The sequence below is a fragment of the Gopherus flavomarginatus genome, chromosome 4 (genome assembly GCF_025201925.1).
Source record: "Gopherus flavomarginatus isolate rGopFla2 chromosome 4, rGopFla2.mat.asm, whole genome shotgun sequence".
In the NCBI taxonomy this organism is placed as follows: Eukaryota; Metazoa; Chordata; order Testudines; family Testudinidae; genus Gopherus; species Gopherus flavomarginatus.
In genome coordinates, this window is record NC_066620.1 from 90273578 (window position 1) to 91427010 (window position 1153433).

A 1153433-nucleotide genomic window follows, 5' to 3' on the forward strand; every position below is an offset into this window, starting at 1 on the left:
TCCCATTGTGTCCGAGATCGCAATAAACCTAGCAGACGTGACTTTGTACCTTACTAGAGTCTGTGATCATTGGGGGTTCTCGTCAGGTCTGCTGCATCAGCTATCTGCAGAGCTGGGGCAGCACACGGGGTGAGCACACGCACGCAGCCGAGTGATACCAACAAGGAGACAGCAGAGCACCACACCAGTAGCATCTGACAACACCTCTGACAACAGCAATCATTCAGCCAGCACAAGAACAAATCACAGAAACAATACAGTAGGATAATGGGAGGAGAAGGGATGCCCTTTGAGGGAAAGATTCCTTTAATGAAAATAATAAAGCGGCTCTCTAGAGGAATTGTGTTATAACCTGTCTCATATGACAAGTACTGTATATTTTCTTTTCATTTTGCTCCCATTTTGAATAATGGGGTTCTTCCCGCTATGAGGCCAAGTGATGAAAATTTCCCTCAGCCTGATCACTAAAAATGCAGCCTTCTGGCTCTTGTAGAGAACACACTATTAGTAAATTACATTTGTTGATGGCACAGTGGAGAGTGCTTTGTTGTCCATACTGTTGGTGTCACTCTGGCATAACCCTAGGTAACTCGGAAAGGTGGTAGGCCACAAGTGTCAATGAAGCCCTCCTGTTGTAGGCCTCAATGAACCAATGTTCCTCCATGTTAAACACTTTGTGTAACTTAGTGTAACCTAATATGTTAAGAGCTGTAAAATGTAATGTCAGCAGTTAGTTTTCTGATTGTAACAGCCAGTTCCCTGCTGTAACACACTGGAGCTAAATTGAAGCAAGTTTCAAGGCCGCTTTTAGATACAGCATACATGTCTCAGCAGCGGAGAGGGGGCAGAAAGGGGGAAGACAAAAGATTGAATGAGAAGAGAATGCTGCAGCTGGACAGAAGAGGGAGGGGAAATGGGGAATTGCTAGTCAGCGAGAAAAGTTCTCATGGGATATAAAGGAACAGACTGCTTGTTTTAATCGTGCTTGATTTGAGGCGTCAGCCACCCTGCACCGCTTTGAGATCTCAAATAAACTTGGTTTGCTTCTCCACCCTGGTGTGCTTATTGGCGCAGCACACCAGGCGACGGACCCCCCCGCTGTTGCTTGGCCTCAGGCAGTTATCTGCCGGCAACAATACAAAGCACAATGGTGATATCTGGGGCAGGCAGGGTGGGAATGTGGAGGAGAGAGAGAAATTGACAGAAAAGAGACCTAAGAGAGGTTCCAGAATGAGAGAGGGGCACCAGAAAAGGAAAATTAACCACCCTTTGGAGGTAACTGAGATTAGATATAAAATAGATAATAGAAACTGCTGAGCTAGGTCAGCGTAGTGATGCAGCTAGTCCAGTATCCTGTATAATTCCTTCCCTAGGGATGCTACCTCAGGGCTGCTGGGGGGGGGGCAAGAGGGGCAATTTGCCCCAGGCTCCGCAGGGGCCCTCACGAGAGTTTTTTGGGGCCCCTGGAGCGGGGTCCTTCACTCACTCGGGGGCCCCAGAAAACTCTTGCGGGGCCGGGCCCCAGAGCTTCTTCACTCCTGGTCTTCGCCGGCGGGGGAGTCCTTCTGCTCCGGGGCGGAAGGACCCCCCGCCATCGCATTACTGCCGAAGCGGGACCTGCCGCCAAAGTGCAACCCAGTCTTCGGCGGTAATTCGGTGGCGGGGGGTCCTTCCGTTCAGGGACCCGCCGCCGAAGTGCCCCGAAGACCCGCGGTGGGGTCCCCCTGCCACCGAATTACCGCCGAAGAGTGGGCTGCACTGCGGCGGCGGGTCCCGCTTTGGCGGTAATTCGCCGGCGGGGGGCCCCCGCCGCGGGTCTTCGGGGCACTTCGGCGGCGGGTCCCTGAACAGAAGGGCCCCCTGCCGCCAAACAGGGCCAGCTCTAGACATTTCGCCACACGGGGGCCCCCTGCCACAGGCATGGCTGTGGAGGGTCCGCTGGTCCCGCGGCTCCGGTGGCCCCAGGCCCCTGGAATCCTCTGGGCGGCCCTGGCTGATCTTAATTCTGTTATGATCTTCATTACTTAGTGGCTCAACTATAGATACTATCTGAACCAAGTCCTGCGTGTTTTTTTCAGTGTATGTATGTCCTCTTAAACATCTATGTGGCTGCAGTCAGGAAAATGCCAGTGTTGTGTACCAGTACGGAGAAAGGAAAAGGCGTAGAAAGGGTGGGTGGTGAGAAGTAGAATATAAATAAAATGCAGAAGAGAGTGGAAAGGAAAAAGTCCAAAGGAATGAGGAAGAAAAACAAGTGAGCAAAGAAGAAAAAAATACAGGCGGAAAAGAGGATCAAAAACAGGAGAACAAAACCCGCATGAGCGTAAGAAGAGATTGCTTTTCTGTCCTGAAAAGTGACTTTACAAATGGCAGGGTGGGATTCCACCATTGTGTCTCATTTCCATATCAAAGGCATTAAGGGGAAAAAAAACACCTTTTTACTAACTGCCAGACCTGCAACCTCAATCTGGGATCTGGGAGCCAGGCTGGCTTGTTTCCTTTTTGCATACCATCACTAGTAAAAACAAGGAATGAAAAGCCCACTTGCCTCTTCCATCTCCCCCACTCCGGTAAATTGAAATATTGCCTAGTGAGTGGGCTGAAGAGCCATATAGGCTCCATCTGAGAGCTCTCTTAGCTGGAAGATACCTTCTGTCTCCCGACTCCTTGGCTGAGTGAGTTAAGGAGTGAATGCTACTGTAAACAGAAAGTTGCACAAGTTTGTAAGGGAGGTGGGGAGAACACTGTAAATAAATTGCACAAGGGGTTTGACCAGAAGAGGATCTCTGAGTTGTTTGTGGCTAGAAAAGACACAGGAGTGGAATGATGTCCTGTCACACTTGGTAAAGTTGTTATTCGTGTCATTTTATACTCTACGTAGCATACATTACTTTGAATGGTTCATAGCATTTAGGGTGAGAAGAGACCATTATGATCAAGCAGTTTAACCTCTTGCATAACACAGGTCACAGAACGTCACTAGTAATTTCTGCATCAACCCCATAGCTTCTGTTTGAGCTATAGCTAAGATGTGAAAAAATATCTTTTAGAAAGACACCTAGTCTTGATTTAAAGACTCTGGGAGATGGAGAATCCATAAGGTCTTTAGGTTGAAGCTGTTGATTTCAGTAGACAAATGTTTTTTAAATGTCATTCCATCATCTCTAATAGAACAGTGCCTAAAGAGTAGGCAGGAAATCACTAAAAAGATGGGTGGAGATGTCTTTGCTTTATGACCCTGAATAAAAGGTTAATGTATATACAGCAGATTGCGGTTGTGTTCTCAGATAACTAATTGGAATTGTAGACCAGCAAACAAAAAACACCGTCTAAGGATTTGGACTTACATTTGACAAGTTAGCAGCTGAGCTGAGGAGTTATGGATTTTACCGGCAGCTGAGTGCAACAGTTTGTTGGTGGAGATACAAGGTAGATGAGGTAATATCTGTTACTGTTTGGTGGTGACATTTTCAGTAACAGCCTTAATACAAAGGTGCTGTTGGTGTCCCTGTACCAGACTCCAGTGAGACTGTCAGTAGGAACAATAGAGGCATTCAAAGTGTAAAGAACTGGACCCACATTTCACTGTTCAGTATGCAGCAGCAAACTGCAGAATAAATTGCAACAGTTGGTATCAGCAACAGGGAAAGCAAACTGTTCAGCCAAATCCCCTCTTTGCCTAGGGCATCAATAAGCCTGAGGCTCACCCTGCACAGGGGGCAAGGTTGCAAGATGGTAGGGGTAGGGGAAGTGGATTACAAATTACATTATTATGTGGAGCAAACCAGGGCATTCCAATCCACAGGGCATTGTCTGGGGTTACAGACCCCCAACTTTCCACCAAAAAACAAATGTCTGGGGAGGGGCTGAAATGGTCAGTAGCTGGTTTAGGCACATTTGTTCTTGTGCAAGTCATCTGAGACAGTTTTATTATGACCCAATGACATTCTGTTGTCTTGTCATTCCAGACCCAGCACTAGGAGACTAATATAAATTCAGCCCTGGGATTTTGTTGTTTCGGTGGTTTTGTTTCAGTTTGGGAGGGGGGTGTATTTTCTGACAGAATCTTGCCCTGAAGAGAATTTAAGGCAATTAGGACAAGACCACTATCGCTAAGCCACTAGTCCTTCTCCGCTATAACAGTTATATAAAAGGAGGAGTGACTGATATTAAGAGGTGGAACCCTCCCACTCGCTCATCCCAACACAGTCTCCTCTGAGCCCCCAGAGTGCACTGTTTTGTTTGTCTGCCTTTCAGAATGTAAGGGCCTCCAGGCAGGGACTCTCCTCAACTTAGTGTATTGTACAGTGCTGTGTAAAATGTCACCACTGAGCAAATTAATAACAGAACAATCCTTCCAAAATCCATCCTGAGCCTTTTGTTTTTCCTCAAAAAATGTATCATGGATGAACCAAAGCCTCAAATCCAAACTTTTCTGTAGGTTTTACAATCAAGCTCTTGTATTTCATGGCTCAGACGCATCGCTAGTCACGAGCAAGCTGGGCTGGACACAAACTTGTAACCTATAGATTACATGTTCCATGTCCTGTTACTAATCCCCTGAGCTGTCCACTCTGCAAGTTCAACATATACACACACCATCTATTATTGAATAGAAACCTAATTCCATTACATTTCTATCCTCTGACACCTCTTTGTGCAATTTTTTCAAGAGTCTGAGATTAGCCTTCCATCCCAGGTATCCAATTCACTGCACATTTGGTCTGATCCAAAACCCATTCAAGTCAATGAGAATTTTCCACTGACTTCATGGGCTTTGGTTTACAACCCATTTTTCATGTTATTGTGGTAAATTTCACACATGATCAATTGCAGTATTATAAGGACTATGACAGACAATAACCAACTAACTTTGGGGCCCCAAACTATACTCCTTGAGATATTCTGAGGGAAGATGGTGCATCTAAAATCCTGTCTTGCATTTGGAGAACCGTGGTGGTAATTATTACCTTGTTTAAACACAATTGGAGCTAGCACAGTTCTGCTCACATTGTGAACAGGGACTCAAAGAGGTTTATTTTGATTGAACAAGAAGGAAGCCCCTGCAAAATCCAGTAGCTGTGCTGAGTGAATAGTCATTTTTATCTTCTAAATTCTTACAGTTTGTCTTTATTCTGCACTGAACAACTGTTAAGACGTCTCTCTTTCCCTTTGCTGGTGTAATAGCTGTCATTGCACCTTGTTTTGTCACTGGGGTAGCCCTCTATAAGTAATGAATGCCAGTAAAAATCAGCACTGTAGCAAATAGACAATGGAAGTCATGGGACTCTATAATACGTGAGCAGAAGTAGTTAAGTTGCTTTTTGGAAAATGCACTAAGTCTTTATCACGTAGACTACATTTCTTGATAGCCACCCACATACTCCACATATCACATTGCCACAATTTCTAATTTTTCTCTACTACCCCTAGTCTCAGCCTCTTCTTGCTGCAACTTTCAGGTAACTCTGGCAACAAGCTTAACAATTTTCAGCCAACCGGGTTCATTCTCAAATCTGGTTCATGTCGTTCTCACTAAATAAAGCCATTGTATGACAAATGCTGGGCCAAACTCGGCCCTTGGCGCCAAGTAGAAGGAACTCCCATCTATTTGGTGGTGCCACACCTGCTTGTACGACAGCTGAGTTTGGCCCACTGTTTCAAAACTTGTGATTATACCGGGCCAAAGAGTTAGGGTTCAGGCAGAATTTAACCCCTGCCATGCCCCGGAGAAGAACCTTGCTGTAAGTGTGGTTAAAGTTTATGGTTGCTGATTTTAAGATCTGCTTAGGAACAGTCTGATCATTTTGTAAAAGTTACTGCCATGGGGAAGCATCAGCTGAGAAAGGGCCCTTATCAGAGTGGTGCTGAGTGATATGAGTGAGACTAGAAGCCTCACACTTACTCCTTGTGGAGTGTGATTAGGTCTCTGAAATGCTAAAACTGTCTCTGTGCAGGAAGAGGAATTAGTGCCTCCTCAGAGCTCTCACTCCACTGGCCGGCTGGAGCTGAGATAATGACTGCTAAATAGGGCCCTACCATATTCACGGCCATAAAAAATGCATGACAGACTGTAAAATCTGGTCTCCTCCCATGAAATCTGGTCTTTTGTGTGCTTTTACCCTGTACTATACAGATTTCACGAGGAAGACCAGCATTTCTCAAATTGGGGGGCCTGACCCAAAAGGGAGTTGCAGGGTGGTCACAAAGTTATTGCCACTCTTACTTCTGTGCTGCCTTCAGAGCTGGGAGGCTGGAGAGTGGCAGCTGTTGACTGAGGGCCCAGCTCTGCAGGCAGCAGCACAGAAGTAAGGGTGGCAATGTCATACCAGGCCATCCTTACTTCTGCGCTGCTGCTGGCAGGGCATCGCCTTCAGAGCTGGGCTCCCAGCCAGCAGCCACCGCTCTCCAGCTGCCCAGCTCTTAAGGCAGCACCGCCACCAGCAGTGCAGAAATAAGGTTACCACACCCCCCCCTACAATAACCTTATGACCCCTCCACAACTCCGTTTGAGTCAGGACTCCTACAATTACAACACTGTGAAACTTTAGATTGAAATCACTGAAATCATGAAATTTATGATTTTTAAAATCCTATGAAATTGACCGTGAAATTGACCAAAATGGACCGTGCACTTTGTAGGGCCCTACTGCTAAGATATAGAGGTTCTCAAGCTTTTTCATAGTGTAGACCACATCTTAATAAAAAATTGTCTCCTGGTCTGCTCCCTCCTCCATTCACAATAAGGCAGACCACTTCCCTTTGCATAAGTGATCACTTAACATCCCTGTGGTAAGTAAAGTAATTGTTTACATGGAAAAATAATATTTGGAAAATGATTTAGGGTATCTTAATTTTTCTTTAGCGTGATGTGGCACTGTTGGTCCTGCCAGCAGATTGTCCATGACTGCTTATTTGATGTGTTTCCCTGCTTTTATTTTTTTGTGACCTTGGCACAAAAAGTGGGAATGTGCTAATAACATTGGCAGATGATACAAAGTTTGGAAGTATTGCCAGTACGAAGGAGGACAAGACTATCATACAAGAAGATCTGGATGACTTTATAAACTGGAGTAATAGAAATGGGATGAAATGTAACAGTGCAAAGTGCAAGGTCATGTATTTAGGGACTAAAAACAAAAATTTTTGCTATAAGCTGTGGACTTATCAGTTGGAAGTGATAGAGGAGGAGAAAGACTATGAGCTGCCTATGTGATGAGGCTGTGAAAAAGGCTAATGCAGTCCTAGAATGCATCAGGCAAGGTATTTCCAGAAGAGACAGGGAAGTGTTAGTACCAAGGAATTGGTGAGACCTCATCTGTAATTCTGTGTGCAATTCTATTCTCTCATGTTTAAGAAAGATATATTCAAACTAGAACAGATGCAGAAAAGGACTACTAGGATGATCCAAGGAGTGGAAAACCTACCTTATGAGAACAGACTCAAAGAGCTTGACTTGTTTAGCCTAACCTAACGAAGGCTGAGGGGAGATACGATTGCTCTCTATAAATACATCCAAGAGATAAATACCAGGGAGGGAGAGGAATTATTTACATTAAGCACTAGAGTGGACACAAGAACAAATGGAAATGAACTGGCCATCAGCAAATTTAGGCTTGAAATTAGATGAAGGTTTCTAACCATCAGAGGAGTGAAGCAGCCTTCCCTGGAGAGCAGTGGGAGTAAAAAACCTAATTGGCTTCAAGACTGAGCTTGATACGTTTATGGGGTGGATGGTATCACAAGACTGTTTACAATGGCATGTAGCTGATTTGTGATTGCTAACAGCAAATATCTCCAAAGACCGGTGATGGGACACTTGATGGGCAGGGCTCTGAGTTACTACAGAGAATTCTTTCCCAGGTGTGTGGCTGGTGGTCCTTGCCCACATGCTCAGGATCTAACTAATCACCATATTTGGAGTCAGGGAGGAATTTTCCCCTATGTCAGATTGGCAGAGACTCTGGGGATTTTTTCCTCTGCAGCATGGTTCATGGGTCACTTTGCAGGTAAATGGTGTCTTCTAAACTATTCTAAATGGTGTATTCTCTGTAACTTGGAAGTCTTTAAATCATGATTTGAGGACTTCAGTAACTCAGACAGAGATTAGGGGTCTATTATAGGAGTGGGTGAGTGAGGCTCTGTGGCCTGCAGTAGGTTACACTAGATGGTCATGATCATAGAATATTAGGGTTGGAAGGGACCTCAGGAGGTCCTCTAGTCCAACCCCCTGCTCAAAGAAGGACCAATCCCCAGATTTTTACCTTAGTTCCCCAAATGGCCCCCTCAAGGATTGAACTCACAACCCTGGATTTAGCAGGCCAATGCTCAAACCACTGAGCTATCCCTCCCCTCCTTTTGACTTTACAGTCTATGAATCTATTGAAGCTACCCTCCATATCTGGAGGGTATTCCAGTATCTACAATCCAAGGACATGATTGATGGCAGATGACACCATCCCTAGGAACATTGTCCACTACCCAGTGTGTAATGGAGCAGCAGGTGATGCTGCTGCCCCTATAAAATGCCACATATGCCCAAAGACAGTACTGGACACAAAGAATGTGTAAATAAACTTGCAACCAGTTACAACCAGTGGGGGTACACGATTGGCCTTCTAGAAGTGGGGTTAATGGAATTCACAAAGGAAAGGAATTCTGAATTTAAATCTGCATCCATGTTCATCCCCTTACTTATTGCAGTTTCTGCACCAGTATGGTACATGGCTTGCATGGATGAGAGAGCTGGACTGGAACCGTACATGCCTTTCCTACTATAATCCAATCACAATGCTGGTGATTCAGCAATGCAACACTTCAAAGAAAATAATGTTTGCTGAATCCTCATACACTGACATTGACAGGAGACTCCACCCAGGGGCGGCTCTAGGCACCAACATGCCAAGCGCATGCCTGGGGTGGCAAGTCATGAGGGGAGCTCTGCCGGTCGCCACGAGGGCAGCGGGCAGGTTGCCTTCGGCGGCATGCCTGTGAAAGGTCCGCTGGTCCCACAGCTTCGGTGGACCTCCCGCAGGCGTGCAGCCGAATCCACAGGACCAGGGACCTCCTGCAGGCAAGCTGCCGAGGGCAGCCTGCCTGCAGTGCTTGGGGCGGCAAAATACCTAGAGCCGCCCCTGACTTAGTGTGATGGGACAGCAGGAAACAAGGAGCAGACCCAGTACTAAGTGATCAGCCACATCTCTGGACTACGAGCTAGTACTTCATGGATCACAGTCAAGGAACCACTGGCAGAAGGAGGAGAATGAGGACCAGCTCTCAGCCCACTTATTATCTAGTAGTAGGCGAATCTCAAAGTTTGGTTAAGTACCCAAAAGCTCAGAGACTTATCCAAATCTCTGTGATACTAAATCTGAGTCTGAGATACCACATGAACAGACTGTCTCACAAGATTTTTAGTACTTTTAGTGCTTTCACTGGGACCAAAAATACATTGTAAGCAGCTATTTTCCCCCAACATTTCAGATGATTCACATCCAACTCTAGCTGGTACTGCAAATTGGGAGCGTCGGGGGGAGGGGAGGAAGCTAACTACATGTATTTGAATCTCAAATGTTCACATTAAGTTCACTTGAATTTTGGGTGAAGAGCTAGGTTGGTCTTGCCTTTTCTGCATCAGTTTGCCTCTCCTGATTAATATCCTGGGTTATTTCCCTGCGTATGGGATGGGATCCTCAGCAGAAGCCATAGTGCAGAGCTGGATGGAATGAAGGAAAACCTTGGTTTGTAATCCTGCAAACCCTGCCCATAAAACTGGAAAACAATCCTGATTGGGATATTAAGAATGATTTTTTTCCATGCCTTTTTGTGTCAGGGGTTAAGAAGAATACTTAACAACTTTATCGAGACTAAACAAAACACACTTTGTATGCCTGTGTTATCCCACAGAAAGTTACAGAACAGGTTTTTGTCCCTGCCTAGCTTTTCGGTCCAACAATCAGCCATGGTAGAGAGAAGTTTTTATTCCTCCCTTCTGTCAGGTCTGCCTTAGGGAAACAAAAGAGGGTAGAGACCTCATTACAGAGGGTAAAATTTTCAAAAGTACCTAAGTGACTTAGGCTCTTAAGTCTTCTTTTTAGAACATGACTCAGGCACTTAAGAGCCAATGTCTCATTGAAAGTGCTTGGGATTTAGGTTTATAAATGCCGAAGTCATTTTCAAAAAAGAAGACTTGGGGTATGTCTACACTACAAAATTATGTTGACCTAAGTTATGGCCATATACAGCCACCGCAATAATTATATTGCTTTTGCACATCCACACTGTATATCTTGTGTCTGCTGTGTGTGTCCTCACCAGGAGGGCTTGCACCAATTGAACTGTCAGTGTGGAGCACTGTGGGACAGCTTCAGAAGGCCAGCAAGAGGTGATATAAGCAACATAGTGTCTACACTGGCACTGCATTGACCTAACTACATCAACCTAAGCACTACTCTTCTCGCAGAGGTGGACTTATTAAGGTCTGGTCTACACTGGGAGTCGGAAAGAGGAATCGATCTAAGTTACGCAGTTCAGCTACATGAATAACGTAGCTGAAGTCAACATACTTAGATCTACTCACTTACGCTCCCCCATCGACTCTGCCTGTGCCTCTTGCTCTGGTGGAGTACCGGAGTCAACAGGACAGCGCTTGGCAGTCAATTTATCGCGTCTAGTAAATCGACCCCTGCTGGATCGATCTCTGCCCGTCAATCCAGCAGGTAATGTAGACAAGCCCTAAGTCAGCGTAGTGGGTGAGTTACATCAGCGGGGGCAACATTTTAGTGTAGACATTTACACAGTTAGGTCAACATAGGTGTTGACCTTACTCTGTAGTGTAGACTGAGGCTTAGGCTCCTAAATCACTTAAGCATGTTAGAAAAATATCACTAGTGTCTTTCCACTTGCTCAAGAACTGACAAAAATTGATGATACAGTCAAGCTACTGCATAACTGAAAACCATGAACAAAGTGTTTTTTGTTGTTGTTTATTTGAGATGAATTAGAGATGTGGGAAATACTAACAGCAAAATTCAAAATACTTGAAATTTGAGCATATGCCCCCTTTTGTTGAAAACTTAGTATTAGTCCAGGTTTCTAAAGTTTCGGTACTAATATAGAACCATCTTTGCAGTGAAAACAGTTTCACTCAAAAATGTGGAAAATCTCATGATTTTTCATGTTTATGCAGCTAAATTATTATTTTTACAAAATGTGAAAATGTATAATGTCAGTGTCAGGAAAACTGGTGAAACCAAATCGTGGATAATTATCCAAAAATATTTCCTTGGTATAATGCAGTGGTAGTTAGATGATCATTAGTTCTTATTAATAGCTAGATCTTATAACCTCTTTTTAGGCCAGCCATTAGAGGGCAACAGTCCTTATGTAAAACAGTACATCCCACGCTCCTCCCTATTCAAATAGGCCTACATTTTTATTATTCTATTTTCTTTCTTAGAGCAGGAGTATCATGTGTTCAAATCCATAATAACAGGTATATAATCTCAGCATGCTGTCTACCCCTGTGCTTACATGATCACAATTTGAAAGCCACTTGGGAATCCTATACAGGGTGAGTCAAATTTATCTCTAGTGTAATTAGACTGATGTCAATAAGCGTTACACAACATTGAATTTGGTTTTGCCTTTTGGATGGAAGCTGGTTTTGTGTTTTGGATTTGGTTCTATTTTTATATTTCGCTTTTAGAACACCCTCTTAAACTAAGTTTAATTTGTCAAAAACTATATGAGCATTATTTTACTGTTACCAATTCTCCCAGGTTTAGGGGAGCTGTTTAAGGCTTTGTTGTACATTGGCCAGTACTGTAAGTTGCACAAGGCAGAGGCACAACCAGAATTTTCCTAAGGAAGGGGCCCAGGGAGAGGACCCCTCTCTAGTAGGGCACCTGTCCCCGGGGAAAAAAGATGGTGAGGCACAGGGCACCTGGCAGGCTTGGCTCAGCTTGTCATATGGCTCAGAGAGGGCAGATCTAGACTCAGTTCCCTATCTATAAAGTAGCGATAATAACACTGCCTTTCTCCCTGTCTGTGTCTGTCTTGTCTATTTAGGTTGTAAGCTGTTTGGGGCAGATACTATCTCTTGCTCTGTATATATACAGGACTAGCAGACTGGGGGCCTGATCTTTGGTGAGACCTTTAGGTTTGACTGTGATATTAATAATTCTTAAATAGATTAACCAGCCATCATCAAGAAGAATAATCACATTAATTAGTTTTATGAAAATCAAAACTATTGTAGCTTTACCTCAAATATTTGCTGTTTGCCATGCAAACAAACTTAAGGTACATCTTGCATGTAAAAAACTGCCATTTTGTTATTTAAAAAACTGTTTTTGGATTTTGCTGCAGAAATTGGGGAAATTTCACATCAGGAGCATATGCAGAAAATTCCAATTTATGCCAGAAAGAAATGAATGGCAGAGGCAAATGTTGGTCCAAAACTGAATTAGTGGATTCTAACTTTTGTATATCTAATATCTATCTGAGGTGTCTATAATAAGTCTGGCTTTTTGGTACCAAATTTAAGCACTATGAAAGTGGATAATGTGACTGTTTTATCTTTCTTCACATACAGCTACTACTATGACTTCAATTCAAAGTCTAATACTGAACCACTGGGCAAGCAGGAAAACAATGAAGTACAGGCTGGGTTTTTAAATGTTTTCTTCTTTTAAACTAAAGGGGCCAAATTAATTTCTGATGTAACTTCACTGAAGTAAAACAAGTTACCTTGGGGCCAAAGGTGGTCCAAAGTTTTTAACAGGTTGCCAAGGATATCCAATATTGGACCAGATTATGCTGGTAACACTCATGCAACTTTAATGCAATTGTGTACTTGTCATTAAGAACAGAATTTTGCCATTATCTTATGAGAGGCCTTATCACCAGGGGAATTATCCTTTAAATGCTTATTCATATTTGTAGTCTTTAATCGCCATTGGGCATTACTGGGTATACTCATGTGAATAAAGGTTTGCAGGATTTGACACTCAAATATTTAAACCCAGTCTCAGAAGTGAAAACTGACCAATTGAAAGGCAACAATAAGGAATTATGCAGCTAAATGATTTGTGAGTTCTTCTGCAAATATTGTGAAGCTAGCAGTCCATTATAGCTATAATTATATACTGAGTAGAAATGAACCAGCAGCTTTTCTGCTCAAGTTAATCGTTTTATGGTAAGTATGAGTGAGGGTGGGCAAACCACTGTGTTGTGCTGGCAAAGTTATGATTTGTGGGGGTGCAGTGTTGTACTGGCTGGGGTATTTTTTTTTTTTTTTTTTTTTTGCAGGAGGTAAATGCTGGGTCTGTGCTGTGTGAGGACTATGTGTGTTTGGGGTTATCATGTGAGCTGGTTGTGTTGTGTAGGCAGTTGTGTTGATTTGTGTCTAGGAATGGGCTGTGCTGGAAGAATTGTATTGATTTATTCCAGTGGCAGTAAGGCCAAATAATCCATCATCAGTACAGTCTCCTCATACAACCAATGAAACTGATGCCTGCAAATTAGCCACAGAGTAAAGATGGTGCTTAGTTGATTTACCTGTGATATCACAATGGTTTAGGACTCTTGGCATGGCATAGATAGATATGTGCTTTACTATAGCTGTACACCATCCCAGGTGTTATCTGTAACGTCAGAAAGGCTGAGAATTTAGAAATTGGACAATAACAGACCATGAAATTCAGTGATGGTTCAATGTGATGATATTCTGAACTAAAAGAGCTCTCAACCATGCTTACAGCTGTTTGCCTCACTTTTTACACTCACTCAACAGACATTGTAGGCTTCAGAGGGACACACACTGAGTAATGTTCCTGGAATCTTATCATATAGAATATATTCAAAACAGCACATGAAATTCAATCTTGATAAATGAGAAGTAATGCACATTAGAAAATACAATCCCAACTATGCATACAAAATTATGGGGTCCAAATTAGCTGTTACTATTCAATAAAGAGATCTTGGGGGGTCAATGTGGATAGTTCTCAGAAAATATCTGCTTAATATACAGCAGCAGTCATAAAATCTCACAGAATGTTAGGAACCATTAAGAAAGGTTAATAAGACTGAAAATATCATAATGACACTATATAAATACATAGTATGCCCACACCCTGCATACTACATGCAGTTCTGGTCACCCCATCTCAAAAAGGATATATTAGAATTGGAAAAAGTACAGAAAAGGGCAACAGTGAGTAGGACTATGGCACAGTTTCCATTTGAGAAGAGATTAAAAAGACAGACTGTTAATTTTAGAAAAGAGAGAGTAAAGAGGTGTATGATAATAAGTCTATAAATCATGAATAGTGTGGAGAAAGTGACTAAGGAGATGTTATTTACTCCTTCACATAACACAAGACCCAGGGGTCACAATAGGTGCTGGAACTAGGGGTGCTGCTGCACCCCCTGGCTTGAAGTGGTTTCCCTCTTGTACAGGGTTTACAGTTTGGTTCAATGGCTCTCAGCACCCCCTCTATAAAAATTGTTCTAGCACCTAGGGTGACCAGATACAATTTTTACAGAAATCCCTCCCTGTGGGACTGATTGGTGGGGACAGAGCCAGCTGTTGCAGATCACTGAATGCTGTTAGCAAAAAATTATGCAAACTAACCCACTGGCAGGGCACCTGGCACTGCAAGGCTGCCCCAGAGCTAGGGATCCCCAAGCTGCCCCCCAGCCTGCGGCTCCTGAGGACCGTAGGCATTTGAGCAACCCTCCCGTTTTCCAACTAGCTGCAGTTTCTGCCACATAAGGAAACCATCTGTGCTCCTGCTCAGGAATTGCTGCCGCCTGGTCCATGAGGTTGCAGATCAGGAGGGCAGAGAGAGGGCAGCGGCGACAGCAAAGGTTACTGGGCATGCTCAATTCGTGTGCGCATGCTCAGTGCAGCCAAAGTGGGGAATCTGGAGCAGAATCTGTTTCTGTCGTTACACCGGCCGTGGGCGCACCAGAGCGGTAGGGGACAACAAGCTTGGCGGCTGCTGTGCTGACAGGAATGAGAAAATGGGTGGAGCCAAGGCCAGCAGGGGGCGGGGGCACTAGGAAGGCTGAGGAGGAGGGAGCAGGAGTTGCGTATGCGAAGGGGGCGTGGCGAGGAGGGAAGCGGGGGAGAGGGCGGGGCTAGTCTCGGGGTGGGGCGGAGTTAGGGAAGAGGGTGGAGATAAAGGGAGGAACCATGGGGAAGGGGCGGGACCTTCCCCCAGGAGGGGGCGGGGCTCGGCTCGGCTCGGCTCGGCTCGGCTCGGCTCGGCTCCCGGCCGCACTCTAAAGGTTGGGTTAAAGTCCGGGCAGCGGCACCTCTCTTTCCGTTTGTGGTCTCGTGACTTCCGGTGGGGCTTTAGCGGGGGGTGGTGGTGTGGGGCGCTTGAGGGGGGAGGGGACAGCGCGGGGCAGGCGGGACGAGGGGCCTGAGGCGGCGGCGAGATGGAGAAGCTGCGCCGGGTGCTGAGCGGGCACGAGGACGAGGAGCAGGGGCTGACCGCGCAGGTACCTCCCAGGGGTCCCGCCGGGTGCCTGAGCGCTGCCCCGGGCCGGGAAGGGGCTCGTGTCCCGGGGCGATAATCGGGTTCTCCGCTGTAGCAGTGACACCTGTGGGTGTCTGTGTCGCTTGTTCCGATGGGGTTGGTAGTTAGGGATCAGCCGCCTCCCGGCGCCGTCTCTGGTGAGCGGCCTGTGGAACTCCCCGCCACAGGACAGCGCCTGGAAGCCGGGCGGGCTGGCTAATGGGTCACCCCTCCGTGACACGGGAGCTGCCCTGCCCAGCAGACAGGGCCCACCCCGGCCAGGATCCCATGGTTCAGAACCCGAGCAGGAAATCCCATTGGGAAAGTGGGTCGGTCACTCAGTTTTGAGAGTTTGTATCCAGAAGCGTGAAGGTTTAGAGTCCTCTAGGGCTTGTCCGGAAGGGGAAACAGACCGGGCTAGCTCTTCCGGAATAGACCACTGGGTGTACGCTTCTCTGGAGTAAAAATCACTTTATTCTGGAGTAATTAGTGCATGCCCCACAATAGCTGTTCCAGGCGATTTGCTTGTGTGGCCAAGTCCTTGGGTTTTTAATCCTACTGAAAAAAAGTGTGGATTTTCTAGCTACACATATAAATGTCTAATTCTTGTTTGACCTCTGCAAAGCTGTGAAACTCTAACGATATGTTGTGTAAATCAAGATGTGTTTATTCATTTAAATTGGCTGTCTTTCAAGCTCTGTGTGTGTGTTTCCTTCATTGTACAACCAAATGAGGGTAAAGAGGAGCACCCAATTTATATTCTCTGTAATGTTATTTTATGCATGTCTCTTATTTTTCCTCTTACTCATTTTCTTTGTAAACTAGTCTCATTCTTTTAATTCTTTGTACAACAATTTCCCCTTCAATAATTTTCATCATCAATCTGAATCCCTTTTGTTTTTTCTATTTCTCTACTGGGTGTGTTATCTGAGCTACATCACATTATTTGAGTTGAAGGCATACCACAAATTTATATTTTTGTCATTCTAACTTCAGTATCTTGTGTGCTGTTAATTTTGTTGACTGTCCTAGCATACTGAGCAGAGGTTTTCATGGTACTGGTCACAATGATACCCCAGTTTCTTTCCTGTTAATCTAGTATTCAGCTAATTTAGAACTCAGCAACGTGTATGAGTAGTTGAGATTATTCCTTTCAATGTGCATTACGTTGCATTAGACAGCACTGAATTTCATGTTTTATTCTCTTGACCATTCACCTATCTTTGTTAGATTGCTCTTAAATTTCTCACATAGGATTTAAAAAATATTTCTGTCCTTTATGATTCCATGTTTAAACGAAGCACAAATTACTGGGGACTTTTCAGAAACTTCCCCTAGGAAGAGGTTCTTCTGTAAATTGTCCACTATAGGGTTGTGTCTTCCTGGGAAGCATTTGGTATTTGCCACTGTCTGAAGTGGGATAGTGGACTGCATGAACCATTGGTCTGAAATGGTGGTTTTGTTTGCTCTTTAAAAAAAAAAAAAAAGGGAAAAGAAAAGAAAGAAAACACGTTAAATTCCTTGGAGGGGGGAGCATATACATCTGAGACTGTAAGTACAAGAGACTTCATCTGACATCCTGTGGCAACTTTTATGTGTCTTGGAAATATTGTATAGATACTCATGTAACTCTACCCTATGGGACAATGTAGCATTCATTATAGGGGGGTGATCATAAGATGAGTGTCTGAGCATTTAATTAATTATGTCATAATTATTGACATATCTCTCCACAGTCAATCCGGAAGCTAGAAATGCATCACTCCTAAATATCTGACACTAAACTACAGTATGAGTGACTTGACTGTATTTTATTAGTGTAGTTTATAATATCACTTTCTTACATTTGTAATAAAGCTTTAAACTAGCCTTGCAAAATTCTACTTGCCCAGTTTCATGAGATAAATTACATTTTTTTTAATGGGAGATTTAAATGTAGTTTTCTTGTTAACATGGTAGAAGTAGGTGAGGGCTTGTCTACACTGCCACTTTACAGCACTGCAAATTTCTCGCTCGGGTGTGAAAAAACATCCCCTGACCGCAGCAAGTTTCAGTGCTGTAAAACGCCAGTATAGACAGTGCACTAGTGCTGAGAGCTACACCCCTTGTGGAGGTGGGGGTTTTTTAGAGCATGCTCTCCCAGTGCTGTGCCATGACTACACAAGCCATGGTAAAACGCTGCCAGTGTAGACTAGCCTTCAATCCCCTAGGGCCACCCCTCCCCCACACCTGCATCTGGCTGGTACAGCCATCAGCCAGTATATATTGGAATAGTCCTATCTGAAAAGATGCTGTTAAGTCTACACTTTGAGATTGCATTCCTGGCAACTATATCAAGACAGGAGCATTGATGTTTTGGCCATGGATGGTTATATAGTGCTTGTACTTGGAGTATTGCACCCTGTAGTGTATGTGCATTTGAATGAGTTGTCATACCAAACCTTTGGTCTTGTTTGCAGTGGCCTTTTTCTTAGTTTATGTTGTTACGCTACCACTGGTTCAGTTCTACTGGTGGGAGCATTAGCATAGATAGGTTGCAGACACTTTTATCACCCTGTTTTTCTAGGCCTGTTTGAGCAGGTTAGGTGAGGTGGTGTAAACAGTGGTGATTTGTTACCACCACCAGTGAAGATGCACTAGTGTGGCCTCCTTTGAGAACTTGGATTCTTTTAAACAGGCCCACAAGAGAACTATTGCTAGTGTAGATACCGTTCACTTTTTGCTTCAGAAAGCATGCATTTGCAAAGCTATTCTCATCTTAGCATTATACTATCATGTTGTGGTTATGGTTGGCCCAAGATTCGGGATCTGCAACAAAACTTGTATACTTTGTCCATGCTATATTTAAACCAGCTGAAGCTTATTCTCTTCAGACATACCTTTGGTGACTCCTGTATCAGGTATTAGATAGCTTTTAAAATTGTAGTATGGATTCACAAGATGTTAACAAACCATAAGTTGTTGCATCCCTTCATAGTGTAGAAAGGGCCTTAGCCTGACAGGCATATTCAGAAAGACTTCCTTTAAAAACAATAAAATAAGATTAAGTGTGTTTTCTAGGCTATACACAGTCTGTGTAGTAGATTCAAATCTATTCTCATGTTCTAGGCTATGCCTTCTCAAACATTAGAGGTCAATGTGGAAATAAAAATCTAATCAGTAAAGCAAAAACACCAAAGCATTTAGATCTTTGGGTTCCGTTTACCAAAGTGTTAAACATCACAACAACTGACACTGACTGTTCTTAAAAAGTTTCCTTGTTTTATATCCCGCTACAAAAAGGCATTAAATGGTAGCATGCCTAATACTGTTTGAAATATAGGGATATGGGAGAAAAATAAGAGACCTTGCATTAATGTAATTGAAGTATGTTGTACTAGGTAATCTTTTTGAGGTAGCATATGACTGACAAATATTTAGTTGAAAACAACTGGTTTCTCTTAAGGATAGCTGGTAGTTATGCAATAGATATATGGCTTGTTAATTTTATGTATGTCTCATCTGTCCTATTAACTCTCAATTTGGCAAGTAGGGCTATTTTCAGTTGAATAATAAATCTGATGAAGAAATTGAGAGAATTCTCTTTATCAAACAAAAGATCAACCCAGACTTTCTAAACACTCAAAATACTAAATTACACTGTCCTGCTGCAATATTTTGGAGGTACCAGGGTTGCATTTATTTAGTACTAACTGCTTGATTTTTCAAAATAAAATGAAGAATGTGTAGAAAAATATATTGCTACTTACTGGTGTATTTAGGATAGCACTATGTCAGCACACCATTCAGAATACTTGTTTTACTTTCATTTTGACACTAACACAAAGTATTATGGGGGAAGGGTAGGGCGGAGAAAGAATAAGTTGAAATAGTTAGTTATTTACTTTACTGAGAGAGGAAACTGAATATTATACAGGGAGGCTTTTAAAAAAAAACTCGAGTGCATTTAAAAGTTTGTTCATATGATCTGTAAGCAATAGTTTATGGTTTACCCAGTTTTATGATCAAGTGAACATTAACTCCCAGGAACAAAAACTCCATGAGTTTCCAGTACCCTTTTCGTTTTCCTTATTGAATGTAGTATTTGGCTCCCTTTATTCTGCATTTTAATATTTTTTTTAATAGTGGAGAAGTAAACAAGACTTCTAAAAACTTTTCAATCCTACTCTAATATGGTGTTAAAAGCACAGGTGAAAAAACTTACTGAAGAAAGATTAGCATGCTTCTTTATAAGCCTTACAACAGTGTTACCTGTGACTGTAACAGTGATGTAAAAGGTCCATTTTAACAGTGAGAAAGGAATAAATGCTCTGTGTGCGCTAGATGGCTGAGTTAGTATTGCAGCAGAGACCTTGCACTTTGAATTTCATGAGTTTCTAATGTGTAAATTTGATATTAAAGTTGCATTCTCTCTTTAAGGTAGAGAAGTTTGGGGTCTACTGGATTCTGGCCCCCTTTCTGACAGAGTGTTTACTGTGTTTTCTAAAACAGCTGGAATGCCTTTCTTCAGGTTTCCAAAATTAAATCAGTCACCTTTGTTCTGAAATGTACTTTGGGCTAAAGCTTCCCAGACATATCTGCAAACTATCAGCTTCGCCGAAAACATAATTTAGTGAATGGAAATAGTGAAATAATGACACATGTTTCTACCAAATCTTATGAAAAATCCTTTTAAAGTTAGATCTTGCAGAGTGCTGAGCACTTTCAGAGAGCTAAGGTTACTCAATATCTTGTAGGAATCAGGACTTTTGTGTACATACTATTATCTTTGCTCTTCAGAAAATATTTAGTTATTTTAGCTAACTATCAGTATCTTCCTTCAAATGCTCTTCTCAGAACCACCAGAAAATGTAGATACCCATTCAGATATCTCCTGTAGTTCCTTTACTCTGTTTTACTAACCTCTGCTCATCATTAATTTTGGAGCCTGTTTGAAATACATCTAATTCAGACTTAAATGTACTTAGCCCTTTTGAGAAGTGTGTTGAAAAATAGGTAGATGGGTCATTGCCACAAAAATGTTGGAAGATGTGATTCAGGGTACTGAGAGGACATACCCTTTAAAAAATAACTTAAAAATTTTCATTACATTTACAATAGCCTGAACTTGTCCTAATGTTTTTAATTAGTGCATTAATTACCTAGCATGGTTATTTTTGTTTTAATTTACATAGTGACTTCTGTAATAACATACCTTGTTTTGGTTGTTGATATTAACAAGGATGTTAGCAGAGCTCTAGGAATAGTTCAGTTGCTTCTGCTGACCCAGTAGAGGAGTATGCAACATTTATTGGTTCTTCACAATTAAACGAATCCCCAAACAATACATATTTTCATATAAACTCTTAAATTGTAACTATCCATTTAGAACTGGATGATTTTTCTCAAATATAAACTCATATTTTGAAGATTGAAACATTGAGAATCACTTCCTAGTCCTTTTTAAAAAAGTCCCTCCTGTTCCTAAAAATCTCTGCCCTAAAATATCAGACCAGTTTTGTCAAGGAAATAGATAAATAAAAATTTAGAGGCTATTAATTTCTTTTTTCATTAAAGACACAGCACCTTCAGTAAAATAAGTTAAAACTTCCTCTTAAACTAAACTTAAACTTCCTGAAGAAAATGGGAACTATACAGGTTTGTCACATCTTACACGCATTTAACATGCACAATTTCAGCTTTACGTGGTCAGCAACAAAAAAAAAGAGAAAAAATAACAATTTTAATACTGTAACTGTATTGCGTGTAATTCCACCCGCCATTCAACTCCGCATAAGATGAGACTTGCCTGTATAGTTAAAACTAAAGTGTCAAAAGAAGTCATGAAATGAATCTCATCTTTAAAAAATTGAGTTATAGAACAATGTGACTAATTTTAAATAAGTAATTTTATTGCTAAGTATAAATATTCAATTTCATCTAGTGTGAAATACATAAGAGATCTCACTGTCACAAACAGATATATTGTATTAAATTTTTTGCTTTTTGTACTGGAATTCAACAGGTCAGGTTTAAATAACTGCCAAACCACTTGCTTTGCTGAATAGTCCCTACTCTAAAGGGGGAAAATATTCCTTTTTGAACCAGTCTGCTCAGTTCCTGGCTCTCTCAACTTAGTAAGGGTAGATGTGGTATTTTACCTTTCCCAGCACCTCCCAATATACACACCATTTGGGATATTCATTACTGACATACATGTGTGTTTATTAAAGTTAGTTTGTTCTAATGAACTTCTCAGATCAGGATGTGCCTTCCTGGCAAAAGGTAGGCTGTTGATCCCTAGCCTGTAATATTATTAATGTTTTGTTAACCCTGAAGCTTTAAAAAGTATGTTACCTAGTGGGGATTGGGATGTTCTCAGAGGCCCCTTTATTTGGGCAGTTTTTGATCAGAGCAGTGTTGTGTGCTAAATGTAACATTTAATGAAGAAAGGACATGCATTTGGTAGGGACAGCATGTTCCATCAAAGGTTTAACTAAGTTATCATTAAAAGTGATAGTTTAAGTGGAAGAGTTTTTTCAAATCCACTATTTAAATATTACAACCCCTAATTTGGTGACATTACCCCGTGTTATATTGCCTTGATGAGCTTTAAAAACAGACATACATTATGCATACTGTAGAATCTTTTCAGTTTTTTAAGATATCTACGTAATGCTGAAGCGGGAAAGGAACTGTTCTAACTGTGGGGCTGCTAGGGCTCCTGCACAATAATAATTTGTGGGGATTACAAATAGGAGAATTACAGTACTTCTGTGTGGTTCTGGTCACCACAGTCTAGGAAGGCTTTTATTAAGGATGTTATTAAATGCTAAATGGCATTTAAATATTAAGGCTCTTCAGAAACATATTCCCTCTTTTGGATCCATATGCTTTTATTCTTTCCTTCCCTTTTCATTCTTCAGTGTTGCTTATGGCTGTGAACAGTGTAGTTGTAGCCCTGTTGGTCCCAGGATGTTCAGGAGATAAGGTGGGTAAGGTAATAGCTTTTATTGGACCAACTTCTGTTGGTGACAGAAGCAGTCTTTTGACAAACCTTGTCTCTTTCTCCAACAGAAGTTGGGCCAATAAAAGCTCTTACCTCCCCCACCTTGTCTCTCTTATGGCTGTGAAAGAAGTTTAATTAAAAGCCCTTATATTTTCACTGAGTTTTTGAAAAATACTCTTTGGGCTGGCATTTTTCATGCTTGCTCTGAACACTTTATTGTTTTTAAAGCTTTGAAGGAATCTGTTTAACACTAGCCCATATACCAACTGATCAGCTGTTTATACAAATGCAAAGAAAACATTTGTAGTTAAATTTAAAGTCTTTTTTTTTTTAAACTTCAAATCCAGGGCTGAATTCTGATTGACAGTTGAAGTCTTTCCTACATTGGAAGAAATCACTTTTAGAAATAAGGAAGTTATAGAAGTGACTGAAAGCAGCATGCTGCACCCATGGTATGGGGCTGACTGTCAGCTAGATGTTTAACGCTGCCCTGGAGCATAGTGGTGTAGAGAGAAATGTGGTAGTGTAGGGTACCATGCAGTCAGCATGCTTTGAGGAGAATGTGTATGCATGAATCATAAATATCAAGCCCTAAATCTCTAGAGTCTTTCCACATAAGAATACATGGAGTTCTAAGATCTCAATTACTAAGTACTTAATTTGAGATATTGAATTGAAAGCTGTAGTATACTTCCTATGCTTCTGAACATTCTTGTTATTAGTGACAACCTTGTCAAAGTGTGAAATGCACAGCTTTGTATAAATTGCAGTGATTTAGTCAAAAGGTATAATTTACTGAAAGATATTTGGAAGCAGCAAGACAAGGCAAATGAAATCAGATAGCTTAGCTTGGTAGCGTAAGAACTAATGTACCAGTTCAGTGACTCGTTAAATCATGGACTGAAAGGGACCTCGAGAGGTCACCTAGTCCAGTTGCCTGCACTCCCGGCAGGATTCGGTATTATCTAGCCCATCCCTGACAGGTGTTTGTCTAACCTGCTCTTAAAAATCTCCAGTGATGGAGATTCCCCAACCTCCCTAGGCAACTTATTCCAGTGCTTAACCACTCTGACAGTTGGGAAGTTTTTCCCAATGTCCAACATAAACCTCCTTTGCTACAAGTCCATTGCTTCTTGTCCTATCCTCAGAGGTAAAGAAAAATATTTTTTCTCCCTCTTCCTTGTAACAACCTTTTACGTACTTGAAAACTGTTATGTCCTGCCCCCTCCTCCCCCGCCCCGTCTTCTTTTCCAAACTAAACAAACCCAGTTTTTTCAATCTTCCCACATAGGTCATGTTTTCTAGACCTTTATTTTTTATTGCTCCTCTCTGGGTTCTTTCCAGTTTGTCCACTTCCTTCCTGAAATGTGATGCCCAGAACTGGACACAATACTCCAGTTGAGGCCTAATCAGTGCGTAGTAGAGCGGAAGAATTACTTCTCGTGTCTTGTTTACAACACTCCTGCTTAATACATCCCAGAAGGATGTTTGCTTTTTTTGCAACAGCGTTGCACTGTTGACTCACATTTATTTTGTAGTCCACTATGATCCCCAGATCCCTTTCCACGGTACTCCTTCCTAGGCAGTCACTTCCCATTTTGTATGTGCACAACTGATCGTTCCTTCCTAAGTGGAGTACACCTCTACCCCGATATAATGCTGTCCTCTGGAGCCAAAAAACCTTACCGCATTATAGGTGAAACCGTGTTATATCGAACTATTTTTAATCTGCTGGAGTGCGCAGTCCCTCCATCCCCTCCCAGAGCACTGCTTTACTGCATTATATCCAAATTTGTGTTCTATCAGGTTGCATGTTATTGTGGTAGAGGGGTACTTTGCATTTGTCCTTATTAAATTTCATCCTATTTACTTCAGACCATTTCCCCAGTTTGTCCAGATCATTTTGAATTTTAATGCTATCCTCTAAAGCACTTGCAACCCCTCCCAGCTTGGTATTGTCTGCAAACTCTATAAGTGTACTCTCTATGCCATTATTGAAATAATTGATGAAGATATTGAACAGAACTGGACCCAGAACTGATCTCTATGGGACCCCACTCATGTTCTTCCAGCATGACTGTGAACCGCTGATAACTACTCTCTGGGAATGGTTTTTCAACCAGTTTTGCACTCCCCTGATAGTAGCTCCATCTAGGTTGCGTTTCCCTAGTTTGTTTATGAGAAGGTCTTGCAAGCCAGTATAAAAAGCTTTACTAAACTCAAGATATACCAGGTCTACCACGTCCCCACTTATCCACAAGGCTTTTACCCTGTCAAAGAAGTCTAGTATCCTGTTTTGGACAGTGACTAATACAAACAGCTTCAGAAGAAGGTGCAAGAAATCCTGTAGTAAACAATTTTGGAATAAGTTGCCCATAAGAGAAACTTTCCCCAACTCTTCTGAGTGACTCACTTATGGAAGAACTGTAACTAAACAATTTGGAAAGTGAAATAGATCTTTTTATGATCAGACAGGCAACACTGCAGATCAGCATTCACTTGATCTGTTGGGGGCCCATAGCAAGCTTTGCTGCCGTTCAGCAGTGACATCATAAGGTGTTTTCTTTCAGTGGGAGATCCTACGTTAGACTATCTGAAACATAATTAATTGTTTTGTAAAAGCCTGTCATCCTGATTTCAGTTTTTCACTTTTCATGCCCTTCTGATGTCTGAGTGGACAGTTCCTCTCCTTGACATGTCCTTATCAGAGTCTTTTGTTTCATTGTGCTTCCTGTCAGTGGGGTGAATTAAACTTTAATTACACAAAGTGGGGAGGTGGTGGTGGTGATTTGTTTGTTCCTTTTTCATCATGACATTTTGGACCCCTGGGAAGCGAAGCGGTAAAGGGCAGTACAGCTAAAGATGTTTAGGAGGATGTATGCTGTACAAATTCCCTTCCTTCCTATGCTACAGTTCTTATAATCTCTTTCCAGACATGGAGTATGCACTGCTATCTTTACCTGGGCCTCTACTAAGCAAAGGCTACTAATAGTGCAAGTATTGTAGTGTGTGTGGCATAATGCTATAATCAGAAGTCCAGGATGAAATAATCAGTCTTGCTTTTGTGTTAAACCACAATCATTATAGTCTTTAATTGTACCATAAGTGTCTTATTTTGCTGTTTCTTTGTCTGTCATATCCACCTGTTTGACATGAAGGACAAATTAGATTGTAAATATTTTGACTGGGACGACTCCTCTTTTGTGTTCAGTACCTAGCATGATGAAGAGCCTAAGGCCAGCAAGCAGGGAGCCTAACCTCTGCACTGCTTCTGAGCTGTGCTGCTGGAGAAGGTGTGAAATTCTGTTCACAACACCCAGAACTGTAAGCCACTGTATTAGCTCCCTGCCAAGTTGTGTCAGGGAGCTGACCCAAAACCTGTCTGCCATACCAGCAAGCTCTTCAAGAGTCTGCCAAACTAAACCTTGGTAACAATGAAACCCAGTGAATGCCAGTTACTGAGTTCCCCAGAGATGTCTCTTTGCAGTATCCAGTCCCTCTCACTGAGACACGCTCAGAAATTAAGTTTGCTGCCTCCAGTGAGACAGTGTACACACCAGTGTGTTAAGTTAGTTGAAGGCATACTTCACTTTAATACACAGCACTGAGATGGTTTTGTTAAAAATCAAGAATAAGTTTTTATTAACAAAGAACAGAGGTTTAAGTGGTACTAAGTGAGAAAGAAAGAAACACGTGATTACAAACAAAACAAGTCACGCTTTCTAGTGACTAAAATTTAATTTTAGCCAGTTAGTCTTTGCCTATGCATTTTTTTTTTACTCATATCAGGTTACTAGCATCTTGAGCCCTCTAACTTTCATGGACTCAGTGTGCTGTCCCCAAAGTGATGGATAACTAAAATCCCTTTTTGCTGTCTGTCTCCCAAGAGCTTTTTGCCTTTGTGTCTCAAGAGCCAGGAAGGATTCCTGGCACACAGACTCTGTCCACTAGGGTACTCCCTGAGTTGCTGCTAGTTAGCTTGATTGCTTGGTTTACCTTTTATGTAAATATACTTTCATTGTCCTCTGCCTGTAATCAAGCCAGTCAGACGGGGTAATCCACTTTCATTTGTCTAGGGAAGGTTGGGTTTATGTTTGGGAGGCAGTGCATATTTTAAGAACATATTTCCAGCACACATGTATGTATGGGTTTTGCACAAGTTCTATATCATGGTGATCTTTCTGGATCAGTGTGTCACCAGTTTACATAGGATACTTTACATGACATCTTTTAGATAGATATTATGACAACAGTGTTTTGGGGATAGTGGCTGTCAGGCCTAACATGAGTTACAATATGGTGGGCCCTCTGCCAGTTGGCATTGAGGGTCTCCCAGGGACAAAGAAGGTGACTGCCATGTGCAGTTCCTAAGCCTACTAGAGCTGCTTGTCTCCTGGTGGCTAGAGAAATCTGCGGTTTGCACACTTAGTAACTTGCCAGAAGGGTAAGTTGTGCAGCCATTTGCTCAGCTGCATTATTCACTAGTCTCTACTGAGAAGATTCAAATAGTACTCTGTTAAGTGTTTATGAAGTGTGGATATGCTAGGTGGGAAAGGAGAATAAAGGAAGAAGCTAATAAGACATCTGGATTGCATGCTGTTGCAAACATTGAAATAATTTGGTCCAGGTTTATTTCATGCAGGGTGGGAGGTATAAAAAGTGGCCATAAATAAAACTCTTCTGACTTTTGATTCCTATTATTCTGCTCTGATCTGAACGTGGCTGCATATGCTGGGTCGCTTTGGTCTTTGTCCAAGCTGCCCCCTCTGTATGCAGCTACTTATTGTTGGGCAAAAAGATTCTTTTCCCCAGGAATCAGGCAACCGCAGACAATACTGAAGCAGGTTTATTCATGGTACCGGGAAGACTGACAAGCAGCTTCAAAAATACGGTGCCATAGTGGCCAGTTATATACATTCTCTTATCAATTCGTTTGTATTTATTTGTATGTACAGAGACAGACATTGTTACAAGTCGAGAGAACCCTGAACAAAGATAAAAATAAAAACAGTATGTACATGTAGAGGCCTCCTATTGCATCAAGCATCTATGGCTATCTTGTGGGGGAAAGAGGTGGGGTGGGAGGAGGTAGGGATGAGTGCTCACAGATATCCGATGGTCTGTGAAGGGAGGGTCTTTCCTGCTCTAAGAGCTGAGTTACTGGGTGGGCATTGACCATATAAGCTTATCAGTTGTTTACAGTTGTCAGTGTCCTTACTACAGAAGCATTCCTACTTGTTCTGCACGTTTTGCTTTAACTGTTAGCTAAATTTTAATTGTTGCCTGACGTTGTCAACCCTAAGTACCCCAAAATCATGAGTCAAGTCCTAAGAAATCATTAAATTGTCTTAAATCATGAGGCTTTATATTTGGAGTGGTGGAGAAGGGCTTTATTTGCCTTCTGGTTTCCAAACATTTAGGCTACTTTGTTCATGTTTTCAGGATATTCTCTGCAACCAGGAGGGCTAAGAACTTAATTTGGTTTAAAAATTAGTACTGAAATTCTCATGTAATAAGTTGCTCCAAGGAGATTAGACTTAAAAGAACCACCCAAATATTGTGAGATTTGAAATAAAATTGCGAGAGTTGGCAACACTATGCCTGATAGGCTTGAAGAAACAACTGCCCTCTCCCACCGATTCCTTGTGGCAGACTGAAAATAGTGGCTTTCCAAAAGAAGCTGTCTGGTATCTTTAATGTGGTGATAGCACTTAACTTCATTTCTGAGCTGCAATGGAAAGGATTTGACATGTTTATGTGCACTTGTGGTTATTTGCATTAATTAATGTACCTGAACATGTGATTCAAATATGTATCTTCAGCTATTTGAATGAATGTGCAGAAAATGCTTCCCATTTGATTCTTTGTTCAGGAATATAATCACTACATATTCTTTCTTTTTTGAGACATATAGTTACTCTTTTATCTACTTCCTTTATGCTACATAAGGATAAAGAGTTTGATCTAGTAAGGTAAGCAACATATTCTGTCATTTGGGAAGGCGGATCTTAATTGTTGAAAACAGGAGAAAAGAACTGATACTTCGTATTCATCACTGCATTAAATCTGTAAGCAAATGTCAAACATTAAGTACCTGTATTCATCTGTTTTATTTTTTAAATTACATATTTTGACATTTTAATTAAATAGACTTGGTATCTTTTATGTTTTTCAAATTCAGTGTCTTTGAGAAGTCTGAGTGGTGTATTTTTTTTTTTTTTAAATGCTCTCCTTTTTAACTGCAGTAGTATATAGGTAAATCCACCTCATGTTAAATCATTTGAAATCCTAGCTGTGATCAAATGATAGATTTAAACCACATTTGTAGTGTATGTAATGCTTACCAAAGAATAAAGTCACTGAAGAAAACTATCTCAATAACAGTTTTAATGGTTTGAGCACTTTCTATAATTTGTTTCATTAATATAGTTGTTTTTGCCAAAAATACTTTAGTGTTATAATTTGGTTTAGCTTTATACCAAAAAAAAAAATTTCAAGCATTCACACTAACCTGACTGTGCAAAAATAACAGGTAGGTTTTAAAATAGATTCTTAAAAAAAAATAAGCTCGATCAATAGTGGCATGAAGAGAAACAATATTCTGTCTCCCCCATCCTTGAATCTAAACCTGTGTAAAGAAAACATGCTGTATTTTAAGGTAATAAAGATTCAAAAAGATATGCAACTAAATTTACAGATTTACAATCTGCTGAACGTTGTTCTTGAAGAATCTAGCCAGGAAATGGGTCATCCACATATAGAACGTGAAATCAGTCAAGTCAAATCACTATAAAGTATTATCATGTCTGTTTGAAAGTACGCAGAAAACTGAAAGCGAGGACATAAAATGAGAGTCCAAGTTTGAAGGTATGATTTAGCATATGTTAAATCAACTCCTTTATAAATTGGAGCTAGGATTTAGTTTGTAGACTGTTGGACAATGGTGCAGTTGAGTATAAATCTAATCTCGCTGACTTTGCCCATGGCAAATTATCCTATATTGTGCTTCGTGTTGCCAGACTTGAAGCACTAATGGAAATTGGGGTTACTGCTTGTGATGTGGCACTCTCTGATTAGTTAATGTGTAGAATTCTCCAATCATAATGAAGAGCTGGACTTGCTATTCTGCAACATGTGGTGCTTTGAAGTCATCCTTCCTGTTACTAGAGTGAATTTGAGGTTCATCCCTAACTGGTTTCTTGATACATTTTATTTGCAAAGTCTGTAACCAAGACCACTTAAATTACTTATTGCATACAGGTCGGCAACCTTTCGGAAGCAGTGTGCTGAGTCTTCATTTATTCACTCTAATTTAAGGTTTCGCTTGCCAGTAATACATTTTAATGTTTTTAGAAGGTCTCTTTCTATAAATCTATAATATATAACTAAACTATTGTTGTATGTAAAGTAAATAAGTTTTTTATAATGTTTAAGAAGCTTCATTTAAAATTAAATTTAAAATGCAGAGCCTCCCAGACTGGTGGCCAGGACCCAGGCAGTGTGAGTGCCACTGAATCAGCTGATGTGCCGTGTTCGGCACACGTGCCATAGGTTGCCTACCTCTGCAGTAGTGCGTTAACCATCCCTTTAAAACAAGGAATTGTTTTTAGGGGATGGTTATAGGGAGATACGCAATTGGGTAAGAAATCTGGTATACAGAAAACAGCTGAAGTTACACAGGTTAATGGCATTTGTTTTAATTTTGGGAGTGGTTTCTCAGCAAACAAACTGGACTGTGTCAAATTTTGTTATACCTCTTCACTCACTTAAATATCTTCTCAATTTTCTGTTTGGCACGCGTTCCATTTTGCTGTTCTGTTTCTGTAGCAGCAAAATGTGACTGCTTCCTTTGTTTGATAACAAATGGTAGCTTTGTCAAAAAGGGATGTACAAAGCTGTATGTTTAGAATGTTCACTAGCAAACTTGTATATGATCATTCATTCTTTCTCTTCCATATAGTATAAAGAAACAAATTAGTTGACAGCTGCTAAACACATGTTGCTCACTAGAGTGAACTTGTGCAGAAAATAGTCTCACTAGTTTGGCATGACATGATTTAATTGTAACTGTTTGGTGATGGATAGGTCTGCTTATCTGTGGGGGCAATGTTTTATTATTGAATGCCATGGTATGCATATAATTTTAAAGTGGACTAAAGTAACCTGTCTAATCAAATTGCTAATACCATCTTTAAATTGGAACAAATTAAACATGAGATTTCTTAGGCAAGCAAGGTAAAATGTAAATACTTGTTGCAGGTTGAGAAATCAAGACAATTGTACTTATTATTAAATCTCATTAAATGCAAAAGAAGTATTTGAGTTTTAGGTACTGTCTAAAATATATTGTAATTTTCAACTTTCTTTTCCCTCAAGGTCCTTGATGCCTCAACGCTTAGTTTCGGTACTCGAGTGAAATGGTTTGCCATATGTTTTGCAACTGGTATTTTCTGTTCTATTCTTGTAAGTGAATTTTTGTTCTACCTTTTTATGAAGATGCTGTGGTAGAACCTTGCTAATCTTCATTCCCTGGGCCTGATCCTGTGGGGTGCGGTGCACCATCTCCCTATTGTTTCAGTTGGAATAAAGGGTGATCGATACCTTGCTGGATCTGACACTTCATAATCCACACTACTGGCACTCTTCCCCTATTTACAGTAAATCGTCTAGTGACATACTTTCTTATTGACAAAATTTCCTAGTACATTATATAGTATTTTAAATTAAAACAAACATACAGTAACCAAAAAGGTTGGGCAAAACTTTCTTTTGTTTTGTCCACTGGCTAATTCATAAAGTTCAGTAACTTGCAATTAATCTCCCAGTTGTTGGTGTAATTAATGATATTTTGCTAGATAATATGTATTGTTGAAATGACTGATAATAGCGTATACCACTAAATTTGAATTAAGCCGTATTCCATGACCTGGGGAGGACAGGTAGTGGTGGGAGGAGATAGTGGGAGAGGATGCTTTGAGAGACAGGCAAGTTGGGGCAGTAACTTTTGAAGCAAAAACCTGTGACATACCTCACAATTTCTTGTTCATCAAGCGTAACATTTTCAGAAGAAACAACAAGGAGTTCTTGTGGCACCTTATAGATTAACAAATTTATTTGGGCATAAGCTTTTGTGGGCTAAAACCCATGTCATCAGATGCATGGAGTGAAAAATACAGTGTCTGTCTAATCAGCACATAAAAAGATGGGAGTTGCGTTAACAAGTTGGGGGTCGGTGCTAACGAGGCCAATTCAGTTAAGGTGGAAGTGACCTGTTCTCAACAGTTCATAAGAAGGGATGAATATCTGAGGGAAAATTACTTTTGTAGTGCTGACAAGGCCAGTACATCAAGGTGGATGTCACCCATTCCCAACAGTTCATAAGAAGGTGTGAGTATCAGCAGAGGGAAAATTACTTTTTTGTAGTGACCCATCCACTCCCAGTCTTTATTGGTGTCCAGTTCTGCAGTTTCTTTTTGGAGTCTGTTTTTGAAGTTTTGTTGAAGAATTGGCACATGCTACACACAGATGGACTACAAGCCATCGGGAACAGTATCCCTGATAACGTCAAAGTAAACCTGGTGGCTGAACTTTGTGACTTTGTCCTCATCCACAACTATTTCAGATTTGGGGACAATGTATACCTTCAAAGTGCGTGGTGTGCAGGAAGGGGCTCGGGGCAGGGGGTTGGCGTGCAGAGTGTGGCAGGGGGCACAGGACAGGATGTTGGGGTGCAGGAGGGATTCGGGGTGAAAGTTCTAGGGTGACAGCAGCACACAATGGGGCTAAGGCCGGCTCTTTGCCTGCCCTGGCCCCACACCGCTCCCGGAGGTGGACGGCACCATGTCCCTGCAGCCTCTGGGGGTGGGGGGGAGCAGAGGGCTCTGCACACTGCCCTCGTCTGCTCCCCTGTGGGTACTTCCCCCAAAGCTCCCATTGGCTGCAGTTCTCCATTCCTGGCCAATGGGAGCTGTGGGGGGCAGTACCCCTCCCCGCTCCCCCAAGGGACGTGGTGCCATGTGTTTCTAGGAGCGGCGTGGGGCCCACAGCGCCATGGGGGTGTCAGTCCCACAGGCTGAATCCAAAGCCCTGGCGGGCCAGATGCGGCCTCTTGTTTGCCCACCCCTGCTCTAAGGTGCCACAAGGACTCCTCATTGTTTTTGCTGATATAGACTAATAAGTCTACCCTCTGAAATTATTTTCAGAAGAGATTGCTAGTTCTACTTGCCCAGCTTGACACCTTTTGTCTTGACTTTCAGTGGTGCGGAGCATCTGACTCCTGTTGACCTCACCTAGCATTGTTGCTCAGCATTTCTGAAATTAATCCAAAAATGTCTCAAGTTGGGCACCCAAAATCAGTGGTCATTTTTGAAAAATCTGCTGCATGTGTTGCAGAGACGTCCAAACTTTGTACCAAACAGCCACATTTAGAACTGTAATTTTTGTGAGTATTTACACCTTTATTTAAACCATCCATTAATGTGTAAATCACTCCACCCATTATGTGTAGAGTAGTGAAGTTCTTGTGAGTGTTGGTGTATAGTTGTGACATCACCCAAAAAGCATGACTAATCAGTTGAAATGTAGCTTGGAACAACTGTTTGCAAAGTGGTATGGTTTAAGTTACTACTTTTTGATGGATGTAGATCCAATATTGATATAATATGACTTCCAACCACAAAGGATAGAAATGCTTTACAGGCAAAGGACTTATTAAATGTCTTCTATACAGTGAAAATCAAGTAAATAAGTCTCATTCTCTCTATCAGAGTCTTAATAAAGTATGAGACACAAAGATAACTTAGCAGAAGTGACATTCTTTCATATTAAGAAATGAAGCAGGCATAGTTTATTCCTCTCTACAGCATGTGACAATGGAAATAAAAGCTTCCTTGTCAGATGCTTTAGACTTGCCATGTGATATCTTTCTTCCAAGAGTGGATGCCTATACCATGGGCTCTATTTTATTGGCCATAACAGAAAATGGTAAATTATTTATCTCCTATTTAATGTGAAAAAGGGTCACATTAAAGGCACATTCAAGCATGTGGCTGAACAGCTTTCACTGTCACTTTAGAATACATATTTTATGCAGTGTTAAGTGGAGACGTATGGAGACATATCATCTCTGTCCCATTGATTGAAATCTGTTCCTGGGAAAATGCAAGTGATGCTGGCTTATGAGTTCTTATGCTGTTTCTATATGATTTTGGATGATGCAGGGCAACCTGTGGTCTTTAGGAAGCTGTGAGCTGAAATATATTGCAGAAACTTCTATTCAGGAAATAACACTTAGAACAGTTAGCTGAACATAACCACTAATTCTACATGCACCTGTGACTGAGCTGTTTTGGGGGAGGGGTAATGGAGGGACATCTCCTATTTCAAGCCAAACCCTGTGGGGAAGGCATCTTGTAGAGTACTCAAAGCAGGTGTGATGCAAGACTAAGTAGTAGCGAAGTCATTTACATTTTTTTTCAACGTTACTTGCTAGTAGTAATAGCTCTTGCCCTGTCTTTCATGAAAGGCAAGCAAGAATGGGTATCATAAACAGACAGTTAAAGGTTAATAGAACAGGAGTACTCCATGTCTCTTGCCTGTAAAGGGTTAACAAGTTCAGTGAGCCTGGCTGTCACCTGACCAGAGGACCAATCAGGGGACAGGATACTTTCAAATCTTGAGGGAGGGAAGTTTTTGTGTGTGCTGTTAGGGTTGTTCTCTCTGGGTTCTGAGAGTGACCAGACGTGCAACCAGGTTTCTCTCCAATCTCTCTGATACAGTCTCTTATGTCCAGAATAGTGAGTACTAGGTAGATAAGGCGAGTTAGGCTTATGTTTGTTTTTCTTTATTTGCAATGTGTATTTGGCTGGAAGGAGTTCAAATTTGTATTTTGCTGAAAGGATTTTTATTTGTACTTGTATACTTAGACTGGGAGGGTATTCCCAGTGTCTATGGCTGAAAGACCCAGTAACATATTCCATCTTAAATTTACAAAGATAATTTTTGCTGTTTTTTTTTTTCTTTTATTAAATGCTTTTTCTTGTTTAAGAACCTGATTGTTTTTTTTATTCTGGTGAGACCCCAAGGGACTGGGTCTGGATCCACCAGGGAATTGGTGGGGAGAAAGGAGGGAAGGGGGGGAGAGAGGTTAATTTTCTCTGTGTTAGGATTACTTTCTCTCTCAGGGAGAGTCTGGGAGGGGGGGAGAGAAGGAGGGAGGAAAGTGAATTTTCCTCTGTTTAAAGATTCAAGGAGTTTGAATCAGTGATCTTCCAGGGTAACCCAGGGAGGGGAAGCCTGGGAGAGGCAACAGTGAGGGAAAGGGTTTACTTTCCTTGTGTTAAGATCCAGAGGGTCTGGGTCTTGGGGGTCCCCGGGCAAGGTTTTGGGGGGACCAGAGTGTACCAGGCACTGGAATTCCTGGTTGGTGGCAGCGCTACAGGTCCTAAGCTGGTGATTGAGCTTAGAGGAATTCATGCTGGTACCGCATCTTTTGGACGCTAAGGTTCAGAGTGGGGAATTATACCATGACAATGGGACACAGAGAACTGGTAGAGGAATGCAAATGGAACCAAATATTCAGAGAGGTGGCAATATGTTTGGTACTGCTATCAGTCTTGCATTGAATCTGACAGTGTACAAAATAATCATTCAATCTGAGAATTATCTGGTATACTGACACTAGGCTCAAATTCACTTGGGCTGCTGCTAAAAAGTAGGGCTGTCAAGCAATTAAATAAAATTTAATAGTGATTGATCGCATGATTTAAAAAATTAATCATGCAATTGTTTGCAGTTTAATCACACTGTTAATACTAGAATACCATTTATTTAGATATTTTGGGGGTTTTCTGTATTTTCAAATATAGGGTCAGGGCAGGGGCCTCTGGGATTCAGCCGTGCTTGGGGCTTCAGGTTGGCATGGGCTGCTTCAGCCCCAGCTGCCTTGGAAGCCATGGGCTAGTGTTTCAGCCCCCCACTACGGATGTCTCCTGCCCAACCCTCAGGTATGCAGACAACACATTAATTTTTTTTAAACATGTTAATTTTGCTTTCAGTTAGTCACAGATATTAACTGTGATTAATTGACAGCCCTAATAAAAATTTTGAGATTCCATTGGTTGGTTTTGCCTCTACAGGTCTGAAGTTGGTTGTACAAAGCAATTTGATGTGCTTTGAAGGTTCATATAGGTTCCCCACAATTCCATTGTCCCCTTTTCTGTACCATATTTCCATCCCTGACTGCTATTAGCAGGTTTCTTAAAGAGTCAGAGATTGGACACTAGATGGGCAGAGCTGTGAGTTGCTACAGAGAATTCTTTCCCAGGTGTCTGGCTGGTGGATCTACTTGATTACCATATTTGGGGTAAGGAGGAAATTTTCTTCTGTGTCAGACTGGCAGACCTTGCAAGCTTTTCACTTTTCTCTTCAGTGTGGGGCACAGGTCACTTGCTGGTTTGAGCTAGAGTAAATGGTGTATACTCTGTAATTTAGTCTTTAACTCAAGGTTTGAGGACTTCAGTAACTCAGCCAGAGGTTATGGGCCTACTGCAGGAGTGAGTAGGTGAGGTTCTGTGGCCTGAAATGTGCTGGAGGTCAGATGAGATTACCATGATGGTGCCTTCTGGCCTTAGGACTTGGCTACACTCAAAACTCCAAAGCGCTGCTGCGGGAGCGCTGCCGCAGCAGCGCTTTGAAGTGCAAGTGTGGTTGCAGCACCAGCGCTGGGAGAGAGCTCTCCCAGTGCTGCAGGTACTCCACCTTCCCGTGGGGATTAGCTTGCAGCGCTGTTTACACTGGCGCTTTGCAGCGCTGTAACTTGCTGCACACTTAGGGGTGTGTGTTTTTTTCACACCCCTGAGCAAAAAAGTTGCAGCGCTGTAAAGCACCAGTGTAGCCAAGGGCTTAGTCTGTGAGACTGTTGGGGAAGATAGTGAATGAAGTAGGTGGACTGCAGTGTCTCTATGGATGATGCCTAGCTTTACATTGCTCTTTTTGCAGGTCTGGTTGGTGCAGACAAATGACTTAAGCAGGGCCTAACCTTCATTAGGGCTTGGCTAAGAGCTAGCTGGCTGAGGCTTAATCCAGATAAGAATGAGATGACCCTGGAGAAAGCATCTGGAATAATTGGCAGAGACTGTTTACCCATATGTGAATATGACAGTCTTATAGTATTCCTGGCCACTTCTGGATGATCAAGTAGCAGAGGCCATGTGTGCTTTTTTTTATCTGCGTGTGGCACAGTTTTATCTGAATCTAGCCACAGTCATCCACTCCTTTGTCATTTAGAGAGCTGCACTTGGGTCTTCCCTGTAAGATGACTCAAACTGTATTTGATGCAAAATGTCACTGCTTGCTTAAATAGTACTTTTTACATGGAACACTATGCTTGTGCTCTGGTCCATGTTGTCCTCCTTTTGGTTTGTGTGATTTAAGGTGATGGTTTTGTCTGAAGAAGCGCTAAGTGGGTTGGCTTCTGGTTACCTTTAGAATCTGCCTCTCTTGCTTGTTAGTCATGGCAGTTATGATCAGCGGAGGTGTTTGAATTATCAGCCCCCTGGTTTAAACATGGAGACTGATAGTGGAGGTGCTTGATTCAAACTTCTCTTCCCCTGTCCATGCACATACTTGGTCTGCCAGCTGAGGTTTGACTCAGACTTCTTCTTTTTAGAACTGTTATGATTGAAGTGAGTGGGAGAAGTGACGGAGGACTTTCTGTAGTGGGTTTGGAGGGATTGTGGATATTAGTCCAGTATAACTTCATGGATGTCTTCCTTTCACATAATGTACAGGATCTTCCAACTTAGACTTCTGTTTCTTTAAAACCCATAATTCTATCTGCTGTACAATAACCTAAAAAGTAAACACCTATACAATTACTACTAAAAGAACCTGTGAAATAGGCCTCTTATACAAATGTTGGCTATAGTAATATTGATAGGATTTATTTTCACTCCTCTGCGATAACATTCGGGAGACTCGGTTAAATACATGAAATCATTACATCTCACTTGCCAGTAGAGGGAGGTATTAATCTGCTGGATGGTTAGTGCAGTCTCTGAAAACAGTGTATGACCAGTGTAGGTCATGGTGACTTTCTTGTGACTTAAATTTTATGGTTTACATTTATTTTCAGACACACTAAACTGGATGGACTAGCAATTGAAAGTATGAAAATATTTTTTTCTTTTGCAGGGGACAGCATTTCTGTGGCTTCCCTCGGGGCTGAAACTTTTTGCAGTGTTCTACACCATAGGAAATATTTCTGCATTAGCCAGGTATGCATTATTTTCCTAGTTATCACTAATAAGTTCTACCGTTTTGGAATCTGAATTTCTAACTGCAAATTTGTGTGTAACATTAATATTCAAATGTGAAAAACAATGCAGCTTATAATTTCAGGTCATATGTATCTTGCACTTTACATTTTCATGTTACTAATACACTAGTTACAATGGGAATATCAGTTACTTGTTTCCCTCCCACTTCTACACAATTATATTGTGTTTGTTATGATCACTTCGTAAATACATCCTGATTTCTATTTACTTTGGCTGGCAGGTTGTAGACTATAGGTTTTAGACTTCTGTGTGCTTCTAAATCCATCTGCCATCTCCTCACACCCCAATTTCAGTAATTAATCACTAATGTAGGCATCTCACTATGGGCATCTTCTGATAGGAAACATCTTGCTTTCAACCAGAGTTTCTTCAATCTTATTTTTAATGGAAAACAAGTCTGGGAGACCCTAAAAATGAATCCATGAAAAATCTTGCCGTAGAATAAATTCAAGTATGGTCTTTTAAAAATTTGTTTAACTTTAAAATTTTAAAACTCTGCTGTATTTTATCTATTCTCACCACTCCTTCTTGTAGGCAGATGCCTTGCCATGCTGCTGAGACTGACTTTTGAGGCTGTGCTCTCAGGAAAAACAATAGCAAACTTAACTTTCTGTTGCTGCTGCTAAACTACAAAAGAGGCCTTGTAAGACTGTGCTGATTTCATTCTCCTATGTTTCACCGGGATGAAGTGCCAAACTCTGTGAACATGAAGTGTGAGTCCGTAAAGTTCTTTCTCAGTCCTGGTCCTCCCTCCTCACTTTGACTACAGTGTTTGTGTAAAGGGTTAGCTCAGGGCTTTTTAACTTTTTCTGCTTTTACAAACCCTGTGCATAGCACCAAAGAACCCGTCAACATTTTCTTATATTTTGATCTACATAAAATCTTGGGTCCTGTTTGGAGCTCTTTGCCAGAAAGGATCATAGTTGGGCCGCTTGCTGAGAACGCTGCTCCCTTTGGCTTCTGTGTCAGTTGTCTGAATTTCAGTGTCATCAGCTGCATTGTCCCCTGAAGTATAGCTGTTTTGAAAGGTAAGGCCATTTGAAATAGTAGCCAGATTGCAAGCTTGTGGTTTTGCTGAGTAGGATTTTTAATTTGGCTCCCCATTTGCTTCAGGTGTAGAGTTTGTGAAGCATGATGATGGGTTTGCCTTTGACTTCTGAGGCTCACTACTGTGTGCTGCCACCATCTTCAGCCCTCTCTTTTGTCAGTTGTCATCCTCAGGTAGAGCTGCAGTAGTGTAACCTGAAAGAAACAAAAGGATATTGCAGTGCTATCTGATAGGAGAGGGTCCAAATAGTTGTGGAAGGCGGAAAGAATGCATTGCTCCCCGTTATATCAATTTGTGTCCAGACATAGGGATGAGTACGACTCTGAAGCATGTTATCCCCTTCTTGCAATCTGATGCCTTTATCTGAAGTTGATGATAGTGTTGGCAAATGTTACTGTTTTTCTACTCCCTTCTCCTTCTGCTAAGATCACTTCAGTTTTTTCTGAGTTGAGTTTCGGCTGACTTCTTCCAAGCATTAAGATATGCTGGTAGTGGCAGAGACTGCACTGATGACAAAGGAGGGGTATAGTTGTTTCATCTGCATATTGGTAATGCACAAGTCTGCAGCATCTTACCGCCTCTCTGGCCTTCTATAGAGGGGTGTGAGGAAGAACTGAGTCTTTTGGGATACAATATGGTAGGGGTCAGGGTGATTAAGAGCATGTATCAGGTCTTCATACCTTTTAGACTAAACATGGGCAAACTACAGCCCGCAGGCCACATCTGGCCCGCAGGACCGTCCTGCCCGGCCTCCAAGCTCCTGGCCAGGGAGCCTAGTCCCTGGCCCCTTCCCCACTGTCCCACCTCCCCTGCAGCCACACCGCTGTGCAGGCTGTGCTCTGGCCCCCTGCTTCTGGTGGGCAGTGTGGGGAGTGCAGCTGGCTCTGGCCAGGTGTCGCGGCTGCAAGCTCCTGCTGCTGGTAAGGGGGCGGGGAGTCCTGGGGGGCAGTCAGGGGCTGGGGGTCCCAGGAGGAAGTGATCAGGGGATGAGGGGCAGAGGGAGGTTGGATAAGGGGTGGGAGTCCTGGGGGGGGGCTGTCAGTGGTTGGGGGTGTGGATGGGGGTGGGCAGTCAGAGGACAGGGAGCAGGGGGGTTTGATAGGGGGCAGGGGTCCTGGGAGGGGGCAGTTGGGGGACAAGGAGCGGGGGGGTTGGATGGTTGGGAGTTCTGAGGGCAGCAGTCAGGGTGGGAAGTGGGAGGCGGCGGAGGCCAGGCTGTTTGGGGAGGCACAGCCTTCCGTTCCCGGTCCTCTATACAGTTGCAAAACCCCAATGTGGCCCTCGGGCCAAGAAGTTTGCCCACCCCCGTTTTAGACTAATGCCTAATGTGTTACCTATATTGCCCAGGACTCGTACATAGGTAGAAGAGTTTGTCATTTCCTTATCTCCTGCTCCATCATGGTCCTTGGATTCATTCTCCTATCTCTGGATATATGCTCACATCAGTCACCATGCCTGTTCCTCACAAACACCCCATGCTGTTTGCTTAGACATCCTGAGTCACTCTCAACTCTGACACCACTCTATTTGCCATTCACCCCACCTCATCAGTTCTCTTCCCACCAGTTCTTCAGGTTTTTTTTTCCTTCTTCCATCTGCTCTCCTCTTTGCTCCCATTAAATCTCAGTAGTGTCTTCATGCAGCGCCTCTTCATGCAGCCTTCAGTACCACTATTTCAGATCTCATGTCTTCTGTGGATAGCAGATACCTCACTACTTTTCGTGGCAACTCAACATAAAGTCCCATGACCTAATTTTCCAGGGTGGGGTAGGGCATTCTGTTCTAACACCACCCTTGTTTAGAGAGAGGCTATTGAAGCAGATGAAATCTTTGGCCCCTCTGGAGAAGAAAGATCTTGGATATCTTCTGTTTCCTGTCTCTATCTAGGAGGAGAAGGCTGAGTCCAGCTGCAGAGTGGCAGAACAGGATTATTCTGACCCTGTTCTGCTCCCTAGGCCAGGTCTGCTCCTTCCTCATGTTGTCTGGCAGAGAAGTTCAGAAGAGCTGCTAACCTTCATTCCCTTTCAGTTTTAGGCACAGGGTAGAGGAAGGCTGGAGGATTCAGCAAAGGCTGCTGCAGCTGTTCCTCTACTTGATCTGGTCATGAGCTCAGGCACAAAGAATGGTGTTGCCCTGCAGGTTTGACTGGGTAATAGCAGCATATACTTTCACTGCCTGGCAGCTCAGTTGAGGTTTGAGGTTTTTTGCAACTGTTAGGGTGAGAAACTATTATTTTTAAATGAAAATGTAAGTTCTGTACAGGTTTAGCGCTGGTCATACTCATCCTGAAAATCTTCCTACTTAGAATCCTTCAGGTTTCTTCAATTCTGGTGAATTTCATTTTGAGATAGTCCTAGATAGACTAGACTCAAACTAGTGTCCCTTTGATATATCTAGGAATATTTGGAAGGAAATGGGGAGCAGATACACATGTAGGCTGATTCCCAGGACAAATATATAAAGAGTATTAATCTTTGACCCTATCAGTAGCTGTTGTTGAACTGTGGTGCCTTTCTCTAGATTAAATATTGGATGGCTCTATAAATTACCTATTTTGATACCTTGCAAAGATTATTTGAATGTGACTTGCTGTTTCTTCCTTATTTCATTAGTACGTGTTTCTTGATGGGGCCTGTGAAGCAGCTGAAAAAAATGTTTGAGCCAACAAGGTTAATTGCTACAATTGTTATGCTGGTAAACTACATTTACTAATTTTTTTAAATCTTACTGGTGGGGGACGGGGAAGGAAGCAAATTTGAGGCTTTGGCCAGGAAGAACTATGTGCATCCAGGCAATTGTTTTTATTGGATTATTATGTACTGGACTGGTAACACTATCTTTTAATATTGCCTGACATTTCTCATTATAAGATTCTATTTTCAGTTGCTCATAAATTTTGCCAAACTTTAATCATTTTGGCTGAAATATTCCATGCCAGTTATGAACCTCAGGCTGAAAACTTCACCTAAAACGGTTCAGCTGTTTTGAGACGGAGGCTAGGAAAAGTATAATTTTTTTTGTTTTTTCGTCTCATGTTTTTTAAAAAAAATCTGATCTTTCCTTTGAAAGGCTTTAGTGCCTTCATCGATTGGAGCAGATACCTGAAATTTGCTAGATTTCCTTTGTGTCAGGGTGTGCCTTTTGCCATCCCTGCTTCTCCCCTACCCCCCGCCCCCCCAAAAAAAATTGGGCCTGGTTATAAACCTTTGAGAAATCTCACAGTGCTTGTGATCAGTGGAGACTTGCTAGAGCATCATAACTAAATTCAGCCTGGGGCTGAGCAGAAATTTCTCTGCATTTATAGGTCTGAGCTGCGGCAGCCCAGGCTCTGCAGGGCACTGGAACTAAGAAGGGAGATGCTCCTATGCTCTCAGTACCCTCTGCTAGGCTCAGAAAGCATAAAGGAGGGAGCTGCCTGATGTAATGGAACAGGGATAAAAGCCACACCTCAGGGTGATGGGAAACATATCTGATGATGAGTCAGGATATAGGAGAAGAATTGGGTCTGGCTGGGCAAAAAGATTGGGACAAGGAGCTGTGGTGGGTCGGAGTGGGGGATGGACCTGGCAATGGCTGGGTGGGGAGAGTGGAACTAAGATTGAAAAGCCAGGGTGGGGAAGAGACAAGACTGGGACAGGTTGGAGGGCACTGGGCAGAAGGGGCTAAGCTTCCAGGGACCAGCTAGAGCACACTTCCCTCCAGCACCTGGAATGGAACTCTGGAGTCTCACCATTCTTCTACTGTCAGCAAATATCTGTAACACTCCCTGGCAGTCTCCTCTATCCCTCCCTCTTCTCTTCTCCCCCCCTTCAGTCTGCTGGTCCACATAGTGGATAACAACCTACCAGCACAAGTGGTAAAGGTCTGTGTAGTAGAACTAAAGGTTCCAATCCTGTTTATGACCCATATGGGTGTAAATATGATGCCACATGATGGAATTTGTTTTTTCTGTTTGCTTTTTTTAAAAACCCAAGAAAGTGTACACACACAAAACAGTTGCAAAGTCAAGCACTCAGAAGTTAGGAAATGCCAGAATTAAGGTTGCTGTGTAATCTTAGATCAGTTCCTTAGCACAGTGTTTCTCAAACTGTGGTCCACAGACCCCTGGGGGTCCGTGGGCCCCACTGAGAAACTCTTCCCCCCCCTCCCTTACAGGCATGCCTCCAGCATGCTGGGGAACAGGCTTACCTGTCTTGGCTTCCTCCGCTCCTGGAAGCAGCAGGCATGTCCCTGCAGCCCCTGGGGCAGAGGGTGGTGGGGGCAGGAGGTCTGTACACGCTGCACCCGCCTCGAGTGCCAACTCTGCAGCTCCCATTGACTGCAGTTCCTGGCCAATGGGAGCTGCCGGGGCACTGCCTGTATGTAGGAGTAGCATGCAGAGACCCCTGTCCCTCCACCCACCTAGGAGCCACAGCCAGAGGGATGTGTGCCAGTTGCTTTTGAAATATGAGCATCCCGAGGTAAGTGCTGCACCCCTCCCTCACCCAACCATCTGCCCCAGCCCAGAGCCTACACCCAAACTCCTTCCCAGAGGCCACACCCTTCCTGCACCCCAACCCCCTGCCACAGTCTGGTGAAAGTGAGTGAGGGTGGTAAAGAGGGAGTGATGGGAGGAATGGGGGATGGAGTGAGCAGGGGTGGGGCCTTGGAAAAGGGGCAGGACAAGGGCAAAGCCTGGAAAGGGGGTGGGTTAGGGCTGAGCAGGGGGACTTGGGGGTCCCTGAAAATTTTTAAATCAAAATGGGGGTCTTCAGGGTGCTAACATTTTGAGAACCACTGCCCTGGCATATATGCACTGTTCAGTCTTGAAATACATGATCATACTGTTATTTTGCTCCTTACCTGTGTCTCATTCATCGCACAAGGTGACTTGCTCTGGGGCTGAAGCAGGGTTGTATAGTAAAGGATGCTGTTGTCTGTAAGACCCATACTTTATTTATAGCAGCAGTTGGAAGGTGTGTAGTGAATGAGTCAGAAAACCCAAGGAAGGAAAAGGATGGCCTCATGGTTAATGATGAAGGCAGCACTAGAGAATTGGATTATATTAGAGCTGGTTGAGAACTTTGTCAAAGATATTCTGATGGAAAATTCACTGTTTTTGCTATATCAAATTTTTCCAGGGGAAAATAGTTCCCAGCTCCTTGGCAGTCTGGGATGTCTGTCTGCCCGAGCTGTCTGGTTCCCTGACTGGTGAGCTGCTAGGGCCTGGGCAGCTTGGGGAGCCTCGGATATTTCAAAAAGGTCAAAATGAAATCTAGTTTAAAAACAGTTGAAACAAAATATCAGAATTCCCAGTCTGCAGGAAATTTCATTTGTTACATTTTTAAATGCAATTTTTTCTGAAATGTTTGGGGAAAAGAGGGTTCCCACTCCCAATGGAATGGGAATTCCAGTTTCTGGTCATCTCTAGGTTCTGTCCCTGCCTCTGCCACAGAGTTTCTCTGTGATGCTGGGCTGGTCACTTAAAAAATAACCCTTTCTGGCATGGGTGCTGATCGAGTCTTCTGGTGGCCTGACTTAAAACCCTAAGGCAGGGAAGGCCAACCTGTGGCTCTGGAGCCACATGGGGCTCTTCAGAAGTTAATATGTGGCTCCTTGTATAGGCACCAACTCCAGGGCTGGAGCTACAGGTGCGAACTTTCCAATGTGAAGGGGGGTGCTTTCTGCTCAACCCCTGGCTCTGCCAGGGGCCATACCCCAGCCTCCTGCATGCCATGGAAACAGCTGATCGGGCGGGAAGGAGGGGGAGGTGCTGATCGGTGGGGCTGCCTGTGGGTGGGAGGCACGGGGCTGGGGGGAGCTGATAGTGGGCTGCTGACATATTACTGTGGCTCTTTGGCAATGTACATTGATAAATTCCGGCTCCTTCTCAGGCTTAGGTTGGCCACCCCGTCCTAAGGTCTGATTTGCAGAAGTACTGAGCACTTCAGCTGCAACTGAAGTCAGTGGGAACTATGTTTTGAGCGTAAAGTGCTATCTAATGCTAAGACTCTGAAAAAACAGGTCCTAGGTGTCTCAAATTGGGCACCCAAAATTAGTGGCTACTTTGGACCTTAACTGATCTGTGCCTCAGTTCCACAACTGTAATATGGGGATAATACCCAACCATCTCACAAGGTTTTGTGAAAATCAATTCATTAATATTTGTGAAGCGCTCTGTATAATGATGAATACCATAGAAAGGCTCATGAGGAAATTAATAATTCTGTCTTCAGAGCAGAATTAGAAAAGTGCAGTAAAGCCTGGGGCCACGCACTGAACTATGAAGTTAAAACAAAAGATTGAATACCTGCTTTTTTAAGTGAGCAAAATCAATTGTGTACACCGAATGAGGTAGATTTCCTGTAGAGGGAAAAAGCATGTGATCATGTAATTAGACTGTCATCATGCATATGCACACGGGCCAAATTAAGGCTGCACAGACCACCTTAATTCTGGAATTTCCTAACTTTTGAATGCTAGACTTCGCAACCTTAGTTATTTTAATGTATTTTTTTTAATGTTGTTTATGTTGCAGTAGCTCTCAATGTGCTCTGCATTGAACATTTGCACAGGAAGATAGTCTTTTGTCCCAAAGAATTTAAAATGGGACAAAAGAAGTGAGGAAAATAGAAACATTGCAGTCATCACCTTGACTACTTGCACATTATTTGTTCCATAGAGGTCACGTAGGGCTTGTCTATGCGAACATTTAATTTGCTGCAAGATAGGATACAAATCTACCCCATACTAGTCTGCCATACACTAAGTGTCTCTGTGGACCCTGCCTCCATGCACCAGAAGTTCCCCAGTTAACTTTAATCTATCCCGTTTTTAAACAGGAGTAGAATAAAGTGCTTTAGGGAACTGTTAGTGCATGGCAGTATGGCTTACATGGATACTTAGTATGCAGCAGACTAGTATGGGGTCAGTCAGGGCTGTCTCTATAGGACAGATCAGCCGGGATACTCTCCCCCTGCCTGGGCTGGTGAAGTAACACAAACAGCTCCCTGGCAGAATTTCCTGTCGAGGGTTGTACTGAGCTTACTCACCCAAACGGAGCAGGCACAGTAACTTCTGCTGAAGGAAGCCTACACCGTCCTAGTGCCCCCTGCACCCTACCCCCACTCCCCTGGGCCAGGCTATAGGTGCTGACTCTGGGTGCTAGCAGCCTCATGGATCAGCACCTCCCCCTCCCTCCCCGTGCCTCCCGCTCGCTGCGAACAGCTGTTTCATGGTGTTCAGGGAGGCTGAGAAGGAGAGAGGAGGAGTAGGGATGTAGCATGCTCTGGAAAGGGAGGAGATGGGACCTTGGGGGGAAAGAGTGAAGCGGGGGCAGGGCCTGGGGAAGAGCCTGGGGTCTAGTACCCCTTGGCAGTTTGAAAAGTCGGCGCTTGATCCTGCGCTACAGATGCACACTGAAGCGCAGGGGGCCCCCAAAGCACAGGGCCCGGAGCAGTTGCCATGATTCACCCTACCAAGGGATGGCTCTGGGGTCAGTTTACACTCCAGTTTGCTGGGAAGCAAATATTCACGTAGACAAGCTCTGAAAAACTTTGAGCACAGTTTCAGTGGAGTGCAGAGGACAGAAACCAGATTAGGGGAAATTTAGTTGGATGAGGAACTCAAGGCAATGGTTAACTGTATATTTCTGCATTTTATACTTGATAAATTCTGAGACTAATCTGGGATTATAAACCATGTAGTTGTAATGTTACACCAAAGAAAGGTGTATCATGAAGAAAGGGTAGCTGGAAAGCATAAATGTGTAAAACATGCAGGAAAAACTATGAATTATAGAGAGTGACAGTATTTCTAGCAAAATACTTTAGGCTCTTCATGGCCCATGCTCTGCCCTGAAGGGAAATCTTACTTTTCAATTAACGACACTGTACTTACAATTGCAAATCTCTTGGGATTTTAATTAGAAAAACAAATTACTCTGTTCATAAATTTGGCCTTTATGCTGTTTGGAATCACATATTGCAAGATACTGAAGCTAAATATACTTGGCATCCCTCCTTTGTCCTATTAAAATGCAAACTGGCAACTAATAGGAAATAACAAAGAGCCACATGAGTAGCTTGAATAAAGTTTCATCTGAGCTTTTTTTATGGAATACAAAACAGCTGCTCCCTAGTGGGCCTCTTTTCACTATTACTGGAAGACAAAAACATTGGCAGAAACCAAGTCTGTATTTGCCAAATACAATAATTGTGAATGGATGTTTTTAACAGTGGATTGTCCATCATAATGCTAGTGCCTGTCTTGTCAGAAGATGGATATTGTGAATTCTAGATTCACAGAGCTGCTGTTTATGGTTAATTCTCAGGATTAAGTTCAGACTGTTCATACTATAGAAAAGCCTATGGATTTCCTTATTACAGATGGTGCATTTGAAAATGCTGATTTATTGAGATCACACATCAACTGTTTGCTTGACTGGATATTTGCACATTATACATATTGATTTTTTTCTTTTTCCTCAGTTGTGTTTGATATGCACTCTGTGTGCTGTATTCTGGGTAAGTGATGTTAACTCAAATTCTTTGTCCCTTTTAAGAGCAAGCTGGCTTGGCTAGGTTTTTGGCTGTGGTAACACTCTGTGGTTCATCTAATGTTTAAGAGCAGTTCAGGGACTGGATCTATAAAGTTCAATGAAGTCAGAGAGATAGGTGACCTTGGGCAGGAATGGTGTTCCTAGCCTCTATTTGCCAGAAGCTGGGAATGAGCGACGGGTTGGATCACTTGATGATTACCTGTTCTGTTGGTTCCCTCTGGGGCACCTGGCAATAGCCACTGTCAGAAGACAGGATACTGGGCTATATGGACCTTTGATCTGACCCAGTAGGGCCATTTTTATGTTCTTATGAATTATTTTAAAAAATTCCACTTTTAATGGAAGTGTGCAACATTAGTGTTTGAATTGCATTTAGTTGATGGATGGCATTGAGCATCTTGGCTACAGAGTAAGAGCACTGTTACAACTGTTTATTGTGGGAAAGGATTTTCATAACATAAGATCTAAAAATGAGTAAAGGAAAACAGAAATGATAAACTTTTGTATAACAGCATCATCAGCTGCCTCAGTTCTATGCTTTTGTAATTCAATTATTAATACAAGGGTGAAGGTAAACATGTATCTGAAAAGAACATACACTGTAACGTTGCACAGATCAAATATGGATAGTGAATATGAAAGATATAGTAGTTTGGTTGTTGGAATTCTTCATTCTGAAGAGTTTCAGAACTAGGGAAGACTTAAGTTGCAAAGATGTTAAATAGCTCTCTTCAGTTGGAATGATATTTTAACAATTGATTATAGTTATTGCAAAGGAGAAGGAGATCTGTTTAATCTCCTAGACCTTCATAACTAAGGAGATTGACCATCATGGATCAGCTAAGGTTTTGGAGTGAACTGGACTGAATAGGCTAGTACTTCTAGTTACTAAATTAAATTATTTTGTACAAATCAATTTTAATCTGCAGTGTTCCTTTCGTTTTAGTGGGGTAAGAAAGGTTTGGCCCTGCTATTCTGCATACTCCAGTTCTTAGCAATGACCTGGTAAGGCGCTTTTTAAAAAATTTATCTTGAGTTTATCACTTGCCACATAACCTTGACATGTAATTAAGAGGTACCTATGAAAAAAGATAGGGCCAAATTCTGCCCACAAGTCACATATTGCTCTAAATTGAGTTGTGTATGTGCAGCTTGGCAGGATTTTGCTCAAATTATCTTGCACAAAAATGTCTGATAGCTTTAGATGTGTAAAAATGTGATCCTTAATTCACTGGGTCTGAGCGTGAGTGAGTGAGTGACTCTCTATCCTGATGGGTAGGGTGCCCACCTAAGGTCCAGTCGCCTTGCTGTAATGACTGTTTGAAGTGCACCAGCTTCAGTTAGGAGAATATCCTATAGTGCAGTGGTTAGGGCACTCTTGAGAGGTGGGAAAAAACCCTGTTCAAGTCTCTTCTTCCCATCAGGTGGGGGAATTGAATCCAGGTCTCCCACATCCCAAATGAGCCTTCTAAGCACTGGTCTAAAAGTTAAGGAAGGTACAACCACCTACTCTTCCTTTGACAGGATTTTGCCTGGGGACCGATGTGGTAGGCATGCTCTGAACACACATACCGGATTGGGCCCCACGGATGAGAGAGGCAGATAAATGCCTATTTTTGCTGGCTTTGTGGATCACACTGGGAATAGGCATCTGGATAGTTAGAGCAAGGCGGCAGTGCATGTGCTCAGGGGCATAAACTTAAGCAACTAAGGACTTTTTACAGCAGAAGCTTAGGTGCAAGGCAGGGATGGGGTGAGGGTTGTGAATCCCATTGGTGCCTAAAATTGGGACTTAGATATGCAGATTCCTGTGTGGATCTGGGCACTGGTGATTTTAATAGAAGGGAATCAGGTATGGTGTTCTTGTATTTGGAATAGGGAAGATGGGCACATTTATCAGACACTGGACAATGTATGGTCCAACCTCTAAGTTCTCCCAACCAAGGGAGGGAGGGGGGCAGATATTGGGCAGTGGGTTTGGATTTATGGCTAAGCTATTTGCTGGCACCCTTGGTGTCCAGTGCGAGGATGAGGCTCAATATGGCCAGTTCCCAGAGATAAACAGAAGAAAACTCTGAGCTAACTGGTAAACCATTTTAGCCTGGAGGAAATAGGGGAGACAATAAGTTCCTGCAGATAGAGATGGCTTTCAGATCTACCCATATGTCCCCTCTCATGGGAAGGAGGGAGAATTCTGAAGTAGGCTAAATGTCTAGGAGTTGGGCTGAAGCGGGCCAACTCTGACAGTTTTTGATATGGAGGCCATTTAATGTTGCACTGGACCCAAGTAAATAACAGGTATTTGGAGACTGGTGGAGGTTAGGGACCTATAACTAAAACTAAAAGTTAAGGTCTTCTGATACCAAATCCATCCCAGTATCTGATCTGGACAAGCAGGAGAGTGCTTGTTCATGTCCAGTTCAAAGCCATGATGGACTTAACTGCCCAAGTGTCGGCACACCCACTGACAGCAGCCCAGGTGCATCTATGTCTACTAGATCACATGGCAGCATGTACATATGTGGCATGGCATGTGCCCCTGCACCTCAGACAGCTTCAGATGTGGCTAACATCAGTCTCCTCTCTGAGCAGGCACCGTCTGGATTCCGTCTCACCATCCCAGTGTCAGTCCTGGCTTCCCTGAAGCGGTAGTTGGGGTCTAACCCAGAGGAGGGCAAGCGTTCTGCCTGAGGGCCACTTCGGGTTTGCAAAATTGTATGGAGGGCTGGTTAGGGGAGGCTGTCTCCCCCCCCCCCCCCCCCCCCCAAAAAAAACAGCCAGGCCTGGCCCAGTCCCCACCTACTGTCTGACCCACACACACACACTTCTCGCCCCCTGACAGGCCCCCCCCTTGTGACTCTTGCCCCATCCAACCCCCCCCATTCCCTGTTGGCCCCCTTGGACCCTCCACCCCTGACTGCCCCCTGCTGCCCCATCCAACCCTCCCTCTCATTCCTGACCCCGCGCGCGCGCACACACACATTCCCTGCCCTCTGACCATCCTGACCTCTATCCACACCACCACCCTGAACTCCTCCGCCCTCTATCCAACCCCTCCTGCTCCCTGCCCCCTTACCAGGTGACATTACTGCCACGCCGCCCAGAGCACTGGGACAGGCCATGGCTCTGCAACCAGGGGTGGCTCCGAGCACCAGCCAGTCCCAAGGCTTCGGCAGAAATTTGGCGGCGGGTGTGCTGAAGGCGCGTGACTGGTGGACCTCCTGCAGGCATGCTGCCAAATCCGCGTTACCAGTAGACTGGCCGCAGGCACGCCGCCAAAAGCGGCCTGACTGCCATGCTTGGGGCAGCAAAATACATAGAGCCGCCCCTGTCTGCAACTGCACTGCCTGGCCGCCCAGAGCATTGCGCCAGCGGCGTGGCGTTAGGGGGACCAGATGTTCCAATTTTTGAGTCTTTTTCTTATATAGGCTCCTATTACCCCCCTGCTCACCACTTGTCCCAATTTTTCCCATTTGCTGTCTGGTCACTCTGTGGTGTGCTGAAGCTGCGGGGGGGGGGGGGCAGTATGGGAGGTACTGGGGGCTAGTCTCCTGGGCCAAGAGCTCAAGGGCCAGGCAGGAGGGTCCTGTGGGCCTGATATGGCCCACGGGCTGTAGTTTGCCCACCTCTGATCTAACCCTAACCTGAGGTCAGGTCTAACCACCGCTTCAGGGAAGCCAGGACATTTTGGTATAAGAGCAAAATTCCTTAAAGTAGTCTTACTCTACAACTGTGTGTGTTTGTTTGCACTATACACACCACCAGGTACATATTCGCATAAACTACTTCTGTTCTAGTCAAACTAGGCAATGATGTCTTTGTTATCTTGATTTCTGAGAGAATTGTAGGTTTCATAGTTCAATAATCAGTCTTTGGGAACCAAAGTTAAGAATCCTAAAGTGATGATAAATCTCCATATTCCATTTTGTAGTGGAATTCGTGTTCAGTGGAAGAAAAAAGGAGACCAGAATCTCTTGGCAGTACACTTAGTTCTTGCAGAGCCCCTTTTATTTTCAAGTGGATATAATTTGGATATGTAATCCAGTTACAGGGTTTATTATAGCAGTCTGCTTTTGTTAATTCTGGACTAAAATAGCAAATTGATATGTAGAAAACAAATGAAACATCTCAAATTTTAACTATTGTTTCTCTCCTTTTTCAGGTATAGTCTCTCATATATTCCTTTTGCAAGGTGAGTCTCCCTTAATTGCCCTCATTTTATAAAAATAAAAGTTAACCTGTTCTATAATTTTTTTCGAAAGTATAATTTTCTTGAAAATCACATCTTTTAACTTACTAATTTTGAAAAGCCAAATATAATATACTCAGTCTTAATTTTTTTTTAGTATTTGGAGGATAATTGTTTGGATTAACAGTTGTGCCATAAGTAGGCTTGGAAGGTTTAGATTTTTATTGGTATGTCTGTAAACATTGACGTCATCGTATATGCATAGAAGAGAAAATATTTCCATCAAAATGTACAGATAGAGTAAGAATTTACTAGAGTGTGATTTTTAAGGATATTTATTTTGTGTGTTTTGGCAGGTGATGAGTTTGTGTGTTAACAGTTATAAAGCTTGAACTTTTTGAATCTCAGCTTCTGTCATTAAAAAATTGTCAGAACTCCAATAATTTTCTGCTGCTGTGAACATTTAAATCAATAAATAAAAAAAATGCTTAAACATTTAGATTACAGGTCAAAATTAGAAAAAATAAAAAATTTAATTCTGCCAAGTCTACCATAACCAATGCCTGTTCTGAAGTTTAAGATGGGTGCAGATAAAGATACCCAGCAATTTACTTGTTAAAGCATTGTAGCATTTTCTCTAGTTCTAATCACCAAAATAATTGTTATAATATGCTACAACACTGCATAGTTTAAGGATATTTCCTACATAAAGTTTCATACACATTTGACAATATTTGGTAGCTTAAATGGACACAATGAACTTGAAATCTAGTCAGTTTAAAAAAATTAAATAGTTTGTTAGTAAATTTGTTTTTGAATCACCTGCCAGTGTTTGTGGCTTTGCCTTTTCCTGTTTTTTAAAATCCTCTTCTCTCGCCCCCGCCCCCGGTTATTCCTTCATGAAAGACCCACGTGCCCAGGGGAAACTGGCACTACACACAGTGCCGTCAAATGCACAAGTAAATTTTTTTTTTTAGTTTAATTGAAAGATTAGAGAGAAACTATAGTGCAATTTGGTCTTTTAACAAACTATTAAAACCACTCCATTCTGATTTTTTTTTTTAAATTAACTGACTGCTCCTATAAATATATCCTGCCTTGCTAAATTTTTATAGTACCTCTCCTTTCATCTTGTATTTTCTCACTGCTTTTCTATAATATTCCAGTAAAACCTAACATAAGCCACAAAATTCTATGCTATAGATTCTTTGGTGTGGCAGAATTAAACCATAATATAAAATTAATTATAGCAGTAGGTGATCTCATTAATTCTAATAAGACTGTCTTCAAGATAGTTGCAAAGCAGTGAAATAATTCATATTTAAATACCATAAAATGTCACCTTAATTTTGACACATCCAACTTCCCCAGTCCGATTACTAGCATTCTAAATTTCTACATTTTCAGCAATCATGTCTCACTTTCTATAGGCTTATTTTTGTTCAAATCAGTTTAATTCATACTACTGTTTTAGAATGCTCAAAGATACTAACAACCATTGGTACCTGGCCTTCTTTCTCTTGTTTGAATGCTGATCTGATAAAACATAAGTTATATTATCTGAACAATTGAACTGAAGCAAATAAGTGCTATGTAATAAAGACAAAGAACCCTATGATTTTTGATAGGTTATTTAAATAATATACTAGCCTAATTCTTTTTCAGGTAACTGAAGTATTTGTTAGTATAAAATGCCACCACAAGTTGAGTTTCATACGTTCTGTCTTATGCAAATAGTTGGCTGAGTTATTACATGGTGCCAGGAAATGGTATTGTGTAACTTGTCTAAAGTATTCACGTGTTTTTAATTTACAGTATTAAAAAAAAAAAAAAAAAATGGTAGCACCAAAAATACCCCAAGGAGGCTTGTTCACTTCCAGAAGAGTGTGATCTGCCTTATTTTTAGAACTCCGTTTTATTATATAAATCTTAATTATAGGACAGCTGTGTTGGGGCATACAGAAATAACTTATTTCACTTAAACTCAAGAATATGGGGAGTCCCTGAATTTTCAAAGTGGCTAACAGCCAAGTACAAAAACTTTACTGTATAGCAAATTAAGTTTTGGGAAAATAAATGAGGCTGAACAAATTCAGACTAATCCAAACGGAACAGTATACAAACTAATTTACAAAATGCTCAATAGGGAAGCAATGCCCCTTCAGATCTTTCAATTTCTCCACAGAGTTTAATAAATTATCAGAATTCTGCGTCTGACAAGTAATTAAAATTTTCATTTTGTCATCCAAAATAGTGCATCATTCAATTTGTGTGTTTTATAACTAATTTTGGGTAATGTAACACAATATTGTGTAGTCTGAAAAATATTAGTGACCTGAATGTGGTCTCTGTGTGTTTAGAAAAAAAAGAAAAGTGATAAAAATGTTTTTTTTTTTTTTTTAAGGGATGCTGTGATTAAATGCTTCACGTCCTGCCTGAGTTAGACTAAACAAAAACTATTCAACATCTTTTAAAAAAGCCAACTTTATATTTTTTGTGAAGTTTGCTCAGAAAAATTATCAACTTCCACTCCTGAAACAACACCTGGTGACAGTTTTCGTATTTTCCGTGCCTTTTGCACGCTGGTGATTAAATCATTTTAGCAGAACCAAGTTTAAATATGAGCCAGGTAAGCAGTGTCTGAACCATTTGGAAACTAGAATAGGTTTAACACTTTGTGCAATGTAATCGTAAAACTGTTTGACTCAGTTTCTGTTAACACAGTTTAATGACAATTCAGGATTCTGGGTAATATGAGAACCTTTTATATGAAACTTTTACATATTATGTGCTATTACTATTTGTTCACTCTATGCATTCCTCAAAGATCAGGATTTTGTCATTTTTATTATAAATTTTTTTAGTTAATTATAGCTGGTAGGGCTGCTTTGAAATGTTTGTACGTGGGCAGTATGGAGGAAATTTGGTGTGAACATGAGAGGTCTGGTAAAAGCTTGCTCAGTTTTGTTATGCTTACATTTTAAGCACCAGTTTTTTCACTTTGAAACTTAAAATATATTTGATTAAAATGGCTTATGGATAATATATAAATCAATGATTACAAAATAAATGAATTATTGTAAGTATCTAGACTATGTAATTTTTAGACTTGAGCCACATAGGGAGGAAAATTAAAACATGCTTGCAATATATATATTTCACTTTGAAATTAGTCAACACACTTCCAGTTATTACCTCAAATCTCTTTTGCGACCCCCTTTCCTATCTGTCAGACTAAAAATAATTGTGTTGGTACATGTCCGTAACTCAAACTGTCTCAGAATACACAAGTGACTTTAAAACATCTTAAATTTTTATACATTTTTTGAAAAAAATGCTCCTGGTGGTATAATGTACATGAAGTGAATATATAACTAAATGGAATATTTCAATAGGACACTCAATAAGGCCAAATACAAAGTACTCCACTTCGGAAGGATCAGTTGCACACATACAAAATGGGAAATGACTGCCTAGAAAGGAGTACTGCGAAAGGGGATCTGGGGGTCATAGTGGATCACAAGCTAAACATGAGTCAACAGTTTAACACTGTTGCAAAAAAACAAACATCATTCTGGGATGTATTAGCAGGAATATTGTAAGCAAGACACAAGAAGTAATTGTGCCGCTCTACTCTGCGCCAGTTAGGCCTCATCTGGAGTATTGTGTCCAGTTCTGGGTACCACATTTCAAAAAAGATGTGGACAAATTGGAGAGAGTCCAGAGAAGAGCAACAAAAATGATTAAAGGTCTAGAAAACATGACCTATGAGGGAAGATTGGAAAAAATTGGGTTTGTTTAGTTTGGAGAAGAGAAGACTGAGAGGGGACGTAACAGTTTTCAAGTACATAAAAGACTGTTACAAGGAGGAGGGAGAAAAATTGTTATTAATCTCTGAGGGTAGTTCAAGCTTCAATTTAAGCCCATTGCTTCAAGGGAGGTTTGGGTTGGACATTAGGAAAAAACTTTCTAACTGTCAGAGTGGTTAAGCACCGGAATTAATTGCCTGGGAGGAGGGAGTGTGTGGAATCTCCATCACTGGGGATTTTTAAGAGCAGATTGGACAAACACCTGTCAGGGATGGTCTTGTCCTGCCTTGGGTGCAGGGGACTGGACTAGATGACCTCTTGAGGTCCTTTCCAGTTCTGTGAATATACTTTGCTTAGCTTCTGTGAAAGCAGTGTTTTGGGGGTAAGCCTCGATGGAAATGTTTTTCCAATTGTAGCTATTTAGGCATTGAGGAGCAAAGAAAAGTCCTATGAGGATCCTGAAGCTACAGACAACCTCTCTCTTAGATGGCTGATGTTATGATGGTAGAAAGTAATTTCTTTATTTCCCTCTCTCCACCAGCAGTACCTCCATCTCTTTCAGGTTTAGCTTTAACAAGCTAGTCTTCATGTGAATGTTGTCTCCAAGACAGTGGGATGGCTGGGAGATAGTGTTTGCATTTTCTGTGAAGGAAACAGCATGGTGGCTACATTTTACTAGCATGTGCATCCCTCTTTTCTCAGCTTCATATAGGTGTTAAATAGAATAAGGCTGGGGGAGAGGATTCAGAGGTGAGGACTCTGGAGGCAGTCCTCTGCCTTCAGGCAGAAGGACAAGGAAGTCATTGTATTGATTAATGCTAAACCCCTGTATGTAAGACGACAGCAGCATTCCACTGAAATTTATCAAATGTGGTGGAGAGATCCTGCAATATGGGTATGGTTCGATCAGCAGTTTAAGGCATGTTGGCTTTACCTGTCAGTGTGGTATTGCAGGGGGTGCATACCTTCTGGGTTGTCCTGTTGCAGCAGTTAGCCAATGGGGCAGAATCTCTAAGAGAAGGGCTCTCATTAGGTAGTCCTGGTCTCTTCAACAGGTTGTTGGGTTGATTAGCTGGGACACAGGGCAGTTGACACTAGCAAACAAGACACAAGAGGGCCTTTCACTGCTCTGGCCTTCCCATCTTTGTTAGTGATGTAGGGTATTAATAAATGTGTTGATTGCAGTTCCAGCTGGTGACTTCCATGGGTCACCTGGACTGCAGCAATTGTACAGATATTGACGGACATGGAAGAATTTCATGGAACACCTTGTGGACGCCTGCTGTCAGTTGAAATGGAAATTAAAGGACAAATGAGCACTGGGGTTTTGTTTATATGCTTCATAGGATCGCAACTTTGAGCAGTTGTTTCTGGCAGCAGGGATGTCAACTCTTCCAATGGGTAGACATTGGTTTTATTCTCCCAAAACAATAGAAGTTGTATGATTTTTGGAGACACCTTCCTTTTCCCTGTGACTGACATCAACATGCCTTTCTCAAGGGTGAGCCTGAGCCATCCTACAAAGCCAAGGCTTTCTCAGGCAGTAGGCTGTTCTGGCTGTAGGCCATGATAGGCATCGGGAGTAAATCAGGCTCTGAGAAGGCCTTGGTGTTAAACCTGGAATTCTTGTGCTTGGAATTTGAGCATCAGAAAGGGGTAAGGTAGGTGATGGCGAGCATTGATCACCTTTTCTCTTCGAATTGCTGCCAAGTCAGGTTTCCCCAAAAGGTTATCCTGTTATGGAATTAATGAGGTAATGAACACTTGGCCAAAAATGTCAGATATATGTATTTGTCTTTGTTAGCCTCTTCAATTCTCAGTGATACTTTAAGTGCCCGTTTTATAATTCCATCTATGCAGAAAGCATGCTTTGTCCATGAGAAAAATATGGAAAAGGTAGACAAGACCTCCCATTTGACTGACAAGTTAAAAAACTAGTTTTGGGCTAAAACTATTCTACAGGTGTTATTCACAGATGCTAGTTCCAATTAAACACTTCAATTGTCATTACCATACAGTCTGAAATCAAATGCTGCTGATCCACTCACTTTGTCTCATTACATACTTTAATTGTCTTCATTAATCAGTATTACTGCTTGGTCTGGAGTATCTTATTAATTAGATCACTATCTAGAAAGCTTACTTCTGGAGAACTCAAGTTATAGTCCATGCACATTCTATTACAAGAAATGTTTTGTCAGTTACAGCAGCATCCGTCCTTTCTATAAGTGAAGTACAAGCATTTCCTCCTCAAAATATTTTCCAAATATTTTTCATAAAGTCAGAAAATGTAACTGAAAACTTTATCATTAATGAACTGAAATTAAAATCAAAACCACTGATGTAGGCAGGAACTGCAGCTGTAGGATAACTGCTTATTATGGTCTCACTATGTCAGCTACTTTCCTTATTTCCAGACACTATGCAACAACTGGACAAGTTGTCTGCATATACAACTGGACTCAGCTCCACACAGTAAGAAACTTGCAGTGCTACAGTTAAAACATGTCCATAAATTTCAGGTATACTAATGAACATTAAAAAATTCTTCAATTAATGTTATAATAAGGCCTCTCTAAGAACCAGCTACTACAGTTTTTGCTCCAATCACTTGTGAATGGTAGTACTTTATCTCCAGCTGATTAAATCAACATACATTTAATCCCTTATTTTAGTAGTTACATAGCCCACTGTATTTATCCTCCCAGCACTCCTGTGAGGTAGGGAAATACTACTGTCCTCATTGTATGGGGTACAGAGGCACATGTTGAGCAAGTGACTTGTCGATAGTCCCACAGGAAATCTGTGGTGAAGCAGGGAATCCCAGGCTAGTATCCTAACAGCTGGGTCATCCTTACTCTCCTGCTTTTAACATCTTATCTGATTTGGCTTTAATAATTGTCCTTGTTTCCCACATTTCCCTCAGTTAGAATACCATGTTCTGAAACATTGTCTTTAAGCCATATGATTGCCCTTTGCAAACAGTCCTGCAAAATATTTCTCTGGTGTGGTTGCTCACATTCAATCACTAGTTGTTGTGGACTGTCTTATTATAACAATAGGATATAGCTACTTTGTTGGCCTACTTGAAAGAATAACTTTGATTATCTCCCACTGTTGCTCTGACTACTTTTCTTTTCTACATTCCGGGTGACCTCATCCATGCTCTTGGTGAATGTTATGTAACCATTGCTCTCTGCTGCAGACTAATGTAGTTCTCCATCCCAACCAGTCTTACATCTCAGCCTGTCTTACTGATATCTTCTAGCTATTCTACCAAATCCTCTCACTAACCTAACTTCTCATTTTTTCCTCCTAGGCTATCTCTTTTCTTATCACTGTTGATAACTTCACTATCCTCCCCATCCCTCATGTTTGCAAGCTGTTTGACGTAACTTTTTAAAACTCGTCCCATAGTCAGTTAGTATAAGGGAAGGATATATTGGTTTCTCTTGCTACCCATCCATTCAATTGGGTGGACCTTAATATTCGAATTATTGTGGGAAAGCTAACTCAAATGAGTAATACTTTGTTATGAAAACTGACGGGTGTGTGTGTCCCCAAAACCTCATTTTGATTGCCTGTGTGAGCCTTTTTGATGTCACAGCTGTGCAGCAGCTCTTAAGTGACTATGCTGAAGAACAGCAGCTCCCTTCTTCTGACTTACTCAGATGACAAAGATAAGAGATTAGGAAGGAGGGGGGAGTTTAGAAGAGGCTTGTGGCTAGGGTGAGGAGACTGAATGAAGGATGAGGGGCTGAAAATATAATGAAACTTCCACCGTGACACCTTATTTCAGAAGAAATTTATGTCCCCTGTAGGTCTCTTTAAATGTACTTACGAATGTAAAAAGGAAGTAGTAGCTATTGATTAGTTCACAACATTTCAGTAGAGATGAACTGGTAAATTTATAAATAGCTGTTGCAAGGGTGAGGAGAGCATGTGGAGGACAGCAAAAAGGGAAAGTGACTATCTGACTAGATAAAGGAAGCATTTACATTTTCTAATTTTAAACAATGTACTCCATGTTCCTTTTTTAATCGTTTATTAGGAGCTAATTATTACAATAGAAATACATATTTTAAATGATTTTTTTAAATGTTAAAAGTAGTGACCCCTTGCAAGGGCTGCAGTAGGAGAGTGTTAGTATTGCCGTAGCGCTCGCTTTTAAAATACATCCTGAAATTGTGTCCTAACAGTTTACAGATGTAAATTCCATAGTCTTGCTCAAACTGCGCTTACAGCTCTTGCGAACGTTCGGGGGGTTGTGTTTTGACGTCTCTGCCTCATCTTCCTCACAGCCACTCTTGCCTCTTATTTTAATACTTCACAAAAAAAAATCACGTCCTTTCTTTCCATCACTGCTCAAAGGGCGGGGGGGTCGGGCTGCACAGCTTTCCCCCGCCCCCTCGGCCCCGCCTCCCCCTTAGCCTGGCCGCTGCGTGTCTGTCTCATTCATCCGGAGCCAGCGACGGAGCCTGGCGGTCCCAGCACGGTCGCGCTCTCCTATGGAGCTGCAGTCGGGACCGATCCGTCCGCGGGGGATGCTCGGCCCTGCCCGGGGTGCGATCTGCCCTGAGCCGCTGTGAGGAGCAGAGGGGGTCACTGGGTACCACCATGTCCCTGCCGCCCATCCTGCCTCCCCCTGCCGCTACTCCCGCCGCCTCCCGAGCGCTGCCCAGGAAACCGGCGGCCCCCAGGAAGGCAGCGCCGCCGCCGCCCGCCGACGAGAAGCCGCTGAGGAAGTCGCGCGTGGCGCCCCCGGAGCGAGCCGGTCCCTTCCCGAGCTCCTGGCCCTGCGCCTCCCTGCAGAGGCAGCAGCCGCGGAGGCCCGCCCCGGCCCCGCCGCAGCCCCGCGGCCGCTCCTGCGAGAGCCTGTGCGCGGCGGCTGGGCCGGAGGCGGGGGCTGGAGACGCCGCTGTGCACTTCTCGCTCAGCCTGCCCCCCGAGGCTGCCCTGGTGCTGCAGCGCCGCAGCCTGGAGAAGCAGCGAGGGCGGCCGAGCCCCTCCGCCGGCACCGAGCGCCTCCTGCCGGGCTCCCGGAGCAAGGCGGCCCCGGCGGCGGGGGGCTCGGCGCGGAGGGGGGCCCGGGCCGGACCGGGGTCCAGCCCCGGGGACCTGCGCGCCCTGCTGAAGATCTCGCTGCTGAACGAGCGGCACCGCTACGACGACGTGGAGTACGAGGAGGAGGCGGCGCCGGGGGCCGCGGCGGACGAGGGGCTGGTGCGCAAATGCACCGAGTGGCTGCGCGGGGTGGAGAGCGCGGCCGACCGGGACCGGGCCGACAAACTGGAGACCCTGCCCCACCTGGGGGCCCTCTGAGCTTGGGTGGCACCTGCCCTCCCAGCCGCACGCACCCAGGGAGCGCTCAGCCCCCGCCCCTCCTCGCAGCAATAGCCGGGGGGCTCCCCCTGTGATGTGCCCCGCTGCGGGGGGGCTTCCTCTCCCCCATTAACCCCCCCGGGAAGCTGGACAGCACCGTAGCCTGCTCCGAAGCCTCCTCACGTGCTCGTCTCCCCAGACTCAGCCACAGAGAGCGGAGTTTTGGTGCCGGGTTTAACCAACCGCCCTGCTGCTATCACCGTCTGAGGAAACTGACTTGCGCTTTGACCCCGTGGGGGCTGGCGGCTGTTCCAGACGCTACATAAACGGGAAGAAAATGTATTTATAGCTGCTGTGCACTGTGTATTTTCATCCACATCTTGTGGGGAGAGAAAAAAGGGGGGGCTGACTAATCAGTGTTGTATAGATGCTTCTCCTGATTGGCTGGGCTGCTGGATGCTTTTTATCTGAAATCAGGAGACAGCGTTTCTAGCGCATGATGGACAGGACGGAGAGGTTAAAACCTGCATGTGGAGGTATTTGAATGTGATCAAATATGATATGAGCAGAAACAGAGACAAACGTTCTGAGCTAGTTAATTTACTGTAATTCAACAGGTGCTTCATCTGCTATATTCACTTCCCTGTTTTTTGTAGCAAAAAGCTGACTCCTGACATTTGCAAGAATTGTTTATGATCTGTGGGTTAGGGTAGGGAGAGGAAAATGGGAGAAACTTGTTAAAACTATAGAGCCTTTATCAGAAACTATCACAAAAGTGTCTTTGTGTTAAACAACAAAGGGCAGTCAAGCAAAAAAAAAAAACAAAAAAAAAAACCGCTGCGCAATACAGGCTCTCAAGACAAAATGTTCAGTTACTGAAGGATAAATGTATTGATTTCCTTTTGAAAATAAACTACTTTGCAAATAGAGGTAGGGTACATTGATTTTGTCTATTTGTACGTGAACATTTTTATTTATTTGAATAAACGATTAAAGCCTTTTGTGTTGCAACAGCAGCACCTTTGTAACTGTGAATGGGGCTGTTTCTTAATCTATTGCAGTCATCTGATTGTATTTAGTTTATGGGATTGAGAAAGATAAGCAGTGATTACACAAAGATAAATATGGGCTGATAATATGCAGAGAATGTGCAGCTTATTTAGGATCATTTTAATTTCCTATCTAGACTAAAATGTCCAGAAGATTTAAAAGCTAAGGAATTGGAACCAAAACCCTTTCAGGTAGGGCCTACCAAATTCACAGCTACGAAAAACGCGTCACGGACCATGAAATACAGATTTAATGGGAGAGACCAGCATTTCACAAATTGGCGGTCTGGACCCAAAAGGGAGTTGGAGTGGGGTCTCAAGATTTTTTTTAAGGGGGGGGTGTCAGTCTTGCCACCCATATTTCTGTGCTGCCTTCAGAGCTGGGCAGCTGGAGAGCGGTAGCTACTGGCTGGGAGCCCAGCTCTGAATGCAGAGCTGCTGCCATCAGCAGCACAGAAGTAAGGGTGGTGTGGTATGGTATTGACACCCTTACTTCTGTGCTGCTGCTGGCAGGGCATTGCCTTCAGAGCTGGGATCCCAGCCAGCAGCCACCGCTCTCCAGCTGCCCAGCTCTGAAGGCAGCACCGCCACCCGCACCAGCACAGACGTAAGGGTAGCAGTACAACCATACAATAACCCCTGTGACCCCCCCAACTCCTTTTTGGGTCAGGACCCCTCCAATTACACTGTGATGTTTCCGATTTAAATACCTGAAATCATGAAATATACTATTTTAAAAAATGCTATGATTGTGAAATTGACCAAAATGGACCATGAATTTGATGGGGCTTCAATGAGATGGATAGCTGGCCATGGTTTAGGGAGTGTGCAGAACAGAACAGGTTAAGATGAGCCCTTCAACTGGTTTGTACTCGACATGCTGAGCTGTAGCTCTACATATGTGTTATATATATCTGGAGCACATACCTGGGGGCACAGTTTGAAAAAAGTGGCATTGTGCATGAACAGTGTATGAATGTGCTGACACTTATAATCACATTGTCTAAATTAAACTCTTTCCGACATGTTTAAGGGCACTTGTCTTGATTGAAAAATATGAGATTTTAAAGTTGCTACATGCTAAACATATTTTAGTGGAGGTGGGAACCCTTTCTCTTTGCTCCATGCTATTCAAAAACTTAAAAATGCACAGCAAAATAGTACTTAACCAAAAATTTCCCCTATCACTGAGGCTGGGAACAAATGTAAAAAATGTCAGTTGAAAGGACAGTCCGACAGTAGGCATAAGCAGACTAAGTAATTGTTTAGGGCCCTGAGCCACTAAAGGGGGCCCCCTATTTGCTTTTTTTTGTGTTGGGGGGGCATCCAAAATATTCCTGTTTAGGGTCCCCAATGGGCTGGCAACGCCTCTGAAGGAGTAAATATTTAAATAAAGTTAAGGGTGTGAAAACAGGCTGATAACTAACAGGTCTCCTCAGCTACTTGTTGCCACCACAATTCTGTAATTCGCTAACTTAGCAAATTCATAAGTAAATACTTAAGGTGCTGTGGCAAACCTTTCATAAGAAATAAATTTGTTTAAACATGTATGAACATGTTCACTTGAATTTATCAAGTATGCTGCAAAGTACTACTTAATGTTAGAAATTGAAAACTAAATGTTGCTTTGATGTAAAATGTTTCATGGTACTTTAGGAAAGATTCACTTTTTATGCAAATTGGGTTTAGCTTTTTATGCAGTGGATTACTCTGACATTAAAGCAGCAGAGCAGAAAAAAATTGTCTATGTTGGCAATGCGATGAACTCCCAGGAGATTTTATTTTTACAGATAAATTGCTCAGAGTGATGGTGTATTTTAGCTTCCTTTTAAATGATATTTTATTATTGAAATTGCAATTTGATTTTGTTCCAGAAAGTTGGGCCTTTTCATACTCTCCTAATATAAGCCACAAAACCTATATGTCTGGATTTCTACTAATTAAATACCAGAGTGCTGGTGGCCATAGTCAAAATAATTCACTAATCTATCGCAAATGTGAAATAGTTGTGCTCAGAAGCCCAGAGAAAAATCTGGTGCATGAGAAAATAAGTCAAATAATTTAATGTTGTTAAAAATCAATTTAGAGGCTGCTTTGTAATATTGTGTATGAAATGTAACTGTCACTTAAAATTTCCTTGACATCTTTTAAACAATGCATTGCACATGCTTCTGCCATAGATGTTTGGTTTAATTTTCAGTACAGCAAGAATATTAGCACTTTGAATCCATTCAGCCCTTGCAAATAGAAATTGACTACACAAATCTGATTTCTATTGGATCAGTCTCAGACATTCCTTTTATGGCCACAGTGAAAAAAAGATGCATCAACAGTTGAAGCTGCAGTTGGATTTTCTTTTCTGTTTGGCATCATTAATTGTACCACATTAGTCTGTTTTGGAAATTACTACTTATGGCTAAAGACAACTGCAATGTACTTTTATATACAAATATATTTAATCACTACATCTAGCCGCAAAGAACAGTCAATCACTTTTAAAGTGTCAAGTATAAAAAAAAAACTTGTATATTTGGAACTTGCTAAGTTCAGTGTGAAGTGAGAATTCAACTCTCATGAATGCCTGACAGCAGCATAAACTCTTGGTAGCATGATTTTATTCCATATGACATCAAGTGAAATGAATTTAAAGGGAATATTACATCATGAGAAAATATGGAACACCTGAAGGCTAGTACTTGCTGTTGGAGGTAGGTGGGGAAGCAAAATTCCAAAGACTCAAGCATCAATGAATTTATTATCCCTAATTGCTAATCTGATTGAAAATATCCAGTTTGAAGATTGTTAATAGCATTTTTCTGAAGAATTAATTTGTGCAAAGGTATCCAGCTTTTACTGCATTTTGGGCTGGTGCACCTGTTGCCTTTGAATTAGAGATAGGCCTGAACCACTGGCTTAAGATTTGAGTCCAGATATTACGGATTACCAGTTTCTCAGATGTTTGAACCCATGAATTTGGTTTGTGTACTTCTCAATTTTAGGGGCACAGTAAGCAGAAATCAGCTTTACTTGAAACGAATATTAAGTGTTATTGACTGGAAGGATAACAAACATTGAGGTTCATCTAAATGTGTCCATAAACCTCTACCTTTATAGACAATGGTTTCAGAAATGTAATGTTTTCCTTTGTACAGTAGTATTCTAAAGGTGAGATGAATGCAGAGGTTCAGCAACTGTTATTCACCTGTGAGCCAGATAGGAAGTACAAATATTCATATGCTACAATCATCTTGTTGGCTCTTCAAAGAAGTACAGTAGCTTTCCCTGAACTCTGCTGAAGCCACTGCTAATACATATGTTTGCGTATGCCATCTAATTGGCTAATATAGCTCCATACCTCAGTACTCATTTGTGAGGTAAACTCTAGAAAATGACATCACACGAATGTTTTCATTCATTCAACTTTTCCATTGAACATACCAATAGCATTTCTAGTGGTCTGGATGCTGAGCCTCCCTGTTTTGATTTGGGTCAGTTACTTTGTGTTTTCCATCTATAAAAAGGAGAACCTCTCTTAGGAATGTTGTGAGTATTCATTAATGTTTGTAGTGCTTTGAAGAAGAAAAGTGTCAAGTATTTTATTTCCTGTTAATACAGTGTGATACTATTTCCTTGTTGTGCATCACTGATCCACCACTGGACCTGTTAAAAGTTAACAAGCTCTTTAAACCTGTTTAAATTGTTGGTGCAGGCAGGATGTGCCTAAAATGACACTTCTCCATCTACATCTTTTGCAAACCACTTTCCTATGTAAAGATTTCCCTTTCACAACAAAATCCATCAATTTGTGGTTAGTGATTATTTTTCTGTTTTTTGTGAGTTGACTTGATTTTGTTTGAAAAAGTGCCACATGTGATTGAGAAAGATGGACTCCTTATTAAGACATTGGAGATGATTTTATCCTTCAAGAAGTGTGCTTTGTCATGAACCTCTAGATATTTTTTCACAGATAAAATATGTTCTTAATTAATCGTGCTGTTAAACAACAATAGAATACAATTTATTTTAAATATTTTAGATGTTTACATTTTCAGATATATTAATTTCAATTACAACACAGAATACAAAGTGTACAGTGCTCACTTTGTTTTTTACAATGCAAATATTTGTAATAAAAAATAAAGTATTTTTCAATTCACCTAATACAAGTACTGTAGCGCAATCTCTTTATCATGAAAGTTGAACTTATAAATGTAGAATTATGTACAAAAAACCTGCATTCAAAAATAAAACAATGTAAAACTTTAGAGCCTACAACTCCACTCAGTCCTACTTCTTGGTCTGCCAATCACTCAGACAAACAAGGTTGGTTACAATTTGTGGAGATAATGCTGCCTGCTTCTTGTTTACAATGTCACCTGAAAGTGAGAACAGGCGTTCGTTCGCATGGCACTGTTGTAGCTGGTGTTGCAAGATATTTACATGCCAGATGTGCTAAAGATTCATGTGTCCCTTCATGCTTCAACCACCATTTCATAGGACATGCATCCATGCTGATGATGGGTTCTGATTGATAATGATCCAAAGCAGTGTGAACTGATGCATATTCATTTTCATCATCTGAGTCAGATGCCACCAGCAGAAGGCTGATTTTCTTTTTTGATGGTTTGGGTTCTGTAGTTTCCCCATTAGAGTGTTGCTCTTTTAAGACTTCTAAAAGCATGCTTCACACCTCATCCCTCTCAGATTTTGGAAGGCACTTCAGATTCTTAAACCTTGGCTCAAGTGCTGTAGCTACTTTTAGAAATCTCACATCAGTACCTTCTTTGCGTTTTGTCAAATCTGCTGTGTGTTCTTAAAATGAACATGTGTTGGGTCATCATCCTAGACTGCCATAACATGAAATATATGCAGAATGCAGGTAAAATAGAACAGAAGATATACAATTTTCCCCCCAAGCAGTACAGTCACAAGTTTAATTGAAGCTTTTTTTTAATGAGCATCATCAGCATGGAAGCATGTCCTCTGGAATAGTGGCCGAAGCATGAAGGGGCATACGAAGGTTGAGTTACAAAAGTGCCAGGTGAACACCTGTTCTCACTTTCAGGTGACATTGTAAATAAGCAGACAGCAGTATCTCCCATCAATGTAAACAAACGTGTTTGTCTTAGCGATTCGCAGAATAAGAAGTAGGACTGAGTGGCCTTGTACGCTCTGTTTTACACTGTTTTGTTTTTGAGTGCCGTTATTAAACAAAAAAAAATCTGCATTTGTAAGTTACACTTTCGCAGTAAAGGGATTGCACTTCAGTACTTGTGACTGAAAAATGCTTTCTTTTGTTTATCATTTTTACAGTACATATATTTGTAATAAAAAATAATATAAAGTGAGCAATGTGCACTTTGTATTCTGTGCTGTAATTGAAATTAATATTGAAAATGTAGAAAAACATCCAAACATATTTAATAAATTTCAATTGGTATTCTATTGTTATAAGTGCGATTAATTGCGATTAATTTTTTGAGTTAATCGTGTGTTAACTGTGATTAATTGACAGCCCTCTCTACCTTTCCTTTTAATCCAGTGTATCCCAGCTCATTAACCAATAATCTAGACTGCAGTAAAACATCATAAAATTTTACATATTTTTTTATCTATGATTAGGATAATATATGTTTTATGCTCATTTACAGGCCACAACAGGGTTAATAAAGGAGCAGTTGTAACAGTTGGGCTGACATATTTACCCTAATTGTAAGCTCAGTTGTAACAAGTAGGTAAAAGTTTATAAAATAATACAATAATCTATAGTAACCAATGTTAATGAAAAATAGGTCAGCTTGTTTTTTGTAATGAATGTTACAAACAGGTGCAAAAAACAGACACTCTATTTGTCCAAACAAATAAAAAGTCCACATTAATATAATTCCAGGACTATATATAATACTAAAAAACAGAATATATGAAACCCAAAATTAATAAATTAGTGTGTCAAATTTAAGCCTAATTAGTAAACAAAATAATGAGAGGATAGGCTATTCCATCATCACTCCCTTTGTGGCTCCTTAAAGAAAGACTTAGAGGAAAAAAATAGGGAAAAACAGATGAAGGCTACTGAAGCGAGCTTCACCATCATGCCTGCTCTCCTGGCCGTTTCCTGGGACCCCAGACCTTTGTCACTCTGATCCTGAGAGGTGTCCTTACCAGACCAGCCAAAGAGAGGGACCCCACTAACATCCCCTCTACTTGTTCCAGCTAAATTCCAAACACCACCTGGAATAAAATAAAACCAGACTTTAACAGCAGTAACAGCTTCAGCTCTTCTCAACTAACTTCTCTTTTCCGCAAAACGACAGGTATTACCATCTTGAATACCATCTAAGACAGTGGTTCTTAACCAGGGGGTTATGGCCCCAAGCTGGTTTTAGGAAGCTTTGGAGCCCTGTGACGGAAGTGCAGGGCACTGAGCCCCAGTCCCCCCACTGGAGCTGAAGCCAGGAGTGGAGCCAATGGGCTAAAGCCGTGAGTCCCAGTGCTCCCCACCAGTACAGAAACTGGGAGTGGAGCCACAGGGCTGAATCCCCAAGCCCCGGCACTGCGCCCGAGTCTAAAGCCCTGAGCTCTCCTCGTCCCCCCCTCCCCCGGCTCAACCCCGAGTCCCCTCCCCTGCACCCGGTGGCTGAAGCCAAGATCCCTAGCCCCTGCCCCCCTGGAATTCAAGTATTTTGGGGGCCCTCAGAAAAAGCTTGAGAAGCCCTGATCTAAGAGACTGCCAAACAAGGGGCATTTTCCTTCTAAAACTCTTTCCAGCTAAAGGGAAAGGCAATAACCAATGTTGTTAAAATGAAAGCCTTAATACTTTACATTTCAAATGCTTTAACTGTTTTTCCTTCTTTTCTGTGTCTTTAATAAAAGATTTTAAAAGATATTTAATAGTGTGTTTGCCATAGGACTAAGCAGCCTTACATCCACGGATTCCAAACCCCTGACCTTGTTTAACAATGTTTAATGTTAGATGGTAACTGAGTTATTTGAATCGCTTTAGCCTATGTATTCCATGTAATCTATACAACACTGATATCCTGTTGGTGGAAGCAGTGAAATACCCCAGACTTGTTATGTTGAAATCTCCCAGGATGAAAAGGCCACACAGATATACAAGCCCCCAAACTAATCTTACTCGCCTCCCTAGGAGTTTCACAGGTCACCTCTGGTCTAACCCACTCATCTGGTCACACCCTGGACCTGATATTTGGTTTAGACTAGAGGACATCACAACCCAGCCACTGTCTTGGACAGGCCATCACCAAATTAAGGCAGTGGGCAGAGCTCTGTGAAGCTACAAAATCCACAACCCTTATTTAACCACAAAGACTTGTTCACTCCATCAAATTCCAAGCATGCCAAAGGACAGCAATGCTTCATGCACAGAACAAGGAGTCAAGTACCCTTGCTTCAGCCATGAATGTGCTGGCACCCAGACTGCCCCTTCCCATCACCCATACAAATCTTGAGTTTCTGACCCTCTCTCTTCATTTGACACAGTGTGTCAAGGTTCCTCCCCCACTCTGAACTTTAGGGTACAGATGTGGGGACCTGCATGGACACTTCTAAGCTTAATTACTAGCTTAGATCTGGTAACACTGCCACTATCCAGAAATTTCAGTGTCTGGAACACTTCCTGTCCCCCCAAAACCTTCCCCTCCCTGGGCAGCCTTGAGAGGCTTTTTCACCAAGTTCCTGGTGAACACCAATCCAACCCTTTGGATCTTAACACAAGGAGAATTTAACCATCCCCCCCTCCATTTCCCCACCAATTCCTGGTGAGTCCGGATCCAATCCCCTTGGATCTTACAACAAGGAAAAATCAATCAGGTTCTTAAAAAGAAAGCTTTTAATTAAAGAAAGAAAGGTAAAAATCATCTCTGTAAAATCAGAATGGAAAATACTTTACAGGGTAATCAGATTCATATAGCCCAGAGGAACCCCCTCTAGCCTTAGGTTCAAAGTTACAGCAAACAGAGGTAAAATCCTCTCAGCAAAAAAAGGGAACATTTACAAGTTGAGAAAACACAAATAAGACTAACACGCCTTGCCTGGCTGTTACTTACAAGTTTGAAACATGAGAGATTCAGAAAGATTTGGAGAGCCTGGATTGACGTCTGGTCCATCTTAGTCCCAAGAGCGAACAACCCCCAAAACAAAGAGCACAAACAAAAGATTCCCCCCCCCCACCAAGATCTGAAAGTATCTTGTCCCCTTATTGGTCCTCTGGTCAGGTGTCAGCCAGGTTTACCGAGCTTCTTAACCCTTTACAGGTAAAAGAGACATTAACCCTTAACTATCTGTTTATGACACAGTGTGTCAGGAAACTGAGCACGCATGATGTAAAACATGATGAAACGGACACATAAAGAACTTCTGAGCCTCTAATAAAGCTGCTACTGGCTCAGAGACCTTCCTATTAGCCTCTACTGTAGTTGTCAAATCTTGCCCTGAGGAGCTGTCCAAGGGATTAATGGATCCTGAATGCCTACAACCCACAACAGAACTCAGCACCAACCTCTGAAAAGACTATCATCCTACTTTGCTGAAAAGATCCAGTATATTCAGGAAGGTGTCTCAAACAGCATAAATCTGTTCTACCTGACAAACAGTCTGCCTACATGCATTCGCTCCTCAAGAAGTACTGGACACCCCAATGAATCACAACCAAGATCTGTGAATCCAACTCAGGACTTTTATGTACAATGAAGGAGAAAGGAGAGATTTCTTCTCTAAGTGAAGCATTGGCTGTTCAGGTCATGAGTGGCATGAGTTGCTCATGAATTTCAAACACACAGTAGTCTGACCAACACAAAAAATGCACCCTTGTTACATAGGTTCTAGTCAATTACTATCTTTTATCAACCCATCCCTTCCTAAACAAGCTCATAAAGAAGGTAGACAAAGGTCAACTATACAATCATCTAATTCATGCGAATATCCTAGACCCGGCATAATCTGGATTCAGTCCGGGATATGGGATGGAAATTGCTTTAGTGGCACTGATGGATGATCTCCTATTGTGAAAGGATAGAAGGCAAACATCCATTCCCATTCTCCTGGATCTATCTGCAGCATTTGACACAACCAGGAGACATGGTTGTGTCACCTGAAAGATGGCAGAGACCCAGGGTAATGCACTAACATGATTTGTGTCCCTCCTGGAGGCATGCATCCAAAGAGTGGTGATGGGCAAACTTCACCTCCATTGCTGGATCCCTCATTTGTGGAGCTAAAAGGTAGCTTACATCAACCTAACTCTGTAAGCATCTATACTAAAATGTCGCTCCCGTCAATGTAAGTCACCCACTACTCCACTTTAATAACGCCACCTCTGCGAGAGCTGTAGCACTTAAGTCACTGTAGTTAGGTCAACGCAGCGTCTGTGTAGACACTGTGTTGCTTACATTACCGCCTGGGGCTGACAGCTGGAGCCCCGCCAGCCAGGGATGACAGCCAAAGTCCTGCCACTGCCTCCTGATGAGAGATTGCAGGGGAAATTGGGGGGAGGGGGAACCGGAACCTGGCTGCTTCCCAGGAGGGATTGAAGAGTGATGGGGCTGCAGCTTTCAGTGCCCCACAATGTCAGTTAAATCGGTGCAAGCACTACTGATGAATATGCACACCGCCAACAGGAGCATGTGTGGATGTTAAAAATTGCGGTGGCTGTATGTCGACTTAACTTAAATTAACTTAATTTTGTAGTGCAGACATGTCCTGAGTACCTGTCCCAGACCTTAGGAAGAACTCTGAGTAAGCTTGAAAGCTTGTCTCTTGCGGCCCAATAGAGAGAGACAAGAAACCCACCTTGTTTCTTTAATATCCTAAGACCAATGCTGCTATGACAACTATATGCAGCTCTCATCTGTTTAATGAGGCCAAATCTTGAGAGGTGCTGAGTAGCATGAAACACCTATTGGCTTCAGTGAGAGTTGAAGTTACTTAGTATTGCTCACGATTTTGCCCACAAAATCTAACAAAGATCTAAACAGTTTTTAAATGCTGATTACTCTGACTGTGCCAGACCCATTTGAAGAGTTTTTCTATTACCTTCCCAGAAAAGAGAAACCACAGCAACAACTTTTGGAAGCAGAAATATGTTTGATATTGTGCTATGGTTTTTGCTTCTCTGTTCTGAGATTGCTGTAGTTATGGTTTCAATGTTCTTCCTTTTTCAAGGTGTCATTTCAGATAGCCACTTAGTTTGGCTAACTGACCCAATGAAAGATTTCAACAAGGGGGATACAGTCATGATTGCAGACCGAAGGCTTCTTGTTATCTGTGCTTTTGCCCCTATGAGGGCACTGCTGTCGTACTGTAGGGACTGGTCAGTATCTACAGTGTCTGCATAGATCTCTCTCAAAGTATAGGTGGGGCTGGTAGCACTGCCTATTACGATTGCCAGACACTTCCCAGTATAAGATCCTGTTTCAGTTGATTATAACTTTACCAAACTGTAACTGTTTGGGCTGAAATTGTCCATGCTGGGTGTCTGTCTCAGGCGGCTATTTCTTCTTTCTTGACAATTTCAGCCAAAATGGTTTAACAGTTTCAAGAATGACACTAGAGAAAAATGTTTTGTCTGTGTCAACATTCTGATGACCTTTTTGTTGAACAGCTCTAGCATCCCCACGCTTTGGAGCAGGGACTCAAAATTTGGCAAGGGGTGGCCTTTATGTCAGGGATGTGTCTTCTGCTGTCCCAGAGGTTCCGCCCAAGTTTTGAGTACCCTCAGTAGAGACTTCTTAGATTTTAGTAACAAAATTCTCTGCAGATACCATTCTCACTGAGCATGGGGCATTTGCCAGGTGCATGGGGACAGTTAGCATGCTTAGCTTCTCAGAGCTCCTAGTACTGACCAGCCTCCATATGCACCAGCCCCACAGAGCAACTGAGCATCTTGTCATGGCTTCTAAGTGTGACCATACTGCCGATGTGTCATCCCCATAGTGTGACTGAGCATGTTCCAGCCCTTGCTATGGAAGGCTCAGAAGGACTTTGCCTGTAATGGCTGTTCTGGACTGTGGTGCAGCTAGGCACTGGAACAAATAGGCATCCAGCAATTCTCCAGGAAGAGCCATAATTTTGGAGTTTAATATACGCATCCACATCATACACCTTTTGAAAGCTTATTTTAATGTATGTTTAGATGAGGTATGATGTGAAGCTATCACGTGGTACTGTAAGCCTGTAGGTGAGAGGAAACAATGATACCCAAAATGAGAAGGTGTCACATTTTTGCACCATTTCAGAAACACTGCAACATGGCTATGACTACAGTTTTTACTGTTTAAGTTAAAATTAACTCTGTAATGTGGTGTTTGTTGGTCAAAGCTACCACATGACAATGTATTAAAGATTTTTATTGGCTTTGCCAGGGCAAGCTTTTTTTTTCCCTCCAGAAATGACGGAGCTGTTTAGCATGTGACAAAAATGGCAAATATCAACATTTTGCAATATACTAACACGTTGCATATTCTTAATTGTCAAAGTATCTCACAAGTGATTAGAGTTTTTTATATTTTCAATTAAAATTTGCTGATTGACCTGTCTCACACTGAAGGTTGTGCACCAGTAGTAGTACAGTGCATGCCCACAGTTTGCCTTACCTAGTAGGTAGATATAAATGTACGTGAATTTCTAATATAATGCTTCTCCATTTGTAATCTTTGGTACATACCATGGCATCTAGTCAGCCTGATTGAAGGCTTAATTGGTAATTGCTTATGCATGCTGTACTAGCCTTTGAAGTATTCTAGAAACTAGATTTTTAGTTCAGTGACACTTATGCATATATCAGTATTAGTATTAGAGATAATACATAGTTTTTGCATATTCATAATATGAAGTTATGAGAGAAAAAAGTGGCTTAACAAGAAATAGTGAAGACAAAGTCCACAAACAAGTCCTTGCCTCTATACTGAAGAGGAATGAAGGGCATGTTATAGCTCTTATCAACCATGTCATCAACAATATGACCAACCCATTTGACACTGAATCACATCCAGATGTGCTTATCAACATGTCTATTGGACTTCATGTAACATCAGATGTACAAGGGTCTCTACTGAAAATAGCAGATATTGGTGAAGAGCAAATGGAGAGATTTATGAGAGGTGCTCTTGATTCTGACAGGACACATAGATTCTTCAGCCCAGGCAAGAAATCGGAAATCATAACATGTGCTCACATGGCCAAGACCACCAAATTTAAATTTAGCAAGTGAGGGACAATCACAGCTTCTGTCAGTCCAGAGAGTGTTTTCCACAGAGCTCTGTCCTTAGCAATATGCAAAGATGATGTTTCAATGGCAACTGTCCTTAGTCATCTAATCCACCAGGACCTCTGCCTATGTCTTCCTTCCATGCTGATGGAACAATGAGCAGAACAGACAAAGATGAATTAGCGCATCAGATGGAAGCTCAAGCTGAAAGAATCGCGGAGCGAAGAGTATGCAACAAAGAAACAGTGTACAACAAAGAGGCCATGGCTGTCATACAAATGAAGGCTGCAGACAAATTCCACACATTCAGTGAATTGGCTGCTGAATCCTCGAAGCAGATCCAAAAAAGACTTGACAAAGCTAACTCTGTAATCAGTCTTTCGCAGATATAACAGTAAATCTGTGAAAACTGCAGAAAGCTGGTGCTAGACAGGATCTAAGGATGAGTGCAAGAGATAACAGGTGATTGGGGGATGCCCTGTGCCTCCATGGAAAAAGTTTCTAACCATGGCATCCAAAAAGCAGTCACTTGTGACTATATGGTTCCTCTGTGAATATATGGTTCAAAATGCACCTCAGTGTAGGAGCTCCCCCAGCACAAACACTCCTTGCTGGGGGCTTTTACAGTGCTCAAGTAGCAAAGTCCAGCACCAGCAGAAACGTTGAAGAAGCCTGAGACTTGTGTGGTATTCAAGAGGAAGCAGACATAAGAATGCTTCTGCATGCTGTATGTGCCAATATGGCTTTTGGGTTTCTTGATGTTAAAGGAACCATAGGAATTAGGTCACCTGATATAGATGTTTTGGTCCTTGCTATTCATTACTTTCCAGAAATGGGAACACACAGATTACATGTGGATTGAAACAGGCACCATTGCCAGCACAACTGACAACCATTGTTTCATACCTGTGCATGCAATTTGTGATACACTTACTCCTGCTGTATACGCATTAACCAGATGTAACTCTGTGTCATCCCTATTTGGTGTGGGGGGGATGTTTAATGTTGTCAAAACAAAAGTAGCTTATTGCTTCAGAGATCTTGCCATGCTCGGGGAGAGTGATGGACAAGCCACAATTCCTGGAGACCCACAGACACCTAAAGTGCAATCTAGCCATGCAAAAGGACAAGTCACTGGCCAAACTTCCCATGTGAGGAGAGTTTTGAAGAGCATGTCAAAAGAACATCTTGGCAAACAAATACTTGGATGTTTTTGCACATATGTAATCCAGATATTGGATCACCATTGCAACATGGATGGAAAAAGGTAGATGATGAACTACTTTTATTCTTCAAGGGACCAATGCCATCTGAGCTTCTACAAGACCTTATTTGGATCTGTACCAGTAGGGGGTTGCTGCACAATCCACTGTGTCTGGAGTCAGAACAAACTTCCCTGCACAGAACTGTGTACATTCCAAGGCAGTGAAGATTGTGATAATCCATGCGTTCTTGGGAGTGATCATAATGATGAGCAAGATAACGATGATGACCACAAATGTCACAGTGCTATTAATTTCAATGACATCTATACACTTTTATTATTAAATTATGACCTCAAAGCATCAGAACCACAAAGAAATATGTTGTCTTAAAATAATACAAAGAACCATTAAACTAACAAACAAATGCAAATGTTTTAAAGTTGTCATCTTAACGTGTTGATGGTGTCATTGTCTATCACCATTTCTATGGTAACAGCACCACTTGACAGCTCTGCATCATACCTCATCTTAAAGTAGACATAATAAGCTTTAAAAAGATGTATTATATGCATGTGTGGAGAGACGATATATTAAGTCAACTAAATCGGTGGTGTCTGCCACTCACCTGAGAGAGCGGGGAGGCTCTCCTGTTCTCTTAATGACCTTCTTGCCAGCACTCAGCAGCGTGGAGGAGGAAGCTGCCTGACTAATGGGGACTGAAAAGAGTAGATTAGAACAAGGAGTCTGGTGAGACTTGAACTGGAGAATGTGTGTGGGAGAAACAGGGACAAGCTTGGCAAGGAGACTGTGAACTCGGGGGAGGGGTGGCTGGAACGGGGAGCTGGAAGAGGAGACACTGGGACTAGGAGTTGGGGTAGGGTGACCGGATGTCCTGTTTTTAAAGGGACAGTCCCATTTTTTTGAGACTTTTTCTTATATAGGCGTATTACCCCCCACCCTGTGTCCTGTTTTTTCACAGCTGTTATCTGGTAACCCTAAACTGGGGAAGAGATTGGGATGGAGCCAGTGAGAGAAATGAGGTTGGGTAGAGGGAGAAAGGTTTGGCTGTGGTAGGGAACTGATATCAGGTGAGGACAGGGGGAAGACTGGGATTGGCTGGATGAGATGAGGTTTGAGAGCCAGTGGGAGAGGGTGGAAGAGAGAGACCAATCAGAAAAGGATACTGGGAGGGGGGAACTGGGACTGACTGAGCAAGGAGACTGGATTTGGAAAGGTGGAGAAATTGAGATTTGAACAGTAAGCCCAGAAAGGGAGACTAGGCTTTGCTGGGCAAGGAGATTGAGATAAGAAGCCTGAGGAATGGACTCTGTGACTGATCTTGCCTGGGACAAAGAGCAAGAGGTGGGGAAGAGACAGGACTGGAGCAGGGATAGGTTGGAGGGGACAAGGAAAGAAGGGATCAACCTGGGGCAGGTAAGCCCACTAGAGCATTCTCCCCACCAGAGCCTGGAATAGAACTCCAAATTCCTCTACCCATTCTGCTGTTGTCAGCAAATACATTGTGCCACTGAGTTTCACATGTATCTCATCCCCGTAGAGCTGGTCCGCACAGAAGATGACAATTTACCACTGCTATCTATTACTTTGTTAGTTCAAGTGGCAGAGGTCTGTGTGTTGGATCTAAAAGTTCCAGCTTTTGCTGAAGACCCATGTGGGTGTCAATGTGATGCCACAACATGGGATTTCTGTTTATTCAGTTTAAAAAAAAAAAACCTAGGAAATTACACATACAAACTATGTTAAAATCTATTAAAATTGCAAAGTGAAGCACTAAAAAGTTGGGAAATGCCAGAATTATGGCTTCCCCCACAACCTTAATTTTTTTCACTGTTGTCTGCACTATGATAGTTTAATTACATGATTACACACCATTTTTTTTTCTTCCACAAGACCCCTGCCTCATTCAGTGCACAGAATAGACCTCCTTGGGGGATGAATCAGGGCTGTGTAGTGTAAAAAACCTATTGTCTGTAGGATCCTTGCCTCATTTGTTGCAGAAGTGGGAAGGTGAGTAGTGAGTGAAGCAGGAGATGTCAGGAAAAAAGAATGATGTCCTGGTTAAGGCAGTAGAATGCTGCCCTGGAGAACTGGAGTCTATCCCTGCTTATGACACAGAATTTCTCACTTAAGCTAAACTTTCCAAAGATGGTCACTAATTGTTTATTCATCACTTTCTGGGGTATTCAGCTTGATACCCTGGAATCTGATTTGTAGAAGTGCTGAGCACTTACTCCCACAGGTGAAGTCAGTGGGAGCTATGCATATTAAGTGCTATAAAATGCTAAATACTCTGAAAAATCAGGTTCTAGGCATCTCTGATTGGACGCTCAAAATTAGTAGTAACTTTTGACTGTAATCTCTGTGCCTCAGCTCCCTATCTATAAAATGGGGATATCTTCTCACAGTAGTGTTGCGAGGAGGGGTTAAATTGAATTAGTATTTGTGAAGCACTCGACTGCTACAGTGATAAGCACCAGAGAAAAGTCCATGATGAAATTTGATAATTCTGTCTTCAGAGTGGAGTTTGAATAATGTGTAGTAAATAAGGCCTGGGGCCACACACTGAAAAAGGAGTATAAAACAAATATTTTAATAGCTGCTCATTAAGTGAGCACTGTCCATCCTGTGCACTAAATGAGACAAGAATCCTGTGGGGGAAAAAAAAACCGTATGTGGTCATGTAATTAAAGACTCTATCACGGGGTAGGCAACCTATGGCATGTGTGCCGAAGGCGGCATGCAAGCTGATTTTCAGTGGCACTCACACTTCCTGGGTCCTGGCCAGTGGTCTGGGGGGCTCTGCATTTTAATTTAATTTTAAATGAAGCTTCCTAAAAATTTTAAAAACCTTATTTACTTTACATACAACAATAGTTTAGTTATATATTATAGACTTATAGAAAGAGACCTTCTAAAAATGTTAAAATATATTACCAGAACGCAAAACCTTAAATTAGAGTGAATAAATGAAGACTCGGCACACCGCTTCTGAAAGGTTGCTGACCCTGCTCTATCATAACACATATGCACAAAGGGGCCAAGATTGCATAGGCAACCTTAATTCTGGCATATTCTAATCTCTGAGTGCTTCAGTTTGCAACCTTAATATTGTTTTAGTGTCATTTTCTATAGTGTATAGTAAAATTATATATAGAATGGGTGAAATCCTGGCTCCAATGTGGTCAGTGGGAGTTTTATCATTGACTTCAATGGAACCAGGATTTCACCTAATATTTTACCTGAGCAGGAAAGACCAGGAAATTGTTTGTGATTTGTAATCAATAACATATGTTACATGCAGAACTTATTTAAACCTTATCTGCACTCTGCTCACTAATCCATCTCCACCAGCCTATCTTTAACATTCCAAACCAGTAAAAAGCTTTCAAACAACCCACAGTGGGGGAGAAAAACTGCCTCAATGGTTTATTTTTTCCACAAATAATATATTTTTTTTTTCTCTCTCCATTTTACATCCAGCCCATAAAAAAGTATACAGGCCCAGCACTGGTAGTAGTCTAATATGTGAACTAAATTAATCTAATTTCACAGGCCATGAAGGTAAAAATGACTTATGTCATTGGAGAGCTGTGACTCCCCCTTTCCTAGTGGTATATGACGCTTGTTTCTAGTCTTGACAGCTCACCACGTGTGAGTAATGTGGCCATTACAAATCTATGCCATAATGCCTTTTTGTAAGTCTAATGTTATTGCTTTTGCAGCATACAAAATAAAACATTGTAAAACAATACTTATGAAACTACCCAAGCGAAGAGAGACAAAAAACAAACAAAAACATTCTGAACATAATTATAAATCCTAATGTGGTCAGAACCTTGGAAGTAATTCTCTCTTTAACATCATGTAAGATTGGGGGTAGGGGAGAGTCAAGCAATGATATAAAAGCAGGCCTTTTAGAACTTCAATTGTGCACTAAGAATCAGTTTTAAACTAATAGGGCTGTTAAAGGTTCCTTGCAAAATGTTTATAAAAAGTTGGGCTTCTTCACTTTTTTTTTCTTTTTGCTTCTTTATAATGTATAATGAAGGCCTGACAGGTTGTGTGAGCTTTTAAAAGTTGGTGGGTTTTTTTGTTTTCTTTTAAACTTGGAAATACCAGGACACCAAGTTTGGGGGCAGTGATCTTAGAGCATGTGTATTGTGAGTTACTGCACCTGCTTGAAGGGGGGAAGGAGAGAAAGGAGATCTATTTATTTACAAAAACTTCTTTTCTCCTAAATGTTCATTACTTATTGAAATTACACAAAGGATCAGCAGAATCAAAGTGAAGTCACAGAGTTGACTGATCTATTTTCAGTCTGTTGGCTTTTGTGATGTCATAATTGCATGAGTTTTCCAGTAATTACAGTGTCTTCCGGGGCTGATAAGAACTGAATTTCTAATTCAGAAAAACAAAAACATTTAGGCACTCTTTAAATAAACAGAGGAAAGGGAGCAAACAAAGTTTTTTTTATTTTTTTCTTTGCTGGTTACTTAGGGATAGTGATATATTGTTAATTAGACCCAATTTAGCCACTTTTGGAGTGTAAGTGATTGTCCTTAACACGGCTCAGTGTTTCTATTATATCTTGTCAGGATTCTTTAATTGTGCTGCAAAGCCAATAGGGAAGACAGTTCTGCACAAAATGCTGGACTCCACAATTCATTGCAGATGTCAAAGGTTGTATCTCCATAAGGAGTGCTAACCCTCATATGAACTCCTTAGCAGTATCCCTGTAACATCTATGCACACAATTGCCGTAAAGAGTGCATAGGTTAGGATTGCATTTGCTGTATGCAAGTCTACACATCCTGTCAGTCTCCAGTCAGTACTGCACCAGAATAGACAGCAAGCACTGGCATAACAGTTGCAATGGTACAATCAGTCCTGCTATTAGCATCCTGTTGTGTAGCTTGCCTCACCAACCCGATGTAAACTTCTTGGAACTGGCCACCATGAGGCACCAAGGTTTGCATCATCATACAGAGATAGCCTTTTATATTCAGGTAAAGACAGTGATGCTTATGTTACAACCATGTGAGTCTATGTGCTAAGTTAACTACAAAAGCGACAGCTACCCCCAAAGACATTTTAAAGTGGTTTTTTTTAAATAAGTACAGAAAAGAACATGTTAAACACTTACGACATTTCAATTTTTAAATATTTTCAACTTTGACTGAATTACACTCCTAAATTTGTTACTGAGAAGTTAAGTAATACATCTTCAGATGGGTCCAATACAGTTTTTCCACATATAGCTTTTCCTGTGTTGAATGAAAGAGCATTTTCTGAATTGAAAAGTGTAATTTGGAAGAAATTTGGACCAAACTGCTTTCAATTTTTTTTAATTTAACTGGTAAATATTACATATTGGTTGAATATGAGTAATAATTTTCATAAGCTAACCAACTTTCAAGGCAAGGGAGCACTGTAATCTTAATTATAATTAATACAAAAAACTGCCCACTCCAATTTTAATTAATTGTTTTAGCTTTTTTTTTTTTATTTTGCAATCCACAGCCCTTGTTCTGTAAATGTGCATGTAACTAATTTTACTCCTGTTGAGTAGTTCCACTGATAAGTGCACAAGGGCTTGCAGGATTTGGGTCTTTAACCACAATCTTGCAAAAATATATCATATGCAAGTGAGTAAATGTTTGTACTATTGAGTTTCCTAAGTAAAAGAATGGTAAGTTGCAAAATGCATATACCTATTCAAAGATCATAAACCGGTTGATTGAGAAAGATAGCAACAAGAACACTGTCAACAAAACAAGTCACATCACTGCTAGATGTTAACAATGGCTATGGGAATACTGTAAGTATTAGCCAAGATGGTCAGGGATGCAACCACATGCCCCAGGTGTCCCTAACCTCTGACTGCCAGAAACTGCAACTGGAAAACTGAGGATGGATCCTGTTCTGTTCACTCGCTGAGTTATCTGGCACCAGCCACTGTCAGAAGAAGACAAGATACTGGCCTGGATGCCCAGGGGTCTGCACAGGCATTTAAATTTGACTGCTTTTGGAGAGGTACGTTAAAAACATGATGTTATGAGGAAGTACTGTACACCAGGGCTTCCCAGAGGGAAGGGCAAGTGTGGCAATTTACCCGGGCCCCGCGAGCCGCTCTGGGTTTTCGGCGGCACTTCGGCGGCGGACCCTTCACGTGCTCCCGGTCTTTGGCGGCGTGTCCTTCAGTGCAGCCGAAGACTCGGAGGGAGTGAAGAACCCGCCACTGAAGTGCTGCCGAAGCCTCGGAGCGCCACCTGGTGAGTACAGGCGCCACAAGCGGCGGGAAAAAAAAAAGCCTGCAATCAGCAGCACTTAGGCTGCTCTACCACTGCGGCTTCATTCTTCAGTGGCAATTCAGGGCTGGGTCCTTCCCTCCAAGAGGGACCTGCCACTGAATTGCTGCCAAAGACCTGGTCCTGCCCCAGGCCCCCTGAATCCTCTGGGTGGCCCTGCTGTACACCCTCACTATAATAAAGCCTTGGCACTCCAAGCCATTTGGCCATTATAGCCAGGGATTCATTATAGCAAAAGAGGGAGGGGGGAACAGCTCCCTTGGCCACAGGGGGAGCTCAGCGCCACTGGCTGCCGGGGTGAGTGGGCCAGAAGAGCTCACTCTACAGCTCCCCCGTGGCCCTGAGGCAAGAGGAGCTCTGTGCTCCTGCCTGTCCCCACTTATACACACACCCTTGGCTACCTGGGCCCTTTCTCTGACCTGACTCAGTAGGTTCTTAAGCTGTGGTCCAGACCCATGATAAATCAATGATCATTAATCAAATGCCTGATATTTTGTTGATTTCCATTTTGGTTGATGTAAGGCTTTATTGCATGATGTCACTGCATGGGATGTCTGCAGAAGAGTGAGGGGGGATTTGATAGCTACCTTCAACTACCTGAAGTGGGGGGACTCCAAAGAGGATGGAGCTAGTGGTGGTTCTTAGTGGTGGCAGATGACAGAACAAGAAGCAATGGTCTCAAGTTGCAGTGCAGGAGGCCTAGGTCGGATATTAGGAAACACTATTTCAGTAGGAAGGTGGTGAAGCACTGGAATGAGTTACCTAGGGAGGTGGTGGACTCTCCATCCTTCCAGGTTTTTAAGGCCTGGCTTGACAGAGTCCTGGCTAGGATGATTTAGTTGCTGTTGGTCCTGCTTTGAGCAGCAGGTTGGACTAGATCTTCTATTCTGTTTGCAGGAAATATGAAACACCTCGCCCCCCACCCTGGTTTCTTCATGTCACTCATTACCGCCACGCTGCATGTTTTGCTTTTTCACCCTGGTGCCCAGCTCAAGTGAAAAATCAACCGCACGTTCCCCCAAAGCAGAAGAAGCGGGCACCCCCCGGGCTATGCCGCTGACTGCAGCACGGCTTATTTCGCGTGCAGGGCGGAACCCGCCGGACCGCTCGCGTGGCTGCCGCCGCCCGCCGGCCCCTCCCATTGCCCAATCCGGCCCTAGGGTCTCCCCTTGCCGCCCGGCCGCGTTCCCTGGCGCCTCCCGCTCGTCCCGTGGCGCGGGGGCTGGGCACAGCCAGGGGCGCTGGGGGGCGGCGGCGCTGGCCGGACCCGGGAGCGGCTCGTCTCACTGCGCCCGGGCCACCTCGCAAGCGGTGAGTGCCGCCCCCGACAGGGCAGGGCGGGGGCTAGTGCGAGCCCCGCCGCGGAATAACCGCGCTGGGGAGGCCGAGTCCCGGGGCAGTGCGGCTCCCGCCCACACGTGGGCAACCGGGGGGTGGGCTCCTGGGACCAGCCTCAGAGAAGTGGGGACGCGACGGCGCTTCTGTGGCTAAATCCCCCACGCTGGGTCGCGGCCAGGACGCGAATATTTATCAGGGGAGGGTCTGATGCCATTCACCCGCCTCCAGCCCCCATTAATAAGCTTATTGCAGCTACATGCTGGTGCTAAGCGGGCGGATTTGAAACAGCCGAGAGATCGCCTTCGGGTGCCTGTCCTTTCTATTCCCACTTGATTCGCTGCCTTTCTTAAAGTCGCCTCCCCAAACAGTGCATCTGGCTGAATTTCATGTGTTGCACAGGAATAAGGCTGCAGTTCATTTTCAAATTTAGTTAAACAATGTTTGACTTATTCTGCCATTCAGAAACCAGGATTCTGCATTTTTGTGCTGCCATTCATCTCAAAGAGTCCCAAAGCAGCTAACAGCACGAACCATAGGGTGGGATTATTTCTTGCGCCACTGAGATGCAGCGAGCTCTGGGGTGCAGCACAGCTGCTATTAGTATTTTTAAAAACTAGTCCTCACCATATTCTAGTTTAACTGAAATCTACAGTGACATCCCTCTCCTCTTACCCTCCCTGCTCTTACAATTTTCCTTTAAACTTGAATCACCCATAGAGTTTCTCTTTGTTCTAAATAAATAAATTTCTGCAATCTGGACTCTTGTGGGTGTGAAGGGAAGCTCATGCTGCCTCCATGTGAGACACTTGAGTTACCATTGATGACGTTTCCTGCAAATTGTACTTTTGTAAGTGGTATGGGGTGAGCGGTTGCTCCCTCTCTCCCACACTATTAGCAGTAGGTTTCATCCAAACTTACAGACGGGGCAGGAGCAGAGGTTTAGGGTAAGATCCATGAAGGGATACCGGTATTGCAGCACTGAGCACCTTGGTGCCTAGAAAATCACAAGGACAATGCTGTAATCCACAAAGACTGAGTTAGGCACCCTTAGGCTTCCTATGCAATGAAAGGGGAGAGAAATAGGCACCAGAGAATGGTGATCTGTGAAGCCAGCATGCTAGCTGCCTATTCTAACCAAAGGGAGACACCGGTAAGGAGAGGGGAGTGGTGTTAAGTGCCAACTTTCAGTCAGAGATAGTGCTCAAGTCCAGGCTCCATGGAGGCACCTTGTACCTTGACTAGTGATCCACAAACTGGGCAAGAGAAGAGGCCACTTGGCTGCCTAAGTTGCATGAAAGAAAACAGAAGGACCACCGCCATTATAACCTTTTGCCTAGTGGATAGGGTGCTCATCAGGTAGGGGGACCCCTGCTTCAAGCCCCACATCCTCCTCATGAGGCAAAGGGGCTCAGCCAACTATCAGGTCAGTGCTCTAACCACAAGATTATGGGATATTCTAATGGGGGGAGGGGTTTCTTAATCTCTGCTGTTGATGTGGTATCACTTGAATTAAACAATGGAATATGTAAATATTAATTGGGCCAGAGAGAGAGCGTTTGAACCATTCTATAGCCTGGTGGATCGGACGCTTCCCTGAGCAAAGGTTCAGATCCTTTTTCCCCATCAGGCAGAAGTGGGGACTTGAATGGGGGTTTCCTACATCTTGGGCCCTAACCTTATGCACTAGATTAAAGATTATAAAGGAGGTTGTCTTCCTAACCTGTTCCCTCCTGCCATGCCACAGCTATTTTGTGTGAATTTGTCTGAGGGGGCCAGTCTGGTAGGTATGCTCAGAGGCCACCTACTGGACAGTCCCCTGCCCTTGACTAGGGCAGCTGAATGTGTACCTTGGGTTGTTAATCGCTCTGGGGCACAGGCGGGAGACAGATGTCCAGGTGCCTATTATGGGGCAGCAGTGTGTGTGTGTGTGTGTGCGCTCAGGCAGGAGGTGGGCCTCTTGGTACTGTAGTGCGCATGCCTAGAGGAAAAACATAGGTGCTGAGAGAGTTTATGTGCCTACAGTGTTAGGCGGTAGCTGAGCAGGAGGTTTGTGAATCACACTGGTGCCTAAAAATGGGACTTATGCATCTAAGTACCTTTGTAAATCCCACCCTTAGAGCATGCACACATCATGGAGGAGGAGTTAACTGCTGGTCAAACCCAAATTAAGTTCCAGACGGATAGCTATTCAGCAATTTTCATGGACTCGAGGAGAAGGCAGGCACACTATGGAATGTGGCTGCTTCCCTTCTTCCTTCTGCTCTGAGCTGTAACGTTCCTACCAGATGGAGGGGTTTGTGAGGTGTCTGTGAGGAAAGGATTGAAAGCAGCAGGACTGCTACTCCCCACCCCTCTCCAGAGTTTGATCCCTAATGGGCCATATTTTCTACTCTCTGCATCAGAGTGGCGGGTAGCACATTTAAAAGGAAGGCTATGCAGCTTCTCCATTGAAAATCATGGAGAAAATTGGCAATTAAATTGGAAGTGGTCTAAAGATTTCATAACTCTGTGTAACACTATGCTAGCTGGTGGAGGGTGGGTAATATTAATGGCTTTTCATGGGAGTCAAGGTGCAGGAGTAATGGCACGAGGTCTGTATATCTCCCATAAAGATAGTAGTAAGTCCCGGAATCAATTTTTCTGAATTGGCAATGACCTGTCCAAAAAAAAAAAAAAAATCCTTATCTGGAAAAGTAATGCTTCAGAGTGTGTTCATTTACCTAGTATTTACTTTTAAAGACAACATAATTTACTGAGGCAGTTGACTTGTATTCTACTTGCTAAGCAATTTCACAATAAATAGATTTTATTTATGATTTAAATAATAAGATGTCAGTTTGTAATATAAAGCTTTGTAAATATGTTTAACGTTGGCTTTGAAATTTGGCTAATATAATTAGATGTAGTAATATTGTCCTTTATTTATACTGTTTTGTTTTCCTTCCGTTTCATAACAGACTGGTAGTGAAATTGTAATAGGACATGGCAACCAGCTTACAACTTTATAAGAAGAGTACATTTCCTCCTCTTCTGAATATTTATCAGCTGCCGCATTTCAGGAATCAGGTAATCATTTTAAAAGATGTTGAAGTTGTGAGTGAAATACTTCTTTAAAACGTGAGAAGTATTTGCATTCTGGGAGAATGTCTTTATGTACTCAAAACATGCAGAAGATGTGCAGTAACAGATGGTTCAGCAAATGAACCTGGCCCCCTGATTGGCCGAAGACTCCAGCAGGCTCATTCTTAAACCCTACAGCAGGACTGGTTTCCGGCTTCTCAGCAGCATTCCACATTCTGTAGCAGGACAGTTTCTGGTCCTGCTTCCTGCTCTCATCTTCTTCCTTGCCTCTGTCCCTGGCTCCTGTTCCTAGTTTCCTCCCTCTGGCTCTTGCCCTGCTTTGGTTTATACTCTGACTCTGATTCTTGGCTCCTGATGCCTGGCTCTCGCTGGGCTTGGTAACTCAGCTCCTGATTGGGGCTCTGGTCACTAGACCTGGTCACCTGCTCCAACATTAGGTCAGTCTCCTGCCCTGACCGTTAGGCAAGACTGCACACGGCCCAGCCCTTAACATGAAGAAAGTCTTTCCTGGAACACAACAAAAAACCCATCTCATTTGAATAACTGTCCAGGAATCAGAAATGCACTACTAGACACTATTGTGTGACTATCCACCCAGAAACCATAGAACAATAATAAAATAGCAGTTACCAAAATACAAAGAGTGAAATTCAGTGCCCTAAAAATCTGAATAGAAACTGAACAAGGAAACTGCTAAAGAGAGGAAAAAAGACGTGATTGTTCAGGGCTTTGGAAGCCACACTGGGGAAGAAAAATGCATGATGAAGCAATAATGCTTTATAAAGTTGCAGAATGTAATGCCCCAAACCAGTTCAGTTTCCCTAAATAAATAACTGATAAAGCAATTAAACTGTTTCCATGAGTTAAATGTTTGCCTTGTAATGTTACTTTGCACTTCTATAGAGCTTTTCATATGAGGATCTGAAAATGTTTTACACCTTTCATTGAATTAAGCCTCACAAACTTCCCTGTGAGTGAGGGAAGTATTATCCTCATTTTAGCGCTAAGAAAAATTGTTAATCTGAGTGACTCACCCAAGGTCACACAGTATGTCAGTGGCAGAGACAAAAAGAGAACCCAATTCTCTTAACACCTGTTCCCTGCTCTGACACTAAATAACCCTACGTTCCCCCACCTAGGAATCACCAATCAAAAAGAGAAATATTATGGGTAGAAGTACGAAAGACCTAGTAACTCTACCAGTAACTAGTTAATTTAGCAATTAAACAGAAGAGTCTGCAAGGTTGTGCTATAAATCAGTCTGCTATCTTGCATCCAGTTGAGTTGAATATACTTTTTCCTTGTCCTGGGTTCCCCACGTAAGAGTTTGATCTACATTCAGCGTTTTTGCCCTGAATTATTTTGAGTTTGTGTTTAATGGGAACAGAACTATTGTTACTAATAATGCACCTGCCTACTTTCACCATTATTTGATATTCAGTCCCACTCAACTAATTTTTTTTGTGCCTATCTATCAAAAATATACCAAAAACTAATGTTTAGGTTGTTGCCAAGAAAGCTGTGGGTATGCAGGTGTGTGAATGTTTCTTTGCTCCCATCCTTGCCTTCCATAGTTAAGCAGAGAGTTTCAGTTTTGCTCTCTGTTCATTTGAAGAAGCGTAGCTACGCTGAATCTCTTCTGAAGGGGGAAGAGAATATGGTTTTCCTGTTCCTGTTTTAAGGTTTCTGGAATTTGTCACACACAACTTTCAGTTTATCTACTACAGTTAATAGAAAAATTTAGAAAATAAGGCCTTGTCTTGAGTCTCAGAAAAATTCACCGTCCCCTTTATAGTTGGTCACCTTCAAACTAAGAAAAAGGAGTATACTGTAAGTACAAAGAGAGATGAAAGCAGTAGCTTGTTGGTGTACTTCACATGTAATATTGCCATAGTAACAAAGTGGTAAATACAGCCATTCATCACAGAATGCTGAGCTAAAACAGACGCTATGCGTATTTACTGTAATAAAAGTAAAATGTAGGATGTTAAGGTCTCCATGATGAGCTAAGGAAAAACAGGTCTCCCTTATATGGCCCATTCTATATGTCAGGAGTTAAGTGCCTCTGTACATTATGTGAGGGTAATTAGGGCATTCAGCAGACATTTGTAGAGCTATCAGTCACAGTATTATATCTTCAACATGAAAGCCATGCTGAGCTGCGAAGTTCAGTCACAGATAATGTATTCTGACATTTAATTTATATGAGTATATCAAGTGTCTCCCTTCTACGCATTCTTCTGCTTATTTTGTTTCTATAAGATCACTGTCTGTTGTTGTGTAAATATTTGTACTACAGTAATGCCCAGAGGTCCCAGTCAGGATCCATTGTGTAAAGTGTATGTGCATTATAGATGGAGCTGGTAGTGCTGACAATTAATTAAGGTTGCCCAATGCTTTCCATTATAAGACTCTTATTTTCAATTGCTTGAAACCTTGCCAAATTTTAACCATGTCAGCTGAAGTTTTTCTTGTGGGGTGTCAGTCACAAGCTAAATATTTTTGGAAAGTTTCAGTAAAAATGGTTCAGCCATTTCAAGAATGAGGTTAGAGAAAAATGGTTTTTTGCCCATGTTAAAAAATATTCACACCCATTTTGTTGAGAAGCTTTAGCACCTCCATGCTTTGGAGCAGGTACTTGACATTTGACAGGAGGGTTGACTTTGTGTCAGGGGTTTGGCTTTGCTGTTCTTGTGGAAAAACTGCCTCTAGTTGATCAAACTATAAGCCTTAGAAACACCTCATTTCACATATGCTGAATAGTCTCTTGTACGATTTTCACGGTTAAATTCCCTGAAGATTCCATCTGCATGGAACATGCTCCAGCCTGGGGCTGCAGGGGATGAGTATGACTTTCTCTGGAGGGAGACTGTGACTCCTGTTCTCTCTGCGCTCCCACAGCTGGTAACCAGGCAGTGAGGAGGAGGAGGCTGGTTGACTGGACTAGAATACAAAAGGAGCAAGAGTCAGACTTGGGGAGGTGGCAATGTCGGGAGTAAATGGGGACAAGAAGCCTGGAGAGAATGGGTGGAGGTGACTGGGATGAAGAGTTGGGGAAGGCAGGAGACTGGAGTGAGGAGCCTAACAGGGGAGTGAGGAAGAGCTAGGATGGGAAAAGGAACAAGCTGGAGGGGAGAAGGGAGTCAGGCTTGCAAGGGAACAGAGGTAGATGGGTTTCTAACCATTCGAATATCTACCCCTCAGAACCTGGAATAGACCCCCTGCATTCCTGAATGTCACCATTCCCCTGTCAGCAAATATTGGTGAACCCCACTGGCAAAGTGTGTGCCATCCCCCTCTAGTGGCTTGGTCCTTAGAGGATAACAGCCTACTACTGCTACCAGTTATGCTAGTATCTATAATGGAAGAGGTCTTTGTAGTGGATCTAAAGGTTCGAACCCTGCTGATGACCCATGTGGGTGTCAATATGATGTCACATGATAGAATTGGTTTCTTCAATTTGCTTTATTTAAAAAACTGAGGACAGTACACACATAAAGTTTGCAAACTCAAGCACTCAAAAGTTAGGAAATGCCAGAATTAAGGTTTCTTGTACAACCTTAACCTTAATTGGCCTCCTTGCACATACACTTAGTGTTAGTATTTAAATACATGATGACACACTAATTTTCTCTCTGGATGACTGCCTCATTTAGTGCACAGATTGACCAGTACTGGGGATGAATCAGGGTTTTGTAGAGAAGGAGGCTCTTGGGTCCTGCCATGAACATTTTTACCACAGCTCCCTCGCCCAGTGATAGGAAATTCTAGCAACAATTTTTGCATGCAGTTTGCTGAGTAGTGTGCTCAGTTCCCTCTAAGCTGCATGACTGTGCAGCAGGCTATCTAGGGCCATGCAGGCGGGAAGAGATTCATCTGCCCTGGCCTGTGGCGGGGGGAGAGAGCTGGGGGGAGTCTGTCCCAGTCACAGCCCCAGGGCAGCCTGCACCCCAAACCCGTGATCCCTGGCCCCACCCCAGAGACCTCATCCCCAGCTGGAGTCCTCACCCTTTGCACCCCAACCTTCTGCCCCAGCCCAGAGCCCACCTCCCATGCCCCAAACCCCTCATCCCCAGCCCCACCCCAGAGACCTCACCCCAGAGACCTCACCCCCCTCCCATACTCCAAACCCCTCATCCCCAGCCCCACCCCAGAGACCGCACCCCCTGCATCCCAACCCTGCACCCCCTCCCACACTCCGAATCCCTCGGCCCCACCTTTGCCACACATCAGTTCCATATTGGTGCACACAACAAAATTCATTCTACACATGGATGTAAAAAATTAGAGGGAACATTGCTGGTGTGTATTGAGAATAGGTTTTTGAAACTATTAAGCTACTTGCTAGCATATCACTGGTTATATCATATGCAGAATTATTGTGGTATTATTGTACTAGACTTATGCTTTGATAAAGGGCTTATTATTATGAACTGAGTTGCTTGGTAGAGGGCATTCCTTATAACTTATCTGCTATAGAATTTTGAGACTGGAATAAATAAGGATCATGTGACCCATTCTCTTTTCATTAAATTGAAAAATTGCCCAAGGGACAGTCCCATTGTTTATCTGTAAGCGTTAAATAATTCTTTTGTAAAACTGTGGTATATATGACTTGCAGGGCCAGATTTTCAAAAACAGCCTCTAAATATTTACCTGCAGATGTGTTTGTGCAAAATACTATAGTTATGTGTGAAAGAAGGATGTGTACAGGCAACCCCATAAAAACACCTGACAAATTAGCTTTTGATTTTTTTTTTTCATTCAGAAATGATTGCTGTATAAACTTCAGAGGCTGGGTTGAGGCAAAATTGCAATAAGGTGCTATTTAAGAGCAAGGCACATTGGAAACTCTCTCTAGGGGAAGAGTTACTAGAGGGTGAGAGAGCAGTCGGAGTGAGGGCTGGTCTACACTACGGGGGAAAATCAATCTCAGATACGCAACTTCAGCTACGTGAATAACGTAGCTGAAGTCGAAGTATCTAAGATCGAATTACTCACCATCCTCACGGCGCGGGATCGATGTCCGCAGCTCCCCATATCAACTCCGCAACTCTGTTCGTGTTGGTGGAGTTCCGGAATCGATATAAGCACGTTCGGGGATCGATAGATCGCGTCTAGATGAGACACAATATATCGATCCCCGAGCAATTGATTGCTACTCACCGATACGGCGAGTAGAGAAGACGTAACCTGAGACTTTAGGAAAGGAAAGACCTGTAAGCACTGCAATAAGGAGTATAGCAAGGAAATCTAGTGTGGAGGTACAGCTTGTACCTGCTTTTTTTCTGTTCCTTTTTGGTGCTAGTAAACTCAGATTTGGCTTTCTATCCATTTAGTTCTTGGGTGCTGAGATCTAGATGATGCATTATGCAGTCTGTCTTGAATCTTGCTGTTTGTGTTACGGTGGCATAATACAGTGCAGTAAAGCTGAAATGTGTTCTACAGTACTGTTTACTTTGATACCTTGTTTAAAGTCCATTCATAAGGCAGGCAACACATAACCTAAAACAAACAGTAACAAAAATGTTGTAACCGTAACATTGGGCAATGTTGGTTCATATGGACTCAGTGCAGTATCACATGTACGCTGTGGAGATAGTTCAACAGATAAATAATCAGTTAAAGGAAAGAGCTACATTAATAAACCAAGTGAGTGACACTCATATCTGGTTTAAACAGTGCATTTCCATTGACTTCATATAATTGCAGGTCTGAATTTGGTTTAGGCATGTTAATGTAGCTTTTGTTCCTTTAACTGATTATTCATCTGTTGAAATTTCTCTGTTTATCATGGCGTATATGCTGTGATACTGCACTGTGTATGAATGAATTTTATACAATACCATCATTGCATCATTTATGCTACTTCCTTTCCTTTCCTTCCTCTACAAATTGTTTCCTCACCTGACTGCTTGGAATTGAATCCCACTCAGCTGGCATAGCACAGCGTTTGGAGCCTGTGATAGCACAAAGAAAACTACCTACAGAATAATAGGCATTGCAGCTAAGCAGCCCAAACGAATGACTTTAAAGGGGACCCAAACATTGCTTTGTTAAGTTCACTCCTGGTTATTTAATCACCTGTAGCACTGAGACTTTTGCAGTAATAGATCACCATTTTCCACCCCCCAACCCTCTTGTTCTTGGGCCAAAACTCTAGAAGTGGAGTTTCTTGTTAGGAGATAAATGAGTAGCCACAGACTCATGATAGTCGCTCCTCATTCAGGTTTAGGTATATCGTTCCTATTACAATATTATTTAGTTTATTATCAGTGCCCAGGATTGTGTCAATCACCTTCCAATACAGACAAAAGACAGGCGCTTACATGAAGCTTGTCAATTAATTTCAGACATGCCGCAGCTGGGTGTGTGGGGGGTTACAAGACAACGGATCAGGAGACAGGGAAAGATAGGGCTAACTTAAAAAGATTATACAAATGCTCAATGAAGACAAGTGCACGCTATGATGGAGCAAAGACTTCTTAATTGTCAAAGTTAGACTCAGGACTCACAGTTTGTCAGACCACTCTGTTTTATTAGCTCAGCACTCTGCTAATAACACCCAGATAATGTGAGCACGATGCAAGACACAAACTATCTTATTTATACAGATAAAAGGGCGAGAACTTAACAAGATAACAAAGGAAGCAGAATCTGATAAGTTTACCTGGGCTAGGCATGCATATCTTATTTCCTTACTAACTATTACCGATCTTCCATTAATGTTTTGCCATTAGTGCCATTGTTTATGCCTAATGTTTCTTTTCCTGGCACCTGTATTTCAACATTTCTTATTTCTGCTTAAAGGTACATACAACATTTCTTTAATCCATTCTTATTTTTACAATATAATTCATTCTACTTTCACATTCTAAAATATAATAAAAACAGGAAGTTGGGCACCTAACTGGCCAGTTTCATGTAGGTATGGTGGAAGAGGAAGGCGATGATGTGGCTTTGGGGACCGGCTCTGAAAGGCACTAGTTTTGGGGAGAGGGTGGTAAAAAGCATAGAGACAGTTATGAGAGAAGTGGTCAAACAGGGTGCCTGGGCTGACTTCCTTGGTGGAGCAAAGAGCTTGTAGCTGCATTGAGAAGGTATGGGCTTATCTACACTACTGGCCGGATTGACAGGCAGCGATCAATCCAGCGGGGATCGATTTATTGTGTCTAATATAGATGCAATAAATTGACCGCTGATCACTCTAGCATTAACTGCGGTACTCCACCTCAACGAGACGCACAGGGGAAATCGATGAGAGAGCATTTCCTGTTGACACACTGCAATGAAGATACCATGATAAGTAGATCCAAGTACGTCGACTTCAGCTACGTGAATAACATAGCTGAAGTTGCGTAACTTAGATCGATTTCTCCCCCCTCTGTAGTGTAGACCAACCCTAAGCAAATTAATCTTACATGCTTGGAGAGGAGTAAAGAGCATGTGTTTGGACCGTCACTCAGGCCTGGTCTACACTGGGGGGGTATTGATGTAGTAAGATACGCAACTTCAGCTAACGTATCTTATTCCGACTTACCTCCCCTCCTCACGGCGCGGGATCGATGTCTGCAGCTCCCCTGTCGACTCCACTACCGCCGCTGCCTCCAGTGCCGTTCTGGAGTCGATGGGGAGCGCATTCGGGGATTGATATATTGCGTCTAGATGAGATGCGATATATCGTTCCCCGATAAATCGATCGCTACCTGCCGATACTGCGGGTAGTCTGGACGTACCCTCAATCTCTCTTCAGACATGAGCCATGTGTCACTCAAGGCTGCCCTCGCATGGGAATAGATATGTCTGCATCTGTAATGTAAAGCATGTTTATTCCACTGATTTATTTTTGATAAAGACCTCTGAGCCTTTGAGATCGTGTGCTAATGATTGTCTCAGTTCATGATTCAGGCACCTGGGTTGTAGCCCATCCAAGGCATTGGAAGGCGTCTCCTGTGACACTTTTAAGTTTAGCTCTTCTGTCAGATTTTCTTCTCTCCCTCAAATAGAACTGGCTGCACAGCAATGGCAGTGTTTTATCTCTCCATCTCATTTCTTGCTATAGTTACAGTTGATGAATCTTGCTCGAAGCAAAGTTATGCTCAGTCCAGGCTCTCGCCTTCTCGCTTTTGTTGCAACTGCTGTGCTATGGCAGGCTGCCATTTTTCTGAACTCAGTATTCACACACAGACCTTTCTGCAGGACGGGAATGGCCAGGATTATGCATGTTTGCAGTGTGTCCTTGGTAGCAAGGAATTACTTACAATGCCCGGGGGTTTCTTCCCACTGTGAGCAATGTGCTTATTGAGCTGTACCTTGGTCCCCATCCAAAGAGACAGATTTTTGTAAATAGGAGGAAAATCAATAGTTGGGTTTTTGTTTTTAACATGGATTCTTTTTACATGTAGATCATTCTTCTTTTTCTACATTTTTAGCAAACTTTTTTCTCCTGTGTGCTTTGTGTGTTTTATACAGTAATTTTCACTAACTACCAATATAAATTCAATGCTATCCTGGACATATTACAACCAGCTGTTTCACTGTGGAAGAATATGCAGGGTTGCATAAATGTGGTGGTGGGCTTTTTTTTTTTTTTTTTTTTAATAGTACCAAATTTATATCTGAGGTAACAGTTTCTGATATTGACTTTGGTCTCCTGTCAGCAAAAGAGATGTGTTCACACTGAAGCCCAAACAACGCATTTTCACTGCCTGGAGCACATGCACATAAATATTTAAGAGTACAGCCAACCTGCTATAAAGCTTGTTCTCCTTGCCCTCTCATATTTGAGGAGCAGATTAACTTTTTTTTTTTTTAATTTGATTTATTTTAACCCCCCAGCACTTTAATTATTGCTGTGGGTGCTTCTATCACTTCCAAAACAATTACCATGCAAATCTGGACCTTTTTAAGAGTTGCCTCATACAATGATTGGTTTCTGTTGGGACCAAATTCCCAGGCATATCACCCTTCTGAGGGTTCATTTTATGGAAGTAATATAGGAACATGGTAGGCCCATGACATGGGCCAAGTAAGCCAAGGCTGGGTGATGAACAAACAAGCCACAGGTTTGTGACTTAAGAATAAATGAAGCAAAAAGAGTTTTTCACAGCCCAGAATTGCAGTATAAAATTAAATGTCTTCTTGCAGCCAGAGCTTCAAGATCAAAAACTGAGCTCCTAGAGTAGGCCAGAACAGGCTGAGAGAGACGCCAATACTCACTCGTATTCTATTCACTCTGCAACCAACAGCCTTCACTAACTGCAATTCCAACAAAAATCTCAAGATCAAAGGCTACCAGATCCTCACTTCGAACATGTCTGCTCTTTAAATACTGGGATCCTGATCATTTTCTAGATTTATAGATTCTAAGTCCCAAAGGGATGATGTGATCATCCAGTCTGACCTACTGTATAACACAGACCATAGAACTTCCCCAAAATAATTCCTAGATTTTAAATCAAGATTGATTTTAAAATTGTCTGATGGAAAATCCACCATAGTACTTGGTACATTGCTCCAAATTATGGATACAGCCTGAAAGATACCTAATAAACCAGACAGGTTAGCACAAATAGTGTACATAGTTGTTTAAGGTCAGAGTTAAGGGTAATTGGATACCTCAGTTCTGCCTTTCCGTGCTTCATTTTATTTATTTTGACATAGTTTCCTGGTCCTCTAACATTTATTGTTTGTAAAACCACAATGTTCTAATCAGGCTTAGTTTGAGTAAGGCATTGATATAATCTCACTGCTATATCTCTAGATTAACTTTTCTTTTTCTTGGGGGGGGCCTGTGATTCTTTATTTCTTGTAAGATCTATAAGAATTTATCTGTGGCTGTCATAACCTATTCCCAGATCTGGACCTTAGCGTCCAAAATATGGGGGTTAGCATGAAAACCTCCAAGCTTAGTTACCAGCTTGGACCTGGTAAAGCTGCCACCACCCAAAAAATTAGAGTGTTTTGGGGCACTCTGGTCCCCCCAAAAACCTTCCCTGGGGACCCCAAGACCCAAATTCCTTGAGTCTCACAACAAAGGGGAATAAACCATTTCCCTTCCCTTCTCCCTTCCAGGTATTCCCTCCCTGGGTTCCTGGAGAGATACACAGAAGCAAGCTCCGTGAATCTAAACAGAGGGATTCCACCCTCTCTATTTCCAGTCCTGGAAAACACAAGCACTTCCCTCTTCACCCAGAGGGTATGCAAAGTCAGGCTAGTAAATCTAACACACAGAGATTTCCCCCCCTGACTCCTTCCTCCCACCAATTCCCTGGTGAGTACAGACTCAATTCCCTGGAGTCCCCCCCCCCCCAAAGAAAAACTCCAACAGGTCTTAAAAGAAAGCTTTATGTAAAAAGAAGGGAAAATACATAAAAATGGTCTCTCTGTATTAAGGTGACAAATTCAGGGTCAATTGCTTAAAAGAAATATGAATAGAGAGCTTATTCAAAAAGAATACAATTCAAAACACTCCAGCAACTACATACATGTAAATACAAAAAAAACATATAAATCACTATCTGATCTTTTGTACTTACAACTGGGAAACAGAAGATTAGAAAGGCAGGAAACAGAGATCCTCTCATAGCCGAGAGAGAGAGATAGGCACAAGACCAAGAACAAAGGACTCACACACAAACTTCCCTCCACCCAGATTTGAAAAAGTCTTGTTTCCTGATTGGTCCTCTGGTCAGGTGTTTCCGGTTACTTCTTTCCAGGTGTAAGAGACATTAACCCTTAGCTATCTGTTTATGACAGTGGCACCTTGATATTCCAACATTTTGAGTTTAGAAGAATTTACTAAGTGTGTTGGACCCATCAATGCACATTACAGGTCCCTGGATTTGGACCTTCTGAGTTTTGTATGTGCGTGCGGCTGCATCTAGCAGGCTTTGGGTTCTGGCAGAGATTGTAAAGTATGTATGGGGAACCTTCTACACTTTGCTGGTGCAGCTTGCAAAATCCTGTCTCTGGGGTCAATGATTTAGGACTGCATTAACCCAGGTGCTTGCATGTGTTACTTTCAAGCAGAGCAGAAAAATATATTTTTGATATGAGTTTACATCTCTACCTCCAGTTTCGTGAAGGTGTATGTCTAGTAATTGGGATTAGACTCTGGAGGTAGGTGGGTGGGTGGGTGTACACCATTCAAAATTGCTTTTTTAAAAAAAAGTGAAAACTCCATTAAGTAGATATAGCCATTCATGAGGCCTTTGCACTTGGAGGGGGGCAGTGGGAGATCTGCCAGTGATCTGGTTCAAGCACATACAGTGAAATCAGTAACTGACAGCCATAGAAACAAAGTTCTTATACTGGTTTGTATATATTCTCTGGAATACTTTACTAACCAATATTAATACTAAACAATAACTGAGTGGAAAATATTTATGGATTAAGACTTATAAACAAATTCTCAAGCTGAGCCAAGCATTAGCTCCACACTGCCACAATTCTGAAAGTTTAACTTTTGTATTATTTGACTATTCTTTGATTTCAGTGAAAGAGACCAAGCAAGAGTTCTGTTATGCACTGAAGATGGCATACATATTTTAAAGCCCTTGTTTTTACATTCATATATTTCTGTCCAGAATGACAAAATCTCCAAAAAGATGATGATGAAAAATGACAACGGGAAGAAGGGGAGTAACAAATCATCATTTAGTGATGAAGACAAAGAAGCAGCAATAAAACGGGCCCTGCTAGAACAGGTAATTCCAGCATGATGTTTGCAGATAATTTAAACTGTGTGTAATAATTCCATAGAGTTAGAACATTTGGATTATCAGAACCCAGAGAGCGCTCCATTGTTATCCACATGGCCTGATGGCTCCTCTGGTTGGTAGGGCTCATTCATTCCTTTGGCTGATAAAGGAACTGATGCTGATGTTAATACCCATTTTACCCTTATGTGGTGGTCCATTAATTTCAGTGGCATTGCCCTTGACCTACTTTGGTGTAAATGAGAGAAAAATTGGACCCAATGATCCAATTCTAGTATTAAAAACTCTCCTCAAACCAGAAGACTCATGGGAATTGAGGTAGCTGTAATTACCAGTATACTACTTGGGAGAGTCAGGTTGCTCTTATAACAGATAGATTTTTTTTTTTTTAAAAGCAGCTTGCAGATAAACCAGTGAGTATGGCTTATTAGCTATTTGTAAACTCTTAGGTTAGAATGCTCAGCTGTGTATCAAACTAAAAGTTTAGCTAAAGTAAACATTATATGGACAATATTATTGAATGTTCATTTCATAATATGGCAGTTGCCAGGTACCAACTTGTGGTGTAATGGAAGGCAATTTTTTTCACCTTTATACTGCTGTACATTGCTGTGTAGTTGTGACTTGGCTTGTGCCTCTCTGGTGAGTTTACCACTGCACTTTGTTGGATGAAGCAGAAACTGTCAGGTGTGCGTGTCCTAACTCCAATATTGCTAATGGCTAAAGCAGATTCTCCATTAGTTCAAGTGCCTGGGTGAAGTTCTGAGTGGCCATGGCATGTAGTAGTGTGCCAGTCTTGAAGTCCTAGGAGGTGTCAAAGGAGTGTTACTATATTAAGTTGAAGAGACACTGTCATTGTATGTAAAGCCCCAATTTTCATTGATTTAAAGATGATAAATCTTATAAATATTTTTTGCTTTCTGTAATATCTCCTTGATGGACATCTGTGTACAGACAAAGTAGTATATAACATATATAGATGATGTGGGTTGTTGCATCATATCCCCATACAACTATGATGCTATAATAAGTTCTTTGGGAACTTGGCAACAAAACACATCTGTTGTCAGGGTCCAAAACAGTTTATATAGAAAAGCAGGCAACCTTACTTACTTAGCTGCCATTGAGTAAAGCACGCATATCTACTGAAAATTGATTTGGGGTCTGACAGTTTACTGAGACACTGACCGCAGAAATTCTGCTGTGGTAGGGGTAAAATGGATGACAATATGCTCAGCCTGGGCCAGTGGGAACCTGGTGATTTTGAACCAGACCATAGTCAACAGCACCATCTGCTGGGAACTCACTATGATACTTTGAGTTTATTTCAGTTATTCTGCAATATATTAACCTGAGAATATTTATTTTCTATTTGTAAATATGCAGAGTGTTATCAATATAATAGTTGGTAGTATATTGGCACTTTGAGTACACAGAGAAGTGAACAAAATAATTCAGACTTAAATTTCTTCTAATTTAGAATTAAGAACACCGAGTCATAGAAGATGGAGAAAGAAACGACCTGGTAGATTCATCTGTCCCCAAATTAATGCAGCACATAATTCCCAGATACATCAGACATAAAACTGATATTGCACATGCATTTAGCTCAAAGACACAAAAAAGCACAGGCTGTTGTATTGTATGATACTTATGCACTTCCAGCTTTAAGTATTGAACGATATTTGGATATAAGTTTATTACTAGTGTTCAAATGACTTACCATGAAATACATAGTGACCCAAATTTTTAAAGGCATTTTGAGATTTGTGTATAAAGTATGTGTACAATTGTGCTCTTACATTTGCATGCACAATTGTTGGGATTTTGTATATTCAGAGAGTTACATAACACCAGAGTTACGAACTGACTGGTCAACCACAAATCTCATTTGGAAGTATGCAAACAGGCAGCAGCAGTCTGTCTCTCTCTCTCTCACTCACACACACACACAGCAAATACAGTACAGTACTGTGCTAAATGTAAACTACTTAAAAAAAGGGAAAGTTTTTAATTAAAAAAAAATGGACAAGCTTAAAAAAACCTGTTTCTGCACTTGTTTAATTTAAATTAAGATGGTTAAAAGCAGCATTTTATTTTTGCACAGTAAAGTTTCAAAGCTGTATTAAGTCAATGTTCAGCTGTAAACTTTTGAAAGAACCATGACATTTTTTTCGGAGTTACGAACATTTCAGAGTTATGAACAACCTCCATTGCCAAGGTGTTTATAGCTCCAAGGTTTTACTGTAATTAGTATTGAACATGCAGTCAGAGTAACTGCATGTATAAATATAGGTGTGCAGTTTTGCTCATGGATTTCTCAGACATCTTTCATTATAAAAGGTTTGATAGGTTTTAAATCCAGTAAAGCTGTGTTATCTGGCCCTGTACTAACCGGAAAACTCTACAAACTGGCATTTTTAATCTTTATAGAAAGTCCGATTTATAGTCTGGTTGGCATGGGGCTGGCAGGTTCTCCACATGGCTCCCCGAAAGCGGCAACATGTCCCTGCTGCTCCTAAGCAGAAGCGCAGCTAGACAGCCCTGTGTGCTGCCTCCGCCCGCAGGCACTGCCCTCACAGCTCCTATTGGCCGTGGTTCCCAACCAATGGGAGCTGCGGAGCCAGCAGTCTGAGTGGGGCAGGGGTATCACGCAGAGCTGCCTCAGCAGCAGGGACAGGTCACCACTTGCAGGGAGCCGCCCAAGGTGAGCACCCCCTGGATCTGGCACCCTAACCCCCCTGCCCCAAGCTCCATCCCACACCAAACTCCCTGCTCCAACCCCCAGCCGTGCACCCCTCCTGCACCCAAACGCCCTTCCTCTTAGTTGACTGGAATTTTTCACTCACCGACACCTCCCCATTCCCCCAACATGCAGGAAAAAAAAATATTTACTGTAATTGTTTAAACTACAGTGGTGGTGGTGCTGCTGCAGTCACTTCATAACTTTCTTGGCTTTTTCTTCCATCTTTCCAGGAGTTCCAGGGCCCAGGAGCCTGCTTTTCCTCCTTGCTTTCGAATGAGGACTGAATGTAACTTCCAGTGGTGCCTACCAGCTTACTTCAGGGACCAAATTCTGTGCTGATTTACATCCTGTTGGAATCAGTAGGATTGCACAGGATTTCACTGCAGAATTGGAAGAGCCAATGGGTCTGCTAGAGGGGATTGCAGGGAGAAATACTGTAGAAACAGCCATTAGATAGATGAGAGAGACATGTTCTCTTCACCCCCTCCCAACTTCTTTTTTCTGGTTGATATCCACCTCAACACAATCTCAAGTATCATCCATTCCTCACAGCAGATGGATGCACATATCATTTCTTTGAGAGCAATGCAAAATGTTCTCTCCCTTCACTTCCAGCCCCTCCTAATCTGGGAGTTAGGGATCCCACTCAGCACATAGATTCTGACTACATTCCCTGTTTGTGGTGATTCTGATGTCTGTACTTAGAACAGAAATGAGTAGAGCTGGTTGGAAAATGCAGATTGATTGAAAGTGAATTTGAATGTCATTTTGAAACTTTGCATTTTAACCTTTTTGGAATGGAGCATTTTGATTTTTCTGTTTCCAAAATGATTTTTTTTTTAATTATTGTGTTTTGTAAAATGAGATGAGTCCACATTGAAACAATGTTTTGGCCATCCCCCAAATTGCAGGGGTTTTGGGAACTTTGATTCATGGGAAATCTCAAAAAAAAAAAAAATTCGTTCTGTTCCAGAACGAAAAAAATTCAAGATCGCAAAACTCTTCTTCTGAAGCAAAAAATCTGGTTCCTGCACAACTCTAAAAGTGAGCCTATATTCTGATCAAGAAAGTCCATGTCCATTATTTTGGAAATGGAAGTGTTAAGGAGGAAAGAAAATACACATTTAACAAAAAATAAACCCAAACCCCAAATTCATATGGATATTTTCTTCCAGCACCATCTTGAAAACTACAAGAATCTATACAGGCTGAGAAATGCCATGTATGTGCGTTACAGGGATTTGTTGAACAAGAAAGTTCAAAAGCAACGAATTCAGATCCAAATGTCTGATCTCAACTTCAAGCAAAATCTTGAACAGCAAGGAAGAAAAAAGGTATGAATTGTTTTATTTTGAGGGAAAAGAAGGAAGATTTGAAAATATAAGGAAATGTTGAGAAAGAAATGGAAGGCTTGACTGGAAAATTTAAGAGATTTCCCCCTCCCCCCATATCCTTTTGAAGTTGTATGAGTTTCTTTTATCTTATTAATATGCAGGGGTTAAGTTGATAACTCTCATTAGCATTAATACAATGTAACTATAAATACCCTCCTTTCATGGGAGGATGGGCAAGTTGGTCTGTTGGTGGGGAATTACTGAAAGTTTCAAACCCAGGATTTTCTCCTGGAAAATGAGCTTGTTGCAAGAAGAAAAATGACTGATTTTTAAACTGGAAAATGTTCTTGAGAGCACAGTGAGATTAAAGATAATCATCTTATTTTTTTTTAAGTCCTTGCCTGAGTCACTAATAATTATTGATGATTAAAGACAAGCCAGATTTCTAAGAATCTTTTACTTTTCACCATTTTTGGTGTATGAAAACAAACTAGTTCATTTCACTTTTTCTTTCAGTAAGTCACTTGCTAGAATGTATTGACATTTTAATAAAATCCATTAAATGTTGTTAGCTTTTGTAAAGCCTCCCCCCCTTTTTATGTAAAAACTAAAATTTGGACTTTAAACTACTTGATAGCGTTGCTTTGAAGTAATGGATGCTGAATCCCTAGCACAATCACCTAGTGTGCTTTTAATCTTCTTATTCTTTAGTGTGGAACACAAGCCACAAAAGTAAGGCCGTGTCTATTCTGAGCTTACACGTCAATTACTCTGGAGGTCTCCCTGTTTGTACCACCAGAGGAGCTGAACTGATGATGATGCAAGAATGGGACATTCTAAGAGAAAGCTCCGTGTCGATAAGGCTAAAAGTGTGTATTTGAATAGGCTAGTGCTGTAAAACGCAAGTATAGGACAGCCACCTTTAGAGGAAATTAGGACTAAAATATTTTAAGAAATATCAAAATATTTAAAACAAAATTAATTTTTCTTATGTAGCAATCACAAAATTCTGATGTGTGGAAAAAACAAATGGTCTCCTTGCTCTCCTATGACACATGAAATAAAACATATAAACTGAAATGAGGAGGATGGTCCCTTAGGAGGATGGAAGGCTTGAGAGAGAGAGACGTGTAAATTTTTAGGAGTTGTTTTTTAGGCCTCACTAGGAAATGTAATGTCTATATGTGACTTACTTTTCTTTGAGAATTGCCTCTGTGCCCTTGCACTTGTGGGATATTGTGCTCTTGGTGTTGAGCTGTGGAACTTCCTTAAAAAGCTGGGTGTGTTGGGGGAGTAGGGGGGAGGATTCCGCAAAAGAGATCTTGCGTGAAGTTGAACTTCTTGCCCCATTCTGCAGAGGGAATGCGCCTCCCTATCTGTAGAGTCCTTACATTATATAGGACTCCAATGCAGAGGGGAAGGCGGGCAGGTAGTCTGAATGCTCGGAGGTGACGCTGCTGAAGAGCAACAGTTACTCTTAAGTACCCTCTTTCTTTTCCAAAGTCAATTCAAAAGAAAAGAGGACGATGCATGTGAACCAATAAAATCACTTTTCAGGCTATCATGCAGTCATTGAAAGTATCCACATTTCTGATCCTTCCCCTCTTCCCTCCCCCACCCCCTTGCTTCTTTATAACATTTGAGCACCTAAAATGCAGTTCTGCAGAGGGCTTAACACAACTTCTGACAACCCAAACCTATAGAGTCTGTTTGTGCTCAGGATTTATTGGTAACTCAAGGGGATACATTTTAAACAGTTTTCTTATGCTTAAAAAGCTTGTATGTTGCAAGGACTTAAAAAAAATCCTCCCTATGATGTAATACTGAGGGATAATAAAAAATAACAATAATCCAAGCCCCAGGAAGATTCAAGGTCATTTTAGACTCTGCCTTATTTGTGGACTGTGTGTTAAAGTAAGTTAAGAAAAGCACCTGCTTATGCAGTACAAGCCCAGTGGTCTTTCCTTTGTAGATGACTTTAAAGGCTATGGCCAAAATTTTTGAAAACAGGTGCATGAAATTGGCAGTTATATCCTTGCTTAGGCACCTACATAAATGACCTGTCTTTCAAAAGTGTTGAGGACCCAACAGCTTCTATTAAATTCAAATCAGTTATGCCAGCAGAGATTGTGCTGTGTGTTTTGTTAGTGCAAGATTTACAATATTCTTAAGTATTCATGTCTTTGCATTTAAACACTTGGAGTTGTACATGTTGAGAGCTAAATAAATTGTTGTCAATTAGCAAATTTAACTAGACTTAGAAACTAGGCAGAATTATGTTGCAATACTTAGAAACCACAGCTGATCCAGAAAAACCAGTTTCCATCGGTTGTAGCTCCCCAAATGTGGATACTGGGAATTTGCTACTCATCCATTGCTGATGGAGCTTCTTTCCTGGAGTCTGCTTGTGGATCTGTGAGGTTGTTGGGAGGCCTTAAATTCCTCTTTTAATTAAAAAATAAATAAATCGGAGCTATCCCCCTGAATCTTCACTGCTGAGCATGTCATATTCATCTTAAGCACTAGAGAACGCTGCTGCCTTAAATAAAAGACCACAGTTTATTTCTCAAGGCTGCGTGTCAAGCTGAGAAAGTGAAACTGGGGTGGCAAGTGAGTTCTGGATCTTGGTAATCCCTCAGAAGTTAGATGGGGAAGAAGAATTGTAGAAGGAACATTTTTGAGCAGCTGTTCCTTCTCCACTGATGAATAATACTGAGGACTCCAGTAGTTGATATTTTGATCTCAGGAACTAATTGGCCTTGGTTGTACAACTCATATTGGTGAATACTTACTAATGTGAGGAGTCCCACTGAAGCCAGTCAGAATATGTCAACACTGCATTTTAAAAACTGCAGCAGCAAATCTCAGAGCACCGGTCTACAGACTCAGCCTTGCAAGGCTTGTGCTATGGCGCTATAAAAAGCTGTGTAGATGTTGCAGCTCAGGCTCTGAAACCCAGCTTCCTCCCTGAGCTTTAGAGCCCAAACTCTAGCCAGAGCCCAGATGTTTCCACAGCTGTTTTTAGTGCTGTAGTGCGAGTGCTGAAACTCACTACTAGGGTGACCAGATGTCCCGATTTTATAGGGACACTCCCGATTTTTGGGTCTTTTTCTTATATAGGCTCCTGTTACCCCCTCCCCCGTCCTGACTTTTCACATTTGCTATCTGGTCACCCAGCTCACTACTGAGGGTTTTAAAACAGTGTAGACATACCTGCTTCTCTTATCGGGAAAGGTTCCACAGTCTAGCGTGTTATTTCACATGTTGTAACACATGATGATGTGAAAATTGTGTTGTGCTGTGATGACAACGCACTGGGTAGGGACTATCTCATGTGTGTTTGCACAACCCTAGCACAGTGGGGTCCTTTGTAACTGCATGCTCACCAGCTTCATTAGATGGTGCTTGTATTAGGTTCATTTGGTGTTAACAGGTTAAAACAGTGTGTGGAAATTTACGCTACTGTTTTCAAGACTATATGGAGACAATAAAACAGACATGTTCATGAAACTGCAACCATTCTTACAGGAGTACATGACACTATTACAGAAATATTCTGAGCAACTTAAACTATTTAATCAGAAGCTTAGATTTTCCTGTAACAGGTTGTAATATTGAGGTCCAAATTTTCTGCTAGTGTCAATGGGCACAGTGCCAATAACTTCAGTGGAGTTTTGCCACAATATGCTAGAGACTTTGGTCCTACTATTTTTTTTTCCTTCCTTCAACCCCAGTGCTCACTGCACGCACATGCACATACAGATTTTTTTTTTCTACACACTATAAGAACTGGCATGCTTTGATTTCTTCACATTGTAAAATGAAGGAAAATAACCCTTTTAGTGCCCAAAAGATACAAGTACTGAAGGTTAAGATCTAATATGAAAATGAAATAGGGTTGGGGAAATTTTGACTCTGTTGAAAAACCAAAAAGATTTTGGATTTTCAGTTTTTTTGACAAAGCTTAAAATTATCTCTAGAAATCCATATTTTCATGGAAAATGTCCTTTGCTTAGTCAAAAACCATGAATTCTCCATCAAACAGTTGCAGTGGAAACTTGTCAACCAGCACTATAATAAAGACTTAAAGGCAAATAAATAAAATATTACTGGAACATGAGCTTGTACTCCCCTGAGATATTGCAAGCAGGTCTCAGAACACTTCCTATATAATGCCTGAGTGACCTGCTACTTATATACGAGCCATACAAAATGGAAATCAAGAAGATTTCAATGTGCTCACTTCTAAAAAATTTTAGTAACCAGATCCTGGTTTCGTTCTATATGCCAGATAATATAATAGAAAGTATGTGTAAACTTCAGTGTTACATTTTTGCTTTGTTTTATTTTAAATAGTTTTATGGAATGCATTCTCAGTTAGCAGGGAGGGGGTCAATGAATTTTGTATTTTATTGCAAGAAGGTCTCTGAACAGATAATTGCACTATCCTGCAGGATCAGGGCCAGTATTTCCGTTTTGTCTGTCCCTTTCTGTCACCTTTTTAAATGCATACTATTTCTCATGGTAAAACAGGTTTTAGAGACCTCCTGGGGAGAAGGAAATGCAGACGTCTGAGATGTTAGGTGTAAATTCTCACTTTCTTTGGATTTATTCGATCTGGTACCAGAAAATAAATCACTTTTCACGATATTTACACTGCATATTAGTCCAAATAACAAGTAAATCTGAAATATTTTAGTAAATTATTCCTACTCTGGGTTCTACCAAACATGGGTTCTTCTCAAAGACTTTAACTTGAACTTTTCTTTCAAACCTACAAACCTTTCTCCTTCGCTTCTTTATAACATTTCAAAACAAAATAAACACTCATTTCACCTGACAGCTTGCAGAGTCATATATAGCTAACTAGCATTCTAAACAGCCACAGGAGTTCACAGAGAAAATAAAAATAATTTGTTCTCCATTTAAATGAATGGAGGAACCAAAGAACCTCTGCAGACAAAACTATATTGCCCATTTTAAAAATGGAAGAACTCAGCTGCACTCACCATAGCAGTCAACTGTTTCTTTTTGGCTCCAATTCGGGAAAGTGTCCCTCCTCAGGACAGAAAGTGCATACTTAAAATTAAGCATGATTGAAAGTGCTGTCTTAACAGGGGTAGATGTAATCATGTGTTTGAGTTCTTTCCTGAATTGGGGCCTCTATGAGGGACATCCATAATTCAGACTCAAGTTCATCACTTTTCTTCACATATTTATCGTTGTGAACTGCTTATCAGCAATGAAAAATCATGAAACTGAAGTGATTTATACTAAAGCAATGAATCCTGCATCATTTCCAACTCCCTGAATAGATAATCTTTAGGGCTGTTGATTAATCACAGTTAACTCATGCGATTAACTCAAAAAAATTAATCACGATTAATCACAGTTTTAATTATACTATTGAACAATAGAATACCAATGGAAATTTATTAAATATTTTTGGATGTTTACTACGTTTCAAAACATTGATTTCAATTACAACACAGCTTATAAAGTATACAGTGCTCACTTTATTATTTTTATTACAAATATTTGCATTGTAAAAATGATAAACAAAAGAAATAGTATTTTTCCATTCACAGCATACAAGTACTGTAGTGCAATCTCTTTATCATGAAAGTGCAACTTACAAATGTAGAAATTTTTTTGTTACATAACAGCACTCAAAAACAAACCCAATGTAAAACTTTAGAGCCTACAGATGCGCTCAGGCCTATTTCTTGTTTAGCCAATCGCTAAGAGAAACACATTTGTTTACATTTATGGGAGATAATACTGCCTGCTTTTTATTTACAGTGTCATCTGAAAGTGAGGACAGGCATTCACATGGTACTTTTGTAGCTGGCATTGCAAGGTATTTATGCACCAGATATGCTAAACATTCATATGCCACTTCATGCTTCCAACACCATTCCAGAGGACATGCTTCTATGCTGTTGACACTCATTTAAAATAAATAATGCATTAATTAAATTTGTGACTGAACTCTTGGGGGGTGGGGAGAGGGTTGTATGTCTCCTGTTCTGTTTTACATGCATTCTGCCATATATTTCATGTTACAGCAGTCTTTTATGATGACCCAACACATCTTCGTTTTTAAGAACACTTTCACTGAAGATTTGACAAAATGCAAAGCAGGTACCACTCGACTCAAGATTTAAGAATCTGAAGTGCCTTCCAAAATCTGAGGGGGCAAGGTGTGGTGCATGTTTTCAGAAGTCTTAAAAGAGCAACAGTCTAATGCGGAAACTACAGAACCCGAACCACCGAAAAAGAAAATCAATCTCCTGCTGGTGGCATCTGACTCAGATGATGAAAATGAACATGCGTCGGTCCGCACAGCTTTGGATCGTTTATGAAGCAGAACCTGTCATCAGCATGGATGCATGTCCCCTGGAATGGTGGTTGAAGCATAAAAGGACATATGAATCTTTAGTGCATCTGGCATGTAAATATCTTGTGACACTGACTACAACAGTGCCATGCGAATGCCTGTTCTCACTTTCAGGTGACATTGAAACAAGAAGCGGGTAGCATTATCTCTGCAAATGTAAACAAACTTGTTTGAGCAATTGGCTGAACAAGAAGTAGGACTGAGTTTGCTTGTAGGCTCTAAAGTTTTACATTGTTTTATTTTTGAATGCAGTTATTCTTATGTACATAATTCTACACTTGTAAGTTCAACTTTCATGATAGAGATTGCACTACAGTACTTGTATTAGGTGAATTGAAAAATACTGTTTCTTTTGTTACAATGCAAATATTTGTAATAAAAATATAAAGTGAGCACTGTACACTTTGTATTCTGTGTTGTAATTGAAATCAATATATTTGAAAATATAGAAAACAAAATACTATTTATTTAAATATTTTTGGATATTGTTTAACAGCGCACTTAATTTTTTTCATTGCTTGACAGCCGTAATTATCTTTTGTCCCTTATTTTGAGTCTGTTAAGCCCAACTTGGTCTCTCTCACATTTGGGCTTTGATAGGTTGGATGAAATGGTTCCCAATTTACAAGATGGCTACCATTGCAGAATGCATCAATCAGCTTAGTTCTGACAGTGCTGTTGAATTTTTACCTTCCAAAAAGAGAAAATACAACCAAGTTAAAAACAAAAACTACAGGAGAGTCAGCCCATATGGAAAAAGTCTATTGCAATCCATAAAGAATGATTTTAAATGGTTACAGAAAAGTTATCAATCTATAGAGTTGTATAGTAGGAATGTAGCTTTCTAGTCCATTCTATATGTTGGTTTAAAACATCTCTGAAAAGTAGCGTTGGATGAAGAATGGGACCAATTTTCCATATGATTTTTCATTAAAAATATTCTCTCAGAAATAGTTTTGGTAGAAGTTTTCTAGCCATAAGTAATAGAAAGGACTTAATTTTCTCTTTAATTTCACAGGTGTTGGTTGTTTTTGATAAATCATATTGATGTCATCTCTTGACATATACATACTGTTTCCATAAGGGAGATGATTTATGTACTCTTCCTCTGGTCCCAGATCTTGCTCTAAAACAAGTATTTTGATAGTGGGAATAAAAACAAAGTTATCACTAAAAACGTGACTCTGCCCAGCGTGAATAAACTAAAGAACAGCAACCCTGCCATCACTTTCCAGCCATACAGATCTGAGTGTCTTTCATATAATTCATGATTGACACAATTATCCTGAAAAGGACGTGATTATTGGCAAGACTGCTTCCAAGCTTACTGTGGTGTTTCTCGCACTACCAAGTCTGCTGGTGAAGCATGGTGATAGCTGCTGAGTCAGATACTAGGCCTAGTGAGCAGAGTCCTGACTGCAGGAGCAATCCCTACTCCAATGGGATTAGAAGGAGCCACGTGGAACATTTTCCCATTAGGATGCCAGTCAGTACTGAAGTGTTTTACTGCATCAGACTGGCCCGTTCCCCTGGGGTTTATGGGAGCCACTGAAGAGCTTGGCAGGTAGGGAATGTGAGGCTCAGGGGCACCTGTTCTGGTGCTGTTGGAATGGGAGTTGGGGCAAGAGAAGTTAGGGAGCAGAGAGAGCTCTCTTCGGAGAGAGGGAAGTGGAGTATAAAGTGGGACTGGTGTGGGTAAGGAAGGGGTGAGAGAAACAGGAGAACAACTTTTATTCTAAAGACAAGTATGTTCTTCCTTTAGGCATCTAATGGTTTAAAAAGTATCCCACAAAGCAGTCCAGATGGGATTAGGTGAGCAGGTATGGCACTCGCTATGCACTCAGTAATAGCTCCTAGAAGAGAGAGCCTTGTGCTCTAGAAGTAGATCTGTGCCAGACTTGCTAGTTCTGGTTCACACAGTTTGAACTTCACACCCCTGGAGTTTCACTTTGAGCTCTAATGGGCCCAAATTCAAAACAAACTTGACTGAAACCAGTGAGTTTTGCATGATTCTCACACACAATTTGTGTGTGGGGGGAGGGTGGGATGACGCTCACTTGAAACTCTGCTTAGGTTCATTTGAATGGCTGGCAAACCTCTGGGGGGAAGTGGGCATTCATAATAGATTACATTTGGTTTAGGACCATCATTAGGGAAGTTTTCATATGGGGATATGGGCCAGGAGGACACAAGGGTTATTATCTGAAGGGCTCCCTAGAGAGGTGCAGTTTAATACTCTTGAAAGATAGTTTAGATAATGGAGGTCCTTCATCCTGAGGGATCTCCTCTCCACCAAGGACTGGCTGTGATGTGAATTATTCGTGCTTCACTCTATGCCCCCGGCTTATAGTGCCAGCAGTGGGGCTGCTTTTTATTGACTGAGTTCTAGATTGTAACTTGATTGTTCCAGGGGAGTTGAGATGTCCTCCCATTTAGCGTGGCCCTGGCTGAAGTATTTCACAAGTTCCCCCTTCTCCTGCTGTCCCTTAAATCCTCTTGCAAATGCACACTCTAGTGTGCCTATGACCTAATCCCCCAGATTCATTCTGATGCCATGGCATTGCAGCTGGGGAGAAGAAGGTTGACACTGAATCTTGGGCTATCCAGCTGGGGAACCTAGAATAGATTTGCAGGATGCCCCAGATTTGCTTGATTCATCCCTGTTCTGTAGTCTGACCACTGCCATGACCAGCCCTGTCATAGCACTGACACACAAATCATTACTTTGTGAAGTGCTTTGGGATTCCATGAATGTGCAGTGTAGCAACCTTCCCTTCCCTCTCAGCAAGAGAATCTGGTGGCTGCTCCACAAGAACTGCATACAAGAGTTTTCAAAGCAGGAGTCATTTATAGGAGTCCCCTTGCTAGCAACAGGTGGGACTAACCAATGAAGTTTTAAAAGCAGCTTGGTGTAGGAAGTGATTAACAGTAATGGATATATCCATCTTCACTATAATACTAGAGGGGTCACTTCAATCCATGCCATGTTGCTTATTTGAGAGTGATTTGCAGGGGATTAGATGAGCATGTGGAGGCTTAGTGCTTTTTGACTAATTTGCAATTCAATCTTGAAATACAGTTGAATGGCTCTTTGACACCACACCCCTTTCATCAGCTCCTTTTGAGAAAGAAGTTAATTTTGCCAATGAAACTGAGTTTTAGAAATGCAAAAAAAGCATTCAGATAGGTTATTTTTATTAAACCATTTAGCAACTTCATAAATTTAAGAACTGTTTTAATTTTAAAAAATTATATGTTTAAAAAACAAAAATACCAAAACTCACCATGGCAAGTTCCGGCTTTAGAGGTAACTAATGGCTGAGGTGAACTCCTTTTTCCATGGAAAATAAGTTTTATAAAAGAAATGTCATCTGCACTTCAGTGCTTAAAAGTACCCCTACAACACGATTGTGCTCTAGCCATATTTTAACCGTGTTAGAAAACTGTTTTCATTTTGAGAGATACTTAAACAAAAATATGTTTAACATAGTTTTCCTCTGTCTGTCTAGGTACAGTTTAACCCACAGTTTAACTATTATATTTAATTTTTAATAGTTAAATAATGCAACGGTTTGTCTAATAGTTCAGTAATGTGGTTATTTTAGTAATGTAGATGGGGAGTTGGACACAATCTTAGAATTACTGATGTTTTCTGGAGAACTTTAGAAAACATTGTTCTGTGTTGTATAGTACACAGCCCCCGTGTGCACTAGACATGTGTCTGGGGCTCTTAGGGGCTACCATAGTAGAAAAACGATAATCAATTTTCTTTTAAATCCTTTACAGAAGGAGCTAACGCGTAAACTAAGGTCTAATTTTAAATACTGTTTTATTTTTGCTGTACTTGAACGAGATTTGGCCAGCCAACGGGAATAGGAATGAATGTTGTTAGAACTCTTTTATCTTCGGGGCGGGGCTGAAGTGTTCTAGTTTAGGTCCTTAGTAACACAGGAGGAAAAAAGTATCTTTAACACAGTTCTAACACCATCTGGCCTCATCCGTGATGTCCAGCCAGGTGAGACCATGTTAGAAATCAGCTTAGTTGATATTAGGTAAAATTTTCATAAGTGCCTAAATCACTTAGGTGCTTTTGAAAATGTTACCCATTGTGTTTTAATGAAGTAAATGTGATCCAGTATTTAGGTTTTGTATAAATAGTCCAACTCCACGAGTAATGTTTTTCCATGATTTTTCTTTTAAACTCCAATGGAATCATGATTTTGTGTTTTTTGTTTTGTTTTTTAAACCAATAAATGTTTTCCTTGCAGTGTCTGAGAATGAGACTGAGCATAAACCAAAGTGAAACTGGCTTAATTGATTTCCATTTTTTTGGTGGTTGAACTATGAAAAAGATAAACAGTATAAATGGTAAAAAGCTATTTTGATTTGTAAAAATCTTTGTTTTACTCATCTAAGGGGGTGTTCATATCACAGGTAAAATCATTGTTTTCAGTGTATGATTTTTAACTTGTCAGTGTACCTCCAAATATAGTTCCTGAGTTCAGTTCTTGGACCACTGCACAACTGGATGTATGTTCTCTGGGGCTTTATCTTTCCTTTGTATTGCTGCGGAAGAATGCATGAAAACAAGATCTTTGTTTCTAGAGATTTCATCTACTCCCTTATTCTATTAATTGATGTTAAAATCCTGTCTTTGTGACATGACCTTTGGCTTTGTAGAAATGATTATAATGTCACCAGAGAGAAGATATTGACATTATTAGCTGAGAAGTAACCAGCCAGGATAAAATTAACTGTTGAGGAACAGAGGCCTGGTTTCATGTGAATTTCCCAGGGAATTTTAAGAAAACAACCAAAAGGAAGAGAAATCTAGAAAACATAAGCAGAATTGTCTTTAAATCGAATGTTTTTCAGAATTTTTCACGAGACCTCAGCAAACATTTAAATACAGTTCTATGAGCTTCAGTGCTGCGTTATTTTGATGTGTTGTTTTTATGACCTCTTTGATATAAGTAGTTTTCCTAATTTAGTCAGTATTGTTATGGACAAGAAAAAAAATGATAGAGACTATGCTACTAAAGTTTATTCTAGGCAGATTTGGTTCCTTTCTCTTGATGTTCAAAGACAATTTTAACTGGTCAGTGACACTGCTAAACAGTCTAACATCAAAATAACTTAATAGGCAGCCTTTGCAAGACTTTCTCAACTCAAAATTAAAAAGGCATGATCTGATTCTCTCTTTTACAAGAAAGGAACAAAATGTCCCTACTTAAGAAGGTTAATATATTTGGTGCCACATATCAGGCTGTCTCTACAGGTCCATGTTAAAGTAGAGTTGTAGACTTATTAGCATCCTATTAATATGTGCATAAAATGTAGTCTGTGTCTGAGCCCAGATACACAAATTGGGAAATCAAAGAGAAATCCTTCACACCTTTTGCTGGCTTCATCCTGAACTTTTATTTATCTTAAAACAACTTCCTTAAGAGAATTTCCTCTTCTAAAGGAAACACTTCTCCACATTTAACAGGAGAATACTGCAGTGAATTATGTTTGGCAGACACATAGCCACTGAAAGGAAAGAAATTACTTTAATCATAATGTTCTGAATCTTAACTTTGACTTGTATAACATAAACATTTATTTTAAAGTACAACAATTTAGATCCTTTTTCAAATGAAAAAGAAATAATGAATTGCTGCTGTGACAAAGTATGCATACACCCAGCATCAATAAGTATGAACAAGAACGGAATTTTAAAGAAATGTTTTTGTTTATATACCCGACTGCAGTAGCAAGTTTTGTTTCTGAGAGTCTAATGGCTTATTTACATAGGAAAATTACAACAATCTCATTTAAAACTTATTTAGGTACTGCAGTGAAAAACCGTATGTAGACACTTCAATTTAGGAATGGCTTATTTCTTTCTAGCCCAAGTTGATAACCAGTTGATTTAAGCTAAATCCATAAAAGCCACTCTTAAACTAAAATAAGAGCATCTACACAGTGGTCTGCCTCACTTTAACTGAGGCCATGTCTACCCTACCCCTGAGCGACATAAATTTTGCTGGCATAAGTGGTAGTGTGCACAGCGCTCAGGGTGTGAAAAACACCCTACCGAGCTATGAGATTTGCTGGTATAAATGGTAGTGTGAACAGCACTACGTTAGGGGAGGGAGGTCTCTCCTGTCAGCATAGAGCGACTGGATGAGAGATCTTCCAGCCACGCAGCTGCATTGGTACAGCTGTGCTGCTGTAAGATCTCTAGCGTAGAGAGAGCCTGAATCAATTGTAAAATACACTTGTAGTTAAAACTGAGCAAGTTTTGTGTCTAGGCAAGGCCTGTAATAGTTGTAAAGTCACATACAGTGACCACCTGATGACTGCATAATTAATTCTTTTCAATTAGAAGAGAGCCAACTTGGAACATGACTAACAGCATTTTTTAAAATTAACCATACATTTTTAAAAATTGTAAATAGAAAACAATATAAAATTGACAGCACACTGTGTGCCTAACCTGCCTGTATTTATGCTGTACTCATCCCCTGTATATCGAAGTACTTTCTCCCATGGAGGTTGTTTCTGGAAGTGTTCTTGTATTCATTCTGCTTTTCTTTGTACGGTTGTTCATGGATGATTCTGTTTTGCAGTTGATATTCAGAGCTGGCTATATTTGAAGAGCACAACAGTTTTAGACTGCATTTATTGACGTGCACTGTAATGTTTATGCCTATGCAAATCAATGAAAATATTAGTGTAAAAATATTACCTGAAGCATTTAGCAACTGGAACTGATGGAAGTGCTGTTCTCATTCACTAATAATACCATACCTTCATCCCTTAACAGGAAAGTTCCCACTCAAATGGTGTATTCCCTGAGTGAGGACTCTGCAGGTCTGTAGAATTAGTCAGATATGTATTTTTTTCTCAAGGCCAGCCTGAGCTTTAACCCTTCTTGGGGTCCCACACTCACTACACATATACTTCTCTGATTCGCCAGCCCGCACCCCATCATATGTCTTGTTCTATGATGCAATTTGACTCTGCTGGCTAGCTGCAAAAGAGAATGAATTCCCCTCTCTCTCTCTCAAAGCTCACTCGAAAAGTTGTTCTCTGAATCCAGTCCTGGCTACTTGGCCCCCATGTATGAATGACCGCAAGCTATGGAGCTATGTGAAGAGGGGTGTTGGGAGCAGGGATTCACCATTGCCTCGGTGGAGATTGCATGCAAGATGATGAGAGCATAGGTATATGTCATTTTGATACTGCCCAGCAAAGTATAGGTCCATCCCTATATTCTAAAGGAGTCAGAAAATAATTGTGGGAAATAATTTTGCAGCATAAGGGTGAATGAGAATTTCATTTAGTTAAGGGAACTGAAGTTTTAATATTAAATAAAAATAAACAATCTGTGCATTTAAATAAATGTGTTTTTATTTTCTTTTTAAGAAACAATTATTTTTAGCATTTTAAAGCCATACATGTCTGTTGTCCAAAGCTTCTGGAATCTCGTGGTGGCTTCTTAGCTTTTTTCTAATTTTAGTGAATTAATTGCTGGTGAAAGTGTTGGATGAATATCTCTACAGAGTGATGTCCTTTGTTTATCCACTGCACTGAGGCAGTCAAGAGTGTTTCTGTTCTATCTCCCCCACACTGCCATGCCAATGTGCCTAAAAACCCATGGAAAGTCACTGCATCCAATTACTAAGTTGTCATTCAGATTTGTAAAACTATGCTAATGCTCTATATTATTGGTTCTATTCACACATCAGTGATTAGGGGCTTTATGTGACTATTTCCCACTCAGTGTTAATGTGAATGAAAGCCATACATTGAGTGGAAAATATAGACCCCACTTTACCCCACCCTATGCCACTCCTAGAGAGATCAATGCAAATCTTATATTCTCAGATGTTGTAGCGTTGGAGTTGTTAAAATGGGCACTATGTTAATTTTTCCACTCTTAAAATGAATAGCTTCTTAAATATTTATGAAACTGGATATATTTCTGCACTGCAAAATGCATAAGGTTAATATGAAAACAAACCAACAGAGAATGAAAATTCATGGAAACACAGATCTTCTGCATAAGAATATACAAATAATTATAGGCAACCACATCTGCATAGATGTTTTAGTGTAAATTATTTCAACATTTCTGTTATGAACGCCTGTGTTTGCTGTTATAATGTTGTGTTAGAAATGTTCTCTGAGTTGAACTTCAGCACACACAAGGATAGCCTGTGTGTGTGGTTGGTTGGTTTTTTGGGGAGGCAGAATAAACAAATTTTAGATAAAATAATTGTGGTGGTTGTCAAACAAAGAATTCTAAAACCAAAATTAAGCTCCCCCTACCCCCACAGTTTTAAATTGAATGTAAAATTTTTCTCGTATTAAAGATTTTTTTTCAGGCAGTTAGTGACTTTTGGAGAGTTTTCTGCACTTATAGATGAACTTTATTTTTCATCAGAAATTTCGTAAGAATTCTTAGTATGCAGCATTAATCATCACATCCACAAATTAATGGATTAGCATAAACATGCTTTGAAACACAGTTGTTAGATTCTTTTGTCAATGCTTTGCAGATTGAGGACTCCCTAGATACCTGTTGACACAATATATGGCATTAATTCTGTGGAATAAGGTGCAAAGATGTGCATCCCGCTCTGTGCTAATTTCAATGCTTTTGAAGCATCTACTGTGCGCATGAGGCAATATTAAGTACATGATCTATTGAGTCCATAATACTGATGGAAAAATTGAAACAGTATTTGGTCTTCAATTCGATGACTAGTTTATGTAATGCATTAACATGGATCAGCTCAAAATGTCCATCTACAATCTCTGTATCTTTTTATTTTAAACAAATAAATTAATACACAAACTTTGGGCCACGTCTTACCCTCCTGTGGAGAAACGTGTAGGAGGGGTCAGAGGTCCTCATGGAGTTTCCTTCTAATGCTCCCCTTGGTGGATACAAATTTGAGAGGCTGCAGGAGGGGTTTACTCTCAGCTTCACAGATCCTAGTGTCTCTTCAGGGATCTACAAAGTGGCCCCTCCCCCGTAAGATAGCTTTTAGGGAGCAGTTTTAGCCATTGACTACCTCCTTGTGCTGCTGGTACTGTATAAGCGAGAGAGTGGGAACCCTTCAAAGTTAGGCCCTGGTTCAGCAAATCATTTAAACGTGTTTTTGTACCAATGAGTTCAATGCTTTTCTGAACCAAGACCTTAAGGTTTTTTGTGACTATACATAAGTTATACATGGGTCTGGAGGTGACCATGCTCAAAATGCAGCTGCTGCTTGCCTCTACTCTTTGTATGCCACTCTTTGCCTTCAGGTCCCCAATCCTGTGGGTTTCTATGAACTAGGTTAATTAGGAATCATGCTGCGAACTGTTGCACGTGCGCACTCACACTCTTTCTCTCTCTCTCTCTCTTTTACAGCCCTGGGCTGCCCAATCTTTCTCTCTGCTCGCATTACTGGAGGGCACCATAAAGCTAAGATAAGGCAGGGTTAGGCTGTGATGAATTGACGAGTAAATTATGGCTTTTTGCTCCTGTCCTTAACATGACAGGGCCTACAAATGTGGTTAAAGTGATACAATGAAACATCTGTGTAGGCTTCTGTGTGATATGAGACTTTATACCTTCAATAATTTAAGCCACTCTGCGTTGGATCAAAATACTGTGGTTGTAGGTATAACAAACTGCCTCAACCAGGCACAGAAACGTGATTGAAGGCTGGGTTTTAAGTTTACATTTTTCTTCCATTCCTCTCAAAGGTAAATATTTACAAGGCACATCTGACTTCAGATCCACGTCTAATTTCATTTGACGCTAACCTGGTGTCAGCTCTGTATTTTTTTTCCCCGCTTATAAATAATTAACATCAGAAGTGAAAGTCCTGAATCAGAAGATAATAGATGCCTATAGGAAAAAATAAATTAATTAACTCTACATCATTATCATGCCTTTCTCAATCTGATTTTGGGTGTGTATACTTCATTTTGGGTCATAGTCACATATTCAGCAGGTCGATGTCACACATTTGGCTTATGAAGGAGCCAGTGCTCTGCTTGCTTGCTTGTTATCTGAGTTCTGAAGTTTCAGTATGATGTAGATTGTGTGTATCAAGAGCACAGCCCTGAAGTCCTTAACCCTCCTGCTGACTGCAGTGGGAGTTTTGTTTGAGTAAGAATGGTAGAACTGGATCCAAAACGAGTATTAATTTTAAACATCACACACTAATTAATGTAAGTAACAGTGGCATAAAACAGGTTCTGCATTTAAAGAGGTAGAAGATTTTCAGTTTCCCAGTGGTTTGGGTGGGATTTTTTGTTCTGGATTATGTTTTTGTGGGAGGATCTTCTTGCATTTGCTTCACTGACATGGGGAGGGAGAAATAACTCTTGCTGCTTTAATAACAAAGGTGAAGTAAATAACAATTGAGGCAATTGTTAGTTTATTTTTTAGTAGAGACATATTGCTGTATAATAAATATATTTTTGTAAATTAAATCTAACCAAAAAGCTTGCAGCACTGAAAATAAGGAGAACTAAAGAGAAAAATCCTCTGTGTAATATAGTAAATTGATAGCGTAATGTCAGATGAAATGAGATAGCAAACAAAAGAGGAGTTAGAAGAAAAAATTTTAGCTGTTAAGAGGAGTCAAACAAAGGTATAACAGATGGTATAGTTGAGACTGTACATATCTCTTCTGTGAGGGATTTAAATTTTGAATTCCTTCATGAGTATAAAGAAAATATCTCATGCGTATGTGTGTGTATCTGTGTGCATTTAATTCTTTATACTGTAATATTCTGCTTATATAAAAGTACATAGGCTGGGATTTTCAAAAGTGTCTTTCACTGCATAAAAGATCTAACCTGTAGGACAAGAAGTAATTGTCTTAATTTGCAGCAAGGGATGTTTAGATTAAATATTAAGAAATACTTTCTAACGATAAGGATAGTTAGGTACTGGGATATGTTACGTAAGGAAGTTGTGGAATCCCCATCAGTGGAGGCCGAGGTAGTAGGTGATGGTGGACTGGGGCCACAATGAGAGACACTAACTAAGCCTGGCCTGGAAACCTGCAAGGTCCTATTTGGTGGGATAGAGACTGGACTAGAGAAGAGCCCTGATTATTGACTTGGCTGCCCCAGGAACCCAAACAAGAACCCCTATTGCTCACTTGAACTTTAATTGTTTAAGACTCTATAGCGAGGGTATCTGCAGTTATTCCCTTTCCTCCCAGCCCTACTAAAATATCATTTCACTGAACCAGGTGTGCGAGTGGTTACTGTAGTGCCTACAAGATGTAGGTGTTTCAGCAACTAGAACAGTTCTTGCCTCCAATTCGCAGTAACCTGGCATGCTGCGGGCACCTTAGAGGATTGGTGTATCCTGCACCAAACAGCTATAGTAATTATAGTGTATTTAATCCTTCCTCAATGCAGGGGGCTAGATTAGATGTCTAGAGGACCCTTCTAGTCTAAAACATGTTAATGTTTTTAGAAGGTCTCTTTCTATAAGTCTATAATATATAACTAAACTATTGTTGTATGTAAAGTAAATAAGGTTTTTAAAATGCTTAAGAAGCTTCATTTACAATTAAATTAAAATGCAGAGCCCCCCTGGACTGGTGGCCAGGACCTGGGCACTGTGAGTGCCACTGAAAATCAGCTCGTGTGCCGCCTTTGGCATGTGTGCCATAGGTTGCCTACCCCTGCACTGAACTACAGCTTTGCCCCTGGTCGATATAAAGTAAGGGAGGATGATTGTGCTTGTGGTTAGATACAGAGCCAGGTATCAAGAGCTCTGGGTTCTATTTCTTGCCCTGCCATAGGAGTTCTCTCTGACTGTGGACAAATTACTTCAATTTCTCTGTGCCTTAGTTTCCCCACCTGCAAAGCAGCTGCCGGTCTTTCCAAGTGACAGTACCGTTTCAATACCAGGAGGGGGTCAGTAACTCGAACTCCAGCTACAGAATTCCTCTGCTTCCATGTGTCAGTCTTGACACTGCAAAGGCTCCTCAGTGCAGTTCCCTGATGTGCTAGGAGGAACTCTTATTCACTAGGAGCCTTGGCACCTGCAAAGACTCCTGGCTCTGAGTGCACAGGGAGGCAAAGGAGCTGAGGCCTGCTTGGGTCACCATTGAGGCTCTGACAATTTAGTGCCCACGTTTCTGCCGTTGTTTCCCTTTGCACCTGTGGCACCAAGGCCTCCCTAACCTGCAGTTCAGTGGTGTAAACACCTCACTAATGCCCAGCATGCAGAGAAGTAGCACCTCAACAATGCATGGGCCCTGTTACATTACATCAGTGCTTGGAAGCCTGCCAGCTGCGTTCCATCATCTAACACAGTGAGCCATCAGCACAAACTGGGATTCTGAGGTATTGAGTGATTATCCTTCTAGGGTGGCCAAGTGGTGGGAAGTTGGAAGAGCATCTGTGTACTATATACCTATTTACACTGGTTCCAGGATGTGCACATAAGGCCCAAGGCATCTAGATGTTCTTTCCAAATCCATTTTACATGAAACCTTGAAGCTCTGTTGCAGACTTGTCCCCACTGCTGCTGCTAGTCACATTTTACTGGAGCTTTTTGGTTCCTGTAGCCACCAGGTAGAGGGACTGTACCTATAGAGCTCTGAGAGGCTAGAGTTGCAAACTTTTATGAAAACTGGCAACGGGCTCCCTGAAGTGAGTAGCTGGCAGTAATACCACAAGGAACTTGGACAGGTGGTTTAATGTGAGGCTGTGTTGGAAGCTGACTTGCTAAGCTGCTGCTGATTGCAGATTTGCTTTCCTGAAAAAGAGAGGAAAAAATGCAGGAAACTAAAGACAAAGACTGAATCGTATCCTAAGGCATCATAGGATCTCAATGACTTGGGGAGTTCAAAATTATTTCAGACTATAGTCACCTCTTTATTCCGCTTATGTTCCTCTTTTTATTTTATTTTTTTGGCCTGTTAATAAAGTCGAGATGAATTAACTAAGATATGACGAAACCATCAAGAAATTATGTTACTTTAACTGATGTTTTGATTAACTTTTACTGTTAGCGAATGGTGAAAAGAAAATGGCAGCTAAGTGGCATCAGTAGGTTGTTTTACCCACTTCACAGGGTCAGAATATAATATGATGCGTGGTAGGAAGAGTCCTCAAAACTCAGTCGGATTCTGATCTATCACTGGTTTTGCAACAGTGTAATTCCCAGGGAGTTCCTCTTGATTCTTGGCACAATTGAGAACAGAATCAGACACTCGAGCTTTGGGAATTAGTAGTCTTTCTTAGGTCTTGTCTTTCCTGCTAAAAAAAAAAAGTCTGGGGGTGGGGTTGTGTGAAAGGGGTGCTTTTTTGTTTTTGTTTTGTTTTTTAACCTTGGGGTAACTAGAGCACATAAACTATCCTGAGGTGAAAACACACTGAAGACCAGACACAATGCTATACTCCCTCCAGGGGTTAGCTCCATGAGATTACTTTATAGTAAAACTAAATTTCCTGGTCTTCAGTGTTTTTGCCTCAGGATAACTCACACATATTAGTTATTCTGAGGTAAAAAAATATACTTTTTTTTTTAAAGCAGTAAAGATGAGGTCTCATTTTGAAGACTTGTGACCCAAGAGTAAAAACTGATGACATCTTGTATTTTTGGTAGTATTCTTTACCTCTGTCACAGGGGCATTGTGTGAGGCTTAATTCATAAATGTTTTTTAAGGGATTGGATGGTTCTTTGGAGTTTCTTGGGTGGAAGATGCTAAAGAAATGCAAAATATCTTTATAATTAATGCACACATTGTATAATTGCAACTACTTTACTGATTGTTTTTATTATTTTTTTGGGGGGGGAAAGGTGTATTTTTGTTTTGTTGTGCAAACACTTTGTAATGACTTAAGGCCATGGCTTAATTTTGAGAATAATCATTTTCTTCCCCTTTTTAGAAAAAAAAAATACTTTTTGAAAATTCTGCTTTGTTTAAAAAAAAAGTCTGTGGTGAGAAGAGGAAACTAGCAAAAATATTCTTCATGAATAGATTTTCCTTAAATCAGCAATTGCATTTTACATTCCTTAGCAGAAGAGAGGATGGAAATAGGAGACAAGAGAAAGAAAGAGGAGATCACAGTAGTTTCATTTTATTTTATTTCCTTGAAAGTATTCTCCTTTGGGTAGACAGTAATTGCAGTTTCTAATGACACAAACTTGAAGGGAAACAGAAGACGACTACAAACAGGTTTATGGGCCTATAAGCAGGAATATGTGGCTACAAATTGCTGAGTAAATGAAACAGCCTGTTGTTTCCTAAGCCTAAGTTTGTGAGTGTTTATGTCAAAGCATTTGAGGCGGAGCTAGAGCACCAGGCGGTGTTAGGAATACCTGCTGAGTCCTAATTGGTGCCCACTGTTGTTAATGGCTTCCTGTGGCTGAGTGTTTACTTGTCATTTGTTTTGTGCTTTGTTTCCCAGCTACTGGAAAAAAAATACTGACCAAAACTTTCTTTCTTTCAAGTGTATCCCTGGACATCAAGTGCCCTACTGCAAAGTGTCTCACGATGCTAAGTACCTCAAGTCTATTCCACAGTCCAGTCATTACCTGGTATGCTGCAGGAGTTCTGAATTGTTTTAGCAAATGTTATAAATATTGTGTTTTGTTTTTTTTAAGGATTTGGACCAATTGTGTCTGCTATAAACCTCTGTTTGGACCTATTAAGTGAGTGCATAATATTGTCTCTTTAAAGAATGCCATTTGCCTAAAATTTCTACCATCACCCATAAATCTCAATTTATTATTGAGTTTAATGCTTCTGAAAGGTGCCAGGCTGAAAGCCTTGCACACTGAAAACCTCCGATTATCAACAGAGCAGGTACAGATTGCAGCATTTTGGGCTTTCCCACACTGCACACAAATATACCTTCACTCTAGATCAGCAGAAGACAAAATATTTCAAACCTCATTCCCATTCAGTCCTTGGCCTCCCAGTTGAGACCACCCATAAGAGTGCTGGATAGTGCCAGCTGTAATGTGGACATTTACGCACTAGGAAAAGGATTGAAACTACTAATTTAAAATAAGCCACAGAACAGCTGTTGAAGAGTAATTGATTTTAGTCACTATTGACTTGGGTAGAATTAGAACTAGTGAAAAGCTCCCAATCTCATTCTCCCGAGTCATCTGCTCTTCCTACAATGATTTTTTTTTTTGAATTACAAATGGACCCTAAACAGCAACTCACAGACCCTTGAGAAAATGCATCTTATCTATGCCTCTCTTTAGGAACTGACCCTTAATCTGCATATCTAGAAGTTCTTTCTCAAATGCAGATTTTTCACTTTAGTTTATGTGTATATATATTTTTATATGGGGAAACAGTGTATAGCCACAGGGGATTGGATCAATTTCTTCGTGATAAAATTAAGTTTGGAAGCCATCTATGCAGTGGTGATACCTTAGCTTTCTTAACGTTTTGTTTATTTCTGTCAAGGTGTCAATGTTCTGTGATACAGAGCAAATTGATTCAAAGGGGATTAGATTTCCATGTAATGTTATGCATTTTGTCCTTGTGATCCTTGATTTATTTGTGGCCAGTGCTTTCCCATGTGACAGCCAGAATGGATGACAAATTGGTTTAGTGTAGCTCTCTTGCTAACTAACTGACTGAGGAAAATAAAATAAAGCTACATGTGAAAATGCAAAGAGTATTTTCTGTTGAGATTGAATGATTGAAGAAGTGGGTTTTTTTTTACTGATGAAAGCTTGTGCCCAAATAAATCTGTTAGCCTTTAAGGTGCCACCAGACTCCTTGTTTTTGTGGATACAGACTAACATGGCCACCTCCTGATGCTTGAAGATATTGACGTCCTGTGATTTTATTTTTGGTCATTTTAATCACCTATTTTAGGCATATGCAAATTTCAGTTTTTTGACCTCTGCTTGGGGGGAAAAGCAACTGAAGCCATCCATCCACACCTCCAGTGCTTAATACTAACTTCTATTTTTAAACAGAAAGTGATTTGTTTGAACTAACTTGAGAAGAGCTGAATTAGGGTGTGAACAGTAGCATAGCTGGTGGGATCCTGAGGAGATGTGTTGTTTTTCTTTAATAAGTCCCAGAGAGAGAAAATAAATTAAATTCCAGGATCTCCACTTAAGTCTATTTCAACTCCATTTCGTACATTTGTCACTGGCATACTGCTTATAATGACATAAAATACAAATGTACCTGCACTTTACAGTTGAAGTATCTTCATGGCATCACCACATGCTCACTGTGCCATTTGGAGAGCATCTTTATTGGACACTGACTCTTTAAATTGGTGTGATTTCCAGGAAGTTTCTCCAGTATTAAAGGAACAGGATTTAGATTTAAAGTTCCAGGGTTTAATCCCATGTTCTACAGTGATGGGGTACCGGTGGGGAAAGAAGATATAGAGAACCGCTTCCCCTGTACACGTAGCCAGGCAGGATACCTGTATAGTGTACGCTTCTCTGATGGAATGTACTCTGACCTAACGCGACGGCCCAGTCACCACAACCCCAAGGGGACATAGTCCATTTTATTTTTTCAGATTATGTCTAGATCTCATCACCATTAGGTAGCACAACCATTTTTCATTTACAGACCTCTAATAAAAATTTCAAATGGAGGTCAGATCCCTTTAGAAATCTTAGACATAGTCTGTGGACCCTACAGGTTGAAAACCACTGAGCTAGCACATATGGGGGGGATGGAGGTGGGGGAGGAAGTGGGCTTTGGCCTTTCTTAGTGAAGCAGTAAGATCAGTAGTTTTATATCCCAGTGGATCACTGAAGAATTCTGCCCACACTAGCAGCTTCTCCAATGTAAAGGGCACATCAGCAGGCTTCTTCGCTCATATGCACTGCCTCAACCAGTACAGGAGTTGGCCCATTGTTTGATAATTTTATATTTGGCTTTGTTGCACATAAGAATTCAGAATAGTAAGTTCTGTGTTCATTTTTTCCCCTTTTTTTAGATTATAGGATTGCAGAATGAGTTAACTAGACAAGGAATCTTAAAGAACAAGCAAGATTATGAAGACTTTTGGACACTGATCCTAGAGGGCACTCACGGTTCACGGCTTAAAGAAAAACTTCAGGATATAAAATTAAAAAGTTGGGTTTCTTACACACTCTGTCTCTTCTGAATAGTTTTAAGAGCTTTCTTTTTGATTTTTTTAAATCTGATTTTAAAATGTAGTATCTGTAACAAGACATCAAAACAAGAGACTCGATTCACAATTGGTGTAAACCAATATAGCTCCATTGAAGTCAATGGAACAATGCTGATTTATTCCAGCTGAGAATCTGGCTAAGTTGTGAAATTGTACCCCTTGAAATCAGTACTATATATCACTTTTTTCCCTCATGTTTGTAAAATAACAAAAATCCTGGGTTTAGAAAGAAGAAAAGGAAAAAGAAATTAAATTTAAAATAGAGGCAAAAAAATTCATAAAGAAACATGGTTTTAGTAATCATAAGGAAAACACTAAAGCTAGTGTGTACAGATGTAAGTCTTAATGTTATTTTGTAAATGGAATCCCTAAACAGCCTAAGATGTATTTGAAAAAGCTGGCTTTAGGATTAACACTAATTTTAATATTGTATTGCAGTCATCATCGTTTGAGGGAGGAAAATGAGGAAATAATTAGTCAACATAAGATTATTGCGATCAGGGCCGGCGCTACCATTTAGGCAGCCTAGGCAATCACCTATGGCACCAGGATTATTGAGGGGGCGGCATTTTGCCGGGGGGGCGGCAGGCGGCTCCGGTGGAGCTGCCGCAGGCATTTCTGCGGAGGGTCCGTTGGTCCACAGCTCCTGTGGAGCTGCCGCAGTCATGCCTGTGGATCATCGGCTGCTCCCGCGGCTCCGGTGGACCTCCCACAGGCATGCCTGCAGCAGCTCCACCGGAGCCACGAACCAACGGACCCTCCACAGGAATGCCTGCGGCAGCTCCACCGGAGCCGCAGGATCAGTGCGGGGGGCGGCGAAATGGCCGTGCGCCTAGGGCGCGAGAAACCCTGGTGCTGGTCCTGATTGCGATCATTAATATCATTTGTACAATTCTATCCTTTAAAAAAATAATTGAAACCTGTTGCCAACTGTGACTTTTCCCACACCTGCAGAAGAGCTCAGTGTAACTTGAAAGCTCATCTCTTTCACTAACAGAAGTTGGTCCAATAAAAGATATTCACCGACCTTGTCTCTCTAATATCATGGGACCAACACGACTATAACAACACTGCAACCAAGTTGTGCTCATAGGTAGTCTCTATAACCATGTGTTTCTCTCATTGTTACCCTTGCCCTTCCTCCTCCACCCCCTCCATTTGTTTTGTGCCCATTTGTCGCATCATATCTTAATTCGGGCCTCGATCCTGCAACATGCACATGGTTAAATTTACTCATGTCAGTAGTACCACTGAAGTAAATGAGACTGCTCCCATGAATAAAGTTACACACATACCTGTTTGTAGGATTCAACCTCAGAGAGTCAGAGAGAGAGATCAGCAGCTGATATAAATCAGTGTAGATGCATTGATTTCATGGGAGCTTCATCAGTCTATGCCAGCAGAGAATCTGCAATGTATCTTACTTTGTGGCACAATGGGGCTCTGATTTATTGGGACCTCTGAGTGCTACTATAATAAAAATAACATTTATTACATTTACTATTTATCTGTGTCCAGTCTAAAAGTCTGGTACCAAAGAGTATGAGAACTCTATACTTGAATCACTTTTATCCCTGTCATAAACCATTTTCTTATTGAATCTTTGAGAATCTGACTCATGAGCATAATCATAATATGTCTGATCCAAAGCCCATTGAAGTTAATGGAAAGGCCTCTATAGACTGCAGTGGGCATTGAATCAAGCACAATATAAATACATTTTCCCTTTATTTAATCCCATTTTCACAGCAAACAAAACTACAGCAGAGAACCCAACAGGGCAATTTATGCTTGAGAACCAACTGTTTCTTCTGCCTTAATTTTTTAGCATATAAACACAATTGAGGGAATGCAGTAATGTTACAAAACTTAAAAATCTAAACTGAGTATGTTCAGTTACGTTTTTGTATTCTGCTTATATAGAAAATCTATAGTAAATAGATTACATTTTAAAAGGCTTTCCAAAACCCAATGGCCCTGATTTTCAAAAGTCCAGTGCATAATTGCGCACACACAAATATGAATATAACCTAGGCAAATGACTATCAGTCTTTATGATTGTGCATGCAAACTTGGCAATGGACATTGAAAATGAGACCAATGAAAATAAAAATACTCTTGAATATGTCTTACATTTCATTTTTAAAAGTTTTATTTAAATATTCTCCTGCAGTTACCATGAATCAAGATGCAACAGTTTTGTGTTGTTTGTGAGAACAAGAAAGCATCTATATTATATAACATTTTACATATACTGATGAGTTTTATGTTTGTTTGCATACATCTATAATACTCAGACATATGTTTGGTTTTTATTTTACATATTAAAACCTCTTTAAACTGAAAGAAAGAGAAACTGATTAGAATTATAAGTGCATCTGAAGTCTAATTCCATTGCCCAAGGAGAGTAAAAAGAAAAAATAAATACTGAAAAGTTATTTACTTGACCATTAACACCCAACTGTATTTTTACTATTTTTTTTTCTTTTGCTATTCATGGTTATAATAGAATTTTTACACACACATGAACTGATATGGTTGTGTTATATTTAATCATTTGTGTTTTATAATCTTATATATTTTCTAACAGAAGTTTTAATCCGTCACTAATACGTGGCTATTTAAATTGGAGCAGGGTTTACTAGGCCACGTGCCTCGCTGCTACAGTTTGAGTGTTAGAGACTAAGACTATAGCAATCTTTCTTTAAAATAAATGGAATATTTTTTAGTCGGAAAAGAATAAATGTCACATCCCAATGTGTTAGAATGACATTAGCTAGAGGCGTGTAGATATAGTCATAAACAAAGACCAAGCATAGGTGAAATGTACTCGAGGTCAGACTTCATTACAAACTCGAAATGCAAGGCAAGCTTGCCATAATGTTGGCTGAAGTTCATTAATCTTTTCACGAACTTGGGCTCTGATTTTGGTACACGTGGTCATTGTATCAAGAGCTAGGGATGGATTTATGGTTCTGGAAAACGTGTGAAATGTCATGGAGTTGCATGGTATTAATCCATAGGGAAGATGTGTTGGTTTTCACTTACCTTTGTGAGACAATGTTCTATATGGCTGCGTCCCGGTGAAACCCTCATTTGTAAATGGACAACCCAGTAGAACTGATCTTGCAGCATTGTTAGGACCTTCTAGTGGTGAGGGATGGGCAATACTATGCAGCCACAAACCAGGGGATCAATGATATTACAGCCACTGAATTAACCATGCTGCCATTTTTAAGGCAGCAGGCCATATGCTACATGAAGTTGGAGCCAGGATTTCCTGTGGAATTTTGGGTGGGGCATGTTTGTAAACTTGTAAACTGGAGTAATAGTAATAGGATGAAATTTAATAGTGAAAAGTGCAAGGTCATGTATTTAGGGATTAATAACAAGAATTTTTGTTATAAGCTGGGGATGCATCAGTTGAAAGTAACAGAGGAGGAGAAGGACCTTGAAGTGTTGGTTGATCACAGGATGACTATGAGCTGCCAATGTGACATGGCCATGAAAAAAGCTAATGCAGTCTTGGGATGCATCAGGCGAGGTATTTCCAGTAGAGATAAGGAGGTGTTAGTACCATTATACAAAGCATTGGTGAGACCTCATCTGGAATACTGTGTGCAGTTCTGGTCTCCCCTGTTTAAGAAGGATGAATTCAAACTGGAACAGGTATAGAGAAGGGTACTAGGATGATCTGAGGAATGGAAAATCTGTCTTGTGAAAGGAGACTCAAAGAGCTTGGCTTGTTCAGTCTAACCAAAAGAAGGTTGAGGGAGATATGATTGCTCTCTCTAAATATATCAGAGGGATAAATACCAGGGAGGGAGAGGAATTATTTAAGCTCAGTACCAATGTGGACACAAGAACAAATGGATATAAACTGACCATCCGGAAGTTTAGACTTGAAATTAGATAAAGATTTCTTACCATCAGAAGAGTGAAGTTCTGGAACAGCTTTCCAAGGGGAGCAGTGGGGTAAAAGACATATCTGGCTTCAAAACTAAGCTTGATAAGTTTATGGAAGGGATGGTATGATGGGATAGCCTAATTTTGGCAACTAATTGATCTTTGATTACTAGCGGTAAATATGCCCAATGGCCTGTGATGGGATGTTAGATGGGGTGGGATCTGAATTACTACAGAGAATTCTTTCCTGGGTGTCTAGCTGGTGAGTCTTGCCCACATGCTCAGGGTTTAGCTGATCGCCATATTTGGGGTTGGGAAGGAATTTTTCTGCAGGGCAGATTGGCAGAGGCCTTGAGGGTTTTTCGCCTTCCTCTGCAGCATGGGGCAAGGGTCACTTGCTGGAGGATTGTCTGCACCTTGAAGTCCTTAAATGATTTGAAGACTTCAATAGCTCAGACACAGGTTAGGGGTTTGATACAGAAGTGGGTAGATGAGATTCTGGGGCCTGCGTTGTGCAGGAGCTCAGACTAGATGATCATAGTGGTCCCTTCTGACCTTAAAGTCTATGAGTCTATGATTCCAAGGTCAAACCCCGGCCCTTGCCTAGTCCATGTGGCTGCTGGTTTCTCTTTTCTTCCACTCCACTTTCAAAGAGGACACTCAGCTTGGTTTTCAGTATGTCAAAATAGAAACTTTGCTATTTGATAGGGGTTTTGTTCCCTTTGGTGAGTTTTTCCACAGAAGGGGGTGATTTGACCCTTTACTCTGGGAAGATTGGGAGAAAATGTTTGCCATAAACATTGTTCGAGGCTAGAATTGGAGTTGCAAGTTCTTGAAGTTAAAGTGGGAAGAGTGAATCCTCAAGACTCAAGCAAATAGGAAGATACGTTCTACTGAGTCAATACAATTTTTAAAAAATCATATTTAAGTTGAGAGGCAACATTATAACACAGGGAGAAATTGTTATTGTTATTATCCCTGTTGACCAGAGTGACTAGTCAAAAATTCTAGGTCTAGCAGGCTGTTCCAGTTAGGGGGAGAAATTGGTGATATTTGGGTATTTCTTTGATGCAGTTTTGTTTAGCTATAAAGAATGTACAAAGTTCTGTCTCTCTGAATGACTCAAATAGCAGGAAACGGTTTCTTTTACTCATAGCTCCAAGAACTCACTGATTTCAGCCTGCACACTTGACCCAAAAATCTCTCCCCATGTTTTTTTCCCCAAGGACAACCACCAGGCTTTCAGCTGTTCGCTCCCTCCTTCCCTCTCTCTGTCATTCCCAGTTTTTGTTTTTGTCTGTTCTGGCTTTCCACACAGATATATACCCTTACCCAAAACTATACTCAGCAAAAGCTCCCTGATACTGTTTTTGTTAGGTGGGGGCTTTTCCTTATAGTCATGTTAGTTGAAGCGTGAGTTTACACCTATCTATTTCAATGAGGTTTTAACTCAACCCAGAACAAGGTTTTGCTCAGCTCCGTAACATTTTGTTACTGAGATTTTCATGTTACCTTACAGTGGCTACAGCCAAGTCTTTTCCTTCACATCCTGTTGTGAGAACCAGTGCAGCACAGTCAGCAAATGTCCTTCTGAGCAACCGATGTGGACAGCTGAAAATGGTAAGTAACAGTTTTATATTTAAGAAACTTGTGCTTTCAAAAAATGCCACTTTAATGACCTAGTTCTTGCTCTGTCTAGGAGTGATGCTCCCCTGTGTCCAAACTCCATTTGGTGTAAGAGAGTGGCAGGGGGAGCTGCTGGGATGCAGCCATAACTGATTCCATGGCCCCGTCTGCACCAGCAATGGTCCAGGTGGGAGCTGCTCTAGGAGGCTGCTCAACTTAGGCCACTGGCATATATTTCCTTAGGAGCTTTCTTCTCTGCCCCTTCTCAGCTCCTTCTGCAGTATGCACCCTGCACCTGGGTTTGGGGGGAATGGGGCTGGCTGAAACATTGGCTTTACTGGCTTTACATCCATTGAGGGTCCCCCTCCCAGGAAGATACTGAGTAGCACAAAGGGGGCAGACTGTATTTGAGAATCTGTCCCACTCTCTGTCCTTCCAGTTTTTTATATTTGTGCCCATCGCCATAGTGTCAGTCCTGGAGCACTTCCCAAAAGAAAAGAATAAGAATGAATAGATCACACTCTTCCTTCCCTGCCAGAAGAAGACTGGCTTGGGATTGTCATTTCATTTTATGGCTCTTTGAGCGTGAAGTTACTATTGTGTAATTCCCATTTTACAGGCACAGTCAGTGATAACCTATCTTATAGGGTGTTGTAAGGATTAATTAACAATGCTTACTTAAAGTTCCGAAAGTTGCTTTTAAACAACAACGAAAAGCACTGTGTAAAAGTTAGGTGCTCCTACAGCTGGGAGGATCACCTCCCTGTCTATATCCTACGTCTTCTGCTTTTCACGCACAGTGTCTGTGGAGAATGGAGCAGATGGGGAAGTCTGAGGGTCTATACATGAAGGAGGAGGGCAGGTGCTTGGAAGAAGCATTTTCTAAGGGGAGAAGCTGATTTAAAAAAAAAAGAGAGATGGTCAACAGAATTTTCCCTAGTATGTCAGTACAACATTTTTCCTTCCCACCCGCTATTGCGCAGTATGCCAGTTGGCTGCAGCCCCAGAGGACACTCCGTTTTGCTTATGACGTACAGGTCTAATTGTTTAATATTAGTCATAATGAGATCTTCAGCACAAATGAAAGCTTTCTGATGGTCTTGTGTTGCAGTGACTGTTTTTAAGTGTGAGTGAGTGATGGACACCCAACGTCACTGAGAAAGCTCACTGGTGCTCCTGGATCCCGTTTTACTTTTTTCGCAAATTGATCCAGCACTTCCAAGAATGCTGCTTGGGTGGAAAATACTTTTCTGGTGATGTGGCAACCAAAACCGCATGGAAGGAAAGGGTGGGAGTGGATGATGGAAGGCAAAGATGTCTCCTAGTTTACCTTAGGCCCCTTCTTCCCCCTCCCACTTGCTTCCCCTTTTGTGTACAGTTCACCAGCTGTGCCCTGTGAGATGAGCTGGGGTGGGCTGGATCCTTCACACCTCTGTGCAATGAACACAACACTCTTCCAATCTGCTAGACATAGCAGTATTTCTTGGGACAGTCTGTCAGGTTGCTGAATGTAACTGAAGGTTTAATTTGCAGTTTGCATTCTTTTCCAGGGTACTACATGCTCTGGAGAGAAGTCAAAAACAGTCCTGTGATTATGGATTTAGTGGTTACATCTGTCTGTTTTTTAATTTAATTAAGTCAGTTCTGTCCAAAAGACATTTCATATACTGGACACCTTAAGCTTGTTTACATTGTGATGAAAAAAATTACACTCTATTACTAGTTTCAGAGTAGCAGCCGTGTTAGTCTGTATCCACAAAAAGAACAGGAGTACTTGTGGCACCTTAGAGACTAACAAATTTATTTAAGCATAAGCTTTTGTGGGCTACAGCTCACTTCATCGGATGCATGCAGTGGAAAATACAGTAGGAAGAACATGAACATGAAACAATGGGTGTTACCATACACACTCCAACGAGAGTGATCTCTCTCTCTGTCTCTCTCTCTCTCTCTCTCTCCAATCTAAATATATTATCAATCTCCATCTTTTCATGCCAAATTAAATGTTGCAGTCTAGGATAGGTCTTCAGACAATTTAGATGTTCGGTTGTGTGCACATGCCATTACTTAAATTGCACACAACTGTGCACAATTGATCCCTTGTTAATGGAGTTACCTCATTTGTGCATATGACTTAATTGCATGTATGAACTAGGGGCACAGTTGCATATGGATTTTTCTGCCTAACATATCTGTTAATTTTACCAAACTGTAATCTAACTTAACAACTTCCAGGACAAGAATAGTTATATATTTTTGGTTGGGGAATTATAGAATACCAAAGTCAAGGGTGTTCCTACTTATTTTTATGTTTAGTTTGAAAGTTCTAGTTATAAGAACACCATGTGTTTACATGGTGCTTTTAATCTTCACGCCGCTTTACAGTCATGATGAATACTGACAATATTCTAGGGAAAGAGGTGTAGTCGTAGTTTTACAGCTAGAGAAAGTTAAATAACCGGGTCACAGAGGGAATTACTGTCAGAGCTGAGATTAGAACTTCGGAGTTCCTGACACCCACTCCTGTACTCAGACTTCCAGACCACAAGCAGCGGCTGTGCAAGCTTTTCTGCAGCATTCCTCTGAGGCCCCTCAGTCCCGGCCCTCAACACTGCTGCTATTCCAGTCTGGAGCCTCTTATGAGTAGGGCTCACCAATTATGCCAAACTGAGTAGAGGTTTTTTTACTGTATGTCTAGATGCCTACCAGGGGTTAGCCCAGTGGTTTACAGTGACTGTCTGCAGGCACAGCCGCCCGCAGCTCCCAGTGGCTTCGGTTCACCATTCCCGGCCAGCCGTGCCTACCGACGGTCAATGTAAACAAAATGTTTCGTGGCCCACCAGCAGATTACCTTGACGGGCCGCATGTTGCCTACCACTGGGCTAGACTGTAGTCATCAGATTCATTTTCATTTATATGCTAGGCCCCCGTCCTGCAATGAGCTCCTGATATGATGCAAAATTTGAACCCTCCAGAATCAGTCCAGTTGTAGTGAATCCCTGTGCTGAAGACAGAGTTACTAAATACATACACATCTGGGGAGCTCAGACTAGAGCCTCGTCCTTCCACTCCAAAAACTAGGAGTGCCGATATCCTGTCCTTGGGACCGCCGCTAAAAGGCAGCAATACACACACCTCCAGTCAGTACTGAGAGTACTTTTTTGTCCCACACAGATTCCTTGGTCCAGCACCGATGAGCAGTGAGTGATATGGGTATGACCAGACTAGTGAATGACAGGGTGGCCAATTGTTAGCAAGAAATCAGGCACACCTGGAGTAGCATGTTATCATATAAACAAAAAAACCAAGGAATCCCTCTGAAGTGTTTACTTAAGCACTTGCAGCTATAATCTCTGGTCTGCTAAGGCCACTTTGCAACAAAAACATCAAGATTTTTATTTTTTTTCTCTTCATCTCCCCCCCCCCACCTTTCTTTCCACTTTTTTCTCTCCCCACCCATTTTTCTGCTTCTAGTGGCAAGAAGGAAAAGGTGGGAGGGGGGGGAATGATTGTTCTCACAAAAACTTTGGTATAGTTAAAAAAACATTTCTTTCATCTGAAAATGTTTTAATGAAAATTTTTCAATTAACTCTAGTTAACATGTTGGGTTTTTTAAATTCATTTTACCTTAAAAATCTTTTTTTCTGTGAAAACTGTGGCACGAAGCAGAGGCATTTGATACTGTTACATTTGATTATAGCTTTTATTCTCTCTATTCAGAGTTGTTATATTGTCAAAATGAGGTCAGATTTTGATACCTGTAGTTATCAGAATATCTTCTTTTCCTTATCTTTGCATTTCTAATGCACTCATCATGGTATCTAGATATGAGTTACAAAATTAATAATTGCAGTAGTTGTATCCATAAAGTGTTCACCACTCTCTAAGTCAGCTATTGTTAGTTAAAACTTTGCATCTTCCACCAGTCTTCCACCATTGTTTCTGAGACGGCAAAATGATGGTTCTTACATTTGTGCTCTAAAACTGGTCAGGTTTGAGCTTGTAATCCTCTCTAATGGTAAAGGGTGGCACTGCCCCTTGCTTGTGAAAGTTCAGCATAGGATCTTTCAGCTTTTGTCATTATAAAGTAGAGCTGTCTCATTGTGTCAGGGATGAAGATCATGGGCTGGGTCTTACATAGGGGTCTAAGGCAACTGTAGGGCCAGGACCTTGAAGTGGGTCTGAAATGTAACAGAGAAGTTATTGGAGCACAGTGTGATGTGCTATTTTTTTTTAAAAGGTGAGTTCCTCTGTGTTGCCCAAGTGGAAGTTTCCCACTTGACCCTCAATAGTTAGCCCAGGGTAGGATGCATCGAACCTGGAAGTGACAAAAGCCTGGATCAATAGCTGGGTCTTTGAGATGAGTGAGCACACACTTCTGATTAGCTGAATTTGAAAGAAGGCATTTCTCTTCATTCTTGCTATATGAGTATCCAGGAGCAATGTTGAATCCAAGAGAACCTCAGGACTTCAACATTACCTTGGTGACTGGAAAGTGGAGCATGAGGACAGTGTTTCACCCAGCTCCTCAGAGGTCTCCTCTCTCTTTCTGTATTATCTCTTATCTGGATTGAGTCAGTCAGCTGTTCTTAATTCATATACATTTCTCTGACATGGTCACATCTAAGTGAGAGTATTGGCTGTGTCTGCTAAGAAGGAGGTTTAGCTGGGTATGTTTAGTGTACTAGTAGCATTGTAGCCAAAAGCTTTTCACAACCTCGCTTACAGTCATTCTCTATATGTGATTAATAATACATAAAGAAATGGAATAATAACATTTTGATTCAGGTTGGAGAGGAAAGTTTCCTGTACAGTTATTCTTGCATAGGTGTGTTAATCTACAAAATCCTCAAGAGCCTCAGCCTGCCATCAGTTTGCAGTCAGGGATTTCCCTAGGAGTACTACATACATGTGGAACAGTGAATCAGGCCCTTGTATTGCAGTATGTAGTCAGGTTTTCTTAAACAGGGTCACCTGACCAAAGCCAGTTTATGCCATTGCCAAGAATCTAATTTGTAGGCAATGTTCATGTTTCCCTCTTGCTTTGCTCCACTACTGAATGTTGTCTACCATAATCTTCACTTGCCAATTTTATCTGCAGCACTTTATTCACAGAAGGTAAAATTCACCCCTGTGCAGAGGACTAGCACAAGATCTATGCACCAGTTAAGATTTTAAAAGAGGGCTTAGGTGTAATACAAGCAGTGTATAGACATTATGTTATCTGTCTGCGCAGAGATGAATATATAACCCTTCAAGCACAGTGTATAAATGAATGTGTTAAGTCACACAAATACACTTGTGCATTGCACTTCATTAAAAAAGTAACTTTTAAACATATACTCACATACAAAAACTTGCTTTGCTCTATGCCATGCACTACGCACAAACTATTGTCTCTCTGGATTCTGAACACAAAGGGCCACGCTCTGCACTTACCTACACCATTGTAAATGTTGAGTAACTCCATGCAAACCAATGGAGCTACTCTCAGTTTCAACCAGTGTAAGTGAGAGCAGCATGTTGGCCCACCTAACTCATCTAGAAAACTTCCTCAGTAGACATTTTCAGGTGACTTTGTAATTGTTTCCAAACAAGGGAGGATTAGTGGAGATGTCACCAAACCGTGAGGAGGCCATGTTCGCCTTTTATCCTGCCCCAGTCTAAAGGTAGGCCACATGGGTCCCTGTTTGCTTGGCCTAAGACAAATATATCTTGGCTCATTCCTTGTTACTACGAGCCTGACTGAAGCAGAAGAGATTGTTCACAGAGATGTGAGAGAAAAATAAAACCGAAATGAAGGAGTGACCTTTTAAACATGAAAAGGGGAAAGTGCCACTTGAAAATGAATTCAAAACCAGTTTCAGGCAATTAAACTGACAGAGCATCAGAGACAAAGTTAAGTGCAATCAACATATTTTTTAAAGAAGAATTACAATTTTATGGAAAAATAATTAAGGGAAAATCAGGACTAAGATTTTTCAAGTGATTGGTGATGCAAGGTTGCTCATTTTGGGGGGATGCCAAAGAGGCCTGGGTTTCGGAGAAGAGAAGAAAAGCAAAGGGTGGGGAAATGACATATAGGCAGAATTGTTTCTTTTTACACAGAACCTTATTCTTCAGTGTTTTGTCCCCTGTGTCATCATTTCCACCTATGCAAATCAGTTTTAAACCGATAGACATTCAGAATGGTAACATTACACTCATTTTCAGTAGTGTAAATAACTGTGCAGGGTACAAGGCAGTGGAGAATGAGGCCCAGAATGTTTTCAGATTTTCCATGAGGGGAAGTGGCTCCCAGTATAAGGCCTTGTCCTCACACCAGCTGGCATCAGTTAGCTAAGGGTATGTTTTTTTGTTTTTCAACTGAGTTAGTTAAATGTCTTCAAGCTTGTGCATAGACAGGGCCTAAGACATTTTCTCTTAGAGCTAGTCTACTCTAGAAGCACTACATTGGCGCAGCTGCACTGATGCAGCTGTGTCACTGTCATGCGTCTGGTGAAGAGGCTCAGTGCTAATGGGAGAGAGCTCTCCTCTTGGCATAGTTGCTCCACCTCTGCAAGAGACAGAATCTCTGTTAGCAGGAGAGTGTCTTCTGCCAACATAGCACCAGTGTAGACAGTGCTTAGGTCAGTGTAATTTGCATTGCTCGGGGGGTGGGGGTGGCTTTTTCACACCCCTGAGTGACATAAATTATATCAACATAAGCGGTAATATAGACCTGCCCTTATTCTTGTATTCTACCTCCACCCCTCCATGATATACACCATATGCCTATTAACTAAGATTTGCTTATATTTTTGAGTGGATATGTTTAAAAATGGAAATATTTCTTGAGTTGGATGCTATTCTGCTTTGTTTAATGCACTATCTATCCAATCTATCTATCTATATACAAACACACTCGGGGGGGGGGGGAGGGGAAGGGAAAGCCTGCTTTTTTTTATATCCTAGTTTGGTTCAGATACGTTGTGTGGAAGCCTTTTCAGTTGTTCCATTTGTAGATTAAGTAAAGAGCTTTAGCTAATGAATTTAATAATACTTTAAAATAAGTCTTCCCTTTGTCTGGTTCTCATTCACACCACTCTGGCAGAGGGGCCTTTGTACTGGCAGAGTGCTAGAAACAGGCCTTCGAATAAATGAGATCCGGTCCCTAAATATATATTATTACTGCCCCATATAGTTTATATTCAGAAATTACTTTTCCATACACTATTAACATATGTTAAACCAGAACAGAAATCAAAGTGTCTAAAGACTTTGCAATTAAACTGTTATTTTGATAAATGCTCTCAGAATTATGTCCATTAAATAAAAAAAAATCAAAACATGGATAAACAGATAATTCTATTCTAGAGATGATGCCACCACTAACAGTAGATGGTGAAAGTAAATTCTAAGCTACTGATTTTTTTTAAAAAAACGGTATGTGGTGGTGGTGGTGGTTATTTAGATGTCAACAATGTTCTCGGTGCTATATATGCAGGGCCCTGTATATTTTGCAATTCCACACCGGTGGAATTTACAGAAACATATCTCTTGTATAGAAGTGTGCTCCAGAAGTTATGCTTCCCCTTAACAAAATCATTTGGTGCTCTAATGGTTGTGAAGAAAATGCTGAAATCTAGCTTAGAGACTGAAGAAGTGTTTTTTGTTTTGTTTTTTTGTCTGCAGACATCTTGAAATAATAGTGCTCATAGGTGTGAACCATCCTATTCATTTCCTAAGACTGTTAAGTCTGAAAAATAGAGATGACAGCTTAAATGTCAAAATTGTTAATTTTTTCACTAGGGACCATTTAGTAGAAGTATCTGGCTAATGTATTTGTCACACAACACTAAATGGTCGTGCACCCTCCCCCACTCATATTAGGTTATTTGGTGAATTCTGTTCTGCTGAATAGCAAATAGCTCCTACTGATCATACAAAACTTCCAGCATGACTCAGATAACTTCCGTGATACAATTGTGTTGTCAAGACAAAAATCTGTCTCTTATTAAAAGCTGAAAATGTCGGGACAACATAAAATAAATTTAATTTAATGTAAAGATAAATAGTCAGTACAGAAGCCACTGTGTCTATATTACTCATTTTCATATTTGTTTCACTGAAACCCATGTAAATGAAGCTACTTGGATAATTCCAGTCTGCTCTGGGTGTCAGAGCATCCAAGAACTTTATCACATAATTTATGTCCAGATCATTGCAGATCTACTTTGAACTGACTAGAGCAATATGAGTATTGGAGCGGTCGGGGAGGAGGTGATTTCAGCTGTTAAGCAGATGGCCAATAATGTATAAACAAGTATTTTACCTACCTGGACAGATGAGAAGGCTGGGATTTTTGTTAAGTTGTGGAGAAAGATCCAGCAAGACTGGAAGAACCCAGATGTTTGAACAGAAGAATATGGAAAAGTCAAAGATGACTCTAAAGATGAAAGTTTGAGTGGAGAGAAGGATGTTGATGTTACCAGCAATGGAGAAAGTAGCTGAGAAGGAAAAATAATATATGGAGCTCAGTTTTGGCCATGTTAAATTTAAGCTGATGGCAAGCCATCCAGGGTAACATGTTGGAGACATAGTCAGATGTACAGAACAAAACTAAGAAAGATAGGTCAGGTATGGAGATGTAGATTTGTGAGTCATTGACCTAAAGATAGCAATTGAATCAGTGTGATCAGGAGAGGTCCTCTAAGTATAAAATAGAATTCTGGATCCCCCATTGACAGGAGAGAGGGAAAGAGGAGGAGAACCAGAGGAACCAGAGGAAACACTGAAAGAGTCAGAGAAATAGGAGGAGAGCCAAAGAAGGACAGGACTAGGAAAGTCATGGTAGGATGGATGTCCTGGAGGAAAAAGTGACAGCTGTGTTTCAGAGTGCAGAATGGTCAAGAAGGAGGACAAAGCAAAAGAGATCCTGATGAGCTGTGGGCAGGAAGAGAAGCAAGATGCTGGTGAGGTGAGAGGAAGGAAGCCAAGTTGGAGGGGAGCAAGGTGTGAGGACAGGAAGTTAAGGCAGTGATTGTAAACAACTCATTCAAGGATATTAGGGGTGGAGGGAATTAGAAGGATGGGATGGCAGTTGGAGAGACAACCAATTTCAATTTTATGAGGCTGGCAGATGCTTGTGTGCTACACGGGTCAATACAAGGGTGGGTGTTCTGTAATCACTGTAATGGAAAAACCTAAAGCTCTCTCCTCCTAATGTGTTAGGCTGGATGGAGTTCCTTTCCCCAAATTGTATTGTCTTACGTGTGTGTGCATAAATATAGTGCCTTTCAACCTGAAGTGACGTGCTCTGCGACTCACCTGAGAGCACCACTGAAATGCCCCTCGCTATAGAAATGGTTGCAGCAGTCAATTGATGTGCAGCACTGCAGGGATGGGGCACTTTGGAACAGGAGAAAAGGAGACACATTCTTTTCCTGAAATAATTTTTATGGAACTCTGTGAGAGAGCCCACTAATAATCATGCATTTGTATTATAGACCTTTCCAAAAAGGAGCGGGTCAGAGCACAAGCTGAGCTAGCAAGCTGAAACTAGTACAGACAGTGGTTCATGCAGTGTCCCCGTGTCCATAATCTCCCCAAATACACAGGCCATTAGATGTAATTCATCCCTGGTTTAACTCCATTAACTTCATTGACATTACACTAAGAGTTAATGTGATCAGATATGCCAGGAACATAGCAAATATAGCTAGATGTACAAGAGCACACTAATAAAAAGTCTGATCAACAGCAATACATCTGCCAGACCTCATATATCGCTCCCAGGAAGTGAAGGGGTTGATACTATGTTACATATTTCACATGTGTTTGGACATATTCAGAAATAGTGAAATAAAAATTTGAAGGAGTCATTTTTTGGAGTTGGGACATCATTGACGCTGTAATTGCATGAGCCATGGTTTATAAAGGGCAACAGGTACAGCTGCATTGTTTGCACGGAGAAGGGATATGTGCCAAAGTGAATGCCCTTGGAGGCCATAGGGGACAATGATCTGGCACTTGTATGGGGCTTATGAGAGAGGGTATGTGACTGTGTTGCTTTGACTAAAGAGAGACTCACTAGCACCTGGACTGCAAGGACTGTCTGTCCATATGCTTTGTTATTACATAGTTATTAGTAAAATTGCATTCTTCTGTCTCCCAGTGTACTAATGTATCTACTCTCTTTGGAGAGGCCATTTTATTTGTTTTTAAATGGCTGAAAGTTAAGAGAAGCTTATACTGACCTTTCCAAAATGATACTATTAGCAGACAAATGAAATATTGTATACTGAAATTTGAAACAAATGTGAGTGTGTGGTGGGTGGAGCAGCACCAGCAGTAGGAGGACAGATATGCCAGTTTTGAAAGAACCTTTACAAAAATGACTGTATATTGGATACTTTTGTGATCAGGTTTTTGTAAGAATCTCCTTGAATAGGCAGTCCCATGACTTCACTTCAGCATAAAGTATTTCTCCAGGGGAGAGTCAGATACTGTGTGTGAGAGAGTATCTTGGGGCATAGCTACACGATGCATTAGTGTGCACCAGTGGAATGTAACTTCTAGCCTGCACCAGTATACTGTGCACTAACTGGCCCAGGTGGACCAAACCAGCATGCTCTGGTTCCTTAGTGTGTATTAACATAGTCCCACTTCAAACTATACTACATTAACGCACACTAGGGAACTTTTAGTGTGCACCAGCTAATGTCCACACAGGTTAGTTAACACAACATATTAGTGCAGGCTAAAATTTACACCCTGCTGGTGCATGCTAATTAGGATGACCAGACGTCCCAATAAAATCAGGACCATGCTGATATTTAGGTGTTTTTCCCGCGTCCCGACCGATCTTTGGTTGGGATGCAATTTGTCCTGATATTTCGCTCCGCTGGCAGCACTTGCCTTTTTTTTTTTGCTCCACTGGCAGACCCCGCCACTCCATGTGTCCCAATATTTTCTCCCTCTCATCTGGTCACCCTAATGCTTATGCACTTACACATGGAGTTATCCCCAAGTCACCTATTGCTGGTTAATTCCATGCGTGGACAGTATTATTCTGAAATAAGAATGTCAACACATGAAGTTAACTAGAAATAGTTAATCAGGGATAACTCCATGTGTAGACAAGACCATAGAGGTGATGTTGCCTATCTCAGGGATTCCATGCAGAGATGCCTGATATTTTAAATGCAAGCTTGGGGAAGGTGAGAGCTCTGTTAGCATATTTCTAAAGCCTGGTCTACACTACACCGTTAGATCAACGTAAGCTGCCTTGTGTCAACCTAGCTGTGGAATTGTCTTCCCTTAAATTTGGCTCTTGCTGATGTAAGTGCCTCTCTATGTCGATTTAGGCTTTGTCTACACTATTGCTTTTGTCGGTAAAACTTTTGTGAGTCAGGGGTGTGAAAATAACACCCTCCTGATTGACATAAGTTTCTCTGGCAAAAGTGCTGGTGTGGACAGCTCTATGTCGGCAGAAGAGGCTCTCCTGCTGACATAGATAATCCCGTTTATTGGGGTGGTTTAATTATGCTGACAGGAGAGCTCTCTCCCACCAGCAAAGAGCGGCTACATGGGAGACCTTACAGCGGCACAACTGTAGCGTTAACACTGTGCCACTGTAAGGTCCGTAGTGTAGACATAGTGCGGTAAGAGTCACAGCCGATGTAATTAGGTTGATGCTGTGTCAGTGTAGACACTGTGTTGCTTACGTTGACTGTTAATACCCCACAGTGACAATACAATTGATACAAGCGTTCTAGTGAGAATGCACACTGCCAACACAAGGAGCCAAGCATACACACACAAACAAGTGATTTAATGGCTGTATGCTGACGTAAGTAGGTTAACATAATTTTGTAGTATAGACATAGCCTAGGAGCACAGATAGGTAACTCGGGAGCAGGTGGGGGGACTTATTGTGGTACTTCAGACAACCTCGTATTGAAAAGGAAAGTCAGAATATTCATTCATACTTGTGAAAACATGGGATTATTTATGCACAAGCAGTAGTTGATGAAGGCAGTTAATACAGTTGTCAGTGAGTTTCTAACTTAGTTTAGTAGCAGTTTGCAGCATGTTCAAGGCTGTGTAACTGGGCTCTGGTTTACGCTGGGGGGGTCAATCTAAGTTATACAACTTCAGCTATGAGAATAACGTAGCTGAAGTTGTCATACTTAGATCGACTTACCATGGGCTGCTGCTCTCCTGTCAACTACGCCTGTGCCTCTCACGGCGGTGGAGTACAGGAGTTGGTGGGAGAGCGCTCGGGGGTCAATTTATCATGTCTAGACTAGACGCAACAAATCAATCCCCACTGGATTGATCGCTGCCCACCGATCCGGCGGGTAGTGAAGACGTACCCTGAGACAGGTACTCAACCAGCAGAAACTGGGAAGGGATCTAGAAGAATTGCAATGATTTGTGATGACTAGTCTTTTATTAGTGTGAACTCTCACTGCTCCATCTGAAACTGGCTGCCTGGTGATAACATTCTGCCTCATGCATGTCAAAGAGCATTTCTCAGCTCTGCAGGAAACTCTGAGCGGATCTGAGAAGTGAATTTTGGGAATGTAAGAACTGTTATAAAAATGTGTTACCTATAATACAAACTATGTGGAAAATACATGTGTTTTATAAACATAGGCCATATGATTTATTTTTATAAATGTCATATATGTGGGTGGAGTATAACATACAAAAGAGGTCACTTTAATATTAGTGCATATGAGTCAATATATAATTTCACATAAGTCTAATATTTAAAATAAGTGCTACTTGTACTGCAGTCACATATAATTTACATGTATTTCAGTTCTGCAAGGAAACCCCTTTTGTGTGTGTTAGGGCTGTTTCTTTGTCTTCTTGAACCTTGTGTTGTCATTTGCCCTAGTGCAAAGTGAATGCAAAGTGGGTGTAAGCTGGTACTAAATCAGAAGGCTATGTCTACACGGTCCCATTGTGAGGACTACAGGATGTTAATGCAGAGAGCACCAAACAGGTGGGCTCTGAGTGCTGTGTGTGGACACTGCTAGCATGAACTAAAAGGTATCTAGTTCACATTAACGTAATCCTCTTTGAAACAGAACTATATTCACATCCCCACAGCCTGCACTGTGACTCAGTGCAGACAAGCCCTAACAGAGACTCAGGCCTTGTAACTGAGGACATTATAGATACACTGCAAAATGGATTCCCCTTTCCAATTTACTTTGTGTATTGACCCATATCATTTGATCAACATTTGTTCAAATGAACAGGGACTTCTACTGTACTCCTTTGCCAAACAGCACTGTAACAGAGTATCTCTATCAGACGTTCATGGATTATCTCAAGAACAGAGCTGAAATTAAATGCGATAGGGGCATGTAAAGGACTATAACAAGAAATTACTTTTTCTAAAAAGTATCCTTGGCTTTGTCTGGCATATGACCTAAGACCCACACATTCAGTTGTGAAGGTATCGCTAATGATGTGCTAGTTCTCAAGGACGTATCAGCGTGCTGCAGCTAACACCCGATAACACCGCTCACTCCAGTGCTGACACACTTTGGCTGCTGAGTGCAAAAATCTCTCCTGAAAGAGACCCTAGGCAAAAAGCAAGGAACTGCGTTTACTCACAGGACTGTGCAGCAGGTAACATAAAAATCCAAACTCATCCAGGCTGCTCTTTTCCAGAAGACTAAACAGTACTATTGTTGCATTGTTCCGTTCGTTTTCCTGTTTATTATTGGCCACCTCTTTTCTTTTAATACTTCTCTTATAAATTCAACTTTCTTTTAGTTTATAAATGTCTTCAGCTTTCTTCCTGTTTAAAGTTTTCACACTTCTGTAGGTGTCTTCACTGAGAGGTGGAGGAGCATCACTACCCACTTGCACAAGCAAGCAGCATTCACTTCTTGTCTGATGATGATTTTAATAGATGGAAGATCTGTGGCATAGAGTCTATGATGCCCTGCATCTTTTGCAGTTATTTACACCAGTATGAAGCATACTTGCTTTGCACTGTTGTGAATTACTGTACAAGGTGAAGAGCATCAAAGAACTGGCCAGCCACTGGCCTGACTTGTTGGTTGTAGGATTGAGCCCTGCCAAATGCAATAGTTACTTTGATGTGGCCCTTAAAGTAGTTTGGTTTTAGCGCAGCTTCTTTCTCAGTGAAACATATCCTGCTAATTGTTTTCCTGTATTACTCTAAAAAGTATGGCCCTTTAATAGTGATTTCAGAGAACAAATGAGCCTGTTTTGACTTTCCTCTTCTGCTAGTTGAGTGATCTGTCAGGTTTCCTGTCATCCATGAAGAGTCTGTCTCTCTCTCTCTCTCTCTCTCACAAATGTATGGAAATATATTTGTATGTAAAACAAAATGAGATACTTAGCTCCCAAGCTTCCTAGGCAAGGTGTTTGTGGCATCATAATCCCCTCTAGCCGGTATTGTACCTATTAAAATGGCATAGGTGCTCTTGACTCAAATCATCCACATTTTACATATTGGCAGGAATGTTTTCTCCCTGAATGAAGTTAAAACAAAACCATTATATATAGTAAACTATGGCTATAGAAATGCTATTACTCTGAGATTGTCCTGTCCTTGAACTTTATATAGGCAAGCTAAATGTACACATTTAATAGAATATAAATCTCACAGTTGACCATGAATATAAAACATTTAATTTGACACAGAACTACTGGGTGTACATACTTTTGGAGTCAGTATAAATACATCCCCACTCTCGTTTCAGCTCTGTTTGCAGGAGGTGGTGGGCTTCTGAGGACAGAAAACAGTTTATTGTTTGCAGAGTAAAATAGATGGCTAACATGTGGTACCAAATCAGGGAGACTAATACACTGCACTCTCTCTTTGTTCAGCTGGCCTTATGCTTTAACTGCCTGCTGTAGTAAGGATGTTTGTAGTTGTTTTATTTGTAGATAGAAGTCAGGACAGTAATCTTGTGACTTGAAGAATTCTAACCGAGAACCTAGCACTGTGAATTTACTTTACAGAATTACCATAGTACCAATATAATTCCAAACCCTGCTTGTCATAGAAGGCTCTTAAAAGCTCATAAAGTGCTCTCTCCCTAGTACCTCATTCTTTAGTCATAGCTTCATGGTTTAAGGCCTGAGGAGACCAGTAGATCATCTAGTCTGATCTCCTGTATATCACAGGCCATTACGTTTCACTTTGTTACCCCTGTATTGAACCCAATATCTTTTGTTAGGCTTTAGCCAATCTTCAGAAAGCACCCAGTCTTGAGCTAAAGACATCAAGAAAGGGAGAATCCACCACTTCCTTTGGTAGTTTGTTCCAATAGTTAATCACCCTCACTGCCAATAACGTGTGCCTTATTTCCAGCTGGAATTTGTCTGGCTTCAGCTTCCAGCCATTGGATCTTTGTAATGACTTTCTCCGCAAGATTAAAAAACCTTTTTAGTACCTAGTATTTTCTCCCTGTGAGGGTCCTTATACACTGTAATCAAGTGACCTCTTGCTCTTCCTTTGCTAAACTAAACAGATTGAGCTCTGTAAGTATCTCATTAAGATACTTTTCATTTTCTTCTATCCTGAAATAGTTTTTGTGGCTCTTTTCTGCACCCTCTCCACTTTTTCAATATCCTTTTTGAAATGTGGACACCAGAACTGCACACAGCATTCCAGGATCTGTCTCTGCAATGCCATATATAGAGGTAAAATAACCTCCGTACTCACTGCACCCCTGTTTGTACATCCAACGATTGCACTGGCTCTTGTTGACACAGTGTTGCCCTGAGAGCTCATGCTGATTGTTTGTTCACTGTGACCCCTACATTCTTTTCAGAGCCACTGCATTCCGGGATACAGTCCCCCATTCTATAGGTATGGGCTGCATTCCTTGCTCCAAAATGTATAACTTTGCATTTGGCTATATTTGCTGTGTATGACCTCCCCGTCCTCATAATTACTCACCATTTTGCCAATCTTTGTGTTATCTGCAATGTTATCAGCAGTAATTTTTATATTTATTTCTCAATCACCAATGAAAATGTTGAGTAGCATCAGATCTAGAACCAGTCCTTGTAGAATCCCCCGAGAAACACCTCTATTTGATGATGCTTCCCCACTGATGACTATTGTTTGAGATCTGTCAGTTAGACTGTTCTTGATCCATTTAACATGTGCTGTATGGATACTGTATAGTGCTGTTTTTTAATCTGAATGGTGTGCAGTACTAAATGAAATGCCTTACAGAAGTCTAAGTACATCTTCTCAGTTACTTTTATCATTTAAGCTTGTAATCTCCTCAAAGAGTGAATTCAGTTTTATTTGCTAAAACCTAATTTTCCATGTTGACTGACATTAATTATATTTCTATCCTCTAATTTTTTACATTAAGGTATTCCAGCTAAGGGAGGGGTGGCACACTGATTTGGATTAAATAAGAAATTGACTCCAACCTTTGCACAGAACTCAGTATACTCTGATCCAAACTACACCTATTTTGTGCTTGAGGTTCACTCTTGCTATCTTGCGCATTTTTATGTACTTTTGTACCTCAAAAGTAGCAGAATTATAACAATGCTGTCTGAGATTTCCAGAACATTCTTGTTTTGGCTGAGCTCAGCCAAACCAATAAATTCTGGAAATCTGAGACCGCACTGATAAAATTCATTTATTTTTGGGAGTTGAAGGTGGCAACCAACTGCACAACCATGGGCGGAACAGATGAAGGAAATGGTAGCTAATGACACTGGGGCAAAACAACTGCTCTTACCATGACATTTTTTGTACCTTTAATGTTCACCCCGAACAAATAGGATTTTAGTTTTTAAGTTCTCTGCACATTAATTGCATGATACTTAATGTATCCACTTTGGAAGTATGAAAGACCGAGTTGACCAGACCCTGCTTTGAACGTGTGAGTCCAAGGAATGTTGGTGTTTCATTCTGGCTCTTAGTTCCTGAACCAGATTTCATCGATTATTTTCATGTATTACTTCTCCACCTTTGTGACAAAAATGAAAGTACTGATAAAGAATCCATGTCATTTCCTAAGTAGTGACACAAAATGGGTAGTTTTTTGTATGTTTAAGTAAGGCTATATCAACATTACGAGCTAGGGGTGTGATTCCCTTGCTCGTATGCACATACTCACACTAGCTCTTGTCGAGCTAGTATGAGTATAAATAGCAGCATACCTGTGGTAGCACAGATAGTGGCAACAAAGGTCCAATGAATTGTGCCAAGTAAATACTCATTGGTTTCAGGTGGGTATTTACTTGGCATGGTTCAGCCATTCCTCTGCTGCTACTACCCATGCTACTGCAGAGATACTGTGTGTTCACAAGCAGGGGAAATACACCCAAGCTTGTAGCACTGATGTAGGCTAAGTGTGTTAACTTAGGACAGATGATGCTTTCCATTATACCAGAGTTCATCCAGAAAAAGTCCACTGAAATCAAATGCCCTTACTCTGTGTTTTATGCTGGTGTGTCTGAAATCCGATCTATTCCTGAAATATAATGGTGAGTTAAAACATAAAATATTGTGGTAGGGCTATTAAGTGGTCCTATTCAGTACTCTTGGCTCTTTCAAGCCAGATAGGGTTCTTCCTGAATAGGAGCAAATAAAGACCTCTAAATCAGTCTTGCTCTTTATTTTACCCCTTTACGGCACATTTCAAAATGGCACAGAAATGAATACACAAATCCACAATGAAGTAACCAGTTAAGTACTTACTTGTCATGGCCAGTTATGAAGACATACTGTTCTTGACTTTGCTTTCACTATCTTACAGAGCTCAGCTTCTCTACCAGGATCAGTGTCCTGCCAGCCTCCAGTTCATCATCCAAGTAAACACACAAAGGCCGAAGAAGAAACTGAGCAATTTCCTAAGGTAGATGAGAAAACCCTGACCCTTGTTGCATCCTTACAGTTGAATTTCTCAGCTTGCTAGTTAGTTCGCCAAGCCAAGGTGGAGTGTTGGGGATAAAGGCCAATTCCTCCCTGATAGGAGTTCATTAGCTTCAGTGGAGTCACACGAGGGATCCATTTTGGCCCTTTGTGCTCATAGGTCAGCAGGTTGCTTTGTTTTCTCTGGAGCTGTGACTTTTGCCATGAAAAGGAACATACACTGCAGTTCAGTACATTTCCAACTTTTCTCCCTCCTGCCCCAGAACTGGCAATTGTTTTTCTTGTGCTTTTTATTCTTACTGAATCATCACCAGAAATTCACCATTTTAGGTGTGGTTTTTTGTTTTTCAATTCCAATGTCTCCAAACCATTTAAGTCAAGTTTTATGCCTTAACCTACACATTATTTGTATGTGCATAAAATGCAAAGGGGGAAGTCCAATCCTGTCCGGAGGGAAAGCCTAAGGCTTAACCTTAGCGGTGCGTAGGCTTTGTGCAAGCTGTAGCATAGGGATGGGCTTCATTCATTTTCTTTTTTCAGTCCATACAAAATACAGCTGCTAAAATCTCTCTTGTGTGTTGATTTGATCATGTCACTACCATCTTGGGGAAAATTCCTCCACTGCTTCCTCATATGCTGTCACATCAGATTTAAGTGATTTTGTCACCATCTTCAAAGCTACATAACTTTTCTCCTCCTTATGTATCCTTGCTTGTTTGACTTTGGATTGCCTCTCTGCCAGTATACTCACCCATTTGTTAGCTTCTCCCACAAATGCCTTTTTGCCTTTGTCCATGTGGCATTGTACAACTTCCCTGAATTCATCCACAAAGCCTTGTCCACAGTTTTGGAGAGATTTAAAATTCCACTACTGCTGCAGTGGTTACAGTGAATCATATTGACTCGTATTAAAATCCCTGTTTGTGCCCATTCCCTGACCTTTGTCACTCTGTCTGTCCATCGTTAGATTGTGATCTTGGAACAGTGACAGTCCCTTCTTGAATGTCTGGAAAATGACTAGCATTACCATAAACAACTAATGCATTCTACTCATAATGATCAGAGGCTTTCCAATAGATCTATTTTTAAAAAATAGTATATGATGTGTACAAAATGGAAACAACATTATAGTATGGACTTTGCCTTTATGAAAAGGCAAAATCAAGCCACATTTCACCGGTGATGACAGCAGAACGGGAGCTGAAGCTCCAAAGAAGAAATCTATCTCATCACTTTTATTTTTCACATATTAACTCAGGGCTGCCTGGGGTAGGGAAGCAAGTGGAGCAATTTTCCCCAGGCCCCGGGCCCCATAGGGGCCCCCACGAGAATACAGTATTCTATAGTATTGCAACTTTTTTTTATGGAAGGGGCTCCTGAAATTGCTTTGCCCCAGGCCCCCTGAATCCTCTGGGCGGCCCTGATTTAACTACATTCTTACATAGAAGATCAGCATCCTTCAGGCTGATGGTGAGAAAACAGGGTGGAGAATCATGAGCCTGGAGGAAAATCTAATTTTCTCAGTGTGTCTAAGAAGTCCTTGCTTTTTGGGTATGTCTGTATTGCAAAAGCAAAACAAAAAAACCTGCAGAAGTGAGTCTCAGAGCACATAACAACTGATTTGTGCTCACACTGCAGCCTAAAAGCAGCTGTGTAAATGTTCCTGCTCGGGCCAAAACTGAGGCTTTGAGGCCCTCCCCACTCTCCAGATTTCAGAGCCCGTGCTCCAGCCTGAGCCCAAACATCTACACTGCTATTTTTAGCCCCATAGAGTGAGACACATGAGCCTGATTCAGTTGACACAGGCTCTGAGCCTCACTGCTGCAGAGTATGGGTTGGGTTTTTTGATGTGTGGACGTACCCTTTGAGCACTGTTTTGTGGACTTGCAATTTAATTTCCACCTCCTGTATTTTCTCTTTAATTCCTTCCACACAGTTGTTTAATTCTGCCAGTCAATGCAATTAGGTTTCCAATTTGGTGTCCATTGATTTTTACAGGGCCTGTCATATTACCGGTTTTATATCTGGAGCGTCCTTATTGTTCTTATCCCATTCCCCTGGCCAGAGCTGACTTAAAAATTGAGGAAGAAAGGGAAATCATGAACACTTCTAAAGTGTTTTCATTCCATTGGTTTTCAAAATGGACTGTGTTTTTTTTAAAAAAAATTTCCATGTAATTTAATAGATTTTTTTCATATTTGACATTGGAATGTTCAAAAAATAATTTTTAAACTTTCAAAATAAAAATATTTCCAAAACAAGAAGTGTTGATTTAAAAAAAAAAAAGTCTTACTGGGTAACTACTCTGATCAGTCAAAGCTGGCAATGAAAGAAAGAGAAAAAGGAAAACAAACTTTTCTGCTTGAAAATTTTGAAAACAGAAAATTTTGAGAAAATCATTTTGAAAGTTTTCTGTTTTTGAGAATTTTCAACTGACTCTTTTTTTCCCCTTAAAAACAAGTATTTGAAGAAAAAATGTTGTGCAGCTGTGTTGACTGATAGACAGTTAATCTTTGCTCAGTCAGAATGGCTGCCGAGACTTTCAGTCTGAAGGCTCTTGGTGTGAAAACCAGATTTTTCTCTGCAATTGATTTTTCCCCTCTAGTCTGTGGAATGAGTTCATTTTTAAGGACAGGATTTGGGGGTTGGTGGTGTTGTGTTTTTGTTTAAGTGTTGTGAAGTTTCACTTCTATTCAGTTTGTCTCTTGCAAGTGAACATGCAGAGCCTACCATCAGATTCCTTGGAACAGAAGCATCTAAAGTGTTTTTCTTTGTAGTTGGATGGTGTTTGGAGACAAGAAATCTTATGAGGAAGCAGATAAGATTATTTTTCCTACTATTTTGCAAACATTCTTCCATCTGTCATGCTGTGTCCCACAGTATTGCCAACCCCAAGTATTAAAAAATCATGAGATGTTTAAATATATATATTTAATATTGCTATTGATTTTATATGGAAGGCATTCAGATTCTGTGGTGATAGATGGTAAACCCCTGAGATTCTCTCGTGCTAAAAGGAGTTTAAACTCATTGAGACCTTAGGAGTTTGGGGCTCTAGAGACCCTGATGTGGCAAACCAACTACCCCCTTTGTGTCTGTTTGTGCTATGTAGGCGCAGGGTTGGAACTTTTGTTAGCCAACCTGTTTTATAATAGAATGAGAATAAATGCCTTAAGTGTTGGAAAAATGCCAAGGAATTGACAGAAATCAGATCTGATATTCAATTACAAAGATACTTTTATGTAATCTAAATCTACTCCCTACGAAAAAGTCCTACAGAGTTTAATAGTGATGAAACCAATAAGATTCTTTAGAAAGTACTCTGAAAAACCACAGAATTTGAGAATTGAGATCCTTTCCATAAAATCAGCCTGTAGAATTGACTAGAGAATTATATCCCACTATAGAATTCTACAGGCTTGTTTAAGAATTCTGTAGAACCATTTTCATTTTCTGTTTGCCTCTGTTATGACATTTGTGTGCCCCCCCCTCCATTTATATACTGCGTAAGCACCTCAAAATCTTTAGCGTCTCTGTCCTCACAACACCCATTGGATAAGGAAGTTCTGTTGCCCCAGTTTTGCAGATGAGACACTGAAGCACAGAAAGACTAAGCAACTAAAGACCAAGGTCACGCAGGAAGTCTGTGGCGGAGCAGGGAACTGAACTCAGCTCTCCTGTGGCCTATGCTAATGTCCTAACCACTGGACTATCCTTCCTCTCCCCTTGGTAGCATCCAGGCTTCAGTAGTTGCTATCCAAACTCAGAAGAACAAAGTCCCTGCCCCAAAGAGCTTACGTTATAGCACTTTTCCATGAGGCATATAAAACAAGTGTTTGGGAAAACATTTTTGACATGTCCAGAAGATGCTAGTTGTTATAACCAGGTGCCTGGTGTGTATGGAGCAAAGTTTACTGCCACTTGCTGGGTTTAAAAGTAGATTTTGTTTCTCACGCTTTGCTGTTAAAATTTAGCCACTCAAACAGAAAAGGTGGATCATTACAGACTGCTGCAGGATGGGTAAATAAAGCTGAGTCTGGTGGTCAAGGGGACTGGCAAAGGCAATTACTCATGTGAACACATTTTACTCTTCTGATAGCTGAGAAACCAGTTTGGGATATTTCTCAGCAAGAGTGTATAAAGCCAGCATTTTCTTCACTGTGGTCTCTCTCCTCTCTTTTCTTCCACCCCATACTGCAACGCCCAAAATAAATTCCATTCCTGACCTAGGCAGTTTTTGCTTGTTAGTTTAGACACAAGCCCATCTCTGTGGAGTCTTGGGAAGAACAAGATTTACTACAGAACCAGGCAGGGGGACTGAACGATGGTCCACACATAACCGGCAGAACAGAGGGATATGTCCTTATGTGAACAAAGTTGAATAGCTTAGTTTTCTTTTACTCCTTTATATTTCTGTTGTCAGATGTTAAATATGGCCAGTTTGAAATGCTTAGTAATTATAAGCCTCATGCCAGCTAGGAAATAGAACTGGTGTTAATGCTTGCTGTCAGCAATAGGTGCCGCTGAACTGGTGCGGTAAATGATTTTAATGCAAGTTAGACAGGACCAAACGGTGTTCAGTAGCATTTCAGAAAACATGGTGGATCCTCAAGGGTTGATCCTCAAGTGTTTACACTAGCCTTTTTAAAGAAATCTCCTACCATTTCATTATTACCAGTGCTGTTCCAGTAGTACAAACAGTGGTGGGATTGCTGGCATAAACAGGGCACTGGTGATTTTAAGCTTAGGGACTCTTTTATTATGCATTTGTGCAGCACCTTACACAATGGGACCAATCCTAATTTTAGCCTCCTAGAACTATTGTAAAACAAATAATAGCATAACACAGCATTGCCATTAGCAAGGCAGTTTAGGCACTGTGCTTCCTGGCACTCAGCCAGGCGCAAAAGATTTATGCATGCACTTAACTTTACTCACTGTGAGCAGTCCCAGTGGTCTTTGCAGGATCAGGGCCCTACTTGGTAGTGGTAGGAGACACAGCTATGCTTTGGCTGATTGTTACCCCTGACTTTAAATATGACTGATAAATTAATCAAAGCATTTGGCTTGACAGTGTAGTAATCATGTTTAATTAGGGTGGCTGTTTTGGCATGATGTTGGTTACAGGTAGTAGTAGCTTTTAAGCCAGTTTTATTTTTAGGGGTGTACCTATCATCCTACAAAGAAAGAATAAAAAGTGAGCTAGGTTCTAGCAGCAGTTTTGGAAGAATTGAAAAAGATTAAGCCACTTATCACTGCTGAGTCCAAGAGCAGTTCTCCTAGATCTTCAGTGAGTCTTCTTATTTATTTGTATTTATTTCTTTCCATTAAAAAAAACTATCAAGTGCTTTGGGTCATGTACAAATATTATAAAATCTACAAGTGCTTGGGCAAATGTTTTTTGTTTTGTTTGTTTAACTTCCCAATCCCCTCAGAGCACAAATAAGCCTTGCAATGTGACTTGAAGGTCAGCAGAATCTTGAATACCAGGAACTTTAGCTGTGGTCTTTTTTTTTTTTTTTTAATTGTAGAGTCTGTGTGCGAGCACTCATTGGTTTTATTTTATTTCTAATGTAAAGAGATACGCTGAAATCCTTTGATACAGAAGAAAATGTCCCTTTGCTGTTGCTCAAATGTAAGGCCAAATCCTAGTCCCACTGAAGTCAATGGAAAGCTTCTGTTGATTGTAGTGGGATCGTAACTTGTCCCACAGAGTTATGTTTTAATATATGTTCAGCTCCATCACCCATTCTGCCTTCATAACAATAAAACATATCTTTACTGATGGCTTGGCAGTGTTCCTATCTCTGACTAAAGACAACATGGTGATGGCAAAAATATGCAGCTCTGTGGGCTAGGGACTGTCTTTTTGTACTGTGTTTGTACAGCTTCTAGCACAATGGGGTCCTGATTCATGAGTAGGGCCCCTAGGTGAGATGGAATACAAACAAATAATAATGTGTGTATTTTAAAATGTCCCATCACCTCATTTAGGCTGTGATTGAGGAAAGCATCCCTATTCAGGACTTCACTTGAACCTTCCATTTACTTTGAAGTGTGCTTAAATCCTGCTGACCTCAATGACTAAATTTAAGCACATGCTTAAGCAGGGCTCTGGAGTGGAGCCCAGAGCTGGAGCGTGGACCAGTAGGTTTTTTGCCCAGAGCTGGAGCGGAGCCGGAGCAATTCAAAAGTTTGATTGCTTTAAATCCCTGTGCTTAAGTGCTGTCCTGAATAAGGATCAACTTCATCATTCATGTAAGTGCTTTTCTGAGTTGCAGCCTAACAAGGCAGACCTGCCTCATTCTTTTAATCAATTTTTTCTTGGAGAGGAGCAGGTCAGTTTTGATTCAGTTATTTTCAGGAGAATTGTGTGGGATATCTGATGTGGTTGTGTGGGGAAGCCCCAGTGTTGGAAAGATATCTATATTACCAGTTGTATGTGTGCTACATTTTGGAACTTAAAAATCATGTATTTATTTTTTGATTTATAAAGCACATCTATCACACATACTCCTAAGTGAGACCAGAATGAGGACCTGTGTCTTTATTAGTGCCTTGTGTGCGTGCCAAGCAGGCTGTTCTCACTTCATACAATTTGGGGAACTATATAAATAAAAGAAAGTTACTTTTTAGACCTATAAGTAGACAGATCCCTGCCTGGATAACCTTACAATCTAAGCGGACAACATACAGACAGCTGAGTAGGAGAGAAGTGCTCTCTGTGTCTACTTATCCTGGTAGCCCCTATTAAACTTCCAATGAGCCCTCAAACTTTGCCTACAGTTATTTACTAAATTATTTTGTATTTATTAATACAAGCTATTAAGACACCTAGACAATTGGATTGAAAGGTTTCAAAAGTGCTGTGTGTCCAAAGCTCTCATTTATTTAGGCACCTAAATATAGCCTTTGGGGTAGAATTTTCAAAAACACTCAAGTGACTTGAGCTTACATCCCATTGGCTTTCAATGGCACCTAGTCTCCTAAGTCACTTGGTTATGTCTACTCTGCAGTCTGAGTGGTGACTGCAGCACAGGTAGACATACCTAATGTAGCAGCATGGGCTACATGCTAGTGACCAGCATGCCGGGGACTCTGGGTACATACATGTGTTGCGAGCCTGTGTTGAAATCCATGCTGTCACCTCTATGCTTCTATTTTTAGCTGTGCTAGCTCAGGCATGTTTACGTGTGCTGCAATCACACCTCAGATAGGTGTGTAGACATACCCCCGAGGCCCTTCTGAAATTTTTGCCTTTAGCAGACTAATTTTAGGCACTCCTTTCTGAAAACCTTGACTTAAATGTATTTAAATTATTCTGCAGTAAATTTGCAGTTCTATTAGACGCTATTCAGGAAAGCACTTAAGCATATGCTTAAAGTTAGGTGAATTCTTGAATCAGAGTCTTAGTTATTAGCTGTATCTTAAAGCAGCAAATGAACATTTTTAAAGGTGGGATTCTCTGTCTACATTAACAAATTATAAATGTGTGTTAGGACTTCAACTAAGGCGTGTGACATAAGCTTGCACCAGTTGATGTTGATAGTGTCTTAAACAGTCAGCCTCAGTTGTGTGGACTTATCATTGAATAAGATCATTGAATCATCTAATGGGAGGTTAAATGGAAAGTAAAAGTCTTCGTAGTGGTGTGATGGAATTCCTGTGTCTAATTAAAGCCTCAAAGCATTTTTTAAAAGCTGTATAAAAGGTGAATCATTTTTGTGAACAGCCCCTAAAGCAAAAAACCCAACACCTTTGCTGTGGGAGAAGTAATATGGCCCAGAACACCTTCGCAAACAAAGAGTTACTCTTCTGCAAGCTGCTCTCTTTCTTCAGCAACTCAGCATGGGGTGCCAGAAAAATCATTAACAGGCTCATCCTGCACTTCTCCCTTTTCCACACCTGCATATCACGATCCCTGCTGTAACTTTATGGACCGTGAGGAGGCAGGTTTGACGCCATGAAACACAGGCTTAGCTAACAGCTGCAGGATGGGCAGAAAGCCAGACAGTAAAATGTAAAGAGGAGGAAGGAGAGGGATCACCTTTGAAGTTTACAAAAAAAGCATGACTTTGACCACTTCCTTTTTAAATTAGCTGTCTCAGGTACATTGAGATATTGGCCACCAGCTTGAATGTAAAAAACCAAAACAAAAAAATAGGGTGGGTGGGGAATTGCTTGGAACTAGTCAATGTACTGTAGTTAAAATGTGAAGTCTGGGGTGTGTGTGTGTGTGTGTGTGTGTGAGATAAAAATATAATTTTCTTTTTAAAACCTTTTAAAAAAATTTTAACTTTGAGTATTAAAGCAAAGAATGTATTCCATTTGGGAATCTCGGAGCTAAAAATGGTGTGTGCCTGTCAAGTGTGAAAAGCTACATTAATGCAGCGTTAAAGCTGAAATTTGAATCACATGCAAGCCAGGAAATTCATAGTTACGGTTCCCACAGCAACAATAACTCAGCCCCCTTGTGCATATGCAGAATTCTGGATTACTTTATATGGTGTTAATTTACAGCAAATTCTAATCTTAGTCACAGGAGTGAATTTCCCGGGTAGCTCCAGTGGCTATTCTAGATTAGCACTAGCTTAACTGAGAGCATACTTTGGTGATACCATGGAAAAATTACAGTTGCTGTGGCAACTACAATTTTGAATTTATTCAAATCTGAACCTTTGGAGTGTGTGTGGTTTTGTTTTGTCTTGGTTTTATTTTGCATTTAATTATGATTAACAGAAGGATAAAGAAAAAATTTAAAAATCTCTGGTTGTATATTTAGGGGCTAGAGTCTAATTTTGATTACGACAGTGTAAATTGGAATAACAACATTGATGTCAATGGTCTGTCTTACACTCCTGCACATAAAGGATCAGATTTTCTTTATTTCAAATGTGAGCTCTCAGATTGAGGGGACTCTCAAACATATCGAGCGTGTTTATTTTAACTGTATTGAACTTTATCAAACATTGATTTGAGATGATCCATGTGCTTATTTGAATGCGTACTTGTTAAAATAATCATCCATTTATTTTCAGGGTGAGGAACTCAAAATATTTGCTTATTCATCTTGTATGTGCAGCAAGGGTGCCACATCATGGCACATCTTAAAAAGATAAGGGACATGCACAATACATTTTCAGATGACTTTGTTTTGATAAACGTGGCAAAGGCATTCATCTCCATGGTGTATTCCAGACTGGAGGTTTGACGTTTCTAAAAAAGAGAAACTGATTTGAGGAGAGAGCTGCCCAAGAAAGCATCTAATGCCCTAACTAGTGATTTTTTAAAAAAAATAAATAAATACATAAAATATCATGCTCTAGTATTTCAGAAATGCTGGAATGAGTTCTTAATCCAAATCACTGCTGGAGTGAGAACAAGCATGAGAAAGGTCCACCAAAAGAGGGTCCAATTCAGTTCCCATTTAAGTTAATGGAAAGAAAGCATAATGACTTCAATGGGAGTTGAATCAAGGCCAGAGTAGTTTAGTTGGGAAGTTACAGTACTTGAAAATAGACCCTTAGAGTAGAACAACTAGTGTCTTGATGTGTGATTTATTCCAATAAATATATTTGTTTTGTTTTGTATTCACGAGTCTGATCCTACACTAGTCACTCAGGTAGAACGTCCACTGAAGCCAAAGGATATTTTGCCTGATTAAGGACTGCAGGATAAAACCCATAACTATCTTAAGTATTTAAAAGAATGTTATGTCTCTTCTTTCTTTATGTAGATACTCAACAGATGAGAACAACTCATCTTTCAACCGATATGGTTAAGAATAAAACAACTCTGCTTTTTATTTTTTAACTGCAACAATGGGACTTGTTTCTGCCCTATGTGGGTTTTGTTTTGTTTTTTTAATTTTTATCAGAATTTAGTGTAAGGCCATTGAAGTCAGTGTTACTATTCCAGATTTTCACCAGAATAAACTGGAGCAGAATTTGGCTCAGTGGGTTCCCTTATGAAAGACAAGTGCAGGAGACACACTTTTGAAAAAGGTAAAAGGACAGCTTGAAAGGAAAAGAAAAAATATATCTAGTTCAACAATAATTTACTTCATTAGTACATATAGCATCATTTTTAGTTTAAATGGTTCATATGTGAAATTCAGAAACGGGGAAAAGGAGTATTTTAACTCATTTATAATCTCCAGTTAAATTTCATTTATTTATCAAATAAGGACATTATCTATATTGTCTATTACACTAATTCATATACATATTTTTTCTTTATCTGTCAGCCATTCAATGGTTTATTAACTTAGACTCCTCCAAGGGAGTACCATAAGTCCATTTGATGCTCCTTACTGTTGTATTTTTCCCCTGCTTAGGACCTCTGATTTAACTGAAAGGTGTACAAAACACACATGTGGCCAGACAGCTCCCCGAGAAAAGATATAGGAGTGTTGATTTTGTTCCTTAAACATCAAGTACTGCAAACAAATTCATAATATTTTATCATCCTAGTCCTGTCAAGAACCAATTTTGGCGGGGAAAAACTCCCCTAGGATTCCTTAATTCATGGCCTTCAGGATCTGTGAATCTATACATGTGTCAATGGGTTTCTTTTCCCCAGTCAGTGGGGAACTATGATAGGACTATGATAAATAATATGAAATTGTGTGTAGCGCTAAAACCTTTCATTTAGGGCTGAATCTCTCCTCTCTCTCTCTGGAAATCTGGCATAATTGATGAGGAAGCTGTCAGAATATTGGTGAGTTGACAGTTTGGCACAAAGACTTCTGGGAGCTCTTCAAATGAAAAACATTGGCAACACCTGCAAATTTTGTGGATAGGGGAAGGCTCTGAACAAATAACATTCACTTTAAAGTTCCTGAACTTGTTGTGTTAGAACAATGTATTCCATTTCTTAGATCAGGTAGTGAAAAATATAAGGTAGCATATTTTACTAAGAAACTATATTTTTCTGTCATAATGGTTTTAAATGCATTACCTATAATATAACATGATGTCTTAGCCTGATGACATGTCAAGATGTAAGGGCCTGATTGCAGTCTCACAGCACTGTAAGTCGGGAGTAACTCTGAAGTCTGCAGAGCTACAGTAATGTAAGAGGAGAATCAGGCCCCAAGACTCTAGAAGAGATGCAATATAAGGGTGAAAAACAGATTAAAAAGAAAAAGTAACAAAATCTATTTTCTGTAATCTCATTTTCTAATAAGTGGCAGTATCCTTAGTAAATAAAATAGATGTTGAGAGGGAAATACAAGGAAATGCTTCTCTTGAGGCTGATCTCTAGAGTCCTTACGTATTTTGGATCAGGGTGATTTATGAGGTCACCAGAACACAGGAGATCCACAGTGTATTGTTTTCTATTTCAATATGGATTGGAGATTGAATACTGCTATGTTGCTCTTTCACTGTTCTCCACCAGCTGGCTACCTTTGCTTTGTATTGAAGAAAAGGAGTCTGTCGGGTGTGTGTGTGTGTGTGTGTGTCTCTGCCAGTATTGTAATAGCTGCAGCGGACATTGCTGATGAAGTCACAGTCCATTGTTCTGATGTCAGGAAGAGAACAGTGATGGCTGAATCTGGGATATGCCTTAGTATAATGTGAGCTAGAATACATTTGTTGTACTCTGGTGTATTTATGTCTGCAGCCCTAGCAGCGTGGGATCTCTGGATCTCATAAGCTAAGCACTGTTATATTTGCATAGGAGACTTGCAGAGAATGTCCAGGCACCCTAGGAAATTATGTTGATGACATAGGTGGCATTTTGCCTTTGCATTATTACTGAACCATGTCCTAGCTGGCTGGTAGGGGCTGCTGTCTTGTTTTGGAATGCGCGGCCCTTTCAAAGAGCCATAAAACAGAGGGTTTTTTCCCTTTATTAATATTTCTTAATGGCTTTGCTATTTAAAGTGGCAACTGAATAGTAAGACATTAATATTTCTGCACTGCGTGGGAAACAAAGTGCTAAATTATAATAGAAGCATGTTTGTAAGTCGATAAAAATAAATGTATTTTACCACTAATAAATGTAGCTTCTGGTACCCAGGAGATGTGTGTGTGTTATTTTTCTCCTTTTAGAGGAGGAGAAACTGAAGCTTAGAGAGGTCCAGGGACTTGCCCAGGGCTACACACTGAATCAGTGGTAGAGCTGGGAATAGAATCCTACTTTCCTGCCATCACGTCATGGTTTAACCACTGTGAAGGTTTCAAATTCCGTTAGACTGAAAAATTAATACCAACTCTCTTTGTTTTTTTCCTTATGTTAATAATGTTTCATCTGCACCCAGTGGGCCAAATTCTTCTGTTATTTACACCCATTCACCCATTTATGTGCATGGGGCTGCATAGCTATATGCAAAGCACAAGTCGACCTAATTATTTGGTTCTATGTAATTTCAGTTAAAATAGGACTGGTTAAAGGCTTCTGTCCATGAGGTCAGACTCTGATCTGTGTTTCACCGGTGAAGTCAATGGAGTTACTCTGCCTATGTACCTGGGTGGAATCAGGATATTTGCCCTGAAGCTGGATATTTCAAATCCCCAGCCTGTCTCTTAACTTCTTTGCTCAGATATGGTGAATCACACCACTTGAGCAAGCTAACAGTTGTTTCAGAAATGCAGTCACAGCAGTAGACAATGCTTATTTAAAATCTTAGCTGTTCCTTTTCTTCAGCTGAATGAGACCTGAACAAGGCAGCTGCGTTGGATATTCTATCTAACTTTTGGATCACATGACTGTGGCTTTTCTGCCACTACTTTAAATTACTATCAGCTTCTGAACTTCTCGAGGCAGAAGCTTGAGGTCTTGTTGGTGTAAGATGAGTGAAGCTATGGGCCACATTTGGTGAGCCCCACTTTGGTTATCTCTGTTTCATGCTAAATCTGAGAGTTGAATTATTTCCCACAGCTGCTGCTTTCTTGGCTTTCTGAATTGCAGAAAAGGCCTGAAGAGCAATCCAGAACTCAGGAGGTGGTGAGTTTCCTTCAGCAAATCTTCACAACATCTCTGCATCACCCATCCTCCCCACCAAAAAAAAAAGAAAGAAAGAAAAAAGTTTATTTGAGCTCTTGTCATTATTCTGTCTGGGAGAGGAGCCAAGGTGTCAAAGTATCAAAGTGAAATTCAGAAGAGTCAAGAGCAAGCAAAGACTTGAAGGGGAAAAAGGGAAGTAGGAAAAACACTTGTCTTTATCATGGTAATAGTAATGAAGCTGAGCAGAAGAAGCCCAGACAATGGGCTAGGTTACTGTACTATAAACTGCTTCCTGCCACTGAAATTCACAAGTCACCTTTACTCGGCTGATTAGAGAACTACAAAGCTAGGCGAGCTGGTTTTGACTTTCTGTCAGAAACTCGCCACTACTTAACATTTCTGATATTCAGAGCTGCCCTGTAGACATAGTTTTTGTTCCTGAAAAATTAAATGTGGACTCAAAAAAAAAAAAAAGAGCAGCTCTGTAGGGCTTATTGATTACAAATGATGAATGATGGGTTGGGCATGGTAACATTTTGGGCCTGACAATCCAAGGTGTTAAGCACCCTTAAAATTCTGATGGACTCTGGTGGGAGTGGAGGCCATTCATACTAGTCCTTCAATGTCAGTTAAATATGGGGTGTATCCCAAAGATTTATCTTGCTGCCCCTCTCCAAAGTCTGTAGGCTGGCTGGCCCTGGGCATAGTGGGGTGCCAAAAGTGGATGGGATTCTGTCACACTTGGGAGGTGGTCAGTGAAAAATTATTTCACCAGCCAGACTCTTCCCCCACTACCCTACCTCCAAAATGACAAGGCCAACTCTGTACCTTCTTCGAACTTTCTTTTAAATCCAGTGCCTCTGCCCATGCAGGATATCCAGCCCTTCAGGGACACAATCAGGCTTTCTAATCAATTAGCTTAATCCTGCTGTAAACTTGCCTATTTGCCATTCATGTCAATGAAACCTTGGTTACAGTGACTCTCTCACCACAAAAGCTTTTTAAAAAAGAAAACAAAAAAACCCTCACCTATCTGTCCATCTGCATCTGTCTACATTGCTTTAAAGGCAAAACTATAAGACAAGAAAAGGAAATGTCAGCAACAAAAAAGCACCCTTTTTGTGACCATACTACTTAAAATAATGTAGTCAGTAAAATGTGGAAGGATTTTTGGTGACTGTCTTTTTACCATAATAATTTTCCTTCGGGGTGGAGGAATTACTATTTTTTAAATTATTTCAGTAGATGAATATTGATGTATTTGCTCTCTACTGTATAACTTTTATGCATGAGTAGTCCTATTGTCTTTGCAGTATATGGACCTTTATAAATGATTATTTAAATTGCACCATAAATGTACATAATGCTTTACAGAATAAGTAAAGAGAGAGTCCCTGCCACAAGGAACTTAGAATCAACAGCTAGATGAATGTATGGTTCTTCATAGCGTGCATATATATATATATATATATATATATATATATATATATATATATATATATATATATATATATATATATATATATATATATATATATATATATATATATGCTCTGTCCCTGCAATGAGCTCCACATAGGCAGATTATTGAAGCACAGGCATCTGTCCATGCAGAGCTCATTAGAGGATTGAGAACATAGTATATTAAGTCAATTTTTCTTAAATAAAATTTAAAACACATACACTAGCCGTTTGGTATTTACAAGTTATCCCTGTATATAAGTTGTATGTAACTTCATTTGCTGTTTTGAGCATGTATTCGAAATAACTTTTTGTCCTTTTTTTTTTTTTTTTTTTTTACATACAAGAGCTATGCAATGGTGGGGTACAGTACAAGTAACAAGAACAATTTTTAAAATACACTTGAGCAGTCCATTGAGTGTATAGACTGGGACAAGTTCTGCTCTTCATTTCATTCCTATAAGCCTACTGATTGTATTAGGGTTGCAGAGAGGGTAGAATGTGGAAGGCACTGTATAGTGGGCCACTTCACTCATTGATTAAAAACTGATCCTGCCTGTAGGGTCTGATGGAAAGCTCATTGTAGAGAGTAGAAGGACTCCGATTCACTTAATGGGCTTTGGATTGGGCCCTTAAGTAGCTCAAAGCTCCAGAAACCAAACAATTTGTATTAAAAATAAAACTTCTCTATTTTGTTTTATTTATGGAAGTGTTATCGGCTAACTCAATCCCTGGGTGCTGAGAATTGTTCAGTTTTACAAAGAAGGCCAAATTTATGAATCAGTTAGAGATCCGTGTAATTATAAAATATGATTAGCGCTAAAAATTGTTATTCAGATGTAGTTATTAATGTAGAAAGCATTTGTGTGCTATGCAAACTGGAAGAAGCATACTAGTGGGGGGACTTGTGAGTAATCAGACCAGCCACAAAGTGATAGGAATGGACTTTCTCAAAATAAAAGAAAAGCACTGCCTATTAGGATAAGCCATTCCAGTGCACTAGACAGCTAGAAGTTTAGGGAAAGCTAAATGCAGCTGGAAGTGTGTTGCAAGTGACTGTGAATGTTAAAAGTATTGGTTTTAAAAATGTATGTTATATGAAAACATACGTAACCTTTGATAAAAATTAAACTAAATTAAAAAATAAACTTTACTGGCCTCATCCTGATCTGACATACGAGGTGTAAATTGACTTCTGTACTGTTAGTTTGGGTTTATGTCATTGTAATAAATGAGATTGTTTCAGTATTGGTAATAGGCCCTACTGAGTGCAAAGCTCCAAACTTTTTCAAATGAATCAAGTGCACAGATATTTCAGGACGTAAGAGTTAGTACAGAAACCTAAAAGTAATCATTGTCTTTCATTCTTCCTAAATATAAAAGTTGCTTTGAGTTTTCAACCTTCTGCTCAGTAAGCTCGTACTTTGTATAAGTTGTTACATGCTATTTTTTTATTTACAGAGCAAACCTTGCAAAAGGACTAGGAAGCATTTCCACCATGAACGACATCTGATTTACTTGCATCATATGTATCATCTCGCCCTTCTTAATATGACATCTTCCAAGAGGTCAGTTAATGTCATGAACAAACTGTATGAAGCTGTTTGTGTAAGTTAAGTTGGAATATTTTCATGTGCTGTATTTTTCTGTTCTTAACACACAGCTGTGTTAGCTGATATAGTTCATAAGTCAATTAATGTTTGAATACCAAGTCTCCTTGGAGTCATTGGTACAAATCCTAGGAGAGTTGGCTGAGCCCTTCATCTTTCCAAGGCAGATAAACTAAGGATGGGATTCCAAGGAGGACTTAAGTGCCCAACTGCCATTTTAGCCGCATAAGTCCCACACATTTAGATACCACTGAGACCTTCAAAACCAGCTTCAGTCTAACCCCATAGTTGCCTAAATTCCTTCCATGCCTCAGCTGCTACTGTTAAGGTCCCTGGATGTAAAGAGGGTAATTTTCCTTTTCCTGAAAAAGACCAAGCCCTTTAGAAAGTCTCATCGATTATTTGTAGCATATTGGGAGAGATGCCAGGGAGAACCCATTACCAAACAGAGATGCTTATTCTGGAGTGGGAAATGTATAGAACATTGCTATATTTTAGCTAGGAAAGCAGTACTTCCTGGTTTAAAGACTTGTTCTATCAGTGACACGTCAGTGGGATTGGCTTACGTAGGGTCCCCTAGTGGAGATCTGCAAAGCATTAACTTTGAGTTCAGCGCACACCTTCACCAGATACTACTGTTGTATTAATATAGATGGAATAAATGGGCCCAAGGAATTAAAGGTGTTAACGACCCAGTCACTGTCCAGTATTAAACTGTTTTAAATAAGGTTTGGTTTACAGAGTCCTTAGTCTTCTTGATACCATGGAAACACATTATTTTTTTTTAACTTTTATTAAAGATAGAGAAAAAGAAGGAAAAACAGTTAAATCATTTGAAATGTAAAGAACACCTCTACCCAGATATAACGCAACCCGATATAACACCAATTCAGATATAATGCGGTAAAGCAGCACTCCGGGGCGGCAGGGCTGTGCGCTCCAGTGGATCAAAGCAAGTTCAATATAACACGGTTTCACCTATAATGCGGTAAGATTTTTTGGCTCCAGAGGACAGCATTATATCGGGTAGAGGTGTATTAAGTACAACATCACTTCCTTTTCCCTTTAGCTGGAGAGGTTCTTTAGAAGGAAAACCCCCTTAGTCTAACTGTCTTTTAGAAGATACCAAAGGTGGAAAAAACTTTCCTTTTGAGGAAAAGAGAAGAAGTTAGTTGCGATGGGCTGGAGCGGTCATTGTTGCTGCTGCTGTTGAAGTCCAGTCCCATTTCCAAAAGAGGAAAGAAAAGAACAGCAAAGACAGAAAATGCAGCTTTTGTCTTTGATGTCAACTCTCATTTGTAACCCCACTGCTGGAAAAACACAGGCACAGCACATAGTCTTATTAGCATTCTGGGTATGTCTGCACTGTACTTAGAAACCGGTGGCTGGACCATGTTAGCTGTTTCAGGCTTGCGGGGTTTGGGCTAAGGGGCTATTTAATTGCAGTGTAGACATTTGGGCCCGAGCTCTAGGACCCCCTCACCCCACCTTGTTGGGTCCTAGAGCCCAGGTTCCAGCCTGACACCAAATATCTACACAGCCATTAAACAGTCCCTTAGTCCGAGCTCTGTGAGCCCAAGTCAGCTGGCATGGGCCAGTTGCAGGTTTTTAATTGCAGAGTAGACGTACTTTCCGAGACCTGACAAACATGTACCAGCATATGACTGTTTAGGGCACTGTATTTAACTGCCTCTTTCTAGTCATAGGCTTACAGCAGCATTGCAAAATATGAAGTCTTGGCTCGCTAAGCCAGACTTTCCTTAGACAAAAGGAGAGGGATAGGAAAGAAAAGAAGTAAGGTGGGGAAGGAAAAGGACACATGAGGGATGGGTGAGGTGGAAAATAAAGTCTCCCATCCCAGGTGGTATTCGGGATTCAGAAGTAGCCAATACAGCTGGAGATGTCATCTGGGTCCCTTTCTTGGCCTGGTCTGGTCAGGACATCTCAAGATTGGGATGAAGAAGGTCCGGGGTCCCAGGAGATGGCAAGGGTGACAATGATGGAGCTTATTTCTTCCCCTTTTTCCAGCCAGCCAGCGTTCCAGCAGCCTCTGCTAATTTTCAGCCCACAGTCTCTATTTTAGGACCCCAAAAAGGTAGTGTTGGGCGGAATAGTCCATCCCTTCATTATTTTGTTCACTCACCAGGCATACTTTCCAACGCACCAATTTTGGTTCATTCATTTCTGGTCTTACACTTACCAGGCATAATTTTAATACAGTCCTTGAGTTTTATATCAGTTGTCCTTTGTGTTTGGACTATTTCAGTCTCTTGCTTTTGCACATTTTCCCATCGACATTTCTTGTTATAGCTTCTTGTGACAGCTAATAAACTTTCTTACAGTATTTACAGTTAAGAACACGTTTACTGTAATTGTGCAGGCCCAGTTATTACAACACTACTCCCTGGATTTAGCATTGCATGTCCAATGACCAGTTTGGGAGAGCAATGCTACAGTTCATATTTGTCTAAGAACTCCACATCCATCATCCACCTGATGGGGCACTACTTGCTAATCTCCCATACGTGGAAATGCACAGAGGGCCTCAAACAAGAAAGAAAAACTTACCAGCAAACTGTCGTTCTTCAAGAGTCACGTCTGTGCGTTCACACTACTCATCTGCCTTCCCCTCTGCCTAGAGCTCTATATAACATGAGGACTCTATAGTTAGGGAAAAGGAACTGAGGTGGTTGCAGTCCTTCATTCAAAGTAGGGCAATGATGTCATCTTCTCACAAGATCTTTTGTGCGCCCTTCCAGCAGACACAGGTTTTCAAGGTGGTTCCGCAGCTCAATGTCAGATGGCATATCTGTAAGTGGGAATGGACAGAGGTGACTCTCAAAGAAAACCAGGTAGGAGTTATCATTAGAGCTGGGCAATTTTTTTTTAAGAGACTGGTAAATATGCCAAAAAATATAGTTTTGGAGTGACCAAATCTATCTGCTAATTTGGGTCATATTCAGTAAGTGGTTAGAGTTGTATTAAAAAAATTTCTCTCTTTTTATAATTAAGTCAAAATAGTTCACTTCAAAATGATGTTTCATTTCAAGTTAATTCTGTCTGAATCCATTGTTTTCCAGTTTTTCATTTTGATGAGAAAAAACAATTCAGTTTTGATTTGAAATTAACCAAAGTGGGTTTCCCTGCCCCTTCCCCACCCCACATGGCCACCAGTCTGACAGATTAAATATTTGCTCAGCTCTAGTTATGATAACATCTGCTGTGTATTCAAAGAGTGATGATCCTGACTGCTTTCTTCTAAATTTGCTTTTCTCTGTTTGGTGCTACCTGGAACAGACTGCTGGAGAAAAATGGTCAGTTCGCAGTTGCTGAAAAAGAGCACAGTGTCCATGATCTGGTTAGTAGTCAAATGGTCATTGCTGTCATCTATACCTTCTGCTTTTTAATGAATAATTCACCAAGGCAAAGTAATAGCTAAAGCGCTTTTCTTGACTGTCACTACAAATGCTACAAGCCTAGAATGTTCTTATTTTAAAGCTTGACAGTATCCTTTACAGTCCAGACTGCATATCAGACAGATCAGTGGTAGGTATGTGGATTTGTGCACTGGCCTTTCACCTTACAAAACCACCACACAATTTGTTACAATTTATAGTCTCTGTAGAGGCCCAGGATTGAAATATAGGGTTCAGGCCAGTGCGGAAGCTTGCACAATTCCTATGTGTAGTATGCCTGAATCAGTCCAGCCCTATTAGCTTCCTACTTATGTAACAGCTAAAATAAACTTAGAACTAAACCTCAAGTGAAATCTTGACTTCATTCAAGGCAATGGCAAAATTCCCATCAACTTTAGTGGGGCCACAATTTTTCTCCTCCTCCGTTTTCAATCTCCTTCTGCAGTATTACATGTTAGCTAAAAGCAGGGGAGTGGAGTAAGGCATTATCAGGGGACTTGGTTATACCTAGGCTTGGCAGAATTTGATTTTTGTTTATAATTTTGACAGAGATCAATATTTATTTTAAGCCTTTTTAGATTTTTATTGTTTTTAAATTTTCACAGTTGCAGGAAATTACACAGGGGCCAGACAATGAGGGCAGTCAGACAGCAGTCATTTAATGACACTAGACATTGAGATTCAAAAAGTTAAAGCTTTTATAACTAGTAAAACACACATTGTCAACATCACATGTCAAAATATACAGAGTAAATATTCTTAAATCAAACTTATACGTTCTCAAGCAGAATTTTTCTTTCTTTGCCCATCTGTGTATTTTGATTATTATTGATGGAAATATTTTTTCTTGTGTTTGGGACTGTGTATGGTAAAATTGATGTTTACTGATGAAAAATCTCATCCTTCCAAGTTTAGTTATACAACTTTAAAAAGATGTGGTGCGAACATAACCTGTGTCCCCACCATGTAAGTGGGACCTAACATCAGAGAATGTGAGCAGTGATGTAGAAAAATAAAGATTGTAAAATAAAGATTGTATGATTCCCCTAGGAAATATTCTTTGAGAAGTATACTTTCCACACAGAACAGATTAAAAAACCATGTTGTTGCATACAATTGTGTGTAAGAGATGGTTTTCACTAAAACATTTTCTGGGGCTTTTGGACATTACTTGCATAGATTACTCTACTGTTAATGCTGTTTTCTTAAGTGTTTAAAAAGAGAGGTAGGACCAATCTTTCTAGACCCAGATGGTTTAGAATTAGGTTCCTAAATCCATATTTACGCCCTGATACTGCAAATATGCATCAGTGTTTGCAGGATCAGGGTCTTAAATCGCTAAATAGGTGACCTGTTTTTCAGTGGAGCAGTGGGTGCTGAGCACCCTTGAAAATCATGTCACTTGTTTAATTTCCTAAATATGGATTTTGGGTTCTAACTCTAAACACTGCAATCTTAAAATTTTGGGCTTGATTATACCACCTTTTTGTGTGTGAAAATTCTCTTTATATCTCCTTCCTACACTGGCCAATTTGTATTAAGATCTTGAGTCATCAGGGAAGCCCTTTTATAGTGAAATTGGGTTTTTGTTTTTTATTTTTTTATAGAAAAGCTTTACTCTTAGCAGAGGCTCAGTGTAACGAGAATTTCAGTTTGCAGATTGCATGGCACAGAAACCGTTAGGAACTTTCATTCTACTTCACTATAACTGGAGTTTGTCTGTATCTTAGTTCACCATAAGCAGTTTTCTCTGCCTGCCTGTCTGTCTGAAATTACAACTGGTAATATAATGAGAAAAGTTATTTACTAATAAATAATTTAGCAATTAATGGGGGAAATGTATTGAATAAATCATATACAAATTATTATTCAGTTATCTATAGAGCTGTTCAAATAATGACAAAAGGTATAACTGAATAATCTATTTCAATAATTATGTTAGAATCCATTGGATGAATCGATCAGGACATGCAGGTGGCTGAGGACAGACATTGGGATGGATTTTAAGCAGCCGGCCACAACTTTACTAAACCTAGCACCCCACCCCAGTGTTACTGCCCTGTCTCCCTGTACCAGGCTTAGAAGAGGATCCAATGTGGGGTTTACAGTGCTATCATGTAGCCCATATCACAGGCTAGACTCTGCACTGCCTACCCCTAGGATTCAGCCAGCTCTGCTGAATCCTCTCACTCTGCTCCCTGTGAAGAGGATAGAAGTATCAAAGAGGGACCTGGCTCTGTGAAAACTTCAGGTCTCCCTTTTCCCCATAGGCTGAGGTCCATTAGTGAAATACCAGGTCTCTTATTTCTGGGTACTGGCCCTTTTGGCCTTTTATCTGCACTGAACACCAGCTACAAGTTTCAATGGATTAAGTAGTCCTACAATTCCTAATGTTAAGTCCTATTCCTATTTAACCTAACTGTGTCTCTGTGAGGCTATAAGGCAAAAAAAACTCACATGCTCACCTACAATTTGGCCCTGATGGGAAAAATTCCTTCCTGATCCAGGTGACTGGTCAGACCCATGACATCCTAAAAACACAGGTCCTATATAACTGTGGAGAGGGAGGGTGAGTTCAGCTAAAATGGGGCACCAGACTCAAGAAACCCTGGACACGGGTTTAAATTAGTGATTGTGGGGAGCAAGGAGATAATTGGCTCCTGTCTCCTTCTAGCTGGCCAGTGGACATCGGAGCAACCAGAGGGAGGAGGGGTCTACATTCTAAAGATGTCTGGTTCCACAGGGAGCTAATCAAAACTCTCCCACCCATGAAACTGGTCTGGTGGTCTTATTGCTATGAATAATGCAAACAGTTCTTATTGTAACATTGTAGTTATGTGTTATGGCTAGAATAATGCAAAAGCTCTTCAAGGCAGAGAAACTTTTTCCACTCTGGGTCCAGTCCTAGTTCCATTGAAGTAAAAGGTAGAATTCCCATTGACTCAGTGGAATCAGCAGTAGCCCCTATGTTTGTAAAATGCCATAAAAAGGAGGCACTAGATTTTTTTTTCTAATAAAAGCTATAGAAATATAGGAAAGTTGAAGGGAGAATTTGAGGGACTAAGCCAATCTAATTCTGCTAAAAATAATCTCTTGAATTCCCATTTGATGTGTGACAGATTAGCGTAAATAAGAAACATTATTTCAAATTAAAAGGAACTAAGCAATACGTAAGTTTCTCTTCTCTTCTAAATGACTGGAGATGCCTGTTTGTTGAAAAATACCAAAAAGCAGCACAGTCCCTGAAGGCTGTATCTGACACTGGATAATGGTCTTTAGTATTACACTGATTTCAGGTATTTATGATGCTGGATTGAAAAAGAAATTTCATTAACTTTTCTTTCAAAGGTGTGTCTTCCATGGTTCACTGAGCTACATCATGGTCTGGATTTTATAGGCACTTCAACTGGATATCAGCTGAGTATGTCCCTACCAGCATGATTCCAGCTGAAGCAGCAGTTGCAGAAGAGCTGAGAGCTTCTCCTTTTAGAGTTTAAAACTGGTATAGATCTGAAGAGGATCATATAGTTCTAGTAACTAACAGATATGAATCACGGGTTTGAGGTTGAATTGAACATACTATGTTGCCAGGTGCCTTGTTTCCAATGTCATTTGTGGTTTTTTTACAAGAACAGTTTGCAGTGTTCTGCTTTGAAAATGCAGGGCTGCTTTGTATAACCTACCTTGTGCTTCTGTTATCCCAAGATGGAATACTTGTTTCCAAGTCATCAGAAACAACCTGGAAGTAGCTCCACAGAAAGAGAGATAGAGGAAAGCACATTTCCCATTTTGCTAGATAGGAAACAGCATGAGCAATGTCACAGGGGCTTCTCCAAAGCACACATCATTTTTAAAGAAATGAAAAACCATTCAAAGGAGAAACATGAAAATAAAGGAGCTGTTGAAATGTGAGTATGCTGTCTAAATGATTTGCCTGAATCAGTGCATTATGCCTATGCTCCTTAATTTAGAGTGGAAATAGAAACTTGTTATATAAGGGCCCCATTCCCTTCTTCCTTTTGTAAATTTGACTTGAAACATTGCAGCTCTTAAGAGCAATCACACATTAAAATACATGTAGGTGTGAGCTTTCAAATATCCTCACCGGTGAATATTCAGAGCATCACACCCTGGTGCTTGCTTCTGAAGTTAACATTCAACCTGCTGTGCAAACTCAGGATATGTTTTTAAATGTCCATAATTTTGTTCCATTGAAACTAGATCTCTTCAAGCAAAGCACATACTCCTCATCCAGGATTAATGTGCCATGCGTGCCAAATTGGAAATTTTAAAATCAGGCTGATTTCATCTGACTGTAGGAGTGCTTGTTAATATATTTCTTACCAGTCAACTATTCTCATGTGCAAATAAAACTCATGTTATCTATTCTGGAGTTAAAATGTACCCAAAACTTAAGGGAGAATGAGAGGAAAAAGATTGGCTATTCTTTACCCCAAAGGAGAAAATGAAAAGCAAAAATAGGAATTTTAGAACAGAAAATCTATCTCAACCATAGTTATGATGTTGCTACCATAGCACTAAAATACAGATAAATACACTGAGGAATTATTTAGATTGGCTATTTCTAGTAAGCTTTTCTAAAGATGTTTTGAATGTGTCTTACAGTTTGGAGGATCTGAAATACAATAACAGCGCCTTTGCCCCACATGAAATGATCCCTGTGCCTCTTACTATGGAAGATGTGGTTCTGAACAATCCAGTTGTGGCATGTATTTTTATTTACTCTTTTGTCCCCCATCAGGTCAGTGCTGTATAGCCTGAAGGAGCTGTCATACACTTTTACCCCATAGATTAAAAGTTCCTTGTAGTACTCAGAGAGCAGAACTATTACAGCATCAAATTCTACTCTCCAGTGCACACAGAGGGCTCCCCTTGAGATCAGTGGAAGCTGTGAACACAGAGTGAAGGACAGAAATATGGCCAAGTGACCAACAAATACGTGCAGAAACTCACAGTTGGGGGGGATCCTTTTCACTTAAACTGCATTACAGGAGTATCATTCATTCACTGCTTTATCCCTTTGAAATGGTGGGAAGTCAGGCAGAGGGGAGGATTGAACTTGCAGCCACTTACGCTGACAAGTACAGCATACCCTGCCACAACAAGGACAGTCTGGGTTTGGCAAATTTCCTGGCATTCACCACCAGGAGAGCTTCTCCACCTTTAAGAGGTTCATTAGAGCATGACCCTTGTTCCCAATCCTTTTGCTGGCCAGTAACCTTCAGGGTGAGTGGAACTATATTGGGGCAACGACGGGTGAGTTTATCAAAGCATCAGAAGGAAGATGAAGGGGTGAGGAAGGCAAGACAGGACATATGGAGCATGAGGCAGGGAGTGGACCTGCTGGGGAAGAGGGAGAAAAGATGTTAGGGAACATGGGGAGATTACAGCCATGTCAGGCAGAAAGCAGCAGGGGAGTACTACTAGCGAAGAGCTATAGATCTCCTGGTGGAAAGCCTAAAAGGTTATTAGTTACTCTCTCAGAAACCAGCTGGCCAAGGCACCAGGCTGCAGCACCCAGATACTGGTTCAGAACAGTGGTGCTTCATGTTGGGCTGTCTATTAAGGGGAGAGGACAGAAAAGTGCTAGTGCTTACCTACCTTATACTTCTCCTGTATTTCCTCCTTCCCCTAATGTGGCTGTTTATCTCCCCAACATTCAAGTTTCCCCATGTCTCCTCCACACTTCCGTCCCACCATACAAAACACTTTTTCATACATCTCCAGCTCTATAACAGCGTGGAGAATGACATATGGTCAGTGTGTCCAGCAGTTTTCTTTGGCAAAACCCTTAGGCGGTGACAAATTATGCTGATACAGGTTTACAGGCCTATGAAATAAAGTTATTGCAGTAAAGTTCAGTTGCTATGAGAAACCTAAACCTTTTTTTTTAAAGTTGGACAAGAACCACAGAAATGTGAGGGGAAAATACTGAAAGTTTTTGAAGAGGAAATTTTTTTAATAAGTTCCATGTAAAAGTTATTAATTCTTGTCCCAAAAAAATAAACGGAAAACTAAATTCTCCTGGGGAAAAATTATCATGGCAAATTTGGAGACTAAACCCAATCTTTAAACTGAAAGAGGGATTGTTCGTATTGTTTTATGTGCAAATCTCAAGGCAATCCCTCACTACTATAGTCACATTGGGCCTAGCTTTTACCAAGGGAATCTCTCCTCCCCTGCAGCTGACTTCAGTAGCAGTTGTGAGTAACGACTGCAAGACTCTGACCTTAAATGTTACAAACATCTCTGCCAAACATTAGAATGACAGGATGAGCTTCTATAGGCATCTTCCACTTTAAAGCGAATCCTAAAGCTTTAGCTCTGACAATCTCCCATTTTAAAAAATCCCTTTGCTCATATATAGGCCACTAATCTAGGTCTACTTGAGGGCATCAAAAGTAGAGCTGAGCAAAAATTCATAATTTTTGTCCTGTGAGAAATTCTAATACTTTACCATTTTTATCCCAAACTAGGACAAAAAAATTGAAATATCAGTTCTTTTGCAAAATGGAAATTCCAAAGAAAGTGTTTAGAAATGGCAAAACAGTTTCTCATTTTGGATCAAAATGAAACATTTCAACATTCCCAAGCCAAAAATGTTTCATTTTGGTTAGTTGAACTGAACTCCCCAAAAAGGTTCATTCAGTCAGTTCAATAATTTCCATTTGTGTTGCATTCCTTCGTGGGAATTGTAGTTTGGGAGTCTGATCACCCATGATGCAATTGATGTGACTCTCAAGGCACACCACACAACTTGGCCAGAGGGCTGACCACATTGTATACTGGGAGATGTACTCTGGCAAGGAAGCTCAGCCTATTGGGGGAGGAAATGGGAATCCAAACTACTACTCCCATGAGGCAAGGTGACAACAGAGAAATAGACATTTTATAACACAGTATTATGGCATGCTATGACTATCTGTTACAACCACAAATGTTGTGTACATCTGTTAGTCTGAATAATCATCTATGATTTTTTTTTTTTTTAATTTTAGGAACCTAAGTCAACAGTTACCTACTGGACTAATTATGTGGACAAAGAAGAATCCATTTTCTAAAGAGGAAAAGGATTACTAAAATACAGAAACACAACAGCAATGAAATTGCAGCTTTATGTAGATCTTTACACTGTATCCCACACATACTGTAATGTACCTATATTATGAAATCACTATACTGAACGTAATTGAACTTTCTACAGGCCAAAATCTTGGTCTCATTGAAAACAATCTGAATGTTGTCATTCACTTTAATTAGAACAGGATTTGGCTCTACAGCAGTGCTACTATGGAATGGTTCAAAACAGATAAATGTCTTGTGAAAACAGATAATTTACTGTACAATTTGGTTGAGTTCCTAATCTTTAACTGATCTACAGTATTAATTATTAGAACATACATCAATGAACTAGTGGATGCTTTTGTAGTTGCAGGTTATCCTGATGTGATGAAAAACAATTTTTCATTGAGCTCTTGCAGGCTGAGCAACGAAATCAAAGGAGAGAGTTTTAACAATAGTAGAGAAGTCTAGTTTAAGATAAACAATGACTTAGATGCAAGACACGCTTTCACTTAAGGCAGCAGACAGACTACTTATGGTCATTTGGTCAGAAATTCACTTAATTCATAGTTCTTTAATCTAAAAATCTACCTGTAAATCTATAGTGTAAGCATCTAAGCATTCACTATAAAATTAAATATGCTCACTTTCAGATGTTTGTTTTTTAATGGATACAAGAAGCTTGTGTGTGTCATGCTGTGGGAGACTTTGCACTTCATATACAAGTGGGCTCATCAGCCATTTTGCAAACCAAACACATCACTGGCTCTTGGGGCAGCGGAGGACACTTAGCACTGTGAGAGGAGAGACCAACTCAGCAGGGGAGAGAGGGCAGACTTGAAAAAACACCAAGAGAAAGTGAAATAAAGGTTCTCTACTGAAAGACTGCAGGCAACTCATAGGTGTCATCATCAGACTACTTGGAGGCAAAATAATTTGAGGCTGTCAGCTGATGAGTAGTTCCCCTCAGGCACTGCTTCCTTGACTGACAGTTCTGCTGCTTCCAATTACTGCAGTAAAGATCTACCCCCCTGTGAAGGTTCAGAGGTGAACAGGAGGGAAACATACATAGAAAATCATCCATAAGTGAGATATTAAAGGCAATGTTTTAAATTGATCAAAGTTTTACATACTTAAAACATATAAAGATAGTTTATCTGATTCTTTAGGAAATGTAGTATCATCTTTGGTTTTCCTACCCATCTTACAGCTGTGATGCTTAGAACAAGTTTAGCTAATATATCCATCCCTCGACCAAACTGGCCAACTTTCATGCAATTTATGCATGGCTGAATATGAATTACTTTTCATGACTTTACAAGTTGGAAGAATGGGGTTGGTGTTGCATGTTATTGTATATAGATACAATCACCACTGCACACCTGATAAGTAAATATTCCTTCATAGCGCATTACCATCAAAGAGAATAGCCTAAGGACAGAAGACAACATGCTGAAGACAACTGCTAGGGTCAGTAATCTCCATAGCTATCAAGCATTCCCACTGCTGTGTAAAAACTCCATTGCAAATTTCAATGTGAAGAAGTGAGTACCTTGACAGCCAGAGTATTTTAATAACAGGTCATTTATGTAAACAAAAATGTAACCAGTAGCTCTCAAGACTGGAGTCAGAAAATGAAGCACCTAATAAGACACTTTCAGAAATAGCAAAAATGAGGCTGCTGTGAGTCCACTACTTTAAGGTGTGTTCATTGTTAAGCCACTTCAAGTCCAATGTCAAAATCACAACTATCTTCTCTAAAGTTGATGGGATGTTTTCAGCTCCAAGCAACCTGTTGTCCATAGCTGATCACCAGGCCTGCAGTTGTAAATACGTTCAATCCAGTTGAATCAGTGACGAACAATTCTGTGATGGTTAAGCAAGATTCCACTTCAAGATAATTAATTTGATTTCCAACTTGTGCTTTTTAAAAAAAAAATTCAAAATATAGCATAAGGAGTATGAAACAAGTTACTTTAAATCTCCTCTCTGTCCAGTGAAGAAAATCTGCCAGCCTTTATTCATGTCTAAAAGAGAGAAGGGTTTTTTTTTTTTTAAGGAAACAAAGCATATATTTTTATTTTCTTAGCCCTAAATTTCAAATCCCTAAGAGTCAGCATTTAGAATGCTGTTAATACACCTACAATACATGCAAGTTTTCAAAACAGATTAGTAAAAAAATTAGTTCTTAAGGAGTCACTGTGCTAAAATGTAGAACAAAGACTTTTTTTTTTTTAAATCTAATGCTCTAGGTCTATGCTTAGCTACTAATAAGTGAACCATTAATTTTTAAGCCCAAGAGTCCTACCACGAGGACTATTCATGCATTGCCATGTTTTGACGTATCAGTCTGTATTAACATAGGGCACTGTAATGCAGAAATGCTTAATACTTTGCTGCAGTATAGTGCAAATAACCTAGTAGAACAAATTAATATTAGATGACTATAAAAGTGTCAGTAAGGATTACTATTACTTTTGTAATTTTATATACTTTTCTTAGAAAGGGAGGTTTAACTTGTCACCTACACTTGAAACTTCATTTCCATTTTCCACAACAGAATCAGGTTCCCATAAGGAGAGTTTTTAGTCAAGTCCACATAATTACACATGAAAATAAAATGTAGATTTTGGCATTCAAATAATATTAATCCTTCCCCATTAAACCCCTAGTACCACCCAAGAACTACAGTAAAAGATCAACAATCTGTAAATGGACACTGCAAGTTGAATTTGCCACAAAACTAGAATTTCTAATTTTTAGGTCAATTTACTTTTTTTGTGAGGGCATTTAGAGTCCTAGCATTTGCAGAGAGAAAGAAAACCAGCAATAGTTGAGTGCAGCTAAAAGTATGCATAATTAAATGCACATTGTAAGGTTACAATTTTTATTGATTTTTTATTAACTATAGCACTAATATCTTAGATTTTGAAAACTGAATTTTCACATTAATTTTTATTGTTCTTGTCCAAGATGAATTAAGTGCAAAAAGTTAGTCCATTTTGTGATATGCAGCTGCTAAGAGCCATATCTCTTCTGCATATACGAAGAAATATTACATCATCACTCCAGGTGCATTCTCCCCCTTGAGGGGGTGTTAACTAACTGAACATGAAAAATAGTTATTGTAGCCTGAAAGCTATGCTTTTACTTGCTCTCTTCCATTCACTCCTGCCTTCTATTCTTCCTTCTTTGTTCCCTCTTCCACTGAGTCTCTTGCATGAAAGTTTTCCTCTCCATCTACTTACCTCCAGTCCTAAAACTCATCTTCTCTATTCCCCACTCCATCTCCATTATTCACTCTTTTGTTCTTCTCACAATTTCTAACCTCTCCTCCCGTTTCCCTCTCTCATGCTCTTCTATTGCCCATTCTCACTGACCCTATTCCATTCCTCCTAGCCAACAGTTTTGGTCCCATAGTACTACTTAGCTGTGCAGGCAGGAGCCAAACACACCTTTCTGCTGACTGGTGGAGCCAGGAGCAGTGGAAGTCCCATTGGCAGTGGACAACGAAAGGAAGGAATTGCCAAATGCTGCCAGAAAGCACTACTGTGGAATACAGCAACATTTCCATTCAGAAGAAGGAGACACGTGGACCACAAGAAACACTCCAGGATCACAAACCACAAGGAAAGCATTGACACAGTGCCACAGTGTTTAGGTTGTATGCATGCATTTAAACATACATGTCAAACAAAAACTGTTTACTGACATTAGATGTCACAAGCACATTTCTATTAAAATTAGGTTTTGTAAAACCTCTGTGTTTTTAAAAGTGAAAAGAGATAGCTGGGGGTATAAATTCCCTAGCAGCTCTTTTTAAAGGTGTTTACTCCTGGAAGTAGAGACAGAGCGTGATTTCAAATTGTTTCACAGGGGGTACATCTGCACTGCAATAAAAGACCTGCAGCACAAAGTCTCAAAGCCCAGAGCAGTTGACTCAGGCTGCAGGGCTAAAAGTAGCACTGTAGACATCTGGGCTTGGGCTGGACCCGAGCCCTCCCTGGATCTCAGAACCCAGCCTGAATGTCTACACTGCTCCTTTTAGCCCCACAGCCTGACATCCCGACCCCAAGCTTAAGTCAAGTGACTGGGGCTCTGAGACTTGGTGCCACAGGTTTTTAATTAAAGCATAGACATACCAAAAGCTTTTAAAGAAATTCCCAGTCTTTAAAAAAGTAGTTCCCTCTATGTGAATTTAAAAAAAAAATCTCAGTAGCATAATACTAACCTGTTAGTGTGTTGTTGTTCTGGACAAGAGAATTTATCGTCTGTTTAAAAAAGAAAGCACAAGTAACAATCATGCCATCAGTTCCCAAGTTTTGGAAAGTTAAGCTAAATATCCCAACAAATGTTCATGACACTGCTAGAAATCGTGCCTCTCACCCCGTAATAGGTTAGAGGAGTCTCTTTTCAAAACAACCTTTCAGACAAGAAAAACAAATCATTAGTTAAGGTAAGACAGAACAGAGGCTTGGCTTTAATGCATGATCAAACCTTTTCCTTAGAAAGGCATTTTGTTTTTGAGAAAGAGACATCCTTCTTTTTTAGTAGGTTCTTCAAGCAGTTCTAAAATTCAGTCCAAAATAGGAGTTAGAAATCTATATGAATATTTGCGAATTTTTATATAACAAAACTCAATTAGCAAATATAAAAGCCTAATAATGTACTATCCCATAGAACATCATTTGGTTCCATGCTCCAGAGAGTGCAGCAGAAACTAGAGATGTCCTAGAAGGCATCATCCCTAAGTCACAGAGGTCCGAATAGTCTGGTGTTGTACGAGAATTCTTGCATTGTGACCTTCTGTGTTCCAAAAAATCTCTAGTGAACTCTGAACACCAGCAGACATTAATAAAAATTATTTTCATAAGAACTGCAACTTGTTCGGGAGTAATCCAGGAAGCCCTACCCTGGGAAAATTCCCAGCAAAGTCAAGGGAAATTCTACCTGAATTAGGGCAGCATGGTACTTAGAGGGCTTTTAGCCCATATAACAACTATTAGCTTAGTCGAGTTCTAACAAAGTACTATCATCCTTACCTGCAATTCACTAGTAATTTGTAAAACAGTGGTATATCAATTTTGCATCGCCAGGAAAATGGACAAGATGACCTAATACTTTTTTCTAGCTCTAGATTCCATTCCAATGCTAAGCCACACCTAGAAACTGCTAGTTGTAGTGAGTTCTGCAGTGGTTTGGTCACTTTGAAAGCATTCAAACCGCAGATCTTATTTAAAACTTTTTGGAGACTGAAGCTAGTACAGAATACAGTATGCCCAAATAAATTTGTTAGTCTCTAAGGTACCACAAGTACTCATTCTTTTTGCTGATACAGACTAACATGGCTACCACTCAAACCTGTTACTGAGCACTGTTTCACTAGGACGTATGACACCAGTACTCTGGAATCTGCACTGGTGGTCCATTGGTCTCCAGATACAGTTTATGTCGGTGGTTATGACTTATAAAACCCTAAATAGGTCTCCCTCCTTGTGCCAAACTGCGACATTTGTGGTCAGCACGCACACAGTCAAGCTTTATACCCCTTCTTATAAGTGCAGGGAGACTCCCACGGGATGTTCTGTGAGGACACCAGGACTACGGCTGGGTGGGAAACTCTCTTCCTGTCCTGCAAAAAAACTCAAGATTTCAAAAAGTTTCCCATTCCGCATCATGCTTCTTAATTGTTATGCAGTGCCTAGATATACCCAACCAGCAAGGAGAATTTATGTTCATAGAACTTTGTAAATGTGCATGCAGTTTACCTCATTACAGGAGGCAACCATCTGATGGAGGGCTCTCAGGGATGAATGCATCTGCTGAAGAGACTTTAACTCCTCCTATGGAGTTTTTAAAAGGAATTTTTTTTTAAAAAGGAAAGACAAAAACCATCATAAATAACTTTACACACCTGCATTACCACTTTGTTGGAGGACTTAACTCTATGCTTTGATTTCACATTTCTTCCCAAAATATACCTAAACCCAGCCCACATCCATTTTAATTGTACATTTTTAAAATGTTGAGGTTCTGTTTTTTTAATAACATTTTCTATAGCACCAAGCATCTCAAATGTTTTACAAACAACAATATATTAAGCCTCACAACATATCTGTTAAGAGTAGGTTGTATCATTCATATATATATACACACATACACATACACACACACCCATTATGCAGATGTAAAACAGGCACCGAGCAGCTATGAGATTTGCACAAAGAAAGCATGACATTAGCAGAAACTCCTTTTAATATTCAGCAAGCCACTTATTTCAGTAGCAAAACTGTACAAAATACTCAATAGAATAGTTGGCCTCAATGATTTTTAATTTTGCAAGTCTCTAGCTAAGTTTTCATAACAAGATCACTACTGCAGGACAGATGAGTCTACACATATAATGCATTTTAAATAAAAGGAGCTAAGGCCACAAGGCACATTGCAAAACTTTTTCTGGCCTAAACGGGCTTTTCACTATTAATCTAAAAGCAGCCTCTTCTTGGGCTGAAATTTGGGTGCATGACACAAGTTACTTGCTTCACAATAATCGTAAAGTACATCATTGTAATGTTTTAGGGAAATGTATAGGTGGTACTGAGATGTTTGTGTTGCAAATAAGGCCAGGCAATAGTTTAGTTAACTCTTTCAATTTCAGGTACAAATCCTAGAACCGTTTTCTGTCACTTAGCTTTTGTACACACTTATTTTTACACCCTCTCTCTTTAAGGTCAAATCACACCTGGCTGGCGCTCGCCTTTCACGTGGTGTTGGCGGGAAGGCTGCGGCAGGGGAGAGCGCAAAGGAGGGCGCGGACTGGGAACTCAAACACCCTAGTCCCGGCGCGGGCACCTCGCACGTTTACATTCCCGCCTTCCCCACGGAACTGAGGGCAGCGCCCCGGCGAGGTCTGACCAGAGCCTCCCGGTTCACCCGCTAATCGCTGCCCCTTATCGCCCGGCACCGTCTCGGCTTGCGAGGCTCCGCGGTCCGTTCACGGGAATCACGTTATGCGGCTCCCGCAGCCTGGGGGCTCTTACCCCGGCAGGCTCGGCCCGGGGGAGGGGCGATAGACCAGCGCGGCCCCGGCGGGTCAAGGCCACGGGCCCTCGCCCACCGCACTTGGCTTAAACATCGCGAGAGTTCAGCTCGCCGCGCCGGGGGCGGGTCTGCGCGTCCCTCCTGCCGGCCGGTGGGCTCCGGCCGCGCGGGTCCGCACACACCGCCTGTCGCAACAGTCACGATAAACTCAGGGAACCGGCGCCGCTGGGGCCCCGGCATCGAGGCGGGAACCCCAGGTGGCCCCCGGGGCGGGTCCTTGCCCCCCGTGACAGCGCTGAGAGCCCGCGCAGCGCCCCCCTTGGGCTAGTGCCCCGGCCGGAGAGAACGTGACCCCCCCCATCCCAGCATGCACCGCTCCACCGGACGCCACCACGGCCCAAAGAAGCAGGCACTCGTGACTCGGCGTGGCCAGCAGCGCGCGTGGGGGCGAGACGGGGCGGGGCTCTACTCCAACCTGCAGCCGCGCGGCCTCCTGCTCTCGCGCCGGCCCCGCTCTGGCGCCGGGGGTCCGGTACTGCTGCTCCTTGCCCGACATGGTGAGAAGCCCCCGAGAGGGAGGGGGCGAGAGGAGGAGTCTACCGAGCGCGCGCCGCCGCCCCGGCCGGCGTTTGATGCAGCGCGCGGGGCGGGGCGGGGCGGGGCACTACCCGTGGTGTCACGTGGGAGGGAGAGGCCGGGGCGGGTGAGCTTCCGGCGGGCTGCCAGCGCGAGAGGCTGGTGCCTGGTGGGGAGGGGGGCACCGCACCGCACCGCACGTGCAAATCCGTCTTGCCTCTCGTGAGCTAAGCGGCAGCATGAAAGCATCGCTGAACTGGCCTCTACTCCCCTGGGCTCCAGCCAGGAGAGCCCTTGGTTAGCTTGACGTGCGCTGGCCCCAAGGGAACGTCTCACATCAGTACTGCTCCTAGGTTTTACCTCTGGTGCTGAGCACCCCTCTACACAATGAATTTTATCCATGTCAGGGGTCAGGTTCTAACAGGATGTTCCCCTAGCCACAAGGCATAGACACAGTGTGGTCTCACGTAGGTATATGGGACTAAATGCATTGTCACACCATGTTACTGAACCACATTGAAGCACTCATCTTTTGTGATGGGCATTGCAGACAGTGCCATGAAATTGACAAGACAACCAACAGCTGATGTAAAGAACATGGCCCTAACTACACCAACATAAACCCTATGCCTCTCTTAGAGGTGCAGTTATTACATCAGGGGACAAGGCTGTAGTGTCTACACTGACATAAATAGGTTGACATAAGTTGCCTTACATCAACCTGTGTAATGTAGACCAGGCTAAGGGAGTGAAGGAGCAGTACTGGGCCAAGAGGGACTTGCCCCTCAGCAGCTGCGGAGCATGCTGCAGGTTGGGGGGGAGGGGATTCAGGGCACCAGTGAGCGGAGCCTCGGGCAGAAGAGGTGGAGGGTTCACTGCTGCCCATGAAACGGGGAATACTTATTTGACCAACTAAACACCGACTTGATCGGGAACTCTCTTTTGGAAGGGGATAGGGTCTGTGATCATGCTCCAAATCAAAGAGGGAGCAGGGAGGTAGGAAGGCTTATCTGGTGCACCAGGAAGAGGTGATTGAGACATTCCATGCCGCTCTCCCTTGGGCCAGGACCCAGTGGAGAGGGAGGACCCTGGTCTCTTTACGTTTCTCCCTCACTCCCAGTCCCTGATGGACCACAATTTGACTGCTGGGCCTGTTGACCATCAGGCAAGTGACCCATCCTGGGATTTTGGGAGTGGAAAGACTGTTGAGCCACAGCCTGCCCACTTGATCTGCTGGTCTCTGAGTAGAACCTGCTACATCTTTACATTCTGTTTCTGGTGCCATGTAAACCAAAAAAATAAGACTACTTCACTTGCGAAGCATTTGGGAATCAAAATCTAAATCAAAACAAAATTATATTCAATTCCTGTGTAAGGTCGCTCCCAAGCCTCAACAAATTAATAACCTCCAGACCAAGAGAACAAACAACCTCACCCAAACTGAATTATGCTCAAGACTTTAGACCAAAACCTACAAACAACAATATATGTCACTGGAAGTAACAGATGAAAAACAACAAGTTAGACTGCTAAAAAACAACCTGCAAACTACTTCACCATTGAACAACAATAAAGGAAAATTGGCAGAAATATGGCAGAGATAGCATCATACCAGGTATCAATCTGTCAGTGAATCATAAGTTGACAACAATGACAAATGGACTAAGGATAGAAACTCAAAGACATTGTGAAACCCTATCATAGATAGATCGATGCTTTTACTCAAGCTCAAGATATATATATTTTCAAGATATACTCATCTACCTCTGACAGATACCCAAGATTTCCCTTCTTTTTACACATTAGCTAAACTTGTATAGCTTATAAAATAACATATGAACTGGCACAGTAAAATGTAATGTGTAGCTATGCCTTTTACATATACAGATGAATAAAAGTTCTGTATGCTCAGTTAGACCTTCCATTACATTTGTGTTATCTTTTCATCTTAAATTCTGCCTTCAGTGACATCTATACAAACTTACTGCTTTCAGTGGGTTGCATAGCTGTAACTATCAGGAACTAAGTGAACAAATCTGTTGGTGGTGCACAAGAAGGAACAGAATCTACTTCTCTCCCTCCTAACTGCATTGGGTCTGTATGGCTAACAAGACAAGAGTAAAACATATCAAAAACTTATTTTTGTCACTAAGGTAAGTAGATACAACTCTAAATACACAAATGAAAGAAATGTTGAATGAAAAGGTGTCGTCTTTTTACCTAGTCTCTTTTTGGAGCAGATTGCACTTTAAGAAATTAAAGAATAAGAGCTCTGTATAACCTCAAAAGCTTGTCTCTTTCACCAAGAGAAGTTGGCTCAATAAAATATATTACCTTGCCCGCACTGTCTCTTTAAAAAAAAAGTTATTTAAGAGACTGAAAATAGTAGACCTATATAGCAGTACACCTAATTTCCTTGGATTTCAGAAAGGCTTACACCACAACTAATAAAGTGAACAACTATGGTATTGATGGTAAAATAGTAAGATAAAAAAGCCTAAACCTTGACATATTAACTGAGACCAGAGAGAGATATAAATGGTTACAGATCAGATAGTAGGGAGGTGACAAGTAGAATGCAACAAGGATCAATGTTATACCCAATCTTGTTCTCTTAAGGGAATGTTCAGCAAGACTTGCACATTTTCATATGACCTGAAAGCAGGAGTGCCGACACCTAAGAAAAAGGACAGTGACTACAAGGTTACTTGGTGGGTTTAAAGAGCTACAGGCTAAGTGCCTTATGAAATGTAAAGAAACAAGAATAGGATTGAAATGTCAACGGGATCATTATGGCCATAATCATAGCAAGACATTGATCCAGAAAAGGATCTGGAAGAAGAAAGATGGGGACAAAACCAAAATAATTCCAAAAACTGTCCACTGGGCAAAAGGAAAGACAATGCAATCATAACTTTCTACAGGTATGTTCAATGCTTCTTAATTGTTATGCAATGCCTAGATAGGAAAGTGATAAACACCTTAGAAGTACCAGGCATATCAGTAGACATTGGATTAGAAAGAGGTGAGAATATTAAAAGTATTTCCTCTGTGTCTAGTTTCAGGAAAGCAAAGGAGATGTATAAATAGATGAACAGAGGAAAAATCAAAAGACCTAATTAGGGCATTGAACTAAGAGTGGAAAGCACAGACCCCAAGCGATATAATGGGAACAATTTGGGGCATCATATTTCAGGCAGGTTATTGAAGAACTAGAAAAAGAGATAGTAAAGGACAACGGGGATGATAAAGGTTCTCTGGGTTTATAACTGTGAGGGTAAGTTAGGATAATTAGGTTTAACTATAACTAATCAGAAAAGAGTTTATGAAGCAACATAACGGATGGATAAAATTCCTCTGGCTAGAAATAAGACATGTCCCAAAACAGATTTAGAAGCAAGAATCGATAGAAGGTAAAGGACTAATCAGTAAGAGAGTTTGTGGGAAAGATATTTACATAGGGCTAGGTCCACAAAGAGGACTGAGGCTCAGTAATGCAATGCCTTATGTTTAGGCACCTTGCTTCCTATTGGAATCCAGAGCCCCAGATTAGGCACCCATACTTACTATACAATGTATAAGGAGAGTTAGGCACCTAATAATGGGATTCACAAAAGCCAGAAAACTGACTGGGGAGCAACCTAAGCTAGCCAACACAAAATGCAGGGGAGCGGGGATGTATGTTAAGCACTGCCCCTCTAAATCTGGGCTGTAGGGAGGCACCTCTCTCTGCTCAGGATACATGGCTGTGAATTCTCCAGGGGTTATGAGCCCTCATTTCACATGCATACATACAAAAAGGGGGCAGTGGTGCTCTTACTAACTTTTAGCCCAGCAGTTAGCACACCTATCCAGTGTATGAAAGATGCATGTTCAAATCCCCCTTCTCCACGGACAGAGGGAAGGAGGGATTTGAAGCTAGGTCTCCCACCTTTCAGGGGAGTACTTGAACCACCAGACTATAGTGTAGTTGGGTGGGGAAGCTCTTAATCTAGTGGTAACAGCTAATTTAGAGCCAAACATTTTGTATGTATAATTGGAAATATATGTTCCAATGTGCATTACTTTGCATTCATCAACATTGAATTCCATCTGCCATTTTGTTGCCCAGTCACCTAGTTTTGTGAAATCCCTTTGTAACTCTGCGCAGTCAGCTTTGGTCTTAGCTATCTTGAGTAATTTAGTATTGTCTTCAAAATTTGCCCACCTCACTGTTTATCCCACTTCCCAGACCATCTCTGAATAGGTCGAACAGCACAGGTGACAGTGCAGATCCTTGAGGGACCCTGCTATTTACGTCTTCCCATTGTGAAAACTGACCATTTATTTCCTACCCTTTGTTTCCTATCTTTTAACTAGTTACTGGTCAATGAGAGGATCTTCCCTCTTATCCCAGGACTTGTTACTTTACTTAAGAGCCCTTTGGTGAATGACCTTGTCAAAGGCTTTCTGAAAGTCCAAGTACAATATATAAACTGGATCACCCTTGCCAACATGCTTATTGATACCCTCAAATTGGTGAGACATAATTTCCTGGTATAAAAGCCATGTTGACTCTTTCCCAACATATCATTTTTATCTCTGTGTTTGATAATTCTTTTCTTTATACTATAGTTTCAACCAATTTTCCTGGTACTGAAGTTACGCTTGCCTGTAATTGCCAGGATTGCCTCTGGAGCCTTTTTTAAAAATAAGTGTTACATTAGCTATCTTCCAGTCATCTGCTACAGAGGCTGATTTAAGCAATATGTTCCAAACCACAGGTACCAGTTCTGCAATTTCATATTTAAGTTCCCTCCAAACTCTTGAGTGAATACCATCTGGTTCTGGTGACTTATTACTGTTTCATTTATGTTTGGTTGCAAAACCTCCTCTATTGACATCTCAATCTGGGACAGTTCCTCAGATTTGTCACTTGAAAAGAATGTCTCAGGTGTGGGATCTGCCCCATATCCTCATAGACTCATAGACTCATAGGTCAGAAGGGACCAATCTGATCATCTAGTCTGACCTCCTGCACAAGGCAGGCCACAGAACCCCACCCATCCAATTTTATACAACCCCTATCCCAGGACCGAGTTATTGAAATCCTCAAAAATGGTTTGAAGACCTCAAGCTGCAGAGACACCACCAGCAAGCGACCCGTGCCCCACGCTGCAGGGGAAGGCGAAAAACCTCCAGGGCACCTGCCAATCCGCCCTGGAGGAAAATTCCTTCCCGACCCCAAATATGGCAATCAGCTAAACCCTGAGCATGTGGGCAAGAGTCACCAGCCAGCACCCAAGAAGGAGTTCTCCGCAGCAACTCAGTACCCATCGCATGCAACATCTCCCCGCAGACCATTGAGCAGACCTGTCTGGTGGTAATTCAAGATCAATTGCCCAAATTAACGATCCTATCATAACATCCCCTCCATATACTTATCAAGCTTTGTCTTAAAGCCAGGAAAGTCTTTTGCCCCTACTACTTCCCTCGGAAGGCTATTCCAGAACTTCACTCCCCTAATGGTCAGAAACCTTCGTCTAATTTCAAGTCTAAACTTCCTAATATCCAGTTTATACCCATTCGTCCTCGTGGCTACATTAGTACTAAACTTAAATAATTCCTCTCCCTCCCTAACGTTAACCCCCTTGATATATTTATATAGGGCGAGCATATCCCCCCTCAGCCTTCTTTTGGCCAGGCTAAACAAGCCAAGCTCTTTGAGTCTCCTTTCATAAGGCAGTTTTTCCATTCCTCGGATCATCCTCGTAGCCCGTCTCTGAACCTGTTCCAGTTTGAATTCATCCTTCTTGAACATGGGACACATCCTCTGCATTGAAGATGGAAGCAAAGAATTCATTTATCTTCTCTGCAACAGCCTTGTCTTCCTTGAGTGTGCCTTTAGCACCTCGATCATACAGTAGCCACACTGATTGTTTGGCAGACTTCCTGCTTCTAATGTACTTACAGTTTTTGTTCTTGTTAATTTTTGTGTCTTTTTGTGTCTTTTGCTAGTTGTTCAACTGCTTTTGGGGCAGGGCTTTCAACCCTTCAGCTCCCACAATTCTTTGCACCAAAGGCAAGCATTTTGAAAAAGGACTCCATTTCTCTCTCTAGTTTTCTTTTTCTTCCAGGCTTGGTGGGAAGGGATAGAGGAAAAATGTAAAAGGTGAAACTCCTTGTAAAAGGTGAATAGTGTACTTTAAAAATGTATAGCTATGTCAGCACTCCCTTTCCAAAGCAATCCTGCTCCAGCTGTGACTGCCTTTATATGCAAGCTCTTCAGACAGTCCTGCTGCTAAGGGAAAGCTTCGTGGGTGTTGAGGCTGCAAATGAAAGATTAAACACTTGTTTCTTCAAGGTAAGCTGTAAAAATTCTCCTACAAAATGCTGCTAGCCTTTTAGAGCCCTGGATGATGCTTTTCCCAGAAAGAGAAAAATATTTTCATGACAAGTACTGTAGTATTGTTTTCCTCTAATTGAGGCCTTCATGCCCTATTATTTCCACTTGAATGAGATTCCTTCCAAGGGTCCTGTTTCAGCAAGGGAAAGAACTCCTTGAATACTCACTAAAGGGCTCCCCACATAGCCAGAGAAAGGAAGATGATACCTGTTTATCCACACCAAGAACTCCATTCTAAAGCCTGTTAACAAAAATAGAAATTAATAGGGTGACCAGACGTCCCTTTTTTAAGCCTTCCTGCAAGTGTCCTGACTTTTTCTTAAAAATGGGCAGATTGTCCCATATTTTCTGTCTCCCCCATCAGTACTGGCAGGTCTTGTTGCTGGCTGGATCCCTGCTCTCCATCCATCTGCCCACCAGTGGTGAAGGGGGTGTCCAGTGGCTGATGATGGGAGTGTGTATGGAAGGCTGGTGGCAGGGCGAAGATGCAGCACACGGGACTGGCTGCTCCCCCGGCTGGTCCGTCAGCACAGCCCCTGCTGCATGCTGGCTCTCCGCCAGTGGGGACCCAACCCCCATCCTGTTTCCAACAGGAACTGGCCGCATGCTGTAAGATGCAGTGGCTGGTGAGTACGGGTAGGCGCCAGGCGGTGGCCAGTTACATGTTGCCTCTGCTGCCCACCCATCGGCCCTTTACATGCTCCCCCTCTCACTGCCCACTCCGTGCTTTGTCCCTTCAGCCCCTTCGTCCCTCTGCTTCTCCATGTTCCACCAGTGGGGTGCATCCCGCATCCAGCGCTGTGCGGAGAACAGCCCCTTGATTGGAGCACTCAGCTCACCGACAGCCTGGGTGGCAGGCTCCTTCCTTCCCACTCTGCAGGCTCCACAGATTATATCATCAGGTTCCTTGGGCCCTGGTGCACAATGCATCCTTAGGGCTTAACCCCTTCCTGCCCGCACTGTAGCTAGAAGTGGCTGAGCTATGTCAGTGGCCAGGTCATCTCTCCCCCTCCACTTCCTGCTTCCCTGCAGCTGGAAGCAGCTCCCATCCCTTCCCTCCCACACAGTGCTGAAAGGCTGCTGCTGGCCACATTCTGTTGTGAACCCTGGCAGAAATCTGGGGGGGGGGGCAAGTGACTCTGTGTGCCCCATGTGTTGCCTTGGGAAGACTTGGCACCAGGTACAGGAGAGGTGGGTCTGTCCTGGGGGCCCAGCCAGGCATGGAGGGTGGAGAGCATGGGCATGGAGGGTCGGGTAGGTCGGTCACCCTCCTGGTGTGAGAAGGGTGTATGAGAGTGTGTGTGTGACACTTCTCCCTCTGTGTGTATGTGGGGGGGGAGTAGGGGTGTGTGTGTGTGTGTCACCCCTCACCGTGTGAACTCTAAAGCCTTAAAGGTAAGAAGGTAAATGAATCCAACTACACAGTATTTCTTTTTAATGGGCTCAGTCAACTTGATGTTAATTTGAACATTTGTATTGCATAGTTCAGATTGATTGCTGTTGAACTTGCTTGAATATGAGTAATTTTACCAGGTGTCCTGTATTCAGCATAGGGAAATATGGTCACCCTAGAAATAAACAAAGATATTGAAGCTATATTGCTTAAATTCCTCAATCTTTGTTGTCTCAAATAAAGTCACCGAGAATGTGCTCAAGACTTGTTTGTCACCCCTTCTCAGAATTCTTGCTCAGTCTTCTGGACTGGGTCAGAGGATTTCTTAAGTGATATAACTCCTCTGATAGTTAAATCATCAGAAATAGATACTTACTCAAGAAAATGTATAGATTATGGATAGTTAATTACTGTAGTGAAGGTATTCACAGTGCTTTGTAAATTTTAAAACAGCTTTTAGATATATTTGTCACAATTTCATGGTTCTATAACATTAATCTTTCAAAAAAAACCCAAACTGATTTTAAGCCAAATCTTAAAAAAATTATAACATCTCTGAACACCTCTGATTTCCCTCAATATTAATGGGAGTTGTAATCTGTATGTTCTACTGTATATCATAAGATTGTCAAAACTACAATTTCCTAGCTGCAAAGAGTCCGGTGGCACCTTATAGACTAACAGACGTATTGCAGCATGAGCTTTCGTGGGTGAATACCCACTTCGTCGGATGGAGCATGAGCTCATGCTCCAATACGTCTGTTAGTCTATAAGGTGCCACAGGACTCTTTGCTGCTTTTACAGATCCAGACTGACATGGCTACCCCTCTGATACCTAATTTCCTAGCTGTCAGTCAGTTATCCTTTATTGTTATTGTATTATTAAACACTCTGAAGAGTTTATAGTGATTTCTTCTTCGTAATCAGCTATACTGATTAGATTATCTTTTCTCCTACATTGCTCATTTACTTTGGTTGCCAAAGTAGGTTTTGTTATTTGCTCGAAGGAAGCAGAAATGGAACTAAAAGAAAGAAAATGATGTAAATGTTCAGGGTTAGGATGGCTGAACATTAAACTAAAGCACATACTAAATCTGACACTATTAGGGTCTGAAATCTGAGGAAGAAAAACTGAAATATATAAAAAGTAGGTCACCAGATTAATTTAAAATAATGACTATGAGAAATAAAACATTAAACTATCAGTGGATGGGGAGGGGGGGGAAGGATTCTCTTGTCTACTTTTTTTCTATTGTCCATGTAGCTGCTGTGAACTATTTAACATAAATATATTTTCAACAGAACATTTTAAATGTCTTTTAATAGTTACAAATGAGAAGATCTACAACAGCAATAGCATGCTGCAGTGTGGATAATAGTGGGCAGCTGGTATGCTTGTTTGTGGAATGATTGAACTCTTTTGGCTTTCCAATTTGTGCTTCACTTTGCAATTTAGGCATATATCAGTGATCCATTTGTGAGCTATGAGCTAGATCAACAAAGAGATTTAGGTTACTAAGTCCAAAATTTAGATCATCAACCCAACCATGCATCCAGCTGCTGCCTAACCCTGTAGGCATCTAAATTCTGTAGGTGCCTAAGTTATACTGGTAAAGTCCCCATGGTGCCTAAATTTCTGCCACTTAAGTCCTGACACTGATGTGCAGCTTGTCACCTAAGCCCTGGTAGGATCTTCAAAATAGGGACTCTGCTGCTTACCTTGCCTGCATGGCCCAATCTGGTGGGCAACCTACAATATCAGGCCCCCTACAAACTCCAGTTGAGGAAGGGGTGGTGTCTCCCCCAACCCCAATTAGATGCAGTGTCCCAGTGATAAGGGGGCAGGGGGGTGCTCGATTCAAGTCCCCACTTTGCATGATTTGAAACCAGGTCTTCCACTTCTCAGATGAGAGGCCTAATCATGCTGCTACAGTCATCCCCACTCTCTGTCTAGCCCAATGAATGTTTATGTATTTGGAGCAATTGAAAGACACATCCTCTATTCTAGTGGTGGGAGACCTTAGTTCAGATCCCTACTCCAAACCAAGCAAAGTGGGGATGTGATCCAGGCTCATCCACATCCTGGATGAATGGTTTAACCACTAGGCCATAATGCTACTACCACCATATTTTGTGAGAAGAGGCTAACCTTATTTAGCCACCTTAGTCCAGGAGATAGTCTGCAGCTGTGAGTCCCAAGTGGAGTGAAGCACCCTCTCTGCTGCAGAGAGCATGGCATAGGCCACACCCCACTCTTTGGCATTTCCTATTAGCTAGCTTAAGCAGTTCACTTAGTGTGCTGGCTTTTTTGAACACCATTCTTAGGTGCCTAATTCTTCCCATGTGTTGTATAGGGTGCTTGGGATGCCTAATTCGGGGCTGACGATTCCACAAAGTGGCAGGGCACCTAAATGTTAAGTGTTTCAGTGCTCTAAGTGTCCTTTGTGCATGTAACCCTATATTCTCACTGTTGTATTTGAAAAAATATCTGAACTATCCTGATATTAAATTGTCACTAGAGCTGGGGGAATAAATCCTGTTGAATTATATAGGTTCAGCTTCACTGACTTGAATTGGAATTATAACTGTGTAACCAAGAAGAAGTTGGTCGGAGATCTTTTAATATCCCAGAACTCAGTAAAAGTAATTGTATGCCAGTTTTGCAGAGAGGCCCTTGCTGATGGCTAACATTCAGTTTTGCATCTGCTCATGGTGCGTGAGTAAGGCCTTGTCTTCCCTAGGAAAAATAGGTATGTTCTTAACTCACGTTATCCAATTTGAGGTAACTAACTTGAAGTAAAATCCTTCTGAGACAAGGCAGTTTGTAGTTTATACACAAGTTAGTAAATTGAGTTAAAGACTTACTTGTGTGAAAACTACAAATTGCTTTCTCTTCAATTGCTTTACTTCGAGTTAGTTGCCACGTGTTAGCTAACTCAAGTTACAAACGCACCTTTCCTGCAGCAGACACAACCTAACAAGCAACAACACACCATGACTTGTCTGCATAACAGTTTTTGTACTGCTTTAACTATATCAGTTCAGAAACTGGGTAGTGTCCTTAGTGAGGACACAGTTATATTGGTGTAAAAGTGCTTATATCAGTATAGATTATTTCCTTATATTTCTCAAGGTTTTATGAAGCCTTATATCAAAGGAAAGATTTCCATGATTTTTAAAATTATGAGTGGAAATTGTTCAAAGGAGTAACATTCACCTGAAGTGTTTTCATCCCAAATTTTCTATTAATTCCTATTTTGGATTAAATTTCAATTGTTTTGCTTTATTCTAGTTAGTATTTATGCATGATTTTTCCTCTTCTGCTTGTATTCATTGATACACCCAAGTGTGTGAAGTGGTTTGTGAAGGACAATACCATACTCAAGATGGGAGAAGATTATTATGCGAAATCTCCACTTCTCACAACTGTCAGTTGATGATAGGAGGAAATGTTGATAATATCACTTTCTTGATGTGAAGTTGTAGGTTGCACACCATTAAAAGGACTAGGATTCTAGTGTATCTATCTGTCTGTGGTTGCATTTTCTATTCCTATTCATCACTGTAGTAACTGAACACTTTCTGCCTAAAATAGTTTAAGAATAGCAAAGTTCTTAATGGACTTATTGGAGACCTCATTTTTCAGGTAATATGAGCAGAATTAAGGCTGGTTCAGGAATATGCTATATATGTTTTTTTTAAACATATGTCCACTGATTAAAGATACGGTGTAACGTGTGATAATATTAGAATATTTATGTATCCTTCCTTAACTTTTCATTTCCTATATTTTTTCATACTCAAGCCAAAATACCCAAACCTGGGTGTCTAAAGTTAAGGCACCTAAACCTATATTTAGAAGCCTAAATAAGGCACTGATGATGCAGACTCTTACCAATATACTTAACTGTATGTAGGTGAGTAGTTTAGTTTAGTGTGATTACTCAGATGAATACATTAAGCATATGCATGTGTGCTGCAGGAGGCGCAGGACAGGTCTAAGTGTACATCTACGCAGGGCTAAAAGACCTGCAGCTGGCTTGGGTCATTTGGTGTGGGCTTGGGCTGCAGGGCTGAAAATTGCTGTGTAGATGTTCGGACTCGGGCTGGAGCCTGAGTTCTGGGACCCTTCACCCTCACAGGGTCCCAGAGCTCAGGCTCCAACATGAGCCTGAACGTCTGTCTACTCAGTGATTTTTCAGCCCTGGAGCCTGAGCCCTGCAAGCCTGAGTCAGCTGACCCAGGCCAGCCATGGGTTTTTTAATCCCTGTGTTGACATAGCCTAAGTGGCCTAATTTTCAAAAGTACTGTACCCTCAGCTCCACTTGACTCCCCAAGAAAACAGATATGTCATTTACCTGCCTAACTTGAGGCTCCCGGGTTTAAAAATATTGACCTTATATTTTTTATGTTTTTATGTTACATGTTTTACTGAATGTTCATTTGTAACTTAAAGTTACTTAAGTATTTTGTCTGTTATCTTACGGCTTTACAGTTCAGTTTCAATTGAGGAGTTAAAGTTGACAGGCCTTTAAAGAAAAGTGTTTTTTTAAGGATCAATTTCAATGAGGAGAGATTGGCATTGTATTATTCTGAAGGATGTAAATACAAAGGTGGTCCACTGTGGTATAATTAGGAGCAATGGGATAAAGTTAAGCAAAGAAAGATGTAGTCTGATTATCAGAAAAAATTCCTAATATATATTAGTCTATGAGAATATTTTCTTAAGGGAATTAATGGGAGTTCCAGCATGCAAGACATTTAAAAATCATCTGGACAAAGAATATATTATAGGAAACACTCTCGCACTGGCCTCTAGAAGATTCACAAGATAAGTATTTTCCATCTCTAGTTTCTATGGTTCTCCATAGGTATTTGGAATGAGAGCTGGTGAGTCTGCTTTCAAATAGAGAGAGATGAGGTGGATGAGGTAATGTCTTTTGTTGGACAACTTCTGTGGGTAAAAGAGAGGCTTTCAAACTTATACAGAGCTCCTCTTCAGGACCTAGAGAAGAGCGCTGTGTAAGCTCTAAAGCCTGTCTCTTTCACCAACAGAAGTTGTCCAATAAAAGATATTACCTCAACCACCTCGTCTCTCTAATATCCTGGGACCAACACAGCTACAACAACACTGCAAACAACAGTTGGAATACAGAGGGCAGCCAAAAGCTTTTAGCCATTTATACTTTCCTGCCAAAGTTCACCTTCCATAAAACTGAATTCCTTTAAAGAAGGTGCCATACTGTCAGCACATCTGTCTCAGGAAAGGAAAGGAAGAGCTGAGGGAGGAGGATGGCTGTTCATTAATTGCATCATATTGAGCTTCAGGGCAGACGTACTTGAGACAGCCAAAAGGTGGAGATTTCGAGGTTGCTCAAAAAAAAAAAATCCTTTTCGGAAACCTCCCTGTGGCAATACAAACTGTTTTACAGAAAAGGCAGAAGGACAAAACCAAGAAGCTCTATAGAGTTGATAAATTCCTTTTCAGGAGAGCTCAATTTTAAAGGCTTCATGTATCTAAATCACAGCCACCTTGCTATCTTTATACTAAGAATCTTGATGAAAATCAGAGCAGCACATCATTTGCACAAGGAATTTAAACAAAAAAAGAAGATTGTTGCCCTGAGATAACATATCAAGGAGCAAATAAACTATGATCCAGGTTCTATGATGGTAATCAATAACTTCATATGTAATCTCCTGTACAAAAAGGCAACATCCTTACAAATATGAAGATTTTCGTAAAAGCTTAAGTCTTCCATTGATGCCCTGAGAACAAAATGATAAGATTTGTATGGACCAAAGTTTGTCTAGCTAGATACAGTTTCAGCCATGCAGATCTTATTCAGGTAAAATTGCCATTGAGAAAAAAAGAGAATTTTTTCCCGAGTAAAACTGTAGGATTCAGCTGTTAGGCAGGCATTGATTTGGCTAGGGTGACCAGATGTCCCATTTTTAAAGAGACAGTCCCATTTTTGGGGACTTTTTCTTATATAGGTGCCTATTACCCCACCACCCCTGTCCCGGTCCTTCACGGTTGCTATCTGGTCACCCTAGATTTGGTACAAACTTAATTAACAAGATGATATGCTGCAGATCCAGTTTCATGATCTAAAATATACACCATGACTTTATAATCTTGTAATATTTTAGTTCATGGCATCTGAAATTATTTTCACACTCTGTTGTATTTTAGATGTCAAAGAGGTAGAAAACTTATTGGAGATTTTAAAACAATGGGAAAACCTTAGCTAATCTTGAGGCTTCCCTGCTGAGTGAGTGAGACCTAAATCACTGCAGTTTATATTTTAATGGAATTAACAAATCTGTTTACTATATGTATATGTTAATTTTTTACTGCTGATAATTGGGGAGACCTCTATCTTGAATGGAACTCTTGAATTAAAGTCTCATAATTAATCAATTCTGTCAAAGCCATGCACATGTAGGAACTTATTTAAGTAGAGTTCTTTCCAAAAGGAAAGATTCCACACCTTGAAACTAAAGCTACACATTTTTTTTGGAAAGCTACTTAGGTTTACAAAAATTGGAGAGATCTCCTCCTTAAAGCTCAGCAAGATAAAATAAAATATATGTACATACATCATCTTCTTTCAAGGAATTTTAAGAGTAGTCAAAGTACCCTAAATTACAGTTTTAGGCAGAGTTGCAAATCTCCCCCTAGATTATTTTTAAAAAGAAATATGGTTCTCCCAGTTTGAGAGATCAGATTTAGCATTAGACAGATGACATAGACAACTGCCTCTGGGGTAGAATGTCTGAATAGATGTCAGGATAGTTTTTGGCTGAGATCAAAAAAATTTATTTTACGTATCTGTTTCATTTTCATTTAATGTGAATATCTTTTTACTGTAGGCACACATGCAATACAAAATAGACAAAATAAACAAATGTCAGCTCAAAAATTCTTCCTCGCCCATCTCATTCAACCTCAGATTAACAAGTACCACCCTGCTTAATCTAGTCCTTCCTCATAAAACTGGGAGAACAGATGGGACTTGCAGCATGTAACTCTGTTACAAGAAGAGGGAAGCAAGCTCCATAGTTGAAGGCCTCTCACTGAAAATACCTTACCAACAGCTCCCTCCTGTTTAAAGCAGGAGACTGTTAGCTAAAGTGCTTTAGCAGATCGCACTTTGTTACCACAGTACATGGGGAAGAATTTAATTTTAAATCAAACTAAAGTATTTATAGGTGCTTTGTACTGAGATTCCTACTTTGAGTTAAGTGCCTCAGAATCCTTCCATCTTTTGTGCTCACTACCCTGAGACTCTTTGGAGCACTAACGCAAGTGGTATAAAGAATTCTAGAGCTCATATGGGAAAGGTGTGTGGGGCATGGGATACCAATGCACTTAGCAACAGCATTGCAAATGACAAATACCTCTTGTAATTGGACTTGTTAGGAATATTGGACTATGTAGAGGTGATTGAGGGTCAATGTTTCTTCTCTTTCTGTGCATAATTCACATGCAAACTGCAAATAAAATGTCAGAACAAGGCACAGAGTTTTCTTTAAGCTTTGTACATACCACTATTGTTTCAACTAGGGAGTGAGCCAAAGTTCACTGAAGTCAATAGAACAATTCTCACTGACCTCAGTAGGCTTTGAATCAGACCCCTCATGGTATCAGAGATGCACAATCAAACATTTACTACTCAATCATCAGAAAACTGTGCTTGTGATGGGGAAAGGAAGAAGTAATGGTTAGTGAAATATTTTGCCCATAATTCAGTTTAAAAGTAGTAGAGATGGGCACTCATGAGGTTATTTTCTTGTACTTTAGAGAATGTGTTGTATTAATATTCTTGTTATTTTTAATTAATAATTCACTCTCTACAAAAACCAAGTATCTACTGGAAATATAAGAACCCTCAAGAGAGAATGAAAGGAAACTTGCAGAAGAACTCTCAGACTGGAGGAATGAAAAGAAATACTAGTAGCTGTCAAATTTACTGCTGTTTAATTGTACTTATCTATAAATTAGAAATTTGACCTCTGGAACCTGTAGGTCAAAAGTGAAATCTTGTGGGGCTATTATGTAAGATAATACTTAACAAGTATTTAGTGCTTATCTTTGTAAATCACTTTGAATTGATTAACTCAACTAATTTAAACTAAATGAATTAATTATGTACAGTTTTTGGAATGTCTAGATTCTTGTCTGCCAATCAGGGGGAGAAATATGTTTTTCTAACAACCTCTAGAAGTATTTAGATTAAGCAAGGAATGTGGTAAACAGCCAGTGGATTGTGCTAGATGATAAAGGCAGGCTCATAGTTTAGCAAAGATTTTTTAAAAGATCGGATACTTACATGAATAAGAATTTATAGTTAAAACAGCTTGGATAAAAATACAAGGGTTATCAATCATAATGCATCAGAGCATAAACAGATCACCATCTGGGGTCAGGAAGAAAATGACCCTTGTGGTAATAGCACTGCAGGATTAAGTCCTTTGTTGAGGGTAGAGGGTTACACTTTCCTATGTAATGACTGACAGGAACAAAATGTATTGTCTGGTACTGAGAACATGTATGAACTGCTAGATGACAAGACAAGATTTAAAGATTTTGTATACACAGATTGATATACAGATTTTTGTAAAGGACCCAGGAACCAAAATGGCATCTGTATAAAGGGGGGAGAGGGTGTGGAATAATAAAAAAGAAGGGCAAGTGTTCTAAGGGCATCCAGTAGGCAGAGCACATTGGGGGAAACAGACCTGCATCAATCCAAAAAAAAAACAACCCACCCCCAAAATACGGAAAAGTAAGTTTTAGACCATTAAGAACCAACTTACCTGATATTTGTTTCCGTGTGAATTGGTTTGAGAGATCAGAAGACTGGGATAGATGTTAATAATAATATTATTATAGTATATTATTATAACATTGTAGTATAATACTAATTAGTATTTCTACTGCAACTTTCCTTTGTTGATCTCAAAGCACTTTACAAAGGTTTGAAAACATCATCACAAGGCCTACTGAAGTACAAAGATATTAAAGAATTGCCCAAGGTCGCAAAACAAGTCCATGGAGAAGGTGGGACTAGAGCCCAGGGTTCCTGACTCCTATTCTCTTGCCCTTGCCAACAAACTTCATTGCTTCCTATAAGACTAACTTCAGTGGCGCAAGGTAGGGCAAAATACAACTCCAAGAGCCAGTTAAGATTATTGAGCTCAAAATGGGTATTCATCCTCTTTGAGGGCAGGTAGTATTTCCATTTGCTCCTCCATCAGAGTTCTGTATGTGGGGAGGAGGGGCCAGCCTTAATTTGTACTTTGGTGCCCTGAGAAATCTACTGGGAACTTCTTCAGTGAGCTGTTACAGGCTCGCTGTTTCCTGTAAGTGCCCACTCTTCAAAAAGCACTGCCCATTCATGCCACTGCATTGGCCCCTATGATCTCTTGACCCTATAGTGAAGTTGCTGCCACTGCAACCCCATCCCCTGGTGGAATTCTGGTCCTTCCATCATGTCTATCTATTTTTACAGCCTCCAGTCCCTCAGTAAGCCACCTGATTAAAGGTTTGCAGAATAGGGCCCCGTGTCATCGTCATATTTATTTATTTAACATTTATACTGCCATAGTGCCTAGAAGTCAACCAGATAAGGGTTCATTGTATTGGATGTCTTACAGACATAAAGAAAGTGACAGTCCCTGTCCCCAAAACTTGCAGTCTAAAAAATTAGAAATTACAGATGGATGTAGGGTGACCAGATGTCCCGATTTTATAGGGACAGTCCCGATTTTGGGGTCTTTTTCCTATATAAGCTCCTATTACCCCCCACCTGCTGTCCCGACTTTTCACATTTGCTGTCTGGTCATCCTAGATGGATGAGACAAACAAGCAGCTCAGGGTAAGGGCAGGGTAAAGAAGGTAATATGATGTGTGCAATTGAGCAGTAATCATAAATTGCACCTCACTGCCTAGCTGTTATCAAATTGCAACATAATGAATACTTAGGAAGAGGTGAGTTTTGAAGAAGAACTTGAATGAGGATGAAGTGGTGGGCTGATGGGTTTTGACTGCAGGCTTTTCCCATGCCTAAGGAACCACATGGAAAGTTGGATGATCAAGGTTGGCATCACTGATAAGGTAAAATGCTGGACAGGTAGGACGGGTAAGTCATAAGGGGTTTGAAAGAAAGAACAGGACATTTGTGTTTGATGTAGTAGAAAAGAGGTAGCCAGCAGAGAGACTTAAAGATGGGGAAAAGCAGAAACACACCTGCAGGGAGTTCAAAAAACATCCAAATTCTGGTTCAGTTCAAGTCTCTTTCTGTGGGGTAGGCTTTATTAACAGGTAATATTCCAAAACTGGATCAAAGTAATGCAGAACAGTTGGTAACAAGCAACACAGACCTTTCCAGCTTTCAGCAAACTCGGAAGGGCAGAATACACTGCAACAGCTTCCGCTTTCCTTTTATAATGCCAACCGAGATCACCCATGGGGTGGGCAGGGAACCTGAAAGTTCTTGTAACCTCTTACATGTTGGAACTTAGGAAGTGCCTTTATACCTTATCACAACTGTGTGACCCTGACATAGTCAAAGCAACAAGCCAGGGAAATGATCTTAGCAGCAACATTTCGAAGGGACTTGAAAAGGACAAGTTTGCAAGCATTAAGGCCATGGAGGTGCTTACCCTAGTCAAGGCATGAGATGCTCAGGACTTAGCTGACTACCAAATACTGTAATTCTTATTGCCTTTTGTATAATACACAACTAAAATATTCCTATTTTATATTTACCTTGGTGGTGGAGTTGGTAGTCAGAGGGAAAAAGTATTGAGAGAGTAGGATGAAGAAACAAAATAGAGGAAAATTAATTTTGTTTTACAAAACCTGCTCTCAGGCTTCAAATCCCTTTCTAGAAGTCTTAATGTTCCGTGAGATTTAAATGCCAAGATGATGTTGGTTTTACGACAATAATTGATCAAATTCACTAGTTTTGAAATGCGCTTTCTGAGAAGGGAGGCACTCTGTCTGATTCACTATAGCCTTACATCTTGTATAGTCATTTACACCAGTGTGAAGTGGGCGTTAATTGCTACCATTTTGATCTGGTAGCCTTTTACATTCACTTTATACTAGACTAGTGTATATAGCTGCACAAGATTCAGGGCAATGGTGAATTGGTGCCCTATAAATGCAGATTAGTGTTGTTATGGCGATTCTGGTTGTTTAGTTATAATTTTCAAATATTTTAGGAAATTACTTTTTTTGTGAGAACTATTATGGAGGAAGAGATGAACACTACTTTGCATTATTAGATATTTTTGATCTCTGAACCACTAACTTTTCAATTAACCCTAATGTCCTTTTGCAGGCAAAAGTCCCATTGACTTCAGTTGGAGTTAGAGATCAGGATCAGTGGAGGTATAAGAAAATAGGTAGAAGGTATGGTAAAGCCTTAAACTTATAGGGGTGACCTCGCACTCTGTGTACCCCAAACTCCCATTGGCTTCACTGGGAGCAAAATAGACTTTTTTTTTTAACAGATGATAATCCTAGGCAGGTTTAAAGAGTAAATAATCCCTCTTTCCTTCCGCCACCCTTCACAACCCATTATGCTGCCTCCTCTTTGCACTTTTAAAAGGAATAGGCTACTACAGTGGTGGATGGTTCTTCTGTCATCCCAATTACACCAGCTGGCCTATGCAAAGATACTCATTTAACTAGAAGTATACTTCTAGGCAAGATTACTGTGGCATTGAAAAAATAGGAAAGAAATCATGTGACTGATTTTCAAAACAAAATATATTTGTCTTGCTAGCCCTGTTAATTAATCTTTCAGTCAGCCTTTCTTTAGAGCTTGTGTAGGGGGATGTCTGGTATTTTTAGGTCCTGCCCCATTGGTGTTACCTACTCCAGCTCCTCCTGAAGTCAGTGGAAGTTTTGTCATTGACTTCAGTGAGAGAAGAATCAGGCCTTAAGTAACTACACTGACTTAAAAAAACAAGTAGAGGTCTTTGCAGTCCTCAAGTAAAGCTCAGGTTGAATCAATGAGAGTTTTGCCCGCAATCAAAAATGCAGGACAGGCACCTACATATGCCCTACCATCCAAAACGCCAAGTGAGAAAGTAGAAATCATTTTATTTCACTCTGCTTGGCTACTTGATATGCAACTGTTTTCTGAAATGTAAAAACAAAACAAAAACACTTTTAAAGGGCAGCAGCCATATGCCTCTACAATTAAAAAACAAGAGCATGAAACTTAATTACTCATCTTTATGAACCTAAAATAAATACATCAAAACACTGGAGGTTTTTATACAATGTCATTTTCACAGTTTGGACGTATGTTTATAGGGGAACCTGTCCCAGTTAGGACCTATGTTCCTGAGTTTGATTAGGACACGTTAGTAAATTTGGGGAATTTCTGAATAAAGTGAATAATTTTGCTTGATTTACATTAAAAATTAAAGTAAAATGTTAATTGGTTTGAAGAAAATGTTCAGTAAAAGGCACACCAAGACTACAGCAACAAAGGAAGGGAGGTTTCTAATTAAAAAGATATTTGCATATTTATCGAGCACATATATTCTACATCGGTAATTCTGAACTGGTTGGTATCAGCCGGAATGTTATGCCTTCAGTTTCAAAGGGAAGGCAACAGACGTGTCTAGAGACTCAACTAGTATACAGTAAATATAAACTGAAATTACATTTAAACATCTAAGGCTAGTCAGGAGAAAACGGACGTTTATTTTTAAGGGCTAGAACATCTTGACACTTCTAATCTGCACTTTAATTTGACGATTTAATTAATAGCCCAGTTTTTGTTGTTGCTCTGTTTGATTGTTTTTAAGTTTGCATTAAATCAATCCTGGATTTTTTATTTTTTTTTTTGGTGAGGTAGGAAGAGTGATTTGGGGGAAAGAATCGTGTACATTCTACATAATCCCGCATTGCAAACTGAAAAGTAGGAAAACAAATACTCCAGACATTTATTTACTCACTGATTCTTAGCATTTTCAGTTGGACTACATTATATATATTGGTTATTATCAAGGGAGGATAATAATAGCATGCTCGGTTTATCGTGATAGCGATTATTTCCATGGCAGTCTTCGTCACATAACCTTACACCTAGGGAGATGATAATGCAGATGCAGACAGACAGATCCCATGAACGTAGGGGAACAGCTGGAAGCTGGTACTCGCCCAGCGTAAGAAGGAAAGTATTGCTATAAATTGGGAGTCTTTATAGCTGTTCGGCTGGAGGAAGTTTTTGGCTGTAAACTGTCATGCACTGCAGCTCTCGGTGAAAAGGCTGTGAAAGTGGGGAGTTTTCTCTCCTGAGAACCAAAGTGCAATTAAGATCAGAAAGGAGAAGTAGGGCAGAGGGGGAAAATAATAAAGAAGAGGGCACGAATAGCTGCCCAGGAAAAATCAGTATTTTCCCTATCCCTCCCAAAACATACACAACTCTCCCACCGTTTGCACTCATTTTTATGTTGTTTTTTTTAAAAAAAACCCTGCAGGTATTCTTTTGATCATTTTTAACTTAAATCCGGGAAGACTGTTTAAAAACTGTCAGCTAAATCTTGGGATATTCCTTAGTTCTTTGGGGCTAAATGGCGAAGTCACTAAAACAAATATAAAAGTGAAATATGCGAAGTGAAATAAACTCCACCTTCCTTTTGAATGGTAAATTAGAGAAAATGAGAACATCTCGTGATACTACATGCAACATTTAATAATAATGTTCAAAGCAATTGTGTTGCCAGTGGTATTTGAGCTTTCCTTACACGTATTATTCTTCTTTAAAATTAAGGAACTAGCCTGCTTAGAAATATTTTAATTCCGAATCGTCAATAACAATGTTTTTATTAAATTTCAAACCATCTTAATATATAATCAGATCGAATCCCGTTTCCCTTTCATACTAAATCCACTAAAGCAGACGCGTCGCCTTCGATTCCGCTTGACTCTGTTATGGTGTGTCAGCTCTACAGATGGTTCATTTGTAGGCATATTAGATCTGCCGAAGAATTTAGAACGAAATTTGCCTTACCCTGGATCCACTAAAATAAAAATAATTTCAGAACACTTCAAAAAATCAGAATGTGTCGAAAGCAGAGAGAGATATTTTTAAAGATCCAAACGGAGCTGCTAAGCATTACGGGCTGTGAAGGAGACTCCCTCATTCTGGATTCATTTTAAGAGTATCTTGAGATGCGGGATTTTGCAGTGTGATAATAAGATGTTAGAAATCTCGTCGTTTAAAAAAATAACGCAGATTGTCACAGATTGACAGCCTCGCATAGAATTTCTGAGCTTGAATGTTCATGCCTTTTTAAAAGTAAAGTATTATTTTTTGTACGGAACACCATAAGTAAAACGAGTGTGTGATGTTCGGCTGGTGGAAAGGATCTAGTGAAAATATTCAGAGTGGTGACTCTTCTTGCCCGATTTTTGAAAACCTGCTTGCAGAGAAAGATGGTTCCCCATCAGAAGTGGACTAGGTACGCTCAGTAAGCAAAGCATGTCGATTACAAAGCTTTTAAAAAATCATGTGCAAAGACTAACCCAAAGTAGAGAAATGTCTTCACCCTGTTTCCGTAAAGTAACAGAGAATGTTTGCATTCGCGATTAAAAAAAAAAAAAGCAACACGATCGAGCAAAATAACATTATCTTGATCACCTCATGTAGCTTTTTAAAAATACAACTTTGATTTCTAAACTTAAGATGAAAAAAAGGTGCAGAATATATGATATATTTGAAATGTGACTAATGTAGCAGTTTTATTCCTGAAATCAAGATGCGTATATAAATGTGAAAAGCGTGTTTATATAAAATGTGCGTGTATCTACATAAAACGTATCTATCTGTCTGTCCATCCCCAAGATTAACAATTTTTGAATATAGCTCTCCATACTAAACTTTGGTTTCAACTACTTGTTCTTCCAAAGCGATTGCCATTGACAGAGAAACTTTTCTTAAAAAGCAAACTTAAAAAAAACCTCATTAAATCAGTTCAAATAAAACTAATATCCAGTATTTTGAACGTAAGTATGTTTGCATGAAATCTTTTTTTTTTGAGAAATCCTTATTTTTACACTGCACTGCCTCCCCTCCCCTTCTTTTGCTCCTGTTTAAAGCGATTGTTATTGTTTAAAGAGACCCCATTGAACTATTTCCTGCTCATTGTCACCTCTCTCCCCCCTCTCCCTCTATCCAGAGATTCTCACAGAAAGGTAATAAACTGTTCCCTCACACCACAGATCGCAGCTCCTCCTGAGAATTCAGACCGTTCGAAAGCATTAGTATGTTTCAAAATATTCATTCTCTCACTCTGTATTTAGTCTTGGCCCGTGAGACTGACTGAAACTCCGAGGATTGGAAAGTTTTTCATTTAAAACACACAAATCCTCTAATCCAAACATACAATCTTCTCCTTGTTATAAAAGGAAGGGGGGATTAAGCATCAATTTATCGCTATAATGTTTATAAATATTTCCAGTTTAAATGTTAGTGTACTTAGATGGTTGTAAGCATCAGTCGTTTAAATATGCACATGTACTATAGAGATTAGTGGTAAGAGACAGAGCTACAGTCCTAAAAAATGATCTGAGGTGGTCAGTAAATTCTTTAGGTTGTGTGAAGGCAATAGTTCAATGAGATCATCACATTGAGGTTGAGGGTTTATTTCAGAGAAGTGCTTTCTGGTCAGTTGCTTTTTTATTCTTTTTAAACATTTCTTGTCGACTTAAAATTGGCCTCATGCTAATTTTAATGGTCAACAGGAATGTCACAATCTGTGACAATGTGAATGTGAGGTTTCTGTTTTAAGGGGTGATACTTTAAATGTCTAATAGAAATACATTGCAAATACTGTACCTTCAACAGCGGGGGAGGGGGAGGACTTGTAATACTGCCTAAATAATAACTCGCGCTAGCAGTGTCTACTTTCTAGGGTTGGCTGGTCTAGAATGCTGTGTAAAATAAAACCTCTAGCGTTTGCTGCCCTGTGTTGCGAGTGGCATGTCAATGTACCTATAATGACTGCTGCTGAGAAGGCAGGAGGCTGCTGCACACAGGTTATGGGGCTGTTGCTGAGATGGGCCATTTCCTCCTAGGCTGCTGAAGCCCCAACCCCGGCGGCTTTGATAGAGGTGCAAACATTTGGGGGCAGATTTACATAAAATAGCCGTGTTTAATCCCACTGGCCGCAATTAACATCACAGACTTCCCCGGGCACCGTTCTGATATGGCCGCAGGGAGCCAATCAGCTGGGTCGGCCGGACACATCAAAGGGGTTCTCCTCCAATCAGGGGAGCCCCCCCACAGGCATTGTGATGTCACCAGGGGATATTTATTGGGGGGGTATAATTACTGTCCCCTTGGCCAGTTCCAGTCGCGCTGACCAGAGAGGTCAAGTGGATTAACCCTTCTGCCACCACATTGCAACCAGCCTGGATTCTTCCTACTGTAAGCAGCCAGGACCCCCTCCCAGGAGCCTCGGGGTCCTCCTCTCCCGCGTGGCTGTTCGGCGTGGAATCGCCTCTGATAATTTCTACCAGGAGTTGGAGCCAGACCTGAGGCTGGCGGTGGCTGCTGGGCAGTAAGTGGTTTTGGGGGAGGGGGAGGGGAGAGGATGAGTTCTCCCGGCACGGAGAGCTCCGGCAAGAGCTTGCAGTACCGGGTGGACCATCTCCTGAGCGCGGTGGAAAACGAGCTGCAGGCTGGCAGCGAGAAGGGAGACCCCACTGAGCGGGAGCTACGAGTCACTCTGGAGGAGAATGAGCTGTGGCTGCGCTTCAAGGAGCTCACCAACGAGATGATCGTGACCAAGAACGGCAGGTAGGGTCGGGGACACTGCTGGCAACCCCGGGTGGGGGGCCCTGCCCAGCTCCCACTGCTGTAGGAAACCGCTGCAGCCCCAAATGATTGCACAGCCATTGGGGCTGAAGACTTCCTCTCCCCTAGTCCCGCTGGGGTTCTCTCCCCTCAGTTAAAGGGTCCCCCCTGCAACATTATGTTGGGCCGAGTATGCTACCCCCATGCTGCTGGAGACACCCTAATCTAATGCTGCGGGAGACTGCCCCTGGCCCCGTCCCGGTGGTATTTATTTCTCCCCCTTTTTACTGTAGATTTCCCTCTTTCCCTCCAATCCAGTCCTGCGGGGGAGGATCTCCCCGTAATGTGACTGGAGACCCCAGATCCGCTTCCTCTGCTGGGCCCCCTGGGTCCCCTCAGTGCTGCTGGAAGCCCCCTCCCCTCTGCACAACACAGCACCGGAGCGGGGGAGGCTGCAGCCCCGAGCAGGAGCCGATTAGTTTTTGCCCGGAGCAGCACAAAGGGCCTGAAGCTCCGCTGGGGGTGATTTAGGGCCGGCTGATCCTTTGCACCGGGACACCCAGAGAAAGGTCAAGGGCCAGGCCTGGGAGAGGCAGGTGAGGCGCTAACGCGGCTTCCCGGAGTCCTGTGAAACAGCCGAGCCGAGGCACACCGGAGCCGTGGTCGGCCTTGCTCTGGGGCTCGAGGTGGGGCGAGCAGGAGCCCTGGCCCGGCTCCCCCGGCAGTGGGGAGCAGTTCCCCCGGACAATGCGCCTCTCCTGGCCCTGCTCTCTCCCCCAGGCGGATGTTCCCCGTGCTGAAGGTGAGCGTGTCCGGCCTGGACCCCAACGCCATGTACTCCTTCCTGCTGGACTTCGTGGCCGCCGACAACCACCGCTGGAAGTACGTGAACGGGGAGTGGGTCCCCGGGGGCAAACCCGAGCCGCAGGCCCCGAGCTGCGTCTACATCCACCCGGACTCGCCCAACTTCGGAGCGCACTGGATGAAGGCGCCGGTTTCCTTCAGCAAAGTCAAACTCACCAACAAGCTCAATGGAGGGGGGCAGGTGAGTGCCAGGCTGGAGCCGCCCGGGGACCTGGCCGGCCAGGAGCCCGAGGGAGGGGCGCCGAGAAATAGCGCCTGCAAGCTGCTAGTTCGCAGCGCTCCGGGCTGCGCTAGGGCAGCAGAGACCCTTCCCGGAGCCTCCGTCTGCGGGGTGTCAGAGCTCAGTGGGGAGGGGAGGGAGGAGACACCCCCACCCCCAAGTTTATCCTGTCAGCAAAGTCAATCAGGGTGTAGCTAAAATTCAGGGCTGGAAGAAAACTTTTCCAGAGCCTCTCGCTGTAACAAGCAGCTCAGCCTCAGTTGTGTGACTACTTTCCTCCCATGACACCTATCCAGCATTGTCTGTAAACTTGTGACACATTTCAAAGGCTGCCCCTGTAAAAGGCGGGGGCTTTCTCACCTGTTGGAAATACAGCTAGGTCTTCTAAATAGACGAGTTTATGTATTTTATGTAGCGTACTGGAGTGGTCTAAAAAAAACCGGTTGCTTTTTATGAGCAAAAATAAAAACGCAGAGGTATATTCCTGCAAACCAGGCCAAGGAGTCTGCCTAGTAGATTTCACCAAGAAAGGGGAGCTAGATTTCATTTGTCCCCTACGTTATCTATGAAGTTGTTCTTCAGTTTTGTTGACACTGGGTTGTAATCAATATCATCTATAGTTTTAGACAAACCAACTGGACTGTTTTTGTCCTGATGAAACTTTCCAAGCAGAGGGGGATTTTTTTAAAATAGTCATTTCAGGGTTGAATTATTTGATAATCCAAAGTGTGCATATCTATCAATAGGCTGCCCTGCCAAATATAATGATGGATAATATTTAGGCAGATAATTTAGTTGCCTGATGTTTATCCTCTTTTGTCAGGCTTCACTTTTAGAATTTACTAGTGTCTGTTGACTTCTGGAACCTCCCCCACCCCAAAATATCCAGGGTTAGCTTTTTAAAATCAGATAGTGCTCTGTAACTGTAGACATGTGCATCCCACTGTGACAATGCTTATCTGTGCTATTATATATTTACAGATCATGTTGAACTCCTTGCACAAGTATGAGCCTAGGATTCATATAGTGAGAGTTGGTGGCCCTCAGCGTATGATAACCAGCCATTCCTTCCCAGAGACCCAGTTTATAGCTGTGACAGCTTATCAGAATGAGGAGGTATGCACGAAATGGGAAAGAAACCTACATGAACTTATATCCTCTGAATTAGCAAAGTGAAAGACACTGGAGCAAAATATTTGTCATGTAACATTTTTTCAATTCTCTGTGTTTCATTTTAAATTGTATATAAAGTGAGTTTGTTTGAAATTAAATAATAAAGCCCAATAAATAAATAATAATAAAGCCCAATTAGTAACACTAATTCCCTGTTTCCTATATATTGTAACTTTATTTGTTAAGTAGAATTATAAAGAGTCTTTGGATTCATCAAAGCTAACTACTAATGTTAGAAAATCAGTAAGAATAAACTCACCATTTTAAAGTATATGAAATAATAATACATGAACTAACTGGAAATGGCATTTTCAAAACTGACTCTTGTTTTCAAATAACTTCAATTAAACTGTAAGTTACTAAGTTTATTATCCTAGCTGAGATTTGTTGTTGTTCATTCTGGTCTACTGAGAAACCCAAAACTCTTTATAGCTGTCATTAGTGTATCCCCTTTCATATGTGTTTCCTTAAAGGGATAATAAAACCAGGTAACTTAGTTAGGCAGTGACAGTGGATGTCTGTAATTTTGTAGCGAGAATAATTTCAAGTCTACTGTTAACATTTGAGATGTTTGGATGCAGTTTAGTTACTTTACATAAGTCCATACTATGGCCTTAATCCTACTGCCCCTGAAATCAATGGTAAAACCCACTAACTTTAGAGAAGCAGGATCAGGTCCTAAATACTGTATGATAATGAGTAGTAACACTTGCAAAATAAGATTTTTGTTGTTGTTTTTAGATCACAGCTTTAAAAATTAAATACAATCCGTTTGCAAAGGCTTTCCTTGATGCAAAAGAAAGGTGAGAATTCTTGGCTAAACCCAGTTACAAAGTTTGCAGAAAAATTACATATTTGTGAAAACACATTTCTTTCAAATCATTTTCTTTGACTAATGAAATGTGGCTTCTTTGACAGAAGTGATCACAAAGATATGATGGATGAAGCTGGAGACAATCAACAGTCTGGGTATTCACAGTGTATGTTTAATTTCACTCTATTAAGTACATAACTTAAAAAAATACCTTATCTTTCATTTCAGCTTCTCTTGTACTTCCTTTCTACTACAATTTAGTAGTATGTTGTATCTGAGTAAAATTCAGACACCAGTGTTTGTTTGCAGGCATATGTTAACTCTCACTATAGATTAAGTATAACATTCTAGATCTGGGGTCGGCAACCTTTCAGAAGTGGTGTGCCGAGTCTTCATTTATTCACTCTAATGTAAGGTTTCGCGTGCCAGTAATACATTTTAATGTTTTTAGAAGATCTCTTTCTATAAGTCTAAAATATATAACTAAACTATTGTTGTATGTAAAGTAAATAAGGTTTTTAAAACCTTATTTTAAAATTAAATTAAAATGCAGAGCCCCCCAGACTCGTGGCCAAGACCTGGGCAGTGTGAGTGCCACTGAAAATCAGTTTGTGTGCCGCCTTTGGCATGCGTGCCATAGGTTGCCTACCCTTGTTCTAGATAATACTTAGTCCTGTCTTGAGTGCAGAGGACTGGACTAAAAGACCTCTCAAGGTCCCTTTCAGTTCTATGATTGGTGTCCAAGGCCACCCAAAGGATTCAGGGGGCCTGGGGCAAAGCAATTTCAGGGGCCCCTTGCATAAAAAAAAGCTGCAATATTATATAATACTATATTCTCATGGGGGCCCCTAAGGGGCCTGGGGCAAATTGCCCCACTTGCCCCTCCCCCCCCGGCGGCCCTGTTGGTGTCTGATTCTTATGATTATTGTTTTGTAGTTTTTCATGTTTCTTATTGTGTACAATATTTTTTATTAAATATTAATACTGCCTTAAAAATTCTATAGTGAAATGTTATAATCATATTAGTTTTCTACAAGTCAATGGGTCTTGGATATTAATAATGCAATATCTGTGGGGAGATTAATGGAAGGAGTGTTTTTTACTTCAAATGGTAAAAAAAAAATAGTGAGAATAAACTCACCACTTTAATTTATTTTTAAAGTACACCAAGGACATTGGAGGCACTAGTTTTAAAGTTCTTTTGTTTTCAGATGGCTAAAATGTCACTGTTTTAAAATTTTAAATTGAATTTGGTTTTAAAGGGACATTGTCAAAAAAATTAGGTCCGCAACTTGAATAAAAGGGCATTTACAAATTATAATGGGAATGGAATTTTTAAAAAAATTCTATGAAAACATTTCTTTTGCATTTGAATATCATCCCACATCAGTATTGGAAACCCCAAGCACAGCAATGTTGTGCTAATGGAGGAGAACCAAAAAGAGATGCTATACACAAAAGATTAAATTAACCAGTGTGGGTTTACCATCCAAAGTGAATGATATACAAAATGTACACACACAACAGAAAAAATGCAAAGTTTTAAAAATATTTCAGTTTTAATAGTCTAAGGTGTAATTAGTAACACAGGTAAAGACAGCATCTCCTGTAAAGGGCAGGGAGAAGCCAACCTGAATAATAGCGCTGGGAGGGAACCTGTTTTTTGCCCTTAATAAAATTGCCCTTTTCCTCAATTTTTCTTTCAAAATGAATTTTGATGCGAGGTGACATGTATCCACATTTCACTTTTGACAATTGGCATTTTTTGATGGAAAAACATTGTGTTGGAAAATTTCTGACCTGCTCTAATATTGAACTTCAGAGTAATAGTGTTAAAAAGGCTCATAACATTCATAGCCTGCCCTGTAGCATTATGTATCAGTGCTACAAAATGTCCTCTCTTTCTCATAGTAGGTGGCTGGCTTATTCCTGGAACTGGGAGTCTGTGCCCCCCCTCCAATCCTCATGCTCAATTTGGAGCACCTCTATCATTGTCCTCTGCTCACAGCTGTGAAAGATTCTCATCGCTGAGGAATCACCGTTCTGCCCCTTACCCCAATCCATATGCCCATAGAAACAACTCTCCAAGTAAGTTTTTATTATTCTGCGGCTGTTTAAAGAGGGAAATTAACCTAGTGGTCCAAATTTTGATAAACTATATCCGTGTACATCTGGAGTACTGAGATCAGTATCTAGCTCAGTTTGTGCTGAGGGCTTGTGACAACGATTGAAAGGCAATAACAAAAAGTAAATCCGTTTCTCTAGCCTCTTAATAATGGAAAAGTAAGATTTTGTAATGCTCTATCTAACGTTAGGTTATTAGACAATTCTGTGCTAACGCTATCCCTGTGTCCTACTGTAGAACAAGAATCTTGAAATGAAGGAATACTTCAATGATTTTTAGCCTAGGAAAGCTTGTTTATTCTGGCAATATTTGTCAGTTAATTTTGAGGAACATCTCGGGGTGCACGGCAGGGTCTGAGCCAGCCCTCACAAGGGGGTGGGGAGGGAGCACCACCCAGCCCACTCCGGTCCCGCCTCACCCTCTGCTCATGGCTGCTGGACCCCTTTTCGGCTCCTGGCCCAAAAGGGTGTGGACATATTTTATTACTGGTAAGGGGGAGTGCAAGAGAAGTTTGGGGACTTGGTTTAAGTGAAGATGGAATATATGTATCTGATGAATTTGAGGAAGAACCATCTTAAAGAAATGGTAGTGAATTGAGTAGACTTCTAGTTATGGTCGTGGAGTCAAGTGGCATTAATCTAAGTAAATAATTGAGGGCCTAGTTCCGCCACCATTACTCACATTGAGGAACATCTTAATCAGTGTGTAGTCCCTTTGAAATCAACAAGACTACGGGCTTGGCAAACTCCAAAGTGCTGCCGCGGGAGCGCTTTGAAGTGCGAGTGTGGTTGTGGCACCAGCGCTGGGAGAGCGCTGCATGTACTCCACCTCCCCATGGGGATTAGCTTGCAGCGCTGGGAGCCGTGCTCCGTGGGGATTAGCTTGCAGCGCTGGGAGCCACGCTTCCAGCACTGGGGCACTGTTTACATTGGCGCTTTGCAGCGCTGTAACTTGCTGCGCTCAGGGGTGTGTTTTGTTCACACCCCTGAGCGAGAAAGTTGCAGCGCTGTAAAGCGCCAGTGTAGCTAAGGCCTACATGTGTAGTAAGGTACTCCTCAAAATAAGTCAGGATGACAGAATTGGGTGTGTCATATGTCTATCCATTTGCACTTCCATGAGAAGAAAGGAGGGGATGTTTAACTAACTGCCCATCCAGGACTTTCTATGGTTTTTCTCTCCTTTCCAATAAAGGCTGTTGAAAGGGGTTTTGTTTGTTTGTTTGTTTTTAAAAAAAACACAGCTTAATATTTTAAATTTCATAAAATATTATGTAGGCTAGGTGACATAATCACCATCAAATTGTTCCAGACACAGCCCATAGCCTGACTATTCTTACAATACATAACTCTGTAAAGCGTGTTAAACATGAAAATTTGCATGTAGTTGATTTTTGTTGCATCTTGAACCTTTGCATAGGTTTTGCACATTCAAATAAAATTCCATGAGAATAATTGACTTCACTATGTGCCCTGCTTCTTCTCCCATCCCCCATAAAGGATTTTTCTCCTCCCCTTAAGTTCATGTGCCACAGCAACCTTCTCTGGCTGTGGAGGGTGGAATGGCATTGAGGCCATTGCTAATTTAGCCCCATAGTTACCACAGAGCTACATAATGCACTCCCCTCATCAGAGGCTGAGTATTTTGGCGTAAGGAACTACTGGAGGTAGGAAGTGAAATATGCTTTGGCAACTGAACTTAGGCACCTCGTATAGCAGACTGGCACATCACCTATTCGACAGCCCCAATAAAATTGATAGTTTGACACAATTTGTAGAGGTGTGTGTGTGTGTGTGTGTGTGTATAATATGCAAAGCAGTAATAAAAAAGCCATACTCTGCATTGAAAATGAGAATTGTGCCTCACTTTAACTGCTGATCTGCTTGGTTAGTGCTTGCTTGTTTTTCACAGCAGCCTATGGTGATAATTCCTCGGCCTGTCTTTCCATGCTCCAATCCCATGACAACTGGTCCAGTCTAGGAGTTCCCACACACACTAGTATGCTGCCCATGAGTCACAGCACTGGCACATCTACCAGCTCCAGGTAGGATTCAGTCCCTTTGCAATACAGCCCACCAAATCTTCAGAAATTGGAGTACTTTGGGTTTTTTAAATTGAAAAAAGGAGTGAACAGGTCATCGTCAGCTTGAAATCTAGTCAGTTTTAAAGTGAAGAGTTAAAAGTAGTTTCAGGTACTACACCTGTACTACAAGGGCTGTAGTGGCACATCTGCAGTCCTGCAGCTATGCTGCTGTAGTGTAGTCTCTTGCTATAGCAATGGAAGGGGTTTTTCCATTGCTATAGTAAATCCATCCCCTTGAGAGGTGGTAGCTAGTTTGACAGAAGAATTCTTCCATTAACCTAGTGGTGTCTATACTGGAGCATTGGTCTGCTTAACTACATCTGTCAGAGGTGTGAATTTTTCACACCCTGGAGCAACATAGTTAAATTGACCTAAGTTTTAGGTGTAGACCAGGTCTAAGTCTCTCTGCCTATTTATGGTTTTATTATTGCATTTTCCTTTTTTAATGCTTCTTTTCTCTTCCCTGTTTATATATGAAAAGCCCCTATAAATATGAGAAAATAACTGGCCATACAGGAGAAACGATGAAACTGACTTTACTCACATTGCTGTCAAATGCACAATGCAAACTTATTGGAGAAATAAGGGACAATTATTTTCTCCCATCTTTCAGTTCTAGGAATCTTAAGAGTTATTTGTAACAACAGTAAGTAAAATAACACTTTGACAAGTGTGAGAGATCAAGCAAACAGTATCCCTTTAAATAATAGCCCTTGTTTATTGCTTTTAAGAGTGCTCAGTGAAAACCATCCTCCTGTTACGGACATACATCATGTCTCTTTTTTTTAGACTTATGATTATCTTGATAAAATATTGGCTCACCTGTTGAAAGAAGTTATATGATGTTGGATTTGTACCCAGTGCCTAGGAACCCAAACTGGAAGTTACTGGGGAGTCAGATGGGATTTTTCTATTGACTTTAATAGGATCAGGGGTTGGCCCTCTATTTTTTTTTTAAACAACTTGCAGTTCAAATCTGTAGTCTAAATATTCTGCTAATGTACATGAATTGTGGAAGGCACACTTATTTATGAAATATGCAAGTTAGCATTTATCTATTAAAATACACCATGTATTTTGTACAACGTACTAGATACTTTTTTTACTAAACATAAATTTATTGAAATAGCAAGTACTCCCAAGCACTTCTTCTCCTTCCCAAAATTGTCTTTACATTTGGAAGGCAACAAAGTCGAAGGTACTGGACTGAGAGTCAAGAGACTGGGTTGTCTTCTTGGTTCTGCCATTTAATTGCTGTGTGACCTTGGGCAAGTCACTTCACCCCTCTAGGCCCTGGTGCCCTATCTGTAAAATGGGGATAACAGAGATAATGTAAAGTGCTTTGGGATCTATGAGTGAAAAGTGCTGTGTAAGAGCTAAATAATAAATGGAAACGTTAAATTTATCCTCTTTAAATTTTTCTCACAGATCAACTTTTTTATTTCTGGCCACCAGTAAAGAACTTTTGAATAGGTGTGTGGGTGGGGGAAGTAGTGGCATGAAGTGGGAGCTGGGAAGATTTAGGTAGATTCTTACCCTCACAGCATGCTGGCTGCAGCAAATCAGTGTGATCCACAGTTTAAGTGCCTGAGATTTCTCTAGTGTACTGAAGTAGCAAGAACCTTCCCAAAGTTCTTCACTATGCATAAAGTAGCTGAGTAAAAACACACCTGGAATGTGCTTTGTGAGGTGTAAAACTGCATAGCTGACAGGGAAAACTGGGTTAATTAATAATCCATATTATCTACCCTTCTTCTCTCTTACAGTCAGTATCCCAACTTGTGGTCTGTGAATAACAGCACCATCACACCCGTGTCTCAGTCAGGTGGGATGGCCAATGGACTGAGCTCCCAGTTTTTGCGAGGCTCTACAGCACACTACCCACCCCTTCCTCACTCTGTCACTGCCTCCTCCTCAGGATCTCCACTGTATGACGCTGGCACACCAACAGACATTTCTGACAGTCAGTATGATACCTCTGCACATAATAGGCTGGCATCCACATGGACTCCTGTCACACCACCTTCCATGTAAACCAAGACCTTTCTTTAAGATAAAGACATTGTAGCTATTTAGTTACTCTAAATACTGAATCCACAATGAAGTCTTGAGGAGGGGAAAAAGAGACATGAAGTAAATTATAAACAAAAAGACTGCACTGCTTTTGTGTAAAGTAATTGAATTATACTTCTTACAGTATAACAGTGTATCATTAGCAGCATATAGACCTTATGAGTGCAATTCTCATCTAGAAGATCCACTGCTCTTCCTTTTTAAAATAAATATTTTTAATCCTTTTCAATCTGGCAGAGATGGGCCTGAAACACCAAAATGTGACCCCATATTCCACACTTCTCAATGTTCTGGGAATATCTGGATCTGGGGGTTTGTTTCATGCCCATCTTGACAGTTTTGTCAGTCTTTTTTTTTTTAAATAAGCTAATTCCTGTCAATTGCCAGTTAACATTTTGCTTAGCTGTAGTTGTGAGAGAAGTTTTATTATGTGCACAGTTTGAATCATTCTCAAATCTACACAAATTTAGCTAATGAGTGAAATTTGGAGAACTGTGTGCACTAATGTATATTTGTCATGAGAATATGGGGTATTCTGGTAGTTAACAGTTTTATGCACAGTTATATGCTTATTATATGAATTAAATGATGAAGACAATCAGCAAGAACTTTTTAAGGTGAGTTTCATTGTTTGATCATATAGCCAGTGAGCAGCTTTCAGGCTAACTAAACTCCTGCCTTTCAAACAGCTGTTATCTAATGGAGGGTGCCATCCAAAGTCCTGGGAAACCAATGGAAAGACTTCCATTGACATTAATGGTCTATGGCCCAGGCCCTAAATGAGAGAAGAAAGTCAATACCTAACGGTTCTTTCTAATTTATTTTAGTTCAATATTGTACTCTGATCAATATTTATTATTTGTTAGGATGTGACTGTTTTGTACATTTTAAGATGTATATATAATCCGTCAATATGCTGTGTACCTTAAGACAATCAGACATAGGACATGTCACCACATGACATATGGAAATAGTGTGGATCCAAGTAGTTAAGTTATTATACATGAGCAAATAACAAATGTCAGTAATTTGGGATGGGAGTATAGATATAAGCCTTAATGTACTCCAACTGCTTGTCTTCACTAGAAGATTAGGTCATGGTAATGTTCTTGCTGTCGTGTGCCTCATATCTTTGAGGGCTCTTATTAACTACTGTACTATGAGTTGACCTAATCTTCTGCTGAAGACAAACCCCAAATGCTGGGCCAAAATGTGCCTTTGGATGTGCATGCTTCTCCCACTGAATTCAATGAACACACAGGTGAGGGTGGAATCTGACCTTTATGCATAAATCATAACAAACCCCTTTTTGATGAAGTGTATAAGGTTGGAAAGTAGAGTTCTAAGTTAGAGGATTCATTTAATATTTCGTGTGCTATAATGGCAGCTTAAAGATGAAAAAGCAAATGCTTGCTGCACCTTTGGTTTCTCAAGCCCTGTTCCGGCAACTGAATCCACATGGGTGGGGATCTGCACCAGGCACAAAAATCTGCCCAGGCTGGTCCAACAGCAGGATCTGGGAGTTAGATGTTATTCCAAATGAGCCAATCACAACAAAGGGCAGCACCAGAGTCAGATGGCTGTAAACCATGTCCTCTCTCAATATTGTAAATATGGATCTAAGCTCTCCTATTTTATTGTGAAAGTGAATCATGTAAATGATGTAAGTGTATTGTTCTTTAGACTCTTCTGTAGAAGTTAGCAAAGTATTTTTCGTTATGTTTTGTACTTATATTTCAAAAGTATTAAGTTAAATTGAGAAACAGTTAGTAAAGTTTCTTTAATAAACTAAATGCTTAGTTTTCAATTTGTGGAAGTAAGTTTAACCTAATGAATTTCATTTATTATCTGTATTGCCATAGCATTTGGGAGCCCTCGTCACTGACTACGACCTCACTGCATTAGGTGCTGTACAGACACAGAGCAAAAGCTCCCTGCCCCAAGAGCGTACACTCTAAGTATAAGACAAGATTCAACAGATGGATGCAGACAGATGGGGGAGTACAATGATATAGTGAGACAATATTGGTGACAGGCAGTGGTCATATTTCACATGTGCTGAACTAATAGGTAGGTTGGCCCTTTATGGGATGGGAACATAGAATTGCCATATCAGGAAAAATGAATAGTCTATCTACTTTCACCCCTGTCAAAGATAGAACGTCTATGCTAGGTGTTTTATAAATAACCCCACTTCGCACTTTATTGTGCAGTGTTACTGCTGTTCCATGGGAAGGGAAGATTTCCTCATGCTCCAAAGTGATGATCATCTTAAACCCTTAGTCATGCGCATTGTAAAGAAATGTGTACAATAGTAATCGAATTCAGGAGTACTGTAGTATATTACTGGCTAGGAAGCAATGTTTTTCATAATAAGAATCTCATCCATTGAGTAAAGATGGACATGAATTTAAATTCTAGCAGATGCCTTGTGTTCAACCTTGATAACCAAACTTTTCAACTTTCCTTTAAATATATACCCATGATAATAAATGTATCCATGCATGCAAAAGCCTGCATTAGTACTTGCACAAAGTGGGTAATTCATGCCTAACTGCCCACTGACATCTTCTGGTTTTGGGTGCCCAAATGTCTGAGCACATGCACATGGAGGACAGTCATTGTGTGTGTAAGCAGGTACTACAAATGTGACTCTGAAAGTCTAGTAAAGTCAGTAATTAGGCTTACTCCACATGGTGGTATGAACTAGAGATCAACCTTTCATTATTCTCTGGATGGTTTGCAGTCTAGCAATAGGCTCCATTATTTAAGTCTCAGATCCATCACAATGGGAAAGATGACATTTCAAAGGGAATGGGAGTAGTTCTGTCAAGTAGGGCCAGGAAAGGAAGGGATATTGTAGGGAGGAAGGGATGCAGTGAGAGTAAGACACAGGGCTGTCTTTCCCTCTGGAACTGAAGTCCAGCCATGTTTTTGCTCTTTCTGGTCCTCTCTCAAGAGGTGTGAGCAGCCCAGCTGGAGTGTGGAGTGTAGATCTGTGAAATGATATCTAATTCTTTGAGTGCTCATACCACAAAAAGAAATTGGGCTAGGTCTGCAGGCAAGAATGCTTTCTCCAAGAGCAGGAGCATCTGTTGTTTTAGAACTGCTCTTGCCAAAGTGACCTGTCCTGGGTACAATTAAGGGCTCGCCCTGCTGCAGAATGGAAAGTGTCCTTAACCATTTCCTAGGTGAACAGTATACTTGGCCATACAAGTCTCTGTGACAGAGCTGAAATCAATGCACTGGAGCAGCAGGAACCTCTGGTTGCCTGGGAGATCATGTGATGTAAAACTGATGGTTGATGTTTCCCATACCCACTCAATATACCAGAGCAAATCTACCCTTATCCGCACAAGAAAACCTTGGGCTAAGGTGATAGATCAGGCCTGTTTATTTACATGTATTTAATATATTATAATGTTTCAACCTTATTGAAACACAAATGTTTCTTTTAAATAAGGTCAAAACATTACAATGTTTCTGAATCAAGATATTTTGACATTTTGAGAAATTTTGATTTGGAAAATTTCCAAATGTCAAAAATTTGCCTGGAATAGAAATTCTGTTTTTGGACCAGCACTAGTTCACAGGTTTAGCAGAGAATTTGCTACAAAACCTTGTCTATCTACACAAAACTTGATGGGTGAATCTTAAGTAGATATGGTGTATCAGGTTGTTTTTTAAAAGAAATATTTAGGAATGAAGATAAATTTGTGTCATTATTCTTCATAATTAAAAGTTGATTCATACATCTGGTACTTTCTCAACTAGTTAGTGATACAAATAGGTAACACCCTCTCTCCCTGAGCCTGTGTGGAAGGGTTAACACAATAAAAATTAATATTCTGCCTAGATTCCTCTATATGCTAAGTGGTCTACCTGTATACATCCATCCGTCTTATTTTAGAAAATTTAATAGCATTAGCAGAGCCTTCCTGTGGGATCCTGCTCAATGCCCACAGGTATAATTTCAAAAACCGCAACTGCTATAAGAAGGTAGGGTGGGAGTTGGGCTCTCAGACCTATAAAATATCTATGATGTTTTTATCATGTTACAGATGTCAAACTGGTCCAAGCATGGTAACACTCTTATGTGAACATGGGTGGAAACTGAACATGCATTAAGGCATCCAATTCACCTGGGGTTCTCCTCAGTTCCTCTTGTTGTCCAATGTAGAGAAATAAGGTGCCTACAGTGGTGGCAGTGCAAAAAGTCTGGGCTATCCTAGTTAAAGTGATACCAATTTCATCCACACCATCATACAAAACACCTATTGGGGCCACCCAAATTTGCCAACTGGGAACAAACCTCTAATTTGGAAGAACTAGTTGAGCAAGGGCATTGTATGGATTTCCCAATTAGTCACTGATGAGGGCTTTGCCTCTTTTCTAATGCTAAAGCAACTTTATGACTTGCCATCCTCAAAGGAGTGGCAGTACTTACAACTAAGGCTAGGTCTATATCTATACCTCAAATGCCATATTGGGTACAGCTGTACCGCTTTGATGAAGATGCTCTAAGCTAACAAAAAGGAGCTCTCCCATTAGCTTAGTTACTACACATCCATGAGAGGCAGTAGCTATGTCAGCGGGAGAGCCTCTCCCACCAACCTAGTGCTGTCTGCATGGGGGGATTAGGGACGGTAGAACTATGTCACTCAGGGTTGTGGATTTTTCACATCTCATTGACGTAGTTATACCAAAGTAAGTGTGGCCTAAGACACTTGCTAACATATTAATTTGGTCTGGATGCTGTAGGACTGCCAGAGGCCTCAGAGCTACCAAGAACCTTGGAAATGCTTCATAAACTCCCCAGGCTCATGTCCAATATATACTCAGTTAATGAAGAGGAACTTCATTAGTCTGGAGTTCTTTGTGGAAGTGTGGGAAGGGGATTTATCATAGCCCTTCTAATGGCAGAGCTTATTATGGAATTGTAAAAATGCTTCTGTGGATCTCGGGCTACTCTTGATACCACAAAAGATTTTATTCAAAGTGTATTGGACACCACAGAGCTTGCACAAAACAAAGGCCTTGTCCTCTGACGTTTGTTCACATTGTAACAAAGAAAAAGGAACCCTATGCTATGGGACTGGCCATCAGTCGGGCAGCTGTGGGAAGAGGTGGACACCAGAGTTAGAATAGTGCTTGGCCTCAGCAGCCAAACCTCAGCCAAAAATTATATCCAAGTTATTTACCTGCTAAACAGGTAATTAACTCCACCACAAAGACTTTCATTCTTGAGGGTTGCAATGATCACCAAGCTCATGATTTTACAAAAAGGAAAGAGTAGGCTTATGCCCAGACTAGAGCAAGTTAGCAGCCACAGAAAGAATAGCTTATCATCATAGAGATAAATTGTATGAACTCAAAGAAATTTGGATCCCCATTTCTAGATACATTCGGCTAGAAATGTTGAGATGGCTCAACGAATTGTCCATTCCACCTACCCCCCTGGTCCCTTCCTTCTTTCTTCTTCCTATTTATGTATGTCGTCTCCTATTTTATCACTCTTATCCCCACTCTAACATGCTATGTCTATGTTGTATTGTCTGGTCTTGCAACTTTGACAAGTTTTTAAATTTTGTAATTGCACAATTCTATTGGAGAGCCCATGAAACATGCAGTATTTAAAAACATATACAAGCTGTAAGTCATTTTACACTTTTTGTCTGTTTCTTCATGAAAATCAATTAAAAAAAAGGAAAGGAAAAGTTAATCCGTCAGCAGAGGCTGACAAATAAAATCTCTTTTAGAGGAATTTGCCAAAAACTGCCCTCTTTCAAAATGGCTCTGATTTCAGGAAGACTGAGGCTATGGGTTCTCCTCACTTAAGACATTGCCATTTCCCGATAGCCTTTGCAGTTTAGGCTGCCCTTAGCAAAGATGGCCACCCCAGATCCCTCATTGTTCCCAATGGGAGTGAACCAAAGGGAAGCTGTCAGCCCCCTGTGCTGTCAGGAGGCAGCCAGAAATCACTAGAGGAGCAAGTGAATATGGGAGCTAGGAAGGGCAAGGGGAAAACTGGGTTGTACTGGCCCAGGGAAATGCAGGAGAGAGTCAGGAAATATGGGAGGGAGCAGGAAGAATTTGAGGGGTAGGACACTGTGAGAGGGGAAGGAGCACATGAAAGACAGGCTATGGGAGGAAGAATGTGAATGGGACAGAAGCTGGGTGGAGAGGGAGGGGAGGATTAGCTGGAGGCAGGATAGTGATAGGGAGGAGGACGGAGTAGTATAGAATGGCAGCTGCTTCACCACAAGGCTTAGGAGAGTGCTGTCCAAGCAGCCAGCTGGATGTCTCACTGTTGTGTGCTTTTCCTGTAGAGCAACAGCTATAGACGTATAAAACACCTTTATACTAGGAGAGCTGTGTCCACACTGGGGCAGGAGGAGGGGGGCACCTGTCATAAACAGATAGTTAAGGGTTAATGTCTCTTTTACCTGTAAAGAGTTAACAAACAGAGACCCAAACACCTGACCAGAGGACCAATCAGGAAACAAGATACTTTCAAATCTGGGTGGAGGGAAGCCTTTGTTTGGGGGTTTTGGGTTTGTGCGTTGTTCTCTCTGGGTCCTGGACGGGACTAGAGGTGCAACCAGGTTTCTGCCAATCTCCCTGCTACAGTCTCTTATCTATTCAGAATAATAAGTAAGTACCAAAGGCGTTTATAGTCTTTTAACTTGTTTTTCTTATTTGCAGATGTGTACTTGCTGGAAGTAGCTTAAATTGTGTTTCTGCTGGAGAAAGCTTCTTTCTATTGTCTATAAGCTAAAAAAAAACCTGTATATTTACCATCTTGATTACAGAGACATGTTTTATGTTTTTTTTACTTTTTTTAAAGTTTTCCTCTCTTTTAGAATCTAATTGATTTTTTGGTTATCTTTTGTAAAACTCCAGGGAAGGGAGTCTGCGCTCACCAGGGAATTGTTGGGAGAAAGGAAAGGGAGGAGGGAAGAAAAACCTGCTCTCTGCATTTATCTCTGTACCTCTCTCCGGGGAAGAAGGGAGGGGGAAGGGGTGATTCAAGGAGTTTAATCACGGTGGTCTCCTAGTGTACCCAGGGCGGGAAAGAGCTGGGAGGAAGAAAGGAGGGGGGAAGGGAAATGGTTTATTCCCCTTTGTTGTGAGACTCAGGGAATCTGGGTCTTGGGGGTCCCCAGGGAAGGGTTTGGGGAGACCAGAGTCTATCAGGCGCTCTACCTGAGTCCTGATTGGTGGCAGCCTATCAGATCTAAGCTGGTAATTAAGCTTAGGGGAATTCATGCTAGTACCCATATTTTGGACGCTAAGGTTCAGATCTGGGAATTATACTATGACAGCACCATTGTACCACTTTAACTATATCGGTATGATTAAAGCAGTACAACTTGTGTGTGCAGAAAAGACCTTCATAACTCTAGTGAAAACAAAGCAATTGTTCTTTAGCACATGCTATGTACGCTGAGTTAAAATCTAGGCTGTCCCTTATGCTTTAACTTGACCAGTTTAGCATGTGCTAAAAAATACAACTGCTTTGCATTGATTAGAGCAGTGGCTCTCAACCAGGAGTACACGTACCCCTGGGGACACACGCAGGTCTTCTGGGGGTACATCAACTTATCTAGATATTTGCCTTACTTTACAATAGACTACATAAAAAAACACTAGTGAATTCAATACAAACTAAAATTTCATTCAATGACTTCTTTATACTGTTGTATATAATATACACTGAATTGTAAGTACAATATTTATAGGCCAATTGATTTTTTTATAATTATGGTAAAAATGAGAAAGTCAGCAATTGTTCAGTAATAGTGTGCTGTGACACTTTTGTATTTTTATGTCTGATTTTGTAAGCAAGTAGTTGTTAAGTGAGGTGAAACTTGGAGGTACGCAAGACAAATCTGACCCCTGAAAGGGGTACAGTAGTCTGGAAAGGTTGAGAACCACTGGACTAGAGTTTTAGAAGGTGTTAGATCAAGCTAGATATCATATTCTAACAACACACCTCTGAATTCTAGTTAATGAACCAGCCACAGGGTCTAACAAATTTCCCCCTGGGTCACCTCCTGGGACGCTCCTTTGTGACACACTATGAGAAGTTCATTGGCCTGAGAAATCATGCGCCAGCTGCCATTCCAAGGCTGGGGAAGCCCAGAGGTTAAGAAAGAAGCAGTAATTGTTTGAATTTCGATGTAGGGGTGAGATCTAATACTAAACCTTTACACATAAGATTTAAAAACCCCTAAGAAACGAATATGTCATTGTGAAATAATGAAAGTTGCTACACAAAGAAGATACCTGACACAAACATAAGGATATGAACATTTTGGGAATTCTGTAATTTGGAAACTTCCTTGATTACATGTAGTGCCCCAATGTCAAGTATAATTCCCAAATCTGGACCTTAGCATCCAGGATATGGGTACTAGCATAAAGTCCTCTAAGCTTATTTACCAGCTTAGATTCTGTAGCGCTGCCACCAATCAGGAATTTTTAGGGCCTGATACCCTCTGGTTCCCCCAAAACCTTCCCAGGGGACCCCAAGACCCAGATTCCTTGAGTCTCACAGCAAAGGGAAATAAACCATTCTTTCCCACCTCTTTACATCCTCCCAGATCTTTCCTGCCTGGGTACACTAGGAGATACCGTGAATCAATTCCTTGAAACACAACACAGAGAGATCAAGTTTCTCTCTCCCCCTCACCCAGAGGCAATACAAATTTACCTTTCCCTCCTTGCTTCCCACCAATTCCCTGGTATATACAGACTCAATTTCTTTGAGCCTTAATTAGGAGAGAAAAATCAACAGGTCTTAAAAGCAAAACTTTTAATAAAAAAGAAAGAAAAAAAGTAAAAGGTTTATCTCCACACTTTAGATGGTAAACAGTGACAGGGTCTTTCAACTTATAAACAATAGAAAGAAACTTTCTCCAGCAGAAACACAATTTAAGCTACTTCCAGCAAGTACACATATGCAAATAAGAAAACAAATTAAAAGACTATAACCGCCTTTTTTCTTACTCACAATTCTGAATAGATAAGAGACTGTAGCAGGGAGATTGGCAGAAACCTGGTTGCACCTCTAGTCCTGTCCAGGACCCAGAGAGAACAAAGCCAAACCCAAACCCCACAAACAAAGGCTTCCCTCCACGAGATTTGAAAGTATCTTGTCTCCTGATTGGTCCCCTGGTCAGGTGTTTGCAGGTCACTGTTTGTTACCCTTTATAGGTGAAAGAGACATTAACCCTTAGCTATCTGTTTATGACACCCAAGCTCTTCCTCAATAAATAATTCAAAGATAAAGCTAGATTTCTGACCCTAAAATAGTAGCTAACCACTCGGGAGGCATTCAACTCTTGCCATATATGGGTAATTCTCTTTGGGTCATATTACGCCTGAGTTTAAGGCAGAACTCCCCCTTGTGCTCAGAAGAGTGTTCTGCTTAATGAAAGGGGCATGTTATGGCTCCTCCTGGATGGGAATAATGAACACCCTGGGCCAGCTGACAAGACTGGATTCCCTTAGATGTTTTCTTCTGCTATTCAAACATTTTGAACAATTTATTATTTAAGACGGGTCTGGTAATGTGGGCTATAGAAGGCCTGGTTTCCTGTGACTACAAAGCAGCCATGTACAGTGGTGGCTCTAGTATACTTTTTCTGCCCTTCATAAACTGGCCCTTTTGCCCTGGAGTTATTAAGAAATGAAATGTTTTACCGCTTCAGGCAGTAGTTGGCAGAGGCGTGTTGGTCAGGTTGTACACGATTATGTGTTTTGTTCTGGGAATGGGCTGTAAAAGCTCGTACACCATATTCCATTTTATACGCTTTTCTTCCATATTTCCCAAAACAAACATTTTCCATGCCACTAAATATGAATTGCACAAAATTCCAAACCAGGCACTGAGGGCTGTTGGAACATTTTGCATTTATTCTTATACATCCACCCCACAACCACCCAGGCTCTGGATTGTACTGTTTCCCCAATACTTTGGTAACACTGCAGATAATTTGTCAAAGAAGACCCACTGGAACAGAGTGTCACTGTTATTTGTGCACATTTACCTTCCAAAGCTACTGACTGTCATATTTGCTGAAGGAGCTGTGAGGTCAGACCTGGCTAACTCTACAAATAGCTGAGCAGGCATGAAAAATACATGGAATCTGTTTGACTCATCTGGAGAGAATGTTCTCACAGTTAGGCCTGTAATAAAAGAGCAATATATCATCTGCACCCTATTCTGTCACATACACCTGCCCCTGCCCCCTTCCCGCAATGAGGCTTTGGGTTCACTTGTTTTCAGGATAGGACATGAAGTTACAAGTTTGCTGAACATTTCCAAATTCTGAAGAAAGCCCATCTAGTGAGACCTAGCTGAGTCTGCCTACAGGTGCTGTGTGGTTCTGTAACAATTGACTCAATACTCTTTCATATGTATTTAGAGTCATTATGGCACAGGCCAGAAAGATGTTAGATTACAGACTGCTGGTTACTACCCAAGGATGTCCAATTTCTCAGGGCTTAATCCAGCAGAAAATGGTCTTGGTCCTTTTTATAACATATAATATTCTGTACTGGGCCATTGCTATTGTATTTTTCTGTATAAGGAGCAGCTGTCAGCTCAGAGAAGCTCTGTGGACCTCTTGGCTTCCACCTCATCCAGGGCCGGCGCTTCCATTTAGGCGGCCTAGGCAATCTCCTAGGGCACCAGGATTATTGGTGGGCGGCATTTTGCCGGAAGGGGCGGCAGGCGGCTCAGGTGGAGCTGCCGCAGTTGTGCCTGCAGACGGTCGGCTGCTTGCGTGGCTCCGGTGGACCTCCCGCAGGCACGACTGCGGAAGCTCCACCGGAGCCGTGGGACCAGCGCACGGGGCAGCGAAATTGCCGTGCGCCTAGGGCGCTAAAACCCCTAGAGCCGGTCCTGATCTCATCAAATTGATCCCTAAGGAGGCAGTATCCTGTGGGATTAGGCATTTCCTCCCTGGGAAGAATCTTGATTTGAGTTGTGTCCCTGACAGTTAAGGCAGAGAAGATGAGTCCCAGTCTCCAGAGAAGAGTTATATGTTATATTTCTGGTTAGGATCTTATACCGTGTCTGTGATGGGTGTCTTCATTTGTGTTTATATGAAAGAACTTTCAGATAATAAGAATAAACAGTTAGATCCAGGTTCTCCCAGTTGTCAGGGAAGCACAGGATCTAGATATTTTGGGCTCTAACTAGATATTCCAGGTTCTTTACTTGTTTTTCCAAAACAATCTGTGATGGGGTATAAACTCTACACTAGCACTGAAGGGGTTAAGAGGAGTTGGCAAGCTCAGTTAGTGCGTTCAGTTGCACCTGGATGAAGAGCTAGGCTCAATTTGGGATGAGACCCGGTTGGGGTGGAGCGGTGTGGGTGGCTGCTATATGAGCAGGGTATTAAAGAGGAAGAGAAGTAGGTTTTAGAGGCTGTGGCTGATAGGATGCTCTGGAAGATGGTTAGGAAGGCTGTGCTGTAGAAAAATGAACACCCCTGGACAGTGGGCTCTGAAAGAAGGGTAAGCACAGATGAGAACTTTGAAAAGGGAGTTAGCCACTAGAAGAAGAGGAAGATTAAGAAAGCTGGGCTGTGGAAGAGGCCCAGGGCTAAATGGCATTAAGCCCCCAGGGAAGGGTCAGGCTATCTATTTGTATAGACAATACTATACATAGGATGTTTCTATTTATACAGTTGTGTAAGCTAAAATGATGTAAATATGAAGACAAAATGTTAATGAATTGGCTGTTGGTATACTTCGTTGAAGCAGGCCATGGGCCTTATGAAAGGCTCTTAATTAGGTGTGGTGTTGTGCTCCTATGGGTCACTGATTGAAATGTTAAATAGCATAGGGCCAAGAACTGATTCCTGCAAGACTTACTATAAACACACAGATTCAATGATGACTTTCTATTTATAATCATGTTTTGAGACCTTGCCTCAGTTATCCAGCTTTTAATGCGCCATGTTGTATATCATTCTAGTTTTGAATCAAAATGTTGTTGTACAGCACCAGGTAAAACACCATACAGACGCTTATATCAACACAGTTATCTTTATCCACCAAACCTGTAATTCTTCCCCCCTGTGGGCCACCCCCCTGCCAATCAATATAGTTTGATAGATCTATTTCCATAAATCCATATTGTTTCATATTCTATTATCTTCCTTTATTCTCTATTGAGTCCCATATCAGCCTCTGTATTATCTTGCCTGAGATCAATATCTCAGTGGTTTGAGTATTGGCCTGCTAAACCCAGGGTTGTGAGCTCAATCCTTGAGGGGGCCACTTAAGGATCTGGGGCAAAAATTGGTCCTGCTAGTGAAGGCAGGGGGCTGGACTCAATGACCTTCCAGTTCTAGGAGATTGGTATATCTCCAATATCAGGCTGAGAGGCCTATAATTATTTGGGTCATCCCATTTAGCCTTGTTATATGTTGGCACAACATTAACTTTCTCTTAGAACTTCCCCAGTGCTGCAAGGTTAATTAAAAATCAACATTACTAGTCCAGCCAGCTCCTTTAAAGCTCTTGGATGCAAGTTCTCAGCACCTGCTGACTTAAATGTCTAATTGCACTAGCTGCTGTTTAAAATCCTAATGAGTTACTATTGAAATGGAAAGAGTGTTATTGTATGATATGACTATATATATTTTTCCTCAGATACAAATATTTATTGAACGCATCTGCATTATCATTAATTCTACCTCTTCCATCTAGTAACACATCAATACCTTTTCATTGTCCTTAACTCTGACCATAGACTTCACCTTGTGCCCCCTTGCTTCCCTTATAAATTTTCTACAATTCTGAGCTTCTGACCTGTATTCATTACTATTAGCTTCCCATATCTTCCATTTGCTATATACTTTATTATTATTTTATTTAGCTGCCTTTACTTCTGCTTTAAGCCAGGCCAACCTTTTAAACCTGTATGACCTTTCTTGTTTGGCTTCTTGGACATCTAGTAAAGTGTTCTTAAATGTGAATGGTAATTAGGAAGTGGTTTTTCTAATTAAATGCTTCCTCCCAGCTGATTTGGCTTCTAATTGTTTTTAGCTTTGTGAAACTGGCCCCTTTAAAGTGTGCATGTTTGTGTACACACACCAAACTGGCCTGGACTCTATTCTGTTTGCACATAACAAATAGAATCAAGTCATCACTTAAGCTACTATTAACTTTTAGTTCTGTGATCAGTTCCTTTTTATCTGTTTGGACAAGGTCTAATATAGATGACAATTTATTAACTTTAATTCTATAATGTTTAGGAATTCCAAGGATGTCTTTGTACTGGTAGCATGAGATTTCTAGCATTTGTCACTGTAATTGGAGTTCCTCATGATCATGGGGCTCTTTCTCCCCTACACACTGTAAATAGCTGCATAAGCAATCAGTCACTCTGTTCCCTAATGTGATCTGGTGGTCTGTAGCAGACACCAAGTGATACCCCCATCTTGTGCTTAATCTTTTAAGACACTTATCCAAAAGTACTTACAATAACTTAGAAGAAAGTGACTCTAACAGGTAACGCTAGGGTTTCTCAAACAGGGGTTGCTGCTTGTGTAGGGGAAAGCCCCTGGCAGGCCAGGCCGGTGTGTTTACCTGCCCCGTCCGCAGGTCTGGCCGATCACAGCTCTCATTGGCACGGAGCAGTGATCCGCAGCCAGTGGGAGCCACGATCAGCCGGACCTGCAGACGGAGCAGGTAAACACACTGGCCTGGTCCACCAGGGGCTTTCCCCTACACAAGCGGCATTCCGTTTCAGAAACCCTAGCGTTACCTGTTTAGAGTCGCTTTCTTCCAAGTTATTGTAACAGGTAACGCTAGGGTTTCTGAAACGGGATGCCACTTGTGTAGGGGAAAGCCCCTGGTGGACCGGGCCAGTGTGTTTACCTGCTCCGTCTGCAGGTCCGGCTGATCGTGGCTCCCACTGGCTGCGGATCACTGCTCCGTGCCAATGAGAGCTGTGATCGGCCAGACCTGCGGACGGGGCAGGTAAACACACCGGCCTGGCCTGCCAGGGGCTTTCCCCTACACAAGCAGCAACCCCTGTTTGGCATTATCTAGGGTTTCTCAAACTTAACAGAAATAGAGCTACAGCCTTCTTCTATACATGCAGATTCCACGGCATGGAGGCATACCAGAACTCAAGGGTCAAACTGGCTGCTAGTCAAGCAGCTAGAGATGTTTTCACCTTGGGTGGAGAAGGCACAGAAAGTGTGTGGGAGGGTAACTGCAGGGCAATTAAAGGTGAAGTTTTTTTCTCTAATTGACAGACTCAAACTAGTCACAACTCCCATGCATTTAGTTGGTATCAAAAGTGGAGTTTCTTTAAAAGAGTGCTTAAAGAAGGATGGTAACTCATTTGTGGACTCTTCTGCTGAATTCACATTATCACTGTTACAAATATTGTTATTTTAACACCAAGATGGCTGCCACCAGAGATTACTCAAATTACAAAACATGTTTGCGAAGAATGTTTATCTCCTGTATGACAAGAAGTGCTTCTTGCCTTATGAAGCTTTTGACTGATGGACTGGGTGTATAGGAATATTTACTATGCCCTTTTCCAAGTTTGTGGGGCTATTATTTACTGGCTTTCAATAGGCCTGGCTGAATAGACTTGTAGTTGGTTTTCTTTGTAAATTTATTTTAAATGGCATATTTACAGATGGAGTGCATCTTGAGCCTATTGTGCCTCTAAGACTCAATCTGTCCAGCTTCACATGTGTCACAATCTCTTATAAGGTGCACTGTTGAGATATTGCATGCAATTGTATTTCAGGTGCATCTTGCTATGTTCTGTCAAAATGCAGCATCAGTAATTGTGTAACTGTCTTCAGTCATCCCATATGCAAATTTCAGTTCTGATACAGCAGAGCCCATTTCATGTTAGTATGGTCCTTGCCTCTCTGAGTTCTCTGCCTAAATTCGTACTTGAAGGATATGCCCGGGGAGAGGCAGTTCTTCTATAACTGCAACACAGGATATGTATGTAGATGGAGCCTGATTCTCCACTGATGCCTACGCAAAATCGTACCACAGGTGTGAATGTAAATTCCTGTTTCGTGCTCTTTTTTTTAATTTTAATTTTAAGACCTACTTTGATTACAAAAATCTGCAAGGCAGTAGTAAATGCCATTTCTCCATTCAGGCTGTGGAGAGAGGTTTAACGCTCTGGTAGCTTTCTGTGATAGGTGGGCTCTGCTGATGCAGCTGCTAGCTCTGTACTGTTTCCTCAAAGTTTCACACACGAGACTACACTATCTGACACTGAGGAATTAAATCAAACTAAAAATGAAGATGAGGTTGAGGTGGTCTCCTGACTTCAGAGAGCTACATAGGATGGGAGTGGCTAATAAACTTCAGAAAATGAGGTCTCTGCACTTTCAGCATTGTATTCAAAAGAGTATTTATAGCATCTGCACTTATCTTAATACCCCACAGAAGTATTCCAATATCTTCATACAATGGGAGGGGAAAGAAGTAAAATGCCTTAAACCAAACATTTTTCGCTTAGTTTAGCATTCTAAATTTTAAACCAGGTCATCTGGCTACAAGAGTATTCTACTAGTAGACAACAAGAGTTCCAAATGATGCAATAGAGCTGATGAAGTAGTTTTGCAGTTTGATCAGTAGGGATCCTTCCTGAACAGATTTCCTAGTGGTGTATTTTCAGTTCACTGAGAGACTCTAAAAGTTGCATAATTCCTCTAAATATTTCTGGCAATCTTTGACTCAAACAGTGGTACAAGCGGTGCCTGCTTGTTGCAAGGTATTATTTAATACTAATTAAATCTCCTCCTATTACTTTTAAGCCAGCTGCAAGCAGTAACCTAAAAATACACTGGTTGTATGCTTCAATGTGTTTAAAATTGAACATTTTCAAGAATAAGAAAAGAGAAGGACTTTAGAAACTGGACAGTCTGAGGGTTTGGCTTCAGTAATCTGTCCTCTATGTATTTTTCCTTATAAGCAAATTCTTCTATATAGGTGAGGAATGGCATTCATCTTTTAACTGTCTGCCTCTAAAAACACAGCAGCCATCAGAGATTGCCAGAAGGAACCTGACCCACAAATGCTTTGGCTGCCAGAAAACAGTAGCCATTAAACAGTATTTGAAGTCCCTTTCAGAAAATTAAACTGATGCCTAGCTGAGTTAGGCCAAATTTCTAATAAAGAAATAAGATGTACCTCCTGGTTACTCTTAACTGACCACTCATAGCAAAACTACTGTAAGATGCTATGAAAGCTGAGTGATTAACTTGAGCAAAAGTAGTTTTATTTTTTTAATTTTGCTTCTTTCTGTTAACGATCAGACTGTAACATCCTTAAGTCTACTCATGATTGTAAAATGTGACTTTCTGATCCATGAACTTCTATTCTTCAAAGTTTGTATTGTAGCATATCACAAATTATGTAAATATTTTTGTTCCTCGATTGGCAGACTTCTCTTGTGTAACCAAAAAAGTGCAAATGTCTTCCATTCGTTATAAAACATAATTTTTCTTTCAGCACTATTCAAGCTTAAATTCCTTCCTCTTGCATGTAATTGTGTTAGTAAACGCAACCACAAATACTTGCTGAAAGTGAACACAGGCTGTCAACACTGCAGATCTAAATTTTGTCAGATCTGAACAAATAACACATTTTCCCCTCAGCTATTCACTTACAGCAGCGGCTCCAGGCACCAGCGCTCCAAGCACACGCCTGGGGCAGCAAGCTGCAGGGGGTTCCATGCCGGTCCCTGCGAGGGCAGCAGTCAGGCTGCCTTCGGTGGAGTGCTTGTGGGAAGTCTGTCAGTCCTGCAGATTCAGCGGCAATTTGGCGGCGGGTACGCTGAAGCCGTGGGACTGGGGACCTCCTGCAGGCTTGCCGCCGAAGGCAGCCTGCCTGCTGTGCTTGGGGTGGCAAAACAGCGAGAGCGGCCCCGATTCATTTAGCTCTAATTTAAGTCAAAGTGGTGACTCCAAGATAAATTCTGTATAAACAGAATTTAAGTATACTGGGAATCTGGGTTTTCCTCATGACCTGAGATTTTGTTTACAGGAATTTGTGTATAATACATCAGACATCCATAAGTTACCTCTTATGGAGGAAAAACAGATGGGAGAAAACTATTCTTCATTCTTTAAAAACTTCTCTCTCAGTTCTGTAGAGTGGCTCACAAAACATTTGTGTAGTAAATTATTTAAGTACTTAAAATAAATTTGATAAAACTATTAAATTGTATAGGTTTTCCCTTATTGAGGACTCCTGTCTCTTAGATATCTTTCATATCTGGCACTGTATTAATCTATCAAAATTCATCACAGGATTTTAAAACTCTGGCTAAATCTTGCCCGCTCTGGTGTAGCTGGGGGTAGGCAGAGAAGCAGACAAATGCAGTTTTTCTTCCAGGACACGATTCCATGGACCAGGCCTAGGGAATGTGGTGATGAGAGCACTTCAGGGATGCTTTTGAAAAAGGTGTCATGGGGTTGAGCTAGTAACTGTACTGTGTTCTGGATACACAAAATGCTACACACCTTATTGGTCACTCACCACTTGGGATAATAAAGCACTTTCCTGCCCTATCCCCAATGCACACCCTTAGGGCCCTTTGTTTGTTTTTGTTTTAGTTAATATTTCATGGGGAATTTATCTGTTTTTGTTACTACAACAAAAACAAGTGAATCAGTGGAAAAACCCGTTTTTTCTGGGTAAATATAAGGGTTTATTTTGGTGGATGGAAGGACAAGGGAAAAGTAATCAGTAGATTAATGCTCTGAATGGAGTTCAATGTGGTTTGCAGCAGAACTAAAACAGAACCCAGAACACAGTGCCCAACCTCTGAGTTTAAGAACATGTATCTAATCCCCCCACCCCCAAGAAAACTTTTCATTTGAATAAACAGCTTACTATTGTAGACTTCTAAATATTTAGAGTTCTATTTAATAATTGAGCCCTACGATTTGAAGCACATACATTCAGCTTCATCCTTTTTCTCCAGTCTACCTTTTTTTTAAACTTTCAAATACTTCCTGTGGTCTGACATGTATTCTGACAGATTTTCATTTTTCTTCCCATTTTAGTGTCTGATCTTTAAATGGTTATCTGTTAACAGCTTGAAATGTGACTCAATACGTTCAGGAGTGCCTGCACTTCAGAGCTTGCATGTGTGCCTGTTATGTGTATCTTCTGGACTATACATAGTGTGATGGGGCAAGGCCAGATGACTACAGTAAAGTAGTGAGGAACAGGTATGTTAGCCCTAGGCTAAACAAATCCCTGGTGCCATTGTAACCAAATAGCAGTTGCTCCAGGTTAATCGACACCTGGGGCCAATTAAGATAGCTACATTGGCTTCAGGTGTCCCAATCAATCAAGGGCTGGCTGGAACTAGTAAAAAGCCTCTCTGTTAGTCAGTGAGGTGCATGTGAGAGGAGCTGGAAGCAAGAGGTTCAAGGAGCTGAGAGTGAGAGTGAGAGCTAGAGCTAGCTGGAGGATTGAGGAGGACAAGCGTATCAGACACCAGGAGGAAGGTCCTGTGGTGAGGATAAAGAAGGTGTTTGGAGGAGGCCATGGGGAAGTAGCCCAGGGAGTTGTAGCTGTTATCCAGCTGTTACAAGAGGCACTATAGACAGCTGCGATCCACAGGGCCCTGGGTGGGAACCCAGAGTAGAGGGTGGAGGTGGGTTTCCCCACAAACTTCCCAACTCCTGATCAGATACAGGAGGAGTTGACCCAGACTGTGGGTTCCACCAGAGGGGAAGATCACTGAGGTGAGCAAATCTACTAATAAGCGCAGGACTCACCAAGGTAGAGCAGGAACTTCACAATAGCTTTACTTCAACAAGCAGCTTTTGCATATACATACAAACTAAGATATAATATATATCTCATGCAACGTTTTGTATTTCCCTAATAAAAGAAGTTGTTATATATATATATATATATATAATATTCATTTGAATGATTCAAATGTCAGGTGAAAATCAGGGGGAGCCAAAAACCTGGGAATTTTTCAGTAAAAATTAGTTTAAACTGAAAATGAAGGGGCTTAGATATACTGTAATGGTAGATTGTATATGCCTCTGAAACTCCCAGTAAAAATGTTTTTGACCTTGAGTACCAGACTAGTTGGTTCATTGACCCATTCTGGCACAGCAGTTTCTAAATTCTTTCTTACACAAGTGTCTTTGATAAATAGTATAACATAAGGTGCATACCCTATCAAAAGGAAAACACCTTAATTTACAAAGGTTCTGAACTGTAGCTTTTAAAAACTGTTAAATAACGTTGAGATAACAAACCTTAGCTTCTCTTGTAGGATTCCATAGTTAGTTTTTTGCATTAAAAAAGTTCCTGTATTGCATTTTGAAACCTGTGCACCTTAAACTGAAACAGTCCAACTGAAATGTAATTATAGCCAATGCTTTAAAAGCACTTACAGCATGTGGGCCAAATACACGTGAGACAAATGGTGTAAGTTTGTATAAGCAAACGGGTGTAAGAAAGGATGAGCTCTTTGCAGAAAACTGCTGCTGAGGGGTTAACTCTAACAGGGCCCGCGCTTCCATTAGGTGACCCTAGGCCATGGTTGCCCAGGGGGAGGAGCAAGTGGGGCAACTTGCCCCAGGGCCTGCAGGGGCCCCCATAAGAGTGGTTTTTGGGGCCCCTGGAGGAGGGTCCTTCACTTGCTCTGGGGGCCCCAGAAAATTCTCGTGGGGCCTGGGCCCTCCGGAGCTGCTTCTGCTCTGGGTCTTAGGGAGCGAAAGGACCTTCCGCTCCATGGCGGAAGGATGCAACCCCCCCCTCCGAATTACCACCAAAGTGCAGTCAGGTCTTCGGCAGTAATTCAGCGGCGGGGGGTACTTCCGCTCCGGGACCTGCCGCCGAAGTGCCCCGAAGACCCGCAGCAGGAGCCCCCTACCAAAGACCCAGCTGTACTTCAGCAGCAAGGGGGGGCCCCCCACTTCAGTAATTCAGCAGTGTGGGGGTCCCCGCCACAGGTCTTCAGGGCACTTCGGCAGCAGGTTCAGGAGCAGAAGGACCCCCCGCCGCTGAATTACCGCCAAAGCGGGGGCCCCCACTGCCAAAGACCCTAGGCCCCTGGAATCCTCTGGGTGGCCCTGCCCTAGGCGGTCACCTAGGGTGCCAGGATTTGGGGGGCAGCATTTTGTGCGCTCCCCACAGAGCACACAGGAGCTTCAGATTCCGCTCCCATCACGCCGCCAAAGAAGGACCTTCTGCCGACATGCCGTTGAAAACAGCGGCAGGCAATTGAGCAGCTCAATGATTCTGCTGTCACCTGAGGCATTTTGGCAGAAGGTCCTTCTTCGGCGGCGTGATGGGAGTGGAACCAGAAGCTCCCATGGGAAGCGCACAAAATGCCACCCCCCCCAAATTCTGCGTAGGATGCCAGAAACCCTGGCATCGCTCCTGAACTTCAACCTCTGACTTGGGATGTACATTATACTGACAAAGGTGTTTGGGACTCTGATCCTGAAGTAGGGCTCCACATAGGGTGACCAGACAGCAAATGTGAAAAATTGGAATGGGGTGGGGAGTAATGGGAACCTATATAAGAGAGACCCAAAAATCAAGACTATCCCAATTTTATAGGGATAGTCCTGATTTTTGGGTCATCTGGTTACCCTAGCACCACATGGGTGCAGGGATCCATTGTGAGGAGTGTCCAGGCTTTGGGCCTTACTGGAATGACTTGTGCCACTCTGTGCATCACCTCCTTTCTTAGCCCCACACTGAAGTTGCTCAAGAACACCAGGGAAAGCTCTACCCTTGAAACTTTGCCGAATTAAGACCTGGAAGCCTCCAGTAAACTACCTGGAAACATGTTTGAAGGTAGGAATGGCTACTGCTGGGAAGTGAATGCTGTTTTGGGGTTCACTTCTGTGACTCTAGACAAAAATAACTAAGGTTGCAATGGCTGAGTCCGGGGAAAGCAATTCAGTGTGTCCTCATTGCCTTGGAGATGTCAAGTACATGTGAAAAATCCAAAGTAGCTTTTTGTTAATAGATCTGTCAATTTCAAAGGGTCTTACCCTACTTTCCCCTGCTTCCCCTACTAAGAGTAGGACAGCTTTAATTTGTTAGGTGAATTTCTCGCCTTGGTGATGTGATTTCAGTGATTGTTTCATCACATCAGAGGCATACTTGCCTCACTTAAAAAAAAAAAGTCAGTTTCTACATATTCAGACAATTCTAAAATGGAACTCTAACACTGTACAATTAAGTCATAAGACTCCAATGCAGCTGTTCCTGGGGATCTTACATAAGAATATGATTCAAAGCATATGAGCTAGCCATGGGTTAAAACTTTCCAATATGACTCAGGAGCTGAAGTCCCACAGACTTCTCAGTGAGACTCCTTTCAGTATGGCAACACCACTCGGAACAAAAACCAAAACCTCATGGCAGCAAGTCTCAGAGCCAGAGTTTACAGGCTGGGGCTCATGCTACAGGACTAAAGAATACTTTAGACATTCCTGCTTGGGCTGGAGCCTGGGCTCTGAAACCTGGTGAGTGGGAATGTCTACACTTTTCTTTTTTGTTTAAAAGCCCCATAGCGTGAGCATGGGTCAGTAGACCCCGCATCAGAGACTTGCTGCTAAAGGCGTTTTGGCGTTGTAGGCTTACCCAAACTCAGTGCTTTTGTTAAGTCTGACTTTAAACTGTGAACCAAAAACCAAATGTAGAAGTGATGCGGTGGTGGTGGTGGTGATGATGATGATAGACCTCCCCACACACTAATTTAAACTGAATCTGTTCAGCCTACTGACATCTGTTTAGAATACCAAAGTTGGTGACATTTGTGCCTAGAAGTTGAACAAAGGCTTCGGTTACAGTGGCTCTCACCTTTCCTTAATTTGTACCTTCTTCCAGTTCCCTGACATCCAGGCTGGCAAGCCACAGCAAGCAAGAAGTAGTTCTGTCCCAAGAACGAGGCTTTGGCTTGTGGGTAACTGGGGCAGGAACTTCCTCCACCTCATACTCCTCACTTACTTTCTTTTCCTCTACACTTTTTTTTCTTTTTAAAACTTGAATATAGACACTCAAAAGCTGTCTCAAATCTGGTGGTTTTCCCCTCTCCTCACTGAGGCATGCATAGCTGGCTCCTAGCTCTGTTCACGCTTTCTGTCAAAACGGAATGACTACTTAAGCCGTGTAGAGTTTTTAATGGAACATTGTTCGGTGTCTGCCTTTTTCTTCGGTTAGTTGCTTTGTGGAGTTGAATGTATCTAGAACTATGTGAACAGAACTGGAAAATAGCTTCTCCAAATCCTCTGTTAACTGAAATCAGCAGAGACCATGAAGGCTTTGGTAGTCTTAAACATGGGAAGAGAACCACTTGTTCAAGTTCCTAGTTTTGGCTTTAAGTCTTTCTGCCCCCCCCCCCCCCCCGCGCAAACAACACAGTAATGTTAGGGCTCAACTTAGTTGCAAGAAGCAGCACAAATTAAACAGTTGTAAAACACAAATTTTTTTATGCTGATTTGAAGGACAGCCCCTGACTTGTGATGGCCACAGAAACCCAATACAACCAGCCTTATTTGGGTTCCTATTAGGGAAAAGAGAGCTTTATCAAAGGCAGTCTGTCAGCAATATATATATTCCAAGGGGCAATAAGAATTGTGGGGCTAAAAATCACAAAAGGATTTAATAGCTAACTACTACATTAGGCATCTTTAAAAATCCTGTTCAGCTTCTGCCTGAACCCTGTAGGTGTCTAATGGCAGAAAAACTTAGCAACCTAGAGAATTTAAAGTCCATCAGGACCCTAAAAGCCTGCTTCTAGGCATGCAGACGGGTACCTAGGTCATGCCTAAGCTGCAATGGTATCCTCAAACCAGGAGTTTGCCTATTTCTCCTCTGGGACCCAATCTGGCAGGCAGCCTCTAAGCATACCTAACAGGTTTAGGCCCTACATGAAACAACACTGGAGAAAGGGTTGTACAGTAGCTCTTTCTTATAACCTTTAGCTCAGGTTGGAGCACTCACCCAGGATGTGGAAAACCCATTCCAATTCCCCTCTCCAGCTGATGTAGGTTCAGATCCCTGCTCCACATCTTCTGTCTTGTGGGCAAGTGCCTTAACCACTGGGGTGCAGAGCACTGTGAGGCAGGGCTATCACTCTCCTGTTGAAGCTGTTCTACTGCGCGTAAAGAATAATTAGGGCATTCTCACTCTTTAGAGCCCAGTGATTGGGCCAGGTAGAGTCACCCAACTGGAATATGGGAGACATATGTCCAAATTCCCCACTCTCCAGCAGGCAGAGGAGCTAAAAGTTACAAGGGTGCTGGTGCTGCTGCTGTCTCCTCCTTGACCTTTTTGTGAGAACGGGCTTAGCTGCCTAACTCCAGGAGAGGGTTTACAGCTGTGAATTCCTGGGTGACCGAGGTACCTCCCCCCAATCTGGAGACACAGGTGCCAACTTTCATTTTTCTGGGTGGGTACCCCACCCTTTCCCTAAGACCGCACCCTTGTGCCATTTCTTCCTGCCCCCTTTCCCCAGAACCTCCCACCTGCTGCCAAACAGCTGATCAGCAGATGGCTGGTGGGTGCAGAGCACCCACTATCTTTTCCATGGGGTTCTCCAGCCACAGAGCACCCACGGAGGTGGAGCCTATGCCTGGAGTTAGGTACTTAATTCTCTTTGAAGGGTGGGTTGTAGGCCTCTCATCAGCATTTCATAATAGCTTAAATGGCTTCCTGCTTAGTTGGCTGGCTTCTATGGATCCCATTCTTAATGACCTGACTCTCCCTATACAGGGGGTAGGGAGCCTAAGCACCTAACTCAAGGCTGTGGATTCCACTAGGCATCAGGGCACCTAAATGTTGTGTGTTGCAACACTGAGTCTAAGTCCCCTGTGTGGATCTAGCCTCTGGTGTTTATGAATGCATCAGACTGCTGCAAAACATTTAGTTTAATCACTTTTGTCTGATTGATCTGAACACAGTCACACTGGATGAGACCAACCCAAATAGTCCTCCTTGTCCTAAGAGGAAGATCCACATACATTTCTAGTTCTTGTGGCTTTGGAGCTAAGGTTGAAAGCATGATGTTAAAGGACAGAATTTAAGATGGAAAAGAACCCAAATCTATCTTGAAGCTGATTCATGATTTTTGAATTAAAGGGATTGGCAATACTTTGACACCTCTGTTGATGCTGCTTTGCACTTATGCAGCTCCTCTGATCAGAGAATCCCCACTCCTTTCACTAACATTAGTTAATACCCCCAACACATCCAGTAAGGGAAAATTATTGTTCATTTCTTAAGACTTTTGAAATATACACCTCAGGAGCACCATTACCAATGACTGAGAATCAGGAAAAATAACTTTTGCAAGAAGAACATTATACAAGAAAATGACGTCTTGTTGAGTCTCCGCTCTTCAGATGGTTTTGGGCTATTTACTGTCAAACTATGAGTAAGGTATAAAAGGGAAAAAAATAATAGTGCTGGAACTAGCTAATGAGCTCCATAACTGCATTTCCAAAACGAGGCGTCCTGACCAACAGTGAGTCATGGAAAGGTTCTGGATAGGTTGCCACATCCAGGGCCAGATTAACCCATCAATGGACCCTGGCCTTGGCAAACATACTTCTCTTCTCCCCATACTCATTTTTCCCCCGCCCCCCCCAACCTGATGTGGAGGGAAGGCCTCGGGGGCGAGGGGGGGGACTGCTGTGTGTTAGAGATCAAGCTCACCCTGCAACTGTAGTTCTTTTTCAGCAAGGGTGCGCCCAACTCACACAAAGCATTGTGACCAGGCTCAATGAGGCTGCCCCTTTGTCAGAGGAGGTGGTGGTGGTGGGCCAAACCTGAGTGGGGCTGCAGCCCCTTGCACCAGGACACAGTGTGGAGTGGGGAGCTGAGCCCAGCCCTGTGGGCAGGAGTTGCTTTTGTGGGATGAGCATGGAGTGGGCTCAGTCTCCTCTGCATCAAGCCAAGGTTAGGGCTGATGTGTGTAAAAATGGTGGGTCATAAGGAAAGATAAAATGCAGTGTGTGGGTTCCCTTAGTAAGAAGCTTCAGAGCCACGGCTTGAGAAGATGCATAGAAATCATACCTGAGGTAAAGAAGTATTGTGCCCACTTTATAGACACCAGACTGAGGGATGAGTTTAACTGACTTGCCCAGTGCCCTCAATTCACTGGTGGCTGATTGGGCAATAGAACTCTGGAGTCAAGCCTCCTTGTTCTAGTGCTATAATAATTGGATCACATTAGCCATAATATGCAAAACATAAGCTTTCATACTGCCACTAGAATCTCAATGTCAACACTTCAAAGTTCTCTTCAGATAAGCATACAGCAAATTCAGTGGCTGCTTTGTCTGTCTGATTCTGTATTAGACTGAAGTTTTTCCTCATTTATTCTAACAACTGTCTTGGTGGATTCAGGATCTCAGAATAAGTAGATCTTCCTATGGCTCTTTACACTTATCTTGTAGAAAATCCAGCTGAAGTCTGAACTCTCATTTTTCCCATGCAGGCTGTTCAGTGGGGAGAAAACCCTATATCTCTTTACTTGGGTCTTGTGCCACATAAGCAGGTTCTGACTGACTATATTGGAAGAACAGCTTTTGGGAAAAAAAAATGGCTGCTCTTATTGCTGATCTCTGTGCTCCCCCTTGTGGCTGTAACGTGTTTTACATAACCATGCAGGAAAAAATATTTGTGGTACAGCATAACTCTGACTCGTCAGTTTAGAACCTCAGTTAAAAACACCAGTCACACACCTCATTTGGAACCGGAAGGATGCAATCAGGCAGCAGCAGAGACCAAAAAAAGTACAGTACTGCATTAAATGTAAAATATTAAAAATGAAGGGAAAGCAGCATTTTTCTTCTGCACAGTAAAGTTTCAAAGCTGTGTTAAGTCAATGTTCAGTCTTCCTTTAAAGAACAACCATAACGTTTTGTTCAAAGTTAGGAACATTTCAAACAACCTCCATTCCTGAGGTGCTTATACAGCAGAACCACAGCGTTATGTATAGGTCAAAAAAGCTAATGACAGATGAATTTTTACTAGGCATGTATATTTTGTGTATGAATATGTTAAACATAATGGGCTTCCCTTGTCCCTGCTATAATTCAGTGTTTACTGAACTGAAGGTGCCTCTGTGAGTGAGTAACTGCACAAGACATCAATTATACTTATGCCAAATTCAGTCCTGGTGTCAGCAAGAAGTCCCAAAATTTTAAAATCAATATTTCACACTAGGTCTGTCACTTAACTATTAACAGTAAAATGAAAGGGCATTTCCCATTAACAATGGAAATGACTGACCAATATTCAGTTTTTAAAGTTTACTATATATATATATATAATGCAGGGTGTCATAAGGAGGAAGATGTTTAATATAATCAAATTCTTAGCTAGATTTAACTTGTGAAACCAAGCTTTAAATTTCCCTAGCAAGCAAAACTGCCACATTGCTGTCAAATTTGTACTATATATGCACACAAATATGGTATACAAAATACTACACATAAACAAGGGCACTGAGCTATAATTGCTTTGGCTGTGAGACCATAACTGTTTGGATTTACTGAGCTTGTCTTCACTACCACACTAAATTGGCATCGCTGCCATTGATGGAGTGGTGTTGATTTTAGCAGATCTGGTCTGCTATGTCAAGGGGAGAGCGCTCACCCATTGGCATAGCGCAGTGTAGACACCACTTCAAGTTGATCTAAGTTACGTTGACTTAAGTCAATGAAACTTAACTAGCGTAACTTAGATTAGCTTACAGTGTTAGTATAGACAAGGCCTGAAATTCTCATAGTCTTTAATCTTGCTTTAACCAAGTTGTCTGTTTCTCTTCAACCAATTATTTTCTTATAAATAACTTCTACCATAAAGAGGGACAGACTTTGCAGCGTGAGAGAAAGTAGGATTTAACATGTACAGTGAAGACATTTTTACAGCTTGTTAGGTATTTGCTCTTTTCCTCACCATTTCTCTTCCTCCCTCCTCCCCCCACCCCTCGCCCTGCTTAAAATCTAACAGTAAGTTCTGGAAACAAATGTTGATTTACCTGCATTAGACTACCTAATGTGGGTGCCTTTTTAAAAAAAAATATAGTTCCAGTTGGGGATGTTGAAGCTGTATGAATTATAGTAGCTCAGTAAACACTTAAAATTTATGGTGTCCAAATCCTCTCATCTCTCTAAACTCACGAAGAGGAGACCATTTTAAACCTCTTTTGCGAAGTGACTCCTTTTTACACAATGCATAGCACAAAGGTTCCCTGTCTGAGGCTTCTAGTAGCTACTGCAATAAAAATAACTCTACCAAGATGTCCCAACTTTCCAGCTAAACTGGGTGATGGAATTAACAGCTTCATTAAAGCGTGGGTAGTTTGATAGGAAGCAAAGTAGCTAGGCAGATAAAGGGGAAACAACCATCTTGATGGCTCCCTCTCCTCAGCCAGCCAACAGAGCTTTCCATTGCTCATAGCTGCTGTTTGTTTTCTGAAGGTAGATAGGAATTTTCATTTGAAAAGGCAAATGAAGACACCCTTTTGCTGCTGAGTGATAGCACATTGCAGTTAAGAAGTGGAACAGCCGTTCCAGTTATGCCATTGCTTTATCTTCTCTGCTATAATGACTGTTAACAAGTCATATGTGTCATAGAAAGCATCATGTGCTTCAGCTACACATGACTGTTATCTCTGACATTTGCAAGCAATTCAGGAACAGGAGAATTGACATTCCCTGCTAGCAAATGTTCTATTCACCTATGATTAGGCCACTACAAGCATTAATGAATGTTTTCATTTATCCATTGAACTGGCATATTTATGCAACTTATCTCCATTCTTTTTCTGGGGTGTGAGGTTGGGACAGGGAAGGGAGTGGGGAGGAAACCAGTAGTTTTCCTCTTAGTTTTGTGTTTTGTTTTTTTTTTTTTACATTGTTGAAAACAGGTTCTTCTAAGGCTAGGACTAAGGTCTCAAACATTAGAAAAAGGACATGCTTTGCTGGGAAGGTGAAAAAATGATACTTAAATGTCAGGAAGCTAATTGAAAAGCTTGTCTTGTAACTTTCAGCATTTCTCTAGTGTCAGAAACAAGACACTGTTCAACTTTATGGTAAACAAACAGCTGAATTTACAGCTAGTTCTTCTGAAACTGGCTTCTAGAGCCAACTCTCAATCATTGCAATGCTAGCAGGGTCATCTCATGTGGCAGACTGGCAAATCCACCAGGAAGCCTAGAGTCCAAAAATTCTTTTTGTTGCTAATCTTTAGCATTTACAACTCAGAAGACAGGACTTTATTCTCTTCAGGAGTTTACTTGACTGGAATTCTATGGCCTGCGTTAGGCAGCACGTGAGACTAGATGATCATAATGATTCTTTCTGGTCTTTTAAAAGCTCGTGGAGATTTGGCTTATTCCAACAATAGTTCTTTTGCAGATGTTCTTTATGCCACTTCCCTGAATGAAGTAACCTATACTTGCAAAAGGACTCTTTAGCAGGTAAGTGCATCTCCACTGAGATTTTTTTTTCCAGCATAGCTTTGTTGGTTGGGGTGTATTTACTTTGTATCTTCCATTCCTATCCAAACTGATGTAGCTATACTGGTAATATTTTAAAGTGTTGACCAGGCCTTAGTGTAATAAATCAGCTGTTTACTTTCATAACACTCTTTTTTTGTTTTGTTTTTTCATCTTAGAGAGAGATGTGAACAGCTTCTAGTTACTAAGGCTGGGGCTTTCAAATGGCCTTAAGACTATTTTCTTCTATGTTGTCAGAGATGAGTGATTAGAAGTTTAGTGACTAATTTTCATTCTTGTATTGTGGTGGCTGGAGGCCTGAGCTCCATTTTGCTGTGCACTTGAGAAAATACCACAGAGCTGGTCCCTGGGCTGAGGAGCTCACCATTCAAGGCTCCATTCAGAAATAACAAACTGTCATTAAGCACCTCTGCTATTTGCACTTTGTTTTGGTTTTCACCAAGGTTGATAGTGATTGGATGTCTAACATAGTGGACGTCAGTGAAAATGAAATAGGATCAGAGGCTAAAACAGGGGAGAGGTAGCAGCAGAGAGATATAGGGAGGGACTGCTGAGGGTAAAATGGTGGTGGGGGGGACATGCCTGGGAGAGGAATGACTCAAGCTGTTTAGGGGGTGGTTTGAACCTTAAAATTGTTCCCACCCCACTATCAGCAGGTACTAGTTGTCTCTGCCATAAGCACATTGGTAAGTGATGGCAGGATGGGGACCTTAGTGATCTTCAGGGGATGGGGTATGTGTGTGTGCGCATTTACACATGCTCCTGTACACCTCTATTCCAGCTGTAAATAGAGACAGAGGTACCAAAGTGCCTTAACTGAGATTACACAATCTATTCTCACAAGAGCAGAGTGTTGTTGTCTGCACTCAAACCATGTAGATGTGAGTTTATCTTGTATTAAGATGTTTCCCAGGATGTAACTTGCATTTAGATGTCATACTTATTCTTGCAGAATTCATAAGTGTACTATGAAAACTCCATCCAAGCTGAAACTTGGCAGCAAATTTGTGTGCGCACTTTTCAGAAAGCTCAGTTGAATATTTAAGCTATTGTAGACCTCTTAAATATACCTTCTGAAGTTGTGTTACACTTATGTGGATTAAAGCTGTCACTTCTTGCATTTTAGAATTTTGCAAGAACTGCAAAATTTTTTTTTTTTTTTGCAATAGAAAGAAATGGCAAGGAGTTGCTTAATCTGAAACACTGCACAAGAATAATGTCCCAGTGGCAAATTCCATCCTGTTAATGTACAGATGCACTCCAAAACCATAGGCTTATAATAGGCTGCTGTATCTTTCACTGAGATGTGCATGTAGGAATATAAAAACAGAGCTGATTATTCTCACATGTGGGACTATTGGTCTCCCATATCTACACACTAGCCACAATTGACTCCCCAGCATCTTTTCTCCCACTTCCCTTACCGTATGCAACTATGTCCACTTCTTATACCATATAAAAACACTTGTGTGCATTAACATTTTGAAGTCGTCACTTCTGGAAAAATGGTCTGGTGCACAGTAAAATATGACTTTTGTAACCAGATACAAGAAACTTTGTGCACCTATGGATAGGTTCATCATGGCCCCAAAACTAGCTGATCACAATGTGCAAAAAAACTAAGGGGGAAACTTTACTTAACATGCTCAATATAATTCTATCTTTCCTCTGAGTGGCATATGTTCAAATTAGCCATTCTCTACACCTCAGAAGAAACTCTAAACAACATCCAAGATGGCACATTGATTGGCTTGAAAATGATGAAAGCACAAAGATCCTCAAGGAAAAGAATGATGCATTACCATTGAGCCGAATATCACCATTGATGATACAGAACTGAAGTGTCTCAATCACCTTGCATACCTCAGCAGTAGTATCTCAAGTGATGGTTCTTGATCCAGAGAACTGTCAAACAGAATACAAAAAGCAAGCCAGGCCCTGGGAATCCTTTGTCATAGGATATGCAACCAAAACACCATCAAACAAAGCTGACAACCTACCAGGGAACAGTGACAGCCTCCCTCCTAGATGGGTGTGAAACATGGACAGTTTAGTACAGACACATTAAGCAACTTGAGAAAATTCACACATGTTGTCTGTCTTCTACTCTGAAGGTCCACTGGCATGATGAAGTGCCAAATGCTACCATCCTTTGGGGGTGGGGGCGGGAAGGGGAGAATAAAAACAACCAGCATCTTGGCAATGATCATCAAAGCTGAACTTTGGACAGGTCATGTTATCAGAGTGGGGGTGGTGACAATCCTGAAAAAGAACTTTCTGTAACAAGCTAAAATTTGGAAAGCACAGCAGGGGTGGCCAAACAAAAATGTTTCTAAGACACCTCTAAGCAGAATCTGACTTTGAAGCTAAATAGCGATAACTTTGAAGAAACAACCCATGACAGATCTGAATGGAGAGTACCTTTCAATAAAAGTTGTCAACACTTTGAGAAAAATTTTTAAAAATGTGTGAACAACATCTTGTCATGTCTTTAGTGCAAGTCTGCACATTCCTATGTGACATCTACACAATTGTGCTCCTCATACCTTTGAATTTATAGCCATATGAGAACAAATGTGATGCCATGTCATCCTCTGATACAACGGACAGCCATACTGTGCAGTACAGGTAGATGTTAGTCAATGCACTGCTTTCTAGCAACCAAGAGAGCTCTAGGACCATAATCTGTCCTGCCTGTGTGCAAGGGGGAGTAAACTCTTGGTGCACAGCACATGGTCACTCCTTGAATAGTCTTTTTAAGGCTCTTATTTGTGAGCTTGCATGAATACATATTACTCAGATTAAGGAATTCAGATAACCATACAATCCTGCAGTTGATCAGCTTTATTCATTGCCTGCTGTTTCAGGGGAATCATGGCCACATCTGGCCACAAGGCTGTGCCTCTGATTACACTTCTACCCCACTCCCTGTCCTGCCTGCTAGATTAGAACACTGCTCAGAATTTTCCTTTGTGTAGAATCCAATGTTCATGAACTGGCCACTAGAGGGTGTCTTGTATTATGGCACAAAATGCTTTCTCCAGAGTTTGATCCCATTCCTAGCAAGATTGTGCTGTAACTCTTGGTCAGAGCATTTCATGAAAGCTATAACTAATATTCCCCATCCAACACAAACACATCACTGAACATCAGCAAACGAAGAGCAGTTCAAGGCAAAATTAAGAAAAAATGCGCCTATAATGCCAAGCTGGAGCCACCTTCATTTTCAAAGTGCATACAGAAAAACGATGTTCTAAGGCAAGGGGGTAGGTAAAAGGATCTGAACCAGAGTTAAAATGTTTTTGCAGGAGAAAGGTCCAGTGGCAGCTGCTAACAGCAAATCTTGGGACCTGCTTCTGATCTCGCTATCATTAATCTTTTTTTTAACTCCAGTGACATCTCTTGTAGGTGAGGGGACGGTTGCATGCATGTATACGCTGACATTAATTATATGGTGTGCTTGAGTGACTTTTGATCTATAAGGTTGTATGGTAGGCTGTTATGTTGTATCAGGAAAGGTACAGAATATTGCCTTTATTGTCCTATACGAGCCTAGAGTAATTCAGAACAAATTCTAGAATCAGAAAAGATCTGAGTAACTTGTACAATCTTACACTGTTAGCGAGAGAACATTTCCTGAAATTAGAGTCATGACCATCCCTAAGGGCAGGACAGTCACACAGTGTACATTTTAAAATCCACTTCCCAGGCAGAATGGCTCTGGGACAGCATTTGTCCCAAAATCTCTGCAGTACCACTCTGTGCCTGTGCCAGCTTCTTCCCAGTGTGGGAGGGATGAAGTAGGCCTTAGCCCCCTCTTGCCATGAGGCCTTGCTTGCTGCTGCTCCTCTTCTTCCTGGAGGCCCCAGCCAGGCCAGAAGCTGTAGCTGGGCAGTATTAAGAGCCACCTGTGGGGAGTCCCAGATATTCTGTCCAGGGGAGGCAGTATTCCCTGGGGTGAGGGTGAGCAGAAGGCTGAGGGCTGCTCTTGGGCATCCTGGCAGCCCACCCAGAGCAGGTGTCGTGTCCAGGGTTCACCCAGTGGCCCAGACTCCCTCGGTGCCTCTTACTGCTGCCAGACTTGGCCAGGGGGCAGGACTTCAGGAGGAGGGGAAGGGAGCAGTGCCACAGAGCAGGCAGAGCTCTTGCATGTGTCCCATTTTTGCATCTTGAAAAGGTGGTCACATTACCTGAAATAGTGATAAGAATATTTTTCCTTTATTAAAAAATATGCACACTCTGCATCAACTTCAATGAAGCTTCTTATGTTTTAGAGAATGGTTTCTGGACTAACAATATAGATCTTCCAGGAAGACTTAAGACAAAGTCCTCTTTTCCTACAGAGCAGGGACAGCATCAGGACTGCCTCAACTGTGGCCCCCAAACTACCCTGTGTGCAAAAACTGGATGAAGTCATTCCTGGTCCCAAACCACTAAGAAAACTAGTGTTCTCCATCTCCTTATCGGAGGGGTAGCTGTGTTAGTCTGGATCTGTAAAAGCAGCAAAGAGTCCTGTGGCACCTTATAGACTAACAGACGTTTTGGAGCATGAGCTTTCGTGGGTGAATACCCACTTCGTCAGATGCATGTAGTATTCACCCACAAAAGCTCATGCTCCAAAACGTCTGTTAGTCTATAAGGTGCCACAGGACTCCTTGCTACTCCATCTCCTTGTGGCCCTGCCTACATCCATTTCTTCAGGAAGTGGGATGGGACCACTTTCCAAGAGCATACACTGTGCCAAAGAAGGTGAGGGTGTAAAAACCCTCACAGAACTGGGAGTGGGGGAGGGCAGTAGCCAAAGAATGGGCAACTCTGGTGGGAAGCTTCCTGGACTTCTCCTCCACTCCACAAAGCCCTGCATGTTTGCCGCCATCGGAAGACCAGATACTGGGCTAGATGGACCTTTGGTCTGACCCAGTGCTGCCATTCTTAGTCCACTGCAACTTTTTGTTCTCATCCCTTTCCCCTCATCACTAACAGAACCCCCAGATAGTGGGTTTTTTTGTTTTTTGTTTTTTTTTTTTTTAATGAACTCACAGGAAAGTAAGTGTAGATGTGACATTGACATGAACACTGACTGTATAGATCATTATTGCAATTAAAGTCCTATAGTTTCATCAAATCTTGTACAAAGGAGGTCAAGTAAGGTGTCTATAGGAAGGTTGTAATTGCAGGTTATGATTATGCTGTCTGTATGGGTATTGTTTTTGTATTTGGAGTTATGAATATTGGCTATGTACCTGTATCTCAACGTGTTTGATTCTAAGTAGCCTCAGTGAGGCTTTTTGTCAGCTTCTTAAAAGAGGACTATTTTCAGGAAGTGCCCAATCAAGAAACATTTAACTGATAATGGACTTTAGGAGATGCCGATCCACATCTGAGCTTTCATGGGAATGTTCAAACTAACATACAGTGGTGTTGGCCTGCAAAAAGCTGAATCATTCATGGACATGCGACTTGCCCAGGTAGCTACAAACTCCACCTTGTTGCTGTAATTTTGCACCGAAGAACAAAGGGATTTCTACCTACAAGAGAGAATATAAAAGGCTATGGGAGCCCCTCCATTTGATATTCAGCTGGCTCAAGAGAAGCCTGAAAGAAACTGGAACAAAGGACAGTAACTATGGGGGTGTGAGTGATTGCTGGACCCAGACCAGGAAGGAGTCCAGTCTGTGAAAGAAGCTTATTGGAATATCTCTGGGGGTGAGATTCATTTGTAATCTGTTTCTTAATGTATTAATCTTAGATTTGCATGTTTTTGTTTTATTTTGCTGGGTAACTTACTTTGTTCTGTCTGTTACTTTTTATACTTAATGAAATCACTTTTTGCTTATTAATTAACCCAGAGTAAGTGATTGATACCCCAAGGAGCAAACAGCTGTGCATATCTCTCCCTCAGTGTTATAGAGGGAGGACAACTGAGTTTTTAGCGTGTATAACCTTTATACAGAGTAAAATGGATTCATTTGGGGTTTGGATCCCTTCGGAAGCTGGGTGTCTGGGTGCTAGAAACAGGAGCTAAGCCATTTTCAGCAGCTTTGGGGGCACGGGTCAGACACTAATCTGCTGCAACACAGACCCAGGGTGTCTGGCTCAACAAGACTGGGTTCTGAAGGCACAGACTGCCAGAGAAACCGGGCTCAGAGGTACTTTCAGCACATCAGATAACAGTCCCAAGGGGGTCTCTGTGACCTAACCGTTCACAGTAGTTATTGTCTGGTTTAACCCACATAGTTGTTGGGTCGTATAGTGCACTGGATGCACTACACCACATGTTGTAATAGGTAGGTATAGGACTCATGTATCTTGAAAGGTGTGTGGGGTGTGTGTCTTTGTGTGTTGTGGTTTTTTGAGGGGGAAGATGGTATTGAACTTTGTAGCAGTGGAAATATATCTGCAGGTTTTGCACCTGTTCTGACAGGATTTGGTAGTGCTTTGAGTTAGTGTCTTGTCTGTGGGGAGCTTGTTTCTGATGAGATTGGATGGGTGTCTAGAAGAGGGGGTTCATGAAAGATTTTTATTCAGGAGGGGGGTCCCCACTGAATATGGTTTGTAGTTTGTTTGATAACCCCACATTGGAACCCATATGGAGGTATTTTTGTATTGAAGCAGGTTCTCTGGGCATTTGGGTGGCCTGTTCCATGATCCAAGATCCAATCTACTTCTCTGGAGTGTCCTTGTTCGGTAAAGGCAGTTGAGAGTTTATGGTGTATATCCTGGACTTATTCCTGGGAGCATATTCTGTGCTAACTGAGTGTCTGGCTGTAGATAAGATTTTAGTGTGTTTGGGGTGGTTACTGGACCTATGAAGGTAGATCCATGGATTTCTTATATATGATTTGTCTGTAGGGTTCCATTGTTGAAGCTGATCGTGGTATTCAGGAAGTTGATGATCTGTGTGGGAGTGTTCTAGAGAGTTTAGTCTATGGTGGTGGTTGTCGAAATCCTCTGTCCAAAGGATGTGTTGTGGAAAATTGACCACACAGTTGACTTCAGATCAGACAGCTTGAGGCTCCTTTATTTTGATACAAGCATATATGCAGGGAGAGACAGCATGACCTCATGCAACAGGTAAGCTGCTCTGCTTATTACAAATTTTACCATGCTTATAAAGGTTAAAACCGCAAAACATAGCATGCTGGTTACACATGTTATTGTTTGCCTTATTTGGAATATAATGTTGATAAGCAAGCTGGCCAATTAATTCTCCATCTATGGCAGAGCCCCAATTTTCCATCTATGGCTTTTCCTGTTATTGTCTTTGCCAGTCAAGTCTGCAGTTTTGACCGTTCTAGCACCTTTTTATGTAGTCCCGACAGCAGGCTCAGCTGTTGTAACTTAACAGATCTCCTGGTTCCCTTTTATCCAATTCCAGTTCCTCTTTTTGGGGCCCTGACCACATCTTTCTGCCTCAGCATGCCCTTTGTACAGAAAAACAAGCTAAGCTAAGGCTCTAAATTATTTTTGCTCAAAGGCCTAGGGCCTAAGACAAAGCGGGGAGGTTTGCTTTTCCCTGACAGATGAAAATATCATTGTGTATATCACTGGTTTCACAGTGCACTTGCTCAGTAATTCTTCGAAGTGGCTGGCATATTGGGGAGCCATGCTAGTACCCATGGCTGCTCCCATGGTTTGGACAAAGTGTTATGAGTGAGACTGAAACGGATGAGTTTGTGTTTGGGGTGGATGTCTGAGGGTGTCAATTATCTTGCAGATATTTTAAGGCAGGCAGTGATGTCATTGCGAGCAATGTTGATGTATAAGGAAGTGACATCCAGGATGGCAAGGATGGGTGTTGCAGGGTTTGTGGAAGAAGTCAGTTGTGTCCTGGAGTATGTAGTATGCTGGCATTTGTTTCTGGTCCTTGCTGAACCCAGGTGGTGCATCAGGGCTTGATACTGTGTGTAAAGTTTTACCATATGTAATTTTTTGTTTTTGCATATGGCAACTTTTAAACTTCTAAGAATGCGTCCTCTCTGTAGAATTGAGCCATTTTGGTCACCTTTTATACAAAGGTTCAATTTACAATTTTTTAAAAGATTAAATGATGGATGTTCTTAATAAATGGTTAATCCAGTTCAGGCCAATAGGCTGCTTATAATTATCTAGAATACCTTTTGCTGATTATGAGTAGTGCACGTTAAGCCTAATATCTATTGATCACTTATAAATAGAACCTTAATATATAGTCTGGCCACTGTTTTGTTGAGTTGGTGTACCCCCCCTCCCACTGTCTTCTGTCAGGTACACTTTATTTTTGTTCTATCATTATGGATTTGTGTGTGTTTATTTATACACACACACACACACACACACACACACACACACACACACACACACACACACACACACACACACACACACACACACACACGACGTGTTCTTTGTGCATGGAAACAGTCATAGGTTACCTGAACTTCTGGAACCTTCAAGTATTCATGTGAGCTTCAATTAAATGTTCTTCCCTCTCCAATTGTCTAAACTTTGATGTTTATATAAATGTCACAGGAATCTTTTTGTACCAATTTAAAAAAAATCCTGTCTGCCCAAATTATTACCACTATCGCCAACAAAAAGAGAACCAAAATGTTTAAGGATGAGATGTTGTGTTGCCTAATGTTTGCTCTCTGTGACTGAACCTGATCCTGAGTAATGGTCAAGGGAAGAATTTCACCTTTATAAATTGAAGTGGGGAGACTTTTTTTTTTCTGAAGTCAAAAATACTTTCCACTCTGCTTTGTCTTTTAAACAAGCAATGTCATTGCAGGGAAATGTTGACATAATGTCTATTTATTCATGATGAGGGATTTTCATGTAGCTGAAGGCAAAGCCTGTTCTCTGAAAATTACAACTGAGGGAAAGGAGAAACTTTTTGGTACCAACTCTCTCCCTTCAATTTGGGTCAAGGAGCTAATAAATGGATATAAGGGGCTGACTTTTCAGCTGACATAACTCAAGCTGAACCCAGGCAAGACCAAAGTGGTGGTGATTGGAAAAGCGAAATGGTTTGAAGAACTAGCCAAGATGTTGTCCCCACTTTTAAATGCAGGCATACAGCCACAACTAATCAGGAGTTAGTCTTGCATCCTGTTACCTTCCTCACCAAGGTTTGAATGATCAGCTAGTGTCAATATCTAAAAACGCTGCCTTTTACCTACAGCTTGCTAGGAAACCTTGTCCCTTCTCAGACAAGGACCTGGCCAAGGTGATCCATGCATTTGTCACCTACAGGCTGTTACTGTAACTCACTGTCCCTGAATCTGAATGTGAAGATGATGCACAGGCTCCAACTGGTACTGCCTGCCTTCTACATGGTTTAGGCTGTAATGAGCCCATCAGTCCTGTGCTCAAGCCCCTCCACTAGATTCCAGTCAGTTTCCAATGCCAGTTTGTCTTTAATCCTAATGCTCAAAGCAAATAATGAATCAAGTCAGTTAAGTTAAAGAACCACTGAACCAGCTCTGTAGCCTTGGGACAATGCAGATCACAAAATGCTAGAATCCCTCCACCAGGAATGCTTTATTTTTCAATAGAATGAACAAGTGGACTTGGATTCTCACAACTTTTTTTAAAGACAAACGTTCCTCTTGGAAAAGGCCTTTCCATCACAAGACAGACCCTAGGCTACTGACAGCCCCTGCTACTCAGTAAACCCTTACCAAAAAAGGAAACAAATATAACAAAACCAAACCCCCTACCCCAAGCAGATTTTTAACTCCAAAAAGGTAGAAATGGCAGACACTCCAGGAAATCCATACAAACCAAGAGCAAAGTCCCCTAGTGTGTGTGTTTTAAGGTGGAAATCTGGCACTATATATGGCGACAGACAGCAGTAGAAACCCCAAAGAGACGTTGGCCCAATACCTCTAAAGTAAGCATTAATATATTATCCAACGCTTTTGTTAAACCAGAAACTATTTTTGAGTACTAATCTGAACTCCAGACTAGCTTCTAATAAACTCCTCAGGGCAGGAACTGTGGCTTTAAAAAAAAAAAACAAAACTTATCTGGACATAATTTAAAGTCTAATGCAGTAGGTGCATTTTAACATCTTTCTGAGACTCTAGTGGAGTGGAAAGAGTGGTGGTGATGTCATCAGTCTGTTTTTTCCAAATACAGCTGTATTATTGATGATTCTACCATTTCTATAATGGACCAATACCATTGTTAGGGGAAGTTGATACCCTTTTTTCTATTTGTTATAGATTTGTTTTTATTTTTTATAGCTGCTTTCACTTCCCCTCCAACCCACGTCTGGTTTAAAGAAAAAATGTTTGGCTTTCTTCCTCCATTATGAGATTGGCTTTTGGGCATCTAGTTAAGTGTTCTTAAACAATTCTTAATTATTCATTTTTCTGATTAAATTCTTTGTTCCATGTGACTTAGTTCATAATTGTTTTCAGCTTTGTGAAATTGGTCCTTTTTAAAGCAGTAGGTCAGGGATCGGCAACCTTTGGCACACAGCCCATCAGGAAAATCCACTGGCAGGCCAGGCCAGTTTGTTTCCCTCCAGCATCTGCAGGTTTGGCTGATTGCAGCTCCCACTGGCTGTGGTTTGCAAGTGAATCATGCTGATCCCTGCACTAGGTATAGACTTTATTTGGAATACACATTATCACTGTGGTCAAGTCATCACTTGAACATAAGTTACCGTTAATTTTTAGTTCTGTGTTCAGTTCCTCTTCATCTGTCAGGATGAGGTCCAATATGGAATTCCCCCATGTTGGATGCAACACTTCCTGAGCATTGGAGAAATGCCTTCCACAGGGTTGAAGGGAACCTCTAATCACTCATTTCCAGAAATGGGGACCAATTCTTAACAAAGCAAAGACAGTGGCCATTACTTTCCATCTTAATAGTCTTGCCAATCAACCCATGTTGACTTGCCTCCAAGAATGGCCATTGTCACGTACTTGGGAATAAAGCTTGACGGTAGCCTGACCAAGTGCCTCCCCGGAACACCTGAAAATGAAGATCCCTTTCTGTACCATTTTAATTTTAAAAAACAAAACAAACTATTGGGAATGTCCTAGAGAGAAGACCCTTCTGTTCTTCACACATCTGTATTAGATTTGGGATCTAGTCTAGCTACCCATTGGTCTGGGAGCACATCACCATTGCCACAGAGTACAGTTTGGCCGCTCATATTAGTGGCTGCTTGAATTATACACCACCCTCCCATTAGTGTGTGTTAGTATACATATGTAAGCAGAGTCCAGATGAGTTCTACCCTAACATCTGGTGGTGAATTGTGAGGAGTTGTGGACAAGAACTACAGGGGCTGATCTTGTTTTGCATAGGCACACCCACTTTGTGTGTGTGGTCACTTCGGCTTCTGTGGGATCCCCAGTTTTGCTGTTGGGGCAGGAAGAATAAAGTGGTGTTGTCCTTGATTCACATAATCAGGGTAATGAATCTGTTTTATTACAGAGGCACTTGCCATCAACTAAGTAGCACTTGCTAGACAAGGGACATGGGTTCCAAAACCTAGTGAATTGAGAGAGGCTGGGGATAGGCATCTGTATCTGATGGTATGGGCCCCTTTTGAGGGTCTGAAATACCAATTGCACCATCTTCTCTCTACTGTGGAATATCAAAACTAATTTTAATTCTGTTAGGAGTCTAGTTACAGGCTGCTGAGCTGAATTCACTTTGGGCCAATGGTACACTAGCACTGAGGCTCCCCTACCACAAGCTGAAATCACTAAAGAGCTAAAATCACTAAGCGCTGAAATCACTGAGTGTTGTGAGGAGGCCTGAAGCTATGTTGCTGAGCAGCTGGCAGAGCGGAGCAGTTTGCGGGATGATTGGAGCAGCTCGTGGGACAGCTGGTGGAGCAGAGCAGGTGGCAGAATGGCTCGCAGTGAAGGCTGCAGCAGAACCCCATGGAGAGGTGAAGCAGTCACCTCTGACCATGTAAGGTGTCCCTTAACACTGCTGTGCCCCCCACCCCCAGGCTGGGAAGTAAAACTCTGCAGCTAAACTTTTGAACTCCTGGGGCTGCACTGACCAAGGACAGAGACTTTTGGGTTGCTGGACTTAAGACCCTGAGGGGAAAAGGATACTGCCAAACTTACTTGGGGGTGGGTCTTTTGCTCATGGTTTGTGTTATGAATCCTGTTGGTGGTGTTTCCCCAACATAATACCACATTGTTTCCCTCCTTTATTAAAAGGATTTTGCTACACTCAGACTCTGCTTGCAAGAGGGGAAGTATTGCCTCTTAGAGGTCCCTGCGGGGAGGGTTTATGTAATTGTCCCAGGTCACTGGGTGGGGGCTTGAGCTGGTTTTGCATTGCATTGTTGAAACTAAACCTGACCCTTGTTGCTGCCAACTCAGACGGGCAGAAGGGTTACACATAGCTTCACCATACCTTTTGCGATGCTATTACTGTTAAGCCTGCCTGGAGAGCTATTGCAGGTTATATCAATCTATTACATGTCTGGCTGACTGCCTCATTCTCAGACAGGAAACGCATAGTGCCAATGTGAAGATCTCCTTGTATTCTGGGGTAGAATCCCATGCCTGTGGATCTCTCAACACCCCTTGCTATGGCAGCTCTCATGGTCTCAGATGAGTGCTACTGGGCTTTCACTATGCACAGTCAAGCAGCACTGCAGGGAGCTGAGAACCTTTCCACTGATTCCTCCTCTCTATAAGGACCTAGACTCTAACACTAACCTCAGGTGTCCATCAATACACCTATGTCCTTATCTGCTTGATCCTGGACCAGGCTCAACAGGCTACTCTCTGGCTCATTCAAATTTGCATCAGCATCTCTTTTAGCTTCCTCCCCACACTGTGACTGACTGTGGGACATCATTGCAGACAATAACTCATGTGGTAGAAGAGCACCTAGCCTGACATCTGGAGGGCAGTTTAAAACCCCTAGTTTCCCTGGATACAGGGGCTATCTTCTGGTTACAGAATCTGAAGATTGAGCTGTGATGTCTGCATATGAGAGAGAGAGAGAGAGAGAGGATGAAACACCCTTTGTTAGGAACTTGTTCTCTATCATTTAGAAATTCCAAGGATGTGTTAGCACTGGCAGCAGGAGGACTCCAGCATATGTCATTCTAATTGAAGTATCCTATGATGACACAGCTTTTCCCCTACTCATTATGTGTAGGTGTTTAAGGAGCCATTCATCCTGTTCCCTTGTGTGATTTGGTCTGTAGCAAACACCAGCTAGCACCTTATCTTGTCCTAACAGATAAAGAGCATTAATCCATAAGCATTCAAGATCACTTTCATCCAGATTGAGTGATTTGGAGGCAGTTAATGCCATTTTTGACAGTGCCATTCCTCTTTTGCCCACTAGATTTTTTTTCCTAAATAGACTGTAATCATTGATTGGAATATTGCAACAGTGCAAATCATCACACCAGGCTTCAGGTATAGCAATTAGATTGAATTTATGCTAATAAATGAGCAATTCCAATTCCTCATGTTACCTAGGTTCCTAGCATTGGTGTGTGGACAGTTCAAGAATTTCTCCTTGTTCTCTCATTCTTTGATTTTCAACATCTCAATCTTTTTTCTGTTAAATGTGCTCATTTCTTCCATATTTTGACCCTATCCTTCTGTTAGTTGCACAGCTTCCTGAATACTCTGACCTTCCTTCTACTGAGGTGGAGGCCATCCAAACTCTACAGCCACCCCCACCTCACAGAAGGTAGACCAGTGTTCCACAAAACCAAAATCCTGCATACTACAGCACTCACTTTAGCCAGTGGGTCCCTTCCAGAATCACTCACCTTCTGTCTTCCTTTGCTCATGGGACAGGAAGGATCTCAGAACACTTTGGACCACCATCCTTTTCTCCAGCACACTTAGAAGTTCCCAGAAGTCCTCTATCTGTGAGAGATTCCACAATGCAGTGTCATTAGTACCCATCACCAATAGCTCTTTACCTGTCTACTTGAGGAGCTTATCCAGACTTGGAGGTTGAAGCTCCAGTGCTGTTGATGCTCCAACTAGTAATGCAGTATGGAGGCAGCTACTCTTTGCTGCTAACTAGAGCTGAGTGAAATTTTTTTATCCAAAACATTTTGTGAATGTACTAGTTTTTACCAAATTAACATTAAGGGCTGGTGAGGATTCTGAAAGTAAAATGTTTTACTTTTTAAATTCAAAGCTACTTTTTGTTTTGCAATTTCCTTCAATTTTACTTTTAAAAAAATGTTCAAAACTAAAATGAAACTTTTTTTTTTGTTTTGAATTAAACTGAGTGTCTTGTTTGATCCAAAATCTTTTATTTTGGGGAAGAGTAACTTGGTGGTTGGTGGCTGGTTGTTTGGTGCAATGTCACATCTCTACTACTAATACAATTGCTTTCTATTGCTAATCCTACCACTCTGTGCAGATCAGGTTTTTGTTTTGCCATGTGGCCTCACTTGAGCGAGCCTCAGTGGATATCTATTCCTAAACTACTACAGCAGCAGTGCTGCAGCTAAGTTGCTGTAGTGCTTCAGTTTGGCTGCTACCTACACTGACAGGAGGGGTTCTATCGGCATAGGAAATCTGCCTCCCTGAGAGGCAGTAGCTAAGTTGACTGACTTCTTCTGTCAAGCTAGTGCTGTCTACACTGGAGGTTAGGTCGGCATAGCTGTGTCTCTCAGGAGTGTGGATTTGTCACAACCCCGAGAGATGTAGCTATGTTGATGAATGAATGTTCCCAGTATAGACCAGTCCTAACTCAAGAGGAGCAAACATGAGTATATGTAACTTGAGCTGACTGCAGTGAAGGCATCATACCCTGAGGTAGCAGGGGCATAGACAACTCTTCATTATTTGCTTGGGCAGGAGAGGAAGGAGGCTAGAGTTCATATAAACATTGAATATTGTTTTTACATTGTTTATTAATGATTGCAGCAGGGACAGTCCCCTGATTAACTTGCAGTTTGTTCTCCTCAGCTAAGCAGGCATAGAGTCTTCTGGTCTTGACTTCTTGAAGTCAGTCTCGTTTCTCCAGAGTTGGCTGGCTCTGAGTAGCCAGGGTTGGGTTGAAGGTCTTTCCTGCAGCAGGCTGTAGCTCTCTTCTTCCCTGACTAGGAAATAACTCCATTGAGCAGGATCTCTCCTTTTGTGAAAAGTGAATTGGGTGTGCTCAGGTGAGGCTCATCTGTCTGTGCCTCTGTCATTTTTCTGGCCCCAGGATGACTGTTTCCATCCTTATCTTAGGAAGGCTTGTGATCCCTTTCTAGGAACACCTGGAATAGTTCATCCAGCTGTCACTCTTCTGTGGCTGACTCCCAGAGCCTCCTGATTGGCTCTTCTCCCCATTCCCCAAACTGCACCATTTCAGTGTGTGGCTCTTGCAACAGGAGCGGGAAGACCAGACAACATGGAGCCTGTAATTCTTTAGCTGTCCTTTTTTGCAATCCCTGACACCAGTCACGTCATGCCCAGGGGTTTAAAGGGTTTCTAGCTGCCATCTTGTAGGGATTTCTCCCCCCCCATCCATTTCTGGCTGTCAGGGGGGAATCTAGAGGGTATCCTCTGCAAAGCATAAAAGCAGTTGCTTTTCACTGTAAGCAGCAGGCCAGGTCTAGGCTGCTTTTTCTTCATTCTGCCACATATAGACTTCTATAGCTACAGTGACTCTAAAAACCAAGAGGCCAGCTAAATATGTAAACACCAGAGAGTACTGTGGGTGGTATGTGGTAGTTTTTTTTTTTTCTTTTAAAAATTCAGCAGTTCTATGCTATTCTTACTCTTCTGCTCATCCTGATTTGGTTTGTTTTGTTCTCCAATGGCTCCATTATTCTGAAGCTAGTGATGGTGTGTTCTGTTTCTACTACTGTACAGCTTTTAGGTGAAAATTACTTTTTTGATCAAATACAAATAAAGCTTTCATGCACTCTGGATTCTCTCTAACTGGAAAAAGTCTTGAGACAAATTTTGAGAGGCACCAAGCTTATTCATGTCACCGTGAAGCAGTTGATAGTCTTCAAAAGCTCACCAAAGAATGTTGGTGACATGCCAAGTTTTCAGTATTCTGAGAAGAAAACAGGAAGATCGTAATGGAAATACAAAGTAGCATACGCTGCTTTGCCAGACAGTGACTTGCACTGCAAGGCCATTATGCTAGGCTATTACATAGAACAGTCTGAAAATATGCCCTTAAGTGGAGAGGTTCGCTGAAGCTTTGTTCAACTGTTTTGTTTGTAGGCAAAATAACAATCCTGATATTTCAAAGTGACTGATACAGAGCCAAGACAATTTCACCAGTCCCATTATTCAAAAGGAGATAATGGAAATCCTGTCTCTTAAAATCATGTGGGATTTTCTGAACTTCTGGAGAATGCTATACAATTATGGTAGTTGAAGTGGACTGCTTCAATAAAAATCACATGGCTTTATGCACGCAATATGTAGTGTATGACATGAATATTCACAAAGGCTTCATTGTACAATCCAGTGTTGGTTGTACATCAGCAGAGCTAATAACCAGGAATGTAAAGAACAATACTGTATTATTGGCTCAACAATGGTCATGGACAATGCTGTGATGGTGCTACTAATATGGGAGGCTTAGAATCAGTTGAAGCAACTATATTGCCACAGGAGGAATAGTGGCCCACGTATACTCATTGCTGTGGGCGTGTCTTAAATTTGACATGCCACAATGCTATAAGAAATACTATCTTAAGATAATCTTGAAACTTTGTTCACAAAATTAACTAATGACCCAAATGAGATGCTATATTTCAGGACATTTAAATTATGAAGTGCATCACCAGACATGGCTACCCTTTATCTAACATGATGATGGACTTGTCATGCAGAAGCATTGGGTTCAGTTCCCGAGAACTACCTTACGCTGTTTGCAACTTCAGAGGCTGCAATAGATGCAGCAAAAGATTCTGAAATAGGAGGTTCAATTGGTGGCATAGGAGCTCCAATGGTAAAGCTGAACATCCTCTTTGGTACTGAACTAGGACAAAACAGTCCTAATAGTAGACAACCTGTTCAAAACTCTGCAAGGGTCAGACATTTTTAGCAACAAAAAGCCAATCTCTTATGAAAATGACACTTAATTCACTTCATTTCTTCTGATCAGATGAAAGCAACAATGTATTCTGGGAACAAGTCCACCAGGAAAATTTTAAAGTTTGGAGAGAGTTAAATGCCTGATCTTCCCAGGAAGTGACATTTTCCCTAGAAAATGCAAATAGGGAAAAGTGAACCAAGCTACCAAAACTCAAAGGAATTTTTATAACCACATTTTCTCTGATGTAATTGAATACAGGACATTATCAAAATCAAGATTTAGACAGAGAACTTTGAAACTTCTTTGTATTCAGAACTCAAGTTTCTTGGAATAGCTCCAAACATAGGTTCAAGGTGTACTTGGAGTGAATGAATCTGATTTCAACTATGATCAACCATACTCCGCATTGTCTTCTACTAGCCAGCTGTTCAGCTTACAGAAAGATCATCCAAGTCAGTCCAGAAATATCTTTGCTTAGCCAAATTGAACATCAGTTTTCTGAAGTGGTGAGGTTAATAAGTGATTTTTTTTTTGTGGCACGCTTGCAAGCATAGAAATGGCCTGAAAGTGTGGGGTATGGGAGAAGGAAGAATTTAAAAATAACCCCCCAGTATGCAGATAGCTATATATGATGTCAGAGGAGAGGGAAATGCCATTAACATGTTAATGGGATAATACTACCACTATAGGTTGGGTTAACACTTGTTGAAGTGAAGCTGATGGGTGCATCCATCACCACTCTTCATTTAAGATAGTAGAAATAATTAAACTCCTTTATAAAATAAGAGCAGTCTCTGCTCAAAACACAGGTGCATCTAAGGCCACTCAGGAACTCGAACTATGAAGGAAAAGGGGTTGGTTTGGGCATTGTTTGAATGGGCTAGGGGTGGGGCAGAGAAGCATACAGAAATAGAGCAAAAAGCTACAGAAACAGCCTGAAAAAGCATGGCGTGTGGCTCTGGGAGGACTTTTTTCAGATTGGATATGGCTGGAAAGCAGCTTGAATTTGTGCTTAAAGAAATTCTCTGATGGCTGTTTCTTTCTGTGTTTAGGGAAATAAAACTTGGCACATTCTTTTTGTGTAAAACAAAATGGAGTCAGGTATTTCTGATGCAATCGGCTTCTCTTCTCATCTGGAACAACCTGCAAGATCCCAAAGTTTTTTGTCTAGCTGCTCTGGTCAAAAGGTTAGCCATACTAAGGACCAATAGAGCTCTATAAATATTAACTAATTGTTGCAACACTCCTCTTACAAACAGGGCATGGGTGGGATCTGAGAGGGAGAGTGTGACTCATTGAAGGCATCAGAGGGAGTCAATGTCAGAGCGGTGTCTAGAATTGAGGCATTTGAGGCTCCTGGTCCTGTGTTCATGCCTGTGGATTATTTTCCCCTTAACCTTTTAGATATTCAATTTGAATAAGACTTTAACAAATAAACCTTCTGAACATCATTGCAAAATGTCACATACTCTTGGGTTAAGTCTACACTTCAATTAGCCTTGGATAGTCCCAATGGCACTGTTCTGTTCTCCCTGCTAGTGCTGCTCCAGTAAGCTATCAACTTCATGGGGTTAGACCTTGTATCAGCTTTATTGGCTGGTGGGGAAAATGCCACAAAAAAAGGAAGGAGAGAACACATGGAGGTGGGAGTAGAGATTTGTGACAGAAAAATCTTATAAATGTGATCTGTTAGCTGTCCACTATCTCACTGCAACCAGCTTCCATCGCTGTGAGGCTTGTGAACAACTTAGTGTTGAAAATTAAGTTACTTAGATTCGGGGGTTGCTGGTTTTTTGTTTTTTTTTTTTTTTTTTTTTTTGCTTCTAGTGCATATGATATACAATTTTCTCTGTATTGGATTTAAAGCTTTGTATGTATTCTTAAAAGAGAACCCATTACATAATGTAAGACTATTATGGTAGCTTCTGGAGACTTCAGTCAAGTTCTGGGTCCCGTTGTGCTACATAGTGTCATCTCAAAACCTCACAATCTAAGTAAACAAGGTAGACCAAGGGTGGGAGAAGTATTATCCCTATTTTACAGGTGGGGAACAGTGGCACAAAGAGGTTAAAGAAATTGCCTAAGGTTAAACAGTGAGCTAGGAAATTAACCCAGATTTCCCAAATCTAAATATTGTTTTAACTACCATCAATACTTGTTTAAGTGGAAGAGATGCCCATGGGTAAATGCTTAAAACTTCTTATAAAACTGTGTGTGTGTGAGAGAGAGATGGTAGTACACACAAATAAGACATTTGCTTTGTAAACCCATCCTTGCTTAAACACTTGCACCATTTTTCTTTATTACAATGTTGCTATAGTACAAATTGTTCTCTGGCCATCTTGGAGGAACTTTTGTTTGGACCAATTTACTAGAGAATGTCACTGCAGTCAGGACTTCAAGTGACAGAAGAGAGAAGTCTTGTAAGGGCTTGTCTTTAGTGTTCATTTGAGTTGTAACTAGTGTTGCTAACTTGGCTCCCATCCCCACACACTTGAGCATAATGGTGCTTTTAAGTTGATTGGTTTGTCAGGAGGTGAGAGACCCATTCTCTAGTTAGTGCAACTCATCAGCTGCTCATACAGCCACTGTTTTGTGGACATAGGCAACTCCATGTGAGTGCCACAAGTCCTCCAATACCCTCCCACAACTCCCCCTGTGGTCCCGGAAAGGACAGACAAATTCTCCAACAATTCACTGGGAAGGAATTCATAGAGCTGATCAGCTTTCCACATTACAAAGAACAATGGGATATGGCCCCAGAAGACTTAGTCTCTCTCTCTCACTCACACACACGCTGTTGCAGATTGAGTGAGTGTTGTTGTACAGTGTGGCCACTCTCACTTGAACTAGGCTAATTTGAGAACAGTAACTCAAGGGTAGAAAACTTGAGTTAGCATAGACCAGACCTTAGGCTACAAAATTGTCAATGTAAACCACCTTGCATTGACATAGTTGTGCATGAGTCTGCATTTAAACTTGTCTCCCACTGATATAAACACCCCATTATGGCAACACAGTAACACCACCTCCCTGAGTGGCACTGAGCCATGGTCAACATACTGAGGTTGACACATTGCATGACCTAACAGTGCTCTAGCAGCTGTCTTTCAGTGCCTGATACTGACTGTTCTGGTCACAGTTGTGAACTCTGCTGCCCTGAGGTCATGCAGACTGGAAGCCTGCACCCCTGTTTAAAAAGCCTGCAACCTTTTGAAATACTTTTTCCTGATTTGCCCAGATTGATGAGCACACCTAGCTGTTCTCCCTTGGTCTGTGCAACCCAGTGTGCTGGCTCCACACTCTAGACATGTACCTGCCTGGAGTAGGCAGAAGGTATTGAATCTTCTGGGCCTGTGGGAGAAGAGGCTATGCAGGCTCAACTATGGTGCAGTCATAATAACCTTGACATTTACAAGCAGATTGCATGGGGAAAGCAGGAGAAAGGGTACGACATGGCTCAGCAGCAGTGCCACAGGAAAGCGAAGGAACTCTGGTAGACATACCAGAAGACCAAGAGTCAATCCGGGGCAAGCCACAGAGCTGTGTGCCATACTTGGTGGAGACCCCACCATGACTTTGCACACGACCATAGATACCTCAAAGGAACCCATGACACAGGTCCCTGCTGTGCACAATGAGGAGGATGGGGGACATGAGACCAGGAGGTCCAGCTATGCCATGAGCCAGGACCAGTTTTGAGATTTCATCGCAGTCCAGTCAGTCCTAGTAGTTGAGTAGGGGTTTGCCTGATGCAAGGCAAGGAATCTTGAGTAAGTGTGTGAATGCACTTCCCATAGTTTAAATGCACTAATAGTATTCCAACATAGCAGGACACATCTATTGACTTCTCATTAATTTTACTTCTGCTAGAAGAGGCAGTGGTACAAGGAAAGAGAGGTAGTTATCTGCTCTTCAGAACCCTCTAGAATTAAGCATAGGGTTGCCCTTGAGTCTCTACGAATTAGGTATAAATCTCCAGAAGACTGCTGAGAGCAACCTGGGAGATAAATCATAGGGCACTCTGAAAATGAATATTGTTGAATCTGACTTACACAGTAGTCCAGCCAGTATTTAAAATGCCATGGTAATGTGCATTTGCCTGTCCAGTTGCACTGGGAGTGCATTTCTTTAGCTTGGTGGCTGTGACTCTGTCATGATGGTAAAGTCCGTACACAGTAACTGCTATACGCAGGCACCTTCACACTGTCTCTTTAGTCTATGCTACACTGCAACTGCTTTACACTTTCAGTTAAAGAACAGAATATAGCCGTTCTGAAGGTACTGTAAAAATGAAAGTACTATTGGTGTGAAGACCTGACTCTAAAAACTGGTTTTGCAAAGTCAAGTAAATTGACAGCAGAATGCATTTTGTGTTGTCAAGCATTTTCCATTAAATATGAAGAGGTGCGCTGATAACATCCATGCAAAATGTACAAAACACCAGGAATATGTGAAAAATCTGAAACTAACACCTCAGATTCTGTCCTCTTTTACAGAAAAGGACAATCCCTCAGAAAATCAGTGTAGTTCATTTTAAGTTGCTAGTCAAGACTGGTAACACAATGCTTCCACAGTTTCTACCAGATACAGAAAATGCAAGAAGAATATTTTTTGTGGCTGGACAAAAGCAACTAGTATTACTGAGTATCAGAGGGGTAGCCGTGTTAGTCTGGATCTGTAAAAGCAGCAAAGAGTCCTGTGGCACCTTATAGACTAACACACATTTTTGGAGCATGAGCTTTCGTGGGTGAATACCCACTTCGTCAGATGCATGTAGTGGAAATTTCCAGGGGCAGATATATATGCAGGCAAGCTAGAGATAATGAGGTAGTTCAATCAGGGAGGACAAGGCCCTGTTCTCACAGTTGAGGTGTGAAAACCAAGGGAGGAGAAACTGGTTTTGTAATTGGCAAGCCATTCACAGTCTTTGTTTAATCCTGAGCTGATGGTGTCAAATTTGCAGATGAACTGAAGCTCAGCAGTTTCTCTTTGAAGTCTGGTCCTGAAGTTTTTTGCAGCAGAATGGCCACCTTAAGGTCTGCTATAGTGTGGCCAGGGAGGTTGAAGTGTTCTCCTACAGGGTTTTTGTATATTGCCATTCCTAATATCTGATTTGTGTCCATTTATCCTTTTCCGTAGCGACTGTCCAATTTGGCCGATGTATATAGCAGAGGGGCATTGCTGGCATATGAACAGCTTCCACCCCACCATCAACCTCAGCCTGGACCAGTCTACATGGGAGGTCCACTTCCTAGACACCACGGTGCAAATAAGTGATGGTCACATTACCACCACCCTATACCAAAAACCTACCGACCGCTATGCCTACCTTCATGCCTCCAGCTTCCATCCCGGGCACATCACACGATCCATTGTCTACAGCCAAGCACTGAGGTACAACCGCATCTGCTCTAACCCCTCAGACGGAGACCAACACCTACAAAATCTCCACCAAGCATTCTCAAAACTACAATACCCGCACGAGGAAATAAGGAAACAGATCAACAGAGCCAGACGTGTACCCAGAAGCCTCCTACTGCAAGACAAACCCAAGAAAGAAACCAACAGGACTCCACTGGCCATCACATACAGTCCCCAGCTAAAACCCCTCCAACGTATCATTAGGGACCTATAACCCATCCTGGTCAATGATCCCACACTTTCACCAGGCCTTGGGTGGCAGGCCAGTCCTTGCCCACAGGCAACCTGCCAACCTGAAACATATTCTCACCAGTAACTGCACACTGCACCATAGCAACTCTAGCTCAGGAACCAATCCATGCAACAAACCTTGATGCCAACTCTGCCCACATATCTACCCCAGCGACACCATCACAGGACCTAACCAGATCAGCCACACCATCACCCGTTCATTCACCTGCACGTCCACCAATGTAATATATGCCAGCAATGCCCCTCTGCTATGTACATCGGCCAAACTGGACAGTCGCTACGGAAAAGGATAAACGGACACAAATCAGATATTAGGAATGGCAATATACAAAAACCTGTAGGAGAACACTTCAACCTCCCTGGCCACACTATAGCAGACCTTAAGGTGGCCATCCTGCAGCAAAAAAACTTCAGGACCAGACTTCAAAGAGAAACTGCTGAGCTTCAGTTCATCTGCAAATTTGACACCATCAGCTCAGGATTAAACAAAGACTGTGAATGGCTTGCCAATTACAAAACCAGTTTCTCCTCCCTTGGTTTTCACACCTCAACTGCTAGAACAGGGCCTCATCCTCCCTGATTGAACTGACCTCATTATCTCTAGCTTGCCTGCATATATATACTTACCCCTGGAAATTTCCACTACATGCATCTGACGAAGTGGGTATTCACCCATGAAAGCTCATGCTCCAAAACGTCTGTTAGTCTATAAGGTGCCACAGGGCTCTTGGCTAGTATTACTGAGCATGTTTTGGCATAAAAATTGCAAGAACTTCTGCTTTAATGAACTTGTTAGCAGTTTGTGTCTTTTTTCAGTTGGATCAGATGCCTCTAATAAAGGAAATAGAAGTTTCCCCCAGTAACTGTTCCTTGGTTTTTCCAAGACAGCAGGGATTAAACATGACCTATTAGACTTTTTTATTTTCATTACCACGATAATGATGAGACAAGTGAGGCCATTGCATGCATTTCAAATATTCTAGAAGAAAATGCCCTTGGTATAAAACTGCATGTCATATTATGTAGCTGAAAATGCCTCTTAATTTTGGGAAACAGAGGTCAGTTTATCAGAAGCTTAAACAACCGAATGACGGAATGATTCACGTTGGATGCAAATGCTATGCAATTTGTAAATGTATTAAAAATGGCATGAGAGCTTTGAGTTTTGACATTGAAAGTCCTTGTCCTGAAAGTGTGAATGAGTGGAGAATTCTCTTCCTCTGCTAAAAAGACAAGCTCTCGGTTCCTTATACTCAATTTCTACTAATTCAAAGAAGGAACTTCTGTGTCCTGTACTGACTAAGTGGCTGTCCCTTCTATCTGTGCTAGAGTCTTGCAATGCTGGCCTGTATGAAAGGCATATTTCCTGTTGGGGTGGGAATGTCAAGATATTGGAAGCATTCAGTGAGGATGAGCAGGAGTCTCTGCCATCTTTGTTTACTTTCTGCATAATCGGATGGGAGTATTTTTATGAAGTACTCCAAAAGCTAGAATGCAACAATGCCAACTATAGAGAATTAGGTTAGAATGAAGACCTTCCATAACACAAACTAAAGAGGACGAGTTCTATGGAAGATCAGCTCAAGGTACTTTGTGCAATGCCTCCATTTAATAAGAGGCAATTTTAAGGAGGAAGCAGATAAGGCATTGTCAAGATGCATTGCATATCTTCAGAAATGGTATGATTTCAAGACATCTGTTTTCAAACAAATGTCAGTCCTCTCACTGGACAATGAAGTAAAATGATCTGATCTTGAAGTTGGCTGAAGTTCTTCGCAGAGAGACTTATTTTCATTAGGCTGTATGATTACTGCGTTTTACAGCAAGTATGAGGAGAAATTCATTTCAAAGGACCAGAAAATAGATCAGATTAGTAGAATGTTGGGGATCATTAAGAAAGGGATAGATAAGACAAATCATATTGCCTTTATATAAATGCGTGGTACGCCCGCACCTTGAATATTGCATGCAGGTCTGGTCACCCCATCTCAAAAAAGATGTATTAGAATTGGAAAAGGTACAGGAAAAGAGCAACAAAAATGATTAGGGGCATGGAACAGCTTCTGTATGAGGAGAGACTGGGACGTTTCAGCTCAGAAAAGAGACAACTAAGGGGGGAATGTGATAGAGGTCTATAACATCATGACTGGTGTGGAGAAAGTAAATGTGGTGGTGGTGGTTGTCTCCTTCTCATAACATGAGCTAAGGCTAACCAAATGACATTAATAGGCAGCAGGTTTAAAAAAAAAAGAAGCATTTCTTCACACCACACACAGTTGACGTGGCACACTGTCTGAGAATGTTGTGAAGGCCAAAACCATAACAGGGTTCAAAAAAGAATTAGATAAGTTCGAGGAGGGATAGCTCAGTGGTTTGCACATTGGCCTGCTAGAGCCAGGGTTGTGAGCTCAGTCCTTGAGGGGGCCACTTAGGGATCTGGGGCAAAATCAGTACTTGGTCCTGCTAGTGAAGGCAGGGGGTGGGACTCAATGACCTTTCAGGGTTCCTTCCAGTTCTATGAGAGAGCCATTGATGAACCTATTAGCCAAGATGGTCAGGGATGGTGTCATAGAAAATTAGGGTTGGAAGAGACTTCAAGAGGTCTAGTCCAACCCCAACTAGCCTGTTTGCCAGAAGCTGGTAATGGGTGACAGGGGGATAGATCACTTTATTACCTGTTCTGTTCATTCCCTCTGAAGCACCTGACATTGGCCACAGTCAGAAGACCAGATTCTGGGCTAGATGGACCATTGGTCTGACCCAATATGGCTGCTATTATGAAGTTTTTAAACAAATACCAGAGTGTGGAAGCAACCAAATGTTTAAAGTCCTGTCTTTCACACTTTCAATTCCAGTCTCAAATTTCTACTGTGAAAGGGTTTTCTGCTTAAGGACTTAGCTCTGGAGCAAACAAAGAAACAGACTGAAAGTGTTGTGAACGTGGAATTACGGATGCAACTGAACTACAGTATGTTGTGTGCTGACTTTTTGATGAATACGTCCAAGTCTCTGGAGTTGCTGAAAGCAGCAAGAAGCCAACTGAAGTACAGATTTAAGAAGAAAAACTGTGAGCAAAGGCACTTTGCTACAGGAGATCCAACATCTATAAGGAAAATACAATAACATTTGATTTTTAAGTCTAATCAATGAATTTTTGCTTTATATATCATTTTCTAATGGCATGCTATTTTATTTTCATTAGTTAATTCCATTATTAATGCACACATGCATTAACAAGCAAAGTAACCTAAACTTGCTCTCACTATTTAAAAATAAGATTCACGTTACAACTGGAGATCTTGCAATATTTATCAAAATTCTTAACATGAAATTGAGTCAGATGTTCCTTATTTCCACTGAGGCAAAATGATGGCTCTGTAGTGAATGAGTTTTAGAGTATAGCTGGTCAGTCACTAATGCCATTACAGCATGTGGTAAAACTTCTCTGAATAGATCCAAATAGAGTTGGCAACCTTAGTTTAGGTGAGGACAGGGAGGCCATGCAGAACTGTTTGTTGTATGCACAGGTTGGTGTCCCTTGGATCCTCCTGAGAGATGCCAATGAAACATTCATGAAGGTTCTCCGAATCCTCTCCCAAATGTTTCTAGGGATGGCAGCTTTATTTCTACAGCAGTAGGAAGTTTTCCTGTGCCACTCTGGCACCTGTCAAAGTTATCATAGTGCAGTAAACAAGCAAGCTACATATGGCCCAAGTGGTACTTGAAATGCCAACAGCAGCTGTGCTCTGGGCCCGTGTTACCAGCAGGAGTGAGATCAGCTAAAATCACCACCACCACCACCACCTGTGGAAAATGGTACCAGTATTCACTGTCCTTGTCTTATACTTGTTTTGTTTCATACAATCAAACAATTCCCTCCTCATTCTCCTCCCCCTGACCGGCCCCTGGTGGGCCCCAGTCAGTGTGACTGGAATTGGAGAGCAGTGCTGTGCACAAGCATTCTGCAGCTGGTGTCAATACACATGTCTTTATGCTTAAAAGTAAAGGAAGGGAATTCTGAAGTTAACTTTCACTTTCTGTTGTGACTCATCATACAATGATGCCCATCTCAGGTTTCATCTGTAGCTGCTGTGGTTGCAGCCTTGAGGGGTGTGTGTCTTCCTCGCCCCCCGGTGAAACACCCGAGTCAGATAAGGAGGAAAAAGAAGACTTGAGATGACCTGTCCAGTGAGATCCTGCACACCAGTGCTGTATCAGATCATGAACAGAGGTCCGGGAGGGTGTATATTTCAGACTGTGTATGGAGAAGGAAAGCATGGGCAGCAGGGACGCCCAGACGGAAAAGGAGAGGGAGGTGCACCAGGTCATAATGGGGCTTCTCTGGAAGCAAACACAGATGCTGCAGACTCTTGTGGACCTACAAGTTCAACAAGCATGACCTGGCTCCATTTGCAGTCAAAGAAGAAGAGCCCTTCCTCCCCCTGCACAGTCCACTTGCAGCGGGGGCTGCATCCATTTCACTCTACTCCTGGGGACAGTAAGGACAATCACAGCTTCATATATCAACCTGTGAGAGCTCCACAGTTGCTATATGTGTAGCTGATATGGATTGAAATGGAGATGAATGTGTTTTTCCCCTTGTTCAGAAATGCATTAATGTAGCAGAACTTAAGTTTTTACTGTTTTCCCTAGCTTTAGTCTCAGAACCATTTTGGCTGAAATTCTTCCAAAAAAGTCATCCTGAGGCAGACATCCAGTAAGGAAAATGTCATCCCAATGGGTTAAAGTTGGGAAAAGTTTATAAAATTGAAACAGGGTCTTACAATGGGAAGTGTCAGGGAATGTGACTTGGCTCAGTCTACCAACTCTGCCTATGATAATAAGCGACCGAAGAGGTTAGTGGTGACTGTTTAATCATATTCCAAGGTAACTTTTTAACTGAAATAACAAAATGTATATAAACCTTGTGATCTGTAACTCCAAGAATTACAAGGACCCCAGCAGCATACTAAGAAACCAATCTTCTGCTCATAAAAATTCAGCTGTAATTCGAAGTATTGAGGATAAGGCCATGTTTCTGAAATATCTGCTCTATTAATACTTCATTTTAATAAAATGGAAAGCATTGAAAATGGTCTCCGGATCAAAAGGGCTAGACAGCTGACATTGTTTATTGGTGTTTACTCACTTGACTTAGAAATACTATGTCAAATTGGCAGGCAAGTGAATTGGCTATTGTAGTGAGATGAGGCTCTGAAACACAAACTCTTGCCAGAGGCCCAGTCTGAGGCCTGAACCAAAGTACTTCCAGGTATTGCTAAGCAAAAGCTGGGCTGTGAGCCAGAGGCAGGCCTCACTCACAGAAGCTGGTGAGAAGAGGGTTGTTAGAAGCAGGTGCACTCGCATATAAGTACTAATAAGAGGAACTTTGTGCCAAGATGGCACATGGACATCCCAATACGAGGACACTCCACAGACATAACAAGGAACAGACAGGTGCATCTTAAAGAAAAGGTCAAAAGGACAGCATGATGGATAGATCTCTTTGAAACAACATGATCAAAGGGGAGACAGCACCCTAATGAGCCAAAGGGCTGTACCTCAGTACATCAGTAGGGATGAGTAATTTGTCCTGTAACTGTTTAATAAAAGTAGGTCCCCGAGTGTGCCTCTTCTCTGGCCTAGGGGGCAGTGGAAAGTCCCGCCATTGACTGAGCCGGTCCATTGCGGGGGCACAAATCTGTAGTATGTCTTGTAGACTCTATGGAAAACTATTACCGTGCTTTGTTTGACAATAAACCTGGCTCGGGTCCTTTGTACCTTACTAGAGTCTGTGGTCTTTGGGGGTTCTCTCGGGGTTTGCTGTGTCAGCTATCTGTGCAGAGCAGGGGCAGCACACAGAGGGAACATGCACACAGTCAACTGTTATCATCATTGAATAAGAGCAGAGCACCACACTGGTAGCTACTGACAACATTGCTGTAATTCTTGATGTAATCTCAGCAGGATGTAAAGGAATGGGAAAGCAAAGAAGCAGCTCTAATGGCAGTATGTCTTGCTGAATACCAGGATGGAGGTCCTGGAAATTGGAGCAGAGAGGTAAAGGAAACTTCAGACCAGGAAGAATTACACTCCTTAGAAGGTTCCTCAACATCACAGGGATCTGAAAGTTGTTTCCAGTTCCTCCTTCATTATTTCCCAAGGAATTGATTTGTCAGCCTAAACTAATGAGGAGCTTTGTATGCTAAAGACTGGGTAGCGAGGTATTGGGACCTCAACTGCAAGGAGTCTAGCCTTTTTTTTATTATTCATTTTATTTTTATATAAAGTCCAGCTTCCATGCTGTGGGCCTGAAAATCTCCTCTTTTGATATAGAGGATGGACATAATGTCTTTAAAACCTCTTCTATAATCAGAAATGTTACAAGTAGGGAGGGACAAGCAGCTTTGAAGAAAACATCATCTCCTCTTCCTCACCTACAAAACTCTGCTTGTCCCTTGAACCAAAAGCAAGGTTTTTTAAGATTTGGGTAATGATCTACCCTTCTTTAATGCCACAGGGATGGACTAAAAAATTTTACCGTACTGTGGTGCACTTTGAGGTGTAAAATACATAATGCCTCTTATCTTAAAGCAGCAGAGTAGGAGGATTCCAGCCATGTGGTTATGCTTCAATAAATTGAGATGAAGTAGGCCACCAGGCTACATCCTAGATAATTAATGTCAGAATGCCTATGGAACTTCCTAGTCACCATCCAAAGAAGGTAACTCAGTGCTGTAGAGAGATAACAGGCTCTTGTGCCTCCTTCCTGAATACAAAGACCACCTATAGGCATATAAAGTTTGCCGATTCTAACCCATTCCTCAAGAACAAAATACAGCAGCTAAAGAGGAACCAGAGCCTGTTGTAGGTAAGGATGATTGTGTGATGAAAAGGGGAGGAGAATATGGGATTTCTTGAGTCCTCAAAGGGTATGATGTTTCAGATAAGCAAGCAGAAATCTGTGTACTTACCTACCCCAAATTCAAACTCCAAGGTAAAGGTTTTTTAAGAAGGGGGCCTAAATTAAGCATTTAAATCTGTATTAAGCATCTAACTCCAGACATCAGTATTTGAAAATCTTGACCCAGACATTCTGAGGTTTGCCCACTACTGCAGTAACAAAATACATTGAGAACCACTCATTCATTAGCCTGTATCTCTGAAACTTGCAGAGAGAAATAAAAGCTGTCTTAATAGTAGGAGTCTTGTTTCATACTCTGAGGGGAAAAATGTTGCATTTACAGCCTGAGACATTGCTGCTTGCTTATTTCATGAATAGCAGACTTACTGAATCTGGGCTTAAGAAAAGAGATAATTTTTCACAAACATAACAGCAGAGGCATAGCGAGCGCCCTCCGACTGTAGGGGGCCCCGCAAGGAAGGGGGCCCCTAAAAGTGGCAAAAAAATGTAAGGTATAACTACGTAAGTGACATTTATTGACGCTATTGCACAATCCATGTTGGTTTTACTGACAAAACCGTGAAGTCATTATGATACATCATAATGCTATTGGCTACATCAGTTGTCTGTCAGTCAGTTTTGAATTTAAGTTGGACCCATTCAAAGAATGTGTATTTGCGTTCATAATGGCGGTCGGCGGATAAATGTTATTAATTTAGTTGTTTAGTTTTTTATCGTTTCCAATGCAGAAGCGTGCTTTGTGATGTCTAAGAGAATGTATAAGAGCGGAGCTAGTAAACGAAAGGCAGCAAAAGATGCTGAGAAGGAACTTGAGAAAATTCCAAAGTTGTCAACGTATTTTGCGCTGCAATCCAACGTACAGGTACAGGCACATGAAACGGACAGCGCTAGCAGCGACAAATCATATCCAGAAGTGCTTCAAGTGAGGTCGAAGGTGAAGCCAGTTGTTCTACCAAACAAACTGTGACAGATATTCCAGTTGCTGCCAGGAAAGAAGTATCTGAATCTGAACCACTGACTGATGATCCAGGAGATTGGCCGTCTATAATATCGGACAGGCAAGTGTGTGACATTGTTGCACGTGGCCCACCGCAGCAGAATGGAAGTTATGAATTTCCATTTAACAAGGAAAGACGGAGGTTCACAAGTACTCATTTCTATCGAACCATGGCAAATGGCGAGAAAATAAGACGTTCATGGTTAATGTACTCAGTTCAGAAAGATGCCATTTTTTGTTTTTGTTGTAAATTATTTGGCACTGGCGACATACCGCTACGTCGTGGAACATCTGCTTGGAAAGCACTGTCAAAAAGACTTCGGCAGCATGAAACAGGCAAAGGTCATCAAGACTGTATGGTGAAATGGTTTGATCTTCGGTCAGGCATAATAAACCGTACATCTATTGACCAACTCGAATTGCAGGCTTTTCTGAAAGAGAGATTTCTGGAGAAATGTTGTCAAACGCATGGTTGATGTCGTTATTTTCTTGTCCGAAAGAAACTTGGCATTTCGAGGAAGTAATGAAAAGCTCGGCGATCCTTCGAATGGCAACTTTTTGGGACTGTTTGAATTGCTTGCAAAGTATGATACTGTCCTCAGCAAACTTTTACAGAGGATTAAGAAGGCAGAGACACATGTTCAGTACCTCAGTCCACAGACCCAAAATGAGCTGATTCAACTTGTTGCCAGTAACATTCAAGAAGCCAACATAGCGCAGCTTAAAAAAGCAAAATATTATTCAGTTATTTTGGACTGTACTCCCGACGTGTCATATGAAGAACAGATGGCTGTGGCGTTACGCTTTGTTGAATGCAATGGTGAGGATGGTGTCAAAATTCGTGAAGCGTTTGTTGGTTTTCTTAATGTTCATGATACAACTGGCGAGGGCTTATTGGAAGCGTTTCTTGAAAAGGCAAACAACTTAGGAATAGACATTGCTGACATGAGAGGCCAAGCTTATGATAACGGCACAAATATGAGAGGAAAGAATAAAGGAGTTCAAGCCCGCAAGCTAGAAATAAATGACCGTGCCTTGTATGTACCATGTGGAGCTCACACTTGGAATCTTGTGATCTCAGACGCGGCAAAGTCATCGAAATATGCCGTTGACTTTTTCGATCTGATTAACAGAATATACGTTATCTTTTCTTCTTCACCTTCACATTGGGATATACTTCAAGAACATATGCCAATATCTGTTAAAGGGTTATCGGACGCTCGTTGGGAGTCGAGAATTGATGCTGTGAAGCCATTGCGTTATCACCTTGAAGAATTGTGCAATGCTTTGTCATCTTTGAGAGAATATGCACTCGAAAACGAAAGATGGCAATACAGTAACAGAAGGCGGTGCGCTTTTAGACCATGTTACTACGTGGCCTTTTGTTCTGACTGTGTACACGTGGTACGATATACTATTTCACGTCAATAAAACCAGCAAATTAATTCAGTCACCAGATGTGTCAGTTGACGTACTGCAAGCAGAAGTCGGTGCTACAATGAAGTTTTTGGAAGACTATCGAAATACAGGATATAACTCTATGGTCACAAATGCACATGAAATAGCAGAGCATATGGGTATTGAGCAGGTGTTTCCAGAAACCAGGGTGCGACGTAAGAAGGGAACGTTTGATTACGAATGTGCTGATGATTCGAGTCGTCTTTCTGCCGAAGAAAAATTTCAAATCGCAGTTCGTTCTTGTTCTCAGTGATCAGGCCATATCTTCTGTTTCGTTGCGATTTGACTAACTCGTGGGGTGGTATAAGTTGTTTGGATTTCTGTACAACGCTAACAGCCTGAAGCAGTGTCACAGAGAAAATGAACTGGAGAATCACAGCAAAAATTTTGAAAGAAAAATGGGAGACATTGATGCCAACGAACTCATAATGGAACTGAATCGTTTTATGTCATCGAGAGAGAGAGGACTTGTCACGGCAAACAATTTTTTAACGTACATATACAAGAACAGCCTTCAGGAGATATATCCGAATCTTTGCATTTGCATCAGAATTCTTCTGACCACACCAGTTACTGTCGCTGGTGCTGAAAGGAGCTTCAGCAGAATGAAACTGAACAAGAACATCCTGCGCTCAACCATGGCAGATGACAGGCTTTCTGCACTTGCAGTTATCTCAATCGAAAACAAGATTGCCAGATCTCTGGACTATGACACATTGATTAATCAATTTGCGGAGAACAAGGCTCGAAAGAAGCGCTTTGCGTAAATACGGAATACATGTACACTGTAGGCCTATGTATACATAATATGAACCCTGTATATTGTATAAAATACCGCATTCCAGTTTCTGCATTGTAAGGGGCCCCGGACATATATTCGGAGGGGGCCACGTTCTTTGTTGCTATGGCCCTGCATAACAGACCTTGGCAGATCAGTCTGCATTACTTTAAATTTGTTTAAAATATGCCAGGATACTGCTTTCAGATAATCTATTAAAGGGGAAAAAGTGGCTTTAAGAAGTGTAAGGTATTTGGGTCACATTACCAATTCCTTCATTGTTCTCCTTCTTTAGTTAATAAACTGTGGTGTGATTTGGAGAACTTGTATACAATGCGATAGGCGGACTCTTCCATGTTGTCCCCAAATTGCTTGCAATCTTCCTCTCATCTCAAGGAATACTTGTGTGGAAATGAGACCCTTACAAACCTAAGTTTGCACCTGCGTAATGTGGCTGTTGTGCTTGGTACTATTTTTACTTCAAGTAGTATGAATAGCCCACTGAAGCTGTTTACCATATTTAAAAAAAAAAAAAAATGAAATGGCAGAAGCCATTTCAAGTCTGTGCTCTGTAGAAAAAAGTAAAGAGTTCCAAAATGAAGTGCTAAGATCATCATCAGAGTAAGGAAACTATCTTAGGTACTTACATGATCCCCCTTGCTGTAGCAGCTGAGTGCCTCACAGTTTTTAATATCCTTACCCCCACAACACCACTGTGAGGTAAGATGGAGAACTGAAGCATACAGACTGTGTCTTTTCCAAACTCACACAAGAGGTTTATGGACAGCTGGAATTGAACCTGCATCTGTCATGGCACAGACTAAGGCTTTCCTTCTCTGTGTTGCTCAATTGTGGGCACCAGGGGCTTGTCTTGTGGCCACAGCCTCTTGGGTGGTGATTCGGGGGGGAGCAGAGGCTCTTCCCTCAAGGCCACCTGTGTGAGTCCCCCCAGCTTCCCAGGGGTGGTGGAGTTTGGGCTTTGGGCTTCCACCCTGGGGTGGTGGGCAGCAGGCTCCGGCCATGAGGTGGTGGGCTTCATCCTCCAGCCACAGGGCTTTGGTCTCTGGCCCTGGGCTCATTTCCCCCCACCTCCATGTCACCCCTCCCCCTGTTGCCTTCTCCAGTCCCCAGCTATGCAGCAGGACTCCAGAATCTAGCCCTGGACTCACCCACCCCACATTGCCCTGAGCCCTGCCCCCCTCTCCAGTGTCCAATTGCCCCTGGCCCTCCTTACTCACCTCCCCATCCAGGATTTAATTGGTCTTCCAGCTTGCAGGGGATGAGTAAGTCTGCTGTGAAAAATATTAACAAATATCACTTTTCACAGCGGCAGACTTATTAGCTAGCAAATTAAAACAAAAAATCAACCAAAAAAAGCAAAACTCGCAAAGCACCTTTTTTGTACTTCTATTCTGTTTAGGTCCAGTAAAGATTAGAGATAACTGTACATTAATTTTATTAGAGTCTACAAAAAACCCTTTATAAATAAATTACAATATTTGGACATGTATTTTAGGAAAAGTTGTCAAATATGCACACATACTTTAGGAAAAACAGAGCGGCCACCAGCAAGAGTTGGTGGCCATACTCTGAGGCCACCAAAACATTTGTTGTGAGAACCGCTGACTTAGATTCTAGTTGCTAAACTCTAACCAACTGCATGAAACTGCTTGTTTTTAAAATGTTTCTTGGATGGTGTTGGATGGAGGAAGGTTGGCATTGGCGTGTAGCCTAGCACAGGGAGAAACAGCATTTTCACCACTGCTGGAAAAGTTTTAGAGGGTGACATGCTTATGTATTAGTGAAAAATATGAAGAAAGTATGCACAACTGCTACCAAGCAAATGTACAGTGCTGATCAAATTATGATGTTTGTGTGTATACTTCAGGATCTAAGTAAAACGCAAAGGGGCATCTGGTGGAAGTTCCATTAGTATATAGAAGGTTTTCTGGATGTGTAAGTTTAGTGTGTCGATGCTAAAAAGTCTGCAGATATTTGAATTAATAATCAGTTAAGAGGACTGTGGCAGTTCACACCTCAGCTTTGTTTTCAGGCTGTGGATATCATCAGCGCTCCGAATGTGAGCTGATCTTTAGAGTGGTAAGAACTGTAGGCATAATTTTTAAAATCAAAGAGTAGATTCTGGAGGACAAGTCTACAATTTAGACTGTAAGCTTTTTGAGACAGTCTTCTATTTGTTCAGCACGTAGCACAGTGGGGCCCTCATCCATGACAATTGCTTCTTGGCACGACTGCAATACAAATAATTTTAACAGAATTACATCCAGGACCCTGGATACAGGCCAGGCAGTGGGAATACAAATTTCTTCAGTCTAGTGACCTGTCAGTATGCCTTATCCCCATTCTGAAAGGACCATTTCCAGAGTTCAGTCTCCATGTCTGAAGGGGTGAGATCTAGGATACCTGGGATTTTCATAGCTTTGGTGTGGGCTTGCTTATAAAATAAATTGTGTGACAGATACTTGGTGACTCATACGTTTCCCTATAAAGTTCATCTTCTTGATCAGGATGGTGGCACAAATGTGCCATGGATTCAGGAAAAACACCAGGACTGAGAATAGTTTTTCTCTTAATACAGTTTTTTTCTATCTGTACAATGGGGCTAGATGATGCTGACATCCATTGTAATGCATCTGGAGACCTACTGATGATAAACATGTTTATAAGAGCAAGGTGGTGACATTGTTTTACTATAATGCTGGGTCCAAATACCTGCTTCTAATCACTTTCCAAATGTCTTCGAGTACTCTGTACAGTCTGATGTTGGTGATTTAGTTCTGGGAGCTAGTTATTCTCTGCTTTGATGCTGTAGCTCAGGGTTCCCCAGTGTGGTGCCTGCAGGCGCCATGGCACCCGCCGGGGCCTCTAAGTGCTCCCACGTACTGGCTGGTGGATGAGCATCTGCCGAAATGCCACCGAAATTCGGTGGCATTTCAGCGACGATGCCTCTGGATGATGCCGCTTGTCGATGGCATTTCGGCAGATGCTTGTCCGCCGCCACGATCCTCCATGGCTTGCCTGGCACCCACCAGATGAAAAAGGTTGGGGACCACTGCTGTAGGTAATAATTAGGTGTATAGTATGATGTAGTGACATACCCTAAAATAGATTGACGTTATCAGTAATGTACAGTATTTAAGTACCTCCATATCTGTCATATCTGACTTCATTATCTGTTTAAACCCTACCCCACCCCTAACCTTTATGGTCATCAAAGAACAACAGAGGAAGATTCTTCTAATACGATAAACACATTTACAGGTACATTTGGGGTAACATTTTAAAAAGAGGGAAATCTAGCTGCCTTTGGACAGGTACAATTTATGTGGCCTCTACTGCACCCACAAAAGTTACCTGCTATCAAGATGCTCATTAGCGCCCATCATGGTAGTAACTAAGCTCTAAGTTGCAGGTGCAAAATTGAAGTAATTGTACATTTAATTATTAGATTTGCACTTGGATTTCAGGTAATTGTGCATGAACAAGTACTGCTTATGAAGACATGAAGTGGCAGAATTTTAAAGGGACACTGCCAACATAAGATCATATAAATACACGCTATCCTAACCTGTGTAATGACACATCAGAGGTCAGATCCTCAGCTCATGTAAATCAAAATAGTTCCACTGACTTTGGTGGAGCTATACCAGTTTTGTACAATTTACAGCTGAAAATCTGATCCTAGATTATTAAAATGGAAAGACTTAAATTTTTTTTCAACTTCCTTCTCATATACTGTTCCTTCCTCTTCCCCACCCCCCCTCACGTTGCCCAGTCAATGCAGTCAAAAAAAACCTAGAGAAGGCCATTCTTTTCTGGTTCCCATGTTAGAGTTTGCCACATTGTGGGTGATTATATGATGACCACCCTCTTGCTCATTATCAGGGGTTGAACCATGGATCTAAATAAGTGGCTACAATATGAGCTAGGCCAGTGATCCCCAACCCTTTTTGTCTGGCATATGCCAGACGACAAGCCACAGAGGACCGTGGCAGGGGAGGAGCTTCGGTTGAAATTCCATCAACAAGTGGCATCATCCAGAGGCATCGCCGCCGAAATGCCACCGAATTTCGGCGGCATTTCGGCAGATGCTCGTCTGCCGGCCAGTATGTGGGCACACTCAGACACCCCGCTGGGTGCCATGGCGCCTGCAGGCACCACGCTGGGGACTCCTGAGCGAGGCTGTAACAGACTCATCCTTTGGGGATTGGGCGCCAAGGGTGACCAACACCCAGTGAGTTACACTTTTTAAAACTGTTTTAATCTTGATAATTTCTGTTCTTCCTATGGAGCTTTACAAGGGTAAGAATTGTAAGATACTGATTTGGAAAGGATATAAACCCTCATGCTTCATGGCACAAGTCAAACACTAAGTAATAGAGGATTACAAAGAAACTTTCCTTAGGAAAAGTTATTCCACTGTTATTTCAGAGGTTCTCACATCTACCTCTGAAACATCTAGTCCTGACTGTTAATCTGATATGGGAGAGCAATTTGTATATTCCCAAAACTTTCTTTTAACTACAAATACCTTTCTTATTTTGTGCTTAAACTATGTTAAACACTGTACATTTTAATACTTATTTTAAAGATAGAGTCCTAATGAAACCTCGCCAGTTGAGCTGAAAAAACAAAGATGAATTTGCGCATATTTATTCTACTGTACTGTATGTTCATATTACACAGTCATAAGACTCCTATAGGTTTTTATCTCCAGAATCGAGGTATTCATAGAATGCCCTTCACCCTGAGAGAGATGAGGTTAAAGCATCAGTGCTTGGTATCAATTTCTGTTTGTAAATCCTAAAATTCAGTGTGAAAACAGCAGGTGGTCTTTTCCTGAGGCAGATTCATTGACAATATAACATGGAAGGAAAACAGCTAGATAACACAGCCGTTGTAACACAATAGAGCAGATCTTGCATTTCCTGAGTGCCTTTTGTGCAGAATATCTCTGGGCACTCTGAAGTTCAAATTCACACTCTGATGGGAAGATTGTTCACAGAACAATTTTTTTAATGAAGTACTAATTGATGCAAAATGCTCAAAATACCATTTGCTGTTAAATGTATCTTTACTGAAAATGACAAACCTGAGTTCTATCCCCCTTTTACTAGCAAGTTTTTCAAAGATGGGGCAATAACATTACTTTGCTTTCATAGAGTGCTGTTCTCCAGAGGATCTTGAGGTGCTTTATGTAGGTGAAACTGAGGCATGAAGATTAAGTGACTTGCTCAAGGTCACATGCTGGCAAAGCCAGGAATGAAACCCTGTTTTGACTCAAAATCCCAGTCTCTAGCCAGGCTTTAGCCACTCTGGACCAATTTCTACTTTTATACCTCTGCAACTCTATTTAATTCAGTGGGGTTGTAATAGCATAGCTGAAGGTGACATTTGGTCTGTTGTTTCTGGAACAAAGCACTAAAGACTGTAGGCCTGACTTCTAGAAGTTCTTAACATCAGCAATTCCAGTAAAAGTCAATTGGTGCTCAGCTCATCAGAAAATCAGGCCCTACTCAATCCAGAGGCTTTTTTTTTTTTTTTTTTTTTTTTTTTTTTTTTAGTATATTACCCTCCCAAAATAAAGCTGGTAAAAAGTTTGCCTTTGGAATTCTAGTCTGGCAGATCAGCAAGGACTAGGCTGAAACTCAGATTCATTCATTCTTGCAAGAAGTCTGGAGCTGAAGCCAGGAATTCTTATGACTGACTTACAGATAGTAATAAATCTTCCCTTCCTGGTTCCACAAGAGCAACTGAGTGTACCCAAGAAAGCAAATTACTTTTGTAGGAAGGTGCAAGTCCACACAATAACTAGCTAATGACATGACTGCAAAGTCAGAGTAGTTAAATTAAGAACATGTACAGATAAATATTCTGGCAGCAGTGGTCTGAGCCATCTAAGCCAGGGCAGTTGGGTGGGCTGGGAGGGACAAAAGTTGATCTTTGAAACGCACAAGCTCTGAAGCATTAGTTGCCTGCAAGACCAGTAAGTATTGAACACCTTGTTCAGTTAATAATAATTAGTCACTCTAAAGAAAGAAATAGAATAAGATTCTTGTCACAAGCTTCTCCACTCATAAACAACATAACCTAGCCATGTAATACGATAAGTTTCTTGCTCCATATTTAACTGCAACCGGGTTTGGGGATGGGAGGGAGGGAAGAGCTAAGGCAAGGAGAAGATCTCAGTCTGTCAGATCTTCATCTTATGCAATGTTTAATTTTGCGTGCTTGAACAAAAGGTTGGATGCAGACTCCTAGACTACTGGGAGGTGAAAGCTATGGATTTGCAATAAAATCTTGGATTTGATTTTTTTTTTTCCAGACTTGAAATGGTTCAACTTCAGCTCCTCATGGAGGACTTGTAGGAGATGAAGGTCATGCCCATTGCTACTGGAAAGTTAATATTCCCTAGATTTGCTATGGTTTTGACCCATGATCTCAATGTTGTGGCAATGTGGCTATTTTTAATATGCCCATTCTCTGAACAGTAATCTTATGTTAGAGAAGCCAATTTTCAACATTTTTGTTAGCAATTCAGTGGTCCTCATGCTTGAGTTAGTCAGGCACAATAACTGATCAGCTGGAAGCTGTCTCAACATGCTTATCTGAAAGGAAAAGGGCTGTAGGTCTTGCTGTCTTTAAACAGGGACATCTCTAGGAGAGTAGCTAATCAGAATTTAAAAAATGACTGGCTCTAAGTGAGCTGGAGACAATGGATTTGGTCTGACTCTTGAGGTATATTGGACTTTAAATGGTCCTTTTTGCAAAGAACCTTAAGTAGCTCAGTGACTACCCTGTAATCATAGACTACCTGTACTATCTATATAATTTTTGAAGACTTGGATTCATTTTGATTACTCCATTATAAACTTGATATTCCCTGGAGATATCTGCTTTGTAAAGAACATATTTGCAAATATCTCCACTCAATCATTGTTCCTGGAGGACGTGGGTCTATATCAGTGTGGAAGCTTTGTTCGCTGTTATCTTTGTATTTACATCAATTTTTGACCTTTTTCCTTGTAGGAGTAAAAAGATACCCTTAAGTGGTAATGACATAGTACAGGATTGCGAGTTGCTTTTGTGGATCTTGTGCTTTCTGATGTCCTGGATGACTTCAACATCTACTTGAATGATGACTTTTGTAGTTTGACTTGTGATCTTACCGCTGTTATGAAAGCCATAGTCCAGATGGCTTCTGGCTCAACTCATAAGTGAGCATGTTTTGGATTGAAATTGTGGAATGGAGGTATGAGGATCAACCTTTGTTATGGTGAGATAATTACCTTCTCTAGATTGAGGTTGGTGTTGATGCTTGCTGCTATCAGGGTGTTAGACCTATTTCACTGGTCCTTTCCTTATGAAAAATTCAATATAAATTAATAAAAAAATGCTAACCATTCTATAGAGCAGTTGGGGTTTTTTCTTATTGTAACCATCCTGTAGAACTTAACAGTATTCCTGTGGTAGAAGTCTCTAGCATAGGGATGCAGTGTGCTGTCCCTTTTTAAGGGAAGGGCCAAGTCCAAACCTCCATACTCTAAGTTGTTGCCTAAAGGATGGGCATTTGGGAACTGTCATCTCCTAGGATCATGTGACTGCAGACTAGAAAAAGGGAACTAGCAGGACTATAATGAAAGCAGCCTTTTCCCAGGAGGCTAGAGATGAGGTAGTACCTGGGGTATGGTACTCCACTACCTGAGCCAAAAGAGCTGTGGCATGGGAGAGGGTTTGTGTGGACACAACTAGAAAGGGGCCGAGGTTGACATGTGCAGGGCTGAGGAAAGGACCCTGATAAGAGGCAGTGTACAGTCAAAAAGCCAGATACTGTGAGACTCAAGGGGAGCCAGGGAGCTGCCTGTGAGCCTCTCCAAGGAGGACCTCTAAGACTAGATGTAGGATTCCCAGCTAAGAGGGAGCTGAGCAAGGAGCACAAAGAAGTTGGTTGTGGCAAACAGTTTAAAAACACTTTCCCTTTGTGTCTGTGAAGACCTTGGAGGCTTTCTTGTTCTTAGTCTCTAAAGCCTGGTCAGTCCTTTTCAGCAAAGCTGCTCCAATTATTGGTCAGTCTGGTGAATTTGGAATGCCTCCCCTTTGGGGGGAAAAAAGTACTTTTTTAATAGTGAGGAATTTTCCTTCACCACTGGCAAGATTGCTCAGATTCAGAACTAGATTCTCCATCTCCATGGTAAAAGTCAAAACAGGAGAAAGCAAATGCAACATTTCCTGTTGAATTCAGCTGGTTGCTTTCATGGAGTTCATGAAGGTATTTGTTGAACAGTAGCCTACAACCTGTAATATGGACTCCATCCCCATCTAGCTAGTAAGTGAGAAGGCACTTGGAATTATAGCCTATTTCCTTCTTGTCTGGTAAACTTTCTTCAAATAAACATTTGTTTTATTGGGCCAGGATATGCCAGGGTATTCATCCTGTATCAGTCTTGAAAGGGTGAATAAGGCTGAGAAAGGGGCCAATTAACTGGATAGGCCACACCTGATGGGAATTAAAGTAGATAAGCAATCCCTGACTGGGAATAGAGCCCAGCTGAGAGGAGACAGGTGGAGCTATGATAAAGCCAGGAAGATGTCGGCAGAAGGGGGCTGCAGTGTAGAGACCTACAATCACTCTGTAGCTGCAGGATGGGAGAGGAGGAAAACATGAGTAGAATGGAAGCCCTGGGGTCCTGGCCCTGAAGGAAGGACATCCCCAGAGAAGAGTGGAGAAGGAGCCTGACATATGCAAAGTTGGAGCAGCCCAGGGAAACAGTAGCAAGGTTGGAACTGTGCAAACCTTGACTGCTGGTTGTAGGGTCTCTGGGTTGGAACCTGGACTAGAGGGTGGGCCTGGGTTCCTCTACCAGCCACTGTGGGAAGTGGCACAAACCAGGCAGTGGAGCAGAAGATTGCCTAGGATTGTTGCCCAAAGGGGACTCTTGGGACCCTGGAAGGGGCGGACTATAGGGATCTGGCTGAAGTGGGTGCCAGACCTGAAAAGAGCTAGTCTCCAGAGCACCAGGTGGAGGTACTCCAACGGTGAGTGTGACCTGTAGCATAGGGTCTGTTTGACAGGATCTCTCTCCACTGCTTTTTTTTTTCCTTTTTCCTGTAGTGTTCTTTCTTATAGATTTTGATGTTGGACAGCAGGGTCAAACATCTGATCACTCTGATCTAACCAGTTACCTACCATATCTCTAACCTTCCTTTCTTGTGAGAGAGGTTTTAAAGGCTGTCATCTTCACCCTCTAACTTTATGACCTCCTTACCCTCTCTGTTGGTTTGGCTTTAGGCCTAGTTATGGACTGCACTGCTCTCATTGGTCAGTAGCTCTTCTGGTGTTTGGAAAAAGATAAGTGGTAAAATCTTGGTCCCATTGAAGTTGATGCCAAAGTTCTCACTGATTTCAGTAGGATCAGAATTTTACCCAAGATGTTAATGCTGATTCTTTTAAATCTGTTATCAGCCTTTGATACCATTGACAATGTTGATCTGTCTGTGGACTCTAGCAGGGAAAGCTGGCTTTAAACATAAGTGGTTTTCTTGCTGCTTCTCTGAGAAATCCCGGAGGGTGGTATTAGGTGGTTGTACTTCTTTCTGGGGCTCCAAGGATCGTATTCAGTCACCTTCTCCTGCTCGTTGTATACGTGAGGCCATGCTTTCAGTGTAACGAATGTTACACCTTTTGCTCTGTAGGATGCACAAGCTACTGGATGTCTAGTCCATTGTGACTTTGATCCATAAATCTCCATATAGTTGGGGACTTAACTGGCATAGAGACTCTCATTTTCAACTGCTGAGGTGCTGCCTAAAGAGAAATAAGATGGGGAGCTGTTGCTAAAAAAAAATTCCCCAAACTGAATTTGGAGGGCTAAAAGCAGTGTGATCTCCATGTCTCTGACCTTCATTTCCCCAAAACAAAGGTGGTGTAACCTTTGAGGGCAAGTTGAAGACTCTCTGATTTTATTCTGACTTTTGTTTGACTGGCTTTCTGTTGGGATCAGGGAGAAGCACTTCAATACGTTTGTAGTGAAAACAAAAGTTTCTTTAACAAAGGATAGATGTGAGAAGCAAGTAGAATACATGGAAACAAAGGGTTGCGTATCAAAATCATAAAACACTTTCTAGAGATGACACTTAACTATCAGGACCTTCTCCTGTCTCATAAAAGTCAGCTCACCCAAAATCTTTCTCCCAGGTTAAACAGCCAAACCAGCTGTGTTCCTCTCGTCATAAGACAGCACTCTAGCACCTTGTCCCCTAGGTGAAGGAGAGGGGGTGCATTCCTATATCCCTTGCTATATTCTAGAGAGCTGTTATATTTACTAATAAACAGGATGGCTCCCTACCGCTGCTTGGTGTGTGGTGTTTTTTTTTTTTTTTTTTTTTCGTTTTTTTTTTTTTTTTTTTTTTTTTTTTTGCTGCTGTAGGCTTCTTTCTTGCAGATTTTTGCAAACTTTGATTAGCATCTGGCTCTGCATGCAGCAAGGCTTACGCTATGAGCTGCAAAATATACACCTGCTCAGACAGAGAGAGAGAGAAGCATCTCCTGCCCCCTGCCTGAACAGAAGTCATCCAAGGCCTATCACCTCTTGGTGATCTGCTTTTAACTTTTAAGACCATAATTTCTGGTATAGATATTTAACTCCTTAAATATCATCTGTACCCACCTTGCAATGATCAGAACAACCAGTCTATTACTGGCTGTTGGTACAGACCTCACCTGCAATCCCTGCTGTGTTGATGACAGACCCATGGGATCTATGTAAACCGCTGCCAGTTAGCAACAAGTGGTCTCTGGGTCATGGTATCCCAACAGCATGGCATCCACAATATAACCAGGACTGTTTGATTTCATTTCCAACAGAAATTAAAGGCTGACTCCTGAATTTCATTACCTCTGAAACCCCACTCCAGTATTCATGGGCTTTTCTTGGTACTAAGACTGCCTACATCTGGCACTAGTACCATCTTGTGTCTATTGTGAGGCAGGCAGGTATGTGGGAAGAGAAACTTATTACATCTCCACTAAGTTAATAACCTTTTCAGAAACCTTCAATGCTCCTTTTTTTTTCTAAAGCACTTTACCAGGTGTGACTATGTCAAAGGTAAGCTGTGAAAAATAGAGAATGAATGTAACCCTTCTGCCCCTCTGAACTGGCAGCAACAAGAGCCGGGTTCAGTATCCAGGGGTTCCGTTTCAATAACACCATGCATAACCGGCTCGAGCCCCCACCTAGTGACCTGGGACACTTACATACCACACCCTCCTGGGCACCTCTAGGAGGCAATACTTCCCCTTTCGCAAGCATGGAGTCTGAGTGTAGCAAAATCCTTTTAATAACGGAAGGAAACAATGTGGCATCCCACTGGAGAAACACCACAAACAGGATTATAACACAAACCATAAACAAAAAAAACCCCTCACTCCTAGGTATGTTTGGCAATGTCCTTTTCCCCTTAAGCTTTTAAGTCCAATCACCCCAAAGTCCAACAACACAAAAGTCTCTGGTCAGTGCCACCCCAGAATTCGAGTGTTTATCTGCAGAGTTTTACCCCACCCCACCAGCCTGGGTGGAAAGGGAGGGGAAGTCCACACAGAGAGTTAAGGGGCACCTTACGTGGGCCAGGGCCAACTGCTCCGCCTCTCCGTGGAGTTCTGCTGCAGCCTTCACCACACCAGCTGTGCCACTCCTCCCACTGTCCCTGCAACCCACTTCACTCACTGTTCCATGGGCTGCTCCAACACACTGCAAACTGCTCTGCTCTGACAGTTGCTTAACAATAGGTCTTCAGGCTCCCCCACTAGTTAGCACAGCACTCCGTGATCTCAATTCAGCTCTTTCAGTGATTTCAGCTCTTAGTAGGGGAGCCCTGGTGCTGGTTCACCATTGGCCCAACATGAATTCAGCTCAGCAGTCTCTAGATAGACTCCTAATAGAATTAAAAATTAGCTCTACTCTTTAACATTGGAGAGAGGAGGATGTGCAATTGGTGTTTCAGGCCCCCAAAAGGGGCCCATACCATCAGGTACACACACCAGTCCCCAACCTCTCTCCATTCATGGGGTTTTGGAACCCATGTCCCATGTTTAGCAAGTACCACCCAACTGAGGTTTAGTCATTTCTGTCACAAAGCAGTCCTATCCCAAGCTGCTGTGGGGTTATGCTAAGTGGGTGGGGGGGGGTGCATGCCAATGCAAATTCTTAAAATTCTTTCCACACTCTCTATAATTCACCACCAGATGTCAGGGTAGCGCTCATCCTGACTCTGCTTACATGAAGAACTAAGGAACATGCTGGCATTTGAATTTCCAGGCAACCATCTGCATGAGCTGCAGTTTCTTACTAAATCATCTGAGTCTCGTGGGAAACGGACGACAAGCTGCTGGGTGTTTATACGTCACTTTTGTCAATCTGCTCTTCCTGAAAAAGCTGGAACCTATTTATTTTAACAGCTCAACTTATTTCCCAAGGGTCAGCATGTTTTCACATACTGTTTCAGAAGTTTTAAAATGCAGAAAGGCTAGCTAAAGCTGTCGATGCCTGCACAATGGAACTTTTTTGTTAGCTCCAAACCACCACCACTCCTCCTCAAGTGTAAACCATAAAATGCTCTAATATGAGACACAAATGGATCTTAAGAGCCACTTGCCTACATTTTAAGGCCTCCAACCTTGGCTGTATCACTAAGATGGCTATAGCACTACATCTTTCCATCCACACCAGGAGTAAAACAGTTAAGACTACAGACACAGTCATCACAGACAACTTGCTAGGGTGGGAGTCTAGTAGTAGTTCGGACAGGCTCTCATTTAGCAACTATTGCAGGCTTCTAGTCTTATAGTTAACCTCTTAAGCCCAAATACTCCAGTGAATTCCTCATAGAGGGACTTCTGTACCATGATTGAGCCCCACTGACTTTAAAGGGCCTCCACACAAGCACAAGAACTCACTTGCATGGAGCTTATTGTGGGATCGGGGCTTATGGCTACATTTCTAATGAGAATTTTTAAGCATTCTCCCATAATTTCTCTAGCACTGGTCCTCCTCACAATGGTGGAAGCACTAAGTGAGGCTATGTGCAGGCATTTTTATCTGTGTCATCTAATCTGGTTTAGAGTAGATCTAGACAACATGATAGTAAAAACTAGTGCTCATTGGAATTTTCTGTTGAAATGTTTTCCATGAATTTCTTGATTGGGAAAACTGGGGCTGGGTCATGCTGAATACAAATTTTTAATTTGGCTAACGGTCAAAATACTAAGTTCAACATTGTCCTTCTGAGTCTCCATGGTGCCTCATGGGCACAGCAGTTTGGTGCTTTAAGTACCAAATCTCCTCTGTGGGCTCCTTGTCCAGACTACATCTCCCATGATGCATTATGACCTCCTCTCTGGCTTAACTACCATAGTGCCAATGCTGGGGGAAGATTCCCCGAAAACTGTCAGCATAAGTGCAGCCATAGAGAGAATGGGTGGTGCAATCTGTATGTTATGCCTCAACACAAGGTTAAAGAGCAGTACGATGTCCCAAACATCCCAATGAGGCACTATCTTAATTCTGATGGAGAGAGTGATTCAGTATGTGGTAATCCTCCAGTGCTGCTGCTGCTAGTACATGCAGTTTCCTTGGAGGTATCCAATTCTAGCACTGATCCAGCCCAAATTCTGCTTAAGTTGTGAGATCTGATAGGATCACAGCATGAGGGGATAAGGCTGAATTTGATATTGCTTTTGAGGATGTTACAGACCCCCTATTTGAGTTTAACTTTGGTATGTTCCTGCTTTAGAAAGCAAACTGTGGGAAAGGTATCTGATTTGAAAAATTGTGACTTTTTTTTTTCTGAAAAATCTTTGTTCCATTCAAATATTTTTCAAAGTGGCTTTAAACCTTTGAAAATAACCTTTCTTTTCCGTTCCCAAACAAATAGCTTCTAATACTCAAATCCTTTTAGAACAGTTCTCAGTATTTCCAAGTGTCAAGTTTTTTTTCTGGAGAACTATACATGACTTATCTCCTCTGTGATAGATATATTAGAGCTTAGATGTCTATTCTGCAACTGCAAACAAAACTAAATCCAAAGATCTGCTAGATTTTGAAGTGAATTGGGATATTAATAAATATTTGTAAAAGCGGGAAATGTATATATTCAAGGGTTCATCTATCCCAAGTGTCTGATCTCTGAAAGTAGAATGGCTTGTGTTGTGATCCAGATAACTGGGTGCTTTGAACTTATGGCATTATGTAAAGAATTAGCTAAATCACTTCACAACAGCAAATAACTTGCAGCTCTTATTCAATATGTACATCCTGACCAGCTGTCTACGTGGAACTGACTAAACGCTTCCTAAGTGTCCCATCCAAGAATGAGCTAAGGTCTTACCAAAAACCCGTGGTGGATTTGTCAAGCATTTTCTCTGCTTTTATTGTTCCAGAATCCTGGTCTGGACCAATGTTTGTTTGGTGGAAATAGGAGAGGAGCAGTTTTAGACTTGAGTCTGGTTTTGGTAATTGACTGAACCTGATGACTTGATTACAACTTCAAAGAAGAGGAGAGGAGGGAGTTAGTTGCTGGAGTAAATGCCTTCTATTTTTCTCTGTAATCCTTTTCTGTCACCAGTCAGAACCCACGTTAAATATACCCCTTGGAACCTAGCATTGGATGTAGATTTCCAAGAATTGGAGCTAGTCCAGAACTGGCATATGTGGCAATTTGTGACCAAGGTTAAATAACTCACCTTCTCCATGTGAATTATTTTTGCCTCAGATGCACAAGAATATAAGCACCACATCTATATGGCCAGATTAAATCAACAAAATGGATTAAATTCTACTTTTGGGGTTTACTGCCATTAAGATGTTCTCCAGAAACACAGGACACTGATAGAAATTTAATACACTGGACTGACTATTTTTATATACTGCATGGGAAAACATCCTTTATTTTAGTCTCAAAAGACTTTTGTGTGTGTGTGAAATTAACCCCCCCTCACAATGATGGAGTGTTCAAGGCCATTAAGAATCTATCCTGCCCCAGCAAATGATGAGACAAAGTCAAGGTACTGGAGGAACACCCATTGCAACAGTGGCTATCGCTGTTACAGTACGTCATGTTACTGGTCTAATCATAAGCACCTTTAGTTGCATCTACTATATAACAAGAGAAGACAGAGCTGCTATAAATTCTGATTGGTTGCTTGGTTTCACATGCAGTACAACAGGCATTTATTATTCAAGACCTGGGATGTATATGAAGACATCAATAGTTTTTTACATTTGATAGTCTACATATGTGAGAATTTAAGAGGCAATTGCCATTTTTCTCCTCTTAAAGTTCTGAATGGTTAAAGGGAAACTTTTTTTCCAAAATATAAAACCAAAAGGCCCAGCTTCAGGTCATTAATGACTTATCTTGACATGCCCTGCCCCTTGACAGAAGAAACAATTGGAGCAGCGGTTCCTGTGGTGCTGGCAGATCAGGTACCAGATCATGGCAAGGTCCACATGTCTCAACTGAATGCTGACAAATACATAGCTGGAACCAGCCTGGCTCACCTGCATGTTAGTACTGTTAAAATAGGTATTAGGATTGTAAGAATATGTTCAGTATTTAGACTTTTTATTGAATGCTTGTGAGTTGCTGCCTGCATTAATCTGACTAATAACATCTGTATCCCATATTGTAAGGTAATACTTGAGCATTTGTACTGTAAGACTCTGTGACAGGAGCATGCCATTAGCTAGTATAAAGTGCTGGTCTCCAGCAGAAGGTAATATATCTCAGCGAACAAGGAAGGCCCATTAACACCAGACTGAATATTGTGGAACATTAAAGAGGACAAAAGACTTTGCCCTTCTCAATGCCCCCTACAAGGTGAAGATGAGTCCTGGAGCTGAATTCTTCCCATCAGCTGAGTTCACAGCCCATAGCACACGGAAGGAGGGGAATAAAAACCCCTAACAAGAAGGAACTGTCTCTCTATGCTGCTTGGACTCTGGGGGGCAAGGTTTTCTAAGCATAAACAAGAGAACCCCCAGTGCTTAATCTGGGTTAGCCCTAAAAGACATATAGAGCTTGCTTATTATAGGAGCTTACCTTTTTGAAATTCAAGATTATAACTCATTTGTGTACATATGTTTACTTGTTTTAACCTTGGAAATAACTCATTTCCTTTTCCTGTATAGCTGTACATCATTTATAGGATTGAACATAACATAAGAACGGCCGTACTGGGTCAGACCAAAGGTCCATCTAGCCCAGTATCTGTCTGCCGACAGTGGCCAATGCCAGGTGCCCCAGAGGGAGTGAAGCTAACAGGCAATGATCAAGTGATCTCTCTCTTGCCATCCATCTCCATCCTCTGGTGAACAGAGGCTAGAGACACCATTCTTTACCCTTCCTGGCTAATAGCCATTTATGGACTTAGCCACTATGAATTTATCCAGTTCCCTTTTAAACATTGTTATAGTCCCAGCCTTCACAACCTCCTCAGGTAAGGAGTTCCACAAATTGACTGTGCGCTGTGTGAAGAACTTCTTCTTTTTATTTGTTTTAAACCTTCTGCTTATTAATGTATTATGGGGATAAGTATATAACTTTTCCTTATCCACTTTCCCCACATCACTCATGATTTTATATACCTCAATCATATCCCCCCTTAGTCTCCTCTTTTCCAAGCTGAAGAGGCCTAGCCTCTTTAATCTTTCCTTGTATGGGACCCTCTCCAAACCCCTAATCATTTTTGTTGCCCTTTTCTGAACCTTTTTCTAGTGCTAGAATATCTTGTTTGAGGTGAGGAGACCACATCTGTACACAGTATTCGAGATGTGAGCGTACCATGGATTTATATAAGGGCAATAATATATTCTCAGTCTTATTCTCTATCCCCTTTTTAGTGATTCCTAACATCCTGTTTGCTTTTCTGACGGCCTCTGCGCACTGCGTGGACATCATCAGAGAACTATCCATGATAATACCAAGCTCTTTTTCCTGACTGTAGCTATATTAGCCCCCATCATATTGTAGGTATAGTTGGGTTTGTTCTAAAAGCATTGTCTTTGGTGTGAGATCTAAGGTGCAATTGACCTGTGGTAAGTGGCTGGTCCTTTGGACTGGGGGTAACCTGAATATTGCTGTGATTCTTGGTGTAAGCTAGCCATCTACCACAAAGGTAGGCTCATGTGGATGGTGAGACAAATGGGAGAACCCAAGGGGCCTGTCTGCAACTCCATGTTTGGACTGTTGTAGTGGCTGAGGAGTTTACACATGATAATCAGTTGGTGAAATCTAAATATAAAACTTAACCAGTTTGTGGTTTGCACTCTGGTTCTTAGTAGTCCACCTTGAGGATGGTACTTGTGCTCTTCAGATAGTGCAGGATAGCTCTTTCATTTCAATGAATGAAGGGGCAAGCTCAGCCCAGATATAATTTCACAAAGTTTATCAAAAATTTATTTTGATCCATTGAGTTTCTTCCTGCTTTGGGAGACTTCCAGAATAAGTAGTGGCAATATGAGGACTTATTATGAGCAAGGTTTAAATTAGCAGTGTGACTCTAATACAGCAGTGAGTGTCTTTTATCACGTCAGCATAGCATCTCCTTTCACTCTCTTTCTTTCTCATTGGTCTCAGCATAGTTTTGAAACTTGGAAGAGGTGTTCAGCTCAAATCTCTAAGATAAAATCTAGTTCCTCCCCCACCAGACTCCTTGCAAAATAAAGCTGTTCATAGGAGCCCTTGAAATATAACCTTCATTATTTGTTTTGGTGCATGTGGTACTGGTGGCAGATGCTGGACCAATAACGCTGGAGATTGGAGTCCCCTTTATCTGCAGAATAGTATTGGCCAAAACATTTGCAAGTATCCCACACATACCCCCACAAAGGTATCCTCAATCCTGGCCTGAAAAGAACCTCAAAAATCCATTTTTGAGCTTATTTTTAGCTTAAATCTGGAAACTGGTGCTACCAGTATAAACCCCCCACCTCAGCATCCTCCCATCCACACACTGTCCTGTATGCAATCTGCAAAAATGACAGGCTCTTGGTATCCTGAGGAAGGGCTGAGTGGTGGCATTGCAGATTCCTTTAGTCTCAGTGATAGGACAGTCTAGTCAGGGATGGTGTTCAAGAATGCTCTCGACTCCCTAGGGGCTACTTTATTAGACCGCCACACCGCAGTGCAGGCTGAAGAAGGCAGGGGATGTGCATGCAGGCTGGGAGAGTAGGCAGAGGCATTGTCTACATCTGGGAACTGTAGCCACAGGCTGGGAGTTTAGAGCAGGCAGCAGCAGCAGCTGGGGTTCCCGAGAGGAGTGTTTAAGCTGAGGGGGAGCATGGAGGAAGGCAAGAGAGATCAGACCACCCTCACATACACATCACTCACAGTCTTCACTTCTTTGCCCTCAGTCTCTCCTCTGGTGGTGATAGCGTGACCAGAGAGCAAGTGTGAAAAATTGGGACGGGGGTGGGGTGGGAGTAATAGGCGCCTATATAAGAGAGAGCCCCAAATATTGGGACTGTCCCTATAAAATCGGGACATCTGGTCACCCTAGGTGGTGAATTTAAATGCTGGCCAGCACACTCTAATACAGAAGCGCTCTAAAATATCTTGGCTAAATAGTAGTTCAGGAAGTCTTGGCTTGTGGACTGGGATATTCTCAGGCATCAAGAGTATAGCTCCACTAGGCCATGTGCAATTCAGCTTGCTCAGTCCTCCTTGTATGGGCTGGAGGAATGAGAAGCAGACTTGTGCACAATCCAGTCTCTCTGTAGAGGCTGTTCTCTACCTGAGGCCCCTACTACAGCAGATTTTGCAGCAGGTTGGAAATGGTCCTGCTTACAGTATATGGAGTAAATAAGAAAATAAAAATGTACTGCATGTCTTAAACCTCTTAGTCCACACCACCAAAATAAAAAGGCTTTCCTAAAAAAACAAAGGAATAAAAGTAAATGGACTTTGTTGAAGGAGGCCCTAGAGAAAGCAAGAGGAAATATAAATATAAAATCCCCTCTTCATCCCTGCTCTGATTAATATTCCTGCTTGGACAAGGAGTGGTTTGTTTGCATTCATTCCTCTATAGAAATCTTCTTGCTCCATAAACCCTTGTTAATAGATTGAAGGCAGCTAGATGGCCCCATTCTACTAAAATTCTACCAGCTTTTGCATGAGTTTTTGTTAGTTTTAAAACCTGCCCCTAACAATCTCTAGCTGAATTCAGTGTGTGCACATATGCACATAAGGGATCATTGGACAATATCTCAGCCCAACTAGAATTCCTGATCTTTGACTCTCCTTTGCTTTAAATTTGTTCTTTTGCCTAATACCAGCCTCCTCCCCCTCACACACACCCTCCTCCATCAGACACATGGATACTGGGTGATCTGTGGAGCTATTCTTAAAGTGCTGGGGGCAAACCACATAAAAGGCAATGTGTGTAAGTGGAGAAACTGGGAACCTTGCTTAAATGCAACTTTTCCTACCATGGGCTAAGGTTGGGTTAATTTGGGATCATCATTCACCAGTGACTAATCATTCAAAGGTTTAGCACAACTGGACTCTTGGTTCCCTTTCCTGTAATGAACAGATAGATTTCAGGGATTCTTCACTCATATGACCATGCCCACCTTTATGCCTGTTGGTTTAACTGAACCTGGGCTAGCCAGAGATGTCTCTGGGTGGTGGAACTAGGCAGTATTTGAATTTGAGTCTCAAATGCAGTTTTTCTGCGCAGCAAAATAGCTGAGCAATGTTGCATGGTTTTGGATCAGGCCCTAAGTGCACAGCTGATAGGGATGAATTTGGATGGTATAATGGCATAGCTCTGTAAACCAAATAACTCCAGACTTTTTTTGCTTTAAAAAACTTTTGCAATTAAATGTAAAAAGCTTTATTAGCAGAGTTAGGAAATGCAATGTAAAAGTTCCAATAGCAATTTCAGCTTGGCTAGGTTGCATTTCATGTATAATAAGATGACTCCAGGCTCCCAGTAAGACTCAAGGTGGCACTGACTTCTGCGCAGAGGGCAAGCACAAGGTCTAGGTATCATATTTATATCACACTAAAGTCTTATTTTGAGAACTTCATTAGGACTTAAGTGGTGTATTAGGCCTTGTGCTGCACACAGGGGTTAATTTCACCTCTAAAGAGAAGATGTCAAGCAGTCTGGCTATGAAGAGAAACCATCCCTTGTAAAATTCCAAATAAATATAGCAAATCCTCAAGAAAAAATATACAAGCAGGGAAAGCAAAACCTGATCTATTGTCTCTCCTATTTTAATTTGCTATTTTATTTATTAGTTTACATGACGATGAAGAAAATAGATGACACAGGCAAAAAAGGTTTCTGAAGAGGTTGTGTTAATCGGAAAGAAATCCCAGTGCGTATTAAGAAAAGCAAATTTGATAGTTCATTTAGCAAAGACATCAGTTCCTTGTAGATACACAAGCTCTACAGCTCTGCTGGATCTCATCATTTAAAAGCTATTTTTTTATCATGAATTGAAAAATCTTTTTCACCCTGTTTTAGGACCTTCTCTGGTTAATCAGTTTGAAATATATCTAAATTATCTAGGACCCTCCCAGTGTTGATTTTTCTTGACTAGCGGTGCATTTGTAGTTAAACAAGCAAGGCATTTGGACTATAGTCATTTTGATTTATAGCAGCAGGAACAAAGCGAGAGAGTACAGACGTCAGTGGTGCTGCTGCTGATCTGGCAGCAGAGACTTCCTAATGTACGAATTATGTTTTCCACCACACAGTTCCCTCTCCTTACTAACTAGAGACAGAGAGGCATGGTTATTAAATGCAATATCTATGCTCTAAATACAAAGGTGTATGTACAGTATTTTGTGTCTATAATATGAACTCCTGCTATAGGCTTCATATTTCACTTCTACATTTTAAAATGAATTTAGTGGAAGACCGAACAGCCATTGAGACTGAAGTCCACTATCCACAGCAAAGATACAGCACAAGCAATGGCAGTGCAAGCTACTCTGCTGTGACCAGTTAGTGTCAGCCATATACCAGAGGGGCTACCTCTGAAGTCAAGAGAGAGTTCAGCTTCCATGCCTGTTCTAGCCTGGGACACCTTTGAAACCATCCAGCGCCACTTAATGCCAGTTTTGGTGGTGTCTGAATGATGTAGACACCTGCCTACAAGAAACTACACTGAAACCACTAGCTCATTTCACACATAGGCCATCGAGTAGCCATCAGATCATCATCAACTCTTAGTTCCCATCCACCCAGGCTGAATTTGAACTAGTGTCCTACAGCTGAAAGGCACCATGCCCCATTATAAGCTCCCTGAGCAATTAAGTCCACCACCTGTAGAGGTATTTTTAAAAAATTTATTAGCTGATATGACAGACCCAAACAAAAGCTCCAAAATGGATCACCTTTAATGTTGGGGGTTTCAAAATCCAGATCTGAACATAGCTCACTGCACTCACCTCTAATCTGTACATACAGCCCATGCTAGTTTCGCATTTAAACAGTTGGAGGGGTTCAAGTAACCAAAAATGCTGAACCTATTCATCTGGATAAAACAAAATCTTTTCTGGAAGTTATCACCTCCAGTGACCAGGCAAAACAGCTCTACTTAAGAAGTAGCTGCATTTCATTAGTGGATGAAGTGATTCTTGTAGGAATATCACATAGCCTGTTAAGTCTGTAGAGCACTTTGGGATGAAAGTAACTAAATACACAATAATGGGCTCAATTTAGCAGTGACGTGCAATCGAAGACCCTGAGTATCTCCTGAGGCAGGGCAAAGATTCACTCCTTCCAAGCATGCTTCTCCAGAGAGTGTTCTGTATTCAGGACAGGGATGTGGAGCCACCACTGAATCTATCGTGCAGCTATTGTTCCTCTTTATTACATTGTCAGGGAAGAGGAGCTGTTTGGTTGGATAGTAGGCCTGTTCCAGCTCCATACCCATTACTCCTCATTCAGAACCATGCCCTACTTACTAGCATTGCATGATCTGGCCCTAATGTCTGCCTGTCAAGTCTTAGGATCTTCTACAGTGGCCAAGCACTGTCCTGGAGTACCAGACCCAGCTCCTTGGATGGGCTATGAGCCAGGAGGAAGCTGTATCTATGACTGGCAGCCATGCACATGATTCACTGATGTGCCTAGGTTACTGCCCCAGATGTTGCAGGAGGGATGGCTGCTTGAAATAAACAGGCTGATCTTAGTCTGAAGAAGTAAGTGGAAGAGTACTAGATCACTATTTCTAATATGCAATATATATGCTCAAATTACCTTGTGACATGCTAATGCATGAACATATTTGTCCTTCATATTGCGAACGACATGAAAGAACAAATCACAAGGTCGATTCCTTTTACTCCATCTTCCCCCACCCCCTTGAGTAAGGATGATGAGCCCTGATTTCAGTGACAGAACCTAAATGATTTTCATGGCATCTTTGAACATAGTCCATTAATCTGCACTTCTGGAAGCAGAATCTGCCTTTCAAGTACTGTTAAATTGGTCCACTGTGGTACTCAATTTCCCAGGTGTCTGCCTTCCTTTCCCCACACATTTCATGGGTAGGAAAGGTTAGATTGCTGTTGCACTGGTATGCTGATATCCAAGTCCATAATGAGCCCCCAATACACTTTGTTTGACTGGTCCTCTATCTGGTAAAAATCTGTGGCTTTGTGGTCTATCTGCTGAACAGGTGTTTATAAATTTGAATTCATGTTGATATACTTTAATGAAATGCACATTAACACAGAGGTACGGCAAATGCAGGTTTAATATATGTATCTTGGTATTAAAATACATATTCATTAATGATTCTTATTGCCCCACAGCACATTGTTGTTAAGATATTGGGTTTATGTTTCCTTTTTTGTGTTAAAAATGCAAATAACAATATAGTTTTAAACTGTACAGTAAAAGCCCTTGCTGTGCATGAGTCATTCAGTTGTTGGAATTCTTTCTCTCTCAAATTCTATTTTGTGGTCTAATTGCTTGCGATTTTTTTTAAATTTCTTTTTTTGTATTTCAACCCAAAGCTGCTGTTGCATTTTAACACAGTTGTTACAATGGGGCAGGTGTTTTATAAAGCTGTTGTTTTTTGTATCCATAGGAAAAATATAATATAGTAGATAATGGCCCAGATCCGGAGGGTTGCTCTAGTTTTACACTAGCTACTTGTGGCCTCAGCAGGCCCTTCAACAGCTGGGGACAGAGTATAAGAATATGTCTATGCTATAAGCACTACAGTTTGCAATGCTGCAGCTATGCAGCAGTAGCATAGACACTTACTACAGTGACAGAAGAGGTTTTTCTGTCACTGTAGTAAATCCACCCCCTTAAGAGCCAGGAGCTAGGTTAACAGAAAATTTCTTCTGCTGCCTTAGCAGTGTCTACTACAGAACTTAGGTTGTCACAACTGTCTCAGGGGAAGGGATAGCTCAGTAGTTTGTACATTGGCTTGCTAAACCCAGGGTTGAGAGTTCCCTTCTTGAGGGGGCCATTTAGGGATCTGGGGCAAAAATCTGTCTGGGGTTTGGTCCTGCTTTGAGCAGGGGGTTGAACTAGATGACCTCCTGAGGTCCCTTCCAAACCTGATATTCTAGGTGTGAATTTTAAGCTTTAGGTGTGGACCACATCTGAGAGAGCCATGCCCATGTCCTCGGCACTGGGGGAAGTGTAGGATAGGAGCTGCTCCATGTCACTAAGGATGACTCTATGGAGGGGCAATGCTGTGGTGGCAGGGTAAGACAGTGTTAGAGCAGTTTGGTATTGTTCTGGTCAACCTGAACTAACACAGGACAGGATGTGGGCCAAGGTATGGGTACATGTTCTCCGTGAGCCAAATCTGGGGCCTGTTGTGTTCAGGGATTCTCACGGGCTACAGCAGGACCGGCATATAGTCCTGTGTGCATATCTAAACCTAGATACTTTTAACAGCAAGGCCTGATCCTGCACCACTGCAATCAATGAGCGCTTTGCCATCAACTTTGATAGGGGTGTGTGGCATGGGGGAGAGGATCATGCCCCCAATTTTGATAACCACCCCCCCATGCACTAATTACAGGCTCAATGGCACATGCCAACTCCCCATTGACTTTGGTGAGTGGCAGCGTGCAGGCTCGTTTAATCCATACTATATAGACATGCATAAAGCACCTGTTTTATATGCATTCAGAGCCAAGCATGTTAAACTGGAGAGGGGAGACAATGTCAGGCTGCTTAAAATAAATAATGAAAATTACCAACCAGCTCAACCATAAAGCTGTCTTTTTTTGGGGGGGAGGGTGCTTAAGAGAGGAAATCACCTAAACTCCTGTAGTAAGCGGGTGGCTCTGTGGGTGTTGGGTGTTGTGTGGACTCTGGCCTCCTGCGTGATGGCTGTATTTTTATTCTGCATCAATCCCGATGCAGGGAGCTATCGTGGGCAGGTAGCCGTGCAAATGCATGGAGGCGAAAGGCACACTCCGCTCAGGCTCTGCATGGAAACCCAGGGTTAAAAAATGATGAAAAAAGGACAAAGGGATCATTAACTGTAAACGTGCCAGCCGCAGTGAGTCGCCCTAATGGTTTGATTTATAAGCAGGATCATAAAAATCCCATTAGGCTGCTCATTGAGAAAAAAAAGTGGAGGAATAGGAGGGGGGAGAAAGCCCCTGTGTGTGTCACTGAGGCAGCATTGACGCAGGCAGCTCTGACGTCAGCAGCCTCAGCAGCAGGGCCGGGGCTGGCTGAATGGAACAGGAGGGGGGAGCAAAGGGCGAAGCGAGCAGCCTGCGCTCCATTCACTCCTGCGCTCGGCACAGCTCAGCCCCCAACCTTTCCCCCCCGCCCAGATGATGCGAGCCTGTGCTGCAGCCCTCATCAGTGTGCCAGGCACGGAGCAGTGTGTGCTGGTCCAGCTGCTTAGAGCTTGGCCCGGCCGGGGGGACCGGGGGGGGGGGGATGTGTGCACAGCTCCTGCTAGAGAAGGCAAAGAGCCAGGCACAGGATGGGGGAGGGTGTGTCTGCGGCTCTGGTGCCAGCATGTGGTGTCAAGGGAGGGAGGTGGGGGGAGGAATCGACCAAGTGTAGTGCAGCTGCAGTCCAGACAGCTCTGCAAAGCGGTCTCTAAGTTCAGGAAGGTCTCTGGGTGCCATGTCCCCGCACAGACAGAGCTGTAAATGGAGCTGCTCGAGGTGCCCCCACCTCTGCATGCAGCTTTACAAGGTTCAGTGTGTGTGCTCACCATCCTTCTGCAATAGCTTCCAGCAGTGTCATCCCACGAGCCCACCCAGAGCTCCCCGCAGATGTAAGGGTGCAATGATGTGTCTGTCCCAACCCCCACACGCAGGTCTGTGAGTGCAGCGTCCCCCGCTAGCAGGTCTCTGGGTGCAGTGTCACACCAGAATCCAACCCTGGTAGTTGCCACCAGGTGCAGTGATGTGTCCCTCCCATCCCCACCCACCCACATGCAGGTCTGTGGGCGCAGTGTCCCTTAGAGCCTGTAGCTGCTAGCATGCTCTGTCCTTCCACCTCCAAGACAGGAGAAAAAGCACAGTTGTCTGGAGTAGCTGTTAAACTGCCAGAACAACAGGACTAATGAACCAGAGCTCTGATGACTGGCTACTAATAATGAACAAACACTTTCATAGAACTCATCTTATTTTTGCGTGTGGTAATAAACTTCTCTTCACAGGCTGGAGTTCAGAATTAAATTGTATAACACTTAAAACAGCCCAGTCATCCTTTTTGCCTTTTTCAAATGGATTATGGAAAGCTTTACAAAAATGACATGAGGGAGTAGGTAATTCATACTTTTGTTAAATGTCACAAAGCTTTTCCAGTATTATATTGCCAACCTCAAATGCTCAAAAGTGAGATTAAGAAAACCACAGCAATACATTCTGGGTCCCTTTTATTTGCCTCTGGCTTGCGAGCTCTCAGCATTTTTGTGGGTCACATTTTAAAGCTTTTCTCTGCTACCATCATGCATTTGCTTGTCTTCAGGAGCTGGGACTTGAAATAAACAACCAAATATTATGGGACTCATGATAAAATTGAATGAGTTGGCAACACCAATGTGCCTTCTGACTTTCAGTGTACAAGTTAGCATGCCTAGGAATTTTGAAAATACTATTCTGTCTTCAGATTTTTATTTTGAAACCTGATCAGGACTGTGGCATGCTGCTGAGGACACTGTGCTGTACCCAATAAGTGATTAGAAGGGACTTTGCTTTCCAGGGCTGTCAGTCCCATACCTTCTACCAACACTATTCACAATAGGTGGGGAAAAAAGTGTTAGCGCAGGAATCGACAGTCTTCTCTTCCTACAATGAGAACTCTTGAGAAGAGTAATGAAAAGCCCCTGCTTAAAAATAAGATACATAAAAGGTGGCCGAATCTGCTGCAATAGCTGCCTTCAAAGTAGGCCACTCATGGTTGTTGTCTTATGTAGTGCTTAAAAACAGGCAATGATTTAAAAAAAATGCATACTGATTGCTATTGAGGAATATGCCCCATGAATATTTACTCTTAGGGCCTGATTCTCCTCTCACCCTTGAATTACACTTGTGGAAGTGTCTCCATTAAAGTCAATGGAATGACCCTGGTATAAATGGGAAGACAATTTGCACCGCAATAAAAAACCTATGGCACCGTGTCTCAGAGACTAGGTCAGATGACTCAGGCTCACAGGGCTGCAGGACTAAAAATAGCAGCACAGACATTCAGGCTTGAGTGGGAGCCTGAGAACCAGGGCCGGCTCTAGCAATTTCGCCTCCCCAAGCATGGTGGCATGCCGCGGGGGGCGCTCTTCCTCTCGCCAGTCCCGCGGCTCCGGTGGACCTCCCGCAGGCGTCCCTGTGGAGGGTCTGCTGGTCCTGCAGCTCTGGTGGACCTGCCGCAGGCGTGCCTGCAGATGCTCCACCAGAGCCGCGGGACCAGGGGACCCTCTGCAGGGATGCCTGTGGCAGGTCCACCGGAGCCGCCTCCTGCCACCCTCCCGGCAACCGGCAGAGCGCCCCCCGCGGCATGCCGCCCCAAGCACACACTTGGCGCACTGTTGCCTGGAGCCGACCCTGCTGAGACCCTCTTCCCTTGCAGGGTCTCAGAGCCCAAGCTGGAACATCTAAGTGCAGTTTAATAGCCCCAAAGTCTGAGCTCAGGAAGCCCAAATCAGCTGATACGGACCAGCCACAACCATGCATTATATTGCAGTGTAGACAATCTCTCCAGACTACTGTGTAGAAGTGGGGCTGCATTCTCTATTAATTCCAATATCTCTTCTGATCCTTTCCCAATAGCCCTCCCGCACCAGAAAAAGCTACAGCCACCTGCAAAATGCAGGATTTGCCTGGGGAGGCAGCAGCCTGCTCCTCCTTTCAAAAAAAAAACCAACAACCCAATGTCCCCTCCCACCAAAAAAAACCCAAACAAACAAACCAAAAAACCACCAATCCCCCCAGCAAGAGTGTGGGAAGAGTTTAATGGTTAAATGACTAGCGATATGGAACACCTTCTTTATGAGGCGAGATTAATAAGATGGGGACTTTTCAGCTTGGAAAAGAGATGACTAAGGGAGAATATGATTGAGGTCTATAAAATCATGACTGGTGTGGAGACAGTAAATAAGGAAGTGTTATTTACTCTTTCTCGTAACACAAGAACTAGGGGACACCAAATGAAATTAATAGGCAGCAGGTTTAAACCAAAGAAAAGGAAGTATTTCTTCACACAACACACAGTCAACCTGTGGAAGCCTTTGCCACAGGATGTTGTGAAGGCCAAGACTATAACAGGGTTCAAAAAAGAACTAGATAAGTTCATGGAGGATAGGTCCATCAATGGCTATTAGCCAGGATGGGTAGGGATGGTGTCCCTAGCCTCTGTTTGCCAGAAGCTGGGAATGGGTCACACAAGATGGATCACTTGATGATTTCCTGTTCTGTTCATTCCTTCTGGGGCACCTGGCATTGGCTACTGTCAGAAGACCAGATACAGGGCTAGATGGACCTTTGGTCTGACCCAGTATGGCTGTTCTTATGTTCTTATGTACAGGGCTGGTGCAATCATTTAGGCAAACTAGGTGGCCGCCTAGGGCGCCTAGTGGTTGGGGGTGCCTAAAAGCCCCCTCAAGCGAGGAGGTGGAGGTGAGCTGGGTGGGCGGGGGTGCGCGGTAAGGGTTGCCTGCAATAACGAGGGGGGGCGCACAGAGGAACTGCTCCCCGTCCCAGATCACCTCCGCTCTGCCTCCTCCACTGAGCACACAGCCCAGCTTTAAGTCTTCTCCATTGGCGCCGCAAGCCTGGGCGGGGAGGAGAATTAGAGCAGCACCAGCATGCTCAGTGGAGGAATCTGAGCAGAAGTGAGCTGGGGCGGGCTACCCAGACAGGCTTAGTTTCCACAGGAGGTTTCCCCAGGCAGGGTTAGCTGCCGGGGGTGGGGGGAAGTCTCCCCAGGCAGGGTTAGCTGCCCTGGGCAAGGGAAGGGGGGAAGTCTCCCCAGGCAGGGTTAGCTGCCGGGGGTGGGGGGAAGTCTCCCCGGGCAGAGTTAGTTGCCTGGGGCGGGGGAAGTCTCCCCAGGCAGGGTTAGCTGCCAGGAAGGGGGGGAAGTCTCCCTAGGCAGAGTTAGTTGCCTGGGGCAGGGGAAGTCTCCCCAGGCAGGGTTAGCTGCCCAGGGCGAGGGAAGGGGGGAAGTCTCCCCAGGCAGGGTTAGCTGCCGGGGAGGGGGAAGTCTCCCCAGGCAGGGTTAGTTGCCATAGGGGGAAGGGGGGGGAGAGGGGTTAGCTGTCGCGGTGGGAGGGGACAGCTACTGTGGGGGGGGGTTCCCCAGGTGGGGGGCTGAGTTAGCTGCCATGGGGGGGCGGGGTTAGCTGGAGGGGTGCAAGGTGGAAGTTTCGCCTAGGGCGCGAAACTTCCTTGCACCGGCCTTGCTTATGTACTTGCTTCTGGTGACATTATGTTGTGTGGAGACTGCTATTGACCCATTCTCTCTCTGGAGAGAATCCCTCTTCCTGATAAGCCACCTGATCCCTCCTGAGCAGTCTTGATATACAAGATTGGCCTTTAATACAGTGAGCCAAGCTCTGAATTTAATGGAAATAAACTCAAAATACTGTTTGGTACAATTAATAGAGTACCCCATGCTTCAGAGTCTGAATAACACTAGAAATTACTGCTACTTTTCTTTCATTTATTTTTGGAGGGACTATTTTTATAGGCGGAAGAACACAGGTAGCTGACTGTAGCTGGGTTCATTTACACTGATTTTATACCAGTGTAGCTCCACTGATTTCAGTAGAGTTACTCCTAACTTTGGCCCAGATCCTGCAACTGTCTCCAGCTGGATGGATGAATGGATCACCCTGCCCACCCAGAGCTCCACTGGAGTTAATGGAGCTCTGCCAACATTGAAATACTTGCAGGGCCAGGGCCCAACATTATGAAATGAGAATTAGGCCAACAGTATGAAATATCACTATTAACATTAATGAGAATGACAGAGTGTCTGATATGATTTCATTAAACATACAATGCAAGATTATACTCTTTATTATCACCAGTGTAAATCTGGAGTAACTCCACTGACTTCACTGGAGTTATTTTAGATGTACAGTGATGTATTGGAAAGCAGAATTTGGCCTACACTGTATAAATATCTGCCAGGAGCTACTGAATCCTCAAGGAATTTCATTATCCAAATGAATTTCTCTTTCTCAATGTAGTGAGACGGTGGGATCCCCCACAGCCCTGGGGAAGGACGAGCCTTCCCTAGCACCAATGTGGGCGGAGCCAGTGGGTCCTGCACCCACCCCCCAGAGGGCAGGGTACAGGACAAGAAGTAGAAAAGCCCAACTGCAGAGCTCACTTGAAGGCCAGCCGCCGGAGAGGCCAGATGCCTGTGGCCTAGCTCCGGGTTGGGACACACCCGCAGGCTGCGGCCGACATGAGGACTAGCCGGGCCAGCCAAGCCTGCCCCTGTCCAGCTACCCTGAGGAGCCGCCAAGCCGCCCCTCGCCCATTACCAGGAGGAACCGATGGTGCTGGAAACCTCTGAGGACACTGCCCTAACACAGGTACCCTCTGAGGGGGAGTCCGGAAGTAGCCCGGGGGCAGCCTACCCCAGTCTGGCTGCAGCTCAGCCAAAACCCATGTCGGTGTATTGCAGTCAGGATCCCCACTGACACAGCCGTGAGTTTCCTGCCGCTGCTAGGGCCCTGGGCTGGGACGCAGTGGAGCGAGTGGGCCTGTGTCCCCCCTGCCACCCCACTCACGGGTGGCAGTCTCTCCCTCGCACCAGATGTTTGGAATCCTAACCTCCAAACTGTTTGTTTGCTGCCCTGCCCTGATGCAGGGCCTGGGCTTCTATTGAACTCGTGGCTCAGCCCCTGCCTAAGGGTCTGAGCTCCAAACTGTTTGTTTACTGCCACGCCCTGACCCAGGGCCAGGGTCCATAGCGAACTATTGCCAGGCCGTGGGATCCCCCACAGCCCCGCGGAGGGATGAGCCTTGGCTGAGCCCTTTTACACTCAAACACACACCTTCAATCTCAGTAGATCATTCAGTGTTGGCCACTGGAATCCTCAGCCTGGCTTATAAAATATATTTGTTTAGCATTTGCGTATTCACTGAGCCAAGCAATAGCATTGTCAGTGGCCAAGTGGAGCTCTTGGAGCTCACTGCTGAATTTAGTTAGCGGGCACTCCTCAACAATATGTATCATTGTCTGCTCCCCCTTACATCAGGAGGGAGATTGCAGAACAGATCAATGTGGCTCAGAATTGGACGTCAGGGAAGTTGAGTCGGTCAGAGAGTTCCTGTGATGATGCATATTGTTGAGTTGATTTGCACATCAGGAAGTTTGGTATGTGCTGACCAACTCCATACTGGCAACAGAGTACTTTGCTACTGAGTACGAGATGGCAAGGGCTGAGGTCCTTGAGTTAAAGCATCTGTGCCTCATGAAAAAGCTGCCAGTTTGCTGAGAAAGTTATGTATCTTGCTCAGGTGGCTTTTGTATGTCAGTGTTCAGTCAAGGGTCACGCTCTCGGCATGCTGGGTGTGCTTCATCATGCTTCAGCCTCTGGCCATTCTTTATTATATTTAGTTCCCTCTTAGTGTTAGCTTAGTGAGGATGGAATGTGCTAGACGCAGTGGTTCTCAAGCTTTTGTATTGGTGACCCTTTCACATAGCAGGCCTTTGAGTGCGACCCACATAATAAATTAAAAATCTTTTTTTATATATTTGACACCATTATAAATGCTGGAGGCAGGGCAGGGCTTGCGGTGGAGGCTGACAGCTCGCGACCCCCAATGTAATAACGTTGTGACCCCGCTGAGGGGTTCCGACGATCAGTTTGAGAACCCCTGTGCTAGAGACTGTCCTGCTGGTGCTAGGCTGAAGGTGCCATGTCTTGCAATAGTCAGACCTGAAGAAGAGCTCTGTGTAAGCTTGAAAGCTTGTCACTCTCATCAACAGAAGCTGATCTAGTAAAAGAGAGATTACCTCGCCCACCTTGTCCCACTAGTAAAAGTAACAGGAGATTCAGGCCCAATGGCAGTAGGATTGGCAGATTTCTTTTGGCCCAATCCTCCAATTTGTCTAGGTCACTCTGGACCCTATTCCTACCCTCCAGCGTATATACCTCTCCCCCCCCAGCAAACTTGCTGAGCGTGCAATGCATCCCATCATCCATATCATTAATGAAGATGTTGAACAAAACCAGCCCCAGGACAGACCCCTGGGGCACTCCACTTGATACCGGCTGCCAACTAGACATCGAGCCGTTGATCACTACCCATTCAGCTTGACGACCTAGCCAGGTTTCTATCCACCTTATAGCCCATTCATCCAATCCATACTTTTAAAACTTGCTGGCAAGAATACTGCGGGAGACCATATCAAAAGCTTTGCTAAAGTCAAGGTATATCACATCCACTGCTTCCTCCATATCCATAGAGCCAGTTATCTCATCATAGAAGGTAATCAGGTTGGTCAGGCATGATTTGCCCTTGGTGAATCCATGTTAACTGTTCCTGATCACCTTCCTCTCCTCCACGTGCTTCAAAATGGATTCCTTGAGGATCTGCTCCATGATTTTTCCAGGGACTGAGGTTTCCATGTCCTGGTTCTTCAGGAGAAGAATTCTTGGGGAAGATGGAAGAGCATAGACTAAGTCCAGAGTGCAGAGCTCAAGGCTTAGAGGCCTGTGAGGATCGTTCCTCCTCTTTCATATCTTTCTTTATTATCTGAGGTGCTGCACGCTGTTTCCCTTTTTTAAGTGTAAGGTGTCTCAGATGCCAAGGTGTGTTAACTATTAGTAAGTAGTGCCTTTTTTTAATGGTGAAAAGTTTGCTTGTGTGTATCAGTATATTGCCCTGTGTGCAAACAGCTTTCCAATACTTTGAGAATAGATAGATGGATGTTATATCTCTTTTAACACACAACACACTCAGGCTCCTTCTCTACCCTTCTTCAGGTATTCCCTTCCATCTGGGCCAAGCTCCACTCTCCCGCTAGCCTCAAAGAGAGTGACTGCAGACATCCTCCCTGCAGCCCTTTTCTGCCCTCAACTACCTGGCTTTATACAAGTCCCTTTCTGCAGTGATCAGAATTACAAATGAGTCTGTGACATACAGTGACAGCACCTTCTCTTCCCCTCCCACACCCCACCACAATTGGGTGTCATTCAAAATTATTCTGAGTTTAGTGTGGAAATCTAGTCTACAATTTGACAGAATACCTAAAAATTGATATCCTTATTAATTTGAGATCAGCCGTACACAAAATGAATTAACATATTTTTACAACTAAGACCACTCTTGTTGCATAATTATGGCTAGCATTTGTGAACGGAGATAGGGCAGGTTGGAGCAGCAATATATGTTGAGCACATCTGAAGGACTTGCCAGAAAAAATGGAAGAAAAGAACTTCATTCATGGAGGAGAAAAGATTGGAATACAGGAAGCAGATATTATAAGTATAAAGGAGCAAATTTAAATCGCACCTCTCTAGATTACTGCCCTGATTCTTCTCCTGTTCTGTTAGATGAGGAAATGGAAATTAATGTATTGAAATTGCCATACTTGTTATATGCTGAAATAGCATTATTTTATTTTATTTATTTATTTACAGCAGCACAGTTTGTTTCTGCAAATGGGCACGATATTGGCTCACTAGGGGCATAGAGTCTCAGGTGACATTTATAAATACACATTTCATCCCCTACAAATTGTTAAGCTATGAAATGATAAAAAAATCTATAAAGGTAGTCATTTCCTAGCATAAGAAAATGGGATCTGAATCAGTCTTTTGAGTTTTATTTGTAGTATGTATCAGTTTGTACTGTGTGCAGTATCAGCCACATAGGGATACTTGATCATTATTGCTACTGTAAATTAGCTCATGGGGCAGAAAAATGGTACAGAAGTCAATAGGTTCCAGCTTTTGTTTTTCAATGGGAAAGGTGGTCTGAGCAAAGGAGTGGGAGCCAGGCATGGGCAATGGGTATCGTAGGCTAGGGGAGCTTGTGCCAAACAGCCTTGCATGGCCCTGCCTATGCTATGCCCCCTCCTGTGCTCTGCCCCTGGCCCAGGCTGGCTGGGGCTGGGCCTGGCCGACTTGTCTGATGCAGAAACTCAGGACAGCTAGGGCTAGGGCTGTGTTGGCCGGCCACCTGGCGCACTGGGGCTTGGGGAGCTGCAGCCGCGCTATCCAGCACACCAGGACTGGAGGCACTGTGGCTGTGCAGCCTGGTCCCTGGGGCCGGGGCCATGGTGGGGGTGCTCTGGGCTCTTGTGGGGGAGGGGAGATAGGAAGGGAGAGGGAGAGGCAGGGTCTCGGGCACATGGGCAGGGGTTGGGGGCTAGCGTCCCCCAACGGCTAGGTCACTGGCCGCCCATGGAGCCAGAGACTCATAAGTAGAGCTGGGCAATTTTGTTTTGCTGAATAGTAAAATCATTGAAAAATGCATTTTGGGGTTCACAAAAACTATTTGTGAATTTGGGTCGAATTTGGTGAGAAGTTTTGTCTGGGGTGAAAAAATGTAGAAATGTCAATATATTTTGCTGTTTTTCCAGTTTTTAATTGCAGTGAGGGGAAAAAAAAATCAGCCTGATTAGAAACAAACCATTTCCCCTGCAGATTTTCCAGCTCAGCCGCTGAACTGAAAAATCAATTATTCAGCTCTACACTTAAAACCTAAGTCTACCTCTAATTTCCCTCCATGGCCTCGGTCAAATCACAAAGGGTCAGATTCTGGCACCATTGCCCATGTTGAGTAGTATCTCACTCCATGAATGGAAGGACTTATGTATTTTACTCCATAATGGAACTACTTATGGGTCAAAGCACTACTCAGTATGAATAAGGGTGGCAGAATGGGCCTTCCTCGTCTTCTGTTCCATATTCTATAAAATAAGGATAATAAAATGTACCTACTTCCCTGGGTATTGGATGGATAAATAGTTAGCATTTTAAAATCTCTTTGAAGATTAAAAAATGCGATATAACTGATAAGGATTATTCTGTCAAAGTATGAAAGAGTATATTCTCCACTAAGGGTGAATGTTTTTCTATCAGTTTTGGAGAAGGGTTTTGCAAAGATTAGACCATACTGATATAATATCCAGAGCAATATATTAAAAGTGACCTCACAAAGACTTATTAAGAAATAACGTTCATCTGGTTGAGAAAACTAATGTGTCACTGGATGCCTGAAACAGAATTGACTCTCATGCCATGGTGCCTGTTACATGGTGTTAGGTCATATATCAGAAATGTCTGGTAAGTATAACTTTACCACTTTGGGTAATCGTTGGCTATTTAAAGGGGTTTTACTACCTTGAGGGGAGAGTTTGGCTAATCTGGGCTACTGAAAGAGTTTACCTTAACATATAGCACTTCCTTGTCTCTGGAGTCATTATGCATGAGAAAACCTCTCTATGTTTTCCGACTGCAATGGCCGCTGCCATACTTCAGATCTCTGGGATAGCTGCTGGCTTTAGTGCTGTCAGCCATCCCCTCCCCAAAGCAACCATAGCACGCAGGTTTATGCAGGATCCCTTAAATATAACTACATGTATTTTAGAGGCTTCTCATATCTATTCTTTGCCTTATTCCTAGGACACAACACTCTTTGAGGAAGCGCTTGATATGTTCCATAAGTTTTTGGTGGGTTTTTTTTTGAAGGGTTAGAATCATAATTTAAGTTTGAAAAGTACCGTACACACGAGGCTGCAGATTTTTTTTTCAAAGGGAAGGGAGTGTAGTGATTCGACTGAGTAAAGTAAGCCTTCTGAGAGAAAGGTAACGAAGAAAAGAAGTTTACAAAATATTTTTCTTCTTTTGGTTTTATGATTCTTGAATTTGGTTGTTTGCATTGTCTGCACTGGAGTTGAAGTGAATTTTGTATATCTGTGTACTGTGTGAAGTGGAGAACAGGGCTTGCCTACCACTGCTGTTTCTCTCTTCTCTGGATTTTTAATTTTATACCCTTTAAAATAAGCTGCAGTCATTCCACCTTGTCAGTAAAAAACATGAATGCCCCTTTGTAAGCACGATTGATGGATTCGGCTGGTAACACGTCCTTTGATTAAAAATAAAGTAAAAAGTAAAGTGTTTGCAAACTGAGCTATTTTTATTGAAGGTCTTTCATCTGGTGATTTCAGTACTGTCTCAGATGAGGCAAATATTCAGTCTAAATGCATCAGGCTGAAAGCAGTATAAGTTGACCTCGTATGGGGAATCAATTTAGCAGAGCCTTTACTTCCACAGTGGAGGGCCTAATCCTGAAATCCCTACTTTTGGAGCCTGCTTCAGAGACTCCTGAAGTCAATATAAAGACTCTCATTGACTGTAATGGGCGTTGACCAAGGCTATCAGTCTTTATTCAGGCAAACCATTGAAGCTAATGGAAAGACTTCAGACTTAGGCCCACAGAGTTTGAATTCCTTACCGGTTTGACGAGATTTTAACAGAATCATTCCCACTGATATCCTTGACCTCCGTGAAAAGATATGAAAACAACACTTGGAATTCTTGGTAAAAGAAGTGATCGAAACCTTTGAAAAATGAACAACATTCAGTAAATAACTTTATAAAAGAGTTGGTTAATATAGATCAGGAATTAAGAAACCTAACTTAGTGCAAGATGTTGATACGCTGTATTTTTTTACTTCTAGTGGCTTGTCTGAGTTACATGCTACCATGCACAGAAAAAAGGCAAATTTTATTTTAAAGGGGAAGTAGTGAGTACTATGTTTGTTTTTTATTTGTAAGAAAATGCAAATACTGCCATTGACAAATTACTCCACGCTGGCGCATTCCCATCCCCAAAGCAACCTCACCCCACTTTTCTTCACTGGAAAATTACCTCCAACCTTTGTGTGTCATGCTGTCTGACCTAATTTCCCCTTTCCTCAACTCCTCTGAGAGCACCTCTCAAAGAACAAACATTAAGTCAGAACTGTTATCTTAGAAAACCAGTCTTGATCTGGAACTCTACCACTAATGGTATGGGGATGTCTGTCCCATTTTCTTTCTCCTCCTCTTCTATTGCACAAGTCAAACATTTTAGAGAAGTTGCTTAAAATGGTTCGAAGTGTGTAGGAAGTGGTGGGAAGAAATTAAGCTGAGGAATATTTAGAATAAACAGTAAGAAAAACTTCCCACTGGTGCGATCTAATAGTGGAATAAACTTCTGAGGGAGGTGGAATTAATTAATGTTTGACTGGACAAAGCCTCAGAATATATTTTATGGAACATTCATTTCTTGCCAGTATCACAATACATGACCTAATCCATATTTCCATCTCTAATTTCTGTGCTTCTATAATAAAGAACAAGATCTGGTGGCATGATTATAGTATTAGTAGCAGCCCTTCTGAAAAGCCAGAGCTCAGCTGTAACTTCCTAAAACATGGACAAAAGTCCTACAACATGTTACAGAAAAAAAACAAACATATTTGGAGGGGGAAGATTATGATATAAAATGTAATGGAAAATTATATCCCTGCTATAGAATATTGTAGGGTGATTAAAAAACCCTCCAGGCAGGATCTCTTACTCCAGTTTTATCCTTATTAAATTCTCTAGGACACTTGTATAAAAAAGAGGATGGTATTGCTGGGCCCTCAAAAAAGGGACTCTGAAAAAAACCCTCCAAATTTAGACACCTGGAAAAAATGGTGTAAGTGGGGTCTGAATGAACTCTCCCCTGACAGCTAGTTGGGGAGTGGGAGAGACTTTAGGAGCAAACTGTATTTACGTGAAAACACCTACTCTGCCAAGATAGCCAGCAGATAGAGTTGTGTTGCTCAAAGTGATCAACTTTGATTTGTAACCCAACAACAGCCATTTTAGTACTGAATGCGGGAGTGGTGAAGTGTTGTTGTCTTTATTGTATGAATAAAGGAAAGCAGAACTGGGTTTAACTTGTCTCAAATGATGGAGTCACCCTCCAGCTGAAAGGACCTCGTTAAGCCAGAGGCTCGAATGCCAGCCTCCTGTGAAAGTAAGAGGGGTGGGGACAGGTGTCCCAGCCAGGAGGTATGGACTGTCCCTAAGGGTCCCCGGTCTGGTTTAACCTGTTCCCCACTGTTCAAAGATAGAGCTAAATAGGCTCCATTAGGAGCCTTTGTTATTTTAAGTACTTAAATGAGAACTGAAATCACTTGTGGTGGGACAGCATTTCTGCCCAGCCTCCTAAAAGCTGAAAGTCACTGACAGTCACTAGGAGACTGACTTGCAAAGGTCACAGCAGAGAGGCAGATGGCAGCAGAAGGTGACTGACAGTCAGCAGGTGGGAGCAGTGAGCAGTTGGACGGCAGGAGCAGAAGGAGTGGCTGGTGGGATGGAAAGCAGTGAGGAACCACAGCTGGTGGAGTGGCCAGCCAGAGCAAGTGTTCAGATGGCAGAAGCGAGGTCCCTTCTTCCCTGGTGGGAGGTGAACTCACACAGATGCATCTCTGAATCCTGGGTCCTCACTGGCCAAGGACAACCACTAGAGCGAGGTGTGGATGAGGGAGCAGAGAGGGACACAGTAAAGGAACTTTTGGTTGTAGAACTCAAGAACATGAGGCAGAAGGCACTGCCCCATGCACTCTGGGGTTGGTGTCCTGCTTCCAGTTTTATGATTATGAATCCAGTTCATGGTATTTTCCCTCATTAATGTCAGGTGATTTCCCTCAAAAGTTTATTTTCTACACTCAGACTCTGTGCTTGCAAGAAGGGAAATATTGCCTCTCAGAGGCGCCCAGGATGGTGTGTAAGTTTCCCAGGTTATTGGGTGGGGGCTTGAGACAGTTCTGTGTTGTATTGTTGAAAACAAGCCCCTAGATATTGAACCTGGCCCTGGTTGCTGCCGGCTCCACCTGGCAGAAGGATTACATAAGAATGTATAACAAAGAAGATAGTTATTGCCTGTTCATTGGAAAAGCCTCCACATTCACTTGGTGATCAAATCCCTCAAAGGATTCACATGGAAGACTGTCCACTTTATCTTGACAGAGACGTTAAAGGCCATTTGTAGCTAGTATAATAAAATAGTGGGCCATGCCAGCCATAAAATTAGTTCTGGCATGTGTTTGTTCAAGCACCATCTACATCCCCATCATTCGTGATTATTGCCTTCTCTTTTTCCCCATGAAGTGACTGAAAAGAGTGAGAAGTTAATAAGAACTCAACATCTTGTAGCTAGTAGGGGGGCAGATTCACAACTCTGTTACATCACTTTTACTGTGGTGTAGCTCCATTGAAGTCACTAGTTTAAAATTACACCAACATAAAATTGGTGTAATAGATTGGCGAATTGGGCCCTGTTTGGGTACTTTTGCCCATTTAAATACTAGTTTAGACAAACCATGTTCAAAATGTGGAGATGTGTAGGAGCATTTGATAGTAGCTTAGAGATGAGAATGAAGAGAGAGAAGGGAGAAAGCAATAGCTGTGACTTACCTCAAAACAGAGCCTGTTCTAAAAGGTGGTTGTTGCCTGGGGAAATGGACAGCTTTCTCTCCCAGAGTTCTATATCATAACCTCCAGTAATTCTGACTACCCCAGGCTGGCTTGTAAATACAAAGCATCCCTGGGCCAGATATTGGTGTGTATGTGTGTTATTGATGAGCTGTCTGCAATAGCAGTCCAAGCCAATTTCTTTATTTAGGTTGGGTGGAGGGATCTATTATTCATAAGGAAAGACCACAACAGCGGTAGGTGACATTTTATTCAGCGACATGACTTCCTTTTCATATAGTTCAGTGACTGTTCGTAGTGTGAAAACAGGGAGAGTGGGTGGCACCAAACCACTGCCAAGGTCAGGGCACAATGCCCCAATAGCTTTGTTTGGTGTAAGAATCTGTGGAATACCTAACACCTTTCAGCAGCGGGGCTGAATGCACTCATCAGAGGTGGGGTAATAAAGTATCCTTTTACAGATGGAGAAAGAGACGCAGAGGAATGAGCAACTGACTTAAGGACATGCACCAAGGCACTGGCATAGCTAGGAATAGAGCTCAGTTCACCTAGATCCTAGCCCACACTCAGGTCACTAGGCCATGTCTAGTATCAGAGGTGGGGATGTGTTAATCTGTATCCACAAAAACAACGAGGAGTCTGTTGGTTCCTTAAAGACTAACAGATTTATTTGGGCATAACCTTTCGTGGGTAAAACCCCCACTTCTTCAGATGCATGTCTGTGTCTTCTCCCTTTCATTCTCTCTCGTGTCTTTGAAATGAAAGGCAAATGTGAGGGAAAGCTGTGCAAGTTTCTTCACTGAGCGCTTTGCTCCCCTCCCTATCTGGCATCAGCCCTGCCAGCTCCCTCCCGGCCTCTAGTGAACATAGTGCCACTTGGGCAGCACTAAAGTGTTGACTGTCCAGTAGGGAACAGGGCCCTGTTGAGATGGATTGGACAACAAATCCTGCATCTTGGCTGGGGGTTAGACTAGATGACCCTTGTGGTCCCTTCTAATACTATGGCTCTAAGATTCTATGATCTTGCTCTCATTGACATTAATGGCAAAACTCCCATTGGCTTCAATGGGGCTGGATCAAGCCCTAAGCTGTGATCTCACAAGCGTGGGGAAAGGAGTGCAGGTTGCAATGTCCAGAGATGCAAGGCTGATCCCCTCACCCATTACGTTACTTTGCAACTCTGCCTATGCGTGTGTTTTGATTCTGCTGCATGCAATGAGAGTGCTGCTCATCGCTGATGCTAATAGACTTGGTCCTATCCTGGAGCAGTGTGTTGTTGGCAGGCAGTTTCTTTGGTTATTTAACACCCGAGCTGTCATTTCTAGGACACTAGATTACTGGGGGAGAGGGGAGGATCCTGCTTATTTCCCCCTCCTGATAATTTCCCCCTCCTGATAATTTTGCAGCTCCAAACAGTGACTGTGAGGATTGAGAGTATTAGGTATTTATATACTCTGCCCCCCCCCCCGCCTCCACACACCTCAGTTTAGCAAAGCTTGGCACACAGCAAGGAAACAGACTCTATATGCGGCCAGAACGATGACAATTCAGTGAGCCCACACGGAAATGAAACGCTTGCTTCGCATCCTCTTTTTTTTTTTTAAAGCACCTTTCTTTCCACGACTGCAGAAAAAGATCGTTGCTGTGCGTACATCAGTACAATAAAATAAAATTGCTCCTTAAGATTTAGCCATACACCCCAAACACTTTAGCATGTACCCGATCTAAAACGCACTGGGGAGAGATGGGAAGGAGAGCACTTCCCTAGCCTCCATCAACCTCTGCCTGGGGAGAGATGAACAATTAACCCACCCCCACTCCAATATGTAAAAATCTCCCAAAGTCTAGTCAGTTACAAAATGTTCCTGGAGCTGAGAAACAAACATCTGATCGCAGCGCTGAAATTCCCCTCCCAGCCCCTTCGCTTGCTGTTTATTGTTATTTATTTTTGGTGGGGATTTTTTTTGGAGGGGGAAATCATCTTCAGTCTCTTGCAAAAGGTCCAGGCTGCTTACGTCTGAGCGCCCCTTATCATTTCAATGAATGGCAATTGCAGCCTTGGTGCTGTTATAGCAATGAAGCTACAGACGTCATTGCCTCCTGTTGGACGTGAGATGTGTCCAAGCATCAGCCCGTTTTGCTTAAGAACAACTCTTTAACTTCCAGACAGCCGGCAGACAGGATTTTCTGAGAGCCTAAGAACCAAACGTTTATATTATACATATACACACATATATAGGTATAGTACAAACACACACAGTATATGTGTGTGTCTATATATGGAGAGAGAGAGACCTAGGAAAACCTGCTGCCACTGCAAGCTCCACTTAAAATTTCCTGATCAGCTGAGTAGCTCGCTGCATCGTTTTCTTAAATGCCACCTGACGGGAAGGGATCATCACTCAGCCTGTGCTCTTCATTTTTGTTACCGAGGAAGACTTGTTGAGCACCTTGTTCTCCAGCGCCCAGGAAGAAGCCCTGCTGTTGGGAGCACAGAAGAGCTGGGATCGTGCCCTAAGAGCTCTCCGAACTTCACCCACTTTGCAGCTGCTGTTACTAATTGAGCCCTCCTGGCCCCCTTGTCTCTGTCTCCTGGACCGAAGCGTGAGCGAGGATCTGCTCTTTAAAGTTGATCTGAAGGGGAAGGAAGAGATGAGCTGGTGCCTAGTTCTGAGGGTAAGTTGCTTTCTCCCTCCATGGAATATCAGCCCCGAGCCTCGGTATTTGGCTGGCAAGTGGGACAGGTGGAGGGGGGATGTGGTGAAGGCAGGGGGAGAGCGGCACTTTTTGCATCCAAGGCTGAAAGGGTTACCCGGGGGGCGGGTGTGTGTGTGTGCGGGGGCCGGCCACTGACTTCACAGCGGAGTTTGCAAGGTGCGAGTTACTCGTGAATATTCCCAGCCAGCTGCGAAGCTCAGCAGCAATGACTCTGATCCCGCAGGTGCCTGCCTGGGCGGCCAGCAGCCACAGCCCGTGCCCCCCCCCCACTCAGAGTTTGGGGCGGGGAGACCCCCCCACCCATCTAGGGGAGAACAGCCCTCCTCCACTCCCGCCTCATCAGCCCTGCGGGGAATTCAGGATCCACAGCTACAGAACACATGACCCCTGCAGGGGACTCTGCCCTCCTACACCTGGAAGCGCCTGTCGTTTGTCCTCCTCTGTCTCTGTCCCCCGCATCTAGCCCCTTCCTTTCCCTCAGTCTATTGAACCAGTTTTTAACCTGAAGGGATCCCAGTACAAATAAATATAAATCAACCCCTCCCCCTCCAGCTGGCCATCAACATGTGTAAAACCTGCAGAGGTGCCCATTGTCTCCCTCTCGAATGCTGCCTCTCTCCCCCAGGTGGATAGGAAAGGGGGGGGCAACCCCCTTAGACGTGGGGCTGAATTGATGGGATTGTGATTTGTAGGATTTCTCCACTTAGTCCCTGCCTCCTGCTTGCTCTCCAGCCACTCCAAAGTCTCTTCCCCTCTCTTTAAGCAGCGATTTCTTTCAATCTCTCTCCCTCTCCCCCTCTGTGTGTGTGTCTCTCCCTCTCTCCACATACACTCATCTCCCCGGAGAGAGAAAGGAGAAACCCAACTCCCAAACACCGGCCAGATGTCGAAGAAACGCAAAACCCTGGAGGGTAGAGGATCCGGGCTCCCCCAGGAGGAGCCCAGAGCCTGCTTTGGGGGCAGCGAGGAGCAAGGTAGGGAGGAGGGAGCCTGCAAGTGAAGGGGAGGCAACTGGGAGTGCAGGGGGATCCCAGCACAGGAATGCATCAACCTGGCTTATCTTGCTGAGTAAAGAGAGCTATAGAGGTGACTTTAATAATTAGGCCAGATTGTTTCCAATAAGGGCATTAAAAGAGCAGGTCTGCGGTGATTGCGACAACACTGAACTTTTGAGCGTGAAGGGGTTAAGGGGGGCAGGAAGGAGAGAGAAGGGGCTATTGATCGATTGCTGAGGAGGAATTGTAGGTTTGCTGATCAATCCAGGTTCCCTTCACCATTTGCTGTTTGTCAATTGCATTGGTATATTCACACTCATGGATTTGCAGCTTGTGTAAATCTCTGTTTACAAGGTGCTTTGAGCTTGAGCATTGAGTGGTGTATTTCTGAGGTGGGGTGTGTATGTGGTTTTTTTTGTGGGGGGGAGGTGGGGGTGTTCCATTTTAGTTCATAAGCCCCCATCCCTGATATGATTTCAGTTGCGTCATGTTGAGGCTTCAAATGCTGCACTTGCAGAGCACACTTCGCATCCAGCTAAAGTTGGTTTTTCAACAGCTTTGGTGCTTTGCTGTAATTTTCGAGCTCTAAGTATTTGTGATGAAAGCTGTTCTGCACTTTCTGACAAGATAATGTCAATGTAGAAGCTGAGCTGGTGTAAAATCAGCTATGCACACAAGTATTAGGGAGTTCTGCAGTCGATTTTTGTTTGTTTGTTTCAGTCAGCCCAATAGTTCCTTTCCTTTGTGTTTATTTTGACTAAATGGGCCCAGATGAGCCAAGCCAAGCTACAGTGTTTCAAGGGTTGTGGCTATAATGCAGAAGAGAGGAAAAAATACCGGCTGGGTTAAAAGCAATGTTTAAAGCTGTTTATAATGGCTTTGAAGACAAAGATTGGAGATGATGGTGTGTACGGTGGAGTAAGGTGAAAATGTAAATGTATTTCTTTATCATGTTAGAATTCAGAAATATGGTGCTTTTGTCTTAGCATGTGCAAACCTGAGCATAGAGCTGATAGGGATGGAATGAGTGTGTTCTCCAATATGGAGTCAATGGTCCTTTTTATAAAGAATGATGATAAGGATCACAATGTCACAAAAGTAATAAAAAATCATGAAATTCAATCTCCACCAGGGATATTTTTGCATTGAGTTGTGTTTTTTGAAGTGAAATATCTCAAATCTGGTTCTGGGCGTGCTCTTTTAGCTTTGTTAGAAAGAAGAAGTCATAGTGATGCACCATTTATCTTGAAAGAGATTGTTTAGGGTTTACGTGGCTGTTATTTTAGATTGCTTGTCTCTCTCACAATAAAATAAAATCCGTGTCCATCATTTCCTGGAAACGATTTGGCTATTAAAACAAATCCAGTCACCTGAGGAACATTTTTATCTCTGTGAATGACTTTATTTGCATGATAGCATACAGTGTTTTTGCAATCAGTAGGAAAAACTGGTTTTGCTGTCACTAACTGAGAAAAGCTTACCTTTTTGCCAGGTGTAGATGATGTCAGACATAGAAAGGATATTCAACATTGACCTGAAAGTTGGTCTATAGGTTACATATAATTTTCATTTAATTGGGGATACCAATGGCATGTGTGGAAACAGTGACCATTATTGTAAAGCAGTGGTGTGTATGTGGTAATTTTTTTAAAACTCCGCAATAGTACTTCCTACAAGATCTCTGGTTATGTAATGAGGAACAGAAAATGACATTTAACTTTATACAGATATTTTTCTTGTTTTGGAAGTACAGTGAATAAGAAATAAAATGAAAGTGGAAAAATATTTAGCAAAGCACTGATCTGCTTGTATTAAGAGAGCAAATGATAAGTATTTTGTAGGAAAACACACAAAGTATTTTGCAGATCAACCGGATGTGAACCTATGCTATGCCTATATGTTCCAGGTTTATGTAGACTATGGCATTGTAAATTATGGAATGTAGTTTAAAATATAGTTTTAGTTAATGAGATCAAGTGTATTTTTATGAACATGTAGTGATTTTTATTTTATTTTCTCCTTTGTATTTCACAGAAAAGAATGCTGCTTGCTAATTATACTGTCTGTATAATACGTAACTGTAGAAACCATTAAGAGTGTTCAATGTACCACAATACTGTAGTGAGCATATTTTGTGCAAAATGGTGGATGTGATCTATTTTTTTTTTTGACATCAGATGTACAGTTATTTTTGGATTAATCTGAAATAATGATTTACATGCTGTGTGTGCTTATGGTAGGTTTTTCTACCTCTGTAGAGAGAACATGCTTATTAGGTTGGCAAGTGGGTGTAATATTTGCCCAGAAGTATGAAAAAGCCATGTAACTCCTGAGATTTAGTTCTACAATGTACTTGTAGGGTGATTATTAGTAAACTAGAACCTATGATTTAAACAAACAGACCAAAAAAAAATAATAGTAAAAACTCAGATTTTTGGACACTACCAAATCCAGCATCCATGCAGAATGCAAATGCAGCTCCACTGTGGGGCCTTCTTCCAGTGGCACAGACGTGGACCATAGAGAGACTTGTTCTAGTTCGGCCATCTTAATTCTGTGTGCTATTTGGTAAATTAGGGACATGCTATGCTAATAAACAAGTATTCTTACTTTTGAGGGCCTATGATGGTTTAAAAACATCTACCTAACACAGATTAATTCCAAACTGCTGCAGTGTAGTCAGTTCTTTGGCCAAATGAAATTCTTGCTTGTGGAGCTTTGTTCTTCTCCCATGTGTGATCTGTATACATGGAGCAGGTTGGTAGACGTCATGTAGGCCGTGGCATACAATTTCTAAGTTCTTTGGGGTGACCTTTTTAGTCTTTCACAAAGCATTTTATGAAGGCCTTGCTAGAACTCTCTCTAACTGCTCCTCCTAAAATAGATCCTGACATTGCAAGTTTTGGACATTCAGCACATTACATTGACTTGAGCGGGGGTAGAGGGTACTTTGTACCTTCCAGCATCAGATCCTTACTAATGAAGTGTGGAGACCAAACAGGCCTGATTTTGATCTTGCTTACATCAGTCTGAATCAGGAGTAACTCCAGTGCGGTCAATGGAGTCCCACCAGAGTAACTAACCTCAGAATTGAGCCCTATGGGTATACCATAGTATGTGCAACTGGTCAGTCAGTGTGTGTCTCCATTTCACATTGCTAGCAGCACCTTTGACTGCATCTTGCTGGTTCTGGTGTCATTTAAATGACACCAAGAGGATCTTGGGTCACAAACTGAAAGCCCGTTGTGGTGACTGTATATTGTATTAGGATATACTTAATGATCCAGAAGACCTTGTTTGCCCCTCTTTTCCGTGTTCCTTTGAAAGCTGGTGGAGAATGTGCAGAGATGGAGGGCTTCAGCTACAAAAAGAGCAAGTTAAAATGGATTTTGTGCTCTTGTAATAATGGAACACAAAATATGATAAACTTAATTATTGAGTAATCCTGTTCACAGCTTTTACTTTTGTCATTATCCAGTGATCACTGCTTTAGTGTAATACAATATTTCAGACAACTTTTTTGTGGAGAGATTTGTTGGTGTGGGAGCTGGTGGACAGAATAACTCTGAGTCCTTGCTTGACCAAATGCTGCTTTCTTGTACACATGTAACTGAGAATATAATTTAACCTGCTGTATTTTCCTTTTCACTGTCTGTATTTTGACTGTCTATGAAAGCAGATAATTTTTTTTTTCTTCGGGTCCAATTCTGTATAGTGTTGAATACTCTCAGCTTTCACAGAAATCCGTGACTGCGGCTCTCAGCATTCTGCAGAACTGGGCTCCTGACAGTTAGCTTTTTAAAAATTGTTTAAAACCTGTTTTTTTCAGAGGCAAACTTGAGCCCCAATCCTGCAGACACGTATGCACATGTGTAACTTTACATATATGAGTAGTTCTATTGAGCTCAGTGGGACCAGTCTTGTGCATAAAATTATCATGTGCATGCTTGCTGGATAAGGGATCTTGGTTAATATTAACCAAGTCCTCTTGAGTTTCGTTCCTGTACAAAGATACTCCAAGTTAAAAGGCACAGTTGAGATATGCATTTTTCTGTCTAAAAATGTCTAGTTATGTGAGATCTTAAATACCTACTGAAAATTCATCCTTATGCCTTGTATTTTTGATCAGTATAAAGTATTATTGATTAAATCTTGTAGATGTTTTAGAAAAATAAACTGCTGTAATCTTGATGTGGGCACATCAAAATATAGGAGGCCAAATTTTGCTCTTACTCCAGATTTACAGTGATGTCACTGAGCTAGGAGTTTGACCCATTGTTTGCCTTACACTGCTGCTTCATTCTGTCCCTTTCACTTGGTAGAAGCAGGTACATTCAAACACTGTTCACTCCATTCATTCTGTGTGCATTCCTGCTGGTGTCATGATTCTGTTTGTGTACATATGGAAGTAACCTGGCTACTTGTCACCTTCTGTGTAAATTATAGAATCCTAGGACTGGAAGGGACCTTGGGAGGTCATCTGGTCCACTCCTCTGCACTCAAGGCAGGACTAACTATAATTCAGGCTGCTTCTCCCTTACAGAACACTCCTGTCTCTGCACTAGTTTTCTCCTTCCCCTCTCTGTGCTCAGCCCAATCGTTTCTCCTTCCTACTGGAAAAGATACAAAAAAGGGCAACAAAAATGGTGAAGGGTATGGAACAGCTTCCATACAAGGTGGAATTAAAAAGACTGGGACTGTTCATCTTCGAAAACAGATGTAAGTAAGGATATGATAGAGGTCTATAAATCATGACTGGTGTAGAGAAAGTAAATAAGAGTGTTATTTACCCCTTCACACAACACAAGAACCAGGGGTCACCCAAAGAAATTAATAGGCATTCAGTTTAAAATAGCCATAAGGAAGTCCTGTGGAATTCATTGCCAGGGGATGTTGTAAAGGCCAAAAGTATAATGGAGTTAAGAAAAGAATTAGATAAGGTCACGGAGGATAGGTTCATCAGAGGCTATTAGCCAAGGTGGTTAGGGATGCCACCCTATGCTCTGTGGGTCCCTCTGCCAGAAGCTGGGACTTGATGACAGAGAAAGGATCACTCAATAATTGCCCTGTTGTGTTCATTCCCTCTGAAGCAACTGGCACCAGCTGCTCTCGGAAGACAGACTACTGGGCTAGATGGACCATTGCTCTGACCCATTATGGCTGTTATGTTTCATCTGTCTTATATTTCAAATAACTGCTTTGACTAATGTAAGTCAGCCACCTTCCTCCTCCTTAAATGCCTGATCCAGAAAGTGTACAGCTCATAATGTCAGTAGCCACTCTACTGTGTGATCTGTGTTTATTCTCTGAGTGTAGATTTTTTGGGACAAAGGTTATTTGACTTTTTTGGGGGGCGGTGTGTGTGTTTGATATAAAACATTGAGTACAGCCTGGCATTACACACATACTGTAATGAAAACAATGAGGAAAGGGCAGCCCCTGTCGGGTATTGCTGCAGAAGCCTGCTATATGTGTACCAAATGAAAAATAGTCCCGTAAGAAATTTCTAGGGGATGTGACAAAAAACTAGAGAGTAAACAATGCTTTTAAAAAGTGGGCTGGCTCCCTGGGCTAGTGAGTTGGGACTCTTGAGCTTGAGCTCTCATTTCTCTAGCAGGCAAGTGCTCAGTTACCTATGTTTGCTTCTCAGAAATTTACCAGCCTTCCCCCTTCATATGCATTTCCAGTCAACTGAAAGAGTAATGTCCAACCCTTGATGCTTTGTCGATGATAACTGTGATGTAAAGGCCTTCTAAGGAAACAACCAAAAAAAGCTTTGTTTTAGGGGATGAAAATGAGACCTATTGGAGTAAGTACAGATTTGTTCTGAGGGCTCTGGAAGGATAAAAGGTGTCATGTATGTAAGCCAAGTGTAAATGTAACTAACACACCGGGTAAGGTGTATGTTTTAGTCTACTGTTGGCTCTATGGACTAAATTCAGCCTGATGAAAGTGAGGGCAAACTCACTGACTTCGGTGGAGTTATGTCCATGTTCACTAGGGCTGGCCTGGCCTTTGGTGTTTTGCTATGGTGACTTACTGGTAGTGGGTACATTAAAGTTAAGGACTAGAGACAAGGAGAAAAATGGTAAGTAAAGGTATGGATGCCTGGGAAGAGTAGTGTTGATGTGTCTTGGTAGATAAGATTTATGGAATAATGCTTTGTAGAAACTACCAGGAGAAAAATAACTCCGTGGTGGTGGTGGTGGTTGTTTCTGTAACGGTTCCTGTTGATTCTCCATAACTATTGAAACCTCCCATTTCTAATCATTCAGATCCTAATTTAGAAAGTTACTTTGTGTGTGCCTAACTTTAAGCATACAAGTAGCCCCACTGGAGAGCTTAGAGAATGCTTAGAGTTAAGCAGCTGCTAAATTAGTAACTTTCTGAATCAAAGCCTCAAGAATGGAAGAGTCATGCTCAATCCTGTTGTCATAATGGCCTCTTTTAAGGGAGTGATCACTAAGGTTATGTTTCTAATATATATTGGAGTAGATTAACTGTACCTAGACCTGAAGAATACAGTTTGGTTTTGAAGAACCGTGAGGGAGAAATTTAGATCTCTTTAGGGGTAAGATTGCAGTCTACATGTTATGGAGAAGTAATTCTGTCACCTGATGCTGTGAGGTAGAGCTACTGGAAGTGTTGACATTTTTTAATATTTGACACAGTCATTTTTTCCTTGATTGAAGAATGTAACCTGGGACAAGTCACTTATTTTCTCTGTAAATAGAAATGGGGATGACTTCTTAACTAGAGGAATGTGATGAGAAGAAATTTTATTGTTTTTATAATAATAGGAGATATACCAATCTTGTAGAAGTGGAAGGGACCTTGAAAGATCATTAAGTCTAGCCCCCTGCCTTCACTAGCAGGACCAAGTACTGATTTTTGCCCCAGATCCCTAAGTGGCCTCCTCAAGGCTTGAACTCAAAACTCTGGGTTTAGCAGGCCAAGGCTCAAACCACTGAACTATCCCTCCCCACACACTTGGATCCTTCAGTGATTATAGGCCATGTAAGTACTTAAGGTAACATTTTCAAAAGCACTAGTAATTTAAGAGCTTAAGTCCCATTGGCTTTCAAAGTTAGTAGGTGCCTTTGAAAATATTCCCCTTGGAGTCCAGTAGTACCCACATAAGATTTTTTTCTTTTGCATTAAGTGGAGTTAGTAATGAAGGTGTTAGTATTACATTGTCCTGGACCTACCTCCATATGCTGGTGGGTGTAAGACAAAATTCTTCATTCTATTTTTCTCTGGATATAGGATAAGTATATAAGTATTTATTGATCCAGAGGTAGCAAAATGAGGGCTGGCCCTGAAGGTGGCAGTCAGGAGGCAGGTTCTCAGCTAGTGTAAATCAGTGTAGCTCCATTGACTTCAGTAGTGCTATGCTGATTTTATGCCACTTGAGAATCTGGCCCCATGCATTCTTAAAGATGATTCACAGATTTCTGTGTATTTGACTTAGGATGCTTCCTAAAAATGTCAGAAAGTGATAAAGTGAGGAATTCAGATCATGGAGGGTATAGGAATAAAAACAAGGCAAAATACATAGATCCTGTAGGAGCCTATTACAAAATAATGGAAAATATAGTTGAGTTTCCCTTTTTAAGGTGTAGTTGTTACTCCCAGGAAGCCTCTTAAAAATCTCTGACTTGAACACAATTCATTTTACCTTTTTTCTTCCTGGAGGCCAAATTTAGGCTGCTAGGGAAGAGACTGAAATCCAGGACCTCTATGGTGGCATTCTCAGAAATGCTTCCAGTTCCACACACAGGGCCAGGTAGGCAGGCAGAGCTTCAGAGTCTCAATGTGTGGATGAGACCATGGTGTAAAGAGGAGGGGTTTAGATTCATTAGGAATTGGAGAAACTTTTGGGATAGGGAGATCCTATACAGGAAGGATGGGCTCCACCTAAACCAAAGTGGAACCAGACTGCTGGCACTTAACGTTAAAAAGGTTGCAGAGCAGTTTTTAAACTAGGAGAAAGCCAACTATTGCAGAGGAGCACGTAGATCGGACAGAGACTTCTCTTAGAGGAGAATCTATTGATAGAGATTCTCTAGGTTAGAGTCAGGGGCAGAGGATGGAAGAGGATAATGTAAGGGCCAGATAAGACGAGAAACATTCACATAAAGAATCAGACGCATCAGAAAAGGGCAGACAAATAAACAGTGACACGTTCTTAAAGTGCTTGTACACAGATGCTAGAAGTCTAAATAATAAGATGGGTGAACTAGAGTGCTTCGTGATAAAGGAGGATATTGATATAATAGGCATCACAGAAACCTGGTGGACTGAGGACAATCAATGGGGCACAATCACAAAATATATCGTAAGGACAGAACAAGTCATGCAGCTGGGGGAGTGGCACTATATGTGAAAGAAAATGTAGAATCAAATCAAGTAAAAATCTTAAGTGAATCCACATGTTCTGTAGAATCTCTACGGATAGTAATTTCATGCTCTTATAAGAATATAACATTAGGGATCTATTATCGACCACCTGACCATGACAGTGATAGTGATGAAATGCTAAGGGAAATTAGAGAGGTTATCAAAACTAAGAACCGAATAATAGTGGGGAATTTCAATTATCCCCATATTGACTGGGAACATGTCGCCTCAGGACAAAATGCAGAGACAAAATTTCTCGATACTTTAAATGACTGCTTCGTGGAGCAGCTGGTGCGGAAACTCACAAGGGGAGAGGCAACTCGAGATTTAGTCCTGAGTGGAGCACAGGAGCTGGTCCAAGAGGTAACTATAGCAGGACCACTTGGAAATAGTGACCATAATATAATGACATTTCACATCCCTGTGGTGGGGAGAACATCTCAACAGCCCAACACTGTGGCATTTAATTTCAAAAAGGGGAACTATGCAAAAATGAGGGGGTTAGTTAAACAGAAGTTAAAAGGTACAGTGACTAAAGTGAAATCCCTGCAAGCTGCTTGGGCCCTTTTTAAAGACCCCACAATAGAGGCCCAACTTCAATGTATACCCCAAATTAAGAGAAACAGGAAAAGAACTAAAAAAGAGCCACCGTGACTTAATGAGCATGTAAAAGAAGCAGTGAGAGATAAAGACTTCCTTTAAAAAGTGGAAGTCAAATCCTAGTGAGGTAAATAGAAAGGAGCATAAACCCTGCCAAATTAAATGTAAAAATGTAATAAGAAAAGTCAAAGAAGAGTTTGAAGAAGGGCTAGCCAAAAACTCCAAAGGTAATAACAAAATGTTTAAGAACATCAGAAGGAGGAAGCCTGCTAAACGAACAGTGGGGCCCCTTGATGATTGAGATACAAAAGGAGCGCTTAAAGATGATAAAGCCATTGCAGAGAAACTAAATGGATTCTTTGCTTCAACCCTCAAGGCTGAGGATATTAGGGAGATTCCCAAACCTGAGCCAGCTTTTGTAGATGACAAATCTGAGGAACTGTCACAGATTGAAGTGTCACTAGAGGAGGTATTGGAATTAATTGTTAAGCTTAACATTAACAAGTCATCGGGACCAGGTAGCATTCACCCAAGAGTTCTGAAAGAACTCAAATGTGAAGTTGCGGAACTATTAACTAGGGTTTATAAGCTGTCCTTTAAATCAGCCTTTGTACCCAACGACTGGGAGATAGCTAATGTAACACCAATATTTAAAAAAGTCTCTAGGGGTGATCCCGGCAATTACAGACCGGTAAGTCTAATGTTGGTACCGGGCAAATTAGTCGAAAAAATAGTTAAGAATAAAATTGTCAGACACATAGAAGAACATGGTTTCTGTAAAGGGAAATCATGTCTTACTAATCTATTAGAGTTCTTTGAAGGGGGTCAACAAACATGTGGACAAGAGGGATCCAGTGGACATAGTGTACGTAGATTTCCAGAAAGCCTTTGACAAGGTCCCTCACCAAAGGCTGTTACGTAAATTAAGTTGTCATGGGATAAGAGGGAAGGTCCTTTCATGGACTGAGAACTGGTTAAAAGACAGGGAACAAAAGATAAGAATTAATGGTAAATTCTCAGAATGGAGAGGGGTAACTAGTGGTGTTCCCCAAGGGTCAGTCCTAGGACTAATCCTATTCAATTTATTCATAAATGATCTGGAGAAAGGGGTTAAAAATTGAGGTGGCAAAGTTTGCAGATGATACTAAACTGCTCAAGATAGTTAAGACCAAAGCAGACTGTGAAGAACTTCAAAAAGATCTCACAAAACTAAGTGATTGAGCAAATGACAAAATGGCAAATTAAATTTAATGTGGATAAATGTAAAGTAATGCACACTGGAAAAAATAACCCCAACTATATATATACAATATGATGGGAACTAGTTTTAGCTACAGTGAGTCAGGAAAAAGATCTTGGAGTTCTAGTGGATAGTTCTCTGAAAATGTCCACACAGTGTGTGGAGGCGGTCAAAAAAGCAAACAGGATGTTAGGAATCATTAAAAAGGGGATAGAGTATAAGACTGAGAATATATTATTGCCCTTATATAAATCCATGGTACGCCCACATCTCGAATACTGCGTACAGATGTGGTCTCCTCATCTCAAAAAATATATATACTGGCACTAGAAAAGATTCAGGGGAGGGCAACTAAAATGATTAGGGGTTTGGAATGGGTCCCATATGAGGAGAGATTAGAGACTAGGACTCTTCAGCTTGGAAAAGAGGAGACTAAGGCGGGGTATGATAGAGGTATATAAAATCATGAGTGATGTGGAGAAAGTAGATATGGGAATAAGTAAATAATCTTCCCTTAATACAAGAACTAGAGGTCACCAAATGAAATTAATAGGCAGCAGGTTTAAAACAAATAAAAGGAAGTTCTTCTTCACACAGCGCACAGTCAACTTGTGGAACTCCTTACCTGAGGAGGTTGTGAAGACTAGGACTATAACAGCATTTAAAAGAGAACTGGATAAATTCATGGAGGTTAAGTCCATTAATGGCTATTAGCCAGGATAGGTAAGGAATGGTGTCCCTAGCCTCTGTTCGTCAGAGGATGGAGATGGATGGCAGGAGAGAGATCACTTGATCATTACCTGTTAGGTTCATGCCCTCTGGAGCATCTGGCATTGGCCACTGTTGATAGACAGGATACTGGGCTAGATGGACCTTCGGTCTGACCGAGTATGGCCATTCTTATGTTCTCTCTCATTTTAAGTTGTGGATAAACATATCTTAGCATGAGGACACTTGAAATAATTTATTTAGGCAAGGTTTAAATGTCGGGCAGAAAAATGAAATGCTGAAATTTTAGGCAGAAAGATGAAAATGCACTTTAAGACAGAAGGACAAGGGCAAGACTGAGTGTTTACTTTGGCCCATAACCAGCAGCAGTACATAGATACGTGGCCCCAGGAGAAAAGTGGGGAAGGAATTGTGACTTAGCCAGCTCTCTCTTTCTCTCTGGATCCCTCCTCCTTTTTTTGTTTTTCAGGTCTATACCAATAGAAGATAACTTTCTTCTCTCTGCAGGCTCGACTGGGCTATCTGGGGCATTTGGAGAGGGGGTAGCAGGGTGAAAAAGGCAAGCCAAGGCCCCTCCGATTCCATGCCTGTTTACAGAGGAAGGAGAATTGCGGCTCCTCCCTTCTCTTCTCCCTCATTTCTTCCCCCCAACCCCACACACTGTGAACCACAACATTGTGACCAGACATGAAGATAGCAATATAAAGTACATATACATAGGAAACTTTCACTGTTCCACATGCCCTGTAAGCAACCTTGTTTGGGGGTCAGAGTTAGCTTAACTTTGAGAAATGTCAGATTTTAGGTAGCAGGAGAAAGTTATGATCATACTGTTACAGCTCTAAGCAGCAATGTATTGTATGTAGAATATTAAGAAATTAGAGCATTTGCAGGCCATAAATGCTTGAATTGAGAATGACTGCTAACCAGTGTACTTACTGCTAATGGTTGGGTAGAAGAAAAACAGCAGATCTATTATCTCTGGATAGTTGGAAGAATGGACAAGCTAAAGTCCGTCCTTTTTTACTCTGTGGAAAGAACTCTACTCATCTTTCAGTTCAAGGCACTGGGCCTTTCCAGAGGGTTACTGGAGATGAAGTCTATTCTGAAATGCATTCAGCCATCTAATTTCTGTTACAGGCATTCTCTGTAAAAGAGAGGTCTATACATATGTAAACGCTTAATAATATGCCAGTTGCTGGTGCACAAGAATGTGACACATTTTTTCTTGGGTTTTGTAGGACCAATGTATGTTTTTGGTTGAGTGCTGCAAATCGCTTCTCATGTGTAACTCTTAACAGTTTACATCCACTCCGAAACAATAACTGAAATTCATGGAGAGCTTGTGTGTTGCTATTAGTTTTTTCAGTGTCCTGAGAATGAATAAATGATCTTATAGCAGTGCAATAAGGCAAGCAGAAAGTATATAGGAATAGAAAGCACTGCGTCAGTTTTCAAAAACAGATAGCATGTGATTTCATTTATTTATTTTTAATGACAAGAATATATTTGTTAACCTTCCTGTTTTTCTCTTTCCATGACTATAAATCATGAGTACCAGTTTTTGAATAGAAGTTCTTTGGATCAACTCTAATAATAAAATGCTATATATTTTTAATTTAGGACTAGGATGGGGTTTGTAGGGAGAAGGGGATGGGGGCAGAGAATCCTAAATCTTCTAAATGAAGGAACATCTCATTTTATTCATTAAATATTGTGGCAGAACTTCCTGGATGCACACATGACACCTACATAGCTGAGATGTCTTTGCCCAGCCAGGTGCTGAGATCATGGCTGTCTAATTTCAGATGGATCTTTAAGGATCTGCAAAGCTCATTCTTAAATGAAGTGGTTCATTATCCACTTCTGGCAAAAGTTACTGCTTTAACTTCTGGGGGATAAAAATGCACTCTCTGAATTCTCAAAATATAGCATTAAACTAACACAATAACTGTATAAAGGAAGTCATGAATTGACTTCTTGGTTCCCCTAAAATGACCCTGTCAGGGTTCCCTCTGCACTCTGGGGTACAGATGTGGGGACCCGCATGAAAGACACCCCTCCCCCCCCCGCCGCAAGCTTATTTCTACCAGCTTAGGCTAAAAACTCCCCCAAGGCACAAATCCTTCCTCGTCCTTGGATGAGTACTGCTGCCACAGCCAAGTGAGTTAGACAAAGATTCAGGAAAAGGACCACTTGGAGTTCCTGCTTCCCCAAAATATCCCTCCAGGCCCCTTCACGCCCTTTCCTGGGGAGGCTTGAGGATAATCTACCAACCAGATAGGTAAACAAGGTGAGCACAGACCAGACCCTTGGGTGTTTAGGACGCTAAAAACCAATCACATTCTTAAAAAAACAGAACTTTTTATTATAAAGAAAAAAAATAAAAGAAGCACATCTGTAAAATCAGGATGGAAGGTAATTTTTTAATTTCAGGGTAATAAGATTTAAAAAACAAAGGATTTCCCCTCTAGGCAAAACTTCAAAGTTACAAAAACAGGGATAAACCTCCCTCTCAGCATAGGGAAAATTCGCAAGCTAAAACAAAAGATAATCTAACACATTTCCTTGATATTACATCTAATATTACAGAAATAGTAAGTATCATTTCAGTAGGTGTTGGATTACTTGCTTGATCTCTTTCTTTGTCTCAGAGAGAGCACCCACACAGAGCACAAAGCAAAACCCTTGCCCCTTAGATTAGAAAGTATCTTCTCCCCCTTATTGGCCCTTTTGGTCAGTGCCAACCAGGTTATTCAAACTTCTTAACCCTTTACAGGTAAAGGAGGGATTTTATGCTACCCTTAGCTATATGTTCATGACAGACCCTGGTTCAAGAGAGGTGCCATATGTATCGACAGAGGTGCAACAAAGCGCACTCACTGGAAATCTATTAGTGGTAAGCAGTTGCCAACACATTCTATAACATTAACCCGCACTGGGGAAAATTCACACAATTAGGAGTAGTTCCTTCCAGTGAAAGATGAACAAGTAGAAGCCGAATCTGAGTGGGAAGCTTCTATTAGTGGAACTGGGAGACCCATGATGATGCAGCCTCTCTTCCCTTTCCCTCCTCACTGAATCCTACCCCCTGCTTTAGGTACATCTTTCTTTTGTAAAGAGACACACACAATTACATTCACCAAATACAGTGAAGACTGCAGTAAGAATCCACCTCCCAGTACGCAATCCCTTGCTTTAAGGGACCACTATTATTTAACATTTTTATATTGAAGTTGTATCCACAGGCCGCAACCCAGATGGGGGCCCTGTTGTTTTAGGTTACAGTATGGCATAGTCTTTGCCCAAAAGAGTTTACAATGTAAATAGACAATACAGAGAACATAAAGCAAAAATTAGTGGTACAATGGTACCATTTTTTAAAAAAGATGTCACCAAATTATCCCCCAGTTCCTCCTCTCTGTTCAGATTCCCCAGCCAACTAGCTTTGCCATTGCTGGCCCAAAGTGCCCTCCTTTTACCCTGCCCACCTTCTAACACTGGGGTCAGTCTGGCAAAGAAAGGGAAATAAGTTAGCAAGAGACCAGCCAAAAGCACATGATAGCAGGTCTGTAAAGGGAAAAGGCAGTGGGCACATATCTGTCCATTCCTACTCCTTTCCTTGTTTCCAGTTTTCTAGTACAATTTTGCATACCCTTTAAAGATGCCCCATCTTCAGCAACCATTATTTATTAGTCCTTTAGAATTGTACAGGACTTTGCTTTTTTGTAATGTTGCTGTTCTATGACCAGGGCTCTAGTGGGAAGCCATCTATGGACTCTCAACTAAGGTGAACTGCAGAGAATGGGGCAGGCAATACCCATAAAGCTGGTGGCTATTCCAATACTTAGATTTACCAAGCCAGCATAAAACAGCTTCTTTATTACTTTACTGGTTACTCAGATGTTCAAACAACATAGGTCTCTGAAAATGATCCCGCTTTAGGCCTCCATCCAGGTACCCACATCAAATATGATGATTTCTGTAAATCTTATTTCATCATATAAAAGAAAAGGTTCTACCAATCCCAAAAGATTGGACACATTACCTCCCAGGTTAACGAATGTTTCAGATCTTACCCAAATACGCTACAGCCAATTTCTTATTAACTGAACTAAAATTTTATTAAAAAACGAGAGAGAGTATGGTTAAAAGATCAATATACATACAGACATGAGCTCAATTCATTGAGGGTGCACATTCATAGCAGAGATGGTGAGCTTTGTAGCTGCAAAGAGTTCTTTCAGAAATAGTTAATAGGTTATAGTCCAATGTCCAAATATCATATTCAGGGTGTACCAGCATAGCTGGGACCTTAGTCTTGTGACTCAAACTTCCCCTGATGAAGCCTAAGCAGTTCTGAGATAGAATCAGGACCCAAGGATCTTTTATGACTTCATGTCTTTTGACATGTTGGAGTTCCTCAGGGAACAAAAGGTAATTAGGATGATTTTGGAGGAGGTCCATCACCGGTACTTAGCTATACGAATTAACATAAGGCCATTTGCTTGTTCCTCCACCATTCACAATACATTTCAAAGAGAGAGGAATACCGAGATATCCCATGTTTACAATTCATTTAAATGATAGAATGTTCTTTTGACCTCTGAATTATCAGAATACAGCATAGACAGGGACTGTTGATTACATTGTCGACCCTACTCATACATACGTAAATACACAAAACCACAACCATTATTTCTCCATATGCCTTTTGAAGGTTATTTATTTGGCACAATGTTTAACCCCTTATACCCATGCATCATATGTTTTAAAATAATGGCATTGGGGAGAAGCAAAGATGAAACCTCCAAAGAGAAACAAACCAAAAGAGGCAATTTGTTAGGTGGCCAATATGTCAGTCTGATTTTCCTCAAGGATTTTAGTTGGAGTGGGTTTGCTGCAATTCTTTTGTGGAGCAAAACTGTACAGCTCAGTTTACATAAGCACATTTAAAGAGAGAATTATGAAATCCTCATTTTGTTAACTGATCATCTAATCAATGAAATTGTCATTACGAAGACTGATTCCCTTTTACTGAGCCTAATATTATGTTTCCACTAAAATGAAACAGCCATCAATATTTTTAAAAGTAGCAAATTTTAAATTGACGACATCACTTCCTTTTGATCTTTTTTTTAAAATTCAGTTATTTTCAGAAGAAAAATTTAAAAAGCTCTTAAAGTTTCATTCTACTCTAAAAGTAATTATGTTAAAAAAAAATAAAATAAAGGCATTACCTCACTCATCAGATCTGCTATCTGTGGGTATTCTGAGATGCATCTTCTGTCTTTAGTGACAAAGTAAGTTAGTTTAAAAAAAATTATTACTTCTTTTAACTCTACAAAGTCAATACAGCTGACGAGGAACAGAATCCATCTTGTGCATCTTCTATAAGATGGCAGCTTATGTTCCACTTGCCAATAGCTGTGGAAACCCACTGAAACAAATGGATTTGAACAAGTGTGCAATGGCACTACTTTCAGCAGCAAGGTTAGTTTAGAGCATAGTTTGGCCAGTGGAACCTTTATTACCGGTTGTGCTGATGTGTGAGATGGAATGAATTCAGCTTGGTTCTTGGAGCTCAGGCTGAGTTTGTAGGGCTAACAATTAGAATTTTACATTTAAATTGAACTCATTTAATATGGAAATCGTGGTGAGACCATAAATAAGAAACTTCTTGATGCCATTGTTATAGCCCCTTCCTACAGTTCCATAAACACACAGTGTATCTGAAAATATGAAAGTGATTTTATAACTTTTTAAAAATTGATTTATTTCACATTTTCCAAATGAGTCTCCTGACTCTCTTGCTACAAATGGGTTGTTCTTTACTCCCCTCATATGACTTAGCTCTGATTTAAAAAAAAAAAAAAAAGAAAAGAAAAGTTCTTACATTAGTGCTGTGTCAATATGTAACTTAATTATTTCACTTAAACTTTGTCTCTCTTCCTGCCCACTTTCCCCAAAAAGTACCATGCATAGTGTCCCAGATTTATATTTTTAAATGAATGCAGGTTTGAATATATGTAAAGGGATGTTAACAACCTCAGTTGCCTGGATGCCAGTTAGAGAAAAATAATGCCAGATTATCATGGGAAACTGCTGGCACAACTCTTCTGTTCAGCAACATTTGTCTTTACTGACACCTAACTTTTGACTTTATTTAAAAAAAATGTTAATCTCTGGTCAGGATTTCTTCAATAAAAAGTGAGTGAAATGCTGGCACTGTTATTGAAGTGCTTCTGAAAGCTACAACCACAGTGGTGGTGATTAGTAGTAGTGGATTTGGTCTAGAACAGTGGTTCTCGACCAGGAGTCCGGTGTTCCCCGGGAGAGGGAAGGGCACGAACAGGTTTCAGGGAGCCACCAAGCAGTGCCAGCATTAGATTTGCTGGGGCTCAGGGTAGAAAGCTGAAGTCCAGGGCCGTGTGTTCTGCCACTTGGGGCTGAAGCTGAAGCTTGAGCAATGTAGCTTCGGGGGCCCCTGTGGCATGGGGCCCCAGGCAATTGACCGGCTTGCTATCCCCGAACAGAAAAACAGTTATTGTGGCACAGGTGGGGTGAGGAGTTTTTATAGCATGTTGGGGAGGCCTTAGAAGGAAAAAGGTTGAGAACCCCTGATCTAGAGCATGGAAAAGATTCAGGAAACTTCAGAAGTTCTTACCGAAGCCCTCCATAAATTCTTAACTTAGTATTTTGAATGACTTGCTATATTCTATCTTAACTCCATGCTATAATAATAACTCTTGTTTTTTCTTTTTCTGTTTTTAAATCTTTTTGTTTCTCTTCTTCACATGTCAGTACAGTAGAACCTCAGAGTTACAAACATCTCTGGAATAGAGGTTGTTCATAACGCTGAACAAAATGATATGGTTCTTTCAAAAGTTTACAGCTGAACATTGATTTAATTCAGCTTTGAAACTTTACTATGCAGAAGAAAAATTCTGTTTTTCCTTTATTTTGTTGTTGTTTTTTCATATTTTACATTTAACACATTATTGTATTTGCTTTTTCTTTTTTCTTTTTTCTTTTGGTCTCTGCTGCTCTCTGATTGCGCACTTCGGTTCCAAATGAGATGTGTGGTTTACTGGTCCGTTCATAACTCTAGTGTTTGTAACTCTGAGGTTCTACTGTAATAAACCTCAGTTTTGCTCCATTCCTTTGAAATGATGACTAGACACTGCAGGTCTTCTGTTGTCATGGACATCAGTTCTGTACAAGTCAGAGGCTTTTAACTTCCCCAGCTGCCTCACTATTTTGGCAAGATCTGTAACAACAAATATCCTGCCATATCCTCTCTACTTTGTGTTCTCGACAGTGCTGAGAGCATTATCAATACTCCACAAATAATAGGATAAGAGGATAGCAACACTACATACTAACTATCCTCTTTCACTTGGCTTTGTTCTGCATGCTTTACTCCAGCCCCTCATCCTGGAGAAACCTCTTGTTCCTTCCAGGGCTCTTTTTTCTTCATCCACTCTCCTCTGCTCAAGATTCACTGGCTGAAATGACCATCTTTTGAGATGTGAGTTGATCAGGAGCAGCAGTAGGCACTGGAGAGGGGAAAAAGGAGATGATGATGTGTTACAGGTTGATCATTGGAGGCTTCTCTATTCTGCAGACTTCATCTATTGTTTCTACCTTGCTTCAGCGTACCTGGATGTTTCCATTTAGATCCACTGAAACTGGGATGCTTTTTCCGTAGGTGATGAACAGCTATCTATCTGCTATCCCAATAAAGCAGGAAGAATTGTCTAGTTGGAGCAGATACCTGCCTTCTCTTAGTGAGAATTGTGTGCTCAAAGAGAGTAGAGTGATTCTGGATCCTAGAGAAGGATGAGATTTTTACTATTCTTGCTGTTTTCTGGTGCTCCTAGCTTCATGGCAACTGCTGTTGCCATTTTCTTGCTACACAGAAGTACATGAAATATCAGCTGTTGAGGCATTTTTTTCCCCCATCTGGCAGTGTATATGCACCTTACCATGGAAATCCCCAGAGATTCTCTGTGCCTCAGATGATTTCTACCAGTATACCAGAGCAGGCCCAAACAGGTGGTCCTGAATATTAACAAATATTGTACAAATATTTAGCCTGGTAAACAAACCTAAACTTATTAAGAGCAATATTTTAGATGCAGAAGAGGGTGGGGAACTGAATTTTTCTTTTGGAGCCTGGAGATGCCCTTGCTGGCATGGCACGTCGGGCCAGATCTTCAGCCTGCTGTGCAAATCAAAGTGTCTTGGTTGACTTCAATGGATCTGGCCCATAAATTGCTTAGCTATTCCAGAGGAACCTATGCAATGCTGCTGATGAAGATGAGTTTGGAGGCAAAGAGCTTTTCACGGTATCTTCACCTGAACTGGCTGAAAGGCTAGGATGAGGCTTCAAGGTATAGAATCTACATGAGGTGACTGAACTGAATATTACTTAAGATTGCATGAAATCATGATTTGAATTGATGTTCAGTCCTGAATACATTGTTTAACAGATGCATTTATTTTTAAAATCTGCTGACCAAAGTGTAATATTTCTGAAACTGGCATGTTTCCCCATAATACATATCCATTACTTTTTATTGCTCTCTGTCTCTTTGATATGGAATTTCTATAAACATGTTACAGATAGTCTGAGATGAAACTTCCACCTTACTTTACTTCTCCTTTTACTTGCCTCTGCAATGACTCGGCTCCTTTCATCACCATGAATTGCAGGTAACCACACTTTGTGTACTGGGGACAGGGTGAGGAAAGAACCCCCTTCAGATAACTCTGGAGTAGGTTGGTGTGCCAATGTCTGCCTTTAATTGCCCCTAGCAATTTCTTCTCTTGTCTGAGTCCTCTGTTCCTCCAGCTGTGGATCATTTCTCTTATACAATAGTAGCCTACCTAGATTTTTGCATCATGATTCCACATTTTGTCTTGCTTCTTCTTAACTGTCTGTAATAACTTAAGCAGACCGTATAAGCAAAACACAGCTCCTCTTTGAAAAGTCTTGGGCTTGTCTGGTTGCTTCCCCTAAAATGGGCAACCTTGGGAGGGTCTTACAGTAAAGTGCTGGGTTGCTGGCAGGCTATTAGCTAACATGTAGCTATCCGTTTGATGCTTTCCTTTCTCTTTAGGATTATGTACCGTCCAGAGTGAGCACTCTAGACTATCATAATGTGTGGATCAGGAAAAGGGCCCTGAGTTAGTTTAAAACCATCTTATATATCCCCAAACCCCTCTCTTTGTCTGTCGGCCCCTGGAGAATCCAGTTTGAACTAGTGTGTGCGCACCTCTCCTGAGGGGTGGCTTAAAGAGGTTAATAACAGGAGGTACATTAGCATCCCCCTCACTACGAGAGAAGGTACATAAAATATCACAGTAACACCTATATAGTTGCTTTTTTAACACAATGGACCCAAAAGATACTAATCCTGATTATGTAAAGCTAATCTTAATTCCATAAGATTTGTTTGGGGTATTACAGGAGTCTGTCTGTCAGTCAGTCACCTGGCTCCACTGAAGTCAATGGGAGTTTTGCCACTGATTTTTCCCCGCAGATCAGTGGTCAATAAAGTCTAGTAATGTTAAAAGTTGGAGTTTTCAGAGAATAACTTTCCACACTGTAGCTGTCTCCTGTAGATTCTTCACTCTTCCTTTCTTCCTTCTATGTTTTATTCTTTTTTAAGAAAAATGTCATGTGTTCAGATTTACTGGTCTAAATTATTCTTTCTTTTTTTTTCTCTCTCTCTCTCTCTCTCTCTCTCTCTCTCTCTCTCTCTCTCTCTCTCTCTCTCTCTCTCTCTCTCTCTCTCTCTCTCTCTCTCTCTCTCTCTCTCTCTGGACAAATCGTGATTCTCTCAGTTTCTGTGGACATGGAGAGAAGGTGTTTAACATGGTGAGTCAGGACTGTGTGTTTGCACTAGCATTTTTCAGTTTGAGGAAGAATTTCACAAACATTAAAATCCTGTGCAGAGACTGGCTCTTCCTAGACATGAGCATGAACCCGCATGTCCAGTCTCTTTCCAGTGCTGCATGCATTATGTATTGAACACAGGTAATTGGCATCAGGGCATTTCAGTTGAGGCCGTGGTGCATAAACTGTACAGAAACTACTTGTTTGTATATACAATGTTATTAATATTGTGGTAATGACTAAAGGCTACAGCCAGGTGGGGTCCCATTGTGCTAAGTGCTGCACAAATGTAGAATAAATGACAGGGTTTCCCCCAAGATCTTAGTGACAAAAATTCAATCCAGAAACTTAATGATAAAATGTAAGTACTGAGGAGAATTCATCCTGAATGTGTCCAGGACTTGCTCCTTAAAATTTTGGTCAGGCGACTTAGTTGTCATGATGGCAGTGCAATTCAAAGTATAGAGTGGAGAGGAGCCTTTCTAAGCCTGTGGTTCAGATCTAGTATTTTAAGTGTGGCCCATTCTAGAGATGGGGTGAGCCACAAAGACCCTGTCTGGATTCAAACTTTCCACAACATTTGGAGGGGAGTTGAGATCTAGATGTTGGGTTGGGGCTCAAGTCTGTCCACCAAGAAGGATAATTTGCCCCGTGTATGTAATTCTTCTATTCAGTTGTGGCATATGTGTTTATATGCTGCAGTTATTGCCGCAGGCTCAATGAGGAATAGACAATAAAATCTTGGGTGAGTCTGTGCTGCACCTCCTAAGAGGAGGATCAAGAGGTTAAGGTGGCTTGAAACTGGAGAGGTCCATGGCATAATTATGGCAGCCCTGGGAGGCCTTTCTTAAGGGATGGCAGCTTCCTGGGGCTGCCCTCTTTGGGTGCAGCATAGCCTGAAATCTCCAGTGCTTTTGCTGGGGAAATCCTCCTCAAGCTGGAATGAAGGCTTTTAGAGCCCTGCATGCTGCTCCGACTATCGTACCCATACTATATAGCTCAAACACCTAAAATATTTATTCAAGATTTTAAAGTGTATCTCATATTACTAGTTACTGGGTTGGTTGAATATAAGCGTATCATTACTTGCTCTCTATCCCTTTACTGGAAAATGCACTGGTTGGGGGAGTAGTGGGGAGCAGGGCTGCCCGGGGGGAAGAGGAGGCGGTGGCGGCAAGTGGGGCAATTTGCTCCGGGCCCCGCAGGGGCCCCCACGAGAATATAGTATTCTATAGTATTGCAACATATTTTTTTTTTTTATGGAAGAGGCCCCCGAAATTACTTTGCCCCAGGCCCCCTGAATCCTCTGACGGCCCCGGTGGGGAGTGGACTTGGTAGCAAGGAAGAAACTTACGAAAACTACTAAAATGTACATTATTTCAGTAAATGGTGCATTGACTTACTCCTGACCATCCCCTACAATGATTCTGATACATGACCTGCCCTTGTCTACACTGGGGGTTAGAGCAGCATAGTTACATCTCTCAGGGATGTGGATTTTTCACACTTCTGACTGCCATAGTTAAACTGACCTAATTTTCTAGTATAGACCAGATGCAGATGCACACGTGAGAGGTGTGTATGAGAGAGACTGTTCAGGTGCAGGTGGGCGGGTGGATGAGGGGATACACATGTTAATGTTTATAGTAAGGGAGGGCTAGAAGACTTTTATGTGGGCTGATAAATACTTTTCTTGACTTTGCAAGGCTGATGTAACCACTTTTATTTTTAAATTTTATTTTGTGAATGCAGCAAACTTAAGAGAACTTTTTTTTTTATAAATGTTTCAGAGCCTTATTCCACATTTTAAATGCTTTCTCCAGGAAATAAGGAAAGTTTAAAAATTAGCTTTTTTTGTAGTGCATTCTGTCATAAGCCATTAAATATTCCTGTTTTGATATTTTTAAAGTAGATTAAAGCCAAGTTTTACAGTACATACCTTAGTCATAAGACATGGAAAGCAGTTAATTTTGTAGACCATAATAGCATACTTTGGATAGAATTATGGCCAAAGGGTGTGACTGTGTACCCAAGTAATGTGATAACCACACTCAGCAGTGTACGCCTTAAAGTGCCTTATTGCTTTTATGAACTGAAATGTACCATAAGGAAAACAGCTGAGCATGTGTGTTTGTTTGGCATTATAGATTAAAATTTGACATCATTGACAGTCAATCAGGACATCATTGACAGTGAATCGGGAAGTCTCAGTTGTATCCAGAATTCTACAATAATTCACTAGTCTGTATAATTTAAGCAAAATACAGTTGGAAGATCAAAAGTTACTCAACAGCTGGTAATAGAAGACTTGCGCGAGCTGTAGGAACACTGTATTAACACCAGCTGCGATATACAGTTCTGTGAAGCTTTTCCATTTCTTTGGGACTCCTTGTCCTCAGAACCACCCTTTCCCTTCCCAAAAGCCTGACACACTCTGAACTCTGCCAGATATTCTTCTGCGCAATTCCTAAATCGAGTTCAACATGTTCTCTGGGTGCAGTGTGGCCAACCTTTAAAAATGTGGTGTGCATTTTTTGGGGGTTTTTTTGTATCCTTTGTGAATTGACTCCTGGACATTTTTTTAGTGTGATTGTAACAAAAAAGAAATCTAAGAGACATTAAAAACTCCATCCTATGAGCAAAAGTCTAGTGGCAGAGATTAGTCTGAGAACTGTTGGTTGGGAATAGGAAACTGAACATTTTTTAAGGATGGCCTCACTCTGGCTCTCAGATCTACTGAACACATTGTAAACTTTTTTACTGTAATATGCATAAAAAATGTCTGCCAAGAACAGCCAGAGAGAGAGAGGTGTTGAGCTTGAAACTAGGATTTTCTTTATTTAACTTATTAGGTAGTCTGACACATGTTACTGCTTATGCACTCTACTGCAGCCATAGTCCCTTGAGTTGTGCTCCTATCAGATCTGTTGTACTAAGCGAGACAAACACGTGGATGGGAGACCGCCAAGGAATGTCAAGGCATTGTAGGCAGTGGTATTGATGACTTGATAAATGGCACTCTTCCCTCTGAGTCAGTACTGAACCACTGTCCCAGCATGGTGCTAAGAGCACTGGGCTACTGAAAATGCTGGCTTTTAGATGAGACATAAAACTAATGTTCCCAGGAAGTCAGGACCTAAGTTATGTCATCAGCTTAGTTTTCCAGCATTATCCCTGGTAGTGGCCAGTATCAAATGCTTCAGCCGAAGGTGTGAGAAACTCTGTAGTGGATAATTATTTTATCCATTTGGAATAACCCCCGTCAGCTAATGCTTATCTTAGGCCTTGAAACAGTTGGTGTGAATGTTCTCGTCCATATAAATATGTATATTTTTTGAATGCTACTAAACTCTTGACCTCAATTTATATGTTGTGGCAATGAGTTCCTTATGCTAGTTATACATTCCAGTAAAAAGAAATGCACTTGAAAATTTTTTTGTCGTCTTTCATTGCATGTCCCCTTGCTCTTGTATTATGAGGGATCTTACCTTCTTTTGTAGCATTCATTATTTTGAATACCTGTTTGTTACAAGAATTTCAGCTGGCCCTGTTGGTAAATCCATCTATACAACCCCTTCTTATAAGAGGAAAAAATGTGCTGTCTACCCTCTTCTTCCACAAGGCCTTAACTTGAACTTTCTTTTCCCACTTTTTTTTAAGGTTATCCCAGTGCAGTAATGGGCATTGAATTTGGCTACTGGATAGAATGTATGGGTAATCACGGTTATCCATTGAACAGTTTTTTTTGTTTAAAGTCTTTGCTTAATTTTTGGTTTCCTTTCTCTGTTATGAGCCAAATTCTATCATGCTACACTAGGGCAGCCTTACTGTTGTCAATGACGGTAGTTTGGTGTAATTAGAACAGAATTTGGTCTTGCACAAAAAGATACGATCATTAAATGAAGAGGGTTACACCAGTTTAATTACTGTTTGGGAACATATGGAGTCAAAAGCAGTTATGCAATAGCTTATGTTTATTTGTTTTAGTTGCTCATCATTTAACAGATAATTCACACTATAAACATTTTTATGACCACTCTAGCTTTACCCAAGGGGGGTGGAAATATATTTTTTAATTGTTCTCACAATTAATTTATTATTTTCTCCTTGCACTGGCAAGGTTCTTCTCTGTCCCCCCACCCCTCTTTCTGTCTTACATAAATATTTACTGTCGCAGGTGGGTTGTGAAAATCACCTCTGTGCAGGCACAAAAATGAGGCATAACCAAAAAAAAGAGAGAGAGAAAAGAGAGTCTCTAGTGAAAACCCTTGTGAACTGTGAGACCATAACATGTGTCTTCTAAGGATCTAAACTGATCTAAAGCCCAATGAAACCAATGGAAAGGTTCTCACTGACTACATCAGCAGGCTGAGGATCAGGCCTTATTGCACATTCTAAAATTCAGTTGTTGGAGAGAAGTGTTTTTATATTGCAAAAATCCGGATCTAAATACAGGGCTGCCGGGGGGGGGGGCGGGGGGGAGGCCAAATGGTGCAATTTGCCCCGGCCCCACTGGGTCCTCGCAAGCCCTGGCCCGGTGGCGGTCCATGTCTTTGGCAGCATTTCGGCGGCGGGGGGGCTTACAGTGCTGCCGAAGACACAGAGTGACTGAAGCCCCCCCCCCTTGAAGATCCACACCGCCGCCGGGTGAGTACAAGCGCCGCAGCTCCCCCGCTTTGCCCCAGGCCCCCTGAATCCTCCGGCCTGCCCTGTCTAAATATGGGAAAGGTGGGATTTGCAGAAAGTGTCCCAGGAGTTTTTGCCAGTTGTCATGAAAAAAATTGACTATATATGCTGCTTTACTTATATTTGGGTGTAAAACAGTTCAGGATTATTCTGTCTTGATTTGTCCTATAAGAAATATTTGCATATACTGTTGTAACCTCAGGGTTTCTGATTTTGAGCATGTAAAGTGCTGTACTGCCTTGCAAGATAGTGGCAATGAAACCTAAAACCACACTAACCTAGCCTCAGTCCTCATTTTCTTACAAACTCTAAACTCTACCCTGGTTTGTTTTGAAAGTTTTAGATGAAGTTCACAAAACCTTTCTGATAAACCTGACACTGTTATTAAACAAACATGGGCCTATATTTAAAGCTTTCCATCCAAACGAAGTGAAATTCATAGTTTTAACTGAACTTCAGCGTTCATTCACATCCTACATTTAAAGTGAAACTTGGGAGTTGCAAACTAGTGTGAACCAAAAGCAAAGAAATGTTTTCATAATAGAAGCATTGTTTGTATATTGCATGACTGTTTTCTAATAAGTGGGAGGTTTGTAGTGAGGCCAATTTCATTTTTATTATTGAAATATAGTGCTGTTGTGACACAACTGCAAGAGTGTATCAACTATTCCATGCAACAAGAGAATCAAACAAAACAGGAAAGATCAAACCATTCTCAGTTTCTCCCTTCCTTTCAATTCACTGTCGGTCATTGGTCCTTATGGAGATATCCCGCAGCTTATCGTTTTCAATTATACTCTTTCTATATATTCTTTCTATAGCTTTTAAACCATCCTACAGAATTCAATAATTCTATCCCTCTTTATAGTGTTCTCTGTTGGTTTAAAACTATATAGAAAGTATATCATTCTCTATTCTACATGTTTTTAGAGTGATCTCTATAGAAAAGACGGTTAATCAACTTTGTAACTGTTGTTCTTCGAGATGTGTTGCTCATATCCATTCCAGTTAGGGGTGCGCGCCGTGCGTGCACGTTCGTCGGAAACTTTTTACCCTAGCAACTCCAGTGGGCCGGCAGGTCGCCCCCTAGAGTGGCGCCGCCATGGCACTTGATATATACCCCTGCCGGCCCACCCACTCCTCAGTTCCTTCTTGCCGGCTACTCCGACAGTGGGGAAGGAGGGCGGGTGTGGAATGGATATGAGCAACACATCTCGAAGAACAACAGTTATAAAGGTGAGTAACCGTCTTTTCTTCTTCGAGTGATTGCTCATATCCATTCCAGTTAGGTGAATCCCAAGCCTTACCTAGGTGGTGGGGTCGGAGTGAGAAGTCGCGGCATGGAGCACTGCCGAGCCGAAGGCCGCGTCGTCTCTGGACTGCTGGACCAGGGCGTAATGGGAAGCAAAGGTGTGGACCGATGACCAGGTCACTGCCCGACAGATCTCCTGGATGGGCACATGGGCGAGGAAAGCCAGCGACGACACCTGCGCCCTGGTAGAGTGCGCAGTCACACGGCCCATAGAAACGTGAGCCAAGTCATAGCAGGTTCTGATACAGGACGTTACCCACGAGGATAACCTCTGCGAGGAAATGGGAAGCCCCTTAATGCGGTCCACTACTGCCATGAAAAGCTGGGGGGATTTGCGGAACGGTTTGGTCCTCTCCACATAAAACGCGAGAGCCCGACGGACATCAAGCGAGTGGAGCTGTTGCTCCCTGCGTGAGGAATGAGGCTTTGGGAAAAAAACGGGGAGGAAGATCTCCTGGTTGACGTGAAAGGCTGAGACCACCTTGGGGAGAAAGGCAGGGTGCGGTCTCAGCTGCACCTTATCTTTATGGAAGACTGTATACGGGGGATATACCGTGAGAGCCCGGAGTTCCGACACCCGTCTAGCTGAGGTAATGGCTACTAGAAAGGCAGTCTTCCAAGAAAGATAGAGCAGGGAACAAGTCGCTAACGGCTCAAAGGGGGGCCCCATGAGCCGAGCCAGAACCAGGTTGAGATCCCAGGTAGGGGCAGGGGGTCGGACGTTGGGGTATAGACATTCCAGCCCCTTCAGGAATCTAGTCACCGTCGGGTGAGAGAAAACCGAGCGGCCATCCCCACCCGGATGGAAGGTGGAGATAGCCGCCAGGTAAACCCGAAGGGACGATATCGCCAGGCCCTGCTGCTTGAGGGACCAAATATAGTCCAAAATATTGGCGACCGAAACTTCCATAGGGAGGAAACCCTTCTCCGTTCACCAACAGGAGAACCGCTTCCACTTGGCCAAGTACGTCGCTCTGGTGGAAGGCTTCCTGCTGCCCAAGAGTACCTCACGTACCGGGGTAGAGCAGCGTAATTCGGATCTGGTCAGCCACGCAGGAGCCACGCTGCTAGGTGCAGCGACTGGAGGTCCGGGTGACAGAGAGTACCATGGTCCTGGGTGATCAGGTCCGGGTGAAGGGCAGGGGGACTGGGTTGGCTATGGCCAGGTCCAGCAACATGGGGTACCAATGCTGCCTGGGCCACGCTGGAGCTACCATAATCACGCGGGCCCTGTCCCTGTGCACCTTCAGAAGGACCTTGTGGACCAGTGGGAACGGAGGGAACGCGTAGAACAAGTGGGTCGTCCACGGGATAAGGAAGGCGTCCGCTATAGACCCGGGTTCCCGGCCCTGAAAGGAGCAGAACACCTGGCATTTCCTGTTCCCCCTGGACGCGAAGAGGTCCACGCGGGGACAACCCCACCTCTGGAAGAGCGAGAGGGCGACGTCCGGGCGAAGGGACCACTCGTGCGTGAGGAAGGACCTGCTCAGGCGGTCCGCCAGCGTGTTCTGTACTCCGGGGAGGAAGGAAGCCGTGAGGTGAATGGAGTGGGCTATACAAAAGTCCCAGAGTTGCATCGCCTCGTGACATAGGGGAGAGGATCTGGTGCCGCCCTGCTTGTTGATATAGTACATGGTCGTCGTGTTGTCAGTGAACACCGCGACACAACGACCTCGGAGCTGATGAGAGAATGCTTGACAAGCAAGGCGGACCGCTCTCAACTCCCGCATGTTGATGTGTAAATCCACCTCCTGCGGGGACCACAGGCCCTGTGTCCTCAGGGTTCCCAGGTGGGCCCCCCAGCCGAGATCTGAGGCATCCGTTGTTAGGGACACCGAGGGTTGGGGCGGATGAAACGGGAGCCCCACACACACGACGGACTGGTCTAGCCACCACCGGAGGGAATCTAACACCCCCTGGGGAATGGTGACAACTGTGTCCAGCGAATGCCTGGTCGGCCGGTACTGCGCGATGAGCCAAGATTGGAGGGGCCTCATGCGGAGTCGTGCATAACCTGTCACGAATGTGCAGGCCACCATGTGGCCTAAGAGCATTAGGCATGTCCTTATAGAGGTCAGGGGGGCCGCCTGCAAGCATTGAATGATGGCCGACAGTGACTGGAACCTGGGCAATGGCAGAAGGGCCCTGGCCAAGGAGGAGTCCAGAACGGCCCCAATGAACTCTATCCTCTGCGTGGGTAGCAGAGTGGACTTGTCCATGTTGATAATGAGGCCCAAGGTAGTAAAGAGGCCGCTGATCCTGTGGACGTGGTTGCGGACCTGCAGCTCTGATGTACCTCGGATCAGCCAGTCGTCGAGGTAAGGGAACACGTGAATGCGACTGCGCCGAAGATATGCGACAACGACAGCCATGCATTTGGTGAATACCCTCGGGGCCGTAGAGAGGCCAAACGGGAGGACCGCGAATTGGTAATGATGGCGGTCGACCACGAACCGAAGGAAACGTCTGTGATGTGGCAATATGGCGATATGAAAGTAAGCGTCCTGCATGTCGAGGGCGGCGTACCAGTCTCCCGGATCCAGGGATGGGATAATGGTCCCCAGGGATACCATGCGGAACTTCAACTTCACCAGATGTTTGTTGAGTTCCCGCAGGTCGAGGATAGTTCTGAGGCCTCCCTTGGCCTTGGGGATGAGGAAGTAGCGGGAATAAACCCCCTTGCCCTTCTCGTTCTCCGGAACCGCCTCTATGGCTCCTTTGTTGAGGAGCGTCTGCACCTCCTGGCAGAGGACTTGCTCGTGAGAGGGGTCCCTGAAGAGGGACGAGGGTGGGGGGTGGGAGGGAGGGAAAGACGTAAACTGCAGACGGTATCCCATCTGCACAGTGCGTAAGACCCAGCGGTCGGATGTTATTTGGGTCCACGCCTGGAGGAAAAACGAAAGGCAGTTGGAAAACGGGGGGGAAGGATCCGTGGGGGAAACTGGTACTGCGCCCTCGGGCGCACCTTCAAAACGAAGGTTTGGGTCCAGGCGGGGCTTTGGAGGAGCTCTGATTCTGCCCCCCTTGGTTCCCCGACTGTCTGCGCCTGCCATTTCTGCCGTGGCGCCTACTGAGGTCCTGCCGCTAGCGGAACTGGGGGAACGGCCGGCACTGCTGCTGTTGCTGCGGCCGGAAGGGTCTGCGTTGTGTCCCGGGTGTATGCATCCCAAGGGAGCGCATGATGACCCGATTGTCCTTCAGACTTTTTAGTCTGGGGTCTGTCTTCTCCGAGAACAGGCCCTGGCCTTCGAACGGGAGGTCCTGGATGGTATATTGGAGCTCCGGTGGAAGGCCAGAAACCTGAAGCCAGGAGATGCGGTGCATCGTAACCCCTGAGGCGAGGGTACGAGTGGCCGAGTCTGCTGCGTCCAAGGAGGCCTGCAACGAGGTTCTTGCGACCTTCTTTCCCTCATCAAGAATAGCCGCAAATTCTTGACGCGCCTCCTGTGGCAACAGCTCCTTAAACTACCCAAGAGTTAAAGGCGTAGCGGCTAAGGAGGGCTTGCTGGTTGGAAACCCTGAGCTGAAGGGCCCCTGCCGATTAGACCTTGCGGTTGAGGAGGTCCATACGCCTGGCCTTCTTGGATTTGGGAGCTGGGGCCTCTTGTCCATGACGCTCCCTCTCGTTCACCGACTGCACTACGAGGGAGCATGGTGTCGGGTGAACATGGAGGTACTCATAGCCCTTGGAGGGGGCCATGTACTTCCGCTCCACGCCTCGTGCAGCAGGGGGGATGGAGGCCGGCGATTGCCAGATCGTATTGGCGTTGGCCTGGATAGTCCGAATAAAGGGCAGGGCGACCCTGGTGGGAGCATCTGAGGAGAGGATGCTCACCACGGGATCTTCGATCTCAGAGACCTCCTCAGCTTGTAGGTTTAAGTTCTGCACTACGCGCCTGAGGAGGTCCTGGTGTGCCCTGAGGTCGAGTGGGGGAGGGCTGGTGGAAGAAGTGCCTGCCACAGCCTCATCGGGAGAAGACGATGAGGAGACCCCTGGCAAAAGAGTGTCTATAGGGGGGTCTGTCTGAGCCCACGCCTCTGACTCCAGAGGGAGCTCAGGGTCCTGCTGTTTGGACCTGTCCTCTGCGTCCGGAGAGGGAGGGGGGCGAGACAGCGATGCCTCCGGCGCCCTGTGCTCAGTCGTTGCAGGTCTAGGAGGAAGCTGTTGGGTGCCCTGGGCTTGGTGGTATTCCCAGGGCGTCCAGGACCCCCACTGCTGCGGTCCCGGATCCTGTTGAGGAGGGTCTTGAAAAAGGGCCGCGTGCCTGTCTGTGTCCAGTGCATAAACACTGTCCCCCTGTGACGATACAGACAGCTGTCTGGAGGGCCATGGAGGAGCCGAACGTGGCTGGTAGGAATCCCTTCGTCCTGACGCCGAAGATGTTCTCGGTGCCGGGGACCGGTACCGGGAGTCGGACCGGTGCCGGGATCGGGATCGGGGCATGTCTTGGACTCGGTGCCAGGAGCGGGACTGGTACCTGCCGCCGACTTGGTGCCGGGATTGGGACCGGGACCTGCCACCGACACGGTGCCGGGAGGTCGACCGGGACCGGGACCTGCCACCAGCTCGGTGCCGGGAGGTCGACTGGGGAGTTGATTGATTGGCTGGAACGGCTCCTAGAGCCCCGGTGCCGGTATCGGTGACTGGAACCAGACCGGGACTGTTTGGAGGATGACCGGTGCCGCGAGTGCGACCGGTACCGCCGAGGGGAGCGGTGCCGGGACTGCGAGCGGTGCCGGGATCGGGAGCGTCTACGGTGACGGGACTTCGACAGCGAACGTGAGTCCCGAGACGGCGCTCTCATTGTCGGCTTGCCTCTGGACACAACCCGCACCGGAGGTACCGGGGGTGGAGGCTGAGATGGCTCTGTTAGAGCGATTAGGTCCCGTGCCGATGCAAAGGTCTCCGGCGTCGATAGGACCAGTAGCTCAACCCCAGATCTTATGGGGGCGCTAGGAGGGACCGGACTCGACAGACCCTCCGGGCCCGGAGTCGACGGGATCCCTGTTGGTGGTGCCGCGGCCGAGGTAGGTGCCGGGCGCTCCACTCGAGTCTGCCTGGATGGAGTTGCAGACTTCGAGGGCCTTGCTTCGGGACCCGGTGCCGGGGAAGGATGGTGCCGGGGAGTCTTTCCGGCGCCAGCGTGGTCCGGTGCCGGTGTAGAGGCGACGGTCTGTGAAGCTGCCGGGTTGAGTGCCGCTTCCATAAGGAGAGTCCTCAATCTCTGGTCTCTCTCCTTTTTTGTCCTAGGCTTAAAAGCCTTACAAATGCGGCACTTGTCCGAGATGTGCGATTTCCCCCAGGCACTTTAGGCATGCGTCGTGGGGATCGCTGGTCGGCATCGGCTTCTTACAGGCCGTGCATTGTTCGAAGCCTGGCGAACCAGGCATGGGCCCGGTGCCGGGAAGGGCTACGGCCCAAACCGGCTAACAAATATTTACAACTATTTACAATATACTACTTAACTAACTATACTTAACAACTATTTACTACTAACTACAACTATGAACTGAACAATGAAGGAGAGCTAGGGACGTGGAAGACAGCAAAGCCGTGCTCCACAGTTCCAACGACCGACACGGCGGTAAGAAGGAACTGAGGAGCGGGCGGGCCGGCAGGGGTATATATCAAGCGCCAGGGCGGCGCCACTCTAGGGGGCGACCTGCCGGCCCACTGGAGTTGCTAGGGTAAAAAGTTTCTGACGAACGTGCACGCGCGGCGCGCACACCTACCTGGAATAGATATGAGCCATCACTTGAAGAACCCTATAGGCTTTATTTCTATCAGACTCTCCCATATGAAACATCTTTTTGTATACGTGCAGATGGGCCAGCATGGCAAAAGTTCTGATTTGGACTGGAACTTCTCCAAAGTTTGAGGAGATTTGATTTGAAAACCATCAAAGTTTCAAACTGGTGGCTATTTGTTTGTTTGATATGGTACCTTTAGAGAACCTGTGTATTCTGGATCTCCTCAGCCTTTTTAGCCCCAAATTTGAAACGTTGGTAACTCTCCCATCCCACACTCACCACCCCAAGTCCATATTTAATAAAACAGTTACACACGTGCCTCAAGTTCCACTCTCTCCAAGCACTTTAAGCACCTGCTAGAGCGCTTGACTGAAACGGGGCCAGGGTTTCCTGCTCTGTGCATTTGATAAATGGCAGCTGTATTTATTTTAGCTTTTTGCTAACTGGTTGCCCGATGTTGCCTCTGATACATGAGGTTTTCCATCACGTATACATCCCATATCCTGGTAAACAAGTGTCTTCATTTTCCATTTCTAATCTGACCACTCCTCTTTGTGACCATCAAGACTAACACAATCTACTAGAGGACCAAAAGCAAACCAATGATTGTTTCCATAGAAAGCTAACTAAGCTGTGCTTTTCAACCTGGGGAGGCAACCCCTAGAGAAGTTATGAACAGGCACAGGGGTATCCCAACCACAGTCCTTAATGGCTAAATGGGAAAAGAAGATCAAACTTTTTTTTCTGTTGTAATGTGGGGTCATGGTATGGAAAAGGATGTGAACCACTGATCTAAACAAAAGAGCCTCCCACAACCCCTCCTTTTTTCTCACAATTAGGGCTAGCTAGATTTTTTTTTTTTAAAATACCTCATAATTTAAATGTAGTTACAATTATTCAATTAGCACTTTCAAAACTTCAGTCATGCCAAATAGGATGACATTTCACAGTAAGACAGAGAATATAATAAAACACCAGAGCTGTCAGCACAAAATAATTGAAATAATGCAGAAAAAAAATTCTTTCCCAGAATGCAGAATAAAAGCTGACTGCTTGAGCATGCTCTAGGATATTCGTAAGACTATAACTCATGCAAAATTCTAAGGGTTTGCCCTTGCAGTCTTTGATCAGGCTCTATTGTACGAAAAGCATGAGCAAATTTCCATTAAATCCAGCAATGCGAAGAGCATTCTTGCATCCAAAACAATATTTTAGTCCTGAGTTCAGAAGAAAATAAAGTCTGCCAGTATTTGGGTGTGTGTGAACCGAGGAATCCGACGCAGGGCAGATCCTGATGCCTTTGCTCACACTGAATAGCACCTTACTTCAGGAGTAGTTCCAATAGCTAATTGCAAAGAAAGATGCTACTGCTTGTTGTGAGTAAGGGTATCTGAATCAGGCCCTTTGTAATTTGGAAGAAATAAGGGTTAAACTATTGTATGGCTGAAAGGTCATCCACCTTCAAATGATAGCCTTTTCTAGACTCTCAGCTGCCAGTGCCCCATAGCCTCCCAGAGTAAGAGATCACCTGAAACCTACTAAGGGGTTTCCTTCTGGTATACTATAGATACAGTTAGAATGTTTCTTCTTTTGTGAGCAATATTACTAGTTCCTGTAATATTCATCTTTTTTTTTTTTTTTTTTTTTTTTTTTTTTTTTTTAAATATAGGGAATGGCTCTCAAACTGGTAGAACTTGTAGAAACTCTTAGGGGGAAACATTTTAAGCATGATCCTTTGTACTGCAGTTGCCATTGAAATAATGCCATTTACCAAAAGTTCAGATAAACTTCTGTAAGTATAAGGGAAAACACTTGTATCAGAGACACATGTATGTGATAACTTTTGATTTGTGGAGGGTGACCACTGTACCTTTTTAAAATCAAATCGCAGGGTTAGTGGTGGGAATTTACATACAGAAAGAAATGACCAGGGGAAAAAACTTCCATATGCCCAGAGTGGGATTTTCAAAAGTCCTAAGTATTGGCCAATGTTTTAAAAATCACAGCCAGAAGAGATTATTACGGAGAAACACTTGTACCCATAATAGTGCAGAAAAAATAAGCTGTAGATATGAGGAAATGACAATAGGTTTGTGTAGACAAAAATGATATATTTATAAATGTACTCCTGTATGTGAGATTTCTCTCTTGTGCACACACACTGAAAGTACTCTTACTTGAGCACTTGATGGCTCAGTCTTCGTTTCGCTACATATACCCTTCCTGCTAAAAACTACCAAGAATTGGGTCCTGGCTCTGCTGAAGTCAATGAAAGTTTTGCCATTGATTTCAATGGGGCCAGGGTTGCACTGTAAGTTGCTGCAAATATTTTTGAATGTAATGAGTTAATAATTTGGTTCAAATTGCTGTTGCAACAGGGACTTACGAAGGGGAGGTGAGATGGTTTGTGTAATTGGGAGGAGAGGTGTCTGGGGAAGAATCTCTCTTGTTAAGATGTGATCTCTGTTATGACAAGGTTTTGAAAGCCTTTGTTCGAAGAACTTAGTTTTTTGGGCAGGAGGAAAATATTCACCAACAGGGGAAGACTACTAAACGATCAAACAGGTCATCTCACTAGGGAAGTAGTGGTTGGCTTAGTAGTATGTCATATGCAGGAGCTTGCTGTGTTGGCAACGGCAGCTGCCCACTGATTCATTCCCATCTGTTCTCATCTAACTAAGCAGTAGGTGAAGCAGAGGAGACCTAAAGAATAGAATAACTTCACATAGTCTAGGGTGGGAAGAGACCCTGTGAACAGGTGATTCCCTGCTTTGTCAATTGCATAATGAAAGCAGGGTATCTTTTCAAAAGGCTCTGAATGCCCTTAATTGCCCTTCACCATCCACCCCTCTCCAGCATGCCATCTCCCCCCAGTGAAGCCCTTCCCTGTCCCTGGAGCCTTATGGTGCACACATGGTCAAAGTTATAAGTAACACATTTTCCTCCCACCTCCAACATCTGTGGCTCTTTGGTTGTGTTCTCATTTCAGATCATTCTTTCAGAGCAGGAAGCACAAGTCTCTCTCTTTGTGTGAAACCCACTACATTCTTAGGTGCTGGATAAATAGTTAACGAAAGGGAAATTGGCATGGGAGCATCTCTTTTGAGGTAAGAGGAAGAGAACTTTTAGTTTACAAAAATGTAATATATGGAAAAATGTCATTTCCCTTAGGAAAAATTCCTATAGCCTTTGTTAGGGACATAACTAAATTTTATAGAGGTTTCTCAGCAATTTACATTATTTAATACAGAACATTATCCTTTTTATAGGTTCTCTTTTTAACTAACCTATAGAATTCTATAGTGGGGATATAATCCTCTAGGCATTACAGCGCATAAGAGTTTTCCCAAAAGGGTTGCCATGGTTCTTCCAAAATGGCCCTCAGCCTCTCCAGAATAAATATCCTCGCTTTCCCTCTGGGTTTGTCCTGGCACATCTAAATACTATTAAGGTTAATAGCTTATTCAGAAGTGCTGGCAGTCAGTCAGATAGGAAGCTCATGAAGTTCTTTTGTGTCTTGCATCATCATTGTTTGGAAAGGGGGATTTCAGGACAAAGACATGTCTCTCAGAACCTGACTGCAAATATCTGACAGGCATGGGAGGTGGGTATAATAGGCCAGGGGAGGCTAAGTCTCTCCAAACAGGACATGCTGCACCACCAGCCTGCCGCCTTTGGAGCACTGCCACCAAAAGCGCACCCAGGCCATGGCCCTGCTCACACTGCATTGAGGCCCCAATCCCAGGTCCCGCTCTTCCCCTCCCATAGCCCCACCCGTGCTGTTCCTTTTCCCATCCCTGCTCTGCCTCTTTCCCCGTGGACCCCCGCTGCCGCTCATGCCTCTTCACTGCTTTCCCCAGCAACCCCCCACCCGCCTCTCACACCTCTTTGCCTTTTTTTCCCACGGTCCCCCCTCCTGCCACTAGTACTTCTCTACCACTTCCCCTGTGGCCCTTCCCCTGCCTCTTGGCCCCCTGAGACTGGACTGGAGCAGAGTGGGGGTGGAGTGTGGGCAGGGCCTCAAGGGGAGGAGGCTGAGCGGGGATGGGCCTCAGGGCAGAGCACTGGGTGGGGCCATGGTCTGGGTGCCAGTGGCCCTTCCACTTCTGGGGAGCTTCTAGCACTCAGTCCTAGCCTCCCTAAATGTAGGAGTCACATGCTGCCCATGCTGATGGGGAAAACCCAACCAACTTGCAAATAGGCTTCCTACTCAGCTGAAGTTAACTTTTATTGTGGTTTATTCCTTGAAAGGAAAAAATCATATTGGTGCTTTTTTGTTTTTGTGACTTTCCCTAAAACCCTCTAAGGGTTTGTTAATGAACCAGAACATAATGTACTTCTTAAAGCATTTTACCTTTATTGTAGAACATTTTGGAGGAAGAAAGGGCACAATGGAGTCCTTTATTCTACCTAGAGATAACTCATGTTTTTGTTGTTGTTTAGGTTCTATGTGGGGGTAGGGAGTGAGGAATGTTTCTCCAAGTTTGTAGCAAAAGCTAAAAGCCAATATCAAGTTTGAGCATGTGTACTCCCTCTTGGGGAGGGGGGGCAGGGGAACCACGGCGTAATTAAGATCTTTCAGATACAAATATTAGGCTGTCAACCATGCCTTTTACTGTTAATGCCTACTTCTCTGTTTCTCTATCAAGTGCACATGGGTGTCTTCCCCCCCCCCCCCCCCCCTTTTGCATTCAGCTTCTGCAAGGTGAATCTGTGCTCTTTGATTGCAAATCCCGCCCCTCTTTTTTAGACCAAGTTGCAAAAGTAAGGAAATAGCATAAGTGCTGTGTTTCTGAAGGCTTACGTCTGAAGCATTCATATTAAAGTCATAACTAAATACAGAACTACAGAATGTGTTCAACATTCACCCAAGTATAACAGTCAGCTGGAGTTACTGCATTCTTAAACACCAGGCAGCATGACTAAAACCACGATCGCAAATGACCAGTATTATGCCCATTTTAAAATACAGCCGCATTTCTATCAATAACCTTTTCCCTCTGACAATGAATATTAGCATATCCTATATTTATTCTAAATTTGCCTATAGGCTCATGAAGTGTTTGTGTTATGAGACAGGATAAAGGAGTTGAAGCTGATGGGTCTTGACTGTAATTTTGAGTTCTTCATTCATGTTCTTTTTAACTCTTCTTTCTAGACTAAATAATTGTAAAGTTGTTTTTTTTTCAAAAGATGGGCACTTTTGAAAAATTTACCCCTAATGTCCACTGTCCCTCATTGTATATGAATCCTATTACACCTCTAACCATGTTGACTGTGGATTGAAAAGATCAGTGTCTTTTGTCAAAGAGAGCCAACCAAAACTAGACACAATGCAATACTCTAGAAGTTGTAATTGCCCACCATTTCTCTAGCAATTCCCAGGTGGAATGGAGCAGAGCACTTCTGTTGTTCTGGAATTAGTTAGAAACCTGGGCTGGTTAGGTGGTGTGTTTGTGCCAAATTTTCAACACTGAGAAAATTTTAACCTTGAATTTATAAACCTTTGACAATAGGAAGTGCCAAAGAGTCTTGACTGTAACAGAGACTAATTTGACTGACACTGTGTCTGAAATTAAGTGCAACTTGGGTTTTAAAAAGTCAAAGTAACTTTTGCTTTTCAATTATGATCTGAAGTCGAGCCTACTGAGAGTTTACATCAAGAAAGCTGGACTGGCTGCTGCCAAAAAAGTCTGGTGCCTGGGGGCTTGGAAGACCATTCAGCTTTCATATAGGATGCATTCCACAAGCTGTCCAATGATACGAGGCATTTTGAAATTGCTCATTGGCAGCATGATGTTTGTCCTACTTTCCCTACACTCTCCTGGCCATATGCCTCAGCGCTGGCCTAGAACCACCTCTGGGGTGACAGGGCAGTTCAGCGTCTGGCTGCCTTGTCTTGGGCCTACCAACAGGGATGCTAGTTAATGCTAATTTTGAGTGTGGTTTTAGTGATATGGATGTCTCTCCTCTGGATATTGGGTGCTTAGATGAGTTGCTGGAATAAACAGAAGTGGCCAGCATATTTTACATTTCAACCAAAAGACAATGGCCAAAGTTTTCTATGATAGCCAAACTTTAGGCTTCTAAAAGTGAGTTGTGTTTTTTTTTTGTTTTTTGTTTTTTTCCAAAAATGCCTTGAAGTCAATGGGACTTGTGCTTCTAAGTGTCTTAAGTGCTTATGCATAGCCTATTGTTAGATGTCTAATTATGGACTTAGTCTACTTTTTAGAAATTTTTGGTCAGCATCTGCAAAAATGCTCAGCCTCCAGACACCATGTTTGGGGGTGAAGTTTGGTACTGAAGAAAATAATTCAGTCTACCTATAATTAACTAATAAAACTACTGTTTAAAACTAGACTAGTGTAACTAACACCACACCATAAAACTAGGGCCATTACATTAAAGCAGGAACTGTTCATGTTGCAACAAACCATTAAACTTAATAATACAGAACAAATACTAAGTTATCCTCATTTATAATTTTTAAAAGGCAGGCATACAAGGGCCTCATCTAATTCCCATTAAAATTAAAAGATAGACTGCCAGGTACTTCAGAGGAAGATTGATCGAGCCCTAAAATAGTAAGATAAAACCAGGGTCACAGTTAAGGTCATTTTGGGTATTAAGCACTGATCCTTGTGCATGAATTAACTGTTAAGGTTGGTATGGCATACAAATTTGTTTTTGTACCTTTAGATTGTGATGCCTGTAAATTTGGAATACTGGCTTTTTAACAGGTGTTTGACATTTTGAGGTTTTTTATGGATATTTTCAATAATATTGCTCTGCTTGAATTGCATTTGGGAACTTTACATTTAATCTATCAGGGTTTTTTTTCATTTGGGGATTTTTGGGGTGAGGGGGCAGTTATCCTATTTGTTAAAATACTATGAAAGCTATGTAAAATCTGTGCTGTAGAGAAAAATATAGCATCTGGACTCACAACTGTGGAATATGTTTTGGTTTCCACTTTTGATTTTACTAGATGGCAGCAGGATTTTTTACATCTGTTAAGAAAATGAATATTTATTAAAATACTTACTTTCAGAAGGTCTGCTTAAGATTCCTTCTCTCAAAGCACCTGGTAGGAATGCAGCTGTGGAACTTAATTAACTAATTTATCTTCCGTCCAGCAATAACACGACGAAAAAGAGCACAATGGCTTTCCATATAGTATTTTTCCCAGGGTGAAAATATAAGAGTACAAAATTCAGCCCTGACTTACTCTGTTGTCAGTCATACCTATGCAATCCCATTGTCCTGATTTCAATAGCAGAGGAAGAGAGGAGTGGTAGAATTTGACTCTATAGACTTTCAGAACTAGATTTGCAAAATAGTGCATGCTATTTGCAGAAGTAAAAATTTTTGTGTGGAAGTTGGCACGTATGAAATTGGACAAGTACAATGTTTTTGAACTACAGGGTCAGACTAAGGCATTTCAGAGCCTTAGGGAAACTCCAGTAAGAGCCGTCTCTTGGCCTTGTACCCCATGCCATGGCCCCAACCCTCCTTGAGGTACCAGAGTCTTTACTCAAGCCATCTTCTGAGGTGGGAGAGGAGTGTCTGGCACTGTTCTTTAAGCAAGCTTGTTCTCTTCCCACTCCTTAGTCCTCTCTTATGGTGGGCTGGGTCTGTCTCAGAGGAGATAACTCAAGTGAGCAGAGGTCAAGAGTTGTTGGTGGTGAGGATTTGCTGAACCACACCTGTGCAGCCATGTTGGGATGACAGTGAGGGTCTCCACTTCCCAGAGACTCCTCTGCTAGAGCTGTGGATTAGCATTAACAGCCCACTGAAATAAATGGGGCAGTTCCTCCTCTCAGCCTCTCTGCGGACAGAGTAAGTCAGCACTGCATCAGTTATGCAGTACTCGCTTCAAATTTTCAAGGTTGTTCTTGGCAACCAAGAGAGGGCTTGGACACAGACACACACACACGCATTTTTAAATGAAATCTGAGTTGCTGGGCCCTAGACACATGCCTTTGCCTTAATCAAGCGCTATGAAACTGGGTGCAAATTAGGCATGATCCTGCCAACGGTTACTCATGAGCCATGCATATACAGTTCAGTACAGTTACTCGCATGAGTGAGCGCTATTCATGTGAATAAAATCTTCAGGATGAGGCCCTGGCAAAGGTATATTTACTGTGCTCAAAAATGAAGAGAGCTACAAACATTGTCATACAACTAACCTTCAGAGGGCAACAGTGTGAGCTGTTTCTTTTCCAGTTGGGCAGCTTTAGTTGAATGAAAATTTAGTTGCTCAGACAGAGGGACTCCTGCTGTAATTAAAACACCTTAAACACTCCTTCAGCTAAGGAATCTGCTAGAGTTTTGAATAAGAAGAGAGAATCCTCTCTAGGCTTCAGGGCAATATCCCATTGGGGCAGATTAATCCATAGGAATTCAGAAGCTATTTGCTTTTGGGCATCACAGAATAGTAAGTTGTAGTATTCAAAATTTTGCTACTGCAAAGGTTGATTTTTTTTTTTTTGACCACATCACCTCTCCACTGGCGCCCAGTTTTCTACTGCACTAAACACTAACTATTTGTCTTCCTTTTTAAGGCACTTCATGGCCTACCCCCTTCCCTACCTAGAATCTCTTACCCCTTGTCCAAGTGTGGACTCCAGTCTTTGCTTTGCCTCCTGGAAATTCCTCCTTGAAACTGTGCTTTGCCTTGGTGGCTACAAAAAGTTGACAAGGGAAGGCAGCTGGTGTGCTGTGAATGCCACTTATTAGAGGTGGTTGGAACTCAGAATTTTTGTTTCACAGAAATTTTGAAATTTCCCATGGGGGAAAAAAAATCAAAATGTCATTTTGGAATTTCAAAACTTTGTTCTGAATTTTATTTGGCTCTTTTCATTTTTATATTTGTATGTTATTTCATGGCATGTCGGTGCTACTACAGTAGAACCTCAGAGTTACAAACACCTTGGGAATGGAGGTTGTCGATAACTCTGAAATGTTCCTAACTCTGAGCAAAACTTTATGGTGGTTCTTTCAAAAGTTTGCAGCTGAACATTGACTTAATACAGCTTTGAAACTTTACTATGCAGAAGAAAATGCTGCTTTTAACCATCTTAATTTAAATGAAACCAGCACAGAAAGTTTTCTTACCTTGTCAAACCTTTTTTTTTATTTTTTTTTTAAGTTTTCCCTTTTTTTAGTAGTTTACATTGAACACAGTACTGTACTGTATTGGCTTTTTTTGTGTTTTTTGTCTCTGCTGCTGCCTGATTGTGTACTTCCGGTTCCAAATGAGGGGTGTGATTGACCGGTCAGTTCATAGCTCTGGTGTTTGTAACTCTGAGGTTCTACTGTGCTACTATTTCAAAATATGATCATAGTTAGAATATTCTATATTTTTATTATTAAAACTAGTAAGGTCATCTGCTATTCAGTACTGAATGAAACATCTTATCTTTCTACATTCAACTATCTCCTGTTTATGTTTTAATTAAATAGTTTCACAGGAAAATTTCCTTTTCATTGAAACATCTTTTTCCAACAAAAAACTGTTTTGACAAAATTGTTCCAACTGGCTCTACTGCTTATGCTGCTTATCAGTGCTGTCTCAATGTTTCCTTGTGTTCCCATCTGTCTACATCTGCCTGTTGTCTCCTGTGTTATACTTTAAGTGGTAAGCTGTTATGCTGTAGATTGAACCCGCTGAGGTATCTTTCTTGTCCTCCAATAGCTAAATCATGTCAAAGTATGAAATTCAAACCTTGTGAGCATTTTAAATTATTTGTATTTTGGAAGTGCGAGTCGCAGTTCCATAATTAAGATTGAATACAGTTTTGCACTTAAAACAGATTTGTTCAACCTCTGTTATGTATGAAAAATGCAGCATATTCTCTCCAAATGTACAGCACTTATTCTGTGAGTACAGGATGAGCTTTTTGAGACTCTACAAGTTGTCTTTTCATTAGTTTGAATTAAATTAATTTTAAAATGGCTACTCTTCTAACTTTTCATATTGTTACATTTCACAGGCAGCTTGTGCATGGACTATATGCAGGTCTCACAAATGGCTGGTACATGGCTGTTTGCTATATTGGTATTACTTTGAAGCTACTATCTTCTCCAACTTCTATTTAAAAATAGAAGTGTCTAGTTATTAGGGTTGTCAAGCAATTAATCACACTGTTAAACAATAATAGAATACTATTTATTTAAATATTTTTTGATGTTTTCTCCATTTTTCAAATATATTGATTTCAATTACAAAACAGAATACAAAGTATATAGTGCTCACTTTATATTTATTTTTTATTACAAGTATTTGCACTGTTAAAAAACAAAAGAAATAGTATTTTTCAAACCACCTAATACAAGTACTGTAGTGCAATTTCTTTACCATGAAAGTTGAATTTACAAATGTAGAATTATGTAAAAAAACCCAAAACTTGCATTCAATAACAAAACAATGTAAAACTTCAGAACCTACAAGTCCACTCATTCCTACTTCTTGTTCAGCCAATCGCTGTTTGTTTACATTTACAGGAGATAATACTGCCCTCTAATTATTTGCAATGTCACCAGAAAGAGAGAACAGGTGTTCTCACGACACTGTTGTAGCTGGCATCACAAGATATTTACGTACCAGATGCGCTAAAGCAGGAGTAGGCAACCTATAGCATGCGTGCCGAAGGCAACACGCGAGCTGATTTTTTCAGTGGCACTCGCAGTGCTTGGGTCCTGGCCACCGGTCTGGGGGGCTCTGCATTTTAATTTAATTCTAGATGAAGCTTCTTAAACGTTTAAAAAAAATCTTATTTACTTTACATTCAACAATAGTTTAGTTGTCTATTATAGACTATAGAAAGACATTATAAAAATGTTAAAATGTATGACTGGCACGCAAAACCTTAAATTAGAGTGAATAAAGGAAGACTTGGCACACCACTTCTGAAAGGTTGCCAACCCTTGCACTAAAGATTCGTATGTCCCTTCATGCTTCAGCCATCCTTCCAGAGGACATGTGTCCATGCTGATGACCGGTTCTGCTTGATAACAATCCAAAGCAGTGTGGACCGACGCATGTTCATTTTAATTATCTGAGTCAGATGCCACCAGCAGAAGACTGATTTTCTTTTTTGGTGGCTCAGATTCTGTAGTTTCTGCATTTGGAGTGTTGCTCTTTTAAGACTTCTGAAAGCATGCTCCACACCCTGTCCCTCTCAGATTTTGGAAGGCACTTCAGATTCTTAATCCTTGGGTTAAGTACTGTAGCATCTTTAGAAATCTCACACTGGTACTTTCTTTGTGTTTTGTGAAATCTGCAGTGAAGTATTCTTAAAATGAACAACGTATGCTGAGTCATCATCTGAGACTGCTATAACATGAAATATATGGCAGAATGCGAGTAAAACAGAGTAGGGGACATACAATTCTCCCCCAAGGAGTTCAGTCACAAATTTAATTAGCGCATTATTTTTTTAATGAACATCATCAGCATGGAAGCATGTCCTCTGGAATTGTGGCCGAAGCATGAAGGGGCATACAGATATTTAGCATATCTTGCACATAAATACTTTGCAGTGCCAGCTACAAAAGTGCCATGCAAACACCTGTTCTCACTTTCTGGTGACATTGTAGCATTATCTCCTGTAAATGTAAACAAACTTGTTTGTCTTAGCGATTGGCTGAACAAGAAGTAGGACTGAGAGTACTTGTAGGGTCTGAAGTTTAATGCTGTTTTGTTTTTGAGTGTAACAAAAAAAGTCTACATTTGCAAGTTGCACTTCCATGACAGAGATTGCACTACAGTACTTGTATGAGGTGAATTGAAAAATACTATTTCTTTTGTTTATCATTTTTGCAGTCAAATATTTGTAATAAAAATAATATACACTTTGGTTTCAATTACAACACAGAATACAACATACATGAAAATGTAGAAAAACATCCAAAATATTTAATAAATGTCAATTGGTATTCTATTGTTTAACAGTAAAATTAAAACTGCGATTAATTTTTTTGTTAATCATGTGAATTAACTGCGATTAATCAACAGCCCTACCAGCTACTTAAAATGCAAAGAAAATCTCAAATGTGAACAAAGGGTATATCTACACAGCAAACAAAGATATGATTGTAGTGCGGGTAGGCATATCTTCACTAGTTTCAGTCTAGCTAGTGTGGGCAACAAAGTAGTTTGTACCCACAAACCCAGGGTTCCCAGTCGGCCTACCCGAAGTAAAAAATCACAACTTTCGTTTTACTGTGTCACATACCCATGGTGTAACTGAGGCAGAGATGAGTTTGCAGGTAGCCTGAAACAATAGTTCGGAGAAGTGTGAACTATCTCATTCATCTCGGTGAAGTGTTAACTGAGATGTCCAGTGATTATTTCAGCATCTACATGAAGAATTAAATGGATCATGTAAGAAAAAAGAGAGAATCAGACTTGCATGATGTGCTGTGAGTGACCACTCATTTTGGTACCACAAGTACATGGTGTATGGGAGATCCCACCAGTTTTTGGTTGTCCCCTCGCCACAGTCAAGAAGCCAGACCCAAGATGCCTAGGAGAGCCCACGGGTGTATTCAAGCCCCACTGAGAGGGTGGAAAGCCCAAGGAGCCAAGTGGCACACATGGTCATGTTTGAATATATGCATAATCTGCTATGAGCAGTGTCTCATCGTGGTGACATTCGCATGGGCAGATCTTATTTTGTGGGAGAAGCTTGCAAGAGCACCAGTGATGAGGTGTTCACCCCACAGTAGCTTGAAAAGAGTTCATGTGGCTCAGAGGGGGCTAAGTAACCAGATAAGGCTCAGGTGAGGGAGAGTTACACTTGATAGACAATCCCTAATTGAGGATGGAGCCAGCTGAGTAGGAGCAGGCAGGGCTGATATAAGGCCAAGCAGTGAGGGCAAAAGGGGGCTGTAGTATGAAAGCCTGTTGTCACTTTCTGGGCTTAGAGGAAAAAGAAGAGAACCTTTGGGAGAATGGAAGTCCTGGGATCCTGGCCTGGAGGGTTGGGCACATCCCCCTGCCACAGAGATGAAGCTGGGAAGGAGTGGTGGTCTCTCCCTCCACCACAGAGCTGAGGCTAGGAAGGAGGGCCATCTCTCTCCCAGCAGCTGCAGCCCTGGAGCTGGGGAAAGTCACCTCTTTCTCTGGCTGCTGCAGCCCTGCACATCCCAATTTCCCCCCCTCCGCCTCTTCTCACTCCACTGCCCCCTCCCCCTACCTCCTATCCCCCCCTATGCCTTTGTGGCTCCACTAATTAGGTGAGTGGCCCTTCATTCTCTCGTGTGCAGCTGCCCAAGCATGCACCTTAGAGGGAACTGTTCACGGACCATCTGAATGAATGGAACTCATGGACCACAGTTTGAGAACCTCTGACTTGGAGGACTTCTGAGAATGATACCCAAACAGGCAGCCTAGTGAGACTTGGAGACCCTGGAAGGGGGAAACTACATAGTGACCTGGCTGGAGGGCCCCACCACAAAGAGGGAGCATCTCGACTCCCAAAGATGAAGCACTGCAACTCCTGGAAAAATATGTGAGCAGGGCTGCAGCACAAGTGAGGGACAGAAGAGGGCATCAGACCCGTTGGAGCTATTCCCCAGATTCAGCCATGAGGAGGCACCTCAGTGGTGAGTAAAATCCTGTGAAAGAACCCACGTTTCCCCTTATTCTGACCCCTGGCTATATTTGAAGAAGTTAGGTTGTAATTAAACTAAATCATTAATGATTGTTGTGTCTGATTGTTATGATTAGTAAACTACAGACAAGTACAAGTCAACAACTCAGATGATGTAAGTGCGGTCATTGACATCACAATGAGATTCAATTCATCACTACCCTACCACAGCTAATACCAATGGCATAGTAATAACTTCCAAGAGATGAGACTGTGCTAATAAAAATGCACAAATAATCTTTGAGAATGGCAAGAATATAAGTTTGATTGCTGCAGTAAGTCTCCCTGCAAATATGTGTATCTAAATAACAAGATTTTCAAAACTTATTTAATAACTATTAGTCTTTTTTAAAGACAAGACATTTGTCTTGTTTAACATGCCAATATGCTGCATTCTTCTGGACTGGAGTGATAGCTCCAATTTTAAACAAACAAACAAAAAACCAAGTGCTTTTTTTTAGCAACTAAAATCTGTGCTTCTTTTTTGAGGGGAGAGGGGAAGTACTTCTAGCACTCACTTTGCAGCCATACCTGAAATCACCTAATTCTATTGAAGGCTAAAAGTTGCAGTTCTGTACTTGCGTCAGCAGTTGGATGTCTGATTTCCCCAAAATGGGGGCTAAGTAGCTTTACGTTTTTGGGTGTGTGGGGTTTGGTTTTTTTAAGATCAGTGTCTTGTCTTGGAGGAGGAAAAACCTAAAAACTCTGGAGGAGCAAACATTTTGAATTAAAATGTATAGACAATATACAAGGCACTAAACAATTTTTGTAAGCATTTTTATGCCTATACTACATTTTTATAAATATCTTTTTTTTTTTAAATAAAACTTGTTTCTCTGTATGCGTACCATTGCCCTCTTCTGGACAGATTAAGAACTAAACATGTGCAATTCTCTCTACTTGCTGAGATTCTGGAACTGTTATTTCAGCTCGCTTTATTTTTGATTGCAAGTATTTAAGAAATTCCCATATATTAGGTTTAAAGGTGCACAGCCTTGTCTGTGTACTCTGTATTTCACCATAGAACAGAATCTGTTTTTAATGTGTAACAAAAAGCATTTTTAAAATTAATGCTTCAAAGGCCTGCTGCTCTGCTGGATACCCATATTTCTCAGTGGTTGGAAGGGCATGGAAGGTGTGTTGGGTAAAACTGCTTATCTTCTGATAAGCAATTATTTATACACAATGGGACGTAGCAAAGCCTCCCACTGCTAGGGAGAGAAACTAATGACTCCACAGCCTGAGAGGGGCTATAAAAATGACATTAGTAATGCAGACACTTCAGTGGTGGGCAGTTTAGAAGTATGTAGAGTAGTAGTAATTCATGACTGAGACATCAGTGCTATAAAAGTCCTTTTAAGGATTATGGAAAGCAGAAAACAATTTGCGAGTATTAATAATTATTGGGATTAGAATTTGCAAATGAATTAAAGGCAAATGTCAGGCTGATTGGCTGATATCACACTACATTACAGATTTAGGTCCTGATCATATTCCCATTGAAACCAGTGGCAAACTACTTCAATGGGGGCAGGTCAGGCCTTTTGTTTTATATAGCGTCTTTTAAAGAAACGTTCCCAAATGCTTTACATAGTTCAATACTAAGCAGTTACTGGGCTTGATTTACTGGTGCAGATGTGTGGGCACAGATTGCATCTCTTATGACAATCGGCTGCAGCACTCTGAGGGGCTTCACTTTTGGAGCAGGGGCAAGCAATGTTTGTAACATGACTCTCCCTTTCAAATTTTTGCCAGGAGAAGGCAGCTTTAATTTGTGAATGGGCTTCACAAGACATGCTGAGGTTACTTGTGGTTACTGATTCAGACCATCTTCATGTTGTTCTGACCACATCACCTACCACCCACCCTTGAAAATGTGCTGGCCAACCGTGAGACCCCTGCTGGAGTGGGAGTTTCACTGCAATAGCTCTTATAAGTAAACTTCCCACTGCAGAAGCCCTGTAGGTGCCAGCGTAACCTGCAGCTGAGTCTGGCAATTGACTGGAATTCTCTTGAGGTGATAAAATGTATCCTCTGAGAGGTAAATCTTGACATTAGCTCAAGGGACAATACTAGTTGACTGAATGGGAATTTAATATAGCTTGACCTGCCTGACATAGGTGACTGCCACATGCAATTTGGTGCTTTTAATTTTAGAGGGGGGAAATTTTAAAATGAATTACTGCCACCAAATAGCCCCTGTTTTGTTTTAATCGGGTTTCAGGGCTGATGATGTGGTAGTGGTGGTGATATAGTGTATGAGGTTGGTTGGTTGCTTAGTTTAGACAGCTTTTCCCTACTTGCTCACAATTCCTTAGAGCAGCAGCCACAATTATTGGGGGAAGATGGGTTTTAGTATGTATAAGAAATATGGGGGTGGGAAGGGGGGGGAAGGTTTATACAAAATGATACAAAAACACTTTAACTGTTAGTCATAATTGGTCATCAATTCTTATTGACACCTACTACAGGCTCTTCGCAGGGTCTCAGATCACCCAGCCAGCAGCCTCCAGATAATTCTCTTCAGCTCTTTAGAGAATTTTTAATACTCCTGTCTCTTGTCTCAGAAAGAAGAGACTTAGACTCCAGACTTTAATGGGGGTGTGTAAGACACCCCAGTGCTTCTTTCTACCACTGCTACCTCCTTTGATTGCTCAGATTCAGTGATCCTTCTGGTATGGCTTTCATTTCCAGACTGAATTTTGGAATGTATTATAGCCAGGTATAAACTTGAAGATGAGAAGGTAATTGTGTCTGCTGATTATTACATCTCACCCTAAGCTCTGTATCACCTTCTCAAAGAAATCTAAGTCCCTCATTTGCTATCATCAGGACCTGCTGTTGGTCCCACCTCTTCCCCAAACAATGTGAAAAGTAGGAAGTTAGGTGTCTGTCTCAATGGCAGAAACTTGTAATTAAACCAAGCACAAGGTGTAAAACTTGACTGCACTCTGGATAATCCTCAATGGCTCCTTTGTTGTGGCCCATATATTATATTATACAATGCCTAGGGACTATGTGGTAGGTGTTTTTGAGGAGGAGTCTCAAGAAAAAAGTGCCTGGAATGTATATCCTGGTTGCCTTGGACATGCCATGTAGACATTTCCAGGTTCTACTGTACTCAGCAGAACACTTATACACCAAAATATATATTGTTGCATTCTTGACAAAAATGTCTGGGAAGATTTCCATTTTATCAATGCATCTTGTACTGTTTAGCACATTACTGAACAACGCAAGCTCATAGAATGTCTATCATTTCATCAAAGGAAAATGATTGATATATGTACTAGCTTTGTTATCCCAAGTGGAGTTTCCCGTACACTTTAATCCAAACGCACTGGTTAAGATAAAACAGTACGATAAGTTTATTAACTACAGAACGATAGATTTGAAGTGATTATAAGTCATGATACATAAGTCTGGATTGGTTACAAAAGAAAATAAAAGGGTAAAACTCAAGATAATACCTAATTTTATAAGCTAAGTGAACTTAAAAGCAAAAGGTTTTGTCTTACCATATGCTGCAGTAAATTTCACAGGCTGGGTCTCTTTTCAGCTTGGGACCCCTTCCACTTAATTCAGCTCTTTTACTGTTGATGTCATGAACAGAGGTGAAGGAGGAGTGAGGTGAAGTGAAGGCCACTGTCTCTCATATTTATACCACTCTCCCCTCTTCGAGGGTTACCCCCAGCTGGGATGCAGGTGACAAGTAGTCTCCTGTGGCTGTGAGGGTTGGACCATCCCTATGATGAAATGTTAATTCCTTGTTTACACCTTCCCATTGCTGGGGAATGGCTCCTTAAGCCAGTGATATAGCTCTTTAATATCTGGTTGGGGTGCCAGTGAGTCTTTATCTCTGAAAAACTGGTTTGGGCCTGCTTTTCTTAACCATGGGGCATGTTATAACAATGTTATACAGTAGCATCTTATAACTTTACATACAGTACCGATACATCTACTTCACCAGGACAATAATAGTCAGCAGATTATGCCACTTCAAATGATAACTCACAAGGTAAACTTTTGTACAAACTTATCATAGTCTTGTAAAAGTGGTGACCATAATAATAAAAGGCTGCTTAGCCATGTATGTCACATAGTTAATTGAGAGACTGTGGCAAATGTCTTGAAATTACAAAGATGCTTATCTGAAAAAGGAAAGATGAAAATATTTTAATCTTACAAAAATAAAGTTTAAATAAATATTTCATTATGACCCTGCCCTTAATTTTCTGCAGATTCAGTTGTCTCTGCCCCCACTTGCCTAAAACCAAATAAAAAAATAGAATTTGCCTTGGGGATGAGGAGAGAATGTATGCAACTGTGCTCTCCTCAGCCAAAGAGGAATCTAGTCTTCTTTTGACTATATAGTACAGAAGCTCTTTATTGTGAGAGAGCATCACACAATATATACAGTGGGATCAATGTTTTTCTTTTACCTTTTTTATTTTAACCAACAGGAGACACTATGACTGGTTTGAACTTATAAGGAATACCAGTAGGGTCAGTAATAAACTAATTTATCCATTTTATAGGGTGTTTTTTAGAAAACCTTTTAAACCATACCCACTCTGATACCTTCAGGTTACAATCTCTATATAATTTTATGACTCACAAAAACATGTGCCAGTGATACTGCCTTGTAACTGTCAAGAAATCAGGATGACCTTGAGTAATCCAAATGAGGATCCCTTGGAACCAGGTGGGTTGTTTCAATGCCGATTATTCTGCTTTCCATACAAACAAGGAAATTCCACTGATATCAGTACAATTACAAGCATGTAAGGAGAGTGGAATACCACAGTGGAGACTTGCCATACTGATTGGATTGGAGGATTTTACACTTTCACTGCATAGCGCTTTCATAATAATACTTTTCCATATGGCTCCACGACTCTGGAGCTAGCTCACCTGCTTGATCCAAAACACTGTGGGTTTGATGACACACATTGCTAAAGAAATCTGTTTGATAAGGATTTTGGAGAGGGCTGAGGATCTGCTCCTAGCACAATGAAAGGGTGGGAAGAGCTGCTTTTAGTTTAGTTTTAGTTTTGGGAGATGGCAGGTTGGCCAAGTTCCTTTCTGAATAATTATTTTAATACTGCTGGCTGAGTGGATTGATTTAAATCAAATGATTTAAATAACCAATTTTAATCATGATTTAAATCAGCAAGCAGGAAACCTTTATTTAAATAATAAATTTTAATCATGTTTTGCATTTGTATTCCTTACTTATTTTCCTAAAGAAAGGTTGATTCTCATTTGTTGGTAGCCGTTAAAATGTGTTTTGCAAATAAATAGAGCCTTTACATTAAATTTGGTGCTTATTTTTGCTAGCTGGGAGGCTACACTATATTTATACACATTTATTTAAACAATTATGTAGCTTAATTCATTTATTCAGATTCTTGATTTTTTACATTTTTTGATCCTGTTAGACAATGGTGAATGATGGATTTCTTATTTAACAGTTGATGATTCATTTTTTAATTGTCTTGTGTCAAGTTGTATTTGGGTGGAAATTCAAATAAAAATGCACAAGATACAGCATTTAAAATGGTTTTATTAAATAAAACTTCCTTAAGAGTGATGGGTATATAAGAGAGAGTTTTTCAAAACGTGTTGAATTTAAAACTGATTAGTTAAACAAAGGAAGTTGTGATGGGGTGTACATACCCCACACTGGGCATGAAAGGGTTAATGAGAGCCTGTGGGTACAATCTGTGACTCCCTGCAGTAGGTGTCAAGCCTGGAGGTAGGAGTTAAAAGGGCTAACCCTGTTTCAGTTAGGCCTGATCAGAAGGAGAACAGCTCTCTGGCACTTGCTCAGGGAGAGAAGCCTGGCATGGAGGCAGGGAGCTGAGTGGGACTGCTGGCAGACAAAGCCGCCCCGAAGGAAGGTAGGTCTGCAATAGGAAACTCAAGGCAGTTGGGAAGGAGCGGCAGATGGCGAGTCCATCCAGGACTCTGCATGCTGGTGGAGAGGCCTGCAGGGAGCAGGAAGATTCCTGCTGAGTCAGGGCCTGCACAGAAGGGAACGTGGAGAAAAGCCTCCTTCAGCAGGACAGGGTGGCAGAAAGGGCAAAGAAGTTCTGCAGTGAGCTGGTGGAAGAGGCTTAGAGAACTGAGCTGATTCTTCCCAGGCTCCCAGTGTGACTGGGGCAAAGGGCCAAGACAGGCCAGGGCAAAGTAGGAAGTGATCAAGGGAGGCAGCAAGGGGATCTATGTACCCAGGCATTGAATGCCTGTTCAAGGGTGCCTGGACCAGAATGCAGTGGGAAGGGAGAATCTGGATTTCCCTACCAGACCATTGAGGAAGGTGGAGTGGAAATGCAATCCCATCCCCCTGCCCCCACCTGGAGTTGCCAACCCTCCAGGATTGGCCTGGAGTCCCCAGGAATTAAAAATTGATCTTTAAATTAAAGATTATGTCATGTGATTAAGTCTCCAGGAATATGTCCAACCAAAATTGGCAACCCTAGCCCCGCCCCAATACCAGGGGTAAAGGCTAGTGAGTCCAGATTGGACCAAGCCTCCAACGTGAAGTTGAAGGATTATTAGTTGTTGGCCCATTGGCTTACCCTGAAGGGGTGGGACTCTGTGATCTAGCTGGTGGGCTGAGTCATAAGAAACAGCAGACCACTGCAGGGCCAGAGTGGCTGTCAGCAGGGGGCAATGAAGGAGAAGAGAGTGCTATGCCTTAGGGTTGCCAACTTTGTAATATTTTAAAAACCAGACACTCAGCAGTGGTGCTGGAACTTCCCCTTCCCCCTGAGGACCCGCCCCTGCCCCGCCTCTTCCCCACGGCCCCTCTCTTGCCCTGCCCCTTCCCCTGAATCCCTGCCCCCTTTTTCTTCTCCTTTCCTTTGTCAATCACTGCTTTACCCCTCTCCCCACTCCCTGTGTGGGTTGGGAGGGACTCTCCCGCAGAGCTGGGGCTGGGAGCTGCAGCTGCCCAGTGTTGGTAAGTTCATGACTCGGCGCCTTCTCTGCCTGCAGTAACCAGACTTTGGGTGTCTGGTCAGTGGATCTGACTTTCTGGTCAAAAACTGTCCACCTCACATATTCAGCCAGCATGGGGTGTGCCAACTGGTGAGTCACATCCTTACAGAAGAATATCTGTTGTTAAAGAATTGAACTGATCGTTATTGGTCACTATGTCCTTCAAGATTTTAGAACTAGTAGATCTCACCATCTCACTTCTGATTTCTGTTTGAATATTGGAAGAGTAAAACTATCTTTCCTGCTTTTTCAGCTCTCGATAGTTTTTTAACTTTGACTGAACTAGTGATTGAACTAAGCTAGTTGAATCGTTTGAAATGAAGACAATAATCTCTTTGCGCTTGCAGAAGAAGGCTACTGCTGTCAAAACCTGGTTTAGCACATCAACAAACTCTGCTTCCAGGTGCTTAGCTAATGATGTCAGCAGTTCAGTGGTTTGACTTCCTTTCAAACTTGCCAGTAAACATGTACTGTTTTAATATTTTTTGTAATTAAATGATTTTCATAGATTACAATAAGTTTAGGCCTTAACATAAGTTGCCAATTTCAAATTTAATTTTAAATAGGTTTTTTTAAATAAACCTATATTTAATTTAAATAAAACTCTGATTTAAAGAAATCCATTTAAAAAAAACGTCATTTTTTATCCACTCTGTGCAGATTATTTGTCTGGAAGCATTTCCAGACTTTTGCCGCAACTAATCAACTTTATGATGTGCATATTACAACAGACCACTGCTCTTGACCAATTGATTATGCAGCTGCTATGAAGTTTTATGTATACAAAACTATTGAAGGCCAGATTGAGCCTTTTATGCTGTTTCACCATAGTTCCAAGAACATTGCAGTGTAAAGATATAGTGAAGAAATTCCAAAGACAACATAAAGTAAATGTGGCTCTCTTCATATAGTATCAAACTGTGGGGTTCATTTTCCAGTTATTTATACACTAACAAAAACAGACCTCTGGTTTATAGCAGGAGATGTGTCAAACTATGTAAGAGGATCCAGCACGTGAATCCGGCAACTGCTGAAATTCAAGTCAAGTAGAGCACCTTACATTTCAATAAAATTACCTTCACAGGATCTACAATTATTATAGGAGGCAGTGGCCTCCTTTTTTTTTTTTTTTTTAATTTTAAACTGGCTATGCACTTTCCCCAAAGGTTTAATACCACAGAGGTATTTTATGTTAAGATGCAGCCTTTCCCCTGAGCCATTCCACATAAAACTTGATGTGTTATTTTTTAGTAATATTTATTAAGAAAAAACTGTGTTGGGGTATCAGAAGAGGCCTTTTCCAATTGCCAACATTTTGAAGCTGTGTAATAATGCAGTCTTGAGGTTCCTATGGCAACATATTTCATTTCCTAGGTGACAGTGACTGTCGTCACCAGTGAACTAAACTAAGTCTGGAAATATGTCAAGTTTCCTTCAAACGTAGGCATCCTGAAACTTCTGTGACTCTTTCCACATGTATACGTTATAAGACCAGAAAAGACCATTATGATCATCTGGTCTGAACGCCTGCATAACACAGGCCATAGAATTTTACCTAGTAACCCATATACCGACCCCCATAGCTTGTGTTTGGCAACAGCTTATCTTCCTGAAAGGAACTCCATCTTGCTTTGCAGACAAGAGACGGAGAATATGCGGCTTCTCTTCTCAGTTAGTGTCAGTGGTTAAGCACTCTCACTCTTAAAAATGTGTGCCTTATTTCTCATTTGAATTTGACTTTAACTTCCAGACACTGGTTCTTGTTATGCTTTCAACTGCAAGATTTCTCACAGGGTTACTGAATCCTGAACAGCTTTGTGCCAACTTATTTGTGCTCACTAGTTAAATCAAATCCTTTTGAATCAACTGTACTAAGAAATCAACCTTTACTTGTGCCCGAAGATACCAGTAATTATTATTACAGCAAGATGGTTTATAGACAAGACATACTGTGTGTGTGTGTGTGTGTGTGTGGGGAGGGAGTTGAAGGCCCACAGCTCCTTATGTCTGTGTGTTTTAAGTAGAACTGGCCTAGAGTGATCACCTTTTTGAAAGGCAGAAGTGGGACACATGGAGAAGCCCTGCTCCTCATCTTCCCCCGAGGCCCCACCTACTTCAACCCCCTCCCCCACCAGGAAGAGGCTAGCATTGCTTCTGAGCCTTGGACAGTCGTGGAGTGGTGCCACAGGTAATCTGGCACAGCATTTGTCTCAGGAATCATTCAGCCTGGGACTGGGGCTTGAACTCTGCAATTTGGGACTGTGCTGCATAATTTGGGACAAGTGGTCACCTAACCTGGCCCTGTTTGGAGTATGTCAATTCCTTACAACTAGACAAGGTTGTCAGATGCACAGCATGGCCACTTAGACTTCAATGTTATTAGTGGGATACAACAAAAGACCTTCAGCTCCAAAAGCACAGGTCCCTACCATTTGAATTAAAGGAGGCTCCACATTAATTCTTCTAGTAGTCATGCTTAGATCTCATAAGTCCTGTGTGCTTGGGTCACTAAAGGATGTCACAAACAGGTTTGGGGGATTCTGTACCTGTAATATTTGCATTAATCAGTCCTTGAGGCACCACGCCAGTTAGCTGCAGTATATAATACTTTCATTCTAAAAATGCACACACGATAGGCTGGTCACCTTTCTAATTACTGGTAACTGGACCCCTGAGACCCTGGCCCCGCCCCACCTCTTTCCCCAAGTCCCCACTCCTGCTCCACCTCTTCTACCCACCCCCCAAGGCCTCATCCCTGTCGCTCACTCCTCCCCACATCGCTCAGTGAATCATCTCTGCCTCCCTTCCCACCCCCACCCACCCTCCGCTGCGCTCCCTCTGCTCCAGGGCTGGGATGGGAGCTGCTGCAGCCTGCCTGCAGGTAGGAAGAAGGCCTGGCTGAGCAGGTGCTAGCATGGGTTAATGACCTGCTGCCTTTCCCCACCCCATGGTAACTGGAATGTTGGTGTTCAATCAGTATATCTGACCATACATTACTAGGTCCCCTTTTTGACTGGACTTTCCAGTCAAAAACTGGGCACCTGGCAACCCTAACATGCACCAAAAGCATTCAGAAATGCTCAGAATGTTTTGTGTTGTAAATCCTTATGTGATATCTAGCGATACAGGCCAATTTTAACATTTAAAAGTTTAAGAATCATGGCATATTTTCTCCCCTTTTCCCCCATACCTATCTCTCTGGCAATTCATAGAAAGGTTCCCAAATTGTGGTATGCAGAGAGCTGGCTGATCACATGGCTGATCATGTGGCCTACATTTTCTATACAGTGACTGGTGCTTTTGGGTGACCCTCATCAGGCATCTTTATATAGGGGCCTGATTTTCAGGTGTGCTGAGAAATTCTGCCTGAAAATAAGGCCCCTTTTACAGGTGTCTTGGGTTGGCACCCAAAAGTAGAGGCAACCAACATAGCTAGTTGCTTTTGAAAATTTAGGCCACAGAGCTGACTCAGGTTGTTAAATGTTGTTAAAGAGAGAGCTGATGCAATCAATACTTTTACTTTTCAGTGTAACCAGCAATTACTGTAGTTGCCACAGGTGATCACAAACACTAGGGAAGTGGTCTAATTTTTCTATTAAGGTGTGGTTCACACTATGAAAAAGTTAGTATGCAAACAGGAGTGTTGGTACTGGTACTTCATGTTGCACTTCTTGAAAAAATTGGCACATTTCTTAGATGGTGTAGTGATTACAATATATATTGTAAGGAAATTGGTTGAAAGAAAAAGGTACAAATTAAAAGTTTTTATTTGCATATACAGTCATATCTTCTGATTTGGTCCTTTTGTCTCTTTTCCTCCCTCTCATTCTATTTCCAGAAAAATAACAAGAAAATGCAATGCTTAAAAAAATCCTCTATGCTAATAAAATTTTATAATTGAGAATTTAACTATGCAAAGAAGTCAAGAGAATCAAAAGTTAAGGTTCCCACAGCAACGATAACTCGGCCACATTTAAGAGACATAGTAAAGCATAAATTAAGTTATTGAAAATACTACATATGTGCAATGTGTCCGAGTTAACATTGCTATGGGAACCTTAACTTTGGAATGTATAATTATTCTGCTTTTAAAAAAACCCCCAGGAGAAATAACCATTACAGATTGTGCTGGAAAAGACTACAGCCAATTCCTAATATGCAATCTGTTGATCCAGAACTGTGATGACTCAAATGCTGTAAAAATCTAAACAGGTGAAATATTATTGTTAGGAACACTGGACCCGAGGACCATATCCATGTCAGATTTTGATTCATTATCTGTTTTTAAATTGGAATTGAAAATCAAACTGTAGTGTCTTGAGTAATCTTGGATAGTAATAGAGAAGTTTAGTGTTAAGGGAAAAACCAAACATTTGGGCCTCCTTAGTATTTTTTTGGTGCTGCTTTTGACACGTTATATATTTTGAAGCAACTGATTGTAAAATTAGTTACTGGCTTTAGTCTTCTCCAGCATAATTTGATTCCAAAAATCAAGCTGCACTCCAAGGCATGTATGTATATAGGAGTAGTAATTTTTAGATTTTAACTGATGATAATGCTAGCTAAAAATCATCACACTATTTAATTTCTATTCTATTTAAATTGAGCAATCTGTTTTAGGTTAGAAGATTTTTTTTTTTTTTTTGGTATTTCAAACAGATGTAATGATGATATGAATGGTAAGGCAATGTTGCCTAATAGACAGGGCACTGGATAGGGAGAAAGGAAGCCAGAATCCTATTCCTGGCTCTGCCAGTGCTCTGCTGCATGACTTCTAGGTGAATCACATCTGTGCCTCAGTTTCCTAATATATGAAATGGGTCTAGTGATGCTTACCTTCCTTTTTACTCACAGACCTAGTGGCACCTTGACATAATATTTCAACCAGCTCCACTGTCAGCTAATACTAGTAATCGTCCTGGACCATATCTGATCTTTGCCTAGTAAAGCTGGAGGTGCATTGAAATGCATTACAATCTCCTTGGAGCACTAAGAAGGGACTTTGCCATGATTATCTCTAGAGGTTTGTGGTCTGAATTGCAGTATTACTGAGTGGCCATAGGTGAACTGATGGAATCACTCCATTCCAGATACCACAGTCCAAAGCTCTTTTTTTCTGTTTGGGCATACCGCTGCTCAGTCTCCTCAGACAGGGCTCTGCTCGCGTAAGTGACCAGCTGCTCCTGCAAAATTGCTACCTCAACTCCTTTCTCCGATGCCTCATGCTGGAGTGTCAGTGGCTCTTCTGGCTTCAGGATAGGGCATTTGTAGTCATCTAACGCTCAGCCTGGACTCAGCCATAGTCTTTTCCTGTTTCTTTCCCCTGGGTCCCCTACAGGAGCCCCTACTCCTAGGCAAGTTCACTGTTCTCCATGGAAGTGGAGCTCACTCCCTGGGGTCCTTTCCAGGTCAAATTACTTCCAGACCCTGTCGTTGCTCCTCTGGTCCAGCTACAAGGCACTGTTGGAGAGACGACATCAAGCCTTCTGGGGGCTGCAGCGTCAAGCTCTCCAGATTGACGTTTGGCCAGAAAACCCTGAACTAGGCCCAAGGTAGCTGTTTGCCTGGAATCTGGACCCGTACCACTGAGTGAGGCCCTTTCACCAGATCTGAAGATCCAGTCGGTGCAAATGATTTGTTGGCTTTATATCTCAATACTGCAAGCAAATCATCCCCCCAGAGTAGTCATCTTGCTCACTAAGGCAGCTTGCATCACCGTTTGGCTGCACCTCAAGTCTATAAGCCCCAGTATCTCTTTCCCTTGGATTCATTTTGGGACCATTAACTTGGGGGGAAGGACAGGGAAGAGGAAGGAGTCGTCCTACAGGCAATCTCTAGTGCTGTCCAACCCTCTGTGTATTGGAATTCTATCCATGGGAACTCTTTCCTCATGTGCCCCTATTGCCCACAGGAGAAGTCGGTTGCTGAGCTCACGCCTAGGTGGCAGGGAGCAGGTTTAAACTATGAGTGTGACCTGCATCTGAGCTCAAGGGCTCTGGCCTGGTTGTTAGTGTCCCTGCGTGGTTATCTGGGAGATGGCTCAGCCCTGTGTCTCACTGAAGACTTCTCTCTGTGCAAGTAGCTCAGGTCACTGGGGTGGAGTTTGTACATGTTTTCTGTCATGCCCAGGGTGCAGCATCTGCTGGCGGGAGTTCAGTACCATCAGTGGCCCTGGTTGTCAAGTGAGTGGAGGCTCTACATGTCCCATCTCTAGCGATTTATCAGCTGTGAGAAATTTTTCCATTAGCTACACCACATCTGGCATTCACAGAGCACCCATGCCTGGCCCCTTATTGGAAGTATGGCTACAAACTGCTCCATTAGGACCAACTGTGCAATTGTCCTCCAGGCGAACCTACCGCCAGCAATACTCTTTTGATGCACTACCACCGGGGAATACCCTCTTGGGGTACGGTCCTGCTGTAAAGCACTGCCAGTGTGTCTCCTTGCATATACCATGATAACATAAAACAGCAGCCTTCACCCAACTATAGTCTTGACCCTGCTCTGTATCAAGACATGGTAGGCCAGCTGTGTCTGTCCCATCAAGTGTGGAGCCAAAACTAATGCCCAGTGCTCCAGAGGCCATTGAGAGGTCAGTGCCTCCCTCTCAAAGGCAGTGAGGAATGCCTCTGGATTGTTGTCTGGGCCCATCTTAGTTAACTTCACTGGCACAGGTGGCAGGGCTCCCCAGTATACTGAGCCCTGCAGGGCTTCCCTGGGCAGGCGCTGGTGGTCTTAACTGTTGCAGGAAGTCTCTCTGGAGTTCTTGCTGCTGGGACGAAATCTCCTTCAGCTACTGCTGCTGTTCCTGTTGCTGCACTGCTTGGGGCTTGCTGGGCTGTTCACTGCTGCAAGATTTGCTGCTGGAATTGCTGTTGCTAGTTGGCCTGCTGCTGTTGCCAGTTTGCCATCCACTTATGCCAGTGCTCAAGGTCCATAAAAGGAGTAGTATAGAACCTGTTTTTGTCTCAGGGCCTTGTATCGGCCTTAGGGCTTTGTTGCGTGCATTCCCAATTGTAGTCAGCTGACCCTTAGCCTGGGCTCGGCCATAGTCTCTTCCAGTCTGTTGTTCTGGGTGCCCTATGAGAGCCCCCGCTCTTGGGCTAGATCACTAATCCTCATGGTAGTTGAGCTCACTTGTGGGGTCCTCTCTGGGTCTAATTACTTCCAGTCCCTTGTGCTGCTCCTAATTAGCAATGTCTGAGTGCAAGGACTCTCGATAGGCTTGCTGTCAGTGGGAGGGTGGTGTGTCCCATCACAGCATCTGTTATCACTTTGTTTCCATGTGTCAGATGTTTTCTGTTGGTGACCAGCCCAGCCCAGCCCCACTCAACACTCTGCCTTCTGAGCTGATGTACATGTTCCGCTACTGCAGCCAGGTGTGGACAGAACTTTCATATGCAGTGGGGCTGGCATGTCTCTGACCACCTTCATCCTGTTGGGAACTGCTTTGAGCCTTAGCCCCAAAGTACGTCACCTCACACCATCTGAGCTGCATTTTTTTCTGGGTTCAGTTTCATGTTCTTTTCCTTTCACTGCTGTAGAAAAGCTTGTAATTTTCTGTATTGGTCTTCTTCAGTTTCTGTATTGTTGCTCCTTTCACCTACAGTGAGGACATCATCTGCAATTATTTTCATCCCAGGCAGTCCTTCTAGCCCTTGGGTGTTTCTTCTCTGCAACACTTCTGGTGCTAGGCTAAGGTTTATGCCCATTGCTAGGCACGGTCATCTGTAGCAACCACATGGTGTTGCAAAGGTTGTTATTATGGTGGACTTTGTTGTCTAGGTCTATGTGCCAAAATTCATTCCTCACTTCAGAGTGTAAAGATCAGGGGCGGTTCCAGGCCCCAGCACACCAAGCACATGCTTGGGGCGGCATGCCACGGGGGGCACTCTGCCAGTCTCCAGGATGCCTTCGGCGGCATGCCTGTGGAGGGTCCGCTGGTCCCGTGGCTCCGGTGGACCTCCCGCAGGCGTGCCTGTGGAGGGTCCGCTGGTCCCGTGGCTCCACCGAAGCCGCGGGACCAGCAGACCCTCCGCAGGCATGCCTGCAGGAGGTCCACTGGAGCCACGGGACCGGCGACCAGCATAGCGTCCCCCGCGGCATGATGCCGTGCTTGGGGCGGCGAAATGTCTAGAGCCGCCCCTGGTAAAGATCATGGCTGTGGAAAGTTTTGGCAAAATGTCATCAATTGGGGGCAGTGAATAATAGTATCTTTTCAGAGTCTTATTGTCTCTACAGATATAATTTCCCTGATGACTTCTTTACCACCACCATGCTGTTTACTCAAGCTGTTCTGGCCTGTCCAGCGTTGCAGATTGTCAAGCTCCTTGCATAAGGGATTATGCAGAGGCACTGGAATTTTTCTTCATACTAGGCACACAGTTTCCACTGTGAGGTCTACCTCCAGGTTCTGCTTTCCTTTGAAGAAGCAATCATCTTTGAAAACATCCCCATATGCTTTGAAAATTGTCTCCATTGTCCATGGGACTCCCCTTTTAGCTTCTCGCATTGCAACTATAAAATTCTGACACTAGATCAGATCCATGGCTGGTACGTCTGTGCTCCCCAAAAGGAGTTTGTGGCACTTACCATCCACCACCACAAATTTCAGTTGTTACCATCTGTTACTTTTGTCTGTCACATTTTCCTATCGGTTGCATTATGCTGTCATTGTAAGGGATTAGATTGTGACTGCTGTTTGTAATGGGTGTGTTCAAGTCCAATTCATCCCGAGGAATCACATTTCAGGAGGCCCTGTGTGATTTCAGCTGGAAAAGTGGGCATTTCCCTATTAACATTGTTATCAGCCTCCATGCGTACGCCGTCCCTTGTTGCTTTCCTGTCCCGACAGCCTGAATCTGATTTGTTCTTGGTCTCAAGGGGAAAGAGTCATGATGTCATCACCGCTGTCTGATGTGCCATCCCCCTCTTGTACAAATCTAGCTGAATCTTTCTGGGACCTTCCTCTGCTCTTTGTTCACACTGCTAGAATGGTTCAACAGGCCACGTTCCTTGAGTCCTAGAGCAGGGCACTTCTCTTTTTCCAGCTCATGCTGTCTCACAGAGTAAATGCATCTCGCTGTGGGTATGGAACCCTGGCCATCTGCTCTCCTTTGCTATTGTCACACTACTTGTTTTTCTGGTGGTGCTGTGCCTTCTAGGGCTTTCATCCTTTCTCTTGAGGCTTCTGCTGCACATCCCATGTCCAAGCATTTGACTAATATGATATTGCCTTCTCAGAGCATCCCCTCCCTCAAGTGGTGATCCCAAGTGCCACAGGCTATCCTGTCCTGAATCAGAGAGTCCATCAAGTTCTCCAAATTGCAGGTAGTGGCCAGTGTGCATAAGGTAGTAACAAAGAGGTCTAGCCCCTTCCCTTTGTATTGGTCTCTAGTGAAAAACTTGTGTCACTCCACAGTTTCATTTTGTTTTGGGGAACAATGATTTCCCAGGGCTACTAGGACTGCTGTGAAGCTTGAGGCACTGGTGAGCTTCAGCGTGCTGCAGATCTCTCTGCCTTGTTCCCCGATAAGGTAAAATAATAATTTTACTTTCCTGTTGTCGTCGTCCTCTATGGACAGGTCAGTGTACAGCTTGAGCTCCTTCTTCCACCAGGTCCATCGCTGGACTAGGTTTGCAACTGCAAAATCCAGAGCTGCGGGGGTGGAGGGCTTCAGACAAAGTTCCATGTCTCACGGCATCAGCTGCTGGACTGCAGAGAACTGACAGCTCAGATGCTGCCACCATGTTTCATTCAGAAAGTGGTGCTGAATGCAGGTTAAGATGAACAAGTGGAGCTTTATTACGCTCTGTGCACAGCTCTGTCCATGTGGCTGAGTAGCTTCCAGCCTCCTAACTCCCTGCATTCCCTGTTCCACTGGTGTCCTGTCAATAATTAACAATCTCTTCAGAGAACATGGGTTCCACTGATCATGATACACAGGGTACCTGGGCCCTAGAGGGGACGAGTCTGGTTGAGTTAGAGACCTGGAGAGTCAGCATTGTCTAAGAGGACAGATCAGAGGAGCAAGGAAAAGAGGCAGGGGAGAGTTACCTGGAAGAGACAGGGAAGATGCAGAGAGCAGAAAAGTTCTGCAGCCTCAGTTCTTTGGAGACCAGCGGAGGGGCTAGATTGCTGATCTTCCTGAGCCAGAGAACCAGTGCTGAAAGGCTGAACAGGGCTGAGTTGTTGGACTGTGTTTGGATAGAAGCATCCTGAGACTGGTCACTTGCAGGTGATTGGTCTGGAGAGTGGGGCCCTGGAACCAGCAGCGGCTCCAGGCACCAGCACTCCAAGCCTGTGCCTGGGGTGGCAAGCCACGGGGGCGGGGGGTGCTCTGCCAGTCCCTGCGAGGGCGGCAGTCAGGCAGCCTTTGGTAGCGCGCCTGTGGGAGGTCCACCAGTCCCGCGGATTCGGCAGCAATTCGGCGGCAGGTACGCAAAGCTGCAGGACCAGCAGACCTCCTGCAGGCAAGCCGCCGAAGGCTGCCTGACTGCCATGCTTGTGTTGGCAAAAAAGCTAGAGTCGCCCCTGCCTGGAACAAGAGCAGAGAAGAACAGAGAACTGAGTGCTGGTGGAGTCACGAGTGGGAGACCAGGAAGTGATGTCTCTGGAGAGGGGAATGGAAAATCGTGGTATCTTTTATGTTTTCCTGTGGGAATTGGGAGGCCCATGAGGGTTCTACAGACTATTGTATGTGTGTGTGCATAAATTATACCCAGAGGTCATGGCAGGTCTAAGAGGAAACTTAGGCAGGCATGCCTTTTGTCAGATAGCCTGATTCAGAAGGGGCTCCAGGCAGGGTCAGCCTGGGCATGCACATACTATTTTACCATAATAAAGTTTTTACAATGCTGAAATTTCACATTTTGTTCCCCTCCCCTCATGCACACACCTTAATCAGAATACTTAATGGTTTAGTTTCTGGTGAAATTCCACTATGTTTGCAATAAGCATTGAAGTTTGTCTATAACATTTTTCCAACCTGAATCAGATCATAGTTGTAACTATCTGCAGAGTCATTTTAGAGCTCTATTCTTGGAAGTGAATGTGGATTCTTGAAGTAGCTCAACACCTGGGGTGAACTCCAGGCCTCTTGAAGTCAGTGCTAAAACTCCCATTGACATAAATGGGTGTCCGGATTTTACCTGTGATTTTTAACATAATCTTTCCTGGGGCTTTTCTAATAAAATATACAAGAGTTACCTCTGGGTCCACCTCGCTACCAAGAGGCTCTAGGCCTCACTTGATACATTTCAGCCTTCAATTAACTTTACTTGTACAAGTTGATGTTGGCACTCACTCATTTTGTCAACTGCTGGTTCAGAAGGAATCTGAGACTGCACACCTACGGTGGCTAGCAAACCCCAGAAGTCCCAATTGTCAGGTAAACTCTTGAGTGGTGATCCCAGGGAATAAGTATGTGTGTCAGCTCTGGTTATGCACCCTGTGCTGGATACACTCACCAGGCTGCTGTGTTTGGTCTCACACATTAGGCTCGTGTGCTTTTAAGCTTCCCTGGGTCTCAGTAGGCTCTATCCAATCAGCTCTCTCTCTCTTTGGGCCTTTCAGGCCCATGTCTATGTGTTGTTGTATAGCTTCTTCCAGAGGCGAGGAGGTAATGCGCATCAGGACTCATGGCTGACTCACTACACGTTGAGGCATTCAGCAATTTCAGAAAAGGAACTAGCATTGATAAATTTCACGCCGATTCCCCAAATCATCACAGTGACGTTAGGCAGTTGAAATAGTGCGTGGTCTGTAGAGAAATCACAGTGGTAAACCTATCACTAGAGAAGAAGGGAAGGGTTTAATAAGGCGGCAAATCCTGGGCCAGACTTCCATTGTGTTTATGCATCACAACTCTCCAAGCTTGAAGTAGGAAGTTCACAAGGTTCTGACCATCCCTGGGAGGCATCAGGCTTCAGTAAAGCAGGAAAAGCATCCTTTGTCCTGTGCTGTTAGGAAGTCTTGGGAATGAGGAGGAATGGTCTAGGAAAATGAGACTTGAAGATATACTGGCTGTATTCCTCCTCCTCCTGGGGTATTTTGTTGAGAGCATTGAGGTACATTTTAAAAAATCAGGATGCTTCCTCTGTTGTCTCTCTTAGTGTGCTGTGGTAGACTAGCCCATTGGGTCAGTTTGGGAGAGACTGTAAACAGGACTGTGTGTGATAGAGTTCAGCACAAGAGCTTCTTAGCCCTGTTCCTAGCATTTCCCATTAGTAAAGTGAACTCACCAACAGCCGTGAAACTGAGTGTTCCCAACATCCCAGCTCCTATTGCTCCACTGCTGTTTAGCCACCAGAGAAGAGGGAAAGAATATGCTCTGCATGTTGTCTTCTTTTGTTCTCCCTTCTGTCTCTTCCATGCTCCTTTTCTAGTGCTAAACTTGACCAAGGGGAAAAGGTACCCAGTAGACCCCACAGAAATTTCTTTAACTTCAGATAAAAGCTGAAGTAGATATTCCCTTAGGGTAGGGGACTACACATCTCCTTACCTGTAGGCAAGAATATTCGCTATTACTTTTTTTCTTTCGAATTTTTTCTCCCTCAAGTTTGTGTCCTATCTGCAGTTGCTTGCCCACAGTCCCATCTCTCTAGCTCTGCATAATCACTTGAGGGTGGAATGTCCTGCAAGCATGATTTGCAGATTGATTGATAGCTGCTAAGACCTATGAGAAATTAGAGATCAGTGAGATAAGAAAAAAAAAAAGGTTGCTGAGCAACAACACAACATAAAGATGGTTACAGTCTATTTTTACAGCAAGAAGGTTTCAGAAGGCTATAAAAACACTTTTTCCAGAATCTTTCTTCATAGCTGTGGAATGACAGTGTCGTAGATGGGAGAAATGTAGGAATGCAGCTGCTAGTTGCTCCAGAATAAATCATTTTGGTGTACTTGATGCATATGGGAAACAGTCTTCTTTTAGAACATTGAAAGTCCCCAGGTATTTGAGCATGGATTCTTTCTGGCCAGTCAGACTATAAGCTGAATGGACTCTTAAGTCCTTAAGAAAGGGGAAAAATGACACAGTCCTTGCCTCGTACCAACTTTTATATTTCTTTCTTTCCCAAATATAATGTGTATGTTTCTAGCACAGTAGCCAGTGCAGCTGGGAATGATAGTGATCACCTTGATTTTAAGACCAGAAAAACCTAGTCCTGTAATGCTGCAAAGCTTTTAAACAACAATTGGAGAGGAGTCTGTGAGAGCAGTGCGGACAAGAGCTAACCTGTTGTAATGTGCATGTTACAGGTTTGTTGACAACCCAAGAGACTGGAATCCTGCAACCATACCAGAGCCTAATTATGTAAGGTTTGATCCAAAGCCTGTTTTGGTCCACTGATACTTCAGTGACAGATGTCTTCCAAATATCTGAAATATCCTACTGCTTAGAAGTATGATGGGTTACCAGCTATCATGGAGGGCCTATTGGATTGGCAGTGAACAATCAACAGCCATCACCAATAGCCAAGAAGATCTGGCTCGGAAAAAAGACTATTGTGATTCAAGAATTTACTTCAAAATTTTAAAAATCTCTTGGTGACATTGAGCCAGACTTCTGTTCTAGGCACCATTCTCATGAATAGCCCTGACCTCCTGCATTCCCCCATTGTTAGGGCTTTCGTTCTCATACCACTTATAGAAAAACCCTATGGAATTTAGTAAGGATGAAATCAATAAGGGTCTGTAGAAATTAAGGAGGGTTCTATGGAAATTACTCTTAAAATCTATAGAATTTATTAAAGAGTGAAATCCTTTTAATGGTTTTTGTTTCAGTCAACACTGTAGAGTTCAGCAGCACAGGTACCATTCTCTGTTGCGTTCTATAGCTTAGCTGAATAAAAAAAAAGAGAGCCCTACTAGAGAATTCTATAGCTTGGTTTAAAAACATCTATTGGAAGGATTTACTTTTCTATTAATTCTTTTGCATTCTTCTATAATATGTGTTTTAATAGGGAGTTTTTCTTATTATTCTGTTCTATATCTTTATAAGCACCTTAGCAGAGTGACTTTGTAAATAAAATTATTTTTGTTAGAAAACGATGAATGTTCTACACTAGGTAGATGCATACTTTGTTTCATTTTTAAAAAGCCAAAGTCCTTTATAGTTTGTGTCTGATGCCCCCTGTTGAGCAAATTCAAGTACTTGAAAAGAACAGGAGTACTTGTGGTACCTTAGAGACTAACAAATTTATTTGTCTCTAAGGTGCCACAAGTACTCCTGTTCTTTTTGCAGATACAGACTAACACAGCTGCTACTCTGAAATCAAGTCCTTGAATATTCCTTCTCCGGGTACATTTAAAAGTTTTATCTGGAATATGTTTTAAGGCTTAAAATGTATTCTAGATAAACTTTTAAATATACCCGGAGAAGGAAAACTCATTCTCTGTGCAGATTAATTTTGAACATTAATTTTTCTCTGTAGGAAGTTTTGCTGGTGCATTCTTTCTACAGATTACTCATTTGAAGGATATCACTCATTCAGTTCCATAGTTATCTGTCCCACAAAAAATTAGTTTCCCCTCACTTTTGTTGAAAATTATTTATTGATCTTAAAAGCAAAGAATCATGAACATTCTAGAGTAATTTACATCATAGGAATGAATCCCACAGCATTTTAAATTTTCTATATTAATGTATATTATATTCCTCATTTTGGGTCTGACACATACTGTGTCCCCTATTTAGGTCTTGACAGGTGGAGAAGCATGTCCTGACAATAGTTTAGAATGTGGACCCATGTCTAGCAGTGAGGCTACCAGATTTGGGGGGGTTGCGTTTCAGTTCCAGAATGTGTATCCAGAATTGGCATTTTTGTTTTAAGTCACAGTGATATCTAAGAAGGCAACTGTAGTGTTCTTTCTCCCCTTTAGTTATTTTTTCCTTTTATCCTCTAACTCTTGCTGCCACCCTGTGGTAAACAGAGACACACTCAGTCCCGCTTTACTAGAGTAGTTAAATGGAGCATGTTTTAAAGGTCAAGACAGGAGCAAGCAAATATGCAACTTCCCTGAAGCCATCTTGCTAGAACAGAGGTTGTCAGATTTTTTTAAAATTGGGGAACACCCCTTAATATGAAGATGATCTCCTGAACATCTCTCCTCTTAATTGCTTAGATCTCGCAGTGATTGGTGTCTTACAGATACCTGAGAGCTGCCATGTTCCAACCTGAGGCTTGAGAAAAGTTGGCAAAGTTTGCAAGGAAGGAAGCATGGTACAGTGGTAAAAGCACTAGTCTGATGGTCAGGAAAACAAGGTTCTCTTCAAGGTTTTGTCATTGACTTTCTCTGTGATCTTGTGCAAATCACTTCATCTCTCTCTATTTCCCCATTTATCTATAAAAAGAGGGAGGAGGGGTGATGTGTCCTCCTGTGTAAAGTGCTTTAAGATCCTAGATGAGAAGTACTATATAAGAGGTAAGTAGAAGTATGTAGGAGGGGACTGGAGAGATTTTGTTTCTCCTGCTTTACTTTCTCTCCCATTGCCTTTTTTTTGCTCTCTCAAAACTTTCTCATCTCTCCCAGTTCCTTATGCCAGGATGTGCCATATGCCTCAGACAGTCCAGTCATCAAATGTCTCACTCCACCTACGTGACAGAATGTACCCCTGTGTCCACACACTACTGTAATATATTTTGTACAAAGTATGCCTTGTGAAATATCATTTGAAAACTCATAATTTACTGGTCATTATTGTCTTCATAAAATGTGTGTGGCAATATTGTATGTGAAGTTATAAGATTCTTCTGTATGGCGTTATTAACGCATGCTTCAATCTGAGCTTGGCAAACAGGTCTGTCTCAAACAAAGGAATGTGTGCTCAGCTTAATGTAGATTTAAGCAATAAACAGAGTAGTCAAGTCAGAAGGGAAACAAAGGAACATAAGAGTGGCCCTACTGAGTCAGACCAAAGGTCCATCTAGCCCAGTATCCTGTCTTCCAACAGTGGCCAGTGCCAGGTGCCCCAGAGGGAATGAACAGAAGAGGTAATTATAAAATGATCCATCCCCTGTTGCTCATTCCCAGCTTCTGAAGATCAAACAGGTGAGGAAAAAGCATCAGGGAACATCCTTTCCCATAGACTTTTTGTCTCCTGGTACACTGCTGGAAATATTTTTCATGAGGGGGACTGTAATTATAGACAGGAGGGGTAAACACCCCAAGGCCCCCGCCTTTCTGCCGTTGGCCATTGCATTTGCAGCATCTGAAGTGACAAAGGCAGCATGAGTTGGATTCTGGGAGAAGGGGTCCAGACCTAAGAAGTTTGATCAGTAAGATTGCTGAAAGCATGTGCTGAGAGAGCTTTGCTTTGAATGTAATAGTTTGTTAAGCTAGGCACCTGTTGCATTTTATCTCTATTTTTCTTCTAACCATTTCTGACTTTAATGCATCTTTATTTGTATTCAAAATATCTCTTTTTGTAGTTAATAAACTTGTTTTTATTATTTTATCTTATCCAGTGTGTTCAAATTGAAGTGCTAGGGGAAACTCCATTTAGAGTGGCAAGGTGTGTGTGTGTGTGTGTGTGTGTGTGTGTGTGTGTGTGTGTGTGTGTGTGTGTGTGTGTGTGTGTGTGTGTGTGTGTGTATTATTAGAGCCCTGTGCGGATACAAAATGTATATCAACGGTTGTGGATATAAATCGGATATCTGCAGAGCTCTATTGGAAACTGCAGTGGTGAAAGCAGCAGCATGTCAAGTTGCTGCTCACAGGAGCCAGCACCCCACATGGGCAGCTCCTCTGGTGTAGCTGTACTGCCACCAGCCCTGCCCACTGGGGTGGGCACCAGGCTAACTGGCAGCTATTCCTGGTTGTGCCAGTGTGCAAGCAGCTTGCAATCCCCTGGACAGCTGTCCCTTCCATGCAGCAGTCTGTGTCTCCTGTCCAGGAACATGCAAGCCTCTTGCATGCACTAGCATGACCAGAGACATCTGCTGGTGAGCCTGATGCCCACCCCAAGCGATGGAGCTGGGGGCGGTACAGCCACGCTAGAGGAGCTACCTGCGCAGGGTGCTGGCTCCTGCGAGTGGTGACCTGACATGATATAAAACATTATAACCATGCAGGGGTCTGCATATTCTTCCTATTAAAGAAATAACGCAATTTATATAAACTTCTACTGTCCAGGAATGTTGCTGAGCAGTACAGGAGATAGATTTCTGGGGGAAATCTGAGACTGGAAGTGTGTTGGGGTCATCCTGCAGTATAACCAAAGCTGGTGAGAGCCAGAACATAAGCCAAGTGTGGCTGGCAGGCCACAGTTACCCACACGTGCTCAGGGTGTGCTTTGCATGCTAGAAGAATGTCTGTGAGCAGCCCAGGTGGGAGCTGCTTCAGCCAAAGAATTGCAAGGTGGGCAGGGGTGACACAACTATTTATCAGTCTGGTATGTCACAAGACTGAGACCCAAGGCCAGCTCAGGGAACCAAATACAAGTCAGGGCAGGGATTGCACGCCAGAGAACAAGGAACATTCCCTTGACCCAAACTCCATTTTCCACTCTGGTCATGTATCAGAAGTGAAAGATGGATTAAAATGTGATGACAGAGAATGGTACAAATCAGTGGAAATGTGAGGTGGTTATAGGAGGTTGACAGGGAATGTGAAAAACTTACCAATGCTGGATGCTCCTGCTTCAGGAGAGAGACCAGACAGCTTGTACCTTCCCTGAGGCAGCTATAGGACTTGATCATACAGTAGATTAAGACAGGATGAAAATAAATGTTAGAGCCTGATTCAAAGGCCATTGAAATCTATAGGAAGACTCTCATTGATTTTAGTGGGCTTTGGCTGAGGCCTTTAATTATATGGGTGGGGGTGTCTAGTTACAAACTCACACCATTTTGTGTCTGCTGTGTGTGGTTTTGTTTTCTTCCTGGGAGTAGGATTTTAAGTTAATTACTACTAATCCTCCCCACCATTCCAGTCTCTCCTGGTCCCCCTTACTCCTAGTTCTGTCCCCATGAATCATCCTCACCGACTTCTCTCCCTCTTTGATGTAAATCCTATTCAGAATCTCACATAGGTATCGTATCCTACCCTGAGTGGTTATTTAGCTAAATTGTACACATTTAATACTTTTGAATCCCTGCTATCTCCAATTTAAGCTGTTTGCTTTTTCAGATTCCTATTTCTTTAAATTCAATATTCTCATTGTCCTCAGGTCATGCTTACTGTCCAGAGTACCAAGAGTGGCTCCCTGTGTCCGTCTACCCACACAGTTTCCTTATTGTACTACTTTCCTCGTGAAGTGATTATATTGCTTATCACTGTTGATCAAGTTGATTGTTGTAGGTGAGTCTGGTGTTGATTCTGGATCCTCTCCAGTTGCCCCAAAGAGCTAATAATCCTGGGTAACTAATGGGGGAAGTGATTAAATAAAGAAGCCAAGTGATAGAAAATGGACTTCAGCAGATGGTATGTAAATTCCATAATCTTTACTTGGAACTTGTAAAAGCAAACTTTTGTCATGAATTTTGTTCATGCCCCTTTAAGGGGAGGCCTGCAGATTTATTCTTTTTAAGGAGCAGATAACATGTGGCTATTAAGTGCAAGCTGTTCAGTGTCCTTGGATGCTCCATTTTGCAAACTGCGGCAGAGGAAGTTTGTACAGTAGGGAAGTAGCCTGACTTCCTGCCTACTGCTGCCTGATCTCCCTCCTGCTCTCTCTACCATGCCCCATGGCTCCCATACTTGCCACTTACTACCTTTTCCTCATCCTATTGTTGGGGAAGGGGAACCTGTCTGGTTGCCCTCTCCCAGTTGTCTTTCCAGAGCAAGAGGGGCTGACAGACAAGGTCTCCTGGCAAAGGCAAGAGGTGGTGTGACTCCCCCTCACCTCTAAAAGAACAGGGGAAGTAGGAAGGTAATACCTAGCAGGTAGTTGTTAAAGGAAACGTAATGTTCCCTAGGTACCACACTAGGTCTTTATGAAGCTTGCCCCTCCTTGCCACTGTGATTAGTGCAGTGTTTGCTGCAGCAGAAGGAGAGGGAGGGTTTCTGTCTTCCATTGTCTTAAGTGAGGAATGGGGAGGAGAACTGGGACACCTCCTAGCCCTTCAGAGGACCTTGTGGGGTAATGAAAACTCTTGGTGGCTTCATCCAGTCATCTCCCTCCAAAGAGACCAGGTGGGAAGGGAGCCAACCAGCAGGCACAGAAGTGGTAGAAGGATAATAATCCCTCCTGCTGAGACTGATGGTAAACAGGAATATCACAGGGCATGAGGAGGACTGGAGTGGAGGGATATGTTGAGTGAGAGGTCATGGCTGGCATTTCAACTTGAGCTTACAAATCAGCTTTCAGGAATAGCTTAAAGACCTGTCCACTGAGGTGCAGGGTTTCGTTAAGGACACAGTCACAAACAAACAACCCTGTCAAATTTGTGCAGTTGCAATATTAAGAATCAACTTTTGTATGTTCTGTTGTGTTGATTCAGGTCAGATTTCTACAGTAATAGCACAGTTCTAGTTTTTCTCCTTTGACTGATTTTCTGTCTTCTGGTGCATGCTGTGAAGTTGAATGGGCAGATGCCATTGTTAGCTGTATGCTGTTACTGTGGAAATTTAGACAGCAGATTCTAGAAGCTTTTGGGGAGAATGAAAAGGCTTCGTTATGGAACATCTCTGGCTGAGAGCAGAGTTAGAGTCGCAGAATCCTTTGGTGAGTGGACTGAAGGGATGAGTGAATAAGGTAAAATGGCTTCATTATCTCTGATAGAGCATGAAAGGCAGTCCAAGCTGTATTTAACAGCAAAAGGTGGCATCTTCAAACTTCTAGACCAAGAGGGAGGCTAAGGTAACCTCATTGTTTAGGATCATAAGTAAGGAAAATAGATTGAGGTTGAACTTACATTCTTCCTCTGTTTCTATATATTTATGTCAGTGTTGGTCTTCCCATATTTTTACTGCTGTTCAGATTTTGATTAAACCTGTGTACTCTTGTTTATCACCTAGTAATAGTTACTCATAAATTAAATATTTTAGCTACTTGTATTCACGTGCCTGGTGGACAGTGCTTGATTTTAAATTCCAGTAGTGATGCAGTAAAGGAGAAGTAAGGTCTAATATGATTGCCTTTGAGGTATATTATGTGACATACGAAGAGGAATCCAGGGAGACTGTCTTTAGTACTAGAGAATTTTAAAACATGTGATGTGTTCTGAATTCAATCTGGAAGCAAAAACTTAATGTTTTATCCTCTTATAAAGAATCCATCAAATTGTGTCGCCAGCTGACTGGATAGAAACTGAGGGTTGTCTCATGCACTCGGTCTCCTGATAGTGTTTAGAAGAGTGGTTCTCAAACTTTTGTACTGGTGACCCTTTTCACATAGCAAGCCTCTGTGGGTGACCCCGGCCCCCCTTTTAAATTAAAAGCACTTTTTTATATATATATTTAACACCATTATAAATGCTGGAGGCAAAGTGGGGTTTGGAGTGGAGGCTGACAGCTCGCGACCCCCATATAATAATCTCGTGACCCCCCTGAGGGGTTCTGACCCCCAATTTGAGAAACCTTGGTTTAGAACAATGTGCTTCAGAAGCCAAAGATAAATAGGCAGGATAGATGGCAAATACTCTGGAAGAGAAGTTACCAAGTTTTTATTTATTTATTTTTTACACTCCAGGAAAGATAACGATTGAGATCTGTTGTGGAAGGAGCAGGATTTGTGCCTGTAAAAGAACTGGGGCTCTGATTTGATGGGACAGTTTATTTCAGATAATAGCTCTTCTCCATCTCTTAATTCTTGGATGCATTTTTTAATCTTCTTGAATTTATGATTTGTACATTAATTGTAGACTATTTCCAGGGGTGAAAGTAACTTAGAGGACTTACTGGTGTCCCTGCCAGCAGGTATATGGGATCTTGGGGAGCAATTACCACACAGGTGGGGTACCAATTAATTTCTTTATTAAAGGAAAAAGGAAGTGGTGGGAATTTAACAATGAAATGCAATGGGATGGGGTGTATAGGGTGTTTACAATAGACAATGATGGGGGGGTTCTTATTGAACAGTGTAGGGAGTTTTAACAGTGGGGTACAGTAAGTGAGGTTCAGCACAATGGGATACAGTACAGTCAATAAGCGTATCAAAAAGAAATGCAAAATAAAATGGTAGCTTCTATATAAAATGGTCAACAATCTTAGATAGAATGTATTAAGTGGTTAGTGGCCTTATACACAATGTAACACAATGGTATCAATGCAAATACAAAGTATATCAGAAAAGTGGAAGCAACCAATGGGGTGTTATAATTACAAGTAAAATGTGAATATAAGTGAACTTATGCAATGTAACGGTATAAAAGAAAAGTAATGACTTAATTTGTGAGGCTAGGATAGCAGATAATCTGTCAAGGAACAGGAGCGGGGAGGGGAGTGAATGATTAGTGGCAACTGATGAGAGGAGAGTGTGGCTGGAAGCAGCGAGAGACTCTGAAGCCCTGCAGGGTAAGGACAATGGAGCAGTGTGATGGTGATCTTCGGTAGGGGAGGGGCAGCGGAGAAGTGTAAAGAAGGGCTAGAGAGAGGTTTAAGCAACAAGCGGACACCCCAAAGACTTGGCTGCTTTTTTTCCTTTGTTTTTGAAGTCTCACAGGGGGAGAAGCAGCAAGGAGTTTGGAAGTTCGGAGGGTGATACAGATGCGGGGGAGGGGGGGAAGCAGCAAGGAGTTTGGGAGGTTCGGAGGGTGGTGCAGACACGGGGGGGGGCCAGCAAGGAGTTATAACAAGGAGACATGGAGAAGCACACAGAGGGGGAGATTGGAGCGGGGGAAAAACGGACATGAATTCAAGCGGCAAAAACCTTATCTATAGACACGGAGAAGTACACAGAGGGGGAGATTGGAGCGGGGGAAAAAACAGACACGGGAAAGTTCAGGGAGAGATCGGGACAGCGGGGAGACTAATTCAAGCAGCAAAAACCTTATCTATCTTAACCAACAACTAGGCAAAACAACAAATATCACAATTCTAAGCAAAACTATAACAAGCAACTATACGGAGCAACAAAACAGTAAACTATAACAAGGCAGGTGAACTTACAAGCTCTACAATCTTAACAAACTATGACTTATTAAACTAAAAAAACCCAAAACCTATGGTGCACCTTAGGCTATGGGGAAGTCACAGAGGGCAGAGTGGTATGTGGCCAGGATGCAGCTCCCAAGGAAGCCAAGGGATGATGGCTGAAGCCAAGGGATACAGCTGAAAGCAGGGAGCCCCGAGGCAAAGCCCACAGGAGCAGAGCTTAGCAGCGGCACAAACTTATTTTTAGCAGCAAAGCGCAGCGGAGTTTGAGAGGTTTTAAGACACAGACCAAGGTTTAGCTTGAGTCTGTGTGCTGGGGAAACAGAGCCAGCAGCTAAAGCAATAAAATAAAAGTACAGAAAGTTTTACAGAGGGATTCTTACCAGTCCCCAAGGCAGCAGCAAAGGCAGAAGCAGCAGCAACATCAGAAGAAGCAAGGAGGGCTCGGTACAGTCTCAATAATCAGGAGGTCTCTCAGGTAGCAATTCGTTCTTCGTGGGGGGGGGCGTTCAAAAAACGGGGGTACGCTCAAAAATAAAACGAGAGCTGAGAAAGGACCCCCCAGAACCCCTGGCTGATCAGACCAGGCAGAAATGCAGGAACCTTTCTGATGTTTGTTTCAAAAATGTCTGTTTTTAAAGGCAAACTCAGGCAGTTTCCCGCCAGTAATCCTGATAGGCTCCCTCTGTCACAGGGGAGGAGGCACAGGGAAAAGACTGCAGGTGAGCACAGAAACATGTCTGGGCAGAGTCCTGTGCAATAGGTGACTCAAAAGCACGTGAGGCCTATGACTCATGCCCAGGATCTTAAAAACACAATAGGTCTTGCAGCTCTGGACATTGCCTGCTCTACACCGAGCCCAGGTTCAAGGAGGTGATAACGGGACTAACCCTTTGAACAGGGCAGTGGTCCCATTTACCACACAGCACAAGTGGCCATCCCTTTGAGAAGGGCAATGGCTCTTGTTAAACAACTTAAGGGGCCCTCCCTTTGAGAAGGGCAGTGGCCCTGGTAAACAATTTAACAGCCAGGGAGCGGCGGCCACAGGAAGAGAACAAAAACAAAATGGAGTATGGGGACAGCTGTAAGAAACAAAATGGAATAGAGGGATAACTGTAACAGACAACCGGTGCTGCTGGAGTCCTGAGGGGGGCGGGGCCTCAACCAGAATAGGTGGGGCCTCTCAAGATTTAAAGGCCCTGGGGCACCGGCTGTGGCTGGGAGCCCCAGGGCCTTTAAATCAACTTGGGGCTTCCAGCTGCAGAGGTGGCTGGGAGCCTCTGGGGCTCATGGGCAAATTAAATGGCCCGGGGCTCTGGCTACCATGGAGCTCCGGGCCCTTTAAATCCCAACTGCAGCTCCATCGGGGATCTAAAGGGCTCGAGGAGCCCTGAGCCTTGCTGGGCTGGGGCTGGGATTTAAAGGGCCCAGAACTCCTGCAGCTGTGGGGAGCTCTGAGCCCTTTAAATCCTGGCCCCAGCCCAGCTGCCAGAGCTGTGGGCAGGATTTAAAGGGCTCGGAGCTCGCTGCGGGGAGCCCAGAGCCCTTTTAATCCCAGCCACTGGCTCTTGCCAGTACGTCATACCTGACTGTACTGGCTTACTTTCACCTCTGACTGTTTCTCTTATCTCTCTTTAAATGCTGGGCAGGCAGATCATGCAGACTTTCTGAAATCTGCAGCCCAGGCTGCTTTAGAAATGACTTCAGTGGGAATTGGCTCAAGCTCCTAGAGTGAGAATTCCAAAGTGAAGTCTAACAATGGGTCATTGTATAGCAGCAAAAAGCCCCTGGGCACAGCTTTAAAAAGTGGCTAAGTTTCATTAGAAAATGAAACTTAGGCTCCAAAGTCACGTAAGTGCATTAGAAAATGTTACCCCTTGTTACCATATGACCCAGCATGGGCTCAGTTTTACTATTAAAATAGAACGGAAGATACACACCCAAGTGCCACATTAAAACAAAGACAAATCCATATGAAACTTTAATTTCTCAAATGCTGTAATAATCTGTATGGATAGTGCACTAAATAGTGGCATTTTTCCTTAACTTTGGTATCTTGTCACATGTTAATTAAATGCCTGAAAAGTTCCTTAGAAGATTAATGTGCCTATAAAATGATGATAGTGCACAGATTTGAATGTAATTTGGGAACATTATATGGCCTTGCTGTTTTTCTCACATTTTTAAAGCTCAGTGAGCCCTTTCAACAAAGAACTGATGCTAATGCAATAGTCTAATTTTAAAATCTTAATTAGGGAGCTGAGAAGGAAATCTTCTAAACTTTAGTAATGTAGGCTCCCTTCATCTTCTGATTCCCCTGGTCTGAACTAGTTTGTAGGCCTTAGTTTACAGCATTGCTTACTGAAAAATATTTGCCCTTTCTTGTTTTGATTTTTTGAGTCTGTCCTATGTTTTTGATCCGGAAAGCACAAAACATAGTCCATGTGCTGCATGCAAAGGCTTCAAAAATCAGGTGTGGCTGGGCCATGCTGGGCTCCCTCTCAGCCATGTCAGAGATTGTGGGTCAGATTCTGATCTGTTTACACTAGTGTGAATCTGGAATAACTTCACTGTCTTCAGTATAGTGGATCTGGATGTATACCAGAGTCACTGAGATCATAATCTGAGCCTCTTTCTCATCCCACAATGTAATCATTTTACTATATGTTTGTACAGTACCTAGCACAATGGGGCCTTGACCAGGATGAGGCCTCTAGGTACTACCGTAGTATACATGTTAAATAGAGTATCAGAGAGTTCAAAACTCCTGCTCAGTTACCACCAGGATGGAAAGTTGTATAAATACTTAGTTTAGCTAGATATATGCAGAGGCACTGGAAGCCGTGTGTTTTATTGGTATAGAATTGTTACTGTGTAGACAGAGGAGCAAAAGATAGCTAGCTAGTGATATGATCCAGTCTTGCCACAGTTCCTTCCATGTCTGACATGCAGTTATTCCCATAAAGCTTGGAGATGCAGCGTATAGAGATGGAGTCTCATAAATCAGAGAGAGTGCAGAGAAGAGCCACAAAAATTATTTGAAGACTAGGAAAAAATGCCTTACAGTGAAAGACTTAAGGAGATCAACTTGTTCAGCGTATCAACAAGAAGACTGAGCAGTGACTTGATTACAATATATAAATTCCTACAAAGTGAGAGAAATCTAGTGGAGAAAGGCAAAATGAGAACTAGTGGCTGGCAATTTAAGCCAGACAAATTCAAATGAGAAATACGGCACAAATCTCTGGCACCAGCACTGAGCGCAGACTATTGCAGCCAAGTGCTTTCTGAGGGCTTTCGGGGTCATTATTTGTCACTGCGGTGAATGAGAGGTCCAGAAAAAGCTAACAGAAAATGATAGCAAAAGACAAGGAACCTAAAAATTAGACATTTCGCTAGAAAAAATATTGACCTCAAGTCTCCGAATGAGAATTGCCAGTAACCAGGCCCTGTTGGCAAAGTACGATTATTTGAACTGGATTTTGTATCTAAAATTGCAGACGAGCTTCCCTAAGATAAAAGGGAGGATTTTAAGTCTTGGCTTGCTGAAGTTCAATTTATGGAACGTACACCCCTCCAAACAGTCCTTGGTGCTTCCAATACATCTTCCAAATCTGTGGCCACTTTAATAGCAATGGAGATCTTGGCTCTAGTCATCAAGGATCACTAAGGGGGTGCAAACTACAATTGCAGATCTTCTGTTTAAGGGATGAGAACTTTTCAGTGTGAAAACAGATGAAGCTTTATACTCTCTGAAGGATTCAGCAAACAGAGGTCTTTGAGTCTGTGCTCCTACACCAAAGCAGAAGCACTTGAAGTCATAACCAGATCAGAGGCCATCAATATGCCATACTGGCAACCTGAACCACCTAGAAACCCCCACAAATTGCACAGGAGGAACTCCTCTGCATCCATTGCCTTGCCAAAACCTCCGCTCTCGTCGTCATCAAGGCAGCAGATTTGACTCCTTCCTCATGAGTGGGGTACAAATTCTGTTGGATTTTCCTTTTTGTATGCCCTCCATTTGGGAGTCATTTATTTTATTTTTCTGGAGTTTGGACCACCATCATGGTGGATTGCTGGGCCCTGGAAATTGGAGAAGGGGGCTATTCCACCCAATATCAATCCCCCACAAAACCCTAACCAGCTTTCTGGTTCCTTTTCAGGCACCCCTCTGACAACAGAATGTTCTCGCAGGAGGTACAGTCACTTTTAATTCTCAGAGGTAGCAAAAGAACACAGAGAGGGAGGGGTTTTACATTCCTTCCTTTCTAATTCCTAAAAAGAAAGGGTCTTGGTGCCCTCATCTGGACCTGAGACAAATGAACCTTTCAGTTTGCAAGTTCAAGTTCTAGATGGTAACTCTGGCTGAGATAATTCCAATCCCTGATTCACTTGGCTGATGGATAGTTCTTGCCCTCTAGCATGCTCATTTCCAGATAGCAGTTCACCCTGCTCACAGAAAGGGTCTGAGAATTCAAGTGTGCAGTTTCCATTGCCAGTTGAGTATTCCCAGAATAGTTAATGGTAGTGACAGCTTTCCTGAGGAGAAAATGGGTCCAGGTTTATCCATACTTAGACCATTGGCTCATTTGCGGAAAGTTGTCTCCACAGGTAACTGAGTGCATTCAGCAGTCTCTGCAACTTTTCACCTCTCCAGGTCTAAAAGTAGACAAAGCAAAGTCAATACTAATTCTAGGGTGTGTTGCGAGGAAGTTGAGAGAGGGAACATGAGAGCCAGACATACCTCACAAACATTCTCTAAACTTAAGCCAATAACTGCCCCCCTCAAAAAGAGACAAACAAAAACCACACACATATGCAAAGAACAAATAAACAACCCCTGCAAGAGTGAAAGTAATGCAGGCAGAAGTCCAGCAGCAATGTGGGGGCTAACCACTTTATATTGCGCTGAATGCAGCATGCATGATTAGCTGCCTTGTGGGCAGGTGTCATAAACAGATAGTTAAGGATTAATGTCTTTCACCTGTAAAGGGTTAACAAACAGTGAACCTGGAACACCTGACCAGAAGACTATCAGGAGACAAGATACTTTCAAATCTCGGTGGAGGGAAGTTTTTGTTCGTGTGTTCTTTCTTTGTGTGTTCTCTCTGGGTTCTGAGAGGGACCAGACGTGTAAGCAGATTCCTCCAATCTTTCCGAAAAAATCTCTTCTGTTCTAATTTTAGTAAGGACCAGGAAAAAGGCGAGTTTAGTCTTTTTTAATTGTTTTCTGTATTTGCAAATGTGTATTTTGCTGGAAGTATTTTAAATTGTATTTTTTGCTGGGGGAGGCTTCTCTCTAGTGTCTATAAGCTGAAAGACCCTGTAATATACCATCTTGAATTTACAGAGATGATCTTTACTCTTTCTTTTATTAAAAGTTTTCTTTTTAAAAGACCTGATTGATTTTCCCCTTGTTAAGGCTCAAAGGAAATTGAGTCGGTATTCACCAAGGAATTGGTGGGAGAGAGGAGGGGTGGAGGTGGAATTCCTGTGTTTTAAAATTCAAGGAGTTTGAACCACAGTGATCTTCCAGGGTAACCCGGAGAGGGGAAGCCTGGGAGAGACAACGGTGGGGGAAAGGGTTTACTTTCCTTGTGTCAAGATCCAGGGAATCTGGGTCTTGGGGTCTCCAGGGAAGGTTTTTGGGGGGACTAGAGTGTACCAGGCACTGTAAGTCCTGGTTGGTGGCAGCCTATTAGTTCTAAGCTGGTAATTAAGCTTAGAGGAGTTCATGCTGGTACCCCATCTTTTGGACTCTAAGGTTCAGATTGGGGATTTACGCCATGACAGCAGGTGATGTATACGTGCATTTGGTGGAAGCAGTTGATGGCCCCTAGAGACCATGTATGGGCTCTTGAGACCAGAGTGGCTGAACTACAGAAGCTAGTGGCGACAGGGAGGTACATACACGAAACTTTGCTGTACACAGTAGAGTGGTCCCATCCCCTGTCTGACAGCCTCTGTGCTGTTGAGGAGGATGAAAGTCCCAAGGAAGGAGAACACCAGGCTGGAGTGGAGGGAAACAATCACATATTTGGGGCCCTCATTCCAGATGATGTCGTGGTATCCTCTTGCATTGAGGATACCGTTCCAAGGAAGGAGACCCCTGTTATTAGGAAGAGGGATGGAATAGAAACGAGGGATTAAATTATTAGAAATATAGATAGTTGGATTCTGTGATGACCAGGAGAACCTCATGGTGAATTGTCTACTGGGTGCAAAGGTTGTGGACCTCTTGAGACATGTAGACAGACTTCTGTGCTGGGGAAAAGCTAGTGGTTGTGGTACATATAGGTACCAGTGATATAGGGAAAAGTAGGACAGAGATTGTGGAGGTTCAATTTAGGCTGCTAAGTAAGAGATTGAAGTACAGGACCTCTATTAGAATATTATCTGAATTGCTTCATGTGCAGGGCCAGTTAGATGGGCAGAACTGCAGCGTCTCAATGCATGGATAAGATGATAGTGTTGGGAGGAGAGATTTAGGTTTATTATAGACTGGGGAGTCTTTTGGGAAAGGAGGAGCCTAAACTGCAAGGATGGGCTCCACCTACACTAAAACGGAACCAGATCATTGGCGTGTAAAATTAAAAGGGTTGTAGAGGAGTTTTTAAACTAAGGACTAGGGGCAAACCAACAGGTGTGGAAGAGCACATGGTTCAGATAGACACATCCCTTAGGCAATTCTTCATTTGGTCCTAGTGATGCGCAAGATCTGGTCCAAGAGGTGAATATAGCTGAACCACTTGGTAATAGCAACAATAATGTAATTAAATGTGGCATCCTTGGGGTGGGGCAGAAGTGCCAAAGAAACCCAGCACAGTAGCATTCAACTTCAAAAAGGGCAACTATACAAAAATGCTGATGCTAGTTGAATCGAAATTAAAAGGAACAGTCACAAGAGTGAAATGCCAGCAAGCTGCATGGAAACTTCCTAAAAACACCATAATAGCAGTTCAGACTATATAATCCAAATGAAAAGAAATAGTAAGAGGGCCAAAAAACACCACCATAGCTAAACAAAAGTAAAAAGGATGGTTAGAGACAAAAAGACATTTTAAAAATTGAGGAAAATAGAAGAAACAAAATCTGACAAGTCAAGTGTGAAACTACAATTAGACAAGCCAAAAAAAGAATTTGAAGAGCAGTTAGCAGAACACAAAAACAAACAGAATTTAAAAAAAATATATAGCAGAAGTAGGAAGCCTGCCAAACAATCTGGTCACTGAGTGTTTGAGGAGCTAAAGGAGCACTCAAGGAAGACAAAGTGATTGTAGAGAAGCTAAATAAATTCTTTGCATTGGTCTTCATTGCAGAGGAGGTGAGGGAGATTTCCACACCTAAGCCATTCTTTTTAGGTGACAGATCTGAGAAACTGTCCTAGATTGAAATGTCAATAGTGGGGTGTGACGTTACCTGATTATAATATAACCATATAAATCATTGTTGCAACCACTGTTATATATATTTGCAGCAAATCTTGTACAAAGGATGTCAAGTGAGGTGTCTATTAATAGGCTATGATTTGCTGATTATGATTATCCTATTTGTATGAATGTATCATCTTTGTATTTAAAGTTATGAGTATTGGCTCTATACCTGAATATCAAATGTTTGCTCCTAGAGTAATGCCCACAAAGTACTTAGCCAGCACATCTTGGAGGGAGTATTCAAATTGAATGGCCCAATGAAAGAACATTTAATTGACAGTGGATCATGGGAGATGCCTGTCTACACTTAATCAAATTTCCTGTTGTGAGTAGGCAAAATGCATGGACATGTGACTTGCTCATGTGATTCCAAACTCCATCTTGTTGCTGTAATTTTCCACAGTAAGAACAATGGGATGCCCTCCACATGGCAAAAGCTATAAAAGGCCCTGGAAACACCTCCGTTTGGTCTTCAATCCTGTTTCTTTCTTCTGGAAGAACTTTGCTGCAAACTGAAGTTCTGAACAAAGGACAGAATGACCCATCCAAGCTGTGGATTTGTTCTAGAGACTTGACTTAAGCCAGCAGTTTATTCCATCACTGCTACAAGCCTGAACCAAGAACTTTGCCATTACTGTATGTACTTGATTCCTTTAGCCAACTTTGTTTCTTTCTTTCGATTTTCGATACTAAAGGATTGGCCCCAGTGTAATTTTTGGGTAAGATCTAAGTTATATATTGACCTGGGTATGTGGCTGGTCCTTTGGGATCAGAAGAACCTATTATTTGATGAGACTGGTTGTAAAGAACCACTCATCTCTGAATCCAGTGTTTTTGGTGGTGATACTTGAGCACATGGGCCATATGGGCACTGAGACTGGACCGTGCAACTTGAAGAACCACAGTTCCAGTAAGATAAGTAATTGTTTGTTTCTTCCTCATGTTGATACATGTCTGCTGTGAGAAGCAGGTTGAACATAAGAACTGCCATATTGGGTCAGACCAATGGTCTATCTAGTCCAGTATCCTGTCTTCTGACAGTAGCCAGTGCCAGGTGCTTCAGAGGAAAAGAATAGAACAGGTAATCATTAAGGGATCCATCCCCTGTCACCCATTCCCAGCTTCTGGTAAACAGAGGCTAGGGACACCATCCCTACCCATCCTGGCTAATAGCCTTGATGGACCTACCCTCCATGAATTTATCTAGTTCTTCTTTTTTGAACCCTGTTATTGTCTTGGCCTTCACAACATACTCAGGCAAAGAGTTCTACAGGTTGACTGTGCATTGTGTGAAGAAGTACTACTTTTTTCTTTGGTTTAAATCTGCTGCCTAACAATTTCAGTGGGTGACCCCTAGTTCTTGTGTTATGAGAAGGAGTAAATAATACTTCCTTATTTACTTTCTTCACACCAGCCATGATTTATAGACCTCTATCATATCCCTCTTAGTAATCTCTTTTTCAAGTCCCAGTCTTATTAATCTCTCCGCATATGGAAGCTGCTTCATACCCCTTATCATTTTTTTGCCCTTTTCTTTACCTTTTCCAATTCCAATATATATTTTTTGAGATGAACGACCATATCTGCACACAGTATTCAAGATGTGGGTTTACCATCGATTTATATCGAGGCAATGTGATTTTTCTATCTTATTATCTATCCCTTTCCTAATGATTCCCAACATTCTGTTAGCTTTTTTTTTGACTGCTGCTGCACATTGAATGGATGTTTTCAGAGAACTATCCACAGTGACTCCAAGATCTTGTTTGAGTGGTAACAGCTAATTTAGATCCCATCATTTGATATATATACTTGGGATTATGTTTTCCAGTGTGTCTTTCTTTGCATTTATTAACAGTGAATTTCATCTGCAATTTTGTTGCACAATCACCCAGCTTTGTGAGATCCTTTTGTAACTCTTCAGAGCCTGCTTTGGACTTCACTATCTTAAGTAGTTTTGTATCATCTGCAAATTTTGCCACCTCACTGTTTACCTGTTTTTCCAGATCACTTATGAATATGTTGAACAGGACTGGTCCCAGTATAAACCCCTGGGGTACACCACCATTTACCTCTCTCCATTCTGAAAACTGACCATTTATTCCTTATGTTGGTTTCCTATCTTTTAACCAAGAGAGGACCTTCCCTCTTATCCCATGACAGCTTACTTTGCTTAAGAGCCTTTGGTGAGAGACCTTGTCAAAGGCTTTTTGAAAATCCAAGTACACTATATCCATTGGACTCTTAGGTTGACCCTGAGCAGTACTGTAGATATTTTTTCAACGTTGCATTTTGGAACATTCTGTTTCAAAAGATATAGGGACTTAGTGAGCTGTCTTCTGCTAAAGGGACACTGTTTATGAGATATATGTTTTAGTAAGGTTTATACTGATCAGAGTATATGAGAAAACCAGTGGAAAGGGTTTCAAATGTACTGTGTGTATGTTTTGTTTTTGTTATTGAAGTAATGACTAAAGGCCCCACTCAGAATCAGAGGACCTTTGTGCTGTATAAACATATAAACCAATCCCTGCTATGAAAATAAAATAGATCTTTGAATTAGAAAACTTCAAGCTAAAGAATTTAAGAATATTGAAAACACTTTTTTTTTTCTTTTCCAAAGGAGAGATGGTAATGTTCTTCCTTGCCTTCCCCCATTCTTTTATTATTATATTTTTGTTCTGATACACACATTCTTCAGCTCTATGACAGTATATGTGTAAAATATATAAAAATCTACTTCTTATGGGCACCTTCCATTCAAAGGTATAGATGGAAGTAGCCAGGGTATGTCAACGCTACCAGATTATTCAGATTTTACATAAACCGGTTTTGTAAAACAGATTGTATAAAGTCGAGTGCACGCGGCCACACTAAGCACATTAATTCGGTGGTATGCATCCATGGTCCAAGGCTAGCATCGATTTCTGGAGCATTGCACTGTGGGTAGCTATCCCATAGTTCCTGCAGTCTCCCCCACCCACTGGAATTCCAGGTTGAGACCCCAATGCATGATGGTGCAAAAACAGTGTCGCGGGTGATTCTGGGTAAATGTCATCACTCATTCCTTCCCCCGTGAAAGCAATGGCAGACAATCATTTCTTGCCCTTTTTTCCCTGGATTGCCCTGGGAGACGCCATAGCACGGCAACCATGGAGCCCATTCAGCTTTTTTTTACTGTCACCATATGTCTACTAGACGTTGCTAACAGAAACGGTACTGCAGCGCTACACAGCAGCATTCATTTGCCTTTGCAAGACAGCAGAGACGGTTATCAGTTGTTCTGTACCGTCTGCCATGCCATCGTAAATTGGCAATGAGATGACGTTTATCAGTCATTCTGTACCGTCTGTTGCTGTCATGGGTGCCCCTGGCTGAGGTCGGCTGGGGGCACAAAGACAAAAATGGGAATGACTCCCCGAGTCAATCCCTCCTTTATGGTATCTAAAAATAGAGTCAGTCCTGCCTAGAATATGGTGCAAGTGTACTACAGAACCAGTGTACCAGAGAGCACAGCCGCTCCGTGTCAGGCATTGAGAGCTCAGCCAAGAATGCAAATACTTTTTGGAGACTGCTGGGGAATGTGGGATAGCTGGAGTCCTCAGTACCCCCTCCCTCCCTCCATGAGCGTCCATTTGATTCTTTGGCTTTCCGTTACACTTGTCACACAGCACTGTGCTGTGGACTCTATATCATAGCCTGGAGATTTTTTTAAAATGCTTTGGCATTTTGTCTTCTGTAACGGAGCTTTGATAGAACAGATTTGTCTCCCCATACAGCGATCAGATCCAGTATCTCCTGTACGGTCCATGCTGGAGCTCTCTTTGGATTTTGGACTGCATTGCCACCCGTGTTGATCAGAGCTCCACGCTGGGCAAACAGGAAATGAAATTCAAAAGTTCGCGGGGATTTTCCTGTCTACCTGGCCACTGCATCTGAATTCAGATCGCTTTCCAGAGCAGTCACAGTGGTGCACTGTGGGATACTACCCGGAGGCCAATACCGTCGAATTGCGGCCACACTAACCCTAATCCAATATGGTAATATCGATTTCAGCGCTACTCCTGTTGTCGGGGAGGAGTACAGAAACCGGTTTAAAGAGCCCTTTATAGCAATATAAAGGGCCTCATTGTGTGGACGGGTGCAGCGTTAAATTGGTTTAATGCTGCTAAAATCGGTTTAAACGCATAGTGTAGACCAGGTCTCAGTTTATATAGATTACAATCAGTGTATCAAATAACATGCTTCCCCATAGCCAAACTGTTGCAGAAAGATCAAAGGAAGATTAGGTTATCTAACTGTATAAAGTACTCCAATTGTTTTCTAACAGTTTTTGTACATGGCACATTCTCCTTTCTTCATTCCTCTCAACTGAAGGTTAGTTCTTCTTTTCTAGAATGGGAGGGGGGAACTCATCAAAATATTTCCTCTGTCTTTTTCATTTTTAAGTCAGTGTAGAGAGGGGCTAATGCAGCTGTACAGTATCTGACGTGTTGCCTATAAAAGCAGCCCTATTAGAAAAGGGTCAGTTATTTAACTAGTAAAGTTAAAAAGATACAGTAGCTCTTATAACTAGCAATTTTAATAAAATAAAATAAATAAAAAATAAAAATATATTAAAAAAAAATTAATGGAGATATCCTATCTCCTAGAACTGGAAGGGACCTTGAAAGGTCATTGAGTCCAGCCCCCTGCCTTCATTAGCAGGACCAAGTACTGATTTTGCCCCAGATCCCTAAGTGGCACTGTAGCGAGGAGGCCTCACTCCCCGCCGTGCTGGAGAGGAACAAGCCAAAACAGGCGCGGCGACGGGCAGAGCCACCACCGCCTGTCCCCACCCCCCAGAAGTCAAGGGCTGGGACAGGAAGCACTGGGCCAACGCCGCCTGTCCCCAACCTGTGGAAGTCAAGGGGCGGGACAGGAAGTATAAAAGCCCGGCCCCAGCACTCAGTTGGGAGGAGGCTGCCGGAGAAGACAGACGCTGGTGCCCGAGCTCCCACCGGGCCCAGCCTACCCTGCGCTCGGTACCCAGAGGAGGGCTGGCCTGACCTACCCTGCGCTCGGTACCCAGAGGAACTGCCTAAGCTTCCCTATGCCTGGCCTTTAGAGGAGCTGTCTGGGCTTCCCCATGCCCGGTACCCCGAGGAGGGGCCGGGACTCCCCAACGCCCAGTACCCAGAGGAGTGGACTGGACCTCCTGATGCCCGGTATCCTGAGGAATCCATGGTCTGGGACCCACCGGACGATGCCGGTGGATGGCAGGTACCCAGTGGGGCGGGGGAGGTTGGAAGTGGCCTGGGGGCAGCCAACTCCAGTCAGGCTGCTGACTCACCTGAGCCGATGTCAGTGTGTTTCGGTCAAGATCCCCCACTGACCATCAGCGGTGTTAACCGCTGCTAGGGCCCCAGGCTGGAACGCAGTGGAGTGGGAGGGCCTGCGTTCCCCCTGCTATCCCTCCAAGGGTGGCAGACTCCCCCTCCTCGAGGAGGCCATTCACGGTGGTTGTTTGCTCAGCCCCTCCTGAAGGGCCTGAACCCTGAGTCGCTTGCTGGCCTGCCCTGAGCCAGGGTTTGCGCTTTATGCACCTGAACTGCTTATTGCCCCGCCCTCCCCAGGGCCTGAGCTTCTAGACTGTTGTTTGCTTGCTCAGCCCTGCACCCGAGGGCCTGAGCCACCTCTTAACTGTGTTTGTTTGCTCAGCCCTGCAGCAGAGCGTCTGAGCCCCCAAGTGACAGTCCGCCGCCGCACAGCCCTGAAGCAAGGGGTGGGCCCGGGCCCACAGAGTGTGGTGAGCCGGCGTGGCTCCCTGCCCCCCCCTCAGGGAGTGTTGAACCCCGGTCCCGCCCTTCTACAGGCACCCTCAAGGACTGAACTCACAACCCTGGGTTTAGCAGGCCAATGCTCAAACTACTGAGCTTACCCCCCCCCCCCCCCATAGCTTTTCCCCTCCTATTTTGAATTCAATTTTCTGTTAAGTATTGCAACTTTCTGTGAATGTAGTATGATTACATCAGCCCTGGGTTAAAGGGTGCAGCTCCAGCTGAAGTCAGAGGGATACCCTTTGCTGTGTGCCCTTATGTCAGAAATGAAATTGGCACGAAGAGTATTTCATGCCAATCCTAAAGATGTCGATCTCCTAACTTCAAGCAGTTTTTAGCTAACTTTCTTATTTTCAGAAAATCCCTTCCAGCCTTCTTGACATAGTATCACAGTAGTAACAAATGCTATGAATTTTTCCAGAGAAGATGTCACACTTAATTATGTTGTGGTCACTGTTGCTTAGTGGCTCATGGTACTTACCTCACAGACCCATCCCCTGGGAGTTACTCAGGAATGAGTCAAGAATAGTTTCTCCTTTTTTCAAGGACTGATTTTTTTTGAGAAACAATCATGTATGGTATAAAGGAATTTTTACTGCCAAACCAGGACTGGATGTGCTGGTAAACCAGTTCATTTTGAGGTGGTTAAAGTTCTCCCACAGTTACTGTTCCAGAAGAGTTTATTACCTCTTTGACCTTTCCCAGCATTTAAATAAGCCTGCCAATGCTACATCTTTTTATCATAGGCCTTGTCTGCATGTACAGCACTGCAATGACTCGGTTGCACTGGTGCAGCCGCACCACTGTAATACATAGGCCTGGTCTACACTGCCAAGGTGTGGTTTTTTTTTTTTTTTTGTTTTTTTTGTTTTTTTGCCAAAAGGCAGCAGAGATGTACGCACTGCAAAGCCAGTTTTTGTGACGAAACTCCTCAATTGCAGTGCTGTGATAAAACCACATCAAGAGCGATAAGGCTTTTTGCGCCAATTTTTTATCAGCAAAGTGCCAGTGTAAATACCTTGCTTGCGTTTATCGCTGTAATTGGCCTCCGGAGGTGACCCACAATGTCTGCGGAGATCTCTCTACTCATTGTTTTGAACTCTGCAGGCATGCGTGCCTCCCCTTTCAAAGCTCCCTTCTGACAGCGTGTGTGTGTGTGTGTGTGTGTGTGTGTGTGTGTGTGTGTGAGAGAGAGAGAGCGCGCGATTGCTGGGCAGAGCCAGGGAGGGAGACAAGCAGGGTTGGCTCCAGGCCCCAGCACGCCAAGCACATGCTTGGGGTGGCAAGCCACGGAGGGCGCTCTGCTGGCGCTGCGAGGGCAGCGGGCAGGCTGCCTTCCGCGGCTTGCCTGCGGAGGGTCCTCTGGTCCCACGGCTTCGGTGGACCTCCTGCCTGCAGTGCTTGGGGTGGCAAAATCCCTAGAGCCGCCCCTGGAGACAAGGGCTGATGTTGAGGTCTCCCCCTCCTCCTGCCTCAGGACAGGCTGCTTTCGGTGGCTGTCTGGACGTAGAGACAGCATGCTGACTCACTCACGCCGCCCCAACACACACTGTCTGTCTCTCTCCTTGCCCCCTTACACACGTTCCCCATCTCTCACTCTCCCCCACACACTTCAGTTGAAAAGTGGCTGGCAATTTAGTAGGATGCCCATGGAGTGGTGGGATTGAGAAACCTGCATCATGTGACACTGTACCTGCCCCATGAGGCATTGCAAACCCTTCCCAAAGCACCCTGCGGCTAGTTGCATTGTGGGATAGCTACCCACCGTGCACTGCTCTCTATGTCGATGCAAGAGCTGCTCGTGTGGATGCGCTCCAGCGACACAAGGGAGCACAGTGTGGATGTGCAACAACAGTTTAATTAAAGTGCTTCATTAAAAGTGCTATAACTTTTGGTAAAAAAAACATGGCAGTGAAGACACTACCTATGCTAACGGGAGAGTTTCACTCATCGACGTAGGAACTCCACTTCCCCAAGAGGTGGTAGCTATGTCGATGGGAGAAGCCCTCCCATCAACAGTGCTGTCTACGCCCGGAATTTCATTGGTATATCTGCATCGCTCAGGGATATATGGATTTTCCACACCCCTGAGCAGCATAGTTATATACTGACATATGTCCCGAGTGTAGACTAGGGCATAGACAAAGAATTTTCAGACTCTTTTAGTGATCAGTTGGGAAAACCCTGGTCACAAGGGAAATCCCATCTGATTTGTATGTTCTTTCACATTCACCCTCCTCCTGGGGAAAGATAGCCAATCAGACTTGCTACATTTGGTGATAGATGACCCAGTCCCTTGCCAGGTGTAGCAGGCAGAGCTCTACCAGCTACCTACCAGCCTTGTGTGCAAAGGGCTGGAGCCCTATGTTACTGAGTCTAGCCATTCAGTCTGAGAGCTGGCTGGGGAGCATTTGCTACCCAGTTCCCTGTTGCTTTCAACAGGAGAGACCTACAATGTGCTAGTGAGGCCCGTGTGCGAGGTGAGGATTTCAGAACCACGTGCCCCCCCCCCCCTTCAGAGGTGACTGCTGCCCAGAGGACCCCCCCGTTCCACACCTCTCATCACTCCATTTCCTGGCATCTAGCCTCCAGTTCCTGGCTTCCCCTCTTATCTTGGGTGTATTCATGAGGAGGGGGAGTGTTGATGACTTCCCCTCCAGTCTATGGCTAGTTCTCCATCTTCAGAGGGCACTAATTAGGAGGCCATAGCGCCTCCTGCCCCCCATGGAAAGCCCTACAATATTCAGGGGAAGGTACATGATCATCTCTACAGCCTGACTTAGCTTTGCCAGATCCAGCCCTTCCAACCTGTGGGAAACTCCTTCCCATTGAAGATGATAGGGTCGCCTGGCCATATGATGGAGAAACCTGTTGGTTGGGGGAAGAGGGAGGTTTGGTTATTGAATAGGGAACAGTTAGGTATTTTGGTACCTGGGGAAGGTAAGAGAGGCAGTTCATTAGATTCCAGAACTGACACCCCACTGAGATGACTGAAGCTGATCACATCTCTCAAGTTGTTCCAGGCTGTGTTCAAGCTTGGGCAGGCAATATTGCATCTGTGTACAGTCAGTTTGGGTTTGGAAGTTGCCCTCTGAAAGCATATGCACTAGAAACATAGGGTGGAACTATGCAGGCTTACATCACCTGAGGATCTTGTCACATATAAAAATATTAAAGTTCACATTCCTGAGCCCAATTTGAAAACAAAGGGTGGAGTCTGTGGCAAATCCCATGGGAATGGAAGTGTGAAGTACATGAAGCTGTATATATAGTACTTCTCTTCCTCCTTTGTTGCCTAACCTACCCTTCCTATATTCAGTAGCTACCACTGTAGTTAAGGCTCTGTAAGGGTTTCCATTTTAACCCCTTGTTTTCAGATGCTTATAAACTTTCAAAGTTGGTGGTGGTTGTTTTTTTTCACATTTCAGGTTGAAATTTCCTAGGCTTGGCCCCTATCTGAAGGCAAATTTTATTTGGAAAATTTGAACAAAAATAGTTCAGACGTTTGTGCAATGTGGTGGGGAAACCCTTTATTTATATATCTGCTTTTCTAAGGGTAGCAAGCTGAAATTTGTGGTGGAAACAGTCCTCATGGCGAAACATGCTTGAGTGTTCTGGTGACCATTGTTTTTTATTTGACTGAGTTATGAACAATGTTTCATATATGAGTAATACAAATGATACATCTTTTTCTCTTTTTAGAGCTCTTTGGAATAAAGATAGTCTTACATGCATACACAGTAAAGCCTAACTTATCTACATATTGAATTATATTGGTCCTAATCCAAGGCTTATTGAAGTCAATGGGAATCTTTCTATTAACTTCAATGGCCTTTGGTCTGGACCCATAATAAATAGGATACCAGAGGAGTCCTTGCCTTCATGGCCTATCTTATAAGATGCACAAGGAAGCAAGGATTCTCATTCGCTTGGATGCCTTCTAAGGCAAAAGCTGGACAGCTCCTAAGATTCATGGAGGGGAGGATGATCTGCCTTGGAACCTGCCAAGGTTACGAGAGCAATATGTTTCAGCAGTGCCTAACCAAACAGTTCCAACCCTGAAACATTCTCTTGGTTTTTTGTTATATAATTTTGTGTGATTTCCTAGAAACTTAAGTATGTGGTTACTTATACACGTTGACCTCCTGTCAACCAGCTGGTAACAAAATCTGGATCTTTGTTTTTTTGCAAAGATGATTTCTGCCCTCTTGAGCCAGGGCTTGCAAGTCCATCTGTATCAGGAATTGCAAGAATGGAACTTCATCTTTCTAGGCTTGCATCACTTGATGGTAATGGGGTCAGGATGCTGCCTGGGACCAAGAGAGAGGATTGCCCAAATAACATGACCCTGAGGCACTTTTTTCAGTGCAAAGCTTTTCAAAGGGACACTATCAAATAGTTTTACGCTAAAATTTTAGTTTGCGATGTGAGAAAGAGAAGTGGGGAGATAATGTTGACATGAGAGTGGAGTAAGTAGCATAATGGTCACAGCTCTGGCTCACATGACTCTTTTTTTTACAGTTAAAGTATGGCTCAGGGAGCCCCCATGGTGCACCCCCCCATTCTCCACCTACCAGACTGGGGGATGGGGAGCTCAGGGCTTCTGCCCTGGGGTAGAGTGGTGGGGCTAGCGGCTTCTGCCTTGAGGACAAGTGGGTCTTGGGACAGAAGCCTCAAGCCCCGGTAAATGTGTCCCACAGGGCTGAAGCCCCGGCAGAGGCATCCGGCTCTCAAACATCTGAAGATGATCGTATGCGGCTTGGAGGGTCAGTAAGTTTGACCACCCCTGATATAGTACAACAGTTAGCCTGTCAGAAAGAATAGAATGTTGCAAAGCAAGGAATGTGGCTAACCTCAGATGTTCATGCAATGCAAGCGGATTTACAAAATATAATACAAATAGAAATATTTTCATAATTAAAAATTCAGTGAAAATGACCTTTGAGGGATTCCCCTGAAATGTTGCGAATTCAGATAAAGCAGCTTTATGCTCTGGGAGCTAGAAACTGATCAGAAATCAACATGATACAAACTGATCAATTCCACTTTTTTATTTTGCTGTCCAAGCGAAGCGACATCTTCAGCAAAACTCTGCATACTTGATAAAACAACTAATTTAATAAACATTGCTTGATCTTGGTTACTAATGCAACTTATTTTCAGTGTCTCCCTAACAGTTAGTTTATTGTTTCTTCATTGAGTGAACTGCTGCTGTTTCAGTGATGCTTTTGCTAATACCCTGCAGTTTGTTTTATTCTGTTTCACTTGCACGACGCACACTCTGAATGCATAAATCAATAGGCAGGACATGGACAATGTTGCCTACTTGAGAAAGTCTTCCCTCTTTTGTCAATATTGTGTATCTGTGTGTGCTCAGTTGTGCTTGTTCTCTCTCTCTCTCCTGGGGGGCCTCAGGTGAGAAAGCAAACTTGCCAAGATACTTGCTGCAAACTCTTCATCTCTTATTACACAAAAGAATTTGAACTCAATTTGCCTGCACCACTGGGGGTTATATCTGGGAAATGTGTTCCCATGCTAAGGGCCAGATTGTGGAGCCCTGATTCATGCTGGTGCAAAGTTACTCACATAAGTTGTTCCATCAAAGCTGTGTGTAAGAGCAAGAGCTCTGCATTCTGGCTTGAAGTAGCTGTAACACAGGCCAAATATAAAATGATCAAACTTGATTCATTTTTCAATTAGCTATAACAGACAGCAAATGACCAGCATATCAGAATGGTCTTAGTGCACATGTGCAACTGATGTGCATTAGCAAATGGATGTTACCCTGTAAGTAATGTAGTTTGCCTCATTTTGCCTGCATAGAATGATCCTTCTTTGGTTCTATTCTGTCTCGCACTGTATTGCTAACATTGATGCAGTCTGCTGAACCGGCATGATTCTTGGCTCTGACAGTTTGCCATATTTGAGGTTGGGAGAAAATTTCCCCCAGGTCAGATTGACAGAGACCGTGGGGGATTTTCACCTTCCTCTGCAACATGAAGCATGGGTCCCTTGCAGATTTAAACTAGTCTAAATGGTGGATTGATTCTCTGTAACTTGAAGTCTTTAAATCATGATTTGAGGATTTCAGTCACAGGATATGGGTCTATTACAGGAGTGGCTGGGCAAGGTTCTGTGGCCTCGGCCTGCAATGTGCAGGTCAGACTAGATGATCATGATGATCCCTTCTGGCCTCAATGTCTGAGCTGGTATATGAAGTCCCATGAAAACACTCTTAATTTCTTGTTTGGGAGTAGAGAATGGATTGTGTAATTCTACAGTCCCATTCAAAGCCTATGGTACAGTTTTCTTGTGTTTCCGTCAAATCAGTGACAATGCTTGTTTTCTTACATTATTCAGTTTTCCTATTTGTATAATAAATACTTTGATATGAAATAATATTTTAGATTACTTCTTTCTGCCTTTTTTTCTTCTCTGCCCAATTGTCTTTTCCAGAATAGACATACTTTTTCTGGAGTAGATTTTGTTCGAAGTGTTACAGGAACATCTTCAGCCCAAACCCAGCCAGAGGGAATACAGACATGGAAAATCTCATAAATTATGGCAATTTATAGGTGATGCTGTAGCCAGTTGCTTCCATGAATTGTAAGATTATTTTTTTTGTTTAGATAGTAGCTATTTTTATTTGTTTTGGAAAGTCTAGCATGGTGTTTGAATCTGACTATTTCTAAATCATATTTCAATCAGTTAAGAGATGTCTAATGTATGAAGGGTTTTTTTAGTTTCTAACCTAAGGAAACAGAATTACCTTAAAGGGCATGATCAACAGAAAATGCATGCATTAACAAAATCTTTATCATTGTCCTTACATATCACTTTTACATTACTAAAAGCTGAAAACTTTGTCTAAATACTCATCCCCATTTAAACTGTCTGTTTCAACTGTACAGGTGTCTCATCTTGGCCAATGAAGGCTTGTCATCAGTCCTGCTATTTGCAGCATCGTTCTTATTTTTCTGGTGTCCCACAAGCATAATCATGGGTCCCAAAAACAGTTTCAAAGTGGGTTAAACTACACAGAGGCAAGACACTCTTCCTCTAGCATTAGTGTCTCCACACATGGAGTCATTCAGAAACAGCGATCACACTTTAAATTCACAATTCCAGAGTAACTTTCAAGTGTAGACCAACCCTTAGTCACATCTGTAAAGTGAAATATTTTGCTCTAGCAAGACTGTTGCCTTCAACTTGTTGCATACCAAAGAAAGACAGTTGGCCCATTGATATTGTTGAGAGCCATTTGCTCTTCATCAGGGAAAGCTTTATTAAATGGTTGGTCAGCATTAGCAATTGTAAACAGGAACTGTAAGGTATGCCTCAAGTTCTCACTGGGTTATGCTCAATTTTTCCATTAAAGATCAAACACATCTTATCTGCAATCAAAAGGCCAAGTTTAACTGAAACGTTCTGGGCAAATCTGCTGCATAACTTGGTGGTAATTTCTACAATATTGTTCACCTCCTGTAAACAAACAGCAATGGAGACCAGGTAATCATGGGGGAAGTTGCAGGTGTTATGGTATGTTAATGAATTTCAGACTATGGACTACTCACAGACTTTTTCATGTGATTATTTACTATTCAGTATTTGTTTTTTCAACTTGTATGATGGGTCAATGAAGTTCCATTGCATTGTCATTTCCTATTTATGCAAGTACAAGCCTTAGACAGCTATTATATGAAAACCTCTACATGTTTGTGAACAGCACATAGAAGATTGATGTGAATATCACCACACCGAGGTGGAGGCAAGCTAGATTAGCTAAGCCTGTCCATTATCAGGAATCTGCTGCTAAATACTTCACAGTTGCTGCGGTGGAGGCCAAGACACCTTTCTTCATCTTCTACACAGACATGGGAGAAAACTTGAAGCACTATTCTGTGTTGTCATGTGTCGGACTTGACACAAGATTCCTGCACTTGGTGCTCATGTCTCCCCTCTTGTTTTTGCTGTTGCTGATTGTCCATAAATCATAATGACCTGTCATATTGAATCTGAGAGAGAGAGAGGATATTTGGAGGCTACTTAATTGACTGTTGCTTATAAGGCACCCCAACTATGATATAGTAGGAGGGAATCAGTTGTCTGGATAGGGATTTTTGTTGCTGTTTGTTCTTAAGCAGTGATGACAATGACAACTAAAACACACCGCTGGAGATGCACTGGTTCCATTTGCCTGAGACAGTGGACTATGAAAACAGATCTTGTCCCCACAGGAAAGGCATACCCCATTCTAAACAAGAGAGGGTAGTGAATAGATCATTGCAAGGCTGACACTTCCACTTCCAGCCCAGCACTCTGATCCTACCTCCAAATCTGTGATATCCAGAGTGTGGCCAGTTGTATCTGTTAAGCTAGAAACCACTTAGGAAAATCCCATGGTTGTCATAACAGCCCTGAAATTTATAGTTACTCAGAATCTTTCTTACAGGTTTTCCAAGAAATAATGACTAATCAGTGATTGATGCTTGTTCATCACATCCTGCCAGCTGTTTTGAGGTTAAACATACGGCCAAGTACCTGAAACTCTCGTAAGAACCAGGAGTCTTGTCACCACACAGTGCTTCCATCAGCCTTGCAATGTCTACACTACAGCCTATGTCAGCAAAACTTATGTCACTCAGGGGTGTGAATAAGCCACCCTCCAGAGCAACATAAGTTTCACCAACATAAGCACTCATGTGCACAGTGCTGTGTTGGTGGAGGAGCTTCTCTTGCTGATGGAGGCTCTGCTGCTTGTGGAGGATAGCCCTCAGTACTGCTGCTTCATTGCAGTGTTTGATGTATAGACGTACCCTTAATCTCCAGACACCATGGGCTGCCAGTGAACCAGCTGTTGGGGGAGACTAGCCCCCAGTCCCTCTCCTTCTGTCTGAGGTCCCTCCCCTTGCTCTCTTCTTTTGCCCCCGCAGGAGCCCAGAGACCCCCCACCTGCAGCCCCCCGGAGTACTCCCAGACTTGGAGCTCCGGGTGGACCCCCAACCCCAGCGCTGGATGGCATGGTCCCAGCACCCTGGGTAGGAGGTTTGGTCCGGCCCCAGCGCCAGTACCCCAAGTCCCTGTGGCATGCCAGCATGCCCCAGCACTAGCCAGCCTGGGCTACAGAAAAGTGGGAACCGGGAAAGAACTGCAGGAAGGGGCCTGGGGCGGAGCGTGGGCCAGGCCACACCAGACTGTTTGGAGCAGCACAGCCTCCCCCAGCCTATGATACCCGCTGCCCGTGTCAAACACACACTGCTGGAAGAAATTGTTGCCATACTGAGTGCACTTCCAAACTCTTCCTTTGGGCTATAAATTGCATGCAGGGGAAATTTTTAGCTTCCCAAATTTTGAGCTCCGTTAGAATAATTTTTGCTCGATGTGGAGTGTGGGACTGAGAAGATTCCTTGCATTTGTTAGACTGTAATGATGGGATTGTGAAATTTATCACCTGACTGATGGGCATGGAAATTAATTCCATGCCACTAAAACAAACAGCTTTCACTGTGCTTGTCAGACTAGTGATTTTAATCTCACTTGTGACACTGCAGTTTTTTAAATAAATCTGAAGTTTCCAAGAAATTCGAAAGCTGATCATGAGCTGTACAGAAAGCTTCAGTCTGTAGCTTCCAGTGAGTGTTGGGGATGGACCTTTATAGGTCTACTAGGTGGGCCAGTATTGCACTTCATTAAACCACTAGCTTACTTAGGATGAAAGCCTTTTTTATTCATGCAAACAGTATGTGATATATGTTTGATTAATTCCCAGGATGCTATAATAATGAAGTTTAGGAGTTGAGACATTAAGGGATCAGAGTGCATTACTGTGAAACTTCATGTTAAAAGAAATTAGCTATGTTTATAAAATGTCTAAACGTGTTGTTATGGTTAGGAGAATACACAAGAAGGCTTTGTTGAAATGTAAATGTTGCGTGAGTTATTACCACAACATGTTGTCTGAGTGCATTCCTGTAATGACACAAACACCAGCAGTCAAATTAATGCAATTGTGCCAAAGAGCTATTAGTGTTTTGTTTTAATTTTATTCCTAGGGATTTCTGTGGCCCTTTTTTTCTTTTTTTAAACCAGTTCCATCCAGTGTTGGAGGCTGGTGACTGATGCCTTCTGTGCTGAGTGTCATTATGATACAGCTACTTGGGGAAATCCTTGTTCAGTGTGGTGTCTTGCAGCACACTCTATGGGTGATGAGACTGGGGTTAAGTCTCCTTTGTAATAATGGGCCTTTCACTGAGAATATCCTTCCCTCTACTGTCCCAGGAGAAAATGTGAGCTCTGTCAGCCCTGCAGTGACAATTGGAATGAAGTAAGGATGGTGAGGAGCATAGTAGGGAGATGGTTCCTGAGGTACAGCAAATGGGCCTCTGCCTATTCTAGGTGTGGAAGATGAGGTTGAGTTGGTCCCAGAATTCAACTGGCAGCTAATGCAAAGCGTGGAACACTAGTGTGGTGTGTTCATGGCCATTGGGTCTGCTGAAGATGGAGGCAGACTGTGAGATCATGTGATGCAGTACTGCCAATGAGCAGGATACTTGTGAACTCCCACTGGAGTCCTTCTAAAACCCTCCTTTTTGGTTGCCTCAGCTGATTAACCTCAGAAATAGCCTGCTAAACTTCTGTGTAATCCTTTGTAAAGCTTTAAGGAGGACAGTTCTTTCAAATTTTGCATCTCTTGAATAGTGGGAGCAGATCAAGAATGCAGTGAAGGTGGTAGAGCAATGAAGATGGCAAAACGCAACAATAAGGTCACGAAAATCTGACCACAAACCACCTTAAATCTGAGTGCAATAAAAGATAGTAAGTTGTCAGTGGTTCTCAACCAGGGGTACACACATGTCTGGGGATACACAGAGGTCTTCTGGGGGTACATGAACTCATCTAGATATTTTGCCTAGTTTTACAACAGGCTACATAAAAAGCAGTGGCGAAGTCAGTACAAACTAAAATTTCATACAGACAATGACTTGTTTATACTGTTCGAAAAAATAAGCATTTTTTCAGTAACTGTTCTGTGACACTTTGGTATTTTTATGTCTGATTTTGTAAGCAAGTAGGTTTTAAGTGAGGTGAAACTTGGGAGTACACAAAACAAATCAGATCCCTGAAGAGGATACAGTAGTCTGGAAATGGTCAGCCACTGGACTAACTAACTAAAAGTGTGTAGTTGGATTTCCAGATTATCAGCACCTGAATAGGCTCAAATCAAGTTGCCTATTTAGATGGTAAAGGTTAAACTGCAAACCCCGTAGTACAGATGTGCCAATGTGATGTTGGAACCTGCCTTAACTTACTGAAAACAAAACACAAGAACAGACCTGCTGAAGGAAGCATCTGTAAATGATGCAGTGTATGTTATGTGAACACCCAGGAAGTTTACAACCCATTAAATCAACTGATAACCTCACTAGACTCTAGGGATAACCAGGGTTGTTTTTGTTTGTTTGAATTTTTACAAAAAAATATAAAAGGGGCATCTTTATTAGGGTCTGTGAAATGTTTTCACTTTTTCTTTGAAATCAGAGTATCATCTGTTCAAATGCATTATTTATTGCCTGTCCACTGTTTTATTAATAGGCTCGTATATAAAGTGTAAATATATTAAAAATAAGAAACCTTGCCCAATATATTGTTGTTAATCCTACTATTAAGTGGGCATTGGTTAAATAATTTATTCTGTTAAAATTATACGTATTACAGCAAGCCGGGGCTTGGCAATAAGAAAATGCTGTAGTAGCGCAGACAAACTGCAATGGTTTATTAATTCAGTGCCTTCCAATGAACAGCAGAGGGCACAAATTCTCCAGAAGTTGACCTTGTCCCTAGTCTTTGTCAGTAGGAATGTGCTAAAAACATTTAGACAAATGAATCAGGCTTTGAAGAGTGAAAAATAAAGCTTAAATGGACATGTAAGGGGAAATTGAGGATGGTGATGTTTCATACATACACTCTTATATTCTAGATATGACATAAAATTGTGTGTGTATGCATGTGTGGGTATCTGTATATTACTAATGTATGTAGATTTTGTTTTAGACATACATACATACATGATGACATAGCATAAATGTCTTAGTAGGAATTTCATGACTGCATTACTCATGAGTGATGAAGCCACAAGTGAATTATGCAGGTCATGCTAAGTGAGTGCCAATCGAAAGCTTTATACCACAACTTACAGTTTTTTGTATATAACGTGTTTCAGAAAGTGATTTAGAAATATTTTGGAGAGTTTTAAATACATTTATTTGGACTTTTTCTTGCATCTCTTCACCTGCTGAACTAGGTGTCTTTGCTACCATGAGTCTGTGCTCAAGTCCCATCGACTTCAGCGGGTCTTAAACACATTCTGCATAATTCACTTGTGGCTTCATCACTCATGAGTAATGCAGTCATGAAATTCCTACTAAGACATTTACACCACGTCATCGTGTATGTACTAAGCATCAGCTGAAATGCTTTGCCGAACTAGGGACTTAATCACTATCTTGGGGACCCTCCAGATCTGGAAGCAATTATGTGTTCCCCTCTACAGAGCTAAAAACCTCTCCTCTCTGATGGCATAAAGCTCTGGTTCAAGCTGTGCAGGGCTGTGAATCTTGGAATGGGAATAATCGGAAAGCACGAGCTCACTGAGGTATTGTGACAATAAGTGTATTAGCTAAGGTGCTCCGATACCATGGTAATGAGGGCTATATGTGTATCGAAGTGATTGACACCATCTATACTCTCGTTGTTTGCAAATGTGCAAGAGAGAGAACTTCAGGGCCCATAGAAGATTGTAAGCTCTTTAGGGCAAGACAGTCTTAAACTAGGTGTTTGTACAGTGTCTAGCACAATATTTATGACCTTGATTAGGCCCTTTAGGTGCTATTGTAATATTAATAATTCAGGCTATTTTGGACCAAAGAGCTTATGGATTCCACAGTAGAGCCACTTAGTGAGAGAGCTTTGCTGGCAGCTTTCTCCTGTATGTACCAAGGGAGCTCCAGTGCAGTCGCCTTTGCTGATTTCAACTGTAATGGGATGGTGGAAGGAAAAATGTAGTCTTTTCTGGCAGGCAGAGTCATGGGCGGCTATTTAGGACTTTATAGGTCAGAACCACCACACTGAACTCTCCCCAAAGCCAGCTGACAAGCAATACAGCTCATGGGAGGCTGATGTCACCTACTCCTGGCAAGGCACTCCACTCTGGAAGTGGGCAGCTACATTCTGCCCCAGTTTCAGCTTCCCAAATGATTTAAGGTGTAGCTTCATGTAGAAGGCATTGCAATCGTTTAATGACAAAGGAATGGATGAAGATTGCAAAGAAAGCTGTTCTGACTGTAGCTGCTGGTTCTCTAAACCAACAGCTGCTTCTAACCAGACCTCAGACTCCAAATGGCAGGTGCACATCTTCAGTCAAGGAGGTAAATACAATCTCCAACATAACTTCAGGTTGTTTCTCCGTACCTATCAACATCTGTTGTATTCTGATTAGTACGCAACCCCCTGAAAATCTGAGATCAAAATCCTTCTTAAATCACAAATCCTCCTAGTCCTTTTGTACCCATGTAAAAATCACCATGAAATTAGTTTTTGTAAGCTGTATCAATACCATTAAATAAATCTGTTATTAGCTATTGCTTATTTTTGTATTCGAGAGGTGTCTGGGAGCGAAATGATTTGGATAATGGCAGTGGGGACTGAAGGGTGTTGGGACAGCTGCAAAGAGTTTACCTGTGCTATGCATGACTCTAATCTATGGTAGTAGCCATGGTTCTTCACTTTCGTAAGGCCTAAGTTTGTTCAGACAGAAGGGTGTGTGCGTGAGCGTGTGCGCGCATGCACACATCACATAAACATACACTATGATAAAATGGGAAATCTAGTAAGAAACACAAAAGTAACTGTTTCTGAAACCACACAGGTATCCAGAAGGCAGCAATGTTTGAAAAAGATAGAGACAAAGTGGAAGTGGAATGTTGGGCATTTAACCTGCTCTCCCCCCAAAACTCCCAAAACAAAACAGACAAACCCACAGTATTAATACGTTTCTTTAAATGGAGAGAAGCTGAGCTTTCTGGAGCAGCAGAGATGAAAGTAGGTGAGCTTCATCCAGCATCCAATATATAAAATGCTGATCTTTTGAAGTTAGTGTGATTATGGTCAGAAAAGTGACTGTAAAAAGGCTGCCTTATCTGTTTTATGAGCAGATTTGTTAGTGTTAATAGTGGAGTCACTCCTATTAATCAATAATATATGTGAATTTTAATGAGTAGTTCTTCTGCTTTGAAGAGCCACCTCCTTTGTGTACTCCAAGCACCCTGGTCCTTTTATAATCTTTTAGAGGCCACTTCTAGTTGTATTATGATTTATTAGAGGAAGAAATCCATTTTGTAAGAGTATAGATTATTGCTCCATATGCCTGTTTAACCTTGGAAGAGGTGTCTGGTACAGTAATGGGTTCTGTTGGTTATTTGAGGAAAAAAATGCAAGTCCTGCATAGAGTTTTAATTGTCCAGGTGCCCTGATTCTGTATGGTGCTGGATCATCTCAGTTTTCATTTCATGACCAGTATATAGCTGGGGGTGAGGGGGTATTTTCAGTGCCACTTTGTCCTTTAAAAAAGGTTTTTTTCCCTGTTCTATGTACTTGACCATTTTAAAAATTAAGCCAAAATCCATCTTCCACAAAGCCTTCTAGGGTTGATTCCTTCCCTGACTGTCCAGCTCTCATGGAGTGAGAATGTTGGCCTGCGTTTTCCATTTGTCTGAGGTAGACCATAAACTGCTTGGAGTAAAGGCCTAATCTACAGTACATGTCTGTGAAGCACTTTATCAATAGTCATATCCATAGTGCTCTCAATCAACGATTAATAATAATTTTACTTGTTGATTAATGTATATATTTATATGCAGATACCAGCTTGTTGCAATATTTACTAAGTGCCGCTTCTCTTTCTTTCTTTTATACATTGCATACATTCAGAAAAACCTACCACACACTTTTATATCAACAGAGGCTGCAGCCATTTCAACTATAGATAAGGGTATAATCCTACAGAGAAACAGTGGGCTAACTTAGAGTCAATTACACTGGTGTAACTTTGGAGCAGTGCTGCTGAAGTCAATGGAATTGCTTTGAATTTGCATGGAGATCAGAGTTTGTCCCACTCGTTTTAAATAAGATAAATATCTTGAGAGGAGGAACACTCCAATGGTTTAATACCACTCTTTGGCCTTTCTCCAAAGAATAGCCATCAGATACTTGTACTGCTGCTTATTTGATTTCCATTGACTTCAGTAGGTTTTGAATCAGGCCCTATAAGCACAATTTCCTTATTATTAGCAGCTGTGCATTGCTAAACACTGCTTGATCTACTATTCAATTGGCCAGGTGCAATCTGGTGCTTTCAGACCTCAGGAAAATCATTGGCAATTCCATTTGGGCAGTAGGAGGTTGTAATGTAATTGGGTTATGGCTACACTAGAGAGTTTACTGCGGCGGAGCGGTAGCAATGGAGCTGTAGCGATGCAGCTGTACCACTGTGAGCTCTGTAATGTAACTGATCTAAGCCGTCACTTAACTACTCCAGCCTGGCGAGTCATGATAGCTATGTCGGCGGGCGAAACTCTCCTGCTGATCTAGTGCTGTCTATGCCGGCACTTAGGTCAGTGTAACTTACATCGCTGAGGGAGGGTGTTTTTTCTGAACCCCTGACCGATGTAAGTTATACTTCAGTAAGTGCTAGTGTAGACATAGCCTCAGGGATGTGCTTCTACAAGGGGTAACAATGTTTCTCCTCTATCTTTTGCCTTGTCAATTCACACATGCGGTTCTAACCTACATATGTTAAATAATAGTAATAAAATCAGTGCTTCATTCATTGAAAGACATATTTTTCACCAGAGTGTTAGGAAGTTAACTTTGGTAAAGGCAGACTTCTTCTATTATTAGTGTCTGTGTATTTATCCCTTGGTCGCTGAGAGTAGACTGCATCATTCTAGCTATAGACTGACTAGCAATGAATTATTATTATTCATTGTACAATGCCTTCCTTAGATGGGCGTAGCACTTCACAAAACTATGAGCATTCCTGCCCTGTAGAATTTTAATTGTAAGTTATGACCTCAAATTATGATTCAGGCTTTTATATGGATGTTGATAAGAAAATTAGAGGTAAATGTGTATAAACACCTCAGTCCATCCCTATAGGTGCAACAGCTGTATTTTGATATACTGTGCTAGGACAACTGTCCTGTAAAAAGATGCATCAGTGGGAATGGTGATGTACTAGCAAATTGTCATTAGTGGCACTGTGATGTTTGTAACTTGGAAATGCCCTCTTGCTTTTCTACCCCGAAGTCATGTATAGGTATCAAAAATTGAGTGGTGGTCACAGCTCCTGCACTGCCAGTTGTTTGGCTTTTAAACTACTGAGAATAGCTAGGACAGGGCTAACATTTCTGCTTTTCCTCAGGGCCAGAGTCTTCCCAAAGATACATGTGAAATGCTTGTTGAATTCTGCTTCACGGGAAGTTGTGTGCAAATATCTCTGGATGAAATTTTCCCTTAAAGTTTGACCTGAACTGTTGCAGGAACTGGAGAATTAAAGGAGGACAGAAATGGAAACAATTGAGTTAGATTATATAAACTCCAGTTAGATTATATAAACTCCATCCCATTGCAAGGATGGGACATATTATTCCGTGATGGGGGTTGCATCAGATGTTGAAGTGATACTACACTTGATTTTAGCCAGTAGTACTCAGGGAATAAAGACAGGAGACCAGGGGCCGCCCCCCCCACCCCCCCCCACACACACTCTCTCTCTCTCTTTCAACTGAGGTCAGTGGAGTGGCACTCAGTTTGGCCTCAAACATGTAGTTTCTTATCCCTGGTGCTTTCACTTATTTTCTCATTTGGTAATTGCAGATACTCCTCTTTATTCCCCCATTGAAAAGGCTAAATCTCTGCTTTCCATGGCATCCTAATAAGCCTGCCCCCCCCCTCTCTCTCCCCTAAAACCGTAGAAATCAATTTTACCGTGATGCTGAAGATGGACTGTTCATGCAAATGAACAGCAATACATTGTGGGGAGAGAGAAGGTGGGGTGGGGGAAAGGGATAATGGGATTTCCCTGACCTAGTGCAAACAGGATTTCACTGTACCCAGATTTTCCATTTTATTGTCAGTGTACAGGATTATTGCTTAGTGATACGATAACATAATAGCATTTAATCAAAGGTTCCCAGCATATGGGAACTTATTAGGTTTTGTGAATTTTTTAGAGAGAGCTCTCTGAATGCCAAAATAAATGTCTGATTTCATTATCCTTCGGGAGGAAAGCCTGCCACATTCTCCCTCAGGGGCAGGGAGGGTCTTTACACTGTGCTACAATCTTTGTTGACTCTGAGTCCAGCAGCAGGGTTTTGGAGAGTGATAATATGCAGTACTGTACCTTGCTCTGGTAACTGCCAAGAGAAGCACAAGGACTCTGTCCTATAAACAAGACCTGAGATGCAATTTCTCTCCTTCTCTCAGCCAGTTCTACAGCTTCGGGGCTATTTCTTCCATCAGGTGACAGCAATGAGGAAATATTTTTGCACCTTGTGCCGTCGGAATTAAAAAGCTTGGAAATACCAGTTTTCTTCATATTCAGTTGTTTCTGTTTAAGTCCTGATGTCTTCATAGTAAGCAAACCTTATGAAAATGTCGTAAATGCTTTACATATTTAGCAGTCGTTGGTGGATTTATTCTCTGTAGGAAGTTATATAACACATGGTACAATTTAGTGCCTGTCTTGTGTGCTCAGTGAACCCCAGACATGTTTAATATTTCTCTCTGAGGTTTAGCAGCATATAAATAACATTTAATAAACAGCCTTGAACTTTAAACAAGCGTAGTCAGGCTTACCATGTCTGCCCAAATTTCATGTTTTAAGTACATTAATAAAACCCTGGCAGGATTGATTAAATCTAGCAGTATTTCCTATTATAAATAAGTTAAATGTCTCTCCTAACAGCACCATTTGCACTGCCACAGTTACATTGTTTCACTTGCATTATAGACCCTTACTTTCAAGGATGGACAATTCTGCCATCATACTTCACTGTGGGTTTAAACTTGGTGCCTAAAGTTTCTCCCCAAGACCTAATTTTTTTCCCAAAAGTGTTATGAAAAATGGCTTGTCCTTAAAGTAATTATAGTGGAAATAGAGTAGGAAAACAGGGACTCAGTGCTTTTATTGTTCTGTGCTCTTATAACTATGAAAGCCAGCATAGTGTTTTTGGTTGGTTGTTTTTTTTTTTTTGTTGTTTTCTTTTTTTAAAAAAACAGGAATGTGCAAGCCATATTCTCGAATTCCTTTGTATTTTGGGAATAGAAATCTTTTTTAAAAACCCAGTTACTATGTTGTTTGGTCTAGAAAATGTTGGATGCATGCAGCACCTTTTTAATCATCTTAAATTTCAGAACATTTTTTTCTAATGTGGAGGAGTTGTGGGGTAGTGTCAGGCCTGGGAAGAAGCAATAATGAGGAGAACAAATGCACTTCGTAGGTAGAAGCAAGGAAAATCAATTGGTAATGATAAAAGCTAAGTGAATTGAAGCAAGTGGCAATGGTGAGTAGGTTGATGGTGGAATCTGTAGTCTTGGAGTGTCTGGTGTTGGTGTGATTAAGTTGTTGACTTCTCTACCTCCCACAGTAGCTCAGGTTCCTGCACAGAAGTGGTAGGGAGTTCTGCCTCTAGGCCCAGGAGGCTGCTATCAGGGAGGTGGGATGTTTTGATGAAGTAGCTTCATCCCTCTCGGGGTGGTGTCTTTTGCTGTGTTTTCTAGTGGTCCATCAGTATAGTTTGAAATGTGTCAAGGAATGGGGCTTGCACCAGTTACCTTGGTAAGACTATTCACAGTATGTGCAGGGGTCTCAAATTGCTTTGAGTAAAATCATGCAAGCTGCTGTTACCAAACATCATCACTCCCAGATTTCTGACCTGTTTTGCAGTGCAACATGCTGTACTTCATATCTCTTAGCTCCCATTTACCACCTCATTGAGAAATAAGTGAATGCCGAAAGGAGATAAAGTCTGTCATGCTTTACGTTTTCTGCTTGTTAATTGGAGAGCAGAAGTGCCAATCCAGATTTCAAAATGGTGGACTTAAGTGCTGAAAAGTATGAGAGCTGTTCCCAGTTTCATTTCATTTGTTCCACCCACTGATTTGAATAGAGTTTTGTGGGTAATTTTGGAGGGGAGAAAAAGGTATTCCAGCTCAAAAATCCCCTCTTCCTTCCTTCAGCAGAAAATTGAAGGCTGTAGTTTTCACTGGATCCCAAGTGATGAGAAGTCCTATTGCCCAACCATAGTAGTGAAGTGTTACTAAAAGCTGTCCTTGTGCTTCATGTGATTGAAAAACCCAGAAGAAAGTTCAGGGACCAGTTCTCTAGAAATGCACTGGCTAAGTAATGTTCTAAAACAGTTTGTGCTCAGATTCAGAGGGCACTTAGTTGGCAGGTACAACCATTAAGACAAAGTGAAACTGGCTACTGGGTCTTAGCCCAGGACTAGTCAGCAGAGTGCCCGCTGATCTTTGCTCTGCTAGCTTTGCCTATGATGAAGCAGAATTAACAGAGCACTGAAGTATGCAGCTAGCCATAGGACACCTCCATTCCTACAGTAAATTCAGAACTGCTATAAATGAGTGGAGAACACATCAAAGATCTCTCTTGGCTGCAGATTTTGCAGACTCCCCCATGCCAATGTTGCTGCAGTGTCCACTTGCTCTTATAAGCTTTATCTTCAGTATTAACTGAAGATGGCCCTTTTTAGGACTTCTTAAGGCAACCTCCCACCGTTCAGATCTGTGGGACTCTAGGGACAGGAAGTAGGGGGAATGGTGAAGCTAGTTTAAAGGAGGAAAAGAAAGCATAAACCACCTGTGTGATGGTGCTATTCATTGTGAAATGGCTGATGTTTCACCACAGTAGTGAGTGATGTCCTTTAGGATGACCTGAAAAGATAATATGACAAGAGACGGTCAGGAAATTTTTAAATTAAAAACATTTTGACTTAAAAATTGGTGCTTTTTTCATGTGAACTTTTGTGTAAAATTCATTTAATCTTTCAACCATCTCTAAATGCAAATCAAACATTGCACTATTAGCGAGTGGTGAAGATCAGGAGAAAGGGCATCCTAAGAATGTTTCATAGTGCTATGGATGTGCACAGAGCTTTAAGGTCCCTGGAGCAGAGACCATCTTTTTGTTCTGTATTTGTGTAGTGCTTAGCACAGTAGGGTCCTGGTCCATGACTGAGGCTCCCAGAGGCCACTTAGGCATGAGAAGCAGGATTTGTGATCCAATACTGTAAAATGGGGTGCAAACAAACATAACAAAGTCTGAGGTAAGAGAACATCACCACTGGTTACATTGCCTTCGCAGTTCTAGGAAACAGGTCATATCTCTGTCTCCCTTCTCATGGGCTCCTGCTGTTTGCGGCTGGCTAGAGTGGGTTTTACGGAGCAAGGACCTTTACGACGACGACCTGCATTTTGGTGAAGTTGTGTCTTTCCCATGTAGATGGGGAGGAGCGGGACGTGGTGTTTCCAAATGGGTGCTGGCTAGACTGCTGCACGGAGGGGACTGCAGGTGAAGTGCTGGACCCTAGACCCAATCCAACGGCCCCTTCATACAGCAAATGTACTTGTGTGTTTTATGATACATTAACCCACTCCCTCAGATGACTCCCTGAGGGGCCCTACTTAAATAATTTCTGTGTTGTTGCTGAAGTCTGGTAGTGGGCCTGTGTGTAATGGCTTGGTGATTGGCTTGGACCCTTATGACTATACAGAGCAAGGGCCGGGAGATGCACCCTGATCAGACTCCTGCTGGAAAATGTGTCCCCTCCTCCTTTCGGTCATTAAAGTTCCAACAAAAAGAAAACGCTGACGGGAAAACTGAAATAGAGAACTAATCTTGGCTGGGTCGGTCTCCGTTGGCATGGCGGATGGATGTGAGGTGGGAGATGCCACTGGGATGAACATGGAGATGGAGGGAGTAAAGGAGTGCAGCTGCTCACCATTCTGCATGCTGTTAGTAGTCAGTAAACTGCAGACTGCTCCCAAGCCTCGTAGTGCAGTGCTGCTGGCCAGCTGACGGCAGGCAGGGCTAGAGTTAGCAGAAGAAGCGGGGAGAATGGGGAAGAGCCTGGGAACAGCAGTGCAGTGGAACTCCTGGCTGCCTGCCCTGCTAATGCTTCCTAGTCCCTATGGCAGATGTCTTTCTCTTTCTGGCTATGGGACACACCAGGAATCTTTGGAACCAAACACTGTGGGTCCATGAGCTTCCTTCAATTCCAGGACGTGGATCCATGGATCTTATCTTAATCCATCTCTGTGCCGGTTGTTTTTTCTATCCTGGCTGCTGATGCTATTCACGTAATATATAATAATTCAAGTAACTTAATTAACAGTACTTTATATAGGTAAATTAACATAGGTGAGGTTCCCTATTGGGATCCTCTGTTAAGCAGCAGGATGGACTAGCGAATTGAAAAGATGACGAAGAACCAGGAATTCTTATGTTTTAATCCTGGCTCTGCACAATTTACTGTGTGACATTCGGCTGTTCACTTAGGCCAATATTTTCAAACTTGGGTGTTTAAAACTAGACACCTAGATCCACATTCAGAGTATGTCTATTCCACAGCTGAAGGAATGATTGCAGCAAGCGCAGGCATACTTGCAGTGGTTTTAATCTACATAGTTCAGGTAACAATAATAGTGAAGACATGGTGGCATGGAGTTCATCACAGGCTAGGGGGGACTCTGGGGATGTACTTGGTTTGCTAACCAGCACCAAAGTCCATGTTGACACATCTTCTTCACTACTATTGTTACTCCCTGTTGTTACTAGCTAGACAAAGCTAGCACAGGTATGCCTACCAGTGCTGCAATCAGACCTTCATTTGCGGTATAGATATACCCCATGACTCCTAAACTAGTGTGATATGCCTTGCAGAGGTGCTGAGCATCTACACCTCCCATGGACAGCAACAGGACTTGCAGCTGCTCAGGGCCTCTGAAAATCACACCACACCTACTTCAGGCACCCAAGCTGAAAAAGTGGCCTTATCCTCTTTGACCCTCAGTCTCCTGTCTTCAGAAATGGGGATAAATACTTTGGAAATGGCAAAGCACTAAGTGCATATGTGCATGATGGAGAAGTTTGGGGGAGATGGGGTATGAATTAATTGGGCAGTGGGGAAGGTGGGGGGAAAAATAACTGAGAATTCCCTTAATTGTGGGTTTAAATCTCAGTCTTAATTTGCATCTGTATCTCAGTCATAATGTTCCATTAATAAACCTTTTTTCATTGAAGATAGAGAACAATGAATGGGCTAGAAGGATTAACAAGGGGAAAGAAATCCACCAAGAGTATTGCTGAGAATCTGAATTGAGTGGCGCTACTGCAGAGTGGTTTACAATGTCATTGAACCCCATGATTAAGCTGGCTCCAGGTAACTCAGTGCAGGTCTATTTTTCATTTCACATGATATATTGACTCAGTCTGGAAAGTTTTTTAAAATAATTAAAATCGCTTTCTGTATTTGTGCAGCAAAAATTATAGAAACTCTTTCATTGCTATGGTTACTCTACAACTAAAGTGACTTTCAGATGCCTCAGTCAGTGAGTTTGAGGGGAAAAAGAGAGGTCTCGAAATGGGCCTGCAAGATCAGAATTTCATCAAAGACTGAGGGTTCGGATCTGGGACAGACTGCTGGGGGCTGCAGGTAATGAAGGGAAGTGAGATATTAATCAAAGTAAAGCCCTGAACTCAGTGAGAGGAAATAACCATTAACATCAAAGGACAGACAGATGTGGGGAGGCCTAGGGAGGAAGATAGAAATGGGGAATTGAGGTGCAGTCTAGCTATGGGTGGAGGATAGGAGAGGCACACAACAAAAGGAGGGACTTGAACACCATCTGAAGATGCTGCTAGGGAGAATTTGAGGGAAGTCCAGCCAAAGAAGGAGGGGTAAGATGAGGGAAGCCCAAGTAGGATTCGTGGAAGCAAAGTAGCTGGTGGGGACCATCTCACAGGGGAGCTCATGATGCTTCTGAGAACTTGATTAAGTTCTGAGCATGGGATTTCATGATTCCAGGAGTGCTTTTATTACTTCTCACGTCCAGCTTTGGGGAGAATAACTGCCCCAGTCAGACTGATATGCAATGAAGGAATGGGGGTGTCATAAACAGATAGCTAAGGGTTAACGTCTCTTTCACCTGGAAATAAGTATCTGAAGCACCTGACCAGAGGACCAATCAGGAAACAGGATTTTTTCAACTCTGGGTGGAGGGAAGTTTGTGTGTGAGTCCTTTGTTCTTGTTTTTCTGTCTGTCTCTCTCTCAGCTATGAGAAGGGATTTCTATTTCCTGCTTTCTAATCTTCTGTTTCCAAGTTGTGAGTACAAAAAGGGTTTGTTGTTTTGTATTTACATGTCTGTAGTTGCTGGAGTGCTTTGAATTGTATTCTTTTTGAATAAGGCTGTTTATTCGTATTTCATTTAGGCAAATGACCCTGTATTTGTCACCTTGATACAGAGAGACCATTTTTATGTATTTTTCTTTCTTTTTATATAAAGCTTTCTTTTAAGACCTGTTGGAGTTTTTCTTTAGTGGGGAACTCCAGGGAATTGAGTCTGCAGCACCAGGGAATTGGTGGGAGGAAGAAGTCAGGGGGAAATCTGTGTGTGTTAGATTTACTAGCCTGACTTTGCATTCCCTCTGGGTGAAGAGGGAAGTACTTCTGTTTTCCAGGACTGGAAATAGAGAGGGTGGACTCCCTCTGTTTAGATTCACGGAGTTTGCTTCTGTGTATCTCTCCAGGAACACCTGGAGGGGGGAAGGGAAAAGGTTTATTTCCCTTTGTTGTGAGACTCAAGGGATTTGGGTCTTGGGGTCCCCAGGGAAGGTTTTTGAGGGGACCAGAGTGCCCCAAAACACTCTAATTTTTTGGGTGGTAGCAGCTTTACCAGGTCCAAGCTGGTAACTAAGCTTGGAGGTTTTCATGCTAACCCCCATATTTTGGACGCTAAGGTCCAAATCTGGGACTAAGTTATGACAGGGGGATAAATCATTACCTCGTGCCAGGAAAATCCATAAAGAAACGAGATGAAAAAAGATTCTCTTGAAAACTCTTGTCTGTGGCTAAGTTAGAGAAGCAAGAGAGACACACACACACTGTGTATGTGCAGTACTTGAAAATTTAAGGGGAAACACAAGTATGTTTATTTTAAAAGTAGTCATTTCTCACTGTGGTTGGGCAGACCAAGTTTTGAATGACTACAACTCCCATAAATGGGCATTTTACACCATATTTTCTGTGCCATCTGTTTACGAGTAATGGAGGTAGCCTTGGGAGAGGTTTCAGTAAAGAGGGAAAAAATTCCGAAGGTTGCAATTTATTTTTTTTTGTCTATCTAAATGCCAATATAAAACTCCATGTGTTGCTGTGCCATCTATTTATGTAGTTTAACTGATGGAGCAAAAACCTTTACCTAAATTAGCACAGCTTTGTTGGATTTCTCCCCCCGACCTCCTTCCATTGGTGGAGAAAGAGGAAATATAAACTTTGTCTATATGAGGAAATTGACTAATATTGCTTCAGTACCTGTTCCTCTGTAGTTATTCCAGAATAGCGCCTCGTGTGGGGACGTACTATTCCAGAATAAAAGTCACTTTTATAGCTCTTTTAAAATATCCAAGGCCAGAGGCAGGACACTAGGTGGGGATGGCTTTGAGTTACTACAGGGAATTCTTTCCCAGATATCTGCCTGCGGGGTCTTGTCCGCATGCCAAGTGTCTAACTGATCACCATATTGGAGTCGGAAGGAATTTCCCCCCAAGTCAGATTGGTGGAGGCTCTGGGGGGCTTTTGCTTTCCTCTGCAGCGTGGGGCATAGGTCTCTTGCAGGTTTAAGTTAGTGTAAATGGTAAATTCTCTGTAACTTGAAGTTTTTAAACGATGATTTGAGGATTTCAGTAACTCAGCCAGAGATTAGGGGGCTATTACAGGAGTGAATGGGTGAAGTTCTATGGCTTTCCACGGGCAGTCAGACTAGATGATCATGATAGTTCCATTTGACCTTAAAGTCTATGAGCTCTAGTGGAATAATTTATTCTGCTGTCGCTGTGCTGATGAGTTTCTCCATGTAAGGCCTTAATCTGTCTGGTGCATTGTTGCTGCAGCAGCACAGGGATATTTGATATTGTTCATTGAGGACTCCTGTAAGATACATATTAACAAATAGTACCCAATAATTTACCATGACAGTAGGTGATCATTCCATCCCCCTATTGAAGCATCTGTAACTACTATTTCAGGTTACAATTGCTGCTACTGGGTAAACCTGAGTTAGGCTCTTTAAATCCATGCTTGAGCACTGAAATGAAAGTGGTCTGTTTTTGTTTATAGACGTACTAAACACTAGGTGCTCTGGCTGGGGGTGTGGGCTCTGGTGTGGGGCCAGGGATGAGGGTTTGGGGTGTTGAAGGGTACTCTGGGCTGGGACCAAGGGATTCAGGGGGCAGGAGGGGGATCAGGGCTGGGGCAGGGGGTTGGGGTGTGGGAGGGGGTCAGGGGTGCAGGCTCCAGGCAGCGCTTATCTCAAGCAGCTCCCGGAAGCAGCGGCATATCCCCCTGTGGCTCCTTCACAAGGCACGGCCGGGCGGTTCTGCATGCTATCCTGGCTACAGGTGCTGCCCCCGCAGCTCCCACCAGTGGAACCGGTGCTTGGCGTGGGGGCAATACGCGGAGCCCTCTGGCTGCTCCTAAACCTAGGAGCCGAAGAGGGAATATGGCGCTGCTTCCAGGAGCTGCACAGAGCCACAACAGGATGGGACCTTGCCTTAGCCCCATTGCATCTCCAACTGGACTTTTAACACCCTGGTCAGTGGTGCTGACCGGAGCTGCCAGGGTCCTTTTTTGACTGGGCATTCCTTTCGAAAACTGGACACCTGGCAACCCTATACCAGAAACAGGGGTACTCAGCACCCTGGAAACCAGGCCATTTTTGTTTATTTAATTTCCTAAATATGCATTTGGAGCCTAACTTTAGGCACTCAGGGTGAAATCCTGACCCCCGCTAAATGCAGTGGCAAAATTCTCATTGACTTCAATGGGGCCAAGATTTCACTCTCATGTATGAAAGTGTCTGTGTCCAGGGCATTTTATCTACTTTGTTTTAATGAGCACAGACTAACTGATTTATGTTCTCTATCACAATGTCGTCCCTTTAGCACGTTGAGGGATAGCTGCATCTCTGTCCCCTTTCTAGTCTCTGAGTGCATCCCCTCAGGTGCTGGGCCTCATGCTCCCCTGCAGCAGACTTCTGCAGTTCTCCCACTCATAGGCTGGGCCCTCGAGAGCCCAGTCTATCAGCTGTGCTTACCCAGCAGGACTGATGGAGTTGGAGTACCTGGGAGTCAATGACCAGTGGTGTACAGTGATTAGACAGCCTACTTAAACCAAAGTATTTATTTATTTTGCATTAGGAACAAAGCATTAGAGGAAAAGGATTTTAAAACAGTCTACACACAGTCTGTTTATCCAAAGCTCTACCATCCTGTGAGGACAGCTGTTATGGGTGGAGATATAGACCAGGACTGGGCAGACTATGGCCTGTGGGCCGGATATGGCCCACCAGCCATTTTAATCTGGCCCTTGAGCTGCTGCTGGGGAGTGCGGCATGGGGCTTGCCCTGCTCCGGCACTCCAGCCAGGGTCCAGGGCCGCTCCATGGTCCTGGGAACTGTGGCCAATGATATCTGCAGGGGTGGTGCCTGTGGATGGGGCAACATTCAGAGCTGCCTGGCCACACCTCTGTGTAGGAATGAGAGAAGGGACATGTGGCTACTTCTGGGAGCTGCTTGAGGTAAGCGCCACCCAGAGCCTGCCCTCGGAGTCTCTTGCCCCAGCCCTGATCCCCCTCCTGCACCCGAAACCTCTCATCCCCAGCCTCATCCTACAGCCCACACCCCCAGCTGGAGCCCTCATCCCCCCCCGATGTCCCAACCCCCTGCCCCAGCCCTGATCCCCCTCCTGCCATCCAAATCCCTCGGTCCCAGCGCAGAGCTCCCTCCTGCACCCCAAACTCCTTATCCCCAACCCTACCCCAGAGCCTGCAACCCCAGCTGGAGCCCTCCCCTCTATACCTCCCCCCGCCTCATCCCAGAGCTCCCTCCCACACCCTGAACTCCTCATTTCTGACCCCATCCCAGAGCCCACACCCCCAACCAGAGCCTTCACCCCCTCCTGCATCCCAACCCCAATTTTGTGAGTATTCATGGCCTGCCATACAATTTTTATTCCCAAATGTGGCCCTTGGGCCAAAAAGTTTGCCCACCCCTGATGTAGACGTCTGACCTAGTAATCAGAGCAGGAGTCTGGTCTAGTGGGTGAAGCAGGTATCCAGATTGAGGAACGAAGCCAAGCGTCAGCACCAGAGTCAACTGCCAGTTACCAGAGCCAGGGGTCAAGCCAAAGTCAGAACCAGGAATCAAAGCTGAGGGTTAGAGCTGAGGATCAAGGTCACTGAGGACTGGAGGTGAAGCATAAGGGCAGGAGGACAGGCAAGGATCAAGCATGGTTCAGGCACATGGTGGGAACAGGAGTGGCTGAAGCATGCCAGGGCATACAAATGCATATCTGGCACGTAAATACCTTGCACTGCTGGCTACAAAAGTGCCGTGCAAATGCCTGTTCTCACTTTCTGGTGACACTGTAAATAGGAAGAGGGCAGCATTATCTCTTGTAAATGTAAACAAACTTGTTTGTCTTAGCGATTGGCTGACCAAGAAGTAGGACTGAGTGGACTTGTAGGCTCTGAAGTTTTACATTGTTTTGTTTTTGAGTGCAGTTATGTAACAAAAAAAAACTACATTTGTAAGTTGGACTTTCATTACAGAGATTGCACAACAGTACTTGTATGAGGTGAACTGAAAAATCCTCTTCCTTTTACAGTACAAATATTTGTAATAAAAAATAATATACACTTTTTGATTTCAATTACAACACAGAATACAATTTATATGAAAATGTAGAACATTTCAATTGGTATTTCATTGTTTAACAGTGCGATTAGAACTGCATTTAATTTATTTCTTTAATCACGGATAATTTTTGTGTGTTAATCGCATGAGTTAACTGTGATTAATCAACAGCCCTAATTACTGTTAGTTAATTTTGAATTTCATCCTGCCTTTTGCCATTGTTTGTGTAATTAGCCCTGTTGCATTGGTCAGCAAGGTGACCTTCATTTCTGTTAGTACCAACCCTTCCCCCCCCCATGAACCTCCCACACACACTGTAAGTCCATTTGCTCTGCATCATGTGTGCCAGTTCTGCAGGGCACAGAGGCTTTTAATACTTCTCCTGCTGGTTTCATTGTCTCCCTGCCAGAAGTAACTACAGAAGTTGGATGCTGGAACAGAAATCCTGGATTGGCTGTCCATGCTCCCAATCTTTTGCAGACATTTGGTTTGATTCTAGCCCTCATGGAATAACCAAAGAATCTCTCCAATGTGAAGAATTGCATAATGGCTCTAGCGCATGGAGTTGTACATCATTAAACTCACTGCCTAGTCCTTGGAGTACACCAGGAAAGAGACTGGCCAAAAAGAACCTGGGGTTGTAAGTGTAAAAACCTTCTGTTTGGTTTTAAGCACACATCACGTAACTCTTCCAGGCATGTATTGTAGAGGAAAGTTGTTTTGTCGTCTTTTTTTTTTTTTAAATGAGACATAATATTTTACACTTAGATTTGAGCTGTTTAAATCCTTTTTAAATTAAAAAAATACTGAATCTCGCACCCTGTAAGATTTGGTCTTTCAATTGCCTTGGTGGGGTTTTCACACACTTCTGTGCAGGTGTCATAGTAAATCACTTTTGATGTTTTTGGCTTTGTTTTCCAGCATAGCCAACTCTTTTCATTATGCCATTCAGCATTTTGCATGGTCAAAGGTTGCAAAAATTGCCTTTGGGGACTCAGTTTCCATTGTTAGTCACTTTTTTTGCTCTGATTGTATACATGAAAAGAGCGACTTGGCATCCATCCTCTTAACTCTGTCATGAAGCCAGTGAAAGCCCATCTTCCCAATTCCCCCTGCCCATCAAAGCCACATTCAGATAGTTAGTAGAAGCAGTCTTTGAATGCTGAATGACAAGCGGCTGTGCCAGTGTAAATATCAGCTGTTACATACTATAGCGACAACAGGGCTCTGCAGAGGTAGGGCCCTCGTGAATCCATTCCACTGCTCTGACATGGTATTTCACCACAATTAGGCCCCGTGTGTCCCACCCTGGACCCCAGTGCCTGTTTTCTCTGGCATGCTGCCCCCTGGCAATACCCCAACAATCTCTGTGGGTCTCCCTTCCCCAGGGAGCCCTCGCCCACTACCCCCACAACACGTCAGTCTGGGCTACTGCCAGTCCTCACCTAGCCCACTCACTAGGGCAGACTGCAGTATAAAAGCCACTCATCACAGGCAAGGGGGTTTGACCTGCTGCCGCCTTCTACCATCCAGTACCTCTATGGGCCTGGGACCAGGCCCTGCAGCCTGGGGAGTTGCCAGGCTGGAGCTCCCCTGCTCCTCTGGCTCTTCCTCAGCTCTGCTTCGCTCCCAGGTACCCTCTTATTCCCTTGCAGCCAGGTCAGTCTCTCCACAACTAGAGAAGAGATCCTGCTCAGCTTCTGGCTGCCCTGGCCTTCTTATAAGTTCCAGCTGCCCTAACTGGGGCGTGGCCCAATTGTAGCACCTTCCCCAATCATCTTGGGCTTTTTCTCCTAACCCTCTCCCAGGGCTGGCTTCTACCCTGTCAGGGCTGGAACGGGTAACCGCCCTGCTACAGTCTGCTCAGGCCTACCTCGACTGGGTCCTGCGAGAGGACACGCCCCGACAACCCACCACCCCGAGCCCTCCGGACCTTTTCATCAGGCCCCTGCCCTGTGGACCCGACCAGCCCCCCCACCCCTTCTCCGCAAGCCGGCTGCACGACCTGCAGCCGGTCCGCTTCCAAACCGTGCCAAGGAAGCATCTCTACATGCTCGTGCTCCACACTCTTCACTTCCTCACCCTCATGTCCCGCCCCGACACAAAGTGGCGGGACTTCCTGGCACCTCTGGAGGGTGAGGAGCTCCGGTGGGCCAGCCTCTACTCTACCCTGGTCCCGAGGCCCGCCGGGGATATCAGTTGGTGACTCCTTCATGGGGCCGTGAGCACAGGTGTGTATTTGGTGCGGTTTACCCGTCCCAGACACCTGCCCCTTCTGCGGCATGAGGGAGACCCTGGTGCATGTTTACTTAAAGTACGCCAGGTTGCAGCCCCTATACCGGCTCCTCACCTATACCCTGTTACGTTTCTGGCTGCACTTTTCCCCTCACTTCCTTCTCTGTGCACTCCCTATCCGTGGCCCCACAAAGTCGCGGGAACTCCTGGTCAACCTCCTCCTCGCCCTGGCTAAAATGGCCATCTACGCAACCAGGGAGAGGAGGTTGGCCGATGGAGACTCCAGTGACTGTGGGGCTTGTTTCCGATCCTTAGTCCATTCACGTATCTGGGCGGAGTTCCTCTGGGTGGCGTCCACTGGCTCCCTTGATGCTGTTCGGGGTTCTCTGCTCGGTGTCCCCATCAGGCTCCCTTCTTATGACCCTTTGACCTCACTCCTTTCCCTGTTCTTTTATTAGTTGACCCTCGGAATCAGTTGGGTTCTGAGGTCCTGTAGATCCTCCCCTTAGGCTGCCGGGGGGGCTTCTGGAACCCAATAGGTAAAGTTTGATAAAGGTTGCATTAGCTGAGATTAATGTCAGCATGTATCTTGTGTTGTCCCCCCGCCCCCCAAAAACAATACCTTGCAGTTGTTTGAGTAGCAAGCATCAATTAAGAGTTGCATGGTTGTGCCCCTGCCCCTGCTTCTGTTGCTGTAAAATGTGGCCTGGTTTCCACAGATGCAGTTCAGAGCCACTGCACATCTCTGATTAAATCTCAAATAAGTGCAGGCTTAGATGTAAACTGAAGCCTCCTCTACCATGACAGGTGCTGTTGCTAGCATCATGACTCTTACCTTAGTACTATTATTAATAATTGCATTAGTAGGAGCATTGCCAGCAGGTGGAGGGAAGTGATTATTCCCCTCTATTCAGCACTGGTGAGGCCACATCTGGAGTATAGCATCCAGTTTTGGGGGCCCCCCACTACAGGAGGGATGTGGACAAATTGGAGAGAGTCCAGTGGAGGGCAATGGAAATGATTAGGGGGCTGGGGCACAAGACTTATTAGGAGAGGCTGAGGGAACTGGACTTATTTAGTCTGCAGAAGAGAAGAATGAGGGTGATTTGCTAGCAGCCTTCAACTACCTGAAAGGGGGTCCCAGAGAGGATGGAGCCAGGCTGGTCTCAGTGGTGGCAGATGACAGAACAAGAAGCAGTAGTCTCAAGTTGCAGTAGGGGAGGTCTAGGTTGAATATTAGAAAAAACTATTTTCACTAGAAGGGTGGTGAAGCACTGGAATGGGTTATCCAGGGAGGTGGTGGAATCTCCATCCTTAGAGGTTTTTAAAGCCCAGCTTGATGAAGCCCTGGCTGGGATGTTTTAGTTGGGATTAGTTCTGCTTTGAGCAGGGGGTTGGACTAGATGACCTACTGGGGTCTCTTCCAGTGATTCTATGATACAGTAACATTTAATTTTCAAGGGGAAATGGAAATATTGTGGCCTGGGAAGGACTGTTTTTTAATAGACAGTGTTTTTTAATAGGCATTGTAATGACACCAGGAGCAGCTAAAGAATGACAGCAGTAATTAGCAGCACCTAGCAGCTAAAGCCACCATTTCATGCTTTCAGTGTCACAGCATGAGCTCCGAGGGGAACAAACATTTTGTTTGTAGAGAGAAGGATATTAGTATGGAGCACAAGAAAGGTTTAAATCTTCTAGTGGAAGAGAGAGTTTTAGATAGGATTAAAATGCTATTTCAAGTCTCTAAAGTTTGATGATGTTGGCTCCTAGAGCTGGGAAGGAAAAAAGTAATTGGTCATTTAGAAAGTTTAAATAAAAAAGGAGGGGAGGGGAGCGGGAGTGGGGAGAGCTGGATAGCCCTGGGAATTGGTGATGAAATAAGGAGTCAGTTGTCCCTAGGTATCAATTATTATTTTTAATATGGCCTAAATCAGCATTGGCTGAAAGTCAATGTCATTCCAAGGCTGTTTGGTGGCCTGCATGAAATGCAGTAACCGGACACTAGGACCACTTTCTGGTCTCTTAAAAATGCTCCTTCCAGGCCAGCTATAAGCATTTTAGAGGAGTAGTGAGAGGGGAAACTTGTACCTGGTCTTCACTGTTCACAACTGTCAATCCAGCATGTCTTCCTAGAAGTAGGAAAAGGTTTGCAGGGAATACATATTTGTACCAAGTATGAAGTATAACAAAAACTGGGTCTGTGCAGGAACTAGGTGAGAATTGTCCAGGCAGTAAAGCGTAACCTGTTTTAACAGCACATTGAGAGAAATAATATCACAGAGCGATCCAAAAAGAAGCAGGGCAAGAATACTGCAACAGTGATACAGAGCATGATTCAGCAATGCAGCAAGAAAGGTGGCCTTTCCACTGTATATCATGAAGGGAAACAGTACAGCAGTAAATAGGACTACGCAATGATAAACAGCAATATCCAACTAACACTGCAGTAAAAATTAATTTGGGCAGCAGTGCAAGAAATGGGTAATTTGAGGCAGAGTATTAACCATCGGAGCTGTGCAACAGGGCATGAGTTCAGCAAGCCGTTGACCAAACAGCAGTCCAAATAAGCAGATATGTTTGTAATATAGAAAGTGCAGCTGGAAATGTAAGAAAAGTAGGCCCATGGAGTAACTTATAATGAAACGAGATCTCCAGGTGACCATACAAGAGGAGCACTGGTAAAGCTTCTGTAGCCAAGTATCAAAAACAAATATGGGCAGATTTGTGAAGTATAGACAATAACATCACTAGTAGAACATCATAAAATGGAAACGGGAGGCAAATCCCTCCAAATGACATAGGGTGGCGATGTTAGCAAGCATACAAACATGGCAGTGTAGTTTGTGTGCTAAAATCTGGGTCTTTACAATAGTGGACAGATTGATCAGGACAGAAATGATTCATTTGCTAACTGATGAGCAAAGAGAACGCTACTTGAATATCTTCTAACTGCATGAGAGATTCTGATGATTGTTTCCTACATCTTTGCTGTGATGCTGTGTTTCATTCTTTCCTCTTGGATGTTCTTTCATTATCAATAAGAACTGTATCAAATTCCATGCTATCTAAAACTTACTCCTACAGTTTAAAAAAATTGAGGTAAGGGAAAATGGGCAGAGAATAACATACACAAAAGATTTTTACTCCAGTTTGTTCATGGGTAGTAAGTAGAGCTGGTCAAAAAAATGCTGAAACTTTCAGTGGAGGAAAATCCAACTTCTTGTTTAAAAAAAAAATTTAGGAAAGCAAACGTTTTTCATAGAAATGTTTTGTTTTGTCAAAAACTCAATTTCCTTCAAAAATTGTCAACCAGCCCTGGTAATGAACAGGTTTTAATCAGTATGGTAGGACATTTCCCCTACCCAATGTTGCCTCCTCTTGTGATTTTTATTGTGAGACTTGCATTATTTTTCTTAAAGCTCCACTGGAAACAAGAGCTTGCATGACAATATCTGCATTCATTTTTAAAAAAATTAAATTTCTAGCTCTCATGGTTGCAGAGCAAAGCTAGAAAATGGGAAGCAAGTGCATCCTAAAGGCTCAGACACCAGACGGCAAATTAATTTTTTTTTCTTGTTTGAGTAATGAATTGTATGTCATCCTGGTAAGAATGTGGCAGTGCAAACCAAAGACAGACAGACAAGCCTACACTTAAACAATTGAGTGGTACTGACATTAATAGACCTGGACTTCTTGAAACTGCTGACAAATGTTGAATGCCAGATCACTGAGCCCTAAAAAAAAACACTGCTCCTTTACTTAGCCTTTTTGATGAACGTATTATCTATGACTACAATGACAATCTAGATGCTTTTTGCTTACAAAGTGATAACTCTATCCTGGGCCGAATATAGTACAGAACGAAAGGCTCAGAGTATATTAGCCCCATCTATTACTGAGTGAACAGGAAGCACTTTGACTTAAGTTTCAGCATAGTAATTAATAGCATTAAAATTAAATGTACACAATGTACAATGGCAAAAATTGAGCTGTCAAACAACGTTAGTATTTGTTGATGTTTAATTTTTTTATCCCTTTTGTCTTTTCCTTCTGTGACGTATGGCTAGAAAGAGTTAAACATCCTGCAAAATAAATAACCCTCATAAAACATATGGGGAGATAATGTTTGTGGTTTTGTGTATTTACATACATATGCGTAGGGTCGACAATGTAATCAACATCCCCTGTCTATGCTGTGTTATGATAATTCAGAGGTCAAAAGAACCTATAATTTAAATGAATTGTAAACACGGGATATCTCGGTATTCCTCTCTCTTTGAAATGTATTGTGAATGGTGGAGGAACAAGCAAATGGCCTTATGTTAATTCGTATAGCTAAGTACCGGTGATGGAACTCCTCCAAAATCATCCTAATTACCTTTTGTTCCCTGAGGAAATTCCAACTTGTCAAAGAGGACGTGAAATTGTATAAAAGATCCCTGGGTCCTGATTCTGTCATCTCAGGTCTGCTTAGACTTCATCAGGGGAAGTTTGAGTCACAAGACTGAGGTCCCAGTTATACTGGTATGTCCTGAATATGAGATTTGGACATTGGACTATAACCTATGAACTATTTCTGAAAGAACTCTTTGCAACTACAAAGCTCATCATTTCTGCTATAGATCTGAACCTCAATGAATTAAACTCATGTCTGTATGTATATTGATCTTTTAACCATACTCTCTTTTGTTTTGTTTTTTTAAATAATTTTAGTTCACTTAATAAGAAATTGGCTGTAGCGTGTATTTGGATATGATCTGAAACATTCATTAACCTGGGAGGTTTTTTGCAGGCTTGGTGAATCTAAATATTGGAATATCCACCAGCTCTATGGGGGTTGTCTGCTTCATTTTTTGCAGTTCACCATAATTGAGTTACCATAGCTGGCCCCCACTGGTACACCGGTCACACCTGCTTTTTTCTCATCATTTCCATTTCTTTTCTTCTTTTTCTTTTCTTCATTTACATTCTTTCTTTTCTCAGGGTTGTTGGGTCCCATCATACAGGACAGCAAAACACTTGTCCCTAAAATAAGTATTATTTTTTGTTTGCTTTGGGAGAATTAGTCTTTCTGAAATATGAATATCATTTTAAATGTAAACAAATTTAAGACCATGTTTCTGGTGAGAACATCTTTACTGACAGGGATAGATTTTTAAGGGCAGAAGGCCCATATGAAGGGTCCATTTCAACATCCTTCATAACACAAGCCATAGAATTTCACCCAGTGATTCCTGCATCAAGCCTATAACTTCTGTTTGAGCTATAGCATATATTTCAGAAAGCTATCCAGGATTAATTTTAAGACTTCAAGTGATGAAGAATCCAGCCTGTCTCTCAATAAGTTGTTGTACTGGGTTATTACATTCACTGTGGAAAATGTTGCATCTTCTCTCTAGTCTGAATTTGTCTAGCTTTAGCTTCTAACCATATAGATAGAGCCGGTCAGAAATTTTCAGATAGAAAGTTTTTTTCCATCAGAAAATTATTATTTGTCAAAACCAACGCATTCCACAGGAGCTTGTTCTTTTTACTTTTGTGAAGGAAACAGGCAGATTTCTCCTGCCTGCAGCGCTGGTGCAATCTATTAGGTGACCTAGGCAGTCACCTAGGGTGCTAGGATTTGCGGGGCGGCGTTTTCTTCGGTGGTGACTGCGGCAGCCGGATCTTCGGCCGCCCCAGTTGCCAGCGCATTTAGGCGGAAGGATTTGGGATGAGGGGGTGCAGGGAGGGCCACCTGCAGCAAGTAATGGGCGGGGGCACAGTTAGCTTAGGTGTCGCAAGCCTGGGAGGCGGGAGAAGTGATGCAGTGACGGCATGCTTGGGGAGGAGGCGGAGCAGAGGTGAGCTGGGGTGGGCAGCTGCTGCACGGCTCCCCGGGCCTGGGTGGGGGAGCTGCCATGGCGGGGGGGGAGGCGCCTCAGGGCGGAAGGGGGGTGGGAGAGCTGCTGCAGGGGAGGCGCTTCAGGGCAGAGGGGGGGCTGGGGGTCACCACAGGGCTCAGGGACAGGGGAGGGTGCAAGGTGGAAGTTTCACCTAGGGCGCGAAACATCTTTGCACCAGCCCTGCCTGCCTGCCTGCCTGCCTGATTTCCTGCTCACTTGCCCTCCCATCTCCTGGCTCCTTAACAACTTACCTGTTGGGCTGCTGGGGAGCAGGACTTCCTGGGAACCCTGAACCCTCAGAAATCCATCTTGTGGCTGTCACAGAATTAGTTCATCTAGGGATTTCAGGTTCCTGGGGAACATACTTTGTTTTGGAAACACCAGAGTCTTGGCATATATTATAGAATTTCCCCTCCTTGAAATTTTTCAAGGTTTTGGTTTTTCATCCCAATTCAGGACAAAATTGTCTTCCAAAACCTTGACCTTTTTTGCAGAAGTAAAATTCACTTTTCTGCCCAGGTCTTCGTATAGATTAGAGCTGGTTGGAATTTCTGTTCTGTAGGCAATTCAGATGTGTTAAAAATTTTTTAGTTCCAAATTAGAATGAAAAGGTGAAATTCCAGCACAAGAACTCCAAAAAATGTTGTATAGGAATCATTTAATCTTTTTTCTTTTTGATAATGTGGAAACACTATGGTATATATCTATATCTACAGCTACATCTATATATCCTTCAAGTTGAAACAGAATGATAAAGTCCAAACTGAAACATCTGGACCTTATTAAAACATTTCAGTTTTTCCCATCAAAAATTTTGTTGAACTGACATGTTCCAGAAGCAGAAAACTGTTGCATCATTTAAAAAAAAAGTGGCTAGTTCTCTGATGGATTGTATAGGAGGGAGGAGGTAATAGAAGTTGGGTGTAGGAGTAAGAGAGAGGACTCAAGTGTCAAAAGATTTCATTTTTTTAAAAACTTAAGTAAAAATCCATGTATCTGATTTCACACCTGTTTTCTTTGCTTTTTGCTGTACATATTTTCCTTTCAGATACTTATTGCAATTTTTTATGCTTCAGCTGAAGGAAGCTAGAACAAGAGATGCTTCTTTGTTGCTAGTAAAAAGCCTGAAAATTCCTGTTCTCTGATTGCTTAATAGTGGCTGTCAGGCAAAGTATAGGGATTTGGGTGCTATGTGGTTATTGAGGAATATCATGAGTGATTATGCAAATCGAACACCCACAACCAATTGTAAGGCAGGGTATTGCATATCTGGAGAAAAACTGAGAAGTTGTGCATCAGTAACTCTACTGCCTCCCTGCAGTCTCATTGACAGAGACAATTGCATTTGTCCAATAATAAACTTGTGTTATACTTTCTACTGGGTTTTATTCTTTTGCGGTGTATGCTCTGATAACAAAATGGCTCTTTGGTTGTTAAAAGTAAAATAGTTTTGGCTTAGTGTGAATTTGAACCTATCACCTAAGTTGTCAGTCGCTAAACATTGGTTCTGAACGATGCAATTCTGGTCTGGATCCAAATTTCAACGCTGAAAGTTGCTGGAATCCAGGATTTTGGCACAGCCCATTGTAAGGACAGGGACTGGCTGCAAAGTTTGGATCAAGGTTCAGATTCCACAAAGGTCTTTCTTTCCACAAAGTTCAGAAATGTTCAGCCCTGGTGGGTTTGGTTCAGATCCAGGTCTAGCAAGGAGCAGAAGTTATAGGTATCTGATGCCTGTTTGGTGCCTTCTGTGAAATGAGTAGCCTTGGTGCAGCTCCTTGTGAGGTGTAGCCATCCCCAGAACCACCTCCCCCAGCTGGCATCCTTATTGGCAATTGCAGCAGAGAGGCCAGAGACCTGATGGGCATTGAGCCTGAACTGTTATCTCATCATCATTATAAGTGGTCCCTGAAGGATCAGGATTGAAGAACACTGATGGTGCATCTTGATACCAGACTAAGTGCTTTTTTTAAAATGTAGAGCTGCAGTTCTGTTACCCAGGCTATGGTAAAATAGAGGACTCCAGTCTTCAGAGCTGTCACCCGCCACCTTCTACCAGTACTAAAAAAAAAAAAAAAAAAATGTTTTAAAAAGACATACTGAGATACCCTTTACCTAGAAAGCTGCATGGTGTGGATTTTGCAGTGAAAAGCACATATCTTCCTGAACTGCCAGCCCATAATTCAAGTCTGGTACATTACACTCCTTTGAAAATCCATTAGATGGTCACCCTGGATAAAATTTTCAAATACATCTAAGTGACTTAGGAGCCTAAGTCCCATAGAAAGTTAATGTAACCTAGCCTCCTGTGTGATTTATGTCTCTATGACTTGCATCTTTTTTCTGAAAAAGTATTTTAATGCTTCATTACTAGTTATAGGAGTGTGTGTTTGTACTTGGTCTTTGTATGTGTTTCTCCTTTCTTATATCCAGTAAAAATTCAGATTTTGCTTGGAAATTAACTTTTTGGTATAGTATCTGGATCTTTTTATCTCTTGCATAAGTGCTTCTGAAAGAGAAACCCCAGTGGAAATCTGTGTCATTGGCTACACTAATGCTTTTGTACCGCCCCTCTCCACCTGATTACCTCCTTTAATGGCAATCTGCTTACAGGTTTCGATGGACAGGTCTGGGTTCTTTTTGATCCCGCCACCCACTTAGCAGGGTGAATCTTTTTTTTCTTTTGTGCTATGAAATTATTTGGCGGTGCCTCCACTCCCCTCGCCCCTTCCTGGCAGGGTCACCAGGGCAGCTTGGGTGGAAAATTCTAACTACAGAGTAATCCCACTTACTTGTGAGATAGTTGGAGACTTCCAAAAATAATACAACACACAAAAATATATTCAACACAATAATTATATTAAACAGGTAACATATACAACATAACAAGGTGAGACACTATTTTTAGGGTCCCCTGAAATACCCGTGACACACTGAAAATACCCATGACTTGATGTAACAAGTGTAAAATTAGTGTCCTACTGGTACGCGTACTCTGCTGGGGCCCTTGATGACCTATACAATTCCCTGCAGTGGTTTAGCTGTGTGGCTGACTGTGTTCAGTACAGCCCAAAGGACCGATGAGGTGGTGAATCCCTCCACAGGTGTAATAAGCCGCAGGTTATAAAATCCTCAAACCTTTACTCCCTGGCTTGAGGACACAGTTCAGGGAATAGGGGGTCCCCAAAACAAATCCCCTGACTAACTATAAGCTGGTGCAGTCACGAACTCCATGAATGACCTTCAGGTTTGAAGATGACGCTGGACTCCTCAGTCACTGCAGAGTGGCTGCTGTCTGCTGTCAGGGATCCTCCTCAAGCAGGAGTCAGGCTGCGTCGGTCCCAGGATTTCCCCTCATCACAAAGGGGTGCAGGGCTCAAGGTGTAGGTTATACAACTACCCTAACATCCAAACTGTAGCCTCCTAGCCCAGCCTCCAGTCTCACACTCAGCAGGCAGCATCCCTGGACTAGCGCCGCTGATCATGTGGGGACTAGTCTCACCAGGGGAGCTGGAGGGCGAACCCAGCCTGGCTGGGGAAATTTCTCAGCAAACATAACAATTGGGAATCATCCGTGGGGAAGGAAAACCCAGCTGAGGGATCTGCGGTCAGGTCCCTAGAGGCCAGTTCTCAGGGGAAACCCTGCCTGCAGGCCTGGGACTCACCAGCTCCCCACACAGCCAGTCCTGCCCTGGCCCTGGCTGGCTCCAGGCTCTCCTGAAAATGGCCTCTCCCCTCTCCTGAACTCCCTGGGAGGGGCATCTCACTCCCTATTGGTTGCTGGGCAGAATTTGAGTTTGCCTTGGCACATCCTCCCTGAGCTGCCAGCAGACAGAGCTCCAGGAATCTATGTAATCTCCTTGGGGGTTACACTTTTTTGACCCAATTGTCCCATCCACTCCCTTAGACAACTCCAGTCTTAGTCTTCAACATTTATCTGAGCTAGGGTGAAGGGCACTCCAATATAGAATATGGCTTTATCCCCTTCTTTGCCCACCAGTCCACAAGTCCTTCCATAGTTGCCTCGTATACAGCTCTGTGGGCTGGGAGGAGGCAGGGCCCAGGGGTAGGAGGGCTGGGTTGAGGTTATGACCGCTATTCAAGACAGTTTACTCCCTGTGTAAGCTAATGTGGACCCAGACAGCCTTATCTTATATCCATTTCCCCTCCACTGAGTAAACCTCTTGTGGATTATGAGCAGCAACCATCAGAAAGTCATTGGAATCCTATGCAGGGTTGGGGTGACAGGAAGCAGTGCAGAGGGACAGGATCTCGACAGTTGTCCTGAGGTCTTTGTGGATCTTGGGATGTTCATGATTTGGAGGTGAACAACAAACTTCTCCATCCTCCCCAATGGAATAAGTAGGAAGAAAATGCTGTAAGTCAAAAGGAGAGTTTCGTGATGCCAGGCAGTTTTCCTCAGATAGGGACAATGTAACCCCTAATTAGGTAACTGTTTTCTTTATCTTTATAGGAACAAAAACAAAAAGTACATTTGTGGTACAGAAATGCCCGATGCAACACAATTAACTGGTATAGTATATAACCATTTAATACCCAAAGTTCATTAATGTGTATACTGTTAATATGTAATAACATGCCAAAATACTCTTTGAGTTTCAGTCCTAAACCATAGTAGGTAACCACCTTCATACTAACCTGTCAGAATGTAGTCTCCAAACATTTGTAAATCGTGTTCCTCCATGAAAGCTTGCTAATCCATTTTAAAATGTAATTATATTCTGAAAACATGCCTTCCAATGGGACCTATTTGAATAGTACTCACTGAATACATAATTAAGCCAATTTTGGATTTATGTCTTTACAGATCATTTGAACTACTTCTGGTGTTTGCAGATACACTTGGCTTTCAAAATACTTGATGACGGTTGCAAGCAAATAAATAAATAGTAGCCTCGAGATAATGAGAGAAGTAGACAGTGTTGATATTTTGTATTGGTCCCTGAACTTTTCCTATCCCACTTCCTTCCTGCACTGTTTCTAAGAGCGACACTCATGCTCTTCCTCTGAGTAATAGAACACTCAATATAGTAACGTTGAAGAGTCACAGGCTCCTTCTCTAGCTTCCCTACTGCCACACTGGTATGTGACACACAGTAAGTGTATATAAAGAGAGGAGATGGGACAAATCTATGTACTAGACATCAAATACATATATTCAAATAAGTTAATCTAGAACACCTCTAAAGTTTGCAAATTTGTGAATTCTCATAGACTTGAATATATTTGAACTCAGTTAGAGGCTTAGTTATTAGCAAAATACTCTTCATTCCCCCTCCCCCTGCATCTGAAAACCAGGCTTGTGTATTTTGTGCACCTTACTTAGTTGTCTATAATGAGATTTTGTAATTATCTGACAATTTTGTTGCTGCTTGAAGAAGAATAAAGTTGCTTTTTCAGAGCTAACAATAGTAAAAACTTGCTTGTCAATACAACAATGAGGTATGACTTTGAATATGAATATATAGGGAACAAGTATGGTACATTTAGTATTTTTACATAGCCACTTTTTGGACCATAACTTTAACTATAAAAACTACAAAGAACTAGTTTGAATCTGTGTGATCAAGTGGATGGGTTGACAGAAGTTAGTAAAGATAACGTATATCATTTGTAGTAGTCTGATGCATGGAGCTTCAAAAATGCTGCTTTCAGTGGAGAAGTAAATGCCTTAAATTAGGTTTTCTGAATTTGCAACAAATGTAAGCTAAGTGTAATAGCTGTGAGTGCTTTCTTCCTGTTCTAGACCACATACTGCATGAGAATCCACTTTAAATGTGTGGTTGTGATTCATACATCCTTTCAATTCCAAGGACTTTCTGCAGAAAAAAGCCGGATGTACTTACTAGTTTGATTTCTCCATTGCCACATCATGCCAGCTTTTGGGATCTAGAGAATCAAAATCCTCTCTTCTCCAGTGTTAATTCTTACATTTGAATTAGTCATTCCAACTTCAGCTATCTCCCAAATGGTTTCAGTATCTTTTTTCTTTTTCAGATAGCAGTAACAGTACTGGCAATATTAAAGTTAAACTGTAATTCCAAAAGAAAAATCCAAGTGTCCTTCTGGTGGACATGTTTTATCACCACTACGGTTTCTTTATTGTCTTCCAGTAAAAGTAGTAGATTATGTTGCTTACATTCAAAGCTCTTCATGGTCTTTTTGCAGATTCTCTCGTACAGCCTAATGCATAATATTGGTTGTCACTTTCAGTCTTCTGTTAATAATTTAGTTTTTTCTGACATCTCACTGACAGCTGAGGTAGCTAGGGGGCTCTTCCTTTGAAATTTGTTTTTCTAAGGATACTAGATTTAGGAATACATGCACATTTCATTGGTAGTTGTGGAAAGCGTACATTTTATTTAAAAATGTGCTGTTGTTTAGCGCCTCTATTTTACTGTTTTGGAATGGAGTGCATTGACTCTATGGAGGACTCTGCATCAGTCTATTTTTACACTGCAGTATGTTTAGCATAATTTAGGAATATTGCCATTTTTAAAAATTTTTAATGGACCATGTGGCAATAGAATATCTTCTTTTATAAATGCAGAAACTCCTGTTGCAGAGTTTGACCATCACCCAACCAGTACCAGTGTTGACTATTCCATATCCACATCAGAGTGGGCTCTAATGTGTTTAAATCCAGACTAACCATCTTGTGAGCACTGTTGATTTTTAGTAGTTTCCTCATTGGTATCATGGCCTCTTCAGTCTCCTCTTCCAAACAGGATGTCAGTCTTTTCATTGGTAGCTATTGGAGGGACCTCTGGACTTTGACTCGTATTCTGGTTGTCTCTGGAGTTTGAAGGACTCCATGTGATTTTAATCATGAGTTGCAGGAGGTGAAATGGATGAGCTGGAAATTGGGGAGAAGATGGCTCATGAATTACCTGGAGTGTGAATATGTTTGTACAGAGAGTTTATTCAAATATGCATAAGTGCTATGAATGAGGCCCAGAATTACTTGTCCTCAGCTGTGGATAGGGCTTGCTCCAGGCACCAGCTCAGGAAGCAGGTGCTTGGGGTGGCCCAGGGGAAGGGGCAGCACGTCGGGCCCTTCGGTGGCAATTCGGCGGTAGGTCCCTTGGTCCCTCAGGGAAGGACCTGCCACTGAATTGTTGCTGAAGGCGAAAGTGGTGCGGTGGAGCAGCCACCGATTGCGGCTTTTTTTTTTTTTTTTTTCTCCGAGGAGGCAAAAACCCTGGAGCTGGCCCTGCCTGTAGATCCCTACAGGAAGCAGATGAGCTTGTGGTTTGGATAATGTTTCTGTGACTAATAATTGCACTGATGACACTTGAATAGTTTTACCTGTAAATTTAATCTAAAAAACCATAAATCCCTGTCTTTCTAATAATACCACATGATTAAAATGAAAAAAAAACCTTGAAAAATCAAGTGTACATTTCCCTATTTATACTGTTTTTTTGTTTTTCTCTCAGCTTTGACTGAGAATCTGACAGTCCATTTTGATTTCTTCTCATTCATTAGCACGTGTGTTTTGGATGTCTGATTACAGGGGAATGTTTAATTCATTGGTTTCACTGATGGTTTTTATTAAAACTTCCCTGTGAAACCCTTTTTCTTTTGCTTTCTGTCAAAAAGTACATTTTTTATTTTAAACCTCTTCACAGTGTCTTCTTAAAAAAACTACTGCCCAGATCTGCCCAATGGCATGGAGCTGAGTGCAAATATACTACTACTTTCAAAGTGGCTGCCCAGTGGCATAATGTGAAACTGGATGACAATAAGATCTTTTTAATTTGATGACAGCACAGTCCATATTTGGTGCTCATGGCTCCTTCTGAGCACAGATTCGTTGAAAGAGGTTAATGGAGTCTTTAAGGAGGGATACTGTATGAAGAGGTAACTTATGGTATCTAATGTGTGTAAACAATTGGATCATTTTGCCAATCTAATTATCTGGATGTTTTCTTCATCTAATCGACTGGCCCCTCCATCCTGACATCCTTCTGAAATTCTTCAGTGCATGTAACAATAAATTCTCTGGAGAGCAAGGTAATGGTGGCAGAACAGAACTAAACCTGGAGGCATGCGGTAACCAACTCTACCTTTGTGGATGGTTTCAGTACAATAGAGAGGAACAAATGAATGGAAGTTCATTGTGGTGGGGGGGCCTCCAATTTCTAGAATATTTGCTTTTCTACTTAAAAATATGTAACCACTATGTTGCATTATAGTGGTGTCTTCAAACTAGTAAATATATTAAAGGTTCATTTGCTTAGCGCTACACCTAACTGCATAAGGATAATTGATTTCAATGGTCCATGAAGAGGACTACTCATCTGGCTGTTCAGTGCTGTCGTGTATGAGTGGAATCATGCATTTGGATGTTTTCTCTAGTGATGGTGGAGCCTTACCTAAATTCTCCATTATGGGCAATCTTTTTGTGCTATATGTTTACACAGCGCCAACCAGAATGGGGCCCTGATCCATGACTGGAGCTCCTACATGCTACTGCAATACAGAGAGAGGCGTGTACTACAATCATCATTGGGGTCTTCAGATATTCCTTTTTCTCTCAAAAATTAAAGGAAAAGGGGCTGGTAAAACTAATTCCTAGTAGGAAGGACAGACCTGTTATACAAACTGTCTTCCTTTGGATGACACTTCTGCTTTCTTTAAAGCCCAACACAAGAATCTTCCTTGTTAGGCCTGCCCCTATTCTAAAGGTTGGTCCAAGCAGGATCTCAAAGAGCGAACTGCCTCTGATTCATTCTTGGGAAGCCTCCATTTCCCCCATAAACTTTAGCCCTTCTGCTCCTTCTCTTGATGGCTTCAAATGCAACACAGCCTGTGAGCAACACCATTGTGGTTCCTATGCTTTTGCCAGCAGAATGCACTAGCAAGCAGGGTGGCCAGCTGAGCTCTTTCTCTATTTCCCAGAGTGCCGTTAAATTTTTTTTTTGGTCTGCATTCCTCTTATCTCCGAATTTCTCTATCCCAGAGACCATAGAAAGCCAAACCTGAAACTGCCAGAGCACATGGCATCAAGTCTCTGGGACAGCACAGAACCTTAGAATGGAAGGGGAAATGTACAAAAGTTGCGGGGGTGGGATTTGGGGTGGGAGGAGTTTATATACACAAACTAATTTTTGGTTTAGTTGCTGGTCAGCAGCAATTCCTGTGTGGATCTGTGGTGTTCTGGCTGACCAGGAGAAACTATTATTGCTAGATTGATGTTTCTAGCGCTAGAGGGAAACTGGTCCAGCTCACCTCTCTCAGGCTGGAGTGCTGAGGAGGAAGTAGGAGAGGGGCTCTATACAGAAGGTTGGTATGGCTCTGGAGGGAGAGTGTCACTTTGTAAATATTTCAGATGTGCTAGGTAGATATTCCTAGGGGAGAAGAAACGGCCTATTGGAGAGGACACTGGATTGCGACTCAAGACTTGAGTTCAGTACCCACCTCTGCCACAGCTTCCTATGTGACCATGGGCAAATCACTTAATCTTCTGTCTCAGTTCCCCATCTGTAAAAGGTAGATAATACTTCCTACCTCACAGGGATGTTGTGTGGATAAAATCTATTAATAAATGTGAGGTACTCAGATACTGCAGTGATGAGGCCCATATAAGTACAGGGACAGCTATTCCTATTGCCTGTCAAAGTGCTCAGTTATTTCTCAGACCCGTGAGAAGCAGAAAAACTGATGATAGTCTCCAAGGAATTTACTTATTTTAACTGGAGAAAGTGAGCAAGTTGGAAAGTGCTGCTGTAGCTCTTTAATCTTTTCAGGCTTCTTAGTACACAGTTCTTTAAACTATTACCTGCCCACACGCTTTCTCTCTCCTTACAGCTCTGAATAAAGAGCAGCGCAGTGCATGAAAAAAGGGCAGTGGACAAAAATACTCCTCTGCTACTATAGTGATTACATAGTTAAATTGTCATTGGATTTCTGACTGCCTGCAGTTTCTGGGCTCCTTGAAGTGTGCTGTAAACATTCACACTTTTTGCCACGGAGCTTAGTCTCCACAGCAAACTGACTGACTGCTGAAGCTGTGCACTGTCCTGCATCGCTGTGCATGAAAGCTGACCGTTTGGCTAATATCATGAGGTGTACCTAAATACATGCACTCACCAATGTATCTTTGCACGTAAGGGAGAGAAACAAGGAGTTTATTTTGTTGCTTTACAGCAGTTTCTGTCAGTGTTCCAAAAGGTCAACGTTATTTACAGGAAAAGCAGCACGCGTCTTCAGCTGGCTTATGTTAACCACCTTGTTTCTGTCCTTCCTTGACAGAATAGGCTTATTCAGGACATTGGTGAAAGGCTGCATGCAAACAAAGAAGACATTTTAAAAGTAACTTTTATTGTGTAACTTTAAGATATCACAGATCTTTCTCCCCTTCCTCCCTGCCCCCCCGGCTGAAAGAGCTGTCACATTGAAAATGTTTTCAGCACAGAGGCTGAAGCCTACTCTTGTCAAACCTAGTCAAAATTAACTTAAATGCTTTTGGAGGGGGAGAAAATTCTGCAAAGAAAGAGCTGCAATACATTCACTGCTGTTTCTCCACCTCCCTCTCCTCTTTCTTTTGGGAGACCCATGTAGCTGGAGCAAACTTAGTGAAACCCGACTTCCTTGCCTGGGCTATTTGTTCATGGTCAGTCCATTAAAAGGTCTCTCTTTTAAATCCATCTATCATATTGTTGGTGTCAACATTTTTCACATGCATGTCCTTTTAAAAAAAAAGTCAAATTAGAAGTTTTTCAGCCATATAACAATGTTATTGCTATAAAAAGAGACACGTTAATAAAAATAACCATCTTAATGGGCAAGTTTAAATAGGACATAATTACTGCAAGTCTTGATTTGATCCTCTTTCTCATGTTCAAGAAGCAGCAGCCAGCACTGTCACCTGGGATTGAGGCACAGGGAATGAGCAGCAGTTTGCTGGAACACTGAACTCTGTCTCTTGCTGAAGGTGGCTGAGGTCTTGCATGGACCTCCAGGTCCTCCAGTCCCCAATGAAGTTGGTGATGTCCCAGGTTCACCACTTTGTATTCTCTTAACGGTAGGATGGGTAAGAGTCACTTTCCACACAACTGGTCCAACTGTTTGATTGCACTGTGATTTCCTCACCTTTTTGTTGGGTGCAGTCAACCCCATAGGTACTGGAACTAGGGGTGCTGCTGGGGGTGCTGCTGCACCACCCTGGCTTGAAGTGGTTTCCATTTATACACAGGGTTTACAGTTTCGTTCAATGGTTCTCAGCAACCCCGCTATAAAATTGTTCCAGCACCCCGGTCAACTCTCTTCAGCACATGGTGATGTCAGTTTTTATATACCCTCATTTCAGGGCTCATAGGAGGGGGCCAATCCCCTTAATCCTATTGGATACCTGCCAAGCGAGTGCTTAGGTTTCTTTGCTGCTTCCATTGGTATCCTGTAGCTGGCTTTTGGTGTATAACCAATTTCTTCAGTCCTTTTGTTATTGGAGGCTTTAAGTTTGATTCATTTTAAAGATAGTATTTCATTATTTGCCTCTACTATTAGCTAGGATCCTTCCTCTTAAGCAATTGGTCTTAATATCCCAAAGTTTTATCCTGACTTATTTTTTTTCTTTCTTGTGCCACACAATTCTTATTATTCTTATTTATTTACAATGAAAACCAACAAAATGCTTGTAATCGTCTAAATTTGGAGAACATATATCCAAACATTCTTTGATTGTACATAAGCACTTCACCTTATTTAGGACTTAACAACGAGACATTATTTTCACATATAGAAGGATGTGGACCTAGGTCATCTAATTTGGGATGAGAGATTTCCATGATAAGTTTGATTTTACAAGGAACACACTGTATAGTTTATTACTTTGGGTGAAAACAGTTGCATAGGAAAGCAGGGCATGACCCTGGCTTGGTAACTGAATTTTTTTTCAGCTAGGTTGGGGGAGAGAAGGTGTTTTATTTATATGCAAATTATGAGGAATGTTTGCCTAGGTGATTAACAATACTTTCATTTTAGCCATGTTTAGTTTCTGTGTTTGGGGAGAGAAACTCCTGATCTTGGGCTGATCTGTGGGTTCTTTGACAAAGCGTCTCTCATGTTGTGAACCATCTTATTGTCTCTACTATTTAGGTGGAATCTATTTTGGATAAGCAGAGGTGGACAGTTTTTCTAACATTATGAGGGCCAGAAGGAATCAGTAGGTATTAATCATTCATGGCATATCTGTTTCATATGTCCCTTCACCTCAGAGGTCCTAAGTGTGTGTGAGTGAGGGGGAAAGAGGGAACCAGTTAGTCTAATGGCTAAGATAATATAGCCAGAAAAGGCAAGAAGAGTTGGGGATGCTCCTTATCCTCTCCCCTCCCAGACAAAAGGAATAGATGCCTATTGCCTGAGTCCTTCAGACTCTAGCAGCTTCTGCCATTGTCTTCTGGTGGGTTTCTGTATGCAGCACATTGAAGACTGGCTGTGAATGGCACAAGCAGCATTGCCTGGCAAAGGAGGAGCAAACTTTTTTACATTTCATGTTGAAACGTTGTAAAACCACACAAATTAGCACTTGTAAATAGATTATGTCCTTCTGTGGCCATGACAGTGAGTTGATTCGGGATGGGGAAGAGGATGGCAGCTTTGCTTTCCAAGGGGATGACTAATAGTTGGTCATTGGTATGTTGCCTGGGTCAACTAGCTCAAAAGGATTAGGATGCAACTTCTGTAATACATAGTCTCCACTTCTGATATATGTTAGATGATGCTTGGGATGCTACTTATGTATAATTGACTGCTATATATAAATCTAAGCTCTTTAAGCATGGTAATATGGGTAGTCTGTAGGCACTACATGAAAATGTCAAATTCTGCCCAAATATGGGTCAATCATAGAATATCAGGGTTGGAAGGGACCTCAGAAGATCATCTAGTCCAACCCCCTGCTCAAAGCAGGACCAATCCCCAACTATTTTTGTGTCCCAGATCCCTAATTGGCCCCCTCAAGGATTGAACTCACAACTTTGGGTTTAGCAGGCCAATGCTCAAACCACTGGGCTATCCCTCTCCCGCCCCCCATAGTGACTTACACAACAGTTTGCAAAGTCCAAACCATTTTGGTGGCTGGACTGTTGCTCAGGTCATCTATAGGATCCCACCAGATGTGAACTGGGGAAGGAGAAATAGCTCTAATTTTTCCATCTTCCCCCTTTTTTTCTTTTGCCCTGCCATGGCACATTCAGCAGTGGAATAGAAAGCCAGTGCAACTATTGGATGAAATGTCTGGGGAAAAAAAAAAGTCGTGGATGAACAGTTGGCAACTGATAAGGGAATCATTCATTGCCTTACAGGTTACACATTCAAGGACATTATCTACAGATCAGCAATGACCTGGAACAAATTCTCCAACATCAGCAGAGAGAAATACTGGCTGAATGCTTTGCTAATGAGAGCAAAACAGTGAAAGAACCTGAGCTGGATTCAGAACCCAAACTAAAAATGAGATAACCAATGTGAAAAGTGAAGCAATAGGAAATTGGCTGGATATGGCAGGAACCCCACTTCTAGTGCACTCACCACATGAGGCGGTTGAAATGTTGCTCATCTTCTAGTGATAATTCAGCAGCCTTTGTGATGATGGGTGCTGCAGATAAAGTGGCAGCAGCAATGAAATATAACCCTGTCAGTGAACCCAGGGAGAGCCCCAGACTTGTCGGAGACTAAGAAAGAAGGGCTAAACCCCAAAAGTGACTGAGAGGATAAGTAGCCCGTTGAAAAGAGCTGATGGACATTAAAGAGACAGCTTGAAATATGTGCATATTTCAGCAATACTGAAATAAATAAATGGTTTGAAAACACTTTAAAGAAATAATTCTGAACTAACTTTCTCAGACCCTGGGGAAATCCAATGAACCTAAAGTGCTTCCTGTCCCAATTTCATTAAAAACAAAGTCATGTACTATTACACAAAGTCCCCAAATACTGTGAAATAAAAGAGGCCAGCTCTAGTCATAAGATAAATCAGATACTTTGAGGAAGGAGATGGATGGTCTTGTAGGCAGCTTGTAGGTTTGAGGTCTGTTCCCACATCTTTCACAGAGTGTCTCTGACCTTGGAAAAGGCCTGTGGCACTTTATACGGCCCAATTACCATAGTATCTGAGCTCCTCACAATCTTTAAATATATTTATTCTCACAAAACCTATGTGGGGGGGAGGCAGGGGAAGTGCTGTTATCCTCATTTTACAGATGGAGGAAGTGAGGCAGAGAGAAGCTAAGTGACTTCTCTAAAGTCTCACAAGTAGATTCTGGCAGGGCAGGGAATTGCAATTGTCTCCAGTGCCGTAATCACTGGGCCAACCTTCTTCTTAACAGCTCTGTGCTTCATTCTTTCTGTATGTAAAATGGTGCTAATGCCTCGTTACCTCTCAGGGGTACCTGAGCTTTACTTCATTCAGAAGACACTGAAAGAAGTACCTCATACCAATCCATAAAATGTTTTGTTTGTGATGTTTGGTATGTTAAGTATTGCATTAAATTGGGCAGCCCTAGGAACACCAATATGAAACTGGAAAAACACTGCTGTGGTACAATACTCATGTAGTAAGTAACTCAATGTTTGCATGGGATTTTTCCCTCCAATTATTCCAGACCGCTTGTAATCTTGGACAACTTGTTCAGGGCCAGTTAGAATCAATTTACAAGCCTGATCCTGGTGGGTTCTGAGGACTGGCACCTCTTTAAAATAAATGGGAATTGAGAATGCTTAGCATCTCTCAGGATCAGACCCTGAGTAAAGAAATATGGAGACAGAATACTCCACTCTGTCAAAGTGCTGACAACAGAAAACGTCAAAGTCTTGATCTGTTAACGCTGTTGGAATCCTGAATACTTTAGTGGTGATGTGCTGCACTGAATTTATCATAGCAGTGTAATCTGCATTTATATCTTCAGATCTAAAGTTGAAGTGGACTCTTTGGAGTTAAAGTGCAGCACCAATAACTTTTATCCAGTGCACTTTGATGAGATGTGTGATGTTGAACTCGCCCTTCTGCTCCATCCAAATACTGGTCATCATTTCCACAGCATGTAAATGTTCGCCTGAATGATGCCATTTCATCCCTTCCTATCCCATCTCATGTTACGTCTCTGGGAATATCTATTATAACTCTTATCCATCCACACACTATGCTATCGTCACCACTGCTCTAGCTGATCCACTTCTAGTTGGCAAGAAAACTGTTTATCCATTCTGCTGCAGGATAGATAACTAGGCTGTAAAAGCTGAAGGACCAGGCAGTACATTGTGTTTTTCTGAAGCAGTATTAACATTCTAGCTGAGCTAAAAGAAAGGAAAAGAAGAGTAAGTGGTTTAGTCATTGAACTAATTTCTCTTAGATACAGGCTCCGATGATATATTCCCAAATAAAAGGTTATTGTAATCTGTAGGAGAGAAATATAGACCATATTGTATGGATTTCTGAACTGTCGCTTTCTTTTCAATATCTTGGAAAATGGATAGAATCAGTACTCTGATTAACAGCATGGAACGCCTTGACTGATTTACTGTCTAAAGATCAGAATGTTTATGGCTCAGGTCCCCTTTTCCTCAATTTTTGCTGCCTCTGTGTTTGTTTTGGCTGACCCAGTGACTTGGACAGCAGCATGCTACGCTACCACATCAGATCTGCGTAGCTGGAAAGAGAAGCAAGCCAAGAGGCTTTAATCTCATGAACAACTGATAACAATCTGCTTCTTCCTCCTCCTCTCTTTTTTTCATCTTTTTACATTCTTTCTTTCATTTTTAAAAAAGCTTTTTCTTAACCTTTTGTACCAGAGCAAAAGTAACACATTCAGAAAAAAGCAAACACCAAAGCCAGCCTCAGGGAGGAGGGAAATAACAAAACAGTGAGGGAAATTTTCTTGTGACCTACCCTCAAAAGATGTGTTAGCAAGAGACCTGACCAGAATTCCATTCCACAATTTTTTGTTTTCTGCATCAGCCCAAAAGTGAAACACACACTCCAGACTCATCAATTGGCTAGTGCACTTACCGGGGATGTGAGAAACCTAGGTTCAAATCCCTGCTCTGATCCACGGATTCAATGTACAGATTTGAGTGTGGGTCTTCTATCACAGATGAGTGCCCTAAGCAGTGGGTTATTAGCTATTGAGGTGCATGCCGGCACACAATCTCTTCTTGGATGTGAGAAATCTTCCCAGCTAAAGTTTTGTCTAAACACATACGTTCCTGGGAAAAGTTTTGGTTTTGAAAAATGGGCATTTTCCAATGTAAAAACATTTACTTGAAAAATTCCCATTCAGCTCTAGTTAGCAACTCCCAAGTACCAAGCTAATATGCCTTTCTCTAGATTTACTATATTCCATATAATCATCCAGTTCTGACTGAAACATATTAATACTACTTGACACCCTTTACTCAACTAGAAGCCCCCTCCAGGTACCCACTACACTCGCTCTCTAAAATAATATCTCCTTGAGTTTTTCTGACACCTTTAATTCTGGTTTGTCCAGTGACCTCGGGTAAATCATGAAGAGGCTTAATTTTTAGAACAATTCTTAGCCTAGTTTCTATACTTAATCAAGTCACTTTTCATTTGTCTTTTCTTGAGAGTAAGCAATTTCTTTTGTCAGTCTCCCCGCATATTGTATAATCCCCTCTGTCCCTCCTATAATCAATATTTCCCTACGCTATACTATCTCCCTTTAGCTATGGATTAAAATTATATTTTAAAAAGCCATTTTGTTGTAGCTGTCTCAGTCCCAGGATATCAGAGAGACAAGGCAGGTGAGGCAATATCTTTTATTGGACCAGCTTCTGTTGGTGAAAGAGACAAGCTTTCGAGCCACACAGAGCTTTTCTTCAAGTCGATGGGCTAGTCTACACTAGAAGCACTAGCTGCCCTGGAGCTCACCCCTTGGCATAATAAAACCACCTCCATGCGCAGCGGTAACTATGTCAGCGGGAGCAGCTCTCCCACCGGCATAGCACTGTGAACACCCATGCTTAAGCTGGTCTAACTTACATCGCTCAAAGGTATGGCGTATTCACTCCCCTGAGTGACATAAGCTATACCAACATAAGTGCCAGTGTGTACAAGCCTGGGAAAGGGACTGCGAGCATCACAATTAAATGTGCATTGGAAGATTGTTTAGCATAAGTAGTTAGCACATATTCTAGGGGACCATTCATGGTAGAGTGGCCTGTTAATACCATTGCAGTCATAGCAGTGGGTTAAAAAGCCCGCTGTGCTAAGTGCATGGTATATGGGTTACAAAATCAAGCATGGGGAAGCTAAGAAATGTTGGATTTAAGGCTGCCCATGCAACTTCAGTTCTGCCCCCTATCTGTATGTATTATGATATACTTCATGTAAGTAATCAAGTACTCTTTTCCCCTCTGTGTCCCGCCCCCAACATGTTCTCTGACCTCGCCTCCCTCCCCCCAGCACATTCCTTGTCCCCACAGGACACACTTTTTCCTGCATTGCCTTAACAGGAGGAGGAGCTACAGTACCTGGGCTTCTTTCTCTCCCTTCAGGATCTGCTGGCTCCAGCAATCCAGAAGCTAGGTGGCACCAACAGGAGGTAAGCTAATGGCTTGGTCCAGGAGGTATTAAAGGGAGACAGCAGGCGGGCATGTGAGAGAAAGGGGAAGAAGGAGACTTTTTTTTTTTTTTTACAGCCTGGCAAAGCAAAGTTGGAATGGAAATCACTATAGGGAGGTATAACAGGGTGACTTGCAATGTGGACTGGAGCGCCTGAGGCTAAGCCAGTCCTGATTACAGAATGGGCCCCGCCTGAGGGGAATCAGATAATTACTGTATTAAAAGGGGCCAGGTTTAAGCCCTGAGAGGGCCCACCTGGGAAAAAGCTGCTGGGAAGAGATTGCAGGAATCTCATTCAGGACTGGCTGAGTGAGTAAGGAGGCAAGCAGGCTGGCTGGCTAGCTAGCTAGCTTTTCCAGCAGGGAGGTCTGGGAGTAGACCTTGAATAACCAGGGAAGGTACTGGCTGAAGAAGAGTCCTAGACAAGGGTGGAAACTTTTTGTTTTTGTTTAAAAATAATTTTTAAGTTTAGCTTGGCTAATTGTGACCTGGAAGGGTGAAAAAAAGACTGCAAGTTGCCTAGAGGGCTGAGTTGTCTGACAGAAAAACCACCATGGTGCTAGAGTGACTGTCAACAGGGGATGCTAGCTTAACTGGGGGTTGCTGTCACCCCAGTCAGGAGCAGGGGTATACTGGCAGTGGACTCTGTTATAGGAGGGCAATATTCTCATCTCTCATTACCCCTGTGGTTCCTTGTGGCTGCTTCAGGTTTAATGTTGGTGAGCATGCTTAGCGTGAAGGGGTCTGTGAGGAGGCTCAGTAGGGACAGACCATGCTGAGTCCAGAGGGGATGTTTGTAGAACTGAGTAGCTAACTCTAGCAAGTTTCAGAGTAGTAGCTGTGTTAGTCTGTATCCACAAAAAGAACAGGAGTACTTGTGGGACCTTAGAGACTAACAAATTTATTTGAGCATGAGCTTTTGTGGGCTACAGCCCACTTCTTTGGATGCTCTGTTAAACAAAATGAGGACTGGAAAGGGTGGGGTTTTTTGTTTTTGTTTTTATTTATGGTTTATAACATGGTCCAGTTTGAGTGAATTTTCATTAGAGTAACAGTTTGCACTGAGACTATTCCCTTGCTAAAATTCTAGTTCCTGCTGCAAGTCATGTTGGCATTTGATTTTTTTTTTTAAGCCAACTTTTTTGTATAATGGAAAAGTATTAGGCTACCTAAACATGAACACAATTAAACATTTTACTGCAAATGGGATCTCAGCAGTTCACTAAGCAAATATCCTTGTTTAATATTAATCTTAATCCTTCTCAGTTTCTGCCCTCCTTTGTAACTGCAAATACATTCACTGTGAATTTGTAGTTAATAATATTTTCAAATACAGATGTGGAAAAGCATTTAGTTCTTCTAATTTTTTTCAACAACAAATATTTCCTTACTTTGTCTCTCTATTTATGGAACCACTTGTTCGTTCTCATTTTTCAGTTCTCTAATATATTTAAAGAATCTTATTGTTAGTCTTAATACTCCTAGCTATTTGTGCTTCATTATTCCTTTGTGCACTTCAAATACCATTTTTCCATTCCTTTTGATTTTCCTTTTAAAACTAACAATGCTGTAGTTTTATGCTCCCTGTAATTTTTTTAGAGCTCCGTTTTTACTTGCAATTAACTTAAGCAAGTTGTCACTCAGACTCATTGGTTTTGAAATTTTGTGCTTAATTTTGCATAATAGTATACACTCCCTTTGAGCTAACTCCATCACTTCTTTAAACTGTAGCCAGTTTTTATCTATGGTACTTCTATAAACCATGCCAGTCTATTTCACTTTATTTCTCCTATTACAAGGTTTATCATATTGGAAGCTGAGCTCCTTCCAGTGTATTTGGAACCTTATTAAAATGAGATCAGTATTCCTCAAACTATCCTTAAAAGTGTCTCTTCACTTTTTCCATAACCTCCTTGTTCAAAACACTTGAAACTAAAATTTTATTGCTCCCATTATGCCTGGTGCCTGCTGATATAAAAACTGAGTTTCTACAGAATTCACAATCATGCGCTCTGTGGGACTGCTTGACTACTCTCCAATTGATTTGAGGTAAATTTTAAAATATTTAGTTATCCTTGTTTTTAATCTGATGGCACTAGTTAATTTAACAAAGCACCTTTGAGGACACTTCATTACCCTGATGCGGAGCTCAGTGAATATTTTCTTTAAAGACTGCTTGGGGTCAGGTCCTCACCTAGAGCAAATTTGGAATAATAACCACTTAAACTCACAGAAGATCTGCCCCTTTGCCCATTGGTAAGTACTAGCGCTTAGAGCACTGAACTGAGTCAGGTGACCCTACTCTGCCACTCCTGGGGCATGTCTCTATAGGGGATTTTCAGCCCTTTACTCACTATTGGCTTGGCATTAGTGTGACTCTGCCACTGCTAGCAGCTCGCATAGATCAGTTGCAGGTGTGCTTACCACTGCCTTGAGCATCATTAATGATTTTTTTTAACTTGTTGTTAAGCATGTCAATGCTTTTGAAAATCACACTAGGCACCTAAATACCTTCTTAAAATCTAGTTCACAGTAATTAAAAAGACCTGTGCCAAGTCTGTGTGAGGCTTTCCATCATTGCTACAGTTGCAGCAATGCTAGTGGAATGGCAAGGAAAAGCTGGTGCAGATGCAGCTTTGCTGTATGATCTTAGGCAAGTTACATAAACTCCTTGCATTTCAGTTCTACCTGTCTCTGCAATGGGGATAATGATCTATAGTCAAATCAATGACTTCACGAGCAATTTTGTTGGGGAACTAAGCAGTAGTCTACTACCTCAATTTTTGTCTCTGTCACGGTCTTTCTCAGGAACATTCTGAGACCCCTTCTAAACTATAGCAATATGTCTGTTACTATGTCACTGGATATAACTGTCCTTGCCATCTTTCAGTAAGTGGTGTGTGTATCTATTAAAGAGTTTTTTATTACTAGGGATAGACATGGTGATTTTGGCCTTTGAAAGATAGAATAATGCTAGAAACTGCAACACTCACCTGTATGATATTTGACTTCTTTCTGAAGAGCAAGCTCTAGCACAATTTGGGTCTTCAAAATGGAAGTCTGTTCTGAAAAATAATTATAAAAATGGAATTGTGAGGTTTGTTTGTTGCATTTCAGAGACTTCCAGATCAAGAATGTTTAGTTTACAATTAAGTCCCCCTCCCCACAACTCCTAGTCCTGCAAATTCAGCCTGGGACCTAATTTATTTATCAGTAATTAAGGTTCTGCAGATCCATTTAAACTCATAGCAACACCTATGCAAACCCATTGAAGGCAATGGATTTACACAGATTGTTCCAGTCAGTGGAATCTGTTCAGGTACTACAGGGAATGAAGTCTTGCTTGCTTTTCCTTAGCTGTGGTGTTTTTGCAGGGCTAACAGGAATAATAAAGCAACAAAAACTATTTCTCTCAAGTCTCAGTATACAAACAGAAGTTGAGTACTGTAATAAAGTGCTACTTTTTTATATAATGGCATGTCAAGTTAGAACTGCACTTGCATCATCTCATTTGGATAAATAGTTTGGCCTCCTTTGTCCATCTTTAAAATAAAACACAAATGTATGTGTGCGTGTGCACATATGTATGGGGGCCTGTTCATCGGAGTTTTCTAGTGCAAAGCTCATGTTTGACCTGTTGGCACGGTTCTCAGCGAATGTACTCTTACACTATAAAATGTTTTGTTTGAGGATTGATCATGCAAAGAGACTGAGTGATGGACACTTTCTAGTGCAAGCATGTGCAGCTGATCATTCTTGCTGGGACTGTTCTATTCCTCTCCTCAGTTCTAGTCTAACTAGTTATCAATTGCTGTTGATGTCTGGCCCCAGTCACCGTTGTATCTGTGTTCTTTCCATTTCTAACTTAAAATATTTGGGAGGCAATCTCCCACATGCTCCTCCCTAACCAATACAAAGGAATGACTTGATTCTCGTGTGTGTGTGTGTGTGTGTGTGTGTGTGTGTGTGTGTGTACACATCTTACTGAGGGGAAGATGAGGGAGGAGAACTTTGTATTTTAATTGGGTTATGATTAAATCTGTGGTGGTTCATATGTCTTCTGGGAGTGAGTTGTCATCTAGGCCCTGTTCCTGTGAAAGTTTCCAAATGGCTTTGGCTATCAACATAGAGGCCTTGAAGTGGACACTGTACTGAATGGGGAGCCAGCGCACAGAGCAGAGTATCAAGGCAATGTTTTCATGGTTACCTGGATTGCTAAACAGGCAGCCTTATCACCTCTTGCACCAACTGGAGCTTTCTCAGTGTGTGTTTTCGCACTCCTAGATATGACTCTATAATAGCTAGAGCCATTTCTGTGCTTTGCAAAGCTTTGAGTCTTGTTGCATAATTTTTACTTTCACTAAAGCTGTTAGCCCATCTGTGATGAGTGTATGTAGCTCTCATATAATGGATAGATTGCTACTTAAATAGGTTTATTTTTGGGAATATATTTTCTTTTTTGTGTTTTTTCTTGCAGTGATAAGATCAAATTGTGGGAAACTTTGCACAGTCCTCTTTCATGCACAGCTCATATTACAGAGGGTGTGGCTTCAGGTTAGTGCCCCCCCCCCCCCCACAGTGCAAAGTATGTAGAAAATAACTTTAGTTGCTACCTCTTATTGACCTTTCATCTTCCATGTGCTATCAATAGTCCTAAAATATATTTGAGGGATTTATGTGGTGCTCATCACTGTCCTGTCTAATAAGAGCTCTTACTAGGTTCTGTTTCATCAGCTATTTGGATATAAAGAGGTTTTTTTTTCCTGTGTGTTTCAGATTCCATAGGAAGCTTTTCCAAACTGCGTAGTTAGTCTCATTAAACATACAATAGATTATAACCCAACCCCTTTTTATAAAACGTTTGATGGAAGAAACACTTCCTTTTTTTCTCCAAGGGTGATGTGTTCTGTTAAGTAACTCTTTAAATGTGGTGATTACATTGAATTAAATACCAATCTTGATGGTCTTTAAGCCTTAATGAAGGGAAGCACATCTGCTCAGTGGGTGGGAGGCTAAAACCTAGACTAGCTCTCTTGAGTTCAAGTAACAGCCAGGGTGGATGAACCTAATTTTCAAAGCATTATGAATGGGAAATCTCCTGGGAAGTTTGCTACTGCAAGGAGAAGATCACTTTTTGCACCTTCTGGCTTTGCTACAAACAGATGTACTTTTATTGGGTTATTTTGATTGTATATACAGCTCAAAGAATGGAAAAATAACTTTTTTTTCTGATGCATTGATAACATCTTTTTAGGAAAGGGTCTCCTGTTGCTTGGTGAAAGGATTTTGGAACAACTGTGTTGCCAACTCCAAGTCAAGTTGTAAAAGTTTTAGTTTCTCTCTGGAACTAGATAGTGTGGTGGGTTCCCCATAGCCTGACAGCTGGGTTTGAGTGAGAGAAATGGTGCTGCATATGCTGCTGCCTGTTACCCAGCCCTGGGAGAGAGTCACTCCTGGCTGCATTTAAAATTGTAGAACGTGTGGTCTCATTTGCTCAGACACCCTTCATGCTGTGAAGTGATTGAATTGCAGCGATATTGGCAGCTCCTCTAATTGCACTTGTTTTGTTGATTGTATAGTGGTGGCACTTAGGCCCCACACTCTTGACTTACGCTCTATTGTGCGGATGTTGTGTATATGCCTAATGTTAAGTTGCTCTCTGCCCCAACAGGCTTACTAACGTCCTTATTTTTGACAGCTGAGCTTTCTAAGTTGCTTGATTTTTCCCTCTGCCACTTAGAAAGGTTATGCAACTGCAATGTGTGGATGGAACCAGTCCCTTCATTAGGGGGCCTGTATAATAAACCTCTTTGATTCACATATCCAGAGAGCTGTATTTCTTGTTGTGTGTTTGAAGCATGATAGTGCTCACAGGACCCAGTTGAAATCCAAACTCTAGGGTGCTTGGCATTGTACAAATTCATACTGATGCATGGCCCCTGTCATCAAGAGCTTAATAGGCAAGATAGGCAGGCAGGGGAAACAAAAATGCAGAGAGGTGAAGTGATTTGCTCAAAGTCAGACAGCAAATCAGTGACTTAGCCAGAAATAGAACTTGGGACTCCTTGCTCCCAATCAAATGTCCTATCCCAGCAAACCATGTTGCCTTTTGAAGATTTGGAGAAGATGGGAGGGATGGGCAGGAGAGAAGAGTGATCACTTTACAGCTACTAGTGGGAAAGCAAAGCAAAGAGCTGAGTCTCTAAAATGGTGGGCACTGGTGGTTATAGTGAAACTTTGTTTTTCAGATAGAATAGAAGAATTTCCCTGTTTTGAGTCATAAGCATAAGAGACATGTAAACGCTATTGCAGCTAATTTGCCAGCAGCCAGGTCTGCTCTGATCAACATAGAGCTGAGCATGTTGGGACATGTGCCCTCTATGGATTACATCCTTGGTATTAAAATTGACCCACTCAGCTTTTTATGGCAGACAGTTAGTTTTATGGTGTCAGAAATGACACATCTAGTCAATACAAAGAAACTACTTTCCAAGAGACATGGGAGCTTATTAATTGGGCAGGGGAACTAAGACTGTCAAACACAGAATGTGATACATGTGAAACAGCAGATCAACAAAGTGACACTGAATTGGCATGAAAAATCCTATAATGTTAAGGGACACCATGGAAAGAAAACAGACTTGGAAAATATCTAGCGTAAGACAATCTAGGCAGCTGTGTTGCATATCAGTTTAATGACAAGCCAAGTAAAATGTCTGTCTGTAGTAACTGTTGAATTGCAGAATTATTATACAGTCCTTGGAAGAATGGGCAGGAGGTGGATGAGAGAAAAAATAAGATGAAAATAAAACTGCAGTTGTCACACCTATAACCTCCAGTAAGAAGCCAGATAACCAAAGTATTAGATTTAAGGTTGCCACATTGTCTGTCTGTTTTTCCACCTGGAGAATCAAGGTTTCAGTTAGTGTGTCCAGGTGCCATTTGACAAGCCCTCATTTCTGTTTTTTTTCCCATCTGGATGTGGGGGAGAGGCAGAGACTTAGGGAATGGAGGGGGAGAAGAGGCAGAACAGGGGTGCGGCCTCAGGGATCTGGTTACCAGCCATCAAAAAGGTGGCACCGCTATTAGCTTCTGAAGGTGTAATAGCACTCCTTTGGGTTGACAAAGTGTTGAAGGTATTGGCACTGGATAGGTTTTTATATTCAGAATTGTGAGATTACCTGCTTGTTTCATCTTGTCCAAGAATAGGTAATTGAAAAAGGAGCATAGAAATTATGCGTTGTGTGGTATACACCCATGTATCTGGGTAATGGCCAGTTTCCATAACACTTGGCATTTTGAGTACCCAAATTTGTTCAAGAGCTTTAATAGTGTTTGAGTGGCCATATCATTTGTAGATTCCCTCTCTTGGATGTAGGCAAGCAGTCAGTCTTTTGCAGCTTCTTTTCTTTCACATTGGATGGTACCTCTGGGGCCTTGTCTTTTGGTAATGTCCATTCTGCTTTGTCTAAGAGATGCCTAGGTTGCATTCCATAGGTTTCCAGCATTCCTTCAGCTTACTGCTGTTCTTGAAATTGATTTAAACTGCCCCATATTAACAATATCAATATATAATTTGAAAGATGAAACTATTTTACAATGCCTTCAGTATTTCACCTTTTCATACAATGTATGGTCATATTTATATTGTCTGTTTCCCCTTTGCCCAGACTTTTGGATTGTAATACAATTCAAAGTGTATAGCATTTGAATCCCACTTATCTGAATTGTTCACATTTTTGGGATTCTGGACTTCCATCACACAACGGCTGGCTGGGAATACAAAATCTCTAAAATAAAAATGTCTGTGGCCACCAAGTAAGTCATTTTGCAATTCTTATTTACATCCATAGATTATGGCTGGCTGACTGGCGCAGAAGAACATTTCTGTATACTTTCAAATAAAAATTCCAAGTATTGAGAGCTTATTTTCTATGCTACAGTTAGAGTATATTCTGAAAACAATCTAAGAGGGTTTTTTTTTAGCGTTTTTGTAAAATGATCATCCATTTAGAATGGCTCATTAATTTAAACACTGAGGCCCAGATTATAAGATGGTGTAAACTGAGGTACTTGTGTGAAAGTCAGTAGAACTATGCCAGGTCTCACAAGCTGAAAATATGGGTCTATACAGATACTATATTTCATTAATTAGGTAATAGAAAATGAACCCAAGCCTACAACGAGATGTATGTGGGCTTTTGAATGGCAGTCAGTTTTCTTTGGAAGCATGAAACGTTTGATTTCCATTCACATTGTAACTGACACTACATTGTTCTATAATCAAGATAAAACACACCAGTATATTTGTGGTATTCAAATATTACAAGATTTACCATCTGCTGGTTTCCAGTTTGCATTTGAACACTAAAATTATTTAGAACCGTTTTTAAAAAATGGCTTTGAAAGTCTTTTGTTTAAAAAAGGGTGAACTCTTTTTGTGGATGTGATACAAATATTGAACTATTTACAAGAAATATTTGTAATATGTACACAGCTGTTGTGGATCATCATCATTTTCTGTTGTAACTCTGATCTGAAGAGACTTTTTCCTAACTGGTCTACTTTTTGATGTAGACTATGTAGAATATGTTCTGTTCTTTATAATTTTGTTGCCGTAAGCTCAAGAAGGCTATTGTTCATTCCCTTTTGTTGTCCCAAATGTCTGATAGGAAAAGAAGGGGGAGAAATTTGGACAAAAGTCTTCATTAAGATAGAGAGTAGACTATATAAATTATTGTGGTTTGGGAGCCTGGTCTTGGCTCCCCTTGAAATAAATGACAGCATATCTGTTGACTGCAGTGGTATAGGATCAAACCGTGGTTCAGCATTCTATGAATGCTGAAGTAAACAATCTTAACTTTATATTCCCTTGAAAACACTAGCCAACGGAATATCGGTATGTAACTGCAGATTGAAAATATCATGTTGAGCAGGTGGGGCAGGATAGGAATGCCAAGTGAAGCCTACATACCTTGCTTAAGGCCAACCATATCCTCTTTCTGGTGTTTGGCTTTGCTGGGCCACACAGGGACACAGTGTGAAGCAAGAGAGGATGTGAATATACAGCACACTAACATGCCCTGCACTAAGTTTTAGTTTTATATATGTATCTTAAAGGTAGACCAGGAAAATAATATTAATAGACTTGTCATATCATTTCACATGTGTCTTTGACGTTTACTTCATTATTTATATATTTACATACAGCTGTGAAGTTAATTCCCTATCTGCAAATAGCTTACAGTCCAAGACCATGATCCTGCAAAGACCTACTCATGTGCTTAACATTAAGTACATAGGTAGTCCCACTGAAATCAATGGGATTTAATGTGGAATTTAGTTAAACGTGTGGAAATCTTTGCAAGATTAACATCAGCCCTAAATGAAGGACATGTTCCAGAACTGTCAAACCCAAGCATTCAAAAATCATGAATCAGGCCCCAAGAATCATGCGCTTTAAACAAAATTAGTAACTTTGGGATGATTCTTATTTGCTTTTGGCTCTCTGAGCCTTTAGAGTACATTCTGGTCACGTTTTCAGGTTTTTTCTCTGCAGCCAGGAGGATTAGAAAAAGACAGTTACTCACCTTTGTAACTGTTGTTCTTCGAGATGTGTTGCTCATATCCATTCCAGTTAGGTGTGCGCGCACCGCGTGCACGTTCGTTGGAGATTTTTACCCTAGCAATACTCGGTGGGCTGGTAGGGCGCCCTCTGGAGTGGTGCCACTATGGCGCCTGATATATACCCTTGCCGGCTACTCCGACAGTGGGGAAGGAGGGCGGGTGTGGAATGGATATGAGCAACACATCTTGAAGAACAACAGTTACAAAGGTGAGTAACCGTCTTTTCTTCTTCGAGTGCTTGCTCATATCCATTCCAGTTAGGTGATTCCCAAGCCTTACCTAGGCGGTGGGGTCGGAGCGAGATGTTGCGGAATGTAAGACCGCTGAGCCGAAGGCGGCATCGTCTCTGGACTGTTGGACCAATGCGTAGTGCGATGCAAAAGTGTGGATGGAAGACCAGGTGGCCGCGCGGCAGATTTCCTGTACGGGAATATGGGCCAAGAATGCGGCAGATGAGGCTTGAGCCCGAGTAGAGTGGGCGGTAAGATGGCCAGTCGGGACGTGAGCCAAGTCATAGCATGCCCGAATACAGGATGTCACTCAAGATGCAATCCATTCGGAAGAGATTGCCATGCCCTTCATACGCTCTGCCACCGCTACAGATAGCTGAGGTGAACGCCGGAAGGGTTTGGTCCTCTCGATGTAAAAGGCGAGAGCCCTGCGGACATCCAGAGTATGCATCTGCTGTTTCCGTCGCGATGAGTGTTGCTTTGGAAAAAAGACTGGCAGGAAGATGTCCTGATTGACGTGAAAGGCAGAGACGACCTTAGGGAGGAACGCCGGGTGTGGTCGCAGCTGTACCTTGTCCTTATGGAACACCATATACGGAGGATCCACAGTCAAAGCTCAAAGTTCTGAGACTCGTCTAGCCGAGGTGACAGCGACTAGGAATGCTGTCTTCCAGGACAGGTACAGCAGCGAGCATGTGGCTAAAGGCTCAAAGGGGGGCTCCATGAGCTTGGTTAAGACAAGGTTCACGTCCCAGGTAGGGGTTGGGTGTTTGACCTAGGGACAGAGTCACTCCAAGCCCTTGAGGAATCTGGAAATTATAGGATGGGGAAAAAACGGAACTGCCAGCCTCCCCAGGATGGAAGGTGGAAATAGCTGCAAGGTGCACTCTTAGCGAAGAGATCACTAGACCTTGCTCTTTGAGAGACCATAAATAGCCCAAGATAGTGGGGACTAATACAGACGGCGGAGAAAGCTCCTGCTGGGCGCACCAGAGACAGAAGCGCTTCCATTTAGCGAGGTATGGTGAACACAAGGAGGGTTTTCTGCTTCCCAGCAGCACCTGTTGCACTGCGGTGGAACAACCCAACTCCGATTGGCTCAACCAGCCAGCAGCCATGCAGTCAGATGAAGGAACTGCAGGTCCAGGTAGTGCAGCCTGCCAAAGTCCTGTGTGATCAGGTCCAGGCAGAGTGGCAGGGGAATCGGGTCTGATAGAGACAGGTCAAGCAGCGTGGTGTACCAATGCTGCCTCGGCCAAGCCAGAGCGATCAAGATAAGGCAGGCTTTGTCCTTGTGGAGCTTGAGAAGAACTCGGTGGACAAGAGGAAACGGTGGGAAGGCATAACAGAGGTGGCCCGTCAACGGACTGAGAAACGCGTCCGACAGGGAGCCCGGGGAGTGACCTTGTAGGGAGCAGAACACCTGGCATTTCCTGTTCTCCCAGGAGGCAAAGAGGTCTATGTGGGGAAAGCCCCACCTCCGGAAAACTGAATGGAGAATGTCCGGACGGATGGACCACTCGTGCGCCAGGAAGGACCTGCTCAGGTGATCTGCGAGCGTGTTCTGGACTCCTGGAAGGAAGGAGGCTACTAGGTCTATGGAGTGGGCTATGCAGAAGTCCCACAGTTGGATCACTTCCTGACACAAGGGGGAGGACCGTGTCCCTCCCTGTTTGTTTATATAATACATAGCCATTGTGTTGTCCGTGAATACTGCAACACAACGGCCCTGCAGATGGCACTGGAATGCTTGGCACGCCAGCCGGACCGCTCTCAGCTCCCGGACATTGATGTGTAGCGTCAACTCCTGGGACGACCAAAGGCCTTGGCTGCGCAGGTGCCCTAGGTGAGCACCCCAGCCCAGAGAGGACGCGTCCGTTGTTAGGGACGTGGAGGGCTGGGGAGGATGGAATGGCAGACCTGCACACACCCGGGACGACATTCGCCACCAGTCGAGGGAGCCGAGAACGCTCGGCAGAACTGTCAGAATGATGTCTATGGCGTCTCTGCCTGGCCGAAAGACAGAGGCTAGCCAGATTTGGAGAGGACGCATTTGCAGCCTGGCATGCTTTGTGACGAATGTGCATACAGCCATGTGACCGAGGAGACCAAGGCAAGTGTGAGCAGAGGTTGTTGGAAAACTCTGAAGACTTTGGACAAGGGAGACTATGGCCTGAAACCAGTGGGGGCGTAAACTGGCCGTCGCCAGGTTGGAGTCCAGCATTGCCCCAATAAACTCTATCCTCTGCATAGGCACCAGAGTTGACTTGTCTAGATTGAGGATCAGGCCTAGACGAATAAACAGGTCCTTGATAATGGACATATGGCTGATGACTTGTGCCTCAGAGGCCCCTCGGATAAGCCAGTCATTGAGGTAAGGGAAGACATGTATTCAACGACGGTGTAGGGAAGCAGTGATGACCGCCGTACACTTCGTGAAGATCCGAGGGGCCAAGGAGAGGCCAAAGGGGAGGACAGTAAACTGGTAGTGTCGATTTACCACAAAGCGCAGATACCTCCTGTGTGGGGGATAAATTGCAATGTGGAAATATGCATCCTGCATGTCGAAAGCGGCGTACCAATCTCCGGGATCCAGGGAAGGAATAATGGTTCCCAGGGATACCATGCGGAACTTGAACTTTTTGATGAATTTGTTCAGTCCTCGCAGGTCTAGGATAGGCTGGAGGCCCCCTTTCGCCTTGGGAATTAGGAAATATCGGGAATAAAACCCCTTGCCCCTTAACTCCTCCGGTACCTCCTCTATAGCTCAGATTGAGAGGAGCCTGCGGACCTCCTGGATGAGGAGTTGCTCGTGAGAGGGGTCCCTGAAGAGGGACGAGGAGGGGGGGTGGAAGGGAGGGGATGAAACAAACTGAAGGTGGTATCCAAGCTCCACCGTATATAGGACCCAACAATCTGACGTCAACTGGGACCACGCAGGAAGGAACGGGGAAAGGCAGTTGTAGAACTGAAAGGGATCTGGGGAGGCAATTGGTACACTGCTCTCAGGCGCACCCTCAAAAGTTTGATTTGGGTCCCGGTGTTGGCTTGGTGGGACCGGAATTGTTACCCCCTTAAGGTCCAGACTGACATCTGCGAGTGGCACGACCTCGTCTTCTGGCAAAGTCTTGCCTTGGCCGAGGCAGGGGGTAAGGGTGCTGAGGTTTGGAATGGAAGGACCAGCTTTGAGTCTGAGGCGTATGCATTCCCAATGAATGCATAATTACACAGTTGTCCTTTAGACTCTGCAGTCTGGGGTCCGTCTTCTGGGAGAACAATCCTTGTCCGTCGAACGGCAAGTCTTGTATGGTATGTTGCAACTCAGGTGGCAAGCCGGACACTTGCAACCATGATATACAGTGCATGGCTATGCCAGAGGCGACCGTTCTAGCCGCCGAATCGGCGGCATCTAGCGAGGCTTGTAAGGAGGTCCTCGCGGCCCTCTTCCCCTCCTCCAGGAGTGCTGCAAATTCCTGGCGGGAATCCTGCAGAACCAACTCAGCAAACTTCCCGACCGCCTCCCAGGTATTGTAATTGTATCTACCCAGGAGGGCTTGTTGGTTCGCTCTGCGGAGTTGGAGGCCTCCCGCGGAATAGATTTTCCATCCCAACAAATCCATGCACCGGGCCTCCCTAGTTTTAGGCGCTGGGGCTTGTTGGCCGTGGCGCTCCCGTTCGTTGACGGACTGTACCACCAATGAAGAGGGAGCGGGGTGCACGTAGATGTACTCATACCCCTTGGAAGGCACCATGTACTTCTGTTCGACCCCCTTGGCTGTAGGTGGGATGGAAGCCGGGGATTGCCAGATAGTGTCTGCTCTAGCCTGGATCGAACGGATGAAGAGGAGAGCAACTCTGGTGGGTGTCTCTGCGGACAAGATGGTAATCACCAGGTCCTCCACCTCTGGAACCTCCTCTACTGGCAAGTTGATATTCTGGGCAACACGCTGCAGAAGGTCCTGGTGTGACCGGAGGTCGATCGGAGGTGGCCCCGATGCTGACGTGCCCGCTACTGCCTCATCCGGGGAAGAGGAGGATGACAGCCCCAGGACGAGTGAGTCCTGCACTGACGCCTGGTCCGTGGGGACCTCCATCTCCGGAAGGTCATGTGGGTCCGGTGCGTGTGCACTGGTTTCCTCTGTGCCAGCGGCGGGAGGTCGGCTGACGGTGGCCTCGGGCACATGGTGCTCTGAGTGATCGGAGCGTGATGGGCCAGTTTGTTTGCCTTGGGCTTGATGATATGCCCAAGGTGTCCAAAAGGACCACTGATGAGGTCCGTGGTCTGGGCCATGGGCATGCATATCCCAGTCCCCGTAGGAGGTGCTGTCCGCATGGGAGGAGACAGATGAATGACGCGAAGGCCATGGAGGAGCTGAAGTCGATTGGAATAGGTCTCTGCGTCCATTGAACTGTCTACGCAGTACCAGCGAACAGTACCGAGAGTCGTAGCGGTGCCGGGAGCAGGACTGGGACCTGCAACCAGCACGGTGCTGGGAGGTCGACTGGTGCCTCATGTCTCCATGCCGAGATCGGCTGCGAGAGGTACGGCGGTGCCGGGATCTGGACTGGTGCCGAGAGTACCGTGATGGACACCGGGATCTCGAGCAGTGCCTCGAGTACGACCGGTACCGGGATGGCGAGCGGTGCTGGGAGCAGGAGTGATGGCGGGACCGAGAGCGTCTGCGGGACCTGGATTGGGACCAGCGGCGTTCCGCAGTGCCCGGCGAAGACGGCCTCATCATGGCGGGCTTGCCCAGTGACTGAACAACCCGCACCGGCGGTGCCGGAGATTGGGGCAGCTCAGGCTCCGTCAGAGCAATTAGTTCCCTAGCCGTGGAGAAAGTCTCCGGCGTCGAGGGCACAACGAGCTCGACCACAGCGTACGCTGGGGAGCTGGTAGGCACCGGACTCGACAGCTCCTGAGAGACCGGAATCAACTGTGCGGAGGCAAGCGGTGCCGCGGCAGTTGACGGTGCCGGGCGGTCCGCCTTGGATGTACGCTCCGACTGCGGTGTAGATACAGGTGCCGTAGGAGCCTTGTGCCTCTTGCTCCTCGGGGAGAGGGATCGGTGCCTGCCAGAGGGTTGAGCAGGTGAAGGCTGGTGCCGAGGAGCCTTTACTGGAACCATGTGTTCTGGTGCGGAGGAAGCACTCGTCCCGGTGCCGGAGTCGGTGCTGAGGATGGAGGAGTTAGAGCTGCCTCCATCAAAAGTTGCTTGAGGCGAATGTCCTGCTCTTTCTTCATCCGGGGCTTGAAAGCCTTGCAGATTCGGCACTTGTCCGCAAGGTGGGATTTGCCCGGCACTTTAAACAGGAGTCGTGCGGTTCTCCTGTGGGCATCGGCCAATGACAGGCCGTGCTGGGTTTGAAGCCCGGTGAACCGGGCATGGGCCTCGGTACCGGGGGAGGAGAAGGGGCTAACCCCTGATCCCCTCTAACTATATACACAACTACTATAAAAACTACTAATATAAAAGTTAACTAGAACTATAGAGAACGAACTATGTACACAATGACTATATAAACAAGCGAAGAGCTAGGGAGGTGGAGATAAGCTAAGCCGCGCTCCACTGTTCCAACGACCGACACAGGCAGTAAGAAGGAACTGAGGAGTGGATGGGCCAGCAAGGGTATATATCAGGCGCCACAGCTGCGCCACTCCAGAGGGCGCCCTGCTGGCCCACTGAGTGTTGCCAGGGTAAAAATCTCCGCCGAATGTGCACGCAGCATGCGCACACCTAACTGGAATGGATATGAGCAAGCACTCGAAGAAGAACTGTTGTTTTTAAACTAAAGCTGCTCTGCTCATATAATTACATGACTCCCAGGAGGTGAGACCTTAAGAAATACACCAGATACTGTGAGACTATCATTAAAAGTCTACAAGTTGGAAATGCTGTGTCACCAGTGCCGAAGACAGCAGACACGTTTTTGTTTTCCATATGTTTGCAGAGTTAATGCCTGTTCTTCCTTGCCCTCCACCTCCAAACATTATTTTTGATCTATCCTTTCTATCATGTAAAAAACACAAAGGCACTTTGGCAATGGATCTTGAGGGAATGGACTGACTACCCTATATAAATACCATGCTTTCAATATAATGTGCCACTTCCTGATTTCACTTATTTATACAGCTTGTTACCATTATACACTGTTACTAGGGTTGGCAATTTGGTGGTAATTTAAAAACTGTACACTCCAGCAGGAGTGCTGGAACCTCCCCTGCCCCACCTATTCTGCTGAGAACTCGTCCCTGTCCACTCCTCTTACCTCTCTCTGCCCCATCATTCACTGCTTTTCCTCTCCCTCCATCTGCCCAGATCAGGAGGGGCTTGCCTGTGGGGCTGGGAGCTGCAGATGCCCAACGCAGGTAGGAGGCGGCCCCGGCCCCGGCTGAGGATGGGCTGGCAAGAGTGATGACCTGGCACCTCCCCCCCTACCCCTCTAGTTACCTGACAGAGTGTCCAGTCAGTAGATCTGGCCAGACACTATTTCGACTGGACTTTCGGGTAAAAAACCAAGCACCTGGCCATCCTAGTTCTGGACTGGATGCGCCTTATAGCCACTGGCTCCTATTTAGGGCAGTACAGAATGCTCCTCCTGAGAGGGAGCTCTTGATGAAATTGTATCTCCTGAAGCACAATTTCTCGGAGTTCTCAGTTCCTTAGATGGGAACCAGCTGCACTATCCCTATGTTGTAAGCCAGCTTTCTGTGTGTGCATGGTGGTGAAGACAAGGCTATAGCCCTACCTCCACTCAATTCCCTTTGGGATGGTTTCTTTCTAGGAGTGCTCTAGAAGAGGGAAATTCCTGCTGTCCCTTAATTATGTGGTCTGCAGTTGTTTGGTCCTTGCAATAGGATAGTGGAAAAGCTTCTTGCACTGTTTCTCCACCCCCTGCCTCCTTCATGCCTGTGCAGGGGTCAGCCACAACCTAGCTTTTAATGGGTTTTATTGCAGGAAAAATACTCCAATAGACTTCTGTATAATTTGAGATAATTAAAAGCAGCATTTGCATTATTTCTATTACGACTACTAAGGGAAATAGTTTTTCCAGTTTTAGTGTGCATGAGAATTTCACTGTTTTTTTTACATATACTTAGTATAAATTTGACCCAAATGTGTGTGAATAATATACCATGTGTCTGTTAGAAAAGATGTACAGCATGTACTTAACTAGACCACAATTATACACTAACATTCTGCAATTGATGAACATGCTGCATCATCAGCAAAGAATCCTGTGGCACCTTATAGACTAACAGACGTTTTGGAGCATGAGCTTTCGTGGGTGAATACCCACTTCCTCAGATGCATGTCTGGATTCTTTGCTGCTTTTACAGATCCAGACTAACACGGCTACCCTCTGATACATGCTGCATCATGAGTGTTCGTTCCTTATTTGCTTTAATTTATGCATTGCAAAGATTTAAAAGTATATTGTGCAGTTTCTTTGTGCTCCTAGGAGTATTTTCTAATTTTAGGCATTGGGGAAAGAATTTTCTGTACCACTTGGTTTCTTCTACATATTCTCTATCAGATAGTGTTTTTTAATTAAAATTTGTTTGGTTTTTTTGCAGCTTTTCTTAAGAGTTATTTTTCAAGACTTGCAAATTGCCATATCATAGACTCATTAAAAACTGAACTTATGTAAATTTTCTTATGACTTCTCAGTATATTTTAAAAAAACTTTTTTAGATGACAGTAGATCTTCTGCTAATATAATGGTACTCTACAGTTCATAATATACTGTACAAATTAAAATATAAGCTTGAATAAACCATCGTGACAGTTCACTTTAATATTAAAGATATACTTGTATTACTATAGGTGTCAGTTTTTCTTAAAATCGACAAGTTATCACAATTAGGTACACGATTTAACATTGTTCTGTACCCACTTCAAAAGTTTTTAAAGTCTTATGAATCATCTTATAATTTTCAAAAGTTACATTGGGGAAAATATGTATCACAAGTAGTTGTTCTTTTAAAAAGAGAATAGTTTAAACATCACAAGGCTGGATTCTCAGTTGGCAAAGTTCACTTTGTGCCTCTTAAGCTTATGCAGCACAAAGCTTACTAAACTGGCCAGAGATTCCCCTCCACAGAAGAAATTCTGTAGGAGGAATCTCTGCAGGTGCAAAACCGAAAGAAGCAGTGTAGCAACCTCCTGTGCCAACTTTTCCTCTGCAGTCTCCCCACCTGTGGTGTAAGCAGGAGTGGGGGGCCATAGTAGAGATGTGCTCCACAATGCTTGATCCCTAGCTAATACAAACTCAGTTGCTAAGTGTGGCAGAAATTAGAATAGCTGGGGGCTCTCCCAGTGAGGTCAAACTACCAAGGTTAGGGAACCACAATTAGTGCAGGGTGGAGCCACAAGGAACCATGTCTAAGTGTAGGTTGGACTTACTGGAGAATTGAGGCCATAATTATCTTGGTACAATATTAATGCAGATTATGAAGAATATTTAGGAAATGGAATTTAACCTGGTTCCTCGGTTTTCTGATTTATCTTATCAAATGTCAAGTCTTCTGATGCTGTCTGTGCATTCATAATTCACATCAGCTGTGAGAGCATGTCCAACATAAACAATCCACCTCTTCTAATGTGGAAGCATGGTATGTTGTCCCCTCAGGGATCACTAATACAGCATCATGACTTCGGGGAGATAATATGGTTTGTTGGTTAAAGCAGGTAATTAAAACTCCTCATTCTAGTCTCCAGTTGGCCACTAACTCAATGTGTGACCTTGTCTAAATTGCTTCAGCCCAAATTTTGAAAAGTGTCCACTCACCTCGGGTACTTCTGGTGTAGAGTTACCACCTTTGAAAAGCAAAAAGAGGGTGCCCACTGCAACCCCAGCCACACAGCAGCTCCACACCTTCCCCGCTTCAACAGCCACTTCTAGTGTCTAAACAGAGAACATCCATTTATTTTCTTAAACGGCGGCAGTGGGAACACTGTACTATCTTTAGCTGGACACAGAAACTTTTAATATTTGATATCTTGGCATATTGTGGTGATAATGCAAATCTTTAGACCACTTAAAAAAACCCAAACAGCAAATTAATTTTTTTTTCTGGCAACTGGCAAATCCATATAAATCTTGGTCACATTGGTCAAATATTAGCCCGATAGTAACCCTACTCAAGTGCAGAGGCCCAAGTTAAGATGCACAGGGGCCTAATTGTCAGAGTTGCTGAGAACCTGCATTTTCAATTTTCCAAATATAATGCTTCTGATAACTAGGCCATTGGTGTCTTTCTAGAAGGCCCCAAACCTGAGGCATTCAAAAGAGTTATTAGAATGTCTCATTTACATCATGGTGATATATAAAGGCCCCAAGCAGGTTGAGGCTCATTGTGCTAAGTGCGATATAAACATAGAATAAAGGACAGTCCCTGCCCCAAACAACTTACTAGTGGACACTCATTATGCTGGTTGCCCTTAGCACTGCTGTCTATTACCCATCTGTGAAAAAGGTGATGTTCTTAATCAGTCACTTCTATAGCACCACAGATGTGGGCTGTGTTACATAAAAGCAGCTGCAGCAAGCGTGGGCATATCTGAAGTAATTCACTGAGGACCTTGTAAAAATTGTTTTTAAAAAGCGTATTTAGCAGAAGATAAAGAACTGCATGTAAAATGAAACTTGACTGCTTGACAGCCCATTTAACATAATGCTTACCGGGGGCATTTCAGGTCTGTTAAAATAGTATAAAATATGGTGAAAACCAGGTCAGTCTGGTCAGTGTTTGCATGAATACAATATTTATTTCTAAAGAAGTGATTGTAATGAAATTTTATATTTATATAAACTGTAATATATCATTTCTAAGCTTATTGATTTTTTGTGGGGGGAACCTTGTTCTTTCACCCCTGCCCCTTACCCCTCATTGCGAGTTCTAGGCAAGAAATGATCAAATTCCCTTCTTTTTCAGAACAATGTAGTTGGTACCCATGAGAACATACCACAGTGACACACCTTTTTCTCTGCCTGGAAAATGTTCTATTTGCTTCTAAAATGAAGCTACTTTACTTTCAAAAAGAAAAATATAAATATCCTTTTTATACCTGCTTTAGCTGCTTGAAGGGTCTAAATGAGTTGATGCTTCTCATTTATTTTGTATAGTGAGGAGCCCTAAACAAATGCTCCTGATCCTAACAGCCCTGAATTTTGTTTGAAATCTGGATCAGAATTTTGTAGTGTCAATCCATCCCTAATTATTTTCAATAAAAGTTGCTTCTTTGTTTTGGTGTTTGTCCTTTAGGGATCAGTTATGAACTGGTTATTTAACACAGTTCAGTGACTAGCAAGGTCTGATACTGTTAATGCTGTCGGTATATTCGCTTTCAGTGAAATCTGACATTTTGTAGGAGACCTTCACACCTTTTGGGTTGTGGCTTTCTGTTCCATTAGTGGCACTGAGACCATTGGGAGACCAGATTAATGAGTCTGCTCTGCCACCTCAGCTAAGAGCCAGTTGGCTTTCAGCTCATGCAGTAGAGACCCATGCACTGAGGTCCCAGGTTTGATTCCACCCACCGATCATTGGGATCTGTCGGTGTTACACTTTGTATACGATAAAGGTATTCTCAAGAAGAGCTCTCCCTGACCAGGGAAGACCCTGGCACAGATGTAATGTATCTGATGCTACACAAAATACTGGTAGATTTCTGTAGAGAAATCTTGCTCTCATATCTGAGCTTGCCAGACCGCACTCTGTTAGTCAAGGAAACGATCTCTGAAACCAGGAAACTTGGTGTGAAGCTGAAGAAAGCAAAAGAAATTCCTGCCAGAGAAAAAACAAAAAATGTTCCTATCCAAAGTACAGGGCAGAAGATCATCCAGATGATCCTAGACATGCCAGGACACAGTCTGACAGTGATTCTATTTTGGATAGCATGCACGCTTGCTCTCATGAACAATAAAACTAAACAGAATAACACCTGCACCTGCCACAGCCAGCTGAAATGAATATCTGAAATAGCATGTAGGCACCTTTTGGCTAGATCTATAAAAGTTTAAAATAAAATAGAAAAGAGGGTAGGTTTTTTTTTGTGTGGATTTCTTTTTATTTTGTTTGAGCATTAGCAATTCTGGGCCAAATCTTGAGCCACCCATTTTTTTGTCTCTGAAGTCAAAGGAAGTCTCCAATACTTACACTTTACAGGATTTGATCCTAACAGTGTTGAGGTGGATTAGAAAACTAACTTCTTTCAAAGTTTACCAGAGTTGTGTGTGTGTGGATGGGAGAAGCCTCTTTGGCTGTTCCACGCAACACCACACCTCAGCAGGACATCAAGTAAGAACATGTCTGAAGAAACTCAAAGTGAGGATTTCTATCACAAAAAGATACTTTCATTCTCTGAGGACATTAATCTAGCAGATTCTGAAAGTTGCCTGTTAACCATTGCCACATACGCTGCTACCTTGATATAACATTACCCGATAAAACACAAATTTGGATATAACGTGGTAAAGCAGTGTTCCGGGGGGCGGGGCTGCGCACTTGGGTGGATCAAAGCAAGTGCAATATAACGCGGTTTCACCTAAACACAGTAAGACTTTTTGGCTCCAAAGGACAGCGTTATATCGAGGTAGAGGTGTATTTTCTTGCCATAATGTTAGAGTAAGACCAAGGTGTGTGCATGTGGGTGAGTTGTTTTTTTGTGTTTTGTGTTTTTTTCCATGATGTTGCAATATCATGTAGCATTTTGAGTTATCTTGCTTCTTTCAAAGCTGTATGAATTAGAGGCCAGCCCTGTAAGATGTTCTAACAGAAATTGAGGGTACTCAGGAGTTTGCCAGGGAAGTGCCTGTCCTTGTATCTAAGTGTGGATATTTTACCAGGTTTGGTGGTGGACCCAGTTTCCTTTTCCCAGAAATAGAAGGCAACCTCTGCTCCACAGATAGAATAATAAGATAGGAATGTTGTGAGCAGATCGTTGGGGAAACTTGCACCAGAGCCTGTTTCCATGGATTTTACTGCTAGATATGGGATGATCTGGGCCATAGTTAACTTTTAGAACAAACATTCTTATATACTTGAAACCCAAATCATATAAAAACATTTTATCAACTGTTTTTGTTTGAGGTAAAATATTTGACTGAACAAAGGGAGAGGAGGAGGAGGAGGAGAGAGGAGTTGATAGTGATGACAAAGAGGGGGAGGGTGTAACTGAGATCTTCCCCTGCCCCTTCCTCCCCCTGGGGCAAAGGCTGAGTAAAAGTAGAAACAAAATGATCACCTTGAACTAAGAATTGAAACACTGGACCATCTTAATTGATGGACGTTTGAAGAGGCGAGGTGAGCATCAATGAGTTTGTTTGTGCAACACTTTGGAAAAAGGGTGAGAAGCTGTATGTGTTAAATATTGCTTCTGAGAAAGCACCGAAACAGAAGGATGTGAGGCTACATCCTAATCCAGTTGAAGTCAATGGCAAAATTTTCATTTATTTCAGTTGAACCAGGATTTGAGCTGGGCAAGTCACCGGAAGAGGCTCACTTATATGAGGACATATTATAAACAAGTAAGAACTGTGTTTTGTGGAAAAAGTAGTACCCATATACAGAGACCCTGTGGTTTGGTGATTATAGCATAATTTATTATACCACTGTTTAGAATTTGGACATTAATATTGAGGTCAGTGAAAAGAGAGAAGATTGTCTTAGTGGTTATGTGGCAAGGAGGAAATATATCTCAGAATATTCACTGGTTTTATGACTGCTTATCAATTTTGCTTTGTTTTTTTTTGTGGCAGATCCAGAATGTATTTGTTTTTCCAAATGTGTCCTCAGAATATGAAAAGTTGACGTAGGTAAATGAAGGGTTATGGAACAAAAAGCCTCATTTACCACTCCATTAAATCATTTTTATGCTGGTATGGCTTCAGCAGTGCATAAAACAGGAGTAATGGAGTGGTAAATGAGTCCCCAAATTTCTACAACACACTTGTTCTTTTCACACAAACTTTTGCTCACAATAAGCACTAGACCTATAAGAGTGTAATATAACTATTTTTGAGATAGATGGCTAAACCACAAAGCTCAGAGACAGATCTGTAAATTAATCTTGTATGAATTCAAGGCTATTGGGATTTGAGGATCCAGTTTGGGCTGAAATATTTTGTTAGTGCTATTTAAAAATTGAAAAAAGAAAATTGAAATGCTATCGAACCCTTTAAGTTATCTTCTTTTTTGGTGGGGAGGAGCAGCAATTTCACTGTAACAGGAATTAGTCTGCCCATTGCTGTTCCTTGAAACAAATTCCAAATTGTTTCTTCTCACTTAACTGTTTCATTGTGCTGGGGTGCATTATTCAGACATTTCAATATATAGGGAAACTTATGTAAATATCCCTTTATCTTAAAAGTTTTATTATATGCTATACAAAACCAGAACAAAATTGAAAGATCCTTATGCCAGATTCATCTTGCTTTGTGACTGGAATATACTGTAGCAATTAGTAACATATGGGATCTTGAAGAGCAAGTTTTGTGTGTTTTTTTATTATAAGGGGGATCAGTTTATCCAAATACAGTGGGAGAACATTGAGTTTATTTGGATATATGGGGGGTGGTATTTGTACAAAAAGGTAGGAGACTGCAATGCAAATAATGGATGTTGGGGGCAATAACACAGCTATGGTTAATGAGGACTGAGGAGAGTTTAAATCAGATCATTTAATTACATTCATAAATAAAATATTCTAGTTGTAATATTCCAGATGCTCTTTGGATTCCAAGTTCTGTGTGTATGCCCAGGTGCTTTCATTTACAATTGCTGTCCTCCTCCAGTTAACAGACTGAGTTTACATGTGCAAGAATAACACATCACTTGTCTTTAATCTTTCTGTGACCAGAGGTTGGGGGGAAGAGGAAGGAGATTGTGAATTCACCCCACTGTGTTGAGATCTAACCCAAGAAGATGGTAGTAACTGAATTGTGAAATGCAATTATTTAAATTAATGAAATGATTTTAAGGTTTGGTTTTCTGAGAGTTGGTTTCTTAAACATGCTAAATAGATAAAACGAGAGAAGTCTCAGCTTTCACAGGGACAGACTTGTCCAACTCATTAGCAAATATTAATTAAAGCATCTTTAAAATGCACTATTGATATTCGTGCCTGAAAGAGGTCTGACTATATCTCCACTGGATGTCAGTAAAAGTCAAAGGACAAAACAAGGTGCTGCATGGCAAGTCTATTAATCTCAATTATGTAGAAAAGTCAGTTACAGACTAACCAAAGCCTGCAGAAGTATTGTATGAACTACTCAAAGTATGGCATAGCAAATGCTGCTCAAATCATTTCTGTGAGTCAAACTTTATTTTAAAATAGAATACATGTGGAGGATTTTTCAGATTGCAGACAATAATGGATTGCAAAAAAATCAAATATTCTCTCTCAAAATTTTAGAGTGGTGTTTTTTGTTTTGTTTTTTTTTTTAAAAGGTGAATTGAAAAACTTGTTTGAAAGATACTAAAAGAAATAGCAGGTCTGGCTGTTTAACATGGCATTTAAGTGTATTTTAGCAAAATTATTGCCTGAAGACTCTGAGAAATTTAAGCAATGGGTTACCTGGCTGAGTGGCACAGCACATACTATATATAAATTAGAAGGAGAAAATCTATATTTATGGCACTTGTGATGTCGCTCAGACTGTCAGACACAAGGAAGCCTGCTGCTGAAAGGTCTCAGGATCTGAGAACTTAAATTCGTGGTGGTAGATCCTGGGGTACCCTAAGTTATCTGTCAGGGCACCCCATCACTCTCTCACTTAAAAAAAAAAAGTGTTAAACTGTGTCCCTTCTAGGTGCCAAGTGGAATTTCAAATCCAGTTAGCTAACTGGATTATTTTTAAAAGAAACTTTTCCTAATGAAGACAAGGTCTTAAAGGTGCGGTAACTGTCTCAAATTCCTGTCCAAAAAATCATAGTTGTGTAGAACTAGGTTAAATCTAGCACAAGAGAAGCAAATTGTACATCCTTGCAACAGTAAAGTTCCTTAAACATACACACGTGTATGGGGGGGTGTTGGGGGGCCTTCCATGGGGAAAGGCAGTTTAATTTGCTGTTGGGTTTATAGAAAACCAATCACCAGACTCTCTGCTGAAGGGATGTGCTAAATGAGTGCATACACTGGCCACACATGTTTTCCAGACAGCGTTGCTCTGTTTTTTGGGTGATAGTGACTGAACCCCTGGAGTCCTCTAAGTTCAGGCCTGCTGACAGCAATTCTGGGCCCCAGGGCAGAACAGTCTGGGCCCCCATGCATGCACAAGCCGCATCCGTGTGGCCATGGTCTGCCTGACATTTGGCTGGTGCTGCTGGCTGGTGCCCAGCGAGTTGCTAGCATGGCCAGGGCTTCCACATGCCTGCCTGGTAGGGTTGCCAATGGTCTAATTGCACAAACCTGAAGACCCTTGCTTGTGCCTTCCCTGAGACCACGCCCCTGTCCCACGCCTTCTGCAAGGCCCTGCTCACTCTATCCCACTCCCTCTGTCACTCACTTTCAACCCCTGGGGCAGAGGGTTGGGGTGTGGGATGCAGGCTCTGAGTGGGAGTTTGGATGTGGGCTGGGGCAGGAGGTTGGGAGTCGGGGAGTGGTGCAGAGTAAGGGTGGGCAGGAAGACTGCCTTAGTCCTGCTGTGTTGCCAGTGGTGGCCAGGGGCCCCTGGGCCCTTTTAAATCTCCCAGGTCCCTGGGTAGTTGTCCCTTTGTCCCCCCTGTTGGCAGGCTTGTCTCAAATGTAAGAAGGCTGCAGCCTGTCAACAAGTGGCTTCATCCCATGCACCATTTCATGGCCTCAGGGGCCCTGTGAGTGCCCGGTCATCTCAGTTTACCCTCTTGGTTCCTCAGTGAATTAAAAGTATTTACAAGTCCAGTCACACCAGCTCTCCTTTGGGTCTGTTCATGAACTTAAAGTTAAAAAATAAACAGGAAAGTCTTCCCGGCAGCCTTCAACTGGGCACAGCCCCTGGTCTGGGCAGGGTCCTTCCTGTTTTAATAAGCCTGTCTCAGCCCTTCATAGCTGGAGTAGCTCTCCTGTCTCCCACTCTCTGCAGTCTCTCTACACCCTCCTGAGCTCCTTTCCCTCACCAGCTTTGCAGCTTCCTGCTTCCCTTTATAGGGAAGATCAAGTCAGACCTCTAGTCCATGCCTAGCTGGTTCTAATTAGATCCCACATCTCATTCCAGGTGTGGAAGGCAGGACCGACTGGCTCTAGGTCACCAGGCCATAAGGGCGCAGGGCACACAGTTACACAGCCCCTCTTACAGGACCTGCATCTACATTGGGATGAATTTAGCCCAGAGATTCTGAGCAACATATATGGTCGGCTTAAGTGTGAGACTGTGATTGTGACCAAATCAGTAGGTGCATGTTCTGGAAAGTGCACTCGTAAACTGAGTGAAGCAACTTCATGAAAGCATTTGACTCCTGATATGAGTGACAGACTCCCAGAGGCTGATTAACATGTCAGTGATTCATCTAATGATTTAATCCTTTTTGTGTTTTACAGTAACTTCACTAAAGAAATTTACTGTCATAAATTTCTACACTTAAAAATTCTTTTTCAGAGTACATATGCAAAACTTTAGATGACCCCCTACTGTTAGGGCCTGATTCAAAAGCTATTGAAGTCAACTGGAATCTATCCATTGACTTCAGCAACACTTGGTTCAGGCCCTTAATGTCTGAAGGACTCTTAATTGATACGTAACTTTGCAGTTGTGCTGCATTGTGGTAGTCATCTGGTAGCCTCCATGATATCAAAATTAAGGTTGCAAAACAGTTTAAATTACAGCCTCTTGCCTTCACCTTCTGAAACTTTCACTGCTTCGCATGAAAACATTCAAAGTTGACCTCTTCCGAGTGTGATAGACCCAGGCCAGTTGGGAACAGTAGAGTAGTCGAAGGGAGATATACTGGCCACTGGATAAGCAGTTTTCTGTTCCCTGAGTGACCAGAGTAGGGGCTGCTCCAGGCTAATGAGAACACCTGACTCCAATTAACCTGCTAAGAGTCAGGTGAGGCTGTTAAGCACCTGACTCTAATTAAAGCCTCTCTGATGCTATAAAAAGGCTCACTCCAGTCAGGCCAAAGGGAGCCAGGGAGAGGAAGTGTGTGTGAGGAACTGGGAGCAAGAGGCATGCAAGAAGCTGAGAGTGAGTAGGCATAGTGCTGGAGGACTGAGAAGTACAAGCATTATCAGACATCAGGAGGAAGGTCCGGTGGTGAGGACAAAGAAGTTGTTGAGGAAGTAGCCCAGGGAGTTGTAGCTATCGTGCAACTGTACCAGGAGGCACTCTAGACAGCTGCAGTCCACAGGGTGCTAGGCTGGAACCCAGAGTAGAGGGTGGGCCCGGATTCCCCCCACAAACCTCCCAACTCCTGATCAAACACAGGAGGAATTGACCTGGACTGTGGCTCCTGCCAGAGGGGAAGGTCTCTGGGCTGTTTCCCGACCCACAGGGTGAATCTGTGAGGCGAGCAAATCCACCAATAAGCGCAGGACCTACCAAGGTGAGGAGGAACTTTGTCACACTAGGAAGATTTTTTTTTTTTCCTCTTAGAAAATGTTGAGGAAAACCCTTAGCTGCTTACTATTTGGTAAGGATGGAAACACAAAATATATTTCTAAATGTGTATTATTTACTAGTACTGGAAAAGTGCATTTAAAAACGTACCACTGTAAAGTATTACAATCGTATCTGAAGTCCCAAGTGTTAGTTTTTTGGTTGCTTAATTAACATAGACAAGATTTTATTTTACAGCAAAATATGTTTCCAGTTTTAGTGCTTGAAATACATTAGATATACAGCATGGCCAAGACACCATTGCTGGGTCAACCTTAATTTTGGAATTTCTAGAGTTCTTAGAGCTCTAATTTTGCATTAGCACTCTTTCAATGTAACAGCAGTAAAATAGTCTATATATGGTTGAGTTTGTATTTTCTAGTATATTTCAGAGTAGCGTACCCAATAATGCAGTGTGAGCCAGCGTGCACACCCAGCTGCTGAGGGCAGGGGGAGGGGAGTCCCAACTACAGGACTCTTCATAGCTCTTTCCTCAGGGCTTGCATTATCTCCAAAAACACACCATCCAAGACTAAACCAATCAACTCAAATTATTGGGTAACACTGGCACCTTTCTAGCACCAGCTAGCTAGATGGGGGACAATGCAGTCTTCTCCTATGATAGACTCCTTTTCGCCAGCCTCTCATTTTCTTTTATACCCCACCCAGATCAGCTGAACGAACCACAACTTAAGATCTTTGTCTGATGAACCACTATGATGTAAATTTGGATGTCCAGTAAGGAGTTGTGGTTAACAGACATTGAACACGTGTCTGGTAAACAAGCCTAGGATCAGCACTGTGTATTGTTTATACAGAGACATAGGCACTATGCACATCTTATAAGTAAAACACATGAAGTTCCTGCTGTGAAGAGCTTGTTGTCAGTATAAGCTGAGTAGGAGGAAATGATGGAAAATGGGAGACTGATGGGGAAAGATGAATTGTGAAGCATGGTATAACTTTTACAAGTCTCACACATTTACATTTAAGGATGTGATTTAGTCATGAGGTCATTGATTCTGCAACTTTTTAATGAACCTCTGTGATTGCTTCAGTCCCTGTGGCTGGAGCTGTCAGGCCTTCCTTCCATCCTTACCTTGTAAGGCTCAGGCTTAAGTCTCCCTGGTGGTCAGTCCCCCTCCTCCCCCGCCCCCAGTTATTTTTAGTAAAAGTCAAGGACAAGTCGTGGGCTCCATGAATTTTTGTTTATTGCCCATGACATGTCCATGACTCTAAGAATAACCCTGACAAAATTGTAACCTTGACTATGTTTTTAATATACATAATCCTGCTTAATATGTATAACTGTACAGTTCAGAGTATGGAAATATTGTCAAGGCCATTTAAGAGAGGATTTTGCATTTAGTTGTCCATTGAAACATTATCTGTTTTTAACCAAGTAGTATAATCTTGCTAATATGCAATATGTTACTGCAAAGTGATCAAAACCGTTACATGTAATATCATTTGTTTACAATATAATGCAATGGCTTGTAGCTCCTCAAATCATGCAACTTCAATTGCTTATTGTTCACATCTCTCGTTCAAGCTCATCTGAAGCAATAAGAGATTAAAAGAAGATTGTGTTAAACAAAACTGTCAATTTTAGTTTTCTGCAACCCAAAAGTAAAGACATCTTCACTCTAAAATTATTTTAAAAATGAGAACTTGAACTAATTCATTAATAAATGGTGAAGTACTAATAGTTTGCTGGATATGCTTTTTGAAAGCATCTGTATGGTGATCCCAGTCATTTGGGGGAAATCTTCACCTTTTTTAGAAGAGGGCTTGTTGTTCTTGGTGGTCTTCATAAGCTTCATAGTAATGGGCAATTCCTATGGACTTCAATGGAAATTTCTTCCTCTTACACTGGGGTTGAATTTGGTCCAGCATGATGATGGCGATGGTGATGATTCTATTGGGGTAGCACCTTAAGACCCCAATTGGGACCTCACTGTGCATACACCTAATACAAAGATGGTCCTTACAACCTAACGTTATGTCTGCACTGGGGTAGGCAACCTATGGCACAGGTGCCGAAGGCGGCACAGAAGCTGGTTTTCAGTGGCACTCGCATTTCCCAGGTCCTGGCCACCAGTTCGGGGGCTCTACATTTTATTTTCATTTTTCAATGAAGCTTCTTAAACATTTTAAAAACCTTATTTACTTTACATACAACAATAGTTTGTTATATATTATCAACTTATAGAAAAAGACCTTCTAAAAATGTTAAAATGTGTTACTGGCACATGAAACCTTAAATGAGTGAATAAATGAAGACTCGGCACACCACTTCTGAAAGGTTGCTGACCTCTGGTCTACACACTATGAGCTAGGGATTTAATTTCCCTACTTGTGTACACACCTCTGTGCTAGCTCTCACTGAGGTAGTGTGTGTAAGTAACTATTTAATTGCAGTAACACTTGTAGTAGCAGCAGCAGAGGCAGGGCTGACCTGTGTCAAATAGAAACCTACCTGAAACTGGTGGATATGTGCTCTGCATATTCCTCTGCTGTCACTATCCATACAACTGCTATTTTGTACTTGTGCCAGCTCAGGGGTTCTCAAACTGGGGGTCGGGAGCATAACTAAGATATGGAAGCACTCGGGAACTACAGTGACCGACATCCGTGCACAACCTTGATATAAACAGCCCCTGCAAAGCAGGGCGCACAAGTAGGAAATGGAAGAATTAAGATGAGTAACACTGGATTTGGCAGCAGCACAATTGCAGGCAGATAGGATAAGTCTTTTTGTTTTCCTTTCCTAATTTTGCATTGCTTGTAAGTGTGGAGATTTCACAACATGGAGTTTTCAGGAACTGAGAGCAACTGTGCTTCCAGTCCACACCCAAACAAGTGAAGGATACTGCAGAATAGATGACTGAAACTCAATCCAGTCGCTAATTGGAGGAAATGATTTCTTGAGATTTAGAAATCTGTTTCAAACATCTAATTCTGTTTTGGTGCTTGTACATTCAAGTATCTGGCAGTTGAGTATTTTCCAATCCATATTTGGGAATAGGCAGTTTGTTGAATAAGGCTAATACTCATGCTGTTTGGGAAATGTACTAGCTGGCTCACCCATATCTAATAGTATAAAACTAGCAGTTATTTTAACTAATTTCCAACTCTTCTGACTGCTCAAGGTGGAGCAACAAATTACACGAACTACCCAGGGGTAGCTCATATAGTGCAAATAAAATACTCTGCACCTTTTTATTTTAAAAATGATATTTTAGTTACATTATGCCTCATCTAATGTCCTGGGTTTAAAATATCACAGTTTCTTTTTAGCTGTGCAATGAACCTGGTAACTATCTGAGGCTATGCTACCCAATCGTTGAGACAAAGCTCTGAACAGAAATCAGCCATTATGTTGTCCACCATCCTCTGACATTATAAACCACTCAAACTTTGTCATGTTTCCGACGATGTTACTAATCTCTGTGGGTATGAGATATTTAGTAGAGATGGTCCCAAACTAGGATACCAGATGCAACCCGCTAGAACTTGGGATCCAAATATCTTCCTTTCAGGCCAGCTCTCTAATATGGACCCTAAATGGAAGGCTGGGTCAGGGTTACTTTGGGGTAGCTAGATCTTCAGTCTGGGTCTGAGTTTATCTCTAACACACAGACCATAATGGAATTCTGAGTTAACAGCCTCCAAATCAGGCACCTTTCCCATGCAGTACATTCAGTTTGTGGGGAGAAGTTAAACGGAAGAACCCTCCATGATCATGTGCTAGGGTAAATAAATGCCCAAGGTTTCATTTGCTACCCTCCTCTGGTATTTTACAAATGCACCATACAGTATAAACACAACAACTGATGAAATTCTCTGCTGTGAAACAGAATATCTCAGCAATGTGAAGCAATTCCTTTTGAGAAGGTAGCACATTTGGGGGTTAATCCTGCAGGGCTCTGAGCATTTCTGTGTGCTGCTGAGCCCCTACAATTCCTCACTGGCAGAAGTGGGTCCTCAGTGCCTGGCAGAAATGCTTCAGGATGCCTCCTTTAGTGCCCTTTTTTATTTCTCTCAGTATGCTAAGAGTAAATAGACTATTGTTAAAGAACATAAAAGATAGGTCCTGGAAATAAGTTTTTGATAAACTTATTTTCTGGTAAAATATTTTATGAAGTGGTCAAAACTTTCTGAATTGTGAGTATTTGAAACATTGTTAAATTCAATTTAGGGTGTGTATAACATATCTTTTGACATAGTTCATTAATCAAGCTCTGTAGTTGGTTGAGAAATCTTTTCTTCTAATTTTGAAAAATCAGTAAAACTTGCAAATACTTCCTACAACATGTTAATTGGTTTCTCAACCAGTGATGTTAATTAACTTTGTATTCTAGTAGCACTGAGCCGTCCAGGTTGAGACTGGGGTCCTGTTGTGCTAGGCATTGTACGTATAGTAAGAGAGACAGCCTGCCCTGATGCGCTTACAACTTCAGTAGACAAGGCTGTGTGGAAGAAGGGCAGTATAATCATCTTTCTTTTCCACATGGGGAAACTGATGTACAGAGAGATGCAAGGAGGAGATTGCAAAGGCATAAGTGATAGTGAGGCATCTAACACCCCCAAGGGACTTGTCCCAGTCTCAAAGTCACTCTATGGCAGACACAAGATTTCCTGAAGGTAGTTTACTTTCCAAGCACGACAGCGGCACAGCTATTGTGTAGAGACTTGCTACAGCGATGGCAGCCACTGGAGTAGATCCATCCCTTTTGAGAGGTGGTAACTATGTAGGGTTGCCACGTGTCTGGCTTTTGACTGGCAAGTCCAGATTTAAGGCGAACTGTACAGTCTCCAGTCAGAAGTGTTGACCAGACACCAAAAGTCCAGTTATTGCAATCCTGTTGTCATACCCGCCCCAAGCCCCTTTAATCGCCGAGCGCTGACCCCAGAGATGATGGGGAGGGTCAGAGCTGGTGGTGCCCCAGCTGCTAGTCCCAGACAGGCAGGAGAGAGGGATACCACCTCTGGGAACCTCCTCCAGCTTCAGAAGCTCCTCCCATACTTCCTGCCCTCATTGCTCCCTTTGCCTCAGAACTCCTGCTGGACAGAGCAGGAGAGAGACAGTTCCCTTCAGCATCAAAAATTTTGACCATAGCTGTGTGTAGTGTCCAGTTTGGAAAAATTGGAAAGTTGGCAGTCCTATAGCTATTTTGACAGAAGAATTCTTTCATCAACCTAGCAGTGTCCACACCAGGGTTAGGTCAACCAAACTACATTGCACAGAGTGGAAAATTTTTCACAGCCCTAAGTTTTGGGTATAGACCAACCCTCAGTCTGCCATCCTCTTTCACCTGATGCTAACACCTGTCGTTTTAAGGGATGCCTGCTTGATGCACATAGGTGCAGAATTGAACCTTTTCTATCCATAACAAAGAAAGTTGTAATAACTCTACCCTTCTACTCCTCTTATCTGTTCTGTATAGTAAATGCAATTTTTTTTTATGGAAACGTTTTGTTTTTACTAGTCTAGCAGCACAAATTGTGTTTCTGGTAGCTTCATGGGTATTTTGTGCCTGGGAAAAGTCCAAGAAAAACATTTTTATATTTTTTTTTGTTCTGATGACTTTTTATAAAGTTGATAAATAGGAAAAAAAAAGATCAGCCAGTTGCCATAATAATGGATGATGAGGGCATAATGTTAAGCCAGTTGCTAAGGAAGTGTTGGTTACTACTGTTATGCAATTCTGATTGCATTGGCCAATACTAGAGTAGGAAGGAGAACTTTGGGGACAATTACTTTGGAAAGGTTGCTTAAGTCTAACCACTATTCAGCTTAACAATGTTGGTTTGTTTGTTTTTTTTAAGTACCTTTTTGTTAGGGCAACAGATCAGGTCTCTGAAATGTCTAATCTTGTTTCCTCCATTGACCTTGTTTTTGATTAATGTGATTAAATATTTGTGGGAAAATTGCTTCACACTGTATACTAGAAATATGTAAAGACAAATTCAACTATAAATGTGCAGCATGGCAGCAGAGAGAATTATCACAATATTTATTTGTACGCTAAAATTTTGTTTTAAGGCAGTATTTTACAATAATCACCTAAGAACACCTCTTGCAACAGAAGAGCTGTCAACTTTGATCCTTGGCTGCATTGGGACTGCGTCAGAGATTCGCTCAATCTATGGGGGTACTCCACTGTTGTAGAGTTAGTATAATGGCTACTATGCCACTTCCTGCCTATGACTGGAACTCCCTTTACCCCAGCAATCCCTAGCAGCCCTTTAAGCCCCCTGGAGCTGTTAGCAGCTGATCTAATTTAGAGCAGCCTTCAGACATCTCTAGCTTATGCCAATGCACTGGCTGACTCAGGATTAAGAGAGGCAAGTACACTGTTGTAAGCTAGAGATGCCTGAACCATCTTTGTGTGCACATGCCCCTCCTGAATTGCCCTGTGTGCTCCTTGACTGCAGCTGGGGGAATAGGGCCATAGTATGTAGAGGAATTACAGTAGATTACAATAGTGTTTCACAAATAAATTATAGTGCAGATTGTCAGTGTTGAAGATTATTTTAGAATCAGAATGAAGTTCCATCATAATTGAAATATTTCCATATCTGCTCTTCAGGTACTATGGGGCACTGGCTGGCACTGGGGCTTCATAATAAGGTCAGGAGTCAGGATTCTTTCCCCTATAGACCAGCTCCATCCTAGGTTAGCATCTACTGAAAACCATTAATATCAAGTTGCTCTAGAATCATTGTGGTGTCTTCAGTGCACCAGAAACTGGACTATGGTCCATATCACAAAAGCATGAACACAGCAGGCGCTCATTGGCAGTCTCATTAGAGGGGCCAAGGATTGGATAAGCAAAGCAATTCACCCCCATTGAATTGATCCTTCTGAGTCACAGTTGAGGCACACTGGCGGGGCAGCCAGTATTGCCATTGCCTGTATTGTACCTTTACTTTGCAGAGAGCTTCAGACTCTTGAACTGGCAATCTGCCAACCTGGAGAACAAACTAAGTTTTGATATTTGTTATGTATAGCACCAAAGATATTTGTGGCACTTAGTGCCAGCCCTGAGAAGCATTAGGTCTAGGTTAGATGTAATATAATATGGCTCATGGGGAGGAGACCTAAAGAGAAGAGGTTTGCACACAGTAGGGTCATGCGGTTGCCTGTATAAGCGAGGCCTGTGTTGTGCTATTCTTTTACTTCAGGGATTTTAAAATTTTCTTTTTAGGCTGATGTGAGTCATTGCTGGGGAGGCTGTGGAAAGGAGTGGGTTTTGAAGCGGGGGATGTAAAGGAGGAGAGAGAACAGAAACTGTTTTTCAGGTTCATGGAAGATATTCTGGAAGGTTTTTGGAGCAATATAAATGACAAAATGCAAACTTTAATTCCATTTCCAGCATGGTATTTTTGATATTGTCAGCCACTCAAGCTTTGCTTTCTTTGTCTCTCATCACCGCCCTCCACCCCTTGTGGGAGTTAGGGCTTTGTAATTTTTTGCAGATTTGTTGTTGTTCTACATCAGAGACTTTAACTTTCCTTTGGAATTCTTTTTGTCAGTATGTTGCCTGCAGATGGAGTGATCTTACATCAACATGCTATCGGTTAGATTTTGCCGATAGGCACAGCCCCAAAAGAGGTGGTTCACAAGCTGCATTGCCTAGAAGTATCTGTGACTCGGAGGAGGGGTGAATAATTTACTTAGCCCTTGAAAGAGTGTGTCGTATTCCCCTGTTCCCTCTGCTATGTCTGCCCTGCAAGTTGTGCTGGTTGGCATGTGGAGTGCAGAATAAAGGCTCCTCACACTTTCTCTCCCCATCCTCTTCCTGCTTACTTGCTCATAGTTGGGAGCATTGGCCTTATAGTACATGTGCTATACCCATGGCCTGGTCCCAAGATCTGAGTAGTCCTTTTTTTCATCTATGCAAAGAGGTGTGTGGCTCATACCCCTGCATGGCTGCATTAGTGTTAGCAACAGTCTAGCCTTTAGTCTATTTTTTTGCATCAGAGAGTGATCTTCAACAAATCATTGTTCTATTTCATAGATTGTAGGACTGGAAGGGACCTCGAGGTTATCGAGTCCAGTCCCCTTCCCTCATGACAGGACCAAATACTGTCTAGACCATCCCTGATAGACACTTATCTAACCTACTCTTAAATATCTCCAGAGATGGAGATTCCACAACCTCCCTAGGCAGTTTATTCCAATGTTTAACCACCTTGACAGTTAAGAACTTTTTCCTAATGTCCAACCTAAACCTCCCTTGCTGCAGTTTAAGCCCGTCGCTTCTTGTTCTATCCTTCAAGCCTAAGGTGAACAAGGTTTCTCCCTCCTTCTTATGCAGGGCTGCCCAGAGGGGGGGACAAGTAGGGCAATTTGCTCTGGGCCCCACAGGGACCCCCAGGAGAGCTTTTTCAGGGCCCCTGGAGTGTGGGGGGTCCTTCACTCGCTCTGGAGGCCTCGGAAAACAGTCTTTGGGCCTGGGTCCCCGAAGCTTCTTCCGCTCCGGGGAGGAAGGACCCCCCCCACCATCAAATTACTGCCGAAATGGGACCCGCTGCCGAAGTGCAGCCTGGTCTTCGGTGGTAATTCGGCAGCGGGGGGTCCTTCCGGGACCCGCTGCCGAAGGGCCCTGAAAACCCGCGGCAGGGACCCCCTGCCGTCGAATTACCACTGAAGACCAGGCTGCACTTCGGCGGTGGGTCCCACTTTGGCGGTAATTTGGTGGTGGTGGGGTCCCCACTGTGGGTCTTCAGGGGCCCTTCGGTGGCGGGTCCCGGAGCAGAAGGACCCCCCGCCGCTGAATTACTGCCGAAGCGGGGGCCTCCCGCTGCCGAAGACCCCAGGCCCCTGGAATCCTCTGGGCGGCCCTGTTCTTATGACATCCTTTTAATACCTGAAAACTGCTCTCATGTCCCCTCTGTCTTCTCTTTTTCCAAACTAAACAAACGCAGATCTTTCAGCCTTCCTTCATAGGTCATGTTCTCAAGACCTTTAATCATTCTTGTTGCTCTTCTCTGGACCCTCTCCAATTTCTCCACATCTTTCTTGAAATGCGGTGCCCAGAATTGGGCACAATACTCCAGCTGAGGCCTAACCAGTGCAGAGTAGAGTGTTGCTCACAACACAGCTGTTAATGCATCCCAGAATCAAGTTTCTTTCTTTCTTTTTTTCTTTGCAACATCACACTGACTCATATTTAGCTTGTGATCCACCATAACCCATAGATCCCTTTCTGCCATACTCCTTCCTAGACAGTCTCTTCCCATTTTGTATGTGTGAAACTGATTTTTTCCTTCCTAAGTGGAGCACTTTGCATTTGTCTTTGTTAAACTTCATCCTGTTTACCTCAGACCATTTCTCCCATTTATCCAGATCATTTTGAATTATGACCCTGTCCTCCAAAGCAGTTGCAATCCCTCTGTTTGGTATCATCTGCAAACTTAATAAGCGTACTTTCTATACCAATATATGTCGTTGATGAAGATATTGAACAGACTCCACTTGTTATACCCTTCCAGCAGGATTGGGAACCATTAACAACTACTTTCTGAGAACGATTATCCAGCCAGTTATGCACCCACCTTATAGTAGCTCCATCTAAATACTGAACTCTAGTGAGAGGAGTCATATGATTGGAACGTTAAAATAAATGGTTATAACCTATTTAGGAAGGATTGAATGGGCAAATGGGGAGTGGCACTCAGTCAGAAAAGGCATTACCTGTTTCCAAGGCGCAGAACTCAGAAGAGAATGTTCTTGAATGCTTATGGATCAGTGATCTAACGATAAGGTGCACAAGATGGGGCACTAGTTGGTGTGCTACAGACCACAAAGTCACGCTAGGGAACAGGATGACTGGCTCCTGAAGCAGCTATCTATAATATGAATGAAAGCTATGTTATCATGAGGGACTTTAGATTGAGTGGCATCTGCAAGTTTTGAATGGGTATTTGTGGATTCCATCACTGAAAACTTTAAAATCAAGAATGGATTAGTTTCTAAAAGATATACTCTAGCTAAATCACAGGTAGTGGATCTGAAGCAGGAATTAATTCAAGGAAATCCTATGGCCTGTGTTATGTACTAGGTTGGACTAAATTATCACATAATCCTTTCTGGCCTTAACATCTATGAAAGCAGCTCTAACCACAGCTTAACTGTTCAGTGCACTGTAGCCACCTGGTGTATCTGTGACTCTGCTCTCAAAAGTTAATATTTTAAAAGTGCTTTAAGGTTGATACTAGATATTTCTAATGATTTGAAGACATCACAGCATTCTCTTTGGGTTTCTTGTGTATTAAATTATTAATTTTGAAAGACTATGGAAATTCCACATTAATTCTACCCTGTAGTGATGCTGTGAAGTGGGAGAAATGAAGGGGTCTGTGAAAATGAGTTTGACTTCAGTTTTTGTGGTCCCAGAATAAATTAATAATTTGATTATTGCCTGGTGTTCCTATAAGGCAGATTTAAGGTTGTTTGGGTGCTCAACTGTGCATTTCTGGCCTTAACATGTTTGGATTTCTTTTAAGTGTAACCTTACGTTTGGGTTTTGGGATACTTAAAACCACCCTGTAATGTTTTTTTACTCTTACAGTTGAGAATAAAATTACCTTAATTATAATTCGGTTTTGGATTAAGGTTAACCTAATCCATTTTAATCTTTGTGTTTTTTTTATTGTTTTTTTTCCTTTTGGAATAATTAACTAGGTTGTGCATCTTCTCATCCTGTCCTAAGCATGACAGAGCACAGCCTGGAAGCAAAATGGGCAGGGTAAACGGAGAATGTAGAGTGGCCAGACAGTTGCTCCGGCGGCTACCCCATGTTCAGCAGTTAGTTCGAGGATAGTGCAGCAGTGGAAGTACAGCCAATGAAATATATTGTAGCCCTTGACCTGGAGTAGTGCACTTGCATGGATTGATATATTTTATTTCTAAGGTCAAAAGGTACCATTATAATCTATTCTGATCTCCTGTATAACACGAGCCATTTTACTTGGGTTTCAGGAGTCGCTGCGTTAGTAGAGACCAGAGGAGAAAGTAATCAGACTATTCTAGCAACACAGTGTCAGCCCATGGCAGGATACAGTGAGCTAGTTGTCTGAGAAGTCACAATAGCTATACTGAGGCTTATACAGTATAAACAAGGATAAATGATGGTATGGCAATGAATTTATATCACCACAAATGTAAAGGAAACCCAAGAGTTCTTTACCAGATGGGTTTGCAGCCTGCATATGGGTATGCTGTAGAGCAGAAAGCCATGTCTTTTGGGGCATCTCTTGCACTGCTATGGAGGGGTCTGACTTGACTGGATTCTAAAGGTTAGTTGTCATGTCCCTTTTAAATGGGTGGGATGTAACTACACAGTGCTGGCAGTGGGGGCCTTCCCAGCCTTTCCCTTGCAATGCTGTACCTACAGCTTCTGTCTGCCGCAGGGTTTCCTACAGGAGCATGCATGCAGCTGGGACATCTGAGTATGCACTAGTTGCTCTGCTTTCTAGACTAGTGCTTTCACTTGGTTTGAAAGAAAATGTTTAGGAGTGTTCGAAAACTACTGGGCATGTTAAATAGAATGGTGGTGTCAGGGCCGTAGCAACAAAGAACGTGGCCCCCTCCGAGGGCCCCTTACAATGCAGAAACTGCAATGCGGTATTTGTTTTATACCATATACAGGGTTCATATTATGTATACATAGGCCTACAGTGTACGTGTTCCGTATTTACGCAAAGCGCTTCTTTTGAGCCTTGTTCTCCGCAAATTGGTTAATCAATGCGTCATATCCAGAGATCTGGCAATCTTGTTTTCGATTGAGATAACTGCAAGCGCAGAAAGCCTGTCATCTGTCATGGTTGAGTGCAGGATATTCTTGATCAGTTTCATTCTGCTGAAGCTCCTTTCAGCACCAGCGACAGTAACTGGTGTGGTCAGAAGAATTCTGATGCAAATGCAAAGATTCGGATATATCTCCTGCAGGCTGTTCTTGTATATGTACGTTAAAAAATTGTTTGCCGTGACAAGTCCTCTCTCTTTCTCGATGACATAAATAAAACGATTCAATTCCATTATGAGTTAGTTGGCATCAATGTCTCCCATTTTTCTTTCAAAATTTTTGCTGTGATTCTCCAGTTCATTTTCTCTGTGACACTGCTTCAGGCTGTTAGTGTTGTACAGAAATCCAAACAACTTATACCACTCCACGAGTTGGTCAAATCACGACGTAACAGAAGATATGGCCTGATCAGTGAGAACAAGAAAACTGCGATTTGAATTTTTCTTCGGCAGAAAGACGACTCGAATCATCAGCACATTCGTAATCAAACGTTCTCTTCTTATGTCGCACCCTGGTTTCTGGAAACACCTGCTCAATACCCATATGCTCTGCTATTTCACGTGCATTTGTGACCACAGAGTTACATCCTGTATTTTGATAGTCTTCCAAAAACTTCATTGTAGCACCGACTTCTGCCTGCAGTACGCCAACTGACACATCTGGTGACTGAATTAATTTGCTGGTTTTATTGACGTGAAATAGTATATCGTACCACGTGTACACAGTCAGAACAAAAGGCCACGTAGTAACATGGTCTAAAAGCGCACCGGCTTCTGTTGCTGTAGTGCCATCTTTCTTTTCGAGCGCATATTCTCGCAAAGATGACAAAGCATTGCACAATTCTTCAAGGTGATAACGCAATGGCTTCACAGCATCAATTCTCGACTCCCAACGAGTGTCCGATAACCCTTTAACAGATATTGGCATATGTTCTTGAAGTATATCCCAACGTGAAGGTGAAGAAGAAAAGATAACGTATATTCTGTTAATCAGACCGAAAAAGTGAACGGCATATTTCAATGACTTTGCCGCATCTGAGATCACAAGATTCCAAGTGTGAGCTCCACATGGTACATACAAGGCACGGTCATTTATTTCTAGCATGCGGGCTTGAACTCCTTTATTCTTTCCTCTCATATTTGCGCCGTTATCATAAGCTTGGTCTCTATTGTCAGCAATGTCTATTCCTAAGTTGTTTGCCTTTTCAAGAAACGCTTCCAATAAGCGCTCGCCAGTTGTATCATGAACATTAAGAAAACCAACAACGCTTCAAGAATATTGACACCATCCTCACCGTTGCATTCAACAAAGCGTAACACCACAGACATCTGTTCTTCATGTGACACGTCGGGAGTACAGTCCAAAATAACTGAATAATATTTTGCTTTTTTAAGCTGCGCTATGTTGGCCTCTTGAATGTTACTGGCAACAAGTTGAATCAGCTCATTTTGGATCTGTGGACTGAGGTACTGAACATGTGTCTCTGCCTTCTTAATCCTCTGTAAAAGTTCGCTGAGGACAGTATCATACTTTGCAAGCAATTCAAACAGTCCCAAAAAGTTGCCATTTGAAGGATCGCCGAGCTTTTCATTACTTCCTCAAAATGCCAAGTTTCTTTCAGACAAGAAAATAACGACATCAACCATGCATTTGACAACATTTCTCCAGAAATCTATCTTTCAGAAAAGCCTGCAATTCGAGTTGGTCAATAGATGTACAGTTTACTATGCCTGACCGAAGGTCAAACGATTTCACCATACAGTCTTGATGACCTTTGCCTGTTTCATGCTGCCGAAGTCTTTTTGACAGTGTTTTCCAAGCAGATGTTCCAAAACGTAGCGGTATGTCGCCAGTGCCAAGTAATTTACAACAAAAACAAAAATGGCATCTTTCTGAACTGAGTACATTAACCATGAACGTCTTATTTTCTCGCCATTTGCCGTGGTTCGATAGAAATGAGTACTTGTGAACCTCCGTCTTTCCTCGTTAAATGGAAATTCATAACTTCCATTCTGCTGCGGTGGGCCACGTGCAATGTCACACACTTGCCTGTCCGATATTATAGACAGCCAATCTCCTGGATCATCAGTCAGTGGTTCAGATTCAGATACTTCTTTCCCGGCAGCAGCTGGAATATCTGTCACCGTTTGTTTGGTAGAACAACTGGCTTCACCTTCGACCTCACTTGAAGCACTTCTGGATATGATTTGTTGCTGCTAGCGCTGTCCGTTTCATGTACCTGTACATTGGATTGCAGCGCAAAATACGTTGACAACTTTGGAATTTTCTCAAGTTCCTTCTCGGCATCTTTTGCTGCCTTTTGTTTAGTAGCTCCGCTCTTATACATTCTCTTAGACATCACAAAGCACGCTTCTGCATTGGAAACGATAAAAAACTAAACAACTAAATTAATAACATTTATCCGCCGACCGCCATTATGAACGCAAATACACATTCTTTGAATGGGTCCAACTAAAATTCGAAACTGACCGACAGACAACTGATGTAGCCAATAGCATTATGGTGTATCATAATGACTTCACGGTTTTGTCAGTAAAACCGACATGGATTGTGCAATAGCGTCAATAAATGTCACTTACCTAGTTATACCTTACATTTTTTTTGCCACTTTTAGGGGCCCCCTTCCTTGCGGGGCCCCCTCCGGTCAGAGGGTACGAAGGGCGCTCGCTACGCTTCTGGGTGGTGTAGCTGAAGAAGTGCACACTTTCTGAGACTGATTAAGTTGCAGCAGTCCTGTAGTCTTCCCTCACTGTGGCGATTTTGTTTACTTTCTGCAGTTTCAGCTATTACTCTAAAGCCTTAAAGTGAAGTGTGGGGTTTGAACCCACCTTAGACCAAGTCACGCTTGTCCTCTTTATGTCAATACTTTTGCTGACTTCACTAGGTTGTCTGTCTTAAATAAGCCAGCTTTGGCTTTCAGATAGTGTAGTGGCTGGCACTCGCCTCTGGAGTGCCCCCAGGAATGGCAGTTCTATCTCTGCCTCAGTTTCCCCTACTGAGCTTTTAGTAAGTTCAGTGACTGTGAACAGTGCTGCTTCAGGGGTCTGACCTATTTAATCAACTGCCAGACCTGGTACATATATAAACTGCCTTCTGCTGCAGATCTCCAGACTTCTCCGCAGCCTGGAGCTCTGCAGTTTCCCAGTTAGTGGGAGGACTCTCTCAGGCCCCCTTTTCCTGGAGAGCTTCATAGTCTGTCTCCTCTAAAGCCTTCTCTCTTTGTATTCTGGTGGCTGTTCGTCTCTCTAGGAGCCTCTGTTCTCCAAGGAGACACAACTTGGAGTAGCTTTCTCTCCAGCTCTCCTGAAGCTCCTAGGGAGCAAGCTCCTCATCTGTGTTCTGGGCTCCTGTCTGAGCCCTCATAACCCCTTAGAATGCCTGGGTGTTCCTTAACTAATTAATGACCGCCCAGCTTACTTATGCAATTAATTATCCACAGCGGTGATCTGAGTTGGCTTGTGCTCCTTAGTGGAGCCTGTCACAGGGAGGCTGGGTGCCTGACCCTTCAGCCCTCATGATAGGTGGGTTAAAGCTGCTTAAGACAAATTAAGACTTGGGATAATTTTAAATTGGCAAAATTTCCCACTTACAGTGGGAGAGTGCCAATGTCCTAGAAGACTGGACAGGATACAGGGGGAGTATTTTCTACCTTTAATTATTTCTTAAGTTGAATACTTATAAAGATATAGGTATGGAAATGCACACTTAGCCTGCTGTGCTAATAGAAACTAGTCAATCTTTTATTGACTCATGCCTGTTAAATCTTCAAGTGCTCTGTTTGCCAGCTACATTGATGGCTGAATGTCCTTGTTGTTATAAAGCTGGGAACTTTGTTTTCCCCCCTTAAAAATATATCCAGCAAATGAAAGGGGGGAAACCATTAAGTTTCAAAAGTGAAGCTGAACATTCAACATTAACTCTACCCTCTTCCACATATGCCTTATGATATCATCTTTAAATCCATGCCACTCTCTTTGATATGCGTGCGTATTGGAGGCTGTAGAAGAAGTTGCCTTGTGTGTTTATTATTTGGGTAATAGTATGTGATCCTAGCCATATTATAATGAAGATGCGCAAAGGACAGAGGTGAAGTTACATGTTCACCCTTGACTTTCCCATTTCTGGACTTTTGAGTGCTTAACTTTGCAACCTTAATGTAGCGTGTGTTGTGGTGGTTTGATTTGCATTAGATATGTTGTGCTGCACCTTTGCAAGGTGTGTGTAAGGGACAAACATCAGAAGTAAGGTTTCTTTTTATTTTAAAAAGCTTCATTTTTAAACGAAAAATGGAACACTGGCAGAGACTTTCAAGGCAGTATCTGTAAAATAGATGCTACAATGATGTGGAATAATCTTTGGTTTTATACACCACTGAAATAGTCCCAAAAGCAGTTTGCAAAGCAGTTAGTTACAAGTTAGTACAGTGACTGTGTAGATAGTGCTAGCACAGAGCTTTAAGCAGAAGAATGGGTTTTATTTAGAGGGGGCTCTTCACCAGGACACTGCTCTTAAATTTCACCAAGTCAACAACTAGAGAAGGCCAGCCTATGAAGGTGGCAGGTGATCAGGATTAGCTGGGGACTGGGTGGCTGCAACAAGACATCAACTTGTTCAGTGTTACAGAGCTGACTTTTCACTAGCATTGACTCTTTATTTTCCATCATGTCTCTGCCTCACCTGTTCACATGACGTGACTGACAGCTTTGCCTTGCAATTTATTTGAGCATGGTAATTTTTTTTGACAGGCATGCTTGTGATTTTTTTTAATATGTCAAATAGAGTTTAATAATAGCCTGCTATTAAGTCCTTTCATTTCTCTCTTGGGATTTACTTATGACTATTGTCTCTTTTACTCATCTGAAGTTCTGAATCTGTTTTCCAGGTGGGAAGAACTTGGGAGTGAGGAAAGTGAAGTGTGTGTGTGTGTGTGTGTGTGTGTGTGTGTGTGTTTGTATTTATAATATCTAAAAACATGCAACAAAATTGATGCTGTGCTTGGAAACAAACACATTTCAGCATGCAAGGCAATAAAAGCTTTATTTCCAGGAGTTGTTCCATCAAAGTCAATAGAGTTATTTATGTGGGTACAGGCAGTAAGATTTTTTCCCAGAAAGTGTGTGTTCAGTTTTTTGAAATAAACATTTTTTTGCCCAAGTTGTGCTCCCTTTGAAGATGAATTTTGCCATTAACATCATTGGCTCCAAGATCAACCTGCCTATAAAAATGACAAACCCAAACTCCAATGAAAACAAATAAATCTTGGAATATAATTACAATTAGTACATTTAGTATTTATATCTGCTAAATATTCTATACACCCTTAAATCAATATAGGGTAACCACATCTAAATGACCATGCCCTCTAATGAAGGGTGAGAATTCTCTCTGTATCCCTGCTGAGACCATTGATTCAGCATCTTCAATCCATGCTCTCATAATACACTGTCTAGCCTGCAGCATGCTATTCTGGTCAATTTATTCAAATCTTAAGTTAATTCCCTACCTTCCACTAATCACTGATGGTATGAGGGACTGCAGACTGGGAACAGCATGCATTTTTACTTTTATATAAGGCAGCAAAACCCCTCAAGCTAGTATTGTCTGAAGGGCTGATCCTGTTTACCTAAGAAATGCCAAAGCAGAATACGAAGGAGTCTGAATTCTCCTTCCAGTATATGGGTGCTCCAGCATAAGATGTGCACAGGCCTGTGCGCTCTTGATTGGAGATTTGAATTAGCAATGTGCTGCACATCCCAGCCTGCACATGATGCAGCCTCATGCTCCAAAAAGAGGGCCTATAGGGAAGAGCAGACCCACTCTACTTCTTTCTCAGCAATCTGCCACTTGAGATGGACCAACTGCATGGCCTCTGCTTCTAGTAGCTATACTAATTTCTTACTTATTTCCTTCACTTGTGTTTTTTCCTAGTATTTAGTTTTTATTTGCCCTTCCCCCAACCCCTGAACAGATTGTTTAGAGACCCTCCTCGGCCCCCATCTTTCCTGCTTTTTGGGGACCAATTCTTTGGCCTTCCCACTGGCCATAAGGTGGGACATGCCAAAAGTGCTAGACATTGAATCCTTCCAGTTTTGCAGAACATTTCCCCCCAGAGCAATGGGCGCTCTAGCTATCTCTGATGTGTTGGAGATTCTTAAACATGGTGAAGTTTGCACAACGTTTAAGAGCAGGTCTTGCAAGGAACGGGAGGTGAGGTTGAAACCTCTCCTCATGGAGCTTTCCCTAAGAGCTGTGGGGTCTGATCTCCCCACTCCTCCCAGTATCTCATTGGCTTCTGAGACTCCTTCAGAGGTGAAGCACTTTTTTTAAACAAAAAAAAAAAAAAAAAAAAAAAAGAGAGCTCTCCTTCTGGACAAAGCCTCCAGAAAGAGGTAGGTCAGCTCATATCCCAAAGGCCCCTATTGACACCGCCCTGGGGCCGTGGTATGGCCCAAACAGGCAGATAAACTTGAGACAAGCCTGCTAGCAAGCACAGTAGAGAGCCAGAGAAAATACCAGTCTATCACCTCAGCATCCTCCTTGATACCTTGTCCTTCATCTCTGGCTAGGGCCCTGGACCAAATGCCTAGACCACCTTGACAAGAAGTTATTCCTCCTCTGCCCTTCAGTTTTGGGTTGCAAACTACCAAGCCTGATGACAAAATATGACTTTAACTATGCAAAGTTACTCATGTTAATTATTTGTCACAGGACAAGAGGGAGCAGTTCCAAGCCTTCATTTCTGAGGGCCAGCTCCTAGCCGAGACTTCTTTTACAGACTGCCCTCAACACTGCTGATACAGCTTCATATTCTCTACCCACTGCTATTGTAATGAAGTAAGCATCCTGGCTTCAATTGTCTGGCCTTCTCAGAGAGAGGTACAAAACACAATGGGAGATCTCCCTTTCATAGGACTGAAGCTGTTCCATGACAATACTGACACCTCACTACATTCCCTTGAGGATTCAAGGGCAACCCCAAGGTCGCTCAGAATCTTTCCCTGGTACGAAGACATTCGAGTAAATTTCAGATAGTACAACAATCCTAGCCATTCCGTGTCAACTGTACCAGGCCTATTCCAGACCTACAGAACCTCCCCGAAGAAGACTGAGGCCTCACAGAAGAAAGGGACAACCATCTCCCTTTGTGGGCCTCGCTCCAAACAACCATCTTGACAGTCTTGTTGAGTGTCACAATTGTTCCCCTTCTCTAGGTATGCTGCACACCCCAGCCTTCTGCCATCGCTCTGGGAACAGTCTCTTGCATTTCCTACACATGGGTGAACTTACTTCTAAAATAAAGTTGTCCATGGAGGTAATAACTATGGGTTACTCTGTCCACTTCCAATCTATGGCCCACTCTCCCTTTCCTTCCATATTCAGGGACCCCTCTCACAACAATCTCTTGAAACAGGAAGTTTAGTCCCTCCTCAATCTGAGGGTGATAAAGCCAGTTCCCTTAATGTGAGAGGATTTTACTCCAAATATTTCCTGGTTCCGAAAAGAGAGGGCAAACAGCGTTATTTCCCAAACCTCTCTTCAAGAGAAGAGGCTGGCCTCACACTTTAGACATTTGGAGTCTGTTTTCCTTCTATCTGGACAGGACTAGAACCTTTTAGGACTTCTCCTAGGTTGTCCTTTCTTTCTTTCAGAAAAGGATATGAACAAACAATCAAAGTGGGTTTTAGGTTGTATTCATAGCCTGCTATCTGGTCAAGGTGTACAGCCCCATCCTCGGGTGACAGCTTAGTCCACTTCTGTTGCCCACCTCAAGGACATACCCATTGTGGAAATGTGCCGAGTCACAACTTGGTCCTCTGTTCAGACATTTTTCTAAAGATTATGCTATTCTACCTGCATCCAGGACTTACACGACCTTTAGTGGTGATATCCTCCGCACGCTCTTGGATCCCCCTCCATGTTGAGTTACTGCTTGGGAGTCTCCTGTAGAGGAGCATCCATGTGGACATATAGTTGGAGGAGGAGGAGGAGAGATTACTTACCTTTCAATAACTTCAGTTTTGCCCCATAGGTGCTCCACCTCCAGTCCTCCTTTGCTGGGGAGTGTCTGGCTCTGTAGCTGAGAAGGAACTGGAGTGGTGGTAGGTCCACTTCTCCCTAAATGCCTTTTGTCTTGAAGCATGAGGCTTCATAGTGTGCTGGTGTGGCCCCATGGATGCTAATACAAATCTCCGAGAGCACAGGGATACACACACTTCCTACAGTGGGCACCTACAGGGACAAAACATTTTTGAGGAACTCAAGTGAAAGGTAAGTAACCTCTCCTTGGGCAAATACATGGGTTGGAAGTGGAATGATGTTTGCTTAGGCCTGGATAATCAGATTTTAAAAGGGACAGATCCACTGAGCACACATGTATCTAGGATCTGTGCAACGAATTACCACATGGGAACTCACCTGTGGTTGTCTGTCTGTGCCTTTGCAGCTCAGATTGTTTGCATAAATTGAATTACAAGGTTGAAATCATGATATTTTCCCATTCAGATTATGCCAAGTCCCCCTGTTTCAGAAGGGAAACTTACCTTTTACTGTCATGTCATATATCTGGTATGGGATTTTTTTCGGTACATTCAGTGGCTGTTGGGTCGGGCCCCAAGTGAAGAGAATCCTCAGGCAGTGTTAGCTTGTGAGATCAGCACTAACACCGCATAACACTAGAAGTTGAGCTGTGCAGTAGTACACGAGTGGAGTAGAATCCTCTTAAGGAAGACCATTCAGGGGAAGATCAGTAATTCTAGTGTGAGTGGAATTCCAGACTGAGGTGGCATTTCAATAGTAACGTGGCTGTCCTTTAAGCTGCAGTGATCTAATCACGAGTGCATATTGCTTGGCTATTGGAGGCCCTAGATATGCAGTTGGGTGAAGGTTGAGGTGTCTGCCCACCTTTTGGCATTTGAGCTGCTTCAAAATGTCTGATACAGCTTCCAGTGATGTGGAAGGAGCAAGGGTCAATCAGGAGGAAGCACTTAAATCACCTCCAGTACATACAATGATTAAACAGGAACTAAAAACTGTGGTTTGAAAAGCAGACTCAGCTTAATACTGTTTTTGCTAGACACAGTAAAATATCTGAGTGCCAGTAAGTACCCCAAAAGCTTTCTGCTTCAGTGGCAGACCACTGAGTAGCAGTCAGCTTTGGTCTGTCTACTGGGAGATGTGCAATATTAAGCAGTTTTCCTGATTAAATGTGGAGTACTGTATAATTTTCCCCTAGATGAATTGCTTGTGCACTGTTTTTCCAGGGTACTAGGCAGGAGAGGACTATTCTTTGTTTTTAACATGAAATTCTTTCCATCTTTTTATACTTATTGTGGGTTTTTTCCTTGTGGCTATTTGCTCTGCTTCCGGTATAACACACTTAGAGTACCTTGGGGAATGGCCAGATTGAGGTCGTGTTCCACATTTATGTGCAGGTCCCCAGCTGGATGGAAGAAACAATCTGCATTAGAACTTCAATAGTGAAGCACTGCATGGTTCAATGGGTCTATAATAAGAGAGGAGATATTTTAGTTTCCAGGAAAACAGGTGCTTCAAAGTTTGCAATTGTCTTCTGGGAAAGAGCGCACTCAGGACCTGGTATTCCTAATGTACGAAAGAAACATTATTTTTTATTAGAAAACAAAGAAACTGAGTGCCTCATCATATATGAGCACTGAAGGTTAGAACTGTTTGTTTGATTCAGATCACCTTTATATGTATGTACACTGTCATAATGTGTATCCAATATGTGACTATTTTGGAAATTGTTGAATTTATTTTGATTTGCAGCACTAAAAAGCACCCTGCCTGTTTAAGCCTCCAAAATGAGTTGTGCATTTTGAACTGGCCTCAGTCCTACAAAGACATATTTCTTAATATAAAATAGGAATGGGGTTATTAGTTAGCCTCTGAGCCTTCCTGATTCGCCTCCGAGCAGGTTCAGCGCTACCATTTTTGCTGCCCCAAGCGCCCCCCCCCCCCCCCCCACAAAAAAAGGCCACTCGGAACTGTGCCGCCCCAAGAATGGACAGAATGCTGCCCCTTAGCATGTGCCACCCCAGGCATGTGCTTTCTCTGCTGGTACCTGGAGCTGGCCCTGCCCCTGAGGCCTGGTGAAACAAATGAGACCTGTAGCATGCTCCACTGTTGACAATCCAGGTTATTTTGAACCAGAGCTGAAGCTATTTTGAACCAGTGAGCTATTCCGGAGAACACTGGGCAGCAGCCCCTTCTCTTACACCGAGAGGGGTCTGGCGTACAGGCACTTTTCAAAGCTGTGGCATTGTGTCCAGGAGAAAGAGGTAGTATGGTGTGTGATACTAGTTGAAAAGTCCTCCAAATTCTTAATATCTTTATTTTTTTTGAATCTTAATAAAACTCTACCTTCATTGCCCAGGAAGCACAGTCAGAAGAAGTTTGGTAGAATACTCAAAAAAATAATTTTGTGACACTCCCCCTGCTGTTCTGTACTGAATAGTAGTTTCTATAACATTTTCCCAGAGCTGTGATTAAACGGTGAGTGGTGGTGATGCATAAGCAGGGAAATTAAAAAATGCCATCTTCCTTTCAGCTCAAGTAGAAATAGAGTAGAAAATCAACATTTGCCCAATGGAAAAAGGAGAGGGACAGAAACTCTACTTTTTCTTTCCACCCTTTTTGTATCATGGGGAGGGGAAATGAAATGACACATAGTATATAAGGTTGCAGCCCCAGAACAAAATAAATAGCTCAGAAGCATCTAGGAGTTCTCTACAACTCTCCAAATGGAGTTAGTTGATAAACTTATGCACATTTTTTCTTTTAATTAATTCTACTGCCTGTGGATTTTTTTTTTATGGGTCCAAAGCATCTGCTTCTTTCGGGAACTAGGGACTGAATCATTAGAGTCAGCCTACAGGTCTGATGACTTCATTTCCTGGGTTATATAAAATCCAAACTTCCTAACAAATTGTCTGCAGGAAGTGTTTACCACATTGCTATAGAACAATTACAGAGTTCAGAGAAACCTAACCAGGTTGAAAAAACAATTGCATGAAGCACTGACGTTAATTTGCAAAGCCTGTTAAATGCCACAGTTGGATTCCCAGCCAACCTGCCTACCTGGTTTCCTGTGCAGAAACATTCAGCTGGACGTTTTGAGCCAAGTTTTATTGGTACTGAGGCAGCCTGTATATGGGGGTGTGGCGGGGGAAATGCGTATTGAGACAGGTGACAAGCACTAAGAACCTAGCACTGATTCAGCCCTCGGGTAGCTCAGTTACTAGCTTTTCCTTCCCTCTCCCTTCAAGAGTGGATTTAATTTGGGGGATGAGTACACAATGGCTTGATTAGGCCAGAGGCTGGCAAGCTAATGAGCAATCCCTGTCTGCTAGGAGCAGTTAAAGGAGAGGAAGGAAGCATAAGGGGGAAGGCTGACATGGAGCAGGGGATACAGGATCTTAGGCTGGTAAGCTTTTGGCCTCTATTCCCACAGAGTAGGCTAAGGAGAGAGTTTACTTCAGATTGTGTTTCTGCACAAAGCTGTACTAGTGAATTGGTGAAGGGGTCCCAATAAATAAAACACTGGGGTTTACAAACTCTGAAGCATCTAACGTGCTACAAGGCATCATGGCTGGTTTCTTCTCTAATAAATTATACATCAACCTGAAGGAAACGAGGGGCCAAAGACTCAATTCTTCTTTCACAAACAATGGTGTAAAACTGGAGTAACTTCAGAGTTGGTTTAGCTCAAGCTAGTGTAATGAAGAACTTAATTTGGCGCTGTATGTGGACATAGTAACATGGCCCCATCCTGCAGTTGCTTCTGTGTGAACGAACACCTGCACTATATAAAATGCCATTGAAGTCAGCAGCATCCTCCAACACTGAGTCAATTGCAAGAGCAAAATTTATATGAGTAAGAGTCAGAAGAACACTTAATATTCCACTGTATAAAATTACCACATTCAAAGCAGTCTCCTGGCAAAACGTTTCCCACCTTGTGTGCTGTCACTTTCCCTATGATTTCCTCCTTCATCCTGTAAATACAGCATTTTCCCAATGGATCATTTTCATAACCACAAAAACCAGGATTAGGAGAAGCAGAAAATTTCAGACAACTAGGTGAAACTGACTACTTTCAAATTAACACATTGTTTTGAAACCAACCAACCAACAAAAACCTGCAGAATGTCGCAACGTTGTTGGAAAGTCTCTTCAGTCTTGGCTAATGCAGCCCAAACTTTTTCTGAGTCAAAAATATGTTTAAAGTGTCAGGGTGCCAGATTCCTGTTAAGAAAAATTGCAATTTAAAATTATTAAAACCTTTTATTAACATTCATAAGCACTATTATGATCTGAAATTTAAAGATAAGGGAAGATGCAACTGATTGTTATGGGTGGATGCCAGCATCAGATTTATGCAGAAAATGGAATGCAATAGAAAGTAGAAAAGTACATCTGCCAAGTTTACTGTGTGACAATCCCCTGCTCTATGCAACTTAACTGTAAAAGCAGAAATCAAACCAGTAACAATACAAACGAATCAGTATTGAGCTGGCTCTGTGTGGATACATCCAAAACCAAAAATGAATATTGTATTAGCTGCTAATTTTAAATGCAATAATGGAAAATGACTTTATAAAGCCATGACACTATTCTGTGCGCCTGTTGCAGCAGCGGTTCCAGGCACCAGTGCTCCAAGCACATGCCTGGGGCGGCAAGCCGTGGGGGGCACCCTGCTGGTCCCTGCGAGGGTGGCAGTCAGGCAGCCTTTGATGGCTTGCCTGCAGGAGGTCTGCCGGTCCCGTGGATTCAGTGGGAACTTGGGGGCAGGTGCGCCGAAGCCACAGGACCGGCGGACCTCCCGCAGGCAAGCCACTGAATCCGTGAGACCAGGGACCTCCCACGGGCGCGCTGCCGAAGGCTGCCTGACTGCCGTGCTTGGGGTGGCAAAAAAGCTAGAGCCGCCCCTGGCCTGTTGGATGGAGCAGATTATCCACTTCTAGTGGACACAGAACCATGCTTTAGTATCTATAGAGTTTTGAAGCTTGATGCTGAAGGTCACTAAGTAATTCCAATTCTCTCTGAAGTCAATAGGAGCTGCTGGGATTCAGCATTTTACAAGATTAGGCATTAAACACCTGTCTCATGAGATTAAGATTCCCTGGGCCAGTCACTAAAGCCATGCGCCAGTGGTTAACAATTTTATTCTGTCAATCCCTGCCCGTTAGGTCACACTATTTAACCTTCACCTTTTTAAACTCTAAGGATTGTATCTCTACTTTGTATATACGATAGCAAATTTAATCCTCTGTCAGCCAAAGTCATGTGTCAAAAGGATGTTTTGTATATGTAAAGTATCTGACTACTGCTTTACCTAGGTCCAGTTGCATATTTGCCCAACACATGCCATTGACTGGAAGCAGATCTCCAGTAGGTAAGCCTTTTCCATAGCTTGATGAAATTTAGTAATGCTGAAGTGTGTGTTTGTGTCCTATATAGATAGGCTCCTTCATTTTCAGTTTTTATTTTATTTAATTTTTTCTTGGGGAATTTAGCAGCGTTTATTTCCACAACAACAAAGTGAAAATTGGTGCAAAAACTATTAATTTTCTGTATAAATATCAGGGTTTATTCTGGTGAACAGAAAGATGGGGGGAGGAAGTATTCAGTAATTAATGTTTTGAATTGTATTCATCAGTGTGGTTTGCTGCAGAACAAATATTTACATTGGGCCACACCATTTGCAGTTCATACACTCAACTTCATCCTTTTCTCCAGTTCTTGTTTTTTAAAACTTCCAAATACTTCCTTCTGTATCAGAATGTTTGTTTCAGAACACATTTTCATTTTCTTGTGTCAAATTGTTAAACCGTTAGCTGCTAACAGCTTGAAACGTGTATGAGGTGGGTATGAAATTATCAATATGTTCAGATGTGCATGCACTTCAGAGCTTTCATACACTAAACAGACATGCATCTTCTAGATTAATACATAGTCTTACTTCAACAGGCAGTTTTGCATCTACACACAGACTAATGTATTATTGCAATACATATATTTCATGCAATGTGTTTTATTAGGAAAATATAATTTTTTTATATATATATATTTGAATGATACAAGAGTAGGGTGAAAATCAGAAAAAACTGAGTAAAACCTAGGAATTCTTTGGTAAAAACTGATTTAAACTGACAACAAAGGTGCTTAAGTATAGGGCAGCTGTCAGTGCTAGTTTGACTCTATTGAAGTAATCTTCCTTTCACACTTAAGTTTCCCTGTATATAAAATGAGGATAATTATGTTTATCCCCCTTTGGAAAGCACTTTGAGTTCTGAAGTGCTAGTATGAAATGTTAAGCATTATGCCAAAATTTCAAATGTGGTCATGTGAAATTAGGTACCTAACTTTTCATTTGGTCACCTGAAATAGGTGGTTCCTCCCCACCCCAGAGGTGCTGAGCATATACAAGTAAATGGAAGCTACAAGTGCTTATTATCTTGGATGACTGGACTATTTTTGTTTTAGGTGCCATACTATGGGATTAACTTTGTAGGCCTGAGTTTGAAAACTTTGACATATCAGGACTTACCTGCTTTTCAGCACTTACTGTATCTATGTGCCAAATTCTGTATTTAGGTGTCTAACTTCCTACATCTAAACTGGAATATGAGGTTGTGATTTTCACAAATGACTGACTGAGTGCTCAACTTGACATCTTACTGAGGCCTGATTTTTGGAAAGTGCCACTCTGAAAATCAGGCATCTCAAAAGTTTCTCAAGTGAGGAACCCAAAATTACGAGTCACTCTTGAAAACCTTGGCCTTATAACGTAAATGAACCCAATGTGTGTCTTTGAGAAGCAACCATTTACATCATGCTCAAGAAAATTATGAGCAGAAACGCTGCCTCTGAGGAACTCATTGTCATCAAAATTCCTGTTGCGAATATTAAGCCTTGTCTACATTAGTATTGTCAGCACGAGTTACAGACTATCAAAAAGCGCTATAATTATCTCACTTGTGCATATTCACACAATGCTCCTTTTGTCAGTGGAGCGTGTCCACAGTTGGTGCTCTAGCATTGACTGACTGACTGACTGTAAGAGCAGTGCACTGTGCACAGCTCTCCCACTGTGCAACTCACCACCCCCTACAACTAGGAGTTGTGTTAAGGCAGAGTGGATTGCAGTGCATCATGGGTGCAGGCTCAATGTCCCATGATGCATTTTTTTCTGTCTCATTGTTCAATGGGCTTCCAACTGCATTTTGTGGCATTTTTCAAAGCCACATGTTTACTGTGCACACACTCTTAAAAATCTCCAATGATGGAGACTCCACAACCTCCCTAGGCAATTAATTCCAGTGCTTAACTACCCTGACTGTTAGGAAGTTTTTTCCTAATGTCCAACCTAAACCTCTCTGGCTGCAGTTTAAGCCCATTACTTCTTAACTTCTGAGGGTAGGACAAGGAAAAACCTATTTTTCTTCCTCCTCCTAGTAACAGTCTTTTACATACTTGAAAACTGTTTATCATGTCCCCTCTCAGTCTATTTTCCAGACTAAACAAACCAAATTTTTTTCAATTGTCCCTCACAGGTCATGTTTTCTCGCGTTTTAATAATTGTTGTCACTCTTCTCTGGACTCTCTCCAATTTGTCCACATCTTTCCTGATACAATACTCCAGCTGAGGCCTAATTAGCACAGAATAGAATGGAAAAATTACTTCTCGTGGCTTGCTTACAACATTCCTGCTAAGACATCCCAGAATGAAGTTCACTTTTTTTTTTGCAACAGCATCACACTGTTGACTCAGATTTAGCTTGTGGTCCACTATGACCCCCAGATCCCTTTCCGCAGTACTCCTTCCTAAGCGGTTATTTCCCATTTTGTATGCATGCAACTGATTGTTCCTTCCTAAGTGGAGTACTTTGCATTTGCCCTTATTGAATTTCATCCTATTTACTTCAGACCGTTTCTCCAGTTTGTCTAGATCATTTTGAATTTTAATCTTATCGTCTAAAGCACCTGCAATCCCTCCCAGCTTGGTATCATCCGCAAACTTTATAAGTGTACTCTCTCTGCCATTTATCTAAATCATTGGTGAAGATATTGAACAGAACTGGACCCAGAACCGACACCTGTGAAATCCTACTCATTATGCTCTTCTAGCATCACTGTAAACCACTGATAACTACTCTCTGGGAATGGTTTTCCAACCAGTTTTGCACCCACCTTTATAGTAGCTCCATCTAGATTGCATTTCCCTAGTTTGTTGATGAGAAGGTTATGCAAGACCATATCAAAAGCTTTACTAAAGTCAAGATATACCATGTCTACCACTTCATGGATGGTCATGCAGCATATCATGAGCTCACAGTCTGGACAGGAATCGGAGGTGCCGGATGGGCTGCAATAACACAAGAGTGTAAGGCTATTAATTGTGATCTGTTACAAAGGACTGTGACTCTTGGCAATGTGTGTGAAATAGTGGATGGCTTTGTGGCAATGGGATTCCCTAACTACAGTGGGGCGATAAATGGCACGCATAGCCTTATTTTGGCCCCGGGCCATCTTATGATGGATTACATCAATAGAAAGGGGTACTTCTCTATGGTATTTCAGGCACTTGTGTATCACCATCAGCATTTCACTGACATCAACGTGGGGTGCTTAGAGAAGATGCATGATGCATGCATCATTAGGAACATTGGCCTGTTCAGAAAGATGCAAGCGGGGACTTTCTTTCCAGACCAATGGGGAATGTTGAAATGCCAAAAGTGATTCTGGGAGATCCAGCCTACCTTTACTCCCATGGCTCATGAAACCTGGGAAACCTAGACAACAGCAAGGAGAACTTCAGTAATAGGCTGAGCAGGTACAGAATGACTGAATGTGCCTTTGGCAGATTAAAAGCACATTGGTGCTGCCTTTATGGCAGGTTAGACCTAAATGAGGCAAATATTCCTATGGCCATAGCAGCCTGCTGTGTGTGCCGTAATATTTGTGAGGCTAAGGGTGAAAAGTTTCCCTTGGCATGGAACATGTAGGGTGGATCACCTGGTGGCTCATTAGGAGCAGCCAGATACTAGGGTTATGAGAGGCGCACAACTAGGGGGAGGGGAGGGGAGGGGGCAGAGGCTATTTGAATCAGGGAGGCCTTGAAGCACCATTTTTACAGTGAGCACCAGTAATGTGTCTTTCTGGAGAGCTCTCTGCCATGTTCTGTTAATTTGCTGCCTTGCATGAAAATTTGGATTCCTGACCAGGATTTGCAGTCTTCAGATGATCCAGTTGCCACTGTGTATTAATTTCAGCAGCAATCACCATGGGTAAGAGACAAATAAAAACATTATCTGAAAGATCATCTTTATTAAATACCAGTTAACAACACACAACACTTGGTGGGAAGGGAGATAACCGTGAAGGGCAGTATAAGCACTCATAGCTGTGTGTAAGTCCAGCTATCATTTTGGAAGTTGTCCAAAGGGTGGAGTGTATGGGGTATTGAGACAGGCTGGGAGGTCGCAAGGGCTGTGTGAGAGTTTGGGGAGTGCAGAGCAAGCAGTTCTGTATCAGTTGCAGGGGAGGCGAGCATGCATTAATTCTACCTGCAGTGTGATTAGGGACTGCGACATCTCCATTTGGTTCTCCATCACTTTTTGTCATCCACTCCTGGCCTTTCAAAATTCACTTGTGGCTATCCTTCCTGTCCTGCCTGTCTATTTTATATTTTTTTAAAGTCTCTCTCCACACCCTACATTCTTGTTTATCATCCTCTGAGGATTGGAGCACCTCTTGAAACATGATGTCCTTGCTCCTCCTCGGTCGCTTCCTCTGTGGGTGGAGGCACTTCGCAAGGGCTCTCTTGAAAGCCATACCGGTAGAAGCAAACAATAAACAGAAGCATGATTGTTAGTGCACTCACAGTATTGAATCATTATAGTAAAATACACCTCTTTTTAAATACGAATCAGTTTCTCACTGTCCCTAGGCAAGCACACAGCTTGGCAAACATCCTGAATTTGGCCTATGGAAGGCAGGAGGGGGGGCTCAAGATGGGGCAGAGTGTATACGTGGCTTTTTCAGGAGATCACTGCAGGTGACTAGGACAAAGTTCTAAATTCTGCCACCATTTTCCACAGGCAGGGGTCATTGTAGCCGATACCTCACTCCTGAGGGCAAACAAGGATGCAGGGGCACATCTCCTGCATATGAACAGCTTCAGATTGGGTCACTATGCTGCTCGCTTATGTGCCGCTTTGAGGCACAAATGATTGCTGATTTGGTGTGGGAAAGTGTTTCCTACAATGGGGGAAGGAACAAAGCAGCTCTGCTAAAGAACCTTCAGCAGAGGACTGGCGAGTACCTCCAGTAAAGTTTCCTAGTGATCTCTCTGGAGGATTACTGTGAATTCTTGGTGTGCGTTAGCACACTGTTCTCTCACTGTTTAGCTGCACAGAGGAATGTAAAGCACAGAAAACACAGCTAGTCATGTAGGTTTCTATCCCTTTGCCCACTTCTAGAATATAACAAAGCAAAAGACAGCTCTGCCTCATAACCAAGCAGCATCAACTCAAAAAGATCACTTAGCAGAGCTCCCCTCTCATGTATCATGTACACCAGTGACTGAGTACTGGGACTGACTAGAACCGTCCGGAGTCAAGAAGAGGTCCTGACTCCCCACGTACTGGATGTTCCTATTAACTGTCTTCCAACTCAAACTCCTCACCCACGTCTTCATCCGCTGGGCTGATTCTGCTGGCTCCAGCTCTGCTGCCGTATTCACAAGGCTCTTGGAAGTGGGATCGCTGCCAAGGATGGCATCCAGCTCTTTCTAGAAGTGGCAGGTCTTCAGTGCAGCACTAGAGTGATGGTTTGACTCCCTTGCCTTCTGGTACTCCTGCCTCAGCTACTTGATCTTTTGCAGGGCACTGATGCATGCTCCATTCATAGCCCTTCTCCATCCTGCCACAAGAAATCTTGACCTTGGATATCCAAGTTCCTACAGCTGGAGAAGAGCTAGGACTGCACAGCCTCCTTTCTCCACAGAGCCAGCGGATCCAACAACTCACGTGTGCTCCAAGCTGAAGAGTGTTAGCTGCATGGAGCCACCATGGACCACTGAGAAGATGCAATATGAGCTCTCCATGCTGAGCAAACAGGAAGTAAAATTCCAAAAATTCCTGGGCCTTTAAAGGAGGAGGTGCGGATGCTTGTGTACCTGGATGCGGGGTAGCGAGTTAGAACTGCTGACCAGAGCAGTCAGGATGGGCAATGTGGCCTCCTGGAGGCCATTTACAGTGACGTAACCAAGCACTGTGTCTACCCTGACGTTTTGTCAATATAACTTCTGCTGCAAAAAGCTCCACTCCTCACATTGAGGTGGTTTTATTTGTCGGCAAGAGGAGCATTGTAGCATGTACACCTCCACTCTCTTTTTTTGTCAACAAAAGCTGACTTTTGTTGAAAAAACTTGGTAGTGTAGACAAGACTTTATCGTACCCAGTTTTTTGCCAAGGTTTTAAAAGGGCATATTCTTAACTTGGATTTTTTTTGTTTTACGTATAGAGAATGGAACAGCCCTTTTAATGGTCTGACTCAACCTTGCTTTACATTCCAGGCTTTGACTGTGCAAGGAAGCATACGTGTAGACTGAGCCCTTGACGTAACTGCAGAAATTATATGTATTTGATGCACCACCTTTTACATGAATCAACCTTTAGCGCTGTTATATTGCTGCTATTGATTTTTTTAATGCAGTAGAGCCCCCTGAGCTTTTGTTCTTTCTGCTCCCTGTGCCGAATTTTTTACCTTTTTCAATTAAAAAAAAAAAAGACGGCTAGTTTCAAAATTTCAGAAAACAGCCTGCAGCTGTAAATTGCATCTTCTTTATAAGAGTGTCCTTGGGAGGGAAGATTAGAGTAAAGAGGTGATAATCATAAGCAGTTGGAAAGGATGACTGTAAAGCAATGAATAGAAAATTAGTGCGCACACTAATTCCAGTAAAACAGCAAGACTAAAAAAAAAAAGCTGTGTGTGTGTGGGGGGGCGAATTTAATGGAGGCAAGGTTGATTACTGACAGATAACAACCCCATTAAATAATACATTTGACTCCATTTGTTCTGCTTTAAGTGTCTGAACCTTGTTGTTAAAGGCTATATGTGAAATACTCATCATACGAATATGAACCTAGAAACAATGGGCTAGATCCTCAGGCCTGTCTGAGCATCACTTGGCTCAGGACCTGAGCATGTGTCTTTCTGATTCTAACAAGAAGCTAATTTAGTCCTCAGTTAAAGTTAGAGCAGCTTTTGGGCTTCTCTAATTTGTGCCCAGCTGGAGTATCCCTCAGTGGGTTGTTCTGGTCATTGGCAGAATGCTGGAATACAAGGTTTTTTAGCCTTGTCCTTTTACACACCCCACCATCGTCCCTATGGTGGAGGAGCCATGAGAGAGTGATGGAGAGCCAGCTATACCAGCCCTGCATCACCTAGAGATTCCCCTTTTGCGAGGAGAATCCTTGTGCAGCCAGATAAAATGGCTTTGTGGTTGTTTTGTATTTGCAGACTGCCTCAGAGTTGCTGCAGCAAGGGCCAGGGTCTGCTCCAATGGGTTTGGAATAAATCAACAAACACTTGTATACCTCTCTGTGTGGGTGGTGGTGTTCTGACAGCTGTTCTTGGAAACAGTTGGTGTGGTGATGTCAGCCAGCTTAGTCAATGACTTTCCTGCAAGTAGTTCACTAGCTATTCCTAGTCGCATAAGAAATCCCAGGTAATCATTCTGGAACTTGAAAGGCTCTAACTAAAATTTAAGGATGCGGGTGGGGAGAAGCAGAAAACTTACTGTGATGAGTGAGGGTGTAAAATATGTTCTTCAAACACCAGCCCCAACCCCGCAGCCTTTACTCATCCAGTGAAGTCATAAGGATTAATCACGTGAGAGTGTCTTGCAGGGTGAGACCAGCGTATTTTGGCAACTATATTTTTGTCAGAAAGAGTGCTTGTAGGAAAACTGCAAAGAAATAAATATATAAAATATTTGAATCCCTACATCTGCTACTTAAACTGTTCAGATCTCTGTTCAGATCTCAATTCAGAAGACACTGAATTGGTCTCAGATGGTTCTAAAATTTGTTTTGAAAATTCAGGTTCTGCTATTTTAAAAGCCTTGTTTAGAGTGGCTGCACGCCAAGGGGCAGCTGCAGGGAGCAGTATACAGGTACTACAACTGAGTCAGGGCCTTGAAGACAAAGGAGGTAATGCCCCTTAAGCAGTCCTTCCTCTCCTGATGTGCTAGATTTCTGCACATGCATTAGATACAATCTGGCTCTGAATATTTATTTTAACTCTCAAATTATGACTAATCACTGCAGTGTTTCTTTGAAGTTTGGGCAGGAGACGTGGCCATCGGATGGTACTGTGTGAATGTAGACAGGTCCCTTTCTGATTCTGTCTTGGGCTACTACTGGGGAAACTGTTATGAACCAGTCAGACCTAATTAATCTGATTATATTTTTGTCCATACTAATTCTGTCTGGATTAAAAATAATTTGTTGCTGAATGTGTATAATGCAGTACTCCTTCATGCTGTGAGGCTGAACACCATGCCTGTCCTTTCAAGAAATCAAATGCACAGATAAATTAGGGCCTGCTCCTGTTCTTACAGTGAGTGGAGAGGGGTAACTAGTGGTGTTTCCCAAGGGTCAGTTTTAGGACAATCCTGTTCAATTTATTCATAAATGATCTGGAGAAAGTGGTAAAAACTGAGGTGGCAAAGTTTGCAGATGATACTAAACTGCTCAAGATAGTTAAGACCAAAGGAGACTGAAGAACTTCAGAAAGATCTCACAAAGCTAAGTGATTGAGCAATAAAATGGCAAATGAAATTTAATGTGGATAAATGTAAAGTAATGCACATTGGGAAAAAATAACCTCACGGAACATACAATATGATGGGGGCTAATTTAGCTACAACAAATCAGGAGAAAAATCTTGGAGTCATCGTGGATAGTTCTCTGAAGACGTCTATGCAGCGTGCAGAGGCGATCAAAAAAGCAAACAGGATGTTAGGAATCATTAAAAAGGGGATAGAGAATAATAAGGAGAATATATTATTGACCTTTGTATTAAATCAATGGTACACCCACATCTTGACCACATCTATACGCAGTATTCTCATCTCAAAAAAGAGATACAGGCACTAGGAAAGGTCCAGAGAAGGGCAACTAAAATGATTAGGGGTTTGGAACGGGTCCCATATAAGGAGAGATTAAAGAGGCTAGGACTTTTCAGCTTGGAAAAGAGGAGACTAAAGGGAGCTATGATAGAGGTATATAAAATCATGAGTGATGTGGAGAAAGAAGATAAGGAAAAGTTACTTACCTATTCCCAAAATACAAGATCTAGGGGTCACCAAATGAAATTAATAGGCAGCAGGTTTAAAACAAATAAAAGGAAGTTCTTCTTCACACAGTGCCCAGTAAACTTGTGGAACTCCTTACCTGAGGGGGGTGTGAAGGCTAGGACTATAACAGCATTTAAAAGAGAACCTCCATGAATTTATCCAGTTAAGTCCATTAATGGCTATTAGCCAGGATAGGTAAGGAATGGTGTTCCTAGCCTCTGTTCGTCAGAGGATGGTGATGGATGGCAGGAGAGAGATCACTTGATCATTACCTGTTAGGTTCACTCCCCCTGGGGCACCTGGCATTGGCCACTGTTGGTAGACAGGATACTGGGCTAGATGGACCTTTGGTCTGACCCAGTACGGCCATTCTTATATACCTAAGAGCAAATCTCCCTGGACTTTGGTGGTGCAAGAGATGCTTAATGCAGATTAAATAACTTGGGCTGGTGTTCTTATTTAGCTCAGTTTTGGTAGACAGGAAAGTGGCATAAGCAACCTGTCATTTCAGCTGATCCTTGTTTGCCCTCTAAATCTTCTACTCATCAAGTCACATACATACATAGTAAATGTGGCTGGATGAGTAGAAGCATTAGAGAGCAGACACAAGGTTCAGCTGAAGCAACCTGTCATTTATGCCATTTTCTTCTCTACTGAAAGTGATGTATATAATTGAACTGGTTAAAAGAATTCAACACAAGAAAGGACCAGACAAAGTAGTTAGTTTACCTCCACATGCACCCCCTCAAAAAAAGGCTACCAACCCACTCCCCTCCCCCCAAAAAAGCTTGTATAAATAAGTCTGAAACAGACTAAAATTTCAGGAAATATGTGGCTTTGGGTACATTTTTTTTTTCATTAAGAACATCTCAGAATGGCAAAATGTCATATGTCAGATGTGGTCTACTGTCTCTAGGTCGTGTAGTACAGCCACACATCTAAGTAGTTCCAATGATTTCCTTGTTTCTATTCCCATGAATAAGGTGTCTACAGGTTCAGGCCCTAAAAAAGGGGACTGACAAATCAGGACTCTTGGGTTCTATTCCACATTAAATTTTTTGTGGCTGGGGGCAAGTCACTCAACTTAAATTTATCTTGCAGTAAAAATAGTATAACACACAGCCACAAGTGTGGCCAGACACTAAAATGATGGGCAGTCTATCAATACTTGCAACAAATATAGCTCCGGGCTACATAATTAGCACATATTTATTTTTGGAAAAAGCAAATCTCTCTCTTACAATATAAAGATTTTTTTGTGCGTAACCTTGTAGATGGGCAAAACAGAGGTGATGGCTTTTGTTTTGTAAAACCTTCCAGCTTGAGTTATTTTGCAAAGCCAAAATTGGGGTTGGTTCAGAAATGATTCCATTTTTAATTGGACCATTGAAGATCAGGAGGGTTTCGGTTAATTGATTTCAACTTTTACTGACATTCCATGTTTTCTTAAGTGATAATGCTTGGGGGTGGGACCTGTAAAACCACAAACAAGCCCTACCACCCAAATAAAATAGGGAAATTTTAGAAAATATTCACGTCATCAAACAGAGCAAAAGTAGCTAGTAAATAATGCGTAGAAGGGTTGGGGATGCTCATAGGTTGAAAATGTCTCTAAAACGGATGGATGGATGGATGGGTAATGATGGAGAAGAGTTGGATGCTTTGAATTCTTTTGGAGGGGAACAGTGGGACTAATAAGGTCCATGTGTATCTGCACCCTGATTGCTTAGATTGTGTATTTTATTCTGCTCCTCCTGCTCTTCATCTGTTGGGATTTGGAACAGTAACCATTTTGAGACAAGGAGTATGCTTCCTGTATGTTTGGAAAGCACCTAACATACATGGGTACTACTGTAATCTAAATAACAGTAATTGCAGCTCTTTTCTTTGGTTGCACAGAGTTCCTTGATGTATTCTGTGTGAGCAGGGTGTTCTTAAATGTAAGAACAGATGTTCAGTGAACTGCAGGATCACTGAATTTCACTTGCAATGGCCTTTTGGAGCTCTGTCACTAGGAATGGACTCAATGTGTCAGTGTTTAGAGATTTCTTCTACATAATTCTATAGAACACTCAGAGATTGGTGCCACCTTCCCCTGCTTAACTAGTCAGATACCATATTCTGTGGGGAACTGACTGGCCAGCCTCTCAATTTTGGCTCTGCTCTTTTTGGGGAGGGGTCTTTTTTCTTTCTTTACCTACCCTTAGGCCATAGGAGAGGATGGGGGCAGTGGAGATTTTACCCTTTTCTTGGCGTCCTTCAAGAGGCATCGAGAGTTACAGATCACTGTCACCCACTAAAGAAGGAACTGCTCTCCATGGACTAATCCCCCTTCCATGCAGGGGGAGGAAGATTGTGAGCCAGCAATTCCCCCTGGTTTAAAGAGATTTTTTCAGTGGAACCAGTTTCCTCCATGATATGTCTCTTAAATGGAACCCTGACTTTATGTTCTTAATTTCTTAGCCTCACTGTTGCATTAATTTGTCTGATGATAGCAATGATATCCTTGCCCCTCTTGTTTCCTCAGGAATAACTGGATTCCCTTGTTTTAACTTACAAAAATGAAAGCCAAGTAGTTTATCTTATCCCTTCAGGAATTGAATTATTGTATTTGTAAAAGAGAGGGGCCCATGGTGGTGTTGCTCATTAGGGTGAATCCCTAATGTATGCATTGGATTATTTGCTCAAGTGGGTCACAATTAGCAGAGTCTTGTCTTTTTTTTTTTTTTCTTTTTTGATTTGTTACATAAAATCCATAAAGATGGACTCGCCCCCACGTGAAATGTACACAGTTCATATCTAACCATTAGAATGTTTTCGCCACACTCCAAAGGTATCCCCATCTCCTTCCCTTCTCCAGGCCCCTTTCTCTGACCAACAAGATCCCAGCCCTCTTCTGACTACTCCTGCACCCCACGCTGTTTTCCCTCTGCTGCTGGCCTTTCTCTCTACAGTCTCATGCAGTCAATGATATGTTTTAAGGGTTATGGTGTCAGTGTAGTTAAAATTAATAGCCTTGCTGCATGATCTCTTTTATTAACAGTAACTGAGTGTGATTGAGCAGTAGGAGATACTCAGTATCGTTCCAGACCCTAAGTAATCCTAATCTGATCCACATCTGTCTGTGTGATTTTTTTTTTTTTTTGAGTATAAATTACCATGAAATAGCTGTGCAGAACTGTCGTATACCTGGTTATAAAATGATATACTGAACAAGCTATTGTTTTTATTGTGGAATCTTTTGAGTAATTTGGACAGTGCATTTAGTGTCACTTATAGAAAATAGAAAAGATTTAATGAAAAACTTTTATCATTTTTTTGTTTTGAAAGAATTTCATAATATGGTCAGCTACAGTTAATCACTAAGCCAGAACTAGGGTATTAGTGAGGCCTATTAAAAATGTGCTCATGAAAATTAGACCTACATTGGTTTCTCCTTAAGATGTCTGGACTGTGATTTTAGTCACTGATGCAGCTGTGAGGGTGCCAAGTGGAGGAGATGCTATTAAACTGGTGCATCTTACCTCAATACACATCAATGCTGCACTGTGGTAAATGCTATCTTCACCAGGGGTTTGTGTGTGCACAGCTGCACCAGGGCTAACATCTTAATGTGATGATATGGTTTGATATTGGTAAGCAGTTCTCCTTTGCATAGATTTCATTCCAATCAGAAGGCGTAGATGTATATTCAGGGTAGGAACTTGTAAGTAGGTCCAGAGACCCAGTTAGGCTCCTTGGTGGAATACAGGAAACAGTATAAGAAAATGCACTTGGTAGTTGGAATATTGGGCAGTTATCAGACAACTGAAAGGCTTTCATGCTGTCAGATGAACTTTTCCACAAAAATACATGAGGGCTGGGGAAACGGGGGAGTGTAGAGTGCCTTCTTATTGTGTTTTCATCCAAGAAAAAGCATTATTAGTATTGCTATTTTAAAAAGTGGGTGTTTTTGTTTTTCACTTACAGTAGCTCCAAGTGAATCATAGGGGGATACCTTTCAGTGGAAGGTTGGCTGAAAGTCAGTGTGTGCATCAAGCTTGCAGTGTTGGGTGTTCTCAGTCTGCATTTCAGCCATATGATCAGTCCTGTTCATAAAACTAAGAATAGAGGTGTAGAAAGTTCAGGTGGTCAGTAACTGGGTAGAGGTGGCTTTCATCTTTTGGTAAGAATCTTGTGGCCTGTTAACCCTCACAGCCTCCATGTTCCTTTTTATGACAGAGAAAAGGATATAAGGGAAAGAAGGGTGAAAACATGCAAAGAACGAAGAGTGATGATAGAGAAAGTGAGATGATGAGCATATTCAGAGGCAATGGCTCCAAATGTAAGCAGTGCTGTTCCCGGAGTGTAAAATTTAGTCTGGTGTGAAACAAGGGGGTGATAGGCAGAAAGGGGATGTAGTCTCTGGATATTAGCAGCTTTCTTCAAAGACCAAACTTAGGTTAAAACCTGGTCAGATGTTTTTTAAAAAAAAATACTACAATGTTTGTTTCATCGCTCAGTTGCCTCCTGCTCGGCACCATGCTGAAGCTAAATGGACTTTATATCTTCTGGCAAAGCACTTTAATATAATAGCCTTAGCTGAAAGGGTGCAGAACCTGGTAGAAATGTAAATGGTGAATGCTCCATAAAAATCTGAATCAGCTATTCGGCCTGACTTGGTCTGTCAAGTCTTTATGGCACTCTAGCCACAGAAAGTGGTAGTGGTTCAGTCTGACTCCACATCAGCACCTGCCAGTTTTCATATGACCCCTTTGTTGAATCAATTCCCTCCAAAATGTATTATGTTTTCACTTTTGGCCATTGGTCACTGGTGGAATCCATGTTCTCGGCATAAGGCGTCCCTTTCCCAAAAAGGTTCCTCCAGACATAGATGCCAACTTTCTCTGGTGGCCCCAAAGTCCCCACCCTAACTCCACCCCCGTCCTGCCCTTATTGGATCCCTTCTCTGGATCCCCACCTTGGGCCTTCCTCCTCCCTCCCTCCCTCCCTGCTCTGTGAATCAGCTGTTTCACGGCACAAGTGCTGGAAGTGGGGGGAGAAGCAGGACATGGCAGCGCGCTGGCAGAAGAGGTGGAGGCGGAGGTGACCTGCAGCAGGAGCTGGGCCACGGGGAGCTGCTGGTGGGTGCTGAGCACCTATCAATTTTTTTCTGTGGGTGCTCCAGCCCCAGAGCACCCACGGAGTCGGCGTTTATGCCTCCAGAGCCTAATGAAATTAAAAAGAAGATGAGTTGAAGCCACAGATCTGGACTTCAAACGCACTCAATTGTGGGGTGTTTTAATCTGGAATTGTGGTTTTGATAATTATAGGGGCTATTTACAGAATTCAGATCCTGATCAGGGTTTGGATTTTGAAACCCCTCTGAGGTTTGGAGTATTTGAATCCAGAATTCTGGTTCATGCTCAGTTCTACTTTAAACCTTCCTCTTCATCCCAACACAGATTCCACAGGCGCTCTCTGTGAGTGGTGAGAGGTGAGTTCAGGTTTCATTTTACTATTTGGGTTGTAAACTCTTTGGAACAGGGCTGTCTGTTTTTCTTCTGGTTATACAGTGCCCAGCACAGTGGGGTCCTGGTTCAAGATTGGGGCTCAGAGATGCTACAATAATACAAATAAATGAAAAATCTTACTGTTAAGCTGAAAGAACAGGAGTACTTGTGGCACCTTAGAGACTAACAAATTATTTGAGCATAAGCTTTCGTGGGCTACAGCTCACTTCATCGAATGCATGCAGTGGAAAATACAGTAGGAAAGGGTGTGTGTATACACACATAGAGAACATGAAACAATGGGTGTTACCATACATACTCTTAACGAGAGTGATCAGGTAAGGTGAGCTATTACTTAGCGATCACCTTAACTGATCACTCTCGTTAGTGTGTATGGTAACACCCATTGTTTCATGGTGTGTATGTACACACACATACATCTTCCTACTGTATTTTCCACTGCATTCATCCGATGAAGTGGGCTGTAGCCCACGAAAGCTTATGCTCAAATAAATTTAGGTCTCTAAGGTGCCACAAGTGCTCGTTCTTTTTGCTGATACAGACTAACATGGCTGCTACTCTGAAAACTATTAAGTTGAACATTTAGCCCAAACTGAAGTGTATGGTGTGTTGTGGTTTTTGTTTTTTTGTTTTTTTTAAGCTGCACTTGCCCACTCAAACCATTTCTTCTCATTGCTGTCAGCAACATTACAAAAACAGTAAAAGGAATGATTCAGGGACAGCCTGGATGTTGGCTGATTTCAGGAGGCTCTGAGCAAACACTGCTTGTTTTGGGAATAAATGAAACTTGGCATGCAAGGGCTCCGCACAAGCGGAAGTTTAGGAAAAAAGGTTGTTTAGGAAAAAAAGCTAATGGTTTTGGATGGTGTTTGTACACGGCACTAAAAGAGGAACAGCGAAGCTTATCATTTTGGGGGGAAAAAATCTTTTTTTGCAACAACTTATTTCATCTCATGCAAAATCTTGTCTTTTAATAGCAGAGCTCTTTGGTTTTAATGTAGGGGTTCCTGAGCATTGTATACTACATTCTTCTTCGAGTGCTTGCTCATATCAATTCCAATTAGGTGTGCGCATGCTCCATGCATGCTGGTCGGAAGATTTTTACCCTAGCAACACTTGGTGGGTCGGCTGGGCGCCCCCTGGAGTGGCGCCGCTATGGGACTGGATATATACCCCTGCCGACCCAACGGCCCTTCAGTTCCTTCTTACCGCCCGTGTCGGTCGTTGGAACAGTGGAACGCGGCTTAGCTAGCTACTTGTAGTTCTCTCGTTATTCTTGTGTATACAGTTGAAATTTCTATACTTGCAGTTAGTTTTATTAGTTTTATAACATAGGTAAGAGGGGGTTGGGGATTTACCTCCTTCTCCGCACCTGGCGCCAAGATCCATGCCCGGTTCACTGGGTTTCAAACTGTCCTCGGCCTGTCATAAGCCGATGCCAACAGGAGATCCTAACGACTCCTGCCTTAAGTGCCTTGGGGAATCCCACCTAGCCGATAAATGCCAGATCTGCATGGTCTTCCAGCTGAGGACGAAAAAGGAGCGGGACTTTCGTCTCAAACAGCTGCTGATGGAGGCAGCTCTTACTTGTCCACCCTTAGCACCGGGCGCTGGTCAATCCGCTGGAAGAAGCGCTTCTTCGGCACCGGATCGCACCGGTACCGCTAAGGCATCTTGGCACCGACCATCTCTGGCACCGGTGTCTGCTTGGCACTGTTCTCTCTCCGCGAGGGTGAATAGGCATAAGACGTCTGCTGCTTCTGTGCCATCTGCACTGCAGCCAGAGCACCCAGCTAGATCGGACTGCCCGGCACCTACACCTGCCGTGGCACGGACATAGTTGGCACTGTCGATTCTGGTCCCGCAAGGGCCATTGAGTCCGGTGCCTCAAAGCTCCCTGCCGAGAGCAGTGGTTGAGCTCACTATTCCCTCCACGCCGAAGACATGTTCCATGCGAGGGATCTGATCACAGTGACAGAGTCTGCGCTGCCTCAACCCCCGGCACCGCCGGTGCAGGTCATACAATCTGTGGGCAAGCCTGCCTTGATGAGACCACCCTCTCTCGGCATCGCAGAGCGGCACCGCTCACGATCGCAATCCTGCTGGCATTCCCAGTCCCATCGCCGATCCCGGTCCCGACGCCACTCGCAGTCCCAGCACCGATCAGCGTCCCGTTCGCCGGCTCGGTACTCTCGCCACCGATCCAGCTGCCAGCACCGCTCCAGGCACCGTGACTCTCATACCCACTCCAGATGCTGAGCTTTGAGATCCCGGTTGACCTCCCTGCACTGCTCCAGTCATAGGTCCCGATCTCGTTCCCGGTACTGATATGGCTCCCGGTGCCACACAGAGCAAGATCAATCAGAGAGGGAGACTCTCTCTTCCTAGGGGTTTTCAGCCCCTCCTTGGCCATCCCGACATGCATCGGTGTCGTTTCATGCAGACAGTTCCTGTGCACAGGACTGTGACTCCGATGTGCCCGCCAGAAACTTCCAGGAGACCCAGGCCCAAGATCAAGACCCCCATCAGTGGTCATTCTGGACACCTTGGGCGTATCATCAGGCCCATGGTGTACCTCTGGTCCCATCTCGCTCTGCCCCATCGAAGCACCGGGTGCCGGAGGCGACTATCAGCCGCCCCCTCCTACCAATACGGAGGAAGCACCAGTTCAGCCACCAGACTCCCAGATCCCACGGGAGCCGGAGGGCCTCTAAGAACATGAGGCCACACAGGACCTGCTTGTCCCTGGTCTTTCCTCTTCCTCCTCTCCCGATCAGGTGGTGGCAGGGACATCCTCCACGGCCCCTCCTCCAATTGACCTTGGGGCCCATCAGGACTTCCTGAGATGTGTGGCACTCAATATGAATCTCCAGGTGGAGGAGGTCCCAGAGATAGAGGACCCGGTGGTGGATATTCTGTTGGCTGACGCCCCCACAAGAGTGGCCTTACCATTTATCTGGACGATCCAGGCCAATGATATCAGCTGGCAGTCTCCAGCTTCCATTCCACCCTCTGCCAGGGGAGTTGAGCGTAAGTACATGGTGCCCTCCAAGGGGTACGAGTACCTGTGCGTCCATCCTCCTCCCTGCTCCCACATCGTACAGTCCCTCAATGAGAGGGAACATCATGGCCAGCAAGCTCCGTCTCCAAAATCAAAGGAGGCTAGGCGCATGGACTTACTGGGTTGTAAGGTATACTCTGCAGGGGCCCTCCAGCTCTGGGTGGCAAACCAACAAGCCCTGTTTAGCTGCTATAACTACAACACCTGGGTGGTGGTGGGCAAGTTTACAGAGTGAGTCCCTCAGGACTCCCGTCAGGAGTTTGCAGCTCTCTTTGAGGAAGGAAAAAAAGTGGCGAGAACTTCCCTCCAGGCCTCGTTGGGTACAGCTGACTCTGCAGCCAGGACTCTGGCATCCAGCGTTGCCATGAGATGCATTTCGTGGCTTCAAGTCTCAGGCCTCCCGCCGGAACTGCAACATATGATACAGGACCTGCCCTTTGACGGTAGAGGCCTATTGTCTGAAAAGACGGACCCTAGGCTGCAAAGCCTGAAGGACAACAGGGTCATTATGCGCTCTCTCGGCATGCACACGCCGGTGACTCAGCACCGGCTTTTCCAACCCCAGCCTCACCGCCCTTACCCTCCACCTAGACAGAGGCAGGACTCTGGCAGAAGGTGTGGTAGAATTGGTCATAGACGAAAGTCAGAACCCCAAGGGGGCCAAAATCAGGGTCCCACCAAACCACCCATGAGGCCAAAGCCAAACTTCTGAAGGTGCACCCGAGGACAGCGTACCAGTTACTTTCCAGGATCCTTTCCCTCCTTTTTCCAACCGCTTCTCCTTTTTCCTCCCTGTGTGGTCCCAGCTAACTTCAGATCATTGGGTCCTACGCATGGTGGAGGTTTTCACTCCCCATCCTTGTCCCTCTTCAGGGACCCCTCTCATGAGCAATTCCTCTTACAGGAGGTGCGGACGCTCCTTGCCATGGGAGCCATAGAGGAGATACCAAAGGACGAAAGGGGCAAAGGGTTCTTCTCCCGCTATTTCCTAATCTCCAAGGCGAAGGGAGGTCTCAGACCTATCCTAGACCTGCGAGATCTCAACAAGTTCCTGATAAAGTTGAAGTTCCGCATGGTATCCCTGGGGACCATCACCCCGTCCTTGGATCCCGGAGACTGGTATGCCGCCCTTGACATGAAGGATGTATATTTTCACATTGCCATTTATCCTCCACACAGATGGTACCTCCAGTTTGTAGCCAACCGTCAGCACTTCCAGTTTATGGTCCTACCGTTTGGCCTCTCTGCAGCCCCAAGAGTATTCACAAAGTGCATGGCTGTAGTCGCCGCTTCCCTCCGCCGCAGTCGGATACACATTTTTCTGTATCTGGACGATTGGCTCATCCGAGGGACCTCTGAGACACAAGTCACCCATCACGTGGGCATCGTCAAGGACCTATTCATACGTCTAGGCCTGATGATCAATACAGAGAAATCCACTCTGGTTCCCACACAGAGGATAGACTTCATTGGGGCCATCGTGGACTTCAGTCTTGCCAGAGCCTGCTTACCATAGCCTCAGTTTCAGGCAATGGTATCAATTATCCGAGGCCTGCAGAACTTTCCGACAACTTCGGCTCACATTTGTCTCGGTATCCTGAGTCACATGACTGCCTGCACGTTCGTGACCAAACATGCCAGGTTACACCTCCATCCCCTCCAGTCTTGGCTCAACTCAGTATACCACCTGGGCAGAGATGCCATAGACATGATAGTCACCATTCCCCCGAGCATCCTAGGCTCCCTCGACTGGTGGCTGACACCCTTCCTGGTGTGTGCAGGGATGCCATTCCATCCACCCCAGTCTTCTATGTCCCTGACGACGGATGCGTCATCTCTCGGATATCTTCGCACTCAAGGCCTTTGGCCATCTCACAAGCTGGCCTTGCATATCAATGTCCGAGAGCTGAGAGCAGTCCACCTTGCGTACCAGACATTTCAACAGCATTTGACACCACAGACAACACAACGGCCATGTATTATGTAATTATGTAACGGTCCTCCCCCCTTTGTCAGGAAGCGATCCAACTCTGGGCCTTTTGTATAGCCCACTAGATAGATCTGGTAACGTCCTTTCTCCCAGGGGTTCGGAACACTCTGGTGGATCAACTCAGCAGATCCTTCCTGTCCAACGAGTGGTCGATTCGTCCGGACGTTATTCATTCTGTTTTCTGGAAGTGGGGATTTCCCCACATAGACCTCTTCACTTCCTGTGAGAACAGGAAATGCCAGATGTTCTGCTCCTTCCAAGGTCTCTCCCCAGGTTCGATCTCGGACACTTTCCTGATGCCATGGACAAGCCAACTGCTTTATGCCTTTCCACCGTTTCCGCTGGTTCACAAGGTCCTGCTAAAGCTCCGCAGGGACGGAGCTCGCTTGATCATGATCACTCCAGCGTGGCCCAGGCAGCACTGGTACACCATGTTGCTCGACCTGTCGATAGCCAACCCAATTACCCTGCCTCTTTGCCCAGACCTCATAACTCAGGACCATGGCAGACTTCGCCACCCAGACCTGCAGTCCCTTCACCTCATGGCATGGCTGCTGCGTGGTTAGAGCAATGTAACTGACTGGCTTGCCTCAGTACAACAAGTACTCCTGGGTAGCAGGAAACCTTCCACTCAGTTAATGTACCTGGCCAAGTGGAAGCGTTTCTCCTGCTGGTGCATATCGCAGAATGTTACTCCCACCGAGGTCTCGATCGCCACCATTTTGGACTACCTCTGGTCTCTCAAACAGCAGGGCCTAGCGATATCATCATTGAGGGTACACTTGGTGGCCATCTCTACCTTCCACCCAGGGCAAAGTGGCTGCTCCGTGTTCTCGCACCCTAGGGTTTCTAGGTTCCGTAAGGGCTTGGAGTGCCTATACCCCCAAGTACGGCGCCCCGCCCCAACCTGGGACCTCAACCTGGTTCTAAACAGACTTTTATGTCTGCCCCATTTGAGCCGTTAGCAGCCTGCTCACTATTATACCTGTCCTGGAAGACAGCTTTCCTCGTAGCCATTACATCGGCCAGACGAGTCTCCGAGCTCTCACGGTGGACCCACCGTATACCGTGTTTCACAAGGACAAGGTGCAGTTGCGACCACACCCGGCGTTCCTCCCTAAGGTGGTATCGGCCTTTCATGTCAACCAGGATATCTTCCTTCCAAGTCTTCTTCTAGAAGCTGCACTCATCATGACGGGAGCAACAATTGCACTCTCTAGACATCCGTAGAGCGCTCGCATTTTATATCGAGCGGATGAAATCCTTTCGTAAACCACCCCAACTCTTTGTCGCTGTGGCAGACCGAATGAAGGGCCTACTGGTCTCCTCCCAAAGGATCTCATCTTGGATGACGGCGTGCATCCGTACTTGTTATGACTTGGCTCATGTTCCCTCAAGCCACCTCCCCGCTCATTCTACCAGAGCTCAGGCTTCATCAGCCGCCTTCCTGGCTCATGTGCCCATCCAGGAGATATGTCACGCAGCTACCTGGTCCTCGGTCCACACCTTTGCCTCTCATTACGCTCTGGTTCAACAGTCCAGAGCTGATGCAGCCTTTGGCTCAGCAGTTTTGCATTCTGCAACATCTCACTCCAACCTCACCGCCTAGGTAAGGCTTGGGAATCACCTAATTGGAATCGATATGAGCAAGCACTTGAAGAAGAAAAGACGGTTACTCACCTTTGTAACGGTTGTTCTTCGAGATGTGTTGTTCATATCCATTCCAAACCCGCTCTCCTTCCCCTCTGTCGGAGTAGCTGGCAAGAAGGAACTGAAGGGCCGTTGGGTTGGCAGGGGTATATATCCAGCACCATAGCGGTGCCACTCCAGGGGGCGCCCAGCCGACCCCTCGAGTGTTGCTAGGGTAAAAATCTTCCGACGAGCGTGCACACGGCATGCGCACACCTAATAGGAATGGATATGAGCAACACATCTCGAACAACAGTTACAAAGGTCAGTAACCGTCTTTTGCCCTGTGAGTATTGGCAGTGGGGATCTTCACTCTTATAATGTGCATGTGCCCAAGAGCGTCAAGTAAGAAGACTCTTTAGAAAGGAATGATAGCTGAAGCTGCACTTCTGCCTGCTGACAGCACTATATGTTCAGACGTGAGTGTATATATGGGAGTGTAACTTCAGCCCCTTCTAGGTGCATCAACTGCAGGTGGAACCTCTAGTTTTTCTCTCCTTTCACTTTAATGGCTGTTTACCATCGGGGCTGGCCCTCAAAATTTGGCACCTGAGGCTGGGAGTTCAAATGACGCCCCCAAACCCCCTCTTTTGGGCCAAAACTTTGAAAGGTCTCAATTCTGCCTTCTTCCTGTTCTACTCCTCTTATGGTACTGCTCTGCTATCTATCCCAATAAAGAAGAACTAACAACTTAAAATGCCTTGTTCAAAAATTTTGAGTATCACTTCAATTACATTTCCTGTTCAGGCATTTGAAAGTTTTCTTGTCTGCATAGTAAACACTGTCATTTTTATCTGTTTGAATAATCAAAGTGGTGCTTTCTGTGCCTTCTTGGTTGCAAATATTTGAACTGCTTTTTGAATATTCATAGTCTGGGCCAGCTCATGCTCTATTGAGATGGTTGCAAGGCCAACCAGCCTCTCCTGTGTCATTGTGAAGCGTAGATGTGTTTTTATTAACTTCAGCTTGGAGAAGCTACATTCTCCGCTGGCAACTGTTACAGGAAGTGTTAGAAGTATTGTCACAACCTAGTCCCAGATTTGGACCTTAGCGTCCAAAATATGGGGGTTAGCATGAAAACCTCCAAGCTTAGTTACCAGCTTGGACCTGGTAAAGCTGCCGCCACCCAAAAAATTAGTTTTTTGGGGCACTCTGGTCCCCCCAAACCTTCCCTGGGGACCCCAAGATCCAAATCCCTGGAGTCTCACAACAAAGGGAAATAAACCTTTTCCCTTCCCCCCCTCCAGGTGTTCCTGGAGAGACACACAGAAGCAAGCTCCGTGAATCTAAACAGAGGGATTCCACCCTCCCCGTTTCCAGCCTTGGAAAATAGAAGTACCGAGAGCTAATCTCTCTTCCCCTCTCACCCAGAGGGAATGCAAAGTCAGGCTAGTAACTCTAACACACACAGATTTCCCCTTGACTTCTTCCTCCCACCAATTCCCTGGTGCTGCAGACTCAATTCCCTGGAGTTCCCCACTAAAGAAAAACTCCAACAGGTCTTAGAAAGAAAGAAAAATACATTAAAAATGGTCTCTCTGTATTAAGGTGACAAATACAGGGTCAATTGCTTAAAAGAAATATGAATAAACAGCCTTATTCAAAAAGAATACAATTCAAAGCACTCCAGCAACTATACCCATGTAAATACAAAAGAAAACAATAGAAACCTTGCTACCTTACTATATTTGTACTTACAACTTGGAAATAGAAGATTAGAAAGCAGGAAACAGAAATCCTCTCATAGCTGAGAGAGAGACAGACAGAAGACAAAGAACTCAGACACAAACTTCCCTCCACCCAGACCTGAAAAAGTCTGGTTTCCTGATTGGTCCTCTGGTCAGGTGCTTCAGGTTACTTTTTTTCAGGTGAAAGAGGCATTAACCCTTAGCTATCTGTTTATGACAAGTATGCACAGAGCAAGAAAAGCACTTGGAAAGAGGGTGATCACCTTATCTGTGCACAGTATATTCCAGATCAGCCTTTGGAGTTGATCTTGCTGAAAAGTATCTTGAAAGGACTTTAAGTTCATCACCTAAATCACTTGCATCAATATCGTTCATATCATCATGTGTCAACACTGTCTTTAGTGCCCTGTATTGCCGGTGTAGGTCTTCAGGTATAGTGAGGAGTTTTGGAATATCATACAACATCCCAAATATACTGCTGTGTTCCTTGAGCTGCATGAAACATTCAACTGACTGTATTGCACAGTCTAGCATCTGGTTGAAGAATTCAACTTTGAATTGTTGTTTGGGGTCTCTATGATGCATGGGACAATCCCATAAATCAAAATTTCTTCTTCGATGACTCTTGTATTCTTGAATGGGTGAGAAAATAGCTTCAGAGTGATGTTCCTCTGCCAACTTCTGTGCACTCTTCAGAATGTTCTGAAATCCCTCATCTGACCAGTAAGACTGTAGGTATGACTTTGCTTTGTCCAGTTGTTCTATTGCTCCAGCTATATCAAGGTCAATACCTTGGAGTCTCTTGCTTACAACATTTATTTCAAACTGTATGTCATGCCACAACACTAAGTCACACAGAAATTTGAAGTTATGTATGTTTCTGGTGATTCCATTTCCCTCTGCCACTGTTCTCCCATGAACAGTTCCTGTCATAGCATTATCCTCCATAATGGCAGCTATGGCATCATCTGTCTTACCAATTTGCTGTTTGATAGGCCTTATTGCCTCCACTCGACTTTCCCATCATGTGGCACTCAGTGGTTTCAGTGTCAGAGAGGATGTTCCCAGATGTTACTTCAAAATTTGCCATCGATGAGTTGATGCAGAAAAAAATACATAGATGCTTTGAATTCTATTACATTCAGCAGCCTCACTAGAAGCTGATGCTGCATCACTGACCACCAAGCTCAATGAATGAGAACTGCATGGGACAAAAAGCTTGAGGGTTTAACTCTCAGATCCATGTCTGCACTCCCCTATTCTTTCCTCTCATATTAGCACCATTATCGTAGCCCTGACCTCTCATGTCAGCTGGTGCAATTCCTGTATCTTCCAGCTTTTTAAGAAGCACATTTGTCATACCAGCCCCTGTAGTATTATCAATGTCAACAATAAATTCTAGAAAATGGTCACTGATAGTCACCATTGCAGGGACATTTTCACTAGATTTTGTTTTTGTTGCAAAATGCACCATTAAAGTTATTATTTCATATGGCTGATGTTAGATGTGCAGTCCAGAATAAGAAATATCTTGCTGACTTCAGATCTGCACAATCTGCTGTTTGACTTTTGTTGCCAGTAACTGTATGATCTCATTTTGAATTGTTTTTCCAAAGTAGTGATGTGTGTACATTTCTTGGGTGGTAACTCCTCTTAGATGCTCCTGCAGAACAGCATCAAACTCAGCTATCAGCACTACAATTTAAGGAAGTTTCCATTGTTTGGCACATAGAGCTGATCTGAAGTGCCACGCAGTGCTGGGTTTTGGGTAGCAAACATTCTTACAATGGCAATGAGCCTTTTCATAACATTTTGCCAGTAAAGAGACCCTGATGCAATCTTCTCTTGATGCTGATCTTCTATGATGGCCTTCAATCTTAGTCTCCTCACAAGCTTTTTCTACCTATGGAATGCTCTCTGGTGATTTGCTGCCTTCTCATGGCATGTCAGATTTTCAAGTCCTTTGTTCCTGTAGAACCCAGCGTGGCTGGAACATTAGAGTGGAAGAGTTTGCAACAAAAACAATATGCAGCATTTTGGGTTTTTGAGTACATAAGCCATGGCCTCTCCACTTTGTCACCATTGGGGATTTCATGCCAGTAATGCGTTGGATGGAAACTTCTATTTTCATTGTCTTTGGAGAACATTAAGTCTTTCACTTGCTGTGACCTATTCAATACAAGGAAGTCCCTCAGGCTACTGCTCAAGTGGGTCCACAGTCCTGGATCATCTAGACTTAAAGAACTAAACTAAGCAGCAGCTGTTTCATGCACCTCCACCACATCCTTCTCTGATCTACACTTCAGGAATGTGCATGGTAACATCCATTTGGGATGGAAATATGGATGCCGCAGTAACTGCCAGGTCACCTGCACTCTGACTGGAAGATCAGGCATCTCCTCACCACTTACATCCTCACTGGAGCCGGAAGGCTCACTGTGAACATTTGTATCTATGTATCTCAGGAGAGCTCCTTCATGCGTAGATAGAAAAGCTTCCTTTTGCTTGCTTTCTTTTTCTGAATGCTGCCCCAGAGGGGCGTTTTCTTTCACTCATGGCTGCTGTTCTGTGCCAGCTATAGTGGCTCTCAACACTCAATTGAGGGGGACAAATAAGCTGGCTGGTGACGGGGCCTGAGTAAGGGAAGATATCAGCATCTTAAGGGACTAACTGGCTCCTACTACTTCAGTTGACTGCCTGTTCTCCTCAAGTGGGTTCAGGGAAGCAGCAGCAAACAGTACGCTCCCTGAGAAGCTGGTGTTAATCAGAACAAGGCTCTTGTGGGTGCTAGTGAGGTACATAGGAGGAGGAGGATCCTCCTCCTCTTTCCCCCTGCAGCTCCTGCTGCTTTCTGTTATTGCCTCTCACCTCTTCACCTGCCTGCCTGTTAGGTCTCTTGTGCCCTCCTTTCTCCAGCACAGCACTCCACCATCTCTGTGCATCTAGAGCAGAGAGTACATATGCACCAGCAGCAGACACAATTTTCTACACTCTGGGTCCTAGTGGCACCCCCTCACAGTCTGGCACCTGAGGCGGACACCTCAGTTCGCCTCATCATAAGGCCAGCCCTGATTATCATTAACCTTTTGGCAAACCAACACTTGTGAAGACAGTGGCAATTGGTATTTAATTTAGTTGTGCAGTTAGTGTAGGTAAATGGATTTTGGGGATCAGTTTGCACTCTTTACCCCATATGGCATGGGCTGCCCAGCTCTATTCTTTAGTACTATCAACCAACCCAGACATCTTGCAGAGACTGCTTTCAAATGGTCCGCAAGCTGCCAAGGTGAGATGTCCATCACTGGCTACCATTCTTGGTGTCTGTAGTGTCTGGGAGGAAAGGGATTGATCAGGTCTGTGTTTGACCTGAATGTTCTTTGTTTCTTGCACTTATGGGCATTGAGAATTGAAGATTAGCCTTCTCTTGTTAGAGAAGGCTGTCTGAGTATCTGCTGCATATGAATGTAGTCATTCAGAGTTGGGACCATCTTTGAAGCAGTCCTCTGTGTGCCGAAGGCTAGATAACTTGAAATTGACAAGATCCAGAGGCAAAGAACAAAAGTCAAACTCTGCACCAACTGCTGCTTCCTGTGCACATAGGAAGGAGAAAAAGATGGGGAGGAATGACCCAAACCTCACTTAGTATGATGTGATGAATGTAATATCCAATGGATAGAAAGAGGGCATGAGACTGCACCAAGATCAATACAAGTTTGGGAAGAGTTGAAACTTGGTATATAATGGGGAGCTAGTTTTAACTTTATGGAGAGAGTAGCCTCACTTGCTGTCGTCAGAGTACATACAAGAGGTAAACAGAGGAACTCCATGGGGTGACTGTTGCCTCATGATAGAGATGAGTATCATGATAGAGACTGATTTTTCTAAGGGGAGTAACACAACATCAATAGATTTTCAAGGGGCAGATTTTAAAATGGAGGAAAATGGTTAGCAGAAGGGTGAAGTAAAGGCTGTAAGAACCTAACCAGCATATAGGTTTTTTAGAACACTGGACTAGAGGCCCAGGAAGCTGGTGTGCCTCTGGGCCATAGAAGAAAAAGTAAAATGAGCATGATTAAGCAGAGAAATACACAAGCTTATTAGGACTAAAAAACATCTCTTTAAGAGGCTAAATCCTCTGTGAGCAGTGAAAATAGCATGGCAAACAGGCAACGATATTGGATAAGATGCAGTTAAAGCACTGCAACTAGGTATGTTTTCTATACCAGGAGAGAGAGAGAGAATCAGAGAATTTACCCTCTATGTTGTATACTAACCCTTTCATGCAATTACAGTGGCAAAAAGAGACTGTAAATCTGGCAGAACAAGCCCCTGGATAACAACTTGTATGAAGTGGGGTTGTCTGGGTTGGGTACAGCCAGCAGACTATTTCTGTGCTGCCCAATCGCAGCCTTTGGCTTAGGGCACATGCGAGAGTCATGGCTGGAGCATTGCTGTGCTCCAGTTACTCTCAGCTGTGAAATTGGGTTCCTGCTGAGTATAAGTTAGAACAGCCTTGAGACTGCACTAACCCATGCCAGGGACTGGGTTTAGAATACAAGGAAGTGCAAACCCACCTTCTGCCATCCTGCTCCTCTTCACAGAGAGGAATTATAGCATAGAATTATGGTGAAGTTGGAAAAGAGTTAAATTGTGATTGGATCACGTAGCCACTCTGAGTATAGGGCTCCCACATGATCAGGTTCTATAGTTACTATGCATATTGGATTTTACTGGGGAGGAGTGTGAAGAAAATCTCTTCTAAGAGGACTTTTCCAGAAAATTAGCAGCCATTGGAACATTGTCCAGTTAAATTTCCATCCCAAATGTAAGTTTCATCATTTCTGTAAAACTGTAGAGAAATTTGTGCATGATTTGAAAAAAAAAATCATAGCGTGGATTTTATTTTAAAAATAAATGTATATTCCTATCACTGATGCTCCCCCAAATCCTTACGTGATCTTGTGAATGGTGGACAGGTCTAATAGGCTCCTAAATCTCACCCTGTTCCTAGTTGCTTGGGGTACTGTGGGGAAGAGAAATCCACGACCACCTTCCATTTGAGAAATGTCCCATGCACAGATGCTGAAAGGCTGGTAATTATGCATCAGGTATGTTTTGGGGTGAGATGACATACAATTTTTGGCCCGCCTGCCCACGAATGTCCCTTCTTATTAACATGTTCAGCCCTCTCTAGGGCTGGGACTGAGCCGACTGGTATGCTTTCTTTGCCCTGGCTGAGGAAGCTGCTCCCACAGTGGCCATAGGAGTGCTCAGGGGATGCAACTCCATGCCCTTTCCCACTAGCCACCCCAGAAGTGCAGTCGGAAGAGGAGATGAGATGGAGCTATGCTACTGCAGCACTGAGAGTAAATTCTGCAGCCTCTGCAGTTCTGTTTTCCTCCCACTTGCCAATGCCGCAGTCCAGTCCCAGCCTGCTTTTTTATTTTATTTTTTTAAAAGAGTTCAGGTTGTTGATCGTTTTAATAAGCCATAAAACCATTATCTCTGTTGAGTCCATGGTTGGTTCTTTTTTTAGTGTCAGGCCAAATTATGAATTTAAGCTTCCAAGGTTGTCTTTTGAAAGTGTTGCTCAGGTTTCATTTGAGGATGAGGACTGATAGGTCAGATATAGAGTGATCGCTTGTCTCTCACCAAGAGCAGTTGGTTCAAAACCAGGTCTTGCCTCACCCACTTTGTCTCTCTAAAGGAAATGTTGACATTTAAAAATACAATTTTTAACCAGTCTGTCTCTTTAACAGAGATAGATGTGTCTGAGGAGGAAGATATAGAGCCACTTGAGAAACTGAAGTTCGATAAATTGCCAGGTCTTCAGGTACCACTATTCATCTAAGAATTCTGAAAGAAATATAAATGGTGCAACAGAAAAAATACTAATATACTCCATATAGGTCTGATCAAAAGACTCCTACTGATTATATATATTTTTTAATTTATTCCCCCCACCCCCAGGTTCTGGATCAGGCCCTAAGTGTAATATATATGAAGCAGCTGTAAAAACAGCAAGAGTTTTTGAAGGTAAGCACCACATTAGTGACTTTCCAAACTGCCAAAAACTAATTAGAGGGAGCCTATTTCAGATTGGTGACTCTATACCAGTGGTGGGCAACCTGCAGCTGCTCACCACTGCTCTGTGCTTCTCTTTGAAACTATTGTACTTGTAATTAAGGAGAGGAAAGTGCAACATTTGGCCACATATACCCATATAAGATCAAGTTAGTGTGGCTTTTGTAAGGGAAGAGCCGCTGTGTCTTTCTACCCTGTTAGAATGCTTTGAAAAAGTCAGTGCAATAGATAGTGGTGTCTTGGCAGACATAATATATTTAGCCTTTCAAAACTTTTGAAGTCCCTTATAAGAAACTTGAAGGAAAATAAATAAATCTAAGGGAAGGGGTCAAGTCTTGGCATGGATTACATTTTGGCTAAGCGGTAGATTCAGAACCATAGTTATTTGCTATGCCACTAGGTGCTCTACGAAACAATACAATAAGTGATTAATGGTAGCTCCTCAAAGTAGAGTGAAGTTTGTAGTGTGTTGGTAGTTGTAACAGTGGACTGGCAGTGAGAAGCTGGTAACTGAATAAGTCTGTAATATGTTTACTAACTATTTAGAGCAGTGGTTCTTAACCAGGGGTAGACAGAGGTCTTCCAGGGGTACATCACTCATCTAGATATTTGCCTCGTTTTACAACAGACTACATAAAAAGCACTAATGCTGTCAGTGAAAACTAAAATTTCATACAATGACTATCCACTGAAATGCAAGTACAATCTTTATATTCCAATTGATTTATTTTATAATTGTATGGTAAAAATGAGTAAGTCAGCAATTTTTTCAGTTGTAGTGTGCTGTGATACTTTTGTATTTTTCTGTCTGATTTTTATAAGCAAGTAGTTTTTAAATGAGGTGTAACTTGTGGGTACAGTAGTCTGGAAAGGTTGAGAGCCCCTGGTTTAGAGGAGGGAGCAAAATGTAAGTTGAGATCTGATCCAAAACCCATGAAGTCAATGGAAAGAATCCCACTGATCTTAGTGAACTTTGGATCATGCCCTTAGTGAAGTGAGTTAATAACACAAAAGGTGTTTTGTCAGTAATATATGTACAGAATTGTGAGAACTTGGATGTAAATGTCTTCTTGGAGTAAGTAACACAATGGAGATTCAATTCAACTTGATACTGGCAAATTCATGCTGGCAAAATAGTCTGGACTGCCCATGGACACTTGATGGGCTCCAGGATTGTTTGAAGGAAAAGATCTTGGGTTCACTGTGGGTAGCTCAAGGAAGATGTTTGGGTCGGGGGAGGCATATCAGTCGTTGACAATGCTGCTAAGATACTTGCCTGCATTAAAAAGGGGATAAAAATTAAGCTAGAAAATATACGGTGACATTGTATAGACTCACAATAGCCTGAAATATTGTGTGTCCCATTTTGGTTATGTCTTAAGAAAAAATTAAAAGTGATTGGAAAAGTTAAAGTGCTGATAAGAGTTGTTCTAGAAGGATGATAGGATTTGCACATAATGAGGGCATGGAAAGGAGAAGAGATAAAGGAGATGGGATTGAGACGTTTAAAAGTATGAAGGAGAGTAGTTATCAAAAAAAAATTGTGGAGAGAGTGAAAAATTACCGTGTCCTGCTGTTTTTTCCTGTTGTATAATGCAAAAAACAAGGATGTGTTTAATGAAGCTAGTGTAGTAAAATTTAGAGCAAATCAAAGGATTATGGAATTTGCTGTCACAGAAGGACTAGACAAATGAGAGATACTGTGGATGGATTTATTTTTAAAGGCTTGGACAATGTTATGACATGTAGTAACATTTCTCTCTAAGCCAGTTAAGAGGTTAATGCTAAAGCTCATCTGCATTGGTTAGGGAGAAACTCCTCATACCCTGTATTTGACACTGAACAATTAGAGGGAGATAATAAATTTAAACTGTCACCCCCAAACACACACTTTCTCTGAAGCATCAGGTATTGATCTCTACTGGAGTCAGCACACCAGCCAACTTGGAGCTGTAGGCTAATCTGCTATGGCAATTCCCCTTATATGTGCCATTCCAGAAAAGACTTTGGTTTTGGTGTCTCCACGTAGTTCTGGGGTGTGTGTGTGTTTTATAACATTGGCCCTATCATTTAGTTCCATTTGCCCATCTTTTTTTTTTTTTTTTTTTTTAAACCACAAGGAACTGTCCCTCATCTCTGGCCTTGTGAAGAGCCCGATAGCTGCTGTTGTGCAAACAGCAAGTATGTTTTCAAGGCCTATTCTTTAAACTGCTGCTCTGGCAAAAAGATCCTTCTCACGCCCTTGACATGAAAACAATGGAAGCTGGCTCGAGCCAGAGTGACTCTAGAGTGCACTGCATGGAAGAGTTTGAAAAGAGGGGTGGAAATCATATGCAGTTGAGGGAGGATGTTTGGCAGACTGTTTGCATCAGAGACTCGGAACTCACACAATAAAAATGAAAGTGTAGAATGCAAGCCAAATACCTGTGATAAGATCACATTGTTGGAATTGGAGGAACGTACGTCTCAAATCTGGACCGGAAAAAAGAGTACGTCTTGAACAAGCAATGAGATCACACACTTGTTCCTCCTCGAGTACTGACGTATCAAGTGATTTTTTTTTTGATTTTTTTTTTTTGTGTATGTGTTTCATAGTACGACAAAGCCAACAAAGTGAGAATTACAGCACACAATACAGGAAGGGCATTAGGGAAAAATAGGAATTCAATGGGGTAATAAAAAATAATCCACTTGATAAACAATCTCTGTAAGATTTCAGGATATCCATGCAATATTAGGATTGTGATTGGACATCGTGGCCTCACTGTTGCTGCTTATTCAGGGGGTTTGTAGTAAGTAAGCACTTTGGAACAAGTTCAGTTCTCATTTGCATCCTGTGTGGCCCCAGAATTTGACATATCGCTTTTACATCTTTGGCCTGTTCCCAGTGTCCGGCTCAGATTTGAACAAAAACCATTTTAGAAGTTCACTGATACTGTTACAGTTTTCCAGATGGCTGGGATTTTCATCATGGATTCAGCATTTGTTAGGACAAGTTTGAACTTTTGGGTGAAAATACTGTCCCCTAATATGCAGCTGTTGTTTCTCTTCTAATTGTTTTATAATCCCCATGCAAAGGAATAAACCAGCTCACACTAAACATCCCAATTCTGTTAATGAATATATTCATAAATTATGAATAATCATACACAGATTCCTAAATTTCAGAAGAGTCTAATGGCTCTGTTAGATTAATGTGTTTTAGCTTTCAGAGCCTGACATCTGTACTTGCATTCATTCCAGTTTGGGATCACTAGCTGACTAGGGTTGCCTTGTCAAAAGAAGTATAGTTTTCCATTGTGAGATGAATCTGCATTTTAACCAGAATGTAGCAACAATGTCTGATTCTTATTAGGAGGCCGGCTTGTAAGACAACCCTGTTCCATAGTCTGTGTGCATGTGTAGTCTCAGATCTGGAAATAAGAAGATACTTCTGTCCTATGGTCCAAGAGCCACTGTTAAATTTTAATAGCTATCTCTCTTATCTAAGATGTGTGGAGTGCTAGGAGGTTTGTTTTTATTTAGACTTTTATTATGCACTCAATAGCCATTTAATAAGAGAAACAGGTCTTATCTATCCTAGCAGAACTGCTTTTTAAAAAACACAAATAAATGATTAGATCTTTAACATTCTCCATGTTTGCTTTAATAAAGAATCCACAAATAGGTTGTGAAAGCATAGATGGCAGTTGGGACCACCACCTAGGACTTCAAAAAGAGGGTAGAAAATGCCTGAGAACCTGACTAAGACCTGGTCCACACTAAAAATTTAGGTTGGCCCAGCAATGTCACTTAGGGGTGTGAAAAATCCACACCCCTGAGCACCATAGTTAAGCCAACCTAATCCCTGCTATAGACAGTACTAGGTTGATGGACGAATTCTTCCATCAACCTACCTACTGCCTCTTGGGGAGGTGGAGTAACTACAGCAAAGGGGAACCCGCTACAGCGGGGCCTGCAGCTGCGTCACTGTAGCTTTTCAATGGTAGAGAAGCCCTAGCATAGATTGCCACTATCTCCTTCAATGAAGGGAGTCTGCATATTGCCCTAAAACCAGCTGTGGTCCAACCAGCAGTATAGTCAATATCAGTTGACAGTAGGGAAAAAATACCACCCACTAAATAACCTCACTTTTTTAGGCAAGCTAATGAAGAAGCTGGGGGAAGTCTCCAACATCACCTGTTACCTGTCAGTATAGTTGGTCCCTCCCAGTCTAGCTTTGGGCCAGAACACAATGCAGAGACAGCACTTGTAGCTCTGCTGGGTGACTTCCTTTTGTCCATAAACAAGAGAAGTTGCATCAGTACTCATCCTACGGGTCCTTTTTGTGGTATTTGATACAGTTATCACAAAAATACCCTCGCTCACCTCCAAGAACCTGCAGGAGTTTATGGAGATGACTTGAAACAACTCAGGTCTTGTGTCTCAGACCTAATCCAGGAGATCACTGGGGGGCAACTATTCTTCCCTCTCCAAAGCCCTTACCTGCAGTGGCCCATAAGGCTCAGTATTTCCTGCTATATTATTCCCCTGTTATTGAAGCCACTGGGAGAGCTGTTGGGACAACATAATGTAAAGTGCCAGCAGTACACTCTACTTCTCCTTTAATATCAAATGTAAACAGAACCTTCTAATAGTTTTCTCAATGCCCAGCCAAAATAATCTTCTGGGTGAAGAGTACCAGGCTAAAACTGAACTTGGCTTCTCTATATCACCCCTGATAACATGGGCATCTTCCTTCCAATTACTAAATTGGCCCACAAACTTGGGGTCCTTCTGGATTCCTCAGTACTATTGCATGCTCAAATAGCCATGGTGAATTGTCATGATGCTCTCTAGGTACCCAGAGTTATGAGACCCGTTATTGTCACCTGCCCTTAGTGTGAACCAGTCTTGTCTGTACCTGCTCTGGATCAGCTCCTGAAATCACCAGCCTCTGGCAGCACAACTGCATTGCCTTCCAGGCCCTGACTCAAACCTTGCTCTCTGCGCGCAAGTAGCAGCAGGCGCAGACCAACCCCTGACTCCTCAGAGCATTCCTTGCGGTGTCCAGCCTCTTTAGCTGCTGAAAGCTCACAGAATTACCAGGCCTGCTGGTCCCAAAGGAGCAGTACACACCAGCTTGCTAGTTATATCTCAGTACACAACTCTGCTGAACACACAGCACTTAAACTCATTCTTGTTTTCACTATAAATATATCTATTATCAAAGAGATGTTCAAATAATAGTGAATTAGAACATTGGAAATAAATGGTTACACATACAGTAGAACCTCAGAGCTACGAACACCTCGGGAGTGGAGGTTGTTTGTAACTGTGAACAAAACATTATGGTGGTTCTTTCAAAACTTTACAACGAACATTGACTTAATACAGTTTTGAAACTTTACTATGCAGAATAAAAATGCTGCTTTTAACCATCTTAATTTAAATGAAACAAGCATAGAAACTGTTTCCTTTCCTTGTCAAATCTTTTTTTAAACTTTCCCTTTATTTTTTAATAGTTTACGTTTAATGCAGTGCTGTATAGTATTCGCTTTTTTTTTTTGGTGTCTTCTGCTGCCTGATTGTGGTTCCAAATGAGGTATGTGGTTGACTGGTCAGTTTGTAACACTGAAGTTTTACTGTAAAATGAAATCATAATCACTTTGTAGAGACTAAACACAACTAACAGGTTAACCTCCTGTCTGAAGAAATCTGTCTCAACCCAAGTTCTCTGCAGCATTTTCAACCATGCCTTATTGAGACCACCTTGTCATGAAGCAAAACAGCGGTCCTTTTACTTCATCATTGAACTGTGCCTGGGCATCTTCTTTGTCCTCAAAAATATACTCAAGAAAACCTTTAATATGGACTTCAAGATAAGGTTCTCTCCCCCCACTCTTTTCTCTTCCTGTTTCTTTCTGAAGTTCTTATAATCCTTCATTTGCATTCAGTTCAGACTGATGTTAGGAGGCCCATTTGGAATGAGACAAAACTCAATTTACACGTAAACAGATGGATATACATTTCTTATCTGACAGAAAATCTGTGTTTCACATTCTCTGGTGACCAATCCCCAGACACAGACTTTAAGAACATCTTTTCAGTACATATACATAAGTCCTTGCACAATATCCATACATGTGTTTATGATGATAGGAATAACTACTGTGACACCAGTTTTTATTTGAGACCTCACATGATTAACTAGAATGTACACACCAGACTCAGGTGATTCCTGTAACCCCTCTGCACTCTCTTGCCAACGGCCAGTAAGAGATTGCTGGGTCACAAATATCCACTTCTGTCTGCAACAGGCCCCAAGCTTGTTTCCCAGTCTGTCAGATATAGGCCCAGCACCATGATATGTGACCTCCATGAGTGAAGCCACACACCCAGAAAGAGTCTAGTTGATACAAAATCATCTGCCGTTTGCTGAACAATGCATCAGCCTAGTGCTCTGACTCATCACTGATACCCCATTGAATACAAAATCCAGTTCAAGAATTTGTCCTGGTATTCAACCTCATTGATGGGATTGGCCCTGGCTTCTTTCTCAGCAACCTTAAAATGATGATCCCCACAACAGATTGGACTGGCCCAAGGAAACTGAGGCTTGTCAGCTCATGGGACTGGACTGTCACAGGACATAGAGGTAGCTTACAGCCCTCTTTACCAGAAGAGAGAACAATGGCTGCCGACTTTACCATATGCAGAACTAAATCAAAAAATAATTTCTTTGACTTCGCTTTCCTTCTGTAAATTCTGACTCTGTTGCACATGCCACACAAACAACTGCTACTAAAAGAACTGGCATATCAGATTGCTAATCAAACTATCTGTTTGAGGCTGGAACCATATGACTGGAGAATAGCTAATGTCACATCTATATTTAAGAAAGGCAATTACAAATCTGTTAATCTGAATTTAGTACTATTCAAAGCTTTAAAATAAGTTGTGAAGGAAAGAACAGGTAAATTCATGGAGTTAAAGGGGATGTAATGCAACAAGGATTTACCAAAGGTCGATATTGCCAAACTAATCTGATTTTCTTATTTGAGAAAATGACTATTTTTTTAGATAAGGGAAATGCAGTAGATCTAATACACCTGAACTCCAGTAAAGCATTTGACACCATACCATATGGGAAATCATTAGTTAAATTAGGAGAGATGAGGATTAGTGCAAGAATTGTAAGGTGAATAAGGAACTGGATAAATGGGGAGGAGGCAATAGGTTGTGCCAAAAGGTGAACTATTGTGCTGGAGGAAGGTTACTTCTGAGGTTCCTCAAGGATCGGTCTTGGGACCAATTTTGTTTAATATTTTTATTGATATTGGCATATGAAGTAGGAACGTGCTAATGAAATTTGATGCTGATACAAAGCTGGACAGCATGGTGAACACAGAGGAGGATCAGGGTACTGTACAGGAAGATCTAGATCACCTTGAAGCCTGGAGAGAGAGAAATGGGATGAAATTCAATAGTGACAGGTGCAAAGTTGTGCACATAGGCTAATGAGAATTTTTGCTACAATGTGGGGGTTTATCAGTTGGAAGTGACAGACGAGGAGAGAGACCCGGGGTGGGGGGCAATCACAGGATGACTGAGGCCCCAGTGTGATGCAGCTGTGAAAGGGGTAAAGGCAATCCTAGGCTGTATCAAGCAAGACATTTCCAATAGAGAGAGAGAGAGATGTATTAATGCAATTGTACAAGGCATTATTTAGACCTCCTGGGGAATACTGTGTATAATTCTGGTCGCCCACACTCAAGAAAGATGAATTTAAACTGAAAAAGGTGCAGAGAAGGGCTATTCACATAGCTGAAGTTGCATATCTTAGATGGATCCCTCCCCCGCAGTGTAGACCAGCCCTGAAAGCATGTTTTGAACCCATATGTCCAGGTTTGAAAGCCAATGAACTAACTTAGCCCCCTTGGTTACCATTTCAGTGCCTCCAGTTAATTTTTTTCTGTATAAAATCACAGAGCCTGACTTCTAGTTTCAGTTGTCATTGCTTGAATCAGGAGCACCTCCACTGAAGTTAATAGGAGTAGTACCAGCTTAAAATCTTTATAAATGATGAGGAGAATCGAGTCTACAGTCCAAGTTTCAGATGAACCTTATAGCTGGGTTCACGCAACTCCTCAGTACTAGTCTGCAGCAGTTGCGTGTAATGTAAACATGTAAAACAAATAACTACAGACTCTAAACTACATTACAAAACCAAAGCCACAACAATGTACCACCACAACTTTTATTCTGTCTGTCTACGTCAGTCAGTGTTTAGCACTGGTTAAAAAGGAATTTTGTTCAGGAAACTGCAGTATACCAAAAAAAGTATGGACTTAATGGGATATGCCGAATTGTCCGATGTCACACCCAACCAGGGAAGTTTTACGTGGCACAGTTAAACAAGGCTTCAGATTTCTTGATCTTTTCTCACCATTTGGTATGATTAAAATGGTGCTGCTCTCCAGTTATCGGCAAAGGGGAGTGGATATTTAAACTCCTTTGTCTCTCCCAGAATGGTGTGTGGGTGGGGTTGTGTGTGTGAGGGTTTTGGTCCAGAGAGAAGAATATATCTAAACCAGATATTTAAACTCTACATTCCTGGTGGTTTAGGGATTAGCCCAGACAATTTCACTCAACCTATGTTTGGTTTATCCTGCTGTTGATGCCTAAGACTTTAATTTCAGTGGGAAATTCAAAAATACATCAGGTGGAAAAACTCCAGAGTTTTTCTCTTTCTTTTAATTGGACTTGTCGTGGTAAGCAATTTGGTGATGTTAGTTATAGATGGTCAAAATACTTGCCCACTCTGTCTTCCTTTCCTGTTCCTCCCTGCCACACGCACAGAGAGTGCAAATACTCTTTGCTCAGTGATGCTCTTTACCAATAGGTCCCATCTGCAACAGGCTTCAAGTGAGTTGAGTTACAGAACTGTGGTGTTACACATCTTCAGGGAAAACTGATTTCTGACATAGTTAGGCCTTGTGGATGTGACCTAACTATTTAAAAAAAAAAAAAAACTGGGTATCTAAGATGTATTGTTTTAAGTTTTTTGTTTTGTCCTGGTCCTTTCTCATGATAACATTAGAGATGGGTCAGCTCCACTGGAGACATCTTGTTTACACTAGAGTTCCAACTGCTGCTATCTGTGACAGCCAGTATTTTAACCAATATGTCTCCTAACCCTGCTCAGTGCTAGTCTAGATGACATGGTGCTCAGATTGCTAGTGGCAACCAGAGCCTTTTGTACATGAGTTTCCATTGGATGACTCTGCATTGATGGGAAACTTTAAAGAACAAAACCAGCTCAGTGTAAAGAAGGCCACACTGCTAGAAATCAGTTATGTTGAAACCATGTTTAAACCAAGTATAGATTTGTGATTATCACCCAAGAGTCTAAGGGCTTGTCTACATGGGCAAGTTTTTACCAGTTATGCATCTATAACTTCTCATGTGGCCACTCTCATTCCAGATTAAAAGTGATTTTTTTTTTATTTAGCTTAATCCCTTCCAAAGAGACATAGGGGTAAGCCAACAAAAAAAATCATTTCAGGATAGGAGTGTCCATGTGGGGAGTTATGCATGCATTTAATTTTAAATTAATACCTTAGCTTATAGTAGTATAACTTTCCCATGTAAACAAGCCCTTAGTATAAAGCTCTCTGATAACACACACTTTGGTAAAAGGTTACTGTCAGGAAGGATGGTTTTGTGGCTAGAGCACAAAACAGAATCAGAAGGTCAAGTTCTTTTCCCAGCTCAATTATGGATTTTTTTATTTTTTTGGTGACCTTTGGGCAAGTTATTTAATCCCTCTGTGCTTCAATTCTGTATATGCAAAATGGGCTCCCTCAGCAAGGTGTTGTCAGTTTAAATTCATTAATATCTGGGGTGCATTATTATTCCATTGTAGTATTATTGTGTTCCAATGTTGGCATTTAAATAATCAGAATTCATTATAATCACTAACCTTACTGAATCACTTAGAGAAGGGAACAAATTTCATGCTCTCTGGTGCAAGGATAGATATTAATTTTCTGCTTGAGACCAAGTTTGGACAGGATTCTTTTCATTTTGCTGACCACAGATGCTCTGAGGGTCGGAAGCACCAGCAGCAGTGGCAAAAATGACAGGAGTTACCACAAAAAAAATTCAGTATTTTTTATAACTTCCTACCAAGAAACACGTACCTGCTCTTCTCCCTTTTCTACCCTTCCACATCGCTTTCTCTCTTTGCCATCTGCTTTCTCTTCAAAAAGGGAAGACGTTTACCTGGAATGGAACATGGGGGAAAGTACTAAACTGAGACTTTGGCACCAAAACATGGGTGACTTTTTCTTTTCCCTGTGAGGGCTTTTACTTGGCATAAAGTAAGTTATAGGCAGTTAGAAGGCTACTGAAATTTCAGCTACTACCTGTATTTTCCCTTGTATAAAAATAACCTCATAGTATTGAGAGGTAAAAGTCACATCCTCAGTTAGGTAAAATGTGTGGGGCCCTTAATGGGAGACACTGGTGTGTTATCTAAGTCAGTGTAATACAACTGAACTTTCCTCCCTTCATCAGGATGGTGGTATAAAGAAGGGAGGGTGTGGTCCAGAGCAAAGCACTCCGTTTACATAAATATCTGGCTCTTTAATGCTCCTAAGCAATGAGGGAATTCCTGCGGAAGAATACAATGAAATGAAATGAAATGTCTTTACATGGTATCCTTTAAACTATCTATGACAAATTTTACAGGTAAAAAGGAAAATAGAGAGAAATGCTTTACAGATGATTTCAGAAGGTCTGGGAAGCAGAAAAGCATATTATGTGGTCATTTCAATGTATTCAGTATCTCCAGCGCAGCGCCTCAGCTCTCTTGCTGCTTCACTTGGTAGATAGCTGTGCTGCTCTGGGGTGAAATCCTGCCACCATGGGAGTTTTGCCATTGATTAAATGGAGCCAGGATTTCACCCCACAAATCTCAGTTCAGATGAGACCCTGTCCTCCTCTCGATGTAGGCTAGATCCATGTAACTGAGAGCCATCTAGAACCCTGGTTCTCCTTTCACTTCTCAGGTTTACATTGGTGGAAATGAGAGGTGAATTAGGTCCTCTGTATTGTTGACAGGGAGGAGACCAAAGAAAGCACAGACAAATGCGAGTTTTGCCTCTGGATTTCCATCCTCATTCCCTTGTGACTAGCCTGTAAGGATGTTTTGGGTACCTGTGTCTTTAGCACTCTTGCTTTTTACTCGACTCCCCCATTTTACCTTACTCCCTCTGTGTGTGCCATTTCCTCTTATTAGTACTCTAGATGCTCATGGACAAAATAGGGGAAAGGGATAGCTCAATGGTTTGAGCATTGGCCTGCTAAACCCAGAGTTGTGAGTTCAATCCTTGAGGGGGCCACTTAAGGATCTGGGGCAAAATCAGTACTTGGTCCTGCTAGTGAAGGTCAGGGGCTGGACTCAATGACCTTTCAAGGTCCCTTTCAGTTCTAGGAGATGGGTATATTATATTATAATTATTATATATAAACACCTACCTTTGATAACTTTATAGTTAAAATGTATCTGGGCATCTCTTTCTGGAATGTCATGATGAATAATGATGCAAGAGAAAATAGTTCCAGAATAAACGCAGTATTATCTATCTCTTTGATTGTTGTTTGCCCCATTTTATAATAGAGGGTAGAATGTTTAGATTTTGCCTTCTCTTTTGATTTGCTTAATTCTTTCTTCAACCTTTTATTTAATGCAGAATTTGGACAGCTACCGTTATAGGAGAATCAGTCCAAAAGCCAATCTGATTTTTGTCCATATGGGCAAGAATATTAAATATTTGTTCCCCTAAATATTAGGGGTTTTTTTGTTCTTAATATGTGTTTTGACTTACAACTCCTTTTAGTTTCTGTGTTATGTCCTGTTAGAGAGAGAGGTGATATAAACATTCCTTGATCCTCGTTCAGTGAGTGTATTGGACAATTGTGAATACAGCTTCAGCATTGTGGTGTTCATTGTAAAGCTATAGAAAGAATCTGGGGTGTCCTATTTTCAGACTGAGTGGTTGTTTTCAAACACCTGCTGTGATAGCCTAGAGGAAAATATGTGGCTCAAGTAGAAATATGAATGCATTTCCAATCATATCAGCTGTTTGGGGGGCTTTTTTGTACATGAAACTTGAATTTTGGGATTAAACTACCCTGAAGTTTTGCCTGACATTAAAATGTAATTTCTGCAAAGCATTGTAAGGATACTGCTCAGAAACCTCGCCTGTGGGTTCTGTGGTGTTTCCATCTTATACAGCATTGGGTATCTTGTCTGCATTTGATAAATATTAAATAATTACTGATCTACTGTAATAAATAGACTGGAACATACCAGGCTTAAGTAGACAATATCAACCCGTGTTGCAAAAACTTGAAATATATGTTATAGTTATCCCTTTATATTACCTTCCTCAGTGACTATCCATAGGTGGCATGATAGTCTTGTGACTATAATCATTTGACAAGTTCTGTCTATGTACGTCAGCCCATCTTCCTTGGCAAGTGTCTGTTTATAACCGGATGCCTATGTATTGGCTGTCCTCATTGTCACTGGTGTCCATTACTGGATATTTCCGCTCCAGTTTCGCTACCATGTAACTGGACAGTAGCGTTGAATGGTACTATTGGACCATTATATACAATAATAGTATGATTTTCTGTTTATAAGGAAGAATTGGATCCCATATTTTCTCTCTATATATAAAATGTGCTGTGCATGTTTTTATATTGGACTCTCTTAAAATATCTTCAGCTTAATTTTCTTAAGCCTGCTGTGTTAGTCCAGGAAAATTTATTCAAAAGACAAAAATCAAGGTAAATTTTGGGTGGAGGACAGAATATTGCATAAGATGGAGTTCTGACTATTTTAGGCTTGCTTGCTCCTGCTGCAGGGAAGAGAATTAAGTGACTCATCAGCTCTGTAAAAACGAATTTTGGCATGTTTAATCTCAAATGCTGGCTCCTCTATTTGTTGTCTGTTGTGTGTGGTGCGAGATACTAACCAGACCTGGACTACCATGCCACTACTGAGGCAGACTGTGTGAAACAACAGAAAAGAAAAACTACCATACTGAGATGGGAAGGGAAAAGCTGATCATTGTAAACTTTAATAGCTATATTGTAGCAATTGTCCAACATTTTTCATTCATAGAACTCAAAGTGCTTTATAAATTTGATTTTCATCCCTGTTTTACAGATGTGGGATATGAGGCACAAAAGATTGAAGTGACTTGTCCAAAATCAATGGTAGTTTTAGGACTAGAGCACATTATTGTTTTGGCTTGTGAGAGACATTTTAAAATGAAATGTTTTCAGAAGGACAAGCCTTTTCAAGTGGAAAAGAGGTATATTGTGTTTAGTGAGTTTATTTGTGTTTTGCCTGGACTTCCAAGGTTTTGCCTGGCTTATCTGAAATCAGTTGTTTAAACTTTACAGGAGGCATAAACTTGCATATCCTTGGGATTAAATCCCAATCTCACTGAAATCAGTGGGAGTTTTGCCATTAACTTCAGTGGGGCCAAGATTTCACCCTGGAACTTTTAAAGCAGACATTGTTTGCTGCTGTTCAAATCACGTGCAAACTGATTTATTGTTCTTAGACATTGTGTGGCCTATTCAACAAGTTTTACTTCTACATTAGTGATCATAACCAGATCTGCAGCTATCGTGCTTACATTGTACAGAGGTAAACATAGTAGTACGGCTCCTGGCCATGACCGAAAGCCATTTGACATCTCCATTTAAAATTGCAGGCTGCGTGTTTTAAGTTTAGTGGGTTTTTTCTTTATTTCCTTTGTTTTCATTGTCTAGGTTAGGTCAGGGTTTCTCAAACAGGGGCCGCCACTTCTGTAGGGAAAGCCACTGGCGGGCCGGGCTGGTGTGTTTACCTGCCCCGTCTGCAGGTCCGGCTGATCGCAGCTCTCACTGGCCGCGGATCGCTGCTCTGGGCCAATGGGAGCTGCTGGAAGCGGCGGACAGTAAGTCCCTCGGCCTACACCGCTTCCAGCAGCTCCCATTGGCCCAGAGCAGTGATCTGCGGCCAGTGGGAGCCGCGATCAGCCGGACCTGCAGACAGGGCAGGTAAACACACCGGCCCGGCCTGCTAGGGACTTTCTCTACAGAAGCGGTGACCCCTGTTTGAGAAACCCTGGGTTAGGTGGTGGTGTTTGGGGAATGGGGGCAGGGCGATATTTTTACTGTCTCAAGTATTGGTTTTGCTATTCAAATCTATTGTGTTTTTTGGAATTCTTGAGTTTAGTTGTTGGGGTTCTTAGCTGTGCAGAGACTTTCAGGTTTGAGTATCTTGGAAATAAAGATATTAACAACAACAGCATTTTGCACTGTTATAGTGCCATCTATCCAGGGATCTTTAAGTATTTCACTAACACTAACAGACTGAGGCTCACAGCCGCAAACTTTCAACCATAATGGTCAATTTGTGTTTTCAAGGCTATTCTTGCAAAGAAAAAGGCCAGAGATGTGCTTATTATTTAAACACAATTAGATTATCTCTGACACTTAGGGGTCCCAAATTAGGGAGAAACACATGGCTTTGAGTTTTGCCGCCCGCTTCTCTCCCCCCCCCCCAAGGCGGACTCTTAGGTTGAGATATGATTATGCAAACCCCACTAGTAGCTCTGGAAATGGACAAACCAAATGTTTCTGGATCCAAGTCTTTAACATCTCTCTCCCATGCAGTAGTACAGTAGTATTCAATGCTTTTGCTTAATCAGCTGTGCATAGAAGGCTGGGATTCTTCTTTTGCCCCTGTTGTTGGTTTATATTTCTTTGACAGCCACCATGGGCCTAAGCCTGCCATTTACCTGAATAGAAAGGAAATCTCTTGCCTGAAAGGGGTTAGAGCAGTGATACTCAGACCTCAGTGGTTCAGGAGCTAAATTAGCAACCAGCATTGCCCAAAAGAGCTACAGTAGTGTGAATTGCTTGTTTCATTTACTATCGTAAATGCATATAGTATATTCATATTTAAACAGTATGACAAGGTAAATATTTTGTGTGTGTGTGTATATATGTATCTGTATGTGTATATATAATTCTCTCAGCAAAATGACTGACCAAACATCATTATTTTATTAACTAGAATTGGTTATTAACATAATAAATGCATCCTGATTGGTTAATAACTTAGATTGGTTAATAATTAAATCACATAGTATTTTAATATCATGTGCTGCAAAGAGTTGTAGGAGATGCATTAAAGAGCAATTTGTAGCTCATGAGTTTGTCTGAGTATCACTGGGTTAGACAGATGTATGGGAGTGGGAGAAATGGGGCAGCGGAGTTAAAATTTGGGCCAGATGCTCTATTTCTCTGCACTTCGTGTAACCATTCACACTAGTGCAAACTGGATACAAAATGCTGCCAAATAACAGGCACGCCATATGTATTTCAGTTTCTTGGCAGTTTTTTTGTTTGTACCATGTTGTGTTGGTTGTTAAATTATTTAAAAGCAGTCCACCTAAGGCCAGAGCCTAATTCTGATACCTTTAGTCATGATGAGTATATCTTTATTCCTTGAGGAGACTATTAGCAGATAAAATATTACTTGGTTTGAGTAAAGGCACCCAAATCTGGCCCCAAGAATGGAGCATGTTAGTCTGAAGTTGCCATCTGGAGATTATTTGGGCTCAAGCTGATATTCTGGGACAATTATACAAGAGTCATTTTTTATTTTGTGTAGCAGAAAACCAAGATACCTACACAAGTTGGGGAATGATTAGCCACAGCTCTTCTTATCTGGAGGAACTAATTGGCTGTTACACTAGCCTTTTCAGTTAGTCAGCTATAATGTACAATATTATTATGCAGAACTCTCAAACAGCATTGCACAGTGTCATTGGGAGAATGTGAAATTATCAGCCTTGTAACAATATTTTATCTTGAGTCACCTGATATGGCTAGTCCCAGAGATGTTTTGCTGTCTTCAGCAAAATAATTTTTTCTGTGATCTGAGTAGTTTAAATTCAGAAAAGGGGTCTAAATTATCCTCCAATGTGCATGTGGCATAGGCCAAAAATACACAACTTCAGGGACCATCTTCTTGGGAGTTGCAGGTACCGCCAGATTCCTTTTCTTTTAAAGAGTAGCATCCTTGTGTGGTATGTTTTCTTCTGTTTCAGGGAGGAACAAAATCCACATCTTCTTTTAAAGTAAGATGTTCTACCAACCACTATTCATTTTGTCTTCATTGTCTAATGGAGGTCAGAGCAGGGTCAGTTCATGATGTGCTGCAGCTTCCTTCATAGTCCAAGATTTTTTGGAATTGTGTCAATGACAATATGATTGATGTTCTATCAGCAGTTGGTGGAGGGGGATTTATAGTGTTTATGCAGTGTCTGATGACAGATCAGCAGGCCTGGTCTTTCAAGATCTGTGAAGTATTTTGAAAGTATATGCTTAGAGTCATAGGTCCCATCATTTAGTCCTGGCTGACTGCTTTAGCATTAGTATTTCCAGAAGGGTTTACCAGTGTCTGGTGATCAGTAATTATGATTAATAGAGCAGAATCAAGGATGGATAAAAGCATTCACCACTCCACACTCCAGCCAAAGCTCATCTTGCTATCTACAAATCTTTATTTATTTTTGTCATCTGACTGGTTTCTGCTTGAAAGGGCTACAACATGACGATGATCCAGCTGGATTTATTTGAGTCATCCTAGCTGAAAATCAGAATGCACGTACGTTAGCCACAAGTTCTGTGTAAAAAGTAGTGCTAAAGTCCAGCAATGCTATGCGTTCAGCCAGATTAGATGTTATGCCTTCAAATGCCTCCAATCATCCATGCAAGCACTTTGTCTTGTTTTATAAATAATTTAAATGGAGCAGTCGAAGTTGGAAATTGTAAGAGGAGACACAAGCAGGAACTGGCATACGAATGGTTAGACATCTGCAACACTGCTGTGTTGTTGTCATCTTGATTGCTTTGACTTTTACAAGTTCTAGGCTGACACTTTTGTCTGAAAATATATGTTCATAAATGCATTTTTCCTTGTCTGATGTTACATGCTGTTTTCAGATGTTCTAGAATACATTTAAGTGCTTCATTGTGTCTTTTTGGCATATGGTTCCATTGACAAGAATGTTGCTGAGTAATTACTTTCTCTCTCCCTCATTTACCTCTGCAGTTTTTGTTGAATAAGGTGTTCCTCGCTTTCTGTCCTAAATTATTGTTGTGGCGTTTACATCCACTGTTAAATAGTTCCCATGTTTCCACCCCGTAGTGTTTCCATTATGTACAATTATAAAGTATGTTGGGATCTTTCTGGAAGAAATGTCGCACTATATATAATATTATTTTATTAATATACTTCGTAGCTGGCACTTTGTTTTAGACTAAATTGTATTATTATTAATACCTAGCTCCAGGACAGCATTTTTTTTGCCAGTAGATCTCAAAGTGCTTTACAAAGGAGGTCAGTATCGTTCTCTTCATTTTATAGATGGGGAAACTGAGGCACAGAGTTGAAATGAGTTGCCCAAGGTCATATGGCAAGCTAGCGGCCGAGCCAGGAATAGAAGCCAGGTCTCCTGAATCCCAGTCCCATGCTCTGTTAGACCACATTGCTTCCTGTTTGCAATTCAGCAACACTATGACAGCCATCCTTGTGGCTGATCCCTTTTGACTGCTAGGCAGTGACAAGTAGTGTGAGCTAAATCTAGAGGGAGACTAGTTTTTAAAATGAATGAACCTCCTTGAGATAGGAAAAAATTTGAATGAACTGGAACCTGATTCATTTAGCACCAAGTAGTGAATTCCATTTAAAGTCCTTTGGCTGTTGCACCATTTACCCCACCCCCTGACACACACAGGTACCATATTCCCTGGTCCATGTTCAAAAATTATGAATCAAGCCCTCAAAAATCCTGACGTTAAAGCAATGTTGGTGGTCTGTGGGAGGGAGCTGTTTTTAGTGTTCACTCACTTTACACTTTTCCCACAACTAGGAGGGCTAAACATGTCATGGGGTTTAGAAATGAAGGCTGAAATTGGCATGCTGTCTCTTGAATTTAGCACCTGGTGTTTTAAGAAAAAAGATTAGAGTCGTGATAAAATCATGAAATTTAGCAACACTGCAGATACGGCCTGATCCAAAAACCCACTGAAATCCATGAAAGACTCCCATTGACTTTGATGGGAATTGATTCAGGCCCATAGGCAGACATACAAATGAGGTTCAACTCATTTCTGATGCTGAAAAGTTAAACCTGTTACACTGTAGAATCACCTAATGCTTAACCTGAGTTTCATTCTGTGTAATTTGTAGTGTAAATAAACTCCATTTAACTAGTCACTCACTTGTAAATATAAAGGATGCATGTGACTTGTAATTTACTCTTGCAAACACGTTGTATAAGAATTGTAAGGGATCGTATAGAAATTTAGAAGAGCTGTATAATTCCTGGCTGCTTTTTTTAAGGGTAACCACATTTGGCAAGTTCAAACACCAGAACAAAAGCTAATCTTCAGTTATGAAAAATCATCAATGTTGTTCTGATTCTGGATTGGCTGTTTTTAGAAACAAATGTTAAAATTACAATTTTTTTTAAAATTTAGATTATCTGGCTCCTTCTGATGCTTTTCCTAATTCAGCCCAAATCTTATGTACTTAACTGAGATGGGCAACTGGCAGTTCTACAGCCAGAAAGGAGATTTGAGCACCCTGTTTTTTAGCTTTTGCCTGCAGTGCAGTGAACTTGAGAGTTCCTGCATTCGCTTCAGGAACAGCTTACATAACTTCAGACATGCCAGCAATAGGCTGTGCTGTGAAATAGTCGCTTGCTTGCTTGCTGTCCTCTCCCCATCCCCCAGAGGGATTGCATCATTTGCCTACTCTACACAGACCAGGCTGCAAGGGAAAGGAAAGGAATAAATCAACACACTTCTTCTCATCAAATAAACCTTTGTTGTGTGGTCTTGTATAGAGAAATTTACATTCCTTCTACCCAAACCACTTTTAAGGGTTTTTTTTCCCTTTTTCTTTTCAATAATTCTTTTTAAAAAAGCTTCCCAGATTACTCTGGCAGAATACATGTGTTAACTTAATGGGACAGGTTTTCAAAAATGTGTCAGAGTTCTGAAAATATACTTTCAAATATACAAATATCCAACATTTAAAATTAAAGTTAAAAATCATTCTTCACTTATTTACTATAGATGTCACAATAGGAGTTTGATTTCTTCAGGACCTGAAGAAGAGCTCTCTGGAGCTCAAAAGCTTACTTGTCTTACAACAGAAGTTGGTCCTATAAAAGGTATTACCTCACCAACTTTGTGTCTCTCATATCCTGGGACTGACACAGCTACACCAACACTGCAAACAACAGTTTCTGTGGTATGCATCTAGAATATCTCCATTGATTTTAGTGGAGGAACTCTGGATTCATGTAGTGATCAGTAAGAATAGAATCTGGCTTGATGCAACTAAAAACTGCAGAAGTATAGGAAAATGGTCTGCTCTTGCTGCTAGCAATATCGGCCTTAGTGGAAGAAACTCAAAGCAATGAAGTCATATTCTGGCAGGCAAAAAGATTTTCAGATCTCCTTTAATGCTGTGATGTATGGAGCAATGGTTATGATCACTGTTTCATTTATATAAGCTAATTTTCACCAAGGAATACCTCATTTTCATTTGTTTTTTGATGTTTTTCTGTATTGGGTAAGATGGCTTTTAATTTTCATTTATTGCTTTTTTAATGTAATTGCTCCAAAGTAAAAGCTGTAATGGGATTTTTGAATCTTCTGGATGATTGCTGATACCGTAGGTATTGTATGGGATGTATGCATATAAAAATGACCCTTGAGCCTGTCAATTTCTTTATACTTGAATCTTACATCATTTTTCAAGATGCCAAGGTTAGGTTTAAAAACCTATTACAAGAGAAATTATTTATTTTAGCAAAAATCCTAAATCAAGGAGTATGATGCTCTGTAGCTTTCATTCAAGCTACAAAACACGCTGTGTTTGGAGGAAGAGCAGATGTAGCATAGTTTTAGTTTCTTAAGGCGTTGGCTGACACAATCGATCCCCTGTACAGTGCTACGGAGGCTGCTGCATCAGGATTTGTATTTTAAAATGTGTTCTCCTCCTTCAGGACATTTCCCTCCACAGAGCCACACCATAGACGCTGCATGCTCAGGTAGGGGGATCTGTGGCAGACAATACAGAGAAGAGGAATTCCATGAAGTAAGCTGACGCTTTTTATTGAGTGAAATCTGTTGTTGATACTTAGGGCTATATCTTTCCATCTGATGCACTGTGATGGGAAGAGGGTGTTTGTAGAAACAGATGGTTAGGATCTTTCTTTACTGGTCATGAGAACCCTAGAAAGGAAGAGACAGTGAACATGGTGGATGACATGCTGTGGCCCTAGGGGATACGATATACTCCTTTTCAGAGCCACAGCAAATTCTCTCCACCATATGACAGCTATCCTGCTCCCCAGCCCCCTTAGTGTCATCCAGGGCAGGGTTTGACCTTCAGTTTTCTCCAAACAGAATCACAGAAGCCTCCACTAGGTCCTAGACTTGTGGCTAGATTCATCCACAGAGATCCCCACTGAGTTGAACGGGGTTTTGCAGCTGAGGGATCTGGTCCTTGGATTCTAAAAGAGAGAATGTACCTAAATGGTATCCAAGGTCATTCCTAAGGGCTTGATCTTGAGAGGTTTTAGTCATTTCCTGTGAGATTTTGAGTTTGCAGTTCTAAATAATTATTTTCACATTCAGACAGACCCAGCTTTGATACACACATTCTGTCTCCCTTGAAAAGTTTTTTGTTTTGTTAATTTCAGCAGCCAAAAATTGTATAAAGCAAACACAAACAGAAACCTCAAACCTAACTGAAATGTGTTTCTGAACTTAAAAGTTTCAAACTTTGAGAACTTTGTCTCAATTTAAAGTGACTATCAGGTTAAAAATTATATTTAAAAATCCTTATCTCTGGTACAAGTAACAGTTTAGATGATTTAAAAATGAAAAGATTTAAAAATAATGTATTTACTTTGTAGTTTTTATGCTTTTAATTGATGAATGTATTTGATAGTTTTTATATCTCTCTCAGCTTGGACAATAATTCTGCTAGTCAGTTTCATTTTTATGCATAGTCAATTTCATGTTCTTATTTCTAGGTACAAAAGAAAAACACCAATATTTGTGTTACAAGGTTTTAGGAGCCAAATTTGACTTGTCGGTCCTAGTAAGAGTAGGCTTAAAAATATCTATAGGCAAATATATCTTGCTTGCATGAATGATTTATGTCCTCAAGAATTTGGCTTACAACATGGATAGCACAAAGAAGTAAGCCAAAAGGCTCTGCTGTGTTGAAAGAAAAGACATTTATGGTATTTTACATTTGACTTTTGCTTGTGTAAAATAAATGTTCTAGGGGGGAAAAATTATTGCAATATCCTTTGCATTTAGTTCACCTTGCTGAGAAGGGAAGTGTTTACTAGAGAAAACATCTGGATTGTATTGTTTTTTAATTCATTATGGACTGCTTGATGGAATCTGGAACTACTTACCATGACACAGCCTTGCAGTGCCCTATGCAATACAGAGAGCCAAATTCTGGACTGACTAACTTGAGCTCTTAAGGATGTTATGGTCCTTCTGTTGTTGTGAGACATATTAGAACATCCAAATATTTGTGATGTACCTTAAATTGTCTCTTTGTCCATGTTAATATCCCATAAAGTAAACAGGCTGCAAACTGATTTGTTAGGACTAGAAAGAGGTCACCAAATTTGGCTAAGAAAAGTATGGACCTGAATCCAGATTGTGAACCCTTTTTGCAGAAAGGTGTTTGGGAGTGGGGCGTATGTTTAAGTAGATGACCCTCTTCCATGCAAGTGTACTTACTAATTTTTTTATCCACATTACTCTGGTTGTCCCAGTTTTCTCAAGGACCATAAAATGAAGAGCTGACATTCCAGGAAAGTTCATTCATTGTAATTTCTCATTCAAATTTGCCAAACTAAGAAATCTGGATTATTTGGATAAAAGTTCATGTTTTCAGAAGTCTACGCAAACCTTCTGTGTTATTGAAACTGAATTTTCTAAGTTCTAATGACTTTGCTTTGAGGAAATAAACAGCAATATAAAGCATATGGTCTGCAGCTGCTGGAGTCCACAAAAGTGCTAAAGTCTTTTCAGCTTCATTTTCATTATAGTTTTAAAATAACACCTGCATGTGCGAGAATACACGGTGAACGCACAGCAATTTTCAACAAAACAGGCTACATTCATCCCTCTCACACCACTGAAGTCTATAGAGTTTCATCAGGGATGAATTTGGTCTAGTGTATGTAATCATCCTATTGATCTACCTAATATCTCTCTTGGTAAGATATGGTATCCAATATTCATTTTCTCCTCATGTTTCCATCCTTTTATGACTTAGGATTCTGCTGGTAAGGGTTCCTCATATCTCTTTGCTGTTGGAAATGGTATTTGCCTGTACATACAACCCCTAATGTGAGAGTGCTAGCAGTTTTAATACACAGAAATCTTTATTCTGAAGCAGTTATGTTGTGCGTATAGCAACTTGTGTGATACAAAGCCACAAAATCAAGGAATGAACAGTTAAGCCTCCTAATAGTACGTATCTGCTGCTGCTTCCTCCCTCTGCAAGTTCGCATCTTTCCAGTACCATGACTATTGTACCTTCTGCAGGGTATGCAACTCAACCTTAATGCTGCCTCCCTTTTTGCCCTTCTCCCCATGTAGTCCTTTATTAGATTATTCCTCTTCTCCCTCTGCTGCCCCCCCCCCGCTATTATTAACTGTGGCTGTTGGGTGCGATAGTAGGTTGCATTGGGAGAGGATACTTCACTAACAGGTTATGTGCAGTTGGGCAGCGAAAGGGGATGACAGAAGGCTGACTTCCCTAGGGATGGAGAGTTAAGGATACATTGCATGGTCTGCATGAGGCATGATGGTTGTGTTAATAGCAACGTGTGTAATTTTAGGTGGAGGAGTAGATGATATGTGTTTTTAGGTGGCTTATCTTTTCATTTCCTTTTTTAATCAGGAATTCTGTATGTAAGCAACCCTAACCCTAATTTTCTATTTTGTTGTTGGTTTACTGGCTGTGAGAGGGTGTGGGTAGAAGTACAGTTGCTGATAGAGAATGCAGCTGCACATGAATTCTCCTCCACTGTAGGACAGTCAGACAGAAAAGGGCCTATATCAACAAATAAGGCATGCATCTGGCCAGCCGCCATCAGCCAGTTGGGCTTGCATGCCCAGTGCCTACACCTACAGCACGAATCATGATTAAAAATTAATCTAAATGTAACTTTAAAAAAAACCCTACCTTTTGCACCAGAGTCCACTTTTCTGCCAATTTTTGTATAGACAAAGATTTTTGAAGAGAGCTTGATTAACAAGAGAAAAATTCAGATAGAACCTAAGTTCAAAGACTATTTTAAAAAAATGAATAGAAACCAAACAAAAATGACAGAGAATTCAAAAGGTATAAAAATTATCCCTGTATGACACTTCACACTGAATAAGCCACCTACTTTTAAAGAGACAGGATTTTGTGTCCTATTTTAAACCCATTTTAGAACACACCTCTAACTACACAGTCACTATCTGCCTTCTCCACAATAGAAGTACTGCTTTGGAGTGCACAGGTGCCTGGAGCCCTCCCTTTGGTATCTTCCAATGCCTTAAATGGTGACCAGGTTAAAAGGAGGCTGCCATAAACACTTACGTGTTGGAGAGGAAACTTCTAAATATTAATAAACAAAATTCAGCAGTCTGACATGCTGTCTAAATTTAAAATGTGTGCTGTGTGGATGTGTTGAAAGAGATATCATCTTTATAGTTTTGTAAGGGGTGGAAACAGAACATTTATAAGCTCTTTGCAGTATTGTAGGTTCAGGTCCCAGTTACGCATGGTACTTAAGAACAGGCCTAACTTCAAGCACATGAGTAGTCCCAGGACGTGCATATTGCTGTTTTCATACATGGAAAGCAATGCCACAAAATGGCCAAAACATGGCTTGAAGATTCATAGATTTTGAAGGCCAGAAGGGACCTCTGTGATTGTCTGGTCTGACCTCCTAAAGATGATATTGCACCATGTTACTAAATCATAATAGAGCCTTGTGAAGTCCAAGGCTACGGCAGAAATCTGCACCATAGTTAAAACATTTCAGTTCTGCCTACAGAGGCAGGACCAAACAACATGGCAGTGTTTGTGATGTACATAAGACTGGAGACAATTGCAGATATTTGAGTCAGGATATCTGTGTGTTTCCTTATGATAAAAGACTGCAGTTCCTTGGCAGTGATGGATTAACCCTTTCTGTTGCATTGGGCTAAAACAAAAACAAAAAAACCCCAAAAAAGCTGCCTCCCAGCCTGCTTCATTGAAGGGCAGGAAGTAAAACTCTCTCTCTCTCTCCCCATATCTCTGTATCTTGCCTAGGCTACTGGAACTGAATTCAGCAAACAGGCACAACTTCAAGTATCTGCAAAAATGCATTGGACAAATGATCAGAGAGCAACCAGTGGGCCATAACAAAACACATGACTGTGAGTAAAATTAAAAAGTGAAAAATGTCATGGATAAGAAATCTGAGTTTCTTTTCTCACTCTTTTGACTCTTAGATATTGAGGTTTGTTTATTGTTGCCCCAGGCCTTACTCTATCTGGACCACTGGGTTAAGGAACTAAGCATAAATATGCCTTGCAGGTTAGAATCAACCTTGTATCTAGTCCTCTCCCCCGTATAACACTAATGCAGTCTCTGTTAGCAAATGCTATTGACCCGTGTGACAGTCCAGTGATTACAAGACTGATATTTATTTTGTCCCTTCACTGAAAAAGGAGTAGCATATTTAACTGTCTTTATAAATCACATATCCATTTCCTGCAAAATGTTTTTTTCTTACAAGTTTCTGGTCTGAATTTTAAGAAGATTGAGGGTTATTTATTTGGTGTAAAAAGTGGTGTGTTTCATTTTAATAATCAGTTTCACTGGAAAAGCATTCTGGCTTATGAGAAATTAAACAGATTATCATGTTATCGTTATCATTATCACGATCACCAGAGGAATGTGATCAGGAACAGTCAGCATGGATTCACCAAGGGCAAGTCATGCCTAACTAACCTAATTGCCTACTATGAGGAGATAACTGGGTCTGTGGATGAGAGGAAAGCAGTGGATGTTGATTCCTTGACTTCAGCAAAGCTTTTGATATGGGCTTCCACAGTATTCTTGCTGGCAAGTTAAAGTAGTATGGGCTGGATGAATGGACTATAAGGTGGATAGAAAGCTGGCTAGATCGTTGGGCTCAACGGGTAGTGATCAATGGCTCCACGTCTAGTTGCAAGCCAGTATCAAGTTGTAAGCCAGTATCAAGCAGAGTGCACCAAGGGTCGGTCCTGGGGACAGTTTTTTGTTCAATATCTTCATTAATGATCTGGAGGATGGTGTGGACTGCACCCGCAGCAAATTTGCAGATGACACTAAACTGGGAGGAGTGATATGCTGGAGGGTAGGGATAGGATATAGAGGGACCTAGACAAATTAGAGGATTGGGCCAAAAGAAACTTGATAAGGTTCAACAAGGACAAGTGCAGAGTCCTGCACTTAGGATGGAAGAATCCCATGCACTGCTACAGACTAGGGACCGAATGGCTAGGCAGCAGTGCTGCAGAAAAGGACCTAGGGGTTACAATGGACGAGAAGCTGGACATGAGTCAACAGTGTGCCCTTGTTGCCAAGAAGGCTAATGGCATTTTGGGCTGTATAAGTAGGGGCGTTGCCAGCAGATCGAGGGACGTGATCATTCCCCTCTATTCAACGTTGGTGAGGCCTCATCTGGAGTACTATGTCCAGTTTTGGACCCCACACTACAAGGAGGATGTGGAAAAATTGGAAAGAGTCCAGCAGAGGGCAACAAAAATGTTTAGGGGGATGGAGCACATGACTTATGAGGAGAGGCTGAAGGAACTGGGATTGTTTAGTCTGCAGAAGAGAAGAATGAGGGGGGATTTGAAAGCTGCTTTCAACTACCTGAAAGAGGGTTCCAAAAAGGATGGATCTAGACTGTTCTCAGTAGTACGAGACGACAGACCATTACTCCTTGTTCTCAAGTTGCAGTGGTGGAGGTTTAGGTTGGATATTAGGAAAAACGTTTTCACTAGGAGGGTAGTGAAGCACTGGAATGGGTTACCTAGGGAGGTGGTACAATCTCCTTCCTTAGAGGTTTTTAAGGTCAGGCTTGACAAAGCCCTGGCTGGGATGATTTAGTTGGAAATTGGTCCTGCTTTGAGCAGGGGGTTGGACTAGATGACCTCCTGAGGTCCCTTCCAACCCTGATATTTTATGATTATTGTTGTAGTCTAACTCCTTTAATGTCTAGCCCACCAATAGATAATAAGCCTCACAGAACGTAACAAATAAGTCGTTTTGATTTATGCCAGCAAGTGAAGACTCAAGATGGCTGAGTTTCATTCCACGGTTCAGAGTCCCTTTAAGTTTTGTTTTAATGACTTAATTTCTTGTGAGTGACATTTGTCCTCTTGCTATATTAAAGTAACCTTATTTTTTTTCAAGTGATCCCAGGTTTTTGCCATGAGTTGTTTCTGAATTTCTTTCAATCAGACAATGAATTTGCTGGTATTTTTTCCAAAGCTCCATATTAATAAGGGGGAAACTGTTTTACATACTTTGGATGCAGGAAGAGCTCTTGTGTATTATTTCAACAGAAGAAAGTTTTTTAAAATCTAGATAATTTGTGTTTTATGCTAATAAACAAACAGGTTATACTGTGTCTTCCCACACTATTTCTAGATGGATTGAAAAATGAATTGTTCAATGTGACATATTAGCAGAACTTCCTGTACCTATAATGATTTGATCTCATTCTATCAAAGCTGTGGCAGTGTCTTTTGGAGCAACAGTAATTAGAAGTTTGAAGGCCGATTAGAAGAATAACAAGCAACTATACTGTGATCAGTGGAACTGGAGTCAGAGGGCCCATGTTTCCTGGAGGACTGTTATTGAGAGTACATGAGTGGAACAGGGAATGTGGAGAGTAAGGCTGGAAACAACTCAGCCATAGATCATGCACAGGATTTAATGAGGTTTTACTTGTTCAACCTGCATTCATCCTTGTTAACCTGCATTTGGCCTCCCACTTGCAAATGAAACAGTATGCTTAATAAGTTAACTGAACTGCAAGTGGTGGGGAGAATCTTCTAGACTCTTCCACCCAGCCCTGTCTTCAAAATTCTGATAGGATATCAAGTGACAACACAGTCAATTAGTGAAGTGTCATTATTATTGATTTGTAATACTGTAGTATCTAGAAACCCTAATCAAGGACCAGAACCCCACTGTGCTAGGTGCTGTATGAACACAGGACAAAAAGACAGTCCCTGCCTCAGGAGCTTACAGTCTAAGTAAAAGACAAGAGATGGATAAAGGCAGATGTGGAGTACAAGGAAACCAAGAAACCGTATTGGTAAGCGTGATGAGGCAGTGGTTTTAGTGCACTAGTGGTCTAACTGTTGTCAGGTTTTTTGTAGGCTTCATGGCAAAGGAGTGTTTTGAAGGAGGATAATGAGGTAGCTTTATAGATGTTTATGGGAAGCGCCTCCCCAGCATGAGGGGCAAGATACAAGAAAACCAAGATGATGCTCATTTGAAAATTTAAACCAGTGGGCAATGGAGGATGGGATCATGAGCTGATCAGAGGTGTGAGTCAACATCTCAGTAGTGAACAAGAGATGATAGGCAGAGTGGGAGTAGCAACATTATCGGAGAATATATTCGGCTACCCACCTGAAAACAAGGATAATGCTTCTCTGCTCCCCTTTTGAAGAGTGTTTATGACTATTAGTTAATATTTGCTTAGCACTTTTAAATATAAGACAGTGTTATAGAAATGCTTAGTAATAGTATCCCTATGAACTCTGTGGTAGACATGACATTAGCAGAATTGGAATACTTTTTCCTGGCAGACCCTTTCCTTAGTCCATACAGCGTATCTATCGGTAGCCAGTGGCATGCACTCCTTCCTGATGGCTAGTGGCTGGCATGCAAGTTAACCTGAACAGCCAAAAGTAGAGGGAAAATTGAGCTAACCAGCCCCTTTCTCCACCTCAGACAATAAATCCAATAACCCTGCTCCTGGTGACCTCCATAAACTTGAATTGATTCTGTGTCATAGATTAAAGTGTGAGTATTTGTGTTTATTTTAAGAGAGAGAATTGGGATGACTTTTACCATTTCATCTGAAAATAGCCTCACAGTATCCCTCTTGTCCTTTGATTGAGACACCTTGAAGATACCTTTATTGATTGTGTCAAGCTGTGGAAAACCCACCAGTATTGAGTTAATTTCCTTTCTCATGATGGTTAGATGTAAAAATACTAACACAGTACCCAAATCTCATGAGGATAAGATTCTTTTTGATTTTTTTCAAACAGAGGGAGTAGCAAAACCCCTGATCCTATCACTTCCTGAAACCTGCTTTATTTTTTGCTTGTGTATTACAAATAGAAAGTTTTACGGTCCAGGAGTTCTTGCTTTATGAACTGAGTTGTCCATTTTGTAACCATGTGTTTGGATCTGAAAGGCACAAGCTTAGTAATTTTATTTATTTTTTCCATGAATGTCATTACAACTAGGTTTTTGGTTTGGAAACAGAATTGAAGTAAATGACCAAGAGAGTTGTTAATGCTTCTGCTTAGATAGACGGCTTAGAATGTGCATATTCAGTCTCTGAAAGTTAATTAATGGCTGATTCAAAGCTCTTACTTAACTTTATTCGTTCTTTTTACTGGAAGTCTGGCTGTTGAAACCCTTTTAAAGTTCAGTGATGTCATCTTTGCTAAAACATATTTTTTTCTGGGCAAAATGGTGCTAGCAGATCATGATTCGTCTAAATAAAAAATAGGAATTTCTATCTGGAAAAAGCTTCCAATATATTACCACAAATATTTATGTCCCCGTAAAGCTGGCCACTCTTAACAAACCAAATGATCAGCATATGGAAAAAACAACCCACAAGAGGAGGCTAACATAGTAAAAATGATAGAAAGGGCATTCAACCTGCCTTTGGTAAGAGCTGCAGAATGATTCCGGTGGACATCCTTGGAGAACGGAGTTCCATGAGCAAGGGCTTTGAACTGGGAATCCTCTGTCCTTAGCCATGTCAAGATGGCACCATGAGACAGAGAACAGGGGCAATGTAACAATTCTCAGTTGCTTTAGAGGGACATGCAGTGACAGTTATGGCTTGAGGTAACTCAGGATATTAAGGTGAAGTGGAATGATAATTTTTAAAATTGTTTCAGTGCACTTTAGTGTTGGATCATGTGTTTTTGGCTTAATCCATTATACAGACAGGGACCAGCCTCAAAGATTCAAGCTTTCTCAAAGTCCTGGGGTGTTTGGATTGTAAATTTATTTTTGTTACTTTTCTGTTCCTGATGCTGTATATACTTCCGATGTCTAAAGATAAAATATTTATTGCCATTAAACTGAGTGAAACCAACTTATCCTTTGTCTATTGGATGTATGATTGTGTAGACTAGGTCACCGTTGATGTAGACTTGAAGACATAGGAATCCGTTTTTTTTTTTAATACTTCATTTGCAATAAATCCACCTTTAGCTTGCTATCTAAGTACACCTCTACCCTGATATAACGCAACCCGATATAACATGAATTCGGATACAACACAGTAAAGCAGCACTCCAGGGAGGCAGAGCAGCGCACTCTAGCGGATCAAAGGAAGTTCGATATAATGCAGTTTCACCTATAATGCGGTAAGATTTTTTGGCTCCCGAGGATAGTGTAATATAGGGGGTAGAGATGTATTTATATAATCCCTATCACCGTAGTACCTGATTAACTCAAACCTGATGAGTTAATCTTTACAGAACCCTTGTTGAGGGAAGGAAGCTCATTTGATAGATGGGTAAACGATGATACAGAAAGATGAAGTAACTTGCCCATGGTTACACAGGAAGTCTGTGGCAGAGCCAGGAATTGAGTCCAGTTTTTTCCAGTGCTTTAAGCATAAGACCATCTTTCGTTCTCAACTTCACCAGCCTTCTCCCACTAAATCATCTCCACCTGGACTACATTTTACATTCCAAACTTCTGAGATGCTTCAAACAGCACTTAAATGATATAGGCATGTTACTAGATGGAGATGGAAAAATTGCTGCTGATTCAGAAAAGGCAGAAAGGTTTAATACATATTTCTATTGGAAAAGAGACAAGAGGATGCATTTGTATCATATGAGGTTGTTGTACTTTCTAGTCTATTAATAACTTGGGAGGATGTTAAACAACATCTACTAGGGATAAAAATTTTAAATCATGAGGACTGAATAACTTGTACTCAGCAGTTCTAAAAGAAGATCTCTGGGTTAATTATGTTAATTTTTAGTTAACCTTAGCATACCTGGAAAGTTCCAGGAGACTAAAAGAATGCTAGTGTTGTGCAAGTATTCAAGGAGGGCAGGAAGGATGACCCAAGTAACAATAGATTGGTTAGCCTGACATAAATCCTGGGTGAAATAATGGAAAAGCTGATCCAGAATTCAATTGATAAAGAAAAGACAGAATATAATTCATGCCAGTAACATGGTTTTCTGGAACAAGGTCTTGTCAAACAAATCTGATTTTCATTTTTTAAGGCAACCACAAATTTGGTTGATAAAGTTAACTGCACAGATGTAACATAAACTTTTGTAAGGCATTTAAATTAATACTTATTTTTTAATCTGAATGTTGTGCAGTACTATACAGTGTCAATGGAGAACCCCATTAAATTGATTAGACTTGATTTTAACAAATAGGGAGGAACTCGTTGAGAATTTGAAAGTAGAAGGAAGCTTGGGTGAAAGTGATCATGAAATCATAGAGTTTGCAATTCTAAGGAAGGGTAGAAGGGAGTGCAGCAAAATAGAAACAATGGATTTCAGGAAGGCGGATTTTGGTAAGCTCAGAGAGCTGATAGGTAAGGTCCCATGGGAATCAAGACTGAGGGGAAAAACAACTGAGGAGAGTTGGCAGTTTTTCAAAGAGACACTATTAAGGGCCCAAAAGCAAGCTATTCTGATGGGTAGGAAAGATAGAAAATGTGGCAAAAGACCACTTTGGCTTAACCACGAGATCTTGCATGACCTACAAAATAAAGAGTCATAAAAAATGGAAACTAGGTCAGATTACAAAGGATGAATATAGGCAAATAACACGGGAATGCAGGGGCAAGATTAGAAAGGCAAAGGCACAAAATGAGCTCAAACTAGCTACGGGAATAAAGGGAAACAAGGCGACTTTTTATCAATACATTAGAAGCAAGAGGAAGACCAAGGACAGGGTAGGCCCACTGCTCAGTGAGGAGGGAGAAACAGTAACAGGAAACTTGGAAATGGCAGAGATGCTTAACGACTTCTTTGTTTCTGTCTTCACTGAGAAGTCTGAAGGAATGTCTAACATAGTGAATGCTTATTGGAAGGGGGTAGGTTTAGAAGATAAAATAAAAAAAGAGCAAGTTAAAAATCACTTAGAAAAGTTAGATGCCTGCAAGTCACCAGGGCCCGATGAAATGCATCCTAGAGTACTCAAGGAGTTGTTAATAGAGGAGGTATCTGAGCCTCTAGCTATTATCTTTGGAAAGTCATGGGAGACAGGAGAGATTCCAGAGGACTGGAAAAGGGCAAATATAGTGCCCATCTACAAAAAGGGAAATAAAAACAACCCAGGAAACTACAGACCAGTTAGTTTAACTTCTTTGCCAGGGAAGATAATGGAGCAAGTAATTAAAGAAATCATCTGCAAACACTTGGAAGGTGGTAAGGTAATAGGGAATAGCCAGCATGGATTTGTAAAGAACAAATCCTGTCAAACCAATCTGATAGCTTTCTTTGATAGGATAACGAGCCTTGTGGATAAGGGAGAAGCAGTGGATGTGGTATACCTAGACTTTAGTAAGGCATTTGATACGGTCTCGCATGATATCCTTATCGATAAACTAGGCAAATACAATTTAGATGGGGCTACTATAAGGTGGGTGCATAACTGGCTGGATAACCGTACTCAGAGAGTAGTTAGTTGTTAATGGCTCCCAATCCTGCTGGAAAGGTATAACAAGTGGGGTTCCGCAGGGGTCTGTTTTGGGACCGGCTCTGTTCAATATCTTCATCAACAACTTAGATGTTGGCATAGAAAGTACGCTTATTAAGTTTGCAGACGATACCAAACTGGGAGGGATTGCAACTGCTTTGAAGGACAGGGTCAAAATTCAAAATGATCTGGACAAATTGGAGAAATGGTCTGAGGTAAACCAGATGAAGTTCAATAAAGACAAATGCAAAGTGGTCCACTTCGGAAGGAACAATCAGTTTCACACATACAGAATGGGAAGAGACTGTCTAGGAAGGAGTATGGCAGAAAGAGATCTAGGGTTCATAGTGGACCACAAGCTAAATTTGAGTCAACAGTGTGAGACTGTTGCAAAAAAAAGCAAATATGATTCTGGGATGCATTAACAGGTGTGTTGTAAACAAGACACGAGAAGTCATTCTTCCGCTCTACTCTGCGCTGGTTAGGCCTCAACTGGAGTATTGTGTCCAGTGCTGGGCACCGCATTTCAAGAAAGATGTGGAGAAATTGGAGAGGGTCCAGAGAAGAGCAACAAGGATGATTAAAGGTCTTGAGAACATGACCTATGAAGGAAGGCTGAAAGAATTGGGTTTATTTAGTTTGGAAAAGAGAAGACTGAGAGGGGACATGATAGCAGTTTTCAGGTATCTAAAAGGGTGTCATCAGCAGGAGGCAGAAACCTTGTTCACCTTAGCCTCCAATGATAGAACAAGAAGCAATGGGCTTAAACTGCAGCAAGGGAGATTTAGGTTGGACATTAGGAAAAAGTTCCTAACTGTCAGGGTAGTTAAACACTGGAATAAATTGCCTAGGGAGGTTGTGGAATCTCTATCTCTGGAGATATTTAAGAGTAGGTTAGATAAATGTCTATCAGGCATGGTCTAGACAGTATTTGGTCCTGGCATGAGGGCAGGGGACTGGACTCGATGACCTCTCGAGGTCCCTTCCAGTCCTGGAGTCTATGAAAAAATTGATTAAAAATTGGCTAACTGACATCAAATGGGGATGTTTCTAGTTGAGTTCCACAGAGATTTCTTTGAAGTCTCGAGCTGTTCAACACTTATCATTGATCTGGAAGTAAATATACAATCACTGCTGATAAAAGTTGTGGATGACTCAGTTTGGTGGGATGGTAAATAATGAGGAGGACAGGGAAGTCAAATTGAGCGAGCTGTATTGTTCAGTAAGCTGGGCACATTCAAACAAATGTCTTAATACAGCCAAATGCAAAGTTGTACATCTAGGGACAAGGAATAGGGGACTGAATCCTGGAAAGCAGTGACTCAGATGATTTAGGGATCACAGTGGACAAGCAACAGAACAAGAGCTCCCAGTGTGATACGGAGCCAAAAGGGCCACTGCGCTATCTTTGGATGTGTAAACAGGGGAGTGGGGAGTAGGAGTAGGGAGGTGATAATAACTTTGTATACAGCACTGGTCAAACTAATATTGAAATAAGGTGTCCAGTTCTAGCATCCACATTTTAACAAGGATGTTGGAAAAAATGGAGAGGGTGCGGAAAAGAGCTACAAAAATTATTTCAAGACTAGAAAAAATGCCTTGCAATGAGAGATGTAAAGAGCTGGATCTATTTAAGTTATTGAAAGGAAGACTAAGAGGTGACATGATCACCGTGTAGAAGTACCTTCATGGGGAGAAAATAGCAGGTACTAAAGAGCTCTTTAATCTAATCTAGCAGAGAATGACCTAACAAGAATCAATGGCTGGAAGTTGAAGCCAGACAAATTCCAGCTGGAAATAGGATAGGTTTTTTTTTTAAAGGCCAAGGTAATTAATCACTGAAACTACCAAAGGGAGAGGTGGATTTTCTATCTTTTGATATCTTCAAATCAAGACTGAACACCTTTCAGGAAGTTTTATGCTTAGTCACACCCAAGTTTCAGGGGTAAGTGGATGAAATTTAATGGCCTGTGATATACGGTAGATAATACTACATGATCTCATTGTCCCTTTTGGCCTTAAATGCTACGGATCTGTGAAAACAAACAAGACAAGCCCTCTCTTCCCCAAATGTTTTTCTTTCCTCACTTTAATGTGGAGTTTCACCAAAAATTATGGGGTGAGCAACATTCACTTCTCTGCTAGGGAGGGGTTTTAAATCCAGGGTCTCAAGCACCTTTAACCCTCAAAATGATATTTTTATCCACACCATTGTGGACCTTGAAGCCCTTCCCCCACCCTAATAGTAATACAGTGTTTTTCATACGCCAGTCTGTCAGGAGATACCAGAACTTAAATTGCATCTAAAAAAAGCTATTATGGGATGAGGCAGTTAAGACCAAAGCTAATTTATCTGAAAAATTAGGTATTCTATATGTGTTGTATATGCTGAGTAAATGATTTAATATGTACTTTTAAAATAACTGATTGTTATGGACTCTTTCAGACATATACAGACTGGCATGCAGTAATACGAGATGCTTCACATATGTATCTACGTTGGTAGAAAAAATGTTACACTGCATTATTTGAGCAATTGTTTGCGACCCTGTGTAATTAGAAGACTATTATGATGCATATCCACAAAGCAGTAGAGTTTAGGTTGCATGTACAATCTTAACTTTGTCGGTTCCTGTTTTTTGAAAGTTTCACTGTGCAGTCTTAACGTTCTTTTCATTCATTTTTTGCATGACGTTTCTTAGAAGTTGTTTTGTTTTAAAATAATCAGATTATAGCCAGTCCTGAACTATTTGACAAGACACCACTGGAACACTCTGTGCTGTGCAATTTGTGAAGTGTGTTCATAGGTTTTAAGGCCAGAGGGATCACAGCGCTCCTCTAGTCTGACTGCCTGTATAACAGAAGCCGTAAATTTCACCCAGTTACCCCTATTCTGAACCAATAACTTGTTGGAGGGGCTCTTTCTCCTGTCACCTTTCAGATCGTTGTGCCATCCTTCCTTTGTGGAGGGCCTGCCTGTGGGGCCCTAAGACAGCTAGAGGAGGTCACTTTACCTGTGAAATTCTTATCTGAACCTAGGAATACCTGGTAAGGTTTGCGGTGATTGCAAAGAGAAGCTGCAAGCCAGAGATTAGGCAGGCCGAATCTGGAGTTGGAAAACACTGGTGTGTGCTGCTCCTACCAAGCCTATGCCCTGTCTGACTCCAGGAAGATAAGAGCATCCAAGCATGTGATTGGACCTGGTTACTACTGTGGGGGGGGGGAGGGGCGAGGTGCTAAACTTAGGAAACGGTAATTAAGTTGTGGCCCAGGAACGCAGAGCACGGTGACTGCCTATCCGCTACCTGTTTTATGGCTCTCTTATCTGGGATAGAGCCAAGGGACTCATCTGTTTGTCGCAGGCTGAAGTTGAACAGAAGCCTTTTTCCTTGTTTCCCAGTGCAACATAAATATTCATGATCAGAAACTCAAGGGCACAGGAGGCAACCTCCAAACAACTCTTTATTAAAACCAGTATTCTAAATTATATATTAAAACCAATTACTTAAGACATCCCAGTTTTCAAAGATTTTTCAGTATCTTGTGATGTTTTCACATGCAAATTCCTTGGAGATTCTATATGGAGAGCTGATTGAATAGTGTTGTGGGGGAGTGGAACCTAGTTAAGCGCCTACGCACTAATCTGAGAAAGTTACTTGTAACTTTCCCATCCTTTTGAGAGTGGTTATTATAGAGGATTAAAAAGACAGTATCAATTTAGTTGAGGCCTAAAATTTAGTTCGTGGGCTTAGCTGAAAGGCTTAGTTTACAAAACTAGCATGAAAACAATTGTTTTCATAAATATTTTGGGGGGGGGGGTGTTAAAAAATGAGTTTCCCTGTAATGGGAATCCAAACAAAAGAATTTTGTGCTAGTGCATCAGTGCTGGAGAGTGAAATGAACCATAATCAGAAAGTGAAACTTGCAACTCTAGTATCATTCTCCATTATAACATTTTTGGCAGAGGGCTGCCAGAAACACTGCCATGCAAAATACCACATCACCAGTTGGGCGGTGGGGGGGACAGGGACAGGAACAAAGGGAAAGCAGGATACACTGCAGCAGGGAGGGTGACTGCATCCAAGCAGAAAACAAATACTTTGTCTCATTCCATTCCATATAGTCATCCAGTTTTTGCATAAAAACCTTAAACCATTTGGCTCCAGAATTCTATTTTAACTACTCACCACTCTAACATATAATATCTTTTCAATTGTTCTGACACGCCTTTCCATTTAATTCATATACCTATGTCCCTTAGTTCTGCTCTGACAACCTCATTTAGATCATCAAGTTTAAAGGGATACTGTCAGTTTGACTTTTTAAAAAACTGACTAATTACAAGTAGCTATTTTGAGTAATTGTCTCTTAAATAGTATAACCTAATTTTAAAAAAGTTTAAAGACATTTATAAGGGTTTTTCAGCTCACTTTTTATGGTGAATAAGGGTCTTTGCAAACATTGGAAGTTACTATATACAAAGTGCTGTCAAATGTACAAATTGAACACCTAGAGAATTTTTTTCCAACTTTTTTCAGTTTTAGCCCTCTTTAGATATTAGTTGTGATTATGTTAGATACAAACATTTCCAATAGAAATGTGATTGTGGCCTTTTTATTTTACATTAATAACTTAAACTAGTCCCTAACTAGTTTACATACTTCATATACCTCCCCTTTAACAGTCTTCTTTTCAAAGCTAGATATCAAGTTTGTCAGTCTTTCACATGTTACTCCATTCAGTATGTTAATTGCCTTATGCTGTGTTCTCTTTAACTTAAGTATATTATTTAAATAAGATGACCCAGACTGGACACTATAGTTCAAATTTAATCTAATTTGTCCCTGGGTGCAAGCAAACATCTTATTGTTCATCTTTATTGGTGCTCCTCTCTGGATGTTGTATTTGAATGTTGGATATCCCAAAATACCTGGATCTCTTTTCTCCACTGTAATAATGAATCCAGTGCCATTTAAACTTTATTTAGCATAAATATTCTACTCAAGTGCATTAGTTTGCAATGAAACATTTTATTTCATAGTCCATTTCTGAGTCCATTCACCTAATCTATTACAATTATCCACTAAAACAGCTGTGTGTGCCTCTAAATCTTAACTACTTCCCTGTCTACTTAACAGGAATTCAACAATTGCCACCCAAAACACAATGCTGTAACATGGTCAAGTGGTTGGAGCAGGGAATTGAGAGTTAGGAGATCTACTTTGCATAACACAACTACTTTAGGTCGTTTAACATAACTACTTTACATGTTCCCTTCTCTGAAGAGAGTTGAGTCAAGACAAATGCATGACAAGATCTAGGACAAAGGGAGGATCTCTGGGAGAGAGAGTTTTAAAGAAGTAATTTAAAGGAAGAGCAAGAGGGCACTTGGCAGGTAATGTGCCCCTACTGGAGGGGGTGGGATAATATAAAATGTAAATCTGAGAATAGAATGAGATGAAAAGCAGAGTAACTGAGAGGACTGGAAAGTCTAGAGAGTAGCAGGGAGTACAGGAGAACATGTAGATAGAATAGCTGGTTTAGGTGAGCACAAGGCATGTGTATTTCTCTCAGCAAGAGAGAGAGAAAGCTAACAGGGAGGTTCAAAGAGGAGGTGATGATATTAATAGCTTCAGCGTTTTTGACAGACTTGAAACAGGAAAGATGAAGTGCTCTACTCTTGATTCTGGACTGATTTTGACCCCGATGCTGCTACCGTTGAACTCAGAAGTGAAACAACCATTGATTTCAGTGGTGCAGAGCCCTTCCTTTATACCTTTACACAAGTCCTATGACTTCTCTTTGCCCCAGTTTTTCCATCTGTAAAATGGAGATAGCAGTGCACATTTTGTAAAATGATTTGAAAGCCTTGCATAAAAAGCACTACAGAAGTACACAGCAGCTGTATTACTTTATTTATTGTATTGAAACGGTGTAAGAGCATTGGTCCTAGAATAGAGCCCTGAAAAATTCCACTTCTTACGAACTTCCAGGAAGAATACATGACTAATTCCAGCCTTCTCTTTTCCACCTACTAGCTTACATTCTTTAGATAGCCAGAACTCCCATTGGGAATTATCAGGAGGAGTTCTGTCAGCATCCAGACCACGGAATTGTGGCTCATTTTTTAATAATGTATTACTGAATGAGTGGAGTATATTATTCAGTAATCCAAAGATGTAACTTATCCTGACATTAGCAACCTATATCTAATCCAAATACTTGCTTATCATTCTTTTAGTAACTGGTGTTCTCTGATTTGTCAGTATCCGTGCTCAGAAAAACATTCTCCAGGGATATCTCTTTTTAACAAATACAGATTTGATCAAACTACTTATTTCTTTGTTTTTTTTATTCAATAACCTAAAATTCTCTACTTTGTGCACCTATTAATGGCCTAATTTGTTCTTACTTTTCAGTCTCTCGTTATGTTTATCTCATGTGTTTCACTTACTCTTTGAATAGCCTCTTTGCATTCCTTCTGTTCCTTCCTATACATTTGGGTATTGTTAGAAATACTGATTAAGAAATGTTTAACATATGATTTTACCTTGTCTTTGATCCTCTCAAAGATCCTCTCATCAAGTCTCTCCTTAGTGTGCTGTTTAACAACATTCATCATGCAATCAGAAAATAATTTTGGGAGTTGGTGGGGGGAGTTACCTAAAATTGAGGCGAAGCTATTTTTTTATAATTCCTTCCATCGTGCTGTCCTCTGCCACCATGCTAACACTTCATCTCCTGTTTGGAACGCAGATCAATATCTCCCTCCAAAACCAATGCCATTATTGCTCCATGGGTTAGCTGACAGTGGGTGGTTTTCTAGGAGTGCAATTGGCACCTACCCACAGATTCAGCTGGCCCAGAGCCTGACAGCTTGGGTCTCTTCCAAAATGTATCCAGGATCTCCAAGTTAGGAATGCAGCATATTGCTGTTTGTGACACAAACACAGCTGAGTTTACTCCATGTCTAACTGTAACCTTTTAACGTTTTCATATGACTTACTCATTTGCAGAAGGCTTTATAAACCTGAACACAGAAAACAGCAAGAGCTTTATACAGCTATCGCTACTTCCCCTGATTTAACTTGATTCCTGGTCTTTACTCCCTCTGGGTATCTTTCATGTTCCTTTCAGATCCCTGAGCAATGCAAGGCATTTCCTTCCCTCTTATTAAAAAGCACTGAAATAAATGTACAAGATTTTATAGCAATGGCTAAAAACACATAACTTAAAATTGTGTTATAGCTACAGTGTTTTGGACTGCTATGATGGAATTCAACAGTATTTTAAATCAGTTTTTCAGTAATCTCTTCTGTCCCCAAACATTCACACACCCCATGGTTGGATGGAGGCTGAATGCTCTCTCCTACAGCCCAAAACAGGAGAGGCCTGTAAGTGGCCCCATAAATATGACAGTGTGAGCACAATGAGTAGGCCTGTCCTCTTATTAACTCCAGTTATGCAGATTTCTCCTGAGCTCCAGCCAAGAATGTAAAAAGGTTTTTTAAAAAAAGACTAGTAAAAAATGGTGCTGCTTATACACCATTACCAGTATTAAATCATATGTATTATTTATTATGGTATTGCTGTGGAACCAGCCAAGATCAGAGGTTCATTATGCTAGATACTGTACAAACGCTAAGTAGTAGAGGGTCCCTGCTCCAAAGAGCTTACAAGCCTATACAATAAATTATTTGAGTAAAATATAAAGAAAACACAGAGCTCAACTCAGCCAAACTGTCTCCACTATTCAAGCATCTCATTAAACAAGAATACAGTAGCATTCAACAGCATTTTTTTTAAAAAGGAAAACACTGTAACCTAAAACACTACTTTTGGGTATAATTCTACTCTTGCTAACACTGGTAAAACTCCACAGAATACACTGGGATTGCAGTGGTGTAATCGAGATTCAAATTTACCTACATTGTTTTGGGCCATTACTGTAGAATTGTGTCATACTTTTATAAAGATATAGTAGGCTTTACAAGTCCCTGAAAATTGACATTCAGTCTGTCACCTGTTTCTCAAATCAGGTATGTTATTGGATTAATTAGATCCTCATCATATGTCTCTGCCTTGAAAAATTCCAGTTTGTTTTACAAACTAGTGATTGTTTTTTGGGTGTTTTTTTTAAAGCCTAACTTTAGAAAAAGGGTATCTTAATTACTATCTCAGTGACTTTCACGGAAACTCAGGCTCCTAAAACCCTAAATTGCCTTTGAAAATGGGACTCAGACGGGGACTTTCAAAGGGAAGAAAAGAAGTTATCATGTGCCCAGCTCCCCTTGAAAATCAACAGGATTTGAGGACCTATCTTCTGTTGAAAATCTTAACCCTTGGGCTTCCAAGTCACTTACGTGCATTTGAAATGCCCATACTTAGGCACCTAAATATACACTTGGGCACTTTAGGCCAAAATTTCCAAAAATTGTTGCCTATCTGACTTTTGTTTTAAGTCGTAGTAGGTATGTATGTGATATGTTCTTTCTGGGTGCGTAACATTAGGTTTATTTTACACATTTAAAAATAAAATACGTTTTAGTAGGGAAGTTTAACATGGGATCAATTGTGAGCCCAGTTGTGCATCTGTGCAGAGGGAAATAAGAATGCATAAGGAGCCCCGCAACTCTGTTTTTATGGGCAACCCACAAACACTACAGCCTGCTTGTTGGAAGAGCTGCTGCTGCCAAGTTGCTGCTTGTGGCTCGTCAGGGGTGAAGACTGGGTAGGTTCTTAGTTCTGCCATCCCATCTGAGCTCGTTACAGAAGGGGAAGTAAACTGTGGCAGCAAAAAGGTTATAACAGATGACTTCTCTGTTAGAGCAAGAAGGAAGCAGGGATAAGATTGAGACGCGAATCGCTGTCTCAGTACTGACAACTCCAAGCATTCAAAAATCAGAGGTCAGGTCCCAAAATCATAAGATTGGCTTAAAAAAAATTGTGGGGTTTCATATTTACTTCCTCATTTGTGAACCACTATGGGTGCACTTGTGGTGGTGGCGAAAAGCTTGATAATGTGACCTGAGGGCTAAAAACTTTTTTTTTCTTTTTATTTCCTTTAAATGAAAGATGAGATTTTCCTCATACTCAATTCCAGGAGCTGGAATTTTGTTAGCTTTGTCTGCCTTGTCCTCGTCTGTCCCTCCACGAACGCAAGTTGATGCCACACCATTCCATTTTGTTGTGAACACATTCTTTCCATTTCTGGCCAAAGAGTTTTGTCGTGGGATCGGCCCCTGTCGTGGTATTCTATCCCCAATCTGAACCTTATAGTCCAAAAAACTGGGGTACCAGCATGAATTCCTCTAAGCTTAATTACCAGCTTAGATCTGATACGCTGCCACCAGCCAGGAATTCCAGTGCCTGGTACACTCAGGTCCCCCCAAAACCTTGCCCAGGGACCCCCAAGACCCAGACCCTCTGGATCTTAACACAAGGAAAGTAAACCCTTTTCCTCACCGTTGCCTCTCCCAGGCTTCCCCTCCCTGGGTTACCCTGGAAGATACTGTGATTCAAACTCTTTGAATCACAACACAGATAAATCAGGTTGGTTTCCCCCCCTTCTCTCTCCCTTCCAGGTGTTCCCTCCCTGGGTTATCCTGGAAGGATAGAGAGATTCAAGCTCCGTGAATCTAAACAAAGGGATTCCCCCTTTCTCCCCTCCCTTGTCCTTCCCTGTTAAGTACAGACTCAATTCCCTTGAGCATCAACAAGGGGAAAAAATCAAACAGGTCTTAAAAAGCAAAACTTTTAATAAAAAGAAAGGAGAAAAAAAAAGTAAAAGTTGTCTCTGTAATTTAGATAAAAGTTACAGGGTCTTTCAGCTTATAGACACTATAGAGAAGCCCCCCCCCCCCCCAGCCCAGCAAAATACAATTTAAAATACTTCCAGCAAACTACACATTTGCAAATACAGAAAACAATCAAAAGACTATAACCACCTTGTCATGGTATAATTCCCCACTCTGAACCTTAGCATCCAAAAGATGCGGTACCAGCATGAATTCCTCTAAGCTCAATCACCAGCTTAGGACCTGTAGCTCTGCCACCAACCAGGAATTCCAGTGCCTGGTACACTCTGGTCCCCCCCAAAACCTTGCGTGGGGAACCCCAAGACCCAGACCCTCTGGATCTTAACACAAGGAAAGAAAACCCTTTCCTTCACCGTTGTCTCTCCCAGCCTTCCCCTCCCTGGGTTACCCTGGAAGATCACTGTGATTCAAACTCCTTGAATCTTGAAACAGAGAGGAAAATGCACCTTCCCCCCTCCTTCTCTCTCCCCCACCCAGACTCCCCCTGAGAGAGAAAGTAATCCTAACATAGAGAGAAAATTAACCTCTCTCCCCCCCTTCCCTCCTTTCTCCCCACCAATTCCCTGGTGAATCCAGACCCAGTCCCCAGGGTTCTCACCAGAATAAAAAAACAATTAGGTTCTTAAACAAGAAAATCTTTTAATTAAAGAAAGAAAAAAACAGTAAAAATTATCTTTGTAAATTTTAAAAAAATGGAATAGGTACAGGGTTTTTCAGCTATAGACACTGGGAACACCCTCCCAGCCTAAGTATACAAGTACAAATTAAACTCTTTTCAGCAAAATACCAATTTGAACTCCTTTCAGCCAAAGGCACATTTGAACTCCTTCCAACCAAATACACATTTGCAAATAAAGAAAACAAACATAAGCCTAACTCGCTTTATCTATCTCGTACTCACTATTCTGGATCTGTAAGAATCTGTATCAGGGAGATTGGAGAGAAACCTGGTTGCACATCTGATCCCTCTGAGCCCCCAGAGTGAACAACAACCAAAACTAACAGCACAGCACAAAAACTTCCTTCCCTCAAGATTTGAAAGTATCCTGTCCTCTGATTGGTCCTCTGGTCAGGTGACAGCCAGGCTTACTGAACTTGTTAACCCTTTACAGTCAAAGAGATATAAAGTACTTCTGTGCTATTAACTTTCCTTATCTGTTTATGACACACCTTTTTACTTAATACTCACTATTCTGAATATATGAGACTGTAGCAGGGAGATTGGCAAGAAACCTGGTTGCATGTCTAGTCCCTTTCAGGACCCAGAGAGAACAAAGCAAAACCCAAAAAACACAAACAAAGGCTTCCCTCCACCGAGATTTGAAAGTATCTTGTTGTCTGATTGGTCCTCTGGTCAGGTGTTTTTGATTCCCTGTTTGTTAACCCTTTACAGCTAAAAGAGACATTAACCCTTAAGTATCAGAGGGGTAGCCGTGTTAGTCTGGATCTGTAAAAGCAGCAAAAAATCCTGTGGCACCTTATAGACTAACAGACGTTTTGGAGCATGAGCTTTCGTGGGTGAATACCCACTTCTTCAGATGCATCTGAAGAAGTGGGTATTCACCCACGAAAGCTCATGCTCCAAAACGTCTGTTAGTCTATAAGGTGCCACAGGATTCTTTGCTGCATTAACCCTTAACTATCTGTTTATGACAGCCCCGTGCATTTTTGGTCTGCCTAGCAGTCACTTATGGTCTCTGGGGATCTAGTCACTGATGTGGGTTGTCCACCTTTGATCTTGGATTTTAAGAACACCACCAAATATCTTGACAGCAGGTAATGCTACAATCTGGTTCCTGCCGTGTTTTTGAGGCAGCACTGCCCCTTATGTCAGTAGGATTGTAAGTAGAAACTTAACTGGAAAATGCTGATTGTTGAACTTGAAGTGTCTCAGAAATGGGCTGGTTTCAACAAACTTTCATCCAATCATAAGCAGAGTTGTGTTGGAAACCTGCCTGGTTCCCTGCCAGCTTGCTTGACAGGATGCTGGAGAGCCCAGGCTTCTAGGGTCCCTGGCTCCACACTGCCCATTCATGCTGTCTGCCCCAAGCCCTGGGACCCCAGGTTTCCAGGATCCCTGTCTCTGGGACAGCCTGACCATACTAGGGCTTCCAAGGTTCCAGCTATAGAGCTGGGAATCTAGAAGTCCTCCTGAGTTGGGTTTCCAATGTCTGTGTAGTGCTGGGGCAGTCCTGTCATGAGGACTGGCTGGGGTTGGGAGCTTCAGGACTTCGTGACTTCCAGGCCAGCTGTCTCCTTGTGCTGGCGGGCAGCCTAAGGAGCCAGATGGTCCAGAAGTCTGGAAGCTGTGGGCCTGCCTTAGAGCCAGAGACCCATAGAGCACAGAAAGCTGCTGACTGAAATTCACATTCTTGTTGGTTTCAGTCAGCAGCCGGTGGTCCTAAGGTACATACTTTGTTTCAGAAACACCACACGTTTCCAAAATTAATTTTTTGGGGATTTCCAGTATGAGAAATTTTAAAAAAATATTGGTTTTGATCCAATGCAGAACAAAACCAAATTTTGAAATGCTGAAATTTCTTGCAAACCAGAAACCCAGAGTTTTGGCCTGCTCTAATTGTAAGGTTACAATCCAGTCCCACAGGAGTAAGTGATGCAACAGGAATAAAATATAACATACATGAGCTATCAGCATGATAAAGTAGGGGGGAGAGGTTATTTTCTAAATTTTATTTGAATTAAATAAGTTTCATTTAATTCAATTTGTTTCTTGTTTTATATTTTACTTATACTGCCTGACAGTATAAAGTCCATGTTTGGTTCAGTTATTTGGCACAGATAAATATTAAAACACAGATGAATATAATCTTAAAAGCATGGCTTCAGTCAATGAGTGTAGTTAGACACAACTGACCGAGTGATGGCGAGAACAATACATAGTCCTGGCATTTTATTAACGTTACATTGTGTTAAAGATCTGAGCAGTGTGTTACAGCCAACCAGTAATGCTCCAATCCCAGAAAGAGCTCTGTATGGGTGGACCCTCTGCATACACCCAGAGTTCACTGCAGGATTAGAGCTTTAGTGATTTGCTTTAGCAATGTTGTATGTGAAAAGAATATTGCTGTGCCCATTGGAGAAATCCATAAGCCAATCCACATAATCAAGGACTAATTTCTAATATTTTGACGTAATGATGATTTTTCGAAGTTTCAGGATATTTGGGAATGCTGCATGGACATCGTAAACAAATTCAAATATAAGAGATGGTTAGTGTTCCTAACTACAATGGGGAAAAGCTCAGATATCAGGTTTTTTCCTTATTCTCTATTTATTTCCTTCATCATTTTTCTCCTTGATCTCCTTGTTGGTCTGGTTGTTTTCTTTACATTGTTTAAGGATAGCATGGCATAGACATACAACATTAATTGAAATGTCTCTTTAAAATGATTCCAAGAGATTCTGTATCCTTTTCTGTCATTTCACTTTCTCTGTGGCACGTTAGGGCTACTGGGCCTGATATTGGTCTCAGTCTGGTGTAAATCAGGCCATGGATTGAGATCATAATCAAGCTAATTAAATCTTCTTGCTTGCCGCTCTTGAATGTATCAATGATAATCAATAAGAATATTGCTAATCAATTCCAGTGTTGCATTAGTATGTGCAGCTGTGTATACTTGTATGAATTCTGGAATAATCAGCCACTGTATTTGCTTGTACAGTTATTGTTAGGATTTGGGGAAATGCTGAACATCTGTTTCTGATATTAGAAACAAGCAGGTAGGGACTGATCCTCAAAAGAGCTTCACTTTCCTTTAGGCTGTGTAATAAGCTTTTACGTTTTCCTAAAAGCTCAGTACTTTGGGTGCTAAGCAGTTTTGAAAATCTATCCCTGATTTATGTACCTAAAAGGGAACTGGATTTTTCCAAAAACTGGACACCAGTTTTAGAGGGTGAACACTTTAAAATCTGGCCTTGAGCTCTTTGGAAAATCTGGCCCTTAGTATTTTACTGGCTGTAGTGAAAAGACTGGGTTTTATTGTTAAATTCTGAGCTGTGTTCAGGCAGTAGAGGAAGAGGTGGAAGATCAAGAAGAAATGTATTTGATGCGTTAAAAATATGCTTTCTTTCTAAAGTTGAGATTGATAATAGGCTATAAATCCTATGACAAATGCCACATGGACAGTCCTTTCCCTAGCTCCTCCCTTGATCCTGGCTAGGAGTATGGTAGCAGATGACATCTTTTTTTGCGGTGACTCAGCTGTCTTTAGGTGGGGGCTGATCAAGCCAACACTCCTCCCACTGCCTGCCCACTTGCATGGGAGGGGGAAAGGTAACCCCCACAGAGGCTGCTCTCCCCACTGTTATGACCTATGATGCAGATAGTTTGCAGGGGATTAAGATTATAGGTTATTTGGGGGCATGGGCCGTCTTTTTGTTCTGTGTTTATACAGTGCCTAGCACAGTGGGGTCCTGGTCCATGATTGGTGCACAGAAATGCTACTGCAATACAAATAAATAACAAATAAGGGTGTGCCTTATGCCCCCTTACTTCCTTGCTCAGGTGCCTAGGGCAAGAATGAATTAGTCCTCACAAAATTCTGTTGGATAGATAGATATTATTCCCAGTGTACAGACTGGGAAACTGAGGCAGAGAGATGAACTGACTTCACAAAGGCAGCCAGTGGCAAAACTAGGATTGTTGCAATGGAACTTTTTTTGTGATATCACAAACCCAACTGTCAGTCTCTATGGTAGCAGAGCCGTGTCTATGATGGTGTTAGGAAGGGAACGTAGAGTCCTATCGTCCTGAAATCTGGCCAGTGTCATTCACTGAAGTTCTAGAGAAGCTGGGGGAGCTTTATGTAAAACTTGTGAGTTGCATTTATGCCATTCCTGGCTGGTGAAACACAGCAAGGAAATTCTGGAGTGGATTTACTGCCTTCCATATGGTGGGCAAGATGCCATCTTCTGTGAAAGAAGTGGTTGTTAGACATGAGCTCAAGCAATCATCTCTTAACACAGACAAACTCTTTATCACCTATCTCAAATCTGCTCTTTTGGAGAAGGCAACTGAGAAGGCTTTGACACAGCATCTTCGGCAAGATTTGAGTCATCTTGACTCCAGTCGGTTTAGTTACTTATCTATTCCATAGTGCCATAGATATACGTGGCACTTTGCAGTCAAGACAAAAATGCCCAAAGAGCTCACAACTTGATTTAAGGTGAGAGCAAATTGGAGAGGGCAGTAACACGGGAAGTGGGGGGAAGGAGGAGAGAGGATGAAGAAAAGACCAGTATGATGATGTGGCTGCTTGTGAAACTAATGCATGTGATGGGCTGGAAGTAATGAGATATCCTTTTTAAAAAAAAAAAAGTCTATACATTTCAAAATGTATAGAAGATGCCATTGTTATAAGTCTTCTTGAAGTGGTTTTGAGCATGGATTTAAGGTAGGAGAGGGAGAGAATAAATGGCAGATGGGGCTTAGGAAGGGAAATCCAGGTATAGTGACAGCATGAAAGATGACTTGGAAGCAGGCGTGTAAAGAGACTGCAAAGGGGATTGGGGGTAGGGGGCATCCAGGGGAGTGGCTTGTGCTGAGCAGAGGAGAGTAGTAAGAGGAGGATGGAAGGCATTAGACTGTAGACTGCCCTGGAGGTGAAAACACAGAGTTTGATTTGGGGTGTGGGCAATGGGAAGACAAGTGAAGGGAATTTAAGAGGTGCTCAATGTGTTACAGGTTAAGGTGGATGATCCCTATAGCATAGCTTTGGATGGGTTTGGAGAGGAAGTGAGGTGAGTGTCAGGGACACCAGAGAGTAGGAAACTGCAGCAGTCAATGCACAAGGGAATCAAGACTTGCAACAAGGGTATTAGCAGTGCAGTTGGAGAGAAGTGGCTGGATTTGAGATGAAACCCACAGGATTTACAACATTCCCTCTGGAGGTTCTTATTGTGCTTACCACATAGGAGCCATAACTCAAACACATACATAATAATGTTAAAATGAAATGCCAGCCTCTAGAAATCAAAATAAACAAAAGTAATCCAAGCGGATCCCCTGGGAGAAAGCTGAGGAAAAGATGTATGTAGAAGTAGAGTTGGGGGTGTGTGGAGAAAGATAATAGATGATAGATATGAGGTCAGTTGTATTCATACATAAATAAAGCAAACATACTTCAAAGGTTTTTAATTTTTTGTAAATGGGGAAAGAAGAACTTAAATAAATATCTGTCAAGGAAGAATAAATTCCATCGCCTAGGGCTGTGCACAGCAGCCAGTTTAGAATAGCCTGCTGACTTTGGAGGCAGTGATGGACCGTGTAAAAGAAGAATGGTGCCCTAACACAAAGGCCTGACAGATGAGGCTCAAGCCAGTCTGCAGTGTTAACAGGGTTAAGATACTTTGATACAGTCATCAAAACAAAAACTTGCCACAATTTGGAAGATACTAACAGGGCCCCTGTGTGGGTGTGGAGAGAAGAGTGAGTTTCACAGTTCAGGATATCTGCATCTGTATTCCCCGTCTATGGTCCAGCAAGGGCTTTCGGCTCCCTTGGCCATCCTTTCTTGAGTGGAAGCACACACCTCGCTCTCTTCTGAGCTATTTCCAGTCTGCACACTCCCTTGACTATACTGTGATACCTCTGCAAGTGATTCTGCCTAAGCAGGGCTGCTTACTTTCTCTTCAGAGATGAATAACAGAGTAATTGCCCATAGCTATAAGGTATCACACAGTACTTCTTATGGAAGCCTATTTTATTCTTGCAGTAAAAGCATTACTGAGAAACACATTAAAAGCAATAAAAGAGCCTACATGCTTGTGAGTAAACTTGCCAGAGATCACTCCAGCCCTAACCTGGGCTCTGGCAGGAGCAGTTCTTCAGCACCCTATCCAAGGGTTTCCTTATGGTTTCAAGTTCATCACAGTTTCAGTTAGGGTGAGCAGATTTCCTGATTTTTATAGGGACAGTCCCAATATTTGGGGCTTTTTTTCTAATATGGGCTCCTATTACCCCCTACCTCCTGTCCTGATTTTTCACACTTGCTATCTGGTCATCCTACTTCAGTTCAGAACAAGCACCCAGTCTTATGGGGTCTCTCAGTAGGCCCAATCCTTCCAAACCTTCCTGAAGGATTGGGGCCCTCTGTGTACCAGAGGTCCTGTCCATTTGCTGGATCAGGAAGAAAACCACAAGCCTATTTAAAACCAGGTTATTTATGCCTAACTTCTTTCTTTATCTGGTGATCCCTGGAGAATCCTATTTAAACTAGTATGTGAACTTCTCTAGGGGGTGGATTTCAAGGGCTGATAACCAGAGGAATTATATTACCATCCCCATCCTCCTTGAGGAGTTACAGCTCCACAATAACACACCCCAAATGGCATTTTTAATACAATGGACCCCAAAGGTATTAAACCTAATACAATAAGGTATAACTTAATTCCAAATGTTTGTCCAGGATATTTCAGTTTGTCATATAAGGATGCTCCTTTAGCCAATATGGCGAAAAGAGGTGTGTGGGGGGGTTCTCTTTGGATTTTGATAAGTCCATTCGCTTTTGGGTAGACATTGAGGGGAAAATGGATACATTTCCTAAAATGTGGCATATTTGTCCCTGTGTGAGAACTGGCATATATGGATAAAGATGCACGACTGCTACTTCTAACTCCTTATGGGCCACAACCATGCTTGTGCCATCTGCAGTCACAACTTGAGTGCAGGGCTTTGTTTGTACATGGGCTTCAATAAGGTCAGCAATTGCTTTTTAGATTAGAATTGGGAGTATTTTAGTGATTCCCAAAACCGAAGAAGAAAATGTATTTTGGGGGGGTGGGGATCGCTATTCAAAAGATATTTGCTAATGGAAGATGCACTTTTAAGAGATCTGAAAATGTGAGGCTGTAATCATGAAGAGCATCCTGCATGTTGTCTTATTATCTTTCAGACAATATTATACTGTGCTGTGGAAATGTTATATGAACACTAGTCTTTTTAGACAATCACTTCTATTCCGAGGTACCATTGTGTCACACACAAACATAAAACCAACTGTTCTTGCTGGTACCATTTGCAGTACAATCTGTTCTAAGGGCTGTATCCTAAAGTTCTTACTCAATTTTTATGCTGGCAAAACTCCTGTTGACTTTGTTCCACTACTCTGATTAAGTCATTGGTCTCCTTATCCCCCAATAATGTTTAATAAGCACACAGGAGTGGGGTTTGTCAGGAACATAAGGACTGCTATGCCAGGTGACAATGTCTAATGCAGTGTGCCTTGTCTCTGAAGGAGGCTAGGACCAGATGCTTCAGAAGAAGGTGCAAGAAGATTTTTCACATTTCAGTTAATGGTTGGCTTATAACATGAAGCATGAAGGTTTGCATCTGTGCTAATTTTTATCCTAATATAAATGTGAGTGGTTTTTATTATCCCTATAAATGTCTAATCATTTTTTAATCTTCCTGTGCTTTGGGGATCAATGAAATCTAGTGACAATGAGTTCTACAGTTAATTATGCATCGTGTATTTTAAACATTTCTTACTAGTTGTATGCAGTGGTGTTGTAGCCATGTCAGTCCCGGGACAGTAGAGAGCTGAAGAATGAGAGCTGATATTAGTGACCTGAAGAGGAGCTCTGTGTAAGTTTAAAAGCTTCTCTCTTGCCAAACTGAAGTTGGTCCAAAAAAGGATATTACTCTACTCACCTTGTCTCTCTGTTCTCAGTGGGGCATGTGTCGTCTTTCAGGAGAAGAATACACAGCACTTAATTAACTATGCAAATGTTTAGCTCAGTCTGAGTCTGCTCAGATTTCTGAAAACATCCAGCTCACATTGGACATGCCCATAGGTATTAGCACAGTCATCCCCATACCGAGATAGGACCAGTTTTATTTGCACAGTGATTCCTATACTCATAACTTTAAATCCATGGTATCCCTACAGACCTTGAGTGCACAGGGGTATAGTGTCCAAGGGGTTAAACTTTGAGAACTCTCTTCTGGAATCACTTGCAACCCGTAGAAGGCCAGTGTCTTGTTTATGGAACATGTAAAGCTCTAAAAACAGCACTATCCTATGTGCATATTTGAATAAAGTCCAGATTGATCTTAAATACTTATTCAGCCCAGTGAACGGTAGTGGGACGTATGAGCTGAGGTGGAGGCAAAGAAAAAGAGAGGCTTCCTTTCTTCCAAACAAAGTGGCCTATTCTTAAATTCAGAACATAGAATGCCTTTGAAAATCTTGACTGTGCAAGTCAAAATTGCCCCTGGGGTGACTGGCTTTGACCAGTTACCTAATAGGACACTGACCATGGCAATGTTATAGGAATGAACAGTTTTTAAACAATTCCTTCCATGTATTAAGCACAAATGGGCTTTCTTATCGTGTGTGTTTTGTCCCATCTGTATTTCTTTTTAAAAGATGCTTTATTGTAGTCAGTTCTAGGAAAGTCCCATTAATCTAAGAATTACTCAGTGCATGAAAAATGTCCCTGATATCTATGTAGCCTGAGAGGACTCAGGTTACTAACTAGGGCAGTTTTGTTTGGGTGTTTCGTGTGATAAATGCAATCTTAGCTCTGCATTTCCTAGTTTTCTAAAGATTTGTGTTTGTATTTTAACTCAAACTTCTTTGGAAGTCACATACTGAGTGTGGCAAGAGCTCTATTATGAAGCAAGTTTTTTGTCTGGTGGCTTCATCCAGCTGGAGCAATGCCACTTAAACTGAGCATTACTATTTGCTTCATATAGTTCTTATGTGTCACTCACATATGCATAACAGGGGTTCTCAAGCTGTTTGATAGTGTGGACCACAGCTTATCAAGAAATTGTTTGATAGACGCTTCCTCTTCCATTCTTGATCACATAACATCCATGGCGCAACTACTATAAGGGCTTATCTGGAAAAGTAGTATTAGCAAAGCAGTGCATTTTTATGTATCTTTTCAATGCTCTTTAGCTGATGGAACCAAGAAGGGGAAACCAGCTTTTTGTGATCAGCCAGCTTTCCACAGACCATAGTTTGAGACCTGCTGCTGATCTACAGCGAAGGCAACAAGTGATGCTTGAATTCATTAGGGAGAATGGGAAAGGAATGCAGGACAGTGAATGACTGGAAGAAAGTGGCTAAAGTATGTGGCTTGATTCTCTTTTCTTTTCCACATATGTAAATAAGTGATGCCATTGAAGTCTGTAGAGTTACGCTAACATAAATGAGAGGAGAATCAAGCCTAATGTTTCAGTTGTAGTGGAGAGAGAGGTTTTGTGTCTATTACAGTGATTAAACTGCTCCTGAATCATTTATCCTTATCTAAAGACTTTGGCATTTTATGGCCTCATTCAGGGGTTGGCCTGGGTGATCTGGACTGTGTGCATCTCCTATGGTAGTCTTCCTTCCGGCTGCATTTGTGAATCGTATTTACTCACTTCTAGTTCCTCCTCATTCAGGAAGATTGTGCTACCCAATCAGACAATAATTCTGGCTGAGGGATGGGCTCATCACCCTATTTCTGATTGCTTGGCTATAGACATTAGAGGCCATCACTTCTTGTATTAATTTAAAAAAACACAACAACTTGGCTAAACCATTAACTAATTTATTTAGTTTTTTAAAGAGAGAGGGGGACAAAGTGTTGAAAGACCACCTATCCTAAACCGCAGGTTCACCCAAAGCCCTAATAGGTGGCTTATATTTCATTACCTTCCCCCACCTTCCTTTCTCTTCCCTATTTGAAGTTGTCGTCAGATAATAAAGCTCAATTTTCTTCTCTCATTTACATTTTAATGTTTGCAAACGTTGAGACCATTTGCTGGGTTTTTCTCACTCAACCACATTCACTGACTAGTTGTGGGGCTAGGTTTCAGCAGAAACAATCTATCCGTATATGGGGGCGGGGTTCTTTGGAGAAATGTTTTGTATAGGTTTCACAGAAGCTTATTCTCACCAAGGAGTAACAGTGCAAATTAATATTTCTACTAATCACAGTGTAACAAGGTAGCTGGCCCCTTAAGGGAAATTGGACCCAGCTCTCCTGTTTCGATCCAGGTGCTCCCTACACTTAGGTATATCTCCATATATTTAAGTACACCAGTCTCATAGAGCTGGAAGGTTGAGTCCAGTCCCCTGCCTTCTCACTAGCAGGACCAAGTACTGATTTTTTCCTAGATCTCTAAGAGGTCCCCTGAAGGATTGAACTCACAACCCTGGGTTTAGCAGCCCAATGCTCAAACCATTGAGCTATCCCTCCCCCCAGGGCTGCCCCCGGGAGCTATAAGTGAGATCCTCAAAAGCAAGGGAGGGTTTGGAAGCCAGATTCCAGAGAGGGAGACTTCAGAAGAAGAGCAGGAGTTGAGAACTTCAGGGAGTGGATGCTCCTGAAGGAGCATGGATTGAGAGTTCCTGAGAGAGCAGTGGAGACAGAGCAGGCAGGTGAAAACAGAAGGAAAGAAAACAGTTCGGGGCCACCCAAATTTTTGCCAGGCCCACGAGTGCTGGAGGAACCTGAAGGCTGAGAGCAGCAGAAGAAGATGAAAAGAGCCAAAGATGAGTATGCACTGGAATGGAGAGATGATGAGCCTGCTGATATCTCCAGGGAAGAGCAGAAACCATACCTGGGAGACAAACAGGGAAGAGAAGCACCCCAGCAAGAGGGGCAAGGGGCCTCTTTCAGGGCCACTGTGAGGCCATGAGGGGGCACCCCAGAGGTGGCTGCACTTTGGCACAGAACTCTAGCCATTTCAACATGTCTTTTGAAATAGGTGTCTTGGAGCAAGCTGCAGTGTTACAGAATTCACCATCCACTGTGTCTTGGTCCTTATCTAAACTTATTCTGCATACTGACAAGGTCTTGCCTACGCTAGGATTTCAACCAGTGGAGTAACTGCACTGGGGCAACCCCCTGAAGTGAATACAATTTGCACTAATGCAAATTATGTCCCTCCTGTGTGACTCATGTCCACAATGGCGTTTTCTACCAGTGCAGCTACACCAATAGCTGAAAGTGTATATAGGGTCAAAGAAACACAACAGAAATGTATAGAATCAGAGAATATCAGGGTTGGAAGCGACCTCAGGAGGTCATCTAGTCCAACCCCCTGCTCAAAGCCGGACCAATTCCCAACTAAATCATCCCAGCCAGGGCTTTGTCAAGCCTGATCTTAAAAACCTCTATGGAGATCCCACCACCTCCCTAGGTAACCCATTCCAGTGCTTCACCACCCTCCTAGTGAAAAAGTTTTTCCTAATATCCAACCTAAACCTCCACCACTGCAACTCGAGACCATTACTCCTTGTTCTGTCATCTTGTACCACTGAGAACAGTCTAGATCCATCCTCCTTGGAACCCCCTTTCAGGTGGTTGAAAGCAGCTGTCAAATCCCCCCTCATTCTTCTCTTCTGCAGACTAAACAATCCCAGTTCCCTCAGCCTCTCCTCATAAGTCATGTGCTCCAGCCCCCTAATCATTTTTGTTGCCCTCTGCTGGACTCTTTCCAATTTTTCCACATCCTTCTTGTAGTGTGGGGTCCAAAATTGGACACAGTACTCCAGATGAGGCCTCACCAATGTTGAATAGAGAGGAATGATCATGTCCCTCGATCTGCTGGCAATGCCCCTACTTATACAGCCCCAAATGCCATTAGCCTTGGCAACAAGAGCACACTGTTGACTCATATCCAGCTTCTCGTCCACTGTAATCCCTTGATCCTTTTCTGCAGAACTGCTTCCTAGCCATTCAGTCCCTAATCTGTAAGAGCGAATGGGATTCTTCCATCCTAAGTGCAGGACTCTGCACTTGTCCTTGTTGAACCTTATCAGGTTTCTTTTGGCCCAATCCTCTAATTTGTCTAGGTCCCTCTGCATCCTATCCCTACACTCCAGCATATCTACTACTTCTCCCAGTTTAGTGTCATCTCCAAACTTGCTGCGGGTGCAGTCCATGCCATCCTCCAGATCATTAATGAAGATATTGAACAAAATTGGCCCCAGGACCAGCCCTTGGGGCACTCCACTTGAAACCAGCTGCCAACTAGACATGGAGCCGTTGATCATTACCCATTGAGCCTGACAATCTAGCCAGCTTTTTATCCACCTTATAGTCCATTCATCCATCCCATACTTCTTTAACTTGCCAGCAAGAATACTGTGGGAGACCATATCAAAAGCTTTGCTAAAGTCAAGGAATAAACATCCAGTGCTTTCCCCTCATCCACAGACCCAGTTATCTCCTCATAGAAGGCAATTAGGTTAGTCTGGAATGATCTGCCCTTGGTGAATCTATGCTGACTGTTCCTGATCACTTTCCTCTCCTCTAAATGCTTCAGAATTGATTCGTTGAAGACCTGCTTCGTGATTTTTGCAGGGACTGAGATGAGGCTGACTGGCCTGTAGTTCCCTGGCTCCTCCTTCCCTTTTTTAAAGATGGGCACTACATTAGCCTTTTTCCAGTCATCCGGGACCTCCCCGATAGCTATGAGTTTTCAAAGATATTGGCCAATGGCTCTGCAATCACATCCGCCAACTCCTTTAGCACCCTCAGATGCAGCGCATCCAGCCCCATGGACTTGTGCTCATCCAGTTTTTCTAAATAGCCCGAACCACTTCTTTCTCCACAGAGGGCTCGTCACCTTCTCCCCATACTGTGCTGCCCAGTGCAGCAGTCTGGGAGCTGACCTTGTTTGTGAAGACAGAGGCACAAAAATCGTTTAGTACATTAGCTTTTTCCACATCCTCTGTCACTAGGTTGTCTCCCTCATTCAGTAAGGGGCTCACACTTTCCTTGACTTTCTTCTTGTAGCTAACATACCTGAAGAAACCCTTCTTGTTACTCTTAACATCTCGTGCTAGTTGCAACTCCAAGTGTTGTTTGGCCGTCCTGATTTCACTCCTGCATGCCTGAGCAATATTTTTATACTCCTCCCTAGTCATTTGTCCAGTCTTCCACTTCTTGTAAGCTTCTTTTTTGCATTTAAGATCAGCAAGGAGTTCACTGTTAAGCTAAGCTGGTCGCCTGCCATATTTACTATTCTTTCTACACATCGGGATGTCTTATTCCTGCACCTCAATAAGAAGTCTTTTTAAAATACAGCCAGCTCTCCTGGACTAAAAGCAATGCAGTGTTTCAAGACTGTGCCCTTACCGCATCATTTTAAATATGTTGTTAGAAGAATTAGCCTTATACATTTAAATATATTTGTGAGGAAAGTATAACCTAACATAGTAATCTTATGAAATCAATTAGTTATTGTTAATAAATATTACTAATTCTTTAGTGGCAATCTGGCAGTAAATTATTTTTCCTCTTCACATTTTGTGTGTGACATGCCAGCAAATCCAAAGAACAAGCTGTCATTTAAGCAAAGATATCTGCTGGAGCTTGACTAACTGCTTTAAATCCCACAATGAACGTACATATAAAACAAGAGCTTCTTCTGAGATTATAGTGCAGTTATTGTTGCTAAGAGTTTTAAAATTTCATATAAAATGAAATTAAGAAACTAACACACATGATGTAATTTAACATTCTGTAGAGGGGTTTTGGGAAGATGTGCTGGTAGTCCTCAGTGGAGGAAGCTGAGTTGAGTCCCAGCATTAAGAGTGGTTTTGAAAAATCACACTTCTGTTGGATCAGATGTTTGGTTAAAAGGCTACCCAGTATGGTATAACTAGTAGGGCTGACAAGTGAAAGAATAATAGAATACCATTTATTTAAATATTTTTGGCTGTTTTCTACATTTTCAGAGACATTGATTTCAATTACAACACAGAATACAAAGTATACAGTGCTTACTTTTATTTTTTATCACATATTTGCACTATGAAAAAACCCAAAAGAAATAGTATTTTTTCAATTCACTTGATACAAGTACTGTACTGCAATCTCTGTATCATGAAAGTTGAATTTACAACTGTAGAATTATGTACAAAAAGAACTGTATTCAGAAATCAAAACAATGTAAAATTTTAGAGCCTGCAAGTTGACTCAGTCCTGCTTCTTGTTCAGCCAATCGCTTAGACAAACACATTTGTTTACATCTGCAGGAGATAATGCTGCCTGCTTCTTGTTTACAATGTCACCTGAAAGTAAGAACAGGCATTCTGTTGGCACTTTTGTAGCCAGTGTCACAAGATATTTACGTGCCAGATGTGATAAATATTTGTGTGTCTCTTCATGCTTCAGCCACCATTCCAGGGGACATGTGTCCATGCTGATGGTGGATTCTGCTGGATAATAATCCAAAGCAGTGCGGACCAGTGCATGTTCAGATGCCACCAGCAGAAAGTTGATTTTCTTTTTTGGTGGTTCAGGTTCTGTAGTTTCCACATCAGAGTGTTGCTCTTTTAAGATTTCTGGAAGCATTGCTCCACACCTCGTCCTTTTCAGATTTTGGAAGGTACTTCAGATTCTTAAACCTTGGGTTCAAGTGCTGTAGCCATCTTTAGAAATCTCACGTTGGTACCTTCTTTGCATTTTGTCAAATCTGCAATGGAAGTGTTCTTAAAATGAATGTGTGCTGGGTAGTCATCCAAGACTGTTATAACATGAAATATATGGCAGAATGCAGGTAAAACAGAGCAGGAGACATCCAATTCTCCCCCAAGAAGTTCAGTCACAAATTTTATTAATGCATTATTTTTTTAATGAGCATTCTCACCTCTGCAATGGTGGCGGAAGCATGAAGGGGCATACAGATATTTAGCATATCTGGCACATAAATGCCTTGCAATACCGGCTACAGAAGTGCCATGCAAATACCTGTTCACTTTCTGGTGACATTGTAAATAAAAAGAGAGCAGCATTATCTCCTGTAAATGTAAACAAACTTGTTTCTTATCAATTGGCTGACCAAGAAGTAGGACTGAGTGGACTTGTAGGCTCTGAAGTTTTACATTATTTTGTGTTTGAGTGCAGATATGTAACAAAAAAATCTACATTTATAAGTTGCACTTCCACAATAAAGAGATTACACTTCAGTACTTGTATGAGGTGAATTGAAAAATACTATTTCTTTATCATTTTTACAGTGCAAATATTTATAATAAAAATAATATATACTTTGATTTCAATTACAACAGAATACAATATATATGAAAATGTAGAAAAACATCCAAAATATTTAATACATTTCTATTGGTATTCTATTGTTTAACAGTGCGATTAAAACTGATTAACTGTGATCAATTTTTTTGAGTTAGTCGCATGAGTTTACTGTGATTAATCAACAGCCCTAATAAGCATTAAGAAAATCTGTATGGAAACGTCAAACAAAGGTCCACACTTTAATATTAAATTCCCTTTCTTAAAAGTGGATATTAATGGAATTACTCAAGGTTTCCCTAAAAACTGAAAGGCTGTTGGGCCCCAGGTGCTTCAGTTTTCTACCCCTATGTACACTGTGCCATGAAAGTCTCTACAGTTTGCTCCTGTGGGAGGCCATAATCAAACACTGTAGCTGAATTTTAAAAAGATCGAGATAGTTCTATGATGAATAATGCAATTTGCAGTTAACATGAGGATAACACACACTCGTGCTTTCGGCTGTAAGCTGATCACCACAGGAATCAGGAAGGAATTGCTAATTCTTCTCCATTGAAGGAAAGAGAGGAAGGGTATTAAGGTGGCTTTGTAAGTAAAATGCCGAGCTGGGAACCAGGGTGCCAATTTTTTCCTCCGTCTCTGCCACAGACTTCCTGCATGATGTTGGGAAAGTCATTTTAGCCTCTGTTTTTCTTTGTGTAATTAATATGTACTTTGCAGGGGTATTAAGAGGTCAAATTCATGAATATTTGTAAAGCACTGAGGTACTACAATCACAAGTGTCTTAGAAATACCTATAAATAAATAAAATAAGTGCAATAACCTGAAACTGCATATGGCCTTTGTCTGCCATTAAAAGCTGCCAGAGATGAGACTGCAGATTTAATGTAACAGTGGTCTTACCTGGTACAACAAATGATCTGTTCCTAAAGCTTTTACTCACCTCAACTTTCCACCTACCTAATCTGCTTCATTTCAAATATGTGCTTATTTTTGTCCTATTTAAACGTTTTCATGGTTCCACTTTTTAAAGTCTTGTCTGAGAAACTGTTTAAAGGAGTAATCTGTCACTCTTTCTCTGGAGTTCTAGAGAGTCTATAAACAGCAACAGATGTAACCACCTCTGAAGGTAGAGAATCAACTCTTCGTCATTTTTGTAGGTGAGAGATGGTCTTTGAACTCTGATTCCATATTGCGTTAGGCCATGATGCTCCGGACAGGAGACTGACAGGCTGCAAAAGCTACTGGCAGCAAGTATCTGGCTTTTCTAATAAACACCCCTAGATTTTCTTTAGTGAAGTCACATCCGGTTAAGCCACGAGTTAGGTTAGAATAACTTGTGAAACACTTCCACACACATCTTTGGGTTCACTATGAGGTTTTGTGGTCTCACAAATTAATCCTTTTTTCACAAATAAAAACCCAAAATTGCTTCTGCCCTAATCTGTTTAGTCTGAGTGTCAATCTGTCTTTACCAAAAAAAGGTAATGCTAGACAATGACACTTGTGTGTGTACTAGCCAGATCAGATATAGGGATCATCTGATGTGACCAGGGTATTGAAACTGCTTCATTGCTATAGTTTTACTGCTCCCTGGAAATCAGAAATTCAAGGGGTTGTCAAGAACCTTATGTCAGTTTGTGGATTTGACTATTTTCCGTGGCTAGCAGCCGTATGGCACTCATCTGATCATGGATATGAAACCCACAATTTTTTAGTTGCAGGATTTCATCCTGGCATAGTCTCTCTGTAAAAATTGGTTTTGCACTGAGGACACTTTAGAGATTGAGTCCAGTGGACTATGCTGAACTGTGCAGGCTTTCTTTTCTGTATCTTACTGTGAAGGTTCAAGAGAAATTGCTTCAAAAATAAGTACTTTATTATAATTAAACTAGTAGTATACTACAAATAACTGCAGGATCTCGATATTTCTATCTAATCTCTCCAAACTTTGCTGCCATTTTTTACAGTATACTAAGAGTTTGTTTGTGGGAGGTGCTGGAGGAGGGAGCTGAAGATGTTCTGCCTAAGGGCCCGTAAAGTGTCAAATCCTGCCCTGTGTGCCTGTGTATATATATTTAATATGTATTCTATACAACAGTGGTGTCATCTGATGGCCCACTTGACATATTTGTGATGCATTTGCCTTCAAACTTTCCTTTAAAAAAAAGCATTCTAGCCCTCAGAGTTGCAAAGACAAACTTCTAAATGTAAACTGATGCAGCACATCTTCCTCAGTGTGTAAATGTACATAGGCAGCCTGAAACAAAGGCTTTACAAGGCCCCTGTTGCCTATTTGTGTAAATGGGATGTTGACTCAAAAGCCTAATGTTTGCATTTCACATGTCAACAATAACTGTTTCATTGCTGATCATTTTCCCAAATGGAGTGGGAATGAAACCCAAAAAGGGGGGAATTGTGAGTTGCTGCAAGGGAGGAAAATACAGTGAGAAGAACGAAAGAGAGACAGATGAGAGAGGGAAACAAAGAAATAATAGTGATGCTGAAGATGAGCTTATTTGCTCCTTGGTGACACTGAATGGGGCAAGAAGGCATTGAACAAATACAGAATTATAACATCTTATGTAAGTTCCCACATAAAGGCCATATTCCAGCCTAGATCTTTGTGCAAATCTCCCACCAACATCAGTGAGAAACTGGCTGTACATTTAAGGTAGTATGAAGTAAACCTAAATTTATACAGATAGGTAACTTTGTAAGGTCTGGAAAAGAATTTCCTAACCACAAGTGCAATTTTCCAAAACTGTGCAGAACAGGTAGTAGGGAAAGTCTGGATGTTCATGGTGGATGGTGAGTTTAGGAAAGAGGGCACTGGAAGGTTGGTATGCCCATTGGGGCAGGGTTGAGGTTGTGGTGGGTTGTCTGTGGGATATAGTGGTTGTGTAATAGTCAGATGTGTGTCACTGGGTGGAGAAGTAAAAGATAGGTCCTGTTAGATGCCTTACCTTTTCATTTCCTTGCTTTTTTGTATTTTTTTAGGTATGTTCTGTATAGAGGGATGCTAACTCTCACACAACCTAGTGTTGGTGTGCTGATTAATTACTGAACTGAAATAACATGTCAATATTTCTTGTCACTTAGCAGATACATAATTGTAATCATTAGACTTTTATAAATTGTTTGCATATTATAGTTGAAAAATAGGATTACAAAAATACTGGTAGCCTGGTTTTTATTTTTATTTGCATAACAAAAATGGCTGTTTTGTTAGCATCAGTTTCCTGATTCTGCTGTCTACATTGCCTGCTGCTGCTGTTTGTAGTTATTGTTTATAATTTGTATTGCAAGAGCACCTCTGAGTTCTGGTCATAGGACCTAATTGTGCCATATGTTCTACAAACAAACAAAAAAGATGGCCCTGCCTCAAAGAGCTCTCATTGTTTGTGGAACTCCTTTTATACAAATAACAAGGTATGTTCAAAATGTTACCGTTAAAGCTGGTGGCTGGCCTAGTGAACAGAGCACTAGACTAAGACTAAGGAGATCTGCATTCTATTCATAGTTCTGCCACTGGCCCACTGGAGGAATTTGTATAAGTCATGGCACCTCTGTGCTTCAGTTTCCCCATCTTTAAAATGAGGGGAGGGAGAAATAGTACTGACCACCCTGTAAAGCCTTTCGCTGCCAGAAAACTCTAAGTTAATAAATAATAATAGTAATATCTAAGGTTCCATTTGTTAGAAGGTGTCAGTCCTTCACTGGTGATTTTTATGTCCTTTATTCTGACCATTAAAATTAAAAAAAACAAACTCTCTCTCCCCTTCCCCCTCCAACCCCCCCCCCAACAAACAAAAAACACCTAAAAACCCTGCAATATCTGACGTGTGTATTTCATGGTGACAGACGAAGTGGGAGAAGCCACAAAATTTAGATTTTCTTTGGCTTCTTAGGTTTACGTGATCTTTTTAGAGTGAACAAATCCAAGCCCATTACTAAAAAGAAAATCAGACTCAGAATTAAATTTGTGCATTGGTACCAGCCTTTTCCTGTTTTTAAACATAAAATTTATGGTGTTTTTAAGACAAAGTCTGCAGTACTAAATCAAAACTTTTCTGTTAAAATGTTTTTTGATGGAAGATTGGGTTGTTGTTTTTTTACTGTATGTATGTATTTATTCTGCACAAATTGTCTGCTTAAAAAAAAACCAAAAACAAAAACTGAATACTTTTTGTTTTTTCAGTCCTCCGCTCCCAAATTAAAATGTTCTGTAAGGAGAGGGGGGACATATTTTACAACCAACTATAACAAATATCTGTGAAAATGAATATATCATTAACATTAAAGAATAACTGCTACTGAACAGACTCCTGTGAAAGTTTTAAATATTTTGTATCTATTGGTAGCTTTGGCTACATATTCTGTCAGCTGCCATATTGCAGAGTGAGATGAGCAGAACTGGGGGACCTACTCATAATGAGCAATATATTCCTTTACTTTAGCCCCTGTTTTCTATTTGCCAGTGATCTGTGATTTTTAAGAATGTGTTCATTATTTTGAATTATTCAATGAATAGTTTTTATGTGAATATATTGCAGACTATGGGATGCGCACAAATTATTTGCCGCAAGTGTTGCTTTGGGTATTTGTACTTCCTTATTTGCACCTTGTGAATCATTCTGGTCACATAAATCAAACCATATTGTTTCCGCTCTTGGATTAGATGACTCCCAGACTCATGAAGAGCCTTCAAAATGGCCAGCAACACGAATAGTTGTGTAAATACATATTTGTGTAAGTATTCGGAACACTTCCTCTTTTAGTCAATGATCTTGGGAACAAGAATGAGCTCAACTGAGTACGGAAATCAAGTAAAATGACTGATGTATACCCTTGTAGTGAATTCATGCTTTTTATTTATAAATCTTTGAGTAATCCCTCATGAGAGTGTACTATAGAATGTAATAGGGGTTAAACCAAAAGTATTCTATATAGATTATTCAAAAATATAGAAAGTGTTTTTAATCATTCTATGGAATTTGGTGGCTGAGATATAATTATTACATTCTGTAAGATAATTTAGCAGAAACTATAAAAAGGCTGTCATTTTTATTGAATTACAAAGGACTTTTACATAAGGGATTTTTTTAAAGGTGGTATTTACTCAGTGCTAGGACAAAGTCTTATCTGTCTTTATCATTTTGCCTCTTCCTCCTCCCTGCATCCCCTCACTCTCCTTCCCCTTTCTGGTTACAGCTCCACTTTTCCGGCAGGTTACATTTCACAGCTGTGGCTCCTCTCTAACCCATGCAGAAATCATCTCTCTCATCTGCTGAATCTTGAATCCTGGATGACTTTACCCTTAGATTTTGCTAAATTTGCATTCCCCTTTCTCTGGCTATTTTTCCTTATTCTTTCAAGGGAGTAGACCAGGGTTTCCTCGAGTGGGCAGAAGAACAGAGAATGGGGGGGACACATCAGACAGCCTACTTTGCTGTCTTTCTGAAAGGTCACAGTTTCAGGTCGAATTAGGCAAGTTTTGGGAGTTTGTTGGTTAACTCTAATTGTTTTTTAAAAAAACAAACAAAACCAAAACCAAAACGTTGTTGTAAAGTAGCTTCTAGATAGACACATGAACTGCTTTTCATAACATGTCTAATGATGTAAGTGCACTGAATACAGAACTCCTGATGACTTTGATGGGAGTTCTGTATGGGGAGCTCTTACAGGATCAGAATGAACATTTGTAATTGCAAACGCAAATACCACCTAGAATATATTTTGACCATATTGCATTGGCATCATTTGCTCTGAGGGACGCACACATCTGAATCAGCTGGGTGGAGAGGATCGTTTTAACTTTTATTTATTTTTGCACAAGAAAAGTTGGTTTGATTTCTTAGATTAAGGCCTGATTCTGCATTCTTTTCACACTCAAAAGTGGTGTTGAAGTCAATGGGAGTTTCTATGAGATACAAAGCATGTAGGATTGTGCACTATTGTTGTAACAGCCCTATCATTCCACAGTGACACTAGAAGTTGTATTATACTGGGTTTTGAATAGAGCTGGTCAAATAATGAAAAAATGAATTCACAAACAGATATGTGAATAAACAAATACAAATTTCTGTTGATTTTATTCCTGTTTATTCATAATATTCAGATAATCACCAGGCATTCATGAAAATGTTCTCAAATCAAGAAACGTTCCAAATGTATATCTTAGAGAATAATGAAAATTAAATTTTATATTTGTTCTAATAATGCAGTCATGTAGTCAGGAAGCAGAAACAATATTATGGGACCAATCATCCATGAATAACAAATAGTTAATGAATAATATATAAATGAAGTGAACAGTTTATAAATAACTCTTGGCCAGAAAACTATTTGTCTGGAGTATTTGGTGATTTCTTACAAATACAGAATACATGCTCAATGGAGTATGAATGATTTGTGGGGTGTGTATGTATAACAATATAAAAAGCCAAACTATGGCAATGTTTTGGTTTGATTAATACTGTTCAATTAGCTATAGTTTTGGATAAGCAACAATACAGGGACTTAACAGATTTTCAGAGTCTAGCAGGGTTTGTGAAAACATGCACTGAAAATGTAGAGATTCAGTAACTAATTTAATCTCATACTGACTGCAATACCTAAACACAGTAAAGCTGAATTTTGGATGGAGTGGTATCTTTAATTTTTGTTGGTGATTTTCCTTGTTGACAGTTTTTTTTACTCTAATTTAACAGTCTTTTTTTCTATGTAAGATATTTTATTAAATATTTTGTAACAGTAACTACAGATATTTGCCTAGCAGTTGACTGCTCATTAATGTATGTGGTTGTACTAGGCGGTTTACAGACAGAGATAAAGACAAGGTCCTTGCCCTGAAGAGCTTACAAATTTATGTCAGCAAAATATTTGCATTTAAAAATAGGTTGCAACATTAAAACACCATTCACTAATCTCTTCTTTCTGTAAACTAAATCTTTTGTAAAGGAATTGTATTCTTTTATAAATCTCTAGGAATCCTGATTGCATTCACAAGAAATAACATATTCACATGCAAGCAAACAAAAGTATTTACTTTCTGTCCAACTTCAATAGATATGTGAAATTACAGTTGTTAAGCTTTTTTGACAAAAAGACAAACAGTATGAAATGGAAAGTATGAGTCATGAAAGCAAATCGACTGGTTTTGTTTTTCTGTATTTCAATTCAGCATTTTTAGGTAAAAATAGGTTATATATGTATGAAATCAACTTTACCAAAACCTTCCCACTTCTGTTTCTGTTGGTTTTTTAAATTAGTTCTATAATCTGTTTTGACATCTTGTACTTTTGCAAACTGTGTGGATTATTTTCCATAGCTACAAAGCATTCATATAACTGACAAAAGCATTTCACTAGGAAGGCTGTATGATCTTGAGAGAAATATCATCTCATTTGATAATTTTCAGGATTAATGGTGATGATACATTAGGGCTTTGATCTTCAAACTGAAATAGTAGTCATCCTAGCCTTTTTAAAACTGTACCTGAAGTAATACGTAAAAATAATTGTATTACAATGAAAAACAAAATCTTACTTTAATGTAAGTATTTGTGAGTGGAAAAATAAGTAGCTACTTTGGGAAGAAGGATAAATATTTTGAGTTAAAATAGAAAGATTATATGTAGTTCTCTTTCTCAACTGCACTTGTGAACATTGTCAGGATTCTTAATATAAACCCCTGTGTTCAGGGGGTTTATAAATAAATTAGCCATAACAATTAACTCAGGAATGAAACCTGGCAATTAAATGTTTTGGTCCATCTAGAGATAAAGGTGTACCTAAAAGAAAATAGAATATTACTAGTTACAGCAGTTTTTTTGTCTGACAAAAATATATTTTAAAATGAATATTTGCAAATTAGTTATTGTATTATGTAGACCAAGAGCTTTTTAAAATGTGCAGTCACATATATAAAGAATGCATGTAACACATAAGTTATCAATACGTACGTATGATAGATATGCAATAGTTTATGTATTTATAATACTATATACATGTAATACAGATAAGTGCTAATACTCATACAAATACTTTGAATTCATGCTTTTTATGGATTAGTGTTATAAATCCATAATATACAAATAAGAGAGAGTGTTATGGTACCAATTCAAAAAGAGCATGCAAAATAGAGAAACATGTTCTGTAATTCTGATCCATTATGCACATACTAGTGTTGATCTGATTTTATAGTATACTGTGTTAAATATAAGAATAATGTGCAAAACTCAACAGGTCTCTGAAAGAGCCTCCATAGGTCTATATACATATAAATAAACAGATTCCCCTTATTTTACATTATCGAAAAATCAAAACAAAGGAAATTTGTCCACAGAAATACCATACCTATTCCAATATCTGAGCACAAAAGGGTAAGTAAAGAATAATTCCTTTGCTTTTGTGAGTTCAAATTAGACCTTGACCTTTGTTAACTCAGTTTATGGTGGTTTATTTTATGCAGGAAGGTAGGAATGTAAATTCGAATAATCTTTAATTAAAGAGTTTGGTTTGTTCTTCCAATAGTAGCTCTAAAAGAACTTAACAACATTGCTAGAATGAGGGTTTTTTAAAAAAGACCTTTCCTACGGGTTTTGAAAAAGAAGAGAGAACTGTCTGTAGCTTGCTCTATATGCTAAAACTGGCAAATAGGGAAAGAGAGTAAATAATAACTGAAGATGAGCCTGAATCTAGTAAAGGAGGGAAGTTTACATTAAATGCTTCTGTTAGACTCTTGAAGCTCTCATTTAAGTTTGGGATAGTATAACAAAAGTGTGTGCTCCCCAAGGCAAAATATTTTGTGTTCTGAATTTGATACAATTGTAATAGGACTTTTTTTTTTCTATTTTGGAGGAAGAGCTAAAGGTTTGGAGAACAGCACTTTAGATGCTACTATTATTAATACTAAATTTCTTAGCTGATACCTTTTAACCAAATATAGGATCCGACTGTTTCTGTGGAGGCTGCTGCAAATCGCCCCCCAGAACAACTGCAGATGCAAGGAAAGGCCCCCAGCACCGGGCACTTAACTGTCAGAATAAGAAAGGAACAGTAGACTAGCTTGTTCGTGGATTTTACACCGCTGGATGTCTGGGGAAAAAAATCGTTTCTCAGACAAGCGAGGACTAGTTTTTTCTCCCTGAAAGAACTGCCATCGTAATGTAAACGTAACTCTTTAATAAGCAAGTCGGTGGCTATATTTTCTTTCACGGGGACTTTCTAATGGTGGTATAATTCCTGATGAGACTGATTTCCGTTAGCTAATGAATTTTCACTACGATTTAGAAACAAAAATGACAGCATCCCTCTAGAAGAGGATGTTCAAATAAGAGGGCTAGCTTAACCAAAGGCAGACACGCACGCAGTTGATTTCTACTTAAGAAAATATCAAACACCTCGACTTTGTAGTTTGTTTTTAAACATGCACCTTAGAGAGAGAGAGAGAAAGAAATTTTTCCACGGAGGGGGAGGGGTATTATTAGGCTATTAAAATGTGGGATGGCCGTTACTACTACACGGAGCCGTTCTTACATCCTGTTGTAACTCTGCTCGTGGTACTGTTTATGCTTGGTCGCATCTTATTGTAACTGCAATGACGCCCCCCTCCCTTTTGAGGGTGAAGGGCATATTTAAAACTCCCATATCGTTTCCTTTTCTACGTGGTGCTGAAAAAGGATTTAAAGTGAGAACGAAAGCCGGCTTGTGTAGCCTTATTGGGGAGCTCCTCAACCCCCCCCGTGTCAAACCTCTCCGGAGGATGTGCTCGGGGCATTGCTTCCCACCACAGCCCCCCATTATTAGGTATTGTTTTGTCTGACACGCTGACCAACTGAGGTTTATTTTCCAAACATCCCGCTTTACTACCTGTCATTTCTTTGTGGGTCCTAAACTGTGCGGTGTTGACAGGTCCATGCACTGCTAAATGAGAGAGCCTGGAAAGCCACCATGGCGTTTACCCTGGGGTTTCCGATTAATGATGCATAATTTCAAGCAGAGGTTGGGTTTCTTTTTGTGGTGGCTGTGTTGTTTCTGTTTGTTTTAAGAAAGCTATGCAATCTTATAATTCATTTTACCAATCTGAGTGTGTATGTATATGCCCTAAACTCAACCGCAAACTTTAATATGCTACTCCTCCATGCATATCTTTCCCCAGAGTCTGGTGTCAGTTACGCTCCATGTAAATCTGGAGTAACTCTAGCGAATTTAATGCATTTACTTCAGATTTGCACCACTCCCCCGGGGAGATCAGGATTTAGTTCTTCGTGGGGCTGGGAACAGGGAGTTTTATGAGGGAATTTAAACATGCGAACTATTTTTCGGGCTGTATGAGCGTAAGAGAAACTTGGAGCGTCAGACAAAATAGTAAATGGGAGGAGGAGAGGTGTTCTGCACATCGTTAAGTCCCTCTCTCTCTCGATATGTATAAATTGAGAGAAGGGGTGGGTGGTGCTTAGCTAAGACTGGACTATGCTCCCAGCAGTGCTCTAGCACATACTCATCGCGTCTGCTCACATCAGCCTCTTTGATCGCCGAGGCTGGAACCAGCTCGGGTATGGGACCGGTTAGGAAACAAAGAAAACCCCAAAGCCCGAGCGTCCCCCGCCCCGTAGCTAGAGCGTTTGCTGTGGCTGCCGTGCGGGCGGCTGGCAGGGAGAGGCGCGCAGGCAGCCGAGGAAGCGCTAGCTCCGCCAGTGGGCGGTGTCTGGCGGCGGGGGCCGGGGCTGAGGGAGTGCGGCGGCGATGCTCCCCGCCTCCCCCGCAGACACACACACGGAAATGTTCGTATGGCGGGGAAGACGCTCCAGCTGCTTTGAATCGCGAGGCGAGCGCGTGCCGGCGAGGGGACGCTAAGGGGGGACTCGGAGCGGAGCCACTTCGCGACCAGCAGCAGCGCCGTGGCCCCTCCGACCTAAAGAGGGGGGTGCAGATGTGACGCCAGTGGCAGGGGGCGAAGCTGTTTCCCGGGGGATCTGCTGGGGGGCAGGGAGAGCACCTCGCCCGCAGCGCCTCTCCTCTGCCCGCCGCTCCGCGTCTCCGGCAAGCGTCCTGCCTCCCAGCGCCGCCGAGGGGCGGGCGGGCCGGCCGGGCGATGTCCAACCCCGAGAGGCTGCTCTCAGCCCGCCCCCAGACCCCGCTGGCTGCAGCCGGGGGAAAGCCCGGCTCCGGCACTGTCCGCTCCTATGGTCAGAGCAACGGAGGCAGCGCCGGGGCTCCTCCTCCGGGAATCGGCTCGGCTGCCTGCAGCTCCCTCTCTGCCCTGCTTCCAAGCAGCTGCCGCCGCCGCGCCGCTGGGACCGCCGCCGCCGCCTCCTCCTCCTCGGGCATCGTCCCCAGAGCCGCCGCTGCTCTCTGGGCTCCTCCAGTCCCCCCCTTCCCCGCCCCTGCTCCCTCTTCCCTTCGCTCCTCGCCGCCGCCTCCTCGCCTCCCCCCCTCTGCTGCCTCTGCGCTCGCAAGTCTCCAAGGAAGGGGGGGAGGAGGAGAGGCGGCAGTGGCGGCGGCAGGAGGAGGAGATGTTGGAGGAGGAGAAGCAGCAGCAGCAGCTCCCTTGATCGTCCATCTCAGCAGCAGCAGGAGCAGCAGCAGGAGCAGGCTGTTCTTCTCTTCCTCCATCCAGGGCTTGCTGCTCCCTTCTCCAGCCGCCGGACCCCGGCAGCACCAGCCGCGGCTCCTCCTCGCCCCAGCTGCCTCTCGCCTGTGGTCCTACAATTTCCTGGGTGCTGCAGCAGCAGCCGCCCGCGGCGACGGGATCCGAGGAGACGGCCCCGGCAGGAGCAGGACCCCTAGGCAGCGGCATAGAGGCTCCTTCCTCTCCTTCTCGTCTCCCCTGCTGCTAAGGCCAGACATGGAAGATGGATCTTCTTCTACAAGCTGCTTTAGGAGGTTTACAGACTGTTTCCTGGGCACAAGTAGGTGGCCGAGCACTTAGGGCAGGGGCTGGCTGCGTGCCTGCGCGGGGAGGATGAAGGGAGGGCTGGGTGCACGGACGGGGGGTTGGGGCGAGCTTCGCGAAGGGGGAGGCCTTTTATTCTCCGCGTGGGGAGGATGGGGTGGCTGTGGATGCACAGAGCAGGGTGCGTAAAGCTGCATGGAGGAGGGCGTGCATGGCGGAAGGAGGTGGTGGGTGGATTGAGTTTTATTTTGGGGGAGGCTCTGATGTGTTCGGAATTTCTCTCTCGAGCATTATTTCGGAATCAGTTGTAGTGCTCGCTGGGGGCGGGTAGAGAAATCAGTGTTTGGCTTGGTGCATGCTTGTTTGGCCATTCATACTATGGGTACCATGGGGGAGGATCGGAGACTTTCACCTTTTCTGGGCTCGGAACTTGCCTAAGTCGTAAAATCAGCAAGCTTCTGCTCTCTCAAGGTGCGGGGCGGGAAAGCAGCAGCAGAGAATATGGAAGCGGGACCAGGAAGGGTGGGATGGATGTTTGGAAGAAGACGAACAAAACCCCCACGCTCCGGGCAGCTCTGACACAAGGAGATGGGTGTGTGTTTGCTCGCTCTTCAGCATCCAGTGCCCTCTCCTCCTGGCGGTAGCTTTCAGTGCCGCCGGGATAACAACAGCCACGGCAGAAACACGTGCTGCGGGATACCGCTGGGGTGAGGAGGTGCTCGAGTGGCGGGAGGCTGGAATCTATGGGGCTGGACAGTCACAAGGGACTTTCTTACATCTAATAGCTTCCACCCCCAAGCGAACGATCACCCCCCCCAGCAGGTGTCGGTGGGCTCAGTTACAAAAGTGCCAAGAGGTGGCAGTGGGACCCATACATCCAGCGTCCTCCTCCCTGCTCTGCTCAGTCGGGGCCCGGGGCAGGCTCGCCGGTTGTCCGGGGGAGCGGGGGTTCCTCGGTGCTCCATGGAAGGCACAAGGTGGCGGGGTGGTTTGGAGGGCCGGCGGCAGGGGTGGGGCAGGTTATCGCGGGGGGGGGGCGATTAGGGGTAGCGTGGACAGGGGGCAGCTTTGAGAGGAGGGCGGGTGCCGGGGAATGGAGCACAGGGCGGGTGGGAGCCGCTGGCAGCCAGCGCCGAGCTGCCAAATCCGCGAGGTGGTGAAGGGAGCGAGGCTTGGCGTTGCAGGACCGCTCCATTCATAACCCAGCGCCAGGCTCTCCCTCCGCGCCCGTGTGCCAGCCTCCCTGCGAGCGACCCCCGGCCTGCCCCCCACCCCCGCCGCGGCCGTGCTGCGCTTCGCGTCGCCCCGCCACCCTTCCCGGCTGGGAAAGGCGGTGGGAGTCGCGCTCTGGACGCGGGGCCGTTGCACACAGAGGGAAAGGTTTGCACACACAGAAGGAAGGGCGGACAGACGGGGCTGTTTTCTGGGACCTCTCCCTGTTCTATTTAGTGGGCCGCATGAACTAGCCATTTTCTGACCAGGCGCCTGGATCGGGCCTTTCTGTGCCGAGGCGCTGGACCTGGGGCTGCTGCGGCACCCCATGACTTGAAGTGGTTTACAGTGTGTTTCAATCGCTGTTAGCGCCCCCACTATACAAATTGTTCCAGCATCTCTGGTTCTGTCTTAGGAGAAATTCATTTCACCCAAGTGCAGGTATTTGTGAAACTGTAGTGAACTTTCTCCACTGAACTTGAGTTGCATCAACCCCCACCACCCCAATGGTATTGTAACTGTACTAGTGTGAAAACGCTTTGGGGCTGGTTTTGACACCCAGTTACTGCATTATTTTTTTAAAAATTGTTGAATCATAGTTATTTTTGATGTCACAGGTTCACTTTGATTAGATGACTTTTTTGGGTGCATGTAAAAGCTATTTGTTTCCAAAATGTCTATATTTATGTATGTAAAAAATTTCAGGGATGCCAGCTAAAATCGGGCCACGTTGCTTGATAACTCATCACTGATTTTAGTGTAATTAGCATAGTGAATGTTTGTTGTTTTTGTGATCTGATCCGTGTGGGAAAGGACGCCCTTACATGTGCCTCGGCACGTCTTTCCATGTTGATTTATATGTCACCCTGCCATACAATCAAATGTGTATATATAGCTGTTTATGCATGTTCACATGCACAGTGTTATCACACTACGAAAATGTATAGCTAATTCCAGAAGTGCTTATAGAAGTAGAAATTGGAGGAAAAAAAAAAAAAAGCCAAACCCATGGGGTTTCTTGCTGTCTTTATTCCTGTTCCCACTTTGAGAGAGATGGTAGAAGGCTACTCATACTTACAGCACAAGTCAGATTTTTAAAATAAATAGTCTGAGAACAAGAGACTAAACCAGAGAATTTCTGCCAGTTGGGCAGTTCTCTGGCACACATCATCAGAAAAAAGATTTGCAGGATTATTATGTAAAATGTTTTGAAAACATGAGTCCAGTTCACAGAGAAGCTCTTAATAAATAAATAAAGGGAGAAAGTCAAACAAAATACTGGAGTCTAGACAGCTTTAGCGGGGCTATTGCAAAAGGCAGAACTATATCTTTTGGAAAATGCACTTGTCAGTCCACGTTTGGAATGCCACGTGCGGTACTGGTTACAGTACCATAAGAAGGATATTACTTTTATGAAGACGGTGAGGTAGTGTAGGATAATGACTCTGATGTATTATACTATGCATATCTCAAAGTTTATTATTTTCTATTATCAAACACTGTGTGGGTGTAAATAAAATCTTTGAAAAACTGCGCAATATAATGACTAAAGGCAGTTTGCATAAGGAAAGGTTATGGGAATTGGGATGGGTTTCTCAGAAAAGAGACATTGAGGTGACCTAATTGAAGTTCTCAGCATTGTGATGCAGATGAAGTTGCTAGGGATTTATTCCCTCACTGTTCTCCTCCCACATGAACACGCTAACCAGGCTAATAGTGGCATTCAAAATATTAGCTAAAAGCTGATTATTTTTTATTTCAGGTCCTGCAGTATCAGTTCATGCCACATCTGGCTGGTTCTTGCTCTGCTGTGATGACCAAACATGCCACATACTGGTTTTGTCACAACTAGAGCATTGCACTGGCCTGCAGTGGGTCAGGTAAATGTCTTTTATCATTATATTGTGTTTTTCAAAGTTTTAAAACTATGTATTTAAGATAATTTGGGATATAAAATAGTAAACTTTGGGAAACATTCAATATAATACATCCATAAGACTGGATTTTGGGTCCATCCTCCAGTGGAAATTCCACAGTAGCTGTGATATTGTAAGTTTGTTGTTTTTTTGTGTGGAATGGTCTGAATTTCCAAGAGGCCATTTCTGCAAACACACATATAACTTTCCATATGTGTGTCGTACAGGACTACACGCATGCAGAAAATTACTAGTATGCATAAGTATTTGCAGACTGGAGACCTGTGCTGGTAGAAACACTATATTGTGACACTGATATTTTGGGCCTCATGTTTGCACCTCATGTCTCAATAATGCTTTGTTATGATGCCACAAGTTTGTCGTGCATTTAAATGTGACAAACTTAAAGCATCACTACGCAGTAATCATCTGAGAAGGATGGATGTATTGGGATGTGGAAGGCTGAGGAAAGATGAGATTTTAGCTAAAATAGTATCTTGAATGCCTCTGATAGCCTGGCTAATGGGAAACTCAACCTGGGATCAAGCTGTTTTGTCTCTGGCTTATGTATCATCACTTGTCATCAAGATTCTGTAGGACAAATGTTTGTCTTCAGCAGTGATTCACTAGTGTGTAACTGTGAGCAGAAGTAGGTTTTGCAATTGAATCTTCCTTTAAAATGTAGTTGATGATGCAGTAGTCAGCATAGGCTTTGGCTCTCACTCTCATAAGTGTACTGATTCTGCATTGTTTAAGGAGTAGAAATTTCACTGAAGTAATATAAACAATTTTTTGTGAGTTGGGATATCACTGAAAGGCTGTATCAGGATTGTTCTGTTGTTCTAGGCATTGTGCAAACATGTAGGAACACCGGGGCCTTTCTGTGAAGAGCTTTCACTTGTTTCTTTTGAAAAAGATTGTGTATATCAGGGAGTAGAAGGGAATGGGAGCAGTGAAGAGCAGGGTAGTGATAAAAAGCTCATGAAGTTACATAGGTTAGCTATTGAACAACTTCATGGCTCTAAATCTTGTGATTTATTTAATAAATAAATGAGCTGTTCCTTAGCATCATTGGTTGACTGATTTCTTTTAGGCATCGCGGCAGAATTAGGTCTTAAATTGGGGAGGTAGTGATCTCACAGATCAGTTAGGGAGCACATGCCTTGTGGAAGGGGCAGTGTGAAAGCACAAGAATCTTTGTGGGAGAAGCAAACAAATGGACACTGGGATCACACCATTTGAGTGAGATGCCACTTTTACCTGGCCACTTTTCAGAGTAGGACAGTCGTTTTGTTGGATTAAAGCTTTATGACTGTAATGAAGTCTCCCGACACGCACGCTGATCTCCTTCCTGCCTTTGGTAGTGGTATCAGGTATTTGAGCCACTGTCATTTAATCTGATCTGGTGGAAATTAGAGTGTTAGGATGGGTATATATGTATGTGTTTATATAACTTTCACACCCAAGCCACTGAGTCACTTATCTCTGATAAAACTCAGTATTTGTTCTTACCAACTTTTTAATTTGTTGTACAGACCAAAACTTCCTCGTATTCAGCTTTAAAATTGTTCTCATTCGTTATTCTAATACCAATACAGTGTACATAGCAGCTTCCAGTACATTTTTTGAAATTTGTTTTAATTTACTTTTAGCTTTATAAAACATACCCATCAGACACTCTCTGAATGTATGTTCATAATTTAAAAACATAGCACAACTTAGTGTCGGGCTTGAATATATCCAAAATTATATAGGGTTTCAGCTGAATAATAGTTTGGTCAATGAGATTTAAATGAATAACACTGTTTAAAGAATAGTCTCTGTTCATTTTCTAGTTATTATTTAAAAAAAATGGCATGTTTTCCTTAGCACAGAATTTACACCTTTTGTACTTAAGATGTTAATGATTTTTATCACTATGTTCTCCAGCTCACACAGGAAATGTTAAACGACAATAAAACAAAACCAAAAAACAACCCATTATCACCTGTAGGTGAATGCTTTCCATAAAACTATCCCTCTATATTCGACCTCTTGGTCCTTATTCTCAAAGGAGAGCTGCACAACACCTTCAAATGACAAACGTGGGAGCTTAAATTCATAACTTTTTGATACTAAAACTCATGGATTGAATAGAGACACTGGCTTTATGGCTTATTACAATAATTTATAACCCACTTACCCCACCCCCAGCATTTCCCCCACCCCATGTGACTGGAGAGGTGTTGGCACTTCACCTCAAATGGTCCCTGAAATATGTGTTAGCTGCTTATGCTAAACAGTCTGTTCCACCTTGTATTTAGCTGTGATACTCTGAGTACCTTTCCCAGACCTGAAGAAGAGCTCTGTGTAAGCGCAAAAGCTTGTCTCTCTCACCAACAGAAGTTGGTCCAGTAAAAGATATTACCTCGCCCTCCTTGTCTCTCTGATATCCTGGGACCAACGCAGCTGCAGCACTGCATACGATGTTTTTTTTAATTGTTGTTGTTTAAACTTAACTGCGTTTATTTTCTTTGACTCAGTGTATTTTGGTCTTTTCTACTCCCTCTGCTGGCTGTTTGAATTGTAAATAACTATATCAAACTCCGGTGTTAAATCCGTGCTGATATTACCAATGCTTTCAGAAACATTGGTATTCAGAATTGCAGAAGTCCATATTCATTTCAATCTTCATTAGAAATTCAGAAAAGCCTACAGTTGGTAAATGAAAAAAAATGATGGAAAAGGAAAATACGTTCAAATTTCTAAGAAGGGTATTCTCAGTTTTGTTTTTACTTTGCATTGATTTTAACTTTAGAAAAGTTGATGTCCTTTAGCTGCAGTGAGCATCTCCTTAGCAGTAAATAAACATCACACTGCACTGGAAAGTCTCAGATGGATGCATTATACACCAAACAATTTTCTGTTATATTAGCGTATTTAAAAACTGCAGAAAGGGCCATGAACTTTTTTTTTGTAAGGTTACCACAATCAGTGCTCAGTCTTACACTTGAACATGTGCCTACATATCTAAATATATCTTGTACAAATGCAATGGCTAGTTGTGCAGGAAACTTGATTTGTGCACCAGTGTACAATAATTGTCTTATATAGCACCTACCATCCTTGCGCATTTTACAAACTAAGCCAGGGATTGCTTCATGTACCACTGAAATGCAGCAACTTCTGGAGGGGAATAAGGCAATTTTAAGACTGTATAGCAACATTTCAGAGCCGAAAGTAAAGACTACTGTATTTAGTTGAAACTGCAAGGGAAATTTTTGGACCATGCCTCCAGGATCTTTAGTGACCACCAGTGGTTAAGGGCAATGTTTTGTACCTCATCTGTGCTAGTGTTCTGGTTTAATTCTAACACAGACTGAATCACAGCATCGCTTCCTGCAACACCTGGGTGTTTCTTCTTCTGTTCAGATGCTTACATAGCCTGACTCTGCTTAACTTGTGAGACCTGACTGGCACTCTGCACAGATTTGTGTGGTTGCATGTGGAATTTAAGCAGAATCAAGCCTCAGCTCTGCTGACTTATTCTATCCAATGCCAGGTTTTTACTATCTAATTCAAACAAAGCAAGGAAACCAAGTTTTGATTCTGGAAGATTTCTTTTTAATGTAGCTATTCATCGTCACAGTAGTCATTTAAATGTAACAAAATGGCATAATTCTGTGGTTGGTTTGTTTCTTCATTACTTTTTTGTCCTAAGGTGTAGAACAGCAGGAGTTATTTAGGCTGGTCCCTTGATCTGCAGTGATCTGTTACTCAAAGAATAACATTCAGAATGAATTAGTATTGCTCACTCTCGCAGGTGATTTTGGCACATGCTGCAAGCAGTCACACCATGATGCAAAAAACTCTAGTCTTATGTGATTTTCAGGCTTGCCCAGAGAAAAACTCCCTCTGATTGTCTGCCTTCCCTACTCCCTGCCTCCTGGGGTGGACAGGCAGTCACAACGGCTGCAGGCAGTGCTCTCTCTGTCCGCTTAAGGGCTGGCAGAATTGTTCTGGGGGCAAGGAGCAGCTGATATCACTTTCATAAGGAGGAATCAGAGCCTAGCAGCTCAGGATGGCTCTGCTCCCTCCTTCCTCTTCCCTTGTGAAAGTTTGTCAGCTCATCTATGCTCCTTTCCTCCTGTTTCTCCATCAGCCTTATGCCGGGAAGGGGCAGAAAAGGACTGCTGCTGGAATTGTCCCAGGACTGGGAAGGGAGTGGAAAAATCCCTAGACCCTCTCCATCTTTCACTCCCCTTCTCTCCCCAACTTGGTAGGGGTTGGAGAACAGTGGTTCTCAAACTTTTTTTAATTTGCGGACCCTAAACACAAATTCAAATAGAGGTGTCAACCCCTATGGAAATCTTAGTCTGTGGATCCCCAGGGGTCCATGGACCACAGATTGGGAACCACTGGTGTACAACATCCGCAACAGCAGGAGGCCAACGGGTGGGCAGAATTGATGTGGGCTTGAGGGGCAAAAAACGATTGATTTGGAGCTGAGAGCAGACACACGTTACAGGGCTGGAGGTGCGGAACCGATTGTTGTAGGAATGGATAGTAAGGTGGCCACTCATGCATCCCCAGAATACCAATACTGGACATTCCGGTACATCCAGGAATGTCATGAGCTGACGGAGCCTACGTTACTCTGCCCCTGGAGGATGCCAGCGGAAACAGCATGTCTTGCACTTCAAAATAGCATCCTCCATTTCCAGTGCTGGGCAAAACCCATATCTGGTTTTATACCAGTACCAGACAGCAGACAAACCTTGATAAAACAGGACGGTCAAGCCTGAAACCGACAAAAGGCCTACCGAGTAGCGGAGAGGGAGCTGGAGGGGAGACAGAATTATTTAGATGACATTTTTGAGTTTTGGGAGAAGTTGGAAACCTTCCACAGCATCAGAAGCACTTTATACACTTTTCTCTAATTTTATGCAAATTAAAGATCTGCTGCTTATTTTGACAGAAGATGTTGGCAGGTATGGATTTTGGAGAAGCAGAGTGAGCTGGAATCAATGTGCAAGACAGAATTAGTTCTGACTATTCATCATCTCACACACATTGGCAGTAGTCAGGGAGTTCAAAACACAGACAGACCAAATTCCACGATTTAATCTTTTCAACTCTCATGGATTTTTTGAGGGTCTGACTCACAATTTTTTGAATTTTTGGCATTGGCAGTACTGAAGAACATCAGTGAAACATGGCATCTCCTGTTGTGGGAATGGTGTGGTGGAAAACAGTATTGTGTATATGTATGTACTTAGATGACTGCTATTTCCTAAGATTCATTCATGTACGTAATTACAGTATATTCTTGCCAAGTATTAACAAATGCTGCAAGTGAGCCTCATTGTCTTCTCTCCTACCTTATGCACATCAAATCCACTATTTAAAAAAAAACACCCAATTTAAATTAGAGGTCAACGTGCTGTATTTTATCCTGAAGAAAAAGAATGAATCATTCTTGTTATGCTCACGAGCAATATCATTGGGATAATAAGGGTAATTATTAATTAGAGATGGATTTTGCTAATTGGTTTATTGTGAAACGCTTGGATCATTGTAAACCTATGTACTACGTAAATGGAGGATGAATTCATTTATACACCCTTCAGTCCCAGTGCCCTGAACTCATGCTAAAATTTAATAGTTTCAAACAGGTACAATTTAAAAAAAAAAAAAAAAAAAGCTGATAGAGCAATGTTTTCTTCTCTAAAATATTGACCTTCCCCGCAATACACCTGTCTGTATCCCAGGATAGGCAAGATTTAATCCAGGGCAAGTAACAGCTTTTCAGTACATTAAATTGTCACATCTACAAAAAGTGATATCTCACAGCCCCAAAGGGCTGGAAATGGGAGCTCTATACCACTGGGAGGGAGAATCCCTGATTCCTGGTGGGGTTTAGCATGCTAACCTAGCCCTAAAAGGTCACAAAATAAATGACTTTGGGATGTTAATCACAGCCCAGTTTTGGAGCAACCCAAACTACTTTAGTAGTTTGTTTTGTTTTAAAGTGGCTTTTCAAAAATAAATTATCTTTAAAAAAAAAATCCTATAACAACAAGAATAATAATCCTGATCTTGCATGATGGAGGGAACTTCAGAAGTTGTAGATGGTCAGAATCTAGATCATTTAATCCCTTTTCCTGCTTGGGAACACCTGATCTTTTAGGAATTCATGCTTTGCAGCTAAAAACATAAACTAGTATATGTACCCCTTAGGAGTGCAATTTTAATTTGCTTCAGCCTGTAGGGTAACACCATATTAGCAGAAAACACAATCTTTTCCTTTCCCTGGGTATTTCGGAAACATTTCTGCAACTCTCAGATTCTGTTGATTCAGAGAACAAGAGGCTAAATTTGGGCTCTCCTGTCTTTAGTGTGATAACTAGATATCTGTCCTTCTCCTTCACTATCTAATCTTTGTACCTCAACAGTAGTTCCTTCCATGATGTCTTATTCCATTTACTTCCAAACTTTTCTGTATATCTAAAGCTACTAGTCTCTCTTCTACACTGAGATTTCCTAAAAGCCAAGTTATGCCCCTCAGTATTTATCCCTCTGACTTTTCTCATGTCAAGCTTGTGCTATATTATTACCTGTTTGCCTGTACTGTCTATTTTATTTATTTTTGATATGCTTCTTTCATATATCTTGGAAACGTCTTCTAACTGAACTCCTTATTGCTTTCTTGGAGTTTTGCCCTGTTTCCTGTGTTTTGTCTTCATGACCCCCCCCCCCGCCCCTTTTAGGCCTTATCTGTTTCTCTGCTTAATATTATTTCTTTCTTATCCACCCATCAGCTTCTTCTAGCTGCTGTTTCCTTCCTGATTGCTGGATTCTGTAGAGATTCCTTCCCCTCCCCCCATATGCCTGACTCCTTGCCCTATCCTTATCTGCAGGTTTTAATTCCCCCTGTATACCCCCAACAGCTGTTTTCCTCTGAGCCAGTGCACTTGTGTTACTTCAATTCACGTTCATTTTACCTGTGTGTCCTGTTCTCCACTCTTTCTCCCCCCCCCTCAAGAATTCCAAATCACACCCAACAATCTCAAAAACCTTCCTATGTGTGTTGCATGTTTCCTGTGATTCACTGAATTTCCTAATCTGGCACCGTCTGCCTTGCCTTAAGTGTGATATCACTAGTATTTTTTTTTTCTTAAAGCAAACAGTTCTCATAAAAGGTGCAGTTTGCTGTAATAGAAAACTGAAGTAATCTATTCTTATAACTGGTGCTGCCTCAGCCAGCGTGCACAAGTTTCTTCACACCAGCCTTCTGATGTGCCTCACTTCAAATCTGTAGGGAAACTACTTTTATGGGGAAGGAGGTTGTCTTTAATTTTCACAAATAATGTTTTTGAGTCAGCTTCCCTTGAGAAGCTGATCTTTAGCATAGATCCTAATTTGTGGAACTTAGTTTTCAGATCTGTCAGTCTATGATTATGAGTATAATCAGCTTCAGCATGGCTTTCAGGACTGCTGGCTTCTTTCCAGCCACTGCATCTAAGAGGCAAGAAACTCTAAGTGACTCAGGGTCATGACTAAATAATATTATGTCCTTTTCTAAGAACTGAAGGCCAAATTCCAGATGTAATGCAGAGTCTGGGAAGAACTAGGTAGCCTGGGAATGTGTACAGGTCTGCAGAAACATCTGTCCTGGTTGTGGAGGGAAAGGAGATTACTGCTTCCCCAGCCATCCCTGCAAAACTCTTTTCAGTGAAAACTCTGCATTGGTCAAGGATATTAACTAGGGGGAACAGGACATTGCTCCAGCCTTTCTTTCTCCTCATGATTCTACTCTGTGTAGTGAGAGAAACCTGCATTGGCTGTGTGGGAAGGACATGGTCTGTGATCCACAGGGGCCTCCTGCCTGCTGAGCAGTTGCGGAGATTCTGATTGTGGAGCTTGTCTGCACCTCTTAAATCTTATACCTTGGAATTGTTTGAACCAGTGCAGAGCTAGCATATGCTGTTGAATGGGCTAATGCAGTCCTTACTTCCACAAAATCATAGACCAATATTTCATCTTTAAAGCAGAGCCATATGTCATACAACTTGATAAGTGAAACAGAGTGGTCCATTGGATATGGCACCAGAGTGGAGGACTTTGATTTGTTGTGTGACTGTGAGCAAATCATTTGACCAATCTGTGTCTGTTGTCCCGTCTGTACTTTGTAAAACTCTTTGAAAGCTATGGATGAAAACTGCTATATAAGTGCTAAGTATATTTACAGGTTGGGGGGAATGTTTATCTATTCATGACAGGAGGCTAGAATATGCTAATAATTTTGACTGCAGATATTAGGGGAAAATGACAGCAACATATCTAGTTAAAGTGGTGGCATTGCAAAGAAATCAAAGTGAAAAACATTGTAGTAAAGAAAGAATGCAACATTTTCGGTGCTCAAAAGAACGTGATTGCATTTGAAGAAAAGTTGTACCCCTTTAGAGAAGGCTATCTTTAAACTCTAATTTATGTCTTTTTGGGGTAGATGAAACAATTTTTCCATTGCTGTGTAAATGATATCTGTCAGCAAGTTGTTGATAGGATTTTGTAGATATTCTTTCATTGAAGTAAGATGAGGTTTTTTCCTGTACGTGGCTCCAGCCCTTTCTTTAACTATCATCATCATCTCCCTTCAACAAAAATGTTTTTCTTTCCTTTATTTAATATCGATAAAAGTCACCAAGCATCCATGCTGGTATATTGTTTCTGAATTTATTTATACATTTGCAGTAAATGCCTAAAATGTGTATTCTTCATTTTTTGCAGTTTAAACATTATTATTCTTATCTGACTCATTTCTTTATACCAAACCTTTGTATATGTAAACTGGCCCAGTCTTTTACCATTTTCTGCTAAGTCACTCTAGGACTTTTCTGTATTTTCTTCAGTGCATTTCATTGTATCCTTTATTTGTAACACAATGATTAGTGCCTATTGTTCCTCTCCCTCCCGGCACAGTTTCTCTATAAATAATACAAATATGGTTACATACATACTGCTTGCCCATCTTTGATTTGTTAATCTGACTTTTCTCTAAAGCTGTGGTTCTCAGCCTTTCCAGAAAACTGTACTCCTTTCAGGAGTCTGCTTTGTCTTGCGTACCTCCAAGTTACACCTCACTTAAAACCTACTGACTTACAAAACAGACCTAGAAATACAAAAGTGTCACAGCATTCATGCTATGACTGAAAAATTGCTGACTTTCTCATTTTTACCATATAATTATAAAATAAGTTCTTTGGAATATAAATATTGTACTTGCATTTCAGTGTGTAGTATATAGAGCAGTCATTGTGTGAGATTTTAGTTTGTACTGACTTTGCCAGTGCTTTTTATGTAGCCTGTTGTAAAACTAGGCAAATATCTAGGTGAGTTGATGTACCCCCAGGAAGACCTCTGCATACCCTCGCGGTATGCGTACCCCTTCGTTGAGAACCACTGCTCTAAAGGACCCGTGTGTCGGTGTGATACCAGATGACAGTTATGTGGGCAGTATGTAAAGTACTCTGGCCCCAAGACAAGTGTCAATATTTGCTGTCAAGGTCACAACTATGATGTTCATTTGTGTTCACTTCCAACATGGCTGTAAGAACTGGACTTTTATTTGTTTTGGTGCATTCAGCTATGTGTAACTTAATGTGATGAACCACTTTGCTAGCACTCTGCAACATATTTTTTTAACATCTTTGAGGTTGACTGAGGCTGAATCAAAGCAACTGGTCATTCTGGAGAGACAAGAAACCATTTTTTCCAATCGCCTTCAAAAGGAGGGTTTTTTCCTATTTGAAAACATTTTCTCTGATGCTTATATAGTATAAAGAAGGGCTTTAGAGAAGCTGAATTCTTCTCCATAAATTATACATAAGAAAAAAGATGATAACAAAGCTGGCCACCCACTTAAAATGGTCAGTACCGAGAAGAAATCTGCATATTAAGATAATAGACAAAAAGTCATGGGCAGGTATACGGCTTCTTTACATACAGAGTTATACTAGTTTAACTTAAGATGTGATTTTAAACTGATTTTATTAAACTGGTTCAGAAGTCTGTGTGGATGGGAATCGTATATTAGTTTAAACCAGGATTATTTCGGTTAGTTAGAAACAGATTTAAACTAAACTGAATTTAGCCACTTTCAAACTGAAATGATTCTCTGCGTAGAATTTTGCATTGGCTTTGAATCACTTTAACTAACTAAACTAGTGCAAGTTTGTATTTGGGCAAGGGTTTTAGAGTCTTGCTTATGTCTGTTGTGATCTATTTATTAAAAAAAATTACTCTTGGGGACTTATATTTTCTCCTTTATGTTCGAAACTAGAAGTATCAACTCTCAGGAGCTATTCTTTTCTATATACTTACGTTAAATTGTGTGCTCAAGTGCCTTGTAATCAGTGTGCATTTGCTTAAATTGCCAAGGTTCAAAGTGCTGGTTACTTGTCTTTCTGATGAGGATCTCACATTTCTGTAGTGTCTCATCCAGATGGATTCCAAAGAGCTTTTTTGACTGCTAGTACCTTTCTCCCCCTCCACACCCCGGCTTGATTTCAATAGGAATAGAAGGGGCACTAAATGCCTAATCCTGCAAGGTGCTGAGAACCCCTGGGAGGGGGAAAAAAGCTCACCAGAGATGCCTTTAAAGGATAGGAAAAAGAGGAGGTTCAGTCTGGGGGTAGATTACTGGTGATACATACAGAGCCAAAGTAATAGTACGTATTAACTTTAAATTAACAAGAAAATGTATTTTGCTTTTCAGTGCACCTTTAGCTAGTGTTGATTAGCTTTAGAAAAGTTTTTAAAAGTGTTGGACTAGCATGCTCTTTCTGCCTACAGTCATTCTTTCTCTCTTTCTCCTACTCTCCCAAGTAAAAACCCCTAATTAAAAAAGTTACTGAGGTTGCAAAATCTACCTCATTTGAAAGTTAAGAAATGCCTGATTTGAGGATCCCTGTACAGCCTTTGCCACCTTGTGCATGTGCATTATGAAACAGTCTTTAATTACATGATCACCTACTGTTTCTTCCACAGGACCTCTGCCTCATTCAGTGCACAGGGTAGATAGTGCTTTGGGAATAAAGCAGATTTTGAAGCGCTTTGAGCTCTAACGATGAAAAGCGCTATATAAGAGATAGGTATTATTATTTATTACTATGTAATAGTTAGTTATTTTTTCCTCATTATGCAATGTCTTATGCACACCGTCCAAACCCTGCATGGAGTGATTAGTTTCCCATGTGCTTTCCTATGATACTAAACCCTGTAATATCTGAGGTTCACCTCTGAATTTATCTACTCAACTCCGTTGTGAGACAGTAATGTAATTTCCATTGTACAGATGAGGAGCTGCGAAACAGGGAGATTGAGGCCACTGTGCAAAAGTCTTCATTAACTTTGGGCACCTCAGTGATTGCTCCCCAATTTGAGATACGTAGGGACTGATTTTTCTGAGGGCAGGTCCAGACTAGAGCTCTAAATCGATTTTAAGAGCTCTAAATCGATTTAAAGCTGTAACCGTCCACACTACAGAGTGCATAAAATCGATTTTAAGGGTCCCTAAAATCGATTTTGGAACTCCATCTAAACGAGAGGAGTAACCCCAAAATCGATTTCTTAAAATCGATTTTATGATAGTGTGGACGGACACCGAAGTTAATGGCCTCCGGGACGTATCCCACAGTGCTCTAGTGGCCGCTCTACACAGGTAAAGGTACTCTTCTGCTGGCCAGGTAAACAGGAAAAGCCCCGGGAACTTTGAAATTCCATTTCCTGCTTGCACAGCGTGGTTTGCTCTCGCGTTCCCCGGACCACCCAGCAAACCGCAGGGAAGGAGACCTGCTTGTTCGGGGAACGCGAGAGCAAACCGGGAAAGGAGACCAGCTTCGCCGCGGTTTGCTCTCGCGTTCCCCGAACCACCCAGCAAACCGCAGGGAAGGAGACCTGCTTGTTCGGGGAACGCAGAGCAAACCGGGGAAGGAGACCAGCTTCGCCGCGGTTTGCTCTCGCGTTCCCCGAACCACCCAGCAAACCGCAGGGAAGGAGACCTGCTTGCTCGGGGTTCGGGGAACGCGAAAGCAAACCGGGGAAGGAGACCAGCTTCGCCACGGTTTGCTCTCGCGTTCCCCAAACCACCCAGCAAACCGCAGGGAAGGAGACCTGCTTGTTCGGGGAACGCAGAGCAAACCGGGGAAGGAGACCAGCTTCGCCGCGGTTTGCTCTCGCGTTCCCCGGACCCCCCTGCAAACAGCAGGGAAAGAGACCTGCTTGCTCGGGGTTCGGGGAACGCGAGAGCAAACCGGGGAAGGAGACCAGCTTCTCCGCAGTTTGCTCTCGCGTTCCCCGGACCACCCAGCAAACCGCAGGAAAGGAGACCTGCTTGTTAGGGGAACGCGAGAGCAAAGCGGGGAAGGAGACCAGCTTCGCCGCGGTTTGCTCTCGCGTTCCCCGAACCACCCTGCAAACCGCAGGGAAGGAGACCTGCTTGCTCGGGGTTCGGGGAACGCGAAAGCAAACCGGGGAAGGAGACCAGCTTCGCCACGGTTTGCTCTCGCGTTCCCCAAACCACCCAGCAAACCGCAGGGAAGGAGACCTGCTTGTTCGGGGAACGCAGAGCAAACCGGGGAAGGAGACCAGCTTCGCCGCGGTTTGCTCTCGCGTTCCCCGAACCACCCAGCGCGAACTGACTGTGTGCCGTTTACAGGAGGGGGGGGGGTGAAGCTGTACCCAGAACCACCCAGGACGGGGACTTTGATCCCATCATGCACTGGGCTAGTAACCCATAATTCCAAAGGGCAGGGACCCGTGCAGGAACTGTGGGATAGGTACCCAGAGTGCAACGCTCAAGCAAAAGATGGACGCCAGGGAAAATGGACGCTCAACATCGATGTAAGTACCTCTAGTGTGGATGCACAAAATCGATTTTATAAAACCTTTATAAAATCGATTTTAAGCACATCGATTTTAGGCTGTAGTCTGGACGTGGGCTGAGTGTTTTATTCGTTCAAAGGACTGTACAGGCATTGGCTGATCAGAGCACACCTGGAAGGTAAGTTGGTAGGCATCATCGTCATCCCTATTTTACAGACTGGGAAGCAGACAGAATGACAGAGTGACTTGTGTAAGGCTACACAAAGAATCAGTAGAGAGCCAGAATTAGAACTCAGGTCTTCTTGCTCCCTACCTTGTCCTCAGTTCTCTGAATCACTTTGCCTTGGCATACGTGCTGAGTATCTACAGCTTCCAGTGACTTCAGTTGCAGTTGTGCGGGCTCAGAACTTCTGCATATCAGGCTTCAGATGTCTCAGGTTGAGCACCTAGAAAATGAGGAACACAATTTAATGTGTTTTAATCTAAAATGGCTCAAGAGCTATTTAAACCAATGATTCCCAGGCTTTTTATTAAGATGACAGACCATTGCATATATTATACAGAGAGAGAGAATGTATGTAAGTGTAGTAACTACTATTTACTATATTTTAACTTTTTAAAATTCCAACATGAAAGAAAAACACAATATTATGTGCATTCTACACTGCTAGCACCTCCCAGCTTCCTGTCCTGCCTTCCTCAGCTGGTTTGGAGAATTCCTGGTGGTGGTCTTAAGACTGAGCCCGCACAACCCAGCTGGGCTCGGCTCCCCACTTTGGGCATTGCTTCCTGTTGCATGGGGTCTCAGCGCCACTCAGGTTTGGCATGGTCCCCACTCCATCATGACAGAAGGGTGGACAGGCCAAAACTGAGTGGCACTGTGACCCTGTGCACCAGATTGCAACATCACTCAATTTGGGAACCCTGTCAAATTGAGCTTTGAGGTTGATTGCCCCTTTTGCCCCTGTCATAGGGAAGTGCTTCCTGGGTATGCACGGGGTGGGGAATGACATGGAGGGAGGGCGGCAATGACAAGCAACCTTGCTAGACCCTTCCTATGACTCACTTGTGGGTCAAGGCTCACCGTTTGGGAAACACTGATTCATACAGGCATATATAAACTGGTTTAAGAGTGCTGAAATGGTGTAATTAAATCAATTTAATTACACCAGTGTGAGTTTTCTAAGTTAGACAAGTCCTCATTCACTGGAAGCAATCGCCATTTCAGGAACTAATGATGTATTTGTTGAGAAATGGCAGAAATAATAATGGAGCCCATCTTACCTGGGCAATAGTAATTTAAAAAAAAAGGGAGGGGGAAATAAGAAAATAAATAAAGGAGATGAAAATAGTGAAGGATAATATTAAAATGCTTCCAGACTCTGTGTGTGGCCCAGAAGATTTCTGGACAGTTGGTCTCTTCTGCCATACTTATATTCAGCCCTCATAATTTATAGCAAATTTTGCTTCTTAACCTTGGTGGTTCTTCTCCCCCATCGGTCTTCAACTGCAGCAGTGGTACTTGCCTCATGCTTTCAGACTAAGGGCCCAATTCTTCCTTCTTTATGTTGACTAGAACCTTTGTCCACAAGTAGTCCTATTGATTTCAGTGGCATAACTTGCAGAGTAAACTACTGCTTAGTCTAAGGGTGACAGAGCTGGAGAGTATGCAAGGCGGCTCTTATTATAGTCATTCTCAGTATCCTATCCAGCATTCTCCTTTGCTTGTGCTCAGAAACTTTTGTGAAGATGTTTTAGAAACTGTAAGAGATCTTCTTGCACTGAAACCATCATGCATTCATAAATACCAGAGGACAGGAGGAGAAAGGAAAGAGTACTGAACATTCATGTTTAACATCGTGTAGTGCAATTACAGAGAACCTGGAATGTGCTCTCAGGCCCCACAGTGCTGGTTGCCAGTTCTTTCCTAGACTGCTTTCCAGATGATTTGCTGGTATTTACATATGATAAAATGCAGAATTAATACTTGTCTACAGACCTCTGCTTATTGGTGTTCAGTTTTTATTGATTGGCTGTGCATTGTTATATCTGAGCAGAGGATTAATCCTTTGGTAATTAGTACCATCTTCTGTCAGATAAAGCCTATGTTAATTTACATTTTTTAGATTCACTTTTAGATATCATTCTTATAATTTCTTATCCCACACTTGTTTGGTAACAGTACTTCTCTGGAAAAGTTACACCATTCAAATATTCCGTTACCCAAGTAACGTGAGTATCTGTGGGTAAAACACAAAATGTTGACTTATATTTAGTTTTACTGGCACCTGCTCACCTTTTTAGTAGAAATGTGATAACGTGTTTGAATATTCCCAAATCACGGTCTCCTTTCAGAGGATCAGTCTGTGTTTTTCCAGGCTGTTGACTTGCATGTTTTTTCTGCTGAGATCTTAGTGAATTGCATATGTGCAGTCATGACAAAGCATTTCAGCAATTAAAAAAATAAATCCTTTAGAAAAATGTTCAAATGAATTTCCAGAAAGGATTTGTTTAAGGGTATGCCCATACTCATTTCGAATGCAGCCATGATTCTCTGATGATGACTCTTGCCTTTTAGGACTGAAGAGTTCTCTGTTCTTGGAGGATATGATCATAGTAGGCTTCAGAATGTGGTCAAAGCTCCCATGACTACTGAGGGGGCTCCATACCTTCCCAGTGTTCTTCACCAGTGTACCTTCACCTAAATAGCTGTCATTATGGGATTTGTATCTGCAGTTACAATTATACCATTAATGCCTCTCCATTGATGAATTCATTCACGTCCCTTTCAAAGTAAGGGCAAAATCTTGACTCCACTGAAGTCAGTGGAGATTTGCTATTGACTTCAGTGAGGCCAGAATTTCACCCTAACTGTTTGACCTTGTTGTTTGTCTGCTGGTCTAGGAAACAAGTTTCCTGAGGTTGGTCGCTGATTGCAAATCATTGCAAAGTTGCAGGTTTTTTGTTTTGTTCACTTACAGCTTTCTACAGAACTAGTGAAAAAGCTTTATTTCTAAACTTAGTGCAAGGAAATTTTCTGAGTTTAATGAAACCTCTGTTTAGTTTTGTATTATGCTGAACCAGGGAATCCTTGATAACTGATTCAATAATAAGAGCTGCTAAATGCATAAAACCTCATGAATCTGATAATAAAAATAAACATTTAATGTGTTGAAAGAATACAGCTGTCTAAGGTATGGTACTTACATGGAAAATGAATAACCTTAACGACTAAATGCTTTTTGATGAAGACATATTGTTCCCTTCTGGCCTTTCTTGAGCTAAACTCTGCATTCTTGAAAGATAAAGTGCATTAAGTAGAGACAGTATCACCTGGACCTTATCCACTTCATTAATGTGTGTTTAAACCAAATCAGTTTGATATATTATGTATTATTTTAGCTATTTAGTCCAAATATATTATAATAATTCATTTAATTTGAAGTATGAACACACCACACTCCATCACTCAAGGAATTACTGTATATTTTTTAAAGATTTAAAATGAAATAACTTGTTTTGAATTTGGGTTTTGGCATTCTGAAGCTAATGACTTTCTTACGAACTTTCTGGCATGGTCTCTTCTCTAATCACTTCAGAAAGAATAAGGAAAGCTGACAGTCTGCACATATGAGCTACTCTGAACTGCTGGGTAGTCCAAATGTCTTTCCCTCCACCACAAACTTCCCTAATTTATGTGGTGAATAATTGTGTAAAGAAGGCATACTCAGAAGAGTTTTAACAGTTCTTACAAGGCAAAATTGTGCCCTCAGCTATACCTGTTTACTTCAGTGGGATTGTATGGGTATAATTGAGCGCACAGTTTGTCCCTTGCTAATTTTGTAAGTAAATTTTTGTGTGAGATGAGAGATGAGGATAGGGGAAAAGGGAATCTGTGTATATAATAAAGTGTGTGTATAAAATAATGTAGGTATATCATGAAAGAGATTAGATTATCCTTGAAGAAAGACTGATTCTGAGTTTAAAAATTCTGTTTGTATTAAGCACTTTTTGGATGCTTTAGGATTCAGCAAAATCCATTTAATGGCTTTAGTTATGAACATATTCACTTTAGACATTTCTCTAAAGTTTATCTGAACAATTAGAGATGCTATTTTAATAGCAAAAATGACTTCGGGATTGTTTTCCATTCTGTTGATATGTGAAGTAGACACAAATTGCAAATAAAGAGCAATTGTTTCATTGTTGTATAGTATCTTCCATCCTTGGATCTCAAACTTTTCTTAAAGCTCTTTTGTTGTAAGAAAAAATTAAAACGGACCAGGGAAATAGTAGTCAATGAAAAGCATTTGAGTATTCCAGTGTAAATTGGGTTTGATCTAACTGATGACGTATTTGCACTCTGCATAAACTTGCTCTTCCCCTCTTAGAAGTCACTGAATAAAACTTACTAAAGAACATAAGTTATCATTTATTTTTAAGTACTGTTGGAGCCCACTTGCACTAGCCTAATATAGTAAAACTTCATCGTGAGTGCAGCAGGTTGAAAACTTTGCATTGTTTCAGTTTGTGGCAATGTTCAAATTGCTGTTACGATAAGTGAATCTGTATTTGTTGTGATAAAAATATTTCTTCCCTGTAAAAAGATTCCACTGAATGGTATTTAAAACCACTTAATAGGAGCTGAGCATGTCTCTTGATAATATGAACTCCTGCTGGGAGGAAGAGGCTCTGGCATTTTTGTGGCCACTATTTCTGCTTAAATTGCATCTCAAAATGTTGAGTCTCACTTCTGATTCTGATTCAGAAATATTAGGTCAGCTGTTGTCAGGTATTCAGCAATTTGGAATCTATGTAAATGTACTCTACTGATGAGAACTGTGTTCCCCTATGAGCAGCTGATCCTCCAAAGGTATTTCTTTAACTCAACAGACCTTTATCTAGAAAATTAAAGTAGGGCTTTTTCATACTGATTTCACATGAATGTGCTCTTTGTGTATGTATCATTGTCTATTAGAGCATGTGTGACACATGCAGCTGGGCAAAACATACTGATTTCAGTTCATAGCAGTTTGTGCATACCTTTTTCATCATGGAGAAGTTAAATAGAGTTTTTGTATCCGTCTTCACTGCAGAGGACATGAGGAAGATTCCCACACCTGAACCATGCTTTTTTAGCTGACAGATCTGAGGAACTGTCCTAGATTGAGGTGTCAGTAGAGGAGGTTTTGGACCAAATTGATTAATCAGACAGTAATAAGTCACCAGGACCAGAAAGTATTCACCCAAGTGTGCAGAAGGAACTCAAATATGAAATTGCAGAACTACTAACTGTGGAATATAACCTATTGCTTACCTCCAGTCATCTGGTACAGAGGATGATCTAAGTGATGCCAATTTTTTTGAAAAGGCTGCAGAGGCAATCCTGGCAATTATAAGCCAGTCAGCCTATCTTCAGTATCAAGGAAATTGGTTGAAACTATTGTAAAGGACAGAAATATCAGAGACACCGAGAAACATGATAAGTTGAGGAAGAGTCAGCACGACCTTCGCAAAGACAGCAAATACTATAATGCCACTATATAAATCCATGGTACACCCCTACACCTTGACCGTTGTATGCAGTTCTGATCACCCCATCTCGGAAAAGGTACATAGAAGGACAACAAAAATGATTAAGTGTATGGAACAACTTCCACATGAGAAATTAAAAAGATTGGGACTGTCCATCTTGGAAAAGAGATGACTAAGGGGTAGATATGATTGAGGTCTATAAAATCATGAATGATGTGGAGGAAATGAATAAGGAAATGTTATTTACCTCTTCACATAACGCAAGAACCAGGGGTCAGCCAATGAAATTAATAGGCAGCAGGTTTAAAACATAAGTAAGTACTTTTTTATACAACTCCCAGTCAACCCGTGGAACTTGTTGTCAGGGGATGTTGTGAAGGCCAAAAATATAACTGGGTTCAAAACAGAATTCGATAAATTCATGGAGAATAGGCCCATCAATGGTTATTAGCGAAGATGGTCCAAGATGCAACCCTGTGCTATGTATGTCCCTAAGCCTCTGATTGTCTGATGCTGGGATTGGATGACAGGATGGATTGCTCGATAATGCCTTGTTCTGTTCATTCCATCTGAAGCATCTGGCATCGGCCACCATCAGAAAGTAGGATATTGGGCTAGATGGACCCAGTGTGGCCATTCTTACATTTTTATGTTATGCTGTAGATAAGCCTTTTTCATGCAATGCATGGCATAAGTTTTTGCTGTTCTCAGTGAAATGTATTTGAAAGCTAATAATCACATTAACCTTCCCAAACACTTATTATGCGTGTGCGCACACACATCCCCAAAAGTGAAAGATTAGATATTAAAAATAAAACCCTCAGACATGATGATGATGACGATCAGTCATGGAAGTCATTGACTTCACAACTGCCATGCTAAAAATCCTTATTCATATGTTTAGATTATTAATATTGTGTAGATTATTATTATTAAATATTTAATATCTATTTTACAGTAGCATACAGTGTCCCTTTAGCTACTGGGAAAATGAGGTGCTGGGATTTCTACCAATATATGTTGTTCCTGAACCCTTCTTCACGGCTCCACCTTTCATGTCCTCTTGAGGCAGACAGGTGAATTATAAAGTTGCCTTCTAGCTGCTGGAAAGGAAAGAGAGCTTTCTTTCTCTTCTCTTCCTTCCAGAACTTCTGCCAGCTGTGTAGGTCAATGTTAACATAATCTTCCCACAGCCTCCTGGCTGCTGTGAGCAGTGGTGGGGGTAGAGGGTGGAGGAAGTTTTCATTTTTTTTCCCACCCCATCTTCCATTTTTTGGATGTGGGAGGCCTTACCCTTCAACAGCTCTACTTTCCGCCTCTCCTGCTCTCCCAAGCATTCCAGCACAGTTTTCCCAAGCAGAAGCAGCGTAAAACTGATTAAAAACTGGCAGTTTGATGTTTACCCATGATCTTTTGAATAGTAGCACTGACAATTCCCCAAAACTTGTTAGTTTCACTCTGTGATGAGCAGCAGTAGAGGCCCTGGATCTATCTATCTGCAGACTCAGGAAGATGGCACTGAAATTGTTTACAGTAAGCTCCCATGTGGAGGGTGCATAAAGACTAATGCATATATATTTATTACAAATGAAAGCTTAAATTCTACCATCATTATTGTCTTAGATCTCCATGCTTGGTCTTGTATTTTGTAAGTGGATTTTTCAATCTCTCTTGATAATAGTAGCATGATTTTAATATGAATATATTAATCTGTAAAACCTTTTATTTTTAAACTAGTACTGTACAGAACAGAGACTTCTTTGTAGCAGCTCTGAGAGTTGCCTTCTCTGCCCTCACTTGGTGAGGCTGTCAACTCTTGAAGCAAAGATTAGTACGCATCAGTTTTGCACAGCCCTGTCACATTCACTATTCACTTGCACTGTGTTTTTCATCACACACGTTGTGTGCACATCGGCCTTCCGTCGTCGCTTTTATGAGCTGAACAAGAAAATCCCATGCAAAATATACTGTACTTATGCAGAGTGCCAATACATCATCAGTTTGATCAAATCCAATTTACACTGGAATACTCAAATGCTTTTCATTGACTACTAGTTCCCTGGTCCATTTTAATTTTTTCTTACAACAAAAGAGCTTTAGGAAAAGTTGGTAGGAATTTTTCTCTAGTATTGAATTCTAAATCATGCTACGATCACCAGGAGAGAGTGAAAAATCCAATAGTAGGTATCAATTGTATCAGTATTTTATGTCCATTCCTGGCAGTGTTAAATGCTGGCTGGCTAAGATACTAGAATGGCTGCTAACTTGTACCATTAGATGTGTTCTGAAAGGTTAACAGTGGGGTGACTAACAGAATGGGGTATTAGTCGGAAAACATAAGAGAAGACAGAAAACACAAAAAGAAACAAGGCAGAGAATTTCAGTTTTTCTTGCCAGTAAGAAAATAAACACTGCCAAAAAAAAAATCAATTCAGGCATCAGGAAATGGAAGGGGTTATAAGGATTTTCTGGCATAAGATAAAGGGGTAAAAAATCCCCAACAAAATAAAACTGGGGCATGAACCTTCTTAAAACTTGGATTCATGTTTTTTGTCACTGGAGAGATACTGCCTCACTTATTCAAGTTCCTGAAATACACTCTGCCAGTTAGAGACTCTGAAATGCCAACCTCTGTTCATGGTTCATGTGACATGCATGTTTGGTTAGAAATGTTTAGAGAACAGTGCTGCTGTTTCTTTATGTTGTGTGAATAACATACTTTCCTGACTGCAAATAGCAGCTTGTTTTCCGGCAGATGCCTTTTATGGTGCATTTAGGTTTTAATGCTTCCTTAATCATTTCCTCTGTTGCAGCTTAAAAAGGCAAGGCATACTGTTAAGTTTCTAGGCAGCTGAACTGACTGTTCGGAAGGGAATTTCTTTCCAGGATTTCAATGTGAGAAAGCTTACCTGTGAAATTTTGGCTTGTTTTAGATCTTAAATCTATGTTTTGAGAATGGTTCAAAGTACCATAGTTTGTTTGATTCATCCAGTGCACTTTCTGACATCAGAAGAAAACAGTTTCAACTAGAATTCACTGCAGAAAGTTAAACAGTCTTACAGATAACCCAATGTTGCATACTGATCAAAGTCAGCAAATTTGACATTTATAAAGAACCAAGCAAGATTTTAGCAATCGAGAGGAAAGTTCTGAATGGCTTTAAGCAGCAAATAAGGGATTAACTTTCTCCATGGTGCCAGTTTTTCCTGTAAGCGTTGTTGGATTTATTGATATGCATTTTATCAGGAGACACTCCTTTGGGGAGTATGGCAGCAGTCACCATCAGTTCTTCTCTGTATCTGTACGGGTGCCACATCTTCTGCTTTTTTATGAAATTGACAGTGTAGATTGCAGCCAATATCATAGAGTATCCATCTCTTCATAAAACTAACTAATTCATGAAGGATTCCGTCAAGGCTCTGAACAAAATAAGTAAACCCGACTACTTCAGGCCCTCTAATTTCCTGGCTTAATAGACTGGGAAAGAGCCATTTGTTGTCTTCTCAGTTGTCCATATATGGATTAATTTTCTGCCTAGCTGAGTAGAAACAGTAATCTTTCAGAAGAACATAGAATATTACATGATTTTGGAAAGTGAAGGGTTTGTAAACTGAGGTCCAACTTAAAATAATGGGCTACTAGATGTTCAAAATAGTGTGGACTGAAGGTTGTAGCATGAGTCTGTTTTGAAGAAGAATCACTGCTATAAATGGCTAGCATAAATATGTTTATTCTCACCCTACTTATTTGGCAAGTTTTTATTTTGAGAAAAATCAACATTGCCACTGGTGCAGATGGGACCTGTGGATTTCCAATAAATCTTTATTAAGCTTTGGAAATATTTGGATTAAAGTTAAGTTTGGTGCTTTTACCATGAAGTTGAAAGTACAAACCAAAAATCATATCTACTTCAGTATGTCCGTTTTAGGGCATGTCCAGCTCAGTACTACACTTATCACTTTCAGAAAGTCCTTCATTGGCATGATTTGATGGCCTGGATGACAATGTTAAGCATTACCATATGGGAGATTCAGGAGCCACCTGGGAAACCTTGATCCTCATGTAGACATTGTTTAAGATTGATCCCAGAGTGTGGCGTTAGTTTTCAGTCACCCAGAAGGCTGCCATGTGGGGTTCTGTAGAGTTTTGTCCCAGTTTTTCCCTGTATGTACAAAGGGAGTGCGAAGCTGCTAGGAGATACATAGTTTTCATTCAGAAAGATCCCAAAATGCTACAAGCTGATTTATAAGGTATGTTTAGGAATTCCTTTAGCCTCTGATGAAATGCAGCTATCTCTAGAGCAAGACACAGCTGCTGTGTCTAAGAACACAGAAACATCATGTTACAGTTAGGACAGGAAGTGAAGAATACTGTAGCCAAGTGAAATTAAATTGGTATGTTTATGGTAGACAGAATGTAATCGGCCAAACTAGAATTTGGCCGGCGTGCTATGATTAACGTCTCTATTCCTGATTTGTTTTTTCGTTTTAAATGATTTGGGATTTTTAATGACTGCAGATGGCCAGGACCTCATTTGTAGGTCTTTTCCAAAAGATTTGCACCTTTAGCATAGTGTCCACGAGTACTATTGTAGGGCATTGTTTAAGCAGTGTCAAAGGAAAATGTGTAACCTTCTGACTCACGAAATCACTTCCTACAACAATTGGACTTTCTCTGAAGGTTTCCCTAGAACTGACCGAATTCGACACTTTTTAAGCATATGAGATTTTATGAAATCACAACCCAAGGTGGTATTTTTTCTAAATACTGTGCTTTCAAGGAAAAATGAATATTAAGATGATGGGTGGGATTTTTCAAAGGCAATGGGGAAACCAGTGGGATTTGGGCAGTTAATTCTTTTAGGCACCATTGACAATCCCAGATGTATTCCTTACAAAATAATAAAATATGGTACTGCAGATTGGGGAGGCATGGCAATAGTTTGAAATGTAATGGCCTCTTTTTTTGATAATTTCAGAGGATTTGCCTAAATTGATATTATCCCTTTAACTTGTTTGTTTTAAAATGTTGAATTAAAAAAGGATTAACCAGGTAGCCTCAGATGCTTTTTGGTACCAAACAGAATGAAATTTAAGGAGTTCAGGGGGGATCCTTTTCTTCTTTGAGATTGGTGTGGTCAAATGTAAAGGAGCAACGCCTAGATTGACTGCATTCATTGGGAAGAAGATCAGATAATGTAGTTTCCGGTAGTCTGTCTATAAATCTATGGGGTTCTATAAACTTCAGTCTCTTCAGTCAACTTTAGACAGATGTGGTTTGAACTTCTGAACTTTGGCTTACATATTTTACCCTAGATTTTTTTTTTCATGGGGAAAACATTTTTGTTTCTGTCAGTCTTTCATGAATAGATTCTAAGCAAGAGATCGTCTGTCTTATGGTTGTGAGCAGGGCTGGCTCCAGGCACCAGCATCTCAAGCCCAAGCAGGTGCTTGGGGTGGCAGTCTGCAAGGGGCAGCAGTCTGTGTGTTTTTGCCCCCAAGCAGCCCACCGAATTGCCGTCGCGGACGGCGGGAGGAGTCTGTATGCCGTTAGGGCAGCTCGCGCGTTTCCACAGCGATGGCAATTCGGCGTTAACGTCTATGTTCAGCTGTCTGTGGCGGCACAGCTTCTGTCTTTCGGCTGAAGACAGAAGCTGCTGCCGAATTGCTGCTGTGGCGGAAACACGCATGCCGCCCTCATGGCACACTGACTGCCCCCACTGTCCGCGGCGTCAACTTGGCGCGCTGCTTGGGGCAGTGAAAACAGTAGAGCCAGCCCTGGTTGTGAGCCTTTGTAATAATAATAAAAAACGGTTGTGCTTAATTTTTGCTTATATCCGATTTTCTTTTTTCCCTGTCTTTGTTATCTGGAATGAGCATGTTTGTGTTCCCTGGTCATCAATGTTTTAATTTACATGTATCCCATAAGATTAGTTGGTAGCCCCTAAATTGTGAAAATGATCACTGCATTGTCTTATCTTCCTGTCTATATTAAGCTAACTTAAAAATCATTGGTGGTTTCCTTTTTGCTATTATAACTTTTACTAGAAGAAAAAGATACTGTTAGGTCTGCAAAATGGTTTCTGTTACAACCTTCTCTTTTCAGAAGTTCCTAAGTGAAGTGTACTGCCCTTTAAGGGATAATCTGGTGCTTATAGCTGAGACAGCCTTGATGCAATCAAGGAACATCCTGCCCCAGACTAGGGGCTGGGCTATTTGAACAGGAAAAGGATGCTGATCTGGGGAGGCAGAAGTCCTGCTGGCTGCCATGGATTTAGGCCCCCTTAGTCACAAGGACATGGGCTTGATTAGAGCCCTAGAGACTCTTGTTTTGTAAATTTGGTTGCACTGACTCAAGGCTCTGAGGTAAGAGGGTTGTAGACTTTGTTAATCTGCTCTTCCCACAACCTGATGTCAAAGCGAAAGAAGAAAGCCTGCCTGCCTGCCTCCTAGAATCATAAAAGATCTAGGAACTTGCCCAGTGGAGGTCAGTTAGGAGGCCTTCTTAGAGTGGAGGGATTTTTTGTTAGTTTGGTTTGGCCTCTGCCTTCTCAGGTTCTATACACATTCTTTTAAAAAGAAAATCCTTTTGAGATTGACCTTTATCCTGCCTGGCCTTAGGCCGAGAGCCAATATTTGGGCTTGTCTTCACTAGGAGAAAGTTGGAGTTTAAGTGAGGCTCAGCTAATGCAAGCTAGCTAAGCCTGACCTAAGCTTGAAGACTTTTTTTTTTTCTAATCTAGATAAATCCTTTATATGTGGCTTGAGGTAATTGCTAATTTATGTATATCTTAATAGTCATTCTCTTTTTGGAAAAATGAAACCAAGCATTTCCCCCCTAATTTCCACATCTTCAGGGGCAGATGGTCTGCCACCCTGCAGCAACCTCAGGAGATGCTCTCCTCTTTCCCCTAAGGGCCAAGCCCCTCCCTGCTTTCTCTGGACATGTTCCATATAAGTTTGTGACTTGTTTATGCTCTGTTTCTTGTCCCCTCAGATCTCTGAACCTCTTTCAAGTTTTGTTCTGTCTCTGTGCCTCCTTGCTCTCCACAGCTGTCTGCTTCCATATTTCATCTTGGCAACCACTCCCTGTATTCCTTCCCTCCAAAGTTTCTTGTTGATCAAACAATAATATGTTCCTTGACTTTGTGACTCAAGATCCTCTGTTGCCCAAATGGCTTGAGAGCTATCTTCTTTGCAGAATTCCAGGAGAGGACTCCCCTGCCCTCTTCCTCATCTGTGGTGTTCAGTGTCATTGACCTACTTGCAGCACCACATGTTCTGAGATTTTGGAAGCAGGCCTGAGAAATCCTGCAAAAGCCTGAGTTTCAGGTAAAAAACCTGACAAGAGGGAGGTGTTGGAACAAAATCAGTGGGGAATATTTTGGGGAAGGGCAGTTATTGAGAGAGAAAGGTGGAGAGCCTTAGGCCACCAAGAGATGTAGTTTGGCTGTGGAACTGAGTAGGGGGTTGTGTGTGTGGAAGTGGCAGGGGATCTGGGACACCAGAGGTAGCTTTCCCCCGTTTGACCCCAATGCTCAGTTCTCCCACTTGCACTAGGTCTGCCATTGCTGACTCCTCTTTACTTCTGGTTGTTCCATGCTAGATGGCCTCCAGGAGTAACATTATGAGGAGAGGGAAAGAGGAAACCTTGCTACCATTGAACTCTGCTCCACAGCAGCCCCTGCACTCTATAGAATAAACGGCAGGGGAATCACTACTGCCACCCTGCAGCCCATGGGTCAGAGAATCCTGCAGGACTACAGAAGTGTGTGGTGGTGATGGTGGTATTTGGCCTGCAGGTGCATCCACATGTAGCGTGACACTTGGTTAACATCTAAGTGATAGAACGTCATTGCAGAACATGCTTGGAGGTTATCTCAGATTTTTGTCAAAGCCTGCTGAAACCCCATGTCCTTTGAGACGAGATGTCATTTTTCTCTGAATGCCGCATTCTCATTGTCCATAACTGCTGCTAATACAGTTTATGCAAGGCTGATGTAAATATCTTGCTGAAACACACACAACAAAATCTTCAAAAAACCAGATCAAACCAAACCTGCCTGAACATCAAAGAGAGGAAGAAACCATGGTCTCAAAGAAAGAAAAAGCACAAATCCATCAATTTAAGATCCCTCTGTAGTTTCTGTTGCTTTCTGTGATGTTCTGCAATTTCTGGACTCTTATTTCTATTTTTCTTTTTATATAAGCCAATGTGATGCCGCCATATTTAATTCAGGTTTGCAGAAGATTATCTCCTGGCAAATAGAATCATCATCAAAGATGGAAACACTGCTATCTGTTAACTTATTCATCTTAACGAGGTGTAAACTTCAAAGTCTTGTGGTAATCTTTAAATTGTATATTTTGTGGTGTGTATCTAACAACATAGAAAGATAATAAATTACACATTTTGCCCCAGAATCAGGAATAGAAAATGCTCTATATGGGCAATGTGGTCAAGTCAGTAATGCTGTAGAAACCTTGGCTTGATTCTGTGCTACACCAACTGTTGCAGGCTACGCAAGAGGTAGCTAATTCTTGTCAGCATGTGTTTTCTTCACTCTCTGCAAAGAAAATGGTGAAGTACTGCATTAAAAATATGTAGCAACTATTGCAGAGGAATCAAACTGCAGGGATTTAGTCCAGATGACAGAGTATCTTGCCGTGGGCCAGTTTAATCTATTAATGTTTGTTTGTTTGTTTATAAAGTATAGCTGAGTTTTATGTATTAAATTGTTTTGAGATGCTATCTTGATTTTTTAGGTGATTTGTTAACTTGGGTTTGATCCTGCTGCCATCAAATCTGTTTGCAAAACTTCCATTTACATAACTGGGTACAGGATTGTGCTTTGTGTCTGAGGTAGTTGTCAAAAGTTAGGAAAATATGTTTATGAAATTGTATGACTCTAAAATTGGAAATAAAAATTCAATTTACTTTGAAACTATAAATGACAAGAGAAGATTATCATCTTCTCCACCTACATAAAGATTGATGTGACAGTTGCGATGTCCCAGCTGGTTTATAACTTGTTTGGTGGATCCCCATGGAGTTTCCTGAACAGTGAAGAGGACCCTTTAAACCATAATGCTAGATGTGGTTAGTCTTGATGACAAGGTTCTTTGAATCTTTTAATTTCCTTTATTAAACACCTTGGCTGCATCTAACAGGTGTCTCTTCAACCTCAGAGTAGCTGACATACACAACACCTTTTCCCCCTCTTTTTGGGACACTTAGACTAATCAGAAACAGTGTCAGGGCCTAGGTTGGAAGCAGGGCCGGCTCCAGGCACCAGCTCAGCAAGCAGGTGCTTGGGGCCACTAAGGGGCAGGGGCGGCATGTCAGGCTTTTCGTCGGCAATTTGGCAGCGGGTTCCTCGGTCCCTCTCGGAGGGAAGGACCTGCCTCCGAAGTGCTGCAGAAGAAGAAAACGGGGCATACTGCCGAATTGCTGCCGATTGCGATCGCGGCTTCTGCCCCCCACCCTCCGCCGCTTGAGGTGGCAAAAAGTCTGGAGCCGGCCCTGACTGGAAGGTCTGAAGAGCACACATTTTTCTTTTTGAACATTCTGGTCTAAAATCTGACCTCAGTTACATTGGTATATATCCAGAGCAACTGCAGCGAAGTCAGTCGAGATTTAAACTGGAGAAATGGAGATCTGAATTTGTCCTTCTCTCCAAATCTTCAAAACTATCCTTTTGTATGAATAGATCTTGCTTTGCTTTCCCCTTATCTTTTTTCTGGCCATGTAACTAGACCTGGATCACCTTTCCAAGCATAAGCTGCACATAGAGCAGCCATTTAACGGAGTAAACTGCTGTTAAAGCAACATGAGGCTCCCTCGCTCTAGGGAGTTTATTGCATCAATTTAAAGCTACTGACCTAAGAAGCAAAAGGCTATTTCAGAGATCCAAACTTTGGTTTCCCACTTGGCAGTGCATAGTGCCACCACCAGGCCATTGGAACATCTGTATTTTTTTTAAATTAAATTTAATAGCACATATTTTGCTAGGGGTTATTCTAGTTTAATCTGAATAGCAGCTAAAGACATTAATAAAATGAATCTTTCTCCCATTAAGAATGGACACCATCACTTGAGAATCCCCTCTGGTATTAGAATGTGATTCCTTAAAGATGAGAGGGATATGTACATTCTGCCTCATACTGGTCTGACCATGTCCTCGCCCAATATAAGACTACTGGATCTCTGCCTCCTTCCCCTTGTGAATACCACCTATGTAGTATCTTTCTTGTGGTTTTAGGAAGGGGACTGCAGAGGTGATTGATTTGATTTGTGTCCTGTTCCCTTTCTGCCTGGAAGGGGTGAGATTTGTAAGTGAATCTAGCGTGCGCAATCTGGCCCATAATTTCTTGATTTTACTACTATTTGTTTGGATTACAAATAATATAGTTGGGGCTCTTTGTACAGTTCCTAGCACAAAAACACACATAATAAGATATATAGTCTCTGCGCTGAGGAAGAGCTTACATGATAAAAACATGAGACGCACCCAAAAGGAGGGAGGGGAACAGAGAGGTGAACTGACTTGCCCCAGCTGAACATCGCATCAGTGACCAAACTGGGAATAGAGCTCAGGGCTCCTTGACTCCCAGTCTGGTGCTCTGTTTGCTAAAGCAAGATTCCTTGTAACTTCCTTGTAGTCAGTGTTGCACTGGATGTCAGGTGGAAATTGATTTTTCCTGTATGATTATATATTTACAGTAAAACCTGCCAAGAGCGACCAGACCTGGGATTTAGCAAAAGTGATATCTCTCCAAAGATTTGCACACCAGAGAGTGTGGCGTTCCTTGGCCCCTGCAAGTAGTTACTTGTTTTTCTCTCTTCAGAGGTGATCTCTAAGGCAGGTTTTTCAGTATTTATAACCAGATCCAGTAAAATGAGCAATTCTGGAAGAACTGTTTTTATTTCTTTGTGTAAACTCAATGATAAATAGCTAGTGCATCTGTTCTAAAATAACAAATAGTCAAAGTACTGAACTTTTAGATTTTTGTGCACTGGGAAAGCAATGTAGAGAGGTAACTGGGAAAGCAATGCAGAAAGAAAACTAAGTTGAAATAACTTCAGGAGTTTGAAAACTTGCCTTTCTTGTCATCAACCATGAATTACAAGGACACTGTCATATGGTGCTTAGTTTAGGCCCAAAATGTAGGTTCTGATAAAAATAAAAAGCAGTGTCTTCATGAAACCTAATTACTAGATGTTTTAATTTTTTTTTAAATAAAATTTCAGTGAACTTAACCTTTTCTTTTGTTTTTAATGTAACCATTCCTTGTAGGCTTGCACTGTTATTGCCTGAGAACCAGAAAGTGGAAGCGACCAAGCTAGTGTCACTGTCTGGGATAAATGAAATGCAAAGAGTAAACAACACAAATGATAGAAATTAATTTAGCTTTTAATGATTCTATCAGTTTTGATTACCTAGAGCAGTAAGCTTTTTTAAAAGTATTTTGTGTCAGTGTTGTTTTGACTGTTTTGCAGTTATCTTCAAAACATGTAGAGATTTCCCCCCTCAACTTTCTGTAGCAATTTAGGGCCCTGATCCTGCAAAAGAAACCACTACTAGACATCCTTATGCTCATTGGAGTCCTACTAAAGTATTCCAGGTAAGTATAGAGATTTGGGTGCACACTGGTGGATCTCTTTGTGGAATCCAGGCCGAATATTGTAACTTACTGAGTTACATCATTACAATTATTGGTTTTCAAAGTTTATTTTCTTGTCTCTTTTACCCAATGATAATATGCGCTTGCTTTCATTATAGACTCATAATCTTCCTTTGTGTGTCACTCATGAATGAAATCCCAACTGTCTGTCATCCCAACAATAATAAAATAAACAGTTTTAGTGACATGGGTTGTACAGAACCTGCTTAGGAAACTCACACTTAAAATGTAAAATGTCTAATGTTAGATAAGGATTAAGTCTAATAATTTATTTAAAATCTTATCCATGTGTGTGTTTTTAAAAGATTCCATTGTCTAATTATGCAGTTCTTTTAATTTATTCAAAAAGTGGTGTGTTCATTTTCATTCTGTAATTGTGATTGTATTCACCAAATATGCTGATTATATTTAGTCTGCTTTTTTATTTACAGTACATAGTAAAACACTGGTATTGTTTTGTGCACATATAGGTTTTGTGAATGCCTCTTCTACAGTAAGCTGCCCATGTAGGGAATGTGAATGAGTTTGAACAGAGTGCAAAGTTGGATTCTGATTCAGCAAATGAGTCAGCAGCATCTTTGTGCTTGGAAAGATAATCGAGAGAGCATTTGGAACACAATTCTGATTTTTATGTTTAAAAATTAATGACTACAGTACTAAAATATTTCAAGCTATTTGTCAAATTGCATAATAGGCTTAATGCATAGAACTGAAAGACCTATCTTAAATAATGATTTCAGGTAGACAGGTCAGTACGTAAAACCAAGCATCCTAGCTGTCGTACAAAGCAAGCAGAGTTGATCTTAAAAATTGCTGCAGTCTGATATGTGGTGTCATTGCTCAGTTAAATTTTATAGTTCTAATTTTACTTATTTTACTTTCCAGAAAATATATATTTTAAAAACATCATGCAAAATACGACAATAAACACAGGCCTGATCTTGCTTCCATGGAAGTCAGCAGTGAAACTTACCTTGATTACAAGGGGACAAGAGGAGCCCCATGAGGGCTGCCTCTTTAAATTACCTAGTAAATGAGAAATGGGTGGAACCTTATCTATTCTGTTGGGATTTATTTATTAATGTATAAATAGAAGCATTCTTAGCAGTTTTGATGAAAAGGAATGCCTTAGAAGGCATATCAGTAACCCTGGGCATGTTTCGTAATTAATTTAATTCTACTCCTAAATAATGCAGTTGCACTTTTCCCCTTCCTACTTCACTAATGGAGTTAGCTGCAGCAGATAAAAGCCATTCGCCTATCTGCGAAGTAACAGGTAACCCTAGCTGCTGTGATTTGCAGGGGCATGTCAGCTCTGGTCAGAAATGGTTATTCCAGTCTCTTAATGTGAGGTATTTTACCTTGAGCAGTATAATCATCCCTGGCACAAGTGATACTTGTTGAGAGACTGTGTTACATTTCAAAGTACTAGCATTTTTCCAGAGGGAAAAATGTACTTGTAATTCAGTAGTAATACAGCATTCAGCAATTGTATGCCACAATTAATAATTTAATTAAAGTCAGTTTATCTATAGTGGTGTTATCAGAGATGGGTAAAATTTGTTAAAGATTGGTAATACCTCTGTGGCAACAATAATAGTTCCTTAGTTTTGGACTTTGAGGTCAGGATTTTGTGAGCCCAATAGTCCTTATGGGAGATGAATAAAACTCTGCTTCAGAGTTTTGTGGTGCAGGCTAAGTTTTTATTGTCGTGCAGGCAAATCTGTAGTGGTCACAGACAATCTTTGACCTCAACAAGCTCAGCAAACTTGCTAAACTTTGTTGAGCGATAATGTTACCATTATAGTTCACGTAGAGGCCAACTGCTCTGTACAAATGCTGTCTATGCTAACAGCGCCTGGTGTGCTTTGATCATTCTCATTCTTCTATATAATGTTACCCACAGTACACAGGTGCTCTTTATTTACTTAAGTATAGTTTAGCCATCACAATTTTTTTTTCTGTCAAAGAACAGAGGTACAGTATTCACTATAAAATGTCTTGATATACAAAGCACAGTTCAGGTTGTACAATGTAGATTTTTTTAAAAATATGAAATTCCCTAGGTTTTTTTAAAAAAGAAAACTGAAAAATCAAAGAAATTCCATTATGCGCAACTGTAAGAGATCCTGTTACTTCGTTTGTAAATGAGGGGAAATGGCAGGCTACTTGCCAGCCTCCTGAATTAGCGGTATGAGGCCTTGCTTATTTAGGAGGATTGTGAAGTGCAGAGAAGAACTACCAGAAAAGTCAGTGGAAGAGTGAAGACTAGAATAAGTGGTTTCCTGTCTCCCAAGACAGTGCATCTTCCACAAGGCTAACAGTATTTTGATGAAGAGCAGAAGCATAAGGCTTTTTTTCTGTGACCTGTCTGAAGCTGTATGTTTTGCAGGAGGCTCAGCAGGTTCTGGGAGCATGTGAAGTTCAGTCAGAATATTTAGAAAGTTAAAGGACAAGTGTAGAACAAGTTCTGTCCATGTTCAGTGGATGATTTTTGGCTGGTTATAACTTAGCCATATTTGGTCAAATCTTCACATAGACAGTGAAAGGCTCATTTCTGACCTCAGATGTACCCATTGCCAAATGTCAAATTCCTACTCCTAAATTCCTGAGACATTAGAACTAAGAAAACAAATATATAAATGAACTGATTTTTTTAAGCATTGGTAAGCCTATATATTTTTCACCACCTTATTCTCTGAAACAGTCAAGCCATTTTTGCTCAACTTTATTAAAAAAAAAATGTAACCTGAAGTAGAGACCATACGTGGAAAATTTTCTCCTAAACAGTTAAAAATTGTTGTAATCATAAACCACTGTAAAGGGGGATTATAATGGAAAGTGTTAAGCAGCCTTAACTGTAGGCAATGCTACTGTTCTGTCTAATTTTTCTGAGGTATTAATTGTAGAGATTTTATATATTTGAGCTTTTGCCTTGTGGCCTACTGGTTGTTATTTGTAATATTATTTGGGGTTGATGTCCGTTGTGAGCTATGTCAGGTCTCTCAGCTAGGCAAAGTTAAGCATGGCCAATTTGTGGACAGGACAATGCCAATTTGTAAAAAAAGGAAGAACTCTTTGAAATGTGTATCTTTTCTACATTAGACTTCTGCCGCTCTTTTGTCTCCAGAAGGATTTTTCTGCAGTTTTGTTTTCACTCCTGCAACCCCTGTGAAGTGTCTCATGTAGGAATTCTCAAAATGGAGGTCACACTGCAAAAGCATGTTGCAAACATGTGTCTAGAGGTCCTGCCAACCCTGCCCTTTCCATATGATTATATGGGTGGGTGCTGTCAGCTCGGTCCAGCTAGATTGAGGAGGCATGGGAAAAGAAGTTCTGATATGGAAAAGGGAGTCCCACTAGGGAAAAATTACTAACTGAACTAACATGTGCTATTAAAAATTAACATGCATTATTAAAAATAATAACATGCACAAAAAACTTGATGAATCTTTAAAGTTGTGATTTCAGTCTCATTAAAGATTGTTTCCTACAACAGTCTGACCTTTTCCCCCTTGTATATACGTGTACAATAAGGTCTTTCAGTACATAATCACGTAGCAGTGAGTAATGTGACGTACATTGCCCAAGCTGAGGGAAGTGTGACACACAAACCAATGGCATGACTAGTGAAAAGTAAATTGAATTAGATTTTTAAGATACTTTCAGATTTAGTCATCTCACACATCGCTATTAGCACAATAAAAGTTTTTGTAACTATTAGTCCTATAGTGCCCCTTTTTAACTTTTTTTTTTTTACAGTCACCTGGTGCTGAGAGCTGCTTAGAATCTAGTGGGTCAGAAAGGAGGAGACGCTGATGTCACAGTGGCCTGGGGAGAAAGTTCTAGGAAGAGTCAGTTGGTCAGTTAGAGACAGACTATCTGTTAGGCGGAGCCCTGTCTGTGTGTCCGTCACTCAGCATCTGCTGTCCCAACCCGTGTTGCGGTGCTCTATTGAGTGGGCCCATTATCTGATGCTTCCCTGCGCTTCGCCAGCCGCGTCAGAAGCAGTGCTGTGCCAGGTGCTCAGCACGAGCGCATGGATGACACCAGCGAGAAGAGGGGCAAGACAGCCAAGCTTGGCATGCTCAAAACACCAGAACCACCTGCTGCAGCATGTAAGACAGACCAGAAAACCAAAAGCCAGAGCATGTATTGGATGGCAGGAAAAAACTTCGGTGAGAAGCGTTTGTGTCCCAAACTTTTGAGTGGGCGCAGATAGGTGACAGCACATGGTGGTGATGGGGGCACATTTATTGAAATGGTGGAAAATATTACATGGTACAACAAAGTAACAGTTTCACAAGTCAAATTTTAACATTTCAGCCTCACATGGTTTTGTTGCCTGTGTGAGCTGGGCATAATTGAAACTAGTTTTGCGTGTGTGTGTGTGTGTGTGTGTGTGTGTGTGTCTGTTTCTAATTACCACATTTGTATTCTGTTCATGTAAGTGGCAAAACCCATGCTGACTGAACTGCTAGGTTGGAGGGACAGACCTGTTGTTCAAGCCAGTTACGTACCATTTTTCTGTGTTCCGTCTCTCAAAAGCTCCCCAAATCCAATGTATTTCTGTGTCCTTATTTATCTCCTCCGATGCCCCTGTTGATAGTTTTCAGATATTGTAAGTAATTTTTTTTGAAAAATGGTTTCCCAAGCGACTTTAGTTTGTAGTGTTGACAGAGCCAAAGTTTAATTTCCTTTTTGGTAACTAGGCCCTTGCTAGCAGGGTTTGCAGACCCACCGTGTAATTACTGCTGAAGAAGCCTGATCTACAGAAAATAGGAGGATGACAAGGGAAGCTGTCAAGAAGGTTTTGCAGGAGCTTGGAAGGTGCAAGAGAGAGTTGTTGGAGAGGGAAAGCTGGACCGGGGAGGAGGAGTCTGGGAGAAGCAAGGCAGAGCAAGTTGGCGCCTGCCAGCCTTATCAGAAAGGAGCAGTGAAAGGTTAGATACGTTAAGTGAACGGAGGGAAGCAGAGCTACCTGGACCCTGCTAGAAGGTGATTTGGCAAGCCTCATTAAGGAGGAGAGTAATGCAGCTGGCTAGCCCCATTGGCAGGATGGGATGTCAATTTCTCACCAGGACAGAAGTTGGCTAACCCGACCAGGAGAATGAATGGAGTGGGCTGGCTGGCTCCTTCATGAGGGAGAAGGAAGAGCTAGGCAGAGAGGGTCAGCTGGGTCGAGTGAAACTAACTGCTTTTCTAAGGGGTAGGTGTTTTGGCTTCAGTCCCAGAAAGCTTTAGGCAAAATAGTATTATGCATGCGTCACTCTCATTGACTGAAGCATCCCTGTTAGTCACTACTGCAAGTGGGTCAGTTCCTTTTGTTTGCAGAAGTCAGTTCAACTGTTCTTGCCTTTATTAAACTGCCAGTTGAGCTTGTAAAAGCTTCAAAAAAGGCAAGATTTTAAATTTGCCTTTAAACACTTGCCACAAATCGCTGACTCAACTTTCTCCACTGAAAGCTTTAAAGATGGAATATATAAATACATTTTTAAAAGAAAAGACCTTTAAAATCTAAAAACTTGCTCCTCTTAGTTTTTCTGTTTCTTTTGTCTCTGGAAGAAACTGGCATCTTGCACAGTCTCCTTTCTGGTCTCACTGCTTCATCCACCAACATAGCATCTGCTCTTGCATGAGAGGGTTTTTAGATTTGATTCTGGAATCATTAATGATTCAGCTATTGTACTTTTGAATGTAAAAGTTCAGAAAACCTTGCAGGAGAGATGAGAAGTTATTTTGGTGAAAATATTATATCAATACCTGCAGTAGTATATCACCTCCAGAGCAGGTGAATAAGCTTGGTCAGCATTTAGGAGAAGAGGCCTCCAAACGCAGGGTGTTGGAAATAGTTTGGTGATTCAGTGCATGGCATTCTTTCTTCTGTGTCAATAATGAAGTAATGGCTCCATGTAAATTTAGAGGACACTATGCTGTTGACTGTGGCTTTGGATGAACTTTAAAACCGAAGATCCTGTCCATTTGTTGTTAAATATCCCATGCTACTCTGTTTAGACATAGTGGTGTTAGCTACTGTCACTTCACTAAATACCTGTTTGAATACCCATGCTGCTTACCTAAAATTCTTTTTATGGAAGAAGATATTCTCCACTTCTCTCATAAAGGCTGGTGTGCATGGATGGTACTGGTGCAGAATGTTTGCCACGTTGTACTCAGAAAAGCTGCATTTCAGTAGTGACGGAGTGGTTTATCTTCTCTAATTCAGTCTACAATATATACAGTACACACACATCTGCCAGGGACTGGAACAATTATGTATTTGACAGAAACTTCTGGCTGGATAGGTGGAACAATCTTGTATTCAGTAAGTTTAGGGAGACTATTTGCCTCTAAAACCAGGAGGTTGCCCAATAACAGAAAAATTCATGTTAGTCTGTAGAGCGTCTTATAATCCTTCAAAATGAAAAAGTCCTATACAAGTGTGTGTGTGGGGGGGGGGGGGGCGGGGATGGGATAGTAATCTCAAATGTAAAGCTACAATAGCCTCCCCAGGAGGTTACAAAATGTGGCGGAGGGAAGGTAAGAGAGGTAGAGAATCTGAGACCAAGACGCAGAAGAAACCAGCAGGAGAGTAAAGTCATGGTCTTCCAGAGAAGCATGATGAAAGAGGAAGGGAAAAGTTAAGACATATTTTTAAATAAATACAGGCTAGTAAACCAAAAACAAGAAATAAATGGATAGAAGAAAGGAAGGTTTTGATTTTGTCATGTGCAAAGCTTTTATTGATAAAAATACAATTAAAATATGAGCAATGCAACATTAAATGTCAGTACCCATAACTTCTGTGGCTCTATTGATAGTATTTGTGATGCAGTTCAGCAAACAAAACTAAATTGAGCCTGTGCTATTGTTTATACCACACAATGCCTTGTCTGTTAGTCAATCAGAATGCAGTGCTTTTTAATGACATTTTATAATTGTGTGCACCTGTTAGATGAATGTGTATAGAGAAACATTTAGAGATTGCTTTTGTTTAAAGTGAAGTGTTGTCCCCTTTGGTAACCATGATGGGTTTTTGTAGTTGTAGTTTTGTGGCTATGTTTCAAGTTATAAGTGATAGTCCTTTTATCCCATAACTATTTAGTGTAGAGAATCCATAAAAAACAATCATGGTAGATTATATTTGCCTCCTAGGTCAGAACTATATGTAACTTTTTAGAGGCTACATGAGAAGTAGTTTTCATCTTCAGAAAAGTAATATTTTAAAGTTTTACTTTGTATGTCCCAAGTCTCAGGCATGCCTGACCCTGACTTTTGGACAAAAAGCTGATTAGGGCAGGACCAGATGAGTAATGTTTGTGGTGGTTCAAATCTCTGGTGAACTGTTTTAAGCATCTGTGGTTCCTGTTCATTGCAAGATGTAGGTTTTAAATGAGAGGCAACAGTTGGAATTTGGCAGATCAGTTACAATAAAACTAAATACTACCATCAATACAGTGGGAACAGCTTTAGCGTCTACTACAAAGTTTTTTACACCAGTGGTTCCCAACCAGGACTTTACATACCCCTGAGGATACATAGAGGTCTTCCAGGCAGTACACCAGCTCCTCTAGATATTTGCCTGGTTTTACAACGGGCTACATGTGAAGCACTGGTGAAGTCAGTGCAAGCTAACATCTTGTACAGACAGTGACTTATACTACTCTATATACTATACACTGAAATATAAGTACAATATTTATATTCCAATTGATTATTTTATAATACGTTAAAAATGAGGAAGTAAGCATTTTTTCAGTAATAATATGCTATGGCACTTTGATATTTTTATGTCTCAAAGTAGTTTTTAAGTGAAGTGAAAGTTGGCGATATGCAAGACAAATCAGACTCCTGAAAGGAGTAAAGTAGTCTGGAAAGGTTGAGAACCACTGTGTTAGACATTTCTCCTTCTGCTTCCCCTCCCCCCCAGCAAAAAAAATAAAAATAAAAAAAAGACTGGCAATAATTAAATTCTCTAAACATGTTCACCCTCTTTGTGGGCTGTAAAAGAAAAGCAGCTTTATGTTGGCTGTACAGGAAGTTAGCAGCATAATTCCCTTTTTGACCGAACTGTCTTATCCAGAGAGTATTGTGCATAGTTCCTTTTAAATCACCTCCTTCCCAAACGTGCACTTCCTGCTTTATAAAAATACCTCTTAACATTGCTGGGCTGCTCTTCTAAGGCACATGACTAATAAAAGACAAACACATTCAGATGAAACCTGTGAAAAGAAACTCTGCATCATTATTTTAATTGTCTTGATTCAATACATCTGAAAATTGAGGGGATCTTGTAACAAACAAAACCCCACCCTGTTTTACATTAACGTGCTGTATTTTAATACATTTCCATCAACAGTGTGAAATATAAAGCAGCCAAATGACAAAATTGGAGGAGGTTTTGTAAAAAAGATGTCATTTGCCAGGCCAAATGAAAAGTAAATGTTGTTGCTTTCGCCGGGATGTTATGTCTGAGGTTTCCTAATATTTTCAGTTGCTTAAGTGCTGTAGACACACTCAAGAGTAGGACAGAGAGCTTGTTTTTAAAAAAAAAAACACCTTAAAGTGAATTTGTTCAGGTCATCACAATCCAACATTTTGAAATACATTCATGGCCCTTGACTGAGAAAATATTATCAGTCCCTCCTTCCAACAGCACAGATAAAATTCAGGTTTGTTACTGGGAGGTGGCTTGTACAGCTCCCCTTGGAAAGCAGGACACTTGTGTATGTATTCACACTTCCCCTGCTCCTAAGAGTGGAGCCGAACAGCAACGCAGAAGGATGGTGTGACATACACATCACAACTTAAGCCTTTTGTCCTTGACAGGGTCCCATTTATAGTGTGTGTTCATATTATTTGTCTTTTCTGATTCCATGTTGCCGCCTCTGCACTTGGCAGCTTCACTAACACCTAAAGTGGTGTAATTGTTGGCTTTAGTGATGTCATTGACTATTGCAGGAGAATAATTGTAACCCTAAGTCCCGAATTCTGATCTTGGCAAGGTTAAAGCTGTTCAATTCATCTTTAAATTTAAATTGTAGCATTAATTAGTTGAAGTTGTGTCACAATCTTCAGATGGCTTGCATTCCTTACCAGGTTCAGTTAGTTAGACTACCACTACTTTGCTGGATTTATTACAAATTATCAAATAACTCAGTCATATGTATTACCTACAGTTCTTCTCAGGATAATTGGATTTTGGTCTGCTATTTCTCATGTTAACTGTTAGGCTTTGGCCTTGAGTATGGCTGCTCTAGCATGGTGCCCTAGAAGGGAAAGAAGGCATAAGAAGCCCTCTCCTGCTCTTTACGCATCTGAGCAGGGGAAGCCAGAAGTTGGCTGATGGCTGTGGGGAGATTGTACTGCTGCTGGCTGTCATTGACACCAAAAAGGGTGTATCTGGGCAAGGTAGTAATGTGTGCATATAGAGCTGTTGCTCTGCCCGTAATGCATCAGTAAAGCAACACTAAGAGGAGCATGGTCTACACCTTTTGAATAACAAGAGTTGTCCTTCACTATTCTCCTGCTAGTTTCTCTGGCAGTATTATGACAAAGACATCAATACTGTTCAGACTGTACATCAACTCGTGCACACCCTCACATGCCACTAGTTTGACTGTTGCTCTTCGGTCAACCTGAATTGCAGGTAGTGTTTGGAGGCTCTTTCCTTCCCCCTCCTCCCCCCAAAAATATGTACTGTGATGCTTGAACAACATGCCTGATGAACGTAACCTCATAATTATTAGCCCTAAAATATGATATGTATGGAACAGGGAGGAAAACATTTTTTGCCCACCCAAAGAACATGTTTTCCTAAATTTTAATTGTAACAGCACTAATGTGTGATTTTTCTGAAGCTGAAATTTTACATGGAACAGATTTAGTGCTGTGGGATCCACTACAGCAGAGAGTGACTGTAAGTAGCAAACATTAATAATTAGCCTCTGTATTCCAAAAATGCTGTATTTGATATACATGCACATAGAAACTTGCACTCAGCTTCTTTGTTCTTTCCCTTAGCTTAATTTTTTCTGTTACTAATTTTTTTTCCCCATGACATTTTTTGTGAGAATTTTACTTGAATCATTTCTGAGAATTTCTTTACAGAGCTTAATTGATGTATTATTGTCATAAACAGATAGCTAAGGGTTAATGTCTCTTTCACCTGAAGCACCTGACCAGAGGACCAATCAGGAAACCGGATTTTTTCAACTTTGGGTGGAGGGAATTGTGTCTCTGTGTCTTTGTTTTCTGGCTGCCTGCTTGCTCTGAGCTTTGGAGAAGTAGTTTCTTTTTTCTAGTCTTCTGTTTCCAAGTGTAAGGACAAAAAGATCAGATAGTAAGTTATATGGTTTCTTTTCTTTGGTATTTGCATGAATATAAGTGCTGGAGTGCTTTGATTTGTATTCTTTTTGAATAAGGCTGTTTATTCAATATTCTTTTAAGCAATCGACCCTGTGTTGTATCATCTAATACAGAGAGAACATTTGTACTTATTTTTCTTTCTTTTTATATAAAGCTTTCTTTTAAGACCTGTTGGAGTTTTTCTTTACTTCAGGGAAATTGAGTCTGTACTCACCAGGGAATTGGTGGGAGGAAGGAATCGGGGAGATTTGTGTGTTGGATTGCTAGCCTGACTTTGCATTCCCTCTGGGGGAATAGGAAAGTACTTTTTGTTTCCAGGATTGGGAACAGAGAGGGAGATTCACTCTGTTTGGATTCACAGAGCTTGTGTCTGTGTATCTCTCCAGGAGCACCTGGAGGGGGGAAGGGAAAAAGGATTATTTCCCTTTGTTGTGAGACTCAAGGGATTTGGGTCTTGGGGTCCCCAGGGAAGGTTTTTCAGAGGGACCAGAGTGCCCCAAAACACTCTAATTTTTTGGGTGGTGGCAGCAGGTACCAGGTCCAAGCTGGTAACTAAGCTTGGAGGTTTTCATGCTAACCCCCATATTTTGGACGCTAAGGTCTAAATCTGGGACTAAGGTTATTACAATTATAGATTGTGCTTTTGTTTTCAAATTTGAGTGTATTTAGTACTCATGAAAGTGAGGGACTAGACTACTAGCTAGAGCCAAGTGCTTTGGCTATCAAACGGGTCTCGCACATGCTTCCCAACACAGCTCTGTCAGTGTACTTAAAAAATGTCTTAAAACACCTTGGCTGCTCTGATTGCATGAAGTTTTTGAATAGTGATTGACAGTTGCATAGTAGTGCTTATGTGATTTGTTGTATGTGTTTTTTATTCTTCTTAAGATATTATTCATTCCCATGGACTTCAGACTGTATGAGCTCCTAGGTCTGCCTATGTAGATTGCTTTGTAAGATTGGGACCCCAGACTATACATGACAATGTAACATTCCACCTCAAAAGGTGGAAAACATGAAGGGAGAAAAATTGTTTCTGCCCTGTTAAAGGTTGTTGAAGTTTGCAACATTAACTTGGACATGTTGAATACTTTGTATGTTTTATGATATTCATTTAACAACATATAAACTGTAATGCGGTCTGTTGAGATTTACGTTAACCAATCAAGTAGAAATAGAAAATCCTACACATCTGCAATATGGAAGAATTGATGATGATGTAGGAACTTGTTTAAGCCAAAGGAGCTTAAACTGCATACAAAACCAGCTGACATGAAGCTCAGAGTTGTATGTGGAATTCTCAAAAGTTTATAATGGACAATGTCACATTAGACAAATCTGGTCTCTATCAGCCACTGGACAGAAAAACTACCAAACCAAAGAAAAACATTTGATAGCATTTATGAGGGACAATTATTAACTAGACAGTAACAATTAATAAAACTCCCTTAAAATCCTAGCAATATCATATTGAATCCATTAGTTCTTGCATTTGGTTAACAGAGGCAACACTTTTATTTACAAAAACTGGGTTAAATATCAGATTGATTTTTTTTCTGGATTAAGTGCTAAACTTGTGTTTTAACAATTAAAATACTTGAGTCTAGGCAGTGGAAAAATGGATTTTTGTGTATTTTGCTATCAAGTTATATTTTTAAGTGGTTTTCTCTCTCCTATTGTGGGAAAGATGTATAGAAATGGGAAAGTGACCGAACAGGGGAAAATGTTAAACTGGTTATACAAAGAATGCTGTTAGATTGACAAAGGAAATAAACTGAAAAATAGAGAAAATATTTGTTTTTCTACTGTGTACACTGCAGCTGAGAATGTCTCTCTGAGCCAGGGTAGACAGACATGCACTACCTCCACTTGAGCTGGCATGCAAAAAACAGCACTGTGAATGTTGTGGCAGCTTATACTTGAGTGGCTAGCCCTTGTCACTGTCTGTGCCACAAAGTCCATATTGCTATTTTTAGTGCACTGTCTACTGGTGTAGGAAGCCATGGTCCCAGTTGCAGTGTAGACATACTCTTAGTGTACAGAAACGTTAGGTGTTATTTGAAACAATAGTAGTTAAAAATAAAATCAATCAGAAGTAAGTTTTAAATTGACAGTGTCCCTTTAACTATAGTTATAGGTACATGCTCCAACTATAATAAAAGTAAATTTTAAAGAGACGTTCATGTCTTTCTGTAGATGGAGATATAAGATGGATAGAAAATCTGGTATTTTGTGTCACAATTTCAGGTCAACTGCACCTGATTTCCCCCTCCATAGTCGACAAAGGGCACCCTCTTACAGGTTTCTAGCTTCCATCCATTATCTCTTTTGGACAGAGACCTGCATCTCAGTCTCTGCTGACAGAGGGGTTTAAGGCTGCACAGTTCCCTGGATTTACACTGTGATATCCCTAACAAACCAGACTGCCTAAAACAGGCCAGCGTCTGTGCTTTGCTGCCTCTCCAGAGGGTAAGACTCATGCATTGACCCCAGTTATAAGTTACAGTACAGCTCCTTCTAAGCAAGTGCATTTATTCTTCAGGTAAAAAGCATTACAGATAAGACATAAAAAAACCAAAAACATTCCTAAACCCATGCAGCAGTCAATCTTATGAGGCCTTAGTAGGCCAAAGTCTTTCCGACCCTTCTGCAAGAGTTGGGACCCCCTTTGAACTGGAGGTTCTGTTTATTGTTTGGATCTGAAAGAAGGCACCAAATCTGTTCAAATGCAGGCTATTTATCCCAAAGTCCTTTCTTTGTCTGTTGGCCTGTGGAGAATCCAATTTGAACTAGTATATATGGTACCTTTGTGGGGGGTTACAACCTGGTTGATTTGCCATAATCACCACACATGGTGCTTAGTTCCTAGAAGAGAGCTGTGATATCCCTCCCCCATGGAATCTAATACAGTCATACGTAAAACTTTCATTTAACACAGTGGACCCCAAAGATGCTGCATGGCATTGCAATATCAGTTCTCATCTCTCTCCTTAAGAGGTTAGATGCAGTCCTGGCCCACAATAATACATAAACTTAAAACCACAAGGTATTCAAGGATATTGCAGGTAATTGCCATATCTGTCACACATTGATTTATGCTCTACCTGGAAATAAAAATTGTTTCCTAAGAAAACGTGGGGATGATAATATGCACCCAAGTTGTATATCAACCCATACCTGCCTTAGTAGTTTTAACAACAAACACTTAATGCAAATCAGCTACATGGTATGGCATATTGTGTAGTTAAAAAGTAATTTTACTTTTCACCTTATGATTTAAAGTAATACTGCAGTTTAAATGTAAAGGTCAATTGAAAGGGTGTTTCCTGCCAGGAACAGAGTCCAGGCCCTCAGAGTTGTTTCTCCCATAACAGTTGGAGATCTCACTTACACCTAAACTGGGGGAGCTGCATTTCTTTCACTGCTTTAAGCGTCAGTAGAGCTACCAGTTAAACAGAGGGAACACTGAACCCAAAAGGTCTGAATACAAGTATTATCAATTACTTGACAGCAGAAATTATTTTCATCCTGTTTTAAATGCACTTGTTCATAATATTTAAGCTTACACATTTCAGTTCATAATTTGAGTTTTTAAGCTATAAATTTATTTCTTTAGAAAGCACTTTTGTTCATCTTTTCATTCTGATGTCAAGATTTGGACCCATCTATTATAGCACAAAGGGGAAATGTGGTATGTGGTCAAGAATAGATAAAGATATTGCAGAGAAAAGAGGACAGGGTCAGTCCTCTAAATAATTGAGAATGGATGTAGAGAAAACAAAACAAATAAATATAAAAACAAAACAGAGGCAACTGTTGTTCCAAATGGATTGCCAATATCTTTGGACCCTAGATTTGGTTTATATTTAAATTAGTGTTTGGCCTAAGACATAGATCTGAGTTTAGGTCTGAATTTGTAGCTCAGACTTGACTTTATTGGGACATGCGTGATTACGGAATCTATGCGCCAGTATATTTTGTTAATTGGCATTCAAGTTTGCATACAGATTTTGAAACTCCATATTTAGATGTGGTCATTTGTGATGTGACCCATTATACAGAGATGAAGATTAAATCTTTGGTTTTGATTCAGATCCATTTAAAATAAAGACTAATAGTTTGGGGACTATCCAGATTACTCTACCTCCTTATGCTAGCTCTGCCGTTTTCCCATGAAGTGTGTGTGTTATTGGGATGGAGGCTGAATTTTAGAGTGACAGAATTGTGATCTGTGGAGGCAGCTAGCTGGTCACAAGGTGATGGACATTAAATATATTAAATAATTTTCTGATATGACTTTTTTATGTTGGCAGTTTCTGTGGATGCCACAGAGGTGTTGTGCTGTGTGATTGGAATGGGAGGGGAAGTAGTCGGTCCTTTGAAAGGGGGACAATCCATGACAACATCTCTGTGTTAAAGTGTGGAAGAAGTTTGAAAACCCTGTCTTAGACTGTATTAAAGATCACAACTTGCTAATCAATTTAAACTCCATACAGCTTTAGTGAGGTTTCCTTTGCACTCTATGAAGATGAAGCTAGTTCTTGTTTAGTAAGTAAAATCTGCTTCCCCCTCCTCTGAGTGCAGAGAGCCTCTTAACAGTGGAAATGGTGCAATTCTAGGGGGGTAAACCGGGGGCTGGTACAATATAGAATTCAACTCTAAGGTGGCAACCTGCTTGCAGGATTGTGAGGCTACTGACACCTTGAGCTGCAGTAGTGACTGCAGAACAGCCTATGATTCAGGGGAAGACTCCTTCCCAATTGGCCTTGCTCCTCAGCAAAATATCAGTCTGTGTGCTGCATGGGAGGATTTGTCTAACTGCAACTACTACTATATATTATACCAGTGGGTCAATGCAGCAAATATATTTGAGATTTGATCCCAGTTTTCAACATTCTCTCTACAATCATTAGTTTTTAAATATCTGTAAAGGCCTATAAATCTATGTAAAAGTTATTAATACAGTCTCTGTTGCAGGCAGCCAAATTGCATGTCCATGTTTTATATAAGACATGTTTTTAGCACTCACTTTTTTTCTTCTTATTCCATGGTGTAATACGATACATACTACACATTATCCTGGATAAAGTCAGTTATTTTTGCATCAGTCCTACTATAAATCTTAATTTTTCATATTACAGTGTGCAGTTTCCAAAGAAAAATAAAGATAGATGACACCATAATTCATCAAGAAGAAAGGAATTTTGCTATCCATTATTTTTTGTGGGAAATCTCACAGAAGTTCATTTTGTTTATTTCTCTAAGGGTCACATTATTCATCCTTTAATCTTGAACAGGCAGGGTTTGCTGGGTTTTGGTGGTTTAATTTTGCATCTACCTTGATTTTTAAGCTTGAAGCAAGTTAAGAAACATAGTTATTATTCCAGAGAAGAAAATGACAGGAGTGCAAAAAACATGAGCATATTAAAATTGTGGTGTCTGCAGCATTGGTGCCAGGTCTCCCAAAACACAGGTTCACAAAATTGTGGTTGCTTGCTGGGAGCATATTGCTTTTCAGTGTTTCAAATCAAAATAATAATTTGTATTGCAGTAGCTCATAAGAGCCCTAGTCATGGACCAGGTTCCCATTGTACTAGATGATGTACAAATACTGAACACAAAGACTGTCCCTGTCCCAAGGAGTTTATAATCCAAGTATAAGGCAGACAACAGATGGATACAGACTGAAGGGGAAGTTCAAGGAAACTATTAGACAACATTGATCAGCATGATAGACAGTGGTCTCTGTACACCAACAGCCTAAACATTGTCAATTTGTTTTTGTAGGTGTCATGGCAAAGCAGAGCAGTGAGGAGGATAATGAGGTAGCTTTACGGATGTTTGTGAGGAGATCCTCAGAATTGGGAGGGACAGCATGAAGGTGCTTGTTTGAAAATTTAACACAACTTTAATTTGCCAAGAAATAGCTTTGTGGATTTTAATATTTATTGCCTGCAAGAGCATTTCACCAGAAAATTTAAAAAGTAGGTAACATTTTAGTTCTAAACAGATTAAGAAGATTCCTTTTCAATGTGTAAAGGCCAAATCCTACATGAGAAAATAAAACTATGTTAAAGAGGGCAGGAAACTTCAAATTTCAACTCATAAGACTTTCTTTCAAACTGTTTCTTTGCTGTCCTGAGGAAGAGGGAGCTGGGATAGGGGTTTTGCTATCACTAAAACCATGGATGCCCCATACTTCAGAGACCCTCACCTCTGCATCACTCTCCATCACTCAAGGCCTCCCAGTTTACTCAGGAGCCATCTTGCCAGTGCCTTCTTGCTTTTGCTGTACCTGTAATTCCCTTCAGTGCATGGAACAGCCCTTCATTTAAGATAATTCTGATAGTTAGCATTATTTCACTTTTGGAATCCCTGAAGAGTATAAGGAAGGGTGATGCCACATAGTGACCATAATTTTTTTCTCCTCCTGTCACTGACACATCTTTGGACTCATGAAGACACCATTTTGCACCTGTAAAGAGCATTTTAGGGATTGGGGAAAGCACAACATTGAAATAGCATTTTCTCCACTTTCTATATGCCATCCATCCTATTTGAGTCCACTCTGTTGGTGGAAGTGGAAGGGTTTTGACCTGTACTACAGTTAATACTTTTATTCAGTCCTCCTCTGTATGTGCATAGGCAATTGAGGACTTAGTAAGGCTTTAGGAATTTAGGGTTTGCATTAATAAAGAAAACGCCTATATTAGATCATTTATCTCACTTTATTAAAAATGGATGGATTTATTCATAGTACAGAACTGCTCACTGAAGCGATATTCAACATCTCTTATTTTATTATTTTTCTTAAATCTAGCTTTCCCCAACCCCAAATAAAACAGTTGTTTACACCCCTGCCATGTGGTAATACATTAACATTTCCAAGTCTGTGTATTTATCACTCCTGTTAAACGTCACTGATGTTGCTTGTAGAGATGAAGAGAAGTCAACACACATTTTTGTTTAGTAGAAATTTGTGCCTATTAATGTGGCTGCATGCTTATAAGTAAACACATACTTCAGTGCTTTTCAGGATCAGGGCCACAGTGCTTTTAAGCTTGCAGGATTTTCAAGCCCTCATGATAAGGCTGCTTTAAAATGGTGTAGAAAATACATTTTATTACAAATAATAGAGATTAAAAATAGTGGATTTGTGTTTTTAAAAATGCAGCTAGACTGGAGAAAAAGAAATGGAAGAGGGAGAGAAAAGATGGAATTAAGGATAGGAAATAAGCTACTGGGCATAAACTCCCAGGAAAAGCGTGGCACCTAGTGCATAGTATGAATGTTATGACTGCAGTCTTTTGAAGAGTAAAGTTCCAACCAACCATGCAAAGATTTGTCAGACATTTAATAGGTTTTTTTACTTTTATTTTCAAGGCCCCTAGCCATCATAGCATTTTATTGCAGCTTTATTCAGTCTGCTTGGACAAAAGATGTTACCAAGCACAATCCTGTTTTGGATCAAATGTAAACCCAAAATAGTCTTTATTCCAGGCGCACCCGTTTTATTCTTGGTGTTAAATTCTCAGCATAGTATTCTTATCTAAACATTAAAAAGGAGGTGTCTTAGAGAATATAGCTTGCCTTCATGTGTGATCCTTGGCACTTGAGGTTGTAGATTGTCATCTTTCTTTACACACACAATCTATTGACTTGAGTGGGATTTCTTGGTGGAAATTGATGGAAGGCCTGACCTTAATCCACCTAATTTTTCTTTCTTTCCCCTCACTTCTCTTGCCATTCAGATGGAAGTACTAGTAACTAAAACGTAAAGAACAGCGTTATGTTAAGTTGTAGAATTACATTTTTGTTGTAATGACATTTTGTGACAATTTTAATAGCTCAAAGTCATGACTGTTAGTGGTATGTTATAATCTGAGTTCAGTAAAAAGCTTTGTTCCTGTAGCTAAATAATGGTGCAGACAGACTGCTTTCAATCACATTTGTCAACAATGTTTGACTTATCTGTCCATCTTCTGAAGTTCAGTACTTGCCTTTGCTACATAATTAATAAGAATAAGACTATTTGTTCTAGTTTCCCATGACTCATAAAACTGTTCCCCCTTGTTCGTGTACTGAATCTGCAGATTTTTAGCCATTAATGTGTTCTGTTTAAAATCTCATTGTCCTTTTTGTGGCAGCAGTTTGTGATTGTCAAGGTTCCTCCCCCACTCTGAACTTTAGGGTACAGATGTGGGGACCTGCATAAACACTTCTAAGCTTAACTACCAGCTTAGATCTGGGTTCACTGGCACCATCCAGATTCCTCAGTGTCTGGAACACCTCTTTCCCCCCAAAACCTTCCCCTCCTTGGGTAGCCTTGAGGAGGCTTTTTCACCAAGTTCCTGGTGAACACCGATCCAGTCCCTTGGATCTTAACACAAGGAGAATTTAACCATCCCCCCCCCTTTCCCCCACCAATTCCTTGTGAGTCCAGATCCAATCCCCTTGGATCCTAAAACAAGGAAAAATCAGTCAGATTCTTAAAAAGAAAGCTTTTAATTAAAGAAAGAAAAGTAAAAATCTTCTCTGTAAAATCAGAATGGAAAATACTTTACAGGGTAATCAATTCATATAGCCCAGAGGAACCCCCTCTAGCCTTAGGTTCAAAGTTACAGCAAACAGAGGTAAAATTCTCTCCGCAAAAAGGAACATTTACAAGTTGAGAAAACAAAAATAAAACTAGCACGCCTTGCCTGGCTGTGACTTACAAGTTTGAAATATGAGAGACTGGTTCAGAAAGATTTGGAAAGCCTGGATTGATGTCTGGTCCCTCTTAGTCCCAAGAGCCAACAGCTCCCAAACAAAGAGCACAAACAAAAGACTTACTTTCAAATCTTGGTGGGGGGGGGTATCTTGTCCCTTTATTGGTCCTTTGAGTCAGGTGTCAGCTTGGTTTCCTGAGCTTCTTAACCCTTTACAGGTAAAAGGATTTTATGGTATTGTACACAGGAGGGCTGTTCCCTTCCTTTTATGGTTATGACAGTGATGTAACTGATTAGCTAGTGGAATCAGTAGGTGTTGCTATGGGCAGAAGCATGCATGTAAAAGGTGTACACTGCAGACCTATATTGCTATAGCTGCGTCACTCAGGACTGTGAAAAATCCACACGCCTGAGCGACCTCATTATACCATCCTAACTCTGCATGTGTATAGCTATGTCAATGGGAGGGCTTCTGCTGCCAAGATAGCTACTGCTTCTTGGGAGGTGAATTAACTATGCTGATGGGAGAAGCTCTCCTGTTGGTGCAGTAGCATCTTCACTGAAGCGCTAGAGCTGCATCAGTGTAGCTGTGCCATGTAGCGCTGTACTTGAAGACAAGCCCTTAGTTTACGAGTTTGTCTACACTTACGTTTTATAGCACTCTAACGTGCTGGCTCAGGGGAGTGAAAAATCACCCCCCCTGAGTTCAGCATGTCTGAACACTTTAAAGCATTAGTGTAGACAGGCTCTGAGCACTCGGAGCTAATCCCCTCGTGAAAGTGGATTACCAGGAGTGCTGGGAGAGCTGTCTCCCAGTGGTCGCGTGCGACCACACTCGCACTTCAAAGTAACTCCTGCAGCAGTGCTTTGAAGTTTCCAGTGTAGACATACCCTAAATGAACCTTGAGGGTTCCCTAAGACTTTCCATCCTGGGCAAAAAATCCCATTGAGAAGCCCAAGCACGTATTAGCGGCCCACTCCCAGAACTTACCTCTAAGGCTTTGACTACACTATAAATTTATCTTGAGTTAATTGACTGCCAGTTATCTCAAGGTTGTTAACACTTTATAAAGGCTCGTCTGGACACTCCTCAAATATTTGTAGCCTGGAATAAATGTTTGAGGAGTGTCCAGATTTAGTTTTTACAAATACGTCAATTACCCTGAGTTAATATGCGCGAGAAGGTGGGTGAGGTAAAATCTTTTGTTGGACCAACTTCTGTTGGTGAGAGAGACACGCTTTCTAGCCGCACAGAGCTCTTCCTCTGGTCATTCTAATATCCTGGGACCAACATTGGTACAACAGTGCAAACAACCTGAGATAATTGTCGGTCAATTAAAATAATGATTAAGAAAGTCTTAAAGCCTTGTCTAGAATAACAGGTAATAACAAACCCCTTCCAAACTCTAATCTAAATGAAGCCTTATTGCCTAGATAAGGAGAAGAAAGATTTGATTAGCCCCGGAGGGCAAACTAAAGCTACAATCATCTAGGGAGACTGGCATTCTACGGAAATCCTTTGTCCGTTCCTCAGATATACCTACTGTATCTGATTCATAAAGAAGTGCAAAAACTGTCTCCATGAAGATGTACATCTTAAAAAAAATTCCCAACCCCCTCCATTTTAGGCACAGAGCTGCAAGCAGCTTGAAAGCCTGTTAGGATCTCTGGATTTCATTAGTTGAAGAAAGGACATTTTCAGGTAAGCACATAAAATATCCCTATTTTTATAAGTTTTACTTGAAGAAAAAAATATTGTTCAAAGTGTACTGTAAATGAGGAGTCTTGAAAGATTTTGACAGCCCTTATGAAAATGTTTCTTTTTAACAAATTTAGCACCCTTGCACATGCAGCATCAGACCTCAATCCAGCACATACCCTTGTATGTGAGTAACTAACTTTAAGCACATCATCAGTGTCTTTGAATTCAGTGGGATTTTTCATGCATAACATATTTGCAGGTTTGATCATAAGTCCTGTCTACATTAGAAAGTGTTACCAGCCAAACTTTCCTTATGTCAGCCCAGCCTTGCGTACATTCATGTTCTGTTTGAGTCTGCTGTCAACACCCTCAACTTTTGCCAGCAAAATTGAATGAATGAAACAAGCCCTCTACTGGTATAGTTTGACTAGCACCATGCCCATGCAGATGCAGAAGTAATGCTACACAGGTAAATGCAGCCCTCCAGCAGCAAGCTTGTAGTGCATCTCTGCCTGCAGTTGTGACCACTCTGGTCAAATTTGGGGGGAGCTGCGGAGGCTTACCAGAAGACACAGGAGCACAACCTCAAGTCTGATGTTCTCCCCAAGACCTGCCCCTATAATAGCCGTTACTGAGTTGAGATTCTCCCCTGAGAGAAACAGTGGACACCTCGTGTGCTGCAGTGTAGGGCACCCCACAACTGGTGACCAAAGAAGAGAGCACTGAAAACAGGGACATGGACTATGTTTGGGCTAGTCCAACAGCCAGAAACCCTTAGAGAACCAGCCAGCCCCAAAGACTCAGTCAGTCACTGAGGAAGGTGGCTCGGGTACGTGCAATTTAGTAAGACTACTCCTCTAATAGAGGCCATTTTGTTTATTTTCTCCGAGGCCCCTGTGACAACTCTCTCTCTCAAAATGGTGGCTGATCATGTATGGGACAAAGAAATTGTTTTAATGTGTTGTGTGCTAGCTGTTGTTCCACAAATACACAACAATAATTTGCTCCGTCTTTAAAATGGTTAAGAGAGCTCTGCTGATCTGTATCACATCCATGTATTTTGGGTGCAAAATGAAAAAATGACACGAAAAAGACTAGATGGTAGAATGAAAAGTTCCCTGAGAGGAGGGGTGATATCCCACAATACATGGCAGCAGCCCCACAATAAACTGCAAACATTTCCCACAAGGTAGTGCACCAGATGGTGGAGTGGGGAACACTGGAATGCCTACTGACAGTGCCGCATGTCTTTTGTCTGTACTGCCTGATGCTCTGAAGATATACTGCACTGTCAAAGGCAGACAAATATGAATGCAGTCTGCTGAAATAACTAGAGCACTGACAGAACTTATGCTGGTAAAACTTTGTCATGTAGGCAAGGCTTAAGTTTGCAAAAAAAGGTATATACTGGGGACACAATATAAATTTGCAGGAAGGTCAGGTAATGCAGTGTGTAGGCCTGGAACCACACGTGCTGCATGGCAACATTAGAGATAAAGACAGCATTGTTGTATTAGCAAAGCTTTTATTACTGTGGGGAAAATAATAATTACCTGAATCCTTTACTGCAAACTTTCTTGATATGAATGCTATTGCAGTCAGGTGTGCTGAAACATTTGGGATGGTGGTGATGGGGGCCATGCCCCCCACTTTTTAAAATGGTTGTAGTTTGGGGGCAAGGGATGGCATTGCCTCCTTTCACTGCAAGCCTTGGGCAGGCATGGAGCAGTGCTGGCGGGGGTTGCGCTTCATGGTGGGGGAGCTGATCACCGTTATCAACTCCGCAACCGCAGCCCCTGGCAGCGCTGCTCCATGCCTGCCCGAAGCTTGCAGTTCAGGGGGGCAATGTCTTCCCCTGCCCCTCCACCCCCCAACTCTCCCACTTTTAAAAGTGGTCTCCTGACCCTTCCCTGATTCTGTCACCATTGATTGCTGTCCTTCCAAAATCACCTTGAAATTACAACCTTTTGTTTTTTGTGATTTTTAAAATCCACAAAACTATTCTATATGAGAGAATAAAAGCAAGAGTTAAAAAAGGCAATGCACCACGTTGTACTAGTGAAGATTAAAAGGATGGTTGTAAGTGCCAACATACAAATAATGGCTCTCATTTATTTTTGAAAGTTACATGTTCAGATTGTCTGTTTCTGTAAAAGCTATGGGATATGCATTTTCATTGTATTTTGGGAGGAAATAAGCACACAGTTCTCATAAATGGCACAAAGTAAGGGTATCCAATTCTACATGCTTTATGTAATAGAATATTAATTTCTTGTACTAATATCCTTACGGAAAAACATTACAGAGTTCATTAAAAATAATAGGATTCTATAGAAATTACTCAAAAATCTCTTATGTATATTTTTATCCATTCTGTAGAATTCCATAGCAGATATGTCATTATTAAATAGACTAGTTTAAAAAGTCTATAAAAAGATGGTTGTTTTCTCATAGACTCTTAGACTCTAGGACTGGAAGGGACCTCTAGAGGTCATCGAGTCCAGTCCCCTGCCCTCATGGCAGGACCAAGTACTGTCTAGACCATCCCTAATAGACATTTATCTAACCTACTCTTAAATATCTCCAGAGATGGAGATTACACAACTTCCCTAGGCAATCTATTCCAGTGTTTAACTACCCTGACAGTTAGGAACTTTTTCCTAATGTCCAACCTAAATCTCCCTTGCTGCAGTTTAAGCCCATTGCTTCTTGTTCTATCATTGGAGGCTAAGGTGAACAAGTTTTCTCCCTCCTCCTGATGACACCCTTTTAGATACCTGAAAACTGCTATCATGTCCCCTCTCAGTCTTCTCTTTTCCAAACTAAACAAACCCAATTCCTTCAGCCTTCCTTCATAGGTCATGTTCTCAAGACCTTTAATCATTCTTGTTGCTCTTCTCTGGACCCTCTCCAGTTTCTCCACATCTTTCTTGATATGCGGTGCCCAGAACTGGACACAATACTCCAGTTGAGGCCTAACCAGCGCAGAGTAAAGCGGAAGAATGACTTCTCGTGTCTTGTTTACAACACACCTGTTAATGCATCCCAGAATCATGTTTGCTTTTTTTGCAACAGTATCACACTGTTGACTCATATTAAGCTTGTGGTCTACTATGACCCCTAGATCTCTTTCTGCCATACTCCTTCCTAGACATTCTCTTCCCATTCTGTATGTGTGAAACTGATTGTTCCTTCCTAGGTGGAGCACTTTGCATTTATCTATATTGAACTTCATCCTGTTTACCTCAGACCATTTTTCCAATTTGTCCAGATCATTTTGAATTTTGACCCTGTCCTCCAAAGCAGTTGCAATCCCTCCCAGTTTGATATCATCCGCAAACTTAATAAGCGTACTTTCTATGCCAACATCTAAATTGTTGATGAAGATATTGAACAGAACCGGTCCCAAAACAGACCCCTGCGGAACCCCACTTGTTATACCTTTCCAGCAGAATTGGGAGCCATTAACAACTAACTACTCTCTGAGTACGGTTATCCAGCCAGTTATGCACCTACCTTATAGTAGCCCCATCTAAATTGTACTTTCCTAGTTTATCTATAAGAATATCATGCGAGACTGTATCAAATGCCTTACTAAAGTCTAGGTATATCACATCCACCGCTTCTCCCTTATCCACAAGGCTCGTTATCCTATCAAAGAACGCTATCAGATTAGTTTGACACGATTTGTTCTTTACAAATCCATGCTGGCTATTCCCTATCACCTTACCACCTTCCAAGTGTTTGCAGATGATTTCTTTGATTACCTGCTCCATTATCTTCCCTGGCACAGAAGTTAATCTAACTGGTCTGTAGTTTCCTGGGTTGTTTTTATTTCCCTTTTTATAGATGGGCACTATATTTTCCCCCTTCCAGTCTTCTGGAATCTCCCCCGTCTCCCATGATTTCCCAAAGATAATAGCTAGAGTCTCAGATACCTCTTCTATTAACTCCTTGAGTATTCTAGGATCCATTTCATCAGGCCCTGGTGACTTGCAGGCATCTAACTTTTCTAAGTGATTTTTTACTTGCTCTTTTCTTATTTTCTCTTCTAAACCTACCCTCTTCCCGTAAGCATTCACTATACTAGACATTCCTTCAGACTTCTCAGTGAAGACTGAAACAAAGAAGTCATTAAGCATCTCTGCCATTTCCAAGTCTCCCGTTACTGTTTCCCCCTCCTCATTGAGCAGTGGGCCTACCCTGTCCTTAGTCTTCCTCTTGCTTCTAATGTATTGATAAAAAGTCGTCTTGTTTCCCTTTATTCCCATAGCTAGTTTGAGTTCATTTTGTGCCTTTGCTTTTCTAATCTTGCCTCTGCATTCCTGTGTTATTTGCCTATATTCATCCTTCGTGATCTGACCTAGTTTCCATTTTTTATATGACGCCTTTTTATTTTGTAGGTCACGCAAGATCTCAAGGGTAAGCCAAGGTGGTCTTTTGCCACATTTTCTATCTTTCCTAACCATCGGAATAACTTGCTTTTGGGCCCTTAATAGTGTCCCTTTGAAAAACTGCCAACTTTCCTCAGTTGTTTTTCCCCTCAGTCTTAATTCCCATGGGACCTTACCTATCAGCTCTCTGAGCTTACCAAAATCCGCCTTCCTGAAATCCATTGTCTCTATTCTGCTGTACTCCCTTCTACCCTTCCTTAGAATTGCAAATTCTATGATTTCATGATCAGTTTCACCCAAGCTTCCTTCTACTTTCAAATTCTCAACAAGTTCCTCCCTATTTGTTAAAAGCAAGTCTAGAACAGCTTCCCCCCAGTAGCTTTTTCAACTTTCTGAAGTAAAAAGTTGTCTGCAATGCAATCCAGGAACTTTTTGGATAGTCTGTGCCCCGCGGTGTTATTTTCCCAACATATATCTGGATAGTTGAAGTCCCCCATCACCACCAAATCTTGGTCTTTGGATGATTTTGTTAGTTGTTTGAAAAAAGCCTCATCCACCTCTTCCACCTGATTAGGTGGCCTGTAGTAGACTCCCAGCACGACATCACCTGTGTTTTTTACCCCTTTTAGCCTAACCCAGAGACTCTCCACGCTTCCGTCTCCTATGTCCATCTCCACCTCAGTCCAAGTGTGTACATTTTTAATATATAAGGCAACACCTCCTCCCTTTTTTCCCTGTCTATCCTTCCTGAGCAAACTATACCCATCCACACCAACATTCCAGTCGTGTGTATTATCCCACCAAGTTTCAGTAATGCCAATAATGTCATAGTTGTATTTATTTATTAGCACTTCCAGTTCTTCCTGCTTATTACCCATACTTCTTGCATTTGTATATAGGCATCTAAGATACTGGTTTGATCTTGCCTCCCAGCTTTGCCCTGACCCTCCTTCCTCTCTGCCATTATAGCCCGTGCTCCCTCCTGTTTCCAACCCATCTCCCAGGTCTTGTTCCCCACTTACCTGTGGGCTTTGCTCACCTGTCCCCGTCGAACCTAATTCCCCTTCTAAGGGGAAGTAAGACATAGCAGAATGTCTTATAAAGCCACATTTTAGGTCATTTTGCATAATTCATATTAAAAAAGTAAACCCCATTATAATGGGCTCAAAACACCTATTTGTAGCAAATATTCTGTGGTCTATGATTCATCCCTCCTCAACTCTTTCCCTTGTCAAAGTTGATGTAGGTCATCTAACATTGTAGCTAAAATATACACTTATTAAAAAAAATGTTTAGGATTGTAAAGAGCACAGTTATGTATAACTTTTCTGTTGTGTTTTTAGAATATTCAATGTGTTTTTATTTGAGTTTTTTATATGTATATTTGTGTTTTTATTTCATTTTTATTTGAAACAGTTTGGCTGCAGCTGTACAAAGTGAGCTGTGATCTTTTCAGATGTCACAAACCCAGCAGAGCTACGCTGGGTTAGTACTTGAGTGGGGATCTCCAAGAAACATGCAGGTGGTAAGGAAGTCATGTTGGTGATTCAGTAAGCGACATTTCTTCCTTTGAGTCACTACTGAATCATTGTTCCAGCATAGTGTTTAGGGGAAGTTTGCTATCTGAGGTGTGAACTTCTGGGTAAAACAATAGTCCCTACCACCTGGGGTAATTGACTTTCTCATGGCACTCTTTGGGTGAGGATGTTAACCCAATTGACCTGGTCAAATTTTAACTTAGGTAACTTAATTTTTGCTACTTAAATTCCCCTTTCAGTTTCAGTAAGCTACTGTGCTCTTCTTTGCTTATCTCTGACTGTTTACTAGTGGTGTGGTATGGTGTTAAAACTGTGCAGTGTTCCACTCCAGGTGATGTGCCATTTCATTGGTGGGTGAAGTGCTCTGTATATATCCCTTATCTATCTCACAAGGGTGTTGTCTCTTAAATTGGTAGTTTGTATAGCAGTTTGGAATCCTCAGGAGAAGCCTGCTGTGAACGTGTAAAATATTATTGCTTTGATTATTTCTAAGGAGCTATTTAATGACAAGATTTATTGCATTACAGTTGTGCCTAGAGGCCACAATCAAGATCGAGGTCCTGTTGTTCTAAGTGCTGTACACATACCTTGTGAGATACAGTTCCTGCATTGAAGAGTTTACAGTCCAGGGCTCCGTATGTTGTTACCTTTAGCACATGATTAGTTCCATGGACTTCAGTTAGACTACTCATGAGAGTCAAGTTAAGTGTCCGAATTTTAGCCCAAGTAGAAGAGGAAAAGCGTGGGAGAAAAGAAGTTTTTCCCCATTATACAGATATGGAAATTAGCCACAGAGAGATTAAGTGATTTGCCAAAGTCACACAACTAAGTCTGAGACTGAGCTGAAAATTGAACTCAGATCTTCGTTCGCAAGGCAAGTCTTCCTTTTTAACAATCAAAACTCACTCTATGTAGTTTTGTTGAACTTTTTGCCTGCATCATTGGATAGCATAGCAAGCCAGTCATTTAACTGATGTAGTGGTTCAACAAGGTACTGTTTTATCTGTGATGTCTAGCACTTGTATAGTGGAGCTCCTTGTTGCTCTTGATTTTTAAGAAAAATAGACTTCTTGTTCATTTTCAATATTTTTTTAACCTCAGGCAAATTAATATTTAACATCTTGTACCATACTGTATTAAAAATGACAGGGATGAAGAACTGAGGTGATTATTCAAACATTTATTTTTACTCCCCTCAAAAAATGAACAGGTAAACCAAAAAACAAACAAAAAACCCAACCCTAACAAAACACCTTTTAATAATTTACTGTCTGATAAGTATTAATATTGAAACTGGGTTGAATTTTAAAATCACTGGTTTTAATTCATCTCTGTTGTGTTGTGTTAGCCTACTTCAGGACAGCAGCTACTACTGGTTTTTTGAATGCCAGACCAAGTTTGACAGACTTGTTGTTTACACTGTAGCAATATCTTTACTAATCTCATGAAATATGGTTCTGGCAGATCATATACTCTACCAGAGGGCCAGACTCTTTTCTTTTTTTTTTTCTTTTTAAAAAATTATTATTTCTGGTATTTAGGCCAATGTGTCGTCAGGATTTCTTCCTCTAGGGTAGGATTATAGCTGGCAGCAGTGTGTTTCTTCTGTTGACAAGAAGTCTAGCCACAGTAGGAAACATCTGACACTTCCCTCTTCAAAAGGAGTGTTTTGTCTCAAAGGTAGATTCTGATATCTGATCCAGAGTTCCAATCCCAAGTCAAGTTCTCCTAATAAGTGCAACATACCATGTAGATATTACTTCAGTAGTCTAGGAAGGAACCCTTGTTTATTTAAATGAAAGTGTTACAGGTGACAATCAGGTTATTTGAGTCTTCTTCCTAGTGGATGTTTACTCGCATCGTAACAATATAAGAATGGCTGTACTGGGTCCGACCAAAGGTCCATCTAGCCCAGTATCTTGTCTACCGACAGTGGCCAATGCCAGGTGCCCCAGAGGGAGTGACAGGTAATGATCAAGTGATCTCTCTAGTGCCGTACATCACCACTCTCTGACAAACAGAGGCTAGGGACACCATTCCTTACCCATCCTGGCTAATAGCCATTAATGAACTTAACCTCCATGAATTTATCCAGTTCTCTTTTAAACCCTGTTATAGTCCTAGCCTTCACAACCTCCTCTGGCAAGGAGTTCCACAAGTTGACTGTGCACTGTGTGAAGAAGAACTTCCTTTTATTTGTTTTAAACCTGCTGACCATTAATTTCATTTGGTGGCCCCTAGTTCTTGTATTATGGGAACAAGTAAATAACTTTTCCTTATTCACTTTCTCCACATCACTCATGATTTTATATACCTCTATCATATCTTCCCCCCCCCCCCAGTCTCCTCTTTTCCAAGCTGAAAAGTCCTAGCCTCTTTAATGTCTTCTCATATGGGACCTGTTCCAAACTTCTAATCATTTTAGTTGCCCTTCTCTGAACCTTTTCTAATGCCAGTATATCTTTTTTGAGATGAGGAGACCGCATCTGTACACAGTATTCAAGAGGTGGGCGTACCATGGATTTATATAAGGGCAATAAGATACTCTCCGTCTTATTGTCTATCCCCTTTTTAATGATTCATAACATTCTGTTTGTTTGCTTTTTTAATTGTCGCTGCACACTGCGTGGACATCATCAGAGAACTATCCACGAGCACTCCAAGATTCTTTTTTCTGATTAGTTATAGCTAAATTAGCCGTCATCATACTGTATGTATAGTTGGGTTTTTTTTCCCCAATGTGCATTACTTTACATTTATCCACATTAAATTTCATTTGCCATTTTGTTGCCCAATCATTTAGTTTTGTGAGATCTTTTTGAAGTTCTTCACAGTCTGCTTTGGTCTTAACTATCTTGAGCAGTTTAGTATCATCGGCAAACTTTGCAACCCCATTTTTTCCACTTTCTCCAGATCATTCATAAATAAGTTGAATAGGATTGGTCCTAGGACTGACCCTTGGGGAACACCACCAGTTACCCCTCTCCATTCTGAAAATTTACCATTTATTCCTACCCTTTGTCCCCTGTCTTTTAACTAGTTCTCAGTCCATGAAAGGATCTTCCCTCTTATCGCATGACAACTTAATTTACGTAAGAGCCTTTGATGAGGGACCTTGTCAAAGGCTTTCTGGAAATCTAAATACACTACCTCCACTGGATCCCTGTTGTTCACATGTTTGTTGACCCCTTCAAAGAACTCTAATAGATTAGTAAGACATGATTTCCCTTTACAGAAACCATGTTGACTTTTGCCTGACAATTTTATTCTTTACGATTGTTTCAACTGATTTGCCCGGTACTGATGTTAGACTTACTAGTCTGTAATTGCCCGGATCACCTCTAGAGCCCTTTTTAAATATTGATGTAACATTAGCTAACTTCCACTCATTGGGTACAGAAGCTGATTTAAAGGACAGATTACAAACCATAGTTAGTAGTTCCACCATGTCACATTTCACGTCACAAGAACATCATGCTATTAGACATAGTATTCAATATGAATGATATTTTGTTCTCTGTAAAGGACACATTGTAGGCATGGTCTACCTCTAAAATTTAGGTCAACCTAGCTATGTTGGTCAGGGGTGAGAAAATTCACACCCTTGAGAGACATAGTTAAGCTGACCTAAGCCCCAGTGTAGATACTGCTAGTTCATTAGAAGAATTCTTCAGCTGATTTAACTACTACCTCTTGGAGATGTGGATTAACTACAGTAATGGAAAAAACCCCTTCTGTCACTCTAGCAAATGTCTGTACTATGGCACTACAGCTGCAGGGCTGTAGCTATGACATTGTGGTGTCTGTAGGGTAGACATAGCTTTTAGACTAGCAAGTATCGTTAGGGTGACCATATTTCCCTAAAGGAAAACAGGACAACACATGAGTCTGGCTCAAGCTGCTCGTCTGAGACCTGCCCCACCCTCCCCATAGCTGGCTGTTGCTGTTCTCCGGAGTCCTGCCTCCCTGCCGTGTGACTGACATTGCTGCCTACAGGAGCCCTGTTTTTCCCCCCTCACGCACCCCAAAGGGTTCGTATTGCTGCTCCCTGACACCCCCACATGTTCCTCTGAATCCCACTGGGGATGTGCAGCGCACTTCTTTGAGGAAAAATGGACATATGTCCCATTTGCTCTTGCCAACTGATAGCAAATGGGACAAATGCCCACTTTTGCCAAAAGAGTCAGGATGGCTGGAACAGGGCTTTAAAAAGGGACTGTCCTGGCCAAAATGGGATATATGGTCACCCTGAGAATAGTACAAGTCAGGACTGAAGTGTGTTACCAGTATAGTTTGAGTAAAACTAGCTAGTACTACTATCCTCACTTTTTAAATTAGCTTTACCATTGTTGGGCACACACTGATACCCCTAAACTTTTTTCAGTGTTTCAGTTTTACCACAAAACTGATTTCCCTTAAAGCACAGTTCTGCTTTGAAATATGACTCTGTAAAAATAACATTGTGGGGTTCTTAGTTTAATGTTCTGATTTTTTTCATTTCTGGTGTGCTCAGAACTCGGGTAAGAATATACATTTTCAACCCAAGACCTGAAAATCGAATTGGATTCCTTCTTTCTTCTATGTCATCACCTGTAATAAATATTCTGTTGGTAAAAGTAGGCCTACAGCAACACCATTGTGAAACTCATTGTGTTCAGTAGATGTGTCAAAATATAACTATTTGGGATTTAGTAACAATACTGTGGTTAATGCTCAAAAAGGAACAGAATCTAGTTCACTTTTGCAGAACTCTGTTGGCTTTCCTGTGTCACAAGAGTAAAAAGCACCAAAACTCCAGTGGCAGTTGAACTCAGATGTGTTTTGAGGAAGAAGAGGAGGACACTGGGCAACTGATAGTAGATGACTGGTTCCTGGAACAGCTTCACAGGGTGCAGTGCTGTTTGTGGGCTCATGCTGGTGGGAAAGGATTTTTCTGCAGATCTGAGATGACCAACAGTAACAAGAGAATTTCAGGGTGAGGAAGGCAACCTTTCTGGAGATAGGTGCTGAACTAACCCCAAAATGTCAGCCTGCCAACACCGGGTGCCCAATATTAATGCACAAGTACATTGCCATTGCCATCTGGAAGCTGGTCACCCCCTGAATGTAAGGGGTCTGTAGCCAACAACTTGGTTTGGGGAGAGATGTTGGGGGCCCTTGTCATGCAGGTGTGTGATGCCATGGAATTAGGTACTGTCGCACTTGGTTATAAAGCTTGGCAATACTCAGGATGTTATTGATGGCTTTGCACCCATGGGATTTCCAAACCATATTAGGGCAGTTGATGGAAGCCATGTACCTATCATTTGTCATCCCCCTGCCCTCCTGCTACCTGCGCTTAGAATTCGTTAACAGGAAATATATTTGTTCACAGTGATCCAAGGTCTGGTTGACCACTGTGGCATGTTTACAGACATAGATGCTAGGCAATCTGGAAGGGTCCATGATACTAGGATCTTGCAGAATTGAGCTCTGTTTAGATTAACGGAGAAAGGCGTGTTTGCACCTGGGAGCACTATGGATATTAATTGTATGGACGTTGTTCTGGTTATCCTGGATACCCGGCTTACTCTCTGCTTTCCTGGTTAATGAGCCATTCAGAAGCTGCTTGCGCAGAAGGAAGGAGCTGTTTAACAATTGCCTCAGTAGTTGCAGAATGGTACTGGAGTGTGCATTGGGCTATTTGAAAGGAAGGTGGCGCTTTTAGTGGAATAGGTTGCAGGCAGGAAAAAAAAAAGGATTAACCCAGCATGTTGTATTTTCACAATATTTGTGAGAGGAAGGGAGAAAGCCTTAGCGATAAGTGGGAGGCTGAGGTGCAGAGACTTGCTCATTGGTTTGAACAAGCAGCAAGGCATCCAATACAAAATGGAAATAGGAAGAGGAAGGTTGTCAGGGGTGCCTGTTGCTCTGATTTTGAATGTCAGCCCTGAAATGGTGCGGCTGTCCCTCCAGCAGTTAATGCCTGGAGTGGAAGATTTCTGTGCAGTTCAGTGTTGCTTTTTGGCTGTAGAAGTGCAACTTTGTGGCAGTCCTTAATTGTATCTTGTATTTTTGCCTGTCTCTATTTGCAAAACCTTATGAATTAGTGCACACTTAACTATTTTCTATGCAAAATGAACTGTTGACTCTCTATGAATGAAATTTTAAAGTTTGTTTATTATTAAACATATTAAATATGTAACAAACAAAAATGAACCTTCAGCTTAAATGAAAAAACACTTATAATTATGAAACAATATATTAAAAACCAGTCTGTGATCTGTGAACTGGCAGCAAAACAAAACAGTAAAGTGTAACAGTGCAGTGCAGGGCACAAAGTTACAGGCAAGCATACATCTTGGCTCTGCCTCTTCTGGCCTGGAGTGCTGAGGCTCAGAACTACCATCAGTGATAGAGGGCTCAGAAGAGCTGGGGTCCCAGGTACCACTGTTCTTGGTGCCCTACACTGGGGTCTAAGAGCGGAATGGCCTCTGGGAGCAGTGCTGTAGAGGTACAGAAGGGTAGAGTTTCTGTTATTCCCAGTAGCCTATATTGTGTAGAGCAGGGGTGGGCAAACTTTTTGGGCGAGGGCCACATCTGGGTATGGAAATTGTATGGCGGGCCATGAATGCTCATGAAATTGGAGGGTTGGGTGCGGGAGGGGGTGTGGGCTCTGGGGTGGGGCCAGAAATGAGGAGTTGAGAGTGTGGAGGAGCTGGGGTGAGGCCTCCAGATGGGGGTGCGGGTTCTGGGGTGGGGCTGGGTATGAGGCATTGGGGGTACAGGAGGATATGCTGGGCTGGGACCAAGGGGTTCCGATGGTGGGAGGGGGATCAGGGCTTGGGCAGGGAGCTGGGGTGTGGGAGGGGGTCAGGGTACAGGCTCCAGGCAGCGCTTACTTCAGGCAGCTTCTGGAAGCAGCAGCATGTTCCCCCTCTGGCTCCTATGCAGAGGTGCAGCCAGGTGGCTCTGCGCGTTGCCCCGTCTGTGCGTCTGTCCTGTCTGTTTCAGTTCCCAGCCAATGGGAGTTGTGGGGGCAGCGCTTGAGCTGGGGAAGCGTGTGAAGTCCCCATGGCTGCACCTATGTGTAGGAGCCAGAGGAGGGACGTGCCACTGCTTCTAGGAGCTGCGCAAGCCCCAGACCCCACTACCCAGCAGGAGCTTGAGGGCTGGATTAAAACGTGTGAAGGGCCAGATGCAGCCCCCGGGGTGTAGTTTGTTCACCCCTGGTCTAGGGGCTGTACAACATGGCTGGGTGTTGGTTTACAGTATTGTATTGCTTGCTGGCCTAATAGTAATATGTGCTGCAACAGGGCATTTGCGCTTTGTCTTGCCTCCAGGAATTGTCTCTGCGTCTTCTTGTCTTTTTCCATACTGTCTTTGGCCAGGACAGGGCTTTCCCTGGAAACTGCCATGCTGTCACTGGTCACTCAGCAATGAGCTCCCTGGAAAGTTCCTTGTCAGATTCTTCTCTGCCCTCACACATTGCCTCTCCCTCTCTGCATTTTGCTGTTTTTTTGAGAGGCTCTGTAATGATGTCCACAAACATTTCATCCCGAGTTTTCTGTTTTCTCCTCATCAGGTTTTCCAGCTGCTCAGGCATTGACAAGGCCCCTGTCCTTGAAGGTCTGGCCGGTGTTGTTACCATAGTTCTGGAGATTTTTTAAAAAAAGATAAGCACTTATTGTTCATATTCTAGGGAGGCTGTGATAGTATTTTTTTAAACATGCATTTCTGGTTTTACCTCCCTGGGATTCTTCCCAGTTGTGAAGGAACCTGGGAGATAATCAATAGTGTGTGAATTGGGATTTTGTCTGTTCAGTGTATGTGGTGTGGCTTTGCCATTGTGCCTTGGAGGCTGTGGGTGGAGTGGGATTGGGAATCATGTTCACGGTCGGGAGATGGGGTTGGGAATTAGGTTCCTGGTCTGTCTTTGTAGTTTTGCTGTGCCTGGAAGTTCCTGTAAGGTATTGGAGAGGATAGCGGAGGGCATCTGGGGGTGAACTTGATAGTAATACCCCCTAAACTCACATTAGAGTGTCTTGACTCTGGATAACATTACACTGAGGTGGGTGGCTAGAAGGCACAGAATGGCCATATTCAAAAAGACAAAGCAAGGTACACTGTGAAGTTATTCACCGATATGGTGCCATCCCCCCTCCAAAGTATTGCATTGAGTGGAAGGGAACTGCGAGCTATAGCTGGGGAAATGACTGTGCAGTTATTCCTCAATCTCCAAACAAAAGTTGAGCAATTTCTCAGGCTTAGATTTTGCTTTATCTGCCCTGCAGACATGTTGAATGTGCAATGAAAAAAAGCTTGGGTTCTGCAATGGTTGCCTGAAACATTTGCTGTTACCAGTACATAAGAATGAATATTGGAGTGCGTTTATAGGGAAGCTGTGCTCTTTGTAGGTTTATGGGCATGCAGTGCCCATGTCTACCTCATGTGAAGTCAAAACATCAACCAAACTTCTTTTCCTGTAACTGCTGTCTCAGTAAACTTTTGTGCTTTGCACAGAAGAATATTTTCCATATTCAAATCTGGAGCAGAGAGGGATGGAGTAGAGGCTGTGCCAGTGCCATGCTGGTAACCACCATTTTGGAAGTTGCAAGTGTGTGTGTGTGTGTGTGTGTGTGTGTGTGTGTGTGTGTGTGGTGGCATTCAATGGGCAAGACAGGTAAGTGAAAGAGAGAGAAAAATAGATACATGGGCATGTCTCTTCACCAGCATGGGCCTGAAAATGATTGGTAATTGGGGCTTTAGCAAGAGACAGAGGCCTATTGCCCAGCTGGAGTAGCTGCCATTTTGGAAAGGTAGATGTGGGTTGGGGGGAATGGATAGTGTGGGCAGAGGGAGGGAGGTGGGGGCCACAAAGGCTTTTAGTGCATATATGCCTACAATGTCTGTGCTGATTGGGCACCCAGAATGGAAGCTGGCATGGCAGTATAGCAGAGTAATAAATTAAAACTTTAATAGGGAATTAATTAAAAACCAAACAAACTTACATGCTGAGGGTCCCTCCATAGGATCAGCCTCCTTAGTCCCAGTCTGCATAGCAACCTGGGAACTGGGGTCAGTGTGCTCTAGGGCAGGACTCAGGCTCGCCTTCTGCCTGACTGGCATCAGGGTCCTGAGTCCCAAAAAGATCCTGGCTTTTGGGATGATTTCTTAACTGGTCTCCTTGTGTTCAACCAGAGAGAAGGTAGCCAGCAAGCTCCACAAGCTGCTTGGGTTGAGTGATCATGTGGTTATGTAAAATCCTGTCCAGTTCCTCAAAAAATGGACAGGTTACATGTTGCCTGCTGGATTTTTTCCTGTTGTCCCTTATTTTAATATAGGTCCTCTTGAGCTGTTTGCTCTTTAACTGGCACTGGTTGGAGTACCGGTTGTGGCCCTTGTGGACATCTGCCTAACAATGTCCAGAAAAAGGTCTTTATTCCAGTAGCTGGCCACAAGAGCTTCTTGCATTGATGCCTCTCCCCCAGATGACAGTGAAATCCAAAGTCTCTGTGCAGCTCCAAGCAGCTGTTGTAGGGCTTTGGGGTAATAGTGCAGTTATTGTGATAAATTGAAATTCAGAAGCAAATGGACAAAAAATCTGGCGGTGTGCCAGTTTATAAATGGGGGAGGAGGGAGCACACAGGGAAACAGACAGGTCAGTGACAGTTGCCTGCAAAACATTGTGGGACCACTGTTGGAAGGCTACTAAAGTTGTTTGCCACAGGCAGAGAATATGGGTCTATTACAGCAGTGGGTGGGCGAGATTCTGTGACCTGCGATGTGCAGGAATCAGACTATATGATGATTGTGGTTCCTTCTGGCCTTGAAGTCTGTGAGTCTATGAGCAGCATTGTGTGCATATGAACCAGATATTGGACTAATATCTAAAGTTAGTTCATTTTGAAAGAAGACTTCAGAGCTCGTGATAAATGTGGAGTCAGAGCACTCTAATAGATTGTGTCATGTGTACATAAGTGTTTTCGAACCTGATTAACTTGAAAAGCTGTGGATTAACCCCTGTCTCCCATGTTGACAAGCCCTAACTCCAAGAAAAAGCAGTTTCCTCGCTGCATCTCCCTCCCCCCTGGACAATACAGGGCACTGATGCTATAATCCAATCCACATGCACAGACACTCTTGTCTGCACAGAACCTCACTGACGTTAATGGTGCCTTCCCTCATGGGGTCCAAGGGTCCACCTGTAAAGATTAGATAGCATAACCCCCAAACCTGCAAATTCTTCTTGTGGGTTCTCCAATGCATCATGGCTTCTTGGTTTCTGTCTCTTAGAGCCTGAGCATGCAAATACTTACTGCAAAACAGGGGAAACTATCAGTAGGTAGTTCCTTTGAACTCAGAAGTGCTTAGATACTGTGGTGATGGTCTCACTGTAAAACACAGGATAGATAGCGTTTCACTGAGTAGGCGGTATTTGCAGGGTCAAGACTTTAGGTTGTGAACTCTTTGAGGCAGGGACTGCCTTTATTTTGTGCCCTGTTTATTTTGTGCCAAGCACATTGTTAGTCTTACCTAATAAATTACAAGAGCTTTCTTATAAAGCTAGGGTGAGGAAAGTGTATTATGTGCACTGGAAAATTCAGCAAAATACATTTAGCTTGTAGTATAGCTTTAATTTTTCTAGTGGCAATCTTGACCAAGGCTTAAGGTATATATTTTTTTCAATTGATCATTTATTGTAGTATATTTTTTACCATAAAAGTATATTGCCTCTTCAGATGAATAATACTTAAGATCAACGCTGGGCCACAAACTGCTTGAGGTTATTATGATTGAGAGAGCTGCCGTAACATGATGGACAAAACTTAAGTAATGTTTTGAGTAAAAGGCGGTTGTATGCAGCAAAATATTTATTCCTAGTTACACTATTTATATAAAATGTATTTGGAATAACAAAACAAGGAACCTTCATTGAAGTCAGCAGAGGTTCACGATAAACTGCCCATTGCTAATTCTGACTTTGGTAAGAGGGGATAAAAGTTCTAGAAAAGTGCCTTGAATCTTTAATAAACAAGGTTTCTGTGCGGCTGCTGAAATGTTATGCAATTGCACTGTATTGTGTACTGCTGTTGTTGTTAGTCTGGTTTACTGCAGTATAAAGTAAAACATCTTTGGAAGGAAAAAATCTGAACAGAATTATAATTAGTCAAGGACATAAAACTGCTAGTTTCCACAGATATTTTAACCAGCTTCTCAATGAAGCTTGTATGATATGTGCCTTGTGATGCAGCTTTAGAACATATGGGGTAACTGCACTCTCATTCTCAGCAGAGATGTGTATTACTTAAAATTTATCCAAAGGAAACAGCTTTCTGTTTCACCAACTCGCACGTGTATGTGTGTGTGTGAGAGAGAGAGAGAGAGATGAGAAGTTTTATATTTTTCTTAGTGGTATCTGTAAGTTACTCCATTTTTCAGTTGGCATAGCACTGTTGATTGCCTTTCTGGGTGAATTTTTTTTCTAATTATTAAAAATAAATGGTAATTTTGTGCAGTCGGGTCTTAGGCATGGTGAGTTATGTACCTCGTGGTACAGTATGGCTCCAAAACTAATATTCTTTAGTAATAAGTCCTATTGAAGCTGTGCTAAGGGCTCTGCTGTGCAATTTAGACGCATTCCATAGTAAGGTGTCATGTGGTGCTGTACTGCCACAGAAAGCTTTGGGTCATGAGGAGGCAGTGTATTTGTTATAATACCCCTTTTTTCCCCCTTACCTGAGTAGCCAGTTCTACTGGTTGGTGTATATGAGGGGGAGAGACATTGCCCTGCCTGCTCCCAGGCAAACAGGGAAGGAGCAATCCCTGTGGACAGAGAACACAGGGGTTGCAGTACTGCCTGAACCTTAAATGGGGAGGACTGTGAGGAAAGCTACTTATGCCCTCCCCGCAACACTGTACAATAAACTAAGCCTCAAAAGAATCGAGCTGCCAGCTGTAACATACCATAACCTGGTTCACTAGTCATCTTTCAACTCTTCCCTCCCAATTATACACACCTTCCTGCTTTTATTTATTTATTTTTTCTGTTCACACTGCAGTGGATTGAAGTTCCAAACCCTGCAAGTGATAAGATAAGAACCACATGGTCCATTGCCATAAGCTGGGGGTCTCTTTGGGGCCTACTGACGCAAGCAGTTCTCCCCTGATGTCAAACAGCTGATAAGTAGCACCTTGGCTCTGTTCCCAAACTTCTGTGCCAGAGGGGAAAAAGGGCTCTTTGTCTGAAAAAGGCAGCGTTGTTGAGGTATTTTTTTAACATCTTATTGCTTTTCTTGAATTGAAGCCAGAGTCTTGTCTGTTTAAACTATTTAGTATTATTTCTAAATTGTTTGGCAGGAATAAATGTCCGCTAGAAAAAAGTGTGTTTAATTCATCATTCATAATGTGTACTTCATTATGCTTGTGGCATCAGATGCAGAATACTGTATGTATTGTTTTTAAAATGGGATATCTGAACCCACTTTTTGCGTATTAGAGTGCTATTTAAAAGCTCTGTGAAGTACGCTTTTCAAGAACCCAATTTCTTGCTGATGACCAGAAAGAAATGTCATGAAAACAAGAATAATTTTAGATAAAGCATGTGTTGTCTCAAAATATTACACAATTTAAGTGATATATTTTGAAATGTAATAATATTAATATAATTTGTTAGTACTGAATGTCTCTGGAGTATGAGAACTGACAATATTCTTACTGATTTTCCTTTGTTTACTGTTGTTCCTTATCTTTTCTCTTTATGGTTCTTATTCTGTAAAATTTTATAATGCATTTCCAGTTTTGATACTTCTAAGGCTGTGTCTGCACTAGCACTTTTGTTGATATAATGTATGTGGCGTAGAGGTGTGGAAAAAAACCCCCTCTAAGTGACATAAGTTACACTGACAGAAACACTGGCCTGGACAGTGCTATGTCGGTGGGAGACACTCCCCCACTGACATAGCTACCGCCCCTTGTTTACGGTGGTTTAATTATGTCGATGGCAGAACTCTCTCCTGTTGGCATAGGGCAGCTACACGGATGGAGATATATGTTGTTTTTCATGCATAACAGCATGATTGAATTGCTCCTTTAAGTACAAAAGTCAATTCATCCTTACCTATGCAATGCACACCTGCCTGTAAACACACAATGGTTTGGAAAAACCTCTTATGGATATTTCTCAAAACCAGTATAATAGAATTTAGTTCTATACAGCTCTTTTCGTATTTTGGGCAACTCAGAATTCAGCTTTACAATATGGCAATCAAGAGCCTGATCCTACAATGGCTCTCTCTCCATGTGGAACGCCTACTAAAGTCAGAGTTCCAGCCACGGAGAGCTTGCAGGATTGGGCTCACAATGATTGAGTAGGAGGTAATGTAGGAGTGACTGTCTTGGTAGCAGTTTATACACTGTCTCATGCATTCAAACAGATTTTATTCAGAAAGGGGATATTGGACAGAACACTGTTTTTATCTCTTTGTGAAAAATATCATGTTAATTCCCAACTGAACAGTCAGATAAGGGACTGTTGAAGTGAGAAGCTCATGTGGATAGTTCATCTGAATGATACTGAATTGAAATTTGGCATAAGGTAACCCACTGTGTAAGCTAATCACTTTAGCCCTATTGATATATCAGGGGGTGAGGGGGGGAACTTTTCCATTCATTGGTCAAACCTTTTTTGACTATGTGCATATTTACTTATATAAAAAAACAGAATATGTGGCGTGCGTTTAAAAGAATAAATTATTCAAATATAATTTATCTGTCACATTTGGAGCTGTCTGGTCCGATGGATAACCAAGTATTTTAGAACTTTTGCACGAACTTTTATTTGAAAGAAAAACTGCAATGATCAATAGACAGTTTAAATATGTAGTACAAAAATAATACATAATAAAAATGAATTATCATAAGATGTTAGAAATACCAACCACTGTTTCATTATCTCCATAACTCTAAATCGTGTCTGTCTGTAGGGTCTGCTATTTAATATTACTCCCCAACGGGCAGTAGAACCTAATGTTGTAAATTAGGGGTAAGATCCTGGCCTCACTGAAGACAATGGCAAAATTCTCAATAAATTAAGTAGGGTCAGGATTTCACCTCAGGCCTTGAGTCCCTATTCTCTTGCATTAGGGATGAATATCCCCCATTGAAGTCAATAGGAGTTTCTGAAATCTGATGTGGGGGAACAGGTTATTCAGTTCTCATTTGAATTGATGACTTTTAAAACTGTAAGTTCTGCTTATCGATATAAAATACTTGATTAAAAAAAGTTTAGAAAATAAATACAATTACCATATAATTTTGAAAGTCACCTTCTATCTCAGACATTCAGTATTCTTCTTCATGACATCAGACTGACAAGAGGACAGCTTCCTGTTTGAATGTAAATAGTTCTGTCTGAATCCCTCATCACAAAATGTAATCTACTTTCACTGAAGTCAGTGGAGATAGTCTGTGGGGGAAACCTCATCATGCCCCCTTCTTTGTAACTAGATATAGTGATTCTGATGTTCTTTATACTACCATACTATTTTCCTTTAAAACACCACAAAGTACAGTATGTTTGTAATCACTTAAATTGATTTTTGAATAAAGATTGAAATACATCTGTCAAAGCCACTTTACAATAACTCTATTAGTTAAGGATAGTGGATTGGCCTTAAATATTAATTAACTCTTTTGTCATTTGTGCACTATAGTTTAAGTGCTTTAAAATGTTAATATATTTCTGTACAAGTTGGCATTAATTAAGGAGAACTTGTCATTCTTCAAGTGCTTGCTCATGTCCGTTCCACATTAGGTGTGTGCGCGCCACATGAACCATTGCCAGAGATTTTTCTATCAGTGGTATCTGTCATGAGCAGTAAGAAGGAACTGAGAGAGCGCAGAATTGGCAGTGCTCCTTTTACCAGTGCATAGGCATATGGCACCAAAGGGTGCTAGAGTCAGCACCCTCTAGTGCCATATGCGTATGCACTGGTAAAAGGAGCACTGCCAGTTCTGCGCTCTCTCAGTTCCTTCTTACTGTTCATGACAGTTGCTGGAACAACTCCTCTTGCTTCAACAAGGTATTATTCAGTGGTTTTCTCTTCAACTTAGTTTTATTAGTCTTAGTTAGTAGTAGTAGTGTAAATAGTATAGTGTATATAGTTTGTTCCCCTCTCTTAGCATAGAGGGGCTCCCTTTGTCTCTGTGGATAGGCATGCACTGGTCCCCGATCTTCAAACCTTGTGCCTCCTGCAGCAAGCCTGTGCCAGTGAGCGACCCACACTCCAGTTGTCTGAAGCGCCTGGGAGAGACTCACGTACAAGAGTGCTGTCAAATTTGTCAAGACTTCAAGCCATGTACAAAGAAAGACAGGAAGGCTAGACTGAGGGCTGTCCTGATGGAAGCCACCCTTAGATCTGCATTGGAGCCATACTAATCGGATTTGGCACTGAGCACCTCAGCTTCAATGTGCACAGTGACTCTCCTCCAGCACTGGACATTTCTGCCGCCAAGGAAGAAACATAAGAAGCAAGGGTCTGAGATGGGACATCTTCCAGTACCAAGAAAGAACAAACAGGGAAAGCAGTGGAGTTTGACCCATGTCAGGCTACTCTTTCACTACTGGTTCCCTAGCAGCACTGTAGACTCTGCCCCATTGCAGGTGCCGTTGAGTCCGGTGCGAGACTTCCCACCAATGCCAGGAAGTCGTTGCGGTAAAAGTGGGATCACGGTGCCTTCTACCCCAGAGACCTTTGCAGTGGGCAGGGACTTACTATCACTCCTACTACCATTGAACCCGATGGGACAAACACCAGCTTCAATGAGCTCAACAAGCAGAAGGGAGCATGGGGCTCTGAGCTCTTACCTGGCACCGAACCCCAGTGCAGTTCCCCTCGGTAGTGCCAGGCCTTTGACCAGTCCTGGACTTGCACTGCCTCAACAGAAACTGAGATTTGGCATGGTCTCCCTGGCCTCTATCATTCACTCCCTAGATCCAGGTATGCCACCCTTGACTTGAAAATGCCTACTTCCATCTTCTGAGGCTACAGAAGGTTCCTCAGGTTTATTGTAACCCAAACCTATTACCAATTCACCATCCTCCCCTTTGGCCTGCTACACATACTTCAGTGACTGGCTGATCAAGGGCCACTCATAGACTTAACTAATTAACAGCATCAGCCTGGTCCAAGCCACCTTCCAAATATTGGGTCTGTTGATAAACAAACAAAAATTGATTCTCGTTCCAGTAGAGAGAACAGAGTTTATCAGGGTAGTGCTAGACTCTACCCAGGCCAGAGTCTTCATTCCATAGGCCTGGTTCCAGACAATATTGGATCTGATATCCAAGGTCAAGGTCCACATCGTCACAACAGCTCATACTTTTGGGGCACATGACTGTGTCCACTTACGTGGTACGACACGCAAGGCTGTGCCTCAGAACCTTGCAGATGTGGCTGGCCTCAATGTACTCACCAAACAGACACCACTTGGACTGAGTGCTTATGGTTCCTTCCCTTTGACTTGCATCCCTTGACTGATGGTGGGCCCCCAGTCAGTAGCTGCGAGTGTTCCCTTTACCACCCATCAGCCTTCAGGATCCCTAATTTTGGGCACATCCAATCTAGGTTGGGGAGCCCACCTTGAACACCTCAGGATGCAGGGCCTGCGGTCCCAGGAAGAGCTCTCTCTTCACATAAATGTCAGGGAGCTCATAACGGTCCGCATAGCTTGCCAAGTGTTTGTTCCCCAGATCACAGGCGGAGTAGTTTGAGTGCTTATGGACAACACGGCAGCTAAGTTTTACATCAACATCAACAGACATGGAGGAGTGCGCTCCTCTACCCTGTGCCAGAAGGCCTTCTGTCTGTATTTTATGTAAAGTACTCCATTTCCCTCGAGGCTTCCCATCTTTCGGGAGCCCAGAATTTCTTCCCAGATCACTTCAGCAGATCTTTCTTTTCTTACCATGGGTGATCCCTTCACCCAGAAGTGACCAGGTACATCATTCAGTTGTGGGGGTCTCCCTAGATAAACCTCTTCGCAACCAGACAGAACAGAAAATGTCAGCAGTTTTGCTCACTAGGCTGTCTCAGCTCAGGCTCCATCTCAGATGCCTTTCTGCTCCCTTGGACAGAACTCCTTTTCTATGCATTTTCTCTGATTCCTCTGGTGCACAAGATCCTTCTGAAAGTCAAGCAGGACAAGGCAAGGGCCCCTGCGTGGTCACGCCAACACTGTTTTGGCACACAACTTATCAATAGTGCCCCAGCTGTTGCCTCAACCTGCCTGGACCTGATCTCACAAGACCACAACCGTTTACTCCACCTGAACCTCGGGGCCCTTCCCTTCACCTGGGAAGCTCCATGATTGAATCTGAAGGAGGAAGCCTGTTAAAAGCCAGGTCTTGCTGGGTAGTAGAAAGCCGTCTACCAAAGCCACTTACCTGGCCAAGTGGAAATATTTCTCGGTATGGTCTTCCCAATGAGGTCTTTCTTGTCTTGGTCCTCCCTTCAATCTGTGCTGGAATACCTGTTCCACCTGAAACAACAAGGTCTGGCCCTTGCATCTATCAAGGTACACCTGGTGGTGATCTCAGCTTTCCACCCTCCAGTGAGCGGCAAGTCAGTCTTCTTGCATGAGATGTCCATTCGCTTTCCTAAGGGGTAGAAAGACTACATCCTCAAATTCGCAAGCTGATTCCACTGTGGGACTTAAACCTGGTTCTGTCAAGACTTGTGGGCCCTTCCTTGAGTTGCTGCTAATATGCCCTCTTCTGTATCTCTACTGGAAGGTCACTTTCCTAGTAGTGATTATGTTGGTAAGAAGGGTCTCAGAAATCAGGGCCCTTACATCAGAACCACCATTCATGGTCCAACTGCGCCCCCACCCAGCCTTCCTTCCAAAGATGGTCTCACAGTTGCACAGTAATCAGGCCATTTTCTTTCCAGTTTTCTTCCCAAAACCGCACAAGAATTCAGAAGAGCAATCTCTTCATTCTTCATTAAATGTGTCCTTGCCTTCTATATTGAGAGGACCAGACCCTTCTGTAGGTCGTAGCAATAGCAGAAAGGATGAAAAGCCAGCCAGTCTCAGCCCAGAGACTCTCATCCTGGATAATCACCTGTATTCAGGCATGCTATGGGTAGGCAGGCATCCCACCTCAAGCAACCTTCACCACTCATTTGTCAAGAGCTCAGGCCTCATCAGTGGCGCTTCTGGCCCAGGTCCCAGTTCAAGACATTTGCAGGGCTGCAACCTGGTTATCAGCGCATACCTTCTCCTTCCACTACGCCATCATCCAGCAGGCTTGAGATGACACCAGGTTCAGGATAGCAGTGTTGCAATCTGCATATCCATGAACTTTGAGCCCACCTCCTAGGGTACTGCCTGAGAATCACCTAAGATGTGATGGACATGAGCAAGCAATCGAGGGAAAAAAAATGGTTACTAACCTTTCTGTAATGGTTGTTCTTTGAGATATGTTCTTCATGCCCATTCCATTACTCATGCTCCTGTCCCTCTGTCGGAGTTCTCTGACAAGAAGGAACTGAGAGGGTACGGGGTCAGCAGTGCCCCTTATACCCGTGCATAGGCATGTGGCACCAGTGGGTGCTACAGATAACCCAACAGATACAACTGAGGAAAAAATCTCTGGTGATGGTTCATGTAGTGTGCACACACCTAACATGGAATGGACATGAACAACACATCTTGAAGAACAACAGTTACAGAAAGGATAGTACAGAAAGGTCAGTTAATTCTAAATTTACAGTCACGTTGTTTGATAACTTTAATAGGGCAACCTTGTTGGTTCCATAAAAATAAAGAATTAATGCCATAAGTTTTAAACATTTTTTTAATGATGCAAAAGTATATTCAGCTCTGCCTTTTTCCCAGTAATTCATGTGAGAAATTCAGAGAGGAACCTACATGTTGGTTCCAGGCCTGAATCTTTTGGCAACTCATAATTTGCGTGTTATGCATTTTGGAAAATCCCTCCCATTCTCCTCCAAAAAACAATAGACTGAGCTCCTTTCACAGCTTTCCTACTCTCTCCAGAACAGCAAAAATAGATGTACAGTGTTTTGCATGTCATCATTAAACTATAGTTAAATGAATGTGATTGAGCAACTTCATTCACTTTTACACTGTATTTTTTATATGGCTTCTTTCATAGCAAGTATCACAAAATGCTGCATAAAGAAGTTACACAATCATAATCTAAGGAGAAAATGAAAGGTTTTTTAAGGCAAGATTTAAAGAGGCAGTGACTCAGTTGTTCAGAGAAGGGGGAGAGAATTCCAGAATTAGGGCTCAAGACAAAAGAGAGAGTGACCCCTCCGCCCACATCCAACTATGGAAAATTGCCAGGTGAGGATAGAGAGAGAGCCAAGATTAGAGGAGCAGGATGAACAGGCAAAAGATGAAGAATGGCTCAGAGAGAGAGTCCAGGGAAAGTTTTGAAAACCAATTTAGACTAGGAGATGGAGGTGGCTATAGGAAGCCAGTAAAGGCAGTGGAGGGCAGAGATGAAATAAACTCACTTCCTGGCATGACTGCAGAATGCAGCCACAGTATTCGTGACTTCCTGAAAGTTGGAGTGTGGATTTTGAGTATGAGAGAAAGTTGCAGAAGTCAAGAAGGAAGTGATTTAGGCAGGAATAGAGATAGGAATACTTAGTGAGGCTAAGTCTAGAGAATGCTGTAGCGCAGGGGTGGGCAACCTACGGCACGCGTGCCGAAGGCGTCACATGAGCTGATTTTTTCAGTGGCACTCACACTGCCCAGATCCTGGCCACCAGTCTGGGGGACTCTGCATTTTAATTTAATTTTAAATGAAGGTTCTTAAACATTTTAAAAACCTTATTTACTTTACATACAAAAATAGTTTAGTTATATATTATACACTTATAGAAAGAGACCTTCTAAAAACATGAAAATGTATGACTGGCACGCGAAACCTTAAATTAGAGTGAATAAATGAAGACTCGGCACACCGCTTCCAAAAGGTTGCCGACCCCTGCTGTAGCGTATGTCAGTAGCATTTTATTGCTTCTGTAAATACTATGCCATACACAATGGTGTATGTAAAGCAGGTAATCTTACTGATACATATTATGAACTTTGTAACCAATTTAAGAGAGAAGAAAGATTTTCTTGTCACACTGAGCTGACACATTGTATAAGCCTTCAGCACTTGTAATGCAGCCCATCGTAGTCAGCATGGCAGTTGAAATTTTTACATGTTCAGTCATCTACACAATATCTAGACCAAGTGCAGCATCTAAGTGTATAGTTAGCTGCTGTTTCTTTCAGTAGTTAGCACACCTTAATATAGTGGTAGAGGAGGAGACAGAACTAGGACAAATAAGAAATGATGGAAGGTTCGACTTCAAAAAAGGTGGGGGTTACAATTACAGTAGGCAGGCAAGTTCAGTCAGTGGCCTGAAGGAGTACAGCATGTGGGCTGGAAAGAAGCAACCATGAGACAGTTGTTGATCAGAGCCTCTTTGTGGTGATGGTGGTCTGGCCAGGCAGCAAAAATGTTTTGGCACCTTGTTTGTAAACTAATTTAAACTGACAGTCGTCCTTTTATGAAAGGCACAATGTTATTACAATACATTACCATAACTTGATATTAATTATCCAAACATAAATGAATTCTTTCAAACAACAGAATAGAGAGAGTCTTAGGGCCAGCTTTACAAAAGATTTGGGTGCCCAGAGATGCAGATAGTTGCCTAGTGGGATTTTCAAAAGCACCTAAACAAATTAGGTACCTAACTTCCATTGAAACAGGTGGGTCTTAGGTTTCAAAGTGACACATTTGAGCACTTACCCATTTCTTTACATGCCTAAATACCTTTGTAAATCTAGCCCATAGTCTTAAAAAAATTATCTTCAAGCACCAATCTAAGTTTAATTAATGAGGTAGTAAGCTGTGTTTGCCTGAAGACATCTGTGGGTACCAACTACTCTGTTAAGCAAGTGTTGGAGTCTCCTTTAGAGAAACATGCTTCACTTTTATCACTTTTTTTTTTTTCATGGTAAGGTGATGGGAATTCTTTCTGAAAATGCTTAATTGAATACTTCTAGGCTTCTGCCAATAAAAAGACAGGCAACTTATTTGATAAGGGGACCCACAACCAGCTTGCAGTATCCATAATGCCCAAGCTTGCACCCTAAGCTTCCTTGTGCCAGAAACGGAGGCTACTTAGGGGTGCATGGGCAAAGTGCCCTCAGTTCCTTCTCAGCCACCTACGCCTGTGATGGAACTTCAGCGTGTCTGCTTTGAACGTGCCGTGACCTTTCTGTTTTCTGTCTCCTTAGTGTTAATATGCTTAGTTTGTAGTTGTTAGTATAGGTATAGATAGTTTGTCTAGGCAGTGATTGGATTGTTTTGTTCTCCTCTCCCTTTTTCCTCCGGGAGACTTGTTTATCTCACAGGGCATGCTTGGCTTGCCAGGCTTTAAACACGGCTTCTCCTCCTGAGAGGCTATTCCTGTAAGCGATGGCCACTCTAAGTGCATCTGTTGCTTGGGGGAGTGTGTATCAGTACAGCTGTGCCACTGCAGTGCTGTATGTGTAGACATACATTTAACAAGTACACGAAGCCACAAAAGTTCAGGATGGTAACTCTGGCAATTATAATTCCCTTAGTGGAGGAAGAGGATTGGTTTTCAGCCCTTGACCTACAGGATGCCTACTTTCATATAGCAGTACACCCATTGCAGAGGAAATAACTATGCGTCACCACAGGCCAGAATAATTTCCAATACTGGGTGCTTTCCTTCAGTCCATCATCAGTTCCAAACGTATTCACAAAAAGCCACTCTTTCTGCTAAAACCTGACCTTCAGCAGGAAGCGATCCTAGCCTTTTCATACCTCAATGACTGGCTGCTCCAGGATTGCTCATATGAATCAGTGTTATTGTCAACTCACATTCCTCTTCCCCTGTTCCAGGATTTGGGCCTGCAGCGGAATGAAAAGAAATCCATATTGACGCTCATACAAAGGATACAGTTTATAGGGGGTGTGGTTGGGTGTTCACCCCTACACCAGCCTTGAAAGCTCCTTGAAAGGGATAATGAGGCTAAGAAATAACTGGATAGACCACATCTGAGGAATTAGACAATCTGGGGAATTAGGTGGGATAAACAGCCTGTGATTGGGCGTACAACTGATCTGAGAAGGAACAGGTGAAGCTATGATAAAGCCAGGAAGTTGGCAGCAGAAAGGGGCTGCAGTGTGGAGGCCTGCATTCACTCTAGCTGTAGAGAAGGAAAGGAAAAAACCAGGGGGAGAATAGAAGCCCTGGGATCCTAGCCTTGAGGGAAGGGTGTACCCAGACGACAGTGAAGGAAGAGGCAAAATAGGAGTAGCCCAGGGAAATAATAGCAAGGTTCGGGGTAGTGCAGACCTTGGCTGCTGGTTGTAGGGTCCCTGGGCTGGAACCTGGAGTAGTGGGCAGGCCCAGGTTCCCCGACCAGACACTGGGGAAGTGGTACAGACCAAGTAGTGGACCAGAAGATTCCCTAGGACAGTTGTGCAATGAAACTGTGATTCCCCGGAAGGGGAAAGCACACACAGTGATCTGGCTGGAGGGCAAAGTCAAGAAGGGAGAGCACCCTGGGTCATCGAGAGAGAGAGGTGGCAAGGCATGCAGATGAGTGGCAGAAAGGGGCTTTGTGCCTGGGAAGAGCAGCCAGGATAAGGCTGCATTTGGACTCACTGACGGCCAGAGTCTACCTTCCTTTGGACAGATGGCTAACTTTGTCAAATCTGGTAGGAGCAATTCAGGGAAGCCCTTAGACCACGATAAGGAACTTTCTTTGGCTTTTGAGAGACATGGTTGCTTGCACCTTTGTGACTGATCATGCACGGCTGTGTCTTCGATCCTTCCAAGGTTGGCTCAGATCAGCCTACTCGCCGGTCAGGGACACCCTGGATGGACAAGAAATGGTTCCTCTGCAAGTAAAAAACCCCTTAAGCTGTTGAAAGGAGCAAATCAACGTCTGTGCTGGTGTCCTTTTCTGTTGCCCAGCCCCATCGTGGATTTAACAACCAGTGCATGTTAGGATGGGGAGCGCATCTTGATGCCCTCATGATTCAGGGCAGATGGACAGCCAGGAAAGCAGTCTGCACATTAGTCTGTTGGAGCCCAGGGCTGTCAAGAATGTTTGCTGTCATTTTCTGGCCCTCAAAAAGGGCAAAGAAATCAGAGTCATAACAGACAACATGCCCTGCATGTTCTGCATCAGCAAGCAGCTGGAGCAAGTGCTCTTTCCTTGTGCACTGAAGCTGTGGAATTGCATAACCCATCAGATCCATATTTCAGTGATCTATCTCCTAGGCATTCAGAATACCACAGTCGATGCCCCCAGCAGATGCTTCTCACAGGATTACGAATGGGAGTTGGAGTCTCAGATTCTCTGCAGCGTATTCCAAAAATGGGAACTGCCGCAGGTCCACCTTTTTGCTACCTCCAAAAACAAGTATTGCCCTCTATTTTTGCTGAAGAGGGGATATAGGTCACCACTCCGTGGGAGATGCCTTCCTTCTATCTTAGAAGAAGGGTCTTTTTCATGCAGTTCTCCCTACATCCTTAATTCCCCAGGTAATGATCAAGATCAGATAGGACAGAGCCAGAGGTATTCTTATATTGCCAAACTGTCCAAGACAACCTTGGTTCCCTGTACCTGCTTCATCTATCTGTTCAACCGTAGTTCAAGCTTCCAACCGTTCCTCACCTCCAATCTCAGGATGTGGGTCATGTGCTTCAGCCCAGTCTAGTGGTTCTATCCCTCAAGTATCAGAGGGGTAGCCATGTTAGTCTGGATCTGTAAAAGCAGCAAAGAGTCCTGTGGCACCTTATAGACTAACAGACGTATCAGAGCATGAGCTTTCGTGGATGAATACCCACTTCGTCAGATGCATGTAGTGTAATTGAGGCACTTGTAGTATGCCTCAAGTGCAATTCCTTGATAGTCTTTGGGAGTAGAGGCTTCCTGTTCTGTGGAAGTACTACAAGTACTATTAAATATTAAAAAGACCTCAACCCACACTACTTACCTACAGAAGTGGAAGAGATTCTCTCATTTATGCAGTCGTTGCTCCTTCTGAACTGATTCAGTTATACTTCTATTCATCCTGGGTTATCTGTTGGATCTGAAGAAATCAGGACTATCCATCAGCTCAATTAAGGTACATTTGGCCACTATATCAGCCTTTCATCCCCCCAGTGAAGTGTGATTCTCTGTATTTGCTCATCCAGCATCATCTAGATTCTTTAATGGGTTAGGAAATCTCTACCCCCACGTTTATATAGCTTACCCATACCTGGGACCTCAACTTGGTTCTCAGTCACCTTGTGGGACCTCCATTCGAACCAATGGCAAATTGCTCCCAGCTCCATTTATCTATGAAGACTACCTTATTAGTTGCCATCACATGGCCTGAGGGGTTGGGGAAATCAGGGCCTTAATGGCAGATCTCTTCTTTACAGTATTCTTCAAGGATAAGGACTTCTTGCACCCACATCATAAATTCTTACCGAAAGTTCTATCGGATTTCCACCTCAATCAATCTGTCCATGAGTATTTTTTTCTGAAATCTCATAGCTCTCAGCAGGAATCCTATTTCCATACCAGGATGTTAGAAGATCTCAGGCAACGTCTACAGTATTACTGAAGAATGTACCACTATCTGAGATATGTAAGGCCGCTACATGAGCTTTGATACATACATTATGCCCTTATCTATGCCATCAGATCTGATGCAGCACTTGGTTTTCCAGTACTATCTTCAGTGCTAGACTCTGCTCTGAAACTTAGAAGTCACCTGAAGTGGCACACCCATAGGGATGCTACTCAAAGAGGAGGAAGAGGTGACTCGCCTTGCACAGTAGCTGTAGTTCTTCAAGATGTGTGTCATATGAGTGCTCCAACATCCACACTCCTTCCCTTGTGCTTCCTATTGTTCACTAGGGGACACTGACATAGAGAAGGAATTGAGGGTGGTTTGCCTGCAAACCCCTGTATAGCCCTTCTGAGAATGTCTGGACTGAAAAATCATGGGACACTGGGAAAATTTTTTAAAACTCATATGACTTTTGAATGAGTAACATCTAAACATGTTTAATTTTGTGCTTTCCAAATGACCAGAAAAAGTTTTCATGCCATATTTTTAGCATCCTATTTGCGCCTCTCTCCCCCCTCCCCGAGTCATTCTAATCAAAAGTTAGAGGAAAAGGAAAGTAGGGCTTAGAATGGAAGTGTGACCTATGGAGTAGCTATTATCTACCATGATTCCTTCTGACTTGGGGGCTGATTTCCATGCCTGTCCATATTTTATATTATAGTTTTCCTTACAGTTTTGTGCTATCCAGGTTTGTAGATTGTCATGGATTCTGGTGAGTGCTCCCTGCTTGTCACCCACTAGGGCTGCTGTGAGTGGAATCCAAGCCTCTGTTGTTGTGGGTGCCCTGGGGTTTGTTAAACTTCTAGAGCCTCATCAGGCTGCAGCATTGGTTCTTCCCTTACTCACTCTGGCACATTTCCTGGGCACTGACTCTGCCTGTCTATGGCTACACTAGAGAGCTTACAGCAGCACCGATGCAACTGCACTGCTGTAAGCTCTCTAGTGTAGCCTTTCTAAGCTGATGGGACAGAGCTTTCCCGCAGACATAATTAATATACCCCCAACAAGCGACAGTAGCTATGTCGGTGGAGAAGCTCTCCCAGCGACATAGCGCTGTTGACCTAAGCGCTGGTGTGAGTGTAATTTACATTGCTCGAGGGGGTGGCTAATTCACACCCCTGAGTGACACAAGCTATATTGACATAAGTGGTAGTGTAAACATGGCCACTGTTACCTCTTCTTGGAAATGGAGCTCCTCAGCTCATCTGCCCTAGGCCCCCTGGACCAACACTGATTCCAAGATGCCCCAAGTTACTTAACATACCCTTCTCCCAGAACTCAACTCCAAAGATGGGAAACTTCTGATTACAGTTCGGCTCTCTCCTGGGCGCACAGCAGTTTGTATGGTCTAACACGGTGGGCAATTTGCAGGCCGCCCACCAGGGTAATCCGCTGGCAGGCCACAAGACAGTTTGTTTCGCTTGACCGTCCGTAGGCACGACTGCTCGCAGCTCCCAGTGGCTGTTCCCAGCCAGTGGGAGCTCCAGGAAGCAAATGTAAACAGTGTCTTGCAGCCCGCCAGCGGATTACCCTGATGGGTGGCGTGTAGCCTGCGGGCTGCAGGTTGCCCACCACTAGTCTAATACCTTTATGCTCTTTATACTTAATTTATGTAAGACAGGAGAATACAGATCATATAAACCAAGAAACATTAAACACATGTCCCTTTCTATCTCACCCTTCCTTTGGGAGTCTTTAGGGACCATTGGTGTCCAGGAAGGCTGGTGGTTATGATGCCCCCTTCTTAAGCCCAGGCTTGAAGAAGAGCTCTGTGTAAGCTCCAAAGCTTGTGTATCTCTCCAGCAGAAGTTGGTCCAATAAAAGATATTAACTCACCCACTTTGTCCCTCCTTATGCAGGCCTATTGGTGGTCTCTCTCCCTCCTGAATCCCCTTATCCAGCTTCTGCGAACTTGCTCTCACCTGGCCTCTATTGTTTTCTTCTTGGTAACTTTCCACTATTCCTACCTTCCCCCATACCTTCAGAGGAATCGGTTAAACTGATTTCTCTAAGATTGCAACCGCTTTTTAGCGTAACTTTTTGTGAGATTTAAGTACCATTGTTAACCTGAAGTATTTCCCATTGACCACATCCGTTGCATTTCTGCTATAGGTCCTCTCAGTAGTGATGGACTCGTACATGTAGGCACAGATGATAAAGCAGTTTTTCATAATCTGACTTCACAATATCAAACGTAATTCATGAGTTGTACAGGTATAGTCCCAATTCATTATATTATTTACCATGATTGTCTTGTATTTATGGGCTGATTTACATGCCTGGTCCTGTTTTATGTCATAATATCTTTCCTTACAGTATTATGCTGTATAGGTGTGCAGATTACCTACATAAAGATTTTTTAAAATGTATGCTTAAACTAGGCTTCTGAGGCCATATTTAGCCCATCATGTCACCTGATTTTCAAAAGTGCTCTGCACCCAGTAGCTCGTGTTGAGTTTGATATGAATTGATAGGTGCTCAGCACTTTTAAAAATCGGGCTATTTATTTAGGAGCTTAAATAAGGGTTTACAAGCCTAACTTTAGGCACTCATTTTTTAACTCTTGGCCTAATGTACTAGCTTTGTATTTACTTGTGAATGACTGTATTCTGGAAATGTTCTTTGCTTTCTCAAATCCTTGCTGTTTTTGAGCAGTTGGGGGTAGACCCCCTGCATTGTGAACCACAGTGTGTGCGTGTGGGGGGGAATTGGGGAGAAGTCCCATGGAGCTACTACTCTTCCTCCCATACAGGTTGATAGGGAATGATTTGACAGGAGTGGGGAAAGTGTGGAGTTTTGACTCTACCTTTCCAATGCTCCTGTCAGCACAGAGGGGAAATTGTCTATATCAGGTATAGGGTTGCCACAGATTACTTCCCCAGTGGAGCAGGGGACTTAGGGTACGTCTACACTACAGGATTATTCCGATTTTACATAGACCAGTTTTGTAAAACAGATTGTATAAAGTCGAGTGCACGCGGCCACACAAAGCACGATAATTTGGCTGTGTGCGTCCATGTACCGCGACTAGTGTCAATTTCTGGAGCGTTGCACTGTGGGTAGCGATCCTGTAGCTATCCCATAGTTCCCGCAGTCTCCCCCGCCCATTGGAATTCTGGGTTGAGATCCGAATGCATGATGGTGCAAAAACAGTGTCGCAGGTGATTCTGGGTAAATGTCGTCACTCATTCCTTCCTCCGTGAAAGCAACGGCAGACAATCATTTTGCCCCCTTTTCCCCTGGATTACCCTGGTAGACGCCATAGCATGGCAACCATGAAGCCCGTTTTGCCTCTTGTCACTGTCATCGTATGTGTACTGGATGCCGCTGACAGAGGTGGTACTGCAGCGCTACACAGCAGCATTCATTTGCCTTTGCAAGGTAGCAGAGACGGTTGCCAGTTGTTCTTTACCATCTGCTGCGCCATTGTAAATTGGCGATGAGATGACGGTTATCAGTCGTTCTGTACTGTCTGCTGCTGTCATGGGTGTTCCTGGCTGGCCTTCACTGAGGTCGGCCAGGGGCACAAAGACAAAAATGGGAATGACTCCCTGGGTCATTCCCTCCTTTGTTTTATCTAAAAATAGAGTCAGTCGTGCCTAGAATATGGGGCAAGTGTACTAGAGAGCCAGTGTATAAGAGAACCAGAGAGCACAGCCGCTCTGTGTCAGATCCCGCAGAAATGATGAGCTGCATGCCATTCTAGGGGGTGCCCCTGCAACAACTCCACCCGTTGCTTCCCTTCTCCCCCAACTCTCCTGGGCTACCGTGGCAGTGTCCCCCCATTTGTGTGATGAAGTAATAAAGAATGCAGGAATAAGAAACACTGTCTTGTTAGTGAGATAAAATGACGGGGAAGCAGCCTCCAGCTGCTATGATAGTCCAGGCAGTACAGAATCTTTTTTTTAGACATGAAAGGGGGGGGCTGATGGAGCTCAGCCCCTAGTTGCTATGATGAGGACGGTTGCCAGCTGTTCTGTACCATCTGCCGGGAATGACTGGGAGTCATTCCTGTTTTTACGCAGGTGCCCCCAGCCGACCTCACCTGAGGCCAGCCAGGAGTACTCACGGGATGATGACAAGGACAGCTATCAGTCCTTTTGTACTGTACCGTCTGCCACCAGGGAGGGGAGGGGAGAGGTTGCTGCTGTTCAGTGCCGCAGCACCGCATCTACCAGCAGCATGCAGTAGACATACAGTGACATTGAAAAAAGTCAAAAAATGATTTTTTTCCCTTTTCTTTCATGGGTGGGAGGGGGGATAAATTGACGAGATATACCCTGAACCACCCCAGACAATTTGTTTGACCCTACAGGCATTGGGAGCTCAGCCAAGAATGCAAATACTTTTGGGAGACTGCGGGGACTGTGGGATAGCTGGAGTCCTCAGTCCTCCGTCCCTCCCTCCATGAGCGTCCATTTGATTCTTTGGCTTTCCGTTACGCTTGTCACACAGCACTGTGCTGTGGACTCTATATCATAGCTTGGAGATTTTTTTTAAATGCTTTGGCATTTTGTCTTCTGTAACGGAGCTCAGATAGAAGAGATTTGTCTCCCCGTACAGTGGTCAGATCCAGTATCTCCTGTATGGTCCATGCTGGAGCTCTTTTTGGATTTGGGACTGCATCGCCACCTGTGCTGATCAGAGCTCCCCACTGGGCAAACAGGAAATGCAATTCAAAAGTTCGCGGGACTTTCCCTGTCTACCTCGCCAGTGCATGCAAGTTCAGATCACTTTCCAGAGCAGTCACAATGATGCACTGTGGGATACCGCCCGGAGGCCAATACTGTTGATTTGTGGCCACACTAACTCTAATCTAATTCGTGCCTACCTCATGGGCTTAATTAATTTAAAGTGTTTCAAAATGCTTCAAAGTTCTGTTTAAGTGCAAAGTAGTATTTGCTAGACAAAAAATGATCGAGTATTGTGGAGTCTCTCTGATAAAATATGGGAAGTCCATGTTTTGATATTGAAATAACAATATAAAGGCAGTGGACACTAACATGATTTTCATGGATGTTGTTTGGTTTAGGAACAGGATACACAGAAAGTCTTAGAAAAGGTAATTGCTGAGTACAAACAATTTATATTATTATTTAAAAATAATGACATAACAGGAATATAAATCTAGGGTATTGTGACGTCAATGCTACAGCTTTCCAAATTTCATACACTAACTTTTTTTTTAAGAGGAGATTCAGATTTGTTTTCTTACTATTTGGATACATTAAGCATATTTTGAAGATTCTACTACTTCTGAAGTGATTGTTGCACCTTTTCTGAACCAAACAGCTAGTCAAAGTTTGTGGCCTTGGAGATGTTCCATTGGGAGCAGAAATTGATGATGGAGTCTGGTATTTTCTTTGATGCAATCTTGTTTATTTGTAAAGCATATACAACATCCTGCTTCTGCTAACACGGGAGGAACCAAAGAGAAAAGGAAGAGTTTTTAATTTACAGCCCCATTCCTCTTCAGCGAGCCACCCAGACCCAAAAGTGCACTTGTTCTAGCTTTTTCCAAAGCCACACTGTGCTTACTCAGCAAAAGCCCCTCTGTCTACATAATCGGAAACTCCTGGCTAGGTTCACAAAACCTTATTTGTTCTAAGTGGGGAGTGGGAGAGTTATGATTAATGTATCCTTAGTTATGTTAATTGAAGGTTCACACCTATCAATCTTAAACCCATAACAAGGTTTTACTCAGTTCATAACTAGGACCCTATCAAATTCATGATCTGTTTTGGTCAATTTCACAGCCATAGGATTTAAAAAATCCTTTCATGATTTCAGCTATTTACATCTGAAATTTCACGATGTTGTAATTGTGGGGTCCTGACCCAAAAAGGAGTTGGGAGGTGTGTGCAAAGTTATTTTGGGGTGGGAGGGGAGTGAGGGTGGTACTGCTACCTTTACTTCTGCGCTGCTGCTGCTGCTGGCAGTGGCTCTGCCTTCAGAGCTCGGCAGTTGCAGAGTGGTGGCTGCTGACTGGGATCCCAGCAGCAGCACAGAAGTAAGGGTGGCGTGGTATGGTATTGCCACCCTTACTTCTGCACTGCTGCTGGCAGGGCTTTGCCTTCAAAACTGGGCACCTGGCCAATAGCTTCCGCTCTCTGGCTGCTAAGCTCTGAAAGCAGCGCAGAAGTAAGGGTGTCAATACTGTGACACCCCTAAAATAACCTTGTGACTCCCTTCCAACTCTTTTGGATCAAGACCCCCAATTTGAGAAATGAAATCTGTATAGTATAGAGTAAAAGCACACAAAAGACCATATTTCATGTGGGGAGACCAGATTTCATGGTCCGTCGCACGTTTTTCATGTTGTGAATTTGGTAGGGCCCTATTCATAACATTACAATGAGCCAATGTTCAAAGCAGCATAGCTATTGGTAGCATTTTAGAAAGGCTATAACTTTTAATGCAGGACATACTTAGGTGACTAGCCTGAACTATGTCCGTACTGTTATTTTTAGCACACCAGTCAGTACTGTACGTGTCTTTCCAGCCGGGATTGGGAAGCATGCTTCCATTTGCGGTGTGGATATATCCCTACATGCTGCGGTAATATAATTCTCATTATATCCTTTCTATTCATTATTTACTCACCATCCTTCCACTCCTTTGTCTGTGCTCTCTATACATTGTATTTTAAACTGTAAATCCTTAAGGGCAAGGACATGCCTGTCAAGTGCCAGGCACGTCTGTTGTGTTTATATTTAATTATTAATAATGTTTTGATGAACACTTCTATTATACTGTTATTGAGTAATTGAGCTATGTTCTGTGCATCATTATAATAAGTATACACATCTATAAAGATATTAAAAACATATTTACTTCATTAATCTTGAGAGCATAAATGAATATTCTTGGAAATAGTTGTATTGACAAGAAGTGGGGCAAGTTCATCCTTGTTGTAGTTCCATTGATTTTAGTAGAGCTGCACCAGGGATAAATTTGGCCTTGTATGTACACCATTTGCACAGTGGGCATATTTACTGCAATTAATTAGCAATGTGACTTCACATAGAGAAATGTACTGGGTTGAACTTCCTTATTATTTTATTTCCTTTTGTGAATTAGAACCAGAGAAGAGAGTTATAAGAGTGTTCTTAACTATGGAGTTATGGTGCCTCTTTTAATTAAAACTGTGCCGCTCTTTAGCTAAGGCTGACATCACCGTCTTTAAGAGTTTAAGGGTTTTGTTTTTCTTTGCAGAATATATAGAACATTTCTGGTAGAAATGTAGAAATCTTAGCTTAAGAACATAAGAACGGCCATACTGGGTCACACCAAAGGTCCATCTAGCCCAATATTTTGTCTCTCGACAATGGCCAATGCCAGGTACCCCAGAAGGAATGAACAGAAGAGGGAATCATCAAGTGATCCATCCCCTGTTGCTCATTCTCAGCTTCTGGCAAACAGAGGCTAGGGACACCATCCATGCCCATCCTGGCTAATAGCCATTGATGGACCATGAACATGAACTTATTTAGTTCTTTTCTTGAACCCTGTTATAGTCTTGGCCTTCACAACATCCTCTGGCAAGGAGTTCCACAGGTAAACTGTGTTGTATGAAGAAATACTTCCTTTTGTTTGATTTAAACCTGCTGCCTATTAATTTCATTTGGTGGCCCCTACCTCTTGTGTTGTTAAGAGAGAGAGAGAGTAAATAACACTTCCTTATTTACTTTCTCCACACCAGTCATGATTGTATAAATCTCTATCATATCCTCTCCCTTTTCCAAGCTGAAAAATCCCAGTCTTATTAATGTCTCCTGATGTGGAAGCCATTCCATACCCCTAATCACTTTTGTTGCCCTTTTCTGAATCTTTTCCAATTCCAGTATATCTTTTTGAAATAAGATGACCACATCTGCATGCAGTATTAAAGTTGTGGGTGTACCATAGATTTATATAGAAGCAATATGATATTTTCTGTCTTATTATCTATCCCTTTCTGAATGATTCCCAACATTGTCTGCTTTTTTGACTGCCACTGCACATTTAGTGGATGTTTTCAGAGAACTATTCACAATGACTCCAAAATCTTTCTTGAGTGGTAACAGCTAGTTTAGACCCCATCATTGTATATGTATAGTTGAGCTTATGTTTTCCAGTGTGCATTACTTTGCATTTATCAACACTGAATTTCATCTACCATTTTGTTGCCTAGTCACACAGTTTTGTGAGATCCTTTTGTAGCTCTTTGCAGTTTGCTTGGGACTTAACTATCTTCAGTAGTTTTGTATCATCTGCAAATTTTGCCGCCTCAGTGTTTCCCCTTTTTCCAGATCATTTATGAATATGTTGAATAAAATTGGTCCCAGTACAAACTCTTTGGGGACTTAACTATCTTCAGTAGTTTTGTATCATCTGCAAATTTTGCCGCCTCAGTGTTTCCCCTTTTTCCAGATCATTTATGAATATGTTGAATAAAATTGGTCCCAGTACAAACTCTTTGGGGACACCACTATTTACCTCTCTCCATTCTGAAAATTGACCATTTATTCCTACCCTTTGTTTCCTATCTTTTAACCAGTTACCAGTCCTTGAGAGGAGCTTGCTTCTTATCCCACGACTGCTTATTTAGCTTAAGAGCCTTTGGTGAGGGACCTTTTCAAAAGCTTTCTGAAAATCTAAGTACACTATATCCACTGGATCCCCTTGGGCCATATGCTTGTTGACTCCCCTCAAAGAATTCTAGTAGATTGATGAGGCATGACTTCCCTTTACAAACACCATGTTGATTCTTCCCCAACAAATTATGTTCATCTATGTGTCTGACAATTTTGTTCTTTTACTGTATAGTTTCAACCAGTTTGTCTGGTACTGAAGTCAGGCTTACCGGCCTGTAATTGCCAGGATCACCCTGGGCCCCTTTTAAAAAATTGGCATCACATTAGCTATCCTCCAGTCATTTGGTACAGAAGCTGATTTAAATGATAGGTTACAAACTACAGTTAATAGTTCTGCATTTTTCACATTTGAGTTCCTTCAGAACTCTTGGGTGAATACCATCTGGAGACTTATTACTGTTTATCTGTTTGGTCCAAAACCTCCTCTAATGACACCTCAGTCTGCGACAATTCTTCAGTTTGTCACCTAAAAAGAATGGCTCAGGTTTGGGAATTTCCCTTACATCCTCAGTCATGAAGACGGATGCAAAGAATTCCTTTAGTTTCTCCGCAATGGTCTTATCTTCCTTGAGTGCTCCTTTAGCATTTTGATTGTCCAGTGGCCCCACTGGTTGTTTAGCAGGTTTCCTGCTTCTGATGTACTTAAAAAAAAATTGATATTACTTTTTGAATCTTTGGCTAGCTGTTCTTCAAATTCTTTATGGCCTTCTCAATTATTTGTTTACACTTCATTTGCCAGAGTTTATGCTCCTTTCTGTTTTCTTCACTAGGATTTAACTTCCACTTTTTTAAGGATGCCTTGTTGTCTGTCACTGCTTTTTACTTTTTTGTTTAGGCACACACTTTTTTTGGTTCTCCTACTATGTATTTTAATTTGGCTTATACATATAAAGTCAACCTCTATTATGGTGTCTTTAAAAAGTTTCCATGCTGCTTGCAGGGATTTCACTTTTGGCACTGTATCTTTTAATTTCTGTTTTTAATTTATATTTCAGTGTAACCCTTTGTTCTTATATATTAATGTAAAGAGTCCACTCCAACTTTAGCACTCATGAACCTTTTATGGATTTGGGATGTTGTGGGAGGATTTTACTTTCAAAACTTTCCTTTTGGCATCTTGGGGTAACCTAAAATAAATATATCTTTTTTTCAACTCTATATGCTGTCCACCAGTATTAATGTTCTGGTAATAGAAGAATTTTCACATATTCTTGGGCAGCTGTGTCAGAGCTCCAAGCTTTGTGTAGTGCCCATGTGCACATTCCAGGATAAGTCTCCCAAAGCAAAAGCAGGAAAATTGGATCGAATATCTTGGCAGCCACTTTAGAGTACTGGGCAGGGCCGGCGCTTGCATTTAGGTAGCTTAGGCAATTGTCTAGGGTGCCAGCATTATTAGGGGGCGGCATTTTGCTGGAGGGGGTGGCAGGTGGCTCCAGTGGAGCTGCCGCAATGGTGCCTGCAGAGGGTCGGCTGCTCACGTGGTTGCGGTGGACCTCCCACAGGCATGACTGCAGCAGCTCCACCGGAGCCGCGGGAGCAGCCGACTGTCCGCAGGCAGGACTGCGGAGCCGGGGGACCAGCGCGCGGGGCGGCGAAATGGCCGTGCGCCTTGGGCGCTCAAATCCCTAGCGCCGGTCCTGGTACTGGGAGGGCATTTTTAAAAATGCCCTTAAATAATGAGCACAGGTTGCATGCACATTTTTGAACAAGAATAGCCATTGCTATCCAGCTCAAACAAACTCAGAAATATTTTTAGTATAAATATTAATTAGTATAAATATTAATTTGGCAACAAATGAAACTTCACACTTATTGACTGAAAAAAAGTGTACTTTTATGTATGAACATTTATGAGACTGCGGCAATAGAAGTTGTTTATCCAATGTGTGAAGAGTTTTTATGGTCTGCATATCAGTAAAGTGAAGAGTATCACACATCTGATCTTTAGCTGTGACATATATGCAATATGCCAACAAATGCCGTGATCCTAAGTGCTTTCTTTTGGAGCCAAATCTTTTGATGACCGCAAACATGCTTTGACTGAGCGTTTAGCACAAGAGTTGTGAGACCTTTGACTTTTTGGTATGCATCAATTTTAGAAAACATTTTTTGAGGTTATCTGGTTTAGAACTTTATGTATTTTTGTCCAATATGATCCTCATCTTTCAGAAGAAACACAGATACAATGTTTCAGACAATTGTATTATGCAATTAGGATGATACTCAGATTTGAAAAATGTTAGTCTGCTTCTGTTTGACATCTAGAACAAGATGCATTGAACCAACAAGCCTCTTAAAATCAGAGAATCCATACTACAGGGAATTCATTCTGACCATACAAATAGGAAGCTCTCTAGGCTATGAAGCAGGTCCAGATCACCATATGTGCAGCAGATGTCTGCCCCTCATGGTTGATGAAAAGCAGTTAAGAACATCTGTACCCACTAATATCCAGTGTCATTAAAATCTGCCATGAAGTAGACAGTAATCGAACTGGTCCTGAAGAAGCCAACACTAGATGCTAACCACTGCCCTACATCCAATGTACACTTTTCTTAATCGAGATCATCAAGGTGGCCCATGAAGAGGTTGGCAACCTTGAAGAAGAATTTCTGGACAAATGCATCATGAAATCAGTGATAAACCTGAGAGATATCAATGATATTTTCATCCTCTGGACAGATGACTTAAAATCCCTCATGGATTTCCACCACAACTTCAGCAACCACAACTCATCCATTAAACTCTCTTTGGAACACTCCCACGCTAGCATAACTTCCTGGATACCACGATTAGCTGCAATAATGGAGCTCTACAGACAGCTACGTACAAGAAACGCACTGGTCACCACACCTACCTTCATACCTCTAGTAACTACCTCAAACACATCAATAAATGTTATCTAGAGCCAAACACTCAGGGCATGGCTACACTTACAGATGTGCAGCGCTGGGAGTTACAGCTGTGGTCGTACAGCTGTGTAGGGCCAGCGCTGCAGTATGGCCACACTGACAGCTACCAGCGCTGCAGTGTGGCCACATTTGCAGCAGTTGCAGCGCTGTTGGGAGTGGTGCATTGTGGGCAGCTATCCCACAGAGCACCTCGTCCCATTTTGGTGCTGTGGGTTGTGGGAAGGGGACGGAAGGGTGCGGGTCTTTCCGCTTCCTGTTCCAACACCCCGTGGTGCTTTGCTACACATTCCAAGCAGTTTGGCGCCATTGTGAGTCTGCAGCGCGATTTCTGCTACAAATGGAGCCCGAGCTGCTGAGGACCTTGCTGATGAATGTTGCCAGCATATCACGTTTGGCAGTGGAGCTATTCCTTCTGCTCCAAAGTGAAAGTGAGGAGTCAGACAATGATATTGATTCGCCTGACGCGCGAGACACTAAATTGCTTGCGTCAGTAGCGGACGTGCTCAGCACTGTGGAACGCCGCCTTTGGGCTCGGGAAACGAGCACTGAGTGGTGGGATCACATTGTCATGGAAGTCTGGGATGATGAGCAGTGGCTGCAGAACTTTCGGATGAGAAAAGCCACTTCCATGGGACTGTGTGCTGAGCTCACCCCTACCCTGCGGCGCAGGGACACGAGATTCAGAGCTGCCTTGCCAGTGGAGAAGCGGGTGGCTATTGCAATATGGAAGCTGGCAACTCCAGATAGCTACCGATCGGTGGCGAACCAGTTTGGAGTGGGAAAGTCGACAGTTGGAATAGTGTTGATGCAAGTTTGCACGGCCATTAATCGCATGCTGCTAAGAAGAACCGTGACTCTGGGGAACGTGCAGGACATTGTGAATGGCTTTGCACGAATGGGTTTCCCTAACTGTGGAGGGGCAATAGATGGGACGCACATTCCTATTCTGGCACCACCCCACCTGGCATCCGAGTACATTAACCGCAAGGGGTATTTCTCTGTGGTTCTCCAAGCGCTTGTGGATCACCGTGGGCGTTTCACCGACATTTACTCAGGATGGCCTGGAAAGGTGCATGATGCACGCATCTTTCGGAACAGTGCCCTGTTCAGGAAGCTGCTGGCCGGGACTTTTTTCCCAGACTGCAAGATCACTGTAGGGGACGTCGAAATGCCCATTGTGATCCTTGGAGACCCTGCTTACCCCTTAATGCCATGGCTCATGAAACCGTATACAGGGAAGCTTGACAGGAGCAAGGACCGGTTCAGCTACAGGCTGAGCCGGTGCAGAATGACTGTGGAGTGTGCTTTTGGCCGTTTAAAAGGACGCTGGAGGTGTCTCTATGGGAAGCTAGATTTGGGGGAAAGCAGCATCTCCGCTGTTATATCCGTGTGCTGTACCCTCCATAATATTTGTGAAGGGAAGGGTGAAACATTCAGTGAGGAATGGACCTCCGAGGTTCGACGCCTAGAGGCTGAATTTGCACAGCCAGAGAGCAGGGCTACTAGAGAGGCCCAGCAAAGGGCTTCAAGGATTAGGGATGCCTTAAGGGAGCAATTTGAGGCTGAAAGCCAACAGTAATGTTTGGTGCCTTTGCAGTGCCAGTTTTTCCCTTGGGGTACTGTATTTCATTTATTTCATTTATTCCAAATACAGTACATAAAAGGGCAGGGGGGGTAGGGTGGTGGACTGTACATTCAGAGGTTTGAATATGTCCTGCTTGGGTTGCTGTTCAACGCCTGCTGCACTTCAGGATTAATAGGCTGCATCGTGATGGGGGCTGAGTGCATAGGGTAAGGGTTGTAGTTCTCAGGGGTGGTAGGTGAACGTACAGGTGTTGGGGGCAGCTGGTGGTGGTAAGAACCAGGCTGCTGGAGGAAGGTGTTTTGTGCAAACACTGGGGAACAAGGGAGAGAGCTTTGGGAGGGGTGGGGGTTACCACGGTAATGATCTGCCTGCATGGCTACGAGAGACTGCATACAGTCTGTTTGGCGAGCCAGGAGGCTTATCAGCTGCTTCCTGCTTCTCTTGGTAGCCAATTCCTTTCTCCTGCTTTCTGTTTGCCTCCAGTCATGCACTTTCTCTCGCCATTCTTGCAGCTTTTTACTGTCTCTGGCGTACTGGTCCATAACTGCTTTGATCAAATCTTCTTTTGATTTTCTAGCTTTTTTCCTCAAGCTCTGTAGTGTTTGCGCAGGTGGTGAGATGGCTGCAGTATTCAAGGTCACTTAAAGTAACAGAAATATAAGTATTTAATACAGAGGCTACACTGTTCTTTATCACACCAAAGGACTTTGTAGACAATTTGTAGCATCATTTTTACACATACCAAACATAGCGCAGACAGGCCACGGCAGCGAAGGCATGGTGAGCAATGGGGTGAGTGTTTCTGCCATGACTTCACCTGGGAAGGGGAACTGCCTGAGGGTTTACCAGGGTTTCTGTGCACTGGGGAAAGCAGAGTGCAGGGGGTCTTTGGGACCTGCACTGGGGAAAGCAGAGTGCAGGGGGTCTTTGGGAGCTACCCGGGAAGAAAGCAGAGTGCAGGGGGTCTTTGGGACCTACCCGGGGAGAAAGCAGAGTGCAGGGGGTCTTTGGGACTTGCCCGGGAAGAAAGCAGAGTGCAGGGGTCTTTGGGACCTACCCGGGGAGAAAGCAGAGTGCAGGGGGTCTTTGGGACCTACCCGGGGAGAAAGCAGAGTGCAGGGGGTCTTTGGGACCTGCACTGGGGAGAAAGCAGAGTGCAGGGGGTCTTTGGGACCTGCACTGGGGAGAAAGCAGAGTGCAGGGAGTCTTTGGGACCTGCACTGGGGAGAAAGCAGAGTGCAGGGGGTCTTTGGGACCTGCACTGGGGAGAAAGCAGAGAGCAGGGAGTCTTTGGGACCTGCCCGGGGTGAAAGCAGAGTGCAGGGGGTCTTTGGGACCTGCACTGGGGAGAAAGCAGAGAGCAGGGAGTCTTTGGGACCTGCCCGGGGTGAAAGCAGAGTGCAGGGGGTCTTTGGGACCTGCACTGGGGAGAAAGCAGAGTGCAGGGAGTCTTTGGGACCTGCACTGGGGAGAAAGCAGAGTGCAGGGGATCTTTGGGACCTGCACTGGGGAGAAAGCAGAGTGCAGGGGATCTTTGGGACCTGCACTGGGGAGAAAGCAGAGTGCAGGGAGTCTTTGGGACCTGCACTGGGGAGAAAGCAGAGTGCAGGGAGTCTTTGGGACCTGCCCGGGGTGAAAGCAGAGTGCAGGGACCTGCACTGAACACTATATCCCTACATTCTCAACAGGATTTTCTACTGCCAGATATATCACTGCTGCGTGTTACCTGGGAAGAGAGGGAGGGTCTTCTACAGCAATGTGGATTCCGTCCTGGTCCCTATGTAGCTTGCCTGTGTGCAGCAATGGTCCCCCCACCCCTCGCGGCACAGTGGCGCGGACGAGTTAGCCTGACCAGGACAAGGACCACGGTGGCTCTCCCTATAAACTTGCGCAGGCACATTGCCCACGCTCTGGCTGCAACTTTTGAAGAGTTTACCGAGGCCGATTACAGAGACGTGATAGACCAAATCAATGGGCTATTCCACATTTAGGCATGCATGCAGGCAGCCATAACCCCCACCCTCCTCTCCCAAAACATTTCCATCCTAAAAATAAAATCTGCTTACCGGGAACACGCTCGTCTGCTGCTTCTTCACCAACAAGTTCCAGCTGCTGCGACTGGCTAGCCTCCTCCTGGTTTGAGAAGAGCTCCTGGCTGCATGCCTCCTGGGACTCCGGGGTGTCTCCCTCCACCCCAGTAGCCTCACTGTGAGCTTCCTCTACACCCTCCCCCACTTCTCCCTGCTCTGAACTCTCCATCGTGCTCCTCAGATTGGCAGTGGGGTCACACCCAAGTATGGCATCCAGCTCCTTGTAAAAACAGCAGGTCGTGGGGGCAGCTCCTGAGCGGGTTTTGCAATAGGCACTGCGCAGCTCCTTTACTTTTACCCTGCACTGCAATGCGTCCCGTTCATGGCCCCTTAGCAGCGTGGACTTCGATATCTGGCCATAGGTGTCATAATTCCTACGGCTGGAGTGCAGCTGTGATTGCACAGCTTCCTCACCCCAAACACTGATGAGGTCCTGCAGCTCAGAAATATTCCATGCTGGGGCTCGTTTGGGGCGTGGAGGCATGGTCAGTGATTGATTGATTGATTGCACTCCACACCTGGCAGAGCAAACAGGAAGGGGATTTTAAAAATTCCCGGGGCATTTAAAGGGCGGGTCACCTGAGCCCAGGGCAGTGGAGTGTGAAACGATGAGCAGAGTGGCTGAAAAGGTATGCTGGGATACCTCCTAATACCCTGGAGGCCAATAAAAGCGCCTTTGCTGTCCACACTTGATGACCAGCGCTGCATCACCAGCGCTGGAATCGCTACACCCCAGGCAGACCAGGTGTACAGCCAGCGCTGCAATCAGAGAGTTGCAGCGCTGGCCGTGCTTTGTAAGTGTGGACGGTCAGTGAGTTGCAGCGCTGTAACCCCATCACCAGCGCTGCAACTCTCCAGTGTAGCCAAGCCCTCAGATAGCACAGAATATGCTCCGGGAAGAAAGTTCAAGATATACATCTTAACACACTCCAAATTGGCTTCACCAAAGACACTCCACCAGAAAAGTAGATTGCGTCATGGAAAGGGGCCCACCAAATACCCTGAGAAAACCTGCTTCAGTACAGAATTAAGCTCCCCTTTGACCATGCACCGCTATTTGACACTTGCCACCCCACAGTGACTGTAACCCATATAATCAAATAACTACAACCCATAGTCGATGGGGTCCCCATCCTGAAAGATATCTTTCCTGAACCCCCTCTTCTTGTCTTCAGACACTCCCCCCCCAACCTTTCCAAGTTCATCATCAGAAGCAAGCTCCCCAGAGACAGAGGACACACCAATTCAAAGCAGCACCAGATCCTGCCAGAACAACAGATCCAAAACCTGCAAACGTGTCTCCACTGCTGCGATGATCAACACTCCCCACAATACACCTTTCAAGATCCACGTGGCTACACTTGTCTATGACAGCATGTGGCGTACCTCGTCCAGTGCACTAAATGCCCCAATAACAACTATGTGAGTGAAACCAGACAATCACTACGCTCTTGAATGAATGCACACAGGAAACTGATTAGAGAAAAACACCATATCACCTGTGGGTGAACACTTTTCAAAAAGCAATCATGCTATATTTGATCTCTCAGGCCTCCTTATCCTTAAAGGAAACCTTTGCAATGCTTTCAAAAGATGAACCTAGGAGCTTAAATTCATAACTTTGTTAGACACTAAAAATCGTAGACTAGAGAAACTGGATTTATGGCTTATTACAACAATCTGTAACCCACTAACAACTCCCTTTTCTCCTGCGGCATTCTCCCCTCCGCCCCCCGCTATCCTTTCCCTCCTGTGATTGGAGAGGTGTTATCAGGTAGTCCCCTGAAATATGTTAATTACTTATGCTAAACAGTCTGTTCCACCTTGTATTTAGCTGTACACTCTGAGTACCTTTCCCAGACCTGAAGAAGAGCTCTGTGTTAGCTCAAAAGCTTGTCTCTCTCACCAGCAGAAGTTGGTCCAATAAAAGATAGCACCTCACACACCTTGTTTCTTTAATAACTAAACTTGGCTGTTAGGCAAGCTATTGTTTGAACCCTGTCTATGTGCTTGAAAACGGTATATGTTAACTACTCTTCAATAGCTAGATCTACTGAGAGGTATTTGAAGTGCTTTGTGCTGCTCTGCTGATATGCAGAGATCCCATGGGCAGTCAGGAGACCTGCCTGTGGATATCCCAGACTATAGAATTAGGCCCAAATATTGAATAAAATCTCAGTTTTTAGCACTGTGACAAATGTGTGTCACAGATGGATCACTATTTTGTTACTATATTTTTCTCTAATTAGTCAAAAGAACAAAGTTACTTAATAGTATTTAACAGTGGTTTATTCTGGTATACATTTTTGTATACTAATTTTTAAGGGTCGGTCAGTCAGTCTGTCTGTCTGTCAAAAGATTCTGAAGGATAAAATTCTACCTGTCCTGCAGGAGATTTCTTTTCCTGTAGGGCAAAGACCATTAAATGTTAGTGGGTTCCTGTTTAAGATCAAAACAGAAGCTTTCCTTCCTTCAGGACAGGTCGAATTTCAAGATACCAGCAATGTACATAGTACAAAATACTGATTGATTCTGTTTTATTAATAATCTTTAGCATTTGCATAATACTTAACATTTCCTGCAAGTTTCACCGTAGGCTGCGTGCAACAATAATATTTAAATATCTTGCTCTGAAATCTCAAGAATAATGGTGCTTTCTAGTGCATATATGCTTTCTAGTGCACAATGCTATGCTGCTTCTCCAGGAGTGAAAGGGTTAAGTCTAGATTTTGGGTTAAAACCTTGCCATTGTAATTTGTGTGTTTTGCAAAAAAGTGCATTGCTTCATGATGTCTGAGAAAGCTGAGGACCTTCAGCTCAGTTTGTGCAATAGAGGACTGTAGACATATATTAAATGACAAGTTTGCACAAATGCCTCACCCCTTTAAATAAAATTCAGAGTTGACTTCTCTACTAGCAATTTGGCATCTAGCCAAAAAAAGATTTTCTATCTTCTGTTCCTTCTTTCCTTTTATTGCTTGAATCAGTGAAGGGGAGTTGACATTTTTCTGCCACTGTTGGCTGAAGTCACTCTCCCAATGTACACTGCTTTGAGATTTGACCGTCATCCGGTCATCCATTGTGTTTGTGTCTGAATTGTTCTGTATCACTGATTTAAGTACTGGTGCTCAGCTTTATTGAGGTGCAGTACTCTGAATGATCAGGCCCTTATATTGTAAGTTATTTAGGACTGGATCTGTGTTGAGAAAGTACTGTGTTGGGAAAGAGCCACTGATGGCTCGTAAGGAAAAAATATTAATATAGTACCTTGGAAGGCTGACAACTACTGAAAAGTATTGCTGACTTCTAAAAAAAAATTTCAGGTGCAAAACTGTTTTGAGAAATCCTTAGGAAAGTAACCAATCTCTCTGAATTGATAAAAGCATGTCACTCACCTTCAAAAGGAGTAGTTTAATCCTTCTTGTTGAGTTAGATATTCTGTTTGCACATCTGTCACAGCCCTGGTCAAGTTCTTCCCCTGTTGGACTGATTCTCGGTCCTCAACACAATACACCCTGCCTGCAGACGGTTCCTCCAATTCATCATGGGGACCAATCGCTATCAATACAGGGTACTACCTTTCAGACTCTCTACAGCGCCCCCTAGTATTCTTCAAAGTCCTCATGGTAGTGACTGCCTACTTATGCAAACAGGGCATTGTCATATTTCCATACTTATGACTGTCTCCACAAGCCCCATTCAAGGCCAACACCCTTCATGCTGTATGACTGACAATGGACCGTTTTCCAAGCCTCAGCCTTTGCATAAACCTAGAAAAATCTACACTATCACTGGTGCAACACCTGGAGTTTATAGGGCACAGTTGGATACCATAGAAGCCAGAACTTTCCTTCCACCTCAAAGATTTTCAGCAACAGTCGATCTCATATCCATGGTGAGAAACTGTCCCCAGATATCAGCCAGGACATGTCTTCAACTATTCAGCCACATGGCAGCAACCACTTTTGTGGTAAAGTACGCAAGATTGCACATGCGTCATTTCCATGCATGGCTATATACAGTTAATGTACCTCACAGACACAGCCTTCACAAGATCCTATCCATGCCTATCAAGGTCAAGAACTCACTACTCTGGTAGACATCCCAAAAACCTCTGCATCGGGGTCCCTTTCCTTCAGCAAGCACCGTCCATGTTGCTAGCAACTGATGCCTCTTTAATTGTTTGGGGAGCATACCGTCAGACTCATACAGTGCAGGGCAGATGGTCTGTAGCTGAATCCACCCAGCATATCGACCTCCGAGAGCTCTGAGAAGTCCACAATGCCTGCTGACATTTTCTACCATTGATCAGACATTGCAGTATGAGTTATGATGGGCAATATTGCCTGCAGGTTCTACATTAACTGACAAGGGTGGAATGAGATCCCTCTCTCTGTGCTCGTAAGCACAGGAATTTTGGAACTTGTGTATCCAACATGACAGCCACATATCTCCCTTTACATCAGAACACCACAGCGGACTCATTGAGCAAGAAATTCTCCCAAGACCACAAGTGGGAGCTGGATACAGAAGCCCTACACCACATATTCAGACACTGGGGATTCCCCACCATAGATCTCTTCACCACACTGGAGAATGCCAAGCGTTCTCATTTCTGCTCGAGAGCAGGCCTAGGCCATGGATCCCTTAGGAGACACGTTCCTCCTCACACAGAATGCCTAGCTACTCTACGCCTTTCCTCTCTGTGGAATGTGGATGTGGAAGCTGTGGCATATATGTGATCCTGGAGGGGGTACCTGATAAGAGTTTCATCTGCATGAAGTGCCACCTGATAGAGCAGATGGAAGAAAAGATTCGAGGATTGGAGATGCATGTGGAAACTCTGGTTGAGTTTAGAAGGGGGTTTGAGCAGATGATGGAGCAAAGACATGAGGAGGCTGAAGGGAAAAGCTCAGACTTGCTGATGGAAGCAGGACCAAAGAATTCTGAGGGGAGACTGCTGAGTGAGGAAAGTGGACAGTGGAAGCATGTGACAAAGAGAACCAGGCAGAGGAAAAGATGGGCTAGTGAAGGAGAAATAGAGCTCAGGAACAGGTTTGCAGAGTTGGAAAATGAAGAAGCGGCAAAGTAGGTGGTCCTGGAAGGTGAGATGGCAAGGAACAAGAGAAGAGCAGCTAGTCCTATAGGAAGAGGGGAAGAGTCAATGGAGATAATACCACCAAATATGAGCCCCAGGAGGTTACAGGATGGGTTGCGGTGGATTGCAAGGGACAATAGAAATCGAGAGGACTTGCCGCCAGAGGGAAAAGGGGATAGACTGGAGAATCACACTATCACCAGGAAAAGGCAAGTCTTCGTGATTGGGGACTCCTTACTGAGAAGAATAGACAGACCTATAACTAGAGCTGATCTGGACAACAGAAGGGCGTGCTGTCTGCTAGGTGCTAAGATACGAGATGTGGACCTGAGGCTGAAAAGGATCCTAACAGGAGTGGGAAAGAATCCGCTGATTCTCCTTCATGTGGGAACAAATGATACAGCTAGATTCTCGCTGGAACGTATCAAGGGAGACTATGCCAGGCTGGGGAAGATGCTTAAGGAAATCGAGGCTCAGGTGATCTTCAGTGGGATTCTGCTTGTTCCTAGAGAAGGGCAACACAGGTGTGACAAGATTATGGCAATCAACAGATGGCTCAGGCAGTGGTGCTATAAGAAGGGCTTTGGGATGTATGGCCATTGGGAAGCATTCATGGACAGAGGACTGTTCTCTCAGGATGGACTTCACCCGAGTAAGGAGGGAAATAGACTTCTAGGATGGAGGCTGGCACAACTGATTAAGAGAGCTTTGAACTAGGAATTTGGGGGAGATGATTGGGAAATGTCCAGGTAATCTCCACGCCGGAATGTAACATTGAGAGGGAAGAAAACAAAGCAAGAAAGGATACAGCCATGGGTGTGAGAATGAACATAAGGAGGAAAAGTAGTGTAGATACCAGTCTAATAGGTGATACTGGTGGTAGAATGTCTGGGCCTAATCAGGTAAAGAATGTCAGTGAAGCCAAACGGCAAAAATTAAGATGTCTGTACGCTAATGCGAGGAGCCTAGGGAACAAAATGGAGGAACTGGAGCTACTGGTGCAGGAAATGAAATCAGATATTATAGGGATAACAGAAACATGGTGTAATAGTAGTCATGACTGGAGTACAGGTATTGAAGGCTATGTGCTGTTAAGGAAAGATAGAAATAAAAGCAAAGGTGGTGGAGTAGCATTGTATATCAATGATGAGGTAGACTGTAAAGAAATAAGAAGTGGTGGAATGGATAAAAGAGTCTGTCTGGGCAAAAATCACATTGGAAAAGAAAGTTACTAGAGCTTCCCCTGAGATAGTGCTTGGGGTGTGCTACAGGCTGCTGGATCTGATTTGGATATGAATAGAGACCTTTTTAATGTTTTTAAGGAAGTAAACACTAATGAGAATTGTGTGATCATGGGAGACTTTAACTTCCCAGATATAGACTAGAGGACAAGTGCTAGTAATAATAATAATAGGGCTCTGATTTTCCTGGATGCGATAGCTGATGGATTCCTTCACCAAGTAGTTGAAGAACCAACAAGAGGGGATGCCATTTTAGATTTGGTTTTGGTGAGTAGTGAAGATCTAATGGAAGAAATGGTTGTAGGGGACAACCTTGGTTTGAGTGAGCATGAGCTAATTACTTTCAAACTAGATGGAAGGATAAACAAAAATAGATCTGGGACTATGGTTTTTGATTTCAAAAGGGCTGACTTTAAAGAATTAAGGGAATTAGTCAGGGAAGTGGATTGGACTGAAGAACTTGTGGATCTAAAGGTGGAGGAGGCCTGGGATTACTTCAAGTCAAAGTTGCAGAAACTATCAGAAGCCTGCATCCCAAGAAAGGGGAAAAAATTCATAGGCAGGAGTTGTAGACCAAGCTGGATGAGCAAGCATCTCGGAGAGGTGATTAAGAAAAAGCAGAAAGCCTACAAGGAGTGGAAGATGGGAGGGATTAGCAAGGAAAGCTACCTTAGTGAGGTCAGAACGTGTCGGGATAAAGTGAGAGAGGCTAAAAGCCATGTAGAGTTAGACCTTGCAAAGAGAATTAAAACTGATAGTAAAAGGTTCTATAGCCATATAAATAAGAAGAAAACGAAGAAAAGTGGGACCGCTAAACACTGAGGATGGAGTGGAGATTAAGGATAATCTAGGCATGGCCCAATATCTAAACAAATACTTTACCTCGGTTTTTAATGAGGCTAATGAGGAGCTTAGAGATAATGGTAGGATGATAAATGGGAATGAGGGTATGGAGGTAGATATTACCACATCCGAGGTAGAAGCCAAACTAAACCGGGAGGCCCAGATAATCTTCATCCAAGAATATTAAAGGAACTGGCACATGAAATTGCAAGCCCATTAGCAAGAATTTTTAATGAATCAGTAAACTCAGGGCTTGTACCGTACAACTGGAGAATTGCTAACATAGTTCCTATTTGTAAGAGAGGGGAAAAAAGTGATCCGAGTAACTATAGGTCTGTTAGTTTAACATCTGTAGTATGCAAGGTCTTGGAAAAAAATTTGAAGGAGAAAGTAGTTAAGGACATTGATGTCAACGATGATTGGGACAAAATACAACATGGTTTTACAAAAGGTAGATCGTGCCAAACCAACCTGATCACCTTCTTTGAGAATTTAACAGATTTTTTAGACAAAGGAAATGCAGTGGATCTAAGTACCAGAGGAGTAGCCGTGTTAGTCTGGATCTGCAAAAGCAGCAAAGAGTCCTGTGGCACCTTATAGACTAAAAGAAGTTTTGGAGCATTGAGCTTTCGTGGGTGAATACCCATTTCGTTGGATGGGTATTCACCCACGAAAGCTCATGCTCCAAAACTTCTTTTAATCTATAAGGTGCCACAGGACTCTAGGCTGCTTTTGCAGTGGATCTAATTTACCTCAGTTTCAGTAAGGCATTTGATATGGTTCCACATGGGGAATTATTAGTTAAATTGGAAAAGATGGGGATCAGTATGAAAATTGAAAGGTGGCTAAGGAACTGGTTAAAGGGGAAACTACAACAGCTCATACTGAAAGGTGAACTGTCAGGCTGGAAGTAGGTTACTAGTGGAGTTCCTCAGGGATCGGTTTTGGGACCAATGTTATTTAATCTTTTTATTACTGACCTTGGCACAAAAAGTGGGAATGTGCTAATAAAGTTTGCAGATGACATAAAGCTGGGAGGTATTGCTAACACAGAGAAGGACCGGGATATCATACAGGAAGATCTGGATGACCTTGTAAACTGGAGTAATAGTAACAGGATGAACTTTAATAGCGAAAAGTGCAAGGTCATTCATTTAGGGATTAATAACAAGAATTTTGGTTATAAATTGGGGACACATCAGTTGGAAGTAAAAAGAGAAGGACCTTGGAGTATTGGTTGATCACATGATGACTATGAGCTGCCAGTGTGATATGGCCGTTAAAAAAGCTAATGTGGCCTTGGGATGCATCAGGAGAGGTATTTCCAGTAAAGATAAGGAGGTCTTAGTACCATTATACAAGGCACTGGTGAGACCTCATCTGGAATGTTGTGTGCAGTTCTGGTTTCCCATGTTTAAGAAGGATGAATTCAAACTGGAACATGTACAGAGAAGGGCTACTAGAATGATCTGAGGAATGGAAAACCTGTCTTATGAAAGGAGACTCGAAGAGCTTGGATTATTTAGCCTAACCAAAAGAAGGCTGAGAGGAGATATGATTGCTCTTTATAAATATGTCACAGGGATCAATATCAGGGAGGGAGAGGAATTATTTAAGCTTAGTATCAATGTGGACACAAGAACAAATGGATATAAACTAGACACTAGGAAGTTTATGCTTGAAATTAGATGAAGGTTTCTAACCATTAGAGGAGTGAAGTTCTGGAACAGCCTTCCAAGGGGAGTAATGGGGGTAAAAGACATACCTGGCTTCAGGAGTAAGCTTGATAAGTTTATGGAATTGTTGGTATGATGGGATAGCCTAATTTTGGCAATTAATTGATCTTTGATTATTATCAGGTAAATATGCCCAGTGGTCTGTGATGGAATGTTAGATTGGATCTGAGTTACTACAGAGAATTCTTTCCTGGGTGCTGGCTTGCTGAGTCTTGCCCACATGCTCAGGGTTTAACTGATTGCCATATTTGAGGTCTGGAAGGAATTTTCCTCCAGGGCAGATTGTCAGAAGCCCTGGAGGCTTTTCGCCTTCCTCTGCAGCATGGGGCACGGGTCACTTGCTGGAGGATTCTCTGCACCTTGAAGTCTTTAAACCACGATTTGAGGACTTCAGTAACTCAGACGAAGGTTAGGGGTTTGTTACAGGAGTGGGTGGGTGAGATTTTGTGGCCTGCATTGTGCAGGAAGTCAGACTAGATGATCATAATGGTCCCTTCTGACCTTAAAGTCTGTGCGTCTTTCCCCTTTTGTTCAGAGTACTCCACAAGATCCAAGGGGGCTGAGCCCTTATAGCTCCAACATGGCCATGATAGATCTGATAAACTTAGCTTATTTGCATAGTGATATGTCCTCCTATCACTCTGTGATCGACTCCACAACTCCTCTCGCAGGATGCAGGTTGAATCCTCCATCCCAATCCATAGCTACTTCTTCTGAAGGCATGGTTCCTCCATGGTTTTGGGATTCAGAGATGACCTGTTCAGATGCAGTAAAAGTAGTACTCTTACTCTCCTGGCCATATGCCTCAGCGCTGGCCTAGACCCACCTCTGAGGTGACAGGACAGTTCAGCCTCTAGAGGATGGATCTAGACTGTTCTTAGTGGTACCTGATGACAGAACAAGGAGTAATGGTCTCAAGTTGCAGTGGGGGAGGTTTAGGTTGGATATGAGGAAAAACTTTTTCACTGGGAGGGTGGTGAAGCACTGGAATGGGTTACCTGGGGAGGTGGTGGAATCTCCTACCTTAGAGGTTTTTAAGGTCAGGCTTGACAAAGCCCTGGCTGGGATGATTTAGTTGGGAATTGGTTCTGCTTTGAGCAGGGGGTTGGACTAGATGACCTCCTGGGGTCCCTTCCAACCCTGATATTCTGTGATTCTATGAATAGCAGATGTGACACAACTCAATACACTAAACCTCCAAAAATGGACAAGATTCTGATCCTGGTGCACCACCAATCATGTCGAGGCAAAGAGCACTCCATTACTGCTCATCGTAGACTTTATTTTACTACTTAAAAGATCAGGGTTATTCACAAGCTCCATTCATATACATTTAGCTGTCATGATGACTTTTCACCCCAGCATAGATGGCCACTCTGTTTTCACTCACCCATTCATGAAAAGATTCCTGAAAAGCCTCCAAAATCTTTACCCTCACATACAAAATCCCATTCCAGTTTGGGACCCTGGCCTGGTTCTACACTCTCTTACTAAACAACCATTTGAACCTATGGCAATGTGCTCTTATATTCATTTATCCATGAAAACAGCATTTCTTGTTACTATCACCTCTGCCCAAGGAGTAGGTGAAATTGCCAGGCTCATGGCATACCCCTGTACATGATTTTTCATAAAGATAAAGTTACGTTACATCCACATTTGAAATTCTTACCCAAAAGTACTATCCTCCTTTCATCTAAATCAACCTATTCACCTCTTCTGCTTCTTTCCAAAACCACACAACAACCAGCAGAAGGTGGCATTACACATCTTACACATCAGACTAGCATTAGCCTTTTACCTGGACAGAACTAAACCTTTCAGACGATCACCAAGCTTATTTCTATCAACAGATGAAAGATCGAAAGGCATGGCCATTTCTAAGCAACATCTTTCCAGTGTATACACCTCTCCTACCAACTACACATTGGTAGTGTATACACCTTGTCATAAACAGATAGTTAAGGGTTAATGTCTCTTTTACCTGTAAAGGGTTAACAACAGGGAACCAAACACCTGACCAGAGGACCAATCAGGAAACAAGATACTTTCAAATCTCGGTGGAGGGAAGCCTTTGTTTGTGTTTTTTGGGTTTTGCTTTGTTCTCTCTGGGTCCTGGAAGGGACTAGATGTGCAACCAGGTTTCTTGCCAATCTCCCTGCTACAGTCTCTTATATATTCAGAATAGTGAGTATTTTAGTAAGAAAGGCGGTTATAGTCTTTTGATTGTTTTCTTTATTTGCAAATGTGTATTTGGCTGGAAGTATTTTAAATTGTATTTCTGCTGAAGGAGGCTTTTTCTCCAGTTTCTATAAGCTGACAGACCCTGTAACTTTTACCATCTAAATTGCAGAGAAAACTTTTACTCTTTTTCTTTCTTTTTATTAAAAGTTTTGCTTTTAAGACCTGTCTGATTTTTTCCTCTTGTTGAGGCTCAAGGGAATTGAATCTGTACTTAACAGGGAAGGGGAAGGGAGGGGAAAAGGGGGAATCCCTTTGTTTTAGTTTCACGGAACTTGAATCTGTTTTGCCTCTGGGTGAAAGAGAAAGGGGAAGGGGGGGAAGGGACATTCCTCCCTATTTTAAGTTTCAAGGAGTTTGAATCACAGTAAACTTCCAGGGTAACCCAGGGAGGGAAATCCTAGGAGAGGCACAGGTGAGGGAAAGAGTTTACTTTCCTTGTGTTAAGATCCAGGGGGTCTGGGTCTTGGGGGTCCCCAGGGAAGCTTTTGGGGGGACCAGAGTGTATCAGGCACTGGAATTCCTGATTGGTGGTAGCTTATCAAATCTAAGCAGGTAATTAAGCTTAGAGGAATTCATGCTGGTACCCCAACTTTTGGACTCTAAGGTTCAGATTGGGGAAAGATATTATGCCAACCTCTCCTACCAACTACACATTCAACAACCTCCTCCTGGAACTCGAGAACATTTCATCTGCTCTCTCTCCACCTTGATTGCCTTTCTCAACAGTGTCTCAATTGCTGACTTTTGCAAAGCAGCCACATGGGCACCTGCGGACACATTTAGCCATCACTACGCAATTACTCATGAGAGAGCTTCAGATGCCCTACTAGGATGCACTGTCCTGTCCTCTGCATTAAATGCCGCTCTGAAGCCCCAGCCGTCCAACTAGGGGCACTGCTTTATAGTCACCTTCAGTGGAGAACCGAAAGGGACATCACTTGAAGAAGAAGAAGAGAAAGTTACTCACTCTGTGCACTAACCGAGGTTCTTCGACATGTGTCCCCCTATGGGTGCTCCACTACCTGCCCTCCTCCCCTTTGCTTTGGAGCTGACATACAAGCTCTGTGGAAAAGGAGGAGCTGGGGGACAGTTGCACTGCAAAGTGCTATATCTAGATGCCACTCATGGTACGAGATGGGAAGCAGCGCATGTGTGGGCTGACAGGCACTGGTTCCAAAGATCTCTGATCCTAGGTGTGGGCTGCCTCACCTACAGTGGAGAACCCACAGGGGGACACATGTCAAAGAACCTCAGTTACTGGACAGGGTGAGTAACCTTCTCGTTTTTCAACTCCCTGTTAGTTTCTTAATTTATACTGAACTAGTTGAATAAACCGAAATGAAAATATTCTCTCTGCACCTACAGAAGAGGCTGCTGCTGCTGCCAGAAGCTGGTTTAGCACTTCCACAAACTCTGGTTCCAGGTGCTTAGCCAGTGACTTCCACCAATTGAGTGATTTGGCTTTCTTTAAAACTTGACAGCAAACACATACTGCCTAGTATTATTTTTGGTATTTAATTTAAATTACACCTCTACCTCGATATAACGCTGTTCTTGGGAGCCAGAAACTCTTACTGCATTATAGGTGAAGCTGTGTTACATCGAACTTGCTTTGATCTGCCAGAGTGCGCAGCCCCGCCCCCCCGGAGCTCTGCTTTACCGTGTTATATCTGAATTCATGTTATATCGGGTCGTGTTATATTGAGGTAGCGGTGTATTTGATTTGATTATAAGTATAGGTCTTAATGTAGCTTGTTAATTTCAAATTGAATTTTAAATGTTTATTTTTAAAAGTAAACCTTTTTGATTGATATAAACTCCAATTTAAATAAAAATACCAGATGTATTTTTTGTTTGTTTTTGTCCTCCCTGGTATTTGCAGACCTTTTCCCACTGGACTGATGCCAATGCCACTCAAATATCTCATTGGCACCAATTGTTAGCTTCCTTAGCACAGAGGCCAAGGTTTGGATAAGCTGCACACTTCCCTAGAGGAATTTACTAGACACCTAGTTGCTAGAGGACTGTAGTCAGAAATAGATAAAATAAATGAGGATCGGGAGTCCCACTAATGAGTTCAGTAGTAAATGCATATTGAGAAGCCAAGCTTCCTTACTGCCTCAAGTTGGTGGAAATGAGTGGTGTCTGCTAGGATGATATCCATGGACCCTTTTCGTGGGGAACTCCATCTTTCTTATCAGTCGCTAGCTAGTAGGAGTCTTGAACATTGTAATCTATCCCCATTCTCTTTGACTAGCTACTGGAAGGGAGAAAGAACTTTGTCTCTTCTCCCCTCCTTTCCCCCCTTGCATTCCCAAAGAGTATCTTTCCCACTGTGATGAAATGGAAAGATATTTCCCTGCTTCTCTCCACTGCTCTACTCTTCAAGCCACCTTTGGTGTGTGGCAGTGGGTTTTTTTTTTTTTTGTTTTGTTTTGGGGGGTTTTGGCAGGGAAGGGGTTTTCCTCTCCTGTGAATAACTCTGCTGCCTGCCATTGCTGATAGCTTTCCCTAAAAAGTAGCAACATGAAACTGACATTCTTAAGTTTCCTGATGACCCTCAGGGTTCTGAATAAGAACAATAAATTGGACAGAGACCTGTTATTTCATTCTAAGGCTACTTGACAAAGCTATGAACAACCGAGCCACTGGAGTTACCTCTGCAGACTATGGTGGCTTCATCAGTTAACCTTCAAAAAGTGAACAGAATGAAATCTTCACATGCCACCGTAAGGGCTAAAAACATGCTCCTTTTTTTTTTAAATGAAAGCTTAAATTATGCAAAAACTAATGGCTTAGGATCCCCATGCTCGCCTTGCAGTCTTCCCAGTTTCCACTGGCAAATAGTTTCAAATCTTGCTCTCATTCCCGGAGGTGGCCCTTTTGGAGCAGGGAGTTGCGAGGAAGCTTGCATCATCTGTTCTGTAACTGTGTAGTGGTACTTAATCTCCGAGGATGTTACACTGGTCTTAAATATTAAAAAGGCAAGTTATTCATACATGATTCCTTTAGATAAGCCTCTTAATGTGAGCAAACACCTCTATCACAAGAAACAATGCTTAAAGAAATTTTACAGCTGTAGGGAATAAAATGGCTTGATGACAGAGTTGATGACATAGAAACAGTTTGCCATAAGAAACACAGTACTGTACAATGGATGCATTATTGTATGCTAAGAAGGCTGAGCAGCTCAAGGTTTTGTGCAGAAGATACTGTCCCCTAAAAATTGTGACACATTCTTCATGCTCCAATAAAGTGAATGTGTAGTCGGTGAGAACAGTTGTGATGGGTGTGATGCATTGGGCTTCAAAGTAGCACCCTGGAGCCCCCATATTTGTCATTTGTATATGGTTGTGATATTTCATACAAAGCATGCCATGTGCGATATATGAAAAATGATGATCCGCTGAAACTCATTGTTCTGTCAAAATAGGCATATTGTTAGTGTGTATAAAGTTCTGAGATTTTGCTGTATGGTTATTATTGAAATCTGGGGGGGAGGGATAGCTCAGTGGTTTGAGCATTGGCTTGCTAAACCCAGGGTTGTGAGTTCAGTCCTTGAGGGGGCGATTTCGGGATTGGTCCTGCTTTAAGCAGGGGGTTAGACTAGATGATCTCCTGAGGTCCTTTCCAAACCTAATAATCTATGTTGTGAATTTGGTAGACACTCACTGCTAGCTCTTCAGTGATGACAAAGATGGTTGTTAAGTGACTGTCATGAGCCATTGATCAGCAGGGGAATTGTAAACGAGAGATTTACAATTCTGTAAGACAGTTGTGCAAGCTCCACACAATGAGAATTGCTCAAGTCTGTGACTCAGCAGGGCCCACCAGGACACACCTGGGCCAATATCTTCTCCGAAACATGAATTAAGAGCATAAAATAATGGACAGTGGCACCAGGAGATTACCTCTCTCCTCTCCCACCTACCTGCAACATCCAACAGGGTGAGAAAAGCTGCTTAATTCAAATCTTGCTTAGTCTGAAAGTTCAGAATTTAGAATGGGTGTTTAATTTTTATTTTCATAGGTAATTATCTCTGACTTTTATGCCTGCTACTTGTAATCACTTAAAATCTATCTATCTTTCTGTAGTCAATAAACTTACTTTAATGTTTTATCCTTACCAGTGAGTTTGTCCCAAGTGCTAGGGGAATCTGATTAGATTTCATAGGTTGGTGCATGTTCACTATCCTTTAACAAAGTGGTGAATTAATTAATGAGCTTGTGTTGCTCAAGAGACGGTCTTGAGCAGTGTAAGATGCTACATTTCTAGGGTGCAAGGCTGGGGGCTGCGGAGATTTGCTGATGTCTCCCTCTGTATAGGTCATGAGTGGTTAGAGAGCATTCATGCAATTTAGCTGGGTGTGTATCTTTTATGCTGGTGGCTAATTGCTAACAGGACCTGGAGGGGTTTGCTGCTTGTCACTAGCAAAGCCCTGTGAGAGACAGCCCAGGCTGGAGAGTTAAGGGAGGCGCAGTGGTCACACAGTTCCAGGTTGTATCTCAGGGATCCTATCACAGTGGAGCTTATCTGTTTTATCTCACAAGTGAAAAAATCCTGTTGAACTATTAAATGATTGTGTGTACATGTACAATTAACGTTGGTAGTTGATCTTTTCTATACATTATATACTTGCAGGTAAAAATGTGGCTGTATGACGTCTAACAACATATTAGTTCCCTATATTTATTAGTTATGTATGTTTCTACTTTACTGACGTGAATTACTTTTATCACAGCAGACCCAATATAACTATACAGTACTACTGGCCCCAAAAGGGGGCAGAAAATGAAACAATACAAATAAAATTCTGAGATTACATTGAAAATAATCCCTTGGTATCTTCATCCCTTCACCCTCCTCGATCCCTCCCACCTCCAATGTCCTGTCCACTCCCCTTTCTCTTTGAGGTTGCTTTCCACTAGGTATTTTATCTTGGTGTGGTTTTATGGCTGATTTTTTCCTTCTTCAGGTTTGGGGGGAGAGAGAGAAGGGAGAGAAGGGTCATGCTGCAGTCTTGGGATTTATCTATGCTTCCCTTAAGACCTTATTTTTCATGATAAAATAGTATACATCATATCATTCTTGCAAAACATTTTCTCTGCTTTCCAAGAAGTCATGTCCATGGCCAATTGAATTGTCCTTTCTCTTTTGTTTTTCTTGTTTCCACCCTTCCATAGAATTGCTTCACCTACCTGTTTCATTTGCAAAATGGGAAACTGAATGCAGATTAGGTTGAACAAATGAAACTTCGTTAAGTTTGTGTACTGCTGTGTCTATGTGACCAAGTTGCTTCCCACTTAACTCCCTACATTTCCTGTTCTGCTGGTGTGCCACCAATAACAATCCCTCCAAGAAATATGGGTCCTGTGACTCCATTTCAGCTGATCATGATACCACCACCTACACAGAAATTTCATTCATTTGTTTCTTAAATCTCTTCTTCATTCTTTCTGACTCCCTGCTTATCTGCACGCCTTCTGGAGATCATATCTTTCTCCCATCTGTGCTGTCTTCCAGCTGTGCTCTATCTTCCTCTCCCAGTATAATAGCTGATGTCCCCAGAGCTCCTGGGATGGTTCCCTGTTGCTGATGCACCCAGCAGGTTTTATGTGGCCTGCCAATTACAGTGGGAGGCAGCTATTCATCAGAATTGTGAGTCAGTGTGGCTCTCATTATCCCCTTTTGTCTGTCCTCTTTCCCCTTTCATTCTGTGCACTCCTCCTCTCTGCTTGCCCCCTCAAAGCTAAAAATACAGACAGATTAAGAAGTCTCCAACTGCTCTTATGTTGGGTGCACTTTGTCAAGTCACTTGATATGGAGCAATTAAGAGAGTATAAATATGGAACCTCATATTGTCATTTTTACAGGGTTACTTTTCCACAGTAAAACCAGGAAAACAAAACAAAAACACACTTTAGAAGAAAAAGTTTTGTATTTCTTGAATAGTATAATAATCACTGAATCAAATAATTGCATAAAGTGTATCTCACACTTAAGATCTTATCTTTGAGTCATGGTAGTTTGAGCATATTGTATCATTTTGGGGTTTATTGTTCAGTGGAATAAGTTGTTCCTTCCAAGAGGGTTAACTAGAAGTGAAGTGTAAGGTATGCCTTCCTAAGTGTTAACACATGGAATAACATGAATAGCATGTCAGCAGGATGAAGTCCCAAAAATTGTCACTCAAGATTTGAAACGGGGGCAATCTAAAGAGCAAAAGGAGAAACAGTAATGTGTTGTACCATACCCCGGAGAGGCCTCTGTATGCCATTTTCTCTGTGGTGCATCCTACAGATGCATACTTTTAGTATCTCAATTGCTTTCCCTAGTGATTCTTTCTCCAGAATTCTCTTGTCACTGTCAATTAATTTGAGTTGCCTTTAAATTAATGCGCTCTCGCTTACAAGTGCAGCAATTTTACTGCTAATCTAGAGGCCCTCTCTGAGTCAACCAAAAAAGGTTTTAATTTTGAGGTTTTGAAAAGTTACATTTGTATTAAGCCTCTGTGTTTTTTCACTGATTTTAATAGTTAAACATTAAGTGATTATTTCACAGTATACCTCTGCTACAGGAGATTTTCTAATTCATTTTGACAACAGGTCAGTCTGTTTATAAGTGCCCTCTTCATGATTTCCATATTTCTTTTCACTATTATTATTTTGACATTTATATTGCACTGTAATGTGTGCACCTTTTGCGTTTGGTCAGTGCACCAGACAAAAATCAGAATCCTGGGCTTTAGGTGCTTAACAGTCTAGAATGAGAGCATGCACAATGCTTATTGACTGACTAATGCTGTACACGGCCTACAAAACTGTACATGGTATTTCTGCATTAGACAGTTTATAGGAATCAACTTGTAACTTTAAAGTGTTTTCTGAATGTGCATATATATGTCAGTGTATCATAAAGTTGCATTGCAATGGAGGGGGTGAAGTTATTTCTGTATGTGAAGAGAGTTTGCAATGTACTTTATCATCCTTCTATGTGAAAGGCACTTATGTAAGTCATTACAACAAAGACACACTGTGAATGCAAAGGTGGGGGCTGCAATTTAATTCTTTTAGGTGTTTTCTGAGTCCTGAACAAACACAGGGGAAAATCTCTTCTTTTCCATCTACCACTCCTTTTCCATTTCTTTTCCAACTCTTTTTTTTCCCTTTGAAGATGCTTTTCAGACATTAACACATGGTGGTGAGCTGCACTGTCTCCAAAACAAACAGAAAAGGGTGGGGAAGTGATGAGGGGGAGGAGGAGAGGGAAGAGAAACAGCTGCTCATTTTTAATTTCTGAGGCCAGCCTTGAATTCTGTGGCATTTGCTTAAGCATTGTGGTAAACTAGAAGGCCTGACAGGAATCCTGTGACTTTTTTAGATTGGGTGTAGGGAGGGGAAACATCTATAACTGAAACTACCACTAGACTACATGTCCAAAGTTGTATTGATTAGAATATCACTTGCCAAGTAATCTGCCATTAGTGGAAGATTGCCACCCTAATAGAAAGTTTTGGAAAAGCAGCCATTCAAAATTTGTCCCTTTCCAGAGTGCCAGTCACCTCTTTATTTATCTTGCTATTTCTCCAAGCCACTTCCAATGTTAGATATTATAGGCAGCATTCTGATTTTTTTTTTATGGTTAGAGCAGAAGCCTGGGAGGCAGGCGACCAGGGTTCTTTATTCCTGACATTAACACTGATTCATTGTGTTACCTCTGGCAAGTCGCTTTACCTCCCAGTGCTTGTTTTCCCTATCTACAGAATGTGGGCATTGATATTTATCCACCTTTGGAAAGTGCTTTGAGGTTCTCGTATACATGGCAATGTATGGTGTCAAGCTATTATTATCAATAGTATTTATTATTAAAGCTGAAATCTTATGTTGTTTTTGTCAATTTTGCTTCTTAAAATGTATGTTAAGAATTTTTTTTGAGAAATAGAATTGGAGCTGCAGATGAAGAGAAATCATATTCTGAATTTTAAAATTATTCTTTTGGGGGAAAAAGTAAATAGCATACCCTTTCTATGGCTGTCCTACCTTATTGGGACACTGAGTTCTGTTACGTTCAGAACTTTGTCCCTTCCACTCATAGTACTGCTGCTAGTCTCTGCATCCACAATTGGTCCACTTGTCTTTGCTTGCCTTCCATTGTTTTTCCTGCCTATGGTTGTGCAGGTGAACAATGTAATTAAAAAAATCTGTCACAATATACTACCACTCACTGAAAAGGATGGCAGAAGAGACATACTGGCTGTACTTTCAAACAGCTATGCAACTTAATGGAAAACTCACCATCTCCCATAAACTGCGGCACACAAATTCAAAACCCTTTTACTTGTCTGCACTATTCTGTAAAATATAACTTTTTAACCTTTGTTGAAGCAACTTCTGTTAGTGAAAGAGACAAGCTTTTGAGGTCCACAGAGCTCTTCTTCAGATTTGGGGAAGGTAATCAAGTATCAAAGTGGAACAGAGTAAGTATAAGGAGTTAATGCATAATACAAGAAGCCATTGACAATGAAGTGGATAATTAACATCTCTGCAGTCCTAGGACAAAGCCAATGTAGGAAGTGGAGGACCTGTTTGATGTGGTCATCGTAACCCATGTTGCTGAGATGTGCTGCAGCGTTCTGTACTATTTGGTTTTTCATACGTGGTGAAGGCATCATGCCTAGGTATGCTGCGTTGCTGTAGTCGTGGCAGGAGGTGATCAAGGCACGAATGAGGGTGATGAGGGAAGAGTAAGTGAGCAAATTACTGTACAATAAACAAAGGTCTTGGGACAATATATGTCTAGCTATTGTCAACTTGTAGTGCTTTGTAGTAGTGTAAACAGTTAGTTTGTAAAACCTAGTCCAGACATTCTCAAGTTTTCCTTCATGTAGCATGCAAACCACCCAGTTCTTGATTTGATGTTATCATAACTTAGAACCTTTCATTCTGTTTCTGTCAAAAAAGAATTACAAATTCTGGAGTGTGTAATTTGTTAATATGCTCATGGCAACATTGGTTAATTGTGTTCACTGCATATAATGTATTTAATATATTGAAAAGGAAACTGTATACATTCTTAATGAAAACTTTTTGAATTGCATATACTGTAATTTGATCTGAATTTATTAATATGGCATAGCATCAAATATGGGAGAAACGGTACTTCAAAATTCTGTATTAATATTTCAGGGCCCATGAAAATAATAGCACATTGAACCTACAGGAATTTTATGATGATTAAAGATGGCAGGATGATTTCCATAGTTCATACGGTGCCTTGGGATCTTTTTGTGATGAAGGGCACTAATGAGCTATTAAGTATTAAGATTATCAACAATTTTCATATTTCAAATTTAAACATGATGTTCGTATTCTAATAGCTACAGCCCATGCGTATCTTTTGAATTTGCACACTGATGTTCAGCAGATATCCATAGTTTGCTTGTTCTACATTTCCTTTTATCTCCCACTATTTTATCTTAAAAGCAAATAGTAAATCCTCCCAAATTACCGTGCATCTTTTGAAATGCATTTATGTTTATGATCCCATTTTGGTCCCACCCAAATCAGAGGAAGATTTTTCATTGATTTCAGTTGGAGCCCGATTGGGTTCATAATTTGTAACTTGCCGTTGAACAATTCTGTAACCATATTTTGTGCATGAAAAGAGTTTTGTGTATTGTCATGATTTAATGAAGTAATATTGTACATACTATTAAACAGCAACTTTTGGCAAAGAAATAGTGAGTCTGAACCAATGTGTGGAATGAAGCATGGTTGGGGCTCTGTTGCACAACCCTTGATCACGTTGGTGACCGTTTACCCACACAAATATACCGACGTCAGTGGTAATACTCGAGTTGCGTAAGTGCTTACAGCACGAGTTGTGCAACTTGGTCTTATTTATAATATAAAAGTAAGCTTAACAAGTATTTAATTGTCACTTTAAATCACTGTTCACTTTAGCAGAATGTTTATTGAAATATCTTGAATTATGCTGCTCTTTTTAGGCCATATTTTACTGACATGGAGATATCATTACATCCATCACCATAAAATTGAGCAGAATTAGCATCTTTAAAGAGTCTTCTCTCACTCTATTCACCTGCACATCTGAAGACTGAGATGTTGAAAAAGAACACACTGCTTTTCATTTATCTTGTTTTAAATAAATTGGAATTTCTAACTTTTTGCTGACAGTTTGATGGAGTCAGCGCCTAACTTTCAAAGCTTAATTAGTCTGAAGGTGGGATTTTTTTTTTCCCCCACAGAAGAATTTGACTGATAATTTTTATTTTTAATGTCAATCAAGAACTGCATTGGAGCTGAAGAGAGAGACATATTGTATCTGTATTTTGCAGCAGTATTGAGACAGAATAAGAAGAGTAGTTTTCAGAGCAGTGAATGTGCTATTAACTTCTCTGACATGAGCAACTTTTATGTTTAGTTTCAGAGTAGCAGCCATGTTAGTCTGTGTCTGCAAAAAGAACAGGAGTACCTGTGGCACCTTAGAGACTAACAAATTTATTTGAGCTTAAGCTTTCGTGGGCGTATGCTCAAATAAATTTGTTCGTCTCTAAGGTGCCACAAGTACTCCTGTTCTTTTAATGTTTAGGAGTCAGACATAGCAAAAAATGCAGTACATCTAGGGTCCCCATGGTATACAAGTCAATTTTGGGGAATTTATATTGTGTGGAAACCAGCTACATTTTATTTTTCAGAATTGGGTTTTTGGTTAGCTGTGCTGGAGTTTGGTCAAGATACTGGGTTTAGCTTACAAAAGGCTTATCTATATGGAGACTTAGTGCACGGCTAGCTGAGTTGTAGATCTGCAGCGAACTAGCCTGCAGTACACTACATTGCTGAGTGAGCCCTCTTACCACATGCTCAGATACGAGATACTACAAGTTCCATAGTGAACTTTGACATACTGCAGTTAGGACAAACCACGATATGGAACTTGTGTGTACTAGTGAGGTCCACATGATGTCTTAGTGTGCAGCAGGCTAGTGTGCTATAGATTTACACTCTGGCTTGCTGTGCAATGAAGGCATAGCTACACTGTCTTGCAGTTGGGACTGCGAGGGTGTAAATAGCAGTGCGCACCAAAGTGTGCTGTAATACCTCTGTGTGGGCACTGCCGGCATAAACTTAAAGGTTCCAAGTTTTGACTAGTGTAGTCCTCTTTAACAGCTTTGAAGAGAACTACATGAATGCAAAATTGGTACCTTTAAGTTCAAGCCTTCAGGGTGCACATGGAGAAGTTACAGTGCAGTACTCTGGTCCGCACTGCTGTTCACACCCCCTTAGTCTGAACTGCAAGCCCAAACTCTTCAGAATCTCCTATGTGATAATAAACATGAGTGATCAGGGCTTGTGTTTTATAAATCTCATCTAAATTATGCCATCCGAAGAAATAAAGCACCCCTTTAACTTAAGGAAATTCAGTTTAAGGAATTAAATCTATTTAGTCTCTTGAAGAGCATGTCAAGAGCTTATTTGTCTACAGGCTATATGTACCTTTACAAGTCTTGAATTAAAGATTGGATGTCTTTCAAAAGATATATGCTAGGTGAAACACAAATTACTGGGCTCAATGCACAAATTACTAGGTGAAGTTCCATGACCTGTGTTAGGCAGGTCAGTCAACACACAGTCTACCTTTGTAACTCTTTGCTAGAGGTAGTTCTAAAGGCCAAGACTGTAACAGGGTTCAAAAAAGAATTAGATAAATTCATGGAAGATAGATCTATCAATGGCTATTAGCCAGCCGGAGCAGGGAGGATGACCCTAGCCTCTGTTTGCCAGAAGCTGGGAATGGGCAACAGAGGATGGATCGCTTGATGATTATCTGTTCTGTTAATTCCCCCCGAAGCTCCTGGCATTGACCACCGTCAGAAGACAGGATACTGGGCTAGATGGACCTTGGTCATACTGGATCAGATCCATTCTTATGATCTTATCAGACAGGATAATCACAATGATGCCTACCTTTTGGCTTTAAAAGCTTTGAATTTATGAATACCAGGCCTGAGTGTTTGTTCAGGTCAAACTCAGATGGAAGAGTGCCACCTCTCAAAGCATCAGCGCACCTTCTTCCTGGGACCTGGGTTTTCCTTTGAGATCTCCCATTCAAGTACTAAGCAGGACTGTTCCTGCCAATCTTAAAATATCTGAGAAAGTCATAGCTCAAGGTATTTAGGAATATATTACTTTATATCTCATGAAGAGTTAATGAAAGGCTATGATTTTTAATTTAGCCTCAATTACCAGAAAAATGACATGTAATTAGAGTAGTATAGTTTGTATTAGAAGAGCTAGATTTTCATGTACCAGATCAAACTTGAAGAAGTCATGTTTGATTTCTTACTAATGAAACTTCCTAATGACAGGTTTCCATGTTTTTATATCTCCTCCTTTCTTAGTGCACTTTGCCTTTATTTTTCTCTGAAAACGTACATTGAAGGTTGGAAGCAATTAAAATGAAATGTGGAGATATGATATGCTGCTGTAAATGGGCACCTCATACCACCAAAGTGGAAAACACACATGTGCACAGTCTCATTGCTATGCAATAGATTATTTTGCATAATTGTTCTGTGTTAATTGTTACATCAAAGATTCTGTCATGATAATGATTTTCTGTGTGCTCCAGGTAAACTGTCTGAGCATGCAACAGTTTGGCTGATTTGTTTGCTCCTTTCAGAAGTAAATACCTCTGTATCTAACTTGTTCATCAGGCAAACTATTACCTTTTGGCTAATGTAACTAGAATTCTAACCATGAATATAAAAAAATACTGTAGTACTTGATTATAGATAATGAGACTAATATTGAGACCAGTGAGATTATTCAAATATATAAATGTTGCAGAATCAGGCCCAGCATTGTAGAAAATGTTGTTTGTATACTAAATTGTATTACAGGAGAAATAATGTATGTTTAAGGACTGTATCATCATGCAGATACCCAAGGACAGGACTAAGGTTGCATCCTTATCTTTGGCATTTTTTGTCATTTGAGTAGTTAACTTTGTTTATTTTATGGAATTTACTTAGTTTTGGATTTTGGATGAATTGTATAATATATAATCAGATATGGCTGAGCCAGGCTTCAGCACCGATTGATGTTAATTTAGACTTTGTTGGCACAGAGCATGTTGGATGGAAACCTGGGCAATAGAAAATATTTTCATGAATCTACACAGGAGAAGGAAAAATGGGCAAATGATTTTAAACTGTAGTGAAATATTCATTATATATTTGTTGTTAATTCTGCTCCTTATAGAAATCTTGAAACTTCTTTATTTCAAATGTTGGTAATCACCTTTAGCATGAATTCTGAGTGAATATTTAGTTTATCCTTCAGGCAAATTTTGCAGTTAGTTTGATTAAAATCTGAAACTGTTAGTGTGTCTACATTCATTCCATGAGCTTCTTGCATAGCACTAACTAAATACCCAGTCTTCTGTCCCAGCATGCACTTGGGTGGAGACTAAAACTTGTTATGCATTCTTTAAAGTTGTTGCAAAGTTCTAGTTAGAAATGTAGTGGACCTATTCTCAGGGCATAACAGTAATGTTCACAATTTTATCAAATACCTGTATATTAACTGATGGATAATGTTCTATAAGAACAGTATGCATATACTGCAGTGTTGCATAATATATAGATTTTTCAATTCAGTATTAATATTTGTCTTTATTGAAAACTGAATGTAAAATCATGGGGGAGTTATTCACCCATTGAACAAGTGTGTAAGTCTTAAACTAAGAAGACAGACCTTTGTTACCCTAGTTAATAAAAACTAAACTTGATAAGGATTCTGTAGATGGTGTTCTTCCATATAATAGGTAGTACTGAATCTGGGCTCTGCCCTGGAGTTATTGGAGCATCAGCATGTAATATTTTGGATGACATGAGACAGAGGGCATAACCAATTCTAGGGTTAGATCCTGTAAGAAACTGAGCAGTTACTGAAGGTGCTCAGTGCACTCTACTTTTATTGACGTCAATAGGAGTTGAGGGTGATCAGCACCTCAAGTTGTTGCTCAGACTGTGGGATCAAGCCCCCTGTAGTCATTAAAGTTTCTTAGGCACTTTTCACAAGAGTAAGGGACTTGAACCGTGGTATCCTGGCTAAATTCCAGTATAATTACTAGTGCTCTACTTGCCTAAATTTCTTCGTTGCTTTAATTGGATGAGGTATTCTTCATTTTCTCTCTCTCAAACTGTTATGTAGTGCTACTGGAATCCTTATATTAATTGTTATCTCAAAAGTGGAATATGGTATTTTGGTGGTGGATGAAATGAAGCAGTCCCTATATGTACACAGTTTACAATACTATACAGTGTCATGACCTGCCCCTTCCTGAGAATGCCCCTTTCAACAGTGGTGTCTCTGCGTCACCTAGTACAGCCCTTTCACCCCTTCTGAAGCTTCCTCTCAGGACACTTGCATTTGAATAATGGGCTATTCTGGCTGCTTTTTCTAAGTCTATTTTGAAGGTGTTGAAGATCTCTTCAAAAAACACTTATTAATGATGCCTCCAAATTTGAGTTTCAAAAAACCACTAAATTTTTGGTTAACCAGAATTAAAATAACAATCGCATTCAGTAACCCTTCTACTTCGTATTTCCAAAGGGAAAGCCTAATCTTATAAGTGCCCAGCAGTGCTTCTCTTCTTGACCACAGTCTAGCTCTGCCCTCAGGAGACAACCAGCAACTCTTCCACTTTACCACCACCCCACCCCCCCCAACTTCCGAACAAGCAGGCTGAGTGGAGCTTCTGTCCAGGTGTCTAAGCCTCTGTATCTCCTTGCACACAGCGGCATGCGTTTTGTTAATATCGGTCCAACAATATTCCCCTTCCCATAACTTCACTTAACATTTATCATACCATTTCAAGTTAACATAGTCCCTTCTCCACAACTAAAATACATATTTTAAAATGTGCAACATATATACAAATGTATTTGTAAACCATATCGGATGTGTAAAACACCTACATTTTTTAACTCTAAAGACAATTTTAGATTTTTTTTTACCTTTAGATACCTTTTCACTGTAGTATTTTTTGATGTGCACTATAATATCTTTATCTATGACTACTGTAATATTTAACTGTTTTTTAATATAGAAATGACTTGGTTTGCTGTTCAGTGTACAAAAGAATAATTTATGGTTTCTCTTTTTCTGTCAGTTTAGTCTTGGGGTAATTGTGGTGGGTTGGATAGGAAGAAGGAAAAGAGATTAAATGAAGCTGTTCATAGATAGCCTGAATGCTAGTTAAACAAAAGAAGAGATCCAACCATTCTGGTTGCTAGCAATTGACAACTATGCTTTTTGCCAGACCAGTGTAATGTTAGGTATTGTGCAGTTTGGGCACTGGTTGCATTACATTCCTGTATACTTAAATGGATTAAGATAAAAAGTCTGACTTGAAAAGAATATTCCAAAACTGACTGTCTGTGGTTTTGAATCCTGATGTTATGAACAAAGAAGGGATTGATTTAATGGGATTAGTGTTTAATCCAAGTGAAGCAATGTACACACATGCTTTGAATGCCTTCAAGAATGAGTACAAATAACAGTTAAAAGGTTCTGTACTGAGACACTCTGAGGTGATTTTTGTGTTGGGTGGGCATGGGGCAGGACTATTTAAATTATTCAGAAAGAAAGATGCATTTTAATTTCCTTGCTGGATTAATCTGAGAAATTTTCATGGCAAAGATCTCACTATGTACAACTATGACACTTCAGTTCAAATGCTTCTTTGTAGGAAGTGCTATTATACATCTCTGTTCATCATTTTTAGGGTCCAAATGAAAAGATTTATTTTAATATCACAAAATTTGTACCCTTATTGGAGGTAAGGTTGTTTTCTAATCTGTAGTCTGTCACAATGTGTTTCTGCTAAAGTTTATGCTTGGTACAATATCTGTCTTAATTGTATGAAGAAGTAATGATTTTGCCCTTGCCAAATATTTTGAAATGGTCCATCAAAGTTAGAACAAAACCAACTTTTTTAAAAGAAAACTTATATTACCAAAGAAGTTGTAATATTTGAAGCTGTTTTTCACCATCATTGTTGGTCTATACTTAAAAATCTGCTTAATTTCTTAGTGCTCTTTCTTGCAATGGTTATTAAAGCGATTGGCCATGTCTAGACTAACAAGATATACCACTGAGGGTGTTGCAGATGAGCTTTGAGATATAGCAGTGACTGCAGTATTTCCAAATAGGTTTGTGGAAAAATTGTGAGCCAGCCTCCTCTCCCCCCCCCCAGCTCCATCACAAGATTGGCTTAAAAATCACGAGATTTTAATAAATAAAATGTAGTTGTTTTTATTTGTTTCCCGGTGTTTGAGCCTTTAGGTTTCATGTTTTCAAATTTTTCTTGACAGCCAGGGCATCTAGACACTTGTTTTAAATGAAAGATGAGATTCTCACGTAGTCCCATGGATGGCTCTGTTAGCTGGCGCCTTTTGTACAACACCAAGTAAGGCAAGATTTGTGATAAAACTGAGAGCCGGCAAGGCAGTGACTTACTCTTGGTGCCAAACACTACACATTTTTAAAGTGTAGCTATGGGGCCCAGTTCTTCCACCTATTCATGGTAGAAGTGAGTAGTACTTTACACTGAGTTCAGTGAAGCTACTCCCAGAGCAAAGCGATACACACTGTATGTAAGAGTGGCAGAATTGGGCTGTTAATAAAAACGAAACTAACAAAATGTCTAAGGAACTTATGTTTTTTATATAGCTTACAATACACTTAATAGCAGAAATGTAATTTTGATATTTTTTGTTTCACTGTAAATTCCAAATGAAGGAAGGATTTTAATTTTTTTGGGGGGGTGCAGGAATGAGAGATTTTATTCTCTTTGTAAATCCTACCTCTCCTCCACTCCTATTTTTAAAGAAATCTCATTTCATACTCAGTTGCCACTATGTTTTCCAAGTCCATCTATGATACAGTTAATTTAAATCTGTAAACTTAGTTTTTAAGGCATCTGCTTTCTAAAGGATATACCTTGTCATACTTGCTGAATATACAATGGTCTTTTAAGTGAAAGTGATAGTGTTTTGCACTGGACAAACTAAAGTGTTCATACAGACTAACTTTCCATGGAATATTTTGCGAGCATCTTGAGGGGACTGCTGTATATAAGACTATGACAGTATTTAGAGAACCTTTCTCTCCTAAATCCTACCATAGAAATTATGAGTATTGTGTTTATCAACTGGGAGACTGCCCATACATTTGTTGCATTAGTCTTCCTATTCTGTAAGCTTCGTTCTCTGGCTTTGCTTTATTCTTTATTTTCTAGTCACCAGATTGAAGTGGAAATATCTGCATTTCATTTGAAACATTTTGTTCTGATTTCAGACGTCTCAAAAACTCTTTGCACTGATACCCTCTGCTTCTAACCCTGAAGTATTGGGGAGGGTCTTGGCTGTATTTACAGGTTCATTATTCCATATGAAATGTTAACTCAAGATCCTTTCTAGTATCAGAGGGGTAGCCGTGTTAGTCTGGATCTGTAAAAGCAGCAGAGAGTCTTGTGGCAGCTTTTAGACTAACAGATGTTTTAGAGCACGAGCTTTCGTGGGTGAATACCCACTTTGTCGAATGCAAAAAAGATGATCTTTTCTGTGACTGCGTGATTTTTCAGGTGGAATTTAGAAGTTCATGTTGCATTTTTTAGAGAAGTATAAAGATAGCTCCAGTATTATGGCTAACATTCCTCTCTCAATAAGACTCTCCTAGGCTGTGAGTGAACTGTTGCTGAGCTCACTGTGACTGAAGTATTTGCTCACAGTCACTGTATCAAATCTTATTAATTATTTAAACTCTATGAGGGACTGCCGTTTTGAAAAGGGTTATAGTGAACAGGAGACTTACTTGAGTTGCAGTGAAACTGATTCTGTGCACATATTCCACTTATGTAGTACTCCCAGTTGCTACAAGAAGTCCACTTCGTTTCTCTTGTGTATGCTCTGTTTTCTCTTTAGATCGTATAAATCTTTCTCATCAAAGCCAATAGCATGTACTGTGTTATGGATTTGCTGTTTGATTTAGTGAAGCTCTTGATTATTTGCTAACATTGGATACTAGATGAAACAGAATCTAGTTTTGAGCAGTGAGTTCAAAAATCCATTTTGAGGTTTGCTTTGTAGTCACTGCAAATAAAAAGTGAGAGCTAATAAAATGTTCAGGATTTCATGTGGACAGGTGGAGGTTCTCAGATAGTCTTTTGCAAACCAAACCTTTCACCAATACTACAATTCCTACCATACTTACTTTTTTTAAGAAAAGTAGTCGTACAACTACTAGCAACAGAATCCAAGTTCTAGCTATGCCATTGGCGCCAGTGTTCTAGTGCCAGTAGAATGATGGAATCAGAAATAAAGGAATATTAATGCTTAGCCGTTACATGTAGTTTCAGTGCTATTCATCTTTAAAGTGATTTAATTCACTAACTTTTCTAATCATCACAATAACTTTGTAAGATTTCTCTCTCCTTTTCAGATGAGGAAACTGAAGTTTTGCACTTTAAGTGACAGGCCTAAGGCCAAAGAAAAAGAAAATTGCAGAGCCAGACTTAGCACTCAGATTCATGGCTCCAACTTTTGTGCTTAGAAGACTAAACTCTGTCATTAAATAGTAATATTAGAAAAACATGTATGTTCCGATTTTCTATAATGGTTTAAAAAATAGGAAGAAGAGGAGGAAAGACTCCATCCCTAATTCTGCCTTGATATAAAGAGAATTGTAATGTTAAATTCAGTAGTTTCTGTTGCTTTGTGCAAAGAATAAAAATGTTGCCACTTTGCCTGCTCCTTTCAAGGCCAGGAAGTTAATTTTAAAAAAAAATTTATCCTTATAAATTGCGTAGGCATTGGTGCCAGATTAGGGAACAGATCATACCTTAACTGTACACTTGACTGCATTGAACACAATATCGAAATGTTTATAGTTATTATTGAGTAGGCCACAGCTAACACCCTAACCATGTCAAATCAAAGTAGAAAAATACTGTGAAAAATCATCTTTTCTTTCCCTCTTGTCTGATGGTTATTGCCCAAAAGCTATTGGATAAACCAATTCCAACAGAGGTTATCCCTCGTCAGTGATAAATACCACTGTTGCGGATCAAGGCGTTGTCTTAGTAAAAATGATGCTGTTTCCTCTCTCCCTTCTTCATTTTACAGGGTTCCAAAAATGTTAATCTCTTCCAACCATAGAATAAACAGGCTAACTTGAATGACACACAGAGCACAACAGTGTGTAAAACTCTCGCGGAAGTTGTCATTTATACAACCGTGATGTAGTGATGTGGTGACTATTAGAACAACAATAGCTAGGGGGAAATAAAAGTCCTTCTAATTGATGGTTTCCCCACATATGAATTAACTTTATGAACTGGATGGCATGGCCTAAGGGAACATTTCTAAGTGAGCGCTACAAAGAGAACCTAAACAAATGTGCTGGTCAGGAAGTTAGTTGCTGCAGACCTAGCACATGCAGAGGGTAGACCCTGCACAGTTTCTCTGCTTGCAGTTTACTCTGAGGAAAAGAAAGGAAGTACTTATCAGATATGCGTGTCCTTTTTGTGTTTTAGTTTTATTATATTTTGTTGTTTAATCACAAAACCAGAACAAATCGTTAACATGTATGTAACGGGATTAGCAGGTTGCAGCAAGGGTTGTCAGCACCAAATACAGGGTTATCACCTAAAAAGAGGAAATATGGGAGTTGGAAGAAAGATGCATTGTGGTTGTTTGTTTTTTAATTCATTCAACAGGTTATGTATGATTCAGCAAGGCAAAGTCTAATGCGTATAGGGAACCATTGAATGGTCAACTGAGATGCAAGTTTTCCTTTTAATTCCCAGAAGAATCAGTTCCAAACCTTTCTGTGCGCTCTGGCTTTGTGTATAGTAAACTAATGGCCCAAATTCAGGTCTCCTGAGTGATAGTCCCTCTTGATATTATCCCTACATTGTTGGAGGATAGAATTGTTTTCAGGAAATGAGAATGCTCATTATTTTCTGCCAGAAGAATCAATGTATGTCCTTGGAGGAAACTGCTCTGTGAAGCTTTGTGAGCTCATCAAATAGAAACAAAGTTCTGGAGAGATGTTTTCTGTAAAATGCTGTTTACATAGTTTTAAAATGTTCAGTGTCAGAATTGCTAACAACACAGATGAAATCCTGGCTCCAATGAAGTCAATGAGATCTAAGGTTTCATTCAGAGTATCTTCCAAAAGATCTGCTAGTGTAAATTCTAATTCATATTGGTGAATGAAGTTCATTTAATTTACATAAGCTGTAAGTTGAGGTGGAGAGAAAGTGGAAAAAATATTTTTAATGTAAAAATACATATTTTTATATTACAGAAAAGGATATTTAAAGAGCACTGATAATTAAGGCTTTGCCATACTTAAAGGGAGCTTTACTGCAAAAATTGTCTTTCCCTTTTCTTCCTTCTCATTCTGTTTTTTTTAATTGAAGAAATTAAATGCCCTGTTTAAAAAACATTTTAAAAAAATCAGATTTGCATGAAAAATTTCTGGCATGTGCATCTTGGTACAAATTTTATAGATCTTTATGTTAAATTTTTATTAATTGACTATTGCCTTTTTAATTCTACAATATGGCTCCTTTGCACTGAGGGATCAAGATAGCACTGGTGTAGCTAATTTAACAGCTATAAATTCATGTGACCTAGAAATCTCCATCTACACCACAAAATAGCTTTGTTTAAATGCAATAAAAATGTTGTGGCCAAACTGTATTATAACACTTGTATTTGTCTTTGTGTACAGAAGAAAGATAAATTTTATAACCATATTAAGTGAACAGTGTTTAAAATCTGTAAGGTTAAAACATGATTTCTTAGTGTGGCAATAACTTTTTTTTCTACAGAGAAGGCCAAAGATTAGAACCTAGATAAAATATCTGTGTTATGTTCCAAAGAAAATTAGTTCAAATTATTATTTTTCAATTAACTTTGCAACTTCTTTTCACCTCTGCAATTATAGGTTCTAAATTCTATTCTATTTATTCTAATTGTCTGACACACACGCACACACACACACGCACACCAGCCAGCCAGCCAGCCAAGTCCGGACATCTACGGCTTAGCTAAATGCAGGTGTGCTCCTTTTTACTCCCAGAATTCTCCTATTGACTGAAAGACTCGTGTGTCCCCATGTGGTTAAAACAGAAGCCTCGGCACAGGGTAGCTGAAGTTGCAAGGCATTTGGGACAAAATTATTTTTGAAGTTATAGTTACATCTATGGAATGTAGATGTAAGCTCTTAGTTCATGTGGACATTTTACTAAATGATGGCAAGTGTTAACATAGGACTTGATCCTATAAAACTTTAAAGCACATGTTCTTTTTCTTGGAAGGCAAGGAATAAGGACTATACTCGTAAGTGAGGTCCTGCTTGAATTGCAGGATGATTGTCAAAAAAATTGTGGCTGAGTTGTGGATAAGCCATGGAAAATAGCAGAGCAGTAATAATGGACTTTATTATTTGTGGTAATACTAAAGTCCATTATTACTTTTCTGCAATTTTCTGCTGTCGGACGCCTGGGGCTCAGAACAGGGGCTCTCACTGTCAAAACTGTGGTGGAAACCTAATATTGCAGAATCTGCAATTTCCGCAATATCTCAAGTTAAGTAGGGCTTTACCCATAAGTAATAATTTACAAGATTGCGCCATAGTTAATAATTTTTTAGCATTATGTTGCAATGTACATTTAACAATTAGCTGACTAGTTCAGATAAATGAGAGGAGACCTGAACTTTCACTTAAAATTCAAATAAAATCTTGTAGGAGTTATTTGTTTTATTTTTTACATGCCTCTCAATTCCTAGTTTTGGCCAGAAGCAGGAGTACTGCAAAATGCTATTTTTTCTGTAGTTGCAACCTGCATATAACCCAGAAATAATAGGCATTTTGTGACACAGGCTGTACTAATGAGTTAGGAGTCTTATTTTAGACTGGAGAGCTTTGGCTAAGTTCAAACAACTTTCTGATGCTTAACTGAACTGAATCTCCAAAACTTTTGTTATACATCATTACTATAAACATATTATCAAATTAAAACATGTTGTTGTCCTATAAGAATACCAGGACTTTATATGCCAAAATATTATGATGTATTTCTTTGTGTCAGTTACAAAAATTATATATACGTAATCAAATCTCATACTTCAGGATGTGAGCTGATTATCTATATCGGTTGAAAGAGATTTTAATCAATGCAGAGCATAGACATCTGGATTATGGTAGATGTATTATGGTATAAATTTAAAATATGGTGCCTATGGTTAGGCATCCAAAGAAGTAACCTGAATTTCAGAGTTGCTGAGCATCTGCTACTCTCATTGACTTAAATGAGAGTTCCAACTGCTCATCACTAATGAAAATCAAGCATCTCGCTAAGTGGTCTAACTTAAATTGTGCAAGCATGGGCTGTTGGTATTTTGAAACTATTACCTGCTGCATCAAGTACTGATTGCTGCTGGATTTTGCACTAATTTGGTACTAGTGGTGTGATCTATGGTCAATTTAGTACTAGTGGTCTGGTGTGGCTGATTTGTTGTTGGTGTGTTGTAGCTCCAACACTCAGTATTAGTGAATCTGGACAGTACAAAATTATGTCAATGCTGTGTTTGTTTTTGTATTTTGATATTACTTGCCAAATATTTTCATTCTGAAAGACGCTAGCTATAATATTTTTAAAATTACTATAGAATATTACAATTTATAATCTCACTGACTGAAGATGTTTTTCAGTACATTCTAACACTGTTAAGCAAGAAATATGAAAAGAAGCATCAGTGTTTTGGTATTTTGTCAGTATTCTCAAAATGAACTTAACACTGAGGAGAGTTTTACTTTTGTCTAATGCTAATCTGCTCTTTCGTTACTTGTGCTAGCTCTGTTGTTAATTCACAGTTGCACTGAAAATATGTTTATGTTCACACAACTCTGGAGGAGAAGCAGTAGTTAAGGAGTTACTGCAGTTGTTACTTCAGTCCCCAGCAGAACTAATTAACACTTCTGCATTCAGTATGCCTTCTGTTTGTGAAAACATGTCTCTCTCTCTCTCAAGACAGTGACATTTGTTTCCTATTCTCCTTTGAAAAATTTTAGCTTCATTTCACTTGCAACATTAAGTGGACTTCTGAATGGTACAGCAGGTTTGTGATATCAGGAATTTCGCATATCAGACTTTCTGATTTGGCCGTTTGGATGTCCAGCATTTTCTAAAATACATACCACTGGTTTCCTTTTGTTAGATGTAAAGAAATTTACCTTTCAGTATAATCTTAGCATGATAACTGAATTTCTAAAATAATGGTTGCCTGTTGGTTAGAATATTGCTTCTATTTCTAAAACTACATCTGTAACTTTTTTCCTTTTTAAGTTTCCACCTAATTTTGATGTTACATGTTGTTGTAGTTGTTGCTCTTGTTGCTCTTTAAGTGATGACACTGAGATTGACTCTGTATATGAGACATGTTTATCCCTGACCACCTTCCTCAGTCCAACCATACATATCAGCCTGTCTCTCCAATTATATCATCCTGAATGTCTGTCTCACTGTTAGCTTACATTCAGCCTAGCCAAAACTGAACTCTGAATTTGTCATTCAAAACTATCCCTACTTTCCCTTTCTGTGTCACTGATGATACTCTCACCAGCCACTCTGTCATTCAGGCCTGTAACCCAGTGGTGATCTTTGACTCCTCACTCTTCTTTACCCTACACCCCCCTGGCTGTGTCCAAAGGTTGCTGGTTGTTCCTCTGTAATGTCTCTAAAATCTCTGCCCTTGCTTCAAAAAATCCAATTTAAGCCTTTATGCCCCACCTACTGCAGTTTCCTTCTCTCACATCCTCTCTCTTCAATCCAACAAAATGCATCTAAGATCCTCTTGCTTAGATCATACTGCCCCTGAAATTGCTCCACTGCCTCCCCATTTCCCTTTAAACCTGCCTACATGTCTCCTATCACTGTGCCAGGGTTTCCAGTCTTGATTTCCTGCCTATACTTTTCTCCCACAACACCTGTAACAGCCTTTGTATGTTGTTCTTATAGTAGGAATATATTCCATGAATGGATCCATTTCCCCTTTTCCCACTCTTTGCATGTCATTTCCTGTCTTAGATTGTAAATACTTCAGGTAGGGTGACCAAGTGTCCAGTTTTTGACCAAAACACCTGGTCGAAAAGGGATCCTGGAGGCTTGGGTCAGCACCGCTGATTGGGCCGTTGACTGTCCGTTTGGTGATGCTGTGCAGCGGGGCTGGCAGGCTCCCTGCTAGCCTCCATGCCGCGCAGTTCTGGGGAGGCAGCTGGCATGTACCCTCTCTGGTTCCTATGTGTAGGGGTAGCCAGAGGGCTCTGCATGCGACCCCTGCCTCAAGTGCCAAACCCACAGCTCCCATTGGCCGGGAACTGTGGGGGTGGCGCCTGCAGATAGGGCAGTGTGCAGAGCCACCTGGCCGCACTTCTACTGATCTGCATAGGAGCTGGAGGGGGACATGCTGGCTGCTTCCAGGAGCTGTTTGAGGTAAGTGCTGCCCAGAGCCTGCACCCGTGATACCCTCCTGGTGAAAATGAACTAGTGAGTGAAGGTGAGGAAAGCGAATCAAGGGGAGGGGGAAGGGAGTGAGCAGGGGCTGGGCCTCGGAGAAGGGGCAGGACATGGGCGGGGCCTCAGTGCAGGGGCGGGGAAAAAGTGTTGGATTTTGTGGGAGTAGAAAGTTGGCAACCCTAGCCTCAGGTCAGGAACCATGTTTACATTTGTATTTTTACAGTCCCTGGCACAGTTGGGAGCCCTGATCCAGACTGGGGTCTCTAAGCATTACTATAAGGGATAATGTGATGATAATATAATCAGTTAATATTCTCTTTTGCTCTTTTGCAGGTTTGACAGATGAAAAAGTGAAGGCTTATCTTTCTCTTCACCCCCAGGTACTGGATGAATTTGTGTCAGAGAGTGTAAGTGCTGAGACAGTGGAAAAATGGCTGAAGAGAAAAAACAACAGACAGGAAGGTAAAATCTTATTAATTGTGATTTTAAACATTAGTGTTAAACAGATTGGAGATTGGTTCTATAAAGGAACAAGCTTCATTTTTTAAAACGTGTTTTGTAGCTTACACGTCAAAGTTGCACAATTTTTAATAAAGTTAAAAAAAAAAAGACTAAGAATTCCTTATGTTTCTAGCCTTTAGCTATTTCTGGTTGAATGTACTGGTATTCATTTGTGGAAGTTTAGTCCAATATTTGTAACTGAAAATGAATAAATATGAACATTTGGGCCAAGCATTAATCTTTGTTACATCAGTGCAAGTTTATTGAGAACATAATTTGGTTTCTTGCCTCTAAAATTGCTGAAAGAAGGTTATGCAACACATAATATATAGCCTTCAGTAAAATAGTTGGTACGTTACATTGCAAATTCCTACATGCAACGTGAATTAAAAAGAGTTTGGATATGAGCAGTGACACACAGATTGTACACAAAGGGTAACGATAAAAAGCAATGTATTGAATTATGGGGAGGTGTCTTGCACTGCTGCAGGATCGGTATTAGGCTTAACTTATACTTAACATTAGAGAGACAAGATGGATGAGGTAATATCTTTTATTAGATCAACTTCTATTGTGAAAGATACAGACTTAGAGCTACACAGAGCTCTTCTCCTTTTAATTACCTTGACTTATTGATAACCAACTTGTTGACTAATACTTCAGTCCTACAAGCTGTTGTACGTGAATAGATACCTGGAAGCCTTTTGACCTTAGTGGAGCTGTGAGTTGAAAGGTCCTTGCTTTTTCAGTTGTTTGCAACATTGGAACCTAGATCTGCAGATGAAATTAAATCGAATTGTTGCAAACTCTGAGGAATGAAGAGAATAAAAATTACCAGGAAAAAATATTGACAGGCAATAACAATGATATTTTTCTGGAAAAATGTGAATAAATTCATCTGGGGGAAAAACATCATCCAGACATCAGTGAGTCAATGCGAAGGAGATACTTGGAAAGAAGGAATTCTAGTAAAGTTCTGGATCACAGTAGCAAATTGTACGCAAGATTGCAGTACAGTAGGTTGGAAGGAAAAGCCTGATTTTGCTTGGTATATGCAGCAATAAATAGTTTTTTTTTTGTAATAATAGTTTGAATAATATTCCCCTTTTTAAATATATGGAATATTGCCACTTTCCCATATACGGGTGAATATGATTTTCTAAAACAATGCAGAAAGGATAGTAGTGGGTGAATCTGGTCTGTTTGTGGTTATGGTGCTAAGGAGTTTGTGAAAGGTAGTACTGCATGGATGGCTTTATTATGTTGGCAGAATTAAGATGCAATGTATTTTCTTTGGTGTATAGTGATTGTTCTAATGGTGATCTACCTGTGTTAAGGAGAAGAAGTGGTGGGTATGTACTATTAAGTACCTTCGTTCGTTCATTTACTTTTGTGGTTTTGTTTTAGGTATAGTGCAACCTTAATAGAGACACAACACAGTGTTTATATTGATAATCTATCTACACATACAGAAAAATGCTGTTGTGTATCAAGTTTGTGTGTCAAGTATTGAGCTAAAGGTGTGGGTTTTTTTTATTTTGACTGATATTCATGGGAACTGTGATACCCAATAGAATCATAAGTGTATACTATATCTGTAGGGAGAGCTTTGTGGGATGGGGTACAGAATAACCTACTAACCACTAATGGACTAATTTGAGTCAGACTTCTTACAAATTAGTAAATACTGTGGTGCTACCAGGAAAATCATTGTTTTAGACAATAGTGTCTTGCCACCCTGTGCAAAGGATGATTTTCTACAACAGCCCAGGATGTGTGCAGGGAGTAATCTTCAGTGTGAAATGTAGGTTATGGTGTGAGTTAAGAATATGGGTGCCCAAATGTGGCATAAAGTTTTGGATAGTGTTTCAGTTCAGAGAACATGGCAGTTTTAAGTGTAAGTTATTTTGGTTTGCCTAGAATTTTTCTGCTGCTATTATGTTATGATGATTGTTCCCACACTTGGGTGTGATATGAAAAAAATATAATAATGGTGACTTCTGTGGAAGTAAGCTTCAAGTTGTATTGAGCCAGCCAGTTAACAAAGACAAGGTAAATATTGACCTTGAGGGTCAATTAGGGTCGCCAACTCTCCTGGAATTGGCCTCAATCTCCCGGTTGCTATTGAAAGCAATCTGGAAGATTTTAATAGGCCAAAAATCTGGTCGATGGAGCAGCAGGGATGGCTGGCTCCGTGTGGCTCCCAGAAGCGTCTGGCATGTCCCTGCGGCCCTTAGGCACAGGGGGCAATCAGGGAGGCTCCACACACTGCCCCCGCCCCAAGCACTGGCTCCACAGCTCCCATTGGCTGGGAACCATGGCCAGTGGGAGCTACAGCGGCAGTGCCTGCAGGCAGTGGTAGTGCGCGGAGCCGTCTGGCCTACGAGCCTCAGGGACATGCCGATCGCTTCCAGGAGTTGCCTGAGGTAAGCACTGCCCGGCTGGAGCCCGCACTCCACATCCCCTCCTACACTCCAACCCCCAGCCCCAGCCCTGAGCCCTTTTCAGCACCCAAACTCCCTCCCAGAGTCTGCACCCCTACACACTCTGGGCCCCCCCAGCCCAGAGCCCACACCACTTCCCATACCCCAGCCCCCTGCTGGGGTGGGGGAAAGCAGGCAATGGCAGGAAGGGGGATGGAGTGAGAAGGGGTGGGGTGGGGCTGGGCAAGAGTGTTTGGGTTTGTGTGATTAGACAGTTGGCAACTTTAGGGTCAATAAACCTTGGTTTTCCTTGAAATGTGAAGTCAGTGTATTGATTGTTACATATTTTCTCTATATTTTTGTGAGAGATAGCTAGAAGTCTCTGATTTTGAGCTAGGTTTTTCTTAACTCTAACCACATTTTTTATAAGTAACATTTTGAAGGAGATAAAATTAAAAGTTCCAGCAACAATAATTGTGATGTCCATTGGCCCACTAAAGAAGCATATTTTTGCATATTTATTGAATGTCCAAATCCAGATTTTAGGTATACTCATGAGTGTATTTTCAAACTGTTTCGGGGGAGGGGTGCAGATTTGCCTGGATGGCATTATATTGCCATTTCAGGACTTCGTAAAAATTAAATGGAAAAAGGCTGGAGCTATTTACAAAATCAGGCAAATAAATATGCCTGTCAGCAACCTTCATGCTGGTCAGGTGACATCTGAACAACTGTAATCAAGGAGAAGAGAGATTATTTCCTTCAAATTATTATTAATTTGCATTTATATAACACTTTTTTTATATTTTCAAAACTTTATACAAACATTAATTAATGATCACAGCCTTCTTGTAAGATAGTAAATATTACACTCCCCAGTCTACAGATGAGGAAACCACAATTAATAAATAACAGGAGAAATGTTATTAATTATCCATATTTGTTAATAAAATATTCTGTAGATTAAATTGAGTAGGATCCTGCCAAGACTTCGGAAACAATTGCCCTAAATGGACCATTGTACATACAAAAATACTTCAGCTATTCCATTTTGGACTTTGCAAAGGAAAATGTTTTAGATAAACATAAGCCAAAAGACTATTTTAATTTCTGAAAGAAAGCCACATATGCTATATATTAGCTGTAATGGCAAAAGATCATCATCTTTTAAGAAACTAACATATTGAATACATCCTAAGTATGCTATTATAATGAGAAGCAGTCATTATAGTATGTTTTTCTTCTGATGCTTAGCTGCAAATACAAACTCTGAATGAGTTGCATAAAGCTTGATAAGTGTGAAATTTTGGAATGAGTGAAATCTTACAGTGTATCTTGACAACAATAAAATGAAGATATAATTGGACGTGACAGATTTTGTATATACTTACATCTCTGCTCAGTAGCTATATAAAAATATTATATACAAGTTAAGAGGATTGCTTGAACATCTAGATTGCCTTTTCATACGTGTTGATTCTTTCATATTTACTATTATGTAGTTTACCGTATACCTACAGTAAGCAAATGCTGTTGAGCACAATGGAAAGGGAGTTCAGAAATAAGGGACTGGCTTCCATATGTAAGTAATATGCAGCTCATAGTTGAAAGAATGCTCATTATTGGGCTTTGAAAATTCTCTTTGCTATGCAGGGGAGGTGTGGTTGTACACATTCTTGGCTCTGTGAAGCTGTACAGGCAGATATTTATATTTTAAAACTACTCCAAATTGCTCAGTTCTTTGAAATTAAGATTGTTCTTGGAAGCCTGTAGTCACATGTGCAGAATATGACTTGCAGCATTGTAATGCACGCCAACTGTTTTTCCTTCTCATAAGAATGGCTATGCTTGGTCAGACCAATGGTCCATCTAGACCAGTATCCTGTCTTCTGACAGTGGCCAGTGTCAGGTACTTCAGAAGAAAGACCAGAACAGGCAATCATTGATTGATCAAGCCTTTGTCATCCACACCCAGCTTCTGGCAATCAGAGGCTAGGGACACCCAGAGCATTGAGTTGTATCCCTGACCACCTTGTCTAATAGCCATTGATGGACCTATCCCCCATGAACTTTCTTGGATTAATTCTTTCTTGAACCCCATTATGGTTTTGGCCTTCGCAACAGTCTCAAGTTTCCCTTTCTACCCTTGGCACTAAAAAGAAGAAAACAGAAGACACCAAAAGAGAATGGAAAAATGCATATGAAAGAAACACACACAAAAGACTGAATACAACAATTCAGGAAATAAAAAGAAAGACCTTATAACTTCACTTATCATAGCAAATGATCTATCTAGTAACAACTCAGAACAAAATATTGAACAGAGACACAACAAAAAACAGACAATTCTGAGGCATGCAAACAAAATAAGATGAAAACAATATAGAAGAAATATGAAGAGAACAAATTATCCTAGAACTAAGACAAACAGAAAGAAGACACTAACATTTATTGTTGAGGAGCAATTTTAGGAATGTGCAGGCCAGCTGCACAGAAAGGTTAAGAACCGCTGTAATATATCACAAAGTAGAAAAATTGAAGCATTGACACCTCCTGCTCTGGTTACATTAGGATCTTTCACGTCTGTGATTCACATACTTATAAATATGATTTGTAACATAATCTGCAGCTCCATTTAATATTTAAGTGCATGTGAAGGACATCCAGTGGTACATTCTAGACATTGGCTGAGTTCTATCTCTTCTTTCCTAACCTGGAATTGTCTCTAAAATTGAAATTTTGCAACATTCTGGTATGTGCTTATATATATAAATATATATATATTATTCCAAGAAAATTAGACAGGTTAACTAGTCTCTCTCAAAGTAAGCATGAAGAGCTGCAAACTCAAAGTGTGGACAAATGTTGGCATTCCATGATGTAACCTGGTATATTTAATTACCTTCCTATGTAGATTAATATTCATCAGCAGATCTATCCCATACAAATTCAGCTGCAGTTAATTTTTTGTATATTATAACATTCACTTGAAAGTAAATGCTATCTTTAAGGTTGCAAAACAATTTGAGTGAATAACTCTTTGGTTTACGTGCTCTTAATTTTCTGAAAAAATTGAACTTTTGAGCAGAAACACTCCATGCATGGTGGTCTGTGAATATTTGCTCATTGCCCATGACCTGTCCATGACTTTTAGTAAAAATAACCGTGACAAAATCTTAGCCTTAATCATAAGTGGTAGGCATAGAGGCCAAAGTTGGTTACATAAGAAATACAAAATACATTTTTTCAGATTAAGATTTGAATCAAGCGTTTTCTCACCCCACTAGGTGTTGTAAGCAATCCACAGTTCTTAATACAAGGCTTAATTCTGTGCTCAGCTTGGGACCTGTCTCTCCAATGCAAGGTCTTTTCTACTAAATGTTCTTGTTGCCTTCAGAGCAGGAGGGGTAGGAGAGAGGCCCTGGGCTGATGTCACAGACTCCAAATTATACCCTCCCAATCCATGAGCTTGGAAAGATACTGTCTTAAACGAAAGCTCATGCTGAAATAAATTTATTAGTCTCTAAGGTGCCACAAGTACTCCTGTTTTTTGCGGATACAGACTAACACGGCTGCTACTCTAAAGCCTGTCTTAAACATGGTGTCAGGGATCACATGTTCTATGTCCCCTTCTGTGTTGAGTTAAGCAATCCTCATTGTCTGAGTGCTTCAGGAGCAGCTCACTGAGAGAGTGGATTCTCCTTAATGGGCCATCAACACATTGCCTAATGTAAATCTCTCATGAGGTTGTTAGTTGCTCCTTTGCTGCCACGGAAATGCCAGCTGTGGGCATCTCTCAGACTCTCAACATATTTCAGTAACACGCACATAGGAAAACTTCATGAGTTCAGATACAATGTTAGCGCGCATAATTCAACAGGATGGTAATGTTCAACGGATCATGACATCTCAAATGATACCTCACAAGGCACACTTTGTACAAAATCTATCGTAATCATATCATAGTGGTGAATATGGGGGCTCCAGGGCGCTGGTTTGAGGTACAGAGTGTCACAGATAGGGTTAGAAGCAGCCACAAAATAAGATTATTTGAATTGGGACAGTGCTTCTAAATTCATAGACAAATTTCATCATCACAGCAGGGAAGAATTTAAGTCTCTTGTCTCTGAGGTTCCCTGACCATCTCTTAACAGGAGATCCTGAAGGTTACGGTTTTCTGGTACCCCTGCAGAGGTACAGACAACAATAGAAGATGTTCTGTTTGAAGGCTGTCATTTATTTAATATTAACACCGATGAGGCTTGTCAAGGTTCCTTCCCCACTCTGAACTCTAGGGTACAGATGTAAGGACCTGCGTGAGAACCTCTAAGCTTAATTACCAGCTTAGATTTGGTTTTACTGCCACCACCCAAATCCTTTGAGTTATTTGGGAAACTCTGTCTACTTCCCCCCAGACTATCACCCTCCCAGTAGCCTTGAGAGACTTCTCCACCAAGTTCCTGGTGAACACAGATTCAAGCCCCTGGATCTTAAAACAAGGAGGAATTAACCATTCCGCCTCCTTTCCCCCCACCAATTCCTGGTGAGTGCAGATCCAACCCCCTTGGATTTTAAAACGAGGAAAAATCAATCAGGTTCTTAAAAAGAAGACTTTTAATTAAAGAAAGAAAGGTAAAAATCATCTCTGTAAAATCAGGATGGAAGATAACTTTACAGGATAATCAGATTCATAGAGCCCAGTGGAACCCCCTCTAGCCTTAGATTCAAAGTTACAGCAAACAGAGGTAAATCCTCTTAGCCAAAGGGAACATTTACAAGTTGAGAAAACAAAGATAAAACTAACATGCCTTGCCTGGCTGTTACTTACAAGTTTGAAATATGAGAGACTGGTTCAGAAAGATTTGGAGAGCCTGGATTGATGTCTGGTCCCTCTTAGTCCCAAGAGCGAACAACCCCAAAACCAAGAGCACACAAATAAAAGCCTTCTCCCCGCACCAAGATTTGAAAGTATCTTGTCTCCTTTGAGTCAGGTGTCAGCCAGGTTACTTGAGCTTCTTAACTCTTTACAAGTAAAAGGATTTTGGTGTCTCTGTCCAGGAGGGATTTTATAATATTGTAAACAGGAGGGCTGTTCTCTTCCCTTTATAGTTATGTCAAGGCTCTATGCTCATTTAAATATTCTTGAGCAACATTGAGATCTTTAGATGTCTAACCATCTGCTTAGAGGAGAAGGCCATAGCCCTATTCTTAAAAGAGCTATTACGCTCATCGGAGGTCATCTTAACCTCTTGGAAAGAGGAGGAGGTATTGGGATGGAGACTATCTGCCTCTTCATCAGGGATTTACTCTGTAACACCATCAACAAGGCAGTCAATTTGACTCATTGGTGGAGAGCTGTGTACATCTTCAGGATGATGTTTTCATTGCCCTCTTGTTTTATTGGGTACCATTTATTTTATTTTTGAAGGACCTAGAACATTATCATTACAGATCTTTAAGTCCTAGAGATTGTGGAGGGTGGAATATTCTATATAATTCCAGACCTTCCCTTCCCTTCCCCCTTTCAAGGTCCCATTTCAGGGACTTCTGTCATGACAGCCTGTTATATGAAGAGGGGAGTCACTTATAAGCCACAGAGCAGTGGTCTAAGTGACTCTAAAATACAGAAGGAAGGCTATTTATTAAGAAAATGGAGGGCTAACACCTAATTCTGGACTTAATATGGCTAAACACATGTATCTGCAGCTACAAGTTCAGGATCATAACTCTGGCCTTTCTAATCCCGTCCCTAGATTGGTTCACAGCTCTCGGCCTCCAAGATACCCATTCTCATGTAGGAATCCATCCTGTTCACAGGAAATACTTGAGATTCCATGTGAGGAGTTTCCATCATCAAGACAGAGTATTACCTCAGCTATTAACAGCACTAAGAGACTTCATCAAATGCATTGCAGTGGTGACAGCTTACCTCAGAAACCAGAAATCAAAGTTTCCCCATACCTCGATGATTGATTGGTTAATTCAAGGGAAATCTCCACAATCACCGGATACTCCAATCATCAGATACTCCAACTTTTCACCTCACTAGATCTCAGAGTCTATAAAGAGAAAGCAGTGCCTACCCAGAGGATAAAATTCATACAGACGATAACTAGACTTCACCATAGCAAAGGATTATTCACCTCAAGATACTTTTGACAACATAGTGAATCTTGTCAATTAGCTACAAACTCATCCATAGACATCAGTAAGAGACTTCCTCAGATTGCTGGGATGTATGGCCTCCTGCATATGTGTGACACTACATTCAGGCTTTACTGCATGCAAAGGTGGTTGAAGTCTGTGTATCTACAAATAGACTTAATACAATCATTAAAATGAAGGTCTGGACGGAACCTCACGTCTAGCCCCCTGCTCTGAAGCAGGACCGGAAACCTAGACTATCCCTGATGGTTGTTTGTCCAACCTGTTCTTAAAAATTTCCAATGATGGGAATTCCACAACCTCCTGTGGAAGCTAGTTCCAGAGCTTAACTGCCCTTATAGTTAGAAGGTTTTTCCTAATATCTAATTTAAATTTCCCTTCTGCATATTAAGCCCATTACTTTTTGTCTTATCTTCAGCTAACATGGAGAACAATTGATCACTGTCCTCTCTAACAGCCCTTACCATATTTGAAGACTGTTATCAGGTTCCTCCTCAGTCTTCTTGTCTCAAGACTAAACATGCTTAGTTTTTTTAACCTTTCATCATAGGACAGGTTTTCTAAACCTTTTATCATTTCTGTTGCTCTCCTCTGGACTCTCTCTAATTTATTCACATCTTTCCTAAATTATGGTGCCCAGGATTGGACACAGTAGTCCAGCTGAGGCTTTGCCAGTGCTGAGTAGAGTTGGACAATTCCCTCCCAGATCTAACACTCCTGTTAATCTTCCCCATAATGACAGCCTTTTTGGCAGCTGCATCACATTGTTGATACATGTTCAATTTGTGATCCACTATTATTCCCAGATCCTTTTCAGCATTACTACCATCTAGCCAGTTATTCCCGTTTTGTAGTTGTGCATTTGATTTTTCCTTCCTAAGTGAAGTTCTTTGTCCTTGTCTTAATTAAATTTCATCATGTTGATTTCAGACCAATTCTCCAATGTGTCAGTCATTTTGAATTCTCATCCTGTCCTCTAAAGTGTTTGCAACCCCTCCCAGTTTGGTGTTATCTTCAGATTTCATTAACAAACTCTTCACTCCATTTTCAAAGTCATTAATGAAAACATTGAATAGTACCAGCCCCAGGACTGATCTCTGTGGGATCTGACTAGATATTCATTCTCAGTTTGATGGCAAACTACTGATAGGCCATACTCAAAAAAGAGTAGTTTTCAACCAATTGCATACTCATCCTCTAGTAATTTCATCTCGTCCGTCCCCATTTCCCTAGTGTGCTTATGAGACTATCGTATGGGGCTGTGTCAAAAAAAGCCTTACAAAAATCAAGGTGTATGACATCTTCTTCCCACCTATCCACTAGGCCAGTAACCCTGTCAAAGAAGGAAATTAGGTTGGTTTGGCTTGATTTATTCTGGACAAATTCATCATTGGCTATTTCTTATAATCATATTATCCTCTGCTGCTTAATAATTTGTTCCAGTATCTTTCCGGGCATTGAAGTTAGGCTGATTGGTCTGTAATTCTCCAGATCCTCTTAATTCCCCTTTGTAAAGATAGGTACTTTGTTTGCCCTTCTCCAGTCCTCTGGCTCCTTACTTAGACCCCACGAGTTCTTGAAGATAATTGTTAATAGTTCTAAGATTGCTTCAGCTATTTCCTTAAGTAGCCTAGGATAAGGATTTTCACAACAAATTATTTTATGGCCTCAGAGTGCAGCCACCAATTTTTCCTAAATTACTTAATTTTAGGAAAAACAAATAAATATGCACATGTACATGTCCAAATCATTGTAATTTATTTACGTAGGGTTTTGTTTGCAGACTTAATAATAAAAATAATGTATGGTTGTGTCTATTCTTCATTGAACCTAAACGGAATAGAAACACAGATAAGATGCTTTGTATGTTTTTGTCTTTTTGTTGTTGTTTCTTTTGCTTTTTTGGTTTCTTTATTTTTGAGATTTGCTAGCTAGCTGGGAGGCACTGAAAAGTGATATTAACAAATACACAAATATGACTTTTCACAGCAGACTTACTCACCCCCCAGCAAGCCAGGGGACAAATTAAGTCCTGGATGAGGAGATGGATAGGGAGGCAGCAGGGGCCTGGGGCAATGGGAGAACGGATGGGGGACTGGGGAAGGCATCGCAGGCCAGGGCAGTGTTTGGAGTCATGAGCCTGGGGCTGGCACCTGAACCCACCACCATGTGCCCAGAGCTTGCCACCTCAGGGCTGAAGCCAGAAGTCCACCCCCAACCGCCTCCAGGAAGGTGGGGAGCTCACACTGGCTGCCTGCTCTTCTGGTGTTTGTGGTTCCAGAGGGGGGCAGAACCCAACCTTTGCTGGCAGCCCCAGGGGAGGAGCCACTTCTTTGCCCCACCCCAATTTCCACCCAGAAGCTTGTGGCTGCAAGAAAAGCCCCTGTTGGCTGGCTGCGTGTGGCCACAGTGGCCGCATTTGAGAAATGCTGCCTTAGGATAACTTTCATCATGTCCTGTCTGCTTGAATACATCCACCTTATCTAAACATTCTTTAACCTTCTCTTTCCCTATTCTGGCTTGCGTTCCTTCCCTCTTAGAGTAAATATTAATTGTGTTGAGTATCTGGTCACCATTAAGCTTTTTAATGAAGACTGAAGCACCTCAGCAAGCATTTTGCAAATGACCATGAATAGTCAAAGACACCATCATACAGGACATATGACAAGTGAGATCATGTAATTATAAACCTATTTGCAAAGAATGAGAACATTAAAATGCCACATGTTCTGCTCCAGAGGGAGCCAGATCCCAAGATCTCTGTCAAATGCCTTTGTGATACATTATTCCTGGAGCCAGGGTATGTCAGCCTACCTATCGTGCTGGTTCCAAGGGCCATCTGGAAGCTCAGACAGGATTCAGCCATGTCAATCAGGTCTGATATTTAGCCCCAGTGAATCTGTCCATTCATCTGCCAATATATATGTACCTCTTTTTCTGGAGGTAATCTCCCAGAAGGAGGTGCAACTATGCCATCCAAACTCAGCTACATTACCCGTAGACTTGAAAGGATTAGATTTTTAATGATAAATGTCAGTAAACATCAATTTTGTCATACACATATAAACTGACAGAAAAATATTTCCATCAATGATAGTAGAAATTTACAAATAGGCAAAGTAAGAAAAATGCTGCTTGAGAACTTGGAGTTTGATTTAGATTCATAGACTCATAGGTCTATTGAAGGATATTTACTTTGAATATCTTGACTTGTGATGTTGACAGTTTGTGTTTTAGTGGTTATTAAACTTTGAGACCTGCACCAAAATACTCAGTCATTCTCAAACCCTGAGGATGTCTTCTGCACAGAAGAGCGAATTTCTCCACAAGTCTTTTAGGGCTTATAGTAAAAGCAAATCTGTCCAGTGCTGCATCATGAAAAACAATTCTTCTATGGTCCAAAATAGAATGGGAATTGTTTCTTTTGCATTACCTCACATTATAATGTTCAACTTTAGAGTACGCTACACTGACTTCTATTACATTAATCTCTTCCTTTCACCCCAGTCTCCTTTCCTACACAAGTGAGTCTTTGAGAGTAATTGATGGGTTGTTACCAATAGGAAGTAGGTAATTTCTCAGTACCTGTGGGTATGGTATGAAAAGAGAATTGTGGGCATGTTGTTAATAAGGGTACAACAAAGGGAATACTGAAGTGTATGGTTTTAGAGTAAGGTATGATTTTGTTTTCCCTTCATTTACTTTCTGGATTTTTGTACAGCCTACATTTTTAAAGGTTTTATTTGGAAGAACTTTGTACTAAATGATGCAATATAGAGATGTCATTTTCAATTTGTCTACAGACTTTTAATGTGTGAAAGGTAGCTAACTGCCAAATGTTTCTACGTAGCAGGAACGTTCTTGCATCAGTGTATATGTGTGCTAAAAATCTGGAAAATAGGAGGAAGGAGCCAATGGAGGGTTTACCTATTTTGGGGAGCTCTACAGCTTCAAACCACCCAGTTGCTGATACTAGTTTTTTCTGCTGGTTAATGGCGTACTTCCAAACTCTGTATATGAAAGAGCAGTAAATATATTCAAAAAGTAGGGAGTATTACTGTAGTAGCAACATTCCATAACTCGCTGCAATTCTGATACCTCATCAGACTGTGCAAAAGGAAATGACATGGCAGCATGTTAATAACCTCCATGTTTTATATTTAGGCTGTATTCATGCTTCATTGATGCTGTAAGCATGCTGTTTCATCCTGATGCAGCCTTGCTGTGCTTATGTCCCCAGGATATATAAACAAGCATGAATACTTGCCACAAATGAACAGTGAATATGTGTATTGTTTGGGCAGTGTTCCACTTACAGTACGGCACTGAGATAGTAATTGTTAGCTTTACAGTTTATCATCCAAGCCTACCATTTATAATTTTCAGAAGTATCTGGGGAGTCTTCTCTTAAATGTAAGGTACCATGAAGATTGATAGAATTAGAAAGAAAGTTGTGAGCATACTCGGCTTTATAAAATAAAGTTGGCTGGTGAGGCTACTGAACTACCTAACTGACTCAGTAGCATTTCAGATGCCCCAAGCACTGTCGCATATACTAACATGACATTATGAGAGAGAAATGATTCATTTTCTACCCTTATTCACTCCTCTCCTTCCCTTAATCCTCTTCCTTATTTCCTTATGTATCTCCATTCCTTCCCTTCCCCGTTATAAATATGAAGGTCAGGAAGAAGGTTCCATTTAAGATCATCTAGTCTGACTTCTTGCATAACTGATGCCATAAAACCTCACAAAGTGTTTCCCGCTTCAAGCTGTTAACTTCTAGTTGAGCTAGAGCATAGGCTGCCAAACTTCACTGGTTCATGTATCACCTGAAAAAATGTTATGAAGTAAATAGATGGAACATGAAGTTCAGATATCACCAGTAGTACATGCACCACAGTTTGGGAAACCCCTGAGCTAGAACATATCTTATATGAAGACGTCCACTCTTTATTTAAAGACTTCTAATGATGGAGACTTCACAATATCACTAGGTAAATTATTCCTATGGTAAATGACTATTGCTGTTAAAAAGTAGTCTGACTTTGTCTAGCTTCAGCTATCAATCACTGAATCCTCTTATGCCTTTGTATGCTTTTATTGGGATGAATCGAAGTTGCATAGTGGAAGAGCTGTTATTGAGGGGACCACTGCTTCATTTGTTGCAGCAATTGGAAGGTGTGTAGTGACTCAGGCAAGGGATTTCAGGAAGAGAAAAGATGGTCTCGTGGTTAAGAGAGCTGAATGCTGCCCTGGGAAGTTGGATTCTATCCGTGCATTTCCCAAGCCAGACTTTTCACAGTGTGATTCTCATTTTCTGGTTGTGCAACTTGAAACTTTTGGAGTCAGAGTTGCAGAAGTGCTGAGCACTCACTCACAGCTGCAACTTGGGACCACTGCTCTTAACATATAAAGGTGCTATACAATGCTAAGTACTCAGAAAAATCAGACCATAGGGATTGCACCCTGGCACTCCAGACTAGTGGATACTTGACACATTTAGCTTTCATTCCTCTATGCCTTAGTTTCCAATCTGTAAAATGGGATAATAATATCATTCCCACACTTCAGAGGGTTGTTGTGAAGATAAATTCATTAATATTTTGGATGCTATGGTGAGGAGCACCATAGAAGAGTCCACAAGGAAATTAATAATTCTGTATGCAATGCTGGATTTGGATGGTGTCCAGTAAATAAAGCCTCGGACCACATATTAAATGATGAGGATAAAACAGTATATTGAATAGCTACCCATATAATGATCACTTTCTGTCCTATGCACTGAATGAGGCAGATATCATGAGAAAAAATAGTATGTGATCATATAACTGAAGACTGTATCATAATGCATAAGCACAAGCCTAGAGTGGTGGTAATTATAGGCCTATAATTCTGGGCAAAATAATTTAACAGCTGATACAGGACTTGGTTAATAAAGAATTAATGGAGGGTGATATAATTAATGCCAACCAACATGGATTTATGAAAAATAGATTCTATCAGGCTAACTTGATATCTTTTTTTGATAAGGTTACAAGTTTGCTTGATAAAGGGAGAAGTGTTGACATAGTAAACTTCTGTAAGGCATTTGACTTGGTCCTGCACAATATTTTGACTAAGAAACTAGAAAGATATCGCACATAGTAAATGGATTAAAAACTGGCTAAATGGTACATCTTAAACAGAGAGGCCAGGTGGATGAGGTAATATCGTTCATTGGACCAACTTCTGTTAGTGAAAGAGACGAGCTTTTGAGCTTCACAGAGATCTTCTTGACCTGAAAAAGAGCTCTGTCAAGCTTGAAAGCTTCTCTCTCTCACCAGCAGAAGTTGGTCCAATACAAGGTTCTCTTACCACCTTGTCTCTCTCATGTCCTGGGACCAATATGGCTACAACATCAGTGCAGACAACACAAGTCTTAAACTGTAATTGTAAATGGAGAATCATCATCAAGCAAGTGCGTTCTAGTGGAGTCCTGCAGGCATTGGTTCCTGGCCCTACACTATTTAATGTTTTAATTAGTGACGTAGAAGAAAACATAAAATCATTAATGATAAAGTTTGCAAATGACACACAGATTGGGGGAGTGGTAGAAAATGAAAAGGACAGGTCACTGATACAGGACAATCTGAACTGCTTGATAAACTAGGTGCCAGCAAACAGTATGTGTTTCAGTATGACCAGTGTAAAGTTATAGATCTAGGAACAAAGAATGTAGGCCATATGTACAGGATGGAGGACTCTATCCTAGAAATCAATGACTCTGAAAAAGACTTAGGCTTATGGTAGATAATCAGCTCCCAGTGAAATGCTGTGGCCAAAAGGATAAGGTGATCCTGTGATGAATAAATAAGGGAATATGGAGCAGGATTACAATTAGTTATACTACCTTTGTACTGTACTCTGTATTCACACTACAGCAGCCACTATTGGAATACTGTGTCCATTTTTAGTGTCCACAATTGAGGAAGGATGTTTATAAACTGGAGAAGACCTCGAGAATGTTTAAAGGATTTGAAAACATGCTTTGTAGTGAAAGGAGCTTGACTTGTTTAGTTTCTCAAAAAGAAGGTTAAGAGATGACATGATCAGTCATCTCTTAACAGACAGAACAAGCGGCAATGGTCTCAAGTAGCAGTGAGGGAGGTCTAGATTGGATATTAGGAAACACTGTTTCATTGGGAGGGTGGTGAAGCACTGGAATGGGTTACCTAGGAAGGTGGTTGAATCTCCTTCCTTAGAGGTTTTTAAGGCCCAGTTTGACAAAGCCCTGGCTGGGATGATTTAGTTGGTGTTAATCCTGCTTTGAGCAGGGGATTGAACTAATGACCTCCTGAGATCTCTTCCAACCCTAATATTTTATGAATTGAATACTTACATGGAGAATGAAAATTTGATAATGGAAGGGTTTTCAATCTAAGAGACAAAGGTGTAACAGGATCTAAAGTCTGGAAGTTGAAGCTAGACAAATTCAGATTGGAAATAAGCTGGAAATTTTTAACAATGAGGGTAGTTAACCATTACAACAATGAACCAAGGGTTGTGTTGGATTTTTCATCACTAGCAATTTTAAAATCAAGATCAGATTTTTTAAAAAAATATATGCTTTAAATCTAACAGGAAATTAATTCAGGGAAGTCATTTGACCTGTTTTATGCAGGATATCAGTCTAGATCAGTGGTTTTCAACCTGTGGTCCTCAGACCTCTGGGGGTCTGCAGACTTTGTCTAAGGCAGCAGTTTTCAAACTTTTTGAGCTGACCCTCCCCTTCGAGTTAGAATTTTTGCTTGCGCCCCCCTGCCTAGACAAAAATAGACATAATACCTGTCCCTCCCCGGTTTTCAGGATGGAGGAAGGCGTGTGCAATAGTCTCTGGGGGCAGAGGCTGCTGGGAGCGGAAACTGGTGCAGCAATGTTGACAGTGATCCACACGTGGGGTGGTCTGCTGAGGTGAATTGGGGAGGAGGTGGAGCTTCCTCCCTGAGCCTCCCCTAGCATTGCTGGCCTGAGCTGCTTGGCATCTCCAGACCCCCTCCCCCAAAATTCCTGCATGCCCTCCCAGTGGGGCTTGCCCTGCAGTTTGAAAACCTCTGGATTAAGAGGTCTGTGAAAGGTGGTTGTTACCATAGAACAGTGGTTTTCAGCCTTTTTTCTGCGACTCCTTGGGGTCCACAGACTATGTCTAAGATTTCCAAAAGTGTCCCAACCTCCATTCAAAATTTTTTTGGGATCCACAAATGAAAAAAATATTGAAAATTGAACTAGAGGATCACAGTGGTCCATTCTGGCCTTATACTTCATTAATCTATGAATTAACATTGCATTTATTTTTCAATATATGTAGCCAATATGTAAATGACAAAATAAATGCAGCAAAGAGCCAGATAATGTGTTCTAAATCCTGTATATATGGTATTAAAAATATGTTGGTGTTGGTGAGTCATGCAGTGAATATTCCCATTTACTTATCTCCCTGGAAACATAGAACACCTGAAGTTGAATGTAAACTTATCTCTTTCCATGGAGATGTGCTAATGGTAATACATATATTATGCTTCACAAATTGATGTCTTTGTGTCTCTGTGGGAAAAGGCAAGTATCCACATCTCTCTCCATCTCTGACTGACCTTTAATGAAGAGTGCCAACTAAGGTAAATTATCTTTCATACTCAGGCTTTTTATAAACATTCAGGTTGTCTAAAACTATGAAGCACACACAAAGTGTATCAATTTTAAAATATTCGTAACAGAGGAATTAGTATTAGATGAATCAGGGCTATCAGTTTTATAGCTGTCATTTCTAGCAGTCTTGTCAAATAGATGATTTAGGAATTTGATTATTCTATACTGTGTGCTTGGCTAGATATAGAGTTAGTCTGTCTGCCCAATCTCTCTTCATCTGCTGTTGAAAAAATATTTCAGAGAGAGCCTGTTTTATCTTTTGAGTAATTGAAATTCACCTTATTATCTTACTGACCATCAGTAGTTCTAAAGCTTTGAAGAGGAAAAATTACATTAAAGTCAAGTTATCCTGTGCACTTCTTTATACTGTAAAAATTGAAATAAATGCTGACAGATGCAAATTAGACTGCATTTAACTACTTTGTCACCTACACTAGCATGTTTCATGAATGCATCTTAATTTGCAGCTCTTTAGTAAAAACACATGAATATGCCATCTCATTCCCAGCTCTTTCATTCTATCCACCACCCAACTCATTGCTTCAAATAATCAATAATCAAATAATCAATAATCATGAACAGGAGCTTCTGTTTAGCTCCTAAAGCCACATTTATTGTGAACACCACTTACTGTTGCTTATATATTTGTTGTTGGTGAATTCCTCTGCTCTCCGGTGTAGAAGTATGTTTGGTGCTAATGCCAGCTGTAACAGCAGAAACCATTATTTGGCCATAGACTTTGCAATTTCACAGCAGAGCAATATCTTGGTCCTGGTCTACATTACGCGTTTAAACCGATTTTAGCAGCGTTAAACCAATTTAACGCTGTACTCATCCACACTACAAGGCCCTTTATATCGATATAAAGGGCTCTTTAAATTGGTTTCTGTACTCCTCCCCGACAAGAGGAGTAGTGCTAAAATCGGTATTACCATATCGGATTAGGGTTAATGTGGCCGCAAATCGACGGTATTGGCCTCCGGGCGGTATCCCACAGTGCACCACTGTGACCGCTCTGGACAGCAATCTCAGCTCGAATGCAGTGGCCAGGTAAACAGGAAAAGCCCCGCGAACTTTTGAATTTCATTTCCTGTTTGCCCAGCGTGGAGCTCTGAGCAGCACGGGTGGCAATGCAGTCCCAAATCCAAAAAGAGCTCCAGCATGGACCGTACAGGAGATACTGGATCTGATTGCTGTATGGGGAGACAAATCTGTTCTATCAAAGCTCCGTTACAGAAGACAAAATGCCAAAGCGTTTGAAAAAAAAATCTACAGGCTACATAGTGCTGCGTGACAAGCGTAACGGGAAGCCAGAGACTCAAATGGACGCTCATGGAGGGAGGGAGGGGGTACTGAGGACTCCAGCTATCCCACAGTCCCCAGCAGTCTCCGAAAAATATTTGCATTCTTGGCTGAGCTCCCAATGCCTGTAGGTTCAAACACATTGTCCGGCGTGGTTCAGGGAATAGCTCGTCAATTTACTCCCCCCCCCACGTGAAAGAAAAGGGAAAGAAATCATTTCTTGAGTTCTTTCAGTGTCACCCTATGTCTACTGTATGCTGCTGGGAGACGCGATGCTGCAGCAGTGAAGAGAAGTATCCGCTCCTCTCCCCTGCTGGGTGGCAGACGGTGCAGTAGGTCTGGTAACAGTCCTTCTTATCAACCCATGAGTGCTCCTGGCTGGCTTCAGGTGAGGCTGGCCGGGGGCACCTGGGTGAAAATAGAAATGACTCCCGGTCATTCCCAGTAGCTGGTACAGAACGGCTGGTAACCGTCTTCATCATAGCAACTGGGGGCTGAGCTTTAATCAGCCCCCTCCCTTTCATGTGAAAAGAAAAGCTTCTGTACTGCCTGGACTATCATAGCAGTGGGATGCTGGGCTCCTCTCCTCCACATTGCTTAATGTCCTGCCTGGACTATCATAGCACCGGGAGACAGCCTCCCCCTCATTTTATGTCACTAAAAACTCAGTGTTTCTTATTCCTGCATTCTTTATTACGTCATGACACAAATGGGGGGGACACTGCCACGGTAGCCCAGGAAGGTTGGGGGAGAAGGGAAGCAATGGGTGGGGTTGTTGCAGGGGCACCCCCCGTGAATGGCATGTAGCTCATCATTTCTGCAGGATCTGACACAGAGCAGCTGTACTCTCTGATACACTGCTTCTCTAGTACATTTGCCACATATTCTAGGCAGGACTGACTCTATTTTTAGAAACCGTAAAGGAGGGATTGACTCGGGAAGTCATTCCCATTTTTGCTTTTGCACCCCCGGCCGATCTCAGCCAGGGGCACCCATGATAGCGGCAGACAGCACAGAAGGACAGACAACAGTCATCTCATTACCAAATTACACTGGCAGCAGACGGTACAGAACGACTGGTAACCATCTCTGCTATCATGCAAAAGCAAATGAATGCTGCTGTGTAGCGCTGGAGTATTGCCTCTGTCCGCAGCATCCAGTACACATACGGTGACTGTAAAAAAAAAAAAAAAAAAAAAAAAAAAAAAAAAAAAAAAAAAAAAAAAAAAAAAAAAAAAAAAACTGAATGGGCTCCATGGTTGCTGTGCTATGGCGTCTGCCAGGGCAATCCAGGGAAAAAGTGCGCGAAATGATTTTCTGTCGTTGCTTTCCCGGAGGAAGGAATGAGTGACGACTTTTACCCAGAACCACCCGTGACAATGATTTTTGCCCCATCAGCCACTGGGCTCTCAACCCAGAATTCTAAGGGGCGGGGGAGACTGCGGGAACTATGGGATAGCTATGAAATAGCTACCCACAGTGCAACGCTCCGGAAATTGATGCTAGCCTCGGACCATGGACGCACACCGCCGAATTAATGTGCTTAGTGTGGCCGCATGCACTCGATTTTATACAATCTGTTTTATAAAACCGGTTTATGTAAAATCGGAATAATCCCATAGTGTAGACATACCCTTGATCAGTGCAGTGTGCACTGTTGCCTAGGCCAGTGGCTGTCAGCCTTTCCAGACTACCTCTTTCAGGAGTCTGATTTCCAAGTTTCATCTTCCTTAAAAACTACTAATCAGACATAAAAAACAGAAAAGTGCCACCGCACGCTGTGTATGTAACTCATGTTGATGGCTCCAGTGGTGAGTGGAGTCATTTCACTTTCACTTTCCCAACTGTGCTGTATAACGATTTGGGAGCCACCTCTAAGTGACATCTTTTTTTTGTGATCCCATTGTGATTTGTAACAGCATCCAGGCACTGAATCTGTGAAGAGTACCATTTTTCAAGGAGAATGCATGTTATCTGTTGCCGTTTGAAATTCTTGAGCAATGTCGAGCAATAAAATAACCTTTGGATCTTTTAAGTTTAATACAAAGCTAGATTTTAATTTTGTTTGCTTGGGTGCCAGAAGTATGTTAAATGTTTTATAGAACAAAGACATGGTCTTTTCCTGATCTGTTTACAATCTAATTTGGCTTGACAGAGAGAGAGGAAGAAACAAAGAGAGATGGGATGAGGAAGGACAAGGGTTACAGTAATAAGATCCCATTGTTACTCTGTAAGTGTATGTGTACACCTTGATGGTTCTTTTAAAGTTGGGGATTTTTTACTCTTGAAGACACTAGTAGTAATTAGCAGCTGGGAGGCTTCAGTTTTATAGGTTGAGGAGAGGAGGTTCACGATATACTGTTATAGTAATCCTTTTACACAGACTCAGTTCAAGTGGATTCAGCATTCATTATGAACGTTTTGACATATCTGCACTTGAGTGCACACAGTCATATGTATGCCTTGATTAGTCTGTGAGATAAGTTTATTCCAAGAGACTTGTAGGCACTATCTTTAAGCTCATTGTGGAACATTTGTCGACATTTATTAAAACACAGTTTATATAACTCCTAATAACTATAAAATGTTACTTATTTATTGAGTCAGTGTCGTCATAACCACTAAAATAAATTCCTATTTAGGGAAGAAGAGGATTACTTCATTTGACATTTGTAATTAATATCTAATTTTCTCCATATTCTTTTTTCTTTAAATAAGCTAGGAAGTGGTGATGTGGTAACACTTCCTTTTTGGTCATCATGTATGTGTTAAATACACATTAGAAACAGTCCCGTGTGTTTTCCCTGTTGCCTATTCCTCTTGTTAAACTTGTAAGTGTATGAACACTAGTAACTTGTCATAGGCATGTCTTTGTAGGAAACTTTCTCACATGTCCTCCAGTCAGATAAAAGATTTATACTACAATGATTGAAGTGTTTTCCAGTTACCACATTTCCTCAGAAAGCTTAGCTTGTGCGCATTTGCCCATGACAGTTGTATCAATGCCCATTATGAATAAATTTCTGGGACATTTTAATATCCAAGGTGCTTATATTAGCAGTCGTCATACATATTGTAAAATACAGTGAATATGGCAGCATAGAAGTCGACAGGAAAAAGTCTTTAAAAATGAAATATAGAAAAAACTAAGGAATCTGGTATTGAGTTCTATTTTTTTCTAGCAAAAGTTCTTAGTTCAGCTGTGGAATGGGATTTGTCAAGTTTGACCAGGACTAGTAAGATAAATTATTCCCTGCAAAATATCTGAAACCTTGATTCAAAGTAGTCAACACCTAGGGATAATGGAGAGTTAATAAAAATATAGTAAATCTTCTCAGAAATACAGTTACTCTCAGCATTTTTTACACTTTCCTTTGAAGTTCTTTTACTGGCCACTTTCAGAGGCTGAATGTTAAATGGACTCTTGGCCTGTTCTAGTATGGCAATTCAATATACCACAAATAAAAATAAGGTATTATCTTGCTATTCTTCTTTTGAGGAGATTGCCCATTCAGAGTGAGAATCCTGAAGGTAAATCTATAAACCATGCTATAAATTGCAACGTTGCAAATCCCACATTGTGTCTGTCCCAAACATAAAACTGGAGTAATATTGTTCGTCACAGATATGGTCATTCCATCAGAATATTCCTTGGAGAGAAATCTATGAAGTCAAAACACTCAAGAACTATAAAGATAAATGTAGAAGTTGTATGGTTTTTCACAGACAGCTCAGTTTAAGTGCTCTCTCTCCTGGTGCAACAATACTGGTTAGATGCTAAAGAAAACAATTTCAAACCCACTTCGAAGTTCACCTTAGTCACATTTTTCATAGCAGATGTTGCCATAGATTACTTTGAAGTTGTCTCTAATGCCATAGTGGAAAAGACTCCTCTTTTTACATGGTTGGCAAGTTTATAATAATTTTTAGTTGCTAAACCTTTTCTTTTGCTGAATTAAGAAAGGGTGGACAGTTTGGCAAGATTCTAAAAAAACTAGTCCTGGGATCAGCTGAAAAAGCTAAACATTGCAAACCTTCCTCAGAATGTTAAAGATGAGATGAAATTATTTTGATGAAGAAGCTTTCATTTGGCCTGTATAACAAACAAATTAATCAAGAAAGATTCCAATTATAGCAGAGCCAAATATTGAAATAGGAGCAATGAAAGAGGCAAAACCAAGTAGGATTCCACAGATTCCTCAGGAACAAATGCGAGATCAAATGCATGACAATCATTTTTGTCTCCCAGATAAAAGTCTGTAATTAAGAGACATCTGACTTTGTTTTTCTTCATTCTTTCCCTGCCAATTAAAAGCAAAAATCTCAGACAAATGCATCTTACTGGTTGTGGTATGGGAGCAGTTTTTCTCATGCCTTCTTCATGCATCTTGCAAAACAGAGGAACATGTAAGGCCACAACCTGCCCCCATTCAGGGCCATCAGTTCCATGACTGGAACCTCATTGTAAGCCTTAAAAGACACCTAATGATTTTTAGAGCCATCTATTCCTGCTGGATCTACAGTTAACATGGTCAGTCAGGTTAATCATGCTGTGCCTCTGCAACACACTCATTTGGACCCTTTGGATCGAGGCCCCCTCATGCAACACTGTATACATTATCCTCCATAGTGAAACATACAGGAAAGAAGTGTATGGCAGTGGGGTCAGTTCCTTCTACTTCTCTGGGAGAGAGAAAGAAACCTTACAAGGCTAAAACTATTTCCCTAGCTATGCTGAAGATACATAAATTTCCCTCAGTATCTCTCCTTGTTCCCTAGCGAAATATCTCTTGTCCCTTTTGGCTTTTCGCTTAATCACTCTATTGTTGATACCCTTGGATCCACACTTGGATCCAGAATCACACAACAACTGGTCTAATACCTTTCTTTGCCCTTTCTTCCCAGGGAACAGATCAGTGAATCTTGAGAGCATTATTGAGAATTTATTCCAACCTTTCAGTATGTTTTCACATCTCAATCTGACCATTGCACCAAAAATATCTAAGATTTGTTTTGGGAGGAGATCATCATTACCAATATAAGGTCCTTCCATTTGGCTTATCTGTGGAACCTTTAGTATTCACAAAGTGCCTTTGAGCAGTAGCTGCTTCTTTGAAGTGTCAGGGTATCCAGATCTACCCTTGACTGGACAACTGGCTCATCAGGTTATCCTTGCAAGACCTAGCAAAAGCTATGTCACAAAGAGGCACTCTATTCCAAACACTGAGATTCAAGATAAACTGGAAGAAATCACACAAAGTACCAATGCAGATCATACCTTTTGTTGGGGCCATTTTGGATTCTCGAAAAGGCAGTTTTTCTTCCAGAAGAAAGAATTTAAAAATCCTTATAGCTGTGCAAATACTGCAGGATAACTCCTGTTAAACAGTAATGTTCTTTCTCAAGTGGATAGCCTCTATGTCTTCAGCAATATGCGTAATGGTATGCACATGTAAAGATGAAGCTTCTGTAATATTAGTTTGCAAGACACTGTATGCCCAGTACAAACAGTATGTTTATAGCACTGACACTGCCCAGGGATGTGTTCCTGTCCCTCGTGTGGTAGATTCGTCATCACATTGTCTTCAAAAGAGTTGCATTCAAGCTCCGTCACTCAGTCACTTCCAATGCTTTCTGTCTGGACTGGGGAGCCAATTGCAAGAACTGAACAATTTCTGGGAGCATCTGGGTGAACAAACTCCATACCAATGTTCTAGAGTTAAGTGACGTGTTGAGCTCTCAAGTCGTTTGTCCGCAATTAAGTGGCAGATTGGTTCAAATAGTCAATGACAACAGTACAGAGATTTTACAACAAGTAGAGAGGAAACACACTTCAGCCAGCTGTGCAAAGAGACCATAGATCTGTGTGAGTGGTGCATACTACACTAAAGGTATCCTATAGCTTTTCACTGTGCAGGCAAGCACAATATACTGGCAGATCAGCTGAGCAGAAACTGCTTCCATGAGCATGAATGACCACTCAGGAACTCAGTAACAAACAACATCTTTGCCCTTTGGGGGTATCCAGAGAGCTATTTGCAACGGGATACAACTCCAAATGTCAAAATTTTGCTCCAAACCAGGAGAAGACAACCAGTCCACCTCAGATGCATTTCTGCTAAGCTTGGGGTGGTTTAGGAGATAGGTCTCCTCCATGCCTTCCTTCATCTAACTGAGGGAGTTCTCAACAAAATCAACTGAAGATTATCCGGATAGCCCCAGCCTGAGTGAGACACAAATGGTTCTAGGATCTATTGCAACTATATCACAAGGAGTTTACTTCCTACAAATCTAAACCTAATGACCCAGCAAAGTATGTGGATTTTGCCTACTGGTTGAATAGATCTAAGAAATACAGAAAATGATGTAGACTGTCTTTTCTCGTAAGAGTAGAGCAGTCAGGCAGTCACATTCCAATACCTTTCTGAGAGGTTAGAGTCTGTAGTGAGGAGTGTTAGAAATACATTTCTGTTTCCCTTCTAGAAGGGCTTAGATCTCACTCAGCTAGCACAGGCCATTTTCATGTCCTCCTTTAGACATATTCCAATATTAGAAATCTCTAGAGCTGCTACTTGGATCTCAATTCATACTTCTCAGAACATTATTTCTTAGATCACACTATTCATTTGGTAAAGCAATATTGCAATCCCAGTTAAACGATGCCTCAGCATCTGGAGGGAGGAGCACTGCTTACCAAACTTCTAAGTGTGGGATTGTGCAGAGGCTACTTGAAGTGAAGGTTGCTCACCTGTTACCAAAATTCTTTGATATGACCTCTCCACAGTGTCACTCTACATGCATGTTTCCCTCTTCTTCAGAGTTCTAGTTACAAATTTGGACCTGAGGAAGCTTCGGAAGGACGCTTTTGGCTGGGCAATGCTGTCTCATAGTTTCGCTTTTTAGCATCTTTAACAGGCTTGGTCCATGCATTGAACTTGACTGTTGGGAAAATGCTTACTGTTGTTTTTTTAATGTACACATTCCTCTAGAACACCCATAACTGACACTGTCTTCTAAAAAAAGAAAATTTGAGAATATAATTTAGTGGTCATGTAATTGTTTTATTTTGTTGAATGTTTATCTAGAATGAGGAGGTAAAGGGCTTAAAAGAGACAAATTTCACTGCACTCCAGATTATGCTAATAAAACTGAGGTGAAAGAAATGATGTCTATCTTAGTAAGGCAACCTACATGCAAATTTTGCATATTAGCTTGTGGGGGAAAGTTGAATTTTCGCAGTGTCATTAGTCTGTCACCTGTTCATTATATACTGAGTTTCTCACATTTTGTAGGTGACAAGGAATCTTCAGCTCTTTGTGTAAATTAAAATATCAGCAGACATCATCTTAGTGACTCAAGCCATTGCAGATGCTAGAACCAAGACAATAGGAAGCAAGACAAGCTGTTTGAAATCATATGGTGCCTGGTTGAATCCCATCCAGTGTAGTAATTCAAGTTGATGAAATGGACAGTAAAGTAAAACAGTTTGGGTGTCAAATAAGCAGATCTAACATTACATTAAAAAGCCTTGGCACATGTATTTTAGACATTTGGATGACCATTTATCTTATGAGAACCTTCACCCTAGATAATAAGGTTTGTATTTCTGCATAGATTATGCTTAAAGTGTAATTTTGTTTCTATTTATTTAAGATACATGTAAAGGCAGTTTTGCACACTAAGTGTATTGTATTCCTCAAATTAATGCAGTGACTTTGAGGCAGAAAGATGCAGAGAGCCCAGCAAACGTGCAGAACTATTTTTCTCCCTCAGTTCTTTTATAGACTACTTACTCCTCATCTTCCATCCTTCAAATAAAATTAACAGCCACTCAGGTTCAGGAAACATTATACAACTTGGAAATAGTCTTTGAAACTGAATCATTGGTTTATAGTCCCTTCAGTGTATTTCCTGAGTAGTTTTGTTCCATAATGCAGTAGTTAATATTTTTAAAAACTAATTCACAAATTTGGGTCTTATGAATGTTGAAGTGTTGCTTGTGTTTTCATGTCATATACAATCCTGGAGCTTAATTTTGTCTGTCTCAATTTTTTGTCTTTCTCAATCTAGTGAAAGCTTTCTAAGGAACTTACAAATACTTTGATTCTTCTAAAATTTTAATTATGCTATCTGTTCACTTTACGGAAATCAATCTAGTACACTGCAAAGCCTGACTTGACTGTTTCAAAAGGTTGAGGGTTAAATTCCCAGTTTTTGCTTTTTGGTTCACAGTTTACTTTTTTTCACAATTCTGTCTTCATTTTGGCTCAGTCTGCCACCTATAGTTATGGTGAGTACTGTTTTACTCCTTCAATAGACCCATTGATTTCACTGGGATTACGTGTGAAGTAGCATACAGTTCTATTTCCTCTGGGTAAGAATGGCAGAATGTGCTCCTCTTTCTGCCAGGGAAGCAGGTGAGGTAATTCCTACAGAAATCAGTGAAGCAGATCACAGCCAGTTGCAATAGAGAATTTTCCCTAAGATACTTAATATTCCTAGAATCTCTATTCTTTCTTCCCCTGTGCAGAGTGGTTCAGCAAGTAGCAACTCTGTCTGATGCTGTCTTCTTTGACTCTCCATTTCCTTTTCTCGGTTGTTAGTTATTTTTTAAAGTGTTTGCTTTTGTGCACCTCTTGCTCACTACTTCATTGTTATGCTGTGGTGGTTCTGCTCTGTTCTGAAGTTTCATTTCTCTGCTTGATTCCACTCCCATATTTAGGCATCTGTGTAAATGGCCTAGTTTTCAAAAGTGGTAAAGTGTCCAACAGCTCCCATAAGATTCAGTGCTAATGGATGTTGAGCACTTTTTCCTCATCACTTCTGACTGCAGATTCCTATTAAATTGGACCCCCAAAAAATCATCTTAACTACATGGGATGGAAATCTGAACTGTAGAGCTGGAATCTACAGAGCCTCAAGACATTCTAAATGTGACACACAGCAGTTACCATAGTAAACTTCACAGTGTAAATTCCTTTATCTTTTGCCTGGGGTTCTAGAAAGAGGACTTAGAAGCTTCTGAAATAACATGTTTGTGAGGGGGATTGAATGTCAGACTGCGATGGGAAAGGTTGAATTTGCCTTCTGATAATTTGAGTGTGGACTTTCAGCTCTGAAGAGGAAATCTTTAGACAGAGAAGAGACTGTTTGGGTATCTCTAAGAGCTCTAAGGAGGAGACCTTGAAAAAGACTTGTTAGGAAAGAGTAAGGACTAAGTAACTGCTGCAAGGATTATCAGTGGTACACACCTCTATTTGTGTGCATGGAAGACTGGGAGGGATTTTTTTTCCTCTTCTGTGGTAAATTAGCAGGAAGGTAAAGTTTTGAATATTTAGTTTTTGCTATTTTTCCATTTGGTTTGTAAATATTGTTTATGGCACAATCCTAAATCAAATATTAGACATTGCATGTATACAGCAACATCAGTAAAAGAGTAATATAACCCTTTTCTTACTCTCTATTTAGCACTTTTAAACAATTGGCAGTTCTTGTGTCTTTCTTATTAGTTTTGTGTGTTTAAAAAATCCATCTTTTATTTTAAACGGTTGAAGTGTGTGTAGATAAAGGATATGTAAGGATATGACAGGGAGTGAGGGAGCTGCTCTGCAGGAGACTCGAAGCCTGGAGCAGGGTTACTAAACAAGCCAATCAGACACCTGGCTCGGAAAAGGAACCTTAAAGGGCTGATTCCTTTGTAAGAAAGTTGAAGCAGTTCTGAGAGGTGGGTATGACTGAGAAGCCGCAAGGAAGTCAGCTTGGGTAGGGCATCTGCAGGCCAATAAGAAACACTCTGTGAAGGAACCCTTTTCACTCACTCAGGCTCTGAGGTAAGAGCCATGCCCTGGGACAGATTTTGGGGACTCTGTTTCCCTTTTAAGTTTGTTTGGGGACCCCCTGCCACCAGAAAGGAGCCTGAACAGGCAGCGTGTTGATGAAACAAACTTTTGTTAGTTTCTTGGACTCCTATTAAAAAAAACTATCTCCCCAGATAATTCTGGGAGGAGAGATAGTGGGGTTGGGCAAGTTGCTCCTCCCTCACCCTGTTAGAAAAGAATTAGGTTATTTTCAGTAAAAATATTAACTCACTCTCACAATACTCTAAAATTTAAGCTGAGGCATATGAGAGACTTCATGCTACTCTGCTTGGCTATGAAAAGTTAGAAACAAACTGAACTGTGGTTGCAGACAATATAATAAACTCTTTGAGTTCCTCATTACAGGTAGATACAGCAGTATATGCAGAAGATTTCTGTAGAATCAGTCTCATACTCAAACTTGTTTTTCAAAATTCCTATTCAAGCTATAAGTGTGGCACTTGGTTACATTAGAAAGGTGGGCCAGTGTTGGTAGAGACATACAGCCAGAATGGCAAATGAAATTTGTAAAAGTGAAATTGTAATTGACAAACATAGGATTCGTCAACCCTCAGTTGATCAATTTGCAGCTGTATTGGAGTTTCAGTGAGTGTTGATAACTAGATAAGCACTGGTGCACCAAGGAACCACTGGTGTTCCAAACATCAATGGTACATATCATTGTCTCCCTCCAGCACTTAAGTGCTAATGGAGAGTCATGATACCAGAGAGATGAAAAGGGGATTCCATTATGCCAGGGGTTCTCAAACTGGGGGTGAAGACCCTCAGGGGGTCACAAAGTGGTTATGTGGGAGTCACAAGCCCAGCCAAGTGTGGATGCTGTCATCCCCAAACCCCTGTTAAATTAAAATTTAAGAACTCCTTTTTAAAATTTATATGGGGGGGGTTGCACCCAGAGGCTTGCTATGTGAAAGGGGTCACCAATACAAAAAGTTTGAGAACCACTACCTTATACATTGATGTGCTCAGGGATGGAGAAGTCACCAATGCACTGAGGATCGGGTTCTTCCTGTTGGTACCCCCAGACTTGGTGGTACATTTGGATATTTTTTAATGCTTTCCAGTGTCTTTAAAAAAGGAACTAACTCTAGGGACTCCTGCACTGTTCTAGTGTGGAGGTGAGGAATCTGCTCCCCAAATTGTGAACCTTTGGTAGTTCCCACCAGTCATGCACTAGGAGAATGGATGTAAGGGTGGGAATCTGTTGCAACATACATCTTTAGACATCAGCAGATAAGTAATTTCTTTATAGCAGAAAAAAATGCTTTACTCCCAGTAGCGATATTGCTAAGAAGGGTGATGAATGCTAAAGCATTCAGATTTATTGTGAACTGCTGATACTTTATCATGTTAGTTTAATTTACCATTTTCCAAAGACTCTAAAATCTTGAACTGTCTGCATATCATTATTCTGTAATATACAACACACGTCCACATCCTGGACTGAGATTACAAACAGGTCAGTGGAAAATCCTAAAATGACTGCATACAAGCATTTATTTTGTCATTTTTATTCTATTATAGTATTTATTTAAACGACACAGAACACATTTTAGTTCCTTGTTTTCAGTCCCTTGGGCAAAATAAATAACATACGTCTCTAATACAAATGTACGTATGTTGTAGTTACAGCAGGGTTCCTTCAGAGGGAATTAAATGATTCCCTTGACGTAAGTATGCTCCACACTGGATCACTATGGTACTCCCATGTGGTAACCTATCATCTCAACTACTAATGATCTTCTTACCCTTGTTGACGTTAGCAGACTATTCCCCCAGGACATTTCCTTTTGTTTCCCTTGTCAGCTGGTCTAAGAGAAGAGAAGACTGCTCAGTCTTGACTTCTCTGCAGATGTTGAGAGTTCCACTGCAAAGTTCAGCACAAATCTGTTTCTTTTCTGTGTATTCAGAGACATAGGCAGCAGTAAGTAAACCAGTAAGCAAAGCTCCTCAGCCTATTTCATATTCTGTGGCTGATGAGAAGTGGAAGCTGGGAGTTTGGAGCAATTTCACAGAGGTATAATAACTTCATTACTTCTCTTGTGCCACAGGAATATTTTTTTGTTTATTTCCTTAATAAAAAGTTACAGGTGAAAATATGGCAAATAAATAAAATGGGTAGTAATTAGAGCAACACAACAAGCACCAAAGGAAAAAATGCAGAACTGAAGTAAAAATATTTGCATACAACTTGAAATTTTTCCAGGGCTTCTACAATATAGTGAAACAAGGACCATCACATCATATTCCTATTACAGTACTAAATCCTTTTCTTGCTGCTTCAGAAGCACAGAGTTCAGCCAACGTGCATGGCCCAGCTGGGTTCTGAGTCAGTTCTGAGTCTGTTCTGAAACAGTGCTTCTGGCCAGAGGTGAGAACTCCCCACCACTTTTCCCAGCCACCCAGACGTGTCCTCTCCTCTGTACATAATACGGATTCTACCCCCTGCCATATATGGCTGAGGGGGGTCACTCAGAGCTTGAGGGAGGAGAAGGCAGTGCCTGTCCTTTCCATTCTTACGTGAGGATTAGGACTCTCTGGATCAGAGAATTATCAGGTCATTCATGCACATAAATACCCGATTTGTGCATATGGTCATGACAACTTAGTGCAAAAATTAGTGCACAGAATTTCACCTTTACATTTTTGCAAACAAAATAACATGGCCAACCTTCTGTAAATATCTTCTGAATATGTCTTCCAGTATGTGCTAACTCATATCCCTTGGAAAAAGAATCCTAATCCAACCATGCAAAGTCTTGGTGAGCAAACACCTTTTATTTGACAGTGTGCGCTATATCATCAACCAATATCAACAAATATGTACTTTACCATTTGTTCAGGAACACAGTGGGGAAGCAGTGGGGGCTAGTTACTGTAATTTCAGCTAGTCCTGGTTTCTGACACAATACAGACATAAAGACATTTGAAGTTCTCTGATACAAGGACCTGTTTACTATTACTCTTTTTCTTCCATCCCTGTATTTGTACTTATCTCCTTGGGTTCTCTTAGGAGCTGGGAGTAGTTGCCAAAATTGGATAGATAGGCGAAGGGCATCAAGGATGTTGTTACTTTAAATATTGCTTCCATGAAACTAGTGATTAAGTAGCATTTCTTCAGCAAGGTTTGTTCTAGGGAACTTCTAATTCACACCACCAGAGTCCACACCAGCCAGTTAGTGCTCAACACGCTAGTGCACAACTAGAGCTTAGACCCCTCTCATGCGGACTAATGCACTATGAAGACAAGCCCATCATGATAAATCTGCTTGTACGTTATATCCCTACCATTTGTCTGTCTTGTCTGTTTAGATTGTAAGCTGTTTGGGGGCAGACACTGTCTCTTGCTACATTACAAACGCCCATGCTACATTAAAAGCATATTATTAAGGTTGCAAAAATGCCAGAGTTAAGGTTGCCTGTGCACTGTATGTATGCATTATGATATGGACCTTAATTACATGATCCCAGACTACTTTTTCCACAGGACCCCTGCCTCTTTCAGTGTATAGGATGGATGAAGCGCATTCAATGAGCAGTTCCTCAACATTTTGTTTTATCCTTATAGTTCAAAACCTCATTTACTGCACACTGTTCAAATCCTGCTCTGAAGACAATTAATTTTCTCATGGGATTTTCTATAGCGCTCATCACTATAATATCTGAGTGCTTTACAAATATTAATGAATTTATTTTTCACCACACCCCTGTGAGATGACTGAATATTATTCCCCTTTTACAAATGGGGAGCTGAGGCACACAGAGTTTAATGTTAAAGTATCCTCTAATTTGGCATTCCCAATTTGAGATGCCTAGGACTTGATTTTTCAGAGTGCTTCGCTTTGTACAATAATTTAAGTGTTCAGAACATAGCTCCCATTGATTTCAGTTGCAGCTGTGAATGCTCAGCACTTCTGCAACACAAACTCTACGGTCTTGTCTTTTTTAACCCCCATAAAATCAAGAACTCACAATTAGTGGCCACCTGTGAAAAATTGGTTTAAGTAACTTGACTAGCATCATCCAGGGAATGTGTGGCTGAGTCAGGGATAGAATACAGTTCTCCAGGGCAGCATTCAGCTGCCTTAACCATGAGACTCCCTTTTCTCTTTCTGCAATCCCCTGTCTCCTTCACTACACACCTTCCAGCTACCACAACTACTGAGGCCAGTGTCCTACAGGTAACAGTCTCCTTCACTATGCAACCCTGATGTATTTGCAAAGCAGATTGATCCATGTATCAACATGCATAAGCACAAGAGGGCAAAATTAAGGATGCATAGGCAAACTTTAATTCTGATATTTCTTAACTTTTGAGTGCTGGACTTTATAACATTAATAAACTTTTACCATACATATTTTGTGTGTAACTTCGTAGCCTGGGGGAGCTAGAGCTGTTCAAATAAAAGATCACCAGATTTTTTTTAACATGAGCAAAACAGTTTATTTTCCACTAGCCTTTTTCTCTGAAATGGGTCAACTGTTTTGTCTGAAAGTTTCAAAAATCAGCCTGAGTCAGGCATCTGGCCTGGAAAATTTCAGCCCAAACTGTAGTTCGGCAAAGTTAGAAGCAACATAAAACAATGCCCTATAAATTAATATCAGGCATCCTTAATGACAGGCGGTGCTACCACCTCCTCCCCCACCTAATGTTTATACAGCACCCAGCACAACTGGTCCCCAATCTTAGTTGGGGCTTCTAAGCGCTACTGTAATACAAGTAATATGTCCAGTCCTCCTTTGCAGTTCTATGCAGTTCTAACTAGTGTCAGACCTAGTGGCTTGGGATCAGGAAGCCACAACCACTGTGGTTCCCATGTGCTCAGACACAGTGAAGAATCATGTTATGGCCTCACTTGACTCTGTCCAGTCACAACTGCTAGAGGCCTGCTCATGAGTCATGAGAGTATTGTATCATCCATGGCTAAACATGAGCAAACTAAACTCAAGGGGCCCAAAAGAGCCCAGAAAGAATGCATTATCATATTTTTAATTGATGACCACTCTACCTTGAGCAGCATATCATTTTGGCATCTCAAGTGTGTGAAGTTTGTGAGTGAAGCTTAGACTACCACTACTTTCTTTTCCCCTCTCCCCCAGCCTTTGGAACAAAAATCTCTCCTGACTTGTATCCCAGAATCCCTTTGATTTCCATAGAGTTCTGTGAGGTGTAAATCTGGGCTATATTTGACCTGACTTCATATTGTAGTTTCCCCCCACTAAAGCTCTTGTTGAACATAAACATCAGCCCTTAATCTGTGCACCTGAAACATATTCAAATACAGTACCACATTATTTTACTGCACAGAACAGAAAGCAGTTCAGCACCCAAGGGAAAATACAATACTGTTGTTACTAATAAGTTCTTAACTACAAATGACTGGTCATCCTACTAGGTGTCTCTTCAATACACCCATCAGATAAATTGTGGTTGAGATTCCGAAAGACTACTTGTCGTCATGTTTTTTTCATTACAACTCTAGTCTACCCATGTGCAGCTGTGAGAGAATCATCCCCCTCTGTAAAATAGAAGTTTACATCTTCTATTATGAAATATGCATATCCGAAGGATGGAACTTTGAAAGCACAAAAATCAGGAAATTCCAAAATTAAGGTTCTGGCTTTACACAAAATATTATAAAACCAAAACAAACTTAGTAAGTAGCTTAATTTGTACTGTACCTCCCAATTACAGTTGACTGGCTTACGGTCCTATCGCACATCAAGCCTCCACAGATTCAAAGAGCTGCACAGACATCTCACTTTCTTAACCACGTTAATGCAAATGCGAGGATCCCACTGCACCATGACCTGCAGAACCCACCAAAGATGAGATTAAAATCCTGGAACCCTCTATGCGACCGTATCAAGACCCTTACACCCAACTTCGATGCTGAGGCTCAATAGAGAGTCACACGGAACATTTCACTCAAAACAAACTACTTGTCATTGATCCTGTTGAGGAACCACCGTTTTGATTTGTGTCAGAAAGACTGATGCAGATTGAATCTCATCAGGACATCTCATGGGAGATGTGGACAAACCCCCTTTAAATAGAAAATGAGGCAAACACCTGTATGCAACTGTGGTCACCAGTAACAAAGAATAGAGCACATCATATCTGAGTATCCCCTTTGTTCTTTGGTTGAGGCCCTGAAGGATATTTAGCAACTCACGTCTGCATAGTGTGCTGGCTGTCAAATTTAGATATAAATTTGTAGTTGTTGCTACCTACCCAAGCCACATGAAAGAAGAAGAAGACAGTAGAACCTCAGATTTACAAACACCTTGGGAATGGAGGTTGTTCATAACTCTGAAATGTTTGTAACAAAACATTTATGGTTGTTCTTTCAAAAGTTTACAACTGAACATTGGCTTAATACAGCTTTGAAACTTTACTATGCAGAAGAAATGTTGCTTTCCCTTTATTTTTTTAGTAGTTTACATTTTAACAAGTACTGTACTGTATTTGCTTTTTGTATGTGTGTGTCTCTGCTGCTGCCTGATTGCATATTTCCAGTTCCAAATGAGGTGTGTGGTTGAGCGGTCAGTTCGTAACTCTGGTGTTAGTCACTCTGAGGTGAAACTGTATCCCCATAACCATGTTCTATGTACTCTTTCCATTCAGCCTTCTAATCTTTTTCTCTGTTTCCTCTCCAGTCTTCCCATGTTTAGTTTAGACTGAAAGCTCTTCTGGTCAGGGTTTGTCTTTAATTACCATGTTAAGTGCTATGCACACCTATGGTGCTATATGTAGAGATGTTAGTCATAATTACACATACTAAGGCTGAGGCATTCAAAGTTGTCAAATTGCGAACCACTTAAAACTGAGATCCTCTTGTGGCACTTCCCCTCACTATTCCACACTTCCTTTGTGCTGTCATTAATGCCTGAGTATGATGGTGTTGCGGCTTTTTTAAAGTAAATTTGCAAAGTATTAAGGAGAGAGGATTTAAAAAGTAACTGCTTTAATGAGCTGGATACCTACTTTGTTATATTCACCCCATTTTGTAGTTGAATTGTTACCTTTCCCTCCTTGCAGGATGTTAACCTTAATTCCCTGAAACTTATCAGTCTTTAGGTTCTAAGCACCAGCCAAGTGAAGGAATTCCCCTGAAAAACTGACACATGTCCAACTGCAAGTTTTTAGAATGGCAAACCCACTTCTTGTTTCAATTGCACATTCTTCAGAGGTGTGATGGAAGCAGCTCTGCTAACTAATTGAAGGTACCTCACAAACCACAATTGTAAGAGACGGTGTATTACACAACTATGAGCAATGTGGCCTAGTTAATTACAAGAGTTCCCAAGAACATTGCATATTTTGTCTCTTGAGAGCCAGGTATTTTTTTTTCTGGAATTACCATCTATACACATATTGAACTATAGCAGGAATGATTATCAGCATTGTTTCTCTCCACAGCCAGCCAGACTGTAGTAATATCCCAAAGGATTCTAATATCTGAAAAACAGGATATATGTATATTGCTCCTGCAACAGTTGATGACATTAGCAACTCATACAGTGCAGGAACTAAATTCCCCAGATCCTTTCTTTACACAGTGCCTGGTGTTAATAATTCCAGACACCATTACAGAATATCTTAAGTTACACCCTGATAGTAGAGACTGAGCTGGAAATAAAGTAGATGCACTCTCCCAGGCTCTGCTCACAAAGAAAGATCAATCTGTTTGGTATGCCAAAATGGGAAACCATTCACTGTTGAATATGCAGGTTTTTCTGCATGATCTGCCATTTTAACAAGAGTTAACAATGTTGTCAATGAAATTGTCATTGTTATGCTTCAATGTTAACAGCCACTGAAACAAACTGGGGCAAGTCATGCTTCTCCAAATCATTGTTTGAGGTTGTCTGTGGAATCAGGGAGATACCACTGCACTGTTAGACTTGGTTCACATTTGAAAAATTTTCAACCATAAGAGCTAGAGAGTTTAATTGAAAGTTTAGCATTTGGAGCACAAGATTGATAGCCTCTTTAAATTAAAAAAAAAAAAAAAGTGCTATCTTGCCAAGCCAGTGGGAGCTATTCTAGTGTGACCCTTGCTTGAAACCCTGCACTCAAGCAAGTGAAGGAAGGACTGATTTTATGGACCATTGTTTTATTTTTTAGTGTCATATTAGTGACAACATACAGCAGTCATTACAAGGGAAGAAATTTCATTTTAAACCTTGTTTTTTAAGATATTTAAACTTTCTGGAGGAGCAGGGGAATAGCTGATATTTTTCCCCCCATCAATTCAAAGCTGATTTTTTTTTTTTTATTTAACACTTTTTGTTCAGTAATTTTGAATTAACAGATTATGATAATAGAAGACTTTCCCAGCACACTCTTTTTTGCAGTCTCTTAACTCCAAAATTTAAACTTGCCATGGACTTAGTTGTCAATAAAGATGGACACCGTGGATTGGTTAGTCAAAACTTAATAAAAAAATTGTATTGAAAATTATGTACTACATGTGTTTGATATTCCTCTTTCCACTAAGGGCCAAATTCTGTCAATTCCACCTATCCCCATGTATTAAATGAGAACCATCTATGTAGAATGGGCCTGAATTTTGCCCTAAGCTTTTAACTCTATAGTAAAGCGGTTCACCATTCCCAGCCAATGGGAGCTATAGGAAGTGGTGGTCTGCATGTCCCTGAGGCCTGCCGCATCCTGCAGCTGTCATTGGCCAGGAATGGTGAACCTTGGCCACTGGGACTGCAGGGAGCAGTGCCAGCGGATGGTCAACGTAAACAAAATGTCTCGTGGCCCCCCTAGTGGATTACCCTGATGGGCCACATGCCGAAGGTTGTGGCCCCCTGCTGTAACTTATCTCAGAGCTAGGCTTCAATCAAGGAGCCAGCTTGTCCCGCCTACCTTCCCCATGTGCCAAGTGGCTCTCAGACATAGAGGAGAATTGAGCTGCAGTTTATTACAGAACCCATTGTTATTATGTGGGTTGGGGACTGTTTTGCCTCAATTACTGTTACTCTGTCTTGAGTAACATGCTTTCCCCGTGGAGACTGAGAGCTGGAATTTTAATGTACCAGTATGTTCTGTTTCTACTGAGCGGCAAATGAAGTTCTCATGTAGTTCAGTTTGGAAGAATTGAAACTCAACATATTAAACACTGTGGTTTAAGTTCTATTTGGGACATGTTTGTTGTGAAAGCTTGCAGGTTTTGGGCCTGCTCCGAAGTCTATTGAAGACTGTGGAAACATTCTATTGACTTCAATGGACTTTGGAATAGGCTGTTTATGAATATTGAATGAATAACTTGTCTTTGCTTTTAAGACCCTTCATGCGGTAGCCCTGTCCTGTCACCTCTTGGTTAGCATCTAGCCTTCAACCTCTGCTTTCCCTCAGATACCATTGTGCTTTTCCCAATATTGCCACGGGGAGGAGTGTAGTGGAAAAATCTGCAACACCACTATATTGTCCTTGTTGAAACTCCTTAAAACTTACCATTGTGATGCATCCCGCCTCTTCCTCCCCAATAAAAAGACAGTGGCTAGGAGGCTAGTGTGTTGTGACTGCTGTTTATTATTCTAATCATAGTTGTCTCATTGGTTCCTTGTGTGTGTCATCCCCTCCTCCCTATCTGTTTGTTGCATCCGCTTATCGATGCACTTAGATTGTAAATTCTTTGGTACAGGGACGGTCTATTCATGTTGCATGTCCTGTACGTAGCACTAATAAGGTCCAAGCCTTGATTTGGGCCTCTGCATGTTTCCTTACTACAAAATATAAATAATAATAAAGGAATTAAGTGTGAACTGCAAGACCTCAAAATGTATGATAACCCATATACAAAAGCCTTGCACAAAACATTTACAGGAAGAATGAAATGCTTTTTCACATTAAGCAGATAATACATCTAAAATTATTTAGCTCAGAGAGGAGTCTAAAATCACAATGTGTAGGTGCACAACAATGTCTAGCCATGGATTGGTGTTTATGACATTGGAATTACTATCTTAAATGGAGATCTAATCAGGTTGCATATAACGTGATAGGCTCTTTGCTGATTTTAGGTTTGTGGCATTTGGTTTATCCATGTTCTAGCTATCATTTGGAGTTGTAGTGAGAATCATGTCTTGAAATGCTATGAAAGCTATGTGATTGCAAGGACAATCACATTGGACTGATCCAGCCAGGGAAGGTGATCTATTGTCTTTGATGTACGCTTCCATGTACAATGAGTATGTCACATTGTGAAGTGCATGGGGTCCTCTGATAAGTATTTAACAGGACTAATTAAAATGGCTCAGCTGGGCATGTCTCTGAACTCTTTCTGCATAGAATTTTCAATGTAAGATTTATTTTTTTTACTCAGGTAAGGCATAAATGCTGGTTCATAAACATGAAATTTGTTATTCTACTTAGCATCTTTCCAATCTGGGGAGATGAACACGATTAGTGATATCAGACTTTCCTTGTAAATTTTGTTCAGAACTATGTCTCAAACACTTTTTTTTAAAATTCCTTTGATAGTGGGTGTGAGACACAATGAACCCTATTCTGGGGAACAAAGTATGACCAAATAAAGGCAGTTGTGGTTATGCTGGAGTATTGCTATGACCACATTTGGCAGAGATGCAGTATTTGAAAATCCACATCTAGGCAGATACATGCAAATATGTATACATATGGGATCGAATAAGGATATGACCTCTTTTTGTATGAAGAAATCGATTTGTGATTTGGAGTTAATGTCCAAAAAGTAATAATTTAGCTTGTGGGATCAAAAATAGAAAGATACAGATTGTTCCATGTTTTCTTATAAGAAATAATTATGCAGCAGAAGACACATGAGGCTGTAGATTCACAATCACCTTCATGTGGTAGCAGGTCTCTTACTGTATGATCACTTTCCCTTTGCTCACTTGCTGAAATGTTGCACAATGCTTTTAAAGATAGGCCGTGTTTCTATATCTTTCTCTATAACTTTAAATGTAAACTTCAAAAATGTACAGTACAGCCTGTATATATTCTAAAAATGGAAAACAGATATATTTCTATAATTTATGCTTCTTTTTTTGAATGTTATGCCAGACAATATCATCGATGTCACTAAGGCTTTCTCCTGCACCCAAAGAAGTAAATGGGGGTATTGTCATTGGCTTCAAGTGGAGCAGAATCGAGCCCTCAGTTTCTAGCATTGCACATGTGGGATCTGGTGTTAACTCTCTTCCCCAGCTTGTCTAATAGAGTCATAATTTAAGTGTTACGGCACACAGTGAAGCCACCTGTTTAATCAAACTGTTGCTGTGGTTCTAGGTGTGGAATTTTATACTCCTTAATTATTGGCAAGCCAGTTGAATATATATCAGTAAAAACAGACATTTCGACCAAAATAATGAACTAAGTCAGAGAAAGTCTTGTACAACAGAACAAAAGTTTCTTGAAGGACAATATCTTGTTCTATATTCATTCAAGAACCTTCCCAGAGTGCCTAATTGCTTGTTTTGTTTCCTCACAGATGAGTCGACTCCTAAGGAAGTCAGCAGGGTAAGTACTGCTTACAGATGTCTCTCCATCCCACACTAGAGAAAAAAGAAAGGTCTCTGTGGCCCACTGGTCACTTGAGGTAACTTTCTTTCAGTCTCTGATCAAGGCTTTGCTCTATTCCCTGAATGAATCAGATCTCCAGAGAAGTATATCTAACTGACAACTTGCAGAGCAATTAAAAAAAAATCCTAGCATTCAAAACATTTGATTAGTTGTAAAAGAGTGAAGTTCACTACTTTTCATTAGCAAAATAAGGGAGCTTATACGGGAACTACTGGTATGATCCCATGTGAACAAGGCTGCTTAAACGAAAACAGGAAATTCACAGCAACTCTGAACTTTCTGATTAGTTGTAAATATGACTACCCACTATTTAATCAGTATTACTACCATGAGAGATGTCATGCATGATACTATTGAAGAGGAAACAAGGCAAGGATTATATCCTGTATAATTCTGCCCTTTGAGATATGGTAGGGTACAGAAGACCTAAATTCATTGATGTAAAATATTTTGCAACCTTTTGAATGAAAACTAATGTGACACAACTTCAGTGTTTGAGAATGATGTATTTCTTTCTGTCTCAGTGTCATTTATTTGGGAGATATATACAGTGAACAAATACTTCATGTTGAATGAGTTACCATAATCTACCATGTAGTATCTTGTGATAACTAGGTGGTGGTGTCTTTTTGCTCCCATGTTATACCCTGATATTTTGGTCAATAATTCTGCTCTGTTTGCATTCTTAACCTTCCATCTGCCACACAAACAAATGGTTGCCACCTTCTTTATTCCTTCTAAAAACACTTCTCTGCTCTGCCCTTAGTCACTGTTGACTCTCTTCCACCGATGACATTATTTTGTCTGTCTTGTGTCATCAGCCAGTCATAGATATAATCATGTCATCAAGGGACATCAACAGCCTTTTCTACACTTTGCTTATGAATGGTGGATTTGCTTGGTGTATCAGCCCTAGCCAAAGGATGGTCTTTTTCAGTGCCCTCTTTCTTTCACACCTATTAATGGTGCCCTCACAGAGGGGGAAAAATGGAACATCAGCCCAGTACCCATCAATCTTAGGATAACTTTGAATAAGCTAAAGGTAGAAAGTTTTATAGTCAATCAAATTCAGTATCTCTTTCAATCAAAATTTGTATATACATTTTTTCTTAAGATTTACAAATGTTTTATTTTTTGATATATTTTTCATGTAGAAACTTTCTTTTAACAGTATCAAAAGTTACCACAGAAGACTACAACAACATAAAAAAACAAAATCTAGAGTAACAATTCTATTACTTTAAGTGGCATTTAAGTATATACTGCACTTAAAGGTAAAACCAAAAGTGATCAGTTTATTATTTAAACATATTTTCAATACATTTGTCATGCAACCCTTTTGGTATATCTGTCTGTGAGGGAGAAGTGATGATAAAATAACCTTTTAAGTAAACCTTCTGCCCAGAAATAGGTTGGAATCTTTTAAATGGGTGGAAATTTAAAGAGTAAGGACTTACTTTAAAATCAGTCGTTCCAAATTTCTTAAACATTACTAAGATCACAGTGACATGCTTATAATCCTTATAACAATCACACAGCATAAAATAAAAGTTAGACAAAGAATAGGAAATAAGAAAAGCATTGTGTAGCATTAGTTACTTTTCTGACACTATCTTGGTATTTAAGTTATTAATATAAATAATTATGCATGTGTAAACTAATTGCTCTCAAATAAATCCAGTAGCATCAGTGTCTGACTCAAGACTAGCTTTTCAGGTTTCAGTTTCACACCTGGGATTATATTGTACATCTGCAGTGTGGTCTGAGTCCTTGAGGAGATAAGTCTGGTAGAGACTATTTATCTGAGATATATGTGAAATCTGTTTGAAGTCCCAGGGATTACATGCACAGTAGTTAACTTTTTGAATCCAGCTACTGAGTGCAAATTGTGTATTGTAATCTTGAAACACCATATTTTGGTTTATGAAAGAAATAAGCATTGTGCAATTCATCTTTTCCAGGCAAACACTTACAAAACTGTTAGTCACTGCAAATTTTATATATTTTATATATATAATTTGCTGTGACTATTGGAAAGATGTTTCTATGGCAAGAATCCTAGACTGTTGTGCTTTTGAGAAGTAGCTCAACCAATCACCACTCTCATGCTGCTGCTAATTTCATTGGTTGTAATCAGTGATATGAGGAAGACTGAACAGATTGTGGGTTGGTTGGCCCAGTTTCCACAGTTCTTCAGGGGCTGATTTGCCACTCATACAACTCAACATTAACTCCTTATCGCAGTCCACGCAAAGGAACACACAGTTTCCCACCATAACTCACATGCAAATCAATGCACAAACCCCCAGCACAGTCCCCTGAAAAAAATCAGTCAAACCACCCACAAAGCAATACAGCCAGCACACTCAGTGACCCGCACTGCAACATGCACCTGTCATTCGCCACCCACACAAATCTCACAGCACAATACACACATTTGCCCAAGTCATCAGTTTAAGGCTTGTCAGAGCTACCTGGGCTCTAGAACCTTCTATCCCTACCACCTCCCTAACTAGCTGCCAGTATGGAGAGTTATGCGAAAGTCACTTGATTGAGCTGTTGATGCATCAGACCTAGATTCATTAAAATGACCGTAGTGTGGGAGGGGTAACTAATGAGAGGAGTGTGTAACTGCTGTGTTTTTAACCAAAATAACAGAAAAGAATAAACACTACCTCACTCATCTCAGACCAATCTGAACCTAACTGTAGTTTATGCTTTTATATGGTAAATATGACAAACTTGAGTGGCAAAGCCAAAGGTATCCTGTGTGTGTGTAATTCTGAGTATTGAATTTTTCCCTTAGTTTCCTCCAAAACATCCCCTACAGTGGGAGAAATGTGTACCTTTTTAGTTTTTGTAGTTTGTGTAAAATCAAAATATATATCTGAATAAATAAAAGTTCCTGAGAATGGAGACATTTAGTTTCCTTCCCTGTAGTTATATTTCTCATAATGGAGGGAATTAATTGGTCTCAGCATTACTCATTAGGTTAGCCTTATTAATTTCACAGCAATACAGGCATCTTAAACACTTCCCCTCAACCACTCCTTCATTCCTCTTTGCTTTGAATTCGGACCCCTTTTATGAGTCTGCTGCAGTACCATACTCTTATTACAGATGAAATCTTCTTAAGCTGAAACTGTGTAAACTAGTTAGAAGAGACAGGTAATACCACTGTAGATTGTAAATTTAATAGAATAAAGATTATTACATCTACAGTCTGTTTTATCAAAAACATTTTGGTATATGGGAAGAGTTTGTCCAAGCCAGATGCTTCCTGTTATGGGAAATAAAATTTATAAGTAAGGAAACTAATTTTCTCTTTCTCAGTCATGGATAGTCATGTATCTGGACATTGCTTACGGGACGTAACAAGAAGTAGGCCGATTCCTAGAGTGACAGCTCATTCCCAAAATAAGTAGTAGGGCTGCAAGTAGCAATCTGCACCTCCCTCCAGTTCCCGCTCCCCTGAGGTTGATTGTATTTTTGAAGTGAAAAACTGGGGCACTTTACAGAAAAGGAAAGTGTTGGAGAAAACAATAGTTTTACACTGTTACTCCTTAAATGTTCTCTCTTAAACCAATTTCTGCTCCTCCAATCTAGCTCTGATCCTACCATCTCCTGTCCAATTGACACACAATCTCATTCATCAGTTGACTCCCCGCCAACCTAACACATACTCTTCCAGCTTGCAGCCTCCCAAATCCTCACCATCTCAAGAAATAGCCCTCCACATACTCACTCTCCCCTTCCTACTCAAGTATCAGAGGAGTAGCCGTGTTAGGCTGTATCCACAAAAACAACGAGGAATCTGGTGGCACTTTAAAGACTAACAGATTTATTTGGGCATAACTTTCCTGGGTTAAAAAAAAAAGCTTTCAGTTGCCTGGAGTGAAAATTACAGATATAGGCATAAATATATATTGGCACATGAAGAGAAGGGAGTTCATAGAATATCAGGGTTGGAAGGGACGTCAGGAGGTCATCTAGTTCAACCCCCTGCTCAAAGCAGAACCAGTCCCCAACTAAATCATCCCAGCCAGGTCTTTGTCAAGCCTGACCTTAAAAACCTCCTAAGGAAGGAGATTCCACCACCTCCCTAGGTAACCCATTCCAGTGCTTCACCACCCTCCTAGTGAAAAAGTTTTTCCTCATATCCAACCTAAACCTCCCCCACTGCAACTTGAGACCATTACTCCTTGTTCTGTCATCTGCTACCACTGAAAACAGTCTAGATCCATCCTCTTCGGAACCCCCTTTCAGGTAGTTGAAAGCAGCTATCAAATCCCCCCCCATTCTTCTCTTCTGCAGACTAAACAATCCCAGTTCTCTCAGCCTCTCCTCATAAGTCATGTGCTCCAGCCCCCTAATCATTTTTGTTGCCACCCACTTGACTCTCTCCAATTTTTCCACATCCTTCTTGTAGTGTGTGGCCCAAAACTGGACACAGTATTCCAGATGAGGCCTCACCAACATCAAATAGAGGATAATGATCACTTCCCTCGATCTGCTGGCAGTGCCCCTACTTATATAGCCCCAAATGCCATTAGCCTTCTTGGCAACAAGGGCACGCTGTTGACTCATATCCAGCTTCTCATCCACTGTAAACCCTAGGTCCTTTTCTGCAGAACTGCTGCCTAGCCATTCAGTCCCTAGTCTTTAGCAGTGCATGGGATTCTTCCATCCTAAATTCAGGACTCTGCACTTGTCTTGTTGAACCTCATAGATTTATTTTGTCCCAGTCCTCTTTTGTCTAGGTGTCTCTGTATCCTATCTCTACCCTCCAGCATATCTACCACTCCTCCCAGTTTAGTGTAATCTGCAAACTTGCTGAGGGTGCAGTCCACACCACCCTCCAGGTCATTAATGAACCGTACAACCCAGAACCTTACAAGTGGAGAACCAGTGTTGAAAGCCTGTGGCATGTAGGAGTTTAGATAGTTTACTGTCCTTTTTACTCTGTAGAGAAGTAAAGTGTGTGTTGTAAATGGCTTGTCTTGTTTTTGTAAAGTCCAGCCATGTGGAAATTTGTGTGGAAGGTTGGTTTTGTATGAGAGTGTCTAGTTTTGAGAGCTCATTCTTGACCTTCTCCTGTTTGCTGTACAGGATGCTGATCAGGTGGTTTCTCAGTTTCTTTGAGAGTGTGTGGCACAATCTCTAACCATAGTCAGGTATAGTATGTTGATTGCAATGGATTTTTTACCTTCAGTGCATTTGGTATGATGTTCATCTGTTTGCACTTGGAGAGGAAGATGATGTCTGTCTGTATCTGTGCAAGTTTTTTCATGAAGTTGATGGATCTCTGTCCCCATATCTACTCTAGTGACACCATCATAGGACCCAACCACACCAGCCACACTATCAGTAGGCTCATTCACTTGCACATCTACTAATGTAATATATGCTGTCATGTGCTAGCAATGCCCCTCTGCCATGTACGTTGGCCAAACCAAACAGTCTCTACATAAAAGGATAAATGGACACAAATCAGAGATCAGAAATAGTAACATACAAAAGCCAGTGGATGAACACTTCAGTCTCCATGGACACTCAATAACAGATTTAAAAGTAGCCATACTTCAACAAAAAACCTTCAGAAATAGACTTCAAAGAGAAACTGCTGAGCTACAATTCATTTGCAAACTTAACACCATCAATTCGGGCTTGAATAGAGACCGGGAGTGGCTGGCTCATTACAAAAACAATTTTCCCTCACTTTGTATTGACACCTCCTCATCAATTATTGGGAGTGGACAACATCCACCCTGACTAAATTGGCCTTCAACATTGGTTCTCCGCTTGTAACTCCCTTCTCTTCATGTGCCAATATATATTTATGCCTGTATCTGTAATTTTTACTCCATGATTTTCACTCATTTTACCCATGAAAGCTGATGCCCAAATAAATCTGTTAGTCTTTACGGTGCCAGTGGACTCCTCTTTATTCTTCCTATTTAACATTTCCATAACTTAGAGTATCTCCCCTGCGTACACTCAATCCCTCCGAGAAAGGAAACTCAATCTCAGAATTCTCCCTGCAACCTGACACTCATCACCAGCACCAGACTCAAAAGCACCACTCCACCCTGCTCAGAAATTCCCCATGACTTGTTGCTGAGTCTGGAAAAGCAGTAGCAGAGGCTGCAGGGAGCATGTGATCTGAAATAGCCTGTTCTGTGTCTTCTCCATATGGTGCATGGATTTCAGGAGTTTGAGAATGTACAAAGCATGCTAGATTCTGCACCTGTGGGGTTAGAGTCAGTGAAGCCTGTGTTCCCTATTTTGTACCGCCTTCCTCTGAGGCTTGCAGTCTATGGGCTGAGGGCCAAAAGTCACCTGATGGCAGCCATATATATTGTATCTTGCAGGGGCTAGAACAACTTCTCCCTCCCCCCCGAGGCAGGGGTGCTGGAACAGTTTTTGTAGTGGGGATGCTGAGAGCCGTTCAGCCAAACTGTAAACCCTATGTATGATGGAAACCACTTCCAACCAGGGGATGCGGCAGCACACTCAGTACCTGTAGTTCCAGCACCTATGCCAAGAGTCCTGTCAGTAGCATCAGGTGCTACTGCACCCTGCAGTACATCAGTCACACTACACAGTTGTGACAGTGGTGGGCGTTAGCCCCATTAGCTACTAGTGGCTAACTGCTCCTTCCGGAGAGGGAAGTAACATCAATATAAGGCAGTATATTTCCCTCTAAGACAACGGCAGCGGTGTCCAGACTTTTCAGCCTGAAGTCCAAAAATATAATTTTGAAAAGATCCAAGGCCAGAAGGGGCCATTGGGATAATCTAGTCTGCAGTCCTGTATAACACTGACTGTAGAACTTCCCCAAAATAATTCCTAGAGCACAGCTTTTAGAAAAACACCCAGTCTTTATATCTGGTTTCTGTTTGTGTGCAAAGTGAGAAGAAAAAGTTAAAGATGGGATTCTCCAAATGACAGACATCTCAAACCACTTACTCTAACAGAAGTAATTGCTGAAGGAAGGAGGCAGAATCCAATATAGTGAGGTCTCTACCAGAGGATTAAAAAGATTGTCCAATGGACCACAGACCCAGGCTGAAATATCAAGCTTCCACTGTGAATCTTTTTTTGCATGACAGCTCTGAAGAAAGGTATTGTGAAGGTATGGGAGAAGTCTGATACCAGGTTTCTTGGATTAGTAACCCCTTAGGCAGAGGACTGATGTTAGGTAACTGAGCCTTAATCCCTAAAGCAGGCTATTTATGAGAAACTGAAAGATTCCTGAGTACATTGATGCTGAGTTCAGTCCTCTATATCCTTTTACATGTCTGAAGGGCTTTTGAAATTAGGGGGATAGTGTGGTTATCTATAAAACTAATTTGTCTGTGTACTCATGTTAATTGTATAATTGAGGGGATATTTAATAATTTATTTTGTTTAAATTTAAAATAATTAAAATGATGCCAAAGCTCTAGATGCCCTAACACATCATTAACATTACAGTAAAACTCCAGCAGCATTTATCATTTCAACAGGAACTCAGCCGTCCGGCCACCTACAGAAACTTCTTTCCACCCCTTTCTTGTTCTGGGAATCATTTCTTCACTCCTCTCCAAAGCCCCTATCAAACACATTTCTTTTGCAGCATGCTCAAAAGGTCTCCAGATTCAGGTTATTTAGGAGCTAGCAGGAAAACAGTTTCCAGAGTCGTGGAGTCCTGACAGAGAATGCCCTGCCAGCTGTCCCCTCTCTTTTATTGTGAGAGGAGCCAGCTTGTGTACCTCCCATGACTGCAGCTGTGGCAGTATGGAAGCCGGGGAGAGGCAATCCCTCAGATAGGCCAGTCCCAACTCTTTTATAGGTGTATAAGTCATGAGAAACACCTTAAACTCCAGCCAGAGACCAGTGGGTCCTCAGTATAGATCTTGGAGCCAATTGAGTACAAAGCTAACTTATCTGCATACAAATGTGCAGTGCAGAATTTTGGGGTATAAATGTGGGTGTCCCTTTTCCTCAAATGTTTAATATCAGTCACTTTGTATGTAATATATGTAGTGTATTAAATAAATATGGGGCACTTTTCATATGCATAATTTTAAAGGACTCTGTCTAACATGCACAGATTAAAACAGTACTACAAATGGACATGTGTATATAAAGTTGTAGACATCTTTGTTAGCATATATTCTGTTATCTGAGAAAAAGTATATAATAATCTAGATTATGGTAGTGCACTGCTTACCTTCAGTAACAACCCAAAACAGGTTCAAATGTAATTGGATTGTAACTATATCTCTGCTCAAGAATTGAATTCTGAAAATAATAAACTTGAATAATTTTAGAGTTCTCCATACCCAGAAAAAATACAATTTTTAAAGTAGTTTTAAGTCTATGTGGGAGTTTTAAAGACTATAAATGGTACATTTTAATTTCTGGAAATGTTGCAAAAAAGACTTTTGTCTGTATCACAGGCAATTTACAATGTAAGCGAAGAGCTCAATGAAAGCTATTTTATTTCAGAGTAAAAATGAGCACATAGATGGAAAAACCTTAAATTATTCAAAGTTCTAAAATGGAAATTTACTTGTTTTTTCTTAGCTAAATCATTTTTCTTTACACCATGTGTCATGAAAAACTAACTTTAAAATGAAAATCAGACTCATGTTCTACCATCAACTTGCTTCAGGACTCTCTTGCACAATTAAAAATGGCTTTTCAAAAGTAACAAATGTTATGAAAAACTTACATTTAGGAATAGTTTTATATTTTTGGGGAGAGGAGGAGTTGCAACTGAAAATTTGAATTGTTTTGTTTTGTTCTCCCCTTCAAATTTTTTCTTTTTATTCCTTTCTGTCACTATATTCAATTGATTGAGTGATGTGTAGAGTTTTTTCCTTTTTTTTTTTCCATTTTTCCACTCTCTGTAACATTTCAGAATTTGATCAACTTTTGAAAAAGTGAGAATGGAAAATGGAACAATGAAGCTTTGTAACTCTTCCAACTTTTCAAAAGTTACAGAGGGGCAAAGTATCGAAAAATTAGAGCCCCCAGAGTTAGTTTCACTTTTCCTTTCTGCATCTTTTCAGAAGTTGAAAAAGGTTTGAAAAGTCACAGAATAGCAAAAGAAAAAATGAAACGTGAAACAAAACTCCTGGACATCATCATTTTCTATTGGCAAAAACGTTTTTTAAAGGGTGGAAGTGGGGAACTGAATCTCAAAAACTTGACATTAAAAAAAATTTTCACTTAGAACCTGGCAAAATAGAAACAACTAAGTACAATTCTTTCCATTTTTCAATCATCTTGGGTTCAGAAATCACAATTAAAGATGTTAGATTGTCTTGATATAAATTTTGTCCCCACAAAAATGGAAGTCATTCTACCAAGGATTTTCTGATTACATGGAGTTGTTACCACCATCAAAAATGCAAGAACCATGGTCACAATGTTTCATAAACATCTGTGACCAAACTTTGAACCTAGGAACTTCTTTTTCTGCATGTTATCACTTGAACTTTGTAACATTTGTGAAATATCTTTCAATATCTGTAATGGGTGGCATCCACCTTCTTTTGACCCATCCTGTGAACAGATGTTGGGAACCTGTATGGAAATTCCTGCTCATTTACTGTGCAGATATCATCTTGTTTCCTGCACCCTGGGTATGGGTAGAAATGGTTGAAAAATGGAAAGACAGTTTTGCTTAGTTGTTTCTATTTTGCAGGGTTCAAAATGAAACAATTTTTTCTTTTTCTGAAAATTTCAAGTTTTTGAGATTCTGTTCCCTCCACCTCACTCTTTTAAAAACCTTTTTGTCACTGAACACTGTATAAAATGATGTCCAGGAGTTCTATTTCATGTTTCATTTTTTTCTTTTACTCTCATTTTTCATTTTCCTAGGTATGCTAGAGGTGAGTGTGGCTATCAGGGCAGAGGGTCTTGGGACAGAGGTTCTGGATGGAAAACCTAGAATCAGCCTAGTGGAAATAGCTTAGGGTAAGCTTCATATTGTGCTATCGCTCTTTTACCCCCAAAGAAAAACTACTACAGGAAGAAGGGTGAGTTTGGGCACTAATTTTTTGTGTGTGTGTTCTGTGCTAGACTGGGATAAGGACTCATTCCATTCACAATATTAGTAAAACACTATTTGTGAATTGGAGAGATGTCAGTCTTCTATGGCTGCCAAAACAGGAGTAAAGTCCATAATTCTGCCTCATCTAGACATTAGAAATGACATTAGAGAGACATTAAACATGTACAATGTCAGTCCAAGATCACAGGGCCGTGGGCTGACTTGTGAGACTATATAGAACGCACAGACCAGTGGAAGGTACTGTGTGTCTGCTTTCCCAGTCCATGGGTAGAAAAAGACTGGGATCACAGACAGCTGTGCTGGGAGAGGAAAGTACAAGGTATCACTTGTGTGGTGGATGGATCTGGTGCAGAGCTGGCATGTGTGTGCGGGCCAGGGGTTAACATATCCAATACTGCTGCTTAAATCATAACCAGGATTTTGTCCTGTATGCTGCTTCCTTCTCCCGTGGTGGCTGTGTGCCACGTTGTATCTCAGAACCTTAAACTTAAACAGAAATGCTCAATGTGCCTGATATGATCACAGTGAAATTACCCTTGTTCATTTCAAAGAATTTCATTTCTTTTCCATTCCACTTTGGCTTGTACAGTACCCATGGTGAAGCTGCATTTTGGCAAGCATGTTTGCTTTGTAAACTGTGGTAATCACAGCAGCAATTCACTTTGCTGTAGTTTACAGTATAAATACCATGAAATTATTACCTAGCAAGTGACTAACTCATTTACAGTACTTTATTCTTGGAAATGGCAATAACACTCTAATCCTCTTCTTTCCTGTTTTTGGACCTAGTTTGTCAGCTGCCTTGGCACCAGGTAACACCCTAGCATAATATGCCACTGAAAGTTACAGAATTAGTATCTTTTCAGTTAATAATTGTAACAATTGTATGATTTCTGTCTCATTTAAATCCCTTCCGTATCTCCCTGCCACAGCAAGTTAATTATTTATTCTTCGCACTGTTTCTTTATTGATCATAGGATTTAAAAATTTTCACAATAAACCAAAAATTAATGGTGTAATGAAAAGTTAAAAGAAAAGTGTTAGGACATCAGACATATACATATTACTCCTGAGGGCATTCTGCTCCAAAAAATTAAAAATTCTGCGCACAGTATTTTAAAATTTTGCAAATTTTATTTGTGTAATAAATGTGGAGGCTCCAACATGGCACTGGAGAGCACAGGCCACTGGCTGCACAGATGGGAAATGACTCTGCAGCTCCCCCTGGGACACAAACTCTGCAGTGAGACTGCACCCAACCCTGACATAGTGCAAGGACTGGGCTTGCCCCAGAAACACCCCAGGGCCCTGCCCCCTCTGTGCCAGGTGCATCAGGTGTGGGCAGGCAGGTTCAGCCCAGCAGGATCTAAATGTGGAGGGGCTTAGTGGGAGGGGGATCCAGGTGTCGGTTGAAAGGGTTATGTATGGGGCAATCTGGGTGCGAGCACCTAAGTGGGGGACCTGAGTGCGAGGGGGAGGGATCTGGATGCACAGAGATTGGTTGTGGGGTTCTGGGTCCAACAGTAATGGGATGCTGTAGGGGGGTCTAGGTGAAAGTGGATGGAGCTCAGCAGGGGTAGGTCTGGGTTTGGGGGGCGGATAGAGCTCAGCAGGGGGGTCTGGGTGTGGTGCATTCATTGTGGGGTCCAGAAGCTGGCGAGAATGAGGGCTCAGTGGGGTGAGGATCCAGGTGCAGTTGGTTGGGGCTCGGTGGGATGGGGCTCTGGGTCTGGATGACTCGTCAGGGTGCTCCAGGTGCAGGGGAAGTGGTGTGGGGACAGTTTCTGGGTGCGAAGGTCTGAGTATGAGGGGGTCTGGTTGGATGAGGGAGTAATCCTTCCCCCTGCAGCTGAGGAGTGATGGGTGCAGGAAACGGGGGAGTACTGAGTTTGCAAAACTCCCTACAGCCTGGGAAGAAATCTGGGGATGGGTCTGACCTGGCCCTGGATGCTGTGCAGGGAAAGAGGAAGTCCCATCCTCCCCAGCCCAGCAGGGTCTTCTCCAGTCCCGCCCCCTTCCTCACAGTGATTTACCTCTCTGGCAGCTGCCCTTGGCACCCAAAACATACTGCTGGGGAGAGTCATATGACTGCTCTTGTGGCTCCCCGTTGCTTCCCCATCAGAAAGTCATTTTCTGCAGGCAAGTAAAGAAATCTGAAGGGGATGTGAATTCTGCACATGCGCAATGGTGCATAATCCTCAGGAGCAATATATATATCCTTCAGAAGATAATGCATATAATACGACATCAAGTGTTATCAGAGGAAAATGCGTGTTATGAAGTTGGAATGGAGAAGGAGGCTTGTGGATACTGTTGTAGTAGTAAGAGACTAGGGAAAGCAGTATGGAGATGGAAGAAGGTTGGACTATATTTTTAATTTTGTTCATGATGTCTTTTGGAGTGGTTGCAGGTCAGGCATCAACAGAGCTATATTAACAGGGAATGTGCAATTTATCAAGGCAAATTTAAATAAGTGGTAATATCCATACCTGCCAAATTAAAATGTAAAGGTTAATGGACTTCACTGAATATTTTTCACAATGCTGTTGTCTGGATAAGAGGTATAACCAAGATACAGTGTGGTCTTTGTAACACTTGCAGTGAATATCAGATTTTATAAAATGGGGCTGTCTTTTCTGTTCCACACAATCAAAGTGTTCTGTCTTTATAGTCCAGTCAATGCCTCCATCACTCTATTATAAATCATTTTTAATTTATTGTTTGCACTGAGGGAATCTATCTCAATATTGACATGTACCAATGAAGGAAAGTCTCTGGGACTGGATGTCTGTGATCAGTGACTATGTGGCAGGAAGTGGATGTTCAGAAGGCAGTATGTTCTCTCTCTCAGAGATCAGGCCTGAAAATCAGCTGTATAAACAAGCTGGGAAATGTATGCCTTCAAAAATTGTGAGTGCTCTCTCTGTGTTGTACTAGAGCTATTTTGTGGCCTTTAACTTAATAATAGGGCATGTCCTGCCAGCTGTCATTTCATATTTTTCCCTCCTTTGATTTTGTCATGAGCAGTGTTTGATACGTGAACAAACAATTCATAAATACCTGTGCATGGTGCTGCAGTTAAGCTTTATTTACTGAACAAGTTATAACCCATGTCCTCTTCAGTCAAAACAAGAAGAATAGACGTCAGACAGACAAATACGTATAGCAGCAGTTTTCTCTCAGGCTATGTACAAGCATTAAAATTAATCACAGCAGAGACAGCTTTTTATACTTTCATGCTTTCCAGTGTCCAAGCTTAAGCAAAATTAGTCACACAGGCCAGCTCTTGATTTTGGATCAAGGAGATTTCTTTGTTTCCTGTCTTCAACATCTCTACTGCTTTGAAAGCCTGATGGATACTTTAAGCCTATTTGTTCCTCTATACACCTCTACCCTGATATAACGCGACCTGATATAACACAAATTCAGATATAACGTGGTAAAGCAGTGCTCTAGGGAGAGGCGGGGGCTGCGCACTTCAGCGGATCAAAGCAAGTTTGATATAACGCGGTTTCACTTGTAACGCGGTAAGATTTTTTGGCTCCCGAGGACAGCATTATATCGGGGTAGAGGGGTACTTTTATTTCTGAAGCTGAGTAAATGATGTCCCACCGCTCAGTGCTTCTGCCCTCAAAAATCAAGCTTTTGACTTAATGGAATTGCATGACCTTCCATAATTTTGGGGAGCATGAAATTGTGTCCCATATTTCAGTTCTTCACAGATGTAGTTTAACTGTTTTCACAGTATCATTGCACTATAGTTAAGATATGTCTCTGTAACTCATGATTGGAAATGGGAATATTAATTTGCATATATGAAGGATCTAGCTATCAGTGCAATCAAGCATTGCAAAACCTGGCAGCTCTTCGAAAGTACCCAGTAGGCTGAGGTTAAGAAAACTGTTTTACACCAGTGTTTCTTTTCTAATATTTTTTTAAAAGTGGGCCGCAAAGGAATATGGGCGAAGAGAATGCATTTCTGTATTAAAAGCAAATTAGGAGAAGGGTGGTTATGTGGACAAATAAGCCAATGGTCATACAATTCTTCATCTTATATATCTTGATTTTTTTTATGATACGATAATATGTAGTAATCTGCCATGAAGAAAAATGATGGTGTAGACAGTGCATAAATCATATGTAGAGAGAGCCCAATAAATTCATGCAGTACATTTTCACCTCCTAATTGTCTGTCTTTTTTTCATAACACCACAATGCTACTTCAAAAGAAGGGCAATTAATGCATTTAAACAGAAGACATCAAATAATTTTAATTATCTTTATTTATTTTTTAAATTATTGAATAATATAGCAATAGTGAAAGGTGCAGGATTGTAGCTGTTGGAGCGGAAATCTTTTAATTATCTACAAAACAGATATAGTACATCAGTGGCATTGCAAACTTCCCTATGTAACACCATCAGCGTTCCTCAGTCCTGACTACATTGAGGATCACTGTTTTTATTTGCATCCAGACAGAATATTATTCTAGCCCTTTAAAATGGTGGCTTGGTTTGTCCACTGATGGTTCTCTGTTTCAGTGCTAAGGATCTTGTTGTTAAAGTAATGAACTTGTGCTGGCTGGAGATCATCATGATGATGGTTTGTGGATTAGCAGATGCTAGCAGGGAAAACATTGACATGATGTTTTGTAATGCATTTTAGTATGAACAAACATCGCATAATTACAGTATGCGTGGTCTTTAAAGGAACTTTGGTTATGGCTTTCTGTGAGATTGTGACAGGGTGTACTTACCCCACACTGGACTCTTCCTTGGTAGCTGAGGAAGCCATGGCCCTACTGGACATGCTCCAGGTGCAGTTCAGTTGGGGCTGACTACCAGAGGGGAAGGATATAGTATACAGACTCTTGCTGGGGAGCAGCTACCAACGCACTCCACAGAAGCCCAAAGTGCTGAGGCCCCGGCCCATGCCCAGATGCCCGCTGATACTCAGGAGGGGTTGTAGACACCGGGAACAGCCCCAGCCAAGCAACCAGAAGACACCCCAACTATTGCCACCAGAATTATGGTAGGAAGTAGCCCGAGGGGGACTAGCCATAGTCCTGGACACAGGCAGATTGTTGCAGTTGGATCCCTGCTGACCTCAGTTGTGGAACCCTCTGCCACTACTAGAATGCTGGGCAGGGACCCAATGGAGTAGAGACGGTCCGGATCCCCCTACCCTAGGCTGCCACCCTCCCCCAGAGGTTGGTCCACTACCCTGTAAATTAGGGATGCTCCATTGGCTCTGGCCACTAGGCCTGCCTACCCTGCAGCCTGGGACTCCTCATTGACTCTGGCTGTTAGGCCTGCCTCCTTTGAAGCCCAGGAATGCCTCATTGACCTTAGCTGCTAAGCCTGCCTATCTTGCCGCTCAGGGACTCTTCATGGACTCTGACAACTAGGCCTCCTCAGAGACCCCAGCCACTAGGTCTGCCTACCCAGGGAACCACTATTGACTCCAGCCACTAGGCCTCGAGACTCTGCGAATCAGAGGCCCCCTATAGAGACCTGCCTAAACTATCTGGCCCACAAAACAGGCTCCTTCTGAAATGAGATCAGGTTTCTTCAGGCTTTGATTCTGACCCTCACAAACTGATGGAGATTGGACCTAGAGGTTTCAGGGTTCACTCTAAATTCCTCATTCTCTTCACTATCATGTAGATTTGACCCTACAATCTATTCACATTCCAGAGTGGCCTGGATAGGTTACAGTAGACCCTCCGAGTTACGAACGCCTCAGAAATGGAGGTTGTTCATAACTCTGAAATGTTCGTAACTCTCTGAAGAAAATGTTATGCTTGTTCTTTTAAAGATTTACAACGAAACATTGACTTAATACAGCTTTGAAATTTTATTATGCAGACTACAGATGCTGCTTTCCCTTTATTTTTTAGTAGTTTACATTTAACACAGTACTGCACTGTATTTGCATATGTGTGTGTGTGCTGCTGCTGCCTGATTGTATACTACTGGTTCTAAATCGGGTGTGTGGTTGACTGCTTAGTTCATAACTCTGAAGTTCTGCTGTACTTACTTGAGGGAGGCCCTCTTCCCTCTTCCGCCCCCCCAGTGTCTCTGACACTGCTGAGCTTCAGCCCAAAATGATGAGTCAGTGAATTCTATCAGTAGATTTCTGCCAGCCATTTTGGAAATCTTATGTTAGAATACACTGCGAGAGACCTCTGCAAGACAGTGGCTGTCCTGACATTAACTGTTTAACCATTGCTAAACTAGATGAGGCGCATATTCAGTTCTTCCTGGAAAAGAAAGTTAATTGCCAGTTGTAAAGAACAAAATATGAAACTTGAGGAGCCAGCCCAAGTATTGATGACATAAAGTGAGAGATGACTTTTTGGTGCTCATTCTAAGGAGGCTGGACTTCTTCGAGGGGTTGACCAAATATCTAGAATATCAGATTCCTTGTCAGAGACCCAGCAGTACTGAAAGATTCTCTCCTTTATATGTTTCGTAAAAGTATTTGTCTTGATGGCAGGGCAAGATACGTTGTTATAGGCAAGACACACTGTCATATTACCTACACTCTAGCAGAATGTGTACTTCATCTAGCAGGAGTGGATAATTTATTCCAGGGTCAGTCCAGGATTTTTCTCTGGAGAATATCATCACAGCTATAGGGCTAACTGCACTTTTGACCCCTCGCTAGTCTCTCTCAGTGCACCCCTTCACATGTCAGGCCTCGTGCACTTTCCTTCCCTGCATCCTTTGTGATCTTTCCTTCTTCCTCCCCTTCTTCTGTCACATTTTGTGGCTTCCTCACCTCTCTTCATCTCATCCAGAGAGGTTTCTGAGTTCCAATCCTCTATATTCCCATGATGCCCTTCTCCCACATCAAAGAGAAGCTACAGTCCTAGGTTTTTTTTATAATTCCTAAAGGTAATTTCCTACACTGCAAAGTGAATTCTGCTGAATAATTGAGTTCACATAAAAGGACAGGGCTGTACCTCACAGGCTGGAAATCACTGATTTGAGGGCAGAAAAGATTAATAATAATTAACAACAGCAAAACTGATACTATAGTAATTAACTGTTTTACCACAGGAACACTGCAAACACTGTAAGAAGCTATAGAAAACACTAAGATAGGCACATGTCTTCTTCTGATTTTTAACTTTGTATTTACTGACATTGATCCCTATTACCGCAGCCCTTCTTTTACAGCAGATTGTATCAGTCGTTTTTTGTTGAGTCCCCTCTACCCCTCCCCAATAGTAAGAGGAGGAATGTTCCTGGCACAGTTACCTTATAAGCAGCAAGGCATGCAGATTAATCTGTCACTTTAGTTCTTCATACTTATTCATAGTTCATTTAATGTTACATACACTTTACTTTTTGATTACTTAATTCTTAATATTGAATGACTCACATCCATCTGACTCTTTCTGAAGTCACACTATCTCTGCATGGACTAAGCTATCATTGTAATTTTTATGTAGCTTTATAAAAAAAGTGTGCGTCCTTTTATTTAGATAGAAAATCTAGCAGTATTCTTCCACTTATTTTTCACTGTTGATTTGCTGTCAGCTGTTGCGCATTACTTGTATATTCTAAAGATAAAGTGCTAGAAGTATTTCTGAAAAATCTCTGCAAGAAGTTCTTTAGTCATGGGTGTTTACAAAGTGATTTGTCCTTTAAATTGTTATCCCATTTTACGGTACTATGATTTAGGTGACTAACAGAATTAACGTGAGTAGGATGCAATTTTATCACTGGCACTGATAGAATTACTTAGATAAGGTAGCATTAATCTATTTTAAGTACAGTGACATTGAGATTTCCCAATTAAAAGCCACAAAATATTGGTAGGGTCATCAGTTTGATACATAAAGTGTTGAGTGGTGAGAAATGGGTTAGTTAGATTTGAGTATTGTTGATCATTTTTAAACTTTAGGAGTCCTGTTACAGTTTTAAATATTGTTTCATAGTTATGTGATGGCAAATAACCATGTTTGAATGCCCTTTTTTTTTTCCTGTTGAAGGTTGAATTGTTTGAGGTATTCCTTTCATCAGCTGGGATCTGTTTAGATTTTATTTTGCCAAATCTGTGTAAAATATGTGCTAGTCTGTGTTATAATATGAATCCAGTACAGGTCCAGCATCATAGTGATTGATTTAGCTTTTTATTTTCCGCTTGTCTTAGACCTCATCAACCTCTTATAAAATGACTTGATTATGATTCTAAACCAATTCTGCTCATCTTGCCAGTTGTCAAATCCAGATAATCTCAGGATGGAAATCTGCCATGTTACAAATTAATACTCTTGTTATGCAGCTAGCATTTTTACAGTTGCATAAATGTGTGCAGGAACTTCAGTCTGCTTAGATTTATATTTGCTAACACGTTACAAAGGTGACATAGTTTATTCACATAGTTAATTGCATAATTACAATATACACATAGTTCTTAGTTATGTGAAAGTTGAGTAAAGGCTTATAATGTTATGCTGATAGACTGATGTAGATGATGGAGTGGGTTAAAATGCAAACCTTAACCTTTGAAGATTTAGCTTCAAATCCTGATTACTCTAGGTCACAGGTGAAAATGAATTTGGTCACCACCAAGTCCTTTGAGGACATTTTTCCACATAACAAATCCACTGTGCAATTTTTCATGATTTACAGTCCTGGTTTTAGAGAAACCCATACTGTGGCAACATGAGTTTGCAGATCTGGGCTCAAGTGTGCTGGCAACACCAGACCTCACTCTTCATTGTCTTGCTCTTTGGGTAGTTACTTGTGCCTGTGCAAAGTGAGTGCTAAGTTATATGTCGAATACTATCATTCTGATTGTACTCCCTTTGCAAAGATGTAAATGACTACACAGGGGGCAAGGCAGTGGAGAACCAGGTCCAGTATGTGGATGAAGCTTGCCAAGCACCTTACTTGCACTGTGTGCACCTTTAAAAAAATGTTAGTAGATGTTCTTTTAGGTAACCACTACACTCTTCCACAATGTAAACACAAACATACACTCTCACCTAATATTTGCCACAGGAATGTCTGTAATAATAATTAAAAAATTATATCATTTAGAAACAATTTGTTATGCCTTAGCCTGAACATATTCAGAGCTGCCAGGTATCATCCAGTTCTACGTCTATTGGAGCAATAGATGGACACGGTATTAAGGTTCTTAAGAAGAAGTTATGGGTCAAACAATGAGTAGTTCTCCCATCAGCATTTTTGGTCAGTATTATGTTCCACTGATTACAAAAGTTCAATTTAAATAAGGCTATTGGGAATTAATGCTATTCACTTAGCAAGCATTTACTTGTTTTGAAACGAGGAAACCAAATGACTCACAGATGTATAGGGTCATATGTTCTGTATTCGTGGCAGAAAGTATGGAGGGAGTTATACAAATAGTAGAAATCTATGCAAGAAAGCAATAACAGAAACCACAGCACACCATATACTGCGATGCCTGGTGTAAGCTGTGTGTTGAATCCATCAATAAGTGTGGTTAGTCAAATGTGCCTACATACCCAAAAGAAGCAGATGAATATAGTTTGTTGAGGAAGAATCAACATGGTTTTAGTAAAAGGAAATCATGTCTCACCAATCTACTAGAATTCTTTGAGGGGATCAACAGGCATATGGCCCAAGGGGATCCAGTGGATATAATGTACTTAGATTTTCAGAAAGCCTTTGACAAGGTCCCTCACCAAAAGCTCTTATGCAGAGTAAGCTGCCACGAGATAACAGGGAAGGTTCTCTCATGGACTGGTAACTGGTTAAAAGATACAAAACCAAGAGTAGATATAAATGATCAGTTTTCAGAATGGAGAGAGATAAATAGTAGTGTCCCCCAGGGGTCTGTTCTGGGATCAGTCCTATTCAACATATTCATAAATGATCTGGAAAAAGGGGTAAACAGTGAGTTAGCAAAATTTGCAGATGATACAAAATTACTAAAGATAGCTAAGACCCAGGCAGACTGCAAAGAGCTACAAAAGCATCTCTCAAAACTGGATGACTGGGCAACAAAATGGCAGATGAAATTTAATGTTGAAAGTAATGCACATTGGAAAGCATAATCCCAACTACACTTATAAAATGTTGGGGTCTAAATTAGCTGTTACCACTCAAGAAAGAGATCTTGAAGTCATTGTGGATAGTTCTCTGAAAACATCTACTCAATGTGTAGCGGCAATCAAAAAAGCAAACAGAATGCTGGGAATAATTAAGAAAGGGATGATAATAGTACAGAAAATATCATGTTGCCTCTATATAAATCCATGGTATGCCCACATATTGAATACTGTGTGCAGGTGTGGTCACTCCATCTCAAAAAAAGATATATTGGAATTGGAAAAGGTTCAGAAAAGGGCAAAAAGAATGATTAGGGATATGGAATGGCTTCCATATAAGGAGAGATTAATAAGACTGGGACTTCTCAGCTTGGAAAAAAGATGGCTAAGGGGAGATATGATTGAGATCTATAAAATCATGACTGATGTAGAGAAAGTAGATAAGGAAGTGTTGTTTACTACTTATAACACAAGAACTAGGGGTAATCAAATGAAATAAATAGACAGCAAGTTTAAAACAAAGAAAATAAAGTATTTTTTCACACAACGCACAGTCAGCCTGTGGAACTCCTTGCCAGTGGATGTTATGAAAGTCAAGACAATAACAGGGTTAAAAAAAGAACTAGATAATTTCATGGCAGATAGACCCATCAGTGGTTATTAGCCAGCATGGGCAGGAATGGTGTCCCTAGCCAAGCTGGGAATGAGCAACAGGGGATGGATCACTTGATGATTACCTGTTCTGTTAATTCCCTCTGGAGCACCTGGCACTGGCCACTGTCAGAAGACAGGATACTGGGCTAGATGGACCTTTGGTCTGACCCAATAGAGCCATTCTTATGTTCTTATGGAAAGGCTCTAGACCAGCATACAAATGCAGCTCTATTTATTCATGTAAAATGACAGGTTGTGATGCTCAGAATCTTGTTATGGCATAATCCTTAATACTAGAACAGGTCTGACCTAATCATATTTTGGTTTATAGTGTGAGCTGACAGGAAAATGCGACCTAGTGGCTTTTTCACACAGCATTCATTTTTGCACATTTCACCTACTACTTTCTGCTTTTTGTTTTATTTTTGGCCCAGTTACATAATTTACTATTGTCATAAACAGATAGCTAAGGGTTAATGTCTCTTACACCTGGAAAGAAGTACCTGAAACACCTGACCAGAGGACCAATCAGGAAACCAGACTTTTTCAGATCTAGGTGGAGGGAAGTTTGTATCTGAGTTCTTTGTCTTCTGCCTGTACTCTCTCGGCTATGAGAAGTGATTTTTTCTGTCTCCTGCCTTTCTAATCTTCTGTTTCCCAGTTGTAAGTACCAAAGATGCAGACCACCAAAAACAGCTGGAAATAAAAGAGAAAGAGTGGGAACTCCAGAGGGAAGCCCACCGACAGGCCATGGAATTAGAAAAGGCTAAGCAAAACACAGCCAACCCTAACAACCCTGCGCCAATGATTGTTCCACAGCACAGGAAATTTCCCACCTACAAGGCAGGTGATGACACCGAGGCCTTCTTGGAAAATTTTGAAAGAGCCTGTCTTGGGTACCGCATCTCTGAAGACCAGTACATGGTAGAATTGAGGCCACAGCTCAGTGGACCTTTAGCAGAGGTGGCAGCTGAAATGCCTAAGGAGAACATGAACGACTATAAACTTTTTCAATCCAAGGCCAGATACAGAATGGGGATAACCCCGGATCATGCCCATCAGCGTTTCAGAACCCAAAAGTGGAAACCAGATGTGTCATTTCCCAAACACGCCTACTACATTGGGAAAAATTATGAGGCCTGGATATCAGGACACAATGTTAAAACCTTGGAAGAACTGCACCTCCTCATACAAATGGAGCAGTTCTTGGATGGTGTTCCTGAGGACATAACACGGTACGTACAAGATGGAAAACCCAAAAATCTTGCTGAGGCGGGGGAGATTGGAGCCAGATGGATGGAAGTGGCAGAAAGCAAGAAAGCTACTGTCAAGGGGAACGAATACCCCAGAGGGCATACCGACCATAAACCCTACAACCGAGGACAGCCAAAGACCCCACATAAAACCCAAGTAAAACCACAGACGCCCTATTCTTCCACCTCACCAGTCTCCATTAACTCACCTTGACCCAGTGACCCATCAGATAGAAGATGCTTTAAGTGTAATGAACTGGGACATATCAAGGCCAACTGTCCAAAGAACGCCATCCGAGTGCAGTTCATTACACCACCATCACTCACAAGATCCCCAGGCCCAGATGCCTCTCAAATATCCTTGGAGCGAAGGGAAACGTTGAGAGTGGGCGGAAAGAAGGTTACTGCGTGGAGAGACACGGGGGCAGAGGTGTCAGCTATCCACCAATCCTTCGTAGACCCCAAATTCATCAACCCAAAGGCCCAAGTGACAATTTACCCCTTCATGTCACAAGCTGTAGACTTGCCTACAGCTGAACTGCCTGTCCAGTACAAAGGCTGGTCAGGAATGTGGACTTTTTCAGTCTATGACAATTATCCTATCCCCATGCTACTGAGGGAAGACTTGGCCAACCAGGTGAAGCAGGCCAAGAGAGTGGGAATGGTTACACGTAGCCAAACCAGGCAAGCTTCCAGACCCATTCCTGTTCCTGAGCCGTCCACTGACGCCCCGTCTGTGTTACCAGAGACCCAGACAGAGGTAGTGGACCCGGATACCATGCCAACCACTGAAACAGCCACAGCACCTCCAGTCCCAGGCCCGGAACTGGAACAGCAACCAGCACCAGCAAGTGCAACCACATCTTCAAACTCAACGCCAGTGGGCGCCAGCGAGCCAGAACTGGCAGAAGCAACAGACAGCCATACCCAAAAGGCTCAGCCAGAGCCTGAAATACCCTCAGGTGCACCAGCAGAGAGCGGTTCACCAGCACCGGAAACAACCCCATCACCTACATCGCTTCCAGAGGGACCAAGCCCAAGTCCCCAGTCTGAGGAAGAACTGGTGACCCCAGCCTCAAGGGAACAGTTCCAGACTGAGCAGGAAGCAGATGACAGCCTTCAGAAAGCTTGGGCGGCGGAACGAAGCACCCCACCGCCTCTCAGTTCTTCTAATCGATCCCGGTTTGTTATAGACCAAGGACTTTTATACAAGGAGATTCTTTCTGGTGGACACCGGGAAGAATGGCAGCCGCAAAAACAGTTGGTGGTTCCAACTAAGTACCGGGGGAAGCTCTTAAGCTTAGCCCATGATCATCCCAGTGGCCATGCTGGGGTGAACAGAACCAAGGACCGGTTGGGGAAGTCCTTCCACTGGGAGGGGATGGGCAAGGACGTTGCCAAGTATGTCCGGTCTTGTGAGGTATGCCAAAGAGTGGGAAAACCCCAAGACCAGGTCAAGGCCCCTCTCCAGACACTCCCCATAATTGAGGTCCCATTTCAGCGAGTAGCTGTGGATATTCTGGGTCCTTTCCCAAAAAAGACGCCCAGAGGAAAGCAGTACGTACTGACTTTCGTGGACTATGCTACCCGATGGCCGGAAGCAGTAGCTCTAGGCAACACCAGGGCTAACACTGTGTGCCTGGCCCTAACAGACATTTTTGCCAGGGTAGGTTGGCCCTCCGACATCCTTACAGATTCAGGATCTAATTTCCTGGCAGGGACCATGCAAAAACTGTGGGAAACTCATGGGGTGAACCACTTGGTTGCCACCCCGTACCACCATCAAACCAATGGCCTGGTGGAAAGGTTTAATGGAACTTTGGGGGCCATGATACGTAAAAGCGTCAACGAATACTCCAATAATTGGGACCTAGTGTTGCAGCAGTTGCTGTTTGCCTGCAGGGCTGTACCACATCCCAGTTTAGGGTTTTCACCGTTTGAACTTGTGTATGTTCACGAGGTTAAGGGGCCATTACAGTTGGTGAAGCAGCAATGGAAGGGGTTTACGCCTTCTCCAGGAACTAACATTCTGGACTTTGTAAGCAACCTACAAAGCACCCTCCGACACTCCTTAGCCCTTGCTAAAGAGAACCTAAAGGATACTCAGGAAGAGCAAAAGGCCTGGTATGACAAACATGCCAAAGAACGTTCCTTCAAGGTAGGAGACCAGGTTATGGTCTTGAAGGCGCAACAGGCCCATAAGATGGAAGCATCATGGGAAGGGCCATTCACGGTCCAAGAGCGCCTGGGAACTGTGAACTACCTCATAGCATTTCCCAATTCCTCACTAAAGCCCAGAGTGTACCGTGTTAATTCTCTCAAGCCTTTCTATTCCAGAGACTTACAGGTTTGTCAGTTTACAGTCCAGGGAGATGATGCTGAGTGGCCTGACGATGTATACTATGACGGGAAAAAAGACGGTGGCATAGAAGAGGTGAACCTCTCAACCACCCTGGAGCGTCTGCAGCGGCGACAAATCAAGGAGCTGTGCACTAGCTTCGCCCCATTGTTCTCAGCCACCCCAGAACGGACTGAACGGGCATACCACTCCATTGACACAGGTAATGCTCACCCCATTAGAACCCCACCCTACCGGGTGTCTTCTCATGCCCAAACTGCTATAGAACGGGAGATCCAGAACATGCTATAGATGGGTATAATCTGCTCATCTACCAGTGCATGGGCATCTCCAGTGGTTCTGGTACCCAAACCAGATGGGGAAATACGCTTTTGCGTGGACTACCGTAAGCTAAATGCGGTAACTCGTGCGGACAACTATCCAATGCCACGCACCGATGAGCTATTGGCGAAGTTGGGACGTGCCCACTTCATCTCTACAATAGACTTAACCAAGGGGTACTGGCAAGTACCGCTAGATGAACCTGCCAAGGAGAGGTCAGCATTCGTCACCCATGCGGGGGTGTATGAATTTAATGTCCTTCCTTTCGGGCTTCAAAATGCACCCACCACCTTCCAGAGGCTGGTAAATGGTCTACTAGCAGGACTGGGAGAATATGCAGTTGCCTACCTCGATGATGTGGCCATTTTTTCAGACTCCTGGCCCGAACACCTACTACACCTGGAAAAGGTCTTTGAGCGCATCAGGCAGGCCGGACTAACTGTTAAGGTCAAGAAGTGTCAAATAGGCCAAAACAGAGTGACTTACCTGGGGCACCAGGTGGGTCGAGGAACCATAAACCCCCTACAGGCCAAGGTGGATGCTGTCCAAAAGTGGCCTGTCCCGAGGTCAAAGAAACAGGTCCAATCCTTCTTAGGCTTGGCCGGGTACTACAGGCGATTTATACCACACTACAGCCAAATCGCTGCCCCACTGACCGACCTGACCAAAAAGACCCAGCCAAATGCAGTTAAGTGGACTGATGAGTGTCAAAAGGCCTTTACCCAACTTAAGGCATCGCTCATGTCTGACCCTGTGCTCAGGGCCCCGGACTTTGACAAGCCATTCCTAGTAACCACGGATGCATCTGAGCGTGATATCGGAGCAGTTCTCATGCAGGAAGCAACGGATCACAACTTCCATCCTGTCGTGTTTCTCAGCAAGAAACTGTCTGAGAGGGAAAGTCACTGGTCAGTCAGTGAAAAGGAATGCTATGCCATTGTGTACGCTCTGGAAAAGCTACGCCCATATGTTTGGGGACGGCGGTTCCAGCTACAAACTGACCATGCTGCACTAAAGTGGCTTCATACTGCCAAGGGGAACAACAAGAAACTTCTTCGTTGGAGTTTAGCTCTCCAAGATTTTGATTTTGAAATTCAGCACATCTCAGGAGCTTCTAACAAAGTAGCTGATGCACTCTCCCATGAGAGTTTCCCAGAATCCAGTAGTTAAAAATTGTTCTTCAAATGTAGAAGTCTGTTAGTTATATACTTAGTGGTATATGTAAAGGTGCATGTGTTGTATTTATCTGTTTATTTTAAAGTTCTAGAAGGAAATCGCTGCCAGTGAGCTTCCCCACTGCCTGCAATTTGGGGGGCGTGTCATAAACAGATAGCTAAGGGTTAATGTCTCTTACACCTGGAAAGAAGTACCTGAAACACCTGACCAGAGGACCAATCAGGAAACTAGACTTTTTCAGATCTGGGTGGAGGGAAGTTTGTGTCTGAGTTCTTTGTCTTCTGCCTGTACTCTCTCGGCTATGAGAAGTGATTTTTTCTGTCTCCTGCCTTTCTAATCTTCTGTTTCCCAGTTGTAAGTACAAAAGATCAGATAGTGATTTATATGTTTTTTTGTATTTACATGTCTATAGTTGCTGGAGTGTTTTGAATTGTATTCTTTTTGAATAAGGCTGTTTATTCATATTCCTTTTAAGCAATTGACCCTGTATTTGTCACCTTAATACAGAGAGACCATTTTTATGTATTTTTCTTTCTTCTTATAAAGCTTTCTTTTTTAAGACCTGTTGGAGTTTTTCTTTAGGGGGGAACTCCAGGGAATTAAGTCTGTGCTCACCAGGGAATAGGTGGGAGGAAAAAGTCAGGGGGAAATCTGTGTGTGTTAGATTTAGTAGCCTGACTTTGCATTCCCTCTGGGTAAGGGGGGAAGAGAGATTAGCTCTCGGTACTTCTGTGTTCCAAGGCTGGAAATGGGGAGGGTGGAATCCCTCTGTTTAGATTCATGGAGTTTGCTTCTGTGCATCTCTCCAGGAACACCTGGAGGGGGGAAGGGAAAAGGTTTATTTCCCTTTGTTGTGAGACTCAAGGGATTTGGGTCTTGGGGTCCCCAGGGAAGGTTTGGGGGGACCAGAGTGCCCCAAAACACTCTAATTTTTTGGATGGTGGCAGCTTTACCAGGTCCAAGCTGGTAACTAAGCTTGGAGGTTTTCATGCTAACCCCCATATTTTGGACGCTAAGGTCCAAATCTGGGACTAGGTTTATGATAACTATACTCTGGGCTTCTTCTCCTCTGTCCAGTAACTACCTCACCAGTTTTGGTTATGGTCCTGAACCTGTGCTCACTGTCATGTACTGCCTTTTATGATGCTGTATTTGCCATGGTATCATGCTACACAGGAGCATTCCCTGTACAATTGCACTTCCACCCAGGAAATGGATACCTGTCTCTTGAGGTTTTTGGCAACCAGGATGCAGTTGAGGCTTTTGGGAATGAGGTTTGAGACTGCACCTCCTTTTCCCCACAGCATTGTAGGGAGGGTTGGAGGTTATCTGAATTATTTGTAGGAACTCCTATTTTTTCATACCAGCAACTCTTCACAGCAGCCAGCTTCCCAATTGCCTCCACTTCAATGTCCTAATAATTGAAGTTAAACTCTTTTCCCTCCTAGTTCTGTCTTTCATTTTTATTTGCAATGAATGCCTACTAAGCCACAGCAGCTAGCATTTCTACTATTTCTGTAACTTTTGTATAACTCATATACATCATAGAACACTTTGTGCCAGCCGATGCAGTATTTCAAGGTCTGAGTTGCTTGTGTTAGCTCCTCAAAACTCTGATGCTCCCTACTGCAAAAATGATGGCTCGTGAACCAACGTGTTGGGGTTCCAGTGCACTCCAGTAACCTCAATATCAGTTGCCAGGAAGCTCTGACGCACTGTGACATCTGATGGAGAGGATTCTAGGACACGGTTGAGTCTCCAAAGTGTAGATATATATATGAGGCTGTGAGGGGAAAACAGACACACATCAGTTGGAGTACTAGAGAAGTAGGTAATGAAGTCAAAAGGTGGAGGCAAAAATAGCAGCCTTGTTTATAATGGAGGAAAGAGTTAAAGGGAGGCATATGAAGGGTATCTGCCTATTAACTGTCACATCAGTTTCTTGAGATATGATCGTGACTCTGGCCACGTGTAGCCAATTAATAATTGATCAATACATTTTGAACAATTGACTAGCTGGCTACAGCATGAAATGCTAATTCATATCACATGGTGTGAATATTCAGGCAATTGGGTTAGGGCTGACAATTGAGGATTGATTAGATACATTACATCCTCTCTGTATTTTATATACGTATGTTGAGAACACTTTTTTCAAGTTGTAGAATGTTTGTTCTAAACTGGGTTTTTCCTCTTTGGTTCAATAGTATCAGGATACAAATATGCAAGGAGTGGTTTATGAACTGAACAGCTACATAGAACAACGGTTGGATACAGGAGGAGACAACCAACTTCTCTTATATGAACTGAGCAGCATCATTAAAATAGGTAAGGAAAATATTTGATGTCCTTTATTTGAAGCCTTGTCCTGGTACTCTGTGCATTACTTATGCTATTAAATAAATATAGTTATTACAGAATACCTGCACATGCTTGGTACACCATCCTGCAACTGCATCCACACCATGTAGCCCTTTCACTGGTTTGGAGTCCCACTAATGTCAGTGGAACTCCAACTTGGGGCAAGGGTCCACCCAGCTATGAATCCAGTTGCAGGATCAGGGCCAACTGCAAGGCAAACCACCTGATGGGTTAAGGTTAGGGTTAGATTATTCTAGTTTTGGTGTTGCCTGCCTGATTGATTTGAAAAGTCATAGAATTAACTATCAGCAATATTATTGCAAATCTTGATTGCTCTTTTATCAAAAGTGAGGTGATTTGGGTGTGTGTTTTCCTTGAAGATAAATTAAAACTCTATAGAGTTACAGCACTTTTTGATGTGATATAGGTGCCACTTTGTGAAAAAGGATATTGTCCAAGAATAAAAGTGAAACACGTTTCCTGTAAAGATGTAAAGCTTTCATCACCTGCCCTGACCCCAAATTTTACCCAACATGAGTACAGACAGATTTGCATTGAAAGCAACTGTTCAGGCTTGTTTACCTCACATACTTTTCAAATAGTTGTTTTATAACCTTTCCCACAATCCCTACTACTCTGATGCTTTGTAACATGAAACTGGTTCTTCTGTTTTATATGTATTGTGTTTCAAATGGGCTGTATTTGTTTACTGTCACTTCAATGCAGCGGTTTCAAACTGTGGGTGGGGACCCCAAAGTGAGTGGGGACCCTGTTTTTATGGGGTTGTCGGGGCTGGCGTTAGACTTACTGGGGTCTGGAGCCAAGTCGGGCTTTGCGCCCCCTCCCCATGGTCAGTGGGGCTCAGGCAGGCTTTGGCCCCCTCTCCAGGGGTAATGTAGTAATTTTGGTTGTCGGAAGCGGGTCGTGGTGCAATGAAGTTTGAGAACTCCTGAGGGTTCTGATTCAACTTCAACCCAGCTGGTCAGTACTGGTTTATGTTAGAGAGCAAATGAGAGGCTGGAGGAGAGACAGAGGCAGCACATCCTTCCATACTCCTAGTAGACTAGAGAGTACATTTTCTTTCCATAACTTACAATGCACTTATTTTCTATAATGTCCAATAGACACATAATATTTTCTCTAGAAATGACTTAGGAACTCAAATACAAATGAGCTTCTCACTGACTATCAATGATGTCATTCATATCTATGTAAATAATTAAGCAATCAGACAGTGGGGTTTTGGTTCTGTCAGACATGCATAGAAGGCCAACTGACTTTAACAGCCCCCAATATGTAATCATTTCCCTGAAATGCACTGCCTGGAGTGTTTTATTTGTTCATAAAAATTAGGAAATCATTCAGACCTGTGTATTTACAGGATACCATTACTGATGGACAGAGGAGTCTACTTGTGCCCAAAGTGTTAAGCCTATTTTGTAATGCTGAATGTAAAAGCACAGGCTTGATGTGTTCTTCTGTTTCCAAGAGTGTTTTCGTTTTAGCAATAAGATACCTCTGATGGTTTATTTCTAAGGGATTATTGCACTATTTCATGTTTAAACACTTAGCCTTTGACCTTATGCCTCACAGCACCACCTGAGTCTTGCAGGAATTGCCAGCAGATATTTATTCCCTGGAGTGACTTAATGTATTTAATACAGAACAGCTATGGAAAACATAGGCCTCCGCATATCATAGAAACTAGAAACAATCCCGTCATACACACTTAGTGGCAACATCTGAGGCTTATTCATTGTTTTGCCATGCTTATGTATCTTAAGGCAAGGACAGAGATATTTACGCTCTGTAAATGGGAAACAGCACATTTTCCATCAACAGAAGAAAAGTTATCTATGTTCTATATGATTGCATTGTGGATGTGTATTTTTACTTAATTCTTATGCTGTAATATGTATTCATGCAATGTAATATTCAGTAGAAATGAAGTAAAGACTAGGTAAGTTTATCAGGTTGCAGCTTCCAGTTATGTCTCAAATATATTAAATTGGGGGGGGGGACAGATAGTATTATCATATGCCACTAACGTTGCAGGTTTTCTGTGCAGTTTCAGGGGATACAGCAAAGGTGTTTCACATTCAGAAGTTTAGCTGATTGTCCTAAGTGGAATGAGTCTATGGTTTCACTTTGGAGAACATGCAAAAGTTATATTCTTCCTCTGAGTACAATTACTTCTTTTATTATTGCTTTGGCAGCTACAAAAGCTGATGGATTTGCACTATATTTCCTGGGAGATTGCAATAATGTAAGTATTCTGGATTTAGATGCTGCTTTTCTGTACAGTTAACTAAATGTACATTTTCCACTTCCCCAAATATACTGTAATCTTATTTTGTACATCATTTAGCAGGAAATGATAGTTAAGTGCTGAATATTAGTTTTACATTTTTGTTTCTGTAGATGCAATGTTGATGAATTTAGTGACGAGCAAAATAATTTTTTGCACTGAGCTTCCAAGGGCCTTGCTTTATAATCATATTCCTTTTCTAAAGTCTAGCAACTTCATTAATAAAAGGCAGAGGTTGAAAACAAACAAAAGACTGTACTTTTTCGCACAATGCACAGTCCACACTTGTGGAACTTGTTGCTTGGGGGTGTTCTGAAGGCCAAAAATGTAACTGGGTCCAAAAAAAGAATTAGATAAGTTGATGGAGGATAGGCCCATCAATGGCTATTAGCCAAGAGGGTCAGGGATGCCACCCCATGCTCTAGTAGTCCCTAAACCTCTGACAGCCAGAAGCTGGGAGTGGATGACAGGACATGGGTCACTCAGTAATTGCCCTGTTCTGTTCATTCCCTCTGAAGCATTGGCCACTGTCGGAAGACAGGATACTGGGCTAGGTGGATGTTGATCTGACTCAGTATGGCCATTCTTATGTTGTTATGAAGCTGCAAGACTGCGTTCTTATACAGTTTACCCCACAGCATGGCCAAGCACAAGTCCAGGCATTTATCCAAAGATGTTCTCTTTAAAGAGAGAAAATGTAACTTTGATTTCCTCTAAATGTGACTTACTCTTTTTATCGTGTTAAGTTTCTGGTTTCTAAACTTCATCAGTTTCTCTGTTGTTGTCAACTGTAGCCTGAAAATGAAGTAACCTAAATTTCAAACTCGGGCATTGATTAACATAAAGAAATAGATCACACACATTTAAAATGAGGTAGCCAAATTAATTTGTGGTATAAATTAATTGGCTACAACAATTATAACAGGAATGAGTTTAATCCAATGTTGTTAGTTGCATAATCACTATTTTGCTATGGTTTTTAGAATGCATTAAGTTAAGCAAAAATGTTTATCTTGGCAATTCTAGCCAGATACCATCATATAAGATTTAGTTACTTGATAAAATTGCATGCAAGAAAATGTAGTTGCACTTTAAAGGCAGACCACTGAGTTAAAAATCACACTTTTGTCTGAAAAAATGTATGCCTACTGTTGGTACAAGAAACACCTCCAACTCTTATAAATGAAACTGATTAGAGAGGCAAAACATTTTTCTCCGTTGTTTTAGTTTAATCTTTCACATTAGTCAGCTCTCATGGTTTATTCCTGCATAGTCCATTATTCAGTTTCCCCTGCTGCTGTTTGTGTGGGTCTTTCATGCAGCAAAAGAGAAGAGAAAATGACTTACAAAACAGCAAGGAAGCATGATTGTAAAGGTGCACAAACTGACAGGGGGCCAGTGTACTACCTGAAAGTACTTTTAGCTCATTTTTTAAAAGTAGACCAGTCGACAGTGTCCCATTCAAAGGTATGAATTAAATGTCATAGAACAGCCCTTTCAAAGGAAGAAATGAATCTAACTTTTGGGTTCTAGTTGACTCCTTTAATAAATATTTGGTCAAATAAAGATAACCCATTTTGTGATTCGGAAATCAGTCCTGTTCCAGGAGAGTTTTGTAACATAGGTATTTCTTGCAAAAGACTTACTGCTTTTCTTCCGTGGGCATATGCTTCACCACACATTGCCCACCTACTGTCAATACCATCTTCAGTTTTTTTCTGCCCAGGTCTGGTATTTAATCATTGTTCCAGTTTGGGGGTGATGCAGACCTCCACTGAGCTCGCAGGAAGTTTAGCCTTCACGTCTGAGAGTGCAGCCCGTGGATGGATGACTAGCTCTGCTTCTGGCTGCACTCTGTGAGAACTGAACAATAGCCCTACCTCCTCCACTTGCTCTTTGCAGAAACTAGTAGCAGCTTTAACCTTACAGCTCAAGATTTCAGATTATGCCCATCTTCTGCATGGGGGGGCACAAGATGAGGAGAGATACCTTACAACGTTATGACCTCCTGAGCAGCTGACATGGAGACTGTATGCAAACTGATCTTTGCTGTCTTTCATAGCTTTTTAGACAAAAAAAGGTAATGTGTTCCCTTATAATTAATTCTACCACTGAAAAAAATAAATACCAGGTGCATAAAAAATACACATTGATTACATTTGTCACTGAAATGTGATTACAATTGCCCCACAGTGGCATGGTGTTCATCTGCTCGTATAGGGCCTGATCCAAAGCCTGTCAAAATCTGTGAGATTTTCTGTTCACTTATCATAGAATCATAGACCTGGAAGGGACCTCAAGATGTCATCTAGTCCAGTCCCCTTCACTCAAGGCAGGACTAAGTATTACCTAGACCATCCCTGACAGATGTTTCTCTAACCTGCTTTTAAAAATCTCCAATGATGGAGATTCTGTCACCTCCCTAGGCAATTTATTTCAGTACTTAACCACCCTGACAGTTAGGAAGTTTTTTCTAACGTCCAACCTAAACCTCCCTTGCTGCAATTTAAGCCCATAGGTTAGGTCCATATTGTACTTCTGTCACTTAATAGTAATGCAGTAGATGTCTTTTGTAAAAAAAATTGTAACTAACATTAATTGGGGATTCTTGTTCCTGTGTACTGGACTTTTAACATTTTTGTCCTACCCTAAGTTTTATGGTTTTAAGGAGGTTACGTTTTCAAAGGCACAGATGGCAGTGAGGTATCTAACTACCATTGACTATCAGTGCGAGGTGGGTATCTCATTACCAATTGTATGTTTGAAAGTATCCCCCCTTGGTGGTTTAATTGCAGTTATTTTTGTTGCACAGATAAAACTTCCTGTGTTTTGCACTTCTGTTCTGTATAGCATATATAAATGCAAAATGATACAAGTTTCTAAATTTAGATGAATGATGCAGTTAAATATTTACACCCACATTTTCAAAAGTGGCCTCTAATTTTTGGTGGCTCAGTTTTTCAGGTATCCAGCTTGAGATATGGATAGCTATACTCTATCAAGTTTGGCAACCAAAAATAGTGGACAATTTTGAAATGTTGGCCTTAGGCTTTTTTAGCTAGCTTTGGAAATATTTGTAAAGGTTCTTGAATCCAGTCAGTAATCTCAACAGTCAGGATGACTACCTTAATATTAAGCCAATCTTTGTTTGAGCGTCATAGCATCGTGCTTTTTGAAGGAATAATTGAGAAGTTTTGTTGCCTGAGACTACTGACATCATTGTGTGTGGGTCTGTATATATGTATGTATCTGGGGAGAGGAGATGTGCTGTTGTATAAGAGCCTAGGAATCCGGGCACCCAGTGTTCTTAGGTACCCAGTGTAATCAAGAACCTAGGAATCCTGGTACCCAGTGTAATCATAGAACTGGAAAGGACCTAGAGAGGTCATCTAGTCTAGTCCCCTGCATTCATGGCAGGACTATATTACCTAGACCATTCCTGACAGATGATTGTCCATCCTGCTCTTAGAAATCTCCAATGATGGAGATTCCACAACCTCCCTAAGCAATTTATTCCAGAACTTAACCACTCTGACAGTTAGGCAGTTTTTCCCAATGTCCATCCTAAACCTCCCTGGCTGCAATTTAAACCCTTTGCTTCTTGTCCTATCCTCAGAGGTTAAGAGAAACAAATTTTCTTCGTCCCCCTCGTAACAACCTTTTACACACTTGAAAACTGTTATGTCCCCTTTCAGTTTTCTCTTTTCCAGATTAAGCAAACCCAATTTTTTCAATCTTCCCTCATAGGTCATGTTTTCTAGACCTTTAATCATTTTTGTCACTCTTCTCTGTTTCTCTCCAATTTGTCCACATATTCCTGAAATGTGGTGCCCAGAACTGGACACAATACCCCAGCTGAGGCCTAATCAAAGCAGAGTAGAGCAGAAGAATTACTTCTCGTGTCTTGCCTACAACACTCCTGCTAATACATTCCAGAAGGATGTTCGCTTTTTTTGCAACAGCGTTACACCATTGATTCATATTTAGCTTGTGGTCCACTATGACCCCCAGATCCCTTTCTGCAGTACTCCTTCCTAGGCAGTCATTTCCCATTTTGTATGTGTGCAACTGATCGTTCCTTCCTATGTGGAGTACTTTGCATTTGTCCTTATTGAATTTCATCCTATTTACTTCGGACCATTTCTCCAGTTTGTCCAGATCATTTTGAATTTTAATTCTATCTTCCAAAGCACTTGCCACCCCTCCATCTTGGTATCATCTGCAAACTTTATAAGTGTACTCTGTATGCCAGGGATGAGCAAACTTTTTGGCCTATGGGCCACATCTGGGTGGGGAAATCTCATGCAGGGTCATGAATGTAGAGCTGGGGCAGGCGGTTGGGGTGTGGGAGGGGTGCAGTGTGCAGGAAGGGGCTCAGGGCAAGGGGTTGGGGCACAGGAGGGGTCTGCCATATACAAGGGGGCTCAGAGCAGGGGGCTGGGGTGCAGGTGGAGGGTCAGAGTGTGGGGGGTGGCTCAGGTTAGGGGCTTGGGGCGCTCAAGGGTGCGGGCTGTGGCAGGAGGCTCAGGACAGGGGGTTGGGGGCTCAGGGCAGGGGGTTGGGGTGCAGCAGGGGGCTCAGGGCAGGGGGTAGGGGTACAGGAGGGGTGCAGCAGGGAGTTAGAGTGAGGGGTACAGAAGGGGTGCGGGATGCAGGCTCCAGCCTGGTGCCGCTTACTTTGAGCAGCTCCAGGGTGGCAGTGGCACGCAGCGGAGCTAAGACAGGCTCCCTGCCTGACCTGGCCCCGCATCACTCCCGGAGGCGGCTGGCACCATGTTCCTGCGGCCCCTTGGGGTGGGGGAGGCAGAGGGCTCTGCATGCTGTCCTCACTTGTGGGTACCTGCGGGTACCTCCCCTGAAGCTCCATTCTTCCAGGGATGGCAATCCCATGGGGTGGATCCAAAGCCCTGATGAACCAGATCCAGCCCACAGGCCGTAGTTCGCCCACTCCTGCTATATGCCATTATCTAAATCATTGATGAAGATATTGAACAGAACTGATCCCTGCAGGACCACACTCATTATGCCCTTCCAGCATGACTGTGAACCACTGATAACTACTCTCTGGGAACGGTTTTCCAACCAGTTTTGCACCCACCTTATGGTATAGCTCCATATAGTTCATATTTCCCTAGTTAGTTTATGAGAAGGTCGTGCAAGACTGTATCAAATCCACCGGTAACGTGTGCTGTGACCCCATTTAAGGACTTACAAAATCAGTATCAAGAGAAAAGTGAAGGCAATTGCTTTCTTAAGCTGGGGATTCCATTATGAATCCTTATTTGTACAGTTTATAGTTGCTATAAAAGCTCACTGTGGCAATCTTGACATGCAAAGTTGATAGTCATAGAGCAACTTTTTGGTATGAGATTTCCAATAACTACCGTTGTCCAATTTTAATGCATGAATTTATACACAACAGAGAAGAAAGTCTCCTTGTTTCAAATACTTTGGAATCTAGGTTTACAAAGTGAGACCCAACAAGCAATTACTTCATATCATGGGAGATGTTTGTGCTTTTTATTTTTAATGTTGAAGGAACAGGAAAACAGCCTCGTCATTGCAATTTTAAAACTGGCTTTAGTAAATTAGTCATAAATGCTTCCCACTCTCTTGATTTTAGTATGGATAGCCCTTTCTGTACTTGAAAATTGCATTTGAATATGGTGAAATGAATATGCCTTTTTAAAAAATGACTGCATATTTGATTAATTCAAAAGAAAGTTCTGAATTAGTCCGTCTGCAGTATTCTGCTTTGTGCATAATACAGCTGTCACACTGGCTTCCAAAGAGGCATCTCACTAATGGAGAAAAGTCCTATATAATTTAACAGAACAAGATATCTTTCTGTAAGTGTTTTAACCATCTTACAGAATTGAATAGGAAATTATATCTCTGCTCTTGAATTTTATAAGATTGTTAAATAGTTGTCACGCCTAATAAAATTCCATAGGTTTTCAGAGTAATTTCTGTATAACCTTATTGATTTTATCTTTATTAAATTCTACAGGACTTTTCCATAAAGGTATGTTGGAGTTGTTTGGTGATGCTATGTACGTGCAGCAGTTTCCTGCTGAGAAAAGAGGCAAGTAGATTGCCCCCAAGTTCTCTGGAGTAGGATCTCTGAGGTGGCAGCCACTACATCTGTTTAAAGTGTTCACTGTGCTTTTTCACACAAACCAGCGGTCTGTAGCAGATGTCAAAGGGAACATGGGCATTGGGTTGCCTAGAATTGCTGGCAGTGCTAACACTCCCTTCACAATGTGCTCAGGAAGTGCAAGCACCAGGATTCTGCTGCCTCCTACACTGTTCCCTGAAAGAGTGTAAAGGGCTTCTTGTGTCCTGTTTACCCCCCTCCTGCGCACACATTCCCTGTGCCCCTGTCCTAATTAGCCTGTGAAATGGTCTACTTACAAGTTTGTCTGATAGGCTGGTACAATTACAAATAAGACACTTTGGTCTTAAGGACACTAACACGCATTTGAAAATACCACCTAATTGTGTTTACCTTGGATACTGGAACATCCTTGAAAGCAAACGGTAATGGTTCTCAACTCTCAGGGAAAGACTTTTACTCTATTTTGTTCCCTCCGTTTTATTACCCAAAACAGGTGTAGCCTGATTTGGGGTGGGTTAGTAGGATTGGTGTAATTTATCCACTTAATTTAATTTTATTTGATTGATTAATTTTTAATTGATTAGTAATATTAATAATAATAATTGGATATTAATCAGTATGGGTTTGGCTCGCCAGTATATTTAAGCAGAAGATAAAGTTCGTCCTGAATCAGGCTTCACAGAGTTTATAAAAGGAACTTTGGGGTATAATGACAGGAGTTTACACTGAGACAGATATAGTCATAAAGACCTTTTTATTAAAATCAATGAAACAACAAGTAAATGTTAAATCAGTTCAAGATTACAAAGTTACAAAATATCACAGTTCTTTAAGAGAGATATTTATGATAATACGTTGTTATAAGCTCACTCTGTGTAGTGCAGCAGCACTTTGGGCGTTTTCCACACCTCTGATAGAGGAAGCTATTGTATGCTTTCTGGTTTAACACTATATATACTAAATGCTTTAACTAAAATGAAATATGAGGGAGATTAAATCCCTTTTCACTTACTGTTTTGAAAAGAAATAATACTACGGCCTATTAATAGTTACTAGCCGTCGTGGATGGGTAGCATCAATACGTAGATGGGGGTGGAGGCGATGAAGAGTAGATAGGAACAGATAGATGGGTGTATTGCCTGTCTAATGGTGATTTATTACACCTTTTATAGAGCATTTATCGGAAATCCTTCCTCTTATGCCCAAATTTCATCTTTCCCTCACAGAAATGTTAGTGTACACTTGTCTTATAGGCTAAGATATCTGTGCGTATGAATGACAGGTATGTACTCATTTGTGGTGTACTTGTTAGATTTGTGGGCAAAAATCCCTTTTTCCACCCTTTACTGTCATTGGTTCAGTTAAAGGTCTCCAGACATCTGTGTAGGTATTTTGTCTTATTATAACTTTTCTGAGTAAGAGTCTCAAAATGTGCTAAAGTTGCCATAGCGTCATACAGGATGTTTGACCTGTAGGTATCTTGCATTTCAGCTATTGCTTTATAAATCTATAAGCCTTTTACATACTTAAATTTATCAAAAAGACATTTTATATATGCCAACAGATTAATCCTCAGGGCTACACAGGGAATTACATACAGTTCATAACTGCAAAAGTTTTGGTCTTAATTGAGCATAGCATTTAATCATGTGTTTAACTTGAATGACTTAATTAAGTCCTATTGACTGCAGTGGGATTTACTGATGTTCCTAAATACTATATTAAATAGAGATGGACTTAAGCACATGCTTCCAGCTTGGGGCCTGTGTGTGAATGTTCCCAAAACTTTTTGTTTTGTGTCACAACTACAATATTTATGTATTAATATATGAGCAGTTCCTGCAAATTCTTTCTCACTCATGTAGTTTTTATTCCTGTGAGTAATTCCGCTCTGGTTAGTTATAATACTATACTCATGTGAATAAGGATGTGCAGGTTTGGGCCCATTTTAGTTTTTGAAATGTAATAGCAAGACTCTTACATTAGTTTCTGTCTTATATTGTGAGCATTATCTATTTCCTGATGCTGTAAATTGCTATGCCAGACCAATCATCCTCCCTTCAGATGGTGATTCACAACAGCTTTATTGTAAAGAGAATTGTCAGAGGCCACAAGTATGTGCACATACTCTGCGTTTCAGGGTGAATGTAATAGAGTTATTATTCTAGAATTCCTACAGTATGTAGAAATTGTTGTTCTAGCTAGATATGCAGTGCCATCTAGTGACTTTATGTAGAAGGAAGACTGTAGATATTAAGAACTCTGGAGTAATGACTAGTGATTGTAGTTGTCTCAGTTTTTGGATGGTCAAATGGAGACAGCTTAAAGCCCACTGATTTTTGTGGAAGTATAGAGCACTCATTGTCTGAAAGTCAATCACTCTAAGGTATCTCAAGTTGGTAGCTCCCAAAATCACTAAAATTATTTCTGCCATTGTACATCCTTTGTATATGTAGAGAGAAAAATCTTTGTTTCTTCCATATTTGTCAGTGTACATTGCACTGCCCAATAGCAAAGTCTCCAGAAATTAAATACATTTAGAAATGGTAGCCTCCGTCTTAAAAACAAACTAACTCAGAAAATATACCAACTCGTTTGGTATTTTAGCACATGACTTTTGATTGAGATAAGTTAGCATTCCCATTATTCAGCTTCCCCATTCTTAAGTGATTTATCATAGGCCCCCAAAATTATCAGCTATGTTACATATTGTTTTACAGTGTACACATATGTTGTCTTCGCTTCAGTTTTCTAACATTATATCTGTTTTCCAAGCATACTTAATACTGTATTGTAGAAAAATGCAGAGCTCTTCAGATAAATTGTGAGTTATCAGTGTTTCTGTAAAAATGCAAGAAGTTATTTGTTCTTTCCCCCCCTGGCTGACTTCTCCTAGCAGTGAGATTGCTGGCAATTGTGTTCAAACACAGAATACAGTTGGCTTTAATTGTGGAAGATTTTTAGAGCTATTTCATCTGGCTGGTTATTCAACTTGGGCATTTTACAATTCCAACCTTTTCTGCTGGGGATACTTTCCTATTGATTTGGTTTATTGTATTGGTCATCATTTCTACTGGGCTTTGTTTTGTTCATTTAAGAATATGATTTTAAGGCACAGTCCTTGATATATGCTTGCTAAGAATTTTTATTGTACAAGAGTTTGAATATGCTCTTATATGTTGGGCTGCCATGTCCTTTAACAAAAAACAAAACAAACCACTCTGCCTCTATTACCAAATGGAAGAGAATATGAGATGCACATATGCTTAAGCTCACTTAATATCAATTTGCTTAATATAAAATTCTCTTGAATGGAAATGTCTTTTCTAGGCATCAAAGTATACAACAACAATTTAGCACTGATGTGTCCATTTAATATCAATTGGATGTTAAATAATTTTCCATTCAGCATTTTTGAGACCCATTCTTTCTTCCAGTGAAATGAGCTACAAAACTCTCTGAATGAAACAGAGGCAAGATCACATCCCTTGTAATAAAAAAAAACAAAAACAAAAAAAAAACAAAAAATTGTGAATGGAATGCTTTATAACGTGTGTACTTACTTTAGCCCTAAACTCATACTATCTGCAAAATCTGGCTTCTGTCTTTGTGACATAAAAATCTGAAGTGTTCTAAAAATCTGTTATTGTTATTGCTTAACAGAGCAGGAGTATTTTTTTAAAAAAGAAAAAGAGCAACTGAATGGCTCACTATCTGTTAATGACTCAGGTCTCCTGTTCAAATGCAGCCCAAGGAAACTTTTTATCGTCTGATGACTGCTTATGTAAAATGTATTTGACGATTTATCAGGTTCCCAATGGCTACAGCACAGCAACCACAATAAGAGCTGGCATGAACTGGCTCCTTTATTATCAGTCTCATCTGTAAGGTCAGTGACTGACTGAGCCTGTGGACTGAAGTTCCCCCTTAGCCTTAGAAGTGGATCTTCCAGGAGATGGTTGAGGAACATTGGTAGCACAGTGTAGGGCAACTTAGACGACTGCTACTCATGCTGTATGATTTCTGTTGATAAACAGAGGGCTTTGGTCTCAGGGGTTCTCAGTCTAGCACTTCAATCAAACACTAAAATCACACTTAAAATATCCAACAAATCAGTTTTGCTATGGTAACAGGTACCTGAGAATATTGTCCAGTTGATGAAATTCTTCCAAAATTCATTATCACACGCATCACTCCTTGTTATGGTAAACCATAAAACTTAATATATTAGTGTCATGGTGATGATATTATAGTAGAGGTTGTGTATATGTAGCGTACATAAGTTGAGTGGCAGTTGTGTGGGTTTTTTTTTTTTTTCCACTACTAGTGGAAGTTGTTAGGGTTTCTTTTTAGCAATTCTTATTTTGTGAGACTCAACATATGACCAGTGCAGATTTGAGGCCAAAATTTAGCATACTGTTTTAGGAAATTATTATAGTGCTAAACTTGGTTTAAATTGGTTTGGTCAATGTTATTTTATAGGCAACAAAACAAAATAAAAAACCATCACCGCACAGCAAAAAATGCAACTAACCAAACAGTAACAGCAGCAAAGGTAGTGGGTAGTGTACTGTAGATTCTTTTTTACAGTCCTGTAACTAAAAATATATTTCTTTATCAACTAAAAGTTTACAGGCCTTCAATCCTTCATTTGAATCCTGGTACATTGAAATACTTCAGAATTCATAAATGATAATGACTCAGCTATTTGAGTTTGAAAAGTGATCACTATTTACGCATAGTTACACAATTCAACCAAGATTCATGAGTCTTTTTTTGGTTTTGTTCATGGATGATAAACACTAATGTAAATCTAAAAAACTGACACTAGAGGGAACTTTGTAGAAAAATACTTCACCTCTTTGTTGGCAAATCTCTGAACTTTTTAGTTCTGACAGAGAAGGGAGTAAGGGAGTTTTCAGTACACTCTGGGGGCCTCTGCAGTAGGGTCAACAGTGAGAGTCTTGGGTCCTTCTAACTAGCCACAGTTAATTGAGGGAAAAGTCTGTCACCAAACAGACCTTGCTGAAAGAAGGGGGAATAACGGTCTGTCAACCTTTGACACTGTCCTAACTGAGTGAAGAGATTTTGTTGCTGCCTCTGGAAGAGGGGATAACAGATCAAGATAGGGAAGAGCAGAGGCCTGTTGAGTGGGATGGAAGGAGCTCTTACTCTCTAGGACACAGGATTGGAATTTCAAGCAAGCTTCCAGAGTTTCATAATCAAACAGATTCTCTCATCCTTTTGATGTTTACTCATTAATAGAGATGTCTCAGTTTATTGGCCTTGAGGACACAGTGAAAGGCCCGTGAATGGGATGGAGCATCCTTTATTATGAGATTTTTGTTTGTTTTGCTTTGCTTTGTTGGGTTTTTTTGAGGAGGAAAGGAGGTTGCAGGTTGCCTCTGAAAAGAGACAGATTTGTGTGTGTAGGGTTTTTATATTTGGTTTTGGACATGCCCCTGGAGTTATGTGAAAGCACATTTAATACATCTAATTAATGACTTAATAAAATAGTGATACCATTGCTTTGCTGAATTGAGTTTCACATATGTTCAGCTGTCATCTTGGGGAACCAGATACATTTGGGTGGGGGGGGGGGAGTCAGGAGATTAGTTTGAAACAAACTGTTAGCTTTAAAGTCTGCAAGAGGTCATCTTGGCTTGTCAGTGTCCCATTAATTTAATGCAATTTTCATTCATATTCCCACATGTCATATTACATCATTCTTACTCCCATCTTTGTGTGTTTCATGGGCCATCTGCATTTTTGGAAACTGTACAATGTCAACTATACTCTCAGTGCTAAACAAATAATACTGTTAACACATACCAATAATCATAGTCTTATGTTTTTCTAAATCTTCAGCCCTTCTTTCCCTTAGAAGGGTACAAATTAACAAACAAAACATTTAGAAAGAAAGAAATGTGCATGTAGGTTTATTAGCTTATTTGATTTTTTAAAAAACAAATAAATTGGGGCAGTGGGGTTGGGGGTGAACTACTTTTTCTGTGTGCTCTGGTTTCCTGAGTTTTATTAAGATTCATTTCTATTTGGATCCCAAGACACCTACTTTTTCTATCTGTTGCATAAAATATTCTTCTTGCTTTTATTCAAATAAGCTTAATAACATCAAACTTGGATTAAGTTTTAAGTCTCATGAAAGGCAAGTAGCCATGTAAATGTAAAATTCCTAATTGAATATAATAATGTATATGCATGCCATCAGATTATAAGAATATAATTGAAAACAGAATAAAAATGCTTTTCAATTCTGGCAGTGTTTTGCTGGCTTATATGGGTTTATCCAATATATTGAAAGGGGGATTTCTGCTGGATTCTTAAATTTGCGCTCTCACTACATATAAGAAACTATGCTTGTATAGCAAAAAATCTGACTTGAACAGTTCCCTTGTCCCTTCAAGAGGCCAAGCTTAAAAAGAAGTTGTGTATTTATATGGGTTCAGAGCATAATGTCTCAGATTAGACTTAAGTGAATGAGCGCCAAACCTCAGTATTGCACCTGCCTCTACGAGATGCAACAGAAGAAAATGGTTGTCTTGTATATGGTCACTAGCACTTTCCTGTCCAAAGAAGTGTTGTTTCTTCAGATCACGTAAGTAGTATGGAATACAACATGGTGGAATCTATCAGAGCTAAAGGACGATTTTATTTATTTATTTATTTATTTATTTCTAAGATAATTTGGTTTCCATCACTGTGAGAATATCAGACTGATATCACAAGTTACTGAAGGTCTGTATCTACAAAAGATACAGCTTCTCCTAACTACCTCCATCAATGTGCCTCAATCCTGATCTAGAGGGAGCACAGCATCCAGGCCCATTCTGTACTAAGGGCGTATCTATTCAGAGATCTAGTGAACAGCAAGCTGGGATCAGGGCTGGCTCTAGATTTTGTTGCTGCGCCAAGCAAAAAGCAAACAAACAAACCTCCAAGAGCACAACTGTCGAAGCAAAAAAGCAACAAACAAACAAACAAAAAAAAAAACGCCCTCCCAGAATGCCACCCCAAGCACATGCTTGGTTTGCTGGTGCCTAGAGCTGCCATGTACTGTGTGGCAATGAGGACCCTGCTACCATGAATTAGAAGTTCCATAGTGTGATTTGACATACCACTATTTGTTTCAGTATTTTTTTATGTCACTCTGATATTGTAACTGCCATGAGAGCTAAAAGTTAGAAACAGTAGGTCAAAGTGCACTATGGAACTTCTAGTGCATAGCAGGCTAGTGCACTGTAGATTCACAGTCTGGCTTGCCCTGTCCAAAGTCTCTGCAGTGACAAGCCCTTAACCTCTCTTCTAACACCGTCAACAATCATTCTAGTGGTATTTATGTGATCTGGATACAGGACTACCATGTAATTTAATGTAGGCCCCTGCAAGCAGATGGCATTTACTTTTATAACACCCACCCAGAGACACAAGTGAAAGTTTCCGTATCCTCTGATCCAATCACCTTCTCAGTTTTCATTCCTCTCTCCTACTCTGCTTGAGTTCTACATGCCCTTCTTCTCCTCTGACTTGACCATTTGTCTCACCTTCCCAACCATTTCTTTGTCCCCCTTTGCGTAGTCAAAACTCCCACCTGACAAAACATTTAATACATGAAAAAATCCACAACGTGCATTAAGCACCACCAAAGTCAGCTCATGATTCTGTATTTGTACCCGTTGTCCTTCTGGCCCCTTGCTACTCCTTGTCTTTGTGTTTTGTACCCATGTCATATTGACTTAGATTGTGAACTCTTCAGGATAGGGACCTGTTTTTCTGGTGTTTTAATAACATGCTTAGCACAGTTTGCGTGCTGTAAAACAAACAACAATCAGATATAACACAAGAACCTGTCAAATGAGGAATCAGTTGGCTGGGACTACTCATGGTGGTAAGTCCTGTATCTGGTAGTGTTTCCAGGATCAGGCCCTGAGATTGAGATCTATTGGGATTTGCTGCTGCTTTGTCTACAAAGGGTCATTCATATCTAAGGCACTGTAATATTTAAATAATAAAATTACTTTTAATCCCCTGATTCAACCTTATGTCCAGACTGAAACCATTTTAGGAAAATAAAAGGACCTCAGAAAGAAGGTGGTGTTTTTGTTTTGACTTTCAAGGTGATGCTCTGTTCTGAACAGTTTGATTCTCTCATAGCGGAAGAGTACATGCAGTATCACTTTCCACTGTTGGAAAAGGAATCTTTAGGTTTGATATACCTAGGATATAGACAAATTCATTAATATTAATTATCCTTAAAAATAATGTGTGATAGTATCTGGAGCTTGGGAAATTTAATCCCTATAATAGGCTTAATGAAAGCAGCATCTGATGGTAAAATTAATCAGTGCAATCATATGACTGCATATGTGTCTGGACAATTAAGACTTTCTGATGCCTAATGAAAAAGCTTGCAGTACATTCTATTTGGAGAAATCTTTCCCTAAATATTCTATATTTTCTGATTTTTGTTTCCATAATTTTTGTTAATAGGGACATTTTGCGTGAATAAAGATCTTTCATCCTTAGTATATTTCCTGTCTATTTCTTACCAAAAATCATAATGCTATTTATTTTTACTGTTACTTATTGTATGGAAATCCTGCATATTATTATTGATTAAAACAGTTTTATTTAATTTTGCTATTGAAATAAATCAAATCATTTGGACTAATGGTTTCAGCACCAAACTAATAATAAGCCACCCTTGCCTATTTAAAAAGAGTCTCTTCAAAAAGTGCTTTTGGTTTTATTAATGAAAAGAATGTATTAAAAAGGATGAGGGAAAAGGATGGTCCAGTGGCTAGAGCACTAGGCTTCAGACTTGGGAAGCCAGAATGTGTTTCCATGCTCTGCCACAGACTTCCTGTGTGACTGGGAAGTCACCTAGGTCTGGTCTACACTACGCATTTAAACCGAATTTAGCAGCGTTAAACCAATTTAACCCTGCACCCATCCACACAACGAGGCCCTTTGTATCGCTAGAAAGGGCTCTTTAAACTGGTTTCTGTACTCCTCCCCGACGAGAGGAGTAGTTCTGAAATCGGTATTGCCATGTTCGATTAGAGTTAGTGTGGCCGCAAATCGATGGTATTGGCCTCCGGGCAGTATCCCACAGTGCACCATTGTGGCCACTCTGGAAAGCAATCTGAACTTGGATGCACTGGCCAGATAGACAGGAAAAGGCCCGCGAACTTTTGAATTTCATTTCCTGTTTGCCCATCGTGGAGCTCTGATCAGCACGGGTGGCCATGCAGTCCCAAATCCAAAAGGAGCTCCAGCATGGACCGTACAGGAGATACTGGATCTGATCGCTGTATGGGGAGACAAATCTGTTCTATCAGAGCTCCGTTACAGAAGACGAAATGCCAAAGCATTTGAAAAAATCTCCAGGCTATAGTAGACAGAGTCCACAGCAGGGACTCAGCACAGTGCTGCGTGACAAGTGTAACAGAAAGCCAAAGAATCAAATGGACACTCATGGAGGGAGGGAGGGGGGACTGAGGACTCCAGCTATCCCACAGTCCCCAGTCTCTGAAAAGCATTTGCATTCTTGGCTGAGCTCCCAATGCCTGTAGGGTCAAAAACATTGTCTGCGGTGGTTCAGGGTATATCTCGTCAATGTACCCTCCCCCCCCCGTGAAAGAAAAGGGAAAAAAATCGTTTCTTGCCATTTTTCTATGTCTACTGCATGCTGCTGGTAGACGCGGTGCTGCGGCGCTGAACAGCAGCATCCCCTCCCCTTCCTTTCCTGATGGCAGACGGTACAAAATGGTGGAAAACCGTCATCATCCCGTGAGTGCTCCTGGCTGGCCTCAGTGAGGTCGGCCGGGGGTGCCTGGGTAAAAATGGGAATGACTCCCTGTCATTCCTGGCAGACAGTACAAAATGCTTGGTAATGGTCCTCATCATAGCAGCTGGAGCCTGAGCTCCATCGGCCCCCCCCCACTCCCTTTGATGTTTAAAGAAAAGATTATGTACTCCCTGGACTATCATAGCAGTGGGAGGCTGCACTCCTCTTCCCTCCACCCTTTAATGTCCTGCCTGGGCTATCATAGCAGCTGGAGGCTGCCTCCCTATCATTTTATCTCACTAAAAAGTCAGTGTTTCTTATTCCTGCATTCTTTATTACTTCATCACACAAATGGGGGGACATTGCAATGGTAGCCCAGGAGGGTTGGGGGAAGAGGGAAGCAACGGGTGGGGGTTGTTGCAGGGGTACCCTCTAGAATGGCATGCAGCTCATCATTTCTGCAGGATCTCTGGGGCTCTGACCTGGAGCGGCTGTGCTCTCTGGCTCTCTAGTAGACTTGCCCCATATTCTAGCAGGACTGACTCTATCTTTAGATACAACATAAAGGAGGGAATGACCCGGGGAGTCATTCCCATTTTTGTCCATGCTCCCCCGGCCGACCTCAGCGAGGCCAGCCAGGAGCACCCGTGACAGCAGCAGACGGTACAAAATGATTGATAACCGTCATTGCCAATTTCCAATTGCAAACGGTGCAAAATAACTGATAACCGTCATCTCATCTCCAATTTACAATGGCAGATGGTGCAATAGTTATGGTAATCATCTCTGCTACCTTGCAAAGGCAAATGAATGCTGCTGTGTAGCACTGCAGTACCGCCTCTGTCAGCAGCATCCAGTACACATACGGTGACAGTGACAAAAGGCAAAGCAAGCTCCATGGTTGCCATGCTATGGCGTCTACCAGGGTAATCCAGGGGAAAAGGGGCGCGAAATGGTTGTATGCCGTTGCTTTCACGGAGGAAGGATTGAGTGATGACATTTACCCAGAATCACCCATAACACTGTTTTTGCACCATCATGCATTGGGATCTCAACCCAGAATTCCTATGGGCGGGGGAGACTGCGGGAACTATGAAATAGCTACAGGATAGCTACCCACAGTGCAACGCTCCAGAAATCGACGATACATGGACGCACACCGCCGAATTAATGTGCTTAGTGTGGCCGCGTGCACTCGACTTTATACAATCTATTTTACAAAACTGGTTTATGTAAAATCGTAATAGTCCTGTAGTGTAGACATACCCCTAGCCTCTCTGTGTCTCCACTTGTAGAATGATTGTGATAGTACTGCCCTACCTCACTGCGAGTGGTTGTGATGGATATCAGGGGGCCATATAATTACCTAAAGTAGATAAAGATAAAGACATGAAATCCTGACCCCTTGAAGTCAATGGATATTTTGCTATTGATTTCAGTAGAGCCAGGATTTCACTTAAGATTTGAAATATTCTGGTTCCTGTGCATATAACTGTCTTATGACTTTTATACTGACAATCACTAACATGTTGCTTTGTTGTTTTGCCATTCAACTTTGGATGTCTGATTATTTGAGAAATAAAAAAAATGTTTTAAAGGGGAAGTGGTTAGGAGAAGGGAAGAGAAAATAACACTCTGACAGTAGAGAACGGTATATTTGTGGATTTATTTTTATTAACAAGCAAAGAGTAAATTAAGTTGAATGGTCCTGCTCTCTAGAAATACAACTTTAATAATTATTTAACCCATTAATCACAATTTTAGCTAATTTTCTTGCTGATACGCATGATTCTCTCAGTATTTCAGCCACTAGTGGCAGCCTGTCAGATGCTTTTGAGTGACCGAGCAAACCTTCAAATTGTACAGCTAGTACAGTGTCAACTGGCTAGTGAGGAAAGCCAAATAGCTCTGAAGTAGTGACCAACAAAAAACAGTAACTCAAACAGCACTGTCATTGCAATAACAAACAGGCAAATAGTGCTAAAACTGTGGGCTAGTTCCTTATTGAAGATAATGGTGCTATTTTGATTCATGGCAGGCTGGGAAATTGTTTCATGCATCTAGCAATAAATACCTTACAGAAAGCCATAACTACTTCCATAGACTCATGAAATGGAAGATGATGATCATCTAGTCCATTTGCCTTACAGCATGTGATTATTCCTTGCAATATGTAGTTGATCCTAAAATCCTTGTGAACGTTACTCTCCTAGACTCCCAATGGGAGATGAGCACCCGGAGGGCTGGCAGGTTAGCCTCTGTGTATGCTTGTGGTTGTGTTCAATCTATTTATTTTTTGTAATTTAATGTTTGGTTTTAATAATAAAGAGGAAAAATATAGATGTTCTAGTTTAGTCTCCCTTAGGCCTTGATGCTGCAGTTGGAGCTATGTAACCAGCAGCTTTTTCCTGTGCTGACACCATTTACTTTACTAATGCTACCTTGGTTTATACTTCAGCATTATAAAAAAAAAAAGTCATTGTTTTCTGGAAGGCTTTCATAAAGTGAAAGTTGTCATAACTAATTCTGAGTCTTCAGCAACATAATCAGCTCGGATTGATCTTGAGTAGCAAAGCCAGCAAATCAGAATGCATGCAGGGGGACACGTTCATACTTGCTCAGAGGCCCCACTGTCCTCAGTTGTGCTCCACATTGGTTCAAATATCGATCTGCCTGGATACAATTGCAGGTTCAGGGCCAAAGCCACCTGACCCTGGAGACAGAGGTGGGGAAGTAACCGGAAAGAGAAATTAGAACGTGGAGTTATCTGTGTTTGTTAAAACTTTTCTATGAAAAGATGGAAGTAAATGTATCCTTGACAAAAGAGTAGTTTTCTGTTATCTGGTCACTTACTGCTCTGGAGTTCTATACGATACATAATGTATTCAAAAGGGCAGAATATATTTCTGATGTAAGTGAGCACAGCTGATATTGACTACAATAGGTGTTGCATCCATTTATGCCAGGGATGAATTTGCTATTATCTCTTGATGCTGTTGTTGACAGAATTAAGCTGAGTCCATCAGTCCACCTCAGTTTCATTGTTGTCATCTTAAAAATGGATCTGCCTAAATTATTTTAATTTAACCTGTAATTCTTATTATTTATTTTACATAATAACACAAAAATTACTGTGCAAGTACAGTGAAACTTTCTAATGGCATTTTCTTTCTCCTTCTGATTAGAGCCTCTGTGTGTTCACACCTCCGGGAGCTAAGGAAGGACAACCACAGCTCATTCCTGCAGGGCCCATTGCACTTGGCACCACAATATCTGCATATGTAGCCAAATACAGAAAAACTTTGTTAGTAGAAGATATTCTGGGGGTAAATTACTTTCTCTTTTTAAAGAGATACATGCATTTTTTTTCCAAAAAATGTATTACTGTTGAAATGTAAACTGGATTTTTCATACAGTAAATAATTTACATTGCTACTAGTAGTGTTTGACCAGAAGCATGAATTCTCTATGTCTGGATTAGTTTAATAAAAACTCTTCCCTATATATTTTTTTTAACTTTTATAAATGTTACACATTTTTTAAAAAATAACTTTTTTGTCCAGATGAGGGAAATAACACTTCTGTGCAATAAAAATCCATGGGGGAAAAAAGCATGATCAGCCAAAAATTCCGTTCCTAGCCCTCAGAACAGGCAGTATGCCAAGCCCAACTGCTAAAGTGACTGGCACTGTATTAACTTGCACATAGCCAACTAAATTTTGATTTAATACGTGACACTACTTGCATTACTTTAAAATTTTCTCAGTAGTTTTCAGTGAATACCTTAATGTTTTATATATGTATATTTCATATTCATAATTAAATTGTAGAGATTTGTGGGGGAAAATATATGAATATCTTCTGGTTTACACTCTCACCAGAGCACCAGTATAGCTTGGCAGCTTTTCTCTTATCAAATAGATCTTTATTTGCAAAGATTGTGCATGTCCATATGTGCCGACTCATTCACTTTTGGCTCAGAAGAAATCTTTTCTATTTAGTGTATGTTCTTCTAGAATTCAGGCTCTCCATCTCATCGGAGTGTAAGCAGTGTTAGGGTGGCCTGTGGGTTGGATTTGGGAAAAGTGCAAGGTCTGTTTCCATTGGGCCTGTTTTCCTCTACTTCCAGACCCCTTTTTCTTGTTTGCTTTTCTACAAGGGGTTATTGACCATAGTGAATGGGTTCCAGAGGCTTTGGGAGTGTTTCAACAAGGGGAAGCAGCAGGCCCTTATACACTGACTTGCATGATCCCTCTCCATGCAAGCAGGCACTAAAAGAGTCTGCCAGTGGAAGTAGGATCCTCCTGGTATGTTCCTTGCTGACAGCCTGAAGTTCTCCACATTCTCCTTCCTTTGGGGTTGCCTGAGGGAGGAATTATTTACCATTGGCTTGAGTGACAATTGTTTTCAGGCGATGGGTGACATTCAGATTGATCCTCGCTGTCATGCTAATCGGGAAACTGATCACCTTATTTGGGGTGAGGAAGGCATTTTTTTTCCACTACAGCACATTCGCCAAGCTAGGAGAGGTGTTCTCCTTTCCCTGGAGCACACTGCAAGGGTCATCTGTTCAGAGCAGAGGATTAAAGGGCTAGTGCTCAAGAGTGTGGGCCAGCAGTTAAAACTCGGGATTAGTTACAACTCCAGTAAAAAATAACATGGGTAATTTTTCTATTCATGGTAAGTTCCGTTTCATGGGGCATTTAGTCTGTAAAGCCTGGGGCAATCTTATTAATGGCACAGCTTGGTAGACTGGACCTCTTTGTGGTAGCAGTTCGTTGTCATGACATTCTTTCCTGTAACTTTTGCACAAGTTTCAGAACAGGTATACTAAGGATGAGTGGTAAAGCACAATAAGATATAGGGAAGGGTCTTTCTGTCTGGCATAGTTGTAGAGAGAAAACACTTTTTTGTTCTCAGTATTGGCATAATTTGGGAATTGTTAGTGCAGATTTGTGTCTCCATGGGGCCTTTGGCACCTAGTGAGTGCCTTAGGCTTTGATTACTTACTCCCACAGAGGCTATTGCCTGCTTGGTAATCCTGTGGTTTGAGTTGCTGCAGTTCAATTCAGAGGCTATGTCTACACTACTGCAGAATAGACTCTGCTGCAATCAATGCACTGGGAATCGATTTAGTGGGTCTAGTGAAGAGTGGGCTCCCGTCGACTCCAGTGCTCCACCGGAACGAGAGGAGTCAGGGAAGATGAAAGGAGAGTGTCTCCCATCGACCCAGCGCAGTGTAGACACAGCAGTAAGTGGACCTAAGCTACGTCAACTCCAGCTACACTATTCACGTAGCTGGAGTAGCATAACTTAGGTCGACTTACCACAGTAGTGTAGACATAGCTGCAGTTACCAGTGTATTTAGTTTTCTTTCTACCGTTGTCTAGACTAGCCTCAGCAATAAAATACTGTTTCTGCTGAGCGTGAGGTTTAAAAGAGTTGTACTTTAAAAAAAAAAATACAAAGCTTGCATCTGTTACTATAACTGACTCTAACTTTGGATAAAGTCATTTCTATTTGTAAAATAACCATGGAGAGACATTTTTGATTGAATTCTTGAACATGAAGAGTTTAGGTGTTTGTGCGAAGTGGTTCAGCCAGCTGAGAGAGAAATGTTGATTTATATTTTATATTAATGTTATAATATTTACATTTGATGAAACATTGTTTGCACTTTTTAGGATGAACGATTTCCCAAAGGTACTGGACTGGAATCAGGGACTCGTATCCAATCTGTTCTTTGTTTGCCGATTGTTACTGCAATTGGTGATTTGATTGGTATCCTGGAGCTTTATCGGCATTGGGGCAAAGAAGCCTTCCATCTCAGTCACCAGGAGGTAAGGCCTAAAATGCTGAACTGTTTTATTTTAAATTTCCCTCTTCAAGGTGATGCCAGCTACTTCTGACCCCAGACTTCTTCCTTTCCTCATTTTGTTTTGATATTTTTTGTAACTGAGCCTTGTTACATACTTGGAGAGTGGGCTTTATAAGGCTGGTTGATGCTCATTGGTATTCTGAATGGGAAGATTCATTTCATACACAGAAAATTCTCTAATTGTTTTGTTCCATCTAGTGGAAATAATTTCAAGCATATTGTTATCAATTGTTTATTGATTATGAAATTTAAAATAATAGATTTTATAGATGTTGTCAACACCTTTTGGAAGGGTAGATCAGAGAAAGCTCAGGCTATTACAAGTGCATGAACTAGTGTTACAGAATGAAACTGCTCCTGTTTAAAAGGACTTTAACAAGTTACCCAGAGCTCAAATGGTCAGCTTTTACAAAGCATTTATTTTTTGTGTACTGTGCTTATGGGTGCTCCCCTTCAAGTGTGCATGTATTTGATCAGAGATGTTTGGTAGCAGTGCTTGTTCAGGGTCCTCCCCCACCTCTTTTGGGAGGTTTTCCCTCCAGGTGAGGGGGTATGCCAGGATCACGAAGATTCATGTTTTGCCTTACCTACCAATAGGCTATCCTGGTCAGCAGCAGACATTCCTGGTGCATTCCTTATCTGGGGGCATGCACATTCCTCAGAAATGCAATTTCTGTTCAGCCCTTCAGAGCTGAGGTGTAGTGCTATTCAAGGTATGGTGGCTGCGTGATTAAGGTTCTTGACTACAATCCTGAAGGTTAGAGGTTTGAATCTTACTCAGTCTCCCACAGAAAAGCCACCTCCAGTACACCTGGGGCAAAATGAGTATTTGATCTATCGGGTTAGGGCAGTCAAAGGCAGTTGGATGTGATGATGGCCACATCACTCCCTTATGTACTGTTAACTATGAAATTGACATGCCTTAACTGCATCAGTCCTGTGGCTTGGAAAACCTGAGAGATTAGACTGCAATTCTTTATCACAGAGAGCTCTCTTCACCCTGCCTCAGACCCAGGTTATGAGTCTCCAAGTGAACAGAGTGCCCTTTCTACCATGACACCACATTCTGGGAATGCCTTCCAGAAAATGAATTTTACCTCTCCTCACAAAGAGCCTGTTTCAAAAAGATCTTGGTTTTCTCACAAGTTGACCATGTCCAAGTCAGGTTCTGGGCTGGATACTATTTGAGGCTCCATGCTCCTCCTGTACCAATAAGGCTTTTAAGACTCTCAGTTCCTCTAGGAGCCCCGATTCCAAGTGTGCATCGGTACCTAAACCATTTTTGGTACCATCAAAACACAATCATGGCAGCAGAGAGAAACAGCTTGCTTCTAGCAAGATGGTACTGAGGGACCTTCCTAGGTACCTCTGGTACCTAGCGCAATGACTCCTTCAGTCGAAAAAGCCACCTCAGACCACACTCTCTTTGAGGCAGTGAACATTGTTGGTACCGACGACTTCCACTACAACACACTCATCCAGGTAGACTCCTCTCTCAGTACCACTAACTGATACAGTCTTGCAGGAGTTTAGGTATTCCAACTACCTGTTAGTTTCAGATAATCCTGAGTTTCTCCTCCCCTGATGAGTACTGAGCATTTATTGATGCCAGGTTTGACACAGTTGCTGGAATTACATGTCTCTCTGGGATCACCTGACTCACCACTTGAACTTGAAGGTTATAAGATCAGGTTACTGCATTCATTTTGCATGCATCTCCTACCCCACCCCTTTTCCCTGTCCATTTTCAAGGATCCCTCTCGCAAATACTTGAGACAGAAAATCGGTTCCCTTTTATGCTTAGGAGCCATAGAACCAGTTCCTGCTCAGCACAGGGGGAAGGGACTTTACTCCCAAGTATTCTCTGGTCCCACAGAAGAATGGAGAGTGGAGATCTATTCTAGAGCTAAAACTTGAGAACATCTTAGTGAAAGCACAGAAATTTGGGACCCTTGCAGCTAAAAAGTCCATCATTGGATCTCGGTGAATGGTTTCTGGCCCTCGACCTTCAGGATGCATGTTTTCATATCACGATTCACTCATCTCACAGCAAGATTCTTTTGGTTTCTGGTCAGCCGAGACCACTTCCAGTGTTGGGTACTTCCATTCAGCCTTTTCTCTGCTCCAAGAGTATTCTCAACGGTATTGGCAGTGGTTGCTCCCTGTCTGTGTTGGAGAGTGATGATAGTTTTTCCATACCTCAACAATTGACTGCTCAAAGGCTGGTCTTTCTGTGAGGTTCTTTCCACCATGAAGACAGCTTTGTCCTTTTCCTCAGGCTAGGTCTCCAGGTTAGTGCAGAAGAGTTCACTTTGCCCCCTCTACAAAGGATAGAATTCATAGGGGCCTCCTTAGACACAGTAGCAACCAGAGCTTACCTACCCATGGACTTATTCTCGACCCATTCAAACCTCATTGCAAAGATTCAAATAAGCCGCTGGACTTTGACAAGAAATTGTACGTCTCAGAAGCTGAAGACAAAGGTAGACACTGTCATAACATGTCATGCAAGGTGGTGCCTTCTCTGCTTCCAGTTTATATACTGAAGAACCTTCACAATGTCTGTGTCAGTGTCCTCTTTATCCAGCCAGCTCCAACCATCACCTTAAAGACAGATTTAACTTTGTCGTTGGGTTGGGAGGCTCATCTAGGGACATATACCATTTATGTCAGATGGTCTGCCCAAGAAGATAGTTTACACATCAACCTTCTGGAGCCAATGGCAGTCAGGAATCAGAGACAAATTTGTTAATATCATGACCGACAGCATAGCTTGCATGTTTTACATCAACCAACAATGGTTGGCAAGATCCCCTGCTCTTTGTGCAGAAGCAATAAAGCTATGGAACTACAGTTACTACACAGAGTGAGTAACCTCACCTTCCTTAGAGTAACTTTAACAGTTAATAAAACCATACTTCTTGTAGGTCTTACACATATTTTGTTCTGTACAAAGCGGTGTATATATTGGACAGTTTGCTTACATTTGGGACTTACTTTAAACTAATTGCCACATTTCCAATAATTCATTAGTGTTTTGTTTAAGAAATAAATAATGCTGCATAAAATGTTTTAGTTCTAATCTAAGCATTTTTAAGGTAGCGTGTATCTTTTTAATCTTTTTAATTTTCTCTCACAAGACATTATATGCAACAGTTGTGCAGTTAGGAAAGCTACAGTATCTTCTATAGGAAATATGTATATTAATAGAGCAGTGGTTCTTAAATTTTAGGAACCTGAGGACCATCATTTTGATGTAAAAATTTTCAGAGACCCCCAGACCCTCTGCTCAGCCCTTGCCTGTTCCCTGAGACCCGACCCCTTCCCTGAGGCCCCACCCCTGCTCACTCCATCTCCCCTCCCTCTGTTGTTTGCTCTTCTCCACCCTCACTCACAGGAGTGGATGCAGGATGCAAGCTCTGGGATAGAGATTGGGTGCAGGAGGCACTGGAAAGGGAGGGGGAGGAGTTGATCAGCAGGGCCCGTGGACCCCCTGGGGTACCCTCGGGGAACCCCAATGGTCCACGCACCCCAGCTTGAGAAATACTGTAATAGAGTATATAACAGTAGACTTTTTACAGTTCTGTTGGTTCACAACAAAACCTGTGTGCTCTAAGGACAGGAGAGTGTGCCTGGTAGCGCATCTTATTTAAACTTAGTTAACTACAAATTATATGACATTTGTTTGAAATGTTGTACAGAAACTGACATATTTTAAGCAGTAGTCTTGTTCTAGTGGTCATATCCAATTCTTCTGCAACACAAATGGCAGTGAAAAAAGCAGAGTCTGTCCACAAGCAGAGATTTTCCCTTAGAAATATTGGTTGTTTAATGGATTGGTCCTCACGAAGAATATTTCATTGTCATGGGATCTTTCACTGTGTGGCAGAAACATTTAAACAATGTATGAAATGTAGTTTTTAAAGCCCCTCTTGAGTTCTAGGAAGGGCTGCTTCTGTCCTGTATTTGTTGGGGGTGAATCTTTCATGCTGCCTCTGGAGAGCACAGCTCTGTGAGCCTCACAGTGGCTCAAAACAAATTAGAAGTATTTAAACACTTCCTGTGTGTGACCTGAATACTCTTTTAGAACAATGAACCACTGGTAGTCATGTTACACCTTTAATAAATTCATTGTGTGTCCTCCCTCCCTTACAAAATGTAGTTCCCTGCCGGTGATCTAAAACATCTCAGCAGGTAAAGTGTTAGAATATTCAAAGACATTTAGCAGCTGGATCAAAAAAACGATATGATAGAACTGATTTGAAATTTACGGACTTCCTCAAAGTTAGTTTCTTATATTTTGTTTCAGGTTGCAACAGCAAATCTTGCATGGGCCTCGGTAGCAATACATCAAGTACAGGTGAGTCTGAATTCATAGACTAGGCTTATAGGGACCATTGTGATCATCTAATCTGATCGTGTGCATAATACAGGCCATAGGACAGCCCTGAGTGAATTCCTCTTTGAACTAGAGCAAGGCCCAGAGTTTAAAGGTATTTAGGAGTTGCTGTCTTCAGCTTTGCAACATCTGATTTGGGAGCCTAAAATTTATATTCAAAAGAGATTTAGGCAGTTAGGAGCCTAAATCCCATTGTCTATCCCCTTGATTAAATGCCTAAATCCATTTTGAAAAATGAGATGTAGGCTCCTAAACCAGTTAGGCATTGCAAGACTCAGTGCAGCAATGCCTAAATTCCTTTAAAAGTCTGAGCCCATAACTTAGAAAACTATCTAATCTTGATTTAAAAGTTGGCAGTGATGGAGATTCCACTAGCACCAATTGTTCCAATGGCTAATTGTCCTCGCTGTTAAAAATGTGTGCCTTATTCCAGTCTGAATTTCTTTTTATTTCATCTTCATCCATTGGATCATGTTATACCATTGTCTTCTAGACTCAAGAACTGATTATCAAAATGTTGTTCTCCCGAGATTGTGATCAAGTCGTCCTTTGGCCTAATTGTTAATTGTTTCATAGCACTTTTAAGGAGCCATAAATGACGGGTCTGATTCTTCACATTTTGTGTATTTATTTATGTCCACTTTGCATGTGCATAAAGTATTATCAGGTTGGAATGGTATTTTATGATATAAAAGGTGCATAGCGGTAAAGGTCCGTTTTCTTTATTCTTTCTATAAAGCTCCCTGCACATTCTAGGAGTAAAATTGTTTTGTCAACTACTATGAAATGAATATGAAATCTGATGAAGTAGCAATGGGATTCAAAGTCCTCACTTCATCTAGCAATATTTTCCTTTCTCTGCACTGTTAATTATATTCGGTCTCTGTAATCCTGTTGACTTCCCCAAAGAAAGAGCATAGGAAAGGGGAGTCTAGCACTTCTGCTTCACTCATTAGGTGCCTCTATGGGCTTCTTTTGGCAAGCTGAGAGAAGTGATGAACAGGATAAGGGATAAAGAAAACAAATGCTATTAGCATTCCCAGCAAGGCTGTAGAATTTGTTATGGAAGTGCAGTAGTTAAATTGATTTCATAGCCGGACCCAAAGATGCCAGTCAATGGCACCTCAAATTTTACAGCATAGAACAATAGGCAGTATTTTGTTTTAGCAGAGATGGAGAAATGTATTGCTCGTACACGTTAACGTATCCACAGCTCTGCAAAAAGATATTTAAACTTGAAGCCTGACACACAAATCTGTATTAGCTTTTTGGTACATTTTACAATGTTGTTATATGTAGCTGCTTATGCTTGTTTGTTTATATACAGATTAGACCAATAAAATGTTTATCCTACAGTTTCACTATGAGTTCAGTGCTCTCCTGGAATAAGCAACAATGTATAATGTGTTTCCCTCAGGTGTGCAGGGGTCTTGCCAAACAGACTGAACTGAATGACTTCCTGCTTGACGTATCAAAGTAAGTGTGATTTGCAACAAGACTGTTTCAGCTGAATGATTGCTTCTGTGACAGGCTCCTTTTTTGATAAGTGAAAGTTACCAATTCGTATTTTTCCTTGGCACTGTGTATGTTTGTGCTTCCCTTCCATTTTCCCTGTTTGGTTATGGGTTTCCCCTATCTTCATTTGCTCCTTTTTCAATTTTGCTCGAGGCTTTGTCTTGTACAATACAAGTATTGTAAAGTCCAATTTTATTTATTATTCACATAAGTATTTGTATTTTGATTCAAAGTCACTTCCTGTGTTTAGTGTGTCTTCTGATCATTACACTTCAAATCTAAGACATTTTACCACATTTCTACTGTTTTGTAGAAATGTATGAAGTTGCTAATGTTTAGAATGTAATTAGAGATGGCCACTGCACATGTGCATTCTTTTATATCCTTATTAGAATGTGGAGTCCATTGCTTATTAGAATTTAGAGTCCATTGCTTCCCTATAATTCAGCTATGCATTTAATTAGGAAAATAGTAAAAGAAATAATAAACATGAGTAACATGTTAATGTGGCTGTTAAAATCATAGTTGGCATTTACTTTGTTCCACAGGTTGACTGTGTGTTGTGTGAAGAAGTACTTTCTTATATTTGTTTTAAATCTACTGTCTATTAATTTCGTTTGGTGATCCATGGTTCTTATGAAGGTATAAATAATGCTTCCTTATTTACTTTCTCCACACCGTTCATGACTTTACAGACCTTTGATATATCTTCCCTCCCCCGCCTGAGCTGTCTCTTTTCTAAAATGAACAGTCTCAGACTTTTTAATCTGTCCTCATATGGAATCTGTTCCATATCCCTAATCATTTTTTGTTGCCGTTCTCTGTACCTTTTCCAATTCTAATATATTTTTGTGAGATGGCATGACCAGAACTGCATGCAGTATTCAAGGTTTTGGCGTACCATCAATTTATACAGTGGCATTATATTTTGTGTCTTACTATCTATAACTTTCTTAATGGTTTATAACATTCTTTTAGGTTTTTTGACTGCCAATGCACATTGAGCGGATGTTTTCAGAGAATGATCCACGAAGATTCCAAGATCTCTTTATTGAGCAATAATAGCTTATTTAGACCCCATCATTTTATATGTATAGTTCGGATTGTGTTTTCCAATGTGCATTACTTTGCATTTACCAATACTGAATTTCATCTGCCATTTTGTTGCCCAGTCACCCAGTTTTGTGAGATCCCTTTGTAACTCTTCGCAGTCAGCTTTGGACTTAACTATCTTGAGTAATTTTGTTTCATCTGCCAGCTTTGTATCTCACTGTTTACCCCTTTTTCCAGATCATTTATGGATATGTTGAACAGCACAAGTCCCAGTGCAGATCCTTGGGGGACCCTGCTATTTACCACTCTACATTGTGAAAACTGACCATTTATTCCTACCATTTGTTTTCTGTCTTTTAACCAAATACTTATCCATGAGAGGACCTTCCCTCTTATACCATGACTGCTTACTTTGCTTCAGAGCCTTTCATGTGAGACGTCGTCAGATGTTTTCTGAAAGTCCACTGTCTCAACTGGATCACCCTTATCTACATGTTTGACACATTCAAAGAATTCTAATAGATTCATGAGGCATGATTTCCCTTTACAAAAGTCATGATGACTCTTCCCCAACATATCGTGTTCATCAATGTGTCTGATAATTCTGTTCTTTACTATAGTTTCAACCAATTTGCCCAGTATTGAAGTATTACTGGCCTTTTATTGCCAGACCACCTCTGGTGCCTTTTTGAAAAAATTGGTGTTACATTAGCTATCAGCTAGTCATCTAGTACAGAGGCTGATTTAAGTGATAGGTTACATACCATAGTTAGTAGTTCTGCAATGTCATATTTGAGTTCCTTCAGAACTCTTGGATGGATACCATCTGGTGTACCGGTAACTTAATAATGTTCAATGTATCAGTTTGTTCCAAAACCACCTCTCTTGACACCTTAATCTGAGACAGTTCCTCAGATCTGTCTCCTAAAAAGAATGGCTCAGGAGTGCCAATCTCCTTCACATCCTCTGCAGTGAAGGCAGATGCAAAGAATTCACTTAGCTTCTCCACAATAGCCTTGTCATCTTTGAATACTCCTTTAGCACCTCGATCATCCAGAGATCCCACTGATTGTTTGGCAGGTTTCTTTCTTCTGATGTATTTGAAAAAAATTGCTCTTAGTTTTTGTGTCTTTTGCTAGTTACTCTTCAGATTCTTTTTTGGACTGTTTAATCATACTTTCATATTTCACTTGCCAGAGTTTATGCTACTTTCTATTTTCCTCAGTAGAATTTGACTTCCAGTTTTTAAAGGATGCCTTTTTGCCTCTAACCACCTCTTTTACTCTCTTTCTTAGCCATGGTGGCATTTTTTGGTCCTCTTACAGTTCTTTTTATTTGGGGTATTCCTTTAATTTGAGCCTTTATTATGGTGTATTTAAATAGCTTCCATGCAGCTTCCAGGCATTTCACTTTTGTGACTGTTCCTTTTAATTTCCATTTAACTAGTTTCCTCATTTTTGTTTAGTTCCCCCATTTGAAGTTAAAAAACGCCTATGGTGGATTTCTTTGATATTTCCATCGGCCCCCAAGAATGTTAAATTTAATTACATTATGGTTGCTGTTATCGTGTAGTTCATCTATGTTCACCTCTTGGCCCAGATCCTGTGCTCCATTTAGGACTAAATTAAGAATTGATCTCCCCTTGTCGGTTCCAGGGCTAGCTGCTCCAAGCAACAGTCATATGTTGTCTATACATTTTATTTCTGCATCCCATCCTGAGATGATATGTGTCTAGTCAATTTGGGGTTAGTTGAAATCCGCTATTTTATTGGGTTTTCTGTTTTTGGAGCATGTCTATTCTCCCTGAGCATTTCACAGTTACCGTCCCCATCCTGGTCAGGTAGTCAGTAATGTATTCCTATTTTTATACACTTATTATTCAAGCATGGAATTTCTATCCACAGAGATTCTGTGGTACAGTTTGATTCATTTAAGATTACTATATTTGACTCTATGCTTTCTTTTACATATAGTATCCATCTTTCACCAGCGTGACCTAGTCTGTCATTCTTATATATTTTGTACCTTGATATTACCACCTCCCATTGATTATCATCATTCCACCAAGTTTCTGTGATGCCGATTATATCAATATCCTCATTTAATACCAGGCACTCAAGTTCACCCATATTAGTATTTATATTTCTTGAATTTGTATACAAACACTTATAAAACTTGTCAATATTTAGTTGTCTGCCTTCATATGCTGTAACTGAATGGGACTCTTTTTCATTTGACTGTTTCCCTTCAGCTCTTACTTTATCAACTTTTATCCTCTCCTGTTTACTAGTATATAGATTATCTTCTTAAATAAATCCTCCCCTAAGGGATGTATCTCTCCAACTCATATGCTCCTCCACACCTGTTGGCTTTCCCTGAGGCCTTAGTTTAAAAACTCATCTGCGGCCTTTTAAATTTTACATGCCAGCAGTCTGGTTCCATTTTGGTTTAGGTGGAACCCATCTTTCCTGTATAAAAGTCTCTTTTTCTCAAAGATTCCAAGTTAATAAACCTAAACCTGTTCTCCCAATATTATCATCTCATCCATGTATTGAAACCCTGGAGTTCTGTCCATCTAGCTGGCCCTGAGCATGGAACTGGAAGCATTTCACAGAATGCTACTGTAGAGACCCTGGTCTTTACTCTCTTACCTATCAGCCAAAATTTGGCCTCCAGGATTTCTCTCTTACCTTTCCCTATGTCACTGGTATCTACAGGTATCATGACCACTAGTTCCTTTCCAGCACTGCACATATATCTATCTAGATGTCTCAAGAAGCCTGCAACTTTCACACCTGGCAGGCAGTTCACCATGCAGTTCTCCTGGTCATCACAAACTCATCTTTCTGTATTTCTAATAATCAAATCCCTCCATTATTATTACCTGTTTCTTCCTCATAACTGGAGTCCCATCCCTGAAGAGGTATCCTGAGTGAGAGAAGATATCATGACATCATCTGGAAAAGGAGGGTCCCAAATAATGGGATTGTTTCCCTCCACTCCTTCCCTGAGACTTTCATCCTTCTCAACAGCACAAAGGCTGTCACAGTAGGTGTGGGTCTGCTCTACTGTCTCTCTCAAAGTCTTCTCTGTGTATCTCTCTGTCTCCTTTAGCTTGTCAAGTTCAGCAGCTTTGGTCTCTGAGGGCCCTGAGTTGCTTGTGCTGACTGCACAATACAGCACCTGCATACAAGGCAGGTATCGTACATGCTGCATTCAGAGTAATAAAGTGGATAGCCCTTACTCTGCTACTAGACTTCTGCCTGCAGTGTTTCTACTCTAGCAGGAATTTTTTTAGTTGGTTGTTTTTTGGGGGGTTATTGGGCTAAGTTTAGAGTATACTTGTTAGGTGTGTCTGCCTCTCACTCTCCCTTGCAAAATGCCTTTGTTTGCTAGCTCCTCTGGTGGCTTAGGAACTGGCTTTTTAAACCCCTATTCTCTCTGAGCTAACCCACCTCCCTTTCTCCCCATCAAGGGATTGTAAAGGGATAAGGGACCAAAGGATGGCAGGCTAGAGCCTTGTTAGGAAGTTCTCAGCCTAGCTTAGCAGGCCGCTTGGCTCAGCACACAGCCCCACAGCAGACCACCCTACACTCTTTAATCAAGCAAACACACTGCAAGCAAGCAGATAACCAAACAAACTAGCAGGCAACAAGGTAACAGACACATTCGCCCCAAGTGCAAGGATCACATAGTCTCTCCTCCTTCTCATGGAGAACTCCCTCACCAAACTGCCCTGTTTGCTGCACCAGTTCACTAGCTCTTCTGGTTACTTAGGCGCTGGCTTCTTAAACCTTCTTTCTGATTTAGCCCCAACTCTTTATCAAGGGGCCCATAAAGGATCATTGGATTAACCAACAGGTCAATATTTTTTCCATTTAGTTACCTTGTTTAAATGAGGAAAGGAGGAGAAAGTAACTCTACTTAATAATAGCATTTAAATGGTGTCAGGCTCTGAAATTCACATCTCATTAAAACAAGAGTAAGGTGTTGTATTTGTTGCTGCTCTCTATTTGGGTTGTTTGTCTTTGTTTTTTCTTGTCTCCATGATTTTCTCCTCTCTCCAGTGTTAAAGACGACCTACTGCAGAAAAATAGAAAATTGTATTTGTATCTCTTTTAGCTTTTAATGAATGTTAGAAGGTTTGAAAAGGATTGTTTAAAACTTTTTTTTTTAATTTGCGCTTTGGGTTTTTTTTAACCTTAGTACGTCAGGAATGGTAAGACTAGTCCACTGCCTTTGCTGGAGGATCCCATTTACATTTTCAAAGTGTTATACAAGCGTGTGGTATCTTTTTCTTAATATTCTTTTAATTATTTTAATTCAGCTTTTGATTCAGTGCACTGATCAACACTGTGAATATGGGGTGCCTGAGGACTTACTATGCCCAGTGGAGGAACTGTATTATGGTACATTTCACTGTGTGATGGTCAATGGTTGTATTACACATTGGTTTTCTGTAGAATCAAGGATACATCAGGGATGCTTCTGTCCCGGAGTCCCCGGGCAATGCTCTGGAACTGCTCCCTACAAAGCCAGTCAGGACTTTGGTGAAGTCTTCTCTCTGTGAGCAGACTGTCTTCAGAGCAAGAAGCTCACATGGCTTCACCTTCCTGGGTCTGACCTTGGAGCATTCAGAATCCTCTGCCCCTCCATGAGCTTCCCACAGTGAGTCCGCCCAGGTCGGGTCCTCAGGAAGCCAGAGGGTCCTGCATGCCCCCCAACTTCGTAGTCAGATGTGACTCTTAGCCAGCCAGTAACACAGAGGTTTATTAGATGACAGGAACATGGTCTAAAACAGAGCTTGTAGGTATAGAGAACAAGACCCCTCAGCCAGGTCCATTTTGTGGGGTGGTGAGCCAGACAATCACGACTGCACTTCACTCCTCATCTCCAGCCAGCCCCAAACTGACTCACTCTCCAGCCCCTCCTCTCTCTGGGCTTTGTTCCTTTCCTGGGCCAGGAGGTCATCTGGTCCTTGTTCTCCAACACCTTTAGCTATCTCCTTGCAGGAGGGAAGGGCCCCTGCCATTAGTTGCCAGGAGACAGAGTACCAGCCATTTATGTGCACTGGCCCTTTGCTCTGCAACAAACTCACCCCCTAGAGACTCAAGAAATGCATAGGGAAAACTGAGGCACTCATACAGTATTCAGAGGAAACATTAAGAACAGTCCCACTTTGTCATATCTTCTTACCTACTTTATTTAATATTCTAATAGACACAGCTGATAGAGGTTAAAGGAGAAGGAGTGAATTTTGGGTAGGCAGATAATATTGCCTTATTTGGAGAGACTACTGACCAACTACAGCTAATGCTGGAAAAGCTGTGAAGAACTGCAGAACCTATAGGATTTAAGATCAATGGTGATAAAACCAAATTTATGCATGCCTCCTATAAAATGGAAATGAATGACCTGCTAATACTGCATGTACTTGGCAATGACATTGAATGGATTAATAGTTTTATCTGTCTGGGTAGTCATTTGACAGCAAGAGGTTCTGTGTCCAAAGACGTCACTCATTGTATTGGTCTTACATCGCTGGCATTTTAGCAATATCAAAGACCTCTGTTTGGTCAGTGAGATGTTTGTGTGACAATTGAGATACAAATGTTCAACATGTTTGGTGATGACAGCTCTGTTATATGGAGATGAAACATGGTCATTAAAAACAGCTGAGGAGAGGAAGTAATCGAAACAGTTTTCAGTGTCAAAAGTTAAATAGTAACACCTCGCTTAACGTTGTAGTTATGTTCCTGAAAAATGCGACTTTAAGTGAAATGATGTTAAGCAAATCCAATTTCCCCATAAGAATTAATGTAATGGGGGGGTTAGGTTCCAGGGAAATTTTTTTCAACAGACAAAAGACTATATATTTTTTTCCCTCTGGAACCTAACCCCCCCCATTACATTAATTCTGCGCGCGTGCGTGCGCACACACACACACACACACACACACACACACACACACAATATAAATTTTAAACGAACAATTTAAAACTGTACACAGCAGTGGTAGTTGTGAAGCTTGGTTAAGTTTGAGGTGGTGAAGTCAGAGGATGGAAGAGGGTGAGATATTTCCTAGGGAATGCCTTACTGCTAAATGATGATCTAGCTCTCGGCTGAGCCCGCAAGGGTTAACTCGTTGTAGAGTGTGAGGCTACATTAACAAGGCAGCACAAGTGGAGGGAGGGGAGACAGCATGGCAGACAGAAACACACACCATGTGTATGTGTGAGAGAGAAAGTTGTTCATTGCCCCTTTAAGTATGCTGACCGCACTCTAAGTACATAGCCTTTTTAAGTAGATCAGCAAGTTGAGATAGCAGCTACTGCCAGCAAGCTCCCTCCGCCCTGAGCCCTGTTGTCCCCCCCGCCCCGCTCTATAGAGAAGGGGCAAGGGGGGGGCAGGAGCGGGGGGAGGACACCATGATATTAACTACCCTCTTCCCCCCTGCACAGCAAGCAGGAGGCTCCCAGGAGCAGCTCCAAGGCAGAGGGCAGGAGCAGCACATGGCAGTTGAGGGAGGGACAGATGGACTGCTGGCAAACGATAGCCTATTGGGCTGCCACACAGAGAACTTAGAGGAGTGGGGAGCTGATGGGGGACTGCTGGTCCACCCTGTTTCCAAGCCCCCACCAGCTAGGTCCAACAGGCTGCTCTTTCTGCAAGCAATGAACAAAGCAGGCAACTGCCAAACAATGTTATAAGGGAGCATTGTGCAACTTTAAACGAGCATGTTCTCTAATTGATCAGCAACATAACAGTGAAACAATGTTAACTGGGACGACTTGAAGTGAGGAGTTACTGTATTCTTAACATCCATTGGTTTGATTTTGTTACAATGGAGGAGATACTTTGATGATCACAGCAAGTTGCATTCTTGCACCAGTTGAGAGCAAGATTGACTGCAGTGGTGGGGTTATGTCCACCGTGCAAAAGAGAGTATATTTTTACATGTTTATGGAGCTGAGGTCAAGGAAGGAGAGCAGGAGGCTGACCGTGAATGAGACTGAAAGATGCAATTTTGAAGGATCTAATAAGCCTGAATCCTCCCAGACTGAGTTTTACCAAAGGAAGAAGATGGAAGTCCATTCTATGTGCCCCCTCAACTACATCATTGCCATGTGAAGTGGCTGCTGCCACTGATGATGATTGCAATCCTCACTGCACTGCTGGACACTGTTATATCAAACTGTTAGTTCTTCTTCGAATGCTGTCCCTGTGGGTGCTCCACTCTAGGTGACGGTGCGTCCCGGCGCTGTCGATCGGAAATTTTCGGTAGCAGCGCCTGGTTGGGGCGCACGCACCCATATGGTATCTCCCATCTAGTTGGAATCTTCCTGAGTGTGTGCGCCCCACACCCTCCCCAGTTCCTTCTCAACCATCCTCGGCTGAAGACGGGACTCGGGGCAGTGCTACCTTCTCTTCCCTGGTCTCTATAGGAAACAGTAACATAGAAATACTATTAGTTACATCCCAGTTGTTTCCCTTCCTTTAATGTAGGTAGGTAGGTAGGTAGTTAGTTAGTTTTAAAAATAAAACCCTCAGGCTTGTCTCCCATTGAGACACTCCTCGGCCATCTCTAATTCATAATGCCAGGAGCTTCAGGATTCAAAAGGTGTATTTCCTGTCAGGAATCCATGCCACGGACAGATGGGCACTCATACTGTGTGAAGTGCCTCGGGGACACTCACATCCCTGTGAAGTGCCTCCCTTGCGCGAGCCTCAAGTCAAGAGCTCTTCGCAACAGGGATCTACGGCTCAAAATGCTGATGATGAAAAAAAATCCTTACAGCCGCTTTCAGAGATGGGAAAGGTCAAACCCACTCCCACACGTGCCCCCAGCCAGATCAGAACTGGTGGGCAGCGTTGCTTCACCCTCCCTGGAGCGGAGGCAAGAATCTGAACAGTCTCACAGGAGAGACTTTAACAAGGGTAGGGGGTCTCCTGCGAGATCTCTGCCCTCTGTGCTGACAGCACCAAAGGCAGGTGCCTCAGCTTTTTCTAATGCCTCAACCGCAGCTCTGACAGAGCACAGAGGCAGGGACCCGACCTCCCGTGTCAGGAAGGTCCTTGTGGCTCTGGTCCCCTCGGCACCGCAAACGGCCGTGGTGCCGGCAGCGCGCCTCTCCTCTTCACCGCAAACGGCCGCGGTGCCGGCAGCGCAATCCTCCCCTGCGGGGAGAAGAACGTTGGCACCGAGACTGTCTTCCACCCAGGCACCAGTAGCAGACCCCCTGCAGGGCACCTCCAAGCTGACAGCACTACTGTCATTTGCACTTTCTCCTGCTAATGAGCTAGAGCAGAGAGCAGGCTCAGCTCAGCCCAGGGAACAGGAGCAACAGTTTCTCACTCAATGTGAGCTTTCAGTGCCACCTGAGCTTCACTCTCTGCTCCTACCTACACAGGGCTCATTTTTTGAACCGCCGCTCTCTCCACCTGAACTGGTTTTCACTGACGGTGAACTTGATTTACAGTAACAAGCGGAGTTCTCCCCTCCTGCTTCTCCTCCATAGGCACCTCTGCCACCTCAGGTCACGGCTCAAGGCCACCAGCCTCAGCTTCCCTACTTCGCCCCCCCATGGGCGACACCTGCATTCTCCTACCCTATGCCTTGGCCTCAGTGGTATCCTTGGCAACATCCTCCTACTAGTCAGCCGCCTCCTGTGCATCAATCTCCTGCTCCATCCACTTCTAAGGTGCCTGAGCCCCCTCCTGAGTATGCAAGTTACGCCATGTCCTTAACTCTCCATTAGCCCTGGAAGGAGCCCTCCTCCCTCCGCCTCCACGGGCCGTGGATGACTGTAAACAATTTCAAGAACTTTTCAGGAGGGTGGCACTCAGTCAAGATATCCCCTTTCAAGAGGTTCAGGAGATGCAGCACAGACTCCTCAGAATCCTTCAACCGTCTGCACCCTCAAAAATCGCGCTCCCCATAAATGAAGCACTCCTGGAGCCGGCTGACACTCTCTGGCAAACCCCAGCATCTTTAGTACCAGCTTGCAAAGAGGCTGAACGTAGGTTCTATGTCCCTGCTAAGGACGCTGACTTCCTATTTTTTCATCCACCACCGAACTCCCTTGTCATGGATGCAGTTGCACAGAGTAGGAAACAGTCACAATATCGACCCACCCCGCAAGACAAGGACCTTAGACGCCTTGACGTCTTGGGCCGCAAGGTTTCTATGTCCTCCACACTACAATTCAGAATTGCAAACTATTCTGCTCCCCTCACCAGTTATGACTTTGATAATTGCTCTAAACTTTTGAATTTGCCTCCTACATTCCAGAGGATATGAGAGCAGACTTCAAATCAATCCTGACTGAAGGCCAACTGATTTCCAGAATAGCCCTACAGGCATCCCTAGACACGGCAGACACAGCAGCCTGTACAGCTGCAACTGCTGTGGTTATGCGCAGATCCTCATGGCTCTCTGCATCTGGCATCCCCAAAGAACTGCAGACCAAAGTGGAGGATCTCCCTTTTGATAAGGACAAACTTTCTCCTACCCTCCTACCTTTCCCTGTCCCTCTTCAGGGACCCTTCTCACGACCACTTACTTTGCACAGAAGTGGTGTATCTTCTACAACTAGGTGCAGTGGAACCTGTGCCGACGCAAAATCAAGGGACAGGTTTCTACTCCCATTGCTTTCTAACTCAGAAAAAGACTGGAGGATGGAGGCCTATGCTAGATCTACGCCGAATGAACAAATTTGTGAGGATACAAAGATTCAAGATCGTCATACTGGGCATAATAATACCTGCACTGGATCAAGGGGACTGGTTCAAAGCCCTCGACCTACAGCATGCTTACTTTTATATATCAATTCATCCAGCTCACAGACGCTTCCTACGATTCACAATCGGTCATGACCATTTTCAATACACAATTCTTCCTTTTGGACTCACCATAGCACCGAGAGTTTTTTTCCAAGACACTAGCCTTGGTCGTGGCTCACCTCCGCAAACATGGGGTCACGCTGTTCCCGTATCTGGATGATTACCTTATCAAGGGCAACTCCTATGGCGAGACACTTCAAGCTTCCTGTTTCGCCATCTCTCTCTTTCACAGCCTAGGCCTCCAAATAAACATCCAAAAAAATCCACTCTGACACCTAAACAGGTCGAGTTCATCGAAGCTCATCTCGACTCAATCCAGAGCAAGGCCTCTTTCCCATATGACAGATTCCTCGCTATCGCGCAGCTCAAACGCACACTCTCTATTCATCCCAGGACACAGGAAAGACTTTGCCTACAGCTCCTTGGTCACATGGCAGCCACCACCTTCATGGTTCACCACGCCAGGCTACACGTGAGACGTCTCCAGGGCTGGCTCAATTCCAATTTCAAACCCAACAGACACACCTTAGAGATGCTGCTAACACTTCCCCCCAATGTTACAGCTTCCCAGCATTGGTAAACAAGTCCAGAAAACCTCTGCACAGGGATTTCCTTCCAGCAATGTTCCCCAACACTCATGCTCACCATGGACGCTTCCCTAATCAGTTGGGGAGTGCACCTAGGGCGGCACAGGGCACAAGGCTGGTGGTCCGCATCAGAGCGGCATCCTGCACATAAATCTCTTAGAGCTCAGAGCAGTGAGGTGAGCATGCCTTCACTTTCTTCCTCTCAGAAAGAACAAATTTCTTTGGGCCTTAACAGACAACATAGTATGCAGGTACTACATAAACAGACAAGAGGGAGCCCGATCACATTCCCTCTGCATGGAAGCCAGTCAACTATGGAATTGGTGCATACGACATCGAATACAAATCATCACTTCCTACCTACCAGGCTGCCACAGCACTACTGCTGATGCACTCAGCAGGCACTTCCTGACACAACGCGAATGGGAACTGCACCCCGCAGTACTCCAACAGCTCTTTTCCCTCTGGGGCAGCTCGTCAATAAATCTCTTTGCCACGACCTAGAATCGAAAATGTTCCATTTTGCTCCAGAGCGGGACTGCATCCCTAGGAGATGCATTCCTCTTCTCACGAAACAACTCCCTCCTGTACTCCTTCCATCAATCCCTCTGTTACACAGGGTTCTTTGGAAGATTGCGGACTGCAAGGCCTGGGTCATCCTTATTGCCCCTGCTTGGCCAAGACAGATGTGGTATCTCTACCTACTCTGCATATCCTCCCATCACCTGCGGGCTCTCCCCAACAGGCCAGACCACGTTTCCCAGGACAACGGACGGGTTCTTCACCCCAGCTCCAAAAGCTCCACCTCACAGCCTGGTTCCTTCATGGCTCCAAACCCATGAACTAGCCTGTTCCGAGCAAGTCCAATATGTCCTCCTGCACAGTAGGAAAGACTCCACTCATAAAACCTACCTGCAGAAGTGGAAGCGTTTCGCCCCCTGGTGCTCACGTAATCACTTAGCACTCAATGACGTGACCCTCCTTAACATTCCAGACTACCTCCTGAAACTAAAACAGGAAGGACTTTCGCTCAGCTCCATCAAAGTGCACCTGGCGGCGCTTACCACCTTCTGTGACCTATTAGACAGTTATTCATTCTTTACCCACTCCACCATAAAACGCTTTCTCACGGGCCTGCAAAATCTCCACCCTGAAATTTACCCAACAGCGGCTGCATGGAATCTTAACCTTGTTCTTCATGCTCTCATGAAACCTCCATTTGAGGCCTTGGCTACCTCCTCTCATCTTCATATGTCCATGAAGGTGGCTTTCTTAGTTGCCATAACATCAGCAGGGATAGTTGCCGAAATGAGCACCCTGATGGCCCACTCTCCCTACATAATCTTCTCCAAAGACAAAGTCACTTTGAGACCACATCCTAAATTTCTTCCTAAAGTGGTATCGACCTTCCACCTCAGCCAACCTATATACTTACCTACTTTCTATCCCAAACCTCACAAGACTCAGCAAGAGGCAACTCTGCATACTCTCGACGTCAGGCGAGCAATTGCCTTTTATTTAGACAGAATCAAACCATTTCATAAGTCCCCATGACTTTGTTTCCATTACCGAAAGATCTAAAGGTACGGCTATCTCTAAACAACGTCTTTCCAACTGGATCTCTTACTGCATCAGATTCTGTTACCATGCGCAAAATCTTCAACCGCCAAAGGCATTAGAATTCATTCCACTTGAGCCATGTTGACATCCGTTGCCTTCCTGCACAATGTTCCCATTCCTGACATCTGCAAAGCAGCTATGGGGTCATCTGAACAAAAGTTTGCAAAACGCTATGCACTCACGCAAGACACCACGGCAGACGCCATAGTAGACCATACAGTACTATCTACAGTACTCACTGCTGCGTCTCCAAAGTCTCACCAACCATAGTGGGTACTGCTACACATCCACCTAGAGTGGAGCACCCACAGGGACAGCACTCGAAGAAGAAGAGAAAGTTGCCTTGCAGTAACTGAGGTTCTTTGAGATGTGTGTCCCTGTGGGTGCTCCACTCCCCGCCCTCCTCCCCTCTACTTTGGAGTACTAGTATGATGCTCCATGGTAGAGAAGGAACTGAGGAGGGTGTGGGGCTCACGCACTCAGGAAAATTCCAACTAGACAGGAGATACCATCTGGGTGCATGCGCCCCAACCAGGCGCTGCTACCGAAATTTTCCAATCGACAGCACCAGGACGCACCATCACCTAGAGTGGAGCACCCACAGGGACACACATCTCGAAGAACCTCAGTTATTGCAAGGTGAGTAACTTTCTCTTCTTCTTCAAGTAATGGTACCTATGTGTATTCCACTTCAGGTGCCTATGTGCTTCATGTGCCTGAGACTGGAAGAGTTTTGCTAGCAGTGGCTGTTGGTCCACGCCTATGCCCTTCTCCTTCTCATGTTCTGAAATGAGGGCATAAGGAGCAGCAGTGCAGATTGACCACCTCTACAGTTCCTCTCTACTCCAAGTGCAGTATCTACTGATCCTTTTGAAGTAGAACCTGTCCAGCCTTTGGGTATATGCTTCAGAGAATCCTTAATGGATTGTGCTATGAGGCCCCAGTCTGATCCTGGCCCCTGAGATCCCTGTGTGTATTGTCAGGAGCTCACTGGTGCCACAAAACTGGTACCATGCTCCCTAAGGGCAAGAGTGCCCCAAAACCAGACCTGGTCAATGATATTGGGAACATACTCCGTACCAGAGAGGGAAATAAGGCAGCAGATGCCTCCTACTCCAATGATACCAATGCAGCCTACGAAGGAGTCAGTACTATAGACCATGGTAAGACCAACACCACTGGTGTGACCAAAAGAAAGAAGTCTGGTCCATTGTTTTGGGTCAGTGGTTAGATACAGTCATGGGGACGCCTCCTTTTTCTTTCAGCCCCCCACACTGGGTTTACTGGGGTCTCTGGGATCCTAAGTGCAACATCCCAAATCCATAAGATCACACCAGGAATCAAGACAAGCTTCCCCAAAATAAACAGGCAACTCTGCTTCAGATCTACACCCTTTGATAAGGAGTTCAAACATCTAGACCCCTCTGGGAGAAAGAACTTCACTTCGGTGAGTTTACAGTTGTGCATAGTGAACCACCAAGTTTTAATGTGAAAATATGATTTTATTAATTATAAGAAGTTATCCGAATTCACCAACAAACTCCCTCAAGAAGATAGACTTCAATTTCAAACAATTATCAACAAAGGTAACTAGCTGGGTAGATTGGCTCTCCTGGCCTCAGTGAATGCAGCAGATACAATCTCCCACTTGATGGCAACTTCCATGGTCCTGAGATGATGATTGTGGCTCCAGTCCTCCAGATTTCCCAAAGAAGTCCAATCCACCATGGAAGATCTGCCTTATGAGGGAAATGACTTATTGAGAGGAAAGACAGATGAATCATTACATTCCCTCAAAGAATCAAGAATAATCCTTGGAATTGAAGTCTGTCCCCCATCCACAAAAACACTGATCACAAATGCCTTCCTGCTAGAGTGGGGAGCTCACCTACATGAACATGTAATGCAGGGATTCCTGGATAAGCCAAAAATCCCAGTTGCATATAAACCTTCTGAAGGTGCATCCTGTATATAATGCCTATGAACAATTCCTACTCTTTATTTAGACCGTGCACATCCAGGTCATGTCAGACAACATAACAATAGTTTATATTTGCAGTGTTGTTGTAGCCAGATTGGTGCCAGGGCATTTGAGAGAGAAATTGGATGAGGTCTCTTGCAATATGTTTTAATTCCTCTTGCTTAACAAACTGTTCCACCTTGTCTTTAACTCTGACAGTCTGAGTACCTTTCCCAGACATGAGGAAGAGCTCCGTGTAAGTTGAGAAGCTTGTCTCTTTCACCAACAGACATTTTTCCAATGAAAGATATTACCTCATCCACCTTGTCTTTCTAATAGTTACTATATCAAGTAACAAGGGAAAACAAGGTCCACCCCTCTTTGCATAGAAGTAGTAAATAGCTGGAACTAATGTCTTCACTGCTAACTCACCCTCTTCACTGTGCACCTTTTGGTCATACCAGACAGCGTCAGCACACATTTCTCCAAGGACCAGGAGTGTAAACTGCACAACTCAGTGGTATGAAGTATCTTTCAGCAATGGACATTACCATTGTGGGAGCTCTTTGCATCTGAGGCGAACCTGAAGTTCTGAGGAAGATCAAACAAGAGCGAGAGCCGATTATCCTGATTACTCCCCCATGGCCTAGACAGTTTTGGTTTTTGAGCATTCTCCAGATGGCCTCAAGCCCCTGTGTCCATATTCGCTTCTTCCCAGACCTACTGACTCAAGATGAAGACAGAATCAAACACTCAAATCCAGTATTCCTCTATCTAAACATGTTATTTGGTTGGATGACGGACAAAGAAAGAGACGCATTCAGTGGCAGTACAGTCAGGAGCGGTGCCAGGGTTTCTGACGCCCTAGGCGGATGGCCATTTCGCTGCGGCCCCGGTGGACCTACCGCAGTAATGGCGGCGGATGGTCCACTGCTGGAAAGGCTCCGGTGGAGCTGCTGCAGTGAAGCCGGCAGGCGGTCTGCTGGTCTAAAGGCTCCGGTGGACCTGCCGCAGGCATGCCTGCAGCAGGTCCACCGGAGCCTTTAGACCAGCGCACCGTCTGCCGAAATGACTGCGGCAGCTCCACCGGGGCCTTTCCAGCAGCGGACTGTCCGCCAGCATGACTACGGTAAGTCCACTGGACCCACGTGCTTCCCCCCCTTGGCAAAATAGCGCCCCTCAAAAATTCTGGCACCCTAGGGCCATTGCCTTGGTCACCTAAATGGTAGTGCCGGCCCTGAGTGCAATCCTTAGCAATAGTAGGAAAGATTCCCCAAGAAAACACTATGCCACAAAATGGAAAAGAATTCTCTACCTGAGGCCAGCATTGGTGAATGCCTTCAGAAACTTTTGAAAACCCTACTATTTTAGACTAGCTCCTTTCTCGAAAGACATGAGATTATCCCTCAGCTCCTTGCGTGTTCATGTGGTGGCTATTAGCAGTTTTCAGCCTCTAGTGGGAAGCCCTCCTGTCTTCACCCATCCTACCACAGGAAGGATTTGAAAAGGCTTATCAGAACCTTTCCACTGGTGCTGAGACCAACCCTGACATGGGACCTCCAATCTTGTCTAATTAACACTGATGAAGACCCCATTTGAACCATTAGTTTCATCTTCATTCACATGTCTCTCGATAAAGGTGGCCTTTCTTATGGCGATCACCTCAGGCAGAAGAGTCAGTAAGCTGAATGCTCTTATAGCTGACTATCCATGTATGGTCTTCCATGAGGATAAGGATTTCCTGACTTTAGGATGTAGTCTCCTAAAGTAATCTTGGAATTCCATCTGAACCAAGTCATACACCCACCAGTCTTCTTTCCAAATGCCCATGTCACTAGAGAGGACATAATACTCCACCCCCTGGATGTTTGCCAAGCCCTGGTCTTTTACCTACAGAGATGAAGCCCCTTAGAAAATTTCCCAAACTGTTTGTTTCCTTTGCCAAATACATGAGAAGATAAGCTGCCTCTTTATAGAAATTTTGATCTGAATCATGACACGTTACAAACTATCAGTGACTACTCCCCCTCAGGTGGTGAGAGCCATTCAACCAGAACCCAGATTACCTCAGTAACCTCACTTTGAAACATCCTTCTAGATATCTGCCAAGTGGCAACATGGGGTTCCATCTGTACCTTTGTTAGACCTTTTGCCCTGGTACAGGCTTCTACAGCAGAAGCCTCTTGGTTTAGCAGTCCTTCAGTATGTGGTACAGCAGCATTCCTTGCACTGTCCTCCTCAATGAATACTGCTTATATATAAGTCACCTCAGATAGAATACACATAGGGGCAATCACTTGAAGAAGAAGAAAATATTTACTTGTACATTAATTGGAGTTCTTTGAAACATGTGGCCTGTATTGCACTACCTGCCCTCCTTCCCCTCTGGTGCAGAGCCTTATCCCAGGGCTATTCACAGCAGAAAGGTAACTGGAAAGGCAGGCAGCCCTCACTCCCCCTTATGTCCTCCATTTGGAATATGAGGGAGGAGAAGGGCGCAGGCATGAACCAATGGATACAGCTAGCAAAAATTTTCTGATATCAAGAACATGCAGCACATGCACAACTCAAGTGGAATACAGATAGGGACCACACATCTCAAGGAACTCCAGTTACTGTGCAGGTAAGAAACATCTCCTTAATCTGAAGAAACACCAGGTGCAGCACAAAGGGTTGACACCTTGTCTAGAATTATACAGTAAATTCAAGGGCTGTGTGGATGAAGTCTTTCCATTGTTTTTGTGATGATGACAGAAAGTATCCAAGACTATTTTATTTTCCCAGATGCCTTGTCATACTTACAGCTTTAAAAAAAAAAGTCTGGCCCTCTATCTTACTATGAGAATACAGCAGTGTGGGTCAGCTTCTCTAGTGTGGGGGCTTCTGTGCTTGAGAGGGAACTTAGCCATAAATGGGGAGGGCAGCTGGTGTTTACGCTTCTGCTTTCCCCAGAATTTAATTTCTGCCAGGACTCAAAGTGTGTTTCCTGTCACCCAAGGCCCTCCCTCGCCAGCACCATCCATTTCTGCACTGGCATTCCCTAATGCCCCCATTGGTGCAGGTGTCTTGCATTGTTGTGCTTCCACCCACCCACCCAAGCAGACTTTTTGCTACTAGTCTGAACTGACAGAACTTGCTGTAAAACTTGGGATGAATCAAGGCCTACCTGTTTTAGGATCAGGTGGCCTGTTACATCTGACAGATTACTCTAATGTTGTATGCAGTGTAGTTGTAGCTGTGTCAGTCCCAGGATATTAGAGAGACAAGATGAGTGAGGTAATAGCTTTTAATGGATCACCTTCTGTTGATGAAGAAGAGCTCGGTGTGGCTCAAAAGCTTGTCTCTGTCCCCGACAAAAGTTGGTCCAATAAAAGATATTACCTTCCCCACCTTGTGTCTTTAGATTATCCTAAAACCTTCTATAAGCACCCCTGGCTTTAATATTTTAATCCTGGGAATTTTATAGGTAAATAAATATGATTAATCATATCAGTGATTAGGATTATCACTGTCTGCAGAAAAATATATTTCACCCACAAACTGGGAACTCACGTAGTGACAACTGTCCAAGCAGTTGCAGGTGAGGGGCTTGCACTAGCTGCAAAATAATATGAATCGCCTTTAAAAATGGTCTACACTTTATATTTTATAGAAAGCAGGTTTCCAATTCATTGAGCAAATCGTTGACACGCAGTGTTACTGGTATATTTTTTCTGTAAGGTTTTAGAATGGGTACAGAATACAAATGCTCCACATTTCATGCAGTCACTGGAAATGCAAAATTAATTTATTATATATTTCCTTCCCCCGGATCCAACACAAAGGGACCTATATATGTGCTCAAGGCCATGGGACAATGTGTTTTTCTGTCTGTAGGAATGTTGTAATCCAAGGTTTATTAAGTCTGGGTTTGTGGAAGATTTAAGCTTTTTTTACTAAAATGTTCGACTTTTATCTTTCAATACTTTTGACTCTCCTTGGACAATCTCACTTCATAGTGAGAATGAGATCTCTGTTCTTTCTTTGCAACCACAAGGTCAGTCTTTCTCTCTAGCCACACCATGCGATACCTGGGTTAATAAAGAACATTCATTTAAGTGTTTTCTAGGTTGTTGCCTCCATCAAGAAAAGTGGTTTAGTATGACATTAATTTTGACAAGTAACCTAATACATAAACCTAATGAAGTATATTTGGAAGCAATTAAATAATGCATATGTTAAAGCATTTAATGAGAGAGAGTGAGTGTGTAAGGAATACTCACCCTGAAAGGCAGCGAAGCACTGAAGCATGTGCTGAAGTGTGTTGCTAAATAGGGGCCTGAAGCAGCATATGGTAGACTCTCTATTTACTCATTCATTTATTTAATTTATTTTATTTATTTATTTTTAACAGAGTTGCTTGTTTATCTAAAAAGGACTAAAGCTTGGAACCTGCCCAAATCCTTGTGCTGCAGCAATCTAAATAACATTACTTACTATTTTTTCTCTCTTCTTCTTTACAGAACCTATTTTGATAATATAGTCGCAATAGATTCTCTACTTGAACATATAATGGTAAGCTGTCTTTTTTTCATCTTTAAATGTACACATCACATCTGTTAGTCTTCCAGTCTCTCTTTCATTCAAGTAAAGTGCAGCATTGTTGAACCATAGAAGCTGTTTATGAGTTCATATGATAGGTAATTCTAAGGATGGTCTGTAAGGAAATAGTGCTAAGGGTCCACTTGGTTTTATTTATTACAAAAACTTCATTTCACAGTTTCATATGTACTGAGTTATGGGGTCTCTGTGAACTACATGTTGATCTTAAATTTGCTAGAGAAATGGAATCTTTGTATATTTGTGTATTTTCTTAGCATTTCAACTTGTTCCTCTGACTGGTTCTTTCTACTTTCAAATCACCTCACACTGCAATACACGCCACAAAAAACCCACAATAATAGCCCTTCTGATTGAAGAGCATTGTCTGTGTGAAGCCATGTGGAAATGGCCAGCATTACTCACAGATAGTTTATCCAATGACATGTGATAGGTACAAAAGAGAGTTGTCACCTCCCAATTAGAACATAAACCGATTTAGATTCCACAATTACAGAGTGGCACAGTCAGTCACAGAATGTTATGGCAGCAATTAAAGCTAGTTGCATAGGAATAACTAACAGATTATTTAGTCAATGGATTTCCCTTTTTTTTGAGTTCATAAACCGATCACAATTTTCTTGAATTTATTCATTATTCAGAATGATTCATTGAACATATCTGCAAATAAATTTACCTGTAGATTGTTTGTTGAGTGTTTGATTATGAGCAGTGGTGTTTAGTTTTGGACAAACATGTTGAATAATTTGGTTCTCTTCCTTGATTGAATGAGCATAAATAAGAGTCAGTTTTCTGATGAGTAGTTGCATTTTTACCAATTTATAAATCACTATCCAACAATACTCTCCAATGATTGCCCTAATCTTATCAGTGAACCTTTTAGCTAGAATCTTCACAGAAAGTAAGCACACCAACAGTGCAAACCATGTCAAAGCAAATTTGTTTAGAAATTCAAATCAATATTCAGGAGAAATATTTTGCAGTCTTAATTGAATCTAGATACTACACAGACAAGAATTGCTCTGTTCAATGCACAAGAAACGTTCCTCAGTTTCAGTAGCTTTGTCTGTTCTTATTTACACAAATTGCTTCACAACATTGCTGAATATTTAAAAGCACTGTGGTAACATAACTTAATGACAGATAATGATATTCTTCTCTGTGAACAGTCACCAAGTAGAATACACACATGGCAATGCAATATGCTTATTCTTTTGTCTTCCTTCCCAACACCTGCTCTCTCAGCATTCTGCTGTACAACCTGCATTGATACTTCACAGTCAACTTCCTTTGAAGTCTGTGCCAATTGGCTTCTTCTGGGTCTGGCAGAAAGAGAAGAATGGATCTGCTAGTTTGTGCATCCACTGCAATTGTACTGTAGACCAGTTGTATCATTTCTGTGACTCACCCTATCTCCTAGAGTGAGAGAACAGCAAGAATCAATCTCCTCTCCCCAGTCCACCTCCTGGAGATTACAATGAAAGCTTTTAATGGTTCTTGTACTAACAATAGTAGCACTTCTCTGCTTATAGTCTAACAGACGTATTGGAGCATGAGCTTTCGTGGGTGAATACTCACTTCGTCGGATGCATGCATGTATTCACCCACGAAAGCTCATGCTCCAATACATCTGTTAGTCTATAAGGTGCCACAGGACTCTTTGCTGCTTTTACAGACCCAGACTTACACAGCTACCCCTTATACATTTCTCTGCTTGTTTGTCTTTATATCTTTGTTTTTTTCTTATTCAAACTCCTTAGTGAATTTAGTGGAGTAAAAGGTGCCTGACCGGGAGCACCTGAAAATCAAGGTCGGTCTTTATCCACAGAAGTAGTGCAGCCTGGGGAACAGGAGTGCAAGTTTCCCCACACACTGCCTCATTAATGTGTTTCAGTACTATTCTGAAGGCTCTGCCCTAAAGGGAGAGATGATAGGTTGGTCCCCTTCAGTCCTTGGCCTCGCTATTACTCTATTTACAAGGGTACCTGTTGTGACTGTATCACCTGACTGTCAATGTCAAGCTGGGTTGGATTTGAGCCAATGACCTAGTGAAGAAAGGCTTTGCCAAACCCATTAGGCATCTACTCCACAAACAGTAATGTTTTAAGCAGGCAAGTCTTACAAAAATCGGTCGTGACAAGATAAATGACACCATCCTTCAAGAGTTGAATGTATTAGAACACAATGCCTTGTGATGTCTTTTAAAATATTGATGCTTTACAAAGCACCTGATACGGTTTCAGAAGGTACGTAGGGAAACCTCCCTTACTGTAATCCTAGGAATTGTCAAAGTGGTTTAAATAGTTCCTCTGTTTTGAGTGAATAAAGGAATAATGGGAATGGCTACACTTCTTAATGAATTCCTAGACACCACGGTGCAGATAAGTGATGGTCACATTAACACCACCCTATACTGAAAACCTGCCGACCGCTATGCCTACCTTCATGCCTCTAGCTTCCATCCCGGGCACACCACACAATCCATTGTCTACAGCCAAGCACTGAGGTACAACCGTATCTGCTCTAACCCCTCAGACAGAGACCAACACCTACAAAATCTCCACCAAGCATTCTCAAAACTACAATACCCGCACGAGGAAATAAGGAAACAGATCAACAGAGCCAGATGTGTACCCAGAAGCCTCCTACTGCAAGACAAACCCAAGAAAGAAACCAACAGGACTCCACTGGCCATCACATACAGTCCCCAGCCAAAACCCCTCCAACCCATCCTGGACAATGATCCCACACGTTCGCTGGCCTGTCCTCGCCCACAGACAACCTGCCAACCTGGAGCATATTCTCATCAGTAACTGCACACTGCACCATAGTAACTCTAACTCAGGAACCAATCCATGCAACAAACCTCGATACCAACTCTGCCCACATATCTACACCAGCGACACCATTACAGAACCTAACCAGATCAGCCACACCGTCACCGGTTCATTCATCTGCACGTCCACCAATGTAATATATGCCATCATGTGCCAGCAATGCCCCTCTGCTATGTACATCGGCCAAACTGAACAGTCTCTACAGAAAAGGATAAATGGACAGAAATCAGATATTAGGAATGGCAATATACAAAAACCTGTAGGAGAAGGCTTCAACCTCCCTGGCCACACAATAGCAGATCTTAAGGTGGCCATACTGTGGCAAAAAAACTTCAGGACCAGACTTCAAAGAGAAACTGCTGAGCTTCAGTTCATCTGCAAATTTGACACCATCAGCTCAGGATTAAACAAAGACTGTAAATGGCTTGCCAACTACAAAACCAGTTTCTCCTCCCTAGGTTTTCACACCTCAACTGCTAGAACAGGGCCTCATCCTCCCTGATTGAACTAACCTCGTTACCTCTAGCTTGCTTCTTGCTTGCATATATATACCTGCTCCTGGAAATTTCCACTACATGCATCCGACGAAGTGGATACTCACTCACGAAAGCTCATGCTCAAAAACGTCTGTTAGTCTATAAGGTGCCACAGGATTCTTTGCTGCTTTTACAGATCCAGACTAACATGGCTATCCCTCTGATACTTGACACATGGAGAAAAGATACCTTGGGCCTGACTCTCAGCCTGCCATCTGCTCCTCTTGCATCAGTCTGGTGGCACCAAGGAGCCAGAACACAGCAGGATCTCTCCAGCTGAGGATTTTTCCAGCGTGAGGGGAGCCTTCAGCTCGTGTAGCTGGGTTCTACACAGGTCGCAGCATAAAGGGTAGGATATAGAAAGTACGACAGGACTGCTGTGGTCCAGCAGTCCCTGGCTGGCTGTCGGTACCTATGTAGTTGGCATAGAATTAGCCCCAGAATCAGGGAGCCACACACAGATTCTTTGCAGCCCGGGCTGAGTTCAGTGCACATTGGTACAGATGAGAATCTGACCCAATATTTTTATCTCTTGCTATTATCCATGACAAAAATGGCACTTTTTGCTTCTTTAGAAATAAATGCTAACTTCAGAATCCTAGCATTTTTGAATGTATATTTAACACACACACACATACACACGATATTTTAACAAAAATCATGCACACAAATGTAGAGTTGTTAAAATGTGAGATTAAGGTCTGGCCCTTTTGTCTGCTGTAAATGAACATATCTATGGGGTATTCTTCACAATGGCAAAAAAAATCAGCTGTGTTTGTGTTTTGTCCAGCTGAAATAATCATGATTAGAGCATTCAATTTTGAGAGTGTCTCCTAAAGTCCAGTTTTGTTTTTATTTTTTGCATCCTTTTAAAAATCTGGTTGGGATTGTTACTGAAGGATTTCACGTTTGTGTGTGTCCTGGAGAAGCCTGAAACTGTGTGTATGCAAACCCTTATATTAGTAGTATAAGATGAGAACACTCCTGCTATACACATGCTTTTTAATCTATATTTTCAGATGTCAGAATATAATTTATGTAATATATACAGTAGCATTAAATCCTGTTACTTCATAACCAAATGACTACTATGCTACATAATACATTTGAAAAATATTATATAAAGTCTTCTTTTACTTCAGCTGAAATCATACACTTGGATAGTCTCTGTACATTGCTCTCTCTCTCCTTTTTTTAGTTGCTGCAAACTAATTTTCTGAAAAGTGACCCCACAGAGTAGTGTGTGGGAAGTGTTAACCTGTTCTCATTTGAAGTGAGAGGAGGAATTCAGAGATGAGATTTTTGCTGTGTCCTTAGGTCACACTGTTGGGCCTGGATATTTTAGAACTCTTAGAAAAGGATATGCATTGTGTACTTGAGTCAACCAAAAGTACTTTTGGACTTTATGCATAAATTTATTTTTCAAGGCTTCTGCAGATGGGAAGTTTGGTGTATTTTGGGCTAAACTGTGCCCTTATGAGCTGCACTATCATATACACAAGAGGGATTGTGTTTCATGTACTCAAGAGTTAGATCTTAATCCCAGAATTTTCTTGCTCTTGTATAGTACAGAAGTAACCCAGGTAAGCACTTTAGGAGTTAAGCATGTTGTTATTTTCAGACAATAAATATTTATCTGGTTTATCATTTAAAATGTGGAGTATTTTATTCTTGAGAAAACACTTTGAACCCCAAAGGATTTGACGTCTCTCTGTCTTTGCGGGCAAGGACTGTCATTTATCATATGTCTGTTCAGTGCCTAACATAGAGGGGTCCCAATCTGACTGAGGCATCTAAATGCTACCACAATACAATAAATGCTATTAATGATAAAGGATGTAAGAAAGCAAGGACTTGTCTTCTTTATTTTATAAAAAAAGGGGAAAAGAAATGTCAGAAAAATCTCATCGAGCTCTAATTTTAAAGTAGGATGCAGCAATGCTTCTTTCTTTGGCCTCAAAGCACATTTTGATAGGTGCATTTAGCTGTAATGATATAGTGACTGGTCAGTCTGCGTTTCCATTAGGAACACTGTTTGTTCAGAGTTTTAGAAGTCGTAATGCCCATAAAAAGTTCTTTGATATTTTTACATCTTCAAATCTATTAAAGTATTTGAAAGTAAATCATTTTAAAAAGTAGGGAAAAGGTTGTCAGTCCAAAAGCAAGGACTTTGTACCCACAAAATACCCCTCTTCAATGGTGACCCATTTTTCTCTTTGTACATCACCCACTGAAGCATCTAAAAAAAAACCCTGACTTTTAAAATGTAAATGTTAAAACTGTAAATGACAGCTTGATTTAAATTATTGTATAAAACAAAAACATTATTTTTATGTGTTAAGTTGTAGCCTAAATTATTTTAGTTGAGGAAACTTCTGGAAAACACTTTCTCTATTAAAAAAGCTGGCAGAACTTTCATATCTGAAGGGTCTATCTTCATGAAGTTCATCTGAACCTCATGATGGTTAATCTTAGTTTTGTTCTTTGTCTATAGATATATGCAAAAAACCTGGTGAATGCAGACCGCTGTGCACTCTTCCAGGTTGACCACAAGAACAAGGAACTGTATTCAGACCTTTTTGATATTGGAGAGGAGAAGGAGGGGAAACCTGTCTTCAAGAAGACCAAAGAAATAAGGTAGGAACAGCAGAAGAATGCAATTTAATTCTAACTAGCGATGTGCAGGTATCTTGTTACCCAGTGTCTGTGCCTACTTGCAGGTGCCTACCCTGACAATACTTGTCATACTGTGATATCATTCCCACCAGGACCCGCCTCCAGAAGGTAGTACTTCTGGGAATGACATTGCAGTGCCATCGAAACAGCGTCTCTGAAGCTATAACGTCACTCCTGGAAATGCCGTCTTCCGGAGGCGGTCCTTTTGGAAATCATGTTGGGAAAAAACACAGGTGCTCCAAGGTAGGTAAAGGAGCAGGTGTTAAATTAAACCCCCTTATCTACAGTTCTGCAAGTGCAAAACACTTATTGGCGTTCTGAAGATCAATTTAAATTTGACATGTTCTTTCACACACATGCAAAGTAGGGAAATTATAGTGGGTAATTCTGGTTGGGGAATCAGGCATTGCTAGTAACAACTGGTCGGATCTAATCAATCCTTTTAAGGTGGGCAATCCATTTACTCTTAGTTTAGTGTCTCCTTGCCTCACCTGATATGATGAATCTTGACTTTGTTCTGATTTGAATAATTGAGATTTTAAAGTGCACTTGAATTGGTCAATTTTAAGCTTTGCACAGGAGTGTAAGGTTACACAAGCTTCTGTGAGTATTTTTAAAACAGATGCATCATCTACATGGTACAAATTGCCTCATTAATGTGTACATTTTACACATACACCCCTCCTTAGTGGAAAAAAAACAGCCAGAATAACAAGGTAACTTTTAAATATTTCAGTTTTTGGAGAGAATGATAATTTATATAGTGCCTTTCATCCAGGAAAATCCCTAGTGGATATAGGTTGAGATTTTTCAAAGCAGGGTAGGGGATTTGGGTCCACATTGTTTTATAATTAGTGAAAAAATGTGTGACTAAATCCCATGAATTACTTCAAAACCTTTCAAACATAAAATATACACAGCTCTTCACTCAGCAGTGACATTCTAAAATGGTTTATTCAATTGTTTCTTTGTATCTTTAAAGTTATAGCATCAGATATGGTTCATAAAGGAATGTAAGTCAGATTCCCTTACTCTCAATAGGACTCACGTAGGCTGATGTTTATTCTTTCTTACTACATTGTCTGCATGAGCATAAGGGAGTCTACACTGGTGCAGTTTACGTACAAAGGAGCAAGAAGATGGTGTAAATTAAAGAAGGAGGTGACCTGCTTACACTTTCTTACACCCTCCTGATAATTGATTTTCTTGTTTACAGTCCTCTTGTCTGTCCCCTCAGTGCGAGAATTACACAAATTTTGACTTAGAGTGTAAGAGAGTCTTAGGCAAATTCAGGGGTGATGTATAAGGTTCCGAACAGGGCAACAAAAATTATTAGGGGTATGGAAAGGCTTCCATATGAGGAGAGATTAATAAGACTGGGACTTTTCAGCTTGAAAAAGAAACAGGTAAGGGGAGATATGGTTGAAGTTTATAAAATTATGACTGGTGTAGAGAAAGTAGATAAGAAAGTGTTGTTTACTACTTCTCATAACACAAGAACTAGGTGTCACCAAATGAAATTAATAGGCAGCAGGTTTAAAACAAAGAAAAGGAAGTATTTCTTCACACAATGCACAGTCAACCTGTGGAACTCCTTGCCAGTGGATGTTATAAAAGTCAAGACCATAACAGGGTTCAAAAAGGAACTGGATAAATTCATGAGGGGATAGGTCCATCAATGGCTATTACCCAGGATGGGCAGGAATGGTATCCCTGGCCTCTGTTTGCCAGAAGCTGGGAATGAGTGACAGGGGATGGATCAACTGATGAATACCTGTTCAGTTCATTCTCTCTGGGACACCTGGCACTGGCTACTGTTGGCAGACAGGATACTGGGCTAGATGGACCTTTGGTCTGACTCAGTAGGGTCATTTTTATGTTCTTATGAAAGGACTGTAATATATACATTTGCAAGAGGGTAAGAGTTTGTCTGAAGTAGTCTGAATTGGTATAATGCTGTAATTGGTATACATGTTGTGGGGATAGGCAGAAGAAGGTATAGCATACACCAACTTAAACTTCTTCTAGATGTACAGTAGAACCTAAGAGTTATGAACACCTGGAGAATGGAGGCTGTTTGTAACTCTGAAATGTTTATAACTGAACAAAACATTATGGTGGTTCGTACAGCTGAATGCTGACTTAATACAGCTTTGAAACTTTGTTATACAGAAGAAAAATGAAACAAGCACAGAGTTTCCTTACCTTGTCAAATCTTTTTATAAACGTTTGCTTTTTTTAAGTAATTTACATTTAACACAGTACTGTACTGTATTTGCTTCCAAATGAGGTGTGTGGTTGACTGTTCAGTTCATAACTCTGCGTTTCTACTGTACTGAGTAAAATCCTGGCCCTAATGAAGTCAGTGGGAGTTGTGCAATAGATTTCAGTGGAGCAAGGATTTACCCACTTTGACTAACAGCTGTGTGCGGCCCACCTTTGAGCATCTCTGCTTATTTCACCCATGCTTCCTTTGAATTATAGAAGCCAGAAGTGTTTTATGTTTTATCCCAATTATATTCTTGTAATAATATTGACTGCAGGATTTGTATGATTCAACTATAGTATGCTTCATGTATTTGATTTCATTGTGGAAGGTCTACAAGATTCTGTCAGTAGTAATGCATCTTAGCTTGCTGTAAAATTAAATTTATCCATGAGATTCGTTCAGAAAATAGCATGGATATAAGAGATGCAATTGATAAATTGTAAAGTAAACTGATGATTTAAACACAAGTCATCAGACTGCACAAATATAATTGAATGTAATGAACATGAATTAGAAATAACCTCTAATCTTATTATGGGCAGCAATCCTTATTAACCAAAATGATTGTAGTATGGGACCTTTTTTAGCTCTGTATCAGGGGTGGGCAAACTACGACCCACGAGCCGGATGCGGCCTACCAGCCATTTTAATCCAGCCCTCGAGCTCCCGTTGGGGAGTGGGGTCTGGGGCTTGGCCCACTACAGTTGGGGAGCAGGGTCGGGGGCTGCCCCACATGGCTCTAGGAAGCAGCAGCATAGCCCCCCTCTGGCTCCTACACTTAGGGGCAGCCAGGGTCTCTGCTCTGCGCGCTGCTCCTGCCACAGATGCTGCCCCTGCAGCTCCCTTTGGCTAGGAACCACAGCCAATGGGAGCTGCAGGGTCTGTGCCTGTGGAAAGGGCAGTGTGCAGAGCCACCTGGCTGTGCCTCCACATAGGAGCTGGTGAAGGGACATGCCGCTGCTTCTGGGAGCTGCTTGAGGTAAGCACCGCCCGCAGCCTGCACCCCTGAGCCTCCCCCTGCACTCCAACCCCCTGCACTGGCCCTGATCCCCTCCTGTCCTCCAAACCCTTCAATTCCAGCCTGGAGCACCCTCCTGCATCCCAAACCTCTCAGTGTGCAGAGCCTGCACCCCCAGCTGGAGCCCTCACCCCCCCGATCCCCTGCCCCAGCCCTGATCCTGCTCCCACATGCCTAACCTCTCTGTCCCAGCCGAGAGCACCCTCCTGCACCTCAAACCTATCATCTGCAGCCTCACCCCAGAGCCCACACCCCCAGCCGGAACCTGCACCCATTCCCACACACCAACCCCCTGCCCTAACCCTGATCCCCCTCCCGCGCTCCGAATCCCTCGGTCCCAGCCCAGAGCACCCTCCTACACCCTGAACTCTTCATCCTCAGCCTCACCCCAGAGCCCGCACCTCCCCGCCCTTGCACTCCACCCAAGCCTGGAGCCCCCTCCCACACCCTAACTCCTCATTTCTGGCCCCACCCTGGAGCCCGCACCCCCAACGAGAGCCCTCACCCCCTTCCCACACCCCAACCCCAATTTTGTGAGTATTCATGGCCCGCCATACAATTTCTATTCCCAGATGTGGCTCTCAGGCCAAAAACTTCACCCACCCCTGCTCTATATCCATATAAAATATTTTCAGTAGATATCTATATTATTCCTTAGAATTCCTTCTTGTATTTCAAGAATTTTGTCCTTACAAACAACAAAATTAAGCTGGTTTGGACTGAAGGTACATTTGTATGTTCAGGGTAGTGTACAATGAAACAGATATTTATTCAAACTGTTCATATGCTGATCAACATGTTTCTTTAATATGTGCAGATTTTCTATTGAGAAAGGAATAGCGGGTCAGGTAGCAAGAACAGGTGAAGTCCTTAACATTCCTGATGCCTATGCAGATCCACGCTTTAACAGGTAAGACATTCTTTAGTTACAACTAGGACAGGAGAAAACAAAATAGCTAGCTTTTTACTTAATGTTCCACTCAAATTTTAAAGACATTGTCAATTGATTAGTACATTTTCATGGAATTAAGGGGTCGTGATGAAGAAACAAACTTGACATATTTATTTTCATAGCATTCAATCTGATCTTGTGACTGTATTCTATTAAAATGATTTTGATTCTGTTTTACCAAATAATTAAGGAAGCATTAGTTAGTTTGTTCTAGATAGAAGTTTGCACAGCTGGATGGACTATTGCCCGCTGTACATTAATAACCTTAACTCAATCTGATTGATTTAGAAAATAGATGTATTTCAGTCACTTGCTGACCAGCTAAGTCATAAACATAGAATTTTTAAAACATTTTCAGTATTTTTATGAATGAGCTGACTTAATTGGCTGAAGTTTCATTTCTTTAACTTTTAAATGGGTATTATAATAATGCATGCATTTAAGTGTTACATTAGTGAACCCTGTGTATATTTAAATCACCTTTCTAGGGAAGAAGGGATGACCTTTAATTGTTGTCCTTCTCTTTCTCCTCCCCAACTCTCCAGAGAAGTTGACCTCTACACAGGCTACACAACCAGGAACATTCTGTGCATGCCTATTGTGAGCCGAGGGAGTGTAATAGGCGTCGTGCAGATGGTGAACAAAATAAGTGGAAGTGCCTTCTCTAAAACCGATGAGAACAACTTTAAAATGTTTGCAGTCTTTTGTGCTTTAGCCTTACACTGTGCTAATGTAAGTTTTATCTCCCAAAAGCTTAATATGAAGTGTGAAGAAAATAGTTCTGTCAGCTATTGGTTGTAACATATAGAGTTAGGATCAGTTTGGGATTTTATCAATTCCGCTTCATCTTTCAAATAATTAAAATTGATTAATAATTCTGTTTTGTTGAGCTAATGGGGCATCAGTAATATGTTGATTCTTTCACAATAAGGATTCAGTTGATTTCTTCTGAAATAATTATGCAATTGATCTATTTGTTATATACAGCTAACGTAAAACAATATACTCCAGTCAAAGTATGTAGAGCACCACTTAACTCTGTTCAGATATGGTAAATGGGCCTGAGTCATTTATTCAGGTTCAGAGTATGTATTTTACACAGTTTACTGCATGGTGGTGGGAGTGTACTCAAATACCTAGCGTGGCGAGAGTATATCAAATACATTTGAATATACATTTATTTTAACATCCTGGACTTTCCACATATAACTACTCATGCATGTAGATGAGTGTTGATGCTATTATTTGTGAAAGTCAACCTTTTATTTATTTATTTTTTAAGGAAGATAACTGTTCATTTATAAAGTATAAAAACATTTATAATCATTACCATATAGGTATAAAATTGCAATATTGACCATTACAAAAAGGAACTCAACACATTTTATTGCAGAGAAATCTTGTACAATGACATAGTCAAGCCAGAGTCTCATAAGACCCCTTTTACAGCACTCTGACAGTCTAAAGGGGAAGTCAGTTATATTTACACCCACTTCAATCCCTCTTTAGAGTGGTATAAAGTGGTCTTAGTGTAAATCAGGATCAGGACCAGTCAAGGTCCTCTATTGGACATGGATCTACCATGTTAGAGGATGAACCCTCAAGGCATGTCCCACCTGGGGATTTTCTTCAAATGTAGTGTAATTCTCTTTACTTGCTTACAATCCATACCATGCCTAATATAGCTGAATTTCAGTCTTTTAATATATATTGGACTTGTTTTTCCCTAGTGCTGAGTGGTAATTTGTTCATTCTCTGTTGTGAAAAACGCTGTCCCTGAAGCAACAGTGCAAAAACATTACTTGGAGAAACTCAGTGGGAGATTGAAAATGTATAGAAAATACTATTATTTTAATTACCTCTTTTGGGCTAAATTGTGGCTTGGTTAGTGCAGTGGTGCAAAAGGATGCAGTGTGACCCTTTGTCAGTTCTGCACCTTCTATCCACATCATAGGTCATAGCAAGGGCACTGAAATAGGCTTTGCAGAGCCGCTACCTTTTTGAGTGTCCAGGTTTAGACACCTTAAAGGGAAAGGACCTGATTTTCAGGAGTGCTCAGTTTCCATCTTCATAAAGTCTGGCTCTTATAAAATGTGTCAGGTCAGGGCATCCAAAGTAACTAGTCAGTTTTGAAAATGTAAGCCTTTATTCTCAAGAATAAATGTTTGATCTTGAGGGAAACAAGGCTTTATCTTTGTAACCGAAGTCCAGTGTTAATGAATAACAATTGTTCTTTCAGATGTACCACAGAATTCGCCATTCGGAGTGTATTTATCGTGTAACGATGGAGAAGCTGTCCTATCACAGTGTTTGTACAGCAGAAGAATGGCAAAATCTCATGAACTGCGCACTCCCTACCCACATCTGCAAAGAAATTGAACTGTGAGTCTTTTGTCATTTCAGCAGCAGCAGCTATAACCTGTCTTTGGCTCATAAAAATACATTTTCCATGTACAACAAAGGGTTTGTGGAAACTGTTATCAAAGAAACATCCTAAAGCTATCAGGATTGATTTTTGAATTGCCTTGCACCTTGTTATATCTGTGCAAAATAAGTGTAACACAGATGTAAAATGTTACCTAATCAGAGTAGAAGCATTTTGCATCCGTTTTGCACGTGTAAATAACGATATATTTTGCACAGCAACAGTAAATCAAGCCCAAGGAATGTAGAGAAAAAAGATCTATTAATTAGGCTTTATTTGCATGGGATCTCTGCTATCTTAATCCTACCAGTCCTCCTGTAGTGAATGAGGCTTCCTGGGGAAACCAAGTAAGGAACACCTGACTTTCTGATCATATAAAAAGCAAACCACAAAAAATATGAAAATACAGAAGCTCAGTGATGCAAAGCGTTGAGCACTCTGGCTCCAGTCCAGCAAGGCATGCATGCATGTGCTTAAGTTTAACTGGGACTACTCATGATTAAAGTTAAACATGTGCTTAAGTGCTTTGCTTGTTGGAGTGCTCAGCAGTTTTCAGCATTAGGCGTTAATGTAGGATATTCTTTGCAGTATAATTTCTAATGCTTTGTTGAATGATATTATATAACCCACCTCCTAAACAAAGTTATTTTTACTTTTAAATATGGGCAGGCTTTCTTTCTGGCAACACAACCCCCCATTGTTCTAGAATCTGAACATAGGTAATCATTTTCCGAACAATTCATCTACCTTCAGATCTGACACACCTGCTGTGCTGTTCAGTGTATTGCAGACACTCTTAACATTTAGTTAGATTCAATGGGAAGTAAATAGAACATTTCAGCACAGCAGGTGCAATGAAAGGGGTTAATTAATAATGGACGACCATGCAGCTCTGCTATGCTGGCCTCCCAACACGAGCTGTGACTGTTGATCTGACGGGGGGGGGGGGGGGGGGGAACATCAACTAATGAAGCATAAAAATACAGTATTAAATCCATAAATTTTGACATTTTAATTTAGTTTCTATTAAGTAGAAAAAGCTCATTTTTTTTCTCCTACAAAAATGAAACCTGGTGGAAGTTGCATCCAGTTCTTGAAATAAGTAATTTTCAACCAGCCCTGAAAACACCAGTGAATTTCTCATTATATATGAGCCATCCTTACAGCTTTTTGTGGCAAAAGATTAATTTGAGTTTGAATACTTTTGAATGACATCATAACTCCCCTCATTATCCTAATTCAACAAAGAAGATTCTGGTAACTGTCTGACACATTCTTTAAACGATATAGTTCTCTTAAAAAGGGAGGATATTTCTATTAAGCAAATAGGGCCAGGTCCTTAGCTGATGTGAATCTGCATAGCTTCATTGAAGTTAGTGGAACTACACTAACTTGAACCAGCTGAGGATCTGGTCAACAACATCAATATAGTTCAGAAACAAGACTATGCTGCCAGGTGAGTATGTCATCGAGCTCTTTTTAGCCTAATTACAATAAGAATTAAAATATATTTGCTGCTGCTGAACTTAAATATTCTTTATGTCAGATACCACTTTGATATCGGTCCCTATGAGGATGTCTGGCCAGCCATTTTTGTCTACATGGTCCACCAGTCCTGTGGTGCAACCTGGTATGAATTATAAGTGTTTTTCATCACTATTATTTTGGTTCTGTGATTATTATTATTATTTTTTCTTAATATATATAGTAATGAAACTCCTCAGGCATGGATATTTTTTTTTTAGTAACATAGTACACCTCATCTACACAGGAATCTAGTAAGCAAATTGGATTTCCAGGCCCAGGTTTTGTTCCTCAGCTGGTAGGGCTGGGGATGTTGTGGGGTAAGTGAGTTCAGTTCCAAGTGAGGAAACTGTTCCTGTTGGACAACGGCCCTCTGAGTAAACAGCAGCATTGCTCAGTTCTGAATGGATATGCATCTGCTGCTGCTCAGTGAGAAGGATGATGACAGCTTTTTATATATGGAGATATTCCTATCTCATAGAGCTGGAAGGAACCTTGAAAGGTCATCAAGTCCAGACCCTTGCCTTCACTAGCAAGGCCACATACCACCCCTAAGAGATTTTTGCCCCAGATCCCTAAACGGCCCCCTCAAGGATTGAACTCACAACCCTGGGTTTAGCAGGCCAACGCTCAAACCACTGAGCTATCCTTGTCCCCCCCATAGTAACCTCTCAATAGTAAAGGAGAGCTAAGGTCCATCTACACAGGATTTCAAAATATAGCTGCTGAATTAGTTTAAAATATTATTTAAATAGTGTCTAAAAAGATATTATCTGTTACAACAGTGGACAAGAATAGAAGACATGAATGGCTATTCTGCCCCATTCCTGACCCTCTCTGCTCCCTTCTGCCTCCATGCTGCAAAGTGGATGAGCAGTAGCCCCTCCTAATTACAGCACCCTACTTCACAGCAAAATCATCTTGTTTCCAATGCCAAAAGTCTTTGGTTCCAGAGATAGGGGGTAAATTTACTTCTAAATTTCTTCTTCTAAATTTTGTTTTCCGAGGGGTTTCAATTTGTTGTGGAAAAAATTGCACCAAGTTGAAACTTTGCTTAGTGAGTCTCAGTCCACAGATATTTTTAAAAAATAAATAGATGTGAGAAAAAATATTTTCAGAGGAACACTGTCAAGATTGGGAGGCCTGGAATTTAACATCCTTCAACCCATCCAAATATATTTATTATTTTGACGTTTCATATATGTTTTTAAAATATATATAGAAAGAGAAAAAAGCTTCTTATCTCTCCAAATCAAAGTCTGCAACTGTCATAACATTGCATTCAGATGCTGAGGGTATTGAGGGTTAGAATTATGCCATTTGGCACAGTCTTGTATAAAGGTAGAGTGTAGCTGTTAAGCTGTCCACGGAGAGGGAGTGTAGTGAAAGAGCTGCAACTCCAGTAACAATTTCTTGCTTGCTCCCAGTGAGAAGTAATATACTGCTGCCCTCTAATGAGAGCACAGCAGTAGAGGGAATAGTTATATTCTCGGCTGAGGTATCCTGTCTGTGGTGGTTTTGCTTTTAGTGGTGATTGTCCTATACTTTAGTAGTTTCTGAAAGTAAGTAGTCACGGACAGATATTTGAACAGCATGGAAGTGATCGTTGTAATGTGTCTGTTCTGAGAAATATCCTATTTCAAAGAATATTTTTAACAAATGTTTGAAAATGTCTGACTGAAACCTCTGTAATTTAAAAAAATGAAGAAAAAACACCAAACATTTTGTGAAAGACAATATGCCTCTCGTTTTTTTCTGATGCAAGGCTAAAGTTCTGTAAATGTTCTGATAGTAAATAATAAGCACGAAGTACTATATTTTTCTGTCTAAATAGCTTCTTATAGTAAATGTGTTTACATTGTTACATGATAGGTCAGAGCCATTTAGCTCTGTTTTTTCAGCCCACATATACTGTAAAACCAGGACATTAATAATGCCACTATATTAGAGAGCAAGAGAACCAAAGAGAACTCACCCAGATGAGGTCAGACAGTCAATTCACACCAACTAAAAGGAAGGGATTTATGCTTAAAGTGTCCACGTCATCCTTAACTTTCCATGTTCAGCCATAATATTGCAGAACTCACCATGTGGTTGGTAATCATGCATATGACATACATTTCAATATCCAGGCATTTAAACTTGAGTGAAGTATTGTGTATGAAATGTAACTATTAATGAGGAACTATTATATAGAATCAAAGTTTTAGTTCTTCTTTGAGTGCTGGACCCTTTGTGTATTCCACACGCGCATGCGTACCTCTGAGTGGAATACAGATAGGGACCACACATCTCAAAGAACTTCTAGTTACAGTAAGTAACTGCCATTTCTTCTTTGGTCTCCATGTGTATTCCTCTCATGGGTATGCATGCCCACGTGTAATACCGGTAGGGACCATCTATCTTGAAGTAAGTAAGTAACCTCCATTTTTAGACACACAGTCAGTATCAGTATAGTAACTAGCTAATGTCATGTAGAAGAAATTATCATGCTACAGAACAACCCCCCAGTTCAAAGAAACTGTGATGATAGGTTGGAAGAATGGTCAGTTTGAAAGAGCACAGAATTGGAAATCAGGAGACTCGGGTTTAATTCAAAGACTTGGGTTCAACAGATTTACTGTGTGACCTTCGACAGGTCATGCAGGGCCTTTTGAAAATTTTACCTTTAAACTATTCTGTGCCTAAATTTCCATTGTGTAACAATGAGAATACTGCTTCCTGCTATCTTGCAGGAGTGTTATGTGGATAAAATCCATTAGTGATTGTGAGACATTCAGACACTTTTTTGACAGGGGCCACATAAATACACTGACAATCAGAAACGGTGATGCTGGTAGATATTTTTAATGCTGCGTGCTTATGCTTAATCACATAATGCTGATTTAGTAATCCTTTTTACTGCTACCCCCCTCCTCCAATTTCTTTTGACCACCAGTTTGTTTTAAGTAATTATGGTAGGTAAACAGGCTTACAGATAGGTTTCCTTAAATAAAATAGCCTCTCAAATTATCTGGATTGATACATGGATTATGTTCAGAGGACGTCAATTGTGGTTAGAGTGACAATAACCCAGTAAAAAAGCCAGTGAGACTCTTTCTGGACCCGCTGCATGTTCCAACAATTGGAATGGAGTCATAGACAAAAATGTATCAAAGAAGAAGAAAAGAGGAGAAATTGTTATGTTTTCTTGCCAAACATTGCCCACTTTAAGCTCATTATTTCTCTTGAAATTATTAGCAGTAGATATCTGTTTAAGGAAGCAACAGTCAGGGATTCTGAGGGTTTTTTGCAAATGAACTCTGAGAGTTACTTAGGAAGATTGACTGACGGCATTAGAACATGGCAGACCGAAATCAGACCACCACCTTGGATTATACTCTCACTATTGGAATCTAAATGTTTCATAATTCTAATAGGTCTTAGAAAGGGAACCAAATCATATATTTTTTGTTATAAAGAGTGGGTTATTTTTGGGTGAATTAGAATTATTGTCATTTTTTCCATTCTGTTTCTTCTCTCTCACCCATTTTTTTCTTTGAAGCTTTGAACTTGAAAAGCTATGTCGTTTTACTATGTCTGTAAAGAAGAATTATCGCCGTGTGCCCTACCACAACTGGAAGCATGCAATTACAGTCGCACATTGCATGTATGCCATACTTCAGAACAACCAAGGGCTTTTCACAGACCTGGAGGTAAGCATGGGGACCATAGTACTCTCATGAAATCTTGTAATTCGGACAGCAATATAATTCTGAGCTAGGAAGGAAGGTGTCAATTGTCCTGGAAATACATACAGTATCTTTCCTCTATTATTGTTTTGCTTTGAGTTTTTCTGTAAACTTATTCTCTGTGGGCTTCTCCATAAAATTTGGTCTTTATATACCCAAAGTGGTGTCCTCAAGATGGCACTCTCCCATACAGTGATTGCCATTAAAAAGTCAGCGTTTATCCATGCTTGCCACACAGTGTTGTCAGCAACACACAGCTATTCTAAATACAGGAAATAATGTGATATCTGGTGCTACTGTTTGGTAATTGTGTGTAAATGTTGACTTTCTAATGGCAAACTCTGTAAAAGATAGAAGCCCTTCTAGATTTTTTTAAAGCAAAGGAGTTCTTTCTCTAAGTTAAAGCTCGCTTTCTGTACAATTCAGATGTAGATCAGGATGGATAAAATTACCATCATAATGCTTACAGTCATGAAAAATGATCTTTAAGCCAAGTAAAATTAGAATTCTTACACAGCATGATGATGGTTGTTCAGAATTTTAATACTGTGCAAGAAATAATTTCCAGATCTGAAAGAACAAAATGTTTTTAGTTCAGCAATTGATTTAGCTGGAGTCCATGCCATATAAGATTTCAAAATGTATTTCTTAAATTGGGAGTTCTTCTTCAAGTGCTTGCTCATATCCATTCCAATTAGGTGTGCGCACGCCACGTGCACGTTCGTCGGAAGATTTTTACCCTAGCAACACCCGGCGGGTCGGCTGGGTGCCCCCTGGCGTGGCGCTGCTATGACACCGAATATATACCCCTGCCAACCCGTCTGCTCCTCAGTTCCTTCTTAAACCGCCCCTGTTGGTCGTTGGAACAGTGGAGCGCGGCTTAGCTGATCTCCACTTCCCTAGCTATTCACTCGTTCTAGTACTTATTGTGTATATAGTTTTATAGTTGTAGTTAATACTTTTATTAACCTTTTGTTAACGTAGTCAGTGTATATACTTCAGAGGGTTGGGGACTAGCCCCTTCCCCTCTCCTGGTGCCCAGGCCCATGCCTGATTCACCGGGCTTCAAACCGTGCTCGGCCTGCCTGTGGCCGATGCCAACGGGAGACCCCCATGACTCCTGCCTAAAGTGCCTGGAGGAATCCCATCTTACAGATAAGTGCCGGATTTGCAAGTCGTTTAAGCCGCAGACAAAAAAGGAGCGGGACTTTCATCTTAAGCAGCTCCTAATGGAGGGGGCCCTCACACCTCCGTCTTCGGCATCGAGTGCCACACAGTCCGCGCCGGGGAAAAGTGCCTCGTCGGCACCGGGCAGCGCCGGCACCGCCAAGATGCCCTGGCACCAGCCGTCACCGGCCCAGAAGCCAGCCCGGCACTGCTCCCTCTCCCCACGTGCCAAGAAGGTCAAAGCTCCTGCGGCTCCGATATCTACACCGCAGTCTGAGCATCAGCCAAAACCAAGTCACCCGGCACCAACAGCTGCTGCGGCATTGGCAATCTCTGCACCATTGATTCCGGCCATGCAAGAGCCATCAGGTCCCGTGCATGACAGCTCCCTGGCACACGCCTCAGTAGAGCTTATCGTTCCCACCACGCCAGAGACCTTTTGAACGGCGAGGGAACTCATTGCCGTAACAGAGACCACCCTGCCTCAACCCCCAGCGCCACCGGTGCGGGTTGTTGCATCAACAGGGAAGCCTGTCCTGGTCCAGCCACCTTCCATCAACGCCACAGGCAGGCACCACTCGAGATCGAGGTCTCGCCAGTGTTCCTGATCTCGCCGCCGGTCCCAATTTAGGTGCCGCTCGCAGTCCCAGTACCGATCTCCTTCTCGGTACCGGTCGTATTCACGGCACCGCTCAAGATCCCGCTCTGCGGACCGATACTCCAGATGGTGGTCCACCTCCTGGCACTGTTCACGCTGCAGCCGCTCTCACCATACAGCTTCACAATCCTGGTCGACCTCCCGGCACCGCGCTGGTCGCAGGTCCCGGTCAACCTCTCGGCACCGGTACGACTCCCGGTACCGTTCTCCAGTGCTGCGCGACGTACGGTACCCTGCATACAGGGCTCCTCCTCACGTGCTATCTGCTCTGACATGGCCATCACGGCACTCATCTGAGTCTTCGCACGCTGACAGCGCCGCATATGAGGATTCAGAATGGCAGAGCCGTGTCCTCCAGGAGGCTCAGGGCACGGAACAAGCGCCTCAGTGGTTCTTCTGGACACCTTGGGCATATCACCAGGCCCAAGGCGAACCCACGCTTCCATCTCGTTCCACCCCGTCGGAACATCGTGCACTAGAGGCCACTGTTAGCCGCCCTCCTCCAGCGGGTACAGACGATTCGGCTCTGGCTCTGGACCCTCAGGTGTTCCCGGACCCTGATGCTTCTCCGGAACAGGAGTCACTAAATGAGCCAACCGTGCCGGGTCTGTCGTCTTCCTCTTCACCAGACGAGGCAGTAGCCAGTACTTCGTCATCGGACCCACCCCCGATCGACCTCCGAGCCCACCAGGACCTTCTCCGGCAAGTCGCCTTAAATATCAACCTCCAGGTGGAGGAGGTCCCGGAGGTGGAAGACCCAGTCATAGACATACTGTCGGCGGATGCCCCAACTCGCGTGGCTCTGCCATTCATCCGTTCCATTCAAGCCAAAGCGGACACCATTTGGCAATCTCCGGCGTCTATACCTCCTACGGCCAGAGGCGTGGAAAGGAAATACATGGTACCCTCTAAAGGGTACGAATACTTATATACCCATCCTCCTCCATGCTCTCTGGTCGTTCAATCTGTGAATGAGAGAGAGCGCCATGGCCAGAAAGCCCCTACCCCAAAATCACGGGAGGCTAGAAGGATGGATCTATTGGAGGCGTAAAGTGTACTCCGCCAGAGGCCTTCAACTGCGGGTGGCTAACCAACAGGCCCTGCTCAGCAGGTATAATTATAATACCTGGCAATCGGTGGGTAAGTTCATTGAACTGGTCCCACAAGACTCCCGCCCAGAATTCCAGGCCCATCTGGAGGAAGGGAAGAAAGTGGCATTGACTTCCCTGCAGGCCTCACTCGACGCTGCTGATTCGACGGCCAGAACCGTGGCCTCGGGGATTACAATGCGGAGAATATCATGGTTGCAGATCTCAGGTCTACCTCCTGAACTGCAACACACTCTTCAGGACCTTCCGTTTGATGGACAGGGCCTTTTCTCTCAGAAAACAGACCCTAGACTCCAGAGTCTCAAAGATAATCGCATCATCATGCGTTCCCTCGGGCTGCATACTCTGCAAACCCAACGAAGGTCTTTCCGCACCCAGCCTCAGCACCCTTACCCCCCACACAGGCCACGACAAGACTTTAGCAGGAGGCGTGGTCGCGGGAACCGCAGACGGCAATTGGGTTCCCAAGGGGGCCAGAATAATGGTCCCGCCAAACCATCAGCAGGACCAAAACCGAACTTTTGAAGGTGCGCCCGAGAGCAGAGCACCAATCCTTCCCCAGGATCCCCCTCAGTTTTCCAACCGCCTTTCCTCCTTCCTCCCTGCGTGGGCCCAGTTAACCTCAGATCGTTGGGTCCTATGCATGGTTGAATTTGGATACCACCTCCAATTTATTTCGCCCCCTCTTTCCCCATCCCTCTTCAGGGACCCCTCTCACGAGCAATTCCTCTGGCAAGAGGTTCGTATGCTCCTCTTCATCAGAGCTATAGAGGAGGTGCCGGAGGAGTTCAGGGGCAAGGGATTTTACTCCCAGTATTTCCTAATCCCCAAGGCAAAAGGAGGTCTGCGACCCATCCTGGACCTGCGCAGTCTCAACGTCTTTCTGAAGAAGTTGAAGTTCCACATGGTGTCCCTGGGGACCATCATCCTGTCCTTGGATCCCGGAGACTGGTACGCTGCTCTCGATATGAAGGATGCATACTTTCACATCACCATTTACCCTCTGCACAGACGATGCCTACGGTTTATGGTGCACCATCAACATTTTCAATTTGCGGTCCTTCCGTTTGGCCTCTCCACCGCCCCGCGTGTGTTTACAAAGTGCATGGCTGTAGTGGCCGCCTTCCTCCGTCGTCGGCGAATACACGTCTTTCCTTACCTAGATGACTGGCTTATTCGCGGGACCTCCCGAGGCCCAAGTTACCAGGCATGTTGCCATCATCACGGACCTATTCGAGCGGTTGGGCCTGATGATCAATCTAGAGAAGTCTACTCTAGTGCCCACTCAAAGAATAGAATTCATTGGGGCCATTCTAGACTCCAAACTCGCAACAGCCTGCCTTCCACTACCCCGGTTTCGGACACTAGTTTTGGTCGTAGAAAGCCTTCAAACTTTTCCGATGACCTTGGCCTGCACCTGCCTCAGCCTTCTCGGTCACATGGCCGCGTGCACTTTTGTAACCAAGCACACTAAACTACGCCTGCGTCCCCTTCAAACCTGGCTTGCCTCAGTTTACCACCCAGGCATGGATGCCATAGACATGGTCGTCACCATTCCTCGAAGCATCTTAGGCTCCCTCAACTGGTGGCTAACACCTTCCCTGGTACGTGCAGTAATGCCGTTCCAACCGAGACAGCCCTCAGTATCCCTAACGACGGACGTGTCGTCTCTCGGCTGGAGGGCACACCTAGGCCATCGTCGCATGCAAGGCCTCTGGTCATCTCAAGAGCTAGTGTTGCACATAAACGTCCGGGAGCTGAGGACAGCCCTCCTCGCCTGTCAGACGTTCCAACATCATCTGCAGGGCTGTTGTGTTCTAGTACTCACGGACATCACAACAGCAATGCACTACATAAACAGAGAGGGACATGATCCTCCCCCCTTTGTCAGGAGGCGATCCAACTGTGGGAATTTTGTATAGCCCACTCTATAGACTTTGTAGCGTCCTTCTTCCCAGGGGTCCAGAACACTCTGGCAGACCATCTCAGCAGATCCTTTCTCTCCCATGAGTGGTCGCTTCACCCGGACATTGTACATTCCATCTTCCAGAAGTGGGATTTTCCCCACATAGACCTGTTCGCTTCCCGCAACAACAGGAAGTGTCAGAGGTTCTGCTCCTTCCGGGGTCTCGCCCCCGGCTCAGTATCGGACTCCTTCCTAATCTCTTGAGCGAACCGCCTGCTTTATGCCTTTCCACCCTTCCCGATGGTGCACAGGGTTCTCGTAAAGCTTCGCCGGGACAGAGCTTGACTGATCCTGATCGCCCCTGCGTGGCCCTGACAACACTGGTACACCATGTTGCTGGACCACTTGATAGCCAGCCTGATCCCCCTGCCCCTTCATCAGGATCTGATAACGCAGGACCACGGCAGGCTTCTCCACCCAGACCTGCAATCCCTCCATCTAACGGCGTGGCTCCTGCATGGTTAACCCAATCAGAATTACGCTGCTCTGCCCCGGTGCAAGAGATACTCCTGGGTAGCAGGAAACCTTCTACTCAGTCTACTTACTTAGCCAAGTGGAAATGGTTTTCTTGCTGGTGTCAAACGAGGGATGTCGCACCTACGGAGGTTCCCATCCCCACTATTTTGGACTGCCTCTGGTATCTTAAACAACAAGGTCTCGCTATCTCATCTTTGTGAGTGCACTTGGCGGCTATTTCTACTTTCCACCCCGGAGAAGGTGACTACTCCGTATTCTCCCACCCTATGGTCTCGAGGTTCCTCAAAGGCCTGGAGCGTCTATTTCCTCTGATATGATGCCCCGCCCCTTCCTGGGACTTCAGTTTAGTTCTGACGAGACTTACGTCCCCCCCATTCGAGCCATTGGCAACCTGCTCACTCCTATATTTGTCATGGAAAACAGCCTTCCTTGTAGCCATTACATCAGCTAGGAGAGTCTCTGAGCTTCGGGCTCTGATGGTGGACCCACCATACACGGTGTTCCACAAGGACAAGGTGCAGCTACACCCACATCCGGCATTCCTCCCTAAAGTAGTCTTGGCCTTTCATCTCAACCAGGACATATTCCTCCCGGTCTTCTTCCCCAAACCGCATACATCTCGTAGGGAGCAGCAATTACATTCGCTCGACGTCCGTAGGGCGCTCGCCTTCTATATTGACTGTACGAGGCCCTTCCGCAAAACGCCTCAACTCTTTGTTGCAGTGGCAGACCGGATGAAAGGCCAGCTCGTCTCTTCTCAGAGGATTTCGTCCTGGGTAACAGCGTGCATCTGGACTTGCTACGATCTAGCTCATGCCTCTCCAGGTCATATTACCGCACATTCTACCGGGGCCCAGGCCTCGTCGGCCGCCTTCTTAGCTCGAGTACCTATTCAGGAGATATGTCGAGCAGCTACAAGGTCTTTGGTACACAACTTTACTTCCCATTATGCCCTGGTGCAACAATCTAGAGACGATGCAGCTTTCGGCTTAGCAGTTTTGCATTCTGCAGTTTCTCACTCCGACCCCACCGCCTAGGTAAGGCTTGGGATTCACCTAATTGGAATGGATATGAGCAAGCACTCGAAGAAGAAAAGATGGTTGCTCACCTTTGTAACTGTTGTTCTTCGAGATGTGTTGCTCATATCCATTCCAAAACCCTCCCTCCTTCCCCACTGTTGGAGTAGCCGGCAAGAAGGAACAGAGGAGCAAACGGGTCGGCAGGGGTATATATTCGTTGCCATAGCGGCGCCACGCCAGGGGGCACCCAGCCGACCCGCCGGGTGTTGCTAGGGTAAAAATCTTCCGACGAACGTGCACATGGCGCGCGCACGCCTAATTGGAATGGATATGAGCAACACATCTCAAAGAACAACAGTTACAAAGGTGAGTAACCGTCTTTTCTTCCATTCTCAAGACAACAGTTCTAGGGTTCAGATTTACATGTGTGTATTGGATGGTGTGGGGATTTCTTGGATGAGGGGGGAGGTGGTTGGGTTTATTTATATATTTTCAACCTCTCAGAACTTTGACAAAAATGATTTGGTCTTAGAGAGAGATTCTTTGCCCAAAACACAACATTTCATTTGGGTGGTATTTCGGTAAACAACGTATAAAAGAAAAACTACATCCTGTTCTCTATGCTTGCAAAATTCCCATTTAAAGTCAGTGCATAGTATAATACTTTTTTTTTGCACAAATTTCACTATAAAATGCAGTGGTATTTCACAGGGTATCTTTTTCCCCCTGCTTCAGAGGATCATAAGCCTGGAAGGCACCCCCTGGGTCATTGGGTGCAGTCCCCTGCTATCGTAGGCAACTTGGTCATATAATCCCATTAATAAATTTATTAAACTCAATTTTAAATCTAGTTTGCTTGCTCCCACTTCTGCTACTGGGAGGCTGTTCCAAAATCTCACTTCTCTGATGGTTAGACACAGTCTTCTAATTTCCAGACTAAATTTATTCATGGCCAATGTATAACCATTTGTTCTTGTGCCAACATTGTCCTTTAGTTTAAATAGCTCTTCTCCCTCCCTAGTGCCTACCCCCAGATGTATTTACAGAGAGTAGTCATATCCCCTCTCAGTCTTCATTTTGCTAAACTAAACAAGCCAAACTCTTTCAGTCTTCTCTCGTAAGGTGGATCCACCATTCCCCTAATCCTCCTATTGGTCCTTCTCTGCACCTGTTCCAGTTTAAATTAATCTTTCTTCAACATGGGCAATCAGAATTGTACACTGTATTCCAAATGAGGTCTTACCAGTATCTTGTACAATGGCATTAATACTTCCCTATCTCTACTGGATACTTCTCGTGGGAGAAAGTACAGAGGGTGGATTCCAGTTTCCTTCCCTGAATGATTCAGCTCTTCCTCCGTTTGGTTACATTTCCTTGTTGGAGAGAAGCAGACCCTGCTGTCAGATATCAGCAGGTGCAAATTTATGTATTTTGATCACATCAGGCATAGAGATGGAAATTAACTTGAAAAAGTTATTATGGAAAGGAATGGTGGCAGGTCATTGCAGTAGGGGACGACCAGCAAGGAGATGTGTAGATGGTGTGCAGCAGATCCCTGGGAGGTCAGTGGCTGAGTGCTTGAAGTTAGCAATGGATCAAGAAGCCTTCCAAAAATTCTGCTAACAATATCACTAAGTTAGACATGAATAAATATATTTTACTTATCTCTACTAGAAATACCTTGTCTGTTACATTCTAGGATTGCCTTTGCCTTTTTCATTGCCCCATCACATTGATGTCTCATAGTCATCAAACAGTTGACTAATGCACACAGGTCTTTCTCCTCATCTGTTGTTTTCAATTGATGATTCCCCAGTTTAGAACAGAAATTCTTGCTGTTAGCTCCTAATTGCATGACTTGGCACTCTGTACTGTTAAATTTTATCTGATTTCTGTTACTGCAGTCCTCAAGGTCATCCAGTTCTTCTGGTATCACATTCTGATCCTCCTCTGGATTGACAATGCCTCCCAATTTTGTGTCATCAACAAATTGTATTAGTACTTCCTCCTTTTTGTGCCAAGGTCATTAATGAAAATGTTAAATACATTTTGTTCCAACACCAGTCCTTGAGAAACTCCACTAGTAACCTCCGTCCAGCTCAATAGTTCTTTAGGTGAATCTGTTATCTCCCCTTTAGCCAGTTCTTCATCCACCTTACAGTTCTTGTACTAATCCCCATTTTCTCCAGTTTAACTAATAATTTCCCATGTGATATCAATAAAAGGCTTTATTTAGCTCCAAGATATCAGTTAAAGAAAGATATCAGGTTAGTTTGACACAACCTACTTTTGGTAAACCCATGTTGTATTGTATCCCATTTTTCATTTGCCTCCACATCTTTAATGATTTTTCACCTCAGAATTTGTTCTAAAGCCTTACATACTATTGAGGTCGGACTAACAGGTCTTTAGTTGTCCAGATCACCTTTTTTCCCTTTCTTAAATATAGGTACTACTTTTACTGTTCTCCAGTCATATGGTACCACCCCAAATCTGACAGATTTATTAAAAATCTTTGCTACTAGACTTAAAATGTTTTGTGCTAATTCTTTTAATATTCTGGGATGGAGCTTAGCCAGTCACCTCAACATGAACATATGAAGCTGTTTGAGTTTAAATAAGACCATTTGCATTTGTTTACTCGCACCCATTTGCCATCCTGCCTTTGCCCCCATATTCTACATTAGCATCCTTACTGAAAATGGAGACAAAGTATTCCTCTAGCTCGGTGGTGCCCAACCTTTTCATCTGGCAGGCACCAGACGAAGGACCACTGCAGCGGTGGAGCACCCACCGAAATGCCGCCGAATTTCAGCGGCATTTCGACGGGAACACTTCTTGATGACGACACTTGTTGCCAACAACTGACGTCGCTGAGAGGTGTCCCCTCTGAAATTCTAGAGCGACGCCTCTCAATGATGTCACTTGTTGACAGCAAGCGGCGTCATCGAGAGGCGTCCCCACTGAAATGCCGCTGAAATTCGGCGGCATTTCGGCTGGTGCTCTCCCCGGGGCCAGGACGCGGGCGCATTAAGGGGACCACTGCTCTAGCTTTTGGGTCATAACTAGATAAATCTTAATCTCTACACTTCCTCACTGCAGAGTGGCTCCAGTTATTTTCTTGTTCTCTTTTTATTCATATGGCGTAATAATCTTTTAATATTTGTTTTAATTTCCTGTTAGCATAGGAAACAAAAGGTTCCGAATATCCTCAGTAGTCAGATTATATTCTATTCGATGCACAGATTCTCTCATCCTCTGTGTTTGGAAAGCACCTAGCACATGTAATAATAAAAATTGTCATCCTTCAAGACCTTCAGGGCTGGGGTAGAGTGTGGCATCACCTTACCAGTTGCTAACCAAGGCTGGTGGAGACCAGTGGATGTCTGGTATTGCAGGCAAGCTCCAGGATCCAGAGCTTTGGATCAGGGCTGCCCAGTGCGTAGACATAGAGCTCATGGTTGTTGCTAGTTGTGGGTGTCCTGGGCAGAGAGCTACAGTAGCAAGGCACTCAGAGTCCCAGGATAAAAGGTGACACAACTGTTCACCAGTCTGAATTGCACCCCAGAGCTTGACACTAGTGTTCTAGTTCAAATAAGGATTTTATTTACAAATTCTTATCAAATGCAATTTGTCTATATGGTAGAGAGCCTGCAATATAAAAATTTAATTCTGTGTACTATTGTGCAACTTGTATGGGAAAAATAATCTAAAACTAATTAGCATCCTTGTTTTGTCCTCCTGTAATTTAAGAACAGACAGACCAATTTAAAAAAAAATGCGATAAAAAAACAAAACAAGGTCAGCTTGTTATGTTGCTGTTAAATCCCATTAAATAAACAATGATTCCTTCCAGGCCACAGAATCTTTGGGCTGGATTCTCTCTAGTCTGCTAAATCCACTTTGCTCCTCTCTACTCCCAATTCTCTGCTGGTATAAGGTGGACCTTACATTACTGGCGTAAATGAGCTCTGCTTCTAGAAATAACCAGCTCCTCATGCCTCCTCCTTTAATGTGTCTGAGCAGAGCTCAGGCTGAGTGTAGAATGTAGCATTTTGTCTTCAGATGAAGTATAAATTCGTTGCTTTTCCCCACTCTCTCTTTGGACCATCACACACAGACACCTATACATACACACACATAAACACCTAACAAAAATGGGCCCAGTTGCCCGTCCTCTGCAATATGTAGGTGTATTCTTTAATTCTGCAAAGTCCCCCTCCTGGAGTTTCTTCCATATCCTTCCATTTGGAACAGGGTTTGCCTATTACTGAAGAAACAGTAGATTGACTCTCAGTAACTATCTGCATTGGCTTTTGGGCCTCTTGCTTCTCTCCTGGACTTCCCTAGCTTGTGAAAACTTTTCCCCCATAGTTCTTCTTTAAAGGGGGGTTCTCCAGCACAGAAGGGTTTCCACTATCCGACTAATACAGCCTCAACCTGTATTTAATTGTTTAGTAAATTGATAGACGGGTACTGGGTGGAATGATGTATGTTCCCTGACTCCTTCATCCTCCTCCCACACAGACTATTGGACCCCTCAGTGGATCTGGGGCCAGGTAGCTGATACACACACACACAAGTGAGAAGGTCAAGTTCAGTTCATGGATCTAATGAGAACAATTTGGCCAAATATGTTTACACTCTGTGTAACTTCTGTGATAAAAGAAAGCTATAGTCTGTGCATCTGGTGGACAACAACATAAAAGTTTAGAATACCAGGAAAACATGCTTTAAACAGGAAACTTGAAACAGTTATACTAATAAAATGGAAAAATTGAGAGCATCAAAAATCCATTGCATCAAAAATCCATGGACAAACTGCCATTTGGTTTCTTTTTAATTTATATATTGTAGTGTGACTCTACAATATTTAAAGAGATTAAAGTGAAATCTAGAGGCGAGGCAATGCATCTCTTCACTTCTTATATTTTCTTTGTGTTTGCCTCACACATTTCTTTAGCGAAAAGGTCTCCTAGTTGCGTGCTTGTGTCATGACCTGGATCACAGGGGTTACAGCAACAGCTACCTTCAGAAATTTGATCACCCTCTGGCAGCTCTTTATTCCACCTCGACTATGGAGCAACACCACTTCTCCCAGACAGTGTCCATTCTGCAGGTAGGATTACTGAATGCACTAGAGCTTAGAATCATTGTAGTGAATGTAGAAGACTCAGCATTTCTTAATAGCTACTTTTTAAGCATGTTTCATTTCATTACTAGATTTGCAGTGCTGGTTTAGAAAATAAAAATATGTGCAAGGGATGTGGCCATGTTTTATTACAGCAAGCCTGTATTCCACTATTGCCAAATCCGAAGTGTTAAAAAATCAGGAGTCAACCACTCCTTCCCCGCAAATCTTGAGATTTTCATAAAACCCCATAGATTTTAAAAAATAAAGAATTGAGGTTTTTTTAATTTGCTGTCTGGTTTCTGAGCCTTTGGGGTGCACTTGGGTCATGTTTTGATTCTTTTTTCTCTAGCTGTGAAAGCCTAGAAACTTACTTGTTTTTTAAATGAAAATTTCCCTGAGACTCCCATATTGTCAGATGATTCCAGCAGCTGATGCTTCAAGAAAGAGTAGGTCTACGCTGCACTCTGAAATGTGGTTGCAGCTCAGGTAGGCTTACGTTGTCTCTACGCACACTAGCATGGCTAAAATGGCAGGTAGATGCCATGGCATGGGCTAGCAATGCAAGTAGGTACCCTGGGTCCCCGGGGTGCTGGTCCAGCCCGCACTAAAGTCCCATCACTGCACCTGAACTGCTGTTTTTAGCCATTCTGGCACAGGTAAACAGATGTTGGATTACTGTGTAGACATACCTAAAATGACCAAATTTGAGACTTACAATAGAATCACAAGAATTGGTAACAGTGCTTTAGTGTTTTATTTCAGAGTTATAGTAATCTGCTGTAATAAATTCCTGGGAGAATTAAATGTGTGACTTTAAATGTGCATGCATCCTTTACCTAGGAGCAAACATATTTTTTGGCATGCATGGAAAAATGTACATAATAGTTTGATTGTTTTCATATGCTTTCTTCTTCTTCTTCTGTGATTTAAAAATAACTGTTTTAAATATTAAATTCTGTATGCCAGTGGGTCCATAATATGAAGTAGTGCCTTTGTGTGTTGAGTTAATACAAACCTACTAAGAGCGTGCTAACCGATTTCAGGAAAGTTAAACTTAGTGATAAGTATTTTGTCATTCATTAAAAATAAACTGCTGTTGAACTGGAAAGAGAGAGACGTCATAGCTACAAAAATAGCTCCTAGTCCTTTATGATTTCTGTGCTCACTGTTTTTCATTTTGGTGTGTACATTCCCTATACACACCCTTTTCATGATAATGTGTCTCTAATTCCTTGGTAACTTTTTTTTCTCTTCCTGGTATTTCAAGGACCAGGAAGAGAAATATTTATTTATTTTCTTAAATATCTTATCCGCTATTCATAAAAACATGTTTTCTGTATCACATTGATAAGCACATGATGTGATTCATATTTTTAGGAATCATATACGTGGAAACCTTTACAGAATGTAAGCCTTAACTCTTAATGTTCCTTCATTTAGGAGGGTGTAAATGAGTCCCTCAGTGTTAGTGTGGCATTAGATTTTTAATATTTGTTTTTCAAATGAGTTTATATACAGTGAGCAAGAAACTCAGTCCTATTAAGACTTCTTTGCTACTCTGGCGATGCGAAGCAAACTTAAATCAGTACTGTAATGGTCTATTTGAGGTTTCCTCTGCATGGTGGAATCCCTGAGTTTTGTACAGATCCACGATAGCTGCTCTTGTGCCACATCCTAGCCCTGGCAGTTGGGCACAGGGTGGTGTTTTGGGATATGGAACATGGCCAGAATGCTGCTTTGTATGCTGAAATACTGGCAGCCAAAATGGTCACTTGAGGACACTGGTGGCCAGTGTCACATAAAGCAGCCTTTAGGTTGCTCTGTTTTGCACTAGGGACTAGATGGCCCCAGGATCAGAGAACCTTCTTAGACTAGCACCAACCAGAGCTGAGGGATCTGGCCTTGTATGTCAGCAGTAAAAATAGTAATCGTAATAGTAAAAATGTTACATTAATTAGAACTTTATAGCTATTTGTTTCAACCATTGTAAACATAGATTTATGCCATACTTATTTTTAGGGCTGTCAAATGATTTTAAATCTCATGATTGTGATTTTTTTTAAACAGTTACGATTAATCACAGTTTTAATTGCACTGTTAAACAATAGAATACCAGTTGAAATTTATTATAAATATTTTTGGATATTTTTCTACTTTTTCAGATATTTTGATTTCAATTACAACACAGAATACAAAGTGTAGAGTGCTCACATATATTATTATTTATTATAAATAAGAAATGGGCAGAATTATCTCCCATAAATGTAAACAAACTTGTTTGTCTTGGCAATTGGCTGAACAAGAAGTAGGACTGAGTGGACTTGTAGGCTCTAAAGTTTTACATTGTTTTGTTTTTGAGTGCAGTTACGTAAAAAAAAATCTGCATTTGTAAGTTGCACTTTCATGATAAAGGGATTACATTACAGTTCTTGTATGAGATTAATTGAAAAATACTGTTTCTTTTGTTTATCTTAACAATGCAAACATTTGTAATAAAAAATAATATAAGTAAGCACTGTACACTTTTGTATTCTGTATTGTAATTGAAATCAATATATTTGAAATTATAGAAAAACATCCAAAATATTTATAATAATTTAAATTGGTATTCTATTATTGTTTAACAGTTTGATTAAAACTGTGGTTAATTGTGACTATATTTTTAAATCTAGTTAATTTGTTTTGCATTAATTTCTTGAGTTAACTATGATTAATTGACTGCCCTACTTATTTTGTATAAATATAGAGGATTCCAGTTACCAGTTTTAGCTGATCCTGGAAAGAATCAAATCTGATCATCAGACATGCATTTCACATAGTGTTCAGCAACATAACTGGCATACCCAAAGTGGCAGCTTCCATTAGTACATAAGAAAGCAGCCAGTTCTTGTAGGTTAATACTGTGTGCAGAAACAGTCAGAACCATCTGGTCATGTTAGTGTTCCTAATATTGTAACTTCTGAGGTCCTAAAAGGTGCCTACTGCACACCTTGTGGTGTTATGCCACTGCATAACCTTAGTAATAGAACATGGAGCATATTAATGGTAATCATGCAGCAAGAGTAGGGAAAACAATAAATGCCAAAAATCCAGACTAGGAGAACTCTGTTAAACACTGTCTGGCACTAGAGTGCTGACGATGGATTAAAATGAGTTTCTTGAAACATCCTTTACCACGACTTGGGACATTGTCAAAGGAACATTGAGACACAAATGGATTGTTTTTTCTTTTCATTATTCACAATAAATATGTTTGTCCAAGCAAAATGTTATAAAATAAAGCTCACATTCCTGGTGATGGGCAAAAACAAGCCTATTTTATTTGTACCAATACGAAATTGTTTTAGAACAACTTATCCTTAAGGATAATGCTTGACAAAAGGCAGGGAGACTTTTGGTTATGGTCTGCACAAGTGGCAATTAAATGTTGAAGCACATCCAAGTGTAATGTATTTTTAATGTTTTCTGTTTATATGCACCTTGATTTGGCTAGTTCATCCTTTTTCCTTCCTGCCCCCTCTGGGTTTTAGCAAGACCTTTAATTAATTGTTTCCAAAAGGAGAGAAACATTGGATAGTGCAGAGTTTTCTAACTATATGGTGTAGCTTTCACTAGCAGCCACCATATGTGGATATTGTTCATTACATATGGTTTAATGATAGCAAAAATGGAAAGGGCATGAAGCATGGCATGTTGCCATAGTCTCCACAGTGTAAGACATTATTCTCTCTAGTTCATAAGTCAGCTCATTCTTAAACAAAGATGCCTTTCCCTAAATATACACACATGAAAGTACTATACCTAATTTCATTTCGAAAGAGGAAATTGCATCAGCTAATGACAATTAATTACATTTTATTTAGGGCACTTTAATCAAATTGCAATAACCTGATTACAGTAACTAGATATTTCTTTGCTGGTATTAAATATTATGCATACACTGTGCACTATTAAAACACTCCTGTTATCTTCAGGAAGAAATCCCAAGCCAGTTTGCCAGGCTAGTGGCATCTCAGCACTCTGGATCAGGCTAGGAATCCCAGGCTCCCAAGCCAGCTGTAAGTGGGAGTGCTTTGTAGAATTGCTGGGAAACGTTTTGTTAAAATGTATTTCTGCCGAGTAATTTCTTCTATCTTCAGAGAGCTTTCTCCATTTAGAAGGAGAAAAGAGTGTTTGAATAACAAACAAACTCCAAACAAGCAAACATTGGCCTTGAGAAGTGCTGAGAACCATCAGCTCCAAGGCTGGAGGGGCACTCAGTACTTGATAGTAGGTACCCAGCACCTTCCAACATCAGGCCATATCTTTAGGGAAGGTTGCAGGGCTAGATCTTCAAAGTTAGATACATGTAAATATTTCAAGTGCCTAATTTGTGTTCAGTTCGGGTACTAAGGTGGGCAAATGCCCAGTTATCCACACATCTGACAATGTGAGAGCCCAAATCTTTGGTTTGAACTTGCACATGTGGTGTTTGTGTACATGTTAGACACATGCAGATATTTGTTCCTAATTTTTAAACTTTGTCCCACAATGTAAATTCATTTGTAAACTTTGGGGAAATGAAGAGTGCAAAAACCAATGGAGTGAAGATTTAAGATTCATGATAGAGATAATATGTTTGTTAAAGACTGTGGATTGGGCTAATCACGGTAGGATGTACTACAGCAAAAAAATAGGGATCTGTGAACGGAGTACTATGAGAGATGGTGTCTAATGCATGCATGTCTTTGAACCCTAAACACAGAGCAGCAATTCAGTCATAGCAACAGCTCCATGTTAACCTTTTAAAAAGAAAATATCAAAGCGCGTTTCATGCTGTTCATGTTTTCATTTATAAAATACAAAAATCCCTAGTGGGCTGTAAAACTTTTCTAAACTCATAAATAAATATAGGAATAAGAAGAACATAAGAATGGCCCTACTGGGTCAGACCAAAGGTCCATCTAGCCCAGTATCCTGTCTTCTGACAGTGGCCAATGCCAGTTGCCCCAGAGGTAATAAACAGAACAGGTAATCATCAAGTGATCCATCCCCTGTCGCTTATTGCTAGCTTCTGGCAAGCGGAGGCTAGGGACACCATTCCTGCCCATCCTGGCTAATAGCCATTGATGGACCTATCCTCCATGAATCATTTCAAAATTAGAGCTTGTGCTTTTTATTGGTTTTATTTTTTATTTTTTCATAGCTGGAAGGGCACAATATCTTCTCCAAACTGAGCTCCAGCGAGTACGAGCAGGTCCTGGAGATCATCCGCAAAGCCATCATTGCCACAGACCTTGCCCTGTACTTCGGAAACAGAAAACAGCTGGAAGAACTGCATCAGACAGGAGCCTTAAACCTTAAAAACCAAGCACATAGGTAAAGCAGACAAGCAAACGTTCATAACTTGAAGAGGAACCTTGTTTCTGGAAATGACAATAAAGAGGAATTAAGATGAGACTTTTTACCATGCACACGATATCTTGTTCTTTACACCAGTAGTTCTCAAACTTTTGTTCTGGTGACCCCTTTCACGTAGGAAGCCTCTGAGTGTGACCCTCCCCCATTATAAACTAAACACCCTTTTTTATATATTTAACACCATTATAAATGCTGGAGGCAAGCGGAGCTTGGAGTGGAGACAGACAGCTCGCAACACCCCCATGTAATAACCTCGTGACCCCCTGAGAGGTCCCAACCCCAAGTTTGAGAACCCCTGCTTTACATGGAGTAAGCTCTAAGACCAAATATATATGCACAAATATAGTATTCCAGATATAAAAAGGCACTTTAGAGTTTTCAGATACTTCATGTTTAAATCTATCACACTGACATTTCATAGCCTTCAAACTGTTCCTATTGAGGAGTTCATTGGTAACTCAGGCCCCAATTCTGCAAATTCTTAAACACGTGCTTAACTTTACACCTGACTCATTGACTTCAAGGGGATTATGTATATTTGTGAAATTATGCACACGCATAAGTGTTTGCAGGATCAGAGCCTAAATTCCTGATCCGACTCTAGTTAAAATCAATCAATCCTTTTAATGGTAATTACCTATTCATACAGTGAATATAAAAATACTTTTAGCCCTAGGATCTGATTCTCCTCCCATACCAGTGTAAATAATGAGTTGCTGCATTGACATCAGTAGAATTATACTGGTTGGAAATCCAGAGTTAGTGAGAGAAGATTTAGACCACAGAAACATCAGGTTTTATAATATACATTCACACTTGCATGCCTAAACAAAAACTAAGTGTTGTGACAGTGACAGTTGCACCAGGATTCACCTCATCTACCTAAATCCTTCAAAGCATGAAAATAAGAAATTAAGGGAAAAGTCTCCAATCTCTTTTGCCACTTTCACATAACCTACCCCACACTCTATAAGACATTTATTCTACCTCCAGCACATACTGAAAAGCAGTACATACCCCAGCTTCATCCAGCTTGGTCTGTCATGCCAAATCTTGATGGTGATCTCATACTCTCTTATATCAACAGACTGATACATCTGACTGCCACACAGTCCATTTACTCTGCTGCTTTAAGATTGCTGAGGTCACTATTAAGATTTTGCTTGACAGAGTGAGTTGGATGAAATCTATTACTTTTGGGTATGCAAAACACAGAGATTGTATGGGACGTTTTTTCATCCATGCCAAAATGAAAATCTGAGCACTACCACTACACTATATTAAAATATCCGGTATAGGGAAAAATGGACTCTTGTGCCAAGTACTTCAGAATTTGGTCAGCTGAAAGCAAAAGATCACAAGTACCTTTCAACATAACTAAACTCAGAAATATATACTCAAAGCAATTTTGCATTAACCTTTGAAATTTAAAACTTCTGGATAAAACAAAATAGGATAGATGCAGTTTTTTAATTATGTATTTTTAATCATGTATTGAGAGGATATAACAGAATGATCATTACTTATCTACAATATGAGCATGCAGCATTTTTGTGACATGTAAAATGCTGTTTAAATATTTTAGCCCCTACTTTCTCCTAGTATCTCAGATTCTAATCAGTTAACTCTCTCTGAATTGGTTTAGGGTAATTCAGGGTATTTAAATTATTCATCTTTTTGTGCTTTATAACATTTTAATTGTCATTAGCAATAATCATATTAAACATTTATGATATATATTTATCATAAATTCTCAATTCAAATGTGCAATTCCAATATATGTCCTTAATTACAAATACCTGTGAATTACCAAGGCCCAAATACCCATTTAAAAAAAAAAAACCTCACATATAAACGCATTCCACTCCTCCAAACCAAAACAGCACAGTCTGACAAACTTTTCAAAATGATTGTGTGTGTGTGAGAGAGTTTCCTGTAGAAAATTTCACCATTTGACCAGTTTTCATTCCCTTGGTATGTCTTACACTGGGGCAAAACTGGTGCTTGAATGGAAAACACTCTGGAACAAGCTTCCTGACCATGTAAAGAATAAATATATTTCCACCTTGGCTATTTTGGAGGGTTTCTTATAGCACCCATCACTGTAGTATCTTGAAGCTCAGGGAAGGCAACAAGTTCCTCTTTCGCCATTGCTTCCCAAGCCTACTCTGAGAACAACAAAAGTGGATTATCCTCCTGATGGCAACCCTGAGAATGTCCCAAGAATGGAAAAGTCCTTCTTAGGGCTTGGAAATTTACCAGAATAGCAATTCTGAAATAATTATTACAAAATAGATATTTTGGTAAATTTCCAAGAGTAGACATGCCATTATGTAAATTAATAGAAAATAAGCTCTGGGCAAAACTTACTCATACTAGAGTGGGCACATATATTACTGCTTAAAAATGAGAATACCTGACCACTGATATCCTTGAACTACTTAATGTTTATATCTCTGCATAAGTCTGAAAGATCTTCATTTTGCTCGTATTTCCTACATGTTATATGTATGGCACTAAATCTACCTTTATAATAAAAATACAGGCTATTAGCACAAACAAAATTCTAATTTACTACTAACACATGTTCAAAACAGACTAGATACAATACGATATTTAAAATACAAAGGGACATTTTAGTATGGTACCAAGTCAGATGATATAATTGCTTAAAAACTACAAAAATACAACAGGTATAAATCGCGGGACATAATTTTTCTCAAAAGTGGATAATGTATGCTTTAAATCAATTGTAACATGATCTTCCTTGAAACACTACATTTTATTTACACTTGCTTGGGTCAGCCATTTGACTCAAATTTTTCACTTGGCTGCTCTTGAATAGAGCCTTTTTTCAATAATACAAGCTACTGAACTGAACAAAAGTGATATGGTACTAATATGATTCATGTGATGAATTATCAATGAGCTAATATCAAAGGGGGATGGTGGAGTTATGTGGGAGGTATTTTGTAGAATTTGTACTTTTTTTTGTTGGGCATATATATGACAGGACACACACAAAGGTTCAAAACACAATAATATAAAGCTTTATCTAAATAACAAATTTCATATTCTTGTATTCTAGGGATCGTATGATTGGTCTGATGATGACAGCTTGTGATCTATGTTCTGTAACAAAGTTATGGCCAGTTACCAGATTGACAACTAATGATATATATGCAGAGTTCTGGGCTGAGGTATGTATATGTCTCTCACATTTGTTCTACATATGGAAAATGTCCAGATAAATGAGAAAAAGGAACACAACAGTAGGTTGATCTAGAACAATTTTCAACAGATTACTTACTAGGTGTGTCTTGAAATATATTCATTTATGCATGCAGATGTATTGTAAGCTCCCTGGAAAGCATTTGAGCAGCTAAATTAGTATGGGGGTTTGTCATCAACTTGCAAGCAAGAAGTATATTGTTTTCCCAAAATAAAAGATTTATATTTAGAAGGCATGTCATCATAATAGAAAGTGATTTAATGGGTAACAAGACAAAAGAGAAGAAAATCTATGTGATTTTCAGGTCAGTAGTGGAAGCTCTGTGAAATAGACCTAGCTGTTTGTGATGGTAGCCTTGTAATAAGCCACAGAGCTCCTTTTACAAAGACGATGTAATGAGAATCTATATATGGAACATAGTTGTACTTGTACAATTATGTCCTATGCTTAGATAAATGAGAACCCAAATACTGTTACGGGTAATTAAAAAAAAACAAGAAGGTAAAGGATGATTGATGAAGTGAATGTAAGGTGGTATTCAAAGAGCGTTGCATTGGATTTAGCTTTCTTTTGAAGAAAAGATTTTTAGAGCCTAAAGAGATTGATAATTTCCCTTTTAATAGCCAGTGGTTTAGATGAACAAAGATGAGAATATGGGCTACAAAACTAAAACCAGAACTATCCTACAATTCTTCAGTTTCAGAAGATCTGTTCTATATTCTGAACTGATCTTGCATGTGTAAATTGTAGGGCCTGATTCCTTTCTCTTATATACTAGGTGTGTGTCTGTTAACTTCAGTGGCATTACTCCTGATCTACAATGGTGAGAGGCGAGAATCAGGCCCGCAGAGTTGATGTTGCGTGGATTTTTCATAGATTTTGTTTGTTTCTTGACTACTTTCTTCTGGAATTCAAAATGTGAATGATTTGGTTATTGTTTTATTTTATCTCAGTGATTCCATAGCAAAATTGCTTTGCTTACAAGAATAAAGACATCTGTTGTAACTGCCAGAGCTGTAAACCTAACATGGAGCAGGAGAGTCAAGTTGGGTTATTTTCTTATCATCAGTAATAAAGGTGGGATTAAGGACAACATTTGACCTGCAGTGTGTTTGACTGGTGAGGATGTACGAGAAGGCAAAATTTTAACTTGACTCTCTAATCCCAGGATGTGTCTGAGAGAAACATCTCTTTACTTGTAAATGGAGGATATTTTCTTTGGAAACTATTGACAATAAACACAGAGCCCCGCAATAATAATTTACTGGATCACTTTTCAGAAAAAGATCATCTGAGGGGGTGTCAGGTGGTAGAAGATGCATTTATTCCGGTGTCTCACCTGTCCTAGCAGACAGCACAGGCGGGTGCACCATCAGGAACATAAAAGGTCTGAAGGTTCCTCTGAAGCAGAGGAAACTCGGGGCAGGTACAGACGTATCCGGCAGGGGAAACTCTAAGAACAGCCAAACTCAGTAGAAAATTTTGACTGCATTCCACCATATGTTTTGTTGTTACTTAAGTTAGCAATAATGGTAAACTCCAGTAATGGGGTAAGTTTGGACAAGATATAGTTGTTGTCTGTACAGTTCTCAGAGCTGAGTGGAAAAGCCCATTGCTTACAATCTGCATATGAAATTAATAGCTACTTTCAATATATTGAATACAAGTGACTAATAATACCAGTATGTTTAAAACGTTCTTCACTTTGTGTGTTTGTTAAATAGGACCATATATCTATATATAGGTATCAGTTGAACACAATGTTTTATTGATATATTTACAATTTTTAAGCAAGTTCGAAGCCTACCAGTGCCATGATCATTATAATATAAAATTAATAGAATTGCAGTTTGTATTTCTTACATATACCAAATACTTCTATGTCTGTGTTCTATATTTTCAGATTTTTTGTTGAAAAGCATAAAAAATAAAGTAAAAATTGCTTTTATATTAACATTACTCACTTTCTGAATTAGTCCTGGAGGTTAAAGTGAAATTTGAGATGCATTAAAACACAAATCCCTATATGTGTTGAGTAACCGCTATACTCTGGAAGCAGTTTATTGGAGTATGTTTAGCAATGTACAATAGAATCCTGTTTATCCAAGCCTCCGTTATCCAGCTTTCTGTATTATTCAAACCGCCAGCTACCTGGGGCTAGGGTGGTCAGCACATTCAAAAATCAGCCACAAGGGGGGGAGGTTGTACTCATTGAATAACTGACACTGATACTTTCCGTAAAATTTAGTTAATATTTGTTTTTATTTTTTTTCACAAAATGTAAAAACTAAAGATTCTCTGTAAAAACATAAATTCTGCATTTTTCCGTGGCAAATGGATTTCTAGGATCCCTGCAAATCAATAATTCTCTCCAGCTCCTTTATACTTGCATATATTATCTAGTTATTTGGACTCTGCTGATTCAACTTGTTCGTCTCACATCATGCTGATTTCAATTACTGTTCTGGTTTATAGAAATGGCTAGGAAGGCTGGACTGGACTGAACTGCCCGAACAAGATATACAAACAGACAAAAACATGTAAACAAAGATCCATACACATGCATATATGAGTTAAACACTGACCATATTTGCCAGAAGTACACATGTGGAAACCTCACTTATAACTAGATTTGCACATACATCTGCCATTAGAGAGCAGTATATACTGTAAGATGCGTTGCTCTTACAGTGTGCAGAACTGTACCTGCTTTTCAAATTATTTGCCTTTTATGAATACAGTAGAGGTCTGAAACAAGTACAGATTATATCAGCAACTTCATGAGGTAGTTTCTAGAACATTTATTACTCAGTTTTGCAATATGAAAGTCACAATTGGTTTTCTACTATTCCTGGATGTTCAAATAATAGCGGTGGCCAAAACTAATGTTATTTCGTCTATACGTTTCTTAGATCACACTTCTGCAGTGTTCTAAACATGCTGTTCTGTTTTAAGACCACTGGGCAACTTTACAGCATTATGCTGATGCTCAGCAGGGTGCACTGGCTTCTCTTTAGTTCCCAGATAGAATTTAAGGTGATGGTTTTGCCCTATAAAAGGTGTGGCTCCCATTTACCTGAAATTCTGCCTCTTTCGCCATGTAATACTGCAGCATTTGTGATGAGCACGAGCATATGGCTGGCACCACCTGTTTTTAAAAGAGATGGCTGATTGGCAAGATACTTTCTGCAAAGTGCCCAATACTGAGAAACTTACTCCTCACCTTTGGTCCAAAATTGCCTGGATCAACTGACCTTCAGGACATGCTGCAAGATTCATCTCTTAGGCTTTTCCTGAATGAGTTAGTTGAGGGATGTGGGATAACTTGTCAAAGCAGGTCATTATTTTATGCATTTTGAGAGAAATGGGGTTGATTGTGGGGAGGACAGGTAAATCTTTATATTGGTCTGTTATTTTTACTCTGTACAAGTGCTTCAACTTAGGATAGGCCCATCTAAAACAAAGTTAAATACACAAAAATATATCACGATCATGCTTAGTTTCTAGGAGTTATAGCTTATATTACCATTTGAGTGTATCATGCTCATGAAAAGAGTCTTTGTTGTACAGTTTTCTGAGATTATATCTTCAATTGTTCCCATATGGTATTTTGAATTCTAAATACTTAGATTAAAAATAATATAAATCAGAAAAACCTTTTGATTTAAGAAATCTTGATTTTTCTTCTGAATGTCCTTAGTTATTCAGGAAGTACACGACTCTTTTTTCTCTCTCTCTAGGGGGATGAAATGAAGAAGATAGGTATTCAACCTATACCTATGATGGACAGAGACAAGAAGGATGAGGTCCCTCAAGGCCAAGTATGGGCTGTCTAAAATTAAATGTTTTATAATGGCTGCAAGATACACACAAGTAAAACATGATAAGGGATATGATACTGGCCTGTAGCAAGGCATGTGATAATTTTTTGACCTGTGAGTTGTGTCATGCCAAATTCCACACTTTACAAACAAACTCATAGCTGATTTTAAAATTGCAATTGGAAACATCCTCCTCAGAGACATGGTTGGAACAGGAGCATGCTATTTCATGCTGTCCTGAAATATAGTGTGTTGCAGCTCTGTTTTCTCTAGACCTTAGCTCTTTTTAACCAACTGCTAGAAGAGGGCAGATTCAAAGCTCTCACTCAGAAGACTTCCACTCCCACCTGGAAGAGTGTGATTTTTGAGGTCCATTGAACGGATGCATGATTACCACAATTATGCATTGAGCAGAAAGCGCTGTTGATAAGCAGCCATAGTAATGAAGGGAGGGAAGAAAGAGCTACCCACACATTTCGGATTAAGGGCAGCCTTTCTCAGAAATCGGATTTTTAGATAGGAAAATAAAATATAATTTTTCTTATGCAGTAAAACTGAAAGAGTTGTTTTAAATTTTATTCTCTGAAAGTTAAAAGCCTTGTTTGTGAAAGCTAGTGATGGTTTTAACATGTTGGTTATTAATAAATGGAAAAGTATTGGGTAAAATTTTCAAAAATGCCTAAATTTCATTTTAAAAAGAGACTTGGGCTCTGAGGAGTCTGTGTCTAAGTGAAGGTCAATGAGACTTAAGTGCCCAAGTCACCTTGGTGCTTTTGAAAATTTTCCTGTGATCTTTTACATATTCATGTACTTGTAAAACAGAATTAAAGAGGAGCTATATGAAATTCTTTAATTTAGCCACTGTCTGTCCTTAAAATGCAGATGTATGGTTGAGAGGATGAGAACTGGCATGTTAGTTTGGAGAATCCATGCCCTTTTTAAAATAAAAAAATATAAAATTTAAAACTTCTGGTCAGAAATGGAAATTATCTCAAGGAATTGTCATGGATTAACTGGTTTTTTTCATTTTTTTCACCCTAGCTCTTTTTGACCCTCTCAGAGTTTGTTCAGTTTGTTGTGTATTTTTTAAATGAAAGTGGTTGTATTTGCATGGCCCAAAACCATATTTTATTTTATTTTTAAATACTGTGGTTTCAGTGATAGGATTCTATAATGTAAATCCCAGATGTGTTTACTTTTGGCAAAACCTCTCTCTTTTGCCATGGTATTAATACTGGTAGGTTAAGCAGATATCTCCTTTAGAATTTGTGACAGGTCTGTAGCAGTGTGTCAGTTCTTAAAGTAAAATAAAAATTAATTACAAACCTCTTTAAAAAACCCCATGGAGTGCATATAAAACATACAGTTTAAAATAGTGAGCTCTTTTATGACGTTTAAACCTTCCTCCTGTTGCTGCAGCCCTGCCCCCTTACCAACTGCAGCCTCTCTTGTCAGTCATGTCATATATTCTGTAGTCTAGATTGTAAGAATCTGAGGACAGGGACTGTATCTCCCATCTGTTGGAAAGCACCAAACACACCTATTTACACTCCAGTCCCATTGCAGAGAGAGCCTCTGCATCTGTGGAGCTAGAGTCAGGATTTTCTTTTTAATATGTGGATAAGGTCTAATATGTCAATAGCTAAAAGGGGGTTTAGATATCAGACCCTGTGATAATGGTACAGTATGCTATTTCACTAAAATGCATTTAAAGCTATATATCAGAAGGAAAGACTGGTAGCCCACGCTGTGGATCTTCCTGCACTAGACTGGCTAACGTGTGGTCTTCTATTAAAGCTTTGGGGATTTTTATTTTTTTTTAAGTGAGAGGCAGCAGGAGAGGATCAAATTTAAATGTGTAGTGTAACCAAACACTACTCCCTTGAAATCAGTGAAATTACAGCAGGGCCATTTTCAGAAAATGTCCTGCTGTTAACACCAGTGGTAGCAACATTAGGAGCCCTTCCCTAGATGGGGTAGTGGCACCTTCAACAATGTGTTGACTAGACCTGATCTGAGCAGTATTATGAGACACAGCATTAAAAATGTCAGTTGAACCATCTTCTGAGGGGCCCCACAGTTAGAGCTAAACCAGTATTTAGAAACACGAGACATTTTTAGAAAACTTTCCCACTATACAATATCCTTAGAACATTCAGGGAATCCAAGGATGAATCAGAATTCCAGAGGACATAAGGCAAATCCAGAATCTGACCCTCTTTTGGAAACACTGCAGTATTTTCCTGTTTGAAAAGCTTTTCCACATAATGACACTTTGAACATGGACAGTCCTATCTACCCACTGCCTCCAACCCCCACAATGAACAAATCAACCTAGCAACAAAATCCAAAGAGAAAACCTGCCTCAAGCAGTTTGTTCTACCCCCAAAAGGGAGAATTGCCTGCTACTGAGTTCACTTTGACTGGTGCTCAGAGGCTATGGTGATGGGCAGCAGTATAGAACAGTAAGATAGACTGTAAGAAAGTAAATAGACTAGTTTGGGGCTCTTTTGCAGTTAACTATGTCATAATTTGGCTCCTGACAATATTTTTTCCACTGTTTTTCACAGATTGGATTCTACAATGCTGTAGCCATCCCATGTTACACTACACTCACACAGATCTTCCCTCCTGCTGGGCCACTACTCCGGGCATGCAGGTGAGTAGCAGTGCAGGTTTTTGCACAGCATATATCTTGGCAGGGTGAGAGCATGCCCCACTACATATCTCTGTCTAAAAATATATGCCTCTACATTGCAAAGATTTCATATAGACAAACATAAATGTTCTTCTCTTAGCAAGTGCATCCAACACCTGGAGGCAGGGACTATTGGGTAGGTTCAGCCAACACAGGTTTATGAATGCAGCTATTAAAATTTATTTAATGTCAAAACTAGCTGTAGACAAGCAGGTCCACTGGTAATGTGCCCCCAGTTAGCTGCCTCCATCTAGCCCCGTACAACTCAACTTCCCTCTGTCTGCTTCATGCTCATAATTACTGGGAATTAAAATACCTTGTTCTTCTGTGCTTTTACTGTCACCTCATCTCTCTCCTGTTCCTTTTCTGCTGATTGTGTTCCTGTATTCTAGTTGAACTGACATGTTTCTCTCTCCTATGTGGCAAATCAGAGTACTCTCTTCGTTCTTCAGATCTTTAAACCACTAGCATTTTCTCTTCTGGGTACAGTGGCAATGTAAAGTAAGCAGAAGGAAATCCCCTCTCTCTATCTGTCCATCCATTTATCTATCTAAAATACATAGTTGAGGTCCAGAAGTGTGTGTGTTTGTGTATACTCTGAAGCCTGGAATGGCTGAATCAGTGTGAAGTCATGGAAACAGCTACAAGCTTGGCTGAAGGCTCTTTTGATTCAGAATATCACCAGGTTCAGTCATCACTGGGATACATAGTCTGTTATCATCCAATTTTCAAGTTCTCAGCCACTTTGACTTTACAGATTGTATCCGTGCGACAGCAGGGTATGTATCTATGCCATGCCAACAGTCCTAGACTAATGTGATTTCAGAGGTAAGTCGTCAAATCACTACTCTTGCTCTACAGCTAATTTGCATACAGTAGTTCCATTGGTTATATGACAAGAATACTCAGATGGTGGCTTACTTAGCCCAGCTGCCACACCTGACTGACTACTTCAAGACATGGCACTTTCACCTAGCACCAGCAAGACAGTCTCTAGCCCATACCACTTCCACCATGCCAACGGTAAGAGGGAACTAAACATCATAATGAATGGCCAGAGGCTGAAGCATGAAGCTTACCCAGTTTACTTAGGCATGACCCTTGACCAAACACTGACATACAAAAGCCACCTGAGCAAAATGCAAGCGAAGATCAAGACACACAACAATCTTCTCAGCAAACTGGCAGATTCTTCATGGGGAGCAGATGCTCCAACCCTAAGGACCTCAGCCCTTGCCATCTCGTACTCAATAGCAGAGTTCTGTGTGCCAGTATGGAGTCGGACAGGGAACACGAAACTTGTTGACATGCAAATCAACTCAGCAATTACACATTATCACAGGAACTGTTTGACTGACTCATCTTCTATGGATTCCAATTCTGAGCCACATTGCTCCCCCTTACATCAGGAGGGAGATTGCAGCTGGCAAGCTACTTGATAAGGTACATGTCAACCCAGACTTGCCCTTGTTCAGTGCCCTTTTTAGCCCACTAGCTACATGTCTTTCATTACAACACTCACTGTGGTCAAGGCTGCCATGCCAAGACATGACAGCTGAATCCCGGTGGCAGGAAGACTGGTGCTTATCACCTACCACAAATCAGTTCCTCATCACAGACCCTACTGCTCTCCCGCCTAACTTCAACCTGCCACGTCATCAGTGGGTCCGTCTTAGTCGATCCTGGACTGGTCAAGGCCTCTGTGCAGACAGCCAGCACCACTAGGATCTTCGAGACAATCCATGCTGTAGCTGTGGTGCAGATCAAACAATGATATACATTATTGAGGAGTGCCTGCTAACTAAATTCAGTGATGGGCTCCGAGAGCGCCACTTGGCCATGTTGCTTGGCTCAGCGAATATGCAAATGCTAAATAAAATAAATACTATCACTTCTGGACCTCATTGTGATGGAGGCTTTTTCTGACTCTTTCCCACCCATGCATGTGCATACCTTTTTCCCTCTGCATTCTCTGCTTTTCTGCATATCAGATATAAGCCCATCAATTGCCTAAATGTAATTGTGGTGACAGGACTTGTTCCTGCCTACTTCAGATGTTCCTATCTGCTTTAACATGTTTTTTGTTATTACACTGAGTTTCCCTCAGTGGAACCTTATGTCTCTCATTCCCTTCAGTGTTGGAGGCTCCAGACTCTCTTTCTAATGCTAGAAACAAAAGGCCGAAGCTAAACCCCAAGAATTTCAGCAAAAAATTAGTTCACTTGAAGTTCCCTATAAAACTACTTGTAAACATTCTTAATTTTACTGGACTGTGAATCAGTCAGCTGTCTTGTAAAGCTAGCTTGTGCAGTCTTGTAACCTAGCTAATTGCTAGATTTGTAATTCCTGTGAGGGATAGATTACTAAATAGTCATCCAGTAATATCAACAGCTGAAAGCTAGATGTTGGCTGTCTGTTTCACTGTGGCCTAAAGACAAATTGTGTATTCTGTAGCAGAGCTGGTTCCCATCACAATTTTTCTCAATTATACTGTCTTTTTTTTAAACTTATTCAACTTCCTCAAAATGTTTTACATTTATGAAAACTCCAGATGAATTTCTTCATGAAAGATTTCCCATTAGCTGGATGTCTTCAAAATCAGAAATCTACTTCTGCTCAGAAATATGTACTTAAATATTTTCATTATGAAATAAGTGGGAAAGAAGTCGTCTTAGATGCCACATGATTAATGGATTAACCTAGGACTGGAAGCCAGGAACTCCTTAATCACCTGACTGGCCTTAATTATGTTTTGCACTAATTTTACAAATATTTACATAAGCCTCACAATACTTGTGTGAAGTAGTTGAGCATTATTATCACCATTTTAGAGGTATGGAAATGAAGATTAGAGAGGTAAATAAGATGCATAAGGTTACACAGCATATTACTGTCAGGACTTTTAGCATAAGGCAAGTTTCGAAAAAAATTGTTTTGGGTTGACCCAAAACTTTTCAAAATTTTAGGCTTATAAAAAAGGATTTTTTTAAATGTCTTTCCATTTGAACAAAATCAAACAAAACCTTTATGTTGGGTTGAACCAGAACATTTATTTTGATTTGAAAAGAAAAATTTTGTTTTGATTCTGAGCATTTTTTAAAAAAATTAAAATATTTAATAACATTGAAGGAAGTTTCAGACCAAAGTCATTTTGAACAGAGAAATAGAAACATTTCATTTTGAAAATGTCAAAATGAAACATTTAGGGTTTTGGGATTCTCTTATCCAACTGAAACAATTTGACGAATTCAGCACAAATTCACAAAACATATCAGTGTCACTCAATCTACATTTTTTGCTGAAAAAAATTTTGGCTGAAAAATATCACAAACTTCTAGTCAGGATCAGGATTCCAGTTAAACCCCAACCTTCTTGATTCCTGGCCAGATTCCCAAAACTTTAGACAAGCAAAACTTCCCTACTCTAAACAATGTTGTTAAAATAAGTTTTCTAAAATATCTATTAATTTTGGGAGTCTCACTTTTTGGACACTCAAATAGAAATGCTTAAGGCTTGATGTTCAGAAGTGCCAAACACCCACAGCTTTACTTGCCTTCAGTGGGAGTTACAGGTGCTCTGTGCTTCTGAAGGTCAGGCGCAGAGTCTTTTAGAATAAATATGAGCGTCTTTCAAATAATGTGTTTCTTCTGGACCAGCATATGATGTGTGAATTAACAGTAATCGGACTGCTTAGTACTGATTGCACTGGTGTTCTGTACCCCAGTAATCATGCTTCGCTATTAGGAATCCAAGATTCAGTATTTTTATTTCTAAAATCCCTTGTCAACTACAGTCAAACTTTAGTTATCCACACACCAGGTAAGCTGAACTCTTGGCTTATCTCAAGGTCCAGTACATTTCCTAAGGTTTGACTAAAGTTGTGTAGAACTGCTAATATTCAGGTGAGCAGAATTAATGATCACCACAAGATTGAAATGGCTCCTGATAAACTGAAATCTTACAATGTAAGAGTTTTGCCTAACCTCCTATTCATCAGCAGCTCTTTGATTTCAGAACATAGCAGCTCTGCACAACCAAAGCCACCTCAGTAGATATCCTAAATTCAGCAAGACTAGAGCTGCACTGAGCCAGCCAGTTCTGGGCTGTCTATCGGTTGGGGAGCCAGACAAGGGGCTTTGAACTCAACCCTGAATATGTATTTCCAAGTTCACTGGCCAATTCCTCTGATTATCAAAACTCTTGTCTAACTGAGGGTCTTGGGTTTCCCCGGGGCCCTTTGGGAGTATTTCTACACAGCAACTAGACACCCGTGGCTGACCCATGCCAGCAAACTCAGGCTCTCATGGATGTCTAGTTGCTGTGTAGACATACCCTCAGATAACTAGGGTGTGCTGCATATGGCCCTTTTAGTGAGAGGCAAATGGCTTTCATCACAGTGAAGAGATGCATTCAATACTGCTTCAGTTGCTGACTAAATACATTTTGATATCACCCTTATACCCATAATATTAGTTTCTAGAATGCGGTGTTTAAGATGCTATGTTCTTGAATTCTTTGGAATGCAGACAAATGCTGCAAAGTAATAGCAACACAAGCAGCCAGGACATCCTGTCAGCATCAAAGGTTTTAACTTTGAGAGACAGTGGGCCTTTGTTCCAAGCACTTCAGAGCCAGAGCTTTGCTGGTGAGCAGAAAGGCATATGAATCATACCAGCTGTACTTTTTAAAAAGACACCATCATTCATCTTGTTGGAATAAGATATTACCTAAGAATCTGAAAGGTTAATTTATCTGATATTTTGCTCCACATTTCTGTTTTAATAAATCTGTTCTGAACAATAAGTTTACTTTCTTACTGAATTTGTGCAGTGTTGTATTTGTATGGTGTCACTTCCATTATTGTTTTGGAAATGGAATACACATAGTGCATACAAAAGCAGCCAAATCTGAGATAATATGAGTTGCCATGGCTTCTGGAGAAGCAAATGGCATGGCAAAAATGCTGAATTCTGTGGCATCCTGGAAAAACGACAGATTAGGTTGCCACAGAGTTCATGATGCCCTGAGTGAGATATGGGACAGGTCACATCTCTCAAGAGCTATTGTTTCAGTTTCTCTGCAGCCTTGAGCAGGCATCACTTCATTAGGTCATGCTTTCAAAGTCATCTCTGCAATCATGAGGATTAGACTCCTTAGCACAATTCTTTAGCAAGGGGTGAATTCTGTGGCAAATTGGCAGCTGTTGAATTGCAGAACAAACAGGATCCTGGCAATAGCCAGCATATACTTCCCCTATTTAGGTTAAAATATGGAGTTGACAGAAAGAAATAAGATGAAATAATACAGTACTAAGAAAAATGTTGATATAAACAATATCAGTGTTATGTACGCCATAAAGCTACTTCTGTTAGTATAATATAGCAGAAATTTATTATGAACAAAATATTAAATTATTGTTCTTTTTGCATCTCCAGGGAAAATCTCAAACAATGGGAAAAATTGACGCAAGGAGAGGAAACTTCATTATGGATTCCATCTCAACCACATGATCCCCAGACCTCGGATTCACTTCCTGTGAAGATTGATGACTAAACGGCCGTGACAAATTGGTTTAACTCTAAGGCATCTCTCCTTTTTTTTTTTTTTTTGTTTGGTTTGGTTTGGGTTTTTTCTTTTTTGGAAAGGAAAAAGAAAAGCTACAAATGCTGAGAAGCAGATCTGCCTGTGGAGGTAATACCTACAGAGTTGCCTCAGTTAGGCGACTGTCTGCCAGTCTCCTGTCTAACTTCAGTGACACAACATAAATCAGAGAGAGACTGACATCTCGGTTGCTTCAGGATCGGCTATCAAAGCAAACTTATGAGGTGAATATAAAAGACTGACCTTTTCTCATGGGCTACATTGCTGAGGCCTTAATTCAAAACTGAAGGGAAAAATATTAGGGGGTACTTTTAAAATTGTATCTTTCTAGTAAGGGTTTCTGTGGTACTTTTATTATATTGTACTGTGGCTGGATTTAACACCAGTGTCACTTGGGGAGTTCTTGGCTATAAATAGAACATTTTACACATTGCTATTGTGAACGTTTATGTGTGATCTACTTGTAATCAGTTTGAAATTTAGCAGAAAACCTCTGGGGCTGTAACTTTTCCTGAAGTTACAGTACTTGAATTATCTTGCTGCAGGTAGAAGGATAATCAACTTTTAGGTTCAAGGCTCCAAAAACTCTATTGGTTATCACAGAGCAACTGTTTTATTTCTCAAGTTAAATGTTGAAAGCACTGGTTGTGGTGTTTAGTTCTTTGTAATTATGTGAAATGCTAGAGAGCTCATCCATTCATACACTGGAAGTACTAGATATTTATCTCCAGTAAGGAAAGATGCAGGCATAATTTCAGGCTGGACCTTTTTATCAACATTGACTAAAATGACAGGCTAAAGTTTGAATGTAATAGCAGAGATCTGCCTGCCTAGCTAGCTGTATGTCAAGTGGTCATGCTAATGTTTTTCGTGGTGAGTCATATTTTAGAAAATATTAGAGAGACATGTTTAACATACAATAATTTCTGCTAGAAATAGGAGCCTTGTCAGCAAAGTCAGGTATAGAAGGCATAAATGCAGTACCTTCACAATGAGAGGAAAATATTTTCCTTTGACTAGTTTTTATGTTGGTCACCAGTACTGTATGTTTTCTACTACCAAAAAAAAAAAGGGAAAACATTTACCTTTTTTATGTTTTGCTTTTTTTCTAGTTCAGCAAATATTTCTAAGTTTAGAGCTACCTAACTAAGCAGAAAAACAGCTGATTCAGAAAACTGAAACTGGAAGAAATTCTGTGCTGATGTAGGGCTTGGATCCTGCAAACTATTATGCACATGCTTAACATTAAGCGCATGTATAACTGTTTGACGTTTGGGACACTATGCTCAGTGCAACCCTTTTGATTGTAATGTGGTTGCAAAGGGTGTAATTCAATATACAAAATTTGACCCTGAATCTTTCTTTTTAAAAATCAAATAAAATTTCAGCATAGATATAGTACATCTTTTCTGTACCCCGGTCGTTAGCAACACTGCATTTATTTAGTCTGCACTGCCTAGCCTACATTATATTATACAACTCTTCTTACCTGCTTGCAGATAGGCAAGTCTTAAAGTGGTTTAGTGGCAACACTACAGCGTAGTGTAAAAACAAGTAGTACAGTCAGCAGTTTAAAGGCAATAGGTAGTATCTGTTTTCCCATTCTGCTTGTTTACTGAACTGCATTGATCTAATAAGTATGCATCGTATATTTTTATTATTATTTAAATGTTTGGGTCCCTGAAAAGGTTTGCCTTCTGTTCTGGTCGAGCACAAACCAGTTTGTTTGTATGCATATACATTATGTGATCTATAATCACGTAATTTATACATAAGCCTTTGCAGTACATAAAATACCATGTAGGGTTAGATTTGGGATATCTTGATCAAATCTTTTTATATGAAGTTCAGATTTGAATCATACAGGGGACCAAGGATGTCTAGCAGCATCCATGCAAGCACTTAGTTTGCTTTGCCAATACTAAATGATTTTATTCTCTGCATAGTCACCAGTGAATTTTTTTGAAATGAAAAAAAATTATAAGGATGCAATTTTATCAAACTGAACAAACAAGATCAGCATAAGTGGTGCCCTCTACTTTATTCCTTATCAGTTCTGGTTTAAATAATGCAATTCATACGCAGCCTGTGTTACTACAAGCAAAGAACTTGGGACTCGACCTAGAGTTACTGATTTATGTGGAAACTTCACAGATCTGTGGTGGCCTCAAATACAGTCTGTCAGTTATATCTGTGAGATACCCAAAACAACTCATTGAAAATCTCTTCCATGGCTCAAGCATGTCCGTTATTCCCATCCCCTTCTCTCTCTATTTGCTGATCTTGTCAGTGTTGCAAAATATTCCTTGTCACAAGCTATATTCATTTCACAGAAAGTTGGTCTGATTTCCAGTCTGTAAAATCTAAATTAGCTAGATCATGAGTCGTCACTGAAAATGCTTGGCAGTATCATATAGGTGCTTTATATATTTCCCTAACAAATTAAGCAAAGTTCCAATAAATATTTCTATTAATGTGATGAGACAACCATATTGGTACTTGACATTTTGAGTAACCTGAACCACTTTAAACAGTTTGTTATAGTTAAATTTCCATTAGAGTTAATACAGTTCCCCCTGCCCACCCCCTTTCTTCTCCTCTGGAGTAAGACAGGGGAAAGGAGTAAAACCATATGGATAAAGTCTCCATTGTTGCCTAAAATATAGGTAGACAATAGTTTTAGTGGGCAATTTTTTTAAGTTGCATCAATTTGTGCTATAGACTAATTTAGTGAGTACAGTTTTAGGCATCCAGGTGTTTGACAGAAGTAAACCCAAATCAGTATCCCAGAACCGAAAACCCTAATCTAAGTAGTAGTTTGAGTCTGCATTTGAATGTCATGACTCAAGGTCCATATTGAATATTTGGTTGTCCAAAAATTTATATTTGCACTGGCAAATAGAACAACTAAACATCTGAGACAACCATTTTTGTGGTCAAATGTCAGCTGAGATTTTGTCCCTTTAAAAATGTAGCCACACAAAATGAATAAGAACTTTTTAACAATTGGCAGACATTTTTTCTAGAAGTCTTATAAAATGTATAGTTTTTATTTCCAAAAAAGACTTTTTTATTAAAGTTTTAATTACCTTTTCCCTTCTAAACAAAACAATAGAAAAAAGGGATTTGAGCATTCTTTTGAGTAGGTAAGAGAAACTGAATTTGAGAAAGATGCATATTCAGCCGTAGCTCCTGCTGATGCATCTTGAAACAATACCAGGAACATAATGAATGAGGAAAATGTATCCAACCTGTGAAAAGTGGATGGCACAGGATGGTGTTAGCCATTTTAGCTCTCACTTAATATACTATGTATTCTATAAAAGCTTTGCTGGAAACTCCATTACTGCAGTAATCAAGAATTTTTGTAAGATAGTGCAATATTCTACTGTAATGGTTCAGCACATTGCAGCTACATTATTATAAATTGTAGCACTGCAGAAGCAATACATTAGAATAATGTACTGGGTTTTTTTTAAATAGAAGAACGTTTTCAAATATGTTAATTAGATCCTCGGAGGCATGCAGTGTGGCACTTATATTTTCATATGACACGCCGTACAGAGTACTTAGGTGTGTTTTAAATAATCGGCATGGATTGCAAATTTAGAAGTAGAAATATTTGTACTAGCTAGTCAGTCTCTTGCTGTTACTGTGTTCAGACCACTTAATGTTAAAATTGTAAGGGCAACATATAGCATTATTTATTTAAAAGAAATACCTAAGTCCGTTACCTGTTCAAACAATTGCAACCTTCCTGAAGAAATGCATTTGCCTATAACACTGTGACATAATTGCCATTCTGTGAAATGGTGCAGTAAATTGTTCATCATAAGGAGGGTAAGTGACTTCCTGCACTCTTCTATAAGGATACTCATATTCAAATTTTAGGTTATGTATCCCAATCTAGCAAAGGCACATTACAAAGATCTTTTGTCTGCTTGCTGACCAAAAACTGTGCTTGATTGTAATTTGGGTGTATGCTCTGTCAAAAACTGAAAAAGTTAGTAACGAACTGGCTTACAGGGTAGATCAAACTGGTTTGTAGAGTAGATCCATGTGTATTCAAAATTCAGAGGGGGCAGTTCTGTGAAGAAAGAACTTCAAGATAACAGCATTCAACTTTGTGACATCTAGTAAGCTGAAAAAATTATTTTATGTATATGAAACACACAAACTATCTTCTTTGTAAAAAGAAATGCAAGTGCAATAATTTAAAGAGGTCTTACCTTTGCATTTATAAATTATAAATACTGTACATGGTGTGTATTTTTCATGTATTCATTTGCAGTCTTTGTATTTAAAAAAACAAAACCTAAACCTTTACTATTATGTTTGTACAATAGAGCAGTAATCATTTATTATGATATAGTTAAATTGTAAATAAATTAACAAAACCAAACAGCCAGTACATATGCATATATAGGTGTCCTGTTGTGAAACCTGTTTCTGCTTTAATTGCTGGTTTTAGCACAGCAAGACAACTTTTGTGGATATATAATTATACATATAAATATATGTATGATACATAAAATGTATTTAGAAATGTTCATAATTTTAATGGATATATATATCCATACCCTTTGGTGTGAATATTACTGAATACAGAGTTTTTAAATATTTTCTATGTTCATTTTTTGGTGTTATTGTGAGTGAGGGAGAGGAATGGGGACTTCTTGTGGACCTGTGTGTGTGTTTGTTGATATCCTACAAGTAAAATACAAGGAAAAATGAGAACAAAAGGCAATGGAATCCATGAAAAAGATCAACATTTGATTTTCTGTACATGTGACAACTTATCAGTTGAGATGAATTTTTCCAAACATCTGCTGTTGCAGGTATTTTCTATAACAAAACATGTCTTACTGTATATTAAATACTCAAATTACAATCAGCTCCTCAGATGATGTAAATTGCCAGAACTATATTGACTTCTATGCCGAGGATCTGGGCTACCCTTTTTAGTTCACAATTACATTTAATTGAATAGATTTACAATCCATCTGTTTCCAGCATCTTGGAACTACATATATGTTGCTGGAAAAGATTTGTGGCCCCATTTGTCTAGGCACAGTGATAAGGAGGAAAGAGGGCAAACAATTAGTATTGTTAGAATCGTTTCTTTACATGGGTTTCCTTCAGAACTCTTATGCTCCAGACCCTGTTTTTCATGACCCACCCAGATACAGCTGACTGAGATAAAAGGTTTGTTCCTAGGAAGAGCAAGGTGTGCTAAGACAAACCTCACAGTAGAAATGGCTAGACAAAAATTACAGATTTTAAAAAGAGACAATATGAATGCACCTTATTACAGTACTTATAATTCTGCCTCTCCTCTTTTATTACTGTTTATATAACAGTAGCACTCAGACGTTCCAGACGGGGATTCTGCTTGATGCTATACAAACAAATCCTTGCTCCAAAGAGCCTTCTGTTGGGTTAGCATGTGATCATGTGAGGTAGTATTGGCAATTGTAGAAAATAACATGGATGAGTTAATTTCAATACAACAGGTGATTTTATATATGCTTCTGTCAAAACAAGAGCTTTATCCATAGCTGCCATTAAAAATCAACATTCGCCCATAGTAATTGAGATTTTTTTGTTGTTTGTGCAGGGAAATGTGTTATTTCGGGTATAGAATGGTGGGAAGCTATGGGGAAACGTTGACTTTTTAATGGTGATCACTATAATAAAAATACTTCTAAAGATACCATGGTGACTGGACTCTTACTTTTACGTATCAAAGTTCCAGTATGAATGGCAGGAACTCTCATCTGTCTCAATGGTTTTTGACCCTTCAAGACATTAATAGGTGCCTCAATGCCCTCCTGAACAGTTTTCAAAATACTACCCACTGTACACAGGGCACTCACTAGTGATCAGTGGAGAACTGGCTGGTGAGATGCTGTTGGTTCCCTCTGTTTTCAGCTCCTGCCTTGCATTAGATGACTAATACAAATACATACATTATCTCCTTATGTTACTTTTCCAAGTAAGCAATTGCTGTAGTTGCCACAAAAATTTTATGTGATTGACTGTGTGTGGAGGGGGAAGAGAGATCCATGATGTCATGAATCAAGGGGAGATGATCCATGAAACAATGTCTATTATGATTTGGGTCCACACACTTAAAAAGCATGAAAATCTCAACTGTGTAATGTTCCCCTTCAGTTCCCTTTTTTTTTTTTTACTGACTTTGTCAAAGGAGCTACTTGTTGGAATTGCCACCATAGAGGCTGGATCCAGTTCTGCAGACCTCAGTTCCACTTGGACAGTGCTTTGTATCCTTTTTTCAATGCCCTGTTCCCAGTAGATTCCTTGGAGAACTGATCTCTTTCTTACCCTTCAACTTCATAACCGACTAGAACTTTGAAATTGGTGTTGATAGGGAATTTCAGTTCTCTGTCAGCTATGGTGTGTCAATATGGCATGTGGGACTCTTCAAAGCTTAGCACATCAACAGCTTTAGCTCTTCTGAGGGGAGGAGCATTGTCTTTCTCACCAATGCAGTTAGTTTTGATGCTGTGCTGGAGCTGAGTGCCTTCAGAGTTATTTCAGAGGCTATTTGTCTTTTCCCACCTTCACTTAAGGAATTCAGAAACAAACTTCAAAACACCCTAGGGAAACAAACCCCTTCACTTTTCCATCTAGACTCAGCTTCTTTTATCTAACTGGATTGTTTCAACCTCTAATACATTGTCTGTGCTGAGATTTGACTGTGTGTAGGACAAAGGTTTTTTTCATGCTAGTTTGGCATTTTCCCCCATCCCAACATGTTTGCACAAGGACAATGTTCCTGCAAATTCTTTATTAAGCTGGTCCTTTCCACCAACTTTTATATTGTTGGTAAGAACTAGTATTCTGGACCAATTCATGACTATTTGATCCAGCTTCTCAAATTGGTGGCAATAGAGCACGTCCTTTGCTCTCTTCATGTTTTCCTTGCAGTGCAGGCAGTGTAGTTGCTCTTACATTGCAGAGAATTTTGCATGCCAGTAGCTGTTTGCTACCCAGTCAGTAATATTTTCTCCAACTCTTTTACCTCCTGTTTGATGAAAGGTGTTTCTCAAGACTTAAAAAATGCCTCTGAATGTTTCTTGCCCACTTATATATTAAAGAATGTACTGCTTTGTGGGTACGTCCTTTGAACATTTTAGTTTCCAAGGCCCTGATCCAAAGCCCATTGAAGCTACTGGAGGATCATTTCATTACCTATAATGAACTTGGGATCAGGCTCTAATATAGGTATCCAGGTCAATATGCTGGATGAAATCTTGGTGCCATTGAAGTCTGTGACAAAATTACCAGTGACTTCAGTGTAGCCAGGATTTCCCTCAGAATCTTTGGAGAGCTTCTCTGAAGATATCACTTGACTGTTCACCCACACCTGCATTCCCCTCAGCGTTGGGAAGTTGAAGCTTTTTCAGCAACTTTCTGCTCATTGTCTTAGAAAAGTTTATATCAGGTATAAATGCTGTTTGGAGATGAGGGAGCTCTTTGCTTCCTGCTCATGAAGAAGCCCAAGGGATACATGTTAGAAGGCCCTGGTGTCTGATATATACACAGAACAACACTTGGTTCTTGAAAGTCAAAAGTCTGTTGAGAGCAACAAGAGTGCCCTCTTGTATCACACTGGAAACTTGAAACCCAACAATAGGAATCCAGTCAAATGATACCTTTGGAAAAGCTGAATTACAGCAGGTAAGTAATTTTCCTTTATGTTCTAAGATTACTGGAAGGTCTAGGTGATTTTTGCAGTCACAGCACCTGTTAAATATTTGACCTGTTTTGTTAAGAAATTTTATTTAGGGCCCTGAACACCAGTGAGAGAATACAACAAAAATGGCAGTTGATCCAGTACATTGTTCAGAGAACTACCTCTAATTACACTGTTCTTAAACTAACAGCATCTTGCACCAATAAATGAAAATTATGGGTCCAGAAACGAGCCCTAGTTTCCAAGTCTTGGGGTAAAAATTTCACTAGTACCTTAGGGACTTCAAGCATCTGCTAGTCACTTTTGAAATTACCATCAGTGTCCAAATACTGTGGGGAATAGGTAGTTCAGAAATACCACAGACCAACAGGTTGATCTTAATGAAAGTAAAGCGGAACTTGAACGTGGAGATACCACCCTTCCCTCAATTCCCACTTTTAAGGATTGGTAAAGTCCTGTATTGTGCCTTTTGTAAAAGTACTAAAGTTTAGTTTCTTTTAAACAGTACAGAATCACTTCGCTTGACAATTATTGTTAGCAGTATGGATCAGCTTGGGAAGGGAATAGGTGACAAACTGTGCACACAAGATAGTTGACATTAAAATGATGGGATTTTGTGAAGAATCCTGCTTGATGCTTCCATTTTGATTTGGAGTTAAGTGCTTGGGAGATCTGGCTTTAAGTGGCCTTGGACAAGTCACCAAGGGTCAGATTTTTAAAGATATTCAGGCACCTAAAGATGCAGATAGGCACCTAGTGTGATTTTCAAAAGTGGCAGGGTCCCTAACTCCCACTGAAATTAATGGGAGTTAGGTGCTTAAGTGATTTTCAAAAGTGCCTCAGTGCTGAGTTGTGAATTATGTGTTGCACCCTGTTGAGGCACAGCACAGAATCTCACCCTGAGAGTTCCAGCTGTTTTATATACAATGTCTTTGTTCATACAGAGAGACCATGTGACATTCTTAGAGATTATATACAGGGATTACTTGATCCATCGATGACAAAGCTGTCTGGGGTTGACCATGGTAGTTTAAGAGGACCAGATATATTGCACAGTAGTGTAGGATGGGAAGTGAAGGATCTCCACTGAAATAACAGGAAGAGATAGCATGTAAGTTTGAACACTACAGAACCTCAAACAGTTTAGCCATGTAACACTTAGATAACAAGGCCACCCCTGATTGGACATAAGGTGTAGTTTTTTTAATGGTGAGTAATTAATCATTGGCACAATGTACCAAGGTTCATGATGAAGTCTTCAAGACTGATCATTTTAAAATCAAGATTGCATGTTTTTCCTAAGAGATAAGGTCTAGGAATTATTTTGGAGGCAGTTCTATGGCCTGTGTTATATAAGAGGTCAGACTAGTTCAGGGGTAGGCAACCTATGGCATGCGTGCCGAAGGTGGCATATGAACTGATTTTCAGTGGCACTCACACTGCTCGGGTCCTGGCATCCAGTCTGGGGAGCTCTGCATTTTAATTTAATTTTACATGAAGATTCTTAAACATTTTAAAAACCTTATTTACTTTACATACAACAATAGTTTAGTTATATATTATAGACTTATAGAAAGACCCTCTAAAAATGTTAAAATGTATTATCGGCACACGGAACCTTAAATTAGAGTGAATAAATGAAGACTCGGCACACCGTAAGAACAGCCGTACCGGGTCAGACCAAAGGTCCATCTAGCCCAGTATCTGTCTACCGACAGTGGCCAATGCTAGGTGCCCCAGAGGGAGTGAAGCTAACAGGCAATGATCAAGTGATCTCTTTCCTGCCATCCTTCTCCATCCTCTGATGAACAGAGACTAAGGACACCATTCTTTACCCTTCCTGGCTAATAGCCATTTATGGACTTAGCCACCAGGAATTTATCCAGTTCCCTTTTAAACATTGTTATAGTCCCAGCCTTCACAACCTCCTCAGGTAAGGAGTTCCACAAGTTGACTGTGCTCTGTGTGAAGAACTTCCTTTTATTTGTTTTAAACCTATTAATTTCATTTGGTGACCCCTAGTTCTTGTATTATGGGAATAAGTAAATAACTTTTCCTTATCCATTTTCTCTACATCACTCATGATTTTATATACCTCTATCATATCCCCCCTTAGTCTCCTCTTTTCCAAGCTGAAGAGGCCTAGCCTCTTTAATCTTTCCTCATATGGGACCCTCTCCAAACCCCCAATCATTTTAGTTGCCCTTTTCTTAACCTTTTCTAGTGCTAGAATATCTTTTTTGAGGTGAGAAGACCACATCTGTACACAGTATTCGAGATGTGGGCGTACCAAGGATTTATATAAGGGCACTAAGATATTCTCTGTCTTATTCTCTGTCCCGTTTTTAATGATTCCTAACATCCTGTTCGCTTTTTTGACCTCCTCTGCGCACTGTGTGGACATCTTCAGAGAACTATCCACGATGACGCCAAGATCTTTTTCCTGACTCGTTGTAGCTAAATTAGCCCCCATCATATTGTATGTATAGTTGGGGTTATTTTTTCCAATGTGCATTACTTTACATTTATCCACATTAAATTTCATTTGCCATTTTGTTGCCCAATCACTTAGTTTTGTGAGATCTTTTTGAAGTTCTTCACAATCTGCTTTGGTCTTAACTATCTTGAGCAGTTTAGTATCATCTGCAAACTTTGCCACCTCACTATTTAGCTCTTTCTCCAGATCATTTATGAATAAATTGAATAGGATTGGTCCTAGGACTGACCCCTTGGGAACACCACTAGTTACCCCTCTCCATTCTGAGAATTTACCATTAATTCCTAGCCTTTGTTCCCTGCCTTTTAACCAGTTCTCAATCCATGAAAGGACCTTCCCTTTTATCCCATGACAGCTTAATTTATGGAAGAGCCTTTGGTGAGGGACCTTGTCAAAGGCTTTCTGGAAATCTAAGTACACTATGTCCACTGGATCCCCCTAGTCCACATGTTTGTTGACCCCTTCAAAGAACTCTAATAGATTAGTAGAACATGATTTCCCTTTACAGAAACCATGTTGACTATTGCTCAACAGTTTGTTTTTCTATGTGTCTGACAATTCTATTCTTAACTATTGTTTTGACTAATTTGCCCAGTACCGATGTTAGACTTTCCGGTCTGTAATTACCAGGATCACCTCTAGAGCCTTTTTTAAATATTGGCGTTACATTAGCTAACTTTCAGTCATTGGGTACTGAAGCTGATTTAAAGGACAGGTTACAAACCTTAGTTAATAGTTCCTCAACTTCACATTTGAGTTGTTTCAGAACTCTTGGGTGAATGCCATCTGGTGACTTGTTAATGTTGAGTTTATCAATTAATTCCAAAACCACCTCTAGTGACACTTCAATCTGTGACAGTTCCTCAGATTTGTCACCTACAAAAGCCGGCTCAGGTTTGGGAATCTCCCTAACATCCTCAGCCATGAAGACTGAAGCAAAGAATCCATTTAGTTTCTCCGCAATGACTTTATCGTCTTTAAGCGCTCCTTTTGTATCTCGATCGTCAAGGGGCCCCACTGGTTGTTTAGCAGGCTTCATGCTTCTGATGTACTTAAAAAAATTTTGTTATTACCTTTGGAGTTTTTGGCTAGCCGTTCTTCAAACTCCTCTTTGGCTTTTCTTATTACACTCTTGCGCTTAAGCTGGCAGTGTTTGTGCTCCTTTCTATTTGCCTCACTAGGATTTGACTTCCACTTTTTAAAGGAAGTCTTTTTATCTCTCACTGCTTCTTTTACATGGTTGTTAAATCACGGTGGCTCTTTTTTAGTCCTTTTACTGTGTTTCTTAATTTGGGGTATACATTGAAGTTGGGCCTCCTATTATGGTGCCTTTAAAAAGGGCCCATGCAACTTGCAGGGATTTCACTTTAGTCACTGTACCTTTTAACTTTTGTTTAACTAACCCCCTCATTTTTGTATAGTTCCCTCTTTTGAAATTAAATGCCACAGTGTTGGGCTGTTGAGGTGTTCTTCCCCCCACAGGGATGTTGAATGCTATTGTATTATGTTCACTATTTCCAAGCGGTTCTGCTATAGTTACCTCTTGGACCAGCTCCTGCGCTCCACTCAGGATTAAATCTAGAGTTGCCTCTCCCCTTGTGGGTTCCCGTACCAGCTGCTCCATGAAGCAGTCATTTAAAGTATCGAGAAATTTTATCTCTGCATTTTGTCCTGAAGTGAAATGTTCCCAGTCAATATGGGGATAATTGAAATCCCCCACTATTATTGGGCTCTTAATTTTGATAGCATCTCTAATTTCCCTCAGCATTTCATCATCACTATTACTGTCCTGGTCAGGTGGTCGATAATAGATCCCTAATGTTATATTTTTATTAGAGCATGAAATTTCTATCCATAGCGATTCTATGGAATATGTGGATTCGCTTAAGATTTTTACTTCATTTGAATCTACATTTTCTTTCACATATAGTGCCACTCCTCCCCCTGTTCTGTCCTTCCGATATATTTTGTACCCTGGAATGATTGTGTCCCATTGATTGTCCTCAGTCCACCAGGTTTCTGAGATGCCTATTATATCAATATCCTCCTTTATCACAAGGCACTCTAGTTCACCCATCTTATTATTTAGACTTCTAGCATTTGTGTACCAGCACTTTAAAAACTTGTCCCTATTTATTTGTCTGTCCTTATCTGATGTGCCAGATTCTTTATGTGACTGTTTATCATCTGATCCAGCCCTTACATTATCCTCTTCTGTCCACTGTTCCTGACTATAACCTGGAGATTCCCTATCATCAGACTCTCCCCTAAGAGAAGTCTCTGTCCGATGCACATGCTCCTCTGCAGCAGTCGGCTTTCCCTCATCTCCTAGTTTAAAAACTGCTCTACAACCTTTTTAATGTTTAGTGCTAGCAGTCTGGTTCCACTTTGGTTTAGGTGGAGCCCATCTCTCCTGTATAGGCTCCCCCTATCCCAAAAGTTTCCCCAGTTCCTAATGAACATAAACCCCTCCTCTCTACACCATCGTCTCATCCACACATTGAGACTCTGAAGCTCTGCCTGCCTACCTGGCCCTGAGCGTGGAACTGGGAGCATTTCTGAGAATGCCACCATAGAGGTCCTGGATTTTAGTCTCTTCCTTAGCAGCCTAAATTTGGCTTCCAGGACATCTCTCCTACCCTTCCCTATGTCTTTGGTATCTACATGTACCACGACCACCGGCTCCTCCCCAGCACTACTGTCATGGCGTAAATCCCCAATCTGAACCTTAGAGTCCAAAAGATGGGGTACCAGCATGAACTCTAAGCTTAATTACCAGCTTAGATCTAATAGGCTGCCACCAACCAGGACTTACAGTGCCTGGTACACTCTGGTCCCCCCAAAACCTTCCCTGGAGACCCCAAGTCCCAGATCCCCTGGATCTTGACACAAGGAAAGTAAACCCTTTCCCCCACTGTTGTCTCTCCCAGGCTTCCCCTCCCTGGGTTACCCTGGAAGATCACTGTGATTCAAACTCCTTGAATTTTAAAAAACAGAGGAAATCCACCTCCACCCCTCCTCTGTCCCACCAATTCCCTGGTGAGTACCAACTCAATTTCCTTTGAGCCTTAACAAGGGGAAAATCAATCAGGTCTTTTAAAAAGAAAACTTTTATTAAAAGAAAGAAAGAGTAAAGATCATCTCTGTAAATTCAAGATGGTATATTACAGGGTCTTTCAGCTTATAGACACTAGAGAGAAGCCTCCCCCCAGCAAAAATACAATTTAAAATACTTCCAGCAAAATACACATTTGCAAATACAGAAAACAATCAAAAGACTAAACTCGCCTTTTTCCTGGTACTTACTAAAATAAAAACAGAAGAGATTTTTTCAGAAAGATTGGAGGAATTTGCTTACAGGTATGGTCCCTCTCAGAACCCAGAGAAAACACAGACAAAGAAAAAACACACAAAGAGAGACTTCCCTCCACCGAGAGCTGAAAGTATCTTGTCTCTCGATTGGTCCTCTGGTCAGGTGTTCCAGGTTCACTGCTAACCCTTTACAGGTGAAAGAGACATTAACCCTTAACTATCTGTTTATGACAACTACACATAAGTCTGTCTAGATGCCTCGAGAGATCCGCAACCTTCGCACCAGGCAGGCAAGTCACCATACGGTTTTCCCGGTCCTCACAAACCCAGCTATCTATGTTTCTAATGATCAGATCTCACATTACTAACACCTGCCTTTTCCTAGCAACTGGAGTTCCCTCCCCCGGAGAGGTAAACTCAGTGCGAGAGGCAACCCCAGCACCATGTGGAAGGAGGGTCCCAACTATGGGAAGGTTTCCCTCTGCTCCCATTGACTGCTCTGCTTCCCTGGGCCTTTCTTCCTCATCAACAGCACAGAGGCTGTCTGAGCAGAGGTGGGACAATTCTACAGTGTCCCAGAAAGCCTCATCAACATACCTCTCTGCCTCTTAGCTCCTCCAGTTCCGCCACCTTGGCTTCCAAAGTCCGTACATGGTCTCTGAGGGCCAGGAGCTCCTTGCACCGCCTGCACACATACGCCACCCGCCCACGAGGCAGGTAATCATACATGCTACACTCAGTGCAATAAGCTGGATAGCCTCCACTCTGCTGCTGGGCTTCTGCCTGCGTTGTCTCCTAGTTAATGAAAGGGTGGTTTAAAGAAAGGAGTTTTGGAATATGGTTTGGATTATAGGTTTTAAGGGGACTACAGGGGAACAGGTAGGACCGACAAGGGACCCCCCCCCCTTCCTTTCCACTCCCCTTCCAAACTCCCTGTTAGCAGCCCCTGGTCGCTTGTGCGTGGCTTTATAAAACCCTTGCCTGAGTTAATGCCCCGCCTACTGATTAAGGCTCAGCCAATTACCAGAGGCTTTGAGCTTTCAAACCTTCCTTTGAAGCTCACGGCCTCCAACTGCCAGCCACAGCACATGGTCCTTCAAACAAACAGACTGACAAACACAAGCTCAGCACACAGCAAGTAACCCCCAAACACACACACACACACACACACTACAGACAGTCACTTACCCCACAGATGCTGTATTTGCTCCTCCTTCACCTGGAGAACTCCCTTGCAAAACTCCCTGTTAGCAGCCCCTGTTCGCCACTTCTGAAAGGTTGCCAACCCCTGGACTAGTTGATCACAATGGTCCCTGCTGGCCTTAGAGGCTCTGAATATATAGGGCTCAGTCTTGCAAAATGATCAGCATATCAATTTCTCTGATTTCAGTGGAAGCAAAGGGAAGCACTCGATATTATTTGCAAAAGATGCTCAGAACTTGGTAGGATGATGTTCATAAGCCATTTCATATCTCAGACAGTCCTCTTAAAAAAACAGCAAATAACCCCAATCATCAGAATAACAGGCAACAGACTCAACTACCCGAGTTATTACATAAAGAATAATTTAGGATAGAATTTTTGAAGGCACTCACCATTGGCCTAGCTCTACTGCCAGTGATATTGCTAAAATCCCACCCTTCGGGGCCACAGTCAAGGTAAACTTGCGAGCGTAGTGTGTAATAGACCCCCCCCAAACACACACTTTTTATAATTTAAACAGTGACTTTACAATTTCTAAGAAAATATGAGCTATATTTAAGCCCCACCTATTCTACATAACCCAAGGACCATGACTTTTTTACAATTTTAATACACAAATTAACAAGCATAGTTTGCACGCTAAAGCTCAGAACCAATGGAGAACTTACGTTACCACTTGATACTTCACCTTTATGGAGTGCTGTATACTCCTGCAGCCCCTGCTGGTCCCACTCCATGTAGAAATGTTATCCAAAGTCATGAAATTGTCCCAGGAGGACTTCAGCAATCAGTAAACTTTTTCTAGTTCTGAGGTAAGTAGCTCAGTGGTTTGAGCATTGGCCTACTAAACCTAGGGTTGAGAGTTCAATCCTTAAGGGGACCATTTAGGGATCCAGGGCAAAAATCTGTCTGGGGATTGGTCCTGCTTTGAGCAGGCGGTTGGACTAGCTGACCTTCTGAGGTCCCTTCTAACCCTGATACTCTGATTGCTTTTGCAATAACTGGGCACTTTGCACCTAATACAGCCCCTCCTCCACTGCTGCCCCAGCTGAGGCTTCCGTAGCAAAAGCTCCATTAAAACAATGAGGAGAAATGCAAATACTTGCACTATAAACAGGCAGGTTGAGCTTTCCTTCACAGGTGTGATCCTAGAGTCTAGCCCTGCAAAGTGCTCCATCCTTCCCTGAGCCTAAGGACTGCATTTGTGCCTGGCCTTTCTGTGGACCACACAAGGAGGAGGTTTCAGGTCTCTCCCATGCAGTTGCACAAGGGCCAATCTGGCCTTTAGATAACATAGCTACCCCTGACAGTAAGCACCTGCTGAAGGAGGTTCTTAGTTGCTCTTCTATGAAAGATCCCTGAGATGGTCCTCTGGCAGTTTTAAATGATCAGAAGTTTATTAATGACCTAAGAATTGTATTCTTATTTCTTTTCATAGACTTATAGGCAGAATTGTGTAAACATGGGGTCTCATTCCATTTTGTTTGACTTAATAAAAGGAAATCTGGGCCAAATTGCACCTGATTTTGAAAAGGCATAACATCCACTGACGTCCTACTTCAGCCCCAAAGGAAAACATAAATCCATAGTGGTCAGATACCACAGTGATGGCTAATAATAACCTGGGTAAGACATTCAGACACCAGTTCCCACATTCCAACCATGGAACATTGCTTTAACAGCCAACCTGGGGCTGAATTTGTCTGGGTGGGGAGCAGTGGGGCTGTGGATAGGGGTAGGGCCAGAGGCTCCACTTGCATGCACATCCTTCAGTCCAGGATGTGGAGACACTGGTGCCATGGAGTTTTGTGCCATTGGGCTAAAGCAGCCTCCATGGAACAACTCTATAGCCTAGAGGGAAGATTCACTCCTCCCATCTATGCTGATACTTCGACTGAGCTCTGAATCCCTGAATTATGCCTTCAGGGCTTATATGATGTGTATGGACCCTCTGTGGTAGGGTGAATTTACCTTACTATGAATACATATTATTCAATAACAGAGTGAAAGTAAAGCAGGTGGGACTAGCAATGTGAACTTCTGTTTTAAACATGACTTTCAACATTAGAAATGTGCATCATGAACATGTTTTGGAATGATAATATCTATAAAATATGTAAAGTGGGTCTGGTTTCCTGACAGCCCAATGTGGTGGTTGCTGCAAACAAAAGTCTTGTGGCACTAACAATAGTTCTAAAAAGACTGCTTCGGCTGCTTTACTCTTTAAACAAACATAGTTTGAGGAATAGGGAATTAGCCGCAGGATATTGGTCAGTGCTTAAGTTGATCACGATTAAAAAAATGATGTTGCTTTAGCTGGCTTTGTGGCCACATACAGCATTACCAGCTGGGAAATATCAATTCTGGGCACAGACGGACAGTTTCAGTTTTATTCCAAACTATTACCAGATCCAACTGCCTCATGGATCCCATGCATGTAAATACTACAATTCCTTGGAAAGGGAATCTGGGCTGCTTTGTGCCAAATTGTAGAAATGGTATTGCCAATGAGAACAGCCATATTCCTGTTCTTCTGAGGTAGAGAAGAAAAATCAGTGCTGGGTGTAGTGTTCAGTAAGCCTCAGTCATCTGGTTTGTCAGGAGAAGGCAGCACAATGCTTATGTTAACACCACGAGCACTCGACTAGACTGACTTTGCTCAGGTTTCTGAGCATGCTCAGAGGATTAATACACAGGTATTAACATTGTCTCTACGTCACCAATGCATCTGCCCGCACAATGCCTGGCTCAAGCCAGGCCTAATAGCCCTCAATTACATGAGCACTAAGTTATTATTTAATGATTATTTATGATATGCTAGATGCGGTATCAGACTCAAAAACAAAGACAGTCTTTGATCCGAAGAGTTTAAATGATTGAGTGTGTACTTTTCAGGGGTGTTCTCTGTTTGCAAATATTGAACTCTGACAGCAGGAAGAAATAGGCTTTGCACAAGGTGTTAAGTGTATTCAGTATACAAAGGAGGACAGGCTATCGCTCCTTGGGATTCAGAATAGCTCCTAGGAATGTGTCCAACTGTCCAGTGTGTTTTAACAGATCAGTATTTCCAAACAAAAAACAATCAGGTTGGAATTTAAAATACCAGTCATCAATTGGCAACCTTGAGGTGAAAAAGGATTCCCACAAGGGAGGCGGTTTTGATTCCACAAGCTTGCTGGGCTCCACAGGGAAATACCCTTCCCTTCTGAGGTTCCCTTTGCAGCAGCCTGCATGGTTGCTCAGCAGCAGCAGCAGGAGCGAGGGGGTGGAAGGCAGAATGTTTAGCTGGTTTCCTTGGAAACAGCACCCGGTCGAAGGGAAGCAGTTATGCTGGATACACAGCGGAGCGAGTGCGAGCGGACGGCGGAGCCTTGACGTAAGTTATTGTTCTGCCATTCGGGCCCCTGCTGCAATGTGTCTCTCGTGGCTGGATTCTGTGGGAAAGTGCTTAGAGCAAATTGTTTTTAAAAAGCAACGCAGGTGCTGGGGTGGGTCCTGGAGGCCGTGCGCTGGGCCGTGCGGAATGAGCGAGTTACCACGAGAAGGTGCAGTGAAAGGGCGCTACAGAAAACCAACACAGTAGCCAACTTTCATGCGGTAAATAAGCACCGTGACTTTCACCATAAGCCAAAAATCAAGCTAATCCCATTTAAAACAAGGCCCAAACCTGCCAATCTCTAAGAATCCCAACACTCCATGTGACTAGATCCCTCTGGCCAGGGCCAGATTAACTCTCCTGTGGGCCTAGGGCTATTCGATTTTGTGAGGCCCCTGGGGGGTTGGAGTGCAGGAGGGGGCTCTGGGCTGAGGTACGGGGTTGGGATGCAGGAGTGGATGTGTGGGGTGCAAGCTCTGGCCAGGAGCTGCTTACCTCAGGTGGCTCCTGGTCAGCAGCACAGCGGGGCTAAGGTAGGATCCCCCAGAGTTGCCAAATCCACAGAAGCTAAGTGGAAATTGGGCTTGTTTTAGGCTGAGTTGGCTCGTATGTTGCATGGTGGCTAGCTTTTTGGCTTTCAGGGCTTTTACAGTACCTTGTAGTTTCTTGTTTGGCTCCCGGCCCTGGCCCACCCCTAGTCCCAGCCAATCAGAATGAGAGTTTGAATCAGGTGTTTTTGGCTCCAGTCCAGCTACAGCGTGTGTGCGCGTCTCCCAGTGTGCCTGACTGTGCGTGGCAGCGGTGCTAAGCATGTGTGCGCATCCCCTTCCCTGCCCGTGCCCCTGAACGCTCCTTGCCCATGAGGAGGGGTGGCAGGGTGCCGAGGCTCAGGGACTAGTGACTGGCCCTCAGCACAGAAACTTGCCGCCGGCTGGATGAAAAGAAGCAGCAGGCCCCATCCAGCACATGGGCATGCGGTGCCACCCCTTAGTCCAAGGCCCTGGGATGCAGCCCCCTAAAGCCACTGCAGTAATCCGACCCTGCCCCCAGCGTGCTGTCTGGGACTGTGGTGGTCCCACTGTGCATCCCTGACTCTGTCCCCCCTTCCTTGCCCCTGCTTGCCAGGGGCTGATAAAAAAAAAACAGAAGCAACAAGCTGCAACAAGCTACAGGCCAAAAACTAGCCAACAAGCAACTCTCACAACCCAATTAAGCCAAAACCAAAACCAAACCCAAAGTCTGCGTTTTTTTCCGCAGGTTTGGCATGTCTGAAAATGAACTGTGCTTTCAGTTTACTCAAGCCCGAGAAGCAAAGCAGGACTACTACCATTCATTATTCAATACCAGCCATGTGGTTGGTGCTGTCCCCGCCTGCAGGTATATGGGATCTTGGGGAGCAATTACCACACAGCTGGGGTTCCAATTAATTTCTTTATTAAAGGAAAAAAAAGGAAGTGGTGGGAATTTAATAATGAAATACGATGGGATGGGGTGTATAGGGTGTTTACAATAGACAACGATGGGGGGGGTTCTTATTGAACAGTGTAGGGAGTTCTAATAGTGGGCTACAGCAAGGGGGGGTCAGCACAATGGAATACAGTACAGTCAATAAGCAACTCTAGATACAGTGTGGAAATGCAAAGCGTACCCAAAAGAAATGCAAAATAAAATGGTAGCTTCTATATGAGTTAATAGCTAGATACACAATGTAACACAGTGGCATCAATGTAAATACAAAGTATATCAGAAAAGTGGAGGCAACCAATGGGGTGTTATAATTACAAGTAAAATGTGAGTTACAGTACAACAATACAATATCAATATAAAGGCTGGGTCAAGAAACAGGAGGGGGGAGGAGTGAGTGATTAGTGGTATGCAGACGAGCGGCTGGAAGCAGCGAGAGACTCTGAAGCCCTGCAGGGTGAGGACAACAGAGCAGTGTGATGGTGATCTTCGGTAGGGGAGGGGCAGCGGAGAAGTGTAAAGAAGGGCTAGAGAGAGGTTTAAGCGACAAGCGGACACCAAAAACAAAGGTAAAAAAAACAGCAAAGGGTTTGGGAAGTTTCACAGGGGGAGAAGCAGCAAGGGGTTTGGGAAGTTTGGAGGGTGATGCAGACGCGGGGGGGGGGGGGAGGGAAGCAGCAAGGAGTTGGGAAGTTCGAAGAGAGTGCAGATGCGGGGGAAAAACCAGCAAAGGGTTATAACAGGGAGACACGGAGGAGCACACAGAGGGGGAGATTGGAGCGGGGGAAAAACAGACACGGGAAAGTTCAGGGAGAGATCGGGACAGCAGGAAGGCGAATTTAAGCAGCAAAAAACCTTATCTATCTTAACCAACGACTAGGCAAAACAACAAATATCACAATTCTAAGCAAAGCTATAACAAGCAACTATACGGAGCAACAAAACAGCAGACTATAACAAGGCAGGTGAACTTACAAGCTCTACAATCTTAACAAACTATGACTTATTAAACTAAAAAAAACAAGACCTATGGTGCACCTTATGCTATGGGGAGGTTACAGAGGGCAGAGTGGTATGTGTCCAGGACCCAGCTCCCAAGGAAGCCAAGGGATGGTGGCTACAGCGGTGGATACAGCTGAAAGCAGAGAGCCCCAAGGCAAAGCCCACAGGAGCAGAGCTTAGCAGTGGCACAAACTTATTTTTAGCGGCAAAGAGCCCTGGAGTTTAAGAGAGGTTTTAAGACACGGACCAAGGTTTCGCTTGAGTCTGTGTGCTGGGGAAACAGAGCCAGCAGCTAAAATAATAAAATAAAAGTATAGAAAGTTTTACAGAGGGATTCTTACCAGTCCCCAAGGCAGCAGCAAAGGCAGAAGCAGCAGCAACATCAGAAGAGGCAAGGAGGGCTCTCAGGTAGCAATTCGTTCTTCGTGGGGGGGGGCGTTCAAAAAACGGAGGTACGCTCAAAAATAAAACGAGAGCGGAGAAAGGACCCCCCAGAACCCCTGGCTGATCAGACCAGGCAGCAATGCAGGAACCTTTCTGAGGTGTGTTTCAAAAATGTCTGGTTTTAAAGGCAAACTTGGGCAGTTTCCCACCAGTAATCCTGATAGGCTCCCTCTGTCACAGGGGAGGAGGCACAGGGAAAAAACTGAAGGTAAGCCCAGAGACATGCCTGGACATAGTCCTGTGCAATAGGTGACTCAAGAGCACGAGGCCTATGACTCATGCCCAGGATCTTAAAAACACAATAGGTCTTGCAGCTCTGGACATTGCCTACCCTACACCAAGCCCAGGCTCAACGAGGTGATAACAGGACTAACCCTTTGAACAGGGCAGTGGTCCCACTTAGCACACAGCACAAGTGGCCATCCCTTTGAGAAGGGCAATGGCTCTTGTTAAACAACTTAAGGGGCCCTCCCTTTGAGAAGGGCAGTGGCCCTGGTAAACAACTTAACAGCCAGGGAAGGGCGGCCACAGGAGAACAGAAAACAAAATGGAGTCTGGGGACAGCTGTAAGAAACAAAATGGAATAGGGGATAGCTGTAACAGACAGGTGCTACGTAAACCATAACGGCAGATGCAGGGTCCCGACCTGCTCCTAGCTTCGCTGCGATAAATATGGAGTCAGGGCCAGCTTTAGGACGGGCGGGGCCCTATTCGAAAGAGCTGTCGCCGACATACCGCCGAAGACGGCGGCAATTCGGCAGCAGCTCAATCAGTTGCTGCTGTTTCCGGCGGCACTTTGGCAGAGGGTGCAGAGCCCCTCTTCCGGACGCTGTGGGGCCCTTTTAGGCGAGGGGCCCAATTCCCGGGAATCAGCTTACAGTGTCAGAGCATGATCCAACAAGGCTCTGAGCAGCACTTGGGGTTGAGAACACTCAGAGGGTTGAGAACACTCAGAGGCTCTCAAGAACAGGCTGGGAACAGGCATAAGTAACCTTGTAAAAGAACTACGTGAGTTTTGCACAGGAAAGGCCCCAGGCTCTGCAGTCTGGAGCTATAATGTAGTATTGTATTATAATGTACTGTTGTACAATGTACTATTTTGGACAAATACTGTAGAATATTATAAAACACATTTATTTACACTGTTGCTTGTTCTTTTTTAATTATAGCATGAGGTAGTAGAGAGCCCTTATATTTGTTTCCTAATACTGTCCATTGTAATGGATTCTGGGGACCTGTTCTCTAAGAAACATTAGCACGTCCGTCGTTTGACATTCAGAAGGGGGAGATCCCCTCATGCTACAAAAGTGCCTTTTCTGTGTCTGGTTACAGTCTGTTGAGATTTAGCTAAGGACTTGTCCACAAGAACAATGAGTTTGTGGCAAGCTGGGGTGTCAGTCTGCTCTGCACTAGCCTGCTGTGGTCTGACTGTCCCTCAGCACTCTGCTGATGCGCATTCCCCGGTTTTTTATGATGTGCTTTGAGCTAGTCCCATTTCAAAGAGGACTAGCTCAAAGCGCTCTGCCGAGCTGCTAACACACATCAGCAGGATGCTGACAGACAATCAGACCCCAGCAGGCTAGTACAGCGCACACTCACGCCCCTGCTTGCCATGAACAACTACAAGAATTTTTCTTGTAGACAAGCTCTTAAAAATCACCATTTCCCTCCTCTCCTGTCTCTCCTCTGGAACATTTTGCCAAATGTTTTGGCTCAAATCACTAAATATTCGGAAGAGTTCAGCCTTGTCACTCTCACTGCACTAGGAATACCAGTGACCTGCCAGAGCAGCAGCAGCACTGTGGGTAGGGGAATGGAGAGAGCCCGGCTGGGCTGCCTGGACAACCCCTTCTTCTTTCCTTACACTCCCAGGCCAGCACATAGTCCCAGCTTCTGTTGGGCGAGAGGGAGTCAGACCAGGCTCCTCTGTTTGCCAAGAACTGGGAATGGGTGACAGGGATGGATCACTTGATAATTACCTGTTCTGCGCATTCCTTCTGGAGCACCAGGCATTGGCCACTATTGGAAGACAGGATACTGGACTAGACAGACCTTTGGTCTGACCCAGTACGGATGTTCTATAAATAAATAATTGGAGATATCCTATCTCCTAGAACTGGATGGGACCTTGAAAGGTCATTGAGTCCAGCCCCCTGCCTTCACTAGCAGGACCAAGTACTGATTTTTGCCACAGATCCCTAAGTGGCCCCCTCAAGGATTGAGCTCACAACCCTGGGTTTAGCAGGCCAATGTTCAAACCACTGAGCTATCCCTCCCCTTCTTATGTTCCTCTGTAAATATGCCCTAGACCCTGCACATGTTTTTAGCAGCCTATATCTTGTGGGACACCATCTGGGTAGGAGCTCCCTGAATTCCCAAGTAAGGAGGGGCAAGGGAGATGAGCCATGCTCCCACCCACCTTTAGTACTATAGTATATTTTCCCATAGGGCCCCTACCTCATTCAGTATACAGGACAGACTCACAAGGGGGGGAGTGAATTAAGTTTGCACAGACAGTCCTAACTTAATTCTGGCATTTCTTAATCTTAACTTTTGTGTGCTTGAATTTGCAACCTTAATAATGTTCTTTAATATAGTTTGTTGTATGTAATTTCCTATATTATAACAATGCCCAGAGGTCCGATCTGTACCCCTTTGTGCTAAGTTTTGTACAAGCACATTCAAAGACACAGTTCCTGCTCCAGAGCATTTAGAATCTAAAATCAGATTAGAATCTCAACTTGCCTCCTTGTAACAAAATGCAATGGGCCAAGTTCAGATGGGATATGTAAGTTAGATCCCCTTTCTTTAGTTTAGGTTCCCTTTAAGCTATTTGTACACACTGATGTCTAAAGGATTCTACATTGATGTACCGTGTATACCATGGAGCCTGGAATGAGATGTAAAAGGTGTAAACCAAAGTAAGGGAGGAGGTAATTAATGAACATCTTTTAACTCTTTGAGGTGCAAATTACAATAGCACACACTCCAGACACCAGGCGAGTGGGTGTAAGTAGCTCTATGGCTGCTCTGTTTAGTGTAAGGGAATCTAATTTACATTTCCTGACTGAATGTGCCCCTGTGAGTCTACATAAATAAGTTTAGAAAGAGTCTAGAGGGATTCTAAGTTGGCATATCATAAACTTTGAGGGATCTGTATGAAAGCATAGGTTTGCTTCCACTTAGACTCCCTCTAGACTTTTTTACTTACCTGTGACTCTGGTCCAATGAGTGGATTTCATTGCTATATTTAGTATAAAACTGGGTGTTAATTTAATCAAGGCGTTGGATTGGTTAAATATGCCAGGACTTCTCTTAATTGTGTGAATTTAGTGATCCTGAAAAACTGAAGTTCCCTTTTTTTTTTTTAAAAATCCACATACCAGGTGCAGCATAGGCAGCAGTAATGAACATTTCTCCACACTGCCCTACTATTGCGCCTCAAATCTGACCCGGAGGAGATGACCTTCAGGGTTAGTTCAGTCTCCAAAGTCACAGAAGAACTGTGGGCTACCATGATTCTGCCCCACAGGGAACTAAAAAGACAAACTTGTGAGCATGCTCTGATCTCAGCCGAGCTCTATACTCTCCTTGGGCCCTCCCCTGACTGCACATGGGAGTACTGCACTGTAATGGCTAGAGGCTGCCAGACCTTTTCTGCCTCCCTACATGCACCCATCCTACTGGTCACTCTGTTGTGCTGCAGGAGAAAATAAAAGCATCTGCTACAAAGGGGTTTGGTTTTGTTTATTTAAAGAAACAAGCTGGGATTTAATTGATGATAGATAACCCCATTAATCCTTCCTTTCCAGCTGTCATAGCTTCTCCCCTTCCATAAACCTTGCAGTGTGCTCTTTTCTCTCTCATGTGCTTTTACAACAAAATCATGACCTTATAAGAACATTCAGTTCAATCCCTCCACACAAGTCTGTCCAGATAACAATTAAGCTGTTTTAGAATTAGAAGTGAATTAGAATTGGCTTTTTAAAAAGAAAAGAAGAATGTAAACCTTGGGGGGTGGGAGGGCAGGGGGAGTATTGGGTGTTTTGTCACTTTCTCATATCAATTTACTATCATGGAAAATTGTAACCAAGCCATGGCAAATCTCCTTTTTAAAAAACGTGTCCCACACTCTGCCAGGCCTAGCCCCAAACAAGGGGTGGCCACAGACAGTACCAATGTGTCACGTCGTGTTATGTTAGATGGCGCAGTGATTGAACCATGTTTAAATCTGATTTTCAAACTTTGTCATATGGCCAGCAAAGATGGTGGGGGGGCCCAGCGCATACTTCTGCAAAGCCTGGTTTGTCCACCAGATTTGTTGGGTAAATGCCAACCTACATATAGTGACGAAAAAGCTGTGATAACTGGCTGCTGTGTATGGAGTCAAACCATGTTAGAGCTATACTCAAAAACCAAATTGAGTAGCTTACGCTCCTGCATATGCAAAATATTTCTTCTTCTAACATGTCTAGCTTGGCTGCTCAAACTGTATTAGATGAACTTTTTGCTGCAACTGAGTTTAAACTTAAGCACCTTAGTTACACTTGGTTGTTTAGCTACTGTAGACTGAATCTCACACTGGGTGTAGTGCTAAGGGCCTGATCCTGCAAGCTTTCATGACTACACATGTTTAACTGTAAGCACATGAGTAATATTATTGAAATCAGTGGGACTACTCTTGTGTTTAAAGTTAAGCAAAGGCATAAATAGATGTAGGATTAGGGCTTTATGCACAGCTCTCCCACATTGCTTCCTGATGAACTACACAGACATCCTCTGTCAGATGCTTTGCAGAAATGGCATTTTCCTGAGTGACCTCAAAAGAGACCACGACAGGACAGTGATCTGATTTAAAACGTAACTTTGAAACAGAATGTGAGTGACAATCAGATGTGTTACAAAAGCCTTTTTTTTTTTTTTAAACAAAAAACACTCAATTCCTCTCTGCAAAAAATCAGGAAATTCCTCTCTGTTTTCCATGTCACCAATATTTTTGGCAACTCTTGGAATTATTTCTTATAGTTTTCCCCAGATCACTGTGTTTGCAGTCTATCTCACTGTAGAGTCTAAAGTCATTCAAGGATCCTACAAAAATTCCCAACACAACTGGCACCTACAGGTATGGTTGTAGGGATGAGATCAGCAATTTACTGGGCCTGGAGAATGGATTTAGACTTTTAGCCCTATAGGTGGTACTCCCAGCTCAAGATTGAGGCATGCTGAATGGGGCACATTGTGAGGAAGTCATGCTGAATTTGACACGACTGCTTCCTATGCTGTTTAATTTCATACTTCATGGGCTTGGCTATCCAAGGCACTAATTTCACTTAAAATATTTTATTATGAAGCTAGAAGAGCTGAGGCATATGTTCAATGTTTTTCTCAACTAAAACTATACTACTTTTTCTTGTTTTCTGTGATATAATCATCAGTTTTACTATGGCGGAAAGCAAGCAAGCGAGGAGCCTGACTCATCTTTTAGATGGCTTGGAAAAGGCTCACAGAGCCGATGTTCAACTTTACACCTCAGGGCACTTAAACCATAACAATCTTTGTAAGCCCCGAGAGAATGTAAAACCGGGATATTGGGACAGTGCCAAGAAACCAGCAAGTTTCATGACAGAAAGAAAGCAACTCCCAGCTCAAAATATATGCAAGGAGACAGCCAAGAAGATGAAAAATAGTTTGACTGATTTCACCCCCAGCACCACACAGGTTCCAGTACTTGCCAAATCTGCCTTTTCTATCTATAGACACTCTCAGGCACTCATGGCCAGTGTTGATCACCCAGTGAATGGCCCATTAACTTCTACTCCTTTGGAAAAGCAGCTGAAAGAGCTTAAAAAGAAAATAGAGGAGGAAACGGACAAACTCAAAAAGCCACTTAGAAGAGAAGAGTTAGATGTGCCAGAGATGAAGGTGTTGAAGTACAAGCCAGTTAAGAACAGCCGACGTTGTGCTGCTGAAGTTACTAAGGATGAGTACCAGTTTATGCCTTCATATTTGGCTGGAGTGACTAAAACTGATCAGTTTAACAAGTTTTTACATTTTCAGAGGGATTTCATTGCCAAGCACGATCTGCTAGAGAATGACATCACTGGGAGCAAAGCATCAGAGCGGCATGAAAGGAAGTTGGCTCAGGTAAGGAAAAGCATCTCAATAATTATTACAAAAACAACACATCCTTCCCCCCACCCATCACCACCTCCACCTCCCCCCAGATCCTACAAATCTTCTAAACTGGACAGGGTAAGAAATGATAAATCTGATCATTGCTATATGAGAGCCCCACTCGTAGCCAAGGAGTTAAAGTAAGAGATTCATTTGGTAGTAGTTAGAGACAGAAAAGACTTGTTAGATTCTCATTTGGGCACTGAACTGCAATGCTGGGTCACCTAACAGCTGATTAATACTGCTGTGAGCAGGGAAATGTATTTCTGTCTGGGCACATGAGAGAATTATTTTTACAAGGGCTTGTGTCCCTTGATCCTTTTCATGGTGCGCAGGGGTGTGAGGGTGGGTACAAATTTGTTCTAGGCCAAGGAAGAGTCATAGCACAGGCTGACAGTGTGTTAGTATTGGTCCCACTGACCATACATAGCATGGAGTCTTTCTCAGAAGCACAGGGTATCGGCTAAACCTGATCTTGCTCTTGAGTTCCTGCTGTTAAGTTTAATAATACAGGCTGCCAGTGATTACTAACCATGATTTGATTTGGGATGAGGCTTTGGGCTTTGCAAACTGGCTGAGTCCAGCTGGGCACTCTATTCAGCTTGAATCAAGAGAGAGTTTGGGAGGTGATGTAGCCAAGCTTTTTGCATCCACCCTTCAATGCAAGTGGTCTCCCACTCTAAAACTGGCCTTGATTAAGGGTGTCCAGCTTGGACATGAATCTCAGAATGGGATGAAGATGGTACTAGCTGAGGTTCTCTGGTGCACCATAGAATCCCTGCTTGCACTGCAGCATTCAAGTCACCAACACTAATTGTTGTACATTCTTGGAACCCACCAGGTTGCAGCGGACTCTAAGGAGGGATGCTGTTTTGCTGATTGGCCACTCTACTGATGGGCCGGGGGACTTTAGATAGCTTAGTTGTCCTTGGTGATTGATACAATGGCTCCTAATTGTCTTCTCTGTCAGCTTTGTCTGCCTAGGTCACCGTGGTATTCAGAAGCCTTGGGAATGATGCAGTAGGCAGGGAGATAACTAGAGAGCTAAAAGTACTATGGCAGAAATAGAAATCTGTCTGACTGCAGCATACAAGGTTTTTGAAATGTTATCCTGTGGCTGTGCAAGAGGCAAAGCTCCCCCTCCCCCAATTTACACACTAGCTATTTTATAAGAGTACCGCAGGTAGGTGATCAGCGGTATTTGCAGACAGAGAGTTGAGCTTAACAGGCCAGTGAGTAGTGATGACTGCTCGGCAGAGAGGGAGACTGATAGTCCAGGCTTGAAAGAGGCAGCAGTGAGAGCATTGAGCAAATGGCATGTTGGCAATGAAATGGGTGATGAACAGCTAAGGAAAGGAGTGCTCCCACTTCCTGGATGCCTCCAACCTACTGCAGCAGCCGCACTAGGACAAAGTGTAAATTTCTAGTAAGAGGGCCAAATGCTTGAGGATGGATAACCACCACCAGACCTTTGGCTCCTCTGAAATACAAGCTGCTATGCTGAGAGAATTGGCTAAGAAGTTGGTTACTTCCACTTGCAATACGTGTTCCTAGAGCAGTGGTTCCTAAACTGGGGTTCATGAACCCATGGGGGTTGACAAAATGTTACAGAGGGTTCTTGGGGAAAATCTTCCCTAATGGCGGACAGAGCCATAGGGACCCCAGGCAGCACGGGGCCAGCAGCTCGGAGCCTTGGTGACTTCCAAAAGCTAAGCAGATCAAAGCAATCATATCTATCACACTGAGGAGATTTAAACTTCAAGACTCCTTATATGAAATAGAAAGGGAGGTGGCTATTTTTTGCTGTTTTTAAAATTAAATAGGCAGCTAGAGGTGTTTTTAAATTATTATGAAGAACAAGTTTAAGCTTTGTTGTAACATGCACTGTTTGCCTGGACTGCTCAAGACCTGAATGCTTGTGTAGGAGGAACTCTTTGAGTTGGCTTCTTAAATACCTTCATGCTGTTTTACATCTGATACTCCTTGATGAAACATAGGAGCCAGAGGCACCAGTATGGTGGGGTGACCAGGGTCATTTGCAGCCCCGAAGTTGGCACCCCCCCTGTGGGTCCCTCCTCTTTTTTTCCAGTGGCCCCTATGCCACCCCTTTTCCGGCAGTGCCCTCCCAGGCCCCAGGTTGCATGGGGGCTTTGCCACCACAGCCTTTTTTTCTACTGGCGCCTCTGATAGGAGCCTTGTCTTGTAACAGGCTTAATCAAAATTGATACAAGCTACAAAAGTGAGATCTTGGAAGAGTGTTGCCATTTTCATAATGTAATAAAAATCCTGTAATAATTAATAATAATAAATAGTGTGTAATAAGCATGTCATAAAACAAGTTTTATATTTACAAGATCACTGCTTTTATAATTTATGCTAAGGTAAGGGAGAAAATCCTTGGAAATATTCATTTTTAGCAGGGGGTTCACAAGACTTGACTTTTAGGTGAAAGGAGTTTGCGGGTTGTTAAAGTTTGGGAACCACTGCCCTAGAGGAATATCTCTCTACTTAGTCCCAGGGTGCATCAGGGAGACCAAGAAGAGAGTAGGCAAAGGAATGAACCACTGCCTTAGAGAGACCTTCCAGGAACTGCCTGATTGTAGACTTGATGTTGCATTAAAGATGCCCAGAAAACCAAGAGTTTATAGGCCAACCTTGCATTTAGTAATTCTTCATCTGAGAGACTCAGTTACAGGTGATAACGAATCAAGAGAGACTTTTCTTCACTGGGAAGAAATATGGTCATGCTGTCAGTAGAATGAGCTAGAGAAGGTAAATCGTTGTGAATCAGAATCAGAGGAAGGAGGTTTGCCACAATTTGAAATGAAGGAATTGTATGCTGTTCATCATCATAAGCGGGAAAATGGCATCTTGCTATTAGAATAAAAGAGCAGTGTAGCCTTAATAAAAAAAAACCCACAACTGTTTAGCCGCAAAAACATTGACATTTCTCTACAAAAATGCAGAGAATATTTCCTCCAGGACAAGTTTGAGTCCATCACATTTTTTTGTGACTTTGTGAAAGCCGACTACAGTTAAAGCTGTTAGCCAGCAGCAACGGCAACCTCTGGCCTTTGATTGAATCCACAAATTTTCCTTTCTGCCTCTGTTGAGAAATATGAATGTTCACAAAGTGAAACTGTGCAACGTCTCATCACCTGAATAAAGACATCTCCCTGAAACAGGTATGATATTGAAGATAGACAGAGCACTAGAAGCATTATAGAGCAAATGTTGCAGTGGATGGGGATGGAGCAGATGACCTGACATAGCTCTTTTGTCTCTAATGCCTAAGATTTTGTAATCAGAAGAGATGCCTATATGAACAGTCACAACACCCTGAGTAAGGCCCTACCAAATTCATGGTCCATTTTGGTCAATTTCATGGTCATAGGATTTTAAAAATTGTAAATTTCATGATTTCAGCTATTTCAATCTGAAATTTCACAGTGTTGTAATGGTAGGGGGTCCTGATCCAAAAAAGAAGTGTGTCTGTGTGGGGGGGGAGGTGGGTGCAAGGTTATTGTAGGGCAAGTTGCAGTATTGCTACCCTTTCTTCTGTACTGCTGCTGGTGGTGGCCCTGCCTTCAGAGCTGGGCAGCTGGAGAGCTGTGGCTGCCGGCTGAGATCCCAGCTCTGAAGGCAGTGCTACCGCCAGCAGCAATGCCGAAGGAAGGATGCCATGGTATGGTGTTGCCACCCTTACTTCTGCGCTGCTGCCTGCAGAGCTGGGCCCTCAGTCAGCAATTGATGCTCTCCAGCCTCCCAGCTCTGAAGGTAGCAGGATGTAAGGGTGGCAACACCATACCAGGCCATCCTTACTTCTGTGCTGCTGCTGGCAGCGACCCTGCCTTCAGAACTGGGCTCCCGGCCAGCAGCCGCTGCTCTCCATCCACTCAGCTCTGAAGGCAGCACAGATGTAAGGGTGGCACCACAACTCCCCTAAAATTGCAACCCTCGTGCAAATCCCTTTTGAGTCAGGACCCCCAATTTGAGAGAGGCTGGTTTACCCCGTGAAATCTGTATAGTATAGGGTAAAAGCACACAAAAGACCAGATTTCAAGGCAGGAAACCAGATTTCACAGTCTGAGATGCATTTTTCATGGCTGGGAATTTGGTAGGGCCCGAGCCATGAGGTTATAAATGTTGCATACCTTGTCCAAGATTTCCTTATTTTTCTCACTCTCCATGCTAACAGTTTTCTTTAAAGAATGAGATGATGGATTCTAAGGGCCAGCATCCTCATCTGTTGTAAACAGGCATAGATTTGTGGAAGCCTGTGGCGTTACACTGATTTATAACAGCTGAGGAATTGGCCTTAAATGTCTAAGCAGTGATACTTAACAATATATTCAGGCATAATATACTAATCGCTGCCTATAATACTCTTCCTCAAGCTTCTCTTTATTTTCTCTTGGCTGTTATAAACAACACTTACTTTTCATTTCCAATCTGAGCCTTTCTTCTTCTTGCTGAGCAGGGTTCTCCAAATATATTTTTCATCCTGTGAACCATGTTATATGAGTGAGAGAAAATCTTTCCTTGAGTGATCTCTGTCTAATCCTTCAATCTTTCAGAAATGGCTCCACAGATCACCAGAGGGTTGAAGCACTGCTGGTTGAGAATCACTGCTTTAAAGTATATCCCTGAGTCTCAAGCCTGTGCTGTGCTGTCTGTACCTCCTAGAGCTGAGTGGGGATGACGCATCCAACACACACCTGCGTGCAGTTGTTAATTCTGATTTTTACTGCAGGAGCTCCAGAAGATCTGTGATTGTAACCGTCCCCATTTCAAACGGTTGCAGGTCTTTGGGGATGTGTTTGAAGATATTTGCAACAGCTCTTTGATATTTGGTGATATTCTGAAGGAAGTTAAAGTAAGAGATACCAGTCAGGCTTAGCATATTGTGATCTAAAGGTTCTCTAACTCCTGTTTTGTATTACCAGTGTTGTGCCCTATGCACCTTAGGGACTGTTCACAAAATGTCACTGAATCAGCTAACACTATTCTATGCAACCAGCATGTCCATGTTTATACTTTCCTTTTATTCCTCCCTGATCTCTTGGCCACACAATAAAATCACACACACCTGTTAAGTCTTCCTGTACTCCTGATATCCTCAAAGAACCTCCTAATTTGTATGTAATTGCTATGCTCCCACAGGGGTTGGATGATTCTGTCTTCATTTATGCTCTCTCCTGGCTCCTCCGCTCTATTTTGCTAAACATACAAGAGCAGAGAAGTGTTGAGTGAGAGAGCAACTGTAGAAAAAGTCAGTCCGCCTGCATGCCCAGCAATTTGAGGTGACAAAAGCTTGCTCTGCACCCCTACCATCACCAGGTATCACTTTGCTAACAGAGAGAGGGTCTTCCACAGATCCATTAAGGGGATGGCAGCATTGCCGAAGCTGTGAACATGCACACAGTCGGAGGTAGGGGCTTGCGTAGCCTATAAAGATAATATTTGCTTATATTCATATAAAAATATGTTGCAATGTAAGTAGGCCCCAAAAGGCTTGACAATAGCCAAGTGAGGCCTGGTAAAATATAAGGCAAGTTAAATAAAACAGTTCAGAAGCAAGCTGGAAATAAGTTCGGGCATAACCCCAAGTCATGTTATCTGGTTATAGCAAAAGAAGGACAGGGGACACCTGATATGGTTTTAATCAGGATGCAACCTTATTATTGGATGTCTGAGACTACCTGGCAGATAAAAGTGTACAGTGCAGGAAACTCCATGATCATTCAATATCTACCCAGGAGATTCCACCAGCACCCCTCCCACCCTTTTTTCCCCTCCCAACCTGTTGCTGGGACCTTACCATCTGCCACCCCTTGAACAAGGCTGAAGGTGGACTATAAGAAAGAGGGGTCAGCTTCCTGCCATGCCAGTCATAAGAGCCCCGAATCCCTACCCCCACTTCTGCTTCTTTAAAAAACACCTCCTTTTTAAGACCTTCACCAAGCCATTTTTTTGGTCATCTTATCTTTTCCCTGAACTGGACATCTGCCACAAGGAGATGCCAGTAATTACCATCCAGTCAGGTTCCCAGACATCTCCTAATGCCCCTGTTATACCGGCCAAAAATGTGTCTGTGCAGTTTGACAGGTGGACCCCATCCTCCTGAAATAACTCTGGTGCTCCATATGCTATGCCAGAATGCAAAATTACCGACCCTTCTATGGCTCCAAAGAATTTGGCCACCTCCCTGTTCACATACCTCCTTACCTTGTCCACCTTGGGGGGTGGGCTTCACAGCTCCCTGCCAGATTCTACATTGAAGCATATCTAACCACACAACTTTTACTCCTGGAAAAATTTCTCCATTAAGTACACCCTTCACACATTCCCAAATTGTTTTCCTCCAGGGGCACCACAATTATATCTGGTGACTGCTGATAAACCTGTCACAGCATACAGCTGTGGCATCTGCTGGTTCCATAACATACTCGTCTTTCTGTGCCATCTCAGGATTGCTTCATCACTGAATACCAGCTGAGAACCCTCAGGCAACTTGGATGCCTACCTATAAGCTCAAAAACACCCCAATACTGTGCCTGCAGATCCACACCACCATCTGCATGGCTGGTCATCCAACATCTGGAATGAAAATACAATAAATTAATACTGACTCACTACCTGGGATCATACATACATTCTGTCGGCTTCTGAATGCCAATATCTAATTGCTTGATTTGCTTCTGCCCCCATGCTCAGCAGTGCTGCTCTGGTGACACCCCAATCCTGAATGAATGAGAATCAAATTCCTGGGTTGGCAGTACCAGCCTTGTCAGTCCCTGTCTCAACACTGTAACGAACTGGTACATTGCGAGGGGACTCCCGTCACCATACATAAAAAGAGGCCCACCCCTCTCTAGTTGTATCACCATGTATACCTTCAAAGCCTCCATGGGTTCAGCCTCACCACCCACCTGTAGATTAACAGATTCACCCCTGCCTCCTTGATCAGTCATTGACCATCACTTCTTGCCCCTGCCAGTATCCATCATGCAGTTCCAAAACCCTTCCCACACCCACTATTGCAGCAGCTTCTGAACCCTTCTCTCACTTTCTGCTTGTAAATCACTATTCCCCCTCCCCCGGCAAGCCAGACAATGCCCTCCCCCTGCAAGGGTGACCATATTTCCCAAAGGGAAAATGGGACATCATGTGGGGCTAGCCTGAGCCACCCCCCTCTCCCCCAAAGAGCTGGCACGAGTCGCTCACCCGAGCGCCCCCCCCCAGCATGGGCTACCATTGCTGCACCCCCCACCCCGCACATTCCTATGCACCCCGCTTTTTTGACAAATGTGGGCATTTGTCTCGTTTGCTCTTGCCAACTGATCAAGTCAGCAAGAGCAAATGGGACAAATGCCCACTTGTGCCAAAAAAATGTCAGGACAGGGCTTAAAAAGGGCACTGTCCCAGTCAAAATGGTCACCGCACCCCCCAACTTAAGCTGCAGTGTGGTCATTTTAACATGGTTTGCTCTTAACTGGTTTTTACAAGTGTTTTAAATACATTGTTAATGTTTTGGAAAATGTTAGTGGTATGGTATTTACACAAATGCTAATTAAAATCATATTTAATGTTAAATAGCCAATGAAAAATAAAAATATATTTAATCATGGTAGTGGAAATATAGGAATGATAAAAGGTATGTTTAATTTTAATTATTTAAGGGGTGTTATAATTGAATATAAAAAGGGTAGCCCGCGACTTTTAGCTTAGGCATGCCCATCCACCATCAAGGAACCGCTAGAAAAAGGATTATACCCATTTTCTTCATTTAGGGACTAATCACCTCTAAAAATGCCTTATTTCACCTTAAAATGTAAGTATAAATGCAGCATATGGTTATATTGTAATGACTATTTTCTTAACTATTTTATATTAAATAAAGTTCTTAATGTTATCACTTAATGTGCCATTCATAGTCCTTCACTAAATTAAATTATCTATAACCAGCCTGCAGGTTCAAGCCTTAAAAAGTTCAGTTTGGTTTTTTCCCTCATTTTTAAACTGTGAATTGGAAATACATAAATCAAACGTTACACTTGAAGGTTTATAGCAATTACCTAGTTCTCTTAACATAATTTGACAAAATTTTCAACCTTAATAGGCATAGAGCACATGACATTAAAAGGTACTAAATCCTGAGTTTCACAAGGTCTTTAACTGTGACTTTATTAATGCCACAGACTCTATCTTTCCTTATATTTTCAATATTTGCCTTTCATCTTCATTTAGGCTGCTGTTCTCCAGTTTCTAAGGGTTTGTCTACACTATGCACCTTTTAGTGACACGTCTGTGCAGCTACAGCTGTGCTGCTAAAAGCGCACAGTGTAGTCACTCTTTGTTGGAAAGAGTGACTACATTGCCAGCAAAATACTTCCACCCCCAATAAGCAGTGGCTGCTTTGTTGGCAGGAGAGCGCTCTGCCGACAAAATGCTGTTCACACCGGCACTTTTCATTGGCAAAACTTTTGTCGGTCAGGGTTAACCTTTCAGTGCCTTAATTTCCCTCTCTGTACAATGGGGATGATAGTATTTTCCTGTGTAAAGCTCTAAAGGTATGTCTACACTACCCACTGGATCGGCAGGCAGTGATCGATCCAGCAGGGATTGATTTATTGCGTCTAGTCTAGACGTGATAAATTGACCCCCAAGTGCTCTCCCATTGACTTCTGTACTCCACCACCACGAAAGGCACAGGCAGAGTTGACGGGGAAGCGGCAGCAGTCGACTCCCTGCAGTGAAGACACTGTGGTGAGTAGGTCTAAGTACATCAACTTCAGCTATGTTATTCACGTAGCTGAAGTTGCGTAACTTAGATCGATTCTCCCCCACCCCCAGTGTAGACCAGGCCTTAGAGATGTACCTATGAAAAATACTGATGACTGTATTATCATCTAGCTGCATTAGTCAGTGTTTGTTATCCCCCCTCTGTTTCTGAACTGTCGTCAGGTTGAAAGATAACATTTAAAACTCTCTGGACATCAAATCTATTTGTCCCTCCAACCGTACCCTGGTGATAGTGACTTTAATATGGAACAGAAGCTAAAAATTCAGTGACGAAAATTGAGTTTCACTCTTTCTGTTCTGTACATAGTCGAGTCATGCCATTGCCATTAGACAGTGCCAGGCTGACATACCATCTGATATTTGAGAGGGAGAGAAATGGCAACATTTCACACTTGTTAAGAAAGTGAACACACCCCAATGCCTTCCAACAGTTGGCAGTGGGTAATGGCAAAAGGCAGGAAATAGAGTACTACCTAGGATGAATGGCAGCGAGAAGGAAGGAGCGGCGGGTTGGAAGAGGGTTGGAGAACAAAGACAGTCTACATTAAAGGAAGCTCGAGGGGGTGGAAAGAATGCACTTCAGATCGGTATATTTATTAACAAATGACATGACCCAACTCTTTCAAATGACTTCAGTGAGATCAAGACCCCACTCATTCCTAGCCCTATCAGAAAAGGTTATTGTAGAGCACATACAGTATGTGAAGTGAATCCGGTCTGTATAATCTCTGAACACTGTTGATAATTGTTCTGTAATGTTCCTCATTTCTCTTTGTTTGTTTAGAATGAATATGAGCTCTACATGGTGATACTTCTGGATTCTCTGCCTACAACACAATACCAGGTAATAGGCATTTGCCAGTGGCAGCACAGAATGAGGTCACAAGGTCAACGTTACTTGCATTCAAAGCTTGGAAAACAGCAAGCGGAGCCAAATGCATAAGTTAAAACTTCCTTTGGATACATGCAAACAGACACATGCACACATGAGCGCACACAGACACAAGTTACATGAAACTGAACAGCCCTTGATTATTTTGTCCTGTGCTTTAGACACATTTAGGACCACTGAAGGTGATGTGCACTTATCTTTGATACAAAGATCCAAAGTCTGCCCATTATTTCACTGCTCATGAGGACTTCTGCAGGAGCACCAACAGCAAAAGGTTAAGGTGGAAGCAGATTTCAGGCATAAAAACAGAGTTGGCAGAAACAGCATGAATTGAATGTGTTGAAGCAGGTCACCCAACCAAGAACTCTGGCTGTGCAGTATATGTATTATTGGGGACTTTGACTTCATTAATGCATTTTGCATCTGCACACTGTTCATTCTGTGTTAAGATATTTTCCATTTTCTTCTGTGGTCCAAAGGGGGAATTTGAGTAGAACGAATGGCTCGGGGATTCATAATTTAAATTCAGTATTATTTATCTCTAAGTCAGTAGTTGAAGCACCCACAGAATGATAGTGACTTTTAGTCACTACCACTGACATCTGTTTTGTTGGTCTCTTGAGTGAGCTAGCGGTTTCACTCCAATTCCTAGTGGACTTATATCTGCGTCATAAAATACCACCCACACGAATGGGAAAGAAAGCATTCTGAATAAGTACCAAACTGCAATATCCAGCTATGTGTAGACACGTTACATAAAAATATGTTCACACAGGCAGATGTTTAAAGCTAAGAGAGTGGGGAGGGTGCCTCCAAGAAATGTTCTGCACAGTGGTTTTGTGGGGAGCACAAAATCTGAATTTAAACTTTGGTATTTGTACTGAAAATTACACAGAGCTGTGTAAACATTTCAAGCCAGAAACTCCTGTTGAAGGCAATTTTGTGGTGTATTGTTCCCTTAAAGCAGGAAGAGAATTCCTCCTGTGCACGGGAACTACCACTGGAATGAAACTGGTAAAGTTAGCTCCCTGTGCCTTCTACATCAGCTCTCTGCCCCCTCCCCTTCCTTCCCCTTAGCATAAAGGGAAGAAAAAGACATGTCAGAAGTGTTCTGGGGTGCAGTGCAGGCAGGACAGGGAGGGGGACTGCCATGATTCACCTTATTCTCCAGCAGCATGTAGCCCTTTGGGCCAGGGACTGGGTAGCTTTGAATCAGGTAGCAGAAACTGTCTCTTTAAGGGTATGGATCCATAGTAGCTGGGAACATGCTTCCCAGAGTGGATAGACAGATGCATACTAGCTCCACTTGAGCTAGCCCACTAAAAATAGTTGTGTGACTACAGACCCAAGGAGTCAGGTAATCTGGTGTGTTTGTTCTCAGGGGGGCTAGCCCAAACCGCCACGCATGCTGCAGTGACCACACTGCTGGTTTTAGCACTCTTGCTCAAGGAGAGCTAGGGCACATTCATCAACCTGTACGGGGAAGCATGCTCCCAGTTGCTGTGTTGACACACCTTATTCTCTCTGCCAATTGTTTTGTTTTCCGCTGTATTATATATTGCTGTCATGAAGCTCGTAACACAAGGATACTGGGTGACATTTTAAACTTTCATTTTGCTTTTACTGTGAAATATAAAAGTAATCATTTAGGTCAATGGTCTCCTGCCAACCACAAGTACATGATTTTGTTGTAGGCTCAAGGTGAAAATCCTGTGGGAGTAAAATCCAATGGGAGTTTACCATTTACTGCAATGGGGTGAGGATTTCACCCTAGGTACCACCTCCCTTCCTTAATGGTACTCTGTGCTGGGGTCCTGGTGCTGCTGTATTACTATGATGATCTGTTGAAATCACAGTGGAACGTAATGATGAACCTGGCACAGCTGACAGCAGTGGAAGTGTGCTTTATCTAGCATAACTAGACCATTAATCCCTCTCATTGCTTCTCTACTGTGTATCCCACAAGCAGCAAAGCCTTCAGCTGGGTAGGAATGGAAAGACAATCAGCTGGGAGAGACACAGCATTGTCAGTCCTTTCTCTGTTGGTAACCACCTTTACTTTACCTTTCCAGTGTCTCTGTGGAATTAGAATGAATTGTCTATTTACAGAAATGAGTGTTTTTCTGGTTCATCCGTGGAAGTGTTAGCATTAGCACTTATCCTCATTCAGAAGCTTCCCTCAGAATTGATTTTTCACCTAAATATATATATATATATATATACACTGTGCTAGGTCCTGCATATTCAGTGAAGAAAAATTGTACAAGTTCTTGCATGTTTCTTCCATATGCCCGTTATAAACATGCATGTCCTCGTATTTCACTCCTGTTTATTTAATCTCAGACACTGATGGCTCAGGTGAAAGGTATGGGGAAAAGACCCGTGAAGACACAAGAAATAGAAGCGATCAGGCGAGAAGTACAGACCCTTGTGAAAAAAGCCAAAAGTGTCTTGGAGAGAAATGAAGAGTAAGTGCCATAAGTGTAAGAGACATGCAAACCAGATGTGTTATCTCACTCTAGTGCCTAGTATGCATAGAGGATGAGAGTCTGTTACTACTGCAAAATAAATGGAGTTATTCCTAGCTCAAGTTGTTGAGTCCATACTGGACTGTTGAAATCTTGCTGGTGACCCATTCACATGCATTGGAGACAATCCATTTTTTGTTTCAAATATTATTACACCTACACTCATTCAATCACATGCTCCTGCCTCCAACACCCCTTCCATCAAAGTCAAGAACTAACGAGTCACAATCTAACCTAGTTGACTTTTGCCCCCTTTTGCAAAAGTCAACTAGGTTAGATTGTGTGTGAGCTACCTAGGTTAGATGACCTAATAGGTCTGTTTATTTTGTTGTGTAGTTATTTTTATTTGATCAAAACTGTGTAAATAATGGCATTAACACTGTGCTTTCCAAACTTATTATGTATGATTCTATGATCATTACGATATTAAAGTGTGACAAAGCCTTGTTTACACCAAAGGAAACTGCAGCAAAAACAAGTAGCTAAATAACAGTGGCCAAACAATTATACCAAACAATTATACATGTGTGTAGGTGTCTACAGAGACAGATTGTGTGACAGAGTGGTATGGGAGAAGGCTTTTATTGATATGAGTTTGGGATGGCTCATAAGAACAGTCATACCAGTTCAGACCAATGGTCCATTTAGCCCAATATCCTGTCTTCTGACAGTGGCCAGTGCCAGATGCTTCAGAGGAAGTGAACAGAACAAGTAATCATCAAGTGATCCATCCCCTGTCACCCATTCCCAGCTTCTGGCAAACAGTGGCAAGGGACCCTTCAGAGAATGGTTTTGTGTGTTGTGTTTGGAGTGTGTTGTAAAACTTTTATAACATCTCACAACTTCATGCATTCTGTATATGCACCATATCTTACAAATGGTTAGATTTTAAGAAAAATGCTATTTTTACTATTTTCTGTATTCTTCCAGTAGCAAACCCAGCTGCCTTAGTTACCATGAATCCAAGTGTGTTGGGCTCAGAGGGAATAACACAAACCTCCAAATATGAACTAAAATAGTTCTTCAAATTTGTGAAAATGTTAGGGGTAGAAGTCCATTATCACAAAATCTTCCAGGACTAGAAGGGAGTCTGTGTTACAAGAGAAACTGAGGATTTCCCTGTCTCAATAGTATCTTCATTTCTGCCACTAGTAATCTGAATTTAAAGCTGTAACATTTTTAAGTTGATCAAAGGTGTTACTGGTGGAGGTCTGAATTTTGCTTGGAATCATGTAATTGGTGGTGGTGGAGGAGGGGGAGAAGTAGGAAATGTTTCTTGGTGGATATCTTTTTAAAATGGCATTTGTTTGAAGCTGCTTGCAATTTTAAAATGAGTCCAGGGGACATGGATTAATCAGCAGAGAGCAGGTGAGGAGGGCCAAGTATGTGATCAGCTGATCATCACATGAGTCTGCAATAGATTATATGGATAGCACTCCACATATGTTTCTAGGCTATGAGTGTATCCTACCATGTGTTTAAATAATGTGTAGCTATTTTCTCTCTGTTGCCATTTTAATGTTACTTCCTTCATGAAACAAGGGCTTAATGTGAGGGTGCTTTGAGTCTGCAAGTTTCTCAGAGCAGGGATCATGGACCAAATTCTTCTCTGATTTATATCACTCAAATCCAGAGTAACTCCAGTCACTTAACTGAATTTACTATTACTCTGCATTTACACAAGTATACTTGGGCTCATCATTTGGCCTATGAATGTCAGTGGGAATTCTCACATGTATAAGAGCTGCAGGATTACCTGAATTGCCTTGGCTCATGTCTAATCCGCAGATTGATACTCAAAACATGGCTGTGATCACATTAACACAGTGTTCTCTCTTGTTCCACTCTAGACTCAGAAATGAATTAGAAATTCAGCTGTGGGTGAGCCAGTCTCCTGAGAGTAAAACTGGTAAGTAACAATACAGTGTGGATTTACAGAAGGGGTGTCTTGCAAGAAACAAATAAACAAACACACCCCAACACACACATATTGTGAATCAGGGTACCAAAACACACTAAAACTAAACAGCTTCTAAAGAAAAGCAAAGAAATATATCTCTCAGTGGTGCTGAGCATCTTGTGGGATAATATTTTTCTTGCCTTTCATTCTAGGCCTGATAAAGCCCAATGAAATCAATAGGAGAATTTGCATTTATTAAAGAACACAGGGTATATGCCATACCAGATAAGACCTGTGGTCCAACTAGTTAAGTATGTTATAGCCAGCAGGAGATACCTAAGATGTGAGATAATCTGACACTTCAAGAAGGTCTTGTCCTGATCTCTAACAGTCAGAGGGCAGGTTAAGTTGTGCAGCATGAGCTTCCGTAGTCCTTTCATAAACTCTTTTAAGCATCAGCTATTATAACTCTGGACAATCTTGTTATTTATATAAATGTCTAATCCCTCTTTGACACTTGCTAAATTCTCAGCCTCAACAACATCCTGTGGCAATGAGTTCCACAGTCTAATTCTGTGCTGCATGAATAATTATCTCCTTTGATCAGTTTTGAATTTGCCTTCAGTGAGCATTGGATCAGAGTTTTCAGCTGATTCAATAAAAAAAAAAGAGTATGTAAATCTGGAAGCTCATGAAAGGGCAAAAAGGAAGGAGACTATTTTCTGATGAACTAGGCCATTTCTGAATTTCTATAAAATGTCATCAGGGCAGAATACAGTATGCGAAGACTGACTGCATAGTGCATCTATATTTCATGCATTTGTTAAACTTCTGTATTTATGGCAAATGCAAAACATGGATTCTTCACATAGCATGTGACCATATAACATGGTAAGCTTCTACACTGGAAATAGAGAGAATAAATAGCCACATGAGTTGTTAAGGTGAGATGCTTTCTGACTGTCTCTGATAGCTGCTCCACACATATGTTAAATACTACATGGCAGCTTCTGAAAGAGAGGCTATAACTCTGTTTTGGCCCATACGCTCCTTCTCAATTAAATACAGCATCATACCCAAGGCTGCATGTGATCTGTTATCAGTGCTGTATTTTAGGTGCTACTGTCATAAACAGATAGCTAAGGGTTAATGTCTCTTTCACCTGAAGCACCTGACCAGAGGACCAATCAGGAAACCGGATTTTTTCAACTTTGGGTGGAGGGAATTGTGTGTCTGAGTCTTTTGTCTGTCTGCCTGCTTTCTCTGAGCTTTGGAGAAGTAGTTTCTACTTTCTAGTCTTCTGTTTCTAAGTGTAAGGACAAAGAGATCAGATAGTAAGTTATATGGTTTCTTTTCTTTGGTATTTGCATGAATATAAGTGCTGGAGTGCTTTGATTTGTATTCTTTTTGAATAAGGCTGTTTATTCAATATTCTTTTAAGCAATTGACCCTGTGTTGTATCATCTTAATACAGAGAGAACATTTGTATGTATTTTTCTTTCTTTTTATATAAAGCTTTCTTTTAAGACCTGTTGGAGTTTTTCTTTACTTCAGGGAAATTGAGTCTGTACTCACCAGGGAATTGGTGGGAGGAAGAAATCAAGGGGAGATCTGTGTGTTGGATTGCTAGCCTGATTTTGCATTCCCTCTGGGGGAATAGGAAAGTACTTTTTGTTTCCAGGATTGGGAACAGAGAGGGGGAGTCTCTCTGTGTAGTTTCACAGAGCTTGTGTCTGTGTATCTCTCCAGGAGCACCTGGAGGGGGGAAGGGAAAAAGGATTATTTCCCTTTGTTGTGAGACTCAAGGGATTTGGGTCTTGGGGTCCCAGGGAAGGTTTTTCAGGGGGACCAGAGTGCCCCAAAACACTCTAATTTTTTGGGTGGTGGCAGCAGGTACCAGGTCCAAGCTGGTAACTAAGCTTGGAGGTTTTCATGCTAACCCCCATATTTTGGACGCTAAGGTCCAAATGTGGGACTAAGGTTATGTCATGAGTGGCAGTGGTGGGAGGATCTAGACAGAATCCAGAAGCCAGTAGGAATATTATATTTTTCTTTTCTCTGCTAAGGGATTTTTAGCAGAGAGAAACAGTTTGGTTTTAAAAGGGAACCAGAGAGAATTTTTTTTTTCTGCTCTCTCTGGCAGTTTGTGGCTTGCATGTTAAGCAAGAAGCCATTACCAGACTGTTAAGGGTCTTTTGTCATGCAATAGCACTCCCATTGAGAGTCATTACCAGCACTATATATATATGCAAATAAAGTGGTTTTTCTAGTTTACGCTAGAGAGAGAAAAGGAAAAAAGCACTGTTGCTAGGCAGACTCCAGGAGGCAACAGAGCCTGCAGTTCAGAAGATAAACACCGGAGGGCACCCCAACACAAGAAAACAGGAACCATGACTTCTAAGGCAAAAATTGAGGCCGAAGAACAAATCAAAGAAGCTGAACACAGGCGAGAGATGGAAAAACACAAACAGGAACTGGAAATAAAACAAAAAGAGATGGAGATGAAAGAAAAGGAAGAAAGCATCAAACTGGCAGCCTTCCAAAGAGAACAGGCAGCCCAAGAGGCAGCACACAAAAGAAAACTAGAAGAAGAAGAGGTGGCCTACCGAAGGAAACAAGCAGAAGAAGAGTTGGCCCACCGCCGAGAAATGGAAAAACAACAAAAAGAAATGGAAAAACAACAAAAAGAGAATGAAGAGAAGGAAAAACAGAAAAAACATGAACTGGAGTTGGCAAAAGCTGGGCTGCATGTGCCAGCCAACCCTAACAACCCGGCGCCAATTATTGCTCCACAGCACAGGAAATTTCCCACCTACAAGGCAGGTGATGACACCGAGGCCTTCTTGGAAAATTTTGAAAGAGTCTGTCTTGGGTACAGCATTCCCGAAGACCAGTACATGGTAGAATTGAGGTCACAGCTCACTGGACCTTTAGCAGAGGTGGCAGCTGAAATGCCTAAGCAGCAAATGAATGACTATAAACTTTTTCAAACCAAGGCCAGATACAGAATGGGGATAACCCCAGATCATGCCCGTCGGCGTTTCAGAACCCAAAAGTGGAAACCAGAGGTGTCATTTCCCAAACACGCCCACTACATTGCAAAAAAACTATGAGGCCTGGATAACAGGAAACAACATTCAAACCTTGGAAGAACTGAACCTCCTCATACAAATGGAGCAGTTCTTGGATGGTGTTCCTGAAGACATCACACGGTACATACAAGATGGAAATCCCAAAGATATCGCTGAGGCGGGGGAAATTGGAGCCAAATGGATGGAACTGGCAGAAAGCAAGAAAGCTACTGTCAAGGGGAACGATTACCCCAGGGGGCACACAGACCATAAACCCTACAACCGAGGACAGCCAAAGACCCCACATACCACCCAAGTAAAGCCACAGATACCCTACCCTTCAACCTCACCAGTCTCCAGTAACTCACCTCGGCCCAGTGACCCATCAGATGGAAGATGCTTTAAGTGTAATGAACTGGGACATATCAAGGCCAACTGTCCCAAGAACACCATGCGAGTGCAATTCATTACACCACCATCACACCAAAGATCCCCAGGCCCGGATGCCTCTCAAATACCCTTGGAGCGAAGGGAAAATTTGAGAGTGGGCGGAAAGAAGGTTACTGCGTGGAGAGACACGGGGGCACAAGTGTCAGCTATCCACCAATCCTTCGTTCACCCCAAATTCATCAACCCAAAGGCCAAAGTGACAATTTACCCCTTCATGTCACAAGCTGTAGACTTGCCTACAGCTCAACTGCCTGTCCAGTACAAAGGCTGGTCAGGAATGTGGACTTTTGCAGTCTATGACAATTATCCTATCCCCATGCTACTGGGGGAAGACTTGGCCAACCAGGTGAGGCGGGCCAAGAGAGTGGGAATGGTTACACGTAGCCAAACCAGGCAAGCTTCCAGACCCATTCCTGATCCTGAGCCGTCCACAGAGGCCCCGACTGTGTTACCAGAGACCCAGACAGAGGTAGTGGACCCGGATTCCATGCCTACCACTGAAACAGCCACAGCATCTCCAGTCCCAGGCCCGGAACTGGAACAGCAACCAGCACCAGCAAGTGCAACCACATCTTCAAACTCAAAGCCAGAGGGCGCCAGCGAGCCAGAACTGGCAGAAGCACAAGACAGCCGTACCCAAAAGGCTCAGCCAGAGCCTGAAATAACCTCAGGTGCACCAGCGGAGAGCGGTTCACCAGCAACGGAAACAACCCCATCACCTACATCGCTTCCAGAGGGACCAAGCCCAAGTCCACAGTCTGAGGAAGAACTGGTGACCCCAGCCTCAAGGGAACAGTTCCAGACTGAGCAGGAAGCGGATGACAGCCTTCAGAAAGCTTGGGCGGCGGCACGGAGCACCCCACCGCCTCTCAGCTCTTCTAATCGATCCCGGTTTGTTATAGACCAAGGACTTTTATACAAGGAAATTCTTTCTGGTGGACACCGGGAAGAATGGCAGCCGCAAAAACAGTTGGTGGTTCCAACTAAATACCGGGGGAAGCTCTTAAGCTTAGCCCATGATCATCCCAGTGGCCATGCTGGGGTGAACAGAACCAAGGACCGGTTGGGGAAGTCCTTCCACTGGGAGGGGATGGGCAAGGACGTTGCCAAGTATGTCCGGTCTTGTGAGGTATGCCAAAGAGTGGGAAAGCCTCAAGATCAGGTCAAGGCCCCTCTCCAGCCACTCCCCATAATTGAGGTCCCATTTCAGCAAGTAGCTGTGGATATTCTGGGCCCATTCCCAAAAAAGACGCCCAGAGGAAAGCAGTACGTACTGACTTTAGTGGACTTTGCTACCCGATGGCCAGAAGCAGTAGCTCTAGGCAACACCAGGGCTAACACTGTGTGCCTGGCCCTAACAGACATCTTTGCCAGGGTAGGTTGGCCCTCCGACATCCTTACAGATTCAGGGTCTAATTTCCTGGCAGGGACCATGGAAAAACTGTGGGAAACTCATGGGGTGAATCACTTGGTTGCCACCCCGTACCACCATCAAACCAATGGCCTGGTGGAAAGGTTCAATGGAACTTTGGGGGCCATGATACGAAAATTCATCAACGAATTCTCCAATAATTGGGACCTAGTGTTGCAGCAGTTGCTGTTTGCCTACAGGGCTGTACCACATCCCAGTTTAGGGTTTTCACCATTTGAACTTGTGTATGGTCACGAGGTTAAGGGGCCATTACAGTTGGTGAAGCAGCAATGGGAGGGGTTTACGCCTTCTCCAGGAACTAACATTCTGGACTTTGTAAGCAACCTACAAAGCACCCTCCGACACTCTTTAGCCCTTGCTAGAGAGAACCTAAAGGATGCTCAAGAAGAGCAAAAGGCCTGGTATGACAGACATGCCAGAGAACGTTCCTTCAAGGTAGGAGACCAGGTTATGGTCTTGAAGGCGCAACAGGCCCATAAGATGGAAGCATCATGGGAAGGGCCATTCACGGTCCAAGAGCGCCTGGGAGCTGTAAACTACCTCATAGCATTTCCCAATTCCTCACTAAAGCCTAAAGTGTACCATGTTAATTCTCTCAAGCCTTTCTATTCCAGAGACTTACAGGTTTGTCAGTTTACAGTCCAGGGAGATGATGCTGAGTGGCCTGACGGTGTCTACTACGACGGAAAAAAAGACGGTGGCGTGGAAGAGGTGAACCTCTCAACCACCCTGGAAAGTCTGCAGCGGCAACAAATCAAGGAGCTGTGCACTAGCTTCGCCCCATTGTTCTCAGCCACCCCAGGACGGACTGAACGGGCATACCACTCCATTGATACAGGTAATGCTCACCCAATCAGAACCCCACCCTACCGAGTGTCTCCTCATGCCCAAGCTGCTATAGAGCGGGAGATCCAGAACATGCTACAGATGGGTATAATCCGCTCATCTACCAGTGCATGGGCATCTCCAGTGGTTCTGGTACCCAAACCAGATGGGGAAATACACTTTTGCGTGGACTACCGTAAGCTAAATGCTGTAACTCGTCCGGACAACTATCCAATGCCACGCACTGATGAGCTATTGGAGAAGTTGGGACGTGCCCAGTTCATCTCTATAATAGACTTAACCAAGGGGTACTGGCAAGTACCGCTAGATAAACCTGCCAAGGAGAGGTCAGCATTCGTCACACATGCGGGGGTGTATGAATTCAATGTCTTTCCTTTCGGCCTTCGAAATGCACCCGCCACCTTCCAGAGGCTGGTAGATGGTCTACTAGCTGAACTGGGAAAATTTGCAGTTGCCTACCTCGATGATGTGGCCATTTTTTCAGACTCCTGGCCCGAACACCTACTACACCTGGAAAAGGTCTTTGAGCGCATCAGGCAGGCAGGACTAACTGTTAAGGCCAAAAAGTGTCAAATAGGCCAAAACAGAGTGACTTACCTGGGGCACCAGGTGGGTCGAGGAACCATAAACCCCCTACAGGCCAAGGTGGATGCTATCCAAAAGTGGCCTGTCCCACGGTCCAAGAAGCAGGTCCAATCCTTCTTAGGCTTGGCCGGATACTACAGGCGATTTGTACCCCACTACAGCCAAATCGCTGCCCCATTGACCGACCTGACCAAAAAGACCCAGCCAAATGCCGTTAAGTGGACTGATAAGTGTCAAAAGGCCTTTACCCAGCTTAAGGCGACGCTCATGTCTGACCCTGTGCTCAGGGCCCCGGACTTTGACAAGCCATTCCTAGTAACCACAGATGCATCTGAGCGTGGTATAGGAGCAGTGCTCATGCAGGAAGCAACAGATCACAACTTCCATCCTGTCGCGTTTCTCAGCAAGAAACTGTCTGAAAGGGAAAGTCACTGGTCAGTCAGTGAAAAGGAATGCTATGCCATTGTGTACGCCCTGGAAAAGCTACGCCCATATGTTTGGGGACGGCGGTTCCAACTACAAACTGACCATGCTGCACTAAAGTGGCTTCATACTGCCAAAGGGAACAACAAGAAACTTCTTCGTTGGAGTTTAGCTCTCCAAAATTTTGATTTTGAAATTCAACACATCACAGGAGCTTCTAACAAAGTAGCTGATGCACTCTCCCGTGAGAGTTTCCCAGAATTCAGTAGTTAAAAAGTGTTCTTAAAATGTACAAGTCTGTTAGTTATATACTTAGGAGTATATGTAAAGGTGTATGTGTTGTATTAATCTGTTTATTTTCAAGTTCTACAAGGAAATCGCCGCCAGTGAGCTTCCCCACTGTCTGCAATTTGGGGGGCGTGTCATAAACAGATAGCTAAGGGTTAATGTCTCTTTCACCTGAAGCACCTGACCAGAGGACCAATCAGGAAACCGGATTTTTTCAACTTTGGGTGGAGGGAATTGTGTGTCTGAGTCTTTTGTCTGTCTGCCTGCTTTCTCTGAGCTTTGGAGAAGTAGTTTCTACTTTCTAGTCTTCTGTTTCTAAGTGTAAGGACAAAGAGATCAGATAGTAAGTTATATGGTTTCTTTTCTTTGGTATTTGCATGAATATAAGTGCTGGAGTGCTTTGATTTGTATTCCTTTTGGATAAGGCTGTTTATTCAATATTCTTTTAAGCAATTGACCCTGTGTTGTATCATCTTAATACAGAGAGAACATTTGTATGTATTTTTCTTTCTTTTTATATAAAGCTTTCTTTTAAGACCTGTTGGAGTTTTTCTTTACTTCAGGGAAATTGAGTCTGTACTCACCAGGGAATTGGTGGGAGGAAGAAATCAAGGGGAGATCTGTGTGTTGGATTGCTAGCCTGATTTTGCATTCCCTCTGGGGGAATAGGAAAGTACTTTTTGTTTCCAGGATTGGGAACAGAGAGGGGGAGTCTCTCTGTGTAGTTTCACAGAGCTTGTGTCTGTGTATCTCTCCAGGAGCACCTGGAGGGGGGAAGGGAAAAAGGATTATTTCCCTTTGTTGTGAGACTCAAGGGATTTGGGTCTTGGGGTCCCAGGGAAGGTTTTTCAGGGGGACCAGAGTGCCCCAAAACACTCTAATTTTTTGGGTGGTGGCAGCAGGTACCAGGTCCAAGCTGGTAACTAAGCTTGGAGGTTTTCATGCTAACCCCCATATTTTGGACGCTAAGGTCCAAATGTGGGACTAAGGTTATGTCACTATCAGTATCTTACTCATTATTATGAACGCACGTTGCATATGAAAAGTGCCGTATAATCAAACCAACTTTTGCTCTTTCATCACTCGGGAAATGTGCTGGCCCAAATTCCTCTCTGATGTAACTCCATGCACTTCAGTGGACTTAGCCAGGGCTGCATTTGCCTTGCTATGTTTCTACAGCTTGGCACAGGCTTTGAACTCCAAAGCTTTACAGCTGTCCCTCTCAGAAATGATCATTGGCTCTAGATCTCTGACAGAACTAATGAATCTGAAGTTTCTAGGCCAAGACATTTCTCAGGGATGGCTGTGCATGAAACAAATTAAAAGACTTATGAACTATGTGAAAACACTTCCCTTTTCAAAGTCTTGCATCTCAGAAATGCTGGTCCAATTAATCCCAAGCTCTCCTCCCCAACATTTTCAAGATATTAGACAACTGTATGTGGAAAGCTTCAGATGAAAAGGAATTGCAAAAAACAAAATCAGAAGGGGCTGAATACTATGCTTAAAAACCCAATATGAGATTGAGGCCCAAATGTGCTAGTCACTATACAAACACATAGTAAGAGACAGTCCTTGTTCTGTATGCTTATAGTCTAAATGGACAAGACAGAAAAGGTGATACTACTATTATTCCCATTTTACAGATGGAGAACTGAAGCACAGAGAGATTAAGATATTTGGCAAAGGTCACACAGGAAGTCTGTGGCATAGGCAAGAATGGAATTCAGGTCTCCTGAGTATAGAACCTTAACCATAATGATAATCTTTAGCAGTTTGTGCCTTCAAAACCTTTACAAACAATACAAATTACTGCATTGTTTTTAGCAAACCCCTCCTCAAAACTCACCTCTGCTGTGAGGCCTACCTACAATGGACAGGTGGGTATGCTGTGACCGTTGTTTATTATACCAAATATGATCACTGGCAGGTCTATTGAAACTAAAGGCAGAAATGTGATGCCTCCTGTTTCCTGGTGGGGGCTGAGTGGAAGAAGATGATGCTCACTGCTTGGAACAGGAAATTTACACTGTATACACTGGACTTCAATTGGTAAAACTTTTATCATTCAGAAAGGGATGTGAAAAAAACATATAACCCTCGCCCCCCAGAACAACTGAAGTGTTACTGACGAAAAGCGCTGATGTGAACAGTGCTTTGTTGAGCTCTCTGGTGACAAAGAGCGGCTACACTGCACACCTTTTAGCGGCTCAGCTCTAGCGGCACAGCTGTGTCACTAAAATGTGCGTGGTGTAGACGTAGCCTAAGTTAGAAATGCAGGTAGCTGCAGGGGATGGCAAGCATGTGTGCAGTAGGGGAGGGTCATCTGGCTAGAGAAGGATCCTTGGTTTGAGAAGAACGTTAGAGCATCACCATAACAAAACAGTGTATAATTTCTGAAGGGTTATTTCTAAATAGTTCAGCAGATACTTAGCAGTGATACTTCACTCACTAACTGGGCAGATTTTTCATTCTTTTGTTAAAACACCCAATCAATGTTATTATCTGCTAGGAATGAACCAGACACTATCATACTCATTGCGCTGACAGACAAGATATAATTCCTAGGTACCATACATGCCTGCAAGCTGATTCGTCATCTGGCAATTTCTGAGAAAAGAGCATGTGATCTAATTTCTCATTGGCCTCTCTGTAGACGTTTTGCCATTTTCACTGGGTCCTCAAACTGAGATTGCAACAGTTTAGCTCAAAAAAGCCAAATAACTCTCTGGCAACACTGTGCTATTAACCATGCCTGCCTTTTTATAGTTCCAGAGACCTCCGGTGACCATGCTATGAAACTGCCTGAAGAGAAACATCTCTCCTTCGCTGAACAGATTGAATCTATGAGGTGCCAAGTTCTCGCTAAGTGGGAGGAAATGCAAGCGATAGAGAAAGAGATTCGAGAAACCATGACTCATGCTGGGATGGCAAATACTGTAGAGAAGACGGTTAAAGACATAGAGGCATGGCATAATTATTTCTAAACAGCTTCTATCAAGTTTATTGGTGCCTAGTTACTTTGGTGATAGGCTCTTTAGAAGAGACAGATAGTGACTCAGTTGCCTGTATTTTCTCCTCTGAGAACATACCTCTCTACTCCTTGTACTTATACGGCCCCAAACACCATGGTGTTTAGGCTCTGATCCTGCAATGTGATGCATATGGGTGGACCCCCACGTTAAAGTAAATGAGCTCTGCAGACACAGGGGTCTGTCTGCACACACCACTTTGCAGGATTGAGGCTTTAGAGTCATATGTTATTTAAAGTACATATGTTAAAATATATAAGTGATATAGGTGCAGGGTCTGATTTTTTTTTTAAATTGATGTTCTCTCCTTTTGCTCCTGCACTTGGTGGGTGGTAATAACTGTGTGCGCCGGTAAGGTCATAACAGGTGGGATTTTCAAAAGCACTCTGTTGGCCTAACTCTTCTCCTATTGAAGACGATGGTAAAACTTCCTTGGGCTTTAAAGGAAGCATGGTTGGGCCAGCACTGAGCACTTTTTAAAAATCCTACCAGCAGAGGAATAAAACTACAAATATATGTTAATAATGTTTGTTACAAAAATTATCATCTATTTGTTTGTATTCCAGTAACATTCAGAGGTCCCAGTCAGGCTTGGGGCCTCACTGTGTTGGGCATCAGAGATAGCCCCTGCTCCAGAGCGTGCAATCTAAGCCTCTGATCTTGCAGAGACTTAAGGGCCTAACTTTAGCTCTGTAACTGGTCCTATTGAAGTCCTGGGACCACTGACGGTATGAAAAGTCTAATGTGTGTAAGCATCTGCAGGACTGGCGCCTAACACATTAAAAACAGCATTCTCTTTACTTTGGAAATTGTGCTGCTAGCAGTACCACAAGCGCTCAACAGAGCCATACTTTCTCTGTCCCTGATCAGGTGACTAGGAATCCCAGGTGTCTTAAGTGAAGTAATTTCCTGAAATCAATTAAAAGGTGAATATTCTCTGCTCATGCAGAAATTGAAATGTGGCACAGTTAATGAGGGATAGACATAATTGGAATACACCTCTAAGATACGGGGAGGGAAAGCTCAGTGGTTTGGGCATTGGCCTGCTAAACTCAAGATTGTGAGTTCAATCCTTGAGAGGGCCATTTAGGGATCTGTGGCAAAAATCTGTCAGGGATGTACTTGGTCCTGCTCTGAAGGCAGGGGATTGGACTCAATGCTCTTTCAAGGTCCCCTCCAGTTCTATAAAATTAAAAAAAACCATTCAAATATTTCTCCCAACCTTTTATCCCCTGAGGCTGAATTTAGTCTTCCTTCAGGACATCAGATTCATTCAGTTTGTTGTGCTGGTAGTAAAACAGAGCAGCCATGCAATTGTGTAGCATCCAGGAACAAATATGAAAACAAACACACAGACCAAAAATCATGCACACTCCACACTTGTCTTTTCCAGATCAAACATGCAGACCATCATTGTGTTTGCTGGGTTTCACTTGGGTGCCTTTAAACTGACTGGCTACATTCCAGTTCTTTGTTTTGCCTGCCAGTTTTTTCAATCTTGTCTTCTTATCGAACTGTACAAGACAGAAAACTGTAGTTCACTTTAAAAAAAAAAAACAAAAAAACCTGCTACCCACAAATGACACACACTCGTTTGGAAAGAAAGTCTTGACTCAGATGAATGTATAGAGTGTCAATATATTAGATCAGAGAATAACAACTATAAGCCACCAAAGTCTTCCTTATTTGTACTAGCATAGAAAAGGTATAAGCCCAAGATGTTTTCTGAAAAGTTTATTTTGCAAACTTATCAACAATGCATGAGCTATGCCCCTCACAGCTAAATAAACAATTAATTTCTGGACAAAATGTGAAGCACCTTAAGAGAACAAATTCTTTTCTCTGCTCCAGAGATGCCTATTAAAAGGGATATGAGTATCCAGAAGTTCCTTATATGGTTTTAACTTTGTTCATGTCATTTTCATTTGTTTTATTTTTTGACCAACTTTACCTGAGCTGGAATGAGAGAGAGCAGCCAGCAGAGGGCAATATTGCACAGTGCTCTCAGCCTGAGAGACACAGCAGCTGTCTGAGGCAGGCCTGCCCAGTGCTTCATTTGCAGCCACTCCAGGCACTCTCAACAAGTATATGAACTCTGGGTGTGAATTGACCCTCTATACCAGTGGTTCTCAACCTTTCCAGATTACTGTACCTCATCAGTCTGGCATCCCCTAAGTTGCATACCCTGACTTCAAAATGATTTGCTTACAAAATCAGACATGAAAATGCAAAAGTGTCACAGCAACTATGACTGAAAAATTGCTTGCGTTCTCATTTTTACCATATAATTATAAAATAAATCCTTTGGAATATAAATATTGTACTTGCATTTCAGTGTACAGTATATAGAGCTGTATAAACAAGTCTTTGTCTTTACCCTATTTTCGTTTGTACTGACTTTGTTAGTGCTTTTTATGTAGCCTGTTGTAAAACTAGGCAAATGTCTAGATGAGTTGATGTACCCTCTGGAAGACGTCTGCGTATTCCCAAGAGTAAGTATACCTCTGGTTGAGAACCACTGCTCTACACAGTCTGAGACATTAGCTCCTCCAGCAAATGGTTGGTTACTTAATCTGGGTCTGTATGTGTAAGGTGTATATGATTTCAAATTGTTATTCATAATAATAAAGGTATAATCTAAACCTTGCACCCACTGGATATTTAGACAAAGGTCAAGTATGCTATCATTTAAGAAGAGCAAGCTAATTGAACTAACCCATCTTCGTATTTCTCCTAACACTGTGATTTCATAATGCTAAGATGGCAGGACATGTACTGTGCACATATATGGAATTTTTAAAATAGGTCAGTTCAATTGTTTGCTTTTTTGGAAATGTTGTGCTACAGTTTAACAAAGCTGGATTATTGCTTTTACAGGCGGAAGCTCTCAAACTCAACTCAGCCAACAGCTTCCTTCAACACCAAATCAAAGTAAGTTCCTTCTTTAGAACTGTGATATGGTCCAAAGCCCCATTAGAAACCTGTTTGCTCCAGTTGCCTTCACTAGGTCTGATCCAGAGCCTATTGAAGTCATTGGAAAGACTCTCATTGACTACTGTGGGCTCTGCATGAGCCCAAGGTGAACCACCTGCTAGAGAGTAGAAAAGTGTTGGTTGTCCCTCTACTCTGTTGTTCACTGTTTAGGAGAGCTATTATGGTACTTCGATGAGAAGCAAATTTCTTCTGATCACCATTTGAATTATTTTTTACAAGAACTTGTCAAAGCTTCAAAATCCATAACTCAGCTGATGATGCTAAAGCTGCTAGTCTAATTAGGGAACTAGCATGAATGACGGGTTCCTGTGCTAGGTGGATTTAACATACCCACAAAATACGTAACTCAGAACAGAGTACGGTTGCCAACTTCCTAACTGCACAAAACCAAACACCTTAGCACTGCCCCTTCCCTAAGGCCCTGCCCCCCATTCACTACATTCCCCCTCCCTAGGTGGCTCGCTCTCCCCTACCCTCATTCACTGGGCTGAGGCAAGAGGTTGGGGTGAGGGCTCTGACTAGGGGTGTGAGCTTGGGGGTGGGGCCAGAAATGGGGGTTCAAGGTGTATGAGGGAGTTCCAGGCTGGGGCAGGGATTTGGGGTGCAGGAAGGGGTGTGGACTCTGGATGGGGGTGCAGGCTCTGGGATGGGGCTGAGGATGAGGGGTTTGGGGTACAGGAGGAGGCTCTGGGTTTGGTGGGGGTGAGGGATTCTGAATCTGAGAGGGGGCTGCGGGTTAAGGCAGGGGGTTGGGGTGCAAGAGGGGGTATGGGCTCTGGGTTGGGAGCTCTAGGATGGGGCTGGGGATGAGGGCTTCAGGGTGCAGGAGGGGGCTCTGGGCTGGGGCAGGGGGCTGGGGCTCAGGGTTCGGGCGCAGGCTTACGTTGGGTGGCTCCCAGTCAATGGCCAGTAGGTCTAAGGCAGGCTCCCTGCCTTTCCTGGATCCGCACTGTGCCCCAGAAATGGCCAGCAGATCCAGTTCCTAGGTGAAGGGGCCATGAGTCTCCACATGCTGCTCTCACTCACAAGCACCGCCCCCCCCACCTTCCTGCTGAAGTTTAACGTTTTATAGCACAGGAACCACAGTATTTCTTTCCCATAAATTATGAAGTTAAAAAAGACTTCAGCACCACCAAGCACTTATCACAGATGTTGCCAATTAACATCACAAACAATTTTTTTCTTAACTCCTGACAAATATTTCTCTGCATTTATACATAGATGAGTTTTTTTGGTTTTGGTGTTTTTTTAGGAAGTTCAATACAACATCACAGACATCTTAAATAAACAGAAGGTCACCCAGGAAAGTCAGAGGTGAGTTTCTTTATGTTAGTACGTATTTTGGATTTATTATATTGGTTTATGTGTATATTATAAATGTTACATGTTACAGAATGATGATTGAAACCCCTATTATAAAAACTTCCCAGAACCGAGTAAGAAAGATCAGTTATTTATAGCTGCTAGGTTTAAGCATTACTAAGTACAACATACACAGTAGCATTTTAGGGATTAAGGTAAGGACTCAATTTAAATAAGGCCCTGTAGTCTAGAATAAGCTAAGAAAAAATAATGTGAATCTGAGTGCTTATGCACGGTGTTCGATTGACACCTGCACTTGCTGCAGTTGTCTATTCAGCTACAGAGCAGATATATTGCAGAGGCTGTTTAAGCTTCTGCCCACGGCCCTGTTGATATGCTTTAGACTTGCCCCAGAGAGGTGACCTCTAGGCATGAGATGGTAGCACAGTCTCCATGCCCATCCAGTCCTTGGCCTCTGTTCTGAGGCTGCAGTCCAATGCCAGGTGTGAAGTGTTTTTTATTATGTGGCCTCATGTCCATAGGAACCAAATTGAGACCTTATTTCACACACGGAGCTTCTTTATTGTCTGTGGCACTCTGGGTTTAAGTAGAGTGCTTTGTAAAGTAATGAGTTAGAACGTTTTAGTCACTACTGAGCTGGGCTGGATCTGAATTGGTTGCCAGGGGCAGAAGACTGTACACTCCATTACCACTCCCCTCGGGCATCCTCCTCACCTTCCTACAGTACATCTTAATAGTATCAAGATGGAATGAAAGAAAAAAGAGACAGCAGGCAGCTAAGTCTGCATCATAAAGAGTACACTTTTGACATCTATGCTTATTTCAGAGGTAAGTAAGGAATGTGTTTATTGGTTTGGTTTCAATTATGTGCAAAGATTTAGCCCGATTTAGTTTATTCTGTCCACAGATGAGGTTTTCAGCTAACCGTATATTGCAATCTCTCTTAATAGTCTGTATTCAAATTAGTGTAGCATAACATTAGATTTGGGTATGTATTATAGGTCTGCAATATAGTTTTATGAAAACCTAACTTGCAAACTTCTGTAGCAGAAAGAGGTTAACAGTAGACTGAAAGATGCATAAAAAGTTTTAAGAGTCCATTTCAGTGATAATATTTGGGCCAGATTTTTTTTCACATACCAGTTAGACACACATCATATACTGGTATAGGGTCTGATTCAGTGCACCCTGAAAGAAAAGCCTCTCATTGACTTAATGATCTGAGACATTAAGTGCCTATCTCCTTACAGTATCTGTCCCCATAGTATTTTAACACTGTGCTATTTAACTATAGCTACAGACATAATTCCCTGAGCTCAGATGGGAGGTATGTAGGCTTTTGGTAGTGAAAGTCCCACGTTCAATCCCCGCAGACAACAATGGTGCCGGTAGATACAGGTCATGGTCTGCAACATTCCCAAATGTACACATGCAGTTATGTGACTAATGGTGCAAATCTGAATCTATAAGTGTAGACTCAAATTAAAATGGCATATTAATACTAATTAGTGGAACACTGTTTTTCTCTCTTCTCACCTGGCAAGTCCTCCATTTAAAGGGAGTCTGTGTTTTAGTTGCTGCCATTGACAGAATCGCTAACTTTTAAATTGACAATTGGAATGTAGAAAAGTCACATCCCTCTTTTAGGTATTTTAATGAAGTCTTGTTGCAAATAGAGAACTGTGATCTCAAATCCTGGCATGTAAAAAGCTTTTCAGTTCAGTGTTAACTTAAGAGAAGATTTCAGAATCTGCTTCATGCTCTTTTACTCAGTTGTGGATTGTCAGCACCTGGTAAACCAGTGGTTTTTATTTTGGAAGGACCATATTGCCAAATGGCTCACAATTCCTAGGGGAGACACAGAGCTGCTATGTAATTACCTAAGAATACTGATCTGTAGTAATGCTAGGAAAACTTATGTGACCAGGTCAGCAACGTGAAGCTGCTGTATTTTGGGTTATTAGACTTTCCTGTATGAATGTATTAAACTAGCTTGATAGGAGACTGTTGGAGAAATGGGAAGGAAAGCAACACAATGGATCTAGATAAGCAATCTCCCAATAAATAATTACCTCAGACAATGACCTACTTTCCAGCCTAAGTTGCAAGGCTGCTTTGCCAGAGCTGGGAACAAAGGCTATAAACAGTTACAAAGGCCTAAATTCACAAAGGGAATTAGTTGTTGCCCACTGGAATTAACAAACCTGATTTAGGCTCTCAGGCCTGGTCTACACTACGTGTTTAAACCGATTTTAGTAGCATTAAACCGATTTAAGGCTGTACCCATCCACACAATGAGGCCCTTTATATCGATATAAAGGGCTCTTAAAACCAGTTTCTTTACTCCTCCTCAACGAGAGGAGTAGCACTGAAATCAGTATTACCATATCGGATTAGGGTTAGTGTGGCCGCAAATCAACAGTATTGGCCTCCAGATGGTAGCCCACAGTGAACCACTGTGACTGCTCTGGAAAGCAATCTGAACTCAGATGCACTGGCCAGGTAGACAGGAAAAGCCCTGTGAACTTTTGAATTTCATTTCCTGTTTGCCCAGCGTGGAGCTGTGATCAGCACTGGTGACCATGCAGTCCCAAATCCAAAAAGAGCTCCAGCATGGACCATACGGGAGATACTGGATCTGATCGCTGTATGGGGAGACAAATCTGTTGTATCAGAGCTCTGTTACAGAAGATGAAATGCTAAAGCATTTGAAAAAAATCTCCAGGCTATGATACAGAGTCCACAGCATAGTGCTGTGTGACAAGCATAACGGAAAGCCAAAGAATCAAATGGACGCTCATGGAGGAAGGGAGCGGGTACTGAGGACCCCAGCTATCCCACAGTCCCCGCAGTCTCCCAAAAGTATTTGCATTCTTGGCTGAGCTCCCAATGCCTGTAGGGTCAAACACATTGTCCAGAGTGGTTCAGGGTATATCTAGTCAATTTACCCCCCCTCCTCCTCCCATGAAAGAAAAGGGGAAAAAAATCATTTCTTGACTTTTTTCAATGTCACCGTACGTCTACTGCATGCTGCTGGTAGATGCGGTGCCGCGGCACTGAACAACAGCATCCTCTCCCCTCCCTTCCCTGGTGGCAGACGGTACAGTGCAGTAGGACTGGTAGCTGTTCTTGTCATCATCCCGTGAGTGCTCCTGGCTGGCCTCAGGTGAGTTCGGCCGGGAGTGCCTGGGTAAAAATAGGAATGACTCCCGGTTATTCCCGGCAGATGGTACAGAACGGCTGGCAACCGTCTTCATCATAGCAACTGGAGGCTGAGCTCCATCAGCCCCCCATTTTCATGTCTAAAGAAAAGATTCTGTACTGCCTGGACTATCATAGCAGTGGGATGCTGGGCTCCTCTCCTCCTCACCATTTAATGTCCTGCCTGGACTGTCATAGCAGCTGGAGGCTGCCTCCCCCTCATTTTATCTCACTAAAAAGTCAGTGTTTCTTATTCCTGCATTCTTTATTACTTCATCACACAAATGGGGGGACCCTGCAATGGTAGCCCAGGAGGGTTGGAGGAGGATGGAATCAATGGGTGGGGTTGTTGCAGGGGCACACCCTAGAATGGCATGCAGCTCATCATTTCTCTGGGATCTGACACGGAGCAGCTGTGCTCTCTGGTACACTGGCTCTGTAGTACACTTGCCCCATATTCTAGGCACGACTGACTCTATTTTTAGATACAACATAAAGGAGGGAATGACCCGGGGAGTCATTCCCATTTTTGTCTTTGTGCCCCCGGCCGACCTCACCGAAGTTCAGCCAGGAGCACCCATGACAGCAGCAGACGGTACAGAACGACTGATAACCGTCATCTCTTCTCCAATTTACAGTGGCACAGCAGACGGTACAGAATGACTGGTAACCGTCTCTGCTACCTTGCAAAGGCAAATGAATGCTGCTGTGTAGCGCTGCAGTACTGCCTCTGTCAGCGGCATCAAGTACACATATGGTGACAGTGACACAAGGCAAAACGGGCTTCATGGTTGCCCATGCTATGGCGTCTGCCAGGGCAATCCAGGGAAAAAGGGCGCGAAATGATTGTCTGCCGTTGCTTTCACGGAGGAAGGAATGAGTGATGACATTTACCCAGAATCACCCGCGACACTGTTTTTGTACCATCATGCATTGAGATCTCAACCCAGAATTCCAGTGGGCGGGGGAGACTGCGGGAACTGTGGGATAGCTACGGGATAGCTACCCACAGTGCAACGCTCCAGAAATCAACGCTAGCCTCGGTACATGGACGTACACCACCGAATTATTGCGCTTTGTGTGGCCACGTGCACTCGACTTTATACAATCTGTTTTACAAAACCGGTTTATGTAAAATTGGAATAATCCTGTAGTGTAGACGTACCCTCAGACTCCACAATACATGGGGGAGAGTCGGTGCTCAAGAATGGAATTCATAGAAGAGAGCATGTGAGTGGGGAGCTAACTGAGCTGGCCAATAGAAAATGCCAAGGATAGAGGTGGGGCCTCAACTCTGCCCTTGCCCTAATGCAGGGTGGGGAGGAGGTGCCTATCTCTCTTTAGGATTCACAGCTGTGAACCCTCTCCTGGAATTAGGCACCTAAACCAGCTCATCACTTTCTCATGGGAGAAAGTGTGTGTGTGGTGGGGGGAGAGGGCAGTGGGGATGGAAGGAAAGGCACTCCCATGTCAATACAGCCAAGAGCCTGGTGTTTAGAGCACTCATCTGGGGGTGGGGGGATGGGAGACTTGTTTTCAAAGCCCTGCTTTGCCTGATTTGGAGCTCAGAATTGGGTCTCCCAAATGCCAGATGAGTGCTCTGACTAGCAGGCTATAGAGTCAATCTCTGACCCACTGATTATTGATACAAAGTGGGAACATCTGGAGAAGTCAGAGGTGTGGGTTAGCCTAGGAACTGTGACAACTCTGATCTGGTTAGAGGGAGGGTCAGAATTACAGGACTGCATGTGATATTAGTTTCTGATATTCCTTTGGTTCTGTGAGGTGTAAAACAACCTTTTAGATTAGAACTGCATGTCCCAGAGAGCAGGAGTGGCACCTCACAAACCAAAGTCAATGGAACCAAAGGAAACTTGGAAGAAAATGGAATGTCACTGCATCTGAAAGAATAATGAGAACTATTTTGTAAAAAATAAAAATTCAGTAGCATTGTTTTAAAATCATTCAAATGCAGTGCTTGCTTAGCCAAGAGCTTATTAGAAATAAAATATCAAGGCAATTAGTAGTAGATATACTTGAATACAAGGTTAATTAGTTTCATTTCTATGGTGTTAATTATTAAAAGTAATTAGCCCTGAGGTACTTAAGAAAGTGCCCTCACTAAGTGTTTTTTAATGTAACATAAAGACTTAAGTTTTGCTTCCAGCAGAGCTCAAGTTTAAACCCTTTAAAAATGTACAGTGCCTCAGGATATTTGCATAATAAGGCATTTTATAAATGAGATATTTCCAGATTCTGCCCTCCTAGTATTATGATTCTCAGTTCTGGAGCTGACACTTTTCCTATCCAGGATAGATCAGGAAAACTAAAACATTAGCAAAAGCATGAGATTTCTGAATCAAAGCCTGTCTGTAGGCACAATTGAAGGAGACTATCTAATTGTCTGATGTCAGAGCTTTATCATCCTTTGCCCTTAAAGCACATAACTTTATTAATACGGAATTTAATTACAGGCACGGCATAGATTAACAATTTAATTATTTAATCTCTATAGCAGCAGCTTCCCCAAGGTGCTGTGGGATTGTTCAGTGAATTAGGGGTGAAACATGCAGCCTGTGCTGAAAGCTGAGAAAATCTTTTGCAGATATTTATTCAGCTTTCTGCAAGATGACTGTGATTTCCTCAGATTTATTTTCCATTTGACGAATGGCTTTACAGTATCTTTGCTCTGTTGATTAATTGCAAATATTCTAAACTCAAATTCTGTTTAGTTGTAATTGGACAGATTAAGTCACATCGTATTGTTTGTTTCTCTGGTTGGATGACTGTGCATGGGCTTGCAGCACTAGGAGTAAAAATTCCCTTCAGAATTAGCTTTCTGAAAACATTTATGCTAGTAAACTGGATTTCTCTAAAGTTAGATGAAGTTTTTCAGATGAAACTTTCTTTTGCCAAAAAAAAAAAATGCAGATTCAGGAAGATTGAAACATTCTGAAAATTTGTGTCAAATTCACTGAATTGTTTGGGGCAATAGCCCCCATCCACAACAAACAAACTAGCGAAAAAATCAAAACCTTTTGATTTCTCAATTCAACATGACATTTTGTTTTGAATTGTACTTCATTTTTATTTAAAAATAGAAAAGAACCTCCTTAAAAATTAAATGCCCTTCCACCTCCCCCTTGTGTTACTTCACCTGAAACAATCTTTCTTACTTTCTTTCTTAAATATTTTTCCAGTTGGGACACCAACTTGAAAAAAAAAACAGCTATTCTCACAGTTCTAGATCCCTCAAATATTTGTAGAAAATGGCCACAAATGAGTCACAAAGATGGTTGAAGTGAATGTGTTTAAACGTGAATATTTACAAGAAAATTTGCATTTATTGTTCTGCCCTCAAAGTCATCCCGAGTAGCACATAGGGCAGTTAATAGTATAAATTAATGCTGCTCCTTGCATCATTAACACCTGATCCATGGCTTACTCCTCTTTCCATAGGAAAGCATCATGTAGCTGTGGGGAGAGAGCTAAACGCAGGATATGAAGATGCCTGCATTTAGCATTATAAAGGATGTACAGATCTGTGACTATTAAAAATGGGTTTACAACTATTGGCAACTAACTGGATTAAAAATGTGACCTGGATTAAAAATGTGCATGCCTTGCTCCCCTGGGCTTTTCTGATCACCGATGACCACAACTCATGCCTCTATTGCAAGGGTGGGCAAACTTTTTGGGCTGAGGGCCACATCTGGATGGGGAAATTGTATGCTGGGCCTGTCATAAACAGATAAGTAAGAGTTAATAGAACAGAAATGCTTCATATCTCTTTGCCTGGAAAGGGTTAACAAGAACAGTGAGCCTGGCTGTCACCTGACCAGAGGACCAATCAGAGGACAGGATACTTTCAAATCTTGAGGGAGGGAAGTTTTTGTGTGTACTGTTAGATTTTGGTTGTTGTTCACTCTGGGGGCTCAGAGGGATCAGACGTGCAACCAGGTTTCTCTCCAATCTCTCCAATACAGGCTCTTATAAGTTCAGACTAGTGAGTACTAGGTAGATAAAGCGAGTTAGGCTTATGGTTGTTTTCTTTATTTGCAAATGTGTATTTGGTTGGAAGAAGTTCAAATGTGTATTTGGCTGAAAAGATTTTAATTTGTACTTAGTATACTTAGGCTGGGAGGGTGTTCCCAGTGTCTATAGCTGAAAGACCCTGTACCTATTCCATTTTTTTTTAAATTTACAAAGATAATTTTTACTGTTTTTTCTTTCTTTAATTAAAAGCTTTTCTTGTTTAAGAACCTAATTGTTTTTTTATTCTGGTGAGACCCCAGAGGACTGGGTCTGGATTCACCAGGGAATTGGTGGGGAGAAAGAGGCTGATTTCTCTCTGTGTTAGGATTACTTTCTCTCAGGAAGAGTCTGGGAGGGGGAAAGAGAAGGAGGGAGGAAGGTGAATTGTCCTCTCTGTTTAAAGTTTCAAGGAGTTTGAATCACAGAGTGATCTTCCAGGGTAACCCAGGGAGGGGAAGCCTGGGAGAGGCAACGGTGAGGGAAAGGGTTTACTTTCCTTGTGTTAAGATCCAGAGGGTCTGGGTCTTGGGGGTCCCTGGGCAAGGTTTTGTGGGGACCAGAGTGTACCAGGCACTGGAATTCCTGGCTGGTGGCAGCGCTACAGGTTCTAAGCTGGTAATTGAGCTTAAGAGGAATTCATGCTGGTACCCCATCTTTTGGACGCTAAGGTTCAGAGTGGGGAATTGTGCCATGACAGGGCCGGGGTAGGGAGTTGGGGTGCGGGATGGACTGCGGGGTGTGAGAGGAGGTGCAGTATGCAGGAAGGGGCTCAGGGCAAGGGAATGGGGCAGAGGAGGGGTGTAGAGTACGGCAGAGGGCTCAGGACAGGAGGTTGGGGTACATAGGGGTGTGGAGTATACAAGGGGACTCAGGGCATGGAGTTGGGGTGCAGGAGTGGTGCGGGGTATGGTGGGGGCTCAGGGAGTGTGAGGGAGTGTGGAGTGTGGGAGGGGGTGTGGTATTCAGGAAGCAACTCAGGGCAAGGAATTGGGGCAGAGGAGGGGTGTGGGGTGCAGCAGGGGGCTAAGGGCAGGAGGCTGGGGTGCAGGAGGGGTGCAACAGGGGGCTCAGGGCAGGGGGTTGGGGTGCATAGGGGTGCAGGGTGCAGCAGGGAGCTCGGGGCAGGGGGTTGGGGTGCAGGAGGGGTGCAGGGTGCATGGGGGGGCTCAGGGCAAGGGAGTTGGGGTGCAGGACGGGTGCGAGGTGCAGGCAGGGGGCTCAGGGCAGAGAGTTGGGGGGTGGAGTACTGAAGGGGTTTGGGCTCCGGTCCAGCACCGCTTACCTAATGTGGCTCTGGGGTGACAGTGGCGTGCACCGGGGCCAGGGCTGGCTCCCTGAATGCCTGCCCTGTCCTTGTCCCTGCGCTTCTCCCAGAAGCACTGTGGCCCCTGGGGGTGGAAGGCTCTGCATGTGCTGCCTTTGCTGCGCCTCTTGGTACCTTCCCCGAAGCTCCCATTGGCTGTGGTTCCCTGTTCCCGACCAATGGGAGCTGCGGGGGGCAGTGCCTGGAGGCAACACACGGAGCCATCTGCCCCCCCATCCAGGGGCCGCAGGGACGTGGTGCCAGCGGTGCCGTGGGCCGGATCCAAAGCTCTGAGGGGCCGGATCCAGCCCACAGGCCGTAGTTTGCCCATCCCTGCTCTATTGCCTTAACGATTAAAACCCACAGGGCGCCACATAGTGGTCAGAGAAGGGTGACAGGCACTGTTCTGTGACTAGCCCTCTGAGCTGTCTATAAGTTGCATCCACCCCTTCTGGGGTATGTGAAGAGTCCCCTGAAGTATAGTTCTGCAGCCCAGCTCGGGGCGTCAGGCTTCACCTGGCCAAAGTCCCTGAGTCAGGACTCTGTGGGATATGGGGGTCTTCCTCCAGCCCTATCAGAAACAGGGTGTATGGGTAGGGGAACCTGGTCCCACCCTCTCCATGAGGTTCTGATTCAGGGCCCAGAGGCAGGCAGCTGAGTCCTGCACCCTGGAGTGCTATGCAACTGCCTCCCTGGATCACTTTCTAACAGTCTCCCCATGCAAGAGAAAACAGCAAAGACAGGTAAAGAAAATAAGCCAAAGAAGAAGAATCTGACCTTGCAAACGTCAGAGTCCTTTTCTCTTAGCAGGGAAAGATGTGTAGACCATCGATATTCATGGGCCCTGGCAGCTGGGCCTCCCACAATTCTCCTTTTGCAGGGCTCCAGAGTGCAGGTCTGCTCACCTTCACTGGCTGCTGCAGGTGAGCTACTCTCTGCTTCCCTTTTCAGCTCCTCCTGCAGCCTGTGCATGCCCACATCCAAGAAGGGATCCTCGTCTCTGACATCCACTAAGTCAGGTGAGACGCTGCACCGCAGTATGAGAGTGTCAGGAGCTCACCAGGAACATGGTACTGGTTTCCTGGCACCAAAGGGCAACAGCACCCTGAAAACAGCTCTAACTGGCAAAGGAAAAAAGGCATTAGGCATCTTCTACGCTGTCCGTACCAACACAGAGTGAGAAGTCATCAGTACCGAAGACCACGGCGAGAAACAAGGGAGAACAAGGTCCATCCCTCTTGTACTGCTTCTGTGCAGTCTCAAACTGGTGCATTTGCTACCAGATCGCTTGTTCAGCAGCGCACCTTCCGTGGGTGCACAACACATTATAGCAGAGATCCTTAGCAGATGGTTCTCCAATGACCAGGAGTGGGATTTATCTGACTTAGTGGTGAGGAGCATCTTTCTGCTGTGGGCACTCCCATCTTGGGATCTCTTTGCATCTCAACAGAACAAGAAATGACCAACGTACTGCTCCAGGCCACAACTCCAGAGGGACACATGTCTAGTTTGATGGTCAGGACAGAGGATGTACATGTTTCCTCCGATCCTTCTCTTACCTCAAGTTCTGAAGAAGATCAAACAAGATGGAGAGTCGGTGATCCTGATTGCTCCCCAGTGGCCCAGATAGTTCTGGTGTCCAAGCATTCTCAAGATGTCCTTGTGCATCCATATTTGTTTTTTCCCAGACTGGCTGATTCAGACAGAAGCAAATATCACAACCCAGCATCCCTCCATCTAACAGTATTGTGTATGGTGGATGTAGCATGAATACCTGATTAGAAACACAGAAACATACACATGGCTGAAGCCATGATGGCTGGCTGACTTTTGTATTGCAGAGAGAGAGAGAAGAAAAACATAGTAACCACTATCTACCAACAGAGTCAACATAAGCAACTGCTTAATAAACTATAACTGCAAAATTCACATAAACAGATTCAACATCTGCTTGATACATTCAAATATATCACATCTGTCTTCTCCCCACAATATAACGGGCACAATGCTGTCAGAAGTACTTGTGGCAAAACAACCTGAGGTCCAATTACAAATCAGATCTTTCAAGTGGTGTGTGTTTTCTTTCTGGAGAATGTTTGCCAACATTTTGAACACTCCCCTGAGGAAGTGGGGTGTCTGCAGCAATGTCTGACTCATATGTTCCCTCAGATGATATTGATTGTTCAGCACAGCTGCTTTCTGGTATCATGTTATTGGTTGTTGCATCAAGCTGGGACACAAATTCAGCAGCTCCCTGAATTTTGCTTTCTTTGTCAGATATGGGGTCACCCACGAATCTCACAACTGGTCAGTATGCCAGTGCCAAATCATATTTGGTGCCACTTGTACTGTGTAGGACAAAGGATTCACTTGTGCACTAACAGCTGATGAAAGACATGTACTGGGTCCCCAATAATCATGAACCAGTACCGTTTGACCCACTTGTAGCTGATGAGGTGCACTAGTCCCTCTCACCATCACTTGACTTATTTGATTATTTCTGGCTTATATCTGACTTTAATAAGCCCAAGTGTGACCTGAGATTTTGGCCCATAAACAACATTGGCATATGTTGCATCTTGATATGCTAGCAAAAAATGTTCCAGCTCTCGCTGTAGTGACCCCTTCTCATCTGCCATGGATTGCAGGGCTTGCTTAAAAATGTATATAAACCTTTCAACAAAGCCATTTATAGTTGGATGGTAAGGTGCAGAGGTAATAATCTAATAACATTTTTCTTTATGAACTGCGGACCTTCTTCTGAACTAAACAGAGGACCCTTGTCACTCACAACTTGTTCTGGTGGTCCAGTTCTTGCAAACAAATGTTGAAGTTTTATACTGTCTGTGCAGCTGTGGCGGTTTTCATGGAAAAAGCTTCCAGCCATTTGGAATGGGTATCTGTCATAAACAGATAGCTAAGGGTTAATGTCTCTTCCACCTGAAGCACCTGACCAGAGGACCAATCAGGAAACCGGATTTTTTCAACTCTGGGTGGAGGGAGTTTGTATCTGAGTCTTTGCCTGCCTGCCTGCTTTCTCTGAGCTTTGGAGAAGTAGTTCTACTTTCTAATTTTCTCATAAACAGATAGCTAAGGGTTAATGTCTCTTCCACCTGAAGCACCTGACCAGAGGACCAATCAGGAAACCGGATTTTTTCAACTCTGGGTGGAGGGAGTTTGTATCTGAGTCTTTGTCTGCCTGCCTGCTTTCTCTGAGCTTTGGAGAAGTAGTTCTACTTTCTAATTTTCTGTTTCTAAGTGTAAGGACAAAGAGATCAGATAGTAAGTTCTATGGTTTCTTTTCTTTGGTATTTGCATGAATATAAGTGCTGGAGTGCTTTGATTTGTCTTCTTTTTGAATAAGGCTGTTTATTCAATATTCTTTTAAGCAATTAACCCTGTGTTGTATCATCTTAATACAGAGAGCACATTTGTATGTATTTTTCTTTCTTTTTATATAAAGCTTTCTTTTAAGACCTGTTGAAGTTTTCTTTACTTCAGGGAAATTGAGTCTGTACTCACCAGGGAATTGGTGGGAGGAAGAAATCGGGGAGATCTGTGTGTTGGATTGCTAGCCTAATTTTGCATTCCCTCTGGGGGAATAGGAAAGTACTTTTTGTTTTCAGGATTGGGAACAGAGAGGGGGAGTCTCTCTGTGTAGTTTCACAGAGCTTGTGTCTGTGTATCTCTCCAGTGGACAGCCATATGGTCTTTGTCCATCCTACTACTAATTTCTGATGGGACTTATCAGACTCTTTCCTCAACTACTAATGTTTACCCCAGTACGGGACCTCAACCTTGACCTACTGGCATTAATGAACTCTCCATTCAGACCCTTAGCATCGTATGCCTTTGCTCACCTATCTATGAAGATTGCCTTTCTGGTTGCAGTCACCTCAGCCAGAATAGTAAGTGAGCTGGGGGCCCTTATAGGGGACCTAAATGTGGAATTCCCCAAGGATAAAATTTCCATGAGGTTGCACCCAAAATTCATTCAAAAATAATCTCAGAATTTCTTTAAACCTGGTCATACACTCACCAATTTTCTACTCAAAGCCACATGCTACCAGAGAAGGCAGGAAACTACACCGTTGAGCCCTGGCATTCTACCTGCAAAGGACAAAACCCTTCAGGAAATCTCCTGAACACTTTGTCTCCTTTGCTGAGTGTATGAGAGGGAAAATAATCTCCACACAAAGACTTTTCAAATGGAGTTTGGGCTGCATCTTGCTTTGTTGTGAGCTAATAGTGACCTTTCTCCCACAAGGTTTGAGGCTCCTCTTGACTAGAAACCAGGCTGCATCTGTAGCTTAATTTGAGATGTCCCTCTTCTGGGGATCTGCAGCATGAGGCTCCATGCACAGTTTTGTAAAACATTGTGTCATGATACAAACTTCTATAGCAGACACATCCTTCAGCAGAGCAGTCCTTCTGAAACAGCATCGGAATCAGCACTGGACTCAGTGCCTTCAGAGCACAAGGATTTTCTAAAACAAAGGCAAAATTGTTTTCAGTACTATCTTCTGTAGACTGTAGGGTTGAGCACATGGACCTCACATCAGGACAGACTTCAGTACCCACAGTGTTCTGACTTCTGAGGATCATAGAATCATAGAATATCAGGGCTGGGAGGGACCTCAGGAGGTCATCTAGTCCAATCCCCTGTTCAAAGCAAGCCCAATCCCCAACTAAATCATCCCAGCCAGGGCTTTGTCAAGTCTGACCATAAAAACCTCTAAGGAATGAGATTCCACCATCTCCCTAGGTAACCCATTTCAGTGCTTCATCACCCTCCTAATGAAAAAGTTTTTCCTAATATCCAACCTAAACCTCCCCCACTGCAACTTGAGACCAGTTCCTATCCAGACTCCCTGGTATCATCCAGGCTCCTTTCCCATTAGGACCTTCAGTCCTAAATGAACCTTATTCACCTTTGCTGAGGGATACCAAGACACATTTCCTGCTGGTATTGACTTCCCTTCCAGATTCGATTCACCCTCTGGTCATACCACACTCTGCAATGATGATTCAGCCTCTGGTACCGATGTGGTTTCTGGATCCACTCAGACCTTTTGAAGTAGCTCCGTTGAGTGGTGCTGAGAGGGATTTTCAGCCAGTACTAACCTATCCTCCATAACCAATTTATCTTCCACTGAAGTCTTGGCTTCCGGTACCAATGTAGTTACTGAGCTCTCACTGGCCACCAGTGCTGGCACTATTTGGATCTGGAGAACAGAAGGGTATACTGGCTGCCAGGAGCTAAGATATGGGATGTATGTCTGAGTCAGAGGCAGTAGGAAAGAATCCACTGATTGTCCTTCACAAATGATACAGCTGGATGAACAAAGGATACAGCTAGATTCTTGCCAGGCTGGGGAAGACTATGCCAGGCTGGTGAAGATGGTTAAGGAAATAGATCTTCAATGGGATTCTTCTCCCTGTCCCTAGAGGAGGAGAACAAAGGTGAGACAAGATTATGATGATCAACAGATGGCTCAGGCAGTGATGTTATAAAGAGGGCTTTTGGGATGTTTGACCACTGGGAGACATTCATGGACAGAGGAGTGGTCTCATAAGATGGACTCCACCTAAGCAGTGAGGGAAATAGACTTCTGGGATGAAGGTTGGCACAACTGATTAAAAGAGGTTTAACAAGGAACTCGGGGAAGACAGCTGAGTGATGCACATATAATCTCCGTACCTAATAGTGAGATTGAGTGGGAGGAAAATCAGGTAAGAAAAGATACAGCAATGGAGAAAGGAACAGCAGTGGAAGGGGAACGGATATTAAGAAAAAAGATAACTCACTGGTATTGGCACTAACAGTCAGGTAGGCGATACCGGCAGTAGAATGACTGTACCCAATTGGGTGAGGAATGTGGGCGAAGCCAAGCAGAAGCAGCTAAGGAGACTGGGTAACAAAGTGGAGGAACTAGAACCACTGGTACAGAATGTGAAACCAGATATTGTCGGGATGACAACAACATGGAAGGGTCCAGATTTTTCTGGATGTGATAGCTGACTGATTTCTTCCCCAAATAGTTGCTACACCAAAAAGAGGTGATGCCATTTTAGATTTGATATAGGTGAGTAGTGAGGACCTCATAGAAAATATGGCTATGGGGATAACCTTGGTTCTAGGGATCATGAGCTAATTTAGTTTAAACTAAATTGTGGAATAAACAAAAATAGATCTGCAATGAAGGTCCTTGATTTCAAAAGTGCAGACTTAAAAAAATTAAGGGAATTATTTAGGGAAGTGGACTGGACTGAAAAACTAAAGGATCTGAATGTGGAGGATGCTTGGAATTACTTTAAGTCAAAGTTGCAGAAAAGATCTGAAGCCTGCATCCCAAGCAAGGGGGGAAAATTCACAGGAAAAGGTTGCAGACCAACTTGGATGAGCAAGCATCTCAAATAGGTGATTAAGAGAAAGTATAAAGCCTACACAGAATGGAGGATGGGATGGATCAGCAAGGAAAGCTACCTCTTGGAGGTCAGAAAGTGTAGGGATAAAGTGAGAACAGCCAAAAGCCAGAGATGGACCTTGCAAAGGAAATTAAAACCAATAGTAAAAGATTATATAGCCTAAAGAAAACAAGGAAAGAAGAAGTGGAACTGCTAAACATTGAGGATGGGGTGGAAATTAAAGATAATCTAGGATGGCCCAATACCTAAACTAATACTTTGCTTCAGTTTTTAATAAGGCTAATTAAGATCTTAGGGGTAGTGGCAGTGTGGCTAATGGGAATGAGGATATGGAAGTAGAAATTACCACATCTTAGGTGGAAGTCAAACTCAAACAGTTTAATGGGATTAAATCAAGAGGACCAGATAATCTCCATCCAAGAATATTAAAGGAACTGGCACTTGAACTTGCAAGACCAATAGCAAGGATTGTTAATTAATCTAAACTTGGGGCTATACCCTATGACTGGAGAATTGCTATAGTTCCTGTTTTTAAGAAAGGGGAAAAAAGTAATCCACAAAGCTACAGGCTTGTTAGTTTGATTTCAATTGTATGCAAGGACTTGGAATCAAACCTCTTCCTCTGGATTTCATTGAGAAAGGGTTCTATTTCCAATACTTCCTGGTGCCCAAGCTAAACATCTCTTGGAGACTGATTCTAGATCTAGGGACTTAGAACATCTTTGTCTGCTTTCAGTGTTTCAGGATAGTGACCCTACCAGTGATAATTCCTTCTCTGGATCCCCGGAGATTGGTTTAACTCCCCTGATCTTCAGGACAGTTATTTACACATATCTACGCACCCCCCTCACACACATTTCCTATGTTTCCTGGCTGGCAGGGACTACTACTAATATCACATCCCATTCTTCAGCCTCTCAAGAGCCACAAGGGACTTTACCAAAGTCCTATCAGCAGGCACAGTCCATCTCTGTCAGATGGGAATCATTGTTTTTCCCTCTTGGACGACTGGCTTCTGAAGGGTTGCTCATTTCTTGAGGTGCAGGCAGCAACCAGCAAGGCCCTGTCCCTTGTGCCTCTACCTCAGCACACCGAAGTCTGCGTTCATACCCACATAAGGAATAGACTTCATCTGGGCTATTCTGGACTCCATTACCACAGAGCATACTTGCCCACCCACAGGTTTAACATTGTGTTCAGCCTCATCTCTACAATACACCAGAACCCAAAAACTACAAAAAGAGGTCGGCTGCAACTCCTGGGCCCGTGACCATATGGCAGCTTATACATTTGTAACATCCTGAGCAACTACACTCTTTGTGTCTTCAAGCCTGGCTGAGAACTGTTTATACCTGTAACTATGTATTTAAGCAGGTGTCCATATCTCAGCAGGTCCTCAACTCCCTCAATTGATGGAAAGATCCTCAAAAGGTATATGTGGGAGTTCCGTTCTCACAGCTTCCCCCCCCGTAAAGATCACCACAGACTTCTCTCTACTAGGCTGGGGTGCACTCTTTCAGGACTTCACAGCTCACAGCAAATAGGCTCCGCAGGAGGCAACCCTCACATCAATGTATTAGAGCTCAGAGTAGTCAGTTTCACTGCCATCACTTCCCATATCAGGAGCCACCCAATCAGAATAATGCTGGACAACAGAGCAGCAATATATTATATCAATCAATGAGGAGGAGCAAGACCCCAGTCTTTATGCACAGAGTCCATAAGACTATGGAACTTGTGCGTATCTCACCGCATCCTGATCTCTGGTTTATCTACCAAGATTGCAGACAACAATAGTGGAATCCCTGAGCAGGCATTTCTGCCTAAGCCATGAGCAGGAGCTGAACAATGCAGTATTCTGAAGGATATGTCTTACCTGGGGTCACGTGGAGACAGATCTCTTCCAACACCATCCTATGCAAAGTGCAGATGATTCTGTTGGGGGGAGGCATGGCTGCAACTCAGTGGGAGATGCCCTAGTCACTTCTAGGCCTCATATATTGCTATATGCTTATCTCCAAAGCCATCTCTAAGCAAGGTCCTGAACAAGCTGAAACAGGAGAAATTAGCAACCATCCTCATAGCACTGTTGTACCAGGACAGGTATGGTTCCCAGAGCTGATTTGCCTGGCTCTGCAGCCACCTCTCCACCTTCATTGGATCTTGTTACCCAGGAGTTGAGATTCATCACCAACCCAGCCTCTCAGTTCTTTCCCTCAAGGCCTGGCTACTAGATGGCTCACTGGCACAGAACAGGCTTGCTCAGCAGAGATATAAACAGTACTGCTCTATAGCAGGAAATCTACTATGAGGAAAACCTGCCTACAGAAGTGGAAACATTTTCAAGTTTGGTGCAGCCATCAGTCTGCACCTCTTCTTGAGTCTTGTCTATCACATGTTCTGAATTACCTACTGAATTTAAAAACCACAAGATTGTCACTGAGCTGAATCCAAGTTCACGGGCTGCTTTTACAGCTTTTCATCTCCTCATTGAACGTTTTTCAGTCTTTGCTCACCTGACTACCATGAGATTTGCTAATGGCCTGTTCAACCTTTTTTCTCCTGTCAAAGAACCTACTCCACCACGGGGCCTCAATTTTATTCTTAATAAGATGAGTAGACCACTGTTTGAGCCTCTGGGCAGTTGTTCCCATCTTTGTTTGTCCCTCAAGATCTCATTCCTAACAGCCATTACCTCAGCCAGGAGGGCTGGGGAGCTGGGAGCCCTTATGGCTGACCCACCATGCATGGCATTCTATTGTGACAAGCTGATATTACGTCCGTATCTTCATTTCATACCTAAAATTTCTTCAGAATTCCCCATTCACCAGGACATTCATCGTGTTTTATCCCAAGCCTCTCTCTGTGAGAGAAGAAGCAACCCTTCATACACTAGGTGTCAGAAGAGCGCTTGCTTTTTACTTTGACAGGACTAAGCACTTTAGGGCTTGTCCTAGACTTTTCATCTTCATCACAGAAAAAATCTGGTCTGATCTCCACTCAAAGACTGTCTAAGTGGGTTTTGTTACCTGTTACAATGTCTTGAGGGTGCATCCCCCTTGCAGGGTGATTTCTTGTTCTACCAGGGTCCAGTCAACCTTTGTGGCCCTACTAAAAAGCATCCATCTCAGGCATTTGCTACCTGATCTTCAGTGCACATCTTTTTCCAGCTCTACTCTCTCATGCTTGTTTTCAGAGCCAACACAACTTTCGGTGATGCTGTTCTACAGTCTGTAGGAAATCTACCTCCTCAGTACCCTCCTCAGTATTGAGGTACTGCGTGGGAATCAAGTGAGGCACGTACAGGGACAATAACTCGAAGGAGGAGGAGAGGTTACATATCTTGTACAGTAACTGGAGTTCTTCAAGAAGCTTTGCCCCTATGAGTGCTCCACTCCCCACCTTCTTTCCCTTCTGCCTCAAAGTCTTTCTCTCGACTTAATCGTTGAGAAGGAACTGGAGCGGCAGCAGGTACACTTCCCCTGTCATATCCTTGCACAGCAGCACAAGGATATGCAGGGCATAGGCACAGATTCATAGACACTACTGATGAAAATCTCTGATCAAGTGTGCATGGGGGCAAGCATGTCCTGAAGTGGAGCACTCATAGGGACCACACATCTCAACGAACTCCAGTTACTACACAAGGTAAATGACCTCTCCTTATCTCTACAGTAAATGGAATTCTTCAACATGTGTGGTCCCTATTTGTATTCCACCACCCATTCTCCTGCTCCTCTCCTGCGGAGCCTTATCCTACAGCCATTCATAGTAGAAAAGTAACTGGAGAGACCACACTGCCACTTTTGTGCTCAGTTCAAACCATGAGGAATAGAGGGGTGCAAGCACAGATCAATGGACACTGCTAGCAAAGATCTTCCTTCTCAGTATATGGAGCACATGCACACCTTAAATGGAATACAGCTAGGGACCACACATCTCAAAGAACTCCAGTTACTGTACAGGTAAGTAACCTTTTTTTCCTTTTCTATTGCTGACAGTGGAAGAGTTCACAGAGGGGTTGCTATTCTGTGACATTGTTACCCTGTGCTTTCTCCTCACTTAGTGTACTGATTGTGTGTTTTGTTTTTTTTCTTGTTTTGTTTTTAGAAAGTTGTGGGAGAGGCTGAAGACATTCTTGTCACCTGAAGATAATGAACCAACTTCAGACAATTCAGAAGAACGCTTAGGAAGATAAATCGTAGATGCCTTGGTTGTATACTTGACACCTTGAAACCATGCAAATGAAATCCAAATATGAAAAAACTGATGTTGAGTCTCAGAATTAAGTATAATAATGCAATGTCAGAAATAGAAATAGATACCATTTTTTTACACAAATTATCATGGTTTGGTATTCTGTATATTTATAGAGAGATTACTATATACGATCTAGAAAATGCCCTGCATTAGTAATAGCAATCGTTTAAGTAGCTGTGCCTTTTCCATGCAGCTTTCAATAGAAGCTGCCCTCGCTTAGTCATGGAACTTTATTATGCAAGTGGCAGAGGTTATTTATTAAACTCCCAGGATGGAACTCACAACTAAAAGCTATTCAAGTAAATGAAAGCTGCAGCTTCTCAATAAGATCTATTTATATCATTGTGTGCAAAGACTTTCTTGCCAGTAGTGCATACAGGACTTGATTTGGTCTGGTATACAGTGGTATGGCATACCGGCACATCTCCTGGAAACCTTCTTGTTCTACAGAATCTCAGCTTCCATTTTAGAAAAATAAACCTCTAGCTGTTACTGTTGCAAAAAACAAAACAAAACAGAAAAACAAACCCTTGAAAACACAAACCAAGTATATGTGAAGCAGCAATGTCTGCCTGAATTTGCAGAGTGCCTGAAAAGATAGCTCAGAAGTGTGTATTGCCCCATTCATCTCAAAATGAGAATGGAAGCACGTGACATTTTCTGTTCTTCAGCTTCTACTGTTCTTCAGCTTCTACTGTTCAGTTGTAGCACTCATCAGATGCCAGTGATGATATTCTAAGTGTCAACTTTAACTATTTCACTGCAAGTAATAGCTCATTTTGTTGCCAGGCAACAAGAGGTAGAGTACCCATACTAATTATTTTCCCCAATCATAAAGGAGCCCAAACCCAGGAGCCTAAGGGGACATTTCACACTCCATTCAGGCTATGTCTACATTGCACAGCTAAATAACTCTTGACTTGTCCCTGGGTCTGAGCAACCAGATAAGTTTAGCCCAGACATGAGTGTCCCCACTGTGTTTGCCAATTTGTGTTTACGGGCATATTCTATAGTTCTTTTCCAGTTAGTTGTCAGTTGTCCAATCTGGGAAAGATACTGGAGGACTTGAGTAATTTTAGCCACATTCTCACTGCAGAGGGGCAGGTTCTAGACTGAAATCTAACCTGCATCCCCAGCGGGGTAAGATAACCTGAACTTAAAGCTGGGTCACAGGTTGTTTTTTTTATATGGATTGTCGGGGGTGGGGGTGTCAGACTAAAACGTCTGTGCAGTGTAGAAGTACCCTGAGAGAGAACCAAGCCCAAGGAGGCTGACAAAGCCTCTGGGTGCATTTGACTCCCACTAAGGTGAAACTAAACCCAAGAGGCTTAGAGACCATGTCTGATCAAACTTTGAACATATGCGCAATCTGCAGAGTGCAGCCTCTCCTTTTGGCATCTGCAATGAGTAGAGCTTGGAAGAGCACATCTACCTTCTCTTTTTACAGGTCAGCCTTTGACTCAGGCCCAAGAACAAAGTTTAGATGGATATCTGCATTTTAGGATTGTGATGGGTTGGATCACAGAACCCCCTTTGGGAGCTGACACCTGGTGTGCCAAGACTACCTTTGCCCCTGCTTTTCCTGCCAGTTCAGGACCCTGTCTTGCTGAGCCAGACACGCCCGTCTGCTCCAACACAGACCCAGGTCTGAATCACATCCCCTAACAGCTGTAGGCTTACCTGAAAGCAGCTTACAGAAGTGTTCTTGTCTTTAACATTCAGATGGTCAACTCCCAATGGAGTCTAAACCCAAATAAATCCGTTTTACCCTGCACAAAGCTTATACTGGGTAAACTCATGAATTCTTCGCCCTCTATAACACTGACAGAGAGATATGCACAGCTCTTTGCTCACCCAGGTATTAACACATACTCTGAGTTAATTAATAAGTAAAAAGTGATTTTATTAAATACAGAAAGTAGGATTTAAGTGGTTCCAAGTGGTAACAATCAGAACAAAGTAAGTCACCAAGCAAAACAAAATAAAACATACAAATCTATGTCTAATCAAACTGAATACAGATAATCTCACCCTTAGAGATGCTTCAGTAAGTGTTTTCCTCAGACTGGACACCTTCCAGACCTGGGCACAATTCTTTCCCCTGGTACAGCTCTTGTTCCAGCTCAGGTGGTGGCTAGGGGATTCTTCATGATGGCTCCCACCTTTGTTTTGTTCCATCCATTTATGTATCGTTTGCATAAGGTGGGAATCCTTTGTCCCACTCGGTTCCTACTCCCACCCCCCTTCTCAATGGAAAAGCACCAGGTTAAAGATGGATTTCAGTTCAGGTGACATGATCACATGTCACTGTAAGACTTCATTACCCCTCGCCAGCACACATGGATACAGGAAGACTTACAGGTAAAACAGAGCCATCTGCAGTCAATTGTCCTGGTTAATGGGAGTCATCAAGATTCCAAACCACCATTAATGGCCCACACTTTGCATAATTACAATAGGCCCTCAGAGTTATATTTCATATTTCTAGGTTTCAATACAAGAGTGGTACATTTATACAAATAGAATGATCCCACTCAGTAGATTATAAGCTTTGTAATGATACCTTACAAGAAACCTTTTGCATGAAGCATATTCCAGTTACATTAGCATATTTTCATAAAATCATATAGAGTGCAATATCCACAAGCATAATTCAAGGATATTTAGATCATGGGGTTTAGTACAAACCCATCTCTAACCTGGCAAGAATGAAAGACTATTTAGATTATTTTTCATCTGTGATTTGTTTTTAAACTTTATTTCACCAAATCGATGTATTAGTAAACGTGGGCCGGGCTAGGCACTGCAAAATTTCACATTAGATGTAACATTTTCCATAGAGCTCACCTGGCAGCTTTAGTGACTACACATGTACATTTAACTGTGTAGAGCAGTGCTTTTTAAACTTTTTTTCATTTACAGACCCCTAAACATTTGGAATGGAAGTGCAGACCCCTTTGGAAATCTTAGACATAGTCTGTAGACCCTCCAGGCGTCCGCGGCCCACAGGTTGAAAACCACCGTTGTATGTAATGATAACCTTTTGCAGACCTCTTAGACATAGTTTGCAGACTCCAATGGGTTTGCGGACCACAGACTGAAAACAACTAGTATTGATGGGTTTGAGGAGACAAGGTCAAAGGGACACTATACCCTAGTGCAGTGCCACGTTTAGGAAGGCCCCAATATTTCTAGTAATGCGAAATTATTATGATTTTAATTGTTTTCCATTTTTAGACAAATATGACAGGCTCTGAGTTGCTTCCTGCTTGGCTGGCTGATATTTTCTGATGACAAACCTTGTTGAAATAGTGCTGCAACAATAGGACTACATATGAAAGAAGCATTTTCTGTTCTTCAGCTTCTACTGTTCAGTTGTAGCACTCATTCCAGTATATTAATCATTATTTTGTTGAGTCACTGATGTAACAGAGACCAGAGCATTACAGTTAGTTTCTCCGTAGCCTGATGGAGGATCTTGGCTCTTTGCCCTTACAATTAGAAGTATCAAAACTTTTATATATTTGTATCACCTTGATCAAGACTTTGTGCTACACACTGTATATACATGTGGTAAAAGCTAGTTCCTACCTTGAAAAGTTTGCAATTAAAATAGAGAAGACGAGCAAAGGAAGGAGAAAAGAAGTATTGTTATCCCCATTTAATATTTTTCCATTCAACATTTAGACCTTGGAACTCATTGTCACCCGATGTCATTGAGGCCAAGAAATGAGCAAGATTCAGAGATGGCTGAATGTTTATATGGATTACAAGAATATCCAGTTTTTATAACTGTGAATGCTAAAAAAAAAAAACAGTTTTGGAAGGGAAACAAAACCTCATGCTTCAGGGTTTAAACCAGTTTTTAACTATTACGGAGTAGAATAGGAAGTTAATATTGGTAAACTATCCCACAGCTGTTTACTGTGGGGTTAATTTCACCTTCTTTTGAAACATCTGGTACCAGTTGGAGACCAGATACTGAACCAGCTGAATCATGAGGCTGATCCAGTGTGGCAATTCCTATGTTCCGTTTTATGGATGAGGAACTGAGAGAGATTAGATGATTTGCCCAAGGTCACACAGGAAGTCTGACAGAGCAAGGAATTAAACACTGATCTTCTCAGGCCCAGTCCAGTGCCTTAACTACAAGACCATCTTTCTTCCATACTTGATTCTTTCTGTGTTTTTGTACACATCTAATCACTATAACATAACTTGAAAAAGGTAATAGGAGCTCTGCTCCTGCAGAAATTTATAGCTGAATGCAGGGAAAATGTTCTTCATCTCACATTTTTGTTAGCAAAGTAAAACAATCAATACATAAAGTTTGATTTGCATTCTTATGTACATAGGTATTCTATGAACTAAAATATGCATTTTGAACTTGCTAAGTGTTACAAAAGATTAGCGATTGTAATTCCGAATTTATTGTTAGTGCATTTATGAAAAAATATGGATGCTCCCAAGGTGCTGAAAGTATAATAAAGTTTTGTGCTTATCTTTCAATGGAGACTCTCCAAACAGTTTACAAACATTAATTAAGTTTCACAACACTTCCATGTTATAGATGGATAAACTGGGACAAACAGAAACTAAATAATGACTTTCCCAAGGTTACCTAGCAAGTGAGGGGCAAAATGGGCATGAAATTCTAGTGTCCTGACTCCTAGTCCTCTGTGCTAACTTCTGTGTATGCTGCCTTCTAGTATATGTAAATCTTAGGACTGTAATTGTTTAGTCTCGTGAACAAAGTAGTTGTTTTCTCTTCTTTTGTTTTTAATAATCAAAATGCTAGACAGCATCTCATTTATAAAAGAAGCTGTCACTTAACCTGGCACTCATGGCCACATTTAATCTTTACCTTCCATTTTTGTTAACATTTGTATACAGTCAGCACAAGATGCTACCAAGGAACGTCCTCATTCTTTCATGGTCCTTATAGGGGATGCTTCCATTGATGTCCATGGACTCTGGATCAGGCCCTTAATCTCTTATGAATCAATCCTTCCAGTCCCTCAGTCATTTTATTTTTCTTCTCAGAATATATCCTCCAGTTTTTCCAACATATGTATGGCAGTGCAGTGCCTTTCTACTAAGATGGCCAACAAGGAGCGACAAATGTGGTTGTTGTGGTGGTTTTTCTGGTGTGGATGTGTTCACTAAGAACTGGACTGGTAACCAACTAATTTCAGAACTATTTTTATAACCTTTTTATATATTGTTACCATCCTTCTGCCCAGGCAGTGGTAAATCCGCTTGTAGAAGGAAGAGGAAGGTTTGTGGCTCGTATAATAGTCTCTTTCCATTTCTTAGATGCAGTAGCCTAGGAAATTATATTTTGGTTGGCAGTTATGGCTGTTCTCCTCCCTCATCTGATGCTGGGTGTCAAATTAGAAGGCACACCCGTATTAGAGAAGATAGGGTTTGACAGTAGAGAATATTTTTCCTTTCACAAAGGAGGGGGTCTGTTTTTGGCAATGAGCGGACAAAGAAAATTTGGAAGGTGGAAATACGCTGGTGATTTAAAGTACTAGTGGACTTTATTTCTCTAAGAAGAAACCCCAAAAGGCTTAAACTGCCCCTAGTTCTCTCACTCTGGCACAAAGATGGATAAGCAACAGATTAGGCTATGATCATTCTCTGTGTAAAATCCAACATTATTATTTATTAAAAACATTTATGTAACATTTAATTTACAAGATATTTTGCAAATCTAGATAGGTGGCATTCCATCTCCTGAAAAAAAAAAAGTTTAAATAGGACAAAGAAACCATAAGACCCAGGACAGCAGCTCAGCAGAAGGAGGGTGAGAGCAGGGCCGGCGCTTCCATTTAGGCAACCTAGGTGGTCGCCTAGGGCGCCAGGATTTGGGAGGGTGGCAGGCTGCTCCGGTGGACCTCCCGCAGGCATGCCTGCGGAGGGTCCACTGGTCCTGCGGCTCCGGTGGAGCATCCGCAGGCATGCCTGCGGCAGGTCCACAGGAGCCACGGGACCAGCGGACTCTCCTCAGGAATGCCTGCTGGATGTCCACCGGAGCCGCGGGACCGGCGACCGGCAGAGCGCCCCCCACGGTGTGCCACCGTGCTTGGGGTGGTGAAATGGCTAGAGCTGGCCCTGCGCCTAGGGCACCAAAAACCCTGGCACCGCTCCTGGGTGAGAGTCTGATAATGAGTAGAATGCAAGAACAATGACGTGAAAAAGTGGATTTTAAGGAAAGATTTAGAAGAGTAAGAAAGACTGGGGAGTTTGTTGGATGGGGACAGTATGTATGCTTCAGGCATAAAGGGCAGCATAGACATGAAACCAAGAGTAATGGATGACAGAGGAGTAAGATAAAAGTTCCCATCTGTGTCCCAGACCCGAACTTTCAGACAATCAGAGTAGAACCCATCTCTGAAGACTCTCTTGCAGGTCTTAAACAACCCCCTGAATATGTTAGAACAGGATATTTTAGAAGCGTTTAGTAAGTTCTACACAGACAGCCACAACTCATTCTTTACCTTAAATGCTGAGTCTATGTATTAATTTCAATGGTCTTGGATATGAGATCGTCCTTTCCTAACATGTCTATGGTATAAATGATGCTAGCTAGTGACGTGCATGTTATTTTTAGAATACAAATTGTCTTATCGCAAAATGAAGGCTTGAGATTTAATTTCACATGTGCTTGTACCTTCCATACAGAATGCCTTTTATTAGGTCTTCCTTCGATTGTATGATTAATGTTTTCTGCTAGCAAACTCTCAAGGTCTCTTTAGAACTTTCCACTGAGTCCTTAAAATAGAATGTTACTCATTATGTTCAAGGAGAGCAGGCCTCTTAATTAGATTTAGAAGAGGTACTGTTATAGTTTTTGTTAAACTGATAGAATTCTGTTTAACAGTAAAATTGTCATTTCTTTCTTTGACATGTTACTTTCCAGCACACTGATTTTCAGTTATAAACAAAGTTTAAATATTATTTTATTCCGGATACATTTACTCATAAAAATTAATTGAAAAAGAAAAAAGAGAGAAAACAACCTTTGGTACTACTAACGTGGTTTTCACAGTGGCATCTTGGCAGCACTATGTCGTATCTATGCATGCCTTCCTTCCCCTGCTAGCTGCCACACTTTGACCATGTCAAGCTCTCCATAGGGTCTGTGCCTCCACACTGCATAAATGCCATTCACACCTATAGCATTATATACAAAAGTTGAATCAGAAAAATAACTAGTCATTCTCTTCCTATGCCAAGCTTCTTGGATGCTCAGTGTTATACACAAACACACAGTGAGCTAGCCTTAAATACAAGCAACACAAGCAAGAGCTTTGGTGACCCTTCTATTAGCAGTCCTATTGCCCTGTGCTCATTTGGCCAGCCCAGTTTGTCAGCAGGACTGGTGGGACTGAGGAAACCTGCTGACCAGCTTTGATGTTCCCATCTAGCTGAAGGATCAGAGAGAGAAGACCCTCAGAATGTGTTCCACTGCAGTTTGCATAATGAAGCCATTCAGACTGGAAGACCAGTGATCATAGAACAAAGTCCTATTTTCAGAAGCAGATTCTGATGCAGTTCTTTTGCTGATAACATATTCTTCACCTTCAACAGCTGCACTGCCTCCCCTTTGTGGTCATGTTTCAGTGTCCTAGCAGTCTATGAAGGAGTTTTTGTAAGCGAAGCAAACATGAAATACACACACACACACACACACACACACACACACACACACACACACACACACACACACAGTTGTGGCGTCAATAGCAGAACTCCTATTGACTTCACTGGGGGCCAGGATTTCACTCCTGATGTTTAGTATCCTGTATATTTCATACTTGTGGCACTGGAGATGATGTGGGGAAGCTTTTGGTCATCTGATTATACATTATATCAGCAAATTGCTCACAGGAAAGTGAAGATCTTCTAATCCCAGACCCTGAATTCCTAATTTAAGGCCAAGTCATCTCCCAGCTTCTCAATCATTGAAAGGCCCTCTGTGCATAGATCACCTACCCCCACCCCCCACAAAGGAGAGCCCACTGGAGGAACTCAAAATTCAGAGGTGTGAATGGAAAAGTTTGGCGCGTAGCTGAGGTGGTGTACATTGTCTCTGGCCAACCCCACAGGTAAACCACTAAGGAATACCCAGTCCAAATTCATTCTTGGGTGTATCTTCAGAAAGGGAACATTACTTCTCTGGTGATCCTCCTCCTCTGAAGATTCATTCTGCAGGATTCTCACTCGCCAACCCACATGATGTGGAGGGAGCCGTTGAAGGCGGGGTTGTGCGCTTTGTTGTTCATGTTTTACAATTGTCAGTTCATTTATTTTTTGTGCTTGGTTTATTTTTCTTTGGGAAGCTTTGGTTTCCCATTCATATCAGGAATTGTATGGAAGCTTCCAAGGGTTAAGGTTCCAGGACGGAATGTGACCATCAGTGGTAGACAGAGAGGCTCAGATTCCTATCCACTACCATTAGGAACAAAAAGTCTTTTAGATCTAGGGGAGCTCAGTCTTTCTCATGCCAGGGGGCTGAGACAGAAGTGTGAGAATCTGGCATGACTATCTTCTTCAGAGAAGTTGAATTAGAAGAAAAGTAATTCTCCATTATTAGCTCTCGGGAAGCAGGACACTTATCTCAAGTCATTACAAATCTGGACACATGACAGACAATCAAAATGTGGCACACATTTCTCCAGTGTTGTTTTTCTAGTTAATTAAGCCATTATCCAAAGTGATTAAATTATTTAACCTAGAACATTTGGTGTATTCAATCTTTTTTATTATTTTCCAATAAACTGATTGCATGAAGTGGATAATAGTAAGATACTGTAATTAACAATCAGTCTTGTTAGGGAAAAGATAAACATGTCATGAAGGGACACTGTTAACAAAGTAAATTAAAAACAACATATAAAACCACTCTGTGCATGCAGCGAAAGACTAGATATTGAATTATCATCATGGGAGTGACTATACAGATGAGCTTATGCATATGGTAATATGGGTGTAATTCTGTTAATATGTGTTTTAAGCCTTGATCATGTGCACTATGGGTAAATTTTCAGAAGTTCTTAAGTCTCATAGACTTTCAGGGGGATTTAAGTGTCTAAGAGCCAGATTTTTTTTTAAGGTATTTACTCCAATTAATTAAAAAAAAAATCTGGTCCTCAGGGCACGCAGACACTTCTGAAAATGTAACTCTACATGTGAACTTCAGGCTGACCTGGCTGCCTGTGCTGTAACGCCCTGTGCCTTCCCTCCAACTAACCTGCTGCCTATGAATTAACTAAACATGGGCATAAAGGTTCTGGCTCTCCCAACATATCCACTTATTTCTTGCAGCAGTGCTTCCTGTTCCCTCTACTTGGCCAACTACGTAACCTTGATGGACTTTTTGTCTACTTTTCTCCCACAGCTATCTTCACTCCTTTTTCCACCCCACCCCACCCCACCCCACCCCCTCCTCCTGGAATCCCCTTCCCCAAATGATCAGTAAGGCCACTTCTATTTCCCTGTTCAATTCCCTCCTCAGGAACTATTTCTTCTGTGATGCCTAGAACACATCAAACAGCTTATAAGGTAAAGGCTGCAGGAATGGTTGACATATTTTTATTTAAATAGAATGATAATGGATATAAAAATGTAGGTTATTAACTAGATCCTCCTCCCACTGTCTCTGCCTCTTTCTTTCTTTCTTTTTTTTTTTTTTGCTTGTCTTTAGACTGGAAGCTCTTTAGACCAGAGTCTGTGGCTAAGTCTATAGGGGTATGATTCTCAACTTGAGTAGACATACTTGCACTAGCTCTCATCTGAGCTAGCATTGCCAAATACGTACCCACGGGGTTTAGGCGGGTTTGTACTTCAGCTGGCCAGTTTCTGGGGAAGAGGGAAAATGTCTTTCTCAATTGACGAAGGTGGGGGTATGACAGGGGTAGGTCTGGGGTCAGGTATGGATTTAGTTCCTCTCTAGTCTGGGATGGGAAGGTTAAGTGAGACAATCCCCTGTGGCTTGTGGGTGTGGGGGTGAGTTCTGTTGTGCATGGAGGGTGGGGGGTGTCAGATGATAGTGAATTTCCTGTGAACAGAGTGGGGGGAGCAGGGACCTGTGGCTTGGGGTAAAAATGTTGGGTCCTTTGAGATTCAGTTGGGCAAGAGGAGGGAGGGGTTGAGATTAGAACACATTTCATGTCTGTGTGGAAGAGGGTTCATGAGGCCTTGTGTGGGGGATCATGTTAGGCATGTATCTTCTGATGAACTAGGGAGGGGAGTGTTTCCCCTGCTGCTAAAGGGATGGAGTAAGTTGGGTCCCTTGTGGCTTGGGGTGAGGGGATCAGTTGAGGAAGGAGTCCTCTGACCTCTGGGGTAGGGGAGGTTTGGTCCCCTGAGACTTTGGAGAGGAAGTTTTGAAGAAAGTGTGTCTGATATCTCTGGAGGAGATGAGTTTGGGTTTCTTGAAGCTTTGTGGGAAGTGAGTCCCCTGCGACTTTGGTCCCTTGATCTCTTAGGGAGAGACTGTTCACCTCCCCACCTTAAAATTTTTGTGAAGGGGAGCTGTGGGGGGTGGGGAAGAGATGAATCTCTCAAGTGTGAGGAGTGTTCTCTTTAGCCTGAGAATAAGGGCTCTCCTGTGGCCTGAGGGTAAGGAGAAGGTGGGTTGGCTGAGAGGAGGGGTCAGGTCCTTTGAGGACTGATAGGGTTGGTTATGCTGACCTACAGATGAGTGGTGGGGGTGCTCCCAGTTCGAACACAGCATAGATGAGCAGGCTTTAACAGTCTCAGTCAATGCTCACTGTAGCAGCAATGTGGCTCTGCCTCTCCTTATTGTTGGAGCAGTGCAGCTGGCAGGGTAGTTGCAGAGACTGGGGACACACTGGGAGGGGCTGCAACAAGAGAAATCTCCTTAGAGGGGCAGGTGTGTCAAACAAATGGTAACTAGCACCAAGAGAAATCTGGTAACTTTAATGAGAGGCTGAGGCAAGCCTTCTCTAGCTCTTCAGTGCATGTGAAGTTCAGTCAACAGTTCTACTTGGGACAAACACAGTGCAGTGGCAGATCTGATGTTTTTTATGAGGGAGGAAGAAATTAATGAGGATTTGGCCCAGCTTGTAGATAACTATAAGGGGTACAGTAAGCCCAGGAAAAGTGTTACATATTAGAGAAATGTGTATTTGTAATCAAGGGTAAAATGTTCCAGCTGGTATTTATGTGTCAGGCTTAGAGTTCAGTCATGTGAATTTGGGGAATTAAGTAACTCCTTTTAAGAAAAAAAAAAGCTTTTATATAAAAAAAGTATGCCTGTATGTGATTTTGTTTAAAAAAAATGCATATATGTGCATGTGCTTGTATCTTCCTTCCTTTTCTCTTAGCTAAAACTGGGATGGGAAAGGCAAATTAACATTGAAAATAAGAACCAAAAATGTTCTTGACTCCCAAAAATCCCTGGTAGCCAGAGGATGCCGAGCACATGTGCTAAGGAATTGCCTAGCATTTGGCCAAAGATGTCATAAAGGCAATTGGGGGAGAAAACATGTCAAAGATACATCACACAGTTAAAACCAAGTGTGTATGTGCCAGATAACAGAACGGAGGGTGGAAGCAGCTCTCTTGGTAGGCAGAGTGGTTGCAGAACAAAACCAATACTCTTTCCACCTCTTGGAGAGGTAATAGACTGCCCACAGGAAATCTTTTGGATGGCAGGATTCATATGAACCTTTTTCTATTTTGGTTATGATTTGTGTGCTTTTACGCCACCATAAATTGGCTGAGTTTTGCTTGAAGCTGGATCCTGGTTTGCTCATAAGTACCCACAAAACTCTTGACTAAACTGGGTTGAGTTTCAGTTTTGGTTTGGGATTTTGTAATTAAGGTGTCTCCTGGCTCTGTTCCCACATCTCTCACTGCCATTTAAAAAAACCCACACAAACGTGTGTCCTGTAGCTTCTTTTTCTTAGAGGAAAAACTCCCTGACTGGACAGAGAACACCTTGCTTTTTGCACCGGTTGAATTTCAAGTGCGGTGGGGGTAAGCTCTCTTTATAAAGGTTTCTGTGAGGTGCTTGCTTAACTCAATAAACTTCAGGGCTTCTTACCTTTCTGTATTAGGCTGTTTATATCCTTAAGCTTTCTAGGCTGCTGCATTGCTTCAAGCTGCTGTGCATTCCATTCTGGTTTGCTAGGCTGCTGACCAGCAATAGGCCACTGTGAGATAGCGCCAACTGCGCCTCTAGCCTGTCTGGGCTGCTACAAGACATAAGCTGCTGCGAGGTCACTCCCTCACACCTACTTTAGCCTGTTGTGCAGCTTGCAATTTCTGAGAGGTCCTTGGTGGACAGTTGTTAATAAATGCTTAGCATGATGTGGCACAACAATGCCTTTCTTGCTATGCAATGAAGTCTTTTAAACAAGATTTTAAAGTAAATTGAAGCTTACGTATAAAGCATAATACTAATAGTACATAGGATTGTTATGTCACGACTGGACAGAATTCTGCAGATGCCCAGTTAGCATGTTTTATTTGCCTTTTTTTTTAAGTTTTAAATGTTCCTTCTTGCACTGAAAAGCATATAGTATTTTGAAGTGACTATCTATATCTTCTCATACATGCTGTTTCAATGCAAAACAATGGTTGCCTTCCTCTTGTGTCACAAGCACCTTTCTGACTTTTCTAAAGCCACCATTATACCTGTGCAATGTAAAACTTCAGATAAGTTTTTTTGTTAAATTTTACCTTGATTGCTGTACATCACGGGCAGATTCTCCCATGATACAATCTCTCATCATAGCAGGTGAAATCTGACCAGGGAGCCCAATCTATAGAGGAAATTGGGAACATGAGGCACTTGAATGTTAACCCTTCTCCCCTCCCGCCATGAGGCCCTGCAGCTGCATGTCTGAATTGAAATATTTTGGTTTTTAAATTTTTATTAAAAAGTCAAAATTTTATATGGCAAAAAGGCCATTTCCTGACCAGCTCTAGAGAGTGTGTGCACACACAGAGTGGTTTCCATTTCATTTTTTTTCAAATGTCATTATAAATGAGCATCACAGTATTCCCACCAAATTTACCACAGTAACATAAGCCAAAATTGTCTGAATTGTAGGGGTGGTCTCTTTATGTCTACATACATCCTTCAGTTCCCTGAGGGGGAACAGCATAAGTCTTCCTGTGTCATTCAGATTAGTAGCACGTAGTGGAATTGTCTAGTGCCCTGCGTAGCAATTCTCTATAATGGTCACTGAGTTGCTATTTTACAGGTATTATGATACTTTAAAAAAAAATGAAGCACCACAGGCAAAACAATTACTGTATAGCATTTCACTTACTGTGTAATGGATTGCTTGTCTGAGGGGTCATGCAAAAAGTCCCTGACCACTGTATTTCTTCTCTCCTAGTATACCTGCCTTTAGCGGTCCTTGATATTAACCTAGGAGCAGAATACAATTAAAACATTTTCAGTTCTTCTTCATGCTCATCTTTAATCTTGATGGGAGTTTTTAACATAGGAAATACAAGTCAGAAAAGTAGCAGTAATGATTTAAAATTGACTCCATTTCAGGCAGCATAGCCTGATAATAGTTTGCTTTATTCCAGAGGTCCCAAAATTCAGTTTTCATATGCATCCACTATAAATCATGTTCATATGGTTATGATTAATAGAGAGAGAGAGAAGCTGAGATCAGTAAAAAGGGCAAAAGATGTGATTAATTGGAGAGCGGAGCACAAAAACTTCAAAGCAATGCATTTCGGTTTATTCAGAAGGCCCTAAGTAAAGAGAAGAGACAGGAAATGTATCTGCTTCTTGAGTAAACCAAATTCACCAGTGGTGGAAAAGGATGCAACTCAACATAGGCCAGTGGTGAGTCTGGCCCAGTGTATTTGAGAAGCGTAAAAAGAATCCAGATTGGGCAAGAAGACTTTAAAGGATTTGACAGAAATTACAATAGGATCCTTTTTCAGTTCTATCAACATTTTTTGTAGCATCAGAAAATTTGAATTAAACAGAAAGCACAGGCTGTTCCAAGATGGTAACATTTAGTTTAACAATCAAAAGAAGTTCAATTCTCTCAGATCCATGCATGCACAATGCCACAAAGGGGAATAATCAGTATGTTAGTTCACATGCAAACTTATTACTCTGCTCTGTTATGTCTGTTAATAAACATATGGCTCTGGAAGCGCATTTTGGATTGGACAACCAGGGGCAATGCTATTTAAATAAATGAATATGTACAACCTATGTCTAATCAAAAATATAAACACTGTGCCAGGGCTGATACTGTATCCCTTATTCACGCAATAGTCTTTGCACATGCGAGTAATGCCACTGAGTTTGTAAGAATTTTTCGTGAGTGAGATTACACAGAATTAGGCTTTGTCCTATGAAAAGGCTAGAAGTGGAAGCTCCATTCAGAAACATATGCCCATGAAGATCTGCCAAAAGAAATAAAACCAGCATCAGTGGTGTTGGAACAGTTTTTATAGTGGGGGTGCTGAACGCCATTGAACAAAACTGTAAACCCTATATATGATGGAAACCACTTCAAGCCAAAGGTGCTGCTGCAGCACTCCTAGTTCCAGCCCCCCCGACCAGCATAGCACATAAGATCTGTTGCTTCATAGCGCACAGAGACGCACCTGCTTTTTTCCAGCATGCTTTAAATATTTACGGATGACTCCATAGTAACTAAAGAAATCATGGGGTTTCAATTCCTTCTTTGTTTGCTATAGTAAATGTTTAGAAGCCCTGGAGTCTGGACATAGACTCATAGACTTTAAGGTCAGAAGGGACCATTATGATCTTCTAGTCTGAGCTCCTGCACAACGCAGGCCACAGAATCTCACCTACCCACTCCTGTAACAAATCCTGACCTATGTCTGAGCTATTGAAGTCCTCAACTTGTGGTTTAAAGACCTCAAAGTGCAGAGAATCTTCCAGCAAGTGACCCATGCCCCATAATGCAGAGGAAGGCGAAAAACCTCCAGGTCCTCTGCCAATTTGCCCTGGAGAAAAATTCCTTCCCAACTCCAAATATGGCAATCAGCTAAACCCTGAGCATGTGGGCAAGACTCACTAGCCAGACATCCAGGAAAGAATTCTCTGTAGTAACTCAGATCCCACCCTATCTAGTGTCCCATCATGGGCCATTGGGTATATTTACCACTAACAGTCAAAGATCAGTTAGTTGCCAAAATTAGGCTATCCCATTATACCATCTCTTCCATAAACTTATCAAGCTTAGTCTTGAAGCCAGATATGTCTTTTGCCTCCACTGCTCCCCTGGGAACGCTGTTCCAGAACTTCACTTTAATGGTTAGAACCCTTCATCTAATTTCAAGTCTAAACTTCCTGATGGCCAGTTTATATCCATTTGTTCTTGTGTCCACATTGGCACTGAGCTTAAATAATTCCTCTCCCTCCCTGGTATTTATCCCTCTGATATATTTATGGAGAGCAATCATATCTCCCCTTAGCCTTCTTTTGGTGAGGCTGAACAAGCCAAGCTCTTTGAGTCTCCTTTCACAACACAGGTTTTCCATTCCTCAGATCATCCTAGTAGCCCTTCTCTGTACATGTTCCAGTTCGAATTTATCCTTCTTAAACATGGGAGACCACACTGCACACAATATTCCAGATGAGGTCTCACTAGTGCCTTGTATAATGGTACTAACACCTCCTTATCTCTACTGGAAATACCTCACCTGATGCGTCCCAAGACAGCTTTAGCTCTTTTCACAGCCATATCACATTGGCGGCTCATAGTCATCCTGTAAACAACCAATACTCCAAGGTCCTTCTCCTCCTCTGTTGCTTCCAAGTGATGCGTCCCCAGTTTAAAACAAAAATTTTTGTTATTAAACCCTAAATGCATGACCTTGCGCTTTTCACTATTAAATTTCATCCTATTATGTTTGCACCATCTATGAAATCTGGTTATCTTTACGCAATTATTAATATTTTTGTTCTTGTTTTTTAAGCAGCACTTTAATAGAATTGGGGCTTCGTGTCAAGCAGCAGCTTTCCTTTGGAATGAGATTAAAATAGCGACTGTGCACATTTATGTTACTGTTGCTTTGATTTTAATCTAGTACGAGGAAAATACAGAAAATGAAACCATCCAAAACTATTCCTATGTCAGAGGAGAAATGTAACTGGAAACTAATTCTACTTGACCCTTTCCAACCGCAGCCATTATTATGTATGCCACTGAGGCTTGTGTGGACTGGTCACCCTTTTCCTTCACTGAGTTGTCCTCAGATATTTATCAAGTGACTATCAAACTTTGGAGGCCGTGACTGCTGGTGTGAGTCTATATTTTAAGTTATATTGTTGCAGATATATTGTATTTAAAAAACTCAAGGCCTGATTTGCATTTAACTGAAGGGCCCTTGAAACCCCTCTGGCAGCGTAGAGGGTCCTTGCACGCACTTACCCCTTTATGCTGCCAGAGTGGTAAAAGTGGACTCTAGGGTAAAAGAAACTCAAGCCATTGGAGCTGACTGTAGCACAGTATTTCAGTATTTACCATTACAACATGGTCTGCAGAAACCCCATGTACTTAGAATGAAATTCCACAAATAACATAAGTATGCTTACTACAAATAGTAAACGTTGGAATTGTAATGACACTCACTGCACCTATTTTCCTCACAGATATTGGTTCTTCCAGAATCTGATATCTACATGATTATCACAATAACCATGTATTATGCTGATGAGCTTATATGTAACATCTGGTTAAAGCACCTGATCTGAATATAATCAGCCAGTTTGCTGTGCTGGGCAAGAGTGTTTTCTTTTATACAAAGAATGTCTCAATGAAGACCCTTTGAGGGTTGAACTCTTAGTCAAATCATGCTTTCTTTTCTGTTTTTGTTTATTATCTTTTAGGCTTTTTAAATATTTGATTTTTGGTTTCTTTCTCTATATCTTGGTGTGCAATAGCCCACTGTTTATTGGTTTGAAGGAAATTGTCAACTAATACGTTAGAAGAGAAGGAAATCATGTTTGATACTTGGAGTTTTGGCTGCAAGGATTCAAAGTAGTATCCTTCACCTTAGATCTTGCCGTGTGTTATATTAAGGAGGCTATCCTTCTCCCAGCATGTTTGGTTGCAATGTCTCAGGCCATTTCCAGGTTACTGTGTTTTAATTGTATACACTAATTAGTCCTTGTTCAATTAAAGAGACAATGTAGCTCTGCTTTAGGATTAAGGCAGGTACAGAGAGCTGGGTGTGAGGGACCCAGTCACAGCTGGGAGTCATTAAGAAACTAAAGCCCAGATCCTCAAAGGTATTTAGGTTCTAACTTCTATGGGAAACAGTGGGAATTAAGTGTCTAAATACCTTTGAGAATCTGAGTGTAAGAATGTTCGAGACAACTTGGAGATGTCAAGGAGTCCTATGAGAGGGAAGGGATAATGGGGAAGAAGAGGGCCCCAAGGAGCAAGACAGATTGATCCTGGGGAGAAGGGTGTGTGACGTTTTCATGTTTTGTATTGACCTAGACTTGCCCTCAATGTTTGTAGAAATCATGTAACATACATAATGAGAGCTGTGCAAACTGTTCACAGTGGAACCTGAATCCAGGTGAGACTTGCCTCTTCTAGGGTTATATTGGAAACAGAAAACTCAGCTCAAGTTCCTAGAAATGTCCCTGTTAAAGTTTACAAGCCTTTTGAGCGAATGTGGACCTGGTTTAGAGCGATGCTGCACCACTTTATGGTTTTGGAATCTGAACTAGATCTGCGCTTGATCTGCAGAGTTCAGATCTGGATCTTGAAACACCTCTCTCAATAAGGTAAGGGCTGCTCGCACCCTCTCTCAGCAAAGTTGCTGAATGAAGTGTTAGGTGTTCATTCGAATCTGAAACTCAAAGCAGAAGTCCAACAGTTGGATGGGCCTATGAAGAATACTGTGGTCTGAATTCCTGAAGCTTCTGAATTTCATACAGCCCTCATTATAACCTTTGGAGAAAAAAATCCCTGTAATCCTTGTTCTCTCTAGGCAGTAGTTATAATAATGACACCTCTCTTTCCCCTTTGCTATAATCAGTTTTCTTTCTCTCCTTTGACTCTGTCGAAAAAGAATGGGTGTTCTGAGGCTGAATAGGGTCCAGCAGCTGCTTCATGTATTGAAGTCAATAGCAGTTCTGTGCTGAGACCAGGCTCTGGAAGAGAAACCTTAGGTTGGAATGTTTACTAAGGAACTCAGGAATTAGGTTTGTCTGGAGAGAAGGCTCAGTGTTTGTATTAATGGCATCGGTACTCAGAGCAGTCTGAGTCTGCTCAGGCTTCTGAAAACCTCTATTTCACACTAGGAATGTTCTAAAGCTTACCTTGGACATTAGCAAAATCAGTCCCATGATCTCATTCGTAGACTCTCTCATGCTAATAACTCGATTTTACCTGTGTTTACAGGTATAGTTATCACATGGTGCAACTCTCGGAAAGTGTGAAATACTTCAATTTCTCAGAACTGAGCTCTGTATTTCTGAGAATCAAACTTAATTTTAAAACTATAGTTACCGATGTCCCTTTGTAAGGCAGTTCACTAGATGTTATACTGAATGATGGGTGTTTTGAATAATAAAGTAAAAAAACAAACAAAACAAACTCTAGAATTTTAGTTGTGAATTTATTTTTTTCTTTACTTCTCTCATTGATTTCATTGTGGCTACCTGGCGAATAACAACTTATCCAAGATGAATAAGGGTGTCTGTCAGATTCTGGTTTATGGTATATTCCTCTGTGTCAACATTTTCATTTTCAGTTGTTTCCCATGCCACCAAAAATATTTTTCCACTTTTTTTTTTCTGATTTTTTTTTTAACCATTAGAATCATAGAAGGTTAGGGGTTAGAAGAGACCTCAGGAGGTCATCTAATCCAACCCTCTTCTCAAAGCAGGACCAACCCCAACTAAATCATCCCAGCCTGGGCTTTGTCAAGCTGGGCCTCAAAAACCTCTAAGGATAGAGATTCCACCACTCCCTAGGTAGTGGACGCAATACTCCAGATGTGGCCTTAGCAGTGCTGAAAAGAGGAGAATAATCACTTCCTTCGATCAGCTGGCAATGCTCCTACTAATGCAGCCCAATATGCCATTAGCTTTCTTGGCAACAAGGGCACACTATTGACTCATATCCAGCTTCTCGTCCACTGTAATCCCCAGGGCCTTTTCTGCAGAACTGCCACTTAGCCAGTTGGTCCTCAGCCTGTAGCAGAGCATGGGATTCTTCTGTCCTAAGGGCAGGACTCTGCGCTTGTCCTTGAACCTCATCAGATTTCTTTTGGCCCAATCCTCCAATTTGTCTAGGTCACTCTAGGACCCTATCTCTACTCTCCAGCATATCTACCTTTTCCTCCAATTTACTGTCATCTGCAAACTTGCTGAGAGTGCAATCCATCCCATCATCCAGATTATTAATGAAGATGTTGAACAAAACCAGCCCCAGGACCAACCCCTGGGGCACTTCGCTTGATACTGGCTACCAACTAGACATCAGGCTGTTGATCACTACCCGTTGAGCCTGATGATCTAGCCAGCTTTCTACCACCTTATAGTTCATTCATCCAATCCATACTTTTATAACTTGCTGGCAAGAATACTGTGGGAGACCATACCAAAAGCTTTGCTAAAGTCAAGATATATCGCATCCACCACTTTCCCCATATCCACAGAGCCAGTTATGTCATCATAGAAGGCAATCAAGTTGGTTAGGCATGATTTTGCTTTGGTGAATCCATGTTGATTGTTCCTGATCACGTTTCTCTCTTCCAAGTGCTTCAAAGTGGATTCCTTGAGGACCTGCTTCATGATTTTTCCAGGGACTGAGGTGAGCCTGACCGGTCTGTGGTTCCCCAGATTTTCCTTCTTCCCTTTTTTAAAGATGAGCATTATATTTGCCTTTTTCCAATTGTCTGGGACCTCCACCGATTGCCATGAGTTTTCAGAGATAATGGCCAATAGCTCTGCAATCACATCAGCCAGCTCCCTCAGCACCCTCGGAGGGATTAGATCCGGACCCATGGACTTGTGCATGTCCAGCTTTTCTAAATAGTCTTTAACCTGTTCTTTCACCACTGAGGGTTGTTCATCTCCTCCCTATACTGTGCTGCCCAGTGCAGCAGTCTGGGAGATGATCTTGTCTGTGAAGACCAAGGCAAAAAAAGCATCGAGTACTTCAGCTTTATCCACATCATCTGTCACTAGGTTGCCTCCCCCATTCAGTAAGGATCCCACACTTTCCCTGACCACCTTCTTGTTGCTAATATACCTGTAGAAACCCTTCTTGTAACCCTTCACATCCCTTGTTAGCTGCAACTCCAGTTGTGCTTTGGCCTTCATGTAGAGGTATAATCAGGCTTGAGCAATATTTGTATACTCCTCCCTAGTAATCTGTAATCTTTTTTGTGTTTAAGCTCACCAAAGATTTCCTGTTAAGCCAAACTGGTCGCCTGCCATATTTGCTATTCTTTCTGCACATCGGGATGGTTTGTTCCTGTGCCCTCAATAAGGCTTCTTTAAAATACAGCCAGCTGGGGTGAAAGAAACTGAGGACACTTACTAGCACAGGGGGAGGGAGAGTGGCTCTGGCCCCCGGAAGAGGCAGGGCCTCGGGCAGAAGGAGGGGGTTGGAGGGGGAGTTAGCATCCCCCAGCCAGCCCTTGGCCCACGCTGCCCAGGACTCCCGCGTTGATTTAAAGGGCCCGGTGCCCAGATGCCACTGCTGCAGTAGTGGCAGCAGCGTCTGGAGCCCCAGGCTCTTTTAAATCGCCAGTCCCAGGGCAGCTGCTCCCTTTCCCCCCCTCTGCCTGTCAGCAGCTGGGGAGGGGCAAAAGAGGCAGGGACGTTAAAGCACTGCAGGGTCCTTTGCTGGAGCAGCGCTTTAATGTCGCTGTGCCACCCCAATGTTGGCGGCCCCGCCAATGTGTGTGTGTGTGTGTGGGAGTGCAGCAACATTAAAGTGCTGCCATGGCAAAGGATCATCCTTAAAGCACTGCCCTTTGCAGCACTTTAATATGGGCTGGGTATGGGCCGGTGCGGGTTCTTACCGGTACGGAGTACTGGCCCATACTGGCTCACTTTCACCCCTGCTGCCAGCTCTCCTGGACTCCTTTCCCCGCTCATATTAGCCTCCCAGGGGATCCTGCCCATCAGTTCCCTGAGGAAGTCAAAGTCTACTTCTCTGAAGTCCAGGGTCCATATACTGCTGCTCTCCTTTCGTCAGGATCCTGAACTTGACCATCTCATGGTCACTGCTGCCCAGGTTGCCACCCACTTCTACTTCTCCTCCCAATTATTCCCTGTTTGTGAACAGTATTTAAAGAGATGTCTGGCCCCTAGTTGGTTCCTCCAGCACTTGCACCAGGAAGTTGTCTCCAACACTCTTCAAAAACTTCCTGGATTGTCTGTGCACTGCTGTATTGCTCTCCCAGCAGATGTCAGGGTGATTGAAGTCCCTCATGAGAACCAGGGCCTGTGATCTGGAAACTTCTGTTAGTTGTCCGAAGAAAACCTTATCTATCTCATCCTCCTGGGTCTGGAGGTCTATAATAGATGCCCATCACAACATCACCATTGTTGCTTTCGCCTTGAAACTTAAGCCAAAGACTCTCAACAGGCTTTACTCCAGTTTCATACTGGAGCTCTAAATAATCATACTGCTTTCTTATATACAATGCAACTCCTCCACCTTTTCTCCCCCGTCTGTCCTTCCTGAACTGTTTATACCCCTCCATGACAGTGCTCCAGTCATGTGAGTTACCCCACCAAGTCTCTATTATTCCAATCATGTCATAGTTCCTTGACTGTGCCAGGACTTTCAATTTTTCCTGCTTCTTTCCCAGGCTTCTTGAATTTGTGTGCAGGCACCTAATATAATTAGCCGATTGCCAAACTTCCTCCTCACTGCACCATCCACCTTGTGTTTCCTCCCAGTATTCCACTTTCCCACTTACTTTTGGGCTTAGATCACCATCTCCTTGCCTTCTGTTAGGAGTCTACACAGAGATTGAGGGGAAAATTCTCCTCTGCCATCTGCACTATAAATATCTCCTGTGTTTTCAGTGTTTGATCCATATGCAGAATTTCCTCTGATGTCAGAGGAATTTTGCCCAAAAATTGAACATCCCAGAAAATGTTCTTGAAATCCTTTCCACTGTTTTTAAACTTTATCTTCTTTGTAGCATTTTTGGGAAGTTTTATTTGTGAAAAGTGCTACATACTGAAACCTTGGATTTTTGTCTCTTTATTTTGACTCTGCAACACTTTGCCAATATTTGAATATACTATAGAAGAATGAACTAATTGTTTTATGCCTACCTGTTGTGGGAGATGCCTTTAGTACCTGTCGGGGGAAGTCTGAAGATTATGTAATAGTGTTTGCAAACTGTACTACAAATGAAACTGGATATATGTTCACAGATTTCTGAGACGTTAGTGTATTAAATACAATTTTGTGGAAAATGATTTTATTAGCTTATACTAAATGGATCTTGAATATTAATTGGTTGACATCCTGTTCATTTTTATCTAAGTATGCTGCACTTTTTACTTCACTAATTATTATGATACAGCAACACCTATTTCAGAGGTCAGTCTGTGATACAGCATGTATAACTATGCATATCAAATCGATTTCATCTGCTTTGAATGTTACAGCACCTCCTGCTAGCTTCACTTTCCAAGTTTCTTTCAAAACGTCCATTAGATGGCAGTACAGCCCAAATCTTAGCGGGGAAGAAAATGCTAGGTTCCAGACTGCAGTTAAAACAAACTGAAGTTTTGGTTGATTGAAACATGACAGATGAAATTTCTGAAGAAAGTTGAACAGCAGTGTGTCAGAACTGTCCTCTCCAGTGAGAGTATTGCCAGGCAGTTGATAGGAGTAGAATATATCAGTATCATAGGGGAATAGTTTAGGGACTGAAGTAAAATTGTTTGTCAATTCTTTTTAACCACAGTTACCTATTAAGGGGAAAGACACTTTGTTCTCTAAGGCCCCGTCCACTAAGCATGTGCATCGACTTCAGTGGAACTACTCACATGCTTAAGTGGCTTTGCTGAACTGGAGCTGAAGTTTTTTGTTAGCAACTTCATATTTACTCTGTACACAGGTTACAAAACGCCATTTGTCTGAGCACTGCAATAGGCAAAAACTGTTGTAGTTTTAAACCCCCTCTGACATATTCCCAGAGGCTGCAGATTTTTTTTTGTGAGCTTTTGAGAACAATGTAGCGTATATGAAATTTTCATTAACATACAATTCCAGGCTTCTTCTTCTGTACACAGAACATTATTGCTCAGAAGGAATGTTGCCCAGTAACACATACTTTAAACTTATTTACCAAACTTTGAGGAAATGATTCACCACTAATTGCATTAGTCAGTTATCAGCTTAGCTGCTGCTTCTGATGAAAAACGCTTATTATAAAGCAGCAGTGCACCTGCATAAATAACCACATCACTGCATTTGTTGGAGCTCAGATTGTTTCTTTCTGGGTTTCCATGAAATGGCAATGCTCTCATACTTTGTAAAATAAGCAAACGGAAAAATATCTTCTTGAACTTTGATCTGCATGTCATTCCTTTGTCAATAGGAGCTTGACTTCGACATGCACTGAATCTTCTCTTTGGTACCTTCTTTCTTATCATGTCTTATGCAAGAAGGAGCTACTCAGTTTTCTTCCTCAAGTGCCCTCCCTTTCCTGTTTTAAATCCTTTCCAATAATCCACCTGTTCCACCCCGTGTCCACCACTGACATGCCACTGTGTCCTGTTCCTATTTTTTTCAGTCATACTGTAAGTTCCATGGGACAGGGACTCTGTTTTGTTTAGTACATTTTCATTAACAGAAATAGGTGATAGACATATTAATTGCATGCACATGTAGCTATTTAAACAGACTACAAGGAAAACCTAAATCAGTGCAAGATAGTGTAGTGATCGATTGGAGAGATGGGAGTGTTTGGCTGTGTGAGACAAAGAGTAGCAGTAGACAGCTACACTTTTGGTGTTTACCTTGGAAAGGAAGAATAGATTTCTTCACCCTTCATCTTCAAAGGTTCCAGAATCCTCTCATACTTTTCATAAAAATAACTAGCAGGGAACCTGGGTTCTCTTCCCATCTCTGCCACTGGCCAGTTGTGTGCCCTTGAGCAAGTCACTTCACCTATCTAAGTCTCAGTTTCTCTTTGTAAAACAGGAATAATTATGCATACTCACTTTTCAAACTGTTCTGAGATCTATGGTGAAAAGTTCTAAATAAGTACTAGCAGTACTAAGAAAAGTCTTATTCTTGCTTGATGCTAAATATAATTGTAATGGCAAAAAATCTCCAATCAGATTTATCTAGCTACTCTGTAAGGGAGTTTTTCTATATTGATTCAGCTTTTCCATGGAGTTAGCTTGTCCATTCAAAAAGGAAATATTTTGGAATTCAGGAGTTGACCAAAAAAACCCTCTTTCCCATCCCCACTGGACTTCAGAAAGATGCTAGCTATTTTAAAATAAATGATTAAAAAAATGACAACTCAGTAATGCTCTTTATGAAATGTTGGACTTTTTCAAAGGACTTTTGTTCTTTTCGCATCTAAATGTTTGTCAAGCTATTTAATTATTAAACACCAATGGCTAGAAAAAAAATATTAATTATGCATTTCCTAGGCCACAACAAATCTATTTTAACAGGCTACAAAATGATTTAGTAAGCATAAAAGTTAACATTTAATAATACCACCAAGAGCATTTCTTATAAACTTTTCCATGTACCATTCCTGTCTAATTAATTTTTAAGTGCTAGAGCATTAGTTATGTTCTTCTGTTTCTTACTCTGCACTGCTGAAGTTTTTGTTTAGCTACCCTTAGATGATACTCTTGTAACAGGATACTGCTGTACAGTAGCGCAGACACCAATAGCAGATCCAAGGTGTGGGACTGTCTTTCGTTAGACTCTAGCCCTTTGAACATGAGTGTCTCCAGAAAAAGTGCTTGAGGGGGTGGATGGTAACTGGGCTAAGGCAAATTATAACTCCCAACCTCAATATTCAAGCACAACTAAGGATGCGATGTAGACTGTTAGGCTTCACAGGGTTTAGGATTTAAAAGTGTGTAAGTTCATGTTATCTAGCTCTATCTAAATAATGCCTTCCTAAACTCTAGTCAAGACAAGGGAAATTGTTCTTGAGCACATGATAAACTGGTCAAGTTAAAGCCTAAGGGGGATCCTAGACTTTAATCTGCTCAATTTAGCATGTGCTAAAGTACAAAGGTGCTGGTTAGATTGAGCTAGATAACACAACGTAATATCATAGCATTAGATGCTAGTCAAGACAAAACCTTACTGTATTCCTTGTCTGAGCAGGTTTTTAGAGTGTACAACTTTAACGTCTGAATTGGGTGGAGGTTTGCCTGAAATGGGATCTGCGGAGAGAGCTGGAGAGGCATTTCAACAGCTATCTCCAGGAGTCAGGCAGCCCTGGGTGGCATGCTGACACTCCAGTGCAGTGTTTGTACCATGAAATTTTGCCATGGCTAAACAGTTGATGCAACACTATAATGTGAACATCACAATTCAATGTCAAGACATTGGTGCCACTGTTTTTGTGCCTTTCTGCAACTTTGAGGCAATATTTCCCCTCTCTTCGCCAATGGCAAATGGGAGAGAATGCAAGACACTTTTCTTCTCCGCTCCACCTCTCTTAGCTGCTTGGAGGGACAGAAGGGGATCCCAGAGGCTCCAGTTCATTTGCTCAGCACTCCCTGTGCTTCCTGGAGTGTGTCCTTCCACTGACTCTGCCTGAGACGTGGCTCTCATCTAAGGCATGAACATTGTTTATCGGAACAAAGTCCAGATCCTGATTTAAACACTAGTTCTGTAATGAGGCTTTGTAGTTCAGGTTTAGAAAAAGGAGACAGAGAATTGATTATTCACTACAACAATATGCTGGCTCAGAGGAGAAAAACATGAAAATATTGACCTCAGGAACAAATAATTCCTGTATTTGAAATATTGCCCACATTTTCATTTGAGCAAGCAACAATATCAGGAAGTACATTATCCCAGGATCGGATCAGTGTTCAGGGATCCAAAGAGAATGTGGTGATTGTGTGGGGACTTCTGAGTGTGGAAAGCACTGGGCAGGAGTTGAAGAGATTCCTTGGGAGAGGAAGAAGGTGCTGCTGCTGGGAAGGCATCTAGACTTACTACTTTCTTTGAAGATCTATCTGCAACTCCAGGGTCACCAACCTCCAAGCCAGTTTCCGATGTGATTGGGTTCACTCATAGACTTTAGGGTCAGAAGGGACCAATATGATCATCTAGTCTGACCTCCTGCACAAAGCAGGCCACAGAACCCTACCCATTCACTTCTATAACAAATCCCTAACCTATATCTGAGTTATTGAAGTCTTCAAATTGTGGTTCGAAGACCTCAAGCTGCAGAGAATCCACCAGCAAGTGACCAGTGCCCCACGCTGCAGAGAAAGGCAAAAAACCTCCAGGGCCTCTACCAATCTGCCCCAGAGGAAAATTCCTTCCTGACCCCAAATATGGCGATCATCTAAACCCTGAGCATGTGGGCAAGACTCACCAGCCAGCACTCAGGAAAGAATTCTCTGCAGTAACTCAGATCCCATCCCATCTAACATCCCATCACAGACCACTGGGCATACTTACCTGCTGATAATCAAAGATCAGTTGCCAAAATTAAGCTATCTCATCATACCATCCCTTCCATAAACTTATCAAGCTTAGTCTTAAAGCCAGATATGTCTTTTGCCACCACTACTCCCCTTGGAAGGCTGTTCCAGAACTTCACTCCTCTAATGGTTAGAAACCTTCGTCTAATTTCAAGTCTAAACTTCCTAGTGTCCAGTTTATACCCATTTGTTCTTGTGTCTACATTTGTACTAAGCTTAAATAATTCCTCTCCCTCTCTAATATTAATCCCTCTGATATGTTTATAAAGAGCAAGCATACCCCCCCTCAACCTTCTTTTGGTTAGGTTGAACAAGCCAAGCTCTTTGAGTCTCCTTTCATAAGACAGGTTTTCCATTCCTCAGATCATCCTAGTAGCCCGTCTCTGAACCTGTTCCAGTTTGAATTCATCCTTAAACATGGGAGACCAGAACTGCACACAGTATTCCAGATGAGGTCTCACCAGTGCCTTATAAAAGGGTACTAACACCTCCTTATCTTTGCTGGAAATACCTCTCCTGATGCATCCTAAAACTGCATTAGCTTTTTTAATGGCTATATCACATTGGCGGCTCATAGTCATCCTGTGATCAACCAGTACTCCAAGGTCCTTCTCCTCCTCTGTTGCTTCCAACTGATGTGTCCCCAATTTATAACTAAAATTCTTATTATTAATCCCTAAATGCATTACCTTGCACTTTTCACTATTAAATTTCATCCTGTTACTTTTACTCCAGTTTATAAGGTCATCCAGATCTTCCTGTATGATATCCCGGTCCTTCTCTGTGTTAGCAATACTTCTCAGCTTTGTGTCATCTGCAGACTTTATTAGCACATTCCCGCTTTTTGTGCCAAGGTCAGTAATAAAAACGTTAAATAAGATTGGTCCCAAAACCGATCCTTAAGGAACTCCACTAGTAACTTCCTTCCAGCCTGACAGTTCACCTTTCAGTACGACCCATTGGAGTCTCCCCTTTAACCAGTTTAGCGAGTTTGCTTTTTGTGCTCAATGCTGCTATCCCTTTGAGGCAGCAGATACCAATTCTGAGCTCGATTCCTTATTGTCTGAGAATTCTGAAGCTGTGACAAAAGATATATTGTGTTCCTGTGTGCTTTGGTCGGGAAGGAGATACTCATAAATAAGATGATTTTCACCATTTATTGTACTTCAACTCTGTGCTCTCCAGTTTGGCTCTAAATCTGGTGGTGGTGGTGGTGGCGGTGGTGTTCGTTTTCCTTGCACAGCACTAGGGTTCAGTCTTTGATAAGATTTCATCTACTATTAAACATCCCCTTCACCTTTAGAAAACCAAACTTTGAGGCTTTCAAGGAAGTTATTTCCCTTCCCTCTTCACAGAGTTGATGGTTTTTTAAAGTATGACAGGGGGACTGATTGGTAGGGGGAAGGAGGTGAGCAGGGGCGGGGTGCAGGGGAGACATAGACAGCATTTACCTAACTGCAAGTATGAAATGCATTTGGATTTAATAAAGGTAGTGAGCAAAGGGATGGGACTTGAGCAAGAGGAAAGCCTTGATGCCTTTGACAAGCCTTTTCTTTATTCTTTTGAGCTAATTGTGTCATTTGACAAGCTGGCATCAGGGTACAGTGAAATTCTGACAGGCTAATTTGAGCTTGCGTTTCCAATGAAACGTACATACGGCACTCATTATATTTAGTGACAATCAGTGTCATTTTCTGCTTAAATGGAAACAGCTCAGAACATTTGTTCAGCTGCCTATCTGTAAATGAAGCAAGCAACCCTTTGACTGAGCTGAAGCAAAAGAGTTTGGTTGGATGGGGGGGTGGGAAGACAGGGGCATTTGAACTTTTGATGATGCCCTGGGTGTAGAAAGGGGTAGGGGGCGAGCCTGAATATTACACTGGTCTGAGTGAGCATGGAAGTGGGAAGAGACAGCCGGATAATTGCCATTAATCTTCTATTTGACATGGTGAAATGCTGAGAATGCTTGCTCTTCTACAGTAATTGAGCTTCAGGCTGAAAGGACTTGTGACAAACTGTTACCTAGTTAGCAGCCTTCTGGACTTTTGAGTAAGCACAAACATACCCATTATTGTTTTAATCTTAACAAATCATTTATACTGGTTTGTATTCAAGCATACAAAGTAAAAATGGTTTATGGATTTAAAGGGCAAACACAGAAACATCCATGGTATGATGGCTCCGTGTCAGAGAGGACAGGAATAAGAAATTACAAAACACGTTAGGTGTATTGAGTAGACCTGACTACTTGACTGCACTGAGAAGTATCTTTTTTCTAATCTATTCTGTACAGGTTCTTATACCACCCTCATCGCAGTAATAGCTGAGTGCCTTCCAGTGCAGTAAGTGATGCGATTAACATCTGTCATGTCTGTTTTGTGATGTTCCTGGGAGTAAGATGATAGGCTCTGAATGGAGGATGAAATCTCCTCCTGAGATGGAGAGCAATAGGAGGAGAGACTAATTCATTGCATAGGTAATACCATGCATCAGCAGAGATTAAAGACCCCTTCCTTTAAAGCTCCTGGTGCTGTAGGGCTACTTAAGTCATCGAGTTTGTATGCTCACTTGATACACAAGTTCAAATCCTGGCTAAGGTCACAAGTTTGTTGATCTCTTCTTAATTCCCTCACAAGGGCCAAAAGAAATCTGTGGACATTCGATTTCTGACTTTCAGTCAAATTTCATTAAATGAAATGCATGCTGTGTAGAAATGCGCTTATGTAGTCAGAAAAAGGACCACATGGAAATGACACCCTCTAAAGCAATGGATCAGCTCCCTTAGAGGTATAGTTATATTTATTGATTTTGATGATTACATTTTTACTCTTGGCAGAGAGAATTGGGTTCTGTGCTGGCTCACACATAGTCATCATCATAACTGATAACCAAGTTCAATATGCAGAATTTTTAATAATAGTGATAAGTGCAAAATAACTCCAAGAAAGCTTGAAATTCAGTTCCTGCCCTGACATTGTTGAGCTAATGATTAGTTTTCTTTTAATGTAATCTTTCACTTGTAATCTGATCTGGCATCACCGAATGGCTGTAAACAGCACCCTAAGATGCCATATTGGAGTGTGGGGGGAAGGAATCTCTTTTCAAAGTAGAACTGCATTGTACATTAAAAAAAAATTAGTTTCCAGTAATGTAGTTATTTAGTTTTAGGGCACAATCCTCCACTTTGTTACATCAGCTTTACCAGGTGTAACTCCATAAATCTGGAGTTACACTGGCATAAAACTAGTGTAACAGATTGGAGAATTGTGACCTTGCTGTGATGATGCTGTCATTCAATATGATGATCCAAATTTTAATACTAATGCACTGCATTCACATTTTTGGATAGGAATCTGTGTTTAGCACCACCAGGGCAACTTTGTGTGACACGTGTCATGGTTTGGATCTGATCCAACAAGGTGGTGTGCTGTAAACACCTTGTTTCCCCTCCAGTGTTCAGAAAGCTTCAATGTAATTTATTCCAATCAGGATGTACTTTGACAAGCCAGCTGAATGGGATGCAGCTGTTGTAGTTAAATATTCCCCTCCCCATCCCTTTTCAGGTTTTCCCAGATGTCATCCTCTTCAGAGTGACAAAGCACTCTCCACACTATAGACACAGGCAGCTCTGCCAGTAGTTGGGAGGAAGTGGGGATGGGCTGGAAGGAAAAGCAGCCCATTCTGCTCATTACTAAGAAGAGCTGGACAATGGGTTTTGATTGGAAAACCCTTCTCCGGTGATGAATAATCAACACCCTGGGACACTGAACTTGATACTGATTGTGCATTTGATGAACATCTTAAAAATTCTATATATAGAAATAGATATTTTCCAATAATGTGAATCCTAATAAACATACTGAACTAATGAGCCTTTTAATGCCTCAGATGCTAGACCGGATCTGAAACTTGCTTGTTTTCTGCTTCTGATAACTCAAGTGTTGAAACCTAACATAGTTCCCTCCACTACTCACTCTTGCCTGATGATGGGCATTGCAGGGCGCTTTACATTTCAATAAAGATACCTGCCCTTTAAGAGCAAGTCCGGCTTTTGTGAAAGAGAGAACTTCAAAGTAAGTTGTATGCAGTTATGTCAAATAATGGTTGGGAGAGATGCCCTTTGGTAACACTATACAGATGTATACAATTGTAGCTAAAAGCTATTGTGCTTGAACTTAACCAAATAACATACTGAACTCCTTTCCAGTATTTGTTATTTCAAGAACTGATTTGGCATCTCTACACCTGATTCTCATCTCTCATTGTTATAAATCAGGAGTTACTCCACTGTAGTCAGTTGAATTACGCCAGAGTAAAACCATTGTAAGTGAGATCACAGCTTGGCTCTGTCCATCCATCAATATCATTCTACCACTGCAGTCTGAGTGTCTCCCGAGTATTTACAAATAGAATCAATAAATTTGATAGATTCCTTGTACAGCAAAGGAGCCCAGGAATCACAAGACAAGCCTAGCTAATTATCCAAGCCTTGACCAAGTATGTCTGGTTAGGGTTCTTCTCTCCTCCCTGATTATTTGACTATTCGGCTGACTTGAGTGGAGCTGTAGGACTTTCAACCATCCATTTAATTTGTGCTGCCATTTTATTCCTGGAGATTCACTCTTCCCTTGCTACTAGCAGATTTTGCTGAATATATTTAGTACAGCTAGGAGGTGCTGTTGATATACTCCACAGTCACCATTCTCCCTGTGGACTGAGGATCTAATTCTGCTGGTGTGAAGGACCTCCTCTGAAGACAGTGGAGTTACATCTTTGTAAAACTGGGGCAAGGGAAACTAGAATCAAGGCAATTAGTATCAGTGGGTTCTGACATGGCTTTAATGTCTTGTATCCCTGCCCCTTGGGGCTAGGAAATGAAGTCCAGTCTTTTACTAGCACTCCTACGTGACACCTCATTTTCACAAAGAGAATCACATCTCCCCTGTTGTTCTTCCAGTCCCTTTTGACTGAAGATGAAAACCCTAATGCCAGTCTTGAAACTGGCTCTCTTTTTCTAGTTGCTATAATAATAATTGGGCTGGAATTCTTGCTGCAACTCTAGGGGATGTGGCACAGAAATGCAGCCTCTAGGAGCAAGGGGAGGGTGTGAGTGAGAGGAATTTAAGCACCTTTGCTGTCCAGGAATTCTGGAGTGTACCCAGGGCCAGTGCAGCACCCAGTGTCTATTTGTTTTAATTTACAGCAGCTTCTCAAGGGCTGCTCCATGGCCTTATGTATACCACAGGGACTCTTTCCTACTCCAACATGCCAATTAATGCTACTTGTAATGGTAGTTTCTGTGACAGGCTCCTGTCCACTACAGATTCTTGCCTAAGGCCACCCCTCCATTTCACATACAACAGCCAGCTGATTGCAGCTTCCTATGAAAAATGCCCTGAGCCAGATTCCAAGAAGTAATCCAGAGGTGAAAGGCTCTGTAACCCACTACAAGCCCCTGAGCCATGCAGTCCCCCTTGAACTTTGCTCCTTTGTCAGCAGAATGTCCTGTGGGTAGCCACATCACTTTTCAACACTGTTCTGTTTGCTCATCATCTGAAAAACAGCCCAGCTCACTCAATTTTTGTTTCTTGACAAGCCTTCAAGATGTATTTAATTCCTCATGATATCCCCATTCTCACTCTTCGCTCAGTGTACTGATTCTATTCTCCTTGAAATCACAAACCTGGATGAATTCTTATAAGAGTAATATAGTATGGCAAAGATTATAAGTTCAGATGCAAATGCGCAGAGAACTGCTGAATTCTGATTTCCAAAATCAAATTGTGACCTTCACTTGAATGCAGAGTTCTACTTACAATTAGGCACAATACTGTCTCCACAAATCAAAGAAGCCATTACTAGGAAATGTTAAAAAAAAAATATCAGCAGGTTGCACAGCTTTCAGAACAAAGAAGAATGTGTACAATGTAGCCTTATTTTCTGAATAGTGCAAAAGAGATGCTAAGGGTCATAGTTTACTACAGCTGTGATTCCCTGAGATCTTTCATCAGGATAACTAGCTTCTGTTTGCTGTGATCGGTCTTGATTTCTCCCTGCATAGTGTCCAGTCCTGACAAATGAGGTGTCTGTACGAGTTAAGTTTTCAGAATGGCATGAACTGAGCTGAGCTGAAAACTTCATCATCTGGTTATTTCAAGAGAGCTGTACTCTGAAACAGAGGCCAAAAATAATAGTCTGTTTTGGGAGAATGTTTGTCACAGTTAGTGTAAACAGAAAGCTAACGGACAATTAAAAATACTTAGCATTTTTCTATTACAAAAACTCCCAGAGTGCTGTAGAGCCACCTTGCAGGTGGAAACATAGTGGCCATGCTGCCCCAGCAAAACTATCCAACGGTGGTTTTAGGGACAGACGTGAAGAATGATTTAACTATTTGAAACTAAAAATGAAATTTAGGTCTGCAGAATATAATTTCTTAAAATGGAATTTGCCAGGAGGCTGGGGCTACAATTCTTACCCTTGTGAAAATTATCAAGAGACCTTTTAGTAAAAGGCAACCTCATTTGCTCAACTTAACAGTCTAAAAGTTCACCAGGATGATTGGCATTTGTCCTCTGAATATATTTTGAAACCTTGTGAAGATAAAAGGCCAGACTCTGAGCTAAGATCCTCGCCATTTCCTCTACTCAGGCAGCGCAAAATTATTGGATTCTGGCTGCTCTTAGTCAGCAGGGAATTTCTCTGGTGCTGAAGAACTCCCCTCTGGTGTAAAGCTGTCAGAGGCAGCTCCTGCCCCAGACCCACCTGCCGCATAGGGGATGTGTGAGGGAGAGGAGAGATGGAGAAGGGGCATGTGGAGCTCTGCCCTGCAACATCTATCCTCCACTGGCATAGGGTCCACTAAGTTCCATCATTGCAATAAGGATGCTACATTAGTGATGTAGATTAGAGCAACTCCTCATTTCCTTCAGCATTGACTGGCTTTCAGAATCAGAATCTACTTCTATTTTTAGCAAATGGATGGACCTTCATGTTTAACATTTAAATTAAATGTTTAATTTTAAAGATTAAAGTTCTACTTACGAGGGTTAAGCCCAGCATTACAGCAAGAGGGAAAAATGGATTTACATTCTCCAGCATTAGATTTCCATACTCCTGTTAATATAAATGTCACCCCTTGGAAGATGGCTGCTTCCAGTCAACAACTCTGATGTGTCAATTGAGCTTAAAAGTGTGGGGCTTATTGTGACAAAACGTTGAGCGCTCTCTGTTCCCATTGAACACTGGGGTAGCAAAAGGCTCTTGGCACCTTACTAGAGACATCTTATATCTTGCAGGGCCTGGTCCTTAATTTTTTTTTTTTAATACTTGTTACACTTTATGGATGATGGGAAGAGGTTCTTCTCTTGTGACTTTACAGATGGCTAAGCAAAATGGAGACCATTTTATTTCAATAGCTCAGAGGTCAGAGCCTTGGTTTTTAATCTTGTCTGAATAACCAACATTATATTTCTCTTCTCTCCTGTGTTCTTTCTCTTCCTCAGTCTTTGTTTTTCTTTCCAGCAGCTCTTGGTTTGTTTTGGAGGTATGGCAAATAGTTTAACAGAACTTTTAGACCTCTTCCTCTGCCCCCGCCCACATGAAGAAGATAGAGAACTGAAAGGCATGGAGGCACTGAGATTAAAAAGAGCAAAAAGACATAGAGAGGAATCTTTGATGCAAAAGCTGAGTAGAAAAAAAAATCCAGGAATTATCTTAATAAAGAGGATGATATAGCAATTTCTATCCAACAGCTTGGTCCTAAATAGCCCAAACTGGAGGACCATCTCTGTGTGCTGTAAAAACCATTTACTGTATTTGATCGAGTTTTGGTGAAAGCTTGAGGGCTCTTGAGGAGCAGTTAAAGGGGCTAATTTGCTGCTTTGATTTAGTGGCAGGCTGAGTTAATTTGTTGTTTGAATATGTTTTATTTTGCTGCTTGGGTGGTCATCATTTGTGGTTGTAAGTCCAATTGTTAGGGTGCCTAGATCTTTTTCATATGGGTATTTTAACTGTTATTTATTTAAATCTAAAAGAATTAAATTTAGCATCTATTTGATCAGTGGTTGATTAATTATTCATGGAAGCTGAAATCCAGAATACTTTTCAATATCCTTTAGATTTGGAAGCACCTGAAAATTTTAGATGGGCTTGGATTAAAAGAAGAGTTTGGGAGGCCCTCATGGCTACAAGAAATATAGTTAGGAAGTTGACATCTGCATACAAATTGACTGATCCATTCCCTCTCTACTACCCCCACACAGTGTAGTTCTCAGCATCCCCCTAATCCATCAAGGAAGACCTACCATTGCACATAATATGATCACTATCATAGCAGGTGCGGGTGGTGGAGATTTAGAGTTGTCTAGCAGTGAAGCACAACATTCCTAGTTGACATAAGAAATGTTGCCCCTCAGGAAATTAAAAAGTGCAATTTGTATGTACATATCGTGTGTTTCTGCCTCTGCCCTGGCACAAGAAGCAATGAAAAATGTACATAATAGCTCAGTGCTAGGGGATCTAGCAAATTATCTATCAATAACTGCCTGCTTTCTTCCTCTATTCAAATCTATATATGAATAAACATAAATATTGTTTCTAAATACTGAATGTAGGGAGAATCGAAGGCTTGATCTTCAGTTCATGTAAAGCAGCACATCTCTGTTGACTGACGTGGAGCTATGTTGATTTACACCAGTTTCTCTTTTGGGGCATGATTCTGCAACCCCAAACCAACACATTGAGACATGAATAACTCCCACTGGAGTCAAGGGGAATGGCTCATATCCTGTAGATGGAGAAATGGGTCACTGTGTGTGTGTGTGTGTGTGTGTGTGTGTGTGTGTGTGTGTGTGTGTGTCCCCCTTTCTTACTATCCAACTTCTCAGTATCTAACATCTTATTTTCATTTTCTTATTGCCTTCTGTGGGTCCCACCCACAGTCACACCCATCTCACAATGTCACAGTCACACCCATCTCACAATGTCAAGTATAATACAACTGCAAGTATTCCTTATTTTTTGCATTATATGAGCGTTAGGGCTGGGCAAGTAGTTCAGGTGGAAATCTGAACAAGTTGTGTTCTGCCCTGTCCAAATGAACCCAAAGCTTTGTGAATACAAGTGATGAGTTGTATCGTAACACAAATGTTATCCAAAGAGCTTTAGTGCACCAAAGATTCCATATCTGGAATACATGGAGGCGTTAGGGGTTGTCTCAACATTTAATTCAGAGTCCAAATGTGGATGCATGCATAAAAGGGGATAGATACCATAGGAACACCTTAGACAAATGTTCTATTAGAGAGGTAGAGAGAGAGAGAAAATGATCACTAACTTGTATTCAGAAGCAAACACAAATCAGATTTATAAGTGTTCTAGTTTTTTAAAACAGTCATTTGTCCTGGTGCCATTGTCTGAGATGACAGATCTTGGGCTGGGAAATGAGTGTAAACCACACACTGAAGCAGGTCACAATTCTTACAGCCCAAGTTGACGTCACTGTGGTGCTGGAGTTGCGCCAAGATTGCTGGTGTCACTTCAGCACACTCTGCACTGCATGTGTCTCAATGACATTCAATTTGAAAGTACTGAAAATGGCAGGGCTAGCAGACTGGGCCACTGCCTTCTGCGAATGACATGTAATCCACTATTTTGCAGCTGGCTCATAGATCTGTGTCAGTGTGTTCCTGGCTCCTCTGAGCTTGCTTCATATCATTCATTACTCACTGACACATGGAGCGTCATAAAGCTGAAAAACGTCTTATATAGAGAAGCCTGAGACCTCACAATGGATTTCTTACAATGTGCAATGTCAGTCAGCTGTATGGAGACATTAATAAGCGGATCTTGCAAACCAAGTATCTTGTCAATCCACTGTTTGCAGATTTGCATAAATAGAGCTTTTGAGGGGATGCTTCAGAGTGGCTCCATAGAAGCTAGTTCACTGTGCTATGTTAATCTGTTTGGAGTTGTTTATGATATTAATAGTGTTGCGGCTTGGTTCAGCATCGTTCTATGCGTAGAGCACCGTGCTCTCACGAAAATGGATATTCAGATATGAAATTATTATAAAATTATTCTTTCATTTACTAAAAGCCTGGACTATACATTGGTAATGGGCACTCTCTCCTGGCAGTCCATGCTGCACACAGGATACTTTTCATTAAAACAGTCAGGATCTAAATCCATCCCTTCTTAGAAGCTCACACATTGTGATTTCTGTCAGTTTTGCCCCCTCTGTGTCTTTTGGAGACAAACTTATGTGTTCTCTGCTGCTTGTGGTATTGCTCAGCTACCAAGGCTTCCAGTGATTAACAGCATACTTGCTTGCACATTCCCATTTCAAACATTCCTTGCTGTTAGTCTACCATGCCAACTTCTCCAGGGAATCACACCCTGTTGCCCAGCTGTTCATGTGTTAGGAGTCCTTCTGGATTTACACCCTTGCAGTTGAGAAAATAATTTGGCCCTTGGGGAATTGAGCTGGTGAAGATAAAGTAAAATGGACTTGAAAACTTCTCCAGTCCTGCGAAGTAATCCAAGCTGAATCTGGGGAAAAAGTGGGTTAAGCCTTTGTCATTTTCACCAACCTTGAAAGCAGAAAGGACCCCAAACCTCTGGTTTGGCTAAGCACCTCTTGGCACAGGACATAGCAGCGAGACTCAGAGGTGACTCTGCACCACATATATGCCTCCTGCCTTCAGATACTGGGGCCAACTGCTAAACCAGCTGTCAAGGGTGGCCTTAACTTATGCTAGCAGGAAACCGCCCCCAAGGTGAAGGCAGCATTTCTGGCATGAAGTGGCCATAGTCAGGATCTAGGTCAAGATGTTTTCATGCAATTTCTAGACCAGTCCTGCAGACACAAGGAGTTTGGATGGACCTGTAGAACCATACTCTGCTCTCGGTCACATCAATGGGAATGCAGACTTCACGGGCATTACTCCAGATTTACACTGCCTTCAGCTGAGACAATTTATCCCCTTGAACTTTTTGAGGTTCTCTCTTCAAAAGAATTAACCACTTAGTCCAGTCATGTCTCCCCTTCTTCTGTCCTTATTCGTTTTCTTTCTTCTGTTAAAATACAGTAGAACTTTGTAATTGGATAATGTAGACTAATGTTCCAGTTAAGTGGATAGCAACCATGCCAAGCAAATGGCTGTTCTGATTAGGACAAGGTTATTTAAACAAAAATTAGTTTGAAAAGATTTTGAATGACAATACTGAATAAAGCTGACATTACCTGTATTTTATCTTTAAACTTGAATTCTGTATTATAAGGCAGAGCTTTGTAGCAGCTCACCAATTAAAACTATCCCAATGAAGAGGAATATACAGTATAGCACACTCCAACTTTGGTATAATAATCCACATTGTCTTGAATCTATTTCAAAGGGAAAGATTGCTTGCTATGAATTTACTCCAGACTCAGATTTAGACCGTCGTTATGTTTCTGTGCAAACTTAGATGGAAACAAATTAAAAACTTGTTGTTCAGCATTGAGTTCAGTGGTTCCAGATGCCAGTCTGTGAAAGGTAGAGACAAAATATTGAATTTACCAAGCCAACTAGAGGGTTTAGCTACACTACTCCCATTTGAAATTCATTCAACTGGACCCTCATTTTGGCTTCTTAAGTAAGTGGAGCTTGGTTTATGGGTGGAGCTTGTGAGAGTGTCCCTCCTCCCCTATCCAACCCAGAGCTTATCCACTCACCTGCAGAAGCTTCATGGGAATTGCTGTAGCTTTATGGTAGAAACTCTTATGGCCCTAAATTGAAGTAGTGTGTGTAGCTTTGTACCACCTACCCCAAAGCAGAAGCAGGTTCCCTCTACCTCTTTTGAGTGCTGTTTCAGATGGTCTTCAGGCTTTTTATGCCTGCTGCACAGCTGGTATAGATGTTGGTGATAAGGGGCTTCCATGACCTATATGATGGGGTCTAGCCTCAGGACCTGGTTTATAATTTGTAATTCTCTAAGGTGCTTTGAAGCTGTGGGAATGGAGTTTTTTTCTGCACAATGATGTTCAAGGTTTATTAAATAATTTAGCAAGCAGTCAATAATCACAAAGAATTAAGGGCCAGATTCTGCATTCTCAGAGTACACATAAGGGTCAGGTAGAATTCCAGCCGCAGTGCTCTGGAAAGTATGTGGAATTCTCCTTTCCCTACTCCCCTGCAAGAGCATGGTGTGCCAAAATAGGTGGGAAGGGAGCAAGACCACAGCTCTGTCCCACACTGCACTCCATAAAAGTGTTCAGTAATGGGGTACCCCGCAGTGCCCCAAGGAGCACTGAAAGCCATTTTGCTTCCCTCTGAGGTGGGGCAGCTCCAGAACGAGGTGTTGATGAAAGGCTGTGCCCACAAGGTACAATTGGACCCTTAGCTTTTAACCTCATTTACAAAGTGTGTTTCTGCTGCCTCCTGATGGTTTGTTCCTTTGAGTCTATCTTGGGAAGAGTATACAACAATAATAGAAACTGAGAAGAAATGTACAATGTAATAAAAACACTGATTAACTGATTTAGTTCCCCCTTCACTCCAAACAGGCAAGCTCTGTATGGGAGTGACATGCTGGGGAACTCAAGAGTATCACCAGATGGTATGAGCAAGGATGTTGCAGAAAAACAGGACTGTTAGTTGTGGCAGAGATGGACCTCATGGGCCATTGCAAGAAAAAATGCAAAACGTGTACTCAGAGGCCCCTGTTGCTAAAGCGGGTGGACTAGTCCTAAAGTCATCTGTAGCTCACCTTTGAGGAGAGCTTTGTTGTTTGCTCATATGCTGCTTTGATAGTTCTACAGCTGGAACAAGCCATTTTGATATGTCATTACTGATTTGATAGCATAACCTGGCAGCGTAAGATAAAGACACTTGTCTGTTCTTTCAAAATCCCATCAAGCTCATAGACTCTTTAAAATTCCAGCACTTAGAATGAAATTGGATGTTCTGTATGGCAGCAGAGTACTACATCTGTTTAAATGTTAAGAGAAACCACAGGGTGGTGAGAGGAAGAGATACTGACATTCCCATTAAGAGGAGGAGAAAGGGGGTATTCAGCAGAAATCACATTTCATTCTTCCAGGTTTGTTACATTAGGACTCTACTGAATAACACTACACAATCAAAAAATCTGCAGACATCATTTGCTCAAAACACCACTTCCTGGTTTAATGATTGGTTGTCAAATGTTTTGTATATGCAGCATTTTCTCTTTCCTATTTTTGGGAGTAACATTCTGGCATTCAAACTTCTTTGCTTTTATCAGTGTTATAATATCTCCTGTCCAAATCACTGTAATTGAAGATTCTTTCCTGAGATCTCCCAACAACTGCAGAAGGACAAAATATTTTGATTGCATTTTGTACTTCTGCTTACAGTGAACAGGCAGAAAAGATACTATCTGGTCTTAGCTTTTGTAAAGACAAGAAATGCCCTTTTTTCTTCTGCCCTAAAGTACCATTTTGGATGGCTCTATTTGATTGTTTTAAAAAAAAATGCTGCTTTTTGTGGGCTTTTCAACCTGTTGCCCTTTTTTTTAAAGTTTCAACACCTAACATTATATCTGAATAAGAACAAATGTACTTAGAGCAAAGTAGTATGTTTACAGGCTGGTTATGACATTTATTGTACAGTTAACTAAGGGTGCCAATCATCAGGAGCACAACCTACCGAAAGAGCAGGGCTGCTTTTACTGCCACTGGAGAGAAAAGTACTCATCTTTGCGCCATCTCCAGCTTGTAATTACATAACCCTTTAAAGCCTCCATACTGTAATCAACAAAACCCAGTGCTGCCTGGGTTACCTAGTAAACAAGCCTTCAGAGTATGAAGAAGAATATACAGTTCTGCTAAAAAAAAGTGTTAGCTTTTTACCTGTGTACGTACCTGCATTCACTTCCACAAGACACTACAAAGAATGGCCTTACACTTTTTACTCAAGTGCACAGCAGCTAGTGTCTAAATATTCAGTCACTGGTTGATGAAAACACCCCTATTCAGGAAGGGTATTTATGCTTGTGCTCATGTTTAATTGAAATCATTGTGACTTAAGGACATGCTTTAAGTTAAGCACGCACTTAGTGCTTTCCTGAGTCAGCATCTTAGTTTGTAACACACAAATATAAGACCTATGTGGGCTACAAATCTCATCTGAACTATTTAACTGACTGGTAGCTAGATATTGCTTTTCACTTAAATGCAATCATGGTATGATGAATCTTATTGTCAAATTCTGCCCTTGTTAGCAAAACTATATTGTAGGTATTGTACAGTGCACCCTTTATTGCAATGGTAAGCACACAATTGGATTTCTACCCTATTAAAAATCATATAGGTGGGAAGTATCAAAGGATTCCCTCAGAGATATGCAGAGGAGAAAAATAATTTGTGAGAAGGGAAGAAATGAAATGGAGACTTGTTAATATACATTCTACCATTCCAGAAGGGCAGAAGCAGAACTGTTTAAAGCACAATAAGACTGAAAAGTGGTTGTAAAAATGACACTTCCTTAATCAACAGATCTGCTCCCTTTATGTAGTCAGTCAGATCTGCTGACCCGAGTGATAAAAATGAAGCCGGGAAACCAGGCCCTGTGGAAGTCTATGGGAATTTTGCTACTGACTTCCATGGGGCTAGGATTTCACCTAGAATTTTTGCTGGTTTTCCTAACATGCCTGCACAACTCTGAAAGAGTAAGTTGCATTCTATTCCTGTTCATGCATCTTCATCAGAATTTTTAACATTGTTCCAATGGCAAGACCAAATTCTTTCCCTATTCCCACCTCTTCAGGAATATTGAAGGCATTGGAGCTTCACAAATGTAACTGCAGGGGCAGAATCTGTCCTGCAGAATGTTTACTACAGATGATGATTAAGGCTATGATTTAAACAAGAGTATTTTTAGTAAAAGTCATGGACAGGTGAGGGGCAAAAAACAAAAGATCATGCCCCCATGACCTGTCCATAACTTTTACTAAAAATACTCATGATTGGGGAGGGAGGGAGCCTTGGGGGTCCCACAGCAGCTGGGGGAAAGGGAGGCCCACAGCTATTCTGGCCGCCACCAGGAGGGGTTGCCCCGAGGGCCCCGCTGCTCCAGCCATTGTCGGGAAGGGGGGTGTCCCAGGGCCAGCCACATTAGCAGCTGCTTAGGTGATCCCCGGGGCCAGCTGCTCCAGGGCCATCAGAGCAGTGGCCGGTGCTGCTGGCTGCAAGACTGCGCAACTGGCTGGGCATAGAGCCACTCTAGCAGCAGGCCGGTGTGGCTGTCCCCAGGGCTGCCTGAGCAGTTGGCTCCGGGGCTAGCTGCTTGGATGGCCATGGGGTCAGCCACACTGGCCACTGCAGAAGTCACAGAGATCGTAGGAGGTCATGGAATCAGTGATCCCTAATAATAATGCACTGGTGGAAAAGAAACCTGTCTGACTTTTAGATCTCTGGGTGAACGTGCAGGCTGGCAGTTAACAGATATCTGAACACTTCTGATATGGACTCAATAGGCCACAATATACACAGATTTTTTACAGTCATTTTTCAAGATTGAACCATCCATATGGTGCACAATTTACTGTTTCTCACTGACAAAATAACTTGCATTCACACACCTAGTTAGAATGTATATAGCAGAAGTGCTGGAGCTGCTGCAAAGACAAAGTGATGGGGCCTTTCCATTGAATTTTGGGCTGGGGAAAGGAACTAGGAGATGTCAGGAGTAGGGGAACTGGGACCTGTGTGTGTGTTTAAAAATGAATAATTAGAAAATAATGGCATCGCTCTATAGTATTGGTAATCCAGAATAATTGTGTTACTTTTAAACAATGCCATTCTTTTTACAGTTGTGCATATTCCTTTAGCATAAACAGGGACTGGCCTATGCCTTTCCTCTTTTAATTAATGAGAATTTAATACACTGCACCCTAATACTTTGCAAAAATATGTTGCTGAGCCTGTGTTAATGAACAGATATTCTGTGGTTTCAGCAAAGGCAGAGATGCATGATATTACAGAGCCCAAAGCTATGGCATCTGATTCACTAACTGCACTGGCCTACAAATATGAGGCCATTAAATAATCTTCCTGAACTGGTACTTTAATCAGAGTCCCCAGTTAAAATGGAATTTCTTGGGTAGAAATGACAGAAAGTGAATAAGCACCATCCCTGTTCTGCTTCTAGCACTGTCTCTTGTCATGGTCTCTGATTTGGGGTTTGATCTTCATGAGTTCTTGCCTGATCCGTGAACAGGGTAATATTGTTGGCCAAAGGAATGGGTCTTCATTGGCATGAGGCACCGATGTAGTCCTTGGATGACAAGAGAGAGAGATTCCAGAAAACAGGGACAGGATCTGCTCCCTATTTAGAGGGCTGGGTGAGGCTGCTCTGTTGCTAGCATGGAGAGAAACCATCTTGTGTTGCTATAGTGGAGGTGACTAACACTAGTAGGGGAAAATTCAAGCAAACTCTTTTTTTTTTACAGGCTGGGGGACTCTGCAATGCATTCTTCTACTGTTGTGTTGTAGCATTCTTATGCTACAAGAGGAGGAGGAGGCGAGAAATATGTAGCTATTGGAAGATGTTTAGGAAATCCCTAATTTTGCAGCTAGCATTTGCTGTAGTTCTGTGCCTGATACATGTTTGTAGAAACGCAGGCAGATAACTTTTACTGGTGTGTGCAACACTGTATTAAAAAGAACTGCATGGCATTAATGTCACCAGTGGAATTTCTCACGAACCTAGCCACAGCCAAGCTTTTGACAAATAGACCACTGACCACTGTCTTTTGTTTCACCACTTGGTGTCTTTCAGTTGAAATGCTACAGAATAAGGCCCACAAGCTCACCAAACTTGAGAAAACTATATTTGAAGATTCTGGGTCATGTGCTCAGCTGGTATAAATTGGCACCGCTCCCTCGACTTTAATGGAGCCACGCCAATCTACTCCAGCTGAGAATCCTTGGAGCTGTTCTGGAGAGCTGTTCCATTCTGCTGCTCATTCAAATGTTGCTATCTTTTATAATTTTGCCCTGAAAGTGAAAAATGTGACTGTTTTACAGAGGTTCTCACTAACAATTGGCCTTAACGCTAAAAGTCTCCTCTGTCAGAGCTGAAGCCTATTTAACTATTGCAAGAAAGCAAATTAATATGGACATTTCAGCAACAATTGTGAAGGTGTTAAGGTTTTTTTAAAATTATACTTTATTTTTTCTTGCTACAGATTGATAGAATATGAGGTGGTCAGAGATTTTATTTTATATTTTTTAAAAAATATTAAATATTTTAATAAAAACCATACAATATAAGAGCACACTATAAAGATAATTACGTCAGCACAGAGCTGTAATAACTCCAGTAGGTTGGAGCAGTCCACGAGTTAATTTCACCTGCCATTGTAAGTCCTTCAGACTGACTGATACCACACATAAAAAACCACAAAAAATTACCAAAATTTATAAACCCACACAATAAATTACCAAAAGTAAAAAATTAAAGTACAGGGCCAGAGAAGGGTGGACTAAGGCAGAAATGGAGCAAGGGACCTTTAGCACTAGAGCTGGATGGGAAATGGATTTCCTGTCCTGCCAAAATTATTGAAATTTCAAAAATTGTTTCCATCCTGAATCAGGAGGAGTAATCCTTCTCAAATATTTTCACAAGCTGAATATCTGAAAAACATTTCAGTTTAGGTCAATCAAAATGTTTTATTTCAATTTTCACCATTTTTTTTTTACTATACTTAGTTTGAATTCCTAAAAGAAAAATAGTTTTGACCCAGTAAACCAGACATTGTCATTTTGAAAAGGTCAAAATGAAACATTTCTAAAACTTTTTTCCAAATTGAGAAATGTGTTGAAACTGACCCTTTCCTCTGAAAAGTTTCAGTTGCAATGAACTGGCATTTTCTAATTTAAAAAAAATGTTTTGATGAAAACTTCCTGACCAACTCTATTTAGCACAATAATTTCAAACCAGCCTACACTTACTAACTGAAAGTTGTCACCATCTAATGGCTCTGTGAAATGAGAGGGTGGTCTTTTCTTTGGTTCCTACTATGCAAATATCCACATCAGCAACTACCAGCACTGTGGCAATTTCAGTAGAGAGGAAAAGGACTTCAAGGACCTGGAGTTTTAAGCTTTGCCCTCTTCTCCCTAGAAGTGACCCCATTCAGGTAAGGGCTGGAACACTGGTAAGGTGTATGAAGGAGCCTTGCACACCTATTGCTTGGATGTACATGCTCTTTGGATGGAGGACTTGAGTATCCAGAGCTGTTGTGTTGTCACGGTGGTAAAGGATCACAGAGAGAGTTGCTTTCTTCAAACACTGAACAAGGAACTTGATTAGAATTAATACACAGACAGAAACCTTATTTAGAAACAACGAAGGTTGCTATACACACACAACATACTTGACATAAAACAACAAACATGAGGAAATAAAAGCTTATCATCTAACGGTATGGTACATGTACTATCCCACTAGTGCATATCACAGACCATGTACCACAAGCTTATCTCTACACCCTAGGGATATCAGCCTTCCAGCACCTCATATACTAAACTATCTCCTCTCAACACACCAGTACTATATTTACTGTTTGAAACCATTTTAAAAAGTACTATGTTAACACACATAAGGGAACTTTTAGTGTGCACCAGAAGTGTCTGCATGGGCCAGTTAGTGCGTGACATACTGGTGTGTATTAGAATCTGCATCCCTGCTGGCGTGGATTAAGGCACCGTGTAGACAAGCCCTGAGAGTGTTGAGGTTAATTTCCATTTCTTTCTGTTTTTAAAAATGGTGGGGCAAACTCTGCCCTTGGTTACACACACACACATGAGCCTCAGTGAGATTGTACACATGTTACTGAGCATAGAACTAGGCCCAGTGAGTCCATATGGAGAGTCAATAGGTTGTGTTCCCAAGTGTTTTTGGAAAATGAACTTTTTCAGTTTGTCTCCACTGATTTTTTTTATCTGTCCCAAATGAAGACCTCTCTGAAGACCACCAATATCCTGCACACATTCTTTTATAGCTGCTTGCCATGCAGTCACACAGACCTCTGCCTATTCCTTAGTTAGTTGGGTTACTTCTGTATTGAGTGATTTGCCTTTTCTTTTTTTCTTTTTTTTTTTAATGCACCACTAGTCAGTTCTTCAATAAATGTGAGATGTTTTTCCCATGTGAGTGGAAGGGAATCTGGAATCCAGTATTTGAAGCCGACTTGTCTTAGTCTGTGAATTCATTAAGACAGTTAGGCCTGTATGAAAGGTTAGGAACAGTAACCTTTTCAGTTTTACCACTCCTTAATCTCATTAGCTACCTCAAAAAAATTACTGTCTCTCTTTTGGGGGAAGGAGCTTTGTTATAGCATCTAGATAAAAATAGAAGTTAAATCCGCTGAGGAGTATCTGTAGCAGCTTCCACAAGGACTGAACAGTTTCATGCAATTTCTTAAACATATATTTTGACTAGAAGTTTGGAATGATGGGGAAAAGGGCACTAATTAGGCCCAGTTTACTGGAAACAGCTCAAAACCTATGGTGAATATGTCATAAACAGATAGCTAAGGGTTAATGTCTCTTTCACCTGGAAAGGAGTAACCTGAAACACCTGACCAGAGGACCAATCAGGAAACAAGACTTTTTCAAATCTGGGTGGAGGGAAGTTTTGGGTGTGAGTTTTTTGTTCTTTGTCTTGGGTCTGACCCTCTCGGCTATGAGAGTGATTTTTCTATCTCCAGCTTTCTAATCTTCTGTTTCCCAGTTGTAAGTACAAAGAGATAGACAGTAGGTTTATATTGTTTGTTTTTTGTATTTACATGTGTGTAGTTGCTGGAATGTTTAAATTGTATTCTTTTTGGATAAGGCTGGTTATTCATTTTTTTCTTTTAAGCAAATGACCCTGTATTTGTCACCTTAATACAGAGAGACCATTTTTATGTATTTTTTCTTTCTCTTTATATTAAGCTTTCTTTTTAAGACCTGTTGGAGTTTTTCTTTAGTGGGGACTCCAGGGAATTGAGTCTGCAGCTCACCAGGGAATTGGTGGGAGGAAGAAGTCAGGGGGAAAATCTCTCTGTGTCAGATTTACTAAGCCTGACTTTGCATACCCTCTGGGTGAAGAGGGAAGTACTTGTGTTTCCAGGACTGGAAACGGGGAGGGTGGAGTCCCTCTGTTTAGATTCACGGAGCTTGCTTCAGTGTATCTCTCCAGGAACCCAGGGAGGGAACACCTGGAAGGGAGAAGGGGGGGAAATGGTTTATTCCCCTTTTTTGTAAGACTCAAGGAATTTGGGTCTTTGGGGTCCCCAGGGAAGGTTTTTGGGGGGACCAGAGTGCCCCAAAACACTCTAATTTTTTGGGTGGTGGCAGCTTTACCAGGTCCAAGCTGGTAACTAAGCTTGGAGGTTTTCATGCTAACACCCATATTTTGGACGCTAAGGTCCAAATCTGGGAAATATGTTATGACAGAATAACATTTTTGCGCATAATCCCCAGAGGCACCACCTTCAAAGGTGACATCACCATTGTCAGTCAGTGGGCCCTGTGTGACCCTGTAGTGTGTGACTTCTGTGAATTGGTACAATTGCCAATGGAAATGATACTCGGGGGTCGGGGAGAATAATGGTCAAAAGGAAGGCAACTACTAGTTTCCAGATTAGATTATAAAAGACAAAATAAACAACCTACCCACCCCCCAGAGTCTTCAACACCTGTGTGTCAGAAGTTGGCTTCTTCCCTCCAAACTTGTTTGCTTTGTACTTCTTGGTTTTGGACTTTCTGCAATTTTACACTTAGGATATGATCATTTGAATGCGCTACCTGTTTACAAGTACTTCCCTTATTTTGAAATCGAAATCTGAGGCCAGAGGCAGAAATGTGTATTAAGATAATATTTAAAAGAAGCTTCTTCAAGTTACTACAGTTTATTTAAACACTGTCTGGGAATGATATTCCAACAGAAAATGTAGTTTTCACAAAATAGCTTTTTTCCATGGAAAATTTCAAATTTTAATGAAACTTTTAAAATTTTTCTTGGGAACATCAACATTAAATATTTCATTTTTGTCAGTTTGAACATGATAAACATCTGTCAGTTGAGGTTTGTTTTTTCCTCTCATCCACTTTCAAGTGGCTTGTGTGTGGAGTGTCTTGTTCTGGGATTTTTTTTTTTAAATGTCCATGATGCTAGTGTTTATATTAGAAAGGGCAAGGTCAAAGAAGCACTTTGGAGTGGAAGGTGTTGAGGTTTGTGATGGTTTTAGTTCCTGAGGGAGTTTAATCCAGTCTCAGACAGCTCCTGAGAAAGCATCATCTCCTACACAGATGAACTTTATCCTTACAGTAGAAAGTGTCATTGTGCTGAGGAGGGAAGTTGTCAATCAGGGTCTCCATCTCAGCACTCTAGATGATCTTTTAGATATCCTGGGCACAGGCCATTGAGGGCCTGGAAGATAAGGCCTGAGACCTTGAATTTGATTAGACAATCTATGGGAAGCCACTGTTAGAGAGTGAGGACATATCTCATGTGCTCACAAAAGCCCATGTTGTGGAGGAGGTGCACTGCAGCATTTTGTACTAGTTGGAGTTTCCTAAGGATTGAAGGCTTCATGCTTGGGCTAAGCCTCCCTTGACCCGGCCAGGGCCCTGCCCATGTTCCCCTGGGAGGCCCCGCTCTCCTTCCCTGGCTACCCTGAAGCCGGTGAGGGCTCAGCTACAGCTGGTGGCCTGGAGCTTGAGACCGTCAGTGGCCAGGGGTGGTGCTTGGGCTGGTGCTTGGGAGGCTGGTGGCTTGGCCCAGTGCTGGGGCTGGCCCAGCGCTTGGGGGAGTGGGCTTGGCCGGTGTGGGCAGGCTGGGGTTCCTCTGGTCACAGGGGAGGGATGGGCTCGGGCTCCTCCAGTTGCCAGGGGGCGGGCCTTGGGTGGAAGAGGCAGGGCTGGCTGGCTAGCCTCCCTGAAGGGGGGTTCACCTGCCACCCATGGCTTCATGTCCAGATGTTGCACATTGTTGTGGTCCAGCCGAGAGTTGATGAAGCAGCGGTGGAGCCAATAGAGGGGTGAGGTGGGGGGGTCACCTTCCTGGTGCCCCTCAGGTGTATGTATCATGCCCTATGTCAAGCATATTTTTCAGTTGAAAAATGGCCTCTAATGACTCATTGTCTCCCCGGGATCCCCTTAGTTACAAAACCTAGCTCTGCTACTGTGATGAGGTTGTGAATAACTAAGGCTAGTTCATTGTTTGGCAGAATCGGATGGAGTCTCCTACCCAACTGCAGATGGTAGAAAGTGTTACTTGCTAACCTATAGACTGATCTGACTACTTGTGGGTGTGTGCCTTGAAGCAAAGGAGACTGCCCCATGCCTGCAAACTCTTCTGAATGTTTTCCTCTGCCTGCCATTACCCCCTCTGTCCTGCTCAGGTTCAGCTTCAGGCAGCTGCTGGTCCCTGTGGTGTTGGGGGAGTTCTTGGTGTGATATAGAGAAAGTGCCACATTCTATTGTAGCTCACAGCATTGCAGGTGGTGGTGGTCCTGGCCAGAGAATTGCCGTGCTTCAGCTATTCCTGCCACAAGTTACGGTTGCCCTGTGTAAAGCTATCTGTGCTGCTATTCTCTCACCAAAAATACTGAGATATTTAATGACCAGAAGCGGCTAAACCCTCAGCTTTACATTTCATCCAAAATCCTAATTGCTTTGCTCTTTCCATCATTTACACCCTCTGCAAAGCATTTCAGAACCACTTTGCACAGATGTAAACTACTAAAATTACTACACAGGGTGCTAGGCAGTGTAGATTCAGGCTCAGCTGTCCCAGGATCACCTCCCGTTGAGCACTGTGGTGATGAAATGGTTCAGTAATGTTTCAGAGGAAAGAATGCTAGCTTTCCACATCACCATTATCCCTGCCTAGTGCACTCTGTTCTCACCATACAGGATACAAGTAATTTCCACTGATTTCAGTGGAAGTTGCTCCCATTCTTCAGGTTTAGGGGTAGGGCATGGGGAGTCAGGGCCTCATCTACTGTTCAAATACTCATCTGACATGTTTTTGTCTAGCCTCTGAGATCTGATAACATGATAGCCTGTAGAATGGGTGCAGACGGGAAGACTCCTATGTGACTATAAGAGAAGCAACATTCAGAAGTGTAAACCTAGGACCAGCATAGAAAAGGGGAATGGAACTGGTAATGAGGGGGTTTGGAGGGTTAGGGGTTCTACCTTGGCATTATGCATTGCATTGTCAAATACCTTATAACAAGAGAGCTAAAGTTAGTTCTCAGCATAAAAATGACACTATCCAATATGGATTACAGAATTCTTAAACAGGAGTTGTCATTCAAACTCCATTTCCTTCTTGAACAGGGCACAAGCTCCACGTATAACAAGGCATTGGTGTAGCCACATGGAAGACTTTAAAATATGGTTTTAATATCAAAACAATAGACTAGTCATAGCTTTCAGTGGTGCTTATATCCTTGGCTTCAGTGGCAAAACTGAATCCCTTTACAAATCAAATATATGGAGTGTTTTAAGCTCTCAATTAAGATTTCTTAGAGAAAATTACACCTCTGGAAGTTCGGATGAGTTGGTGGAAAAGGCTGATGGAAAACAGCAAGAACTCATTAATTTTTTTCTCCCACTTTATAATATACAGATTTTTTTCAAATTTCCATATGCCTTACTCTACTATATTATTACAAAAAAACTGTAAGAGCCCAAAGGAAATAACACTGTCCTGTATATCTTGGCTTTCTGGTGACATTAGCGAGGATTTTCTCTTATTGTTTGTAATTTTGCACAACCCCTTCACATTTTTTTATTCAATTAGGGAGGCCATAGAATTAATTGTTTTTAATTCTAATACCACCAGACCAAATTCTCAGTTACCCCTCCCCACCCTTCTTCTCCCCTGGAAGCAGACAGCTTATACAATTTGAACATTACTTTTTCCCTGCTGGATTGCTGTTAGCCCCACATATATGTTACCAATTTGGAGCATTGTCTTTTAGTCATTACCACACAAATGTAAACATGGCTAGGAAATGCTTGTTTCTTTACGGGACAGTTTAGTGGAAAGGAAGCCTGTGACATAAGGCCTTATATTAGAGGCCCAGTGTGAGGCCTGAACTAAAGTAGTGGTCACGACTCACTAATATAAAGCCAGGCTGTAGCGGAAGTCAGGCTCTGCCTGTGTGCAGGCTCACAGAAATGAGCAAGAATAGGGCTGTTATTGCAAAAACACACACAAGGAGCCAACATCTGACAACAGGCAGAAAGCAGCGTTTACAAGCAAACTCAGTCTTCTACCCAAGGGTCGTCTTCTGTTGCATTCAGAAATCTTTCCAAGCCTGATATGTCTGGCTTATCAAAATTAAACAACAATAAGTCTACCTGGTGAGATCCCTATCAAAATGGTGTCTGTGATGAACAAACATGGAGGTGACAGCCACTGTAGGGATCAGGTGGGCTGGGGCAGCCAGCATGGCAACAGCAATTAAGTAGGAGGAACGATGGGCCTGATTCTCCATCACCTTGCACTCAGGGGCACTCATCTTGGGCTGCGAGCTATTCTTGGTGCAGCTCTAGAGGGGTGTGTGTAGTGGTAGGTTTAAGCTACTTTTACTCCTCTCATCCCAATGACCATGTGTCTGGCCAAGGACTTGGTCATTCCCATTATAAGTTAGAGTAGTCTCTGGGCTGTTGTAATTTACACCCTGCTGACCATAGCTCCAAATGGCTATTCTGGCAGCCAAGATAAGGAGATGCCCCAAGCTCACACCATGCTATGTCATTTGAAGATTCTCCTTCCCTTCTCCTCTCGCCCCACTGCAGAAATTCGTTGAGGTTTGGATCTGGTGGCTTTCCAGTTGCTATGTGCTGCCAGGGAAGTGCAACCAAGATAAGCAAGGGCCAAAATATGGCTCTGGATAGTAAGCTTCAAAGATACAGGTCTCTGACATTGGAGACACAGTCAGTCTATGTGGTGTAAATCAGCTTACTAGCCTTTTTGTAAGCCAACCAGTGATGGGTAGCATAATAAATACATGATCAGGGCTGACATTCCATCTGAAGAGAACATGGATGCATATACAACGTAGCTATTTCCAGTACTTTACAGCACCAACGAAAGCCAGCTCCTGAGTCAGCAGCCAATCCTCCTGGCTTCTGAACAAGTACAAAAATGCTTCATCGCGTTCCAGTAATCCACCAGATAATGATGAACAGTCTTTCTCCTGCCAGTGTGCAGCATATGAGGCTGTATTTCAACAGGCACACACAAATCACTCACTAAGGTCAGTGATGACAGCACTTGCCTGCTTATGGGATGCAACAGCTTTCAGTTGCTCATTTCTCAAACAAATAATCAGATTCAAGTCTAGTTTTTTTTAATAGCTGAGTTTCTTCTGTATTTCTCTTCCCTCTCCATCACTGCTGTCACATGCTCCCTCTTACTCTGGGGTTGTCTCTTGTTAGAATAAGTGTATCAGATCACATAGGATACATTCAGATTGGCAAATTATGCCTTGCCAGATAAAATATATCTTCTGGCCTTATGCACCGGTATCTTTACTGTTGGCTACAGGCAAAACATATTTTTGCTGAGAAATTTATTTTTATTTAGCCTTGTGCCCAGCCAAGGAAATGTTAGGGAAACAAATGAGAGCTTTTTTATTTCAAAAGGAAAAAAAAGCAAAAAGAAAAGACATCCTGCATTGGACAGCCTTACCATATCATGTGTAAGCGCCTGCATTTTAAATTTTAACAGGATTGCCATAGACTAAAAGGGAGGAAATGTAAACAGAGGGGTGTCCTCACAGAGCAGTGTCTTGATTGTTCCATCAGGCAGGTGGAGTTGCTGCTTGTAACTTTATACCTCACTCTGTGGAACAGGCTGCAAGGACACCCACATCCCCCTGAATCCATTGGAATCTGTGAGAAGCGTATGTTCCCGGCATTCCACTCTCTGGCAGTGTTCCTAATGGCCATTTGAGGCTTGTGCAGCTAATGGCTACTCAGCGATCCCCTCCAAGGGTTATTCTCATGTGGAAGGTGCTTTCTTGCTCTGAACTCTGCAGGGACAGTAGATGGTGTGTATCCCCCACAACCCCTCCATGCCCATGTTCTCCCTTTACATGGATCTGTAAAGTCAGGGAGTGCCCCTTGTAGGGAAAGTGTGTGACCACTGCTGCAGAGGCCACTGAGCCACCCTTTCCATGTGGAAGACACGTGATGTGTGCAGAGGTGGCCTCCTATGTACTATACACATGATTATGTCCATATTACAAAGAAAGCCCCACACATATTTGGTACTTATCCAAAGGTTGGATTCTGAGAAACTTGCCAGAAAAGAGAGAATTCCAAAGGGCAAGAGAAGGAAAAAAGCCAGTTTTTCTAGCTTGCAGAAGCAGCTCCCTTTTCAGCAGCGCTCAGTATAGCTCTGAAACTGCCCCATGCAGACTAATTACACATCCCGTGAAGGTGAGCATTAATTGCAACAATGTATCACCCTCTACTGTTCTCATGCACTTCTAGGCAATAGGAACATAGTGATACGTGTGCTCTTCAGTTTAGCTTGTGCACACATTGCATGTTCTTGGAATTAACCCCTTTGTTTTTACTGGACTAAACGATTAAGCCATGCAAAGCATGTATCCAATGTTCCATTCACAGAGTGATGCTGAATGCAGGTTAAGGTGAACAAGTGAAAGTTTATTAAACCCTGTGCACTGCTCTGTCCAGGTACCTGAACTGCTTCCAGCCTAATTCCCCCTGTTACACTGGTGACCCATCAGTGACAACTCCTCCAGGGAACATGGGCCCTCTCACTCCAGTTCCACTTGTATCATGATACATCTTCCTTATTTTATAAACATTAAAAACAAATAATTGACACTCAGCCTCCCATTCCCCATCCTTTCTGCCTGAGGCTCCTAGCACATAGCCGAGCTGGAATCTTGTCTTTACCACAGACTCAGCTAGTGATACAGTCTTTGAGATAGTTTGGTCTTCTCAACAGGTGACCACACAAGGAGTAAGCTATTTCCATCTCCTAGTCTAGCAAACTATCTCTGAGTGGAGACTTCTCCTTTCCTGTGAGGTTGGCCTCTGGATGGTTCTCTGTCTCTCGTAGGATCTCTTTGGGTGTTGTTGTGACACTACATCCCATATTATTCATATGATTATTATGATATGATTATAGCATAATTATGATGTATTTTATGCAAGATAAGTCTTGTGAGGTTTCAGTGGAAAAATTATAATATTCTGAACATGATCATCCTATTTGTATGCATGTATCATTTTTTTTATCTGAAGTTATGAATATTGACTAGGGATCTGTATTTAAAATGCGCTTACTCCGGAAATAGTTTAATCTTCCTGTGGGCGTTTTGGCCAGTCTGTAAGCAATAACTACTATAACACTGCAAGGTCATGTAACCAGGCCATATGATTCTGGACTCCATCTTGGGATGTCCAGTATTTTTCCACAAACCAGTCTGGGAACGAAGTTTTGAAACAAAGGGTTCCTGCCATATGCTAAAGCTTTATAAGGCAGGAAGTGACATAGTCGGTGGTTCTTCACTCCCCATACGAGAAGACACCCGGAAATACCTGAGGAACAAAGACTGAACTGGGGGAAATGCTGGGCCCAGGCTAAACGGATTTCTAGCCTGTGTATGAAAGACCTGGGGATTCTAAGCTGTAAAGCAAGTGCAGCTTGCCCCCTAAGAATCTACAAGTCTGCCTGTACCATCAGTTAGAGTGAAAATCTGCTATTCATACCCAGTCTATCTAGTATATTAAGATTAGGTTGCATTTTTGTTTATTTACTAGGTAATCTACTTTGCTCTGTTTGCTATCACTTATAATCTATCTTTTTTTAGTTAATAAACTTATTCTATGTTTTAATCCAAACCAATTAGCTTTGACTGGCACACTTGGGGGAAATCTCTGCTTACCACAAGTGTGAATTGCTCTCTTCACATTGAGGGAGAGTGGGACCACGTATTAAAACCATATACTGGCCAGATTTGACCAGGGCAGGATGGTACTGCTCTGGGACCCTAGGCTGGAAAGCTGTTGGTTAGAGAGCCTGCATGTAACTGCAGCGGGGTGTGTCCCTACCTGTGTGAATGCTGGTGAAAGTGCAGGCTGGAGGGCTTCACAGCTTGTCACAGCAGTACAGTCTGAGAGGGAACTCCGTCAAGTGGATCACAGGACTCAGTGGCACCCCAGTTCCAGGTGGCAGCCTGGGGAAAACCTGTCACAGTTGTCTGCTGGTTCATAAATGTCCCGTTTTCTTTTGAATCACTTGCCCCTCTTGCACGGTCGCTCTGTATGACTCGTGTGCCACTGCACCCCCTGACGTCTCCTTTAGTCCACTTCTTCTGAATCCTCACAGGAGTGCCTATCTCCAGGGCGGGTATGTCCTTGGCTGACCTGTTGTACTCAAGTGGCTGCTTTCTCTGATTGTTGGTTATCTCCTCTCAGCAGCATCTCCAGCCTTCTTGTTGCAATAGGTTTCCCCTCATTGGTTGCAGGGTTTGGGTCCTTTGATCTGTCAATGCCTGCAGTGGGCTGTTTTGGCTCCCCTACGATGGGATTGTCATGTGTACCAAAAATGCTAACAAAGGATCTGAACGACAAGAGCCCTGTTTAACAGTCCCTTAACTGTTTTCACAGCTGATTCCATGTTACCATTACTCTGTGGGTTTGCTGGGAGGGAGTTGTGGTGGTTAAACTCCCATATGTGTGCAAATTCCTTGAATTCTTCAAGGCATACTGGGGTCTGTTGTTTGCACAATATAGCATTCCAGACACTATATTCACCAAGTGGGCTTTCAGTTTGCCAATCACTGATTTGCTGCTTGATTCAGGCATGGTACTGACCTCCAAAAAGTTTGAATTGTAGTTCACTCTAATCAAATACTACTTTTCACTAAAGGCAAATAACTCTACTCCCAGCTTTTCCCATGGTCAGGCGGGCAGCTCATGGTAATGGAGTCTCTTTCCGAAGGCAGTTATCACATAACCAGCAGGTGTCACTGTCACAGAATGTAGGGGGAGACAAGGCCCTGCACCCCCCACTTCCTGTGATTCACCGTGACTCTCAGCCAGCCAGTAAAACAGAGGGTTTATTTAGATGACAGGAACGCAGTCCAAAACAGGTCTTGCCGTTACAGACAATGGGACCTCCTTTAGTTAGGTTCATCTGGGGGCCCCAGGGAGGCCACAGCCCTGTTGGGAAGCCCAAGTCCCGTCGGGGTGCCCCTCTCCATTTCCCAGCCAGCTCCAAACTGAAACTCCCTCCGGCCATCTCACTCAGCCTCCCCCCAGCTCCTCCCCCAGACTTTGTGTCCTTTGTCCAGTTTCCCAGGCAGAGGTGTTACCTGGTCTCCAACCTCCCTCCTGAGTTCTCACATTACATGCCCAGGTGTCCTCCCTTCCCCAATGCAGACAGTTCCAGCAAAACTCCCCTGCAACCTTCCAAGGTCAATACTCCCCACTCAGTATTCAAAGAATGCATCAAGAACATTCCCACTTTGTCACAGTCACACCCTTCTATCAACGAACAGAGTTGTATATTCATTCCTGGCAACTATACACACTCTGAAGTCTGGCTAAGACAGTTGTCAATGCCCATGTGTGAAGCATGTAGGTTTTTGCATGACACACCTACATAATGAGGCAGGGACAACAGCTCTCTGCCCTTGAAACACGATTCCATCCTGCACTCTCAGGTAATTCTTAAGAACATAAAAATGGGCTGTACTGGCTCAGACCAGTGTTCCATCTAGCCTAGTATCCTGTCTTCAAACAATGGCTAGTGTCAGATGCTTCAGAGGGAATGAACAGAACATGGCAATTATAGCGTAAGCCATCCCCTGTTGTCCAATCCCAGCTTCTGGCAATCAGAGTTTTAAGGACATCCAGAGCATGGCGTTTTGTCCTGGACCATCTTGGCTAACAGCCATTGATGGGCCTATCCTCCATGCACTTATCTAATTCTTTTTTTTGAACCCAGTTATACTTTTGGCCTTCACAAAATCCCCTGGCAATGAGTTCCACAGGTTGACTGCATTGTGTGACAAAGTACTTCCTTCTGTTTGTTTTAAACCTATTGCCTATTAATTTCACTGGGTGACCACTGATTCTTGTGTTATGCGAAGAGATAAAGATGTTTAATTTGTTCACTTTCTCCACACCAGTCATGATTTTATAGACCTGTACCACATCCCCCCTTAGTCATCTCTTTTCTCAGCTGAAGAGTCCCAGTCTTTTTAATCTCTCCTCATGTGGAAGCTGTTCCTTACCCCTCATCATTTTTGTTGTCCTTTTCTGTACTTTTTTTCAGTTGAAATGTATTTTTTTTGAGATGGGATGACCAGAACTGCACGCAGTATTCAAGATATGTGTGAACCATTGATTTATACAGTGGCATTATATTTTCTGTCTTATTAGCTATCCCTTTCTTAATGGTTCCTAACATCCTGTTAGCTTTTTTGATTGCCGCTTCACATTGAGCAGATGTTTTCAGAGAACTATCCACATTGACCCCAAGATCTCTTTTTTGAGTGGTAATAGCTAATTTAGACCCTATCATTTGAACATATGGCTCTGCTCCTACCATCACTTTTCTTTTGTTTTCTGGCCATCCTGTGGGTATTGCTCTCTTGGCTGCCTGTGGTTGGAGATCCTTTTCTGCAGCCTCTTTGATTTCCATCAATTGAAACTGGGAGACTGCAGCATGTTCATAGATTCAGTGCCTGTTTTCCTCCCCACAAGTCAGTGACACTGCATACATATGCCTTTCTCTGTACGTCAGCTAACACTGGTAATCATCTCGGATAATACCTGATCTCTCTACCTGGTAGTGTTAGAGGTGCATCAACATGTGCTGCAATCTCTTTGGAGCACTAAGATGGGGCTTTGCCATGATTGTCTCTAGGGTTGGTGGTCTGATTGCACTACTATTACTGAGTGTCCATAGGTGTACTGATGGAATTGCTCCACTCCGTGCATGGAAGTTCATATTCTCCCTTGTTGCTTTCCTGTCCTGATAGCTTGAACCTGATATGCTTCTAGACTCAAGAAAGTAAAGATGTCATCACCACTGTCTGATGTGCCATCCTCCTCTTCTATCTGACTGAATCTTTCTGGGACTTTCCTCTGCTCCTGCCCACGCTGCTAAAATAGTTCAACTGGCCACATTCCTTGCAATGCTGTCTGAGTGCTGGACACTTCTCCTTTGGGTGCTCATGCTGTGTCCCCTAGTAAATGCATCCCGCCATGGCCACCTGCATCTGGCCACCTGCTCTCCTTTGCTGTTGTCACACTGCTTGTACTTCTGGTGGTCCTGTGCCTTCTAGGGCTTTCACCTTTCTCTTAGGGCTTCTCCTGCATACCCCATTTCAAAGCATTTGACTAATGTGAGATTGCCTTCCCAGAGCAGCCGCTCCCTCAAGTGGTGATTTCAAATGTTGCAGACTATCCTGTCCAGAATTAGGGAGTCCATCCAGTTCCCCAAATTGCAGGTAGCAGCCAGTGTGCATAATTCACAGTTTTGTTTTGTTTTGAGGAGCAACAGTTTCCCAAGGCTCCTAGGACTGCTGTGAAGTTTGAGGCAGTCGTGAGCTTCAGCTTGCTGCAGATCTCTCTGCCTTGGTCTGCAACAATGTAAAGCAACAGTTTTACTTTCCTGCTGTTGTCATCCTCCTGCAGGGGCAGGTCTGTGTACAGCTTGAATTCCTCCTTCCACCAGGTCCATCATTGGGTAAGGCTTGTGTCTGCAAAATCCAGAGCTGCGGGGACCAAGTTCCGTGGCTCACAACACCAGCTGCTGCACTGCAGAGACCTCACAGCTCAGATGCTGCCACCATGTTTCATTCACAAGTGATGCTGAATGCAGGTTAAATTGAACAAGTGGAACTTGCATGGCTCTATCCATGTGGCTGAGTTGCTTCCAGCCTAATGCCCCACAGTCCCTGTTCCATGGGTGTCCCATCAATAACAGTCCCTCCAGGGAACATGGCCCCTCTGACTCCAGTTCCAATGATTGATACATCCAGCACCATCTTCTTAATAGTTCCTATCCGTCTCTCTCTCCCTACCCACCTGTGTTAGATCTCCTTATTTTTGCACTTCACAGGAGCTGAATGAGGATCAGAGGTCGCTGCTGTGGGCCATTAACAGCTGTTCAGCCACAAGTGGGAGCGGGACGATGGAGACTATTTATTCATTGCTTTGCAATGGAAAGATGCTGTAGGGAATGCTGCTATTGATAACAGCTCTGTTAAGCTTAGTGCCAGCCATTTGAAAAGGAAGCTGGTGGAGGCAGACTTAAGAAGTAGAGTGGTGGCACCCAGAGGAACAGGCCTTTTAAAAAGAATATCTAAGCTGAAAACATGTGAAAGTGTTTGGAGGAGAAAGGGGTTTCTGTCATATTTTTCCATTTATTCTTTTTTCCTGCAAGCAATCATAGAGGTTTTAAAAATGAGCTTTGAAATGCATCACCTTAAAAAATGTAAATTGAATTACCCTTCAAATGTTTTGATAGTATTGCAGTGCCATGTCTTGACTCCGTAAGATGTCAAGGGACTTGAAAACCCCCCAGTGAGATCTTCACCTCTGCTCCAGCACCTTTGTGCCATGTAAAAGGACTAAGGCAGCATAAAGAGGACTTAAATGTCCCATATCTAGCCAGGATTCCCCCAGTGCAGGCCCTTGGAAGAAAGCCACAAGGCTGCCTCCTGAGGACCCTCTCACAAACTCTGGCATGGGGACATGCTGGGGATGGGAGAGACGTGTTGGGGATGAAATTTCAGTGCTGAGTTTTGACTCCAGGCAGCGCTGTGACCCAACAGGCAGCCTGGGCAGGCTTCCATAATTTAAACAAGCCCCAGGGCTGTATAAGTTATGTCGGGGGCCTCTCCATCCCTGGAACAGACCAGGATCAGGAGTCTGGGTGCAAAGAAGATTTAAAGTCAGCTTAGGCCCTTTCTTCCTGGGTTGAAAGTTCTATGCTGCATCTCTTAGAGACACAATATGCAGCAAAACTCCATATGCAGCAAAACAGGAAGTGAATTATACTGTAACTCATTGAAACTCTAGAGGGATAATATGTAGGTAGAAAGTAACTATCCAGGTTTATGCATGGATGAGACACTAGTGTTAAATATTCCTGTATCTGCAAAAAAATACATATTTGAATTTTTACTTAATGACCACAATGATCAAGAGATTGGTTTTACATCTCATCGGAAAGATATAATACTTCTAGCAGTATAGTGCCATTATATTGGGGTGTTGGTTCAGTTCTGACTAACTTAAATGAAGAAATGACACTTAATCAAGAAATAAGTCTTTTATTTCATTTTATGGTTTTCCCCTAGTGGCTAATTGAAGGGAATTGTATTTAAATAAGGATTTCTTACTAGCCTATTTCCTGTTCCTGCTGGATCTAGTAGTGAAATGCAAGTGCTGAATGTATACAATGTGTTTTTCATAACAGACTGTGATGTCATTGCAGGAGAAGCCAGGTCATGAATGAGACATTTCTTGTTTCAGACATTTGTGTTTTACATAATAGCCAACAGAATGCAGAAGGTATATTGTGTTTTGTAGGGACATCCTTTGTTTTTCTAATACCTTCCATTGTGAATAAAGGCAAGTGTCCTTTAAACAAGCGGTAGAATAGGTTGCGGTCAATTACAGGAGTGGGTGGGTGAGGTTCTGTGGCCTGCAATGTACAAGAGGTCAGACTAGATGATCAGGATAGTCTCTTCTGACCTTAAAGTCTATGAGTCTAGTACGGATGAGGGATTTTTTTATCATCTGTTTCAAGAGTACACTTGAAAACTTGCTTCTCTGGAGTGCAGAAATAGATTAGTGGCACAATACTGTCTTAAGCACAATGCTGAAAACACTTGAAGTTCTTACCACATCCTCCTCTAATTTAATGTGTAGAACAAGCAATGTACACTTACTATATCCCAGGAAAAGAGATGTTTGAATCTCATCTGCATACATTCCTCCCAAATTATTAAACAACTAAGAGGACTGATGAAACAGTAACAGAACCCATAAAACGTGCTGGCAAGTGGTTTATTGGGGCAATTCAAATGAAAGGTGGGGGGGGTTGTGTCATTAGTGAAAGAAAAAGGCAATCTGTGTCTATAACAGAGGATGAATTGCTGCATGATATATAGTCCACAGATCCATTAGATTTGACCAAAATTGTTGTATTGTATCTAACTCACTTGTTGTTTAATATTTATTGGGAGCACGTTTTTACTGCTCTGGTTGCAGGCCTGACAGACTGAAGAGAGAGAGAACATTGAGCATTCCAGAAAACAGAGCTAACTTTTCTAAATTTTGCATGCATGCAAATACCTCTACAAATCTTCATCTGAGGCACAACAGGAAGATAGATGCATCTGGGATTTTCAGAGAAGTGTATCTGGTTGCATGCAGAACATGCATGCATTGAAGGATGGGTTGGTGCAAATGGGCTGAGCCTTGATGATTGATGATAACAGCCTTTATCAGAACAGTGCTGGGTCTACTCAGGTTAACTTGGGTGGTGCATGCAAACAAGGCATGGGTCAGGAAGGTGGAAGCCAGCAGAGGTTGGAAGAAATGGTCTCCCACCAGTGTCTTTCCCCACACCCTTGGTTTCTGGGCCATCTACTGCAGCAAATGAGGTACACTGATGCACAAAGTGCTTGTTTTCTGATGTTGCCTTTGGCAACTTATCAATGTAGTGTCCGGACCACTGCTCCCATGGATGGTCTTGTGTGTGGTGACCTGGGCTTCCTGCTGAGTCAGTCATTGCTTCCCCCCAATTTTGGCAAGAGAATCTTTCTCTAGTCACTCTATTGGTGGCCACTTTGTCCTGTGCATGCACAAGAAGAAAACTTCATTTCTTCTTGGTGTGCTCCTGTGGCCACCCAGAGCAGTGATCTTCTCAAGTACTGTGTCCCCAACCTGTTCCTGCTGAGCAGCATTCATCTCATCTTGTACACTCACATTCCCTTGATTAGAAAGTTCACCCCCTTATCAAATAAACTGGCCACACTCCTGCTGCCTGTGCAGCTCAGTGCATCAACAGTAGCAGCAGCTGAGTTTTGGCTAGCTTTTCACCATACTGCTGCAGTCTGTTGCACCTTGTAGTAGTTTTGTGTATATAGGACCAGTTTGAATGTTGGTGAACGTTAGCTTGTGCCATGATAGTAAGAGCTGTAGCCACCATTTATCCCTGGATGGCCAACCTCACAGGGAGCCAAGTTTTGAAAAGGTGTCTATGTCCTTGAATGGCATGAATGCATTTCAAGCAACCGGGAGCTCTTCGTCAAATGAAGGCTTTTCTGCCTAGTAACTGCTTAGGACAGGTGATAAAATTAGGACTTCTGATTTTAGGTTTTAGCTGATAAATCAGGGTATGTTATCAATGTTTGTAAAAAAAAAAAAAAAAAGGAAAAAAGAAAGATTGGTATTTATCCAATAGACACTAGAAAAACACCACCTATCATTAGCTGTATCTAAGGGCTTGTCTACGCAGGACAGTAAGTTGGACTATGGGGGTGCAATTTCCAAAGTGAACTACTGTGTTGTGTGTTAATTGGTCTGTGTAGACACTGCTGGTGCTCACTAAAGGGTGCTTTAATGTAGTGCTGTTTGAAACAATGCTATATTCAAGTGCATTATGGAGCATTACAAAGAGATAGCTCGTTACAGCATATAGTACTGGAATGAGTAATGTATAGAATGTACATTGCTCACTACCATATATACAAAGACTGACCTGAAACCCTTTGATTTTTGGACAGGTACACAACTCAAAAATTGCTAAAAATCATCACCTAGAAATGAACCCCACAAAAAACAGAAGCCCTAGTTGAAATGTATCTCTCTCTCACACCCATTACTAGATAATAGTGATCTTAAATATGAGATGTTCACAACCTAAAGAACAACAAATGATTTTTGTTGCTTTTCTCTCTCTCCTCTTCTCTTTGGCACATTTCCTCTTCCTCTTGTCTCTCTCCCCTCCTCCCCATCCCCCAGTTTCTACAGCAGGTAAGAGTGCATATATCTGATCCCCAAAATTTCAGCATTTTTTGTTTCTTTATTCAAAACTTTCTCAGCAATCTGCAATTTCTTTATTACACTTGGTAACCCTGGAACATTTTAGGTTAGTTAATGCACAGCCAGGGAATTTTGCTAGCTTCTCCCCCAAATCAATCACCACTAATAAATGAGAGTAATCAGAATGTACAATGTAGTTTTGAAAAGGCAACTAAGAGGTCATGGAAGCTGTTTAAAGTAAGTACTGTGTCATTTCTCTTCCTCAACTTGAGTGGAAGCTAGTGGCAGGTCCTTCAGCAGTTTCATGTCTCCAGATAGAGACAACACAAACAAGCCAAATCTCATAACTGAGTAATCAAGTCAATTATTTGCTTTTCTAAAACTGTTTCATGTTCAACTCCAGCTCTCCATTCTTCTGAAAACAGTCTTGCTTTCCTGTCTATTTTGTTAGCCAATTTTGTGCTGCCTCCATGCATTTCCCCTTCCCTTCCATCTTATCTGTGTCTCAGGAAATTGTATCCCCATGTTTTATTACAACAAATGTACATATCCTGGAAATATTTCTAGCTGTGCTCTTGAACTTGTGACATTTAAAGGGCAATAGAATGCTAATGCAACTAATAAAACAGAAAAATGAGTTTATATAAGTCAGTATGAGAGTAGCTCAACCTATTGTTTAAATAGACTAATTTTGACAATTTACATTTGGAGGGGATGGGGTGAGGCGGGGGAGGAGAGGCCCTAGGGATTAGAACAGCACAGTAAAAACAAATCTCCTGTCAATGGAAAGTAAACATAAGTTGTCATATTTTCTCTTTCTTTTAAAAAATTTCCAGCCAGTTCTAACTATCGAAGGGATTCTTTGTCATTCAATCCCTGTAGGTGACAATTCAGGAGGGTAATGCAATGTGTTGATTTTTTTGTGTTATGTAAGATGCTATAATATACAAAATGAATTTTAATTGATTTTTGTATTTTTACTTGAAAACAAAATTGTTTTAGACCCCCATATGGCTGGTTAGAAAAATTGAATTCTAACATGTAAAACTATTATCACATCAATAGCAACTGCAGATCATGTCCTTTCTGTATGAGTCCAGCATATTCAAATTGTAATGATCTAGAGTATACACCATGTAGCCTTGTGTTATTGATAGATGTGGAGTGATATATAATAGGAGAAAGTATTTATAAACCTTATATCTTCAACATTAGTCATTAGCTTAGTTTACAAGGAAAGGACCAATAATTAATAACTCATTACATAATATTTTAGAGCTAGTCAGATAACAAACATAGATTTGTGAATCTATTCACCAAGACCTCTGATTCAATTTGCTGCTACTAATGAGGTCATATTATTATTTGTTGAACATGAATATTCATTTAATGGAGAGTCAGGGGATTTGTTCATGAATCCTTACTAACTATTTGTGATTGAAGGATGTTTGTTGGGGCTGGCCAGTCAGCAACAATTCTGGTTTGTGGAAAATTTAAGGTTTTGAAAATTCTTCTTGTTCCACATCAAACAAAAGCTTTTGAATCTTTTCGCAGAACACCATGAAGGAGAGAAGAGAGACTCACCTACTCCAGAATTGCCAATACTCTCATGGTTAGGGCACTAATCTCTGATGTGGGAGACCAAGTTAAAGTCCCTGCTTTGTCTGATTCACCAGCTTGCTATAGAGCCAGTCTTAGTCTCTCCTGGTGGAGCTGTCATATTTGTATATGGGCCAGAGACAGAGGGTACGTCTACACTACGGGATTATTCCGATTTTACATAAACCGGTTTTATAAAACAGATTGTATAAAGTCGAGTGCACGCAGCCACACTAAGCACATTAATTCGACGGTGTGCGTCCATGGTCCGAGGCTAGTGTCGATTTCTGGAGCGTTGCACTGTGGGTAGCTATCCCGTAGCTATCCCATAGTTCCCGCAGTCTCCCCCGCCCCTTGGAATTCTGGGTTGAGAGCCCAGTGCCTGATGGGGCAAAAATCATTGTCGCGGGTGGTTCTGGGTACAGCCTCACCCATCCCTTTGTGAAAGCAGCAGACAACCATTTTGCGCTTTTTTTCCTGGGTGAACTGTGCAAACGCCATAGCACAGCAAGCATGGAGTCTGCTCAGATCAATACCGCAATAGTGGACATTGTAAACACCTCACGCATTCTCGTGCAGTCTATGCTGAACTGGGACCTGCAAAGCCAGGCGAGGGGGAGGCGGCGGCTATGGCAGAGCAGCGACAAGAGTGATGAGGACATGGACACAGAATTATCTCAAACTGCGGGCCCCTGCGCTTTGGAGATCCTGCTGGTAATGGGGCAGGTTCTAGCCATTGAACGCCGATTTTGGGCCCGGGAAACAAGCACAGACTGGTGGAACCGCATAGTTTTGCAGGTGTGGGACGAACTTTCGCATGCATAAGGGCACTTTCATGGAGCTTTGTGGCTTGCTTTCCCCTGCCCTGAAACGCCATAATACCAAGATGAGAGCAGCCCTCACAGTGCAGAAGCGAGTGGCAATAGCCCTCTGGAAGCTTGCAATGCCAGACAGCTACCGGTCAGTCGGGAATCAATTTGGAGTGGGAAAATCTACTGTGGGGGCTGCTGTGATGCAAGTAGCCAAAGCAATCATTAAGCTGCTGCTACGAAAGGTTGTGACTCTGGGAGACGTGCAGGTCATAGTGGATGGCTTTTCTGCAATGGGATTTCCCAACTGTGGGGGGGCGATAGATGGAACCCATATCCCTATCTTGGCACCGGAGCACCAGGGCACCCAGTACATAAACCGCAAGGGGTACTTTTCAATGGTGCTGCAAGCACTGGTGGATCACAAGGGACGTTTCACCAACATCCACGTGGAATGGCCAGGAAGGGTTCATGACACTCTCGTCTTCAGAAGCACTGCTCTGTTTAAACTGCTGCAGCAAGGGAATTACTTCCCAGACCAGAAAATAACAGTTGGGGATGTTGAAATGCCTATAGTTATCCTGGGGGACCCAGCCTACCCCTTGATGCCATGGCTCATGAAGCCATATACAGGCAGCCTGGACAGTGGTCAGGAGCTGTTCAACTACAGGCTGAGCAAGTGCAGGATGGTGGTAGAATGTGCATTTGGCCGTTTAAAGGCATGCTGGCGCACATTACTGACTCGCTCAGACCTCAGCCAAACGAATGTCCCCTTTGTTATTGCTGCTTGCTGTGTGCTCCACAATCTCTGTGAGAGTAAGGGGGAGACCTTCATGGCGGGGTGGGAGGCTGAGGCAAACCACCTGGCCACTGATTACGTGCAGCCAGACACCAGGGTGATTAGAAGAGCACACCAGGAAGCGGTGCACATCAGAGAAGCTTTGAAAACGAGTTTCATCACGGGCCAGGGTACGGTGTGACTGCTGTGTTTGTTTCCCCTTCATGAACGCCCCCCCTTTATTGACTCCTTCCCTGTAAGCAACCCACCCTCCCCCTTCGATTACAGCTTGCTTAAGGAAATAAAGTCTCTATCATTTAAAAATCATGTATTCATTATTAAAAAGTAATTATAAAAAGAGGCAGAGAACTGACAAGGTATCCCGGGTGTGGTTTGGGAGGAGCATAGGAGGGAAGGAAAAGGCCATTAAACACATTTCAGTGTAATGACAGCCTTTTGGTTGGACTGTCCACTGGGGTGGAGTGGGCGGGTGCACGAAGCCTTCCCCCACGCGTTCTTATACGTCTGGGTGAGGAAGATATGGAACATGGTGAGTGGTGAGGATGGTTACACAGGGGCTGCAGCAGCACTGTGTGACCCCACTGCTCTTCCTGAAGATCCACCAGACTTCGGAGGATATCAGTTTGCTCACGCAGCAGCTCCAGCGTTGCATCCCACCACTGCTGGTCTTCCTGCCTACACCTCTGTTCTTCCTGCTGCCACCTCTCATCTTGAGCATCTCTTCTATCCTCACGTTGGTCCCTCCTGTCCTCACGTTCACTGGCATCTTTCCTGTACTTTGTTACCACGTCCTTCCAGTCATTCAGATGAGCTCTTTCATTGCGGGTTACTTCCATGATTTCCGAGAACATTTCGTCTCGCATCTTCTTCTTCCTCCGCCTTATCTGAGCTAGCCTTCGGGATGGAGTAGGGAGGCTTGAAAAATGTGCAGCTGCATGAGGGAGGGAAAAAAGGGAGAGAAGTATTTTAAAAGATACATTTTACAGAACAATGGTTAAACTCTTTCACAGTGAACAACACTATTCACCTTACATAGCACATGTGATTTCACTACAAGTTCGCATTTTGCATCTTGAGTGCCTGCGGCTCTGGTGTTACAGATCTCACAGACGCAGGTCTGGGCATCAGAAGTCAACTTGCATGCGGCCATGGCAAGCCATTGTCTTTCGGCTTCTCCAGCCTTCATATACACAGTGCCCTCTGATGCTTCTTCCTGTTAACATGCAGCAGCAGAAGCCAACCCCCCCTCCAATTCTCTAGGATGATTGCTTTACCCCTCCCTCATCGCTTGGCTGGTATCATGGAAGATCACTGCTAATCACCTTCTTTCCCCCCCCCCACCGCTTGGCTGGTAGCTGGGACAATTCCTGCTAGCCAAACACAAAAAAGCTTAGCACTATCCTTCCTCCCCTCCTCCCGCTTGGCTACATGCAAGGAAGGATTTATTTTAAGCAACAGCCCAGTAGGAAAATGTCCATCTCTGTCCCCTTAATTAAATTCCTGACTTTCAACCAGGTTACCATGAACGATATCACTCTGCTGAGGATTACAGAGCGAGATAAAGAACGGATGTTTCTTGAATGCCAGCAATCACCGGGACCATACACAGCTATGCTTTGTCATGCAATGATATCTGAGTACTTGCTGCATGCATGGCGTGGTAAAGTGTCCTACCATGGTGGACGGAACAAGGCTGCCTTGCCCAGAAACCTTCTGCAAAGGCTTTTGGAGTACCTCCAGGAGCGCTTCATGGAGATGTCCCTGGAGGATTTCCGCTCCATCCCCGGACATGTTAACAAACTTTTCCAGTAACTTTACTGGCCGCGAATGCATCCCAAGCCCTCATGGCAAATCAATCATTAAAAAAACGCTTGCTTTTAAACCATGTTTTATATTTACAAAGGTACACTCACCAGAGGTTGCTTCCATGGCTTCACTGTCTGGGCTAGTGGCTTGGGAGGGCTGGGAGGGTAATTCTGTCTGAGTCACAAAAAGCTCCTGGCTGTCGGGGCTAACGGAGTGCTGTGTGCTCTCTGCAAGGTTGTCCTCCTCTTCCTCCTCATCTTCCCCCTCCGCAGAATCCTCAGCCATGGTTGAGATTACAACCCCCACCTCAGAATCCACGGACAGGGGTGGGGTAGTGGTGGCGCAGCCTCCTAAAATTGCATGCAGCTCAGCGTAGGAGCGGCATGTTTTCGGCCCTGACCCGGACCTTCCGTTTGCTGCCTTGGTTTTCTGGTAGGCTTGTCTGAGCTCCTTAACTTTCACTCTGCACTGCACTGAGTCTCTGGGGTGGCCTTTTGCCATCATAGCCTTGGAAATTTTTTCAAATATTTTTTCATTTAGTCTTTTGGAAAGGAGTTCTGTTAGCACTGAAGCCTCTCCCCATATAGCGATCAGATCCAGTACCTCCCATGCAGTCCATGCTGGAGCTCTTTTTCGATTCTCAGGAGACTGCATTGCTACCTGCGCTGATGAGCTCTGCGTGGTCACCTGTGCTGGTCACAGCTCCACGCTGGCCAAACAGGAAATGAAATTCAAAAGTTTGCGGGGCTTTTCCTGTATACCTGGCCAGTGCATCCGAGTTCAGACTGCTGTCCAGAGCGGTCACAGTGGTGCACTGTGGGATACCGCCCGGAGGCCAATACCGTCGATTTGTGGCCACACTAACCCTAATCCAATATGGTAATACCGATTTTAGCGCTACTCCTCTCGTCAGGGAGGAGTACAGAAACCGATTTAAAGAGCCCTTTATATCGATATAAAGGGCCTCGTAGTGTGGATGGGTACAGCGTTAAATCAGTTTAACGCTGCTAAAATCAGTTTAAATGCGTAGTGTAGACCAGGCCAGAGAGTGTCCCTATGGCCCACTGGCTATTCAGAGCAGCCACTTGACCTCACATTCCCACATCTCAGTTAAGTGGGCGAACCACCAAGATACTAACTATTCTGGGGTGGGTCTCTCTGTGAGTTATGTCCTGGACCTGAGAAAGGTTTGTCAAAATGGATCTATATCCACAAATAAGGTTTTGTTTCAATGAATCTGCATTTTCCGTTGAAAAAATGTTCTATTGAAAAATTCCTGGCCAGATCTATTTGTTAGTCTTCTACTGCAAAAATTTCAAGTATTTAGTGAGGAAGCAGAAAATATAATGTGACCAGTTGCACACTGCAGATAGTCACAGTGAACATTTTGTGAACAACCAATGGCCTGAAAATCTGTTTCCCTAAAATGTTTAGGGGTATTTACAAATAAGTAGAAATCATTGAATTGTTTTTTAAATTATTTTTAAAATTATTTATGTATGTGTATAGAAATCAAAATTGCAATATTTTGTCCTTGCTCTGGGTGGGTCAAAGTAATACTGATGGCTGCTTGTCCTGTGATTCAGCTTTGTATGCAAAACTGTGGCACTGCTTCTCCTTTGTCAATGGGTCTGCAACTTCTTCCTACGCCGCCACCACCCTGGCACATTCTACTCTTGGTGCTAAACCTCAATATTTGGCTGGCTCATAGGCTTGCCCATGAAGTCTGAGTCCATTAGTCCTTGGTACTGGTGTCCTGTATCCCGGGGCAGGCAAACTTTTTGGCCTGAGGGCTGCATCGGGTTTTGTAAATTGTATGGAGGGCCAGTTAGGGGAGGGGGTCGTGGCCCTGCCCCCAGGACTCCTGCCTCATCCAACACCCCCATTCTCTGATGCTGCCCCCCCCGGGAACCCTGCCCCATTCACACACACCCTCCCTGTCCCCTGACTGCCCCCAGAACCCTTGCCCCCAACTGCCCCCTCGCACCCGCTCCAACCCTCTCTCCTTCCTGACTGCTCCCCTGGGACCCCTGGCCCCATTCAACCTGGGGGGGGGGAAGGATAGTACAGTGGTTTGAGCATTGGTCTGCTAAACCCATGGTTGTGAGTTTAATCCTTGAGGAGGCCACCCAGGGATCTGGGGCAAAAATCAGAACTTGGTCCTGCTAGTGAAGGCAGGGGGCTGGACTCAATGACCTTTCAAGGTCCCTTCCAGTTCCAGGAGATAGATATGCCTCTATTTATTATTAACCCCCGGTTTCCCCCCCAGACTGCCCTGACCCCTATCCACACCCCCGCCCCTGACCACCACCCCAAACTCCCCTGCCCTCTATCCAATCCCCCCTGCTCTGTGCCTCTTTATCGTGCTACTTCTAGTCTCAGATGAAACATTGGCTGGGTCTACGCTGCTCATTTGCTTGGTTAATGATCTGTGCAGGCCTGAAATCTTCTAGAAGACTGGCTTCTAGCTGGAACCACAGTTAGACTCTCTCCTTCAGGTATGGCACTAACCTCCGCTACTCCATGTTCACCAGGCTCCTTCTCACCATGTCAGTAATCTGAGGTGGTTTATCAGTTCCAGCTCCATTGTTTGTTGCTTGATTGTGTACTTTCATTATAGCAGCCCTTCCTTTCTCTGACCCAGATTACAAATATTCTTCCCTTGATATTGCTCCTTTTCCTTTGTCCCTGCAAGTCCCCTCTCTAATAGATCCTCCCTGCTTGCCTTCCTTTGGCCTCCATTCTTTCCTCAGTCCCTGGGAAAAGACAGATTAGACAAAAAAGGTGCTCTCTCTAGACCCAACCCCCCAATAACTTTTGCTGCTTTGCCCTGCAATCTGGATTTCAAACCAGTACTCTAGTTGGTGACATTCCAGACAGGTGTTTCCTGGTTGCTGTGGTTACTTCCTGATTGTTCACACATGCAATTCTGGAGCCTTAAAAATTCCTCTTATCCTGCAGGAGTGTATGTGTGGAGAGAGAAGGAGGGTTTGTTTTGTTTTTGGGGTTTTGTACAATGTTATTCAGTGGAATTCATCCTGTTGAGCAGGAAATCCTTCACAGGACAGGTGAAATTTTATACCTTCAGGACTATAGGGGAAAGGAGTTTTGTCTGCAAGTTTCTCTTTGGTGCATTGTCTAGGAGAAATGTTTGTTCAGAATTCATGGGTGCCTTACAACTTTAATATTAAATTCCCCTTAAACGCTAAAGCACTCTTATTAATCTTCTCTGTCCATCTCTTTTTCACCTAGATTTAATCCCCAAATGCTTTTCCTCTGGGTATGTCACATAAATTTCCTGCCATCCCATCCAGATGACAACTGATCATGCTGCAGGTCTCTAAAGCTATTTTGAAGGGGCTACAATACTTCCTTCCACCTCTGACACTTGGCTGCAATAAAGTCAAAGCTGGAGCTTCCTGGTTCTATTGATTCATCGACTTTGCAGTAAAATATCTATTCCTTGCTTCTCATAATAGTTTTTCAGTGATAAAGCCTGCCCAACATTAGCTACACCTGGCCAACAGGATCTAAGTTGCCAGGATTCAGCTGCCTGACCAGTCTTACAGCTACCTGACTGCAGTTTGGTGCTGGTTATGTGATAAGCTGTCGGCTTTTATATGAAAACATTCACACTCCTGTAAATGTTGCTGATATATGTAATAATAGAAAACTGCTAGTCTCAGAAAGTTCTCAAGGAAACTTGATTTTTTGCCTTTACATCTTATGTGCGTGGAGACACCATGCAAAGGATAAACTCATCCATTAAAAGGTGTAGACCTGGGTGCTCTGTTCTGTTGTTTAGCCACCTAATCTTCCATTAACATGGTCTTAGTTTTATGGTGTAAAAGAACACTACAGCTGGTATACCCGTTATTAATTACTCGATATCTGATGCTTCACTTGCATAGCTAGTATTAATGGGTAGAAAATCATAACACCCATGAATGATTATTCCTCTTGAAACACTTTTGCTTAAGGTCTATTCAATCTTTCAAAAGTAATTCAGGCATATTAGGAACTTGCTAATGACCTTCTGCAGATGATGTAAATCTTCCAAAAAAGTAATTATACTTTCCTTAAAAGCTTGTCTCGCTACATCCATCAAAAGTAGATGACATTAACACAGGTGTAATAAGAATGCTAGTGTTTAGATTTGGATACTAGAAACACAGGAACTGTATACTGGATCAGACTAGTGGTCCATTTAATCCATGATGTTGTCCCTGACAGCGGCAGGTACCTGATCCTTTAGAAAAATGAGCAAGAGCACAATTATGGATGTTTATGGAATAAACTGCCTTTTGGGGATATTTTACCCAACTCCCATCCATTAGTGATTGGCTTATGCTTTGAAGTATATGAGGATTTAGATCCCTTATAATGTTTTGAATGGTAGCTGTATATGGATTAGAAACACTTGTCTTTAAAGCCTTTTTCCTGTGGGAGGAGGGTTCTAAAATACAAAATGTTTTATGTTTGTTTATTGTATTACAGTACCATCTAAAGGCCCCAGATAAGATAGAGGCTACATTATACTAGGCTCTGTACATGGAATTTTGCCCTACCTTTGTATAGTAAGTTTGAATAAGCACCTTTAATGAAAACAGTAATGCTGCAGGTACTGTGGGCAGTATTCCTTCCTTCTAACTATTCTTCTTTAGATATATATTTTGTACATAGATGCTACGTTCAGCTGTGGGTGGGGGAATCTTTTCAGTTGTTTCATTGTTGCTTTGTGCCCCCTCCAATCTGTTTGTCTCCCATTTTACACTCAGATTGTAAAGCTCTTTTTGTTATGTATTAGCACAGTATCTAGCACAGTAGGGTCCCACTTTCTAACTGGGCCAACTAGGAGTTATGCCAACACAAATAAATAATAATCTACCAACACACTGTGCCCATTATTTAGGCTGTTATCAAGGTTCAAGGGTGATCATGTAAGATTAATGTAGTGTACTTAATATGACTGTTCAGTGCTATTATTCACCAAACTGCTTAAGTACTCAGCAGGGCATTAGGTGTATCATGACAGTCCCTCAGGGTACGTCTTCACTACCCGCCAGATTGGCGGGTAGCGATCGATCTATCGGGGATCGATTTATCACATGTAGTGTAGATGTGATAAATCGATCCCCGATCACTCTCCCGTCGACTGCTGAACTTCAGCAGTGCAAGAGACGGAAGCAAAGTCAACAGGGGAGCCGCAGCCATTGATCCAGCATTGCGAGGATGCGAAGTAAGTAATTTTAATTCGATCTAAGATGCATCGACTTCAGCTACACTATTCTCATAGCTGAAGTTGCATATCTTAGATCGATTCCACCCCCCACCCCCAGTATAGACCAGGCGTCAGTGATTAACTAAAGATTGAAGGGGCTGGAAGTCGAACTATTCCTTGCGTAAGGCACATACCCCTAAAGAGAGTTCCAAAATGGCCTTCGAGAATTGTAACAGAAAACATGCAATCCTTGTCCTTGTTTGTGCAAATCAATGAATAAATCAGCAGGTTCCAGCTCTCATTGGTACTAATGTGGTGAAGTACTTAACTGAAGACTGTATGCAAGAATGACTTTCTGGTTTTATGATGATTTCATTACCAGATGAGCAGGCAGAAACCTACATGTACATCTTCCTCAGTTAGAAACTGCATCAGGAAGTGGAAGGTGAGGTGACTTAGAAGCCATTCCAGGCATGAACCAGACAAGTGTCTCCTTCAGACTTTGATAGTCTGTGGCAACATCCATGTGAATTGTTGACAGTTGGTGTGATCTGAAGAAATGTATAGCCCATATGCATTGCCTGTGGTGCTTGTTCATCAAAATATGGGAGCCCTCAGGATGGTGATAGACAACAGAAAACTGAACAGTATTACTTAGAAGGATACTTATTCTTTACCTATGTAAGCAGAGTCAGGATGAGCTCTACCCTGACATCTGGTGGTGAATTATGGGGAGTGTGGAAAGGAACTTCAGGTATTTGCATTGGCACACCCACCCCACCTAGCATAGCCCACGGCAATCTGGGATGGTTATTTTGACAGCTCTGGGATCCCCAATTTCTTTGTTATTGGGGCAGGAGGAATAAAGTGTTGTCACCCTGATTATGTGAATGAGGAACTATGAGACTGCTTTATGACAGAGAGTCGCACCATCAATTAAGTAGCACTCACTAGACAAGGGACATGGGTGCCAATACCCAGTGAATTGAGAGAGGTTGGGGACTGGTGTGTGTATCTGGTGGTATGGGCCCCTTTTGAGGGCCTGGAACATCAATTGCACATCCTCCTCTCTCCACTGTTGAAGAGCAGAGCTAATTTTGATTCTATTAGGAGTCCATCTAAAGGCTGCTGAGCTGAATTCAATTTGGGCCAATGGTGCACCAGCACTGGGGTTCCCCTACTACAAGCTGAAGTCACTAAGAGCTGAAATCACTAAAAGAGCTAAGCTAACTGAGCTGAGATCGCTGAGTGCTGTGTTAACTAGTGGGGGAGCCTGAAGATCTGTCACTAAGCGGCTGGCGGAGTGGAGCAGCTGGCAGCACGTTGGAGCAGCCCACGGAACAGTGAGCAGAGCGGTTTGTGGGGACTGCTGGAGCGGCTCATGGGTCGGCCGGAGGAATGGAGCCGGTCGTGGTGAAGGCTGCAGCAGAACTCCACGGAGAGGCGGAGCAGTCAGCCCCAGCCACGTAAGGTGCCCCTTAACAATCTGTGTGTGCACCCCCCTCATTTCCACTCAGGCTGGGGGGTAAAACTCTGCAGATAAACTTCTGAACTCTGGGGTGGCACTGACCAGAGACAGAGACTTTTGAGTTGTTGAACTTTGGGGTGATTGGACTTAAGACCCTAAGGGGAAAAGGACATTGCCAAAGCTGACTTGGTGGGTCTTTTGCTCATGGTTTACGTTATGAATCCTGTATCAGAGGGGTAGCCATGTTAGTCTGGATCTGTAAAAGCAGCAAACAATCCTGTGGCACCTTATAGACTAACAGACGTTTTGGAGCATGAGCTTTCGTGGGTGAATACCCACTTCGTCAGATGCATGTAGTGGAAATTTCCAGGGGCAGGTATATATATGCAGGCAAGCTAGAGATAATGAGGTTAGTTCAATCAGGGAGAATGAGGTCCTGTTCTAGCAGTTGAGGTGTGAAAACCAAGGGCTTGCCAACTACAAAACCAGTTTCTCCTCCCTTGGTTTTCACACCTCAACTGCTAGAACAGGACCTCATCCTCCCTGATTGAACTAACCTCATTATCTCTAGCTTGTCTGCATATATATACCTGTCCCTGGAAATTTCCACTACATGCATGTGACGAAGTGAGTATTCACCCACGAAAGCTCATGCTCCAAAACGTCTGTTAGTCTATAAGGTGCCACAGGATTCTTTGCTGCTGTTATGAATCCTGTTTGTGGTGTTTCCCCAATATGATGCCACATTGTTTCCCTTCTTTATTAAAAGGATTTTGCTACACTCAGACTCTGTGCTTGTGAGAGGGGAAGTATTGCCTCCTAGAGATGCCCAGGGGATGGTATGTAATTGTCCCAGGTCACTGGGTTGGGGGTCTAGCTGGTTTTGCATTTGCGTTATTGAAACGGAGCCCCTGGATACTGAACCCGGCCCTTGTTGCTGCCAACTCAGAGTGGCAGAAGGGTTACACCCGCAATCAAGAAATGGAGGGCTGGAAGCAACCTTGAGAGACCACCTAGTCCAACCCCTTGTGCTGAAGCAGGACTAAGTGTATCTATACTATCCATGACAAATATTTGTCTAACGTAGCCTTAAAAACCTCCAGTGATGGGGATTCTATAACCTCCGTGGGAAGCTATTGCACAGCTTAACTAGCCTTATATTTTGAATCCCCCTCCCGCCAACATCTAACCTAAATCTCCCTTGCTGCAGATTAAGCCAATTACTACTTCTCCCACCTTCAGTGGACATGGGGAACAATTGATCACCATCCTCTTTATAACAGCCCTTAATGTATTTGAAGACTGTTATCAGGTCCCCCTCACTCTTCTTTTCCGAAGACTAAACTTGCCCAGTTTTTTAACCTTTCCTTATAGGTCAGGTTTTCAAAACCTTTTTTCATTTTTGTTGCTCTCCTTTGGACACTCTGCAATTTGCTCACCTCTTTCCTAAGGTATGGTACCCAGAAAGTGACACAGTACTGCAGCTGACACCTCACAAGTGCTGAGTAGAGCGGGACAATTACCTCCCAGGTCTTACATGTGACAGTCCTCTTAATACACCTCAGAATGATATTAGCCTTTTTTGCAACTGCATCATATTGTTGACTTATATTTAATTTGTGATCCACTATCACCTCGAGATCCTTTTCAGCAGAACTACAGCCTAGCTAGTTATTCTCCATTTTGCAGTTGTGCATTAAATTTTTTCTTCGTAAGTGTAGTACTTTGCTCTTGTCTTGACTGAATATCATCTTGTTGATTTCACACCAGTTCTCCAGTCTGTCAAGTTTGTTTTGAAATCTTGTCCTCCAATGTGCTTGCAACCCCTCCCAGCTTGGTGTCATTCACAAATTTTAGAAGCATGGTCTCCACATCATTATCTAAGTCATTAATGGAAATATTGCCCCAGGACTGATCCCTGAGGAATCCTACTAGATATGCCCCCTTTTCCAGTTTGACAGCAAACCATTGATAACTAATCTTTGAATATGGCTATATACCCAGTTTTGCACCCACCTTATAGTTATTTCATCTAGACCACGTTTCCCTAATTTGATTATGAGAATGTGTTGTGGAACCGTCAAACGCTTTACTAAAATCCCCTATCCACTTAACTGGTAACCCTGTCAAAGAAGGAAATTAAGCTGGTTTGGCTGATTTGTGTTTGAAAAATGCATGTTGGCTATTACTTATAAGCGTATTATCCTCTAGGTGCTTACAAAGTGTTTAATTTGTTCCAGTATCTTTCCAGGTATCAACATTAGGATGACAGGTCTATAATTCCCTCTTTGTTCCCCTTTTTAAAGATAGGCATGTTTGCCCTTCTCTACTACTCTGGGACCTCCCCCATCCTCCATGAGTTCTCCATGAGATAATTGCTAATGGTTCTGAGATTGGTTCAGCTAGTTCCTTAAATATCCTAGGCTGAATTTCATCAGACCCTGCTGACTTGAATACATGTAACTTATCTAAATATTTTAAACCTGTTCTTTCCCTATTTTGGCTTGTGTGCCTTCCTCCTTGTTGTTAATATTAATTGTGTTAAGAATATGGTCACAGTTAACCTTTTTACTAGGGCTGTCAAGTGATTAAAAAAATTTATTGCGATTAATTGCACTGCTAAACAACAATAGCATACCATTTATTTTAAATATTTTTGGATGTTTACTACATTTTCAAATATATTAATTTCAGTTACAGCACAGAAAACAAAGTGTACAGTGCTCACTTTATATTTATTTTTATTAGAAATCTTTGAACTGTAAAAAAACAAAAAAATTTTTTTTTCAATTGACCTCTTACAAGTACAGTAGTGCAATCTCTTTACCATGAAAGTTGAACTTACACATGTAGAATTATGTACAAAAACTGCATTAAAAAATAAATCAATGTAAAACTTTAGAGCCTACAAGTCCACTCAGTCCTATTTCTTGTTCAGCCAATCACTCAGACAAACAAAGTTGGTTATAATTTTCAGGAGATGATGCTGCCTGCTTCTTGCTTACAACATTACCTGAAAATGAGAACAGGCATTCACATGGCACTGCTGTAGCTGGCATTGCAAGATATTTACATGCCAGATGTGCTAAAGATTCATATATCCCTTCATGCTTCATCCACCATTCCAGAGGACATGCTTCCATGCTGATGATGGGTTCAGCTCAATAATGATCCAAAGCAGTGCAGACCAATGCATGTTCATTTTCATCATCTGAGTCAGATGCCGCAAGCAGAAGGTTGATTTTCTTTTTTGGTGGTTTGGGTTCTGTAGTTTCTGCATTGGAATGTTGCTCTTTTAAGACTTCTAAAAGCGTGCTCCACCCCTCGTCCCTCTCAGATTTTGGATGGCACTTCAGATTCTTAAACCTTGGGTCGAGTGCTTTAGCTATCTTTAGAAATCTCACATTGGTATCTTCTTTATGTTTTGCCAAATCTGCTGTGAAAGTGTTCTTAAAACGAACATGTGCTGGGTCATCATCCAAGACTGCTATAACATTAAATATATGCAGAATGTGGGTAAAACAGAGCAGGAGATGTACAATTCTCCCTCCAAGGATTACAGCCACAAATTTAATTAATGCATTATTTTTTAATGAGCATCATCAGCATGGAAGCATGTACTCTGGAATGGTGGCCAAAGCATGAAGAGGCATACAAATGTTTAGCATATCTGGCATGTAAATACCTTGCAATACCAGCTACAAAAGTGCAATGCAAACACCTGTTTTCACTTTCAGGTGACATTGTAAATAAGAAGCAGGCAGCAATATCTCCCATCAATGTAAACAAACTTGTTTGTCTTAGCGATTGGCAGAATAAGAAGTAGGACTGAGTGGACTTGTAGGCTCTAAAGTTTTACACGTTTATGTTTTTGAGTGCAGTTATGTAACCAAAAAAAAAATCTGCATTTATAAGTTGCACTTTCATGATAGAGATCACACTTCAGTATGTGTATGAGGTGAATTGAAAAATACTATTTCTTTTATCATTTTTACAGTGCATATGTTTGTAATAAAAATAGTAATATAAAATGAGCACTATGCACTTTTTATTCTGTGGTGTAATAGAAATAAATATTGAAAAGTTAGAAAAACATCCAAAATATTTAATAAATTTCAATTGGTATTCTATTGTTATAAGTGTGATTCATTGCAATTAATTTTTTGAGTTAATTAACTGTGATTAATTGTCAGCCTATCTTTTACTGAGAACTGAAGCAAAACAGGCATTAAACTCCCTCAGCCTTCTTGATGTCATCCATTATTAGTTCTCCATTCCTGCTAAGTAGACACCTACACTTTCCTCCATCTCTTGCTTCTAGTGCATGTATAGACCCTATTATTGCCATTTATGTCCCTTGCTAAGTGTAACTCATTTTGTAATTTAGCCTTTCTGATTTTGTCCCTGTATGCTTGTGCTTTTATTTTGTACTCGTCATTAGCAATTAGTCCATATTTCCACTTTTTGTACGATTTGTTTTTGATTTTCAAGTCTTTAAAAAGCTCCTGATGGAGCCTCTTACTATTCATTCTTATTTTTTCTTTCCAGAGGGATAGTTTGTTGTGGCATCATTCAGTCTTCAGATTCAGAGCCAATTCCTCCCTTTTAGTCAGAATCAAGTCTAAAATGGCTGCCCTCTTAGTTAGTTCCTCCACTTTCTGAAACAAAAAATTGTCCACAATACAGTCCAGTAATTTACTGGACATTTTATATTTTGCTGTATTACTTTTCCAACAGATGTCTGCGTAGTTAAAGTCCTCCTAACTACTTGCTCTTGGATATTTCTGTTGTTTGTTCTAGGAATGCCTCATCCACCTTCTCCTCCTGATTTGGTGGTCTTTGGTAGACCCCCTACCATCTCTGTTTTCTTTTATCTTCATCTAGAGAGTTTCAAGTGGTCTGCATCTCCCCTCCTTCTGAACCTCAGAACAAGTGTATATATTCTTATTATACAATGCAACATCACCTCTCTTTTTAACCATGCCTGTCCTTTCTGAACAAACTATATCACTCTATACCAATATTCCAGTCACGAGATGTATCCCACCAAATTTATGTGATGACAGTTAAGTCATAAAGGAAATATTTGCTTTATTTGCAGGATTCAAATGGTTTGCCATGTTGGATCTGAACAGTGGATATTACCGAGTTCCTGAGAGGCACAAGTTCATGCAAAAATACTTTTACCAAGCCATCTGATAACTGACAATTCAAAACAATGCCTTCATGATATACCAATGCCCTAGCAACCTTTTATCCAATGCTGGAGCATATCATGACAGGCATGAATCTTACTGAAGTTGTTGCATTTCTTAGATCTGTTTCCACTGGGAGCTCTGCATTAGGCCACCATAAACTGGTGTAATTCAGGACTTAATCTGGCTCATAGGCTTTTAGTATCTACCAGTATCCACTGACCATTTGTTTGAGGAGATCAGATTACCAGACACTAAACTCACAAATTCAGGATATATCCAGCTCTAAAAATCTCTTGAAATTTCAATTTTAAAAGGGCAGGAGGCTTTTTAAACCTGACCATGCAGACAGGGAGGCAGAGCATGGGTGAGTAGAGAGCCATATAGGGACTCTCTACATACCCACCACTCTTCAAGTGTGTCTTTACGCTATTCACCTGTCTCTCTGTCTAAGCTGCTATTTATACCTGTACTAATGGGGCTACATGGGTACGTGTATTACATGCTGCAGAAAGAAGCATGCAGGGTAGAAGCACTCTGAGAACTGTGATCCTTTTGGCAAATAAATCATACTTTGTTTTAAAAAAGCTGTCCCTGTGTCACTATTTCTGTCCACAAGCTCCTGAAGAGAAAATTGTATAGATGTCAAGCCTTTTGGGTCTGGTAAATATCACGGTTGGTAACCAGTGGCAGACCCAGTATATCACCAAACTGACTGACTCATGCAATGATCAAACCTTAAAGATTGATTAATTCACTATAAATTAGTAATACAGACAAAAGATGCAAAAACCTGAATGCGGATGCTCAGAGAATCAACACTAATTCTACCAACAGCTATAGACATTTGCAAAGCTAGTGAACAAGCTCACGTCCAAACACAGAGAGTAAGTGGAGCAAACACAAAAATAATGCACCAAGTATAGGAAAAACATGAAATAAAAGGAAAAATGACATCACCAAAGCTCATGCAAAAGCAAATGCACAAATACAAAGCAGAAAAGACAAACAAAATGCAAAAGACCAGTGGATACTGTGAAGAAAAATATGACAATGGAAAATACCTTCTGTGATGAAAGCGGGACTTTTCCATAATATTTCTATTAACATGTTTCAGTTTACCCATTTGACTTTGCATTGTTACCCACTGGGTGCACAGGAATTAAAAACTTTCTCATTTGAGACTTAGATAAAGGAACAAGGAACATCGATTGGGCTATGGTGGAAGCCATATTTTATGGTGGAACCCTATTTTAAGATTCCCTGTCTAATGCGAACCTAAAAACTTCAAGATGCTGTATTCCAAGTAATGATTAAATCTACCTTATTTTGAAAAGGTTGTTCAGTGTCACAGTAAGTACTTACTGACATGCATTGCACCCTAGTAAGGTAAAGTCTCTCTCGGGATTCTGACTTTGGTTGGACTCACTGCAGAGAGCCATGGAGATTGCTGGAGCTTGTAGACGCAGTCACAGCATTGCTACCCCTGGGTCTGCTCTGCAAAACATTTTGAATTGACAGATTACTACATCTCTGTCATCTTTAGGAACCACAGATGGCAGCTCATTTGTGTGTATATGCTTGCTTGTGTTAACTTGCAAATAGCTGTCTTGTTTCTTTTTCCTAGTTAAGAAACCTTTAGTTAATCACAGGACTTGCTACAAGCATTGCCTTTGGTGGGAGATCTGAGATACAAATTGTTCTGAGGTATGGGACTGGTCTCTTGGGACTGGAAGTAACCTGAATCTTTTGTGATCTTTGGTGTATAGCATCCAACTACCACTAAGTGCAGCTTGCCAGGGTGGCAAGATAGACTGGAGAGCTCAAGGAGACTGTATGTGGCTCCATGGTAAGACTGTTATAGTGATCCAGGAATTCACATTTGTAACTGAGTTGGGGAACTCTAATTATGGAACATACCACCAGCTTGGGGTGTCTTTCCTGTTTTTTACAGTCTGCTCTGAGGTAGGCGCTTACGGTCCTGAGACACTCCAGACAGTGTGCCATTGAACAAAGAAACAACCATACAGTGTGATGCCAGTGAGATGGGGCTTGGGGCATCACTCCTACAAAAGAGGGATCAGGTAGCTTTTGGGGCAAAAAGTCACTCTTGGCAGCTGAATGAAAGAGAGATCCAAACAGAAAAGGAATGACTTGCCATAAGGTTTGCATGTGAAGAGTGTGACCAGTATGTTCTAAGGTGAGAAACCATCTAAATGAAAATGACCATAAACCAGTAGAGCCTTTTTAAAGAAGCCGCTGCTAGAGGCCCCAAGATGCCTTCAGGTGAACCTCCTTGTGGCTGGGTCTGGGAATTAGCTCTTGCGCCATCTGGCTCCCCCTTCTGTTGGTTGCTCACACCCGGCGCCTCTCTCTCTCTCTCTCCATGACTCAGGGTACTCACCCTTTGTGACTTGACCCAACAGCCACTTCCTCAAGTACCTTCACCTACTACAAACACAAAAGATAAACATGGAGGAGAGTGAAAAACATGCAGCTGAAACTTACATGATCAGCAGGACACAGAAGAAACACAGGCCCAAAAATGACCGGTATTAGAACAGATTCAGAATGCGACACCACAAGAGGAACCAAGTGCAAGGCAGTCTCCTGTATCACCAGAGAGACACTCACTTGTTACAACCTCAAACCACCTGCAACATGCACGCAAGACTTTGACAATACTAAGGTCTGAAAGAACAACTGTCCTAAACACAAAAGAAAATACTTTAGCCCCCAAGAAGTTGAGTTAGTCAAAGAGTTGGTGTTAAATTATATATAAATGATTATATAGACTTTTAAGGGGACAGAATGTGAAATATGTAAGTAGGCTATGCTATTCAGGTTTGATTTTGCTTTCTCAAATGTGACATAAAGGATGTTATGATATTCCCCCAATTGAGAAACGGATAGTACGATTCTGTATAAAGCACTGTGTCTAGGAATTTAGAAAAAGCAGCAAAGAATCCTGTGGCACCTTATAGACTAACAGACTTTTTGGGGCATAAGCTTTCGTGGGTGAATACCCACTTCTTCAGATGCATGTGGTGGAAATATCCAGGGGCAGGTATATATATGCTAGCAAGCAAGCTAGAGATAACGAGGTCAGTTCAATCAGGGAGGATGAGGCCCTGTTCTAGTAGTTGAGGTGTGAAAACCAAGAGAGGAGAAACTGGTTCTGTAGCTGGCAAGCCATTCACAGTCTTTGTTCAATCCTGAGCGGATGGTGTCAAATTTGCTACCCGATCGCGGTTGTACCTCAGTGCTAGGCTGTAGACAATGGATTGTGTGATGTGTCCAGGATGGAAGCTGGAGGCATGAAGGTAGGCATAGCGGTCGGTAGGTTTTCGATATAGGGAGGTGTTAATGTGACCATCACTTATTTGCACCGTGATGTCAAGAAGTGGACCTCCCATGTAAATTGGTCCAGGCTGAGGTTGATGGTGGGGTGGAAGCTGTTGAAATCATGGTGGAATTTTTCCAGAGTCTCCTTCCCATGGGTCCAGATGATGAACCACTGAGGTACAACCGCATCTGCTCTAACCCCTCAGACAGAGACCAACACCTACAAAATCTCCACCAAGCATTCTCAAAACTACAATACCTGCACGAGGAAATAAGGAAACAGATCAACAGAGCCAGACGTATACCCAGAAGCCTCCTACTGCAAGACAAACCCAAGAAAGAAACCAACAGGACTTCCACTGGCCATCACATACAGCCCCCAGCTGAAACCCCTCCAACGCATCATCAAGGATCTACAACCCATCCTGGACAATGATCCCACACTTTCACAGGCCTTGGGTGGCAGGCCAGTCCTTGCCCACAGACAACCTGCCAACCTGCAACATATTCTCACCAGTAACTGCACACTGCACCATAATAACTCTAGCTCAGGAACCAATCCATGCAACAAACCTTGATGCCAACTCTGCCCACATATCTACACCAGTGACACCATCACAGGACCTAACCAGATCAGCCACACCATCACTGGTTCATTCACCTGCACATCCACCAATGTAATATACACCATCATATGCCAGCAATGCCCCTCTGCTATGTACATCGGCCAAACTGGACAGTCTTTACGGAAAAGGATAAATGGACACAAATCAGACATTAGGAATGGCAATATACAAAAACCTGTAGGAGAGCACTTCAACCTCCCTGGCCACACTATAGCGGACCTTAAGGTGGCCATCCTGCAGCAAAAAAACTTCAGGACCAGACTTCAAAGAGAAACTGCTGAGCTTCAGTTCATCTGCAAATTTGACACCATCAGCTCAGGATTGAACAAAGACTGTGAATGGCTTGCCAACTACAGAACCAGTTTCTCCTCTCTTGGTTTTCACACCTCAACTACTAGAACAGGGCCTCATCCTCCCTGATTGAACTGACCTCGTTATCTCTAGCTTGCTTGCTAGCATATGTATACCTACCCCTGGATATTTCCACCACATGCATCTGAAGAAGTGGGTATTCACCCACGAAAGCTCATGCTCCAAAACGTCTGTTAATTTATAAGGTGCCACAGGATTCTTTGCTGCTTTTACAGATCCAGACTAACACGGCTACCCCTCTGATACTAGGAATTTAGAGCGCACTATTCTGAGGAGGTGCTTGATGAAAAAGGGCCTTATATGTAGAGGAAGCAATAAAGTTCGGATCTTACACTGTCTTGACTCTCTCTTTTTATGCTCAAATATTGAACACTGTCCTTCCTCGGCCTCAGAGGGCTCTGCCATTTTGCCTATTTTAAAAATGTGGGCAGCATGGACAGTGAATCCCCATGCAAACAGAAGTTTGCCTCTGAGACTGAAGCTTTCAGTCATTGCCACCTAGTTATGTTCAGGTTCATGTTTGCAAGCCTCACACAACTCTAGTTATTATGCTCCCCCAGCATAATCATTGTGAGCTGGTGCTGGTGCACACACACTTACTTTGCAATCTGCCTGTGTGCAGCTGGATACCAGGATTGTATTTGGCAGCATCATGCAAACCTCATCCATTTGGTGAAGTCATCTACAATAATTATACTTTAAATATGCATTGCAGTTGCCAAGCCATGTACTCATGAAAGACAAACACTGTGGATTTTCCATTCACTTGTGCAGCAAATCTGCCATGTGCTAGGGGTGTGGGGGAGAGAGGTGTATTATAAAACTTACCCCTTGCCTTTTGCAATGCAGGGAAGCTTTGATTAGACATAAATGAGTTTGATCAATGAATCATTAACTTCCATTAAACTTTAAGTGGATTGCCTGACCTGGCTACTTCATTCTGAATTTAATCTGGTGTACACTTGATAATTAGAGTTAAAGGGACAAAAGCTAGAGGCTATCCTTCTCAATCCTTCACACAAAATGGAGTTGAGTCAGCTAATAAGTTAATATTATAGTCAGCTTGTAAAGACAGATGTGTGATTTTCCTTAAAAAATGGACCACCAAATGATTGTCACTTTGCTTGGCTTTCAGAACTGGTTCTGGAATGACCTGTCGTGGCATGTTTAAAGCTCTTATAGCCTCTGTCCCTCCCCCCACATCAGCTGTTGCCCCAGGCTGCGTGGCATGTACTGTAAGGAACTTCTGAAGTGCACTGAGCAAGGCAGTAGAAGAGCCAGGGGTCTACCTGCATCTTGGTAGAAGTGCTGAGGGAGCTGTTCTTGCAGGTAATCAAATGAAAGTGTGGCTTGTGTAGGTCCAGATGCACTCAGGAAGAACTGGAAGAACAACTTCCGATAACTTTCAAAGGCTAGGAAAGGAGAGTCCTTGAAATATTAGCTTTACCAGCAATGGTACGCAAATTGGCTTTCCTTGCGTTATTTTTACATTTTGCACTTGCATGTCAGTTTGTGACATACTGTAATGAAGTAATGCTACATGTAAAGGGTTTGCATCAGCAAAGATGCCTCCAGAGGACTGGAAAGTAATTTCTTGCCCTGCTTTCGCCCACAGTTGAGCTCTCAAGCCTCCGATGCCCTGTAGTGCTGTTCTTCTCTTCTCCTCAAGTAATTTGAGTCAAAGCATTGACTTTGCCACAGCTGGAACCCAGTCTGAGATCCTGGATAACTAAAAACAATCTGCAAGCTGAGTTTAGTTTGTCTAATTTGATGCTGTCCCCATACCCCAATATATTTGAGATGCCTGAAAATATTTTCCAGACAAACTAGGTGGATCTGTATTTATTTTAGTTCTTACAAAAGAACGAGATGAATAGCACAGTAGATAGGTTTGTATTTTAGTTATTACAAAAGAGCAGGACTAGTAGCATAGGAGGCATAGTGCTGTCAGGCACTGGGTAAGCTTCCACTCTTTGCACTGTGCCATTGGGCAGCCATATTATTAATTTATAGAGCTGGTCAAAAAATTTCCAATGTTCTGCGAGAAAGTGTCAATTCCATCATAACTTCCAATGGAAATAAGGGAGGCTGGCTGGCCCTGGCTTGTTTGCAGCCAGCCAGGCAACCTGTTCAGCTGCCTGAGATTCCCAACTCCTCAGCTGCCTGGCTGATGGGCCGACCTGCTTCTATGCACCTTCAGCTACCTGATGATCCAGCTACATGCTTAGTGAGCTGCCCAGCTCCCCACACTGCCTGGTTCCCCAGGCTCCTCAGCTGCCCACTTCTCTGGGATCCATCCCCAGGAGCCTACCTCTCCAGCTCCAGAAATTTTTGAAAAATTCTGTTTTGGTAAAATATTTTGACAAATTCCATTCTGTGGAAAATTTAACATTTCTACAATTCATTTCAGAAATGCATTTTTTTGTGTGGAATATTGTTGATGGGCTGTTCACCCCATACCAGCCCTGAAAAGATGAAGGAAGTGGAGAAAGGGACCAATCAGTGAGATAGGCCACACATGAGGGGTTTAAGCTGGAGAAGCAACTCCTGATTGGAAGCTGGAGCTCAGCTGAGCCAGTGAGGGCTGGGCGAGTATAAAGCTGGAAGCTGGCAACATAAATAGTTGTAGTGAGGAAAGCTGAAGCCACTCTCTTTGTATTGGAGAGAGAAGGAGAGAACCTAGGGAAAGAGTAGGACCCTGATGGCCAGGATCTCAGGGAAGGGCATACCCAGAAAAGAGAAGGGTGGAGAAGAAAGCTGGTTGGTCAGATTAGGAAGCGGCCCAGGGAGAAAACAGCAAGGTTGGGGACTAAACAGACCTTAGCTGTGTGTTTTAGGCTCCCTGGGATGGAACCTGCAGTGGTGGGTGGCCCCAGGTTCCTCACTAGTCACTGACAGAGTGGCAGTGCCTGGACAGCAGGTCAAGTGAGACTCTGTACCCTGGAAGGGGAAACCACATAGTGACCTCGCTGGAGGGTTGAGTCATGAAGAGGAAGTTGCAGCTCCTGAAGCGAGAGAGAATCTACAGAGTGAGATGAAGGACAACAGGTGGAGAGACCACAAGGTACTGGAAGAGAGCTAATTCCTAGAACAGCCAAGGAGAGGCACCACTCACGGTGAGTATACCCTGTGACAGATGAAAATTCTAGTCCTGCACAGTTCTATTAATTTATAATACTGCCTTTCCTCTGCTGAGTGGCATTGCTCATATGAGCAATTGCTCACCAGTGACAGTAAGGGGCTCAGATGCTGGCCCTTTGTGAATGTTAGTCTCTGGGGCTTTCAAATCTCTGCCTTTTATGAGCATTAAAAATCACTTCAAGTGATACAACCTGTTATTTATTTTGGAAAAAAAATGTTTTAAGGCATCAAAACGGTTTCATTATCTGAAGATACACTTAGAATAGGTGCTTGCTCTATATATGGCCCAAAGGACAAATTGTAAGTAACAAAAGCCTTCTTAGCAGGTGGTGGGTAAACGTTTTATGTTTCCAAGAGAAGCCAGACTCCTCTCTCGCCACTTTAAGCAGTGTGAAAAGGTAGTTTACCAGATGTTTACTAAAATGATACAGCATATCTTGCTACCAGCCTAGTTCCACAACTGGGTGCATCTATGAGAAGGTGACAAAGAAATCTTGTAGGTTTGTCTAATAAAACTAGACTGTATTTACTGCTATTTAATATCTTTCATGGCAGGGTCTCACAATCTATGTAAACTCTAAGTATTTGTCTACATGATGGGGTAATGTGCACTACAGTGGTGTTCTTTCTAAAGAGTGCACTAACATGTTGCACATTAATTGCAGACCCTGCAGGTGTGTGCTATATGTTTCCTTGTGTGCTTTAATCTAGTGCTGTTTGAAATCAGCAGGTCCGCATAACTTGCATCCAAGAGATTTAAAAGAGCTGGCTGAAGACCTTGCTGGACCATTAAGGTTGACTTTCAATAAGACTTGGATCACTGGGGAGGTTCCAGAAGACTGGAAAAAAGCTAATGTTGCACTAATATTTAAAAAAGGTAAATGGGAAGATCTGGGTAATTATAGATCTGTCAATCAGACACTGATCCCAGGCAAGATGATGGAGTTGCTGACATGGGTATTGAATTAATAAAGAAATTAAGAAGGGTAATTAATGCTAATCAACATGAGTTTATGGAATATAGATCCTGTTAAACTAATGTGATTTTTTTAATGAGATTACAAGTTTGGTTGATCAAGGTAATAGAGTTGATATAATACACTTAGACTTTAAGACATTTGACTAAAAATCTAGACAAAATATAAAATTAACATGGCACACATTAAATGGAGTGAAAGCTGGCTTACTTCTCAAAGTGTACTTGTAAACAGGGAATCATCATTAAGTGGGTCAGTTTCTAGTAGAGTCCTGCAGGGATCAATTTTGACCCTACAGTATTTAACATTTTTTATCAATGATCTGGAAGAAAACATAAAATCACTACTGATGGAATTTGCAGATGGTACAATAATTAGGGGAGTAATAAATAATGAAGAGGATAGACAGATCATTAATAAAGAGTGGTCTGAATCACTTGGTAAACTGAGCACAAGCATCTTAATACAGCTGCATTTAAATGTATAGATCTAGGAACAAAGAATGTAAGTCAGACTTACAGAATGATTAACTCTATCTTGGGAAACAGTGACTCTGAAAAAGATTTGGAGATGGTGGTGGCTCATCAGCTGAACAAGAGCTCTCAGTGTGGTGCTGTGGGAAAAAAACCTAAAGCAATTCTAGGATGCATAGAAAGGGGAATCTCGAGCAGAAGTAGAGTTTTTTTACCTCTGTATTTGGGACTGGTGCGACTGCTGCTGGAATAGTGTCTAGTTCTGGTGGCCACAATCCAAGAAAGAGGTTGATAAATTGGAGAAGGTTCAGAGAAGAGCCGTGAAAACGACTGAGAGATTAGGAAAAATGCCTTATAGTGATAGACTCAAGGAGCCCAGTCCATTTGGGTTGCCAAAGAAACAGTTAATGGGTAACTTGATTACAGTCTGTAAGTACCTACTGAGGACAAATATATGATAATGGGTTGGCAATCTAGCATACAAAGGTATAACAAAATCCAATGGCTGGAAGTTGAAGCTAGACAAATTCAGACTGGAAATAAGGTGCATTTTTTTAAGAGTGAGGATAATTAACCTTTGAAGAATTTAATAAGGGTCGTGGTGGATTCTCTAACACAGACAATTTTTAAATCAAGATTGGATGTTTTTTAAAAAAGCTCTACTGTAGGAATTTTGGGGGGGAATTTGTATGGCCTGTGTTATACAGAAGGTCAGATTAGATGATCACAATGGTACTTTTTGGCCTTGGAATCTATGAAAGCACACTAGGGAACTTTTAGAGCACTCCAGCAGGGTCTAGGCAGACCAATTAATGTGCAACGTGTAAGTGCCCTTTAGAAATCACACCCCCATAGTGTGCATTACTCCATGTTGCCATTGCCATGTCCCATGTCTTACATCAGTCATCTGAGGCAGATAGTGGTCTTAATATTATGACCATTACAGGTAAACTGAGTCACAGAGAAATTACTGCAAGTGATTTGCCCAAGTCAAGGGTGAACTTGGAAATGGACCACAGAATCACTGACTCCCACTATCCCTGCCCTAACCACTAAAAGCAAACACCAACGACTGCCTCTCTAGAAACTGTTAATCAAGGGAGTACTTTATCTGAGGCCTATTGATTGGGACCCCAATCCTACATTGTTTCATTGTGACACCAAATGGGTGCAACAGTCTGCTATGTGGATCACAATACAGCAGAGGTCGGCAACCTTTTAGAAGTGGTGTGCCAAATCTTCATTTATTCACTCTAATTTCAGGTTTCGTGTGCCATTAATACATTTTAACATTTTTAGGTGGTCTCTTTCTATAAGTCTATAATATATAACTAAATTATTGTTGCATGTAAAGTAAATAAGGCTTTTAAAATGTGTAAGAACCTTCATTTAAAATTAAATTAAAATGCAGAGCCCCCAAACCGGTGGCCAGAACCCAGGCACTGTGAGGGCCACTGAAAATCAGCTCACGTGCCGCCTTCGGCACGCGTGCCATAGGTTGCCTAGCCTTGCAATACAGGATTGGAGCCTGGGAGATGAGGAAGCACCTTATCTTTTAGAAATGGCTGAGAGGAAAAATGCATGAGAAGCAAGACAAAACAGAAGGGAAAGGAAGAAGGTGCCTCTTTCCTGCATCAGAAATACAACATGGTGTCTTTGAACATGTGGGAAGTTTCCATAACCATGGTTTTAAAATGCAGGAGGCTCCTGTGAAGAAGGAGGAGCATGAGGAAGACAGCTGGTGTTCCCTGAACCCTCCTTGCTCCTAATGTACTCATCAACAGACTCCTCCACCTCAGACATGCCCCCGCCCCTTCAGCAAACTGAACCTGTAGCTCTGTAGCCCACCATTAATTCATTTGAGCTGGCACTGTAGCATACAGCCTCTGAATAGTTCTGTGCCTGGTGGAAACATTTCACTTCAGTTTGCTGGCCTGGTGAATTGTTTTTCTTGGCTAAGCTGAAGCAAGGATACATTTGGGTTAATAGGTTTCTTGTCAGTGCCTCTCTTGCTTTGCACTTGTTAGTAGGACTCAGGGGAAATGCAAGCTGTGAGGTTTAAAAAACAAGCAAATTGGAAACATTTCCAGGACTTGGGCCACATAACAATTCCCTTGTCCTAAAGCATAAAGCTTGCTATCCCCACCCCCCAGCTCACCCACGGAGTGCAGTCAGCAAGAGGTCTAAGAAATAGCCTCTCAGATTCTGCGAAAATTTCTGCATGGTCTGTAACTTGCTAGATTTTTTAATTAAGCAAAATGACCCAAAATCTTGTTAATTGACTTAGATAACTGGGGTGAAAGGTAGAGATAGAAACCTACAGAACTTTGAAGGTGGCACGTGAGCTGATTTTCAGTGGCACTCACAGTGCCTGGGTTCTGGCCACCGGTTCGGGGGCTGTGCCATGTATTGTTTTTCACTGGCCCTTTTTCTTAATAGCAAAGAACCGTACAGCTCTTTCTTTAGCATTTTCCTCATTCTTATATATATTCCACACATAGGGATCCCATTGTTCAGGAAGCTTTAAATACCAATGGCAAGAGGCAATCCCGTACCCCAAAGAACTTACAGTTTAAATAGATACTACAGACAAAGGGTGGAGAGAGGCAACATTATCCCCATTTTGCAGATGAGGCACAGAGATCACTTTAATTTCATCCAGGAAATCTGGGGCACAGTTAGGAATTGAACCTAGCTGTCCTGAGCCCCAGTTCAGTGCCTTTCCCTCAAAGCTAGACTTCCAGAAGTAAACATGTACTAAATAGCAAGTCTCTTAATATTATACCTCCTTCCTCTCTTGTTGTGTTTCCATTTTTTTAAACAGCATCTTCTTTCTTCTCATTCTTTCTCATTCCTATTTGTTCATTCTCCATTGTCCATCCTCCTTGCTCGCTCCCTTCTGACAATGTCTGTTTCTTTGAGCAGGTGAGGAGTAAAGGGGATAGATAAAATAAAATAAGGGGCACACATTCCCTGCTCTCCCCTTTATATTCCATTCTGTCTCTCTCCACTCCTGCCCTGCTCCCGGACTCAACAGCTCCTTATCCTCCCCATGTTTAAGAACCCCCTCCCTCCCGTGATGCCTCACTCCTGACTCCTCACTGGGTTTCACCTTTTCTCTCCTCCCTCCCTTGTGGAATATTGCTTCAGCTGTTGATGGTGTGGGAAGCGAGATTGTGTTTTCCTCTTCCAACATATTTCCTCTTGTTTTCCCCCTCATGGGGAGTTCAAGGTGTATTGGTTCCAGGGTCCTCCCTTTTAGCCTCTTGTGCAGTGCAGTTGAGAAGACTACTCCATTGCGCTGCCCTCTCTTCCCTTGTGGCTGGAGACTATATTGAAGCTCAGATACAGTCTAGCAGACCATGGAGGAGGGGAGTTCACAGAAATCCTAGTAGTGCCCCCATGTCAGATATCAGTCCCAAATGGGGTACCCTCAGCTACAGACTTGCCAAGCCCAATTAGCAAGTTTTTGGCAGCCATGACAGATATCAGTGATTTTTCAGGTCTAATGTTCATTCCTAGTGATCAGTTCATATGTTGAATTCTATCTCTGCATTGGAAAGAGTTGGAAACATTCTTGTTTTAAAAAAAATTAAATGCAGAAATTAGCCCACAAATTGTTGATATATACTCTTTAACCAGTGCCCAAAAGAATGTGCTATGCAAGTTGTGGAACAAATAGAAAGATCTGGCCCCTAACAGAAGAACTTAGAATCCAAAATAACAGTGAAGACAACCAAAACAAGGGGTGAGGGTAAAGAAGGGGAGAGCATGAGGCATGCACAAGAAGAGCAGGTTGTAATTTTGCTTGGCTATGCACACTTCATAGAGTTGCAGAGTTTAGTGTAGGATAATAGCTGAACTGGTGGGGGTGGGACACTGGACCAAGAGTCCGGAGATGTGGGCTGTATGCCTACCTCTGCCAGTGACCATTTCACCTTTCTGTGCTTCTGTTTCCCTTCCTACCCTTTGTCAGATTGTCAGCTCTTTGGGGTCAGGGCTGTCTTTTGCTATGTGTTCATACAGTGCCTAACACAATGGAGTCACAGTCTCCGTTGTGGCCTCTGTTGCTATCCTAATTCAAATACTAATAGTTATGGCTTTATTTTGGGAGTGGATAATAAGGAGAAAGGAAGATAAGGGGTGCTGCATGTGGCAAGGCGTAGGAGGGGAATCAATGGAGACAGACGTTTAAGGGAGAGAGAGCCAGGGTCAGGTGACGGTATATAGAGACAGAGGGAAATGACTGATTTCCCCCACCCCACCCCAGTCAGTCTGTTTGCCTCCACCGCGTACTTGCACTGTAAGCTCTTTGGGGCAGGGATCATCTTTTTTTTCCCTGTGTTTGTTCAGCACCTAGCACAATAGGGCTCTGGTCCACGACTGGGGCTCCTGGTCACTGCTGCACTACAAACAATCAATAACCATCATAAGGAAGGTGAGCCAGATAGTGGGCAGAAGCCTGGCTACAGAGTGAGGTGAAGGTCAGGACATAACGGAACAAGAGAAACTAGTTCATGTCAGAGGTTCAGGAGGAGTCCTGATGATGTCACAGGCTTCTCAGCTTGGTGAGAGCTGGAAGTGGGAACCTGGAGTGTTTGCTTCTCTCTTCTTGGCGCCTGTTGGTGATGCTGTGCTCCTGAGAAAAGGTCAAGTATGTGGCTACTAGGGTCTGCCCCTGAAAGATTCCTGGATCCTGTGCGGGAGGGGCACATGGATCTCCAAATTGAGGGCTTACAGCTCAGTAGACCTGAAAGGTCAGCCCCATTTCCTATTATAGGCTTTGGCCTTCTGCCCCAGCTCCTGCTGAGCCATTGACTCTGTAGGCACTACATGTCCTATAGGCAGGGGTGGCAATACAATCGATGCTGTACTTGTGGTTCTGCACAGAGTTGACACGATACTGGAGGGCTGCCAGTAACCAAGGTTGATGGTAGCATTGTTCACTTACATGAGAAAGGCCTGGAGGCCGCTGTGTAGTTGTAGATATTGTGATGAGCTGATTGCCTGCCTGTGATATAAGCTAAAATTCCCATTGGATTTTTCCCTTGGAAGGAGACAAGGCAGAGGAAGATGTATTTGGCCTGCAGTGCTTGGGTGAGTAAATGCATGAGCAGCAAGGAGATCTGAAACAAACTTCCAAACCTTTTAACCTGGCTGGCCTTTGAGTGGTTATTTTCTTCACCCAGTAGAAATGCTGCCCAGCAGGATAATATGTGGAACAAAAGGTAAGGCTGTCTAGTGAGGCAAAATATTTTCAATTCCCTAATATGATGGATTCAAACTTTTATTCCCTTTACCATTTGTAAATGTGACTGACCTGCAGAATGGTTCCTAGCACAGAGTATACATACTCGGCACAGATATAAGCTAGCTGCCAAATTTGAATTCCTACCGTGTCCTTTTGATCAGTCTATGTTATTTCCTTTATACTATATTCCTCTGACTGGTCTTAAAAAAAAAAAAACAAATAATCTTTCTGGAAACATGACCATGTTGCAGCATTACACCACCCTTTCCTACAAACTGGATCCCAAGATAGCGTTACACAGTTAAATAATACAAGGAAGTATAAAATGGTGGTGTTAAAGACACTATACGGTGAATAAATTAATCACTCACAAGGCAGACAGAGTTTGGGTCATGAGGCTGATAACTGGGGGAGGGGGGGAGGGGAAAGAGAAATTAAGATGTAGATAGGAGGGAGAAGAGATGTTAAAAGAAATTTGTTTGTAGAAGGTGGAGAGCTGACGAGCTGTGGAGATACATAAAGGTTGATGCAATGTACTGGTGTCAATGTGTGACTCTCAAGGTGATCTCTTTAAAGGGGTTACATTTCATTTTTGAGAATTATGTGCTATTTGTTTCAAAAGACCTTCTTTAGTAAACCGTGCTATTGCCTGGATTGTGTTGCTGATTAAAGCTAGCAAAATGCCCGAGTGCTTTGGGCAAGTCAGGGGTAAAGTATTACAGGCATTACAAAATGTCAAGAGACTTAAGTTAGCAGTGCTGTTAATGCCTCCCACAATGGCCAACATTTGTAGCCCTAACAACTGTTGTCAGTATGATAAAGAGAAAGGTGCACAGTAGCCATTTGACAACAAGTTGGGAGCTCCTGAGTTCTAATCCTTGATCTGATCATTTCTCTCTGGCCTTGAGCAAGGCTTTTCCTGCCTCAGTTTTCCCCCCATAGCATGGGGATAATACTTCTATAGCTATCTCAGAGGGGTGTGGTGTGAGTTTAATGATGTTAAAGGGAATTGAAGATGAAAGTGCAAATTACTATTATTAATCTATGGACAATTTTTCCTTTTATTTTTTAAAGTAATTTAGACTGTTTGGTTCTGTGACACTTTGGTAAATGGTCCACTTGATTTAAATATTATTTGCATGAGTAGGTGCTCAGAGAAAGGGCAAAACGTTTAGGAAAGCATAGGTGAGTTAATAAAACATTTCTTATAACATAAACAAATATGCATTTTTTACTGTTGGAAATGCCTCAGATCCAGTTGGTGTGGCCATATTGTATATAAATTATAAAAATTCAGAGGGGTGCCAAAAATATTATTGATGCCAGTATGTAAAACAATGATATATGCTCTCCTGGAATTCTGGGTTCAATTGTATTCACCCATTTCAAACAGGACATAGTATAGACAGAAGATGTTCAGAAACAGATGAGGAGAATGACTAGGGCATGGAATGACTTGTATATGAAGAGAGATTGAAAAGATTGGGACTGTTTTTTTTGTTCAGTAAGGAGACCAACAAGAATGGGTATGACTGAAGGATATAAAATAATGAATGGTATCTTAGACCCCAAGTTGGTGGCCAGTAAAAAAAAATCTTTAGCTATATTGTGGGTTCCAGGTATTGCTTGTCCAGAAGACTCAAGGGGCGTAAGGGTACTACAGCACTATATAGATTGCTTCAGTCTAATGTGACTAGGCATCTTGTTCTTTATGAGATCCAGGCCTAATCGAGAGACAAGCTACATGAATATTGCATCCAAAAGAATTATTATAAATGAATGTTAAGGTTGCTAGGTCGGGCATTCAGAAGTTAGAAAATGCCAGAGTAAATGTTGCCCATGCAACATTGAGTCAACCCTGTAACAGGGTGGTCTGGGGCCAGCCAGCCCTCTTTAATTATTAAACCCACCTGGGAAGGGGTCAGATAATCCCCATCATGAGCAGAGAGAGCTTAGCTGGAGGAGAATGGCAGGAAACACGTGGCTTCTGGCTCTGGAGCAGAGGGAGAGATGCCACTGCTGCAAAGGTCTTGGAGCCTCTACGTGTTAACTTGTTGGTCAGAGGGGTATGTTACTTTGCCAGTTTTGTGTTTGAATTAATAAGTCATGCTCTCAGGGAAGGGCCTGAAAGAGACTTAGGTGTGACTTTAGTCCTTCCTGGGCTGGGGGTGACTGACCCCTTGTACATATGCATTATGTCAGAAGAGGTGTTCTAGATGGCCATGTCCCCCACAACATTGTGGAATTACTGTGTTCCTTCCCCTACTTCCTTCAGCTTCAGGAATACAAGGACTGGGATTGTGGCTGCTCCCTTTGCCGGGCTAGAGGGGATGAGTGGGAGTTTTTCTCGTGATAACCTAACTCTTTGCACTCGCGAAGGGCTATCAAGAATCTGGCCCTAAGTCGCTTACCCAAAATCACATAGAATCAGTGGCAGAGGCTGAACCACCCCGCAACCTAAACCAAAGGACTAGCACTTTTCCTTTTCTTTTTAATGCAACAGCTAAGGAACATTTATGAACTGCCAGTCACTGAGAGAATTCTTAAACCTTAAAAGCATTACTTTAAAAAAGCAGCATGGTTATATTCAGGCAGCAGTGACACTGCAATGGCTGTTGTGTCACATTTTATCTTCCTTCACATGATGCTGAAGGGGCAATGTAATTGAAAGGGAAGACATCTTTTGGGCACCCTATTACCCTGCTAGCAAATGCAATAGAGCCATCTGGACTGGTGTGGGACATGAGGGATGGAAAGTGACCCCATCGCTCTGCCTGTCTTAGAAAAGAAAAGACAGTGTATACACCCTGTCAAAGGCTTCTGCCTCTGGTGCTAGCACCAGAACTGGCACTGGTGCACCTGCTCCTGCCTCCTGTCTGCTCTGGGGAATAAAAAGCACAACAGCCAAGAGGAGTTGAGGCAGCTACTGCTGAGCAATGAGTCTCCAAGTGATGCTTCTGTAATGTCTGGATCTGAGCCCAGTAGTGGCTCCATGCACAGCAGTGACATGTCTGTAAATACCAGAACATCCCTGCTCTTCAATGCGATAAGCCAAGTTCGTCACTGCTGTATGCGGGTGCAACTCCATTGACTTCAGTGAAGCAGCATCCTCTTACTAGGTGTATTTTGGCCCAACGTATTCTCTCTTTACTGATGTACTAGTGCTTGACAAAGCAGTGCCCCACTCTGTGCTATCCCATACTGGTATATAGACTTGCCTGCCCACTACTGCACCTTACCTGCTGTGAATGGTTTTTAACTTTTCATCCAGACTGTGCCTGCATCCTTCCTATTAGCTCTGACTGCTCCTGGCCTTTACTGCTGTGATGCTCTCTCTCTGCTTCAGAAAATTCCTCCCTGATGAAGATACACTTCAGTTACACCATATTGCATTGCATTTTCCTTGTAATGCTCTGCTTCTTTCTAACCTAAATCTGTATTTGAATGCCTTTTACAGATCCCAAATCTGGATTTTCACCAATTGTTACATTTGGAATCCAGGCACATAGGATGTATGAGGTGCTTTGACTTCAGTTAGGGTTTCAAAAGGCCTCAAAATAATTGGCATGTATACATCCGCGTTGTGAAGTTGCTATGTTATCCTGACTTGGCATGTCTGTGTAGTAAGGTCACAAACCTTGCAACCTTTTATAAGAGCTTGCAGATAGAGAGGTGCTACAATCGGCCTCATACCTCTCTATAGGTACACATTGAGCACCATGATATTGGAGTTATAATCCTTAAGACAAAGTATTATGTTATTTTAATGCACTAAATATTGTCTAGTCCTAATGGTGTTTTATGTCACCTGTACCAGTCAGTTTCTGTACTGGGGAGGAGGGAAGGTCTGTTCCCATTTGGAGGAATACAGAGCTAGTCTTGTCTCATCGTATCTCTGCTCCTGCCAAGAACTAGCTCTCCTCAACCAACCTGCCTAGGACCTTGGTCAGCTTTATTCTTCCTGCCAGCTCTTGTCCCCTGTCTCCTACCAGGAACAGCTGGGAAGGAATAGCTCAGGCAAGTGGCTACTATCAGACATGGAGAGGATGTCCTGGTACAGACCATAGCAAAGCTTTGTGCTGAAGAAGCATCTTACAGCAGAGATAAGGTGACTTGGTGCTTTCTGGGAAGGGATGAAGTTCTTCAAAAGCTTTGCGGGAGCAAGGGGTTGATCAGATGATGGCTACACTGGTGGGGCAGAGTCTCATTTAGCAGCTAGGAGAGAGAGGCAGAGACTACAAAGAGAATGAGACTGGCATGGCTTGATGGGTGAAGGAGAGCATCTCAGCTTCTGCCCCTGATCTGAACGTTCTAAGGGTTAATTGTGACTGATTCCATGTGTTGCGTTTACAATAAAAAGAAATGAAATAATGGTTTAAAAATATCACTGAGAAAATGGCTCCATATCCAGAATATGACACACATTCTTGGCACCAACAAAGGACTTATGGAAACTAACTGCAATCATGGGAACAAGCCCAACTCTAAATTTCTAAATGACATAGTAGGATCTCCTGATTGCAGTACTTGGCACCCTTATTATCAGGACATTTCACAATTTAAAACTGGGCTTCGGTCCAGGGTTGCAGTTAAGTCTCTGGGAAGTACATGTGCCAATAATGTTCCAGGCCAACATGTGCTCATTGTCAGTGTTAGTGATGCAGAACTCCTTTCAAGGTGGCCTGATTGGGAGAGAATCAGAAAGCCTGATTGTTTCATGTTTGTGAAAGCTTCATTTCTGTTGCATAGTTAAAAACAAAACAATCATAAGCAGCATTTCTGTAATGCCATTTTTCACTCAAAATTAAAAAAAGTTCACTAAAATTTATATTTAAAATGCTAATTTATATTAACGTATTACTGGTTGCTGTTGATTTTGAGGGGAAATAATGACATTAGAAGCAGACTCCTTCTGAGGCTCAGGACTTGATGGCCCGCTGAGACTAGTCATGAGGATCAGAGATTTTCACCTCTAAGTTGCCAGTCTTTATCTCAATGCTGATACCAGTTGGCACCTGTATTTTCATTCTCATCAAAGCAGCAAAAGATTGGTTACATCACACAGACTGAACTGCCTACTTACCTCTAGAACTGGTCTTTCCATGTCAGGCTTGAAGCACATGGGGGTTGCAGCATAGAGAAGTTAATGAATCTACATAAAGTCTGTTTTGCAGACTTTAAAGTAACACTTGGATAGGAAGATGAAGTTGCTGTGTTCCTACCTCTAGACATCCTGGATATGAACAGTGCGTTTTCTTCATTGTTTTGTCTCCTCTCTTCACTTTTCCATCTTTCCCTCCTAATTCTCTGAAGCTGGGTTGCAAATTGTCCATGCATAGCTAAAATTCCCATTGTGAAAAATCTGAAACTGCACGTCACCTCCCCGACTATAAAACTGCTTCAACGAGCTGTTGTAATGGCCCAGTCAGTAATCACTGACCCTTGACCTCATGGAAAAGAGGGGAGGGAGCCATACACATACTTTGACTTCCCAGTACTTTTTTACAGGGAGAGTTAGTATAGAACACAGTTCTCAGAAAGAGCATGGAAATTAAGTCCTCCTTGTTTCTTTGGATTATACCTCATTGGTAATCTATGGGGTTAGAATGACCTCAGAGGAACAAGACACATATATGGAAAGAAGTCACTGAAATAGTCTAATGGGAGGGAGAAACTCTGGAAATATACAGCTTCAGCTTACAAACAGGCATTTACTCCATTGCAATCTACAGTATGGTGCTCATCTTTCAGGTCATAGAGTACTAGTCTGTGGAAATTGTTGTGGTACAAATTTTATCAGGGTTCTGTTAGCCATTGGGACCTGGCCCACTGATGGTCTCATATTGAATGGGATGGCAGAGGAAATACTGAGCATGCCCCGATCTGCTCTTTTCTGGTGGGATGCCAGAAGGCAAACTATCTAGTTTATAGCAGCAGCCAGAGGTGTCAAATCAGTGGACTTGGCAGCATGATTTTATACACCAGAGAGAGAGAGGGCAATAACATGTGAAGAATGATTATAATGAGGGAGAGATTGAAAAGGACTAAATGCTTCCCAGAAAAGTGGATATAAATGCTGGATGATAAAATGGTGTTTATGTGAACCAGTAAATCAGGTATTTTTTTTAAGGTGCTTATTTTACCTGGATAAAAACCAAGTATTTCTGTTTCAAAAGTTGTCAGATATCAAAGCATTCAGGAAGCGAGTGGTTTGTGCTAGAGAGCAACTTGTGTTCTGAGATTAATTAAAGTCAGTTTGTGGTTGGCAATCAAAGACAAAATGTCTCGCCACAGTCATTCGGTCATAAATCTCCATAATTTCTGTGAACCTCCCAGAGGTTATCATCATTTTAGGTTTACTGGTTTTTTGGGCAGAGTTTGAGGGTGAGGGGACAAACTTTTAAGGGCAATGTTGGGGAAAGAAAAAGCCTGTTTGTGGCTCTCTATCTGCTTGTATTAGAAATGGGGAGGGAGGACCAGATAATATAGAAACATTCCTGGCTAGTAATGCTTTGTGCAAAATTGTGGGAGATACTTTTCCCCCTGCAGAACATATCAACATTGTGATGTTGCATCATCGTGGGATGTGTGCATAATGATATAGCCCTAGAACTGGATCTCTGTGTCATGACATTGCATACATTTCATGATACAGCCTCAAAAATCTTGTGATGCCAGAAATGGTAGTGAAGAGAATTTTTGAAGATTTGGGGACTGGTCCAGAAAGTGGAACACTTTCCTAGGGGGAAATACTCAACAGGAGCATTGAATGGGATTTTCTGCTTGGTATTCTTCAACAATGCTATATGTATCTTGTGTGGTGCCCCATCCTCTTACTAGTCAGCCCTGGAGTGGGGATCTATTAACAGCCTCCGAGCACTGTAATGGTCTCCCCTCTTCTCCCTTTAATAAGAGAAGTAGTTGGTGCATATTTTTGACCAGTCCCTTACATAGACTCATAGACTTTAAGGTCAGAAGGGAGCATTATGATCATCTAGTCTGAGCTCCTGCACAATGTAGGCCACAAAATCTTACCCATCTACTCCTGTAACAAACCCCTAACCTATGTCTGAATTATTGAAGTCCTCAAATTGTAGTTTGATAGACTGATAGACTGCAACTATGCTTATTGCTGTATTTGAAGGCAATGAAACATCTTTGTGCAGACCTCTGGACTACTCTGCTTAGAGGCTATATGGTTTGGAGTATTGATCTCCCCGTTTACCCCATATCTGTGTGCCTCTCACTTCCTGCTTCTACTATAATTTATTATTCTTAAGATACTGCCAGGGATGTGCTAGGCTTATTACCGGCCTCAAAAGTCTTTACCCTGAGGAATTTACAGTTTAAGGGCCAGACTTTCCAAAGAGCTCAATTTGCATTTAGACATCAATCTAACATGATGTGTGCTAGTGTCACATTTCATTTACACTACTTTTCTTTACATATCACCCCAATTCTCCATTTGCACATTCTTTGTTTAGGGTGTTCACGACACCCTTACTCTTAGTGCACACGTAGTCTACATCTACACTGTGAGCTGGGGTTTGATTCCTCACGTGTGTGCACATACTCATACTAAAGCAATGAGAGATGAGAGCACACATAGTGTGCTGAGTTCTTTGGAAAATCTAGCCACTATCTTTTGTGCCTAAATGGGAAAAATCTGGCTCTGACTGTGGGTGTAGAATGGCAGGTACGAGCCCAGCGTCTGTTCTCAGTTAAATTATCAGGTGGAAAATTGAGGACGCTCATATTCAAAGGTGGAAAATTCAAGACTTGTAAAGGAGATACTTTTTCATCCAATGCCTATTTAGACTGTGGAACTCATTGCCACAGGAAGTCATTGAGGCCAAGAACTTTCCAAGATTCAAAAAGGGATTGGACATTTATATGGCTAACAAGATGTTACCATCATTAATTATAACAATATCTTTAGAAGGAATATTAAACCTTCTGCATCAGGACTTTTGCCAATCTTTAACTATTAGTGATTAGGATGGGACTGAATGTGGCAGGTTGGTTACCTTATCACACATCTGCTTACTGCATGGTTCTTGCACCTTCCTCTGAAGAATCTGGTGCTGCCCACTCTCAGAGACAGGATATTGGATAAGATGGTCCTTGGGTCTGAGTGCATATGGCAATTTCTATGTTGTTATGAACAGAAAAGTAGGAAGGAGCTAAGTCAGGCAGGGTCTTGAAGGCTAGGACAAGTATCTTCCAACCAATGTGTAAAGTGAGGGGAAGACAGTGAAGGGATTTCAAGAACATGATACAGCCAGAGTCAAAGATTTTTGTTGATCTTTAATTTCTCCTAGACTAGGAGCTGAAGAACAAAAATACCAATACAGAGGCAACTTCTTTTGTTCTGAAAATGCTGTATGTATTCACTTCTTATGAAGGGTGGATAATTGATTGTCTTTTATTTATCCATATAACAGGTGGTGGCAATGCAAGCTCCAGCATTACTCTGCCAACATCCTCGATCCTTGTGCTGTAGAGATCACTTCTAGGATGTGTATATAGTTTAATTTCATGCCCATTCCATCTTTGGCCTCTCTATTGGGACTGCCAGCAAGGGTGCCCACTAATGCCACATGTGGTGATGGTTTCTGTGATGTGGACCTTTCTCCCCTGGGAACTGGACTTTGCCACTGTATAATTTCATATATGGTAAGTCACTGAAGAGTTGAAAGGTGATAATAAATTTCTGTCCCTATTGACCTTGCCTGGATTTGAACCAGTGATCAAGAGGTGAAAGGCTCTTTAATCAACCAACTAATCCTATAAGTCATCCAGTTCAGAAAGGATTATTTTATTTCTAACAGTTCTTCTGTCAGTTTGTAACCAGGAAATAAGGGACATCTCACTTTCTTCTGAGACTTCATGCCTACTTTCTTGACTGATGATGTATGGATGAGAATCCAGCCTTTGCGATTTTTATCCAGAATCAACCATTGACTATTTTGATTGTTGCCCATTCCTCTTTTCACATTTGTCCATTTCTACTATGGGTTCAGTAATAGAGAAAAATCAAATAGAATTACTCATAGTACAAGTCACAGCTACTTAAAGCTGCCTTTACTACTGCTAATTTTTTTGTTTTAATTTTCATCAATTTTTCTAAATCACTATAGCCTACTTTATACAAGGGGCAAGATTTTAAGGCTTAGAAGTCTATAATATTTTTGTTATGGTAGATAGGGAAAACTAACACAGAAATCCCATTATGGATATACACTGCTCACCTTTTAAAGTCTACTCTTAGGTTTTCTAGACTCAGAACAATTGCTCTTACTCTTAATTAGTTCTTCACTGAAAACTACGATTTTGAATTTCACAGTACAAACATAATTCATGAACATGGAGTCACTATTTCCATGCTCACTGTTAAGTAAAATTAGGTTTCATATCAGTAAGCAGCTCAGATTAATGCTTAGGTAGTTTTGTAGCTACCAGCACTGCAACTTAATTGGCAGTAGAATCTAGCATCTCATGGTCTGTCATATAAATTGGCACCCACAAAGGTAACAGGTAGCTTTCTCGATGCACAGAATATGGCTATCACAAATGCCTCTCTTTTGTTTGGGAGCTGAATTTATTCCAGGATGCATATGTATTGATTCTTCCCCCCCCCCTTCCCCCTGCAAAGCATTGAGTAAAATATGGGAGGATAACAAGCCTGCACTATAGCAGAAAACATCACAGGGAGACTGATGGGTAATTTCTCACTGCAGAGAACAAACACTTTTGCAGATGTTAGTTCTTGCTTTTTTTAAAAATAGTGTTGACAATGAACATGATTAACTATAGTTTCCATTTTTTCTTTAGCAGGCTCTGACATGGTGCAGCTGCTGTGACACGTTTTCTATTAATTTCTCTTAATTTTTAATAGGCCAATGAAAATAAAACTCCTCTCCCGACCACATTCTGTTATTGCTTTTTTAGCATCTTGATTACTGTCTGGAATGAAGTGGAATCCTGCATGTTGTGTGCCCTTTGGAAACAAAACATTGACAAAAGTAATTTTTTTTGCTCGTCAGTTCCAGGAGATGTTTTGAAGAATATTTATTTTTATTCTGTGAAAGATAAGAAATGCAAAAATTATTGGAAGAATATCAGCAGACTGGCTATATATTCATATACATTCATACCAAAACGTATTCAATCCTTTATCATTTTAAGATGGAATATCACATTTCAGATGTAGATGGGGAAACATATATTTGATCTCTAGAAGCAATGCAGTCTAGTAGGGCAGCTCTTGGTTCTGCCACTGTTATGCTTTCAGGCCTTGAGCAATTCACTTAGGATGGCAGTACTGCTAAGCTCAAGCATTCAAAAATCATGTCAGGTCCCCAGAACTCATGAAATTAACTTAAAAATTAGATTTTTTAAAAATAATAATGCTGGAGCTTTTTCTCGGTTTTCTGAGCCTTTAGGATGCACTTGCTTTATATTTTCAAACTTTTCCTCACAACTACAAGGGACTAGAAACTTACATTTTAAAAATGAAAGCTGAGAATCTCATTCAATCTTTTGATTCCAGAAACTGGGCTTTTAAGGAAAACATCAAATATTGCATGACTTAGGATAAGGTTGCAAAAGTTGGCCTCACTGGGATGGAGTTTTCAAAAGCACCTGAGGCAGTTAGGTGCTATTGTCTTTTACTCTTTGCACAGGTGCAGTATGAAGGAAGCACACTGGCACACTGAAGTCAAAATAATCATGTTTACTAACTATGTAGACTACGTAAGGCCTAGCTACATCTATGGTGTTCTGGTTACTTCTGAAACACAGAAGTCTGTAGGGGCCACTAGAGGACTTGCAAGCTATTTCCAGGCTACTTCCCAATTTTGTACACCATAGGTGCACAAGCTGCATTGAAACTAAAAGGTACCTAACTCCCTGGCACATATGAAAATCCCACCTTCTTCACCTCACTATGTCTGTTTCCCCAACAATAAAATGGGGCTAAATATCACTGTTTACCTCAAAGGGGCGTGATATGGATTAAATAGTTAACGTTTGTGTGGCTTTGAGAAGATGTTAAATGCTAAATAATAAGTCCTCCTCTACTGACACTCATCCATCTCACTCCATCCCACGAACTCACACCTCAACCACTGCTCTTCCAACCAAAGAGGTTCTTTCTACAGCCCTTCAGCACAGTAGCCAATGCCACACCATGGTATTGCTGAAGTCTTCCCTTAGTGGCGAGGAATTGCTCTCACAAACATCCTTGCTGGGTAAAACATTGTGCCACTGTTAGACATCCTTCTTCCCTCTTCAAGTTGGACTAAGGTCAGACTTAAATTAAACTGAATACTGGGGTGCCAAAATATTTACAAATACACTTTGCTGCAAAGCAAAATATATGATATATGTCAAATTTTTATTATTTCTCTGAGGGACATAAAAAAGAAAATAACCCATTACTCTCGAGGCTCTGCATAAATTCCCATTGCACATTTTGGCTGGAAGGAGCTCTTTGGGCTTCAGCATCTTGGCTGAAATGAGACTGATGCTAATTCAATGACGAAAACATACAAACATTTACTCTCATATACATTTTCTCTCACTGGAGCTTGGATCCCTGTCTTTAAATATAACCCTTGAGCTTATGATGGGACAACGCACTCTGCTGTGCACATATATGCATGTTGACTTACACTAATAACATTGCAATATCTGAATTACACAGTGAGGGTAATCGATAGCACCACTCAGGAATGTAGCTTCAAATGATAAATGCACAGATGCTCACTGAGGTTCCATTTATGGGCCCTCCCAAGTTTTGGCACATGTTGCATATGTTTCCCAGGAAAGCAATGAGGATCTGAGTTAGCATTCTGAACAGCCCCACACTTCAAAACTGTTTGGATTTAGAGTTTTCATCCTATAGTTTCAACTCCATCTCCACTTATACTTCAAACACATCAATTTGGCAATAAGAATGTTATAGATGGTGTTTTGAAAAGTCTCTGAAAGAAAATAAATACAGAAAAAACTTCCCTCTTCTTAAATGAGAGAGTGGGGTTTTACTTTGATGATGCTACAGAGGGATTTGGCACATATGTGGAGCTTTCTACATACAGACAATAATGAAAAATGCAAGAAAAGATCTGTGTTCCTGTCAACCAATGTACTGAAGATATTCACCCTGCTATAGGAGCTGGTGTTTGTGGGGGAAAAAGCACAAGCTGCAATTTTAATGTAGCCATTAAGGTATTAAGAAATATTTATTCGGCTATGAGCAATGTTTCAGCCAAAAGGTGCAGTAATAGCTTCCATGGCTATTGACAACATTTGGGAGAAAAGTTGTTTGAATTTATAGCATGTCTGAAAAAGATTGGCTTCCACAACTGAGTCTGGCATTGCGTTAGAAGAATTGCTGACAGATCAATTTTGTGTATGGAATTAGCCACACAGAGCCTTGTAGGAAATTACTAAAAGGAAAATTTGTCTTAGGCAAGAACTCTGGCTGTTGCAAATAATTTTGAATTCACTGCACATAACATGGAAGATTTCACTGCTTTCTGCCATTCCATAACAATTACATGGGTACACTGAGTTTCTGTTCGCAAGGAACAAGTAGTCATCATCATGCTCAAGGCAACCAAATAGCTAGCTGGCAGAACCAGTGACAAAACTCTGCACTTGTTTGGTTTTTTTGTTTTTACTCTTTGGGGATTCATGGTGCAGCTCCCAATTTAAGAAGTTCCAGTGTGGAGCATGACATGCAGAAGGAACTGGAGGAAGGATTATGCTTGCTAAAACACAATCATTCCTAGATTTGCCCTTGATCCCTTAAATGTGTCCCTAGACTCTTTTTGCCAGAAGCTGGGAATGGGCGACAGGGGATGGATCACTTTATGATTACCTGTTCTGTTTATTCCCTCTGAAGCACCTGGCATTGGCTGCTGTCAGAAGACAGGATACTGGGCTAGATGGACCATTGGTCTGACCTAGTACAGCCTTTCTTATTGTAAATGCACAAATGAGTCTTTAGTGAACTGACTAACTCTTTACCAGTGTAAAGCTGGGGCCAGATTGGGATACCCAAACTCCCATTGAATAGTACCTTACACCACAAGTCGTTCCACTATCGTTAATAGTAATATATTACTCAGGGTGTGTAAGGATAACTCCAATCTGGGACTCATTAATTTACTCTGCCAGTTTTGCCATTCTCATGGGTGATTCTCGTAAGTTGTATAAAATGTAACAGGGAGCATTACAGACCTGATAATCGAAATGGTAAAAAGGGCCCTATGTTACTTAGACAATATCTTAGTTACAGAAGAAACTGCTGCAGAAATATTCTTGTTCAACGTTGAAGCAGCCATAAACAGATGTCAAGACTATGAATTGCGAGTAAAGGAAAAGATTAGATAGAGTTCAGTGTAAATACTAAAGGAATTTGCCCAAATAAGAAAAAAACAGAAGCAATTAGACTAGCATTGGGATCTACAAGTGTTCCTGAGCTGTAGGGTTTCCTGGTACTGGTAAACAATTGTGGAAAATTGATTTCATGCTTGCCTACTGTAGCAAAATCCCTGACTGAATTGTTACAAGAAGGAAAAATTGGGTCACAGGAATGCCACATAGCATGTGGTGTGGCTAAATAAGAGTTGGTGTATTCCAATCCTTTTCTATTGGTGTTCTTGACTTGTGATGCCTCACTCAGGGAAGCAGGACCTGTTATGTTGTGCTGATAGCCAGATAAGAGTGAGAAGCCTAACAACATAGAGACAGAATGAGCTAGAGCCCCCAAACTCTGTTATAGTGAAAGAGAGGGGCTAACACTAATGATGGTCATTGATATTATCCGCATAGCGGTATGATATCAAACAAAAATGTCATCTTAAGGGTAGAAAGGATGATCTTGTGGATGGAGCACTGCACTGGGACTCAGGAGATCTGGGTTCAATTCTTAGCTCAGCCACTGGCTTCCTGTGCCACTTTGGTTACTTAACCTGATTTTTCTATTCTATACAAGTTCTTCTACCACACTGACCACTGTAGCATCTGAGAACCTTCCAGTCGTGCATTAAGCAACATGGCTACACAGCTGCCACATATTATTTGTTCTCTCATCCTCTCCTCAAGGGGAGAAGCACATGCAGAGGAGTTTCTTGTTTTGACAGGGTTTTTGTTTTTAATATACATGTTACTATGTGTTTATGTCAGAGATGGCAAGGTGAAAAAAAAAAAGGTGGTGAGCTTTGTGATGGTCCTGAGTTCCTGTGGGAGTTCATTCCACAGGCTTGGACTGGCCAAGAAAGCTCTATCTCCCAGCACAGACAAAGGTTACTCATTGTAGAATTCCATTGTTCCAGAGGGGTCAACCACAGTCTTCATCCCACAGTTTGAGAGTCTCTCAGATATCCTGGGCCCAGCCCCTGGAGCACTTTGCAGATAAGGACAGAGCTCTTGAACTTAATTGATATTCTATGAGAAGCCCATGTAGGGAGAGGAGGTCTGATGTGCTCATGGTAGCCTGTACTGTTGAGAAGACATGCTGCAGTGTTGTGAAATATTTCCTCTTCTGTAAAATGGAGATTACAACTCCTGACCTCATCCAGATGTTCTGAGGATTAAAATCAATCCATGACTGCGAGGTGCTGAAATACTTGGCAAGTAGTATAAGCACAATGATAGTGATTTTGGAGAGCAGCATACATACATAGTGATCCAAGTATCTTCTTCCCTGGTGTAATCAATATTCCTTAAAAAGGGTAGGTGAAGAAGAAAGAGAGAAACTCGGTTACAAAAGAAAATAAAGATGGTCCAATAAAAACTTTGTGGCAGCAGATGGCTAAATAATGTGATGATACATAAAGTTCAGATGATGCATAGTTATCCAGGGGGTACTAAGATGTCTTCAGAGATTGAAATTTCAGTTTCTCATTGGCATCAGCAAATATTTAAGTGTTACTACTGAACAAAACCATGAAATTAATCTTCAGGGCATCAGCAAATATTTAAGTGTTACTACTGAACGAAACCATGAAATTAATCTTCAGGGCATGCAGATATTAGATCTAATATCAGGAGAGCTTCTAGATGGGCTGTATCTGTAGATGAGAACTGGTATGATTTTGTTGGTTGTAGTATTGTGATTTTTTTTTTAAGTTCAAATTACAATTTCCGAGTACTGGGCAGGTGTGCTATATGCAACACCCACTAGATGAAGCAGTTTGGTCTAGTGGTGTCGGATTTGAGAAACCTGGGTTCAGTTTCAGGCTCTGCCACTGCCTTGCTGGGTGACCTTGGACAAGTCACTTCCCTGCATGTGGCTCAGTTTCCCCATCTGTAAACTAGGGGGAATGATTCTGAAATCTTGTGTACAGCACTTTGAGATCTATGGACACAAAAATGCTATATGAGCTAGGTATTAATATACAAAGTAGCTAGGTGATAGAAGTCCTTCTCTCAGGATCACTTGTCAAGCAATGACTGTTTGTCCTAAGGAAGCACTGTAATGTTTCTGTGTGTTTTCATTATTGTATTGCATTGTTGCTTGTTACCATGCTGAAGAAATTTGAAAACTGAAATTCTGTGAATAAAGTCTGAACTGGTGTCTCAGGCACAGAGAAGATTCCAGCTCTCACATTTTTGTAGTTGAATTAATTAGATTTTAATATACCCTGCTTATGTTTTTAAAATTCACCTCCAGACTCCTCATTACTGTCCCTCAAACACAGCATGACTAACAATCATAGCAACTCGCTCTTTTGAACTCCCATACTCCTATCCATGTGTTTGAGCCAGGTAATTACTCTCTCTTCTGCTCTTCCCTGGCAGTAGACAAAAGTACAGCATTCCAGGTAAAGCAAACATAGTTTGCACCAAGCCTTTCAGTCTTTGGCACATTTAAAAGTATGTATGACAGAATTATGTGTCTTTGCTAATTGCCCGTTTCTCTGAGCAATTGTGTAGCCACACCTCAGCAAACCCTATCTCCCTCTAGATGGGCTATGACTTGTTAGAGACATTGGCTCTTAACAAATCAGGACTTCCACTCCTACCAGACAGAACCTTGTCATGGAACCTGGCTGGCGATGTCACAACCTACAGCTTGCAAGTCAAGTCATAATACAGTTGGGTTTACCTTTGCCTGCAGCTACCACTGGTGGTGGCAAGAGCAGCTTTCCACTCTGCAGCTATAAGAAAAATAATCCTATATTTGATGGTTTTCAGCCCCACAGTTTAGATTTACATGCATACAATTTGTTGATTTCAGAGGACTTAGACCAGTCTAAATGAGGGGAAATGAAAACATTTCATTAGTGTTATAGAAGATGAAAAGTTTACAGTCATCATACTTCTGAGTAAACTTTCCCACTTGTGCTTATATTGCATTCTGGTATCTTCAAACTTTTTTTTTGACTGAGCTAGCTATTGCCCTAGTGTGGCTGACTCTACCATGGACCTGCCTTCACATGCAGTGCTTCCTGGCTCTACTCGTCTAACATACTGCATAGTCCATTATTTTTTCCAGGTATCTATTGCCACAATGAGTCTAATGGGCCTCTACTAACATTGAAAAAACTCTTCCTTCTTTGAACTGTTCAGCTATTCCTTTTTAGTCAAGTAAATGTCAACAGATTTGACCAAGCATAAAAAGGCATGTGACACTAATATGGCATTGCTGTCATCAGAAGGAAAGACTTTTTTCTGTGGAAGATATGGCACATGAAAACTACTGCAGGTTCCTCATCTAAATATGTCTTTGCTTGGCATCCGTGCCCTATTTGAGACCACTAGTGCTTAAAGGCATCAAATGAAAGATTTTTTTTCTTTGTTACCTGTTCCATGTGAATTTAGTGTTGGTGGAAAAATGCAAGCTTGACTGCCCTGCCAGCATCCACATAGCAAGCACAGGACAGACAGACTGCACGTGCAAGTAGAGATGACCTTATACATTTAGAAAGTCTGTGTAAGAAGTGCCTAGGGGCACAAATCTATTAACTTCCCCGTTGTCCTCCAGGTCTCTTCTACATATTTGTGATTGACCTGACAATCCACAACATGGGGCCTGGACAGGCCAGGAAGCCCTTGTGGCTAGGCTAGATCAGGAATTGCTGCTAGGATTTGGTACTGCTACAGACAGATGAGTGGCATTTCCCAATACTGCTGAGATAAGGCAGCTATAATCACTTAGCTGATGTAATCACAAACAGCATGCAGCATTGGGCCTGCCTGGGGTTTTCTTGTGCTGTTCATTTGATGGATCATGGACCCATGAGAGCTTCCACATCCCTTGGTCCTGAGTGTCTCCCATTGCTGCTTCCATATTTTTAAAACCTACAATGGAACCATCAGGTTTTATTATATTATGATTTTATTTATCAGTGACTTCTGGCCACTATGAACGTGGACTGGATTTGAACCAGAGCTGAAGATCTGTATATCTCATTACCTGTCTCCTGAGCTCTTGTTATGCTTACAAACATTACCTTATGCAGTTCAGATAGACTCAGCCAATAACTGTAATGCCATGATATGACATTGAAATCCTTTTGTAAAGAATACCTCACTCTTAAAACTTATTTAAAATGAATTAATCCAAACAGAATATGTAAAGGAAAGCATGTTCTCTACAGCCATATTGGATTTCTGTAATTCACTATAACTGGCTTGTTAAAATTGTGACCATAGGCAACTGTAAATGAACATAGAAGAAGCATTTATACATATTTACCACCAGTTCTTTAAATTTAAGCTGGGCTCTGACAGTCAAGCTGGTTCTTTCCTTCCCCTTTAACTTCAACTATAATAAAGTTTCTGTAAATCTTTGCCGTTTTTGGTGCCATCATGGGGTTTTACACAGGTGTAACTAACTAGAATTTAGTAAACTGAGTTGTTGATGCACTGGATGGAATAGAACCCAACTTATAAAGTTTGAGGATATTACCAAGGTGGGAGGGATTGCAAGTGTTTTGGAAGATAAGATTAAAATTTAAAATGATCTGGACAAACTGGAGAAATAGGATGAAATTCAATAAGGACAAATGCAAAGTACTCCACTTAGGAAGGAACAATCAGTTGCACACATACAAAATGGGAAGTGACTGCCAGGGCAGGAGTACCACGGAAAGGGATCTGGGGGTCATAGTGGATCACAAGCTAAACATGAGTCAACTGTGCAAAGCTGTTGCAAAAAAAGCAAACCTAATTTTGGGATGTATTAGCAGGAGTATTGTAAGCAAGACACGAGAAGTAATTCTTCCACTCTACTCCGTGCTAATTAGGCCTCAGCTGGAGTATAGTGTCCAGTTCTGGGTGCCACATTTCAGGAAAGATGTGGACAAATTGGAGAAAGTCCAGAGAAGAGCAACAAAAATGATTAAAGGTCTAGAAAACATAACCTATGAGGGAAGATTGAAAGAAATTGGGTTTCTTTCATCTGGAGAAGTGAAGACTGAGAAGGGACATGATAACAGTTTTCAAGTACATAAAAAGTTGTTACAAAAAGGATGGAGAAAAATTGTTCTTCTTAACATCTGAGGATAGCACAAGGAGCAATGGGCTTAAATTGCAGCAAGGGCAGTTTAGGTTGGACATCAGGAAAAATCTTCCTAAGTGTCTGAGTGGTTAAGCACTGGAATAAATTGCCTAGGGATGTGGTGGAATCTCCATCATTGGGGATTTTTAAGAGCAGGTTAGACAAACACCTGTCAGGGATGGTCTAGATAATATTTAGTCCTGCCTTGAGTGCAGGGGACTGGACTAGATGACCTCTCAAGGTCCCTTCCAGTTCTATGATTCTACAATTACTATTAGCAAAGTTGACTCTTCAGGGTTAATGAGTAAAAACTGATTTTTTCCCCTAAAGCAAATAGATATTTGCTAGATACTACTAGAGCAGTGTCTTATGGGAGCAAAGATGGCAGCCCTTGTAGGAGCCCCTCCTACATTGCTTGCTGTTCTTTCATTGCTGCCTCAGCCCTAATGGAGCCTAATTGGCTACATGGAGCAGCTGCTCACAGGCTCCTGATAATGTTCCCCCACTGTAACCTCCCTCCACAGGTGGGATAAGGAGATGGAGAGAGGGAATGGGTGATGTGGTGACATAGATGGTGGTAGGTAACCTCCTCAGAAACTTCTACTACTACCACCGCTACTATCATCAGGGAGAAGAGAAGGCACTGGCCTTGTTTCTATTCTAAAAACAACTACAACAACACAATAAACAGTTCTGGTACAAACTCTTTGGCTTACAATAGTATTAGTACCGTGTTTTGAGTGATTATTATAGCATCTGTTTATAAGGCCTTCTACTGATTCCATAGAGTGTCCAGCAGTGGTTAATGTGAATGGCTGAATAATTAGGAATACTGATATGAAAGTCACCTCTTTTAAACATTAGAGAAAATAAATAGGTCATTAAAACCAAGAAATCCCCGACTTCCAACATATTTGAAGAGTTGTCTGTTAATTTGCAGTACAAATGCATATTAAAACTGACAGACCTAGATGCAGCTATTGATTCCAGGCTTCTGCCTACTCCTATGTTTTTTCTGGCTGTATCTAATTCCTTACTGGGGCGGGGGGACCCTTCTTTCAATTACCCAATGCATAATTCTTCCTTTCTTTGTTCCCCTTCTCATTTAAAATCTCCCTCTTCATTACAAACAAACAAAAAATGCCATGATCCCACACATGCTGCAAACAGGTGTTACCGAAATGTCGGGTCCGCCTAGCTGAGAGCCAATGACAGCCAGACAGGGATAAGGAAAGGGTGCTTTATTCTGAAGAAGAAAGGAGAGTTCTGTATCTTGGTACAAAAAACCTCTACTCCATATGAAAACCAAGAATCTTTTATACACACTCACACACAGCCTTCGGTCGTGTTAGCATTTGATTGGTGGTTAGCAAACCCTGCACTTCTGCAATCTGCTCAGCAAAAACCGGCTTAGGACCAGCTTCAACTGCCTTAAGACTGATAAAGGAAGACAGTTCAAAAGTTCAGGCTACTGTGTCCGTGAGGTGTCCAATTTCTTCTAATGGTTGCCAGCTATTATAAGGTTACTAGCTGTTAGGGGGTCGCTGCTGACTGTCACAGTCCCGTCCTTCGGGCCTGATAATCCAAATTGTCAGGCCCGATACGCAATTTGCGATCAAGTTGGAGGGAGAGATATTGTGTTCTCCTACGGACAGTAGAGCCCTTAGTAACAGCACTACACAAACATTTTGCACATTGCAACATTACCCAAACGACACATAGAAAGAAAAGAGAGGAAATAATCCATTTGATGGAACAAAAGCTTTAGTCCCTTGAGAGGTTCAGTTTTCCAGGTATTGTCTGCTTCTGGCTCTTCTGGGTCATGGTGGGAAGAGCTGGCGGTGCTCCCTCGAAGTCCGATGTCATCTGCTTCTGGCCTCAGCCTAGGGACTAGCTTGATTTGGGTGTGGTGGATCCAGGTATCCTGTTCCCTTACTCGAATTGCAGTGTGGGAGGTAAGAAGGACTTGAAAAGGGCCAGCCCACTGGGGTTGGAGAGGCTCGATTTTCCACTCTTTTACATTGACCCAATCCCCTGGCTGGATCTGGTGAGCAGGTACATCAGCGGGTAAGGACTGAAATTGGGCTGCATACCTGTGAAGAGACGTGAGAGTATTTTGGAGGGAAACAACGTATCTGGTCAACTCCTAGTCCCCTCAAGTGGCTAAATCAGTCAGAGGTCCTGGGTCAGCAAATCCGGTGTATGGCCTGCCGAATAAAAGTTCAAAAGGTGAGAGACCAAGCCACCCCTACAGGCAGTTTGAACTGCCAAGAGGGCCAAAGGCAGAGCCTGAAGCCATTTTAACCCAGTCTGTGCACATATTTTGGAGATCTTAAGCTTTAAAGTTTGGTTCATTCTTTCCACTTGCCCAGAAGATGGTGGTCTCCAAGGAGTATGTAGAAGCCAGGTGATACCTAGGGCCTTTGCAATGTATTGAATAACCTGGGCAGTGAAATGAGTCCCTTGATCAGAGTCAATAGACCTAGGTGGACCAAACCTAGAAATAACATGGTTCAATAAGGTTTTCCCCACTTCCAAGGCAGTTGTTCATCTGATCGGGAATGCTTCGGTACAGCCAGTCGGTTGGCATACAATTACAAGAAGATACTTGCAGCCTTGGCACTTGGGCATCTCTGAGTAGTCAATTTGGAGCCGTTCAAAGGGCGTATATGCCCATAACCTTGCTCCAGGATGGCCTTTTGGTTTCCCCCCTTGGACTGAATTTTGCACAAATGTCACAGGTGGAAATGACTCTTTTGGCTTCCTGGAATACCCCAGGGGCATACCAAAGTCTGTTCACAATAGCTGTCTTGGCCTCTGCTCCGCCGTGTGTTTCTTGGTGTAGTTTAAATAGGGCAGGCTGCAGAGCAGTCCGGGGCAAGGCTCTTCTCCCATCAGGTAGCTGCCACTCCCCCCTTGGTGTCTTAGTGGCCCCTACATCCTCCCAGCGACTAACCTCTGATGGTTCAGGGACAAATGGGACCAATGTTGATGGGGGAGAGGGTGCGAGCACCATTTGGTTAGTAATATAAGGTTGTAGGGAGGCCACTTTTGATGCTGCATCAGACAATTGGTTCCCACGGACGGTGGGATCATTTCCCTTCTGGTGGGCATGAACATAAATAATGAAAATCTCGGATGGCAGGTGCACGGCCTTTAATAGTTCCAGAATTAAGGGCCCATGTGCTACTTTAGTGCCACCGGAGGTAATAAAACCCCGTTCTGCCCAGAGTTGGCGCGTGGCATGGCAAACGCCAAAAGCATATTTCGAATCAGTATAGATGTTTACAGACTGACCTGCTGCCAGCTCACATGCTCGGGTGAGGGCTACCAATTCTGTTGCCTGGGCTGAGGTGGAAGGTCCCGGGGTGCAGACTGAAATACCTCAAACTGGGTAGATACTGCAAATCCAGATATTCGTTGGCCCTCCACGACCCGTGCCGAGCCATCTGTATACAGTTCCAGGTTAGCATTTGGAATGGGCACATCTGAAAGATCTGGTCGAGGTTTTCCCTGATAATGCACTACTTGAAGACAATCATGTGAAGGCTTATGATCATTGCCTGGAAAAGGTAAAAGGGTCGCAGGGTTCAAGGTATGGCATTGCTTAATTTTCAAATTGGTTCTGGATAATAAATAAACTTCCAAATGGATCAGTCTCTGAGAGGTTAAATGCTGAGTGCCCTTTTGGACTAGCAGTAGTTGGATCGAATGTGGGGTCTGTAGGACCATCGGATGGCCTAAAATAACCTTCTCTGCTTAGGGTACCAGAAAGCAAGCAGCAACCACCGCTCGAAGGGAACCAGGAAAGCCTTGTGCCACCGGATCCAATTTTTGGGAATAGTAGGCCACAGGTAGTTCCTGGGTCCCAAAAGTCTGGGTCAGGACACCCGAGGCCAACCCTAGTCACTCATGCACATAGAGAACAAAGGGCTTCTGATAATTGGGGAGCCCAAGGGCTAAGGCCAAGGCAGTTTTAACCTCCTAAAAGGCTCTGATAGCCCTAGAATTCCAGTGCAGGGGCTTCTTGGCATCATGGGTTATCATACTGGGGCTTTGCCATTTCTCCAAAACCTGGAATCCAAGAATGGCAAAATCCTGCAAGGCCTAAAAATCCCAGCATTTCACGTTTAGTCTCTGGCCATGGGATGTTAAGGATTGACTGGATACAGGCACTAGATAGAGCTCGATGTCCTGGGGTCTAGGTTACCTGGTCCTTGGCAAACTGAAGCTTAGAAGGGGACACTTTATGTCCCTTATCTGCCAAGCAATTTAGCAAGTAAATAGTGCCTGTTTTGCATGTTACATGATCAGAAGAACAAACCAGGACGTCATCCACATACAAGAGATAAGTGGACCCACCAGGTAGCTTAATATCAGCTAAATCGCATGTCAGGATAGAGGAGAAAATGGTTGGCGATTCAACATATCCTTGTGGTAGCCGAGTCCAGGTCAGCTGTTCTGCCCTGCCAGTCTCTGGATCTGTCCATGTAAATGCAAAGATATCCCAGCTGTCTTGATCTAGGGTAATACTGAAAAAGGCATTACACAAGTCTATTACCGAATAGCAAGCAATACCTGCTGGAATGGCAGTCAGGATAGTGTGAGGATTAGGTACCATGTTCTGTCTCGCCTGGACGACTTTATTCACTGCATGCAAGTCCTGGACAAATCTGTATCCCGGTTTTCCCTCTGGATCCATGTCAGGTTTTCTGACAGGCAGAATGGGGGTATTGAAAGGAGACTTGGTGCGAACTAGCACTCCCAACCACAGGAATGTGGTGATAAGGTTCTGGAGGCCTAGCAGAGCTTCTTGGGGGATGGGATACTGACGAATTTGAGGAATTACAATGCCTGGCTTCAAGGTTATATGCACTGGTTCTGTCCGGAGAGTGCCCAAATCTGTTTTTAAAGTGCCTCATAAGGTGGCTTTTACCTCCTGTCTGAGTCACTCTGGTAGGATAGGGTCCGCAGGCAGGATCGAGTCCTCTGAAGCCTGGGTCAGAACAGCACACAGCTGGGGAAGTTGGTTTTGAGGTAACTGGAGGATGATCCTGTCATCTGAAAAAAAAGACCTGAGCATGCAATTTACACAACAGGTCTCTGCCCAAGAGGTTAACTGGGGAATCTGGAGCTAGCAAAAAGGCATGGGAGGTGGAGACACCAGAAATTTCCACAGTAGCCTCCCGCAACACAGAATAGTCAAACGGCTTTCCGCCTATACCCATTACCGGAATACTTTTATTCATGAGGCTTCCCTTCTTCGGCTTGACAGTAACAGTGGAGAGGGCAGCCCCAGAGTCCAGAAGACAAGAATAAATGGTTTCTCCCAAAGTTAGATGGACCTGGGGGTCACTGGAGGAACAAACATAAGTGGTAAAATCATTTGAATAGGTGACAGAAGAACCCCTTGGTCGCTGTCATTCCTCACTGTCATTAACGTCTGTTCTCCCCACAGTCATCTGCAGCGCATGATTCTTGTGTTTGGGAAGGTGGGTGGGAGTGCTGGGTACAAAGCTGCGATAAGCGCCTCTTTGACATTCCTTTCTGAACACCGGGTAAAGGCCATTTATTTAACATGTAATCCAAAGGGCTATCCTTATAGGGTTTCCGCTGAGACCCACCCATCCCCTTTTCTGGCACTCAAATAGAGAATTAAACATATAGGCAGTCTCTTAGCAAAGCCACTTGCTTGAATTTAACCAATAACAAGCAACAGAGCCTGCAATAAAATGGCCTCTCAATTACTAAACTACATTTCCCAAACAGCAATGGACTAAGGGTATGAATTCCCACACTCTTCCCAGAAAGAAGCTTCTGCTTGTCAGTGCATCTTCTCATTGTGACTTAGAGCTATAAAGGACACCCAAAATAAGCATCAGCTTCTGATCTTGCTGGCATTACTGCTGTGTGTATGCAAACACACAATTTACAAACACTATCGCTACGTTTTTACCAATATACAGCATGGCATTGGACACCTATCTTTTCTGGCTTGTGTAATACACCAGTAATCTTCTAACTAGCCTCTTTCTTATTTATTTACTCTTCCCCAGAAAGAAAAACTCACTAATCCTAAACTGCAATGTCCTCTTAAAGGTACAGACCTTTAAAAAAAATCCTTCTTATAAATTACTCCCGCCTCCCCCCAATATATCCTCTGTCCCAGAGTTAGACATACATGTTTCAGGTTTACTCCTAGGAGAGAGAGAGAGAGAGAGAGAGACAAGAAAAAAGGTCTGTTGAAAAAGTATGAACAAAGGCCATTCATACCTATTCATTTAAATACACACCCTTGAATTTTTGCTCCCTCAGCCAGTTATTGGACAATTGGAAATATTTGCCCAAAGACAGCACATTTCCCATTAGACCTAACTAACAGGGTTTGGCTGCTCTTACTGATGCTGTCCCTGCCCAGATGAAACCATGGCTCTGGAAGGAGAGAACAGATGGTGACCTCTGCTGCTGGGGATGTGGAATAGCCAGTATTGCTTGAAGTTGGTCATGGCCTCTCCTTCTTGCTGGCCCAGATGAAGGAGGATCAGGAGAAACCAGGGTATCTACTGCTGCTGGTTGCATAGGCAGGCAAGCGGTGGCTGTGGCACTCTTGCCTAGCTTTTGCTCTGTTTTGTACTGCAGTTCCGGCCTGGATGGAGGCAGGGTCCAGCCAGGGAGACTGTCGGTGCAATTATTTTACAGATTAAAAATACCAAATATAAATGTACTGTGCTGTCAATCAGCCTTTGATGTTTTTTTCCAGATGAATGCGTGTGGGACCTGTTTTCTTTCTCGTTACTAAAGAGTTAATTGTTAGCCGAGTTCTGAGTATAAGCTAAACCCTGTCACCAATCTTCCTAGATACTGATAGAGTTGAAGATGTTCCATTCTCTTCCCAGTTTAAAACAATTAGAGGAATATAGATCTGTCCAAGGATACGTAATACTAGGAAACGTGGCTTTTCTCATCTTCTTAGTATATATATTGATTTTTTTATGGGTCATAGAAGATATTTTATTTGAGACAAGTTTGGCTCTTATGAAAGTGCAGAAAGTTTAAATGAATGAACAAAAAGTTCAGCCTGAACAGCTTCCAGTGAGGGCTAGAGAAAATAAAAATGACTGGCATGTTACCAAGAAAAATCTCTTGCTATAAGTTAAATGTAAAGAGGGAAATATCAAAAAATGATTTGCAATTTCTGGTTAAATTCTCCATCTTAAAATATTCACACATAAATTATCACCTAATCTTTAATGAAAGGTGTATTTCTGAGAGATGTATTGCTTTAATAACTGCTCCTTATCAATGTTAAAAGACTTGAAACAGCGAAGGCTAGTCCTCAGTAGCTAATGGGCCCGGGAGGCCTATGTACTTAGGCAGTATACTTGATTGTGACCAAGCTTAATTGGGATATGAGTTTGTTTGTATAGCAACCATGGACTGAGAATGATATATCCTATTTAATATCTTCAAAATAGGGGCAACACTGAGCTCTGGTACTTTCTCTTTCACTTATAGGAACTACGTCCCAGCGCTCCTTGAAAACAAAGGCTATGCCTATTTTACTTGACAGACAAACACACACCAAAGCAGGGCTGCCCGGGGGCGGGGCAAGTGGGGCAATTTGCCCCAGGCCCCGGGTCCCACAGGGTCCCCCATAAGAATACAGTATTCTATAACATTGCAACTTTTTTTATGGAAGGGGCCCCCAAAACTGCTTTGTCCCAGGCCCCCTGAATCCTCTGGGTGATCCTGCACCAAAGTACCAAGAATAAGATTAACTAGGAGGAAATAAAGTCTGAGTCTATGACACATTAGCTCTTCTCTTTCTGTTTACTGTTTCAGATTTTAAGGCCAGCAATGACCATTGTGATAATCTAGTCTGACTTCCTGCTTATTGCAGGTAATAGAATTCCTCCCAGTAACTCCTGCATGATGACTGAATCAGGTCTGCTGTGCAGAATCCTGCTCTTCCATACTCCTCCAGGCTGCCTGGTGCTTTGCCCCCAAAAGCCAGACCTGTTCTTCAGCACTGAGTTTCTTCCTCTATTTTCCTCTTGACTGAGCACAGCTCATTGATACAGACCTGAAAAATGTGATGCTATCATAACTCTGATTTTTATAAACTGACAGTGGATTAGGGTGAGGTTACCAGTGTGTCAACCCCAATGTTGTTAGTTGTGCTTACAAGTGCTGAAGGGGAAAGGTTACAAAAGTCGATGTTTATCAATAGAATGCTGGCACTAAAGGTCATCAAAGCTGATTAAATAAGTTGGTGGGGAAAATCGTATTTTTTCTTCCTAACATAATCTTTAGGATAAGGAGATTTTAGTCAGGCTTCTCTCTTATTAAAGATAATCCAACATTCTCCTGAAAAATCAAAGCACTGACATCAGCAGTTTTTTTTTTAATCATTTGAATCTTTGGAAAATAGATTTGTTGGTTATACATCCTTTTCAAATGTAGGAAAGTCCAGGACAATCTGCTTCATACTTTCACTGGCCTGGGAAAGAGTGGATGTATGGCTAAGTTTCTGGCCAGAAGACTTCTCCAGTGGATGTGTGAGAGGACAATTGGAACTGGATTTTGCAGAACATTCTATGTGAAGGCCTGTGGGATGAAACTGAGTTTTCATTTTCACACTAACAAGTAATTTCTGACCTGTCCGCCCTTGAATGTACTAATTAGAGCTTGATGAAAAATATGGAAACATTTGTCTGAAACTTTTTTTTTAATAAATTGTGATCATATCTAGTATTCAGTGTTGAACCCTGAGAAGTGCTGAGCATCTGCAATTTCTCTTTAAGTCGGTAGAATTCTGGCAGTCAGTGATCTGGGGTGATACATCAGTACATCATAGGAATTATGACACTCTGTTCATCTCAAGTTTAGGCCATAATTGCTTTATATGGTCAACATCCAGTTACCAGCCAAAGAAAAAGTTGTCTTAACTGTCTCAGTGGCCCATAAGTCAGGTTTTATTTCTATTTTTTCATCAGCAAATCAGGACATGATTAAATACGGTGACATAGGTCCCATTTTGGCCAGAACAGTCCCTTTTTATGCCCTGTCCTGGCCTTCCCAACTTTTTTGGCAAAACTGGGTGTTTGTCCCATTTGCTCTTGCCAACTGATCATGGCATGTTACCAAGAAAAATCTCTTGGACAAATGCACAGTTTTTCGACCCCTAGCAGTGTGTGAAGGGACACGTGGGAAGGAGGGGAGGCAAGTGGTAATGCCAGCCCTGCCAACTCCTCAATTTTCTGACCTGAATACTTCATGGAAATTTTTCCCACCTCCCTCAGTTTAAATTTCATGGGGGGAAAAGCTTGGGGAGGGGAAAAGGAGGAATAGAGTGAGGGTGGTAGGTCAAACACATTGGAAGCTGAAGTTAGTGAGATGAACTGAAGTTCTTTGTAGGTAATAGGGCATCCAGTGACAGTGTCTTTCTTTAACAGATAAAATTTCTTCAACTAATTTTAAATCTCATTTCAACAGGAGCCAGAAAGCATTGTTTCTTACTGACAGGATCCTTAGAATTCCACAAATAAACATCTTACTTAAATAGTCTGTTGCCTGAAGGTAATTGCTACGATTCTGTGTAGTCTATTACCCTTTAATGACTAAGGCCAAATTCTGCAATCCTTACTCTCAGGAGTAGCCCTGTTGATTTCATCAGGACAGGTCATGTGAGTCAGGGTTTACAGGAGTGAGCACAGATACTATTTGACAGGTGCTATGTAGCAACATGTAAATAAGCCCAAATTATATCTGTTGGGCTCCTGTTTATGTCCATCAAATTCTGCTTCACAGTACTGCCTGCTGTGGGCTTAATTTTTTAATCTGGTCACAAATAGTAAATGAGTGCAAATTTGCACTGTTCTAAATATACTGAAGAGTTTGATGAATAATCTCTATTTATCAGATCGCTTACCATCTTGAATTTCAATGCTATTTAAGAATGCCCTCATATGTAATTTCTCCTTCCTTTCCACCCCTCCAATGCTTATGTTGAGGAATGTTTCTTCAGCAAGCTATGCTTAGGGTGTATAATTTAAACATATTTGGGGGGAGGTGTCTGATGTTGCAGGATTATTTCATACCTACTTGATTTATGATTTTTTCCCTTTGCCAGGGCTCTCTACACTCAGTGCCTGATGTGCATTTTACTGATGTTAGTGGTAATTTTGCAGTGCAAAGGTGCAGATAAGAATAATTTTGTCCTGTTTACATCCCTGTATGTCTCTCATCCATTTCCTTCCCCAGGATTTTCATGAAGACTCAGAATAATGATCACATCTGAGGACCCCAAAGTAAACAAGAGTCCAACAGCACTTGGTTTCATCTCAGCTTACAAAGAGAGAGTGCATAATGGCTGGGCTGCAAGTTTTTCAAAAAGGGGAAAAAATGAATTGTTCTTGGCTTCTTATGAGTGCAATAAAAACCATAATTAAGCATAAAAAGGTGTATGTGGCAGAGGGGGAGACAAAGTGAGTTGCTGCAATCTTGCACAAAACTACACCTTCATTATCTTACAATTTTTGGACCTATTTGACTACAAAAGTTCTTTCTTCCTCTCTTCTTCCCTTCAGTGCTCTATATTACAGTCATGTATGGCTTTGCATTTTCTGTAATGACAGAAGCATACAGAACATCAGAAGTCAGAGCTGCCTTGGAAGGTTTGATATTAATTGCACAGAACATTGCTACTCAGAGCACAGAGCAGCATGACTGACAACTCTGGCTCAGAAACGATTTGAGCAATTTTCTCGTTGCAGTGGTGATTATGGCAGGGAACATTATGTAGCTCATTTAGGAAGCTCATATTTTGGAGATTTTTATTATTGTTTAGAACAGCTTTCTTTAAAATCTGATAGGAAAGAAAGGATTCTCTTTTTTGGATTTCAATTAGATTAGCAAATGTTAATAGTTCTTGTCCCCTCACCCACCGCCCTGTATCCTCCCTTCACCTGCCCACCTATAAATTCTGCATTCCAGTACTCCTAGATGCACCGGATGGTATCTCATAGGCTGCCTTCCCTTTTTTAGCTTGAAGTGTCAGAATGCAGAGTTTTCTTAATTTAATGGCCAGCCTAAGGGTAAAAACTATTACTAACCCAATCTAAAGGATGGCTCACTGCCTGGTGCTTAATTCCTAATGTTTGACCAGGACCTTGAATCTTTGCTTTCTTTTTGGCTCAGGCATGGGGAATGCAAAGTGGCAAAAATTAAAATTAATGCAACTGAAGTCTCTGAGGAGGAATAACCTGAAAGAAAAAGACTCAGTTTATACACAAATGAAAGGGGTTTTGGAGATGGAAGCCCCAGTTCTCAGTCCTAGCTGAGGTCTGCTCAGCTCAGGAAAGGGGAGAGGGAAAAAGACTATCTTTGCACTCCATGTCTTCTGGAACAAGTTCAGAAACCAGCACAAGGTTGCTTTCTATGTCCTCAAGGGGCTGTTCTGGTAACCAAGAATGGCAAGGGCAAAACAGTGCTTTCCCCAGTTATACCATGACATCAGGGGCTGCCAAGGAAAGTGGTATAGAACAGCTGCATTGCTGTGTGCCACTGAAGAACATCCCATATGTGGAGAGTGCTGGGAGTGGTACTTGTCATGGGTTTTACCCCCACTCTGGACTTTAGAGTACAGATATGAGGACCTGCATGAGAAACCCTAAGCTTAATTACCAGCTTAGATCTGGTTTTGCTGCCACCATCCTAATATTTGTCATCTGGAAAACTATGTCTTTCCCCTCCAAAACCTTCCCCTCCTCGGGTAGCCTTGAGAGACTCCTCCACCAATTCCCTGGAGAACACTGATCCAAACCCCTTGGATCTTATTATAAGGAGAATTTAACCATCCCCCCTCATTTCCCCCACCAATTCCTGGTGAGTCCAGATCCAATCCCCTTGGATCTCAAAAACAGGGAAAAAATCAATTGGTTCTTAAAAAGAAGACTTTTAATTAGAGAAAAGAAAGGTAAAAGAAAAAAACCTCTCTGAGATAGCATACATGCTGATCTCACAGACAATAGATTTAAAACACAGGATGTTTCCCTGGGCAAAAACCTTAGTACACACAAGAATCCAAAATTTGATTATTCCCCTAATTGCACAAAGACAAGTTACAAAAGAAAATAAACATAAACCTATTTATTCTTTTCTAAAACTTACTACTCTGATAAGAGGCTGGTTCCCTGATCTTTTTCACTCTGGCTGAAACTGAAGCTCACTCAACAAAGGAAACTTCCCTTCTTCCTTTTGAAACATCTTGTTCCCCCATTGGTTCCTCTGGTCAGGTGTCAGCTAGGCTAGGTGAACTTCTTAACTCTTAACTATCTGTTTATGACAGTACTTTTGGAAGAATTTCAGAAATTGTTCTTTTAGAGACCAAAGTGAAGAACAGATATCTTCCCATTCCAGAAAGGGTGGATACATTTCCCCTCTTATCAACTACAGTATATCCCACTTGCAACTTATTGACATGGATCTAATTTCTGCCATGTTATTGGTGATCCAAATACTTGATGGCTTTAGATGGTCAGAGTGTTATGGAAAAGTGTTTGTCTTCATAAAGTACTCTCTCTGGCATTTCTGTCTATGCGAGCATGTGAACACAATATGGCTTTCTACAACTAAAGGAAACCCAGTATGCTGCTAGTGAATCATGTGCAGTCCAGACACTACAGCCAGTTTGCAATGTCCTGGTCAGCTGCTCTTTTGAGTCACTCTGCTATCTTCCTCGCATTTTCATAAATGCCTGGGACAACGGGTACTATGTGGCTCGAGAAGGGATACTGTGTTTGGATTGCATGAATAGTACTCTTCATTAGTGTGTAAACCTCTCTTTCTTAGCAAAAGAGCTGAGAAGAAAGGGTTGAAACTCAGCACCCAGATTCGTGATTATTTTTGGTAACACAACGACTCAGCTGAAAAGCAGTTCCAGCATCTATGGTTGTACTAAGGTCATTTGTTTTATTTCAAATATGCTATATTGAAAGTTGGTAGTAATGTTTGGAAGCTACAGAGAGAGGAATCTAATTTGAGAGGAAACGCTGTAGTAGGACTGCCTCTTCAGCTAGCTGGGCTTGGAAAACAATTCATGCTGGTTTGCTCCTTTCCTCTCATCCCTTCCTTCCTTCTCCTTCAGCACTGGAGGAATCACTAGCTAGAACCCTCTTTTGGCCATAAACTTATACTTATTCCAGAGATCAGTTCAACCAGGTTACATTTTGTAGTACAATTACAGTATTGGATGCATGGGTAAGTGCTCTTGGCACATGTAAAGATGGCCCCCAAAGGCTCTGAATCCTCCCAGCGGGGGAAGGGCCCCCCTGGTTCAGGAAGTAAATCTGATGGGACGTTCAGGGGGTATGTTCACTCTACCTGCGAAGGAGCCATGAGCTAACAGCAACACCATTAGCTGGAAGGGAACTGCTTCTGAGTCTGTATGCTCTTCCCTAATGGATTGTTGTGGCTCTTTTCTTTTCCCTGGGCTTGTGCTTGTGCTTGTGGTTCTGTGTGAGAAAAGTTGAGTCAGGTACGAAAGGCAAAGTGTGCTGGAGAGAAGGAAAACCTGGCCCATGACAAATGGATGGGAAAGCACCAGCTGTGGGCTTGATAAGCATTTGGGCTTGTCCCTGCGTAAGGGATGTGCTGCCCCAGCAGGAGCTCCAGAAAAGAATTGTGGCTCAGGCCCTGAGGAGTGGGTTTCTTTCTTCTGTTTGTCCAGTAGAGTCAAAGATGTGGATAGAGGGAAGAGTGATGTGCTATTAGGTCATCTTTTCCATCCCTCCCTGCTATTCCAGGATTGTTCCCTATTGTGCACTTGCTACTGTTTGCTCTGATTGTAAATTTACTACAGGATGGCGCTGTCCCATCACTTTCTTTGGTACACTACCTCAGAAATGTCTCACGAGCCACACATCACAGTAAAACATGAAACCTCTTCTGCCCTGCAGACCTTTAATAAAAGCACGTAGCACAAGGAGTGTGGGACTTCCCTTTCTGATTCAGTCACATGCTGGGGAAAAACTAGTGAATGCTCAGCAGCCACCCACTGGTCAGCAGTTTGGCAATGGGAGGTGCTGGGGTGGTGAGGTTGGAGCAGGGGCAGGAAGAGATGGAGTGAGGGTGGGATGTGCTTGGTGGAGGGAGCAGAGCAGGGGGTAGGAAGAGGGGGTAAGGATGAGGCCTTGGGGGAAAGGGTGGAGTGAGGGCAGGTCCTCGGGGTACAGCAGGGGTGGAGCACCCACCCAGACAGAAGAAAGTCAGTGCTTATGCCTAAGGTGCTTCTTAATAGGGTAGGAAAACAGTCTGCTCCCCTCCCGGCTTTCCTGTGTCTTGAGTCTTTTTGTTTATCACTTCTCCTTCCAGTTGTTACAAATCTCTCACCTCATTTTTACACACAGGCCACAGTACCTCTTAAACTGTCTTAGTATGTCTTTTTTGTTCAATTCCTTGAAGCACTTTCTCCCTGCTGTTGATTGTACAGATGATTATTCTGCGGGTGTGTGTTGATGACCTGTTGATAGTTAGGTGGCTACTTGGACCTATCTCATGATACAGTTGCATCACTGAAGATGCATGTGTTGTTTCTGCCTGCCACTCTTGTTGGATCTTTAAGGACCTTAGGAAGCTTTAAATTACTAGTCATAGATGGGAGCACAATCTGATGGGCAAATGGCTGTCATTTTACTATGAGATCCAGCAAACTCATCTGTTGGACTATCAGTTAAAGAGGAGAGGAATGCCTTGCATCAGATATACTCAGGAGTGAATGAGGGAGAGAGAATAAATGACACAGCCTACCTTAAGTGAATGATTTAAATCATTATTTTTGTGCCATCTGATGTAATGAAGTCAGTTCAATGTAATTATCAAACATACTGTTGCATTCTGGAGAATTTTCAGTGTAATTCCATTGTTTTTCCTTTGAGATTTCCTTTGTGTTGTTTTACTAAAGATAGAATATGAATGACACCTCTTTTAAGGTTCAAGGAACCTTTTCAAAAGACATCTATAACACTGCACTAAACAAACACTGAGTAGTTTTCTTAATTATAAAGTATTCTTTGCTTAGCACAATGATTTCAAGGCAAAAATGGCTACAACACTTAGATTGAGACTGAAAATTATACTTTCAATCAAGAGCGTTAAAGCTTTTTGTTCCCTTTGTTTGCCATGGACTGCAACATTCTCATGTCTGCACCTCCTGAGGAATGAATGACTTGGAAACTGTGGTAATCAATCCTTCAAATGTTTTGATAGATCAATAAAAATACAGTCAGTTTCTAATATGTTCCGTAATCAAAATGTCAGTTTACTTTTTTACTTTCAGATCTGATATGAAATATTAGGTGCATGAATGCACAAATAAAACCTTTGGGGACAAATTCAGCAGTTTGTTTTTATTTATTTTATTTTATTTTATTTATTACAACCATGCCTCAGTTATTAATGATATCTAGTTTCCTCCATGGGTGAGTATTTTCCATATTTCTTTATGTAATGAGTAAAATGTATGACAACAGATACGCCACAGAGGAGGTAAATAAACCATGTTTAAAGGTTGGCAAGAAAGAAATGAATTTTATCCTTCTGCTACTTGGTGTGAGTGCAGGGATTTGCTGGGTTACTGTGTTGGTTAGCTGTGTAGAATGAATGAATTACCTCCCAGTATACCAAAAAGGGATGTGCCGAGGGCATTAGAGGTTCAGTCGGGCAGTAAGAGTCAGGAAGGGTCTCCAGGCAGGTGAAAAGGTCTGTAGCTGTGAGAAAAACCAGGAGGCCGAGTGCTGTTTTTTCATTTTGCCTGGAACTTTGCTGAAGCGAACCATGTGCTAGATCTTTGTGCTTGGCTTTGACCGGAGGGAGATCTTGTTGTTGTGTTTGTGTTCAGCCACACAAGAGCAATACCCTTTCACATTTACTTATCTGTGTTGCTATACCCACAGAGGTATTTCAACTCCATTTAGATATTCAAAATTCTTTCCTATCTCAATTGGTTTGTTGCACAAAACATTTCATGTGGGCAGACTGCTCCATAACTGTCCTCTATGAAGTTTCTTGCATATCTTTCTGAAGGAATTTCAGACTGTTAGGGGGTACAGATTAATCTACAGCAGGGTTTCTTGTATCCTCCTCTGAAGCTTCTGGTGCTGAGCAGTGTCAAACCAGGGTACTCGGCTACTTGGACCGCTCCTCTGGTCCATTGTGACAATTCCTCTGTTCCTATTCTGGTATGGTTGTACTTAAAGAGTATGCTACCTTGACTTCTAGTATCTGCTTTTCTTCCCTATAAGATGAAATAAAAAATCCTTGATTCATGTATGTAATGCATACATACAAACACATGGTAGGGTTTTTTATGATGTTTGTTTCTACTGCACCAACTTAACATAAATTGCTCACAAAACACACATTTTCATTGCTCGGGAGGAATCTGAAAATATTCCCTTCATTATGTGTGATGTGCTCTCAAGCTCAATTTCCCATAGCCATTCTGTCTAATTCATACTAATTAAAGGTAGGTAGCTGAGGTACTTTAATAGTTTTATTGCTTTAAAAATCTTGAAAATATGTAGTCCTTGATTTATGATGGTGCTTGCATAAATTGGGCAAACATCCAGAGATGGTTTATGCCACAGATGCCATTTATGGCTAAACCACTCTATACATAACTCAGGCATAACCACATTTAAAGTCAATGGAAGTTAAGGCTGAGTAATGACTGCAGAATTGGCCCTTATTTAGAAAACAGATGATAGCTGCGAAAAGCTTAACTCAGCATTGCCTCATAACTGGACCATAATTCTGTAACGAACCCCATCTGGGTCAATCCCTATGTCTGCATGGAGTCCTTCCAGCTCCTTATGTTTGAATATATTGAAGTATTTTAGCATGTTTTTCTTTTTACAGGGAGCAAAGTTGAAATCTTCATAGGACCATTGTCATCATGTAATTAGTGATGGGGTAGATTTCCCTATGAAAAATGTGTTAATAGCATGTAAAACAAGAAAGTTACATTTTACGGTGCACGCTGCATATATGCCAATATAATTTTAGGTTAAAAATACATATATACAGAGAATTGAAGGGGAAATATGATCTGGATGCACAATTGTTCAAAGCATATTATTGACCGTATGGTTGTAAAGCTGCCCAGCTCGGCACGTTATCCAAAATCACTCTGGTCTATTTCCTGATGTTTTTGCCATTCCTGTTATACTAACTGAATTATTACCTTTTGTTAGGGTGATTTATTTTCCATTGAATTGGAATAACTGTGCCACCGGGCTCCCTTCTGTGCATTAACATTCAGCTACAAGGTCTAAAACATCTGGGTGCTGGATAGTTTTTTTTGTTCTCCAGACACTCTTCATAAATATGTAACAGATGAAATAATTAAAGAATGGTAGGATTCACCAGCTGTGGCACCATCCTACAGCAGCACAGTTTCCTCCCTGATTACCTGACTCTTTTCTTCCTGTGCAGCCTTGTCCTTTATGTAATTGCCTACAGGCTAAGTCCATGTAGAGCAGCTCATAATCAGACAAAACAAGAAACTTTTAATGTAAATAAACAATCCAAGGTCATTTTATGTTGTGTTCTAGTCAATTATCATTGGGGGAGGGGAGAAGGAAGGAGGTTCCTGAAGCTAATGTCTATAAATAAATAGGTTGACAGGAAAGATTTTGGCTGTAAGCGCTTCAAAAATTCTCTTTGTAAGTTTCTTGAGATCTGGATCTTAAACAATGTTGCACTAAAACTTCCCTCCATGGCCAATGAAGCCTTTTACGTATTATGCAGTTCTGGAAGATTATTTGTTGCATGCAACTCCCCTTCTTGAGGGAGGTTGGGATAGCTAATTTTTTTGTTTACAGATCAACTGCAAGATTTTGCAAAACTTAAAATCACAAAACTTTAAGTGCAATATTTAGATTAATAGATTTAAGACCACAAAGGACCAGTAGATCATTTAGTCTGAACTCCTGTATAACAAAGGCCATTGAATTTTCACCTTGTTTCCGCTGTATTAGCCCCCCAAAAATGTGTGACCCACAAATTGTCAATTTGTCCTTTGAGAAAAGGCTGAAAGTTTTAAGAAACAGGTAAATTTTGCAAATGGATATAAATGAAGTATCAGAGGGTAGCCGTGTTAGTCTGAATCTGTAAAAGCAGCAAAGAATCCTGTGGCACCTTATAGACTAACAGACGTTTTGGAGCATGAGCTTTCGTGGGTGAATACCCACTTCCTCAGATGCATGTAATGGAAATATCTCTCTACTCAGACCCTATGCCACCAGCACTCCCAGCTATCTCCGCGACACCACTGATTTCCTGAGGAAACTACAATGCATTGGTGACCTCCCAGAAAACACCATCCTAGCCACCATGGATGTAGAGGCTCTCTACACAAACATCCCACACACAGATGGAATACAAGCTGTCAGGAACACTATCCTTGATGATGCCACAGCACAACTGGCTGCTGAGCTCTGTGCCTTTATACTTACACACAACTATTTCAAATTTGATGACAATATATGTCTCCAGATCAGTGGCACTGCTATGGGCACCCGCATGGCCCCACAATATGCCAATATCTTCATGGCCGACCTGGAACAACGCTTCCTCAGCTCTCATCCACTCACACCCCTTCTCTATCTACGCTACATTGATGACATCTTCATCATCTGGACCCATGGGAAGGAGACTCTGGAAAAATTCCACCATGATTTCAACAGCTTCCACCCCACCATCAACCTCAGCCTGGACCAATCTACACGGGAGGTCCACTTTCTTGACACCACGGTGCAAATAAGTGATGGTCACATTAACACCACCCTATATCGAAAACCCACCGACCGCTATGCCTACCTTCATGCTTCCAGCTTCCATCCCGGGCACATCACATGATCCATTGTCTACAGCCAAGCACTGAGGTACAACCGCATCTGCTCTAACCCCTCAGAGAGAGACCAACACCTACAAAATCTCCACCAAGCATTCTCAAAACTACAATACCCGACCGAGGAAATAAGGAAACAGATCAACAGAGCCAGACGTGTACCCAGAAGCCTCCTACTGCAAGACAAACCCAAGAGAGAAACCAACAGGACTCCACTGGCCATCACATACAGCCCCCAGCTAAAACCCCTCCAACGCATCATCAAGGATCTACAACCCATCCTGGACAATGATCCCACACTTTCACAGGCCTTGGGTGGCAGGCCAATCCTTGCCCACAGACAACCTGCCAACCTGAAACATATTCTCACCAGTAACTGCACACCACATCATAATAACTCTCGCTCAGGAACCAATCCATGCAACAAACCTCGATGCCAACTCTGCCCACATATCTACACCAGCGACACCATCACAGGACCTAACCAGATCAGCCACACCATCACTGGTTCATTCACCTGCACATCCACCAATGTAATATACGCCATCATATGCCAGCAATGCCCCTCTGCTATGTACATCGGCCAAACTGGACAGTCTCTATGGAAAAGGATAAATGGACACAAATCAGACATTAGGAATGGCAATATACAAAAACCTGTAGGAGAGCACTTCAACCTCCCTGGCCACACTATAGCAGACCTTAAGGTGGCCATCCTGCAGCAAAAAAACTTCAGGACCAGACTTCAAAGAGAAACTGCTGAGCTTCAGTTCATCTGCAAATTTGACACCATCAGCTCAGGATTGAACAAAGACTGTGAATGGCTTGCCAATTACAGAACCAGTTTCTCCTCTCTTGGTTTTCACACCTCAACTGCTAGAACAGGGCCTCATCCTCCCTGATTGAACTGATCTCGTTATCTCTAGCTTGCTTGCTAGCACACATATATATACCTGCCCCTGGATATTTCCATTACATGCATCTGAGGAAGTAGGTATTCACCCACGAAAGCTCATGCTCCAAAACGTCTGTTAGTCTATAAGGTGCCACAGGATTCTTTGCTGCTGATATAAATGAAGTTTCCCTGCTCTTCATATGTGGAGTCAGCATCTATTTTGATTCCGTTCACAAGCTTGGGGAAAGAGGCCTGGACTTCCTTCTCTTGCAACATACTGGAATTATTTGAACTTGGCATATTGATGAGATTTGTTAATTGGGATGAGGCAGGGGCGAGGGTTGAAAGGAAACAGTATATTTTCTCAGAGAGAGAGAGAGAGAGAGAGAGATGCTTGTGTGTACTGTATTTAAAACTTTCAGCCACAAAACAATTTTTAATAAAGACAATGGAAAAATAAAATATGGAGCATGTCTAATTTCAAAATATTGCTACAGAAGTACCATTAGATGATTAATTTTCGATTGGATGCTCACAAAAAATGAAATTCACCCCTGTGCATCAGGCTTGCATAACAAAAAACACTTCAATTCCACTTAAACTCTATCTTGAAAGGTTAAGTAGGGTATAGATCTGCAGCTGGCAGGTGTGAATTTTGCCCCAAATAGGTATGTCACTTCTGGCCTAAAGAATAGCTTTCTTTGCCCCTACCTATTTGTGCTGTTGAGTCTCCCATTCAAACTGGCATTCTCTCTTTAGCACTGAGCAACACAAAATTTATGCATTACTTATGGCCCACTTAAGGCCTGTTAGGTGCATAGTCTTTTTGCTGGCCCTCTGCTCAGGAAGGAATTTTACCCTCAATTCTTGTAGATGCCAGAGGTAAAATTTCTTCCCTCATGTGATGTATAAATGGTGACCACACAAGTTGCTCTCTTGCACTTCAACCAGTACTAAAACTGACACCATCTTTGCTCATGATCAATGCCAGTAGAATTTATTAATTCCTTTCCAAGAGCTCCATCTGTATTTTTCCCCATGGTTTGTAGAGAGAGTATAGTAAGCTTTTCCTGAAACCTCACCCCTTGAATGAGTTCTGGAAGCATAAAGTGTCCAATCTAGTTGATCCACAGAGTGGAGATAGAGGGCCTGATTACCACATGCACTAGACAGATCATACACCAGTTTTGCTCCATTTAAACCAATAGCATTACTCTGCTTTGAGCAGGGGGTTGTACTGGATGACCTCCTGAGGTCTCTTCCAACCCGAATCTTCTATAATTCTATGATTACTCTGGTGCAAAACTGGAAAAGCTCACTGATGAATCAACCCCATATAGTTGTAATATGGAGTCCAATTAGCTATAAATGATATACTTGTGGCAGAATCATATCATGTATTGCTGAGATAAAACTCCCATTGGCTAATGTTACCAATATGTCGATTTAGATGGGGTATTATTTGGATGCGGTATTTTTTCAAAGTACTGTAAGCACATCCTGTACAGTATGAAGAGTGAGGGCTTTTCAGTTGCCAGCTGTGAAGCCCTTTGCAAGCTTTTGAGAAGGAGAAGCAGATTGGCATTCAGTTCTTTATTTATAATCCCTTTAACAAGATGGCATGGGTAAAAGTTCAAATTAATGAGTTGTAACAGAAACTTCATTTTCTCTTTTCACAAGTCATCACCATGAATCATTAAGCTGCTCTTGCTTTTTAAGAACTCTGATATTTTTGATGAATTGGATTGCTAAGCTGAAAATTAGGAATGGTGCTGGAGGGTGGGTTTTCAGAAGACTCGCTGTCTAAACACTTAATCTGCAGTGGCCACTGCTTCCAAATATCAACATCTGCCAACACTTACCAAAAAGTAGTATCTGATACACTGCAGGATTTATTTTTCCTGTGCTAGATTGAATGCTCTGGATGGAAGTCCTTACTAATGGGTATTTCTGGCCGATCCTGCAGAATGAAGACAGAGTTCCTGTATTTTTCCTTTGGAAATAAAAGCTGGCCTGTTTCTTGCAATTTTCTGCCATGTTAGAAGCACTGACCATGCCCTCTACTGAAGAAAGCAGATTTTTCCCCTATCTGATCAATGTGAGAGCCTTTTACAAAAGATTGTTTTTCTTCTGGGAAAGGAGTTCTCTTTTCTCTATTTCCCATTCCCAGAATTTTTCATCTGGAATGGAGTTCATTTACTTTGGGAACGAATCAGGGCTGACAAGTTGAGGGGAGAGCTGGTACAAATTACTGGGGCCCTGCGATCTGGAAGGAGGCCAGGGGTCTGGCTTCCCCAGCTTCGTCGGCCCTATTTAGCCATCCGCTCTTGCTGGGGGGCTTGAAAAAATGTTTTCGCTGGGGCCCAAACCCGGTCTCTGCGGCCCTGGGACTAATGTCTTTTTTGTGATGGCTGGCAGTAAAACAAGGCAGAAAATGACTTTCCTGTCCCTTGAACAATTTTGAGATTTTGCAAATTTTCCCATCCCAATTTGAGACCAAGAGTCAAAATCTCAAAAATTTTTGCAAACCAAAAATCCAACATTTTTTTCATTATAAGGCCAGAGAGGATCAATGTGATCATCTAGTCTGACCTCATGCAGAACAGATGCCATAGAACTTTCCTTAATTAATTCCTGTTTGGACTAGAGAATATCTTTTAGAAAAACTTGCAATCTTTCCAATATCTTTGGTAAATTGTTCCAATGGGAAATTATGCTCACTGTTTAAAAATCTATGCCTTATTTTGAATCTGAAATTTTCTAGTTTTGTCTTCATCCCTTTGGACCTTGCTAGAACTTTGTCTGCTAGACTGAAGAGGGCATTATCAAATATTTGTTTCCAATGAAGGTACTTACAGATGGTGATCAAGTCATCCTTTATCCTGCTTTTTTTAAAGCTACATAGATTGGGCTCCTTGAGTCTCTCACTATAAAGTATGTTTTCTAATACCTTAGTCATTCTCATGGCTCTTCTCTGAACCCTCTCCAATTTATCAACACTCTTCTTGAATTGCGAATATCAGAACTGGACACAGTATTCCAGCAGTGGTTGTACCAGTGCCAAATATAGAGATAATTTAATCTCTCTCCTAATTGAGAGTCTCCTGTTTATACACCCAATGATCACATTAGCCCTTTTGTCTATAACATTGCACTGGGAGCTAAGGAATAGCTAATTATTGCAGAGTCCCACCTCTTGAACCCAGGGCTGGGAGTCCACAGAGAGCTGCCACATCCTGGCCTCTATCCAATGACTACTGAAATTACATGGGCTGAGAAGCTACTAGGACTATAGCCCCAGCCAAGGCATCACCCATAGGATCTCAGATTGGAGGATTGCCTGGCTCCACTGATTGGTCCAACCACACTATTTAAGTCAGGAGGAGGAACAGAAAGTTTGTCCAAGCAACAAGATGGTTTCCTGGTGTGGCTGCATTGGACCCTGCTTGTGCCTGCCTCCGGCACCCTTCCTGTTCTGCTCTGCTACTGGCTCCTGCAATATCCCACCATGCCTGAGCCTTGCTTCTCTTTCTGTCCTCATCCCTTGCCTCCAATCCTCAGTGACCAGTCCCGGCTTTAACCCTGGCCTCTGACTTCTCACCCTGACTCCGGCTTGGCTCTGGCATTTGACATCTGACCTCAGCTCTGACCCTCAGCTTTGATTCTTGGTTCTGACTCTGGCTTAATCCCTGGCTCTGGTAACTGGCAATTGACTCTCGTGCTGACCCTTGGCTTTGTTCCCCAACCTATATGCTTGCTCTGGTCACTAGACTTGACTGCCTACATCCCAGTCCATAACAATTATTCACTATGACCCCCACATCTTTTTCAGAAACACCACTTTGCAGGAGAGTCCCCCATCCTGTAAGTGTGGCCTACATTCTTTGTTCCTAGGTTTACATTTGTCCTTATTAAAATGCATATTGTTTGCTTGTGCCTAGCTTAGCAAGTGATCTAAATCGCTCTGTATTTGTGACCTGTCCTCTTTGTTATTTACCACTTCTCCAGTGTTTGTGTTATCTACAAACTTCATCACTGATGATTTTATGTTTTCTTCCAAGTTATTGATAAACATGTTAAATAGCCTACAGCCAAGAACAGATCTTGCAAGACCCCACTAGAAACATACCTGCTCAATGATGTTTCCCCATTTACAATTACATTTTGAGACCTCCTGTTTAGCCAGTTTTTTATTCATTTAATATGTAGCATGTTCATTTTATATCATTCTAGTTTTTTACGCAAAATATCATGTAGTACAAAGTCATAGCCTTAGAGAAGCCTGAGTATGCTACATCAACATTATTACCTTTTATCAACCAAACTTGAAATCTCATAAAAAAAGATATGTGTGTTTGACAAGATCTATCTTCCATAAACTCATGTATATTGGAATTAATTATATTACCCTCCTTTAAATTTAGAAAAAAAATGTGACCTGGTAATTGCCACATTTCATTTCAATGTTGACCTTTCCATTTTTTTTTACATTTTTAACTCTATAAATGAAGTTAAATTTCAGAACGAAAATTCATTTCAACCCCAAACTGGAACTTTTTCATTTTGAAAAGATCAAAACAGGATGCTTGAATAACTCCAATTTATTTTTCCAAAATGGGAAACTCAATGACCTTTTCCCACAAAAAGTTTTGGTTTCAACAAATAGGCTTTTTGTGACTCCTCCTCGCCCCCCCAAAAATTAATCAAAAAATTACCGACCATCTATATTTAGTGCACTCATGGAAAGGCTACATTGTATTCCAAGTTCTCCTTTACTAGATGACCCAAATAACCCCGTCTTCCAGGCAAATAAATCATCAATTTGGTAACTTCCCCTGCCCTGGTGCCTCCCACCCATGAGATCTTTGGGGCTCATTCCACCAGAGATAAGGAGCATGTTGGATACTAAAATACCAGCTCTGATAGGAGGAAACCTGCTTCCTGGTCAGCTCTACATTCTTTCTCTGAAAATTACAAATTTGTGTTATTGTCTGCCAGACACAATTTTCAGGTAACAGATCCTTCAATCTATTTACAATAAGTTTTGAGGATGAAAATGTATTGATTAAAATAAAAAGTATACAAAGGGATATAAAAAAGTATACAAAGGGATATAAAACTTTTCCTTCTGGGAAGAAGTAATTTTTGAGTTCAGCTAGGCTTTACAACATCTCTATCTGTCTCAAGCTATTTCAACTTCAAGAAGTTTTCTCAGTGATCGCTTTGTTTCACCTATAGCTACCTCTTTCTTATCTTTATTTGTACTGACTGTTTCTGCATCTGTTCACTATCTTATTATATTGCCTATGTGGTTGATGACTGGCTGCTATTTCCCGTGACATCTGCCCAGAGCAGTGAATCCATTGCAGGTGAAAAAGAAAATTAGTTTTCTAGCCTGTAATTTTGGTTTCACTTAGTACAGATTCACTGATTGAGACAGACTTTCCTTATGACTAGTATCTAGTATTCCGATGGGCCTGATCCATAACCCATTGACTTCAGTTGTCTTTGGACCAGGCTTTATATATTTAGATTAGCATGGGGACTGGCTTCTATTGTCTTCCTGCAAATCAGGACAAGATGGGATGTCAAATTACGGCTTAAATAGGACTTAAGTAGTTCAGAGACCTTGGGCTGGTTCTTTGCATAAGGGTGAATTTCTCCAAAAAATCCTGAAATGTTACTAACTGTACCCAACACATGCTGCTTGCTTTACAGGTGGTCATGCCTATACTTTTATTTTCCATCCAGATAAGGTTTTATTTTGTAGCCTCTGAAAAAAATATACATGTCTGGAACAGGAATTAAACTGGGCTTGTGATATGTTTCTAAAAAATTGGACCAAAACTGAATTCTTTGAGGGCAAAATTGATCCCTTCATATTAAAAAAAAAAAAAGAAAAAAGCCACTGGCTTCATGCCCGGGCACCACTTATGTCCTAGTAAAGTAGTGCATGATGGGATTTGTGTTGGACCTCTGCACAGGGGAGAATTTCACCATAAGCATATCGTAGGTAGCATAATTCATTCTTGTCAAAAACAATTTGTGGAATCTCTTTCTTCTCCACCGGCATCTCCTTGGCATGCAAGTAACCTAACCTGGATTTAAAATTTTAAACCTACTTTTAGTTAGTCTTGTGTTTCTAGGATCTTCGTTAATAGTTTATAGCTAGCATTTATCGGGGATTTCTGATGATAGCTAGTACATTTTGTTGGGTCCTTACCAGGCTTTAAAATTATGGACACTATTGAAACTATTGCCCAGTTCATGGTGAGAGGCATTTCACTTAATTGTTAAATGACTCTCATCCTCAAGCGGTGTCAATCTGTTTTAGTTCTGTTACAGTCAATGGAGTTACACTTTTGTGCTAGCTGAAGATCTAGCTCCATGAGTGCAGGCTTATATTTTGCTGTGTATAATATATAAACCCTCAAGTAATTCATTTCTGTCAGGAAAAGTACCATTTTTTAAGCCCTCCTTTTACCTCATCTAGTGTAATATTCTGCTCCAGGCTATTTGTAGCCACTTCTAATTCTTTTGGTAATGTAATTTTAGGAAAGAATAACTTAAACTTCTTTTGTTCTGAAGAGAATCAGGATTTATACAGGTTCACACACAAAGGTACAAAGATTCCATTTGTGGATCCGAGTTCAGAAATAAGCATTTTGCTAATTATTTCTAAAGTTGAGATTCCAGTTGAACTTTCTAATTTTCTTTAAATGCCAGGCTGGTAGTCTGAAAGCCTTATTGGAGATTAGTAATAGCTTCGCTTTGGCCTAAATAAGGCATACACTACTTTATTGTCACAGATTTTTTATTAATATATTTCACCTTACAAAGGTTTGTAGCCTCTCATTAGCTGATTGATCTTCATAGTCTTATTTTTCTCCTTTCTAAATTTGCAGTTTCAGTAAATTGTGATTTTTTTTATCTAATTGTGTTCTTTGATTATAACACCTCTAAGGGAAGCATTTTTTTTTTTTTTGTTTCATAGAGGCCTCATTATGTTTGAACTGAGCCTGAGCTTGATTCAGAAACGGATGTTAGTGCATTTTTTCTAGTGTGTAAGAACATTTTTTCTCTGAGTATAGAAGAGTTCATTCTCTACCTATTTGATCTCACTTGACTGCTTTCCAAATTTATTATTAAATCTACAGGTGTATGAGCGCTAACAGCTGTGATCCCTATTTGGCATGAAATTGTTCCTTGAAGTAATGAATGCGGCATTATGAGGAAATCTCTGCTTGTGAAAATGCTGAACAGAATTAGAGTAGTCTTTTGCTAGGTGGATTAAAGCTTCTTCAAAAGCCACCAAACTCTTGATCTGAGCAAAGTTTTTAAAGGCCCTAAGGCCTGGTGATAGTTTGAAATATGATAGGTTTTTATTTGTCTAAAATAGAGTAATGGGACTAAATTAAAACCCTCTGTTTGATGTAGTGGTGATATACTACGCACAAGAATTAGGTCTAGTTGAAATTTTGTGATTCACTTTATTATAGATGTGATGCTGGCAGACCAGGTGCTGGCTCATGCCAAGGCCCCTAGGCCTCACTGAAAACTGACAAATGAGTAGCTGGAAACCAGACTGGCTTTATCTGTGGGTTAGCATTGTAAAAATAGATGTTAAGTTGACAAGAATGTGTTTAGAGTTGGTGAAATGCATATAGGATGCTGTATGCAGTGAGCTCACTTATAACATCTGTAACCCATGATATAAAGTTATATTGAGTGTTTAAGTTAATTAATGCTTCTTTCCTGTTTGCTGAGTTACACAATTAGAGAGGTTTACAATGCAAAGTGCTGGCCCTGCATACAAGAAGATCCTTTGAAACCAAATGAGCTATTGAAAGAACAAAGACTCCCAATTGCCCGCCCAGCTCACCCAGAAAGAGAAGACAGTATGGATACTTGTTCCATCAGTTTGAGCTCTGGGGGACAGATGGCTGCCTTTACTTCATGTGTAACTATTCATAACAATTGCTCCAGGGCCATCAGATCAATTTTTTATATTCACTTTCAATAACACATCTGATGCACATATTCAACATGAGTGATATTGTCAAACGTTTTGAAATTTCTATACTTCAATCGATAGGTCTCAGGGTCATTTTAAATGTTTTCAATTCCTTTTTGCTTAATTTTTTTTATCCACCTCACCATCCTCCTCCTCCATACTATTAAAAACTTGTGTGGCTTTCCCAGTTAATCTGGTTAGGAGGATAAGCATAATTTTATCCTCCGGGATCTTGTGTATCTCACAGTCTGTCAAAGGTGGACCAGTACACTTCTGTCCAGTCTCTTTATAAATTGAGCAGACTTTTTCCTATTCCCTGGTGTTCTCGAGGGGTGTACTCATTGATCAGGAAATTGCCTTTTGCTGCTCCAGAACTCTGAGCTGCAATGCATGAGCTTCCATCTTTTTCTGGTGTGTTGTCTCCTCAGCTTCAGCATTGGCTTTGACTTTTGCTATTTGTTCTATGCATCTTTAGTAGGTTCTCTCCTCAATCTGTTTGCTGGCTTTCTTCCTCAGCCTCCATGCTGGCTTTGACTGTTGCTTGGGTTGCCTCAGTCTCCCTGATTGGCAGTTCTGCCATCAATCTCTCATGCTTCCATTTTTCCTGGGCTGCCAAGTACTCTGGTCTAGACCGTTCCATTGCAGCGGTCTCCGTGACATCTGGGGCAGGAAGGTCCTTGGATGCCTGGTCAAAACTTATGAGCAAAGTTCTCAGTTCCCGATCTGGGCCACTAGGAGCTGCAGGCAGCCATGCCTGCAGATGGTCAATATAAACAAACTGTCTTGCGGCCCACCAGCAGATTACCCTGATGGGCCCCAGGTTGCCCACCACTGTCTTAGAGCATATATTGTGCAGTTGAACAAGTTCTATTGTGCCATGTTCACACGGCAATTTTCTACAGTTCTACAGTTTATATCTTGGTCTAAGCTGGATAGACTTGATTGAGAAGAGTGAAAGGCAATTTTTCATCCTCAGGACTATCCCTCCTGCTATATTTCAAGTCCCTACTCAACATTAAGGAGGCATTAGAGCTGCTCAAAGAAATGGTCATAAAATGTGTTGACAATAACAGAAACTGCCTATTTTAACCAACACCATTCTATGAAATAACTTCACTGTTTTTGCTGAAACTTTCCAAAATAATCCAGCTTCAGGCAGAGACCAAGCATGGAAAACTTCAGCCTAACAGGTTGATTTGTCAAAGTAAAAAAAAAAACAACCTGAAAACAGAGGGTTGTTGTCACAAGGTGAGCTGGCCTGGTAACAGGGCGAGACTCAGCCTCATTTGTGCCAGGTTTAGCCTACCTGCCTCCCCAGATGGAAGGAATGAGTCTAAAAGCCACATGACAGAGGGAGCATGTGAGTAAGGACCAGATGTGTTGGGAGCTATAAGGGTAACTTGTGGTCCTTCAGGGGGAACATGGAGAGCATAGGATTAAGCAATTGCTGCACTAAAGCATGGGATACTAGCCAGAAAAGGGTCAGTGAAGTGGCCTAAGTGCAGTATATAGGAAAAAGCCTTGGAAAGGAAAGACAGAGGAATCTGGGTTATGGGGAGATAGCCCAGTATTTAGGGTCCCAGGGCGAATAGTACAGCCACCTCTGTCAACACGATGGGAAAAGGGACTGATTGGAGCCCTGAAGAACTGGAAGCTGAGCCCCAGAGAAGGGTGTGGGAAATGGTGCACCTGGAGAGGATGGGCTGTATTGGCAAGAGTCTGAGGTGGAAGATCGATTTGCATTTCCTCTTGCACTTCAGTGAAGTCCAGAAAAGGGGAAGCCTTTTGTGACTTAGCTGAAGGACTAAGTCTCCTCAGTGACCTAAAAGCACTTTAAGCTGGGGAGTGGCCAGAGGGAAACTGGTGAGTTGGCTATCAGAGAGGAAATTGAGGTACTAAATGGAGGAAACTGATTTAGGCCCAAAGCCAGGTCGGGTAAGCCTGCTACATTTGTAATGGAAAGTGTTAAGCAATCTGATGCTGAATTTTAAGCTATTATATTAACTTGGGTGGGGTGCGTGTGTGAGACTAAATTAGCTTTGTGGTGAAATTCTTGACACCACAAAATTGCTCAAAAATAGCTCGGACAACTTCACAAATATTTTTCATGGAACCTGAGATTTGGCCAAAGAAAACTTGCTGCTGCTTCATTCATCCCCCTTTCGCCACAATCCACCCTCCTCCAAAAAACCCACACATGCCTGGGAGAGGGGAAATTTTGAGTTTTAGTCTCACCGTTTCCACTGATTGGCCTTAATTCTCTGCTCTTTAGGCAGGGCCAGCCTTAAGGGCAGGTGCTCAGGATGGTTGCCCTGGGTACCAACTTCTGGGAGCACTAAATCAGCATCTAGGGTTCGGGAGGGTGGCACATTGCTCAGCTGTTTTGGTTTTATTGTGTTTTCCGCTAAGCTCTTGCGGGGGGAGATGGGGAAGGAAGGTGAAGAGGGGTCGGGAGGGGGGTGCCGAAACAACTAGGGTCAGCCCTGAGGGCTTCACCTCATCACTCCTGCCCCATATTTTACAGATGGAGAAATGGAGGAACAGAGAGGCTAACACCCATATCTTTAAAGGTATTTATGCATTGCTGTGCTTGGCATTGAAACTCCACTGGTTTAGGGGCCTTATTTTCATAAAGGATTTGAGCACTTAGGACCCTAAATGCCTAAATTCCTTTTAAAATTGAGACTCAGGCATTGCAACACTGAACACAGCAATGCTTAATTAGCTTTAAATATCTGGGATTAAGTGACTTGGCAAAGGTGACCGAGGAAACTTGTGACAGAGCAGGTAACAGAAACAACATCTGCTGTATTCACTAAACCACAGTAACGCTCAGGTACATTACTTTAGACCTTTGTGCTTAGTTGTCCCATATGCAAAATGAGGCTAATAATGCTTTCCTTCCTTTCTATAGCTCTTCGAAACCTACAGCTGTAAACAGTCCATATAATTGCATATCAGTTCTTCTTCAGTCATATAATTTACAGTAATACAGTTGACTAAGGAACCTCTGGAAACGCACATACATTTTTATGGCTGACTATGGAAAAAGTCACTTGTACTTGTGCAGTTAGAAGGACATTGATAAGTTTCAAAGCAGCAGAGGAGAGTCATAAGTTCTATTCATAGAATTCAATTGACAGAAAGTGCTCCCATTACTTGGATAAAGTAATATTTGAATTTTATTAAGACAGTTTGTATAAATTAGATATCCTTCTTCATAAGACACATAGCCAAACAAGAAATTAAAAAATACACTATTAATTCAACTCTATGTGTGCTTCTCTGAGAAATAGTGAATAAAATACTACAATAATAAATTATTGTTCAGAGGAATCTCTCTCAAAGGGGTGGGGAGAAATATGCTGAAAAGAGATAGGAGGAGTATTAAAATACATTACAGTGAAGAGAAATTGTCTAAGTGTAAGTCCAGAAATATATAGGGTGTACTGTTATGGTGATGAAATTAGGATAAGTATACAAGAATAGGGGAAAACCCCTCCAGTGAATGTTAAATATGTATAAGGGCCCAATCCTGAAAACTCTTGTACATTCTGGCCCCCATAGATTCTTTGGGTGAAATCCTGACCTCAATGGCTAATCTTCCACTGACGTTAATAGAGCCATGATTTCACCTATGGAATTTAACCCAGCAATTCTTGCATCTAGGACAATAACTGGTGACTGAACCAATCTTTTAGCGAGAGATCCCATCTTGAATTAAAGGCTTCAAGAGACAGAATCTGCTGCATTCTTTGGTTAATAGTTCCAGTGGCTATACCCTGACTCACTCTCTCTAGCTCTCAAAAAAAAAAAAAAAAAAGCTCTGTATTTCCCTTCATTTTGAATAATTGATTTTAAATGGTATCGCAGGCTTCTACAGTGGCTTGAGGAGGTTTTATTTTTGTTTGGCCAATTAGGTACCTAAGGCTCTCTGAGTCCCAGAAAGATTCAAGCTTTGAACATCTCATTCAGAAGTTTTCCAATAAATTTAATCACAGTAGTTCCTGATCTCTTCTTCTGCCCCTATTGCACCAAATGCAAGGACCTCATTTCTCTGACTTTGGTTTGCTACTTCAAGTCTTTGCCATGTTGATTTATTTTTCTTGCTAGAGATCCTTCATCCAAAATTATTTTACTCTTTAATCATGTTATCCTCCAGGGAAGAGATGGGATCCTCTGCTTCCCTTAGTCCTTCAGTAACATTTTAGCTCAATGTTCAGGATATATATTTGACCTTTTATAACTCCTATATCTAATGACATTTGTTTCATTATCTTTTGTAAAGATGACTGACCTTTTAACTAAAACAGTCCCCCCATAATCCATCTCCTTCTTTCTTTCTTTTTCTTCTCCTGCCAGAGAGGTAAGCTGTGTCTCTTTTTGTTCTTTGAAGACTTGGGGTGAAATCCTGGTCTCATTGAAGTCAGTGGCAACATCCCCATTGACTTCAATGGAGTCAAGATTTCACCCGTGGTGTTGATTTTATTGAACAAAATGCTATTGCCACAACATTTTTGTTTTGCCTTTTTTCAATCACATTTTCTCTTTTTTTATATTTGCAAATAAGCAATTTTAGTGGATGGGTCTTCTTGTCAGATGGGGAGATGCAGGAGAGTAATGAGTGAAGTTGAGGTTGTCATCTTCATGGGGCTGTGAACATTTCTCTAATGTCTGTTTGATCCTTTCTGGAAAGATGTGTACACAAAGAAAAGTTGAAACAACTTTCTAACTTCATGGTGGTCTGCCTAGGCAACAACATAAAATCGATCTAAATAAAATATTAAGTTTAATTTGTAGAAGTGTTTTTTTTAGGGCCTGGCTCTGCAGCCCTTATTCATGATCTCTGAGGAGCAAGGCCTGAAAGACCAGGCCCTTATATTTCCTCTATATTTGAAAACAGAACAAAAGTGTCACCACTTCAAATGCTATTTAAAAATCCTTTTTAGTTTTTCTTTGGCAAAATACCCACCTCTAACAATGGGGGGAAGCAAAATCAAGCTTGCAGAGTAACTCTGAAATCCATAGGTGAGGAAACTAGACTCCAGACACCTCTAAGCTTCTACACAATGTGAATGGATCAGGGTGTAATGTTTCTTGCCTTGAGTTAATTTCAGTGGGAGGACGCAGTTTGTTAGGAGAATATTTTTATTTCTATCTGCTCACTCAGAATGCCAAATAATTCTCAATTCAAAGGAAATCTTTTCCTAACAGGAAGTGGTTTAGAAGGTCTTAATGTAAACAATATGATGAAACTGAGGCATATGAGTACAGTGTATTCTGCTCCATGGATACAACAGGATATTCCCATGTCCTGAACCTGCAGCTGACACCAACATCAGCTGGCCAACAACTGTGCTTGCACTGGTTTTCTCATTAACTTCTATCACTAATGGGAACTACCTTTTGCAAATAGTCACTGCATATGTAATACTCCTGAATGATTTGAGGTTTCAAATTATGAATGGAAAAAAATAAAATGCAGCCTGACTTTGGGCCTACATTGATATAGATCCTTTGGGCCTTGAGTGTTTTGAAATAAATCCCAAACCAGCAGCCATTGTAACAGAAGACAACTGAGAATTGGGCTTATGTCTACAAAGGACAGCCACCCGCACCCTCACTTCAGTGCTGAGTGCACAAAATAACCCAACTGCACTCTGTTGCCAGCAATCTCTGTTATAGCCTAAACTCCTGTAATAGTCCTCTTTGTTGCCATAAAGTATACAATTGCAGACAGCTGCAGAGACAGTTGCGCTCATCTAGTGTCCTGTTCCACCCCATAACCGAACAACCAGGGCCAAACTCATCCATTATATAACTCTACTGAAGTCAATGGACTTGCACCAGAGATTAATTTAGTGCACTGTGTTTTGTTGTTTGTTTTTTCTGCTAAGCTCTTCCCTGGGTGGGTGGTGCCAAAACACCTTCCCTTCCACTCCCTCCACCTCCAACACCACCTTTATTTTCAGTTTTCTTTTTTGCAGTACAGAGTTGGAACCTTTAATTATTCAGGCACTCTACAAACAACCAACCCTGTGAGGAACTGGAAACCATCATGACAAGGATATTTTTGTGCATTTGCCTCTTTGTCCAAAAATATATTCAGCTCATACTGTACATACTTTTCCCAAGTTCCCTTGCATAAACAGGAAACCTTGCCAATGACTGAATTAATCTAGTAGGTGAGTTTAGCTGTGTGATGGGAATGTAGCTCTGGCTTGTCCCTTCTGCTTCTTGAGCTGATGAGGAAGCTAGGCTTGTTCATTTTATCCATAATTCATTACATGATGCTGCTTTAGTTGAATGTTTTGGTCAAATCTGATCTTCCCAGATTCTTCCATCCTTGTTAATGACAAGCAGTAGACAGTCTAATTCATGTTAGTTTATACTCATGGGAGCTCTGTGTACTTATTATCCCTCTTTCTTCCCAAAAGCAAATGTTAGCATGGCACAACATCCTATTAAAAGAGTGTCAAAGATTTAAATCAAAGAGCATTGGTAGGTGTGGCTATACGAATGGAAGGATATCTGAAATTCTGGAATATTGTAAGAACCTGATTGTAATAAAGTAGAGAAGGAATGACAGGCCCAGACCTAGAAAGAGTATTGAAAGTACCAGGAAGATACACCTAGACCTTGCAATGTTACCTCATGGAGCAGGTGTGTTTCTAATGGGCTCCCACAGGGATCAGTTCTTGGCCTGACATTATTTCATTGTTATCAACGACCTGGAAGAAAACATAAGATCTTGACAGATGAAATTTGCAGATGACACAAAAATTGGCAGAGAGGTAAATAATGGAGAAGACTAAATGAATGAGTGCAAGCAAACAATATGTGTTTTAATATGGCTGAATGTAAATGTATACATCTAGGAACAAATAATATAGGCCTATACTTATAGGGTGCGGGGTTCTATCCTGGGAAGCAGTAATTCTGAAAAAGCTCTGGGAGTCCTGGTAGGTAATTAGCTGAACGTGAGCTCCCTATGCAACACTGTGGCAAAAGGGCTAGTTCATAAACAGGAAAATCTTGAGTAGAAGTAGAAAGGTTATATTACCTCTGTATTTGGCACTGGTGTAATCACTGCTGGAATACTGTGTCCAGTTCTGGTGTTCATGCAAGAAGAATGTTGATAAATTGGACCAGTATGATTAAAAGATTTTAAATATGCCTTATAGCAATGGACTCAAAAAAGCTCAGTCTATTTAGCTTAACAAAAAGGAGGTTAGGGAGTGATTTAGTTACAGCCAATTTGGGCTCTTCCATCTAGAAGAGAAAGGTGTAACACAATCCAGTGGCTGGAAAGCTAGACACATTCAGACTGAAAATAAGGCGTACATTTTTAACAGTGAGGGTAATTAATGACTGGAGCAATTTACCAAGGGTCTTGGTGGATTCTCCATCACTGGCAATTTTTAAATCAAGATTGGATGTTTAAAAGACATGATCTAGGAATTATTTTGGGGCAGGTATAAGGCCTGTCTTATTCAGGAGGTCAGACTAGATGATCACAATGGTTTCTTCTAGCCTTGGAATCTATGAATTAAGGCAGAAAATGTGTATCCCTCATGTGAGCTTGTTGGTATGGGAGACTTGCATAGATGCCCACTCAGCTCAGGGGACTTGGCCTGTAAGGGGAAGAAAGTTTTATATTACATAAAGACTCTTGAATGGCTGAGTTAGTCACCTTAACAGTCAGAAGGCTAATCCCCAACATTTGGCATGGTAGTAATTGCACATCTGAGCTGATAGGGTGGCCCAAGAAACCAGAATGCCTCCCTTGTTCTCTTGGTTGTAGGTAATAATTCTCATAGTAAGGCCCTATTATTTGGGTTACCTTCAATTTCAATTTGCTGTATGGCTGATGAGCAGATTTAAGATTCTCCCGGGAGAGTAGTCCCTAAAGGTGAAGGTCTTCCAGCAGACTCTGCAAGAATCAGGGAATCCCTGGCTGACAACAAATTTTAGTGCCCGTGATCTCTATTTTTTGCAGCTGGTATGGAGACCAAACAATTCTGGCCTAGGAAGTATCTGCCAATTCCATGGTACTTCACCTGGCTTATGCATTTTCTCTCCTCACACTGATTTGTAGGGTCCTAAGCAAAGCTGTATGCATAGGGAATCACTTAATCTTATTTGTCCTGGATTAGCCAAGGCAAGCAAGACCTGCTGATGTTTTTCAAGGGGTAAAATCCCTCTGACCTTATGCCAAAATCTCACAATCAGCAGCTCTCTGAAATATCCTCTAACCCCGGTGCTCTCTGTATCTCAACCTGGTTCATGAAAAGACTCTCCTGAAGAAGTTGAGTATTTCCAGTAGGGTGGCCCAGAGCTTGCTGCATCCACAAAACAAGTTTTTATGCTTGAGTTAGAACTGCTGCTGCTCAGGATACATACATGTATTGTATATGAGCTAAATGCTGACTTTTGCCCAAATGCTTCATGTCCCATGAGGTACAAATTGTTCCATATGGGGAAGGCAGGAGACAAGGCCAACCTCATCTGGCCTACAGAGCTGGTCTCTTGCCCAGGGGAGAAATGTGTATCTTTCTATGGGGTAATACAGCATGTGCACTCTGCCTGAGCACCAAGCAGCTCTGGAAGGGTTTGTGCCTCCTTGAGTCACAATCCTTCCCAGAGTTCACTGTGGTAAGATGTGATTTCTCTCCATTCCCAACATAGGGCAGACTCTCACTGGAAATAAGGAGCAGATTTTTCACAATAAAGATGACTAATCATTGGAATAATTTATCAAGGGATGCAGTAAATTCTCTATCACTTGAAGTCTTTGAATCATGACTGGATGTATTTCTATATGATGTAATCTAGCTCAGCCAGAAGTTATGGGCTGGATACAGAAATCACTTGGTGAAATGCTGTGATCAAATCTTCTGGCATTAAAATCAATACAGTTAGATTGGACCTATGTACCCCATATATAAGGCCTACTTTTCTGACAGAGTTTTGAGCTGGAAGTGGGTTAAGAAAGATGTGAACAAGTTAGATGGCATTGGTAGCTGTTGGTCTTGACAGGTGGAATGGCCGAGAAAGAGTCTGCAGTTTAATACTGGTTTATTTTCTGAGATTTGTAATTTTTTTATATTACACATACGTCGGGGAGGGAGGGTAGGTGGACTTCTTAAAAAATCAAAAAGTGTCTGTGCACATACATATGTATTTCCTCTTTCTTGAGATAAATTGGAGACTACATTTTATTATATTTAAGGATGAAATCTAGCTCACTCACTCACTGGACCAGATTCTCAGCTGTTGTGAATCTGTAAATTCAATTGACTCCAGTGGAACTATGCCAACTGACACTGGCTGTGGAGTTGAATTCATTCAAAAAACAAAATTGAATGCCTTTCAATCTATCCTCACCTCCTGCCCTTTAGAATATATTGTAGTTAATTATATCGATTCAATATTTTAAAAAATGCACAAGCTGTGCATTAACTGTAGGAAACATTATTTGGGTTTAGAATAAATTTTCTATTGCCTCTTTGCAGTTCTTCCTCATGCCTGCTGTCGGAAATGCATCAGAATACAAAAGAGAGGCTAATTGACAGGTTTATGGAGGCTGAAGGTATGCTGTGACCTGAAATGAGGACTGTTCTCATAATGAGAGACAGTTGAAAGATTATGTATGTGGAGCCTCTAAAATAGATTCTCTGGCTCTTTTTCAGAAGCCAGCAGATGGTAGCAGAGTCTATAGATCTCAGAGAAGGCAAATGTACATTAAATACTATTACTGCCCTTATTCATTTGCCATTCATCTTCACTTGTCAGCCTCTTCATAAGTGCCTTCTGTAGTGCTGACCCTGAAATTACATCATTTAATCTGTAATCATATATTGCCAACATTTCTCCTTTTTTATCACTTATCAACTGCATTAATTCTGCTGCCTTACGAACCACCGATAGCTTTAGGCAACTCTATTTGGAAAAGAGAGATTCATAAAATGTAACACACAGAAGAGGAAGACCTGACATGCCTGAGAGAAAGGGAGGAATTGTAAAGGAAGAGGGAATGAAGGAAAAGAGAGAAGTGTGGGCAATGATTTTCTTTTCTTCCCCTTCATGCTAAAATGTATTTTGAATTCTAAATGGCTTATTAGTATTGCTGCTATTTGAGTACTAACCACTGAGCTCACCCCTAGACAAGACAAGGAAGGGAAAGCCAGGCCCTGCACTAAAGAGTTTATCATCTAAACAGAGGAGTAGCACAAGGCAATGGGAGACCCCCAGGAAGGTTCTGCCTAAGAGTTTTATACATGTCTGTCCAATGGGTACTTCAGAGTGTTTCTAGTGAAGTAGGCTTCATAGAGAAAGGGATTGGAGGAGGGATTTGAAGAAAGGGATGGGTGTCTGGTTCGCGAAGAGAGGGAAGGAGTTCCAGGCACTTAGTGCAGCATGGACTACAGAAGAACTTGGCCTGCTTGACTAGCTGAGTGGTTTTTTGCCCCTCTCTCCCAATGTTATCAAGCCCCTGAATAAATCAGACATTTGGGGCCGGAAGGACTGAGTCAAAACTCAAAAACCAAATGCTGCCACATGTTGGTCAATGGATGGGCAGGTTGGAAGTGGTATCAGGATCTGAACTACGTCCCATTAGCTCAGCTATAGTTATATTAAAATATGCTTTCACCAAGATGTGTGAATTGAAGGATTAAACTACCTAACATGCCAACAGAATTAACAATATAGGCCATTGGGTACCTCCATCTGTTTCCTTGTGAGGCATTGGCAATGTGATAGAGAAACAACATAAGAGTTGTATCTTGTCACCTTCTTAACCATACACACATCTGTGGGATGGATTGGGGAGAAAGGGATGGCAAGTGCTAATTGCTAGTTTTATATCCACCAAAATAACTTAGAATATCACTACTAAGATATCATTGGAATAATTACAACTTTTTTTTTTAAGACTACTGTACATGGACCCTAACAAACGTCTACAAAATTACTTACATTTCCTTTTTAGGGCTGCCATAACCAGCTCAGACTCTAGATGGTAGTGTGTAATCACTGTATTAGGTCCTGCCTTTTGTAATGGTCTCTTACTTTTTTGAGCCTCTGCAAAATGAAAGGAAAACAGAGCAGCAAAATGAAGTCAGCAAGAAAACTACCAAATTAAAAAAAAAAGTCATAGATTTTTGTTTGAGACTCCATATTTAGATTAGCTTTCATTTTTGTATGATGGACTAAGTATTATAATAGTACTTAACATATTAGGATTTAACATTAATGAGTTATACTCTATTGAGACATCCTTTTCATGAAATTTACTGGCAAAAACAAAATGCAGAATTCCTTAAGAAAAAAGTATGTTCCTTCATTTCAATTTTCATTTATTTCTCATGTCCTGCTGCACGTGTGTTTTAATATCTATACACACACAAATATACACATGTGCATAACCACCCAAGATGCATACTGTATTTCAAAATATATACTCGTTCCTATATTGATAAGGGTGCCCTACACATGAATTAATATTATTACAAGGAAATATCTCAGTGAGAACCTTTATTTTCAAACACAGAGAGAGAGAGAGAGAGAGAGAAGAGAGACGCATGCACACAGAGAGTGCTTATTTACAGAAGATTTTACATGACTATTTACTAGAGAATTCAGTGGGGGGAAAAGGTATTTGCCTACAGATCATGTGGTGCATATGCTTTCTGTGTGTGTGTGTGTGTGTGTGTGTGTGTGTGAGAGCGAGCGAGAGAGAGAAAGAATGCCTTTAACCCTGTGTGTCATTCCATTTTTAAGGAAAACCTGGCTGTTGTGAAAGAGAGCAGGATAAATTGCATATTTTGCACAGAGCTATAAAAGTATGTCTTCAAGACATAACATATACTGTATTGTGGATCTTTAAAGAAGATAAAGAAACAACACAGGCCCTAAAGAATCCCTACTTCCAAACTTCTGACTTCAGAATTAAGATTTCTCAGGGGAAACACCTATCAGCACAATTGCATTAAAGCTCATGGAAACTCTCAGGTAAGACCATTAAGACTTGCATCCAGACCAGCTACAGCTGGGGTGCCTTCCTACCCAAACTCTCAGGCTCTTGACTTTCAAACAAGCTTATTTTACACTTCTAACATATCACCACCCATACACATTCAGTTCCTAGTAATCACAGGCAAAGGCACAAGCTGAACTCTGAACCTAGCCAGATGAAAATACCTTACTGAGGCAAAAAAACCAATTGCCTCTTGAATGTGATTTTTTTTTTCTTACCAGGAATCAGACATGTGTATTATGAGTGGTGGTATATTGGAAGGGAAGGGAAATGTATATTGGAGGTGAGGCGTCTGTGTTGATCTGGAGTTTAATGACACCTTTACTGGTGACTTGATTATTTTATGAATTGAGTTGATAGGTGATGCATTTGAGTAACGTTAACTCTAAGGCAACGAAGTTTTTTGTGAGTATAGGAATTTCCCTGCTTAAAAACAAACAAAGAAGAAAGAAAACACTAAAAGAAGCCTCTTCTCCCTTGCATTGTGCCCCCTATTCCTATGTGCTATCACTCAAGTACTTATGCTTCTGCTATCCTGCATAGGCTCTTGTACTACTATCTGAGCACCTTCCAGCCCAGTGTTAAATGACATGACTAACATCTATCACATATGGTTCGTTCTCCCATCATCTCCCCAGAGGGAGAAATGCAGTGGAGTGTTTTCTAATGGAAGGGTTTTTAGTGTACACAGAGTGATGTGTTTATATGGGAGAAGCAAAGGCTGAAGAAATGTGCCCTGCATTTACTCATTCTTTGCAGTTCACCTCTCTGCTCCCTGAATTCCCCTACTAGTGTTGTGGGGAAATAAGTTTTTTTTCTTTATAAAAACTGAACCCAGTGTTGTTGTTTTTTAAAATTTCTATGTCATTCTGAAGTATCTACATGAACCCATCATATATTCAGAGCTTTTCTGGTTACTGAAAACATTACGATTGGATTTCTGTCTGTAACTGAACGCTTTAACAATTTCAAACACTAAGAAGAGAAGATAAGTGAATAGCAACATTCTTGTTGTTTCTGTTAGGAAACAGGAAATTATAAAACTATAATTATAGAGGGGAATGGGAATGTGTAAAGAGATGGTTGTGGCTGTCAGGTGCAATCAACTATAATACAGTGATGGAGAGGAGAGTTAATAGAATTGTGAATTTTGGAGGGTGGGTCTAAAACCCCTAGATTCTCATTCTCATTCTCTGTCTGCATTTTTCTAGAATCTTGAAACCTCTGTAGCATGTACATCTGATGATATAGGTTGGTATGAAGCATCCTATTCTTCAGTCTTCAGTGCTGAATTCACTAGGGTGGTTGCTTCTCATTCTAACTGTAGCAAATGTGAAAGCTATTGATCAATACTGCAAATGGGTGATTAGTGTTCAGTGGTTACCAAACATCAGTGTATGAATTTATCTGGCTCAACATGCTTAACATTGATGAAAGTGGTAGGAAACAATGGATTAAATGGGCTAAAGAAATGAGAAGAGAGAATTTTTCTTAAGTCAAATGTAAAGGTTTGCAAGAGCTGTTAAGAAGCAGGACAGACAATATTTGTGCTCATCTCAAAGTTAAGAAAATCAGTTTCTTCAGATTCTTACACATGGAATATGCTACCGAATGAAATGTCTACTGAAGTGGAAGAGTAGAGCATTATTTGATTCTACAATGGAGACATTTTTGATGCCATTCACATCCAAACCCTACCTGTGATGATTAAACCTCTGCTTCACTATAGTTCTTCAACATCAGTTTAATCCAGGAAAAATCTTTGTTTGTATCTGATACCCCCACAACATTACAAAGTCTAGTGCTTTTGTAACAAGTATATACAGAATGGTTGTACTTCCATTTTCAGTTGTTATTCGTTCTATTGGTATCCCCCCATATTAAATATAGAGAAGAGGTATCAAACTAGTGAAATATTTCAAAATGAAAAACAAATGTTAAGTGCAAATAATGTATGTATACAATGTACACACACAAATTGCCATACTGGGATCAGATTTGTGATCTATCTAGTCCAATAGCTTATCTCCAACAGTGGCCAGTACCAGATACTTTAAAGGTAGGTGCAAGAACCATCAGAGGACCAATATGGGATAATTGGTCCTCCATGAAAGTTTTATCCTTCTCTCAAATAAAGATTGACTTAAGCCTTGAAGCATGAGCTTTTTACATCACTTCCAAAATTCTCTTTAAGCATTAACTCTTATAATTGTAGATATTCTTGTTATTCATATAAATGCCTAATCTCACTTTTAAAATAGAAATAACTATAAATGCAGAAGATTTTGAGGTTAGCTTTGGTTAAGTATTTACAAGTTAAGATGCTTATCTGAACATCAGACTATAAATCTCATAAAAACAGTGTTTCTTGTGAAATTTCCACTATTCTTTACATCTAGTTTGGCAATATAGTGAGAATAATACCCTGTGTCAGAGAGCGTCTGCTTCCTCTCCTTGGTAAGACCAGGAACTACAGTGTCATGTATAAGCCCTGTGGTGTGTAGTATTAGGGAGGGAGCTTTCTGCTACAATGTTTTAGTGATCTGGAGGAAGAAACAGGATGAGTAGACCTTATTTGCATGTTTGTTACCCAGTATCCCAGTGTGAATATCTTGGTTGTTCTGTTTAAAATTCATTTAAGTTTTGAGTAATTTAAGTAATGAAATGTTGTTATCCTTATCACGTGACAAAAGGGCAAAGGAACTATCTTGACCTGAATGGGGAGTTGTCCTAACCACACCTCAGTCTTGCACCGCTGGGTGGTGGAGCTTGGACCCAACCCAGGCAGAGAAGGAGGGGAAAGGATTTCCTTCCTTGTGGTGAGGAGTAAATCCCTGGTGGCCAGGATTCTGTGCAAGAGTCCTATATTCCATTTTAAACCACCAAAGATACTGTGGGTAAATGTTCTGCTTATTCAAATAAAAGCATGCGATCACCCTATTGTTTTTCCAGATTAATGCTGTGTGCTTCTTAATGAAGTTCTCTTTGTTTTAATCATAGACACTGTGTTTGTCAGAGAGGACATGTTGCCTTTCAAGGTAGCCTAGTGAAGGTATTTTGTTTTTCCCTGGTTTCTGGTTGAGAGCTTGAGCGGGTGGTATTTTCAAATTAAGGGGAATCTCTAGATACCTGAAATGGCTCCATGTTGCTGCCAACACCAACAGGCAGAAGGGTTACATATAAAGTTGTTTTTGTTTCTGTTTTTAATTCCCAAATACATCATACTTTGCGAAAAGGTCACATCCGTTTGGGAGCAGGCATGAAAAGTAGGCCAGTTCTTGATTTTAGATATACTTATCCCTAGTCATCACACTACCATCCTCCTTATCACAGAGTGACTTGATTTTTGTTGGGTGCTTTACAACAAACTTCCTGCCTAAGCACTTAAATGTATATGTAAAGTGGGAGACTTGAGTTCAGGGTTAGTCTTTTACTGTACTTTCCCACGTAAGAGATTTGTTTGAAATACTTAATTAGCTCCTGAGTGCATTTAAAATTAGCCCAATGGCATCTTTAACTTCTTTGCTCCAGAGATTAAAAAAGGCCATCACCTACAGTCCTCAACTAAAACTCTCCAATGCATCATTAGTGATCTACAACTCATCCTGGACAATGATCCCTCGCTTTCACAGGCCTGGGGAGGCAGGCCAGTCCTGGTCCACAGACAACCCGCCAACCTTAAGCATATTCTCACCAGCAACCACATACTGCACCATAATAACTCTAACTCAGGAACCAATCCATGCAACAAGCCTTGATGCTAATTCTGCCCACATATCTACACCAGCGGCACCATCACAGGACCTAACCAGATTAGCCACAACATAACCGATTCATTCACCTGCACGTCCACCAATGTAATGTATGCTATCATGTGCCTGCAATGCCCCTCTGCTATGTTCATTGGTCAAACTGGACAGTCCCTATGGAAAAGGATAATGGACACAAGTCAGATTTTAGGAATGGCAATATACAAAAACCTGTAGGAGAATACTTCAATCTCCCTGGACACACAATAGTAGATTTAAAGGTAGCCATCCTGCAGCAAAAAAAACTTGAAGATCAGACTTCAAAGAGAAACTGCTGAACTCCAGTTCATTTGCAAATTTGACACTATCAGCTCAGGATTAAACAAAGGTTGTGAATGGCTAACCAACTAAAAAAGCAGTTTCTCTTCCCTTGGTGTTCACGCCTCAACTGCTAGAGGAGGGCCTCATCCTCCCTGATTGAACTAACCTCATTATCTCTAGACTGATTCTTGCCCACATATTTATACCTTCCTCTGGAAATTTCCACTACATGCATCTGATTAAGTGGGTATTCACCCACAAAAACTTATGCTCCAATACAATTGTCAGTCTAGAAGGTGCCACAGGACTTTTTGTCACTTTTTACAGATCCAGACTAACACTGCTACCCCTCTGATACAAGAATTTGGTGCGGCAAATGTGTTCAGGAGTGTTCTTGGGCTCCAGTGGGAGGTTGGTGGTGAGCAGGAGAAGCCAGAGAATAGAAGTGAGGGAAGGAGACAGTTGAACAGTAGGAGAAGTGCCAAGCAGGCAGGAGGCTGAAGCAGGAATAGAGGGTTCCAGAGCAGGCTGTAGGCTGCATGCAGGTTGTCAACAAGGATTGGTAGTGTTGAAAGGTGAACCTGAAAGAGAAGAGGAGAGTCTATCTGAATGTAGGAGCTGCAGAATCAGTTCAAGGGCTGTGTCTTTGCTAAAGAAATGGTTTCAGCTTGGTGGGAGCACTCCAAGCCTTTGAAGGAAGCTGGAAAATGCCACAGTGGAATTACTTAAACTTATTTGTTACCATTCTTATAAATGGTGCTCATTAGAGAGACACTGACAAACTATTCATTGTTTTAACGAGTGTGTTAGCAGGCAGAGTGCTATGTCCCTTCCTGTTTTGGGGACATCCATATCCCTCCCTTCAGCAATCCACCAACCTCCTGGCTTGTTCCCCTTCTCTCACTACCATACTTGAGGAATCCAGCGTGGGCTCCTCCTGGAAGTATGATGATAACTTGATTACTGAACCCTGGTTATTGTTCCACTGAATTCACTGTGAGCAGTGCACGTATATCTGCAGAAACACTGGAACTCCTGGTTTGCTTCAATTAAAGGGTTAAGTTTTGAGCCTCTTCTTCTTCTGGAAGAGTCCACGGAAAGGGCATAAAAAGGGGAAGAAAAGAAATGATCATCCTTGGAAACATATAAGTGAACTTGGAGTCTTACCCCAAGGTAGAAGGATACATGCTTCCTTCAGTTCATGGCCTTGGTAGAGGACTAGAACTCATCTGCCCAATGTTTGGGTGGAGTTCTTTCACATAGCCTGATCTCATGATCGAAAGAGCAGTATGGTGCTTGGGGTATATGATAAGCATAATTCCAAGATGGTGGCATATAAAGATAGGGTACAGAAAGCCCAAACAGACTGCAAATTTTTCAGGCACCAAATATATATGCACAAGGTAGTGGATGTTTTGATAACAGTCCACCTCAGTAATAATTCTTTATTGGTGAATGAAGAGTAGAAGGTAATGGGTTGAGAATTGCTACCTTCTGCTTCTCATCTTGCATTTCTGTAGTGAGTGTCCTAACAATTCTCTTTAGCCCAGAGCCAAATTCTGTATTGATTAACACCCTGTGCAGTTCCATTGTTTTCAAGGTGATTGTATGAATTATAAATAGAAAATTTGTCCTCAGAGGTCAAAATCTGCAATCAGTTTCACTTCACTGGAGTATTACTCATACCCTTGACAACAGTTGCTTAAAGTTGTGTACTTAACTTAGTTGCCCAAGAACAGATTTAAGTCACCTAATTTTTCAGAGGTGCTGAGCATCCACTACTCACATGGATTTCAAGTGGGTGTTGCAGTTGCTTTACATCTCTGAAAATCAGGCCATCTTAATTTAGCCCAAAGTTGGGTACCTGACACTTGAAAATGTTGCCCTTAGTGAATAATAAAGAATTTCTGATGTTAGACTTCAATTCCAAGCTGAGCTCAGATTGATAGTCAGCTTGGCATATCAACAGAGGACCTATCATTACTACTTCTCCCCAAAGCAAAAATCTCCTGGTTTGTTGAGGTCCTAGGGCTGGAAGCATTGTGGAGTTGATAACGATGCAGCTGTCTATCATTCCTGATTCGAAAATAAGCAGCATTAATTCTGGGTGCTCTTGTCATAAATTAAACTCCTTCTGGGGATTAAAAAAGAGCAAAAAGACTAGATAAAGAAATTAATTTGTTTATGTAATAATGAAAAGAAGACTCAGAACTGGAGCCTTATCTGCTGCAGGTTTGGGAAAGAAATCTCAACAGCCCCATAAATTGTGTGCTTTTATTATTTGGTATTCATCACATAAAAAGAACACAGATGAAAAGTCCTGACCTTTTCACAGGCATCAGTAAAGCTCTGACAGTAGTCAATAGTTGCAGTTAATAGTTGTGCAATTTAAGATCTGCAGTATAATGATACATTTGTAGAAAGTTCCTCCCCACACCAGAGCTATGTGAATAACAAACCAGTGGGAGCAGGTATAAAAATAAAGCATCTCCTTCCTGCTAGTTATTATCCCTCCTATAATTAGAATTGCACTGAATTATCCAGGGAAGAATCAGATAAGGCATCCAGGATGAGTGAGGCAAGGGAAGGAATCAGGGAACCAACCTCGTGCTGGTGGCATGAATATTGTGTTAAACCACTGCTGCCCTATTATTCACCTGCATAAATGCTCAGGGGTCACAAAAATACAATAATCTTTTGGAGTATACTTTGGTATTGGTGAGGTTTTATATATATCTAATGTAATTTGATGTAACCAGGCACCTAGGACTGTCCAGATTGAGCATCAAGCCTGGGGAAATTTTAAATCACATTTTATAATAGATATTTTTTCAGTTAACTGACTTTTCAGCTATTTCATTTTTTAAAAACACACACACATACACAGAGCAAAAACAGTTTCTATTTAAAAAAAAAAATTAAGTGCCTACAAGCTTTCCTGTGAGTAGAAGCTGGTAGTAGCTATTTCAGGACCTGCAC

At 41.9% G+C, this 1153433-nt stretch overlaps 6 protein-coding genes and 3 long non-coding RNA genes across 24 annotated transcripts; 7 read left to right on the top strand and 2 right to left on the bottom strand.

Moving 5' to 3' along the window:
* The first annotated feature begins 15249 nt into the window (after positions 1–15249).
* SFT2D1 (SFT2 domain containing 1) lies at positions 15250–54718 on the top strand. Of its 8 annotated transcripts, none has more exons than XR_007773838.1 (9): positions 15256–15513; positions 17019–17081; positions 30895–30981; positions 37711–37793; positions 41517–41598; positions 47373–47408; positions 48373–48448; positions 48868–48939; positions 51606–51635. XR_007773838.1 is itself a non-coding variant. In XM_050949201.1 (9 exons), exons 1-9 carry the CDS (start codon positions 15451–15453, stop codon positions 53520–53522), a joined length of 567 nt encoding a protein of 188 aa, XP_050805158.1. In that variant the 5' UTR covers positions 15256–15450; the 3' UTR covers positions 53523–54006. The 8 variants fall into 8 exon arrangements, 6 of the variants coding, with proteins under 6 accessions (XP_050805160.1, XP_050805158.1, XP_050805162.1 ...); XM_050949201.1 differs by lacking the exon at positions 48868–48939 and adding an exon at positions 53459–54006 and having other exon boundaries at positions 48390–48448; XR_007773837.1 differs by having other exon boundaries at positions 15258–15513; positions 48390–48448.
* On the top strand, positions 23203–29946 carry LOC127049005 (uncharacterized). Its single transcript, XR_007773840.1, has 3 exons — positions 23203–24944; positions 25730–25811; positions 27474–29946. It is a non-coding gene; the product is annotated as an uncharacterized LOC127049005 (long non-coding RNA).
* A 3086-nt stretch (positions 54719–57804) lies between the features above and the next one.
* Positions 57805–175940, top strand: LOC127048963 (uncharacterized). Of its 3 annotated transcripts, none has more exons than XM_050949122.1 (14): positions 57805–57963; positions 85868–85976; positions 97580–97699; positions 101633–101791; positions 122668–122754; positions 125151–125289; positions 130774–130874; positions 148652–148750; positions 161653–161718; positions 164641–164747; positions 168087–168147; positions 171911–172113; positions 172832–172931; positions 175225–175940. In XM_050949122.1, exons 2-14 carry the CDS (start codon positions 85893–85895, stop codon positions 175285–175287), a joined length of 1389 nt encoding a protein of 462 aa, XP_050805079.1. In that variant the 5' UTR covers positions 57805–57963; positions 85868–85892; the 3' UTR covers positions 175288–175940. The 3 variants fall into 3 exon arrangements, with proteins under 3 accessions (XP_050805079.1, XP_050805076.1, XP_050805078.1); XM_050949119.1 differs by lacking the exon at positions 57805–57963 and adding an exon at positions 81092–81297; XM_050949121.1 differs by lacking the exon at positions 57805–57963 and adding an exon at positions 82826–82883.
* PRR18 (proline rich 18) lies at positions 59844–61779 on the top strand. The gene has a single exon (XM_050949193.1). It carries the CDS (start codon positions 60059–60061, stop codon positions 60761–60763), a length of 705 nt encoding a protein of 234 aa, XP_050805150.1. The 5' UTR covers positions 59844–60058; the 3' UTR covers positions 60764–61779.
* Positions 109087–115092, bottom strand: LOC127049013 (uncharacterized). Its single transcript, XR_007773848.1, has 3 exons — positions 114673–115092; positions 112672–112757; positions 109087–109317 (listed from the first exon to the last, which is right to left on the bottom strand). It is a non-coding gene; the product is annotated as an uncharacterized LOC127049013 (long non-coding RNA).
* On the bottom strand, positions 145530–168075 carry LOC127049016 (uncharacterized). The gene is made up of 2 exons (XR_007773851.1): positions 167358–168075; positions 145530–145644 (listed from the first exon to the last, which is right to left on the bottom strand). It is a non-coding gene; the product is annotated as an uncharacterized LOC127049016 (long non-coding RNA).
* A 31372-nt stretch (positions 175941–207312) lies between the features above and the next one.
* Positions 207313–217001, top strand: TBXT (T-box transcription factor T). 3 transcript variants are annotated; one of them, XM_050949144.1, is made up of 8 exons: positions 207313–207518; positions 208296–208560; positions 209581–209715; positions 210514–210575; positions 210691–210752; positions 212498–212674; positions 214623–214752; positions 216558–217001. In XM_050949144.1, the coding sequence occupies exons 1-8, from the start codon at positions 207313–207315 to the stop codon at positions 216823–216825; spliced, it is 1305 nt and encodes a 434-aa protein (XP_050805101.1). In that variant the 3' UTR covers positions 216826–217001. The 3 variants fall into 3 exon arrangements, with proteins under 3 accessions (XP_050805101.1, XP_050805102.1, XP_050805103.1); XM_050949145.1 differs by having other exon boundaries at positions 212501–212674; XM_050949146.1 differs by lacking the exon at positions 212498–212674.
* Positions 217002–320733: 103732 nt separating this feature from the next.
* PDE10A (phosphodiesterase 10A) lies at positions 320734–922282 on the top strand. Of its 5 annotated transcripts, none has more exons than XM_050949040.1 (22): positions 320734–320894; positions 750783–750911; positions 790890–790918; positions 819072–819192; positions 821442–821491; positions 840645–840785; positions 843144–843299; positions 847647–847697; positions 849154–849212; positions 868817–868868; positions 874781–874923; positions 879067–879159; positions 879747–879933; positions 881441–881583; positions 883173–883256; positions 886695–886845; positions 898241–898396; positions 903597–903769; positions 906900–907011; positions 910784–910864; positions 913435–913523; positions 918998–922282. In XM_050949040.1, exons 1-22 carry the CDS (start codon positions 320804–320806, stop codon positions 919113–919115), a joined length of 2409 nt encoding a protein of 802 aa, XP_050804997.1. In that variant the 5' UTR covers positions 320734–320803; the 3' UTR covers positions 919116–922282. The 5 variants fall into 5 exon arrangements, with proteins under 5 accessions (XP_050804997.1, XP_050804994.1, XP_050804995.1 ...); XM_050949037.1 differs by lacking the exon at positions 320734–320894 and adding an exon at positions 614039–614855; XM_050949041.1 differs by lacking the exon at positions 320734–320894 and adding an exon at positions 614722–614855 and having other exon boundaries at positions 750830–750911.
* A 14777-nt stretch (positions 922283–937059) lies between these two features.
* Positions 937060–994782, top strand: C4H6orf118 (chromosome 4 C6orf118 homolog). The gene is given in 11 exon segments (XM_050949110.1): positions 937060–937154; positions 937157–937271; positions 945617–946325; positions 951109–951231; positions 955945–956004; positions 958396–958520; positions 960431–960489; positions 970345–970541; positions 973485–973538; positions 974854–974915; positions 994003–994782. Coding segments are annotated over 11 exon segments (1620 nt in total). The 5' UTR covers positions 937060–937126; the 3' UTR covers positions 994091–994782.
* Positions 994783–1153433: the final 158651 nt, after the last annotated feature.

Excerpts from the sequence above, each read along its gene's own strand:
- SFT2D1 (XM_050949200.1), top strand. The coding sequence starts at position 15,451 with ATGGAGAAGCTGCGCCGGGTGCTGAGCGGGCACGAGGACGAGGAGCAG. Across the intron at positions 30,982-37,710 it reads GTATTTTCTGTTCTATTCTT|GGGACAGCATTTCTGTGGCT; the intron begins GTAAGTGAATTT and ends TTTCTTTTGCAG. Across the intron at positions 41,599-47,372 it reads TTGCTACAATTGTTATGCTG|TTGTGTTTGATATGCACTCT; the intron begins GTAAACTACATT and ends CTTTTTCCTCAG.
- PRR18 (XM_050949193.1), top strand. The coding sequence starts at position 60,059 with ATGTCCCTGCCGCCCATCCTGCCTCCCCCTGCCGCTACTCCCGCCGCC.
- PDE10A (XM_050949037.1), top strand. The coding sequence starts at position 614,039 with ATGTCCAACCCCGAGAGGCTGCTCTCAGCCCGCCCCCAGACCCCGCTG. Across the intron at positions 750,912-790,889 it reads AAAAAACAACAGACAGGAAG|ATGAGTCGACTCCTAAGGAA; the intron begins GTAAAATCTTAT and ends GTTTCCTCACAG. Across the intron at positions 847,698-849,153 it reads TAGCAATACATCAAGTACAG|GTGTGCAGGGGTCTTGCCAA; the intron begins GTGAGTCTGAAT and ends TGTTTCCCTCAG.
- LOC127048963 (XM_050949122.1), top strand. The coding sequence starts at position 85,893 with ATGGCAACCAGCTTACAACTTTATAAGAAGAGTACATTTCCTCCTCTT. Across the intron at positions 85,977-97,579 it reads TGCCGCATTTCAGGAATCAG|AATGACAAAATCTCCAAAAA; the intron begins GTAATCATTTTA and ends ATTTCTGTCCAG. Across the intron at positions 97,700-101,632 it reads AACGGGCCCTGCTAGAACAG|CACCATCTTGAAAACTACAA; the intron begins GTAATTCCAGCA and ends ATTTTCTTCCAG.
- TBXT (XM_050949144.1), top strand. The coding sequence starts at position 207,313 with ATGAGTTCTCCCGGCACGGAGAGCTCCGGCAAGAGCTTGCAGTACCGG. Across the intron at positions 208,561-209,580 it reads AGCTCAATGGAGGGGGGCAG|ATCATGTTGAACTCCTTGCA; the intron begins GTGAGTGCCAGG and ends ATATATTTACAG. Across the intron at positions 210,753-212,497 it reads ACAGTCTGGGTATTCACAGT|TAGGTGGCTGGCTTATTCCT; the intron begins GTATGTTTAATT and ends TCTTTCTCATAG.